The sequence below is a fragment of the Pan paniscus genome, chromosome 14 (assembly GCF_029289425.2).
Source record: "Pan paniscus chromosome 14, NHGRI_mPanPan1-v2.0_pri, whole genome shotgun sequence".
NCBI classification, from domain to species: Eukaryota; Metazoa; Chordata; class Mammalia; order Primates; family Hominidae; genus Pan; species Pan paniscus.
The window spans coordinates 97,581,490-98,657,446 of NC_073263.2; the positions used below are offsets into that span (position 1 = coordinate 97,581,490).

Here is a 1,075,957-nt window from a genome sequence, read left to right on the forward strand (position 1 = left end):
AGAATTAAGAAGGGAAGATTCTGGAAAAGAGAGAAAGAAGCATGGAGGCACCACATCAGATGGAGAATTTATTTTTTTGTTTTATGTGTTATGTCAGATGGAGATATTGAGGTATAGGCAGAGAAATGGAGAGAAAGTGCAACCAAGTTTTACAGTGTTAGCAGACTTGGTAAACCTTTTATTCATTTTCATTTTTGTCTCCATTCCACTTTAGACTCAGTATAGTTCTTTATTCTCTTTTTTCTTCTCATTTCCTTTCTATGAGTCATCTGATATCATTTATTTTTAATTTAGTGTGAATGTATTTCAGAACCTAAACTGGAGTTGCCAGAGTACTATTTGAAAGAGCTGTGTGTTCTGTTCGAAGGTCATTCAGTACTCCCACTTGCAGCTACACTGGAAGAAAGAGGGACCTGGAGCATGACCTAAGACAGCACAGGTTACTCTGCTTAACAACAGAATCCTGTTTTATCTGTGCTGTCTTCTACACTCTTTTACTTGTAGTTCAAACTTCTTTCCTCACATCAACACCTTTAGCTCAGCAGCCTGGCTTCCTCCTCCCAAGCTGGAGCATCACCCATTTACACTAGCCTTTTGGTCTCACACCTCAGATATTTTTTTATTTTCTATCATTTGGCATCCAGAACATCTGGGACTGAACCTTCTAAGGAGAGGTGGGCTGCATATGGACGCACTTCTCAGAAACATCCCGGAGGAAGCTACGAAAAAGGCAAATAGGAATCAGAGGCTACATATGACTGGGTAGAGAAAAAATGTCCTGAAATTTGACTACTGGGGAGCTGGGTTCAGGACTTATGCATTTTAGTGCATCATATTAATATGTGAATCTAATAAAGATTAAACTGCAAATGTGGGCACTTCATAGATACTAAAAATCAACAAAGAGAGGATAAAAACTAAGAACAATTGCACTGATTGAGATGAACTTCTCACTGTTTTTTTAATTCCTTGTAAATGCATCACAGGAAGTATATGCAAAACTATATTAAATAAATAATATGTATAAAATGCCTTGTACATGCCAAGTGTATGAAAGGCACTCAAAACTGCAAATATAGGCCGGGCGTGGTGGCTGTCTGGGAGCACTTTGGGAGGCCAAGGTGAGAGGATTGCTTGAGCCCAGGAGTTCAAGACCAGCCTGGGCAACATAGTGAGACCCCATCTCTACACATAGTAATAATAATAGTAATAATTAGTTTGGTGTGGTTGCAAGCACCTGTAGTTGCAGCAACTTGTGAGGCTGAGGTGGGAGAATGGGGTTTATGACCTCACTGAGCTTATGAGGTCAAGGCTTGAGTGAGCCATGATTGCAACACTGAACTTCAGCCTGGGCGAGAGAGTGAGACGCTGTCTCAAAAAAAAAAGTGCAAATATATAATTAATTATATATTATCATATAATTATAATTATATATGCATTATATAATAAGCATTTGATGAAACTATTAATTAATAGGTGTTTTATAAGATTATCTTTAAGGTTCATATTGTTATAACTTTAGTGTCCATGTAGCAGAGTTTTCTATTCATAAATTTTCCAAACTGGTGGGAACACATTGGTGTGGTTTTTTTTTTTTTTTATTAAATCCTACTGATAATTATAAACCATATTTTCATCTAAAATTTATGTTCCAAGTTCCTATAATTCAAAATGTGAGAATAATTTCTGCCATTGATTCTGAAGGTGTCTCTTTCCTACCAGTTTCTCGGCTGTTTTGTCTGGATTCATATTTAAGCATTTGGCTTTCATTTTTATCTCTAATTCATCCAGGCTGGAAGAGTTGAACAGTAATACCAGCTGGCATAGAGTTGAGCCTGTATCAGCATATTGATGTTCCTGCATCAGCATATTGATGCTAGTGACACCAAAATGTTATTCTGTGTCACTAAACTGCCTCACATAGGCATTAAACAAGTGTGGTGACAAAAGAGAGCTGACAGTAATCATCCCCAGAATGGATGAACCGTTGCCCATTGGAAGAGAAAACGTTTCACAGTGAGTTGGTGCATTATCACAATGACATGAAACAAATCAATATATCCCAACTATCAATAATAAATAAGAGTAAGTATGTGACATTCTGCTAGTAGTTGATGATTAACTGTTGAGACTGTGACACTTTTGGTTCTGAACATAATTAAAAACAAAAGTCACCATGATAAAGATGCTTAGAAAAAACTGCAGCTGCTGCTCAATCCTGATGTGAAGAATAACTAGATAATCAAGTATTTTTTTAATTTAATTAACTTTTTAGTGAAAGAAAAACATATATACAGAAAAGCTCCCACATCATACTTGTACAGCTCAATGAATTTTTTACACAGGTATGACATTTGTGTAACCTCTACCCAGCTAAATGAATAGTACATATTGGTAGCACTTCTCTTGCCTCCTAACGGTCATTATTCACATCTTTCTCCCCAAAGCTAATTCATTAGCTTTCATTCATTCATTGACTAACCAGAGCTCTCACATAATCAATTAATTTTATCTGTATTGTGAATCATAATTCTGTGCTACTTTTGAGAGTGGTTTAAAGTGGGGAGTGCACTGCCAGACACATGTGATAGATTATTCTACAGCAATACGAAGAAGAAGCTTGAGCCCCAAAGACCAGGTAAAAGATGATTAAAATAGTGTGGGTAAGACAGGATGAGGAGTCAACAAAGAAATAGCAATAGGATTTGTAAAGAAGAAACGAAAAAGAGCCTGAATAGCCAAAGGAATCCTGAGCAAAAAGAACAAAGCTAGAGGCATCATATTACCTCACTTTAAAATTACCTGATATCACAACGCTGTAGAAACCAAATCAGCATGGCACTGATATAAAAATGGACACTTAGACCAATGGAACAGAACAGAGAACCAAGATATAAAGCCACATATGTACAGCCAATTAATCTTTGATAAAGCCAACACAAACTTACATTGGGGAAAGGACACTCACTTCAATAAATGGTGCTGGGAAAACTGGATAGCCACATTCAGAAGAGTAAAACTGGACCCCTATATCTTACCATATACAAAAATCAACTCGAAATACAGACTTAAATGTAAGACCCAAAACTATAAAAATATTAAAAGAATATAAGCCAGGCAAAAAGGTAAATATCACATGTTCTCACTTATATGTGGGAGCTAAAAAATTTCAACACATGGAGGCAGAGAGTGAAAAAATAGATAACAGAGACTAGGAAGGGTGAGCAGGGGAAGGAGAAAGGATGAAGAGAAGCAGGTTAAAGGGTACAAACATATAGTAAGACAAAAGGAATAAATTCAATGTCTGATAGCAGAGTAGGATGCCTATAGTTAACAAAACTATAAAATCTATTGTACGTGAGTGATGGATACCCTGAATTTCCTAAACTTGATCACTACTGTTAGTAGTGTAACATATTTTCTCATGTAACATATTTTCTCATGTATCCCATAAACTTGCACAAATAAAAAAATAAAATACATAAAAAAAAGAAACAAACATGCATGTCTGATTTGTATAGAGCATGAGGGATCCAGGTTGACTTATAGGTTTCTAGCTGTGACAACTGCATGGGTGTAGTTCCATTCACTGAAAGAATGGAGCAGGTTTTAGGGGTAAAAAGGTGAGTTCAGAGTGAACATACTGAGTTTGAAGTGCAAGGTGGCATGGAGATGGGTTATTTAAGATATTAGGAAGTCAGAATGTAAAATATTTGTTGATTGAATATCTGGGGGAAGAGCTCAGTAAATAAATAAAGGTGTGAGTGATGGTCCTCAGGACTCTGGCTTGGGCAAGTTGGTGAAGGATACAGGCATTCACTGAGCTAGGGGAACTGATAAGTTTTGTGCATACTAAGTTTGAGGCATCTGTTGGGAGCCATCCAAATAGGAATAGGTTATGGATAACTGGATATATGAGTCTGGGCTCAAAACATGGATTTTTTGGAGAATATAAAGTAAAATGAGATATTTAAAGGCACTCTGGAAAGTATGGCCTGCTCCAACTATTAGTTGCTATTCTTTTTGTTGACTCAGTTTGAAAAAGCCCCGATAGTGATATCCAGCTAGTTCATTATTAATTGCTGGAAAAGAAACATCATTTGTGGTTTTGTGGAGGTAAAAGAAGACATCAACGCTTTGCCACTGATGACAATGGCATCATGCCAGTCTTAGAAATCATTTCAGATAGTGTTCATCAGAAACCATTCACCTAAACTTTAACTGTGAGGCAATTAACTTCTGTAGGAAAGGAATGTTAATTTATTCTTTAAAATTGGTTACTATCAATTGTGGCACGAAAAAAATGCTTTTAATTGCATAAATAATTGGTGAGAACTGAGGTATGGAACCAAGGCAAGATAGGAGGGGCACAAACTTGAAGATGAATGATAAACTGGACAAGAGAAATCAATGATTCATTCAATCAGTTGTAATGCATATTCATCAGGCACTACACTAAGTATTGGGGATGCCAAATATAAATATATCTCTTCTTTTGGGGTCCCTATAGATGAATATGGGGACAAATGTACAATAATTATTATGGAAAAAATGTTAATTTTGATAATGAAGATATAAGAAACACTCAATAGCAGAATAGGGGAAAGGAGTACTTAATACTCTCAGTAAGGAATGCTTCACAGATAAAATGGTATGAAATAGGAATTGAGGGATGAGTTGAAAATCAACTGGCAGGAAAATTGATGAGACTTCCACTAGCCAAATTTATGATAATTTGAAATAAAAGATGATGGTACTTAATTATAGCACATTGAATTAAAAATATGCACAGATCCATAGTAATAGTTATGAAAGAAATAAAGAAAGAGGGGGTAGGGTGCAGTGGTTCATGCCTATAATCTCAGCACTTTAGGAGGCTTAGAAGTTTGAGACCACACTGGGCAACATGGTATGACCCTGTCTCTATAAAAAAATTTGAAATTAGCCAGGCATGGTGGCACATACATGTAGCCCGAGCTACTCAATAATCTGAGGTAAAAGGATCACTTGAACCCAGGAGTTTGAGATGGTAGTGAGCCACTGCTCTCCAGCCTGAGTAACAGGGCAAGACCTTGTCTCAAAAAAAAAAAGAAAAAGAAAAAGAAAAAGAAAGAAAGAAAGAAAGAAGGAAGGAAGGAAGGAAGGAAAGAAAGAAGAGAAAGAAGGAAAGAAAGAAAGGAAGGAAGGTGCATTTACATAATGAGTGTGGTTGTATTTAGCTTTTAGTTTATTTGGCACTGCTGTCACACCTGCCCTGTCACATTGTCTAGGTCCTGGATCACTCTAGATTTGGGTGTAATATGGAGCCACCTCCACTGTGTGCTACAAGGGTTCATTCATTCAACATTTAATTTGTCCCCTGCTACAAGTCCTGAGCAAGCCAATGGGGAATCAATGATACATCAACAAACCAAGCAATCAAACCAAATGAAAAACAAATACAAAATCCCTGCCTTTAAGGAGTACAGTTCATTCAGGGTGAAAGATAAATGGCCAGTGATAAAAATGACATGATAACTGATGAAACAAATGTGCTCACAGAGCCATTTCTCCAAGACTCCACCAAAACAAGTGTCAGGAAGCCAGGAGAGAGCTAAAAGAAATTACAGGGAAGTTACCAGAATTCTGAAGAAGTTGTATTGTCATTTCCACCAAAACAAGCAGCACCTTTTTTTTGGTCTTTGTGATTATATTAGAGTTCTCTGGAGAAACAAAACAGGTAGGATATATGATATAGATAAAGGAATTTATTATGGAAATTGGCTTATGTGACTATGGAGACTGAGAAGTCCTGTAATCTGTAAACTGGAGAACTAGGAAAGATGGTGATAAAACTCTTAATCTGAAGCCAAAGGCTTGATAATTTGGGGGTCTACTGGTGTAAGTTCTTGGGTCCGAAGGGCTCACAAAGGGGAGCTCCAGTGTCCAAGGCAGAAGAAGGTTGGTGTCTCAACCCAAGAAGAGAGTGTTTTCATCCTTCCTCTGCCTTTTTGTAGCAGCGAGTGGGCCCTCATGGGATTGGATGATGCCTGCCCACATTGGAGAGAGTGATCTTCCTTACTCAGTCTGTTCATTCAAATGCCAATCTCTTCCAGAAACACCTCCACAAACATACTCAGAAAAAATGTCTTACCAGATATTGTGGCATCCCTTAAAACCCTCAAGTTGATGCATAAAATAAACTATCACAGTGATCTTAAAGGGATACTATCTCAGGAATAAGATAGTGTCCTAAGCAGTCCTTTTCATGCTCATGCTTCCTGTTTTACCAGTCCAGACTCTTGATGCCTCCCTGCTCTCCCTGTCCTGACATCAGAACTTCTTGGACCTTAGACCACTGTCAATGTTGGCATGTGTGATTATGACAAGGTCATTTTAAGGCCCTCTGAGTTACCTTATATTGTTAGAGCCCATGCCGGACTCCAAATCTGTGTTCATTGTGCTACCATAATGTGCTTAACATATCACCAGAGAGTAATCTCTCTTAACAGACACCTTCAGACTTTCTGTTCTTACTGAAGGAGACAGTTCTTTCCTTAACTTTCTGTAGATGGCTCTCTCATGCCATGTATAAATGGAACCTACATCAGACTCAAGCAAAAACAAACAGTAACATCATTCTCCATTTGCTGCTATTAAATGCACCACTGCAATTTCTGGGTATAGAATTTTCAGGGAGTTTAGGAAAGACATTTCCTAAGTTCTAGTATTATATTCAGCTTTAACCAAATTGGGAATGAAGCTCATACCCCTATTAAAGTCAAATCCTTACGTATTTCCAAGGCAGTAAAACAAAACACAAAAACTCACTAATAGCTAAAACCAAACATTATCAGGCAATCAGCATATTTGATTCAGGCTTTTGGAAATACAATAAATCACACTCTGATTATAGCATTTCAAATTGTAGACTAAAGAGTCCCTAATGAATTAAATACTATCTTCTAAAAGACATTGACTCTGTATACAACTTATCATTTTCATGATTTTAGACAGAGAATTTAAGTGACAGTCATTTAATCACTGAATTCATACAATCACTTATATTGAGCAGAACTATGGTGAACATGTAAAAGTTACTTTTCAACAATGCAAATGAACATCTTATATGTTTTTCCATTAGTTTGGATATGTAAAATTTTCTACTGAGGTGATTTACATGGGGTCATAATTATAAAACATGGAAGAAACAGCTTTAGAATCAAGGCAGAGTATAAAAGGCACACATGAATGTATATGTATAAAAATCTGCAGCCATAAGCTATCACACATATAATTAAAATGGATTTATTGCTTTTGGCTTTGATTTTTTTTCTCCCTGTTATTAAATACTTATAGGGATCCCTTGAGTTCAATTGTAATTACACATATACACACTATAATATTTCACATATATATACTACACATATAGTCTTTAAAGCTGAACTAATATAATAATATATATGCAAATTTAAATGTATAAAATTCAGGTAATTAAAAATTATGATTCCCTAAACAACATTAACTTACAGATAGTTATAAATCATGGCATTATGTGTTAGATTTATATTACAATATATATCTCTGGTAACGTGGATTTATGGTGTGTGTGTGAGTTTTTAAAATTTGTTGGCCAGAAATGGTGGCTCACATCTGTAATCCCAGCACTTTGGGAGGCTGAGGTGGGTAGATCATGAGATCAAGAGATCGAGACCATCCTGGACAGCATGGTAAAACCCTGTCTCTACTAAAAATACAAAAATTAGCTGGGTGTGGTGGTGCGTGCCTGTAGTCCCAGCTACTTGGGAGGCTGAGGCAGGAGAATCGCTTGAACCCAGGAGGCGGAGGTTGCAGTGAGCTGAGATTGTGCTACTGCACTCCAGCCTGAGCAACAGAGTGAGACTCTGTCTCAAAAAAAAAAAAAAAAAAAAAAAAGTTGTCATGGATCAGGCCAATCATTCTCTTCCCAAGGTCTCCTGCTAAGCAAAATAGCCCTAGATGATTGCATAAGTGTAAGTGGCTACTGTGATATCCCATGACCATGTTCCCTTGGCCATAGCAGAGATAAGGGATGGGTGGACACCCTACCCAAGTTTCCCTAATGTATAGACTTGTCAAGGGCCTGAATGGTGATTAGGGTTGAGAGCTTTGCACAAGAGAAGACTTGTCAACTCGTTATAAGAGTTATATTTTCACGGTGATTTTGAATGTGAGACTCAGAAAAAGCTGAGCAGTCCATAGTTATAATTATTTTTTTAAATATGAAAATAAAGAAGCTGTAGCATGTTAATAGGGGAATGTTGCAACAGAGATTCATAAAATCTTGTTCTCTGAGGTGGTAGCTAGGTAAGCCAGTTGCCAGAACTGGTTCTAAACACTCTTCCAGGTCAGTCTCTATTATGGATAAAACTGTATTCCCCAAAAAGATATGCTGAAGTTCTAAGCTCTAGTACCTGGTATCATATCGAACTTATTTGGAAATAGGGCCTTTGCAGATGTAATCAAATTAAAATGAGGTCATTAGGATAGGCTCTTACCTGATATGACTGGTGCCCATAATTATAAGAAGGGAGAAGAACATTGTATGAGTCGGTTTTCATGCTGCTGATAAAGACGTACCTGAGACTGGGCAATTTTCAAAAGAAAGAGGTTTAATTAGACTTACAGTTCCACATGGCTGCGGAGGCCTCACAATCATGGCGGAAGGCAAGGAGGAGCAAGTCACATCTTACGTGGTGGCGGCGGGCAAAAAGAGAGCTTGTTTGGGAAAACACCCCCTTATAATGACCATTAGATGTTATGAGACTGACTCACTATCACGAAAACAGCATGGGAAAGACCTGCCCCCATGATTCAATTACCTCCCTCCAGGTCCCTCCCACAACACGTGGGAATTCAAGATGAGATTTGGGTGGGGACACAGCCAAACCATATCAAACATGTGAAAACACAGACCCACCAGAGGAGGATGCCACATGGTGACGGAGGCAGTGATTGAAGTACTCCAGCTGCAAGCCAAGGAACACCAAGAATTGCCAAAACTAGGAAGAGGCAAGGAAGAGATTCCTCCTTACAGGTTTCAGGGGGAGTATGGCCTTACTGACTCCTTGATCCCTGACATCCAGCCTCCAGAACCAGGAGACAAATTTCTGTTGTTTTAGGCCATTCAGTGTTGGTACTTTGTTATGGTGGCCCTCAGGAACAAATATACTTTCGAAGAGTCAGCTCTGCCAAGTTTTCTGTTCTCTCAAGAGGACTGGTTGCCTGACTTCTGGATTCCCATGTGCCTAAGCTTCACATTCTTCTCCTTTCTGTGTGCCAGGAAATGAACTGACCCCATGTTCCTTGCAACCAAAATATCAGTATAAACTGGAACTAGGAGTGGGGCTATATGCACCAGAAGCTCACAGGAAATGAAGGACACGTGGAACTGGTTTTGGTGATGAGGCAGAGAAATGGGCAGGGGAATTCCCTTCACACCTGCAACAAAGTGCTTGTAGCCTGTACTTTGTGGTAATGGAAGAATTAATTAAGCCATAGCCTGTTGTCTCTAGATGCTGAGACAATATACTGACTAAAGCAAGAGTTTCAGGGCTTTTGTAACTCTGAAGATTAGGTCCAAAAGGCCTAATCTTTGGACCCTAGGATTGAAGGGTCAGCTAAATTCCTGACAGGTCCATATCTCCATGTGAATTTAGGGCATAATTGTCAGAGTTTGGAATTGTAATAATAAGAAAATCTGAGAAACAGGAGAGGTTAAGTGACTTGCTCAAGGTCACACCAATTTTATGTATATTTTGCCACAATTAAAACTACTAAAAATTTTAATAAAAGCATTCCACTTACTATGAGTCAGGCAAAAAAAGTTAATTATTTCAACTATAAAAGGATGTATTGAGGATTATACATGTGACTGTTGAAGGTTCACACTGGAACAATATTGGTACCAAAGGCCTCACATTCTTTTTCCTTTTCTCTCTCTCTCTCTTTTTTTTTTTTTTTTTTAACATGGAGACAGGGTCTCACTCTGTTGCCCAGACTGGAGTGCAGTGGTGCAATCTCAGCTCACTGCATCCTTGACCTCCCAGGCTCAAGCCATCCTCCTGCCTCAGCCTCCTGAGTAGCTGGGATTTCAGGAGCATGCCACACCCAGCTAATTTTTGTATATTTTGTAGATATGGGGTTTTGCCATGTTCCCCATGCTGTTCTCGAATTCGTGAGCTCAAGTGATCCACCTGCCTCGGCCTCCCAAACTGTTGAGATTACAGGCATGAGCCACCATGCCCGACCTCATATTCTTCATTGAATATTATCTGTTGGACCAGTGAAGGACTTGTCTTTATAGAAGTTTTGCTACTTTAATGTGAGTGTTTTGCTAAAATGTCCCACTAGGGAATGGGGCAAAAATTTAGGATAATCTAATCTTTATGATCCTTACAGAATGGTTCAAATGTGGAGAGTGCCTTACTGAATCTAAAACTTTGGAAATATTCATGGCATATGGAGGGGAAATACAGTTATAAAAGATGTAATGGGGCTGGGTGTGGTGGCTTATGCCTATATTCCAGTGCTTTGGGAGGCCAAGGCAGGAGGATTTCTTGAGCCAAAGAGTTTGAGGCCAGCCTTAGCAACATGCCAAAACCAGTCCCTACCAAAAAAAAAAAAAAAAAAAAATTAGCCAGATGTGGTGGCATGTGCCTGTAGTCCCAGCTAAGACTGGAGGACCACTTGAGCTCAGGAGTTCGAAGTTGCAGTGAACTATGATGGTGCCATTATACTCCAGCCCGGGTGACAGAGTAAGACCCTGTCTCTAAAAAAAATAAGTAACGGGACAGTGGTCAAGTACTTATTTGCTTTTTAAGACTTTGCTCACAAGAACACACACAATTCAGCTCTGTAGTATTTACCTCAAATATGCAGTCTCAGGAGAATCTAACTTTTCTGCATATATGTCCTTGATTCCACTCCTAGTTTTTCAATGGAAACTTCAAAACAAGGGTGGAAATCTTTAGTGTTATCCCATTGTGTCTCTGAATGGTTAAATAAAATTGAACATTAAACCTAAGCCTGCTTCCTGAATGAGGAAAAGGGAAGATAAAGGGTCCTCTGGACTTCTTTTGGCAGGTTAAAAATTACACCAATCTTTAACCACCCTCTTTTCTCATCCACACCAAACAAGCCAACAAGCAAACAAACACAAGTACTTGCCCAAAAAGTTCCTTTGCTGCTTTGAGCATCTTCCAACATTATGCAGAAATTAGTTCTACTCCACATACAAGTTTTTCACCTTCACCAAGAAAATGCAAATGTTGGGAGCGTGCTAATTGATCAAGGACTGGCAGGAGAGGGGAAGGCGGAGTAGACATTTTTCATACATCAACTCTCCTTATCATCTCAACCCTCACTGTGATATAGAGAGGGCTGTCTCCATTTTACGGAAGTGAAGATGTTTATTCACTCAGTCAAGATTACTCAGCTAGTGGTAGAGATTAGTTTTGTCTGACTCCAAGCTAGGTGCTTTCTCTAGCATATGACCTAGCCTCTCATTCTAAGAGACTGTTTGTTCATGGATTAAGTGATTTTTGCTTAAAATTTTCCACAACAATCTTGTTTTCTTCAGACCTTGCAACAGCTAAGATATCTTTTCTTAGATTAGTACATGCACACACTCATGTCATAAAGGTGATAAAAGTCAGCTACTTGGTGATTCCCAAGTTTCCTAGGTATCTTTGATATGCTTAATAAGTCAACTTCTGCCAACGAATGCTTTTTTAGGCAGAGCAACTGGATGAGAAATCTTTTAAAACAATGTTGATAACCAACAATGATAAGGCTTCCATTGAAGCTGTCTAAATTTTAATATTTTATATATATGTATATAATGCACATTCTTTGAATTTGGAAAACCATATTTCTAAGTGGATGTGTAGATTCTTTAATAAGCTGGTCTTAGAAAAAAAAGAATAGACTATTATTTAATTCACAAACATAATTTAAACTTTACTATTTTAGTTTTACAATTTCCAATTTCTCTTTTGCTTATTAATCAAAAACTGTTCTCTTTCTTGGCTTGGAGAAGATGATGCTAACAAAATGTAATGTAATTGTTTAGAGGTAATTTTCTCCAGAGATCTAGGAAGCTTAAGTAGTTGAGCTTCCTATTACTTTTTGCCCCCTGGGTTTTACATTAGTTCTGCACTGACTTGTCTGTGTATTTGTAAGAGTAAACGATTAGGTAGGAGAGGCTCCAGGGGACTGTTCTTGGCAGTAGCAGGTTGCGTTTAACTACCTTCTGCTTGCATGCACCTGATGATGTTGGTTATTAACAGAGTTTTTAGGAATCAATGACTACAATATCTCTTTGCTTAATAGGTGTACGCAAAGGAAAAAAAAATGTAATAACACTTACCTGCAGGTGCATTCTATGGTCTTAATCCAAGAAACAGAATTTTGTAGTGTTGTTGACAGCTGTTTTACTTGTTCCACATTTTCATTGCACAAGTTGAGCCATGAATATTCAAAATATAGTCTGCCTGACTGTGCTACCCATGGGAAAAATCAACAAGAAACGATGTACGTGGTAGAAAATAACGGCCAGCAAAGGCTATTGGAAATGGAGTGGTAGGAATAAAGCGTAAACAAACCAGAATGACGGTTGAGATCATTAGTGGAGGATTTTTGAAAATGAAAACATGTTGAAATGTTGAAGTCATCATATGAATGAATGTTGTTTGATACCTTGAGGAACCTGATGACCTCCAATTCCTCTACATTGTCTTACTGCTCCAGCTGGTATGGCTGAAGATTAAATAAAGTTTTGTGACTAGTTCAGAGAAAAATGTAAAGCATAAAGTTTTGTTTCCTTGCCCTACTATTTTTCTAGGGAAGGAGTTTCTTATTTTTCTTACCCTCTCTTTTCCTTATCTTTCTTTCTTTCCTTCCTTTTCTTTCCCTTCTCTACTTTTTTCTCCTCTCTCTTCTCTTTGTCTTCCTCCTCTTCTTTTTTTGGAAGCAATGAACTCTTCCTTGCTGCTGGGTGGGGAGAAAAACTGGAGAAATGGAAAGCCAGGTGGCCGTTCATGATAAACAGAAAAGGAGACATTCAGAAGGAAAAATCTAGTAGAGGGGTAGGAGGCTACAGAGGCAATGGCCAGCAGGGGCATAGGAGAAGGAAGAAGAGGGTAGGTTCATGCTGAGGGGCCTGCAGAAGTGTGGAGCTAAATGGTACATGGAACTTCCGAAGGAAAAGGGTGGTATAATAAGGATTTTAAGGAAGGGTTGCTATGGGATGCATGGTGTCATTCCCTTATCTGTAATTCCAACCAAATTATTGAAAAGGTCAGATTGCGTGTGTGTGTGTGTGTGTGTTACATCAACACATGTGGCTGGGCACTAGGTAAGAGAGAGCTGACCCACTGAGACACCCAAAGAAAAACAGTGTAAAAAAAATTTTAAAATAGGATTTACTCCCTTTATTTTCTTCTGTAGTCGAATGAGACCCACTCACTGCTTCCTGAATCTTGTTTGTCCCTTCTTACCTCCACACCCTTGTGCTTGCACACTCTCAATCTTAGTATCTGCCATCACCTCTGTTCCACGCTGCTGTCAAAATCCTACTAATCTTTCAAAGCTGAAATGCCACCTTTCCCTTTAGGCCTTCTCTGACTTCCTGGCTGGAATTTATTTTATTTTTAATTCCTATTCCTACACTTTGCTTCAATCACTGCCTTGTCTTACAGCCACATGGGTTAGTCTCCCTCTGCTAGAGTGTGGGAGCCCTTCCTAAACAGGGATCCTGTTCTACTCATTTCTGTGTCTCACCCAGATCCCTAGCAGAGGCTGAGTAAACATTAATGGAACATTAATGAAATAATGTGTGCTTGGATCATCAAATACAGTTTTTTAACCTGCATTTTCTCTTATAATTCATGAGTTATTTTTTATAAAGCTCTTTTGTAGGTAATATTTCCTTTCCATAGTATAACATTGAAAGGTAAACTTGGCAATACATTTTAACAGCTAATATCATTCTAAAACAAGCAAGATGAAAAAGTAATACAGAACTCCTTTAGATAATACTATTTACTTATTTATTTATTTTTTAGAGACAGGGTCTCACTCTGTCACCCATGCTGAAGTCCAGTGGCATGATCATAGCTCACCTTGAACTTCTGGGCTCAAGTGATCCTTCCCCCTCAGCCTCCGAAGTAGCTAGGACCATGGGCATGCACCATCAAACCCAGCTATTTTTTTTTTTTAAGTTTTTTTAGAGACAGGATTTTGCTTTGTTGCCCAGGCTGGTCACAAACTCCTGCCCTCAAGTGATCCTCCTGCCTTGGCCTCCCAAAGCACTGGGATTACAGGTGAGAATACTATTTATGATTTCAGTTACTAAATTACAACAGGTACTCCTCCATTTGGAAATGTATTTACAAAATAGAATTGTGTGGAAGTGAAAGACAGCACAACTGACAATCTGAAGGTTTTTTTTTTTAATGAGTGGAATGGGTCCATGCTGTTATCTTTGTCTAAAATTTAAAAAGAATTGTCAAATGCAAATTATTTAAGAATCAGGAAATGTAAGTAACCTGAGGTGGTAATTAGAGGTAGTTTACATACTTCCCTTACGAAAAGGATAGATACTTATACTTGTACACATTCTGTTTTCATATGGTCCCTGTGTCTCCTGGCAAGAGGTAAGAAGAGAAATTCAGATTTGAGACACTGCTTGGAGGAAATAATAGGATCCCAAAGAAAATGAATGATCAACAGCTACATATACTCACATAGTTAATCTCAAAAACATACTGATTAGTGAAAAGGCAAATCACAGAAGAATATATATAGGATGAGTCCCCTTACATAAAGTTAAAAAGCAGATAAAGCAATGTATTGTTGAGAGATGTATGCATAGTGTTAAAACCATAGAGAAATCAGAGAACGTTAACAAAAATTTTAAGAGGTGAACTTTATACCTCTGGAATGTAGAAGAAAGTATGAAAGGGAAGGGAAATTTAGGAGGAGCTAACAGGGTCCTATCCTTTCTTTCTTTCTTTCTTTTTCTTTCTCTCTCTCTCTCTCTCTTTCTCTCTTTCTTTCTTTCTTTCTTTTGAGAAGGAGTCTCACTCTGTTGCCCAGACTGGAGTGCAGTGGCACGATCTCGGCTCACTGCAACCTCCGCCTCCTGGGTTCAAACAATTCTCCTGCCTCAGCCTCCTGAGTAGCTGGGACTATAGACGCATGCCACCACACCTGGCTAACTTTTGTATTTTTAGTAGAGACAGAGTTTCACCATGTTGGCCAGGCTGGTCTCTAACTCTTGACCTCAGATGATCCTCCTGCCTTGGCCACCCAAAGTGCTGGGATTACAGGTGTGAGCCACCGCACCTGGCCACAATATTTTATTTCTTGAGCTGGGTGGTGGATTTTAAAACTCTACCTATGTGTTATGTACACTGTGTGTTTATGATATAATTAACGTTAAACAATAAATATACAGTTGTTCCTCAGTATCCATGGAAAATTGGTTCTAGAACCTCTTGTGGATACCATAATCCATGAACATTCAAATCCCTGACATAAAATGGCTGTAGAATTTGCATATAGCTAGGCACACCTTCCTGTACACGTTAAATCATCTCTAGATTACTTTTTTTTTGAGACAGAGTCTCGCTTTTGTCACCCAGGCTGGAGTGCAATGGCGCAATCTCGGCTCACTGCAACCTCTGCCTCCCAGGTTCAAGTGATTCTCCTGCCTCAGCCTCCCGAGTAGCTGGGACTACAGGCTGCCGCCAATGCACCTGGCTAATTTTTTGTATTTTTAGTAGAGATGGGGTTTCACCATGCTGGCCAGGCTCGTCTCGAACTCCTGACCTCAGATGATACACATGCCTCGGGCTCCCAAAGTGCTGGGATTACAGGTGTGAGCCACCACTTCTGGCCTACTTTTAATACCTAATATAATATAAATGGTATGGAAATAGTTGTTATATTGTATTGATTAGGAAATAATGAAAAAAATGTCTGCATATGTTCAGTACAGATGTAATATATTTTTGGAATATCTTCAAACCGAGATTGGTTGAATCCATGGATGCAGAACCCACAGATATTGAGCACTGACTGTGTATGGTAACTTCACAGCCTGTTGGAAAAGCCACCTATATATAGTATATGATAGAGAGCTGTGTCAAAGGTTATGCAAAACTACAAGATAAACATACCACTTTGGGGTATCATTTTTAATCCAAGAGATGTCGGCAAAACATCTTAAAATTAAAGCATTCTGGAATGTTTTACGAAATGAAACAAAGCATTGGCATGAAGTTTTTAAGATAAAATATGTACTGTTGCTATTTACACAAGCCATTTTAAGCTTGACCCCAGACAACTCGGGATGCTTATTTATTGCCCTTTGTAGTAATAGATAGTCTGGGGACAGAATTTGGGAAGCCCCAAGGAATTGAGGAGAGAGGTTCAGCCTGAGCCAACATGGAAAATAGACTCATGCCTTCCTTGTCGCAGAACACAGTAAAGGGGTACTACATATGACTATAACCTGGTAGCATATGGTGCTACACAAACTTGCTTCCTTTTGCTATTTTAGATAACACTGAGCAAATTCCTTTAGAAGAAAAATTCTTTGCTGAAATTGCTGTTATTCTTGGTGCCCCCTAGAGGTTATTGGGGATATGGTTAAAAAAAAATTGGTCTCTAGTCCTGAAGTGACGTTAGTACTAAGCCATTTCTAAAAGAGTAAGGGATTCTAGAGAGTTTATAGGGGCTGATGATATACCTAGGCACAAAGGGCCATCACAGAGGGATAGAGGACTTCAAGACACAACAAACAGGCCTCCTTAAAACTTAGGAAGGCTTTTTCAAACACCCTTGGATCCGTTGTCCATATATACAATGGCTGTCAGTTATCCAAAGGAAAATATCAGTCTCCCTAACATATGTACATCAAGATACAGTGAAAGTTGTCTCTCAAGGTAAGCAGGGCAAGGATATTCAGAAAGTCTAGATTTATCCATTCAGTAAACATTTATTGAGTGCCTACTGTATGCCAGATACCATGCTAGCCCATGGGGTTCCAGTGATGAGTAAAAGCATCATTGCTGACATTTGGAACATATGTCTAGTAAACAAGATGCACAGTAATCAAATAACATACAAACAAATGTATAATTGAAGAAAGCTAAAATGCTATGAAATGAAGGTACATGGTGCTAGAAGAGAATGTGCTACATAACAGAATAATTCAACATAGTAGTAGAAAGAATTAAAAAAAAAAAAAACACTTCCCCGAGTGAGTAACATTTGAGTTGATATCTGAAGGATGAGTAGAAATTCACTTGTTGAATTGTTGGGGGAGTCGTGCTTCCAGAGAGAAACAGCATATGCCAAGGTCTGTAGGCAGGAGGTAACATGCATGGTTCGTTTTAGAAAATCAAAGACCAGTGTGACTATAGTACAGAGAATGAGGAGAGCAAAGTGGGCATGGGAAGGGCCCTGAAAGCCATGTTCAAGACATGATTCATTCTCTTAAAAGCAATGAGAAGTCATTAAAGTATTGTAAACAGGGGAATGGCATGATCTGATACATGAAAATAATATTATGACTTCAAGGTGTAAGACACAAAGGCAGGGAGACCAGTTAGGGTGAATTGTGAGCCAAACCAGTGGATAATGGTAGCTTAGCTTATCATGCTAATGGAAATAAAAAATGTTTTGAAAAGTATTTAGAGGTAAAATCCACAGAACTTGAAAATGGATTGAAGATGAGCGGTGAGGAAGAAGAATTGTCAGGGATGACTCTTTGGTTTCTGGCTTAAGATGATTTTGCCATTGACTTGGGGCACTCATAAGAGAAAGATCAGGAATTTGGTTATAAACATGTTGAGTTGGCTCTATCAGTACAAGTACCAAACAGAGATATTGAGAGGGGAGCTGGCTACATGCAGGTACTTACATGAAGGGAGAAGTTTAGGCTGGGGATAGGAAGGTCTGGGAGTCCCTGATATATAGCTCTAAGAAGAGTGAAAAGGAGTGATCATAAAGCCAAATAACCTATGGGAACTGTACATGGTAACCTATCCTTTATAGTCCTATTGGGTGTGACGCAGGAAAATGAGATTCCCAGATAAAAATCATTCATTCATTCAATTATACAAAAAGCCTCTAATATGTGTCAGTTATTGAGCTATGCATTAATACTAATCCAAAGAAGAGGAAGATATAGACTCTGCCCCTGAGTAGTCCATAATGTGTTGGGAACATCAAGCTTCTAGGTTCCAGCTCCTCAATTTAATTTAAAAAAAAATGAGGCCATGGAGAAATCCATACCCCACCCAAGAGAAACAATCACCCTTTCCTATTGAGCCCATAGATTCTCAAAACGCAGTGTTGCTATCCACCATGAACAAAGCCGTTGCATTGATTATTTGAGGAATCAACAGTCAGTTTAACAATCAGCACCTACTTAGAACAGCCTGGGCCTTTTACAAGCAAGAAGGGCCAGCCAGAAGCAGGGCCAAAGTCTTGTTTAGAGCAGTGGCCCTCAACTTTGGCTTTACATTGGAATCACATGGAGAGTTTTAAAAATTCTGATGCCTGGATCCCAGATTCTGATTTAATTGATCTGCAATGTTGCCTTGATATTAGGAATTTTTAGAGCTCCCAAGATGATTCAATTGCTCATCCAAGGTTGAGAATCTCTGGTTTAGAGCAAGAAACACCCAAAGACTGACCCTTCCCTATCCATACCAGCTTTTTCCTTGTATGCTTACCTGGGGCAAGCCTTTGATTGTCAGTCAGATCTGAGCCTAGCTCACCTACCTATCTTGAGTCCTATTAATCACATTTTTACCTGTCTGATTCTATCATAAGTCTTTATTCTTAGAAAAGCCTATAGTTACAGTCTAAGTCTCACCTTGAATAAAAATAACAGCAATTACACTCTTGGCCTTGGCCTTAATCCAAACCTACATACTTTATGTATTCTGCAGTTTACTCAGGGAATTTCTACCCCTCTTACCACTTGGGAACAGGGATCAGGACAGAGCCCAAGCAATGTTTGTGCACTTGGGTTTTGGGGGCTCAGGAGTCGGGAAGGAGCAAGGAAAACAGAATGTGGATGGTGACTCATAATGAGATTAGCCACAATCCTGACTCGATCCAGAGTCACCACTGTGATAGTCGATTGTCACTTTCCTGGGGTCACTATTGGGCTGTGGAAACCAGCTCCTGAGAGGTGGCATTTGTAGGTAAGTCTGAAGTGCCCTCAGCTTCAGAGAAGAGGGTATATGATGATTTGTGCAAACTTTTAGATTCAGCTATTTTTACTTTGACATACCCCAACAATGAATCAATAAACACTCATGACATTGCATCCAAGAGGTGTCTAGCATAGATATCCTCACCTCTGTGGAGGCCCACAAAGCCAGAGGAGACCTCCAGGGAAATACCTTTAGTCAAGCAAAGATGAGTCTATGCTTGCCGCAGTTAAGAAGACAGCACCCCATGAGGAACCATAAATTGTCTTGAAAAGAGGGAGTTAGGAGGGGCTTATTTTAAGATTTGTGCTTGTGTTAAGTGATTTGGGGGAGGACTCGAAGAAGCAGGGGTCTGGATTGGGATCTGTCAGAAAGCAGGCCAATTAGGTGAATGGGTATCTTAATATTTTTTATTTAAGGGGCAGGAGGGATAGAGCAGAGCTAGAGCTGACATTGGAAAGGAAGCAGTCGTCATTCATATTCTTTGAAAGATGTTTGGTTGTTCTGTGGTTGCACAGTCTCTTTGTTTTGAACTCTGTTCAGGCAAGTTTATGGAGTGGTCTTTTTTGTTTACTTTATAATTATGGTGAGTTCTCACCTGATGCTGAACTAATGTGAAGCTGTTTATATTCAACAGGAAAACACTGTGGCCTAGCTGGTAGCAACTAGGCCAGCTACTAGCTGACAGTTGTCAGGGCTATGTTTTTCTTTTTAACCAGACAATTTGGAGTCAGGGTAAGGATGACAACAGGGTCAAGGAATGATTAGGGATGAGGGATGGGACGGAAGTTAGGAAACATGAGCAGAAAAAGCTAATCTAAACAGGCATAATAGGTCTGCCACATTTCTTCAGCTAGAAAGCCCAATCAATCATTCCAAGAAAGTGTCTACTCATTCTCTCAAAATTCATTTGTATGAATGGGCCAAAATACAAACTTTTTTTTCTAAATAGCGTATTTCTTTCATCCTCCTCTCTTTCTTTTTACTCTGTCCTTCCTTCCATACTCTCATTCATTAAGTCGAATCAACCAACCAATAACTGACCAGCCAATATTTTATTATGTACCAGGCACTGCACTAGTGTGTAGTTTCTATTGAAACATAACAAATTACCACAAATGTAATTGCTTAAAAAAAATCATTTATTAGTTCACAGTTCTGTAGGGCACAAGCCCAGGCATGCCATGGCTGAGCTTTCTGCTTAGGGTCTCACAGTGCTAAAATCAAGGTGTCAGCTGGGCTGATTTTCTGTCTGGAGATGCTGAGGAAGAACCTGATTCCAAGTTCATTCAGCTTTTGGCAGAATTCAGTTCTTTGAGGCAGCGTGACTGAAGTTCCTGTTTTCTTGCTGACTGTTGGTCAAGGACTGCTTGCTCTCAGCTCCTAGAGGCTAACGGCAGTTCTCTGCTATGTGGTCCCCATAGACAGTTCACAATATGATTATTGCTCTTCTTCCAGGTCAGCATAACTGTGTCTTTCTCCCATCCAAGTACTAACCAGGCTCAACTCTGCTTAGCTTACAAGATCAGACAGGACTGGTTGCATTCAGGGTGGTATGGCTATACACAGGAATGTGTCTTTCTAATGTCTTCCCTGCAACCAACTGAAGACAATTTTCTACTTTTAAAGGTCTCATGTGATTAAGTCATCTGTAACCCGGATAATATCCCCTTTGCCCTATAACATAACATAATCACAGTTTTTGCCCATACTCAACAGGATAGGATTATACAAGGGTAAGGGTCATTGGGACTCATCTTGGAATTCTGCCTACCTCAGATCAATACAGATATCAATAATCAATAGTGCTTCCCCACAAAGAGCTCACAGACTTTCATAAGAGTCAGCCATTTAAACATAATTTAAATAAACAGTATGGTAATAGAGCTACATAATTGTAGTAAGGTTGAATAAATGGAGGCAATAATTAACTTTACCTGGAATAGACAGATTATGGAAATCTCTATACAGAAGAGAAGCTATTTCAGTTGAGTGGAAGGGCAAGCTGAATCAGGCGGAGAGGATGGAGAAGAGTTTTCCTCATGGAAGGCCGCCAGGAATAGAAACAGTGTGTGTGTGTGTGTGTGTGTGTCTGTGTGTGTGTGTGTGTTTGTGTGTGTTTGGCATGTGGTGGGAAGGTAAGGTGGCAGGTAGGGTCTTTCCATTGGAGCATAGTAGAGTGAGAAGAGGGAGCTGATAATCTAGACAGATAACATTCAGAGATAAAGTGGTAGAGCAGGAGCTGGTAAAATAGACCCAGGGAAGAGCAGTAGTCAAAGACCTGGTAGTGTTTGTTTTCATTCTCCGCAAGCAAACACTCCTCCATGGGTGGTATGCTTGATTTGGTTAAATAACCATCATGTGAGGTACATGATCATTTTATCTTGCTCTGCCATTTTGCGCTTTTAGCAAATAGAACTCACAACAAAGACCCAGAAAGACAGATGTTTCAATTTCCTTTTTTTGGGGGAATGAGATGTTTTTGCATTTGCTACATTAGGACAACACCTTAGAGTAAGACACTTAAATGATGTATTATTGCCTTATAAAATCACAAGAACAACATTTAACTAACAATAATTGGGGAGAATTAGCATTAAATGAGCAATTCATGGGAAAGAGTGATCAGTAGACAACTACAGTGCATGGAAGGAGGAAAAATGAAAGAGCAACTGTTTCAAAATGACTTTTTGTGCATAAAGTATATGGAATTTGAGTGTCTGGAGTACAATTAAGAATTAATTAGATAAAAAGCCATGAGCTTCACAATGTGATTTTAAAAACAAATACTAATATTAATTAATTGAATAACAATGAATATGCACTGCTGAGGTTATATGTAAGACCTTGACTTGGGTTTGGGTTTGGGTACGAAGATTAATGGCTACATTAAACTGTGGATTTTTAAAATATTCAGAATATGCTTCTTGATAAAATAGAAAACTAGAACAATCATAAGCAGTACTCAAAGCTTTACGAAAATGCTCTCAGGACAATAAGTGTTTATACTGCCTGATCCCTTAGAGGAAAAAAAGAGAAGTAATCATACAAGTTTGGAAGATAAAAAGGTTCTATTTAATAACCTTTATAAGGTAGCAAAAATAATTTTGTTGGGTAGCTAATGTGCTTCCATGGCAAGGTGACCAGTCTTTTTGATAAATGAATATGTATATTCATATATATATATATATAATATATGTAATGGAATTTTGCTTTTATGTGGTATAATTCAACAGACATTTCACTAGGAACATTGGTTTAAATGATAGCAAAAGGTCATACTAAAAAGGTTGTTATCAGTAGTAGGAACATATTGAACGATTTGCCAAAGGAGTCAAAGCTCACTTCACCTTAGATAAAATGTAAGCAAGAAGTGTCAGGGTTTTGAAGCTAGGGATATGTTAGCAAGGGAGTTTGTGAAAACTCTTTTGGCAATTTAAAGGGAGAACATATTTACTTCTTAACATGTTCAAAGAACATTTATTCAGATGCCTACTAAGTGCAAAGCACTGTGGTAAGTACCTAAAAAACTAAGAGTCCTATTTAAAAGCTGCTCTTAGAAGCTTCTGGATCATCTGTCTTTCTGTGCTGTTGAAAAAGGCCACCCTAATGAAGCAAAGAACAATTACCTAAAATATCTCTTAGAGCCTGCTTTAGACATTTGATTTCTTATGATTTAAAAAATGTATCCACATACATGAAGAGAGAGAGAAAAAAATAAAATTCATGGCCAATGTAGAAAAGAGGAGGATTACATCCTGATTTGTGATATAAAACATTAGGAAAGAGAAAACAGTTTTTACCAAATGTGTTTCCACCTAGGATTTTTTTTCCAAAGGTAATAATTAAACTAAAGTTATCTGTCTTGCTGCAGACAAATTAAAGTGTATTTTTAAAGCTTGCTTTCTTAAAATGTAAGTAAACATTTTGAAGCTCAAAGCCATTTGAAAAACACAAACATTCTAGTTCACTACAAGAAAGAATAGTCATCTACACTGATTTTCGTGCCCAATCATCTGTTTTGCCTCCCATATTAATGACCTTACCATTCCCTTAGCTTTCCAAGCTAGCACACTTTGAGTCATCCTCAATTTCTTCCTCTCTCACCCCTTCCTACTTAGTCACTGAATCCTATTGTTTCTACCTTTGGAATATTTCTCAAATGTGTACACTTCTGTTCCATTGCTATTCCTTTTGTTTGAGGTCTCATTTCTCTCTTGGACCATGGTAATTGCTTACTTAGTCTTTTACAGATTCTGTCAACAAATATTTATTGAGCACCCACTGCTATTATGTTACCTATGTTATTTAAACCACCACATTTTAATCTCCTGTCTAGAATTACTGCATGAACTCTAGATCCTATATCCAGCTATTTATTTGATATCTCCATTTAGCTGTCTCATTAGCAGTCTAAACCTAGCTCACCTAAAGCAGAACTCAAAATTCGCCCTTGCTGCTCCCCACCCTCAACACCTCCTAACTTTTTCTCTCTCATTTTCTTCTTTTTAGTAAATGGAACTATCAGGCTTCCAGGAGCTCAAGAGACACCCCGGGAAACATCTTTGATTCATCCATTGTTCACTTCCTCATTCAATCTTTCAGTAAATCCTGTTGATTTGACTTCTAACATCCATCTTGCAATCACTTCTTTCCACCTCTGGAATCAGACTACCTGGTTCAAATCTGAGTACTATCACTTACTATGTTACCTTGATTTCAAATGGTTTCAAAATCAGACTTTTCAAAGGGAAAAAAATGGCATCATTTTAAAATTTTAAAATGTGCCTTTACTATCAAGAGCCAAAGTATAAGGACAGTGAGGAAAAGTGTGTTCTTAGTCTTTTTATGTCTTCCAAACTGGCTTTTTTTTTTTGACAGAGGAAAGATAGGGGGATTTCTAGATACTCGTTAGGAGTGGAATTAATGGCTAGGAAAGAGTTTATAGTCTGCAGTTTGGTGTTTGGTCAGCACCTCACGATGATTTATTTATTACTGGCATTTATTTGGTGGGGGCAATGATAGAATTGTCTTGCATTCATGTGACTTGCAAATATCGCCCTACATTCAGAAACTGGATTATCCTTTGATGTATAGTAGGATTTCAAGATAGAAGTTATGTTTTTTGAGATATTTTATTTATTTTATTTTTATTTTTATTTTTGAGACGGAGTCTTGCTCTGTTGCCCAGGCTGGAGTGCAGTGGCGCGATCTCGGCTCACTGCAAGCTCCGCCTCCTGGGTACACGCCATTCTCCTGCCTCAGCCTCCCAAGTAGCTGGGAATACAGGCGCCCGCCACCACGCCCGGCTAATTTTTTGTATATTTAGTAGAGACGGGGTTTCACCGAGATATTTTATGTTATAGAGAAGCATTTTGACCAGACATTTTTTTAAAAGCCTAGTTAATTTGGGAACATTATACTTACCCAATTTCTTCACTCTAAAAGTCTATAATTTGTCTGGGTGTGTGATTGCTTCAACCAAGGTTTTTCTCTCCTTTTTCTTATATGTCAATTTTTAAGTCAGAATTTTTCTTACTTAGCCTATCACTAATTTTAATTCTGGTTTCCACAAATACCTCTGCAATTTTTTTTTTTTTTTTTTTTTTTTTTTTTTTTTTGAGACAGAGTCTCGCTGTCGCCCAGGTTGGAGTGCAGTGGCGCGATCTCGGCTCACTGCAGGCTCCGCCCCCCGGGGTTCACGCCATTCTCCTGCCTCAGCCTCCCGAGTAGCTGGGACTACAGGCGCCTTGCTCTTTTATTTGCTTCTTGAAAAGAATGTCTTCTGCTCTTACTTCTCTATGTCCAAACTTGAGATAGTTAAAAGTCATAAGCATCTGCGAACTTCTTTATGTTGTCTACAGTAGTCAGGTCTCAGCATTTACACGTTGCAATACACAGTGTTTTATTAATTACTTTCTTTTCATGTTTCATTTACATTACAATTCGAGCATTATGTTAATTTCTGAGAAATTGTGTGTAGGTAGATTCTATTATCTATGATGCTTAACTTGAGATCATTAAAGGGATTACTTCAAAACATTTGTTTAATAAAAATGAGTGCTCCATCTGATGGGGTTAAACATCACTGGTTTCCATGCTAACAGGCCCTTGAGAAAAGGCCACAGAAGAGCCCAGGTGGCAGACAGAAGTGGCCTCGCAGTTCAGTGGAGGAAGATGTAGAGCATGTGGACATGACAGCTTAGATTCTAACAAGGCAGCAGAAGACCCAGCAGAAATCCAGGCTTGCACCTGCGACCAGGTAGGAATAACTGCACATGGAGGGGGTGAGGGGGAGCAGCAGGAAAAGGAAACTCCCCTGCAGACCACAGTTCCCTTAGCCAGTACGAAAGGGCTTAGCTCACTGCAGGAAAAAGCAAAGAAGAAGGGGAGGGGAGAAACATGAATTTGACTATTTATTCCAAAGATACAGAGGTTAACTCAGAAGTGACTGAATTAACCTAAGTTGAATGCTTCTCATTTCCCTCTGTATCAGGCAATAGAATCTTAAAGGCAAAGTCTCATTTTGTTATTTGAAAATGAAGAAGTGAAATCTTTCCATACCAGGCCTGTGGTCTTGTGTCTGTAAATTATTTTCCCCACCATTGCCAGCCTATCCCAAGTCCCCATCATCTCTTGCCTGGAGAACAACAGCCACTTCCTAACTGATTTCCCTGCTTTCTCTTTTGTCTTTCCTAATCCATTCTTCATGGATCCCAGTAAGCTTTTAGTATCAATAAGTCCTGTCATTTCCTCAATGACTACTTTGCACCCACTATCATGGCTCTGACCCCAAACCTCCCTCTCTTTCGTTTTTCTATCATTTGTCTGTCTGGAGCCCCCTAAATTCTTTTCTGCTCCAGACCTTTGTGCTTATTGTTCTGCTTCGAAAGCTCTTCTCCAGGATGTCTGGCACGGCTAGACCATTCTAATCCTTCAGGACTTAGCCCCTTTGCCTCTATGTAACAATAGTCTCTTTTGGCTCTCCAGTGGAAAGGCCTGCTCCATACCCTCCACCCTGCCATGAATTCTTTGTCATATCACCCTGCTATGTCCCCTCTTAGCACTTGTAATGATCTCAGTTGACATCCCTTTTGATGACAACTCCATCCTTTCAGTTGTTTAGGCCCCAAACTTTGGCATCATCTTTGACTCCTCCCTTCCTCTTTTATCCCACATTCAATCTGTATGGAAACTCTCTCTGATGGCTCTGTCTTGAAAATGCAGGCCATCTGATCTCTTCCAACCACCTCTGTAACCACCCTGTCTTGGTCTGGGCCACCATCAATCTCACATGATTACTGGAATAGTCACTTAACCAGTTTTCCTGCTTCTGTGTTTTTCCTTTTACAGTTGACTCTCAATAAAACACTCGAAAGGATCCCTTTAAAACTGTTCTGCAGTGGCTCCTCATTTCTCAGAGTCAAATTCTCACAATGGCCCACAAGGCCTGACATAACCTTCCTCCCATTGTCTCTCTGACTTCTTCCCTACTGTTTTACCCTGCCAGAATTTAAATTTTTGAGGGTAAAAATTATTGTCTTTATTGTTCATCAGTGCATACCAAATACGTAAAACTACATGGCATACAGCAGGGGCTCAATATATATCTTTGGATCAAGTGAATGAATCTTGTTTACTTCTTTATAATTTATTTTTCCACTGTTAGACTATAAGCTACATGACGACAGGATCCTTATTCTTGTTTAATAGCATATCTAAAGCATTCAGAAGAGTACACAGTACATAGTAAATGCTTAACAAGTTCTTATCAAAGAAATAAAAGAATATCTATTGGGAAAAGATTAGTGCATCTACTTACACTATACTGAGTTAATGAATACATTATACATACAGATGGTTTCCATTCATTCTCATAGGCAGCTATCTATGGTGGATGTTACACAGTAAGGCAAAGAATGAACTGTTCAGATAAATAGAACTTTATGGAAAGTGGTATGTAGGGTCATGGTTGCCCCAAAGTTACAATCATATAGTGAACCGGAATATATCACAATCAGTATATATCCCAATTTTTTCTGCCATTGGTTCTAACTATGTGGGCTCTGTCTGCTTAACTTCCTGAGGAAACAGAAAGCTGTGACTTTGCTGTTTATTTGCAAAACTGCTTACCTCAGGGGCTTTTGTGGGGAGAAAGATTGTTTACAAAACTGAAAAACAAAAGTCATTTCAGTATAGAAGAGCACTTTCCATTCTTGTAGGAGAGAGTCATGCTGCCAATGACTTACATTATCTGTTTTATTTTCATCTCTATTGAGGGGCATTCAAATCTCTCTTCCTCTGTGCAAATGTAGGGGATCCAAAACTATCCTCTGTGATCATTTGGATTGTTAATCTCTCCAGGGTTTCTTCAACATTCTCAAGGCAGTTTCTGGCACCAAAGGGAAAATGAAGAAGTTGAGATGCAATTTTATTTCCCAATTGAACTTGATTAAATGGGGACTGTTCTAATCAAAAGTTTGAATCCTGGGGGAGTGCGATGTTGTTAACAGGTTTGAGAATATTGCAGAAGAACAGGGAGGAAGTATACTAAAGTCAAGGCAGAGAAAGAATCAGGCAAGAAAATAATTGTAGGAAAGCTTATTAAGGCATAAAATTAGGTGAACAAATTGCTTCACAGATAGTGTTAAGCTCATTGCTAGACCGGCAAAGGAAGTGGAAGAAAGCTCTTTGAAAACATTATTTTTATTATTTTAATAATTTGTGTGGGAATCATAGTAGCTGCTATCTGTTAGGGAGAAACAATTGCCAGCTGGTGTCATCGCGGAGTAACTATAGTAGACTGAATGCAAGTATGTTTTGCCTTTTTACCTGGAGAGCATTCAATTTTAGAAAGTTTCTATTCATTTTTGCCTGAATGTGAGGTCTGCCCTTGTAGATAAGGAAGCCTGTTTATTGTGTGATTTAAGAGCTTTGATTAGGTTCACACCAAGTTCCACATCTGTAATAGGGAGACCACACCTGGGACAGACTGTATTTACACGACCAAAGTTACCTATTATTAAAAAATGAATTTTTGAGTAAATGCCTGAATTGTCTGTGTTATTGCCTTGATTCTATGCATTGTTTTCCTTGTGGTTACCTCAAGGAAATGGAGTCACTTCAGTAGCTATTTTACTGAAAACAAAACGAGATTTTCGGAGATAATGTTCTTTGAAAAGTGTTAAAGGTACACTTATTTATGGAAATACACGTTTTGTTAGCAATGTAGCTGCTACATGTTTGTCGTACATTTTATTTTTACAATTCTCCTAAGTGATTTAACAATTATATAATCATTTTATGATTGTTATTGTTATTTTTCCCTCTTTCTTGAAACTAATAGACTAAGTGACAAAATACTGCAGGATGTAGAATTGCTCAGCTTTGCCTATAAAGTCAGGAGGAGAGATAACATAATTTAATTATTCTATTGCAATTCTGTTGTCTCTTCTTGCCTCTTGACTCAAATGGTCTCAAGAGGGGAGAGAGGAAATTATGGGCTCTATTGTTGATGTTTGTTGAACTTCTTCAGTGACTGTATTTTGGGGATGTTAGCAGTTTCTAATTTGGCTTTGCTTCCACCTAGCTTTCCTTGCTTCAGTTTCCTCATCTCTGAAATGGGATATTATACTTCTCTTATCTCCTTAGAGTGTTGTTCTGAGAAGCAAATGAAATAATGGCTAGGAGAGTGCTTTCCACTATACAAACTACCACTAGCATTCTGGTTATCCATTTTGGTAGCTAATAAGGTGATGTTTATCCATGTGATATCAAGCAATTTTATAGGAAATGAGAAGCTTCTTCAATAAGGTGATATAAAAAGGTATAATGATGTTTTACTTAACTAAAGCAGAGGTATGTGTATATTAACCAGACACATTCAGAAAATAATTGTTGGGCTTTTGTTTTATCACAGTTTCTTGCTGTGGAGTGGGGTGTGATGCCATTAATAGGATTTCAAACTTAAGTGAGAGAAAAAGAAATAGAATCAAATAAGCTTTAAAGAAGCTGATTCATCTCACCCAACACCTTTTCTACTGATATAGCCTCCTACATATTAGGAAAGGCACGGGTTGGAGTTGTTTATAGAGTTGAAAACAGGAAAGGAAGCAGAGGAGGGAAGTTTTATTGAGAAGAATTCCACCTGTCTAAACAATGAAAATAGTATCCTATGGGCAAGCTTTAGCATCCCTGAAAGAGCTCTGGATCTTCACTGATGGCTGCAGAGGGGACACCCTGATAAATAGATGACATCGACAGAGTGTCTCAGGAAGAAACAAGTGCATGGATTCATAAAAAGGCCAGATGGGAAGGTGGGCTGCTATGAAATATTATAGCACACCTGTGGAATACGGTAGTGTAGCTGGGAGGGACACATTGGTCTGGGCCAGGGAATCACACTGCATCGTCCTCACACATTGCCTTTAACACATTGCCACTCTCCACTCGGAAAATAGGTCGAGCAGGTCTAGGGACAGTGGTAGGGCAGTTACAACAATTTGATCGTATATCTTTTCACTATCTGAAAAACAGAAGTTGTTATTGAGCAAAGATTTAGTTCTGGGGTAATACTAAATGCAACATCTAGATGTTTGAAAAATAAAGTTTCCAAAAACATCTGCATACAAATTAGGGCTTATGAAATATAGGCAAGCTTAAGTGTTATCTTCCACCATTGTTGGGAAGGAATAAATCTTGAACATTTAGGAGTTCAACGTCTATTAGTAGGATGATTTTTTTAGGAGGTGATCCCTAAACTCCTTTTTATGTTCTAAGTACTGCATGGTTGAGGGCTGGACTGTCTAGTGCTGAAAGAAAGTGTGTATTGAACATAGAGCCTGATACACAGTTAGGCGCTTAATGGTTAATTGATGCTGGTTGAATACAGTTGCATAGTTGGACGCACCACGTTTGTTATTAAGGGAGGACCACCATAAAACTCGAACACCAGTTAGAATGTCTTGGGTAGAAATTCACAGCAGTCTGGAGCCACGTTCCCCTGCTGAGAAGGGAACTGCCAACCCGTGTAAAGTCTGGTCTAGTGAGTGTTCCCGGGAGTGTGCAGGTGTTATTCCTGAAAATAAGGCCGGCCACTACCAGACAGAGAAGCTGCCCATTTTAAGGTGTCAGATCAACGCCAGCGACGCTTACCTCAGGGCCTCCTCTCGCCCCACCTTTGCCTTTCTGCCAAATCTCTCCTTGCTCCCGGCCGAAGGGATTCCCACCCCCAGCTGCCTCCTCCGAGCCCCGCGGAGCAGCGGACTCCTCCCTTGGAAACTCCTCCGGGGCTGGGGGAGGCTTTGGCGCATGCTCCGTACCTAGGGCAGGTTTTTGCTGCGGGTAGCAGGGCTCCTGTCACACCGGCTGGCGGGTTGTGGCGGTGCCAGCCTGTGTGTGCGAGTGTATCTGCGTGCCTGCGCCTGGGCGGACAGCCCGGAGCGGCAGTGCGACTCGCCGGGAGAGGCGTCTCCGCAGAGGCGCCTCGCCCGCTGCCGCTGCGCTGCGGGGGCCGCTCTGCAAACTTGCGGCGAGCGCCGTCAGCCCTCGCGGCTCCACAGCCCCGCGACCTGCCGGCAAAGGCGCGGGGCGCGCGTGCCGGGCGCGGTGCCCGCGGCCGGCCGGGGCGGCGGGAGCGGGCCGCGCCTTCGCCCTTGGCCGGCGCCCTGGCGAGCCTCATGCAGCCCCGGCGCTCGCGGCCGCAGCTACCCGGCTGCCCGGCTGCGCGCGGCAGGTCCAGGACCCGAACCCCGCTCCCCAGCGCCTGAGCGCCTGCAAGCCGCCGGCGGGATGCCGCGCGTCGCCTGAGAGAGCCGCGCCGGGGCGGGAGCAGGGAGCGGGCCGGCCCGGGCGCCCCCGGGAGCGCAGGGCGCCCCACGCCGCAGCCGCAGCCGAGCGCGCCGGCGCCCGCCTCCCCCGCCCGGCTCGCAGGCCCCGGCTCCGCAAGCCCCGAGGGCCGCGGGGCCGCCAGCCAGCCACACGCCTCGGCGTCAGGGGCATGGAGGAACGGCGGGCTCCGAGCCGCGCCCCGGAGTCCGCGAAACTTCCGAGCGGGCGCCCGTCCGCCCTGCCGCCGCCGCCGCCGCCGCTTCGCCTGCCGGCCTGAGAGCGGGACCATGGATGAAAGGTTCAACAAGTGGCTGCTGACGCCGGTGCTCACTCTCCTCTTCGTGGTCATCATGTACCAGTACGTGTCCCCCTCCTGCACCAGCTCCTGCACCAACTTCGGGGAGCAGCCCCGCGCGGGGGAGGCCGGCCCGCCCGCCGTCCCGGGTCCCGCCCGCCGGGCTCAGGCGCCGCCCGAGGAGTGGGAGCGGCGGCCCCAGTTGCCCCCGCCGCCCCGGGGGCCCCCCGAGGGACCTCGGGGGGCCGCGGCGCCGGAGGAGGAGGACGAGGAGCCCGGAGACCCCCGGGAGGGGGAGGAAGAGGAGGAGGAAGACGAGCCGGACCCCGAGGCCCCCGAGAACGGCTCCCTGCCCCGATTCGTGCCGCGCTTCAACTTCAGCCTGAAGGACCTGACCCGCTTCGTGGATTTCAACATCAAAGGGCGCGACGTGATCGTGTTCCTCCACATCCAGAAGACCGGGGGCACCACTTTCGGCCGGCACCTGGTGAAGAACATCCGGCTGGAGCAGCCTTGTAGCTGCAAAGCCGGTCAGAAGAAGTGCACCTGCCACCGGCCTGGCAAGAAGGAGACGTGGCTCTTCTCCCGCTTCTCCACCGGCTGGAGCTGCGGGCTGCACGCCGACTGGACGGAGCTCACCAACTGCGTGCCGGCCATCATGGAGAAGAAGGACTGTCCCCGCAACCACAGCCACACCAGGTACTGTCGCCCGCTGCGTCTCTGTTCTTCCCCCCCACCCCCCGTCCCTCTTCCTCAGTCCTGACCCAGAGCGACCCCGCGCTCCCTGCCCCTGCCGATGGTTTCCTGGCGTCTTCAGCGGTTGGCGCCGTGGCTTTGGGGAGGGATGAGAAACCTCCGGATAGTGCCCAGGTCCTGAACTCGTTCTTCCCCCAGCCCCCACCGCTTCCCGCCACCCCTCTGCCTTCACCCTCTAAGATGTGCGGAGCCACCGTGTGGATCCTGCCTGTTGCCTAGCACGGCCTGGCCTCCCTCCCAGTGGACGCTGGAAAAACGCCCTGAAATGGGGAGCGGATCGCGGTCTGGGTTAGACCAGCCTTGTAGAATTGTGAACTTAAGTTTTGGGAGTGTAAACCCAAACCCAGGAAAAGGAAGGGGGAGTAGAGAGGCAAGGCAGGAGTTTTCCAGGCGTGGTGAAGCTGGAGACGAATATAATCCTTCCATAAGTGGCTTTTGGGTGGCAGCTCGGGAAACAGTCAGTCCTCTTGATGCCACTTTGAAGACACACGTGCAAATTCCTGTTCTACCTCGATAGATAACTCTAATTCTGGAGATGGTCTTTGTTGCCCAGCAGTGCCAGGATTTGGACTCACCTGTCCTCAGAAAGATTTCCATGCTCTTCCTAGGCCATTACATCAACTTATTCCAAAAGTATGTTAAATGCCTACAGGGTGCCTGACAGTGTGCTAGGTGTTAAGTGAGTATAAAGATAACATAACATCCCTTGTTTTCAGGATGGAATGACATTCTTGATCCCCTGCCTCCCAGCCTTAAAAAACAGTAATACAGTGGAGAATTAGGAAAGTTAAAAATCTTAATAGCCAATGAAACTGCTTACATTATTAACATGCTTTGAGAGAGACATGGGCTTAATAATTTGGTTGAAGGTTCTTTCTGCCCATTGCAATTTGAAGATTAATCTGACATGCTTGCTAAAGGACGAAAATATTAAAAGCTTGGAACACTAGTTCATTGAAGTTTTTATCTTAACGGTTTCAAACAATTTGGTATGAGGAAATAGGAATTTAAAAGCTCAAGCTGATTATGTTGATATCCCAGATAGCTTTTGCATTTGACGTTATAGAAAAGCTTCATTTACTGGAAGCTATCCAGATTCTGGAATTCACCACCACTGAAGCATCTAATTCTACTTCATTTCTCCAAGAATGAGCAAAATTTCATTATGAGATTTTTTACTCTGGCAATTCTTCAGATACTTTCCTTCCTCCCTGCTCCTTTTCCTGTTTCCTGCACATTAGTTAGAATAAGAAACTGGATTTGGAATGAGGGAATTAGGCTCTTCCCTTAGTATATTTTACGGATCCTTTGCTTTTAAATATTTTTGATAGTGTATTACTTTGGATCGTGCCACTCTCTTTTAGCTTAAAACAGTTTTTCAATTAAGTATTGCTTCCAAACCTCCTAACACGTAACACTATTACTTCAGTGAGACACAATTTCTGCTACATTTCATCCAACCTTGTACTCCCTGTTTAGATTAATTCCTGATTGACCTCAAAGGGTTTGCTAGACTGCTTCCCAGCTTCCATTTCACTAAAACTGGAGTCTTATTGATTATCACATAGAAATGTCTGATTACTCTTCAGTAGGAGCTGGCGTTATTTTTGTCCCAGGTTCATAAAAGTCTTAGTAAATAGATGAAGATTTTAAAGGACTTAGAGGAGGATGTGGAATCTAAAAATAATTAGATTTTTGCTTAGTGATGAATAATGTTACTACAGACCCTGAATAGGTGACAAGCAGTAAGGTCTCACTTCTATAGGAAATACTTAATATCTCTATTCTGTTGACACAGGAAAACTCCACTGTGACTGTTTAAACATATGATTTCTAGTGTATGATCAAGTTATTTTCTTTGTTTAGTAACGGAGCATAAACATTCACTTCTCCCTGAATCACAAGTTAGCAGGCAATTAGTCACCCTGTTCTGGTTTCCTTTTATTTATTAAAAAAAAAATTTTTTTTGGTAGTATTTTGTTTTTACCTCATTTTATAATCCTTTCTTTTCCTTCCCACCCTCTCTCTCTCCCCAGTAATTCTCAATTACTTCCTTGCTGTAGATACTGTAGGAGGGAATAGTTGTGGCATATGTGAAGTGCCCTGCATCAAAAGCTATAGGGAAAAAGTTGAAAGGATGTTAACAGTAGCATCTCTCTAGCAGAGAAGATTGAATTAGTTGTCTGTCATTGTAATGTCTGTGTACAGCATTCTACAGTCAACTAGATTAGCCTGGATAATGGAGGGTACATTTTCACAATGCAAAATGGCAGATAATCTATTGGTACATAATGGGAACAAGGTTCTACTTCAAATAGGGCTGACTCTAAGCAAAATTGATAAGTAGATCTTGTTGATTTTGGTTCCCTAGTCTTCCTGCTTTTGGTCCCCCCAAAGCGCCTCCTCCCAATTTCACTCAGAGATCAATGCCCTTATGGATCACATAATGGGTAAGAGTAAGGATTCTGGAGTCAGATAAATATGGCTCTTGTACTTACTAGCCATGTACCCAGGAGTAAGTTACTCTTTCTGAGTCTCAGTTTCTTCACTTTTAAAGTGTAAATAATAATTAGTATGGCCATTATAGGGGTGTTGTGAGAACTAAATGAATCAATGTGTGCAAAATGCTTAGCATAGTATATATGTGTAGTATAATATGCTGGCATATCGTGCTTACTATGTGGATATATAGTAATACTGCAATATCAGTTGTTAATTGCAACGATAGGTTCCCCACTCAAGGCCTTCTTCCTAAAAAACCATGAGGTCAGTTTCTTAGAGAAGATCTGTATAAATGGGTCACCTTACAGAGATACCATTTTATGATTACTTGTATTAAGCATCCTAGATTGCAAACTTAAACAATAAGTTGAAAATTATGGACATTTGGGCATCAGTCTTTGCAGGGGGCAAGGTGGGGAACAAAGTTGGGGGCACACAATATAATTGGATATACATTCCGTTGGTAACACAAAAAACTATCTGGAATGGTGAGCGAGGAGGTGAGAACATCCAGGGCTGAAGGCAGAAGCAGGAAGCCAACTCTGAAAAGAAATACATGGCGAACTTCAAGGGGCCATCATATGGATTATGTGGGTCATGAAGGGGCAGGACCCTGGGCTGGTGGTTTGAATCCAGCACAGAGGTAACTTCTGACCACAGAAACTGGTTAGAATAGGATGATGGCACATCGGAATTACCTCATATCGTATCACTGATGATTTTTTCCCATTATTTTTGTGTTGCTTTTCCCCCCCAGTTATTTTTTTGGCAGGCTATTCTTTCTCACTCTCTTTACGCTTCCTTCTTTATTACTGTACACCCCTTAATCTGCATGTCCAGAGCCTTAAAAGACTCCTTTTTAGCATTCTTGAGTATGTATAGAATCATAGCATTTTATGGCTAAAAAGGACTGAAGAGAGAATCTAGTCCCACATTTTTCATGGGGAATGTAACCATAAAAAGGTGAAATGATATACCTAAGGTTTCTTGAGGGAATTCATGTCTCCATTTTCATAATTTATATTCAGTGTTTTGCTTACTATATATCTTGTGTTTACTAGGGAAAGTGTAGTGGAGTGTGCCTTAAGCACCTGCTTACTATGTGCCAGGCACTACGATAGTTCTGGGAATTGCGTTTTGAATATTGGCAGCCCTGTGTAGCCTAGGCTTCATCTCTGGTAAGTGAGTATCACTCCCATTCTTAAATAATGATGGAAAGATATTCTATCTGCATCATTTTGTAGGATAGAATGGCAATTTTTCTCTTTTATAACCTGTATTCTATTAGTTTTGTTAGAATAGTTTGAACCCTGTGGATGTTATATTAAATAGGACCTTCTGTGTTGCAGGTTATACCAACCTAACCCAAATTTATTTCAGCCGGAGGGGAATTATTGGCTAACCCAGTCACACCACCGGAAGATTGGGGAGAGGTGGTTTCAGGAATGACTGGAACTGGAGATTTGGGCTCTTTCTTCCCATACTCCTTTCCATATTGATCTCATTCTATCAAATTGGCCAATTCCACAAGATGGGCAAATGTTCTTCATATCTAATAGCTCCACAGCCGAGAGGGAAGCAGGCCTTCTCTTAGTTCCAGTTTGAAATTTTGGGGAATGACTCTGATTAGCCCAGCTTGGAACTTGTGACTATTCTTTCAGTCAATCATTGTGTCCAGAGAGAGAGATAAGGTTATCTGACTCACCTTGTATCACAGAACCATTTATATGACTGGTGTGTGTGTGTGTGTGTGTGTGTGTGTGTGTGTGTGTGTGTGTGTTATCAGGAAGAAGAGGAGCTGCCATAGATACAGCTCCTGGATGGACCACTGGATTCTGGACAACCCCTCCAACTGTGTCAATTGTAGGTGCAAATACATGAGAAATAAATGAACCTTCAGATCTCTTTTTTTTTTTGTATCCCACTTAGGAAAAATTTTAAGTCAAACTGCAACTCGAATTTATTTGCAGCATCTGGAAACCATGTCATATGAGAGTTAATTGAAAGAATGTGTAATATTTAATATGGAGATGAGAAAAATAAGGAGAGACATAAAAGCTGCCTTCAAATAGTAAAAGGAATGAGATGTGGAAGGTGAGGGAGGCTTGTTCTGTATTGCTCCAAAGGATAGAACTGGGATAAGAACTGATGGGATTTCAACTCAGAGTAAGAAAGAACTTAATAAAATTTATAACTGTCTAAAAAGAGCATGAACTCTGTGATGCTCACTCTCAGTAAAAACTCGAGGAATGTCTGGGTAACTACTGATGTTGTAAAAGGAATTTCTTCTTGGGGAAACGGTTAGCCTGGATGGCCTTTTATTTTAAGTTTCGTTAGTTCTAATGTAAGCTGAGTGCAGGGTATCTTTCTTCTCCTCCTTCCTACCCCATGCTTAGAAAAGAAAAAAAGGATTATAAATGAACTAGTCCTCTAGCATTTGTAAATATTTCTACCAAGGAAACTTTTTGTAAAGTCTGATGGTATAGACTGTTTTACACATTCAGGGCCAAAAGCAGTAAATGGGTCCTGTGTATTAGGTCGTCTGCTTCTTAATAATAAGTATAAAAAGATAAGATGAGAAAATATAACACAACTTGCCACAAAAACCAGAACCACTTTGAAACATTGTCTGGTTATTGCTTTTCCTTTAGACAGCAGGCTGAAATATATAAGGAGGTTACAGAGCTCTGTTTCGAAGACTAGACTATTATGGCCTGTACTGCTTTCTAAAGCATAAGCTGTTTGATGTCTCTTCTAATTAGAATTGTTGAATTGCCAAGAAGGTTAATTTTTACCATAAGGTTTTTGTAGTGTAAAACTAAAGAGCAGTGTAAAACTAAAGAGATATGAGATTGTTCTGTCTGTAGGCCATATCTACTGATTTGTTCATTACAGAGTCTCCTAAAATACTGCTTCTGCTTCAAACCAACAATATTTGCTATAAATCAGAAAGAGGTTAAATTAAACCCTGTCAGTTTTTTGAGTAGTGAAGGCATGAATTGGAAGTAGTAAATGGTAATAGATGATTTATGCTTCTGCCTTCTTCCTGATGGTTACCTTGGAATTTTGATTGGGTTGATTTTAGAGAAATTGAAATGTTTTCATAATAGAAGTGAGGCAAATTTAGCTGCCAACAATGTGGATTTGCTTAGTCTTAGACTCTTATATTATTATTCCCCAAAGCTAATTATTATCATCTCATTTTGACTAAAGACAATCAGAAGCTTATGGCATTTGAAAGTTATTTATGCTTGATAATGAACTAAACAGTTTAATTGAGACCGGCAAATCCTAATGTGATTTTAAGAGTCATGAAATAAATTATTGGGCCAAGAAATAGGTTCAGTATGAAAACAATTAAATGGAAAATCCAAATTAATATTTTGTAGTAATCACTTATCTTGTTTTTGAGTTCGTTAGATTGTGGATATCATTTATAAATTCCCTGTTGATTTTAATTGGCCAAATTAATGTTTTATAGTAATCACTTATCTTGTTTTTGAGTTGGTTAGATTGTAGATATCATTTATAAATTCCCTGTTGATTTTAATTAGCTAATACAACTTTGTTTAAATTATAGCTGAGCGTTCATGTATTGGAAGGAATAGTAAACATTTTTTAACTTGGACAGTGTTATTTGTTTTTATCTTCCTCTGGCAAATACAGTTGCTCAGTTGCTCAGTAAGACACATATAAAGTGCCCGGCATAGAGATTAATTTATAGAAGATTCTTAATAAATGTCGGCTTTTAGATTACCTTGAAAACATAGCAGCATAACTTGACAAGATTGTGTTATTTAAAAGATAGAATTATCAAAATTCCAAATGACTCTGTTATTTCAGGTGCAAATTCTAATTATTAGTGGTTGCCTTCCATAATTAGCAAGATGCCCACTCCCCGGATTGTCTAGAAGAGAAGTAAAAGTAAATATGGAGACCAGAGCTTATTGGACTATTGGACTTATTGGACTTGTTGGACTATTGAGGAGGTTTCTCCTATTAGACTGTATGCCTCACATCAGAAACTCATTTGTTTACTGACAGATGTATTTGCCTCTTGAAAAGGTTAATGTAATCATTCATTTGTGCTTTAGAAAAAAATCAGCCTAAACTGAGAGGATGTGAACTCTGATGTAGGATGGAAGGATGAGAGAGCTATATATTAATATAACCTCTGGTTTATATAGATGCTAGATTACTACTGGTCAAGGCTAGGTGGCTGAGGTGGTGGTAGTTGGAGATCGTAATATTGGAGAACAATAGAAAGAGATGATGAATTAGGAAAAAGACTTCAAGAGAGATTGGAGGAAAACAATGACAAATTTATCAGCCACTGAAAATCATGCGAGTGCTTGATTTGTGAACGTAATTGGGGTAATGTTTAAAAGCATGGACCCTGGCCAGGCATGGTGGCTCACACCTGTAATCCCAGAACTCTGGGGGGCCAGGGGTAGGTGGGTCTCTTGAGCCCAGGAGTTCGAGACCAGCCTAGGCAACAAAGTGAAACCCTATCTCTAAAAATAAATAAATAAAATAACATAAAATAAAATAAAAACATGAACTCTGAAGTCAAACTACCTGGATTTTAATCTGATTCAGTCACTTACTGTCACGTGGCTCTGGGTTAAGTCAATTATCTGCTCTGCACTTCAGTTTCCTTCTCTGGAAAATGTCGATAAGAAGAGCACTATGTCATGGTGAGCTTTGGTAACCCATGTGGTACTCTTAGGACAAAGCCTGACACATAGTGAGGAAATCATAAAAGAGTTAGCTATTATTATTTTCTCCTGAGAGTCATCTCATGCATATATGTTTGTTGTTGTTGTTGTTGTTTTTGAGATGGAGTCTTGCTCTGTCACCCAAACTGGAGTGCAGTGGCACGATCTCTGCTCACTGCAACCTCCGCCTCACAGGTTCAAGCAATTCTCCTGCCTCAGCCTCCCGAGTAGCTGGGATTAAAGGCGCCCACCACCATGCCCGGCTAATTTTTGTATTTGTAGTGGAGACAGGGTTTTACTATGTTGGCCAGGCTGGTCTCGACCTCCTGACCTCAGGTGATCCGCCTGTCTGCCTCCCAAAGTGCTGAGATTACAGGTGTGAGCCACCACACCCCAACACATATATGTTGTTTTTATGTAAAAATAAAATGATAGCTAAACCTGTAGCATCTTTTTTGAATTTGGAACTTCTCCTCCTGAATAGTGTAAAAATGAATTTTCAAGCTGTGATGCAAAAGAGAAGCCGTAAATGATAAAGTCAATGTTAATTCTTAGGATGCTGTGGATATTCACTGGGCACTCAGTCCAAGAATGGAAAGTTGCAGTCTTTTTCCCCCCCCAGCATATAGTTTTATTTTTTATGGGAAATTAATGAAACAGCAATAAAAATGTTTAAACATATACAATTAAATTCATACATGAAGCAATCCTGCAGTGAAATTGAATTAGTTGCCTGTGGGCACATAAATATTTGTAGTTCATTCCTATTATTAATATCTTACCATGCTTTTATTGGTAAGTACTGTGTCATTTGTTTTCAGAACCTTGCATTTGACATTGTGTATTTATGTTTGCTCCTGCTTTCTAGTTTTCTTATAAACATCAGAGGGTGTAAATGCTAATCACCTCGATGTCCTCGGTATTTATTTATTAGATTTACAAAGTATTTCTTCCAAATAATTAAAGGTTCTAGATATTTAAGCGTAAACCTGAGAGATGGCATCTGTATTTTGTGCACTCTAGGAATGTGTAGAAACTTCAAATGTGAAAATATAGACCTAGAAAGAAGAGCAAACACGGTTTGAAAGAAAGACATGTGGTAACTTAATGCGTGTCTGTAAATCTGAGGGTAAGAGCCCCATAATATAGTAAAGAACAAGGTGACATGCCAAGAAAGAGATATCACACAGTGATCATATAAAGTGTAAATTGGAAGAATGATACAAAGGAGGGAGAGAAGAAGAACAAAAATAGTCAAGGTAAAGAATGAAATCCTAAAATAACTGAATCAGAAAGAAGGTAATATTGAACATAGAAGACAGAAATTTATCTGGTATGCAATGGTTTGTCTCAATGCTGCAGTTAGGGGAAGTAATCCACTATCCAGAAGGCTATCTGATTTGGAGGTCGAGTATATTTAAGTGCTACTAATGTATATTTATCTACTTATGCATTCACTTTCTGTATCATGCTGCTGTTTTAAAGTATTGGTAGCTTTACAGGTCCTGGCAGCAAGCAGAGGCACACTTTGGGATTTCAAAGGAACTAGTTTGAGAGGTATGGACAGGGATAGGGAAACCAATATTGGACCTCAAGGTACCTTGCAACCAGTGACAAGAGGAAACTGTTAACCCCATTGGATGTGAAGAGGCAAAAGGAGAGAACTGTGTTATCAGTATTTTTTGCCTGCTGGTGGCCGACAGGAGCTCCAGTTTCAGTAGTAGGAGAGAGCCGAAGGAGAAACTTCTGGAGAGGAGGTGTTTGCAGAAAGCAGCCACTGCTAGAGCTATAGAGCAGAGGCCAAGAGAAAGGAGTGGGAGTGCTTTCTCCTCCCACCTGTCCATTTCCTCCTATTGTCTTCCAGAGTGAATCCACTTAGAAGCTAAAGGGCAAGAGAGCTGATGCATTCCGTGGCCTTCAGCAAGTCAGAGAAAGATGGAAAATGGATTTGGGGTCCAGTGATGGGAGGGATGAAAATGGAGACTAACTTGCACAGTGTCTAAAAATAGTTTGAAATTTCTTCTAATTCAGTTTATGGATGCCCTGGTTGTGTTCTACAAATGAGACCAAGAACGGATACCCCATATTTTAGTACCTGTACTGCATGATTTTCTGCATGGACCATTAGTCTCCACCTAAAGAATGATGAGTGCAGCAAAGGGCCGCTCTCCAAAGGAACAGTTACCACAGACAAAGTGACTTTTCGCTGAGTAATAAAAATCATGCTAATTTGGGTGTTTTGTCATCTTAGTACCCCAGAATCATCTGATAATAGTGACAGATTTGGCCAGTCGTATCTATATTATGATGCACAGTAGACAACACACATTTTATAAATTTGAAGTTATGTAACAATATTAGTTAAGGCATGACAAGTAGTTTGCAAAACTGGCTATAGTTTGCAAAAACATTTACGAGATGAGACCCTTTCTGCCGCTTAGATTTTCTTCCAAGAGCATTAAAATTCTCTGGAGTAATATTTATGAGCTTTAAGTCTCTGAAGGTAATAGGTGAGGGAAGAAATACATTGTGTCATGTTTGAAACTATCCTCATATTTTTAGTTTTAATTGTAAAGGACTTTTGAAGCAATATTTCCGCATTTATTTTGGGGGAATGTGATATGTTGAAAGTACACATGCATGTACCTTTTGGTGCAAAATATTATGAAGAGCTTCTAATACTAGATACTAAAAATATTTACATAAAATTGGTATCTGACAAAACTTGGCACAAGAACCGTCAATTCACTGCTTGAATTCTGAGAGTCAAAATGCCATCAGCAAAACACTGTTCAACATATATATTTATAGATGACAAAATGCATATCCAATACCATGTCTGTAGGCAGTATATCTATTGACATTGGTACATATATGTCACGTTCATTTCTCCCATCCAGAGGAGGGGATTTTGAGTTGCTGGAAACAATGCCATCCATGGAGAATATACCAACCTGAATCCTCTCTGTCATTGTACCGCCTTACACGGAGCTGTCTTTTCTCTCCTCTCTCTCTTTCTCTCTCTTGCACGTGCACATACACCATTTTATGACATAGCTAGAGTCATCAATGGCCTGTAAACAAAAGGATCATTTTCAGGTCTTTGTCTCTGAGGCCACAAAAAAGTTGCCTGAGGAATTGTTTTCTGCTGGCTATGAAAGTTATTAGTTCTAAGGAATGTGCACTTTGTTGGTCAGAATTTAAGTCCAGTGAATTTAGAAAATCTGGGAGAGGTATCAGAGAAGGTATTTTTTTTTTCCCCACACAGCTTCCTTGAGTTCCTTATTGTGCCTTTCGTATATTCGATGAAAGAGGTGGACTAATGGATATTTCTATCTGTAATATTTCTATGAATAAACATTTCTGTCACTACTTTTATTGATAAATGTCAAAACTACTTGTGTCTAAAAACTTCTCACAACACGAAGGAACCTGTGTACATTGGAAGTGTCCAATTTATTATTGGGTGCATTCTTAATTTAAAAATATTTGCTAGCTGGGTGTGGTGGTGGGGGCCTGTAGTCCCAGCTATTTGGGAGGCTGAGGCAGGATAATTGCTTGAACCCAGGAGGCGGAGGTTGCAGTGAGCCAATATTGGGCCACTGCACTCCAGCCTGGGTGACAGAGTGAGACTCTGTCTCAAAACAAAAAATAAAAATAAAAATAGTTAACTCTCATAGACCATTCTTTGTCTTTTAAATTCAGACTGAGGCCTAAAACACCACTGCAGATAATTTCTTTGCTTTGAAGGTTTTATTCTCCAAGTTCCTTATGTGTGCTATAAAGAATAATTAATGTAATGAAAAAATCAATATTGTGTATAAATTATTTAGGCTTTACTATCATTGTAATTTTCTCTTCAACACCTATTGATCGGCAACAATTCATTTGTTAATTTCTTCCTAATAAGATATTCATTGTATTAGGTCTGTAGTAGTGCTGTCCCTGCACTTTCGCAAGCAAGTCATGAATTACTAATGATACATGGAACAAGTTAACTTACTAGTGAGTGGTATGAGATGGAAAACAGGCAAAGGGAGTAATTTGAAATGCAGTCCTATAGAAACACTGTGTAGGCAGACAACTGCTAATAATTCAGTGAGTATACTCTTGCAGGATATTAATTTGTACTTTAAAATTTTATTGGTACGTGTTTTTCTTGGCATATATGTGTTTTCTTTTTAAAATTAATTTTAAAAATCCATGATTCTCTTTTTTTGAGAGGGGGGTGGAGGGGCCGGTTTTCCCTAACCATTTACAGTAATGCCCTGAAAATGATGGTTATTAAACAGTGTTTTGACAGTTGATAACAGAGTTACTTCAGAGTTTAGGGAAAATCTGAACCTTTTTGAAACCTAAAGAGAGATGAGTCCAAGAAGAAATCAAACTACCAAATTAATGGCAAAGAGAACTTCTGCATTGCATAATTTGGCAGAGTGGTATCCAGAAAAGACCTCTAAATTTGTAATCAGGCAACCAGGGTTTGAATCTGGGCTTCCTCACTTACTCGTTCACTTATTTATTATATCATTTCCTGCCAACCTATCAGTTTCCTGAGGTTGGTGAGTTTGTGGTCTCCTCTGCATTATCAGTGCCTAGAGTAGTGCCTGGTACATAATGGCTGTCAAACAAATGTTGACTGAATAAATGAAAGAATGAAGCAAGCGTAAATAAATTTACTAATTTATGAGACAATTTGGATAAGAATGTGTGCCCTATATCCTGTTTTTTTTGGAGTTGTGGGGTGAGAAAATGACTACGAAGGCACTTCGTAAATTATACAGTACTGTGCTATACAAATTTAAATTTATATTGACGTAAGAAGGCTTTTGATATAAAATGGAAAAGGAAGGAAAGTTGGATTTTGAAAATGCAATGAATATGTAATTCAGCTTTTATAGAGCATTTCAAAACACCGGAATGACAAAGATGAAGTTGAAAATATTCAAAATACACATTTAGCTCAACGACTTGTTAGAGTAATGAGCAGTTCCTTTTAAAACAGGACATTCTATATCATAAATGACTTATCTAAGTGCATAAGTCTTTCCCTTAGACCATCAGGAAACCATTTTTCCTCCTAGGGATTTGGCATAGATCAAGGTTTGAGGTTTTTTTTTGTTTTGTTTTTGTTTTTTCCCATTGCTTTACCCTTTTGAGAAAATTATCATGAAATTAATATTTTAAATTTTGTGTTCATGACTGTATATAATAGAGATAAATTATAGCTACAGGTTAATATGTCCTGAAAGTGACCTGAGAATGTAATTTTTCTTCATTTAAGAAAATGAAGAAAATTTCTGATTTGAGAAGACTGTTGAATTGTTCTATTCATACTTGGTTTTGCAGTTAATTACAAAGAAAGCACGAAGTTACTTTAGAATAGAAAATAAAATCTTCCAGAATCTAAAGTTTGCATTGCAATAAGATCTACTGGCAGAATAATTTTTGCTTCTTAATGAGCTGATTTTCATATGTGAAGCCTAGTACTGATCAACTCCAGGATATGACAGATTTCCATGGCTCGAGACCTGGAATACATGGAACTTCTGGACTGGAGTAAGTCTTGGAGGAAGGTCAATAAGCTGATAGAAAACCCTAAGATTCACAGTGTGATTTTCACGCTTTGACATTTGTGGCCTTGCTGACCCTGAAGGGACTGCCTCTCCTAGGGTTAGCTAATTCCTAGAGTTAGTAAATGACTCACCTTCCAGCACACTTTTTGTATGCAAAGCAACCTATGTAGAGCCCACACCCCTAACTACTTGCTTTAGTGGGCTCTTGCAATACAGTCCACTATCCCACTGCTTTAATCACTCCAGGGCCAGACACCAGACAACTGCCCCAGGGCCTGCTGAAATGATTCAAACTGGCCAGTCCTAAACCTGCTTACCCTGTCTCACTGATTTCTTTCCATGGATACCACAATAAAGGCTCTTGGCTGTGTTTTCCCCTCTCCCTTGGCTTCCTGACTGACCCCTGTGCTTCCCTTTGTGGCCTGGTGTGGTGTGGCCTGCTTCTTATTTCCAGGGATCTCCCAGGGAGCATAAAATCCTTCTTTTTCATGATGGTTGTTTATGTGTCTGCTTGTCTTACTGTACTTAACTAAAACAAAGCCTGGGTATCCTTAAAACAGTTATCAAGATTGGAAAGGACACAATAATGTACAGGGCAAATAATGTAATTATTTGCACAGGACAAATAATGTAATTAACCAAAGGCATAAAGATGGAAAAAAAAAAAAAAGAAAAAGAAAGAAGAAAAGTGCAGAAGCCAGTGATCAGAGTACAGGTGCAAAGTCAGATTGAGACTAGACATAGGATCAGACTAATTTGTGCTGTCACACCCATGATGTGACATGGATGTGGATTGGTTTGAGAGATTGGAGTGGGATCAAGTCTCCAAGTCACATGGTTCTAAGCTGTGGAAGGACATGGAAGTAGGAGGAGGGAGGGAGAGAAGGGAAGGGTTTACAGCTGTGAAACCCAGCAAAACCTGACACAGACAATTCCTTATAATTTAAGTAATATTATAGGCCAGGCACAGTGGCTCACACCTATAATCCCAGCACTTTGGGAGGCTGAGGCAGGTGGATCACTTGAGGTCAGGAGTTTGAGACCAGCCTGGCCAACATGGTGAAAACCTGTCTCTACTAAAAATACAAAAATTATCCAGGCATGGTGGTGGGTGCCTGTAGTCCCAGCTGCTTGGAGGCTGAGCCAGGATAATCATTTGAGCCCGGGAGGCAGAAGTTGCAGTGAGCTGAAATCGTGCCACTGCACTCCAGCCTGGGTGACAGAGTGAATTTCTGTCTCAAAAATAAAAATAAAAATAAAAAAGTAATGTTATAAAACATTGAATGGTTAGCAAGAGAGATATAATAATGTTTAATTTTGAAATTATTTTCTTTCTGTTGCTAACTAGATTGATTGGTTCATTCATGCTTGTACATAGCCCAATACCAGACCCTGTGAAGAATACAAATTGAGTAGAATACTTGGTCCTGGCTTGCAAAGAATGAAATCATCATTATGTAACTCATGGACAAAATGACTTGGAAATATTTACATCACAACATTTTAGTTAATTCCTGGTATTGTAATCAGAACTATTTATAAAATTGCTGAAGAAGGCATTTGCAGTAATGAACAAGGCAGGCAGTGAAGGGTTTATATTGACTGAAGTGATGGGGTGATATTGGATTGGTTGTAGAGCTGTATATAGAGGGTTCTGAAAATATGCTAGGCTGAGGAAATTATTTTTGATTCAATATAAAATTTAGAATTACTTAAAACTCTTAAATAGTAGTAGTTGTTAAAGTATTTATGTCCAATAAATTCTCTGATACTCTTTCCTTGAAGATGTGAAGCTTAATGCATCCCTTCATGCCCTGTATTGGCTTTAATGACTTGATTCTAATTAATAGAGTACAACCGAAGAGGAGATGAGATGCCCCTTCTGAGTTTAGGTTATAAAAGGACTGTGGCTTTTGTTTCAGTGTACATGCTCTCTGTCTGTCTCTTGCTCTCTCTCTCTCTCTCCACTTACTCTGGGGGGAAGCTGTGTTCTCAGCAGCACTATAGAGAAGCCTACTTGGCAAGAAGTTGAAACCTCCTTCCAACAGCAGTGTGAGTGAGCTTGGAAAAGGATCCTTCAGCCCCAGTCAGCTCTTTACAGACAGCAGCCTTGTGAGAGACCCTGAGCCAGATATGAACACTAACAAAAATGAAAAAACAGAGTAGGGTGATATTTTTAAGAAGATAAGAGACAATGCACAGGAAGTATCTCATCTATCTTCTTCCCTTTTTAACCAAAATGAAGGCAGCGTATTTGAGTACAGATACAGGATGGTTGGTGGAATTGATAGTTGAAAGATGGGATAGTTCTAATCTGATTGCATCTCTTTTCTCTATGAAGTACAAAGCAAGGTCATTAGCTGAGAGTCGTGAAGAAAGGGAAGGAATGTCGGAAATTTGAGAAGAGCAGAGATGTGAATAATTATCTTAGAAGTTGGGAAAACACATTTCCTAGGGAAGTAAGTTGTCTGGCAGTATTGAGTTCTGTTTTGAGATCTGTGATTATACATTTGAAATCAGTCCAGTTAGAATGGTTCTGTAATTTTCTTCAGTAACATTTAACTGTTCAGATAGAGGCAAAATTACACAATTGGGTTTAACCAGCACTGGAGTTTTACCCAGTGAGTAGCAAGGGAGTTATGGATATTTGCAAGGGAACATTTTAGTGCCAGATCTTGTCATTTGTTGGGATATAAGCAAGGATATGAGGTTGGGTGATAGACAATAAGAAAAGTGGTAGGGTCAATATTATATGTTAAGGTTGATGATATATGGGGGTTGTAGGAGTAGGAGTGCTGGAGAGTTGGTGTAAGTGTGCTGGACTGTAGGAGATAATGGTCAAAGAAAAGGGCATTTGAAATTGAGATGCTGGAGTGGAGACTATTCCTTGTATGGTCTCTGTAAATGGCTGCCTAAGATGGGGCAATGAGTGATCATTGGTGCTAAGAAGGTGAAAGAATGGTCGGGACAAGGTGTTGGATGGGTTATCCATGAGAATATTGATGTCAAAAATGATGATAAAAGTAGAGTTGGAGAGGAATGTAGAGTTGGACCTCCTGGTGCTGTAGGTCAGGAGGTCCACAGTGCTAGCCCCAGGGGTGAAGGGTGACAATCATATGACATGTGCTCCAGAAGACTGTGGGAATATAATTATTCTTTCCTCTGCAAGTCAGACTTCTCAGCTGTTCAGTATTGCAGGATTGTGGCAAGTGTTGCAGGAAGTCAGGGACCCCAAATAGAGGGACTGGCTGAAGCCATGGCAGAAGAACATAAATTGTGAAGATTTCATGGACATTTATTAGTTCCCCAAATTAATGCATTTATAATTTCTTACGCCTGTCTTTACTGCGGTTTCTGAACATAAATTGTGAAGATTTTGTGGACATTTATCACTTCCCCAATCAATACTCTTATAATTTCCTATGCCTGTCTTTAATTTAATCTCTTAATCCCATCATCTTCGTAAGCTGAGGATGTATGTTGCGTCAGGACCCTGTGATGATTGCATTAACTGCACAAATTGTTCATAAAGCATGTGTATTTGAACAATATGAAATCTGGGCACCTTGAAAAAAGAACAGGATAACAGCAATGTTCAGGGAACAAGGGAGGTAACCATTAGGTCTGACTGCCTGGGAGCCGGGCAGGACAGACTCATATTTCTCTTATTGCCGAAAACGGGTAAGAGAAATATCGCTGAATTATTTCCCTAGTAAGGAATATTAATAATTAACAGTCCTGGAAAAAGAATGCATTCCCAGGGGGAGGCCTCTAAAATGGCTGCTCTGGGAGTGTCTGCCTTATGAAGTTGTAGATAGGGATGAAACACACCCTAGTCTCCTGTAGCGCCCCCAGGCTTGCTAGGATTAGGAAATTCCAGCCTGGCGAATTCTAGTCAGACTGGTTTTCTGCTCTTGAACTCTGTTAAGATGTTTATCAGTGACAATGCGTGCACAGTGGGACATGAAACTTCATCAGCAATTCTAGTTTTGCCCTGGCCTTGTGACCTTGCCCTGCCCATTTGCCTTGTGATATTTTATTGCCCTTGAAGCATGTGATCTCTGTGACCCACACTTTATTCGTACACTCCCTCCCCTTTGAAAATCACTAATAAAAACTTGCTGGTTTTGTGACTCGGGGGCATCATGGAACCTGCCAACATGTGATGTCTTCCCCGGACACCCAGCTTTAAAATTTCTCTCTTTTGTACTCTTTCCCTTTATTCTTAGACCAGCCGACACTTAGGGAAAATAGAAAAGAACCTATGTTAAAATATTGGGGGCTGGTTCCCCGATAGCAAGGAAAGAGGTAAAGGACAGGGAAGAGAGCAGAAAATAAAAAATAGGAAAGATAGAAAAGAAGTAGCCACAGGAAGTTAAAGAAAGCATTGGAAGAACCTGAATCCTGCTCTGTAGAGAAGGGTAAAAAGCTCCTCATCCTTCAGTATCCCATCAGGTGCATGGGAACTCCAGGACAGTAAGGAGGTCACAGGGCAGCATTCCATGAAAGGTTAAATCTGTGACAACCACTCCTATCTCTATCTCTATCTCTATCTCTATCTCTATCTCTATCCGTCTATCATCTGGATCTTTATATTGTAACTATGTTTATATTTAACTCTATCATAGTTAACAAGAAATGGTTAAAAATTGTTCAGCATTCATTCTTTATGGGGGAGAAAGCAGAAGCATGAACAGTATTTGTAAAGTTGGCTATCTAAAGGCATTTTTACATTTTAATCTTTGGTGAGGGACAGGTTTGTCACAAGCATTGCCCGATACATGAGATTTTCCGGTAGACAGATGACCTCACAGGGAATAGAGTCTGACTATTGGATGTGAGCTGGGCCCTAGTGTCTGGAAACCAACTGTGACTCAGCAGATCATATGTCAGTGTGTGAGTGGATAGGTCTCTGGGAAATAGAGGTTTCTTGAGGAGGCAACTCACGTTCATAAAAATGGGTTAGACTATTTGAAACCACTTGTGGTTTTGATGAGATGGGCTGGAAGAAGGATGCATTAGAGGATAATTATTACAGTTTCCAAAAGGTTATGCATTGCTTATGTGTGCAAGGGAACTCATTCACAGATTGGCCTGTGTTTTGTCTAAAGCTTGATTCTCTCCACATTTAGAAAGCTACTTACATTTATCAGAATCTGATATCTGTTTGTTCTGTTCTGGAGAAGTGTTAGAGAAAGTAAAATAAGTTGCACTGGTGTTAGTGACTTTGAGGTATCAGGGAAGTCAAAGGGGATGAAGGAAAGGCCTAGAAATGAAGATCCAAAAGTGGCCCAAGATAGCTGGGATAGGAGGGTGCAGATGGTGAGCTATGCACCTCAGTCAGTTGTTTATTAAGTCCTTACATCTAGTGTTCAGTAATATGGCATGTCCTGGGCAATGTGAACCACTATCTAAATTATGATGTGAGCAGGTTGGAAGTGCCGGGTACTGGGCTGGGCATTGGAAATAAAAAGGTGAATCAGATATTTTCTTTTTTCTCAATGAAATTACAGTGGGCAGCCACCAGTATGCAGTGAGGGATGTGCTGTGGTGTGGGCACAGAGCTGCAAAGCACAGAGGCAGAGCATAGCCAGAGTGGGAGAGGCTTCTGAATTAGTCCATTTTGTGTTGCTATAAAGGAATACGTGAGGCTGGGTAATTTTAAAGAAGAGAAGTTTATTTGGCTCACAGTTCTGCTGGCTATATAAGCATGGCACTAGCTTCTGCTTGGCTTCTGGTGAGGCCTCAGGAAGCTTACAATTATGGCAGAAGGCAAAGGAGGAGCAGGCACATCACATGGCAAGAGAGGGAGCAAGAGAAAGAGGAGGAGGTGCCAAGCTCCTTTAAACAACCAGCTCTCTTGTAAACTAACAGAGTGAGACTCACTTGTGACCATGTGGAGGACACCAAGCCCTTCATGAGGGACCCACCCCCATGACCCAAACACCTCCCTCCAGGCCTCACCTTGAACATAGGGGATCACATTTCTTTTCTTTTTTAATTTGTGTGTGTGTTTTTTTTTTTTTTTTTTTGAGACGGTGTCTCACTCTGTCGCCCAGGCTGGAGTGCAGTGGCACCATCTTGGCTCACTGCAAGCTCCGCCTCCAAGGTTCACGCCATTCTCCTGCCTCAGCCTCCTGAGTAGCTGGGACTAGAGGTGCCCACCACCACGCCCAGCTAATTTTTTGTATTTTTAGTAGAGATGGGGTTTCACTGTGGCCTCAATCTCCTGACCTCCTGATCCACCCGCCTCGGCCTCCCAAAGTGCTGGGATTACAGGCGTGAGCCACCATGCCCGGCCGGGGATCACATTTCAACATGAGATTTGGAGGGGACAAATATCCAAACTGTATCAACCTTTTTGGAGGAAATGGTTTAATTATAAAGGGTCATCAGAATTCAGAATAAGGAGTGGTTAATTTTCCTTGAGGGGTGTGGTGAAGACTTCAGAAGCAGTAATTCAGGCACTGTGCACAACTTACTTACCTTTCCAAGGAACTTTTCCCAGATCATTTTCTCACCATTCTTCCCCCATTTGTGTCCTGATATGTCTTGATGACATGCTGTTTGCTACACATTGACTAGTATAAAGATATACCATAGGTGATTTATTATTAAAAATATTAGAAGTACCATGGTTTATGAAAAATGCTTATTTTAAAAAATAAATTAAAATTCTAGTTGACTGTGCAGGATCACTCCCATGTTCTGTAATGCTTTCTTGAGTGAGATACAAAGGGGGTAGATTTACAATGTGTCCTGAAGGAAAAAGGTTGATTACTCCATTTTTAGCATATATAATTAAGAACAGATGAACAATACTATTCAATTATCATATAGCTTAATTACTTCTGGATGTGCATATTAAGGCACATAACCTTCTAAGGCTAACTGCCTACTTCCAAAGACAATTTGAGGTGGCTTGCAGAATTAAAATAGGACAATTAAAAATATGAGTAAAACTAAAACCAATGAAAAGGAACAGAAAAATATGTGTGCCAGACATCTAGGTATAATTCATTTTTGCAGTTAAACAGGAACTTAAGCTTTTTAATATCTTGGCTGCTAAGGCAAATAAATAAAACAGAGAGCCCTTGTCATTGGGTTAAGTTTGTCTCAGAAAAAAAAATTCCTTTTTTTCTGACCTCTGGAAGGAATTTTTTGCTTAAAGGGACATGGGATGACATCCTGAACAGTGTTTCCACAATAGTTTTGCAGAAGACACAGGAATATTCTTCAAAAGACTGTTTTTCACATCCACTCTATGAAACAGAGATTTTGGTATATCAGCAATAAGCAACTAGACAATATAATGAAAATATCTCATTCACTGTAGTGACAAAGATATAAAATATAAGGGAATAAGCTTCGTTAGGGATGACTGTGACCTACATAAAGAGAACTGCAGATTTCATTGGAGATAAATTGAGGCTTGAATGAATAGACAAATGTTTTCTGAATGGAAGAAACCATATTATAAAAATTTACAATTTATAAATTTAAGAAAAGAAATTACTAGTCCTTTTTTGACAAAATCATTCTAAAATGGTTTGAAAAAAGTTAGGATACCCTAAGTATTCCTGAAGAAGAAAAGTGATGAGGTAGAGTTAGTCCCAGATATAAACCATGTTGGAAACAAAATTAAAACTACATCTCTGGATGCATAGCTCGAAGTATACATAAATAGGACAGAAAGCCCCAGAAATAGATACAATTATATTTATGAGTTGAATGTGTGATATAGTAGTCCTTACAGAATGTTAGGGAAAGGAATGCTCATTTAATAACCAGTTTCCCACAATATTTAAAAACACAGCAAACTCTTTTAGATCTGTATCGCATAATTATGTAACAATCTGCATCCCAGATGAATTTAATAGTTAAAGAAAATAATATAAGCTTTGGGATAATGTAAAATTGGGCATATTTATGTTCCTTGGAAAGAATGAATCTTTCTAGTGTGTTAAGGGATAAAAGGAAGCACAAAGGAAAACATGAAATATTTATCTATATTTAAATGGTGAAACAGGTCAGATGTGGTGGCCCACACCTGTAATCCCAGCACTTTGGGAGACTGAGGCAGGTGGAATGCTTGAATCCAGGAGTTTGAGACCAGCTTGGGCAACATGATAAAACCCCATCTCTAAAATAAATAAATAAATATATATATATATATTCCCGGCTGGTGGTGTACACCTGTGGTCCCAGCTACTCCGGAGGCTGAGGCAGAAGGATCACTTGATCCCATGAGTTGGAGGTTGCAGTGAGCTGAGATCACACCACTGCATCCAGCCTGGGGGACAGAACAAGACTCTGTTTCAACAAACAAACAAACAAATAGTGAAACATGTATAGTGAAGACAACATAAATAAAATGAAGAAGAAGAGGACTGGGTGGAGGGTATCTGTGGGTTTGTGTTGGCAGGAATACCACAGACACACATTCCATGGTAAGATTAGATGATATTCCTAGTTTATTTAGTCAGGGATGCAGGGTTTTATTGGAGTGGGGAGGTCACATAGAGCAGGAGCAGATGTAGTGAATTCCAACAGCTCTCTTCTGTCTTGGGGACTTCTAGTTTGGTAAGGGTGTAGGGCTGCTGCAATGGGCACTGCCCTCATGGTGTGTGTGGTGTTCCTCCAGATCCGAGGAGATCAGGTGGTGCTAGACCTCAAGCCTGTTTATGCTCAGGGCTTAAATCACCATCCAAGGATGAGTCACACAAACACGGATTCACTTAAATTTAAGGAGGTGTTTACAATAATCAAGCTCTCCTGTTCTTGAGCCAAACTTAGCCTCCTCAAGGTCACAGACTATCTATGGGGAGAAGCCAGACTCAGAGCTGAGGCCAGGTATCTCTGAGCAGGAGCTCAGTGACTTGTTTTCTAGAAGTTTGGAAAGCACACCCCTGCCCCCCATTAACAGATTGACAAAGTATGACAGGAAAGGATTATTGACTTTCTTAAAGGCATTCAAACTGGTGGAAAACATTATTACATTCTTAATAGATAATTGGGCAAAGCTTATGTACAGTTGTTTCATTAAGAACCTTAGTAAATAAATAACTAGAAAAATATTAACCTCATCTGTAAGCAATGCAAGTAAAATATAAATTAAGAAAATAACATAGCTTACACTTACTAAATGAGTAAACATTAAAAAGCATAGATATAATATTCGGTTCTCATGAAATTGGGGTGAAATGGGTTCATTTGTAAATTTGGAACCTTCCATTGCTGGTTTTTGGAAAGGAGTCTGACAATGTATTAGGAATCAAAAACCTGCCCATGGATGTTTGTACCAGGAATCTCACCTCTGGAAATTTATCCTAAGGAAATAATTCAAGAGAAGAAAAGACAGAAGGTATATGCACTAATATATTCATTTTACCATTATTTATAATGGCAAAAAATTGGAAAAGTGGAACAACTAGGAATTTGGATAGTAGGGGAATGGTTAAACTATGGTACAACAAATTGATGTAATATTATGCCCCCATTAAAATGATAATTATGAAGAGCCGCATATTAGGATATGTTTGAGGCACTGTTAAATTAAAGAAGACACAAAATAGTATCTATTTAGTGATCAGCTTTCTATACTTATGGTCAGGTTCTACAAAGAAACATAATAAAATGAAAAAAGTTGTGAAAATGTGGGTAATTTTAATTTCTTTTCTATTTTCTTTATTAATATAATAATTCTTTTTTTTTTCTTTTCTAGTGACAGGATCAGTCTCTGTCACCCAGGCTGGACTGCAATTATGTGATCATAGCTCACTGCAGCCTCAAACTCCTGGGCCCAAGTGATCTTCCTGCCTCAGTCACCTGAGTAGCTTGGGCTACAAGGTTGTCACCGTGCCTGGCTAATTTTTTCATTTTTTGATGCGGTGGGATATCGCTGTGTTGCCCAGGATGGTCTCAAACTCCTGGCCTCAAGTAATCCTTCTCCCTTGGCCTCCTAAAGTACTGTGATTACAGGGATGACCCACCGTTGCTGGCCCTTTCTTTTCTTTATTACTATTAAAAGCAGCATGAAGTAGTGGTTAAGATTGTGGATTTGTATCCCAGTTCTGCTACTTACCAGCTGTGTGACTGGTGAAGGTAACTTACCATTTTTTGTGCCTCCGTTTGCTCATCTACGAAACAGGGATAATAATAGGGCCTACCTTATAGAGTTTTGAGGATTACATGAGCTAGTGTTTGTAAAGTGCTTAGAAAAGTGTCTGGTGTATATAAGGCCCTGTGCCAGTATTAGCTATTAGTATACTGTTGCTTTTCATAAGATATAGATGGGTGTAAAAACTCCCAAATAAATAAAACACTGCTCTTGTCACAAAACACCATGCCCCCAGGCCTAGTAAATAGACATTGACTTCTCATAAATAACTCTTTGTGTTGGGAGCGAAGCTATTGACACTGGACCATGACTTCTTTAGTGCAAGGACTCTACCTGTTTGTCAAGGACTCTACCATTCTGGGTCATGGTAGGCAATCAGTTTTTGAGTGAATTTCTAGAGGTGTGACTTTTTGATTACTGGGTTTAATAGTTAGTCCAAGTTTAGGTAACCATAGGAATTGTTCCTCCTTGACCTTGTGCTGACCTTTGGCCCCATGTTCCTGCCTCCATTTCTGTGTGCTTGCTACTAGTTTTACAGGACACATGGTTAAGGGGTCATTCTGTTGAAGGGGTCAGGGGCTTTTTCTTGGCATAGACATGGAACCCTGTTGATAATGTCTGTTGTCACATTATATTACATTTTTGCATTAGTTGGAGCTGACATACTTCCAAGTGGCAGAAATCAATCTAACTAGGCCATATTAAAAGTGGTGTTTTTATTTGTTTGTTTTACTTTAAGTTTCGGGATACACGTGCAGAATGTACAGGTTTGTTACATAGGTGTACGTGTACCATGGTGGTTTGCTGCACCCATTCTCTAAGTTTCCTCCCCTCACACCCCATCCCCCAACAGGCCCTGGTATGTGTTGTTCCCCACCCTGTGTCCAGGGCTTTCATTGTTCAACTCCCACTTATGAGTGAGAACATGCGGTGTTTGGTTTTCTTTTCCTGTGTTAGTTTGCTGAGGATGATGGCTTCCAGCTTCATCTGTGTCCCTGCAAAGGGCATGATCTCATTCCTTTTTGTGGCTGCATAGTATTCCATGGTGTATATGTGTCACATTTTCTTTATCTAGTCTATCATTGGGCATTCGGGTTGGTTCCATGACTTTGCTATTGTAAATAGTGCTGCAGTGAACATACACGTGCATGTATCTTTATAGTAGAATGATTTATATTCCTTTGGGTACATACCCCATAATGGGATTGTTGGGTCAAATGGTATTTCTGGTTCTGGATCCTTGAGGAATCGCCATACTGTCTTCCACAACGGTTGAACTAATTTACATTCCCACCAACAGTGTAAAAGTTTTCCTATTTCTCCACATCCTCGCCAGCATCAATTGTTTCTTGACTTTTTAATAATCATTCTCTGACTGGCATGAGATGGTATCTCATTGTGGTTTTGATTTGCATTCCTCTAATGATCAGTGATGTTGAGCTTTTATTCATATATTTATTGGCCGCATAAATGTCTTCTTTTAAAAGTGATGTTTATTTTTAAGGATGCTGGGGCAACACAGCAGCATCTCTGGAAAACAGACAATAGAACAACAGGTGACAGGAAGAGTCATAAGAACCTGGTCAGCTTCCGGGAACTCGGCCGCAGGAATTAGCTCTCCTTCAACGACTGGAGTGCATAGTCTGTTCACTTACTGGCTTCTTTTACAGTGCTACTACCTGAATTGCCTCTCATAGGCCTGATTATATATTTTTGGCAGAGAAATCTGACTGGCCCACCTCACCTTTTTGTGAGGTCCCATGGATTGCCAATCAGCTAGAGTCAGGTGTCTGCCCTGACCCAACTGTGGGGTGGGAGTGGCAGGAGGGAATATGCTGGTGATGATGTACACATGTGGTCTCCCCTAATCAGTAGAGATTTTCCCTGAGGCAGGCTCTTTGAGAAAGAAACAACAGCATGGCAGACACCCCCAAAATGCGTTTAACGTGCAGTGAAATCTCCCATCCCCGCTCCATTCCCAAGCCATGAGGTTTCAACAGCAGATAAGCGTATTATTCATCCATGAATTCTAAGCAATCAGGGTGGTGTCTGGCATGCAGAAGGTGCTCAGTATGCACTATTGAACTGAACTTTCAGATACCTGATAGTTCACTCATTATAGCAAGTGATAAATTGCAGTAAATTTCCAATGAATGCCTGAACACTGCTATTTTAAATTGTTGATGAGAGAGGAGGGCGAGAGAGAGAGGTGCATGGAGCCAAACCACTGTTTTTTTGTGATTATGTTGGCACCTGACTTGTGTTCTTGCCATTCCACTTATTCAGAGAGGCTCAGGGAAACTCGAAGTAGGTAAAAATATGCTTAAGGAGAGATGAACATTTATATGAAGTAAGGGGAAAAGCTGGGGTTTTGGAGGATACACATTCATTTTGATGTTGAGCTTTATCATTGACTACATATATAAACTTCAGAAAGTCACTAAGCCCTGTGATCTCCAATTTACTCATCTGTAAAATGAGATAAATAATTTAGCCTAGTTTTTAGGATTGCACATTTAAGATTGTGAAATAAAATTTCTGGTATAAGTAATTTAATTCTCTTCCCTTTCACTCTCCTTGCTTTGTACTTCCTTAAATGGTTTGAGAGTTATTTTGAATGGAGTCCTAGGAGTCCTTATTTCTGTAGCATGAAAGAGACTATTTTGGTCTGAATATTTCATAAGAGAAGAACTTTCAGGAGAACACTAACAAGATTAACATTGTAAGATGCCCCCTATGGTCTAAACACATCAAAATAAAGCAGAAGAATAACAAAAATCATAATAAGTATCACAAAGGGAAAATAACCTTTAAAAACAATAATTGCACATTTAAAATAAAGAAAACCAGTTGTAATTGCGAAAGTATTTTAACACCAAAGAGGAAGAACACATTTTCAGGACCAGGCATTTACATTGGTTGAGGTGGAAAACAAATATCAAGAATCAGAAAGAGATAAGATTGAATGATGATATTCACTGGAGAAGATAGAAAAGAAAACATAATATCTATGAAAATATGCAGTGATGATGAATGACTGCAGCACATGGAAATGCTGCAGAAATGCCAAAAAATAAGGCAGGCAAGGAGGGGTAGGCTTAGAGCACTGAAGTGAAGCTTTATGTTAGTTGTAAACTATAATGTTAAGTGATTGAATTAAAAATATGTAATAGACTGCATGAATCTAGAAAATGGATTGAGATAAATCTGTGCCTAACAGGGACATTGTTATGGGCTGAATCATGTCTTCTGCCCCCAAATTTATGGTTGAAGTCCTCACTCACGTGTACCTTAGAATGTGACTTTTTTTTTTTTTTCGAGATGGAGTCTCCCTCTGTCACTCAGGCTGGAGTGCAGTGGCCTGATCTCGGCTCACTGTAGCCTCCTCCTCCTGGGTTCAAACAATTCAACTGCCTCAGCCTCCTGAGTAGCTGGGATTACAGGTGTGTACCACCACGCCCAGCTAATTTTTGTATTTTTTAAGTAGAGATGGGGTTTTACTATGTTGGCCAGGGTGGTCTCAAACTCCTGACCTCAAGTGATCCACCCACATTGGCCTCCAAAAACGCTGGGATTACAAGTGTGAGCCACCGCGCCCAGCCAGAATGTGACTTTATTTGGAGGTAGAACCTTTGAAAAAATAAGTAAGGCTAAATGAGGTCATTGGGGTGGGTCCTAATTCGATATGACTGGTGTCCTTATAAGAAGTAGAGATTAGGATATAGACACACGCAGAGGGAAGATCATGTGAAGACAGAGATAAGGTCGCCATCTACAAGCCAAAAAGGAAGGCTACAGCATGAAACCAGTCATGCCAACATTTTGATCTTGGACTTCCAGCCTCTAGAACTGTGGGAGATTAAATTTCTGTTGCTTAAGCTACCAAGTTTGTAGTGCTTTGTAATGGCAACCCTAGCAAACTAATACAGATGCCACAAGAAAATGATGGACAATTTCCATGAAACCATATGAAGGAAGTAGAAACTTCCTCTGATTTGGAAAAGAAGAACTTGTGAAAGGAGAGATAGGAAAAATGTTGAAATGTGTTCTATCAATACTAATTAAGAACATTAAAGATATTTGCTGGAGAATTATGAGTGGAAAAAATATAAAGGACAAGATGAATAGCTTATGTTACTAAATGCATACAAATGACTGTGTGTTTAGAAAGCCTAACAAATCAACTTAAAACCATTATAGTAATAAGAGTTTAGCACAATTATAGCATATAGTATAAATCTGTAGTCTCTAGTGCTTCATATACATATAAAATATAATATAAATTAATCTCTTATAAATAGTATAAATAACATTAAGTAATTTCAATTAATTTAATGCAGAGTATGAAAGCCATTTAAGGGAATTTAAAATAACAGGAGATGATTTCTTTAATTTGGAAAAAACAGAGTGATGTTTTACTCGAATGCTTTCTAAGTACACTGATGATTATAGTATCTCTATTAAGTATAATTTAATAATAGATATTGATTTACTTTGTAAATTATGAAGTAAGATTTGATGCTAAATATTGTTTTATTATTAGAGTTCAGGATAGCAAAATTGAGACTCAGGACAAATTTGGGCGGATAATAGATTTTAAGATGGTCTGAACTACTTAAGGATTGAGATAAATAAAAAATGCCTGATTGCTCAGTGATCAATCATTTTGACCTCCTGATTAAGTGAAATTTGCATCGGATCTATCCCACTTCCTACTATAGAGTATAATTAATCTTGAAGACTGTGAGCCAGAGGGCCTGGAGGCTCCTCTGTCTATTATCTGAGTGTCCTTGGGCAGTTATTTAATACATTTCTGCTCCCCCAGTTTTCACTCTGTACAGTGGAGACAGGGTTGTTGTGTGAGGACTAATGAGTCCTAAAATATTGCCTTACGATTAAAATTACTTTCACAGACTATTTGCAGCATTAAATATAATAGGAAAAAAAAAAGGAAACTGTGCTCTACCTTAGGGGATTATTCAGGATGGAATTGTGTCCCCTCTTCCAGAAAATCAGTTGAAGTTCTAACCCCTAGTACTTCAGAATGTGACCTTATTTGAAAATAAGATGGTTGCAGATGTAATTTAGTTAAGAATAGATCATATTAGATTAGGGCAGGCCCCTAATTCAATATAACTGGCGTCCTTCTAAGAAGAGAGAGACACAGGAAGAATGCCCTGTGAGAGGGAAGGCAGAGGTTGGAGTTATGCAGCTATAAGCCAAGAAATGGCAAAGATTCCTGGCAGCCCCAGAAGCTAGGAAGAGGCAAGGAAGGGTTCCCTGCAGGTTGCAGAGGGGCTGGGGCCCTGGTTTCAGATTCCTGGTTTCTAGAACTGGGAGACTATATATTTCTGTGGTTTTAAGCTACCCAGTTTGTATTAACAGTACTAGGCAATCCTAGGACACTAATAAAGGGACTGTGCAGCTTTTGCAGTAATTTAAAGCATGTTCTTGACTATTTTAAGGCAAGAAAAACTACTTACAATCTATTAATAACTGAAGAGCAGGTTATAAGACATTCTATATGCTCTGTCCTATTATCTAAAAAATACCTAAATGTATATATGTATATTCCTTCAATTTATTCCTATACATCATAGAGTTAAAACAAGTTTTTTTTCTGATTAGTAGTATTTTGAACTTTATTTCCTTTATTATATTTTTCTGAATTATTCAAATTTTATAAGGAGATACAAATCTATGAATTTTTTTTGAAGAACAATGTATTTTACTTGGTTTTGTCTGCTGTGATTTAGGCATCTATGTCACCTAATAAAAAACACAATTATAAACTTTTGTTTTTCAGTGTAAATTTCTGTGTACGGAGCTTGGCAGAAGTTACCGCTCTGACATACAAGAGGCCAAACAGTGACAAATCAGTTAAAATGTATAAAATTGAGGAGGCTGACATATCTAAAGGACATGTATTACAAAAGCAGTGGAACGTTATATATTAGGTCATTACAGGTCAGTCTCATCTGGAGACTGGATAAAGTTTGGGATGAATATAGCAGGTTCTGAAGTGATGAATAGCCATAGGGCCTGGCCTGGGCTGGATAGGAAAAGTGCCTAATTAAACTTGGGCACAAAGGTTTCATTTCCAAGTCCGAGACCTAAAACAGAAACTGTTAGAATGGGTCACAGAGGACTTAAGTTTATTTGTATACCTATCTGAAGAATATTTTAAGTGATTTATAAGTGTATTTCCATCCATCCTAAGGTTTTAGAAATGCCTTCCTTTCCCTTTCTGGTTTTAAAAGTATGTAATTTCTGAGTTACTGATTTACTAATACTTTGAATTAAGATATATTTAATTTAGCTGAATTTCGCTATATTCGACCAAGTAGGATTTATGGGTTTCTTGGTGAAGTTTATTAGAGGCTCATTAAGGAGCCAAGCAAAGGTAGAGTAAGGCTAGAATGATTAGAGATGAGGGTCACCTGAGAGGTGTGGACTAGCGCTATCTGCAGAAGAGGCATACACTTATTGCTATTATTCATTTACAACATATGTTGACATCTTGTGGGCACCCTCCTTCCCTTTGGGCAGGTGGAACTTCTTTGATGCTATCAAACAATGGAGAAAACAAATGAAGCAGTAGATGGCCGCAATTGCTAATAGCCCGAACCAGTTCATAACAGCAACCATAGGAGTGAGGCCAACTCTCCTCCAGTCCATGGTTTCTTCCTGGTAGCAGTGGTTATAAGTAGGACATTACAGATCGTGAAATCTTGGTTTATTTTTATTGGCTATGGTGACTCCATTTGGAGGAGCAGCTGGTCCTGGGCTCCCAGAGTTTTCCAGCTGGGGGACTCCCTGAATCATTTCTCATTTACCACCCAATGACTCCGTGAAATTCATCCAAATCTTGAAGAGAAACTCAAAATATTACATGTTACTCCATGTTGGTTACTAATTATTGCTTTATATACTGTAATTTTTACTCATATACTGGCATTAACATGAGAAAAGGGTTATCATTACCATGGCAATGAGGAGTAACGTTTGTGAAACCCATTGCCCCAAAACACTTTATTCCCTTTGGTCATACTCATTTACTCTTACTTTTTCAATAGCTAAGAAATTTAGACGCAATTTCTCTGAGCTGGCTAATGCAAGAGATTTACATGCTAGTACTTCCTTTAATCATCAAAATAACCCTTTCAGGTATTATTATTATTATTATTATTATTATTACTATTATTATTATTGCTGTTTTACAGCTGAGTAAATTGAGGCACAAAGAAGTAATTTGCCCCAAGTCACAAAGATAGAAAGTAGTGAAACCAGGATTTGATATCAGGAGTTCTGACTCAAAAGCCTGCATGCTTAGCTATATATATTTACTTCTTTCCAGCTATGGCTTTGATTCTGTTATCTTCAGTTGTCACAAGACAACATACAAAGACATGTTCTTCTAAATCTATTATTATAGAATATTGTACTCATATTTTAATTAACATAATCTCATGATTATACTTTTGCAAACCCCCTAACTAAATACATGTATTTTCTGTTTAGCCTAATATATTTCTCTGCTCACATTGTTGTATAGGAAATTACACTGATGCAATGTTAGCTTTCGAATACACTACCAGAGATCACTGAACAGAAAGACACACACAAAATTAAGACACTTTAATCACATGCTTTATTAAGTCAATTTAAAACATATAATGAAAATCAAGGGGGAGAAGATACAATAGGTTAATGCACTTAGGATAGTATACAAGTGGGGTGACTAGACAACCTGAATGCTGGGTTATACAATGTTCATATATCTGTCTCTTTGCTACATCAGCCTTTCGAACTGGGGCTGTGGTTACGAGGATGAGAATGGGGTTTGAGGAAAGGGGCCCTAACAAACAAATGGAAGGCTTCTGGGGGACAGACCTGCTCTATCCAAGAAATACAAGGACAAGCACGCCTACTAACAGCTTTAGTGTGCCAATTAGATTGCCAAATAGCTTTGGGTTTTGTCTGTATTTTTTTTGGCAGAGAGCATGTAGGGGCAGAATTGAACTGGGTTAGATAGCTGATTTAAGGATAGCAATAGTTGTCAGCCCAGACTGGCATAGTTTTACCCTAGGACTTGGTCTTTTCAAACCTCCAGTCATTGAGCAATGCTCTTATTTATTCCATTATATACCCCATCTATTCTGTCTTCAACATGCCTTATAAGTTGAACTTACTATCCATATTTAACACATTGTGATGTCACCATGTTTCACAAGCTACTTGCTATCTCTACTTAATATTCCCTATGAATTTTGCCTCTTCTCTTAAGCTGTTAACTTACTTATTACCAATGCTTAACAATCCTTGAGTTTTATCCATGCCGTTTGTTTTGCTTATTTTTTTTAGAAGAATGGAGTATTCTTAAATAATGGAGGAAATACATATTATTCAAGTGCAATAGATTTCCTTTCTTACCATCAACTGATGAGTAAAAAGTATCCAGATGAAATAGAGTTTTAAATTCAGTGCTCAAGTGAGGATTGGACAAATGGTATTATGAATGGGTGGGTTTCTTTGGTTGAGGTATCAGAAAAGCTTTTGGAAAAGGTGAGTTGGAGCCAATGCTCAGGTTCTTTATACTGGTTAGTTTGATTTCCTTTGTCTTATGTCAACTCATGAGACCTTTCTGTCACTCTTAGAGAGCAACACAAATGTTAAGAATTTTCTCAACTGGTTTCCATTACTGAGGAAAACCATTCCCAGAAGTCTGGCGTTGAATATGACCAGAGTAGATGTGAATTCTCTTCCCTTAAAGCAGCCTGGAATAAACTAGGGTTTATTCTCAGCGGAGTTTTGACATGATATCTTTTGTGAAAAGGGTAAACCTTTTCCAGCTACGATTGCCTTTATAACTCATCTATACCTTAATTTTCACAATGAGTGGAGGATGCAGGTAAAGGATTTATGGGATGCAAAAATCCTTTTGAAGCTTCTTCCAGAAAAGCTACTTTGCTGAGGGTTTGCAATACTACAGTTAAGAATCCTCTTAGAAGTATTATAGAAAAGGACCACCTGGTTGTTACAGAAAATTAAAAATGCAGAGCTTATTGGAATGTTAATTGTATGCATGGGCAGTTTAGGAGGTTTGACCAGTGGCATCAGGGTTAAGCCTGTTGAAGATCATGCATTTTAGCGCTCATATTTTTTCATATGGGGACTGAATTATCCCAGATATTAAAAAGAAGAGAAAGTAAAATGTTCAGGAGCTTTCCTCAATAGTTTTTAGAACTGGGGCTTATTACCCTCTTGTTGGCAATTTCTAGCCTGTTGTTCTACTGAATTGCCAGGAATAGCGATGCTAGGTGTGAAGTTATTAACCATCTCAGGAGGGCTATCCTTTAGGACAAGGAGGCCACCAGGGACTTGAGTGGGAGAACTGATTCCAGGCATTAAAGGTCCTTGTGGACAAAATCATTTAGCCATGCTTCTTTGGTGGATGGGCCCCACCAGTCTGCTTCCTTGCTGTGACACATCTCCTTTCTTATTTAATGGAATAGATATAAAATAAATAACTAAAATAAGATAAATGAAGGAAAAAAATAAGTAGATACTGTTTTATTCCCATTCAGTAATGGAGTGTGTAAACAACTTTGACCTGAAAAACCTGTAAACATGTAACAGCAGCGAAGATGGATGATTCTTTGGTATGGTGTTTGGGGTTAGTGTTGGATTTCTACTTTTGAGCCGGACATGCTTGGGTTACATGCTGAGGGCATAACCAGGTAAAGAATATTTTGCTGATCTAAGGAGTCATCCACATTAAGACCTGGTTTAACTAAGCAGTTTTCTGACCTCACCACATGTGGCTTGCTACCTGCTATTAAAGGTTCTTGCTTTTGATGATACATGTAGACAGTGCAGGTAAGATCAAGTACTGATAAGCAACACAACTTATTAGACGTTTAATGTATGGTATGCTACCAATGATACGCCACCCCTGAATATAGACTGATAGCTATAGAGATATACCATACTCTTGGAGGATATTTTACTGTGTGACATTCTGCTGTATCTAGAAAAGTAAGAAAAAAGATATTAGAGTATGATAACTTGAGAAATGATTTTTAGATGTTGAAATTTAGTGTGCAGCCAGTGATTTAAAGTAAAGCACTGGCTATTTGGATTGCAATTAAGAATGAGATTTTTGAATATTTATTTCTAATTTATGTTGTACATACTGCAAGGGTATCTGAGGTGGCGTGAAATTAAAACCACCAAATTGCCATTAAATCAAAGATAAAGAGTGAGATATAAATAGTGAAGCAGGGGGGTGGTTTTAATAGAATATCCTGGGTTAAGGTAGTAATTACAACTGGGGGAAATATTTACTTCCAAGTTTCCTGGAGTCAAGATCCAAATGAAAATGGAATGAGTTAAATAACTTTCCTTGTTTAATAATGAAAAATATACTGGTGTGTTAGGAGAAAACTTTTAACTGGCACAAAATTCTAACAAGAATTTATTGCACTGATCTTAACTTTAGGTGCATTAAGCTTCATAAACCAACCTCATTTCCAGTTCTATCTTACTTATTTAACTTTATTAACCTCGTCTGTCTCACTTATTTTAAATTTATTCTATCATACTATATTTTCATATCTTTGTAAGCCACCAAAATCCTACATAGCATAAGGCACAGTATAAACAAAATAAAAATAAGTACCATGATGAGTAGGGTCTTCAATTACAGTTTTTATACAATATGCATAATCATTTAATGGGGTCATTTATAATTGACTCTTTTTTTGTTATAAAATATATAAATTTATTAAAAGTTATGCTAAATGATGACATTTCTTATTTCTTTTTTTCTTCCATTTATTTATTTATTTATTTATTATTATTATACTTTAAGTTTTAGGGTACATGTGCACAATGTGCAGGTTAGTTACATATGTATACATGTGCCATGCTGGTGTGCTGCACCCATTAACTCGTCATTTAGCGTTAGGTATATCTCCCAGTGCTATCCCTCCCCCCTCCCCCCACCCCACAACAGTCCCCAGAGTGTGATGTTCCCCTTCCTATAACTGACTCTTGAAAAAGTTTTACAAGTAACGGCAGGTGGTCAAGATTCTGCTAGAACATTTTAGCCAGTGACCGTGGCTATTTAATTTTAATTCCGTAAACGCATGTGCTTCCTTTCCTCCTGATCTCTCATAATTATACTTCTCCCAGACCTGCTTGCTGACCTCATATAGACCATTAATCCCTTAGTCCTCTCCTTTTCCACATCTGCTAGTCAGCCCCCTTCTTGACTTCTATTCTTTTCCAACCTAGTAGGGGCCATGTGGTTTATCGTCCTAACTACTCTTTCACCAGCATTTTTAACTGTGCTACGCTTGGTCTCCTCCAGCACCCCACTCTGCAATATGTGGAATCAGGATTGATGCTACAGTTTGCTGCTTCCTCTCCACATGACCTTAGTCGTTGAACCCTTGTCACAGGTGCAACTAGCTGGGGCTGGCCTCATGGATGGTAAAGGAATTTACTAAGACAGTTGTAGGTAAAGAAAGGCAGAGTTATTAGAGAAAGTAGGAAGATACATTGCAAGGGTGCAATGGGCAGCATAGCAGAAAAGGGGCTGTCTGCAAAGAGGCAGGGGCTGGAGGGAAGTCCATAGGGTCATGCTGCTGGGGCTCCATGCACATAAGGTGTGCAGATAAGGTTGTGCTGCTGGGGTTATGTACGGTATTTGGGAACAGGATGTTGGGCCAGCGGGTTGTCTGTGATTGGCTATCTCTTGGAACAATTGTACTCCCCAATCTGCGACTCTTTCATCACTGTTGTTTATTTATCTTATTAGGGCTCCACAACCCTGTTGGAGGAAACCATGCAAATGTTCATCCTGTTGCCATGACATCATCAAGGGGTCCTGGCTCATCTGGGCCTCTATGCCTTCAGTTTTTCACCTCTCTCTTTAGTCTTCTCCTTCACCTCCTTTCCTCTACCCCCAGCTCTCATTCTCAGTAGATGGCCTTTGTTTGCTGCTGCATCAAGAAAACTGGGCCTATAAAGGTGATCCCTACTTCTTCTGACTTCCACCTGAAAATTTAGCTACCATTTCAGCCATCTTTATTGTTTTTTCCAGTCAAAGACAATGAAGTGTTTGGCACTCTATTTCATACCTGTAATGGACTGAATGTTTATGTCCCCACAAAATTCATATGTTGAAGCCCTACCAAACAATGTGATAGTATTAGGAGATGAGGTCATGGGGGTGGAGCCTCATATGCTAATGTTGGCTACTATGCTAATTCCAATGGATACTTGCCATTCTTCTATGTCAGTGGTTCCCAACATTTTTGGTACTAGGGATGGGTTTTGTGGTGTTTCCATGGACCGGGAGTGGTTGGAGGTGGGGGGATGGTTTTGGGATTAAACTGCCCCACCTCAAATCATCAGGCATTAGATTTTCATAATGAGCATCTAACGTTGATTTCTTGCATGTGCAGTTTACAATAGGGTTTGTGCTCCTATGAGAATCTAATGCTGCTGCTGATCTGGCAGGAGGCAGAGCTCAGGTGGTATTGCTCGCTTGCCTGCCACTCACCTCCTGCTGTGCCACCTGGTTCCTAACAGGCGACGGACTGGTATTGGTCTGTGGCCTTGGGGTTGGGACCCCTGCTCTATGTGATTAATTTCTGGTTGAAGCCGTCTGTTATCAGGCTTTCTTGATTCTCCTTTTATCTCTCTCACTATTGCCTTTTCTGTTTTTCTAAAATTCTCTTTTATCCTACCAATGCCCTTCAAATGCTGGTGTTATTTGGATATATGTCCTTAGTTCTGCTCTTATTCTAGGTACGGTACTTGCAGGATCTCACACATTTCTGTAATTTCATCTACCCCTTGTGTGCTCATTGATTGCTTAGGAATCAGAGTGAAGTCATCTAGAGCTGTAACATTCTGGTTATTTGAACTGCTTAAATATTAGAATGTGGAGAAGTAGGAAGAGGTAACAGCTAGCATATTCCCAAAGGTTTTGAAATAAGATCCCCATACCCACTGCAACAGAATCACTTAAGTATATATACCCAACCCTATCCCTGAATTTCTGAGTCAGTGTGATTGGAATGGGGCTTGGGAGTCTGTATTGTCAAAGGCTTCGTGAATTGCTTCTGTTGTACACTTATCGAGTGATTACTGTATGTTAAGTACTGTGCTAAGTTAGAAAGCCAATGTTTTGTTATGGAAATTTAAAACCCTTATCTGTTTTCTCCAGTTATTAAGTTTCCTGACTGCAGGATGACCTACGGGTGGGATCAAAACTTTCTTCTAAAAGCAGCTCTGAATGTGCTTATAACTAATAGAGTTGACGTAGTGTTTGGTTCTGTCCTGTGAGGCATAGCAGTGTGGTGGCCCAGAATATTTAGAAGGCAAAGATTTGCCGATTGTTTGTCCCATGGATATCCTCTCTGGACAGCTGCTGACATTGAGCTGTGCTGTGTCAGGATGGGTCCAGCATGGGTTGGCTTTACAGTGCATTCCAAGATAACTAAGTGGAAGAAGTTGCAAGCTGGATGTCGGCTGAGGCTCTCCTCCTTAGTTGGCTCCTCAGGAAGGTGCTGAATGGTTTTGCCCTACTTTGGTGCAAAGCTCATCTCCCTTCAAGTTCCCAGGGCCTCCGTTTTCACCTGTTAGTTTACTGGAGATTTGGGGCTCATGCGGGAATTGCATTTGATATCTGCAGTCTCTCTGCATCTCCTGGTTCACCCCTTTCCTGGCTTTTCTGTCTTCTTTCTCTTCCCCTCAATCACATTCTCTCTCTTCTAAGAACTAGACACCTTCCCTTCTTTGTTTGATGCAGAGAGCTTGATAACTACCATTTAAAAATGTGAATGTGCCTGGGAGATCTTTCCCTTCATCCCAAGAGGTTTATCAAAGTATTTTTTTTCCCCCGTGCTTTTTTTTTTTTTTTTTTTTTTTTTTGAGGCGGAGTTTTGCTCTTGTTGCCAGACTGGAGTGCAATGGGGCAATCTCAGCTCACTGCAACCTCTGCCTCCTGGGTTCAAGTGATTCTCCTGCGTCAGCCTCCCTAGTAGCTGGGATTACAAGTGCTCACCACCACACCTGGCTAATTTTTTATATTTTTATTAGAGACGGGGTTTCACCATGTTGGCCAGGCTCATCTCCAACTCCCGACCTCAGGTGATCCGTCTGCTTCAGCCTCCCTCCCAAAGTGCTGGGATTATAGCTGTGAGCCACCATGCCCAGCTCCCCTTAAGAGCAATTCTGGCAATAAAATTTTCTCTGTCTCACTTTCTAAAGTGTCTCAATCAAAGCTGTTTCTTAAACATGAAAATGTTGGTGGTGATATGGGCAACAGCCTGAGTGGTTTATTCTGGCCATGGTTCTGCAAGAAGATTGTTTTGTACTTCTGAGGAAGGATGCCATGGGAAGTAAACATGCATCCAGGTAACCTGATAACTGTATTAAGGCATATGGAATAAGTTACAGAGGGTGGAACGTGCAGCATAGTTTTGGTTTAGGTAATTTGGGATTGGAGTTTATTGAAACATCTTCTGTTCTGGTTCTTGTGGTTCTGGTACAATAAAGTCATTTCATGTCCCTGGGATCTCTATCCGTTAGTTTGTATGAAACCAAGAATGACTGGGAACCGAGAATCAAAGTTAATTTGGAGCTTATCTTATCTTAAAAAATTAATCTGACTTATCTTGAGTAATAGTAATGGTGTTTTGTGTGATGATTTGAATTGTGTTTCCCCAAATTTATATGTTGTCCTCCTAATCCCCAGTACCTCAGAGTGTGGCCTTATTTGAAGACAGAGTCTTTACCAAGTTAAAATGAGGTTATTTTAGGCTGGACCTGAATCCAGTATGACTGGTGACCTTACAAAAAGGGGAAATTTGAAGACAGACTCACACAGAGGGAGATGGGCCTGAAATAAATTGTTCTCTCATACCCCTTAGAAGCACCAACTCTGTAGATTGCTTGATTTTGGACTTCTTACCTCCAGAACTGTGAGGTAATAACATATTTCTGTTGATGAAGCCACCATGATGATGGTACTTTGTCATGCCAGCCCTAGGAAACAAATTAGCAAACTAGTGTAGTGTGTCTCATTCCTGGTGCAGAATTAGACTAAATAATTCAGCTCTGTATTTAGAGAGGGGAAGATAATAGCAAAGAGTTTGAAAGATATTCCCACCAAAAATGAGACTATGTAATTTTGGGGAGAAGGATGCTAACTTTTTGGTATATACATTAATTTATACTAGGGTTTTCAAACTTTACTTGGTAGGGAATCTTTTTTGTTTTTTAGAAGAGTGTTAAAGGACACACTAGCAGAATGGCTTTGCTTTGGTTGAAAGGGCATGCATGTGGTGCTGGGAGGGCATTGGTGGCTGTCACCCTCCCCTGAGGTGTCCTGGAACCTTAACCCTTTAAGAGACAGTGGGAATATTGTTGGCAACTATTCTGAGTTGACCTAGAAGGAACTGTGCCTGAAGGGTTAATTAGACTCTGCAGGGATCAGGATTTGTTATCATTAAAATGAGTAATATTGTCCTATAGGCAAAACATGATTTCTGGAAAAGAGATTAATTACATCTGTCATTTGAGATGGTTGACCAGATAGTATTTGAGGAAGCTTTTAGGATCTCAAGACATGGGGTGAATACCATGGGGAAAAAATAACATACCTAACCAATCATTGTGAACTTGTCTTTCCTTAATTCCTTTTTCTTGAGGTAATGCCAGGAGCACCTATATCCCCAAATCTGCATTCATTATTGGCCCTATTTGTTAAGCCTTGGGCTTTTCAGTCAGCTCTGTAGTATTGCGTTAAAAACTGCTTATAAAAGGATTTGCATTTAATGAATTTCTGTGCAGCTTTCTCTGAGCTCTTTATCCTATCCTTCCTAGTCTGGAACTTCCTCCTTCAATTATTGCTGCTTTCAGATTTTCAACCTCTTCTTCTCTGATGGCTCATTCCTTGTAGTTATTAGAAATGTCCAAGCCTTACCCATTTTGCCAAACCCTAAGATACCCTCTGCTGGCCCTGCAACCCTGCTCAGCTACCTGCATTCTTAACGCTGTTCCCTCCCACTACCAAGCAGAGTATTTGAGGGCCAGGGGGTGTCAGGGACTGCGTGAGCGACTGCCATGGCAAGTGTACTGTTTCTGATCTTTCTAGGCTTTCCTCAGCTCACTGCCCTCAGCTTTCCATTAAAACTGCCTTGAAATCCTTTGCCAGAAACTGTAAGTCTTGGAAGGTCAAATCTTCACATCTGCTGCCTTTGAGCTGAACTCAAAACAAGTCATTAACTACATCTAAGAGAAGAGTACATTTTACTTTACTAAAGAAACTCTTCTATTCATTGAAACTGCTTCCATTTATTCTTTAGAATGTTTTTCTTTGTTTATTAGTCTACTTAAGGCTTAGGATATTTTTTCTTTTAAACAAATTTAAAAAAATCTTACTGGTTGAAGTTAAACATCTTATTGAGGTTTACTTTTTTTAAAAAAACTTTTAAAAAAATTGACACAATTGTATGTATTTATGATGTACTCATGACGTTTTGAAATATGTATGTTGTGGAATGACTAAATAAATCTAATTAACATTATGTATTACCATACATGCTTATCATTTATTTGTAGTGAGAATGCCTAAAATCTACTTTTCTAGCAATTTTCAAGTATATAATACATTGTTATTAACTATAGTCACTAAGTTAAGTTTCTTGATCTTATTCTTCCCATCTAATTGAAATTTTGTATCCTTTGATCAGATCAACATCTCCCTAGTCTCCTCTCCCTCCCCTAACTCCTGGTAACCACCATTCTACTCTTTTTTTTTTTAATGGCATATCATTTATTACCTAGAAAATAAAATGTCTAAGATAGATAATGGCGTGGAGACCATCTAATTATTTTTAAATTTGTAACCTGACAAACGTCACAAAATTGTTAGGAAGTTTTCACTAAGCCTCATATCATGGAAAAGATAAAAAAAAAATAAGGTAAAAACTTTTATATGGTACTCTACTTTTTATAAAACATTACACTCTGAGTTCAATTTTTTTAGATTCCACATATAAATGAGATCATGTGGTACTTGTCTTTGTGTGTCTGGCTTATTTTATATAACATAATGTCCTCTAGGTTCATCCATGTTTTTGCAAATGACAAGATTTCCTTCCGTTTTTCAGACTGAATAGTATTCCAGTACACACACACACACACACACACACACACACACACACACACACACACACACAGCGCATTTTCTTTTTCCATTCATCTGTTGATAGACATGTGGGTTAATTCTGTATCTTAGCTATTACGAATAGTTCTACAAGGAACATGGGAGTGCAGATATATTTTCAATATATTGATTTCCTTTCTTTTGGATATAGCCCCAGTAATGGGATTGTGAGATCATATGGTAGTTCTATTTTTAATTTTTGAGGAACCTCCATACTGTTTTCTAAAATGGCTGAATTTTTTCTTTTTCTTTTTTTTTTTTAAGACAGGGTCTTGCTCTGTCACCCAGGCTGGAGTGCAATGGCACACAATCACAGCTCACTACAGCCTTGACCTTACAAGCCCAAGCAGTCTTTCAGCTCAGCCTCTTGAGTGGCTGGGACCACAGGCGTATGCCACTATGCCTGTCTAATTTTTAAGTTTTTTGTAGAGATGGGGTCCCACTATGTTGCCCAGGCTGGTCTTGAATTCCTGGCCTCAAGTGATCCTCCCACCTCAGCCTCCCAAAGTGCTGGGATTGCAGGTATGAGCCACTGCACCCCCCAGCTAATGGCTGTATTAATTTATACTCCCCATCAATAGTGTACAGGTGTCCCTTTTTCTCCACATTCTCACTAACCCTTGTTATCTTTTGTCTTTTTGTTAGTAGCCATTATAACACGTGTGAGGTAATATCTCATTGTGGCTTTAATTTGCATTTCCCTGACAATCAGTAATGTGGAACATTATTTTATATACATGTTGGCTACTTGTATGTTTTTTGAGAAATGCCTCTTCAGACATGTTTATTTGCCCATTTTTTTTTAATCGGGTTGTTTTCTTGCTATTGAATCTTTTGAGTGCCTTTTATATTTGGATATTAACTCATAATATACATGGTTCTCAAATATTTTCTCCCATTCTGTGGATTGTCTCTTGACCTTATTGTTTCCTTTGCTGTGTAGAAGCTTTTTAATTAATTAATTAATTATTATTATTTTTTGAGATGGAGTTTCGCTTTTTTGCCCAGGCTGGAATGCAGTGGCCCGATCTCAGCTCACTGCAACCTCTGCCTTCCGGTTTCAAGTGATTCTCCTGCGTCAGCCTCCGAGTAGCTGGGATTACAGGTGCCCACCACCATGCCTGGATAATTTTTGTATTTTTTGCAGAGATGGAGTTTTACTATGTTGGCCAGGCTGGTCTCGAACTCCTGACCTCGTGATCCGCCCGCCTCGGTCTCCCAAAGTGCTGGAATTACAGGCGTGAGCCACTGCACCTGACCTATTATCTTTTTTTTGAGATGGAGTCTCACTCTGTTGCCCAGGCAGGAGTGCAGTGGTGCAATCTTGGCTCACTGGAACCTCTGCCTCCTGGGTTCAAAGGATTCTCCTGCCACAGCCGCCAGAGTAGGTGGGACTACAGGTGTGCACCACCATGGCTGGCTGATTTTTGTATTTTTAGTAGAATCGGGGTTTCGCCATGTTGGCCAGCCTGGACTCGAACTCCTGACCTCAGGTGATTTGCCTGCCTTGGCCTCCCAAAGTGCTGGGATTACAGGTGTGAGCCACTCTGCCTGGCCCTGTGCAGAAGCTTTTTAGTTTGGAGTAATCTCATTTATCTATTTTTACTTTTGTTGCCTGTGCTTTTGTGATCATAGACAAAAAAAATCATTGTCCAGAGCAACTCTTCGAGCTTTTATTTTATTTATTTATTTTTTTAGTAGTTTTACAGTTTCAGGTCTTACATTTAAGTCTTTAATCCATTTTGAGTTGATTAAATGGATTAAAACATTTAATCCATTTTGAGTTGATTTTTGTATGATGTGAGGCAAAGGTCCAATTTCATTCTTCTGCATACAGATATCCTGTTTTCTCAACATCATTTAATGAAGAGACTGTCCTTTCCCCATTGTTTATTTTTGGCATCTTTGTTGAAATCCAGTTGACTGTAAGTGCATGGATTTATTTCTGGGCTCTCTATTCTGTTCCATTGGTCTGTGTGTCTGTTTTTTTGCCAGCCCCTTGCTGTTTTGATTGCCATTTACTTTTGTTGTTCTTTTATTTCTTTATCTTATGAATTTTAGAAAAGTTGAAACTTTTTTTATATTTGTCTTATTACAGTTACACTCTTAAATGTCTCGGCTTATGGCTTTATGTATTTTAATGTCTTTTTCTAATACTTTTAATACTTTATATGGTAATTTTTCACTTGTGTTATTTTTTTACCCCCTCTTTTTTGGTGTCATGGTTTTACCTTTATTTATCTTCTTTTCATTTTCTGTATTTAATATTTTTTATTTTGCTCTTTTTCTGATTTTTATTTTTTACCTATTTCCATTTTAACAGTGTCATAATTTTTTCTTTTTATTTCTAAGCTCTTGGTAACTATTGTATAGACTTTATTTTTACTAGCTATTTGCATTGTAATATTCAAAACCCTTTCATGTTTATTTATTTGTCTATTGTTTTCCTGATATATTCCATTTCTTTATTTCTTAAAATTAAAGACACACAAGCATTTTGTTGGTGATGAAAATTACAAGGACATTCTTGCCTCTGTAGTCTTGGATGTTTTTGTCCTGACCGTCTCTCGCAGTTGCTCTTTTGGGTTTGCAGAATCTCTCTCCATATGCCTAGTGTGAATTCTCCAGGTAAAATGAAATCATCATGGATACCCCTAGAATTGCATATGACACATTTTTGATCCAAGAATAATAGTTTTCTTTATGGAAGGGGCATATTTTATATTAGAATTAGAGTTTTTCTTTTCTTGCATCCCATATTGGTCAGTTGTATATTAGACTCTGCACAGTCTCACATCCATTCTGTCTGACACAGTCATTGGGACCTGCAAGTTTCTCAGCACTGCGCCACATTACTGAAAGAAGAGGTCAGAGGGGAAGGCTGCTCCTGAGACCTGGCATTGCTGAAGAAACTTCTAAAAGACCATTCTGGAAGGAGGCTATATAGTGAGATCACAGTCATGCTCCTGAAATCTGTTCTACCTCACCCTGCCTTGCATGTTGAGTTGGACCTGCCACCCTTCTTAGCAGGTTTATGGGAGACTGCTGGGTGTGTTTATCTTCTTCCTTCATTCCCACGTGTCCCAGGAACACGTGGGCTGCAGTTATCACTGTGGACTTTCTTTTCTTTTTTAAAGAAAATACAAACTTGGACAAATAAAAGTAGAACTCTACTGCTCTCTGTTATGGTAAGAACACACAGGGAATCATAAGTCTGGTCTTAGACATATACTTTAAAAATAGAATGGTGAGGTAACTTAAAAATCATGTCATATGAGGAACAGTTGAAGGAATATTGAGTCTAATTATAAGAGGAATTTAAAGAAAATTTGTTTGCTATTGGCGGTATCCCTAGGGCTGTCATGGAAGAGGAGTTTGCTAACTAGGGCAGAACTAGATGCAATGGGTGGAATTTACAGGGATCCAAGTTTGTCTGTGTTTATGGAGAAAAACAATTCAAATGTGAAAACTGTTAAACCACATGGCATACTGCTTCAGAGCGGACCAAGATGGGCTAATAGGGCCGTTGTTAGGGAGGTGTTGTGCCTATTAACTTCAGCAGGGATGGTGCCCGGTTCAAGAGGCCAGAGACCCACAGCCAGTGAATTAGGCATAGAGTTTTATTGAGGACTTACAGGGATGGCTCAGTGGTAGCAGGACAGAAGAACCACTACCACTTATAAAAAGCATGCAGTTTATATAGCATTTTCACTGAGCACCTCCACCCCCACCAACAAACTACACATGGCAACCTTCACTTACCCCAAAAGGGCCTCTCTCCCCTGTGGAGCCTGCATTCCACCGGTGGGCTCAGATATTTCTCATAGATAAGGAATGAATCTTCTGATTGGCCACACTTGGAACTCCCAACACACATTCAGGTGTGTCTGCCGTATAGGGTCATTCTGAGGGTATGCTTAAGGTAAGTTATCACCGTCAGGTGCACCTACAATACACAGGTTTGTTTACCCTATAGGAGGTTAGAAGGTTCTGTGATTCTTTGACCTTGTGTTCATTTTACCTCTGGCCTTAAATTGGATTTTTTTAAAAAAATAAATTTTATTGTGTATTGTATTAGTTTATTCTTCTATAAAACAATACTTGAGACTGGGTAATTTATAAAGAAAAGAGGTTTAATTGGCTCATTGGCTTCCACCGGCTATACGGAAGCGTGGCAGCATCTGCTTCTGGGGAGGCCTCAGGGAGCTTTTACTCGTGGTGAAAGGCAGAGCAGGAGCAGGCGTCTTACATGGTAGGACCAGGACCAAGAGAGAGAAGGGGGAGGTGCTGCACGCTTTTAAACAATCACATCTTGTGAGAAGTCTATCACTATACAGTACCAAGGTTAGGGGGATGGTGCTAAACCATTTATGAGAACTCCACCGCCATGAACCAGTCGCCTCCCACTAGGCCCCACCTCCAACACTGGGGATTATAGTTCGAGATTTGGTGGGGACAAAAATCCAAACCATATCATGTATATTTAAGGTATACAGCATGATGTTATGAAACATATATATATATATATATATATAGTAAAATGGTTACTACAGTGAAACAAATTAACATATACAAATGATTTGATTAGTCTATTTCAAAATAGGATATTTGCATTTGCAATGAGTTTCTTCATCTACTTTTACTTATTTTGATAGAGGAAATCCTTTCTCCTCAGCATCATCCTTGGTTATATACCATCTAGGTATTGATGGTTTTCCTCATATCCTGTAGACTTTGTGGAGTGAAAGGGTCATGCTAGACAAAAGGTCTGTGCATTGAATTGGAATCATTTTAGAGCTAAACCCTTAGCTTTCTAGAGACTTATTTTATCCCAGTTTTCCTTAATGAAATGTAACTAATATATGATGAAATGCACAATCTCAAATATGTAGTATGTTTTGGCCATTGTATATACCTTGCAGCTACTTCCTGGATGTTCTTTCATGCCCCCTTTTCATTGATTTCTTCCTCCACCCCCACCCCCACCCCCATTTAATAACCACTTTCTGGCTTCTGTAACCATTGATTAATTTTGCCTGTCCTTGGGCTTCATATGCGTGGAATCATACCACATGTACTAATTTGTGTCTGACTTTCTTCACCCAGCATGTTTTAGAGGCTCATCATCTATGTTATTGCAGGTATGAATAGTTTGTTTATTTTTATCGCATTTCATGGTATGAATACATCATTTTTCCATTCTACCCTCTGGAGATTTTGTTTCTTGCTACCTAGAGGAACAATCCTGAACTTTTTTTTTTTTTTTGAGACAGAGTCTTGCTCTGTCACCCAGGCTGGAGTACAGTGGTGCGATCTTAGCTCACTGCAACCTCTGCCTCCCGGGTTCAAGCACTTATCCTGCCTCAGCTTCCCGAGTAGCTGGGACTACAGGCATGTGCCACCACACCTGGCTAATTTTTGTATTTTTAGGAGAGAGGGGGTTTCACCATGTTGGCCAGGCTGATCTTGAACTCCTGACCCATGATCCACCCACGTTGGCCTCCCAAAGTACTGGGATTACAGGCCTGGCCTTTCTGCCGCCGTGGGCCACCATGTCAGCATTTGACCCTACAAGGCCCATCCCTGTTTCAGGCCGCCCAGGGAAGCAGATAAGGAAGTTGCAGGGACTATCCTGAACATTTTTAAAGAACTTTGAATTCTTTAGGCAAGCTTCTTTCTGACCTCATTACTTAATATTGTCATGTTTTTACATCATTATGCCTATTTTTATTGAAAGAAACAAGTAAGACAATTGACGTGCAGTGTAAAATGCTGATAAGTAAGTGTCTAGTTCCTGGAAAGTCTTCAGTGAATGTGAGAGCTGTAATGATAGCAATTAACAGTTTACCTAATTTTGCCCCCAATACTTTTAGACCAGTAGGGTAAAGTTGAATGCCCTGGAAATCTGTGAAAGTTTAGTGGAGGTTTTAGTAAATTGAGTTTCAGCAAATTTAAAAGTAATTTACAAAATCTGTTATGAATAGCACAGGAATTGAAATGTCACTTCCTCAAATTTATGAATAGCTTTACATGTTCAAAGTTATATTCTTTTTGAAATAAAGTAGTGAATTATATTTGTTATCACTTTATACTAGCTAAAGATTGAAACTAACCTACTGTGCAATAATAAGAGAACTGAAAAAACTTATTTTATCAGCTTTATTGAGGTATGGTTGATATATAACATATATAAATATATATATTTACAGTTTATAAATATATATTTACAGTTTATAAATATATAGTTTATAAATACATATATACAGTTTATAAATATATATATTTACAGTTAATAAAATTTGATACATTTTCACATGTTTGTACCATAAAACCGTCACCACAACCAAGATGATGAATACATCCATCATTTCTAAAAGTTTCCTTGTGTCACTTTAAAATTTTTCTCTCCTGTCCTAGCTTTCACCCAGTCCCATCAACCACAAATCAGATTTCTGCCAATATGTATTAGTTTGCATTTGTAGAGCTTGGTTAAGTGGATAGTAAAATAAATTATGGCTTGTCTACATTGTGTTAAAATTAAAATAATGCTTTTGAAAAATAATTACATGGGAAGTACTTACGTGAGATACAGTGTTATGTGGAAAAAATGATATAAAATTATAAGTACAGACTGATTTTAAATTGGCACACACAAAATGCCATTAACATGTATAGAAAAAAATGAAGGAAACATCTTAAAATATGGTTATTTCTGGGTATGCATGATTATGGGTGATTTATTTAATTTATACTATTTTATATTTTCTAAATTTAGTAAAATCAGAATACATTATTTTATAATCAGAAAAAAAAGTAAAGCAAGCCTTGAATTAGGCGATCTAAGTATACAGCAAACATTTTATAATGCATTTCCACTTGGCTGAGGAATTTTCACTTGAAGATTTCAGCTGTAAATAGTTAAGAATGTATTCTCTAAGCGAAAGGAAAAGTTGTGATGAAGAAGCACCGTTTTTTTTCTGGAAGTGCTGGAGCGCTTTGGATATTAATATAATTTTTCTGAGTAATCATGTTAATAACTATGGTATGTGAAATAATTCCTGCAGTAGCTGACTGCTTAGCCTTCTGGAACTGAACTGAACGCATTATGTGAGCTCTCTTGGTAATGAAGGTCGCAAATCAAAGGAAAGAATACATGAAAAAAGGATTAGAACAAAAAGAGATAAAGCCATAACTCTACATCCCTGTTATAATGAATCCTGTAATTTGACGAGTGTAAGCGGGTAAAAAATGGCATTTAATGAATTAAGGATGAGCTGATCTTCCCTGTTGTCAGTTGGGTATGAAACCCTTTTCCTGAAATACTGTAAGATTCAGCAAAAAAAAAAAAAAAAAAAAAAAAAAAAAAAAAAAAAAAAATTCCATGTATAAGTTAATTTGGTATATATATATATAAGGAAATTATAATTCTTATAAAATTATAATTCATGGTGAAGTGTACATCATGAAGAGATGAAGAGTAATTTTTCTTCATGAGTTTTGCATAGGACTACAGTGTATGAAACATAGCAATGATTACAAAGTTTATATATTTATTTTTACTTACTTCAACAAAATAGTAATTGCCTACCTTGTGTTAGTAGGCCTCTAGGAAAAAAATTTTTAAAAAGCAAAGAGTGGTATCTCTGTTCTCAAGATACATAAAGTTTAGTGCATTATTTGGGTGCAGTACTTGGGCCTAAAACCAAGTATCCACAGTCTACCCTTAAACAACATGGGTTTGAACTGCAAGGCTCTAATTATATGCAGATTGTTTTCAATAAATATATTGGAAAGTTTTTTTGAGATGTGGGACAATTTGAAAAAACTCACAGATGAACCGTGTAGCCTAGAAATTTCAAAAAATTAAGAAAAAGTTAGATAGGTGATGAATATATAAAATACAGATAGATACCAGTCTATTTTATTATACGCTAACCATAAAATATACACAGATCTATTATAAAAAGTTAAAATATATCAAAACGTATGCAAACAAACACATACCATACATACTGCCAAAATGTAAACAAACATAAAGATGCAGTATTAAATCATAACTGCATGAAATTAACTGTATATATATTGTATTACTGTAATAATTTTGTAACCACCTTCTATGGCTATTGCAGTGAGCTCAAGCATTGTATAGGCTTAAAACACTGTGTGACACTAATTCAGTTTACTAGACAGCTGTTCATCTCTCTGGTAAATTGCTTATTGCAGTGAAAAGTGATCTCTCTCGGTTCTGGTATATTTTTCATAGTATGTAGTGCAACATTGTAAACCTTGACTAACACCATAGGACCCCAGTGTAATGGCACTAGTGATGCTGGAAGTGGTCCCAAGAAGCAGAGAGATGTCATGACATTACAAGAAAAAGTTTAATTGCTTGATATGTACCATTGACAGAGGTCTGCAGATATGGTTTCCTGCTATTTCAAAATAAATGAATTTTGCATAAAGACCATTGTAAAAGAAAAAGGAAACCGTGAAGCCATTGCTGCAGTTACACTAGAAGGTGAGAAAACCTTGTACTTCTTACGAAATCCTTTTTATCTCATATCAAAAATGCAGCTTTTATGTGGTGCAGGATTATTGTAAGAAAGGCATACCTACAGATTCTACTATTGATTGAAGAAAAATTGAGATCATTACGTGACAACTTAAAGAAAAAGGAAGGCGAAGGATCAAAGCTGGAGAATTTACTATCAGCAAAGGATGGTTTAATAATTTTAGAAAGAGGTTTGGCTTAAAAAATGTCAACATAACAGGAGAAGCAGCTTTTCCTGACAAGTTTCCAGATTTTCCGAAGAAAATCATCAAGGAGAAAGGATATCTGCCAGAACAGGTTTTTAATGAAGACAAAAGTGCCCTATTCTGGACAAAAGAATGTCACAAAAGATATGTATTAGGAAGAGAAGGGATTTAAGACAGGAAAAGACAGGCTAACTCTACTGTTCTGTGCAAATGCAGTCGGGTTTGTGATGAGGACCGAATTTATGAAGCTGCTAAGCTTGAAACCTTGAAGGAAAAAGTTAACACCAGATGGCAGTCTTTTAGTTGTACAACAAGAATGCCTGGACAATAAGAACTCTATTTCAGGATTGGTTCCAAAGATGCTTTATTCCTAAAGTCAGAAAGTATCTTGCCAGTAAAGGACTTCTTTTATTTCTTTTAAGAAACAGGGTCTTGCTCTGTTACCCTGTTGCCCAGGCTGGAGTGCAGTGGCATGATCATGGCTCACTGCATCTTCAAACTCCTGGGCTCAAGTGATCCTCCCACCTCAGCCTCCCAAGTAGCTGAGACAGGTGTGCGCCATCATGCCCAGCTAATTTTTTTTCATTTTTGCAGAAGGTGGTCTCGAACTCCTGGCCTCAAGTGATCCGCCTGCCTCAGCCTCCCAGTGTTGGGATTAAGATGTGAGCTACCATGCCTGGCCTAGTGACTGTCTTTTAAATTTCTTTTGATATTGGGCAGTGCCCCTGGCTACCCAAAATGCATGAGTTCAACACTGAAGGTTCCAAAGTGATCGACTTGCTCCCATACTCAGTGTCTCTAATTCAGCCTTTAGATCAGGGGGGTCTTAAGGACCTTTAAGGCTCATTACACACAGTACTCTATGGAAAGAATTGTCAACACTATGGAAGAAAACCCTGAGAGAGAGAACGTCATGAAAGTCTAGAAGGGTGACATCTTTGAAAATGCCATCACTGTTATAAAGTTGTAAATGCCATCAAGCCTGAAACCACTAAATTCCTGCTGAAGAAAACCGTGTCCAGATATGCATGACTTTGCCAGATTTATGACAGAGCCAATCAAGAAATCATGAAAGTGATTGTGGTCATGGCAAAAAAAAAAAAAAAAAAAAAGATGGCCAAGGGAGGTGAATGTTTTCAAAATGGGCATCATGGAGAAATTCAAGAGCTAATCAAGGGTCAAATATATTTTGAGCCTGAAGAAATGTATATTTTCAATACTTATTTTCATCCATTAGTATACTAACAGGAAATGAAAGTGACAGCATCAATCAATATAGTTATCAATTTCCATTAAAATTAGAGTTTGTGTAATTGTTAACAAAACAAAGTATTCTCTAAAAATATTTAAAGGTAATTGTACATTTTTTCTCACTTATTTTTAGTGGCATTGTCCTTTTGTATTTTTTGGATAAGTCATTCTCCTGGAAAACACTTTTCCCAAAGAACTAACAATTAATTATGTTGCATCCAAGATCCAATATTAGTGAAGTTGAAATAAGACTGAAAAGAATCTGGTACCGAGTCAGTGACTCCTAAGGCAGGTGTCTCAGCTCTCCACCAAAGTGTAAATGGATGCTATCATATTCAATCTAGTAGTAATATAATGTTCACAAGTACATGCATTATACTTTGCATGATTGGAAGGGAATATATTGTACTCTAATTTTCCTGTGGCAAAAAGGTGTGTGAACTGTGGCTATGGGTAGTTATGATACACGGGAACATCTCTTACCATAGTATTATTATAGAAGTTTAGAAATGTGGTAAACATATATGTCAGAAACAATGGTGTATCATGAATACACATGAATAATTAGTGCAATTAAATATTTTATCCTTCTTGTGTGCTTATAGCCTATTTTTCTTCACAAATCCTTCTACTTATTAAAGTGAACTCATTTTCAGGGATGTATTAGAAAATAAAGAAACAGTAATAATGATAATTCAGTAATGTCTTTAAAAAAAGATATTTCAGAGTTAAAGTGCTGATGCTTTCCGAGAGCTTAATTGTATTTAAAAATAAATGAAATTCTGATGACTTACATATTTTACCTCCCCCAAACCTTCCTCTAATGTAAATGCTATTTCATATAAAACTCCTTAAGCAGAACTTGACATCTTTTAAAATCATTCACTATCATAACATAATGTAATCAGCAAGTGTTTTTCACTTCATTTGAAATGTCTCTGTGGATGAACACAGATCCTATTGATAGCAGCCATCAAATGCCTCACTATCATTGTATAATGAAGCTAATATCACTATGAAATAAGAAAATGAACTCTAAAAATCCACGGAGCTCCCCAAAACTTTTTGACAGATCAAAACAAAAACTTTGAGTAAAAATAGTGACATAGTAATGTCTCTTAACCATTTTGTATTTAGGCTGATTATCTGATATATATTCTTGAAACTACCTTGTCTGTTAAAAAATATATAAACATAATATACTAATATATAAATATAATTTTCTTAAGCAAATATATAAATATATGTTTGTATAAATATATAATATATATTTTAAGCAGACAAGGCTGTTTCAAGAAGAACCTTAAGTATTTGTAAGTGGTTTATTGCAAATGATTATAATTGAATTTCTAAATTATTTAAAGTGAGGAGATGTCTAAAAATAATACTATGATTTAAGTCCTTGAGATCATTTCTATTTTTAAAATGATTACCATTTACCAAAAAAATAGACTGTCCTAATTAAAAATGAATTATTTCCCTTTCTAGACACACTCTAAACAAACCATTTAATTAAGTTCACTTCTGATTCTTTGGGAGCTGGTTACACAGTTTGTAGATAATTCAGGCCCTCTGTTTCTTTTCTTTCTCTGGCTACTGTCTACCTTCTGTTCATATCAGAGCTTAGCAGCATCCTAATGGGGTTGGATGATAGAGGGGGAGCAATGGAAGAAGCAAGTTAGATGAGTCAATGTTTTTCTTATTAACATTAGGAAAATGTTTTGCCCAAAAGCTGTTAGTTAAAATCAGGCTTTCAATGTACTGTTGATTTTAATTTATGGTATGTGTGTTTCTCATTAACTTGGGGGAATCCTAAACTTAATTCAAAATAAAGGCAGCATGATACAGTGAAAAGCTTTGAAATCAGACACAGTGGGGTCCAAAATCTACCCCTGCTGTTGCTTAACCATATGATTTTGGCAAGAGCTATTTCTTCATCAGTTCAAGGAGGATAAAATATCTGTTTGGCAGAGTTATGAGAATTAATAATCATTTATGTTAAAAATCTAGTATAGAACATATTAGTAATTTTCACCTGAGTGTTTTATAGTTTACTAGAATGTATTTAATATCAGAGGCAATTCCTTGATTATATTAAGATTACTAAGTATACTGTAAAAAATAGTTATTAGAAATGTCAGCTTCCAAACTTTTGATGCATAAATGTAATAACTCATTACTAACATAATTCTATGAAGTTAGTATCCCAGTACAGAGAAAAACACTCACCACTTTTATTCAATGCATAGGAGATTTCCATCAGAATTAGGAGATAAACCTTAATCCTGAGAGGGTTGAAAGTGGAAATGCGAGAGATCCAAGTTCTTTTTCAGGTTGTGTTCACTATCAAATAGTCATGTATAAAAATACCTCATCTTATGCAGTTTATGGACTAGATGTGATCTTGAAGTTGCTTATAAATAAAATTATTTTATTTTATTTAATTAATTTTTATTATTATTATACTTTAAGTTTTAGGGTACATGTGCACAACCTGCAGGTTTGTTACATATGTATACATGTGCCATGTTGGTCTGTGCACCCATTAACTCGTCATTTAGCATTAGGTATATCACCTAATGCTCTCCCTCCCCCCTCCCCCCACCCCATAACAGGCCCCAGTGTGTGATGTTCCCCTTCCTGTGTCCATGTGTTCTTATTGTTCAATTCCCACCTATGAGTGAGAACATGAGGTGTTTGGTTTTTTGTCCTTGCGATAGTTTGCTGAGAATGATGGTTTCCAGCTTCCTCTATGTCCCTACAAAGGACATGAACTCATCATTTTTTATGGCTACATAGTATTCCATGGTGTATATGTGCCACATTTTCTTAATCCAGTCTATCATTGTTGGACATTTGGGTTGGTTCCAAGTGTTTGCTATTGTGAACAGTGCCGCAGTAAACATACGTGTGCATGTGTCTTTATAGCAGCATGATTTATAATCCTTTGGGTATATACCCAGTAATGGGATGGCTGGGTCAAATGGTATTTCTAGTTCTAGATCCCTGAGGAATCGCCACATTGACTTCCACAGTGGTTGAACTAGTTTACAGTCCCACCAACAGTGTAAAAGTGTTCCTATTTCTCCACATCCTCTCCAGCACCTGTTGTTTCCTGACTTTTTAATGATTGTCATTCTAACTGGTGTGAGATGGTATCTCATTGTGGTTTTGATTTGCATTTCTCTGATGGCCAGTGATGATGAGCATTTTTTCATGTGTCTTTTGGCTGCATACATGTCTTCTTTTGAGAAGTGTCTGTTATATCCTTCGCCCAGTTTTTGATGGGGTTGTTTGTTTTTTTCTTGTAAATTTGTTTGAGTTCATTGTAGATTCTGGATATTAGCCCTTTGTCAGATGAGTAGGTTGCAAAAATTTTCTCCCATTCTGTAGGTTGCCTGTTCACTCTGATGGTGGTTTCTTTTGCTGTGCAGAAGCTCTTTAGTTTAATTAGATCTCATTTGTCAATTTTGTCTTTTGTTACCATTGCTTTTGGTGTTTTAGACATGAAGTCCTTGCCCATGCCTATGTCCTGTATGGTATTGCCTAGGTTTTCTTCTAGGGTTTTTATGGTTTTAGGTCTAACATATAAGTCTTTAATCCATCTTGAATTAATTTATGTATAAGGTGTAAGGAAGGGATCCAGTTTCAACTTTCTACATATGGCTAGCCAGTTTCCCCAGCACCATTTATTAAATAGGGAATCCTTTCCCCATTTCTTGTTTTTGTCAGGTTTGTCAAAGATCAGATAGTTGTAGATGTGTGGTATTATTTCTGAGGGCTCTGTTCTGTTCCATTGGTCTATATCTCTGTTTTGGTACCAGTACCATGCTGTTTTGATTACTGTAGGCTTGTAGTATAGTTTGAAGTCAGGTAGCATGATGCCTCCAGCTTTGTTCTTTTGGCTTAGGATTGTCTTGGCAATGCAGGCTCTTTTTTGGTTCCATATGAACTTTAAAGTAGTTTTTTTCCAATTCTGTGAAGAAAGTCATTGGTAGCTTGATGGGGATGGCATTGAATCTCTAAATTACCTAGGGCAGTATGGCCATTTTCACGATATTGATTCTTCCTACTCATGAGCATGGAATGTTTTTCCATTTGTTTGTATCCTCTTTTATTTCATTGAGCAGTGGTTTGTAGTTTTCCTTGAAGAGGTCCTTCACATCCCTTGTAAGTTGGATTCCTAGGTATTTTATTCTCTTTGAAGCAATTGTGAATGGGAGTGCACTCATGATTTGGCTCTCCGTTTGTCTGTTATTGGTGTATAAGAATGCTTGTGATTTTTGCACATTGATTTTAAAAAAGAATATTTGAATATATTAGAAAACCCTGATGTTCAAAGACATTACACAGAAACTTCTGATAGATGCCTCCTAATATGTATTTGGATTTATTCAAGATACAGTTATCAATCATGTCATAAAGATGATGTCTCTTCTTCTCATTCCTGCCTGACCCTGTTTCCTTGGACTCTTATGTCAGCCTGTAAGAAAAGCAGTTTTATTAATGAATTCGTATGTAGGTATGGTCACTTTGAGAATACATTTCTTGGAAAAATTGTTTATTGAGTACTTTATGATTTCTTTAAAGTTATTTAAAGAAATTCAGAGAATTCAGGGGTTAGTACATTTAATAAGGAAACAATTGTATTAGCTAGTTTTGAACTGTCAAATGGAGTTGAACCATGGATGAGGCAGAAGGTGGTATTGACTTGGAGAATTCAGCTGCAAAAGAAGGTTGTTATACCATCTATCAATAAACATAGGAAAGTTTATTGTACTTTCCAGGTAAGGAACTGAGAGGCAGAAAGATGAAGAAAAGTCAGCAAAGTGATTAAGTATGGTTGAAGGACCTTTTAAAAGTCAAACTTTCATTTTCTCAAATTTCTGTACTTCCACACATTTTAATTGAAAACAGAGCAAACGTGTTTTGTTATTCTTGATAGTGATCAGCAGAGCACATAATAAAGGATTACCTCAATTATTAATCATTGGAGTGAGTATCATTCATAAAAAATCCACTTTCATTAATAAATTAAGGCTGTGTATATTTCCCACTTTATCCTGTATTTTTCAGGTTACCCCAAATCACTCAAATCACAGCTAACTTGCCCTTTGACCACCTCATTAACTGTCTCTTACAGAGGTTCCCTGGTTTTGGTTGTCACAATAAGAAGTCATAATGAAACTGAAGAGTCACTAACCATCATTCTGCAGCAGGTCCTGCAATAAGTTGTTTTGTTCAATGTTGCTTCATTATAACATTGTTGAGAAAAAATAAATTGATTCCTGGCTGGTGCCACTGTCTTCTGGGAGTTTGCACATTTGCTTGTTCCCCAACCCCTGGCTGCATGGGTTTTCTCCAAGTACTCTGGTTTCCGTCCACAGCTCAAAGCTGTGCCCATTGGGTGAATTGGCATGTCTACACAGTCCCAGTCTGAGTGAGTGTGAGTGCACCCTGTGATGGGATGAGATGGTGTCCTGTCCACGGCTGGTTCCCACCTTGCACCCTGAGCTGCAGGGAGAGACTCTGGCCATCTGCCACCCTTAACTGGAATAAACAATTTGGAAAATGAATGAATGAATGAATGAATGAATACAAATGATTGCAAAATGAAAATTTGTAACATATACAATCATAAAAATGCATAACAATAAACAATGTAGTGTGAAAGCACTCAGCAAGCCTACCATATGTGTTATTGCTTGTTTTTGAACTGTGTGGTCGTAGGAGGTGCTCCGGACAATTTTCAAATTGCAAACATTTATTCACTGATTTCACCACCACCACTGTGACTGTGTCACTCACTGATGACCCAAAAATTGGGTAAATAATTATCTTCCTTGTCTGTATTAATCTTTCTTAAATGTATGTATAGCTCACATTTATTTCAGTGTTTAATATTAGAAGTGTTTTGGTTCTTTATTTAGAAATTTGGTGTTGTTTTTGTGACCATAAACATACCATAGCAACTTAACTCTTGTTTATATAATAACTAGTCTATGGTAAAATTGGTTTTGTTACACAGCGTTTTGCTTAAAGTCACAGTTTCCAAGAACCTACTGATGACATTGAAGACTTACTGTTAAGTGCATATTGGACAAAGCTATATATTCAATGAGAGATTAAATATATCTCACAGTCAATTAATTCACAGGTGGGAGAGTATATCCTGAAAATGGTCAGGCAGAAATACCTGTGAGTAGGGTCTGTGGAGAGAGACAAAAATAGAGACAGAGCAAAAAGGGAGGTGAGATTGTGCTAGTATTTAGCTACTTCTGACTTCGGACCTGCAGACTAGAGCTATTTATTAAGTGAACACTTAAGTTAATTAAGAAAATGCACTTAAAGATTGATGTTTACACAAAGACTACCAAAGAAGTGGAAACAGCAACCTAAAGATAATGAATTTTAGGAAAGTCAACTTTAGTAATTTAAATATAAGAAAATGACCTGTAAGTGGAAGGACCCATGAAAATTAGATTATTTCTTAAAGCAACAATAGTTATAAGGATGGCAAGAGGATGAAGAGAACAGGATGAAACCCAGGTAGCTACACAGAGCTGCACATTGGAAATGTCCAAGAGTAAAGATTAGGAATTAGAGTAAGCATTAAACCAGAAATAAGGCGTATCAATGATGGCATGAAAAGATAAAACCAGGAAACATATGGTGACTGCAAGGTGAAATACACTAAGGGACAAAATAGTCTTTATGTATGAGAGGAAAACAAGACTGAGAAAACACATCCTGTTTATTAGATGCAAAGGAAAAGAGGATTGGTTCCAAAACAAAATTCAGTTGTCTTTAAAGAAAATTTTTGCCTTCGTAGTAAAATATAGTGTCTCATTTAGAAAATGGAATAGGAAACAATGTGGTTGAAGGACAGGGGAACAAACTAGACATGGCAGAGAATTGATCAAAGATCATTTAAATAAACAGGTCTTGATAACTTTCACATTAGAATGCCAATTATTGATGATTTGGGCTCTCAGGTGCTAAAAATAACACCTTTTTGATACAGTAGAAAACTATTCTTGGTGATTTTTAGATCACTCTGAACTGTTAGTGCCTGCTTCGTTATGCTGTGTATCAAAGGACACAAAATGAAAGTTTATTTTTTATTATGAGAGTAGCTCATGATCATTTTTGTAATGCCTTCATTTTTATAGCATTTTTCATTTTTCTTTATAGCCACAATAGGGTGACCTCCCATTTTCCTGTTTTGAGAGAAAATGCTCACCTCTTATTAAAGTGACATGCATTCACAATAAGAATTATAGATCCCTCTCAAGTGAGAAAAGCCAAGTTGTTTGTCCCAAAGCTGCCAGTGACTCAGGGCATCAGAGAAGAGTAAACCAAAACATGAATTCATGATGCACCATCATCTTATTTTTAAAAAGTAAACATTTTATTTGGATCAATTAAAGAAAATATAATGCATATTTTTTAAAAATTTACACAATCCTCCCCTATAATGGCAGTTTGAAAATTTTATGTCCATGACAGAAATACAAGGTACAACTTTCTATTTTACAGCCAAAGGATTTGAAGAACCTGGAAAACTTTCATGAAGAGCTACAACAGTCATTCATTAGCAGCTGAATAATGCCTGTATTTGGAATTTAATATATGTATTTTCTTAAGATATCTGAGAATGACTCAATTAATTCTATAGAGAATAAAATGTTATCTGAAGACAACTAGCTTTACTAGCAGTGAAATTGCTAGTGGTGGTGTTACAGCATCTTTGTTCTCATAGGTTGGTGAGTGGGATGGAGGGTTACAGCTCTTTTGTTTCTGCCACCTGCAGCTTGGCAAACAGGAGTGTTAACTACTCTTTTGTTCCTGCCGTCCGCAGCTTGGCGAGTTCCAGGTTCTTGTCCCACAACAAGAGGAATAAGGTACGTGGACACCAGAGAGTGAGTGAGGCAGAGAAGAATTTTATTGAGCAACAGAAGGAAAGCTCTCAGTGGCAAGAGGGGACCCTGAAAGCTGGTAGCCCTCTTTGAGGCTGAGTCTGGACTTTTTATGGGCTTAGAATGGGGGAGTGTGTGCTAATTGGTCCATGGGTGGTCTTGGGAAAAGCATAATTCGATTGGTTAAGAGGCATCATTCAGAGTGAACCAATCATTAGAGTGGATAAGCCAGGGATAGAAGTTCTCACTCTGGTCATGGACTCTATTGGGAACTGGCAGCTTGGTTTTTAGGCTTTAGACTTTCCTTGGTTTGAAGGTTGGGTCTCACCAGGGACCTGTCCCTGTCTGCGTAGGAATTTGTCTGTCTCCTTTCACTATCAGTAGAATATTGACAGAATATTTACAGTTTAAAAAAAATAGTTAAATGGAGATAGATTTCCAGCGAAGGTCTACATTTTACCACACATCTTGAGAGGAAGATCTACACCTATTTTTAAAATGATTCTTCTGTCATTTTTATGACAGCACATCAAGCAGTAATAACATTGGAAATGAGACTGGATTCCTGTCCCCGTGGGTCCCCTGTGACTTTGAGCAGGATGCCCCAATTTTCTGGCTCTTGTGTTACCCTAGACTAGATGTCCATGAAGGACCCTCTTGGGCACTCTGATTCTATACTGTGTTTTGAATATGAAGAAAGTTTTTGATAAAGTTCCTAAGTAAAAGATCTAAATGTACTAAACTATATAACTATATGTAATGTATAACATAATATATAATGTGAATAAACATATATGTCTATATTCTTAAGGGGAACTTGAGTGAGGAAATGTGGACGGCAAATCTATTACTATTTCCTTTTGGCATGTAGGTTGTTTGAAAACATTTCTAAGGAGATGCTTCATAGACAGCAGATATGCCTACCAACAGGAAATTGATGGCGGGACATCCATGTGACATAATTCTAGCCAGTCCACTAAAAAAAGACTACCTGGATACACGCTGGGCACCGTGGCTCATGCCTGTAATGATAGCACTTTGGGAAGCCAAGGTGGGTGGATCACCTGAGGTCAGGAGTTTGAGATCAGCCTGGCCAACATGGTGAAACCCCATCCCTACTATAAATACAAAAATTAGCTGGGTGTGGTGACGTGCACGTGTAATCATGACTACTTGGGAAGCTGAGGCAGGAGAATTGTTTGAACCTGGGAGGTGGAGGTTGCAGTGAGCTGAGATCCCGCGACTGCACTCCAGCCTGGGCGGCAGAGCAAGTCTCCATCTTGGAAAAAAAAAAAAAGAGACTGTCTGGATACACAATAGTACAAACAATGCAAGTTCCATTAAAAAACAATTACACCATGAAGTCTAGATGGATATACACACAGTGTCAACAGTGGTTATCTTTTGGTGGAGAGATTATAGTTGACTGTTTTATAAATAGAAAAACATTACTGTAGTAATTTCTCAGTGCTGCTGTAACAAAGTGCTACACATTGGGTGGCTTAAAGCAACAAATTTATTGTCTCACAGCTCTAGTGGTCAGAAGTCCTAAACCAAGGTGTCGGCAGGGCCATGCGCCTCTGAAACGTGTATGAAAGCATCCTGCCTTGCCTCTTGTAGCTGCTGGTGTTGGCCGGCAATCTTGGATGCTCCTTGGTGTTCAGCTGCAGCACCTCAGTAAGCCTCCACCATCCATGGTAGTCTTCCCTCTGCATGTCTGTGTCTCCACATGGCACCCCTCTTTCCTGCATGTCTCTCTCTTCTTATGAGGATACTTCTCATAGTGGATTAAGGGCCTGCCCTAATTCAGTATAACCTTGCTTTAACTAATTACATCTGCAAAACCACCTTATTTCCAAGTAAGGTTACATTCTGAGATACTAGGGGTTAGGACTTCAATGTATTTTTTTTGGGTGGGGGGACACAGTTCACCTCATACCAATCCCCATATTCCAAATTTATCCAATAATCTATGTTGAAAATAATCTGCTCTTGAATACTTTCTTTTCTGTCTCTCAAGATATAAAGTTACATCGACTCTTCCTTTTCCCTTGTATCCATGGAGTTCCACATTATTGAGATTTTCTGGGATACAACATTTCTTAAATGTCCCCTTTGCTATTATTGCCACTCCCTAGTTGAGACTGTTTCTAGCTGAGATACTAAAGTATATTTCCAATTGGCCCCTTTCCCTTTTTTTTTTTTTTTTTTTGGTTGTTGTTTTGAGACGGAGTCTTGCTTGTCACCCAGGCTGGAGGGCAGTGGCGTGATCTCAGCTCACTGCAAGCTCCGCCTCCCGGGTTCACGCCATTCTCCTGCCTCAGCCTCCTGAGTAGCTGGGACTACAGGCGCCCGCCACCACGCCTGGCTAATTTTTTGTACTTTTAGTAGAGTCGGGGTTTCACCGTGTTAGCCAGGATGGTCTCCATCTCCTGACCTTGCGATCCGCCCGCCTTGACCTCCCAAAGTGCTGGGATTACAGGCCTGAGCCACCGCGCCTGGCTCCTCTTTTTTAAATACTATCAGCAGTGTTTTTTATATGCTTCTATATGATTCCCTATGCAATCCATTCAGTTTCTAAGGTGCATTTCTAATCTTATTGTTCCCTTTCCCCAAAACCTCCAATGGCTTCTCTGAATGAAATTTCTAAAGCTTACTTCTTTGGCAGTCAAGGTCATCCATGATTTGACTCTCTCCTTTTTATCCAGTCTTAGTTCTCACAATTCTCATACACAAATTCTGTGCTCTAATCTAGCCTGACTGCTTGTGATTTTCCAAAATTGCTGTACACTTTTCTATATCCTTAGTTTAATGCACGCTGTTCGCATTCATTGAAATGCCTTCCCCATTTCCCCTCCCTACCTGTTAAACTAGTTACCGCTCTTCAGTAGCACCTGAAATACCATCTCCTCCCAGAGCTTTTACCAGTTCCTTCATTTGGATGCTCTGTCACCTTTATTTGAACTCCCAGGTGCACACGTGAGCATAGGGACACACACACCTACATCTCCAACCCCTAAACTGTAAAGCCCTTGAAGACAGCGTGTGTGTCTTGTCTACCTTAACATTTCCCACAGTGGCCTAGGATGCTGCCTTGAATCTGTGAGCCCTCATTACAGGCGTTGAGTTGTTACTGATTAGAGCACACAAGAGAGTGATGTAGAGTTCAGAAGCATGAGCTCAATCAACAGGAATCAGAGTGCAGATAACCAAATGGGAGAAATAACTTATTAAATCTGTGCAATGCGGGGGTATTTCCCAGGGGAAGAATTCTGCAGCTGCTGTAGGGAATGATACCTTGGCTTTCCTCTCGGGGTGTATCTTCCCCCTCTGAGCCAGGGTTCTTTTATTTATCCTGCCCCATTTCATCCCCGCTATGTGAAAGGTTAGGTTGTAGCTCCTCTGAAAATGGCTAGAAGATGTGGCTGTTGGATCAATTTCCAGGACACATAGTTTATCTGAATCAATCTCATGTTCTGTATGCAAATATCACAAAAGTGAGCAAAGTATTTAACTTGAGAATTTTATATTATCTACCTAAATGTGATTTCTTCTATTAAAACTACCAGTATGAAAAATTATGTTTCAAATTTTAGTAAATTACATAGGCTAAACTTTAAAAATGTAATCAGTGATGTCAACCTTTATTAATGGAGGTATCAGTTGAGGAATTTCCAACCAGAATATATATGCTAAATGCACTTGCTAAAATGTCCTTTTCTAAATTTCTTGGAATCAGTATTAGTATACAGTGCATTAATATAAGGCCAGATGCTTAGCGGTGAGGGACACAGGCCCTGAATTTTCATTCCACCCCATTGCTAGCTGATTGGCTTTGCCCAGGTAGTTAGCCATTCCAGACCCACGTTTTCTCAGTAATATGGGAAAGCTAATACCTACCTCAGAGGTTTGTTATGAGAATAAAATGAGATATTTTATATAAAACAGCACACTATCTGGCACTTAGTGATTTTTCAGTGAAATGAGGTGATTAATATTAATATTAATTATAATGTTAAATATCAGATAATTTGAGATTTAGTGTAAGCATCAGTTTTAGAGTGGCAGACTCATCAGTTTTATTTGTATTCATTGAACTGTTCCAACAGTGCTTTTAAAGGTCAAGGGAGAGATAGGGAATAAGATAATTAATTTATCTTTAATTGGCTGGCATGCTGTATTTAAAGAAAGCTTTTAATTTCAAATGATAACTGTAATTATAACAGATAGGTAAGTTTCAGGGAAAGTAAAGACTTTTAAAGCCTCCAAATTGTCCCTCAAGTAATGTCAGAACTTAATGGTGAAGTGTTTCTACAATATTTTAATTTTCATCTATTAATGATGGTGATTTCACTATTCAGCTTAGTGTAACATCAGTAAAATGTCAAGGATAATTCTAATATTCTTACTCTTAGTATTAAATAATTTTATGAGTAAAAGAGATCGCCTCTTACAAATCAATAAAAAAGAAGCTTTAATAGATGAACAGATAAAGATAATGAACAGATAACTCACAAAGGAAAAGTATAAAATAACCATGAGAAATAACCATTCTCTGTAATAAGGGAAGTAAAAATTAACACAATGAAGTATGTATTTTTTCTCTTTCTAGCCTATTGTAATAGGAAAACTTTTTAATAAAGAGTCAGGATCTAGTGACATTGTTTACTCACCTAGAATATTGATGGCAGTGAAATTGGTGCAATACTTTTAGAGACAGTTTGGGAATATGTATCAAGAATGACATAAATATTTATACTTGTAGACTCCCAATTCTGTCTTTGGAAATTAAAGCTAAGAATATAATACAAATGTAGAACAATATATTTGCAACAAAGTGTTCATCACAATGTTATCTAAAATTATGCAGACTAGATAGAAGCAGTATTAATGCTCAGCACTATGGAAATGGTTAAGTTAATCATTCAGTTATATATTGTTCAGTCAATACACGTGTATTACAATACATGTAAGACCATGTACCCACTTGAAAAATGTTGATAGTTGTATTGAGAACTACAATATAACATTACGTGTATACCATAATTAAAGTTTTATAAAAATATGCATGGAAAAAACCTTAAAAGCCCAAATAATAGTAGTGATTACCTAACAGAGGTGGTATCATGATTCTATTTCCTCTTTCTACATTCTTTAAATTTTCTTTGCTATAGTTTTACAACAAAATTCTAAATAAAATAACAAAAAAATAATGCTTTTCTCATTGAGATTTACTTTTGGGTAAATATGTTCTTGCCTTGTGGACAAATTTATCTTGGCCTCTGGGGCAAAAGCTGAATGCTTAAATAGGTATTAATTAGCCCTAGATGCGGCACTAGGGAAGGAGGAAGACATCAGAGGTTAATACAAGTTTTGATTGGGATAATTTATACAATAAAAATTCATGTCTATGCTATTCTGGTGAGTTTTCCTTTAAAAAAGGTTAAGGAATTTTTTTTAAAAAGGCTAAGAATGGCAAGCATTTTAAATAATGAAAACCTGATGATAGAAAACATATTTCAGTATATACCAAGTAATTCTAGCTTCCATGGCCAACAACTTAAGCAAGATTAGTTTATCTTGATCTGCAATTTATCATACTATTTTTCTGTGAAAGTATATGAAATTTTGGATTGCATTTAATTTTCCAAAGATGTTTCTCTGAGTGAATAGGAAGGAATCATAAACATGTGACATTGTTTGGTAAATACGTCACAGAGTTATGAAACTTTTTTTTAAAGCTTACTGAAGACCTATTTTTAGCCAAACCCAAAGGTCACTTTTTCAGTGACCTTCGAAAGGCTCAGGCACGTGATTTCTTCCCGCTTGAAACATTCTCTCCCTTTAGCTTCAAGGAAGTTACACCCTCATGATTTTCATTCTCTTTCTCTCTTCTCACAATATAGAATTATCTAACAATCTATAAAATACCTACCTAATATCTATTGAGTTTTACTATGTAGTTGGGACAATTTTAAGCACTTTACAGGTGTTAATTCAGTGAAGAGTCATAGAAGCCCGTTGAGGAAGATAGGGTCATTATCCCCATTCTATAGTTGAGTAAACTGAGACACAACAGAGAGGCAGACTCACTCAAGTCCCTTAGTAAATGGCAGACCTGGGACTGGAACTCAGCTGTCTGATTTCCTAGCATCGGTGCTATACTGTGGCATCCTCCTGCTTCTTACAGTGCAGACAAGAAGCACTGAGAATGCTGAAAACCCAGATGTGGTTTAGTGAGGCAGGCATTTCTAGGAGAAATCCAGAGAGTGAAAGATACGCAGCTGTATGATTAGGTGGCATGATAAAAGCATATGTTTAAGAAGACCTAGAAGGCTAACAGAATTGAATACCACTTCTTACCATCAAATTTCAGAATGGTAGAGCTGAGTTCCTGGTGATATTCTTAGGCAAGATTCCTGCTGACTTAGGGCAGTGTCGGCCACCATGACAGTCAAAGGATGCAGCAGGATTAGTTTGGAGGACATGGGCTTTGTGTGGGGAAGAGGATTGGTTTATCAACTCCACTAACTTTGAGACTTTGGGTTTGTTTGTTGACTTCAGGTCCTGAGATTTGTTTCCTTCTCTGTAAGGATATTACTGCCCCGTTTACCACTCATTAAATAACTTGATAAATCATACTGGCCATTCATAGCTCATTCAGTAATTACATGAGAAAATATATTAAGAGCTCATAGCACAGTGCCTCACATAAATGCAGGCAGAGTATAGGATTGACATTCTCTTATGGGAATAATGGTGCCTGGACAGGAACCATATGTCAGTGAGCCAAGGGAGTACCTTCAGGCTGTTCAGTTTTTACCTCAGAAAATTGTTTCAGGTCACTCCAGCATGTGGCAGGGGCTAGCATTTGTTGTCTGGGTAACCTTGGGTAATTACCAAACTTCTCTGAACTTCCATTTATTGATCTATTAAACAAGGATAATGACATTTACCTTGCAGGGCTCCAATGAGCATTAAAGTCAGATAATAAGGTCTTTAATCGCTAACCTACTTTCTTATTACATTAGTATTTGCTGCCATTTAGTAAATGTTACCATTGGAAAAGCCTTTGGCTCTGGTTTCTCCAGTTTTCATTTTTATTGCCGTCTTCTTCAGAGCTTAGCTTCTTCTCCCCGTCCTTCAGTGGGATAATGAAATTACAGAGATTTTAATTCCCCAAAGTTTAGAAATGAGGAGAAGCTCATCCAAAAAATTGTATCCTGGAAAATAAGAAAGGATAAAAAGAATTTTATAAAACAAAATGTCAGCTGGCAGGAAGAGATATTTCTGTTGGTTCAGAGCAAGGCAAATCAGAGTAGGAATAGACACAGCACTGACATTTCAGAAAGCAATGAAGTATTTGCTCAGGGACCTGTGAGATAATTTGTCATTTTGGACTTTTAAAGGAGGAATCAAGAAAGCAACAGTAAGCAGTTGGCTGACTTGGGAAACTGGTGTGCTCAAGAGAATCTCTTTTATTTGTTCAGTGCAGGTAACTTTCAGTGGATAAGAACTAGAGGGTTATATTTTGTGAAAACACTTATTTCAGGAAGAAAAAAATAGTATATTAATCACCTCTTGAGCTGTTTTTGTGGTTTTACATAATGAATGATTAGTGTGCAAGAGGACTCAAAAAGCGACTTAATATAAGTGTTATTTCGAATGCGGATTCTATATAAACCTTACCAGACAGATGGATTAGCTCAACGAAGCAGGTATCTTTGGAGACGCACTGTGAGCTAGGACACAGGGAGGAATGCAAGACAGCCCCTTCCTTCAAGGAACAATGAAGACAGAAACAGAAATGAAGTGGGGCGGGACTGTACAAAGGTACCGTGGGTGCCGGGATGGTAAATGCTGTGTTACTGGTGTACACAAAGTGGTTTGGGAACATGGAGGAGGAAAGGAGTTTTCTTAGGAAGATGAGAGAAAGCCTCACAAAGTATGTGACACTTGAGTGGCCATCTGAAGGTTAAGAGCGATGTAAAGGAAGGACACCATTGTATAAGGGTATCAAGGCTGTGGGCCATTCCCGGGGGAGAACTGTGGTGTGGTTAGATGGGTCGCCTGGCTGTGCAGGAGGAATGCTAAGACATGAGGCTGTAGAGGGAGATGCGGGAAGGAGGTCAAAATGATTGGTGGTTTCTGCTGGGAGATGGCATGGATCTAAATTGGGAAGAAAAGCTAATTTGAAGTGGAGCCTCCCAAGGTGTGTAGGAGAGAGAGAGTAGAGGGAACCCCAAGAAAAAGGTGGAGAACCCTTAGAAACAAAGGACAAAGAAGGAACCTGCAAATAAGACTGAGAGAGACCCTCGCCAACATGGTGAAACCCTGTCTTTATTAAAATACAAAAAAAATTAGCCGGGCATGGTGGTACATGCCTGTAGTCCCAGCTACTTGGGAGGCTGAGGCAGGGGAATCACCTGAACCCGGGAGGCCGAGATTGCAGTGAGCCATGATCGCGCCATTGTGCTCCAGCCTGGGAGACAGAGCGAGACTCCGTCTCAAAAAAAAAGAGAAGAAGAGAGCCTTGGAAAACAGTCAGAGGTGTAGGAAGACAGCCAGGAAAGTTTAGTATTAGTGAGTCCCAGGGACAGTGTTGGACCAGGGAGGAGACAACATTAACACAAGCTAGGGAGAGACCAAGTAGAAGGAGAACTGAGAGCCCAGGAACCAGGAGGTCACTGGTGACATTCCTGAGAGTGATTCTGGAGTAGGGAGAGCAAGAGCCAGGGTCCTTTGGGATGATGACTGAGCAGGAGGTCTGGGGGCAAGGACACATAGGCAGAAACTGTCACTTAGTGAATCCTTTCGGCAGGGAAGAGAAGGAAAGAGTTTAAGGAAGGGGTTGTGTGTATGTATTTGTGATAGAGAAGACCCCCTGAATATGTTTGTGTGCTGACAGCAAAGCCAGGAAGGAGGGAGCAGTTGGGGGTACAGACAGAGGGGAAGGAGTATCCAGAGGAAGTGACAGCAGCTGGCTGGGATAAAGAGCAGGAATGGGAGGGCAAGTTCCTCAAGAAGCAGGACACGTTTCCCTCCAAGACAGGAAGGAAAGACACAAGGATCAATGAAGGTGAAAAGGAGGAGAGTGAATTGCAGGTACGCCCTCGTTTTCAACTCTTGCCTGAGGGAGCAGTGGTAAATAAAAATAGCATTCATTTTATTTTGTTCTTTTTTTCCTTGGAGTTAGTCTTGTTGTTTGCTTTTTAAAAGAAATAAGGATACTGTACCAGTAAACCATTGCAGGTTTGCAGAAACAAATCATTACCCATAGCTGTCACACATGCCAGTCTGGAAATGGTTTTCTTAAGGGAGAGAATTCCGGGTCACATCTTTCCAATGTGTTTCTCATATAATCAATATCCAGACTGTCTGAGATCAGAACTGGGGAAGTACTTGAAATGACTGACTGGTGTTTATGTCCTACTGGTTATATTGTAATTTGTAATAATAATTTCAGCAGTCATTGACTAAATGTATTACACAAAACAAAAATGAAATAATACCTTGGTAAGAAAAAAGCTGCAGGTATTAATATCTAATGTTCATTGTATGAGGTCAAACCATTTGACTAATTTTGAGCTACAAAAAGAGCAGTTTCATGGAGTTCAATCTGATGATAAGGCTAAAAACATGGGAGTTTCTGAGCAAGCGTATCCTTCCAGTGAACACTAATGAGGGGCAGCGTCCGCAGTGGGTAGAAGCCAGAACTGTGGCACCAGAGAGGGCTGGGAACATGTCTCTGCTTGATCTCTTATTAGCTGCATGACTTTGGATGTATGACTTCATCTCGCTGAGCCCCAGTTCTCTCATTTGTAAAATGCAGTAACAATAGAATCTATTTTGTAATATTTTTATGAAGATGAAATGAGATAATTTGTGTTCTTAGCAACATGCTAGGCATGTAGTAAGCACTCAATAGCTAATAAAGTGAATAATAGCAATAATAACTTAAAATCCATATAGCTATGTGAGGTCTTCGTAGAAGCATCTTGTTTTTAATAGAGCACATTGTATGTAAGGAAAATGCTGAAAATGGTAGAAATTAATATACACTAAATCTGGTTATGTTTATAGCTTTCTAAAGTCTTTCTGAAGTGGTTGACTTAACATGGTTTCCCTGGGCACCTAGAAATCATTATGCTGTTCTGATGAGTGTGTGGGTGAATACTTTGTTTATAATTAATTAGTTATGTTCTAGAAGCTCTTTGAATTGAGTGAATGGTTGAAACAGAACTCTGTGGATTGTTAAAGGTCAGTTTTATTCATTATGCTATAGTAAGGGTTATTTCCTTTAGGTAAAGAGATCCAAGCTGTCCCATTCTTATATTCCTGACCATGGATGCTATATACTATGTAGGAGTGTCTACAGAGGTAGTGATTGATTTTAAGAAGAGTTGAATGCTGCTACCAAGTTTCTTTCTCGTGACCCCGAGTTCATTTAACTTCCATTTACTCTGGGTTACCTATTAGAAAATGAGAATAACAACAGCTTCCCTTATAGCTTGGGGCTATTCTGAAGACAAATGAGGCAAAATGTGGTGTTTAAGCATTTATTTAGTCAACACACTTTTACTTATTTTCTGCTCCCAGAGGGTGTACAATCTGATGGGGCAGATGGATGTACAGGTACACTACAGGAAGGTAAATGCAGTGAAAGACGCTTGCAGGCATGCAATAGAACCCACAGGGCTGGGATGGCCCTGGGAGCTTCTGACAAAGGGAGGTGGTACTTGAGGCTGGTACAGGCTCAAAATTTGAAGAGGTAATTCCTGTTTGCTATAATTTAGAGCTATAATATGAAATCCTGGTTTGATTCTGTACTTCCTTAATGTTTAATTCCTTAATTCCTTGAAATTAATTTTATAAATACATATTTGCCAAATAGCATTTCTAGGCATTGGTGCAAGGTTCATCTCTTTAAAAAAAGTTATCCAGTGCCTATTATATGCTGAGCATTGTGCTAGGTTCTGCTTGAAATATGGCAAGAAATAATAAATAACTTTTGCCCTTAAGATGTTATGACCTAGTTGAGGATTCTAATGCGTTAAGGCAGAAAGAGATAAGTACACTCACAGAGATAGGAGACCTTATAGAGGCCCAGTTAAAGAAATGTCTATAACAGATGGAAAGTTTCATAGGAGAGATAGTAGGATCTTATCTGGATCTTGACAAGTGAATGGGACGTGGAAGTGAAATGAGTAGTGTCAGCGAAGGCGGGAAACGTGAAATTGCATAGATTCTTTGAGTAGTTGGATGGCTAGAGGGCAGAGTTTGTGAAGAGATGCAGTGAGAAATAGGTTGTAAAAATGAGATGGGACTGTATTCTCCACTAAGATTCCTAACGTGGAGTTCTTTCTGGAATGGAAGACCTAGGAACATATTTTACTACTCTTTAGGTAAAAGAATAATACTAAACTCAATGATCAGGCCCTCGCAGTGTGCAGATGAGCTATGTTTAGTTCAAGATTAGTGAAGAAAGCCTATTCTGAAATCTTCCCTTCCCACACAAAACTCAGAGAAATATTTAAAAGGAATGATTATAAAACCAACAAATTCATATCTGTGCTAACAGAAGAAAGCAAATGGGTTAAGCAGAAGCACATAAGAGCAGAAGCGAAATTTTTCTCACATAAAATAGGAATTCAGTAAGGAATTACAAAGACCTGTGGAAGGCTTCCATCATGAAAGAGATCACCATTAGTTATTACACAAGGATTTGCTCCCAAGGAAATAGAAAAATATGAAAAATACTTTAAAATGAAAGTATTTCATATCTTTAGGGTGATAAATGTCTTCACATTTATAAACAAAAACAAACGTTTACAAAATAAGAATGGACATTTATGAAGAACCTACTTAAAGATCTTGGAAATAAAAAATAAAATTATTAAAATGAAAAACATAGCTGATAGGCTGTATCACAGCCTGGGAACAGCTTAATAGTACACCAGTGATTTGGGAGATCAAGGAATTTTCCCAGAATACAGCACAGAAGTAAGGATATAAAAATGTATTTAAAAAAATTTAAGTGACGTGGTAGACGGATTCATAAGCTCCAATATCCATCTAATGAAATGAAAGAGCAGAAGGTGAAAAAGAGAAAGTAGAATAAGGGGAATGTAAAAGAAAGAGTTGAATATGTGAGACATTTGGAATACTTGCCAAATATCTAGATATCGAGTGTGAAAATGGGAGCTGAAGAGGATCCAGAGAGACTAAATAGGTAGGCGACAGCGCCACTGAATACTGGAAGAAAAAAATTTGTGGGCAAAGCATTTATTTGTTTTGGGACCTTTGGGTTTGGAGGTGCTGGAGAAACATCCCTGTGGACATTTTTATCCAGTACTAGAAACTTTAAGTCTGGAAGCTCAGAAGGGAGGTAGGGAAGAGAAAACACAGAGGCGATACTTGAAGGATTTCAAGTGTATGATAGAATGGAAAATGTGATAAAAGGTGGTGTGAAGAATTCTATTTGATATACAATTGTTGTACTATGTGGTTTAACTTTATTAAATCAAAGTCAACTGTGATACAATGAGGTCTGCCCCATTAAAAATTTATCACAGTTAAGATGAAAGGCAATACATTTTATGTTATCTAGCAGTTCTTTTTCATGTTTTGTGTTTTGTGTTTGGATTATGTAGTTTGGTTTATATTTGATATGTTAATTAACTATTGTGTTTGGTTATTATGAATGTTTTTCCTTGTAAACAGTAATGTGGTTTAGTTTTTTTTTGTTGTTGTTGTTCTACCATCCCCTTCCCAAAATCAATGACTAAATTATGATGGCTACTAAATGATGCACGTAAGAGGTTCCCCCAAATAATCTGATAACAACAAATATGATATTTTAGGACCTGACTCCAAACTTCTAACAAGGGGTGGAATGATCATAGCTGCGAATTCTTAAGAAAGGAGGGAAGTTTCTGATTTTATAGAGTTGTTCTTTTGTATGTGGAGTAACATGCTGCTTTTATGAGGCAGTGGGTATGTAAGTGCAATATTTTTTCTGTGTTGTTTCAATGCATTCTGGTGTTTAAGTCTGAGATACTTTTTTTTTTTTTTTTTTTGAGATGGAGTCTCGCTCTGTCGCCCAGGCTGGAGTGCAGTGGTGCCATCTCGGCTCACTGCAAGCTCCGCCCCCCGGGTTCACGACATTCTCCTGCCTTAGCCTCCTGAGTATCTGGGACTACAGGCGCCCACCACCATGCCTGGCTAATTTTTTGTATTTTTAGTAGAGATGGGGTTTCACCGCATTAGCTAGCATGGTCTCGATCTCCTGACCTTGTGATCCGCCCTCCTTGACCTCCCAAAGTGCTGGGATTACAGGCATGAGCCACTGCACCCAGCCCCTGTGATACATTTTTTAAAAACTAGACCAGCCTAGAGAATTTTCCTTGGTGCCTGTCCAGGTGGTATGTTGAACTATAGTGCTCTGTGAAGAAAAATGCCATCAATAATGGCATAATAGTATAGGATTAATTTATAATGATAGGTATAATGATATTTAATATATCAATAGCTTAATAAAAAGCCCCTTTCCCCCCAGCATGGAAATATATCATTATTAAAGTACTACTGCATGAAATGATGTACTTAGATCATTCTGTTGTGGTAAATTCTTCTCAGTAGAAGTTCTGAATCTGCCAGTGTTGACAGTTCTTTATTCCAAAGTGCAGTTGCTAGCAGGGGTCTTTTTAGTAGAAGACTTTAGATATATTACTCATGAGTTCTTAAATATGTATAAAACTGGAGAAACATTTTATAGTCTTGTTGGCATTCTAAGATACATGATTGGAGTTCTGGGAAACATAGTTCTCAATCTTCACTGATGCCCCAGGAATGATTCCTGGTGCTTTACTGCAGGGACTGTGGCTATCATTGCAGTGAGGCCTTGTTCCCTATCTTGGGGGAAGAGTCACTTTAAATGGGATTAGGGTTTCTGCTCAAGCTTATTTTGCAAATCCAGAAAGTGCCCATGAGAATTAGCCTACCCATCTGCATCTTTGTCACATACATGCCAACTGTGTCTCCATGTATATAAAGCATTCTTCAAAAAGGGGCATGCATGCTTTCCAAGGATATCATGCATGGCTAGTGTTAAGTGTTTGCAGTAACATGCTGCTTTCAAGATTCTCAACTTGGCCAAGGAAGGAGGATCACTTGAGGCCAGGAGTTTGAGACCAGCCTGGACAAAATAGTGAGACACCGTCTATACAAAATTAAAAACATAAAAATTAGCCTGGCATGGTGACGTGTCTGTAGGCCTAGCTACTCGGGAGGCTGACGCAGGAGTATTGCTTGAGCCCAGGAGTTTGAGGCTGCAGTTTGCTATGATCCCACCACTGCACTCTAGCCTGGGAGACAGAATGAGACCCTGCCTGAAAAAAAAAAAAAAGATTATCAACTTTTACATTTATTTCTTTTTAAAATTGCCTGAGAAAGTGTCTGCTCCACACATTCCTCTTCACCTATCTGAAGTGTTAATATGGTACCTTTGCCCTAGGATTAGAAACTTTCCATGCACAGAAGAAAGAGATGATTAGAAATATTAGTTTTAGCTCCTTTAATGATTAATTAAGGAAACTGAAACCTGTGGATTTCCTGTCTTTCTGGTCTTACATGTATTTCTAATTAGGATGAAGCTGGGCCTTGCAATGTAGATTAATGATACTGATTTTTTTTTTAATTACAGCTGTGTTTTCCAGGACTAACAAAGTTTAAAAGATACATTAGATAAAACCACGGATACATATTTCATATTCTTTCTTTCTGATTCAGTGGAGTTCTCCAGTAAGATAGTTAAAACCCATTTTATCAAAGCATGTCATGAAATATTGATTTCAGTTAAAGTCAAGCCTCACCTGATTTTGTCTTATATTTTACTATTTCATACCTCTTATTAACAAAAAAATTAACTTTAAAACTTATAATGAAAAATTTGGAGTGGCAAAGAATATGTAAGGAGGTACATAATTTTCTTTTTTTTAAAGTTATTTTAGGGGGAATGTGAGCAGAGCATTTTGAAGAACACCAAAACAAGTCTTTGAAACATCACCTAGGATTGTCTGGAGGCCTCAATTGACTCCTTCTTTCTCTAGGTTTACCTCTTTTGGTGCAGTACATATGCAACTTTAGAAGCCCCATGGCTTCCCCTGTATTCTCTCTGGGGGCTTTTGTCCTGGGGGACTTCTGTTGCCCTGGAGGACTCCTTAGTTTATGAAAAGCAATAACAGAAGGCAGGCTTCTAGGAGACAACTGGTGTGTTCTAGACCTTCTCTTTTGCAGTGCCAAATCCAGAAAGGATGTGTTACTGGTTAAGACTGCTGGTTATGTTGTGGTAACAAGTGATCCTAAAATCTTAGTGGCTTGCAACTGCGGAGATGTAGTAGCTCTTGTTCCTCCTACATGTGTGCAAATGGGTCAGCTGTGGCTGTGCTTCTGTTGTCATCATTTGTGAACCTAGGTGGGTGGGTCACGTCTGGGAAAGAGACCTGTGGTAGTGGGAAAGAGACCAAGCAAACTACAGGCTAGGTCCCAGAGCTTGCACCTGGCCTGGAAGAGACATATCCCTTCTGCTCACTTTTCATTTATCAGAGCAAGTATGTAGCCAAACCTGTGTCAGTGGGGTGAGGAATACGGTCCTCCCTTAGGAAGGGGTGGTGAATATTGAAAGAACTAAGTTATGGCAGGGTACGGTGTTTTGGCAGGGTACAACAAAAATTGCATGAGATAAAGTTAAACAAGCAAGGAAGGCTTTATTTAAGGCTGTTGCCCTAGGGGAGGGAGACCAGAACACAGTCTGAACTCAACTTTGCTGAAACAAAGGATGGAAGGGTGGAAGGGGTTATTTATTTATTTATTTATTTATTTATTTATTTATTTATTTATTTTTGAGACAGTCTTGCTGTGTTGCCCAGGCTGGAGTGCAGTGGTACAATTATAGCTCACCGTGGCCTTGAACTTTTAGGCTCAAGCAGTCCTCCTGCCTCAGCCTCCTGAATATCTGGGGCTACAGGCACATGCCACAGAGAGTTTTTAAGAGCTGGAATGGGGTTGGGATGGAGGTTGGTGTGGGGGAATCATTTGCTAATTGATCTTATCCAAAGGAAAAGTAAACTTTCTCATACTGCTCTGACCCCTTGGTTCCTACTGTAGCCCATCAGCTCACTGATACAGCCTAACCGATTCCTGAGTGTTCAGCTACCAAAACCACATGGAGAACATTCTCTCTCCTCTAAGCCCTTTGCACAGAATGGGGATGAGTGGATGAGTGTGGCTCTTGAAACCTCTCAGGTCTATTGATTAGGAATTTAATATAGTCTATAGTCTTTTAATATAGTCTAGATTTTATAACTTGGTTCTTTTTTGCTTTTCTTTCTTTCTTTCTTTCTTTTTTTTTTTTTTTTTTTTGTAGAGACAGGGTTTTGCTGTGTTGACCAGGCTGGTCTCAAACTCCTAACCTCAAGTGATCAGCCCACCTTGGCCTCCCAAAGTGCTGGGATTATAGGCGTGAGCCACTGTACCCTGCCATAACTTAGTTCTTTCTAAGAAGAGGCAAGGGGGCTGATATGGTTTGGCTGTGTCCCCACCCAAATCTCACTGTGAATCCTAGTTCCCATAATCCCCACGTGTTATAGCAGGGACCAGTGGGAGGTAACTGAATCATGGGGGTGGTTTCTGCCATGCTGTTCTCATGATAGTGAGTGAGTTCTCACTAAATCTGATCATTTTTTTAAAGGGGCTTTTACCCCTTTTGCTCAGTGCTTCTCCTTGCTGCTGCCATGTGAAAAGGACATGTTTGCTTCCCTTCCCACATGATTGTAAGTTTCCTGAGGCCTCACCAGTCATGCTGAACTGTGAGTCAATTAAACCTCTTTCCTTTATAAATTACCCAGTCTTGGGTATGTCTTTATAAGCAGTGTGAGAACAGACTAATAATACAGGGGCAGTCTTTGAAGTTGCAAAGACTAGGGATCAGATCCCTGACACTTACCTCTCTTATTTCCAGTTTTCCAAACAGAAAAATGGAGATTGTCATGCATATCTTACAGGGATGTTGGGATAATTTATCATAATGTTTGTAGATACACATTGCTGGCACACAGTAAGTACGTATAAATGGTAGCCATTATTAAGAAAGAGATATCTTTAACTCATCTTTTTTTCCCCTCCGCCAGAGTTATTTCTCCACAGCAATCATAATTCCAGTGTTTGTTCAGGAAGAAGGACACACATCTATTTTTGAATTAGCTTTTTGGGGCTGCAAAGTGCCATGTGCTCTTGGTTTATCTTTCCTCATCGCCCAAGAATCTCCCATGCAACTCATCTGCTCTAAGTCAAACAGGGCTGCAAGAGGTCAGATCATGTGCAGAACAGATTGGAGCATTATCTGTCAGGCCACTGGGTCATTTACTAAGCCGTGGTGCTTTACAAATATGAAGCATCTTGAGGAAAGGTTTATTAGACAATCTTTACTATGTCCTCACACTAATGCCGCATTAATCATGCTGAATCGTGCAAGTACTCAAGTGTTTCATGAATAGGTGATTAATTAAGATATTATATGCAAGTGTCATATAGTATATGAGAATTTTTATGGAAATCATTAACATTTCTATGAAAATTTCTCCTTGAGCCTATTTATAAATATACGCCTAAAGATGTGGTATCTCTGATATATAAATAAACTCTGTATATGTGTGTGTAAAGTGCTGGATGATGATTAAGATTTTTGTGCTGTGGGCTTAGATTATAAAGCTGGAAGCTAATACTGAAAATTTTTCCAAGTGTCATTAAAACTTAACACCATTTTTTTCAGTTTCAAAGAATAACTGACAAAATTGAACAAATCGAAAGTTTTATTGGCAGTAATATTGTGTTTCTTAAACTCTAGTTGCCTTGGTTACTCTTGGAATATTAAAATAATCTGGGCCTCTAGACCGTGAAAACTAGTCTCTATTTATTTTGGGCCCATGATGGTGCTAATTAACCACTCTCTAGGGCATGTATGGAGGAAATGTATGTGCTGTCTAGAAGGAGGGATAGCTATGGAGCCAGCAGTTTTGGTGTCTGAACTCCCCGGGAGAATCATTATCTTTAAGACACACGAGTCCTTTCCTGAATGTTTCTGGTACACAAAGGCATATCATTGACCAGTTGTTTAAAATTACTATTTTACTTTTGTTTTATATAGGTTGCCTATACTCCCTTAGAGTAATTTCCAAGATAAAATTACTATTTCAGGTCAGGTGCAGTGGCTCATGTCTGTAATCCCAGCACTTTGGGTGGCTGGAGCGGGGGGATCCCTTCAGCCTAGGAGTTCAAAAGCATCCTGGGCAACATAGGGAGACCTCGTCTCTACAAAAAATTAAAAAATTAGCCAGAAGGTGGTGTGTACCTGTAGTCCCAGCTACTCAGGAGGCTAAGGCAGGAGGATTGCTAGACCCCAGGTAGAGACTGTAGTGAGCCGGGATCATGCTACTGCCCTCCAGCCTGGTGACAGAGTGAGACCAAAAAAAAAAAAAAAAAAAAAAAAAAAATTACTATTTTAGAATAGAGAGCAGAAAGCACCTATTGATTCTAATACATGTCTGTTATGTTTACTTTTTAATTTTTTATGATAGACTCAGGGTACATGTGCAGATTTGGTACATAGATATGTTGGGTAATGGTGAAGTTTGGGCTTCTACTGCACCCATCACCTGAATAGTGAACATTGTACCAAATAGATAATTTTTCAACCCTCACCCCATCTCACTCTCCCATTTTTGTCTTTTCCTAGTTAGAAGATTGTTATTATTAGCTGATCTGATTATTGCTCTCCACCCCATCCCCTTTCTCAGAGATAACCAGGGCTGAAACAGGCATGGTCATGGGGCACTTCTGAACAGGTGGTGGTCCTCTCATGATTATTTCTGGCCTGCTGTTGTACCTAGCACTGCGAAGGGCTGCAACCTTATCCTAGAATCAGCATATCAGAGTTGAAATGAAACTGAAGATTTTGCTGAGCTCCGCCCGCCTTTTACAGATTAGGTGACTGAGGGTCAGAGAAATGGGATTTTGACTGGGAGTTTCTCATGTCCAGTGTGGCATTTTTTTTTTCTCATTCTGGATTAGAGTGAGGCAAATACTGCCTTTTCCATGTAAACCAGAGTCCCTTATTTAAATAACACTGCTATAGGAAAACTGTTTGGTAGCATTGGAATGTTAGAAGTTGTCTTGATAGAGTAACGAGGCATAGAATCCCAGAGTCGTTTGGAATCACCGAGGGGAAAGGATCCCTGAGCAAGTGTATAACCCATCACACTGCCTTCAGGCTCCAGCAGGAGCGTTTTTAATACTGTGCCTGCTTGCTGCTGATGTCTTTGCAACCATGAGCCCTCAAAGGTGTAGGGAGCCAGGCACCTGTAGTCTCAGCTACTCAGAGGGCTGAGGTGGCAGGATCGCATGAGCCCAGGAGTTCTGGGCTATAGTGTGCTGTGCCAATCGGGTGTCTGCACTAAGTTTAGCATCAATAGGATGACCTCCTGGGAGCAGGGACCACCAGGTTGCCTAAGAAGGGTTGACATGGCCTGGGGCCAAATGGAGCTGATCAAAACTCCTGTGCTGATCAGTAGTAGGATACGCCTGTGAATAGCCACTGCACTCCAGCCTGGACAACATAGCAAGACCCCGTGTCTTAACAAACAAACAAAAATAAGATAAAATTTTTTAAACAGTGAGGGGCTACAGATGTGAGGAGAACATGGCTCAGAAGAAAGGGTATTTGTTTAAATCAGTCTGTTTTGTTTATTTACCATATTAACCAACCCAGTTAGAATTATTGCCTGTTATATTGTTGAAGGATGGGAAGAAGAATCAGAACTTGCTTATGATAAAAATAAACCACCTGATTTGTATTTTAAAGTGCTCCCATTTGTGTTGTTTCATGACCATCACATAATCCACACTGATAATATAAGTGTTTAATTGACTAGCAGTTAATTAATACAATCAAGAGTAAACAACACAAGAGGGGAAGAGGGATAAATGACACCGGGTGCTGTATCCTTCCCATCAGCCACTTATATTCAATCTGCACCACCAGGTGGGGAAGGTATTGTTAGCATCTTACAGATAAGGACACCAGGAACCAGGAAAGTTTGATGTCCTTCTTAAGGTGACGCAGTTAATAAGTGGTCATGCTAGGATTTGAATCTGGGCTGCTGCCGCCAATGGAAGAGAAAACTTTAAATAGAGAATAGCAACTTGATGTCAGAGTAGCACAGCCTACTTACATTCTCTTCCTCTTGCCTAAAAATAAGTCATTTCATGTGATCCTGTTAGTGAGCTCTTCCTGCAGGGGCAACGAGGCAGCCAAGCAATTTTCTAAAGTCTGCAGATCTCCAGAAGTTTAAAAATGGTGGGAGAGAGGGTTTTTTTTCAAAAGCTAACACCTGGAGAAAAGCTGATGAGTAAGGAAAATCTTAGGACTCAGATTGATAAAGACCTCACTGGAACTGTCATGGGGAACTCATTGCTACAGAGGAGGAAAATGGAGATGAGAAAACAGTGAACCCATTTGACTGCATTACTGATAGGCACAGGAAGTGGTAGAAATGCTATTGGATTGTGGAAGCTGAAAAACCAAAATGAAAAATTGGACAATTGATAGCAAGTGAGGCCTTGATGTAGCACAGAAACGTGGTGGAGGAAACTGTATTGAATTTCTGGCAGTAGGAATGCCAGATCAAGGGGTTTATATTATTTAAAACACACGCACACGTGCGCGCACACACACACACACGTAGGCCAATTGGATTGTACTGAAATTATTTTAAAAATGTTTGGGAAAGATTTAATCTCAGGTCATGCTGATAAGTGGAACTTTATCCACATATAGATTAGTTAGATACCTTTTTATGAAGAAATGTTGAAGCTATATTTTTGGTGAAGACCACAAAATCCCATAATTTTAGAATCAGCTATGATAGGAAACGCTCAGATGTTAAATTAAAAGGTGAATATTATTTTAAAAATATGAAACCTTAGAGACAATGGTTGAGAACAAAGTACCCATGAACATGAAATCCTGAATTTCCATGCATTTATCTTTGACCATCTCCTTCCACCTTCCTCGACCCTTTCTCACCCCTCATCCTTGCATCTGTCCTGTGTGAGTGGTTTCTCAGGTCAAAATGTCTTTTCTTTCTTTGGCGACAGGGAAGCATGGCCCAGCTGCAGGGCTGTACTTACGGAATGGAATTGCCCTCCCAGAGTTTCCTTTGCAGAATTCTTTGATTTGGTGTCCAGGATGCTTGCTCAGGCCTCTCGGGTTATCGGGATATATTTTCTTTGACAATATTCTTCTCCCAGTGGGACCCAGCCAATCTCATACTATATTTGAACTTTGTAGCAAATTATAAGTTTTGTTTTCTGGCCTCAACATGCAGTATTGTGGTTTTTCTCTAACTCCTGTGGCAGAGGTTCTCAGAATTCATCAGTTCATGGAGCCCTGAGTTTCTCAGTAATTCATTTCAACAAATAAATTTAATTGTTCTGCTTATTAAGTAGTTAGGGTCAAAGCACTTAATGAGTAGTTATGTCCTAGCAATTATAGCTGTTTGAGAAATTAATAGACATAGATTGAAAGAAAAAATATTTATATTTAATTCATAAATAACTACAATTACTTACTAAGGGAATATGGTTTCTTGTTGAGCCCTGCACAACTTCACAAACCTCATGTTCTAATAATTATGGCTGTTTGAGAAATTAATAGACATAGATTGAAAGAAAAAATATTTATATTTAATTCATAAATAACTACAATTACTTACTAAGGGAATATGGTTTCTTGTTGAGCCCTGCACAACTTCACAAACCTCATGTTCTAATAATTATGGCTGTTTGAGAAATTAATAGACATAGATTGAAAGAAAAAATATTTGTATTTAATTCATAAATAGCTACAATTACTCACAAATGAAATATGTGTACTTGTTGAGTCCTGCACAGCCTCACAAACTTTGAAATCATATTGGACGCCCTCAACCTCGTTTTTCATTCCACAGTGATCTTCATGTGGATACTTGCCTTTTATCACTTCAACTGCCAAAACCCAGCTTTGCAAGGCAATGACATCATCAAAGGGTATATCATGCAGTCCAGTGTTGAAACCGTGAACCATCTTGAGGTAGTAACTTCTGCAGTGTCTGTCAGATAGGGCTGTGCTTTCTTCAGAAATTAAAAAGCCCTGTGAGTTCACCATAGCGGCTTAAAGTGTACAGTTTGAGAATCACTAATGAATCCACTTAGCATTGGGTCCTCTTATTACTTTCCTGTTACTTACTCTGAACAGATATACTATCTTGATTTTATAACAAACATTTGCTATTTCTTTGTACTAGGAACATAGTAACACTTTATCAGTGTAACACTTTAATTGTAAATAAATTATTATTTACAATTACTATTATAAGTATTTTCCAAACTTCCTTAAAACAGTCACTGTAGAGTTCAGTCCACAAGTGGCTCAGGTGCATCTTATTTCTCGTGTTAGAAAAGATCTGATATAGTTAGGGATGAAAAGGAGAAAGCAGAAGAACACGACAAATTCTTTATCTTAATCTCTAAAGGTGTTGCTTACATTGTCTTTTAATATTGAGCAAATAGTGAAAAGTATTAATGTAATAGACACAGAAAAATAATAATACTTATCTCTCAGTAGGTGCCTGCTTTTTGCCAAAGTGCCAAGAATTTTACATGTTATCTCATTTAAATCCTATCAGCAGTACTCTTCATTCAAGCATGCATTCAAGAAAATGGATTGAGCAGCTGCTATTTGCCAAATTTTGTTTTAAGGGCTGCAGATAAAGATGTGAACAAAGTAGGTAGAACCCTATTCTCGAGAAATGTACAATCTAGTGTTGGAGACAGGCAACAAACAAAGAAAAGAATAGATATACAGAGTCATTGCTGATAGATATATGTGCTGTGATGAAGAAAATAAATCAGATAAAAGAGAAAGAGAATGATAAATATGTCATTTTAGATAGACAGGAATGTATCTCTGTAAACTATGTGTGATTATCATCATTTTACAGAAGAAGAAACTGAGTTTCCCAGAGATTAAGTGACTTGTTCATGATAGCACCATTAGCAAAGATCCTTCCTAGGATTCAAGTTGCCCTAACAAGGAATTGGTGCTACTCAAAAGTCTTGAACTAATTCAAGGATAAAATTATTAACATATTTTTCTAAGTGTGTGAATTGATATGTCATTGTGTCTGAGCATCTGAGAATTTCTACCATTAACTCCCATCTATAAAGAGCTTGAGAGCTACAGAAAGATCAGTCTCATTTACGTACTTACCAAGGAGATAAAACCTATTATAAGAGAGGTGGAATCATCAAATACTCAAGCAAACATTGCCTGGTGTAATCAAGTGAAATCATTTCTTTGAGGACAAACAAGACTTACCTGCTATAGCAGACTTCTTTGAATAGGCAGAGTCACAGGTTGTAAAAAAAAAAAAAAAAAAAAAAAATGGAGTCCAGAGGATAGTAATATTTACTTAGTTCAAGAAAGAGAGATCATTTTCATTTTAATTGGCGCCTAGTAAATAAGAAAAAAAATCAATTGAGGATTGCATTCCAAATTAAGCACCTTAATTTCTCTTTGTGTGTGTGTGTGGATAGTAATGTATTTGTATTATTATTATGGTTAGTTACATGGCAAAGAGAGCAAGAGAGTGATGGACAGAAGGAGGCTGAGTTAGCTCCAAAGGGCATGTGTAATCTGTAGGTAAACCATACTTGTCACACTGTGTTTTGGGCATCAAAGTAAATTATCACCTGTTAATACTACTTTTGGAAGGCTTTTAACAGATAGGAACAGTTGTCAGTTCTTTGGTGCTCTGGGAAACAGGTTATAAGTGAAAGCATGTAAATACTAGCTAATCATCATTTTATTCATTCTCATATTTTATTTCCAATGCAACTATTATGAAAAAATTCTAAGCATACAGAATGGCATTACATAAAGACTATACAGCTTCCCAATGCCAGCTCCACTCCTCAGAGGCGATCACTTCCAGATTTTTCTGCCTATATGTTTATAATATTCTATATAATGTGTTATATGTTTATCCCCTGATTTTTCAACTTCAGATAATATCTCTTGAATCCCAATAATGAAAGAGGAATTTATCTCACACATCTTTCCCTCTTCCCTCCAAATTTTTTAGATATTTAATTAATTTATTTATTGAGATGGGGTCTTACTATGTCACCCAGGCTGGCTTTAAACTCCTGGGCCCAAGCAATTCTCCCACTTCAGTCTCCCAAGTAACCTGGCATTTCAGGTACATGCCACCATGCCTGGTATAGTAGATATATTATTTTTGGATCTTTGGTTGGAGTTCCTAACTTTAAATGTATACATATATACGACTTTCTCTCTCCCCATTTTTAGTTCAATTGCTCATATTATCAGGATTTATATATTTAAATTCTTTTCTAAACTATGTTTAAATGCTTAAAAACTGAAAACCAATAAGGAACATTTACAATATTATGATCAAATAAATATTATTTACTGTAGAATCCACTGTATGATTGGACCTTCAGAGAATATAGTTTTACAGAATGGATCTCTTGCTTCTTAGTTATAGTCAAAAGATATTTCTCTCTCTCTTGAAAAAGATGTGTATTCCTCAGAACCAAATTTAGGCCATGGCTTTTGGGTACAACTTTCTGTTTTTCCTGGTGTTTCTAATAATGTTGCTTTAGGTTTGTAGACACAATGAAGATAAGCATTCTTTACCATACCATTAAATCTTCCAGTTTAAAAAATTATGGCTTTTATTAAGTGAAATGTATTCTTGGATTTATTATTTTTGGGTTTGCATGCCTGTCATTCTAGAATTTTTTCATGACTGCTTAATTAGTCTTACCATTTCTTGGATCCCCTATACTCCCTTTTTTTGAAATCCTTTATGTAATTTTCTCATAAGATACATGCCAATGTTCTTACGTTTGTGTAAATGTCTTTATTTTGCCCTCTCATTTAATATTTGATTTGAAATGAAAGTTCGGGTGAGTGGAAATGCAGAGGCTTGAACTGATTTTCCCGGGAGCGTGTGCACTTTCCCATCGTCTGATGTTGTTCGTGAGCAGTCTGATACCTAGCTCCTTTCCTTTTGTAACAGTTTTTTTTTTCTTTTGAAGATTTTAAAATATTCTCTTTATCTTTGATATGTGAAGTTTCACAAGGCTGGGTCAGGTTGGATTTCTGTTTGACACTTGCTAGTTCCTTTCGGTTCAATATCATCAGCCCTGGGAAGTGATTGTTTTTTTTAAAAAAAATTTCTGCCTTTTTTTTGTTCTTTTTTTTCCCTGAAATTCTTATTAGATAGTTGCAGGATCTGAATGGATCCCAGAGACCTATGAACTTTTCTCACATACTTTTAACCTTTTTGTGTATTATTTTATGTTTTGTGTAATTACTTCAACTTAATCTTCTAGCCTTTCTAGTGAATTTGGCAAAAAAAAAAAAAAAAAAATCTAATTTCCCCTCTTGTTCTCTTACTTCTCACATCTTCAAAGCGGTTTATTCTTGTTTTATGGCTGCAGTATCCTCTTGATTCTCTCTGAGGATACGAATTAGGTTTTAAAACTATTCTTTCTTTTTTTTTTTCTTTTTGAGACGGAGTCTTGCTCTGTTGCCCAGGCTGGCGTGCAGTGGTGCAATCTCAGCTCACTGCAGCCTCTGCCTTTTGGGTTCAAGTGATTCTCAGCCTCCCAAGTAGCTGGGACTGCAGGTGTGCACCACCATGCCTGGCTAATTTTTTGTATTTTTAGTAGAGACGGGGTTTTACCATGTTGGCCAGGTTGGTCTTGAACTCCTGACCTCAGGTGATCCACCTGCCTCCGCCTCTCAAGGTGCTGGGATTACAGGAGTGAGGCACCGTTCCTGGCCAAATATATTTAAATCTATGATTTTATAATAAAACAAATAACTTTGCTCAACCAAAAAGAAAACCAAAAACAAACAACCTTTCCTCACACAACTCACCAATTACCTCTGTAAGATACAACACTCATTTTTTGAAAGTTGTTTAATAAAGGAAAAGAACTGAGGTGTGTCATGCGTTTCTTATATAAACAGTACCTAAGGATAATCAAATATTTGATGAGAGGAAGTTTATAGAAGTATTCTAGATAATAAATGGAGGAATTATAGAATAAGGATATAATTCTGATGGAACCCTAATGAATACCTTGTTCTAGGCAGTGATTATCAATGGTTGCTAACTTTGGAAAAAGAAGGAAAACCAGACCTTAGGTACCTTGTAAGAGAAGTACCTACACCATCTTTGAAGTGGTCTTGCCAAAAAAAAAAAAAAAAAAAATTGAACCCAAATCAGGTCATGCTTCCAACAAACCTGTCCACATACAAGAAATATGGACAATAGTGGAATGTATTGTGACATCATGAGGTGGCAATCCACAAAATCCAAACTTTGAGAAACTCTATGGGACAAATGGTTTTCTTCAACAAATTTAAATTGCAGGGAAGCAAAAAGAGATGGAAAGAAGCAATTGCAACAAAGCAAAAATTGACAAGTGGGATCTAATTACACTTAAGAGCTTCTGCACAGCAAAAGAAACTGTCAACAGCGTAAACAGACAACCTACAGAATGGGAGAAAATATTTGCAAACTCTCCATCTGACAAAGGTCTAATATCCAGCATCTATAAAGAACTTAAACAAATTTACAAGAGAAAAACAACCGTATTAAAAAGTGGGCAAAGACATGAGCAGACACTTCTGAAAAGAAGACATACACGCGGCCAACTAGCATATGAAAAAAGCTCAATATCACTGATCATTAGAGAAATGCAAATCAAAACCATAATGAGATACCATCTCATGCCAGTCAGAATGGCTATTATTAAAAAGTTGAAAAATAACAGATGCGGGTGAGGTTGTGGAGAAAAGAGGAATGCTTTTACAGTGTTGGTGTGAGTGTAAATTAGTTCAACCATTGTGGAAAGCAGTATGGCGATTCCTCAAAGAGCCAAAAGCAGAACTGCCATTTAACCCAGCAGTCCAATTACTGGGTATATACTAAGATTAATGTAAATCATTCTACCATAAAGACACATGCACATGAATGTTCATCACAGCACTATTCACAATAGCAAAGACATGGAATCCACCTAAATGCCCATCAATGACAGATTGGATAAGGAAAATGTGGTACATATTCACAATGTAATATTATGCCACCATAATAATGAGATCATGTCCTTTGAGGGAACATGGATGAAGCTAGAGGCCATTATCCTTAGCAAACTAATGCAGGAACAGAAAACCAAATACTGCATGTTCTTATCTAAATGATAAGAACTGAATGATAAGCTAAATAATAAGAATGATATGAACCCAAAGAAGGAAACAACAGATATGGGGGTCTTGTTTAGTAGGGAGGGTGGGAGGAGGGAGAGGATCGGAGAATATAACTGTTGGGTACTGGGCTTAATACCTGGGTGATGGAATATTAATAATATGTGCAACAAACCTGCATGACACATACCTACCCCGAACCTAAAATAAAAGTTAAAAATAAATAAATAAATAAAATTAAAAAAATAAAAAGATACAGAAAGGAAATCTGTACAGTATAAGAAACCAAGAGACTTATCAACCAGTCATAATGTATGCTCCTTGTTTTGGAACCCAATTCAAATAAACAATTGTGGTTTTAAAGTGATCATTTATAGGACAATTCAACACTGAGTGATGATATCAAGGAATTTTTGATTTGGGGAGGGCTGTGATTTAGGTATTGTGGTTATCATTGCAAAGGGGAGGCCTTATCTTTTAGAGATGTATAACTATATGTTTACTGATGGAGTGTTTTGGTATCTGGGAATTTCTAAACAATTATGTGGGTTGAGGAAATAAGTTGAGGTGGATAGGGTACAAGATTGGCCACGAATTAATACTTCTGAGGCTGAATATTGGATACATGGGAGTATATTATATTATCCTTTTGAACCTTTTATATGTTTGGAATATTTTTATAAGTATAAAATAATACAAAATAAAAAACTAGTTTGGGTTAAAATTGAGTAGCAAGAATGGATTTCTTTGGCGATTCAGTGGGCCTTCTTCTCTGTGATGAGGGCTGACTTTGGGCTCCATGTTGATTGGTGGGGACTTTAAACTGGCCAGCTTCACTTGAGGGTGTTTGAGGTATGCACTGCTTTTTCAAATGCCAAAAGAAGGAGGGCTTCACTTTGCAGGGACCAACTTCTACCCTGGAACTATACACTGCGCTGGTAAATTTTTTGCAGTGTAGATCTCATGCTTCCTCTTGGGGCAAATGTCTTGGTTGTCTGTCTATCTGTGAGGGTGAGAAGTGTTCTTAAAAAAGCTTTCTGTAAGTTAGCCTGATTACCATTCTGCAGTGCACTGGGGATACTTTCTACCTGAGATCTCTTAGGTTGGAGTGAATCTCTCTGTTTCTAAGCATCATTCCTATCAGATGCCCATAGGATGGCTTTGTCCTTGCTCTTTGGGAGACAGGAATGTTTCTTCATAGATGGGGAGTAAAGAATAGGGAAGGCTGGAATCACCCCCTGGGCACAGACACCACTGCCCCATTGAGCACATATCTGATGAAATTAAAATGAAAGCTGGATCTTTCATTTAGATTACTGAAAGTTATTGACCAGGTTTTATATAAAAGAATATTTTCAAAACCTGAATTACATTGGCATTGGGCCAAATACTAAGAAATGGAGAGATTTACTAACACAAACACTAACATTTACTAAAACAACACAGAGCATCTCAGAATTTTAAATAAGTAATCGGGAACCAGGTTGGAACAGTGAAATTTTTAGACTGGGAAATACCAGACTCCACTAAGTAGTAAAATGCTGAAGTGGTTGGTATAAAGTTAAATGATGAATATCTCTCAAAATAGTAGAGAGTAGAAAAGAGAGTTGAGTGTGAGTGTGCCATGGCCAAGGTACCTTCAAAAAAAGAAATCCAGACTATATTTTTAACAGATGGGACCCCATTTAATATAGGTTCTGTTACCACAGTAATAGGACTGCATTCCTGAAGGTCACTATTGACCATCAGCAAAAACATCAGCAAACTCCCTGCATCAGTAACTAAATGCTATCCTTTTTAGTCTCTTAGCTGCAAACCAGCATTATCTTTATAATCCCCACTGAAGTTTCTGATAATGCCATCTTTTCACTCCTTGAGCTCATCACCTTGGAGTCATTCATTTATTTACTCATCCATTCACCATGTATTTATCAGTGCCTGGAATCTACGAAGCTCTGTGCTGGGCCCACTGTGGGGAACAAGATAAATGTAGTTCCTGCATTCACAGAGTTAATAGTCTTGCAAAGATCATTCACGGCCTCTTCTTCTCCTTTTGGGCCAACATGTGGGAGACTATTACTAAGTCAGTCTCTTGCATATTATCACCTGTTACTTAGCATCTCTAAAACACTACTCATTACAGTCTGTCTTGGATTGTACTTATGAGTCTATCTCTTCCATTAGATTAGGAATAGCAATCATTTATTATGTAATTTTTTCCCACCTTTCATATCTTTACTTATGTTTTGTGTTTCCTGCTATTTTATTTTATTTTATTTATTTATTTAGAGATGGCGTCTCACTCTGTCAACCAGGCTAGAGTGCAGTGGCAGGATCTTGGCTCACTGCAACCTCTGCCTCCCAGGTTCAAGCGATTTTCCTGCCTCAGCCTCCCGAGTAACTGGGACTACAGCTGGGCATGCACCACCACACCCAGCTAACTTTTGTGTTTTGTGGTAGAGATGGGGTTTCGCCTTGTTGGCCAGGCTGGTCTCAAACTCCTGACCTCAAGTGATCCACCCGCCTCAGCCTCCCAAAGTGTTGGGATTACAGGCGTGACCCACCGCACCCAGCCTGTGTTTCCTGCTTTTAGGATGCAATTGTGTGATTTCCCAACTATGCGGACACACACACGCACACACACACACACGCCAACCAACTAAACTCATGTGCATTAGTCAGGGGCTCTAAAACAGATGACCAAATGCCTAAAGCTACACTTTTGCTCTCTGAGCCTGTAGCTTGATCCCTTCCTCCATATTAGCCAGTTTTTCCTACCAGAAAGAGAATGAAAATTACATCTCTCTTTCTTCTCTGATCCTAGGAATTATTGTTAGAAATCTTCCACCTCAATTCCAAGTTTTTGTTGTTCTTGTTGCTTTCGAAAAGAAAAAAAGCTTTTATTCATAAAACTTTAGAGATTTTTGCTAGAAAGACAGCAAAATAAATAAGGAAGGGCTAATAAATATTTATTAAACTTTTCAGCTGTTTTTAATGATATCAAAAGAATCTTGCAAACAGTGAGATTAATTGTTTAATAGAAAATATTTGACATCAAAACAATAAGAATGATTGAGTACTTATATGTACCTGGCACTGAGGCAAGTGTTGTATATGGAATAACTTATTTAGTTCTCACAACAATTCTATGAGGCAGGTACCTTTGCTATTTCTATTTTAGAGCAGATTAAGAGTCTGAGGCTTAAAGCCATTAAATAAGTTGTTCATAGCTACCAAGTGGTGAGTCTGAGATTTGAACCAAAGACAATTGTATTAAAGTAACAAACATCATCCATCCATCCTTTCCTTCCTCCCCTCTTTCCTTCTCCTTTTTTTCTTTATTAATGTGGATAACTTATAAAGAGGCATAGGGAATAAGAATGTTTGACTACATTGGTATGGAGTTATGGAGAGTTAATTTACCACAACATACTTAATTTTTATAAAATAACATTCTGCTTAAGGTAATAATATTAATGTTCTGTTATCACATGCATTGGTTATTTAGTGAACAGTAGTGGCTGACTAATTTAAGTTGTTCAATTTTACTCTGCATGTAGTAGAGAAATACTTTATCTTATTACATAAGTTACTCAATATAATCAAATTTAGCAATTTTATCTTCTAGGATATTTGGTACTAGATTATAAAAATTATTCCTACTCAAAATTTCATGGTATATTACAGACCTTTTTTTCCCCCAAACTTTCAACTGTGAGAAACTTCAGAGGCACATTTCCTCAAAAAAGGAGCAATGGGTCTTCAAATGTATACACATTGGTATTTCCTACTGCGAGTCATTTACATTGACATGTTTTTGCTATTGCGTCGTGCTCTTAAAATGTCAAATGCATTTATCGTAGTTAGCAATGACTGGAAAAACTTTCCTCTGAATATTTTCCTGAGGAAAGGAGAGGTTTTTTCTGCCTCGTTTGAGCTCAGTGGCCAGCAGTTTCCTGGGTCTCTAGCTGTGCTGCAGGCCTCTCAGGGCCCTGGCCTGGTGGAGTTGCAGATGGTCTGCTTTTCAGAGCTCTTGCTGGGGTCTCTGTCTTAGAGGTGCGCAGGAGGCACATTCGACTCGGAAGGCTGATCCTAGGATGGAGGATGCTTGCTGCCATTTCAGAACTCTGTGACTGCCCAACATGCTCCTAAAACAGAATCCACCCTCTTGAGATCTTTTAGATTGAGCGTATTTGGGAGTTGGCTAGAACCCCCGCCCTTCAAAGCTGTTTCTCTAAACTAAAAAGAGCGTTTTAATTTATATCCACACCTCTGTCCTGGTTTGTTGCAATTTATCTTTTTTTTCTCCCCCCCACTGCAGGATATTGTAGAATATTTACTTGATGATTTTTACGCAGTAGTTAGCTTTACTTAATAATACCTTAGAGGTTTAGTAATTTCTGGCTTTAAAAGCCTATTCACCTACCCTGTTTTGTTTTATCTGCTCCGTAAGTTAGAAGAAGAAATTTGTCAGATGAGAAAAGACAGCCTCGAAAAAGTTCAGGGACTCATGAAATGATGTAACTAGTTGGCAAAGGAATCAGAACATCAGAGTTCGTGACTATTGGTCCACGCCTCTTGAGACTAGACCATGCTGTTCATATAAAACATTCCCAAAATAGCACTTTCTGTAAAGTCCTCTCTTACATTAATTTGAGTTTCTGAGACTTTGCCATATTGTTAACCCTTGACTTTTGCTAAAATAATATTGAACCCTGCAATTCTTTTTGACTTTTGGGGCACAGTGATTCCAGCAGTTGCTAAAAGTATGCTGGGCCATAAAGGCGATGTCTTAATGATTTAAGACAAGAATCTTTTATTTCTAAAATAACTCTGCTCACTAATGTGATCAGGGAGCTCAATTTCAGTTTGACAGAGGTTTCAAAATAGAACTTCATGAGGGAAAACTGCAATTAGATATTCATGGGTAATATTCTTAAGTTTGTGAAGTAGAATGTTAATGAAGAGGAGTATTGATTTTATTTTAGTTTAATTATACTACATTTGATGTTGTATCTGCTGCAGATTAAAAATAACTATATTGTTGTTACTTTGCCTTTTCTTCTTGTTCAGTACCTGTTATGAACAAAGGCATAGCATTCTTTGCAATCGAAAGCAGACATAGCATCAAATGTAATATACCTGTTGTGAATAAGCAAATAAAATCCTTAACAAAATTCCTTGTACTAATACTTAGTTGCAAAATAATGTCCTGGTCTCACCTTCTTATTTCTGAAGCCTCTCTTCTGAACTAAAGACCTCTGTGAGATTAGGAATCAAGTGAAATAAAATATCAGAAAAATAGCCTAGTCACTGACATCTAAACTGTTAGCTTCCTTTTCAAAGTCTTCTGCAATTTCTTTCTTTGTCCAAGTATTTGGAGATTAAGGATTTCCATTTTGTGGAGGACAGCTGTTGTCAGTAGCCTCCTCCTGGGTGAATTAAAGAAGTGATAGAAATTGTTTGAGAGCTGATTCTAGATGGCAGTAGAAACTAACATGGGACATGGCCCTGTTGTTTTTCTGTTACCAAATGTTGTGGATAATAACAATCATTTTCATAACCTCCATTTTCTTGGAAAAATGACTGAATTGAAAATATAAGCTTGGAAATTACAGAGTGCTATGTTAAAGCTTTTTTTTTGGCAGGGGGGATGTCTCGTATAAAAGTTGATTTTTCTTCTCCTTTACTGTTATCTAAGAGGTATACCTTCATGTTTGGTAAGAGAGGCTGAACTGAATTGAAACGTTGATTTCCACTAGGGTCCCACACCTGGAGAGACTTAGATGCTCGAGGTGGAAGAAAGTTTGGGATGATCTTCATTTTGTTCAGTGTGCCTTAGGGGAAATTGCTGTGGGCACCTGGAGATGTTTTTCAACTCTTCTTTCCGGTACTTAAGAGTTATAAATTATCCCCCACCCCCTTCTAATTATAACCCTATCATAAAACATCTACTCTTTCCCTTTCAATTTGAGGCCCAGATAGATGTTGTTGTGGGTTCCATTACTCTGTCCATGACCACATCATAAAAAATATCTCCTTCTAAAGGAAGTTCTTACCTGTGCTACAGTATGGATGAACCTTGAGCACGTTATGCTGAATGAAATAAGCCAGTTACAAAAAGACAGATACCGAATGATTCCACTTGTATGAGGTACCTGGAATAGTCAAATTCATGGAGACAGAAAATAGTGGTTTCCAGGACCCGGGGGAAGGGAGAATGGGGAAGTTAGTGTTTAATGGGTATGAAGTTTCAGTTTTGCAAGATGAAGACAGTTCTGGAGATAAATGGTGGTGATGGATACATAACAATGCAAATGTAACTAATGACACTGAATTTTTTACACTGAGAAATGGTTAAGATGGGCCAGGCATGGTGGCTCACGCCTGTCATCCCAGCACTTTGGGAGGCTGAGGTGGGCGGATCATGAGGTCGAGAGATGGAGACCATCCTGGCCAACATGGTAAAACCCTGTCTCTACTAAAAATACAAAAATTAGCTGGACGTGGTGGTGCATGCCTGTAGTCTCAGCTACTCGGGAGGCTGAGGTGGGAGAATCGTTTGAACCTGGCAGGGGGAGGTTGCAATGAGCCAAGATCGCACCACTGCCATCCAGCCTGGCAACAGAGCGAGACTCTGTCTCCAAAAAAAAAAAAAAAAAAGAGAGAGAGAGAAATAGTTAAGATGGTAAGATTTATCTATGTGTATTTTACCACAATTAAAAAAATTTTTTTTAAGTCTTCTTTTGTCATGCTATCTGTTGTACTTGGATTTTTTTTCTCGCTAACTCAATTATCTCACCTTTTCTAATTATTACTTACAAAACATTCAGCTACTCGAATGTAAAATTTGCATCCTTTTCTCTCTTCCCACACATCCAATCCATCCCTGCGTCTTGGTGACTTTACCCCCAGAATGTATCTCTACTCCATCCATTGCTCTCAGTCTCTACCACAGTGGCCCTAGGCCATGCGCTTTCCCCTGCGGCAATGACCTGCCTGTTCTTCAATCATGTCCTTTCTAGCTTTTCTCCTGGTTCTCTTTCTGCTTGAAATGTTCTTCCTCCGTATTTCACTAGACAGGCCCCCTCATCTTTCAGGACTTCCTGTAAAAGTCCTGTCTCAAATATGGCCTCTCTCGCCCTCTGTTTTAACATGTCCTTCCTCCCTGCCCCCACCCCAGCCTCAGTTATTTTCAATCTCAATCCCCATTTATATTCTATAGCACACTTACCATATTATGTCCTTTTCTTGTTTGATTGATTATTGATTTTCTTCTCTAGGGGAATACAAATTCACGAGGGTAAGGATCTCATCATCTTCCTTGCTATCCCCCCGGGGCCCTGGCACAAGGTAGTGAACATGGTAGATATTCAGTGAATTGACTGAAAATATATATCTATTTAACTTTTCTCATTTTCACAATTTACAAATAATTTCTCTAAGAGTCTTAGACATACTACAGAATTCATCATGACATTGTAAAAACACAGATCTGAAGAAATTGTGTATTTGTAGTTTGTTCCAAAGGTATTTAAAATATATGATCTTAATAACTCATAATAAAAATGAGAAATTGTGCTGTAAAAGAAGCAATCTAGAGTCAGCCATTTACCAATTTGGATGTTACAGAATACTAAGTTTGTCCATCACATAGCTGTATTGAGTTTTTCTGTGAAATTGAGGTAATAACACTTGTCCCATCTACTTTGGAGTAGTTATAAAGACTTTGTTTTTCTCCTTATTGTTTGTAGAGTGCTTTAACATTTATAAGATGCTTTCTTATTTATGCCTCATAGCGACCAAGTGAAGTAGGTATGACTATCTGCCCTTTAAAGAAGAGAAACTTCATTTCCAACATCTAATGAGTGGCAGGGTGAGGCCCCAGCCAAGGCCCATTGGCTGCACACTTTGTTATTCTGTCTTGTGCACAATGCTGCCTCCTCACTGTGCCACAGCTGAGGGCAGAGACCATTTCAAACATTCTGAAGTGCTATGAAAACACACAGTCTTATCATTGTGGTTTTTGATCAAGACGAGTTTTTACCTATATAAGTTTACTGCATTTTCTCCTGTTATTAATTGCCTAAATGCTTGGCTGATATACCAAAACACACAAACATATACATTCCACATCATTTTTTTCAGTGGCAATGGTTCCATTCCAAAATTTTATATTTTACTTGAATTTAGAGAGAGAGAAAATAAAGGTACTTGAAATACTTCAACTTTCGGAATTTCACTCTGTGTTTGCTTGCCTTAGATGGTCATGCGTTTGGTAATGGGAGGCCATTTACCATAGGATATTTGCAATGGGAAACGTTTATTCGCATGTACAGAACCTATCTGCTCCTCCCAAATTGTGCTGAGGTGCTAAAAAAAGTGGAGTAGGTCTAAATAAAGTTACATACTGTATGTTTATGTGTATGCATGGATCTAAGAGTGTATGTATGTATGTGTGGATATAAACTATATATATGCATGCATATGTATGTAAATACATTTATATGCATATGTGTGTATATGCGTGTATATGTACATTATACACATATATATAATTTTTTTTCCCTGAAAATAAGCAAGCTCGCTATTTTTCTTAAGGCATCACCATTCGTATATGCATGAAAACAGACGCGGTCTTGCAAAGTATCTTCCTTTTGTGAAAAATGAAAGAAGAAAGGAGAGATGGCTCAGAGCACAAAGAATACATGCTCCCTCATCTACAGTTCAGCCTGAGAAAGGTGGAGCTCTTGGGATTTCATTAGCATTTGCCTTACCAGGTCTCCTCTACTGGCAGGAATTCTGGAAGAGACTGCATATGATTGAATCTTTCTTTAATCTGCTACTGGTATCCTTTCTCCTGCTGAGACTTATGACACAAGTTTAAACTCTGACTTTACATTATTATGCACTCAGTGTTTGTTCTGTGGATGGGTCTTGAAAGTTTGATGTGATTCAAAGTAATGTGTGGATGCCTTTCCACTAAGGAGACCTTTGTGTGTGGGTGTAAACCACCCCAGGACTTAAAGCCTCATCTAAAGATATTTGAAAATCCAAGTAAATTGTGTACATCAGGGTCACCATTTTCTATTATTTTTGACTCTGTGGGCAAATGTATAGAATGCTTCTCAGAGGGAGCCTATGACATTTTTCCCCTGAATGTTCCTTCACATATCCGTTTCTAATCAGACTCTCTGATGGATAAGTCTCTTTTGCTGTTCTTAGCTCTGTGTGTGAGTACTCATAACTCTCAGCATGGGTTTTTCACCTTTATTCACAATGGCCTGATGGAGCATTTATTTTATTGTCCTTCAGGTGCCACCAGTGATGATGCTAGCCTCAAGGGCAGATGTGATTGAAGAGGCCACTGTATGATTAACAGTTTCTGCAATGTAATTTGCTATGAAAACTGTTTCTTGGTTTATGGCTCAGGACTCTCTTAGCTGTGATCAGACCTGATTTACTGGGGGCCCAGGCTTTCATTTTCACAATCTGTCCAGTACTGTTGCCACAACTGAGGCACCAAACACGTGTCCTCTACTTTGGTACTGGCAGGGCTGCTTCTCAGCATTTTGCAGGTAAAAAGAACTCTCTTTGAGTCTGGGCTTTAGTGTGCCTTTGTAAAACTTTTGGTACTTGTCTGCATTCTGTTCACTTTGCAGCAACTTTTGTGATACCATATATCTGTCCCACATCTGGTTAAGAATACCTTTACAGCTGAAAATACCACTTCCAAGCTGATCAAATAATTAACAACAGATAGCTGCCATTTACTGAGGCCTTGCTAGGTGCCATGCGTCCTGCCTATGCTATTGCATTTATTTTGTTGCCAGGAAGGTAAGGCATTATTCTCATTTTACAGATGAGGATATTGAGACTTAGAATATGAAGCAATTTGCCCCAGGTTTCCCAGTTGGTCAGTGGCAGAGCCAGTTTAGAGCCCAGGGCTCTATGACTCCAAAGCCTGTATTTTACTTGATGTGACCGCAGTGCCCCGTGGCTTCATATTAGGTTATAGAATAGGTTCTGGCACTTGAATATTGGCTGTAGACTGCTGGTAAAGTGTGACTCAGTGACTCTATGGCCAATTTTCCAAGACTCTAAATGTATTATTTATGGCAGATCCTAAACATTCTGACATGTCATGGACTCCACACAAGGAACCACCCTTTGATTGGCCAGCCAATGCCGTGTTGGTGTTCCATTCTACCTGCCCTCCTGCTGACTTGGCTAGCAACTTCTTTATCTGGCCAGCAGCTGTCCGAGAACTTGCTACCCAAGTGGTAGAATTCAGTGATAACTTCCTTCTCTCCATTGACAATGAATGCCTTTAAATGAATCTCCTTAAGAGGAGATTGGTGTCTATGTTGGTCCTCTTCTGGCACTTGTCAAATGTTAGCCATTCAAGTTCTAATCATGTCATTTGTAGAGTGGTGCTGGTTATATGCATAATTACCTAGGGTATACTGGTATACAAAACAGACATATGTTTATTTTCTGGTGTGTTCCTCTTCCCCCTATAGCACCAGGTCATGGGAGTGTTGTTTCTGGCCCACATCCCTGGGGTGTCACTTAAATACTATCACAAGTGAGGTTTACTGTAAAGTACTGTGTTTCATTTAACAAACATGAGAGAACTTGACATAGTATGATATGTAGGTGTATTGGCTATAGTTTAGTAAGTATGATGTTTATAGTGATTTTTAGATAAAGTTGAATATTAGTCTTAATTTTAATTTATATGTAACATTGTTTTTGTTTCAAAATCAGGCTGGGCATGGTGGCTTATGCCTGTAATCCCAGCACTTTGGTAGACCAAAGCTGGAGAATCTCTTGAGGCCAGGAGTTCAAGATCAGCCTGAGCAACATAGTGAGACCCTCATCGCTACAAAAACAAACAAACAAACAAATTAGAGTAAACTTTCTAGAAAAGTAAGTAAAATCTTGATCAACTTAATCTTTTTGAGTCATTTTCCCCATCAGTAAAACAGAGATAATATATATGCTTCCTCACTTAGACATTTATTGTTAATGGAGGGGAATATATAGAAAGTGCCTTGGATGGTGCTTGGCATGTGAGTCCTCAAAATGGCATTTCTCTTTTCTTATAAACTGGGAATCATTGCAGAGTAATTTTTAACCCATTTTCTTTGAATTTTGTTTGTCATTATAGTTATTAATGTGTAATATAGTTATTAATGTGTAATTGTTATTATTATCAGATGATTGCATTGGGGATATTTATTGTCCATAATTAGAAGAGTTGGCTGAAAGATGTGAATATGAGTATCTAAGTTAATTGTATGCTGGTATACAAGCTTTTTCCCAATATACTATTTCGTATTTAATTTTTGACAGAAATATTAAGAACAATATTGTCACATCATAGAAAATATGTAGCTATGGCTAGCACGAATATGGTATTAAATCCAGGTATTTATACTGTTTTATTTGGGGGAATCATTTTAATTAAGCAAGAATGGAAAATACATTTCAGTTCATTTTTCTTCGTCTATAATTTTCTATAAATAAAATTTCATGACGATTAAATCTATAGGAATTATAAGACTAAAAGAAATGAAAATTGATTATTTTTATTATTATTTTAATTTTAATGCTCTTTTTATTTATAGTTTTATTGAGTTTTCTTTCAGAGAAGCTTGTGAACTGTAGTCTTAAAAACTTAAAACAGAGTTCGTGAGTGGGGGCCGAATACAGGATGGGGAAATAAGTCATGGGGGTTGTAACAGAGTCAACAATAGCAGATTCAAATTAAATTACATTTAATAATGAATCTAAGTTCCTGTGTTATCCAACCATTAATTTTCAGTTGGACACTTGTCACTAGGTAAGGTAAAAATGATATTCTCTTGGCCGGGACTTCCCTCTAGCATGGATCTAGGATGTAGGGCTATCTCTCGACAGAGTTATTTGACATGGAATTTGTCTGTGAGGTCCTCATCTTGAGGTCTGCACTTTCGTCTTACCAGTCCAGAAGCATTTAGTGTCTTCTGGGGGTCCAAGAATCAGTCAACATTTGCTGCAGTAATAACTGTCAAATCCCAGTGGCTTACACCAGAGAAAAATTGCTTCTTGCTCATGTTACTTGTGGCTGTGGATTGGCTGTGGCTTTTGCCCAGGCTGCGGGATGACTGTGGGTCAGACATTTCTGGAACCCAGACTGAAAGGAGCCACTCCTGTCTGGGACCTCTCATTGCAGTGGGCGTGAACCCAAGAGACTAAATCAACTACATGATCAGATTTAAAGCTGGGGCATCATGTTTGCTCACAGGGCTTTGGTTGAAACCAATCACAAGGCCAATTCCACAGGGTGGAGGTAGGGCAGGGACAGGAGAGTAGATATTTGTGAGCGGTAGTGCAGCCCACCCCGCATTGACTCAGATCTTCTGAATCCACCTACATGTTAGGGAAGAAATAAGATGGTAAAAATTAGTAATATATTATAAATTCCCTCACCTGGCATTTATTGAACCATGTAGTAGGCTGTAAATGTTAAAAAGATAAATGGCCCACAGTTGATGTCCAATGGAAACTTATATAGTGTTTGATAGGATCATATGTATTTGCAAGTGACTACGACATATCCATCCATTCATTTGTTAATTTGTACAATAAATACTTAGAAGTGTTTACTGTGTTGCAGGTACTGTTCTAGGTGCCAGCTCCTTTGCGTTCTTATTGGGTCTCTGCCTGGGCATTCTCCTTCAGTCCCTTGGCTTCAGTTACCATCTGTATGGTGGTGACTGAACCCATTCTCGGGCACAGACTCTGTCCTGAGCTGCGTATTAACTATCTTCTACATGGATACATGTACTTTTATTGGTTTATACCTCTCTAGTACCTCATATTGAAATCAAACTCCTTGCACCTCCCCAAACTACTCTCCCGATGAGGTCCCCACTTGCTCATGCAATCAGTTATTCATTCATTCATTCATTCATTCATTCATGGCATTCAACAAATATTTACTGACTCCTTACCCTATGCTAGGTGCTGCTCAAGGTGTTGGAGATAAAGCAATGAACAAAACAAGCTTCTTGCTTTCCTAAAGCTTACATTTTGAAGGTTGGGAGACAGCACTAAGCAGGTACCAAATAATGAAGGAACTAAATACAGATAGTGAGTGAGAATACTGGGAAATAAAAATAAAATAACAGATAGGATAGTTAGGGCAGGCCTCGTGAGGAGAGGTGGCATTTCAGTATGGACCTGAATGGAAAGAAGAAACCAGGAATGTGAAGACCTGGAGAAACTCTACTTCAGGTACAGAGAGCATCTGGTAAAAATGCCAGAAGGTGGGGCATGCTTGAAGAGGGCCAGTGGGGCTGAGTGACACAAGGCTAGATGGGATTGGAGAGGTGGCCAGGACCCAGACATGATAGGCTATGAAGGCCGCAATCAATGTGGTTCAAGTGTGATGAGAAGCTGTTCGTGTGGCTCCATCATCAAACCAGAAGCCTGGTCATCATTCTTGGTTCCTGTTTCTTCCCCATTCTTATGTCTAATTAATCTGTGACTTTCTGTTTCCAAAAACTTCTCAGTTTTACCCACCTCTCTACATTATCACTGCTACTTCCTCAGTCCATGCCATCACCATTCATGGCAGCTTCTGACTGTTTTTTCTGCCTCTAGACTTGCCTGCTTCCAACCTGGTCTCTACCTCACTGCCAGAATGACCTTTCTAAAATGCAACTTTGATCAAGTCCATTCCAGCATAAAGACATTCAGTGCTTCCAATTCCCTTGTGCTCCAACCTCTCTCATCTTTGCTGCATATACACACAAGAGCACAGTCCTACTGTGCTACAGTCCTTGTAGTTCTTTGAATGTATCACAGTCTCTCTCACTTTTATGACTAGGAGTGCTTAATTTTTGTGCATTCTGTTTCTTCTCCATTCCTGCACCTGGATAACTTCAATTACTCCTTCAAGGCCTAGACACAAGTAGTGTTTTTCTTCCCCAGCAACCCAGTCTGAGTTAATTACCTCTCTTATGTGCACTTACTGCCTCTTGTGTTGTTCCTTCCTATTTTAGCATCACTCCATATTTTACTTATCTGTCTTTCCCATCACGGTGTGAGCTGTTTGTCTTATTTACTCTCCTATCTGAAAGGCCTAAAATGGTGCCCTAGTACTAGTGGATGTTTAAAAATTTTTGTCAATCAAATGAATATATACATGTAATTCAAATGGCCAAAGATGTGAAGAAAGAGGATCTTTTTCTCTATGAGTCAACCAGTGCTTTGTAAATAAAATATGCTGTATAAAAGCTAGCTGAATTAAGTAAAGTGGCAGGATATAATATAAGCTGTTTCTTGAAACCTAAGTAGAGTCAGGCATATGGAAAGAAAAAGAGCATTCTTTCGAGTCAGAGAGCATAGGCAGCTTAGTGCAGTGGAGAGAACATTGAGCCACACAACACCAGAGTTTGACTCTTGTTACTCACTGCAAGACTTTGGCCAAGTAATTTACCCAGTGCATACTCAGGAGCCAGAGACCTGGGTTCAAATCTGACTCTGGCATTTACTAATTATGGTCTTGGGCAAATTACTAATCCTTGCAGGATTGCTGTAAGGATTAAAGGAGATAACAAAAGTGCTTAGAAAAGTGACTGGCAAATATTATTACTATTATTAGTAGTACTCAAATTCAGATATGAATATTTTCAAGATATATGTTGACCAAATATGATAATTTTTTCTATTATAGATACTTATTTTACTTTATTTTAGATTCAATGGGTACATGTGCATGTTTGTTACATGGATATATTTCATGCTGGTGGGGATGGACTTCTAGTATACCTATTACTGAAATAGTGAACATTGTATCCAATAGATACTTTTTCAACCTTTGTGCCCCTACCACCCTCCCCGCTTTTGGGGTCCCCTGTGTCTATTATTTCCATCTTTGTGTCCATGTGTACCCATTGTTTAGCTCCCCCTTTTAAGTGAGAACTTGTGTTATTTGGTTTTCTGTTTTTCACTCTTTTTTTATGGCTGTGTATATTCCATGGGATATATATATATATATATATATATATATCACATTTTCTTTATCCAGTCAACCACTAATAGACATTTAGGTTGGTTCCAGGTTGGTTCCATGACTTGGCTGTTGTGAACAGTGCTGCGATGAATATATGTGTACTAGTGTCTTTTTCATATAAAGGTTTATTCTACTTTGGGTAGATAATAATGGGATTATTGGATCAAATATGATAATTTTTAAAAGACATGATGGATAGTAAATTAATATAGAAATATATTAAATTAGAATGAGTATAAACTTGGGAAAAAGTGAAAAATGGTGCAATATAAGGACGGGTTGAAGGAAAAAGTTTTTCTGAGCTCTCTGAGAAGTATTATTGCAGTCAAGAGTCTTCTGAGAGATCTTGGACTGTCTGTCAGCCTCCCTGATTGCTGCTGTTCCTCTCTCAGCAAATTGCAGAGCTGCCAAGTCCATGACTTCCTTGATGCTAGTCCTGTCTCTAGCACTTCCTCTCATCCTTCTGATGGCATTGGCTCCAGGTTTCTGTCCAAAGAGAGATGAGAGAAATCAAGGTTGCTGAAGCTCAGAGATCTCTTTGCTTAGGTTTTTAGGTGGGATCTGCTAAATCCAGGGGATTTTCTCACCTCTATCTTGTTCCTGAACAAAACCACTCATGTTTTTATTGCTGGAGTAGCATCATCTTCTCAAAGCCGAACGAAATAGGAAGGAACATGGCTTGACAGTTCAATTCCATTCCATCCGCACTTTCAGCTCCCACTGCGTACTTGATTCCGTATTACTTGGGGATGTCATTAAGGTAGTGTAGATAACTAAAATGGGGAAGAAGTAGTTGAGTAAAGGCAGAGGAAAAGAAAAGTGAAGGGGACTTTGGTATAAGCTTTCTAAGAGAGCTGTGAAACATGCTGGGGAAGGCTAGGGATAAAAAAATGCCAAACTCTCAGACAGCGATCAATTTAAACAGGTCAGAGACTGTGTTGTGGATATGTCTTAAATATTTAGGGTGATACTGATTATGGGCACACTCTTCAAAACTGGAGCAGATGTTACAGATTTTAAAAAGAAATCTGAGAGGAGAAAAAGAAAGGGAGAGGTAGGCTGAAAACAATAATGATCTAGCCTATGTCTTAAGAGTTGGCATTTGCTTTGATAATATTTGAATGTACATCGCATAAGCATGCAGGGCATTTAGAAAGAGGAGTAGTGAAGTTTCTTATGGGATTTCATTAAGCCCCTTTCTAGCCATCTTATTATTTTGTAAATTGAATCAACTCTTTCAGGCCACCAGAGCTAATTAATACTTTGGGTAATCTGCTACTTCATTAACTGGAATTCCTTGAGGAACCCAGGAAGCTTCCAGATGTTCATTCTAGGAAGAATTCTGCTGCTTTTCAGTAATAATAACAACAGACATGAGTTATTGGACGTTTACAATGGGCTAAGCGTTTGTGATCTGAGCTTTGTGGAATTCTCTTTTAATCTGCACAGTAATCCTGTGAGTAGACATTTTCCCCTGCCCATTCTCAAAGCCCTCGTCTCCCTTATTTGCCGCCATTCCACATATTGCAGCTGTTTTTCTGGCATCCTCATTTCATTGTATATACAATATTGGGAAACCAGGAGGATACAAAAATCTGCTTGTAGGAAATGCATTGTGTCTGCCTAAACCTGATTGCCAGGAAGCTAAACCAAAGAGCCATATGTGAAATAGAGTGCATTTGAAGATATTTAGCCCTGGCCTCTGAATTTTTAACATAATCCCTTTAGATAAATTATCGTCAATTATAAATTCAGGGAAGTATGGAGGTCTCTATTTTCTAGACTTATCTTGGTACCCAGAAAATTCATTTTTTTAAATTAAAAAAATTATTTTCTCCCAGCTTTATTGGAGTGTAATTGACAAAATTATATATGTTTAAGATATATGATGTGATATCTTGATATACATATACATTGTGAGGTGATTATCATCATCAAACTAATTAACACATCTGCCACCTCACATAGTTACTATTTTTTGTGTGTGGAGTAGAGGGTACTTTAGCAAATTTCAAGTATACATTATTACTAATTATAGTTACCATACTGTACATTTGATCTCCAGAACTTATTCATCTTGTAACTGAAAGTTTGTATTCTTTGACCAAATCCCACCTCCCCCACAAGCCCCCGCCATCCATTTCACTCACCCCCAAGCCTCTGGCAACCACCGTTCTACTCTGTTCCTATTAGTTTGACTTCTTTAGACTCACATTGTTATGTTCCTCTTATTTCTTTTAATTCCCTTTAGCCTTTCTTATAACAGTTATCTATCATTTTTATTAGGTAAATTGATCCCATTTCCAAACTTTAATTAACATTTTGTTATTGATTAGACTTAGAGGTCATGTGCTGCTCATGGAATTAATGTGAATATTATTTTTAATGGTTATTTTAAAATGCAACTTCATTGATTTCAGATATAAAACCATTACTCCTTCAAGAGAGCAATATGTTGGGGGGAAAATGATGCTTTCACTGTTACTAGTTCAAGATTTGTCTGCTAGTTTCAAGGATTTTCTTTTTTAAAATGTCAAAACTAAAACGGGAAACAAAAATAACATTAACAGACCCACGTAGGAAATTATATTATTTGAGGATGTCAAATTGGAAGATGGAACATGTTTTTTTGCAGACTTCCCTGCTTCCTGAGAGTAGCAATGAATAACAGAGAAAATCTTTAATGCCATCTTTGAGCTTTTGCTTGATAAAAGGAACTACTGTATAGCTTCGAAGGTTTTTAAAAAAACACTCCTTGCAGAAATATTTTATCCTTTCCAGAGCATCTTCTCATCTCTGTGCATAAGTGCGGTCCCAGTGGCATGCTTAATCCTTCTTCACTGCCCTACATATCTTCAAGTGTGTGCATAAATTCTGTCAGGAAGGAACTACAACCTCGTCGTGAATAACTGCAAACAACAACTATGTGTGGGACTCTATTGCTTGATGTAAACATGGCCCTGGGTGATCACTCTGCACTTTGTCTTTTAGGGTTATAAGGATGGGAGTGAGCTCCTCAGCTTGGTAGCCGACACCATGCACTCAGTAGCAAGCATTTGCTGTAGAGCCAGTACCTGAGATGCATTGCTTGGCTATTTCCGTCAATTATCATCTACTCTCATTCACTCCAAGTGATCACAGATGGCAGAAAGTAATTCAGAGCCCTTTGTGCCTTAGTTCCCTTGTTTGCCAAACCGGGATATTCTTATATCTCTCACATAAAGTTATTATGTGAGTAAATGAAATAAAACACCCAGAGCATCTTGAACAGTACCTGGCATGTAGTAAAATATGCGCTTGATAAATGTTAGTTTAAAACATTTTTTTTCTGCTCTTAAGAGTAGGCTTGAGTTCATAAATCCCAGGAACCAAACGATTTCTTTCTATTTTAGATCTGCTTTTACTTGTGTGCTTTTTCCTCAAGTGTAAGGCATCATTTTGTACTCTTACAGTATGTTCCTGAGAGCACAGATGTGAGTGAAAGTGAAGAGTGATTTAGTATGAAATGTCACACTGGGTCCGCACATCAACTGCTTTCTCTCTGCCACCGGCTGAGGCAGCCACCGCTGGTAGCCCGTAGGATTCCTGGCGGCCACCTTCTACCCTCCTACTCAAATCTCTCTTCTTATCTGGTCTCTGCCATCCTTGTTGCTTCAGTTTCGTAGCTGGTCTGACCCTCTTGGCCTCGCCTACTTGGATTGTAACCCATGTGTATAGTCTGTTGGGATTTTGACGGGCATCTCCTAAGTGTCTCCCCCGAGAATGTCTCCTCTGCTCTCTACTTTTTGAAAAGTAAATAAGACAGGAGGGGAAAGGTACTGTGTTGACAGAAATCCCCACAACAGCCCTATACCGTGGGTATTGAGTCTTCTTTTGGACAGTTGATACAAAACAGCATAGAGAGAATGAGTAACTTCTCAAGGCCATGGGACCGGTGAATGCTTTGCTGTGCTTTGAGGAGCATGCTGATGATGACTGTGACTTTGGTAACTGTTTCTGTAGCTCAGAGCAGGGGCTTAAGAAGACATGGGTGTGCAGAGCTCACCTGCAGCATGCTGATGTCACTGGAGGGAGAGCTGTGCTAGGTGGGCAGCAGCAACCACGGAGGGACCTTTCTGAAGAGACTCACCAGTGACATAGTTGGTTTCTGTCCTTCTCTTTCTTTGTTACAAGACCCCACTATTTAGCTACTCATATTGCCATAGGGCAGAGAGCTTTATTCAGCTGCAGCTGCATCCATGGCATCTGCTGATCCACTCACAGCCTTTGTTTTTCAGAGTTAGGAAGTGCCTTCCTTACTCCAAAATGCAACTTTCTTACCAGTGTTTCTGCACCATCCTGTGGTTTATATTTCTGGCTCTGCCATTCTTTCTCTGTGTGACCTCTAGATGGATCTATGTGATTCACAGAGGACTGGCTCATTGTCAATGACATGACAAGTGATTGAAATGTATTTGATAGTTAGATGATAGAAATTTTCTTTAGCTTTTAGGGCCAAAGTACATCTGTATTAGTCCATTTTCATGCTGCTGATAAAGACATACCCGAGACTGGGAAGAAAAAGAGGTTTAATTGGACTTACAGTTCCACATGGCTGGGGAGGCCTCAGAATCATAGCGGTGGCAAGAGAAAATGAGAGAGAAGCAAAAGCAGAAACCCCTGATAAACCCGTCAGATCTTGTGGGACTTAATCACTATCATGAGAATAGCACAGGAAAGACAGGCCCCCATGATGCAGTTACCTTCCCCTGGGTCCCTCCCACAACATGTGGGAATTCTGGGAGCTACAATTCAAGTTGAGATTTGAATGGAGACAGCCAAAACATATCATTCTGCCCCTGGTCCCTCCAAATCTCATGTCGTCATATTTCAAAACCAATCATGCCTTCCCAACAGTCCCCCAAAGTCTTAACTCATTTTGGCATTAACACAAAAGTCCATAGTCCAAAGTCTCATCTGAGACAAGGCAAGTCCCTTCTGCCTATGAGCCTGTAAAATCAGAAGCAAGCTAGCTACTTCCTAGATACAATGAGGGTACAGGTGTTAGGTAAATACAGCCTTCCAAATGGGAGAAATTGGCCAAAACAAAGGGGTTACAGGGCCCACTCAAGTCTGAAATCCAGTGGGGCAGTCAAATTTTAAAGCTCTAAATGATCTCCAGCTTTCATGGGCTGGGGTTTTGTGTCTGTGGCTTTTCCAGGTGCGTGGTGGATCTACCATTCTGGGGACTGGAGGACAGTGGCCCTCTTCTCACAGCTCCACTGGGCAGTGCCCCAGTAGGGACTCTGTGTGGGCACTCTGACCCCACATTTCTCTTCTGCACTGGCCTAAAAGAGGTTCTCCGTGAGGGCCCTGTCCCTGGAGCAGACTTTTGCCTGGGCATCCAGGTACTTCCATACATCTTCTGAAATCTAGGCGGAGGTTCCCAAACCTCAATTCTTGACTTCTGTGCACCCACAAGCTCAACACCATGTGGAAGCTGCCAAGGCTCGGGGCTTACACCCTCTGAAGCCACAGCCTGAGCTACATGTTAGCCCCTTTCAGCATGGCTGGAACGGCTGGGACACAGGGCACCAAGTGCCTAGGCTGTACATAGTGTGGGGACCCTGGGCCTGGCCCACGAAACCGCTTTTTCCTCCTGGGCCTCTGGGCCTGTGATGGGAGGGGCTGCCATGAAGGTCTCTGATGTGGCCTGGAGTCATTTCCTCCCTGATCTTCGGGATTAACAATAAGCTCCTTGCTACTTAGGCAGGTTTCTGTAGCTGGCTTGAATTTCTCCCCAGAAAATGGGTTTTCTTTTCTATCACATAGGCTGCAAATTTTCCAAACTTTTATGCTCTGCTTCCCTTATAAAACTAAATGCCTTTAACAGTACCCAAGTCATCTCTTGAATGCTTTGCTACTTAGAAATTTCTTCTGCCAGCTACCCTAAATTATCTTTCTCAAGTTCAAAGTTTTATGAATCTCTAGGGCAGGGGCAAAATGCTGGCAGTCTCTTTGCTAAAATATAACAAGAGTCACCTTTACTGCAGTTCCCAACAAGTTCCTCATCTCCATCTGAGACCAACTCAGCCTGGGCCTTATTGTCCATATTGCTATCAGCATTTTGGCAAAGCCATTCAACAAGTTTCTAGGAAGTTCCACACTTTCCCACATTTTTGTATCTCCTTCTGATCTCTAAACTGTTCCAACCTCTGCCTGTTATCCAGCTACAAAGTTGCTTCCACATTTTTGGATGTATTTTCAGCAATGCCCCACTCTCCTCATACCAATTTACTGTATTAGTCTGTTTTCATGCTGCTGATAAAGACATACCCAAGACTTAGAAGAAAAAGAGGTTTAATTAGATTTACAGGTCCACATACCTGGGGAGGCCTCAGAATCATGGTGTTGGCAAGAGAAAATGAGAGAGAAGCAAAAGCTGAAACCCCTGATAAACCCATCAGATCTCGTGAGACTTATTCACTGTCATGAGAATAGTGTGGAAAAGACTGGTCCCCATGATGCAGTTACCTCCTCCTAGATCCCTCCCACAACATGTGAGAATTCTGGGAGCTACAATTCAAGTTGAGATTTGAGTGGGGACACAGCCAAACCATATTAACATCTAAACACTAACAATATATAAATGAATGTGCTTTATGGAGTTAAAATAGGGCTTTGGCAACATGCAATTGTATTCTCCGTGTACATTGTGGAACAATTATGGTGAAGGTGAGATTTTGTATATATGATATTAGATTGCTTTACTTAAAAAAGGAGCAACCACAGAGTACGTCTTGATAGTTACTTATTTATCCCTAGGACTTCAATTATATTAATTTAAAAATTAATTATAAACTTGCTGGATGAAACTTAGCAGGCTATTATGTAGCCAAGTGCCTACTCAGCATTAAATTCATTTTAATAACTGAGTATTAGCTATAAAGAAATGAGAACCATTAAATATCTATTGATTTTTTGGGGGTTCTGATTTCTGCATTGCTTCTGTGTATTTCATTGCATTTTTAATTTTAAAATCTAGACTATTCTTATTCTAAGACAAAGCCGAGGCTCTGGCAAATTGTAACATACTTTATTTTAAATTTTGACTTGAATTGTACAAGATAGGCCTACCAAGAAACAACCCATTTACAATTTTATTCATTTTTTGGCTAGAGAAAAGCCTAGGAATGCCTCTTAGCTAGTGTCATAGTCAAAGGATGTGCAGATTCTGGCTCATATTTTTTTTATATAGCTTTCTAGCAGGCCAAATGAGAATAAGATTAAAATTAAACTTCCTCAGAGTAGCCACCAGCCTTGGTAGCCGACTTCTAGACTCTTTTCAGGAGCGGAAAAATATTTCTGACACTGAAAATGAATTACATCCATGTTTCAAGTCTCCAAATAGAATGTCTTCAAGAACTATAGGCCATACTTAGTTCTAAACAAACACTTAAAATGAACTTCCCTTACGATAAAGTATGAGAACTGAAATTTGCAAAGATCATTCAGCTGTGTGCCCCAATATTTCAAAAATGTCTGGCATAGTTGGAGGTGGAACCAAAAAGTGGGCTTAACCATTGGAATTCTAATAGTCAACTCTGCAATGGCTGCCCATTTCACTCACAGTAAAATCTCATACCCTGCAATGGCTCTCGAGGCCCACGTGATACAACTTCCTTATTTTTTGGAACTTATCTCTTATCATTCTCCCCTACTTTCTTGACTTGATCATCTTTCCTATTTTGACAGGCCTGGCATTCTTCTGCCTTAGGACTTTGCACTGGCAGTTCCCTCTGCCTGGAAGGCTCCTCTCTTAGGTATTTTACATGGTTAATTCCCTTAAGTCCTCTTTGTGCTCCAATATTGCACTCTCATAAAGCATACCTTGACTATCCTATCTAAAGTTGCAACTTGGCCATCTTTCCTCTTCTCTCCCCAGACCATGGCATACCTAGTCCTCCTTACTCTGCTGTAGTATTTCATTTTGGCACATTTTATAACTATATTATTTTTTCCCATTTGTTATATCTGTTGCTTTTGGATATCTTCCCCCAAACTACTTGAGGGCAAGAATTTTTGTTTTGCTCGCTAATGTATCTCAGGTACCTAGAACAGTGCCCAGCTATACTTTCGAGTGGATGACTACAGAATATACCTTACATCGTATTCAGAATGCCTCTCATTTCAAATTCCTCTCACTTTAGCTTTTCTTTAATACATGATCCTACTTTGCCTCTGGACTGTAACCCTCCTTCATTCCTAGCCTGATCCCACCATCCCATTTTTGTGTGTGCTCTAGTGCCACCCTTGGGCCTGTCAGGACAGAGCCCAGGCTAGAAAACTTACGGCTGTGAGTTCATGGCAGGTGGCCATGGTATTCTGCCTGGTTATCTCTGAGATTAGAGACACAGTTGATAAACGACAGCCTGCCAGGCATCTATTACTACATCCCAGCTGTGCATGGGAGTGGGTGTGCATCCCGCAGACGGCTATATGCAGATGCACCTGTTTCACTCTGAGCTCTGGCATGTCTCAGAATTTCTGACGATAGGGGCTAAATAGATGGATCGATTTGGGGCCTGATTTAAGTGGTGAAATTCCTTGCCTCAAAGGAAGCTTGGCCTGCAAAATGGCATCATCAGAATTTCAGATGAGGGCTGATCTGCTTTCCAATTAGCTTCCATTTCAAATTTCTAAATTCCTTGCGTGGAGGAAGCCATCCTAGATTAGGCCAGTTGGGATAATGATATCTTCCACCCCAGGTTTCTGTGACTAATATTGGTCTTTACACAAAAAATTTAACAAAATAGCAACATTAAAAAATTGATGTCAAAAGTAAAAATTCATTATTTTTCATGGAGAGTTATGTTTTCTGCCATTGCATGAATAATGTTACATTAAAATTTCATTCCTGTTGAATTGGATTCCTTCCAGTGCTCAAGGTATATGGCTCTAAGAACCATATAATATGTGGTGTTAGCACTCTTCTTAGAGTGTAAGCTTTAAATCTGCCTAGAAGAGTTCTAAAGAATGAGCTGAAGATTCTCTGTATCCCCTGCTTTTAGAACGTTCAGCAAGTACCATGTGAGAATTATATGAATACGTTTTTGTGAAATTGATGAGGATGGGTATTTAATATTTATTAGGTACTAAGAGTAGCACAGTTTCATTACATTTTTCAATATAAAATAGATTTCCATCTATATAGTCATTGAACTTGTTAGTGTTGCAAATGTAGAAAATACTTGTTTGTATCCTGTATGTGTGTGTATATATGAAATGGATTATTTGTGCCAAATACTGGTTGCTTGTTTCAAAGGAACTGGGCCCTTAAAATTAAGAATTTGCATATCGTGAAATAAAATGAAACATTTAGTCAAAATTAAAATTGTGATGAGTTTGAATATCCAAACCATCTTAATATAGATCTGTTTTAAAATAAGCACTCCAAGATTAACACCTGCATATTGCTGACTACTTTGATACATTGCAGTGGCTATAAAAAATTATTCTATCCCCTAAATCCTCCTTTTAATGTCTTTTAAAAAATGAATTGATCTGACACCAATGAAACTGTTTGTAATGAATCACACCAGATAACTGCATTTTAATGCCTTGATGCCCTGTGAAATGATTAGAGGGGGTAAAGGGGAAATGTATTTTTCTTATTCAGGTACTCCTCACATCCAGTTGAAATTTCTGATCAAAGGTTTTAATGCTTTCTAGCTACTATCCCTTCTGCATTCCACTTCCTTTTTATGTAACTGCGCTGATTTCATCAAATGCCTTTATTCCCTGCCCCAATCATCTATAACCATTGACACTGCTGTCCTGTCTCTCAGTGATTTTGCACGTCATCTCTTCCATCCCACCATGCCGTGGCTTCCTGCTCACTGCCCTGTGATCATTTGTGCTTCAGCATCCCTGATGCAACCCCAAGAAGTTGAATTGGAGCAGCTGCTCTCATTCATCTGCAGCTGCTCCTGGCAGAGCTGCCCGAGAAGGCAGACCACTCTGATTTATGTTCGTTTCTCTCCATCATCTTGACCATCCCAAGAGCTCTCAAGGATTTTTCACCTCTCAAAATTTTAGGAACCCATCTCACAGGTTACATAGGGCAATCCTGCTGAGATTCACTGGGGATTTGTGACTGACTTGCCCATTGTGGAAATGACGCAGGTTCACAGAATGGAAAGTCTGGGACCAGTTTCTGAAAATTATCAGTTCTGCTCTTTGTTATTGCAGCTCTGACTTTTTCGATGTGTGATAAACTCCAAGATGAACTTAGGGAGGCAAATTTATTCTAGGTTATTGAGAAGGTTCAACAGACTCATCAATGATAAAGGCCTCTTCCCATTCTTTCAGTTCTTCAACTCATTCACTCACTCCCTCACTCATTTACTCACTCCCTCACTCATTTACTCATTCTTGTTACTGTCTGCCTGTTACTTATGGCACCAGCGATATTTCTCCATATAGAAGCATGTTGGGCTTGACCTCTCACTTTCCATTTTAAGATATAAACACGGCCCTACTCCGTTTGTGCTGCTATAGCAGAATACAATAGACAGGGTGGCTTATAAGCAGCAGGAATTTATTTCTGACAGTTCTGGAAGCTGGAAAGTTCAGGAAGAAGATACCAGGTAGATGCAATGTCTGGTGAGGATCCTCTTTCTGGTTTACCAGCCACGGCCTTCTCTCTGTGTCCTTACATGGCAAGAGGGGGCAAAGAAGCCCTCTGGGGTCTCTTTTATCAGGTCACTAATCCCATTCATGTAGGCTTCACTTCTATGCTCTAATCGTACCTCAAAGGCCTCACCTCCAAATCCATGACATTGGAGATTAGCTTTCAACATATGGATTCTAGGGGGACATAAACATTCAGTCTATAGCAAACACCATACTGTTAAACTATCCTAAACTAGTGTTAATCTGTTTTAAAATTAATTTGCTTCCACTGTCTTCTTTCAACATTTCCAGTTTAGAGCCTCACACCCCCTTCTTACTTGGACTCCTTTCTGTGAGCTGACTGTTCACGTGGGAAGGATGCTAGAAGCCAAATACCATATGCCAAATGCCTTGGATGAAACTTAGAGGGAAACACTGGCAGTGGATTCAATCTTAAACACTTTCCTAGTGAAAGGGAGTTCAAAGTGGGTTCAAATTTAAAGTATCAGGAAAATACAGAAAAGTAAGGAAATACCATTCCGAATTCCATGCCTTTTTGGTATTATAAAAGAAATGAAATGTCAGAGTTCCTGTACATCCCTCTACCCTCACAAAGATTACTATCTATTTGGTATTCATATTCATATCTTTATCTTAAAATATCACATATGATTATAAAGCCAAAAAAGGAAGAAAGCTAGCTATTCATCAAAAGGAAACAAGTTGAATATGTTTTCATACATTCATACTATAAACTGTTATGTGACTATTAAAAGATTACTATTAAAATATTACATATTTAAGCATATATGTATTAAGCTTAAAATCAAATGTCAGATTAATATGTGTCATAAAATTTAATTTTGATTAAAATATGTATATATTGGCAAATCATAGAAAAGCAGGGGTTGCAATCCTAGTTGCTGACAAAACAGACTTTAAACCAACAAAAATCAAAACAAAGAAGAGCATAACATAATGGTAAAAGGTTGAATTAAATAAGAAGAGCTAACTATCCCACACAGATATGCACCCAATATAGGAGCACCCAGATTCATAAAGCAAATTCTTAGATACTTACAAAGAGACTTAGACTCCCATAAAATAATAGTGGGAGATTTTAATGCCCCACTGACAATATTAGACAGATCATTGAGACAGAAAATTAAAAATATATTCAGGACCTGAACTCGGTCTGGGTCAAGTGGATAGATATCTACAGAACTCTCCACCCAAAAACAACAGAATATACATTCTTCTCATTGCCACATGACATTTACTCTAAAATTGATCACATAATCGGAAATAAAACACTCCTAAGCAAATGCAGAGGAACTGAAATTATAACAGTCTCTCAGACCACAGTGCAATCAAATTAGAACTCAAGATTAAGAAATTCACTCATAAACCACACAACTACATGGAAATGGAATAATCTGCTCCTAAATGACTCTGGGGTGAATAATGAAATTAAAGTAGAAATCAAGAAGTTATTGGAAACTAATGAGAACAGAGACAACATACCAGAATCTCTGGGATGCAGCTAAAGCAGTGTTAAGAGAGAAATTTATAGCATTGAATGCCCACATCAAAAAGCTAGAAAGATCTTAACAACCTAACATCTCAATTAAAAGAACTAGAGAACCAAGAACAAACAAACTCGAAATCTAGCAAAAGACAAGACATAACCAAAATCAGAGCTGAACTGGAGGAGATAGAGACATGAAAAACCCTTCAAAAAATAAACAAATCCAGGAGCTTTTTTTTGAAAAAATTAAAAAATACATAGACTACTAACTAGACTAATAAAGAAGAAAAGAAGAATCCAATGAACACGATCAGAAATAAGGGGGGTATTACCACTGACCCCAAGAAATACAAACAACCATCAGAGAATACTATAAACACCTCTACACACATAAACTAGAAAATCTAGAAGAAATGGATAAATTCCTGGACACATACACCCTTCCAAGGCTGAACCAGGAAGAAATTGAGTCCCTAAATAGACCAGTAACAAATTCTGAAATTGAGACAGTAGGAAATAGCCTACCAACCAAAAAAAGCCCAGGATCATCCAGATTCACAGCTGAATTATATCAGACGTACAGTGAAGACCTGGGACCATTTCTACTGAAACTATTCCAAACAATTGAAAAGAAGGGACTCCTCTCTGACTCATTCTGTGAGGCTAGCATTATCCTAATACCAAAACTTGGCAGAGATACAACAACAAAAAAAAACTTCAGGCCAATATCCTTGATGAGCATCGATACAAAAATCTTCAATGAAATACTACAAATTGAATTCAGCAGCACATCAAAAAGCTTATCCACCACGATCAAGTTGGCTTCATCCCTGGGATGCAAGATTGGTTCAACATATGCAAATCAATAAATGTGACTCATCATATAAACAGAACTAAAGACAAAAACCACATGATTATCCCAATAGATTTGATAAAATTCAACATTCCTTCATGTTAAAAACTCTCAGTAAACTAGGTATTGAAAGAACATACCTCAAAATATTAAGAGCCATATATGACAGACTCACAGCCAGTATCATACTGAATGGGCAAAAGCTGGAAGCATTCCCCTTGAAAACTGGCAAAAGACAGGGATACCCTCTCTCACCAGTCCTATTCAACATAATATTGGAAGTTCTGGCCAGGGCGATCAGGCAAGAGAAAGAAATAAAGGGTATTCAAATAGGAAGAGAGGAGTCAAATTATCTTTTTTTGCAGATAACATGATCTTATATCTAGAAAACCCCATCATCTCAGCCCAAAAGCTTCTTAAGCTAATAAGCAACTTCAGCAAAGTCTCAGGATACAAAATCAATGTGCAAAAATCTCTTGTATTCCTAACACCAACAACAGGCAAGCAGGGAGCCAAATCATGAATGTACTTCCATTCACAATTACCATGAAGAGAATAAAATATCTAAGAATACAGCTAACTAGGGAAGTGAAGAACCTCTTCAAGGAGAGCTACAAACCACTGCTCAAAGAAATCAGAGAGGGCACAAATGGAAAAATATTCCATGCTTATGTATAAGAAAAATCAGTATTGTGAAAATGGCCATACTGCCCAAAGTAGTTTATACATTCAATGCTATTCTCATTAAACTACCATTGACATTCTTCACAGAATTAGACAAAATGATTTAAAAATTTATGTGGAACCAAAAAAGAGGCTGAATAGCCAAGAGAATCCTAAACAAAAAGAACAAAGCTGGAGGCATCATGCTACCCAACTTCAAACTATACTGCAAGGCTACAGTAACCAAAACAGCATGGTGCTGGTACAAGAACAGACACACAGACCAATGGAACAGAATAGATAACTCAGAAATAAGATCACACATCTACAACCATCTGATCTTCAGCAAATCTGACAAAAACAAGCAATGGGGAAAGGACTTTCTATTTAATAAATGGTGCTGAGACAACTGGCGAGCCATATGCAGAAAATTGAAATTGGACCCCTTCCTTACAACATGTACAAAAATTAATGTAAGATGGATTAAAGACTTAAATATAAAAGCCAGAACTATAAAAATCCTAGAAGAAAATGTAGGAAACACCATTCAGGACATAGGCATGGGCAAAGATTTCATGATGAAAAGGCCAAAAGCAATTGCAAGAAAAGCAAAAATTGACAAATGCAATCTAATTAAACTAAAGAGCTTCTGTACAGCCAAATAAAGTATAATGAGAGTGAACAGACAGCCTAAAGAATGGAGAAGATTTTTGCAATCTATCCCTCTAAGGTCTAATATCCAGAGTCTAAAAGGAACTTAAACAAATTTACAAGAAAAAATCCTAAACAACCCTGTTAAAAAGTGGACAAAGGACATAAATGGACACTTCTCAAAAGAAGACATACATGTGGCCAACAAATATGAAAAAAAGCTCCATATCACTGATCATTAGGGAAATGCAAATCAAAACCACAGTGAGATACCGTATCATGCCAGTCAGAACAGCTATTATTAAAAAGTCACAAAACAACAGATGCTGGTTAAGGTTGCAGAGAAAAAGGAATGCTTTTCCTTTTTCTTGTTCATTTTCCTTTTTCTTGGTGGGAGTGTAAATTAGTTCAACCATTGTGGAAGACAGTGTGCAGTTCCTCAGAGATGCAGAGGCAGAAATACCATTTGACCCAGCAATGCCATTACTAGATATATACCCAAAGGAATAGAAATCATTCTGTTATAAAGATAACCTGCATGTGTATGTTCATTGCAGCACTATTCACAATAGCAAAGACATGGAATCAACCTAAATGCCCATCAATAATAGACTGGATAAAGAAAATGTGGTACATATACACCATGGAATACTATGCAGCCATAAAAAGGAATGAGACCATGTCTTTTGCAGGGACATGGATGGAATTGGAAGCCATTATCTTCAGCAAACTAATGCAACAGAAAATCAGACACCACATGTTCTCACTTATAAGTGGGAGCTGAATGATGAGAATGCATGGGCACGTGGTTGTGGGGAACAACACACACACTAGGGCCTGTAAGTTGGTGCCATGGGGGAAGGGATAGCATCAAGAAGAATAGCTTATGGATTCTGGGCTTAATACCTAGGTGATGGGATGATCTATGTAGCAAACCACCATGGCATACATTTACCTATGTAACAAACCTGCACATCCTGCACATGTACACCAGAACTTAAAGTAAAAGTTGAAGAAAAATACACATATATTGGTAAATTATAAAAAAGGAATAGATCATATAAACAAAATCATTTCTACAGTTTCCTTTGTTGCTTTATATTTTTGAACATTTCAAAAAATACATATTACCATTATAATTCTAAAATCATAAAATATTAAAGCACCTCCCACTCCCTCCATATATTTTTAAAAATTTCCCTCCAACACTCAGTCATGATCAATATATTGGTCTTCAACTGACATTTTTTATTTCATGTAGATATTTTTCCATTAAAAATTATTCTTTTTATGATTACAAAGGATATGTTATATGTATATGTCACACCTTCTTGGGTCTTTCAGTCCTGATGGATTTTTAGGCTGTGTCTAAATTTTTGGTATTACTAGCAATGCTGTAGGGAGCATTGTTGGCTCTAGATATACAGGTACATAAGCAATTCTTTCTGTAGGATGAATTATTAGATGGGGGGTTGCCAGAAATGTAAATTTAGTATTTTAATACCCTGCCTAATTTCCGAGGGTTCAACTGATTCTTTAGAGATTTACTAATACCAAGTATTTTAGAATAAAATATTTTCTTTCTTTCTCATGACATAGGCCAACTATTGTTAGAATTTGAGAATTAGTTACTGTATTTTTTATTTAGTGTGGTTGTGTTTGGGAAGAACCACTGTATAAAGATAATATGCAATTTTTATTTGATGGTTTATCTGAAACACAATATTAGACAGTGTTAAATAGTAGCAGTCCTCTTCTTTGATATTATTTACATAACACACTTTGATATCCTCAATTAAAAGGGTACGAGGTGAAAGAGAATTTTTGTTTTTTGTTTACCCTCATTTATTTTGGGAATAGTTGTTAATACTTCAGATAACAAGGCAGATTTTTCCCATGTATAAATATCTTCTTGGAAATATGGAATATTGGGGAAAATTAGCAGGCACCTTTTTTTGGGAAGAGAAATACTGTTTTTAACATTACTGCTTCACTGAGCCCATTAACTGCATGAGTTTGTGCACACTCCAAAGTTATGTAACAGATAATTTCGGATTTTTAATTTGGCTTGGGATACAGAACTACCATAGACTTTTCAATTGTAAATAAGTTTTGAATGCGGATTTGACTAGTAGGAGATACAGAGTGTAGACATCAATATAGTAATATAGATGGAAAGATGGATTGTCTATGTAATTCCTTGATCTTACAAGGGAGAGAATTGAGAAAATGAGCCATTGAGCAACTTACAGAAGTTGTGGGTTAGCAGTAGCGGGGATCATATTAGAACAAGGTGTCTCAACTCCTACACCAGTGCTCTTGCCACCTACTATGCTGGATTTTGTGGAGAAGGTCTGAGGTCATGGAGTGAATGCTATACAAGGGTACCACAGTGTAACAGATGGTTGGTGCTCTCCAGCTTTTTTCTGGTTTCCTGTGAGAAAAAAAATCTTCGTTATTGTTGGCCTCTAGACTTTCTCAAGCTTATTATCTGTTATGAACAAGGAGTCATGAGAATAGGTGGATGTAAAAATAGTGGGTCTGATAGTAGTAAAAGTAGCTGATACCTTTTTGGGAGAATTTCTAGTCAAAAAAATAACATTTGGCTATAGCAGTGTCAGCAGGACCTTCTACAGGTTGCCCATGTGGTGACCCCTGCCACCTGCCCCACCTCTCATGCCACCCACCCATCCAGGCTTTTATTTCCTCAAATATTTCAACCTTAGTCCAGCCTAGGGGTATTGTACTTGCTATTACTGCTGTTAGCCATCCTTATACATAGCACGGCTTCTGTCTCCTTGGTGTTCAGATGTTGGCTCCAATGTCACTTCTTCAGAGGTCATGTGTGACCTCCGTATCCAGTAGGGGTGACCATACCTCCTGTCCAGACTTGATGACATTGTCCTCTTTAATTTCCTTTGTCTAATTATCACTGTCTGAAAATATCATTTTAGTTTGTTTGTTCTTTGTCTGCCTTCCCCAAGCAGATTGTAATTCTGTGAGAACAGATCTTCCTGGTTTGGTTTACTGCTATAGAACAGAGTAGATGCTCAGTGAATTATTATTGAGTGATTGAAAGACTGAATGGTCCTATGGAATACTGCCTTGGTTGAGATATTTTTTCCCCCATGTGTACTTTTTTGCTATCCAGTTTAATTAAATATGCCTGCTAATATTGGGGCATTTTAAGAAAAAGTTTTAAAAGCAGGAAGTATTTTGTACCAGGAATTAAGGAAGTGACAAATGTAAGCCAAAATATTTCCATTTCAAAATATTTTCCTGTTGCCAAAATTTCAAACATTGAACGGTCCTGCACCCAACCTGTGATAACTAGGAAGAGAAGAGACTTTTCCTGAGAATCTTCCTTGGAAACGCACTCCCCTCTCGCCACTGTAGAGGCACAGGCAACTTTGCCAACTTTGGCGGGTCCTGAGGTGTGACCCTGGGTCTCTAGGGTATTCAGCAATCTCCTGCTCACATACCCATAGCCTTAGTAGAATTAAAGGAGAACAAATGTTATCTTTCTGTGTATTTTTTTCGATCACATGAACTTAGTTGCCTGTTTGTGTCCTTGTCAATGTTGTTATCATTTCTTTCTTTTTTTTTTTTCTTTCTTCTGAGATGGAGTCTCACTCACTCTGTTGCCCAGGTTGGAGTACAGTGGCACAATCTCAGCTTACTGGAACGTCTGCTTCCTGGGTTCAAGTGATTCCCCTGCCTCAGCCTTTCGAGTAGGTGGGATTACAGACATGTGCCATAATGCCCAGCTAATTTTTGTATTTTTAGTAGAGACGAGGTTTCACCATGTTGGTCAGGCTGGTCGCAAACTCCTGGGCTCAAGTGATCCGCCTGCTTCGGCCTCCCAAAGTGCTAGGATTGCAGGCATGAGCCCCCACACCCAGCCAGTGTTGTTATCAGTTGTTATCATTTCTATGATTATTATCTTTTTTTTTTTTCTTGGAGACAGAGTCTCACTCTGTTGCCCAGGCTGGAGTGCAGTGGTATGATTTTGGCTCACTCAACCTCCACTTCCTGGGTTCAATTGGTTCTCCTGCCTCAGCCTCCCAAGAAACTGGGATTATAGGCATGTGCCACTACGCCCAGCTAATTTTTGTATTTTTTGGTAGAGACGGGGTTTCGCCATGTTGGCTAGGCTGGTCTCGAACTCCTGACCTCAGGTGATACATCTGCCTTGGGCTCCCAGAGTACTGAGATTACAGATGTGAGCCCATAATCCAGCATCATTTCTATGTTTATTATCATGGCTATTATTTATTTAGCTGGTGAGATAAACTTCCAGCCATGGGTCTTCTAGAAACCTGACCACTGTTCATCTGGAGCCAGTCTTGCCTCACCCACCCACTCTGACTCCAAACCATGGCCCACAGCACCTCTGGAGTTGCCTCACTGGTGTGCACCCCAGTGATAACCCCACAACTACAATGTTCAGCTTGCACTTTCTGGCTTATGTAAATAGATGTTTGCTAGGCTTGTTGAATCTCAGCTTAGTACTTTTGAGGACTGAATTAGTTGCTCCAATTTTCAGAGCACAGAGCTGTGTATTATCTAAATGTCTTTTATAATATGAGAATATCCAAAGCCTTTAAATATATTGTTTTCTATTATTGTATTAGATATTTTCTTATTCCAAAAATCTTCATTTTCTTCTCTTCTAGGACAAAAAAAGACAATAAAGAGGATGCTATTCTCTCATGGAAGTATGGCACCATAGGTAGTTGTCTTTATATTGTGTTTCTGGGAAACTTAAAATTTTACATTCAGGTTGTATGGAACTCACTGAAATGTCTACACATTACAATGATATACTGCTGCTTTTCTCTCACTTACCCTCCTTTTGTCAAGAAAACACAAAACCTTTTTTAGATATTAACTTTCAACAACCCCAGAGGATGAGATAAATGGGAACTGGAAAGAAAGTTACAGAAAGGATAGGCAATTTTCTTGCCATCGTAGAGTACACCAGAAGCAGGCAAGTTCTGTTAATTTCACAATTTCTCTAACCAGAGTCAATTTAGGTATGCCCCACTAACTTAAACACTTACATCAAAAGGAGCTTTTGTCTGACTGGTCAATTGCTGCCAGACATATTAATAGGAAAATATCTCTAGGGTAAAAATTAAAAGAAAGCTTTTTTTGTAGAATTTTTGAAATGTGGTGAGAGAGGAATTGAATTGAAATACCAGCATCAGTTTTAATGCCTGGGTTTTTTAGTTTTAGCCACGCACACAAGCAAACATGAAGGCGTTATATACGTTAGGCACATAGTAGGTACTTAATATATATTTCATTGTTTTGAAAATATCAATGAAAGCCTATTTTCATTGTGGATTATTTAAATGTCTTCAAAAGACAAGTATTATCAGTATATGATGAATTTCAGTGTGTGCCTGTCTCAGCAACATCTTCCTAAATAATTAGAGAAAATTAGGAAAATTCTCTGAATCTTATATGCTTGTAGATCTTGCATGTATGTGTTCAAATTACATAAATGTAGTCAATTACGTATTTTCAGAGAAAAACAAAATGCATTCCGGTTTGAAAGTTGGAAGTCCAGGCACCTTGGCTCATGCCTGTAATCCTAGCACTTTGGGTGGCTGAGGTGGGAGGGTCACTTGAAGCTAGGAGTTTGAGGTTTGAAGATGGGTCTCAAGTGCTAAGTTACTTTCTAGAGTTTATGTTATTTTATCCTCTTGGTTGGCTGATACTTTTTTGGGGGGTAAAGTGTGTAAGAATTTGGGGAGCGGGAAGACTAGGGATAGAGGGCACTGAATCATAGATGTGATATGGGTTTGCTGCTTCAGTGGTTGAAGAATTCTATTATCATACATGGCAGACTCTACATGTTCAAATAATAGTATTTCATTTTTCATTCCTAGTGACTAGATTAACTATTGAAAATATATTTTCTCTCTCCAGAACCCAAAAAGAGAAGAAATTTTCACCAGCTAAATTTATTAACTTGTAATGCTAAAGCAGATGGTATGATAGGAAAATATTGATTTTTCTATACTGACAGAGCAGCTGATAACTTATTTTTGGCTTGACTTAATGTATAAACTGTGAGTTAGGTCAAGGGATTTTTATGCGATTTTGTACTTGCTTATCCTGGAGTTTACAAATCCAAATATTGACTTTAAGAAACCTGACTTAACCCATTGGGGTTTTATAAGATGGCCCCAGGTTTTCCTTAAAATTTTGGTTCCCTTGTATATGTAGTTTTCATAGAGTTTCTATCATGTAGCCATATAAAGGAAATGATCCAGTGTTGGACTGTGCCACTGTGGTGTCCACACTTATGACCCTTTTTTGTGGTCCCTGTGTTCCTTTGCTTTTTTCTCTGATTTTGCTGGGGATATATTTTTAACTGTTTGTTTTGTCCAGTCTTAAAGATTCCACTTTGTGCTTGTGAGATCTCCTTTGTTCCTACCTGTACTATGACAGCTGAGCTGAAAACCAAGGGAAGCAAATTCATGTCTCCTACCCTTTGGCCTATGGCCAACTGCCTCTGTGCAGGACAATTTTTTTTTTTTTTTTTTTTTTGAGATGGAATCTTGTTCTCTTGCCCAGGCTGGAGTGCAGTGGCGCGGTCTCAGCTCACTCTGTGCAGGACATTTTAATGTCAGGGAATGGTGAACCACATTAACAGTGCCTCTTTATAAAAGGAGAGAAAACTAGGAAAACTCCTGGAATCAGTTTTGTATGTGGATGTAGCATGTAGGTGTTTAAGGTATGTACATTTAGTCATTTTCAGAGATAGGAAGAATGCATTAACTTTGCAAATGGGTCCCAAAGGATATGTTTGGATATTTTGATACTGAAATATTATTACAGAGTATGTGTGTCCTAGATCTCTAGGTCCTTATTTCACTGGTTACATCTACCTTGGGTATGGAGTTCTTTACTCTGTTTTTATTGTGAAATATTTATACCTATGAGAAAGTACAGAGAATAATGTAACAGCACCTATATACCCATTCCCTAGTTTAGGAAATAAAACCTAACAATTACAGTTGAAGGTCTCTGCGGGTCCTCTCAGGTCTCATAACCAGGAAGGAGTTACTAACTTGAATTTGGTGTGATCATTTTCTACATGTTTTTATACTTATCCTACATATGCATGTATGTCTAACCAAAAACTTTGTTTTTCATTTTTAGAAACTGTATATAAAAGGTGTCATCATGCATGCTGCCTGATATGATAAGGCTTTGTGTCCCCACCCAAATCTCATCTTGATTTGTAATCTCCATAATCCCCATAATCTCATTTGGGGATATGGTGGATGGGGGCTGTTGTACAAAGGAATTGCAGCTGCTTACATAGCCCCACGAATCCCCCAAGAGGTAGAATCTCATCTCATCTCTGACCACTACTTCTCTCTTGGGGAGTAGCCCTGCCATGGTGGTCTGTTTCCCCCAGACTCCTGGAGTTCTAGTCAATTCATCTCATTATAATTTTTTAAAATAAAAGCTTTGTTGCTTAAAAAGTCCTCATTAACTGTATTAGTCTCTAAGGGTAAGCTACCTGTTCCCCAAACTAGTATTTGAAAGTTTACTAAATACCGTGGATGTACATTATTTTTAATTTTTAATTTTTATGGGTACATAGTAGGTGTATATGGGATGTGCCTTACTGAGGGCCCAGAATTGGTTGGTAGAAATTTAACTGAGTCTGGAGCTGTGCACATGTAACCATATCGTGACCTGAATATCTCTCCAGTTAGCATAAATGGGAAACCTATAGATTGTAGAAATGTCTGTCTCTAAATTTTAAAAACAGAAATCAAGCAAAGAAGTTTATTATTTATATAAGTAAATGAAGATGATCACTATAACGTTAAGACCAAAATTAAGAATTTGAGATTTAGACCATTCAAATACAACAGAATTCTGAGAAAAAGAGAGATGTGCTGCTTAGAATGTGAACTGAGCAGTGACACATCTTTGGTGCCAGCCTGTATGTAGTTGATTTGACAGATTTTATCTGATCCCCACCTCTGCCCTCCCACTTCCTCCCCGCTGAGACCCATTTTACCAGAGTGGGAGGGGGTCGTCAAACCACAGGGGTGTTTAGAAATGAAGCAAGGTTTTGCCATGGGATGAGGATGGTGATAAAGGCAGCTTGCTTTTCGGGCCCTTTATCTCTGTGTTATAGTGTCTGTGTTACAACAGCAGCTTCAAAATATGGACCCGTTTTGTCCAACTGGTGACGCTGCATATCAGCAGTGTTCTCGAGGAAGCAGGGACTCCCTCCTTGCGATGTGTCATGTGCCTGTGTATGGCTTTCTGTTCACCCAGTGATTAGTAATTCTTGGTTGTTAATGGGTAACGAGACACAGCTTGGATAGCTTGGAGAGAAAATCATTGGTCATTCCATTAAATTGAATTCTAGATATGAAATGCCGATGGCAGTGGGTTTATCCAACCTATCATATAAAGAAATGTTGCCTTTCCCAAGTGTTACCAGTCAAAATTATTTCTTGGTGATATAAAACTGTGTACTCTTCTATAGTTCTGTGGAAAATGAATATTAAAAAAGACTTAAGGGGAAGCCATAAAGTGGGAGTTTAAATTTTGTTTTTAAGTCTAAAATGTGAGATTCTTTTGTAGTTTCAATTTCTTTGTTGTTAAAAAAAGCTTTTTTTCTGTTGAATTTTTTCGGTTTTTTTCCCTTTATTTTTTTATCAAAGTAATATATGCTTATTGTAGAAGATTTAGAAAATAGTGCAAGGTAGAATTAATATATAGTGTCACGGTTAGGATATGGGCTATGGAGTAAGATTTGAGTTTGTGGTTCCTGGCTTTGTATAGTTGGACAATTTACTTAGTCCTTTCTAATGCTGCATTTTTCATCTTTTTAGTGGGGTTAATAAAATCTACACACAGGGTTGTTGTGAAGGTTAACCAAAATGATTACTACTCTTGACAATTGGTAGTTGTTGCTGTTATCAACCTATTTATGGGAGGTAATAATGCATAGTAGTGAAGAGCATGCTTCCAGAGCTGACCCACTGGGCTCAAATCCCGTTTCTGCCACTTGCTTCCTGGGTAAACATGGATAAGTTCTTTAACATCTGTGTTTCTCAGTTTCCTCATCCATCCAACAATCATAGAATTGTTCTGAGAATTATACATGTTTATGTTCATGAACAACATAAAATAATACCTACCACATAGTACGTAAATGTTAACCATTATTGTTGCACAATTTCTGGTCAATCAATGCTGACATTCTAGCCTATTTTAATGGTTTGCATTGCATATACATTTTGATTCTACTTTTTCACATAACCAAAGTCCTTTCCCATGCTGTAAATAGTCTTTTTGATGACTGCTTAATATTCCACTGGGTGTGTCATGATTCACTGAGCCGTTGCCTCAATGTTGACTACTAAAAGTTTCTTTCCTTCCTGCTCCCCGCCCACCAATAAATAATATTAGGAGAAATATTCTTTTGCTTACGTCCTTGTTAAAAATTCAGATTATTTAAGGGTGGAGTTTTAATTTTGACAATACCTTCTGTGTACAAAGAAGTATAAGTAAGAGATACCCATGACTCAACAACTGGGTTAGTGCAAGCTAAAGTGTCATCATATATACTTCAGATAATTCCTTGGCTAAGAATTGTGTCGTTGTGGGGTGGGCAGGGACGAGTGAAGTGGTTGGGGTGTAGGCATAATCTGCAAACAGGTGCCCAGAGGAAGCTTGGAGGCTGCTACCTCTCAGGTCCCTCTCTCCTGCCCTAGAGGGAGCCACTGTTGCCTTTTATTATCCTGGCCAAAGCACAGATCATCCACCATTTCCTATTTTCATTCAGCACACTAAGACAGGTTACAGTTTTCAAAGGGAATTTTACTAAAAATAAAAGGAACACGCAAGGGGAAGGAAAAGAAAACCCGAGAAGCACAGTCCGCTTTTCTGTCGCTGCATGCCTCGTTTTCCCTGCTCCTTCCGATTCCTGATTTCCCTCTGCAGAGAGAAGTCACTGTGACTACACCCTGTCTTCTCTCTCTTTCTGTGTTCCGCCTGCACCCCCAGGGTGTGGGTCTGGAACCTGCTCATCTCCTTCTTCGATCCAATGGCTTGTCCTCGCAGGCCTGAGTTGAGGAGTTGGGTATCGGGGAGCCAGACGGAAGTTTCCCAGGGGTCCGGAAAGAAGCAACCTATTTTGAACGTCATATCTATTCTGAAAAGCAGGGGGTCTGACAGTAGCATTTATTGAATGACATAATTATGCTAGCTATTTCTCATATCCAATCCAATTTAATTCTTCCCCAACTTGAAGAGAGGGTTTATTTTTCTCATTTAATGGATGAGAAAACTGAATCTTAGAGATTTAAAATACTGTGCTCAAGGCCCATTTCTTGGCATGGGTATAACCCAGGCTATTTTTACTCATCTGGTTCCCCTCCTTCAGAATGGAAGCCCCATTAGATAATACCCAGGGTTTGCATTTGTTCAGGGCATATTGTGTGTGCATCACTAAGGGCCTTACTTGTGTTACTTACCTCACTTAATCCTCGCAGCTTCCTAACGAAGTAGATGTTATTCTCTCTCTCTCTGTCCATCCATCCATCCATCCATCTCTCTATCTTTAATTTTACAAATGAATAAACTAAGTCACAGAGACGTTTAATAAATTCTGGCAGGATCTTAAAGTTTAGTCAACTCAGGAATGGCATCAGCAATGCTTCTCACCATCTCTGTGTCCCCAGAGAGAAGTGGGTGGCTACTGAAACCAGACAAGAGGACCAGTGAATGTCAGGCAAGGGACGCAGAAGCTGAAGGGCCCCCAGGGAGGGAGTCAGGCCTCACTCTCCTCTCTCCCTCTAGTTGCCTGCCTGAACTTCCCAACCACCAGACCCAGTGGGAAGCCGGGGGGCAAGGGAGCCCCTTGCTGTGGTCCTCACAGGACAGCCTCTGGGGCAGAGAGGAGGGTGGAGAAGGGTGGAAAGACCTGGAGGGGCAGGGGAAGAGATCTGGCAGCGAATGTCTGTGTGCGCTAATCTATCTGTTTCCAGGATGTCACAGTTCCTCTGGGAACATGCCAGTTACCAAGAGTCAGGACCCTGTCACTCACAGCCACGTGGGGAGAAGACAAACATTAGGGCCATATTTAAAAGCATAAGCCAGTAAGTGGCCAGAGATGGAAACTGCCAGGAAGACACGTGTCATGGTCTGGCTAAGTTGTGAAGGTATGTGCTGAAGGGCTGGGTTTAGACAGCTTCAGAGCACTCCGTCTTGATCTAGTGGATGCTGTTTGCTGCTGTCCATCATTCAACAGATGGGCTTTCCTGCTGCTGGACTGAGTCTCTGTGTGTACCATTCTTTTTCAACTGAGGCCTGTACTGCTCTTGGCAAGGATCATCTCTGCTATTAGTTTTGTTTTTCTCTCCAGTCCCCAGCCCACACTACTTCTCAGTGGAAGTTTTCAGTTAAGAACCTAGAGTTGTAGCCTGTGGTGGAGTATCTGTTGAGTCTTTTTCTGCCTTCCATAATGATGCCAATGGCTTCCTAAGCCATCCCCTGACAGGGCCGCATCTTTTCACACGAAGGTGCCCTTGGGACTAGCTGTGACCTCTGCCAGTCCCTGTACATTTTCCCATTGCTAGTCGGCCTAAGTTAAGACCCTTGCATACAGGCATGTTTCCAGAGCCACACTAACTCCACTAGCTTGCCTGGCTCACAGATGATCTCACTCCCTTTCACCTTCTTTTCAAAAAAATTTTAAATTAATAAGAATTGTATATAATTATGGTGTACTATCTGATATTTTGTAATATGTGTACATTGGGGAATTGCTATATCGAGCTAACATGTATATAACCTCACCTACTTCTCATTTATTCATGATGTGAATACTTAACATCCACTCTCTTAGTTATTTGCTTTCACCTTCTGCCTAAAGCTGTCACCTTACATAATTCCCTTGTTAAATGCTTGGTATTTTTCTTTCCTTCTGTTTGCCCATTTCCCCTTCCAATATAGTTTTATCATGCTTGTTAAGGAATTTTAGAGGCAGAACCCCATCTAAATAATAACACATTGCTGTAGGTGGTAGAGCTTGCATTTCTTGGCAAGAATAATATTTCGTGGTGATGATTTCCTGTGACTGTATTTTCAACCCTATTCTTTCAACATGGCATGTTGATAAAAGTGTGGACGATGGAGCAACATAGGCCTGAACTCACATAACCACAGGCAGGATTCTCTTTCTTTTTTTTTTTTTGAGACGAAGTCTCACTCTGTCATCCAGGCTGGAGTGCAGTGGCGTGATCTTGGCTCACTGCAACCTCCGCTTCTGGGGTTCAAGCGAGTCTCCTGCCTCAGCCTCCCAAGTAGCTGGGACTACAGGCGCGTGCCTCCACACCCAGCTAATTTTTGTATTTTTAGTAGAGACGGGGTTTCACCATGTTGGCCAGGATGGTCTTGATCTCTTGACCTCGTGATCTGCCACCTCGGCCTCCCAAAGTGTTGGGATTACAGGTGTGAGCCACAGCTCCTAGCCCACAGGCAGGATTCTTAAACTCTAGTGGCATCATTAATTCATTCACTCGTTCATTCATTCCAAGAACATTCATTGAGCACCTCCTATGTACCAGGCGGTTTTTTAGGCAAATTGGAGATAGACAAAGCAGACTGCACCCTTTTGTCTGGGAGCACATTCCTTTATAAGATGGTGAACACAGTGTCTATCTTGGAGAGTGGTAGGATTTGGCATGTAATAGTTGCTTAATAAATCTTATTTGTCATCCTTTCCATGCAGATAATAAATCTGATATTAAATGTATTTGAAAGACTTTTGGGAAAGATCATCTGGAGGGAAAATATTTTTGTAAGCCCTTTATAAATAGACACTTTTCAAGCATCATTAAAGTTTTAAAATTTCTGATTTGTCTTCTTGGCTTTTGGGTTGTAAAGGAAGGCACTTTTTTTCTCTAAGGGTGTGAGGTAGAGCAGTTATCTCACAGTCATCCGAAGTCATTTTTCCTTCTTCTGCCACCTAAATAATAGCTCTAATTAACAATGACAGAGGTTCTGTTTTTCTCTAAACTATTTGAGCTAGCTTATTTGAGCTAGCCAGGTTGTTTTTGATGATCTGTTTCATGTGGACACTGTCTTTAAAAAATTTAAGAAACTTTGTTTTACCTTCTTTCCCTGCTAATAGCTTTATATCTCCTAATAAATCTGTGACATTTTATCTGGCCCAGGGCTTCTATAAATTCACATATTAGATGGCTGAGCCCTATGATGTAAATTTTTAAGGCTGTCCCACTGGCTTCATGAATTTAATTCCATAATTGTTGAAATTAATGTTGTCTGACAATGTCATGATTTTCTCATTTTTTTTAATGCCTCAGTGTTGAAGCATCCTGTTTGCAGTTACTAAGACCATGACAGTCCACTACAAAATATTAATTGCATTAAGAAATTACTCAATTACGCAATTTGAGTGTTCCATGTATTTCCTGCTGCAATACTGACTCATAAACTGAATTTAAAATAATTAAAAATTGAACATCTTAAATATTATTATACATTTGGGTCAAATGAATGGATAGAAATAGCTAATAAAGAGGAAAATTTACCTTTTCTAGTGTCTCAAATAGTCCCTCTGCCCTCCCTCCACCATAAAAACGAAAACAAAAGAAAACCTTCTTTTTTTAACAGGAAAAATAGGTGCTGCTTTTTGGTTGAGAAACTACTTTGTGATACTCCTGCTTTTGATTAATTAGAAAGCAGTTAGGGTCAGAGAGAGTTTTTGGGAAATACCTATTTGTGTGGGGTACATATGACTATTATTCAAATTATTGGTCAAGGAAAAGTAGCAGTGATGCTGGGAAGTTGCTGTGTGATCCCTACCCTTCTGTCGTTTTCAATTATTTATTGTTTCATTGCTTATGGGGTATTCCCAGCTATAGAATTCAAGCTAGGGATTCTGATTGTCTTAAATAGTGTAGTGTTCAGGCCCTGAGAACAATGCTTATGGTAGCTTCCAATAAATATTTTTTGAGTGAATGTGATCTGATTCTAATTAACTGCAGTGGGATGGGGAGGAGGTAGGATTTGGGAGAATAGATAGATGCAGGTGAGTGCTCTAAAGTCCATTCAACAGGACTTTAGTCTACTGACCAAACAGTAGAGGCCAGATATAGTACAGATGTCAAGGAGTGATGGGGTAAACTGGTGATCCCTAGAGTCTAGCAAGCTAGGAGCTGGCTGCAAAAATCTCATATATCAGAAGGAACAAGGCTATTGACACATAACCCCTGGAATTCTAGATAGTCGGAGAGTTTATTAGCAGGTTGTATGATGTAAGCAACATAGAAGATCCTATGTACTGGAGTACTAGGATATAAAATAAGACATAGCCTTACATTAGGTCATTTGTCACTTTAGCATGGATGACTGAAAAATATTGTATCTTCTATTTGAAATGGAAAAAAAATCAATCAACCTTAGTTGTAATAAATGTTCTTTTAAGATGGTGAATTAACTGTTATTTTAAATTTTATAATAGATTTTAGATGGCTGAACTATAAACTGTAGCATGTTGATTTAAAAAGTGTTCCAATTTTGAAATACAGATGATGAAATTGACAGTGTGATTGGATAAAATCAAAGATATTTTTCCTTGGGCAACTGTAAAACATCAATCAAATTCTTTATTTAAAACTTCATAAGACAGTCTAGAGATGCTGAAGTAAATATGACTTCCCTCTTGGACACTTTATGATGTAACAGGGAATAAATTGATTTTATTTCTTAACAAGGGACAAACTACATAAGACAAAGAATAAATAAAAGCCTTGAAATGGGCTTTAGTAATTTCTAGGCCCTGTAAAATGCTGCAGATGTCTGTATTGAAAGGTGATTGCAACATTTCTTGTGGTACAGCATCAACTTCATTTTTCCTGGGCTGAAGATTAATACCACAGGAAATTAAAGAACATAGTAAAGCCCAGAGAAAACTGGAGGCAAAATAGCTGGTGCAAGGTCAATATCCAAGCAACGAGGTAACAAGATCAGCGAATGCTAACAGCAGCTTCTAACTTTCTTTAATGAAAATTGCCCACTGAAATAACACCAGGTAAGTGGGCTTAGTTTTGTTACCTTGTTGCTGGATGATTTCTTCTTAGAGCATTGCTCTTTCTATAGGAGTACTGTATTCAGGCCTATCGCCCTGACAGCTGAATCAGAAATGGAAAAATCGGAAGGAATTTGTTTACAGAGAATTATCGTGTCTGCTAGTGAATTTTAAATAGTTTACACTTAGGACTTCTATGCCTTCTATGCCATTTTTTAGATTTCCATCCTTCTCCATTTGAATATTAATTTCTCATTTATCAGGGAGCATGCTTTAGCTCATAGAGTTTCAAGTTAGGACTCTTTTGTAAGGAGTAGGGATGACTCTTCTTGTAGCCTGTGTATATATATGTTTCAGTGGGGTTTGTGGATATGACCTGGTAAAAGGCGTCAAGTTAGGAGCTTCTGTGGCATTGTTATATCATGGAACTGCAAAATTTATGATGTTGTGCATTTTGATTTGGAAATGGAATATGACTGCATAATATGCCTTAGTATGGATGGATGTGTTTGTGTTTTAAGTGACTCTTACTATTGTTAGCCATGCTTGCTTTGGAATACTTGGTTTCATGAGAGAACAAAATAATTTTTTTCAGTTGAATTTTCAGTATTAGTATGTTAGCTGTGTAATCCAATGAGGACAAGAATGGGAGAAATCATGAGTGACATTGGAGCAGGGAAGCAGAGTGGGACAGGAAGGAGGCATCTTTATTCTGCAATACGAAACATGATAGTTGCCATTTAGCAAATGCCCTGATGATGAGGTGGCCTCATATGTAGAGGCGTGCTTGTTGTGTTGGTCAGCACAGCCCCCAGACTCTGGAACAGGACAGCTTGTTCCCATGCCCTTTGCAATGTGGTTGCCTGCACAGTGGCTTGAACGCCTCACTGACACCATTCAGCTAATTTCAGCTTCGGTGTTGGCAGTGTTGATATACACAGAGCATTTTTCTGATGCCCCAGCCTGGGCCTGAACCCAAGAACCTTCTCTAGCATTGACATTCACGGATGGACCAGAGCAATTGCTTTCAGAATAGAATAGCTGTACTTTGTGGTGATACAAAATAACCCCTTGAATGTCCTTTCTGGAATGGATATGGGGGGGGGAAGTTTTTGTCGTTTTTTATTTTCAGGTTATTTCTTTATTTGTGTCTAACTTGGGGGATGGTAGAAGAAGAAAGAAGATTGCTTAGATGTTGTAATAACATATATGCCACAATTTTTGGCTATGACTATGTAACTGACCCTGATAGTTGCTAACATAAAAGGTCAACAATGCTTTCCTTGGATATCTAGTTGGGGGACTTCAATCTCCCTCTCTAAGCCATGGACAGTTTCTTCCAGATGGCAGCTAGTTCTTTATATAATATAAAGCAAAATATTCCCTTCCCTCCCCTCCCGTCTCAATCTTCCCTTCCCTCTTCTTCCCTTCCCTCCCTTCCCCTTTCCTCCTCTTCTCTCCTCTCCTTTTGCACAGTATAAATTCAGTAAATGTATAAGAGCATGACTCAGCCTAATAGCAACCAGCTGTCCATCCTAGAGGCACACATAGCTCCTTTCCATGTTACCTGTGGGTTTTCGAGATGTTCTAATTTCCGAGTCAGGATATCAGCCTCTGCGGTGCTTTCAGTTATCCTGTGGTTCTTCAGGCTAATGATTGCAAATGAGACCCCAGAGCCCCATCACTGTTAACAGTGCTGGTTTGGATAGAGAAGAGTAAAGTCTCAAGGCCTATACCAAATTCTAACTTGAGAAATTTGAGATGAGCTGTTTGTCACTTTTTTTTTTTAAGTGTCTCTCCGTCTGCTAGGCTGGGGTGCAGTGGTGCCATCACCAGTTCATGGCAGCCTTGACCTCCTGGGCTCAAGTGAACCTCCTACCTCAGCCTGCAGAGTAGCTGGGACCATAGGCATGCCCCACCATGCCTGGCTAATTTTTTAATTTAAGACAGGATCTCACTATGTTGCTCAGGCTGATCTTGAACTCCTAGGCTCAGTGATCCTCCTGCCTTGGCCTCCCAAAGTGCTAGGATTATAGGCGTGAGCCATCACAGCCGATCTATATGTCACCTTTTAGAAATTAACAAAACAACCTTGCTTATATATGTTCACAGTATTATGTTCTAGGCAGAATATAAATTGTCTTGTTTTAGGATAAAAGGAGACAGAGTTAGAATTAGGCAGTGCTTGGTCATCGAAGGTTACAGAGCCACCTAATTGTTTCATGATGCTGTAGACCAGTGATCCTTCTACAGGATTCTTCTGGTAAGAATCTCACATTCTCTAAAAATGAATGTCTGCTTTACCATCCATTACTTTGATTTCTTTTAGGCCATTCTTAAATAAATTGGGCAGACTTTTATGTTTGTTTAAGTGGAGCGTGTTTGCATTGTTACTGGGAGTGTGTTTAATTTTTCCAAAGGGTAATTGAATTATTCTGAAGTTGAATGCATGGTTTGTGCACCACAATATATTAGCTTGTAAGTTGGCAATTGAGAGAGTCCCTAAGAATGAAACATTTCCTTCAAGAATCGTAAGTATTTTGGGAGCTTAAAATGTGAATTTTGATCAGAGACATTTTTTGTAGATGGTAGACTTAATTGGTCACACCTGACAGGTCTACCCATATGCGAAGCCATTTGAGAAGTAAATGTGCATCACATCAAGTTTAGCCTAATTAAATTATCTGGGGTAAATAAGTATGTGGAAATGCTATGCCATTACTATAAGTCACCTACACTAGGAGGTGTAAACAATTAGCTATATGGGGTTTATTCCTTTTGGAAGTCTTTTAATGAACTACCAAATAATTTCCAAAGTCCACAAGTTAGGAAACATCAGACTTTAATATTTTAAGTCTTGTTTTTTTCCCCAAAGGGGAACATTTTTACTGGACATAATCATCTTACTTTGGAATATTTTCCTCACTGCATAGTTAGGATTATTTTAGATAATCATGTTGAATATGCAGCTCTTTATTTTACTGATGGAGGAGGTAGTACTAGAAAAGGGAAGCAATAGATCTAAGTGTTCTTGTACATCCATCCCACCTTGCATCAGTCTATGATAGAACATTTTATTTTAATAACTTTACTTTTCTCTTTTAATAAATGATACATTTACAAATGGATTCTGGGTTTTTTATTCTGTGTTATTTATCTGGCAATTCTATTTACCCAGATTTTTTGGTTTTCATGTCTATATTTTCTGTTTGTGACCAACTAAAATTGATGAAAGTTAAGTATCTCAAGATTTAAGAAAGAATCGAAACTAAATTTCAACTGGGTAAAAAAGGGGGAATGTAAAAGAGTGAATAGAAGTATAGAGAAGTAGCTTGTAAGCATGCCACCATTTATATGGAGGGTCCTGGGATAGTAGTATTAGGAAATTTGGTTTATGGTCTTGCCAATGACTGACTGATCTTAGTTAAGTGCGTTTTGTTGGGTCTCTGGGCTTCTCTTGCCCTCAGTGGTGGTGGGAATAATCAGGTTTCAGTGAAGACACAACCTCAAGTGTCACTTTAATGTAGACTGATTGGTTTTGGAGAGGGTCTGCCCTCTCAAAAACATATTTGATATACTAATTTAAATAATTTAGAACACTTAAAAACAACCAACCAATAGATTTATGTACATTTCAAAGAGGAAATACCTTGAAGATTTTTATGATTAAGATAAAGAAATTGGCCAGACGCGGTGGCTCATGCCTGTAATCTGAACACTTTGGGATGCCAAGGCGGGCAGATCACCTGAGGTTGGGAGTTCAAGACCAGCCTGACCAAAATGGAGAAACCCTGTCTCTACTAAAAATACAAAATTAGCCACGCATGGTGGCTCATTCCTGTAATCCCAGCTACTCAGAAGGCTGAGACAGGAGAATTGCTTGAACTCGGGAGGCGGAGGTTGCGGTAAGCCAAGATCGTGCCATTGCACTCCAGCCCCGGCAACAAGAGCGAAACTCCATCTCAAAAATAATAATAATAATAATAATAATAATAAAGAAATTAAGACATTATAATATCTTTTGTTTTGGTGGTGGTTGTATATATTCTTGCTAATCAAAATATGTGAACCTTCTAACACATACTATTTAAATGGAACAACACATTCTGTGTTTCAATTTCTGTCTTATACATAGTGAATATTTTTCTGTTTAAGTAAATAAAATGGCATAGTTATGTTCTTGGGGGCCTTTAAATCTAGGATAGACATCTTGGTATGAATACACATTTATGGCACATACATATGGTAAAGTGAAATATTAAACCAAGATATGAAATAATCTTTTGTCAAGTACAAGGCAAAGTCTTTTAACAATGGTCATTATTGATGAGAGCCAGCTACTCTTAACATTATTCACATTAATTGATTAGACAGTCAGTAGTGTCTTGGTGCTCCATCGTGATGTTATCTGGCTAGTGTGCTGCATAAATATTTTTATATCATTTAAAACTGTGGCCTGTAAAATCCATAGTTGTAAGGATTAGTCCCTTTATCTTGACACTAGATAGAAGTATTTTTGGCCAATCTCTTGGGAAAAATATGCCCTAAAATATTGGTTTTACATGATCCCATATTTTGCACGTTCCATACAAAAGTACAAATACGGCTCCCATATCAGATATATTTCTTCTCATCAACAGACTATATTTACTACAAACTTTGGGATAAATATTTACCCATTTTTGCTCTAAAAATAGATACTTAACAGCACTTGTCGAGAGCCATGCTAATCAATTTCATCTGGCCTCTAAAACAGGTGTCATTTTGATAAATGGTCCTAATTAAGCTGAGATATCAAGTAGGAAGCCGATTGAGTTAATGCATTGGCACCTATATGGCCACGGTCAGACAAGTACAGATGTTACGATGAGGTAAAGGCAGCCCTTTATTAACTTGGTTAAGTTTTCAAGTTCTACATCTCCCGTTGTTTGATCAAAGAACCTCTGTACTGTGACACCACTGGCTTTAACTTGCATTTATTCACATGGTTGCAGGAGGCAAAGGTAGCTATGGAAAATTTAGCTCTTTCAGGTTATTTTTTAAATAACTGATTTCTATCCTTCAGTGAGAGACAAATGCATAAAAATGATTAATTAGACAAGAAGCCTCATTGTTTCCAATCTATGAGTCATATTTTTTTCTGCACAACATGGGTTTCAACTGCTGGAAACAAAGCTCTTTTATGTCTTCTTATATTAATTTCAATACAGATTGTCCAGGTAGAGAATGTGCAGAAGGCCTTCATTGCATGCTTCTTCATGATTGTTGGTGCAAGATGACACAAGGACTGACCTTCTCTTTTGAATTCCAGTTGCTTTATGATCTCACAGTATCAAATTATACCATCAACAATTCTACGGTTGGGTATTCCAAGAGAGGACTTGTAATTTCTCTTTTTATCTCTACTTATTCATTAAAAAATTCATGGGAATAGGAGAGGTATGTTGAGGGCATATTTTAACAATCTCGGAGAACTTAGTTCAGTTGATCTTTCTTAGAAGGTTATCACCTCAGCCTTCTAATAAAGGATCAAGTAGTAGATATTTCAGGCTTTGTGGGCCATATGTTCTCTGTTGCAGCTACTAAATACTGTTGTTATGATGTGAAACCAGCCATAGATAATACATATGTGAATAGGTATGGCTGTGTTCCAATACAACATTATTTATGGCTATCAAAATTTGACATTTCATATAATTTTCATGTGTAATGAATATATAGTTTTTCTGAGACAGAGTCTTCCTGTGTCACTCAGGCTGGAGTGCATTGGCACAATCTTGGCTCACTGCAACCTCTGCCACCTGTGTTCAAGTGATTCTCCTGCTTCAGCCTCTGAGTGGCTGGGATTACGGGATTACAGCCAGCTGCCACCACACCCAGCTAATGTTTGTATTTTCAGTACAGACAGGGTTTCATCATGTTGGCCAGGCTGGTCTTAAACTCCTGATCTCAAGTGATCCACCTGTCTCGACCTCCCAAAGTGCGAGGATTACAGGTGTGGACCACCATGCCCGGCCTGTCATGAATATTCTTTATTTTTTTATGCAACCATCTAGAAATATAAAAATGTTCTTAGCCTGTAGCCATACAAATACAGGCAATGGGCCAGTGTTGGTCCATGGGATGTTGTTTGCCACCCCTTATTTTAATGCATTTCTTGAAACTCTGTGCAAAGGAATTAAGCATTGTTTCTGCCTTCAGGGAACTTTTCATTCAGATGGAGGAAAAGTCAGTCACATAAAAACGGATCAATGTAATAAAACAGAACGTCATTAAAGGCTAAAACAAAAACCATACTAATTCTCTGGCCAGCCCCAGAAGGAGGAAGAGGGACCAGGAGAGGGTGAGTTAAGGAGCAAGCATTGCACAGAGGAATGTGCGTGTAGGCGTGGGTGTGAGGAGAACAGTGTGGATGGAGAAGCAGAGGTCCTAAGGTACATGCGGCTCAGACAAGAAAAGGCAGAAGATGCTTTTTAAATTTAGGAAGGGTTTCAAGTTATCATAAGGGAGCCAAAATGTCACCCATTTCAAGATCTGGTTTTGCTCTTTTGTATAGCCATCAAAATACCAAAAAGTGAAATTAATTATATACTTAGTTTGAATGCCATGGTTTATGCTGAAAAACCCAGGAGGGGTACTGATTTTGGTTTTCTCTGATTTTTGAGGCCTATCACTTTGGTGCTGGACAGCACTTGCCATTTCTCATTCCTCCATGTACATTTGGTCATTCGGTAATCACTATTACACCACCTTCTGTGAGTTAAGAATTAGACTGGTGCATTAGTCAGGTCAGGCTGCTATAATAAAATACCATACTCTGGGTGGCTTAAAAAACAGGCACTTATCTCTCACAGTTCTGGAGTCTGGGAAGACTAGCTTAAGGTGCTGGCGGATTTGGTCCTAGTGAGGGCTCTCTTCCTGGCTCACAGATAGCTCCCTTCTCATGGTGTCTACATGTGGTGGAGAGAGAGACAGGAAACACGCCCTCTAGTGTCTGCTCTTAAAAGGGCATTAATGCTACCATGAAGATTCCATCCTCATGACCTTATCTAACCAACCCTATTATCTCCCAAAGGCTCCACCTTCAGTTATCATCATATTTGGAGTTAGGGCTTCAACATGTAAGTTTGGGGGTCACAAACATTCAGTCCATAACAAATGGGTATTGAGGATATAAATAACAGAAGAGAACATAATTTCAGCCTTCAAGGGGTTCACTATCTCGGGGGAGACCCCCCCCTTTAGGCTCTTAGTATTACAGAGTGATACATGATGAAATAAAGGGCACATTGCAAGGGAGGATTCAGGCAGAAGCACTTAACTCTGCTTGGAAGGTTAGGGCAAGGGAAGGATTCACAGAGAGGGAAACATTTAGGCTGTGTCTCAAAAGACAAGTAAGAAGTAACCAAGAAGAATATTCTCTACAGTACATGCGGAGTTAGGAAAGCACGGGGTATGTTCAAGAATTGCAAGTAACTCAGGTTAGAGCATGGGAAGAACATGTTGAATTGGCAGAAGATGAGTCTAAAAGAGCATCAGAGCTTAGGAGTTTGAAAGATTTTTCATATTAAGGAGTTTCAACTTTATCCTGTGGGTAATGGTGAGTTGTTGAAGGACCCTGAGAAGAGTAGTGGTATACTCATTTTTGTCTTTTAGAGTGTAATGTAGAAGATGGATTGGAGTGGGCAACAGGATATGGCAGGGAAACAAGAGCCCATCATTTTGGTCCATGTGAGAAATGATGAAAAGTTAAAAAGGCATTGAGGCTTGGAACGGAGAGGGTAGAAAACTCTCAGGGTACTGGTTTTGACAACTGTATGGATGATCAACCAGATAGGGATCACTGGATTGATTTGATGGGAAAGGTAAATTGAGTTTTTGGAGATGCTGAATTTGCGGTTCCAAGTGTAACTATTCAGATCCTAGGTGAAATATGGGTCTGGAGATGCAGACTTGGGAGTTACTCAGCATGAAATTGCAGTCAAAGCCTTGGGAGCTGAGGAAACAGGTCAGGGAGGGTGAGTTATAGGAGAAGAGGAGGTCCAAGGATGGAATTTGGTGAAGACCAATATCTGGGAGGAGCATAGGAGCAGTATGGAAGCCAAGAGAGGACTGGATGGGAATGGAGGAAGTGGAGGCATGAGTGTAGACTTCTCTCACAAAAATGGAACTAAATTGCCTTTAGGGGACTCAAAGTCAAGAGAAGCTTTCTAAAAGATGGGCAGTATCTGAGCATGTTCACAGGCTGAGATGATGGGGCCAGTAAAGACAGATGGTTCATGATATAGCAGAGAAAGGAGGCAGGGTCCTGAAAATGTTAGGATCCAAATGATTAACTTGGATAGGAATGGAACCCAAGACAAACAGAAAGACGTGAAGATACTTGCGGAAATTGACAAATATAGTGGTTGAGGATTAAGAAGTTAAGGCGGCTCCCACCTGGATCTACATCTTGTCTATATGGGAGGTGGTAAGACCACCTACCCTGGGTAAGGTGGAAAGAGAGGTATGAAGGGTAATGTGGAAGTGGCCAGTTAGGAAAGCAGGGAGGGGCTGCCTCAGTGAAACTCCAGAATGTGTGCATGTTGAGGGAGGGATTGGAGAAGAAAGCAAGTGGGACCAGTACAGAGCTCCTCCATCCTTACTGTGCCTGTTGATCCTGTGGGAATCTTGCTAACATGCAGATTTTGATTCATTAGGTCTGGGGTGGGGCTTGAAATCCTGAATTTGTGACACTCCCAAGTCCCAAGTGATGCTGATACTATAGTCCTGTATTAGTCCATTCTCACACTGCTCTAAAGAAGTGCCTAAGAATAGGCAATTTATAAAGAATAGAAGTTTAATTGGCTCACGGTTCCATAGGCTGTACATGAAGAATGGTTGGGGAGGCCTCAGGAAACTTATAACTATGGCAGAAAGCAAAGAGGAAGCAGGTGTGTCTTACATGGCCAGAGAAGGAGGAAGGCGGGAGGGGAGGTGCTACACCCATTTAAACAACCAGATCTCATGATAACTCACTATCATGAGAACAGTACCAAAGGGGAGACCCACCCTGTGATCCAGTCACTTTCCACCAGGCCCCACCTCTCACATTGGGATTTACAATTGGACATGAGATTTGGGCAGGGACACAGACCCAAGCCATATCAAGGCCCATGCGCAAAAGTTTGAGTAGCAAGAAAGTAGGACGTTTTTCTGGAACTGGCTTGTATATACTCACTGTATTTACTAAGATTATATGTTTATGTGAAGGGTGGGGTTAGATGAAGACTGCTGATAGAGTACATAGGGGGGTTAACCTTCTGACGCTAGCCTCAGTCTCTGTACTGACCAGTCATAAAGTGTAAATACAAGCTATTGTTCCCTATGATGTTGGAAATAAAAATGTTAATGACACCAGTGTGAAGGATTGTGTGCTTGTTTCCAGCAGCATTTGTCTGCTTGGGTATAAGAGGGATACACATAGCCCATTGTTCTGAAGGGGAGTGTGGTAGGAAAGTTGAAGAAATGTGCCACATTGACCAGATCTGGAAAAGAGGCACAGCACATAGCCTGGAGAGGGTGTTAAGGTGCAAGAGTGAGAAAACTGGATTGTTACGAAATTATGTTCTGAGAGTGTGAATTCAGAGTATAAGATGCTAGAGCAGAGGTAGGTAGCCTGAGATATGACACAGTTCAACAGTGGCTATCAGTGTGGTTGTTAAGTAGGTGTTGGGATGGATGGCAGGAGTTGAGGATCAGAGAAAGACAAATGTGAAAGCTTCGCTGGTTGTGAAAAAGATCATTGGATTGTAGTAATAAGGAAAAGGAGGTGTTGGGGATAGTAGAGTCAGAGGTCATGAGCCTCTGAGAAATGTCCTACAAAGGTAGGAGAGTAACCAGAAATGGCAGACAAAATATAAACAAGAATGCTTCTGTACTGGGTGTGAGAGAATGTTCAGTCTCCACCAGAGAGGGCTAAAAGGGGAAAATCAGTACCTAGGAAGTGCAGGATCTAAATAGGTTGGTGAAGAGCTCTGAGCATCCTGAGATAAGCTTGAAAAATCACAGATGGGAGTGTCAGGGGGACAGTGGTAATGAGCAGGAGGGTTTCCAGGGAGCCCAGAGACAAGGACTGGAGAGGGATTGGCTGTGGGGGAATCAGGTGCAACCAGGGAAGGGAAGATCAGTAGGAAGATGAACATGGGAGAAATGATTGGTACCTAAAGATGATTTCCCTTGGTGCTGTGCTCAAAGACGAGAAGCAACAGAGATTTTGTTGACTGGTCTAGGGGTTCTGGCTGAAACTTGGGTAAAAATGATGTTGGGAAAGAAATTAGCAAACGTGTTCCCAGGATGGATGTGTTGGGTGGTTAGGCCTAGTGTGTTTCATGATGTATGTGGCCTTGGTCAGCCAAAGAAGAGGTCTGCTTATTTTATGCCTACCAAACAAGAAACCTCTACAGGTTTAATTTCATACTTTTGGTAAACATGTTAAGCATTCTTTTTGAATGACAGTGCAGAAGAATCTATTGCATGATTGATACATTGCCTTTTTAAAAATAAAATACTGATTTTGTGTAAAGAATATGTTTTTCTCTAATTGTAGTGTGGAAATATTTCTATAAATTGGAAAACAAAAAAATTACAATAAAATGAATTTCTAACTTCCTGCCCTAAGTGGGACCACTATTAGGCTAGCAAGAGTAGAATTTCCATCCAGAAAAAGGACTTTTTATTTATTTTTTCTTGAAGTTATATAAGGTATTATATGCAAAAGTCTTGTCATGGCTATGGAATGGGTAGAATATTGCAGTGTTGCATCATTGGTTCTTTTTGTTCCTTTAGTTTTGTGTAGTAGCTATTACTGTACCATTGAAAGCAATAGCCAGTGGAAAGTGCGGTTTTGAACTTGATGAATATAGAACATTCATTTTATTATAAAGGGTTTGGAATAACTAAGAAATCAACTGTAGTTTGAAGAGTTCCAGCAAAATAAATCTGAAATGGAAAGAGAAACTGTGATGAGGGCTGGAAAGGATACATAACAAATGAAGACAAAGCCAGTTATGAGGAAGACCAAAAACACAGAAGGAAATTGGGAGAATAATAAAGGAGATAATGAAACACAATAGAAAACAATGAGATGATAGCCATTTGTGTTTACCTGGGAGCTTCACTCAGAAATTAAACTTGATAGGAAGAGGGAATGTGGAGAAGTTGGGCAGCAAGCTGATAATGACTTGGTACCTGAAGTTTAGAGATGTGGTTGGAGCAAGTCTGTCAATAGGAAATAAAATTTATGGAAGGAATTTAAATATAATTCAGGGAGCTTTTGGGGATTTAGTGTTAAGGATTAACATGGTCAAAATTACAGCAGGAAATAATTTGCATTCAGGATGCAGACTCACAAAGAAGCCAGGGAGAGGCATTTTAGGGGAAAGAATGTGGTTACCTTACTTACTGTGTGTTGGATGGGACACACCATAGCACATCAACATACCCACGTTCTGCAATGGATGCAACTTATAAACAAGACTCTTTCTTTTGGGTCTTTGTTTTTTCATCTGTTAAAAAAAAAAAAAAGGAAAGAAAAAGAAGCCAGGCACGGTGGCTCACGCCTGTAATCCCAGCACTTTGGGAGGCTGAGGCAGGCAGATCACCTGAGGTCAGGAGTTTGAGACCAACCTGGCCAACATGGTGAAAACCTGTCTCTACTAAAAATACAAAAATTAGCCGGGCATGGTGGCACGTGCCTGTAATCCCAGCTACTAGGGAGGCTGAGGCAAGAGAATCGTTTGAACCCAGGAGACAGAGGCTGCAGTGAGCCTAGATCTAGCCTGGGTGACAGAGCAAGACTCTGTCTCAAAAAAAACCAAAAAACAAAAAACAAAATGTATTAGTCTGTTCTCATGCTGCTAATAAAGACATACCCAAGACTGGGTAATTTATAAAGAAAAAGAGATTTAATAGACTCACAGTTCCATATGGCTGAGGAGGCCTCATAATCATGGTGGAAGGCAAAGGAGGAGCAAAGACATGTCTTACATGGCAACAGGCAAGAGAGAATGTGAAGGGGAACTCCCCTTTATAAAACCATCAGATCTCATGAGACTTACTATCATGAGAAGAGCCTGGGAAAGACCCACCCCCATGGTTCAATTACCTCCCACCATATCCTTCCGATGATACATGGGAATTATGGGAGCTACAATTCAAGATGAGTTTTGGGTGGGGACACAGCCAAACCATATGAAAAGAATATACCCAAGCTTGGCAAGGTACAAGGGCACTCTTAGATGCTGCTTATACAAACTTCCTCTGAAGACAGTTGGATAATATGTTTCAAAAACCTTAGAAATTCCCATTTTCTATGCCTAAATAATACTATGTCAAATGATTTGTTGTAGATAATAATATCTAAAGATATCTTCAAAGATTTATGCCTAGGGTTGCTCATACAGTATTATTTATAATAACCCAAATTTGGAAACAACCGAGACATATAAAAATAGTAAATTGCATAAATAACTCTCAGCTGATTTATCCAATGTGATACCATGCATTTATTAAGACCATGTTGTAGAAGAATCTTTAATGTTGTTGGAAAAATGTGATATACAGTTAAGGAAGAGAAGTAGTTTCCCATAGTTCGTATGATATGGGGAAATAATATATATGACTAAATGTATAGATGAGTACTGGATATTTCATTATTATTTATGATTGCTAGTCGAAAAAAATTTATATTAGGGTACTATCTAGAAATCTAGCTTTTAAGAAGTACTCTGGTTGAGCTGCCACACCACAAGGATTTGAACTAGTCAGAGCAGGCAGTCAACTGATGTTTGAAGGTGGGCTTCCCTACAACCCTATCAAGCAGAAACTGTTTTTTATCAAAGCGGAATGCAGGCTGCTTGGAGCCACACATAGAACCAGCAAAGAGGAAGCCACAAACGGGTCATAGGGGAGTAAGATGGGATCACCATTCCTAGCAAATAAATCTAAAATACCAACAAAAAGTTTTCAGTGAAATGTAAAATAAATAAAAAGGGCGTAGCATGGGTTGTTTTTTTTTCCTTGTCCTCTATTATTTTTTTTAAAGATTTAGCAATCTTCTCCCCCAACCACCATTCAAAAACCCCTGAACAGATATAACACCTTTACCTCCAAATCCTAGTTGTCATCTACTGATCTCCTGGTCATCCCTCTTCGTTAATTGAAGATTAGCTCCTGACGCCAAAGTCTTATTTCCTTCCCCAAACCAGATTATTATTTTTATGGCTGTATTAGTCAGGGTTCTCTAGAGGGACAGAACTAATAGGCTACATGTATATATGGAGGGGAGTTCATTAGGAGAATGGGTTCACATGATCACAAGGTAAAGTCCCACAATAGGCCATCTGCAAGCTGAGGAGGAAGGAAGCCAATCCAAGTCCCAAAACCTCAGAAGTACGGAAGCCAACAGTGCAGCCTTCAGCCTGTGGCCAAAGGCCAGAGAGCCCCTGGCAAACCACTGGTGTAAGTACAACAGTCCAAAAGCTGAACAACTTGGAGTCCGATGTTTGATGGCAAGAAGCATCCAGTACTGGAGAAAGATGATGGCCTGAAGACTCAGCAAGTCAGCTCATTTTACGGCTGCTTTTTCTAGTCATGCTGTTATGCTGCTAGCTGATTGGAAGGTGCCCACCCAGATTAAGGGTGGGTCTGCCTCTCACAGTCCACTGACTCAGGTGTTAACCTCCTCTAGCAACACCCGCACAGACGCACCCAGAAACAATATCTTGCATCCTTCAATCCAATCAAGTTGACACTTAATATTAACCATCACAGGCAGCTTTGACACCCATTCACTCATCCAACCCCTAGCCTCTTGGTTCCCTTATCTTTTCAAACAATCACCTTTTCTACTGTCCCCTGCAATACAGTCTCACTGTCCATTCCTCACCTCTGCCACTCTCTCTTCACTTTTCTCCATACTCAGCTTAGACTCCATAGTTATCCCCCATAACTCCCTTGCTAAAGCCCTCAACTTTTTTACCTTTCTTCTTCTGTTATTTATTTCTAGAAAAACTCTGACGCCATGAATCTGTCATTCACTGTCTCCTTGCCAGCACTCAAGCAGCTGAATATTCCTAGAGAAGAAATACACAAGAGGTGCCAAGATTTAATTTTAAATGCATGATCAAAAACCTCAAATAGCCAGTCAGCACCAAACTGCTATCCTACTATACTTCTCCAATAGGCTCAATTTCCCACTTCCTGAAATGGCTCTGTCCTTTCATCTGCTCTCCTCAAATCTTTTTAGACCTCTTCTTCCCACTTCTCTGTCAGCTGGTGTATTACTCCATTCTCATGCTGCTTTGAAGAAATACCCAAGACTGGGCAAGTTATAAAGAAAAGAGGTTTAATTGACTCACAGTTCCATGTGGCTGGGGAGGCCTCAGGAAACTTACAATTATGGGAGAAGGCACCTCTTCACAGGGCAGCAGTAGAGAGATTGAGAACTGAGCCAAGGGGGAAGCCCCTTATAAAACCATCAGATCTCATGAGAAGTTGCTCAGGAGAATAGCTTGGGGAACCCCACCCATGATTCAATTTACCTCTCACTGGGTCCCTCCTACAACACATGGGGATTATGGGAGCTACAATTCAAGATGAGATTTGGGTGGGAACACAGCCAAATCATATCAGCTGGTGACCTTGCCTCTTAGGCCATTGAGAAGATAGAAGCCAACAGAATGAAGTTTATTTGCTTTTTCCTAACCAAATCTGTAAATGCATCTACATCATTCTCCCCTTTTATTACAATAGGGAAAATATCCCTCCTCTTCCTCTTCCTTCTCTTCCTTCTCCTCCCCCTTCTATTGCCCTTCCTCTTCCTCCTATCAAAGCCAGTTCTTTTATTTTCCACTGGATTCTATTCCTGATTTTCTGCCTTCTGTGGGACTTCCTTCTCTAACTCGTTTCTTCTCTTTGCATCATTCATCTCTTCCTTATTACCAGATCAGTGTTTAAAAATAAACCTCAAATAGTTGACCTCATATTCCTCCCTTATATCTGCTCCATTCCTATTTTCTTAGTGATCACTCTCTTTAAAAAATTGTCTACGTGTGCTATCTCTAATGCTTTACCTCTAATCTTGTTTTTAACCCCAACACTCAGTTGAAACTGTTCTCATCAAGGTCATGAATGAGCTTTGTATGGGTTAATTCGGTGGACACATCTTTGTCCTTATTGGTCTTAAGCTTTACTCAGTGCTGGGTTTAGTTGACCACTTCCTTCTTGAAACATTCTGCATTTTGCTTTTTAAACTCCAGACCCTCTTGTTTTTCTTCATATCTCACTCGATGACTTTTCATTGTTCTGCCTCAAAATGTTGGTGTTTCTGTCAGCTAAACCTGGGCCTTGATTTTTAACTCCTCCTACCCCTGTACCTTCTCTCTGATAGATCTTATTCTCTACCTGTGAATCTCCAGTTGCCATCTTGACATCTTCAGTTAATTATCTTATGAGCTTCTCAAACTTAACATGTCCAAAGTGGCACCTTGAATTCCATCCTCCAAACCTGTTCCTCTCTCAGGCTTCCTTATCTCAGTAAAGACTACTACCATCTATCTAGTTGTTTAGGAAAGAACTCTGGAGGGTCATCCTTGCTTGTCCCTTTTACCTCTCACATGCAATTTGTCACCAAAATCTATGGCTTTGCCCTTCTATATATCTCAAAACTGTCTGTCATAGTACAGGCCCATGTCTACCATCAACATCCTAAGCCAAGCCACATCATCCCTTACTTGAACTAACTCTCCCTGCACCCAGTCTTGCCACTTTTCATCCATTGGTCAGCCAAAGTGCTTTCTTTTTTGAAGGCAAATCCAATTTCGCCTGTTAGATTAACTATAGGCTCTTTATGATGGCCGACAAGGCTCTTTTGTTGTCATCCCAGCCTGATTCTGTGCCTGTCTGTCTTTTGCAAATGCAACCTCATTCTTAGGTTTTAGATTAAATGCAGTTAATTCAGAGAGGCATTCCTCAAGCTCGTAATTAAAATGAATTCTTTCTTCGTCATTATTCTCTAGCACAGTACCATTTTAATTTTAGTTTTCTTTACAAGACTCATGGCTTAGGATTATGCATATTTGTGTGTTTATTGTATGTTTCCTCTGCAAGGCTGGAAGCCCCAAGAAGTCAGGTTGTTGTCCCCTCCGATCACTGTTTTACCCCAGTACCCAGCACAGTGCTTGTGCATAGTCGATAGCGTGCTTTCAGTATATTTGTGAAACAAATGAATAGACAAATATTTGCCAAGTGTTTATTCTACTTGGTGCCTACGTGAAGAGAAAGGGTAAAAATGATCCAGATTGTAAGATGATTATCTTGTGCCTGGGTGACACAGCATAAGTGGTAAGGGTTGGCAGTGCAACACGGGGAAACAAAATAAACAGCAAGATTTAGACCTTGAAAAATGACAAAATGATTGTATCTTCTCAAGGATGGGGAAGTAGGGCAGTGATACGGACTGAGGAAGGAATACTCAGAGTTCTGTATTCTGTTCCTTATATGGGAGACCTTATCCTTACAAAATCTCTTCAGGCAACCTGACTCAAAAATTGCATTCATGCAATGACTCAGAATGGAATACAGAACAGAAACCACAAAGCAATTAAAGTTGAGAAAGTTTGGGCACCTTTCAGGTCATTAATATCTATATACGCCCAGTGAATGTGTACCACGGAAATAGTTCATATGAAGGTTAATTATTTACATGACAGATGCTTATTGATTATCTAAGAATTCCCTGGATGATTGTCTTATGCCTTAGAGTGTTAATATGAAAGGCATCCCTTCATCTGGCTCTATAAATGAAATCAATCATTTAGCAGCAGTTGCCTTATCACATTGCACTACTTTATATGAAAGATGCTATCCATAAAAGCAATTATAATGGGTGGTTTAATAAGGCAAACAGTGTTGGTGAATACAATTCAACTGTATTCTAAGCAAATACAATGCTTTTTGCAAGGCATTCATTTATTTTATTAAAGCCAATTACACATTTGTTTTTGCTAATTTTTACTGTACAAAAGAAATTTGAAATACTTAATAGTCAATTACTGTGAGCATGCAGATAAAAATAATGAATATTATCACACAAAGAGTTTATATATAAAAGGCAAGGCAGACACAAATACAGTATATGGAAATTTGTCAGAAATTAATAACTTCTATTTTAAGCCTCTTTGGAGCATCTGGGGGAAGGAAATCCTTTAAATCAATGAAATTCCTACCTGAATCCATGTAGGTGACTGATGTGATTCTATCTAAGTGGAATACTGGTAAAAGCTACAGTCAGTGTCCACTCAAGAGAGCTGGCTTTTTCCTTAATAGCATCTTTAATGCAATAGAAAAGCAAACTCTTGGTGGTTAGATCTCTATGTTTAGTCACTTTGGAATCTTTGATGCTTTTATAAGTCATTGGAAATGAAACGCTGAATTTGCCTTCAAGTGATAATGGAGAATTGTGTATTTCAAGCAAATTTGGGGTCAGGGAATGGTGAATATACTGATAATAAAATTTTAGTTATGAATTAATAAGAAAACTTTTTAACTTGCCAACTATTCATTTATGTAGCACTTATAGCATTTCAGGTTCAGTACTAGGCATACAAAAGCAAGATAAGATCCTAGCAGTATAAATTTGATAGTCACAAAGTGAAATGAGACATTAGACAGGTTGCTCCAGTGACATATTATGTGTGCTGTGATTGAGAAATTAAAAGCATCAAAGGTTAGGGGAGGGGAGTGGATGGGGAAAGTAAGATGTTGATCAAAGGGTACCACGTTTCAGTTAGACAAGAGAAATAAGCTTTAGTACTCTATTGCTAAGAATGGTGGCTATAATACATAATAATGTATTGTATATATTTTTTAAAAAGTTCCACAAGAACATTCATCTGCTAAGTTAGGGATGAGGGAAGTCTTCCTGGAGGAAATAAAGTTAAACTAAGCCTTTTATTTAAGTAGGAATTGGGTAAAGAGGATAAAGGAAAGAGCCTGTATGTAGGTTCTGGAGCCTTTGAAAAATGGAAAAACATCCAGACTGGTGAGAGATTGGAGTGTAGAGAAAAGTGGCAGAGATGGGTCCAGGAGATGAACTAAGAAGACATTGGCAGTGCCCATGAGCCATGATAAAGGAACTTGTACTTTATCCTAAACCTGGGATGCTATTGGAAATTTTAAGGAGAGTCAGGACATGATCCAGTTTCATTTTATCCTTTTAACCTTTCTAGCTACAGTGTGGTTATGCATTCCAGGCAAGGTAGTATGGAGGCTTTTTCTTAGGCAAGGCCAGGGGCAGGAATAGAGGCAAGTGGACAGATTCAGAAAGTGTTTACGAGTTAGAGTGACCAATAGGTTAAGTAGATAGTTGGTTCTGAATCTCGGGAGACTCAATTGGCCTGATATATGCCCTGGCATATGAAGGGCAGACCTGCAGCTTATTCCTACTGGCCACATCACCTCCCTGGGCCCTACACAGAAGCAATAGCATTTATATTGGGAAACTGAATGATCTAAATGAGAGGGTAATAAATCTTTTTGCAAATCAGGTCCTTTCTGTTTTTATTTTCTTTTCCATAAAATGAAAGAAACGCCTAATAGAACTGTCAGCTGATCATTAAAATAATTTTTGATGCTAGATCACTATTTGATTTTTGTCATATAACTCAAGAGTTTAAAGAATTGAGTGACATTGCTATAATACAACTCCTTCCATTTCTATCACCTGTTTGTGTAAAAAATGTTCTAGGCACTTACATAAAAATGAAAAACACGAATAAATTCATGTAGAACATTGCCTCATTCTTTCAATAAGTTATATTATCCATGGACCTATGAAATAATTGAAAAAAAGCATTTAAATTAATAGTTCTATCTAAATTTTGTTTTATATAATTAATATATATTTGTCAAAATACAAAATATGTTACATTGGGTTTATCAATTGTATTTAATGGTAATTTAATGAGAACTCAATGCAGAAGAAAAATGTTATCACTTAGAACCTTATGGTCCCAGGAGATTCAATAAAAATTAAATTTACCAACTGTTTTTTTTTTTTTTCAGAGATGTGTGATAAGGTAATCAATAAAAGACTTTCAAGCATAAAATATGTTACATTGGATTAAAATTTTGTTGTAGAAGTAGAACAGAATTATGAGCTCAAAGATGAAAAGGAATGATGTAATATTTTCTTTTTTCTTTCTTTTTTTTTTTGAGATGGAGTCTGGCTCTGTCGCCAAGGCTGGAGTGCAATGGTGCAATCTATGCTCACTGCAAGCTCCGCCTCCCGGGTTCATGCCATTCTTCTGCCTCAGCCTCCCGAGTAGCTGGGACCACAGGCGTCCGCCACCATGCCCGGCTAATTTTTTGTATTTTTAGTAGAGACGGGGTTTCACCATGTTAGCCAGGATGGTCTCGATCTCCTGACCTCGTGATCCGCCCGCCTCGGCCTCCCAAAGTGCTGAGATTACAGGCGTGAGCCACCGCGCCTGGCCTGATGTAACATTTTCTAATGTTAAAGAAGTGGGGGCCGGGCGCATAACTACAACTTTATGCCTGTTGAACAGCAACTCCCATTTCCTCCTTTCAACAGCCCCTGGCTACCACCATTCTACCTTCTGTTTTTGAGTCTTTTTTTTTTCTTTTTTTGAGATAAGTTCTCACTCTGTCCCCCAAGGTAGAGTGCAATGGTGCCACCACCTTGGCTCACTTCAGCCGTGACCTCCCGGGTCCAGGTGATCCTCCTGCCTCAGCCTCCTAGGTAGCTGGGACTACAGGTGCACTCCTGGATAATTTTTTGTCTTTTTTATAGAGATGGGGTTTTTGCCATGTTACCCAGGCTGGTCTTGAACCCCTGGGCCCAAGTGATCTGCCCATCTTGACCTCCTAAAGTGCTGGGATTACAGGCGTGAGCCACTGTGCCCGACCCAAGTCTATTTTAGTCCTTACATAAGTGGAATCATACAGTATTTGTCCTTCTATGACTAGCCTATTTCACTTAGCATAATATCTTCCAGGTTGATCCATGGTGTGGCATATGAAACGATTTCTTTTCTTTTTTAAGGTTGAATCATGAAGATAACGAGTGTTGGTGAGGTTCTGGAGAAATTGGAACTCTTGTTCCCTGTTGGTGGGAAGGTAAAATGATACAGCTACAATGGAAAACAGTATAGTGATTCCTAAAAGATTTAAAAATAGAATTACCATAGAATCCAACAGTCTCACCTCTGGATTGCTTCTTTTCAATTCTAAAAAAATTGAAATCACTATCTCCAAAAGATATCGGCACTCCCATATTCATTGCAGTATTTTTCACAGTAGCCAAGAGATGGAAAGAACCTGAATGACCATCCACAGATAAATAGATAAAGAAAATGTGGTATACACATACCATGTATGTAATTTTAATTTTTCTTATTTACAAAAAAAGAAACAGTTGAAATTAACTTTAATATATTTTTAACTCAGTACATCCAAAATATTGCCACTTTAACATGTGATCGATACAAACAAATTGAGATACTTGATGTTCTTTTTATTTTGCGCTAAGTCTTCAAAATCCAGTGTGAATTTACACATGTAGTACATCTCAATTCGGACTAAACACCTTTCAAGTGCTACTAGTCATGTATAGCTAGTGGCTTCCATATTGGGCAATGCAAATCTATATGGCAAATATTAGTGCTAAAATTTTATTTTCATTTGCTAGTTGTTTCTTGAGCATTCTTTGTTTTCTTAGCAGACCCTAAGCTTCTTAAGGGCAGGAATCATATTTTTAAACTCCTTTGATACTCTTAAGGTATTCAGAATAATGCCCAGCCTAGTAAGATAGCTTGATACATCACATTTGTTGAATTATTTTGACTAATGAAACTTTTTGTTAAACCACCTTGATAATGCTAGTCTGCTGACTAGTCCTTTGGAAACTGGATTGCTCTTTTTGGAACAACAAAGTTGTCAGAGTTGTAAATAATTGACAAGGCTGCTAATAGCTGCTGCGTGTGTCATTAGACAATCATTTAAATTCGTGAGCATCCTGGGGGTGGGACTGAGGTGGCTTTTCAGCTGCTTTCAGTCACAACAGCTTTTATTTTAAGTATGAACATCTTTACATGCAAATTAATAGTTTGGAAGGCATTAGATGCTCTTTAAAAAATTATGAGTTTAAATTTTCCCTGGGGTGCTTCTCAATTGGTTAATATTATCACACCTATATTTGACTTATCTGACTGACTTATTTTCACCTAGTTTGAAAATAAATTGACTTAGCTGTACTAACTAGTCCCTTAGAAACTTTTTCTTTTTTGAGGGGGTGGGGTGTGGAAAGGGGGGCTGCCTAGATTCTGGAAATATCTTTATCTCCTTCTGATAAGCCTTTATGCTGGGAGCAGTGGACTTCAAGATAAACAAACTAAAAAAGGCCCCCCCGAGAATCTTAATTTGTTCAAATTAAAATGAATGTAGGAAGATAATAAAGCTGTTTTTAAAAGCTAGTCTCAACTTCAGCATAGTGGTTTAACCATTCCATTGGGAAAATTACATCACCGTTACATTTAGGATTAATGAAAAAATAGTAATTATTCAGGTTGTAAGATTTTTTCTTTTTTTGGCTTCTACCATTGTGAATACAATATGAATTCAATAGTGCAAATTCTTGAACTGCAACTGAGATTAGAAAATCTCACAGGTGTACTGAATAGGAAAGAAGGTTGACAAAGCGATCACTTTGTTCTAATGACTTTATGCTAAAGTAAACATATCACATCAAAACCAGTATTATAATTGAAAGTCTTGTTTGCATTTGCAGACCAGCGTTCTTTTGCATGAAAAGAGAGCTTATTTTTTTCTGTAATTATGACCACTATATTAAATTAATCAAGGAGGTGTGCTAATTTTCTTCTAATACAATTGATTTTCTGAAAATTAAGGGAATAGAAGATGTCATCATGATGAATCAGAAATGCTTAATCCTATCACAATACAAAGCAAACTGAGTTGTCATGCATTCCATCTATTTTGCTATTAATCAATGGAAAAAAATTACTGTTTTCTTCACCTAGTTCTAGGTAATTCACAGATGTGAAGAGGATTATCCAAACTAGTTTTAAATTTATAACAGAAGAAATAGAACTGAAATTTGACACCTCTGGTGCTAATTATTGAGATATATTCTGCCAGGGATTGAAATCTATGGGTGGGCTATAACAGAAGTCTGCCAAATATGATGTATTCTGTTCATAGATAATGAAATGTTGCCAGTTTTCCTCAAGGGAAATTTGAGTGTATTATATTTTCTCTCTAAGATAGGTATAGCTGTTTGAAAATAAAATTGTTGTTGCTGCTAATACCTATTAGCTTTAAATGTTATTCACATGCCTGTGCTCAGAAGGCATAGCATGTACAAAATATTAATTTTAATCTGTTTCAGTTACAGCAAAATTTTACTTCGTAGCCTACTTGGTTGAATGAGATCAGCAACTGTGGCACTCATTTTGTGTGTCATTACTAAATCATCCCAGATGATTGAAATCAAGTTTCCAGTGTTGCTTTGCAACCAACATATGACACTTGCAAACAATGGGATTATTCTTGAACTCTCCTTAGAGCTGGTCCTTCTGTCATCATATTGAGTTTGAAACTTACAATGTACACAAAATTCAGAGAATTGACTTACAGAAGAGTACAAGGGGTAGAGCATTAAGACTGCAATCTTACAGTCACCAAAAGTGAGTTACAGAAGAGTACAAGGGGTGTAGCATTAAGATCACTATCTTACCGTCTTCAATGGATGTAACTTAATTATTTTTTCCATCTCAAGTCTTTTGACAATTTAAGGTAATAGCTGTCAATTCAGAGTTTCCTCGGCCCATTCATGGTGTCTACTTTCTCATTGGTTCCAGCTAATTTCCAGGGACCTTATAGATGTTGAGACCTGAGGGTTCACTCTGGTTCTCTTTCTAGACCCTATTGGTTGCTCCCTACAGATTACTGATGTCAAGTTATCCTTTTTCTGATGCTAAGGTCTGCAGGGTCCAGACTGCCTTTAGAGCCATTTCTTTATCCATTAGGTACCCTCTGGGCTTGTCTAGGGAAACTAGACACCCCATACAAACTATAGTAGTCTCTTGGTAGGAATGGAAAACAGGCTAAGAGGCAGCATATTTTTTCCCATGAAATCTACTGCTCATGCTAGGTTTTTGGGTTTTTAGATGCAAAAGTCAAGAATTTGCTTATTTGGGTCTACTCTGAAATAGAAGCCCCCAAGTGCCTACCTGTTTCCTAGATCTTGAGAATGTGGGAATAGGGGAACATCCTGGGATAATAGGGAATATAGAGGGGGAAACTACATTAGTTAATATGTTAAATTATTATTTTATGCAAGTGTAAACAAACTGAATAGGGTTTTGGAAATGTTAAAAAAAGATTAGGGTTAGTCAGTCTGAGTAACAGAAAGCTAGCTAAAATATTAATGAAATATATTCTTTATTAGATTAAATAATATGTATGTAGATACACGAGTGGCTGTTTTGTTGTGGCTTGTAGTGACCTATTAGTTTCTCTCTCTCAGAGGAGAGCCATATCTGTAAAAACCAGATTTAGTCCAGTACTTTAATAATTAGAAAACAGAGATCCATAGCATGAAGACACACAGCCAGTGTAGCCAACCAGGCCTTGAAACGAGATTCTCTTACTCAGAATTCTTTGCCCATTTCCTCCCTCCCTGCCCAAGACTGAAATTATTTTGCAATAGAAGAAAATTAGGTTAGCTATCAAGGTGAACTTTTTGATGCTAATAGGTTGAAACATTGAAATACATTATCGAGGACATTTGCAGTGGTTATTTTAAAAAATGGTTAGGCAGCTACCTTTTCACTCTGGTCTGGGGACAGTCCTGTAGAATCAGGGCTTACTGAAGTTGATTTCTTTACCCTGGTTTTTAGATTACATGATTTTAAGGCAGATACTTCAAAAAAGGTTTACAAATATAGACTTGATTGAAATATTTGCCAGAGAAACTGCCCTGGTAGCTTCTCTAAATTCCAGAAATACAGTGTTTGTTTCCTTTTTTGTGTGTGTGGAGGGAACATCAATCTGCCCTTTCAAGCAAATGTAAGGATTTTTCAAGATGTTTAGAAACAGGAGAGTGAAATTGTCTTCAGATCCCTAGAGAAGATCGGATTGCATAGAACTTTAGCTTCTTCCCCACGATGGAATGGATTTCCATCGGGAGAGGATTTATAACTTTATGGGCCAGATAGTGTAAAAGATGTGACAGGCTTCAAAAATAAGTTTTCAGTGGGACTATTTCTTGAGAATGGTAATTGATTTTGCTTAGTATCTGCTGCTAAAAACAAACCTGGAAGACTGTGTTGCATTAAATAAAAAAAAAATAGAGGAAAGTATTCACATTCTTGTGAGGATGTGTAGAGATTTAGATAGATTTTAGAGAGATTATTTTGTATTTTATTACACCCTGGGCTGAGAGAGATACATTTTGGAAAGCAAATCAGACATTTCCTTTCCCTCTGGTAATATTTAAAATCTTAACTTTCAAGAGAAATCTCTCAGAATAACTTTCCTCTCCCATCCTGGACCCCAGAACACCTCTCCAGTCCTTGGACCCTTTCCTCTTGGTGGCAACGTGTCTATTGAACAGGTAATTGGTAGGGGAAATTCTTGTTTTAATACAGCCCTGATATGATTTTACTCTGTGTCCCTACCCAAGTCTCATCTCAAATTGTAATCCCCATAATCCCCACGTGTCAAGGGAGGGACCTTGTGGGAGGTGATTGGATCGTGGGGGTGGTTTCCCCTATGCTGTTCTCATGATAGTGAATGAGTTCTCATGAGATCTGATGGTTTTATAAGTGGCAAGTTCCTCCTTTGCACATTCTTCTCTCTTGCCACCATGTGAAAAGGCCCTTGCTTCCTCTTTGCCTTCCACCAAATGATTGTAAGTTTCCTGAGGCCTCCCTCAGCCATGTGGAACTGTGAGTCAATTAAGCTTCTTTCCTTTATAAATTACCCAGTTTTGGGTATTTCTTTAGAGTAGGGTGAAAATGAACCAATACAAGCCCCTTCCTTTCTCTCTCTCTGGCTTCCTCTCTTCCTTCCTCCTTCCCTTCCTTTTTGTAGTGGATGGCTTTGAACTGGCAAATCAGCATGACAGCATAACAGAGCCTACTTTTAATGTGGCTCTTTTTTGTTAACCTGGAAACCTAATGTACATACTGCATACAGCAGGTTCATACTTCAGCATACTCAGTTAATGTGAGGGTCATTTTAAATTTTATGTAATCTTAAGGTTATAGGGATAGGGTTAGTTGCCTTTCCAGTATACCTTCTCACTTGGGTGTCAACTCTATAACAGTAATCCCTTAGACACAGAATTCAAAGTTTGGATTCAATTCAGAATTAATATAAGACAAGTTAAGATAATCATCTTATAAATCAGACTTACTTATAGTCTGTTTTCCTTTTAAAGTATACAGTGTCTTTCAGTTTGTAAACTCTCATTATTCAAATACTTGCCCTAAAGATTTGCAGACATTTTAACCCTAAACTCACTGAATCAAACTCTCACCATAATTAGTATACATGCCTGTACCAACAAAAACCTTTTATTGTTGTACAGATCAGACAAGACTATGTAGTGTGAGTGGGCTGCAGCCTTAAGCCCTCGGCTCAGGTTGTTTTAAAGTGTTTGCATAGCTTCTGGGACCTTCCCCATCCTTTTCCCAGAGGGTTTGGCCTTTCCTGAGTCTAAGTTCACTTCTGCCAAGAGCCTGGGAGCACTTCTAACTAGTGTCTAATTTAAATAGGATCTTTAGTATCTCTTACATATTATGTTGTTGTTTATTTAAATTACAGTGCATAATTCCTTGCACATATAAAAGGAAAATGTAATTTCTATTTGATACTATAAGGAAGGTTTCTTTGTGTACTGCATACAAACATACTCTCCAAACAGTTCATTATGTGTTAAAGAATTAGGTAATTGATATTTCAAACAACTTAATTTATATAAATCAGAAATCCTTGCTGGATTTGGATGGCTATGCAGGTGTTTACAGTGATTTTATTCATATTTGAGGACATTGGACAGGTATTTGGATGAGTTGGGAACATATTAATTTTCCCAATTAAAATTATATATGATAAGCTCCTACCACCTGAAAACTGCTGTTCAAAGTATTTTTTAAATTTAATTCAGATGAGGAATGCCTGTTATTTCTATTCTAAGCAAGCACATATACAATTTATATAGTAGCCTGTGCTAGTCAAGTTATCTCAAAATCTTGTGCATGACAAATTTTCACATCTGCCATCTAGTGTAATTGATGTGGCCACCTTTTCTGTCACCCAGTAGGTTTATAACCTTTCATGGATTTCTTGACAGTTCTCTCCATTGCTGGTGCCATTTCCTCCTCCTGTCTTCTGAAAGGTCATTTTCCTCTGGTCTTCTCTTTCCTCTCTTCCCTGAAGATGATTTTTATTCTCATTCATCTAATACCAGCCTTTGGGGAGACAAAGCTGAGTTCTTTATCTCAAACCCTGTTCTCTTTCATATCCTCCTGTTTCCCATTTTCAACTAGTTGCTTTTCTACATTTGTGTCCCAGTGCTACTTCAAATATAACATAGTAGGGAGGAAATACATAATCTTAACACTGGGCCCCAGAAATCCCTCTCAGGAGGTGGTGGACTTTGCTTAAGATAATGCATTGCTATTTGCTGCTGCAAACTGAAACCTGAGAAAAAAGATTGACAGAAGATAAGGTGTAAAAAGGAAGCTAAATCACCCTGGATGCATAATGAACAGAGATTTGAGGCTGGAAGGAAAGGAGAGAAATGGAGTAGGAGGTGAGGAGAGGGAAGATAAGAGAAGTGGCTGAAAAACTGACAGAGAAGTAGAAACAGAGTTGGTAGAAAAGGCCAAAGAACTTTGTAAGGACAGGGTAGTTTGCTAGTCAAAATTAGATTATTTACATTCTTTGCAGTATGAATGACTTCATCTCCCCAGTATAATCTGCTACATATACAATAGCTTTCTGTAGGTGAATCTTTTTCATGTCAAAATCTGGAGATAATGGCAGCATTATTCATAGTTGCCAAGAGGTAGAAATAACCCAAAATGTGATATATACACACAATGGAATATTACTCAGCCTTAAAAAGGAATGAAATTCTGATGTATGCTACAACATGATGAACTTTGAGGACATTATGCTATGAAATAAGCCAGATGCAAAATGACAGAAATTTTATTATTCTACTTAGATGAAGTATCTAAAGAAGTCAAATTCCTAGAGACAAAATGTAGATTAGAGTTTATGAGGGTGTTGCACAGGAACGAGGAGATATCATTTAGTGGGTACCAAGTTTAAGTTTGGGATGATGAAAAGCTGTGGAGAAGAATGACAGCGATGTTTGTACAACAAAGTGAATGATTTAATGCCACTGAACTGTAACACTTAAAAATAGATAAAATGGTAAACTTTATGTTGTGAATATTTTACCTCAATAAATAATTTAAAAATTCTATAGATAGAAGCTGTATACCATGTCTGGTATGTTACAGTCTGCACAGGATGCAAAGATGATCCGGAAACTGAATTACTTCAGCAGAGGTAGTGTTCTAGGGCAGTGGGAGAACAAACCCCATAAAACCCCTGTGGTGGATTGAATGGTGATCCCCCAAAGGATATGTTTGTTTTCTAACTGCTGGAACCAGGGAGTGGGACTTTATTTGGAAAAAGGGTCTTTGTAGATGTATAAGTTAAGAATCTGTAGATGAGATCACCCTGCATTACCTGGTGGGCCTTGGATCCAATGACAAGTGTCCTAGTAAGAGACAGAAGAGAAGACTTGGAGGAGAAGGCTGTGTGAAGACATATGCAGAGATTGGAGTGATGCCAAGCAATGCTTGCGGTCAACAGAAGCTGGAAAAGGCAAGCAAGAATTCTCCTCTCAGAGTCTTCAGAATAACAGTCTCTGTCAGTACCTTGGTTTCACACTTCCAGCTTCCAGAATTGTGACAGAATACATTTATATTGGTTTAAGCCACCAAGTTTATGGTAATCTGTTACAGAGGGCCTAGGAATACAATACATCCTCCAACTTCTCTCCGTTCGGCAAAATATGACTAGATACTGGCAGTACGTACCTTCTACACATAATTTGTTGAGAGTTTTTATCCTGAAAGGCTTTTGAATTTTGTCAAATACTTTCTCTGCATAGATTGAGATAATTATATGCTTCTTATCCTTCATTCCATTATTGTGGTGGATCACATTTATTTATTTGTAGACTTGAGCCATCCTTGCATCCCAGGGATAAATCTCACTTGCTGATATTATGGTGCATAATCCTTTTAATGTACTGTTGAACTTGGTTTTCTAGCATTTTGTTCTCGATTTCTGCTTCTGTGTTCATAAAAGATACTGACTTGTAATTTTCTTTTCTTGTAGTATCCTCATCTGGCTTTGGTATCAGGAAAATGAGTAGAATGAGCTTGGAAGTTTTCCCTTCTCTTCAATTTCTTTGGAAGCGTTTTAGAGGATAGGTGTTAATTCTTCTTTAGGTCTTCGGTAGAATTCACCAGTGAAGTCATCTGGTCTCGGGCTTTTCCTTTTGGGAGAGTCTTTAAAAAATTACTGATTTAATCTCTTTACTTCTTATTGGTCTATCCAGATTTTCTGCTTCTTCATGGTTCAATCTTGGTAGGTTATACGTTTTTAAGAATGTATCCATTTTGTCTAGGTTATCCAATTTGTATATGTATAAGTCTTAATAGTAATCTCTTATTATCCTTTGTGTTTCTGTGGTAACAATTGGAATGTCTCCTCTTTCATTTATAATTTTATTTATTTGAGCCATCTCTTTTTTCCCTAGTCTAGCTAAAGGTTTATTGATTTTGTTTATCTTTTAAAAAGACAACTAGTTTTGTTCATTTTTTAAAGTCTCTATTTCATTTATTTCTGCTCTAATCTTTATTGTCTTTTTCCTTCTAATGTTGGGCTTTGTTCTTTTTTCTTGAGATATAATATTAGATTGTTCATTTGAGATCTGTCATTTATCTTATCTAGGCCTTTATTGCTCTAAATTTCCTTGTTAGAATGACTTTTCTTGCATCCCATAAGTTTTGGTATGTTTTATTTTTATTTTCATTTATCTCAAGATATTTTTTGATTTCCCTTTTTAGTTTTTCTTTTGACTCATTATTTGTTTGTTCTGGAGTGTGTTGCTTAATTTCTATATATTTGTGAATTATCCAATTTTCCTCCTGTTATTCTAGTTTCATACCATTGTGGTCAAGTAAAAGATACTTGTTATAATTTTCATCTTCTTAATATTTTTAAGACTGGTTTTTAATATATAATCTATCCCAGGGAATGTTCCATGTGTGCTTGAGAATATATATTCTACTGCTATTGGATGTAATGTTTCATGTATGTCTGGTCAGTCCATTTGGCATATAGTGTTATTCAAGTCTGTAGTTTTCTTATTAATTTTGTGTCTGGAAAGTGGGCTATTGAGGTCTCCTACTATGATTGTATTGCTGTGTATTTATTTCTTCAGTTATATCTGCTTTATAATATTTAAGTGGTTTGAGGTTGGGTACATGTATATTTACAATTGATGTATTCTCTTGATGAATTGACCCCATTGCCTTTATATAATGACCTTCTTTGTTTCTTGTGACAGTTGCATTTGAAGAAGGAGTCATTTCCTCTAGTCTTTACTGATTGGCTTCAGGAGACAAAGATCTTCATCCATGAGCCCACCTGGCAATTCTTGGGGTCTCTTCGACCTTTTCTATGGATTCCCTCTCTCCATGCCTCCTGTTCCCTCCAATGGAGCAAGTCTTAGGATTGTTGTGCCTTCCCCCATTTTGCAGTCAGGTCTTGTGCTGAGAACCTCCAATTTATTTAGCCTAGGACAGTGCCTTGAAGTGTTTCAGTGTTCTGGTTTCTCCCAATCCATCAAAGTTGAGCCAGTTGCTCAGATATGCACCTTTTGTTGAGATCCGTGTGCTGTTTGTTGGAGTGACATAATTTGGATATTTGTCCCTACCCAAATCTCTTGTTGAAATGTAATCCCCAGCGTTGGAGGTGGGGCCTGTTGGGAGGTGTTTGGGTCATGGGGATGGATCCCTCCTGGCTTGGCGCTGTCCTCACAATACTGAGTTTTTGCAAGATCTGGTTGTTGTAAAGTGTGGCACCCCACCCCCAACTCTCCCTTGCTCCTGCTTCACCTTCTGACATGAGTCAAAGCTCCCTGAGGCCTCTCCAGAAGTCAAGCAGATGCTGGCACTATGTTTCCTCTGCAGCCTGCAGAACCATGAGCTAATTAAACCTCTTTTCTTTATATTAAATAAATTACCCAGTCTCAGGTATTTCTTTATAACAACGCAAGAACGACCTAATACAGGGAGCTCATGTGAATCGTACTCAGAGACATGTGAGGTATTGCCCATTGGGACCACACAGGGTGCTAGGGTATGTGTTGGCCGGTTGAGAAGGTTCTCAGGTGAGTCATCCTGTGGGCTTCATGGGTGGGCCTCTTGGTGGAGTTTGTGAGCCAGTTAGTAGAATCTGCAGTTGGCTGTTGAGAACTGCAGGCCAGTTGCTGTGTGCTCCTTCCCCTACCTCTTGCTCCTAGATGTCCCCAGGTGATTCCGCTGTGCTGACTCCTTCAGTTCTAGGTGAGATGCAACATAAGTGGACCTCTTGGGTGGCATCCTGCAATGCTGGGAAAGTGGGGCTCTCGCTTTTCCCCATGGAAGAAATCATGGGCCAAGGGGGCCTTTCGTACTTAGCTGTGCCACTTTGGAAGGGGATGACACAAGTGAAGTGGCTGCTGTCCTTACTCTCTGCCATATATCCACTCCCGATTTTTTTGCATCATTGGTATGCTGGATACTCAACTAGACTTCAGGGCTCCCACAAAGTACTCTCATCCATGAGTGGTCGCCAAAATCAGTATTTCTCTGGAGAGATGAGAGCTGGGGCCTCATATTCCACTGTCTCACTGATGTCATGCCTCAGTTACCTTCTCATTTTTCTTTTCACTCAAAATTCCTTTACCTTCCCCCTGGCAGCAGACAGTGGCACTAGTGAATAAGTTATTTTCTTTCTAGGTATTAAATAGCTACCATTTATTTACTCGTCTGCATCCAGATCAAAATGAATATAGTATTGCTGTTGGTATATGTGTCCATGTCCCTAATATCATGGGCTTTTCTATGATGGGGCTCCATTAATTTATCTTGTCATTCTTATTCTCTAAGGCAAGACTTTGCAAAAAGAAGGCATTGCATACTGAAAAAGATTGACCATTTTTTCTTTATTGTTTTAATTACCAAAGAAATATGTGCTTATTACTGAAATTTCAAACATGGCATAAGTGTAGAAAGTGAAAAGGGCAAGTATTATCCTTAATTCCAATATTTGGAGTACAGCCTTAATTTTCTGAATGTGTGTAGGTTACAAATATAACTTTTCCACCATAGAGCAAATTGGTCTGTAATATACTTTTTCCAGCCGGGCGCGGTGGCTCATGCCTGTAATCCCAGCACTTTGGGAGGCTGAGGCAGGCAGATCACGAGGTCAGGAGTTTGAGATCAGCCTGGCCAACATGGTGAAACCCTGTATCTACTAAAAATACAAAAATTAGCTGGGCGTGGTGTTGCATGCCTGTAATCTCAGCTACTCAGGAGGCTGAGGCAGGAGAATTGCTTGAACCCGGGAGGCAGAGGGTGCAGTGAGCTGAGATTGTGTCACTGCACTCCAGCCTGGGCGATAGAGTGAGACTCTGTCTCAGAAAAAAACAAAACAAAACAAAACAAACAAACAAACAAACAAAATATATATATACACACACACACTTTTTTCTTTTCACACTTACATAGTGGACATCCCTCCTTATCAGTGCCTGGTGATCCGCCTTATTTCCCAAAAGCCTGGCCCTTTACAAAGACAATTTGTAGCTTATTTTCACAGTTCCTGCTGGAAGAGCTCAGTTGGAATCAGCCAAAGAAAGTGATGTCATTTCAGGTTTCTAAGGTATGAAGATATGGAAAATCTCAAAGGGAAGGACAGACTCCAGAGAGAAGCTCAGAAACTGTCTAGCTTAGCAAAACCAAAGAAAGTAGCCTTTTTGCCTAAAAGGAAAAATTTTGCTTTATAAGAAGTAACTTCAAGTTGTTCCAGAAAAGAGAAGGTTGTATGTTCTGAAAACCCAAAGAAAAAAGCTGACTAGCGTGATTTTTGACCTTGTGGCTTTCTCCATAGCAGTGAATAGAAAGCCAATATTCTCTGAGAATTTTAAGTGGATTTCAGCTGTTTAAAAACCATTTGTAAAATGAACGCGTCAGAGCAAATGGTGAAAGTTAGGTTAGAAAAGATATTCCGTTTTTCTTACTTTTGGAAATATACTTAACTTTTCAGAACCTTTTCAAAATTTATTCAACAAGTAATTAGTATCTGTTACCTAGCTGGAACAAGGTTAGGCAATGGAGACTCAGAGATAAGCATCTCCATCCACAGGGAGTTGATCTTCTAAGTTAGGGCTGTGGGACCTCCCCTATCTGCTACAGGCTTACTGTGACAGCAAACAGTTTTTATGTTATCCTATTTTATTGCATGATGTCTTCCTGCAAACAAGGATAGCAGTCATATACAAAAGCTAAGTTTCAGGTTAACAGCAAGAAGTCAAGAAGAGACAATCCCACAGAAGTGAAAACATTATCAAATTTCTAATTATAGTATCAAGTATATTATATAGGCCTAGATTTTCTTTCTAAACTTTACAATGTATATATTTGTCTAATACACTAAAAATATATTAAGAATTAAAACCATGTGATTTAAATTCATTTACAATGTTTTTTCCCATCTAAAATTCTAGGGCTCTCAACTTCACAGAATTTTAGAAGATAGAAGATATGTGTTTTAACATTGGGGCAGGCCTTCTGGTTGTGATTTTTTAGGAGATTCAGCAGGCAATTAGGTTGTGGACTTTAATGGAGACTTACCAACTTCCATATAAAACTTGCTGAAAGAGTGTTAAAACTAGCCTTTGTCTTCTCTTCATAAGAAATCTGTAGAAAACTTTATCCATATGAACAGCTCTAGTGATTTCCAAGTTTCTCTTTGTATCTGAATCACTTCAGTGCTTCTCTGATTTTGATTCTGAGTTCACAATTTTACAGATCTCTCCATTTTTGCTACACCTACACCTCAAATTGAAGGCACAATGTTTGACCCTAGTTCTGTCATTTATGTATGTCATTAAATAATTACCGTTTCCTTCACAAATAAACTCACCATTGACCAACTCATGTCCCATGAGCTTTTGATGTCTTGCTTTTGCCATGCTTAATGATAGCATGCATTTCTTAAGTTATATTAGCACTGACATTAGCATTTTTATTTTTCTGTCTTCTAATCTGCTTCATAAAACAGAAAAGATCAGCGAAATATTCAAATCCTTACACAAATGTTATTGTATAGACGATGGTAGTGCCGTCATGCCATAGTGTATGCCGTCAGGTGATATATGGTCACTGCAATTGGTACTAGAAGGAAATGGAGTTTCACCATATAATAAGTGACAGTAAAGGTTGTATGAAATGTGAGTACCTTGTCACATGTATTGAAACATTCCATCATCTCAAAAGTGTGGCGAGGGTGGGAACTACACGTTCCATTTTATTTCAACAGTGTCCGATTTATTAATTTACTTGATCAGTGCTACAGTAACCTCCAAGCCTCAGTTTTACTCTTCTTCTTTAAAGAGGATATTGATTCCTATCTACAGGGTTGTTGTGAAGATTAAATCATGTGCTTACAGGGTTTAGTATAGTTCTGGCTGTGTGGTAGGGATCAGGAAGGCAGCTTCAGCCTCTTCTCAGCCAGCTGGTAGTACATGCCTGGAGAGCAGAGACCACTTTTTCATGCCTTTACAGGGCTTTGCACAAGTTGTTGCATAGTTAATAAGTATTTTTTATTTGTTAGATTTTCTCTGATTAGAATGATTTAGTAGTAGAGCTGAATTTTAGATGAAGAGTCGTAAGGCAAAGGTGGTAAATTTAGAGATCTTTAGATGAGCTGTGCATGGTCATCTGCAGAGATAATTCTCTCCTGGATGTATTAAGAGTTACAACCAACCCTTGGTTGTCCATGGTGAGAATTGCAGCATATTTTATCATCCAAACCAGTATCGTTTTGAGAGTGAAAGAGTGTGCTATAAATATTTACGTCGGGACAACAGGAGGAATCTTGAATGGTCCTAGGCAACCAGGGGATATATGGTCTATTTGTGGTTGATGTGCTTCATTTGGGATCTGGTTTAACATTTCAGCTGAAGCATTTCTCAAAAGGACTTCCTGTTTCTGTTGAATTAATATCATAACTGCATTCTAAGGATGAGTGGACTTATTTCTGAGGATGGCCTTTCTCAGAAGCTTTAGAGATTCTTCCAAAGGCAGGAGTTTCGCCCCTTCACTGTACTTAATAGTGCCAGTACTTAATGGTACCAGGACCTTGAGATTAATGGGTTTAACAAGAGACTAGAGGATTTTCCTTCCTAATCCTACTACGCTGGCCTCAGTAGAGTCTTTGCCATCTATCTACTGTGCATCTGCAGGAAAAGTTTAATTCCAGTCAAGTAATAACACCTGTAATACAGAGCTCTGTGATTCAAAGTCAAAGATTATTTATAGATTATTTGCATCTTTCCAATTATCCATGCTGATACTCCCATCCAAGGTTGTTATAGGGATTATCATATTTATCTGAGAGGCAGCCTACCTGGAAATTTGAACAAAGACTAGTGCCAAACTGTTTGGGTTTGAAACCTTGCTTTACCCACTTATCAATTTTGGGACCCTTGACAAGTTACTTAATTTTTTCAATTTCTTCATTAATAATATAATAATAGTAGCTACTTCATAACATTGTTGTTAATTCATTTATAAATTAATTAACATTTTAAAAATGCTCATTACAGTGCATACTACTTAGCAAGAAGCATATACATATTTCTAAGTAAAAGTATAAATAAAGCTTCTACATATAATCAGGTACTGATGACATTAGGTTTGAAATGCTTGCAGACATGAAAATGGGAATAAAGGAAAGGATAAAATAAAAGTGAGTGCTATAGACAGCACAGAGTATTAGAGAGAAGAAGAACAGTAGGAAATACATTCCACAGATTTTAAGATAGAAATCTTTGTGTTACAAGAGCCGATATTTCATTGGGTATAATGAACCCAAAAGACAAACGTCATTTTTCCTCTGCTTTATTCTTTGAGTGCAATTGAATTTTGCAGGGATGCCAGTGCAATTATTTTACTGTTGTTACTGTTGTCATCACCATCATCAATATTTTAATCATTGTCATAAAATATTAAATTCCACTGGACTTGATGGCAGTTCAGTACATCAGTTAAATCTAGTGGTCCAGCCTCAGGACTTAGAAGTTCTGAAGTGGTAGTTCTTTATTGAAGTCTGGATGAGACCGAAGTGGATTTAGTATATCTATTGTTGAGTCCTTTAAATGAAACAGGAAAATGGAAACATTCATAGAACTGACAGCACAGTTTCTGGCAATGACTGCTTCTAAATCCTGGATGATATGATCTCCGAATCACTTCTACAGGATGATCTGAGCAAGGTCATCTTATTGTCTAGTTTCTAGTTCTCATGTCAGATGTTCAAAACAACAACAACAACAAAAACCCCAAGAAGTTTAAACATTAGAAAAACACAAAGAAACAGAGGAAAGGCTTTTGGGCTTTGGAATTAGGTAGAATTGTATTAAAATTCTGGCTGTGGGATTAATTGTATGAGCCTCAATTGTTTGTTGAACTCTCTGAGCTTGTCTATGAAATGGGATTGGCAGCCCCTCATACAGTCAGAGTAAAGATTAAACAAGATCATGTTTGTCAGAGCAATGGGCACTTAGGATAGGCTCTTTCCTTTTACCTGCCGTTCACCAGGCTGTTTCTTGGTCATACAGATCAATGCCTTTTTGTTACTATATCCTCAACATCCAACAGTGTCTGACCTATAGTAGATATTGAATGGATATTTATTCATTATCGAATGAATAATGGTCCAACTAAATCCATTCGTTCATCATCCATTAATTATTATATGTCAGTTACTATGCTAAGGACTTGAGAAATAGTGATGAACGTAGCATGATCTCTTCCCTATAGGTGGTTATAGACTAGAAAGAGAATTACGTGGTAATGAGTGCACTGTAGAGTCTGTAGAAGGGATTATGGGTGCACAAATGAGGAAGTGTCTCACTCTAACTGGGGAGAGCTTCACAGAAGAAGAGGTATTTGAGCTAAGTCCACCAAGAAGATATAGTGAGGGGAAGGATATTCTACACAGAGGGAATTACATATTCAGGAAATTAGGGGAAGGAGAGAGCACGTTAACTTGCTGTAAACTGCAAGCACTTTAGCTTATCTGGAAAGCAGTGTGTGTGTGTGTGTGTGTGTGTGTGTGTGTGTGTGTGTGTGTGTCTGTGTGTTTGTGTGTCCGTGTATGTGTGCATGGGTGTCCTTGCACTTGTGCACAGGCTGGAGGACCCAGGGTGAAAACTCAGGTGGTGGCAAATCATGAAAGGCCTTTCAAGACATGATAAGGCACCTAAACCTTATCTTAAAGACATTGGAACCTGTGGAGGATTTTATGCAAGTACTGACAGGCACAGACCTAGAAAGCTCCCCTGACTGTCATAGGGGATGACTGTGGTCCAGGTGAGAACAAGAGGATGTGGAAGCACACAGTGGCTCTGGGAAGAGCAATGGGATAGGTCAAAAATGCTAGGATACAAGAATGACAGGACTTCGGGGCTGATTGGATGTAAAATCTAGACAAATCCAACCCCAGTTTGAGTTGACTCAGTAGCAGTTCTTCAATATTTGAAGAGCCGTGGAAAACATTTTGTATTTTCTTGTGATTTTCTAATTTTACTATAAAGATAGCATTTTAACATGTGAAAGCCACAACCCCAACCTGTCATCTTTTAAATTTTTCTTTGATTCTTTCTGCCTCATGTCTTTATAGACATTTAACTTCAATCATTGAGTTTTGGATTTTTCTATCCATTTTACCTTCTCCTTTTTCTACCTGTTGTTGTTTAACTGGAAAACAAAATAACTATTGATTAGCATCTCTGTCAGAGAAAGAGTAGTCACAGATAAAGAGGAGAGGTGAAATTTTTGTTTCTTGTTTATTTGTTCAAATTATATTTCTATTATAAAGTTTAAACTGTTGGCTGCATTAAACCATGATTTGGGTATGTAGCAATATTTTTCATAAAATATTATTTTCTTGGTGGTGCCCTCACTTGAGTGATGATTATATTGTTTCCTTCTGAATTCTGTAGAAACACAAAATGAGTCAATAATCAGAGCCTTCTATGTATCTTCTTTTGTTGCTACTGTCAAAAATAATGAAAGCATCCAATACAACTTCTAAATGTGAATATTCTTCGATATCCTTGCTTGAATCATTTGATCACTACTTTGCAAGGATCCTAGCTTGAATGGCCTTTGAAATATTTTCTTTTTGCTGGGTGCATTTATTTTTTCCCTTCCTTCCTTCCTTCCTTCCTTCCTTCCTTCCTTCCTTCCTTCCTTCCTTCCATCCTTCTTCCTTTCTTCTTTCCTCCCTCCCTCCCTCCCTACTTTTTTCTTTTCTTTTCTTTTTTCTTTTTTTGAGACGGAGTCTCGCTCTGTTGCCCAGGCTGGAGTGCAGTGGCATGATCTTGGCTCACTGCAAGCTCTGCCTCCTGGGTTCAAGCCATTCTCCTGCCTCAGCCTCCCAAGTAGCTGGGACTACAGGTGCCCGCCACAACACCCAGCTAATTTTTAAAATATTTTTACTAGAGACGGGGTTTCACCGTGTTAGCCAGGATGGTCTCGATTTCCTGACCTCGTGATCCACCCACCTTGGCCTCCCAAACCAAAGTGCTGGGATTACAGGCATGAGCCACCATGCCCGGCCCTCTTTTCTTTTCTTTCTTTTTTTCTTTTTTTTTGTTTTTTTTTTTTTAGATAGAGTCTTGCTCTGTCACCCAGGCTGGAGTGCAGTGGCACAGTCTTGGCTAACAGTAACCTCGGCCTCCCAGGTTCAAGTGATTCTCCTGCCTCAGCCTCCCAAGTAGCTGGGACTACAGGCACGCACCAGCACACCTAGCGAATTTTTGTATTTTTAGTAAAAATGGGGTTTTGCCATGTTGGCCAGGCTGGTCGCGAACTTCTGGCCTCAAGTGATCCGCCCTCCTTGGCCTCTCAAAGTGCTGGGATTACAGGTGTGAGCCACTGTGCCTGTCCTGGATTTTCTTATAGTTAAGTCTGTTTGCCTCTAATGTTAACCCCCTTTATAATGGGTGACATTCTGGGTTTTCTAGTAAAAGCCAAATAGGAATCATAAGAACAACGATTCATATATTTGGTCATATTATTTTTTTTATGGGAGACTGTTCAATTGAACAAATTCATTATTTTAAAAAATGTCTTTGAATTGTATCTTAAAAGTTTTATATTTAGTTTCACAGAAATTCATTAGTAAATACCAGTAAGTTTTAATAACATATAATAGGAACTGATTGTTTAGTGGTTGTAAAGCTAATATAAACAATTTAAAGTCATGAATATATATATATCCCTAAAAATATATATATACGCATATATATGTGAATGATTTTATATATATATATGTATATATGTATATACATAATGTAGTAATGATAGGCTTGAAGTGGTTGGGGCTAAAGTTGGATATAGAGAGTACCAATTGAAAAAGGGTATATGGAACTGTGAATGAAAAAGGAAATTGATTGCACACTGCTGCTTTTAAAATGTTAGTAAACATCCTTGATGATAGATTTTATTTTCAGTATTAAATATGCACAAATACAAGACTATAGTGGATCTGTAGCAGAGGGCCAGAAGATGGCCTGGTGAAATGGAGAAAACAGAGGAAACTGCTTTTCCTCAGCTCTGGCAGCTGAACGATTTTGCATGAGTCACTCAATCTGTTTAGGCCTACCTTTCTTATACAGAAAGTCAGGAAACTGAAACAGTTGAACTTTAGAGTCTTTAAAATGCTGTTCTCCAAAGTGTGGCAATTGGTGTAAAGATAGAATATGTAGAGGCTGTGGCTCTGTAGAGAATATGGTCCCTGTTTTATTTTTTAAATTGTTTGGTTTCTGACATTGAAATATGAAGATAAAGGTATTTTATGGTTCCAGACTAATCCATTTCAGCCTAGTCTGGTCAGTGTGTTTGGAATCTACAAGAACACAGGTAACCTGAACCAAGGCTCTTATGAAAGGAACTGAGAGAAGGATCAACCGCTTTTGTAGAGGTACAATAAGAACCCTAGAATCATCTTAGAAAGTAAATGTGTATTACCATGACAGTGAGATGATTTATCCCTGTGCTGTTTATCTGGGATGAATGAAGGTTATCAGAACGGTGCATCACGACTGTCATTCAAAATGTCTCAAAAGTAAGATATCAACATCATCACAACTAGGTATCTTTATCCCCAGGAAATTAAGAAGGGCCATTTAACTCTCTGACTCTAAATAAATAAGAGTGAGAGAAAAAAGTTATTAGCAGGTGGAAAATGTAAAGAAAAATAGAAATAGAAGGCAAACGTTTTCTATGTTTAAAAGACTGTTAGGGCCCAGGGACCTCTTGTCTAGTCTGGAGTTGTTGGTTGAGCTTTAAGACAGAAGCATTAAAGTGGGAAAGTCTGAAATCCCTGAAGAGTCTGGGTGGATATTTCTGTCTTCTGTGACGTATGTGTCTGAGGACAGCATGTGTCTTTTTGGGGAAAAATCAAGAAAATTATGACCAAGCCTAGATTGTAATTGTTCCTTTACATAGTACCTTTTAAAGTTTTTGACTTGATGAAATGAAAAATCAGACAGTAAAAAATACAAAAGTAAGATTATCTGTGAACAGTTTTTAAGAGTTACATGGTCAGTTTTGTGTCCGTCTACCCATTCTGGGTTTACCAGAGCAGAAATTAGTCCTTATTCAGCTAACCTGACTGTTGTACTCATGCATCAACCAGAGAGCTGGGAAAGTTCCTTTCTCTTTAGCTTTCAAGAAAGGATATCTCTTAAAAGAACAAGAACTAATCAGAAGTGACATCTGCAATTAAGTCAAAATAGGGCATACGATATTATCAGATACGAGTATAGAAAGTTTTTTTTATTTTGTGTGACTTCCCTGAATTTATTTATATTATTAAGTATGAGTACTTAACTGTGTTTCTTAACTTGTTTTATACCTCAGACATATTTGTTCATCTGTGGTAGCTTATGTATGACCTCTCAGAATAATGTTTTCTTAAGTGCATAAAATAAAATACATAGGATTACAATAGAAACCATGTATATTGAAGTATTGTTTTTAAAGTTTTACAAAACAAAAATTTGAAATTAGGTAGATGTCTTAGGTACCATGATTTTGAAGTAATGATGAATATAGTTACTCTTGCAAAATAGCTGTTAAAACCTCATGTGATGTGAAAATATATGTGAATTCTACTGGTGACAGTCACAAGTTTGGCTAATACTATGGTGACATGTCACTTATCTTTATAATTCAAGGAAACTTAAATTTCCACTGGAGGTAGAGAAAATAAAGTTTCAATATACTTTTCTATCCAAATAAATGGACTCCCTAAGTTCTACTCTTGATCCCTTTGAGAGTTCAAGGAGCCCAGGTTGAGAACCATTCACTTAGAAAGTTTTCCCAGTCCGTATTCTACAGTTGACTTAACTTTCACAGAAGAAGGGAAAATGCATGTGAGCACCCACATTAATATAAGAAATGGAAAATAAATGAATCATAATATTTATTATAATTAGAATACTGGATCTAATTGAAAATAATGATGTGTTTGGGAATACCTTTCTGGCCCTAGCTTTCTCCTTAAGACACAAGAATATCAATATTGTTTGGGTGGAAAATTATTCAAGAAATGTGAACAAATTTTCAGAAAATGAGGATATTTTTAGTGCCCATGATACATAGTTCTTAAGTATTTAACGAATCACAAAAGATTTAGTATAGATTATAGATAGCGGAAGCCAAGATTCAGACATTTATTACCTGGAGTAGACCATTGGCTTACAAAAGACACATATGGACAAGAACAGAGCAACCACTGACCTAGGTCCAGATCTGGATGTTTCACTCTGATTTACAGTGTTTTCTTGATTAACAAATCCCTGGGAGGGTTGGGTAGGGGAGGAGACAGGTTTTTTTTGACAGTTATTGAGGGGTGAGGGAATTTGCTGCAATGGCAGCCACATGCCTGTTCTCAAAATGGAGCCTGGCATCCTGGGTTGTGGGGACCACTCTCTGGCCCACCTTCCAGGGCTAGGAGCCAGCCAGGGTGAGGGATTCACCTCTATACTCCTTCCCACTCCTAGGTATATAAGAATGTTGGAGAATTAATGTCTTCATCTGGATGAACATCATGCCTGGAAAACAAACTCATGCCTATGATTTTTTTTTTCTGTTTTAATCTCAGATAATGCAGTTTCTTATAGCAAAGAATGCTGCGAATGCATCTTCCATGTTTATGCAGGTATCACTATGCCTCCCTGGACTGGCTGTGCAAATACCAGAAGAGGTACTGAAGTGAGGTAATGGGTGAGATCTCCAGAATAAAGATTACAGAGGGACTGTGCCTTCTGTTCACATAGAGACATTTTTAACTAGCTTTCACTGAAAGGGGCTCCAGAGCCTGTAAAACCAAGTGCCAACTTCTCCCTTGCTGCAGAAAGCCCTGATTTCTAGGAAAGTGTTTTGGCTGGCCCTGGCTTGTCCATACTTGGGAGGCAATTCACACAGCCCGTGGACCATAGCAAATTAGATCGCTTGTATTTCTGGTACTGCCAAATAATGAACAACCTGGTCTCTCTTTAAAGTTGTTCTGTCTATAAAGTGGAGCCTGGCCCTCATGAATGGCTGAAAACAAAGTATCTGATCAACTCTGAGCTTAAACGTATGTAACTTCTATTCAAGCCCTTTTCCCAGTTTTATTTTACAGTGCAGGGAAGTGAACTCTGGGGATCTGGGGAGATGAGAGGTTTTGCAGCTCTCCAAAGCAATCCAGTGTCACCATGGGTTATTTTTAAAAGGCAAAGGTATAAGGCTTGGTTTGTACAGCCTTTTTAAAAATTATTTGCCAGTGTTATAAGTTGACATTTCAAAATGCTGAAGTTTGAAAATAACTTTTTAAAAGTTCTAATTAAGCAATAATAAGTGGAATTGACATTTTCTACCATTCGCTGAGCAGTTCCCTAGCTAATAATCCCTGTGTATCAAATTCCCAACCCAAAGACATTATATAAATATAGAATGACATTGTGGTACTGGGTAGGAAATTGGGGTCTTAGAGTCCAACTTACTTCCACTCCATTCTTCATACCTCTGCAAAGTGCTATTGATGTTACCCTACAAAGAAAAAAGGAATTACTCTTTCTTGGAAATTTTGAATTGAAATTGACTTTCTTTAAGCAATCTTAATTTAATTAATATGCACACACTTTTTTTTTTTCCAAACAGGGTCTTGCCCTGTCACCCAGGCTAGGTGCAGTTATGTGATCATGGCTCACTGTAGCCTCAAACTCCTGGCTCAAGTGATCCTCCCACCTGAGCCTCACAAGTAGCTGGCACTACAGGCACGTAACACCATGCCCAGCTAATTAAAAATTTTCTTTTTTTATAGAGATGGTGTCTCATTATGTTTCCCATGCTGGTCTCAAACTCCTGGACTTAAACAATCCTCCTGCCTCGGCCTCCCAAAGTGATGGGATTACAGGCATGAGACACCGTGTTTGATGAGCACAACACTGTTGACTCTGATTCATTTAGCATCCCTTGTAACACTCCAGCTATTTTTTGTAGTGTGAAAAGTAAAAATTCCTATTTTGGAATTTAAGAACTATAGGCACATAGGCTGACCCAAAAGAAGGAAAGCTTTATGATGGAGTAATTTAGGATTATGATGGAATTGCAGACCCGTGGTGATGCGGGGAGGGGTCAGTGGACAGGACCATGGTGACCTTCCTTCATCTTGACCAGAATAGAGCCAGTTTATATTTGTTGTCATGGTCTTTCTTTTCTCAGAAGGTTACTCATTTGGATGATAAAATAGATGGTCACCCTATTTAATTGCCTATGAATTCCATGGTTACTCAAGATATAATGTAAACAACACTGGAGGTAGAATAAAAATATCTGGCTTCAATTCAAGTCTGTGAGGAATATTGGGCAGTTTGCTTCACTTCATTGTGGCTTTTTCCTTATCTGTAAGATGGGGATAACCTCTGTAGAGTTAAGTAGAATTCTGGACTACTCCATGCAGTAGGAATTATCATCCCCATATTATGATGCTCTTGCAGGGTTATTTTTTTTTTAAATACCCTGCAAGAGCACCATAGCAATGCTTAGCAAGTATGGATGCAAGACGTTTTAGTCTAGTCTGAATTTACTGCCAATAATTGGGTCTCTAAGTAGTTGATATGTTGAATCATCTGATGTTTTGTGGAAAATACAAGTTGCTAACTCCCCTTCACTGGGCGCCTCAGATCAGAGTGTCATTCATGTTAACCAGTTTTGGGGACCCAAACTTCTGTTAGAAGAGGTATGGTCATTCCTGACTCTGATCCTGAGAGGGTTTGGTGCAGGCATTACAATATGCAGAGGTTGGAGAATCATTTGCAAAGGGAATGTGAGGTTGGGTGTAAAGATTCTGAGATTACCTGGGACAGAGGTCTGGGCTGAAGGACAGGATAAACAGCAAGTTACTTTTTGTTGTTCTCACTTTACACAGTAGATATGTGTCAATAAATATTTGAAAGTAAAATTTTACATTATTCATTGATTCTCCACTCAAATTTTGCTCATCTTTTTTTCCTAAAAGGGTGACAGAGTCGTTTAATTGACAGAACAAAGGGCTGGGAGACCCAATTTTAGATTTGCACTAATTCCCATTTTGACTGTGGGTACATCCCTTGAAATTTCTAAAATTCTTTTCACTTTCAATGATTAGGAATGTTGGATAAAAAGAATACACTATAGCTAATATATTTGACTTTAGACTTTAATGAGTCTTTCATTCATGCAACAAGTGCTTATTGAATGCCTGTTCAATAAATGCCTATATGCCACACACATTCCAGCTACCAATAAATCAGAAGTGAACAAAATAAATATAGTACCTGCCTCCAAGGAATGGTCAGTCTGCATATCCTGAGCTGTATGTTCTAACCATTTCTGAAAGATTGGTGATATGGTTTGGCTGTGTGTTTCCACCCAAATCTCATCTTGAATTGTAGTTCCCATAATCACCACATGTCATGGGAGGGACCTGATGGGAGGGACCCAGTGGAAGGCAATTGAATCCTGGGGGTGGGTTTTTTGTGTGCTGGTCTCATGATAGTGAATAAGTCTCACAAGATCTGATGGTTGTGTAAAGGGCAGTTCTCCTGCACATGCTTTCTTGCCTGCCACCATGTAAGATGTGCCTTTGCTCCTCCTTCACCTTCCACCATGATTTTGAGGCCTCCCCAGCCATGTGGAACTGTGAGTCCATTAAACCTCTTTCCTTTATAAATCATCCACTCTTGGGTATGACCTTATAGCAGCGTGAGAATGGACTAACACAATTGGCATCTCTCATCTTGTACATTAACAGGAAATAGTATTTTAGGTTTCTTCTTCTAATTGTATTTAACCATTCTAAATCTTTTAGAATTTAAATCTAAATTCTAATTCTAATTTAACCATTTCTAAATCTTTAAATCTAATAAATTTCTGGTTTCAACTTAAGCTATTTTATTTCTACTTTTCCTCAGTGGGAAGGGAGAAAATCTATTCTCCTGATTATTTGAATGTCCTTTGTGTTATTAAAAATCTGTGTTAGTCTTTCCAAGGCACTGTGTAAATAATACCATGTAGTTTAAGTTTCATCATGAACTCAACTATTAGCTTACATCTTAATTTCTTTTATGCTAGTATAAACTGTTTTGTAAATTTTAATGTCTGAGGCTGATTTTATAAGTGCTATATTATAACATTAGCAAGATGGTTCCCACTAGGATGAGAAATTGTGTGAAACTGATAAGTCAAGAATTTCATGTGGTGGAGAGGACAGGGAAGTAGGCAGGGGAAGGGGCAGTTATGTTGCTCCTGCTGGGAGGTTGGTTACCTTTGGGCTTATCATGTGAGGATCTTGTTAATAGGAAGGACTAAACATGGAACAGATTCTCACCTAAACACTCAGGCCTCTTCTCATGACTTGTAGGCAGCTTCCTTCTTGCTGTGTGCTCACAAGACCTCTTCTTTACAGACACACACACACACATACTCAAGTGCAAAGAGAGAGAGAGAGAGAGAGCAAGCTCTGATGTCTCTTCATCTTTTATAAGGACATCAATCCTGTTGGGTGAGGGCTCTATCCTCATGATTTCTAATTGTAATCACCTCTTTAAATGCCCTATACTTAATATAGTCCCACTGGGGGTTGGGGCTCCAACCTATGAATTTTGGGGAAACACAATTTAGTCCTGTGTTAGTCCATTCTCACACTGCTAATAAAGACATACCAGAGACTGGGTAATTTATAAAGGAAAGAGGTTTAATTGACTCACAGTTCCACAGGGCTCAGGAGGCCTCAGGAAACTTACAATCACGGCAGGGGAAGCAAACATGTCCTTCACATGGCGGCAGCAGGGAGAAGTGCAGAGTGAAGAAGGGGAGGAGCCCTTTACAAAACCATCAGATCTTGTGAGATCTCACTATCATGAGAGCAGCATGGAGGTAACCAACTCCCATTAATTACCTCCCACTGGGTTCCTCCCATGACACGTGGGGATTATGGGGACTACAGTTCAAGATGAGATTTGGGTGGGGACACAGCCAAACCACATCAAGTCCATAGCAATATGGCTTAATGTGAGAGCATACATCACATTTTTGGTTTGAGAATATGGTATAAAGCAACTCTTCCTAAAATTTCATTAGTAATCATGATAACTGTTACTGGATATAGATGTGAGATATTCCTATATTATACAACACTGAAAGACACCAACGTGAAATGGTTTGATTTAATTATACCATTTATATTTTGTGTATTATATCTTGTATTTACATGCAATATAACTTGACATAAAAAATTTGAAGACACACGCACACACACACACACACACACGCACTTTGAAAACCATCCATGAATCACATTCCTTCAAATCTGGGAGCTGAGTAGGTTGACCACAGGTAGCATTATGCTAGCCCATGAGCTAGCACCACTCTGGCTGGTAAGCAAAAATATTGGAAATAAAAGTATCCCATGAACCACACTTGACTTTATAGCCTGAAAACATTCCTGAATGATTGTGTAACTGTTATTATATTGTACTGTTATCTTACTGTTCAGTGCTCTTACAATTTATAATTGTTTGTATATACCATAACAATGGCTCAGAACTCATTGAGTGGTAGTGTTGTTAAACATGACCCCAAATCAAGAGCCATGGAATGAAATTAGATGTAATAAACTGTGTAAAGGGTCAAAGTTTTATGGTTTTATGGGGCATGTATTCATGTGTAATTTTATACTATTTGATATACATAAAATGTATATTTAAAAATGAAATTACATGGCAATTGTGCTAGATTTATGAAGTCTTGGGATGCATCCCCCTGCCTTACAATTTATTACAATAGAAAAATTAGTGTTGAATTATGTGAGTTTTGAAAAATGATGGTGTTTATCAACCTATTCCTCAAACAAAATGTGACCGCTTTGTGCGTACTACAACTAAGCATCAATAGCTTGTTAACCTAGAGACAAGGTGGGGGGAAGTCATTCTGCTTTCCATGAAACGTGCACTTCTGCCTGTTCAGAATTTACATCTCTGTGATTATTTAAATAATCTGTAACTGAAAAATTGTGTCCATTTCCTTGAATTAGCACCAGGATGAAACTGACATAATAATATCAGGAATACTAGACCCAAAGGAAAGTCGTCTTTAGCTTTGACTGAGTTTTCATGCTAAAGTCAGCTTTTCCCAAAATTATTTGATATGTGAAGCACACCTCCACCCAGAATCACTAATGTGCAATTTTTTCAGGAAGCAAGAGGATAAGCAGGATGATCTGATGTCCTTTGCAGTCTGATAAATGTAGGTAATTGTTGGCAGTTCATAATGTAGCTATGTTAGATTTTGTCTTTTCGTTGAGCCCAGCTTCTCTGCTCTAATCAACTATCTCAGCCACTTGGAGAATCAGCTGATAAACCTTGTTGGTCTCTAGCTCTCTGTATACAATCCCTTCCTTCCAATAAGACTTATCAGAATGCAGCCAAGGGCAACCAAACTGTCCTTTGGTCAGCCGTGAGAGCTCAGACGTACCTGGTTATCTGTCCAGTGGTCTAATTCTTTTCCCCAGATTCCACTCCCAATTTGTCTCTTTATATACCCATTCCTTGTAAAAGAGGCAGAGACACCACAGTGTGCTCTGTCTCTTTGCACTTGAGTGTGTGTGTGCACAAAGAGGTCATGTGAGCACACAGGGAGGAGGAGGCTGCCCATGAGCCAAGAGATTGAGGACTCAGAAGGGAACCTACTTTGCTGGCACTTTGATCTTAGTCTCTGAGATGCCAGGACTGTGAGAAATAATTTCTATTGTTTAAGCCATCCAGTCTATGGGATTTTATTATGGCAGCCCAAGCAGGCTAATAGACCTATTATTCTTTAAAATGGAATATGTTTATTTCAGTTTTGATTTTTTCTAAGTTGTCATTAGTGATTATACACATTCAGTTGTCTCTTTTAATTTGAAACCTATTATTTCAATTTAATTAAATTTAAAAAGTTGGATTATGAATTACCTTCACTTCTGAAAATTAGACCATTCATGTTGACCAAGCTTAGTGTTATGAGGATTCATTAAGTCACTCATTTAGAAATAATGCTGAGGGTATATAAAGAGTTGTGCTGGGCGTCTGGAAGAAGAAAGTTAAAGAATTAATGGTCCCTGTCCTCAACAAAATTGTCTGTTGAGTGACAGAGAAAAGAAATGCACATATAACAAGACTACAAGGCAGACTGTGGAGACTGGGAAAAAAAAGGAAGCTTGAAACGATGGAGCTCAATGTCATACCCTCTCTCTTTGCACTGTGTCTCCATCAGCCTTTCATTTGCTTGCCAGGACCCAGATCTTTCCCTCCTCACAGAGTTCATATATGCTTTTCCTTCCCTGGAATGTTCTTCTCCACCCCTTCACCTACCAACTTTCAGAGCTCAACTCAAGTACCATTTCTTCCAAGTCTTTAGGAAGTTTCCCTGAAATGCCTGGTTATGGCAGAGTCTCTCTGGTCTATGCTATTGAGTAATTAGGTTTCTGGTACTTATCACAGTTTCCAATGACAGTTTGGTAAATGTTTAACAGCTGGCTCTATGGGGGGAAGAAAAGTGCCCTGGTGTATAGAGTTTGCTGATTTTGGTGGTGTAAATACTCCCAGCATGGTGATTTCAAGCTGCCAGTGTGATGATATTGAATGTCGAGTTGGAAAGAGAGGCTCAGTAGCAAGCCATTACATAGCATTTACACCATACAGATGCAAATACGTGTGTGAAGAATCCCAAGAGCACAGAAATAGTAAAATAGGAAGTGGTAAGCTTAAAGTTTCTCATATAATTAATTTAAAATTTATATAATTTAATTTTAATATGACTATTTAATGACCGGGTTGTGCAAAATTCCTGCTTTCGCTAGCAGCTCAGACAACCAGTAGGAGCTGGCTCCAGCACATCACTGACAATCACACAGTTACAGGTGTAATCAATTATTCAATGCCTGTATTCCCCATGAGTATGTAAGCTCCTAAAGGCAGGGACTGTTCTTGCCTTGCTGTATCAGTGAGTTTTGGGTTGGGACAACAGAAGCCACTTAGATATTCTGAATGGAAAGGGGCTCATACAAGGAACTAGAAACTTACACTACTTTGGAAGGTCATGGATGCAAGTGCTTGGGAGCAGGTGACATGTAGGAATTTATGTAGAAGCTGTCTGAGAGAATCTCCCAATCTCAGTGGGAATTTCATCTGCTGATCTTAGCAATTCTCAAGAACTAGACTTCTGCTATGAGTCTCCTTGCAACTGCTGCCAGAGAAGTCCAAATCCCACATGGACACCTCTCATTGGATAACTCTAAACTGACACCATATGGGATGGACATCCTAAAGACTTGTTTCAGGGCTCTCTGCATTTCCTAGAATCTTTACAAGGGCAGAGATGCTACCAAAGGGATGATAGACAATCTGCTTCTTGCTCACTAACATTAGCACCAGCACTTAGAATAGTGTCTTACAAATATGAGGTACTTAGTACATCTTGGTTGAATGATTGAAGCCAAGGTATTTATTTAAAGTCTGTAACACAGCCATTATAAAGAGTACTAGCCTTTAAAGCAAAAGATTTTTTTGGGCATCTCACTAAATCATCCTGACCTAGTACATGTGGCAGTTCAGATAAGTCTGACTTAAGAAATAGTATTCTGAAAGTTAATGTGTAACTTGCTTGGAATTCAAAACATATTTCTGCATAATAACAATGATATAAATGGTAGTGAGGTCTCTAGACTGGTCCATAAAAAGCCATTTCACTCACGACTGTGCTGAAATATAACACTAATAACATAATAGCTCACAACCTTTTAAAATGTTCTGTGAGAGAAAATGCATTTCAAGTCCCAATTCTGGTGCTAGAGCCTCATTTTTTTGCTTTTTCCTCTCTGGTGATGAGTATAGGAATTCCTCCTCCCCAATTCCTGTTTAGAATTTGAGCAAGGGGAATAGAAACTTCTTGATGTATTCTCAGTTTTAGTCATAACAGAGGAAGTTAAGTTTTGAGTACCCCAATAGTAGTAGATGGAAAATTCTGGGTGGGGGAGAAAGTTCCAGTAGCTATAATGCAAAAGAAGTAAATTCTGTGTAAGGGATATTGCTAGTGCTTTATATTAGGGTTTTTTGCATTGTGCTTATTTAATTAAAGTCAGAGTTTTCATTGCAATAGACTATAAGCTATACAGTTAAAATTAAATTGGAACAAGCTATATTAAAATTTACATTGAGATATTCTTTAGTAGGTCTTACCAGGTGAGTGAACCATACCTTGGGGATATTAACTCTGGCAGTTCTTAAAGGAATCACTTAGTAAATTACTGCTACAGTGAGCCAAAAAAACACCCTAAAGAATACTAAGTGCGTGAAGCTTCTGCAGGAGGGATCATGTCTTATTCATTGTGTTATCCTTCAAGAGTTAGCACTAAGTCTAACAAACAAGGATACAATGAATGTCAAATGAAATCATGCAGCTTTTTCAAAGAGCTAAGTTTAGAAAAGGAATCCTACACTAAAATAATAGAATTGAATCTAAAGATCCACATAATATTTCATTAGAAAGACTAAGAATGATAGGAAAATTGATATACAGTTAAGGGGAGCTAGAGTTTCTAAGTCCTTAGTGCTGCTCGCCAAATAATGCAAGTTCTTGGCCTTCTGGGTAGGATGGCCCTTCCTGATGCCTCATGATGAGGTAGGGCTATGGCTAGTTCTGGCCAATGAATCATTGATAAAAAATAATGCTTGTAGGTAATTCTTATAGTCCAGTGCATTTAATTGCTAGTTTGAGATGCTAGGACATTTTTCCCTCTTGACTGTGTTGACTGGCAGAGTTTCAGATACTGACTGCTTCATCAGCTTGGGTCCCATGTGATGGCTGGTGGCAAAAATGAGAAGTCAGTAGGGTGAGCATATAATTTTTCATTCCAACCAGACCACTTTTGAGACTAAGAGGAGGCTGAGACAACAGGTATAAACCAGAACTGTTGTGAGAGTAAACAGGGATGTGTAGTCACTTAGAACTGAATCTTTGTTCCTTTAAGCTACTGAGGCTTGGAGTTGTTTGTTGCTGATGCATAACCTCTTTAGACTGATAACTGGAGTCACTGCCAGAACTGAAGGTGACATTCTCTTTCTGGATTGCCTTTCATTGAGTGTGCAAGTATCGGTTAGGTTTCAAATAACAGAAACTCAACTGAAATTAGTTGAGGCAAAACCAAAGGAAGTTAGCAGCACCTGGAGTCTAACAAAGAGTTAAAAAGTAAGACAATGAGAAGGCACAGGAAGAGCTGAGCCTCAGGAACAATGATTTTGGGAACCAAACCCTGCCAGGCCCTTCCTTTCTACCTTCTGACTCTATGTCTTTCTGTGTGGCTTCCCTCCCTTCCTTCCTTCTTCCCTCCCTCCCTTCCTCCCTTCCTTCCTTCCTTCCTTCCTTCCTTCCTTCCTTCCTTCCTTCCTTCCTCCCTCCCTCCCTCCCTCCCTCCCCTCCTCCTCCCCCCTCCCTTCTCCTTCTCTCTCTCTCTTTCTTTCTTTTCTTTTCTTTATTTGATTCTTTCTTTCTTTCAGACAGGGTTTTGCTCTGTCTCCCAGGCTGTAGTGCAGTGGCATGATCATGGCTCGCTGCAACCTCAAACTCCCGCTCTTTCTTATTAAGGCCAACTTTCTTGCGCAGTGGTATAAAATATGGCCACTAGCAGCTCCTGAATTCCAAAGTTCTGACTGTTTCCATCATCAAAGAAGGACAGACTTACACATGTTCTCTGAATCCAGTTTCAGAACTCCCAGGCAGAGATTTCTGTTGGGCATAGGCTTGGAAAAATGTCAACCTTTTAACCAACCAGCTGAGGCCAGGAGGTTGAGCCCTGTAGGACCAAGGCAGTTTCCCTAGGAGCTGCATTAGACTAGGGAGAGGATCACCTTCAAGAAGAAGGTGAGTGGGGTGCTAGGAAGACAAGAACCATAGGTAGTTACTCCATGTGTGTCTATAATGTGTGCAGACACCATTAATAAGGTAGTTGGGTGGAACTTTTCTTGAGTTATTGCTGGAATTTGGAAACATGTATAACATTCTTTCCTCTATATTTTCTTTGGTGATTTCTTTTGGATAAAAGTCTCACATTTGAAAACAGCTAGCTGGAAAATGATGAGTTGTGGGGACAAGGGACTAAGTAAAGCTAACTGACCCACCTGAGCATTGAACCAGAAATGCTACTCTCCATAGAATTATATTCTAATCAACCAAGCGAAGCTGTGGGAACATAAATGACATCATGACATTGAAAGTGACTTTTTGAAGCTGACCATAAAATTCCATTATCAGTGATTAGCTAACTTAGTCCTTTACACACACACACACACACACACACTGAAGAATTAGATGACATCAACTGAAGCCTGCCTTCAAGGTTAGATAGTGGGGCCTATGATTCTGTTGCAGGCTTCAGCGCTGGGTTTATTTCCTAGTGCCTCCTCTCCAGCCACACCTTAGCATAGTGTTTCACTCATTTTCAGCGTAAATCTTGGGAGTAAAAAAACCTCCTCCCAACAAGGTTACCAGCCAAAGTCTCCTACAGCTCTGAAGATACCTGTGATGAAGGGTTGTGTTGTGATGAAAATAATTGCTTTAGTTAGCCATTAAACAGCCTTCAGGGTCAACATGACGATGGGTTCCTTTCCATGTTTGATTTAGTAGAAGCAGTTAATGGTTTTGTTTTTATTATCTTTACCCCCTGCTTCAGAATTATTTACTTAGCACATGGAAGGCAACAGATATTTGTTATTATAAAATCAATTTCATGCCTGACTAGACCATCTCTTCCACCTTTGTCATTACTCTTTGAGCTTTGGGTGTTATCGTGGGTTCATTTATGTTTATACAACTAGATGGCAACGGGCCCTACCAATAATTATTTGGGGAATTTGAGTCATACAGCATCCGGCAGTGCATTTTCATTCTCATTTTCAGAGAATTTCCATGTATTCATTTTTTCCCCATTTCTATAGAAATTTCTAATCAATAGAACAATGTTTCCAAAGTCATGGTATCACAACATACTGTCTCCAGTTACCTACATGATATTAAGAATGAATTATGTATCTAGGGTAAAAATGCAATATGAAAAATTAGTAAAACACACATCCATAAGCTATCATTTTGGTTTAAAGCATTCTTCTTTGAAATCTTTGTTTCCTCAAGTTGTGTTCCTTTGTTTTTCACAGCTTTTATGCAAGGCTCAAGGTGACAATCAAGACTTTTCTGAAATGTCAGTAGCTGTGAAATTAAATAATCCAAATGCCAGTACCATTCTTCTTCTCTCTGTCTCTTTTTTTTTTTTTTTTTTTTTTTTGGTGGTGGTGGTTCTGAATTAATTTCCAAAGCTTACATAAAATTATGTGTGCAAAGCCTCTCCATGCCTGTTAAGCACAGCCTGGGTGTAGAGTTGTGGGTATGGGGCAGGAGTTAGTCGGCCTGGTTCCATTAGGACTTGCCCTCTGTTCCCATCATGCCTTGCCTCTCCCATATGCCTTACCATTCCCATCATGCCTTGCCATTCCCAGCATGCCTTGCCATTCCCAGCATGCCTTGATAGCCTCTGACTGCCCTTTGTTGCTGGTGTGGAGGTTTTGCCAGTCAGTGCAGTTTCACTAGGAGTCAGAAGTAAATTTACTATCCCGCTTGTCTAAGCAGCCCACCATTTTTCCACTGAGGCAGGATTCCTGCCTTGTTCCTCCCTCCAGCCCTGTCTTCTGTTCTGTGGAACTGGACCCAAGACATTACCCTCATTACCCTGACTGATACCCAACAGACCAGTTATCTGGAGCATAATGCCATTCTCTGATGCCATCACCTAATCTTTCCTTTTGACTTTGACCTTCAATACCCTGCAAACATTTTTTGAGCAAGTCCCCAAACCTGACTGGGAGCACTAGCTCAGGTTCTTATTGGCTGTGTGATGCTCAGCAAGTTGGACAAATTCTGAAACTCAGTTTCTTTATTTTGGAAACAGGACCAGTATAAATAGTCACCTGTATGTAGCTCACAATTGTTCTAAAGATTCAATACAGTAAAGCATGTGAAAGTATCTTGCACATATTGCTATACAGGTTAACTATTTTATTTCATTGGATTTCTGTTGAAAAATAAGCTCTATAATCTTTATTAGCTAATCTCTCCTAGAGAATTCTTTGCTGGTGTTGTAGTTTAATGTTTGGCATAGGTTATGTGGAAGATTCTTAGACTTTTAAGTGTGCCAGGATCATCTGGGGTGATTTATAGAGATGGGTCCATGCCCACAGATTCTGGCTTTAGGTTTACCATAAGGCTCAGGAACCTGCATTTTGAAAAGCACCATGTATTAGTTTGCTTTGGCCACGCTACCAAGATACTGCAAGCTGGTGACTTAAACAACAGTCTTGCAGTTCTGGAGGCTAGAACTCCCTTCATGCTCTTGTTGGATAAATACTTCCAAGAGAGTAGATTTACTCACTATTCAGTTCTCTGTCCATGAAATCCTCACAACTGGAAAGAATGAAATGTTTATGCACAGGCCCAGTCCTGCTTCAGCCTGGGACAGATTCCACCACTCTTGCCAAAGTCCCTGTTTGGACATATTCAAAAATAAGTTGTTTTCTTTCTGGAATGCCCTTCCTGTATCTTGCTAAATATACTTTCTCCATATTTCAAGTTCCATCCAAGTCCATGTACCCAGTGAAGGATTCCTTGAATAGCACAGTCTTCATGGATCTAGCTTACCTGTGACGTTATGGTTGAATTTTACCCTCTGTCTTTGTCTTGTGTCATTTACTGTATTATAAATTGGTTGCAACCAGAGATTATGTGTTATGTTCTGGTATTTCTCACCACTTCTATTATAATGTGGAGACCTAGCAGGTGTACAGTCGATACCACTGGCTTATTTAAGAGCTATATGAATGCAGAGACAAAGATTAGAGCTTCTGTGCTACTAAGTAAGAATTTTTGAAAAATACAAGTCAATTTCTTTATTTATTCAGAAAGGTGATAGATTTTCCAAATATCCTTGTCAAAGGTTGATAGTTGAGGATATTGTACTAATTACATGGAATATATGCATTCATTAAAATTATAACTATGATGATTATATATCAACATGAAAATGTCACAAATTCTTTTTTAATTTTTAAGTGAGTAAAACATCATACAATTATATTTATACTACAATTACTGCTATGAAAAAGCATGAATAAAGGCTGGGAGAGAACACAGATATGAAAATAGTTATATTTGGGTGATAGATTAATGAACAAATTATTTTCTATTTTTAATACTACAGTACTGCTTTCATGAAAATCATGGGAAACATAACAGTGACAGACAGTTTGGATTGTTGTCAGCTATGGGAAAAATATTCAGTTTTTGGGAATGGAAAATGACATGAGCTATACAGAGATTTCAGCAGTCTTCAGTGCATGAGCTAATTCTGACAGCATTGTGCATTAAGTTTTAGCTTAACTAATAATGAGGACTCAGTTAATACAGGAGGTATTTTAAAGACATGGCTGACATGGCTAACCTGTCTTAGGAGAGCCATCTTGGAAACTTGCTATTTATCTATACTTATTGTAAGGTCGATATTTCAATTTCCTCCCAGGAGTAGAACTGCCAGTAGGATATCTGAAATTCAAGACCTATGACAATCAATACCTTAAACTTCTTGTACTCAAAATCCACATACAAGCGCTTTTTGGGACTGTCTTGCATTTTGTTTGTGTGGCAAGAAACAGTTTCTGGTCTTTGAATCATCATGTCCTTTTCCAGCATAATATCCTGTGGGGTTTTCATCAGGGAAGAAAGGCAGCACACCGGAGTAAGATTTTGCTATGATTATCTCATCATCTCTTTTCATTTGCAGTGCCACTGGCAAAACTCTCTTTTTAAGAAGGGTTCAGCAAAATGATTGGCACTTGGTAAGTGGCTGATATTGAATAGGAAAAGCCAAGAGCTAATTTGAAGTCTTTATATAATGTTCTTTGTTTAAAAAATTGAAGAGAAAAAATCCAAAATTAGAAGACTAAGAACTAGAGCAGTCTTGCACCATACTGTTTTAATTGGCTGTTGCTCATGAGAAGAATCAATAATTTCTTTTGAAGTTTCGCATCAACTGCTTAATTTTGATCAAGTCTTATAGTTAATCAGGTGTGAATAAAATGAATCAGCTATAATTTTAACCATGTTTTCTTAAAAAATAGCTACAATGATATAAGTAATGGGTTATCTAACCTTATTCAAGGTTTTATAAATGATTTGAGCAGTATTTTAGAGGAACTACAACTTATCAATTAACTCATGAGTTTTGGCAATCACATTTTCAATACCTTTTAAGAACAAATTTATTGAAATGTTAATGTAATTTTGTGTTCTTCAGGTATTATACCTGTTTTATTTTAACCATCAAGTAGTAATATAATTCCTGCTGAATTTCCAACACTGTGTCAGCCCTCATGGAGGCAGAACAATGAGTGAACAATGAGCAGCCCAGGTTACAGACTTCATCCTCAAAGATCTTACAATATAAATGGAGGAACAGATAATACATTAAACCATCAGAGAGTAATTGACTTTCAATGTATCATTTTAATTGTATATAAATAAAGTAATTTCAGAAAAGGAAGAAAGCTTGAATAGCCAAAGTTCACACAGATGGTGAATGTCACAAACAGAAGTCAAATCCAGGCAATCAGAACCCAGAGTTTTTTCCTTTAATCATTATGCTAATGCTGTCTCTCCACATACTTACATTAATGATTACATTGAATTTGTTTACTCATATATTTATTGAACACATAGCATACGCTGGGTACGGTGTATATTTTGGTGAACAAGGTATATATGGTCTCTAGCATTGTGGAGTTTATAGTTGAGGACTAGGAGAATATAGACATTAAACAAATAGCTACATAAATTATAAGTGATACGAAGGAGCAAGTTTCAGAGTGTTAGAAGCACTCAACAGGAACATCTAATCTTGTCTCGAGAGGCTAGAAAAAGATTGATTGCAGAAAGAAAACTGCCAAATTAAGAACTAAGAGCTGAGTAGAATTTATCTAGACCCCAGCCATGGCCATTCTTATTAAAGAATCCTGCTGCTTCTGTTAGCTGCTCATCTACTTTCTTACCTGCTCTATTTCCCTTTCTTCTTTCTTACCTTCTTTATCTCAGAACTGCTCTTTTGTCTTTTGCACATCACATAAAAGAGTAGTCATTAGCATTCAGTCAACCTGCTTCTTTAATTCTGTATTGGGAGTAATTTGGCAATGTTTGGAGATTCTCAATTGTGCCTATAGTTTGGTGTTCAGAGGTTTCTTCTCAGTGTCACCTCATAAAACTATATTTTTTGCTACTTTAATTTTATTTTTTAAGATTGTTAATATTTTTACAAGATATCTAATCATTTTGTATAAAAAATGGCAAGGGACTACAACTCCCTAAAACGTTTGAATTTTTGCTCCTGTGGCTTCAACTGTATGTGGACATAGCTTCTGGGTTTGTCAGCCCTTTGCCTTGGTGTCCTCAATCAGTAGCTTGGCAACATATTACACTGGCAGGTTCTTATTGTCTGTCAACATAAAGCTTGCTTTGTGTACAGTGTTAGCTCCTGGATGGTTCTGCAAAAGCGATGTGTCACTGAAATTTTCTTTTTTGACAAGTCTCTTACCTGGTGGTTAATAGCTGTGATGAAACATTTTTTCTTCAAGAAATGAGCCATTTCTTCTTGGCCATATATTCTAGTCTTTGATCATATATTTGCCAAAAAATTGCCAATGAAACCTTCTTTTTTTCTGTCCATTGAAAAAAATCTACCATTTCTCCATTCTATGTTTATTATTTCTATCAGCAAAGTGATGTGTAGCTGCAGCCTCTCAGGTATTATACTGTAAACCAATTGAGTGATTGCCTTCAACGTGAGGGACCCAGTGTAGAGAAAGAAGAGGTGACAAATTCAGGATGTATTCCATTCAGCAATAAATGAAATAGAAAAGTAGATTTTTTTCTAAATTGTTTGAACCATCAGAGAGTTCAGACTCCCTGAAGAGAGTATATATTTTGTAATCAATATAAAATGAGTTATGTTTTTGTCCCTCTTGAGCTACATAACACAAAACCTGCTGGATGTATTTACAGTTGCAGAGAAATCTAGAAGATAGGTCTAGTGTAGTCTGTCTTAAAAGAGCTTTGTGGCCTGTGCAAAATTCATGAAGATGTACCTCAATATGATAGCCATTTTCTGGCACAACAGTTAATATTGCAACAGAATAAGAGAAGTACATGTGACAGAGAGACAAACCACACATACAAAGACACCATATCTTTGTAAAACAAATGCTAATTTCAATGTAAGATTCAAATCAAAGTAACAACAGGGGCTGTGAATTGTAGATACTGGTTTTTCATATCCTGCTTCTCTTAAGGGCAGCTCTTTTTAGCATACTCCCATGCAGCAACAGAAATTTGTATCTTTTTTTTCTTTTTTGAGATGGAGTCTCGCTCTATCACTAGGCTGGAGTGCAGTGGCACAATCTCGGCTCACTGCAACCTCTGCCTCCTGGTTCAAGCGATTCTCCTGCCCTAGCCTCCTGAGTACCTGGGACTACAGGTGCGCGCCACCACACCCAGCTAATTTTTATATTTTTAGTAGAGACGGGGTTTTACCATGTTGGCCAGGATGGTCTTGATCTCTTGACCTCGTGATCTGTCCACCTCAGCCTCCCAAAGTGCTGTGATTACAGGCGTGAGCCACCGCGCCTAGCCCAGAAATTTTTATCTTTAAGAATAGTTGATTGCTTTGAGCTCTGTAAAGAAAATCATCCAGTTTCTCATAAATGTGAGTATTGTTAGCAAGAAAACTAGAAACAACTGTGCATGCTTTTTTTGGTATCAACAAAATAGGTAAAATTGCAGTAAGAATGATTCAGACAACTGTGAGGAGAAAGACTAGTAGTACAGGTAATGCCTCTCTAGCACTACAATAGAATGTTGAGGGCTATTGTGGGATTTTTGTCCTAATGGCTTTAAAAATAGCCATACTGTCACCAGTCTGAAGTGGTTAACTTGCCTGCATTCAGAAGTATTTACTAGACATCTTGAAATTACTGGAAATGTTTTTGCACTGGGACTTGAATTATCGTTCTGGTTCTAGTACTAATTTGTTCTATGGTCATAGGCATATTTCCAAAAAGAGAAAATGAAGGAGTTATGTTGGATACTCTTTGAGGTTACTTAGAGCTGTGAATTCTTTCAGACTTCCCTCATGAAACATTAGGTAACCGCAGTCTTCATATTTTGCATGACTGTCTGTCATCCTCATGGCAAGATTACTTGTAGTCAATGCTACAGGAAAAGCTCAAGAGATCTGTAATAAGAATTTTTCAGTGGGTCCACTTGGTGACATAGCTGGACTTAAGAGCACTGGTCGTGATAATACTTATGTAAAGTTCTGTACTTATGTGAATTCTCTGAATTTTATAAGTCCTGTTGATAGGTTAACTTCTGTTGTATTTTAATCTTCTGATTCTTCTCAGTAACTATTCTAAACTTTTCAAAATGCCTTCACATCTAATGCACCTTCTTTGGTCTGCAAAATAAGCCTGGGAAGAGGGTATGTCATGAGTCCTCTCCCTGAGCCCAGTCATGCAAAGATGTGAGAATGTTGGAATGGAGGTGGAAGAAGGGGGTGACTCTTCTGGAGTCGGTATCCCATGAAAGAGAGAGAAGTCAGTAGCCAGGAAGTCCGGTCAAAGTCAGTGGCTGGGAGGAGTCCAGCTAGATGTGCATTGGCAGAAGCATGACCTTTCACCAGGTGAAGGTCAACATCCAAGGGGTGAAGGAATAGTGAAGTAGGTGCGGAGCAGACAAGATGTTTCAGGAGACACATCCATGTGTATTGAATTCCCATACAGAGTAGAGGAAGAGCTGGGTATACTCAGTAACCAATGAGGAACGTATGTGGGTCAGTGGGGTAAATGGCCTTACCCAAAGTTGTTCTGTCCTCATGCCATGGGATGCCAGGAATTAAACCTACATCTTTTGCATACAATATCTCATTAAAATATTTAGTTTATTCTATTTCTAAATACAATATTTAGTTTCTTCTCCACCCTCTCATTGTCAGGATTAGGGTACTCCAAGTATGTTGAATAATATGTAAGTTCTTAGGTAGAATTTTTACACTGTCTCATGATGCAGTAACCTGAAAGCAAATTTGTGAAACAATATCCTGGTCAGGAGGTGTATCATGAAAACCCGAGGCTGCATATTTTCTCAGTAAGGTTGCTTTCCTTGCAAGCAGAGTTTTAGAATTCAGGGTTTACTCAAAGGGCTGTTGTGATCATGAATTTTTAAAATCAGTTATTGTTTAACGTAAAATAGCAAATAAGGAATACAAGCCTGGTTACCTAAGAGCAACATTGTTGGCTGGAAAACCCATTCACTCTACAGCTGTCCCCAGTTCCAAAAGTCCCTGATGAGTAACCTGGCTGACATCTCTTGAATATCTCTCCCTCACTGTACTCCAAGCATCTGCTATCCCAGACTCATTGTTTGTTTCTGTCATTTCAGATACGTTGATGATGGTGATGCAGAGTGTTTATTTTTCTTTGCAGAAAAATGCAAGCAAATGTTTGATCTATAAGTTCATTTATTTGTATATTTGTTTCATTATTACCTTTCCCCTTCTAAGTAATAAAGTATTCTTTATCATCCACCTGGATTAAATCATTGTTGTTCTTGCTTAGTAACTCTACAAGCTGCTAAGTAAGTCCTTTCCAGTTCTCCATCCCAGCAAAAGCTGTTATTTATGACTGCAAAGATTATTTTCATTCTAATGAGGTTGTTTCCTCATTTTTGAAAATGTTTATCATGTAATATTTGAACATATAAACTGTATGTAACATCATCCTAACAGGAACACCTGTGAATCCCCCCTTCCATTAGGAACTGGAACAATTCTGTTGCATCTGTCTTGTCCTCCTCCCCTACTTCATCTCTGTGTACCCCTACCCGCAGAGGGAATAGTGTCCTAAATTGCCTTTTAATATATAGTTTTGTCACCTACACCTGAATGACCAAATAATATACCATTTAGTTTCACTAATTTTGTAATCTCAAAATAGATATGTGTATGTGTATAATTATCTATAGTTTGCTTTTTTCCAACAAAATTATGTTTCTAAGGCATTTCTGTTACTGCTCCTTATGGGACAGTGCTTTTAAAAGTTTAATGTGCATACAGATCACCTTGGGAGCTTGTTAAAACATGGATTCTGACGCAGTTCGTCCATAGCGGGACCTGAGGTTCTGTATTTCCAGCAGGCTCCAGGTTTTGCTCATGCTCTGGCTTGCGGGTCACCCTTTGACTAGCAAGGTTATAGAGGGTACAGATGGTTCACAATGAATAAGTGTTGTCTTACTCTAAAATTGATAGTTTGCTTATTAAATGCCAGCATACCTTCCTGAAAATGTACATTTTTATTCCATTTGTTTCTTTCCCCAAATCTTAACAGAAAGATGGAGATTCCGAAAAGAATTGTGGGACCAGCTTCCTTTGACCCAAGCACAATGATGAGCAATGCTTTTATCTAAAAGCCGTGAGGTAATAGGGAACCAAATTTTTCCCCATTGATGTTTTGGTTGTGTATGAGTCAGGGTTCTCTAGAGGGACAGAACTAATAGGATAGATGTATATATGAAGGGGAGTTTATTAAGGAGTATTGACTCACACAATCACAGGTGAGGTCCCACAATAGGCTGTCTGCAAGCTGAGGAGCGAAGAAGCCAGTCCAAGTCCCAAAACCTCAAAAGTAGGGAAGCCGACAATGCAGCCTTCAGTCTGTGGCCAAAGGTCCAAGAGTCCCAAAGCTGAATAACTTGGAGTCTGATGATGTTCAAGGGCAGGAAGCATCCAGCATGGGAGAAAGATATAGGCCAGAAGTCTAAGCCAGTCTAGTCTTTCCATGTTCTTCTGCCTGCTTTTATTCTGGCTGTGCTGGAAGCCGATTAGGTTGTGCCCACTCAGATTGAGGGTGGGTCTGCCTTTCCCTGTCCACTGAATCAAATGTTAGTCTCCTTTGGCAACACCTCACAGACACACCCAGGAACAGTACTTTGCATCCTTCAATCCAGTCAAGTTAACACTTAATATTAACCATCACTGGTTGGATGCTTTTTTTCTAAGGTTTTTGTAAAGAGGATACTGGTCTGCTTGCTTGCTTGCTTGCTTGCTTGCTTGCTTTTCTCTCCTTCTTTCTTCTTTCTTTCTTTCTTTCTTTCTTTCTTTCTTTCTTTCTTTCTTTCTTTCTTTCTTTCTTTTTTGGAAAACATTTTCAGGAAATGAGAATGCACATTGGCTATGCATATATTAATATCTTAGGGCTTTAAGATTGAATGCATATTTCCTTTCTTTCTTTCTTTCTTTCTTGAAAACTGAGATTTTCAGGAAATGAGAATGTGTGTTGGCTGTGCATATATTAATATCTTAGGGCTTTAAGATTGAATGCATATTTTTACTTATTAGTCTTGCACTTCATCGCTTCATGATCTTTGGCTTTGGTAAGGTCTTGACAGTGTAAGATAATCAACCAGTAAAAAAAGAACAGGAGGCCGTGTGACAGAAGAACTTCAAGCACCTCTTCAGTGTGATTCAGCTGAAAGATCTACAACTCTGACATGTTGATGATTTATCATCCTTGTGCTCCCCAGCACATAAATTTCAAGGAGCAGCTGACACTTCTGATCATCTTAAAGATATACTATTTAGCAATAATTTAACTTCCAGAGAGACTAAAAGATACTTTTATTTAGTGCTATTTATTCTACTTCTAAATTCACGATACTAAGTTATGAAACTATAATAACCTTACATTTTAAGAACAGCCATTTAGCCATTGAGAGGATGGAAAATATGGTCACATATGTGATTTAATAAAGCTGTACAGAATAGGGAATTGGGCTCTTAGATTGTAATAGTTATCTACCTTAGTGAGAGAAATTGGTGTTCTGAGGAATAAGTCATGAATTAGTTCACACAATATTTACCGTTACTCTAATGATGAATTTGGTAGGCGTGCTGTGGACTGGAGAGTCTTTCTGGCCTGTTTGGAGATATAAGAGGCGAAGTTTAACTTAAAGGACAAGGTATCTTTCGATTGCAAGGAAGAGAAACTTATCTCAAATTGGTTTAAGCAAAAAGGGGAATTTCTGTGCTCGCATAACTGGCAAGTCTTATGGTTCTCTAGCTTCAAGCATGGATAGATCCAGGGGCTTAATCAAGTTATCAGATTGATATCTATCTCTCTTCCTTCTGCCTCCCTTCCTCTCTCTTTCCCTCTCTCTCTCCCTCTTTCCCTCTCTCTCTCCCCCACTTTCCCTCCTTCCCTCCCTCCCTCCTTTTCTCTTTCTCTCCTGCCTGCCCTTCTCTTCCTCTTTCTCTCCCTCTTTCCCTCCCTCCCTCCCTTTCTCTCTTTCTTCTTCCTGCCTCTCTTTCTCTTCCTCTCTTTTTCTCTTTCCTTCACTTCCTCCTCTCTCTCTCTCAGTTCTGTTTTCCTTGGTGTTGGCTTCATTCTTCCCAGTCATTGTCCAGGTTGGCAACCTGAAGCTTGAGGCTGACATTGTCTGACAAGTGGCAATCTCAGAGAACAGAGTGAGGCACTTTCTGTGTAGCTTAGGCAGTTTGTTCTCCCCTTCTGCTTTATTTTAGCTTCTCCCTCTTTTTCTGCTTTAACGATTTGATTCTTAATCATTTAGCCCTGAAATCCCTCCTGTTTCCTTCCTGAGTTACCCCTCTTTCTCTATAGACCTACATGCAGTCTTTGAAAGCTCTGGATGTGTGTGTGGAGGGAGGGGGTTTATTTAAAATTTTATCGTGTAATGTTTAACATCCTGTAAAAATGTTCATAATACATTAATACAAAAGCAGATCTCCAGTAGCTGTAGACTATGGCATCCTTCAAAACACAGATGAATAGAATCTCTAGGTCTATAGGCATGAAGACATACAGATAACAACAAGATATGCAGTAGGATATTCTCCACAGAGTTAACAGTGGTTGTGGCTAGGAAAGCATTAATTTCAAAAATTTAGCTTAGTGTACTTAAGTCTTTACTTTGGGCAGTTTGTATTACCCAGAAATGGCACCTTCACTCTCCTGATGGGAGATATGCTTGTCTGTGCTTGGCTCTGTTACCCTGGGAGCTGATTTGAGAGGAAGACTGGGGGTTTTAACACTGGATATGTGGACTTTTGCCCAATGCTCCTGTTTTCAGAATGGTACAGACACTTACCCTTAATTATACCTTATTAAGGTATAATTAATAATTATGCCTTAGGTGAGGTGGTGTGTATATGTATGTGTGCATGTGTGTGTGCCTGAGTGTGCATGCATGTGAGTGTGTGTGCATGTGTGTGTGTGTCCAGGCTGTGCTGAGCAAAGCAGCAAAGCACATCTGGGAGAGAAACAGAACACCCAGCACCCATGGCAGCAATGCCAGGGCAAAGCCTCTCCTCTGGAGGTCCTTGGAAGACAAGAAGATCTTTGTCACCAAGGCACAATGTAGTAGAAGTTGACTCCAGCAGCCACAGTCCCTAATTCTCAATGTTTTTTCATAAAAGTAAATTGGATGAGCCTCTATATAACATCTCAGACATGCCTGTTGAATTCATAATTAAAAATCTAAATGAATTATTTTTTATTAAGGTATACTTTCAAATGCTTAATATCCATGAGATAACTCTGATTTACTTCAAGGAGTCTTAACCATAAAAATATATAGAAAAATCTTATATAATGCCTTAAAATATTTTAATATTTGGCAATTTTAAGATCCTTAAGGAGCTCTAGCTTTTTAGAGCTATTTTAAGATCTTTAAAGAACATTATCCACATATAGCTCAATATAAGTCATTACTTACTATCAAGCCACGTGTGGAAAGTAGTTATAGTGAACATTTTAAAATGGAATAATACCTAACATCAAATTTAAAGTAACATTGGTGATTTATTTAATTTTTCTTTTCATGGAATTTATGGCTCAATGCTGAACATAATTACAATATTTTTTATCCCCAGTTCATACAGAGATGAATATTTCTACTCTAGTTAATTCTTCATTCTTCTTGCTATTAACTTAGTATGTTAGTAATTGTCATAAAATGGAAATAGCTAATAGGCATTGGGTGTTGTATTAGTCGTCCTTCTTAGCTTCTGTTTCTCCCGTCTCCTTCTTTTTATTCTTTAATTCTTTACTTTTTTAATGAAAAAATCATAGCAACTAACATTTAGTTGCTATGTGCTAGGCTCTCTGCTAAATGCTTTGCATATCCTAGATTATTTAATTCTCACAGTGATCCTGTGGGGATTGATGGTTATCTCCATTTTGCAGATGTGGAGGCTGAAGCTTCAAAGTTTAATTAGCAAGTTTGAAGCTTTGTATGCTGTATAGCAGTGAGTCTCAAAATGTAGTTCCTAGACCAGAAGACTCAACTTCATTTGGGAACTTGTTAGAAGTGCAAATTGTTGGGACTCACTGCAGATTTACTGATTCAGAAACTTAGAAGGTGAGGGCTGGAAATCTGTTGTAATAAGCCCTAAGGGTGATTTTGATCTACACATAAGTTTGAGAGTCACTGATGTAATCCCTCTCTGAACCTGATCTGAAAATTGTTCTATATTGTTGGCTTTTCCATTTATTATAAATATACACATATGAGTTTGTTATTGTAATTTATATTACATTTTTTAACCTCTGAACAAATTATTAAAAACTCTTGTGTTTAGATAGATTTCTTATAATATAGTTTATTCTGGTGACGGTTTTTTAAAATTTGTATTTTGGACTAGATTACTCAAAATGTTATCAGCTAGAATCTGAGAATGCTGTAATATATTAGAAAAAATAGGTACTGTGATCAACTAGGGTTACTGTCTGGGAATATAAAGATGGGTCAGGTATCAGGAAATCTATGAATATAATTTGCTGTATCAACAAAGGAGAAAAATTCATTACGTTCCTTGAAAAAGTGATAAATTTAGCAGCCATTCCCAATAAAAATTCTAAGCAAAATGGAAATAAAAGAAAAATACTTTAGCGTGATAAAGACCATTTACTAATCAGCATGATAAAGACCATTTACTAAAATAATCAGCAAACATCATCTTAAATACTAAAACCCTAAATCATTTTCATTGAAATCTGGATAGAGAAAAAGATGCCTTATTTTGCTCTTATTATTAACAATGTTTTGTAGGTTGAAGCAAATGCAACAAATCAGGAAAATAAAATCATAGATATAAATATAATTAAGGAAATAGTAAAGTCAACTTTTTTTTCCTGAAGAGATTTCTTACATATCTAGAAACCCCAAGAGATGCTGCTAAAAATGGCTAGAATTGATGAGGGCAGTTTATAAAGAGCCTGATTATAAGAGAAATATTCAAGCTTTCTTTATACTATTAATAGTCACTTAGAAATGGAAATAGGAAAAGTATTCCAGTCATAAAAATGACAAAAAATTTAAAATACTTAGGTTTAATTTTAACAAGAAAGCCACAGAATTTATAGGAATGAAATTATAAAAAATTATTGAAGGATATAAAACAAGACTTAAACAAATAAGAGAACTAATACTCTATTTGTAATATGTAAACTCAATGCCTTTTCATTTAGAAACTCAAGTTATTTTTTGAATTGAATTAAAAAATTCAAGATTAAGAAAAGAGAACACTGGAGAAAAAATAAAATATAAAGAAGAATAAAAAGCCATTTTCTTGCTGGATATCAAAACATACTGTAAAACAACTGTGATGACAACAGTGTTGTGTGGGAATAGAGCAAAGATAGATTGGTAGACTGGAATAAGTACCCTGAAACAGATCTCACTATATATGGAAACAATCCATGATAAAGGTGACATCTTATTTCACTATGAAAAGAATGATTTAGTTAATAAAGAATTGCTCACACAACTGGCAATCAAAATAAATGGTTACCATTATTTTACATATATGCAAAATTAATTTCAAGAGAGTAAAAGATCTAAATTAAAAAATAAAATTCAAGAGGAAGATTAGTCATACCTGTATTAACACACAGGTTGTGGAGAGCTTTCTAACCAAAACAGGAAGTCTAGAAGCTATTAAGGAGAACACTTTTGGCCACCTAAAAGTAAAATATTTGAGTATGGCAGATGCTACAAAGACAGTAGACTGGCCATAGCTTGAGAGGATACTTTTGATGTATGTTTTCCAAGGAAGTAGAATCTGAGGCTGTGATTCAAGGGCGAAGCTTTATCTGTGAGGTGCAAACCCAGGTTAGCGAGTGTGAGGATTAAAGAAAGAGAAGCAAGAGAACATGACGTGTTACTGCTTCCCAAAAAGACATATAAGATGCAGCAAGTCACTTGGCTGGCATATTTTCTCCCCATATGACCCTTCTCAAATGAGCTGCAAGGAGGACTTATCTTCCGAGAAGTCTATGGGAAGGGAGGGAGGACAGGGAATTTGTCTGCCTAGCTAGTCCCCCTCTGTATCTTGTTTCCTGTTGGTCATTGATTGTCCTATGGGCAGTTAGCTTGCAGAGGGTGTCACTAGAGCTCCTTAATGCTCCCCCTGATGCCAGTTCCCATGTTCCCCATTGCGACGTTTCATGTTAGTCTAGAAGTGGCCCAGAAACCGAGCATGTGGTTGGGCAGTGCGGCATAGCAGGGGCCAAGGGGGATGGCCTGACTCATCCAGGGTTCTTGTCTGGTTGCATCCCTGTGGTGTTAATGGGTTTAATAGGCAGGTAATATGACCAAGGGGATCCAAGGAGAGGCAGGAGATTTGTATTCAGTACAATTGCAGAGATAAAAAGGCCTTTCAAAGAAGTGCAAATCCCAGAAGACACCCTGACAAGGTGAGTGACCACCTCGGTAGATTTAATATTCAGGGCATGTGCCACAATAAGAGGATTGGAGCCAAGAACTGCCCCATGCCTCGGAGGGTTCCTGCTTTTTCTCACATGCATCCTGCTGCCACTGCTCTGGTCAAAGCTACCATGAGCTCTTGCCTGCATTAGGAGGAGGCAGCCTTTACATTGGCCTTCCTACCTCTACTCTCTTCCCACTGTCAGTCTATTCCCAGTATAGCAGCCAGAGTAATCTCATTAAAATGGAAGTCACAGCACTTCATTCCTTGGCTCAGAACCCACCTATGGTTTCCCACCTCTTTTAGCAAAAAAGCTAAAGTCCTTAAAATGACCTGTAAAGCTCCACCTGATGCAGCTGGTTGTCACCTCTCTGATTTCATCTGCTACCACAACCACCATGTGCCTCCTACCTCCAGCCACAACTGACCTCTTCACTGTTCCTCCCACAGGCCAAGCATCCTCTACCTCAGGTCCTTTGCACTTGCTGGTAATGCCCTTCTCTGGGCTATCCATTGCCTTGTTTTCTTGCTTTCATTCTCACCATTTACTCAGAAGCAACCTTTTCTGTGAAGTCTTTCCCGACCACCCTTTAAAGATTCTCAAACTCATCCCTGACATTTTATATTCTTTATATCCTGCCCATTTTTTCTTTTATTTTAGCATTTGCTAATATAACATACTGTGTATTTTACTTACTTATTTTTTCTATCTTCTGTCTCTCCCATAGAATGTGGCCCCATCTGTGTGTCATTCAATACTTAATCCTTAGGGCCTCATATAGTCTCTGGCATATAGTAGATGCTCAATAAATATTTGTTAAATGAGTAAATGACCAATGAAACAATAATAAGGCCTGGATTCTGCCAGCCTTGGGCTTGTTTAGTATTGATGACAAGGGTTGGTGGTTGTGTGGAGACAGAGTGAGGCACTCTTGAGTTCTCAACATGCCTGGTGCAGTCCATGTTTTGGAAAAGGATAGAAACTGCCATGTTCTTGAATATGGGCTAGGAAACAAGGAAAATCCACGTGCTAGTGTGGAAAGATGAAGAAATCTTACTGGGAATATAAAATGTCTGATTTGGATTTAGCTTGATAATAAGCTTTTGATTTTAATAAAAAACATGGATGATCCTGACAAGTGAATAAGATAAATGCATTTGTTTAAAACAATTATTCTCAGAAGATAAAACTCTTTTCATTTAATAATATGAAGAGTTATAGAAATATTGTTTTGTGCTGTGATGAAGCTTTCTGTTAATGACTTAAAACTGGAAAAAGAAGTGCTGCTAGCAAAATTAAAACCAAAATGTAATTGATTTGGGAAACCTTATCTAGGCAGGATTCTATTCCAATGAAATCAATGTAAAATAATGATCTGATTCACCATGCAGGAAGATCCTAATGATTGTTTTTTGGACAAAAAGTACATTCTTGTTCATACCATGGAGTACTTATTGAGTACATATGGTTTGTCTCATTTGTCAAACTCATGTTCCATAGAAAGCTATATTACAAGATGCTAAGAGTTATGTTGTAAGTTTGTTTTTCTGTGATTAAATATACTTAGAAAACCTTGACTTATGAGATGGTAAATAGCTAAGAGAGGTTTTGAAATATGTTATAATTCCCATATCATGGAATACTTTTTTTGTAAAACATGTGTTAACATGTGTGAGAATGGTGTTCTATGTAAGTGAATTTAGGATACATTTAGCATAAAATGTTAATATGAAGTTTTTAGAAGTTTAGAGTAAATGTGTGTGTGTGTGTGTATAAAAGTTTAGAAGGTTTATATTACTTTAAAGTGATAGTTAATTTTGACTTTTCTGATGTTAAGCATCTGTACATGAAAGACCATGATAATCCAGTTATTTTATTTTAACAAGGTAGGTTTTGTATTTTAAATTTTATTTCTTTGAGCAGTGGAGTGATTCGTCATGGATTTGAGGGGGTGTGTCTGTTCAAATGTTTGTTATTAAAAACAGCCATTTAAATTAAAAGTACTTTATTAAAGCCAAATGGTATTTTGTTATTCAGGACATTTTGTAATCTATGCAAGGAAACGGATTAATTTTCAAATTCTTAATTTTAGTTACCTTTCTATTAAAAGTATAAAACTATAAATATAGTACTTCAGCTAAATAAACAGTTAGTAGGTTGACAAATTTTTATTGAGCTTGCTACTGTGCCAGGTACTAATAGGCACTGGGGACTGACAGATAAGAACTCTGTTCCTAATGAGAATTCATTGTAAGGCAGAATTCAGCTTGGTGAATAAATAGCAAGATTATTAGAATAATTTTAGTCTTCTTTCTAGTTATTAAATTGAAAAGAAAACAAGTTTTCTGTTTTATTCCATTTCAAACAATTTCACATTTTACAGTGAAAATTCTAAATAATTTAAAACATTTGTTAGACAAAATGTGCTGAACATGAATTGCTGCTTTTATATGCTGTATTATCAAGTCCTAGTTCTCAAGTCACAGATTTAGTTCACAACTAATGGATGATGATTAGTGATGATGAATCCTCTGGTTTCTCTTTAGAAATGAGAGATTGTAGAGATATTAACATATGACACCTCCACCCCCAAACCAATATTTTATTATTGAATAAAATAGTATAGATATTTATGAAGTAATAGTGCCCTGAAAGAGAACAATAAAAACTTATAAAATTATTAAACAATAGGGTTGAATTAGGAGCATGACCATCTTTTATTTGATATTTCTTCAGAATAAAATAGGAACTCTACTAATAGTTTTTGAAGGGCAGGGTTAGCTACTGATGATGTTTTGCTCCGATACCTTGAGTTTGCCTGTAATATTATGCCTTTTCTTTTGAAGTTCAGAGTAAGGGCCATTAGTGGATTAATCACTTAGTTTGATATATCCAATTACCCATTTGATACTGTTCTTCAGATAGATAGAGTGCACCATGTTTTCAATACAGTCGTCTTAGATGAACTGACTTCTAGTTGACTCTCATAACAAATTCTCATACATGTGCATATAGACATATACACATACATGCAGTACACTTGTATGTACATAAACTCACACACAGATAAGACATACACACATATATATACACTCCCCCCTCATGTTTGCCAAGATGGAAGTGTTATTCAGAATCACTAGATTGTTGTTAATTCAGTATTTAATAAGTATTACATATTTTTCCTTTAATATTATGAAACCATGATTCTCAGATATTCATGTCACAACCAACTCTTAAGCAGTTTATGATTGAATTGGGTATCACCTCTGGAGCATATTGGTAAGAAAATGAAGTGGAAATTGTCCAGAAAGCACTGTCTTCATGATGCACAAAGGGAGAAGCTGAGATGTCAAGGTGTGCAAACTGATAAGCCGCATCATCTCATAGGAAATCCCCCAGATTGAGGATTGGGGTGATAGAGGATGTTAGTTGTCCATGCACTTTTCTTACCTTGGCATTTTCAAGAGTCTCACAGTTGCATGGTGGTGGCAGTATCTTTAAATTGTAATTTAAGATCTATAGATCCATTGTGGCTTAGGGAGCCGATAATAGGACCATTAATGTCTAGAGGAATGACATTACGTTTCTTGGGTTATCAAGCTCAGATGGATTTGGTAAAGCTGTTATTGGCATTTTTTCTTCCTGTCTCTAGGCAAGAAAGGAATAATTCTCTCTTATTACACAGAGAGACTTCTACGCAGAGAATTACTTATACACATTATTTAAATGTGAATGGTTATTTAGGAAACCGATATTATGGTCACTATTTGTTACCAATACAACATTTAGATTAATTTCAGAGCAATTTCTATATAGGTATCTTGAATACCTTCTGTTGATATTTCAGGCAGTAAGTCTATACACTTATATTCCTAGTGTATGGTATAAAGAAATAATTCAGCATAGCTGAAGTTATTACAACATTATTTCTTGGTTCACCAACAATACCTCAAGTTAAAAGAAGGAAGTTTTTCTTTTTCAGTTTTGCAGTCACACTAGCCACATTTTAGGTGCTCCATAACCACATGTGGCCAGTGGCTCCTGCTTGGGGGAATGCAAACCCGGGATGTTCCCCACATTGTAGAAGATTCCACTGGACAGCACTCATTTTCTCATTCCAGAGGAGGAGTTAACTTAAACAGAACAATATAGGTTGGTGAAGGAATTTGTGAAATAGTATTCATATTAGAGTTTTGTGTAAAAAGGCCATGATTATAAGTTTATATGCTTATATAAAAAAGACTAAACCAGGCTGTTTTTATTATCTTTGACCATTTGTAGGGTAACTTAACTATTTAGATTCTTTTAAAATATGCTGATATTTTATACTGAATATTTTAGGTAATAAAAACGTGGATCTTGGTAATGAACATGGGTTTTTTTCTGAATGAGGAGAGTGTATTTATATAAATGCAATATAGAATGAACGCATGTGATGGAAACCCTGCCTAATCCTTAAAAGCATTGCTATAATTCTCTATAATTTAAAATTTCCTTCCTTAGTTTTGTAAATAGAATTAGTTATGTTAAAGGAGTCATAGCAAGAAACAAAACCACTGGATTTTTATAGTCAGTTTTTTAAAAAATAGTATGTGGTTAAGACTAGGGCCATGGTAACAATTACAAGAGGATGATCAACGAATGGGCTTTACTTCGCAGCTGTTTCACCAGATGGCCATGGCTAGGTATTTTGTACCTTTTAAACAGGATACATATAATAGAATGAAAATGATTCCATTGAAACCTTATAGATTTGCTGATAATAATACCTCCATGTTTTCCTTTTTTAGTTTTCAACAGAGATAATATTTATTATATAATAGGTTATGCTCACCTCTTACATTTTTAAAGAAACATATTAAATATCAGAATAGAGAAGTGTTTCTTGTTTTTTTTCCAAGTGTCATTGTAATTTAGAAGCAGTTGCTGAGGAGAAGCCATGTTAACATAACAACAGTTGATGCAATTGCAAATCTTTCTGTTTAAATAAAGATTTCTGTTTTTAAGGGCTGAGGGTTCTCCCCACTGAGCAATCCTGGCTTCAGTACAGATGTTGAACTCTCTTTAAAAAATAGTGCTGAGCGTGGTCCAGGTGTTTCCCCATTGCCCAGCACTTTGATTAACCTTTTATGAAGTATCTGCCCACAAAAATCTGGATTAGTATGCTCCCGTGTGTCTTATTAAAAGCCTGCCAGGCTTTATTGAACACTGTGTTTATACTTTCTGTTCTCTGGACAGTTTTGGTGTCTGGTAAGTATCAAATGGAAAGCATCAGCATACACTACGTTAACAAGGATGTCTGATGTTAGCTGCTGACTTGAGTTTGGAACAGGAAACATTAAGGTTTGATGCGCCGATTGTCAGGGAAGAATGACTGTGGTTACACACACAGGAGGGGCATTGGTTTCCCATACACAAATGCTTAATGGAGGGCCTACTTTGCTTCGTTGGGAGACATGTGAATAGAATTTTCTGCTATTATCAAATCTTTGAGATAGGGTTTCCAAGTGTGTGCCCATTGTCTAGTCTAGTCCTGGGCCCTCAGTACAGGAGCCACTAGCCATGTATACTATTCACATTTAAATAAAAATTAAACAAAAATTAAAATTCAGTTTTGCAGTCACACTAGCCACATTTCAAGTGCTCCACGTGTGTCTGGTGGCTCCTGCATTGGGAGATGAAAACCTGGGACATTCTCCCAATTGCAGAAAATTCTACTGGACAGCACTGCCCTGAATTTTAAATACCAGACTGACCTATACACTACAGAGTTTCTATTTATACTCTACACTTGTAAAAGGATTTCTCCAATGAGCTTGTGGATTCCTTTAAATTTACAGTATTAATATCAGAAGTATCAACTCTTCCCTAGAGGAGCAATCAGCTCCCATTACTTCTAGCTTAACATTGAATCTTTGGGTGAGAGATTAGACTTTGATTTCAGAATGGGTTCTTGGCATAGCTAATGTTTTTTAAATACCTGGGTAACTCACAGGAATAGACTCTTGGGAAAGTGATGGTGGTCTGTAGATTGTGAACTACAGAACAACGGTGAGAAAAGCTGGCACAAAATTCCTAGTATTTAGAAAACGCTAACATTTTTCCAGGCTATTTGTTTTTGTATTTTGTAAAATTAACAAAATGATTTACTATTTATATAGCCGTTAAGATTACTTTAAATGGATGAGATCCTGATTATGTTACCCTGATATTCATTTTTTTACCCACATTGAATGAATGGGTTCAGGCATTTTTAAATTTCCCAAGTTATATCTCTTTTATAATATGAAAATGTCTTTTAAACCTTTATAGTTTCATTCGAATGTTTTACCAGGAACATTTCCACCAATTTTGCTATATCGTCCCTTCTCTTTATTCTAAATTGATAATACTTTAATTTATTAACACAGTTCCTTGGATACCAACATCTCTTGCCTAGTTTATAGCTTTCGCCCACGAACTAGTTTTGTGGTCTCTAGTTTGTCACCTCTCTGGTCTATTCTCAATACTGCTACTAACTTTATCTTGCTAAGATGCACGTTTGATCATGTCCCAAACCAATTAAAACCCTTCTGTTAGATTCCCATGGCTTGCTATATTACAGACCCTTTAGCATTTTTTTCAATGGCCTATCACATTGGGTCCCTAGTTACTATATTTCAAACTAACTGTTTTTTACTGTTTTAAACTATATTTCAAACTATTTTTTCCTATTTATCTGAAGTATTTCTAATAAATACATAAGTCTTTACAATGAACTTTTCCCTTTCTGCACAGGTTTCTAGTTTCTCCCCTATCTACTAGTTTTCCACAATGACCATTTTACTTTACTGTGCACATTGAGGTGGTTTTCTTTCCTCCTTTCTATTTCTACATTTTCACTTATTTTCTTTCTCTGCCACTCTTCTCAGGGAAAGAAATATTGCTTCTCCTATCAAAGTAATTAAACCAAAGCTGAACTCTTAATCCATCTTTTAAAACCTGCAGTGGTTTCCCTGTAGCGTGTAGGTTAAAGTGAAAAAGCTCTTTGGTGTTCCAGGAACAGCAGGGTTCCTCCCAAATCACTTTGCCAGCGTTAGTTCTCACACTGTTCCTTCCCTGAGTGGTCCCTGCAAATGGAATCATTCTCTGTGCCCTTGTTTTGCTTACTCCCTACCTTGCCCAATAATCTTTTTTCTAAGTATAGTTCTCCTCTCCCTCATTTGTAATCATTTTTGAGCTTCCAGACAAAAGATGTGTCCCAGATGAAGGCATTTCTGATTCCCCCAGTATGCAATGCCCATGTCCTCATCTGTACTCCTATAAAATTTTATTATCACTTCTACTGGCATTCATAAGCTTGCATACTCATAGAGGAGCTTCTTGGTAACAATTTACTGCTAATTCAGCTTCTCTTATTCCCTACAATGCCTAGCACACAATCTTGCATATAATACATGCACCAAAAAATGCATCTTGAATGAATGAATGAGTGGAATAACTTATTTCCAAGCTTGAACACTTTATTAAAAACTATTTACAAAACTATATTTATTTTAAATAAAAATTTCTTTAAAAAAAAACCTGTTGTTTTGGCTCTTCCATGAATGAATTCTGGATTAGGATGGGGAAGTAATTAATTTCTTACTTTAACTGGTTAGATATGTTGTATTTAGATAATTACTGAAATGGTCCAGCTTGCTAGATTTACATATAGAGAGCTGTCTTATTTAATAGTGGTAATTTCATGGATTCTTTTTGCTCTGCTTATATGCTAAGATGTCAGGATTTTCAGTAGAAAGGAAATAATTTCAAATTAAGTAAACAGAGATGTGTATGCACTCAGATAAGCATGGTTTGGCATGTGCACACACAAAACACATAGCATGTGATGGGAGGAAGGAAATGGTGAAATTGAAAGATGGGAAAAGTAAATGGGCTTAAGGCAAAATCTACAGTTACACATTCTTAGAAGCCTTCCTGCTGAAATAAATAGTATAAAGTAAGTTTTCTCTTTGGGCTCGTTGGCAAAGAACACTACTTAGATCAGACACCCGGGTTTGTAATTGTTCATTTCACAGAGAATTCTCTGAGGCTGAATGCCTTGCCCTCTTCCTGTGCACATTCTTTGAATCCTGAGACATCTCTAATAGTCTGCTACCTAAATCAAGATAAAGCAGCACCCAAATTGTTCTACAGCAATTGCAAAATTTTTTTATTACTGAACTCCATTTCAGCTTTGTAGATATTAGTTGACCTGTCACACAGAATGAGGTTATCGTGTTTGACCTCTGTGTCCTCTGCCTATTTTAAGGGCAGAAAGTAACAGCTCAGCAGAAGTGAAGCTGAGTACCTATTCTTTGTCATGCAGCTTTACTTCTACCAAATACATGGAATTAAGTGGAAGAAATGTTATATTGCAGGAAAAAAGTATTGCCAATACCTGTTGGAGATAAAGGAAAAGCAATATCCTTTTTAAATTTGTAAGTTCAGTTGTAGCAGGGAAAAATGTATTTTGGAATATTTAACTTTTAAGTAAGCTAGAAGTTTAAAGGTACCCTGTTTCAGTAATTGTTTCTGGATCTTTTACGCTAGGGAAATGAAAAGTCCAAATGTACTGTTTCTTTGGGCTATTTCTCATGGTGGATTAAACTCCTTAATTTCAGCCCTTAATCCAGGCACAGGGAAATTCAAAGACAAGAGAGTCGCTGCTTGCGTAGAATTCGCAATCTATTGGTTGCAGTAACCAAATAAAGCAACAATGAAAATATGGTGACACAATGTAAGTTTGAATACAAAAGTCTACGGAGGTAGGACTGCACCTGTCTCATTCACTGCTTCGTTCCTGGCATCTAGCACAATGCTTTGCACATGGCGGAAGCTGAATAAATATGTGTTAGATGTGATATGGGATTTTGCAGACAAGGAACTTCTAGATGTAGTACTTGATCCAGTTCATAGAGGGCTCCCCACTGGTGCCACCTGAGCAAAGTCTTGAAGGTAATGTAAAAGTCACCATGCATGGAGAAAACAGCCACCAGATGGAATTGACTGTGAAGGGCATTCCAGAACAATGGAACAGAGTGGGAAAAGCACAATAGCATGAGAGAACATGCAATGTTTTTGTTGGATCCAGTGTCAAAAGGAAAGTCTCTAGAGGCCGCAAGTCCAAATTATGAAAGAACTTGGGGGATAAGTGATATATTTGCACTTTGGCATGAAGTCTACCAGGAGTCCATGAAGCATTTAGCAGAGTGGTATACTCAAGTTTGCACTGAAGAAGAAAATTCACTGTGACATTGGTGTTTTGAAGGAAGGGGAGAATGGGATAATCCAGACCAGAAAATTAAAATATTCCAAATTATGATATGAACAAGTTATATTAGCCTATTCTCACACTACTAAAAAGAACTACTGGAGACTGGGTAATTTATCTTTTAAAAAGGAGGTTTAATTGACTCACAGCTCCACAGACTACAGGAGGCATGGCTGGGGAGGCCTCAGAAAACGTACAATCATGGCGGAAGAGCAAAGGTGAAGCAGGCATGTCTTCACATGGCAGCAGGAGAGAAAGCGAAGGGAAAAGTACTACACTTTTTTTTTTTTTTTTTTTTTGAGACAGAGTCTCACTCTGTCACCCAGGATGGAGTGCAGTAGCGTGATCTGGGCTTACTGCAACCTCTGTCTCCCAGGTTCAAGCAATTCTCCTGCCTCAGCCTCCTGAGCAGCTGAGATTACAGGTGTGTGACACCACACCTGGCTAATTTTTGTATTTTTAGTAGAGATGGAGTTTCACCATGTTGGCCAGGCTGGTCTCAAACTCTTGACCTCAGGTGATCCACCCGCCTCGGCCTCCCAAAGTGCTGGGATTACAGGAGTGAGCCACCACACCTGGCCATGCTACACATTTTTAAACAACCAGATCTCCTGACCCACTCAATAGCAGGCAAACAGCAAGGGGGAAATTCATGGCCATGATCCAGTCGCCTCCCACCAGGTCCCTCCTCCAACACTGGGGATTACAATTAAATCTGAGCTTTGGGCGGTGATACAGAGCCAAACCATATCGGAAGTCTTACTACAGAGATAAATTTACCAGAACATTTTATCAGTAGAAGAGAATATTCTTTCTTTCATGAAAAAAAGTTTAGAAAAGATGAATATTTATTAATCATTTATCTGGCTTTTAAAAATCAAGTCACTCTATGGGTTTTTCTTTTAATATCAAGAATCAAAGGTAGACTTTATGTCTTTTTATATTAAAAATATATAGCTTAATATGTTCATAAAATATGTTTGCTCTGTTAGGTTGCAAATTAAAAAATTGATAAAAATGTATAGTTTAATTTACTTTGAAAGATGTTTAATAATAGTAACAACTTAATGACCTCATGAGAAATATTTTTAAGAATGTTAATTGGACAACATTTTGCGTAACATCAAAAAATACCAGAAGTACCATTAGAAGGAAGACATTGAAATCTAGAGTTCTGGAAGAGAGAGGCATTTGCCTTATCTGGGCAATGATTCTCGTCTGTGATTAGCTTTCTCTTTCAAATGAAACAATGTTTGACTGACAGAGGATGCCTTTAACTATTATGCTGCACAAGAGATGTATGCTGAGTTAGTCCCTGTGCAAACCAAGATGTGTGGTCATCTCTGTGAACAACCCACATTGCATTGGAAATAATTGTCAATATATATTTTGATATATTTCTTATTCACAATGTTAACTTCTAATCATCCTCCTATATACAGTTAAACAAAACAAAACATAAAACATTTCACCATAATATTTGCCAGTCTTATATACCTTGGTCTGAAACACTTTGGCAAGAAGAGAGAACAATGGGAAAAGAAAGTTTATTGATTATCTCGCACTTAAAGCCAAAGTAATAAGATGAACTAGGAACATTCTTTGAGGCCTATCAGACTGATCCAAATGTTCAGGTTGTAAAGGGGAATGTAGGGGTGGCAAAGTGCAATGGGAAGAAAGCTTTGCTCTATCAGCCAAAGACTTGCGTACTGGTCCTGAGTCTGTCTCTCTCTATCTCTGTGACCATGATATAATACTTAACCTCTCTGAGCCTCTGGATCTTCCTTGTCTTTCAAATGAAATCTGAATTGTATGAAATAAGAAATAATTTTCTGGCCGGGTGCAGGGGCTCACGCCTGTAATCCCAACACTTTGGGAGGCTAAGGTAGGCGGATCAGATGTGGTTAGGAGTTCATGACTAGCCTGGCCAACATAGTGAAATCCCATCTCTACTAAAAATACAAAAAACAAACAAACAAAAAAAATTAGTTGGGCACGGTGGCGGGTGCCTTTAATCCCAGCTACTCGGCAGGGAGAATTGCTTGAACCTGGGAGGCGGACGTTGCAGTAAACTGAAATTGCACCACTGCATTCCAGCCTGGAGACACAATGAGACTCCATCTATAATAATAATAATAATAATAATAATAATAATAATAATTTCTAAAAGTAAGAAAAATATCTACTCTTTTAATTCATGGAAGAGATGCATGTTAAACTATAATATGATAGCATTAAGCTAATCAAATTGGCGTGTATAAGAAAAAGAACATCACAAGATTGGGTGGCAGTGGGGGTTATATTAATAGTTTACTACTGGAGGTGTATCAGTTGAGGAAGCCTCTCAGGAGGGCAACCTGACAATATGTATCAATGGCCACAAAATTTAAAAAAAATTCTAAAACTCTATTTGACTACCAACTCCCTTTCTAAGAATTTACCATCAGGAAGTAATCAGATTGTCCTACAGAGATTTATGTACAAAAAGATCCATTGTTGAGTTATTTATAGTAGCATAACAATTGGAAATTAAAAAATTATATTAAGGGACTGATTAAATAAATTATTACATATGCAGCTGATGATAACAAAATTTCATAGCCTTTTAAAATACCCTTGAAGATTACTTAAGGATATGGGTAAATCTTTATAAAAAGGATAAGTAGGTATTCAAATAGATAAATGGTTATTTATAACTCTTTGTCTATTGTTGAATAAATAATTCACAAAATTGTATGTGTAATATGATAATTACTTTGCAAGAAAGTGCATGTATAATATGAGAACTATGACATTTATATACATGGGATTTATATGTAATGACTATAAAGACAACACCAACATGTTAACAGTAGCTATCTCTGTGTTGTGAGATTAGAGAGAACTTTTGCTTTCTATTTCAAAATTTTCTTCAATAAAATATTGTTTATGTATTTCTCAAAGGATAATAATATATGTATAATATATAATATTGAGATATAATAAGTGTGATAATATAATGATTATACTTTTTAAAAGTTTGCTAAGCTAGATGATTTATAGTGTGCTATCTCTTGTTTTAAGGTTCTATATACCTATAATTTTATCCTAGAACAGGAGTTGGCATACCATGGCCCTTAGACCTCATCTGGTCTGCTACTTTATTTTGTAAATATAGTTTCATTGGAACACAGCCATGCTCCTTCACTTATATGCTGTTTATGGCTATTTTCATGCTACAGTGTTAAGGTTGAGTGAATGCGATAGAGACTGTATGGTCTGCAAAGTTCTAAAATATTTACTTTCTGGCCCTTTACAGAAAACGTTTTTTGACCCTTATTCTAGAGTGTTGAATTGGAAATTTCTATCATTTAAAAATGCATGAATTCAGTGAAAATACAGTTTCATATTAATGTTTAACAGAAATGTTGATGCCTAAACTTCTCTAAAGGTCTATATTTTAATAATTTTGTGAATATTGAATTCGCAGGGCTAAGAAAGGTCAAAATCCAAGTTGACTCTTTTGCTGAAGAATCAGAGAAGCTTAGATCTAGTGAGGACTGCAGAGATCTGGGCTGCTGCCATTCCTTTGTGACCTGACCTTGTGGGCTACAAAATGTTATTTTCAATCTAGTTTTGCAGGAAGGAGAAGGGGCTAAGTGTTGCTTTTTTGCAAAATGGTTACTCTGCTTTCCAACTGAAAGTGAAATGTTACATTCATTTCAATAGCAAATATTTATTGCCTGAGGCATTCTGTGGGGGGCTGTGCTGGGAAGGATGAATGAGGAGTCCCTGTCTTTAAGGAACTCAAAGAAACAAAATGGAGAGATGAACATTCTGGACAAGGGTAGAATCAAAGGAACACAGGCCTGTATGGCACAGGAAAGATGCCTGAGATCTGAAAAAATATCAAGGTCTATAGGTATTTGGAAAGACGAAGGTAAAATATATGAATAAATCTGTGAAAGAATTGAGTGAGAGTTTTGCATTGATTTTGGCTGTGATTCTTTTTCACTTTGTTTTGTAATTATTTAATCGAATTCACCTAAGATTTAATGACTGGAACTAGGAAGATTTAGCTTAAAAATATGATTTGGGTAGGGCGCAGTGGCTCACACCAGTAATCCCAGTAGTTTGAGAGGCCGAGGTGGGTATATCACCTGAGGTCGGGAGTTCGAGACCAGTCTGGCCAATATGGCAAAACCCCATCTTTACTAAAAATGCAAAAATTAGCCAGGTGTGATGGTGTGCATCTGTAGTTCCAGCTACGGGGGAGGCTGAGGCAGGAGAATTGCTTGAACCCGGGAGGTGGAGGTTGCAGTGAGCTGAGATTGCACCATTGCACTCCAACCTGGGGGTCAGAGAGAGACTCCATCTCAAAAAAAAAAAAAATGTGATTTTTACCTTTCAAATATTTTCAATTTTGGCATATGTTTTCTACTCATGCAGATTCTGTTTTGATTGGCCCTCACGTTACTAGGTTAGTCATTGATTATTTCTTGGATTATTTTGAGGGTGGAGTTGCATCTCATCCAGAATAGACAGAAAGAGGCACCAGAGTCTTCTGTGCTTCTAAATATTTTCATCTCAATTCTTTAATTAGACACGTATTTGATTTAAAATGCCTTTCTTTGCATCAAAGATGTGATTAGTCTTAAGAAGTATTAAATTATTTATTATACATTAGTGCCAAGGCCTAATCAAGGGACCATCTAATGGAGATGTGCCTTAGTTAATAGGAGTGACTGATGTGACTGATGATGGTGGGAGGGTGAAAGGGTGATCATTTTGGAGCTGGGGATGTCTTTGGAGGACACTGAGAACTCACCGATTGCCTGAGGAAGAAGAAAGAGAATAACATATATAATGTGGAAGGCTTCAAAACTGAACTACATGAGAATCACCGTTGCATGTTTTTCTTTCTTTCTTTTTTTTTTAACAGAATCTCACTCTGTCACCCAGGCCGGAGTTCAGTGGCACGATCTCAGCTCACTGCAACCTCCGCTTCCCGGGTTCAAGCAATTCTCCTGCCTCAGCCTCCTGAGTAGCTGGGACTACAGGCACCTGCCACCATGCCTAGCTAATTTTTGTATTTTTAGTAGAGATGGAGTTTCACCATATTGGCCAGGCTGGTCTCGAACTTAACCTTGTGATCCACCTGCCTCGGCTTCCCAAAGTGCAGGGATTACAGGCATGAGCCACTGGATGTTTTTCTAATGATTTTCCTAATCTGAGCTTTCCGTATTTACATCCTTCCACATTTATTTATTCATCAAGAGATCACAGGAATCTAATAATTCTTCTGAAATTGATTCCTGTCTCTAAATTATAGCCATTGTATACATGGATCTTATTAGGAATAGGAAGCCTAATGGATTTTTTTTGGAAAAAAATTAGGGAAACACTATTGACAATGATAAACTTGGTTGTCAAATATTATCATTCATAATTGCTTGATATATTTATAAATATTTCTGAAAAATTCATATTTATCCCCTAAGTAAATATTTAATTTTACCATACTTCATGAATATTTTAATCTTTATATTCTTTGATAGGCAATAAAGTTTGATAGCAAATTTTTGTTGAAATACAAAGAACATGTAAAATGCATCATTTATGGAGTTTTCTAACTTGCCTTATTCTTCTCATCAAGTGTCAGACAGCTCTGTGTTTGCACACATTATACAATTTATGCTGTAGGATCTGTACAGATTTTACTGTGTAAATATACATATTCCATATAGAATTTCTCTGTATGAAAATGAAAATAATGTAAATTTTTTACATTATTATCTTCACATAAATAATATGTGACTAATTTTAGAATCTAATACTGGGTCTTATGTAAATCATTAGTAGTTTAACATCCTCAGTAGTTATACCTAAAAATAATTATTAGCTATTTTTACTGCAATTTAGATGTGTCCCACAGTAATATACATAATGTATATATTATACCTTGGGCATACGTAGTTGGTTCAAGATCAATTTGTTACTTGCTTTGATATATATTGTTATCTGGGTCATTGTTTGCCTTTCCCCCATAGTTAATTTTTTTTTTTTTTTTGGAGATGGAGTTCATGGTTTATTTCTATTAACGTTTATGTACCAGATTTCCTTTCTTTCTTTCTTTCCTTTTTTTTTTTTTTTTTTTTTTTTTTAGACAGGATCTCACTGTGTCGCGTAGTGGCCAGGCTGGAGTGCAGTGGCATGATCTTGGCTCACTGCAACCTCCGCCTCCCAGGCTCAAGCAATTCTCCCACCTCAGCCTCCCGAGTTGCTGGGATTACAGACGTGCACCACCATGCCCAGCCTTTTTTTTTTTTTTAGGACAGAGTCTCATTCTGTCGCCAGGCTGGAGTACAGTGGCGTGATCTCAACTCACTGCAAGCTCCGCCTCCTGGGTTTAAGCAATTCTCCTGCCTCAGCCTCCCAAGTAGCTGGGACTACAGGTGCATGCCACCATGCCCGGCTAATTTTTGTATTTTTAGTAGAGACGGGGTTTCACCATGTTGGCCAGGGTAGTCTTGATCTCTTGACCTTGTGATCTGCCCGCCTCGGCCTCCCAAAGTACGCCCAGCTAATTTTTATATTTTAGTAGACATGGGGTTTCATCATGTTAGCCAGGCTGGTCTCTAACTCCTGTCATCAAGTGGTCCACCTGCCTTGGCCTCCCAAAGTGCTGGGATTACAGGCGTGAGCCACCGCACACAGCTGGTTAAAATTTATCCAAATTATTTTTGCTTCAGATGGCCTGTATGAAGGTGAGTTAGATTCTGTCCTTTTTAGAGTGACAGTGCTTATAAGTTCTTTATCCTTTCCAGGAGGACCAGAAGAAGCCCACTGACTGCTGGGGGAAGGGCTCATCTTTTGAGTCAGTTGCTGTGCTTGTCCTATGTGCACGGCCTGTGTTCTTGCTTCTGTGTGCACATTGATAGCTTCTTTTTGTGTTCCACGATTGCTGTCATGAAGTGCTTCAGTCAAATAAATTAGCTCTGTATCTTCAAGAGAAAATAGATTTACCTCCCTACAGAACAAAATTCTAGATGATAAGAAAGCTGGACTTTAATAATTTTCATCATCATCATTTATACCAAGCAGCTTTTGGAAGTGGCTTACCTGGAGCTGATCCTGGATTGGCTGCACAACAGATAGGCAACACTGATTCAAGTAAATACAAAGGAGATTCAGACAGCTCCATCAATGTTAGGATCCAAAATTCATACACCAAATAGATGATTTAATAGCAGTATGACCCCCAGGGGAATCATGATATAGGAAAGGGTAGTGGTAGTGTGCCATTAAATTTCTGTTGGTCTTCTACATTCAGTTAGTCTAGGAAGTCATTAAGAAAGAGTAAGAAAGAGGAAGGATTTTAAGATGATTCAGTGAAAGAAAGTGTGCTCTCTAATATCATGTCTTGGGTAGCAAATCACTATTTGAGTGTTTTTCCTGCATTCATAATCTTAGGCAATTATTTGGACACATAGGCATAACATATCCTCGAAACAGAGAGCAATAGCCACGCATTTCTGCAAACAATGAGAATAATTATTAAATGATTCCTGGAAAATATGGAAAAAAGAAACTTACATCACTAGATGAGTGATATCTTAATTGTGGACATTTTGCAACACTATAGACAGTTTTGATTTTTTAAATGCTACTTTTGATGAGTCTGTTAAAAAAACTGCCGAGGTATATTTATTAATATAATGCATTAGATAGGCTTGAGATGACCTCTGAACCTGTGGTGTTTACTAATTTTTTTCTTTTTATTGATTTATTGTGACATAGGAAATAATTTATTGTATTTTGAGTTATTTAAAAATTCTAGTAATAAGATATCTTCTTAAACGGGCAGTAAATAGTATATGAATATTAGTTCATGATACAGAGTGGGATTTATTAAAATGAAATTTATCACCAAGAACAAATTCCTATTTCATATACATATTTTCTTAATATACTTTCTGTGTGCTACTGTAAAGATGCTATAATTTGCTTTTTGAAATTACAGCTCTCCACGATGAGAGGGAAGCTTGATTTGATTAATTATGCTTACAAGCTGTTAGAGTGGGGGAAAAAGAAAACGGTTTTGACTTTAGTTTTCGCATAATTGCTGCTTTTTGGATTTACATTACTTCCATCAGTTGTTGAGAAATGAAGAACTAATTTATTTTAAAGAGAGAGAGAAGATGAAGAGTCAAGGGTATCAATACTGAAAAGTAATAACATTTAACTACCACTTTAATATGGTGATCAGTAAGATGAGAGAAAGTATTTATTAAAATGATAGTGCCAGACTTCATGGATATTTTTCAGTCTATAAGGAAATAGTTATTCTTATATTTAGAGGACTGATTCCTTAGATGATTTTCGTTTTACTTAACTGACACCATTAGACATTACGTTAAAAGGAACACAATCAATTCCTTATATACTGCTTCACTGAAAGCATTTGCAATGATCTTCGAGGTTGGTATTCATTATCCTTCAAGAAGAATAACAGATTCGTTTCATTTCTTCTTAGTCAAATAATTATAATTAGACAGAGGATATTTATTGCTGGTACTGGAACAATGCTTTAAATGTCAGAAAACAAAATATAGGCAACCCAATATCCAAAATCAGGCACCTGAGTTTAAACATTAGATATAGTGGTCATTAAAATAATCAACATGGTTTCCTCTTCTCTGTAATTAATGAGTAGATATTTGCATCAGGCAGCAGACTTATGTAAAAGACTTTTACGGTGGAAAAGACTTATTTAAATCCATCTTATTAACTCTGGAAAGGTAGAGGTGAAGGTAATTTCTGAGGGACCATTTTCATTCTTGCTTCTATTTCCATTCCATCCTTATTCCTTTCTTCCTGTACGCTCTTAAGTCTGGTATTCAGCAAGAACCCCTCTGAACAGCCATGTTTGGTTAAGATTAGCTTGTTCTTTTCAAGCTCACAGCTTCATAAATATGCATTCTATTCTAGGAAGCAAAGATTCTATCCATGACAATTTGCTGTCTAGTGGTACGCATGATATAGTCTGTTATAATGGGAAAATTGCATACACCTGTTGACTGAAGAGAGTTTTACCGATAGGAAATCAAGAAACTTCCTGGGAAGATTAGGAAAATTAACCTTTGTCTAGCGTTAAGGAGAGAAATTGTATTTGGCATATTTCCTCTATATTTGTACAAAATATTTACATAGACTTCAACTGTGGAAAAACAATTTTAAATATTTTCTAAGTGAATTTCAGATCAAATACACACTTGGCATAGTTTGCAAATATTTATTTTCCTCAAATTTTATTCTAATATTGTTCTAGGTTATGTACCGGGATCCCATGGTACTTGCATCTACTCTTAGTGTTTACCACGTTCTGGTTTTTATTATTTGTTTTTCTCACTTAGCCATACATTTTTGAAGAAGGAGGGGGTGGCATTTACTTTAGCATCTGCTTGGTTTCATGCTGAGCATAGCGCATAGGCATAGAGAGTGTTCAATAGGTACTGTCTAATTGAATGGTGATAATCAACAGCAATGATGATAAAAATGACTTGGTTTCTGACTGTGATAAAAATTTAAATGTAACATTTTAGGAGGATGGTGCTAGCTTATTTATTTGAAATATTTCATTGAATTCTTGTCCCAAGTAGTTAGTTTACTTAGTGGAAAAATTTTCACATATAACAAGGCTACTTAAATCAAGTTCTATAGTCTGCTGGGGCTCCATAGATAGGTTTAACATTAATGCAAACTCTGAAATAATTTGCAAAATGTTGCTTGCATGTGCATTTTTCCGGAGAGAGAGAATCAAAGCTTTTAATAGATTCTCAAAGAGCTCTGTGACTTAAATAAGATTTAATGACTGAGTAGTTGTTTTGGCAAAAAGTCCAGATTTTGTCAGTTGTCATATGTTCTCTCTATTCTTATTATTTAAATTAAACTTTGATAAAAATGTAATAAGATCGTATGTTCCTATTCAACACTGTATTCAATTTTTTTTAAATTTAAAAGCACATCAGTGTCCTTATTTTTAACTATAATAGGAAACTTTACATGAGAAGAATATTGTTAGAGAAAATCAATAGCTAATAGTGAGGAAAGAAGCTATAAAACTTAGGTATAGTGGATTATAGTTTATAATTCAACACATTTTACATAAATGAAATACATTTATAAATGCATAGAATAAAGACAAGAAAGATGTCCTTGAATTGTCTACAATGATTATTCCTAGGTGAGTCTTACAAGATTTTATTTCCTTCTTTTGGCTATTACAATCTGTATTTTAAAATCTACTCTTCAAGAATTTTATATGTGTATAGTGAGTATTGCTCAAAAGTTTTTTCTTAGTTCTTTGCATTTTTGTCATGCTGATTATTTTTCTTCAAGCATTTAAATATCAACACATGCATATACATGTTCACATATGCATACACAGATATATGTATATAGAATCAAACAGAGAGCAATCTGCTTCAATGACATTAGAATAACTTAAACATTATTGAAATGAAATTTATTTATCATTGTGTTGTGGGACTTATGCTTCCATGGCCAATAAATCTATCCTTTGCTTAAGAGTCTTGGGTTTGCAGAAGGTGGAAGGGTTGTCTCAGCTTTTTGGATACAGGTAGAAAGTTTGAGAGATTCTAAAAATGGGCTGGAAAAAAAACAAGTTAAATCTAACAACCAGTACTGAAAAGAATGGGAGATGCCCATATTATCCATAAAATTAGAAAAGACGAGGAAGGAGATTTGAGATATGCTCTGTCTCTTTCTATCTCTGTCTCCCTCCCTCCCTGCCTCCCTCCCTATCTCCCTCCCTCCCTCCCTCTCTATGTCCCTCCTTCCCTCCCTCTCTATCTCCCTCCCTCCCTATCTCCTTCCCTTCCCACTCTGTGGCACACGTAAAAACGTATGCGTGCATCACAACATACTGCATCCACGTACTCCTTTATTGTATGTGGCACTTTTTTGGGTTCTTCTCTTTTTCAGTGCTACCCTTAATATTCATTTAACTACAGTTCACCTTAAAAATGTGTTTTTATTTAGCTGAAAGCTAGGGGCTTATTAGCAAATACTGTCTGTTTCTTCCTACTACACCTGTCCCTTCCCTGTATGTGTTGCATGTATACCTCTGACCACCCCCACGAAACAAAGGCCCTTGAAAATCATGAAATTCAGACTTACATGTGGAAGTTCAAAAATATTTTTACCTCAGATGCAGATAACTCAAATGAAGCCAAGAGAGCAAATAAGCAAAATTTGATAACTAGGTTTCTTTTTTAAATGAAGCTATAAAATACCACCATGCTATGTACCACATTTATGAAAAGAATCCTGGTATGTGCATAGCCATGTAAGCCATCAGTGAGTCTCATATTCCATTGATAGGGAACAGTTGGGGAAGGTGGATTTGTGAGCTTAGTGAAGAACCTTGGTAATGTTGCTATCCTACTTGTTCTTTCATTTCTATCCTCTCAGTTCACATGCCACAACCTCTGTAACTGTGGAATGGCAGCATACACACATTTCTTGAATTAACAAAATGCATGAAATTTAAACTTTGGCAATTGGTGGGAAGTTGTAGGGGCTGGTGGGCACTTTCCAGAAGTCTGAAAAGAGAAGGTAGAGGAAGGAGATAAAGCTCATCAAAGCAAAGGGGCCACTTGTCCCCTTATTCTTTGATACTCCCGCCAGAGTAGTCATCATGAAACATGGATTTAAAGCAGGTTAAAATGAATGCCCAAGTGTTGGCTGGAAAGCATCCATACTCTGTCTTTTTAAGGTAAACTGGATTTCTGTTGAAAAACCTTTTTCTCTTCTACACATATGTCATATATTGGAGGTGGATGTGATTCAGACCAAACAGAACATTTTGCAATATCCTGTTCAGAGTAATTGATTCAGAGTTCGAAAGAGATTTTCCAAGGGCTGGGTAAATCTAAGGAAGATGTAGGTCTGTAGTTTCTGGCAACTGTCTAGCCACCAAGTAGAACTTGGAAATAAAACCATTGTGGAGAAGAATGAGCTTCAAGAGGGAGAGAGTGTGGGCTCTGGGGACATTGTTTAAGCCTCTAAATAAATCTCTGCTAGCTTTCTCATTTTCTTTGGCTAGTAAGTTCATTTTTTTTTGTTTCATTAACTTAGAGTTGTTTTTGTCATCTAAAACACAAATATTTCTAACTGATACAATGTCTTCCCCCTCCTGAAATCACACAGATTCTATATTAGCTGCATAGTAACATAGAGCTCCTTAGTACCCAATGGGCACTGCGTAATCTGAACCAACACTGCCTTTTGGCTTCTTTAGATTTTGTTCTGCTAAGCTTCTAAATTCTTAAATTGTCCACTTAACCCAATAGTATCCAGCCCTTCTTCATTTCTAAGTGATGCTTTAGTTGAACTTCTCAGACTTGGATATGTAGTATTTTCCAATTTGCGTTATGGTTCATTATTTGAATTATGAGTTATGTATATATTAGAAAAATCACCAATCATATATTGTTTGAGTTTTCTTCATTATTAGTTTCTAACGTGATTACATTGTCGTCAGTGAATGTGATATGTCTATATTCAACTTTTGTAATATGTTCATATTTCACCTTATAATTTTATAATAAATTATAGTTTGTTAATTTCATTTAAATTGTTTTAAATCTGTTTTAGTTTAGTTTCTGTTATTGTTCTCTGTCATCAGTTGGTTACTGAAAGAGCTCTGTTAAAAATCTCCTTAATAAAATTAATTTTTCAAGTTCTCATTCTGTCAAATATGGCTTTATTTATTTGGAATTTATGTTATTAGCTGTATATGCATTTAGAATAATTACGTTTTCTTGGCTGGACACAGTGGCTCATGCCTGTAATCCTAGCACTTTGGGAGGCCGAGTCGGGCAGATTGCCTAAGGACAGGAGTTGCAGACCAGCCTGGCCAACGTGATGAAACCCCATTTTTACTAAATATACAAAAATTAACCAGGCATAGTGGTGGGTGCCTGTAATCCCAGCTACTTAGGAGGCTCAGGCATGAGAATAGCTTGAACTTGGGGGGCGGAGGTTGCAGTGAGCTGAGATCGCACCACTGCACTCCAGCCTGGGTGACAGAGTGAGACCCTGTCTCAAAAAAAAAAAAAAAAAAAAAAAAAAGAAAGTGAAATTATTACATTTTCTTAGAGGATTGAATGTTTTAGTATTATGTAGTTATCCTCTTTTTCAGTAAAAATATTTATTGCCTTAAAATGTATTTGTTAGTATAAATAGTGGTATCATCTTCCTTTTGGGTAGTGTTTGCCTGTAGACTATTTCCATCTAGGTTACTGGAAGCTGGCAACTGCCTCGAGGTAGCTGCTGGATTGAGAGCCTGCTTCCGATCTTGGATTCTTGCTCTTGCTGTCTATTATTTTAGGATTTCCTTTATTTTCTTATTGTCTTGCAAACTCAGCTGTGCCCTAGAACAGGTTTTTAAAAAGAATTGCATCCAACATTTTTAGGAGGTTTATTTTATCTAGTATCTTATGAGAAGTAAAAATTCTTCTCCATTTTCTGCCCATTTAAATCCCTATCATGTTTAAAGGCTCCAGAGCTACCTCTTTGGAAAGCTCTTCTGTCAGAAAGAATTAATCCCTCCCTCTGGATTTCCCCATATTATTTATGCCTGGATTTAGCACTCATTTCATTTTGTCTTAGACAATTCTCATTTACGTATCTTAGGTCATGCAGTTCGTTTCCACTTACCTTCAATGGTGTCTTCCCTCTTCTTGCCCATTTTCCTAAATGCTGTAGATTCATCCCAAGTCTACTACAAATGTAATGTCCCCCATGATAGCCTCGGATATTCTGTTCCTCACTGATGTGTTTCATTTCTGAATTCCTATTACCTTCTTAGCTTAAGTCACTGAAATAGCACCTCTGATTCATAAGCTTGCCTTGTTCTCTAATTTTATGATGGTCCAAGATAGAAACCAGAAAGAAGTTAGTATATTCTTGTTCTGACCCGCACAGGTGTCTGTGTGAGTCTCCTTGACTCTTTAATTGTAGACGAGATTGACTTGATTGACCACTGCACACTGAGCATTTGCCTAAAATCCTCCCCAAGGCCGTAAGTGGTAGTTCACGCCTGTAATCCCAGCACCTTGGGAAACCAAGGCGGGTGGAACACCTGAGGTCAAGAGTTCAAGACCAGCCTGGGCAACATGACAAAACCCCATCTCTACCAAAAATACAAAAATCAGCTGGGAATGATGGTGCATGTCTGTAGTCCCAGGTACTTGGGAGGCCAAGGCAGGAGAATTGCTTGAACCCAGGAGGCGGAGGTCTCAGTGAGTCAGGATCACTCCACTGCACTCCAGCCTGGGTGAGAGTGAGACTCCATCTAAAACAAATAATAATAAAATAAAATCCTTCCCAAGCTCTTTGGCTTTTCCCAGGCTGGAGTACAAGTGTGGTTCTCAAGTTCACCCAGATATGAAATCCATTATCTTACTTAGTTTCGACAAAGATACTCACACACGTAAGGCAGTTATCTATACGCTTTACTAAGATATTGGGAAATTTTTATTCCAGCAATGCAAGGAAATTTAACTTTATTATTTTTCAGATATTTTCTTAAAAAGTTACTCATCTATCCCATCATCAGAAAGAAAACGAAAGAGAAATTCTTCATGCCTTTGAAGTCTTTGGATGTAACTCAGCATTGCCAGACTAATGCTTATTCTATTCCCAATAGATAAAGCAGTCTATATGTCTTTGGAGAGGGTAGATATTTTATGTTAAAAAAATAGACCAACATTGTGAATAATTGTTGCACTCATCAACATGGATGAATTTCAAAAACATATTGTGGAATGAAAGAATCTCAGAGGAGAATAAATTCAGAATTATTCAATTCAAATAAAGTATAAGAACAAGTAAAACTAAACTATTTATTGTTTGAGGTTATGTACAAAGGTAATAAAAATAATTTGAGGGCATCTGGGAATCCTCTATTTATTGGCCAGGGAGTCAGATGCAAATATTTCATTTTATTACTGATTCTTAAATTGTGCATATACATGTATACATTTTCATATACTTCATATAATTTCAAAATATAATAAATAATAGATTAGGCAACAAAAGCAAACACAAATAAAATATACCAATATCAACAAAGCAGAATGTGTCAGAAACTATTAAATTTCCCAAGTCTAACACTAGATCTGTAGATGAACAGACCTTACCTAAATGTTTTTGACCTTGGGAAAAAATAAAGTACAATTGTTACTAAACAGAAAGTCTTTCTTCATGCTGAATATATCAGCTGTAGAGGAGAAAATCAGTGACTCATAACATACTACACCCAGTGTCTGCACAAAGGATTTAGATTAATTATTCTTGGTTGGTTCAGACATATTTCTCTAAGATCTTGACAACTGATATTGGTTGGTTATGACCCAAGCCATTACAAAGAAACCGAAGAAAGGGACTGTAATCATTTCTGTGAAAACAGAAAAATTTAAACATAGCCAATTATTATTAATAGTTGCAGAATAAACAAAAATAAATGTAACACATTGTTTAAGCTGATAACTAGGGATCTTTACTCAGAGTGTAAGAATATGCTTTTAAACATTTTATTTATATTTAGAACAATAACTCTGGTACAAGTTTGCATTTAGGTTTTTAGATTAATATAGGATCCTCTTTCAGAGACTAAAAATGAAAAAAAACTAACAATTTTTTCCTATATAGAATGTTCCAAAGCTCATGATAAAATTAAAGCTTTATATAATACAGAATGCAGTTTCCTCATTTGTATGCATTGCTTTGTTTTCTTTTTATTCTGCCTGTTACCCAATATAACAAATAAAAATGCCATTTTTTTTAAAAAAAGGACTGTTTGTGTTAATCATATGGCTGTATGTATTTTCACAGACTTTATATCTTTAACCTGAGAGTGTTTGTATTAATATTTCTCAGCATTTTCAATAGCAAGCTTGCTAGTCATTTGAATAGGTAAAATAGATACCCAAGAGAGATGTGACTTTTTCATGAAGTCAGTGGGTTTTCTTTATAAGAAGACCAGGTTCCCTTTTATCCCCTTTTAAGAAAAATGAGAGTTGACACCATTGTGCAGCAAGCCAGATATACCTCAGCACTTGGCTTCTCCCCAGAACTTCGGAATGCTCACTTCTGGTTGTATTTTTAAAAATAATCATTATTATGTTGATATTTACAGTTTGTATTGAACACATATTTGGAGTATAGACTCATGGTAAGTGCTATTTTGTTTTCATAAACCAGTACTTGTGGACCACTATAGACGTATAAGGTATAAGATTATATTTATCTATATGCATATGCATGTATATGTATACACATACACATATATGCATATGCATGTATATGTATACACATACACATATATGCATATGCACATGCACTACATACACCTGTGTGTGTGTGTGTGTGTGTGTGTGTGTACAGTGGATGTGTATGACTGTATGTAAAAGTCTCATTTTAAGCAAGGGCTTCAAAACGAAGAATCAAATAAAAAGAAAACATAACTTCCCTAAGTTCCAAACTATCCCAGGGTGCTCAGCTCCATTGCCTCCCTGGGTTTTCTCCAAATGCAACTTATTTGTCATGGATTTGGAGGACCTGTGAAGATGAAATGCAGCTCTAGCAATGGAGAGGGGATAGCTAGGGAAGGTCTTTGTCCATTCAACACACACTTCAGGGGAGAAGCCCACTATTCTGAAGTTACCATTTGGCCTCGTCTCCCCTAAATGATGAGAAAATTGCAAGTCACATCCAGTTTGTTAGTTTTATTTCAATTATGATAATTTTAGCTGAAAGCTAAATTAGAGCTTAATTTTAGTCACAGCCAGCAGGAGCAGATGCTACTTTTCTGGCTCCTGGACATTTCTTCTCATATGAACAAACACGCCTACCCCCTTTCTCTTTTCTCTCTACTTTCTGTATCCCATCTAAAGCAACATAGGAAAAAATGGATAGACATTCTTAAATCACAAATAATCACTTTTTATTTATTATTTTGTGTTTGCGTAGAAATGATTTTTGTTTATTCTATAAGCGCCTTCCACACTGAAAATAGCACAGTGTTGATCAGAAGACAATTATATAAAAATAAGACTTTTATTTATTTTTAAAAATGTCAACTTTTATTTTAGATACAGAGGGTACATGTGCAGGTTTGTTACATGGGTATACTGCACCCAGGTATTGAGCATCATACCCAATAGGTAGTTTTTCAGCCCATGCCTTCTTTCTTCCTCCTTCCTCTAGTAGTCTGCAGTGTCTATTATTCCTATGTTTATGTCCATGTGTATTCAATATTTAGCTCCCATTTATGAGTGAGAATATGCAATATTTGGCTTTCTGTTCCTGCATTAATTCACTTAGGATTATGGTCTCCAGCTCCTTCCATGTTGCAGCAAAGGACATGACTTCATTCTTTTTATGGCTGTGTAGTATTCCATGATATATATATATACATATCATGGAATCTATATATCATGGAATACATATATATGCCACGTTTTCTTTATCCAGTCCACTATTGATGGGCACTTAGATCTTCCATGTCTTTGCTATTGTGAACAGCATGGCAATGAACGTGAGGGCATGTGCCTTTTTGGTGTAATGATCTATTTTCCTTTGGGTATATACTTAGTAATGGGATTGCTGACTTGAATGGTAGCTCTGTTTTAAGTTCTTTGAGAAATCTCCAAACTGCTTTCTACGGTGGCCGAACTAATTTACATTCTTAGCCAACAGTATATAAACGTCCCCTTTTCTCTATAGCCTTGCCAGCATCTGTTTTTTTTTTTTTTTTTTTTTTTTTTACTTTTTGTAATAGCCATTCTGACTGGTGTGAGATGATATCTCATTGTGGTTTTGATTTGCATTTCTCTTATGATTAATTATAATGAGCATTTTTAATATGTTTGTTAGCCACTCATATAGTCTTCTTTTAAGATGTGTCTGTTCATGTCATTTGTTGGGGGGATTTATTTTTTGCTTGTTGATTTGTTTTAGTTGCTTATGGATTCTGGATATTAGATCTTTGTTAGATGCACAGTTTGTGAATATTTTCTCTCATTCTGTAGGGTGTTTCCTCTGTTGAGGGTTTCTTTTGGCGTGCAGAAGCTCTTTAGTTTAATTAGGTTCTACTTGTAAATTTTTGTTCTTATTACAATTGCTTTTGGGGACTTGGCCAAAAATTATTTTCCAAGGCTGATGTTAAGAAGGGTATTTCCTAGGTTTTCTTCTAGAGTTTTTATAGTTTGAGATCTTACATTTAAATCTTTAGTCCATCTTCAGTTACTTTTTGTATATGGTGAAAGATAAAGTTCCAGGGCCAGGCATGGTGGCTCATGCCTGTAATCCCAGCACTTTGGGAGGCTGAGGCAGGTGGATCACCTGAGGTCAGGAGTCTGAGACCAGGCTGGCCAACATGGCAAAACCCTGTCTTTACTGAAAATACAAAAATTAGCCAGGTATGGTGGCAGCTGCCTGTAATCCCAGCTACTTGGGAGGCTGAGGCAGGGAGAATCGCTTGAACCCGGGAAGCGGAGGTTGCAGTGAGCCTAGATCATGCCATTGCACTCTAGCCCAGGTGACAGAGTGAGACTCCTTCTCAAAAAAACAAAACAAAACAAAACAAAAGAAATAAAGGTAAAGTTCTAGTTTCATTCTTCTGTATATGACTAGCCAGCTATCCCAGCACCATTTATTGAATAGGGATCCTTTCCTCATTACTTGTTTTTTTTGGCCTTGTCAAAGATCAGATGATTGTAAATGTGTGGCTTTATTTCTGAGCTTTCTATTCGGTTCCATTGATCTGTGTGTCTGTGTTTGTACCAGTACCATGCTGTTTTGTTTACTATAACCTTATAGTATAGTTTGAAGTTGGTCAGTGTGCTGCCTCAGATGTTGGTCACCTATTAGGTCCAAGTTCTAACAATGACATTGAAAGAAAAACTAATTTTTGACGTACAGATATTCACAAAGGAAAATGTTAATTCTGCCTTAATATCTGTCCTTAGCTTTAAAAAAATAGCCTTATTAAGATATAGTTCATCCATTTAAAGTGTACAACTCAATGGTTTTTAGTCTATTCACAGAGTTGTGCAACCATCACTATAGTCAATTTTGGAACATTTTCTTCAGCCAAAAAAGAAACCCTGTGCCTGTTAGCAGTTGCTCCCCATTTTTCTCTAACATCCCTTAGTCCCTGGCAATCACCAGTCTACTTTCTGTATCTATGGATTTGCCTATTCTGGACATTTTCTATAAACAGAATTTGAAAAAAGTGGTCTTCTATAAATTGCTTTAACTTATCTTTAACTTATCACAATATTTAACTTATCACAGTATTTATCACAATGTTTTCAAGGTTCATCCATGCTCTAGCTTATAACGGCACTTCATTTTATTGTGGAATAATATTCCTCTCTATGGATAGACCACATTTTGCTTATCCATTCATCAGCTCATGGACATTTGGGTTGTTTGAATGTTTTGGCTCTTATGAATAATGTTGCCATAAACATTCATGTATGAGTCTTTGTGTGGGCATATTTTTAAAAATTTCTCTTGGATATATACCTTGGAATCGAATTATTGGGTCATAGGGTAACTCTATATTTAACTCTTTGAAAGACTGCAAGACTTTTCCCCAAAGTGGCTGCATCATTTTCCATTCCCATCAGCAGTGTGTGAGAGTTCCAATTGCTCCATGTCCTAGGCTTTTAATTGAATTTTTGATGTTGAGCCACACTAGAATAAAAGTCTATACTTAGCTGCAACATTACAATGTTAACACTAGAAGCAATATTTAACAAGCTTGTTATGACTTTTGCAGGTGCATTTTAGGATTTCGTTTTAAAGCAGGTGCATTTCAGGATTTTGTTTTAAAGCACTTGAGAACAATCTTTCTATAGCTCTTTGCTGGGAGTCAGAAAGTTTTCCAATACTAGAGCTCTCTGAATGCTGGGAAAACAAGATTGCTGCCCCAGAAATTACTTTTCTTTGTTCTCTGTGGACATCAGATATGAGTCTGTGGTTTGGGCTTCTGATTAGTTTGTTCGTACGTGATTCAATGGTGGTGAGTTTTTCGGTTTACTCCTCAAATGACTTTTTTTTCTTTCTGCATGCTGGTGGAAAAGGGAAGATGAAAAACAAACAAAAAGAATCTATCAGAGACCTCCCTGATGCAGTGTCTTGGAGAGTTCATGTGCAGCTTCATCTGGAATTCTCCTCTTTTTTTTGTCCTGAAAAGTCACTCTTGTGCACACATGAACACTTTGATCTTCTACACACTGTTTTATTGGCAAGATGCTTGTCTTCTATTCCCCCTCTTTGGATTCTGAAATGTTGTTACTTCTTGTTCACAGCTCCAAGTACATTTGTGTCTCTTCCTTGACACCAAACTGAACTGTTAGGAGAAGAGATACTGAACCTTCACAGTGCCTTGCATTATATTGTCTCCTATCCCAGAGTTTTCATTGAGATGTGAGAACATTCAGTTCTAATAAGTTTTAGTTGCTTTTTACAATTGTACATAAGCAGTGTTGTTATTGAAATAGACTGTGCCGAGGCATAAATATGTACAGAAAGCTGACAAAGAAACACAGAAGGCTTGAAAATGGGCCTTTCTATCTTTGAGATTGGATTAAGATGACACTCACCACAATGCTGATTTCTACTTTAAGTTTTCTCTACACTGGGGTGTATCTTATTTACTACTATTTGAGATGGCATTTCAGCTGACTTCATCACTGTCAACAGCTGCTAGCCCCAGCATGGCCCAGCAGCTGGTGTGGAGGGTTTGGGGCTGGGCCCAGCATCCCCAGCGTCGGGGAAGATCAAGAATACTGGGGACTCCTATTTCCCACATGAGTGAGATGTTGGGTCAGTCTGTTGACTTCGGTCCTTGGGGAGCCCCACTTCCTCACAGAGACTCCTGCTTCTGTGTCATGGCCCATGATGTCAGAACAGATTGGTGTGGTTGCTGGTCCAGGTCAGCTTGGCATTTGTCTCACACCCTTGCATATTATAATGTGGATTTGTGACCCCTTCCTGGGGCTGGTGCATGCAGGAAGCATGATTTTCTTGGTCCAGATGCTATTCTTTGCACAATTATCCCCTTTCATTCCCTCCTGATTATGATGAATAATCAGCAGCCTTTTTTTTTTACTTTGTCTAGTGAACTCAACTTTTTTTTTTAAAAGAAGTAAGTTAAGGTTGCTTCTTTCAGCTTATACGAAGACAATAGGATATTTAAAAATGTGCTTCAGTCTATCTGCTTTGAATCTCAAGCTGTTAGACTAAGTCACCTGTGATCCCTCCACGTTGAAGTTGTCTACCTATCCCCATATTATTCCCCTCAATCCTTGAAGATTTGTCTCACTTTACAGCACTGTCGTAATTTCTGGTGATCTCATGATCTTTTCTGTATTCTTGCCCCTCATGTCCTTTATCACCACTCCTTTGCAGATGATTTTTTTTCCTCCAGTCTTCCTCAGCTAGTCCAGACTATTTATCATTGTTACTTATCATGTGAACTCCTCCACATCTTAATTGCAAGAATCTCATCCTCTGATCACCATGTCCTAGATTCCCAACTTATTTTCTCTGTATCATGTTTCCAGTAGTTCTTCATCTTCTCTGGGAACTACAATCCACTGGCTACCTCCTTTTCACTGTCTCTCACTGTCCTCATTCCTGAACTTCCTCCTCACTCAGCGTAAATTCCATAGTTGGTCATTTTAGCCCCTCTCTTGCCCTTTCCCTTGATGTTCCTGCTCCTCTGTCACTTCACTGGACTTTCCCAGCAATGCCTCACTCCGTAGCAGATTCAACCCTCTGCCTCTCTGCATCTGTACCCATGCAGATGAATGTGGCCTGGGAAAAAATAGACAACCATGCTGGTAGGTTTCACTTAAAGTTATAGCCATGAATCTCAAACGAGCTTGTACCATGCTTCCCTGGCCCATTCACTCTGCACTCTCCTGGACTATCTCATACATTCCCCACCAAACTCCCAACAGTTCTCCATCATCATTCTCAGCTGGTGACTTTATTCTGACTTCACTGAAAAAAAAAAATGGAACTCATCAGAGCAGAACTTCTGGATTCCCATCATCTCCTCTATCCACTCACATACTCTGCCTTCATAACAACTACCACAGACAAACGTTTTCCTGTCTATATCAAGCCAATCCCTCAACCTAATTGGTAGTTTCTACTACTCTGTCTGTTCAAGAACATTATTCCAGGATTTTCCTGCTTCCTGACCTGCATAATCCAGTTTCCCTCTCTATTTGGTTATCCATATCTACATTTTAAAAACGCTACTTCTGGCTGGACGCTGTGGCTCGTGCCTGTATTCCCAGCACTTTGAGAGGCCAAGGCGGGCGGATCGCTTGAGCTCATGAGTTTGAGACCAGCCTGGGCAACATGGAGAAATCCCATCTCTCCAGAAAAAAAAAAAAAAAATACAAGCATTATCCAGGTGTGGTGGTTCACGCCTGTAGTCCAAGCTACTTGAGAGGCTGAGGTGGGAGGATGGCTTGAGCCTGGGAGGCGGAGGTTGCAGTGAGCCGAGATTGTACTAGTGTACTCTAGCTCGGGTGATAGAGCCAGAACTTGTCTCAAAAAATAAAATAAAAAATAAAATAAAATTTTAAAGTAAAATAAAATGCAATTTTTCTCCTATGAAAAGAAAATAAACTCTTGCTTAACTCAACATCACTCTCAAGCATCTGCTTTCTCTTAACCACTTTACAGCGAAACTCTAAAAAGAATCTACTGTCTCCGTTCTACATTTTCCTTTCTTTCATGAACCCGTTATAATCAGGCTTTCTTTCTGTCACTCAATTGAAACTGTTTTGTCAAGGCCATTGATGGCCTACATGTAGCTAAATCCGATGGTCAGTGGTCAGTTCTCTTCTTACCTGCCCTATCAGCAGATTCCACACAATATCAGTTCCTTCATTTTCAAACACTTTTTTCATTTGATTTCCAGGACACTGTGCCCGCCTGGTGTGCCTCCTACCTCACAGGTGATTCTTCCCAGTCTTCCTCGCTAGTTCCCTTTCACCCCTTCAACCTCCTTGCACTGGTTCATCACAAGATTCAGTCCTTGGACCCCTTCTATACTTCTCCATGCTCAGGACTCCAAATACTATCTATATTTTACACTTCCAAATCAATACCCCCAGCCTACATATCTTTCCCTCATGATTAATATATCGAATTGCATATATAGTGACACTTCTTTTAGATATCTGATAGATTATCTCGATGTAACATCTCCAAAACAACCATCTGAACTTCTCTCCAAATCTACTCCTTCCACAGTCATCCCTATCTTAGTAAATAGAAACTATCCTCTGGGTGTTCAGACTAAAAATCTTGTATTATCTCTCACATCTTTCCTTTCTGATACCTCAGACTCAACCTTTAAGCAAGTCCTATAAATCTGTCTTCAAAACATACCCAGAGGATGACTACTCTTTGCCACCTTCACCACTACCCACAGGTCTTCCTAACTGCCCTCTTGACTTTCACCTTTGCTTTCTTGAACTTTATTCTCAACATGGCAGCCACAGCCTCATAGTTCATGACACTCCTTTGCTCAAGGCCTTTTGGTTCCAGCCCATTGATTGACTCCTTGCTGTTTGTGGAGCACACACCCTCTCAGGACCTTTGCCCTCCCTGTGCCTCCTTCCTGGAGCCCTGGCCCCCATGCCTCCTTCCTGTCTTTAGTCAGCATCATCTCCACTGAAGAACCTATTTAAAGTTGCAATCTGCTGCCTTCTGGCACTTTCTATTTTCCTTCCCTTCTTTATTTTGTGCAACAATTATAACCATCTTACATGCTATATATTTTACATCTTAATTTGTTTATTTTCTTCCCACCACCAGCAGAATATATACTTCATAAGGGCAGGAATTTTTGTCCATTTCGTTCAGTGCCAAGAACAGTGCCTGGCACACTAAGCACTCAATAAATAGTTGTTGTCGCAGGAATACCATGTGGGATTTAAATTGGGCTTTCTTTCTTATTATAACCTACCTCTTCCCACAAAGGATATGAGGTGACAAGCCTCCTATAAATGAATCACATTGAGAAGCTGGATGCTTTATTAGTCCCCTGTGCCTCCATGCTGGCCATGAAAATTTGCAGTAATAGAGGGTAGTAAGCTGGACTCAGAGAGGAAACTGATAATGACAGTTTTTAGCACTAACAGGCTTCCAGAAGTTACAGAAAACTCCTTTAAACATCTCCAAAAACTTTATTGAGTGGCTAACCACTCCACCAACATAACATATCTTTAAGATAGGAGTATAAGGTACTCTTTTTTGGTATATTAAAGAATTCTAAGGAAGAGGTTACAAATGCTGTGATCTCCAGCACACCCGGAGAGCATAGTGTCCTGGAAATCAAGTGAAGAAGGTGTTTGAAAATGAAGGAAGTGATATGGTGTGGAATCTGCTGTTAGGGCAGATAAGAGGAAAACTGACCCCTGACCGTGTGGTATATTAAAGAATTCAAGGGAAGAGATGACAAATGCTGTGAGAATTCATGATATTTAGTTAGTACCTGTTAGGGGTTGAATTGTGTTCCTCTCTCCAAAAATATATTGAAATTAGAAATCCAAGGCCATTGTGAATGTGACCTTATTTGGAAATAGGGTCTTTGTAGATGATCAGATTAAGATGAGGTCATTGGGGTGGCCCTAGTCCAGTTTGACTGGTATCTTTATGAAAATGGAACATTTGAACACAGAGACACATACAGAGGGAAGATGTTGTGAAGCTAAAGAGGGAGAACACCATCTATAAGCCAAGTAATGCCTGGAGCTATCCAGTAGCTAGGGGAGAGGCCTAGAATAGATTGTCTCTCCAAGTTCCCAGAAGGAACCAAGATAACTGATACCTTGATCTCAGACTTCTGGTCTCCAGAACTGTGAGACAATCCATCTATGTTGTTTTCGCCACCTAGTTTGGGGTGCTTTGTTATGGCAGCATTACCTGATTTTAGTTTTGTTATTGAATGTAGCTTGGGCATAACATTTTAGGACTGACAATTTGTTTAAATCACAGAGCTTTAGATTTTAATTATCTAGAAAAAGTTTCCACCTATCACTTACTCACCAGTAAAACCATGGTGTATACTGTAACATTCCCAGACATTCAATGAAAAGAAATATTTTTTCCACTTTTTATATGCATAATTGAGAGGGCTGACTTTACAAATAGAATGAAAGATCATATTGTATTATTTAATGCTATACTTTTAGAAGTATTTTTGATAAGTATTTCTTTTGAAATGCAGTTATATAAATGATACTCCTTCAGCGTTTTCTAAGGTAAGGAAATAGTTTTACACACAGTTGACCTTCTGTATCTGCAGGTTCTGGAGCCAAGAAATCAATGGCCTCATCTTAATCTGATTATCTACAAAGACCCTATTTCCAAAACTCAGACCAAAAATATTCTTTAATAAACAATTAAAAATAACAATACAATAAAAAATAATACAAATGAAAAAACAACACAATAGAATAACAAATAGTTGCCATGCAACTATTTGCATGGCAGTTATATTTTATTGGGCATCGTAAGTAATCTGGAGAAGATTTAAAGTATATGGAAGGATGTGTGTAGATTATATGCAAATCCTATGCCATTTCTGTCAAAGACTTGAACATCCAAGGATTTTGGTATCCTTGGGAGTTCTGGAACCATCCCTCATGGGTACTGAAGGACAACTGTAATCTTAAACGTTTAACATTAATGACTGGGACTATGAATGGAGTCTGGAAAAAAGGGGTTTATTCTTTGAGGGGCTAAAATTGGTCATTTAAATTGGTTGAGAAAGTTTTTAAGATATTGTGAAATCCACTTAAATTGACAGACTTTAACGTTAGTAAGAAGTGGTTTTGTGTGTTAAAATCATTTCCCTCCTGTATTCATTATGTATCTTAAGATATGGTAATATATACACAGAACTGTATTTTAAAAATACTTAATTTAGTTTGACATTATTGTGAGAAAGAAAAGATCTAAGAAGAGATCAGTGGCTTAAAATTCCCTACTGATAATGAACTTGGAGGAAACCTTGTATACTAAGTGAATTATAGTCTAAAGATAGTGGGAAAACTGTACTCAAATAATAATATTGAAAAACATCCAATTTATTCTGCTTATGAAGACATAATTTGAAACATATCTGATATATTCATTTTTTCCTGTTTTGTTTTTTTATTCTCCAAATTTCATATCATAGTTTTAAATTTTGTTATACAACAGTTTTGTAGAATACATAAAAGGACTATAGATTTGGAGGTATATGGCTCTTGCAGACCATGTAAAATTTGGATCTTAGTTCTAGCTCTAGTTTTGCTTACTAACTGGTAACCTTTGAGAAAATCTTATCTTTTTATTTTCAGCATCTGTAAAACTCTCACAATCTGTTGAATTTGCCTCCTGAAAATCTTTGTGGAGCCTGACAAAGTTCAGATATGTGGTTCTGTCTTCTGAGAATGTAGTCTGTGTGGCACCATTTGAAATGTTCCCTTGTTTTAGGTGGACTTTTTGTCTTCCTCTGCTACTGGCTGTAATTTCCCTTAATTGTTAGAGGCCCTCTTTGGACATCTCATTTGAAAAAGTACTGCTCAATCTGTGAATCTTGAAGAATGCCACTATGACTGAAGGGATTGCAATGAAACAAAATGAAGGCATTTTACATTTTGTACAGGAAATTGCTTAATATCTAAACCATGAACTGACTTGTGTAGTGTAGTGTCTATTTATATGTTCATCAGAAACACATAAGACATTGTCCTGGATATTTGTATCTCCCCCAAATTCATATGTTGAAACTTAATCACCAGTGTGATGGTATTAGGAGGTGGAGTCTTTTGGAGGTGATTAAGTCATTAGGGCTGAAAGATTCCTCAGAGAGCTAGATCAGCCTTTCCACCAGGTGAGAACACACAGAGAAGATGCCATCTATGATCTAGAAAGCAGGTCCTCCTTAGACGCCAAATTTACTAGCACCTTGCTCTTGGACTTCTCAGCCTCTAAAACTGTGAGAAATAAGTTTCTGTTGTTTATAAGCTACTCAGCCTGTGAGATTTTGTTATAGCAGTCCGAATGGACCAAGACACATGGGTAAAACATTTATTTGACCACATCTACTTAAAAAAGGAAATGGAAATGCAGGCATGTTGCTGGTCCTTCTTTTGGGCCATAGGCTAATATTGAGAACCATAACTGCATATTATGACATCTGAGTTCAGAATCAAAGCAAGGGAGACTCTTTGGAAAGATTCCATGTCTATAATTCACAGTGTAGATGTAGAGCAATTTCCACCAAATGCTTGTGTTCTTTCCTGGAAGATCATTAACCTGAAGTGATTACTTTTTAGAGAGGACTGCTGTTAAGACTTGTGGTAAAAGTCAGGTGCAAGACCAAGGAAAGGTGACCAGGGCAAGGAAGACAGTTTGGGAGCTGAGTCTCTCCTCTCTTTTTGGGGGTCTGCAGTGCTGGTTTGTATGGAGGGCTTTGGGAAAGCCTGTAGCTTTACCCAGCTGCTGACAAGCTTTTGGAGTAGCAATAGTTCTGGGATTTGCAGGAGAAATACATAGGGGTGGAAGTTCGAGTTATATACAGTGTAGAAGAATGCAGTAAAGCATTATAAACAAATTCTGTAAGATGTGGATTTGGGGGTAGGTGCTTTATAAGATTTAAATATTTTTTTGATGGCAGGACACTCCACACTGACACATGAATAGATGAAAGGCAAAATACTTGGTTACTTACAGCTCCAATTGAAAGAAGGCTTCCAAAGCTTCCAGGCAGGACCATACAGTGAGTTGCATCCAGGGACAGGGTAACAGCAAGCTGGAGCTCCAGGGGGAAGCTTATATATAGCAAGTGGGGTGGAATTAGGGAAGTTTTGATGGTTCTCTGTGGGTTGGCTTATTTGAATAATTCTGCAGGTTCTGGGACATAGGGTACCTGTCTGGTACCTGGCACCACGGCCTTTAGGGTGGGTACACCATGGCCCAGAATATGAGCGCTCTATCAGGGAAGTGACTGTAGTGCAGATTGAATTAGCTGGGCAAAAAGGGGAGCTGACTGGCTTCTAGCCAGGGCCTCAAAACTGGGTAAAGGCCGCTTACAAAAATTATAGTAGTGATAGAGTTTGAATATAAGTTCATGCCAAGTCTCGTGTTGAATTGTAATCCCCAGTGTTGGAGGTGGGGCCTGGTGGGAGGTGATTGTATCATGGGGGTGGATCCTCCCGATAGTGAGTTCTTACACAATGTGGTGTGTGGCACCTCTTCCCAACTCAAACTCTATCTTGTTCCCCACTTCACCTTCCACCATGAGTGAAAGATCCCTGACGTCTCCCCAGAAGCAGATGCCAGCATTATACCTCCTGTACGGCCTTCAGAACCATGAGCCAATTAAACCTCTTTTCTTTATGAATTGCTGCATTCGTCAGTTCTCACACTGCTCATAAAGACCTACATGAGACTAGGTAATTTATAAAGAAAAAGAGATTTAATGAACTCACAATTCCATATGGCTGGGGAGGCCCCACAATGATGGTGGAAGTCAAGGAGGGGCAATTCATATCTTACACAGTGGCGGGGAAGAGAGTATGAGAGCCAAGCAGGAGGGGTTTCCCCTTATAAAACCATCAGATCTCGTGAGACTTATTCACTACCACAAAAACAGTATGGGGGAAACCGCCCCCATGATTCAATTATCTCCCACCGGGTCCCTCGCACAACACTTGAGAATTATGGGAGCTACAATTCAAGATGAGACTTGGGTGCAGACACAGCCAAACCGTTATCAACTACCCAGCCTCAGGTATTTCTTTATAACAACACAAGAATGGACTAACACATAGGTATAAGTTCTTTATAGTCATTCTTCAAGTACCTAGTTGGTGCTTCTTCTTAGCTCTCCCATCAGTTGGTTAGTGGCAAAGGAGGATAGGTGTTCAAAGAACTTAATGAGCTTAGAAAACATCTTCCAAAACTTGTGTACAAATTGGGCTGGGGGCTGGTGGGCATCTTGACCTTCCATGGAGGCTGAGGATCTTGTTAACATGAGGAGGGTGTTTGTTGTTACTAACTGGGGGTGGCTGGTGCAGGAGGTGTCATGTGTGCCATGTGCCCATCAAAGTCCATCCCCAGAAGCTGGAGAGCCTGGGACCACACCAAGGGAGAAGGTAGAAACGACATCCAATGTGAGGTGTCCCAGGAACTCTTGCAGGTTAAAGGAAGTTGAAAAGTTTCTAGAGTCACCCAGACCTGTTTTTGACCGAGGTAGGTATTCCAAGTGATGGTATATTTACTGACAACACCATATTCGTCATTCAGTGGTTTGAACTGACCTCGGTGATGAACAGGGTGGTTTGGGGGCCCCTGTGACGTGCTTGACTGCTGGCTTTGCCCACGGAGCAGCACAGTATCTTGTCTTAAGAAAGCTGGCCTCCCTTTCTCATCCCTGTGGCTCTGGTTATTTGGTACCTCTGTAAATAGGACTCTACTTACTGCATACACCAATGTCTTTTAGCTATAGCTGGGGTGAATGTTTCCATGGCAATTCTAACTTCTGGATGAGGAATCTGTGAGGGGGCAGTTTTAGCTGGTATGCATGGCTGCAGTTGACTAAGGTGCCCGCCCACAGAGTGTAGTTTTATAAATTAGCTGGAGATTGGTGTATTCCTCCTCTTTAGAGTTGATTTCCTCCGGCCTTCAGGGTCCTCGTTGATAGGATATTAATGGCTTGCATATTTCACTGTTTTGTTTTCTTAAAAGATAGAAAACAAAGAAAAAGACTCCTTTTGTGAGTGTCAGGGGTAGAATAATTCCTTGATATCTTCTATATATGAGACTTTCTTTAGAATATCGGTGCCTAGGAAGTATTATAATAGACTTAAGTGTTTGACATTTTTAAAATGCTGTGAATTCTGGTTAGTTTATCAGTATTTTCTTAGTTATTTATGTCTTAAATGTCACAAAATATTGCATCCCTAAGCATCTGTTAATAAGGTGAGAGTTTTGACTAATTGGAAATGATGTATAGAGAGTATTACATTATTATTCACATTTTCATATTTTTTGTTGAAATACTCCAATTTTCTTATTTTTATCATATTTAAATAGGTGCTTAGAAAAGGACAACTAGTTCTATAAGACTTTTAACAGAAAAGTAATTCCCTGTCCATCCTTTGCTCCCCAGATTCCCATGCTTCAGAGACAACTACTTTGAGCTCTTTGAGCTGCTTCTACTATTTGCCTCTGTGTTTCTAATACCATGAGTTTTCCATTTTAGGTATTATCTACTGACTTATTGGTTGTCATGGGCTGAATTATGTCTCTGTTAAAGTCACACATTGAAGCCCCAACCCCCAGTGGTGCAGAATGTGACTGTACTTGGATATTGGGTCTTTATAGAGGTAATTAAGTTAAGATGAGGCCATTAGGGTAGGCCCCAATCCAGTCTGATTGGTGTCCATATTAGAAGAGGTGATTAGGACACCAATATGTACAGGGGGAAGAGAATATGAAGATACCAGAAGAAGATAGCCATCTGCAAGTCAGAGAGAGAGAAAAGGCTTGGAATGAAACCAACCAACCCTGCCTACACCTTGATCTTGGACTTCAGCCTCCAGATCTGTAAGGAAATAAATTTCTGTTGTTTAAGTCACCCAGTCTGCGATATTTATTACGGTAGCCCTAGCAGACTAATACATTGGTATGGAAGAAAGATAATACTTTAGCTTTCTTATACTCTCATGTTCTTATCTTGAGTTTACATATATAAACATCTAAATTTATTAAATTATTCTTTGGGGTTGGAATATTATAAAACTATTACTCACAGGTGAGCCAAGAAGTACACTCTGATTAAATAACCTTTTGTTCTTCCCAAAATTAATAACTGTCCCACTTACCATGTGATTAGTTTTCTATGACCAGTTACTACTTCATCCTCAACCCTGACATAAGTATACATCTCTTTTCAACATTTAAAAACAGGAAGTGATTTATCAGTTTTTGTTTGTTTGTTTGTTTGTTTTGAGATGGAGTCTCACTCTCACTCTGTTGACCAGGCTGAAGTGCAGTGGCCAATCTCTGCTCACTGTAAGCTCCGCCTCCCGGGTTCACGCCATTCGCCTGCCTCAGCCTCCCGATGTAGCTGGGACTACAGGCCCCTGCCACCATGCCCGGCTAATTTTTTGTATTTTTAGTAGAGACGTGGTTTCACCATGTTAGCCAGGATGGTCTTGATCTCCTGACCTCGTGATCCGCCTGTCTCGGCCTCCCAAAGTCCTGGGATTACAGGCGTGAGCCACCGCGCCCAGCCAGTTTGGATTTTTTCTTAAGGAAATTTCTTCTGGATATTGCTGTCAGCTCCATCTTGGAGTCTCCAGTGTCACCCTGAGAAGGGTTCGTGGGATGTGAAATGTTCTATTCCTACAGTTGTTTTCATTGTTTCCAGTTTCCAGCATTGCTGTTGAGATACCTGAGGCCACTCTCACTTCTGACCCTTTGTTGTGACTTCACCTGCACCTTCTCTACTTGGAACATTGTAGTTCTCAGTGCTCTGATATTTCACTGTGATCTACATCAGGGAAGGTATTTTTTCATCTTTATAGCTGAGAATTTGGTGGGCTCCCTCATTTAAGAAATTCATCTTCTAGAATCTGAACCGTTAAAAGAAAATATTTTAATTTTATAATTTCTCTCTCTCTATTTTCTCTGTTTTTTTTCTTTTGGGGGCAACTGTTATTTGGAAGTAGGACCACCTAGATTGATTCCTGAATTTTCTTATAATTTATCCCCTAGAGTCTAACTTTTTAACCCAGTTTCAGAAGATTTCCTCCTTTATCTTCCAGTTCTTTAAGTCATTTTTCCATTTGTGTAATCATATTTTAATTTTTAAAAATTCTTTTTGTTTTGAACATCAGAACACAGGTGGCACTTGTTTCCTGAATAATTTATAGCCTCCTTTTTCTATTTTTAGATGTGATACTTTCTTATCTCTCTGAGGATATTTAAAATATAATTTAAAAGATTTTTTTTTCTCTATTGTCTTTGCCATGTTTAGGTTCTTGTTTCATTTTGACTACTTTGGTCCTCAGATTTTCTAGAGGCTTTTCTCCAATGTTTGGTGGCCTCTGGCTGCAATTGCTATGTAAGGGTGAGTCACACAAAGGCTACTTGAAACTCCACAAATGGCCGGTGAGCCACGTTGCTAAGATCACCAACTTTCAGATGTGGAGGTGTTTCTCTTGGGTGTCAGTGCACCGGGGAAAGGTGTACTTGGCTGTGGTATTCGGGGAGCTACTAAGGGAAGGGGACCCTGGGGCTCACACTTCTCTCTGCAGATTTTCACTTATCCCTGGTGTACTGTACATCTCTGAGCTCAGAATCCTTCTTTCTTTCTGTCTCCAAGGTAATCTTGCCATTCTCTGCTGGAGCATGAGAGGGGCAGTCACCTGGCCAAGAAGAGTTAGAGAGAGCATCTGGAGACCTCAGTGCTTCTTTCAACAGACATTACCAATATCTGTCAGTTGTTCGTATGCTGCCCTACTTCTAGAGACTCCCGGTGCCTCGAATTCCTGGGGTTTTGGGTTACGGAATCTCTAGCTTCAGGACTTCCTCCTGCCAGCTTTGGTGTCAGCCCTCCCCTCTTGTGTCAGTTATACCAGTCTCTTTGCTTCTGTCTCTCTCCTTCTCTCTCTTTATAGTTGTAGGGCTTCACCTTTGGTGCCCCTTTCTCGTCATTTGGTGGGATACAGGAGGCAGCGGCAGTACCTACATCAATTCCATCCATCAGATTTCTGGAGGAACTACCTTACACTGAAATTCTCTTTCAAAAAGACAAGACTCTTTGCTTTTGAGATCTTGAACAGTCGAGGGTAGGAAGTGGTGCTTTCTTTCTGGGTTCAAAAATTGGTGATCATGATTTTTTTTTTTTTTTACAGAACAGTCAGTTAAACTGCTGCCTGCTGTACGTTGGGATATAGATGTTGTGCTTACCAAGGGTGAAATATTAGGGAAATAGGGAAAATTTAGGACATGAAGTGTGCAGCTCCTCCATGAAGCCTTTGGTGATACCCTTCAAGAAAGAGAAAAGACTGAGCCAAGGGTGGTGTGTTTAAACAACAAAAACAACAAAACAACAAAATGACACACAAGAACAATTAGTTTTGTTAAGAAAACAGTAGTAAGTTGGCAAACTCATTGATGAAGAACAAACCCTCTTTGTCTGGAGCCTAAAATCGTTGTTGGTTGGTTTAAAAGGCAAATTCTCTCTCTAGAGCAAGCAGACACAGGGAGGTGGATTTTACACAGGAGATAAAATGGGGCCAAAAAAAAAATAGCCTGAGTTATCAGGATCTCTCACATTCTTCTCATGAAGCTTTTCCACCTGCAAGGTGATCAGGCCTGAGGGGAGAAAGTGCTTGAGGGGTGCTTCCTTGCCCAAGGCTATAGTTTCTAATTGCCTGAGAGCAGAAGCCACTAAAGTAAAAGCCAAGGGCAGGGTCCAGGAGCCTATGTCAGGGAGAGGAGCCCCCAGTATCAGAGACTATCAAGCGATCAAATAGACCGAGAGTTTATTAAGTAATTGAAGAACTGGATTGTTCTTCAGCCAGTGGATTATAGCCATGGCTGCCCAGCTCTTCAGACAATCCCTAGGCCTCCCCAGACCACCCCCATCAATTGGGAGTAACAGTGGGTTACTATCTTTATCCCAGTCTTGGAAAGAGGCTCTTGATCCTCATCTGTGTATCTATCTGTGGGCCCTGTGTGGATACAGAGGACAGTGGAAAAGGAAGGTGCTCTTTGTGGGTGTTAACCACAAGACTTTAGAAGGCAGACGATCAAGAAATTATTTCCAGAAGGAGGTGGGGTTGGCAAGTTTGCTGATGAAGAGTTAACTTTCTTATTCAGAACAGAGAGTCCTGACTTTTTTGGTCCAGTTGCGTAAGGTGAACTGAGAAGCTCTGTGCAATGTTTTCCAGACTTTCCCCTTTTCTGAATTACTTTTTCATATTAATTTTTTAAATTGCCACTATGTTGTTTTATGGGCTATTATGTATTAGGTATGTTGGAAATAGTTTATCTTTTAGCCACATGTTGCTGAATCATAGGAAACTCTATCTGGACCTAAGAAATGAACAACATGTCACCCAGAGGTCCTGGACTTGGAACCAGTTGCAGGAACAAATACTATCTGTGGAAACAAAAAGCAACACAATCCAAAGGACACCTTACATGGGAGGGACAGTTGGTGGTTGATTCAGAGCAGTGAGTTTGGAGATAGATGGGCCTCGCTCTGTCATTTACACTGCTCCCTTGAGCACATTAACTTCTCTCAGCTACATTTTCTTCAAATATGAAGGACGGATGATAATAATCCCTGTGACATAGGGTTGATGTGAAGAGTACAGAAGGCAGCATTTGAGAAGCACTTAGCAGAACGCCTGGCATAGAGGGGGTGTTTGATCAGTAGTAGCTGTGAGGACCCTGATTCTGATGGTGATCACACTATAGACACAGGTGCAGTGCCACACTAGGTGCCAAGACACTGAAGAACTGGAGGGACCTGCTCAGGTTTCCCAAGCATGCCACCAGCACTTCTCCCTGGGTGTCCTTTCATTTACATGTCTGTTTCTCATATCAAGCTCTACTCTGCCTGGGCATTGCCATGTGATTTATAGCGTTCCCATCTCAGGGCTTAACATACTATTCTATATAAGAGATGGTCAGTATGTTTTTTGAATGAATATCTATTTATCACTAATTCCATCCTTAAACCAATATTCACCCCAAAAGTCTTCAACTGCCTTAGCTTCCAGTTTATTTTTTAGGGAAATATTGGATGTTTTATTCTCAGACATAATTACTAAACTAACAAAAAAAGTCATTGAAATTCAGTCTTTTCTGGTTGTACATGGAAAAATCAAGCATTTATTCCCAAGTAGTCTTCTACAGTGTTGGGGGAAGGTGGCATACATTTGCTATGGAATAAAAATAATCTATAAAATATTTTTTATTTTATTTAGATCTGTCACAGAATTTGGCCAGTTTTCAAATGGAGAAGAGAAAATGCCATGTATTGCTTTTAAAGACATTTACAGTGTTTCAAAGTGGTATAAAATATGAATATTGTTAATTTTTACCTCTTCAATGTATAGATTAAAACAATCAAATAAAGACTTACTCCAATTTTAAAAAAATATGTTAAACTTGAGACATACTTTTTGACTATTATTGGGAGGGGCTCGTATTTCATTTTGGAGAAGGACTAATTTTTCTTCACATTGAGCAACCTTGAACCACATCAGTCTTAAAAGGAAGCAATTTATAAATATATGTGCATACATATATGTGGACAGTTTTGAACATATCTGGTGCAGCCCATATATAAATCAATAATTTTTTGTAAATTATATTACATACAAATTCCTTATAGTGAAGGGCCCACTCTAACAAATTCCCTATGTTATGCTTTTCAAACTAGAATATTCTCACCCTGGGGATCTACAGTAATGTGCCCACAGGTGTTGTGAGGCCCTAGGGTGAATATGACATGTGACATAACTACCTGGGGTGTCCACTGAAGTGGAAATTTTGTTTTGAAAAGATATGGAGGGGGAGAAATGGAGATCGATGGGCTCTTTTAGGTTTCTCTTAGATGGAATTAAAACATTTTTATAACAAAACATAGGAAATTGGGTAAAAATTCTTATGGACTGTTTAAAAATGGAAACTTTGAGAATATGTCTCACTTGCTAAAAGTAGGACTCCCAAACTCCATGGGATGCATTTTCATTCTTCTCTACCACTAGTGTTAAATTTTCAAATAAACTTTACTATAAAGAGTTATTTAGTGTGCCTTTTGTAATTTACATATTTAGCAGTGATTTTAAGTGTACATATCTTCAGTGGATGGGGTATATTCTAAGTGAGGTCCCAGATGAATGTCCTGAAATTGAACAAATCTGTGTGTACTTTTCTATTTGTTATCTTCTCTCCACCACTGAGCCTCTTTTCTCCTCTCTCCACAAAAAAAAGCTCATTATTTTCATCAGAACAATAAAGGGATCTATGATAAAAATAATATTTAGAACTCATTGATTTAAATTTTTCTTTAAATTTTGTCATTCACAGTTTGAGGTATCTATGGGCAAATCATTCCTTTTCATATTTGGACATTTATGATTTGAGACTCAATGTCAGTTTGTGTTTCTTTGCATATCATTTGTTATATTTAAGTTATTTGTCTATCATATCTACTTCCTCTAGACTGAGTTCCATGAAGGGTAAAATACATGACTATTTTATTCAGCTTTAAAGCCTAGGTATCTAATACTATGCCTGGCTCAATCATATGTGTTGGGAGTTGAGCTGAATCCCAAAACACATTCATAGAGTTCCCCCGAAGCATTGCCCTTGTAGCCAACAGAACATTCTGTCGCACATTTGTTTGAACTTAAATGAGTCAATTATCATGTTTACTTGCTAATGTCATCCTATCAATTGTGTTTTAGAGTGGGATATTTTGAAGAATAGCTTCGCCTTAACAAGACAGAATCCAGACAAAGCAATAATCTGTCTTTACTCAACCCAGACCTAATATGTTAATTCTGATTTAATTTAATTTTCTTTGGCTCATGGCACTGAAATTTTCAAATGGTTCATTTGGTGCTTAATTATCAGCTAAAAATTTCACCCTGTCTAGAGGGAAGCCACGCTGTGTCAAGTGCAGATCATTTATCTCCGTACATTTCTGGTCTTCTCACTGTTGTTAGGCTTTGTGTTATTCAAGAAGAAATGTTTCCATCTGTGACTCATTTGGAGATAGCGGATATATTTTAGAAAGTATATATCTTAGCCCTAACCATTGCAGGTCTAAATGCTGTGTCTTGCAACTTCATGTCTGTATTCTGTCCTCAATTTTGTACTGCTTCTCTGTTCTCTTAAAGGGTCTTGGCATAACAGCCAAACTCGCTGTGGTGTCATGGATACTTTCCTTTCATCGGAAGGGAATTGCATACTAATAGGAGTTTCTGATTCTTCAGCATCAGTGACAACCAGACTCATTAGTCTATGCTTTTTCTGCCAGAGCACATGCTATCTTGCTACCCTTTATCCCTCCTGTATGAGTTTACTGCTGCTGTTGTAACCAAGTACCACAGACTTAATAGTATCAAACAAAACAGATGCATTATCTATCGGTCAGAAGTCCAACACCTGTCTCACTGGGCTAAAATCAAGGTGTCAGCAAGCATGCATTCTTTTCTTGAGGCCCAGGGAGAATCCGCTTTCTTGCCTTACCCAGCTTCTAGAGCCTGCCCACGTTCCTTGGCCTGTGGCACCTTTTATCTTCAAAGCAAGTAATAGGAAGTTGAGCCCTTCTCATATTGTGTCACTCTGACCTCCTTCTTCTACTTTTAAGGATTCTTGTGATTACATTGGGTCCACCTGATAATCCAGACTGATCTCCCTATCCTGAGGTCAGCTAAATTCCTTAATTCCCCTTTGCTATGTAACATCACATATTCATAGGTTCTGGAGAATGTGACATTGACATATTTGGAAGGAAGTATTATCTTTCTTGCTACATTTCCCATTGTGTTTTTTTCTTCTAACTCTTATACTTTTATTTATCTTTCCATTTCCCTTATTTATTTCCTGCCACTCCGTAATTACAGTTTTTTGTTTGTTTGTTTTTGTTTGGTTTTGAGATGGAGTCTCACACTGTCGTCCAGGCTGGAGTGCAATAGTGCGATCTTGGCTCACTGCAACCTCTGCCTCCTGGGTTCACGTGATTCTCCTGCCTCAGTCTCCCGAGGAGCTGGGATTATAGGCGCGTGCCACTACGCCTGGTTAATTTTTTGTATTTTTAGTAGAGATGGGGTTTCACCGTGTTAGCCAGGATGGTCTCAATCTCCTGACCTTGTGATCCGCCTGCCTCAGCCTTCCAAAGTGCTGGGATTACAGGCATGAGCCACTGCACTGGGCCTCGTTATTACACTATCTTTACTTGTCTGTTTATCTTATTTATTTTAACCTTATTTAACATATACCTATATAGTGTATATTATATAGGTGTGTATACATAGGTGTCAGAATAAGCTCTTAAAAATGTTAACACTTTAATATTCATAAGAACTCTATAAGGTTGCCCTATGAAAGGATCTACTTCTAGGTCCCAGAGAAAATAGTGATTTGTCTAATTATTCAATAATCAATACAATCCTTTCTTATTCATAAATTTCACTTATAACTGAAATAAACTAATACAACTATAGAAATAACATGTGAGGAAGGGGATGCTTATATATCTTCTGTGAGATAAGTATAGTTGTCTTCATTTCCAAGATTGAGTCTCAAAATGTAGACTTGCCCAAGGCCAGACAGTTTGTAGCTGATGGTCAAAACACCAAACTTACAATCTTTGTATCATATGATAGTATCTTGACCTTATATTTAGAGGTTTGATTATGCATTGCTGCTGCTCTTTCTCTTTGCTACTGATTGGTCATTTTTTGAACCTAGTGAGTGGGCATATTGCATTTTGGTGTGTGTTTATTAAATTTATCCTCTCTCCTGTGGTGGTTAGTGGTACACACTGACCCTGAACTGTCCTCTATTACAAAGAAGCGTTTGGTTTGTATTTCACTTCCTTCATTTGATGTTCCTTTCATGCTGGCTGTTTCTGTTTAATGAAGGTCATTGCTTGTGAACAATGTTGTTGTTCTGTAATACTATCCTAGGAATCACTGTGATGAACCTGCTGATTGAGGTATTATACGAATGCCTGTTTTGCTCATAGATAGATGAGAAATCTTATGACATGATCTTGTAGCTTTCTCTCTTATTATTTGCTTGTCCATGTGTAAACAATGACAGAATAGGGAATTCTTTTTCAATTGTGTGAGGATCAGATTTGAATAAAAGTAATAGAGCATGATCATATTTTCCAGTAAAATTATCTTCAGGTTTCATATGGAAGAAGCATTTGGGTTAGTAATAATCTTGGCCCACAGCACTGATTAAGGCAGCATTTGAGAAACATCCTAGAATGAGGGATGCTAGAGACATTTTGTCCTTGTTTTCTTTTAGAGATACATTTGCATTGAATTAGGCAGGCTTCAGGAGGATTCTTCCTTAGAGTGAGCTCATAGTTCCTGTTTTTCATAAGGCTATCATCAATCCCTGAGAAGTACAATTGCTTAGAAAACAAAATACAGCTTCTAGCAATTTACCTGAAATATTCTTATTTATATTGTTGTTTCAGGGCTTTGTTATTATCAGGCTAGACAGCTTTTTTCTAAAGCGTGTTTGTCTTAGTGACTGGATTAATTTTTAGGTGTGTGTGCATATATCTAGTGCCCGGTATTATTTATTAGAACTGTATGAAGATGTTATGTTGCTAATGGATTCCAAAAACCAGTAGATGTGAAAGAATTCTATTTGTCCTGTAGAATCCATTTACTCCCCACTCACATCTACCATTTACATTTTCTACTGTGTCCTTCACATGTACTAGGGGACAATATCGTACCACATTGTTTGAGGGTATCCTCTGTGGCAGCAATCCCCAACCTATTTGGCACCAGGGACCAGTTTTGTGGAAGACAACTTTTCCACGGATTGGGTTGGGTGGGGATGGTTTTGAGATGAAACTGTTCTACCTCAGATCATCAGGCATTAGATCAGAGGTGTCCAATTTTTGGCTTCCCTGGACCACATTGGAAGAAGAAAAATAATTGTCTTGGGCCACACATAAAATACACTAACATGAATGATATCTAATGAGCTAAAAAATGTAATCACCAAAAAAATCTCATAATGTCTTAAGAAAGTTTATGAATCTGTGTTGAGCCACATTCAAAGCTGTCCTGGGCCGCAGGTGGCCCATGGGCCACAGGTTGGACAAGCTTGCATTAGATTCTCATAAGGAGCACGCAGCCTAGATCCCTAACATGTGCAGTTCACAATAGTTTTCACACTCCTGTGATAATCTAATGCTGTTGCTGATCTGACAGGAGGCAGAGCTCAGGTGGTAGTGCGCCCTTGCCTGCTGCTCACCTCCTGCTGTGCGGCCCAGTCCCTAACAGGCCATGGATCAGTACGGTCCATGGCCCAGGTGTTGGGGACCCCTGCTTTATTGACAGAGTAAAGGGTATCTGATTACTTATCTATGTTAAGTTATCTATTGGAACTAGTTGTGTTTGTGATTGTATTAAATATTACTTAAAATAACAAAGCTGGCTGGGTGCGGTGGCTCATGCCTGTAATCCCAGCACTTTGGGAGGCCAAGGCGGGCAGATCACGAGATCAGGAGATCAAGACCATCCTGGCTAAAATGGTGAAACCCTATCTCTCCTAAAAATACAAAAAATTAGCTGGGCGTGGTGGCAGGTGCCTGTAGTCCCAGCTACATTGGGAGGCTGAGGCAGGAGAATGGCGTGAACCCGGGAGGCGGAGCTTGCAGTGAGCCGAGATCGCGCCCACTGCACTGCAGCCTGGGCAACAGAGAGACTCCGTCTCAAAAAAACATAATAATAATAATAATAATAAAACAAAGCCAGAAAAACAGGTATATAATCTCGTGTTTGTATATTCCTGCTAGAGAATTGGAAATGTGCTAAAACTTGGGCATGTTTTACACTGACTGAGACACACTAACAGTGGCCCATGAACTGGCCTGTAAGGCAGACTGTCTCACAGATGGCGCCCAGAGATTCCAGCCCCTGGGGTTAACGATCTTGTGTGATCCTTTCCCCTTGAGTAACTTTCTTCTAGTATAGAATATGGTAGCATTGAGAGGATGTCACTTCCATGATTAGGTTACAAGAAATCATGACTGCTATCATGCTGGCTGACTTTATAGCCTTCTTTGCTTGCATGCTTTGATGAATCAAGCTGTCATGTTGGAGAGGTCCCCATGGCAAATAATGGAGAGCAGCCTCCAGCCAACAGCCAGTGAGAAGCCGAATCCTGCAAATAACTACATAGGCAGGGCGCGGGTCTTTCCTTGGTTGAGGCTACAGATAAGACTGGAGCTTTGGCTGCCACCTTCATTGCAGCTTGTGAGAGACCCTGAAGCAAAGGACTCAGATAAGCTGTGCCTGGATTCCTGATCCACAGAAACTATGAGATAATAAGCCGGAACTGTTTCAAGCTGCTAAGTTTTATGATAATGTGCTACACAGAAATAGATAATGGATGCAGCCTGCTTTCCTGAATTTGTTTGCCAAAGCATCCATTCTGTCATGAAACATATGGAGTTGCCAACAAAAGCACGTTATGGTTGACCATTCATCCCAACCACTTTTATGCCTCATTCTGGTCTTTTGCTGCCTCTTTTAAGACCCAGGCTTGATGAAATTATCATTGTTTCCTCAGTCATTGTTCAGAAAATTGAATTTCGTAAATGAAACCTGGGTGAAAGCGCCCTTGTGTGCTTATTCCAACGTTGCTGTTTGGGGGAATTTTTAAATTTTATACTGCAGGACCACCTAATATTTGAAATATATAATAAATTCCTTCTTTATGACTCAACCATGGTTAACATTAATAGAAATTAATGATATAATCAGAAAAGATGTTGGGCAGTGATGCCACATTGTTTTTGGCCTTATAATTCAGAGGAACAGAACATATAATACATGGTCTGTGCTTGGGAAAAATTCCACTCTATCCTCAGCTCCCTTTTGCTATATCTTTCTTTTCTCAATCACCTATTGGATCCCAGTCGAATGATACTCTCCAGGTACTTATCTGACTTCCCCTCTTCACTCCACCCCTTTCACTATAACTGGGCTGAGTACGCCGCTCTGTGCTTTCATTCCAGAGCACTTCTACTGTAGAGTTGTTGTTTAATTCTTGACATTTCCCAGTAGGCTTCAGGCCAATTAAAGCAAGGAACATAAATCTCTTATTCATCCTATATCTCTAGCACCTAGCACACTCTTTGGCATAGAGTAAACACTCAGTAAATATTTGGTGAAGAAATATTTTTTGAATAAATTTAAATGTCAACACTATGCAATCAGAGAGTTCTTACCAATGGAATCAGAAAAAATGTGGGAAGAGGTACTTGCCCTAGCAAAGCTGCATGGAAAGAAAGAAAGCTAAGACTTTCTTTTCTGCATATTAAAGCAGCACTTGACTGGAAAATTCAAGGATGTCAACTGAAAGAAACTAATACAACTATAGATTCTGCAAGAGTGAAGGCCATCTCGGAAGGTGTAACATTCAAAATTCATTAGAGTCAAGTTGAGGACCTATTATTGCAGTTCCAATTACTCCTCATCAGGAGGTGTTGGCTATTCACATAACACTGAAAGCTGTGGGTTGTGTCGTATTTAGAGGGTCTGAGGGAAGGTGCCTCAAAGTACTTCAGTGTCTGAAATAGTACTCATCAGTGACTAACCATGTAAGATGAAACTTAGCTTTGCGAGATAAATGGCAAATATGCTTTCAATAGCATTGTTTTTTCCAAATAACTATTTGTTAAGATTACTGAAACCAACATGTGTACTTGTGTATTCATTGAAAAACTGTTAAATGTTGTGTTGTAAAGGTGCCCTCACAGAGGTACTTGAGCTTGTTTTTACAAGGACTGCAGGCATCTATTTTGCCACTCAGAGAGCTAGCATCCAAGGCAGTTGGAATAGCCCGGCTTCAGAGAGGTCTCAACTCATTTCCCAAGGCACACTTAAAAGGTGTGGGCACATCTTGGAGCAGCCAGTCTCTTTTCATCTGCATCTCTTTAGTTCACACATAATCTTGAAGGTTGTACTTTTTGCTCAAAGAGGAGCAGGTGAAGAAAAGCCTGATAACTAACCATGTCCTTAGTCACATGTGGCAGCTGAGTTGTACTAATCACATCACCAATAAAAGTCAGGGATGTTTTGAGTGCAGACAACCAATAGGGAAAGAGATTTAAAAAGTTTAGGGGTTACAAAATTAAAATTTCATGTCAATTTGTATCCTGGAACACTGTTTTTGTCTAACTAGTGATACCCTAAATGTGATACTTCCTATAAAGAGGAATTTGTAAACCTCAATGAAAGATTTGATTTCACATACAATCCAATGTTTGACTCTAATTCTTTTCTGAATTGCAATAATGATAAAGTAGTAGTGCAATTTTCAGTTAACATTTTTGGATTAGTGGAGATTGGTCTGCTAAGTTAAGGTTAAAAAGCAAAACAACTTGTTCTGAAGTTTTTAGCTTTTTTCCATAATTTCAAATAAGCACATCAAGAGTTTCTTTTCTGCAGTATTTTTTTTTTGTGTGTTTGTGTGTTCTACATTATATTCTTCTTAAGAAAGTGATTGTGTGGTTCTTTTTTATTAGTTTGTTTTGGAATCATATTGTTCTTTGTTTATTTCTCTCTCTTTCCAAACAATTCTCTCCAAAAGTGCTGCGTCACATTTTCAAAAATTGAAATAGAATGTCATAACACCTTCTGAGAAAGGAAACATCCAGGGATACAATACTTCAACCTCATGAAGATTCAGAGTATAGGGATTCACTTCGCTTCTGAAAGTGTATTAATGGTATAGCTTAATGCAAGTCTTAGCTTGCCAGTGATGTTTCCTTATAGCATGTTTATCTTTCAAACTTGTATTTTTGGACTTTATTGCAACATAAGACAAAAATTTAAACTGCTTTGTTCATTTCAGTTCAGCAGAATTAAAAGAGGAAGAGAAAAATTTTACAAAGGAAATATGATTGAATTGTTAATGCCATATGACCTCAATATGTTTGGTAAGCAAAGATTAAGGAGAATCTATTCATATAAAAAGCAAATAATGTTGGTGTAAATGTTGACTGGAATTCTTATCAGGAATAAAGGAAATTAGCAAAGTATTTATTTCCAAGGAAATCATCTAACTCCAGTTCAGGTGGTATCTGAAGTAAAGATGAAACTCTGTCTTTCATTACTAAGTCATTGGAACAATCTTCAGAAGCTATGCTTCTGAAGGGCATAGCTGGGTATTAGAACAGAGTATTTTGCTGAGTCCTAAGTGTGTAGACTCCAAATCTGCAGAGTTCCAACAATCATGAAATTTCCTTGCTCAGATTGCATAGTCTGCCTTGTTTCTGCTATTATTCATGTAAATTCTGTAGCTACATTAAGCCAGGCTACTGAAATTAGTATTGAAATAAATCCAATTTTCCACATCTATTGTTTTTCATCATGCTCACAACAGATGTTAAGACTTGAAAGGGTTTGAGCTGAACATGTCTGTGGTTCCAAGTTAAGAACAGAAATAGCCAGCTTACATGTTATCGTCATGGTCTGTACTCTTGTAAATCCCATAATGTTTGGTGTGAGATGACTCTGCTAATGTTGCTCAAACCTGCTCATAAATCTGGCATTGTGATCAGTCACTTTGAAAAGTCTTGGCATAACGTTTGTCTGTAAAGCATAGAAAAGGGTCTTCTCAAGCATAAATAGCATTTATATGCAAGATATGTTTCCAGAATTAGAATCTATAAAATGTGGGGGTCTCTAACTCTAATCTTATATGTTCATTTTGCCTGCAGTATAAGGCGCTAGATGTTCTTCTGTTAGACATAGATAAGGAAAAAATTGACACTGAACAACTGTAGGAAATAATGATCCTTTTACTTTACCTAGTTGTTATTTTGGCTTTCTTTCCTCCACATGGATATAATAACGAAATTGAAAATCCTTGGAGGGTGTTTTAACACCTGCTAGTGTATTTCCTTAGTGCAGCACAATGAAGAGACAGGGTTTGCAAGCTTCCAACATTATTAAAAATCAATTTATCAGTTACAGTGTAGCTTTCTCATTTTCCCAGGTCTCAAAAATGCTCCCCATTGCTTCCTGTCCATCCAATTTCATTTTGAAAATTGTTTCTTAACTTAAATATTTCAGAAATTGCATTTCTTTTGGAAGTTATTAAAAGGAAAATTATTTGAGAAGACTTTTTTCCCTAAGCAATGTTAAGACATTATTCCCTTTTAACTTTAACCTTTTTCATTGAGAACCATGTTTTTATTTATTTCTGTAGTTCTAATTTCCACTTCCCATGGTTTAGAGAAATAATTAATTATATTGGTTAAAGGTCACGTAGCATTAAGGATAATAAATGAAAGATAATAAACTATGACAACTGCCATCTCTTACATTTTTAGTCATATTATTAAGAACCTGAAAGCAAGGTTTAATTTGTTATAATTCAAAAATTAGAGGTTATGAGGTTATAAAATAAAAATGTTATTTATTTCAACTTCCCCAAACTGGGGAAGGTGGCAGTCTTTTTTTTTTTAAAAAAAAAAACAAAAAAAACAAGGTCTTGCTGGGTTGCCCAGGCTGGAGTGCAGTGGCATGATCATGGCTTACTGCAGCCTTGACCTACTGGGCTCAGGTGATCAGCCTCCTGAGTAGCTGGAACTAGAGGGGCACACCACCACATCTGGCAAATTTTTCTATGTTTTGTAGAGACAGGGTTTCACTGCATTGCCCAGGCTGCTCTTGAATTCCTGGGGTCAAGTGATCTGCCGACCTTAACCTCCCAAAGTGCTGGGATTACAGGTATGAGCCACCATGCCTGGTTGGTGACAGTGTTTAACTACAAGAATATTCAGAATAATGGAAGAAATCAAACTGATGAATACTGATGGTCTATAATGTCTTCTACCGTAATATATTTTTAGAGGTAATATTTACTACTTCAGCCAGTGAAATTTACAAAGGAGAAAGAAATAGCTATAAAATGGAAAATAGAAGGTGAAATTATTATTTGCATATGGTATGATTGCCCATCTGAAAAATGCAAAACAATCAGTGTAGCTTCTAGCAAAAAGAATTTAGCAAGTTGGCTGGATATGAAATTAACAGAAAATTAACAGTATTAAATTGATAATATCAATATAATTTAGAGAATAAAATGGAAGGAAATAGAACAGCAACACAAATAATAAGGGAAGTTATGCTAGACCTAGGTGAACAAGATTTAAAATATCTACTAATTTTAAAAAGTCTTGAATCAATGGAAAGACAGAAGTTCTACTTAGGTAGAAATATTCAATAATATGAGGAGGTCCGTTCTATGTAAATGAGTCTTTAAACTCAATGCCTTTCTAATAAAATTGCCAATAGGAAGGTGTATTTGTTATATATTGTTGTATAACAAATTAACCCAAATTCGATGACTTAAAACAACAATTTATCTTTGCTATTTCACATAGTTTCTGTGTGTCAGGAATTTGCGAGCAGTTTTGTTGGATGGTTCTGGGTTGGAATCTCTCTTGAGGTTGCAGTCATGCCTGCTATCATTTGAAGTCTTGATGTGAACTGGAAGATTCACTTCCAAGATGGTTCATCCACATGGTGATGGTCATTGGCAGTAGGTGTCAGTTCCTTCCCTGTGGGCCTTTCCAGAGGCCACTCAAGTGTCTTTACAGCATGGCAGCTGGCTTCCCCAGAGCACGCAATCCAAGGGACACGGCGCAGTGGAAGCAGAAGGGTCTTCTATGGCCTAGTTTTGAATGCCACACATAATCATTTTCATAATATCCTGTTGGTTACACAGGCCAGTCCTAGTTAATGTGAGAGGAGACTGCCCAAGGACATGACTTCTAGGAGTCATAGGTCATTAGTGACCATCTTGGAGGCTGCTACCATAGAAGGTTTAAAAATTGGGAAATCAGTCCCAATGTTTATAACAGAAAAACAAATATCTGAGAATAGCCAGAAAATGTTCTAGAAAGAAAAAGCTAACATTTATTAAACACGTAGTCTTTACCAGGCATAATTATAAGCATTCTGTACAAATTATATCAGTTATGCCTCCTGACACCTCTGTGAAGTAGTTATTATTGTCCCATTACAGGTGGGAATTGGGGACACAGATTTAAATAACTTCTCCAAGGTCCCACATTAAGTGGCAGAGCCAGGACTTGAACCCAGGCTGTGTGGCTCTACAACACAAATCCTTAACTCTAAGTGGAAAGAGGGTTGAGTGTTTACTAGAGCTAGCGTATTCTTTTTTTTTTTTTTTTTTTTGAGACGGAGTCTTGCTCTGTCACCAGGCTGGAGTGCATTGGTGTGATCTCGGCTCACTGCAACCTCTGTCTCCCAGGTTCACGTGATTCTCCTGCCTCAGCCTCCCGAGTAGCTGGGACTATAGGTGTGTTTTGTATTTTTAGTACAGACAGAGTTTCACCATGTTGTCCAGGATGGTCTTGATCTCTTGTGTATTCTTAAATCTACAGTAATGAAGATAGTTCTTCATTACTGAAGATAGTACTAATAGGGAGACAAATTAATGGAAGTGAATAGGTTCAAGTACTTATGAGAAATTAGTGTAGAATATGGGTGGTCTTTCACATTAGTGGAAACAATTTAATGTATGGTATTGTGGCCACCTGGCTAACCATTTGGGGAAAATTAAGCTAGAGTCAATCATTCTTTACACTAAAATTCCACAAGTAAAGGATGAAAATATAAAACTTAACTGAATGAAAGTATTAGAAGAAAATGTTACCAAACTTTTTTTTTTCAAATAAACGGGAAAAGTGTTTTTGTAACCTGTAAGTCATATAGAAAATGATTAATTTGACTACATATGGAAAATGTATCATAAGTAATCAAAAGATAAATAACAAACTAGGGAAAAACATATACCTTTACTTATGCAACAGCCAAAGCTTTGATTTCCTTACGTATAAAGAGTTCTTTTAAAATCATAAAGAAAAGATGTTTAATTCAATGACAAATTATAAAGAGGTAGCTATTGCCAACATATAAAGGATTTATAAACATACAAAAAGTACTCAGTTTCGCATTTAAATAAACTTATTTTCACCTACCACACTGGCATATGGCAGGAATGAAAATTTTGCTAATTCAACAGTGGTATCAAGGGTATAGGGGAAGAGGTAACTGTCACATACTACTGGCATTATCTCTAAAATGAAATATTCCTTGATGTTTTGACCCACTAATAGTTACTCTTAATGCACACTATCCCATGTGCTTAAAGATATATGTACAGTTAATATTGCGCTATTGCTTGAAACAGTAAGAAGTAAGCAAATAACTGAAAATTGTCAACCATATGGAACTGGTTAAGTAAGTTATGGTATAACTACACAGTGAAAAACTATGCATGTATTTATTAAAGAGAGTTAGCTGACAGGGATATGCTGATATGAAAAGTGATGCAAATACAATTTGGGAACCCTAACATGCAGAACACTGGTTGCTATAAAAATCATATTTGTTTAACAATAATGTCAACAAAGGATTCACTTACATTTATTTTTGTACATTTGAAATTTCTGCAAGGAAACTCAGATAAAAACAGATGCTATTGAGAAGTAGGACTGGGGGGTCTTGAGTGGGAAAAAAATCTTAATTTCAATCATTATTTTCCATTTTGTACTCTTTTACTTTTATGATCATGTATCTATATTACTTTTACAATACAAATTAATACCTAATTAAAAAATCTGTGATAGGGTTTGTTTTTATGATATATGATATGAAACTCCATATATCTCCAAATTTATGTCTGGTCCCATGAAGAATTAAATAATGTTACTGCTTATTAGGTGGAAGTAACAAATAATAATGTACATGTTACCATTACAACAATGTAAATTGCATAGAGGTGACTTAAAATGTAAAATAAAAGGTAATGTAAGTGTTGTGAGATTCTGTTTAATCTTCAACACAAATTTACTCTCAGCATTAGTAGTTTAAAGTACCCTGAAAAAAAAGTCCATTAAAATCGAATTAAGGAACTACTTGCTATAAAATATAGAACCATACTGTATATCAGTATTTCCAAGTGTATGATTCCAGACTATTCTGATTCAAGCTACCGTAAGATAAGCAATAATTTCCCCAACTACCTAAATTATATTTCCCATAGGAAATATCAAAATCCACTTAAAATGAAATTCCATTGAATATCTTAAGCAACTAAACACAAAACTAACCAGCATTAGAATGTGTCCACCTCCAGGACTTTGTATGAAGCAGATATAAATGGCCAAATTTAGACAATTTAAACATCAAAAAAGGATAACTATAGTGATGGATTAAAGCAAATTAAATAAAAGGTAAAAGCATGATTGCTTTGAAGAATCTGGGCAAAGTAAATTTAAAACCTCCTGGAAAGGACTCATCACTCTCAGTGCCATTAAGGACATCTGTGATTCATGGGAGGAGGTCAAAATTTCACCCTGAACAGGAGTTTGGGAGAAGTTGATTCCAACCCTGATGGCTGACTTTGAGGGATTCAAGACTTCGGTGGGGAAAGTAAAAGCATGAGTCTATAGTTATTACACACACACACACACGCGCATAGAGGCATAGATGATAATGTGGGTTTGGTTCCAGACTGCCACCATAAAGCAAATATAGCAATAAAGTGATTCACATAAATATTTGGTTTCCTAGTACATATAAATGTTATGTTTACACTATACTATGGTCTATTAAGTATGCAGTAGTATTATGTCTAAAAATGTACTTACATTATTTTTTAAATATTTTAATGCAAAAAAATGATAATTATCATCTGAGCCTTCCATGAGTCATAATTGTTTTGCTGGTGGAGGGTCTTGCCTCAATTTTGATGGCTGCTGACTGATCAGGGTGGTGGTTACTGAAGGTTGGGTGACTGTGGTGATTTTTAAAAATAACAGTAAATTGATTGACTCTTCCTTTCACAAAATATTTCTCTGTAGCATGCAATGCTGTTTGATAGCATTTTTATGCACAGTAGAACTTCTTTCAAAACTGGAGTCAATCTTATCAAACTCCGCTGCTACTTTATCAACTAAGTTTATGTAATATTCTAAATAACTCATTGTCATTACAACAATGTTCAGCATCTTCACCATGAGTAGTTTCCATTTCAAGAAATCACTTTCTTTGCTCATCCATGAGAAGCAACTCCTTACCCATTTAAGTTTTATCATGAGATTGCAGCAATTCAGCCACATATTTAGGCTCATATTCAAGAGAACTCATTTCATATGATGTGATATGAACTAATTCTCATATTCAAGAGAACTAATTCTAGTTCTCTTGCTATTTCTACCCCATCTGTGGTTACTTCCATTGAAGTCTCGAACCCTTCAAAGTCACTCATGAGTATTAGAGCTTCTTCCAAAATCCTGTTCATGTTGATATTTTGAATTCCTTCCATGAATCATAAATGTTCTTAATGACATGTAAAATGATGAACTCTTTCCAGAAAGTTTTAAAATTACTTTGTCCAGATTCATCAGAATAATTGCTATCTATGGTAGCTATAGCTTTACAAAATATATTTCTTAAATAATGAGACTTGAAAGTAGGTGTTACTCCTTGATCTATGGGCTGCAGAATGGATGTTGTGTTAGCAGTAGCAGCATGAAAACAACATTAATCTCCTCGTACATTTCCATCAGAGCTCTTCGGTGGACTAGGTGCATTGTCAAGGAGTAGTAATCATTTGAAATGAATCATTCTTTCTTAGCAGTAGGTCTCAACAATAGGCTTAAAATAATGAGTAAACCATCTGTAAACAGATTTGATGTCATCCACGCTTTTTTGTTCCACTAATAGAGCACAGGTAGAGTAGATTTAGCATAATTCTTCAGAGCCCTAGTATTTTCAGAATTGTAAATGAGCATTGGTTTCATTAAAGTCACCAGCTGCATTAGACTCTAACAAGAGAGTCAGCTTATCTTTTGAAGCTTTGAAGTCAGTCATTGACTTCTCTTTAGCTATGAAAATCCTAGATGGTATTCTTTTCTAATATAAAGATGCTTCACCTACATTGAAAATCTAGTGTTTGTATCCACTTTCATCAGTGATCTTAGCTAGACCTTTTGGATAACTTGCTTCAGCTTCTCCAACAGCACTTGCTGCTTCACCTTGAACTTTTATGTTATGGAAATGGCCTCTTTCCTTAAACATGAACTCACCTCTGCTAGCTTCAGACTTTGCTTCTGCAATTTCCTCACTTCTGTCAGCCTTCCTAGAATTGGAGTGAATTAGGGCCTTGTTCTGGATTAGGCTTTGGCTTAAGGGAATGTTGTGGCTGGTGTGATCTTTTATCCAGATTATTAAAACTTTCTTCATATTGGCGATAAAACTGTTTCACTTTTTTGTCAATTGTGTGTCCACTGGAGTAGCACTTTCAGTTTCCTTCCAGAACTTTTCCTTTGCATTCACACCTTGGCTAAATGGCGTTAAGAGGCCTAGCTTTCTGCCTATCTCGGCTTTCAACATGCCTTCCTTATCACTCAACTTAATCATTTCTAGCTTTGTATTTCAGGTGAGAGATGTGTGACTCTGTCTTTCACTTGAACATTTAGAGGCCATTGTAGGGTTATTAATTGGCCTAATTTCAATATTGTTTTGTCTCAGGGAATAGAGAGGCATGAGGAGAGAGAGAAAGCTAGTCAGTGGAGCAGTCAGAACACACACATTTCCTGATTAAGTTCACCATCTATTTATTTATTTATTTAAGACAGGTCTTGCTCTGTTGCCCAGGCTAGAGTGCAGTGGTGCAATCATAGCTCACTGCAGTCTTGAACTTCTGGCCTCAAGTGATCCTCCCACCTGGGCTTTCTGAGTAGCTGGGACTACAGGTTACAGGTTCTCGCTATGTTACCCAGGCTGGTCTCAAACTCCTGGCCTCAAGCCATCCTCCTGCCTTGGCCTCTTAAAGTGTTGGGATTACAGACGTGAGCCGTTGCACCTGGCCAAGTTCACCATCTCACGTGGGCTTGGTTGTGGCGAGCCAAAACAATTACAATAGTAACAGCAAAGATAGTATCACAGATCACTATAATAGATACAATAATGATTAAAAAGTTTGAAATATTTTGAGAATTTCTAACGTGTGACACAGAGACACAAAGTGAGCATGTGCTGTTAGAAAAATGATGCGAATAGATTTATTCAAAGCAGGGTTGCCACAAACCTTCAATTCGTAAAAAAAGTAACATCTGTAAAATGCAATAAAGTGAAGTGCAGTAAAATGATCTATGCCTGTAGAGTACGTATATGGAAATCTCTTTTAAAAAATAAAAATGGAAGAATGCTAACTAATAAATATAGAAGACAAGACAGGTTAAGAAAAGTACAGCGTTGTAATCCATTTTAATAATTGATCAGACAAGGATCATCAGTGAATACTAAATCTTTTGGAGAAAGGTGGTGGGGCACAGGGTGTTCACATGTTCTCATACTATCTCATCACAGGCTACCTATCTAATAGAAAGTGAAAAATGTACTTTATGTTGTACCTTATCCATGTGATTCTTGGTAGTGGAACAATCTTGTAGTCTATGACTCCAGATTTGATGTAATATCGCCGGGGTAATATTCTTGCCAAATATGTTACATCTGGTCTAATCATGAGGAAACAATCAGGCAAATGGAGAAAGGGAGACATTGTGACAGACAACTGGCCTGGGTTCTTTAAAAAAATTAATGTCATAAAACACACAACAAAAGCAGAGAGAATATTTAAATTAAAAAAATTAGAGGGACCTAAAAACAGAATGCAGTGTGTGGAGTTTGGATAGTGGGTTAAAAATAAAAAGAAAAGAGAGAAAACTATAAATGATATTTGGGGGCTTTGGGAACAACTGGAACAATTTGAATATAAATTGTATATCAGTTTATATATTGAATTTCTTAGTTGTGATTATGGTTTTGTAGTTATTTAGGAAAATATTTTTATCTTCAAAGACGCATGCTGAAATATTTAGGGGTATTATGCTGTCTGCAACAAACCTTCAAATGATTAAGAAAGGAAGTATATATATTATCTATCTATCTATCTATCTATCTATCTATCTATCTATCTATCTATCTAGAGAGAGATGACACAGAGAGCAAATGTGGCAAAATAATAATTGATTAATCTGGGTAAATGTACACAGATATTTACTGTAATATTCTCTGGGTTTGAAATTTTGCAAAAATGAAAAGAAAAATATAAAATATGTGTTAATGGCTTGCACTCTTTCCAGTGGACGCTTTAGAAGTTACTTGGTGCTGACTTCATCTTTACTTTTGGGGGCAATTACAATGTTTAGGGGAGGGTGCTTGGGAAAGGCCTAACTCGGCAAGATGAGTGGGATTCTCATTCTTACTAGAAACAAATATGTTATGATTGATAATGTAAATGAATATACTTACAGCAGCCTCAGCTATGATCACTTTTTTCATCCTAAAACTTTTTGTATCTTTAATGAGATTGTTTGTACTCCATAGTTGACTGGCTGTCAGAGTATTGAACAGCTCATCATAAAAGATGTTTGCTTTTAAAATTATTGAACTGGATTTCTATGTAAGAATGTGGAAAACTGTCTACTTATGTAGGTTGATTAATCAGTACACTTTTAGAAAACCTTCTTTTCTTTCATTTTAACCATTAACAGGCTAACAAAGTGTGATTCTCATATGAGCAGCTCGATATCACCTGGGACATTTATTATGGTTTCAAATTAATCAGAACATTGGGGATGGGGCCCAGAAACCTGGTTTTAACAAGATTTGTATTACTGAAATTGATAGGTTCTTTCATTGACACATAGGCTTTCAGGAATGGCACCAGTCACTTTGCTGGTCATGTAGGGCCTTGGGGAAGGGAATCAGCATCATGCTGATTCTGAAGTTATTCATACCATTGGTCTGAACATACTGCAGGCACTGAAAAACTTCAGATTTGGCCTTAGAAGATAGGGCAGGAGAAAATGGATTAATATTTTCAAGGAGAGCAAGTTGCAAAACACTTCTGTCCATTATTAGTTTCCAGCAGGAGTTGAAGGGAAGATTTGGCAGAGGAGAAACTTGCACTGAAGCAGGAGTTGACATGGAGCTGGAGGAACAAGGATACACTCCAGCCACCCCTATTCCACCACTGAGCAGGGGTGAAGGTCCATGGGGAAGTTGGAGAAGTGACGTAGTCTAGGTCATCCACATAGAAAGTGAGGGCACACTTCTGGAGGACAGGGCAGAGATGAAGTGAACAAGATGCTTTGCCAGCTTGGGGTGCTCCTAAGCTAGGAGCAGTGTTGGAGAAAATAGGAACTAGCCCTGTCATTGAAGGATGGGGTGCTGGCACAATCCAACAGCAGCACGGCACCTTCCTTGGGAGGCTGAAAGAGATTCCACTTTGTAGGGAGGATACAGAAAGACGCAGAGGACCTTAGCATCTGGGCCAAAAGTATAGGCATCCTTTTGATGTTTTATAGGAGCTACTGACAAAAAAAATAGGGGAATGTCTTATTCAGTGCTCCATTGTTGGGGTACAGAACAAAGGAAATTAATATTGAATCCCTCTAGGGATTGTGAATGATTAGACCTTCAAGCTGGTTGTGGAAAAAAAGAAGAGAAGAAAGGCAAATCTGATATTTAGTACAGGCAGGATGGGCCAGGGAAGGGTGCTGAAAAAAATTTCAATCACCCACTATCAGAAAGAGCTACTAATATCCTGTCAGGCTACACTTCTATTGATACCAAGGTAGAAACATTACGGTTGTTTTGAAATTCTCAAGAGACAGAGACTACCCTGACTTATGTTGTTTTTGTATTATCAAAAAAAAAAAAAAAAAACTCTGGTGCAGTGACTCAACGCCTGTAATCCCAGCACTTTGGAAGGCTGAGGCAGGTGGGTCACTTGAGGTCAGGAGTTTGAGACCAGCCAGGCCAACATGGTGAAACCTCGTCTCTACTAAAAATACAAAAATTAGCCAGGTGTAGTGGTGGGCACCTGTAGTCCCAGTTACTTGGAAACTGAGGCAGGAGAATACATTGAACTTGGGAGGCGGAGGTTGCAGTAAGCTGAGATCTTGCCACTGTACTCCAGCCTGGACGACAGAGCAAGACCCTGTCCCCCCCCAAAAAAAAAATGCAGGAGGAGGCAAAAGGGCATTTTTCTACCATATATGTGTGAGTGCTTAACCAAGAGACTAAGATATTGGAAACACTATGCAAGAATGGTATATTAGTTAGATAAAAGGGTTAAGATTACTAATTGGGCTATTAATAGCTAACAAGTTGATTCTCTCGATTTAGAGAGTATTTTGATACATATTATTTGATTAAGTATGATTTGTTATACCTGTGAGTAATACGGGCACACTTTTATCCCCATATTGCAAATGAAGTCCAGGCTAACAGTAACTGACATGGCTCATCCATAGAAGACCATGATTTCAATCCAGTCTCTGACTCCTTACTTTATCACAGTGCTCTGTTGAGCCTATATAAAAAACCCTTTTGGCTCTTTTTAAATGACTTTCTTTATTTTATCTTATTCTGAATAATGTGTAATAGAAAAAATATAAGAAGTTTTAAAAGACTAATTTAAAAGGCTGTTAGGGAAGGCTAAGATAGTTTCATCTTCTCATGTCTCAGTTTGTATCCTAATTCACATCATTTAAAAGTAACACTTAACTAGATTCTTCCCATCTGACAGACTCAACTATTTGAAAACAACAAAAGGGTGAGTTATCCATCCCTGGAAGTGCTAAAACAGAGAGCGGGCTGCTTGCTTATTTTGGGATTAGATAGTCTTTAAGATCTGAGTGCCAAGACTCCATCAGAAGCTGGAAGCAAGTGAAAAACCAGTGGTAAAAAACCTACCAACCAGCCAAAGAACAGCAAAACCCAGTTTCTCCAACAAAACTCAGTTTCTCCATAGTTAAAGTAGATGCTACAGTGTCTGGCTATCTAATTCAACTTATTTGGTTCATTAGAGATGCCTTCAGGTAGCCTTCAGAGTCTTGCTTCTCTTGTTTGAAAAACATTACAATCTTATTTTTTTATGATTTTCTAGATCAGTGGTTCTCCACGTGTGACTCTCAGACCAGCAGATTTGGGATCACCTGGGAAACTTGTTAAAATGCAAATCAATCAGAAACTCTGGTAATGGGACCCAGCAACCTGATTGTAACAAGCCCTCCCCGTGATCCTGATGCAGCTCAAGTTTGAGAACTGCGGTGCTAGGTAATAGGTGAGCGGAAGTTGCAAATTAAATTCAGTGGAAGAGTAATAGCAGAGGGAGGCTAGCTAAAAACAAAGAAATTGAATAAGCCATTCTGGTCAAGGAAGATTTAATGTAGGGATTACCTGTGCAACCCCTGTTACTACTGTGATAATGCAGTATGATTTTGTTTTCTAAAAAACAAAGTAAATAATATTTAATAATGATTTCTAACAAAATATTTTTAAAATTAAAAAACTGTTCTTATTGAATATAATTTGATTGCAGAAAAGTTTATTTAGCTCTTGGGTTAGAATGTGTTGTATTCATTGGGTTATTTTTAACTTGTTAGTGGTTTTAGGTAGGATAGGCCAAACTACTATAACAAATCGACCCAAACACGTACAATCTTATCTCTGTTTTATTTAAAGTCCAAGGTAGATATTTCTGAGCAATAGGAAGCTCTCCTTTACTCAGTGATTTGGAAACCAGGCTTCTTCTACTTTATGTCTCTATCATCCCTCGTGCCTTGCTGTGTGAATCTCACTGGTGGAAGAGAAAGAGAGAGTTGGTGAGTCACACCCAATTAAGAAAATGCTCAACTCATGGATCTCTCTTCAAGAGAAATGAACACATACATGTTCATGCAAAAACCTGCGCATGAATTTTCATAGCAGCTTTATTATTACCCAAACCTGGACACAAACCAGATGCTTTTCAATGGGTTAATAGTTAAACAAACTGTGATATAGCCACACTATGGAATATCACTCAGTAATCAAAAGCAAGCAACTATTGATATATGCAACACATTTGATGAATTTCAAAGGCATTATGCTGAATGAAAAAGCCAGTCCTAAAAGATTGCATACTGTGATTCCATTTGATTCCATTCCACATGATTCCATTTATAAGACATTCTTGAAATTACAAAATTATAGAAATAGAGCATGGATCAGAGGTTGGCATGGGTTAGGGATGGGAGAGAGAGGTCATGATTATAAAGGTTTAGCACGGGTGACAGAATTGTTCTGTGTCTTGATTGGGGTGGCAGTTACACAAACCTATACATGTGATCGAATTGCATAGGACTACACACACACACACACACCACACACACACGAGTGCTTGCAAATCTAAATACATTCTATGGATTGTACAAATGTCAATTTTCAGCTTTTAGTATTCCATTATATGTATGCAGGATGCCATCAATGGGAGTGGGTGAAGAGTTTATGGGGTCTTCCTGTACATTTTTTTTTTTTGCAACATTCTGTGAGTCTATAGTGATTTCAAAATTTAAAGTTTAAAGCAAAGAAGTTGACCCAGAAGTGGCACACATCATTTCCTAAGCCTTCATTGACAGGGACGAATTGCATGGCCACACATAGCTGCAAAAGTACAGGGGAAATTGGAAGAGGAGAAAGGATTTTGGCAGGCAGCTAACTTTCTCTACCATAACAAAAAACACTAATTTCCCAGTGAAACCCAATTGCTAAATCCAAAGGCATTTATGCCAATCCATACTACATTCTTCTTCTTATTCTCCTATAGCCTTATCTTTTGTAAACACTTGTGTGGTTACATTTATTCAATAGCAGCAATCAGTCTTTTTAGACCATCACCACAAAACACCCCTTCATCCCAAAGTTAAAAAAAATGGAAAAGTCAAAAGAGTAAGGTATTTTTTGTAACGATACTTCATCAGGTTATAGATGAGAGAAACAAAAGATGAGAAGGAAAGGGTGAGATGAAAATAAAGTTCCTTCAATTGTATGTATTCTATTCAGCAAGTTTTAGGGCTCTATAAATATTATGTAATGAATTTTTTTTGAAATGAAAACAGAGAACACTCGCTATTTCTCTCCTTTGTTGGAATTATTTTTAAAAACTAGAAAATAAATGAAAATATAAGAAAAGAAAAATACACCTTTACAAAATAATCTTTTTAATGTTTATTTTGGTAAATATTGGATAAGTTGAATGAGTCTAAAATTTATTTTACTCAACATTCTTGAAGAAAGAAAATAATTTATAAAAATACTGGAAGCACACCCATTTAGATACCTGTTAGTTAAAAAAAGAGGTAAATAATGAGTGTTGGCGAGTATGTAGAAAAATTGAAACCCATGTACACTGCTGGTTGGAACATAAAATGGTGCAACCACCGTGGAAAACAGTTTGATGATGCCTCAAAAAGTTAAACATAGAACTAGCACGTGATCTGGCAAATTCAGGGACTCAAACAGATACTTGTACACCCATGTTCATAGCAGCATTATTGATAATAGCCAAAAGGTGAAAACACTCTAAATGTCCACAACGCATGAATGGATAGACAAAGTATGGCACAGCATATATCTACAATGGAATATTATTCAGTCTTTTATTATAAAGGAATAAACTCTGATGCATGTTGCAACAGGGATGCACCTTGAAAACATTATGCTAAGTAAAACAAGCCAGACACCAAAGAACAAGTATTGTATGATTCCACTATTATGAGGTACTTAGAGTAGTCAAGTTCATAGAGAAAAAAAGTAGAATGGAAGTTACAAGGGTCTGGGGGAGGGAGGAGCTGAGAGTGATGGTTTAATGAGTACATAGTTTCATAGTTGTGAATGTACTTAATGCCACTGAAGTGTACGCTTAAAAATAATTAAAATCTCAAGTTTTGTGTTATGTATGTTTTACCACAATAAAAATATAGGAGGAAATACTATTGGAAGAAAAATATTTTAAGACATTAAGTCAACGGCTGTTTCTGCTACTTTCACATATTACACAGGATTATGTCAGACCTTCGTCTGAAAGATGAAGGAACAGATTATCTCAATTAATTTTAAAATTCATTTATGATCTCCCTTCTAGGTAGTAAACATTGTCTAATACAGAATTGCCAAGGGCTGATACAAAGTGTCTATTTGTTTTATTTTAAGTACTTATTTAAATGGACATACTTCAAACTCTTAGACTCTTCCTTTCCCTCCAGTGTGACCCAGTGGGGTTGGACCAGGCACTCTGTTTTGCTAGGTCAGGTTTAGTCCAGGTTTTAAGTCAGAATGTCCAGGTGTGAACTGACAGAAGCCTGGGCAGAGATGTTTTAGATGTACTTTGCCAGGTCTGGGAGGAGGAACGCCCCTCACTGGACTCTCTGATGTTCCTCCCTGACATGCTCATTTTCAGAATGTGCCACCCTGTGCCGCATGAGGCATTGTGGGGATTCTGGGTGTGGTTTAACTAAAAGCATATGTTTTATGTTTATGAATATTCTTATAGTGTTATTTTCCAATTATCTATGCCAACCTGCCACACTGGCATTGTCAGAGCATGAGGTAGGGGTACAAATATTAGTCTTGATCAACCACATTTAACAAGTATTTATCCTATTTTTTCTCTTTTTTTTCTGCTCCATCTTAGGCATTGGGATGTTATAGGTAAAAATGAAAGATTAATAATAAGGAGTTTAAAATCATACTTGTTATACTATTCTACTTATATTCTATGATTCTTCTTTGTGAAAACTCTTGTGTCAACTGTAACATGTATTGTGCATTAAGTAAATGTTAATAAAAGTTGTTTCTAACATTGTTATTTGTGACCATCTAAATAGAAAGATTAAAGAGAGGCCATGAGTATGAAGTATGAATATTTTCAAGTTTATCAGACTAGGAACCATATGTTCTTCTAGGAAACATAGTTGTAATGCATATAAGGGAAAGAATATATTTTCCAGGAAAAAATTCGAGATTTTTGTGTTACAGTTTCACCACTTACTAGCTGATACACTTGGGTAAGTCAAAAGCCCTGAACCTAAATTTGTTAATATTTAAAAATAAGAATTTTAGTAAGACGAACCCATAAGCTTGTTGTCATATTAAATGACATAAATTACAAAGAAATCCTTAGAAACTCTAAGGCACTTTACAGAGGTATTTAAAATGATCATATCTACTGCTGAATTAGTCCTACTCCTTCCCTAGGGAGGTGACTAAAGGATTAGAAGATGTTGAATTTTTTATACACTTGAATATCTTTGAATTCTTTTCAGATATATGTAAATTAAAATTTTTCATTTTCTTATAATTTAATATGTATAAGAATCTGGCTGGGTGTGGTGACTCACGCCTGTAATCCCAGCACTTTGGGAGGCCGAGGTGGGTGGATCACCCGAGGTCAGGAGTTTGAGACCAGCCTGGCCAACATGGTGAAACCCTGTCTCTACTAATGCAAAAATTAGCTGGGCGTGATGGCATGCGCCCATGCTCCCAGCTACTCGGGACGCTGAGGCAGGGAGGTTGCAGATTGTGCCACTGCACTCCAGCCTGGGTGACATAGCAAGACCTTGTCTTTAAATAAATAAATAAATAAATAAAATGTGTAAAAATCATCTGGGGATCATGTAAGGCCCTAGAGTTCAAGGCCCATGCACAGAAATCTTTCTTTAGTGAGTCTAGGCTGGTGGTTCTCAATTTTGGGTGCACATCAGAATCATCTAGGGTGTTTCTAAAAATCCCCATGCCCAAGATGCACCCCAGACCAATAACATCAGAATTCTAGAGGTAAGACCCAGGCATAGTACCCCAGATGATTCTGGTGGGGGTAGCCCAAGAACCGTTGCTTAAAAAAAGAAATTTCTTGATATGGTTTGGCTGTGTCCCCACCCAAATCTCACCTTGAATTGTAATAATCTCCATGTGTCAAGGGTGGGGCCAGGTAGAGATAATTGAATCATGGGGGCAGTTTTCCCCATACTGTTCTCATGGTAGTGAATAAGTCTCGCAAGACCTGATGGTTTTATAAATGGGAGTTCCCCTGCATATGCTCTCTTGCCTCCCACCATGTAAGATGTGCCTTTGTCCCTCCTTCGCCTTCTGCCATGACAGTGAGGCCTCACCAGCCATGTGGAACTGTGAGTACATTAAACCTCTTTTTCTTTATTAGTTACCCACTTTTGGGTATGTTGTTATTATCAGCATGAGAACAGACTAATATGGTCTCTAAGGAATAAATTGCTAAACTGAGCCATGAATAATTATGATTTGCATTTTTCTCTTGTATAAAGGAAGATGCCAAATAGATTAAAAGCCATATTTAACATGGTTTTTGTAAACGGAAAGCTGATATAAGACACATACCTTAATTCTTTATGGTAAAACTTTAAGTAACACTGAAATTATATTTCTAGACAATGGTGACATTATAAAAACAATATTGAAAAATTAATGATAAAAGGATTTGCATTTTAAAATATTTTAATTTCAGGATAATAGGGTTCAAATTATTTTTGCACTGCTTCTTTCAAATCTAATGTGTATGGATTTTGTTCTCTGTAATTAGTGTGTTTTAAGTAAATATTGATCCACAACTTCCTCAAATCATAGCTGTTGACTATGACACTGGTACACTCTTACTATGCTTTCTTTCCTGGATTCACACCTAATCTCCTGCTTCTCAGTTTTTATTGGCTCTTTCTTCTGTTCTTAGGACAGTTCCACTTCTTAGATGTTAACAATGATGGAAGTGAAAGGGATGCAAATGAGTTAACCTTGAAGCTCTTTGCTAAACGTAAAGAAGAAAAACATGTTACCCATTATTATTGCTGGTGCAAAGAATTCAAGACTGTTCTAGACGTCAGTTACATTGAAGCAACAGTGGAGGAAGTAAGCAGGTCATATCCAACCTAATTGGAAGGGCTTGTCTTGAGAGCCAGTAGGTTTTGTAACCTAATCTATTTGCCAGCTGCCCACTCCTCCCCTTTCTTTCCCTTGGTGACTGTTCTAACTTTACATCCACACTGAGCAGCGTTCTTTCAACAAGTTTCTTTTGATAGCTCAATGAAAACTCATTTCATGATGTTTATGGTTTTTTCCTTTTGTAAATGTACGAAGTCGAAGAAAGTGCACAGAGCACAATATTTCACCCCCAAAACTCCAGACTCCCCACGTGTTTTTGCTCAAGGTTCCTTATGGTTGCTTTGCCTCTAACCCACAGAGCCCAGCATTGCTGGGAACGCCTTTATTGCTTTTCTCAGACCCTGTGAGTTTCCCTCTCTCATTGTGTGCATAATAGTTCACTAACTCTAGGTTCTTATTCTATGCTTGCAGGTTGAAACCTATTACCCATCCAAAAGTAAGGGGCTGGCAGTCATAGGACCACCCTATTTGGATTGAAGATAGGGTACCTGTAAATTATATAACAAAAATTTCAGGAACTTGGTAGTAAAAGGAAGGCTAGTTTGTGTCATAGCATGTTGTATATAAATGCCTATTATATTAAGCTTTACTATATTTGAAGAGGACATATTTACAATCCAGCTGGTAGACTCGTTCGATGAAAAAAAGGACTTCTCACATCATAAGCATGAATCCAGACTCTAGCCAGCAAGCCTGATATTCAGAGCTTTTTTTTTTAAAAAAAAAACATAATTTTCTTCTTCATTTTGAATTACATGGTATAATTCAGTATCTACAGCATAATTCTTCATTTTAACAGAAACATAATAAAACTGAGTAAAAATTCAATTTTTGTCAGTTATATGTTTTCTCTCCTTAGTCAGCTATCAATTATTTAGAATTTGTTTCTGTTAGAAATCATTCCATCCATTTTTCCTCTTTCTTTTGTTTTTGACTTTAGGCAAAATATTCTGGATTCATAAGGGAAAGGAAAGGAGATTCAACTGGAGTAAGTTAGTTATGATATTGGAAAAGTTGGGTAATGATTTAAGAGTGGGACTACGGGAACTGCTGACACATGCCGATGTTTATTATAATTAACAATCCAAGTCTTTACAGACTTCCTAATCCCTCTTTCTTTGGGTAAAAGTGTAAGGGACATGTTTGTCCCCAGGAAACATTTATCTTACTATCACTGGGGTCTAGGAGAGACATAAAATTCCATCACAATGTACTCTGTGTTTGGACTGAGGAGGATTAAGTCTGTAAGAGAAAAATGGCATCTCACTGGTGTTGTGGGGGTGGGGAGGGTGGGTACCGATAATCTTGATGGCATGATATGAACCCAGTGCATTGCCAGAGGTTCATCCCTTCCTCTAGAACAAGAACCAAATCCTCCATTAGTGGGGTCACGCCCTCTTGCAGCATATTAAAGAGAGGGGCAGACACTGCTTGGAGCAAAGCCACCAAGCAGCAACCGGGAGATACTCCTTTGGAACCAACTGCAGGACAGTGTGCAGACAGATACTTGGTTATCAAATCAAAGGATCACCCCCTCTTTCCCCAGTTTTCTGCTTGGTGAAGCAGAAAGCAGATGCCTTAAGGGACCTAATTGCCTTAGGTATTCTTAACAGCGTGTGAGTATAATTGGGGATCCCACAATATCACCATGTTTTGAGCTGCCACTGAAGTCTTTCCAGGCAAAGCCTAGAGAAAGAAGATGCTGCAAGTTGTATTTTTCATACAAACGTGCAGAACTTCTAGCAAGCCCTGCACATTTGTTAGCACCTCACTGGCCTCTGTCATCTGAGTAGCAGACACACAACAAGACTGATGAGCACAAGGGTGAGGATGGTAGACACCTCTTCAGGGTGATTTCTTGGGCTTTGCTGCACATCAATCAGTACAAAGTGGAGCAGAAGGTATAAAGCAGGGTGGGTTTTTCCCCCTCTGAAGAAAGGGAGGGAAAAATGATGAGGCTTTAAGTACTATTCACCTGGAGAAAATTCGGAATGCCAGGGCATTGGTGACTGTTTTCAGAAGATCTTTTTTTTAAGGCTATGTTCTTTCTACCATTTTTTTTAAGTTTTAGTAGAAACTGGGTGAAATTCCTGACAGTATAATTATATTGATGAGTTAGTGGATGGCTTGAAGCCTGAATTTTCCACTAATAGAGCAAGTCACTTCTCTCTGGCCCCAGTTTCCTAACATAAAATAGGAGGTTTGGTCTAGATCAATGATTTGTAACCCTGGCTGCATATTAGGACCATCTGGCAATGATAAAAACAAAAACACAAGAGAATAAGCAAACCCATGACTGGTTGCCAGTCCAATAAATTTTGATTTATTCGGTCTCAGGTGGGGTCTAGGCATTGCTCCTTTAAAAAGTTCAACAACCCCGAGTGATTCTAATATACAGCTAGGGTGGAAAACTAGCTAAAGTTATTTTCTGTAGCTAAAGTTATTTTCAGCTGCAGTGTTTCAAAACTGTTTATATGCAGCTTTTCTCTCTCCCTTCAGAGCAATGAAATTTTTGTCAGTTCATTTGTTGATTCCTTATTTTTCTTTAAAAATTTTCTAATATTTTGTATGTAAAAATTTTTATGTAAAAAATTCTGTAACATATATGTAAGTTATGAAGCATAACAATATGGAAACCCATCAACACATTATCTAGCTTAAGAACTAGAGTGTTGCCGTCACTATTGAACTTCCTGATATGTTCCTCTAGAATGTCATGTCTCCAGACCCTCTCAAGGGTAATCAGTGTTATAGATTTTGTCTTCATCACTCCCATTTAAAAAAATCCATTATTGGCCAGGTGTGGTGGCTCATGCCTGTAATCCCAGCAATTTGGGAGGCTGAGGCAGGCAGATCACCTGAGATCAGGAGTTCGAGACCAGCCTGGCCAACATGGCGAAACTCTGTCTCTACTAAAAATCCAAAAATTAGCCGGGCACAGTGGTAGGCTACTCGGGAGGCTGGGGCAGGAGAATCGCTTGAACCCCTGGAAATGGAGGTTGCAGTGAGCTGAGATTGTGCCATTGCACTCCAGCCTGGGTGACGGAGCGAGACACCGTATCAAAGAATAAATAAATAAAAATAAAAAATAAAAATATCGATTATTACTCTATGCCTGTATTACTAAACAATATATTTTTTGGTTTTGCTGGATTTTGAGCATCATATAAATAATTATGTTATTTTACACAATTAGCTGTTTTTCACTTGAAATTATTTCTAAGTCATTAATGCTGTGTAGCATTATTTCATTTTCATTGCCATATAAAATTCAATTTGTGTGAACATGGCATAGTTTGATTGAGTCATCTTGTTAATGAATATTGGGTTATATGTTACTCTACCCCATATTGTGAACACATGACATTATCAACCTTTAACATTTTTGGCAATCTCATATATATATGAATTGGTATTTCATGGTGGTCTTAATTTGCATTTACCTGATTACTAAATATCTTTTTAGAAATCTTTTTTATAGCTTTCTTGAAGTAAAATTGACAAATAAAAATTGTATGTATTTAAGGTGTACAATGTGATGTTTTGATATACATGTACAATGTAACATGATTACCACAATCAAGCTAATCAACCTATCCATCACCTCACATAGTTACGTGTGTGTGTGTGTGTGTGTGTGTGTGTGTGTGTGTATGTGATGAGCCTACTTAAGATCTCTCTTAGCAAATTTCAGGTATATAATACATAATTTTTAGCTATAGTCACTATGCTGTACATTAGGTCTCCAGAACTTACTCATCTTATAGCTGCAAGTAAGCATTTTTTTAACTAACATGTCCCCATTTCCCCCACTCCCAGCCCCTGGAAACCACCATTCTGCTCTCTGTTTCTGTAAGTTTGACTTTTTAGATACCACATTTAAGTCAGATCATTCAATATTTGTTTTTTGTGTCGACTTATTTTTAGCATAATATCTGCCAGGTTCTTCCATATTGTTGCAAATGGCAGGATTCCCTTCTTAGTTTTTTAAAGGATTAATAGTATTCTATTGCATATATATGTATTCTATCTGTTTATATGTTTATGGGTTTTCTTTATCCATTCACCTGTTCGTGGACACTTAGGTTGTTTTCCTATCTTGGCTACTGTAAATAATGCTGCAGTAAACATGAGCATGCACATCTCTTCAAGATAGTGATCTTATTTTCTCTGGATATGTATCCGGGGTGGGATTGCTGGATTATATGATATTTCTATTTTTAATTTTTTGAAGAACCTCCAAATTGTTTTACATAATGGCTATATCATTTTATACTCCTACCAACAATATATAAGGGTTACCTTTTCTCCACATTCTTGCCAGCGCTTGTTATCTTTTGACATTTTGATAATAGGCATCCTAGCAGGCATGAAGTGATATCCCATTATGATCTTGATTTGAATTTCTCTGATGACTACTGATGTTGACCATTTTTTGCATACCTGTTGGCCATTTGTATGTTTTCTAAAATGTCTATTTAGTTCCTTTACCCATTTTATAATAGGGCTTTTTTTGTTTTCTTGCTATTGAGTATATGAATTCCTTGTATATTTTGGATACTAATTCCTTATCAGATATATGGTTTGGAAGTATTTTCTTCTATTCCTTGGGTTCTCTTTTTATTTTGTTGATTGGTTCCATATGCTGTATAGGAAATTTTTAGTTTGATGTAGTCCCATTTGTTTCTTTTTGCTTTTGTTGCCTGTGCTTTTGGTGTCATATCCAAAAAAATGTATTGCCCAGACCAATGTCATGGAACTTTTCTTATATGTTTTCTTCTAGGAATTTTATGGATTTAGGTCTTATGTTTAAGGCTTTAATTAATTTGGGTTGATTTTTGTGTATAGTGTAAGAGAAGGATCCAATTTCATTTTTTTGCATGTGAGATAAAGATCCATTTTTTGTTTTTGCATTTTATCCATGTGGATAGCCAGTTTTCCCAGCAGTATTTATTGAAGAGTTCACAGATTCTTTTGCTTGATCAGTTCTGCTACTGTGCTCTCTACTGTATTTTAAAATTTCATTTATTGTGCTCTTTTAGAATTTGGATTTTTAAAAATTTCCATCTCTTATTGAACTTACCCTTTTGTTCTTAGGTCAAAGAGAAATTTTTTTCTCTTACAGTTCTAGAGACCACAAATTCAAAATCAAGGGCTTGGCAGGGCCATGCTCCTTCTGAAGGCTCCAGGGGCAAATCCTTCCATGCCTCTTTCAGCTTCTGTTGGCTCCAGGTCTTCCTTGGCTTGTGGCTGCTGCATCACTTTAATCCCTTCTTCTATCTTCACATGGCCTTCTCTTCTTTCTATGTCTCTCCTTCGTACATCTCTTATAAGGACACTTGTCATGGGATTTAAATCCTACTTGGATAATCCAAGATGCTGTCATCTTGAGATCCTTGGTTATATCTGTAAAGACCCTTTTTCCAAATAAGGTCACAGTCACATATTCCTGAGCATTAGGGTGTGGACACATCATTTTGAGGGCCACTATTCAACTTACTAAAGGACCCTACCTTCCTGAAATTGAAGTACATGATCTTTAAATATTCCAATATCTGGAGACCATGCATAGTGCCTACATAAATTGAATAGGACTATATATGTATTTTGTTAAATGATGTTTTGAAAAAGGATTTTGGTGATGTATCATTTTTATTAAAATAAAAAGAGTGAGAAGAGTATAAATGTGATTGTCACTTAAATAATTTAGAAATCTAACAGAATGAAGCTTTCTGAAGCATAAGCTTTCCATTTTCTGTGTGTCATTACTTGCATTCCCCACCAATTTGAAAATGGGACTGTTTAGATTTTTTTCATGTTGTTAACAAATATGTGATTTAAGGAGATGTAAGAAGACTGTTTTATGTGAAGCTGTGTGTGTTAAGCAAATTTTTCCTCAAGCATTCTCTGCTTATTTCAATCATGGCTGCTCTCATCAATTTGATTGAAATAAGTGGCTGGGTTTTTCCCAATGTAATCCCAGGGTATACAAATCATGGTGTGCCTGACACACTGATATCGACATGAAAAGCACTACTATGTCTGACTATCACAACTTCCAAGTTGCAATTATCTTATTTTGTTGTGATGTTAGTTTAAATCTGCTTTCCTTTTCCCTTTTAGGGTTTGGACTATGCTAATCATGCTCTGCATTCAGGGGGAACAAAATGATTGTTTTGTAAGAAGCAGCATTATAAAGTTATTTGGTCTGGTTTCTTGCCCCCAAAGCAGATAAACACCTTGACTAGACCAGTGCAATCTCTGTCTCTCCAGAAAGAGAGTGCCTGTCTTAATGCTTATTAATCTGTTGCACAGTTAACTATCCTGTCAAATGTCCTTATATTATTATATTATTATTTTAATCTTTACAGTATTTTTGTTTTTATTGATTTATCAATAAAGAACTGAAAAGAGGGTTAAATACATTAGGAAGATAATTCAACCTAATTGACAATCAATAATTGGGACTTTTTATAATACTAATTTTTTGAAGTTATTTTTAATGTCTTTTTTATAGTTTTATTTTGAGTCTTTTGCAAACTTCAAGTCTTTTCCAGCTTTACCTATTAATATCTGCTACTTATGGTTATCTTGGCTTGTGGGATTTCCCATTCTCTGTGATTTCATCAGATTTCTCCTTCATGTAGCATTCCTCAAATCTTTGTCCCTGTCTCTTCCTGTAGTTCCAAGCAAGAGCAGATCTTGAGGACCTTCAAGTCATCCCTCCAGTGGGCTTGCAGGAACACTCCTTGTCCTTTTTCATTTCCATCTTCTGCAAAGAGCTTGAGTAGCTTTCTTCAGTCATTAGATGTTTGCCATGGGATAAGGACTAGGAAAATGCCATGAGGGTCTTGAGTGGTAAAAACCATAAGCCTGCAGGCATCACAAAAAGGTCACTATACATCAGAGAACAAGGAGTTCTGACTTCCTGCCTCACTGACCCCTCTGTCCCTCCTTTGTGCCTCATGATCAATATCTATAAAACAAGGGGTACAGTAGATAATCTGTATATCCCCCTCCAACTCCAAAATTCTATTAATATTATTATTTTCTTCTAACTCACTAGCTGGCTCAGATGCACTGCATTAATTTTACGTATCAACTAAGTAACAAGAAGCTTCTACTTTACCATTCATAACCTTTTCATGCCACACAGGCCCTGGGAGGTTGGCTCCTGCACACCTGTTTAACCATATCGTAGGCCAGTCTCCTCCCTACTCACTGTGCTGTAGCCATCTTGCTTCCATTCTTGTCCCTTCACTTAGAAAGCTCTCTCTTGCCTCAGGGTCTCTGCATTTGCTCTTCCCTCTGCTCAGCACACCTTTCTCTGGCCTTTTCTTGCCTTGTTCCTTCTCACTCCAGACTTAGCCAAAACACCACCCTCTCAGTAAGCATTGCATGATTACTTCGTAAAGACCTGTCCCTTCACCTGTTCCCCTCCAACTCCTAGGTGCTTCCCATCACTCTGAATATTTTCTTTATAGCCTTTAGCATGACCTACGGCAATCCTGCTTTCTTGTTTTGTTTTTACTGTCTACCTTCACTCAGCACCCCAGTATATAAATGCTTTGAGGACAGGAATCATCTCTGGGTTATTTCTGCTGTATTCCAATGCCTAGAAGGGTATATATATAGATGCACAAAAAATACTCATTGAATGAATGACTTCATTTTCCTGAGCCAATTGAATTGCTCTTCTATAAAGCACATTTAATAAATTATCATCATCTCTCTCACAGTCTCAAACTTCAAGCCTGTGACCTGGGTCAGTGTGTATAGCAGGATGCTTATTTTGGTTCTCAATTATTTGTCTTTATTGCTTATTAATATCTCTCAACAGGCGACAAAAGCCAATTAACATGTGCCACCTAAACTCTAGAAAATTATAATGTACTAACTACATTTGACCTTGAATGAAAATGGAATGCTGGTATTTACTTGATGTGGAAAATATATCCATGGACTTAAAAAGTCAAATGTTATTGGTGAAGATTTTCTTTACGAATATTGCTGTTTGTGACACTAGCATTTCATTAGACCCTGGGAAGAGAAAAGCTTCTTTCTGTGTATAAATTTTTAAGGATATATTTCAACGATAATTTAAGCCAGCACTTCTCCCTGGATTTATTTACATTTTTGTCTTCAGTGTTTTGAGTTCCTGGCATTTTGTTTCTTTAATAATTTTGTTTTTGAGATTTGCAAGTCAAGCAATATGGTAATCATGGCCCCAGAAGCATATGGAACCCCGAATGATCAACATAATCCAGGCTTCCACCAAATAGATGGTGTGACTCCAGTCGTAAGAGCAGATGGAGTTAAAAAGGGTGGATAATAATATCCTAGGGACTAAGCTAAGTGAAGAAAAATAAACTTGTCTTCATGGTTTAACTAAGATACAAGTTTATCTTTTATAGAACAAATGTGCAAATATGCTGCCACTAGCATTTGGGCTTTTCATGAAAAGTGCTTTTGGATTATGAACTACAGACGCTAATCTGTTACCATAAACCCCATATCATTGTAGGAGACTCTTGGTAAATAGATGAATGCTTCGGAGCCATTGTACTATCTTTCATGTCAAGCAGTCAGACTGCAAAGTGATTCAATCCGGACCTAAGTTTGTTTCTTTAGCGTCACATTCACATGACACTAGTATGTCATATTCTCGAAGTGGATTGTAGTGTCTTGCTAAGAAAAAATTGAATTGCATCAAAACTTGTTGGTATCATGGCAAGAACCTGACATACCAGGGATTGAATCCTTGATCTACCTTTACTGTTATCTATGACATCTATTGACTATGATATTATCTATGACCTGCAGTAAGTTACTTAGTCTTTATGAAGCTTCTCATCTATAAAATGGGAAGAGTAATGCTAATCTCAAGAATTATTGTGAAGGTGTCATGAGAAACCTTGTAAATTCCTATAGTAAACATTCAGTAAATACTTATTTATTCTGTCTTCTCTGCTCTCCCTTTCCCTAGAAACTTTGTCTTTTAAAAGTTAAGGGTGGGCAAGGTAGCTCATGCCTGTAATCCCAGCACTTTGTGAGGCTGATGCTGGAGGATCACTTGAGGCCAGGAGTTCAAGACCAGTCTGGGCAACATAGCAAGACCTCTATCTCTACAAATATATTTTTATATATTTATATATATATAAACATATATTATATATAATACATATTTATATATATAAACTTATATTATATATTATATATATAAATATGTATTATATATAATATATTTATATATTATATAAAATATATTTATTATAATATATATTTTATATATATAAAATTAGGCCGAGTTTGGTGGCCCATGACTGTAATCTGAGCACTTTGGGAGGCTGAGGTGGGAGGATTACTTGAGCCCAGGAGTTCAAGAACAGTCTAAGCATCATAGTGAGACCCTGTGTCTACCAAAAAATACAAAAATTAGCTGGCTGTGGTGATGCCTCAGCTACTTGGGAGGCTTAGGTGGGAGGATTGCTTGTGCCTGGTAGTTCGACACTGGTGAGCTATGGTCACACCACTGCACTTCAGCCTGGGTGACAGAGAAAGACCCTGTCTCAAACAACAACAACAGCAACAACAATAATTAATAATAATAAAAGTAAGCTGAAGCATTGTTCTTTTTAAGAGAATATAGCTTAATTTTAAAAGCGAAAATACACACAAACATATATAATTATTGATGGTAGTTCTCAAGTATTTTTGCTATATTATTTAGATCTTCTAGATATAGTTATGAGCACTAATAGCAGCAGTTGTACAAAAGAAATAAAAGCAGTAGTATTGAGATTTTTTTCTAATGAAAGAATCAACATTCCTACAGTGGATGTAAACTCTGTAAAATAATGAACCAAATGATACATTAAGGCACAGACTTAGGATACAGGTGCTGACATCTCTGTTGTTTCCATTTGACGTGCCCCTTGAGGCAAAACAATGTAAGCATTGTTGTCAAAAGAGCAAGAAAATTAAATGACTGTGATAGAAATGTGACACCATGGAAGAAAGAGGGAAAATCCAGGTCGGGTATATAAAATAACTTGTTAAAAGACCAGGACCAGAGCTCATAAAAATTAGAGAAATGTTTTGTTAGCAAAGGACATGCAAGTTGGGGTAACAGAAAGAGGGATACAATAAAATACCTGGCAGGATTTTTCCTTAAGAAATTTCCAAAGGAAGCCTATTTTATTTACTGGGTTTTGATGGAATTGATCGAGTGACGTCATTTATAAAGTTAGTCTTGTTAGTGTCATCTGACAGTTTTGGGGAAGGTTATTTGTCAGTATTGGGGAAGGTTAAAACAAGAAGAAGGACCCCAAATCTTGTTTTTGCAAGTGATTGAAGAATGTTATTGAATACTGGGCTTTAGGCACCATGGCATCATGCTAACTATGAACCAGGTGCTCTCCCAGGAAACACAGCAATGAATGAGACGCTATCCCCACCTTCTTCAGTCCTGCAGTGTCATGAGAGTTATCTGTGGTTTTAGATTCATAGCAGTGAATCTAAAGCAAAGCCCTCACTAAAATGAGGCCTTACCGCAGTAGTTTCTGACTTAGCTTCGGAAGAGGTATGAGGGCTTCCATGAGGCTTCTAGAGGGCCTTTTAGGGAAACAATCTTAGAAGAACTCTTCATGCATGTAGGCAGCTCATCCAACAAGCTACCTCATGATTCCTGGAAACTGTTCTACCTGGTGACTTCACCTTGCTTGGCTTTATCCATCCATTCCCAGGGCTATGTCCTGAATCTTACTAGTGTTTTTACTTTTATGTTCATTTATTTCTTCATTTTCCGAAACATTTATTGAACGACTGAGTGGGCCAAACACATTGTACTTTCTATGAGGGCCCCTTAAATGAGGGTCGAGTGGGGCTCACATTCAGCGCTTGTTTTTGTTCCCTACTAGTAGGCACAGGGCTGTGTCTGCTCACAGGCAGGGGTATCTTCTCATTTGCCGAAAGGAGTTGTTCATTTACCCAGCTGTGCTCACAGGCATACCTCTACCTATAAAGCGGTGACTTTTCTAATTTTTACAAAAATACTGTATGGATTGGCAGTATCCCTGCTGGGTTTCACAAACTTGATGAATAATCAGAAACTCTCTCAGTTAGTGGCACCTGCAGCTGGTTCATCTCCAAAGCTTGAATCTGGAGAGATGTCCTACTCCTGGTCTCTCCTCTCAGCTCTTTCTACAGCACTGTGCCTCACTCTCAAATCACTAAGTCTTTTTGATTTAGCCTGTGCATATCGAGCCTCCTAAATGTTTTTGTCTTTTTTTAACCATCCTCTTTCCATTTCTCCACTGATGGGCTGCTTCAACTGGATTATTTTAACACATTTTCTTGGCAACAGACTCTTTCACTTGGGATCATTCTGCACATCGCCAAAAATGATTTAACAAAAAAAAAATCTTTAATTTAAGTTCTGTTTGCTATGATCTGAATGTTTGTGTCCTCCCAAACTTCATGCGTTGAAATCCTAATCCCTAAGGTGATGTTATTCAGAGGTGGGGCCTTTGGGAGATGATTAGGTCATGAGGGCAGAGCCCTCCCGGATGTGACTAGTGTTCTTCTAAAAGAGGACTAGGAGAGACTCTTGCTTGTGCCCTCCTGCGAGGACACAGTGAGAAGGTGCCATCTATGAACCAGGAAGCAGATCCTCACTAGACACTGGATCTGACAGCACCTTATCTTGGACTTTTCAATTTCCAGAGCTGTGAGAAATAAATTTCTATTGTTTATAAACTACCCAATCTATGGGTATCTTGTCATAGCAGCTGGAAGGGACTAAGGAATTATTCAAACGGATTTTACATTTTCTGAAGCAGTATTTTTCCATGTGGAGTTGATATAATCCTCAAAAGAGGCAGATCTTTACCCGATAAAAATGCAGATTTCTTAGCCACATTCTGAATCTACTGGTTATAATTTCTGATTTGGGAAAGTATAGTGTGGGCTTTAGAATCTGCACTTTGATAACCTCCCTAGGTGATTATTACAGACTTACGTTTGAGAACTGGGTTAAAAATTGCCTACAGTGAGGCTGTGCTTTATCAAATATTTCTTTCTAGAAATATTTCTAGAATTGTGGCAACAGCCTAGTGCTTAGATGAGCACTCTTTTTTTGAGAAGTGAATCAAGAGGAAAAAAGGAAGAAATTCTAAAACCAGTTTCTATTAAAATGATAAGATGTTTGGGGTTTCTGTGAAATCACATAGTTTTATAACTAAAACTGCGTTGAGAGAAAGGCTGGATTCAACCTTTACTCAGACAGAAAATTTCCTTTCCACATCCTTGATAGGTAGTCACTGAACATTTTAAATATTTTCAGCAAGCAGCTCTCTGCTTCATAGAACATTCTGTTTCAGTGTTGGTGGTGAACGGTTTCAGTTGATTGACCTTGTGCTTGCATGTGCTCATGTGTTTGTGTTCCCAGATGACATATGAATCTTATAACAGATACTAGTTTTAAGTTAGCACTTTTTTTTTTTCGAGATGGTGTCTAGCTCTTATTGCCCAGGCTGGAGTGCAATGGTGGGATATCTGCTCATTGCTACCTCTGCCTCCCAGGTTCAAGTGATTCTCCTGCCTCAGCCTCCTGAGTAGCTGGGATTACAGGTGCCCGCCACCATGCCTGGCTAATTTTTGTACTTTTAGTAGAGATGGAGTTTCACCATGTTAGCCAGGCTCATCTCGAACTACTGACCTCAGGTGATCCACCTGCCTCAGCCTCCCAAAGGGCTGGGATTACAGGTGTGAGCTACTGCACCCGGCCTAGCACACTTTGTTAAGATGACAAGTTCTTAAAGAGTATTTTCAGGTATCTACTTTATCAGTTTGTATAAAAACTGTAAATTCTTTTCCAAACATATATCAAAATATTCAGAAAAATCTAGCTGCTAAATAAAGAAATAGTTTTGGATAAAGTAGCTACTGATACTTAATATGTTTTAAATAAACAATTTCTTGCTTAAAAGTTTTTACTTTTATGTTCATTTGTTTCTTCATATTCCAAAACATTTATTGAACGACCGAGTTAGATTCTGTCGATGTAAAAAGAAATGCGTAAGACCTGGTCACTACTCACAAATGGATCATAGTTTAGAGAAAAAGACATGGATAAAAATGCAACGTGCCAAGTTTGAAACTGAGATGTTCAGAAGATAGATGGAGGTATAACAGCTGAATTCAAGAAGTGGCGTGGAGATAGCTTGAGCTGGACATATCATTTTGTATAATTAAATCTGTGTTTAGCATAGAAAAAAGAGAGGACCTAAACAATACTAAGCTATTTTCAAATACTTAATAAAAATTATGACTGCACAGGATAATAACACATGAATTGTGTGCTGCTCTTCCTTATCCAGGCTTGAGGCAATAGATAATGCTCTTTCACTTTGTAGGCTCAGTGGGCACTGCTATTTTCTTTGGTGGTTAGCAGAACTAAAATCAGTAACATTTATAAGCCCAGCTTTGTATTTATAAGCTTATATTTTTCAACTCTTTGCACCTGGTGAAGATTGTTTGTAAAATCTATATTATATATACATATATATATGTGTGTGTATATCTATCCATCTATGTATCTATGTATCTATGTATCTATGTATCTATGTATCTATGTATCTATGTATCTATCTATCTATCTATCTATCTATCTATCTATCTATCTATCACTCATTCCAAGGCCAGTGTTTCTTTTGGCAATGGGGTTAAGAGTGCAGACTCTGGGTCCATCACACTAGCTGGTTGCCTAGCTTCTCTGAGCTTCAATCTCATTGTCTGTGAAATGGGAAGAACAATACTGCCTGCCTCACATGACAGTTGTGAGGCTGAAATGAGCTCAGCACAGAGTCTGATGCTTGGATATTTCTCACTAAGTGCTCACTGTCATTCATGGGGTGGGGATAGCTCTGGAGGTCTGGATAGCTGTGGCTGTGGAGTCTTAAAGCCTGGCTAGGATCACCTGCTCTGTCATGTACTTGCCTTGCATTTTGATCACTTTTGTTTGTTTGTTTGTTTTTACCATTGATGAAGGAGAGATTCCCGCCGTAGAGTTATGGGGATGGCCTGACACACAACACCAGACATTAGACAGGCGAGATTAACAGCAGTTTCTTAGTTACAGATTCTCACAGCCTGGGGCAGGAGGACACTGGCCCATGCAGGGTTGTCACACAGGGGCTGCATTAAGGAACATTTTGAACAAACAAGAGCTGTGGGAGGCAGGCTTGGTAGTATCAAGAAAGCACGGTGACTCATGGCTCCCATAGGAGGATGTGATTGGCTTGTTTGAATAATTTTGTGGGCTGACAGGGAACAGGAGCCTGCTACTCAGGGAGGAGCAGGAGCTGCGCTTGGTCCCTGTGATAAGGAGGGTTGTTTTGCTAGAGGACCTTGTCAATGGAGCAGAGTGGGGAGGGCAACTTTTCATTAGGCTGTTCAAGGCCTTTTCAATTTTATCAGATGTTAAGGAACCACATAATATTGAACCTTGGTTTCAGGTCTTATACTCTGTGACTGAGAAATTTACTTTCATTTCATTGCAACTCTATTTCTTCCTTTCTAAAAACAATATGGCTTTAAATGAATGGGTCTTATTAACTACAGTCTTCATAAATATGGAGTGTTATTAGGTAAGCTATTATTGACTATGATTTGGAAGATATTGATGGTATTCTGGTTATAATGTTCCAGAAAATATATCTTGATAAACTCCATTGCATAAGTCAAGGTCATGCTTTCATTCTTACTGAAGCGTCCTTCTATCCTTTTTGTTTTTAGAATCAAGAATTATGTGTCAACATAGAAAATTAATGAGTTTCAGTAAGTTTTGCAATAATATAACAAACATAATTGTCAAACTTAGTCATATCACTTTGGAAATTGAAGCCCAAGGGGTGTGCACTTCTACAAAAGCATGAATATAATAAAATTTACCTTGTAGGTAGTAGATACCAGTTAATGTTTCTCACTGATTATGCTTCTCATGTCAATATTTGCATCTGAAAAATAATATCAAAGTTATGAAGAACTATATTATTAAGATTTCTTCTCTCACCTTATCTACTTTCCTCACTCTAAGCCTAACTTATAATTTAATTTTTCATTTTTGCTACATTCTGTTAATAGCAGTGAATACTTATATCAAAGAGAAAAAATACATGCACATATGTAAAATATTTTCATTGTGTGTTTGTGTGTATGTATGTGTATGTATAATAGCATAAGCTTTCTGAATCTACAGACTAGGTATGAAAGGTTAAAAACTTACCCCCACACTGTGGCATACATTTGTATGAGGTGATTTACAGGGACAAAGGTGCCTGATCTAGAAAAATTCGTCAGTTATATAGAGGCAAGTTTGAGAGATGAGATGGATGAGGTAAAAGTGGGAGAGAGGCTGGGCATGGTGGCTCACTCCCGTAATCCCAGCACTTTGGGAGGCCAAGGCAGGTGGATTGCTTGAGCTCAGGAGTTCGAGACCAGCCTGGGCAATATGGTGAAACCTTGTCTCTACTAAACACACACAAAAATTAGCTGGGTGTGGTGGCATGCTCCTGTAATCCCAGCTACTTGGAAGGCTGAGGCAGGAGAATCTCTTGAACCTGGGAGGCAGAGGTTGCAGATCATGCCACTGTACTCCAGCCTGGGTGACTGAGCAAGACTTGGTCTCAAAAAGAAAAAAAAAAAAGTGGGAGAGAGGGACTCAAGACAATCCAGACTCTAGGGGAGATTATGAGAATCTATCCTGAGGGAAGAAGTTTCTGGAACAATGAACCACACCTGGTGACAGAAGCTGAAGCTGAGGGACAGCAGGGTTTCTAGGTCAGTCACCAACTAATTCTGCTCTTGCTTAGACCTTGACTGTTTGTGCACAGCCTTATAAATGTGAACTATGAAAGGCTCAAATCCTGGGGGCCAAACAGTCCTGCAAGGGGACCCCCTCAAAGTGGGGGGGACATAGAGGAAGGGGTTAGTTTTCAAGTGGCCAAGAGAGGGAAGCACAAGGTGGTGGGGAGCAGCAGGTTGACCTCAGGTTGAATTCTGATGGACAGATGGGGTCCGAGGTTAGGTCAGAGGTCAGGATGAGGCCCAAGTTTGGGGGAGCCCCGAGGCAGACAAATACAACCTAAGAAAGCTTCAGCAAGCTGGGGCAGACTTCCATCCTCCAGAGAAGCCTGAGAAGAGACACTAAAGGAAATGGCAGATGGCGGCTCACAACAGTGTGGGAGTGGCACTGGAATGGCTCCCAGGGGCGCTTGGAGCACATGGGGGCACCTCTTGAGGACTGCCTGAGATACCAGAGGCAGAAACAAACCAGGGAAAGTGAAGGATACCCAAGATCTTGAAGTTATATTTGGGAAAGGAACCTCTGACGGAGCCATGGGTGGGTCTATTAATGTAACTTCATTTGCGGTTAGAGTGAGGTGTTGTCCTTGGTCTTTCAGACTCTGACCACATATAAAATCACATTTATTTTATTTTATTATTTTATTTTATTTTTGTTCTTTTTATTCTTATTTAAAATCTTATTTATTTTAATTTGAAAATGATAGTAACTGAGTTCTGACCTTACTTGCGGCAAATCTTATTTTGTTCCTCCTTCTGTTATATCCAAGAATGTCAAGTATGATTACTGAAAACAAAAAGTTAGTGCCCATTAGTCTTGTCTTCCACTAATTCTAGGTAGTTGGAAGTATTGCTTTGTTTGCCAATGAGAGTTTTTTTCTATTGCTAATAAGTGTCCATTGCTGTGGCTGTGGGTGGAAATGTTCCTTCCTCGCCCTGGTGTTAGGTTTAGACAGAGGTGTGACTCTTGCTTATGGTGAATTTTATCTCAGGGTCCTCTCCAACCTGGCCTGAGTCAGGGCTAACTCAACAGGGTTCAGTAACATGGAACTCAGGCTTTGTGTTCTCAATACTTTCCATCCCAGAAGACTCCTTAGAAGCAAATTTCCAACAACCTCAACCTTTACTTACCAAACCTATGGGTAAGGGACAGAGTGATTGCATCCACTTACTACCCAAGCTCAGATTCTAGTTAACAATCTTGTATACTCCAAAGATAAAGTGTTGAGGACTTGCTTCAGACTTGTATGATTAAAAAATACTCTTAAAAGGGTTCTTTGGCCGGGCGCAGTGGCTCACGCCTGTAATCCCAGCACTTTGGGAGGCAGAGGCAGGCGGATCACCTGAGGTTGGGAGTTCGAGACCAACCTGACCAACATGGAGAAACCCCATCTCTACTAAAAATACAAAATTAGCTGGGTGTGGTGGCACATGCCTATAATCCCAGATACTCAGGAGGGTGAGGCAAGAGAATCGCTTGAACCCAGGAGGCAGAGGTTGCAGTGAGCCGAGATCATGCCATTGCACTCCAGCCTGGGCAACAAGAGCAGAACTCTGTCTCAAAAAAAAAAAGATTTTTTTCGAGATTAAAATAAGTTTTCCAAGTGGAGACTTTCTAGCTCCAAAGAAAGAATATAAGTGAATATTTGTCAAAATACACTTCACTGCCTTTTAAAAAGTAAAGCCTCCCTCTGCAGCTATTTCATATCTATAAGACCTCAATAACATTCCTGTGTGCTAACTCATTCATACTGCCACACAGCATTGGTTATAGGAACATGTTAAAATCACACTGGACTTTGGTAGTAATTCCAGATCTTCCCCAGCCTGCTACTTCTGCGAAAAGGTAGATAAGTCCCTCACTGGCCTGAAAGACAGAAGACTCTGGAATGGGCTAGTGGATGTGGACCACTCTTGAGCTGCATGACCACAGAGAAGTTACCTGCCCACTACAGATATTTACAGAATTAGGAGGTTTGGACAATGAGCATCAAAATGTATTCTTTGACACATTTGTCCATCTCTTAAGCATTCTTAATATGTAAATGTAGATAATGCTATCATTAGTCACAGGATTATGTTCTATATTGAAGTAAAATTAATTCTAATGACAGTTATAGTAATAATAAGAATTCTTTTTTGAGTGCTTACTATTTTAGGTACTGTAATTTGCATGAATTATCTTATTTCATTAAGGTGTGCATTAAGTATACATTACTATATCCATTTTATAGAAGTTGAGTAACTTGTCCCAGTCATTTATCCAGTAGGTAGCAGATCCCAGATTTAAATCTAGGCCTGGGCTCTTACTATGTACATGTAAGTGCATGCAGAAAAACACACAAACCAAAGCTCCAGCATGATTTAGCTATAAAATCATGTTAGGCTTGCATCTACGAGTAAGAAACTGAAATCTAAACCAAGAAATGAGGTCATAAAAGAGGAGACCAGGAATAAATTGTGTAGAAAATAAAAAGAAAAAGATCCATAAGAGAAAACATCTTGTAAATTTGCTTTATAGTGACCCAAATTGACCACCTGCCCTCAGGGACGAAGCAACAAGATTGATTTGCGTAAATAAATATTGACGTGGCAGGAAGTCAGACACATGAATTATGTGAGTAAGTATATCTATTGTATTTTAAACAAAGCAGCACCAAAAGCAATCTGGGAAGAAAACTGTTGCAGCAGAATGGAGACTCCATTCTGCCGATATACTTGCACTTCTAAAGTGATGTGCAGAATGATGCCTTTGCCCTAAGCCAATGCTCCTTTCAGATTTTTCCATTTCCCTCAGCCTGACACGTTCGTTGGACATCTTACAGACTTTTTTTTGTTCTTTTCCCCCCAGCTTTATTGAGGAATAATTGACAAATAAAAGTTGTATATTGTTTTTAAAAATTGTAAAGATGGTAAATTTTATACGTATGTTTTACCTCAATAAAAAAATAAAAAATTGGCCGGGTGCAGTGGCTCACACCTGTAATCTCAGCACTTTGGGAAGCAGAAATGGGTGGATCACAAGGTCAAGAGATCAAGACCATCCTGCCCAACATGGTGAAACCCTGTCTCTACTAAAAATACAAAAAATTAGCCGGTTGTGGTGGGGCATGCCTGTAATCCCAGCTACTCGGGAGGCTGAAGCAGGAGAATCGCTTGAACCCGGGAGGCAGAGGTTGCAGTGAGCCGAGATTGCACCACTGCACACCAGCCTGGTGACAGAGCGAGACTCCATTTCAAAATAAAATAATTGCACATTATTAACTGTAGTCACCATGCTGTATATTAGATGCCTAGAATTTCTCTCTCTCTCTTTTTTTTGGAAACAGGGTCTTATTCTGTTGTCCAGGCTGGAGTGCAGTGGCATGACCATGGCTGACTGCAGCCTCGACCTCCCAGGCTCAGGTGATCCTCGTGCTTCAGGCTTCTGGGTACCTGGGACCACAGGCATGTGCCACCATGCCTTCTTTGCTTCTTTTTCAAATGAAGGTAATTGTTGACAGCCTTCTGCAATGAAAAGGAGCCATTATATAGCTAATATATTAATATATAGCTTTGAGATGCATTATGTGACTTTTGAAAATCATCCTTTTATATCATCCTTATTATGTTTGTCTAAGACCATAATGGGTTTGTGTTCCCTGAGTAAAAACTTGAAGACTGTGGAAAGATAATCAGGAGTGTGGTGAATGACTCTGATTTTTAAGTTAATATAGATGATCTTCAGAGTAAATAATCCACACCTGCAAAATTAATCATTTAAACCCTTTCTCTATATACTGGATTAGATGGTTGAGCCATAATGTTATTCTGCACAGGAATAATACTTCTTGTGGAGCTATTTGTCATTTGTCTGTGTATGGTGGTTAAAACATTTTCTTTTCTTTTGGAAATAAATAAAAGGTAGTTCAGAATGCAGAGAATTATAATACAGCCAAATATAGAGATGGAACAGAATCCAGTGGAGAGGCTGGTGTTTTATAAAGAGCTTTTAAATTTTGCTTTGTACTTCATTATTCTATACTGGAGGAAAATGTGTTTACAGTCATGGACCAACTAAATTGCTCCAGTTACCCCAAGGCTCCAAATATCATCTTCCCCATGCAGAATCAAAACTTTCATTTATCATTATTTGCTTATTTACTTATCCATTTATTTATTTATTTGGGATTCACCAAGGTCCAGAAGATTTGCATGATGATCTTACAGGGGGTTCTGTAAATTCTCTCTTTTCTGCTACTTTGTGCTTCAGGGGCCATTTGCAGGTGACTCTGCCAGGTTCCTTGATTGCCAGCCATCTGGTGTAGGTTTCGCCTCTGAGTCTTAGGGCCCTAGAGCCTCAGCAGTGGATTTACCACCAATTCTGATATAAAACAACGATTTGGCCAACTTTGATGGCCTTTAAACTGTCAACTACCCTCTGGTTTGCCTGGACTTCCATAGATTCATCTGTGGTTTGATTTCTGGAAAATAAATGTCAAGGTATTTAAACATACACTTTTGGTCACATCCAAATTAGTGTGTATTTCATTTGCATTTAAAGAGCTTAATCATGGAGCAATTGTGAACGAATTCTATATGGCTATCCAGAATAAATCAAAACAACCTTACTGAGTCATTTGAGTAATGAGTTGGATATGGTTCTAAGAGCAGTCAGTCCATGAATTGTAATTAAAAGAATTTAATGTTCACAAGGATGGTGTGTTGTATAGTTTCTGAAGGATTGTTATCACATTTATGCCTGATAAATATATTCTTCATGAATATGCTAAGGCAATATTAATGTACTGAACTAGATGGGGTTACAAGGAATAATTAATTGAAATGATTTCATAGGCTTCTGCAAACAAAGTAGGTTGTGTAAACAATCTTTCAAATTAGAATGGGCCCATAGGCCTAGAGCTGAAGAAGTATACGAATATATCTACAATTTCTGACAATAAGAAAGGAAAAAATGTTATTCTTTCTATACTTTTTAAAAGTTCCTGGAATTTCCTACCTGATATGGTTTGGCTGTGTCCCTATCCTCCACCTTGAATTGTAATTCCCTATAGTCCCCAAGTGTTAAGGGTGGGACCAGGTGGAGGTAATTGAATCATGGGGGTGGTTTCCCCTATGCTGTTATCGTGATAATGAGTGAGTCTCACTAGATCTAATGGTTTTATAAGCGTCTGGCATTTCCCCTGCTGGCACTCACTCTGTCCTGAAGGGCCTGCTTCTCCTTTGCCTTCCATCAGGATTGTAAGTTTTCTGAGGCCTCCCCAGTCCTGCAGAACTGTGAGTCAATTAAACCTCTTTCCTTTAAGTTACCCAGTCTCAGGTACTTCTTCATAGTGCTGTGAGAATGGACGTACACTACTTTTGGCTACATCCTTAACCTAACATAGCTGGAAAAACATTGTAGAAATCTTGTGAATTGGTTAAATATTTGATAAACTCATTGAAAATGTGGCCAAATGTAGAGATAGAAAATTAAACCATAGTTTAAAAGTATAGACTATGTATATACTAGACTTGCTATATACTAGACTTGTATATAGCATAAACAAGTCTAGGTATCTCGTGTAAGACATGATGACTGTGGCTAACAAAATTGTACTGGACTCAGAATTTTTGTTAAATAAGATTTTAGCTTTTCTTGTCATAAAAAAGTAACTTGTGTGATGACAGATATGTGAATTTGCTTCACTATAGTAACGATTTTACTATCTATATGTACCCCACAACATCATGTTGTAAACCTCAAATATGCACAATAAAATTTATTTAAAAAATAAAAAAACCTCATAGGTTGGAAATAAATATGTATATCAGGTTGATATAAATTATTGCTAATGATTTTAAAATCATTTATACCCCTTGCTCCAGGGGACATAAATAGGAATATTTTTCTCTGTATCAAACACACTGATAGGGAGACCTAACATTTTAAAATGCTATTCAAGCATTTATCTAGAAAGATAAGTAGTGAATTTCCGTCTCCCTAAATCTCATCTCCTCTACCAAAAGGCACTATGTATGAAAATATGAGTGTATAATATATAAGCTCTTAGAACATGAACACAGTGGATAAAAGACTATTAGAAATTAAAGGGATCTTAAAAACCATTTAGCTGAAACCCTTTATTTTATAGATGAGGAAACTAAGGACTAAATAGCTGAAGGGATCTCCCCAAGATTTTAACAGAAACAGAATCAAAATGGAACTCTGGTTTTCCATATCCTACCACCTGGTTGCTTTTTCCACATGCCAGGTGAAAGTGGAAAATTAAAATTTAAAACAATTTTATGTTTACTGAGGCCCAACTCAGCAAGGAAGCCAATAAGAGGTCACCAAAAACTTGAAATGTCACTTTTAAACTTGGTGTGTAATTTCTTTTTTTGGTTCTTTCTCTTTTTTTTTGTAGTATATATGACATAAATGACAGTATCTCTTTGGGGCTAAATTAATTGTTTTCTTTGCCATTTTACTTTCAGTGAGATTAGAAAATATCTTTAGTATTGATACAAACTATCTTTTTATTTAAAATTATCTGTAATTTCTATATCATTCAAAATATTGTATAGGCTGTATAATTCAGACCCATAGCGTGAATTCAATGATCCTCTTCCATTAGAAGCACTCAATCTACATATAAGAACGTTAAAGATATTAGATTGCTAAATGTACTGCTATGATCTGAATGTTTTTCTCCCCCCACCAAATTCATATGTAGAAATCTAATCGACAACGTGATGGGACTTTGTGGTGGTGATTAATCCCCTCATATAAAAGACCTCTGAGGGCTGCTTTGTCTCCTTCTGCCACGTGAGGATACGGTGAGAAGAGGCTTTTTATGAATGAGGAAGCAGGACCTCACCAGACAGTGTGTCTACCAGTCCCTTGGTCCTGGAGTTCCCAGCTTCCAAAACTGTGAGAAATAAATTTCAGTTGTTCATAAGCTATGCATTTTTATGGTATTTTGTTATAACAGCCAGAGCAGATGAAGACAGACACATACAATATCCTGAGATCATTCTTCCAGTCTTCAACAGATTCTTCCCCTTCTCTTGTCTACAACACTCAATCTGTCACCAAATCCTGCTATTTTTTACCTATTAAGTATCTGCCAACAAGTGCCCCTTCCTTACTCTTTCTGGGCAGCTGTGCTAGTCCAGGCTGTATCACCTCTGGGTAGATGCTTGCTGCAGCCTCTTAATTGACCACCAGTTTCTGTCCTCTTTGGTCCGTCTCATACAGTTCAGGTTTCTTTACATCACCAAGTTATTTTTCTAAATTTCCAAACACTCCATAGCTTAAAAACTGTCATTGTTTCCCGTCATTGAGGTGCTAAAGCCCTGGTTCCACTGCAGCCACATATAATGTTTTTTTCTTCTTTAAACCCATGTTTCTATCTTTTCTGCCAGCCTGATCCCTGATCCTTAACATCCCAGCCACACCGTACATCTCTACTCACGTGATCTTTTGGACTTCCTCTTCTGATTCCTACTTTTCCTCCATCCCAGCTAGTCTGGCAAATACCTTCATCTTCAAGATGCACTTCATTCTCTATGCTCGCCTGATAGCATTGCATTCTCATTTGTTACATTTTACTGTCAGTACATGTAAGTTTAGAGATGTGTTGTTTTTTTGTTTGCTTTTTTTGGCTGTGTGTTCCCATTACTTTTTGCTTTGTGGAACCCAAATATAGTTGATCCTCATTATTCAGATTCCACATTTGAAAATGTGTCCTGCATACTAAGATTTATTTGAAACCCCAAAATCAGTACTCATGCACTTTCATAGTCATTTGTGGAATGGCAAACAATTTGAGTTGTGGGATATGCATGTTCTCAGCTGGGATCACACAAAGCAACAGACACTCTGCCTTCTTGCTTCAGCTCTCATACTATAGATGTCCTTTTTGTGCTCTGTATTAGCCTGTTTTCACACTGCTGATAGACATACCTGAGACTGGGGGAAAAAAAAGAGGTTTAATGGACTTACAGTTCCACATGGCTGGGGAGGCCTCACAATCATGGTGGAAGGCAAGGAGGAGCAAGTCACGTATTACATGGATGGCGGCAGGCAAAGAGAGGAGCACTTGTGCAGGGAAACTCCCGTTTTTAAAACCATCAGATCTTGTGAAACCCACACACTATCACAAGAACAGCACGGGAAAGACCTGCACCCACGATTCAATCACCTCCCACCAGGTTCCTTCCATGACACGTGGGAATTGTGGGAGTTATTCTCTGAGATTGTTTAATCATTTTTAAAATGGTTGTGAATAGCATCTACCCTGTCTATGTCACTGGCTTGCCGAGAGGAATGAAGAAGGACTGACATGACAGATGTGAATCGTGTCTGTAACTGGCAAGATGTTGAACAAATGTTTAGATACATTATTACAATGCATTTGCAGTATTCCTTGAGTGAATAAGGCCCACTCTCTGCTGTAGCAGCTGCTTTTCCAATTCTGTCCATTCCCTTCCCTTCTCCATGCCCTTTCTGACATTTTTATTAACACCTCTACCTAGAAGAAAGACTATTAAGCCTTTTGTATGTGGTGTTTAACAGTTTGCTTCAGCACATACCTGTAGGCTGACTGCCTTCCAAATTTCCACTGGGCTCTACTGTCATTTTATCCTTTGACCTGGTCACATTAAACAAGACAAGACTAATTGATTAATTAATTTATTCATTCAATAATTATTGAGCATCTCTTCTGTACCAGTAATTATGGTCAGAGATGGAAATGCAATGATGAGTAGGGAGATGATGAGGCCCCTGTCCTAACAGAGCTTCCAGGCAACTGGGGTGGGGTAATTAGCCTCAATAATAAAACAAACAGCACATGAAAAAGAGAACACGACCCCATGAGCACTTGGAACAAAGACAGCTGACCCAGAGGGTTGGTTTGAAGGAAGTGATGACAGCCTGAAAAAGTGACACATGATCTGATGTCCAAAGAATTAGTTGGGGCTAAGTTGGTGAATGAAGTTGAAATAGGGTTAGGAGAGAGCTTTGAATATACCAAATGGGTGCGCAGTCTGTGCAAAGCCCCTGTGGCAAGCTGGAGAGTGGCACATTTAAAGAAGTGAAAATAATTGGCATGGCTGAAGAGCAGTAAGCATTGGGAGACTGATAGGAGAAAGGCTGGAAGTATAGGAGGAAGCAGACCCCTCAGGGCCTCAAAGGCCATGTTGATGGTTTGATCAATATCCTGGGAGCTGTGGCAGACTATTCAGGGGTTTTAAACATAGGGTTTACATTAGCATATTGTCATTCTGAAAGGATCATGGGGTGATATGGTTTGGCTCTGTCCCCACCCAGATCTCATCTTGAATTGTAGCTCCCATAATTCCTACCTGCTACGGGAGGGACCTGGTGGGAGATGATTGAATTATGGGGACAGTTTCTCCCATACTGTTTTCATGATAGTAACTACATCTCATGAGATCTGATAGTTTTATAAGGGGAAGCCCCTTTCACTTGGCTCTCATTCTCTCTTGCCTGCTGCCATGTAAGACGTGCCTTTCACCTTCCACCATGATTGTGAGGCCTCCCCAGCCATGTGGAAGTGTGAGTCCATTAAACCTCTTTTTCTTCATAAATGATCTGGTCTCAGGCATGTCTTTATCAGCAGCATGAAAAAAGACTAATACACTGGGCTTGCTGTGTGAAGAATGGATTGTAGAGAGGTGGGAGCAGCCCGGAGGAGACCTAGGGAGACCTTAGGTAGCAAGCTGTTATAATCATCCAGGAAACCATTAAATGTGTGACAATTTGATGTCCAATTTATAATAACTTAAAAAGTGAATGGTTTAAATAAAGTTTCTTCTCTTTCATTTTATAACCTGAGTCCTTTCTTAGTAATTATTATCTTCATACTGATGTTATAAATTTTGAAATAATGCCTATAGACAGGCATATATTTTTGGCAGTACTTGGAGAACATAAAAAGGTTACTTGCTTGCCGATAAAAATCTTGATGATTTTACTTTTTAAAGAAGGGAAAGGTAAGCACTAAAGAATTTAAACTTTGCGGCATTGCTTTTTGACTCCATTTAGTTGTGATTGTAAGTAGGCAGAGTTTTTGTTTTGGAAAAAGAACTCAGCCGGCAGAGGCTGTGGCAAGGGAAGGGAGATGGGCTTGTTTAAAGACAGCAAGAATAAAGTCTCCTGTCATTCCTTATAAAATATTAGCTGTGAACTTCCAAGTTAGAAGTAAAGCTGTAGGGGTGGGGTGAGGAAACTGAGCCATCCAGAATTTAACTACCCCAATATTTATTCTTAGTGGATAAGGCCACTGGGTTGGCATCCAGATGCTAGTGATCGTTTTTAGCTCATGATGCCAGAAAATGGTTCAATAATGAAAGTAATTTTGGCAAAGAGTGATCTTAGCCACGTGTCTTATGAAATTTTTGATAGGGCACAATTTTAAATGACCAGGCAAATATATAGGAACCAAAATATGCTTTTTTCAGTATTCTCCATCTCTCTTGGCAGATGGTAGCCTTTGTGTTCTCTTAGCTTTCTCTCCTTAGTGTCTGTGCTGAGGAAGCAGGGTAAACCAGATGTCTGGTTGTAGCTGAGGCCCGTTTACATGTTGAACTTCTCCACAGCTATGCCTGTGGCCCTTACTGCCTACTGAGAGGAGTGCTTTAGTCAGAGACACACTTACCCAGCTTCCCCCATTTTTTTTTTCTTTTAGAATGGAATGGCCACAGCTGGCAATCAAGTGTTTAGCAGTGTTTAAGGCACTAGCACGTCTTGAGATAAGGGATAAAGCGTCACTTTTTAGACTCCAGCAAGGCATCAAGTTTGTCCTCCCATCCTCATTCCTGTCCTGCATTCATTTTGACTCTTTGGACAGGGCAGAGGCTCTTCAATCTTTTGTAGTCTCAGTTTTAAGTCAGCATGGTTTCATTTTTTGTAAAGCAATACCTAATGTTCGATAAATTAACTTTAGAGGTGATATGGAGCGTATCTGGTAGAAATATCATTTGTATAAAACTGTATAATCCTCATTGTGCAGAACTTGAAAGGCATGAGTATAGCATATTAACAATAATCTTTGCAATAAAGAGCTTAGAATGTGATCCTATTGTTGGAATTCGTACCCAATTCTTATGGTACATTGTCTGGTATGATGATACAGAACGGTGTAAGAATACTGCAGATTCAATCTCATTTTTGTACAGAGTGAGGCTTGGATTTTTTAAAGAAAGAAATGTCCCCCAAAGGTGACAGAATTGTAGTAGCAAATACTTAGAATCATTTAGTTTTGTGTACTGTGTGAAACTAATGGATGTTTTTATTATTTTATTTTATTAACTGTAGGAAAAACATTAAGTGGTGAGGGTGGCTAAAATGTTGAAATAATTGCCACCTCTCCCTGTTTACACTGTGAATATCTTTCTATTAAGGCTTCATTTGTTCATGCGTTGCTTTGTGGTCTTCTCAAAAGAAAAGCTTCTGGCTAATGCACTTATATTATTTGGAAGATTTCTATTTGCTCCAGAGGGTATTGGAGAGACTCTATTCCTTTTTCCAGCACTGGGCTGAAAGATAAATTATCTTTTGTAATGATAATAATATTGTAAAAATTTTTATAGTACTACTAGAGAATGACAAAGAGGGTATTTATTAGCATTACAGCATCCCTGTGAAGTTTCCAGCAGCTGAGATTGTTCCTATTTTGTAATAAAACAAACTAGTTAAGTCACATTTATCTTTAATAGCAGACTAAACTCTAGTCTTAATTCTAAGTAGGTGCTCCAGCACTAAGTCTGCTGTTATAGTAAGAATATGCCCTTCTTTTCTTCCCCCACCTCTGCTGCCTTCTCAACTGTCTTCCCTGCCACAACCCTGCTCTCTCTCTCATCCCATCCATCTGTTTTTTTCCTCCCAGTGTGTGAAACGCCTACCAGCACATTCAGAGATGGCTTTGAATGCTGACTTAGATAATGGCGGACTTAGTAATTCTCATTTCATGTGCTCCTCCCCAGTGTCCCTGTTCTCATTGCTGTCCTATCATTGCACTTAGGAAAACTATTTTGGGGGGTCTGTCTGGACCCCTGTCCGCTCCCAGTTTCAGTAGGGTTGAATCCTTGAGGACAGAATTTAAAAAATATTTATGATACTTATTTACTTTTATGTACTTGGTTATATGCACAGTGCCTTGGGCATAGAAGGCACTAGGTGGATTTTTAGTAAAGGAGGGGTATAGGGGATACAAGGAGGGAGAGAAGGAGGAAAGGAAGGAAGAAGGCAGAAAAGAAGAAAAATAGGGAAGAGGTAAGAAAGAGGTGGAAGAATGAAATAATCTTCCACTTATTAGCTATGAGGAAGTTTGCCTGAGCCTCTGTTTCCTTATCTGTAAAATGGGGAAAATGATACCTACCTCCATGTTTGATCAGGAATTGCTGGCTGGGCACAGTGGCTCATGCCTATAAACCTGGCACTTTGGGAGGCAGAGGTGGGCGGATCACTTGAGGTGAGGAGTTCGAGACGAGCCTGGCCAACATGGAGAAACCCTGTCTCTACTAAAAATTCGAAAATTAGCCCGGTGTAGTAGTGGACACCTGTAATCCCAACTACCCTGGAGGCTGAGGCAGGAGAATCGCTTGAGCCCAGGAGGCAGAGATTGCAGTGACCCGAGATCACACCACTACACTCTAGCCTGGGTGCCAGGGGGAGACTCTGTTTTTTTTTTTTTTGTAGTTTGTTTTTTTAAAAGGAATTACCTCAGATAACATCTATAGGATATTTAGTATAATTAATTCGTTTCTTTCCAATTCTTCCCTTTGAAAAATTGTATCTTTCTAGAAGTCTTCCAAATTAATCCTGCCCAGCCCAGTATAGAAATTCAAGGCCTTGGCATATAGATATATAGGTTCTACTGCATTAAGCTGAATTTTAATGTTTCCTTGATGTCTTCCTTTTTGATCTTTTCACTTGGGCTATGTGGTGTGCAGAGCTACCTTTTCCCATCTCCTGATCAGTGACATACCACTGATAGCTTGAAATTGGCCATGGAAATTGACAAACATCCCCATCCCCATCAGTTGTTAAACACTTACCAGCACAGCACTGCTTGTGTCCCTCCTGCCCTGCACTACAGGTGGCCCTTGGGCAAGGGCAATGGGTGTCCTATTAGCAAATATCCCCTTAGGACAATGCAGCAGTTACAAATGGTGACAACGTTGATTTGCCTAAAAACAAAAATGAAAAACAAGTACATGGCAGAGGTAAAGCCAAGGAATTAAAGTAGATAAATATGATCACCCTTAGTCTTAGAAATAACTGCCTTTTGGCTGGGTGTGGTGGTACACGCCTGTAATCCTTGCACTTTGGGAGGCCGAGGTGGGCAGAGTCACTTGAGGTCAGGAGTTCGAGATCAGCCTGACGAACATGGTAAAACCCTATCTCTACTAAAAATACAAAAATTAGCTGGGCGTGATAGTGGGCGCCTGTAATCCCAGCTACTAGGGAGCCTGAGGCAGGAGAATCGCTTGAACCCAGGGGCAGAGGTTGCAGTGAGCGGAGATCGCCCCACTGCACTCCAGCCTGGGCAACAAAGCAAGACTCTGTCTCAAAGAAAGCAAAACAAAACAAAAACAAAAACTGCATTTTTAGATTAAATAATTTACAATATAGGTATATACTTTTAAAGCGTGTTGTAGACTTATTAAATATGACTTAGCATTTATAATGTCCTGTAATGTTATTACTATATTAGTAAATATTTCTGAAGATATATTTTTCCCTTTGATCCACTCATTCTTTGTGTAATCCATTTTTGTCTATCTTAATACTTTACATTTTCACAAAGGTTAACTCAAACATTCTCTTCAAGCATATAAATGCCCACTTCTTTGACTCATCAATATAAGTTGTTAAAAAAACTCTTACATTTCAATTTATTTGTGGACAAGAATTTTATTGCTTCTCCTACAGAAAGATCAATGGAATATTTATTTTTTTTCTGGCTTCCAGGGCCTTTTCACCAGAGGAGGTAGTAGGCTGATTTACTGAAGAATCCTGAAAATTTCTTGTCAGAAAAAAACACAAACAAACAAAACATAGAGAGACATTAAGTTCACTGCCCTTCCTGTACTTTCATATGTATAGTTCTTTAGAGTTTACACAGAACTTACAACAGAACAGCAACGATATGGCTTAGTAGGCACTTACAGTGTGTGAAGAGCTTTACACATCTCATTCTCATTTCATTTTCACAACAACCTTATGAGGTATCTAGACCAGGTACCACTATCTTCTCCATTTTACAGATGAGGAAACTGAGGCGTAAGACTATAATGATTTGCTGAGTAATCTAGTTACTAAGCTTCCAAACGTAGTAGACATTTCCTTTGCTGCTGTACAGGAAAATGAGGTTAAGGTTCTTATCAAGTTCTGCTTCTTTGCAGTTGTGTGGCCTTGTGCAAGCCACTTAACCTATCTTTGCATCATGTTTTGTACTCTAAGATGGGGATAATAACCCTATCTTATAGGGTCATTGTGACTGTTAAATATAATAACGTGTGCAAAGCCCACTGTGTAGGAAGTGCTGAACACATGCTGCTTTCTACTATGTTTCTTGTCATGGCAACTATTATAAGAAAGTTTTCCAATAGCATCCTGCCTTGTCTCATTTTAGTTCTTAATTATCTATTGCATTTTATTTATTTTTATTTTTTTGAGACAGAATATTTCTCTGTTACCCAGGCTGGAGTACAGTGGCATGATCTCAGTTCACAGCAACCTCTGCCTCCTGGGTTCAAGTGATTCTCCTGCCTCAGCCTCCCAAGTAGCTGGGATTACAGAGACCCACCACCATGCTCAGCTAATTTTTGTGTTTTTAGTAGAGATGGGGTTTTGCCATGTTGGCTGGTCTTGAACTCCTGACCTCAAGTGACTCCACCCACCTTGGCCTCCCAAAGTGCTGGTATTACAGGAGTGAGCCACCAAGCCCAGCCCCATCTGTTGCGTTTTAAAAAGTTGACTGAAAGAAGTTAGGTTGCTATTGTAACACAATTGTTTTACCTTTCACATTGTGGGAACAGACCCTAAAGTGACCCCAGTGAGTCATGCCCTGGTGTGATCCACTACCCTCGAGCAAGAGGCAGAGCTTGTGACTTGTTTCCAGCTGATATAAAACGGCAAAGGACAGAAGCGCTGTCCCTCCTGTGGATGTGATATACTGTATAAGACTTTGTCTTAGCAGTTGCTGGCCCTGGAGGCTGCCTCTAGGACAGTTCTAGGAGCTGAGGGTGGCCCCTACATGACATCCAGCAACTAGACAGAGACCTCAGGAACTGCATGTTGCCAACAACCACATGAGTTTGGTTGAGGTCCCCCAGCTCAGAACAGAATGCACCTTGGTTGACAACTTTTGAGACCCTGAGCACAGGACCCAGCTATGCTGGGCCCAGACTCCTGACTCATAGAAACTGCCAGATAATACATGTGTGTTGTTACAAGCCACTGAATTTGTGGTAATTAGCTATGCAGCAATAGATAACTAATATACACATCAAGTCAAGTTTCTGAATACTTTTCTGATTTTGACCAACCTTTGCCAATTAGTATTACACATTAAGCTATGTTATTAATTTTTAATTAGAGCAAAATAAAATCTAGTTTTTAATTTTTTAAAAAGTGCTATTCATAGTTTTTAATCATGGCATGATGAAATTACAGAGATAAAACAGACCGCTTTAGACTCAAAGAGACCTTAGAATTAGCCTAACCTTTTTATTTTGTAGATGAGAAAATTTAATCACATATAATGTGTCTGTAACAGGGTTGAGATTAATAGCAAGATTACTTACTGTTCACACCTCTTTATACAACATTGCATAGCCTCTATGCATTTTGGAATCTTCACTGAGATTTTTATATCATCATCCTGAAAGATGGCCTTAATTTATATAAATATTCTTTATATTGTTTATTTCTAGAAGTGAAGAAATGCGCAGAGTTACTTTGTACAAATACAAATAAAATATTTGAATGTTTGGCCTGTGCCAGAGGGCTGCCCGTCATAGAATATCACTGACCATTGCCAGATCTGAGGTGGGGCTGGAGATGTCCAAGGGTCTCCCATGTACACTGGCTGGTGCCATCGGTCATGCTGTCTCTCTTCTTAGGGGCTTTCAATAGATGAGTTCTGACTTACAACTGAAAGACATAAGTTTAATAAGTTTATTTGTGTATTTACTGTAGGATGCAATATTAGTTGTCACCAACTCATAATGCCTACATTATAAGTAAAAACTATACTCCTTGCTATTGAAGTCTTTTCCTCAGTGATCTGGTCTAATTCACTACGTCAGTCCTGGGACCCTCTGCTCCAGAACCCAAAGTTTTTTTTTCAGGGGAGATTGTTCTTATCATTTTCACTTCTAGGTTTTGTTCACACAACTCACTAAAAGTTTGAGTCCTGTTTTTCATTCAGAGAGGGAAGCTCAGGTCTTTCACCTTTTCAGTGGGAGCCACCTCTGCTTATCTCAGTATACTGGAAATGCTCCCTTCAATTCAGTAGTGCTGAAATCACACACACACACACACACACACACACACATGCAGACACACATATACACACAGACACATGCAGACTCACATGCAGACACACAGATACACACACATACACACAGACATACACAGACACACATATAGACACACACAGACACACAGATACACACACACACACACACACACAAATTCTTGACTCCTGAATAGGCTGGGAATTCCTTCAGAGTAGGGAAGAGTGTCACATACCAATTTTTATACCCCATAATATCTAGTAATGTGTCCTGATAAGTATTAATTTGAGGTTTGTTAACTGATTAATGAATTAATTGGTTAGTGTGGATAAGGAAGTGGTAATGGATATAATTAGAGAGGTGATAACAGGAACTTATCACTGTTGATGGGCACTGGGGAGTTGGTAATGGCTGTAATTAGAGACCTTTGAACAGGAGCATATCAGAAGAGGGATATTGATGGGAAGATGAAGCCACAGGAGAGGAGTGACAAGAGAGAAGGTATTGAGACTGATGGGCTGAAGGAATATCCCACCAATGGCGCAGGGCTTTGTGGTTTGGGAATTTGTCTCTGACAAACCTAAGAGTAGTAAAATACATGGTGGTTTGCACAAAATTTGTTTCTTTCCTCACGTCTTAGTCGCTTTAACATCCTTCAGTTGTACTCCATCAAGATTTCCGGGTGTTTTCTTTTCCTCCCCTGAAGAGTATTCTACCTCCTGGTTTCCAGACTCAGAGTGTTAATTTTTAATATAAGGGAGATAGAAATGGACAGTATAAACAGCTACAATCTAAAAATCTTTATTTTAAGCATACTTATCCGGAATGAAAACAGGAAAATTTGAATATGAAACTATCACTAATTTAAAATACGTTGATTATTCAATGTTTATTTTCAGCTGCATAGGGAAGACATCAAAGTAATTAAAATGATGTGGAGACTGGGAGGGTGCAGAAGGAGGCTGGACCTTCCTTCTATTGGGAGTCTTAACAGAAGAGTTTCCTTGCCTTTTGTACCTTACTGCTTTTCCCCCCTAATTGAAAAGACCAATCTTTGTTACTATTGAACATCATTCTGTTTTTAACTCTGACTCATAGGGGACATTTGAAACTGTGTCCAGCCCTCTACACCCTTCAAGTTCATGTCAATACAAACTTAATACACATTATTTGTTTTCTCATCATCCAAGACACCATTCAAAATGTCAGCTGTGTCAGGTCCTGAAATGGACCTTAGCAGACAGATAACTGTCTCAGAGCTATGCCCATCTGTCTTGCCTCTACAGGCAGACAGCATCTGAATGTGCCCCGTGAATCTTGGTAGCACTGTCCTTTCTCAGTTTCTTATAGTTTTATTTGTTACAATTGTCACAAGTATACATATTCATGAATCAAAAATACTTTATAAGGACTGTTATTTATTTATTTTGAGACGAAATCTTGCTCTGCCGCCCAGGCTGGAGTATAGTGGTGCGATCTCGGCTCACTGCAACCTCCACCTCCTGGGCTCAAGCCATTCTCCTGCCTCAGCCTCCCAAGTAGCTGGGATTACAAGCATGCCCCACCAAACCCAGCTAATTTTTATATCTTTAGTAGAGGCAGGGTTTCACCATGCTGGCCAGGCTGGTCTCAAACTCCTGATGTCAAGTGACCAGCCTGCCCCGGCCTCCCAAAGTGCTGGGATTACAGGTGTGAGTCACCGCACCCAGCAGGATTGTTATTTCTCATTTAACCTCATGCAATGTTAATTTGTAGCTTGTGAACTAAATAGCTCATCAATCCAAATTATGAACTACTTAGGACTCTGTCTTTTGTTGTTGTTTGTTTTTGAGATGATGTCTCACTACGTTGCCCAGGATGGTTTTGAACTCCTGTGCTCAAGAAATTCTCCCGTCTCAGCATCCCAAGTAGCTGAGATTACACACAGCTCAGTCTCAAGTAGCCGAGGTTACAGGCATGCACTACTGCACCCAGTTCTATTTAGGCCTCTTTAAGGTTGATGTAAGATATGCTGAAGTTATTAACTATCTATATAAGACATGGATGGATGTATAAACTATGAGACCTTAAGTCAAGTTATTTAGCCCCTCAGATTCTCATCTATAAAGTGGAGATAACAATAGCATTTACCTCATAAAATTGTAATGAGGATTAAGTTGGATAATATATGAGCTTAGAACAGTCATTTATATAATGAATACTATGTAAGTTTTAACTATTATTATTAAGTGCTTTAGAATGGTTAATAATATGGCTGATCAGTTTTAGGTCTGTATTTAGTTGTGGCATAATTTAATTTTAAGTGTGCAGCTTGATGACGTTTGAAAACTGTATACATCTATGTACTCCACACCTCTATCAAGAAATAGAACATTTGCATTGCCTCAATAAGTTCCTCGTGCCCCTTTGCAGTCAATACACTGTCCCCAGAGAAAACCATTTTTCTTATTTATATCACCAAAGATTTCTTCTCCCTGCTGTAGTAGAGCTTCAGATGAATGGAATCATAAAGTGCATGCTCTTTTGTGTCGTGCTTTTATTTGGAAATATATTTTCGACATTCACTCATGTGGTTGTGTCAGTAGTTTAATCCTTTTCATTGCTGAGTGGTGTTCCATTATATGACTATACAATTTGTTTATCCATTCTCCTGTTGATGAACATGTAGATTGTTTGCAGTTGGGGATTTGATGAAGAAAATTGCAATACATATTTTTATATACACCATTTTGAGGATATATGTTTCCTTTCGCTTGGGTAACACCTAGGAGTAGAATCACTGGCGTGTAAGATAGCTTTGAAAGAAACAGTATAACAGTTTTCAAAATGGTTTTAACATTTTATATTCTCACCAGTAATGTATGAGATTCCCAGTTGTTTCATGTTCCCCCTGATCCCCGTCTTTGTAACTTTTGCCGTTCTAGTGGACATGAAGAGGATCTCATCATAGCTTTCATTTCCATTTCCCTGTTAACTAAAGATGTACTTCTTTTTATGTGCTTATTGGCCCTGCAAACATGTTTGTTTGTGAAGTGTCGGTTCATCTTTTGCTAATTTTTAATTGATTCATTTTTATTATTGATTATTTTTATGTGACTTGAGTACTTACATAACAATGAAGTTATTTATGTATGTACAGCCCATTTATGACATATGATTCCATTTGTCACTGGAAGGAAGTCACTGCCAAAATGGTTAACCTATCCTCAAATAGACTCAGTAAAGTGCCAGTACCTTGGTTTCAGAGTTTTACACCACAATCAGAGCCAGAGCAGGTGTTGCTGCCATCTGAGAGTGATCATCATTTGCAGATGCTGCATATGGTATCTCCAGTAACTCAGATCCCACATTATGTAGTTCTGAACATTTTTACACTTTTGTGACTTAATCATTTCCTTCCTATACTTGTTTTAATTTGTCTCTTCAAGAAAAAAAAAAAATCCCCGTGAGAATAATTAGCTTTTATGAATTGGTTATTTCAAGCAACTATTTGTTTCCTTAGGTGGAGGAGAGCAACTGTATGTTTTCAGGGGACAGGTTGGGGGAAGGCTCCATCTTCTATGTACAACAATATAGCTGTGAAACTTCAATGCTTTCATTAGCGTGTATCAGGGTCATTACAGTAGTGACAGCTAAGAAATGTTAATACATACTTGGAAAATGTGTTTGTTAATGGTTCTTAGGCAAAGACTGTGACAGAGCTGTCCCTAATTCCATAAACATAAGGCATATTAATCCCTTTAGTTGACAGGTGCTTAAATGGGCAGATTGGATGAGTAATTGGGTTGTTCTCCTAATCCTTAGCTTTGAATATAAATGAGAAATGTCTCCATATTTTTATTTGTCTTTAGTAATGTCTTCTAATTGATTTATTTTAAAATGAACTGTTTCTGTAGAATAGTGATTTCTTTTAGCATCTGTTGTTCATGTAAGAGGAGTTGCAATTATAAAACATTTATAAAAGTCCATACCTTTTAACACTCAACCATTTTTCCAAATCCCATGTAGAAGACTGGGGAAGTTATCCCCCAGTTAATTCATTTTAAATCACATTTTATTTTTGGAGAAAAAAGCCCACTATTCCCTAGGAATAAGATGGATTTCTTTGGAGGATGTTCAGTGCCTTATATGCCCGTAGGACACAATTTAGTGCAATACTGTATGACCCAAAATTGTTAAGGTAGTTGCCTAAAGAGCCTAATGTATTCTCAAGAGGCAGATCCTGTCCTGGAAAGACCTGGCTGAATATTCCTCTCTACCTGATGACAGTGAGCAAAATTACTTAACATTTTAAAGAGTGGGCTGACATATTTCTGAAACTTTTGTTGCAGACTCTCACCTGTCATTGTGATGAAGGATTAGGGAAAAATGTTAGAGTGAGAGTCATGGCAGGAGAGGAATAGAAGACATTTTGTAGAGCGATATAGGAAGGAAAGTTTGGAAGGAAAAGTCTGGGAGTTGTAGGGCACCAAATAGGGCCAATAAGCCAAGAAGTTGGCAAAAGGCCAATACCTTAAAAGCAGCAAAAACTTCACACTAATCCACAGTAAATCAGAGGACAGTGGTGAGCTGGGGGAAATTAGATCAGATAATAGAATTCTGTGCTAGAAATCCAAAGAAATGCAAAGGCAGGTGATATGGTTTGGCTGTGTCCCCACCCAAATCTCATCTTGAATTGTAACTCCCACAATAGCCACATATAATGGGAGGAACCCAGTGGGAGGTGATTGAATTATGGGGGCGGATCTTTCCTGCGTTGTGCTGGTGATAGTGAATGAGTCTCACAAGATCTGATGGTTTTAAAAACGAGAGTTTCTCTGCACAAGTTCTCCCTTTGCCTGCCACCATCCACATTAAGATGTGACTTTTTCCTCCTTGCCTCCCACCATGATTGTGAGGCCTTCCCAGCCAAGTGGAGCTGTGAGTCCAATTAAACCTCTTTCTTTTGTAAATTGCCCAGTCTCAGGTATGTGTTTATCAGCAGCATGAAAACGGACTAATACAGCAGGGGATCACCAGAGTAGCCAAAATTTGCATGTTTATTTTTTATTTTCCTCAAGTTTAGAGTTAGTTCTGTATTTTATGTCCGTATATGCCATCATTTGTACAAATATTTGAGAACTTAGTTCATATAGACATGTAAGTTTTTCATTTGTTAGCCTATTGAATGTTAACAAATGTTAATTTTGTGGCAGGTTGAACAATATGAATATACTGCTACATATGGAAATATGATATTACCATGTTTGGTCATGATTGATGGGAAGGCCTGGAAGGAAAGGTCCTTATCTGTTCATTTTTGTACCTTCTGCATCTAACACCGTGCCTTATTTCTCATAGGTACACAAGGAATATCAGTGAATGGAATAAAATCAGATTCAGGAGCTTTCTATCTGACATGGGTACTGAATAATTATCTTTCTTGATAGAGTGCTGCAAACACTTTTTCTTAAATATTAAGCGCATCCTATATTTTCTATATTTTTTGCTGATATAAAATACCCTTCTTATGCAAAAAGATTACCTATAGCATAGCAGAGCAAGAATCTTTGGAATGATTGTTTTCCTTGGTGCAAAAGGCCTGCCAGTGCAAAAAAGGACAGGTTTGGGAGAACAGTAGATTTCGGAGGATTGTTTACATTTCCTTGCAAGTGCCTTTGGTGTGGTCTTTGGTTTCTTTTTAAGGAGTCATTCAAATTCATAAAATTTCAGAGGTGAGTTTTGAACCAATTTGCTCCCCTCCCCTCTCCCACAAGAAAGGGAAATTCAGAGATTTGGAAAGTTAGAACAATAGGAAATAAAATTCTCACCTTTTTCCATTAAGACTTTGGAGAATGCTTTTTATTCTAATTCACTTTTCAGCTGTGTGATTAATGTAGTTTCCTTGAAATTTGTAATCTTTTTATGCTAGGTACCACAACTGTTTAAGGATCTGGAATACTAATGAAATTAAAATGTTGTATGTATTTTGGATTAGTTTGGTTTAATTACAGTCTCAGCATTTTCTAATCAGTTTTATATTTTTATTCAGACATTATTCTGCTATCACATACAGACAATTATGACAGCTCCTTAATTATGAAAACAATGTAAAATCATTCAACTAACACTTTGAAGAGAATATAAGACTTATACCATAATTCTTAGGCTTAGTGGTACCGATTTCTTTGTTCTCAAATACTAGTGAGTACAACCATTACCTATTTTTGTGCGTTTTGCTTAGTGTCATACAATTACAGTACTTGGTTTGTTTTCGTGGCTGTGAAAATACCAGTGCTATTCATTAGCTTTAAACTGAACACTGAAGTGCTGTATGTATTCATCTTGCATTGGAACTTTGGAATTAGCAGAATGTTTTAGCTATCATTTGCATTTCACAACCAGGGAGCTGTTCAGCTTAGACAAATCTAACAGCAAGGTAGGAATTGCGCTATATTTATTCTCAATTTTTCTTGGAATGGCTTGATTTCTAAAAATGCAGTTAGTGTTCTTTTTAGGTAACAAGAATTGTAAAATGTAAAAGAGCAACAGTGGCAACTCATTTAAGCACAGTGTGGCTTAAATAGGGGTGGGGAGAATGCAGATCTTTAAGTTAGATAGAGGTTTATATCAGGTATTTTGTCTTCTGTCAGAAGTTACTCTAAGGAGATTCTGATTTGACACAGTTCATATGTGTCAGACAAAAATGTATAGGAAGTCCCCTGTGTTCTCTTTCCATAATGACCCATTTGATCAACTTTTATTAAACATTTTTTTGTAGACAAGATACATATACAACTGTACATTTGGAATATAATTTAATGTTTTTAATGGACGTTGCATCCTGATGGTCATTCTATAATTCAGCTTCTAGATATTTGTATTAACATCTTATAATGCAGTGATTTATAAAAAGTTATATCATTTTATGGGATTTGACTTTAAATCCTGGGAATATCTTTGAAATGAATGTATTTGTTAATATTAAAACTTAATGCAATGATCTGTTAATGTTGAAACTTAAAGTATTCTTTGCGAAATTTTAAGTTCAAAAGGGGAGAGCTATTTATAAAGTTTCTGTCAGTTTGATCTTATAATATATAAGCCATAATTCATCCCTTCAGTGGTCAATGATTCTTACATCCTTATATAGTTCTTCAGGCAGTACATGGTATTGGTTAAGACCTTAAACTTGGTTCTTGGATAGACTGGGGTCATATCTGTGCTCAGCCATTCACTCCCTGTTTAACTTTACTAAGTCTTGGTTCTTTCACTGGTGAAATGGGGATAATAATAGTATCTACCTTATAGAGTTGTGGTGATTAAATGGGCAAGGCCATGCGATATGCCTAATATTGGACACATATTAGGGGCTCAATAGGTGTTCACCTGGTTAGATAGGTTGTATTCACATTGATACTTTCTTAAATGTGTCCCTCAGTGAAGAGCTAATTACTTAAATCAGTAGATAAGATTTTGATAACCTAGCAAGATCAAAGCACTGTGCTGGGTGCTGTGGGACATGTAAAGCAGAATATGAAATTGTCCTCGTCCATGGAGAATTTACATTACAATTATAGATGGGGAAGTAACACTTGAATATTTGAAAAGTTTGAGAATAATTTTAAGTAAAATAACAAGGGAAATGCTAAAAGAAAAGGATAGAAAAAGATTGTTAAGTAAATGATGGGAATAATACAAGTCTTAGAAGTTAAATAAAATGTCAAGGCTCAGGATTCAGGGAAGATTTGGTTACAACTCCAAACTCCCATATTGATAATATTCAGGATTTTTAGCGTTATTATTGTTATTATTTTGAGACAGTGTCTTGCTCTGTTTCCAGGCTGGAGTGCAGTGGCACGATCTCGGCTCACTGCAACCTCCGCCCCTGGGTTCAAGCAATTCTCCTGCCTCAGCCTCCCGAGTAGCTGGGACTACATGTGTGCACCACCATGCCCAGCTAATTTTTGCATTTTTAGTAGAGATGGGGTTTCATCATGTTGGCCAGGATGGTCTCAATCTCTTGACCTCGTGATCTGCCCCCGCCCCCCGACCTCCCAAAGTGCTGGGATTACAAGTATGAGCCACCACGCCTAGCCTGCATTATTTTTAATACTGATAATGGAAAGTATGATCAATTCCCCTCCCCCAATATTCCTATTTCAAAGTAGATGGTGTGTTAATATAGTGCAACATATGAGTCCAGTGGCAATGGCTCACAAAAATGCATGAAAAATATTCTCCAAACTGGAGCACATTGCACAGATATGTAGCTAAAATATAAGCTACAATATGGTAGCTTTACTTAACTAACATATAATAAATGAAAATAGAAGATGAGCATCATTTGCACATATTTGTTGTCGAATAGGCAGTGTGTTTGCCAGGAATACAAAGAGAAAGAAGATGTAGCTCTGATCCTGAGAAGAAGATAGTCAGATGGGGGTGAGTGACAGTTAGGCCTACAGATGAACACAGAAGCAAGACAAAAATATGCTAATCAGGTCAGGCGTGGTGGCTCATGCCTGTAATCTCAGCACTTTGGGAGACCGAGGCGGGTGGATCACCTGAGGTCAGGAGTTTGAGACTAGCCTGGCCAACATGGTGAAACCCCGTCTTATTAAAAATACAAAAATTAGCCAGGCATGGTGATGGGGGCCTGTAATCCCAGCTACTCAGGAGGCTGAGGCAGGGAGAATCGCTTGAACCTGGGAAGTGGAGGTTGCAGTGAGCTGAGATGGTGCCACTGCACTCCAGCTTTGGTGACAGAGTGAGACTCCGTCTCAAAAAAAAAGAAAAGAAAATACTGTAATTGAACATCGTGCAAATGTTCTGGGAGGCCAGAGGATGTGCCATTTGAGTTATTAGAAAAAAAGAAATGAATAGAAACACCCAAGGGATTCTGAGTAAACAGTAATAACCTCTAATGGAGAAACTAGGGAAGACTTCATGAAAGAGAAGGCATTTGGCTGGATATGGAAGGGAGATTATCTCAGCAAATTCCCCAAATGTGTGATATTTGTCCATATCTGGCATGTGCAGGATCAAATTTGTATAAGAATCCTGGACAAAATAGTAGCATGCTACTCCATGCTGATAGCCAGTAGCTCTGTGTCCAGTCATATAGCAAGGGCTAATGAATATTTGGTTGAATAAAAATATTTCATTTATATTGTACACAGCAGAAGCAAGCTGGGATTAGAGAAATTCTGTATAATGCTGCTATTTTTCATTTATCTTCTTATTCCCTACAATGCCTTACACATGGTAGGTGCTGAAATATTTGTTAAACTTATGACTCCTGGGTGGGAAGAGTGTTGATAATGAGGCCTATGTTGTAAGTAAACGTGCAAGAGTTTTCCCACGGCTGAGTGTCAGGTTATATGCTAAGTTTCAAAATGTGTTTGTCATTGTGGTGCTGGCAGAAGATATCAGTCAATACAATAAATATATAGGAACTTCTATTTATCGAGTGCTTCTAACTTTCCATGTGCTATGATAAGCATCTCATATGAATCATCTCTAATCTTAAAGCAGTCTGCAAGCGGATCTATCTATTTTGCAGATAATGGAATTAGACACCAAGAAGTGAACTGACTAATTCAAGGACACAAAATCTGTGAGGCCTGAAAATGAGCCACAAACAGAAAGCCCCTAAAAAGATCTGTTACACCATATAAAACATCTTATGAAGCGTGGTCTTAAAAGCAAGCTTGAAAAGAAAGATTTAGTCAATAAGTGAGACTGAAATAAATTTTAGTGGGAAAAAAGTTATATTCCTACCCCGAGCAGTATGCCAGTATAAATGCCAGGTGGATTACAGAGTTAAATAAAATAAAAAGAAATAATAAAAGTACTATAAGGATAATATCTTCCTCACATTCATATGGAGAAAGACATTCTATATATAAAATCATGAAAGGAACAACAATGAAAATAATGATAGTTTTGACTACGCAAATATTTACAGCTTCCATAAAGCAAAAGAATCAAGACGCTATGCACAAAAGTTGAAAAGCAAATGGCAAACTCTGTAGAACACTTAGACAATACACATCAAAAGGTTAAGATCCATGATATAATGTTATACAATATGATAATAATATAATAATGAAGTTTTTATAAATCAATAGGAAAAATACAAATTATGTAATTAAAATAGGCAGAGGAAATGAACAAGCAATTTTCCAAGGAAATACAATTGACAACAAGCATGTATAGCCTCACTGATATTCAAAGAAATAAGAAGTAAAGCCATAATGAGATATCTTATATTATCTATCAAACTGATATGAATTAAAAAAAATACTTTGTCCTGGTGAGAAATTGTGAAAACAACAACAATACCACTCTAATATACTGTTTATTTGTTGGAGTGCTACCCCCAAGAGTGAAACATTGAAAAAAAGTAAATGTCTATAATAGGGTAGTATAAAATATGGTTTGTTAACCATAATTATTGTTAGCCAAATTATTCCAGTTGCATTCAATGTAATATTAGTTAGCCATATTTAAATATAGTATTCAATGATACAGAAAGCACCTACTAGCATTATTTCAAATAAACAATACTTATGCAGAGAATATCACTTTGTCAAAATTGGAATACAGATAAATAACAAGACTGGAAGCAAATACATCTAAATGCCAGTCATGGTGTCTAACTCTAGTTACGTTATGGAGGGTATATTTTCCAAATTCCCTACACTTTAGAAGTGATAAAATAGAAATCTTTAAAAATAATGAGAGAATGCTTTGCTACACAGCTTGAAATTATATGTTAACCCTGGAGCTCATAGCCAGGAATGAGGATGGTAAATTTCCAGGTTAAAGTTCTTTGACCTCACCATCACAGCCCCACAAACCATTATTGGTGGGATTTGGGTGAAAAAAGTAACGAGTGAAGACCACCTAGGGTTCAAAATATGTATTTAAAATGATTTATGTGTTGAAGATTTAGATCAATCTTAGGATTTAATGAATAAAAGACAAAGATTTTATTTGGAGAGGAAAGGAATAACCTCTTAGCCACCCCCACAGTCCCCCATTCCATCATGATGGCTTCTGAGTGATCTTGACCAACGAGGAAGCTGCTTCTCCAGGGCCTACACTGGCAGCTGGGGAACAGGTGGCTGCAGAGGAGAGAGCATCAAAGCCACACAGAGGAGCCAGAGAGTTCTCATGGGAAATATTTTGGGGCTTACATAGGCTGAAATGAGGAGAACATTCTAAGCAAAGGAAAGATATTTACAAAGGTTGAGATGGATGAGATAACATGGCAAATTCTGGTAATACAAACATTTTGGTGGGAGTAGAGCTAAACGAGGTTTTGGGGAAATAGTACTAGATGAGGCAAAGAAGTGAAGACGGTCCAATTCCTGTGTTGAACCAAGACTTCATCTTGCAAGACATGGAAACCAAAATAGGCTTATAAGATAGGGGTGGCACACTCAGATTTGTGTTTTAGAAAGACCATTCATTATCAAGCTAGAGAACAGATTGGCAGGAAACCTGATTAGAGGCAGGGCAATTAGTTAGGTATTGCAGACATTCAAATGAGAAATAGTAAAGACGTGAACAAAGGAAGTGTCAATGAGGGATGGACAGAAGATGGATCTGAAATATAAAAGGGAGGTAGGAACAACAGAGCTAAATGATAGATGAATAGGGGGAGTGAGTGATAGGAAGAAATCTATAATGACTTGTAGTTTCAGGGTTGAGTCACCAGGGGAATGAGGAAGCACTTGATACAAACAGGAAATTAGAAGGAGAAGCAGATTAGGAAATAGAGGAAGGTGGTATGCCTGGTATTTCTTTTCTTTTCTTTATTTTTTCTTTCCTTTTTTTTTGAGACGGATTCTCGCTCTGTAGCCAGGCTGCAGTGCAGTGGTGCGATCTCGGCTCACTGCAACCTCCGCCTCCTGGGTTCAAGCAATTCTCCTGCCTCAGCCTCTCAAGTAGCTGGGACTACAGGCACGCACCACCACGCCCAGCTAATTTTTGCATTTTTAGTAGAGACGGGGTTTTACCATGTTGGCCAGGATGGTCTCGATCTCTCGACCTTGTGATCTGTCCATCTTGGCCTCCCAAAGTGCTGGGATTACAGGCGAGAGCCACTGCACCTGGCCGTGCCTGATATTTCTAAGAGGAGAAGTCCAGCAGAGGACTGAAACTGTCTTTGGGGCCCAGGAAGATGATCAAGATCAGAAATAAAGATTCTAAGTCAAGGGTGGGAAGGAGAACACATTCTAGGGAGAGTTTTTGTAAAGAAAAGAGGATGGGATGATATAATTCTGAGAAACATTGCCATTTGGATGCCATGATCCATCTTATTCTTAATCCATTAGAACAAAATGGATTAAGAAGATTCTTGGGTAGAAATTGTCAGGCACAATGGACAGAGAGCTAAGAGAAGAATCAAGAGTATGTGCTGTTATAGAGCCAGAAGAGAGAGAATTTCCACCATAAGAGAATGTCAAAACCACCACAGAGAAGATCAGTGAGGAAAGTGTTGAAAGGTTTCTGTTGGATCTCTTTCTTCCAGTACTTTGTAGGCACTCAGTAGAAACATCTCCAACTCAATTTGAAATGAAAAGGTTTTAAGGGAAATAAATTCAATTAAAACCCACAAATTTCCATGTTAGAATACATGCATATACAGTATATTATATATATATATTTATATAAAAAACATATATAAGCCTTGGGCATAGTGAGTAATCAATATTTATTGAATGAACAATTGAATGAAGAGAAAGAAGAAAGAATGCAATATAAAGGGACCTTTGTGTGGTGTCCCTTCTTTCCACTTTTTCTCAAATCCCCTTCTTCCTATGTTACTTTCTATCTACTCCCAAGAGTAAAAATGGACTGCCTTTGTTTCAGGCCTGAGAGCATGCCCATCAAGCACCACAGACACCTGCTATGTGAGCACATTCTTATTTGAATTGCCTTTTTGAAGGGATGCTTTCTGTATTTCACTCTCATTATCACATGACATAGTTCTTTTAATTCGATTTTGAGATAGCAGCTTCAGACTTGATAATGTTTCATATTGCCATGGGTAATATTTATTGATTAGATAGATTGTTTCTTAAGTTTGTGAGTAACAGTACCTTGAACACTTAAAATAATCTGGAAATAAAGTGAATGAGTATAAACAGTATAAAACTGAACAGACTAAAGCAAATTATTTTATCTTTAGAATGAGCGGAAAATAACTAATACAGTTTTGGAGTGAAGATATTTCAGTAAACATATGGTCAGAAAAGAAATTGGGGGTAGAAGAAATAGAAAACCAATGCAAATTAGTTAAGACTTTTCAAACGATTAATTTTGCAAAATATTAAGCTTGAGAATTTATAGAGGATACTGAAGCAAAACAATTTTTAGAAGAAGTCTTCACTATTCAATTTCAACAGCATTCAGGTATTCACTACATGTTTTGTTTTACTTGCCAGATCCATCTTGAATTTGCTTATAAATAGCTACATTTGTGAGAATAACATATTTGATGGACATTTAAGGCTTGAATGCCTATCATGTGAAAATGATTATGATTTGTGTTTTGGATCTAAATCTATCTCTGAATTTACAAACATCATCAGTCTGGAACCTGATGACACCTAATATAATTGTTCTGTAAATACCTTTGATTGCTGCTGCTATTTAGCATTTGACCTCAAAATCCGTGGTGGAATTCCTTTCTTCCTATAGTTTTTGGTGAGATGAAAAATAGATTGTTAGCGCTTAGGTTTCAATTCTGAATGCATTTCATGTTTGCAATTATGTTAAACACAAGCAACAAAGTGTTACATAAATTAAACTGGACAATAGCCAAATTCCTTTCAGAAATGACAAAGTCAAAAATGAGAGAAAGCCTTTCAGTGTTCTTTTAAACCTACATGGTGAGTTTTGCTGACTTTGTTACAGTTCTTAAGTTCTCAGCTAATGGCCTTGGTTAGTGAAGTCTTTAAGAAATAGGGTATTTTGATAGTGTGTATTAAGGAGATCTATTTTAAAAGAATAAAAATTTCACCTAGGCCAGGCCTTCAGAGAGAAAATTCATTTCATTGTGGTTTACTAAGTATTAAATAAAGCAATTAAGAAATGATGTTATTCATATTATTCCTCAGCCAATTAGAATAATTGAATTTTAGAATTTGAAGGGTTCTTAATATCATTAGTCTGACCTTTTAATTTGTATATGCAAAATATGAGGTCCAAAGAGGTACATTTACCCAAAGCCAAATATTAGCTAGGTTTGTGTGATACCAACTTCAACCCAAATTTCTTGATTCATTTTTCTTTCTTTCTTTTTTTTGTGTGACAGAGTTTTGCTCTTGTTACCTAGGCTGGAGTGCAGTGGTGTGATCTCGGCTCACTGCAACTTCTGCCTCCTGGGTTCAAGTGATTCTCCTGCCTCAGCCTCCTGAGTAGCTGGGATTACAGGCACCTGCCACCATGCCTGGCTAATTCTGTATTTTTAGTAGAGACAGAGTTTTACCATGTTGGCCAAGCTGGTTTAGAACTTCTGACCTCAGGTGATCTGCCCACCTTGGCCTCCTAAAGTGCAGGGATTACAGGTGTGAGCCACCACTCCCAGCCTTGATTCATGTTCTAATACTCTTTCTAAACATAGTGTGACATCTTGCTGAATAAATATGGGCTTTTTTTCATTTTGTGCAAAATTGACTGTTTCAGAGTCAAAAAGTGGCATGTTTTATAAGAAAGGATGGAGCCTTTCTCAGAACTCTTGATATTCGTGCAAGAAATTAAACCCCCTCCCTTCAAAAAATGAGATCATTTTAAAAGAATTCAACATGTTTTATTTTTCTTACTTAGCTCCTATAGTTATATTAATTACTCAGAAATGTAGCTTTAAAAATAGGATATTTTACACATAACTGAGAAAATTCATGCTTGGACATTACTGCCTTGTAGCTATGGTTCTTTGGGGAATGGGGTGACCTGTTCAACCGTTTTGAATCTTCTCACAGTGTAACATTAATCAGAAAATTACAGTTCCTGAGGGAAGTTGTCTGGGAACATGATGTTCTGTACAGAGGGAGTGGGAGCCTATGAGGAGAGGGAGGGAGGTAGAGTCATCTTACTCCGTTGCCGGTGAAATCACAGGAATCCATGAGAAGCCCCAAGTCATGCTGATAAAAGGGACACAGCATAATACAACTCTAAAGCCTCTCACAGCCCAGTGATGCACTTCCATTATCTTCTTGCTAAGCTACGACAATTTTCATTGCCTTTGGAAGAAAAAAAAAATAAAGTGCTCTTTTTTATTTGGATTGAAAGGCACACCATTTTGAACGCTGTTTTTGCTGGTTCTGCTTAATGAAGCAGCTTAGGCACCTCATGACTGGCATAGCCAGAGATGGGGGAAATAAGACCAGCTTGCATAGCTGTCTAGATGTGCACAGTGGCACGGAAGACCTTTGATTGGCTTTAGAAAATAATGGCTGATGTTCTCTGTGGATCTTGCAACAGAATCTTACTGGGAAAAAAAGGGGGACATGTTTCATTTATGCCACTTCCTTCTGTTACTGGCAGCCCTGCAAATGAACTGGAACAGGTGGGCACACCAATAAGCAAAGAACGTATTTTATAGCCTGTCATACTCCACTTATCTTATTTTGATGAAGATATATAAAGGGAGGATCATATTTGTACTTGATCTTGTGTTCGGGATCTGTAAAGCACTAACAAAATAAGAGGTACAATTTCTCTTTGGTAAGTTAGTTGACTATTAAAACTGAGAATAATTTTCTTGCAATTTCACAGAACTGTTTTTCATCGGTGGCAGTCATCATTTGGGGCAGGAAAAGGAGAAGCAGTCTATCAAAAACAGATAAAGAAAAGCCACACCACAGCCTGCTGTTTCTGCTATTTTGGATGATCGAGCTTGTGCACAAATGAAATCATGACAGATTCATTTATATGAAATGGCCATTGCTGATCTCCTTGCCAGAAACTAGATTGCTTTTTTATTTAGGAGATTTTCAGAGCAGTCCTTAGCTTTTTTAGTTAGTGGCAAAATGGCACCTGGCCAAACTGCCTCTTCTCATCCAATTGGTGTTGCCAGTATCTTGGGATGCATGCATTAAAATATATTTGCAGTCAATTGAAAAAAATATTTTTCATTTTAAGTGTCTTAATCATTTGCAAACTTGGAATGGGTAATATCCCATTAGTCTAATACTAAGAGTCATACCTGGAATGGTATAAATTTTGCAATCACTAAGCATAGGGTTAGGATTAAAAACAACAACAAAAACAACCTATGGATACTTTTTCATTTAATGGCATTTGCTATTATTGATCATCTCTGGAATGCTGAAAACATTTTTGTTTGCTGGTTGTTCATGCCAAATTTATTGAACGACTGAACTCAATAAATTGATTGGAGAACATAAAGGTATTAGGTAGTTACAAAAAAGAATCCTTCTTTAGAACTGTAAACTGTAAGTGTATTTTTTTTTTTTTTTTTTGAAAGCTCTTTCACCAATTTCCACTGTCCCTTCAAGGGCTTGCCTGCTTGCTTATCAGCAGAGGCATAGGGTAACATTTTTTTTTTTTTTTTTTTTTTTTGAGACGGAGTCTCGCTCTGTTGCCCAGGCTAGAGTGCAGTGGCACGATCTCGGCTCACTGCAAGCTCTGCCTCTCGGGTTCACGCCATTCTCTTGCCTCAGGCTCCCAAGTAGCTGGGACTACAGGTGCCTGCCACCATGCCCGGCTAATTTTTTGTATTTTGTTGAGACAGGGTTTCACCATGTTAGCCAGGATAGTCTCGATCTCCAGACCTTGTGATCCGCCCGCCTCTGCCTCCCGAAATGCTGGGATTACAGGCGTGAGCCACCGCGCCCGGCCGGCATGGGGTAACTTTTACGCTGCCAGCACACGTTCAGAAATTCTTAGCAAGGGACATTGGAAGAATTATTATCAGATAAGTGGACATGCTTCAGAATTTTATTTTGCAGTTTGCTTCTCTTCTTTTTTTCTTGGAGGTACCAGCTGTTGGTGTGTTTAGTGAACCAATAAATTGATTCATTTACCTAATGCTATGTACAAGGTACCTGTGCAAGGAGCTGGAGGTTTAGAGCAAAACAAAGATCTCTGCCTTCATGAGCTTACATTCTAATGCAACACTCTTCTTCCTTGCCCTACTCTTCTTCATAGCCAGCCAAGAAAGAGAGAGGAATTAAACAGTGATGATAAAAACATCAAGCTTTACTGCTGATTTAGCTGATTAGAGATTATGGCTGTCAATGTAGCACCCCAAAGGGGTTTGCTAATTAATCTTTTACTTCTTTACTAGACTTGGATGTCTATGAGGGGTACAGCCATATCTGTTTGGTTTACCATTATCTATAGAGGGCCCAGCATGGTGAAAAAAAATAGCATATATATATGTGTGTGTGTGTGTGTGTGTATGTGTACATATATATACACACAGATATATACATGTATATATGTAAATAAACATTTAACTATATATACACATACCTATATATTTATATGTACGTATCTGTGTATATAGCTTATTTCTCACACACACACACACACACACACACACAATAGTCTATCCTCATTATTCACGGTAACGATGTTCTATAAAGTTGCTGTGAAAGCTGAATTAATTAATACTAATTGCTTTTAGAGGCAATACAGGTTTAGATTCCTGCAAGCCTCCAGTCACAGTATTTTCATCAATGAATTGATATATATCCTTGTTTTATGTGTGTTTCTGTTGAATAACACAGGTGGACATTTCCACTTGTGTTTATTTAATATGTATTGTCAATTCATTAACACTGCCATGACATTATAACTCATGCCTGAACAAAACTCATCTAACACATGTATTTTCTTCATAAGGCACATCTCAGCCTTCTTGTGCTTAGGACTACCGGGCACCCTGTCAGCATGGTGCTTGAGACCATTTTAGATAGTGAAATCACCAACAAAAAGCACAGAAATGCAAAACACATGGCACTAAATAGACCATGAAAAAAACACTTGTTTGCAGCATGAGAACTGAAACAAGAGGGTGGAGAGTAACCTTGTTCCACCTCCGTTGGGAATAGCTCAAATTATTTGCCACATTGAACATGCAGTATGAATGACCGCAAAAGTTCTCTGAATATTGGCTTTGGCATTATGAACGATTTTAGCAAGTAGGCGATTTTGCAGATACAAAATCTGCAAATTGAGGATTGACTGTATATATGATATATGTTAAATTGTGCCTTCTGTCTTGCTCAGTGAGTTCTGAGCTTTATCTTTGGATGAGTTGCAATCCAAAGCCTGGAAATGGCATTTTTTGCTCCAGGCAGGGAAGCAAGATAAGCCCTGTCTCCTTAAGTGGTAGCTCAGCAATCTGACCTCCTCTTTCTTCCTTTTCTGCCTATAACCTGGTAGGTGCTATAAGAGATGCAAATGGTTTAATGCTTCAATCAACCACCATGCCTTGTAACTGGCCATGTCCCAGGTGCTGCAAATACTGAGCTGGAGAGGAAATGTTGGAAGAGAGGAGGCCGGCAGTAACAGTGTGCAAAAACAAGAAAACAAGCTGTCTGAGCTCTACCAGGTGGTAACAGGGCCATGCTGTCTGTTTTGTGCCAGATTCTTGCTTCTCGACTCTAACTCCAGGCTTCACTGGGTCATTCCACACTTCAGAAACCTGCCGGCCTTAGCTTCCTCAAGATCAAACCCTTCTCAGCCAACTGGCTGTCCTTTCAAGGCAGGAGGGATCTGACCCATGTCTGCATCTTTGGAAGTCTAAAGCTCAGCACCAGGGGCATGAAACGCCCCGATAAATGCCTTCTTGATTGATTAACTGTCTTGAGGCTTTTTACAGATTCTAAGTCAGACTTTTTTTCTAGTGTCAATTGAATAGGCGGATGCCTAAAATGCCTTTATTGCGGAGAAAAGCCTTTCATTCTGTAATTATAGAGGCAAGGAAAAGATAAAAATATTCAGATGTAACAATTTAGTGTGAATGCTTTTTAGTTAAAATGTAATTAGTCAACAAATGTAAATCACTAATTATGAGTTCCTTTTCCGTTTTAATGTGAAACCATCCTTCAAGACTCTGGCGCAGGAAGAGACCTTAATACTGAAGCTGCATAAAAGTGTAGGGGGGAAATAGAATGGCCTTTTATAGAACAAAACAAAAGAGAAAATGTGACCATTTTGCATCTGATTGAGCCTAGACAGAGAAAAGATGGGTTATGATATGTGGTATTTGCAAAGGCATCAGGTCTGTTTGGCATGATGTTTTGATGATAGATAGATAAATGGAGGTAGATAGATGGATGGATAGATAGAGAGGTAGGCAGATAAATTTGTATAAAAGAGTATATTTGTTTTGTTTTCTAGGGCTGCCATAACAAAGTACCACAAACTGGGTGGCCTAAAACAACAGTTTATTGTCTGTAGTTCTGGAGGCTAGAAGTCCAAAGTCAAGGTGTCATAGGCCATGCTCCCTCTAAAACATGTAGTGAGAAGCTTTCCTTGACTCTTCTAGCTTCTGGTGTTTTGCTGGCAGTCTTTGGCCTTCTTTGGCTGTGGATGCATCAGTCCAGTCTCTGCCTCCGTCACGCATAGTCGTCTTCTCCTCGTGTTTGTGTCCACATGGCATTTCCCTCTTGCTATAAGGACACCAGTTTTGTTGCTTTAGGGCCCACTCCAATGATCTCATCTTAAATTGATTGCACCTGCAAAGACTCTATTTCCAAATAAGGCCATATTCACAAGTACTAAGGGATAGGGCTTCCTCATGTCTTTTGAGGGGACACAATTTAACCCCATAATGAAAGAGTTACGCTATCATTCATAAAAATCCTGTATATAAGTTTGGGGTACAACCTCATAGTTATAGCTTAGGTTTCCTTTGGACTGCTTCCCTTCCTGCTGCAGGTTTGCCTTAAGTTTTCCAGTCAACAGCAGCAAACAACTCACTTGGTATCTGCCTGTGCTGACACTTTGTGTTCTAACCAGCTTCATTCTGGCTGGGCAGGGGGAAAGAGTGCTGGGAGTCCCTGGTGAGTACCCGGGTTTATACGAGGGGATTACGGTACATCTTTGAAGAAAAAAAGTCAAATGTTTGTGTTTGGAAGGGCTCCTGTGTTATGCCTGCTTTTCTGGAGATCTTTATGCATCCTCCTCTTCTTTATTCTCCTCACTCTCCCCTCATCCTTTATGTGGTCCTGTTTCTTTGTCAGATTCATGATATACTTGCTGAATGTACTATAACATATCACTTAGACTCGGTGGATGAGGAATTTTTATTTGAAAAATTTATTTTGCTTATTTTGCTAGTTTGGTGAATACTTGGGGGAATATCTAACTTTAGAGCAACAAATACACATTTTAAATATTGGAACATAGCCGATAATTGATGGTCATATATGTACTAGTATCAAGTTTATAACTGCTTCATCATCATAGTGACCATGTTTGTCCTTTTTACATCATCTTCTGTTATGTGCATTGATATGATGAGCAGTTCCTCAACCTCTAGACCACAAATGCTGTATCAATGGATATTTGGTGCGTTTTACTTATAAGCATGATTTCATTTGGTTTTGAAACATTTCTGCATAGACGAGGAATAGTATAGTTATTTTTACATTGCCTGAATGGAGTGAAATAAAGAAAGTGTGAACCATTTGCTGAGTTCACGTGGTTAGTGAATGAGAATGTCTTCTAAACATGGTTTTCTTAGCTCCAGTTTGACCTTTTTTCCTACTCCATTACCACCTTTCATGCAGTTGAACCTTTGTTTTTCTTCTACTCTTATGAAAATGCAGCCACAAATAATTTACTCCCTGTGATGCTTTATTGAGAGTTCCTGACCAATATGAGACCCCAGTTATGATGCCTCCTCTCGAGGTTACTTACAGGTAGAAATCAGAGTTGCATATTAAAGCTAATAACAAATGTTAACATCAATATTAACAAATGATAAAAATTCAATATTTATCATTGAATTATTAAAATATCTTTGGGCTGTTGCACAAAAAGTCCCTTTGTATAGTTCACTGTAAAAATAGGATTATCTTTAGTACCACAGTTAAAAAAGAAGAGAGATTCGTAAATTGTTTTGTCACCAATTCATTAATGACTTCCTCTCTTCCTGTGGAGAAATTTAGTTATTGTCAATGCCCCAAATCTTCAGGGAAGGGAAAAGATCTGCAGTGCTTTACAATCTGCTGAAGTTGCATTGCAAATCTGATTATAATATTCACTTACTTAGAATATTTCAATAACTTTCATTTTACTCAAGGTAAAAACCAAGCTCCTCCTGAGCATGGTAGGTAGGTCTTTTATGATCTGACCTCTGCAATACTCAAATGACATGTAGTCACCTGAATGTGCCATTTTTCTTCTCACCTTGGCTCATGGTGTTGCTTCTGCCTAGAGGCCCTGTGTGCTTGATTTGCCCTATGACCTGCATTCATCTCTGAGGTTCTTTCTTAGTAATCACTAGTAAAGATGTTCCTAACTCACCAAGAAGAATTGAATGCCTTCCGTCTCCATGTTTCCATAGTATTTTGAAAACGACTCTGGTAAAACAGTACACATATTGTTTGTTTGCATATCTATTTTCCATGCTACACTGTGAGCTCTTTGAGGTCAAGAACACTGTCTTTTCATCTTTACATGTCCAGTTTATAAATTTAGATATTTGGCATGTAGATAAGTAAATGTTTATTGAAAGAATGCATGTTTTCATGCCTTGGCTCATTTTCTCCACAATTCAGCTTTTTCATATCTTTACATAATTTGTTTTATCATTCATGAGATAATTATCACCTCCTTCTGAATATATTGCACGTTTCATGCTTCCCTGAATAACACTGATTCATTTTAACACTATTTATCTTAGAAGTCTTTTTGTAATTAAAACAAAATTACAGCACAGTGTTAAGATATACTTTTTGTCATGCACTCTCAGCCAGTAAGAGCGATGGCAGTCTGTCCTGGCCAGACTGCTTAGCACATCGCATTGCAAACTCTCAGGCAGTGAGCCACTGAGCTATTCTGAGTTGAGTGGGTTCTGCAACACGTGTAGTTTGGTCTTCAGTGGCCTCTCTTTTGTCATATATTTTATATTTTGGTGAGCATTTCTGCAAAACAGGAGAATCCTTTTGATGTTGCAATGTGAGTTTTATAGCAGCTTCAGAGTTCTCCAAGAGGTGTTCTAGAAAATAGAGTACAATATTTATCAGGAAACTAGGACTTGGTAGAAGATCCTTGACACAAGGCATGGCACATATGTATCACAACAGACTGGGCAGGGTGTTCAACAGTTAAGAATGATGTCTGGAAGAAATATTGCAGAAGGTGTATCAGAATTTCAAGAGATTTTGAGAAGGATGAAGGAGCAATTGCCACTATGTGATAGGTCTCCATGGGCATGATAATTTGATGACTTCATGTCATGTGAATTACATTAGAACTAATTCTGTTAGAGCTCCTGTTTGTAGGAATGCACCCATTCACCCATCATTCCCCACTCCTCTCCTGTAAATGAGGTATGTGTATACTTGTGGAATTAAATGCAAGGTAACCAAGCACTGGATAGGAAGGAATCAAGAAACTAGCCAAAGGCAATAATAAAAAATAGATTCTCCCATTTATCTTTTACTTTTAAAATAAGTTTTCTCCTTTTGACTTGCTTTCTTAAGCATCAAGTCCTACCACTTAGCTTATGTAATACTATCAAAACATCACAAGTAATATACTTTTAAATATGGACATTAAAGGAAACCTAAATATTTTATGGTAAGAGCACTAAAATGAAATAAATATATAATTGAAATTAAAATCATCAATGGGGAATAGAACACATACAAAGCCTTTTTTTTCTTATTTTTCAGGAGCTCATATATTTCTACCAAGGTTTTCCAGGTTTTTGGAAAGTAGTCATCCAGACAGAATCCATGAAGCTACAAACTCTTTTCTCCTTAAGAATGAGGGTCCCCTCTTCATTCTAATTCGGGTATTTTACTTTAAATCAAAATGCCCATTCATTCATGAGCTTTCACTCAATTACTCAGTTTCATGCATTCATTCCAAACATATTTAGAGAATTCCCATGACGTGCCTAGGACTGTTCTGGGTCTTGGGTCCTGGGTCCAAAAAAAGTTTCTTTCCTTGGTGATCTTGTTTTTTAGTAGAGAAGACAGGAGATGACAAAATAAAAGTAGATGCTGTCAGGTAGTAACAAGCACGGTGAAAAATAATAAAGTGAGTAGATTGGCTGGAGAGTGTGCTGGGGTCCGGTGGAGTGAGGGTGACTGTCTGAGATGGGGTGGACAGTCAAGACCTCTGAAGAGGTGACATTTGGGTACCTGGAAAAAATGAATGCCAGCCATTTGGATTTTTTCAGGAAGAGCATTCCAAGCAGAAGGAAGAGTAGGTGCAAAGTCTCTGTGAAAGGAGCCCGCCCCACAAGTTTGAGAACCAGCCAGGAGGCCAGTGTGGCTGGAGCAGAATGGAGGCTGTACTTTGTTGGCCACTGTAAGGATTTCTGTCTTATTCTCCCTGTGATGGTACACTTCCTCTAACGTAGGTTTTAGAGGGACCAGTCTGGATACTGTGTCGAGAATAGACTAGAAGGGGTGACGAACATGGAAGTAAGGTCAATTATGAGGTCACTGCCGTATTCTAGGTGACTGCATAGCACGACCTGTGGGTTTCCAACTTGTTTCATTCCCCAAACATGCGATTGTATCTTGGCTGCAACAATCCAAATTATCCACATGCATTAAATATTCTAAGCCTGTTATTCCAATTTTACACTTCATAAAGACTGGATTCAAAACTACCTAAGGGACTATTCATATTCATATTACAAGTGTGTGTTTCCCATAAAGCATCATCTTTCTCTAGCTAGTTCAGTAATATGAAATCCAATTACAATGACCATATTTATTAGAGATAAGTTTTTTTTGCCACAGTTGACATCACCAAACAAACGAATTCCAAAAGCATGGAATATTTCCAATCAAAATGAAGATGTCTTCATTCATATTCACTTTTATTTTAATGAAACTTAAGTCCAGCCAATTCCTGTTGAATCATTATACCTGTAAATGATTTCAATGAATCAGTTTCCAAACACAAAACACAATTACATAAATTTAAAATATAAAGCCTGATGTCATTTGCTAGTATTTCATTTAGAAATATACACATTAAATGGGCACACGATTTGTTTTTGACAAACATCCTTTTACATAATGAACTTACAATAAACCCTGAAGTGACATCTTAGTCCCTTTGAGTTTCTGTAACAAAATACCATCAACTGGATAGCATACAAATGATAGAAATGTATTTCTCACAGTTTGGGAGGCTGGGAAGTCCAAGATGGAGGTGCTGATAGGTTCAATGTCTGCTAACAGCCCACTTCCTGGTTCGTAGATGGTGACTTTTTCTGGGTCCTTAGATGGCAAAAGGGGTGAGGGAGTTTTCTCCAGCCTCTTTTATAAGGGCACTGGTCCCATTCATGAGGGATCTGCCCTCGTGACCTGATTATCTTCAAATACCATTACACTGCACATTAGGAATTAATGTATGAATTTGGAGGGGACATAAACATTCAATCCATTGATCACATAATAAAATAAACATAATTCATGCTGGTATATAAGATTGGTGGCCCTCATTTTTTTCCATTGAGCAATATTCAAGATAGGTGCCACTAACCTACTATACACATCAAAATAATGTACAAAATGGGATGTGTAATTCTGGAATATTATTATGGATGAATATTGTAGCAGATTTTTGGGGGGATAAAGAGGGAGAAGTTGTGGTTTGCTGATATGATCTATCTGTCAGGAGAGGGGTAAGTATGACTACCGGCCCTAGTGAGAGACTACCTACCTGGGTGAGAGCCCACCTTCTGCCTTCTATATGCATGTAACTATAGGCAAATGACCTGTCGAAGCCTCTTCTCTGTCAAATGGGAATAAGCATGGCACCAGCCTCTTAGATCATTGTGAGGATTAGATAGCTAAAATGTTTAAAGTGCTAGCACAGAAGCATGGCAAGGAATAAATAAATGTGAGCTTTTATTATTATATCCTGCAGTTTGCTGCCTAAAGCCTTGAAGAGCTCTGCTCTTTTTTTTTGAATTAAATGTCCTAAAGAAATCTCTATTTGGCATATATGAGAACATCTGCCAAGTCCATATTTGGCTTTTCAAAGATAAAATGTTTATGCAACAAAGAAGCTCATACACAGGCTTCATTACTAAAAATTTTAGTCAACTAAATATTAGTTTCATGTCGTTCTTATAAATTGCTCTTGTTTTCCTGAGTTTCCTTTCTTATTTGTAAAAAAATGAAAAATCAATATTTGCATCTTTAAATCATAGATATGCAAAATAGTTCATTGTAAACCTTCTGTGTGTGTGTGTGTATGTGTATATGTGTGTGCAAATACAGTGAGAGACCCCTAACCCTACTCCTTCCCATAGCCCTGCACAGACACCTCAGGCGGGACAGTAAATAACCATTCTCTACTAACCCCAGACTGTCAGCTGAATTGCAGGTACAATTTGGTGTCCAGGCCAATTACCAGAATGATTTTTTGGGGGGAGATACATATCACAGATGATGGCTTCCAGGGCTTTTCAATAGGTTAAATATTAGGAAACACAGCTTTTCCCTATAGGTAGGTGAATTTCTTTCATTTATTGCATAAGCCCTTACTGAGCATGCTCTGTTATTCACACACGTCTGCTTGGTGCTGTAGATGTTTCAAAGGATAGAGAAAAACAAGTCATTGCCCCCCGAGAACCCCCAGAGAGATGAAGGAGATCTTCATATGGAAACACAAAATAGGAAATAGCCACTTGTGTAGGTCAAATATTGGTTAGTCCATGATTCAACCTAAATTGTATTTTTAAAAAGGGTAAAATTAAAAAAAAAAAAGGCCACCTTGCTGTAAGACCCAGTAGTAAAGAGGGGAGGAAATGTGCTTCAGGCAGGGGTCTCTTCAACCTGTCACAGCTGTGTAATTATGTAAAGCTAATAAGCTTCATAACCTCATTTCAGGGTTACTATTGTTCGCACTGCCTCTATTTGTGTTTTTTGAATCCAGCTCATAAACCCTATAATTAGGAGGAAGCATCAAAGTGCCTACTTACACACTTTTTATTTGTTTTCTAAGGTTGTAATTGTCTATAAGTGCTTGCATGGCTGACAATTCAGCAAACAGAATGGTTTCCAAATACTCTCATTGCAGCTTTCTTGATGTTTCTTTCTGTTTCATTCCTCACCTTGAAGCAATTCAGTTTTTCCTAGCTTTAATTCCACTCAAAAGTAGGAAAATGTTTATTTTCAATTAGAGTCTTACATAGCTTGATGGTTTCCCTTTGCCATTTTAAAGGGACTAGAGGAAATTAAAATCCGAGACAGTAAGTCATTTGACTTTTTTTAGTAAAATGATTGCTACTTTCTTCTCTTTATTGAAAGGGTTTTGAGATTTATCTCTGGAGTCAACTGCTTCTGTGTTCCTGGTGCTCTATGCAGTTAGCTGATGAGAGCTCTTCTGAAGTTGGTCCCTGTTCTCCATGTGTCTTTTAAAGAATTTCTTTTGCTTGTTTCCTTAAATAGTATGTTGCACAAGTTGAACTTAATTGATTTTGGTGATACATGCTTACTCCTGAATAAATGATAAATATGACTGCCTATCTTTTGCAAGGGTTTTAGTTCTGTTCTGTATAACATTAACATTGATAAACTAGTAGAGTTGTTCTCTACACATATGAAATATCTGGGGATAATGTAAAAATTCTGAGGTCCAATCAAATCTTGAAATAATTACAGCAGAATTGGGGGTAGGATTTGAGCCTCAGGAATTTTTAAAGCTTCCCAGGTGATTCCAATATTTGGCTAAGAATGAAATCCATAGTTAGAACGGATATACTTAGGTGAAAGTATAGTTGGTGGGGACATAGAAATTCATACTTAACAAGGAGAACAAACATGGTGCATTGGAATTAAATGGAGCTGGGTCTGAATTCCAGTCTATCACTTGTTATGTGACCTCGGATGAATCACTGAAATATGTCTGAGCTTCTGTTTCATCAGATGTCACATTTTATAAGTGATAGTGCTATTGTGAGGATTAAATAAGATAGTACCTGTCAAATACTCAGTATCAGTAGATCTCAATGAAGATTAGCTTCTTTCTCCCCTCCTTTTTTAATATAGAGTTTATTTCAGGGAAGACTTCACAATGATGAAAATATGTGATTTTTCTCCACTGGTGGTGTTTTATTAGTTCATTTATTTTGTTATTTGATTTTTATATTATTAGTCATAGTACATATTACTTTTATAATACATTATTTATATTATGATATATTATTTTAATTTTGAAATAAATTTAGAATTACAAAAACATTGCAAAGATAGAACTGAGAGTTTTTGTATATCCTTTATTCAGCTTTCCCTAATATTTAACATCTTGCATAATTATAGGACCTTTATTAGAACTAAGAAATCTACATTGGTACAATGCTATTATTTCACCAGAGCTCCATAAAGATCCTTTGTCTGTTCCAGGATTGAATCCAGGATCCCACATTGCATTTAGTTTTTATGTTTCCTTTGACTCCTACAATCTGTGGCAATTCTTGGACTTGTCTTGCTTTCTTGACCTTGACACTTTGAGAGTACTGATCAGTTGTGTTGTAGAATACCTCACAATTTGGGATTATCTGATGCCTACTCATGGACAGATTGAGTTTAGGCATTTTTGGCAACAATACCGTAGAAGTAATGCACCCTTTTCAATATGAGGGGTACATGATGTTGGTATCTGTGGGGTTCTTTACATAATTAATAATAGTTAGGGATATGAGACACATTTGAGGGTGCTATATTAGTTTGATAAGGCTGCCATAGAAAGTATCACAGATGTGGTGGGCAGATCACAAGTTCAGGAGATCAAGACCGTCTTGGCTTACATCATGAAACCCCATCTCTACTAAAAATACAAAAAAAATTATCCGGGCATGGTGGCACACTCCTGTAGTCCCAGCTACTCGGGAGGCTGAGGCAGAAGAATCGCTTGACAGGGAGTCGGAGGTGCAGTGAGCTTAGACCGCACCACTGCACTCCAGCCTGGGCGACAGAGCGAGACTCCGTCTCAAAAAACAAACAAAAAAAGTATCACGGACTGGGTGGTTTAATAAATAAAATCTTATTTTCTCAGAGTTCTGGAGACTGGAGGTCTGAAATCAGGGTGTCAGCAGGGTTGGTTTCTTTTGAGGTCTCTCTCCTTGGCTTGTAAATGTCCATCTTCTCATGGTGTCTTTATATAGTCTTACCTTCTGTGTGTGTGTCTGTGTCCTAACCTCCTCTTCTCAAAAGGACACCAGTCATTGGATTAGGGCCCACCCCAATGACCTCATTTAATCTAGTTACCTCTTTAAAGACCCAATCTTCAAATAATGTCAGGTACAAGGAGATAGGACTTCAATATATGAATTTGGGGGTGGCAATTCAGCCCATTCCAGGTGCTTATCAAGTAAGAACATAGACTGAAATAGAACAGGCAAAGGATTTAACCAGGAATGCAAGTGCTCTGCAGTGCTCCTTAGAAATAGAAGCAGCTTCTTGGCAAAGTGGAGAAAACCATCACAGCAAACATAATGAAGCTCGATGAGGACAAAAATGCTCAATGGGAGAACCAAGCTGCTTAAGCAGTAAATAGAATATGGTGGAAGAACATGATGGGGATGGGTAGGAATGGTCCTTGTAGTTATAAATGACTATAAGAAAATCACGTGCCCGTATTGCAGCTGTAAAAGTCAACGTGCTATGGTGATGCTGCAAGATATTTAAAGGCACAGAAATTTTTTTTAAAGAAACATTGAAAAGGGCTTATTCAGCCAAAAGAAGAAATTGCTGATGGGGGATTTAATTATCTTTGAGTACTGTATGTGCATGAGCTGTTAAACCAAGGACAGTGACCAGCTGTTTCGAAACTTTACAAGAACAGCTTTTAAGTAAACAGGCTTAAGTGACAATGAATGAGGTTCGGATTAGAATAGAATAAAAATTTCCTGATAGAAACAGTGGTTAAATACCGAAAGGTTACCTATAGAAGCAGCGTGATATTATAAAATGAACATTGGATTGAAGTTAGATATATCTGTTTTAAATACCAAGTTACTATTCCACTACATGATCTTAGACAAAGAACTTAGCCCTCGTGAAAACACTAACAATCTCATATTTGGGGGAGTTAACTGAGCTACTATATGTAATTTTGGTAGATTTACTAATGTAAATTTAGAAGATTTAGAACAGAGCTTGCTGCACAATAATTGTTAGTTTGATCGATGGCTACTTTCTTCCCTGTATAAGTTCATTCCCTAGACATGTCTAAAGAGTACAGTGTTCTTTGCTCAACCTGAGCTGGTGTATATGTGGTGTTATTTGAAGTCCAGAGAAATTATATTTTCAGCCCTTTAGCTGTAAGACTTTACATTTCCTATCACAAAGTGGTTTTTAAGCTTAAATTCCTAACCCTCTAAGAATTCAGGTAAAGCAGATAGTCTGTAGGTTCGATAGAAAATTATAGGGAGTAGGAAAACTCTTTTTTTGCTGTCAGAATAATGCAGGCTCTTGTGTTTGGGGAAAAGCATGAATTATTTGACAAATCATAGTTTATAAAATTCAGCTATGGTTAGCCACTGTGTGTTACTGGATTTTACAGAAATATTTTTCTATTGTAGATTTAAACCCCTTAACAAATAATAAACCCTGACAGAAAGGCATGATAAAATATAGGGGCTCATTCATAGAATCTAAATTGACGCTGATCACTATGCTTTCACAATTTGATTTAATGTACTTGCTGTGTGTTCATCCTCTGAGACAACATTGCAGCTAGCGTCTTAGCATAGCTGTGGATGCTACAGGCTTTGAGTTCTAATTTGGGGTATTACCCTTTTTTAGTTTGAGGAAATCTCACAGTCTTTCGATTTTCTATCTATGAAATTAAAATGAACCTAATTTCTGGCTTCATTGGAGTTATTTATTTTAAGTGTAATGCCTACATCTCGTAGGTTTCACCCGTTTGGGGAATACAAATGATGTCACATTTAGCAGTCAAATTCAAAGTTGGCTGTCTTTGTCTGGCAAACTGTAGTAGGTGAACGCCCTCCCTCCTAGATTCTTCAGGGTTACCTACATTATCTAATACCTTTCCAGGACGGTGTCTCCATGAACTTATGATGCTACCCTGGGCACTGTCTGGCCCTCCATTCCGCTTCAGAGAGCTGACCTCGAGCTCTCCTGGGGTGAGGCCCTCATTGTTGCCATGAGCCAAGCCTCTATCCCAAGTGTCTAAGTTGGCCCCTGGGTTCCTGCTGTTGTACCACTGCCCTCTGTGCTAGTCTCTGAAGGCCCTGCTCTTCTCTTTACCACCTGGACTTCCAGCCATTCCCTACAGTCTGAGTTCCAAAATGGCCCAGAGTAAGGGCTCCCCTGAGGCCAACTTCCCATTGACCACTAGTGCTGGTTTCCTCAAAGGTGAAGGTCAATTCAGCCACTCCCTTCGGAAGCTGCTGCTCTGCTCACCTGTGTCATGGTAGCCCCACTTGACCACAGGGACTCTTTTGCCAGTGTCCTCCTATTTCCATGTTTCAGAGGCACATTTTCTCTCCACTTATGTCTGCCTCTTGAGATAGATTCTTTGGGTCCAGGCCTAAGAAAACAACATTTAGCCTGGTGCAGTGGCTCATGTCTATAGGCCCAGGTACCCTGGGGCCAAGGTGCGGGATTCGCTTGAGGACAGGAGTTTGAGACCAGCCTGGGCAGCATAACAAGAGGCCCATCTCCAGAAAACGGTATAGCAGGGTGTGGTGGTACGTGCCTGTAGCCCTAGCTACTCAGGAGGCTGAGGCAGGAGGATTACTTGAGCCTAGGATTTGGAGTTTGCAGTGAGCTGAGATTGCTCCACTGCGCTCCAGCCTGGGAGACAGAGTGAGACCTTGTCTCTAAAACAAAAAACAAACAAACAAACAAACAAACAAACAAACAACAACAACAACAAATAAACCAAAACCAAAACCAAACAGAAAAAGGAAATTAAAGAAAACAACATGAAGAGAGGGAAAGGGCTTTTCTCTTTCCTCTTTAGTTCCCTCCTTGAAATCTCATTGTGAGTCTCTCCAGAGTGATTGACAGTGGGAATGTCCAATCCCTTCAGATCTTGCTTTCCACCACAGGGGTGTGGTTTTAACCTTTCCCTCCCAAGGCCCGTTACTAAACCTCTCCCTCACATCCTCTGAATTACAAAAACAAAGGATAGGCCCTTTAATTGAGACATTTTTTAGCATCTGTGAATTTCATTTTTACATAATGCCATGTGTTAGACTTCTGCTGGACAGTCCAGATTGGGCTCTATCAAGCTAGTCCAGCTCCTTTTCAAAGATCTTCCACCTTCTTTATGCTCTTGGGCTCTGCTTACCTGAGCAGACAGCTTGAATAACACAAATAGTTGCCCACAAGAACAAGCGATGGTTGGCAATCACTATTTGTCCAATTAGACGTCTGTGCTCAGTGATGCAACCTTTGCCTACGACATAGATCATCTCTTGTAGGGCAACTTAGTTCCTCAAAGCCCCAGCTCTTCAAACTTTCCACTGTACAATCGGTTATTTGTTTTATATAGTCATAACTCAGTGGTCTATACCTGTGTCTTTTCCAGAACAAAGCATGGTCAGCACTAAAGGTACATTCTGCTTACTCCATTTCATTCCCTCATAGCACAGTCTTTGAAATGAGTGGTCCTCTCCTGCTTTTACGATTTCAGGTTCAAATCTCTCCAACCAGAAGTGGGTGTTATTCTGGCCCCTTCCCAGAACAAAGTATGGAAATGGAAACTTCCATTCTTTTTGCCCTTTTTCCTTTACTTTTGGGACTAAAATATTTGCCAAAGTGATACCTTATCCCTAACTTGGACCAGCTAAGGTGCTCTCTTATGTAGAAATTAATAGTTTCAGAAAGCCCTTCAAAACTATGGCTAATGACCCCTGTAGAAATATGCAAATTACCTCAGTGGTACAGATTACATTTACTATACATTTTACATTGCTTTCCTAATACTGAGAAACTTTATAGTGTTATATTTAATGGTGTATGTCATCAGATCTTTACCAAATAATGAGAAATTTTAATTCTCTTATCCCATTGTTCTTTTCTTTTAAAAAATATCTTTTCTAGTATATTGTTAATAAAGGCCACAAACATTTTATTTAAACTTGGTTCATTGGCCAAAAGGGGTCCCATATCACTGGAGTTATTTACTGTTTTGTGGCATTTGTAGTCTTCTCTGAATTTAGAAGTTTATTTGTAATGCAGTAATATAATAACCAGACTTACTCTGAAAAAGCTAATGGAGCTAGAAAATAAAAGTTTCACAGGCCTCAATCAGGATGAAGTCGACACCTTCTTATACTAAATGTTCCTTAGCGAAAGGTCAGCAAACTCATCTTCATTCTTATAAAACATGGGCAGGAATGAGGAGAAAGTGAGAGGACGAAAATGAGAGAATCAAAATTACTTATAATTATATCTCTATGAAGTAATAATAACTTTATTATCATGTTGCATATGTGGCTTGACATTCTAAATGAGCTGCATGAAATTAGTACCAATAAAACCATAAAGACAATTACTGGCAAATGTATAAAATAAAAGGTCTTTAAGCTCTTTTTAAAATATTGAAAGTCATAAGAGAAGAGTGCATGGTAATTTTCCCTCTCATCTTTGACTTTAAATCCTGGGCAGGCCTATTTGGCTAATAAATAGTAAGAAAAATGAAGCTGGGAATACTAGCTAATGTCACAAACCAAATTTGTTCTTTTAAAAAATTGTTTTTCTCTCACTCACTCTGTGTTCTTTGTTTTTTGTCTGAGATCTAATAATTGAACGATAATAAAATTCTCAGTTCTGATAAGAAACAGTCAATAACAAGGTTGTTCTAGTCCCTCAGCTGAGCAAGGTGGCTTCTTTAGGCAGGGGAGAAGATAGAGGTAGTTAAGTTTGAATGAGGTCATTGGGGTGAGCCCTAATCCAAAAAAGACAGGTATTCCTATAAGAAGAGGAAATTTGAATACAGGAATTGATATGGTTTGGCTGTGTCCCCACCCAAATCTCACCTTGAATTGTAATAATCTCCATGTGTCAAGGGTAAGGTCAGGTGGAGATAATTGAATCCTGGGGTTGGTTTCCCCTATATTGTTCTTATGGTAGTGAATAAGTTTCAGGACATCTGATGATTTTATAAATGAGAGTTCTCCTGCGCTAAATGAGAGTTCTTCTGCACATGCTCTTTTACCTGTGACTGTGTAAGATGTGCCTTTGCTTCTCCTTCACCTTCCGCCATGATTGTGAGGCTTCCCCAGCCATGTGGAACTGTGAGTCTATTAAACCTCTTTCCTGGCCTGGTGCGGTGGCTCACACCTGTAATTTCAGCACTTTGGGAGGTTGAAGTTGGAGGATCACCTGAGGTCCGGAATTCGAGACTAGCCTGGCCAACATGGTGAAACCCCATCTCTACTAAAAATACAAAAATTAGCCAGGTGTGGTGGCAGGCACGTGTAATACCAACTACTTGGGAGGCTGAGACAGGAGAATCGCTTGAATCCTGGAGGCGGAGGTTGCAGTGAGCCGAGGTCATGCCATTGCACTCCAGCCTGGGTGACAAGAGTGAAACTCTGTCAGAAACAAAAACAAAAACAAAACTTCTTTCCTTTATAAACTGCCCAGTCTTGGGTACGTCTTTATGCAGCATGAGAACAGACTAATACAAGGGTGTACAGAGTTAAGACCATGAGAAGAAACAGGAAGAAGATAGCAGTCTGCAAGTCATGTGGAGGGCTCAGAAGAAATCACCCTGCCTACTCCATATCTTGATGTCAGACTTTTAGCCTCCAAATTGTGAAAAATATTATAGATTTTTGTTGTTTTAGTTGTTCAGCCTTTGTTATGGCAGCCCTCACAGACTGATGGTATACCCCCAGGTTGCAGTATTAGTATTATAATATTAACTTGTGGTGTATTATGCCCCTAGGATTTTTCTTCTTATCTTGCTACTATAATATTAACCTGGGGTATAACACACTCTCCAGGATATTTTCTTATTATTTTGCTGTTCATCAATGCTAATTATCACAGTGGTAACCCGATTCCCTTCCTTCCTTGACTGGTGGCTGCCTTGGCCCTGGGCTTAGTTGTCTAGCCAAATGGCTTCCTGCAGGCCCCTTGCCCTTTACCTGCACAACTGATTGGCCTCCAAATACAGTTCAGGTTCACCCAAAGTTGGAGACCAGCTCTGAAGGGCACCAGGATGTATTTCAGAGAGGTCTTTATTACAGACCTTTCTTGGTGCTGGTGCCCTGGCTCTTCTCTTACCAGGCCTTGACCTCACAAGCTCTGCCAAGATCCAGGCTTCTCTCCCCAAGCTGCCCACCCTTCTTCCTGAGCTTTTCTGGGTGGTCTCATACCTAGATGAGATTATCTTTATCTTGATTGCTTTTATGACAACTAAACATTCTTTATATTATCATCATTTTCTGATCTGTACACTAATACTTTTGTTCATTTTTTATCCTCCTGCAAGATTATTAATCCCTTGATTAATTATAAATTATAAAAAAGGCTTATTGAAAGAATTCTAGATTGGATGCCTTCTTTCTTGATCAAATAATACCTGGTTGCCCCTATAATGGAGTTGTTTGTCTTAATGGACAAAACCATTTTTGTCTGCCTAACTTTAATTTTTTTTTTCCTTTCTCTCTGAGTAAATTTGCAATCCTACTACCTATCCTCAACCCCAGTCCATCTTATTCTCTCTTTTCCTGAGGGTGACAATATTCAGTGATAAAAAATTCCTTGAAGCACTCTGGAAATTTTAAAAGTGAAAATTCAAGTTGCAGTGGTTAAATTTGACCAACAGCTCATATGGTTTCAAAGACAGTTTTGAAAATGGAAGCCTCAGATAGAAATTCTCCTCATCATTCCTTCATTTATTCTCAGAACTTGACATATTTTTTCCATGTTTTCTTTTTTCCTTCCTTTCCAAGATAGAAGTGTCTTCATTCCCTTCCAAGGTGTACTCCTTTATGGAGTCTGTATGTATTTTTTTCATGACTGATTTTGACTGGACTCTTCTCCATGAAATGTGTCTTCAGTTTGTTAGCCTGACATACCCATCTGGCCAGCCTCAGTGCCAACCTTCCTCCTTTGTGAGGCCTTTCCAGATCCCACTGGACACTTAGGTGCTCCTTTCCCCATTTATTCTGTGCCTTTGGACATATTACCATTAAAACAAAAAACTTAGGGCCATTGTCTGTATCCCAACTAATCTGTAAGTCTCCCGAGGAAGGGGAGCGACAAGCATAGTACTAGGAAGCCCTCGCATATTGGTTAAGTGAATAGATGGAGAATTCCCTCATTCCCTTGATTCTTTAACCTTACTTCTAAGTAGGGTCCTTTCCCTCAACCTGTTAACAAACTCTAGTGTGATCTTTAAACAAGCAAACAAAAATAAAAACAAAACTTCTGTGTAGTTTTTCCCTAAGTTATCACTCCTTTTTTTTTTTTTATCAGACTTTAGAAAAGAATCACGAATTCTTTGTACTTCATTTCCCATTCACTTTCAAACAATGAAATCTGTCTTTAATGATCTCAACTATAGTAACATTGCTTTTCTGAAGATCATGAGTAGCTCCCAAGTGCCATGTCACGTAGTCGTCTCAGGCTTTATTTATCTGAACTCTTAGCTGCATTCTCTTTCTTGGAAAGAAGATCTTGCTCTTTCCTAATTCCCCTTCTTCTCTTTGTTGTTCTCTTTGGGTGTCTCTTTTTCTGCCAGGAATTGGAAGTTAGAATGCCCAAGCACTCATGGCTGTGTCTCCTACATCACTCTGCCCTGTGTTTTACTTGGAAACAGTCATTTGTTTTAAGAAAAAGTCTTTTCACCAAATTTATCTATTGAGACATTTCATCAGTCCTATAGAGGAGAAATCAAAGGTCAGCATTATCATTTCCTGGTCTAAATTTGTAACTCCCCAGTCTTGCAAAATTTTGGAGTTTAACTATTTACATTGGAATGTATTTGTCTGTACCTTTGTATAAATCCATATTTTAAAAGTTGAATTTCGTATTCACAAATATGTCAATGGTATCATGCTTTCTTCACAGTACTGTACACAGTTACCACTGACATTTCCTTGATGATTAAAAACCAAACACACCGATGTTATTGGTCAAATTGTTTCCTTCTCCAAACTTCATATGTTGAAGCCCTAACCCACAGTACCTCAAAATATGACTGTATTTGGAGACAGAGTCTTTGAAGATGCAATTAAATTAGAGTAAGGCCATCAGGGTGAGTCCTAATCCAACCTGACTAGTGTCCTTATAAGAACAAGAAATTTCATCACATAAAAAGGATACAAGGTTTGCACATTCACAGAGAAAAGGCCATGTGAGGACATAGCAAGAAGGTGGCTGTCTGCAAGCCAGAAGAAGAGCCCTCACCAAGAACTGTATGGGCTGGCACCTTGTTCTTAGACTTCCAGCCTTCAAAACTGTAAGACAATAAATTTATGTTGTTTAAGCCACCCAGTCCATGCTATTTTTGTTATGGCAGCCCTAGCAAACTAATATAACCCCTGTAGCAAAAGTGAACATTCAAATACATTTATTGGTAAAGTTCTAGGTGGAGGGCATTAAAGGCAGAAAAAGGGCCTCCATTTTTTTTTTCTATTGTTCTTTTAACCCTTCTGGCTTTCCTCACACATTCAATGGGGGAGCATATTTTAGGACAATGTTCTAGAAGGCTGTAGTAGCTACCAAATATGTTGTGTGTTCCTCACATAACCCAAGTCACCATGTGGTCTGTTTTCTCTTTGTTCCTATGCTAAACTCCTCTAAGTTCTGATCTTTGAGTTCTGCATTTACCAACTCAAGATGCCTCCCTGTTCTTCATGCACATCCAGATCAGGCCCGTTCTCCAGCATGACCTTGTTAATTTTCTCTCCTTCTAGGAGATCTCCCTGGCCACCCGTTCTGCACTGATGTCTTTCTTAGTCATTCCCAGTCCCTTGTTGCTCATGATACTAATTGCTGAGTATCATCAGCTACTTTGTTTCATTTTTCAGGCTCTTCAATGTTTGTCTTCTTTGAGTCTTATTTGCTTTGAAGATTTTACATTTTCTGAAGGCAAGGAAAATACTATCACTTCTTTCTCATTTCCAGTCTCCTCCCCACCTTTCTGCCACATCTTTCTCCCAGCAGGGCTAGTGTACCACTGAACACATGAGGATGCTTAATTCTTGAATTAAATTCAGAGAATTTGACGACTCATTCTTCATGATGATATGGGGTAAAAACAAGGGATCAGAAACAGAGCTGATGGGAACTATCAATGTCTGTTTTCAGAAATGAGGGGGACATTTGAATACAAAGGTAGATTATTATTTTAGATTGAGGCATTGCCTTTGCTTATTCAGTATCTTCCTTGCTGTAGTCAGTTCATAACATGCTAGGGAAAACAGAACTGCTATTGACAGTTCAATACATCTGATGAAAAGGCACTTAAATTATTTTAGGGGAATTTTGTTTTCTCAGTAACCCAACTGGGGATACTCTTCATGTTAAAAAGTATGAGGATTGGTCTCTTTTCTAATTTTTCTTTCTTGCTTGTGTAAATGCACAATAAATTCCTTTGACAGTCAGAGGCACAGACAAATGTTATTGGAAATCTCCAACCTGTATTAGGAAGGAGTAACGCTCTTAACAGTGAACTCGCTGGGGGACACTCTGTTATGATGTCATGACTTCTTACTCTTTACAAATGTCAGCAACATTCATCTTTAAGAGTTTCACTGCTCTAAACGTATATATTTCTTGCCACTGGTTCATTCATTCAATATAAACACCACTGTGTCCAAGGACTGATGTCTATTTTCAGTTCAGACTGGTTCTTGTGTCTTAATACACACTATTCACTGTGTAATAATTTGATGTCCTTTCTTCTTCATGTTTGGTATATAAAACAAGAGCATTTGAAGGTGTATTACATGCATAAATTTTAACCATATTCTGATGAAAATCTTAGATTCTGACTTAGTGTTTCATCATACTGCATACTCTTATGTGAAATTCTTATTTTACAGATAAGGTCCAGAAGGGTGCAATGACTTATTCAAGATCACACACAAGGTTAGGGTTGGAACCAGAAGCCATATCCAGAGCTCCTAATTTCTAGTCTGGTGTTCTATCTCTCTCTACTTGGCTCTTATTTGATCCACTGTAGCTCATCACAGAATAGCTACTTTGGGCATTCCATTGTTGTTCACATTTCTGAGTCAGAGGAGTTGGCTTACTGTGACTACCACTTCAGTCAAAATGTACTGAGTTTACTCAGAGACCTCACAATTGATTGTTCCTGACCAATAATGCCTGTAGATGATTCTAATGAAACTTCTTAAATGTCGTGAGAAATTATCTATAAGGCCAGGTAGTCCAGAATTCTGAGATCTTTTCTGATTTAAAATATTATGGTTATGGCTGGGCACAGTGGCTCATGCCTGTAATCCTAGCATTGTGGGAGGCCGAAGTGGGTGGATCACTTAAGGCCAGGAGTTTGAGACCAGCCTAGCCAACATGGGCAAAACCCATCTGTACTAAAAATACAAAAAAATTAGTTGGGCATGGTGGCTGGTACCTGTATTCCAACTACTCAAGGGGCTGAGGCAGGAGACTCGCTTGAACTCAGGAGGCAGAGGCTGCAGTGAACCAAGATTGTGCCACTGCACTCCAGCCTGGGCGATAGAGCAAGAATCTGTCTCAAAAGAAAAAAAAAAGAAAAAAAAAAGATGGTTATATGTGGCCGCTAGAGATCGTCTATTAGATCTTATATTTGAGTGTGGGCCACATTTTTTAATGGAAAGAACAGTGGAATAGGAAGCAGAACACTATGGTTCTAGTTCTAGCTCTATCACCAGTTGGTCCTGGTCCTCTTTATCTATTAGAAGCATACAATAACACCATTGAAAGATGTTAAGATCCATCCAGATGATATGTGTATTTCTAAAAGTATAAAAATGTAAGATAGTAATTTTAGACTCGCTGTGGTAATCTCTTAAATTATAGCAAGATGGTTCCGTTTGTCACGTAGAAATAAAATGCTAACTGTAATTCCAAGGGACATATGTTTAGTGGTTTGTTCAAAGCAATTCAAATAAATTAATTGTAAATCACAGCGAGGAGACAGCATGTGTAGAGGGTGTGAATACAGATTCTGGAACCTGATTGTGTGTTGTTTATTTCATGGCTTTGGCACTTAGCAGCTGTGTGACCATGGGCAAATTACTCTTCCTACCTGTGCCTCAGTTTCCTATAAACTGTGAATAATAAGAATCCTGCCTCTGTAGGGTTGTGTGAGAATTGACAGAATTAAGATATGTTAAATGTTTGGAATGATGTCTGACTCAGAATAGGTGTGAATGTGCTAACGCAGTACATGTCTAGAGGCTAGGGTTGTGTGGTTAACCAGAGTTTTAGCTGCCAGAACAAGAATAGAAGATTGTGAATAGAAGATTCTGCATACGAGAGGATTCTAATTATGTGATAAACTCAAGTCAGGCAGTCTGGGTAATTTTGGGTAGTCACTGGTCAATTTTCTCTTTTGCTTTAGATGGGTAGACAAAACCAGACAGAAATAGAACTCTCTTCTAAGTATGGTGAATTGGCACCATTTCTAAAAGGCCTGGGGCTTATTTACTGATATGTTGATAGAGTGATATGCTCCATTTATACCAGTAAGTATTCTTTGGGTAGATCTTGCCTATTTATATGTGTGTGTATGTTTGTTTGTTTGTTTGTTTTTTTGCTGTTAAGGCTAAACTTGAAGTTAATTTTCCCTAGTATAGAAACAAAGAGGGTTGGCTGGATGCGGTCGCTCACGCCTATAATCCCAGCACTTTGGGAGACCAAGTAAGGCAGATCACTTGAGGTCAGGAGTTCGAGACCAGACTAGCCAACATGGTGAAACCACATCTCTACTAAAAATATAAAAATTAGCCAGGCATAGTGGCACACACCTTAGTCCCAGCTACTTGGGCGGCTGAGGCATGAGAATCGCTTGAACCCAGGAGGAGGAGATTGCAGTGAGTCGAGGTTGTGCCACTGCACTCCAGTCTGGGTGACCGAGAGAGATTCTGTGAAAAAGAAAAGAAAGGAAAGGACAGGGGAGGGGAGGGGAGGGGAGAGGAGAAAGGAAAGGAAAGGAAAAGAGGGTTTTCTTAGTTCAAGATGGCTTGCATATGCTTTTATCTCCTCTTATTCTTGAGAATTTATTAATACCACACTGAAGAAATAAAACTGGTATCATCACATAAAAGTGAAGAGAAGGGGAGGGGGCTATGCGTGGACAATGGGGTTCTAGAAATTTTTGGATGATATAAAATGGAAGAGTATTGATAACTATTCAGAACAGCAGAGACTACAGTGGTTTGACTTAAGGAATCCCAGCAAGACTATAAGAAATAGTCTTGAGACTATTAAAAAAAGTGGTTGACAGTGAGAAATGCAGAGGAATAATTAATCCCTTTACCCCCTACCTTTTCTCCAGCATTTATTGCTAAGTTGATTTAAGAAATAGACGGAGGACTGCAATGGACTGAATGTTTCTGTCTCTTCCAATTCCTATGTTGAAACCCTAACCCCATGGGATGGTATTTGGAGGTGGGAACTTTGGAGGATGATTAGGTCATGAAGGTGGAGCCCTATTGGGATTAGCAGCCTTATAAAATGAGGCCAGAGAGCTAGCTGGCTCTCCCTCCACCATATGCAGATTCAACATGAAGACTGCTGTCTGTAAACCAGGAAGAGGGCCTTCACCAAGCACCTGACCATGCTGGCACCCTGATCTTAGATTTCCAGCCTCTAGAACTGTGACAAATAAATGCTTGTTGTTTCAAAGCCTCCCAGTATATGATATTCTATTACAGTGGCCCAAACTAAGATAAAGACTTGAAAAAATTTGAATATACTTTTTTTTTTTTTTTGATGAGTAGGGGACCGGGGAGCATCAAGAAAGTGAATGGCAGGGATGGTTCCACAGAGCAAAACTCTCCACCTAGCAGTACTTGAGGAGCCATTGGCACAATGACGGCTCCTCACTGGCTCACCCTAAAGTCGAATTGGCCTTTTGACAAGCCTCACCCATGAACACAGAGACACAATTATTATTATGAATGAACACTGCAAAGAAGCCCAAGACAGCTGATGAAAGTCTTCAGCATTACAGAGAAAGAGCTACAAAAACATGGAAAAAACTAATCTTAAAGGAAGCAGGTGATTCAGAGTTCAGAAAGTGCAGAAAATAAAAAAGTTATAATTGGCCTCCTCAGAGAGATGTGAGATATTACATCCATAAAACAGAGCATGATGCTGTAAAAGTGAATAATCAGGGAATAAAGAAGAGCTTCTAAAGGTAAAAAATATTACTATTGATATACAAAATACATTAGAAGATTTGAAAGTTAAATTTTTAAGATAGCTGTGAGAATATAGCATAAAAAGACAAGAAAATAGAAACAAGAGAAAAAGATAAGACACAGAAATCAATCTATAAATGTTCAATGTTCAACTGGTAGGAATTCTAGAAATTAATAAGTGAAAAAAATCAATGGGAATAAATTTGTAATCATATAGGAAAATTTTCCAGAGTTAAAAATTGTCACAAATTCTCACATTGAAAAGACAGTGGGCTGATCAGAATGATAATATAGTTTTTTTTTTTTTTCAGACAGAGTCTTACTCTGTCTCCCAGGCTGAAGTGCAGTGAAGTGACCATGGCTCGTTGCAGCCTTGACCTCCCGTGTTCAGGTGATCCTCCCACCTCAGCCTCCCAAGTAGCTGGGACTACAGGTGTGCACAACCATACCCAACTAATTTTTTGTAAAGACGGAGTTTCACCATGTTGCCCAGACTGGTCTTGAACTCCTGAGCTCAGGTAATCCATCCATCTTGGCTTCCCAAAGTGCTGGGATTCCAAGCATGAGCCACTGCCCCTGGCTGAAAATATCATTTTGAATCTTTAGGACACAAAGGTTAAATGAAGAGAATTAAACTTATTAACTAAGAGAAAAAAAAAATCCACATTTTCTCTGACTGTGCATCAGCACACTGGATCCTAGAAAGCAATTGAACACTGACTAGCATCTCTGAAAGAATTCTCAGCCAAGAATTCGATGTCCTGGTAAATTATCAATCAGGAAACCAGAATAAAGTCATTTTCAGTTATGCACTCTTTCTTAGGAAATTACTTGAACATGCATAGCAGAAAAAATGAGGATGAGAATTTAAAAAATGAAGTTATGAGCTTCAAATAGCCATGCATCCAAGGGAGAAGCAAAACTGCAGGATGACATTTCTGTAGCACACCTAGGGAGACCAGATGGGAGAGAAGAAGAGAAGACTTCAGGAAGTAGGGTTCTGGGAAAACAATGAGTTCAATATGATAAAAAGTACAATTGGAAGTAAAAAAAAAAAAGTCTGAGAACATGATAAAGGAATCGAACTTAAGGAAAAAACAAACCAAAAAACCCACTGAAATTCTAGGAATAACAAACAGCTTTACAAGAAAAATCTTGGTCTGCGCATGAATATCCTAAATTACATTAGGAGACTGGTCAACTTTAAGAAAATGGAAAAAAATTCAATCCATAGAAAGAATGAAGAAGAAATTGAGCAATATTAGGTAAAAAATGGATAATTCTCCCAACAAAGACAGAGAAAGGAAAAATATACAAGAAAACATCATTTAAAAATAGCAGACTAAAATGTAGCCTAATTTTGATCAATATTTAAAAAAAGAATCATAACCCAAATTTTAAAAAGCAGGCTAAAATGTAAAATCATTTAAAATATAAAATTTGAAAAATTATTTTTTTTGTAAAAAAATTTTACATTTTTATAAATGTAAAATCATTTTTAAAAAGCAGACTAGGCCGGGCGCGGTGGCTCACGCCTGTAATCCCAGCACTTTGGGAGGCTGAGGCGGGTGGATCACGAGGTCAGGAGATTGAGACCATCCTGGCTAACATGGTGAAACCCTGGCTCTACTAAAATTACAAAAAATTAGCCGGGCATGGTGGCAAGTGCCTGTAGTCCCAGCTACTCGGGAGGCTGAGGCAGGAGAATGGCATGAACCCGGGAGGCAGAGCTTGCAGTGAGCCGAGATCACGCCACTGCACTCCAGCCTGGGGAACAGAGCGAGACTCCGTCTCAAAAAAAAAAAAAAAAAAAAAAAAAAAAAAAAAGCAGACTAAAATGTAGCCTAATTTTGATCACTATTTTAAAAAGGGAATCATAACACAAATTTCTATTTAAAATGGCATTATTATCTATTCACTTATTTATTGTTTCTTCATTAATAGAAAGTAAGCACTATGTTGGCCTTGTACACCACTCTATTCCCAGCATGTAGAAGAGTGTCTGAACCTGCATAGTTACCTGGTAAATATTTGTTGTTTGAATGGAGAAGTAAATGGTTTCCCTGTAGTTATGGCAAAGTAAGTACTTGTTATTCATTTTCAGCTTTTGGAATCAACCTGTAGAAAAAGACTTAGTTCTAGTTATGGGGCAGATACTGTGTCCTAGGTCTTGATATTGTCGGTCCTGATACTGGAAAATTAATCATCACAGATTGCACTTACATAGTATGAACCACAATCCTGATACTGCTGTACATATTCACGTACACAAATTCACTTAACCTTCACTATGAACTATTTACATTATTATTATTTCGATATTACACCTTTCCATAACAGCCAAGAAAAGCTGAGAGATGGCAGGGATGAGGACCGGTGGAGAAAAGTATAGAGTGTGAAGCAGGCAACTCTTCTTTTATTATAGATCCTTCTGGACTACTTTCTTTTAAATCATGGGCATGATAAAAAAACTTTGATAAAAAATTAAAAAGAAATTCTCACATGTGGCAGGCACATGGGGCTGTGTTATATAAAGGGAAGCACCATACAGTGTGACACAGTAAGACCTTATGGCTTCTTGGGAATGACCAGGAGTAATAGTCTATTTCACATGGCATGTAGCTTTTAAGGCACTAACTGGGTATTTTGGAATGGACCCTGATGTGGGAACAAAAGGGAAATTTCATTATGATGATTTCCCACTAATGCACATTACATGTTAATTAACATTTACTTAAACAGTGAGGTCTTAGTCTTGTTTCTATAAGTTGAATAGAATTTGAGTATAGCAAACAGCCTAATAATTTAATCAGTCTTAATTTCTTAATGCTAGGATCTTAAAATTTTTATTTTTGTATTGGAACACCAGTGGGATTGTGCATAAACAATATTTTATACTATGCTTTCTGGGTTCAATATGATACAAAATGATAGAGTTTCTTATGTAGGAATATATTTAGTAGGGTTCACCTTTTTATGAGCAATAAAAGGACTTGAACATGATAAAGAATACAATTACATGGTATATAAAACAGGTATTGTTACTATGCTATTTATATATGTGATTTCTCTCAGGATGGTGATGTGAAACCAAAGGATTCATCTGGTAGTTTCTTACAGACTGAATGGATGGCATTGGCTGAAACAGCACTTTTACAGCTTTCTGTTTTCTCACTTTCAAACTGCACTTGAATCTCGTAGACATACTCTTTGAAGATCGAAGATTTAGAGCATACTATGCTCTTTCTAAATAAAAGCATAATGTAAGTGGAAGGAGAAATTGTTAAAAAAAATGGGGGTATCAAATGTAGTGAATGACCTCAGCATATTTAGAGGTTGATTGTAGAGTCAGAAATGAATTACCCTGCATTAGAGATGCTGGATGGTACAATAGGTTGTGGAAATTGGAAAGAAATAGGTAAAAATAATAGGTCAAACCTATTACATTGGCCTTTCTTCAGTGTAATTTTGTGCTGGAAAGCATTGAACCAGATATTACCCTGTGTTTACTGAAGAAGAAAACATTGAAGCTATTACAATTTTTATGAAATAAAACAATCAGTTGAGTAAAAACTGTGTCAGGAGATGCTTGACATGGGTGTTTGTATCCAAGGTATATGACAGCTAAATGAGTTTTGCTCATTTACATTTAATATTTATACTTAAAAAGTAGTTTGAAGTCTTATAGATAATGAATATATTGTTAAACCCAGAATGCCTCCTTTTAAAGAATAACTAAAGCCTATTAGTATGGAAGCAATATTTATTAAACACTCAACATTAACCCCATGAGAGTACACTATATATTGTCTTTCATACCACTTTGGCAAAAATAATAGTAATTTTAAAATTACAATGTTATGGCTGGATGTGGTGGCTCACGCCTGTAATCCCAGCACTTTGGGAGGCCGAGGCGGGTGGATCACGAGGTCAGGAGATTGAGACCATTCTGGCTAACATGGTGAAACCCCGTCTCTACTAAAAATACAAAAAAAAAATAGCAAGGCGTGGTGGCGGGTGCCTGTAGTCCCAGCTGCTGGGGAGGCTGAGGCAGGAGAATGGCGTGAACCCAGGAGGCAGAGCCTGCAGTGAGCCGAGATCACACCACTGCACTCCAGCCTGGGCGACAGAACAAGACTCCATCTCAAAAAAAAAAAAAAAGTTTTTTTAAGTAAAAAATATTTCATTTATGGAATTTATGTTAGCTGGATATCAGTCTCAGTCTCTATAATTTTATAAAAAATTGAGTTCAAAGTAAGTTAAATTTTTTTTCAGACATATTTGTTTAGACCAGTAAACTGAGGCTAAATTTAATTAGCAGCATCTTACTATGCATATTGACATACCCAGCAGTAGCACCTTTATATATGCAGCTTTTCTCTGATCTCTGCTACTTAACGAAGAAAGAACTCTTTATATGTGACAAGACTGGTGCAGGGTAACAAGTGGGAGTATTTTTCCCCTCTCACAATGATAGGAGAAAATAATTGGCAGGATCTCTAGTGTGACCTCCCTCTTCACAGGTGTTGTTCGGCACTCCCGACAACCTAGAACTGGGTGTCGCTATTCTTATTCTGGCGGTTTCTTTTTTTACTGAGTTCTTATGCAACTTTGGCAGTGGAAAAGAATAAGCATGTTGATGGGTCCAGGAGAGCAGTGTGTGAGATCCATTGGCTAAAAGTGGAATGTTCTCAATTAACTTTTTATTCACAGAGACAGCCAATGCTGGTGTGGCCATCAGAGCACTCTAGGACTACGCCCTCATTCTATAGCTATGTAAAGAAACCGAGTTCCAGAAAGGCAAGCAGTTCGCCCTCGAAATGTGGCCCTTCTCCTGAATTCCTTAGGTCATATAGTGAGACTATTATCTACTTCATTCTCTGGCCAGAAACCAGGAAGCGCACTCATTTCCACACCTCTTTTTCTCTAGGTGTGCCTTCAAGTCCTCTTTTCTTCTACCTTTTTAATCTCCAACTTATCCGTTTTTTGGCTAGAGCCCTCAATTTCTGAATTATTCCAATATCACATATCACCCTGCATGCCGTCCTGTGTTCTGTTGACTGGGATTTCCCTGGCTCTTAGATGAGCACCCTCAGCAAAGCACCAACTTCTATCTTCTTGTTAGTCCTGCTCAACTAGTTAAGCAGCTGAACGATTTCTGGAGGCAAAGCTCACTGGCATAATAAGGTCATCCGCTTTCATGCATTCTCTCCATCCATAACTGTCGAAAGTCAGCCCTTCTTCACCCCCTCCTCTTCCCCTTCTCATCCCCGTTGAGACCTCATCCTCAGCTCCCAGAAGACCTGCACTTGTGTACCCCTCTCTCCAGATCTTTGTATTTTTTTCATTTCCATCTTATTGTTATAGGAGTTACTAAGAAATTATTTTCGGCAGATAGATAGGAAAAGGGGTCCTGGGGAAGTTTTTGTTTCTTTTAAAGCAGCTCCAGAAACATTTCTTGTCTAGCAGGAAAGCCACCTTTGACATGCAAATGCTGGCTGTTAGAAACTGGGTCCACCCAAACATGGCGATTCCTGCTGCCTTCTTCTTGCCCTTGGCCTACATGTGCCTGTCAACATGGCTGCCCCCACATATCCCCACGTGTGTAGAACATCATGGTGCCCTGCATTTCCATATTACAAGAGAACGGTGGGAGGGCCAGTTTTTTCTAGGGCTACGTGAATGACATGCCTGGTCAAACCAATCTCCTGAGCCCTATGCAAATCAGACCACCTCCTCATATAACTGGCTGGCTTCCACCCTGCAGTAGGAGTTTCCTCTCTTGGCTTTGGAGCCTCCTCTCCCTCTGTCTCTGTACAGGGAGCTTCTTCCTTTTGTCTTCTCCCTTCTTTCTTGCCTGTTAAACTTTCCGCTCCTTAAAACCACTCCATGTGTGTCTGTGTCGTTTTATCAAAACTGGTGCGAGGGCCAAGAACCCTGGTGTTCCTCCACTCATCAGAGCTGTATCATTATTATAGTCGGAGGAGATGGTGCTCTTCTTCCTAATCATAGAGCCAACTTTTATCATCATGGAGGCTTCATCTAATTTTCCATGGTATAGTTATTGCAGCTGATTGAAGCCAGAGCTATGACCCTTCTCAAATCTTCTTATCTTTAGTTCTGGCCTAAAAATTTGAGCATATGCAACTTATTTTTTCTCTTGGCACAAAGTTTCTTGGTTACCTTTAAAAATCGGCCCACTAAACATACATTTGACTGTCTTAACTTCTATGCTGCTTATGTATACCTGCTTAATTGTGTCTATTCCTTAAAATTTAATCAACCATTGTCATCATCCTTATATAGGCCACCAGAATGTCTCTCTCTCATGTTGATCATGTTTTCCCCTCGCTTAAAATTACTCTATGGTTTTTAAATTACTTACGGCTAAATACCAAACCAAATGCACCGCATGCTCATCTCAGTCTACTTCTGGCCAAACTTTCAGTCCTCATTTCTCACTGCTCTCCTGAACACAGCTTTCTTCTGGGTATTTCCAATGTTTACTACAGTGCAAACCACCTAATAAATACTCAAAATAATGGTGATATCCGCCCTAAGCCATTTATACTTCTAATAAATCATGTTCTCTTTGCCCCTGTACATTTTTTCCTTGTCTAATACCCCTGCAATTTCTCTTCCTCCTCATCCGCTTGACTGTCTAGGCTGAACTCCAGAGGGCCTCCCCTGGGGACCCCTCCTACCTAATGTCTCTCTAACAAAGTGTCCTTCTGTATTCCCACATCTCTTCTGTAGCACTTTGTGTTGAAATTGTTTGCCTGTCTGCAGTAGACCATGACAGTATTTGTTTAGTTCATCTTTGTATGTCATGCCCTGCACGTTAGCAGCCACAGAATGAGCATATATTTTTGGATGGGGCATAGTTTTTATTTTTTTATTTTCATTTTGTCTCACCTTTGGCATAAGTTGGTATAATCTAGAAGTCTTTTCTTTAGAGACAGGGTCTCAGTTTGTGGCCCACCATGAGTGCACTGGTGTAATCATAGCTCACTGCTGCCTCGACTTCCTGGGTTCAAGGAATCCTCCTGCCTCAGCTACTTGAGTAGCTGATACTACAGGCGCGTGCCACCATACCCGGCTAATTTTTAAATTTTTCATTGAGACCAGATCTCACCATCTTTCCCAGGCTGGTCTCAAACTCCTGGGCTCAAGCTATCCTCCCTCCTTTGCCTCCCAAAATGCTGAGATTACAGGCTTGAGCCACTGTGCCTGGCATAATCTGGAAGTCTTTAGAATGACCATGCTTACTATGAACTCTTGTCCAAAAAACATCCTCTCTCCCCTTCCACCCCAGGAAGATACTGCCAAGGCGCTCCTTCTGACATCTACATGCCAGTCTGGGAGAAATAAAATGTATCCCTCTGCTACCAGTCTGATGATTACACTTCTTGCAGAGTTCTATAAGGGAGGATACTTCTCATGATTCAGGTCTTTGTCTCTCTTAGTTTACTCCTGGACAATGGCTTCATTGTTACCAAATAAAGCTACCAAGCAGATCTCTTTATAGGGTAGGCCCATGTTAAATCTCAAACAATCAAATAAATTTATCCTCAGGAGACCATACCTCCATATATATATTCCCATATGTATATACGTGCATATGTAAATGTACATATTCACATATATGTGTATAACTCTATATCTAATCAGTGTATATATTTAAATGTTCAGAACACTATAACAATATAGATGTTCATTATTATAGAGAATGCAAGTAGTAGGCTATCTAGCTTTTTATTACAAGAGACTTACTTCTTAGAAACAGTTTCCAAATATATTGAGCATTGTTGGATGACTTTTTTGCCCTTCTCCATTATAAAAATGATGATAGAATTTAAAAGTTGGAATTTCTGTGAGATGAGAGGTGGTGTGCATTACGTTATATTGCTTGCTAAAACTCTAATTTGACTTATGAAAACTACAGATAAAACATGTACCCTGGATTTTAAGAAAACACATCAAAGAGCAGTCCCAGGTTGGACAGTAATTTTTATTTTGGTCCTTTCCCCATATTTATGCCTTATGTTCCAAAGACCCAACTAGTTGTTTTATGTGGAACGTGCCCTTCTGACCTCAAACAAATGTTTTGCTCAATGGCAGGTCAGTGAATTTGGAAACATGCTCTCCAAGAGATGGGTAGTTCTTATAAATGAGTTGGCTTGAACAGAGTCATTTTTTGGGGGGATATACAATTGGCTTTTTATCAGTTTTATGACCCTATTTGATAGACTGTTACTTTCTTTTTTCCCACTGGTATTTGCCATAGGAACTTTTATGATTTGTTTTGAGACTTATTTAAAAACATGTCTATTCATCTGAACAGAACATTGATGTTCGTGAAAAATCTCACCGTAGTTGACTTTTTATAGAATTATTGTGAGATCTGTTTATTTTCAGATAAAGATGTCTTTAAACTTTTGTGTTGAATACAGACCCCTGCTTGCCTATCTCTGTGCTTTTATTCTAGCTGGGATTTCAATGACTATTGAGTATTTTTTCCATACCCTGGAGACAGGCCATCTCTCTCATTCTTTAGTACAAATATTTATCAGTTTCACAAGAAGTTGAGTTGATTGTCTTGAGCATATAAATTGCCCCAGAGGTTTCTGGCTAACTTGTCTATAGAAACTGTGCCCATGATTAATAAGCAATTATGCTGTAGCAATATTTTCTTTGCTGAGAAAAAGGCAGTAACTGTCCCTGCTCATTATGAAATAGATGTGGCCAAAAGTGCAGTTGTAGCCTGTCATAGAACATTTGGCACCTCTGCTAAAGAGGTGAAATTATGATACTAGAAAAACAGTCTGGGCGGGTATCAAATATGCTGGTGTTAGACAAACACTCGGCTGTGGCTTGTGAAGTCCTCATGGGAGCCCTTCAAACCCCTATGTGAAGGCCTCAGTTGGAATCAGTTTTTGCTGTGTCAAAAGACCAACCAATATTACAGAAGCAGATTTAGTCTCTCATGAAAGCAGCTAGACCTAAGCTAGTTTATTTCCAACTTTTTCCATGTTTCATAGAACAGTATTACCTCATTAAAAATCATGTGTAATAGTATTACACATTAAAAATCACCCAGTGTTAGGGGGACAAAGGATGGGTAGATGGTAGTCACATTACCTACTTTTCTACTATTGAAATAAATAAACCCAATGATGTTGATATAGATAACATAATTTTATCCTTAAAAAAAGCCAAAATATATTTTTATTTTGAATTTCCAGTATTGGCAAGACTGGTTTTGCATCTCTTTGTTTCAGTTTCGCTGTAGTCTAAAGGTTAAGGCATAGTCATATTATCCAATCTTGAGTGTTCATACCAAATCTATAAAATGTAAAATGCTTTATCTTAGCTTTCCAAGCAAGGGTATTAATTTAATTCAGATGCTGCACTTCAGGATTTTAGCGAAATATTGAAGTTTGAATTCTCTGCTCAAGCCTCATTAGTAGTGATTAGGTAACACAAATGCATCTCTGATTTATGCATGTCTAAAAATGATTATGAAAAGCCATCTTGTGCAGAGTTGATTGTTTTTATGTACAGTTTTGTCCTTCTAGGCCATCTTCTTCAAACACTGTAATCAAATTGGCCACCTTTGGGATATAGCACTGGCAGACTGCTTGAACTCTGCAAATTAACATTATAGATATGGTTCTAGAAATTGAGAAGATAGGTATTTTTGTGATAATGAGAGGTTGGGATTAAATGTACAGAAAAGGAAATTTATACTAGGAGGTTTTTCCTTTTTTTAAGATACTATAAATTTCTAAATGAATTCCTGACATTTGGAAATGTTTTGATAGTCCTTCATTTGTATATTATGTGTAGCAGCCTCATTGACTTGTTTTTGTTTAGTCTGGTTTTTATGTGATCGGTTTTACCTCTGTTGAATTGGTGAAAAATAATTTAACATTTTACCAAGGCTTTAGCTGGCACAAGAAAACTCTGAATCCAGCCAGGAATTTTTCTGTGGCCTAATTTTCACATTGCAATGAACATAAAATTTGCATCTTGTTTTATTTTTCACTCTCTTTACTGGTGTTTGTGTAATGCAGAATTAAATTTTGTGGAGCATTAACTAACCAAGGAGAACATAACCCTCAGCACATCTATATGGTAAACCTGTTAAATTCATAGAGATTCAGAACTTGAGGGTAAATAGCTGTCTTTTGGAACAATATTGAGTTTGTGCTCCAAACAAATGACACCACTGAGCAGCAGGAACTCAAGTGTTGAAGGAGACATTTTTCTTACTCCAAGAAATTACAAAGTTCTCCTTTTTTCCCTTAAAAGATTGACAAAAATCCATTGACATGAAATAATTTAGCTTACTTTTAATATTTTGGAGGCAGACTGCAAATTAAATATGCAATCACAAATCCAATTTTCAATGTCATTCAAATTTTCTTTTCACAAATGTGAATTTTAAGAAAATTATATTAGCTTTCTGATTTTTTTTTCAATTACCAACAGTTCTATCAGGAATCGCAAAAGTCCTGTGTCTTAAAATAATCTATATTTTTCTAATATGCAATTAAGGGAACTGTTAGATTATTTAGGGAAATATGGCTGCTCCCAGGTCTTGGAGAAGTTCTTTTATGCCTGGCTATTAATTTTCTTTTGGCACCTATTATTCTATGTTTTTTATTTCCATACCCTGGAGTATGGAATTCCTCTATGTTTTTTAAGACATTCCTCTATGTTTTTTATTTCCCCCCCAGGGTGGGTTAGAGAATCCGTAGGAACTTTCTACCCTACTACCTGGGAGGAATTGCATGATGAAATTTTACCCTGCTTGCAAGCTAACAGGTTACCCTGCCATAGTTTTATGGATGCTGGCAAGAGACATGAGACCCTTGGGTCAGAGACTCATGGCATGACAGGTGCCATGAGCTTTGGGGTTGCCCCTCTAACTCCAAGTCCCATGGAGGAGATGAGGAGCACCCTAGGTAGATGCTGTGCACACAAGGATTTGTGACACAGCTAAGGATCCCTGAGCATAAGAAAATCCCAGTATTTTACAATGGACCATGTGTAAACCAGACCAACCATTGCCCTGGAGGAAAATGCTCTTTTTTTAAAAAAAAAAAAAAAGAAAAAAAGATTTAGAGAGTACGAGTACATTCTTGTTACGTGGATATATTGTGCTGTGGTAAAGTCTGGGCTTTTATAGTAACCACATTCAAATAGGGTAAATTGTACTCAATAAGTAATTTCTTATCCCTCACCCCTCTCCAACTCTCTCACCTTTTGGAGTCTCCAATGGCTATTATTCCACTTTGTATGTCCATGTGTACACATTGTTTGCTATAAAAAAGGAAGATACTATCTTTATCTTCTAAGACTGTTTGTCACACAAACACCCTTGAAAGATTAGGCCAGCACAAAAGCTGCTATAAGATGTGCAGAAACACCATGGAGAATCATCTCTCAACAGCCAAGTGAAAATAACCAGGCCGTGCCTCAATATGCCTTTCCCTAGGTAGTACACCCATGGTGTCCTTTCAGTAGCATTGAAGGAAGCAGAAAACGGGTTCTAGGGTAGAATTATTATTGAAGCTACAAGCCATTTTATTAGCTACTGGTTACTTTGCTCATTTAGAAAGCTTCAAAGTCACCTTACGCCTGGAAATCAAATGGAGAGCAAGACTAGGATTACATCACAGCACTGCTTAGTACATAACACCCCTTCTTTTCGCCAACTCTGAATAATCTGAAAAATTTAAATATTTCTTGGCTAACTTTTGCTGGCAGTAATGAAGAGAGTCAAGTTTGATCAAAACATTGATATGGAAAAGGGTATCTTAAGGAGAACTACACTTCCATTTCTGGGTCTTCTCCCCTTTATCTTATCCTCCTTACCTTGCCCTGTTGGTCATCATTGGAAGGAATTGTATAAGATTCTTGAAAGAAGTTGACACAAAAGGGGAAGAATCTCTCCCTTCTCCCTCCACCACTCCCCCACCCCTAGCTTACCCTTGGCCTTCTGAGTCCAGGGTTTCCACTGTCTTAATATTGGCTTTGTGGGCAGTAGATGTTGTCAAGATTGAATATGTTGCACTGGGCCTTTTCATGGAGCCTGTGGATTAAGGGTCTGGAATTTAGGGCATATATTAGGAACTGAATGTGCCTTAGTTCTGGGCCATCAGTGAAATCATAGTGGGGTCTGTGCTGATGCGGACCAGCCATGGGGGAGTAGGATTTGAGACCATTGCTTTTTCAATGTGAGTATGAGAGTGACTATGTATAATAGCAATCATTGATTTTGGGGATAATTTAATGAAAAATGTAGTACTGTGAAAATTTGATTTTGCTGTGTAAACCTAACATTAATTGTAGTCATTTAAGTGAACGACTTAGCATTTATCTCCAATTACCATGCAGCACAATGATTATTCATAATACTAACTATATGTCAGATCAATGTTTTTAAGTTGCATTGATTATAACACTGAAATCTGCTCATGTGTGATCCTGTCTTCACTTGGATGGGCGTTTGCTAAAGAAGCAGAGCTTTCTACTTACAACTTAAAACATTTAGTTTTTTTTAATGGATGGAGAGACTCATTTGCATTAGAAAAGTCAGATTTGCAGTCTGTTTGACTGTGAGTCACTATAGACAGTAGAAGAACCCTCAGATCATGAGGATGGTGGTTAGGAATAGGAGCACTGACATTTTAAGACTTTGAGTCTAAAAACTGATTATGTGGTTCACTTCTTGTTTTATTTTTGCCACTTCTGTTATTACCAGGGAATGATATTATTGAACTCTAAAAAAAAAAAAAATACGCCTTTATGCCAGCCAAGCAGAAGAGTATACAATATCTTTGATATGCTGAAAGAAATTGAAGTTAAATGAATTACTGTGTCTGGGAGGGTGAGTGATGTAAATTCCTCCCCTTTTCTGCTTTCTGAATCAGGACTCAGCTTCTATATTTTTGTCTGTCCATCTGACTACTAATTTTACCAGTGTGTCTTAACCAAGATCATTTTGCGTTAAGATTTAATGATTTGGCATGATGTTAAAATGTAGTAAAATTAAGCAAGGACTCTTAAGAGGGAAGTAGATCCCAATAAGTATTAGTTGCGGAAAATAATGTTTTCACCACTACAAGGGGTTGTTGTCGTTGTCGTTGTTTTCAGACAGCGTCTCACTCTGTCACCCAGGCTGGAGTGCAGTGGTATGATCATGGCTCACTGCAGCCTCCTGGGCTCAAGCCATCCTCCCACCTCAGCATCCTGAATAGCTGGGATTACAGGCGTGTACCACTATGCCCAGCTACATTTTTTTTTTTCTATTTTTTGTAGAAACAGGATCTCACTTTGTTTCCCAGCCTGGTCTTAAATTCCTGGGCTCAAGTGATCTGCCTGCCTTGGCCTCCCAAAGTGCTTGGATTACAGGCATAAGCCACCACACCCAGCCTACAAAGGAGTAATTGGGTATCAGTCTCTCTATCACTTATAGGTTATCTACTGTGTGGTCAATATATTTGTGTCTCCAGCCACTAATTGATAGATAAAACAAAATTAAAGGCAATTAGGCAAAAATTTAAAGCAATAAGGCTTGAACTTGAATAAGTGGCTACATTTAGTACTTTGAGTACAGTTTTAATATAAAAGTTTGATAGTTAAATAATTTAGAATTTTGACTTTATTGTAAACCAGTGTGAACTATTTATTCATATTCAGGTTGTTAGCTAAAGACTTTACAACAGTTTCAAACTCTTTGATGCTGGCTCTATAATAGAAACAGAAAGCCTGTGCTTTTGTGAAACAGGGGTAGCCAGGCCAGTGGAATTACTGTGAAAAAATGACCGAATGTCTTTCAAAAGCTGATGGTTAAACCTAGGCCTCTTGAGTTGAGTATTCACAATTTCTTAAGTTGTTCCTGGTACAGTGATGAAGCTATGCTATCCTTTGTGAAGAGTCAATTTCATTAAGTGCTTTTTATTATGTGTATGTTTAGTTGGACAATGGAATTATAAAAACTCAGCTCTTCCAGGTAAACTTTTAGAAGGACAAACGTATTTTTTTGTCTTTTTATTTAGGTGTAGTAGAATGACTACAGTAGGTATTCCAGGAATAGAATTACTGTATAATCACTGCTTTGTTATAATTACTGATGTGTAATACTCAAGAAAACTAGATTGATCTAGCTGTATAATCTGCATCTTGACCGTTTGTGAGAAATCATTTCTGCTGTGTAAAACTGAAGAAGAGCAGATTAATCAGAACATGCATTATCTATTTATAATCAATTTTCAGATGAGACACAGTGGTCTCAGTTTATCTAGATTTGAATATCCAGTAGCCCTCTACCCCAATTACATGAATTACTGACGTGCAAATGCGTTTTCCTAAGTTGTAAGTAAATACATTTTTCTTAGGGATAAGTTATACAATATTTAATCTTATTTATACATTCTGCTAATATCTATCATGTATATCTGTTACACATGCCCTTAAAATATCAGCCCTGATGGCCTTAGATTTTAAGTTCCTAGAGGATAGTTTCACTTCTACTTTATTATGAAGTTAGCTGAGAAAGTGATCTAATATTGGGGCTTTGCAGAAACATGTTTCTCCCCAGTGATGGTGGTATTTATGCTGAGGTTTTCTTGCTCTAATCTTCTTTTTCCAATAATTTCATTTATGTGGAATGTATAAAACTTTACTTATATTTAAATCTACTTTGTTTAAATAAGTCATGGATTTTACTGTGTAGTCTTGATGCTAAATATCTTTTTCTTTCTCCGATTAAGTATTTGTTGCTGTCCAGAGTTCTTCTTTGGAAAATATAGTCATTGTGCATATTTAAAATGCATATTTATAAGATAAATTAATCTTTCTGAACTTTTACTATAGCAATCCTTAGCATGTGCAAATGATTTTAAATTTCCAGAATTTTAATTGTAATATTTTAATGCAGTAGTAAAATAATAGGTAAAAAATATTGATCTATATGACTTCAAGTTCTATCAGTTTTAGGGAGGCTGATTACAATTAGCTGAATGACCCTCATTAGAATCCCTGCTCTTATATTGTTTTTACTCTGAAGTATATTTCAGTGGACAAACACTTATTCTTTTAATAGAAAATTTATGTTACTTAAATGTAGCTAGATTGACATTTACCTTTAAAATACTTAATGGAAGCAGTTTGCTTAAGTTGTAAAAATGCTTAATGTCTCAAACCTTAAGATGCCAGGATGGACTACTTTAAGACAACCCCAACCTCAAACAATATAAAATTACTCATCTTAACTCTCAACTTCTAGCTTCTCAGGTGGGAGAAAGAGAAAAATTGTTATTTGCTTGGTGACAATGTGGCAGTTACATAAATGTGATGCACAAAGTGAACACATAAATAGTATTTCAGAAACAGAAAATCATCCGAGTCCCTGTTGATTATCGTATAGGTACTAGACATTTTAATGGAATTGCTTCTTAATTACTGAACTCTCTTTGATAGCCATGAAAAAAAATTGGATTGGACAGTATTGATTCCAAGCACTTCTGTTCCTCTTTAGGGAAATTCTGAGCTGGCAAAACACATACAGATGGGCAGACAAGACTGCTTAGTTTGCCCTCTGCTGAATTTGATCAATAGGAACCTATTTCTGTATCAAGGAGAAGTGGCTGTGTTAATTTAGACCTGGAAATCTCATCATTAGATACTCTTGAGTAAGAAGATTTAAAATATTTTACTTAAGATATAAATTGCATGTAGGCATTTTTTTTTTTCCAAGAAAACTTGTTTTCCTTTTTCTTCTTTTTTTACAATCATGTCACCTGTTTCATTGAGTTTTTTTCTTTTTTCCTCATTAAGAAGGCTAAGAGTCTATACTACTGGGTTCGGTAGCTAGTGGATAAGCCTCCTATTCTACTAGATAACTTTTTTCTTTCCAGTAGTATTGCATATAGTTTTAGGAACCGGGGAGGAAATAGGATTAACAAAAGATAAGACCCAATTTGCCTACTAACGTGTAGTATCTTTTCTTCTATTGTTACCCAGGTAAACACAATTCCTGCTTTGTATTCTGTATTCTCATACGGTGGTCTTACCTTCATTCATTCCAAAAGCATTTACTGAGTCCTGTGCTCAAGGGTAATGGTTGAAAACCTGGAGTCAAGAATATACTGGATATTAGGAATGCCAAATTCTGTTTTTCTGTTTTAAGCATTTATTTATGTAATCATATTGCTAGTTAAAAAAAAAAAAGAGAAAGACGAAGTATATGGATTGGTTGCACTACATCCGATTTGTGATGCTTCCATCTTGTTACAAAATATCCAGAGAAGTTTTTCTTAGATATTTTCTGCTCAGTTCTTTTAATGGAGCCATTTCTCTCTTTGAGTTCAGACTCACTCAAAAGGGTCAGAAGTAATGGAGAAGGAACAAAGCCTTAGCAAGCAGCTGCATTTCATAGTCAAGGTGCTCTGATTCTGATTTGACTTTCTTTTTTAACATTTGGAATAGGTTCTAAGGGACTGTCCTGCCTACCTCATCTGTTACATTTGTCAAGTTCTCAAGACAAAAAAAAAAAAAAAAAAAAAGAATGGTCTTTGAACTGCAGTTTGAGATTTGAAATTCATAGATCATACGTCCATTTTTTGCTATATGTTTTCTGAGGGAGCTGGGACATTATTAAAACCACCTGGGAACTGGATACTGCATGAGACACTGATAAAAATGAAGAGGTTTGTAAGAAAGAGGTGATATGGCTGGGTGTGGTGGCTCACGCCTATAATCCCAGCACTGTGGGAGGCCAATGGGGGTGTGGATCACCTGAGGTCACCAGCCTGGCAAACATGGGGAAACCCTGTTTGTACTAAAAATACAAAAATTAGCTGGGCATGGTGGCATGCTCCTGTAATCCCAGCTACCTGGGAAGCTGAGACAGGAGAATTGTTTGAACTCTGGAAGTGGAGGTTGCAGTGAGCCGAGATTGTGTCACTACTCCCCAGCCTGGGCGACAGAGCAAGACTGTCTAAAAAAAAAAAAAAAAAAAAGAGATGACGTGAAAAGCAGTGGAGCATTTACAATTTGTAATTGATCCTGGCAGGAGAGGCACTGGGATGTGGTAGTAGGTACTTCCTGAGGATATAATTAATACTTATTTGGTGTTTACTAATTTTATCATAAATAATGAAGAAAAAATAAATACATGTCTATAGAACTTCTGAAGGAAAGGAAGAAAAAATGCTTTATCTTGCTCTGAGCCTGAGATATCACTGACTTCAAAAAAGGGCTATCAGGATCATCATGGACTTGCTTCTCATGAGATCATCTTGGTTATCATATTGGAAAAGTTAAAAAAAAACCTGAAAGTCACACTAATTTCAGAATAGAGTATAACGCAATATGGAAAAATACTGAGAATTTAGGCACAGTTCTTAGTAGGTCAGTTAATATTTCTGCTATCAGGGTAGGCATGCAGTTTTGGAAAGAAGATGGACTCTGGTAATTCTACTGTTGCTGTGTTGCAGTGTGTTAATTCCTACATATTCATTTGGATAAAAATGTGATTGTAATTTTTCTCTTATATTTCAACAATTCTTGGTACAATTGCATACATGTTCCTTTCTCAGCTCTAGGTACACACATTAGCTACAGGTCCATCCCAAGAATGATGTCCTCTAAGTTGTAAAGAGATTGATCAGTGTTCACATTTGCTTTTGTACCTTTAAAATGATAAATTGAATAATGGGATAATCAAGATCTACTTTAATTAGCTGGATACGGTGTATGCATATATTTGTAGACCACCATTTAAAATTCAGTGTTTGAAAGTTGTAGGAGTGATGTAAAATTTGACCTGAGAAACATTTTGAAAGGTTATTTGCTTGATTCTTCTTGTGAGTGTAATGATGATTAATGGGCAAATTGGTTTACTTCAAATACTTTTGAGTAGCTAAATTTGCTATAGTGCAGTCATTAAAGGCAGGCGTTTTATTAGAATCTTATACCTGAAGCTCAAGATAGAGCAAAGATATACACAACACAATAAGCAAAACCAAATTCCATGAAAGAGTGTTATTTTTCCCAGAATTGAACCATTTTTCTATGTGTTTCTAACCCCACTACTGTGCCATTATTAGTATTTGGGAGCAGAAAGCAAACCCAGAATCAGACAGGAAAGTCTAGCTTCAGACTATAAGATAGTACTGGGAATTTAGCAAATTAAACAAGTGTACGCTGTGAAATTAATTTATCTGCTTGAAATTCTTCTACTTATTTAAGTTGTCGATGGTTTTATATGTAGGAGAAAAATTCTTTTAGTTTGGTAACTAAACTTTATCTTGGAATTGTTTCCTTCTCAGAGTTCGTATATTTTCTGTAAGATTCAGTAATGTTTGGTACATATATTTAGTTTATCTTCTTTGAGCTATCAGGTTTTGGAAGTATCATGGTGTTTTCAAAGACAGCTGGGTTAATTCAGCTGTTGGCCTGGTCTATACACCTTTTAAGACTAGATGCACTCAGTTATGATAGATGCATTTGTTTTTCTTCAGAGAAATACATGTGCATTGGTATTGATTTTTGGTATTTTTATACTTAATAGTAAACTGTGGGAGGCCATTACTTCAGATAACAGAGGCTTTAAGAATTAGACAGCTCAGATGACTCTAAATTCTATTTGTAAGCAGTTTTCAGTTAAGGAGATAGGTCTGGCAGTGTGCCCACTCAGCACAGACCTATTTGACTTGTCTCTCTTTCAATGGTGTGGTTCAGAGCATATTGTCAGGAAGTATAACTTATGTTCAAACAATGCATGGGAGCTGGACATCTATTGCCAAAACCAAGCTGCCTGGGGCAGAAATGAAAAAAGCATCATAAGTGCTATGGAACAACTCACTGTAGGCTTTTAATTGTCTGCGATTTACATAAGCAACTCTACAAAATGGGAGATACACCCAATTAAATGACAGTAAATTTACTTTGCTGCAGAATTCAATAATTTACATCTTGGTTTCCCCGCATTGCATTAATTACTGATTTGGTAGCAGATAAAAAAGCATCTGGGTGAAATTTAACCTACATATATTCAAATTAACTATAGAGTTGGATTTATCTGTGTATTTATTTACTCATTTATTCAGTATTTTTATGTGCCAGACGTTGGGAATGAGAAGATGTATAAACAGCTTCATATCCTTCAAAAACTGACAGTTCAGCAGAAGTGATTGACATTTAAGTAAAAATTATCATGTATTATAAGAACAACAAAAAAATTTGTTTAATGCAATTGTAGTATTCATTTGTACATTTAATAATATTACCTGAGCCTCTACTACATGCCAGAAACACAGTGGTGAGCTGAGGTATACATGTCCTAGAAATAAGGACAGGTCAAATGTTCTTAGAAGAGCACAGCCACCAGGACACCCATTTCTGGTAGTATGAAAGGCTACCTGATTAAAATAACCAAAGACTGGCAAAAATAGATTTTAAAAATCTTTTAAACTGCATTGCTGAACTAACACAAAAAGGTTGAATCTGAAGAGGCCAAAACTTAAGAGCTGGAATTCTGCAAGGTGGATAAGCTCCAAAGTTGGCTTTCACCCTGAGGTTTTCTGCCAAATCCACAAAACCTTGAACTTTCACATCTGTGCCAAGTGACTCCACCAGATACTTGGGGAACGGGTAATCTATACTCCCTCTGAAAGGGAGGAACAGATAGCAATTCCAAATTCATTACATGGGGCAAGCACAACCTTGATACAAAAACCTGATAAGGAGATTAGAAAAAAATAAAAATTATAGTCTGCTTTCTTCATGAATGGGGATATGGATATCTAATAAAAGTTGTAAGCACATGAAATCCAGATACATCTAACAAGAGAGTGTATAATGATCAAGTTGTGTTATCTCAGGAATGTTAAGTTGATTTAAAATTAAGAAATTGATTACTATGTCACACAAAACAAATTAAGGGATTTTTTGAAAACTTTTGTTTTTCAGACAGGGTCTGACAGGGTCTGACTCTGTTGCCCAGGTTGGAGTGCAGTGGTGTGATCATGGCTCACTGCAGCCTCAACTCCTGGGCTCAAGCAATCCTCCCACCTGACCCTCCCGAGAAGCTAGGACAACAAGTATGTGCCACCATGCCAGACTAGTTTTTAAAGTTTTTGGTAGAGATGGGGGTCTTGTTGTGTTGCCTAGGCTGGTCTGAAACTCCTGGCCTCAACTGATCCTCCTACCTCAGCCTCCCAAAGCGTTGGGTTTACAGGCATGAGCCACTGTGCTCAGCCTAAAAACTTTTAATAGAATGACAAAAAAGGAATTTGAAGAACATCAGCATTTATTTATGACTTGAATAATTTGTGGTGAACTAGGTGTATAATGAAACTTTATTAGTCTGGCGAAAGGGATCTATACAAAACCTACAATAAGCATACACCTACTGGTGAAATATTGAAAGCATTCTTTTTAAGATCAAGAACAAGATGAGAAAGCCCACTGTCGCAATTCCTCATTTTTATTATACTGGAGATTTCAGCCAATGCAATATGACAAACAAAAAGAATGACTGGAGGAAGAAGCAAAACTGTCATTATTTAAAGGTTATCAATGAAGAAAACTCAAAATGATTTACAAATATATTGCTAGAATTGAGAAGGCAATTTAGCAAATTACTGGGTATAAAATCAATAAATGTATGTATCTGTGTGTCTATGTATGTTTGTATCTATCTATCTATATGAGTTGCATTTCTAGATGCTAGCACCAAGAATTTGGTGTAGCAATATAAATAAAGTAACAAGAAATAAATCTAACAAGAGTTTTGTAATAACCATATTTCCATTTAGGTAATGTGTGAGGTTAGGCAAATAGTACTAGGGAACAATTATAGATTATAAATTTGATTTGAAAAAATTAAAGAAAACCAAAATGGATGGAGAGCTATATCATGTTCCTAGCTAGGAAGACATTAACTTTTCCCAAGTTGATTTATAGATTCAATGCCAATTTAACCTTAATGGAGTTGTGTGAATTTTGTAACTAGACAAACTGTTTTTTAAAAGATTTATTTGAAAAAAGAAAGTGCAGAGAATACCCAAGACACCCATGAAGAAGCTGAAGGTAAGACAAACCCTTTCAAATACAGGCTTATTTAAATCTATATTCCAGCTTAGACACTGTAGGGAGTTAGAACTAGAACCACGGAGTAAAATGTAGAGCACACCAAGAACTCAGGCAAATATTAAAACTTAATTTATACAAACAGCATTGTAGAACAGAGGTAAATGTAAATGTTGCTAGGACAAATAATTAATCATATGATAAGAGTGAAATTGGGTGCCTGCCTCCATACCAAGAGTAAATTACAAGTAATTAAAAAATTTAAAAGTGAAAGAGAAAACTATAAAATGTTTAGAGGAAAATATAGGATTATGTTTTTATGACCACAGGGTAGAAAAATATTTCTTGAACAAGACACAAATAATACAAGACACAAAAGAGCAAACCATTTAGTAAGGATTTAACTTGACCATATGAAAACTAAGATATTGTTTATCAAAAGACAATGTAAACAGAAAAGACAAGCCACAAACTGGCAACACATACAGCTGGGAAATAACTAGTAGGCAGATTAAACAAAAGAACTTCCTCAAATCAGTAAGAAAAAGACGATTCAGTAGGAAAATAGAAAATAAACACAAGAAAAAAGGAACACAAATGGCTCACAACATGTGACAAGATGTGAAATAACATTATTAGTCAAGGAAAGAATTGAAAGCAAAGTGAAATACCTTTACCACCCAGTAAAGCTATCAAACTAAAACGTGTTGTGAGGTTATACCAGTGGTGGAGAACCCACATTCACTTTTGGATTTCTTAAGAAATTTAAACATTCATATTCTACCATTGAATCTGTCCCATTAGTCCCATAGACAGGTTTTTTTTTTTTTTTTTTTTAAATAAACACAGAAATTGACCCTTCTGGTTTTAAAGCTTGAAACTTAAGTTTGTTTTATCTGAGTTACCTCCTCAGGAAAGGACCGTCAGGCCTCAAAAAAAAAAAAAAAAAAAAAAAATCAAAGATCTGAAACTCTCCAGATCATGAATCTAGACAATGAGATTCCAAACCCCTCATCATGATGATTGCTTCCTTACCCCCCTACCCAGTTCCTGTTTTCTTACACATTGTTACATTTCTTCTCTGCTATATAAACTCCTAATTTTAATTGGTCAGGGAGACAAATTTGAGGCTGATCTCCCATCTCCTTGGCTGCAGCACCTGAATAAGGACATTTTCCTTGGCAACAATCATTGTCTCAGTCACTGGCTTTCTGTGTGACAAGCAGCAGGACCTAGACTGAACCCCTGGTGTTTCAGTAATACCATGACTTAAAATACCACTTTCAATGTATATCCTAGAAAAATACATAACTCTACAAAAATGTTCATAGCATCAAAGTTTGTAATTGCTAAAAAGTGGAAACAAACTTACTTATATAAGTAAAAATAGAATATATAAGTAAGTAGTTACATATATAATGGAAGAAGAGGGAGCTGATTTTCTAGAAATCATGATGCATTTAAGAAGTATTCTCAGTAGAATTTGATCACCTACTGGAAGGTCGGTAATATAAGATGACAGGAGTAGAATGATTTTCAGGTTCTGATTTGGGCAATTATGTGAATAGTGGTGCCATCAACCATAACAGTTTTTCTAATCCAATCATGGATATATTGATTTTAGATTATAAAGGCAGGGTAGCCAGAGAAGCTTCTTATATTTTGATTAATTTTATCACAGCACATAGTTATCCACAGTGTCCATAGTAAGTGCATTATCTACTATATTGGCAAGATGCTTCGTGTGTGTGTGTGTGTGTGTGTGTGCATGCGCACACACGAGGAACTTTAATGGCGAAGTTGATTCAAATAGATACTCCAACTCAATAGTTATAAGTAGGCATACTTACCATGTGGGCAAAAACTAGGAAGTTTGATAACACCCATGATTAGGTTGTAGATGGGGACGCTTACCCACTTCTGTTGGGAATAGATATTGGTATAACTACTCTGGAAAACACTTTGGTATCACTTAGTACACTTAAGTCTGCACATAACTCATGAAGCCAGCAACTAAATTACTAAGTGGAATCCCCAGAGAACTTTTGCATATTTGTACCAGGAAACATTCATACAAATATTCTTAGCAACAGAATATGGAAACCACAACCCAAATGTCCATTGATAGTAGAATCAAGAAATACATGGGGGGAATACTCATAGAAGGGAATACTACACAGCAATGAAAAGAATTGAAGTACAGTTTGAGACTTCCCACGGATAAATCATGCACAGGCACAAGGAGGAATGAAAAGAAGCAAGCCTCCAGTTGTACATAGTATACGGTTTCATTTACATAAAGATACAAAACACAACTTTAAATACATTACTTAAGGATGCAACCCACAGGTGGCAAAACAGATGTTAGACTCATGGAGAGAGAGAGGATGAGGATATGCTTAGAAAAATATGGCGTGATCATGGATGGAGCAAAAAAGAGAGTCTGAGGTAAGGTACAATTTTCTGCTTTTGAACCTGGGTGGTGCTTACATAGGTGTTCACTTGGTTCTGCTTCTTTAAAATGTTCTTATGTTTTATATACATTGTGATGTATATATTATGATTAGTGTCTCAATAAATTTAAAAATGAAGCAATAAACCAAAACATTAACAACTCTCTATGAGCCATAGAATTAAAAATAATTTTAAATTTTTAAAGATTTCTTTTTGTTGTCTAAATTTTCCAAATAAAAATGTTAATCTAAAAGGAATGACACATTTTCTTTCATTTTTTAATTTGTGTGTGTGTGGTAAGAACACTTAAGATCTACTGTCTTGTCCGGCACGGTGGCTCATGCCTGAAATCCCAGCGCTTTAGGAGGCTGAGGCGGGCAGATCATGAGGTCAGGAGTTCGAGATCAGCCTGATCAACATGGCGAAACCCTGTCTCTACTAAAAATACAAAAATGAGCTAGGCGTGGTGGTGCGCAACTGTAATCCCAGCTACTCCGGAGGCTAAGGCAGGGGAATCGCTTGAACCTGGGAGGCAGAGGTTGCAGTGAGCCAAGATCACACCACTGCACTCCAGCCTGGGCGACAGAGTGAGACTGTCTCAAAAAAGAAAAAAAAAATCTACTATCTTAGCAAATTTCAAGTGTACAATTCAATTACTGTATTAACTATAGTCACCATGTTGTAGATTAGATCTGTAGAACTTATTCATCTTGCATCACTGGAACTGTGTATCTTTTGACAAACATCTCTCCATTGCCCCCTCCATCTACCCGCTGTCCCACCCCTTCAATTTTCTGCTTCTACGAGTTTGACTCCTTTGGTTCCACATATAATTGAAATCATGCATTATTTGTCTTTCCATGTCTGGCTTGTTTCACCTGGTATAATGTTCCTCAGGTTCATCCATGTAGTCACAAATGCCAGGATTTCTTTCTTTTTTAAATCAAAGAAGAAAAGAAAGAAAACGAGAAATAAAGGAAATGGTAACTATGGGAGGTAATGGCTATGTTGTTAAGTAGCTTGATTGTGGTAATCATTTCACAGCACATGCATGTATCAAACCGTGAAGTTGGATACCTTAAATATATGCAATTCTATTTGTCAATTATACTTTAATAGAGCTAAAAAAATGACAGCCATCATGCTACTATTTTTAAGTTGGAAATCTCCTGTGATGAGAAGAGTGTATATGTGTCCCATAAGAAAACTCTTTGGTCACAGTAGAAGGTAGTGGGTACCCCTGAGTAGAATTTGATTTTTCTATACTTAGCAGGGATGTTAGTGTTAAAAGTTAGAAAATTATATACAGTGTTACTGAAGCCAAAGATAGCACAAGAAGCTGCTTTCCTTTGTTTCAATCATTTCATCTTCCCACCTATATCTTTGATATATTCTTTCTGACTCCCATTGCAACATATGTATAAACTTCCCTTCTGTCTCTGAGTCAGCTCTGCTTGCTTGAGTTCACCATATCATGTATACCGTTCCCAACCTTGTTTTTTTCCTAGAAGTTTCAAAGTTTGATTATATTTCCCAACTCTTCATGTGTTCTATTTGCCTATTCTATGGGAAGCTATCTCTTAAGCATTACTATTCAATATGATAAGAAGGAGAAAGAAGGCAGGACTGTCATAGCACTTGGCACAGTCCTCTGCTTAAATCTGTCCTGAGTCGCGTTTCTCTTTAATTAGTCTCGCAGGAAAAGAGGAGCAAGATCATGCTGCCAAATGGGATATTTTTGGAATTCTCATTATTCTTTTATAATTGTGCCCGTGGTCATTTTGAATCTTTACCTTAGTAGAGTTTCTAATGAAAACCAGATGGTAGACAGGTTTAATGTGTTGAGCACCTACCATGTACAAGGCTTGTTCACATTACTGAATGTACAAGGCCTGGTTTGTTTCCTCAAGGAACCTATAATCTAAAGGAACAGATATCTGTGCTAATAATTAATAATAATAAGTGATGATAACCACAGCATTAATCTAGCATTTCCTGTATGATAACCATTCTTCACATATTAACCCACCTAATCCTTATAACAATTCTATCACATGGGTACCATTTGTCACCATTTTGCTGATGAGTACATTGAGAAGAAGAAGGAAAATCATGTGCCCAAAGTCCTATAACTACTAGATGGTACACTGAGAATTTAAAAACCAGGCAGCCAACTCTTGACCCACTGTTTATACCCAGTACACACGTGGCATTCAACTTCAGTGTGAAATAAAGCAGAGTACAGGGTTGGTGCAAGAGCTAGGTATGGACTGGGAACAGCATTAGTCAGTATCAACATTGTAGCTGAAACCCAGGAATTCAACTAACTTCATTAAACCCCTAATCCTGGGGGGAAGTATTCAGTCCTACGTTTCATTACGCTGACATCTAAGGGCTATGTTTTCCTAATGATTACAACTTCTGTTTTCTTTAACCATACCTTATTGTTGACTTTTCCAAGCAGTGATTTGCATTTTAGAATGCCAGAAATTGCTGTACATGTTCCCAAATAAGAACTTTAAGCCTTAAGTTTAAGAAAATGACAAATCAGGCTTAGAAACAAATGTACAAATATATGTGGCATGATGTGCTGGGCATCTTGAATGGGCATTTTTTCCTCATAACTTATAAGAAGTCTCAGAAAGGAAGAAATTGGGTGTCTTTAAATGGAAATGAATTTGAAGAAGAGCACAGAAATGGAATTGATAGAACATTTATTTGGTTATATGATGATTTAATTGAATTACTTTATGTGGCCATTTGAATTTTATTTAACATTTAACAGGACATACACACATACACACACACACACACACACACACGCACCCCATAATATTATCAATTCCGTCTTCTTTTTCTGCAAGGAAAATGAGGAAGCTAGAAGTAAAAGACATGCTGTTGCAGGGCTGTGGTTGAATTATAGTTCCCACTGCAAGTTTAAGTCCACCCAACACGTGCCCACTAAGAGCAGGATGTTATCATCATAAACAACAAGAAAAATCTACTATACGTATCCTATAGAGCCTTGTTTACAGAGCCTGTGGAAGCTATAATTTAGAATTTTGGACATTTTTAAGAAGTGAAATCTCTACTTTGGATCTTTTGGCATGAAACATAAAATATAACAGCTCACAAGAAGATACACCTTCACTGAGCTTCTCTCTTTGGCAAGCCCTGAAAAAGGGCATTTTCGATGACTTTTCCATATTGATCTCCTTTAAGGAAGCTAATAAATAATTTCAGCACCACTGTTTTCCTCTTGTTTATTCATGTCTTTTTCTAAAGAAAAAAATATTTTTCTAATGAAAATATTTTTTCTAATGAAAATATTTCCATGCTGTGTCTTTCTTTTGATGAGGGCCAGTGTGGTAAGGAAGTTTTTTTTCTCCCTCATAAAATTGTTTACAGGAGACAGTGGGAGAGAACTAAAGAATAACTGTTTTTCTTTAGCAGCTGGAGGTTGTCTGAATGGAGTCTTCAATTCCCATGCATGTTTTGTAATGCAGATTTCTTTGAAAATGGTCTTGCCAGTGCACCTTAAATACATTTTAGAATTATCTTACCATGAAATTAGTTTTCTCCGTCATTGGCTTAGTTGAATCCCTCCCCCAACTTTTTTTTTTTTTTTATCAATGCTGGGACATTAAAAATAAAGCCATGGCTGCACATGCTATTTTTGGAAGTTCCTATCAAAATTCCATCCTTCAGCAGGCCAGTGTGCTTTGAGCAGCAGGTCTTTATCAAAGTACTGCTAGATGGTATCCAGCTCCTCCACCTTTCAGCCTGAGGTTTAATTCTCCACTTTCCATCCTTGCCATTGGCCTGTATTTCTATAGTAATTAACCATAAAAAGAGCAAGGAAGGAGTTTCAGGAGCAAAAGTAGCCCAGAACTTGGTTGCCATTCAATGAGCCATTTTAAAAATTACTGAGTCAAACAGCAACTCATGGTTCAGAGATCATGCTAGGAAACTAGCTGATGTTGATGATATTTGTAGAGGTGGTGGTGGTCATGAAAATAGAGATAGTAGTGGTGGTGATGGTGATGGTGGTGATGGCGGTGGTGGTGATGGTAATGGTGATGTCAGTAGAAATTAATAATGGTAGTAGTGGCAGGTTATGGCAGTGACTTAAAAGCATCCCACTTAAGGGTCTGGGAAACGTGACTGGTACAACACTTACAAAAATTTCTGTGCTCTGGTCATTTTACAACAGATAGCATTCTTTTCATGCTAATATTTTTCTGTCTCTAAAAACACTATTAATTTTAAGAAGAAAGTCTTTATCAAATATTGCTACATACATATAGAAAATTCTTCAAAACCAACAAAATAAAATTTCAAATTATTTGTTTGATATATATTGAGTACCCTTGGAAAATGAGAGTTGTAAAAGAAAACCAACCCTGTAATACAATAGTGCTAAAAATCTCCCCATATTCACTTTTTCCCTTGTTGTTATACCTGAGAGGATTGTCTTGGTGTCATTGCTGGTTGGCACATGCTTTTTTCATTCCACACTTTGAAATATGAATCTATTACAAAAGGATCATGTTGGTGAGGCACTGGGGATGAATAAGTCAGGAACAGTAATTAGTTTTTAAGCATTCCCTTTAAGGATGGCAAAGCATTTCCCCCTCCCCCAAATATTAAATAATTTCCTCTCAAGCAGTTGGTTTATAGGAAGAACAGTTTAGTTTAAATTTGCATATTCTGAATGGACTGTCTTTATCTTCTTGACACATTACTTCCCAATTTCATTGTACTGTCCCTTCTGCTCATCATCTCCCACAAAAGAAACCCTCTTCAAGATATGTCATTCTGTGTCTCATATCTGGAATGGGAAGCCCTTCCCACTTAAACAAACAAAAAAACTCCCCATTGTCATCCTGTGTATACCCCTCCCCACTTAGAACCTTGCCTCTTCCATAGTCATGCATCTTGAAAATGTAAGAGTTGTCTACGTTTATTTGTTTTCCCACTCAGCTCTTCAACCCACTGCACTCTTGCCTCTGTCCTCACCACTCCACTAAAATTTCTCTCAATATTGGCCATTGCCCTTTTTTGCTCAGTCGCGAGGCCATTTCTCAGACATTTTCCTGCCCACCTGTATGGTTTGTGACCCTGTTCCTTACACCCTTTTTGGTAAAGTGTTTATCTGGCCATCTCCAATTTACCATTTAGGTCTCAGCTTAACTATCGGTTCCTCCAAGAGGACATTGTGGAGGCCTCCAAGTCTGGGAAAGAAATAGCATCTGTATTTTTTTTGTCATAACCCAGGAACTGTTAAAAAATTTTATTCTTTTGTCTGACCTATTTGCTTTATATCCCTGATGCCTAGCCCATGTATGACACAAAGTAGGCATATATTTTCCTCCAGTTTCTTTTGGATTCCAGTAACAGAACCTTCCACCAGCACAAGCAAAAGGAGAATTTATTATTATGACTTAGAATTACACCTTGGGTCAAGCAACAGAAAGTGCTGCCAGGGCATGGAGGACTGAGAATAGGAAGAGACAGCTGTAGGAACCAAGACATTTATCTTGGATGTCCTCTGCCTTCAGGGGCCAAATAACTACTAGCTTCTGCTTCTTTCTATGTTTTAGCCCAATTTTTTTCCTTCTATAGACCGGATTTCCTTCTTCTCAGCATCCTTTTCCTTCTTCTGAGTTTATACATCCTCAGCTCCAGTCCTCTATGCTGGGGGAGCAGAGACAAGTGGTAGAAACGTGGCTTCTGGGGTTGCACCTTGAGGGTGTTAGGATGTCATGGGCTGCTCACAGAATGGGGGTCATGAGCTGAACAGGCACTCAGTGTATGTCTATTTCAATGCTTGCTTAAAAATCCAATGAATGATTGAGCAGCTGTCTTCCAGGATTCTCTCATTTTCATAAGCCATCTAAACTCTCTAAAGACTAATATTCCTCATTTACAAGACAGTGAGTTTATCCAGGATAGCTTCCATACTCCTCTACACTTTCCTTATTGACACAATGGGATATATTGTTCTTATCAAAAGAGCTAATGGTCCTTATGGATTCTGAGTTGACCATCACTTTATTTTGGTTTAAGAAGCAGAAGTTGGAGGGTGGGGAATGGAATCGTGCTTATATTAGTCAGCTGTTGCTATAATGTAAGGCAGAATAAGAAGCAATACTCCAGATCTCAGGGACTTATAACAACATGCATCTATTTTTCTTGCTCATGGGTATGTAGGAGCTGAGGTTTGGCTCATTTTGGCTGAGGTTGGTTGGGTTTGGTGCTTCTTCAAGGATCGGAACTGAAGAGGCAGAGGCTACCTGGGGCTTATTCTTCTTGGGCAGCAGCCTTCATGGAAACATGGGCTGCTTCTAAAGGCCTGGGCTCAGAAGTAGCAGCTGTCACTACCACCCACATACTATTTAAGGCCAGGGACAGGGCCAAGCTAAATGTTGGTGAGATGTATACTTCATCTTCTCTATTCTATTGCAAGTTCCTCTGGCAGTGGAAAGGAATAAGAATTGGGAACAAGAACCCAATCTACTAGAATCCTAAAATTGCTTACATGATTTCAATGACTTTAGTTTTCAAAGTGAAGTTCAAATTCTTTAAGCATGCTAGGTGGCTAGGTGTGCAGCTGCAACTGGGTGATCTCTTCAGTCTCATTTCTTTTTCATTTGCCCTTATATATGTACAATTTGGCTCGAGCCAAGTTGAATCTCTGTTGAGCATAGCATATCTTGCATGCTGTTCTTTCTGACTCCCCTCTGGCCTTCTTTATTTAGCTAACTCTTATTTTACCTTTAAAACTGAGGTCAAGAAAAGACTTCTTCCTGGAAGCTCTCCATGATTCCATGAAACACACATCGATGCCCTCCTCTGTGCTTCTTGGCAGCTTGTGCTTGTCTCTAGCATTGTACTTATTATTTTGTACTCTGTCATTGCTTCGGCCATCTGTTCCTTCAAGTAGAGTTGAACGTTCCTCAAAGGCTATAGCAATACCTCAGTTAACTTAGTGTCCTTAGAATCTAACACAGCACCTGGCACTTAGTAGTTATCCAATCAACAATATTTGTGAAATGAAAGAAGAATGAGAAGATGAAAAGATGAGAGGAAGGAAGGAAGGGAGAGAGGAAAGAAAGAGGAAGAAAAGGGTGATTGGTTACTTGTAAGACAGTTCATTCACTGGAAACTTATGAATTATTTATTCATTATTATTCATTCACAGTAAGCCTATGTTTGGAATATCTTATTTCTATAGTTATGAGGTGGTAGCCCTTAACCAATATACCACTGTTGGCCTGATTTTGTAAGCATTATTTTTTCATTTAGAGAATCCATATATTTAGTATGACAAGCACATACTCAGACCCTAAAAGTCACTTTCCAAAGCCAAATGCGTGCTCTTCCCCACCTCCTTGTAAGTATTTCAAGGCTACTACCTTGCCTAGCAGTGTCTGCCTGAACATGGCAGTTTTAATTACACAGGAAGCACTCTTGCCCTGCCATTGACTGATATGTAGTTAAAGGCATAGCCTGGAGTACCCCTAGTGGAATGCTAATAAGGAAATGGAGACTTAGTTGTTATTAGGTTATTTTCTTATTGGAAAAACTAAGGGTGATGAGTGTAGCCACGACTGAGCTCCTCCATATTCCAGGCATGTATCAAAAAGAGTTTATCTTTATCTGAGCTCTCGTGCCAACCTTCTTAGAGCAAGTGACTGCATGACACATCACGGTAAATAACTTCTTAAAAAAGTATATGCTGGCTTGTTTTAGAATGCATGTGCTGTTTAAAAATAGGTAGGGAGTTTGACACACACCTGATTGCCTCTGAGATGAAATCCTAAGTGTCTGGCATTGCTACCTCTTCTGGGGAAGGTTTCTTGTCATCTCACCTCTTGTCTCCAGCTGCTCAGGCGGCAGCTAGGTCTACAGAGGTGGCGTCCAATTACTCAGAATATCTGCCCCTGCTCTTGGCAGGGACTTACACTTCCTGGCTTTTGCAGATGATGGATGGCACTTTTTGTAAAATGAGATGCCTTTGGAATAGGAAGGTCGAGTCAGGAAAAGGGTAGGTCTTGATTCCCACAGGACAGAGTAACTGAGAATGTGGCTGGCCAAAGTCAAGAGGCCACTGAGCACAGGCTGCAGAGAGATATCATCAGAAACCAGTGAGGACAGTGTTGCTCAGGAACACTTTTGCTACCGTGTACTCCTAAGTGAGAAACCATAGTTGTTTCTTTGTTTAATGTGAATTTCTTTCCAGTCTATTGTTTTCACCCGGTAGAATGGGAAGGACCTCGCCAAATGTGGTGAGCATTCCTGTGTTGTCGCTTGGCTTTCCTGGGAACCACAAAAGGAGTGGAATGTTGCAGAGACTGCTGTCAACCTACAATGAGCAGTGAATATCAATGAGAGGAAAATGGCCCATTTTTGCTTCATTGATTTTTGCTGGTCAATGAATCCTCTTCATTTTATGTACCCCCCTCCTTCAATTTTTTTCCTCTGTTGGACACATCTTAATGTTACGGCTCTGCATTAAGCACAGTACTGAGAGTGACAGTTTCTTTAATCACACGGAGTTGTTAGTGATGGCAACGTGTCAGATTTGGAGAGGAGCACAGTGAGATGAGACTGAAGTTTGGGAAAGGTGACGATGGTGTATTAGCATTGAGTAGGTTAGCTTAGGGACTGGCGTGACTGTGTTTAAACGGATAGGAAATGTTTAAAAATACAACAGGAAGGATGACAGATCCCTTAGATGAAGAGCAAATGTAGGGGCCTGGGAAGACAGCAGTGCTAACTCGGTGTGGGTCCAATCACAGAATTTAAGAGAGATCTTTGCATTATACAATCAGTATGCATTACCACATCAATATTTTTGTGAGAATGCAAACAAAATATAGCATTTGCTATACATTAATAAGAGTTTAATGTAATACATTAATAATTTGGAGTGATTTTCTTGTATTCAGCCACCTCACTAGGTAGAACAATAATCGGCTCCAATGAAGAGAAATCAGAAGCCCAGAAAAAACGACCTCTCTGGAATGTTTGCCCCAGGGAGGCTTGTTCAACTTAATAGGAAAAGAATGAATAGAAAATTATCATCTCTATCTAGACTAGTTTTAATTATCTTTTTCAAACAATCTTTGGATTGCTCTGTCTGTATTAAATTTTCAGATAAGAAACTAAGGCACAGGGCATTTTTAAAAATTGCATAAGATCAAATAGAAATTGAGTGCAGTGCTGAGAGGAGAACTCAAAACCTGTTTTTTCTATGGATTAGCTATTGAAGCATGTTATCTTATGGGGAAGCAGTTGACAGTAATTGGGATTTCCTTAGGAGAAAATGCAAGGTTCAAAGCTAAATGCAACTCTATTCTCTCACCAGTGAGGCTACTTTTTTTTTTTGTCCCTAAATAGACCTTTTAATTTATATTTTGCTTTTGGAAATTCCTGCTCTGATTCCCCAAACAAACAGTCCTGAACATCTTTAGGTTGAGAACATATTGCATTCTCTGAGCTATTCTACTCTTCAGTTTTCTACCTTTCTGGTTTTGGATCAAGAAGATGGACCATGACTTAGAAGCCTGCTCCCTGGTTTAAGCTATGCCTTGCAACAGGACAGTCTGTGCTCCTGTAGCTCTGCGCACACTAAACGGGGATGACAGGAAGCTGATAGAAGCTATTAGAACAGGTTCCAGGAATGCACGTTTTCCTGAAGGCTTTGGGCACGAACACAAGCATAATGGTTTAGCTGCTTGATAATAAATATATAATGTGTCCTTCAAGCTAGTTTTCACAAGTTTTCTTTCATTTCCCTGGAAACGTCTGCATGTCCCTTGACCATCAGCAGTCTGTTAAGACACGTATCAGCAAAAGCTATTTGGCCAAAATACAGCTCTGAGAAAATAGCTGCATTACCCAGCAACTGGTACTACCAAAAAAAAAAAAAAGAAAGAAAATTGTCCTAAATTGTTCTGAATTTAGTTTTTCTAATGATATATACTAGTTAATTAAGGATTTAAGTCATTCAACAATGGTCACAGGTCAAAAAAGAAAATCAACTGAAATCATTCTAAGTTTGTCCATTGGTAAACCTGATGAGTCACCATAGTAAGCCAAACAGGCCCCTATGGCCATATGCCAGAATGAGGAATTTGCAAATTGAAATGGAGCTCATGATAATTTGATTAACCTCATCCAAGAACCCTCACATGGCTAAAAGGAGGAAGGGCAGGAAGAATCATGAAAACAAATAAACAAACCAAAAAACCATCCTGATCCCTCAGCCCTCATATTCAGACTGCTTTAGAAGAATGTAGGCTCACCTGCTGAGACGCCTTGGAGGCTGGTAAATTTTTACTTGAAGAGAACAACAATAACATGAAAATAAGAGGTAGCTACATTTCTGTTAAAAGGGATGAATGGTCCATTCTCATAGCTGGTGAAAGGTGTTAAATTTAAGGAATAATCTGAAATGGACATGATAAGAGGAAGCTATCTTCATCTTTGCTGGAGTCTTAACACTCCAAAAACACTTCTTAACACTCCAGATAATTAGGTTAATTTTTTTTTGACAGGTGCTAGGGGTCTTTAGACACGTACAATGGATGGGTTGCTGATGGGGACAGAGAGCCAGAGAACTATACTTGAATGATTCCTTGAGACAGTTTTCTTTTTCTTTCTTTTCTTTTCTTTTGAGATGGAGTCTTCCTCTGTCACCCAGGCTGGAGTGCAATGGTGTGATCTTGGCTCACTGCAACCTCCACCTCCCAGGTTCAAGAGATTCTCCTGCCTCAGCCTCCAGAGTAGCTGGGACTATAGGCGCCCACCACCATGCCTGGCTAATTTTTGTATTTTTAGTAGAGATGGGGTTTCACCTTGTTAGCCAGGATCGTCTTGATCTCCTGACCTCGTGATTGGCCAGCCTCGGCCTCTCAAAGTGCTGGGATTACAGGCGTGAGCCATCGCTCCTGGCCGAGACAGTTTTCTACCCGCAGTGACATTAGATCTTGTGAACGTCGCTCGTGTTGCTCACTTGGATGGGATCTATTTGGGGTGTAGTGCCTTGAATCATAGAAAGGGAAATATGTTTATGCTGTTAATGATGGGAAACCAATTCCTGGGGAAAAGCTGTTATAAAAAGCTGGTGGAGTGGAGCTGAGGATGACAACACCTTGACTTGACGGTATCCTTGAGTTCTCCTAAATAATTCAGAACATTTTACACAGATGAAGAGTTGAAATCAATTGTAAGGAGGAATTTCCTGAAAGTCAAGACTATTTAATATTGGACATGAGTTACTGAGAAAGGTTACTCTTCAGCTTCCTATGTGTAATGTTTTAAAAATCAACTCCTTTTAGTAAAACCTTGGCCATGTAGCATTTCATTGCATTTTCCTCATGAGGACCCAGAGGCTGAGTTTAGAGTTCTCCCCATTCCTCCCTCTCCCCATCACCGAAATTACACTCTACCTAGCACTAGCTGTAAGATGATAAACCTTTGGAGTTCCTGATCAGAATTCTCTCCACTATCCTGTTGCCTCATTTAGTTTAAGCAATGTGCCTTTTGAGCTGGGAGACTGGGATAATGGAAGAAGAGAGGGATGCGAATGGAATTTTCCTTTCAGTCATCAAACTCCTTTAGGAATGAAAACAGCAAGTAACACAAAAAACTAAAAATTACTATATTCTTCAATAGGTGACAATGACTATGCTTTGTTGACACTAGTGAGATTTTATGTTCAAGAAGTAAATGTGTTTATGTATTTGTAGGCTTAGGTCCTTAGTGTAAGAGAACTGGCATCCATGCCTGCCCTACACCTTTGGTTCAATCAAAGAAGTAACTAATTTTTATGATTAACTATCAAGTCTCATATATACCCAAAACAAAATACTGTGTTACCGGCCGGGCATGGTGACCTCACGCCTGTAATCCCAGCACTTTGGAAGGCCAAGGCAGGCGCATCACTTGAGGTCAGGAGTTCAAGACCAGCCTGGCCAACATGGTGAAACCCCGTCTCTACTAAAAATACAAAAATCTGCCGGGTGTGGTGATGGGCACCTGTAATCCCAGCTGCTCGGGAGGCTAAGGCAGGAGAATCTCTTAAAGCTGGGAGGCAAAGGTTGCAGTGAGCCGAGATCGCACCATTGCTTCAGTCCAGCCTGGGTGACAGAGTGAGACTCCATCTCAAAAATAAAAAAAAAATAATAATAATATATTGTATTACCAATTTGCTACATACTCCACACATACACACAAAAAACCGAAAGCTAACCCAAACCAAACAAAAACCTCTTTTTGCCTGGGTATCCATAAAACAAAGTATCAAGAAGAGAAGGGGAACTTTTCCCTTTGAGAAATTTTATTTGAATTAAATATGGCTAGTAGTTTGTAACTAATTAATATTTGCTCAGAGAGAAAAAATAGGACCTAGCTCAGTGCCCCAGGCCTACAACAGTGGGAGCTCAATCAATATTTGTTGAATTAATGACTGATGGGAACATTGGAAGACCTGAAATTAAGACTTAGTAATTTTAAGTGAGGATGGATTGCTCAGTTTTATTTGTGTTTATTAACTGCCTGCTTCTTTTTGGCCAGAGATAGAACAGTGAAAATGTGTAGAGAAGGGTTTTAAGGACGATAAGAGAAGAGAACATGGAGAAGGCAGGCAGTCATCGCCGGAGTCCTAAGCTGCAAAAAAGGAAGAAATGTCAGAGTAGGTTAAAACTTAATGTACATAGTGAAATAGAAAGGATGAGGATGACAGAAGCAGCTGGCAGGGGGGTTAAGTAAGAGTCCATTATCCTCCATAGAGTTCCATAGTCTCATCTCTAGTCTAATTGTTTACTCTCTTCCTGCTTGAAATGAAATCTGATCTCACTTCCAGGTGTATCCATTGCTGCCATCAAGCCAGTTTTTATATGATCAATAATAATAATAAGAATACTATTAGACCTACCATTTATATTTAGCGTTTGCTTTGTGCCTCTCACTCAGTGCCTGTTTTATGTTCACAACTCTAATTTTTACAACTCCATCATGCAGATACTACGATTTACAACTGTATCAGGGAGATATATACAATTACTACCATTTTACAAATGGAGATTTGGGGGCTAAGAAGGATTAAGTTGCTTGCCTAGGGTCACAGAGTTTCCAAGTGGTAGAAGAGGAGTGTAAAGACAGATTGATTAGACTCTTAAATCCTTTCTCTTTCCTTCTGTCCTATACCTTTGGAATAACTGAGAAGGGAAACCAGGAGAGAGGCACATTGGATCCAAGCATTCTTTCTTTCACTTATCTGTTTCACAAATACCTGCTGGATCTCCCTCATGCTGGGCCCTAAGAATGGAGTCACCACTAGAAAATAGTGTCTGTGTCAAGGAGCTCTCCTGGCAGAGGAGTGTCAAGGGGACAGGTGATTCTATATCCTGACCTTTAGCAGGAGTGAGCAGAGGTTGACACTGGAGCACTCAATTCAGCCTTAAGAAGTCAGGAAAGGAAGCGTTTGCCTAAACGGGTTCCTAAGGAATTAGCCTAGAGAAAGGTGGGCAGGTGGACAAAAGTGTTTCAGGAAGATGGAACAGTGAGGCTGTATAATGGTAGTTCCAGAGAAATCAGGTATTTCTAGGACTGAAGCATAGAGAGTGGAAGGTCAGGAGATGAACATGGAGAGGGGAACGATTAGGAGGCCCTTGAAGGCCATGGAAAGAGTTTCCATTTTTTCCTTGAAGCAATGGGGAATCATTGAATGATTTTAGGTAAAGAAGAAAAAGGCTTAGGTTCGAACTTTAGAATGATGACTCTGGCTGTACAGGAAAATGGATTAGAATGGATTGAGAGGCAGGGAGAGATGTCCCATCAATACAGGTGAGAGGGAATGGTAACCTGATTTAAGGTAGTGACAATGGTTAGCATTGGATAGATCTGAGAAATATTGATGAGGTGGAATTAAGAGAAATTGGTGGTTAATAATACGGACAAGCAGATGGTATTAGATTAAACTAAGTTACACTGCTATAAAAACATGACCCACATCTCTGTAGCTTAACAAAAGCTTATTTTTTTCTTACGCAGAGTCTATTGTAGGTCTAGGTAACTCTTTTGGGCACTCGTCCTACATGCTTAGCAATGCAGTTGCTTCAGCCTCTATTACCTTCATCTTAGTAGGAGAACTCCTCAGCAAACACCATGACAGTGAGAGACAATGGCTGGGGAATTGGGGTGAGCTTTTCACCTTAGCCCAGAATTGACCCACTATATTCTGCTCCCATCTCCTTGGTTAGAACTAGTGGGCCCACTCAGTGACAGGATTGCTAAGAAGTACAGTTTTCTGTGTGCTCAGGAGTGGGAAACATTCCAGATATTGGAAAACACTAATATTGTCTACCACAAGGACTAGGAAGCTCTCCATTTGTTTATTTGTTTGTTTGTTTATTTAAGATGGAGTTTCACTCTTGTCACCCAGGCTGGAGCGCAGTGGCATGATTTCGGCTCACTGCAACATCTGCCTTCTGGGTTCAAGCGATTCTTCTGCCTCAGCCTCCCGAGTGGCTGGGATTACAGGTGCCTGCCACCACACCAGGCTAATTTTTGTATTTTTAGTAGAGATGCGGTTTCACCATGTTGGCCAGGCTGGTCTTGAACCCCTGACCTCAGGTGATCTGCCCGCCTCGACCTTCCAAAGAGCTGGGATTACAGGCATGAGCCACTGCACTGGGCCTCCACTTTAAAAATTTAAGAATGTGTACATGTGTTTAAGTGTGACTGTGTGTGTGTGTGCATGTGTGTGTGTGTAGAGAAGGGAGTAGAGTTTGTGTGCAACATTACTGGACTTAATTTTCCAAACTCTAGGCTGCTGATTCATGAGATGGGGAAGTTATGCATGTCCTAGTACCTTTCATGAATTTGGCTGCTTTGTTGTGAAAACAGCGCCAATGATATCAGAGTGTCTTTTTGTACATCACTGGGTTCTAGAGGCTTCTCTCCACTGTGCTACTCCCTGATCCCCACTTCTGTCTGCCTTCTGCCGTCTTGGTGTTATGTTTCCCTTTAAAAGTGGTTTGCACGGAAGTTTAGTGCGATACTGGGAAGTGACTCCCCAGCAATCCACAGTCTTTGTGTGGACTATCCTACATTGTGGATTCATCTGAGTGTGGCCTTAGTGTACTCTGGAGCTCACAGTTCCCAGCTACTGAAGAAATGTTTACAGCTATTTGAAAATAGTGGTGTACTAAAGAGAAACTAAATGCTTTGGACATCTTTTGCTTAGATTCATTCTAAACCATAAATGGTAAATCATAATGACTGATTAATCGCAAAAATATTTTCTCTATTTAAAAGCCTTTATTTTCTGTTTCATAACCTGGGATTTGGGGTTTTGATAGAGAATGATAATTTCTCGATATTCTCTGCATAATAATTTTCGAGATCTGAATTAACTCCCAAGTACCTCATGCCCATCTCTGTCCTTTGCCTCAGACACCAATTAAGTCAAAGTAAGATGAACTGTCTAAAATCAAAGTGCACGTGACCTAGGATTCTTGTCAAGGCTGTTGAGAAAAACGTGTGATAGAAAGTGATAATTTTTAAAAAATGTGCTTGTTAATTTAAAAAAGCAATCACAAGTCAGAAACAAGAGCTCTGTTCCCTGCTTTTCCTCCTGTGTAAGTGAAGAGGGAAGCAGTGTGTTCCTTTTAGGGGGGATCTGGGGTCCATTTTTCTCTAGAGTAAAGCCCACAGTAAGCTTTCAGTACATGAATTAAGAGTAGAAAAACAAGACTTAATCTAGTGCTGCCTTGCCAGTTGAGGATTTGTTCTTTTCCAGAAGCAGCTCTGCTTAACCCCCAGACTGGTAATAACACTAGCAGTTACACAGACTCACTCTCCACCAACCTCAAAACTTGGCGTTTCTCTGTTGCCTTCCCCAGATGCCTTCTGCAGTCAGAAAACTCATGCAGTGCCGTCCTGCCCCTCCGCTCTCCAGCTCAGGGACTTTGGGCAACTTGCAGCCTCTCTAAGCCTCAGGTGATCAGCTAAAAAAGAAGGAGCAGGGTGGTAATCCCTGCCTGTCTGTCTCGCAGGCTTGCTGTGAGGTGGGATAACATTATGTGTGCCAAGTGCTTTGGAAACTGGAAAGCGCTCAGAGCTCCAAAGGAAAACTAATTATTATTATTTTTCAAAATTCTCCTTCTCTGGCCAGGCTCTCACCTCTCTCACCTTTGTTTCTTTCTTCCTTTCTTTGTTCTCTCTGTGTCCTACTCACCTCTGTCCTCTTCGCAACGTGCTCACTTCCTTGTTCTTAGATCTCCACCTTCTGTGCTTCATTAACTCCAAAAATAAAAGAATAAAAAGGGAGAAAAATCCCTTACTATTGCTGAAAGTTTCAGCATAATGCTCTCTTGTCTTTCTCCACGCTTATCCTCAGGTATGTTATTCACAGTGTCTCACACACTGGATGCCTTACAAATATTCTTATTAATAATAACCCAGAGAGTTACCTATTTCTACACCAGCAATGATATTTACTAGTTACCTATGACACTGATCTTCGGGGTTCTTTCTCCTGGGGCAAATGCATGCTCATTATTTTGGTCTGTCAATCTGCTTTCTTTGCCATAGATCCCAGTGGAGGCTGAATGAGAGACTGGTTGTGATACAGAGATCATTAGCTTTCAAATCTGCCTCCTTGAAACCAAATAGAATGTATTTTCTGCTCATATGACAATAATGTTTTCATCTCTTTAGGTTCACAGTTCTTGTTTTATTTTTCTTTTTTTTTTTTTCCATAAAGCCTAGCTTAGAGGTAGCCTTGTCTGTCCTATAGGGACTAACTTTTTATTTGGTCTCCTCTGCAGTGTTGTTAGAAGCCCATAATAATCAAACAACTTGATTAAGGTCATTTCCTGGGCTGAGGCAGCTGAATCTATCTAGGCCCTGACCAGCTTTCAAAATGACTTTCCATCAATTCCATCCAGCAATTGTCTTTCATCACCTCAAGTTCAGTCAAACATTAAATATAAAGAAGTGGATAAGATAGAAATCTACGGAAGGGTGCAAAACTAAAAAGGCAGATTAATCTGCATGAGTATGTTTCACTTTTAGTTGTTCCTAGCAGAGCCTAGGAAATATTGTTAAATGGAAAAAGTTTTAAAGGTATGCCCATGCCTTTAAGTGATTACTTTTTCTGACTTCTTTGATGCATCCCCACAAATGTGCATTTTCTTCCTAATGTTACTTTTAGCATGTCATACACTAAAAGTAGTTCTTAATCCACCAGCTGATTTGATAGTAAGTGGTGTTTATTGAGTACTTACCTTGTGCCAGATACTAGATGCTGAGGATAAATAATATGAATGCAAAAGCAGACATAGTCACCATCCTCATGAGCTTAGAGTCATTAGTTAGAATATCACATTCATGAAAGTATAAAAGCAAACAGAGCTAACTTCCTATGGAAAGGAATATGGCTTGATGGTTTGATGAATGCATTTAACTGTGGGAATGGTCAGATTTTGCATGTATGACAGTCAGGGAAGTGGTACTAGAGATCTGAAAGTTGAGAAGTGAGCAGGGGTTCCCCGATAAAAGGTGGTGCTTATGAGGTGAATATTCTACTAAGAGGGAACAGTAGGTACAAAGGCCCATTGGTGGGAAGAACCTAGAATCTTTGATGAACTGAAAGGAGGAGAGTGTGTTTGGAGCTTAGAGAACAAGAGGGCGGTGGTTTGGGATGGGGCAGAAGAGGTAGACAGAATAGGGCACCAAGGCCATATAGACAATCCCTGCAAGGTCATATGAAGTGACTAAGGCATTTTAATTAAATATCGTAACATGATTAGACTTTTATTTGAAAAGAGATGTTTGGCTTTGTTTTGAAAGAAGAATAAAGAGTGCTTTCAGAATTAGGAAATTAAGAAATTTGAAGTATGGAATCTGTGGCTCACTCTCACATTACTTATCACATTATATTACTGGGCATCTTTGTGAGTTATGTTTCTTACTTAAGAGATGAGCATCTTTGACAGGGGAATTTCCTTTTGGTTATGAATTATCATACCCTGTGATCTCCAGCCTAATTATCAAGGAAGTCATTATGGTTAGTGTTCAGAATGGCTCACAAGCAGTCATCATCAAACCCAAGGTCATCTAGGTTTTCTCTTGTGTTATCATCTAGAGTTTTAAAGTTTTGCACTTCACATTTAGGTCTGTATTCCATTTTGAGTTAATTTTTGTGAACAGGGTGAGGTCTGTGTCTAGATTCAGTTTCTCACATGAGGATGTCTAGTTGTTTCATTACAGCTTGTTGAAAAGACTATCTTTCCTTCATGTATTGTCTTTGCTCCTTTGTCAAAGATCAGTTGACTATATTTATACGGATCTATTTCTGAGCTCTACATTCCATTTCATTGATTTGTCTATTCTTTTGCCAGTACTACACTGTCTTGATTACTGTAGCTTTTTTTCAGCTTTATTGAGGAAAAAATGGTAAGAATTGTATATGTTTAAAGTGTAAAACTTAATGTTTTGATATATGTGTATATTGTGAAATGATCATTGCAATCAAGCTGATTAACATGTCAGTCACCTTACTCTCCTTCCTTCCTTCCTCCTTCCTTCCTTCCTTCCTTCCTATGTGCTGAGAACACATAATCAATGTGTGCACATTGTTAATGTAAGGCATATTAGATGTTTCAATGTTAGCAAATTTCAAGTATATAATGCAGTATTGTTAACTATATTCACTATGCAGTACATTAGATCACCAGAATTTATCCATCATGCATAACTGAAACTTTGTATCCTTTGACCAAAATCTCTCCATTTATCCTTCCCCCGCCACCAACTACCATTGTACTCTTTGCTTCTGCAAGTTTGACTATTTTAGATTTCACTGTAAGTGAGATCATACAGTATTTGTCTTTCTGTGTCTGGCTTGTTTCACTTAGTGTAATGTCCTCCAGATTCATTTATGGTGTGGCCGTTGGCAGGATTTCCTTTTTCTTAAGGCTGAATAATATTCCAGTGTGTACAAATACTACATTTTCTTTATCCATTCATCCATTAATGGACACTTAGGTTGTTTCCATATCTTGGCTATTGTAAATAATGCTGCAATGAACATGAGAGTGCAGATATCTCTACCATACTGATTTCATTTCCTTTGGATATATGTGAGATTGCTGGGTCATATGTTAATTTTATTTTAATTTTTTGAGGCACCTCCATACTGTTTTTCTTAATGGCTGTACCAGTTTGTATTCCTGCCAACGGTGTACAAGAATTTCCTTTTCTCCATGTCCTCACCAGCAGGTTTTATTTTTGTCTTTTTGATAATAGCCATTTTTACAGATGTGAGGTGATATCTTTGTAGTTTTGATCTGGGTCTTTTTCTTATCCATATAAACCTTAGAATCAGTTTATCAATGTCCACAAAATAACTTGCTGGGATTTTGATTGGGATAGCATTGAATCCTGTATATCAAGCTGGGAAGAACTGACATCTTTATAATATTGAGTCTTCCTATCCATGAACATGGAATATCTCTTCATTTATGTATTTCTTCTTGAGTTTCTTTCATAGGAGCTTTGTAGTCTTCCTCATATAGATGTTGTATATATTTTATTAGAGTCATACCAAAATATTTTTTTTAGGGTGCTAAGGTAAATAGTATTGTGTTTTCAATGTCAAATTCCACTTGTTCTATGCTGGTGTTAGGAAAGCAACTGACTATTGTATATTAATCTTGTATCCTGCAACCTTGCTGTAATTGTCTACAAGTTTCAGGAGGTTTTTGTTACATCTTTAGAATTTTCATCATAGATAATCATCTGTGAACTAAAGCAATTTTATTTCTTCCTTCCTAATCAGTACATATTTTATTTGTTTTCATACTACTGTATCAGCTAGTACTTCCAGTATAAAGTTGAAAAGGAGTGGTGAGAGGGGACATGATTATCATGTTCCTGAAATTAGTGGGAAAGCTTCAAATTTTCACCATTAACTATGATGTTTGTGATAGAATTCTTATAGATATTCTTTAATGAAATGGATGGAGGGAGGGAAATATCTGAATGAACATCAGTTCTACTGACATGACATGTATGGAGTTGTTTTGGTCTAGCTCATGTAGGCTACAATACTTCATAGCCTTCAAATTCTTTTTAGAAATATATCAATTTCTTTATTTTATTATACTTTAAGTTTTAGGGTACATGTGCACAACATGCAGGTTAGTTACATATGTATACATGTGCCATGTTGGTGTGCTGCACCCGTTAACTCGTCGTTTAACATTAGGTATATCTCCTAATGCTATCCCTCCCCCCCCCCACCCCACAACAGGCCCCAGTGTGTGATGTTCCCCTTCCTGTGTCCATGTGTTCTCGTTGTTCAATTCCCACCTGTGAGTGAGAACATGTGGTGTTTGGTTTTTTGTCCTTGCAATAGTTTGCTGAGAATGATGGTTTCCAGCTTCATCCATGTCCCTACAAAGGACATGAACTCATCATTTTTTATGGCTGCATAGTATTCTATGGTGTATATGTGCCACATTTTCTTGATGCAGTCTATCATTGTTGGACATTTGGGTTGGTTCCAAGTCTTTGCTATTGTGAATAGTGCCTCAATAAACATCCGTGTGCATGTGTCTTTTATAGCAGCATGTTTTGTAATCCTTTGGGTATTTACCCAGTAATGGGATGGCTGGGTCAAATGGTATTTCTAGTTCTAGATCCCTGAGGAATCGCCACACTGTCTTTCACGATGGTTGAACTAGTTTACAGTCCCACCAACAGTGTAAATATGTTCCTATTTCTCCACATCCTCTCCAGCACCTGTCGTTTTCTGACTTTTTAATGATCGCCATTCTAACTGGTGTGAGACGGAATCTCATTATGGTTTTGATTTGCATTTCTCTGATGGCCAGTGATGATGAGCAGTTTTTAATGTGTCTTTTGGCTGCATAAATGTCTTCTTTTGAGAAGTGTCTGTTCATATCCTTTGCCCACTTTTTGATGGGGTTGTTCGTTTTTTTCTTGTAAATTTAGGAGCTCTTGGATAATAGATAGATTGGAGGTATAGCCGGATTAATATCAGTTACAGGGGAGCCTGAAACGAGAACAGCCTTGATGTGACCTATGGTACCCTCAACTGAGAAGGCAGTAAACTAAGATGACTAGCGTTATTCCGTAGCAAAAATGCCCTTGAGTCAGACTTCATCAATAGAAAAAATGTTCAGTTTAGGGAATGCACATTCTGGCAAAAGTTGTATAAAGGGATAGGCTGACTGGGAACTCTAAGAGATAAAACATTATTTGGAAAGTTTCCATGTAAGGTAAATAAAGCTAAGATTGGACCCTGTTCAATTATCAATTACAATCAAAGACCATTTATATTTGGCTGATCATCTCTTGGGAAGTATCTCACATCCACTGCAGTTGTGTTTTGTTTGTTTTTACAGAAGTATAAAAAGGAGATCTGACTCCTTTTGTGTGTTTTTTGGTTCCTTTACTTCCCAAAGGAAAATGCGATGATTATAAATGTGAAAAAAAATAAGAAAACTCTAATAGTGCAATGTTATTTTTGAAGGGCAAGGCAGGACCCTCTTGCTTGTTTTGAAAGGTAAAATTTCAGGGGGATATTTGAGGTTTTTCAGAGCACTTGTTGAGTTGATGTTGGCTTAGGTTGGTCTGTGTACCTTATTTCCTTAGAGGCTTTATAGGTAATGGCTTTAAAAAGTCTTAGAAAATGCATCCCGCTTAAATTGAATTTCTAAATGTGACATTCCTGCAAAGTAAAAAACTTGAATTTCCACAGGGACTAATATTTATTGATAGGGCTGGTATCGGGATTGCTTTTTGGTAATCTCAGGTTCATAACTAACTGATGGCCTCCAGTTTTACCCATTTATATTTCCACATTCATGGAGAATATTATACATACAAGGACAAAGGCCATGTTTGGTATCCATATGCCATGTCTTCTAGAATTAGCTCTTAATATATTTTACAGGTGTGATCAATATTTAAACAAAGGAGAGCAAATAATTAGACCCTGATTCACATTCAGACCATTCATATTTGGCTTATCATCCCTTTTTAACATGAATTTGGATGTGACTTAAGGGTTCCTGCAACTGAATGTGGCACATTGATAATGTAATGCATACTCGGTTTTTTGTCTATTGCCAAATTACCTTCAAAATGTGACTGGTTATGTACATCTATCATTGTGAATGGAAACAGCTGTGTACCACCTGAGACTGTCTAGTGTGGGTGGTCAACCACATCACATACAAATTAACTCAAGTTTACTTGTCAGGAAAAAAATTATTTAACTCTGCAAACTCACACAATCAGAATCTGTATAGAATGTTTTTCTTTGCAAAATGTTTCATTTTTATTGTTAACCTGTGCCTTAGATTTACCCAAAATGATTTTTCTCTCTTTTTTCTCCCGGTTTGGCTTCCTCTCTTTGGATGTGTATGCGCCCCGTGAACTTGGCTTCTTCTCTCCTGTATAACAGGTAAGAAAGGGCAATTTTGCTATTTATATTTTCTCCTGTGTTCCAGTTATAGCTGGCCAGAAACATTCCTAATCTGTTCCATTGCTGCACTTTAATAGGCTGAGAATATGTCCTTAAACTTGGAAACCGGTACCTCTTAGGATGCCTCTAAGATGAAAGCTTTAAATTAATAATGATACATACTATACAGTGTTATTTAAATCATGCACTGGTAGTTGTATTATATATCAAGGCATTTTAGTAAGAGCGATGTGTTCCTGAAAGTTAGACTGTAAATTGGTTCATCATTCTCCGTTGGCTTATGTCGTAACTTCTGATTGAGTGTCCATGGACAGTGCTAGCTTATGTTTTCAAAAGCTGAGCTTCTTTTGTTTTCTAGTTTTTTCGCCCTAAAGTGGTTGGCTATTTATGAAGATTAGGAAAATGCACTTGGTGGGTAGAACTGGGCCATGAAATCTTTTGTCAGTCAAATTATCTTGTACATGGTGATTAATCACTGCCATCTGCATGACAGTTTTTCTTTTTAAAGTGGAAGATGCATGTAATTAAAAGAATATTCTTGGTCACTTTGATTGCTTCTACTTCATTCTTCCATTCCATATATTCAATCTTACTTTCAGTACCTGTGAATATATTTCCTATCACTCACCACAAAATTTTGAGATCCTTAAAAAGCATTTTTTTCTACTTCTTGGGGAAAATAGATATAAAAAATTGTCAAGAATGTACATACCATGGTATGATAGGTTTAATACAGTGTGTGTGATCCTTGGGGATGTGTACTTTGTTTACTGAAGAAGAAGATTAATAATACATGTGACACTCAGAAATATTTGTGAGAAAAAATAAATAACATTGTAATGGGCATGTTAACCAAACTATTCTTTTAGAGTCTCTAAAATACATCTTTATATTATTGACATAAAAAGAAATAGCATTTCTTGCCTCTATTAGTTTTCATCCCTCCAAAAAGCCTTTAAGGTTATAATTTAACATTATATTTTTAGCTTTTACCAAGGCTTCTTATAGCAAAATGATTACTTATAGAACAAACTCCAGTCAGTAAATGGCTCTTCATGTTAATTAGTGGCTCTGAATCCATCTATACACACAATAAACTCACAAGAATTTGTGGCAGGAATATTTTTCTGTATATACAAACACACACACACACACACACATATAGTTTTTTTCTAAAATTAGTAAAAAATAAAAAACATGTTTCTATTTTTGACTGCCAACTGGCAAACTTAGAATTAAATTTTATGCTTAGAGTAACTGTCTCACCTTAGTTCCTAGTGAAATTTTTTATTTCCAATATTTTTTCATGTTTTCTTTAAAAATTAATTATTTTAATAGCACTGCTTATATGTGTTGTCATATCATGTCTCTTTCTTTCTTTAGGCAAGGCTGTAAATGGTAGATAATATTAATATGGATCATAATAAGAGCTAACATTTTTTAAGAGTTTCCTAAGTGCCAGGCACTGGAGTAAGCATTTTACATTTATTAAGTTGTTTAAATCATACACTCATGCACACACATGCACTCTTACACTTCTTATACATTTGGAGCAGATTTTGTTGACATTTAGGGGAAAGAGTATATTTATATCATAGCATATCAGATAACACTATTCTTAAAATGTCTTCTTCCACCTAGCTCAGCCAGTCTTCTTTCTCTTTTCTCACTTCTGCCCTCTTCCTTCTTATGTGCAAAAATAAATTTCATTCTATTTTCTTATGTAGAGCAAATTAGCTCCATCCATCCCTTCTACTCATACTTAGCTCTGAACCTTCCTTTGCATATTACAGAAAACCAGAGATGCATTAAATAGCCTCATATGGGGACAAATACATTAAATTCCTGAGAGTTAGTTCTTTCAGTTTTATAGGCAATAATTACAAGCAATGGTACTAGTTCTTGGAATTATATTCTTTAAAATATTTTTGGATTCGGCAGCAGCTGAGTTTAATTCTATAGGAAAGCATCCATAATTAGTTCAGACCCAGAGCCTTAATTCTAGAACTGTTACATGTTTATGGTGTTTAGCAGAATAAGGGCATCTGACATGTGTTTTTATGGTATAGGTTCCTAAAGAAGAAAGTAGAACATGTGCACACTAACCTAAATGAACTGGTCATGGGGAGTAAGGTGGTCAACTATAAACAAGCATTTTCAGTGTATTTTTAAGGTTCATAAATAAAAATAAATGTGCAGGACAGAATTTTAGGGACATTAAAATGATTAAAATGAAAAAGTATTACAATGCTAAAAGATTTATGAGATGACTATTTTGCATTGACTAGACTAAAAGTTCATTTAAAATATTAATATGTGTATTACAGTGCTGAAAATTCTTAGGACATTTAAATGACATGGTTACAGACTCTGTCTTTCCAAGTACTTAACAATTGCATTTCATGGTTCTGATGTCACTTGAGAGGCATATTTTATTGAATCGCCTGTATCATCTGGCCTATAAATAGAACTCCCCAGAATATCTACAAAGTGGTAATGCATTAAATATAGGGCTTTTCACAGCAGTTGCAGGGTAGTAGGCAAACTTGTTGATAACCCCACGCTCTGGTTCTATTATTGTATTACCACCGGCTATGCTGCTTCACATCTTAGAGCATATTGTGCTACTTGCTGTCCCAGCAATCAATATTGAGTCACATCTGGATGGCTTGAGCAAGCCACCTATGGCGAACCATGCAAGAACCTTTTCTGCTGCCATGTATTTAGGATATGGTTGTGTGTGACTTGAGACTGCTTGGGAGCCATTCTGAACATTTTCATAATGACTTCCTCCATAATCAGTCTGGGAGACCGTAGGGTATATGATAGTTCTTAACATGATTTGCCTTCTTGAACTAGTTCTAAAGAAGACCCATGTTGATCTGAGTCTCATACTTTAGCTAATTAAGTTCAAGGGAAACACCATTTATTTGAGGGAATTATCTCATTATTTTTTGCTAACCAAACACATTTTGAAATGCATTAAAAAAAGACAAGTGACCACTGCTGAAAGCTGTTCCCAAAGCCATATGCATACCATCTGGTATTTCTTCCCACGGCCACTGTTTCAGTATTCTGTGGCAGGTCGGAGGGAATCAGGGGCACATTTCATACTGCCATGAATAAAAGAGCAGGGAAAGTGAGGACATACTTTGTTTTCAAGGGGAAGAAAATGATTTTCTTAATATAAAGTTATTGGTAACTTTATAATTGTAGTACTAATGTGCAAAAAAAAAAAAAAAAAAAAAAAAAAAAAATACCCAGAACAGTGCAGACTCATGATTATGGGACTTTGAGAGGAGTGTGGTGAAAATGGGGGTTCCCAGTTGTCTGCTTCTAAATCGGACATCTTTGGTAAATGAATTATCTGCCACCACCCACCTGCGTTCCCAACTTGCATACTCATAGACATATGGGACCCACCAGGCCAGTTCTGTTGATAAGTTATACCTTAGCTATTAGCAATATTTCCTACTGGTCAGCCCATATACACATGGCCTCTTCCAGTCTCTGTCACATGCTAAACCCTTCATGTAGCCTAAGTCATGCTGCCTGTATTCATTTTGGTCTCATTTTCAGATCTCTCAATTCCAGCCACTTTTGCTGATAGATGTGCCTCGAAGATCTCCCAGACAACTTTTTCACTTTTTAATTATTTTCCACCCAGAGAATGAATGGAGATAGATCTAGTCTCAACCCAAATTTTGTTACTAGAGCTTCAATTCCACTACTTACCCCACTTAGTGGTTGTTTTCTGGCCCCCCACAATGAGAGCAGTTACCTTAATGACTATCCTTCTCAATGGCATATTCATTTTACAGAGGACAAAACCCCCTGATTTATCTCTTCCTCTCTTGCCTATGGATTGATTGTAGGTAGGTAAGGTTGCTTTTGTTGTGCCAGGTACTATGAGCATGTCTCACAGTTCACAGATGCTGCCATTTTATTGGTTAATCCACATTCTTCAGGGGCTGGGTTCATTCTCTCTGCTTTTGCTGCTAAATTCACCCATTCTGCAGACAGTGACACTCTTTCTACAGCAACTAAAAAGACTCTCAGTTCTCTCAGCCAACTTTGGAAAGGTTAGCATCTTACGTTACTTCAAAATTTGTTCTGGTAAGGAACATCTACCAGGTTTTTTAGGGGCTAGCTGTAGGGCTGTTGTATAATACCACTCTGTGTTGTAAGCACATCTACCTCCCTCACCCTGACCTGGTCCTATAGTAGGGGGCATATCTTTCAAGTCCCCCTTAGTAATTTGAGTACTTTGCCTTGCCAGGCATCCTATCTCTCTCTCCTTCCTTGCAGAAATGTAGTCCCAGTGTCTGTGGATAGACAATCAGTTCCAAAGTATCTTCACCGTTTCTAAGAAGGCAATTTTATTTTTTGAAGAATGGCCTGTACTGAGACCCTAATACATATTTGAGGGTATCTATCTTAGTTTGAACTCCTCCAGGACTTTTAAACTCAAATTAAAATTGATTTGAGTCTTCTTATATATTAACAGGAAGTACTGTAGCTTCCTTTTGGGATCTTTCCTCTCTTAAAATTTCCTTGAAACCTGAGAGCTTGCTCACTCCAAATGGGGGTTGAGAGGTCTTAATTTCTGTTATAAGAGAAGAGAGACTGAATTCTCATCAGTTTGCTAATGCTGTTGCTTGCTTGCTGCTGCCAAGTTGGGTGGCTGTTGACAAAATCATGCTCTCTGCTCCGACAGATGCCGCTAATTCACATCTTCACACTGGCCAAGGGCACTCTGCCAATGTTGACTTTTGAGCGAGGACAACTTTAATTTCTCAGAACCACGCTTAGAAAAAGTTGCCCTTCACTTGGCTTCCCAAGGTCATGTTTCTTGCTGTTTAGCTCATTTAGTCCTTTTTCAGAAACAGATCCACTGTTCCCTGTCTGTTCCTGAAGACATACACCTAGAGGTTGGGTAGCTTTTTGTTGTTGTTATTAAACACAAAAAAAGATCTGACTATACCCATTTCCCAGACAATTCATCATTTGGAGGGAGGTTACCTTAATGATTCCAGGAACCTCTATAATCATCCTTCTCAAGGTTTCTCTCAAAGATTTCAAAGTAATACTCTAAGATCTCTCTCAATAAAGCATTTTTAAAAAAAAAATCACAAGTTAAATTGCCAATAGAGCGTTTTGCTACACATATATATCTAAATAATGATGATCATTTAGGTTTTAGGAGGTTTTACGGGGTTTAAAGTGGCTCATTATTATATTCATTTTTTACAGCCATTCTGTCTGCAAGATCGATGTTATCATCTTTCTTTGTGACAGTGTGGGTACTTTTGATTCAGAGTGATATTGAACTCATCTGTTAAAATAAATTAATATTTCCCTCTTGACCTTAATATATGATCAGGAAAAAGTTGATCTCTCGATGTATGAACTGAACAACATATTCTTACAATAGCAAAATATTAAATGTATTGTAGTATTGCTTTGCCAAAAAGCTATGAAAAAAGGATAAAGTTTTCTCTTTCTTATATTTTTATGGTTATGTCTTTTTAACTTCAAATAACACATGCTGGAGATCAGAGTAGTGGAAGGTATAGAAGGTTGTGAGAAAAAATGTTGTGATTTATTAAAGGAAAATATCAATATTTCACATTTTAAAACAAATATAAATACTAACTATTATGAAAATTTTTGCAGAATGGCTAAGTGAATTACCTTGGATCTCATGCAGGGCCATTATTTAAAAGCCATTAGTTCAGAGTCGTGACTCAAACATAATTCCTTAATCTCTGATCTTGTCTTTCTACTATGTCAATGGTTCTTCGTCTTTGTGATGCATCAGAATAACCCCTGGAGCTTGCTAGAATTACAGATGCGTAGAACCACGATGTACCTTTTGGCTGCATAAATGTCTTCTTTTGAGAAGTGTCTGTTCATATCCTTCACCAATGATAGACTGGATTAATAAAATGTGACACCTATACACCATGGAATACTATGCAGCCGTAAAAAATGATGAGTTCATGTCCTTTGTAGGGACATGGATGAAGCTGGAAACCATCATTCTCAGCAAACTATCGCAAGGACAAAAAACCAAACACCGCCATGTTCTCACACATAGGTGGGAATTGAACAACAAGAACAATGGACACAGGAAGGGGAACATCACACACCAGGGCCTGTTGTGGGGTGGGGGGAGGGGGGAGGGATAGCATTAGGAGATATACCTAACATTAAATGACAAGTTAATGGGTGCAGCACACCAACATGGCACATGTATACATATGTAACTAACCTGCACATTGTGCACATGTACCCTAAAACTTAAAGTATAATTAAAAAAAAAAAAAGAACCACGATGTACCTACTAAATCACAGCCACTAAAGGGAGGGTCCAGGAATGTGTACTTTCATTAAGCTCCAATAGAAAATTTGAAACATCCTGTTTCAAAACACACACACACACACACATACACACACACACGAGGTAAGAGATAAGAAAAAGATAAAATATGCCTTTCAGCACGTCTTCGGTATACATATGCTGGTTCAACCCCATTAGTGTGGGATATTAATAAACAGGTGATGGAATAAAACTGACTTCTATATTGTTCCTGGTCCTACTTATCTGTGCTTTGGCATCACTAGTATTGTTGGGAGATCTTCCTTTGAATCTCTCCTTGATACATGCTTAAGGAAATATAGCAATATGAAGAATACTTGGAAATGTTTTTGCCCTTGGGACAAATCTGGCTTCGTGTGCCTAATTACATTGCTCCCATCCTCTGCTTTCTCCGTTTTTCACCTTGTTTCTTTCCCTCCTCTACCTTCCCAGCTGCTTTTCCTCTCTTATTCTGTCTTGACATCTTTTTTACTCCTCCTAACTGATATTATACTCTTCTCTTTTCCAGAATCACTCTGAGGAAGGTTTTGTTTTGTTTTTTACACAGCCCGTTGATAACACCTAGTTCTTTTATCAAATGCGTTTAAGAATTTATTGCTGCAGAATTTGTTAATGAAAATAGAACTCTTCTCTTTCGATACTGGCATAGAGGATGCCATATCATGAGGATTTTTATTTCTAGGGTCATTGTCGCTTGTAAGAAATATCCCTCTCCTTTTGTTTTTACTTTTGGTTTTTGGCTACTTAGCAGTTTTCTTATTACAAATATTTTAAAATAGACTTCATTAAGTGAAAACACCTTTCCTTCATCATTACCCCCTTAGAATTTTAACAGTGCTTTAAACACTGAGAGTTCGTGGTTTTCCATGTTAAGTGGAAAGAGTTGATGAGGAAAATCACCACGGAGTAAGTGGGGAGATTGTTCTTTTTTTGTTGATGGCTTCTTTTAGTGCTTTCTTCAGTCCTGATCAAGCTAAGATTATTAAGAGCTTAATGAAAAGAGCATATTGCCTCTTTATTTAAACAGCCATTTAATGAAGACTCCAATATCATTCTAGCCTGGGGCAAGGGGAGTGTAATTGATGTGACTTCATAGGGCCACAAATTGTTAGTTGTGTAAACGTGTGGCCAAGACCCAACTCTCAGTATTTTTGAATGCATCCCTTTGCAAACCACTAATACTAGATTTGCAAAACTTTACATTGTGAGCAAAGCATCATAAAAAAAAAATACTCATTAAGGTTTGGATGTATTCTCCCATATATTGCCCTCGTGAAGAGCGCAGTAGTTCCTTTCCCTCTTCAGCATAAGGTCCCCACGCAAGGCAGGCGTGAGCAGCATGCTCTGGAACTTCCTTGGTTGTAACCACCGCCTCAACCCCGTGTTAATTGGGCCTTGCAAGGGCAATGGCAGAGGCCCCAGGCCTGTCTTGCTGTTTGGGCCACATTAGAGGAAGCAGGGTGAGAAGAGAGGGCAGTGAGTTAAGGAGCACTGGCCACAGTAAAGGGCAGGTACTGTGCTCCCATCCCATTCTACCCAACACCTTTTTCATCCCATTCCTAAATGCCCCACCCCTGACTACAGTGGCCACATTTTATCCCTGATATTCATTTTATTATTGAATTGGGCATTCTTCTTGGGGATGGAGTGAGGAATGTGGGGAGAGAAGGTCTGAAGTTCCTAGAAAATATTCTGTGGAACTCTGGAAGATTGCTTCCAAGAAGGCCACCATCAATGCCTTCCTGCTTTGTACACTCACGCTGCTTGACCCATCAAGAGGGACATCTGTATTCCGTCTTCCTGAATGGGCCAGTCTTCTGACTGGCTCTGACCACTAGAATGTGGCAAAAGTGACATTCTAGGTCTTCCTTCCTCTTGGAAGCCAGCTGCCAAATAAGAGATCTGACTACCTGAGACCACCATGTCTCAGCTTGCCTCATGGAGAGGCCATGTGGAAAGAGATATGCCTGCTTCCACCTTTCTACACAACTTTTCCGACCATTCCAGGTGGGATGCCAGACATGCCAATGAAGAAGCCATCTCAGACATTCCTACCCAGAATACACTATGTGAAGGAGAAAATGCACAGCTTAGCTGAGCTCAGCCCAGACTGCAGAATCACAAGGGGAACATGTTGCTATTTTTTTCAAGCCATTAAGCTTTAGAGTGACTTATTACACAGCAACAGACTATTGAAATAGGGACTGATACCTGTGATAGTTTGAATAAACTTAGGTCTGTAGAGGTCCTTGTCAGTGGGGATGGAAAGAAAGCCAGGACCAGACATAACCATCATTTAGAAGACTAACACACATATAGGGATACCTCATGGGGGTTGTGTGCTGCCCCGGTGGTGGTGCTTAAGGGTGCATAATTTGGACTTAACCTTGTCTGGAGAGAATACCCAAGCTGGTCTGATATAGCAGGTGGGACAAGACAGCAAGGAGTAGCCATCACTAGTCCAGGACAGGTGACAGGGTGGCAAGGGTTATTTTGGGCACTGGGGGAAGATCTCTAGTCGAAATGAAAACATGGAGAATGAATCTGGGAAACACATCAGAGGACAGGAAAAGGGAGCCAGTGGTAGATATATGTGTGCTCTCAGCCCATCCATGGATCAATCTCAGGCCTCGCCATCTAGTGGGTATAGGACTGCTAATGTTACTACCTGCATTGGTGAATTCTGACCCATGAACTTAAAAGGTTGGTCCTGCAGACTCATGAGCACCCCGAGGAATGTGAGGTACAAATAGTGAGGTATTCCAGATTGTTGCATAGTTATTACCATCTTTCAATCACTCCCTGAGACCCATCTAATCAATGACTTATTAGTTTACAGTACTTCCTATGTATATGCCAAATCAATCCATTTTTATGTACCCTCACAATAACCTCACCTTAGTCTAAGCAGCCACCTTTCATGGAGTAGACAGATGCAGCAGGCTTCTAACTCCTCCCCCAGCCCCTTTGCTCAGACATCTCTAATTCATTCACCACAAGGCCCTCAAAGTGATCCTTTGAAAATAAAATCTGATTGTATCAGTCATGTTCTGCTTCTGCCCCTCTGATGGTTTCCCATTGCCCCTAGGTTAATGTTGTAAAATTCTGATTGAGGCTTCAGAACTGGTTAAAATCTGTCCCCTGCATACTTCTCCAGCCCTATATCATGTTGCTTCCTCTAATGACTTTAGGCTCAGACTTCCTGACCTTCTTAAAATGCCTAGAATATACCATGCTGTCACTATAGGGAAAACTTCCCCTTTGTCCTCTGAAGGTTTAGTAAAAATCAAGGGACAGAAAGCAGATTAATAGGAGAAAAGATGTACAAATTCACCAACATACATGGGAGAGAATCACAGAGTGATTGCCCCACCATGCAATGGAATACAGATGGTTATATACCCTTCTTCTTAGGGGAAAGGAAGATGAGGGAAGTCTGGATGCTTTTACAGGGGTAGGAAATGATTTTGGGGGGATTTCAGTGGGCTTGAAGAACACACAGTGTCCTCGGACAAGGTCTGTTGGGCCCACAGAACAGACAATGGTTTGTGACAACAGACTTTGTCTTTCTTCCTGCAATTTGAGTTCATTTAATGGTAACCCAGGGAAGAGACCAGAGGCAATTGTTTTCTTCTTTGGTGAGCCCAAACTTTAGGCAGTTAAGGGAACTTCAGAAAACAACTTCATCCTCTGCTTTGGAGAGACAGAGGATTGAGAGACAGGAGGTGGAGCAGGGGGAGGTCAGAAAGGCCTTGAGGCTTCTTCTTCCATAAAGCATGTCAAGGCACCATCTTTTGGGGTATCAGTTTCTGAGTCCCAGCAGCACTCACCTCTGGGCCTCTTTAGGATGGCTCCTTGTCTTTTAAATCCCAGTTTAAATGTCTCCTCCTGATTGAAGCCTTCCTTTTCTACCCATAGTGACCACTCAGCTCTTACTACATCACCTGATTTCAATTTCCTGTATAGAATTTCTCACTAATGATATTTTTCTTATGAGTTCATTGTTAATTTTATTCCCAGAAGATCTAGACAGGTTAGTTCCTGTGACATGTCTTCCCCTAGACAGGTACAGTCACCCTTTGTAATGTCACTGTTCTTTTAGTTACTTATTCAACTTGTATCCTTTATAATAAAATGTGAAATTCAAAAGGGCAGTGAACACACCTTCTTGTTCAGCCAGTGTCCCCGTTCTTATTTGGTTTGTTTGGTTTGAGCTGAATTAAATCTTTTCCCTGTCATACTTCTCCTACCTTGTTATTGGGAATATTGAGTTGCACTAAGAAAAGACTGAGTCATCCAGGTACAACAGAATATGTTAAATAAGATTTCTCATCTTTCAGATTCTTATGAATTTTCTATCATTCAGGTCAGTGTGCAACATTCGTGACAAAGGGAATTAAACTGGAAAGATTGTTCACACATTTTTTTTTTTTTTGAGAAGTCTGGCTCTGTTGCCCAGGCTGCAGTGTAGTGGCTCGATCCCTGCTTACTGCAACCTCTGCCTCCCGGGCTCAAGTGATTCTCCTGCCTCAGCCTCCCCAGTAGCTGGGATTACAAGTGGCTGCTACCATGCCTGGCTAATTCTTGTATTTTTAGCAGAGACAGGGTTTCACCATGTTGGCCAGGGTGGTCTCAAACTCCTGACCTCAGGTGATCCTCCCACCTCAGCCTCCCAAAGTGCTAGGATTACAGGCGTGAGCCACCATGCCTGGCCCTGTTCACACATTTCTTCAACAAATGATCATTGAGCACATAGTACATATCAGGCATTGTTTGGGGTCATGGGGATACAGATGTGAACAAAAGAGCCATGAATCTCTACCCTGGAGGAGCTTACATTCTAGCAGAGGGAGACCTTGGTTGTTTACTGAAGTTATTAAGTGAGTTTAAAGGCAAAGGAGAAAGATAATGTGGGGCTAGGGTGATGGGGAGATAAGGACAGCTGTTTCAGGTGGAATACTCAGGGCAAGGCCACATGAAGAAAGCGACATGTGAGGCAAGATGTGATGGAGTGAGGGCAGGAACCCTGTGGCTTTCTGGGATGATCACTTTCTGGGCAGCATGAACAGCCTGGATAAGACCCTGTGGCATGAGCGTGCGTGACCTGTGCAATGAGGCCCAGGAGGCCAGTGTGGCTGAAGCTGAGTGGGTAAAGGAGAAGCAGAGGGAGATGAGGCCCTAGTGTGGGTGGGAGGGTGCATCGCATCATACTGGGCCTGGGCGTCCAGGCTGAATGCACTGGGGAGCCGTTGGTCTGCTTGAGCAGAAAAGCAGCATGATCTGACGTCAGTGTTTTGTTTTTTGAAATTACAGCTTTATTCAGATATGATTCATATATCATAAAACTCACAATTTTAAAGTATATAATTCAGTGGGTTTTAGTATATCTGCAGTTGTGCAACATCCCTGCTGATTTCAGAACATTTTCATCACCGCACAAAGGAGCTGTATACTTGTTAGTAGTCAGTCTCCACTCTTCTCTGCCTCCTTCCTCTGGCAACCACCGATTGACTTTCCGCCTCTATGGATTTGCCAGTTCTGGACATCCCATATAAATGGAATTATACAACCTGTTGTCCTTTGTGACTGGCTTCTTTCACTTAGCATAATGTCTTCAAGGCTCATCCATGTTGTAGCAGGTATCAGCACTCCGTTTCTTTTTATTGCTGAGTAATAGTCTGTGGTAACGATATACCATAATTTGTTTATTCATTCATCAGTGGTTGAACATTTGTATTGTTTCTACCTTCTGGCTGTTATAAATAATGCTGCTATAAACATTCATGTACAAGTTTTTATATGGATATATTTTAATTTTTCTTGGGTATATACCTGTGAGCAGAATGACCTCTGTTACCATTTCGTCTGCTATGCTGAGACTAGACTGAAGGGAGCCAAAGGTATACATGGGGGGACCAAGTTAGTAGGCTGTTGCAATAATCCAGATGGGAGAACAGGGTGACTGCAGGATAAACTGCTTTTGACCTACTAGAAGCCCTAGGACATAACTGAGCCATGGACCTCCAGTGATAGTCACTCTCTTCTGCTTAGGATGAGCCATCACAACATATCGACAAGTCTGCCTCCCATCCTGGGAATGGTGTAAAAACCCACATTTAATAAAATATCACTCTGTGACATGTATTTTCTAGAGAGAGATTTTATTCATAGATGTAACGATACTGCCCCAGATCAATATGAAATCAATTAAAATGTAATGCTCTAATAATATTAGAGCTATAAAACTAACTGTAGTTGGCTTGCAAAGAGTAAGTGTGTGGCCATATTATTGAAGTGCTTTCACTAATTGTAGACGTCCTAAGCTGTGAGACAGATTACAATTTATAATGCAGTTTGGCAATCTCAAGCTCGCTCTCTCTTTTGTAGAGTGAAAGTTTGGGTGGAAGGAATTGCAAGAGGAGATGGGTAGGATTAGAAAAAAATATATAGCCCACCTATCTACTGACTATAAAATGCCTTTTGGTGGAGGTGAGAGGCTAAAAGAGGAAGAGAGAAAGATCTTACAACCCACATCTATCAAGCTGCTGATGTGTCTGGCTGATGAGATTAGTCATTAGTGTGTTGTGCCTATGCTGCTGTTTGGAACCTAATGGTCTGTTTGCTCGACAGAAGGGGTGTCAATTCTTGGAGCACCCATAGCACATAAAATTGGTTTCTAAATAAAGGAAAGTGGAGCAAAATGTACTGAGTGCCCACTACTGTAATATACTTTTTCATGTTCAACTTCATTACATCCTCTGAGCAGATGCTGTGCTTAAGAGAATGAATCCTGGAGCCAAGCTCCCTGTGTTCAAATTCTGGCTCATGCCACGTGTGAGTTGCTGTCCTTGGGCAAGTTATGTAGCTGTGCTGTGTCCTGCACCCTCACCTGTAAATGGAGATAATAGTAACCTACTTCATAGGGCAGTTGTGAGGATCCATCAGTAAAAAACATTTAGAACAGAGCCGGGCCCTTAGCAAGTGCTCCAGGAACAAATATTTGAACAAAGTTCTGCCACAGAGCCTGGGTTCCTTTCTTCTACCCTGAATGCTGCCTTTTCCCAAAATGAGACCAATATGTTGCATGTGAGCTATTGATCTTCTAATTTACCTATTACATTCTGATATGCGAAAAATTCCTGATGAATGTAGGAACCGGAAGTCCTATAAAACATCAAATGAATCCAGTTAAATTTGTTGGTTGTTTAGGGCTTTAGCAAACTTGTAAACTTGTCCTTTGACATATACATACCACAAAACTTTTGTTAGCTAGCATACAATTGTAATGCTGAATGAAGAAAATTTCAAAAACAATGAGTCTTAATTCATGTTGCTCCTCCACTCTGACTTTTATTCTATCAGTTTCTTCTCTCTTTAGACCTATAGCCAAACATATGGGCCATAAATTGTATCTTTGTTAAGGCCTTGTATGACAGGTAGATCTAACTTTCCACCTTTAAGAAAAGATGGCGTAATAACTAACAATGTTCTAGTGACCCTCAGGTACCCTAACCTTACTGCGTAGGTGGCACTGTTCAGTTGTCTTACTGTTCCTGACCAGATTGGAGATTTATCTTAGGTGATATCTGAAACGCCAGTTTCTGATATCTGGTAGTTTCATGGTCTGGACACCTAGCAGGCAATCAGTAAGTATTAATTGACGGATTTGATTTCTACAGCTTTCTGGTTAGTAAAGCACCAGCATGTTGCTACCCTGTGCCTGTGTCTATAAGTCTCTTCACGTGGTTTTTTTTTTTTTTCCAATCTGGCAGTTTTGAACACTTTAAATGGGAACAGATCACAAGTTCTGATATGGAGAGGGAAGTGGGTCAAAGTACTCCTGTCATGTTCTCACAAGTGAGCTTTTCTGCTACAGTTATTTAAAGAATGTATTTATTATCAAGCAGGGACAAAGCAGACACACAACCTCTGTGTAAATTTGATGAAGTCCCAGTCTCTTAGATGCTATAATCATGGCCTTTCAAGGAAGATTCACTGGAGTCAGATATACAATATCCCGAAGTAAGAATTCCGTACAAGTTTCTGTAGGTGGCTGTATGCAACTGGTGGTCTTCTAATGCCCATGTCTGGGATGGGAACATGCACCGTCTCTCATGTGCAGGTAGGTTATAGGCATCAGTAGTTTTTATACTTTGTTTATTCAAGGGTGTGAGTGTAACTTACCTATCTAAAATATTTTAGCCAAGCCATATATCTTGAATACCAATGAGAACCCAATTCCAACATCCTTAGTGTGGAAGAACAAACCATGATTTGACCAAGAAAAACCTAATAGAATCTTCTCTATAGGGTGGTCACACTGGTGTGCGCTTCCATCTATCAAGTGGGAATTCCTGATCAGGTCAATTGACTACAACTGGAGTGTAACTTCAATAAATCATACACAGCAGATTCACTGTCTACGCTCACTAAAAAGAGTTTTTCTTCTTAAATGAAAATTTAGTGAGCTTCATTTTGTGCATATGTGGTTTTTTTTGTGTGTGAAGATCTGAACCCCTCCTGTATTATTGCTTGTTTTCTAAATGCATATACTAAATGAAATAGAGATAATTTGGGAAACAGCAGCTTCTCCTATTCCTCCTCCTTCTCCTTCCTCTTCTTTTTTTGTTACATGCACACCAAACCCTCCTAGAATGTTCACAACAGAGTAAATCAACATCTGTTGAGAACTACCCATTGGTGAGCAACTGCCATGTGAGGCCTAGGTCAGGGCAGTGTCTGTACTGGCCTGGTGTTTAGCTATGAAGATAACATGAATTCACAGAAAACAATTAGCAACACACTAGAGTATTTCATTAACAAGGAAAGGATAGGAGAGTGTAAATGATACAGAAGACATCAGGGGAAGATCATCATGACATGACATATTCCTGGAACAGCTCTTGGAGGCAGTGGGCCTAGTAGGAAGAGTGGGATTTATTACTCGAGGAACACTGGAAGGTATTCCAGCCTAGTGGGATAGGGGTTCTTGTGGGGGAGAATGAGCATGTTGTCTTCCAGAACATCAAAGAAACTGGCCTGACAGAGGTGGAGGGAGTTTGGACTAAAAATAGTAGCTCACATTCATTGAGCGGTTCTTATCTGCCATGCCATGTGCTAACTACTTTAAGTCTATGAACACACTGAATTCCTTCAAAAACCATATTGTCTTAGTCTGCTTGGGCAGCCATAGCAAAACACCATAGACTGGGGTGCTTAAACAACAAACATTTATTTCTCACAGTTCTGGAGGCTGGGAAGTCTGAGATCAAGGCATGGGGAGATTGAGTGTCCCATGAGGGGTCCTCTTCCTGGCTTGCAGATAGTTGCCTTTTTGTTGTAGCCTCACAAGGTGAAGACTAAGCGAGAAGCAAGCTCTCTCCTGTTTCTTCTTCTAAGGACACTAATCCCATCCATGGGAGCTCCACCCTCATGACTGAATTTCCTCCAAGAGGCCCTATCTCCAAATACCATCACAGTGGAATTTAAGGGTACAACATATACATTTTTTCAGGGACACAAACATTCAGTTCATAGCACTTAGGAAGTAGTTGCTACTGTTGTTCCCGGAGTACAGAAGATGAACTAAGCCATAGCAAAGTTAGGTAGCTTGCCCAAAGGTCACGTAGCTGATGAAAGGTGGGATTTGAGCCCAGGCAGCCTGACTCCAAACAGTACAACTCTCACATCCATGACTGCTATGCTATTTTGCCTCCCTAGTGGCCAGTGGTTGTGGTACCTGGTGTATTGTGAACAAGGGTAAGTTTTTGGAAATCTTGGAACCTGCAGATATTTGAAGGAGATTCTGAACAGGTGTTAGCAACTGCTTAGCAATGAATGTTACTGGTGGGGTTCAGGAGGTTTAGGATGTAGACAGGAAAAGGAGACATCGAGTAACAGAGAGAGACAGTCGGAAATAGGCAGGCACAAAAAGAAAATAATAAAAAATAAAATAAATAAAAGTAAAAGAGAGAGGAAGAGGGAGAGAAATCAGCTATGGTACAGAATGATGGGGTAGCACAAACCTACTCCTTAGTGACATTTGGTGGCATCCTTGCTCTCTGATGCTTTGACTTAGTCCCAAGGGACCTGACATAATTAAACATGACCTTCTTTTCCCCCTCTTCAGAAAATAAGGCTCGTTATATTATGAGCATGTTGTGATATCAGACAAGTTAAGAGACGTTCACTTGTGATAGGATGCCTTATAAAAATATATAAAATGTTGTTACATAAGTCTTATGTAATAGACATAAAGCAATACTACAATTCAAGATGTAACTGCTAAATGTAAAAATAAAATTTAAGAATAATAAATGTCCAACAGTCAGGCTTCTCTTCCTGTCACTTTTGGGAACTATTACCCTAGATGAGAAAATACTGACCCAAAATACTGTGTTACACATTCAAGTGCTGATTTTTGTGGCATCCTTTCTGTGAGTGTGTAAATAATGGCTTATCCAACATAATGGAAACATTTCCAGAATTTTCTAAATGATCTCCCAAAGCAGCCGAAAATAGCTTTAGTGTGGAACAAATTTATTCCTTTGTAATTGCTGCTTTCCATCCTGTGCAATCACATGGGGGAATTCCCAAAAGATAGGCAGGCTGCGGTTTAAATCCATCAAAAACATGCAAGAAAATATGAACAGGCAGGCTTCCACTAAATTTCAAAAGCACTAATGAGAACAGCAAGTGGGTCATGAAAGGGAGCCCCATCATAGAATGTTCTCCCCACATTCCTCCCAGCACTGAGCCCTTTTAGGTGGAGGAGCTTACCATTTGGGAAATATTTCTAAGGATTCTCAAAGTATAACTCAGGCTGAGATGGAATATTTGAGTGTTGCCTAGTTTGTGCCTGGGTTTGTCCAACTTACACATGACTTTTAAACTCATACCTCCCTGTAGCTCTCTCTGTCACCTAGAGAATTACTGACATATGCAAAGTACTCAGCAAACACTTGGATTGAAATGAATTGAGGAAAACACATTTGCAGGAATTATTTACTTGTCTTCATTTGTTCTAAAAATACATTGCACATCAAGACAACTTCACATGGGTAGACTTCTAGTTATTTGATGAAGGAATTTATTGAAGCCCTTTAAAAATTCCTTTCATAAGCACACAGAGAAAAGATATACATCTCTTCTTTACGCTCAATAAAAACTGTATGTCACATTAAAAATAGAACTAAGAAAATGGTGGAAAATGGTTCCATGCATACCTTTTCTGCAAAGGGCTTTTCTTTAAGACTTTTGCTGTACCAGTGCTTTTAATTGGATATTGTTTTAAATGTAAAGGCAATCTGCTGGTTCAGGCTGTTTCTGATATTAATGGTTCTGAATTTAACTTTGCCACTGTGTCTCTGAGACGCTGCATGAAGAATCAGTACTTCTGTTTCTTTACCTTCTATGCTATTGTGTGACCTTGAGGAAGTTTCTTATTCATTTTAGGTCTCAGTTTACCCACCTCTAATAAGGACCTAAATAATGCAGGGATTTTTTTAATAACATTTGAATAATAGATGTCTGAAAAAGCTTTTAGATTTAGAATTTGAAACCGCCATATAGTTGGCAGTGATAATAATAGTAATAGCTTGGATTAACAGAGAGCTTTTCTTCCAAAAACTCTCACTACTTTTAATTATTTTTCCATTTGTCCTCAAAATACTCTTAGTAGGTAAGAATGAGACAGTCTCAGGTTCCTCATTTTACAGATGAAAACATGAAACAGGATGCTGGAATGAGTACTGATTTTCAAAAACAGAATTTCTGATTCCAGGAATATTTCCTGATTTTAAAATGGGAAAAGTATTTTCACCATGTACTATATACAAGTGGGGAAACTTCCCATGAAGGCTGCCTCTGCAAGTTGCAGCTGCCATTAATTCATCTCTTAAATAGGATAGGAAACCATCTTTTGTAGTTATCGCTTATTTTCCTATTGAATGCTGCCTTTCCATTTAGATGGTGATTACTGTTTCAGTGCTCAATGCAATCAGTGAATGGAGAGAGAGATCCATGTTATTTCTGCTCCCGTGAAACTGATTACATTGGTATAGTCCTGGATAAGCACTTATAAGGTACGTACAAATATCATTATGCTGCCATACAGGTTATCCATATGCTGGCATTATGGTTTTCAGATGACTTCCACCTGTAGCAGTGTGTAACTGAAAACCAATCACTCCTCTCCTGAGAACATCACAATTCCTGCTGCTGAAATGGAAATTGACAGGAGGAGTTAGATACAGCTGTACCTGATCGTCAAGGGATAAATTATTTTGTGTAATTGTTAGAGCCTTGCTAAGACCTAATGGAATGAACATGTTGTTTTCCACACCCGTGGGTATGGATAGTTCTTACAAATATTGTGTGCTTGGATTTAAAGTAGTGTGAGACTGTCAGTCTGTTGACAATGAGAAAAATTAATTTGAACTGCTGATAAGGAAGGGAAACATACACAATGAATTAAATTTAATAGACTGAAAAAAATTGGTTTCTTCTTACTATTTCCGTGTGGGAATATGTCAGACTTCATTTAACTCAAATAACTACAGATATCAAGGACAGCCACACTGCAGCCTCTGTTGGAGAATTCTGCTGGCAATTTGGTGCATCCACTATAGACACTGTTTTGGTCAAACTTACCTTTTAATGTGAAATGGAATGATGTATGTCCTGAGCAGAAAACAGAGTGTTTGGCTGTCAAGGACAAATCAGACATTGTTTCTTTTCACTATCCTTTGTGGTTTTGCCTTTTCAGTAATGAACAATGGAGTAAGGCCAGACCTTGATTGGGATCTCTTTCTGAGATCCTAAGAAGAGAGCTCTGATCTCTGGAAGAGGAGGTAGGGTTTTGCAACTAGGATCTCACTCAGAATGATAGTTTTGCTTTCAGTTTTCTGCAATTAATATAAGGCCCTGGAAAATTAATGGGCATAGATAGCTTGTTGCTTTTTCTCTATATCTCTACTTACTTTTATAGCCTAACAGCTCATAAGAACGGCTCCAGTCACTGCTACCATGTCCTTGCTATTTTCCTTCATTTTATTAATAATAATAACGTTATTATCTCTCTAAAAAGGCTACACGCATCTTAAAAATTTAAACAATTAAAAAAGACAAGGAAAGTGAGCATCCTATTCAGGTAGAATCATCATTATTATTTCGTGAGCATCATTCCAGAAAAATAAAATCAAAATAACTTTAGAATGTATTATACCATACACATCATTTTAAGATTAACTATTCAGTTGAATTTTACTTGAAGTTAACAAAAGAAGCTGACAGAACCTAGCACAACTGAAATTCAGGTGGGTACTTTACCAAAAATATTGGAACCTGAAAGTGTCTAAGGTTAAAAATAAGAGTGACGAAGAACTTTAAGAGTTGAAATTACAATGCTTGTTATACCTACATGTTTGAAATTTAGACTTTACCTATTGACTCTCTGCTGTGAAAGAGGAGGAAATTAGCACATTTGTACCCTTTGATATCCACCACCCACTATTTTTATTAGTTACATGATTATGTTTTATGTTGTCATAGCTTATAACACTCAGATTTCTCAGGGTAATATTAATCCCCACGGTTTCATAATTGCCATTGGATATTTAAATTAATAGACTGCTGAACTCAAGTCTTTCTACTATAAGTTTTCTACTTGTAGTTTTCATTTTTTTTGCCTTTATTTATTCCATAACTGGCTGGATCTGTTCAGTAGCCATCCCCCTACACCCCCGATCCTCCACAACCCCTGGTATAATTTTCTTTTTTCTACAGTAGCTTTTGGGGCACTACTGGTTTTTTGTTACACAGATGAATTATATAGTGGTGAATTCCGAAATTTTAGGGCACCCATCACCTGAGTAGTGTACATCGTACCTAATGTGTAGTTTTTTATATCCCTAAGCCCCTTCCAATCCTCCTCTTCCTGAATCTCTAAGGTCTATTATATCACTCTGTATGCCTTTGTGTACTCATAGCTTAGCTCTCACTTATAAGTGAAAACATATGGCTTTTGGTTTTTCACTCCTGTATTACTTCACTTAGAATAATGGCCTTCAGCTCCATCTAAGTTGCTACAAAAGACATTATTCTGTTCTTTTTATGACTAAGTAGTATTTCATGGTGTATATATACCACATTTTCTTTATCCACACATTAGTTGATGGATACTTAGGTTGGTTCCATATCTTTACAGTTTTGAATGTGCTGCTATAAACATACGTGTGCAAGTGTCTTTTTCATATAATGACTTCTTTTCCTTTGAGAAGATACCTAGTAGTGGGATGGCTGGATCAAATGGTAGATCTCCATACAGTTTTCCATAGAGGTTGTACTAATTTATATTCCTACCAGTAGTATATAAGCATTCCCTTCTCCCTGCATCCAGGGCAATATCTCTTGTTTTTTGACTTTTTAATAATGGTCATTCTTGCAGGAGTAAAGCGGTATCTCATTGTGGTTTTACTTTGCATTTCTCTGATGATTAGTGATGTTGAGAGTTTTTTCATATGGTTATTGGCCATTTGTACATCTTCTTTTGAGAAATGTCTATTCAAGTTCTTTGCCCAATTTTTCATGGGATTATTTGTTTTTTTCTTGCTGATTTGTTTGAGTTCCTTGTAGATTCTGGATACTAGTCCTTTGTCGGATAAGTAGTTTGCAAATATTTTCTCCCATTCTGTGTGTTGTCTGTTTACTCTATTATTTCTTTTGCTCTATGGAAGTTTCTTAGTTTAATTAGGTCCCATTATTTTTCTTTTTGTTGCATTTGCTTTTGGGGTCTTAGTCATAAATTATTTGCCTAAACCAATGTCTAGAAGAGTTTTTCCAATGTTGTCTTATAGAATGTTTATAGTTTCACATCTTATATTTAAATCTTTGATCCATCTTGAGTTGATTTTTGTATAAGGTGAAAGATAGGGATCCAGTTTCATTATTCTACATGTTGCTTCCAATTATCCCAGCACTATTTATTAAACAGGGCATCCATGCCGCAATTTATGTTTTTGTATGCTTTGTCAAAGATCAGTTGGCTGTGTGTATTTGGCTTTGTTTCTGGGTTCTCTATTCTGTTTCATTGGTGTATGTGATTACTTTTATACCAGTAACCTGCTGTTTTAGTAACGGTAGCCATGTAGTATAATTTGAAGTCTGGTGATATTATGCTTCCAGATTTGTTCTTTTTCCTTAGGATTGCTTTGGATATTTGGGCTCTTTTTTGGTTCTATATAAATTTAGGGTTGTTTTTTCCAATTCTGTGAAAAATTATCTTGGTATTTTGACAGGAATTGCATTGAATCTGTAGATTGCTTTGGGCAGTATGGTCATTTTTACACTGTTGATTCTCCCAATCCGTGAGCATGGGATGTGTTTCCGTTTGTTTGTGTCATCTATGATTTATTTCAGCAGTGTTTTGTGGTTCTCCGTGTAGAGATCTTTCACCTCCTTAGTTAAGTATATTCCTAGGTATTTTTATTTTATTTTATTTTATTTTATTTTATTTTATTTGCAGCTGTTGTAAAGGGAATTGAGTTCTTGATTTGATTCACAGCTTGGTCATTGATGTATAGCAGTGCTACTGATTTGTGTACACTGATGTTATAACCAGAGACTTTAATGAATTTTTTTTATCAAACCTAGGAGTCTTTTGGAGGAGTCTTCAGGATTTTCTGGATATACAATCATATCATATGCAAACAGTGGTAGCTTGACTTTTTTTACAATTTGGATGCCTTTTATTTCTTTCTCTTGCCTAATTGCTCTGGCTAGGACTTCCAGAACTGTGTTGAATAGGAGTGGTGAAAGTAGGCATTCTTGTCTTGTTGCCACCCTTCCAGCCTGGTGCTGGGGAATGTCTGCAAGGAATCCGATGATGTGACCTGTCCTCAAGTTTCCCCACCATGGGTAGCAGCAGCTTTAATGGGGGTGGCAGAGGAATGATGCCCACTCTGTGAGATTTCTTGGTGATTGATAGCCTTAGTGTGTTGGCTTTCTTGAACACCCAGCATAATTTTCAACCTCAGTTCTAGAGAATGGATTGTTCCTGCTCCTTAGTTCATGTGACACAATCCCTCTTTTAAAAAAATTATTATTAACATTATTAATGTTATTATTAATTCTATTTTATTCCCTAGTGTCATTCTCCTCACTCAGCCCCACAGATAAGCATTCTAATGTGTTTGATGTATATCTCATGCATTTGATGAGTTTTTCTTTCTTATAAAACATGTAGTATTGTTTTTTTACATAAGTGACATTGTGCTAAAGGCCTCATTGAATTTCTTGCTTTTCACTCTACATGATATTTATAGCTTTTATTTATGTTTCTGCATGTATCATCAAGTTTGTTGCTTTGACCACTGCATATATTTCTGTATAATATTTTGTCCAAAATGGGATGCTTTGGAAACTGAAAAGGGCCTATTGATAATTACACCAGGACAATAGTCTAGATGTAAGTTGCGATTGACTCAGCACACTGAGATGCATGGTCACCTTATCCACCTTTTCTACATGTTTTATCTTTTCAGCACTGTGTTCATGGATACCTGGATTGTATTAAACACTCTGCCATCACTGACCATGCTGAGATGGACATGCTTACATATAGGAAACTGAGTGAAAATTTTTTTTAGGAATTTATACCTAGAGGTTGCCGGGTCAGAGTTGAACAATGTGATAGACTTTACTAGTAGCTACTTTATGCTCCAGGATGACTGCAGCTGTGTAAGCTTTATCATCAGTGCAGGAGGATTCCCATATCCTCATCCCTCCAATAGCCCACAGTAGGCAGCAGTCTAGTTTTTCACAATCTGATGGCTTCAAAGTAATGGATCAATGTTATTTTAACTTGAATTTCTCTAAGAACTAATGAATTTGAGCTTGCTAGCTTTTGAGTTTCTTCCTTCGTTGAATTGCCTACATGTATACTTAGCCCACTTTTAAAATTCTGTTTCTTATTTTTGTTTGTTTGATTTTGATTTATGGGCATTCTAGATATGATTCCCTTGTTGGTGTTAGATTGTGAACATCTCCCGATCTATCATTTTTGTTTGTCTATTAACTTTGCACTTGGTGTCCTTAGGTGAACAGAATGTTTTAATTTAATCAAATCCATCAGTGTTGGTTTGTGTCCGTGCCTTGAGGCTTACGTTTAAGAAGTCCTTCTGCATTCCTAAGTTATGACAATCTTTTCCATCATTTTGCATTTAATTTCTTTGTTTTAATTCCCACACTTTGGTTTGAAATCTGCTTTTGTATACTCTGTTGGACAGGAATTCAGTTTTACTTTTATCCAGATAATGAGCCAATTTCCCCCATATTATTTACTAGACAGACTAATATTTCTCAGTTGGTTTAAGGTACCAACTTTATCGTATATGTATGTACAAAATTACATCTAGAAACTCCTTTCAATTATGTATCTCTCTATATAGAAAGATATATAATTATATATAGAGAGAGATTATTTCTTTCTCTTGCCTAATTGCTCTGGCTAGGACTTCCAGAACTGTGTTGAACAGGAGTGGTGAAAGTAGGCATCCTTGCCTCATTGCCACTCTCCAGTCTGGTGCTGGGGAATGTCTGCAAGAACATTCTCTATATAATTATATCTTGAAACTCCTTTTCTTGCCCCAGTACCATATTGTATTTGTTACTATGACTCTGGTATATTCTAAAAATACCTCTTAGGGCAAGTGCCCTGTCTGCTTTTCTTTCACAATATTGAACTAACTGTTCTTGAAACTTTTATTGAAATTTTCAAATAAGTTTTAGGATGAGTTTATCAAAATTCTCCAAAAATCCATTTGGAACTCTTGATTGTGGCTGTACTGAATTTTATACTGACTAATGAATAATGGACTACTCCTTAATATCCAGTGTTCGCATTGAAGAGTATGAAGTATCCATCTATTGTGGGTTTTGTTGTTGTTGTTGTTCTTCAGTGGGTTTAAAATTTTTCTATTATACATTAGGGAATCATGAATTATTTTTAACTTGCTACACATTTATCAATTTGTTGCCATTGTGAGTGGTTTATTAATTATGTTTTCTAGTAGTTCATTGTTGTAGAAAAATGTCACTATTCTTATAAGTTTATTTTGTACCTGTCAACCTCACAGAACCCTCTTATTAATTCCAGTGGTTTATCTGTTGATTCAATTGTTTTTTTTCTGTGGGTAATTATATCATCCATAAATAATAAAGGTTGTTTTTTTCTTCCTCTCTCTTTTCTGATCTTTAACCTCTCATTTTTTTGTTGTTGCTGTTGTTTCTTATAGTCTGGGCAGATCTTTCACTACAGGAGGAGCGATAGTATTGCTCAAAACTTTTAAGGACAGCATCATAGATGTTGTCATCCCTTGGTTCTTATACACTTGAGAATATCTTTCTGTTACACCAATTGGATGATTCTAAAGTTATTGAAAAAAATCTTTTCCTTGAAATTCTATGGACTTCTGCACTGTCACATAGCTGTGTGTGTTGCTTTGGATAAATCTGAGATCAAACTGTATTTTTCTCTTTTTAAATGCCTTTCTTCCCCCTCCCTCCTTTACTGGATGTCTGTGTTATCTCTCTCCTTATCCTTGAAGTCCAGTGACTTTCCACAATATATTTTGGCCTTGATCTTTCTGTGTGTTTTTTTTTTCTGGGGTGAGATCTAAAGATTCCAGCCTTTATTTTAGAAAAGTTTTTCTATCTTGTCTTTGAACACTTTTAAAAAATTTATTCTTTCCCCTGTTCTCTGCTTTCTGCTCATTTGGGGTTTTCTTTTCTTTTCATGTCTGTATGCATTGCCATAATAATTTAAATAACTTTGCTAATTTCCATTTTGTTTCATATAATTTTCACCATGATACTGACATTTTTAATGTATATTAGTTCTAGTTTTTATAAGTTTGTATTTATCTTTCCCTTCCACTTCTTGCCTGAGCTCTGCCAGGTTACTTTTTATTTCCTTACATTGTCTTAAATATTCTTTGAACTCTTGTATCTTTTCTTTAGAATCATCATACTGTCTATAATTTATTTGAGGCAACAGAGAACTGCAGTCATGTGTTGCTTAAAAATGGAGATACTTTCTGAGAAGTGCATTGTCAGGTGATTTCATTATGCACCATCATAGAGTGTACTTACACAAACTAAGGTAAGAGGATTTTTAAATAGGGTGATGATAGAAGTGGTTCAGTAGGAGGCCATCTTTGAGCAGAGGCCTATATTGTTGAGATGCAATGAGAAGGAGACCTGTGACTATTGAAGGAAAGTTTCCAAGCAGAGAGGAGGCCCTGAGATAGGAATGTTCTAGAAGTGTGTGAGGAAGAATAAGGAGTGCAGTGTGGTTGTAGCAATGTGGGAGAGGAGAGTTAGGAGATACACAGTGAGAGGGTGGGCAGGAGCCTGACCGTGAGCCTTGCGGGGCCTCAGTGCGATGAGAAGTAGTAGGGATGTGAGTAGGGAAGTCACATGATGTGGCTGATTTTTCAAATGGTCGCTGTGGATGTAGTATCGAGAGTAGAGGAACAAGAGCAGAAGAGGGGGACAGAGAGATGAATAGGAATCAATTGTCATAACCCTGAGATTCAGTGATACCAGCGTGCAGTAGGTTGATGGAAGTAGAGCGAATGAGAATTTCCTGGATTTGGGCTTTATATTGAAGGTGCAGCCAGCAGGATTTGGTGATTAATTCAATGTGAGATATAAAGTTTGAAAGGAGTTCAATTTCAAGGTTTTTCTCGCTCTGATCATTGGGATGAATGGAGATGCCATTTTCTACAGGTGGCTGCTGTGGACTGAATTGTGTCCCCACTCCCTAAATTCATGTTAAAACCCTAACCTCCAATGTGACAGTATTTGGAGATGGGGCTTTTAGGACGTAATTAAGGTTGGATGAGGTCATAAGGGTGGGCCCTGATCTGATAGTATTAGTGGCCTTAGAAGAAGAGGAGGTCATGTGAGCACACAGCGAGAAGGCGGCTGCCGACACGCCAAGAGAGGAAAGGAGGCCTCAGAGGCAATCGTACCTTGCTGGCACCTCCATCTTGGACTTCCAACCTCCAGAACTGTGAGAAATAAATGTCTCTTGTTTTAGCTGCCAGTCTGTGGTATTTGTTATGGCAGCTTGAGCAGACTAATCTGGTAACCCTGAGTAAGGTGCCTTTTATTTATTCACTTTTGTGATCTTGAAGAGGAGTTATTAATCAAACTGTTTGACTTTTGACAAGTTAAATTTAAGATACTCTTAGGCATGCAAGTGATTGCCTGGTAGCAAGCAGTTCAGGGAATAAGTACTAATAAAGATGAAGGTAAACTAATAGTAATTTCTAATAAAAACTTAGATTAGTATTTGAAAGTCAGAGCCACCTCAAGGCAACAATGATTATGCACTAAAAACAAAGTGTCTTTTCTGAAATTGTCAAGAATTTGATCTATCTCTATGTGCACCTTTGCCTGGAAAGTAGGAGACTTGCAGTTGATTGGCAGCTGCACACGCCTTCCCTAGAGTCCACATTAACTTTAGGAATAATATAACATTGGTTTGCAAATGCCAAATATTGGTAAACTTGAATAAACCATGAACACGCAGCTCTAATAAAAATTAAAATCTGTGGGGTTCCTTGTTATTCCTTTATGAGAATTGAAGACAGCAATTATTATTGATTGAATGAGTCCACAGTACACTAGGAGACTTTCTAAGTCCAAATTGTGGGGATTGGACCATGATTTGAAGCACTCAGTTAGCAAGCTCCTTGCTAATAGTAGGCATGAGGGGATGGCGTTGTTCACATTTTAGTAGAGTTGCTTCTGCTTTATTCTTTCCTGCACATGCAGAGCACATTCACGTTTTATGCATTTACATGTGCTAGGAAGCCTTTTCCCTGATCTGCCTTTGCACACTCTTACTCATCTTTCTCCTTTCATCTTACATGCTACCTCCTCTGATATGGTTGGCTGTGGCCCCACCCAAATCTCATGTTGAATTGTAATCCCCATAATGCCCACGTGTCGAGAGAGGGATGTGGTGGGAGGTGAGATGTGATGGTTTTATGTGTTTGACAGTTCTTTCTTCCATGCTCTCTCTCACCTGCTGCCATATAAGACATACCTCTTCCCCTTCTGCCATGATTGTAAGTTTCCTGAGGCCTCCCCAGCCATGCAGAACTGTGAGTTAATTAAACAAACCTCCTTTCTTTATAAATTACCCAGCCTTAGGTATGTCTTTATAGTGGTACATAGTCTAAGATACTTTATAGCAGCGTATAGTATAGTCTAAGATACTATTCAGACTCTCTAAAGTAGACAGGGGCTCTTTATGCCATAGACTCCTACTGAAATTCTGTGCAGAGTTCCGTTTTACCAGTTCTTTTGTTGCATTGTTATTCTAGTACACTCTATTGTTTGTCTAGATGATGATGATGAAGATACTAACAGCATTAACTTTTTTTTTTTTTTGAGACACAGTCTTGGTTTGTCAGCCAGGCTGGAGTGCAGTGGGGTGATGTCGGCTCAATGCAACCTCTGCCTCCTTGGTTCAAGTGATTCTCCTGCTTCAGCCTCCCGAGTACCTGGGACTAGAGGCACACACCACCATGCCTAGCTATTTTTTTTCTGTATTTTTAGTAGAGATAGGGTTTCACCATGTTGGCCAGGCTGGTCTTGAACTCCTGACCTCAAGTGATCTGCCCCCCTCAGCCTCCCAAAGTGCTGGGATTATGAGTGTGAGCCACCATTCCCGGCCAACATTTATATCATACTTACTTTGTGGCTGACAAATGCCCTGTTTACTTAACTTACACCTCTCATCTCTATATTCACACATATATTGAGTACTTAATAGATAGTCAGTAATTATCAATTAAACAGTTACATGTTGAGTAGTATTCTTCTGGATTGTCACAAAAAATAGCAAAACATTGTCCCTTCCTCATATATTTTGTTGAAATATATATGCTATCAAATTATTATTTTTTAAATAAATATTTAATTTATATCTTCAGTTTTCTTTCTATGTGTAGCATAAAACAGCAGAAAACTCTTATTGGTTCAGAGTGATCATTTGCATTAGAATTTCAAGGAACACATTTAAAAGAATTGCATTTACCCTAGTCTTGGTGGACTGACAACCTAAATAGTTTTCAAAATTTTTAGATGTTAGCCTCAGCTATTGCCACAACAATGTAGTATAACAAATGACCCCAAAGTCTAGTGGCATACACAATAGGCATTTTTCTCACACAAAGGCCTGTGAATCTCTGGGGTTTAGCCATCAGGTCCTGGTTCAGTTGGTTTTGGTTCAGAGCCACAGTGAGGTTCAGGTCTGCTCTATATATTTCTTATTCTTCTACAACCAGCGGGACACACTGGCAGGCTCTTTTTAAGGCAGTGGTTGAAAGCTCCCAGAGGGGCAAGAGGCCTTACTTAGAACTGGATTATCCTCACTTTCACCTAAATTCCACTGGCTGAAGAAAATCATATGGCCAGGCCAGGTGCAGTGGCTCATGCCTGTAATCCCAGCACTTTGGGAAGCCAAGGTGGGAGGATCACTTGAACTCAGGAGTTTGAGACCAACCTGGGCACCATAGGGAGACCCCTGTTCCTATTTAAAAAAAAAAAAGCCAGTGTGGTGGCATGCACTTGTGGTCCCAGCTACTACTCAGGAGGCTGAGGTGGGAGAATCACTTGGATCTGGAAGGTTGAGGCTGCAGTGAGCTGTGATTGTGCTGCTGCACTCCAGCATAGGCAACAGAGCAAGACCCTGTCTCAAACAACAGTAACAACAAAATCATATGGCCAGCCTAACAACAGTGGGGCCAAGAAACATAGGCTTCCCAGGGAGATGGGGGGAGAGGGCAGACATGGGGAACAATCATCCAATCTACCACATTGGTCTTTTATATTTTCCTTGACATAGAAACTTTGATAACTGTAGTAGCCCACGCACCTTTCTTTCATATTTTTAGGTGTCGGCTACATTTTCCTTTTTTTCTTAACTTTTATTTTAGGCTTGGGGTACACGTGCAGGTTTGCTACATAGGTAAACTTGTGCCACAGTGGCTTGTTATACAGATTAGTTAATCACTCAGGAACTAAGCCTAGTACCAAATAGTTATTTTTTTCTGCTCTTCTCCCTCCTGCCACCCTCCACTCTCAAGCAGGCCCCAGTGTCTGTTGTTCTCTTCTTTGTGTCCATGAATTCTCATCATTTAACTCCCTCTTATGAGTGAAAACGTGCAGTATTTGGGTATATTCTCAGAGGAATAGAAATCATTCTACCATAAAGATACGTGCACGCAAATATTCACTGCAGCACTATTTACTGTAGCAATGACATGGGATCAACCTCAATGCCCATCAATGACAGACTGGATAAAGAAATTGTGGTACATATACACCATGGAATACTGTGGAGACATAAAAAAGAATGAGATTGTGTCTTTTGCAGGAACATGGATGGAGCTGGGGGCTATTATCTTAGCAAACTGACACAGGAATAGACAGCCATGCACCTTTCTTAAAGGCGCTCTTTTCTCTGACCATTTGGGCTTCCTTGAAATGCTTCCTTTCCCTTGTAGGAGACACCATCTCCTAAACAGATTTTTATTAAAATGAAAGCAATGAGATCCAGAACATTCTGAATTTCTTTCTGATTAATACAAATGAAATATTAATTAAATATGTCTTATCTGTGTTAATGGGCATGATTGCAAACTAATTGTTATTCCCTTTTTTATGGGAAGCAGTTGGAATAGTATGAGTTAATTTAGTTTGAGCAACTAAGAGAAGTATGTTTAATCTCTGTAATATATTCTATATATTATGTAGCAACTTCAAAATTGTTTACAAATAATATCACAAAAAATATTATCTTGTGTACAAAACTATCAGCTTTTTTCACTATCTGCCAGGTAGTAAAAAGAAATTCTGTAAACATTCTGTCTTATTATTTACTTGGTATGAGTAACATTTATTAAAAGTAGTAACATAGTCATTTCTAATCATTATCAAGTATTATGTACTATACATAATTATATGTGCTATGCTTTATTTTTATAGGTTCAGAGAGTACATTTGTAGGTTTTTTAAGCTGTAAACATTAGAATGTCTGGATTAAGACAGGAATAATTGAATTATCCACTTATATTGTGTTCCTGTGATCAGATGAAAAGCAAATGTCTGAAAGCATTTTGTAACTAATTTATTAGGGAACGTTTTATATTGCCTATCCTTCATTCAAAGTCATTTTGTAGTTTCTGAGTTGTCTTATGAAGCAGGATTCATGCTAAAATCATTTTACTTATTTCTAAAAACTACAGGTTTCTATTTTCTATCCTTTCTATGTACAAGCTATTAGAAAACATTTATTTTCACATTTTGACTGAAATGACTTTAGAATAGTTAGAGAGTTTATGATCCAAATATGTACTTTCTATTTTACCAATTTTTATTGGTAAGTTGTCTAAAATGATAAAACACTTATTTAAAAGCTATTTACTTGGCGCAGAGTTCATTCTCTTTGCTTTCAGAAGATGTGTTCTTAGGGGCAGGGCACAGAAAAGGCTGGGCAATCCCCTGGGTCTACCGCAAGGTTAATGCTGCCTTTGAGTCACTTTGTTAATGACTGGTGGTCTCAGTTCCGATTGACTCTAACATTTTCCTAATTGCCTACTAGGATTGGTATCGTGTTTCATAGTCTGTCTCCTAGAGAAGAGCTATGGCTTCACTCAATGACCTGCACACTTTCCCTAAATTATATAACAGAGATTGGCTATTTTGAGGTGAAGTCTTGTTTTGCTTTGAATGACCGTATCTAAACTGAACTTATGTGTGTTAACCTACCACTGGGGAAGAGAGGAACAAATGGATGGGTGTTTCTGGGCATGGTCCAACCAGTGGACATTTCTTGGATTCCAACAATAGGGCTGGAAGTGAGCTGGCCACTGTAGAGTATGTAAAGATGAGTAAATAATGGTTCTGCCCTTGGGCAGTTACAACTTATTTGGAAAGACCTCTATTTGCCTATTCATAGCTTAGGAGGCAGTATGGTGCACAAACTTTGGAATCAGGACAAATGAGTTTATATCCTACCTATGTGATTTATTAGTTATGAAACTTAAAGGGAATTACTTAGCTTTTCTGTGACTCATTGTAAAGAAGGCAAAATGATACCACTTATCCCATAAAGTTGTTCTGAAATGAAGTTCCTGGTTCTGCTGGGGTTACCTCCATAATGCTAAATTATAGGTATATATACTTAGGTCTTGATTTGGAAAATGTATATGTTACTTTTGGACCCTTCAATATGAAAAATGAAGCATTATTTGATTTTCCCCAGCCTTTCTTTCCTCTGTGTCTCTAAACTAATGGTTGTCTTTATTATATTTAGTAATTCTATTGGTTACCTTTTGACAAACTATTTGAACCTCTATTCCTTGTTCCATCAAGTTTAGACAATATTTTATCACATGGTTAGCCAGTTTTCCCAACACCATTTATTAAAGAGGGAATCTTTTCCCCATTGCTTGTGTGTGTCAGGTTTGTCAAAGATCAGTTGGTGGTAGATGTGTGATGTTATTTCTGAGGCCTCCGTTCTCTTCCATTGGTCTGTATGTCTGTTTTGGTACCAGTACCATGCTGTTTTGGTTACTGTAGCCTTGTAGTATAGTTAGAAGTCAGGTAGCATGATGCCTCCAGCTTTGTTTTTCCTGCCCAGGACTGCCTTGGCTATGCGGGCTCTGTTTTGGTTCCATATGAAGTTTAAAGTAGTTTTTTCCAATTCTGTGAAGAGAGTCAGTGGTAGCTTGATGGGAATAGAATTGAATCTATAAATTACTTTGGGCAGTAAGGCCATTTTCATGATATTGATTCTTCCTATCCATAAGCATGGAATATTTTTCCATTTGTTTGTGTCCTTTCTTATTTCCTTGAGCAGTGGTTTGTAGTTCTCCTTGAAGAGGTCCTTCACATCCCTTGTAAGTTGCATTCCTAGGTATTTTATTCTCTCAGTAGCAATTGTGAATGTAGCAATTTGGCTCTCTGTTTGTCTGTTATTGGTGTATAGGAATGCTTGTGATTTTTGCACATTGATTTTATATCCTGAGGCTTTGCTGAAGTTGCTTATCAGCTTAAGGAGGTTTTGGGCTGAGACGATAGGGTTTTCTAAATATACAATCATGTCATCTGCAAACAGAGACAATCTGACTTTCTCTCTTCCTATTTGAATATCCTTTATTGCTTTCTCTTGCCTGATTGCCCTGGCCAGAGCTTCCAATACTATGTTGAATAGGAGTGATGAGAGAGGGCATCCCTCTCTTGTGCTGGTTTTCAAAGGGAATGCTTCCAGTTTTTGCCCATTCAGTATGATATTGGCTGTGGGTTTGTCATATATAACTCTTATTTAAATTTTGAGATATGTTCCATAGATAACTAGTTTTTTGAGTGTTCTTAGCATGAAAGGCTGTCGAATTTTGTCAAAGGCCTTTTCTGCGTCTATTGAGATAATCATGTGGTTTTTGTCGTTGGTTCTGTTTATGTGATGAATTATGTTTATTGATTTGAGTATGTTGAACCAGCCTTGCATCCCTGGGATGAAGCCAACTTGATTGTGGTGGACAAGCTTTTTGATGTGCTGCTGGATTTGGTTTGCCAGTATTTTATTGAGGATTTTCACATCGATGTTCATCAGGGATATTGGTCTAAAATTCTCTTTTTTTGTGGTGTGTCTGCCAGGCTTTGGTATTAGGATCATGCTGGCCTTATAAAATGAGTTAGGGAGGATTCCCTCTTTTTCTGTTGATTGGAATAGTTTCAGAAGGAATGGTACCAGCTCCTCTTTGTACATCTTGTAGAATTCGGTTGTGAATCCATCTGGTCCTGGACTTTTTTTGGTTGGTAGGCTATTAATTATTGCCTCAATTTCAGAACCTGTTATCGGTCTATTCAGAGATTCAACTTCTTCCTGGTTTAGTGTTGGGAGGGTGTATGTGTCCAGGAATTTATCCCTTTCTTCTAGATTTTCTAGCTTATTTGCATAGAGGTGTTTATAGTATTCTCTGATGGTAGTTTGTATTCCTGTGGGATTGGTGGTGATATCCCCTTTATCATGTTTTATTGCATCTATTTGATTCTTCTCTCTTTTCTTCTTTATTAGTTTAGTTAGCAGTCTGTCTATTTTGTTGATCTTTTCAAAAAACCATCTCCTTGATTTATTGAGTTTTTGAAGGGTTTTCTGTGTCTCTGTCTCCTTCAGTTCTGCTCTAATCTTAGTATTTCTTGTCTTCTTCTAGCTTTTGAATTTGTTTGCTCTTGCTTCTCTAGTTCTATTAATTGTGATGTTAGGGTGTCGATTTTCGATCTCTCCTGCTTTCTCGTGTGGGCATTTAGTGCTATAAATTTCCCTCTACACACTGCTTTCAATGTGTCCCAGATATTCTGGTATGTTGTGTCTTTGTTCTCATTGGTTTCAAAGAACATCTTTATTTCTGCCTTCATTTTGTTATTTACTCAGAGTCACTCAGAAGCAGTTTGTTCAGTTTCCATTTAGTTGTGCAGTTTTGAGTGAGTTTCTTAATCCTGAGTTCTAATTTGATTCCACTATGGTCTCAGAGACAGTTTGTTGTGATTTCTCTTCTTTTACATTTGCTGAGGAGTGTTTTACTTCCAATTATGTGGTCAATTTTAGAATAAATGTGATGTGGTGCTGAGAAGAACGTATATTCTGTTGATTTGGGGTGGGGAGTTCTGTAGATGTCTATTAGGTCTGCTTGGTCCAGAGCTGAGTTCAAGTCCTGGATATCCTTGTTAATTTTCTGCCTCATTGATCTGTCTAATATTGACAGTGAGGTGTTAAAGTCTCCCATTATTATTATGTGGGAATCTAAGTCCTTTGTAGGTCTCTAAGAACTTGTTTATGAATCTGGGTGCTCCTGTATTGGGTGCATAGGTATTTAGGATAGTTAGCTCTTCTTGTTGAATTGATCCCTTTACCATTATGTAATGGCCTTCTTTGTCTCTTTTGACCTTTGTTGCTTTAAAGTCTGTTTTATCAGAGTCAGGATTGCAACCCCTGCTTTTGTCTGTGTGTGTGTGTGTGTGTGTGTGTGTGTGTGTGTGCTTTCCATTTGCTTCATAGATCTTCCTCCATCCCTTTATGTTGAGCCTATGTGTGTCTTTGCACATGAGATAGATCCCCTGAATACAGCACACCAATGGGTCTTGACTCTTTATTCAATTGGCTGTCTGTGTCTTTTAATTGGGATATTTATCCCATTTACATTTAAGGTTAATATTGTAATGTGTGAATTTGATCCTGTCATTATGATGTTAGCTGGTTATTTTGCTCGTTAGTTGATGCAGTTTATTCTTAGCCTCGATGCTCTTTACAATTTGGCATGTTTTTGCAGTGGCTGGTACCAGTTGTTCCTTTCCATGTTTAGTGCTTCCTTCAGGAGCTCTTGTAAGGCAGGCCTGGTGGTGACAAAATCTCTCATCATTTGCTTGTCTGTAAAGGATGTTATTTCTCCTTCACTTATGAAGCTTAGTTTGGCTGGATATGAAATTCTGGGTTGAAAATTCTTTTCTTTAAGAATGTTGAATATTGGCCCCCACTCTCTTCTGGCTTGTAGGGTTTCTGCCGAGAGGGATCCGCTGCTAGTCTGATCAGCTTTCCTTTGTGAGTAACCTGACCTTTCTCTCTTGCTGCCCTTTACATTTTTTTCCTTCATTTCAACCTTGGCAAATCTGACAATTATGTGTCTTGGGGTTGCTCTTCTCGAGGAGTATCTTTGTGGTGTTCTCTGTATTTCCCGAATTTGAATGTTGACCTGCCTTGCTAGGTTGGGGAAGTTCTCCTGGATAATATCCTGAAGAGCATTTTCTAACTTGGTTCCCATTCTTCCTGTCACTTTCAGGTACACCAGTCAAACATAGATTTGGTCTTTTCATGTAGTCCCATATTTGTTGGAGTTTTTGTTCATTTCCTTTCACTCTTTTTTTTCTCTAATATTGTCTTCTTTCTTTATTTCATTAATTTGATTTTAATCATTGATACCCTTTCTTCCACTTGATTTAATTGGCTATTGAAGCTTGCGTATGCTTCACTAAGTTCTTGTACTGTGTTTTTCAGCTCCATCAGGTCATTTAAGCTCTTCTCTACATTCGTTACTCTAGATAGCCATTCGTGTAACATTTTTTCAAGGTTTTTAGCTTCCTTGCAATGGGTTACAACATGCTCCCTTAGCTCAGAGAAGTTTGTTATTATCAACCTTCTGAAGCCTACTTCTGTCAACTCGTCAAACTCATTCTCCATCCAGTTTTGTTCCCTTGCTGGTGAGGAGTTGTGTTCCTTTGGAGGTGAGGAGGCATTCTGGATTTAGGAATTTTCAGCCTTTCTGCTCTGGTTTCTCCCAATCTTTGTGGTTTTATCTACCTTTGGTCTTTGATGTTGGTGACCTACGGATGGGGTTTTGGTGTGGATGTCCTTCTTGTTGACGTTGATGCTATTCCTTTCTGTTTGTTAGTTTTCCTTCTAACAGGCCCCTCAGCTGCAGGTCTGTTGAAGTTTGCCGGAGGTTCACTCCAGACTCTGTTTGCCTGGGTACCACCAGCAGAGGCTGCAGAACAGCAAACATTGCCGCCTGATCCTTCCTCTGGAAGCTTCATCCCAGAGGAGCACCCACCTGTATGAGGTGTCTGTTGGCCCCAACTGGGAGGTGTCTCCCAGTCAGGCTACACAGGGGTCAGGGACCCACTTGAGGAGGCAGTCTGTCCATTGTCAGAGCTCGAACGCTGCACCAGGAGAACTACTGCTCTCTTCAGAGCTGTCAGGCAGGGACATTTAAGTCTGGAGAAGCTGTCTGCTGCCTTTTGTTCAGATATGCCCTGTCCCCAGAGGTGGAATCTAGAGAGGCAGTAGGCCTTGCTGAGTTGCAGTGGGCTCTACCCAGCTCAAGCTTCCCTGTGGCTTTGTTACACTGTGAGCATAGAACCGCCTGCTCAAGCCTCAGCAATGGCGGATGCCCCTTCCCCCACCAAGCTCCAGCAACCCAGGTTGATCTCAGACTGCTGCGCTAACAGCGAGCAAGGCTCCGTGGGCATGGGACCTGCCGAGCCAGGCCGGTTGCGAAGACTGTGGGGAAAGTGCAGTATTTGGGCAGGAGTGTACCATTCCTCCAGGTACAGTCACTCAGGCCTTCCCTTGGCTAGGAAAGGGAAATCCCCAGATCCCTTGCGCTTCCCAGATGAGGCAACGCTCTGCCCTGCTTTGGCTTGCCCTCTGTGGGCCGCACCCACTGTCCATCCTGTCCCAGTGAGATGAACCAGGTACCTTAAATGGAAATGCAGAAATCACCCATCTTCTGCGTTGATCTCACTGGGAGCTGTTGACTGGAGCTGTTCCTATTCAGCCATCTTGGAAGTGACTCCCTATTTGTGTAAATTTAAAGGACACAAGTGAAGTTTTGTTATACAGATATATTGAATAATGGTGAAGTCTAGGCTTTTATTGTAATTATCATCTGAATAATTTTTTAAAGTTCTCTTTGTTTTCTGGATTATGTTTTCTCTCGTATCAATTAAATTTAAAATGTTTGGATAAGAAATAGACTGACACCTTGACCTTCAACCTCTCTCCTCACACTAGTTTTCCACAGGCAAATTGCTTAATTTCTATTTAAAAATAGATGGGGGTGGTTACTTCATTTATTTTGCCTAGAGGTGAATTCTGAGCTGCTTATTGTTGGCACCTGCTAGAATAAAAATGGGAGGTTAGAAACTGGTATATTTCTATAGCCACCCATTTCCTTTTCTGTTTCCCTCCCCTCCCTTCCTAGTTACCAGTGGACTCTGAATTTTCAGGTTGCTCTGGTGCTTCTCCAGGAAGATTGGCTGTTACCTCTACAGCCGACAGGTTATATTAGCTACTGACAATATAATGCAGCAGGAACTGTGGACGTTTTCCTGATGTTTTAGTGTTACACACACACACACACCACTCAAATTCAGGTCTTTAATTGTCTGTTTTGCTATCATTTATTTCAGATGATTTCAAATCCATGACTTTGAAAGATCTTGAAATGAAATTATTTTGCCACCTAGTTAGAATGCTTTGGTCTCATTATCAAGTTTCTTTTAAAATGTACCTATTAGGAATGAACGTGATAAGAATCAGTAAATAACAAATCTAAACATATTAATTCACTTGTTCTACAGCTACTTACTGTGTATGCTATGATGTGGGCACTGTGTTAGGCTCTGGTGACAAAGCAGTTAAAGACACTGTTCCTGACCTCAAGAACTTTGTACTTTAGTCAGCAAGATATGCAAGTAAAACCACAATTGTAATACTGTGTATGCTTACCCTTTAGGCATTCCAAGGACATTGTATAAATACAGACATGCATTATTATACAAACTGAGTGAAGAGGAAGGTTTTCAGTAGGTTACTGAGTTGAATTTGGAGGAGTTTTGAAGTTAGCCAGGAAAAGAGAAGACATATAGTCTGGGCAGATGGAGTGCCTTAGTTAAAGGTACAGAGATTTCTAATTTTGGGAACTACAGCTTGTTCAGTATGTTAAAGGTGTATTATGCATATGGGAAGATGAAGATGAAGGTGGGTAAAGATCCAGGGGGGACACAAATCCCAACCACAGTGAACCTATGTGATGCACTGCTGACGAGCTTGGAATTTACCCCAAGGATGAGGTGAACCACTGAAGGATTTCAGATAAGTGAGTAGCATGATCAGAATTACATTTTAGAAAGGTCACTCTAGATGCTGTGTGGAGACTTAGAATTATTTCCTCTAATCAGTGTGATGCTGTGGGGATTTATTTTATTTCTGCTGAGATCCAGCAGTGTTAGTTAAGGGCTAGGCTGTCTGCTTACCTCCTTGTTCTAATCCTCTCCAAATTAGGAGGTATCAGTGAAGATTCTCAGTAAATTGGCAACTCACCTTTTTTTCCCTAGTACCATTGCTAGGGGTTGGACTGGGAGTGGTTAGAAGTGTGAAGCTATGACGGAATATTCTGCTTTAATCATGGCCACCATTTTAGCAAAACTTAGGGTATTAAGTTGGACCCTTATTTAGTTGCTTCTGATAATTATTGTTATTGTTATTACTAGCTAATGTTCATAAGTTTTTCTTCATCTCATTAGGTATGGGAGAAAGCAAATGCTGTGATCTTGTTTCTTCCCCACCTTTGGTTAAATTGTGCTTTCCAGGACAATAGCCACTAGTCACAAATGGCTGCTGAACACTTGAAATGTAGCTAATCTGAATGGAGATAGTCTGTAAATGTAAAGTACACACTGATTTCAAAGATTTAGTAAGAAAGGTAAGAAAGTATAGCATTGCAATAATTTTATAGTGAATACATATTGAAATTATATAATATTTTAGGTATATTGAATAAAGGTAGATTTTTAAATCATTCCACTTATTTCTTTTTACTTTTGTAATGTGGTTTCTGGAAAATGTAAAATTATATATTGGTTCACTTTTTTTTTATTGTTTTTTTAGAAACAGTGTCTTGCTGGGTCACCCAGGCTGGTTGCAGTGGGACAATCATGGCTCACTGCAGCCTCAAATTCCTGGGCTCAACTGAGCCTCCCAACTCAGCTTTGCAAGTTGTTGGGATTACAGGTGTGAGCCATCACACTGGGCTCACATATTTTTACTGGACCACACTGACTTAGAAAACTCTCCTTTATTCATTTAAAAATAGCATATCAACAGTGTTTAAGGGATTTTTTTTTAAAGTAAGTTAATCTATTCGGATAATAAGTATTTATTGAGTACCATGTTAGAACTGTGGTGGCAAATAAAACAAAGTCTTAGCTCTCATGTAGCTTATATTTGACTGCGGGAAGCAGACAATTCACAAATAAGCCAATAAATACACAGTGTAACTCTAGTTAGTGGTGAGTGGTATGGAGGAAGTAGAGCAGAGTATGAGAATTTCCTGAGGCTCTGCTGGGAAAGACAGAGCCTCTTGTAGATAAGTGGGTCAGATGAAGCAGCTTGGAGGAGAAATCCCTTGAACAGAAACTACAAGTGATGAGCAGTGGCAAGCTAGGTGAACTTCACAGGTGAGAGGATCACCAGCAGAGGGAACTGCAAATGAAGAGTCCCTGAGGCAGGCACAAGATCAGTGTGTTAAAAAAAGTGCTTGTGGCTGGAGCAGAGGGAGGCAGGAGAGTGGTAGCAGATGCCGTGGCTAAGTAGGTAGCATTGTTCTCAAAGTATAACTCACAGACCCCTGGAGATCCCAAGACTGTCAGGGGTGTCTTCAGGGTCAAAGCTATTTTAGTGTGTTAATATTTGCACTGATGATGGAAGCCATGGTGGAGCCCTAGTGCCTTTCAAGGTGGGGGCACTAAACTCTTGTAGTCCCTATATTCTCATTGCCATTCAGGACCAACACACATAATGCCAGCTTCACTTAAGACTGACCTTGGTAAAGCAGTGAAATTATTAATTACATTAAATCTTGAGCTGTGAGTACACATCTTTTTAACATTCTTTTTAATAAGATGAGAAGTACATGCTAAATACTTCTGCTGCACACTCATATAAAATGGTTATCCCAAGGAAAAGCACCAGGGCAATTGAATTGTAAGCTTTACTTGCAGTGTTTTTCATGGAACACTGTTTTTACTTGAAACAATATCTTACAAATTAGTTATTCAGACTCAGGTATTTAGCAAACATTTTCTCAAAAATGAACTTATCACTTCAAAAGTGAGCCTATTCACTTTGAGGAAAACAAATGACATTATTTGTTGCTAATGATAAAATTTAAGATTTCAAGAGAATATTAGAACTTTTTGGAAAAGTGTCAACCTCCATGAGCTGCTTGACAGGGGCCCAATACTGATGAAATTGTTGGTGAAATTAATAAATATGTTTTTGATATTATGTAATAAAATATGCCAACATTTAAAAGTTCTGCATAACTCAATGAACCTATAGTTTCCAATGTTTAATACGTAATATCAAAAATCATCTCTAGGTAAAAGATTCATTTAAAGTTGACAATGTATTTTACTATAACACTGTACAAAAGGTTCATTCGTAAAGTTTCAGATTCCACATTGCAAATAACTCTGAAGACATTACCACTTACATGTTGTACCAAAGAAAAATATCCCCAATTATCTGAAAATACTACTAAGATATCCCTGACTTTTCGAACATATTTGTCAGGACTAGATTTTCTTTACATCCTTCAATGAAAATAACATATTAAAATGGATTAAATGCAGAAGCAGATAGGGTAATCCAGCTTTCTCTTTTTAGGCCAGACAGTAAAAAGATTTGCAAAATATGAAACAATGGCACCCTTTTCAGATTTCGGGAGTAAGTTAGTATAATAATATTTTTTCATAAAAATATGTTCTTACCATGGCATATATTTACTATTGCCATTTGTAAACAAATTAGTAAACTAATATTTCTAATATTTATCATTTTTAATTTCAAATACAGTAGATATCAGCAGACATAACCTACATAACAAAATATTTTGGGATTCTTCAATAATTGTTAGGAATTTAAAGAGTCCTTGAAGCCAAATTGAGAACTGCTGATCTAGAGTTAGAAATTTGGATTGTATTCTAAGTATAATGGAATAGCATAGTTAGAATTTAAGCATAGGGTATGACAAGATCTAATTTATATATAAAGTATTACTGTAGCTACTGAAGACAAGGGTGTATCATAAGAGGGGCTATATGGAGGCCAGTTAGGATGCGCAAATTAAGAGATGAAGTCTTGAATCAGGGTAGTCATGTTAGATGCAGTAAGAATGCATTGGATTCAGATATATTAATATTTACAAGGTAGAACCTGAAATTTACTGATGATTCATATGTCTATAATATTTTACCTCATTCTTATTTATCCATATGCCTTTCTACCTTTTGATCATATGCATACATGAATTTATGTACTTGCAACCATAGTTATCTTACATTTTATATTCTTCATTATTTGGTTATCTTTTTATTATAAACTTTTTAACATGTAGAGTCTTGATCTTCATAGCCATTATTCTCAAGTTTGCCTATTACTATGTAAACTAAATGTGCCATAATTCATTTATGATTTTTGCTTATTTAACATTTAGGTGATTTTTTAAATATTAGAGCTAAATCACATTGTATTTATCTGCATTTGTAATGGCTTTCTTCTATCAAATTGTTTTCTTAGCATAAATTTAGATAGGATCACCCTTATCTTTTATTATACAAGAGCAAACTGTCTATTTTAAACAATACTCATTTCTCCTCTCCATTATTCTAGAGGTTGCTGGTAATAAGGCCAAGTGTGTCCAAATTTTATTTGTCTCAATACCTCAAGGAATAACATGAATCCAAGAACATGGAGGGTAACAGACCAGAAATTAGACTTGGAGCTGATCTTCAAGTTCTATGGTTAGATTGGAGATAGTCTCTGATGAGCATTGAATGATGCTCTGAAGATGAGGCATTTATAGGCAGAAAAAGAGTGACCAAAATCATTGCTACTTAGAATATGGTCAGTGGACCAACTGCATAGGATTTCATTAAGAAAATGTGATGGACTTGTTGTTTTTGTTTGTTTTGCAAATGAAGTTTGGGAGTAAGGACTTGGAGCACTGCCCATCTGACTTCCTCTTTTCAGCTCCCAAAGTACCTCTTAAGATTCCTAGGGATTAATGGAACATAATTTGAAATCCCATGATCTGGATAGTGAATGCAGTCACTCAGCTCACATGTAGTGCCTACCTTCCCTGTACCAGATTTGCAGTAGGTTCTGGAAAGATAAGATAAATAACCCCTTACTTGAAAGTTGACCCAAATAGAAGCCTCAGAACTTCATCTTAATTCTTCCTTTACACAGATATTCTTTAACTGATCAGTTTCTTTTTTCTTTCTTTTTTTTCTTTCTTTTTTTTTTGGAAACAGGTACTCACTTTGTCACCCAGGCTCGAGTGTGGTAGATCAATCATAGCTCACTACAGCCTGGACCTCCTGGGCTCAAGTGATCCTCCCACCTCAAACTGAGATTATAGGCATGAGCCACCATGTCTGGCCTAACTCATCAGTTTCTAAAACCATTCTTTCTATTTCTGATACGTCTTTCAAATCTGTTCCCTCCATTCTATTTCCAGCAACAGTTTGGTCTTTGTCATCAATCACTTGGACTACTACTGGACTGCCCTGGCTATGGTGTTTTCTTATTGATCATTTATCCTCAAACTGTTGTCAGTCACCCACTACCCTCTTGAGACACAAATTTTAATGTGCATTAGAATCACCTGGGTTCTTGCCAAATTGCAGATTTTGATTTAGTGTATCTGATGATTCTGCATTTCTGACAAGTTTCACATGAGTTCTGTTCAGTTGGTCCATTGATCACACTCTGAGTAGCAATGATTTAGATCATTCTTTTTTGCTTCTAAGCACCTCATCTTCAGAACATCATTCTATGCTGATCAGAGAATATCTCTAATATCTCCAATATATTCTAGCCATATCTCTTTCCACTTTCTCTCTCTCTACACACTCTCCTTTCTGCCCTCATCATTGTGCTAATAATTCTTCTAATAAACAATGAATTTATTTGTAATAAAGTAAAAGTTCAGAAATCCCTCTTTCCCACCATTTTGCCCCATAGCCAGGCTCTGAGAGATCCAAATTCTCCTGATTTGGTGACAAATTAATATTTGCAAAAACAAGAAGTTCCTTGGATTAAACCATATTTTATAGATGTTCATTTATTGTTTTCACACATACTGTGGAAGATTTTATTTATTTCCAAGTAGTTACTATAAGATCATTACAAGCTCAAAGTTTAGTAGAGTGTACTGAGAATGTTCTCTCTTTGTATTGGCTGGATACTATTTAGCATAAATTTCAATTCATGATAATTATAAGAAGACTTGAGCTGTTTCCTCTATTTATTGCTCTCCGGTGCAGGTCAGCAGGGCAGAGGGTGGTCTGTGACCCATTAATGCTTTTGCAGCCATTACTATCTTCATTTCCTCACCCGTGAAACGGAGGTTTTATTTGCCTTACCTGCCTACCTGGGGTGTTATGAAAGCCAAATGAGACAATGACAATCGTAACAGCAACCATCACCACTATTCCTTATCTCATAGAATTACTTTTCTTATTGTAAAAGCCACTAGAAGTCGAGTAGCTGATATGTGCCAGTCATCACTGTTCGGGCAACGTGTATAATAAGTAATTCCTGCTGCCTCTCTCCTGAGTCCTTTCACTTTTGAGAAATAAACACAATGGTCTCTGATATCAGTTTTATCACAGACAAAGCTGGAGGAAGAAAACAACTTGGATTTGAGGCCCATCTGGGATTCCTTCTCTTTCTCTTCTAAATAGAACATACCTACCTCCCAAAGCCGATGTGCTAGACAAGTAACAGCAGGCCATCTGGTCACCTGAGCCCTACCTGGTCCCCAGCAAGGGAAAGGCCCATCCCAGGCTGGATCCAGAGTACAGTCAGGCCTCTCAGTATGCTGTCACCCTTTCCTGGGAAGCTAGGAAAGACTGTATCAGGAAGACTGAGAACTGAGTCCCCTATACTTCTGAAAGGGGAATTCTTATTTGATGGGGAATAATGGGCATCTAAAAAGAGGGAAACATTGTTTATTCCATGTATACATTATTCTGTTTAATCCCTGCAACTGTACTTTGATATACATATTATTTTCCCGATGAGAAATACAAGGCTTAGCGTGTTTTAGAAACTTGCTCAAGTTCTTTCAGCTAGTTTGCATATACAAATGTGTTGCACACTCTCAACTCTTTAGTAATAATGAAACACTTGAGGTCTGGGGGTTTTATCGGGAAAAGTATTTGCTAACTATGGGACTGGTTCACAAGAGTAGGTTCAAAAGGAGAATGTTGATAGAAGCCCAAGATATTCTAAGCAGGACTCAAAGAAGGTGAGAAAATGCTTGACCTGAACTTCAGGAAGTAAAAAATTACTGAAAGCACGGAGATCTGAGTTTGAGAATGAGGCTGCAGGAGAAAATTTGTGCTAGGCTAACAAAGAGAACCTTTCCTAATAGTACTAGGAACCTGGTTGTCTACCTAAATCACTGAACAAAAGAAGGTGGTTGACCCGAACCTCAGGAAGTCAAAAAATTCCTGAAAGCATGGAGGTCTGAATTTGAGAATGAGGCTACAGGAGAAAATTTGTGCCAGGATAACAAAGAGGACCTTTCCTAATAATACTAGGGACCCAATTGTCTACTTAAACCACTGATGGAACAAAAAGAGGGTGGGAGGGGAGCAAGCATAGACAATCATATTCTCAGCCACTTTTGCTTGCCTGATAAGACCAAGCTGTCTCCAGTGTTTCCCTAAAGTGGAAGCTGTTTCCAGGAGGTGGTCTGCACGCAGCATTTCTAGGCAGGAGGTTAAAAGCTCTAACATAAGATGCATACTTAATGTGATTTTCTGCTTCATTCTCCTTTAAAGATAAACTGGGGAAGCTGAAGTGTCAATGTTTGTAGCTTCATTCTCTGTTGTAATTGGATGATATTGCTTGCATTTGAAATGGGAGCCAAGCGAAGAGAAACTAAAAACTTCTTAAATGGTGCTTTGATTCTTCAGGGGAGTAGAGACACAGAGACTGATGAGTTATTTGGACCCTCCTAAGAAAAACCCCTGATGTTGTCAAGCCCTCCACATTTATTTACTTAAAAACAAGCTTCTCATTCCTCAGAGTTTCAGAAATGATCCTGCATGTTATTGACAAATAATAATTTAATGGACAGCCTGATTAGATGGCCACAATGAATTAGCTATCGGCCTGACAGCCATGCAAGCTTATGTTCTGCATCTGTTTACTCAGCACTAGGTGAAATACAGAAGTCTATTGAAAATCTGATTTCCATGCTGCTTTGTCAAAGCAAATTTAATCACAGCCAGAACATGTGGCATCCATCATTTCCACTTCAGAAGACATCAACGGGGGCAGATCAGCAACAAGGAGCTGGGCTGCCATGGCTGTCCTCCACTCACATGAAAATTAAATTTAACTATAGATCCTTGATAAATGAGGCCACGGAAGCCATCAAACGTGATGACTAAGTGCTCGGTATTAACGTCATCCCCAGAGGCCCCAAACTGGAAAGAAGCACAGTCTCATTTGATCCGGCCTTGAGGTCTTTGCAGGCATTCACACCTCTGCTATGGACAGATAAATATAGGCTTTAGCATACTGCCCCAGGGGGTCCGGAGATGATTTTTCTGGAACTCTTTACTTGGTCTTTGCTTTTCCAGAAGTTTCTGTGAGAGCTGTCATAGTCACTTGCCCTATCCATCCTTTCCTTACACACACCTTCCCTTTCTCATCATTCATTCCGCCCATCAGGCATTGCTTCTCCAGCCCCCAAATGACTCTTGGATCTCAGCTGTTTTTAAAATGTTTCTTCTCTAACATCACACATTATTCCTCCCTCAGACTCCAAGTTAGGGGGAAATAAGACCACAGACACAGTTTTGTGGACTGCCAAGTCGGTGAGCTGTTTGAGGGCAGGGACCATTTTATTGATGTATTTTTTAGCCCTAGAGCATATGACACATAGACTGGGCTGGATTCCTGTATGTCAAAGGAATGGGTGAGCAAATGGATGCTCATGGAACTCAGTGGAATGTTCTAATCTAGGATTTAGAGCCATCTCTTTTCTAATGTAATCCAGATATATATACTGGCTGTATTATTGAATATCTGCAGGATAATTATGTATACCCACTTCTTTGAAATTCAGTTTTGATGACTAGCTAATCAAACTGACTTTCGTATGTCTCAGTTTTAAATGGTGTATTTAATCCCATCCATCCCGTCCCGTGTGGTTGTTAGGGGGTCTAAATGCAATAATTTATTAATACTGATTGGCACAGGGCCTCCATACATGAAGAATCAACATGTGTTAGCTTCCATCATTGTCATCATCATCACCATTGTGGTTGTCACTATTTATATGCTGTTTTCTCAGCACCAGTCTTGGCATTGCCACAGAAGACAAGGAAAAAGCCACACATACAGGAACAATATACAAGAAGAGGCCGGGTACGGTGGCTCACTCCTGTAATCCCAGTGCTTTGGGAGGCTGAGGCAGGTGGATCACCTGAGGTCAGGAGTTCAAGACCAGCCTGGCCAACATGGTGAAACCCTGTCTCTACTAAAAATACAAAAATTAGCCAGGTGTGGTGCTGTGTGCCTATAGCCCCAGCTACTTAGGGAGGCTGAGACTGGAGAATCCCTTGAACCCAGGAGGCAGAGGTTGCAGTGAGCAGAGATCACGCCACTGCACTCCAGCCTGGGTGACAGAGCGAGACTCCGTCTGAAAAACAAACAACAAAAAAAGAGGAATGCAGAACAGACTGTGAAAGCATAGCATTTCAAAGTAAGGCCTGCCCAGCTGTGTATCGAGAAACCTGACTTAGTGGGAACATATCTAGGCCTTGGAGGGTAAGTCATTGTAGGCAGAGAGTCCTGAATAATGTGGAAATAGAAGTGTGCCTGGGACTGGGGTAGAAACATGAATCCAGGAATGGGACATGAAGGAGACAGGCCTAACTTTAGTAGAAGAAGGTTTGATTGGGGATTCGTAGAAGATTATTCTATAGGTATGGGTGGAGTTAAAAGTTGGAGAATCTTGGCGGGGCATGGTGGCTCATGCCTGTAATCCCTGCACTTTGGGAAACCAAGGCGGGCGAATCATGAGGTCAGGAGATCGAGACCATCCTGGCTAACACAGTGAAACCCTGTCTCTACTAAAAAAATACTAAAAATTAGCTGAGCATGGTGGCACATGCCTGTAGTCCCAGCTACTCAGGAGGCTGAGGCAGGAGAATCTCTTGAACCCGGGAGATGGAGGTTGCAGTGAGCCGAGATCTCACCATTGCACTCCAGCCTGGGCAACAGAGCGAGACTCTGTCTCAAAAAAACAAAAATTGGAGAATCTTGAAATCTAGGTAAGGTTTGAACTTGTGGCTTGATACATATGCATGGAGATCTGGTTCTTCATCAGGGAATCACATATAAAAGTGAATAATTAATGTAATGGGGGATGAGAGGCTGGGAAATGAGATAACAGGTAGCAGATGAGGGAATATGAGTAAGGGACAAACATAATGCATCTTCTAGAGGAAGAATCAGTGGGTTTGGGTGACTCTTCTGTGTTCATTGCCAGACAGTGAGAAGCACATTGCTGTTGAGAAGCAAAGTCCCTTTCCTAACACCAGCAAGAGGGAAAGGCAGGATGAGTTCACCTCCCTCCAAACTGATTGACTTGCTGGAATAATTTAAAGTGTTACTAATTGAGATAGCTCTACAGTGTGAGAGCACTGTGCACATGGAGTTGTATTTATACCTCCTTCTTTTTAACCTCATCAGATGCCAATTTAAAAACTTATAGTCAATAATCAAGCACATTTTAACTCCCCTGGAAAAATTATGATGGGCCCTTATGTGTACCCCCATGCTTAAATTTTCAACGTGAAGCATTCAAAGGGAGTTTGGACTGAGTACTGTCTACCTTCTTAGCAGATTTACATGAACATTTTTCGAAGTTGTTATAAAAATTGTTAAAGCCTTTTCCTGGTATCTCTTGGAAACACTTAGAAGCTTTGGCAGAAATCGTTGTCTTTGGTCTAATCACATATTTCCAAAGGCAGTTTACAAAACATGTTATTTTGCTATTTACTAATTATATTTATTTGATACAGCAATCACTTAATAGCCTCTGGCTGCATTTACAAATAGTATTGAAAAAGCTCCCGCTGTTACACTTATAATTTATTATAGACAACATAAAAATAAGATGCTCTCCCTCTGTGTGCATAACACACACAGGGATGCTTAGAGAAAAATTCTGTACAGATCCAGAATGATCAAATATAAAGGGCAGTTTTAGCTGGGAGCATTCGTTTCTTTGTAGACAGCTGGAGACTGTGGCTCTTGTCTATCTGTGGTTGGAGAGAGGAGAGGCAATGTCATGCCTGGGATACTGGCTTCAGTTGGCCAAGAAAGGTGGAAAACTGTGTCCTCAAGGGACAGATTGGTGCTTGCCACCCTCTACCGTTTTTCAGGATAATCTGAAACAGCCAGGTAGAATGTGGCCCTTAGGGATCTCAAAGAGCCCATGACTAGTAATACTTTCTCTGGAGATGTTTATGCAAAAATACTGTCTTATGCAGAAACCACCAAAGTTGTGTGGTTTCAGTAGTATGCCAACAGCCCACTTTTTTGGGGGGGATTGGAAATCTTCCACCTACCTATACAGGTGGTCCATTTTAGCCTCTTCTCATTTTAATAGTCATTATTTAAACATTTATCGGGCACCTGCCTTGTGTAAGATGTAAGAATCCTCTGCGAAGCCCATACTCTGGTAGTTAGAGTAAAGCACTTCTCTCTTGCTTCCTGTATTAGTCTGTTTTCACACTCCTGATAAAGACATACCCAAAATTGGGTAATTTATAAAGAAAAAGGTTTAATGGACTCACAATTCCATGTGGCTGGGGAGGCCTCATAATCATGGTGGAAGGTGAAAGGCACATCTTACGTGGAAGCAGGCAAGAGAGAATGAGAACGAAGAGAAAGAGGAAACCCCTTATAAAACCATCAGATCTTGTGAGACTTAACTACCATGAGAACAGTATGGGGGAAACCACCCCTATGATTCAGTTATCTCCCAGGGGTCCCTCCCACAACATGTGGGAATTATGGGAGCTACAATTCAAGATGAGATTTGGGTGGGGACACAGCTAAACCATATCACCTCCTATACCTGAGGAAGACTCTATAATGAGAGTCATAACAGAAAAGTGGTTTTCACTCCCAGTTGCAATTAATTCCATGTTAATCCCCTATTAGGCATTGATTTCTCTGTGCTTCTTCTGCCCATTAAAATCATTTATTCTATTTCTTACATGCATTTGTTTCTTTCCCTAAAACTTCTAAGATTGTAAACATCTCTAAGGATAGGGGACATGTTTCACGCATACTTATATCATTGACTTACTTAATGACTAGAAGTACGGTGTTATTCTCAGTTAAATGTTAAATACAATATGACATTAGAAATCATTTTATCCTGGATCAGTTAATTTCATTAATGTGTCTCAAAAAGCAATGACACTAATCAGTGAACCAATGCTAGGACTGATACATTTTTGATGGTAAGTTGAGTGTCAGAAGTGTCTGTTTTATAAATGAGAGTGGGAGAGAGTCTGCCTCTGTTTGCAAAGGCATAGGGTAAAATAGAGATTCATCATGGTGGGAGATGCAGGTGGACAGTGATGGTTTCAAAGGGGAAAAAGGATACCAGAAGAAGAGGTGAGCATGAGATAAAGTCACTCCTCCCTTCAATCTTACAGTTCTGCCCAATGCCTGGCATATCTTGAAGGTTATGCTTCACCTATAATGGATGCAAATAAACCAGAGACTGACGCAACTGTAATGCTTACACTGTGTACTTCCAAATAGGAGGACCCAAACATGAATTAGAGCCTGAGGTCCCCTGTCCAGCATATTAGCAAAGCATTTTAAAGGAACTTCACTACATGCTCCAAATAAATAATGTGATTCATGCAGAAACAGATGCTATTTTATTGTGCTAGTAGAATATGTGAATAATTTATGCAGTAAGTCCAATCATACTTTGAGAGAATAAATGATGATAGTCATGCCTTTCTCTTGCCTTATATATTAATTATAGAGATCTAATGCATTATAAATTTACTAACAATTTGAAAGAGGAAAATAGTTTTGTTTTAAAATATTATGATATATCCCAGTGAAACATTTGAGCACATGAAAATTTATTTATTTATTTTTGAGACAGGGTCTCACTCTGTCACCCAGGCTGGAGTGCAGTGGCACGATCTTGGCTCACTGCAACCTCCGCCTCCTGGGTTCAGGTGATTCTCATGCCTTGGCCTCCTGAGTAGCTGGGACTGCAGGCACATGCCACCATGCCCGGCTAATTTTTGAATTTTTGGTAGAGATGGGGTTTTGCCATGTTGGCCAGGCTAGTCTTGAACTCCTGGCCTCAAGTGATCCGCCTGCCTCGGCCTCCCATAGTGCTGGGATTACAGGCATGAGCCACCATGCCCAGCTAAGCACATGAAAATCGATTTCAGAAGTATCTATACCGCATAGAAAATTCAAGATAAATTGGGAAAAATCTTATCTAAAAATATTTGCGCCTTTTGCTTTTTCAGTGGAATTTATACCATTTCCACTCTTTCTTGGTAAGGGTAGGTTACAAAAGACTTGGGTCAGAGATGATTCTGTATTTCCAATTGTCTATTGATGCTATTTGGACAGATCCCTTGTTCTGTGTTTTTCACGTGATCTCAACATTTTTCTTCTGCTCCAGTATCTGCTTGGGCGGTGCTATTATCTAGGCGTAGTAGTGGCTTACTCTCCAAGGGTTTCTCAGGGAAGTATTTTCAAATGAGAATTATGTCCAGTGAATCTGGAAAAAAGTGGCCAACAGAGTAGATGCTTTTATACTTTGGCCATACTGGTTAGAAATAGGAACATAGAGAAAATAGGGAAAGTATAAACTTAGAAAACACTTTCTGTCAGTTTATGTTCTCTCCTAGCATTCATTGTTTCACTAGTGTTCTCTGTAAACCTTAATCTGAGCTCCAATGTGTCTCCATCCTATGACTACGACTATAAAATTTAACCCAATGAAAGCATTTGCGCAACTCAGTTTGGACACTTTTTTTTTTTTCTTTTTGAGTTGGAGTCTCACACTGTTACCCAGGCTGGAGTACAGTGGTGTGATCTCCACTCACTGCAACCTCTGCCTCTCGGGTTCAAGTGATTTTCCTGCTTCAGCCTCCCAGGTAGCTGGGATTACAGGCACCTGCCACCATACCCAGCTGATTTTTTGTATTTTTAGTAGAGACAGGGTTTCATTGTATTGGCCAGGCTGGTCTTGAACTCCTGACCTGATGATCCACCTGCCTCAGCCTCCCAAAGTGCTGGGATTACACGCGTGAGCCCGGGCACTCATTTTTAAGTCTGTTTATTTTTCAGTAGTTCTTCATTATTTTTCCACCATTTTAATTTATTCCTGGAATTGAAAAGAGAAACATTCTGATGGATAATTGGCTGCTTATTAATAGGTATTTAGTTCCCCCAGTGAACCACCCCTAGGTTCAGAAAGCCACGGTGGCTTCCTTTTGTATTTGGACACATCCGCTTGTTCTACCAGTTCCCTGTTAATATCTTCAACTACTCCCTTATGGCCCATGCAATAAATGTGCCTGGTATTTTCCTGTAGCCCAGGGACTAAACATTCTCCATGTGAGAATCTACCTTATTGCTTCATGCTCTGAGTCTTCCTGATGAGTGACAAGACCAGAATGTTGGGTATAGGCCATTGACAGGCCTGACAAGTGGATAGTGGCTGCTGGCTAAAACCCCATCTCTACAGATAACTCTTTCATAGTTACACAACATTGAAAACTCACTTGGAGATTACCAGATAAAGTTTTGAACTTTTCCTGGAGGTTGGGTCTTGCTGCATGGTGAGCACTGCTCTACACCCTACTACCCACTTAACTCTTTGGCAAGTTCAGCCTGATTGCATTTCTGCCCAGTCACTTCCTAATAAATGTTTTATATTTATTTCTTGTAAGCCACTTTCCAAGACAAATTTTACCTTTCCCTAAATGCCCATTCTAAGGTTTTTACAGCACTCAGGTATAAAACTTAATTAAAATGCCCAAATATTTATCATAAGCTTGTGAATGTATACATCTGTTTGTCTTTTGCTTGCTTAACTTGTCCCTTCACTTACATTGGATCCATTTTATCTGCAAAATTATAAGCATGTGAATAGCAGAAAACATTTAAGGATGTCTTCCAACCCTCCTCCCAACCACTCTAATAGGCCACTCCCTCCTTAGGCAAAGGAGCCTTTATCAGCCTTGTTTAGATTTGGTTAATGGATTCTTCACTGAGAATAATGTCTTAACTTGATATTTTAAGCCATGCCATTAATTACTAACATGCTCTTGTAACTTAATGCCAGTTCCTTCACTTCATTCTGCAAACCATTTTTGTTCTAAAATAAATTTCATAAAGGAATCACTTCTCTTTGCTTAGTTTCAGACGTCTAAATTAGCCCTAGGCATTCCTATTTATTTCTGGTTCTGAGGACCTTCTGGAATTAGATCTGACACAGAGTCCTCCACAGGGAGCTGACAGCTGGCAGCACCAGAATGGATGATGCACTGAAGGAGTGTAGAGTCAGAGTGACCTCAGGAACAGATTAATCTCCATCTATGTGCAGATATATGTCAGACTTATTCCTGAGAGCTCTGTTATACAAAGCCCAAAAATCTTAGAGCTGGGGAGGATACTAGAGGCCATTTGTTTATTAATTTATTTTTATTTATTTATTTTTCTGAGACAGTCTCACTCTCTCTCCCAGGCTAGAGTGCAATGGTGCGATCTCGGCTCACTGCAACCTCTGCCTCCCGGGTTCAAGTGATTCTCCTGCCTCAGCCTCCCAAGTAGCTGGGATCACAGGTGCCCGCCACCACACCTGGCTAATTTTTTGTATTTTTAGTAGAGACGGGGTTTTACCATGTTGGCCAGGCTGGTCTTGACCTCCTGACCTCAAATGATCCACCCGCCTTAGCCTTCCAGAGTGCCGGGATTACAGGTGTGAGCCACTGTGCCCAGCCCCATTTAGATCAAGTCTGACATTTTACCCATGAGACTGAGGCCCAGAAAGAAGTGACTTGCTGGAGTCATAGAGCTGATTAGTACAAAAAACAGTATTAGAACCCAGGTCTTCTGGTTCCTGAAAATGTACGGGCATTTGGGTATTTAAGAGTTTCAGTTCTTCCTGCTGATTTTAGGGCTTAACACATAAGGAGACCTGAGAGTTAACTAGCAAAATTGAAATGACTATAATAAATTAACAATGTATATAGTGCCTGGGAGCTATGATTACAGGTGGTATAAAAATGCAAAATGTAATGAGAATGATAACTTTACTGAGAAGCTTCTGAAAATGGGATGATACAATGTCTGCCTAGGGCCAAATGGGAGGTGCTTCCCCCAGCCAACTGATACTCTGTGACTTCATGGAATATATAAGAACGTTTGCCCAGTATGCCATGGCTTGCAACTATGATGCCCAAAACATAACATTATCTTCATCATTCCCAAATTATTTATAAGAGTGATTTTCCTGGTAGACTACAACTCATCGTATCATTTGATTTAGAAGCAGTTCCACAATTTACCAGTTGCTTTTCTTATGTCAATTGAAATAGAACAGTATGGGAGTAAAGTTTAGCATAGTGTACATTTTCTGGGAGTTTTGTGTTTGCTTTCTTTCTTACTATTATTGGATCAAAACACTTTTACCTCCTGTGTATTAGTTATGCATATCTACAGATCTGAAACCTTTTTGATTCAAAAATCCCTAGGGGCAGAAAGCCTCTGGGATAAATACTTAACAAATTATGTTTTAACAATTACATAAGAAAGAGATGGTCCCTGGCTCATTAAGAACAACACATGACCAGTTACTTCCTTGTATTTGTAGCATTACTAGACTGGCAGATGAAGGGAAAAACCATTACCCATAGATAGAGTTTAGCTTTATTCATTGAGCTAGCCAGCAGCTTTCTCCCAATATGGACATGCTCCTGGTGGGTAGGGAGAAATTGGGCAGTATGATAATAGAGTCAGTTGGGCTCCTTTCACTAAAATATCTGTATGCAAAATATTAGATTCATGTCACCCTAAAATATATCTGCAGCCCCACTGATATTTTTATGTAATTACATAAATACATAATCTAATACATAACAGCCTCCCACGCTTTCAAGGGTCCACCTTTTCTGGCATATTTGGGAAGGGGGAACTTGTTCTCATATTACTCCTAATGCAATCAAGGGGATTTGCTTCACTCCTTGACTGTTCTGACACCTCCCAGCCACAGCCCCCTACATTTGTTATATCTTCTTGTTCATGAACTTCAGCAAACTAGTAAGTGTGGGAGTGACTGCATTCACCTCCACCACTCTACCCTTTTGCTGCTCACATGACCTCCACTCAAGATCATTCAAGTATGTCCTATGGGGAAGAGGACTACAGTGGTCAATCTCTAGGAGGTATTTTCTCAGGGACATAGTCTAGGTCCTTGCTCTGCCACTTTCAAGTTCTGCCCCATCTCAGTCCATCTTTCAACCTATCTTTGTAGCCAAATGTGGTAACTGAGTACTTCTCTGTTCAGTGTTCTAGATGCTGGGACAATGAGAGGAGATATGATGGTGGTTCCTGCTCAAAAGGAGATTTATATTCTGGTGGTAGGAGAGATACAATTAAAAATAATCAAATAAGATTCTTTCAGAAACCAACGAGAGCTCTGAGGAAAAAACACTTTTCATTCATCACATACCATGTCCCTATCTTTACATATCTGTTGTTTGGCTCCCCTTAGGGATTGCCACCACCATGAACAGAAAGGAATTTATTTATCTTCCTATCTCCCGTACAGATTATGGAGGATGCAGCAGCTCCCAGCAGTGCATTTCTCACTACCTGATCTGTTCAGTCTAGAATAATCTCCTGCTGTACTTCAGTCATCCTCCCCCAGGTCTGATTGGGTCAAGGTTTCCCTGTCATCATGTGGTGCAGGTTGTCTGCTCATCTGGTTGTCATCCACTGGGTGATCACAGGATCCAAATAGACACTCAGCCCCAAGAGTATTTCTCAGAGCAGTCAGAAGACACATTGAGAAAAAGAAGCACAGTCTTCACAGATGCCCCTGCCCACACCAAGGAAACCATTTAACAACTTCATGAGTCTTCTTGACTGGCAGATGTTTGCTCTTTACACTGGAATCTTCAGGGATATAAAAGATAGAACTATTTCAGGCCTGCCTTCTCCCTATGGATCATCTCTTAGCTATACAAAGGTTGAGCAGAAACTTTACTATTAATATTTTTCCCCATTAGATCCGAAGCCAAGCCAATTTCTTGACCTGGGCATTCTCCTTTCATCTTTATTTGAAGGGAATCAGTTTCAGGACCCATTCCTCTCTCCAAATAACTCTCCAGGAAAGTGTGGCTGATTGTGCTTCAGTTACATAGGAAACATACTTATCAGTTTTGGGCATAACACAAACTATGAAGGATGACAAATATGTTTTAAAGCATCTCTTCTTATGACCTATTAAAAATGTTGAATACATCAGGCCAAAAATAGATGACAGAATCAAATTTTTTTTTCTTAATAGGATGGAATGATGTGTTTCAACCATGGATATATGATATGATGGGGATATATATATATGTAATTCTAAACCTTATTGGCACTAGTTCAGGATAAGGGAGATAAGGCATAACTTGACAGTAGTCGATCTGAAAAGACCCCAAGGGCATCAGTAGACCATGAACTCACCCTACATCCACAGAATGGCATAGCAACAAAAGGGCAAGTGCCTAGAACCAGGGACGATATATTCTCACTGACATCTGATAAACATCCCACTGAAATCTGATATTCCCACTGATAAACTCAAATCTGGAACACTGCGTCTAATTTGGGGACTAACTCACTGACAGGGATACTTATAAACCAGAGAGCATTCAAAGTACGTTGGCTCCAGTGCAAGGGCATCTGAAAACTATGTAATATAATGAACTGTTTCTGGAACTGAAGAATTTAATACAGAAAGAGAAGGCTCATGGTAGACATAAGTTACTTCCAATATTTACATGGCTAGTGTGTGGAAGAATGAGTTGGTAGAAACCATGTTGTACAGGACAATTGATGGCAGACGGATAGGAATTTCAAACTAGAACAGTCCAACAGTGGAACAAGCTATTTAACAAAAAAGTGAGCACTTTGTCACTGAAAATGATCAAATAGGGGCTTGAACAGATCTGTAAAATGTAAATCATTATTACCTTTATTTTATTCAAGTTATTATTATGATCTTTGTGACAACTCTTTTTAGTCTTTTTTGACCCACAATATGGAAAAATTCAAAGTATGAATATATTTTTCAGCGTTGACCCTCTCATCTTTCTCCTCTCTTATTTGTGCATAAAGTTTTCATCACCTTCTGAAGTGCCGTCCTCTCTGGTGAATGTCTGATGGAGCATGGTGAGTGGTAAATTACTATGGCCTGGAAGGCTCAGTAATTACCAGGAAGTGACTTGGGCACTGGAGAAAATCTGGCTCATTATGTTATTTAAAAATGAGCCTCATTAAGAAATTCACAATGTATTGCTTTAAAATGAAGCTTGCTCTAGAAGAAATACTTGAAAATTATACAAATAAAGAAACTCCTTTCAAAATTAGTATTCTAGAGGGAGTCAGATGAGTGTTTATTAACTAAAAAAATAGAAAATGCGCTCCTTGCCTGGTGAATATATAATAGAAATGTGTGAGAACATAGCTGTATAATGCTATCTAAGTCTTGCTGCCATTATTTATGCAGCCTGTGTCAGCCATGAGGAAGTCATGGTGGGTTCTATGTAGGACTAAAATTCATTTGTCTTTTGAGTCAGTGTTTGCTTACATTTCTGCTACTCATCTGGATCGTAAGTTTGATAACTCAGCTTATTGTGCTCATGTTATCCCCATAAAAATGGAGTAATTATTTCCATTTGCCTCATCAAACCATTGTGAGCAGACTTTTCAGCTGAACATAGTAAAGAGAAATTAAATGACATCCTTCTATGACCAACGCTGGCATATTTGCTATTTTGCACTCCCTTCATAGGCAAGACTATGCTTTTGAAAAACCTAGGAAATATTTTAGAGTTTATCTCAAATTATACTGAAGCCCACCTTGATGATCATGGGCAGAAGAAGAGTGGGGTAACTCAGTACTCTACTTCCAGTGGAGATCAGACTTAAGCGTAGTAAGTATAGTTTGTGCTGAACTTTTGTTTCTCTCATAACTTCAGAAGAGAGAACCAAATCTCTATAAGGAGATAATGTATCCTATTGTCTTTCAGGTGATTCTTTGAAATGTTAATTAGTTTCAAAATCTGTTTATTACCTGTGTTCTTATTGCCATTGTAAAGATATATCAGTTCATTGGTTTTCATCTGTATTCCTAAGGAATTTAAAAACAGAGGTTCCAAGTAGGAAAATCCGATAGCTACTTCGAGAGCCAGCGGATACCATCCACAGATATTAAGAACAGGTAGAACGTTAGCTGGGAAACAGGAAGTAGAAAAAGCAGTCCACAAATGTCTGCTGAACTCTACATTTTGAACAGACAGGGCATGTCTGTCTTATTTATGTTTGTATCTCCAGGGTCTAGCACAGTGCCTGGCACATAGTGGGCACTCAAGAAATATTTGTTGAATTTGCAGTAAATCGTAAATGGAAGGGTGAAGTAGAAATGGAATGGCCTTACAGTATGGTCTCTGAGTTTATTATTCAAGTTATTTAGTAACAGTGGTGATTTAAATTGCACATTGTAACTTTGCTTAATAATATTAATATCCTTTTAGCATAGATAGTAGGTCTCAAGCTGGGCTTCTTCTGAAACTCAAAAATCTCAATGCCCCAGGCCGCCCCCGCACAGACCAATTCAAGCAGAACCTTTAGGAGTGGAACCTGGATAATAGAATTCTTTAGGGCCCTTCAGAAAATTCTAGAGAACCATTACAGGGGTGTGTGTGTGTGTGTTCACACTTGTGTGTGAAACATAATTTAAGCTCCGTATTACGAGTTTCACTTGATAGTACTTCTCTCCTTTGGCAAGGGCAGGGATTGAGGGTCTGGAGGGGAAGAACTTGCACTAGACTATAGAAAATGCATAAATATGTATGGAGGAGTTGGTGCTATAAATCATTTCACTATTAATTATGCCATGGCCTGTTTTTATGTTCACTCTTCTTTATAAATGAGATGAAATAGCTTTACAATGTGCCTAACATCGTTTTAAAATGCCACATAAATTCACTTCTGTTTTTATGGGGTTGAAAAATTTTAACACAAAAATAATTTGCCTAGCTTGAAGAATTTGCATAAAACCATCGTAGGGATGTGTTAAAAATTACTCTTCTTCCTTTTAATGTAAGAGCGCAAGACAGGATGGAGGATAGATTTCATTCTTATGGTGCCCCAGGTGAATCTCACGTTTGCATATTAAAGATTCAATTTAAAATAAATTCCCAAGTCACAATGGGCATTTACCCTAGAATACATATTTCGGCATCGGCCTGGGACCATGCAAGGAAAATTCCTAGAGGGACAGCAGAGTCCACAGTTGTTCTAGCTATGCACCTCTTGTATTTACCTTTACAAATGTTAGCAGGAGAATATGGTCTGGGTAGCCCACCCCTGATGCCAGAAAGAAAATGGTAAGTTATAGAAACAAAATGGTATAGCAGTTTGACTTTTACTTCTCAAGGTCTTGTGGTTCCATTACTCCTGGCAACAGTTGGGCTGTCTTATGCGAGTAAGTTGGTGAAAGCTAATACGTGCTATTGGAAGTGAGGAGATACTGGGAATAGCTTCTCTCTTAGGGAACAATAAATATTACCTAAAGAAATGAACTCTGGAAAGAACAATTAGATAGTGCAGGGCATGTGTGCAAGTTAAGATATGCTTGGGTTTGGCTTAGGTAGCTGTTGATATCAGGACATCAACTTGGCACCAAAATTAGCTCAAGGCAATCCATCAACAATTCTAGCATTCCTTTTCTCCTTTTTGGGTTTGCCCAGCCCCTCTGTCTAGTATTTCCTTATTCACTAAATGACGCTGAGAATAGCCCTACCATCAATAATATCTTTCATTAGTGTTAAATGACAGATACTACGTTAATTTGATATTTGTTAATTTCTTAATATTTATTTTAAAACTTAAATGTGATAGAATAGCTTTCCCTTAGATTAACTTTAGTGGTTTCCTTGTTTAAAAAGTTAAAGGCTTACAAAGAAAGAGAGAGAGAAAGAGAAAGAGAATTTGGCTTAGGTATGTCTGAAGAACATTTAAATTAATTCTTCTCTTTGTATAGTGTCACTGCTTTATCTGCCACCTTGATTGTTTTGCCTCATCTTCGTTTGTGGCATAAGTTGTTTGGAGTTTGGCCAGCGTATCTATATGAGTAACGTGTTTACTGCTACGATGGGGAAGGTTCCAGTTTTAGTGCTTAGCATTGCTTGGTCTGTAGTTTGTTCTTGGCTTAAACGACTTACAGTACATGGGGTGTTTTAAGGCCTGATAATCTTTTTTTTTTTTAATCTTAGAGATTTGCTTGAAAGATGAAGCTGTCACAGAGGCACCCAAGGAAGTCATAACAATTTTTCTTCACTGTGCAGCTTTATTTAGGAGAAATGCAGAAAAGCGCAGAAGTTGCAAGAGTGTAATGTTTACAGAAAAACAAACCTAATCTTTTTACATTTTGTTCAATGATTTTGTTTTGTTTGAAGTGTTGCTTCTCTTGCACGCCCCCCACACCGTGCCTCCCACCTCCTTGGCCAACCTAACTTTTAACCCAAAACATTTTCCAGTTCTTTTTGATTGAAAATTGGGTTCATATAGAGGAACTCCATCTTCCTCACATGATGACCAAACCTGGGCCTCCAGACTCTTCCTCCTTCAGTAGGTTACACGTCACATCCAGATGCACCTTGCTTATCAATGCCCCCCCTCACTCAGAGACATCCAGGGACATGGACATCTGCAGGAATCAATCCCACAGCACCAATTTCACTTTTCCATCTTCTTTCACACTGTATCCCTGTAAGAGCTCTGCTCATGTAAACTGGCTTATGCATTGTCACCCCAAACTGTCTTTTACTATCTCAGCTTTTCCTGTTTTCTTATACTATTTCGTCTTCATTATTGCTTTGTGTATTAGTCAAGATTCTCCAAAGAAACAGAACTAATAGGAGGTATGGACTCAAGTGCACATGTATGTATGTATGAATCTATCTATGTATCTGTCTACCTATGTGTATGTCTATCTATCTGTCTATCATCTGTCATCAAATAAAGAATTGGCCTGTGTCCAAAATCTGCAGAGCCAGCCTCCTAGTTGAAATCTGCAGGTCGTGGACTGCTTTAGAACCAGAAACTGCTATTATTCTAGTTTGAAGGTCATCAGGTCAGACAGGCGAATTGTCTGTTATTTGGGAGAGCGTCAGCCTTTTGTTCTGTGTAGACTTTCAGCTCACCCACGTGAGAGAGGGCAATCTGCCTTACTCGGTCTATGGATTTATACGCTAATCTCATTCAAAAACACTCTTGTGGAAGTATACAGAATCATGTTTGACTAAGTATCTGGACACTCCATGACCCAGTCAAATTGACACATACAATCAACCCTCACACTCTCCTTACAAACACTTGAATCCAGTTATGGTTACTCCCCTAGAGACACAGTTCTTCAACCTGAACCTCTCGGGCCTTCAGCCATTCCTCATACAGTGCAGTTTGAGGTACATTAGCACCCTTGTTGCCCTTTCTCCTCAGCTCCTCACAGTTTTATCCCAAAGCAGGGGGCTGGTTTTACTCCTTCAGTTCTCCAAGACTGACCAGACCTCCCTTTTTTTTTTGGTTTTATTCTTTTGAGGCACTCAATAAAAATGATTCCTGGATGTGTATGCAGAATAAAGAACTTCTGTAGCCTGTAGCATCCATGGTTTATGTGTGATTGAATGCAAGTGTTCATCTATTTGTGTTTTTCAAATAGTTTATCAGACTGGGAAGAAATGGTGGCATGAGGTTTGGAGTTTTTGAAGCTGGCTTTATCAGAGAACAGTAGATTGGAATATTAAATCCTCATTATATCAAGGGACAGCTGTGGCTCTGATTTGATTGCAGGCTTGAATAGAAATTGTTAAATTGTTTTTCTAGAAGTAATAAAAAATACTAATATTTAAAGTGAATGCTCTTTAGTTTTATAAATTATAGTCAAAGTTTATCTGTCCTTTGATTAAATCATTGTAAAATATAAACTTTAGCCCAATAATAATTTTTCACTTAGATTACTTTCAGAGGCATTGTTTTTACCCAGGTAACAGTTTATGAGAAGGCCTGAGAACAATTCTGATTGTGTCTGTAGCACCTTGATAGCTGTACCAAGATGTTCATGGTCTTTGAGCTTGCCATATTTCCATGCCTGGGCCCATTCTGTTTATTCTGCCTGAAACGCCCTCTCATGCCTGCCCACCCAAGACACCTTCTTATTCATAGTGCTTCCACTCAATGGTGTCTGAAATTTCTTCTCTGACTTCAGCAGGCCAACTTCGGTATTCCTTTCTGGCAATAATGCACTAGGTACATTCTTTTGTCATCTCACTTGTCACATTGTATGTTCTCTATTTCCACATTTGCCTTTCTGCAACAACAGTGCCTTTAAAAGCATCACATATTAATACATACTTGTTACTGTTATGCTTCTCATAGTAGCGATTCAATGGTGAGCATTATGGATGTGGTCTGTTAGGGTTTGGTTGTGTGTCCCCTCCAAATTGCATGTTATGTGACCTTTAATGTTGCAGATGGGGCCTAGTGGGAGATGTTTGGGTCGTGGAGGTGGGTCTCTCATGAATGGCTTTGTGCTGTCCTCCTGGTGATGAGTGAGTTCTCTGTCAGTTCGTGGGAGCTGGTTGTTTAAAAGAGCCTGGAACCCCCTTCTTTCTCTCCTGCTCCCTCTCTTGCCATGTGACATGCCTGCTCCTCCTCCACCTTCCACCATCAGTAGGAGCTTCCTGAGGCCTCACCAGAGGCTGAGCAGATGCTGGTGACATGTCTGTACAGTCTGCAGAACTGTGAGCCAAATGAAGGTTTTTCCTTATAAATTACCCAGTCTTAGGCATTCCTTTATAGTAATGCAAAACAGAGTAATACATGCTCCCAACCTTGTGAACCTTCCAGCCTAATGTGGACTGAAGCCATGTCATCTTTGTCACCAGTACTTATTAAATCAACAAATACATAAAAATGGATTTCTGCAGCAGACTCCTTAAATATAGGGACAATATTTTATGTGTTTTTTTTGTTTTTGCTTGTATACTCAAAACTTGGCATAATTATGTATTGAGTGAAGGGAGGAATGATTAAGTAATTTCATTGTTGGCTTTCAGTTTTAGATGAGCAAGTAACTTTTCAGAAAAAACTCATTTAAATGTTTATGTTAATTTCTTTTCATAAATGCTGTTTTGAAGCTGATAATTTTAGGGGTAATGAAAATTCAAAAGTCAGGTCATCTCCCAGGGAGAGTGAGTAGGAATGATACGACACTTTTACTAGCATGATATATTTAGACAATTCTAATCATAGTTTCAGTAATTATAAAATTATTAACATCAACTTTCAGTTATCTTTAGACTTCAAAGGTAGAATTTAACCTTTAACTCTGTCCCAATCTGTCATGTAAACAACCTAAATTAACTACCCTTTGAGATCAAAAATTAATATCTTACAAGGGTTTACTCAGAGTATGCTAATTCTTTGAAGCTTCCTGAAAACCAAATTCAAATTCAAGACAATTAAATGTTAATAAATTTCTAGTGATCAGAGAGACAAATATAAGGAAGATTAAGATTCTTTCTCCATGCTTTGGAGACAGGCTCTCAAAGTGATCAAATAAAATGTTACCTTTGAAAGTGACACCTTACATTACAGTGCTTGGATGTCCTTCTATAGTTAATGAACAGGCAGAGTTTTTTTCTTCTTTCTGAGCATTGAGATAGGTGCAAGGGTTGGTGAGCTCCCTTGAGGAGGTCATAGTAAGAATAAAAATGTATGTATTCATTCAACAAGTTTTTGTTGAGAAACTGTCATTGGCAGACATTGTATTCAACACTGGGATTAAGGACAAGAAAGGCATGGATCTTGTCCTGTGGAGCTTACTCTTGGGGGGTAGGCGGATAAAAACCACAAATACACAGAAAAATAAACACAAAGTCATTAACAAATAAAGACACTGTCATTTGTAAATACTCAAGAGAGCATTGTATTTCACAATTCACATTTTGACCTAATTTTAGGAAGGGATTTAGCCAGAGCCTTGAGTTGGGGATTTAACTGTAAATGTTTACTCAGGATGCAAAGTTTGCACAGAGCCTCAGAACCATAGCCATCCTCGCCTACTGCTCAGCACACATAGCCACCCCCCGGAGCATACTTTCTCACTTGAGGAAATAAGGCTAATGTAGGAAGCATTTAGCTCAGCTCTATGCCAGCTCTGTATTGACCTTGTATGTTCAGCTCTGTAATTTTAAGACTTCATAAATATAAAAATACTTACTTTTTATCTTCAGTTTGGCTTTAATTTCTCTTCTCTGGGAGAACTGTAAACCTGCCAACTTTAAAGTTAGTTGATCTATTTATTCTGAGCTATAGGAATACAGAATAAGTCAGCTGTTATTTTTTTTAAAGTTAGAGCAATCTTAACTGATATCCTAGGGAAAAAGTTTATTGCATGCATTAAAAATGGAATTTGGTTTATTTCCATGGTTTTGGAGCAATTCAGTGTGCACGTATTTATTGCTTAGATGCCTGCAATTACACCTATTACAGAAGTACAGAGGCTTAGGATGATATTTTTAATATCCTTCCTCTTAAACACATTTTACTTTTCTGAAGCTCTTTTGTATTTTTCTGACCACCACCTCATAGGATCACCTGAGGACAGGCCTCATTGTCTTGCATCCTGATTTATAAGATCAACACAGGGGCAGCTATGGACAGTAGCTGACCCCAGCTACTCTGAAGGTGACACGCTGTTCTGGGTGTTTCTGTCTTCTCTATAGCTGGCCTTCTGCAAGTGGTCACATCTGTGGTCAGAGCCAGGTCAGCTAGAGTGGAAGGGTCAGGGGTTAAGCGTTCAGGGTCCTAATTGAGAGTTTCCCTCCTGGGGGCTATGGGCACTGTGGGTGTCATCCTGCTGCCTGCTCTTGATGCAAGTCTTGTGGGACTGCCAAAGCTGGACATCCAGGCCAGCAAGAGCTAGCACAGGGAGAGCTTCCTAGTAAGGAGTAATAGGGGCATCTGGACAAGTGGTGGAGCTTGGCAGCAGTTTCATAGGAGGCAGGCATTTGGCATCAAGGGCTACTTCAGCAGGTAGGGGACACCTATCTTAGGTTCAAAGGTGAGAGTACCTACTGGAGGAGGTATAAGGATGGTATTGAGAAACACAAATTGAAATCCAAAGTTCAGAGTACAGGGGGAAGGGGATTAGTAAGGCAGAACCTCAGCATAAAGCAAAGGAATCCAGCTACCAGAACTGGAGTGCAGGCAGAAGAGATAAGTCCAGTTATAATGGCTGAAATTGTAGCAAATGCCCTTGGAGTCTTACAGGGGTTTGAGTTGTTTACCTGCAGGGAGAGGAGTGAGGTAGGGGCAAAGAAAGGACACACCTGATCCTAAGGATCAGCAAGTCCTCCCTGGGGTGTGGGACCTTGGAGTGACTGGAGATAGTGTACCTTGTGAAACTCGGTGTTTTTGAAGGAGTCTGTGTAATTCCCCACATGCACAGTTTGTTTCCTTATCTTTTCTCAGTTCTACATTGTGGTCCTTCTATTCCTGGCTTATAGCCCCTTCCTAGGGATTCAAATGCCCATTGCTCAATATTCAGCATATGCTTACTGAGCACCTATTATGTACAAAGGCATTGTGTTACATCCTCTGAGGGCTCCAGTGGTCAATGAGTCAGAGTCTGCATCTTCAAGGTGTGGACACTATGGTGCTGAGGCATGAAAAGGATGCGAATAAGCCCAAGTCGAGATGCTGGGTGGTGGATGGGATATGAATGGTCCAGAAGACCACAGCTGTCTAGGGGCAAAAAGATAGGGTTCCAGGAGTGTTTATGGAAGGTTTCTTAGAGGAACCCTTCCTTGAGTTGAACCTTGGAGATTGACTTTCAGTAGGTATAGAGCAAGGGATAAGGCTGAGGAAAGAGCAGGTGTAGAGATAGGAAAGCATTCTCTTGGCATTTAGGACAAGGAGACAAGGTTGGAACTGAAATGTAGCCCTGCACAGATGTGCCCACATTTGGTAGAGCCTAAGTGTCAGATTAATTCCACTAAATTACGTTGAAGCTTCAGGTGGTAGTTCCAGAGCTTTCTTGAATATTTTATGCAAGACTAATACAATGAAGGAGGTGCTTAGTTTTACACAGGGTGAATTAAATGGGCATGTAAGGAAGAAAAGCATGTCAGAACACATGTGCAATTGTGAGAGCATCATGAAGAGCTGTGAAGGTAACAGCTTGATGAAGGAGAGAAAAGAACCAAAGATGGCTGCTGTTTTGAATCCAGCTGACTCAGAGACTATTGGTACAATAAATCGCATTAGGGAGGTCTGTGTGCATGCGTGCGTGCGTGCATGTGTGTGCGCGTGCATGTGCGAGGTAATGAATGCAGAAGACTGAAGTACAAATAGAAGGTTGATTAGGCAGCTAGCTGGAAATAGATGTGAACATGTTCAGGCAATTAGAATGTGGTGCCACAGCTCAGGTTGTGTTAGGGATTGAGAAAGAAGAGAGGTCAGAACCTTGGCTTTCATATTAATTTAAGGCACAGAAGGAAAACAAGGAGCAATAGAAAGAAACAGAGACACAACCATTCAAAATAGATAACAGCCAGGAAAGTGTGTTACCAAACCAAGAGGTGAGAATTTCCAGATATCATATCTTGCTGTATAATAATTAAAATTTATCTATCTCTATGTAAAAATGGTATTATACATAGGACAGAAATCACCAATTAAGATGAATAAGAGTACCATATTTAATCAAGTGCATACGTCCGTTAATATCCATTTTCAGAATGTAAACAGCTGAAAATAAAAGCTGACAGAAGTCCCCTGTGTCTGCTATAACAAAACCAATGTTCACTGTATAAATAACTTTTATTTTGCTTCTCTGGTGAAGAATCTGGGCACAATCTCCTTATCTGTGGACGGTTAGGCTCAAAGAAGGAACTGGTAACATTGCACAACATCCCATTTTCATCTACCACTGAGCATGGGAGCTCCTCCTCTGTGTCAGAAGCCCACACCTTCCTCCAGGCATGGAGCCCAGGGCCATAGTGCAGTCTCCTTTTGGTATTTCCCCTCATGAGCTTGGAAAAGACAATTTGAGACTTACTGTAGTGTGGGGATTGAAAAGTTCTATATGGCCAGGCGCAGTGGCTCATGCTTGTAGTCCCAGCACTTTGGGAGGCTGAAGCAGGTGGATCACTTGAGCTCAGGAGTTTGAGACCAACTCCTGGGCTCAAGTGATCCATGGCAAAACCCTGTCTCTACAAAACATAGAAAAATTAATCTGGGTGTGTGTTGTACACCTATAGTTCCAGATACTTGGGAGGCTGAGGTGGGAGAATTGCTTGAGCCCAGGAGGTTGAGGCTGCAGTGAGCTGTGGTCATGCCACTGTACTCCAGCCTGGGTAACAGAGTGAGACCCTGTCTCAATACATATATACATACATACATACATACATACATACATGGTTCTGTATTCTGCAGAGTAAAGTGGGAAGCTGCATGCTTGAAAATTGCTAAGAGAGTAGATTTTAAGTGTTCTCAACAGAAAACATCAATAAGTAAGTGAGATAATGTATGTGTTAATTAGTTTGATTTAGGTATTTCACAATGTATACATTTTCAAAACATCATGTTGTACGCTATAAATATATACATTTTTTATTTCTCTATTAACACAATGAAAAGCATTAGACCTAATTCTTCAGGACCAGTGGTCAAATGGTTCACAGTAGGGAATAGTGGGCTTGGTGCATATTTTCAAGCAAACATTTGCCTTAAATTTCAAGTTAAATATGATATTTTTAAAGAACACCATGAGATAAGATAGAGATATATAATGAGACTAAAATTATAGCCTTACTGCAGAGCTCACTAAGGCTTAATGATGGAAAACCTACAGCGACATTGTATTTGGTATTTTCAGGGCTTGTCTACAACATGCTCTTGGTGTTAGCAAACATGGTTTATATTATGTATGAATTACTTGGGTATAGATGTAAATATCACTTCTATATTTAGACTCTCCTGTTGGGTTCTGCCTAGAGCTCTATGAACAACTTTTGTTATTAGAAAATTTATGATCTGTAATTTGTAGACATGTCCAAAAATATACAAGAATGAATTAATAAAGACTCTTTAAACAGATGGTTCTTAAAAAAAAACTTCTATATGGGATACAGTATACTGAACTGAAGCGAGATGTGGAAGACAATACATTCTTGTCTGAAAATCTTCGCAGATGTCAATGACAGTAAATGCTAGACAGAGACAATAAATTCTGGACTTTTTAACAGGAAAATTGCTTGGAACAATTTATTTCCCCAGAATCTCAACCACCTTAAGTTAGCATCATAGATCATTGTATCTTGATCTCCCGTGCATATGAACTAAGGAGAAATGGAAAGTTTCAGGAAGAGTCTGAAGGTCAAGGTGGCCCTAAGCTTTAGCTTCTTGAATCTAAACCACTCTTATTGCAGTGAAAATGAATTTTTGATCAACCCACTATTGACCATGTGTCCTTCCTAAGGCTATTTTTAAATTTGGAGAGAGGTACAGCAGGGCTTTCCTTGGTATTAGAATAGGAGGGGCCTGGTTGTTCATAAAATATTGGAATAGCCTTAGGTTTTCATGCTTCTGTATTTATACGACTTAAAAGAAGAAACCCCGCTGGACTTGGAGGAAAGAGATTTAGGTTTTAGTGCTAGTTGTGGTACTAACTAGTATATAACTAGGTCATTTACATTATGGTCCTTATATTTCTAACTTTAAAATAAAGTTATTTTTCAGCATAAGCAATATTTTATTTGGGTTTTATACCCATTCATAGAAACTCATTCTTGGAAATTGATATCTAAACAAACATCTTCAAATTGGTTTGAAGCTTTGGCCAGAACTCGTGATGTTTACATTTGTCAAGTGGAATTACCCCTTGACCATTAAAAAAGAAATCCTGTTTGGATGTGCTTTGGAGCTGATTAGGAAAATTATTTGTTTTGAAAAGATGAATGCATTTTAATACTGGTTGATGAGGCTTGATTGGACTATGCAATACAGGTGAGGCAGTTTTAATCCTGATTTCGATTCCAACTATTTTGTGTGTGTTCCCAACCATCCACTTCTATGAGAAGAGCAAACAATAGGAACTGTAGCCCAAGCACGGGTGAGTCATTACTCATAAGAATGATGGAAAAGAAGTTTCCAATGCTACAAGTGACATTAATGCTATATAATCATGGCTCAGGATATTTCGGCTGCCCTCATTTTTGTCGGCAGCAGCAGCTACAGCAAAGTGCCGTTGTTGGGTATGCTGCAAAGAGATGGCCCTCTATCTGATGTCAGTTCCAATTTTTTGAAACACTTAATCCACATGATTTATAGGTCATCTTTAAAGTTCAGATGTATTCACCAACTGTGAGGTTCTAAAAACAGCCAGTCCAGCTGTTCATCAGTAATATTTGCTACTGAAATCCAGATTCAACAGATGTGTATCAAGTACTGGATATTTTCACATGTATAGGCTCATTGTACCCTTGCAAGTACCTGTGAGGTGGGTCTTGTATCAGTTTTCATAGATGAAGGTGTACTAACAAAGGTTAAATGTCTCATCTGAGCTCATATGACTAACAGTGGCACAACCAGGTCTGAACTGCTACCAACAGGAGTGAGTGCTGAAGGGCTCCACCTCTTAGGGTCTGATACCTATGCAGCCACTGATCGATGAGCTGAAGTGGTGGTCTTATAAGTAAAGAGAGAAAAGAATATCCGAAGAAAAAATATGAAAGACACCACACCAATGAGAAAACCCAGCAAACTCAGACCTTCCTGATCTTTCAATGAAAGGACAGTCCTCACATGCCCAAGGTTTGGACTGGATTGCTGGGAAAATTTGTGTCTTTCAGCCTCTCAACCTAAGTGATCCTTCAACAATCTTTGCAAGTACATGAAGAATAAGGATATCTACACTGAGTCATCCCAAGCTCTTAGTGAACTGCTGCATGGGGCTAGGTATGTCCAAACCATGGTTCACTTGGGTAGTTTATGCCTTCAAGACAGACATCCTCTATCATGATAATAGTATTTTCAGTACTGACTCAATCTTTCTGCTGCCTTTGACTCCTAGCTTAGACCAGGAACAGAATAAGACAGTGATTAGAGCATTGACTTTGGAAGTCAGACAGTTAAGTTTTCTCATTTTTGTCACTGACTGGCTGTGTGTTTTTAGGCAAGATAGTTAACCTCTCTGTCCCTCAATTTACTCTTCTGTAAGATGACAATAACAATAAAAGCTACCTCACAAGGTTAGCAGGAGGGGTAAATAAGTATATAAATTCTCTATTTGCTTTGGGCTGTCCAATTATCATCAATAGGCTGATAAGTGTGTATGTGTAGTTATCGTTTTTCTTTAAATTCTTCTTTTTGATTCTCTTTAGCCTTTACCTTTTTGCTTTTTTATCTCTATCTTCTCCTCAATGCTCGTTACATTCCTATTTTATAAATAAATGTGTCATCCAAACATACTTTTCCAACAACCCATTCTTTGGGGAAAAAAAATACAGTTACAGCTTTAATTATCACCTAGGTTCTGATAATGCTCAAATTGAGATGCATTTTAAATAGGTGGCTTTTGAGAATGTATGGTATGCCAAGTTCTGGGAGAGAGCGTCTCTTACATGTACTTTATTTTCTCTCAAATGCAAGTATATACTATTATTTTGATATTAAAGAAGAGAAAGTTAAGTTTCAGAGAGATTTACTAACTTGCCCTAAGTCTCACAGCAGGTAGATAACAGTTATCACTGCTGGCTGCCTGCTGAGCTATAAGAGGTTCATTTTTCACAAACCATTTACAGATTCATTTACAAGGCATGTAATAATGTTCTGAAGAATTTGGGCAGTATGGCAAGTGTCAGGTAAGAGGGAACGTGTAACTTAAAAAAGATAGTATAGTACAAAGAGTTCAAGGTCAGTAGTAAGCCTTGTTGGAATTTTTTTTGTTTTCTTTTTAGAAATTTAGGGTCTGTTATCTCAGGCTAGTCACATAACCATTTCAATCCTCATTTTAAGAATGATAATCATAACGTCAATGTGAGCTTTTTAAAATAGTATGGATAAGAAAGGTGTTTGTAAATCTTCAGTCATTATAGAAATGTAAATTTTATTACTCTTATTATTTATTTTTCAAACTTACAGAATTCTACTTGTAATCTCACACACAGATTGGTGAATATTAATTAACTGTTGGGCAAGATTCATTCTGATTGCCTGATATAATTTTGGCCGACAAAAGATGGAGAATGGTGGGCTTGTGGTTTTTTAAATGATATTTTGACTTCAGAAGGAAGCTCTGCTAGCATCAAACTGAATTTTGGAGCCATTTTAACCAATTCTAAGTGAGAATCTATATAATCTATCTATCTATCTATCTATCTATCTATCTATCTATCTATCTATCTATTGAGACAGAGTCTCATTCTGTCACCCAAGCTGGAGTGCAGTGGTGTGATCTCAGCTCACTGCAACCTCTGCCTCCCGAGTTCAGGTGACTCTCGTGCATCAGCCTCCCTGATAGCTGGGACTATAGATGCCCTCCCCACCACACCTGGCTAATTTTTGTATTTTTAGTAGAGATGAGGTTTCACCATGTTGGCCAGGCTGGTGTTGAACTCCTGGCCTCAAGTGATCCGCCCACCTTGGCCTCCCAAAGTGCTAGGATTACAAGTGTGATCCACCATGCCCGGCCAGTCAATTAAATTTTATTAGTCAATAAAGCTACATATCATCCCAATCCCTCTCTTTCCCAGCCTAGTTTATTCCACTGATATCTAGCTGGTATTTGGAGCTTCCATCTTAATGAAGCTAAAACACATGAAGATATGTGTAGATTATATCTTTGGTTCTATTAATGAGCTAGGAAAAAGGGGTGTAGCTGTCTCTTTAATCAAGCAGACCTCAGGCTGTTTCAATGAGAATAACCCAGGTGCTGATCACCTTAATGACAACACTATTTTAAAAAGCATTTTAAACACATTATACTGCAGATTATTCTTTTTTTTTTCTTAATGGAGCTGTCCTTGAAGGACCATTATGCCATTCCTTTCAGATGTTTAATAAAGCAAAAGATTATAATGATCATGCTTGAGAACAGGTTTTGTGCAGCTGGGAATTGCAATATAGCAATCTTTGATCAAATCATCAAGATGCTAAAATGTATTTTTAGTGGAGTGGTGATGGGGGCTTTATTAAATTGGTTTAATCAGTATTACCTATGACCATTCATACAACTATATTTTTAATTATTGTCATCCTAATCAAAACACATGTATTTATGGCTCCTTTGTGCATATTCCTAATTTGAGATCTATGAGAATTTCATCTCAGGCCCTCCACAGGCCTATAGTTGGCAACAACCCTGAAGCTATGTAAGCAACTAAATAAAGTATGGGTACATTATTTATTGTAGAAAGTGCTAGTGTGGGGCTTTGAGTGTGGGTCCCCTGAATGTGCTTGTTTGGGTTCAAAGATGTACATTGTGCTTATTAGTGGCCATGTGTTAGACATGTAACTCAGTCATCTATGATAATAATGTTACCTTATGAGAATTAAATGATAGTTTGTTTTATGTAAAGTCTTAGTATCAAGCTTTTAGCAAGTGTTCAGTAAATGGTAGCTCTTTAAAAATAATACACTATGCCTCACAATAAGAGGAGCCATGTATGACAAACCCACACCCAACATTATACTGAACAGGGAAAAACTGGAAGCATTCCCCTTGAGAACTGGAACATTACAAGGATGCCCACTCTCACCATTCCTATTCAACGCAGTACTGGAAGTTCTTGCCAGAGCAATCAGGCAAGAGAAAGAAGTAAAAATTCATCCAAATAGGAAAAGAAGAAGTCAAACTATCTCTCTTCACTGATGATATGATTCTATACATAGAAAATCCTGAAGAATCTGCCAAAAGGCTCCTGGAACTGACAAACAATTTCAGTAAAGTTTCAGGATACAAAATCAATGTACAAAATAATCAGTAGCATTTCTATACACCAATAATGAACCAAGCTAAGAGCCAAATCAAGAACGCAATGCCATTTACAATAGCTGCAAAATATAGAATACCTAGAAAGACATCTAACCAAGGAGGTGAAAGATTTCTACAAGATCTCTACATGGAGAATTACCCAACACTGATGAAAGAAATCATAGATGACCCAAACAAATGAGAAAACATTTCATGTCATGGATTGGAAGAACCAATAATATCATCAAAATGGCTATACTGTCCAAAGCAATCTACAGATTCAACACTATTTCTATCAAGCTACCAATGACATTTTTCACAGAACTAGAAAAAAAAACTATTCTAAAATTCATGTGGAACCAAAAAAGAGTGAAGCAATCCCAAGCAAAAAATCAAAGCCAGAGGCATCACATTACCTGACATCAAACTACACCATAAGGCTACAGTAAGCAAAACAGCATGGTACTGGTATAAAAACAGACATGTAGACAAATGGAACAGAATAGAGAACGCAGAAATAAAGCTACACACCCACAGCCATCTGATCTTCGGTAAAGTCCACAAAATAAGCAATGGGGAAAGGACTTTCTATTGAATAAATGGTGCTGAGATAGCTGGCTAGCTATAGGTGAAAGAATGAAACTGAACCCCTGCCTAGTACAGTATACAAAAATTAACTCAAGATGGAGTAAAGATTTAAATGTAAGACCTCAAAACTATAAGAATCCTAGAAGAAAGCCTAGGAAACACCATTCTGGAAATGGATCTTGGGAATAATTTATGACTAAGTCCTCAAAAGCAATTCCTCAATAAAAACAAAAATTGACAAGTGGGACCTAAGTAAATTAAAGAGCTTCTGCACAGCAAAAGAAATTATCAACAGAGTAAACAGGCACCCTATTGAATGGGAAAAAACATTGAGAAACTATGCATCTGTCAAAGTCTAATATTCAAAAACTATAAGGAATTTAAACAAGCAAAAAACAAATTACCTCATTAAAAAATAAGCAAAGGACAGGAACAGACACTTCTCAAAAGAAGACATACAAGCAGCTAGCAAACATATAAAAAATGCTCATCATCACTAATCATCAGATAAATGCAAATCAAAACCACAATGAGATACCATTTCACATCAGTCAGAATGTCTGTTATTAAAAAGTCAAAAAATAACAGATGCTTACAAGGCTGTGGAGAAGAGAGAATGCTTACATAGTGTTGGTGGAAATGTAAATTAGTTCAGTCACTGTGAAAAACAGTTTGGAGATTTGTCAAATAAGTTAAAACAGAGCTACCATTTGACCCAGCAATCCCACTGCTGGGTATATGTCCAAAAGAAAAGAAATCATTCTGCCAAAAGCACATATGCATGAGTATGTTCATCACAAAATTATTCACAATAGCAAAGACATGGAATCAACTGAGGTACCCCTCAATGGTGGATAGATAAACAAAATGTGGTACATATACAACATGGGATACTGCACAGCCAAAAAGGAATGAAATCATGTTCTTTGCCACAATATGGATGCAGCTGGTGGCCATTATCCTAAGCAAATTAACACAGAATCAGAAAACCAAATACTTCATGTTCTCACTTCTAAGTGGGAGCTAAACAATGGGTAGTCATGCCATAAAGATGGCAACAATAGACACTAGAGACTGCTTGAGGGAGAAGGGGGACAAGTGTTGAAGAACTATTGGGTACTATGCTCAGTACCTGGGTGACAGGATCATTCATACCCCAAACCTCAGCATCACAAAATACACCCACATAACAAACCTGCACATATAACCCCTGAACCCAAAATAAAAGTTGAAAAAATAACAATAATATGCCGAGCATCAGAGACAATATTAATAATAATTAATAATTTTAAACTGCCTTTATCACATTGCTCTTGACCATTCAGATTTTTAAAATCTAGAGCCAAAGGACTGACAAAGGAAGTTGAATCTCTTTTTTTCAGCATCATAACATTAAACAAATCATTTCTAGCAACTGAGTTCCTGTAAAATAATCAGCTGTGTTTCATCATGTACATGCAATGTGCAGGAAGAAAGTTTGCCTGGGATTGGTGTCTGTCACCCAGAAGTCAGGATCTAGGAGCCCTCCATGGAACAGTCAGGGATGTTAGAGCTCTGAAAGCATCTCTGGAAGAGGTGCTTCCTTTGTGGCTCACAGAAGGTCAGGATAGGAGAGAAAGAAAGCAGCAAATGCTGAGATGAGGGATCCAGGTGGAAACTGTCAGGTTTCTGAGGGCTGGCTAAGAAAGAGAAGGCTGCTCCCTGAAAGTAGGCCTAGACTGAGCAATGGAGCCAGTCAGCAGAAATAGCAAAAAAAAAAAAAAAAAAAAAAAAAGTCCAAGGCTGGAAAGCCAGTTAGCAATTCAACCTATACCATATTTTCTTTTGACACCAATTTAATTTTTCTAATAAATCAAACCTTCTAATCATCTTACATAGGTATTTTAATAAAAAGAATCCATGACATAGGTTGGCTGTGGCTTAGGCAAGGCTGGATTTCCATCACATTGTCTCAGACCCTATTCCTGGTTAAATTGTGAGCCTATTACACTTAAGTATATCATATCATAAAGGAGAGAAATAAACTTAAAAAGAAATCAAACCCCAGGTATCATAGGTGGTTACAGAGTAAATCAAACCCCAAGTATCACAGGTGGTAACAGAGTAGCAGGATTTGTTTTTCTTTGACAGTTCTTATTATTTTTTGGTCTCTGCTCCTTTAGAATGAAGACTCATTAGTCTTTTATTTTTAAAAGTTGAGAAAGCTGCTCTATCTTTAGATATTTACTTTTATGCTTGAAAAAGTCTTGCAGCAGTGGAAGATAAACGTTTCAAGTTACTGTGAGGAAAAATCCCAAGTGTATAAGAAAGAGAAAGAAAAGGCTGGTCACAGTGGGGCAGGCCTTACTGGCAAAAGCTGTAATGGGTGATACAGGGAGCCTGGGATTGTCCTGCAGAATCATGTCACTCTATAAGGTTAAGTGACTTGCTAATGGCCATGTTGTGGAAGGCATGCATGATGCCAAAGTTCAACCCCTTTCTTGATGATACAGTCTCTATGTTGATAGGTTTTTGGAAGAGAAATGAGCCCAATCAACCTCTCATGCACACGTTCTTACCCACTTTCATCTTACTGTCTTAGCCCCAAGCCTGAGGCTCATGCCATATGGATATGGCCAGCCTGTGTGCAAATACCTTCTAGACTTTTCTCCCACTTCTATTTGTTGCCTTGCAGATAACAGGAAGTAATATAATTGGTCATAGCCCCTTCAGGTATAAATGATAATGATACATATCTACTTTATGACCTTACTCATTCTTCAGTCCCCCTAAATAAGACCAATAAACTACTTTGTTGTTCCTTGCAATTGAAAATGAAGTAACAAGTTCAGCAAGTGGTGTCAGCTGCATTTTGAAAGTTTCCACAGAGCATGAGTAATTAGGCAACTTAGCACAGTACTTCTGGCTCATGCATTTTGTAGAACTTTTCTTCTACCTATTCAGGAATTCTTTGCTTGGGAAAAACTCAGACGGCATGCAGTTATGTGTTTTTATGTGGAGATAGCACATACTTGCAACTCTTTTGTCTTATAAAATTACTTGACACTATTTTTTCCCCTTTGTGGTGAACTGCTATAATCTGTCTTGGAAAGTACTTTTAAAATACCAAAGATGAAGTTCTATTTCCTTCACAGATCACTGGGTGCTTTGCCTTAGCACCTTGCATAATGAATGTCTCATTGGCACACTGCTTAAGCATCATTTAATCACAAAACCTGAAGAAATTCCCTATTTGACTAGGAGTGACTCTTAAAACCAGAGCAATATATACATGAAAATACAAAGAAAAAAAAAGCACAAGGTCATGTAAGAATTAATGTGGGATGCTTTCTCCACAAAATGACCTGGGCAAATCTAAACAAAGAGCTCCTTAATTAAATTAGCAGAAATGGCACATGATCTCGCTACACTGATTCTTCCCTCATCTCTAGTTTTAAACAAGATATTCCTCATGACCCTAAATAAATACACAATTGACCACTGGAATAGTCCTCAAATAGAGGAATACTGGAATAAACAGAAAACCCAAGTAATTTAAAACACTCGTAGTAACTAAATTTCCTACTAAATCCATGAGAGACTATCTATTTTCCATATGCATTTGCAGAATAAAAGCATTCTCTTTCACCTGTGTCTTTGATGAGAGAAGAAATTAGAAGTGCTATGGCAGGTGGAATGCTAGAGGAACAAGATCAGAGACCATGGTGACATTACAGCTGCAGCTACAGTACATAAACTTGCATATGTGAGAGTGAGGAAGATCTCAAACATGGAGAACTCGGAACTTCTGCTTGACATAGTGAATTGGCCACACACATTTATCTCTCTCCCCTTCTAAAACCCTTCTCAAAATGAGAGTAAAGGAATTAATGGGGCATTAACCCACAGGAACCTAGATAACAGGAGAGGAGGCAATAGCTGAGAAGACACTTGAACAAACTTTGGAAGCAATTGAGTGGAGAAGTGGTAGTTAATTTAGCAGAGAAGTGCATATTTAAACTTATATAAAGTAACAGAAGGGGATACTAACGAGGAGTGATCCAGTTTGCTCCACAGACTCCCTTGAAATGTCCACCATTTAGATCCTCAGATCCCAAAATAGGTAGGGTAAAGAACAGGACAGGTATCCCAAGTGCCTTTCCTCACCCATAGCAGCCATGTTAGTATCATTTTCCTACTCCATGGCAGTGATTGGAAATGGTTTATTCTCTGAAAAGTTTGAAACCAAGAGGCCTCAGGTTAAAGGATACTAAATGCAGAAGGTGGCATGGGAGAGATGGGACACTAAAAGGGAATATAAATGAACCTTTAAAATCTGAATTAAAGGACCTCAGCTCTTAGTATACCAGAGACCAGGTGTGTTTACTCTTCAGGAGCTCAGAGAAACAAATTCAGTGGCTCCAAAGGAGAGACTTTAAGGTTCTAAAATCTGTGGGTATCCTAAAGAAAAGCCTGGCTTATAGTCTGATCACTTCAAGCTCAGCAGTCAACAAGCCCTGTCAATGTACATAATAAGATCCCCCCTACCCCAGTAAACTTTCTTAAACCTCAGCCTTAAATGGAAATTGACAGACAAGGATTATCAGACATCTGAGAAGAGCATCCTCCATGAAATTATAAAAATAAATCAGAAATATACAGACAGAGGAAACAGAGACATAATCAGGATCAGAATAAAAGGTACCCCATGCAGGCTTATTCATACATATAATAAGTATTCTCATAGGGGTAAAGTATTGTATCTGTGAAGTAAGAACTGGATGCTGTAAAAAAGAACAGTCAAGGAAAAAGAGAGAATTCTTTGGATTTAAATATATGCTACTTGGAAAAAAAAGTTTCAATGGAATGGGAGAGACAAATTAAAGAAATTTCCCAGAAAAAAAGATAAAGGATAATAGGAGGACAAAATTAATAATATTAGAGAATCAATACAGAAAGCTAACATTTGGTTGATAGAAGTTGCAGAGAGAATAGAGAGACTGAAAGATAATGATCAAATAAACTAATAATTTTTTTAGAACTGAAGGAATGCACCTCCTTTGAAAAGATTATGAATGAAAACCTTACAGAAAGAGGTAACATTATTTTCAACTTGGAATTCTTTCAGCTTCTCTTTTCCTGGGAAGAAGACCCAGAAAAGCTCTTTTTCAAGCAAAAGAGTAAACATAAGACATTTTGTTCAGGACTCAAATATTTGACTCTAGTAAAAACTCTTTAAAAAAATCTATTAAAGGATATTCTTCAGTAAATGAGGTTATTCTTGAAAGAGGAAAACATAAAAGAAAAGACCCAGCACTGGGAAAGAGCAGCGGGAAGTCCCAATATGACAACTGGGTAATTTATTAACTCTTGTAAGAGAAAAAGTGAACCAAAAAACTAGACATAATTGTAGGATAGTACTTAGCTGTGGTGTAAACAGTAGTCATAATAATGTAAACACTGATCATTCCTAAGCCAAATTTATCACAAACCATATTGAGAAGATGGGGAAGGAAAGTGTTGTGACTGAGTTAAAGGTTCAACCACAAGCATGTCAAAAGCTGATCAATTAAAAAATAACATTATAAACATATCATTTGGAAATATAGGAACAAATAACAGAGGAAATAACTTAAATATATCCAATTTTTCTTTTGGAATTAAGCATTTCAGAAAAAAACAGGAATTTCTCATCAAAGCGTTCTCTAATTTTACAAACAGAAATAACTATGTTCCATAAGCAAAAACTTGGAAAGACTGAAAAAATGTACATATAGTTTATTAGAGGTATAGATAGATGGATATTTCCTATTAATGATACCATTGTTTAGTATCGCTTTCCATTTTCTCTTTTTTCTTTTACTGCTTCTTTTATCTTCTCTCTTCTTTTTTTCTTCTCTTTTTTCTTCTTCACCTACAGTTCTTCCGCCTCCCCACGCCCACAAGTCTTAAATTAAAAATCCCACTAAGTACTGAGAAAAAATTGTATTTCAGATTTATTTTTTAAAAACCCACTCATAATCACATCACTGTAACATTCCAGAGCTTTAAGCATAAATAGAAAATAATGAGTTACCAGAGAGGGGGTGGTAGAGGTAGGAGGAGACCACTTTTCTGAAGGTGTGCAAACTTGATTGGCATCAGACTTCCCATCAGCAACATTGGACACAAAAATAATATGAAAAAATCTGCGGGGAAGTAACTTTGAGCTAAAAATTCTATATGCATCACTCTATTATATAATGAGTAATGATAAAATACAGGCATTTCTAGGTATTGGAGGATCAGAAAAGTTTTTACACACACACCCTCTTTAAAAGAACTGTTATCTTAAGACACAAAAACACAAATCATTAGGGGAAAGATTGTCAACAAATCTGACTCCATAAAAATAAAAAACATAAAAGTCACTAAAAATGAAGCTGGAAGAATATATTTGGGACATATTTCATGAATACATACATAATATCTAACATGTATGAAACACTTATAAAGTCAATATGAAATAGAAAATATACCAACAGAAAAATGAGCAACCAGAACAAATGAGCATTTCTTCCGAAGTAGAAAGGCTTATCGTGGCCTACAAACAGATAAGAAATTGTCAGAGCTTAATCTAATTGAGAGTCCGGGAAGCGCATAAGAAAAGATGGGATGCCATTTCTCACCCACCAGATTGGTGAAAGTTAGAATTTCTTATATCATGTAATTATGGGCATATAATGCAACAGGAACTTTCATATACAGCTGCTGGGAATTTGTATAGCCATTTTGGAAAGTAATTTGGCAGCATTTATGAAAATGAAAAACGTGCATGTCTTATGACCTCCGAGTTAACACTACCAGGTCTCCAACACAAACTGCTACCCATAAGCTCAGTAGAGATATACATGGGTATTCATTACAGCATTGTTAGAAGTATGAAAGATAGTGACATGGTTAGATATTCTGTGATATATTCATACTTCAGTGTATTCAGCAAATACCATCATTTGGCTCTCTGAATCTTTTTTTGAGATGGAGTCTTGCTCTGTCACCCAGGCTGGAGTGCAATGGCACGATCTCAGCTCACTGCAACCTCTGCCTCCTGGGTTCAAGCGATTCTCCTTTCTTAGCCTCCTGAGTAGCTGAGATTACAGGCATGCACCACCACGGCTGGCTAATTTTTGTATTTTTAGTAGAGACAGGGTTTCACCATGTTGGTCAGGCTGGTCCTGACCTCGTGATCTGCCCACCTTGGCCTCCCAAAGTGCTGGGATTACAGGCGTGAGCCACCACGCCTGGCTGGCTCTCTGAATCTTTACATTCAAGTGTCTATATATTATTATTTCAATTTCATCACATATTTTATGTTCAGACCATAATGAACATAACAAAATATTTATCATTTAGTGAACAGATCATATCTGAGAACACAGGGTTTGGGAATGGATTATACATACCATATGCCATATATTTTAATCTATAGTAGCTATGATCATGTTTTGGTGGTATACTCTGTCCTGCTGAAAATTTTATTCTGGACATCTCAAATAACACTTGGTTGCAATCCACTGCAATCTTAAGTGAATTCTGTATTGCTGAGCTTTAATTACTTCAAGAATAAGCTAAGTGTGGCCTGTGATAATACATTCTTTTCCAAAATCATCCATAAGTGTGGAATTTATAAGCATGGAATTTTTTCTGTTGCCTAAGTGGGAATGAGGTAACACTGTTTAACCATATCTGAGATTCAGCTAGAACTTGGTTATCTTCATGGAAAGAATGTTTCTGTGTTGCTTTATGGCTTTAAAACAGATATACTTTATTTTCTGAGCTAATTATGACCTCATAGTGAAAAACTGAATGCATTTTACTTTATTCTTCTTTTCATTGTGTCACTAATAGTTCCTGGCATCATACTGAGCTTCTACTAGACGTTCAATAGCTACTTGCCAAATTACCCTGATAATGTGACAGAAAGAAGTTACTGGCCTGAGCTCTTGGCTGTTAACTTCAAGTAGAATGACACCTTCACAGGAAATGTGACACTGTGGATCTTGATATTCTCTGGTCTTGATATTCTCCATTGTATCCTTGGAATTAGGCCAGCCACCTTGCCGTAAGTCTGAAAAGGAGACTGACGCCAAAGATAGCAGAGCAGAGAGATGGAAAGAGCCTGGGTCCTTAGTACTATCATTGATCCAGCCCTCAGCCCATGCATTCTGTCCATATCCTATTATATGAGAAAATACTTTCCCATGAGGTTAAACTTTCTATTACTTGAGGCTGGAAGGATAACAACTGGTGAACATGAAAAGAAAAAAAACTGACTTGCAGTTATTAAATATGTTAAAAATTGAAAATCTTTTTTTTTTCATAACACCCACATTTTCCTCTGAGTAAGTGGTAAGATCTGGGAAAACAAATAAAATAAACCTTCGAAATAGAAATGGTTGAATACTCTAGCTGAAAGGAAATAAAGACCAATTTGTCTAGCCCATTTCTTTAAATAGGGAATGTGGGGTGCAGAGAAATGTAAACCCTGCTCAGAGTCACTCAGCAAGTTTGGGGCATTTCAATATTAGATCTCAGGGCTGTGTTGGCCACTTCATACTGTCTCTCTACAGGGTTGTCAAAAAGAGTATTAAATGGAAAGAGGAGACTGAGACCTCAACAAAACAGCTGCCATTTCTGTGTGTTCATCAATGCCTGCTCACCTAAAACTTCACAGGATCCTTTAAAACTGCATCATTAACTTGAAGGGATGTATAAAACTGAGACATTATTATTTTATGTTTCATTCCTATAAGGAATGTACAATGTCAACACTTCCAGTGTTGTTTATAAATAATTAATAATTACAGGCACATTAGGGAGTTGAGGATTTTTTAAGTGATAGATGTGTCTGGTTTGGTTTATATCCTTTCTGATTAATGCACAACCTATCATACTTGTTCATTTCATCCTGATTTAATTGTGAAATGTTATAGTCTTAATTTGGGGCCTACATTTTTATACCATACAGTTTCTTTGCTCATACCTCTTTGCCAACTTAATGTTTAATATCATCTGTATTCCCACACCTCTGAATATTAAGCCACAGAAAGGTTTTTTGGTAATATAACTTATAGCTTCCATCAGAAGTGCTGGTGGAAATAATATCCCAGATTAATGCGACATTGAAATCTCAGGGTGCTGCACATTAAAAGGATAAACAAAGCTGCAGGCACTCTGGTTTGCAGCCTAAATTACAGGTCAGGGAGTTGAGACTTTGGGTCTACACATGATGTTAAAAGAGTTTTCATCATACACAAATCTATGCACCCCTTGCCTCCTGGCTGTCCATTGGCCACTCCCACTGTGGTTCATTCTAGAAGCATTTATAGAACACCTACTTTATACCCAACGGGGGGCAAGATGTGGAAAGCATGTTGGCAGGGGTAAAAAGTAAAGTACAGGTGACCAAAGAGTAGCAGAAATATGACAAGGAATAACACAGTGACTCTGCCCATGAGGAATGTATAGTCTAATGCGTGAACTAGCTAGTCAAGTAATTATGACACATTATGGTAAGTACTATAGTAATGGTTTGACCAAAGTACTATTGAATATAGAGGAGGGTACGGTTGCTTGAGGTTTCTCTGAGGATGTAACATATAAGCTGGATCTTTAAATATGAGCAGAATTCTGTGTGTGGATGAGAGAAGGAAGGATGGGAGTGTTTTGGGCCAGAAAAGATTATTCATAGTGGTAATCATGTTAAGAAAGTTATTGGTGAAGCATCTGTGAGAATGTAGTTCAGGAGGTCTAGGGTAGAGATGTGCATGGTGAGAAATTAAGCTGAAAAATCTAGATGATAAAAGACCGATGGAACAATTCAATGAATGTTCACTTACTCTATTCACAGCATGATTTATAGTTAAAGGCTTCTTTCTTCCTCTCCAGGCATGTTGGTCAACTCTGCTTATTGATCAGTTATTTGTTGGTCTGTTCATCGTAATCTGCTATGGCCAGACCATCCTGCATGTGCATGCAAATCAGTGGAACATGTTGGTTTTTTGTCGTATAGAAAGGGCAAAAGGCTACATTTCACTGCTAGGTAACTTCAAACTGAGCACTATTTAAGATTGTATCTATGTCAATATAAATAAGGTCAATGATAAACAATATCAGCAAGCAAACAGCAATAAAATAAGGTGAAATGGACTCTTATTGAACAATAAATGCATGTTTATCTGTGTCAGGTTCCTCTTTATTAAGTTAACAGCATAAAGACTTTTCCTTATCATGCATATGTTTCTCTGTATAACAAATTAATCTCCAAGATTCTTTTGGAGTCTCTGCTATCCTTGCCAAAGCTAGTCTTGCAGTAATTGTTGCTTGAGAAGAGAAGATTACCCATGAGTCTAGGTCTTAGTCATGTTAATTGTAGATAAGGAGCTATCATTTTTCCTTGACATTATAATGGTTTAGGGATAGTTGACTCAGTTTCCTTTACAAATTAAACCTAGTGTTTAGGAAAAAGAGTCAAAGATAGTTTGTATATTTATGCCTACCTCCTAACAAGAAGGATTCACATGTACTGATCCATGAAATGCTGAAAACAACACACTGAAGGGAAATCCCGAGTTCCTGAAATCCAGCAAGTTTAAGTCCCCATTGCACATACGTGTACCATGCATCGTGTGCTTTAAGGTCAGAGTGTGCGTAAAGTCATAGAAATAGAGACCTTGGCAATGCAAAATGACATTAGAGCTCATCTAGCCTAAGCCAGAAGACTGTGCTCCATCCTAGAAAGCCTTGTAGAGGAGTGGAAGGGTACAAAGCAGAGAAACAGAAGACCTGGGTTCTAGGCTCGATAATTTAATTTCTGCTGTTAATAGATCTTGGGCGTGTCCCTTAACCTCTATTTGTCCTCACCACACAGAGATATGTTGGGACACAAACTAGAAAATAGTTATGGACTCTCTGTGAGTAGTGAAAATGAATTATTATTACTATCATTATCACTGCTTATAGTAGGAACAGCATTATTGCTATGAGACTTTCTGATCATTTAAGTAGAACTAGACTATATTTTACATCTCTACTCTCTGGAGAGAAAAGTTTGGCATGCCAAGTTTGAAATAAATGAGATTCAATAGCACATTTTTAATGTGCTAAAATATTTTCAAATGCTTTCCAACGCCATTTGCATATAAACAATTTGCTAATTACAGATAAATTATTCAGTTATTAAAATAGGCCCTACAGTAGATATATCTGGCAGTATTTTAGTGGTTGCTTTTTCTTATTTTACTTCAAAATAATTGATTTGTATTTCTTCAAAAGTATTTTATTGTGGACTTTTTTTTTTTTTTTTTTGCCAATTCACTTGTCCTTACTTCATACTCCATTCCTCCCGAATATTCTGAATCAATAAATCTTTAATGAACTAGTTCATCTAATGCTTGAAACAACTTTTAACTCTAAAGCCTAAACTGTTGGTGCTGCCTGGGTCTCTGCCTGCAATGAGCTATTGCATTCAAGACACAAGGGCAATATTCTAACACATTGACTGTTCAACTTCCAAGATGCATATTGGAAAAGTGTCCCAGTGAACTATACCTTATCCATTCTAATTGCAAGAAGCAATGATAGGCACATTGCATAACACTGAATAATCCCCAAATCATTCATGTACGTCAGACTTCAGAGTATGGTGTTTGCATTTATATTTCATATGATAGTTATCCTATTCAATGAACAATTCATTTTCAGTGTTAGAATGAATCCTCACCCTAACTCAAGGACATGGTGCAGAGAAAAGAACTTAGACTAAGTGGATTCTAATCCCATTTCTACTAACGACTAGATGTGTAACATTGAGCAAGCTGCCTCACCTCTCCGGACCTTCTTGGCTGGTAGACATTAAGTTCAGGTTAAAAATTAGAATGTCTTAGAGTTCTTTTCTTATTTCTATTTCCTGTGCGATATCTCCCTGTCTACTCTTAATGAAAATAGTGTTTTATGTTCCTGACTAAAGTACCTTTTATTTTTTTCTTTTAACTTTTATTTTAGGTAAAGAGGTACGTATGCCTTTTTATGCTCTCTCAAAACTTTTGGGCCTATGGGCCTACTTTTCTCAGGAGCCCACAGCCAGATGCATGACTCCATGAAGCAGAAAGCGGAGGCAGAGCACGAGAGGTCCTGTCCCTGCAAGAGCATCTGGGCCAAGAGAAAAGATACAGGAAGAAGGAATGGAATTGGAAGGAAGAAGTCTCATTTCAGAAATAAAATAGCTCCCCTCCTCTGTTGTAGCTGTTCCTCTGGCAATACAAACTTTCTGATTTCAGGGTCTGCAGAATTCTAGAACTTGAGCACCCAATCAGGATAGGAAAAATACATCCTCCACTGGAGTCCAAGTTGGCAGCAGGCTGTTGTGAGAGCAAGAAGCCCAAATTATCTGGAAGTGAAACACACAGTCACAAGAATGAGTCCACAGCCGTCTCCAGCCCTAGGTCAGGACCTCTTCAAAACTGCCAGCATGTAGACAGCAGCAGCAGATAGGAGAGTGTGTTGGACTTAACTCTGGGACCTGGAAGTGCTCCCATCACACGAATGAATCCAGCATCAGGAGCACTGAGCCCTCTCCCCAAGTCTAATGGAATGGCAGCTCCACAAAGAATCCGGAGGTGACTGCACAGATGTGCTGCTACTGCTTTACCAAACTCCACTGTCAGCTCTATGGCTTTCCACAGCCATGACTTCCTAGATTCACCAATGACCCCTGTCTGCTCTTTGTGACATGGAAGACAGGGAGGGACAAGTGGCTTCATGGCTGCATTGGGACCTTCTCAGCCATGAATCTTTATTCAGGTCTCAGGGAATACGTTAGCCATTGCATTTAAGGACAGCTGATATCTCCTCCAATCTGAGAGGGGCTGCGTAAGCTTTTCTGCTCTGTCTCCCTCCATACTAACTTTGAGGATGCTAGTGATTACCTGGACTGGGAGATAGGGGTCCATGGGATTTAAACTGAATTCATTAAGGAAAAAGGCATCAAATGTACAGCCTCATTTTCACCTGAGTCCTTGCTCAGGAAAGGTAGCTTTAAGGATCCAATTACCAGTGAATTTGGAAAAATGGTCAAACTCACCAGTTACTAAAGTGAGAAGGTGACAATCAGTTTTGCAGAGTATATTGCTTATTGACAGCACTGTTTCCAGAACCATACTCTTCATGCCCCGCCCCCTACAATCATTACTCCTGACACATGGCTGCATGACCAGTCCCACTCCCCTGTGGGCACCAATGGCTGTGACATCACTGGAGCAGGTGCCTCCTCTTCCTGGTCCAGTTACTTCTATTATGGCACCATTTTCAGCTTCTGTTGCCAAGTCTGCCTCCCCTTAACTGAGGGGTGGTAGGTTACGTTGAATGAAACAGAACTTGAGGGGCCCAAGCCTTATCTCAGCCTTCCCTTATATGAGGTTCTGGTGGACTGGGGCTCCTCCCTGACTAGTGGGAATTACTGTGTGAGTTCAGAAGAGCCTTGTCTGGTATTTGCCACATGGGTTTGGCCACACTCTGAAGCTGGAATTGATGATCCACGAGGGTTGAACACACACACACTCCTGCAGCTGCCCCAGATCAAGTAGGTGTATTCCCCTGGTAGTCTGGGCAATGGAGACCAACAAGAAACAGTTTTAGGTTGTTTCAAATTCCTGTTTTTAGACTTCCAGTTTATTGCATACCAAGAGTTGAATATAACCCTGATGTTACATAAGTGGATGCCACATCAGGGTTGGATGAGGGGATTACAAGTTATTCAAGACTTCTGGATGGAGACCCCCATCAAGATCAGAAGCCTTTTGGATGGCGTTGCAGATCTCATTGCTTGGCAAGCCATGGATATTTTCATTTTCATCCCACTCTTAGTTGGGTTTTCTGGCACTCTTCCTGCACCGAGCCTCCTGATTACTGAATAGACGTCAGTGGCATAGCCTGCTGAAGAATGGAATGAAGATACCCATGGGAAGGTGTGATGTCACCACTGCACAAGGTGTGAAAGGAGAGGCCTCCTCCCTACCACTCATCTACCTCGCTCACCTACTGGTAGCAGTGCCTATAGTTGGACCTATGTTCTCAGAAACATAGATGGGCAAATAAGCAGTTGAGTTAGGCTTTAGGAGGACACATCATAGGAGAGCATGCAGGGTCTCTGAGCTGGTTTTCTTTTCAGGCAGACATCTTGAGGGATCAGTAAGCAGGGGAGTCCTTTTTTCTAGTTTGCCTGTAGAAGTAGGAAGACTGTTGATGTTTCAGTCCTTTCAGGACTTTACAACATAGCTGTGTAATTTCACAAGGCAGATCTTTAGCTCGCCTAACAGGTTTGGAATCTTCACCCCACCAGGGCAAATTTCCAAATAGCTTGTTTTAATCTAGGCAATTCCAACTTTCATGTGACGTATTTCCCCTTTTTATTGTTGCTGATTTCCATGTTTCTGTCAGCAAGTTTTCTTCTCGCCTTGCTTGTTCTTCACTTGTTTGGTGGCAAAGTTCATAGAACTAGGGAACTTGGAAGATGCTTTGAAAACATTGTCACAAAGGCACTGCTAAATGATGCACAGAAGTGGCCAGTGGGAAGAAGTGATCCCAAGGACCTGACACTGGTTTTCAACAACATCTCAGAAAACTCGTCAAGTGGATTGGGTGCCACGCCAGTGAACACAGTGTTTTGATTTAATTATTTTTAAAAGTTGATGTGGTGATGGTGTGGCTTCCCGAAATGGGCAGATATTCAAGTCAGAAGAGCTTTTGCATTTTCTCCTGCCAGGAATGGGGGAGAGGGAGCGGGGGCACATGTGAGAAAGAACACGTGTACTGTTCTAGGCATCGCCGTCAAGTTTCTGGAAGGGAACGGGCGAGGGTGTGTTGGTTTGCTTGGCACTGTCCTGTGCTGCTTGAGAGGACCTGGGATGTGCAAGGGAAATGTGATGACAGGGTGCACAGGCCACAGCCCCCTCACTGCTGTACTGGGTTCCCGCAGCCTGCCACGTTTCCCTTGACAATGTAAATGAAGATGGAAGGATTGTTTTTATGACTTCCTGCTGCTGAGAATAAATGTCTTGTTAAAAACAGATGGGGCAACAATTACTCTTAGGTGTCATGGATTGATGTCAGGGTGATCAGCTCTGGACTAAGCCACCCACCTCCAATTTGAAGAATTATATAGGGCTACACTCATTACTGTGCAAGTGTTCTAGGTCAAAAGTTTTGTTTAATTTCAAAGAATAAAGAAAGCAAAAAAATATTGCTAAACTTTCACCCTTGAGCATGCACGCTTAGTGATATTGGCCACGCAAGAATTTACAGTGCCATGCTCCTTAAGCTGATTTTTTTCTTGTAGAAATGTTGGGCCAGGTGCAGTGGCTCATGCCTGTAATCCCAGCACTTTGGGAGGCCAAGGCAGGCAGATCACCTGAGGTCAGGAGTTGGAGACCAGCCTGGCCAACATTGTGACACTCCCATCTCTACTAAAAATATAAAAAATTAGCCAGGCATGGTGACATGCGCCTGTAATCCCAGCTACTCGGGAGCCTGAAGCAGGAGAATCACTTGAACCCAGGAGGCAAAGGTTGCAGTGAGCTGAGATCGCGCCACTGCACTCCAGTCTGGGAAACAGAGTGAGACTCTGTCTCAAAAAAAAGAAAAAAAAAAAAAAAGTTGCTCTATTTATCTTTCCCAATGTATAGATATTTTTTCTTTTATTTGTTTTCTTATTATACTTTAAGTTCTGGGATACATGTGCAGAACATGCAGGTTTGTTACATCAGTATACACATGCCATGGTGGTTTGCTGCACCCATCAACCCGTCATCTACATTTGGTATTTCTCCTAATGCTATCTTTCCCCTAGCCTCCAACCCCTGACAGGCCCTGGTGTGTGATGTTCTCCTCCCTGTGTCCATGTGTTCTCATTGTTGAACTCCCACTTATGAATGAGAACATACAGTGTTTGGTTTTCTGTTCCTGTGTTAGTTTGCTGAGAATGATGGCTTCCAGCTTCATCCATGTCCCTGCAAAGGACATGAACTCATCCTTTATATGGCTGCATAGTATTCCATGGTGTATATGTGCCACATTTTCTTTATCCAGTCTATCCTTGATGGGGATTTAGGTTGGTTCCAAGTCTTTGCTGTTGTGAATAGTGCTGCAATAAACATATGTGTGCATGTGTCTTTATAGTAGAATGATTTATAATCCTTTGGATATATATATACCCAGTAATGGGATTGCTGGGTCAAATGGTATTTCTGGTTCCAGATTCTTGAGGAATCGCCTATCCATCTGACAAAGGGTTAATATACAGTATCTACAAGGAACTGAAACAAATTTACATGAAAAAAAAAACTCCATCAAAACATGGGCAAAGGATATGAACAGACACTTCTCAAAAGAAGACATTTATGCAGCCAACAAACATGAAAAAAAGCTCATCATCACTGGTCATTAGAGAAATGCAAATCAAAACCACAATGAGATACCATTTCACGCCAGTTAGAATGGCGATCATTAAAAAGTCAGGAAACAACAGATGCTGGAGAGGATGTGGAGAAATAAGAACGCTTTTACACTGTTGGTGGGAGAGTAAATTAGTTCAACCATTGTGGAAGACTGTATAGATCTTTTGAATTACGTTTTATTGACCATGGAGTAGGATACCTAGTATTTAAGAAAATGAATAGAAAATTTAAAATGCCAAGTGGTGGTGAAAGAAATTCAGTGCCCAAGAATCGGGCTGGTTAAGTGCAGCACCAAAGTGGACTCTGGTTTTTGGAGTGAAGAAGCCTTCCTCCCCGCACATTCCCTTATCCTCCCACACAAGTCCAGCAATGGAAATGCTTCAGTTCCTCTTTCCTTGTCAAGAGGACTCAGGAGTAAACCAAGGAAAACTATTTGGCTCCATGAGGAATGAGCACTGTCAGTATCCATCCTGAACAGGGCCTAGTCAGGAAGCAGTCTGGAAGTGTATGGTCAAGGTTGCCTCATAAAAATGTGTGGCTGGTGGGTCTCAGGAAAAATGCCAAGTTTGGGTCATCCACGTGGCAGTTTTCCATGTGGAGATGAAGCTCCCAGCTGAAGCTGAATTGCCTTCCACACACTTGACGAAGGCACTGATGAGGGTGCCCACTACCCGCAGTGTGAGTGGTGGGTTTAAAGAAAAGGGAATGTTTTCTGCTGTTTCCTTTGTTCTTGGGCTGCTGAAGCTGGAGAGTAGGTAGCCACTGTTTTCTTTTATTTACTTATTTATTTATTTATTTATTTATTTATTAGACAGGGTCTCACTCTGCCACCTAAGCTGTAGTGCAATGGTGTGATCTCAGCTCACTGCAACCTCCGCTTTCCGGGTCAAGCGGTTCTCCCACCTCAGCCTCCCAGGTAGCTGGGATTACAGGCACACACCACCATGCCTGGCTAATTTTTTTGTTTTTAGTAGAGATGGCGTTTCACTATGTTGGCCAGGCTGGTCTTGAATTCCTGACCTCAAGTCATGAGCCACCGGGCCCGGCCAGTAGCCACTGTTTTCAAGGAACTAACCCAAATTCTCTGGCTTGGTTTGGAGTTTGTTTCATCCCTAGCTGTGAGTGCCTTTTGGTCTAGAAACTTGGCTTGTCTCATAATAACCCAGAGCTAGGACATTCTCTGTAATTATGAATTGTCCTTGTTTTACATTAAAAGAGTATGTCTTTGATCACTAGAGTTTGCACGATTAAATTATTTCCACTGTGAGATTCTTAAATTTTTTGCTTCATCATATTAAAATAACTCATGTTAGAGGCCCTTTCAACATGAAAGCTTTGTAGGTGAGACAGTATATATATATTTTACTGTTTATAATAAAAATCATTAATACAAAATAAGTCCTGGGTTTTAATTTTAATATTTTGTACAAGATCTGTTTTCCATGATGTGTTGACAGCTATAATTTCACTAACTGTTGATGTTATTTTCTATAGGGATTCTGGAGCCTAGGGAGCTATGTGGTTTTTTCATTTTCACTTTTAATACCCTGAAGCAAGAGACTATATGACCTTCAGTGCAAAGACTTCAGACCAATGCTTTGTATTACACTTGGTTGCCTCTTAGCTATATAACTCCTGAGTGCAAATCAACAAACTCTTTAGTGAAGTATTGTAGAGAATAAATCATAATGGACTAAAAAAAAACTTTTTAGATCCTGTAGGACTGTGAAGCTGCCACACCAGTCCATGGATTGCCTACTTACACAAGAGAAAAATAAACTTCTATTGTGTTTAAAAAAAAAAAAAAGTTTGTAGAATTGGTAGAATATTTGGCTTAGCCTTTCATTTAAACAAGAAAAGAAGTCAACAAGCCAATGCTAAGCGAGATATCATCAGGGCAAAAACATCAGTTAAGCTAATTCAAGAAATACCATTATTTTTTTCTACCCAGGAAGCCTAAGTTCTAGCCCTTTCTCTGCCATAGACAAATTAGGTGACCTTGAGTGAGTTACTGTTTGGGGTTGCCCTGATGGCATTTCTAGAGTGACAGAGGTCATGGACACTCACTGTGATCCCCTGTGAGTGCTACTGGTATGATATGGTATGATTCTATGCAAATGATCTGACATAAGGAAGTCATGTGCTGGATAATGAACAATATAATCTCTCTCCTAGATAATTGAATGCTGCTATCTTATATTTGAGTTGATAATTAATTTTCTCTGTTTAGAGATTTTTCACATTTTCTTCAACTTTTATTTACTATATAATACCTTAAGATTTAAACTAATCAGCAACTGGTATCCTTATATAAATATTTTTCTCCAAAATCCCTCTAAACTGCCTTCTAAGAGTCAATTTGACTGAGGAATTTTTTTTTCTTATTCATTAATGAATAAGCATCTTCCAGGACCCCATCCAGACATATATATATATATTTACTTATGAAGAGTGTAATCCATACTCAGCTTTCAGTTTCACATAGCATATTAACATGAGCCTTTCCTAAAAGATTTCTGTGTAACATTATCATTTTCACCTTCACTAACCAACTCTGTAATGGAAGCAGCTAAGTCACGTATGTTTGCTACTTTGGTCAACACTTTGTTTTTTTTTTTTTTGCAAAATAGTTGTACCTTATAGATGAGTTCTCAGCAGTAAGCCCATTTAAAATTTTTTATGCCTCATGATCCTGACAACACATCAAGAGGAGCTGATTTAGGAAAACACAGATTGTTTGCTAATCCCTACTGTGAGTGACTTTCTTACTAATTATTTTTTGACTTTGAACCTTTTAAAAATTTTCTTTGAAGGTAATTATTGTGTGGAAAGATTTTTTTGATTAAGCAAATATTGACTTTAGAACCTCTCTTTAAATCATGTTCTTTTTAAAGGTGCATGACGATAATAAATTACTTAAAATATTGTTTTCTATGTACTCATTTATGTAGATTTTGCTTTTTACTTACATAGAAGATTTTTCTTAGAATTCAGGCTTCTCATCTATTCCCTTATGTTTTAATAGATACATACAAACCCACAGAATGCTTTATTTATTTCAAGCCTTTAACATTTAAATAATCAGCCTTCCTAAAATGATTGAAAATTGGATCTCTGAGTTTTAATAATTTCATAAGAAGTAAGAACAAAATAATGGAAGTTTTAGTTTTTATTGGTGATAGAATCAAATTTATCTGTAGAATAAAATGAGATAGAATGGTTTAATAGAGGGGCTTTATCAAATTACTTTAAACAGAAAAGTTAAAAGAACTTGCTTAATTTCTATTTCATACATGCTTTTTTGATTAGTTGATTACAGGGAAAATTACAAGTTTCAAACCATACTAGTATACCATTTGAAAAAGGAATAAATTCAAGCCCATTTTTCTCTTTGTATGCCAAATAGATTGCAGAACAGTCATTTCATGCAACAACTACTATTTTTTTTTTTTTTTTTTTGAGACGGAGTCTCACTCTGTCTCCCAGGCTGGAGTGCAGTGGCATGATCTTGGCTCACTGCAACCTCTGCCTCCCGGGTTTAAGCGATTCTCCTGCCTCAGCCTGCAGAGTAGCTGAGACTACAGGTGTATGTCACCATGCCTGGCTAATTTTTTGTATTTTTTTTAGTAGAGACAGGGTTTTGCCATGTTAGCCAGGTTGGTCTCGATCTCCTGACCTCATGATCTGCCTGCCTCGGACTTCCAAAGCTCTGGGATTACAGGTATGAGCCACCGCGCCTGGCCAACAACTACTTTTCGAGTCCATTTTTGGATGATCAGCACTGCTGGAAGAAGTAGCACCAGACAGCTTTTGTCCTCAGGAAGCTGAGACAGTAGTCTTGGTGAGATAAGTACCCAACAACACCTACAGAATGTATGCATGTTAGCTTTCAAAAAGCAAAACAAGGTAATGAACAATGTTGATACAAAAGCAATTTTAGAAAGTAAGTCAAAATAATCTGGATTGAGAAAGAGGAAATATGGATTCATGTACTCATGGCTACTGGAGGTGTAGGAAGAAAGACCAAGCCAAGGGGAGCAGGGAAAAAAAGGAGCATGTTGAGGATATAGACTTCACTGAGAGTTTGTACTGAAGTGGGGAACAGGAAAGTTCTGGAGATCTCCAGTGCTGGCTGGGAAGGCATTTGAGTGGAATCCAATTCTAGTCATAATACCAGATTCCAGCCAAGACACCTAAGCAAGTGAGGACTTGTACAATCTGTCTAAAGAGAACATTTTCTATTCAACTCCAGCTGTTGCAGCCATGAGCAAATGTAGATCTGGTGTCTAGATCTTCAGATTTTTCAAGGCATCCAGACACAAAGATTTTAAAGAAAATGCTCTTCATTTTAAACATTGACTCCTTTTTAAAAACCACTGCAGGAGCCAAATTAAAGATGTCTGCTGTCATGATACAGCCTAAGAAGGACCGGTTTGCAATTCTGCACAATCTTGAGAACCACCAGAAGATTTAAACGTGAGAATGACATAATGCTAACAGGGAATTAGAGAGAGGATCTTGGTAATCATGTGAGAAATTAGCAGGAATCAGATCTACACAAAAGTGGATCTGTGGAAACTAGATCTGAGGGTCTAATTTAAAAGAAATTTCCAAAGAAGTGACAGAATTTGCAAAGTTTATTAGTTCACATATGAAAATAAAATTCATGGAAAGAAGCCTATCCCAAGATCTTGTACTTGAGATTCCAGGATGATGGGGACAGAAAATGGAAAGTTGAGGACTTACGGGACAATGAGAACCATTTCTTAAATATGTTTCAGTTTTCATGGAGATACTGGAGGGATATCCTGAAGCAAGTTGGAGATTTTGAACTAATGAGTAGGAGATGTAAATTTCAGAATTGATTAGGTACTTATCTGATCTCCTGTATAAATAATATATATTTGTACATATTTCCTCTTCTACATATAGAAGTCATTTATCTTTCATTTTTGAACTTGGGCAATGTAGCAGATCGGCTCATTTTCCAAATATGTTCCATCCTCTATTTACATATGCATATATTTGTCCATTCATGCATGCATAGTGTTGCCAGATTTTGTAAATAAAATGCAGGAAGCCCAGTTAAATTTTGATTTTAGATAAACTACAAATAATTTTTTTGTATAAGTATGTTCCAAATACTGCATGGGATATTTTATACCAAAAATTATTCGTTGTTTATCTGAAATCAAAATTTAACTAGGATTCTATGTTTTATCTGGCCACTCCATGCATGAATGTTTCCAGGTCATCATCCTATTTCTCTAGAACCCCAGCCATAGTCTTCTTACTTGCCCCTTTGTTTTCACCTTTGCCCCTCTAACTGCCATTTTGCATCCAACAGGCAGGGTGATTTTTAAAACTCTCTTTATGTCATTTCCTTGCTTAAAACATTTTAATGGCTTCAATTTCTCTTTTTCTTTTTTTTTTTTTTTTGAGATGGAGTCTTGCTCTGTCACCCAGGCTGGTGTGCAATGGTGCCATCTCGGCTCACTGCAACCTCCACCTCCCAAGTTCGAGCAATTCTCCTGCTTCAGCCTCCTGAATAGCTGAGATTACAGGTGCACGCCACCACACCTGGCTAGCTTTTGTATTTTTAGTAGAGGCAGGGTTTCACCATGTTGATCAGGCTGGACTCAAGCTCCTGACCTCATGATCTGCCCACCTCGACCTCCCAAAGTGCTGGGATTACAGATGTGAGCACCCGCCCAATGGCTTCACTTTCTGCTAAGAATAAAATTCCAACATCTTACCATGACTTTGATCATCTAGTCCATGCTTTCTGCCCAACCTCATTTTGAATGTGCTTTTCTCCACCATACTGGTTAAGTTTAGCTCCTTTACCCTTCTTAATTTTTTTCAAACCATTCTAACTGGTTTGTACCCTAGGGCTTTTGCACTTGCTGTGCTCTTTGCTTGGAATGCTGTTTCTCCAAGATTTTGTTCATACGGCTCTTTATCATCAGTCAAGTCTTAACTCCAATGAGACCTCCTTAGAGAGGCCTCCCCTGATCACTCTTATCTAAAGATGAGTTTCTCAACCTCTACGCTATTGAGATTTTGGATTGTCTAATTCTTTGTGGTTGGCTGTCCTGTGCATTGTAAGATGCTTAGCATCCCTAGCCTCTGTGAACTAGCTGCCTTATTAGTGACAATTAAAAATGTCTTTAGGTATCACCAAATGGCCTCAGGGACAAAATAATCCCTGGTTGAGAATCGCTAAAGCAAACAGCCCCCTTCCATTTTATTTCTCTTACACTATCATATTTACCTAAGTTCACAGCACTTATGACTATCTGCATTCATTCTATTTGAGTTTGTTACTTGTTCAACATCTTTTTGTTTGTTTTTGTTTTTTGAGACAGAGTTTCGCTCTTATTGCCCAGGCTGGAGTGCAGTGACACAATCTCGATCTCAGCTCACTGCAGCCTTCGCCTCCTGAGTTCAAGAGATTCTCCTGCCTCACCCTCCCAAGTAGCTGGGATTACAGGCATGTGCCACCACACCCAGCTGATTTTTGTATTTTTAGTAGAGATGGGGTTGCACCATGTTGGCCAGGCTGGTCTCGAACTCCTGATCTCAAGTGATCTGCCCACCTCAACCTCCCAAAGTGCTGAGATTACAGGTATGAGCCACCACACCTGGCCTCAACATCTCTTTTTCTCCCTCACTAGAAGTGAAACTTAATATGTAGAAGATTTGGTCTGTTTTCTTCACCAGTCTATCCCAATTTTCTAGGACCATGCCTGGCACATAGAGGTGCTCAATAAACATTTATTGAATGCATGCCAAATAACCTAATATTGACAAGCTAACATGTCCCAGGTACTGTTAGGCTTAAGTGGCATAACAATGAATAAGACATTATCCCTGGTCTTTTGTCTTTGGTATCTTATACAGAAGAGCAGCCTTGAGCTCCTGGAGAAATGTAATAAAAATTTCAGCCTCTACAGGCTACTGAAACCTTTTATAAGGTCCAGGGAAGCTAACCATGATACAGTGCATGGGACAGTCCCATACAACAAACAATTTTTCTGCCCCAATAAGAACATTGTCCCTGAGAGAAACACTGGCTGAGCCATTGAGGGTTCACTTGCAGAGTTGGGAATACCACCACTGGGCACAGACCACATGGAGGAGAATTGGGGAAGGGAATTTCACAAATGAAATTTAGGGTACTCTTAGCAGAGAACAGTCAAATGCTTAGAAAAAACAATGCATGTCTTTTACAGTGGGGTAACTGTATCAATGGGAAGTTACTGAGGACTTTCTTTGAATATGGAGCTTAAATGGTTGCATGGAAAAATATTTATTTAGACCATATTTGTTGTACTATATTACTAATTAATGTATTAATTGTGATTCAATATAATTGCTATTAATAATATAAATTTCTGGACTATACTTGGCACTATTATAGAGGACTTTTTTCTTTCTTTTTATAGGGTTTAGTTATGTTTTAATGTAAACTTAAAAAAAAGTAAAAGTCTGTCATACCTGCTATGAAGTTCACAAATCATAAGTATGCAATTCAATACATTTTTTAAAATTTTTAATTGACAGAAAAATTATATGCATTTACTGAGCAAAATATGATATTTTCGGGTATATACACATTGTAAAATGACTAAGTAGCTAATTAACATATCCATTATCTTACATAGCTATTAGTTTATATCCACTCTTCTAGTATTTTTCAATAATACAATATATAATTAACTGTAGTCACCATGCTATATAGTAGATCTCTTGAAGTTATTCCTCCTATCTCCCTGAAATTTTATATCCTTTTACCAGCATCTCTCCTCCTTCCCTAACCTCCCCAGCCCCTGGTAAACACCATTCCCTGCTCTCTAGTTCTGTGAGATCAACATTTTTGGTTCCACATGTAAGTGAGATCATGCAGTATTTGTATTTCTGTGCTTGGCTTGTTTTACTTAATGTCCTCCAAATTCATCCATGCTATAGCAAATGGCAAGGTTTCCATATATTTTATGGTTGACTAGTGTTCCACTGTGTATACATACCACATTTTCTTTGTCCATTTGTCCACTGATGGACACTTAATTGACTCCATATTGTGACTTTTGTGAGTAATGCTGCAATAAATATGTATACTGATTTAATTCTCTTTGGATATATACCTACAAAGTAGTGGGATTCCTGAATCATATGGTAATTCCATTAAGTTTTTTTCATAATGGATTTATTAATTACATTCCCATCAAAAGTATATAAGGGTTTATTTTTTCCCACATCCTTGCTAGTACTTTTGTCTTGCTAGTTTCTTTTGTCTTTTTGATAACAGTCATTATCTTGTTAGGACTTTTGCTAGTATTATTATCTTGATAGTACTTTTGTCTTGCTAGTATCTTTTGTCATTTTGATAATATAATACTCATTCTAACTGGAGTAAAAAGATATCTTATTATGGCTTTGATTTAAATTTCCCTGATTAGTGACATTCAGCATATTTAATATGGTTCTTGGGTATTTCAATGTCTTTTTTTTTTAAAGATGATGCCTAGCTCTGTCGCCCAGGCTGAAGTGCAGTAGTGCAATCTCGGCTCACTGCAACCTGCACCTCCCAGGTTCAAGTGATTCTCCTGCTTCAGTCTCCCGAGTAGCTGGGACTACAGGCACACACCACCGTGCCTGGCTAATTTTTGTATTTTTAGTAGAGACAGGTTTTCACCATGTTGGCCAGGCTGGTCTCAAACTCTTGACCTCAGATGATCTGCCCGCCTCAGCCTCCCAAAGTGCTGTGATTACAGGCATTAGCCACCATGCCTGGCCTTGAATGTCTTCTTTTGATATATGTCTATTTAGATCCTTTGCCCATTTTTTAAGCAGATTGTTTTCTTATTATTCAGTTGTTTGGGTTCCTTATACATTTTGGATACTAATCCCTTGTCAGATGTATGGTTTGCAAATACTTTCTCCCCTTCTGTGTCCTGTCTCTTCACTTGATTGTTTTCTTTGCTGTGCAGAAGATTTTTAGTTTGGTGTAATCCCATTGGTCTATTCTTGCTTTTGTTGTCTGTGCTTTTGGGGTCATATTTAAAAAGTCATTGCCCAGACCAGTGTCATAGAACTTTTCTCCTAATATTCTTCTAATAGTTTCATGTCTTCCAATGAAGTCTTCAATCCATTTTGAGTTGATTTTTATATATAGTATGTGATAAGGGTCTAATATCATTTTTCTATATGTAATTGTTTTTTTTATTTCAGCAGCATTTATTAAGGAGACTTTCCTTTTCCCATTGTGTGTTCTTAGAACCTTTGTTGAAAGTCAGTCAACTGTAAATGTAAGGATTTATTCCTGGGTTCTCTCTTCTGTTCCATTGGTCTGTGTCTGTTTTTATGCCAATACCATGCCATTTTTGTTCTTGTAGCTTTGTAGTATATTTTCAAGTCAGGTATTATTGATGCCTCCAGCTTTATTTATTTATTTTTTGCTCAACATTTCTTTGGTTATTCAGGTTTTTTGTAGGTTCCACATAAATTTTAGGATTTTTTTTTCTATTTTTGTGAAGAATGGCATTGATATTTTGACAGGGATTGCATTGAATTTGTAATTGTTTTGGGGAGTGTTTTAGTCCATTTTGTATTCCTCCAACAGAATACCAGAGACTGAGTAATTTACAAAGAAAATAGGTTTCTTTACCTCATGCTTCTGCAGACAGGGAAGTTCAAGGTTGGGCAACTGCATGTAGCAAAGGCTTCAAACTGCATCATTACAAGATGGATGGCATCACATGGCAGGAGCATATGCAAGAGCAACTGGAAGCATGCCAAGATGAGACCAAATCCAACAGGTGGCTTCACTTTATAACCACTTACTCTTGTGGTAACTTATCTAGTCTTGCAAGAGTGATAACTCATAGTTTCCTGAGAGATGGCATTACTCCCTTAAGGAGGGTGGATCCCTAATGATGCAAAGGCCTATTAAGGTCCCACTTCCTCTCAGTACTGTTACAGTGGGAACCAAGCTTCAATATGTATTTTGGTGGGGACAAATTATGTTTAAACAATAGCAAGTTGTATGGACAATTTAACAATATTAATTTTTCTAAGCTATGAACACAGGATATCGTTTTATTTGTTTGTACTATCTTCAATTTCTTTCATCAGTGTTTTACAGTTTTCAGTATGGAGATATTTTACCTGCTTGGTTAAATTTATTTCTAATTGTTTTATGTTTTGATGCTATTTTGAATGGGATTATTTTCTTGATTTCTTTTTTAGATAGTTTGCTCTTAGTCAATGGAAAATGTTTATTTTTGTTTGCTGATTTTATATGCTACCACCTTACTGAATTTGCTTATTATTTCTAACAGTTTTTATGTGTATTGTGTATGTGTAGAGTCTGCAAACAGGGACAATTTACCTTTTTTTTCCAGTTTAGACACCTTTTTTTTTTCTTGCTTAATTGCTCTAGCTAGCTAGAATGTCCAATACTATGTTGAATGGAGTGAAGAGAGTGAGCATCCTTGTCTTGCTCTGAATCTTTGAGTAAAAGCTTTCAAAGTGTTCCTATTGAGTATAACGTTAGCTTTGGGTTTGTCATCTATGGCCTATATTGTGTTGAGGTACATTTTTTCCATACCTAATCTGTTGAGAATTTGTGTCATGAAAGGATATTGAATTTTGTCAAATGCTTTTTCTGCATCTGTTGAAATGATTATATGGTTTTTGCCCTACATTCTGTCAATGTGATGTGCCACATTTGCTGATTTACATAAGTTGAATCATCCTTGCATCCCTGGGATAAATTTCATTTGATCATGGTGAATGATCTTTTTTAATAATGCTGTTGAATTCAGTTTGCTAGTATTTTGTTGATAATTCTTGCATCTATATTCATCAAGTGTATTGGTCTGAATTTTTATATTTGTAGTATGTTTATGTTTAGTATCAGGGTGATGCTAGCCTTGTAATTTTTTTTTTAAAGTGTTTCCTCTAGGCCAGGCATGGTGGCTCATGCCTGTAATTCTAGCACTTTGGGAAGCCGAGGCAAGTGGATTGCTTGATCCCAGGAGTTCGAGACCAGACTGGCCAACATAGCACAACCCTGTCTCTACTAAAAGTACAAAAAATTAGCCATGCATGGTGGCACATGCCTGTATTCCCAGCTACTCCAGAGGCTGAGGCAGGAGAATCACTTGAATCTGGGAGGCGGAGGTTGCAGTGAGCCAAGATAGCACCACTGCACTCCAGCCTGGACAATAGAATGAGACTCCATCTCAAGAGAGAGAGAGAGAAAAAAAAAAGCTTTTCCTTCTCTTAAATTTTTGGAAGAGTTTGAAAAGAATTGTTTTTAGTTCTTCATTAAATGTTTGATAAAAGTCAGCAGTAAAGCCACCAGGTCCTGGGCTTTTTGTTGATTAGAGTTTTTTATTACTGATTCAATCTCCTTATTTGTTTTTGATCTGTTTAAATTTTCTATTTCTTCATAATTCAGTCTGAGTAGGTTGTAAGCATCAAGGAAATTACGCATTTCTTTTAGGTTATCTAATTTTTTATGTATAATTGTTCATAAAAGTCTCTTATGATCCTTTCTATTTCTGTTGTGTCAGTAATGTCTCCTTTTTAATTTCCAATTTATTTGGGTTTTCTTTCTGTTGTCTTATTACAGCTAAACTTTTTATCTGTTTTGTTTATCTTTTCAAAAAAACACATTTTAGTTTTGTTAGTCTTTTATATTGTTTTTCTTGACTCTGTTTTATTTATTTCTGTTTGGATCTTTATTATTTTCTTCCTTATAACCTCTGGTTTACTTTTGCATTTTTGCCTAATTTCTTGCAGCCTTAGATTATTTTAGATCTTTCTGTTTTTTGATATGGGTGTGTATTGCTATAAACATCCCTCATAGAATTGCTTTTTCTGTATTTTGTATTTCTGTATTTAATTTATATAATTAAATTACTTTGGACTATAGTCACCCTGTTGTGTTAGCCAATGCTAGGTCTTATTCATTCTTTCTGTATATTTTTTTACCCATTAACCATCCCCACTTTCCCTCCCACCATACCCTTTCTAGCTTCTGGAAAAAATCCTTCTGCTCTCTAGCTACATGAGATCAATTATTTTAATTTTTATCTCCCACAAATAAGTTATAAGATGTGAAGTTTGTCTTTCTGTGCCTAGCTTATTTTCACTTAACATAATAATCTCCAGTTCCATCTATGTTGTTGTAGATCACAGGATCTCATTTTTTATGGCTAAATAATACTCCTTTGTGTATGTGTACTGTGTTTTCTTTACTCATTCATCTGTTGATGGACACTTGGGTTGCTTCCACATCTTGGCTAATGTGAATAGAATAGTGCTACAATAAACATGAGAGTGCAGATATCTCTTTGATGTACTGATTTCCTTTCTTTTGGGTTTATACCTAGTAGTGGGAAAGGTGGATAGTATAGTAGCTCTATTTTTAGTTTTTTGAGGAACCTCCAAACTGTTTTCCATACTGGTTGTACAAATTTACATTCCCACCAACAGTGTATAAGGATTCCCTTTTCTCTATATTCTCACCTACATTTGTTATTGCCTGACTTTTGGATGAAAGCACTTTTAACTGGGGGGGGGGGGAGATGACATTTCATTGTAATTTTGATTTGAGTTTCTCTGATAATCAGTGACATTTAGCATATTTTCATTTTTTTTCCATTTGTATGTCTTCTTTTGGGAATTGTCTATTCAGACAATTTCTTTTGCCCATTTTTAAATTGGATTATTAGATTTATTTTTCTTGTAGAGTTGTTTGAGCTCCTTTTATATTCTATTTATTAATCCATTATTAGATGGGTATTCTGCAGATATTTTCTCCCATTCTTTGGGTTGTCTCTTCACTTCATTGATTGTTATCTTTGCTGTGCATAAGCATTTTAACTTGATGTGATTCCATTTGTCCATTTTCGCTTTGGTTGCCTATACTTGTGGGGTATTACTCAAGAAATCTTTACCTAGTCCAATGCCCTGGAGAGTTTCTCCAATGTTTTCTTTTAGCAGTTTCATAGTTTGAAGTCTCATATTTAAGTCTTGAATCCATTTTGATTTTATTTTTGTATATGGCAAGAGAAAGGGGCCTAGTTTCATTCTTCTGCATGTGGATATCCAGTTTATCAAGTACCATTTATTGAAGAGACTGTCTTTTCTCCAGTGTATGTTCTTGGTATCTTTGTCAAAAATGAGTTTGCTGTAGGTGTATAAATTTGTTTCTGTGTTCTCTGTTTTGTCCCTTTGGTCTAGATGTCTGTTTTTTTGCCAGTACCATGCCCTTTTAGTTACTATAGCTCTGTAGTATAATTTGAAGACAGGTAAGGTGATTCTTCTAGTTTTGGTCTTTTTGCTCAGCATAGCTTTGACTATTCTGAGTCTTTTGTGGTTCCACATAAATTTTAGGACTTTTTTTCTATTTCTGTGAAGAACATCACTGGTATTTTGATAGGGATTGCACTGAATCTGTAGAATGATTTGGGTAGCATGGACATTTTAACAATATTTAGTGTTCTTCCAATCTATGAACATGGAATATATTTCCATTTTTGGAGTCCTCTTCAATTTTTTTTTATCAGTGTTTTGTAGTTTTCATTGAAGAGATCTTTCACTTCTTTGGTTAAGTTAATTTCTAGGTATTTAAGTTTATGTGCAGCTATTCTAAATGGGATTACTTTTTAATTTCTTTTTCAGATTGTTCACTGTTAGCATATGAAAATGATGCTAATTATATGTTGATTTTGTATCCTGCAACTTTACTGAATTTGTTTATCAATTCTGTCAGTTTTTTAGTTAAATCTTTAGGGTTTTCCAAATATAGGATCATTTCATCTGCACACAAGGACAATTTGACTTCTTTCTTTCCAAACTGGATGCCCTTTATATCTTTCTCTTGTCCGATTGCTCTAGCTAGGACTTCCAATACCATATGTAATAATGGTAGAAAAGGGGGCATCCTTGTTGTGTTCCTGATCTCAGAAAAAAGGCTTTTAGTTTTCCCCCATTCAGTATGATGCCAGCTATGGGTCTGTCATGTAGGGTTTTTATTATGTTGAGGTATGTTCCTTCTATACCCAGTTTTTTTGAGGGTTTTTATTTGAAGGAATATTGAAATTTACCAAATACATTTTTAGCATCAGTTGAAATCATCAAATGGTTTTGTACTTCATTCTGTTGGTATGAGGTATCTCATTAACTGATGTGCAAATGTTGCAGCATCTTTGCATCCCTGAGATAAATCCCATTTCATCATGATGAATGGTCTTTTTAATGTGTTGTTGAATTTGGTTTGCTAGTATTTTGTTGAGAATTTTTGCATCCATATTCATCAAGGATAATGGCCTATAGTTTTCTTTCTTTAATATGTCTTTGACTTTGGTATAAAGGTAATACTATCTCATAACCCATTATTTTAAGCTGATAACAACTAAACGCTGTTTGCATAAACAAATAAACAAACAAGCAAAAAAAGCTAACAAAATCTCTATGTCTTAACCTCATCCCTTCTCTTGCTTTTTAAGTTTGTGTTATTTCTATTTATATTACTATCTTATTGTACTATGTCTGTCTTTAAAAAGTTGTTGTAGTTATTTTTGATTGGTTCATTGTTTAGTCTTTCTACTTAAGAAAAGGATAGTTTACACACCACAATTACAGTGTTATGATATTCTGTGTTTTTCTGTGTACTTACTATTACCAGTGAGTTTTGTAATTTCAGATGATTTCTTTTGGCTCATTAACATCTTTTGCTTTAAGACTAAAATACTCCCTTTAGCATTTCTCATAGTACAAGTCTGGTGTTGACTAAATTCCTCAGCATTTTATTTATTTATTTATTTATTTATTTGATCTGGAAAAGTATTTCTCCTTCATGTTTGGAGGATAATTTCACTGGATATACTATTTTAGGGTACAAGATTTTTTTTTTCCCTTAAGCTCTTTAAAAATGTCACGCCACTCTTTCCTGGCCTGTAAGGGTTGCACTAAAAAGTCTGCTTCTAGATATATTGGAGCTCCATTGTATGTTATTTGTTAATTTTCTCTTGCTGCCTTTAGGACCCTTTCTCTATCCTTGACCTTTGGGAGTGTGATTATTAAATGCTTTAAGGTAGTCTTCTTTGGGTTAAATCTTCCTGGTGTTCTATAATCTTCTTGTACTTGGATATTGATATATTTCTCTAGGGTTGGGAAGTTCTCTGTTATTATTCCTTTAAGTAAACTTTTTACCCCTACTTCTTTCTCTACCTCTTTAAGGCCAATAACTCTTAGATTTGCCCTTTTTAGGACATTTTCTAAATTTTGTAAGTATGCTTCATTGGTTTTATTCTTTTTTCTTTTTTGTCTCCTCTGACTGTGTATTTTCTTTCTTTCTTTTTTTTTGAGATGGAGTCTTGCTCTGTCACCCAGGCTGGAGTGCAGTGGTGTGATCTTGGCTCACTGCAACCTCTGCCTCCTGGGATCAAGTGATTCTCTTGCCTCAGCCTCCCGAGTACCTGGGATTACAGACGCACACCACCACGCCCAGCTAATTTTTTTTTTGTTTTTTGTATTTTTAGTAGAGATGGGGTTTTGCCCTGTTGGCCAGGCTGGTCTTGAATTACTGACCTCAAGTGATCCACCCACCTTTGTCTCCCAAAGTGCTGGGATTACAGGCGTGAGCTACCGTGCCCAGCTGACTGTGTATTTTCAAATAGCCTGTTTTCAAGCTCACTAATTCTTTCTTCTGCTTGATTAATTCTACTACTAAAAGACTCTGATGCATTCTTCAGTCTTCAGTATGCCCACTTCATTTTTCAGCTCCAGAATTTCTGCTTGATTCTTTTTACTTATTTCAATCCTTTGTTAAATTTATCTGATAAAATTATGAATTTCTTCTCTGATTTATTTTGAATTTTTTTGCATTTTGAGGTGCATATATATTTATAATATCCTCTTGCTGAATTGACTCCTTTATCATTATGTAATGAAATTCTTTGTCTCTTTTTGCAGACTTAAATTCTATTTTATCTGATATAAGCATAGCTATTCCAGTCCTCATTTGGCTTCCATTTGCATGGAATATCTTTTTCCATCCTTTCACCTTTAGTCTATGCATGTGCATACTTACTAGTGAAGTGAGTATCTTGTAGGCAGTTTATAATTGGGTCTTTTTTTTTCTTTTTTTTTTTTTTGAGATGGAGTTTCGCTCTTGTTGCCCAGGCTGGAGTACAATGGCGCGATCTCAGCTCACCGCGATCTCAGCTCACCGCAACCTCCACCTCCTGGGTTCAAGCAATTCTCCTGCCTCAGCCTCCTGAGTAGCTAGGATTACAGGCATGTGCCACCATGCCAGGCTAATTTTGTATTTTTAGTAGAGACAGGGTTTCTTCACGTTGGCCAGGTTGGTCTCCTACTCCCGACCTCAGGTGATCCGCCGGCTTGGCCTCCCAAAGTGCTGGGATTATGGGCATGAGCCACTGCACCTGGCCAGGGTCTTTTTTTTTTAGAGAATATAATATATTAACATTCAAGTGAGCATTCATATGTGAGGACTTACTACTGCCATTTCATTCATCATTTTCTAGTTGTTTTGTAGATCTTCTTTTCTTTCTCTCTTGCTGTCTTCCTTTGTGACTAGGTGATTTTCTCTAGTGGTACAGTTTGATAACTTGCTTTTTATTTTATGTGTATCTACTATAGACCTTTGCTATATCATTACCATGAGACTTAGAAAATATATCTTGTAGCTATAAAAGATTATTCTAAACTGATGAGAACTTCGATCACACTCTGACACACACACGTGTACACACACATAAGATATGCTTTTACACCACTCCCTTTTCCCACATTTTGAATTTTTAATGTCACGATTTATATTGTTTTGTATTTTATATCCTTTAGTAAATTATTAGAGCTATTTTTATTTTTAATAGTTTTGTCTTTTAACCTTTGTATTGAAGGTATAGTGATTTACACACCACCATTATAATATTAGAGTATTCCAAATTTCATTGTGTTCTTACTTTTACCAGTAAGTTTTATACTTTCAGGTATTTTTGCATTACTCATTATCATTTTTTTCTTTCAATTTTAAGATGGCATTTCTTTTAAGATGATTATGGTACTGATGAACTTCGCTAGTATTTGCTTGCCTGGGAAAATCTTTATTTTTGATTCCATTCTGAAGGAGAGCCTTATGGCTACAGAATATTTGGTTGGTAGCTTTTCTTTTTTCTCTTTAGAACTTTGTTGTTTTTGTTTTTGTTTTGTGTTGTTTTTGAGACAAGGCCTCACTCTGTCACCCAGGCTGGAGTGCAGTGGCACAATCATACCTCACTGCAGCATCAACCTCATGCGCTCAAGTGATCCACCAGCCGCAGCCTCCTGAGTGGCTGAAACTACAGGCGTGCACCACCGTGCCTGGCTAATTTTTCAAATATTTTGTAGAGATGGAGTCTTGCTATGTTGCCAGGGCTGGTCTCAAACTCCTGGCCTCAAGTAATACTCCTGTCTTGGCCTTGCTAAGTGCTAGGATCCTTCAGAACTTTGAATTTATCATCCCATTTCTCATGACCTGTAAGATTTCTCCTGAGAAATTTGCTGCTAGGTGTATTAGATGTATTAGAACTCTTTTATATGTTATTTTTTTTTCTCTTGCTGCTTTCAGGATTTTTTTTCTCTCTCTCTCTTTGTTTTTTATTTTGACAGCATGATTAGAATATGTCTTAGGGTAGTCTTATTTGGTTTGAATCTGATTGGTGACCTTCAGCCTGAATATTTACATCTTCTTCTAGGTTTGGAAAGTCTTCTGCTACTAGTTTTTTAGATAAGCTTTATAGCCCTTTATCTTTCTATTCTCCCTCTTACATTCTTATGACTTGAATATTTGCTTTTTTGATGTTGTTTCGTGAATCCTTTCTTCATTCCTTTTCTTTCTTTTTTATTTTTCTTCTGACTATATTTTTTCAAATAACCTGTATTCAAGTACACAAGTACTTTTTCTCCATGATCAATTCTGCTGTGATGTTCTCTATTGCATTTTTTTAATTTCTTTTTTTTTTCAGCTCCAGGATTTGTTTGATTTAAAAAAAAAATTCCAAGCTCTCTATTCAGTTTCTTATTCTTATCATTTATTGTTTCCCTGTTTTGAATTAAAACAATTTTTTTTGTTTCAATAGCTTTGGAAATACACGTGGTTTTTGATTACATGGATGAATTGTATATTGCTGAGGTTAGGGTTTTTAGTATACCTGTCAACCAAATAGTGTACATGGTACTCAACAGGTAATTTTTCATCCTTCACTCACCTTCCACCCTCTCCCCTTGTGAATCTCCAGTGTTTATTATATCACTCTGTATGTCTTTCCATATCCATGGCTTAGCTCTCATTTATACATAAGAACATATGGTATTTGGATTTCCATTTCTGAGTTACTTCACCTAGGATAATGGCCTCCAGCTCCATCCAAGTTGCTGTGAAAGACATTATTTTGGTTTTTTATGGCTTAGTAATATTCCATGGTGTGTGTATATACATGCTGTGTGTATATTACATTTTCATTATTAACTCATCAGTTGATGAGCAGTTAGGTTGATATAATATCTTTGAAATTGTAAATTGTGCTGCAATAAACATATGCAGGCAGGCACCTTTTTGATATAATGACTTCTTTTTCTTTAGGTAGATACCCAGTAGTGGGATTCTTGGATCAAATGGCGTATCTATTTTTAGTTCCTTGAGAAATCTTCATACCGGTTTCCATATAGGGTGTACTAATTTATGTCACCAGCAGCAGTGTATAAGCTTTCCCTTTTCACTACATCCGTGTCAACATCTATCATTTTTTGACTTTTTAATAATGGCCATTATGCTATTATTAAAAAGTCAAAAAAGAACAGATGCTGGCAAGGTTGTGGAGAAAAAGAAACATTTATATACTGTTGGTTGGAATGTAAATTCGTTCAGTTATTGTGGAAGACAGTGTGGTGATTCCTCAAAGTCCTAAAGACAGAAATACCATTCAACCTAGCAATCTCATCACTAAATGTATACCCAAAGAAATGTAAATTTTTCGACTATAAAGACACACACTTGCATATGTTCATTGCAGCACTATTTATAATAGCAAAGACATAGATTCAAACTAAATGCCCCTCAATGATAGCCTAGATAAATAAAATGTGGCATATGTAAACCATGTAATACTATGCAGCCATAAAAAACAAACAAAGTGAGAGCATGTTCTTTGGAGGGACATGGATAGAGTTGGAGACCATTATCCTTAGCAAACTAATGCAGGAACAGAAAACCAAATACCACATGTTCTCACTTTTAAATGGGAGCTAAATGATGAGAATACATGGACACAAAGAGGGCAACAACATACACTGGAGCCTACTGGAAGGCGAAGGGTAGGAGGAGGGAGAAGATCATGAAAAATAACTAATGCATGCTAGGCTTAGTACCTGGGTGATTAAATAATCTGTACACGAACGCTATGACACAAGCTTACCTACATGACAAACCTGCACATGTACCCCTGAACTTAAAATAAAAGTTAAAGAAAAAAAAAAAAAGGTCATTCTGGCTGGGTGAGGTAGTATCTTATTGTGGTTTTAATTTGCATTTTCCTGATGATTGGTGACATTGAGCATTTTTCATATTTTTTGCCATTTGTATAATTTCTTTTGAGAAAAATATGAACAGATATGTCTGTTCGTGTTATTTCCTTACATTTTAATGAGATTATTTTTTTTTTCTTGATGATTTGAGTTCCTTGTAGATTCTGGATATTATTTCTTTCTCAAGTGTATAGTTTGTGAATATTTTCTCCCATCCCATAGGGTGTCTGTTTACTCTGTAGATTATTTCTTTTGCTGTGTTTTTTAGTTTGGCTATGTCCTATTTATTTATTTTCGCATTCGTTTTTGGAGTCTTAAGTTATAATTTTTTTTGCATGGGCCAATATCCAGAATATTTTTTCTTAAGTTTTCTTCTAGAATTTTTATGATTTAAGATCTTAGATGTAAGTCCTTATTCCATCTTGAGTTAATTTTTGTATCTGGTGACAAATAAGGATCCAGTTTTATCCTTTGGCACATGGCTATTTAATTTTCCCAACACCATTCACTGAATAGAAATTCCTTTCCCCAGTGTAGGTTTTTGTCTGCTTTGTCAAAGATTAGTTTATTGTACATATTTAGCTTTATTTCTCTGTGTCTGTTCTGTTCCACTGGTCTCTGTGTCTGCTTTTATACCAGTGCCATGCTGTTTTCATTACCATAACCTAATACTGTAATTTGGAGTTAGATAATGTGATGCCTCTAGATTTGCTCTCTTTTCTTAGGATTGCTTTGGCTATTAGAGCTGTGTTTTGGTTCTATATAAATTTCAGGATTGTTTTTCTAATTCTGTGAAAAATGATCTATCTGGGTATTTTGATAGGAATTGCGTTGAAACTGTAGGTTGCTTTGGGCAGTATGGTCATTTTGATAACATTGATTCTTCCAACCCATGAGCATGGAATATTTTCCAGTTTGTGCCATCTATGAGTTCTTTCATCAGTGTTTTGTATTTTCCTTGTAGTGATCTTTTACCTTCTTGGTTAGATATATTCCTAGATATTTTATTTTTTATTTTTTGTAGCTATTGTAAAAGGGTTTGAGTTCTTGATTTAATTTTCATCTTGGCCATTGTTGGTATATAACAGTGCTACTGATCTGTGTACATTGATCTGTAACCTGAGACGTTACTGAGTTCATTTATGAAATCAAGGAGTCTTTTGGAAGAGTCTTTAGGTTTTTCTAGGTATAAGGTCATATCGTCAGCAAACAGATAGTTTGACTTCTTCTTTTCCAATTTGGATGTCCTTTATTTCTTTCTACTGCCCAATTGCTCAGGCTAGGACTTCCAGAGCTATGTTGTGTAGAAGTGATGAGTGTGGGCATCCTTGTCTTGCTCCAGTTCTTAAGGGCAATGCTTTCAAGTTCTCCCAATTCAGTATGATATTAGCTTTGGGTTTGTCTTATATGGTCTTTATTATTGTGAAGTATGTTCCTTCTATTCCTAATTTTTGAAGGTTTCTATCATAAAGGAATGCTGGATTTTATCAATATTTTTCTTCCTCTATTGAGATGATCATATGGTTTTGGTTTTAATCCTGTTTATGTGTTCAGATTTATTGACTTGTGTATGTTGAACCATCCCTGCATCCCTGGCATGAAACGTACTTGATTCTGGTGAATCGTCTTTTTGATATGTTGTTGGATTCAGTTTGCTAGTATTTTTTTGAGGATTTTTCCATCAGTGTTCATCATGGATTGGATATTGGTCTGTAGTTTTTTTCTTTCTTTCTTTTTGTCCTTTTCTGGATTAGGCATCACGGTGATACTAACTTTATGGAATAGTTTTAGTATGAATTGTATCAATTCTTCTTTGAATATCTGGTAGAGTTTGGCTGTGAATCTCTGATTCTGGGCTTTTTCTTGTTGGGAGATTTTTAAAATTACTTATTCATTCTCACTGCTTGTTATCAGTCTGTTCAAAATTTCTATTTCTTCCTGATTCAAGCTTGGAAGATCGCATGTTCCCAGGAATTTATCTATTTTCTCTAGATTCCCTAGTGTGCACGTATATGAGTTATTCATAATAGTCTCAAATGATCTTTTGTATGTGGTATCAATTGTAATGTCTTCATTTTAATTTCTAATTGTGCTTTGAGTCTTCTCTCTTTTTTTTTCTTGGTTAATCTAAGTAGTGTTATATCAATTTTTTTATCTTTCCAAATAATCAACTTTTTGTTTCATTGGTCCTTTGTATTTTTTTTTGTTTCACTTTTGTTTACTGCTGGTCTCATCTTTGTTGTTTCTTTTCGTCTATTAGCTTTGGGTTTGCTTTGCACTTGTTTCTCTAGTTCCTTGAGGAGTGATGTTATGTTGTAAGTTTGTGATCTTTCTGTCCTTTTGATGAAGCATTAGCATTATAAACTTTCCTCTTAATACTGCTTTCACTGTATCCCAGAGATTTGACAACTTGTTTCACTATTGTCATTCATTTTGAAAAAATTTTCTAATTTCAAACCTGATTTCATTGTTGACCCAGAGAGCATTCAGGAGCAGATTCTTTAATTTCCATGTATTTGTATACTTTTGTGAGTTTCTCTTGGAATTGATTTCTAGTTTGGGGCCAGTGTTGTCTGAGAAGATACTTGATATAATTTTGATTTTTAAAGATTTATTGAGACTTGTTTTGTGGTTTATCATATGGTCTATGTTGGAAAATGCACCATGCGCTGATGAGAAGAATGTGTATTCTGCAGTTTTTGGGTAGAATTTTCTGTAAATGTCTGTTAGGACCATTTGTTCTAGATTCCAGTTTAAGTCCAGTGTTTCTTTGTTGGCTGTCTGCCTTAATGCTGTCAGTAGAGTGTCTAATGCTGTCAGTAGAGTGTTGAACTCCCCCACTATTATTGTGTTGCTATCTCTTTTCTTAAATTTAGTGGTATTTGTTTTATGAATTTGGGAGCTCTGGAGTTAGGTACACACACACACACACACACACACACACACACACACATATATAGGATTGCTATATCTTCTTGTTGAATTGATCCTTTATTATTATATAATGACCTTCTTTGTCTTTGTTTACTGTGCTGTTTTAAAGTCTGTTTTATCTGATATAGGAGTAGCTATTCCTACTCCCTTTTGGTTTTCATTGTGTGGAATATTTTTTCCCACCTTTTGACCTTGAGTTTATATGAACCTTTACAAGTTAATTGGGTCCCTTGAAGACAGCATATATTTGGTGTGCTTTTTAAATTCATTATGCCAATCTGTACCTTTCAAATGGGGCATTCAGACCATTTATATTCAATGTTAATATTGTATATGAGATTCTGCTCCAGTAATCATGATAATTATTATCTAGTTGCTTTGTTTTTTTCATTGTGTTACTGTTTTATAAGCCCTGTGAGTTTTATGCTTTCAAGTGTTTTTATACTGGTGTGTAATGACCTTGTTTCTATATTTAAAACTCCTTTTAGCATTTCTTATCAGGCTGGTCTAGTGGTGACAAGTTCCCTCAGCATTTGCTTGTCTGGGAAATACTTTGTTTCTCCTTCATTTGTGAAATTTAGTTTTGCCAGATTCAAAATTCTTGGCTGGCGGTTATTCTTTTTGAAGACACTAAAGATAGGATCCCAACCCCTTTTGGCTTGGAAGGTTTCATTGAGAAGTGTACTATTAGTCTCATAGGTTTTTCCTATAAGTTATCCAATGCTTTTGTCTCATTACTCTTAGAATTCTTTTTTCCATGTCGACTTTAGATAGCCTGATGATTATATGCTTCGGTGATGTCCTTTTTTGCAATGAATCTCCTAGGAATTCTTTGAGCTTCTTGTATTTGGATATCTAAATCTCTAGCAAGCCCAAGAAAGTTTTCCTCAATTATTCCCTCAAATAGTTTTTTTCAAACTTTTAACTTTTTCTTCTCCCTCAGGAATATATCCCTATAGCTACTGGAGACTTTGTTCTTTTTAATCTTTTTTGTTTGTTTGATTGGGTTAATTTGTAAGTTTTGTCTTTATTCTTTCTTCTACTTGGTCTAGTCTTTGTTGAAACTTTCCACTGTATTTTTTAATTCCCTAACTGTGTTTATAATTTCCCAAAGTTCTGTTTATATTTTCTTTTATAAATATCTTTAATGTTTCTTATTTGTATCCTGAATTGTTTCATTTCTTTATGTTGGTTTTAACTTTCTCTTGGATCTCATTGAGCAAATTAATAATATGCATTTTGGCTACTTTGTCTGGTATATCAAAGATTTGATTTTGATTTGAATCTACTGCTGGAGAGTTAGTATAATCTTTTGGGGGTGTTGCAGAACTCTTTTTTTCATATTACGAGAATTATTTTTCTGGTTACTTCTCATTTTGGTAGACTATTGTGATTATTTCTTAATTTAGTTTTGATTCAACTGGATTTTTAAAAAATTCCTTTTGAGGATGTGACTTTAGTATGTATAGTTTATGGTCACCTAGCTTTGGATCTGGGTGCTTTCCATGGCAAAGACTCTGTATAAGTTCGTTGTTTATGGAGAATCTTTGGCTTTCTCAGATGCTGGTTATAGTAGTGATGTGCTGGGTGTGTGAGCAGGTTCACTGTCTCCTGTGGAGCCAGAATGGCAGAGGTCTCATGAAGTATATTCATTCAATAGTGATGTGCAGTTTTAAATTTTTTCCTAGTATTTTTTAAACTGCGTTAAACAGGTCAGCCTCCACCCCAGTAGGAGGTGCCCACAGGTAAAAACCAGCTGTGGCTGAAGCGGGTGGGTATATGCAATACCCCAGTGGTGGGCAGAAGTCCTGTTTCCCTCATTTCACAGAATCTGTATCTTTGTTGTTGTTGTTGTTGTTGTTTACTGAGCTTCCTTAAAATAGTTATTTTTTAATTCTTTATCAGGCGGTATATCCATCTCTATTTATTTGTGGCCAGTTGCTGGCATCTTATTTTTGTTCATTTGGTGATGTTGTGTTTTCCTGATTGTTCTTGATCTTTTTTTTTAGCATGATGTCTGTGTATTTTTAATAATAGGTACTTATTTCATTCTTCATACACTGATTTTGGCTGGGAAATCCCTGTAGCCAGCACAGTTCTGTGACACACCAGACGTCTGAGGTCTTCTATAGCAGGTGTGGTGCTTGGGCAGGTCAGAAGCCTGGGCACTGCAGCAGCTAGTGCAGCACTATCAGAAGCCTGTGTTAGATGTGGCCAGTGCTGCTCTGGGGCACACCAGATGCCCAGAGCTGCTGAGGGCTTTCTGGAGTATGGGCCCACTAAAGTTGTCCCAGCAGTAGTGTGGCTCAGAGATCAAGTTCGCCATACTATCCTGAAGCCTGATGCTGTGTGGTCTCTCCTTATGCCACAGTGGATCTAGAACTGATGTCTGCGAGTACTATCTTGGATTATGGGGCTGTGGGGGTTCTGCCTGGTGCTGTATTTTACTGTACCAGGCCCAACGTTGGAGTCCAAGGTAAAGTCCTCTACTCAGCTCTCTCTGTTTTCTTCAAGTGGACAGTTACCTGTTTTTGCAGTGTACTTCCTGGGTTTGAAAGATGGATGACATGTTTAATGTAAAATTGTCCTTCCTACCCTCTTCAATGTGTCTTTTCTTATTGTCATGCTATAGCCAGGTACTATGCTGTATCACCTGGCTTTCTTAGCTTTTGTGAAAGTATTTTTGTGCATGGATAATTATTAATGTTGTTGTTTTCGTGTGGGAAAGATTGATGGAGCATCTTACTCTGCCATTTTGCTCTGCCCTTCTCCACAATGCATTTTCACAATGGGACTCTACCTATGTAACAGCCACCTACCTATATTAGGAAAAAGAGCATGACCAGACGCTCAACAGCCACTTTTTGTCCCACTCATTTTTTCTACCTTTCCCCTAAATCAACCATGATGCCGATTTCTGTCATCACAAAGTGATTTTGCCAAACTTTGAAGTTTATATAAATTGAATTATACAGTATTTGTTCTTGTCTTTGCCTTCTTTTGCTCAACTTTATGTTTGTGATGTTCACCTATGTTGTTTTTCTTGTGGTAGTTCATTCATTTTCATTGCCTATATTATACCATTGTATAAATACATCACAATGTATTTCTTGATTATATCTGGGTTATTTTTGGTATGAGTTTTTACAAATAGTGTCTCTATAAATACTTATATCCATAAACTTTGTAGGTATATGTATTCTTTTCTGTGGGGTATATACCTAAAAGTGGAATTGCTGGGCCATAGGGTATGTGTATGTTTAGTTGCAATAGATTCTGCTGAACAATTTTCCAGAATGATTGATTCAATTGGCTTGCATGAGAAGTAAATTGCTCTATATAGAAGAGAATATTTTTAATGCAATAATTTATACGATCATGTTATGATGAAAACAAGAAATGCGTTGGCTTAAGAGAGACTGGGCCTAGTTTGTAATAATTTAATGTATGCTTGGCATACTTCACAGTTTATAACAAAGCTGATCACTTTATTTTGTGAAATTTTACCCATGTGTCTACTTGAACCTACTTCAGATTGGATCATGGTGGCAAGGATCTACTGAGGCTAGGAAATTTAAATTATCTACAGAATACTGGGGATATAGGAATAACTTAGTCTGTAAGTGTATAGTGCTCCTTTAACTAAATCATAAAAATCATTGCTGTTTTATATGAAAAGTTTATGAGGTCACATGAATGCTTGCTTACTGTGCATATGGTAAGAGCTGTGCATTTCAAGTTAAATATAGGAGCAGTTCTGGCTGTAAAGAAGTAGTTTGAGAAATCAAGAGAACTATAAACGGCCATCTGCTCTTTTCTCCATTTTTATTTGCTGAATTAACCCAGTGCAATATTTTAATGAATAATGGGTTGGTATTCCATCTGCTCATTAATTTTTTCACACTATAGAATAATCCATCATTTTTACTGAGTGGAAACAATTTTCTACTTTGTAAAAATATTTTTTAAAATAGAGTCAGTGGGTATAATTCAAATTTCCATTAATTTCAAGTGTATTTTGGAAATGGAGGTGCTGAGAATATCTTTAGGGTCCTAGTGCTAGAAAAAGAATTTCAGTTCTTTGAGATGACAATGCATATTGGTTGATGTATATCTTTATTTTATCAGATACATTTGTTTTGGCTTATTTTGAAATAACCAGAAAAGAACCTTTCTCTGTATGATCAAAGGTTGCAGAGATGTAAATGGCATCAATGATAATATAACACTTTGTTAAGAGTATAATGATTAGTTCTTTAACAATAATGTAAAATATATGCCATTATCAGAATTGAGCTTATAGTATTCTAATTGTGATTCAGTGCCATGAATCTAAAACAAGTTGAGCATATTAATGTGTGTGTACATGCACATGCACATCTGCACACATTTAAATAAAAATTTCATTTAAGTGTATTTTTACTTTGTTTCTTCTTTATTGCCTCTGTCTTTTTATTTCTCTTAAGTTGGCATGGCACATTATATGATTTCGGACCATTTAAGGTTCACGTGTCTGGGAGCAGATGTCGGTTTAATGGCATCTTTAATGCCTGCTCTGCCATTTCCATAAGTAGATTCTCTGAAATAGAATTTGACCAGAGGGTTCAGACATTTGGAGACCTGATTGGTGTAGTGAGAGGTGAAAAAGAAAAGGGAAGGGGCTTTAAAATATTCCAGTATTGATGATTTCTAGGATTTCTACATCATTTACCAAATTTTTTCTCTCCTGGTGGTTTTCCAGCTCAGTCAGTTCTAAATAATTTATCAACAGATTTTGCAAAGGCTCCACTCCACTTCTTATCAGTTCTAGGACCTGAGGGTATTCTTACCTATCAGTGGAGATATATTATTCCCTTTAAAGATAAGGGAAATGTTGTGCAGAAAGAATGGTGAATAATAAGTAAAAATATTCCTATGGATTATAGGAGCCTATAATATATATTATTTTGAAAGAATGCCTAAATGCTGAAAATTACGACTTACTGCACTAATCATCATGCCTAAAATAGGTAAACCATCTTAGAGGCACACACTTTAATCCCATCAGGTTTTATTTATATATTTTTTTCTGTTGGAGTAGATAAATTAAAGACATAACTATTTATTTACTTCACAGAGCTTTCTATAAACTATTACATACTTATATGTCCTAAGTCTCTTGGTCCCCACACATTGTTCATACGATCATCCACATCCATTTTTCTCCATTTTGCTAACCAGAATATCTAGTATAATCAGAACTATTCCATCCCAATATGTAAAGTAAATGATATATTGCCTACTTTTTCAAGAAAAGATTTCATTAAAACTTAAAGACCAAGCAAAAAAGCAATTCAGAAAAGTTAAGTGACTCATTTAATTTCAAATGGTTCAATATTTTAAAACACCCAAGAATTTCTGTTTGGTGAGCTTGTTTACAGCAAAGGAAACTATTAACAGAGTAAATAGGCAACTTACAGAGTCAGAGAAAATATTCACAAGCTATGCATCCAGCGAAGGACTAGTATCTGGAATCTGTAAGGAATTTAAACAAATCAACAAGCAAAAAAAAAAAATTAAAAAATGGGCAAAGGACAGGGACAGATACTTCTTAAAAGAAGATATACAAGCAGCCAACACACATGAAAAAATGCTCATCATCACTTGTCATCAGATACATGCAAATCAAAACCACAATGAAATACCATCTCATACCATGCAGAATGGCTACTATTAAAAAGTCAAAAAATAACAGATGCTGGTGAGGCCATGAAGAAAAGGGGACACTTATACACTGTTGGGAATGTAAATTAGTTCAGCCACTGTGGAAAGCAGTTTGGAGATTTCTTAAAGAACTTAAAACACAACTACCATTGGACCCAGCAATCCCATTACTGTGTATGTACCCAATGGAAAATAAATAGCTCTACCAAAAAGACACATGCACTCGTATGTTATTTGAAGCACTTTTCACACTAACAAAGATGTAGAATCAACTTATATGCCCATCAGTGGTGGACTTGATAGAGAAAACGTGGTACATAATACACTATGGAATACTATGCAGCCATTAAAAAAGAATGAAATCATGTCATTCACAGCAACATGAATGCAGCTGGAGGCCATTATCCAAAGTGAATTAACACAGGAATGGAAAACCAAATAGTATATGTTCTCACTTACAAGTGAAAACTAAACATTAAATACACATGGACATAGAGATGGGAGCAATAGATACTAGAGACTGCTGGAGGAGGGAGAGAGGGAGGGAGAGAGGGAGGGAGGGAGGGAGGGAGTGAGGGCTGAGGGACTGCCTATTGGGTGCTGTGCTCAATGCCTGAGTGACAGGATCATCCATACCCCATGCCTCAGTGAAACACAGTGTTCCCACATGACAGATCTGCCCATGTATCTCCTGAATCTAAAATAAAAGTTGATATCATTTTAAAAAAAGAAAGAACAGAAATAAAAGATAAATTAAAACTAACTACAAGGAAGACAAGAATGAATACATGTAACAGATAAACATCTTAAAAGAAATAGAACATGAAATAAGAGGAAAGCTTTAAAGCTCAAAAATAAACAAAGCAATAAAAAAGATTCAAGAGAAAATGACAAATATTGAAGACAAGAAAAGAAATTGAATATATGATAGTAGGAGTCCCTGTGGAAGAAACTTGGAAGCAAGAAAACAGAACAAACACTAATATGAAAATTCAAAAAGCTTTTCTAAGTAAAATATGAAGCTGCCTACTGAAAGAGTACATCACATCCTTAAGAATATTGACTTAGAATTGTGAACATCAAAACATTGTGATAAAGTTACTGGACTTTAAAGAAAAAAATAAATCATTTGGTTATGTAAACAAAAGGAAAAAATGACTTACAATGGAAAGAAAAGTAGATAATTACCACATCTTTCAGCATCAATGCTTTATACCAAAAGGAAATGAAGAAACATATGTAAGATACTCAAGGGAAAAACACACGAGACATGGATTTTATTTCCAGAAAATACAGCCTTCTAATGTCTAGCAAAGGACACAAGAAAACTGTCCACAACATGTAAGAACTCGGATCCTATAAGCACTTCCTGAGGAATTTATTAGAGAACCGGCTTGAGACAAGTAGAATAACTAGAGAGGCATCATAAGAACTGGTGGAGAACATTAAATAAATAGTTACTTGTAGAGCTTAAAGTAAATGGGGCAGAAAAGGAGAGGGTATGTGATGGCCATATGAACTGAGAGTACAGACAGTGTAAGTACTTTACAAATGGGAGGAGAATGGAAAAGTAAACCTGTATTTTAGTGTTTTTACTAGTCATATTGGTGGTGGTATTATTGTTAGGTTCTGAGACTATTATGTATGTAATATGGAAAAAAACTAATGAATAATTATGGGATAGTCTTGATGTATCATCCCGTGTCCTTGAGAATCAGATTTTTGGTTTTGAAGAAAGTAGATAGCGGTGTGCTAGAGAAAAAATTAAGTTAAGTCAGGAATTTGAATCTAATCTGAATCATCAAAGTGAGTAACCTCAAGAGAAATTTTATTTTCAAATGCATACTTCCCAGTTCTGTGCACTGAAAAAGCCCAGAAACTCTGATATGGCCTATAAAATGGGCTCGGAAAATCTTGTAACGGTAGCTATCAAGGAAGCTTTCAGAGACTGTTAGATCCATGTTAAAAGTTGCCAACTGAATTTGAGCTTCAATAATGATAATTGCAGTAGATTGAAGCCCATCAAATATGTTAAAATCTTTGAGTTCATAATGATATTTAAAAACAACAAAAGAATTATTCATCTTTGGAAGATAATACGAAACCAATCATTACATGAAAATTAGTCAATGAAGGGGAAATATATAAACATTTATTCTGACTTTCCTAAATGAACTATACCACTAAGTATCTAAATAGTAGATGTGGGAATATTTCTTTATAAAAGTAATTTCAACTAATAAATGAAAAATGAATGATAGAATGTTGCCATTTTGCAATTTCCAATGAATGAATATGGGCATTTAGCACAAACAGCTGCTAAGATCACATAACACAGATGACCGGATATTACGTGCCTCCTATAATCCTGCCAAATGCCACTAATAGTCATGACAAAAGATTAAACTTGAGTCTGATGCTTCTCTGGATCCAGCTGCAAATTGCAGAAGGCTATTGAGAGGACAAAGGAACATGCTGAACTGCACTTTCAAAAGGATGTGTTCTGTAAAATCTGGATTCTGGAAAACTCTATAGGTCAAATTGTCCGGGTTTTCCAAAAGATAAATTGCAGGAACGTGGCAGATGTGGAGGAGGACCCTGTAGATTAAAAGTGACTTAAACTATATCAGGTTTTTAAAAATGAGCAAAACTAGAGTAATTAGAGACAGATATTGGAGTGATAAAGCTATTTTAAAAACACAATTAAAGTTAGGTATTATAAAAATGAGGAGAATGATGATTTTGGTGAGGGGAACAGAGTTGTGAATGGAATGGGGTTTCTGGAGTGTGCGGTAAAGTTCTATTTCCTGACTGAAGTGGTATCACTGATAATAATTCATTAAGCCATACATCTTTTGTGTGTGTGTATGTGTAGATAGATAGATAGATAGATATCTTTTATTTATTTATTTTTATTTATTTATTTTGAGGCAGAATCTCACTCTGTCACCCAGGTTGGAGTGCAGTGGCACGATCTCAGCTCACTGCAAGCTCCGCCTCCTGGGTTCATGCCATTCTCCTGCCTCAGCCTCCCGAGTAGCTGGGACTACAGGCACCCGCCACCACGCCCGGCTAATTTTTTTGTATTTTTAGTGGAGACGGGGTTTCACCGTGTTAGCCAGGATGGTCTCGATCTCCTGACCTCGTGATCCACCCACTTTGGCCTCCCAAAGTGCTGGGATTACAGATGTGAGCCACCACGCCCGGCCTCTTTTATTTTAAAATAAAAAGAATTTTAAAATTTCTGTTTAGTAGAATATAAATATAAAAATTACTAGACAGCACCAAATTATAAAGAGAGGTTTTCTCTGCTGGTTATACCTTGAAGATTTTTATATGTTTTTCCTTTCTTTTCATTCTTGTAAAATTTAGTTTTGAAGCAGGCTATGGATGTCTTTGGAAACCTGCATTCAGAGAGATGACACTGTAAAGTGTTTCCAGGGACTACAAAGCATAGAGAACTCATGACAAGCCATTGTAAACTGAGGCATGTGTCTGATATATATCTTATTGACAATATATCTTATTGTAAACTGAGGCATGTGTCTGATATATATCTTATTGACACTGTAAAGTGTTTCCAGGGACTACAAAGCATAGAAAACTCATGACAAGCCATTGTAAACTGAGGCATGTGTCTGATATATATCTTATTGACGAGGTCTCTGTCAGTCAAGGCAGTGCTATGACTAGAACTCAGTCGATGCTGTCTCCCAACTTGTGCCAGATGATCCATCTGTAGCCCTCTCAGCTACAGTTATGTATCTGCAAGATCATAGGAACATTTTCTTCAATTATGAAGCATGAATGTAATAGGGTAAAATTGTTATATTCTATGAAAAATTACCTGTATTTTTAATGAAAATAATTCCATTAAAACATACTTCAATTGAAAATATATTAAACTTTAATGCTTCTGATAATATTTGATGATGGAAAAGGAACTAGCAAGGGCAATATAGCCTTCTCCTTAAATCCTGAGGAAAGCATATATGATAGGAACCAACTTCCTTTCTCTTTTACAGAACAATTAGGTAAACTTCATAAGAACAACTATTATGCTTGTTTTCTTCATGGCTGTATCCCTAGTGACAACACAGTACATGGCACACAAGCACGTGGGAGGGAGGATCTCAGAAAACAGATTCAAACATAGAGGCATGACTCTGTGAATGGCTTCTGGCATTAAATAGCCTGGTTCAAATCCCAGCTCTTAAAGTTAATGGCTTCTGTAGCGTTGGAGAAGTTACCTAATCACTCCAAGCTTCAACTTATGCATTTCAAGGTAGAATTAGCTATCCTTCTGGGTCATTGTGAAAAATTAGGATTTTATACATAAAATGTTCAGTTCCATGCCTGGCAGAGTTTGTGTTCAATAAATGGTAACTATTTCTTAGAATACATTCTGTTCCAGCTAGAATTATTTATTCATTTTAAGCAAAAATTTGGGATGAGAAATGAGGCTTATGCATGAATATAAAAAATCCTAGAGGATTTCTTAGGACATTACTGATTTTCAGTGCCCCCATTATGATTTATTCTAATCAGCACCCAGAAGTATCAGGAACTGGTGTTATTCTCCTGTATAATGAATTAGTCGCTAACTTTTAAATGTACGTTGGCTTCTTTCTTTGTTCCTTCCCTTTTGCCATGTATACCTTGGTGTCCAGAAAGAAGGAATAGCAACAATAGCTTGAAATCCATCAGACGGTAAAGTATGTTATCAAGATTCATAAAGAATGTTTGGCTTGTGTTGATTATCATGTTAATTAGAATACCTTCTCTACTGAAGTGTTCTATACAATTGATGTTTTACTTCCTCATGTCTCAAAGCATATAACTTGTAGTTTTCTGAAATGGAAAAGACAGATAGTACCAAATCTTTGCTTTACAGCCCATTCCCCAGAGAAGTTTGTAGCTGCGCTGAAAAAAATGAAAAAAAAAAAAAAAACCCCACAACTTCAGGCATATTGCTTGAAAGATATACTGGCATAGCATAGAAATGTTTTTTAACCTTATCATGAAAAGCTCAAGGGTATTACCTATATGATCAGCCAAAGAAATGTATCAGGCTTAAAAACAAGCAAAGACCAGAGACATATCAATTCTCCTCTTCAGTGTTACCTTTCTTTTCATTTCTTTCCCTTTTTCCTTTTGTTTTCTTTATTTTCTTTTTTATTTTTATTTTTTAAATTTATTTATTTATTATTATTATACTTTAAGTTTTAGGGTACATGTGCACAATGTGCAGGTTAGTTACATATGTATACATGTGCCATGCTGGTGCGCTGCACCCACTAACTCATCTTCTACAATTTACCTATCAACATTTTTAAAATGAAGGCAATTAAAAATAGACATTTATTTGATGAAATAAAAATAAATATGATTATAAAATTAACATTTAAAGAGAACATTTGGAGAGATTTAGTAGTAGTTTTTATATCAAATAATAATTTTAATAGAAACAAATATTTTATTTCAACAAATGTATGAATGCCAATTTAATGCAAGCAGTGTGCTAGGAACTATGATCCTACTGATAGAAACAAGATATGAACTCTACCTTCAAAGAGCTTCCAGTCTATTCAAAGAAATGAGAAAATGAACAACTATGTAAAATAATTAAGTTAAAATGAAATGTGTGTGACAAGAATACAAAGCCCAAAGCCTCTGCCAAGAAGTATCAGAGAAGTCCCCATCAGAGATTTGGGATTCTGAGTTATCACTGAAGGACTGAATAGCCTTTGCTCAGGCATACAGAAGAGAAAATTCATTCCAGGAAAAGGAATGTCATGAAAAGTCATCAAATTATGAAGATTCAGGGACTAGCAATGGGTCAAGCTTGGCTCAGGCAGAGTGAGCATGGACAGAAGGGTGGAGACAAGACTGGGGTCAACAGGAAGCCCCTTGAACAGAACATCCAGGGAACTGGACAAAGTAAGCAGGGGTCATCGAGTGTTTCTGAGGAGGAAATGATCTGGTCTGTGTCAGGAAAGTAACAGATGGCATTTGCAAGAATGGATTCCAGAAGCAACAACGTGGAGGCTGGTAGACAGTTAGGGGGCTGACTCGTCCACCTAAGAGATTGTGGGGACTTGATTTAGAGTAGTCTCATATGGGGATAAAAGAGAGAGGAAGAACTCGGGGATGTACAACTGCTAGGGGAGATATGGTGGGCAAAGAATGGGAGAAATACTTATTGGAAGATGTCTCCTAGTTTGAGTGATTAGGAAGATGTTACTGAAGCCATGAACTGAAATAGGAAACACAGGGTGAGGTGCCTGCTTAGGTCCTGAGAGTAGCAGTTGACTCTCTTGGCCACACGCTTTTTTCACATTTTTCACTTGGCTTCCCAGACCCCCACTCTTTCTTGGTTTCCCCCAACCCCATTGGCCCCTCTTTATTAGGGTCATTTATTGTAGCTTCTATGTCTTCACCACCTCTGCTTGTTGGTGTTCCAAGGCTGAGTAATTGACCCCCTAACTTATGTGTCCTCACTCATTTCCCAATTTCATGGCTCATAAAGTTATTTCCAAATATAACAAATTTAGCTCCAGCTCCAAGTTTTTCACCCTAATCCCAGACTCATATATCCAACTGCTTACTGGGCATCTAATAAATGTCTGAAACTAAAAATGCTCACAAATGAAGTTGTGATCACTACTTCATGGGTGATTTTTCTCCTAGTTTGCATATCTTATTTGATACCAACTACATGGCTCAAATTCTTAGAGTCATCCTGGACTCCTCTCTCTCACATAGCAGCTGCAATACCCATTTTAAAACATCTAACTAATAAAATTGCCCTTCCATTCTAAATTCTCCAATGGTTTCTCATCTCACTCAGAGTGCACGGTAGTCTTTATGATGATGTCTGAGGCCTTGTGTGACCTGCCCCTCTGTTACACTCTAACCTGGCTTCCTTCCACCCCACTTCTCTCTGGCTTTGCTTCATGGGGGCGAGTCAGTCTCCCCTGGTTTCTTCAACACTCTGAGCAACCTTCTTCCTCAGAGCCTTTTCACAAGTCTATCCCTCTTCCTGTAATCTTCTTCCAAAAGAAAGTTGCAGACCTCCTTCACTGATTCAGGTCTCTGCTCAAAAGTCCCTTTATCAGAGAGACCACCTTAAGTAAAACTGCAATAAATGATCTCCACACTCCATTCTCTTGCCTTGCTTACTTTCTTCGTGTTTATCACCACTTGACCTATTATACAGGTGTATAGGTTGGTCTCTTTCTGATAGAATTTAAGCATCTTGAAGTTTTATTTATCAGATATTATCTATGTCAGGCAGACTTTTAAGAACTTTACAAATGTTAACTCATTTAATATTCATAACCACCTATGCCATAGGTGGTAACATTTCCATTTTATACACAGAAAATTGAAGCACAGAGAGGTTAAATAAATTACTTAAGATTTCACAGCTCATTTGTGGTAGGCCTGGGACTCAAACTTAAGCAGTCTGGCTGCTTCACCACCACAAGTTTTGCTTTTGAGAACAGGGACTCAGTTTCGTTCACTGCTTCGCTACTTGCCTGGCACTGAGAATGTGACCTGGCTCTGTGTGTAATGAATGAGTCAACTTGGATATGTTAATTTGAGGTGTTGGTACAGTATCTCTTTCCCATGATATAGAAATAGAATGATAAAAATTCAAAGTTTGTTTTAATTCAATCACTATGTACTATTCCTTGTAAGAATATCATTTAAGTTTTTTTAAGTTCTCTGCATTTTAAAATCTGTCTACATGATTCCCTTTTCTATTAAAACACTGCTATTGTAAACTCAGCAGTAAATACTAAATATTAAATACTTGACTGCTTTCTTATGGTCATGGGCTGAGTCTAGCAAATTAATCAAAAGAGGGCTTGTCTGTAAAATTTCTTCCTTTTAATTGCACTGTGGGAAATAGTCAATAAAATATTTGATGAGGAATGTTAGCTAAATCAAACTGAGTAAGCATCTATTGATCACGACAGGTGCCAAGCACTCTGCTGTGCAGTGAACATAAAGACCTGTAAGGTATCCCTCCATCTGAGGAGTTCACATTCTGGGAGACAGACTAGTAAACAGGTACAAAAGTTATTACTGGGCCGGGCGCGGTGGCTCACCCCTGTAATTCCAGCACTTTGGGAGGCCGAGGCGGGCGAATGACGAGGTCAGGAGATGGAGACCATCCTGGCTAACACGGTGAAACCTCGTCTCTACTAAAAATACAAAAAATTAGCCGGGCGTGGTGGTGGGCACCTGTAGTCCCAGCTACTCGGGAGGCTGAGGCAGGAGAATGGCGAGAACCTGGGAGGCGGAGCTTGCAGTGAGCTGATATCGCACCACTGCACTCCAGCCTGGGCAACAGAGCAAGGATCCATCTCAAAAAAAAAAAAAAAAAAAAGTTATTACCAGAGTGCAGCAGAAACATAGAGATATCTCTTGGGAGAAATGGGTAAGGAGGGAAAGGTGACAGGAAAGGTTTGGTGGAGAGGATGTTGGGTGTCCCAAGAGGTGAGTATTTGCAAGACCAACTGAGAGTTAAGAGCAAAATAGGGCCAAGGGTGTTGGTGGGGATGGTGGATTGAAGGCTTTCCAGACGAAGGAAAAAGCTTAAATAATAGAAGCAGCTTATGTTGTGAATCTTTGTATGAGTTGATCTTTCATGAGGAAAAATATCTATTAACTTGTGAAAGTCCAATTTATTACTAGCTCAGTAAATTCTATGAGGCTTTTGAAGGATCAGAACTACATATGTATAAAGATTGCTGACAGGAAATAAAAATAATGTGTTATCATTTTACAGGCATTTAAAAATATATTTTCTTTTAATTATGAAAATGTAAAATGATGGTTTTGTTTAATTTCTTTCTGTTAGAATTGACGTTTTGCCACAGTTTCAGAAAGCAACCAAATTTCTACAAATGCTGGTTAAATTTTTACTGAATTTTAGGTTTGTTTTCATCTCAAATACGTTTTTATAGTAAGACTATTCTTAACATTTATTTATAATATATCTTTTAAAACATATCCAATCAGTTTATCTGAGGGTAGAGTTTGGCATAGATATTTTGTGGGATTCCATACATTTTTTACAAGATATCTTGGCTTTTTAAAGAAAATTTTATATAATAACTCATCTTAGGTTTTATGATTTTGAAAATTTCTTATATTAGTATTAGATTGGTACAAAAGTAATTGTGGTTTTTGCTATTAATGGAATGAAAAAAACCACAATTACTGTTGCACCAAACTGTAACATGCTTTGTAACTTACAAAGACTATTGCTTCAAAAGTTTACTTTACCTATATTGCTTCAGTTGACTGACCCTAGCAATAGTTCTGTGAATTAGACAACAGATAGTAGTTCAGAATTCCATTTACACATCCCTGATTCTGTTTTTACCCACCCTTCAAATGACGGGATCTGATGAGTTCAGCTATCTGTTGAGAGCATGTAATTGCAGAAAAGGTGTCAGGGCACCATGCAAAATTGTTGATCAGATGACATGATGAGAGCAATGTCGATGGATGGTGGGTCATGTGACCAGGGTTTTAATCAATCTTGGCCCATTCATCATCTGGATGTAGACCCTGTATATATCACTAGATTTTTCTGAGTCTCAATAAGTCATATCTGAAAATAAGTTGGAAGGGAAGAGACAAAGTCATCTCCAAGGTCCCTCTCTTCTAGTTTGAAGTTCTGAACCTTGATGTGAACTCAAAAGTAAATGAAGCAGAATAAACACAACCATTAGAAGAATCTGTTACAAGGTTCTGATGAAGCATGAAGGTTTTTAAGACCTTGTGACACAAAGTGCATATGGACATGTTATCCTAGGCATTCTGCAAATAGGCAGCATCTCTTCTTATGGAATGTACCAAAAGCTGATTTCATATCCACACTGGTACCTTTTGTTATATGTGACCTGAGTTTACTCTGGGAAAGCAGTTGCTCCATGGAAGTGATCCACTTCTAGGAGGAATTTTTTATTTTTCTTAATTATAGTAAATGAAACTTTCCTACTAACAATTTAGAGAAAGGATCAAAATAATTACTTTCAGATATTGCAGATTAATGGAAACACAGTTGACACTGGCCAGGAAAAGTGTTTTTCTGTTTCTGGTTAGACAGTATTTTCTCAACCATCTGCCTGTGAAATGTGGAGTGAAAAACTTACAGAATCCATTTTTAGAAGGCAAGAATGGTATCATATATTAATATTCCAGATCATATATTTATTTTCTCATGTTATCTCTTATATACGAAGGCACCTGTATCCCATGGTAATGGTCTGGAATTCATTATTTTCTTATTCGCTAATCCATAAACTAGACAATTGACTGGAAATCAATACTAAGATTTATTGTCACAAATGGTACATTTTCTAGGGAAATGCAAAACTTTCTTTTACATCATCTTGGATTAAAGATTACATTTTATCACCAGTTTTTTAGAAATTTCCTTTTCTGGAAATCTGTGTTCCTATTTGGAAAAATTCTTAATACCTTCTTATTATCAGCACTGCCACCAGTCCTCACCTTTGTAATAATTCCTATGTAAATGCTAATGCACACAAACCCAACCTATGTACCCCTGCTCCCAGGAGTAGAAAACATTCTAACCAGGGCCCATATTTTTAGAATTTCATAGAAATTACTCTGTTTTACAATACTAAGATTGCTGCATGAGAACATTGGATCTCTGTCCCTCCATTTCTATAGATTACACAGAACTATTAGAAAAAATAGTTTCATGAACCCAAAGCTCAATTGTTATTTTATATCTCTGAGGTAACTTATTAGACAGTTGTAATAATTCTATTTCCTTTCTTCAGGTAAAGTAGACAAAGTTGGCTAATTCTTTGAAGGCTGGATCAGCATCTTATTAATTTGTGTTTCCTTTGCACCTGGTAGGTGTCAGTAAATTTCTGTTGAATAAACCAAGGGCCTCATAGGCTTCCAACAAAGGACAAACACACAAGATGCTTATTAAAGAATAATTCATGAGATAATAGTGGTTAAAAGGTCATCTCTTCTTTCCGTAAATGTGTTCAAGAAACATAAGAGTTCAGAGTGAACTGAAGCCTTCCGAACCTTAATATACCTAGTGCTGGCATCTTGAACTAATTTATAGATATGACTTTTGTAGTATGTCATGGAGATAATTTGTCTACAGTCATTTCACTGGCATCACTGAATAGCCTTTCTCTAATAAAAGTCCATCATTATTATATTGAATCAGACTTAAATACAGAATGTAAGTATTGTAAAATACATTTAAATACCTTGATTAAACCTTACTAACTCAATTTCAAATGACATTTCATTCCTTTAGTCTCTTAGTTTTTGTCCCTTACATGGTAAATCCATTTTCTTGGCTTCTCAGTGTATTCATTGATTCTATTTTTCTATTAGTTACATAAAAATTAGGATATTCATCTGTTATGTTAACTACAGTTACTTAATAGTTTTAAACTGTGCAATAGTGAAGCTAGTTCAAATATATTTCTTCATGGTTGAATTGCATTTTAAGAGTCAGTCAGTACTTCCATCATAATCTTTCACTAATGTTTGTTCCTTCCTCAGCATCTTTTGGATTCCAGCTGTTGCTAATCCAGTCCAAAGCTTTCATGAAGGGTTAGAGTTTAGCTCCAATTTAGCTGAGCCAGTAAAAGGAAACCTGAAATATACTTACTGTGGTTTCATTCGAGGTAAACAAGAGATGAACAGGATGCTAGAATTAACTCAGTTTCTCTAGGTCAGTGGTTGGCAAGGGTTGGTCCCAAAGCAGCAGTATCAATCAACATCACCTGGGAAATTCTCAAACCAACTAGAGCAACTAGAGCCATAGAGTGAGAAACTCTGGAGGTGGAGCCCAGATATCTGGTTTCACAAGCCCTCCAGGTGATCCTAAGCACACTCAACTTTCAGTCCCACTGAAAAGAAGCCTTAGGTCTTCTCTTAATATGAAGTATCCTCCAGGGATTAAAACAACTAAGACTAACATCCCATCTTAGGAAAGTCCAGGTAACACAACTCAAATCTCAATTAACTTAAGCTGAAACTCAATAGTATACATGGGTTTCTATGTCAGACAAACTTGAGCTTGCACTGCAATGAACAGACTCTTACCTCACTTATCTTGGGCAACCCCTGTGAGCCTCAGGTTCTTTTGTTTGTTTGTTTTAAGAGATGGGGTTTCACTGTGTTGCCCAGGCTGGAGTGCAGTGGTGCAATCATAGCTCACTGCAAGCTGGAACTCCTGGGCTCAAGTAATCCTTTCTCACAGCCTCCTGAGTGGCTGGAACTACAGGTGTGCACCACCACACCTGGATAATTTAAAAATTTTTTTTGTAAAGACAGGGTCTTGCTATGTTACCCAGGCTAGTCTTGAACTTCTGGGCTCAAGCAATCCTCCAGGCTTGGCCTCCCAAAGACTAGAGATGACAGGCATGAACCATCATGCCCTGGCTGGTTCTTTATTTTCAGAGTAATTTTTACCTTTCTGGGCCATTGTGAGGATAAGGAATGATATATGAAAAACAAGAACCAGGGTTGCCTTTATCACGTCGCTAAGAAGGCACAGGTATTGGGGCCCTTATTTGCATAGGTTCCTTCTAAATAATAATATGCTTGAGTCTAATTTTATATTTGAAGTTTATACTCTCTTAACTTACGGAGGACTCTCAATTTGTATTGGCTTCAGGCCCCATAGAATCTGGAGGCATTTCTGGCGTGGTACAATGCCTAACGCATGGAAGAGGACAGACAAGTGTTAGTTATTTTGGTATTGAGTCTATTCACTATTTCTGCCACCTTTTGTCATTTACATTCAAGCCTTGAACTGTATACTAGAACAACTTACCAGCATAGCACACAGGCATATGATGGACCCATAGTACACATTTGTGGATGACCATGCCATTGAACTGTATTTAGGAAACAAAACTTGAGTGCCGAGGGGGTTAATCTCTCACAAAACAAGAGCCTGCATGCTTCTCAGATCAGGCAAAGATTCCAGCCTTTTCATTTACATTTAGCAAATATTTGGCAAGCAAAGAATATGGAGGAGTTGGGTTTTTTTTTTTTTTAAGGCAAAAACCTTTTTAAACCAATGTGAAGTTGCTTAAGATTCAAATGATAGTTCTTCTCTAAAAGTCAAATTGTATTCTTTGCCCTCTCTTTGACAACGATAACAGTAATTGGACAGAATATAGTCTTCTCCATTGAAGTGTATGAATGTAAGACACTTAAGGTTATATTTTCAAAGAAGCATGAATAGACTTAGCCATGTGCCTCCTGTTAATACCAATGGTGTCATGCAAGGAAGTGCTTTTGGTCATTGGATTGAAAACGTACTCCATGACATTAAATGCAAGTATCCTTTAGTATCATCAATTATCCCATTTTTCTATGACTTCTTTTCAGTTAATTTTGTTCTGGAATGTAGAGTTATCTGACTTTTTTCTGGTTTAATGATAGTAGTGCTTGCATTTTTAGTATTTATCAAGTGCTGACTGGATCTTTTTGGTTGAAAAGTTGGTTAGGGAAATTACTGTCAAGCTCACTCACCGCCATAGTAACCAAATTTTAATACCTTCTGGGGATACAGGCATTTGTATAATCTAACTCTGTGGCACTGAGGTGCAGTGTATGTAGTGTATTTATGATTGAACAGAAAGTTTCAAACAGCAGCCTGTGAAATTGGATTTTAGATGTAATGTACCATAAATAAGTGCTATAAAGATTGCCTTTAATGCTATAAATCAGATTTTATTGGTTTCAGCTATCTCATTCGGGTTATTGTATTACCCACAAAATCAGAGGAAATCAAAGAGCTGGAATATTTTTTATTTTAATATCCCATATTCTACAGTAATGGCACATGCACCCTTACAGCTGCCTTTTTGGGTAGGTTGGACAAGGTTGACAGGTGGCAGGCCCCAGCAACATATCAGTGGCAGTATTGGTGTAAACAATGAAACTTTGGGGCTTGGAACAGTTTAAGATTTCCTGTCTGTGAAACCTACAAGGTAGGTGAATTGGCAGATCCCTTCCCCGTCTGAGAAGCTGGTTGTCATGTTCTTCATGCTAAGCTGACACCTGTAGAGATTGGCAGGTGATGTATGCTTTGCATCTTCTGGAAAGTTTATAGACTTTGGTGATGAGGCTATCTATCCATTGGGTATGGGGATGCCCATGCATGACTTACCTGAGTGATTTAAAGCACCCAAAACTATTGCTATAAAAGAAAGTTGTCTGCTTAAACAATCTCCCAATATTTGATTTACAACCAATGCTTCTGCACCCCTCCCTAACACTTTGATGGTTTTCTATTAAGTATGGTTTAGTCAAGAAAATTGACTGTTTTTTAAAAATGCTTGGGAAAGCTTACAAATGGACTGTTAGAGCCCAAGAGGCTACAGTAATCTAAAAATGAACTAGTTAGGTCCAGAGCAGTATTCAGGCTATTTAATGTGCAGTTTGTGCTTATGTGTGGTTTTCCTCAATGTGCACTTACACAAGTACCCTGGGTTCGAGAAACAGTGAAGCACCTACCCAGGCCTTGAACATCTGACTTTCATTTCATAGTTCAAGGTCGAAGCCTTACTGTAATCTGAAGAAGCCAAGAGGACAAATGGGATTTCTTGAACAGAGGTCATCAGCGACATACATCCTCATTATGCTTCACTTTTTGATTATTTTATTTTTACTGTGGCATTATGCCAGATATGTTCTCATTAGTTCCCCCACCTGTAAAATAACCATATTTAGCAATCAGAGAAGATATTGAAATCTTGTGTTTCATCTTGATTAAAAAGAAATCTAATTCCACAAATGCTTCAGTGATCTTTAACCTGCTGGAAATATAAGCCATATATAACATCCTTGTTATGTCTGAGTTCAGCAATTAATTTATTTTTTAAATAGGAAATCTTGATGCCACCTTTACTGGCTACAAACTAAGCTGGCAGAACTAGGGCGATTATGCTGATTGGGGCTTGACATTTATGATTGCCAGTTCACTGCTGAAAATACAGCCAAGGAGCTCAGTCCTAGACCTGGGAGGCAGCTGGATCCCAGGGTGTGCTTTGGCACTTGTTTTAGGCTGTGCTCAATTTCCTGGGAGCCGCAAGGGCTGCCTGCATTGAACAAGGATCTGTTGCTGTCTAGAAGTGCAAGTGCAGCTGCAAGCGGGAGCAAGGGGGCTCTTTCCTTTAAACACTGTGACTCTTGTTCCATGTTCTTAATGGGGCATGAGGGAACCTTGATATGGTTTGATTGTGTGTCCCCACCCAAATCTTATCTTGAATTATAACCCGAATTGTAATCCCCAGGTGTCGAGGGAGGGACCTGGTGGGAAGTGATTGGATCATGGGGGCAGTTTCTCCCATGCTGTTCTCGTGATAGTGAGTGAATTCTCACGAGATCTGATGGTTTTTAAAATGGCAGTTTTTTCCTGCACTCTCACTTCCCTCCTGCCACCTTGTGAAGAAGGTGCCTGCTTCCCCTTCACCTTCTGCCATGATTGTAAGTTTCCTGAGGCCTCCCAGCCATGTGGAACTGTGAGTCAATTAAACCTCCTTTCTTTATAAATTACCCAGTCTCTGGTGGTATTCTTTATAGTAGTGTGAAAACAGGCTAATACAAACCTCTTTCCCTTTCTCTCCAAGACTGACCTTCTTCAAGGTGCTATTGCCAACCCAAACGCTCCCGATTGATTTAGTTACAGACTAATTGTCCTAATTTTTATAACTTTATTGTCCCTCTCTATATGACTTTCTTTAGGCAAATGCTGAAAAAAATAAATTGATGTCTTGGTTTGTTTGATTTGCCTTACCTCATCTCCTGTTGTAGCCTAATCAGCCGAGATCACCAGAAATGAATTTTTACTCAGCAAAGTCAGGTTTATTGCACCATTGCAACGAGGGAGATCACATACCAGGGGAATTGTGAGGTGTCTCACCAAACAAAGGAAAAGATAGAGGTTATTATAGGATTTTGAGGGATAATGGAGTTTAGGTGAAACTTAAATAAAGCAGTATTTGGATAGGCTCAAAGCAAAGCAGGGCTGTGTGCAAAGGGTTTAACATCAATTCTGGACTGTGAAGTGGATCTAAGGTCCTGTTTCCTTGGAAACTACACAGTTAAGATAAATGTAGAATGTTGTGTCCAGAAACCCCTTATTTGGAGGTCTGCACCTGGATTTGAAATTGTGGCTGATTTCTATGTCAAAGTGATTTAAATCCTCTAGGCAAGAATGGGATGTTTCATTTTTACTGATATAATTTCAAAAAAAAAACTCAAAGTTTTTGATAGGTTATGATTTTAGACAACAAAGTATCTTGAGTAAAAAAAGCAGTAGTCACTGATAAAGGGGATTTTTATGACACTTTTTAGCTGTGGTAACTACCTGGGAGAAATATCATTTCCTGTTAAATTGTCAGCTGGCTTTATTTGCATCTATTATTCCAGTTTGTTGAATGGCCAGGTGTATTTTTTTACTTTCTCAGTCTGACTAATTTTTACTTTTTTACTCTCCATATCACTTAGAACAGTTAGTTTGTAAAGAAAAATACTTGACATAAATGGGATTAAATGGTTAAGAAAATGTGTAGGCTAACAACAGAAAAGTCAAGGAATAGAAAGGGTTTCAGGCAAGATTTGATCAAGCAGCTTTTAAAACGATTACTATAAATATCTTATTTCTGTCTCTTCCCATGGCTTTCTGTACTATCTACTTTTCCCACATCTTAAATATGGCTTCTTTTGAAAGTCACAATGATTAAGTTTTTGCCTTTTTGTTGTTTTCATCCTAACTCTATTCTTTCATTAATTCACATTTTTCTCAGTCCTACTTAATAATTTTCTTAAGAAAATATCAATCTTTTAGTTCTTTCATTCTGTCTTCATATGGGTCTTATTTAGCTGTTTAATCTGTCTCTTGTATTTTATATTTTAATTGCTCTATTTCTAGACATTCCAGGTGGTTATTTTCAAGTCTGCCTGGCTTTATAATATCACTCATGCTTTTTACACAATTTCAATCTCCCTTTTTATGTCCTCAATCATTTTAAGTATGTGTAGTTTTTATTCTACATCTCATAGTTCTATTATCTGAAATCCTTAGGATCTATTATTTTTTATTTATCTGCTGACTCTCACATAGTGAACTTTTTTCATTTTATTTGGTAATTTTGCATCATAAACTTATTTTCTTTTTACTTAGTGGTGTCCTATACAGCTTAGGTGTAAGCATTAGGGTGGAGGTACAGGTGGAAGGCAGGAATCCCAGGAGTATTACCAGCCAAGAATCAGGTAAAGATTCAGACCATGAGTCTATGTGACAGCATATCTGTAAGTATATATTCTCGAGGAAACGTTGATTTACCCAGACTCTAGTATATCTCCCTGTGCTGGGGGGCACTGGGCAGGGACAGATCTTCATTTTTATTCATTATTTTTCAGAGGATTAGGCTTTAAACTTTGCCTACGAACCCAGTTATAGCTTTCTAACTTTCTGCAGGCAGCATTGGCCTATCTTGGACTTCAATTGAAAGCTGTCTCTCTCGGTGTCACAGAGGTAGCTCCCGCAGCTTCTAGGGGCAGGGATATGTAGCCAGTCTTGTTCATGTTCAACCAACAAGATAAGTGTCTGAGTAGTTCTTTCAGAAAACCTAGGAGGTATTCAGCCCCCTCCTGCCCCACTTTCTTATATCTCATTGGGTCACGTTTCATTAACTGTTTTGAACTAAACATTGGGAAACTAAATGATTGGGAAAAGCTGATTGTTAAACCAGTCGGAGCCCACCTCACTTGTTGAGAGTGGTGTTACCTTCCCCAGTGGTATACAGGGTGCCCGGGTGAGAGATGGAAATCCAAATGGAAAGTGGAACACTGATGCCAAGAAAGCAGGGCTAATGTAGCCAGTGTCACACATTCGCCCATTGCATTACACATACTTTAATTTAGTTCAATTCAACAAGCGTTTATTTATTGCCTGTTTTTTCCATGATAGGAAACAGCCCTGAACTTAAGATTGCATAATTATATTCCTTACTAAGAAAGATCTTGCTTCCACTAAGTATCTACTTTTTGTCAAATCTTGCTTGGTATATGAAATGCTACCTAAAAGTTGGCTTGTGATATGGTATTAGGTAAAATATGTTTTATTTTTTATTGTGAAACATACAAAACATAAAATATGTATTATACACACACGTGTTTATGTGTGCATATATACATGTACAGGTGTGTGTGTATATATATTTCATAAAGAATAATAATAAAGTGAAAATCTGTATGCCATTACGGCTGAAGTAATAATACAATACCAACAGCTTAAAAGCCCTCTCTACCTGACCACAGAATTTTTACTTCCTTCAAAGGTAACACTTCTGATTTTTGTATGATTGATACCTTTGGGTTTCTTTATTGTTCCACATACATATGTAACCATAAACCATATATTTTTTTTAGTTTTGCCTAGATTTGTATTTCATATAAATGGAAGAATAGAGTTTATTTTTCGAACTCACATTTTTTTCAATTTTTATTTTAGATTCGGGGGTACATTTGCAGGTTTATCACAAGGGTATATTGTGTAATGCCGAGCTTTAGGGTATGATTGGACTGGTCACCCAGATAGTAAGCATAGTACCCAATAGCCAGTTTTGCAGCCCTGGCTCCCATCCCTCCCTCCCCGCTTGTGTGGTCACCATTGTGTATTGTTCCATCTTTATATCTATGTATACCCAATGATTAGTTCCCACTTATAAGTGAGACATGTGGTATTTGGTTTTCTGTTTTCATGTCTGACTTGCTTTTGTTTGCTCAGTTTTGTTTTTCAGATTCACCCATGATGGTGTGTGTGGTTGGTGTATTAATCTTGTTCACAACCATAAAATATACCATTGAATGAATATAACACAATTTTTGATTCATTCTATTGTTAATTTTTTTTCCAATTTGGGTTATTAAATAGTGGGTCTGCAGAGATTTTTGAGCCAGTATTTTGGTGCATGTGATGCAGGGCAGATTCATGGCTTCATTCACTCAGGAAAGAATTTAAGAGCAAGCAGGCCGTGGAAGAAAGCAGCTTTACTGAAGCGACACTGCCACAGCTGAGGGACTGCTTCTTGTGGAGCAGAGCTAGCCCATAGGCAGTGCACAGGGAGTAGCAACCTGTAGGCTGTTGGCTTCCTGCATTGATACCCACTTTTAATTATGTGTGAATTAAGGGGCAATGTATTCAGAAATCTCTAGAAAATGGGCAATAACTTCCTAGTGTTGCCATGGCATTTGTAAACTCTCATGACACTCGTGGGAATGTCTTATGCTGATGGGCAGCAAGGGTAACTAAAGGTTGCTTTTGGCACTACTTGCTGACTTGGGCTGGTTTCCCATCTGGTTCGGGAAACAAGTCCTTCCAGTCCCCTACCTCACATGTGTCCAGAAGTTTCTTTGAGTATGTGTCGAGCAATAGACTTGCTGGGCTCTAAGTCATTTACATGTCCAACTTTACAAGGCATAGCAAGTTGGTTGCCAAAACGACTATCAATTTACATTCCCGACAGTCTTATGTGAAAATTTCCATAGCTCCATACTGTTTCCAACACTCAATTTTTAATAATTTTTCCAATTAACACATTATTTAGGTATTAGATCAAATTACACTTTAAATTATTATATTTTAATTAAATTTTCCTAATTACTAATAAAATTGAACATAGTTTCTTGTGTTTATAAGCCTTTTTGTATATGTTAGTTTGTGAAATGCTTATTTGTGACTTTTGCCCATTTTTGTTCTTATTAAATATTTGTATATTGTGGGTTCTAATTTTTGGCACATTTATGAGTTGCAAAGAACTTGTCCCAATTTCTGTTAGTCTTTTTGCTCTCTTTATGCTTGTCTTCGTAAAGAGAAATTCTTCTTCTTTTTTTTTTTTTTATTCGAGACGGAGTCTTGCTCTGTCACCCAGGCTGGAATCCAGTGGCGCGATCTCGGCTCACTGCAAGCTCCGCCTCCCAGGTTCGCGCCATTCTCCTGCCTCAGCCTCTCAGCTGGGACTACAGGCGCCCGCCACTACGCCTGGCTAATTTTTTGTATTTTTTTTTTAGTAGAGACGAGGCTTCACCATGTTAGCCAGCATGGTCTCGATCTCCTGACCTCGTGATCCACCCGCCTCCGCCTCCCAAAGTGCTGGGATTACAGGCGTGAGCCACATCGCCCGGCCTGTAAAGAGAAATTCTTTTTTTTTTTTTTTTTTTTTTTTTGAGACGGAGTCTCGCTCTGTCGCCCAGGCTGGAGTGCAGTGGCGCGATCTCGGCTCATTGCAAGCTCCGCCTCCCGGGTTCACGCCATTCTCCTGCCTCAGCCTCCCGAGTAGCTGGGACTACAGGCGCCCGCTACCACGCCCGGCTAATTTTTTGTATTTTTAGTAGAGACGGGGTTTCACCGTGTTAGCCAGGATGGTCTCGATCTCCTGACCTCGTGATCCGCCCGCCTCGGCCTCCCAAAGTGCTGGGATTACAGGCGTGAGCCACCGCGCCCGGCCGAGAAATTCTTAATTTTAGCATAGTCCAGTTTGTCAGTATTTTCTTTTATATTTTGCTATTTTTCTATATTGTCTACATATATTTCCATGCCACAGTTCTATAAAAATATTCTCCTATATTGTCTTTTAATACGCCTAAATTTGATTTTTGTATATGACAAGGTATGCAATCTAATTTTATTTTTTTAGCATGGAAAACTAATTATCCAGTACTACTTATTGAAAAATCTACCCTTTCTCCACAGTTTTGCAACCAACTCTGTCAATTATTAGTTTTCACACATGCTCTCAATTAAAGCTCTCAATTTTGCTTCATTGGTTTATTTAAATGTATTTAAACAAGAATTTTACTGTCTTCTTATATAACACAATAATAATCATAATGTTGATATATGGTGGGACAAGTATTCTATTTTATTTTATTCTTCAGTTGTACCTTGGTTGTTCTTGATCATTTACTATTCCATGTAAAATTCTGAACCTATTTGTCTATAGAAAAATTTGGGATGAATGTTATTTTCATAATATTGGGTCTTTCTGTTCATGAATTTGACATTTCTATCAAATTTTTGTTTTTTTGTAGACTTTACTGTTCTGTTTAAAATTCGTATTTAAAAAAAAGTGTTGCATATCATTGGTTAAATTTATTTCTCAGTACTAAACATTGTTTGATGCTATTCTACATAGTATTTTTTTAAAAAAAATACATATTGTTACTGGCATATGGAAATGCAGATAATTTTCAATACTCATTTTGTATCTAACAGTTTTGCTAAAATCTCATACATTGTAACACTTTATCAGTAACTTTGTTTTGTATGCTGTGAATACACTCATATCATTTACAAATGAGGATAGTATTGTTTTTCCACTCTGGTTCCTGTATTTTTATTTTCTTACTATAGGCAGGGATCTCTCATCCAATGTTTTTAAAAGAAAAAGTAATACAAGTCATCCTTGTCCTGTTCTGACCTTCAAGTTAATGGTTGCAAAATGTATTTATTGCGTATGTTTTTATACAGCCCCTCTCAAAAGTAAAGGTGTTTCTTGCTATTAACTTTGTTAACATATATATTTTGGTTTGATTTAATCATAAATGTGTGTTGAGTTTTAACCAATGCTTTTGTGCATCTGCGTAAACGATCAAGTTTTTCTCCTTTTATCTTTTGAAATGATAAGTTAGAGTAATCAATTTTCTAACAATCTTGTATTCATGGAGTGAAGACAACTTGGCTATGGTGAGCATCTTTTTAATACCATGATAGATTTTACTTGCAAATGTTTGGTTTAGGAATTTGGGGACTTCTATATATCCATGATTTGTATTAGCCTATTATTTTATTATCTCATACTTGCCTCTATTTTACTGTTTGTTTTAAGATTATATTACTCTCATAAACATGTTACAGTATGTGTTTTTCTATTCTCTGAAGTGGTTTGTGTATGCCTAGTATTTTTTATTTCTTGAATATTTATTTTAATAGTAAGACTCTCTATGTAAAGTTATTCAGGCCTGCTATTTTTTCTTTGTGAAAATATTTTAAACTATGGATTTACTTGTACTAAATGTAGCCATTTATGTTCTCTCATTTTTCTTGAGCCAGTTTTGATGAGTTGTGTGTTCTAAAAATGTATTCATTTCACCTATGATTTCAAGTGTATTAGCATAAATGTGTTTATAATATCCTTTTATTATCTTTTAAATGTCTTCTGCATCTGAAGTTATATCTTCTTTTTCATCTCAGTTATTGTTTATTTGTATAATCTCTTTTTCTAAATTAATATTATCAAATATTTGCCCATTTTGTTTTCAAAGAAATAACTTTTGACATTTTAGTTTTTTCTATTGTCTATTTGTTTTCCAGTTCTTTATTCTCTTTGTGAATGTGTTTATTTAATGTGCTTTATTTGGGTTTATTCTATTTTTCTTTTTCTAACTTTTTAAGTTTGATGCTTAATTGATTAATTTGACAGTTTTCATCTTTTTAATGTATGCATGTAAGCTTATTAATTTCCCTCAGTATTCACTAACTTAATCCCACAAGTTTTAATATGCAGTATTTTAATGATCATTCAGCAATTCATTTTAAGATTTTCCGTTATTTCCTCTATAATCTACGTTTTTCAGAAGCATGTGAGTTTTTTAAATTCCAAATATATAATTCTTTTTCTAGGTATCTTTTTGCTTTTTATTTTTAACTTCTTCATGTTTATGGAGTATGGCCTACATGATACCAATCTTTTCAAATATATTGAGACTTATTTTATGGCCTCTTCTGGACAATTTTTATAAATAGTTCATAAATTCTTAAAGAGGAGGCTGTATTCTAAAATCATTTCATCCATTTAAATCAAATTGATGCTGTCCAAATCTTTACTTACTGGCTTTCTGTTTGCTCAATCTATCAATTTTTGAGAGATTGCATTAAAAGTTCCCAATATGTTGGTAAATTTGTCAACTTCTCCCTGTGTACCTATAATTTTTCAAAGCATATAATTCAAAGCCACATTGTTACATTTTATATAATTCTAAAATCACTATGTCTAACTGGTTAAACTTTTTAATCACTTTTTTTCCTCCTTAGAGTCTACTCTTTTTGTGATATTTTGGTTAGCATTTGTTTGGTGTGACTCTTTTTATCCTTTTACATCCTTATATGTTCAGAATGTGTGTGTGCATGTGTGTGTGTGTGTGTGTTGTTTAAGATATATGTGTATATTTGCATATGTTCGTACACATGAATGAAATGTGAATCCGTATATGTGTGTGTATGTGTCTACTCTAATTATCTCTTTAAATTACTGCATAGGTTACTTCATTGGAATTTTATTTTACCTTCAACTCTTATTCATTTTCTGTCATGTCTTGTTTTTAAATTTTGTCTCATTTTTGGCCTCCTTTGGAATTTCATCTGTGTACTTGTTTTTGAAGTTTATTCTCTATGCTTATTTTTTAGCATTTACTGTGGATATGCTAAAATGCATAATTAGCACAATTTAAAATTATCTTAATCTTACTCTCATTCCAACTGTTCCAAAGACCTTAGAATGTTTTCATTTTAACCACTGCCCTCCCAACTTGTATACTATTATTTTCCACATATTATGTTTCATCTTTTTATAATCCTCAGAAATTAAACTGTCTTATACATCAATGTTTCTTTGTATTTGTCATATATGTGCCAATATCTTGCTCAGAATCCAATCTTATATTTCAGGCCTTTCATCTTGACTAAATTTCTTTCCTCTTGAAGCATATCCTTTAGAATTTCATGTGGGGAGAGTCTGTATGTAATGAACACTCATAGGTTTGCTTTTCTGATAATGTCTTTATTTTGCCTTTGTTCTTGAACATTAGTATTGTGGGTGTGGGATCCTAGGGCCACGTCATGCATGCGTTCTCTCAATGCATTGCACACTGCCTTCTGGCCTCTATTGTGTTGAGAAATCAGTCATCAGTGTTAATTGTTCTTTTGTAAGTGATATTTATTTTATTCTGTGCTTCCTTTAAATATCTGTTCTTTATTTTCAATGTTATGTACTTTCATTATCAATATTTCTAGGTGTGGATTTCTTTTTATTTAGTTACCTTGAAAGCCATTGAGCTTTTTGTATCTGAGGTCTGTTGTCTTTCAAAATTATTGAAAAACATTTTTCAATGATTTGCTACCATTTGCTAAATGCAATGTTTTTTTTTCCTACCAATTTTAATCATTAGCTCCCCTAGAAATATCAGGTAGAGGACTTTAAACTTTCTCAGTCTAGTTTCTCTACATCTTTTTCACTCTTTTCTATTTTCAATATTTTTTTCTCTGAGTTGATTACTTCAGGTTCATTAATTCAGGTTCATTAATTCTTCAGCTATGTTGAATTTACTGTTAATTTATCCTACTGAATTTTAAATGTTATTTAAAAACTTTTAATACATTCACATGCTATTTTAAAACCTACTTTGTTAAAAAAAGTATTTTTTTCATATTTTCAAGACTTTCTGGGAGCATGTGAAACATAATTCTTTTATATTATGAGTGCCATGGACTTAACATATGAAGTATTTGTAGGCCATTCTGCCTGTCTCTCATTCTTGGTGTGCTGTTTCTGTGTGTGTGGTTTTTAAATTGTAATTTCCTTGTTTTTATTAGAATGACCTTGAGAACCATTTGATCTACAGCTTGATGTTGAGTTCCTCCAGAGAGGATTTCCCACGACCACTGGAGACACATTTAATTATTCGCTATGCTTGGGATTTTCAAATTCATACAGAAAACATGAATGTGGGTCACAAATTCCTTATTCCCCACAGTGATGAACATAACTACTAGTTCTCAGATTTACTTTCTCTTATACCTAATGGCAGGTGCCCTCACTCGCCTTTCCTGCAGGTGTTTATCATTTACTCTTCCACTTTGGGGTCTCAGCTTTCTATAAGTTCTATTAAGTTCCTCACTTTGAGCAGACCCTGGCTCTGATCTCTTCCTCCTATACCCTGACAAGCTACCCAAATAGAGAGTCAGGGTCACAGGATTTGGCTAATATTCTCGGGGCATCTGAGGCTTTGATGCTGGCTTGCCTTTCTGGAGTTTGGGTTTCACTTTATTTGGGGCTTTCAATTCATTTTGGATTCCTTATTTTCTCATCAGTTTAGAGATTGATTTTAAAACATATCTGTTTTAAATTATTACAGTTTTTCTTTTGGAAGGTTTTGATGGGAAGTTGTTGGGAAAATTCACTTTCAGAAATGGGAAGTCCTTTCTATGTTGTCTTTTTGTGTAGTGTCTGTTGGAATAAGGATGTAATTACAAATTATTTTGAGTCTTATATTTTTTAGAAGTACAGCTTATTATACACAGAAATCAATGGGTTTCAGTACTCAGATGTTAAATAAAGACAGAAACATGCTCAACGTGTAAGCACAAATGCATATGAGACATTGTTGCTAATTTCTTATGAGGAAATAAAGATCTTCAGAACTAAACAGTAGTCAAATGAGCTGAAAAGGTGCTGGTGATATATCAGGCAGGCACCTTGGTTTCAAGCACAGGGTTGGCATACACAAAACAGCTCATCTTTTCCCAAGAACTTCTCAGCCTTTCAGAGTGGTTTTATTCTAGCATAGTTTATGCACCCTTCCTCCCCTTTCTGCCTTGATATTGTCTGTCAATTCTCTTCTGTTTCTAAAAATCAATATTTAGCAGCCTATGGTGCTGTTTAGATCAAAGGGAGTAGGAATTATAAATTTTTAATCATGAAATATCAGCTATAAATGGTATAAATTTTGTTCTCAAAAGATTGTTAACAGAAGACACTGACTTTGTCCAATAGCTTTCAAATTTAATCAGGCAAACAAGCAATTTTTAAGAATAAACAGTGTACTTTGTGTGGAAAAATAAATCCTTATGACCAGTTATTCTATATGAAGATTCTATTATCATTAAGGGCTGATTCTCAGCCCCAGTCTGTATCATCTCACAGTTATCTACTGATATCCCAGACATGTTGCAAAATTCCCAAAGTGCAATTAACTTCAGTACATGATGACTGTATGTCATATTTCTTAACAACTCAAGGTTTTCTCCAAGTAATATTGCAAAATTCTCAAAATCCCAATTAATTTCAATTCGCTTTTGTAGGGATGTCACATATTCCTTAAACATTTTCAGTAGCGAGAGGTCATCAGAATCAGTATTGTGAGGTTTACGAAAACTGCCTTGAAATCAAAATAAGAGACTCAATGCCAAAGCAGAGTGGGAAGAACTGCCATTTGTCAAGCCTGATGCAGATGTGTCTGGAAATCTATGCAAGGGTGATAGGGCTCTTCCGTTGATTGGACTTGCTATGGTTTGAATGTTGGTGTCTCATCCAAAATTCATGTTGAAACTTAGTGGCCAATGCATCAATATTAAGAGGTGAGGCCTTTAGGAGGCAATCAGGCCATGAGAGCTCCACCCTCCTGGGTGAGATTAATGCCTTATAAAAGGGCTTAGGGGAGTGACTTTGCCCCTTCATCTCTTCTGCCCTGTGAAGATGCAGCATTCATCCCTTTTGCCCCTTCTGTGCTTGTTTCCACTAAGTGAGGATGCAGCAAGAAGGACCTTGTGAGACATCAAATTCTGGTGCCTCAATCTGGGACTTGCTACCTCCAGAACTGTCAGAAATAAATTTCTGTGTTTTTTTTTTTGTTTGTTTTTGTTTTTTTGTTTTTTTCTGACCCATTCTAGGGCATTTTGTTACAGCAGCAGGAACTGACTAACACAGGACCTAATGGAGACTTCTTTTAATTCAAGAATATCAACTCGTGAACAGTTGTTTTGGGGGCTCCTGGATATCAGCTAATATGCTTTGATTTCTGATTATCAAAACATTGTTTGCTTTCTGCAATTCGATCTTTTTAAACGCTGTTGCAGAGAAGTTCCAAAGCAGCAACCCTTGGATACACGGAGAATTTAAGCTACCATTAAGAGTTTAAATGTATGCTCTCAGTGAAGGAAGATGGGATCACTGGTTTTGACATTTAGCTATGGCCTGCTGAGCTCTGAGAACAGTATATGACATAAACAGGATTCCAGTCTTTAGTAACTTCCGTACTAAAAATGAGTCACTGTTTTGCAGCAATTACATTTCTTTTCGTTGTTAGCATCAGCGATGGAACTTTGATAGTTCAGGCTGTATGCAACGTGCGTGATTAAAGAAAACAGTACCTCTGACCAGATGGGGCATCATCTGAATACACCAGGCAAGATATTAGTAGATGTAAAAATCTGGGAATACGTGAGTGAGATGTGCATGTTAACAGTGAAATCACTCAGGTCATTTATTTGTGTTTCTCCTCTCACTGTGCTGAAAGCCACACCTGTAATCAGAACCTCTTCTAATTTTTTTTTCTGTTTTTTCATCTTGCTTTCCTGTCATTCTTCTAACACTGGAAGTAGCAGAATTGGCAGTGTGCCTCACCCCTGCAGTGAGTGAAAACATGGAGGAGTGATGCCAGTTCCATTCCGTAAATCAGCCCGGGTGTGCACGTCAGCAGGGACGGTGTTCCTTAGACTTCGGCATGGAAAGGCAGGAACATAAATGGGAGGCATATGCATAAAACGCAATGGGGAAAGCAGAAATGAAGAGCAACTGCAGAAACAAAATAAGTCTCAGCTTGTTTCGGGAACACACAGCACACAGTTCTGCCTGTGAAAGAATAAAATTTTTAGTCACAGAAAGATGAGTTGGGGACTGAGATATTTCTTGAGCACTGATTAAGTGAATGCACTATGCTCCAAAGGTATTAGAGAGTGAAAACCCTAGAAAAACTTTAAAGTGGAAGAGAATTTAGAAGTCCATTAGTCTATTATTTCAATTCTAAGATAAAAGAATTAAGACCTGGAGGTATAATGGACTCAGATGTAGGCATTGAGCACAGTGAAGAAATTGGTCCTGAAACTCTGACCTTGTAGAGGTTTGGTAATAAGTCTTGATGTTTCCAATGTTCATCAATATTCTTGTTGGCCACCTGTTACCCCAAATATACATGTAAATGTGGAAGTGGATCTTATGGATTGAACGTTTGTGTTCACCACTCACCTTAGATTCATATGTTGATGTATGACTGAAAGTAAGGTGATGCAAGAAATGCCGCATCAAGAACAGGCAGAATGGGAACGACATTGTCCTTGGTTAGACATGGAAGTGAGTGGCTTGAAGTACTCACTAGACCTTGGGATATGTGAGTCTGAAACTCAGTGAAGGGTCAGAGATTAAGATTAAACCTTGTCACATTGATTCCCAATGTGACAACATTTGGAGGTGGGGCCTTTGGGAAGTGATTAGGTCATGAGGATGAAGTTCTCATGAATGGGATTGGTGCTGTTATTAAGCAGACTCCAGAGAGCTCTCTAACTCTCCTTCTGTCCTGTGAGGATATGAGGAGGCAGCCATCTGCAGCCTGGAAGAGGGCCCTCACCAGAACCCAGCCATGCTGGCTCCCTGAGCTGGGACTTCCACCCGCAAGAATTGTGAGAAACAGATGTCTGTTGTTTTTAAGCCACCCCATCTATGATCTTTTGTTATAGCAGCCGAACTGAGCAATGGATCCTACTTGTGACAAGTGAGAAGGGAGCATGTCCCTGGCTTCTGCATTTGCACCTCAGTGCTTGCCCCATCTGTCATTGCTGATATGCACAGCAAGGAGATGTGGAGAAGTCAGTCAGTAAAAGCTCACATCAGAATGGCTTGTTTTGTGTCACCAGTACTAAATAAGGACCTGTAAGTTTAGAGGTTTGTGTTCCTTTGAAACTCAACCTTTGTCCAACAAATAAAGCCTCACTCTTCACATCCTAAGGCGACAGAGTCAGAGAAGACTTAGTCTCCTCCATTCATTCATTTATATATTTAGCAAACACTCAGTATGAGTGTCTTTGCTACTAGAAAAGTATTTGAAGACTTACTTATTACCAAAAAGATTAGCTATTACTCTACATTGGCTTCACTCTACCGCGATGTGGCATTAACACTCTTTCCTGCCTTTTCTGTGAAAAATCTTTCCTACTGAGCCTCCGGGAACTCTCATTCTGTCTCACATGTATGTCTCTGAAATATATTCTCATCATTTGCAGAGGTGCCTGCTTCCCACCACCCACTAAAGTGGTGTCTGTTCCCAGCGATTCTCGACTACTGCTTCTCTCTTTCAATGAGTTATTCATGGAAAATTTCATCTACTCCCAAGGATTGTTTCTACTCCTGTAGGTTTAATCTTAATCTCTGACTCTTCACTGAGTTTCAGACTCACATATCCCAAGGCCCAGTGAGTACTTCAAGCCACTCACTTCCCATGTCTAACCAAGGACAATGTCATTCCCATTCTGCGTGTTCTTGATGCAGCATTTCTTGCATCACCTTACTCTCAGTCCTAATTAACACTGCCCTAATAGAAGCTCCCATGGTCTCTCATCAAGATTATTAAAATTGCTTCTCAGTTGGGTTCCCTATTTTCAGTCTTGCACAAATAAATGTTACTCCCTTTTATATGTTCCCAGTTTAAACTATTAAAAACACAGATATGAGTCTGTTTCCCTTAGGATTTCAATGTCCATCTTTTTCATAAGATGTAAGTTTTTTTTTTCCCTTAAGTGCTTATTTGACTGGACACTGCCTGCCTCTCAAGTCCCAATGTCCTGCTGGTCCCAGCCTAGCCCTTGAAATTTGCAGGGTAAACTGCTTGTAAGTTCCTGCTCATTTCTGCTATTCCATGCCCTTCTGCCTTAGCTTATGCTGCTGCTCCTGCCTGGAACCCACCCCCCTCTTCACTAACTCTTGACTTGATACGGATTTCTTTTTCAGCACTAATTCTGACAGTCTTCTCCCAATAGTCTTCCTGACTGCACCACCACGGTTACATACCCATCTTGCTGTGTTCCCTTTAGCACCTTGGGCATAGCTCTATATAACCTCCAATCACATTGTATACAAATATTATGCTTATGCATCCGTGTTCTGACTAGAGTCTATGTCAAGAGAAAGAAGTATACAACCTCATCTTCTCCATGAATGAGTTGCAGTGCTCCACACATAATAGGTAGACAACAAATGTTTCTTGACCTGAACTGCTAGACCCCTTGCTACATGCCAGAAATTGAGTGATAAACACTATATTGGCCCTGCCTCTGGGAGCCCACACTGGATGTGGGAGATATATGTACTGGTAACTTTTAACCCTACATGAATATGATATATAATACTACACGCAGGGTGTAGAAACCACCAACTCAGCCTATGGGAATAAAGCAGAGGAAAGGATCAGAAAATTCTACTCCTCAAATAATGTAAACCTTCAGCTCTTTTCTTCACTTACCCTCTTCTGTACTTGACTTCATCAATTAAAGAAACACAATCCCTTAAAAACCTGACTGCAGAGGCACAGACTACTTCATCGACAATTCGATGAAACCCAGAGTCTTCCCTGGGAGCCATTTCTTTCATCTGGCTTCTGCGAGTGTTTAAGCCAAGAAGTGAGGGTACATTTGCGTTTGCCAGGGACTTGCAAAATGTGCTTCTGACTGGCAAAACACAAAAAGCTTTAAAAAGTGAGAAAATCGTACAGCAAGCACTGCCATCTGATAATAGCAAACAGGCTCACATTTGTACAGAAATTGGTAGAAAGGCAGTTACTAAATAGTAAGTATGTGGCTGATAAGAGAACTAAATAGTGCTATTGCCAAACATCATTTTTATATCTGCACTTCATACCTACTGACTTTGGATGAAGTTGCCCACACAGGGCTGAGAGGAGAATTTGGCTCCAAGTGTGCAGTTTGGCCATGGCTGTAGCTCTGACTATAGAGAAAAGAGCAGCATGCCATTGGAGGTAGGGTCTGGGCAAATCAACTGATTTCTCATCCTATCTCACAGGCTCCCTTGGGTCCAGAGCACAACATGAGTCATTTTATTTACTCTTGGTGCTTTGTGGTGCCAGAATTAACAGCAACTCAGCTCTGAAAGGAAGCTTGACATATTTTTCCAGGAGTCCCTATTGCTAGAAACTCAGAATATGGAATTGACATAAATCTAATGAAGTAAAAGCTCTCTCTTCCCCTCCCTAGAATCACAGAAAGCAGTGGCATTTGGAAAATTGTGTTTTAAACGAGTTGACGAGGGCAGGAGTTCAGTAGAAGCTAGTTATGAATTTATATATATTTGGAGATTTCTGCTCTATTCCTTTCCATTCTGCTGTTTGAAGATAAATCATATTTGGCTTTAGGGAGTTTAATTTAAATATCATGCATGTACACCTGAGGATTCCTTTTAAAAACAGAAAAAGAAGTTTTAGAACCACATAGGTTATGAACAAAAATAAAATTTAAATTAAAAAAAAAGAATACAAGTGTTTTCTTTAATTTCATCCTAGAAATTATTAATAGAAGAAGAAAAAACTTAGGGAAGTTATTATATATTATTTATGCACTTAAAATTTGCTGGTGCTTGATGAATTCAAAGGTTATTATAAAACTCTGTGTTAATTTGAACTTTGTTAGTTGGAGAGAGGCTCAGCTGAGACTACCTTTATGCAAGATAGGAAAAATATTTACCTTACCAGATTGGTATGATAAACAATATTGGGAGCAGGAGTGGAAAAGTGTCTATGTAAGGAGCATTTGTTAAGCACCTGATATTTTGTGCTGTACACTGTGTGGGTACAGAAAGATTTCATGCTATCAGGATGTTAGAGTTGAGAAAAATACAGCACACATATGTGGTTTAGAGATTAATTTTGAGGTCTTGACAAAGTTACTTAATCTCTCTTATGTTTAGCTTTTCATCTGGAAAATGGGGATACCTCAAAAGCTTGTTCTGCTGATGAATTGAGATACCATCATGCCTGAGACATAACAAATAGTTCATTCTACTAGCTTGTATTAGTATTAAGGCAAGAGATGAACAAGGCAGGTGATAGATGATAATTAAGAGCAAGGCCTTAGAAGTTACATGGTAATTGGCTCAACAAATATTTACTGAATACTCTCCAGGTACCAGGAATTTATTAGATGCTGTATATTCAGTGGTGAACAAAAATGGAGGAAAGAGAGTAAACAAGTAAAAAAAACAATAATACATACTTTCTTCCTCTCTAAATGGTAATGACTTCTTGCAGAGTCATTCTTTTTATTTAAAGCCCAGGTTAAAATTTTGTCTTTGTTTTGCTTCTTCATGGTGTTTCCGTGGTGCCTGAGAAGGGTTCCTTGTAATGAGTTGATTCAGAGACACTCCTCTGGTTTAGAAGCCACTTAGGGTTGTTGAGGGACATGGTCAGCTATAGCATTCTTATATCTTGGGTGATAGCTTTTTTCATTTCTGGAGAAAACACCTAGGCATTGTGAAGAAACACTTGTAGCTTGTTCATTCCCTCATGTGACCAACCACCTTGGTTTTACCTGGACAGAGAGGATTCCTACTACTTGGAACTTTTAGTGTCAATCCTGGGAAAGTCTCAGGCAAAGCATGATGAGTTGCTCACACTACTTATCTTACCTACTTACCTATCATCAGTACCAGAAATATATAATTCCACACTGTAAAAAGTCCTGTGAAGTAAGAGAATAGGATGCTGTGAGATAGAATTACAGTGGGGGCCTTTTACATATTGGGTGGAAAATATCTCAAATGAGGTAATATTTAAATTGAGAACTCAAACATTAAAAGGAATTTAAGTTTTGCCTACACATTTGTTTCTTATTAATTGGTTAATCTTAGGCAAGTTACATACCCTCTCTACTGCAGTTTCTTCATCTGTAGTAAGTGGATTGATATGGTATGGCTGTGTTTCCACCCAGATCTCATCTTGAAATATAGTTCCCATAATCCCATGGGAGGGACTAGGTGGAGGTAATTGAATCATGGGGGCAGTTACCCCTATGCTGCTGTTCTTGTGACAGCGAGTTCTCATGAGATCTGATGGTTTTATAAGGGGCTTTTTTCCCCTTTTGCTTGGCACTTCTCCTTCCTGCCATCATGTGAAGAAGGACATGTTTGCTTCCCCTTCCACCATGATTGTTAAGTTTCCTGAGACCTCCCCAGCCCAGCGGAACTATGAGTCAATTAAACCTCTTTTTTAAAATAAATTACCCAGTCTTGGGTATGTCCTTATAGCAGTGTGAGAATAGATTAATAGATGGATAATCATCCTATGTAATCACACTGTACTATAGAGTACTGTGGAGAATTAAAAAAAAAATAAGACACACTAAAAACTTAAAAGATTTCCCATCCATTGAGTTTTAATTCATTCAGTTTTAGCAATATGCATTTAAAATCATTGAGACTTGTTTTATGGCCTAACATATGGTCTATATGGAGAGTGTGCCACGTGCACTTGAGAAGAACATGTAGTCTTCTGTTGAGGGGAGACTTCAACAGATTTCTGTTAGGTCCAGTTGGTTTGTAGAGTTATTCAAGATTTCTGTTTTATCTATTATTGAAAGTAGGTTATTGAAGTTCTCAACTATTATTGTTAGAATTTCTGCTTCTCCCTTAAATTCTGAGTTTTTGTTATATGTATTTTGAGACTCTTGTTAGGTGCATATATGTTTAAAATTGCTATAATTTCTAATAAATTGGACACTTTTATCAGTATAAAATGTCCTTACTTGTTTCTAGTAATGATTTTTCTTTTATAGTCCATTTTGTCTGCTGTTAGTATAACCACTCAGGTTCTATTTTTGTTACTGTTTGCATGATACATCTCATTGTGTCTTTTACTTCCAACCTATTTGTGTCTTTGAAAGTGTGTCTCTTTTAAAAGCATGTAATGGGATTATATTTTTAAATCCATTCTGCTAATATCTGCCTCTTAATAATACATCTATTAAACTTTTAAATCTAAACTCAAAAGAGATTTTAAAAAAATTTTCAACTTTTATTTTAGATTCAAGGGATACGTGTGCAGGTTTGTTAATTGGATATATTGTGTGGTGCTGAGGTTTGGGGTATGATTGATCCTGTCACCCAGATACTGAATATAGTGCCCAATAGTTACTTTATCAACCCTTCCTCCCCTTCTACCCTCCCCCAACAATAGTCCTCAGTTTCTATTGTAGCCATCTTTATGTCCTCAAATACCCATTGTTTCACTCTCTATTACAAATGAGAACATGTGGTATTTGGTATTTGGTTTCCTGTTCCTGTGTGAATTTGCATAGGATAACGGCCACCAGCTACATTCATGTTGCTGCAAAGGACATGATTTCATTCGTTTCTTATGGCTGTGTAGTTTTAGTATTCCATGACGTAAATGTACCACATTGGCTTTATCCAGCCCACTGTTGATTGCATCTAGGTTGATTCCATGTCTTTGCTATTTTGAATAGTGCTGCAGTGAGCATATACATGCATGTGTCCTTTTGGTAGAATGATTTATTTTGGTAGGTGGGGGGTTATATACTCAGTAATGGGATTGCTGGGTCAAATGGTAGTTGTGTTTTAAGTTCTTTGAGAAATGTCCAAACTGCTTTCCACAGTGGCTGAACTAATTTACATTCCCATCAACAGCATATTAGTGTTCCCTTTTCTCTGTAGCCTCACCAGCATGTTATTTTTTGATTTTTTAATGATAGCCATTCTGATTGGTGTGAGATAGTATCTTCTTGTGGTTTTGGTTTGCATTTCTCTGATGATTAGTGATGATGAGCATTTTTTCCTGTTTGTTGGTTGCTTATATGTCTTCTTTTGAGAAGTGTTTGCTCATGTCTTTTGTCCATTTTTAATGGAATTATTTGGTTTTTGCTTGTTCAATTATTTAATTTCCTTATAGATTCTGGATATTAGACCTCTGTCAGATGCATAGCTTGTGAATATTTTTTTCCCATTCTATAGGGTTTCTGTTTATTATAGTTTATTTTGCTGTGCAGCTCTTTGGTTTAATTAGGTCCCACTGTCAATTTTTGGTTTTGTCGCAATTGCTTTTGAGGACTTAGTCATAAATTCTTTCCCAAGGCCCATGGCCAGAATGGTGTTTCCTAGTTTTTCTTCTAGGATTCTTATAGTTCGAGGTCTTACATGAAAATTTTTCATTCATTTTGAGTAACCTTCTGTATATGATTATAGGTAGGGGTCCAGTTTTATTCTTCTGCATATAGCTAGCCAGTTTTCCCAGCACCATTTATTGAATAGAGAGTCTTTGTTGCTTTTTTATTGACTTTGTTGAAGATTTAGATGGGCATAGGTGTGTAACTTTATTTCTAGATTCTCTGTTCTGTTCTAGTAGTCTGTATGTCTGTTTTTATACTGGTACCATGATGTTTTGGTTACTGCAGACTTACAGTATAGTCTGAAGTCAGGTGATATGATGCCTCTGGCTTTGTTTGTTTTGCTTCAGATTGCTTTGGCTATTCAGGCTCCTTTTTGGTTCTATATGAATTTTAGAATAGTTTTTTTTCCTAGTTATGTGTGAAATAATGTGGGTAGCTTGATAAGATAGCATTGATTCTGTACACTGCTTTGGGCAGTATGACAAATGGATTTCCTTTTGTTTGTACCATTTATGATTTTATTTCATCAGCGTTTTAAATTTCTTCTTGCAGATATCTTTCACCTCTTTGGTTAGATGTATTCCTAGGTACTTTTTGTTGTTGTTGCTTTTGTAATTGGGATTGTGTTCTTGGTTTGGCTCTCATCTTGAACTGTATTGCTGTATAGAAATGCTACTGATTTTTGGACATTGATTTTTTAAATACTGATTTTTTATACTGGAGTTATTTATCAGAGCCAGGAGCCTTCTGGCCTTCAGGGTTTTATAGATATAGAATCATATCATCCATGAAGAAATCTCTGCCTCTTAATTGAAACATTCACTCCATATATATTTAATGCAATTACTGATAAGGTGGGATTTACATCTGCCATTTTGCTATTTTTTTCTATATGTCTTATGTCACTAACGCCATGTCCATTACAGCCTTCTCTAGTGATAAATAGATATTTTCTGGTGTGCCATTTTAGTTCCCTTGACATTTTTAAATTATATTTTTTGAGTTACTTTCTTAGTGGTTGCCCTGAGGATTACAATTAACATCTTAATTTATAACAAGGTAGTTTGGATTTATATCAACATAGTTTCACTAGTATGCAAATATTTGTTCCTATATAGCTCATTTCTTTCTCCTTCCTTTGTACAGTTATTGTAAAAGAAATTATATATTTACCCATTTTGTGTCCATCAGCACAAACTTATAGGTATTTCATTATGAAATTGCCTTTTCTGATAGGAGACAAAGGGATTAGCAACAAACAAAAAACATTTATAATATCTTTTTTTTAAATGTACCTATGTGGTTAGATTTACCAGTTCTCTTTATGTGGATTTGAATTACTGTTTACTGTTCTTCTACTTCAACCCAAAGGACTCCTTTTATTATTTCTTATAGATCATGAAAGAAAACAAATTTTCTCAGTTTTGAAGGGGGGAGGGATGTCTTAATTTCTACTTCATTTTTGAAGAATAATTTTGCTGGATATAAAGTTTTTGGTTGCTAGTTTTCTTTTTATTAACACTTTAAATATATAATCCTACTGTCTTCAGGCCTTCATAATTTATTATGAGAAATCATCTGTTAATCTTATTAATGACCCTTGTATATAATGAATCACTTCTTTCTTGCCTCTTTCACTATTCTCTCTTCATCACTATCCTTGACTTTTAGCCATTTGATTATAATGTGGTTAGGTATGCATCATTTTGAATTTATCATACATGGAGATTTTGAGCTTATTGGTTGTGTAGATTTATATTTCTCATCAAATTTGGAAGTTTCTGCCATTACTTCTTTGAATATTCTTTCTGCTCCTTTTTGCTGCCCTTTCCTCCTTTATTTTGGGACTCCCAATATGTACACATTGATTCACTTGATGGTGTCCACAGGTCTCTGAGGCTCTGCTAGTTTTCTTTTATTCTTTCTGTTTCCTACCTAGATAATTTCAATTGACTTATCTTCAAACTCACTAATTTTGATTCTGCCTGTTCAAATTTGCTGTTGTGCCTTGAGCCATGTAGTGATGTTTCTACTTCAATTATTCTTTTTGCCATCAGATATTCTGTTTTATTCTTTTTAAAAACAATTCCTATCTTTTTATTGATATTCTCTATTTGGTGAGGCATCAGTTTCACATTCTCCTTTAGTTCTATAACATGGTTTTCTTAAATTCTTTAAATATATTTAAAATAACTGATTTAAAGTCTTTGTAGTAAGTCCAACATCTGGCCTTCCTCAGGGACAGTTTCTATTGATTGCTTTTTTCCCCTGTGTTTAGGCTCTCCTTTCTTGTTTCTTTGCATGTTTTGTAATTTGGGGTTGAAAACCACACATTTTAGCTAATATAATGTGGCAACACTGGAAATCAGATTCTACTCACTCCCCAAGATTTGTTGCTATTTATTATTTGTTTGCTTAGTGACTTTTCTGAGTAAATTCTATAAAGTCTGTGTTCTTTTTGTGTGTGGCTACTAAAGTTCCTGCTGGGTGACCTTAGTGGTCAGCTAATGATTGGAAAGAGACTTTTTTATATGCCTGAACCTAACAAATCTTCCAATTTTTGCTGAGCTTGGTGTGTGTACAGGGGAACACTTTTAATACTCAGCTAGGCTGCTCATTCTTAGTCTTCATTTTTTTTACTCATACAGAACCCCAAGTCTAGCCAGAGGTTAGACTTTGTTAGATATTCCTTAGCATACACACAGCCTTAGCTATATGCACACCCCTACACATGTACAAGGGCTTCTAGATTCTCAGGAATTTGTTGGATTTCTTAAAGACTCCTGTGGACATCTCATTACCTATGTTTTCCTTTTAAGCTTTTTGTTTAGTGTTTTGTGTCAACTGTTATCCACTGCTTCAGGTAGTAGTTAAAATTTAAACAATTGCCTCTGATTTGTGTGTGTGTGTGTGCACAAAAAGGCTTTTTAAAGCCTTTTTGTGAAAGCTCATTGGGTGAGCTTTTTGTAAAGTTGACTGGGTGAGCTTCATGTCACTTCAAGTACCAACAGCCCTGTGAGTGGAGTCTTCCAGGGAAACATTAGACAGACCAAATAATGAATAATTATCTGGAAATTGGGCTTTGAAGGGGTTCTTACCCTATTTTACCCCCTCCAAATGGCTTCCCAGGCTGCTGGTGCTAATTATGATTGTGGCCTGTTGGTTTTTAAGGTTACCTCAGAAATGAGGGAGGAGGTGGATGTGCATAGGGCAAGTTAAAATAACATACTATGTGCTTTTCTTAATAAAATTTAGCTTCTTTTTAGGAAAAATAAATGCTCTCTGAATTGCTGCAAGCCTTTGGGTTAATGGCTAGAGTTATAAGAAAGTTGATTCTGACATTTTTTGCCATTATTTTCATTGCTTTTATGAAAGATAATCTTTTTGGATGTCCTTACCAGCATTTTCCACTGATGCCACTTCTCACTATTAAAAGACCCAATAAATGATGTTTGTTTTTGTTATCAATTAGCTAACCAACCTCATGAGATGATCATTATTATCATCATATTGCATATGATAATGAAGCACAAAAGAAGAAAAATACTTTTTATCTTCCACCTCCTTTTACTGCACTTTTCCCATTTCAAGTGCCAGTGAAGCTTCTTATTAATATCCAGTCTCAAGAAAAGGTTTGACATTCATCAATTATGTCATATAGATTTGGGGTCATACGTTACTTCTCCCAGGAAAATGTGTACTGAGTCAAAACATATTCCTATTCTCTTAAAGGTATATGTAGCCCCAGTGAGAAAACTGAAATTATGATTTAAGGAAAAGAAGCCCTTGAAATATCTGAAATAGCATTATACAGGCAATAAACCTTAGTCTTGTTAGTGGGTTTAGTTTGGAGTCCACCATTGCCCATGGGCATGGAGATCTGCCAGGGCTCATGTGAGATGATTAGGGCACTGCCTCAGGGGTGCAGAGTGCAGAGAGTAGAAGCAGCCTAGGAGACTGATTAACATTCTTGGCAGAATGTGGTGAGGACTGGCTTCATAACATGCAGTCCGTGACTCAAGATAGGATATGAAAATTAATAGCAGAAACCCATGACTGTACCTTAGGATCAGAATTGTCATAGGAGCATATTACTCAAGAAAGCAAAATTGTCAGACCCTCTTGTTGGCTTCTTGATATGGTAAATAGACAAACCATGCTTCAAAAAAGAAAGCTCTGGAATTGGTTTTCCCTCTATGGATCTTTCTGCAGGAATAGCATGCTTCCATAAATAACAATTATTTTAAGGATGATCTCCAAGAAAATTTTTTCTTAGGTGGGAGAAATATTCTGCTTTATAAACTAGATCAGTCTTTTACTAGATATACTAACTGTTTGAATTCAAATATATGTGCTCAGGTCACTAGATATGCACCATGAAGAGATTCAGAGGCCTAATGATTTTTTTTTTAAACAAATGTATTGCCTAATAGGGTTACTGGCATCAGAACATGGGTTAACCCTGTAGTGCTTCTCACTTCTGGTAAATGTTCTCACAATGCTTTTAAGAGAAGGATTGCAAAGATAGAAAGTTTAGCACAATCTTGGGTATGTACTAAAGCCAGTTGTGTTCTTGGTGTCTTTTCTGTTTTTTGTTTCTTTTGTTTTGTTTTAGGAGGAGCAAGAGCAAAAACCTGATGTTAATCTGGTTTACTTTTAGCCACATAGACCTGTTGGATCACATGACTTCAGAAATAATTGTATAAATGAATACATTAAGGCCCAGAGAGTCTGAGTAACTGTCTAATGGAATCTATAAGTCATAGCACTGGACTTTAACCCTATACCTATGATTCCTTTTGTCTAGTATCTGTTCCATGTCACTGTTCTAATTCACGTATTCCACCGAGGTAAAATATAATATTGATTTGAGAGAGCCTGAACATGCATTGAAATCTCCGTAAGTGTGTTTGACCTTATTATAAGCACTTTGGCTAGAGGATTCATACTGTCTGAAAAAAATCAAACATATTTAATAGAGAGCAGCACACAGTATGAGCACTGTCTTAAGATATAGCTTGTATTGAACTATACCATTTTAGTCTATAAATAAACTTAGGAATGATGGCTCATCTTAAATGGTTGTTTTGAGGTTAGCTCTAATTCAGGCAAGAGAATTTGGACTCTGTTTATCAGCTTAAAGGGGAGGAAATGCCATGGAAATTGCTAAGGGAAGTTCTGGGTTTGTTGTACTGAAAATAGTTTACAAACAATTTGGTAGCATATTTTCCCTCTAGTTCTGTTTACCCAATGGTCTACTTGGGACTAGGAGATCTTTCAGATTTCTGAATCTGTAATTTTCAATTGGATGCTATTACAAAAAAAAGTTGCTACTAATAGCCAAGATGAAATTCAATAGACTTAGAAAGACAATTTCCTAACAGATAAAACTTAGAATTTTCAAGTGTACAAAGGAAGAAACAGACGGACCAGTAATAAAAGCCTCCATTTAGAGGGTTAAAAAATAAATAACGTCACCATGTTATGCATTGTGATTATGAACTGCTGAATTGGCATTTGCGGTGACAAGAGTCTCCAATTTATTGGATGCATGTCATTGGAATTTGCCCTTTCTTTTTATGTGTCTTTCCATGATGAATGCCAGTGCTGGGAAATGAAGAGCTCTTACCCTTTTCATACTTTGCTGGATGCTGGTGAACTTGCCAATTGATGCTTCTATAATTTTTGCTTCAAGGTCACCTGAGTGAACAGAGTCATCCAAACAAGGTCACTGACTACATTGAATGTGAATCATTCTTTCTTGAAAAGAAAAGTCACAGAAAAATTAGGACACCAGGATATAATTACTATAAGATGGCAAATGGATTAAGAGAATATTTTGTTATAAAATATAATTCATTTAAAATAAAAAGTGATAAATAGTGCTTGGACAACTAAGGTCATTTGGTGTGCTCTCAGTAATTCAATTAGGCGAATCTGAAAGTGATAAGTGCATGGTAGGTGGGACCTGTAAAAGCACTGGACTGTTAATAATTTGAGACTTTCTCATCCCTTTATGCCGATGAAAGTGGATCAGTTATGTGAACGTGCAGGTCTCCGTATTGTTCTCATTTCACATATGGGCCCTGAGGGAGATTGCACAAGGACCCCAAACGGTGAGACAGAGCTGTGTCTTTTGAAAGAGGTTCACTCTCTTCAACTGGATTTTCGATCGGGGAAAAATTTAATAACTGACTTTTTCCCCTTTTTCAAGTCACAATTTCAATGTACTGGGAACAGAGAACTCCTTAGATTCAGAGCCTCTTCTAAGATCTAGGGCGAGCATTCAACTACAATTTGAGAAGACATTTAGCATTTATTATAGCAAGCTAGGACTAGCTGAGCTTCCCTAAGAGTGCAGACCCACTGAACATGTGTGTTAGATGATTGCTGCTTTTTCCACAATAATTCTTAGACTTAGGTGGCCTTCTCTGCACCATCCGTCAGACACTGGGGGTGGAATCTAAATTTAATTCAGCCCAAAGCAAATCTTCTACTAGTATTAATACTTTTCAAATGAAAAAAAAATCAGAATACTTAATTTGACAATTACAAATACATTTATGAGAATAATGAGACTGTTCTGGAAAATTCTAGAAATATGATTACCATTTGTATGCTGTAACCCAAATCTAAATAGAACTTTAAAAAAGTGATATCACATGTCTGGTTATCCACAACGTGAGTTGCATCTAAATAAATGAGAATTAGTCATGCTGTTTTATTCTATTCTTCAACAAAGTTGCACAAAGAAAAAGCAAATTGTCTAGATGCACCCATCCTTTCCTAATGCCCTTTTTTCAGTATTAGTCAGTGTGACAGTCTGTTTGACTGTTTAAGTGCGATGCCTTGTACCAAATGTCACCTGGATTAAACAAACAAACAAAATTTTGTATTAGCAAGTCTGGGAAACCACATTGACCATTCTGAAAATCATATGGTGTAAGTGTTGGAGTATACAGATGTCATAATAACTTTTTTGTTAACGGAAAGCTGAAAGTTTGTAAAAATTATTCTTACAAAGTTGAAACTGACATCCTTTTATAGATATGATGAAGAAGTTTTACCCATTCTCTGAAAGGCTAAATGTTTTTTTTTTCTGAATCTGTTATACTTTCATTTCACAGGAAAACATAGAAAAAAGGAAATAAGCGACACTTTGCAACAGTAGCAAAATGATGGTAGCTTGAGAAACTATTCTGGAATCTAGCTTCTTACCTTTTTTTCTTCATTTGGAAATCTTCTGAACTCTTTAATATGGACATTTACCTACATCTTGCCTTTGGTTTTCTTTTTATTATATATCCTTGGGAGATTTTATCCTTTCCTTTGGCTTTAATTACCACTTGTTAGAAATGATTTCTCAAAAGTATTTCATAAGTTTAGTGTTGATCTTTGCACACTATGTATCCAGTAGTGACTAAATACAGTGACTTCAAGTTGGTAGCTCAAAATTGGCCATGATGTAGCTTTTATACCAGAGAAATTGGCAAATGCTACAAATTACAGTCCCCTCCCCTGGAGTTGGTTGTTAAATATTCACCAGCACAACACAAGCTGTCACCTGAAATTTGTAGTTACACCTCAAATATAACATGCCTAAAATAGAACTTGTTTGTCTAACCAACCATCTATCACCAAACTCAGATTTTCTCTTATTCCCCTAGGGATGTTAGTGTTATTCTACCCAATCTCTTGAGTGCCTCTGGACCCAGTCCTTGGTCCTATTTTTTCTCTGCCAGATCTATACCTACTTATTTGGTAATTTCATCTTGTCTCATGAGTTTACCTTCAGTTCATATGCTGAGCACTTTCCACTTTCTTTTTTTTTATTATTTTATTTTAACTTCCAGGATACATGTACAGGATGTGCAGATTTGTTACCTAGGTAAACGTGTGCCATGGTGGTTTGCTGTACCTATCAACCCATCACCTAGGTATTAAGCACTGCATGCATTAGCTATTTATCCTGATGCACTCCCTCCCTCTCCCATGCCCCCACAACAGGCCCCAGTCTGTGTTGTTCCCCTCCCTGTGTCCATGTGTTCTCATTGTTCAGCTCCCACTTATGAGTGAGACCATGCGGTGTTTGGTTTTCTGTTCCTGTGTTAGTTTGCTGAGGATAATGACTTCCAGCTCCATCCATGTCCCTGCAAAGGACATAATCTCATTCCTTTTTATGGCTGCATAGTACTTCCTAGTGTATATGTACCATATTTTCTTTATCCAGTCTATCATTGATGAGCATTTGGGTTGATTCCATGTCTTTGCTATAGTGAATCAGAGCACTTTCCACTATCTATATTGATCTCAGACCTCTCTGCAGACCCCTATATTTGATCTCTTATTTAATATTGACACTTGGACATCTTGAGCTCAAAATGTGATGATCTGGACTCCTGATTTTCCCCACAGATTTGCCCCACCCACAATCTTTTCTATCTCACTTTATGGCAATTCCATCTATAATAGTCTGCTCTCACGGTGCTAATAAAGACATAACTGAGAGTAATTTATCAAGGAAAGAGGTTCAGTTGACTCACAGTTCACCATGGCTTAGGAGGTCTCAGGAAACCTACAATCATGGCAGAAGGGGAAGCAAACATGTTCTTCTTAACATGGTGGCAGCAAGGAGAAGTACAGAGTGAAGAGTGGGGAAGCCCATTATAAAACCATCAGATCTCGTGAAAACTAACTCACTATCATGAGAACACCATGATTCAATTATCTCCACCTGGTCCCTCCCATGACACATGGGGTTTATGGGAACTACAATTCAAGATGATATTTGGGTAGGGACACAGCCAAACCATATCACCATCTCTCTAGTTGTTCAGAAATAAATAAAGAAAACCTTTGAATTTTCCTTGACTCTTCTCTCTGTTTCATGCTTCACATCCAATTTGTCAGAAGGAAAGCCTGTTGCTTCTACCATCAAGATACCACTTGATTCTGTTCACTTCCTCCACCTTCATTACTGTATCCTGATGGGACCATCATCATCTCCCACTTGGATTATGGTAGAAGCTGCTCAAGAGTCTCCTGTTTTTTATCCTTGCCCCTTTACAGTTCTTCCTCAATGTACACTCAAAGTAAAATTCTTAAAAATATAGGTCAGATAATGTCACTCCCTGACTTGAATTCTCCAGTGCCTTTCATTTCACTCGGAGTAAAAGCCAAAGTCTTTACTATGGCCTGTAAAATACTGTAGATTTTGCTGTGATCTTATTTCCTGTCATAATCCCTCTTACTTACTCTGCAGTAGCTATGCTGGCCTTCTTGCTGTTTGCTGAACTTCACAACCTCCTGTAAGTTATTCTTTCTGACCAGGATGCTCTTCCCTAAAGACTCACTTGGCTAATTCCCCCACTTCTGTCAACCCTCTGCTTGTTTCTCCCTTTCCTAGTAGGGCAGACCCTGACAACTCTATTCATTGTGGCATGCTGTTCTCACTTCTCTCAATGCTGATCCCCCATACCCTGCTCTACTTTTTCCATAGCATTTTACATCTTCAAACATATTATATAATTTATACAAATATATGTCATACCTATTGTTTACCATGTATATCCCCAACTAGCTGTTAAGCTGCAGAAGAACAGGAATGCCAATCGTTTTGTTCTTTGGTTTATATCAAGAATGAAGAGCTGTGACTGGCACTAGCAGACACTACAAATATCTAAGAATGAATGATTTCCTTTGAAAGGCAATTCATCCTTGACTTTCATTTCTGTCTTATATCTATATCGAAGTCATTCCTCTCCTACATTCTTTCTTGGTGGGTCACTTCTGAGGGACTCAAGGAATAAGGTACATTCTGAGCAAATGAGTCACTTTTGGGGTTTTTCTCTAGAAGCTGAGGCTGGAATGAGGGATTTGTTTATCTGAAACAACCAAGAACAGAAAGAGTACAAGAATGAGTACTGAATGTCAAATTGAGGAAGTAGAACTTGATTTAAGTCCAAGAGGTGTATGGAAACATAAAACAGGCAGCAGCGTGGAAGACTGAAATATAAGAATGATGTGGGTGAATGCATGGGGAACCGAGTGAGTGTGAAGTTCACACAATGGCCACAGGTAGGCCTGAAAGTCTTGTGGTCTATATGTATTGTCCTGCAAAGTTCTTCTATGTGTGGGTGGATAAGTCTAGTAAAACTATATAATACAAGTAAATAGTTCATACTGCCTTCCATTCATTCTGTCCATTAAATTTCTACTCCTGTCTAAGTCCCTTTTAACTTTAGTCTGTGATACTACATCACAGAAATAGCCTGTTCTTTCTGACATGCCCTCTCTAATCCATTCTTTTTCTCAACACCAGGTTCATCTTCCAGATCATAGTGTTGACTTGTCATTATTTCCTTTCCAAATCCTTTAATACCTCCCTATTGGCTACTGGAAAAAGTCCTGACTTCTTAGTCTAGAATTCAAGGTTTACTTCTAACCTATATTTTGAAAATTCTTTCCTTCCAATTTTTCTATCATCAATTATTTATTCAACAAATATTTATTGAGCTCCTACTATATGCCAGGAAGTAAGTATTTGTTATCCTAATCCATTCCTTAAATCAACATTATATGTTCTTATCTCTACTCCTTTCCTAATATCATCCTCTTTTTCTGGGATGTTCTTTTTTCCCACTTCTGACTAAAGAAACTGTATTTATCTTTCAGGAGTTAGTTAAAATGCCTTCTATCCAGCATGATAATCTGTGACCCTACCAGTGATTGCTTCATCCTCAAATCTAGACTCAGCAGGGCACCTACACCAAAATCTTGCCTCCTCTGATATCCCTAGCTTGGCTCCCTTATTCACCCTGCTCTCCAGGTGTATGAATCAAACGGCCATCCATGAGCATGCTGTACCCTCCTCATCACATGCCATCACTCGTATTTCCCTATTGGCTTGCAGAACTCTGATTCCTTCTCCAGCTGTTAAAATGAGATAAAAAACTTCTCCTTCAAGTAACATTTTCCTATGTCCTTCCCACCTTGGACCAGATCATAAAACTCCCTCCTTCCTCCAGTGCCTCTCAGCATCTAGTTGTATCTAATCAGGACACTTGCCTCATATTACTTCGTTTATTGTTTACGTGCCTTTTCTCACTGAAACAAAGTTCATTTGGACTCCAGAACCATGTTCTAACCTTGGCTCTTTATCCTCACAGTACGTGGTCCAATTATTTATTGAGAAGTCTTCAGTTAGTATATGTGTAATGAATGGAAGTATTCAGAGAAGTCTTCAGTTAGTATATGTGTAATGAATGGAAGTATTCAGATTTGGCTCCGTATGTTACAGTCATGACACATATCAGACATAAAGAGTATTAATACCTGATATATAGTCTCAGGCATATATATATACATGACAAATGTGTATATACATATACTTGTATTAAACTTCTATTATATATAATATAGTTGTGTAATACAGTTTATGTATACACACATCTGTGTATAAAATATACTGTATTGTTTCTACTACATATCTGATATGCATATATCACACATATATAATACTGTATTAAAACTCTACCATTATATATAATTTCTGTAGCTATATATACACATACATAAACACACATCTGTGTGCATACTAGTGTATACATACACACATATGAATGTGTTTTATATGTATACATATATGTATTTGCTATGAAGTCCCATCCCTTTCCTCTCCCCATTTTTCTTTTCCTTTCTTCCATTTCTTTCCTCCCTCCCTTCCTTCCTCACTACTTCTGTTCCTTCTTTCTTTCCCTCATGTCCTTCCCTCCACTCCTTCTTCCTTCTGTCTGCCTCTTGCTTTCTCATTTGTAATCTTTAACAAATGACTGTGCTTTAATGTACTTGGTACACACAATAAAAGGTGTTGGTATTTAAAATAACCATCATCACCTTGTACTGAATTGTTGATATACAGCCCTATGATTTGAAAGCACCTCATCTGTTTGTTCTTGATTGTACAGTGCATCAGAACAAATTGTTTTGTATGTCTCTATGAATGGAAGATTGGATTCAGCAACCCAGGTGTTTGGCAATCTGTGATGTGAGTTATGCCTCCAGTCTTTGAGGACCTCTCTAGGGGAAAGGGTTCTGAAAACATTGCTGCAGTTAGCAATAGGATTCATAATTACTCTCAAACTTAAAAAGGTGGTGCTGGGTCTTCAACCTCATATTTAGTAGCTCTTTAGATATACTGTAAAATAAGCAGCACTTACAGAGAAAAGTGGAGAAGATTTTTTATTCTGTCACAAAATTCAAATCACACTATAATAGTCATCAATAAATTGATGACCCAACTCTGATGGTTGACTGTTTGTTCTCCAAGAAAATAGAAATGATCATTTTAAAAAATGTTTTGTTTAATGTCACTGCTGTTTGGGGACTCATTTTTGCTAAACTCTTTTCTGAGGTGGATGCAGAAAAGGTAGGGGAACTTCACCGTGTTATTCAGCCCAGTCTTGAACCAAGAGTGACTTTCTGAGGATTGGGAAACCTCAACTGTTGGTTCATGGCATGTGTTTGATTCTTTTTATATGCTTTTTATTTTTATACTTTAAGTTCTGGGATACATGTGCAGAATGTGTAGGTTTGTTACATTGGTATACATATGTTATGGCGATTTGTTGCACTTATCAACCTGTCATCTACATTAGGTATTTCTACTAATGCTATCCCTCCCCTAGCCCCTCACCCACTGACAAGCCCTGGTGTGTGTTGTTCCCCTCCTTGTGTCCATGTGTTCTCATTGTTCAACTCCCACTTATGAGTGAGAACATGTGGTGTTTGGTTTTCTGTTCTTGTGTTAGTTTGCTGAGAATGATGGTTTCCAGCTTCATCCATGTCTCTGCAAAGGACATGAACTCATCCTTTTTTATGGCTGCATAGCAATCCATGGTGTATATGTGCCACATTTTCTTTATCCAGTCTATCATTGATGGGCATTTGGGTTGGTTCTAAGTCTTTGTTATTGTAAACAGTGCTGCAATAAACATATGTGTGCATGTGTCTTTATAGCAGAATGATTTATAATCCTTTGGGTATAGAACCAGTAGTGGGATTGCTGGGTCAAATGGTATTTCTGGTTCTAGATCCTTAAGGAATCGCCACACTGTCTACCACAATGGTTGAACTAATTTACACTCCCACCAACAGTGTAAAAGCGTTCTTATTTCTCCAATCCTCTCAAGCATCTGTTGTTTCCTGACTTTCTAACGGTCACCATTCTAACTGGCGTGAGATGGTATGTCATTGTGGTTTTGATTTGCATTTCTCTAATGACCAGTGATGATGAGCATTTTTTCATATGTTTGTTGGCCGCATAAATGTCTTCTTTTGAGAAGTGTCTGTTCATATCCTTCACCCACTTTTTAATGGGGTTGTTTGTTTTTTACTTGTAAATTTGTTTGAGTTCCTTGTAGATTCTGGCTATTAGCCCTTTGTCAGATGGATAGATTACAAAAATTTTCCCCCATTGTGTAGGTTGCCTGTTCACTCTGATGATAGTTTCTTTTGCTGTGTAGAAGCTCTTTAGTTTAATTACATCCCATTTGTCAATTTTGGATTTTGTTGCCATTGCTTTTGGTGTTTTAGTCATGAAGTCTTTGTCCATGCCTATGTCCTGAATGGTATTGCCTAGGTTTTCTTCTAGGGTTTTTATGGTTTTAGGTCTTACATTTAAGTCTTTAATTCATCTTGAGTTAATTTTTGCATAAGGTGTAAGGAAGGGGTCCAGTTTCTGTTTTCTGCATATGACTATCCAGTTTTCCCAATATGATTTATTAAATAGGGAATCCTTTCCCCATTGCTTGTTTTTGTCAGGTTTGTCAAAGCTCAGAAGGTTATAGATGTGTGGCATTATTTCTGAGGCCTCTGTTCTGTTCCCTTGGTCTATATATCTGTTTTGTTACCAGTACCGTGCTGTTTTTGTTACTGCAGCCTTGTAGTACAGTTTGAAGTCAGGTAGCGTGATGCCTCCAGCTTTGTTCTTGTGTTTGATTCTTGTCTTCCATTCTGTGCCAAAGAAACACAGGCTGAATATGATGCGATGTATGAAATATTTTTAATTTTTTTAAACTACTGCTTGTAAAAAATAAATAACCTGATTGAAACAAAAGATGTCTATAGTGAAGCAGACTCTCTCTTGTTCATTTTTAACCATCAATTTAAGAACACACACTCTATCTGTATTACTTTTACACATTCTAGATGTGCCTGCTCCTTAAGTCATAACTATTAGAAAAGAGCCTGGAGTTAATGTGTCTGAGGTGGATATTTATCCTGACAAGGGCAGTGCCAATTTTTCCCCTGAAGAGTTTACATTATGAGATTTTGAATAAGGAACTTCTTGGCTGTCTTGGCTGGCTCACCAGTGATTTTCCTTATTTTTAAGCTGTTTATAAGTGAAGGAAAAAGATCACCTGAGCCCTTAGGGCATTGTTAAGTTTATATTTTCTCTCTGCCAATATCCGTCAAGGGAGAGCAAAATGAGCATCTTAGTTCCTTATTTTATGCTTTTCAGCTCAACCGAACTTCTCTGTCTAACACACTCATGATGACAAGGACTAGAGAGATGGTGAACCCCTGACAGTCGCCTGTCAACTTTCCTTAAGGAGAGTAAATCAGGGGACATTTCTGATGTGTTAGAAATGTGCTTCAGAGTCTAGTTCATTGGGGACTACCAAAGTGTTGGAATGCAAAAGATTATTGCATATTTCCAGGAGGGGGATTACAATAGAAAAATTATCATCCTTTTGAACTTTTACTCACAACTTGTGAATGGAGTTGTCAAATGGAAGATTGCTGATTATCGTTTAAGTCTTTTCATTTGTATCTATCCTAAAATTGTCTTCTTGGAAGCCTATATAAAATAACTAATTCTTCTATTTATAAGATTTTTTTGAAGCCTCTGATATATCTATAATGAGCCATCTCTAGGAAACAAAATTCTGATTTTTTTTGGTTGACAAAAATCACTACTGTTTAGTGCTGAGGAAAAGCGTACTGTGCATAAAGAATGAAACGAAGTCACCAAATTCCTACTGATCTTGTCCCTTCCATACTAACCAGATACATATTTTGTTCCTGGGAATTGGGTGATGTTGGCTGGGAAAGGAGAGATGGGTAACACTACTGCAGAGAGAAGAGCTTTCTCCTGATCTTATTTACTTGTCAATCTTCTATCAGGCTTCTCAGGGTTCCACTTCTTTCTGGAAGGAGATTGTGCATCTCAAGAACGAAGGCTGGGTGTAGTTCATGATAGTAAAATATGTCACTCATTTTCATTGTTATTATGATTACCACAATTATAATTCAGAATATGTGCTTGACAAGAGGAAATTAGATGATGTATGAAACATACTAATTGATATAATCCCCTCAAGAGCTTCCAATTTAGACTAGTATTTCTGTGCCTTTGTTCATCACCTAAGAGAATTACAAAGATTATCTTAGGGCTACCTTTGAAGAAGCATTATTGAAAATAACTAATGTGGTATTTGTAAAATGCAAGCAAAATAAATTACAACAATGAGTCTAGATTCCAGGTCTAAAGTTATATGCTGAATTGAGCAGAGGAGACCACTAAAGCAATTTAATAATTTGCTCTCCAATAATGCTGTCCATCCATGATTTCTCAGATGATTTACAAGTTATGTATCTTTACAAGATTCCAGTTATGTCACATACCCTTTTTTCCATTAAGGGAAGCCTCATTTTATTTCTGTCACAAATCAAAAGTTCAGATCTAGAAGTTATTAGATAGTAAACTCATGTTCCAAAAGATATGACAGAAATCCATTGTTGGAACTAATTCTGACCACATTTCAAACTTCTGCTCACTTTGAAAGTAGAATAAAGGCCAGGAAACAAAAGAGATGATGAAAACAAAATATGTTGATGTGGAAGAAATGCGTTTAGGTCCAAGGCTTTGGGCTCAAGGTCAGGGTCACTGTGAACTTTTCTGCCTCTGGACAATGTGCGGCTCTGAGCTCTTCTGTAGTAGAATGGAGGAAGGAGTCGCAAAAACGATGGCATAGGAATCCTGGTGGAATCCTTCAATGAATTGGCTATTCTGAGAAACCAAGGCTGATGCTCCTGAGCTCCAAGCTTTAGGCAAGTTCTAAACCTTACATTTCATAGCAAACTGACTGGATTGACGGAATTATATACAAAACAATCTTATGCTTGCTCTAAAGCCATGTTTGGAATGTGTCACGGCCAGATGCAGTTTGTCAAAACCTGAATGTGTTATGGCCAGATGGATTACTCTGGCCTTTCTTTTGTGTGTATGTGTGTGTGTGTGTGTGTGTGTGTGTGTGTGTGAGAGAGAGAGAGAGAGAGAGAATGAATGAGAATGTACATGTGCACATGTGTCTTATCCTGCCACACCTGGGATGTGCCTCAAATGGCAAAGCAGGAAATAATCAAAGGTAGAACCCAACCATCCCTAATATTTATTCAGCACAAACAGAGATGTATTCTTTCCTAATTTTTGTTTATTGCAAAGCAAAATTATCAAAATAATGAGGAGAAATTTTAAAAAGAAAAAAGATATTGTCTTACCAACCTAGAACTCATTCCCCTTTACGATGCTTTAAGGCCAGGCACAGTGGCTCACACCTATAATCTCAGCACTTTAGGAGACTGCAGTGGGAAGATCACTTGAGCCCAAGAGTTTGAGACCAGGCTGGGCAATGTAGGGAGGTGGCACATGCCTATGGTCCTAGCTACTTGGGAGGCTGAAGTGGGAGGATCGCTTGAACCTGGGAGGTCAAAGATGCAGTGAGCTGAGATCATTTCACTACACTCCAGCCTGAGCAACAGAGCAAGATCTTGTCTCAAAACAAACAAATAAGCAGTTTAAGATCAGAACACAATGTCCTGTCAATTATTGTTTCAAATGAAAAGTTTTAGGTTTCAAATGCTTTGCTGTGAGTGATCATGGTCTACACATGCCATTGGTTGCTTTTTCAGAAGAGCTTTTATAAAGAATCCTTGACGGTGGACATGCTAATACCAGAAGTACTCAATGAGATCCTACGGAACCTTACATGGCAGCAGACATGGAGAAATAGATGAAGGGAGAGGGGATGGAAGATTGTGCAAAAACTTGTTTTATCCAGTGGAAATTCAGTGTTTGAAATTACCACCCAGGCAATGTGAAGAACAAGGCAGCACACCATAGCTAGTAGCTGAAGTCAGGCTTCAGTCCTCCCATAACAGTTATGAGACATTGATCATGAGGAAGCACAATGAAACTGAAGCAACACTTGACTTGGCAGTTACATGTAAGTGTCACATCAAAATCTAGAACAATTCTGGCATTCCAGAAAGTTCTGTTGTACCTCTTCCCCGTGGGGATGATTTTTGATTTCTGCCATCACTTGTTAATTTTGCCTATTCTTAACGTTGACATAAATGGAATCATATCATCTGAACTTTTGTGTGTCTGGATTCTCAACATAATGTCTGTGAGATTTATTCACATTGTTGCATGTATTATTAGCTTGTTAATTTTTTATTGCTATATACTCTTCTGTTATATGCCACAATTTATCTTTCTTCTTCTTCTTCTTCTTCTTCTTCTTCTTCTTCTTCTTCTTCTTCTTCTTCTTCTTCTTCTCTTCTTCTTCTTCTTCTTTTTTTTTTTTCTTTTTGAGATGGCGTCTCACTCTGTTACCCAAGCTGGAGTGCAATGGCACAATCTTGGCTCACTGCAACCTCTGCCTCCTGGGTTTAAGTGATTCTTCTGCCTCAGCCTCCCAAGTAGGTGGGACTACAGGCATGCACCTCCACACCTGGCTAATTTTTTAATATTTTTAGTAGAGACGGGGTTTCACCATGTTGGTCAGGATGGTCTCGAACTCCTGATCTCAAATGATCTGCCTGCCTTGACCTCCCAAAGTGCTGGGATTACAGGCATGAGCCACCATGCCTGGCCTTATCTTTCTTCTATTGATCATTATTTGGGTTGTTTCCAGTTTCTGGATGTTATGGATAAGGCTGTTATGAATGTTTTTATATGGCGATTATATGAACTCTTTTATTTATTTATTTATTTATTTATTTTATTTTTTATTTTTATTTTTGAGATGGAGTTTCACTTTTGTTGCCCAGGCTGGAGTACAATGGCATGATCTTGGCTCACTGCAACCTCTGCCTCCCGGATTCAAGCAGTTCTCGTGCCTCAGCCTCCCAACTAGCTGGGATTACAGGCATGCACCACCACACCCAGCTAATTTTTTTGTATTTTTAGTAGAGATGGAGTTTCACCATATTGGTCTGGTTGGTATCGAACTCCTGAACTCAAGTAATCCACCGCCTCTGCCTCCCAAAGTGCTGGGATTACAGGCATGAACCTCTGTGCCTAGCCTGTATGAACTCTTTTACCTTGGCTTTATGCTTAGCAGTGTTGATTGCTGTATCATGGAGGAAAAATATATGTAGCTTAAGTAGAAAATGACAGTTTTCTGAAGTTGATGCAACAGTTTATTCTTCCTTTAGCAAGATATGAATGGTCCAGTTACTCTGCATTATTGCCAACAAGTGGCATTGTCAGCTTTTTGGATTTAGCTATTCTATAGAGAATGTAGTGGTTTGGGGTGGTTATTTTAATTTGCGTTTCACTGGTGATTGATTACATTGATATTTGCTGATTTGTCCTTTGGATATTTTCTGTTGCAGAGTGTCTTCAAATCTTTTGTTCAATTTTAAAAATAGTTTCATTTGCCTTTTTCTTATTAGGTTATGGGAATTCTTGAGATAGCCCATATATAAGCTCTTTGTTAGATATATGTATTATGATTATTAATATCTTATCTCTGGATTATTTTTTCAATCTCTTCATGGTATATTTTAATAAATTCTTAAATTTAAAATGTATAACTTTTCTTTATTGCATTTTTTTGCTGTATTAATGAAGAAATAGATTTCTGTCCTAAGGTATGAAGATATATGTTTTCTACTATAATAGTTTTTATTGTTTTTCTTCAAATTTTGATTCATCATCCATCTCACATGAATTTTTAAAATATAGTATGAAATAATGGGGCAATGTTCATTTTTTTGGTCTCATATAGCTATCTAATTGCTCCAGAACCATTTATTGAAAATAAATTCCTTTTCTACTGAATTTTAGTGGCACCTTTGTCACAAATCAACTGACTTCATGTGTGTACATCTATTTCTGGACTATCTCTTCTGTTGATACATAAACAGAAAAGTTTATATATTGGTTAAAAGTTACAAAAGATGTGTTTTGTAACTTTTTCCCACTTACTATATTAGGGTTATATTTTCATGACAATAAACATTCAACATAATGCCACTTTTAATTGATAGATGGGATTTGATTTATAGATGCACTAATATTTACTTAATCCTTTAAGGCTTGCGAACTCAATGATTAAATTTGTTTTTTTATTAAGTACACTGAATCATAATGCACCCTCATTTCAAACCAAAGCTGTAGGAATAACAAGACAATTAAATTTTTAATGAAGAAAGCCTCTATTTTATAGTGTGAAATGCATTAATACAGTATCAGAAGAACTGAGTTTCTATCAAGATTCTACCACTTATTAACCATACAGAATAATTCTCAGCTATAATTTCAGTACAATAACACCTGCCTCCCAGGATTATTTTAAAAATAAAACATACTAAAGGGCACAGGTGCATTTTGAAAATTGTAAATTATTATACAAAACATTTTCTGTTACAAATAAATAGTAGAAGTTTGACAAATGTAAAATCATATTAGCCAACATTTATTCATACACAATGAGGAAAGGATAGTCTTTTCAATAAATGGTGTTGGGAAAACTGCATATCCATGTGGAAAAGAATGGAATTTGACCCTTATCTTATACCATACATAAAAATCAACTCAAAATAGATTAAGGACTTAAACTTAAGATCTAAATCTGTAAAACTCCTAAAAGAAAACGCAGGGTGAAAGCTCTGTGGCATTGGACTTGGCAATGATTTTTGCTTATGAAACAATAACTATAATGTTAATAGAACTCAAAGAATTCTATTAATATCAAACAATAAGAACCTTAAGATAATAAATATTAGAAACCATGATGGTTAATATTAAGTGGCAACTTGATTGGATTGAAGGATGCAAAGTATTGTTTCTGGATTATCTTGGTGTTTCTGGGAGTTTCCAGAAGAGACTGACATTTGAGTCAGTGGACTGGGAGAGGAAGACCCACCTTCAGGGAGACCCACCCACAAGGTGGCTGCCAGTGTGGCTAGAACAAGCAGTTAGAAGAAGTGGGAAGAAGGTGGAAGAAGCAGACTTGCTGAGTTTTCCAGCCTTCATCTTTCTTTTGTATTGGGTACTTCCTGCCCTCGAACTCCAAGTTCTTCAGCTTCTGGGCTCGTGGACTTATACTAGTGGTTTTTCTGGGGCTCTTAGGCCTTTGGTCACAGACTGAAGGCTGCACTGTTGGCTTCCCTACTTTTGAGGTTTCAGGACTTGAACTGAGCCACTACTGGCTTCCTTGCTCCTCAACTTGCAGATGGCCTATCATGGGATTTTGATTATCTGCTTCGAAGATCTACCTAATACTGTTGGTGGTGTGTTGAAGTCCCCCATCATTATTGTATTTTGGTCTATCTCCTTTCTTAGGTCTAGTAGCATATTGTTTTATGAATGTGGGTGCTCCAGTATTGGGTGCATGTATTTTGATGATTGTTACATCTTCTTGTTGAATTGATTCCTTTATTGTCTTTTTTTAACAGTTATTGAGTTAAAGGTTGTCTTATCTGATGTAAGTGTAGCTACTCCTGCTTGCTTTTCTTTTTCCAACATTTTACTTTGAGTCTGTGAATGTCTTTACCCATTAGGTGGGTTTCTTGAAGGCAGTATATGGGTGAATCTCAGTTTTTTAATTTATTCTGCCAGTCTACATCTTTTAAGTAGAGCATTAGTTCATTTATCTTCACGGTTAATATTGACATGTGAGGTTTTGTTTCTGTCATGATATTAATTGTTAGTTGCTTCATAGTCATAAATGTGTGTTTGCTTCATAAGACCTGTGAGATTTTTACTTTCATGTGTTTTTATGATGGTGAGTTTTGCCCATTCTTTCCCATGTTTAGAATGCCTATGGCATTCCTTGTGGGTCCGGTCTATTGGTGACGAATTCCCTTAGTGTTTGCTAGTCTGGGAAAGACTTTATTTATCTTTTATTTTTGAAGCTTAGTTTAGCAGGATACAAAATTCTTTTCTGGCAGTTCTTTTCTTTAGGAATATTGAAAATAGGATGCGAATTCCTTCTGACTTGTAAATTTTCTGCTAAGAAGTCTACTTTTATGACTGGTGGTATTTCCTTTATAGATAATTTGATGCTTCTCTCTTGCTGATTTTAGGATTTTTTCCTTTACATGGACTTTGAGTAGCCTGTTAACTGTATGCCTTGGTGGTGTGCATCTTGCAAACTATCTTTCAGGTGCTCTGAGTCTCTTGTGTCTGAATATCTACATCTCTAGCAAGCCTAGGGACATTTTCCTGAATTATTTCCTCAAATAGGCTTTCCAAACTTTTTCCTTTTTCTTCTTCTGTCTCAGGAATGCCCGTGACTCACTGGTTTCATCACTTTACATACTCTCAAATTTCTTGAAGCCTTTGTTCATTTTTTATGTAGTTCTTTTTTTTATTCCATTTCCTTCTGACTGGGTTAATTCAAAAGACCTGTCTTCAATCTTGAAATTTCTTCTGCTCCTTGGTCTAGTCTATTGTTGAAGCTTTAAAATCTACTTTGTAACTTCTTCAGTGAATTTTTCCTTTCCAGAAGTTCTGTTTGATATTTTTTTAATCGATCTCTTCTTTCATATCATGTTTGTGTGTGTGTGTATGGGGTGTGTGTGTGTGTGTGTGTGTGTGTGTGTGTGTTGGTTTTCAGCTTTCTCTTGGATCTCATTGAACTTCCTTAAAATCTATATTTTGAATTTTGAATTTGTCATTTCAACATTCTCATTTCAGTTAGGATCCATTGCTAGAGTGCTAGTGTGATATAATGGGAATGTCACAACACTCAATCTTTTAATGGTGCCAGAGTTCTTTTGTTGGTTCTTTCTCATCTGGAGAAGCTATCATTTTTTAATTTTGAATTTTCTTTGCTTTGGATGGGATGTTTTCTTTCCTCTTGAGAGTGTGACTTTATATTGGTTAGGGTCTTTGCTCTTCTGTCAGCAAGTTTTGTATTGGGTTGTGCAGTTCAACCTCCAGGCCAGTAGTTGGTGCTTATGGATAATAGCCAGCAATGGTAGAAGCAGATGGGTGTGTGCTTGATTTTTGTTTGTTGGGAGGTGCTCTCTGTTCTTTCAGGTAGTGGGCTGGTCTGTGGGATGCTTGCTGCCCTAAGTTCCCTGTTTAGCTGGGAGAGAGGACAAAACTGGGAAAAGCTGGACCGCTGTGCTCACCCACAAATACCCCAGTGATGAGTACAGGCACCAGCCCTGACAGGGGTGGCTGGGGGAGCTCCTGGTGAAATGAGCTGAGGCCACTGCAGAGGTCAAGGAGTCTGCACCAGCTTCATGCCCTGGACAGGTGGGGATGTGATCTGTTTCCTTATCACACCCCTGTCCCGGGGATCCTGACTCTCAGTTTAGACTGTTATTTATCTCCAGGCCACAGTGTAGCTGAGAGCTGTGCAAAACTTCTGTCCCACAGTTCTCCATGGGAAATTTGAGTAAGAATATTTTACCAAAGAAGTCATGCAACTGGCTAATAAGTGCATAATAAAGTACCAAACATCATGAGTCATTAGGGAATGCAAATTAAAGCCACAGTTAGGTGCCATTATATATCCATAAGAATGACTAAAATCAAATAGATGGAAGACACAGAGTATAGGTAATAACATGGAGAAACTGAAACTATCATCCATTTTTAATGGGAATATGCAATGCTACATCTAATTTGGAAAACATTTTGGCAGTTTCCTAACAAGTTAAATATAACTGTACCACACAGCCCTGTTCCCACTTCTAGGAATTAACACAAGAGAATAGAAATATATGTTTGCACAAAGAATTGCATGTGGATTTTCACAGCAGTATTATTAATATAATAGTCCAATTCAAATGTCCATCAATTTTAAAATGTGATATATCCATTTAATTAAATGCTCTTTGGCAATAAAAACAAGAAAATACTGATATATAATACAGAATGAGTGAACCACAAAACATTATCCTAAGTGAAAGAAGCCACACAAAATGAACAAATCTCTATATTGTATGATTCCATTTATATAAGATATCCATAAAAGGCATATTTATGGAGCTGGCAGATTAGTGGTTGCCTGGGCTTGGAGGTTGAAGCAGAATTGAGTGCAAACAGGTTTAAGGGAATTTTTTTTTGAGTACTGAAAATGATCTAAAATTGCTTTGTGGGGATGGTTGCCAACTGTATAAATTTATTGAGAATCATGTAGTTCTACATATGCAATAGGTAAATTTTGTGGTGTTATATAAAATTATACATTAATCAAGTTGTATAAAAAGGAAATCTCGGCTTTCTCATCTGTAAAGAAGGGATATATACAACATAGTGTATGTGTGTATGTGCACCCATGCATGCTGTGTGTATGTAAGAAATAAGATAATTCATAGAACAGCTTTGCACAGTGCTTGATAGTAGCAGTGAGTCAATGTTTCAGTGTTTGTCATTGTTGCCATTATCATCATCATCATCATCACTGTAATCTTTATATTGAGTTTAACCATATGTCATTTCATCACCCAGACCCCAGTTGCTGTGCTGTGCCATGCAGCAGAAAATACTATCCAAGCCAATATAGATCAAAAACACTGAAACTTCATAGTCTCTAACTTTAGCTGAATATTAATGCTTCCTGGGAGCCCTGTGTCTCTCATTTCTACCTTCTCCAATACTCTACACTCAGGTCTTCAAAACCCCATCTTCCTCCTCTCACTCACTCTGACATGTGAATTTCAACTCCTACTTTACAGAGAATGTAATATAGGTGAGGGGATCTCTTTTGAAAATAATTTCTGCATCTACAACTATCTTTCCATCTTCTTTCCTAAAACAGTATCAGAACTGTTTCTCTTCCTTTTCTTGGGCAGTTCTTACTTCCATGGCCTGATCAAGTTCTCTGACTTTCCCAGGGACTTTACCCCATCTTTTATAATAACTCTACTGTATCTTAAATTTGTCTATTTCTTCTTTTTCTTCTTTAGCATTCTCTCCTTAATAAACAAAGCCAGGCTAAGCGTGGTGGCTCATGCCTATAATTCCAGAACTTTGGGAGGCCAAGGCAGGAGGATTGCTTGAGTTCAAGAGTCCAAGACCAGCCCGGGCAACATGGTGAAACTGTGTCTCTACAAAAAATACAAAAATTTGCTGGGCATGGTGGTGTATGCCTATAGTCCCAACTACTCAGGAGGCTGAACTGGGAGGATGGCTTGAGCCCGGGATGTCAAGGCTGCAGTGAGCTGTGATCATGCCACTCACTCCAGCCTGGGCAATAGAGACCCTGTCTCAAAAAGATAAAATAAATAAATAAATAAACAAGGCCAAAAAGAAGCATTTGCCAACCCAAAGCTTCTTCATTCTTCATTTAGTCATTCATGCATTCATTGATGTATAAGATACATTTCAATTGAATGCCTACATTGTGCCACATACAGAGCAATGGAGCTGGAGTCATCATGGTGAGTAAGAGAGAAATGGCCCTTGTTCTCATCGTACTTACAGTCTAGTAGCGAAGGAGTACTAAAAATAGGAAAATAACTAACTCATTTTAATTATGCATAAGTACACCAAAGAAAAAATGTCAGAATGCTAAGAGAACATAAAATAGAAGCATTAGGGACAGCTCACTGAAAAAATTATATTTAAATAAATTTTGAAGGATGAATAGAGTTTAGAAGGCAGTTGGAGATTTAGGGTAGAAGAGTGGGAAAAGAATTTCTAGCACAGGGGCAAAAATGTACAAATTTCTTGAGGCTAAACCTATGAAAATAGCTTGGGTTTTGGAATAAACAGGCCTGATTTGAATCGCGGCTCTGCCACTGGCTTTGTGGCATGGTGTGATCATGAGCATTAAGTAATAGAACCCATCTGAAGATCCCAGAGTACAACGGACTCTTATTATCCTACAGGAATAGTTTAATACTTTAAGTCTTGTTATTACTCATGATAGCTCTAGTTATTATTACCTCAAGTTTTAAAAGTGAAGTCAGAAACTCACAGGACTTGATTGGCCCAAGGACACAGACTAGTAAGTGTTGAGGCAGATTTTAAACTAAGCCTTTTTGAGTAAACTATGTTACCATGATACGAGTACATAGTAGGTGCTTGTATTAGTCCATTCTCATGGTGCTAATAAAGACATACCCGAGACTGGGTAATTTATAAAGGAAAAAGGTTTAATTGACTCAGTTCAGCATGACTGGGGAAGCTCAAGAAACTTACAATCATGGAGGAAGGGAAAGCAAACATGTCCTTCTTTACATGGTGACAGGAGGAGAAGTGCTGAGCAAAAGGAGAAAAAAGCCCCTTATAAAACAATCAGATCTCATGAGAACTCACTCACTATCGCAAGAACAACAGCATGGGGGTAAGCCCCACCATGATTCAATTACCTTCCACCAGGTCCCTCTGATGACATGGGGGGATTATAGGGACTACAGTTCAAGGCGAGATTTGGGTGCAATCACGGACAAACCATATTAGTGCTCAATATTATTTTTCTTTTCTTCTATCCCTTTATTATTCTCTTCCCTTTGATCTGGTAAGTCTGTCATCAATTCATTAAAATGCATCACATTCATGCTGTTTTTCCTCATATAACTTTCTTTTCAATATTATTAGATTAAGATTATTATACTATTATACTATAGTAGTATTATGGTTAATTTTTCAATGGCTGAAGATATTTTAATTTTCTCTTTACAGTTGCTCTCACTTGATACTTCATTTAGCATATTACAGCAACACATTGAACTTCGGCTTATTTCTAACATAAACGATATGAACCATAGAAGTATCATCATTTCCACCTCTAACAGGTTGTGAATGTACATTTCTAGATTTTCTGTGTGACCTCATTTTCAAAATTTTACTTCTTTATAAAATAGTTATATTTTATGCCTTCATGAAAATAACTAAATGAAAATAACTCATACAGGTATTGCACCTTGTTTTCAAGATATGCAATTTTTATATAGGAGAGTGAGTCTAGTTTAGTTACTATTTTATGTAACATTTTACATTAATACATTTTAATTGTATAATGTCATCCATGATGAACTACGCCAGTAAATTTGCCCATTTTTTATTATGTAGGATGTCATTTAGTCATGGAATCAAAAATATCTTTCTCATGCTAAGATACAGTCTTTCAAGCCAAGATAAACACCACACGTCCCACTTGTATTTCTTTTATTTATGATACTCATAAAATAGTATGAGTACAGATTATACATGGAGTAATTTATATTTTGCTAATGCAAAATTCTATAAATCATATTGAATATGAATTAAAGCTACATTTGTAAATGTAAAATTTACAAATATTAAAACCTGAAGTTGTCTGCTACTTACTGCTATTTCTCTGTTTTAATACAAATATTAAAACAGAGAAATAGCAGTAAGTAGCAGACAACTTCAGGTAGATTTTCTATTCTCTTAATTTCTAAGTTGTAACGAAATCTTCTGAAAGGGTCAGTATCCAATTAAACTCTTGCATTAAACGTTAAATACAGAATCAGTTGCTTCTTTGCAGAAAATATGCCTTCTGGAAACTTCTATAATGCATGTCAAGTTATAGGATAAAAAAAGCCCATTTGTTATCCTAGTTCAGAAATAATTGCTTGCCATTAGGTTGGTGAGAACGTAAATTTTACTCATTTCTGTCAGCTAACTTGTCAACTTCCTAAACTCCATCTCCATCTGCCCCTCCAGTGACAAGCTGAATATTATTTAGCCTTCCACCAAAATGATAATGACTCGTAAATGTAAATTTCACTGAAATCACACGTGTGGAAACATTTATTAACTTTTTTTTTAGAAATAGACAAATCTGATGGCTTGATTTTTGTTCAGCAATGTTACATATAAAAAATCTCCCCAAACCCATTTGCTATTCTTGTTAAAATGGTGTAAACATTATTGACTTTTTCCTTTTTTGCAAGAATTATACATGCACTTGGCTGTAAAGCCTTAGACATTACAGTGTCACAGAAGGGGTAGTTACTATGGTTCCTCTAGGATGGGGGAAAGGGGAGTGGAAAAAGCCACCTGGATGTGCCCTTGTGCCAGAATTCTTGTCTGTAAGCCCAGAAGCCACATTTTAGCACTACAGTCTATGACTGGCAGGAAAATCTTTAATAAAAATAGCTATTTCCAAAGCACCTACTGTTTTTGTTTTTCTCCCTCTAACATTCACCAAGTCCTTACTATCTGCCAAGCTCAGTTTTAAGTAATGTACAAGGGTTAAATCATTTTAATCTTCACAACAGCTCTTTGCAGTAGATACTGTTTTAATGCCCATTTTGCAGATGAAAAAACTGAGGCACAGAGAGGTCTCTCTCTCTCTCTCACATGCACACACACACACACACACACACACACACAGAGCTGGTGAAGGGTGAAGCCAGAATTTGAACCCTGGCAATCTGGTCTGGTGGAGCTACTGTCTTACAGGCAACATGTTTTAGCTTTTAATGGATTATCTTATTCAGTCATGAGAAAAACCTAAACCGGCAGGATGAGAAAACTGATGCTGAAAAAGGTTAGACAATATTCACGAGGACACACAACTAGTGCAACTAATAAGTGGTAAAGTAATGCCTGTCTGATGCTAAAGCACATGCTCAAATGCTTCCTGACATAATAAGACCTGCTGGCTCACCTGCCCATACCGTGTGAGGCAGCTCCCTTCTGCTGAGGGACAAGGCAGGAAAACCTCACAGAGCTACTGTCGCTGCTACATTCTATCCCATTCCTGGCAAAATCTTATTGGAGACAGAAGAACTGGCTAGTGCATATTCACTGCTGTGTCACCCTGGTTCTGGGAAAAGAGGAAGATAAGAGAGGGAGCTGAGCACAGTAGTGCCAACCTTTTTTTTTTTTTTTTTTTTTTTTTGTATCAGGTACATTTGTTGTTCTGCACATTCAACCTATTCATCTAGATATTTCAAAAAAAAAAAAGGCAACAGTTTTTCTATAAAGATAGGAAATCCTTGCACATTAGTCTTACATTTACCCTTGAGGATAAGAATTCTTGCTGATAAGAAGAGAGCTATAAAATATGGATACCATGTCTCAAGTATTTAAGGATGAAGCGATAAACATGCAGATGGAGCCATTAATGAACATTAATTGCTTTAAATTAGGTTTTATTGTGCAGTGGGTAAATTGGAAAGTACACATTTGCATTGGTAATAGAAAATTAATTTAAATGCTTCAGGAAGCAAAATATCACCTGATGTGCTAAAACCTGTTATTTGTGGTAGACCTAAAAGGAAACTTGAAGGGCACTGTGTATTCAAATAAAATAAAATAAACTAAGCTGGAGGCACACATATTTATGAGAATCTTCTTAGGTATAAACCCTATATGGATATTGAGTTTGTCTAGGCCAAGAAAGGTCCAGATGGTGACTGGTTTAATGTTGCATGTTTACTGCACTGTGTTGCCAGAGAGTGGTGGCACTGTAGTGCACTGTGCAACTGTAAATCTAGGAGTTAGATGGGCCCTCAGGAGGTAATTGGATCCTTCCTTCTCCCTCCAGGAAAGACATGTCTTGAAATCTTTCAGGACAGATTGTTGCCTACCCAAGTGTTGGAAGCACTTGGAGGGAAAATGCTGCACCTTTCTCAATGGCCCATTTTTCTAGCCGGAACCCATCTGAGCTCACATTGAGGAAGGCTTCCTTTAAGTCTCTTCAACAATGGCTTAAACTCATATCTTCTTATTTAATTTCTAAAGAGTTGGTAACCAGGGCATATGCATGGTTTGTTGGTTCTTCAACTTTCCTACTCCTGGATAGAAGTAAACTTTTTTCTTCTCTTTAGTACTTTTTTCTTTTCATTTGATCTTCTTACCATTGTTTTGCTCTGGGTCCTGCTGTAGAAGAGACAGTGTTTAAAATAGTAAAAATTCTCTAGTAAAAGAACTACGTAATAAAGACCCTCTGTTCTAAGGCTAAAGTGGTAGGAAATTGTCATTATAGTTGCTATATTGACTTAGTTGTGCAGCTGTTTCTTAAGACAGAGGAGAACATGAGTGGGTTTTGAGGAAGAAGAGGAAATTAAGGCTTAAGTAGCCTAAAATACACTGGTGTGGAGTTCAGGAGACAAATAGGGGCTAGAAATTTAAATTTGAGGACCACCAGTTTTTAGATTATTTTTAAAGCCATGAAATTGGATGAGATGACCTAAGGAGTAAATGTAAAAAAGTGAAGTTAATATAAAAAGTGCCTCAGGGCACTTTGACATTTAGAAGTCTGAAAAGAGGGACAACTCAGTAAAGAAGACTAAGAAGGAGCAAGGTCAGAGATAAAAAAGAAAAATTAGAAGCATGTGGCATCCTGGAAACCAAATAAAGAAAATGTTTTCAGAAGATGGGAGTGGCTAGCTGTGTTTAATGCTGCTTAGAGGTTGAGGTTGAGTGAGAGGAGGTTCTCACTGGCCTTGACAAAAGCATTTTTAGTAGGTAATAGGGACAAAAGTCTGTTTGAGGTAGATTCAAGAGAGAATGGCAGATGAAAAGCAGGGCTAGTGAATATAGACATCTTTTTTGGGAGTTTAATGTAAAGAGGAACAGAGAACAGGGTGAGAGCAGAGGGGATCGTGAGATCAAGAGTAATTTTTTTTAAAGGCATGAGATCTTATAGCAAGAATGTATACTAGCGGGAATAATTCAATAGAAAGGAGAAATGGTGATGCTGGAGAGAAAGAAAGGAGGTTCCAGGGAGAGGATGGAATACAAACCACAAGAGTGGTATTGATCCTAGATTCATCCAGGGAGAGTTCATCTATGGTTATTGGTTGGAAGTCAGGTTGTATGAGTACAGATGAAGGTAAGCCTAGAGATTTAATCAAATAAAATATTGAACTGTTCTTTTTATATTTTTGAATTAAATTTTGATTTCCTGGAATGAAATATTTTCTTATACTTTAAGACAAAACATTGGCCCTTGGAAGAGGACCTGTCCTACCAAATGGACAATGACTGGCCAACAGAGATGGAAAATGTTTTGCATCTGTGCAGCCAGAGGTCCTGCAAGTGCTTTCTGCTGGGCAGACACAGCTGTGCTTCTTGGGGGCCTACTGCTGAAATTCCCCTCTGGCTGCTCCTTGACCATGTCTCTGATACCTGGGATTAGGTCTCCAGTGCAACCAATGGCAGGCTATGAATTTTAGCAGCTTTAGGGATAGGCTTTACTTTACTGAACACTTAGGGGTAATGAAAGTACACCACTGGAGAGTAACTTACAAATATGACTAGAAGGGACCCCCTCAGCCTAAACCTGACCTCAAGAGAATTTTTGCTGCAGCAGCTGCCTACCTGCTTCCACACAGGTTGGAGCCAGCTAGTTCTCCTCATTGTTAGGAATGCTCCAAGTGTCATCAGAGCTTTGTGTACAGGCTTGGATGCCTTTACCCCACCCTCCCAAATTCTTTTGAACCCAAATCAGAAGGAAGTCTCTTCTCCCTTACATATTTCAAAGACGGCTCATTTCCTACACCAGTATTTACCCTCTTCCCAGTGTGATTGAGAGTGGCAATTCCCTTCAACTGAAGTTATGCCCAACTAACTACAAAGATGTATCCTGGATCCATGTCCAGGATTGACCTATGGTAGGACAGTTACCATAAATCAGTTGCCAAGTATATTCATGTGCTAGGGCTACTGTAACGAAGCACCACAGACTGGGTGACTTAAATAACAGACATGTATTTTTCTCACAGCTTTAGAGGCTAGAAACTCAAGATCAGGGTATTAGCAAGGTTGGTTCCTTCTGAGGGCTGGGAGGAGGATCTGTTCCAGGCCCCTCTCCTTGACTTACAGATGGCCTTCATGTTCTCTTGGTGTTCTCCCTGTGTATGTGCCTGTGTCCAAATTTCCCCCTTTTATAAGGACACTAGTTATATTGAATTAGGGCCTACCCTAATCACCTCATTTTAATTTAATCATCTCTTCAAAGACTCTCCAAATAAGGTCACATTCTGAGGTAGGATGGGTTAAGACCTCAGCATATGAGTTTTGGAAGGGCATGATTCAGTTCCTAACACCGAGTTATGATTTATTCAATCTTAAAAATATATTTTAACACACTAATACCTAAAAACAAAATAGTGGTTTTAAAAGTTAGAATATTGCATGACATGATGAAATCAATACTCTCCTGCTCCACCAGCTCCATCTGCAATATTTGCTCCCTAACAGTAGCCACATTCAAATATTTATTCTTCTGTCGTTTATTCCCATATTTCTAAATACCATGCTCAGACTGCTATTAATTTTCATGATAAATATTCTGCATTGGCTCCATAGTATGGAATATGAAGATTTTGCTCTCTTGTGTCCTCTTATACACAATACCTGTCCACTCCCAATACAGATGTATTACCAAATAGTTAGTCAATGTTTACTTTATTATGACTATGTATTGTTCACAGCTGATCCACAAGGACATCATATTTCCTTTCTTGTACTATATTTTATTGTATGTACAGCTTAAAATTACTTTGTTACTTTGCTTAATTTTTGTGCCTGTCACTAATTCATCCCCAAACATTCTCCCAATATTTCAAACTCCTGTCAGTATGGTCAAACATAGAAGGTCATCTCAAGAGCCTGCGTGTTTCCTTGGCAACCCCTCTCCAGCAGCCCTCCATCTCCAACCTCAGCTGTGGACTCCAAGACTATTTTATAGTGATATCCTGGAGCTTTCCTTCAGATTCATCCTTTGAAGTATGTTCATTGCTCTCCTATGTTGGATCCCCCACCTCCTGGATCTCAATCCTTCTTTCTTGGTTGACTCCTTCATTTTGATGGGGGCACATACTCCAACCACTTCCTGAGAAAGAGGGCATGGGGGATAACTGTTTGAAGACTTGGAATATCTGAATATGACTTAAGTTTACCCTTGTAAATAACTGATAATTCACTTACCTGATAATTCACAATTATGGATGGTAAATCATATTCCCTGAGTATTGTAGAGGCACTCTTTTATCTTCTTCTATCTTTTAGTGTTTCTAATGAGACTCTTGGTTCAGTTTAGACTTTTGACCTTATGAGGGTGTATTCATTTCGTCTGGTTGTTGTAACAAATGACAACACTGGGTGGTTTAAAGCAACAGAAATTTGTTGTCTCATAGTTCTGGAGGCCAGAGCCTGAAATTAGCAACATTGGGCTGAAATCAAGATGTCAACAGGGCCATGCTCCTTCCAGAGGCTCTAGAGGGGAACCCTCTCCTTTCTTTTTCCAGTTTTAGGTAGCTGCCAGCCTTCCTACGCTGGTGGCCATATCACATCAGTCTTCAAGGCCAGCATCTTTAAGTCTCTCTGCTAAACCTTCACATCACTTTCTCCTCTGTGTGTGTTAAATCTTTCCTTGCCTCTCTCATAAGGAGGCTTATGATGGCTCTTAGGGTCCGCCTGATAATCCAGGATAATCTCCTCATTTTGTGATTCTTAACTTAATCACATTTGCAAAGATCCTTTTCCCAATTAAGATAACATTTACAGGTTCTAGAAATTAGGAACCGATATCTTCGGGTAGCTATTATTCAGTCATATATAGGAAGTAAACTGGTATTTCGTTGCTTTTAGCTGTTAGAATCTCTTCTCTCTGAAATTTCAAAATGAAGTGTTTAGTCTTCATCAATCATTTTGTTTTGTAGGCAATTAGAGGGCAATTTAATCTAGAAATTCATGTTCTTTATTTCAGGGGTATTTTCTTTATTGATTTTTGAACTTAATTCTCCTATATTTTCCCTGTTCTCTTTTTAAAGAATTCCTCTAGTCAGTTGTCGTTTTTCCTGGGTTCTCCTAGGTGGATTCCCTAATTCACTTAAATCTTCTGTTGTGTTTTCTGTTTCTTGAATTTTTTGTTCCAGTTTCTGAGATATTTCTTCAATTTATCTCTTCTAACCCTTCTGCTGATATTAAAATGTTATTATCTAATTTAGTGTTCTTCCTTATGCCATCTCAATTCTTGTTTCACGACCACAGTATTTTTTCATTTCTAAGGCATGATTATTTAAATTAGATTTTGAACTTTCTGTATCATCTTTTTTTCCAAGTACTTTAAAAAATATATTTTTTTCTCCCTCTTCATTTGAGAAGATTGCTTCAAATGTCTGGATATTTGCTTATATTTCACGGTGAGGTGATAAAAACTTAAAAGCCAATCACAATGTGAGTCCGCATTTTTGCTGGGTGATATGGTTTGTATTTGTATCCCTACCCAATCTTATGTCGAATTGTAATCCCCATTGTTGGAGGAGAATGGGAGGTGACTGTATCATGGGCGTGGCTTCCCCTTGCTGTTTTCATGATAGTGAGTGAGTTCTCATGAGATCTGGTTGTTTGTGGAAACGTCTCCTTCCCTTTCTTTCCCCTGCTCCCCCCATGTAAGACAGGCCTGCTTCCCCTTCACCTTCCGCCATGATTGTGTGTTTCCTGAGGCCTCCCAAGCCATGCTTCCTGTACAGCCTGTGGAACCATGAGCCAATTAAACCTCTTTTCTTTATAAATTACCCAGTCCCAGGAGGTTCTTTATAATAATGCAAGAACAGACTAATACACTGTGAAACCTCCAAAGGTCAATTTCTCCAGTCTTTTTTTGTTTCATATAGGTGGTCCTTCTCAGAGAGGATTTAATCCTCTGGGCTTCTCCTGGGGGTGTGAGCCAGGCTACTAGCACTCTGGGAACAGGGGGAAGTTAAGGGGCTAGGATTCTCCTTCATGAGCCGACTCTCACATCGTCCCTCTATTAGACGTTTCCTCCATGGCCCTCACATGGACTCGTTGTTGTTGAGTTTACCTCACTGATTCATTCTCAGCAGAAAGTAAATATCCCTTATTCAGCTGGGGGATGCTGGAGACACATGGAACCTCCAGTTCTGAGCCTTTTTGTGATTCTGCAGTGGTCCACTGCTCACTTCTTCATCTAGCCCTATCTCTGTTCCTCCTCTCATGCGTCATACACTTATGTTTCAGCTCTGATTTCAAAAATTGTGTTGATGCCTGTCACTTGCTTTGGTCTCCTCTCACATTCTCAAGAGAAAGATTTTTGTGAGTTTATGCACTTTTCATCCCTTTACAGTTCTCTCTGTCATGTTTCAGGAGGAGAGATAAATGCATGGATTTCACTTACTATGTTTAACATTAGTCGGAAATAACAGTAAATGCAGTAGATCATCCATTCCAGCTTTTGCTGTGCTGTGCTCAGTCTAAGTTCAGGCCTGAAAACCTTTATTGCAGGAGTCCAGTCTCCACTTCTGATCTTTGAAAAGCTAATGTTTGGACAAGAATGCGAACAGAAACGAAACATAACATACATGCACAAATACACCCACTCTCCCAGTATAAATTATAATTTTAAGTATAAATTTAATTTTAAAATTTAGATCACCCTAAATCCCCATCTAAACCCAGATTTAGAGAAAATCAAGAAATACATTTTCTGATTTTGAGATGAATATATATATGTGGCATATATATTTATATGTGAACATATATGTATGCATGTATATATTACATTTAAATATATATTTATATGTCATATTTATATATGTCACATTTGTTTATATATGTGTGTTTGTCGCTCAATTTCCAATATAAAAAGATATATTTATTTTTGTTTCATTCAGAAGAAAGAGCATTTGGGTTATTTCATTGAGTGTAGGGCTGCCTCAAGAAACAAATGGGTGGGAATATTGTCATATCTGTGGAATGACAATGTCCTACTGGAGGGTTCTCTCCCAAAGGCATATTGAATTTTACCTTTGGAATCTTCTGACATTTGGAATAACTGTTTTTCCAGTTTCAAAACAATGTAAGACCCTCTGCATATTGAGTTACATGACAAGGTTTTAAGAAAAAGTGTGAGGCAGGAAAGATTATTGTAAGGCAAAAAATGAGGATTGGAGTTGGATTTGGAAATCAGCCTGAGGCAGCTTGAAGTACTCACCTCTCTAGTTTTCACATGGTCTCTCCCTGTGCTGTCACTTATTTCTGTATGCCTGCATCCCCCTTTTGATTTTAACTGTCAACCTACTGTATCCACCAGTAGGATTCCTGGAGTGAGCCAGTCTGTTTGGGTAGCTCTGGATCATTGTCTGATTGGGCAGTGATCTGTGCTCCTGGCCACCCTATAGGGTCAGTCAGCCTAGAGATGAGTTCCCCTCAGGTCACTTGATCATCCTTGGTCCAGTAAGATCCACCCGTGCACAGGCAGCCCAGAACTGCTTCTTGGAACAGGGTCCCTGTTAGTTTGCTAGGGCTGTCATAACAAATCTCCACAGACCAGGTGGCTTAAGCAACAGAAAATCATTTTCTTACAATTATGGATGCTGGGAGTTTGAGATTGATGTGTCAACAGGGTTGATTTCTTATGAGGCGTCTCTCCTTGGTGTGTAGATGGCCATCGTTCCCTATATCTTCACATGGGGTCTTCTCTCTGTGAGTCTAGATCTGAATTTCCTCTTCTTATAATGAGATACTGGAGGTGAGGACTTCATTGTATGAATTTTGGAAAGACATTATATAACCCCTAAGAGACTCTATATGGGCAGAGCCACTTGAATCAGAAGTCGAATCTCAGAGTGAAAACACCATCATTGACATACCCAGTACAACGTTCACCTCCATTACAGGTCCAGTAAAGAAACATATATTTGCTGAATTAAATGAAATTGAATTATTTGAGATATGAGCCACTTATATCAACTGTAGGTGAGACCAGGCTCAGTATATTTCCCAAATTGCTTAATGATTCACATTCCATCCCAAGAGAAACAGATAAGATTTTCTTTTTCTTGAAGTCCTTATTCCTGGGTTGTAGTAGTCTACCTCAAGGTTTTTGAGGTCTAAGTCATAATTTTCTAAATTATTTATGAACATGTTCCTCAGAAACTACCAGGAAAAGTTGACAAGTCTTATAAAGTCAAGATAAATGACACCTTCTTCTCTCTTTCATCTGTAAGATCCATTACTCTGTCAAAGGAGTAATTTAGATGGCTGTGATTTGTTCCTCAAAAAGTTATTTTGCTTCTTCTAGCATCCTCTCCTTGAGTGTGGTAATCAGCAGGTTTGGAGCTTAGTTGGAAAATCTCACCAAGTGAACTAAAAACAGGAGGAGAGTCAAGGTCATAGTAAGTAGAGAAAAGTTGGCTTTTTAATTTGTCTTTTTTCAAATACTGACTACATAAAGATGTGTGCAGCAAATCTTTGTGGTAGAGCAAGGGTCATCTCTATGAGTGGTTGGGGAAATTTTCAGATTAAGAAAAATTAATTGCTTCATCAATTGGAACTTAGGTTACATTATATGGGGGCAAAGTACAAGAATGTCTATATTGTCTTTTAAGAGTCAAAGTTATCGGTATTTAATTGGGTTGTTTGGGTTTGTTTGCATTTTGATAGTTTCTCTGCCAATAAAGATGAAATAAAATGTAAGATAAAAATACCATTAAAAGAGCAGGCACACTAGACAGATTTATGTCAATTACATTCTGATTGGCTTTGTATCCTTCCACTTTTTGCCAGCAGATATGGTATCTGGCTAGGTTGAAAGCCTTTCTGTTAATAGGATATGAGTAGGCTGGTCTTCCTACAATGGTCATGTGTATTTCTTGGCATTTTAAATTTAATTTAGGGATGTATATATGTGTACACTTACACATATATATACACATACATATGTTATATGTGCATATGTGTGTGTATATGGATGTTTATATGCACACATCTCACACATTTTTTATTCGAGAAAAATTAAAGTGAAAGAAAAGATTAAATACCATTTTTTCTTCCCTAAGCTATATTTCTTGCTTGAAAGATTGACTTTCAGGATATTATTAGCAATGCTGTACCCATGTCGCTCTGCACTCAATTCTTATATTTATCTTATGACATTGTGTAGTAAATATTTGATTACATCTCTTTCTCTCCTCTAGAATTTGCATCATCCTAGACTCAAATAAATCTCATTTAAGATTTAAGCGAATATTGTACTTGGCTAAAATGTTTACTTATTTATTGTTTCATAATGAGTTGTTTAATTTAGAGAAATATTTTTAGAGCTTGGGCCTGTAATATTTGTCAATACCATTTTTAATATACATGTTCTTAGTCCATTTCATACTGCTGTAACAGAATACTGCAGACTGGGTAATTTATAATCAATAGAAATGTATTGACTCATGATTCTAGAGGCTGGGAAGTCCAAGATCAAGAGGCTGGCACCTGGTGAGGGTCATCTTGCTGCATTATCCCCTGGCAGAAAGTGGAAGGGCAAAGAGAGGGTAAGCAAAAAAGCAAGAGGGGAATGAACTGGCTTTTAAAATATAAATATAATAAACTCAGTCTTATGATAACAAACACACTACTACAATAGCAGCATTAATCCATTCATGAACATGGAGCCTTCATGGTCTATTCACCTCTCATTAGGCCACACCTGCCAACAATATTGTTTTGGGGATTAAGTTTCCAGCGTATGCTTTTTAGGGGACACATTCAAACCAAGGCAATTAGTATAGCATGATAGCTAGTATTTAAAACAGAATAAAGGCCAGGCTCAGTGGCTCATGCCTGTAATCTCAGCACTTTGGGAGGCCGAGGCAGGTGGATCATGAGGTCAGAAGTTCAAGACCAGCCTGGCCAAGATAGTGAAACCCTATCTCTACTAAAAATACAAAAAATTTAGCCAGATATAGTGGCGGGTGCCTGTAATCCCAGCTACTCGGGAGGCTGAGGCAGAGAATTGCTTGAATCCAGGAGGCAGAGGCTGCAGTGAGCCAAGATCGCGCCACTGCACTCCAGCCTGGGTGACAGAGTGACAGAGTGAGACTCTATCTAAAAAAAACAAAACTAAACTAAAAACAGTATAAAAGCAGGATTGGCCTTCTTGACTCAAAAGCAATGTGAAGAATTGCCAATAATATAGAGTTGCTTAGATATAGATTCTGATTCACCTCATTATTTGTGCAACTACTAATTACCTCCATATCCCTTTCATTATTCATTTATTTTTCTTATCAATCCAACTATTGATGCAGCCCTTAAAGTATGAGGAGTATCTCACAGCGAACAAAGACAGCATAATTTCAGACAGATGCTTTTGTTATTTACAAAACAGTGCATTAAAATGTCAACCCCAACCTCACCCTGGGTGTGGAGATGATAGGAAAATTATATGTATTTCCTGAGCTGGTCATAGAAGAAAGAAGTCACTCCTGTAGGAACCAAGGGAATTAGTGCCTGGGCTCTGTTCACTGAGTCACCACACCCTCCCCTATCTAGTTTGCCTCAGCAAAATTCTACTATGCTTCTTATTTCAGTTCCACAAGGCAATATAATCTTCAGGTGGTGGTTGGGTAGGGCCAATGCTTATCTCTGGGTTCCAAGCATCAATAGCATTTATAGAATGCTAACATCGTAGTATCCTAATATAACAGCTAAAGTGGACTGATGTCTGAGCTAATTAATTAACAATATGAGACTTGAGCATCTCCTTTAAAATCTCTGAGCAGGCTTGTTTAAAGCCCACTGCCACATCCCTGTTTGCCTCACCCCAAGAGACTGAGACCAGGCACTCCTAACCACCCCAGCCCCCAGTAGCTGTACATCTTCTTCATGTAAAGTGGTAACATGGACACATTCACACAAGCATATTTGGATCCTTTTATTTACTGTCCTGTTTCTCATCCCTCACCACCACCCATGCTTTAAACCTCAGCCCGAAAGTAATTGCCCAATGCAGAGCCAAAGACAGTTTCTCCTTAGCAAGCCCCTGCAGCTGCTTTCTGGTCTTTTTGATATGCTTCCCTTTTGTTTTAGTAGGAGGAACTCACTTGAATGCTGCTCTTCCCTAGCTTCCTGCCCCTGTAGCCCCCTTCTTTCCCAGAAGTTGCCTGCTGGTTACTGTGGCAACGGTGTTGCACACAGCAGATTGCTCTTTGAGATATATATCACACATTCATTCATTAAACATTTAAGGATATGGTATGTACTGGGGTCCAACAATGGATCAAAAGGTCCAAGAGACTTGACCCCAGTCTTAAGAGCATTATTCTGGCAAGGGACCTTGGGCATCATAAGAAATGGGGATACCAAGACCACAAAGATCCTGTTTCAAGCCTAAAAGCAGAGGTGGTAGCAACGTGGGGAAGGAAGGCAAAGGGGGGAAGTGGAAGACCACTCTGGGATGTAAAGAAAGGGACCCTGAGTCCCATCCCATCCATCCAAGACAGGTTTGGTGCCTGCATGATGCCAGTGTCTGTGGATGAGAGCCGGCTGCTATGAAAGACCTTAACCCATCCCAGCATCTCTCTCTGGGGGACAACTCACACAAACAGGCTGCCACACAGTCCTTGGCCTCTCAATCATTTTCTGCACTTCCTGATGGCATCTAGGATCCTAGCCTTGTCACACCACCATGCCATCACCACCTGGTCAGCAATCCCTCGACTCAACCCAAAAAGATGTTGTAGTGCAGCCCAGTCCTGCAATTGGATATGTGGAACCTGGCAATCTCCCTGCATATTTGTAAGCCCTGTGAGATCCCCAGACTGCTCTGAGGGAGAGTAAAGAGGATGAATTTAAACTAAGTGTCATATGAGGCTGGGTGGTTAGGCACTCATGTACCTGTACCCTGGAGGACCCTTTAGTGCACTCCAATCTGGGGTTAGAGGGAAGAGGACACTTTCATCACACAAGTATGGTAAACTAGATTTCAACAGAGGTGTAAACAGTGTACTAGCACACCTGAGGGAAGTTTTGAAACCATCATACTCCTAAGAGGTTAGATCACAGTTCTTGGTTATATCTGCATGGGCTGCCATGGACCAACTTGTGAAGAAGACTGGCGTGAGGGGCTGACCCGCCATCTTGACATAAGCATCTTCCCTTCTAGCCATGGACACATTTTTCTTCCCACTTCAGGAATATTTAAATTTCCAGGAAATTATATACTTCATAAAAAGTCATTTCTGGAATCCAGGCTTGATCAAAAATATTGGGGAGGCATCAGGAGCATGTGGGTGGGTGAGAAAGAGCATGAAGGCTTTGGAGCCACATAAACATCTTGGAATGCTGGCTTCACTACTGACTAGTTATGGGACACTGGACAAATTATAAGTTTTCAGGCCTTCAGTTTTAAAATCTGTAAATGGGGCAAAACTACTCAGCATCATAAGTTGTTTTTTCCTAAAATCCTCAAAACGTGCCATATAGATATTTGTTTTCTTTGCCTAGTTGAAATCGTGGACTGTGCTTATAGGGATTCTCCACAGTTTTCACTCAAAGAAGAAGAGTGCTGGATCATGTTAATTTTGTTTGCATTGGTTTGATACATAAATATCGTAAATAACTAGAAAACTATGCTTTACATTGATCATGATAAGAATGCTTTGTTAGATAAGTCATTATGAAGCTTGTTTGCAACCAATCACCTTTGTCAAATCTGGGAAATGGATGTAGACTGTTCTTTCTCTTCCAACCTCTACATTCAAATGCTTGTCAATACCTTCTCTCCATTCCAGTTTCCTCAGTTACAGGCTCTCTTGATCTCTTAGCTTATGTCTTTTCATTCCCACTGTAAACCATTTTCTACCCTCCTGCTACTGGACTTACCTTCCCAAAAAGCAAACTGATCCTATCACTCACCTCATTACATCTTTCATTGGACTTTCTGTCCTAGATTGACAAGGATGGGCATGCAAGGTCCTTAATTAATGAAATCATTAATTTTTAATGAAATAATTTAAAAATGTATTTTCTTAGCAACAGATTATTTCTTCAGAGGAAATCTGATTTAAAGCCTCATTTGGAAAATGAATAAAACTGGGCTGCTTTGCTTAAGCTCTGGAGTGGAAATCTGGAGCTCAACACAATCTCTTCCATTACTCCCACCTCCCCCTTTTCCCTGCAATAAGTCTACATAGCCCAGTTTTTAAACCACTAAGTCTGGATTTGCTGAACTTATGGCCATTTATTGAACCGTCCTTGTTCTCTCATGCCTCATCTAGAAATCTTGTTTTGTCCTTTCTTTTTCACACCATCTGTGTGAAAAATACTTCCTCATCCTTTAGTATTCTGTTCAAACATTACCCTCAGTGCAAAGTCTGTGCTGACTACCTGGACAAAGTCATGGGTCTATTTTCATGTGACTGTTTGGCTATATTGCTGCTGGAAGCCAAGGAAATGTATTATTTATCTTGGTGCCTGGACCATAGTGAGTACATCATAGATATGGAGGGAGCTAATAAAACACAATTCATAAACTTACTAATTATTTTTCTTCTCTCAAATATTAACTAGTACTCAGGTTTCAGTCTGGATGTTGAGGATGTCTGTCCATATTCAGACCTATATATATTTATACATGCCTATATGCTTTTGTAGCCACAAATACAAACTGAACTCATTGAAATTGTGTTTGCGCATAAATATTTAGGGGGCATAATAACCATTTAAGGCATACAATCTCCGTATATTTTCTTTTCTCTTTATATTCACCAAGCTCAGTAAAATCTTGCCTCCTGAAGCTAAATGTTTTATTCCTCATCCATGTTTAGTTCATCTTTTGTTCCTACGCAGTTATATTTAAAGATTTGTAGACACACAATGATTGCTTGATACGTGCAGAATTATCAGAGGAGCTCTGGCTGTAAATTGGGCAAATGTAAGAGAATGATTTTGACTCCAAAGGCCACCAGTGAGTCTTAGGAAACTGAACACAATGGACTATGCCATAGATCCTGGAGCTGTAGTACCTGGATTATAGACCTGATACAAAAGAGACTTCATAATAGCACATTTTTTTCATTAAGCTAAAGTGCTTAAGGTGAATTCATGGTGGAAACCTCATTAAAGGCCAGTAAGGAAAGAAGCTCTTGTATTGATATTTTTAAATAAATGATGGGTTTATTTCTCTTATCTTTACCATGATGCAACCTTGCATCAGTTGATGGATTTTTCCCATGTCTTTTGTTAGTACCAAGTGAAAATAATTCCAGAAAAGCATCTTATTAGTGTCACCCGAAAAAGAAAATCGTTGACACATTTTCAGAAGCAACTTTATACGCTCCCATTCATTTTTATAAATAATAAATTAATTACCTTTAGGTATTTTATGGGAGACTTTTTCTTTTTCTATGCAACAACTTACCTGCATTGAATGGAAGGTATTTCATGAAGGTTTGTTTGATGCAACAGAGTTGTTATAAGGATTATTTGCATTACTTGTCCTAGTCTCTGCCTTGTATATTTAAAGTATCTGCTTATCCTTCTTAATATTGACAGTATGTTAGAGATGGGAGTGTATAATATATCGCTTATGATATTTAAATGTCAAACACTCCTTCATCTAGCTAGAGTCCAGCTATATATAACTGCTCCCATTAAATCTGTCTTATCTGTGCCTCAGTTAGAAATGTCAATTAAAGGAGGAATCTAATCTCATTAGAAAAGCTCAGTGACAGTGCCATGATATTCACATTTATCTGTCAAATTGTGTCTCTTCCCACATTTTGATGTTTTAATTAAACCTTGATGTGCCTTAGCAGAATTTTTACTGATAGAGACCATTCTCTAAAGCAGTCTCTCCTTTTTATTGTATGTTTAAGACATTGTAAGAGCATGCATACTAGCAGGTATTATTTCATCATTGGTTTAATACATTTATAATTTATTTATTTTTGGCACTTCGTCTCAGGCAAGTGCTAGCCAAAGCACTGTGGAAACAGAACTGGTAGCCATTCATACCAATAGATGTTAGTTTATTTGGCTAAGAAATTGCTTTGTTGTAAAATGATCATCAGTTCTGGGAGAATAGTGTCTCATCATATGTTTACTTTCTATTGATATTAATAAACTCTTGCTTGCATTTTTCTGCAGGAGGTAAAAACAGTAATGATAATAACAAAACTAAACAAATCCTTAGTCACATAGCATAATAGAAGACAATTATTTCTAACTTCGGTTTAATAAACTTTGTGTTAAGAAAATTACAAACCACAGAGTTAGAATCTGAAAGCAATTAAATGTGAGTAGATGGATTTGGAGGGTAGAGTTTGTTTAAGTAGGCATTTCTGTGCCAAATTACTCTGCATACTTTTCTAATTGAAATGATCTTTGTATATGGGGAAATCTGAAAGGCTGAGAGCTAAGTCACTTTCTACAAGTCCTTTAATATTTATTTACCTAGAAATATTTCAGCAGTTGTAGTTTAGGGGAAAGAAGTTTTGGGTGGCGTAGACTAACACTGATTTCACACATATGTGCATTGCCCCAATAACTAAGCTATTTTGCTCAGAGTGAAAACATTCTACATTTTCTACCATATGTAATTTCTAGGAATCTGAATAAAATAATGTGTCTTGTCTCTTGATCTCTCTTTTTAAATTTTTTTCTTAATGTACCTTTTCATTGGTTTTTCTACATGCATGTTCCAAAAGTTGGTCTGTTTTAAACTATATTTCTGCATCTAGAGGCATCCTGTTCTAGGGAAATGGGAGATGTCTAATTTTTGAACAACTTTAAATAGCTAACTTAAACATTAGCATTAATATTTGACACCATCCAACACTTTTGAAATGAAGTCTTCACTTGTAGTCAGAAATATAAGTGGAATCAGGGCTAGGCGACTTATGTGTATAATTTTAGAGGCTTCTCCGAAACTCAAGCCTAAGAATAAATTTCTCTGTATGCGCATATTGGTAAGGGGTGAGAAGCAGGCCAGCTAATCCTAGAAATAGATTCCATGGCAAAGGGAGCTTGTTGCTTGACAGAGGGCCAAACTTTGAATGACTGGGATCTGAAGTATTCCCATTGTGTTGTCATCCTTTCACTTAATATCCTTTCACACTCTTGCTACTTGAACTGACAGCCCTAACCTGTTATCACTAGGTAGTGCAGCTCCATGACATAAAATATACAGCTAATTACAATGCACTTCACAGTGGCATATGACAGCAAGGGTGCTAGAAGAAGACCCGCCCAAGCAAGAAGCCACTAGATGCATTTAAGAGCTGCTTCCCAGGACAGTGACAGTAGAGAAATGCTCTGTGTTTATGTGTATATAATACATATATAATGCATAGACTGCATATATGTGTATATATGTATACACATACAACACAAACATATTTGTACAGCATTGTTAATTTTGTTCTTTAGCTTGCAGCAAAGATATAAAGTAAAAAAAGATCAATACATAAATTGAGTATTCAGCACACAGCAAACAGAAGTGACCTGTTTGGCAGGGCCTGGTTCTCTTAATCTGACAGTCTTCTATTTTTAACTGATAAGTATCATTTAGCTATTATTCTCTCTGCCATGATTTCAAAACAAACCAGTGAAAAGTGATATTTCAGGTTAAACTAATCATTTTGGCACTACGTGGCCCAGATATTGATTATTTTGCTTAAGTCAAGAGGATTTATGTGCAGATAGCTTATTCATCTCATTACCTCATTTGGGGTTTCTTGTCATATAAAATACAGAAATACGACTACTGGATGTGGAAGGAGTACTAACTTTTAAATATTTGGCATAGATATGTGAAATATCAAAGTCTGTATTGTATTTTGTTGCTTTATTCAAGTTTATATCATAAGCACATATTTATGGTTCTGATCAGCCATTTATATGGTGGATTTCATGCCACCAGGATGTAGTATTTGTGTTAGATACTACATAGAAAATGAACCTGACATCATGAGCTAACACACTGACACAGTTATATATTGACCGTGCACACATCTGAGGCATCATGCAGTTAGGTGTGTAATGTGTATGCACAATGTCCACCCGTCTGAGAGCATACCTCTTCCATGATGGGACTAATGGAAAAAGAAGTAGAATTATACCTCAAGGAAATAAAATATATTCTCTTAAACACAGACACACAATGGGAGAGGTAACAGCTACTGCCATCTCATTCCCGTTTTCCTTCATTGACCCAGAGTAGTTTCCCAAAACTTCCAAGGAGCCAAGAAATGTGATCCACATGCCCGGCATGCCACTTTCATTCCCTGACAAATCATAAGGGCCAGAAAGTAACTCAGAGAATGAGATGTTCAAAGTGCATTTTAGGTGCTCACTTAATGACAGTGACAGACAAAATCACAGGTATATAGCTTTGGGGTAATCTTTTAAAACAGAAAATAATTTCATTTTTGGAGTGTACAACTTTACTTACCTAAGTTATTACTTTCCCACTGGAAACGTAACCCATCATTAAATTTTCATCCAAGGAGGAAGGCGTTTGCCTGCAGTTACACACAACTCATCATCACACTTTCTCATTACCATACACGTCTCCTCCAATTCAGGGTCTCATTTTCCTTAGAAACACAGCTTGAAAACCTTCCTCTTCACGTATTTCTTCAAGCAAATGATGACCTTTCAAGCCAAGAAAATAACTATCACAAGTGAAAAGGTATTTTTATTGATGTGGAGACCAGATTGTAGCTTATTCCACAGCAATGTATTTATCCCCCCCCCCACTCAATAATTATAGTTTATTGCCTGTGTAAACAGTGCTGAAATGGTATTTAAGTACAACTCAGAGGTCAAAGCCATCTAAAAAAGTGTCTTGAACTATTATTTTCATTGAATGCAAGGTAACTGAAACTATTCCATGGCTTGTGCTGACTAAGCACATCTGAGAAGCTTTGATCATCATTTTTTATTGTTGTTTTTGTTGTTGTTTGATTTTAGTACATCTAATATTTCTATTACTGAGACACTGAAGGCACAAGATAGCTCATCTGTTAAGAAGTGTATGACAGTGGGCCTATGTGTCATGCAACTAAATATTAAAACAGAAAGGTTTACTGACAAATCAGTACTCTTAAGGTCAATAAAAGTTGCAATGTCATATATTTGTATCAGGCCCCTAATCAAGTTTGTAACATTCTCGCTCTGGGGCTTCATTTCCCTATTGTGGAAAGAGACTTAGAAGATAACAGTACATAACATTGGTGTGAGGGATGGGATTCATAGCCATAGGTAACAGATACACTTTATTACACATCTGTTATCTACAGTTACTTTTCATGCTATTCCTCATTGTGTAGTCCAAAACATGTGATAATCAGATATATTAAAATGTGGGTTTTGGTATTTAATACTCAGTGGAGATAAAAGCACAATTTAATTTATGCATGCATGCTACTCTTTTTCCTCAGGGCCTCTTTTCTCCTTTTTGTTAAAGAAACACTGAGCAAATACCAAATATATACTGAAAAAGCAAGAAGTGCTTTTTTTTTAAAATATGGTGGCAAAATGTTCATTTTGTGAATATTTTTATTATAACAAATATACAAAATAATTCTGTTTAAAAATAATCTGTACGGTGAGACAAATTTACACATTCTAGCCCCAGTGAATAAATTGTTTTATTCATAATAGAATCTTTGTGTGCTTTCAAGGCAGGCTATTAAAAGTTTTTTGTGGTGGAAACTTCTGGGTTTGGGATGAGTTTTCGTGCTATAACACATGGTGTGTTCTTTTTTGTGTGTGCGATTTGGTCACAGTTGGCTGAAAGTCAATTACTTTGAATTGGGCAACTTATGTTTGTAACACATCTAGACAGGGTGAATTTAAAGAATGACTACAATATGCAGAATGTCTGTAAACATGCTCACAGTTGAGCTCACTTTGGTATTTTAGATTTGTAGGAAATGAAGGGCAGAAATGATTACATATTTCCAACTCACATATAAGCAAAACTCTGAAAAATATGAAGCATTTTCCATCTGTAAAATGATCTAGTAGTGTGCATGTCAATCTGAGAGGCAGTACACACTATGATCTGAATGTATCTAAATATTATTGCGGATAAGGGCAGGTGTGGTGGTTGGTGGCATTGGGAATAAAGTAGTAAAAGATGAAGGGAATTGTCAAGGATTGAGACTCTCCATCTTTTTAGGCATACGGACAATAGATGGAGAAGAAAAAGCCAATAAGACAGAGTGACTGACATTGTAATTTCTCACTAAACACTGGCTAAAACAATGAATGAGACAGTCAAACACTGCATTTGTCCCCATTTGCATAATCTTGATAAATCTGTGAATGGATTTGACTATCTCTGGAAACCATCATTCTTAGCAAACTATCGCAAGGATGAAAAACCAAACACCGCATGTTCTCACTCATAGATGGGAATTGAACAATGAGAACACTTGGACACAGGAAGGGGAACATCACACACCGGGGCCTGTCATGGAATGGGGGGAGGGGGAGGGATAGCATTAGGAGATATACCTAATGTAAATGACGAGTTAATGGGTGCAGCACACCAACATGGCACATGTATACATATGTAACAAACCTGGACATTGCACATGTACCCTAGAACTTAAAGTATAATAATAATAATAATAAAAAGACTCTCTCTGGCTTCAAATTTGTCAACAAATGCCTTTCAAACCTCCCTCTGGTGGTACTAAGCTAGGCCAAGGGAGCGTGGCTGAATGCTGTGCTTCTATGAATTTGTTTTATATTTTAAATGGATTTTGATATTGGGATTTATGTGGCTTCATCAATCTGAGCTGGTGGTATGAACAGGCAGGACTGGTTTAGTCTGGATCCAAAGAATGAAAGATGCAGGGTGCTTTCTTCCTTCTGCTTTTAATTGCTGCGTGCACCTTTGCAGGTCTTATGAAGGATAGTGCTGAAGGAATAGCGGAGAAGAGACACTCACTTGATATAGAGCTTTATTCTAACCCCATCAACTGTCAAATTAACAACCTCTAAATTTAAGAGTGTTTTCGTTAATGAGTTTTTCTTGAACTTATGAATCTGTCAGTTGTGTATGAACTCCCTCTCCTTTAAGGTGACCTATTTAGCATAATGAAATATATTTATAATCTTCATTAAATAAGCTGCCCATCATCATGCAAAGGACCCCACTTGATATCCCTGGCATACGTCCTTCATTCACCCACTGTGGTTAGAGTACACCGTGCTTTGCCAATCCTCATTTACCCAAGTTTTCTCTCTCTGAGCATCCTCCTCACTACTGTGTGTTTGAATCCTGCTTATACTTGAAAATCCAGCTGAAATCCTGTCCTCCCAGAGGTCTTTTCGATGACCTCCATCCAAAGAGGCACCATCTTTGGAGTACCTATTACTTGGGTCTTGTGCTAGGGGCTTGCATTTGCCAGTATAGTGGATATTGATTCACACTTTATAGTCTGATTGTGTTCTGCTGTTTATCAGCTGTGTGACTGGGGCAAGTTATTTAACTTCTCTTGTTTTCCTCTTCTGTAAAATGAGTGTAATCAAAGTACAGCCTTCAAAGGAGTGTTCCAAGGCTCACATAAAAATGACATATATAAGGGTTACCACTGTACAGAGTCAGCACTTGGCACGTTATTACTACTCCCAAGCCTCATTAGGGTCCTGGAAGGCAGGTATCAGTAATCTCTTTACAGCTAGTCAGTAAAGGAACTGGAATTTAAATCCAAAATGTTGGGGACAATAAAATCCAGGGTCTTTTCTATTTTCCATATCTTTCCCTCATCTAAATTTAAGATATTGATCTGTAGCAAATTTAACCTTTATGATAAACTATATTCTGGTATAGTTTATGCAGATTCCCTATAACCCCAACTACATTGCCAGTGGAAAAAAAAGGGCAGGTGCATCATGGCTTATGCTTAATAAGAGGGTCCCCCAAAATGTGTTAATTGGTCACTTAGTCATCAGGATCACCCATTGTGTTTGTAGTTTTTGCTTTCTTTCTTTTTTTTGATGATTGTATGGAGATTGACATATGAAAATAAGAATACCTGCTTTATAAACATCAAGAAAATGCAGCACAAGTTGTGGTCCATGTTTAGAGATAGATAGATGTGAAGAAAAGAGAGCGGCTGCTCCCTTGGCTATTCTTTCATTATTCAGTGTCCAGAAGTTTGTCAATGGATGTTTGTCAAGAAATAGAATTTTAACTTCGGAGGATGTGGGCCGCAGACACCTCTTTTTTATTATACTATGCAGGGTCCAGTTTTGATTTTGCATTAACATTGATAACTTAGCTATATGATAGACTGAAGATTCACAGCAGAAGGGGGTAAAACAAGTAGGAAAAATTGGCCTGTTTTGAAGAAGGCACTACGTGTCCTTTAAATGCTCATGTTTTAAATTGCAGGGAAGAAAAAGCTCTGATAGATGCTGGAACAGAAATCCCTTCTTAAGGACTGGACATTGCTAAGTCATAGGTTTGAGATGTTGGACTCATTCCTTACCTCCTTACAAGGGGGTTTTATACCATCCCATTCCTACAACATTAGGTTTAATAGCATGGATAAATCTTTGAATGAAATGAAATAGAAACTTAAAGGAAAATATTATCATTTAAAATATACTGGACAGAGAATTGATGGACTCTGAACCTTGGGAAAAAGTACAAAAATACTAGAACATTTGGTTGATTACTCAGGTTATAATTTATATGCAGACATAATAGACTGTGTGTGACTTACTATTCAAAATGTAATCAAGTCATCCTTGATAGATTGGTATTTTGAATTTTCATAACAAAAGCTTTTCTAGACACTATTGCATGACTCTCTTCTGATTTGGTATTTGAAACCAGATAATGGGATATCTTATAAATACACATAGACTTTTCTAGTATGTGCCCCAGGACCTGCATGGATCATCTGAAATAAAATCATCTCCTGGGCATGGAAGGAATAAATGCTGAGGAAATACTCTTGACTCTGGCATCTTGTAATATTTACCTCCATTTGCCTGGACAGAGATTACCCTTCAAGTGCTGTCAAGGACTTCTGAAATTGGTGAAATGCATTTTTTTATCACTTTTCAAAAATGCCTCTGTGCAGCAATCATTACTCTGCATGGAAACTACCTAGGGGTAGGGAAATAAAATTCATTACAAACACATGGGAAGGTCTTATCAATTGTGAAATGAACACATGTAGTAGATAAAAGGAAATAATCTGAATATGACTTTTATTCTCCTCATTGTCGCTGCTCAGCTATGATTGTTTTTAAATTTTTCCATCTCTAAGTTGAGAATGAATGCGTACCTAATAAATTATTTATAGAGAAACATAAAATGTCAAGTGTCTAGCACAGTCTTTGGCACCCAGTACTTTCCAATTCCCTTCCCATCCCATAGAGAATTCATCACACTGGTCAACTATTACTGTGTCTGCACAATGGCAAATATTACATCAGAGAGTAATAAATCAAAACACATGACTAGTAGCCTTTAATGGATCTGCTTCATTTCACATCTCAGCAAAATGTTTATTTCAAATTAATGTGTCCTGACATAAGGAGGGGTGTTTTCAGCCAAAATATTTAATTTGCAGCTGCTTCATGATTGATAAGTTGTCACAGGGCCATGTGTAAATGATTGCTCTGGTGACAGGCTACTGAAGATAAGGGATTTAAACTGGGATGTTAAATATAAGATGGCAGTTAGCTTCAATATGTCCCTAGCCTCACTCATTTGAACTCCATAGTCTTTAAAGTGTTGAGTACTTGAAGGAACCCTATTGTCTTTTTTCTTACCACTGGTAGTCATATATAAATAACAGAAAGATGGGACAATCAGTTGGAATTTAAATAAAGCTTATAATTTAGGTTTTTGACTTTGTAAGATGGCAATATTGGTCCAGCACATTTTGAGAGTTTGCTAGCCAGCTCAGAAAACTCTGATCAGTTCTTCTTCTTTATTTTATCTTATTTTTCTTTCCTTTCTTTTCCTCTTTTTCTTTTCCCCTTACTTTTCTTCCCTTCCCTTCCCTTCCCTTCCCTTCCCTCTTTCCTTTTCTTTCTTTTCTTTTACTTTGTCCTATATCTTTGAAACAACCTGAACACTCACTCAGCAGAGAAAAGGTGTCAAATAGCAAATTTGTATGTGTAAACTAAAGAAATTAACTCTTACATGAGTGCTTGCTCTTAGCTAGCTCTTAATCAAGGCACTCTTTAATCTCATTTAACTCTAACACCAGTTGATTACCATCAGGTAGGTGTTAATATTCCTACTCTATAGTAGAAGAAAACAGTGATAGAAATTAAACAATGCACGTTCAAGGACATACAACTTAACACGTGAGAGAAACATCATTCAAATTTGAGCCTAAGCCTAAATACAGTATATGGTACTTATACTCCAACTGCCATAACTAAATCATGTTTATTATGACTCAGAGAAAGACTAGTCTTAGAATATTGAAGATTGATCATTTGGTAATTAGGCAAGATTGAAATTTTTAGAGTCATTCAAACAAATATTTCTCAGAAAGAAATAATTTCTTCATTTCTGCAAAATTATGTAGCCTTGGGGGCCATGACATAGTACAGTTTTCCATCAGTATCTATGAGCGATTGGTTTCAGGATCTTCCTCAGATACCAAAATTCATGAATGCCCAAGTCCCTAATATATATCCTGCCGTATACTTTAAATCATCTCTAGATTACTTATATTACCAAATACAGTGTAACACTATGTAAATAGTTGTTATAACATATTATTTAGGGAACAAAAACAAGAAAAAAGTCTGTACATGTTCACTACAGAAACTTTTTTTCCAGATATTTTGTATCCATGATTGGTTGAATCCATGAATGTGAATGGAACCCACAGATACTGAGAACCAACTGTATATTCAAGGACACTTGCCACTATTATGTTCCCAAATCTGTTAGGAACTTTAATCACAGATTGCATTCAGGGGGCTTGTGCAAAACCTGAAGATGAAAATAATTAAACTACACTAAGATTCCATACTGAACAATTCAGCAGCATCTATTTTTATGTGAATATTAATAATGTTTCATGGGATAGCAGATGTTCATTTTTCATTTCTTTTTTCTGGAATAGCTTTTATTCAAATTTGTAAACAAAAATGTATATTTTTGCATCCACTTATTTCAATCTATTCTTTTGTGATTTATTTATGTCTTGCATTCAGAATTATTCAAATCCAATTGCTACTATCAAAACTTACTATGTAGGAGAAAATATGTTGTTGTCAGATTGGTGCTTTTTCTAATGTACTATTTGAGGGACATTGTACAGTCTATATTTTACCAAGCTCATGTTGTAAATTTCGCTTCAAAAGGCCATTTGTAGCTAACTGATGGTTTCCATTTGAGAACTTAAGTTTCACATTCAGGCACAATAGCCTCCAAGGGTTGATGTCCATCTACAATCCCAATTCATACTTTCATTTTACTTCTCTAAAATAATACTCACCCTTCTTCTATTACCTCACTTTTAGGTAGATAAGGCTACCGTCTCTACAGGTGATGGGTAAAAAAGTTGATTGTCCTGTTTCACCTGTTTTTAATAAAAACATAGAAACAGATCCCAAGCTCATCATTGAATATGGAACAACCTTCTCTAATGTTTGATAGAAATAACTTTGCTATGGAATTATTTTTTGATTTGGCCAGATTATTATTATTATCATTATTATTTTGAGATGGCGTTTCACTTTTGTTGCCCAGGCTGGAGTGCAATGGCGCAAAATTGGCTCACTGCAACTTCCACCTCCCGGGTTCAAGGAATTCTCTTGCCTCAGCCTCCCGAGTAGCTGGGATTATAGGCATGCACCACCACGCCCAGCTAATTTTGTATTTTTATAGAAGTGGAGTTTCACCATGTTGGTCAGGATGGTCTTGAACTCCTGATCTCAAGTGATCCACCTGTCTCGGCCTCCCAAAGTGCTGGAGTTACAGGCGTGAGCCACCATGACCAGCCGGCCAGATTCTTTAGAGTTGCATTATAGTTACTGTGTAATCCAAATTGTTTCAGCTATTTATTCTCATGGTAAAATGATGATTGACTGTAAGCAGAACCTAGGAGGAATTAGGCAGAGTCGGTGTGATACCATCCTTTACAAAAGTTCAAGCTGGAATGGAACACTTTAATATTTACATTCTCAATCTCTGAACATCTTTTATTTGGGATGTAGAGAGACAGAAACAGAGACTTTTCTTTAAACTAAAGTTACATGGGTCCAGATTTAACCCTTAATTCATATTTGCTGCTGTTCTTAGCAATTGTTTATAACTTACAGACCTAAAACTTCAAAGGCAGCTGAGCTTGAGCAGTCATTTCCTTCTTATATCTACAGGAAGTTATATCTTAGTTTCCCGTCTATAGTTTTACTTCTTTTTTTAATTTTATTTTAAATTCAGGGGTACATGTGCAGATTCATTATAGAGGTAAACTTGTGCCATGGGGGTTTTCTGCACAGATTATTTAGTCACCCAAGTATTAAGCCTAGTACCTATTAGTTATTTTTCCTGGTCCTTTTTCTCCTCCCACCCTCCATCCTCTGAAAGGCCCCAATGTGTGTTGTTCCCCTGTCCTTGTGTTCTCATTATTTAGCTCCCACTTATAAGTGAGAACATGTAGTATTTGGTTTTCTGTTCCTGCATTAGTTTGCTAAGGGTAATGGCCTCCAGCTGTATCCATGTTCCTGCAAAGGACATGATCTCATTCTTTTTTATAGCGGCATAGTATTCCATGGTGTGTATGTACCACATTTTCTTTATCTAGTCTGCTATTGATGGGCATTTATGTTGATTCCATGTCTTTGCTATTGTAAAGAGTGCTGAAATGAATATATGAATGCATGTGTCTTTATGATAGGTTGATTTATATATTTATATAGATAGAATGATTTCTATTCCTTTGGGTATATACCCAGTAATGGGATTGCTGGTTCAAATAGTAGTTCTGTTTTTAGGTCTTTGAAGAACTGCCACACTGTTTTCCACCATGGTTGAACTAATTTACACTCCCAACAAGTGTATAAGTGTTCCTATTTCTCCATAAATTCACCAACACCTGTTATTTTTTGACTTTTTAATAATAGCCATTCTGATTGGCATGAAATGGTATCTCATTGTGGCTTTGATTTGCATTTCTCTAATGATCAGTGATGTTGAGCTTTTTTTCATATGCTTTTTGGCCATGTATATGTCTTCTTTTGAAGTCATAGTTTTAAATTTTATGAGGGAAAAAAACAACACAAACTTGATATAGATGCATGTGCATACTCACACTGATTTTTACAGTGACATAGACACCTAGAAACTCGGTCAAAACTGTCTTTAAAAAACTTTTGGTCAAAAGTCCCAGCTGTTTGATGCTTGCTAGCATATCAGCTAAGTGTTTGAACATGCCTAGTGATGAGAAAGCCCATTTCATGTAGGAATACTTTTGTAGTTTTTTTAAAAAATTATTTTTTATTTAATGTCCTTCCTTATGTTGGTCAGAAAAAAAAGCCAGCTATCTCTTTAGATTCTGCTCATTGGTCCTAGTTTACTTCTTTGAGGCAAAATATTGAAGGTGGCTTTCATGTAACCTCTGATTTCTTCTCTAAATCAATCATCCCACTGAACATAAGACATCTTCTAATTCTACCCTTTGTGATGGACAGTCTCCTTTGAAGTTGTTGCATTTGCCATTGCCCTTCTGAATGTCTGATAGCCATTCTCACATCTTACAGGTGGCCATGAGAAATAGGCATACAATTCCTGGAGAAGTTTGGCAATATATAACGAAAGATTTTAGAAAGTACTTACCCTTTTTATTGTTTTTGTCTCGCTGTTTCTCCCAGACTGGAGTGCAGTGGCATAATCATGACCATAGCTCACTGCAGCTGGAATTCTTGGGATCAAGCAATCCTCCCACCTCAGGCTCCTGAGTAGCTGAGACTACAGGCACATACCACCACCCTCAGCTGTTTTTTTTTTTTTCTTTTACAGATGGAGTCTCACTATGATCCCCAGGCTGGTCTTGAACTCCTGGCCTCAAGTGATCCTCCCACCTCAGCCTCCCAAAGTGCTAGGATTATAGGTGTGAGCCACCATACCCAGCCAGTATGTACCCTTTGATATAGCAATTTCTCTTATAAAAATTTAGTATAAAAATGTTGAGAAGTATAAGGTTCATGATGTTCAACCCAACATTAACCATATTAACAGCAGTAATGAAAATCTTGGGAAAAATATCCAAAAATAAGGGGTTAAAGAATCAGGCCTTCTGAATCCAAATGTTAAACTAAGAATATATATTCATAACTTCTTCCTTTGTAATAACTTATTAAAATTTAATAGTATAAATCCATAAGCAGTAAAGAACACTACATAGGGAGAAGAGTCTCTCAGTGGATGAGAGAGTTCAATAAATTTCTAGATGTATCAATGAGGGTCCTACCAGATAAATTGTAGGAGATATGTATTAAGAAATGTATTTTAAGGAATTGGCTTACTTGACCGTGGGGCTGGCTAGACAAATATGAAATCCATAGGCCAGGCTGTCAGAAGGGCCGGCTGGAACTTTCTGCCATGGGCTGCAGTTGCAGTCCCCAGGTAGATGTCTTCTTTCTCAAGGGTGTCTTGGCTCTGCCCTGTGGTCTTGCAGCTGAGTGAGGCACACCCGGATTATCTAGGATAGTCTCCCTTATTTAAAGTCACTAACTACGGGCTTTAATCTTATCTACAAAATACCTTCACAGCAACTGCTAAATTAGTATTGATTGAATAACTGGGAACTGTGGCCTGGCCAAGTTGACACTTAAGACTGACCATCGCACTACAAAATATGAAATGGATGGAAGTATGTGCTCTGATGAACTGGAGAGAAAGAAGTCCCAACATATGTAATACACTGACCAACAACAGCAGAGGAAGGGGCTGACCGGCCTGGCCGATCCCCAGGAACAGTGTTCAGGCAGGACTGGGAAGTCAGACTGAAAAGTGTGTTTCCGGGAGGTCTGTTGGTCTCCTCACATATTTCTTTCTTGCATTCTTGCACAACAGCACACAAATGACCTTTATACTTGAGCAAAAACATGGAAAATTTTTCTCTAAGAAAGCAGAACAACCACATGGAAAGAATTAGGACAGCCAACATGGGTTGTGACAGACAAGAGTAAAGCCTGCCTCATTTGGCATTTAGAAGGGGTCCCGAGCCTGACAGGGAACTCAAGACCTGCTCTCACCAAACCAAAAAATAATGAATGAATGTAGTCCACACGTACAGACATGCCTCTCAGGCAGTCTGTTTTCTCATTCTTAAATATAAATGGGCAATCAGAATCTTCAGACATTTGAGGAAGAATGCAGCACTAAAAAAAAGCACAGTAGAATAAATATCCCAGAAAATTCGGGAAACATCACTTATAATAACTATAACTATTATATTCAGGGAGATTTGAGAAGATAATACATTCATAAAACAAAAAAGATGCCATGAACAAGAGAGACAAAAAAGTACCCATGGAGATTTTATATATATATATATAAAATGTATAGATGTGTGTGTATGTATGTGTATACATATATATGTTATATATATTTGCATGTTCACATATAAAATATATAAATGTGTGTGTGTGAATCTTTTTAAACGAGCAGATTGGGTGGACAAAGAGGAAAATATATTCCAAAAATAGTAAAAATCTAACAATTGGAAAATATGAGATAAAATGTTAGATATTAGGACCAATCCATGTACTCTAACATATGGCAAGTAAAAGTTTCACCAAAAGGAAAGAGAAAATATAGAAGGAGAAAATAGAAAAGAGATAATGCAATAAACTTTTTAGAACTGAAGAGGACAAGATCTTTCCAATTAAAAATTTCTATGAAGTGCTGAATAAGAAAACACCTATAAACACATATAATGAATAAGAAAACACCTATAGCTAGATATAGCAAAATTTCAGACCACCAGAAATTTTTTAAAAATCCTAAAAATGTCCAGATAGAAAATGTTAACAGAAGTGCAGCTCACCTTTGAAGGAGGTCATAATCAGCAACACTATATCAAAAACTGGTTTCAAGCCAATCTGATAACCTCTATGACTTTTTCGATAAGATATTAGTAAAATTATTTCCTAACTTTGCCAAAGTTAAGTTATAAGTTAAACCCTGTATATCTTAATGGCCCATCCAGCTCAATTAGGCCTTCAAGATGTGGTACGATGGTACAATGCCTTTTTGAAGACAACGGTACAATGCCTTTAAACTAAAAGTATAAGGGAAAATTGTTTTCTAGTGGTTAATGGTTATCTTTCGGTGGCAAAGTGACTACTTATTTCATTTGTCTTTGAAGTGTTTTCATATTATTCTCTACTATTTTCCAGAGAAGGATGTAATATGTTTTTATACTTTTATTTTTATTTATTTATTTATTTTTAATTATAGTTTTTAAGTTTTAGGGTACATGTGCACAACGTGCAGGTTTGTTACATATGTATACATGTGCCATGTTGGTGTGCTGCACCCATTAACTCATTATTTAACATTAGGTATATCTCCTAATGCTGTCCCTCCCTGCTCCCCCAACCCCACAACAGGCCCCGGTGTGTGATGTTGCCCTTCCTGTGTCCATGTGTTCTCATTGTTCAATTCCCACCTACAAGTGAGAGCATGTGGTGTTTGGTTTTTTGTCCTTGTGATAGTTTGCTGAGAATGATGATTTCCAGCTTCATCCATGTCCCTACAAAGGACATGAACTCATCATTTTTTATGACTGCATAGTATTCCATGGTGTGTATGTGCCACATTTTCTTAATCCAGTCTATCATTGTTGGACATTTCCAATAACAGACAAACAGACAGCCAAATCATGAGTGAACTCCCATTCACAATTGCTTCAAAGACAATAAAATACCTAGGAATCCAACTTACAAGGGACATGAAGGACCTCTTCAAGGAGAACTACAAACCACTGATCAATAAAATAAGAGGATACAAACAAATGGAAGAACATTCCATGCTCATGGATAGGAAGAATCAATATCGTGAAAATGGCCATACTGCCCAAGGTAATTTATAGACTTGATGCCATCCCCATCAAGCTACCAACAACTTTCTTCACAGAATTGGAAAAAACTAAAGTTCATATGGAACCAAAAAAGAGCCCACATTGCCAAGTCAATCCTAAGCCAAAAGAACAAAGCTGGAGGCATCACGCTACCTGACTTCAAACTATACTACAAGGCTACAGTAACCAAAACAGCATGGTACTGGTGCCAAAACAGAGATATAGACCAATGGAACAGAACAGAGCCCTCAGAAATAATGCTGCATATCTACAACTATCTGATCTTTGACAAACCTGAGAAAAACAAGCAATGGGGAAAGGATTCCCTATTTAATAAATGGTGCTGGGAAAACTGGCTAGCCATATGCAGAAAGCTGAAAGTGGATTCCTTCCTTACACTTTATACAAAAATTAATTCAAGCTGGATTAAAGACTTATATGTTAGACCTAAAACCATAAAAACCCTAGAAGAAAACCTAGGCAATACCATTCAGGACATAGGTATGGGCAAGGACTTCATGTCTAAAACACCAAAAGCAATGGTAACAAAAGCCAAAATTGACAAATGGGATCTAACTAAACTAAAGAGCTTCTGCACAGCAAAAGAAACTACCATCAGAATTCACAAGCAACCTACAGAATGGGAGAAAATTTTTGCAACCTACTCATCTGATAAAGGGCTAATATCCAGAATCTACAATGAACTCAAACAAATTTACAAGAAAAAAACAACCCCATCAAAAAGTGGGCAAAGGATATGAACAGACACTTCTCAAAAGAAGACATTTATGCAGCCAACGGACACATGAAAAAATGCTCATCATCACTGGCCATCAGAGAAATGCAAATCAAAACCACAATGAGATACTATCTCACACCAGTTAGAAGGGCGATCATTAAAAAGGAAACAACAGGTGCTGGAGAGGATGTGGAGAAATAGGAACACTTTTACACTGTTGGTGGGTCTGTAAACTAGTTCAACCATTGTGAAAGTCAGTGTGGCGATTCCTCAGGGATCTAGAATTAGAAATACCATTTGACCCAGCCATCCAATTACTGGGTATATACCCAAAGGATTATAAAACATGCTGCTATAAAGACACATGCACACATATGTTTATTGCGGCACTATTCACAATAGCAAAGACTTGGAATTCAACACAAATGTTTTCATAATTTTAAAAGTGTGATATGCAGAAGCAAACACAAAATACAAAATACCACATATTGCTGAATCAGTGCTACATAGTGCTGCTTTATTACACAACACCTTTAAAATATTTCATTTCTACTGAGTGATGAACTGAGATTGTATTAGCCTTCTTGGTGACAATAGCTTTCCTGAAACCTAATGAATTTATTGACAGTCTGGACCCCTAAACTATTTTTCATCAGTGTATACCTTAGACAGCTCTCCTGTATTAGTCCATTTTCACACTGCTGATGAAGACAAACCTGAGACTGGGTAGTTTACAAAGAAAAAGAGATTTAATAGACTCACAGTTCCATATAGCTGGGGAGGCCCCACAATCATGGCGAAAGGCAAAAGGCAAATCTTACGTGGCAGCAGGCAAGAGAGAATGAGAACCAAGTGAAAAGGGAAACCCCTTATAAAACTATCAGATCTCGTGAGACTTATTCACTACCACGAGAACAGCATGGGGGAAACCGCCCCCATGATCTAATTATCTCCCACCAGGTCCCTCCCACAACACATAGGAATTATGGGAGCTACAATTCAAGATGAGATTTGGGTGGGGACACAGCCAAACCATATCATCTCCCTTGCTCAGGACCTGAGCATTTCTTTCCTGTTTACTTGTTTGTAGTTATGTCAAAAACTTTACATTATTCCTTTTACATTCTTTTTATTTGAACAACCATCATGTATGTTGTTGAAATTTTTGTGGATGATTTTTATCTCATATAAGAAACCTAAACTAATGTATCTGTGAGTCTTCATGCTAAAATAAGTTGAGTCCTTTGCTTGTCACACTGTGTCTGGGTCTGTGTAGGAAAGGAGGAAAAATTATCCACTGTAAGGAGAAATAGAATTTAATTCCTTCTGGCTCCAAAGAGACTGCTTATCACACTGGAAAAGGTCATTCGCAAAATTGTTTCCTTCTGGCCTAAAATAGATGGCACACTTCCTCTAGAGTGAATGATTCACTCTTATCTCTTTGGATTTAATCCTTAGGCTGGAAAATGAGTTAATGAGTATAAACTCCTTACTCATGTCAGGCAAGGGCATTGGGACATCCGGGTCTCATTTCACTGGAAGCAACATCCCAGTTAGTGAAGATTCACCTCATAGAATAAAGGTCACAATTTAAGGGTGAAGAGTTTATTCACAGACTTGTTTCGATCAGCATATTAAGCAGAACAATTTTTTAGCTGATTTTGGGAGAAAAAACACGTTGGATAATCATCAGTGGTTTTAAATAGTTGGATTGATCTGTCAATCAAAATTACCATCTAACAAAAGAAGTACTATACTTACCAAAGTCACAACATTTCTATCATGACGACTGGTGCAGTGTATGATTAAAACCCGCCTTTCACTTTGTTTTCACTTCATCTAAGATACTACGTGCAATTTGAGACAGGTGAAATGTTAATTACTGGTCTGATGATGTAGAGAATGACTAATGGAATAATGTGGTAGCTCACTGAGATTCCACATTATGTATAGACAAATCCTAATTATGGTATTTAAGAATAAAATTAGAAGAGGCTGGGTTTTAAATAACTATTGGGAGTGGTTAAATATACACACTTAACTTGCCTTCATTTTTTTTCTCAGATGTAGAAATAAAATTCAACACTGTGGAGTTCACAAAGCTGGGAAGGAAAGTCAGTCAAAATTTAATACTCAGAGCACTTTCCTGTATACTTGGCACTTCATGGTCTTAAAAAGGAGTTCCCATGACAAAATTGTTTATAATTTAATGAGGGAGATGAGAAAGATGCAGTAACTGACCTATAAGAACAACCAGGCACGGTGGCTCACGCCTGTAGTCCCAGCACTTTGGGAGGCTGAGGCAAGCGGATTTCTTGAGCTAAGGAGTTTGGGACCAGCCTGGGCAACATGATGACATCCCATCTCTACAAAAAAAATACAAAAATTAGCCAGGCATGGAGGTGTGAATCTGTGGACCCAGCTACTCAGGAGGCTGAGGTGGGAGTATCACTCAAACCCCGGAGGTGGAGGCTGCAGTGAGCTGACATCATGCCACTGCACTGCAGCCTAGATGACAGAGTGAGACCAAAACTCACAAAGAAATGGCCTATGAACAAAGGGAGCTGAGGGAAACATGATATAGCATATACAACAGATGTAAGGACAGAGGCTGCATAGAGGTGAGTACTGGAATCCACAGGAAGATGGGCTGAGAGATGATGTGAAAAGGGAGATGATGAGATGGACCGTATCGATGGAGTTACATATCTTGGTGAAGTCAATTAGAGGCAACATTGGGTTATGGTTTCATTTTAGTTGTGGGAAAAAAATCACAGATGTAGGAGAGGATTAAAGAGGATGTAGTCCACTCCCCTTATATCAAAAGCTTTCTGCAGCCCTCCCAGTAGGACAATCCAAAAGGAGTCTGCTTTATCTTTAGAGATTTCCCTGTCTTTATTTATAGTCTCTGGGGCCTTTCACACAAACCATTCTGGCAGTTCAATGTCCAGACTGGCTGGCCCTTTGGGGACAATCTTTCTATGTAGTACAGTTGGCATTTTTTAAAAGAAAATACTATCAGTTAGTGTGTAAGTGAGCCAAATCAATAACATTAGCTGATAACACATATTCCTGCCATGCTTTCAAAGTCTAATCTTGAACCTACCAGAGTACAGTGAGGATCATCTACTTTTTTCTTGTTGGCACTACCTTGGGTATCAGCACAGCTTGTATGAAGCCTGCTGACTGCTTCTCTATTGCAAACCTACAAAGTGAATTGCTTGCATGTACAGAAAAAATGAAACTTTGGAGGGTATACTCTTTTAATTTCAGAAAGCATCCAAGAAAAATAAAACTAAGCCCACTGGATTTAAACCTCTTTAAGGAGCTCTTAAATATCTCACATAAAATACTCTTAGTATGTAAGTTCACAAGGCATATTAGCTTGACATGAGTAAAAGGGGTGAGAGATGAAGAGGGTAGGTGACCTGGGAAAATAAATTAAGCCTCAATTTCCGAAGCAGGAATGATATACTTGGAAGCGTTTATAAACATAGAAGTTACACAGCATACAGTGTTGTTATTGTTGTTATTTTATGCTCTATAACTTTGGGCTAGCCCATTCAACTACTCTAAGACTTCTTTCTTTGCCTTATAAAGTGATGGAATTATAGAATCTCCAAGGCCAGGCTTCTTGCAGGTCTAAAATATTTATGTATATTAGATATATTTACTCCATGAATTCCTTACATTAATTTCAAAATCAAATCCTAATACTAGGCAGAAGAAAACTGTTATCAGTAAGAGCATTGGCTCCCAAGTAGCAAACCCTGTGTATCTATGAGGTAGCTTCCACTGAAGACTAACTTCTCTAAATGATCTATTGACGTCGGCATTGCCCATCATTGATGCTTTTACACAGCTTGCTTAAGAACTGTATTTAACAAATGGCACTGAGAATTTTTAGGGTTAACCTGAGAAGCAGCTCTGCTCATCTGCATTTTTTAAGGTTGTGAGAAGAGGAAGTAACCTGTAATTTACTGGTGCATCCTAATTAAAAATGGAGAATGAAAATAATGTTGTGCTCTCATCAGAGGCACTTAGCCTGATTGGGCGCTTGGTTTTTGTGCAGCATAAAATTGCTGCAAATATTTTCATATGTCTAAAGTGGGGATAACAAAGAAAATGCAATAAATTCACCAGCATCAATGTTACCACTACTTACTACAATTGCTCCATTATGTTCTATTTGCTGGATTTGTTGGGATTATTTATTTCACTGCTGGAGCATTTTACAAAGGATTCTAGATATTTTCTGTTTTAAAGGAGCTTGGCTTAAGCATGTTGATATTAGTCCTTACCCTCAAAATAGTCTGACATGGTTTGGCTCTGTGTCCCCTTTCAAATTTCATCTCAAATTGTAATCCCCGTTTATCAAGGGAGGGACCTGGTAGGAGGTAATTGGATCATGGGGGCAGTTTTCCCCATGCTCTTCACATGCTAGTGAGTGAGTTCTCACAAGTTCTGATGATTTAAAAGTGTTTGGCTTTCCCTCTCCCCACCCCCACAAGCTGCCATGTAAGACATGCCTTACTTCCCCTTTGCCTTCCACCATGATTCTAAGTTTCCTGAGGCCTCCCCAGCCATGTAGAACTGTGAGTCAATTCAACCTCTTTCATTATAAATTGCCTGTCCTCAGGCAGTTCTTTATAGACGTGTGAAAATGAACTAATACCTAGTCCCAAGTAAGCACTTCCTAATTAACTCCAAATATCTCAGATAGTTCCATAATTTGCGCCAAAGCAAATAGAAATCAATGGGTCATAATATCAGCACAGAGTGGACTGTGTCTCTGGCTAACTTTAAGGAGATCAGATGGAATTCTGCACATGATATTCCTATAGAGTCTGTCTCCTGTTTCTAGAATAAGTCCCAACCTGGAAGTTTTTGGTTCTCCACATACAATATGGAACTGGTCTGGATAGCATACAGGACTTATTTCTGAGCTATTCTGCCATAAACACCCTTGTCAAGAGAAAATATTAGTAATAAGATCAGTCAAATTGATGTGGATGCCTCAAGTAGGAAGGTAATTGTAGATTAATAAATTATGATTTGATGAGGAACAAAGATCAGAAATCAAGATGGTTGAATGTACATAGAAGCAGTATGTCTAAAAATTCAATATAGAATTAAGGTGTTGCTCTTGAGTTGGGTACCCTGAGGCATGGGCTGCAGAGAAGCCTGAGGAAGAAGCCAGATGCAGGTCCTCTGAAGAGTTGATCTCATGGGGCTTAGCAGAGAGGAAGCCAGGTATGAGGGAATGGGATGAAAACTATAAAAACTGGAACGCCAGGTGGCAGGGAGACTGACTCAGAGGACTGCAAGAGAAAGAAATTCCCCCAAATTCCTAAATGTCTGAGCGCACAACTATAATTCGTAGGTAACTTGAGGTTTCTGTCAGGGATGGGGAGGCAGCTGTTAAGGGTCCAAGTTGCCTGGGATTCCACAGGGGTGCTATCTGGCCTCTTTTCAGAAACTATTTAAGCAATATCATTTTGTTAAGAGACTTTACTATGATATTTTAAAAATAAACTTTATTCTTTAGAGCAGTTTTAGGTTCACAGCAAAACTGAACAGAAAGTGCAGAGAGTTTCCATATACTCCTGCCCTCCTGTATATGTATAGCCTCCCTCACTATTGACATCTCCCATCACAGTGGTGCATTTGCTACAACTGATGAGCCTACACTGACACATCGTTATCACCCAAAGTCCATCATTTACATTCAGGCTCCCTCTTGGTGTTGTACATTCTGTGGGTTTGGACAAATGTATAATGATCGGCATCCACCATTATTGTATCATCCATAATATTTTCACTACCTAAAAATTCTCTTTGTTCTGCCTATTCATTTCTCCCTCCTCTCCAATCTCTTGGGACTTTTAAAACTGCATATGGACAAAAATAAGGATAACTTTGAGAAGGGTAAAATGACAAGAGTCAGGTTAACTCTTCTGTCAATGTGATTTTTACTCAAATTCTCCAGGTGATAATATTCATGGGATACTGTGTATTTTGGCATATTTCTCTTCCTGGGAGCACTGGAAATCAGAAATTACATATGGGTGCTGCAAAAAGATACTGAGCCTTAGGGGACCATCCCAGCCTCTCAGTGTCCCTCTTCCTCCCTTGCACTCAGATGCTGATGGTCCTTCTATGGGCCCATAGGGGAAACTTGAAGGTGGGTTACTTCCAGCTCAAGCTTCACCATCCTCTCCCTATTTCTCATCCTCAAAGGGCTGCTTTGTGCATTCCTTCCCAAAGCAAGTCCTTGTTCGTGGCATGGGAGGAACCTCACAGGCAAGCAAACAGCATCCTCTCCCATCAGGCTCACCAGAGCAGGAGCCGGTGTCTCCAAGGCAGCATGCTCAGGCTCCGTCCACCCACCCCACTGGCCTCTGCGCACAGGCATAGGAGACTCTAGTCTCATTGAGTCTCCAGCTGTGGGTTCCATCACTAAACTTTTGCTGATTTTACCCAAGTAACAGGGACAAACAACTCTCACTGGCTCTCATCTTCTTTTCCTTTTAGATATCTAAGTATTCTCCACTTTTAGTAGAGGATTTTTCAAGTCTAGGCTCATCTGAGAATCCTTCCTTTTGGAATAATCCATTGGTTTCTTTCCTCACCACACTTGCCACAAAACATAATCTTAAGTTATCTTTTTATTCTTCGTAAGAAAGGAAACCACTTACAACTGTTTCTCTTATTTTTTAAAATACATCTGTCCCCAAAGAGCAGAAAGGAAATGTACATGTTCCTCTTCCCCTAGGACCATATCCCCCTAACAAATGAACATTAGTTCCCGGATGCTGTGTTTGAGATTCTGTGTTACACCCAGAGATGGACCAAGAAGGAGGCAGTGTTGTTAGTAGCCTGAGTCTCAAAATCAACAAACAAAATCTCTAGAAACTAAAACATTACTGGAAATGTAACAGCAAGAAAAATTATATATATAAAATAGAATATATTTTATATATATATATATATATATATATAAAATCAGGGAAAGTAGCATTTGGTTTAAGATGAATAAGTGATGAGTTACTAGGTGTGATATTGAGGCTCCCAGGAGGTGGGCTTTTACAACAACCAATGGTCAAGTAAATATCTTCTGAAGACCGTGGGTCGTTTTAATTGCAGGGCTTTTGTTTTGTTGAGAGGGTACCTATGAGTTTGAGAGAGCGGAGTTTCTCAGGACAAGAAAAGTAAAACTGACCATTGCCCCCAACAATCCATCGTCCCCTGCTTTCCCTTCTGCAACATTCTGCCTCTTCCATGTAGACATTTTTTTAAAAAACAATATTTAAAGACAGCTATAGTAGAGGAGTGACAAGTTATTAACCTGCTTAGGAGGCTCACATGACTGAGTCTAGTTCTGATTGTACCAATAGATAAGATTCTCATTCCAACCCTTGCCATTTTTAAGCATGGGGAGAGGTTGAGATCTTGCCTTAACAGCAGTACTCAAACCTGACTTTGCATTAGAATAATCCGAGTAGCTTTCAAAAAAAGGAAATATATATGTTTTTTTCCAATGTGAAATCAGACTAATACAACATGCAAACACACATGACTACAATTTCTTTGAGTTTAGGAAATGTGTCTTATTCATCTTTGCATCCTGGAGGCTTGGATTGGCTATGGGTTGAATTTTTCTGTCCTCCCAGAACTCATATGTTTAAACTCTAACCCCTACTGTGATGGTATTTGGAGGTGAGGGTTTTTGGAGGACTTAGGCCACAAAAGTGGAGTCTTTATTAGTGGGATAAATGCCCTTATAAGAAGAAACAAGAGAGAGATGATTTATCTCTCCTCCATGTGAGAATATGGCAAGAAAGCGGCTGTCTGTAAATTGGAAAGAGGCCTCACACCAAGAACCCGACCATGCTGGCACCCTGATCTCAGACTTGTAGCCTTCCTAACTATGAGAAATAAATGTTGTTGCTTCAGCCACCCAGGCTATGGTAGTTTGTTACAGCAGCCTAAGCTGACTAGAACAGTGAGCAATCAGTAATCTGTATCAGTATCTCTAGAAGTGTATCAGTATCTCTGTATCAGTATCTCTAGAGGCGATGCCCATCAATCTGAATTTTAAAGCCTACCCATTTCATTGTGATACATTTAGCCAGGCCTGACTCCAAGAACCTACATGGGAGAAGCACTGAGGCAAACACTGTGACAGTGTGCATATTGAGTGTGCTTCCTTCTGGCTTCTGTATATGTGCACTGGGAGTCAGGCACCTTTGACATTTTCTCCTTTACAGTCTGTGTGCTCAGCTCATATAAAGATGCCTTGACAATCCTAGTTCTCATGTACATGTAGAAAGAATGGAAGATGAATCTGGGATTAGTTTATTTCACTCTCCTATTCCTTTTTCCATAGAGAGCCAGGCTTAGCATGCAGTGTAAAACAAAGGAAAAGTATTCAATACCAGTCCTCTGAATGAGAAGTTAATAGTGAACCATTTCAGGCCCTCTATTGATCATTAATGATCTAAGTGAAGAACTGGAGTTAGTGAGGTTTGCTGATGGCATAATCAGCATCAGTCAGTAACAGTTGCAAAGGAATAAGGACATTCTTCCAGATAGGCTTTAAAGTTAGGAAATCTAATAAAATAACTTCTAAGGATATTGGATTTGTGAACCTTTCAGCCATTCTGCAGAAAAGCACTAAGTGCTGGTGTCATGAGTTCAAGAAAACAGCTGCCAGAAATCATTATGGGACTCTGGTTTACATGTTCGCAACTTCATAGTGTGTTTGTGGAAAATGAATAAACAATGCACTTAGAAGCCACTTTACCCTTTTCCATAATTATTTGAGTACAGTTAATGACTTTGCATTAGGGTTTCTGAAAAACATGAGATCATATGAAAATCTGGACCTTCTATCTAGAGCATATAAGATGGAATTCTTAATATTAACTTTCTGTTCTTCCAAAGCATGTCCAACTTGAGAATACCCCAATCTCTTTCTCTGACCTCTGGCAGGCCAATTGTCTTACAGAGGGAGGTCGGAAAAATATTGATGCATAAAATCAATAATATTCAATTTGCTTAGCACATCCTACACTTATTTTCTTGTCACCTGTACTACTGTCCTCTCTCCTTCCCTACTCGTAGAGCCTCTGTCCTCTCCATACATATTGGCCAGGCATATACACAACTAGGTAGCTTTCATGCACAGCCTGAAACCTAATTCACTCCAGGGAAATGTGAATCCACAGAGGAAAAATCTCCCAAGGATCCTGGCCAGGCCACACCAACTGAACTGGGAGAGTTCAGTTCTTTTCAACTCATCTGGGGAGCAGTTAGTTCTCTGGCATGGCAAATTATGGAGAAGGCCTATCAATGAAGGACAAAGGAATGGAAAGGCGATATTATAACATAGATGCTCTTCAGTTGTTAATGGATGGAAGAAAGGATAGGAGAAAAAATAAAGGTTGGATACCCCTGTCCCTGCCCCATTCCTAAACATTGTCTCTTCTTTTCCTCTATCTCTGTTTAACTTTCTTTCTGACCCTCAACATGTGATATGATTTGGCTCTGTGTCCCCAACCAAATCTCATCTCAAATTATAATCCCCATAATCCCCATGTGTTGAGGGAGAAACCTGGTAGGAGGTGATTGGCTCATGGGGGCAGTTTCTCCCATGCTGTCTTGTGATAGTGAGTGAGTTCTCACAAGATCTGATGGTTTTATAAGTGGCTCTTCTCTCTTCACTCATGCTCTCTCCTGCCTCCTTGTGAAGAAGGTGCCTGCTTCCCTTTCACTTTCTGCCATGACTGTAAGTTACCTGAGGCCTCCTCAGCCATGCAGAACTGTGAGTCAATTACACCTCTTTTGTTTATAAGTTACCCAGTCTCAGGCATTTCTTTATAGCAGTGTCAAAGCAGACAAATACAACATGTAAACACAAACACACGACTACAATTTCTTTGAGTTTAGGAAATGTGTCTTATTCATCTTTGCGTCCTGGAGGCTTGCCCAATAGTAAGTGCTATGGTTTGAATTTTTGTGTCCTCCCAGAACTCTTATGTTTAACCTCTATTGTGATGGTATTTGGAGGTGAGGGCTTTTGGAGGACTTAGGCCATGAAAGTGGAGTCTTCATGAATGGGATAAACACCCTTGTAAGAAGAAACAAGAGAGAGATGATTTCTCTCTCCTCCATGTGAGGATATAGCAAGAAGGTGGCTGTCTATAAATCGGAAGGAGGCCTCGCACCAAGAACCCAACCATGCCGGTGCCCCGATCCTAGACTTGTAGCCTTTATAACTATGAGAAATAAATGTTGTTGCTTCAGCCCCCCAGGCTGTGGTAGTTTGTTACAGCAGCCTAAGCTGACTACAACAATGAACAATCAGTAAATGTCAAATAGATTGCTCAAGGTCAAGCATTTTAAGATATACTTTTTAATTTGAATATCCATAGGAAGTGGTAAATTGAAACAGAAAATTCCATCTTTCTTATGATTACCTTTTGGTAGCTTGGAGAAGATGTAAAGAAACCCATGCACAATTCAAACAAGGGCTCTAAGTGGCAGAGCTGTATTTGAATCTGCATCCTCAGTCCATGTCCTTAACTGCAACTCTGTGCTGTTTCTCAGTCACCTGGGGAGGAAAGGTAGGTAAGGTAGATGAAAAACTGCTGCTGCACAGTGAATAATCACTTGGTTGTATTACTGCTGTGGTTACTATTATTCTAATTTCCCTACTATATATCATTAGGCTACTAAATGTGTAACTCAGGATTTTGAAAATGGCCAAAAAAGACAGCCAAAGAAAATAGGATGAAGTAGTAAGCAGTGTCATCTGAAAATAAATTTAGAAATGAAAGATAAAGCAGGACCTAGGCTGCACTGGCCACACTCATTTGGGGGCCTGACTCAGCAGAGCTCTGCCTGCAGGCAGCTGGTGCTGGGTCATGCCTGCATCCCACACCCAACAGGGAGGCTTCCTGAGCACAGACCATCCAGAGCTGACTGCTTCAGGGCCCAGAGACTAAAGTGAAAAAACTAGGCTACATCAAGCCTTGGCCTTTCTCAGGTGAACACAAGTAACAGTAGATTTTCTCTGCAAGTAAATACACATGATAGGCAGATAGCACATTCTTTTTGTTATTCAATAAATGTTCGTTAAATACCTACTTCAGCCATCTCTCAGCATGAAGAGAAGCAGGCTGATTGCACTGTCTTGGGTCCCCCAGTGCACAGGCCTGGATACTGCGGGAGGACCCGAGTCATCACTTCCACCCACTGAACAGGTGTTGCCTCCTAGGCCACCTCCTGCCCCTCACAAATTAAAGCCAAGATGCCCCTGCAGAGGCACACTGTTGCTCTTGGCCTGGTGACCAGGAAGTTTCTGTGAGCAGAGTGGTGAGGATTCTGGATGGGAGATCCATCTACCTCTTCCCTGGGAAGACAGGCCTAAATTAACTGTCCCCGTTCTTTAACAAGAAATGGGAGCTATCTCAGAATGGACATAGCAAGTTGGAACTGGATTAATCATGTTGATATTAGAATAGCACATTTCTCTCAGACTTCTTGATGATTCCATGCCTCAACTGGTCTTCAAACAAAAAGCACCCTTTGTCCTACGTCTTCTTTTGTCCCTTTTATACTACATCTGAACCTGTCTTATGTGTCACCTGCCTCGTCCAAAATGAGGCAAGCAACCTGTGTTTCTTCCTCCGCTCTTGCATCTTTCTTAGCCCTGCACCTGCACCAGGCAGTAACCTCAGCCTGGCTTGTCTCCCCCTTGGTTGGCCACACCTCAGCCTATAACCTCTGACCTGCCCAAAATGAATAACCCAACCTCTCAATTTCTCAGAACCTGGCCAGCCAGAACACCCAGCAGTCATAGAACTATTTGGAGAAAATAAAGGAACTGAACTAAGTGCTCTAATGATATGTAACGTATAACTTCCTAAATATATTCATAATTTATTTATAAAGTAATACTGTAGTAATAAAATAACAAGAAGGAATAAGTAACATTTTAACATCTAGATGCATTTTTATTGGGAAATATATAAATTTACTAAGTAATTCTCTATGTGAAAATAGCATATAGGCGATTGTGATACAATGACCCACATCTTTGTCTGTCTTCACTCCCTTTTGCTTTTGTCACTTCCTGTCCTTCTATGAACCTCTTAGTTTCCTCTTTGCATTCACGTATTTTTTTCTCCTAGCTTCTAAGGATGTCTCTTTATCAAACCACCATCCAAAGCATCAATTAAGCATCTGCATATCCATAGGACTTTTTCAGGGGCTGCCTTCCCACATATTTTCTATTTATATCATTGTGTGTCTCATTTCGGACTTTCCACGTGTTTCCCAGTACATTTTGTGTCACACTCTCCCTGTGGGTTATTCTTTATGGGTCCATGTTTGTTTTTGTTTCTACATTGTGGCTTTATAATCCAGATTGTGACCAACCTGAATTAATTTATTATTGCTGGTATGTTCTGCATAAAGAATGACATTGAATATGGTTGCAATAAGTTGAGTGGATCAGTTAGTATTCTACTTTGAAGTTAGGATTTCTTATAATGATTCTCTGCCCCAGTGGAATATAAAATATATGTATTGTGTTGAACTCCATTTTCCTGGGATAACAGATGCTTTTCTCTAATATGGTGTATTTGTCAGTGATTCATAAGCCAAGTGTGGTTTGATTTCATTTCTTATCTATTGAATGAACCAGTCCTGATTTTTCTTCACTTCACTCAGTGACCTGTGGATTAGGGATTATGTGAAGGCTGCCTAGGTTCATGAAGAATGGTTGAATCAAATGGAGGTGAATGGCAGAGGTAATTAGGACATGAACAGCAACGTAAGAGACATAAATTCATCTCTCTTGATATCCAGATGTCTATAGATACTTCCTAATGCTTGTAAGAATTTGGAATACCGGTAAAGGAGAGAAGAGACATCAGTTGATGTCTTGGAGCTATGGAATGAGTTTCATGGTGATAGAATTTGTTAGATTGGAATTTTGTATGAACACAGTGAGATCTGAGGCTCACTGAAGCAAAAGCATGGGGTCTCTATTATTCCAGGGTGGGGGTTCAAAGGTATTGTGTGGCCAAATAACAAGATAATAAACTCGCCACCAGCACTGCACTTTAATGCTTTGGGAGCGCCAAATAGCAGTTTCTCCTGGGCAAGAAGAGTTGGCCTGCCATCCAAATCGATCAAGGTGACTCAATTTCATATGTCGATAGGCAACTGTCAGATGGCTTCGAAGGTCCACTACAGTTTCCTGACACTCTTCAGCCCAGAAAGGCTTTCCAAGAATCTGATGCAAATTCTGGTCTACGGCTCCCTCCCTACACACCCAGTTCATTTAAAGGACTCAGTAGGTGTGATTTTATTCTTTCATTCAAACAATGCAGTGGAAATGTAAGTAGTTCTAAAGGGAGAAAAGAACAGAAATAGAAACCAAGGCCTGTGCAAACTGAATCAAATGGGATTTTTAAAAACGGTAAAGCTTCAAAGCTTATTTTCAGAAGAAATTGTCTTCAAAATGACTCCTACTGAGTAACATAAAATGAAAATCCATTTGAGGATATAAAAAGGATGCACCAGCTTTCCTTGTTTGGTACCACAACTTTACTATTGTGAAATGTCATCTTTTTCTGTGCTAAATTTTCTTGGCCTTTTTTGGGTGTTGATGTTAATGGGATATTTTCGAAATTCCACATCTGTCCCAAGCTACAAAGAAGCATTTATAGCCATAAGTTTGTAGGACTGCTAGTTACAGGAGTTTTAAATATGGACTCTAAATATTCTACATCTTTCAAAACCATTGATTGCCATTGATCAAAGAGAACTAAACTGCTTTTGAGGCTCTTTGGATCCCTTGCATAAATACATATTGAGGGGCTGTTTTAAATGTCCATTAGATCTTAACATTTCTCTTTGGAACCATTGCCATTTATCATATGACTGTAAATATAGATTCAGAGATGTTTAAAACACACATTATTTACCTGGCAAGGCTTAATGGCTCCAAAAAAATGCATTAAAGCCCAGTTTTAACTCTTCTCCAAGAATAGATTCTGAACACCTCTCATATATGAATTTTATTTTAGACCAATGGAGGAGATTATGCTACTGAGTAATTTACCCAATGTTTTAAATAAAATATATTTTCAAGGCATGTGCATTCAACAATTTTGTGACTATTTGTAAAAGTAATTTGCTTTGAGTAGGGTTGTGGTAGAAGCAGCCAGACATGGTTTTACTAAAGCATTTTTTTTTTCACATAAAGCCTCAAAAGAGAAATAAGTTCTTTATCTTTAGAGTGAAAAATTACAAGATTTTCCATTTTTATTAGTTTTTTTATGTAAATACATATATATGGTTAAAATCAATATTTCAGAAGACCTGATAATAAAAAATAAATAATTACTGGAGCAGAACAAAGAGCCTAGCAATCTCCTTCACATTTATGGAAATTTGGTATGACAGGAGTAGCATATAAACCAGTAGAGGAAAAATTGGCTGTTCAATAAATGTTGCTGAGATAATTGGTTATCCATAAGGTTAAAATAAGACCTTTACCTTATACTATGTCCAAAATAGCTCCCATGTGGGTTAAACAATTAAATGTGAAAATGAAAAAGTTTAACATTTTTAGAAGAAAATATCAGAATGTTTTATGACCTTAGGGTAGGGAGAGATTTCTAAAGGTACAAAACCTCCAAACCTTAAAAGAAAACATTGATAAATTTGAGTATATTAAAAACTATAACATCTATATAAAATATATACAAAGTAGAAAGATAACCTAGAAAACATTTGTAATGTATGTCACAACAGATTAGTATGATACAGATAACTTCTACGTATTTATTACAAAAAAACAACACAATTGAAAAATGGGCCAAGGATAAAGAGTAGGATAAGCATAAGAGAGGAAGGGCAAATGTCTGATAAACATATGAAAAGATGCTCTACCTTACTAATGATCAAGTAAAGGGAGAATGAAGCAAAGCAATGCCGGTTTTACCTTCTCAAGTTTCCAAAATTAAAGTTTTAGGATGCCAAGAGTTGGAAAGATTTGAAGCAAGAGGAACACTCAAGTGTTGCTGGTAGGAATTTTAATTGGTGTCAGTAGTTTAGAGATTGATTTGGCATGATATACTAAAGTTGAAGATGTGCATTCCCTACTCTCTAGCAACTTACCGCTAGCTACATAGCCTAGAACAATGCTTGCATATGTATATTGATACATAAGTAGATGTATATTCTTTTTAAAATTGTTTTTTAAAAAAGGGTCTTGCTATGTCATCCAGACTGGAGTGCAGTGGTGAGATCATAGCTCACTGCAGCCCTGAACTCCTGGGCTCAAGTGATCCTCCTGCCCTAACCTCCTAAGTAGATGGGACTACAGCTGCACACCGCCATGCCCAGTTAATTTAATTTTTTTTCTTTTGTTGTAGAGACAGGGTCTTGCTATTTTGCCCAGGCTGGTCTTAAACTCCTGGTCTCAAGCAATCTTCCCATTGTGGCCTCCTAACAGCACTGGAATTACAGGTGTAAGTGACCACACCTGGCCCTAGGATATTTATGATTATTTGTAATAGTGAAGATTTGCAAACAGCCCAACTGTGCATTAATGGAAGGATTAATAAATACATTGTAATCACAAATACTATATTAAATAACAAAAACAAAAATCCTGAATGAAGAAGTAGGGCTACATATATCACGATGGAAAAATCTTAAATAAATAATATTGAAGGAAAAATTGGCAAACTAGTTACTTAAAGTAAAAAAAAATACTGTGTATTTTATGGATTTATGCCTATGAAGAAGAAAAAACATTCAAATGAATGAAGAACCAATGTCAAGCTAGTCATTAACCCTAGGAAAGGTGGGTAGATGATGGATTAGAGAAGTACATTTGGTTCTTTAATTAGGTTTTCCTTTTTTTAGTTTAAAAAAAAGCTCTAAAAACTTTGTAAATTAGAAAAACTAGAACAAATATGGCAAAATACCTAAATTTGATAAATTTGGGATGTACTTGGATATTTATTATGTTATCTATACTTTACTTTTTTGAATTCTTAAAATATTTCTGATTTAAAATTTAAAAAAATTTAAAGTAGCCTCCTTAGACTTTCTTTCATTTTTTGTACCACTTCCCAGAGGCAACCATTATTAACCACCCTTAGGTTTCTTCTAGCAGTTTCTCCTCTATCTCTAGTTAAGCCGAATATTCCACTAATTGAAACATTATCTATTTCCCATAATGAAAGTTGTTAATTGTGCTCAAATACACCACTTTCTACCTTCCCTCAGCAATTTTTAAGCATAGTTATATCAAGATTTTTAGTTCCTTTATTGGTTCATATACAGTTTTAAGAAACATGTTATATCTAAATCTTAATTTCTAATTCTATGAATTATAGATAGTATTTATTGCTGCTCTCCTGGAGACACTTTACTGTTTTCCTTCCCTTCCATCTCTGAGACTTTTTCTTTTATAATTTTACATCAGATTGATAATATCTACATTCTATTCCATAATCATCTTATAATCTTCTGTGCCTTTTCTCTGTGGTATACTAAAAGATCAAAATTAATAAAGACTATTTGTAGTATTGTGATTATTTTAAGTGATTTAAAACACATTCAAGCAGCAAATTATAGTTTTATTCTTTTTCTCATATTTGTTTTTATGATTCCTGGAAATTTTAATCACTCTTATTTCTTTAATTACCTACCATTATCTCAAAATTTTCAGATGTCCCATAACATCAAGCATTCCATTGAGGGGCTAAAATGATTAGGAAAGATTTTTGTAAAGTAGAAATTAATCCAAACAGATAACTGAAATCACTTACTAGATGTCTAAAGCCTAGAAGAAATAAACTACTGAAAAGCATAACCCATCATTGTTAAATAGCAAAGAATTTTTTAATCTTTGGCTTTATATTAAACAGTTATTTCTTGAAGGAATAACAACCAAGAGTGCAACTTAAATTCCATCTCTAGGAATAACCAGGAGGGTATATTTGATCTAGACTCACCATCAAATAATGACATGTCACTAAGTAATTGCAACTCTCTAATACGATAATTAATGAAAAATGCTCACTGCAATATTTGTCTATCATCTATTTACCTATCATTTATGATCTATTATCTATGATCTATCTATCAATCATCTATCATCTACCTATCGTTTAATCAATCACCTATCATCTATCATTTCTCTATTATCTATCTATCCATCCATCTATATAATCTAGATATCTATCTATCTAAATATATGCCTATCTCTAGCTGTTTTATTTCTGTTCTTGTTCCATAAAGCACACAAAGTGGTTTTCAGACTTTTAAAAGATAGCATACAGTAACTGTAAAGTGAAAAAGAAAACAAGAACAATGATAAAGATAGCAAATTATCTTGATTCCTCCATTAGTGTAGGTAAGTGGGCCAAGTGTAAGATCAAGCATGAGCTAGGAAGGTAATGAAGTAACACCAGGCTGTAATGGAAGAACTCCTAGTATCATTTTCCTTCATTCAGGAGGGACTGACAATGGGGTTCATCAGCTAACGAGACCTATGAAATGTGGAGCTCAGAGGGGAAATTGCACAGAAATGGGGCAGCACAAGAACATCTAGCCCTTTGTGTCTGGGATGTTAGTAAACATCCAGGAGTAATTTGTGAGCAGAGAACACTGCTCAGTTTTTGAACCCATAAATCTGAAAGGGATGTAGTCAAGAAAGAGAGAGAAAGTATAGTTTTATAGAGTAGGGACGCTTGTGTGGCAGATCATATGATTCTGCTGTCCACTTGCATGAAGTAAATCTCCTACAATGCATTCCAGTGGGTGAGTGTTTAGGTAGGCAGATGGGTGGCCCATTGGCTCTTCTAGAATTGATAAATTATACTCTTAGAGGGAATGGGTTCTGAGAAGAATAAAAGTGTCTGGCCCCAAGCAAATGTGAAATGCCATATTTACTGTCTTTTTCCAGTTCATTGTCTTCCAAATACTTTTTGAGAATATATCACACACTATATACTTTCACATAAAGGACTGCACTGAATCCTCATGCTAACCCTGCAAGCATGTTTCCTTATTTTTATTTGCAGAGAGGTAAAGAAGAAAGAAATAAGTAAATGAAAATACAGCATAGCTATTAGTTACTAAGTACTGTGCCAGGTACCATTCCTATTTAATTTTATTTATTCCTCACAACTCCATGAGGGAGGCCTTATTTCCTTAATTTTACAATGAAGAAATCAAATCTCAGAAATGAGACAGACCTCTCCTGGTGTCAAGCTGGAAATGGTGAACGTGAACTTAAGCCTGGTGTGTGTTCCCCAGAGCTTACCTCATGGAAGGGAATTCCGCACAAGGATCCCATCAGGTGCTTTAGTAGTTGCACATATGTGTGGGGAAATTTCATTTTTAATGCATCACTTGTCTATATATCTAAAATAAAATATACTCAGAGATGTGATATCCCAGATTTTCACGCACTGAGGACCATTACATTTGACTTTCCCTGACTTGCAAAATAAAATTGTCACAAACTTGCTTTACCCCAGTCTCCCTGTCTTAGACTTCACTCCATAATCCTTGACACCTCCCTCTTCCCCAGCCTTCCACAGCCAATGGATCCTACAATCGTGGAGATGTCCTGAATGCCCCAGTCTGGGTCAGCATCCCACCTAACATTTGCAAAGCACTCTGTAGTAGTTATTGCAGTAATTATTAAATAATCATCTGTGAATTAATTTTGTTTATGTCTATCTCCCCCACAAGATTTAAATTCCATGAGGGTAGCAAGCAGTTTCTCACCACATATTTCTAGTGGTGACCTATTAAATCTATAAATAAATGCCAGGTTAAATCATTTTTGTGCAGGCCTCAGATCAAAGCTTTCCTTCCATCTCTTTTTAATTGAAGAGTATCTTGAGATTATACGACATGCTGTCATGCTGTTAAGGAACTGTTACCAACTGTGACTCCTTTTCAGTATGAATCAAGATATTTTTTCTATGGGATGGAACCAACAACAAAAAGGGCAAAAAAGAAATTGGATGCTGACCTCTGTAACTACCAATTTCTAATTTAGGGATGCACCAAAATAGCCATATTGTTTGGTGATCGACTATAAAAAATAAAGGTTATAAAATTAAACTTATGACCTACACCTAGCTTCATAAAATACCACTTTAGTCAGTTTTATATAAAGTGAGAGGTCATGAATAATTGAATAATGACTAATACAACTCCCAAAAAATACTACTGGGCACAGAAGAGGCCCTCATTAAAATGCGTTAAATGACAGAATGAATTTAAAGAATGAATGAATGCCTATATCTGGTAAATGCCTGCATTAGCCATTGTGACTACTATTTTCCACTTTATTCATCAGCTATCTCTGTGCATCCTTTCTCTTTCACTTTGTAGTAAAAAGCTTTAGTAAAGGTGTACCTTTATAAAGATGCTTGTTCCTTTAGAAAGTCTAGGCATATACCACTCAAATTTCTTTACACAATCTTTGAAATAGCACCTAAGAAGTTCCTATTTCAGCCGGTCATGGTGGCTGACGCCTGTAATCCCAGCACTTTGGGAGGCCAAGACAGGCAGATCACAAGGTCAGGAGATCGAGACCATCCTGGCTAACACGGTTAAACCCCATCTCGACTAAAAATACAAAAAATTAGCAGGGCGTGGTGGCGGGCGCCTGTAGTCCCAGCTACTCGGGAGACTGAGGCAGGAGAATTGCTTGAACCCGGGAGATGGATGTTGCAGTGAGCCGAGATCACGCCACTGCACTCAAGCCTGGGCGACAGAGCAAGACTACGTATATAAAAAAAAAAAAACCCCAAAAAAAGAATTTCCTACTTCAAGAAACCAGAAAACTGTGAGACCAGTATTTATTCTTGGTTTAAAAGACAGCAGAAAGAGCAAGAGAGCCTGTTTGATTTCATGCTTTTTTTTTTCCTGTAATGTTTGTGTTTTGACTTTTAAAATTATTAAGGTTTTCATAAATATTTGAACCCTGGTGAAAATAATCTCATCAGCATTCTTTTTCTAGGTCTATAAAGCAATTACAAGCTTGAAAGTGCTATTTTATTGTAATAAAAAGGAGAGTATTGGTGATATGTGGTTTGTGCTTTATTAAAGCCAGCTTGCTTAGACTTTAAAATGAGTAATTGCCAGCATAATTACTGTTTTACATTATGTGATCTGCACTCAGCTTTTTCGGTGAATCAGATGTCTTTCCACAGGTTTATGATGCTGTTGCTCACAGGACTAAAGAAAATCTAGTTAAATAATTTAGCACCTCTACCGTTACCTGTAACTGCGAATCTCCCTTTTGCTAAATTGGCCTGGAGCTTCTTTGAGTTAAGCCCAGAATAAAAATACCCACACACACTCTTGACTGCCTTGAGAGCCCTGTCTCCCTAATGTGTTCATTTCTTCCTGTCTCTTCTTTCTCTCCTGTCCACTGAAGGGCTCACGCCTTCACAGGCAGCTGCATTTCTCCTTGGATTAAAGGGGGTGCTGTCTCATTCTCACAGACAAGGGGCTAACAAATTGCAGGGTGCATATATCATGGGGCTCCAGACACCAAAGCATCTGTTATGTCTCATCTTTGTTTCCCCACTCCTCCTCTCTCTTGCCTTCCTTTTTACTTCCCTAGACACTGAAGACAGTAATTAAACACGTCACTCTGCCTCCTATAAATGCCTGCAATGTATATAGGCTCTAAGACCTGGTTATCACTCATCATGCACTGCCTTCTAAAGAATTTGGTTTGTTTGTGTAGTTTTATCTTACAAAATAGATTATAAGCTCTACAAGACCATGACCATCTTCTTCTTTTGTCTTACTCATAGTAACTTGGATATAGTAGGTGGTAATTAAGTACGGAAGGGAGAGACTAACCCTACAGGATGCCTCTTCTCTAGTCTGAATTAGCCCCTTAAAGCCCCAAAGAAGGAAGAAAACCTGAGATTCATATTCATTCTCCCACCATCCTTGGGTTTCGCACTAGCTTTATTTTGCTTTTGAGGCTTATGGGGGTCAGAAAAAAAAATGAAGAGAGAGTCTTTCAGTGACATGCTTGTGGTCTTCTATTTTCTCTCTAGCTTATTTTTAAGTGAGCCAGCATATCTGGTTAGCTATAGTTATCATCACTGAGTAGGCTCCTGATAACGCATTTTGTTGCTATTTCACCATCCTTTGCTTTTATCCTCATCTCAAAATAGACGCAACATGTACTGCGAAAGGAAATTTCTTCTATTGATGCAAAGCAATATGGAAATAAGATTTTCCTCTTCTGGTTATAATCCTTGTATCTTGATAGGCCTCTGGCTCCTAAGATGATGACATAGATATGTTTTGCAGTATTTTGAAGTTGGCTGCTCACTTAGGAAGTCGTGTTTTATGTCTTTCCTATAGCATGTTTAAGGGTGTCATTAAAAGAACAATTCACATTAGCATATCATCCTGTTCTCTCTTCCTTGCATATCTTTATAAGAACTCAATGAAATACTATATAATGATAAACCCTGCAAGAAACTGAAGAAAAATCATAAAATTTATAGAAAGACTTACGTGAGCAGATAGCGGGGACCTACAAACTCTGAATTAACAAGGAGCCTCTGTGGCAAAGTTTTAAATTCTTCAAAACCCTCTCCTGCTGATTGTCTCTCTACTGAGCCTAATGATAATTCCTCTTGTTATTGAAGAGCAAGGTGTTCATGTGTTTTTATGGTGCATATCACCTGAGCATGAGGTGCTTAGATATATAATTTTAGAACAAGACACAGCATTTTTATATCTTTATCTACTTAATGACCTCATATTTGTCTCTCCTCTGGTGAGCCAGTGATTTGTGTTTCACTTAGGAGTCTTCAGGGATTTACCACACGTACAGTGTTGTCTCTGAGGGAGATTTTTCTATGACCAAATTGAACTGGGTTAATTAGAATGTTTGCATGAATAATAATATTTCTCTAATAATAATACTGAGAAGTTTATATTCAAGGAACATTTACAGACACATCATTTTCATGGAAGAAAATGCACCTCAGGTATTGACTTTACTGAGCTAATGTCAAATGAGCCAATCTGGCCATGGACTAATAATAATAATATATTCTATACTTACAGATTTCTCAAGTCATCCCCAACGCTTTCATAGATATTACCTTATTTGATTTTCAATAGTAGAAAGATTGTTATACAATCTACATTACCTTATCTAAACACATAGGGCCAGATATGTTTCTTAAGCAAAAGTTTCAGACTGTTTAAGATAGCATTGTGCATTGGCCATATATTACATGACACCCAGGGCTTGTCTGGCAGTTCCTGGAGCCAAGCTCATTAAAATTACTGCAGTGAAACTTATGAATAGCTAAACAAAATAATTTAAGTAATAAATATAAAGGGTCTTATTTCACTTTAAATCAGGTTTTGACAATCAATGATTTAGGGAAAAAAAGGCAGGGTTTTCAGAGATTGGGGATTTAACATTTAAGTAAGAGATGGTTACCCTGTATGAAATACATGTGGCCGGGTGCAGTGGCTCATGCCTGTAATCCCAACACTTTGGGAGGTTGGATGGGCGGATCATCTGAGGTCAGGAGTTTGAGACCAGCCTGGCCAACATGGTGAAACCTCGTCTCTACTAAAAATACAGAAACTAGCCAGGCGTGCTGGTGGGTGCCTGTAATTGCAGCTACTTGGCAACTGAGGCAGGATCATCACTTGAATCTGGGAGGCAGAGGTTTCAGTGAGCCAACATTGTGCCACTGCACTCCAGCCTGGGAAACAGAGCGAGATTCCGTCTAAAAAAAAAGAAAGAAAGAAATACATGTTAAAATCCCAGGTTTTCACTGGCAAAGCCAAAAATATTCCATAGGATATTGCATCTCAATTTCTTGTTATAAAAATAGTCTCACAAATTTGTCAATGCACTGTCCTGTTTTTTATAAAGTCTTTAATCATTCCACTTGAGTCTCCTGCTTCTTTTTTGAATTCACATTTATGCTTTTCTCAGGAAACTTTCCCCCGGGGTCATGACTCTTATATTTTCTATTTTCAACTGTATAAAGAACACATGGGTCTTCGCTTTGGATCCAGACAGATCTAGATTTTAATCCCACTGAGGCTTTCAATAACTTACTTGAACTCTGGGAACCTTATTTTATTCTCCTCTACAATGGGAATAATAATATCTATCTTGCAGTTTTTATGTGAATGTTAAAATATATATGTTGGCTGGGTGTGGTGGGTCACACCTGTAATCCCAGAACTTTGGGAGGCTGAGGCAGGCAGATTGCTTGATCTCAGGAGTTCAAGACTAGTCTCAGCAACATGGCAAAATCCCGCCTCTACAAAAAATACAAAAATTAGCTGGGCATGGTGGCGTGCGCCTGTAGTCCCAGCTACATGGGAAGCGGAGGTGGGAAGATTGCTTGAGCCCGAGAGGTTGAGGCTGCAGTGTGCCATGATCGTGCCACTGCACTCCAGCCTGGTCAATAGAGCAAGACCCTGTCTCAAAAAAATATACGTGTGTGTGTGTGTGTGTGTGTGTGTGTACAAGATACAACAGTGCTTAGCCTAAAGGAATTGGTAGCAGAGATTGCTCATTGTGTACCCAATGTCTCTGTTATCCTCTTCTCTCTTGATGGCAGAACCTTAATTTTAGCTGGTGCATGGCGACATCTCCCAGCCTTCCTTGCAGCTGGGTATGGTCATGACACGAAATTATGCCAATGAAATGAAAGCAGAAGTTCTGGGTGACACCATCCAGGAGACCTTAGGAAACAGTGGGCATGTTCTTTTTGTTATTTCTGTTTTTCCTTCCTCTACCCTGCGATCCCCATAAGGTTCTCCAGCAGAAACCCCTGGACTGTGATGAAGAACCTCGCCCTACGCATGATGTAGTGATGAGCAGAACAAACTTGGGTGGCTCCTGATGACTCTACAGAGCTGACCTCCCAGCCCTGCACTGCCTATGCCCAGTTTCTTGCATATGAGAGAGAAACAAAAGTCCATCTTGTTAAGCCGCTGTTATTTAGAGGTGTCCGGTGCCTACAGCTGAACCTAATTCTAACTGATAAAACTTGCAGTAAATGTTTCTCGCTTCTCATAATCTGCTTTTCATTAGTACCTTTAAACTCTCTTTGCACTTCTTCTGAACCTTCCAGTCTGGGTTTACTGGGTAATTCCTGTGTTGCATTCACAGCCAACCCATGGATAACCTCCCAGTCCTCTCCCCTGGCAAGTGCCTTCTCTTTCTCTACCCTTCAACATGATTTTGGTTTAACCAGCAGTTTGTAATGTAAGGCATTTTACATGACATTTCTGTTTTATCCCACTTTTATTTCCTGCAGGCTCTTAAAGATCTTTTTAATGGTCTCATCTTAAATTCCTTTAATTCCTATTTTATGATTATAGAACTCTTTTGATGTTTCATTGTGAAATACTTTACCAAGCTTCCTTTTAGCTTCCTCTCTTCCAACTTCTTCATCCTATCTTTTCTTTCTTGTTATTTTTTTCTTTAGTCTCCTTTTTCATTTTACAAAAAGTTTTCTCTTTATTGCTTTATTTCCCTCTTGGGATCATATTCTTCGTCCCAGCAGGCTCCTCAGCTTCAGAAGTGAAGCTCATGTATCTTTCACAACACTCTGGAGAGATTAAAGCCAATAAAAAGTAATGTGCACATTATATTAACATTTATGAACACTTAAAACACACAAAACAGTAGTATGTATTGTATGGGTATGCTAAAATGTAGAAAAAACTTTAAAAATGCACTGAGCAGATAGAGATCAGCTTTAGTGGTAATTACATATGTGGAGACAAGGAGTGAACTGGGTAAGGTAGGGATTCTTTAGTTATAGCTCTAACTTTTTAAGCAGTGTTCTTAAGATATAATTGACACACAATAACAAGGCATTTTTAAAATGTACAATTTCATAAAGGTTAACATATGTGTGCATCATGAAGTCATCATTACAATCAAGATACTGAACAGATCCATCCATCAGCCCGGAACCTCTCTTTGTGCCCTTTTGTGATTTCTTCTGTTGGCTCCCCACTCCCATCCCTATCTAGCAAACACTCATCTGCTTTCTGTGACTATAGATTAGTTTTCATTTTGAAGACTGTTATAGAAATGAAATTATAAAATATATACTCTTGAGGGTTTTTTTTGCTGTAGCTTCTTTCCCTCAGCATAATTAGTTTGAGATTCATCTATATTTTGTGTACATCAATAGTTCATTTTTATTGCAGAGTAGTAGTTCATTGTATAGAGATACCATTATTTGTTTATCTGTTCACCTACTGGTAGATAATTTGGTTGTTCTCAATCTTGGGATATTATAAATAAAGTGGCTAAGAACATTTCTATCCAAGCCCTGCATGAACATACATTTTATTTCTCTTGAATAAATACCTAGGGATGGAATGACTGGATCATATAGTAGGCATATGTTTAACTTTTTCAGAAATTGCCAAATGGTCTTCCAAAGTGGCTGTAACGTTTTATATTCCAACCAGCAGCATATGAGAGTTCCATTGCAGAGTAATTACTACAATTACTCCGCATTGTCCCGGACACTTGGTATTGGGGATGTGAAGTATCTAAGAGAAGTTTAGCAGTATCTGATTGTGCTTTTAATTTGAATTTTCCTAATGACTACTAATGTAGAGTATTTTTATGAACTTATTTGCTCTTCACATCTCTGTAGTAGCGTATCTCTTCAAATGTTTTGTCTATTTTTATTGTTATTCATTTTTAATTATTCAGTTTTGAGAGTTTTTTACATATTTTAGACACAAATCCTTGGTCAGATATGTGATTTGCTAACATTTTTTCCATAATATTTGGCTTGCCATTTAATTCTCTTAGCAGCATCTTGAAGAGTAGAATTTTTAAATTTTGAGTAAGTGAAGTTAATCATATTTTTCTTTTATGGATTGTAATTTTGGTGTCATATCTATGAAATCATCACCTAACCCAAGGACACAAAGATTTTCTCCTGTGCTTTTTTTCTACGTTTTGAGTTTTAGCTTTTACTTTTAGCATTATGTTCCATTTCAAGTTAATTTTTGTGTAGGTACAAAATGTAGATAGAAGTTCATTTATTTACTTATTTATGTAGTATTTATTTATTTTTGCATAGGGATATCCAATTGTTCTGGCATCTTTTGTTGAGAACACAGTTTTTCACTGAATTGCTTGTGTGTGTGATTGTGTGAATCTATCTATCTATTGAGAAAAGAAGAGAGAATGTCAGGACTCTATTCTGTTCTCTTAATATATTTTTCCATCTTTGCAAACACCTCATTGTCTTGTCTTCGTACTTTATGATATGTCTTTTTTTAAAATTTATTTTATTTGTTTTTATTTTTTTAGACAGAGTCTTGCTCTGTCACCCAGGCTGGAGTGCAGTGGCGCGATCTCAGCTCACTGCAACCTGCACCTCCCAGGGTTCAAGTGATTCTCCGGCTTCAGCCTCCTGAGTAGCTGCGATTACAGGTGCCTGCCACCGCTGCTGGCTAGTTTTTGTATTTTAGGTAGAGACCGGGTTTCGCCATCTTGGCCAGGCTAGTCTCTAACTCCTGACCTTACGATCCACCCTCTTCGGCCTCCCAAAGTGCTGGGATTACAGATGTGAGCCACCGTGCCCGGCCTATGATATGTTTTTAATTCAGATATATTAATCTGTCGATTTTGATGTTTTTATCTAAGGTAGGTTTGGCTATTTTAGATCTATAGCATTTCCATATGAATTTTAGAACATCTTTACAACTTCTACAGAAGTTCTTGCTGGGATTTTGACTGGAATAGTATTAAATCTATAATTTGTGGAGAATTGAAATTATAATAAGATTGATTCTTCCTGTCTATGGATATGATATAATTTCCCATTTAGTTTTTCTCATGAGTGTTTTGTTATTTTCAGTGTACAGGACTTATATGTCTTTCATAGGATTGATGCCCAAGTATTTCATATTTTTGATATTGTAAATTAGTCTGCTTTTACATTTCAAATTCCTACTTTTTGTTGCTAATATATGGTTAGTAATGAGTTTTTAAATATTGATCTTTATTATATAACCTTACTAAACGAAGTTATTCTTGTAGCTTTTCTTGTATAATTCATTGGACTTTGTGCATAGACAATAATGTTATCTGTGAGGAAAAACAACTTTATTTCTTCTTTCCTGTATGTCAAACCATATTGCCCTCTACTATAATTTTCCATATGCCTTCCTTTAAGATTTTTAGAAGATATTTTTATTGGTTGTAGCCACTTTTTTTTTCTTTCAGTACTTTAAGCTTGTTGCTCCATTGTCTTCTCATTTACATTATTTCCAGTGAGAAATCTGCTGTTATCCTTCTCTTTTCCCTCTGTATGTTTCATGTCAGCCAGTAATTCATATGCTTGTGCTGCTCAGGGCTCTGTTTTCAGTCCACAGCTATATAGTAGATAGGTCTGGATTCATGTGCTTTCTTTGCTACTCTGTGTGATATTAGGCAAGTTATCTAACTATTCTTAGATCCCTTTTGTCATCTACTTAAGTTTTATACCCACTTCTTTGATTAAAGTCTATCTTTCTATCAGTTTGAAAGGAAAAGGATCATTTTCTGTCTGGTTTAATATTCTTTACTCAGCACCTAATATTATCTGTCAGAAAAAGAATGTGAACTTAATAAATGGAGTTAGATACACTTGCCTTCAAGCATAAAAGATCTTGAGGAGACCTTGGTTTTTTCATCTGTAAAGTGGGGATAATAAAGGTGCCTATATTATGGGCTTGCTGTGAATAATAAAGTTTCACAGACATGAAAAATATTCATCGTAGTACCTGGCATGTAGAAATGCTCAACATGCATTTATTCTTCTGATACTCAATATGCATTAGTTCTTATGATGATCACTATTATTATCATTATCATTAACATTTCAAACTCCACTACACTAGGTCAACTCACCATCGCTTCTCATTTAGATTGTTACAGTGGCTTTGCATCCCTTTTCTCCTACAATCTGTTCTCTGCTCCAAAGCCAAAAGTGCTTATTGTAAAATAAAAATTGTAATCATATTGTTCTCAGCTTATGCTCTTTTAACTGCCAAAATAAAAAATAAAATAAAAAATATAAAAACTCTCAGGAAGGAGCCAGAATAACACATTAGCTTAAAAACTACTTGGTAATCTGTTCTTTGTCTCCTTTACCACATACCTCATGGTTTGGCAACATTTTCTCACCCCAGTTCCATTCAATCACAGTCAATTATTCAATCTTAATAAATTACTTTGTACTTCTCTTTTCCCAAAGAGTTATGCTTTCTTTCACCTCTCAGCCTCTTCCCATGCTATTTCTTTCTGGAACACCTGCATCATCTGCATTATTCATCTGGCTAATTTCCATACAACTTTCAAATTTTATTTCCACTGCCATTTCCCCAGGAATCTCCCCAACTGCCTAAGTCTAATTTAGGCATTGTTTGATAAATTTTATACAACCCTTTTAGTCCTCATCGTAGCTCTGGTTAGGCTGATTGTAATTCTCCCTTTTCTTATCTATCTATTCCACTGGTTTTAAACTTTTTGAAGGCAAGAACAATGCCCACCTACCCCACTGCTTGGCAAAATGTACCTTCTCAATAAATACTTGTTGGATAAATGAGTAAATAAAGTAGGAAGAACAAGTACATAAGTACTGAAAATAAATACAAAATAAATAAGTAAAGTACACTTTTTATTGTATATGTTCAGAGGTAAGTGGGATTAGTTCCAGTTGGTAATACTCTAAAAATGTTTAATGAATAAATAAAGAAGCCCAATATTATATTCATTCACCTAACTTATGTTAGACTCATGTGTAGAATTCAGGATTCAGGTCTTATAGATTAGGGCAGTTTCCATGGTATCATTCTGTCTCCCTAAAATATGGATGAGACAGAGAGATATTCTAGAGTTGAGATTAAACATAATTCAGGGGACACCTTAAATATTTATAAGAAATGTTTTTTCTAACATTTAATGACGTCTATTCTCGAACATTGTCTTCTACCCACTCACTGTTTGAGTAATTTTCTAGATGTTGCATTGTGCAAAATATGAATAGAATAGTGAGTCATTTTCAGAATTATAAGGTCAATGATCTAGCATTCTTTTTTGTCACATTCTTATAGTATGAAAAGCTCAAATGTAGAAAGGCATTATCTTGGAACCCAGTCAATGTGGCACCTTCCCATAATCATGATTTTAATCAATCATCCCTGTTCTGACACATGAAACATAATCATGTTCAAGGGAGAGCCACAATTGTTTTTTTTTCCTGAGCTGCATTAAAGGAAGTGCTTTCTACCATTCAATTTCCAACCAAATATAAGACACAGTGTTTGTGATGATGGAAGTTACCTTCCTCCTTCATTCAGTGTAGGTTGGAAAGAGAGAGGGTGGAAGAGCCAGAAGTTTGCTTCATATCAAATTGTGAGTTTTCATCTTTAGGTGAGTGATATGTACCCAACCAAGCACTGCGAATGCCTCATGTAAGAATGCATAGGGAATGCTAGAGGAGTAAGAACTGAAGCTTTCTTTCGTTGTCTAATCCAGGAACAAACTTAGATAACAAATATAGTATTTTTGACAGAGAACAAAAAAAGAATAGGGTTCTAGTTGCAATGGGCAATAACGGTGCCCATTAGTGGGGTGGGAGTGTGGGGAAGGGTGTTTTTCCTTTAGGGTATTAAATAGAACGGCCACTCTGTGCTGGAATCCAACCTCTGCACTCTAAGCACAGAACCTTCACAGACTTCAAAAAGTAGTGCTGTCCTTGCATCATCCCAGCCTTGATGTGAATGCAAAGAGTCTACCTTCAAAGGATCAGAGAGAAAGCATGGGCCATCCTATACCCTGAACTAAAAGCAGCATGATGGAGCAAAACCTGGGTGCCATGAGATTACTTAATTCAGTAATCTCTTCCAATAGTGACTTTATTTATTTATTTATTTTGAGATGTAGTCTCATGCCGTTGCCCAAGCTGGAGTGCAGTGGCCCGATCGTGGCTCGCTGCAGCCTCTGCCTCCTAGGTTCAAGCGATTCTTCTGCCACAGCCTCCCAAGTAGCTGGGATTACAGGCCCATGCCACCATGCCCAGCTAATATTTTTTGTATTTTTTTTTTAGTAGAGCCAAAGTTTCACCATGTTGGCCAGGCTGGTCTCAAACTCCTGGCCTCAAGTGATACCCGACTTTGGCCTCCCAAAGTACTGAGATTACAGGCGTGAGCAAACACGCCTGGCCCCAATATCAACTTCTGTTTTAGTATTTGTTTGAGGCTTTTAAAAATAACTTACACTTTCTATACTCAAAACACCACAAAATATTATTAGTTCATTTGGATAGCAATTGGCTTTCCAGTTACCTCTTCATTTTCTATGTATGTAACACTTTGCTCTCTTTGGATTTTATTGTTTTACTGACTTCTCTCACCTCTGAGACATGCTCAATCCAATTAACGTTTATTTTATTTTTCAAATTTTTATCCTTTATATAGAAAACAATGGTTTTTAACATGAGATTTCATGCAATTGTATCTTTTCTGTATGCATAACCTTCATTTCTTGCTATTGTTAGCCTTTGCATATAATATTATCTCTCTGTTTTCACTGGTGAGCTTGACAATTCCCCATTTAGTGTCATTTGGAAATTTCATTCACGCAGGTCTTTTTTCAGATCATTAATAAAGTTGTAGCTCAAACTGAATCTGACATTTATTCCCATGGCTCCCTTCTGGTCATCTTCTTGCAGCTCAACATGTTGCCCTTCATTATAGGTTTTTTTTTTTAATTTTTTTTTGCCAGCCACTTTTAAATCCTCCAAATATTTCTAATGTCTAGCCATTTTAAATAAATTTTGTGATTGGTGTTTCAGAATCTCATAGAGTGCCTTGCAAGTAAAAAGCACTAGATAAACACTAGTAGAGTTAATTGGATCACCAGGTCAGCCATTGGCTTTATTCAGTTGTATTTGCCTCTCTCATTCCTACCCTCCCCCACAAAAATCTTTTCGTGTGTGACACACTTTTTTTGACAGATAAAAGTGTGTGTATTTATCATGTACAATGTGATTTTTTTTTTGAGACAGGGTCTCACCCTGTTGCCTAGGCTGGAGTACAGTGGCACGATCATTGCTCCCTGCAGCCTTGACCTCCCAGGCTCAAGCAAACCTTCCAACTCAGCCTCCCAAGTAGCTAGGACCACAGACACAGGCCACCAAACTCAGCGAATTTTTTAAGTTTTTGTAGAGATGGGGTCTCACTCTGTGGTCCAGGCTGGAGTGAAGGGGCACTATCATGGTTCACTGCAGCCTTGGCCTCCCAGGCTCAAGCAATCCTCCCACCTCAGCCTCCTATAGCTAGGGTGACAGGAACACACCACCAGACTCAGAGAATTTTTTAAATTTTTGTAGAGACGAGGTCACACTGTGTTGCCCAAGCTGGTCTCAAACTCCTGGGCTCAAGCGATCCTCCTGACTCAGCCTCCCGAAGTGCAACATGATGTTTTGAAGTATATACACTGTGGAATGGTTAAATTAAGTCAGTTAACATAAACATTACCTCGCATAGTTATCATTTTTGTGATGAGAACACTTAACATCCACTCTGTTAGCATTTTTCAAGAATACAATATACCATCATTAACTATAGTCACTATGTTGTACAATAGATCTCTTGAACTTATTCCTTCTTTCTAACTATAAATATATATCCTTTAACCAGCATCTCCTCAAAGTCTCCTCTTCCTCTAATGATCCCAGTCTCGGGTAACCACCATTCAACTATTTCCATGAGATCAACTTTTTCATATTCCATATAAATGAAGTCATGTTGTATTTGTCTTTCTGTGCCTGGTTTATTTTTGTTATTCAGTTAACCTGATGTCCTTCAGGTTCATCCACGTTGTCGCAAATGACGGGATTTCCTTCTTTTTATGGCTGTATAGTATCCCATTGTGTATATCTGCCATGTTTTCTTTATCCATTTATCTTTTCATAGATACTTAGGTTGATTCTATATCTTGGCTCTTGTGAATAGTGCTGCAGTAAACATAGGGGTCCAGATGTCTCTTTGATATATTGATTTCATTTCCTTTGTAAATATATATGCCCAGTAGTGCAGTTGCTGGATCATATGGTAGTTCAATTTTTAGTTTGTTTTGTTTTTTTTGTTTTGAGATGGGGTCTTGCTCTGTCTCCCAGGCTGGAGTGCAGTGGTGTGATCACTGATCACCGCAGCCTTCCTCCTGGCTCAGGCAATCCTCTTGCCTCTGACTCCCTGGTAGCTGGGACTACAGGCATGCACCACCACACCCAGCTAAATGTTTTAATTTTTTTAGAGACAGGGTCTCGCTATGTTGCCCAAGCTTGTCTTGAACTCCTGGGCTCCAGCAATCCTCCTGGCTCCATCTCCCAAAGTGCTGGGATTACAGGCATAATCCACCACACAGAGCCTATTTTTAGTTTTTTGAAAAACTTCCATACTGCTTTTCATAATGGCCATATTATTTTACATTCCCACAAACAGTGTGCAAGGCCTCTCTTTACGCACATCCTTGCTAATACTTGTTATCTTTTATCTTTTTGAAAATATCCATTCTAACTGGAGTGAGATATCTCCTTGTGCTTTTGATTTGCATTTCCCTGATGATTCATGAAACTGAACATTTTTTCATATACCTTTTGGCCATTTGTATGTCTTCTTTTGAGAAATGTCTATTCAGGCCTTTTTAAAATTTTTAAATCAGGTTATTGCCTTGCTATTGAGTTGTTTGAGTTGTTTATGTTTTCTTCTAGTAGTTTCAAGTCTGACATTTAAGTCTTCAGCCATTTTTGAGTTGATTTTTGTATATGGTGTGATATAAGGGTCCAAATTTATTATTCTGCATGTGAATATCTAGTTTCCTTAACACCATTTATTGAAGTCTGTTTTTTCCCCGTTGTGCATTCTTGGTGCCTTTGTCGAAAACAGTTTCTGGGCTCTCTATTCTGTTCCATTAGTCTGTGTGTCTGTTTTTTTTATGACAGTACCCCCTGTTTGGGTTCCTATAGCTTTGCAGTATATTTTGAAGTATGGTAGTGTGATGCCTTCAGCTTTGTTCATTTTGCTCAAGATCAGTTGGCTATTCAGGGTATTTTTTGGTTTCTTACAACTTTTAGAACTGTTTTTCTATTTCTGTGAAAAATGTAACTGGCATTTTGATAGTTGTCAAATTTTGCATTTAATCTATAAATTGATTTGAGTAGAATGGACATTTTAACAATAGTATCTTTTACAATCCATGAGCATGGGATATCTTTCCATTTATTTGTGACTTCTCCAATTTCTTTCATCAACGTTTTATAGTTTTCAATGTAGAGATCTTTCACCTTGTTTGTTAAATTTATTCCGAAGTATTTTTTGTAACTATTGTAAATGGGCTTGTTTTCTTCATTTCTTTTTCAGATAGTTTGCTGTTAGTGTATAGAAATACTATTAATTTTGTATGTTGATTTTATATCCTGCAACTTTACTACATTTGTTTATTATTTCTAACAGCATTTTGGTGGAACCTTTAGGGTTTCCTATATAAGATGTGTTACCTGCAAACAGGGACAGTTTAACTTCTTCCTTTCCAATTTGGATGCCTTTTATTTATTTCCCTTGGCTACTGCTCTGGCTAGAACTTCCAGTACTATGTTGGATAGGAGTGGTGAGAGTGGGCATTCTGGGCTTATTCTGGATCATAGAGAAAAAGCTTTCAAGTTTTCCCCATTGAGTATGATGTTAGTCATGGTTTGTCATCTATCGACTTTGTTGTGTTGAGGTACATTCCCTCAATATGTAATTTGTTGAGAGTTTATATCATAAAAGAATGTTGAAGTTTGCCAAATGCTTTTTCTATATGTATTAAAATGATTATATAAGTTTTGTTTTTCATTGTGCTATTGTGCTGTATCACATGTTACAGACTTCTAAAAACAATGTTTAGCCATGTTCTCCAGTCATTTTAAGTACTTAAGGATTGTACATTTCTTTTGATAGTTTATATGCTATCTTATTCCAGGTAGTGATATAGATAATAAAAGCAATCAAGACATGTAAACATGATATATATTCTATAACAATTTTGATATTTGTCAATTTTAAAAATGTCTTTGTAACCCTACCTTAATTCCTAAGGAGATTCCTTCACCAATGAAATGGGTATAATAATAAACTCTGAGGTTTTGTGAATGTCATAGATAATGTAGTGAGCTGGGGAAACTCTTGGCATACCATGAGCTCTGGACTTACTCCTGCCCCATTTCCCCAATCACAGAAGGTAGTTCTGTCCCATTGTTTAAGGGAGACCTTTGATTGGCTTCCTGTCTTTCTCTTCCACATCTAATCAGTATCTAGTCCCATTGCCCCTTTCTCCAGAATACCTCAGTTCCTCCCACTGCCACCACAGCCTTGCACCTAGACCACTGCTACAGACTTTAAATTTTTATGTTTCAATTCAGCCTACCTCCAGTTCACTGCCTAGAGCAGCCATATTTAACTTTTTAAACATACCCATCAGATCCTGGCCATTTCATTGCTTATACCTTGCTGGGATTTCTAACTGCCCTTGAAATAAAATCCAATCTCTTATTTACTTATAAGCTGGCCACTTCACTCAGACCCCAAGCTCCATGAGGACACGAACCAGATCTGTCATTTCAGTGCATGCTGGCAGTGTGTAGCAAATTGCCTGACACCTAGGAAGTACTCACAAGTAAGTGCTGCACAAAGGAAATACTCTACACCATTGCTACAAGGAATAAAGAAAAATCATTTGCTCCTAGCTTGGTCATAGACTTTCTTCCTAGGTCAGTATTTTGAAATAAATTGTTTAAAGATGTCTAGCAGTGAGGTATGGTGAAACTATGATTTCTCTTACATTAGTCCCACCTTTGTTATCCAGACTTTGACATTTAATAATCATTGAGTATTCAAGAATGCAGTTCTTATAGATTAAAGTAACTATTTGTTAGAGAGGAGGGAACTGAAATTAAAATGGAGAATCCTTTGATGAACATTACATTCCAATCATTAGAATTTCATATAGATGTAATTGCTCCCTCAGAAATAGATTAAATATACACAGCATTTTAAATGACATTTTTACATTGTTAAAGCACAGTTGATTATAAATTATGAGTCTTTTAAACCAGGCATGCTTCCTCTCCATCAATCAGTGTTATCGTGGCCATCTCTTTAATAAGATTATTTGCTAATGCAAAACTGAAATGAGCAATGCCTGAAGCAGCATTAACGCAGAGTGATCAAGTGACAGCACACCAACCATTTGATTCTCTTCGCCAGATCAGTGTCTGGAGAAATTTGCTTTCCTTCATTCACACCCACCAGTGTAGCTTCTACTAATGGGTATTTTTTTTTTCAGATGAGGAGTCATGAATACCTTTAAGCTTTGAGGTGCTAATCATTAGTAGTTAAGAAGCATCTTCTAGAACAAACTCTGGCATTCTCCCCAAAAGCTGATGGTTGAGATGCTGCAGAGCTATTTTGGATGCTGGATTTTGACATTTATACTCATTCAAATTAAGAACATAGTATATTAAGTTGACAAAGAAAGTAAAGTCATCAGGCTTTCAACTGAACAATACAGTAGACTGCTCAGCTGAGTGCATTAACCAAAATAGTCTAATGTGCTATTTACCTGCACATTTTTAAAAAAGATTCTGGGATGATATATGATGGAAATCATCTAAAGAAAAAAAAGAATGCACAAAATTTCCAAGGGCAAAATTATTTTTATTTTATAAACCTAAGAAGAGTTTATGTGTTTTGCATGGGGATTCTGGGAGGGGGATACGAGAAAGAATGATGCATGTTCAGAAATACTGGGAATCACAATGGAAAGTTATCAGAATGGAAACATGTCAATAATATCAATCATAAGTTACCTATATATTTTATCAATCTAAGTATTCACTATAAAGGAAACCTTGACATATATAAGGGAGGATATTAAGCATTAAAACTTGTTAAAAACATAGGAAGGATATTGGTATATTGGATCAGAAAACAGAGTGCCATATCCTAAGGAACAAACAATGAAGAGACCCAAGATCCTCATTCCTGCAATTCAAGAGTTGGCCCTGTCTACCTTTCCTCGTATTTCCTGAGTTCTTTGCGCTAAACCAATGGAAACTGTACTCTTTTGTATCATATATTAAGCAATTAAAAATAAGTAAAATCAGTACAAGTGGAGCTAAGACTAAATGTATCTATCATGTAAAAAAGTTTAAGCTGTTTAAACTCACCTAAGGCGAAGATTCTCAGGCAACACAAAACTCACCGTATGCTGTAGAAAAGGAAGACTCCTGAAACCAAGTGGTATGTATACACTATGGAATACTATGCAGTCATAAAAAAGGAATGAGATCACATCCTTTGCAGGGAAATGGATGGAGCTGGAGGCCATTATCCTCAGGAAACTAACATAGGAACAGAAAACCAAATATGGCATGTTCTCACTTATAAATAGGAGCTAAATGATGAGAACACATCAACACACAGAGGGGAACAGCACACACTGGGGCCCATCAGAAGGTGGAAAGTGGAAGGAGGAAGAGAATCAGGAAAAATAACTAATGGATACTAGGCTTAATACCTGGGTGATGAAATAATCTGTACAACAAACCCCCATGACACGTGTTTACCTATGTAACATACCCACACATCCTGCACGTGTACCCCTGAACTTAAAAAAGAAGTTAAAAAAACAAACAAATAAGTGAGCAACAAAGAGAAGAAGTCACAGGATGGGCAAAGACACCCCAAGCAAAGGCAAATGCAAATATTAATAAAGTATTGGCAACATTGTTGATATCAGATGAATTTGATTCCAAGGCAAATTTAGACAAAGAATGGCAGTGTATAAGGATAAGAGTGCAGTTCTAACAGTGGAAGTATCTAATCATCAAATAATGTAGTATCAAAATTCATTATAAACATCATCATAAATACAAGGCAATATAGAGACTTTAAGCTATTTATTATAGTCATCAATACACCCAATGTACCAAACATAACTAAGTGTATAGAAAACCTAAATAGCAGAATTAGCAAGGTAGATTTAATTCATGTAAGTGTGTGTATATGGATACAGATAGATATAGATATATCAGACTCTTTACCCCCAAGAGAATAAGAACATTTGCAAAAATTAATATACTGGCCATACATAAAACTTCAGCAAATTCACCAAGGCTAAAATAGAACCAAAAACATTCTTTGATCAAATTCAATGAAAATAGAAATTGCAAAATATAATTATTTGGAAACAGTGAAAAGCACAGCTATGTGGAAATTTTCAAAATTTCTTTTAAACAAACATGGAGACAACAAGAAAATCAAAACCCAAACTGTAATACATTCAGAAGAGACTGATGAAAGCATGATATGTCAGAACCTATAACATACATCTGAAGTCAGGCTCGAAATCATAGCACTAACTGATTCACTAACAAAAAAAATTAAACTTCTAACTAAGAAAAACAAAATAATAATTATGAGGATAAAAACAGATTTTAATTATTTAAAAAATAGAAAAATTATACAGCTAATCAGTAAACCCAAAAACTGATTAACAGGAAAAGGGCAAATTATTAGCTAGTTTAAACAGAGAAAGAGAGAAAGAAGAATTTATAAAAATTGACAGTAAGTACAAATGCAGTGGAAATTAAAAGAATCATAAGAGACTATTTTGCTCAGTTTTATACAAACATAATAAAGAACATGAATGAATGAAGAGGATGAATTTGTAAAGAAACATAGAATATAGAAAATCTATGCAGACATATTTCTATAAAAGAGATTATTTTCAAACCACAGGCTATTGGAATGTTAAATCACAGAAAACTCTCATGCTGTTCAAACTGTTTCAGATTATGTAAAAACTAAGAAGGTTTATATGTTATTTTAATAAAGCTATCATCTCTAGGTGAGAATTTATTTTCTTGCCTTTCCAGGTTCTAGAGGCCTTCACTTTTGGCTCTGACCCCCCTCCCATCTTCAAGCCAGCAGTCACATTGTTCTGACCTGGCTTTCTGACATTCTTCTCTTTTCATCTCCTTCTCTTTCTCTCTTGCCTCCCTTCTTCACTTATAAGAACCTTGCGATTACATTAGGTTTACCCACGTAGTCCAGGATAGTATCCCCATTTTAAGATCCTTACATTATTCACAAAGTCCTTTTGGCCCTGTAAGGTAATATAGTCACAGGTTCTGTGGATTAGGATGTGAGCAGCTTTGGGAGGCCATTATTCTGCCTCCTACACTATATTACCAAAGATTATTATCTTTATTAATATATTTATTTGATCACACCCTATGTTCACCAAAGATGTGGATCAATAGGCATTCTCAGACGTTACCGAAGGCTGATGTAAGCTTTCTGCATGGCCATTTGGATTGTCCATAAGATAACAATTGCACTTTTGGGAATTTCTCTTTCACCTTCACCCACACATGCTAAGGATGATTGTGTGTACATGGTTATTGACTGCAGTAACATCAAAGAATGTCCATTCTTTGAGCTGGTTAAAGAAATTCTGATAAAATGGAATATACTGCCATCGATGATGCTGTTCTGTTTGTATTCAAATGGAAAAAATCTCCAGGATGCAGATCATGTTTCATTGTTTATGAGAGGAACTTTTTAAAAATTTTTAAGCATTTTAACATCTCTGAAATCAGGATGTATATTTCAAATAATGCCCTATTATTGTTTAAATAGCAGAACATTTTTTCCTTTTGTAGTGGCAAAATAGTAATGGTGTGTCTTGTGGTCATTGAGAATGTAAATGTGATGAAATACTGAAATTAAGTGAAAAAAGTTGAGTTTAGTGTGTAGCAATGTATCATATGTGCAACAAAATAAATATATTTAAACCCAGTTACATTTTCCTCTTAATGAGATCATTACTATCAGCCTTCAAACTAGCTTTTTATTTCTCTCATGCAAAAAAATCTCTTGATCATATTTCACCCCTTATTACTCTTTTTCTTGACTCTCTTTTACAGCAAAACACCTCAAAAGAATTAGTCCATATTTAACTTCTCTAGTTTCTCCTGTACTTTCTATACCTAAATCCATTCTCATTTGTTGTTGTTCCACTAAAACTCTTCTCGTCAATATGACCAATTACCTTGATCTTGATAAATCATTTAGCAGCATTAAATGCAACTGTCATGCCTTCTTGCAATGTTTTTCTTCCTTTGGCTTTCAGGACACCGCACACATTTTTTTTTCTTCCCCTTTCTACTCCTTCTTAGTCTCTTTGCTTTTTCCTCCTATCCCTTTTACTACCAAGTGTTAGAGAATCCCAGAGCTCCATTTTTCATACCCCTTCTGTTCTCTATCGACATTTGCTTGTGTGTGTGTGAGTGTGTGTGTGTGTGTGTGTTGGAGTAGGGGATTCTCCTCCAATTTCACAGCCTCAAATATCACCTCTTTGCCTTTGACTCTCGAGTGTTTATCTTCAGCTCAAATCCATTCCCTAACTTTATACTAGTGTATCCAACTGCCTACTCAGCATTTCCAACTTGATATCTACAAGCCTCCCAATCTTAGGATATCAGAGACTGAACTGCTCACTTTCCCCCAAAATATCTACTCCAGTCTTTCCCTTCACAGGGAATGGCCACTTCTTTTAGTTGTTCTGGCTAAAATCGTTGGAGTCACTCTTGACTCCTGACTTCATCTCACAGCCCACATCCAAGCCATGGTCTGTTCTTGTTGACACTGCCTGTCCAGTACATCCAGAATCGGACCATTTCTCACCATGATGATTCTACACCAATCTTCATCTTTTGACCATATAATTGCAATGCTCTTTTTAATGGTCACGCCACTCCTCTTCAGGCTATTCTCAACAAAGCATCCAGCGCAGCCCACCAGAATGTAAGTTAGATCATGTCACTCCTTGCTCAAAACCCTTCAATTACTTCCTATATATTTTTTTCAGAATGAAAGCCAACTTCATCACCATGGCAAATCCCAGCCTGATGTGATCCATTGTGGACCTCGACCTCATTTCCCACTTTTTGCTGCCACTGTTTCTGGATGCTATTTCCCAATAGCCACAGTGCTCACTTATACTTCCCCTTCAAGTCTGTGCAAATGTCACTGTGTCCATGAGACACTTTCTGACCACTGTAAAATTTTGCCACCTATTTCTTCAGCCTCCCAAGACTCCCTACCTACAGTCTCTGTTTGATTTTTTCTCCATAGTAACAATCATCTCCTAATAGATTACAAAATAGCGTATTTATCTTATTCATTGCCTGTCTCCCCACACCAGAATGTACACTCCTTCAAGGTACGTGATACTGACTCTCGTTCACTCTCATATGCCCCGAATTCAATGCCTGACACATATAGCGTGCTCAGTAAATACTTGTTGAAAAGGCTATTGGTTCCTCATATGTGCATGGCATAGTTCTGGAAGGATTCATGACAGAATGAACACAAAAGCTCCTCTCTGGAGAGGAACTGGATTTCTGGGGGACAAATGAGGAAGAGAAACATACCATTTATTTTATACATTTTTAATCTTTGAATTGTATGCTCGTGTTATATATTTAAAACAATCAAATTCAATTATTTACAAACAAATGTAAAATATGAGGGAAAGGCTAAAATCTCAACTATAAGTTGGGATGGAGTAACAGCTTTTGAACCAAGAGTATGAAGCCTTCCATGCCTATTTGGGTTTGTTAATCACTCTCTTTGCTATGGACAGGGTTTTCTGCTAGTGATATGGTAATTTAATATGTCAGTAAGGGGAGAATTGGTGATATTCTCCATCACTGGTTTATTTTCTCTCATGCCATTGCTTTACTTTTTAAGAGAATTCATGGAAAAGTCGTGTTCAGGAAGGTAGTGCTCCTCAGATCAAAGTCAAATTAGTGCTTCAGCCACAAGAACAAGATTTCCTCTCCTCTTCTAAGGGGGAGACAGAAGTCAGCCTGAGGCTGTCAGATGGATAACTGCTCACAAATGGACCAACTCAGAGTCTCTGGCAACAAGGCTGAGGCAGAAACAATACTTGATTAAACAAGTGCCAGATAGCAGCACGTAACTGTGGGAGGTTAGAAGTAGCAGTTATGATACTGCTAAGCAAAGGCACTTTGTTAGCATTAAGCATTTTCCACTTCAACTGAAATATAAACCCACGAGGAGAAACAATCCATTGTTTATTATTTCTAAAAGTAACTTTCTGTCTGGAAAACAATTTACTGCCACCAGAAATGTCTTCTTTTAGAAAAGTGTATAATTGGCTGCCATTTGACATTATGTGGCATTATTAAAGTCTGGAAATTCTCATAATGTGCATTCTTTTTGTTCTTGCCACTGAGCAACATTTTCACAATCCCGAAGATTCCCTTGCTATTTTACCTAGCCTAATCTATTTCAAAAGCTTCTCAGCCAGAGACAATTTCAAAAGAATCAGCTTCTTGGTACAACTTTATAGGATTAAATGTGTCAGACTAATATAAAGATCAAATGTAATCATGGTTATTATTATTTTGATTAGCTTTTCTATTCTGCACACTGCACTTCCAAGACCTTGTCAACTAATACCTAAACTTCTAGTTTATAGCTTCCTTGTAGAATTCTATATCCCTTTGTTCTAGTGCAACTACCTACTCCAATGTGGCAAACATTTGTAAAGCACCACTGAGTGCAGAGTTGCCAGGACAGACCATCCAAAGGTAATCATGCTTAGTCTTCATCTAAGGGAGGTTGCTTGATAAAAATACAAATCCCAAGATCTCCCCACTGACTGGCAAGCTTTACCCTGTGACTTTAATACACCCTAAGGTTTGAGAACTGGAAAATAAATAGAAGAAAATGTATTAGTTCCTTTGAAATATACAATGTCATCAGCTAACACGTTCCTTACAAATGAAGCAGTTTGGTTTTAATAACAAGCAAATATGTCAATAGCGTGAGCACTTCACAAAACTCTGCTCATTGAGCACATGGATGGATAGATGGATGAATTCAGCACAGACTGAATACGGGGGTCTGATGACCACACTGCTCCATCCCCTCTTCCCATTCATGCTACTCTGACTGCCTTCTATGTGATTCATTGGTTTCCCAAGGTTAACAAAACATCCCCTGTCTCTGCAAGCCAGATTAGGCTTTGTCATCTTTAAAGTTATATGAACATCCTGTTGAGAGAGAGTGTGTGAAAGCGGTAGCTATGACAGTTGTAAAAATGTACAAAGTGCTTCACTTACTTTGAATGAATCCTACATAATATAAGTGGCTATGAAATAAACTAAAGAATGAAAACAATGTATGTCACACCCAAGCCAGTGGCAAGAGGCAGGGGAGTACAATTTAAAAATTGGAATACAAAAATACGGCAGAAAAGGAGGAAAAAATAGATAAAAGCAGAAAAAATAGGAACAATAAAATAAGATGATTAGAAGTAATTCCAAATATATCCATAATCTCAATGGATACATGGCCAAACTGTAGCTTTAATACAGAGATATTCTTTTGAATACAAGAAAATTAAAATTCAGCTATATTCTAAGTGATACACATGAAATGACACCCCTAAAACATACAGACACAGACGATTGAAAGTGAAAGGATGAAAAAAGATATACCAGGCAAATGTTAAAAATAAATGTACTTGTGGTTGAGGCCACTACAGTGACGTTATTTGCTACCTGTTGCTGTAAAATTTCCAACTCATGCACATCTTAAAAGAACAAGAGCACACAATTAAATATCACAATTTCAGGTACATGATATTTCAACTGCATATTCAGACTTGTTTTAAATTCTGAGATCATTTTTTCCTAGCAAAATGCCAATTTCTAAGTTTATTTCTATAAAATAGAGTCTTATTTTTATGATTAGGGATATTAATTTCATTTTTGTATTAAAATGCTGCAGATGAAGACACATTTTATATGAAACAAGTTTCAGTAGGAAATTGCATCCTATCAGTTTTCGCTATAGCTCATGAATGTGAATATCATGATGCTACAATCTAAGTCCAGTAAAAAATCTGAATGTAGGGAATATTGAGAACTAACAACTTCCTTAATAAAACCCAGTTCAGATTGTCAGTGTTGGAGTGGAGAGAATCTTCTCTGGAAGAGGAGAGTGTCCACTCTAACCTTTTTCCTGTCCTCCTAGGATAAAAGAGAAACATGGCTGATTTTTTGTAATGTTAGTACTTATTTTTCATATAGCAACAGTAAGGAATATGAGCTCTCCAAGAAGATCATGCTCCATCTCCAACCTTGGATGATCAGGTTCCGTTTTTATTAATACCAGGGAAGGTGTAGGGTTCTTTATGTTTGAACCAGTGATTAATTTATGCTGTTTCAGATCATTCTTTGCTCTGTGTTATTCATCAGGAGTTTCTTAAAAGAAAGTCATTCAATGTGGAAAATTGAGTTTGAAAAACATTGAGGGGTCCAAATTTGTGCTAAAAGAATGTGAAGGATATTGAACAGTCACTCGGGCAATCCCAATATTGACTTGCTGTGGCCTCATAGGCAGTCCTTGAACTGCTCATTTGTGTTGGGAAGGAAAGCCTCTAAGATGACCCAGCTTTCCCTGGAGAACATGGTCATTAAGCTTCCTCTATTCTTCTCTTCTAGGAGCGCTGCATACTGTGAGTGAAATCCCATAATGACAGTAGAAATCTTACTTAGTGAATAACTGGTCTTTCTATTAGTTTTTGAAGTGAGGAAATGGGGGCACGTTTCTTTCTAGTCTTTCTGAAGCTCTGAGTCCTTGTGGTGTGTGAAATAAAACCAAAACACAGCTTGTGGTCTTTTCTTTCTTAGATTGACAATGAGGGTGTTGTGAATTGTGAGATTTCAAGAGGGCTCTGTTGTAATATACATTTGGGGTAGGGTCTAATTTTTGAAGATTTATCAATCTGGTGCTTGAAGAGGCATATCACAGGAAATGTTTTGTACCTTACAACTCTTTTTTCCTGGCTATGATTTATTGGAGCATGGTACTACAAATCATGCTTTTTGACTCCCCTTTCTTTTTCTGAAATAAGTGACTCATTCTGTAGGGCCAAGCTCGTGCTTTTTTTCTTTTTCTTCTCTTTTTGAATTTTCACCGAAAGCCTTGTTTCAATCTGCCCCAAACCTATGCATGTGATTTTTTTATTTTAATTCTCATTTAAAGAATATTTCTATAAGTCACATCTCATCTAGTAAATGCAAGAAGTTAAACATGTAAAATGTGAGTTTTTCATAAAATGCATAGACTCCAAGATATAAGCTACATTATTACTGGAAAACATGTTATAAATGAAATTTTGTCTTATTTTAATTTTTTTTCTCTTTCCATAAGGAGTGTAATTTTCACTGGGCTTGGAAAATATGAATTCAAATTACAAGTCAGTTTGCCTGCAATGTTTATTTTTTGAAGCCAAACTTCTAGAAAACCATAAAGAAAATAATCATATTTTTTACAACACTGCAGGTAAACAACAAGCATATTTAGAAACTAAGAGATTTTAAAGTGAACATCAGGGTAAATCAAGAACTCCTACATAGAGGGAAGAAATGATTTTCTATTCAGGATATCAAACAAAACTAACACGATATTAATGGCTGAAAGAACAGGCTTTCCATTTGCACTTGCATGAGGGGGAGGTTAAGGATTGGCAGTTGCTCATATAAATCAAGTCTGGTAAGAACCGTATGAATAACTGTTTGACATTTTCAGTTGGAAAGGAGCAGCTTGTCTTCAGTTCTGAGAAGCCTTCCCCTTGTGACAATCATCTTTTTCCTCTTTTGATGAACCAGATTTTTAATACCAACTTTGCATAAGCAAATGCACTGCAGTCATGAGGGCAGAGCTTTCTGCGGTGGCAGGGTAGCCAAGATGAAAGGGGAAATGTGGCCAGATTTTCCCATCAAAATCAAATCTATCGCTTGTGTATTTGCATGGGCAAATTTTAAAATGGGCAAAGAGCCCATTTTTACCTGGGTTCTTTCTACATACTTGGGCTGTGTTTCACAATTCTCAAGTCCAAAGGAATAAAGGGAAAATGGTGACCTATAAATCAGATTGCTTTCTACTTTTTGTCAGTTTCACAGAGGAATCTAGTTTCTTACTGATCAAATATCTTACATAGCAATTCCATGTTGAACAACTACTAACCCAACATTTCCTTCTGAAGGCCTACTAAATGTCCAGAAATTTGTATGATTCATATCCAAGAAGATACATGGCCTCTTAAGTGCAAAGATCACCCAAGACAGCTGAGTTCTGCTCCAATCTCTACCACTGCTCCTGCCATCCATGCAGCCACCTAACCTCTTGACCTTTGCAAAAATGAGAAAACTTACATAAATATTTTCTAATGCACCTTCTAGATCAAACATTATAGCCTCAATTATTTTAAGCTATCCTCAATTTGAACCTATTTCCCAAACTATGGAGGAATTAGGTGGAAATCAAAAGGCAAAAGAGAACAGATAAAGTGCAAAACAATGATAGTGACAAAAGGTGTTAGGATTTAAGGCAGTGCCCAGCCATATGGTTGTAAAAGTGATGACCTCTCTCATCTGGTGTAGACAAATACAATTCCATGTCCGTTTAAAAGAGATTAATCAGATCTTCAGGAGCTATGTGTGAAAGCATAGCTGGAGCCATTTACATTTCAGCAATGTACCAGAAGTCCCGAGAGTAACCTTGAGAGAGTCACCATGCCCCCATTGAAATTGGTTTGGTCATGGAGGAAAAGGATAAAACCAGACCTTTTTGTAAAGGGCGAAGAATTTCCAGGATGGATCAATTACAGTTAATGCAAATTCAATACCTCAGAATTCATTTCAATGCATTAGATTAGTTAGGTCTCTGGCTTGACTCACACTGGAGGTGGTTTGATATGCACTCCTAGAGCTTTCTGCTTTGATTCCAACATTACTCTTATAGCCAACTTCCCACTGGCCATGCCCTGCAAACAAACTTCCTCTTGAACCCGCTTCTATCTTCTTGACATTGTTCCTGGAACCTTCCTTTCATCTTCAGGCTTTCCCATCGCTGCAGAAATACAAAGCCCAGGCAGTGTGTTGTAGCATGTATAGTAGCAGTTTCTGATTGGTTTTTCTAATGGGCATAAGTTGTCTAGTTTAAAAAAAAAGGATACCCCAGAAATATCAGGACTACACCCAAGAAATGCATTTGATTTGTTGTAAGTACCAAAACTTCCACTTGAAACTTGTCCAGCCCAACTCCCAATTTAAAAAGAGTGTATTTTCTTGCCAGGATTAAGGAAAAGTAAGGGACTAAATCCAGGCACTTTTATATAGTTATGTATCTAACCTTCTTAATAACCTTTAACATTTTTAATATAATTCCAGTTTTGCATTGAGGAATTGAAAGCTTAAAAATGTTAAGTAACTTATCCAAGGTCATAGACTTGATATATGGGAGAATTGGATTAAAACACCTGCCCCCTAAATTCTATTACTTTTACCTGCTATCTCCTTTAACAAGTACATAAAATAACAGTTATATTCATTTCTCCCCAAATTCTAAAGGTGTAAAGAAGGATAGTAATTGAAAGATATAAACAAGGAATATAGGATGTGCTAACCATATTGTTAGCTAGTTTAGATTAGCTAGTTCAATGCTTTGGGTAGAATAAAGAGAAGTGTAGGTGCTTCCCATATGAGATAGGAAGTCCATTTTTTGCATTTTAAGAATAACATGATTTTGACTTCTATATTGGTCCCACATGAAATCATGAAGCATAATTATAAATGTTGAGTCATGAATATTAATAATCATTTTTAAGTTAAAGATATAACATTTGAACACTTCCTCTGTAATTGTTATTTTGAAATTTCTGTTTTTACATCAAGATATCCCCTGGAACTCTAATCTAATTAGTGGTATTATATCTTTTGATTTCTAAAGTGATTTTAGGAATAGACCTATATGGGAGTCATCAATAGCCCTGAAAAATCTAACCTCATTGATAAAAAGTAAATTGCTAGAGAACATCACTTAAAGCTGGAAGGTTCTTATGCCATTGATTCTTGCCATGGTACTAATAGATATTTTTGGTTTGATGTCAGTTGTTTGTCAGGGAATTATAATAATATTTTTCAAAAAGCTTTGCTTTGACTTCCATTATACTGCGAGACTATTTTTTTTTCCCAACCTCCCTACCATCTGTCTTGATTCTACATTGGAAAGTCTCCCAGATATTCCATCCAGAAGGGCTAAGTGAAATCAATATGGCAACAGCAGATTGCTGATGCATTCCAGCTTTTAAGTGGGATGTTGTTATGATTAACAGTGGCCCAGCTCTTTACCTCTCTATTATCCCATTGCCATCTCAGAACACTTCAGTTGCTCATCAAATTCAATTAATTCTATATGCTTCCTAACAAATGCAGCATAAGGCTGAAAGAAATATGAAGAAAAAAGATCAATTATATTTAGCTTTTGGCGGGATTGGAATGATATGGTTTTCCTTTTTATCTATTTTGGTTAAAGACTGATCAATATATAAGAAGACCATGTGTTTTAAAATAGGTGCTATGAAAATCATTACAAGATATTTTCTTTTATGTGCCATATGCTTAGCTAGAGATTGTGTAGAAAACTGGAGATTTTAAAAGTATTACTATCCCAAATAAGAATCTTTTAAATACTTTATGGCTAGTTTTATCTGTATAATTAATGTGATTTTCTTTATAACTTTATAACTAATAAACTTTATATCCCATTATATTATGCAGTGTGTGGCTGTTGATTTTTCATAATCTAGCTGCTAATAAATATATATATATACACATATATATAACTAATAAAAGTGAGGATATTATTGGGAAAAACCATTTTGTAGTGAGGCAGTTCTGGTTAATGAGAAGGATCTCACTGTGGCCATGGAAATGAGAGGTTGAAGCAGACTGAGGTTCAGGGGAACTAGAGACAGTGTGCTCAAAAAATGATGATGCTAGGGTGTTCCATATGGGAATGCATTCCCATATGAAAGTCTCTCAGGATTGGGGTAGCTATTAGGAAGATATATTCAGGAGGCATTTTATTGCAAGTGTCAGGAATTCTAATTAATGCAAAAATTAAGTTCTTTGGCTTTTATAAGTGAGAAGGCTGTAGGTCTGTCTCACTTCACATGTGATGTAGGACATTTTTCTTGATCCATCTCTCCTATTGGCTTGTCTCTTTCACTTTTGTGTTTACTTCATTCTTTGTTGTTACAAAACAAATACTCCCCATATGGCATGGAAGAAACTCATGGCATCCCAGATTTCTGCCATCCAGGTCATCAGAGTATAAAGAGGACTTGTGTCTTTCAAAGCGCACGTACAACTCCCAGGATAAGATTCTCTGTACCTCTGCTTGGATCCTGTGCCCTCCCCTGGACCAATCACTGGTTGGAGAAACAGAGCTCCTATGCTTGCTAGACAAGGCTTAGGTCAGGCTTGTCTACCCCTGTAATCCAGGATGTGGAGTGTTATGAAAAGGGTAGGAATCAGGGGGAAAACCTTCTAAAACAGTTGAGGAGGAAGACCACAAGCCAGGAGCAAAAGTCCTAAGTTAATATGGAGGAAAGTTTTTGGTCCTGGCTAATGAGTTAACCGTGGCTAATCTTACACAGGAACAGTCTAACTTACTCAGTTGTACAGTATTTAGCTAGTCAGAACTGTGCTGGTTTGCAAATATCTCAAATGCAATCTTTGTTACCCTCCTTGTATACTTTTCCATAAATGTTTTGCCTGGTCTCACCCACTACAATGTAAATGTTCAAGCTTCATTGAGTGACTATGCCTCAATGAAGTGTCACTTGAGTGCTTGAAGTCACTTGAGTCCCTAAATGAGTGACTTGCCTGCTCTTCTGCCTGGCTTGTAGTAGACCCTCAAAAATGTTTGTGAAGTAAATAATAATAATTATACTCCTTCCTTCTTTTATAGTGCAACTAGAAGAGTCTGGTTGTCACTAAATGCTCTGTATCGGTACAAATTCTTGCCATTTTCATTTCCTTCATTTGAATTGGCACTTGATAACATCCTACAAATTTCTGGTCTCTCCTAACCCCTGCCCTTCCTATTATACTTCAGTTTAGGAAATAAATGTCTCAGTTAAATACTTTTAGCTCGTCAGATTTACCCTTACTGCCGTCCTTCCATTTTTTCTCTGCTCTGTTAATTTCTCACTAAACTAAAATTAACCGTTGATTCCACAGTTATTTGAGGAGTTATTAAAACTATCTAAAATGAGCAACTTTCAGGTACTTGAGTATTTCCCCCAGTATCACTGCAAATATGCTCTGTCTTCAGCACAACTACATTTTTTTTATTTTGCCATAAAGTGATAATTTCAACAGAATACTTTGTGCCTAATAAAATACTATCATTAAGGATAAGGCAAGATATTTTTCACATTTTAAGTGAAAAAAGCATAATATGTACCATCTGTCTTGTTATTTATGTATCATTATGTATTTAATTACACATATCTCTCTATATGCATGTATATGGTTTGGATTATACATATATACTCAATTTGTCAGTAAACATGTAGATTAATTTTGCTAATATTTTATTTAGGATTCTTGCATTTAATTCATAAAAGAGAGTAATTTTTGGATTGTATGTGTACATTCATGAGTGTTCACCTAGCCCAACTTTGGAGCCAATGTTATATCAGCATTGTAGAATGAGTATAAAACCTTCTATTTTTTTCTAATCTCCAGAAGAATTTAAGTCAGATAAATACATTTTATTGCCTTGTTTTTTTGGTGTTGACTTATAAAATTATGTGGGTTGGTAGTCTAAATTAGAGCTAAAGATTCAACAAATTTTAATTTCTTCTATGGTCACTCATCTGCTGAAGTATTTTAAATCTTTTTGAGTCAATTTGTATAATTTGTAGTGTCATTGAAAATTGTCCTTTCCTGCATATCTTTAAATGTATTTGTATAAGATTATGCATAGTATTCTTACACTTATTCAAGTCATGTCTGTATGTATATAATATTACTTTTCTAATATTACTATTTATATTTCTATCTGATTAGTCAATTACCTAATCCATGGGCATAAGAATAAATCACACTTAAAATTCTTGGCTGTCAGTGTACTATTTGATAATTAAATTGAAGAAGATATAGTTTTGTGTAAAGAGTTTAGTAACTACAGAGATCTTGAGCACACATTTCCATTTATCAATGTTATCAGTTTAACAAGAAGACAAGTGAAATAATCAAAAGTTCCAAATCCCCTTATTTACATATTTAAGTTACTCTGGCACCATAAAAGAGATATGGTAGCAGTTACCAAGCATTGCCAGGCTGGCATTTGGTAAAAAAACTCATAAAGTGATAGTTACATGGCCCAGGAAAAACTACTATCCTTTGGATAGGCTGCTTAGGTTTGCACAAGCCCCAGGGAAGACCAGGGATTGTAAGAAACGTGATATTACATGTGGCAACCTTCAGTGACACTGAACTGGTGGTCATGACCTTGGTCCTGTCCCAGACCACTCCTTCCTCACTGGGTGAAGGAGACAAGCCACATCCTTTCTTCAGCATGCCTCCGTATTTGTAGTGAAGCGAAGATAAAGGCATAAGCCATATACCTCCTGATAACTCTTTCATTAATCAAACGGGAGGAATGTTACTGTGAATGAGACAATTGTTTTAAATGCTTTGTATATGTGTATTTATGTGTATATGTATGTGCCTTTTGGCCAAAAAAAAAAAAAAATCTGTTTCAAATGAAGAAATGCTGCAAGGTCCTTAGACTCATATATAAGTCTGAGCCCTATGCCTTCTGTGAGAGGAAACAATTAACCATGTAGACATTCAAGAAAGACTGGAAACTTTGTCCAATAGGTAGGAGACGAGCCATGATGTATCAAACTGAAATATCATTAGCTTCCCTTGAAAATTCTGTCGACCTAAGTTAAAATGTAAGTGAAGATTTCAAAACATAAAAAAGAAACATGTCAATAGCATTTTAGTTTCAACATGAAAAGAGCTTAATTTTTTTGCTTATAAAAATTACAGTCTCATTGAAACATTTTCATACACTATAGAGAATATAGAATTAAAATTGCTTATTTTCTTCCATACAGAGAGAATCAATATCTGGCTAATACTCTTTTCAGGCATCTACCTATGTTTATTTTATCTACATATTTGCATTAAGAGAATCACACTTTTTTTTTCCTCATCATATGTTTTGAATATTTATTGAAACAGTATTTAAAATAAAATATATAGAGATATGCTTACTGATGTGGCTTGAAGGGTGCTCCTCCTCCCAGAATATGTCTACTTGGAACTTGTAACTATGACCTTATTTGGAAATAGGGTCATTTCAGAGGTAATTAAGTTAAAGACATTGAAATGAGATCATTCCAGACTATCTGGATGAGCCCTGTAAATCCAATTTTGTCATTATAGGATAAAGGCAGAAAGAAACTAGAGAGACCCAGAGAAGAGGGTGGGGTGAAGATGGAGGCAGAGATTGGAGTGATGCAGCCGTAAGCCCAGGAATCCTGAGAGCCACCAGAAACTGGAAAGGGAGGGACAGAATCTCACTTAGAGCCTTTGGAGGGAGCGCAAACTCAATACCATCTTTACTTCAGACTTCTGGCCTTCAGAACTGGGAGGGAATAAATTTCTGTTGTTTTAAGCCACCAAGTTTGCAGTAATTTGTTATGGCAGTCCTAGAAAACCAATATAGACAGACAGGAATTTATATAAATGAATACATTTTTAAATAAAGCCTGGACTCCTAATGTGTTCCAAGAAGGCAGGCATGTAACTAATTATAGTTAATGCAATGTTTCTCTTCGATATTCTGTTTAAGGAAAAAAAGGCTCTATTTTCAGTGGCTTGTGTGTATGTGTGTGTGTATATATATGTGTACATATACATATATACATATGTGTGTATGTGTATATATATACACATATGTACACACATATAGTATATTTATACTGCATAACATAGCCTTCTTCTTTAAAAAAGTTTATATATAAACTATATATATAAAATCATATGAAAGTTATACAAATAATTTAAAAGCTAAGACTCACAAACTGTTCACTAAAGTTAAGAATGGGATTATTACTAATACTGATGAAGCTCCTTGTATGGTCTCCCACATGCTCCTGTATATCCTTCCAATGTAACTACTATAACTTTTAAAAATCATTTCTTGTTTTATAAAAGTTTTAAAAATGCATATGTTTCCTGAAGTACTATACTGCTTTTTTTTCAGGTTTATATAACAGTATCACAATCCGTGTAGTCATTTCAGATATGCTGGTATCATTCAACAAAGGTTTCTAACATTTGTCCCTGTGCTACATTCGTTTGTGTATCTGTTTTTCTGTTGATGGATACTAGAGATATTTGTAGCATTGCTAGTACTTGCCGTTTACAATCATGCTTGAGCATGCATCACCGTGTAATGGGCTTGCACATTCTCGGGGTGTGCACATGTTCAGGTGTACAAGGTAACGTCAAATTGCTTTGCAAAGTTTTAACACACCCACCAGCAGTGTTGGAACACTTTCTGTTGCTCCATATTCTCTCCAAAACTTTATGGTGAAAGACGTTTTTATTTTGCCTATCTAGTGAATATAAAATAGAATCTCATTGTGATCTTGCTTTGCATTTCCCTAATTTCTAGCTGAGTTGAATGCTGTAAAATGTGTTTTTAGAGCATTTTAATATCCCACTATGTGAAAGACCTATTCATGTCTTCTGTTCATTTTTCTATACAATCATTTGTCTTTTTTCTTTTGACGTTTAGGGTTTCTGGACACATTCTAGATACCTTGTCAGTTACATATGTTGTAAATATTTTCCCCTAGTTTGGAGCTTGTCTTCCACTCTTTATATTTCTTGATGATAAAAGTTTATATTTTAATGTGATGAAATGTATCTATTAATTCTTTTATGGTTTGTTTGTGTCTTTTAAAAATTCTTTCCAAATTCTTAAGATATAAAGATATTTCCCCTACATTTTTAAAAGCTTTAAAATTGCCTTTCATATTTAACACATATAGAATTTCTTTTTTGTGAATGGTGTGAGGTAGGGTTCAAATATCATTTCCCCCACATATCGCTGAACAGTTGTCCTAGAGCATGTTTTTGAAGAGGATCTCTTTTCCCAGAGATTTGTGTTGCCAGCCACATCATAAACCAACTGTCTGGCCTCTCTGTTCAAGTTCATTGGTGTTTTTATCTATCCTTGTAATAATACAACAATGTTTTAATTGCTGTGGCATTAAATTGTTATTATAAGGCAAGTTCTCACAAACTATTAATCTTTTTCAGTAGTATTTGCCTTGTTGCCTTTTTATATACATTTTAGAATTATTTGGGCAAGATTTTTCAAAACAAAACAACCCTCGTGAAATTGGAATCTTTTATTACATTTGGAAAGAATTATACCTTTTAGGATAGTGAACCTTCCTACCCCTGAACATGGTACATCTCTTCACATAGTTATGACTTCTTTGATGTTATTCAGTAAAGTTGTAAAATTATATCCACAATGATCTACATCTTTTATTAAATTTTTAGATACTGTATATTTCTGTTGTTATTTTAAATGTTATCTGTTTGTTAACTATACTTTCTTTATTGTTATTGGTGTAAAATGTAAATGTTTGATCTTATTTTTAGCCAAATTGCTAAACTCTCTTATTAATTCTAATAATATCTCTGTTAATTATTTTGGGTTTTCTTTATAGATAATTATATCTTCTGTAGAAAATGACTCTTTGGTTGTTTTTTCTGTTCCAGTGTTTGTATTTTTAAATTTATTGTCTGCATGTAACTGCACAAGCAAGGACCTCTAATGCAACTCCAATAGAAGCAGATAGTGGACATATTTGTCTTGCCTCTGACTTTAAAGTGATTAACCTTACTTTTAGGGATTACATTGTACTGTTAGAATTTTTTTTTTTTTAAGACTGAGTCCCGCTATGTTGCCCATGCTGGAGTGCAGTGGCATGATCTTGCCTCACTGCAACCTGCGCCTCCTGGGTTCAAGCGATTCTCCTGCCTCAGCCTCTCGATTACTGGGATTACAGGTGCCCACTACCACGCCCAGCTAATTTTTGTATTTTTAGTAGAGACAGGGTTTCACCATGTTGGCCAGGCTTATCTCAAACTCCTGACCTCAAGTGATCCACCTGCTTCGGCCTCCCAAAGTGCTGGGATTACAGGCGTGAGCCACTGCACCTGGCAAAAATGGTTTTTTGATCCAAGTTTTTGGAGCATTCCTTTACTGAACTCAAAACATCCCCTTTTTATTTATACCTTTCTAGTGATATGTATCATGAGTAAATTAATTTTATTATTGGCCTTTCTTCATCAATCGAGAAGATTTATTATTTTTTCTCCTCTAATCTATTAACATGGTGAATTGTATTTAAAGATATCTTCTACCAAATCCATTTTGTAATTTTGGCATAAACTAGGTTTGATCATATATAATGCTATTGTGGTCATATCTCTTTCAAACATTACAGATTATATTTACTGATATTTTGTTTAGGATATTCAGTGCCCTTGGAAGAGCTCACACGCTAATTATCCTTTCTTACACGGGACTTGTATACTTTAGTACCAAGGATATAACTACATAAATGAATATGGGTGACATCCCTCTTTTTCTATCCCACCTTTGTTTACCTGAAAATGTCTTTATTTAAAAGAAAAGTTGATGAGAGAAAAGTTCAGTGGGTCTATAGCTCTAGGTTGAGAGTTTTTAATTCTCAGCACATTGAAGATATTATTCTATATTCTTCTGGCTTCCAGTGTTTCAAAGAAACTTGGTGACTCTCAGTCTAATTGTTTTACCTTGTAGAAGATCTGTGCATTCTTTTTCTTTTTGATATCTTCTCCTTTCTTTGAGATTGTTTAATTTCAATAAAGTAGTCTAAGTATGGATTTCTTTACATTTATAGTTCTCTTTATATAATATCAATATTACATATTACATTATAGGTGTAACGTACATATATATCATATATAATAATAACAGGCAATCTCCATGTCTAAATCTGTAATTTGTTTTTCCTGATCATTTTATCTTATGTTGGTATATTTCCTTCTTACTTTCTTAATTTTTTTTTAAATTACACTAATGTTAGGACTGTGAGATGCACAGATCTTAAGTATATAATTTGTCAATCTTTGATAAAGTTACGTATCTGTGAACTGACCTCCAACTTAATATATACATTTTCTTCACCCCAGAAAGTTTTTTTTTGTACTCATTTCTGGTCAATTTCCCCACCTGTAGATAAGCCATTGTCTTGATTTTGATCGCCATAAATTAGTTTTATCTATTCATGAATATAATCTAAATCAAATTAGATCGTCTACACACTTTTGTGTTTGCCTTGTTTTTTCATAAATATGTCTTCTGAGACTCATTCATGCAGCTGCATGTATCAGTAGTTCAGTTTTTTTGTTTTTTTGTTTTGTTTTTTTTTTTTTTTTTTTTTTTGAGACAGAGTCTCACTCTATCGCCCAGGCTGGAGTGCAATGGCATGGTCTCAGCTCACTGCAACCTCCGCCTTCTGTGTTCAAGCGATTCTCCTGCCTCAGCTTCCCGAGCAGCTGAGATTACAGGTGCCAGCCACCACGCCTGGCTAATTTTTGTATTTTTAGTAGAGACAGGGTTTCACCACGTTGGCCAGGCTGGTCTTGAACTCCTGACCTCGTGATCCACCTGCTTTGGCCTCCCAAAGTGCTGGGATTACAGGCATGAGCCACCACACCCAGCTAATAGTTCAGTTTTTTATGCTGCTGAGGAGTATTGCTTTGTATGAATGTAAGCCAGCTTTTAAAAATCCATTTTCCTACTAATAGACTTTTGGGTTTTTACCATTTCTTTGCTATTATGAATAAAGCTGCTCTGAACATTGATGTATGTAATTTTTGACATATATTTTCATTTCCCATTGGCTAATACCTAGGAGTAGAACTGCAGTGTCATACAATAGGTGAATATTCAACTTGATAAGAAATCACCAGTTTTCTTAAGTAGTTGTACCAGTTCACACTCCCAACTGTGTGCGTACCATTTGCTTCACATTCTTGCCACCCTGGGGGTTATTAGTCTTTAGTTGTAGCCATTGTATTAGGTGTGAAATGTTAACTCACTTTAGTTTTAGCTTACACTTCCCTGTTTTTGAGTGATGTTGAACACATTTTTATTCTTATTAGCCATGTGTATATATCTTCTCTTCTTGGCCGATTGAGTATCTTCTTTTATGACGTGTCTGTTCAAATCTTTCCCCCATTATTAATTGGGAAAACAATATTAATTGTTTTCTTTTTTGTTAAGGATTTAGAAAAGTTGTTTATATATTCTGCATACAAATCCTTTGTCAAATATATGAATTGTGAATATTTTCTCCCAATCTGTGGCTTGCATTTTCATCTTCTTAAGGTTTCATTTTGGTGAGCAGAAAATTTTAATTTAGATGAAATTGAACTTATTTTCTTTTATACTTAGTGTCTCTTGAATATGATCTAAGAAATTTTTGCATAATTAGGGTTGTGGGAATATTCTCCTACACTTTCTTCTAGATACAGTACAGTTTTAGTTTGATGTATCCCTTATGCATGTTAGAATCAGCTTGTTAATTTCTACCAAAAAAAACCTTGCTGGTATTTTGATTGGGATTTTATTTAATCTGTGGATCAATTTGAACATACTGGATCTTAACAAAAGAAAGTCTTTCAATGCATAAGCATAGTGTATAATATTTAAAATTTGTCCCAGTATAGTTGTATTTTTTTATTATGGAAGGTTTCCATACATTTGGTTAAGTTTATTGCTAAACATTTTATTTTGTTTAATGTTATTGTGAAATAGTTGTAAATTTCATTTTGCACTTGCTTGCTGCATATCTATCTGTCAGTCCAACTGAAATTTGCAAATTGTCCTATCTACTGAGACATTGCTAAGTGTACATTGTATTCGTTTTCTATGCTGCATAACAAATCACTGCAATTCAGTGGCTTAAAAACAATACACATTTCTTTTCTTACAGTTTATATGGGTTGGAGCCCATGCAAAGTTTAGCTAGGGCTTCTGCTTAGTGTCTCCCAAGGTGACAAGGTCTTGACTGGAACTGTGCTCTCATCTAGAGGCATACCTAGGGAAGGATCTGCTCCTCTGTTTTCAGGGTTGATGGTGGCATTCCTTTCCTTTTGGCTATAGAATTCATATAATCTTGCTTCTTTAAATCCAGCAATGAAAAGAAACACTCCACAGTGAGTCTATACAACATAATGTAATCACGGAAATGGCACCCTTCACCAGTCATATAATGTAATGTAATTAAGGGTGGCATCCCAAATATTTGACATATTCTATTGGCTAGAGGCAAGCCAGTGAGTTGGCCCATAGCAATAGTGAATTACATAAGGAAGTGAACACCAGGAGGTACAAATCATAAGTGCCACTCAAAGTCTGTCTACCACACATATATTATTTCTAGTAGAGGTCTGTAGATCACTTTGGCAGGTTGTCTGAAAATACAGATGATTTTACTTCTCCCTTTTCAATATCTGAGGTTTTTAAAAAATATACTTTTACTTACATTGTTGTATTGGCTTGTACCTCTAGTAAAATATTGAATAAAATTGCTATGATTTGTCTCGATCTTAGGGTAAAAGATTTCAATATTCTATCACCAAATATGCTGGTAACGGTAAGGTTTTTGTAGATACGCATTATCTGATTGATGTTTCTTTCTATTGTAAGTCCGCTGAGAGTTTTTAAATGATGACAGAGTATTCAATTTTGTCATTTTTTCTTGCATTTATTGAGATGCTCATGTAATTTTTCTCCTTTTTTTAATGAATATAGTGAATTACATTGATTGATTTTCAACTGTTAAACCAATCTTCCATTGCCTGGACAAACCACATTTCTTCATGATGCATCATCTTTTTTATACATTATGAATTTAGTGTGCAAATATTTTGTGTGCATTGAGGTTCTTGAAAAATATTAATTTGAATTTTTCTTTTTTGAAATGTCTGTAAGATTTTGGTCATAAAGCTATGCTGGTCTCATGTGTAGAGGTGTACATATTTTCTCTATTTTCTAAACATATAAATTGGCATTTCTGCGTTAAATTATAGAATGACCAGTTAATCTACCTGAGACAGAAGTTTTCTTTATGGAGATGTTTTTTATTATGAATTTAATTCCTTTAATATATGTATATTTTAGCTATTCATTTTTTCTATTTTTCTTGTGCCAATTTTGAAAAGGTGGATTTTTAAGAAGGTTGTCTATTTCATCTAAGGTGTCAATTATTTTGCAATAAAGTTGTTCCTTTTAAAATCTTCTCCATACTGAATCTATTTATTTATTTAGTCTATCATTTATAATTTGTGCTTTCTCTCTTTTTCCATGATTGATGCTGCTAGAGGTTTATGATTTTTTAACAAACGTATTTCAAAGAACCAAATTTTAGCTTACTTAATTCCATCTGTTGATCTTGTTTCTATTTTGCTGAGTTCTGGCCTTTATTATTTTTTCCTTCTTCTTTCAGCTTATTTTGTTTTTCTTTTTCTATTCACTTTAAGTGGAAACATATCATTGTTATTAAATATTAGTATACATTTCCCTCTAAAAACTTTTAGCTTTATCCCACAAATTTTGATGTTTTTATTATTATTCAGTTAGAAATATTATCTAACTTTCTTTGTATTTTTCTTGACTCATGAATTATTGAGATCAGCAAAGTTTAATTTCCAGATACTTGGGGATTTTTGAGATGTCTTATTGTCATTGACTTCTAATTCCTCTGTGGTGACAGCTATTCTATAAAATTTCCATTTTGCTTAATTTATTGAGACTTATGATACAACATATCAATCTTGGTGAACTTTTCATTTTGCATTTGAAACAAATGTGCATTCCAACTGCTGTTGTTGGATGTAGCATTCTATAAATATCATTTTGTTTTGCCCTTTTTCTCTCTAGTTGTTTAATCAATTACTGAGAAAAATAAGTTACAATTTTCTATTATCCTGAATTTCTCTATTTTTCCCTTTAGATTTCTCAGTTCTTGCTTATATTTTGAATCTATATTTTCAGATTTCACACATTTTTATTGTTATGTATTCCTAAAGAATCAACCTTTTTATTATAACATGACTCTATTTCTTGTCTTGGAGTTTACTTTGTCTTACATTGATATATTACTACCTTTCTTATATTTACGTTTTACATGGTAAATCACTTTCCCTCTTTTTAATCCATCTGCGACTTATACTTATTAAATTTTTTCTCTCATATAAGCTAACATATAGTTGGGCCCTACATTTTTACCCAGTTGGAAAATTGCTGCCTTTTAATTGTAGTGTTTAGTCCATTTATTTTTAACATAATTATTATTTTATCAGGTTTTAGTCCACCATTTTGTAGTTGATTCATCCCATCAGTTTTCTGTTTCTCCTTTCTTGCTTTCTTTTGGATTAAAAGAACATTTTTAAAATTTTAGTTTTATCTAATGGCTTTTTATGTATACCTTTTGTGTGTTTTTATGTATATATTATGTTTACACTAGGGATTATAATATGTACAATTAACTTATTATGAGCTACTTAGAGTCAGTTTCACTACTTCATATAAAACATGAGAATGTACCACAACACAATTCATACCCCTATTCTTTGTGTTATTGTTGTGATATATTTTAAATCTACATATGTTGTTAACCACAATATAATGCTATAATTTATAAATTATAAGTATATAATTTTTAACTGTAAGTGGCTTTTTAAAGAAATGAACTGTTTGGTAATTTGTGGTTGTTAGCTCATATTTGATTGAATTTAATGTTTAAGAATTCTTAGAGTGCAAATTTGTAACACTTTCCTTCAGAGAAGATCTGAATGCATTTCTAAGAGCTACTGAGTGTTACCAACCATGGATGTGAAGGGTCTATCCTAATAATTGATTCTTAGCTTCAATTACTCCTTATTCCATAATATAATCTCCTGATTTCAGTTCTATTATTAGAGCCCCAAGCAACTCCAGCTTTAGTGTTTGCCTTCAGCCCACCTTTCAGTACTTAGGACATGTTTTTTTTTGCTGTTGTTGTTTATCATTTAAAGATTCACCTTGTTTTCTTAAAAATTCAACAATGGTTGTATGACATATCTGCAATCCAATTGTAATGTAATGGGAGAGCCTTCAGATTATTTAGTCTATTGTATATCTAGAAGGAAAATTCTCTATCTTCTTTAAACTCTTTAAATTTTTTTGTTTGATATTGCACTACCATGGGAACATTTTTAAATTATAAGGATCTAAAGTTAGAAATAAAAGACTCCCTTCCTCAATCTTCAGATACAAGCATGTATAGAATTTTTATCTTCTTTTGATTATAATTATGATTTTATTTATATACCTTTACTTACAGTTCTTGATTTATTGACTTCATATGGAATTATTGACTCCCTGCTATGAGAGTTGAGAAACTTACCACTCATATGTTTGCTCCATTTTACTTCTGCCTACCAACTTAGGCACATGATTTTGCATTGTCCAACCTTATAACATTTACGTTGTTCTGTAAAAAAAAAATGCTTTGTATAAAGGTAATTTTTAAAATTTAAATATTATTTTAAAATCTGCATTTACAGTATTAGCGAATGTAGATATTAAGCTTACATAGCAAATTTTATTCACTGTAGTACCAAGAAGTATTTGAACTGATAGTGAAAATAGATAATATAATCATATATCTTTACATCATTAAATCATGTATCACATATCAATAAATTGCTAGAAGGAGAATCACCCAAACATCTCAGACTAATGGATATTCTGTTTTTATTTTATAAGTTTAAATTCCATATTGTTTAATTATTTTATTTTTTGCATTTCTCATCAAGAGGTTTTTTCTGCTTTTTTTATTAGCATAGGAAGCATTGGTAGTAAAATTAGCGAGTTTTTGTGCTCCTAAAAGGGTGTATTTTCTTTGTACCCACATTCCATTTATAGATTGGACGGGCAGATAATTTTATATTAAAATTTATTTTTTCTGTGCTCTTGGAAACCATGACTATGTTATCTTTCAGCATCCAATGCTCTTGCTAAAAAGACTAATGTTAATCTTCTCATCTTTCTTTCTAAGCCACCTAGTTCTGTCTCTGGAAACTTTTAGCATTTTCTCTGTATATATGACGTGTTGAATTTTTTTTCACTTTTTTTTTTTTGAGACAGGTCCTCACTGTGTTGCCCAGGCTGGAGTGTACTGACACAATCTCGGCTCACTGCAGGCTGGAGCTCCCTGTGAAGTGCTGGCAATTTTTTTTTCAAGGAGCATAGCTGGGGTCCAATGGTCCAGCTGTTTCATCAGCAGTTATATAATTAACTATCCTGATGATTTTCCCTCCAGTCCACTCCTATTCCTCTTTTTTGATTTGTAATTTTATAATTTCATTGGGTTTTGGTGGCTCCTTTGGGTGAGACAGTTCTTATATTCGTTGTTGGGTTACGTATCTCCTACCTTTGATTTTTTTCATTAATATTATTCCATATTTTTTCAAGTAAGTAAATATATAAACATCTAGGCATCTACCACCCAGAATGAGCAACTGTTTTAATTTATTTCAGGTGATTACTTTTTTTAATAAAATAGATGAAGTTGAAGGCTGGTGTGTGCCCTTCCCAATCTAATCTTCCTCCTCTCCAGAGGCCATCATCACTCATGTAAATTAGGTTTACATCCATCTAGTTCATATCTTCATAATTTTATTTCATACATTCCCATAAACAATATGTAGTATTGTTTTGAGAATATTCATTTACATAAGTATTATATTGTGAATGGAACACATAATTTTTCAAATTGCTTGTTTTTACGCAGTTCCATCTATTGACACACACACATACACATATTTACTGCATTCATTTTAGGCCATTTTATTCTGACCTTGAGAGGAAAAAGATGTACAGTGTTTGCACAGTGCTCTGTTTTGCACTCTGAGCCTAATAAATAATAAATTTAAAAAATAAGAATTGTTTAAACATGAAATGAATGAGTATAATATTATGGTATATATACAGATTGTTATATAGACACATATATACACACAGCTATATATTTACTACATTTAAGTTATTTTTATGTTTATATATATATATATATACACACATATACGTATATGTGTAAGCTAATGAGATTAGAACTTACATTGCTTGCAATTAAAATCCGTAAGTATTTAGATACCTACCATCAAGCCAAAGTTGGGGAGTTCTTTAAAAATGCTATAAATATTGGCTGCGCATGGTGGCTCATGCCTGTAATCCCAGCATTTTGGGATGCCGAGGTGGGCAGATCACCTGAGGTCAGGAGTTTGAGACCAGCCTGGCCAATATAGTGAAACCCCATCTGTACTAAAAATATAAAAAAATTAGCTGGGCGTGGTGGTGGGTGCCTGTAATCCCAGCTACCTGGGAGGCTGAGGCAAGAGAATTGCTTGAACCCAGGAGATGGAGGTTGCAGTGAGCCGATACAGTGCAACTGCACTCCAGCCTAGGTGACAGAGTGAGACTCCATCTCAAAAAACAAAACAAAAAATGCTCTAAATATTGAGTGTGTTGGGACACAAACTGTAAACATTTCCTACTGCATCTCCTCAGCAATGGAAGGTGATGGCTTCAGTTGTACTAATCTCTCTCGTGGGTTGGTTCTGTGTAGGCTCCAGCTGGAGTCTTATTCTCTGATCTTCAGGTGTCCTTGCCACACTGTGAATAAAATTAACAAACGGTTGTTCATTGGCTCAAGGGCTCTTATCAAGACTGCTTCTTTATGGGAGAATAAGGTATATTTATTTGATGTTCAGCCTATTCTTTAACCACTCAAGTCACTGACTTTAGATAATTAGCAGTTACTAAATTTATCTTGAGGCTGACAGGTCTTCCCTACATGTCCTTATCTCCTCCACTGACCTTTCTCTCCTTCATTGGTCTCCTCTCCTCTTTCTGTTCTTTTAGTCTGTCTTCTCTCCATTTTTATTCCTTAAATTTCAGGAGCAATACAATAACATGAAAAAGAGAGACTAGAATCAAGTTTCCATCCCAATATGGTCCTTGTTCAAAAGGTGATTTAGTTCTTCTTGAGAAACATGATTCACATATATGGGATGATGTGGCATGTTGCTTGTTTAGATTCTTTGGAGATAAAATCTGAGTCAGGAAGAGGGTGTGAGGAAGCAACTCTGAGAAAGAAAAATGTGGACTACTAAAAAGTTTTCAGGCCAGTTAATTTTACAAAGGTTTTTTAAACATCAGACATAAGTATATATATGAATATTTAATAGAAATATGTTTAATAGAAAAATTTATATATTTAATATATTTCTATGTAATATAAATAATAAATGTATTAGTATAATAGGTTTAATATGAATATATTTATATAACTAGCAGGGAGTCATGGCACACACCTCTAATCCCAGCTACTCAGGAGGCTGAAGCACGAGAATCACTTGAACCTGGGAGGCAGAGGTTGCAGGGAGCCAAGATGGTGCCACTGCACTCCAGCCTGGGCAACAGAGTAAGACTCTGTCTCAAAAAAAAATTATATAATATATATTTGTGTAACTGATTTAATGAATTTTATGTATTTAATAATATATAAGATATACTTAATATAGTAAATTTATTTATTTATAAAATGAGGCAGCATTACTAACTGCATCGAGTTCAAATCCTGGCTTCACTATTAGGAGCTCAATGGCTTGGAGAAGATTCTTAGCTCCTTTTGCTTTAGTTTCCTCATATATAAATTGTAATGGTGCCTACCTCATAGTGTTGCTGATTAAATGAGTTAATTTGTGTAAAGTGCTAAGAATATTGCTGAATATATAATAAGTCCTATATGAAACATCCTAACTAGGTAAAATAAAAAATAAGTACACAGGAAAAAAATTGGACAAGAATGTAAGATACAAATCATATTGCAACAATCTGTTTTTCAAGCATAATTACTCTTGGGTAAGTGTGAAGTTAGAAACTAAGCAGATTTTCAAAGGAAAATGTGGTGTGCAGAAAAATAGTAGAAATGAAAATATTACAATGGCTTTCTAGTATACCCACCAAATCACAGTCATTTGTAGCTTAATTTAAAATGGTTCATAGTGTTCTTAATTTAACATTTACTCACATTCACGTCTTTAGATTCTAAGGATTTCTTTACATAGTCATGCTTCTCCTTTAAATAAAGCCTTTTCTATTGAGTACATGAACAATGCTAATTTTAGCTCCAATTGTTGTATTTCCAAAGAAGCTTTAAAAAGTGTTATGCTGGACTGTTTTCAAAGAACAATTCTGTAACAAGAAACTAGACTGTAGTTTGAAAGTGATTGGTCTTATTAACTAGAGAGGGAAGCATGGTCTGATGGAAAAGGAAAAAAAGGGACAAGGTGATGATTATATCTTACACTTTCATCTTAGGCTTCCCAAAGCACCTGAAACCAAGCCTCATTATCATTTCTTTAAATAGATGAAGCAAGTGAGATAGTGAGTTAAGCGTGCTTCTCAAGGTCACACTGTAACTTGCTAACATAGCGATAAAAATCCAATATACTTGATTAGTGTCGTTGCCCACTCATTCTCTCAGCATCGATTAGATACAGAAGGTAGATGGGCAGGATGGTCTTCGAAGTCTTTCCAGCCATGCCATCTTGCTCAGTGGCCCCTTTTTATTAATCATTGATTGCGCGGAGGAAACCTTTCCTTCACACTTTCTATGCAGGCAGGATTCTTGCTTGCTGAGAGGTGAGAATGACATATCTGTTCCCCGGCGATCTTTTTGTGCCACTTTGGCTCTTTCTCATCTTTTCAACTCTCTGGTAAGAATTTAATTCCACAGGGGTGTTTTTGCTTTTTATGGGTCTTTGTTCTATTGATCACTTTCCCCTTGGAATGCCTGTTGCATTTGTGGTTGGTTTCAGAAGGCTTTGTGGATTTCATTAATTGTGAATGACTTTTGTCTTCTTCATTATCTTGAGTTTAATTCATTGGCCATGTCGTTAAGCCTAGTTACCCATTAGCCATGGAAGCCTATTGAAATTGAAATGGAAAGTAACTAGAATTTAAAATTCAGTTGCATTTGCCATATTTCTTTCTTTCTTTCTTTCTTTTTTTTTTGAGACGGAGTCTGGCTCTGTCACCCAGGCTGGAGTGCAGGGGCGCAATCTCGGCTCACTGCAAGCTCCGCCTTCTGGGTTCACGCCATTATCCTGCCTCAGCCTCCGGAGTAGCTGGGACTACAGGCAGCCGCCACCGCGCCCGGCTAATTTTTTGTATTTTTAGTAGAGACGGGGTTTCACCATGTTAGCCAGGATGGTCTCGATCTCCTGACCTCCTGATCTGCCCGCCTCGGCCTCCCAAAGTGCTGGGATTACAGGCGTGAGCCACCGCACCCGGCCACACTTGCCATATTTCAAGCACTCAGTAGCCACACATTGTCTGTGTCACCTTTAGCCTCCTCTCCCTGGAGGGGAAGAATTGGATTAGATGAATGTAAGATTTCTCTGGAACTACCGTTTTGTGATTTTTCCAGGGACTTTTCTTGGGTTTGGACTACTACCTTGAGTGCAGTTCTTGAAAGTTTCTGTGAACAGAGATGTACGCGCTCTCTCTCTCTCTCTCTCTCTCTCTGTCTTTGTTTCTATCTCTGTCTCTCTCCATCCAACATAGTGTACCTCTCTTATATTCACCTTGTATGTTGGAACCAAGTGCTTGACAAAGAATATGGTAATGTATTCAACAAAAGCTTTGTGTACTAAATATAGACTGAGTTTTAAAGAGCATTTTTTTTTTCTTTTAGGAGTGTTGGCAGGTGTTTTACTATGAAACAGGTCTCAGAAAGAGATGAGGACATGTTCTATTTTGAGATAAAAGCTTTACCTGAGATGTAGAAATGACACTGTAATAAATGCCATTACAGTTAATGAAATCAGGATAGCAGTTGATTTTTATTTGATTGTTTGAGGCAAATTCTTCCAAATTTTCATGTACAAATTTTGAGCATAAACTGGCAGTACAACCTATTGTCAATCAGTCAGAGCTACTAAGTTGGTCTAAGCTCCATTCTCTTTTGTAGCCCTGGGTTGTAAGAAAAAAAGCATAAGAAAAATAGCTGTTAAAATTGTAGAGACTAGAATTTACCTTGTCTTTACCATTACTTACATGAAAGGGCAGCAATTAATTATCCCATGAGAAACATTTATAAAACTTAGTTTACAAACTAGAACAAATGATTTTTAAAATCCTGTAATGCAGAATTTCTGTTTATACCTTGAAAAGTAAATGTGACAGTGTGGTGTTAATCATCTTAAAAAGGGAAATTTTCAAACCCTGACTGTGGCAGATTTCCAAAGCACTGATTGTATGTGCTAATTGTCTTTTGCTTGTTATTTCAGTTCCTTAGCTAGGAAGATTCTTAGCTGTGTCTATTTTCCCCCATATTTTCTTCAGGCAGAAATTCCCTTAGGGTGACTTGCCTGACAAAATCATTAAGTAGACGTTTTATGAGTCTAGGTGGGATAACATTTGGAGATGACTGATTACATGATTGCAGCTAATTGTTTGTGGGACTTGGAAAGTCTCTAACATCTTTAAGGGGAATCCTTTCACTTGTAATCCATCAAAAGAATTGCAGTTTTCTCTGAGGATAAGCTTCCTTTGGGGTGTCACAGAGAAATATTTCTGAGGCAACCTTGCACCAGCTTCCGTCTTTTTATTTTCTGATGAAAATAATACCCTCTTTGTCACCAAAATACAATTTATAGCTACCAGGCCATCCCCAGCCATGATGTTTGCCCTTCAACAAGATTATTTGGGACCTCTTCTGGTGGCATGCAGGAAATTATAGACAGTACTAACTTTGTCCCGTTAGAACGCCACTGATCTAAAAGAATTGATAAAATTAACAAACAGGCTCATTCTGAGGGTAGTTTGCTTTTGAACAGAGCTAATTTATGAGTAAATTGCCTTAAGCATGTTCAACTTTAGTGTATTTTTATGCAAAGTATAATTATTACTCTGTATTTTCAGCCTATTCATCAAAGGCTTTGAGATAGTTTAATAAGTTATGGTTAATGAATAACCATTAACTGTCAGACTACAGTGAATCCATCGTGCCTGGAATCCCAGCTCCACATCAAAATCCTATCCATGATCTTTGTGTTTTATATCTACAACAGGACAATACTAGTAACATAGCAAGTATTCAACAACTATTTTCAATAATTCATTAAACAAACATTCACCAAATACCTTCTATCTATAACACAATGTGACTAACTTAGTCACTGTGGAATTATACACCAATACACAAGCACATATGTGTACATACACACACATATACACATGCACCCCACCCTTCAGGTTTAAGAAAAGGAAGGTCATCTATGTCTCAATCAAAGCTCTACCTACCTTGTTCTCATTACCACTGGTTTGGGAAAGTGTGTGATATTGAAGTTATGAAAAAATGGCTTTGGCATGTATGTGTTGTGTAGGGTAGTGAGAATTGCAAAAGCATAAAAAATCTTCCTCATTTGTAACCTGTTATACATCTTGTACACAGCTTCCATGGTAATTTCATAAACTCTTGAATTGCAACCCTGAAATAAAACTGGTTTGTGGATGCTGTGGCAAATACAGATTTTGACAACATTTCTGTTCATTGGAGGCCTGAGCATTGTTTGGTGATAAATAGTAGCTGATGCCATGTGGAAGGGATAAGGATGAAGAAATTAGACTGGGGACTGAAGAATGCGGACTGTGGTGCAAAGCCTGCATAGTACATATGTAGTCCAAATGTGCATCAGCCCAGAAATTAATTATTAAGTGGGTAAGAAATTATACTCAGAGCTGAAAGTGAAAAAGACAGGTGTCGAGACAACTCTATCAAATAGATCCTCCTCAACCAAGCCTAGCTAAGAACCTGGGTCTTTGGAAGGAGCTAATATTACAATCAGGTAACTTCCTTGTTCTGCCTCCTTTGGAAGCCATTATACTTTTGCTCTCCCATGTAAGCTAGAAATGGGCCAGGAACTGGAAAGAAAAACATCCCTGAGGTCATACCACCTTGTTTTCTTTTCTGTCTACTCATTCAGGCAGACACAGTAGAGTCTTAAGACTCAAGCTCTTTTCAAGCACCTGAAAAGAAGAATGCTTTCATTATTTTTCCAATCACTAGCTCCGACCTCCTCCTCTCTTTGTTTACCTTGATGATGCTTGGAAGGTAGGTCACACTTGCTTAGCATGCAGACACCACTTTTAACTGCCTTTGAAGCAACAGATTAAGGAAAAAGGAAATGAATATTATATATGCAAAAGGGAGAATGCTTAGCGTCACTCCCTCAGCTAGTTGACCGTGCAGAAAAGTAATTGCCAACAGTGATTTGGGGCCTGCATTTTGCAGGCAGTACATTTAAGTACATGTATAAGCCTTTCTTAGCAAATGATCACAAACTCTGACTCTGTCACTTTTGTATTCTTATCTAGGTTTTTCTTCCTTTCTCCTCAGACACAGTTGTTAGGGTATAGAATTTTAACATGAATACTCAAACTCCATTTCTTGTGCTCTAACTGGAGTGTAATTAAACTTAGAGTAGAATGCATTCCTTCCTGCCACGTAAACTGCAGTGCAGGAGGAGAAACAGACTCTTCACACCATTTTGCTTGTTCAGATCCCATGAGCGTGCCCTTCATAGAAAGCAATATCCAAACTCTTCAGTTAGCGTGCAAATGATGCCATCGATCCCGTGAGTCATTTAGATGGAATCTAAAAGGCCATGTTGATGCCGTTTAGTCTGCTTGCTTATACCACTTTATTCACAGCACAATATCTAGGTGGCCCCTTGAGTCAAGAAAAACTCTAAACCCATACTTCAGAAACCTTACCAAGGAGAAAACATCTCCTGCACAGTTTGTAAACAAAGATTCCTGGGCTAGACCCCAGAATGTAGCAGGTTGACAACAGGAAAGACCTGATCATTGTTCCAGCTCTAACAAACTCTGGGAGGATTCTGATGTTGCTGGTCCATGAGCCATTTGGGGGACACTGCCCCTTGCTGAATGGCCCATATTGAAACCCCCCACAACCAGGTACCTAAAACAATGCACATGTGCATGCACGTGCCCCACCTCCCCACCAAACACACACACAATCTGCTTTTATTTAAGGCAGGGGATTTGGTAGGTTCATTTCAACAGGGCAGTAACACTTATCTTCTTTACAAGACATCTCAGCTGCCTTTAAGGAAGTAGCAGGGAGAGTTGGAGAGCCATTAGGATAGACCGTTGAGAACATTCCTGACTTTAAAACCCCAAACAAAGGAGAAGCTGTTAATGCAGACATACATTCTATGCCTGCTAGGAAAAGAGTATTGCTGACACATTGTTTTAGGACCATTTAAAACCTCTAATCAATTGGTAATTATTAATATTTATTACTGCTCTGATGAAACCCTCAACATATATTTACTTTTTAAAGGTTGGTAATAAAAGCAGATAAACTGATAAACAATTACTCTTTTGGGGGACTTTTCCCCTGTTTAATTTGTTTCTCATTCCTAGCTCTGTGTGTGTGTGTGTGTGTGTGTGTGTGTGTGTGTGTGTGTGTGTGTGTGCGCGCGCATATGTATTCTAGTTTTGCTATGAGGAGGAAGTAAATTAATACCCGTACTCTACTCTGTTCTTATTTTGGAGCCATACAATTACATCATTAAGTTAATTATGCCAGCAATTTAAAATAATCTAGTTATTTGGGAATAGTTATTCAGAATGAATTGCTCCTTAATGCCTCTACACATGGACTGGTTTGATGGGAGAGCAAGAAGTCTGTAGGTCAGTGCAATATTTCTTTCTGCATTTTGCTGTCAGTGGCTTTCACTCTTGCCCTTGAAAGGCTCAGAAGTACTGGATAAACCACATTATACCAGTCCTTATCTTTGTTATGGGTATTAGGGACAGATATTCTCATTAACTCTCAGCTTGTAAATTATGGGCCAGCCATTTACTGTACAGAATAATAAATTGTCCAGAACTATGTGTGTACAGTTATTGGTTCTGAATGTTGGCTTTCCTGCTCAATGCAGTCTAGTTATTTGTAGAAGCCAGTCTGGAGCTCCCATGGATGAATTTATTAATTGAAAATGGATGCTGATTATGTTTTCTGTCATTTACCTATTCTCAGTTTTTCTTGCGCATAATTTTAATGCTGGCATATTCTGATTTTTTTAAATGACCAGAAACTTAAATATATATCAGAACTAACACTTTCATGTTCTTCTTACATGCCTGCTTTTTGGAACCAAGTGATTCTTAATTGGATATTATATTTACTTGACATGAATAGTGGTTTTATAAGACAAATTTTGCTTACAGCAATATATGGTAAATGATAACGCAAAACAAAGTGTGCTTGATTTTCTCAGTGGAGAGGAAATAGAAGGATATTGGGGGAAAAAAACTAGTAGATTCTATGGCACAGTGAGCATTCAATAAATGGGTATTGAATTAGAGATTGACTAATTATTGGATAGTAACCACCAGAATTCAATAGAAGCATTTCAAACAGTGCTCACTTTCATCAAGCTTGAGTTGGAATCTAAGATCTGTGGCCACCCTTTGTGGGCCTTTTCTGCTGCTGTGCAGGTTGCCCCATCGAGGGTAGTTTTAATGAGGTTGCACATGCATAATCAGCTATTGTCTCTGAAAGGAGGCTGTCACCGTTGTAAGGTAGTTAGTCCATTGGCACAATGGCTTTCTTGGATCAGCAATGTATGGAAAGCAAGAGGCCTCTTTTAAAAGAACACAGGGTGTATATGTGCCACATTTTCTTAATCCAGTCTATCATTGTTGGACATTTGGGTTGGTTCCAAGTCTTTGCTATTGTGAGTAGTGCCACAATAAACATATGTGTGCATGTGTCTTTATAGCAGCATGATTTATATTCCTTTGAGTATATACCCAGTAATGGGATTGCTGGGTCAACTGGTATTTCTAGTTAGCAAACTATCGCAAGGACAAAAAACCAAACACCTCATGTTCTCACTCATAGGTGGGAATTGAACAATGAGAACACTTGGACACAGGAAGGGGAACGTCACACACCGGGGCCTGTTGTGGGGTGGGGGGAGGGAGGAGGGATAGCATTAGGAGATATACCTAATGTAAATGGCGAGTTAATGGGTGCAGCACACCAACATGGTACATGTATACATATGTAACAAACCTGCACGTTGTGCACATGTACCCTAGAACTTAAAGTATAATAAAAAAAAATTAAAAAGTAAAAAAATAAAAGAATACAGGGAAACCAGATAAGCATTCTAATCATGTAATCACTCTACTGTTCACAGAAGTATAAAATAAGCCGACCGAAAATGGCTGAGGGGGTACAGGAGGAGAAACCTAATGATTCCAGCTCAGAATGGAGAAAGCAGATGTACATTTAGGAGTGTTGTAATAAACAAATGTGCGTTATTTCCTCTTTCAAGGTGCCAAGCCTTCCAAGATTTTGGCAGCTTTGTCCTGTGACACAGCAGGCATTCCATTCTCTCCCAGGCAGTTAAAGCAGATCCTGACATGACTGCTTTTGATACTCATAATCACAACCCGATGGAAAAAACTCCTGAATACATTAGCATCAACCTGAAGACAGACTTCTAGGAGGTACAAAAAAAAGATGAAAGATGTAAAAGATAAGATATGTTTTGCCAAGGAGGCCATCTTCCCCCATTTCCTTAACAAGGACGAGCAGGGATGATGAAATACTATGAAATACAAGTTGATGTGGTATAATCATGACAGAGTTTATGTTTCTGGTACTGTTTTGTATTTTTGTTCTTTCATATTTGGTCTTTATTTTTTAATTCCACAGCATTTCAGCTTTGCTAAGGGATAGCAAAGGAAGCTATCTGGGTTTGTGATGGGGCCAGGGTTTTATATGGGAAATAGAATGCATCTGGCAGCTGAGACGTTGGTGTGGGCCTTGGAAATCAAAGTGAGACATGCATAAAGGGGAAGTGAAACTTGCAGAGCTATCAGAGTTGGGGCTACTTACACCAGCTGCCTCGGGCCTCCTGCCCATTCCCAGTCTGGAGATGCATCTCTGAGAGTCAAAGGGGCTTGCCTTATTTTAATAGAGGTTTTAATATGCCTCATTCCACCGCATCCCAAAACCAGGAATTATAGATTCCAGTGCTATTCTATAAGCAAACTCAATTAAAGAAGAGCAAAGAGAGCAAGGTTATATTGAGCAAAGGCAGAAGATGGGCCCCAGAATAAAAAAGCCATGTTTTTGTTGGGCCTTGATTATCTAATACTCAGAATATTTTAATATGAATATATTTACAATAAATAGCAATAAATCAAAGATCATGTTGGACTTATCTATTGAAAAACTTGTTCTAAGGGCAACGGTATGAGGAAATAAACTGATATTTATTAAGCACCTTCTATGAGCAATGGGGCTAGAAGCATTCTTTGAACAATGACTAAGGGATGTTAAGAAATCCACCGAAGTTATATAAGTACATCAGTGTTCATGAATGGGTATATAATAAGCCTTCAATAAGAAGAACATTTCTGCAAGTTATTGTAATATTGGCCAAAACATGGTCCTTCCTCTCATGTAGATTACAGTATTGATTGCCATCTTGAGAAGTTTTGATTTTCTTTTCTGGGAATGGAAGAAGTTTGAAATTTTCTCTGTTGAAATTCCTGGAGTGGCTGGCAAGATAGCCGAATAGGAACAGCTCCAGTCTGCAGCTCCCAGCGAGATCAACACAGAAGGTGGGTGATTTCTGCATTTCCCACTGAGGTACCCAGCTCATCTCACTGGGACTGGTTAGACAGTGGGTCCACAGAGGGTGAGCTGAAGCGGGGGAGGGGGGTTTCACCTCACCCAGGAAGTGCAAGAGGTGGGGGAACTCCCTCCCCTAGCCAAGGGAAGCCCTGAGGGACTGTGCCATGAGGAATGGTGCATTCAGGCCCAGAAACTATGCTTTTACCATGGTCTTTGCACCCTGCAGACCAGGAGATTCCTTTGGGTGCTTATGCCACCAGGGCCCTGGGTTTCAAGAACAAAACTGGGTGGCTTTTTGGGCAGACACCGAGCTAGCTGCAGGAGTTTATTTTTTTCATACCCCAGTAGCGCCTGGAATGCCAGTGAGACAGAACCGTTCACTCCACTGGAAAGGGGGCTGAAGCCAGGGAGCCAAGTGGTCTAGCTCAGTGGGTCCCACCCCCCTATGGAGCCCTGCAAGCTAAAATCCACTGGCTTGAAATTCTCGCTGCCAGCACAGCAGTCTGAAGTCGACCTGGGACACTCGAGCTTGGTCCGGGGAGAGGCATCCACCATTACCAAGGCTTGAGTAAGCAATTTTCCCCTCACAGTGTAAACAAGGCCACTGGAAAGTTCCAACTGGGCAGAACCCACAGCAGCGCCTCAAAGCTGCTGTAGCCAGACTGCCTCTCTAGATTTCTCCTCTCTGGGCAGGGTATCTCTGAAAGAAAGGCAGCATCCCCAGTCAGGGGCTTATAGATAAAATTCCCACCTCCCTGGGACAGAGCACCTGGGGGAAGGGGCAGCTGTGGGCGCAGCTTCAGCAGACTTAAACATTCCTGCCTGCCAGCTCTGAAGAGAGCAGAGGATCTTCCAGCACAGTGTTCGAGCTCTGCTAAGGGACAGACTGCCTCCTCAAGTGGGTCCCTGACCCCTGTGTCTCCTGACTGGGAGACACCTCCCAGCAGGGGTTGACAGACACCTCATACAGGATAGCTCTGGCTGGCATCTGGCGGATGCCCTTCTGGGATGAAGCTTCCAGAAGAAGGAACAGGCAGCAATCTTTGCTGTTCTGCAGCTTCCTCTGGTGATACCCAGGCAAACAAGGTCTGGAGTGGACCTCCCGCAAACTCCAGCCAATAGGCAGAAGAGGGGCCTGACTGTTAGAAGGAAAACTAACAAATAGAAAGGAATAGCATCAACATCATTAAAAAGGACGTCCACACAAAAACCCCATTCAAAGGTCACCAACATCAAAGACCAAAGGTAGATAAATCCATGAAGATGAGGAAAAACCAGCTCAAAAAGTCTGAAAATTCCAAAAACCAAAATGCCTCTTCTCCTTCAAAGGATCACAACTCCTTGCCAGAAAGAGAACAAAACTGGACAGAGAATGAATTTGACAAATTGACAGAAGTAGGCTTCAGAAGGTGGGTAATAACAAACTCCTCCAAGCTAAAAGAGCATGTGTTAACCCAATGCAAGGAAATTAAGAACCTTGAAAAAAGGTTAGAGGAATTGCTAACTAGAATAACCAGTTTAGAGAAGAACATAAATGACCTGATGGAGCTGAAAAACACAGCACGAGAACTTCGTGAAGCATACACAAGTATCAATAGCTGAATTGATCAGGCAGAAGAAAGGATATCAGAGATTGAAGATCAACTTAATGAAATCAAGCATGAAGACAAGATTAGAGAAAAAATAATGAAAAGGAATGAACAAAGCCTCCAAGAAATATGGGACTATGTGAAAAGATCAAACCTATGTTTGATTGGGGTACCTGAAAGTGACGGGGAGAATGCAACCAAGTTTGAAAACACTCTTCAGGATATTATCCAGGAGAACTTCCCCAGCCTAGAAAGACAGGCCGACATTCAAATTCAGGAAATACAGGGAACACTACAAAGATACTCCTCAAGAAGAGCAACCCCAAGACACATAATTGTCAGATTCACCAAGGTTGAAATGCAGGAAAAAATGTTAAGGGCAGCCAGAGAGAAAGGTTGGGTTACCCACCAAGGGAAGCCCACCAGACTAACAGTGGATCTCTCTGCAGAAACCCTACATGCCAGAAGAGAGTGGGGGCCAATATTCAACATTCTTAAAGAAAAGAATTTTCAACCCAGAATTTCATATCCTGCCAAACTAAGCTTCATAAGCGAAGGAGAAATAAAATCCTTTACAGACAAGCAAATGCTGAGAGATTTTGTCACTACCAGGCATGCCTTATAAGAGCTCCTGAAGTAAGCACTAAACATGGAAAGGAAAAACCAGTACCAGCCACTGCAAAAACTTAGCAAATTGTAAAGACCATCGAGACTATGAAGGAACTGCATCAACTAGTGGGTAAAGTAACTGGCTAGCATCATAATGACACAATTGAATGCCCACATAACAATATTGACCTTAAATATAAACAGGTTAAATGCCTCAAGTAAAAGATACAGACGGCAAATTGGATAACGAGTCAAGATCCATCGGTGTCTGTATTCAGGAGATGCATCTCACATGCAAAGACACACATAGGCTCAAAATAAAGGGATGGAGGAAGATTTACCAAGCACATGGAAGGCAAAAAAGAAAAAAAAAGCAGGGGTTGCAATCCTAGTCTCTGATAAAACAGACTTTAAACCAACAAAGATCAAAAAAGACAAATAAAGACATGACATAATGGTAAGGGATCAATGCAACAAGAAGGACTATCCTAAATATATATCCACCCAATACAGAAGCACCCAGATTAATAAAGCAAGTTCTTACGTACCTACAAAGAGACTTAGACTCCCACACAATAATAGTGGGAGAACTTAACACCCCACTGTCAATATTAGACAGATCAACGAGACATAAAATTAACAAGGATATTCAGGACTTGAACTCAGCTCTGGACCAAGTGGACCTAATGGACATTTACAGAACTCTTCACCCCAAAATCAAATGAGTATACATTCTTCTCAGCACCACATCGCAATGATTCTAAAATTGACCACATAATTGGAAGTAAAATACTCCTCAGCAAGTGCAAAGGAATGGAAATCATAACAAATAGTCTCTTGGACCACAGTGCAATCAAATTAGAACTCAGGATTAAGAAATTCACTCAGAACTGCACAACTACATGGAAACTGAACAACCTGCTCCTGAATGACTATGGGGTAAATAACGAAATGAAGGCAGAAATAAATAAGTTCTTTGAAACCAACGAGAACAAAGACACAACATACCAGAATCTCTGGGATGCAGCTAAAGTAGTGTTTAGAGGGCATTTTACGGCACTAAATGTCCACAGGAGAAAGCAGAAAGATCTAAAATCAACACCCTAACATCACAATGAAAAGAATCTAGAGAAGCAAAGGCAAACAAATTCAAAAGCTAGCAGAATACAAAAAATAACTAAGATCAGAGCAGAAACAAAGGAGATAGAGACATGAAAAAACCTTCCAAAAATCAGTGAATCCAGGAGCTGGCTTTTTGAAAAGATTAACAAAATAGGTAGACTGCTAGCCAGGCTAACAAAAAAAGGAAAGAGAGACAAGTCAAATAGACACAATAAAAAATGATAAAGGGGATATCACCACTGATCCCACAGAAATACGAACTACCATCAGAGAATACTATAAACACCTCTACACAAATAAACTACAACATGTAGAAGAAATTGATGAATTCCTGGACACATAGACCCTCGCAAGACTAAACCAGGAAGAAGTCGAATCCCTGAATAGAGCAATAACAAGTTCTGAAATTGAGGCAATAATTAATAGCCTACCAACAAAAAAAGCCCAGGACCAGATAGATTCACAGCCAAATTCTACCAGATGTACAAAGAGGAGCTGGTACCATTCCTTCTGAAACTATTCCAAACAATAGAAACAGACAGACTCCTCCCTAATTCATTTTGTGAGACCAGCATCATCCTGATAGAAAAACCTGGCAGAGTCACAACAAAAAAAGACAATTACAGGCCAATATCCCTTATGAACATCGATGCAAAAATCCTCAGTAAAATACTGGCAAACCAAATCCAGCAGCACATCAAAAAGCTTATCCACCACGATTAAGTTGACTTCATCCCTGGGATGCAAGGCTGGTTCAACATATGCAAATCAATAAATGTAATCCATCACATAAACAGAACCAATGACAAAAACCACATGATTATCTCAATAGATGCAGAAAAGGCCTTCAATAAAATTCAACACCCCTTCATGCTAAAAACACTCAATAAACTAGGTACTGATGGAACATATCTCAAAACAATAAGGGCTATTCATGACAAAGCCATAGCCAATAGCATACTGAAGGGGCAAAAGCTGGAAGCATTCCCTCTAAAAACTGGCACAAGACAAGGATGCCCTCTCTCACCACTCCTATTCAACATAGTTTTGGAAGCTTTGGCCAGAGAAAGAAATAAAGCATATTCAAATAGGAAGAGAGGAAGTCAAATTGTCTCTGTTTGCAGATGACTTGATTGTATATGTAGAAAACTGCATCATCTCAGCCCCAAATCTCCTTAAGCTGATAAGCAACTTCAGCAAAGTCTCAGGATACAAAATCAATGTACAAAAATCACAAGCATTCCTATACACCAATAACAAACAGCCAAATCATGAGTGAACTCCCATTCACAATTGCTACAAAGCGAATAAAATACCTAGGAATACAACTTACGGGGATGTGAAGGACCTCTTCTAGGAAAACTACAAACCACTGCTCAAGGAAATAAGGAAGGACACAAACAAATGGAAAAACATTCCATGTTCATGGATAGGAAGAATCAATATCATGAAAATGGCGATACTGCCCAAGGTAGTTTATAGATTCAGTGCTATCCCCATCAAGTTACCACTGACTTTCTTCACATTATTGGAAAAGACTACTTTAAATTTCATTTGGAACAAAAAAGGAGCTCATATAGCCAAGACAATCCTAAGCAAAAAGAACAAAGCTGGAGGCATCATACTACCTGACTTCAAACTATGCTACAAGGCTACAGTAACCAAAACAGCATGGTACTGATACCAAAACAGATATATAGACCAATGGAACAGAACAGAGGCCTCAGAAATAATGCCACACATCTACAACCATCTGATCTTTGACAAACCTGACCAAAACAAACAATGGGGAAAGGATTCCCTGTTTAATAAATGGTGTTGGGAAAACTGGACAGCCATATGCAGAAAACTGAAATTCGACCCCTTCCTTACACATTATTCAAAAATTGACTCAAGACGGATTAAAGACTTAAACGTAAGACCTAAAACCATAAAAACCCTAGAAGAAAACCTAGGCAATACCATTCAGGACATAGGACTGGACAAAGACTTCATGATTAAAACACCAAAGGCAATGGCAACAAAAGCCAAAATTGACAAATGGGATCTAATTAAACTAAAGAGCTTCTGCACAGCAAAAGAAACTATCATCAGAGTGAACAGGCAACCTACACAATGGAAGAAAATTTTTGCAATCTATCCACCTGACAAAGGGTTAATATCTGGAATCTACAATGAACTTAAACAAATTTACAAGAAAAAAACAACCCCATCATAAAGTGGGTGAAGGATATGAATAGACACTTCTAAAAAGAAGACATTTATGTGGCCAACAAACATTTGAAAAAAAATCATCATCACTGGTCATTAGAAAAATGCAAATCAAAACCACAATGGCATACCATCTCACACCAGTTAGAATGGTGATCATTAAAAAGTCAGGAAACAACAGATGGCGGAGAGGATGTGGAGAAACAGGAACCCTTTTACACTGTTGGTGGGAGAGTAAATTAGTTCAACCATTGTGGAAGAAGTGTGGCGATTTGTCAAGGATCTAGAACCAGAAATAGCATTTGACCCAGCAATCCTATTACTGGGTATCTACCCAAAGGATTATAAATCATTGTACTCTAAAGACACATGCACACATATGTTTATTGCAGCACTGTTCACAATAGCAAAGACTTGAAACCAACCCAAATGCCCATCAATGATAGACTGGATAAAGAAAATGTGGCACATATACACCATGGAATACTATGCAGCCTTAAAAAAGGATGAGTTCATGTCCTTTGCAGGGACGTGGATGAAGCTGGAAACCATCATTCTCAGCAAACTAACAGAGAAAAAGAAAACCAAACACTGCATGTTCTCACTCATAAGTGGGAGTTGAGTGATGAGAACACATGGACACAGGGAGGGGAACATCACACACTGGGGCCTATTGATGAGTAGGGGGCTAGAGGAGGGATAACATTAGTAGAAATACCTAATGTAGATGACGGGTTGATGGGTGCAACAAACTACCATGGCACATGTATACCTATGTAACAAACCTGCAAGTTCTGCACATGTATTCCAGAACTTAAAGTATCAATAATAATAATAATAATTCCTTCTGTGGGAATGGAACCAGAATTTTTTCCATAGGAATTTGTCCTATGGGAATGGGCTGTTACTGAAATGTTTTGAGATGCTCAACAACTATATGAGAGCTACATTTGAGAAGGATCCTTGTGAATAGCAAAAAATACATTTGAGTTTGGAGGTCATGTGGAGGGAAGACCATGAATTGAGGGATCTGGACATTTTGTGGATGAGTAGCGAGCAGGACATACGTGCCAAGATGATGTGACAGTTGTTGGAAATGCAGAGTCTAAAAAGAGATTCAAGGTGGAAACATAGAGTGGAGGAGACCTTCACATGCTGTGCGAAAGTGAACATGAGGTCAGACCAGTGAACATGGTGAGACAACTCATGGCTCTTTGGCTTTGGGGCTTGTCCCAAGATTAAGCATGTATATTTACTTAAAAAAAAAAAACAACAAAAAACATTGTTCTTATTTATAATGCTTATATTTGGAGGCATTTGCATCTGTGTGACTACCTCACAAAGATCACATTTCAAGTTGAGAGACTGGAAAGAAGTCAAGATAGGTCATAACCTATGACCAGATTGGAATGCTGTTAGTGGAATGTATTGCTGAATGGCATGATTATTTTTAAAAGCCTTGGCTTGATCCTGTCAGTGTGAGTAGAGCAAAGAACTAGGACAAGGTAATTAGAAAGCAGAGTGAGCAGAGGGCATGGAGGAGATGGATCTCAGTGGCAGACCTGGAACACAGTTCCTAAGGCAAGGCTCAGAACTGGATTTGTAAACATAACTGGGAGAGAGGGGAAGTACCAAAGAAAAAAGTGAACAGGTATCAGAGACTCAGAAGCTGTGAGGGAAGATGGAGAGTAGAGCTGAAGGATCCATGCAGAGAGACTGATGGCACCTATAGAAAGCAGTAGTAAGCACTTTTGGTGTTATGCCAAGTGTTTGCGTCAGCTTAGGTTAGTCGTAGTTTTCGTGTATTAATAGGAACCAGCAGCCTTAGTTGGCCAGCCCAAGTCTTATAAAAAGAGATAAATAGGAGGCAAGGAGCTGGACAAGGCAGTTCTTGACATATTCACTCCAGATAAGACCTCCATATCCTGGGGTAGGGAAGAAGTAATTTCCCTAACATTTTCCCTATTTCCTCCCTTAATCTAGTGCTATAGTTCTTATAGTTCTTAAACTTTGGATTGGGGGCATTTTGAGAATTGAGTGAATGCTAGAGACCTACTCTCCAGACAACTGCAAAGACTCATGTACCCTCAAATATTTCCTATAATTATATGGGTTCACAGACTTCTCTCAGACCTCTGGCTGAGAACACTAGTACAGGATAAGAAGTCAGCTCTCTCTGGAGCACCTTCTAGCTGCTGTTGAGGAGGGCAAGTTAAAGCCTCTGCCTCCTTCTTATATGTGTATAGCAGGCAGAAGATAGAGTGGAATTGAGCTAGTGTCCTCACCTCTTGAGTATTCCTAGCTGCACATGTGTCTATGGACAAGCTGGTCTGGCAGAAGGACATTCTTACTGGGAAGTGTGAGGAAGGATAAATTTGCAGCCCAATCAAACAGCAGCAGCAGCAGCAACACCAATGACAGCTGCCAAGCATCTCAGGCCTATTAAGAGCCAGCTACTAGATTATATACTTTACGTTACTGCATAAACATTATTACACCCAATTTACTGATGTGGAAACTGAGCCTGGAACAGTCCATTTTAATGCATCCAGAGGCAGATAGCTGTGTCTGTCTAACTATGAAGACGCTCATTCTTCCATCTCTCCAATTCCCCCATTTTCCTTGTGGAGATACTCTCTTCTTCCTGCCCTTTACAGAGCAAAAATTAATCTTCACATTTTGGAATTTTCCTATTCCATGTTAGCTGCCAAGCTAAATAGGGCTGCCACTGGCCCATAAAGTGCCTCTATGTGAATTAGGGAAAGGCACTACACGTCTTCCAAGTGAACACAGCCCTAAGCCAGGGCACGTAGTTGGGTGAGCAAAGCATGAGCTGGCTTTCAGTCCCCTCGCCCCCTTTGGCCAGATGCCCTTGTGAAGTGAACAACCTGCCCAACTCTACATAGCAGGCTTGAGCCAAATTCTTCAAAATGCTATCACAGCTGAAGAGCCAACAAGGAAGCTTTGTTCTCAGGAAAAGCTGTAGTGTATTCATGACAGTTCCTCACTGATCTTGATATTCAGTAGCTGTATCTTCTTAAACAAATTGCTCTGGAAGTTTACTCTTTTGAAAAGGCATGTACTATAAAAATGGAAAGATAAAACTCTCAACAGGAAACCAGGGCAGATCATAACTCTGCTGCAGTTCAGCAAATGAAAATATATCAATAATGAGATGAAGCCCAATTCAAAACAACTTATGTTGTCTTTGGGCCTCAAAAATAATCTCTTTCCCATTATTAAGGAAAACGTGAACCTTTTTTTCATTTCTTGTAAATCCAAATCTTGTTTCCAAGAGATGATCATGTTTAACTAAAATTGCTTCCACTTAGCTATTACAGTGGAATGACAAATACGTTATTGTTGGTGTTTATTGGCATTGTTATTAGTCGGTTGTCAAACCTTGAAGGAAAAATCAGGGACTGAAACTCTGAAAGAGTAATCTTATTTTCATAAATATGTTCCCCCCAAATTATATCATGGCTGACATCCACTTAGCCTTAATATAAACTCCGAAATCTGTTAGGAAAACACATAGAAATGATAAGGCATATTTTGTGATATATTTGCATCCGAAATTATTGTGAACTTTCATGTTTGTATCAGCTGCACTGGTGTTTTTCCAGAGTCTGATGGTTTTCTTCAGAGAACATAATCAATTTACCAATCTAGCCCAGAGGCTGCCCCCCATTTCCTCTGTTTATATACGTTAATCTTAAAGCAAAGAAGGCTGCTGAATTATTTAAGAACCTGAAGGAGGCAAAAATCATCTCAGAGTTAAGGATTACCGATTTTCTCCTTGTTCTCCAAAATAGTCGCCATGAACACATCAGACCAGTGCTAAGTAAGATAACTTTTCTTTGTTCCTAATCGGGTTTGGTTTGGACTCTCTCCTTGCATATGGGTGTGGCATTGTGGGCTGCTAGGTGGTCACTTGCCAGCTCTGAGATTGTGAACATACTAAGGGGGATTTGGAATTTGGGAGGCTTTATTAAACAAGGATTTGGACTAGAAATGGACAAGTTGTGATACAGGGAAATGGAGCTGGCGGGTTCAGTTGGCAAATGTGATGCTCTTTCATGATCTTAGTGCTGTCCCATTTATTTTGCCCTTAAGTTCCCCGTGCCTGGCTTTTTCATTGCTTATCCTTGCCGTGAGATAAAATTATCCATACTAAGATTGTAGGTTGCCTGTACGAGGAAAAGTTTGATTTTACATAGTCCTTTAACTCCAATGGTGAGCAGAGAGGGAGGAGAACCTTTCTGCCCACCCAGCAGGCCCATTTTAAGGCTCATCTGACATTCACTTAAAATCACTCATTCTGAGTAGAAAGAGGAAAAGCCTCCTCCTCCCAGAAATACCTCAAGTGGGAAATTCTGGATCTGTATTATCATGGGAGGGAAAGAAAATGAGCAGCCATTATCTGTGGCAAGAAAGATAAACTCTGAGAGGCCAGAAATTCTCATCTATAAGAACAAGCAGAGGCACTGGACCTGAAATAATTCACAAATAAGTTGAGTAAATTATTTTGAACAATGTGATTAAATGAGGGCAAAATAGAGCACATTATTTGTTCAAGGAACAAAGAGTCTTAGGAACCAAGCATCTTAGGAAGATTCATGAACATGACACAAAAATATAAAAACAGAATTATGGAACTGGCTGAACCCTGACTGTCTCAATGCACTAAGGATGTATGTTAGGGCCATTTCTTTCTTAGGAATACAACAGCTATGACTAATCTTTGAGCTCCTGAACTGGGCTGATTTGTCCCCATATTGCGTTATGACTGCTTTTCTTACTTCTCAATCTGTTAGGGCATTTGACAGCCTACAAACTAAACATCAGGAGGCTGGCTGAATTTTTTTTTATTTTTATCCAGTGTTTTGGTGTTTCATAACTGCAGAAATCTCTGCTACTTCCTTACCTTGTCTTAATTTTTGTTACTGCTTTAAGTTTCATATTCAAAACAGTTTTTGTTTTTCTCTTAAGAAATTGTGAATCCTACAATTGATTACTATGGTCCTCTCCCCTCCTCAACTATGGGGCATTAGAAAAATAAAGCTTTTTTTTTTTTTCTGCCTTATGTAAGGAGGAAAATGTCTTCCAGGGACTTGGTCATTGACACCCTCATTTACGGACAGGATGGAGCCACTGCAGGTTTGTTAGGCAATTTGAGACAATATAAACCATTTCCTTTTACTGGGGGCTGAGCAATGCAATTTTCAGCCATGAGGACTCTTAGATAGGAAGATAAGATGTGATTCAACAGAGCCCGGAAGTGATGTGATCTTGCATCGTAAGATCACATGAAAGCTGTTATTGATTAGTTTGAAAAGAGAGTGCCTTAAAACCATTATATTTGGTGTGTCATTGATCTTCAGAAACTCTCACGGTGCTGCACCCCAGCACTTCTCAATGAGTTTAATAACAATACCCTGAAGAAAGAAATATTCAGAAGAAAGAGCAGAGGACATGAGGTCCTGGAGGCCTCTCTTGATCTTCATATTTTTGAGCTCTCCCAGCTGTAGCTCTTTGATTCATCACTATTGGGAGATTGGAGGCTGAGGCTGAAATTCACTTCTTGCTGAGAAAAAAAAAAGGAACTTTGATATAAATAAATAAGTTGCGTGTTTATTTGTATCAATATCTGCTTTATCTCCTTGTGAGAATCTGAGAAGAGATTAATGACAGTAACAAAACCCCTTGAGAAATAAATGACCTACTTGACTGACCTATCTGGCTGAAAGACTGCCTCCAGAAGTGGGGTTGGCAGATGTTGCAATGAAGGGAGGAAGGAGAAAGAATTGCAGCCTGCTCATCAGGAATTGAGTCCTTGAGCTTTATAACTTTTTTTATTTTCATATTTTTATTTTTCTTAGCTGAGAGGTAGAGAGCTGGATAAAGTAACATATGCTAATATATATTATTATACCCAAGCACACACACATACGATGTTGTGGGACAATTTTAGAATAGTGTTCAACAAGAGCATGATAATGTCATCATTATTTTTTGTGAGCAGATAAAATGAGTTGAATTTGCTTAGAAATCAGTGGAGAATAGATTTCTATTTCAAACAACTAATTAGTCAGCTGAAAATATTGTTCAAAATGCATTTTATGGCTCTTATATATTATCCTCAAGGAACTATAAATTAGGTGCCTCAAATTGAACATGCAAACAAGACCCATATCAACTCACTGTATTAGTTAGACTTGACTCTCTAATTCTTTTGTACCTTCTGCCAAGCCCTTCCTCAGTGAAGTAATAGAAACAGTGTTCCATGAAATGAAACCCTAAAATGTTCCTTATAAAAATATAACCGGGATTAAATGCTTTTAATGTAAAAATCAGTATTCAAAAAAGTTTCTTAGGCTGGGCACAGTGGCTCACTCCTGCGATCCCAGCACTTTGGAAGGCCAAGGCAAGCAGATCACTTGAGGTCAGGAGTTCAAGACCAGCCTGGCCAACAGGGTGAAAACCTGTCTCTACGAAAAATACAAAAAACTAGATGAGCATGGTGGCACACACCTATAATCCCAGCTACTAGAGAGACTGAGGTGGGAGAGTCCCTTGAACCTGGGAGGCAGAGGTTGTAGTGAGCTGAGATCACGCCACTGCACTCCAGCCTGGGCGACAGAGTGAGACCCTGTCTAAAAAAAAAAAAAAAGTTTCTTTTTTGAATTTTGATGATGTGACTCCAAAAAGAGCCTCCTGGCAATTTGTTAGTGACAGAGGCAGTGTGCTAGAGAGATGGATGCTAACCTATGCTAGTGAGAAAGGGTGTGCCTTTGATGAACATGGCTTGATTAGAATCAGAATGTAGAGCAGTAAATGGGTCTCAAAAATAATGAAATCTTTGGCAAATGAAGAAATAACTCAGATCAGTCAAAATCACACTTTAGAGTGCTACAAAACTGAACTACGTGAAATTGGTTCAACCTGATTCTACTGGTCATGATCTCCCAAAATAGCCATTTCACGTGGTTCAACCAAATAGAATCTGAGCTGCCTGTCTCCTGGTCCACTGTTGCAAGTGGGCAAAAGATAGCAGAAACCAAAGGCTTTGATTGTGCCTTGTGCTTGAGTACCTGCCGAGATTCTCCTTCCAAGGTCAGACAGATAAGCACAGCATGGGCTGGAACAACAACAACAACAACAAACTGAGGGACTCATGCAAGCAGGAAAGCAACAAGAGACATGCATACACACACAAAAAGAGGCAAAGAGATACATGAAAGAAAGGAAGCCCATATTTTATTGAGCACCTACTATGGAACCTGCACAATTCTGGACATACACATATACATAGAATTCTCACAGAAATATTGCTTTGTAAGTAGTGTCTTCACTTCGCATATGCAGAACCTGAAATTCAGAGTTAAAAGCACTTTCTAAAGATGACATTGGTAATATAAACCAGATCATGGCTGCTCCTTTGCTTAAAGAAACAATAATAACAACAAAAACCTGTGGCTTTCCATTGCCCTTAAAATCAACTAAACTTTGTGCCATAACCTAGGGGGCTCTACAGGGTGTGACTACTTCACCTCTCTCCTTTCCACCCCTTACAGCACTGCAGCCACATTGCCTCTTCTTTTGTTCCTGGAACACACTGGACCCTTTCTTACTCCGTTCCCTTCCCCTTGCTGCTCCCTGCAACAGAAAACTCTTTCGCCAGCCCTTTGCGTGAATGGTTCATTGTCATCCTTCAGATCTCAAATGTCCCATTCTTCTCAGACCCTCTAACTAAAGCAGCACCTACCCCATTCTGCTCCAGTTCCATGTTCATCTCCCTGTTCAGTTTCTTGGTAGCACTTACCATGGTCTATAATTACATTTATTTATCTACTCTAGTGCTATCTGCTTAGTGTCTGTTTCCCTCATGAGTTTGTAAATTCCTTAATGTCAAACCATCTGCTTTATTTATCTTTCCCCAGACCCTGGCATACACCTGGCACGTGGTAGGTGTACAGTAAATATTAACTAATAAATGGATATGTTTTGGGGCAAAATTTTAAATTCAGGCTTGCCCCTAAATCATGGATTTCTTCCACTGAATTATAAGGATCTCCTATTGGTGGTTACACAGATCAACAGTTATCTGTATAGGCAAAACACATTTGCTCAAATAAAAGTTACATACTTGCATGGGAAGGCATTACAAATTTAGGATAATTATACATATGATTGTAAAAGCTTAATTTTTAAATTATTTTCAAATTTTTATATAGCCAAATTGACCTTTTGTGGTATACAATTCTATGAGTTTTAGCACATGTATGGATTCTTGCAACAACCTCCACCACTGAGACACAGAACAGTTCCATAATTCCCCAAATCTCCCTCATGCTACCCTTTTTTAATCAAACCTTTGCATCATGCCAATTCTAGGTAACCACTGATCTGTTCTCCATTACTATAGTTTGTCTTTTCAGAATGTCCTAAATTTGAAATCAGATAATATGAATCCATTTGAGATGACCTTTTTTCACATAGCATATTTCCCTTGAGGTCCATTCAGTTGTCTGTGTATCTTAATTGTTCTGTGTTATTAATGAGCAACATTCCGTTGTATGGATGTCCCACAGTTTGTTTATCTATTCACCTGTTGGGGGAGATTTGGATTGTTTCCAGGTTTTAACAATTATGGGCTGAGTAACTATAAACATTTGTGAACAAGTTTCAGTGTGAACATAAGTTTTCATTTCTCTGGGGTAAATACCGAGGAGTAGGATGACTGGGTCATGTCATTCCTACCACAGGAGTGATAAATATATGTTTAGCTTATTAAGAAAATGCCAAAGTATTTTTCAGAGTGGCAGTTTTTATTCCTATCAGCAATATATGAAAATTACAGTTGTTTCCCATCCTTCCCATCATTTGTCATTATCTTTTATGCATGCATGTATGTATGTTTATATATGTATGTATATATGTATTTACTTTAGCCATTCTAATAGATGTATGATAGTATACTATTGTGGTTTCAATTTGCATTTCCTTAATGAGTAATAATGTTGAGATATGTTATATGCTTATTTTCATCTATATATCTTCTTTACTGAAATGTCTGTTCAAATATTTTGCACATTTCTAATTAAGTTGTCCTTGCATTTTAAGAGTTCTTTATGTATTTTGTAATCACCTCTTTGAATGATATGTGATTTGCAAATATTTTCTCCCAGACTGTAGCTTGTCAGTTCTTCCTCTTGACAGTGTTGTTCTCAGAGCAAAATGTTCCATTTTCATAAGGTCAAATATATCAATATTTTTATTATGATTTTCTTATGCTTTTGTAAGGACTCTCAGCCTAACTCAAAGTCAGGAAGGTTTTCACTTGTTTTCTTCTGTAAATTTCTAGTTTTACGTTTTATATTTAGCTTGCTGATCCATTTTTTAGTTAATTTTTATATAAGGAGTCAGGTTTAGGTCAAGGTTTATTTTTTGACCCATGAATGTCCAATTACTCTGACACCAGTTGTTGAAGACACTATCATTCCTCCATTTAATTGTTTTTTCACCTTTGTCAAAAATCAGTTGAACATACTTGTGCAGATCTATTTCTGGGTTCTATGTTATGTTTCATTTCTATCCCTTTGCCAGAACCACATAGACTTGGTTACTATAGCTTATAGTAAGCCTTAAAATCAGATAGTGTGAGTCCTCCAACATACATCTCTTTCCAAATTGTTTTTGCTGTGCTTTTTTGCCTCTCTAGTTAAATTTTAGTGGCAACTTACCTATATCTATGAGACATCCTCCTGAGATTTTGATTGGTATTTCACTAAATTCATAGATCAACTTGGGGAGAATTGGTGTATTCACTATATTGAATTGGTATTTTAACTATATTGGTATCTTAACTATATCTTAACTGTATCTTACCTGCAGTGAAATATATTGATATATCATGGTCATCTATCTATGAACATGATCTATCAGGCCACTTATTAATTCTTTGATTGCTTTCATCAGCCTGTAATTTTTAGTATGCAGTTTTGCAACTCTTTATGGAGTGTTCTACAAATGGGAATTAGATCCATTGGTTGATGGTGTTTTCAATTCTACATCCCTGCTTATTTTTGTTCACTTGTTACAGTGGTAAATGAGGGGAACATATTGAATTGTGACTTGCCTGTTTTTCCTTTCAGTTATATCCATTTCTGCTTCATGTTTTTTGAAGTTCTATTGTTAGGTGCATACACATTTAGGATTATTATGAGTCCTTGGTGAATTGACCCTTTTATTATCATGTAATTTCCTTTTTTATCCACAGTAATTTTCTTGGTCTGGAAGTCTATTTTGCCTGAAATTAATATAACAACTCAAGCTTTCTTTTGATTAGTGTTTGCATGAGTAACATTTTTTATCCTTTTTCTTTTAAATTACTTATGCCATTATATTTAATTTATAGGCAGCATATAATTGGATCTTGTATTCTGTCAATCTTTTTCTTCTAATTGGTGTGTAGACTATTTACATTTCATTATTGGTATGCTTGGTTTTAGGCCTACCATTTTTATTTGTTTTTTTCTTGCTTGTTCCCTTTGTTTTTAATTCTTTTATTTCTTCATATCTGCTCTCTGCTAGATTACTTGAATATTTTTTGTTACTCCATTTAAGTTTCTCTATCAGTTTTTAAATATTTCTCTTTGTATTGATTTTTAGTGTTTGTCTAGGGATTATAATATACATACTTAACTTTTTATAGTCTATTTAGACTTAATATTTTATTACTTTAAGTGGAATATGGGAATTTTATCAATATAGAGGTCCTTTGGCCCTTCTCCCTTTATTTTGTTGTCTTCATATGTATTACATCTACATACATTGAAACCCCAGTCTGACAATGTTACAATTTTTGCTTTCAGTTATCATTGAAATGGATATTAGCTCAAACAATCATTCATATTTAAAGAATAACATGAGAAAAATAGTCCATCATATTAACCAGATTATCTGCCATTTCTGTTGCTCTTCCTTCATTCCTGAAGTTCCAGGTTTCCCACTCATATCATTTTGTTTTTATTTAACTAACTTTTTTATTTTACAGCAGGTTTGCTGATAATATATTCTCTTAGGTTCCATTCTTCTGAGAATGTCTTTATTTCACCTTTATTCCTGATGTATATTTTTGCTGATGTAGACTTCTAGACTGAGGGTTCTTTTCTTTCAACATTTAAAAAATGTTGTTGCATTGCCTCCTAGCCTCTGTGGTTTATGATTTAAAAAAAAAACCCAGCCATTTCAATCATTCTTCTTTATGTATGTAATACAATACTTTTATCAGGTTGATTTTAAGATTTCTTTCTTTGCTCTTAGTTTTTAGCAGTTTGATTATGATGTGTCTGGGTTGGAATTTTTTTTAGTTTATCTTGCTTGGGATTTATGAGGTTCTTAAATCTGTAAGTTTGTTTCCTATCAAATTCAAGGTGTTTTGGGTCATTATTTCTTCAAGTAATTTTTCTGCACCATGCTTTTTCCTTTCATTTTGGGATTCTAATAACTCAAATACTTGTTGGTATTTTCCTGTGAGTCCACAAGGCACTGTTTGCATTTCTCAATCTCTCCATTTTTTCTTAGATTGCATACTTACTATTGATCTACATGTAAGTTTACTAACTTCATTTTGCCATCTGCGCTCTGCTATTGAGTCCATCAAGTGAATTTTATTTTCTTAGGTTCTTATATTTTTTCAAACTTTTTCTCCCAATCTGCTGATAAAACACACACGTACACACACACACACACACACACACACACTCCTTTTATGTACTATATACAGCACTTATAGTCATTGTTGGAAATGATCAAAAACTTATGAAGTCCCAAGAACTTACTCAATGGGGATAACACGTAAAATTAGGAAGTCATAAAAACTAACTCAAGTTTCAAATATTTGTGGAGTCTCTACTGCATGTTAAGTAACATGCTGTATGAAATATATAGACTGTTGAAAATGAGAGAAAAACTGAACATTAGGAAGTCCAAAAATATTCTAACTTAAGATTCAGAGTCAACCAATATTTTTTAAGTTTCTACTGCATGTTAAGTACTATGCCAAGTATTCACACAAATATGATTTTCCATCTATTTATTTATTTCAAAATCTTGCCTGTCCAAATAGAACTTCAGAAGACATTCTGTTAAACTTTGGTGGTTTTCAATACTATCTATGCATAAGAATTTTTTGAGGCCATCATGAAATACACATTCTCAGATCCTGTGCAGGAAGGTTTGCATAATATGTCTTGATAGCAGTCACCTTCACAGGTGATTCTAAGATTCAAATGCCCAGCCTTGATTCAGAGTGACTTTGGCTGCCTCATGAATTAATTCCCTCACAAAATTCTGATAAATGTTTACCTAAACATTTAAACATTTCCCTTGGATGTACCACCTCCTATATGTGTAATAAAATTCTTTAGTGTTACAAGAGAACATATGTGCTTTGATTTTCTAAGTTGTTAGTCCTGAATTAGTGTTTCTAGAGATCTTTTTCTCCCTCCAACCCCCACTGATATTAGATACAGTTTGGGGGAATCTTCTTTTTCCTTTAGCCCTTAGTGACTATTTCTAGGACGACATCCTCAAGTTTTGCAACGTGAAATATATTCTACTGAGGTTGAGAGATGACTCCCTCATACAGCAGCGATAATTTTTCCAAATTATTGAATCTTGACGAACCTCTATTACATTGGGAATCTTCTATTTGCTGTGCTAATTTTCACCATCCTCTAAGTTCTGACCCTTGGATCTTTTAGTGTTTGCATGCTAATTTTCTGTTCTTCATGGTCAATATTAAACAATTAATGTAAGTACCTATTAGGCATAGGGTGAGACATGGAAAGTACAAGTTGTGTGATCTCCATCTTCCTGTCTTGTGGCCACAGCAGATATTATTTGTTGGTTGTCCCTGGTCCCTCTGAGCCCAGATGTAGCCTCAGAATCTTCCTAAACACAGGGGGCCAGGCACCCACAAAAAAACCATCAAACTTGACATATGGGATGAAGTTTATTTACCATAAATATACCAGGCTATAAAAAATAATGTGTGTTATTTGGAAAAATAATACCCCCATTGTCATTCTCATGTGAGAAACCTTTATAAGTATGGCCAGGTATTATAGAACAAGAAAGGATACTTTTACCTTGAAAATACAACACTGTTCACCTCTTCCTTTGTTTGCCCTTCTCATTTATCTACTTGGATTTCAGTTTGTGCTCTCCCATAGTAATGCCGTGTGTTTTAGATCTTTAACATTCTGTCCCTGATAACTGTTTTCAATTAATGATGACTTCCTGTAAGTCTTTGTTAAGGGTTTGCCTGTTTACTTTTGATTAATGTAATAGTTTTATGAGGCAAACTAATATGGTTATTATTTACTGGTGTCTTTATGTATTTTATATATAAATAGTATACACACAAGTGTGCCATACCATATATATGGTAACATATACATTGCTTTATATATGAATGTGTTCATGCATATATACATATACTTTTATATACATATATATGTGAGTGTATATATTAAACACATGCACACATATTACTCTAGGTCTAAAATGAAAAATAATTGTCATTTCACTACAAGTTAAAAGAAATGGAAAAATTAAAAATCATCTTTTGTGGACAAGGAGATTGTTTTCTGAGCACTTTGCAGTCTTTGTGAAAAGAGGTTGCCCATGGTTTCACAGCAAGATTGAAACTAATGTTCAGTGGTGGAGTTACACACTTGAGCTGAATAATGGAAATATACTTTCATTCTGAATTGGAAATGACGGTTCTGATGGCTTCTTGGGAGCTCATAGCCCTAGCACATCTTGACATTTTGAAAAAAACTAAATTTTGAGTTGACAGTGTGACGCCCCCTCTGGTGCTTATCAGAACACTTCCTATTTTTGTCACCATAGTCTTCAACTTCTCTGTGGTTGCCCTTGGAAATTGCTGATCTGCAAGCTCCCTGGCCATCTATTGCTTATAAGAGCCTGTAAAATAGTCTTTTACTTGGCTTCAGGCATTAACCTAAAGGCCAGGACATTGCCTTTAGTCCATATGGGTACAGATTGCCAGTTGGGAGGACATTTTAGAACCTGTGTTTTGACCTGGACAGAGAGGCCTCTGGTCCATGTTCACTTTTCCAGAAAGAAGGAGGACTATTGACCTTGAGGATAAAATATTTCAAGTGCAGTAGGGGAAGTTTTCCTATCTCAGTGAGCACAGAGCTTCGCTTATCTGGAGAGATTTTGCAATGTGGCAGCCTGGCAGTTTGACTAGAAAATTTTGATTCTGCATTATCATGCCTCTTGTAATGAGAAACTTGTGGTGGCATATGTTTATTAATCTTAGTTAAAAGATACCTGCCCAGATGGTTTATACCTGGGAAACATTCGCAGTCATCAATCTTTCTCTAATCAGCAAGTTTTGCCTTCCCTCTCGGCACCACACCAATTTGTTGAGATGACTAACAGTTGCTTCTCTTTGGTCATGTGTGGTCCATGCTTTGTAAGTTAGAAGTATGGGGGAAAATGAAACAAATTGCTTAGCCGTGAGGAGTGAGTGACCTTGCGTCTCGCCAGCATACCCTCGTAGCCGTTGACCTTTTAGTTGAGAGGATTCATTTCACGTTATTCTTTCCCTTACAGTCTCAAAGTCCTGGTAATGAGGTGCCTTCTTTGTATCCTCTCACTCCAACAGGCTGTACTGAGAAGAACAGCTGCACACAGCAGGATTCTAATCACCACTTTGCAAGGGCTAGGACTGACAAGGCAATAGAAGTGGGTGCTGTTTTTTGATTGGAGAGGTTCTCCTCACCATTCCAGCATCCATTACCATTGCTTCCTGGAAACCCCCGGGTACCTTTTGCTTGCCACAGAGGCTAGACATCTATAAACAGAAACATTATTCTGGAGTGAAATTAGCCAAGGTATTAAATTGATAAATGTGATGGCAAGCAGACCTGGTAGGTGGGAGGCAGAGAATAAGCAGAAATCATCTGTGAAATACAAAACAGCCCAGCCTATTAGAGAAGGAGGGTTGGTGAGTGGTGGGCCTGCCCATGGTAGCACGTTATTTCTCTGCATCCCATTATGTCAAAAGGAGATTTACTGTATTTTTACCTCAATGTTTCCTGCCAGCTTTCGGGTTGGAGGACTGCAGTGTGTGACCTGATAATTTAAACAACCATCATTAGACGATGCACATTTGATGTCTAATTAAATCTCTTATACCACAGGATCACAACTACATATTGTCATCCTGGGATCTTTAGAGTCTGCTACATCCTGGAAAACAAAAATGTATACAATCAATTCTCAGAAGTCTACAGAGCTTAGGATTTATTTCCACGCCAATGCTCTGGGACCTATATGCTAGTTTTAAGTAATCCCTCAGGAGGAAACAAGGGTATGATTCTAAGAAATATCTCCCTTACAAAATATTGTTTAAAGATAATAATGCATTTTATTTGAGTTTTGTCATCATCACCCAGATATGTTCTTATTGATTGACTACTGTGGCATGCTAAGGAGGAATGGAATCATGGAGCAAGATTTTGGCATGTATATACCTGACTACTTTTGTTTCTACTGATTTTCCATTTGTGAGAACTTTTGTGTTCTCAAATGCCAAGGGAGAACTGGTTTTCTTTTTCTGAAAAATCCAGATGCTTTAATATCATCCTTCATGTGTCAATTCATTTTTCAATCCCTGATCACTGATTAAACAGTAAAACTTTAAGACACTCACCTTCTATGTGAAAATCTAAAACTCTTAACTTATAAGTATATGCAAAACACATCTGATAAATATTCCTCTGTGCAGGTTAGAATTTTAGGAAACTGTGTAATGAAAGATAGGATCTGACTTGAGAAATTTACAGTCTTTAAAAAATAGACATATGTTAACAATGAAGATTCTTTTCAATATTTAGATTTCCTGAATGTTTGTGGCCAAGTTTTTAAAATATGGATTTTAAAATGTCTCTACATAATTTCAGTGCTCTGGAAACAAAAGTAAATCTTCTATTTGACAAATTACTTTACCTGCAAATAAGATATTTGGCCAAGTGTGTATTTTTTTCCTCCCTCATTTTTTGGGCTGATAATTGGACGTATATTCTTGAATTCTAGTGTTGATTTCTGATATGAACTTGAAAGATGAAGAAAGGAAACAGGTTACATTGTGTCAGGTTTGGATCACTATACCATCCTCTGAAAAAATAAACCAGGATAAAGCATGTTGTTTCAGCCAACAATTCTTGATTTGATGTATAAGGTCATCAGATGAAACATGAAGTAGAGATGGGCTTTCTAACCAGCTGTGTATTTCCATTCCAGCTGACTGACAGCACAAAGAAAATGTGTCAGTCATGAATATTAAGTTTCTTTCTAGCATTTTTCTTCCAGATGGAAGCAACATGCACATTGTAGCAATGCTTCTTCCAGCTGATGAGTTTTCTTATTTATATTTTTGGCAAAGCATATTGATTTTCATCTGTGACTTCTACCTTAGTACCCTACTCTCTGGTTTAAAAATATGTTCAGCTTAGTTTTAAAAAAATAGCTCACTTCCTAAAAAATTTACTTATGTCAAAGTCATTCCAGCACAGCCTTTTTAATATCTCAAACCTTTCACTCTTTTTTTAAAATCTTCTTTACTGTCTTTCAAAATACACATTTATACACCTACCTTTATAAGTGACTGGTAACATTATTACCCAGTCTTATTATCACAATACTATAATAATATTAATAATCAATTTTAATATTAAAACCTTCTATTTTTAATCTTGTCTTTGTGCCAGGTGCTTGAAATATGCTTGATATTTATTACTATTATTAATTTCTCTGACAAGTCTCTGAGTTTAACATGATTATTTTCATCATATGGATGAGAGGACTAAAGACAAAAGAGGTTATATAACTTTCCCAAGGCCATGTAGCTCATCAGTGGCAGAAGCAGGATTTGAAAGCCAGTCCTTTTGAATCCCAACCTCATTCTCTTAAATGCTAAGCTATCAACATTCTATTACATTGGTGATTCTATTAGTCATTAACAGCTGTCTTACATTTTTCAAACAAAAATGCAACAGGAATATAACTGTAAAATTATGTTGAAAAATTGTTCTCTTACTCATTCCAACTTCCAACTTTTTGCAAATTATTTCCAGGCTGACGCCTAGAGGGCCCAAAGAGAATCCTATCTAAAGTGATGGGTTTTATGTTGGGAGACCAGTTTCCATTAAAGAGCTTTCTTCCCTACTTTTATCCCCATAGCAACAAGCATCTGTCTGAATTCTCCTTTGCAATTTCTGCCAAGTGGCAAGGAACTGAACTTCCTAGAGGGGCTGCTGCTGGTTTGAGATGAAGCCGAGTGGCCCAGCACAATGACAATCACTGTGAATGCCAGATGTGGCCTTGGTTTCCTGATATATCTGTTGACAGGAAACAGATTTTTGGAGATCTCTGGAAGGAAAAAGGCTATGAAAGCCCAAACTGCCATCATCATAGTCCTTGATGTCACCATTAGTATTGATAGAAGATCTGTTTCCAATATGTCTGTTACCTTTCAGAAGCATTATGATTCACGGGTTTTAAGCAGTATCTAATTTATGCAGCATTTATGCAGGCTTTAGTTTGTCTAAATCAATCAATGAAAATGAAATCTTGCCTTTTGATGTGTTGCTGGCCCTTATTTGAATGGGAAAAGGGAAACTTCACATTTGAACATTTCAAGCCTCATCATATTTTCCTTTTCCACATGACAGCGATAAACAGATCTTGGCAATATCTGACACAAAGGAAATTTTTAAAATGAACCATACTGTCATTTCTTTTGAATGATATGGCAAATAAACCAATAATTCAAAGGATCACTTCACTGAACATGTAGACATCTAAAGCAAGAGAGTAGCTCAGACTAGTGGTAGGAGGAAGCACTGTTCAACTTAATGAAGTTTCCAAGGTTAACTTTTTAAAGAAAACTCATATTTTTGGAATGTCTGTGATGATTGGCTGAGAGAAAATTTAATACAGTGAAAAGACATGGGCTTTGGTGATGGAGAAGTAATCTCAGATGCTTTATAATTATGAGACCTTGAACACATTTAAATTCACGAAGTTTTGGTTTCCTTGATAATCATACAGAAGTAAAAACTAGCAGCTTGCAGGTTTATTGTCAAAAATAGGATTAGGGTACGTGAAAGTACCAAGAAATGCCGTGTTATGTAACAGTTATTCAGGAAGCTGGCTACTACTGTTTTACGCTCATTGTATTTCCTAATAAGTCATGGTGTTATTACTTGTCTATGAGGAGAGGTGATAGAGTAGATGAGCATTTATTTGGTAGGGGACTATCGATCAGGCCATAATACAGTGAATATCATCTGTGAATCTTCTGCATATGAGGGGGTGTCCTTATGAATCTGAGGACTCTGACTACCACTTGCCAGGCATCAAACTACACAAATCAATAGGCTGAGGACATCTGCCACCTTTCAAAGTCCTCATGTTTGAAAAAATCCATTTATGAGATGGAGAGGGTTGGCCCTCCAAGGGAAGACACTCAGAGAAAGAGATCCAGTTGGATGATCCTTTTAATTATATTTATTGACCCTTCAACGGGAAGTCTCCCAGTTCCCAGACAAGGATGCACAAGGGAGATTTTAGGCTGCACTTTTAATGGAAGTGAAATGCTGCAGGGTAAAGCAGAGAGCACAGATGTTTGCAAAGCCATGAGATCTGGGGCTACACTGATACAGGCACCATCTGATGGCCAGACTGTCCCAGTAAATGAGGTCCTGCTCAGAGTTCTGATCTAAGCACTTCATTGCAAAACTGCCAAGCTGTAAACCCCTGGAGTAGCTCCAGCTGAGATGAAAACAAAGGCAGAAAGAATAAACAATTTGGTTAATTGAGTTTGAATGATAGAATTGCAATAAGGGACCAATAAAAGGTGCAATGAGAAGGATGTTTAAAATTCTAAAAAATCTTGAAGAAATAGTGGTCTTGGAGCTCTGAAAACAACAACAATGGCAAAGCTATGAAATCATAGCACATTGACTGGAAATCTATTTGAGAATTAGGTTATGGGAAACAGAGAAATTAATGGTTCTTTTTTAAAAATCTGTTTCTATGACTTCAATTATTTTACAATTACCTTTCAATGGGATTATGTAGAAAAAACAAACTTTTCCTCCACTTTCACCCCACAGCAATCAACACAGAAGACTTATGTGCCCTGTAGTCACCAAGCAGTGTGTGGGGATTCTCCCTATCAGCAAGAAAGCTGTCAATTCTGCAGTAGACTCTAGCTGAGTGTCCTTCAATTCAATTCACTCCTGACACCATCTACCTGAAGATAGCATCAGATCCCATGGGTTGAGGGCTCAGTCCCCAAGACTGCCCACTACACCACACTTCTGATGCAATTCACAAGCTCCTACACCACACTTCCGATGCAATTCACAAGCCCACAGGTTGGTTTACCTGTGCTTCTGACTGACTATAAATAAGAGTTCCCACAACCCCTTCTTTGGGTTCAATTAATTTGTTAGAGCAGCTCACAGACCTCAGAGAAACTTACCCTTACTGGCTTATTATGACGGATATAAACAAAAGGATACAGATGAAGAGATGCAAGGCATATGGGAAGGGGCATGGAGTTACCATCCCTTCCCCAGGTGCACCACCCTCCAGGAACCTCGTCTTCAGCTATCCCGAAGCTTCCCAAACACTGTCTTTGGGAGGTTTTATGGAGGCTTCATTACATGGGCCCAATTGATGAAACCAATAAACTCAACCTCTTTTCTCCTTGGAGACTGGGGAATGGGCTGAAAGTCCCAACCCTCTGATCCTACCTTTGTCTTTTGGGTGACCAGCTTCCATCTTGAAGCTACCTAAGGGCTTCCAGCGAACAGTCAAGTCATCAGTGTTCAGAAAGACACTTACCACTTTGAAGAGTCCAGGGATTTTAGGAGTTGTGCGCTAGGAGACTGGGATGAAGACCAAATAGATATTTCACAACATCACAGGGATCCTATAGTTACTATGGACTTTGTAACCATTTAGCTGTCATATGTGACTCTGAGGAAGGTCACTTATTTTCTCTGCGCCTCAATGTCCTCATCTATAAAATAAGGATAATAATGCTTACCTTATAGAGTTAGGGTAAGGATAAAAGATTATATACACATCTATGTGTGTGTTTGTGTGTCTCCATGTGTGTGTAATCTGCTAGGGTTGCCATAACAAAATACCACAGACTATATGAGCTAAACAACAGAAATTTATCTTCTTACCATTCTGGAGGCTAGAATTCTGAGATCAAGGTGTCAGCAGGTTTGTATTCTTCTGAGACCTCTTCTTTGCTTGCAAATGACCACTTTCTCACTGTGTCTTCACATGGTCTTTTTTCTGTACATATGTACCCCAGTGTCCCTTTGTGTCCAGATTGCCTTCTAATAAGAATACAAGTCAAATTAGATGAGAGCTCACCCTAACACCCTTATTTTAGCTTAATCGCTTCTTTAAAGGCCCTATCTCCATATCTAAATACAGTCACATTCTGAATTACTGGGTATTAGGGCTTCGACTTATGAATCTTTTAAAACTGTGTTTGATCAAATGGTATTTCTAGTTCTAGATCCCTGAGGAATCACCACACTGACTTCCACAATGGTTGAACTAGTTTACAGTCCCACCAACAGTGTAAAAGTGTTCCTATTTCTCAACATCCTCTCCAGCACCTGTTGTTTCCTGACTTTTTAATGATTGCCATTCTAACTGGTGTGAGATGGTATCTCATTGTGGTTTTGATTTGCATTTCTCTGATGGCCAGTGATGGTGAGGAACCAACCCAAATGTCCAACAATGATAGACTGGATTAAGAAAATGTGGCATACATACACCATGGAATACTATGCAGCCATAAAACATGATGAGTTCATGTCCTTTGTAGGGACATGGATGAAATTGGAAATCATCATTCTCAGTAAACTATCGCAAGAACAAAAAACCAAACACCGCATATTCTCACTCATAGGTGGGAATTGAACAATGAGAACACATGGACACAGGAAGGGGAACATCACACTCTGGGGACTGTTGTGGGGTGGGGGGAGGGGGGAGGGATAGCATTGGGAGATATACCTAATGCTAGATGACGAGTTAGTGGGTGCAGCGCACCAGCATGGCACATGTATACATATGTAAGTAACCTGCACATTGTGCACATGTACCCTAAAACTTAAAGTATAATAATAATAAAAAAAACTGTGAACATATTTATGGGCTGAATTGTGGTCTTCATCCCAGTTATAAGCTGGTTTTGGTCTTCATCCCAGTCTCCTAGTATACAATACAACTTCCAAAACCCTGGACTCTTCAAAGTGGTATCCTTTTGAATACATATATGTGTATACATATATATATATATATATATATATGTGTGTGTGTGTGTGTGTGTGTGTGTATGTGTGTGTGTGTATATATATATGTGTATATATATATATATGTGTATATATATATATATGGAAGAGAGAAAGAGAGAAAGAGAATAGTTCAGAATTATAGCCGCCTAGTAGAGATCCGCAAATAATAGGTCTTGTTACTCTTGGGCATTATTATTATTGTTGTTGTTCTCATATAATTTGATTTTCAGATCAAATATATAAGATGCAAAATATTATTACAGTAATTTTATATATAGGTAGGGAAAATGAAATGCAGAGAAAGCAAAATGCTTGCTCAGTATTATGTGTTATGTGTCAGTTATAAAGCTGCAATTTCACTTCATTTCTTCTGTCCCTCAGTTGTTTTTTTTGAGCACATTGTGCTGCCACCAAGTATTTGTACAATGATTAGAGAATTGATTTTCCTGTTAAATTCATGACTATCCTGTCCCAAAGCATTTATACTACACCTATTCCAAAGAAGTTGTTCATCAGAGCAGTGCAGTATCTGAACAATTAGAGTATTCTCCGATCAGAGACAAATTCCACTCTCCTTTCGCAGAATTCTGTGCTTGTATCCCCAGGTCAAAACTTTGAAATCTGGGGCAAGGTAAAAAATATATAAGACTTTTCCATTTCCGGGAAATTCTTCATCTTTGTTCAGGATGGAAACCAATAAATACAAATCTACTTCTCCCATCACCAAATCCACCCACGTATCTGCATCTGTCTCCACCCTCCTTACTGGTTATCTTGTTATAGTGAATAAAGTCCCCGAGATCCTACGAATGCCAGATATCTCACCACTAGCTCCCCCTTCTCAAGAACTTTACTCCCACCATCACTTCCCTTCTCTCTGCTCCATCAATTTCTCCCTCTTTTGTGCATCATTCACATTAGTACATAGACATGTTTCATCGTCTGTTATCTCAAAAAAAAAAAAGAAAAAGAAAAAGAAAAACACCTTTGGTGGCCCTCTAGTTACTGCCCTATTTCTATTTATCCTGTCCTAGTAAAACATAAAAAGTGCCATTGTCCCCAATTTCTCAGCCCTCCTTTAATTCTCAACCCAATCCAATCATGTTTTCATCTCATGGCTCCCTAGAAATCCTTAGGTTCTCTTCCTTGTTCTTGTGTCATTTGGTCTTTTAGCAGCATTTGACGCAGTTGTCCACTCCCTCCATCCTTCATGAATGCTTCTTCTCTTGGCTTTTCGGTCAGCACATTCAGTGTGTTCTTTTCCCACTTACATCAAGGCTGCTCCATCTCTGTGTCCTTGTTTGACTCTCCTCTGCCAATCTCTGGCAATCCCAAGGATGCAAAACATTGAGTTCCTTTCAGATTCAAGGTTCCAAAAGTATCTTCCCTCAGATTTCATGTTCCTAAGAGATCAGATAAAAATACTCTTATTTTTGCTCTTAATTCTGGATTAGGTATTTTAAAAAGGCTTTAAGTCCTATACACAGATGCTGTCCAATATACCGTATGTCTTTCTAGGTTTATTTATCCTTCTGCTTGAATGGTGTTAATTTTCTCACTTGATTTGTTTTCCTATTGAAAACAGCTGTCAGGGTTGCCTTTATATATGTGTGTTTGTGTTTGTATTTTAGATATTATCACTGAAAGTCTACACTTTGAAAACATTCTCTTACATAATCTCATGAACTGCCCTTATGAGATAGTGGCTGTTGTCCCTTGAGGGACAGAAACTTGAGGCTTAAAGAGTTGAAGTGTATTATTCAAGCTCAGACAGTCCACGACAGAGTCAGGATCCAACTCCACGCCTGTCCCTCTTGCTGGCGCTCTACATAAACGTGAAATCTTACATTTCACATTTCTGGAGCAAATGGACTGGGAAGGACATGACCATTTCTTTTGGATTTGTGAGAATGTCTTGGCAGGAAACAACAGAAAACTCAGTTGAACTGGAATAAATCATAATGGGATTTATCATCTCACATGAACAGAACTCCAGAGGGATGTCACAGGAAGATCAGTAGCTCAAGAATGTAAGGACTCAGGTTCTGTTTTGCTGTCCTGTGTGTTGGCTTCCTCTAATGGCTGTTTCTCCCCATCATTGCCAGATGGTTGAAGTAATTACAGAAGCACTCCAAAATACATTATCCAGCAATGGAAGAGGAAGGAGTTCTGACTTAAGAAAATTATCAGGGAGGAAAACTCACAGAAACCCCCCAGTCAACATTCTCTGACATCTCATTGACAAAACTGGCTACCTACACACCTGTAAACCGGTCCTTTACAGCAATGGACCCATTGTTAACGGCCTAGACCTATCAGGATTTACGTGATTCATGGAAAGCTGGAAACCAGAAGAAAATCAGGGCTGGGTCACAATGAAAGAAAGAAAAGTGACTGTTGTATAGAAAACCAAGAGGGTCTACTCCATCTCTCAAGGAATAATTCAGGCACAATATCTGTGTCTGTACATTTGTGTTTGTGTGTGCTTCATTTTAAAGCTTTTTTCTCTTTTAACAAAAACTCACTTTGTGAGGAAAAGCTTTTCAGCTGCTCTTCGTACATACTTTTTCCAACAATCTCATTAGCTACTATGTTGGCAAAAGCCTTAAACATGCATCCTGTGGTACCAAGAATGCTTAATTAACCATCATTTGGTCTGTGACTGCTCTGTGTAAAGCGTCCAATTCTTCAAGATGTACTGAGATGCTCAGGGATTAAGCACACATTCCCAAACCATTCAGGAACTTGGGCAATTATAAAGTTTTCTCCTTAGAAACAAGTTGCCCAAGCTATATAATCTCTGATCGTAACCAACAAGTTGAACATCTTTCAGTAAATTCCCCTTGGATTCCCCGTGACCCAGATGCCCTGTGCTGGTCTCACTTTACTCTTATTTGTAGATTCACATTTTCAGATACTTTTCCCGTACTCTTTCCTATGGCTCTAAAATAAACCATATTTTCAAGTGGCATTTTAAAGTCTTACCGTAAAAGTACCTAATCAATCTGCATATTCAGTTGTGCTGCAGATCACATCTTGTCCAAGCTCACACATCAGTACATAACCTCCCTCATCCCCAATAACGTGGAAACAGATAATTATTCTACCCTGACTCTTCATTTTACTTTATGACAAACACTGTCACAACCAAAGGACTTTCAAATGATGAATTCCAATCTTTTCCCAACTGCTCTGGTTGTCGGAGTTACCCATGGGATACAATTAATGGCATCATTACCTCATTCCCCCAGTGGAGGCTGGACAAGTGTTTGTTGATGCCAGTGTTGCATGTCAAAATTGTTCAGCCTATTTCAAGTCCTCTTACCATCTACTGCCTATAGTTGTTAATTTTTGAGAATATAATAAAGTACAAAATAACAACACTTCTCATCTTTGCAGAGTTGACAGTTAACTAATTAGCCCATTAACTCATTTAGCCAGATTTGTACCAGTAAGTTAAGGGCTTTGGGAGGTATATTAATCCTTTAAGGCCATTAGAGCAACATTTGCAGCTAATGGGCCCATATTCCTAACTTACTACCAGGAAGGGACTAGGGTATTGTTAGGAAATAGAAACCATTAATCCTCACCGTACCCAGAGGGGCAGGTGAGAATGACTTTGCACAAATTGATGAGAAAATATGTTTTGTTTTGTTTTGTTTTTCTCTTTTAAGACCAAAAAGAGACTCTGAGTTAAAACCACTGTTGGAACTCAGTATATCCTGGCAAACAGCCCTATATTCAAATTTGAAATCTTGCCAGAATTTATTTGTTTGCCTGTTGATAGTTTTAGATCCAATACTGAGAGTGGGGAGGCAAAAGGTTTCATGTTGGGGCGTGGGTAATTCTAGCATCTGGAGTCTTTGAAGCAGGAAAGGAAAATTGTGATTTTGTTTCTATTCCATAATGTACTTAAATAAACACTTAGTAATGTGGAATACACATCTAGATGGGTGTGTGTTGGGGAGGGGAGGGGTTATGCAAAAAAGACATTTCTAACACAATTTGTGCTCTGCAGAACCAGACAGACTGTGGAAGTAAGGTGTGGGTCCTGCCCTCAACAGCCTGCAGCTTATCTGAAGGAAAAGCCTTTCGGTCCCATCTCTCCTTCTGACTCTGGTTGGACTTGGACAGGGATCTGGGGGTAGCATCTAAAACATGAGCTTATAAACTTGTACACCAAGGCAGTGGAGCAGTCACTTGTGTTAGCATTCTACATGGGGTTTTCAGCCCTGTTTTGCCAAAAAAAAAAAAAAGAAAAAAAGAAAAAGGCATGGAGTCAAGTTACCAAATCCTGGAAGGCCAGAATTGGGAACGGCTAGTGGTAGTGATGGAAGGGTGTGCAGCTAAACTTGTTGGAACAGAGAAAAGCGAATTTCTATAGAGAAATGTGGTGCAGATGGCAGCCCCAAATGTCTTTTATGTGGCTTCTGAGGCCATGTGGTATAAAGAGGAGGAGGGAGGTGCCTGGAATGGTTAAGGGTGTGGCCGGGAGCTTACCAACACATTTATAAAGTTATTCTGATTACACATGCAAAGCCATAAATCCTTAAGGGCTCTGTGTCTAGCTGCTGCCTTTTCTTACCCGACAGATTAATCACAGTTACTATTGGGAATAAAGAGAAATTGACTTTTTGTTTCTTTAAAAGTAATATTAAAATTCCTGCTTGTATGGGTTCACCATGCGATACTTAGGCTACCTACAAAACCTGCGAAGAATCATTTTTTTTTTTTAGCGATTGTGATGTGTTCCCAGGGTCCTTCCTTCCTTCAATGCAGTTTCTGTGCCAAATCAGAAGGAAAGCTTTCATTTCAACAGTAAGTAGCATGAAATGCGGGAGAAACCACATCAGACTCTTTGACGGGACTGTGTAAAAATTCAGTGAAAGAGAAGCTTCAGTGGACTTCTATACAAAAAAGGCTGAGAGCTACAATTTAGAACACAGGAATTGTTCCTGCTTTGCTACTTTCAGTACAAGTCATTTCAAATCTCTGTTATCCATCTTTCTCCTTTGAAAATGAACATATATATGTATTTATGTATTAATAACTCACCTTGTTTCACAAAGGTTGTAAACCTATATCTGAAACTGTGACAAAAATGACCCCAGAAATATGTAAATGAGAAAATTGGTCAAAAAAATAAAATGAAGCTAAGGTTATTTTGGACATACATAAAGTAATTTCACTTGGTAGAGGTGGCCATGAATGTGCTTTGGAGCTTTCCACTGATAGCTGCCAAGAGGGTAATACGGTTTGGCTCTATGTCCCCACCCAAATCTCATCTTGAATTGCAATCCCCATGTGTCGGGGGAAGGGCCTGGTGGGAGGTGATTGAGTCATGGAGATGGACTTCCCCCTTGCTGTTCTTGTGATAGTGAGTTGCCACAAGATCTGGTTGTTTGAAAGTATGTGGCACTTCCCCCTTTGCTCATTCTCTCTCTCTCCTTCCACCGTGTAAGATGTACCCTACTTCTCCTTCCCCTTCCACCATGATTTTAAGTTTCCTGAGGTCTCCCCAGCAATGTGGAACTGTGAGTCAATTAAACCTCTTTTGTTTATAAATTACCCAGTCTCAGGTAGTTCTTTATAATGGACTAATACAGTGATTACAATGATGATGACGACAATGACAGTCATGATGAGACAAATAGCCAATACTTATTGTTTACTATGTGCCAAGCACTGTGCTAAGTAAGCATATTGTTGGTGTTAACCCATGATATCCCGTCTTAAACCCTATGAGCTAGGTACTTTATTATTTCCATCTTTCAAGTAAAGAAACCAAGACTTGACCATGCAATTAACATAAACAGATTTTTCAAAGGAAATAGAATATGGAGCTTGATATTTCTCTAGGAATCACCAACGGAGGTCACAATGCAATTTAGTGACCAATATCCCCCAAAATATTTTTATGGTGAAACTGAGTTAGACAGCATTAGAAATGCATAAGGTTGTTACTTTACATTGATATCCAAGTGAAGTTCAGTTACCAAAAAACCTATCAGAAACTACACAGCTTTGTTTCATGAATGCAGGACTCTAATGCTCTGGCTTAACCCAAAGACGTATTTTAGGGTATCTGGAGGCATGGATAGTGCTATTCTCCAAGGAATATTCCTCAAATTCTATTTCAGGGTTTTTATTAAGTATTTATGCACCCTAACAAATCCTGGAATTGCCGGTGTCAATATCACTTGTCAAGTATAGCACATAGCTAGAGGTGGGATTGATTCTATCTTATCAATGTGGTGGAAACTAACCAGGACAAATAAGCAAACAGGTCATTGTAAATTCACCCAGAGAATATCCTTGGGCAGGTCCAAAACATTCCTGAATTGTTTCCAAGCCCCAGAATAATGTATAATCAAAGATCGATTAATGCATATATTCATGCTCTCATAGAAATTGTATTGGGCATGTGCCAGGTATTAAAGGGATAACGGACCCAGCCCTTGTCATCACTGAACATATGACCTAGTAATAGATACTGATAATTAAATAAATGATTAAAATAAAGCACAGTAGAACCATGATAGGATAGCTTTTTGGCCTCTGGGAACATGTGGAAATGTGTCTCCTTCCTTGTGGCAACAGGTGAGAAAAGGCTTTCCTAAGAAAATGTCATTTAAGTACAAATTAGAAGGAATAATATTAGAATCTAGTCAAGTTATTGTCACAATAATCTGCTTGGGAGAAAAGCATATTAATGCAAATACTACAAAATATTTACCTGGATCACTAGTAAAAATAATCAAATCAGCACCAGTAAAGCACCCACTGACTCTTCAGTATTTCTGTTAGTTGCTTTGTAAAGTGAAACCTTAGTTAACTGAAAGGGTTGATGCACATCTAGAGCAAATTAACTATGAATCAGTTTAATGTTGACTATTCAATTGCAGGTGAGATTCATATATTCTCAGATTTTGACAGATTCTGGAATGTCCAAGCTTTTTATAAGCTGATATATGCCAAGTCTGTATCTTCACCTGGGACAACTGCCTGTTAGATCTCCTCTTTTATGGCCTTCCCCCCGGGAAGACACGTCATAGAAGATAAGAGCAAGGCTTCTGGATCAGAAATATTCTGGGTTCAAAGTTTTCCTCTGCTCCTAATTAGCTGTGAGACCTTGGCCAAGTGACTTAAATTATCTGTGGCTTATTTCTAAGCCTCTGGAAAGTGGAAATGACAATTTTAATCACCTGGTGAGAATCACTTCTGAAGAATATGGGAGCCGAAGCCCTGAAGCAATGAACACCATGCCTGTGCAAACGCCCAGAAAGATGCTGGTTGCTGTTGTGACAATTACATCACAAACCAAACTCTGTCTTCCCCCATCTTTCCTCCTGAATGCCTAATTGAGTCACTGTCCTCCTGTTACGGGTTAAATGCTGTCCCCTAAAAATTCATATCTTGAATTTCTAACCTCCAGTACCTCAAAATGTGGTCTTATTTGGAAATACAATTGTTGTAGGTAATTAGATAAATTAAGGTTATACCAGAGTAGGGTGTGCCCCCTACTCCAGTATAACTGGTGCCTTTATGAAAAGGGGAAATGTGGACACAGACATGCACACAGGGAGAATGCCATGTGAAACGAAGGCAGAGATTGGGCAGATGCAACTACAAGCCAGGAAACACCAACGATTGCCAGCAAAATGCCAGAAGTTAGGAGGGAGGCCTTTATGAAACAAACAACTAAGGAAAGAGTATTTGAGATGATTGTCATAAGAATTTAACTGAATAAACAAGGAGATCAAAGCTGTAGTGTGAAGTGAGCATCTGTATCAGTGGCACAGAATGAAAAATACAAAAAATTAGCTGGGCGTGGTGGTGGACGCCTGTAGTCCCAGCTACTCGGGAGGCTGAGGCAGGAGAATGGTGGGAACCCGGGAGGTGGAGCTTGCAGTGAGCTGAGATGGTGCCACTGCACTCCAGCCTGGGTTATAGAGCGAGACTCCATCTCAAAAAAAAAAAAGTGTAGCATTATAGATGTGAGACTTTAACTGTAATTTAAAAAGGTAAGCAATGCCTAGATATACTATTAAATACCTATTACACACTCTTAACTGGTAGATCAGATGACTGACTTCCAAAAAGAATTTCTTGTCTCAGGGGACATCAGATGTACATACCTAAAATAATAACTTGGAATTTGTTTTCACTGGACAGTGCCAAAAATAATGGAATAGAAAGTAAGAGTCCTAAGACAAAGAAAAAAGAGACCACTGCCATACAGAGGAGCCTTGGTCGGAAAAACAGTAGAGAATGTATTTGAGCCCAGCCTTTAGTATGGATAAGATATGAAAAAGTACTTCTGTCAGTCATGAGTGCTGTTCACCAATATTTTTTGTCTCTTCCAGCCACTAGTAGGATTGCACATCCTGACCCCATTGTGGCTGGGTGGGACCATGTGACTAGTTTCAGGAGAGTGAAAGTGGTAGGTATCACTTCCAGATCAAAGCATTTAATGGCCAGTGTGAGTCTCTCCACAGTTCTCTTTATCCTCTGGTATGGCAGCCAGCAACGTTCGAATTGGCTGTTTCATTGCTTAACTCTGTAGCATGGTTCGAATTGGCTGTTTTATTGTTTAACTCTGTAGCATGGAAGATGAGGCTAGCTAGCCCCATGCTTGCTTTGGATAGACACGTGACTTGAACGTAAAATAAGTCTTTGTTGTTTTTAGTCATGGAGAGTTAGGGGCTGTTTAGTTACTGAAGATAACCCAACCTCTTCTGACCGATCCAGCACTTGAGAAAATGCAGAAGTGAAAGCATGGATTTGGGAATGCAGAAGCCACAAGCAGGTAAATTCTTTGGAAAGCATAATTTCAAAAAAGAAGTAGGTTCTGAAAAAGAGATGAGGGAGCCCAGATTGCAGAGAATTTCACATGTCAGATTAAGAAGCGGGAACTTTTCACAGGAGGCTATTACTGGTTTTGAGGAAAGGTTAGATGAGAGAAGTTAACTTGATGCTTAATAGGAAGGAAATCATCCTTGGGAATTAAAGAGGAGGACAGGGATGAAAAGAGCCCAGCCAGGCTACAGCAGGATGCAGACGGAAAGTGAAGAGACAAGAAGTTTTCCTGAAATGATGGCATTACCCTCCATCAAACCAGCAAACAAAGCAAAACAAAATACATGCCACTCCGGGGGAGGATTTATAGATTCACTTCTAACCATTTGAGCTATTGGCATAATATTTTAGATTCAAGGAAAAAGCTCTGGGTCCTTGGATTTCACTGAAGTTCATCATGTTTGAGTTATGGTTCTTGTTAGCCCTGTAATAATGTATTCTTTTTTTTTAAAGTGAAGACTAGTAATAAAATCGTTATTGTAATCCAATGCTAACATGACTCTCCCTAACTAAGAATTATGTTTGGTGGATTTAAGCAACCCCAGAAAAGATTCAGGCTAGGAATTTAGAAAGACAAGTTTGGTGAAAAGAACATTCTTATGGATGTTATAGGGGCATTTCCTAAAAATATGCGATTTTGTATCCTGTCTTGTTTTTTGCTTTTAGATTTGGAACTAATGGTTTTCAATGTTTAATTTATTTAAGAATGGCCAGGCGACATATTAACAAACACAGAGCCCTCAGGTCCACTGAAGAGGGATTCTGATTCAGCAAGGCTGGTGGAAGAGGGCCAGGAGCTTTCACGTGAAGAAGTAGTTCAGGTGATGCTGTACAGAGGAGCAGCAGACCACACCTGGAGGGTCACTGCAATGACTCTGAGCTCCCAGACTCGGCCATGAGCTCTGGGCAGGCAGAGGTGTGTTTTATTTATCTTGGTATCCCAGGCGCTTAATTCCTCTGCATAGGAGGCAGAACTGTATAAGGCTGCTTTGCAGTCAGCCAGACAGACCTGGATTTCCATGCTGGCTGTAACTTACTAGCTCTGTGACAAGAGCTTTAACCTCTTTGGTCCCTTGAAAGGTGAAGATAATGACACCTTCCTCCCTGAGGCTTATGGGGCTCACATGAGGTTGTGTTTCCATAGAGCTTGGCACAGGGCCTGGGGCCTGGGATTTGGAGTGAATTACTGGTACTGGTACGATAGTGAGATAGCTGGTACTCAAGAATGCTAGCACCAGGGTACAGGACTAAGGAAAAAAGTGCCAAATAGGAATCAAAGTTCTGCTTGATTAAGGGCTGAAACAGCATCCAGTACCCTCTGATGCTGAAGCCAGGTAAAAAGTGATCTAGAGAATGTGGTTTAGACCCAGAGGCCGCTGTGAGGCACCCCAGCCTCCCGGGCAGCCTGACAGAACTAAGTACAGGGTAGTCCTACCATGATGACTTGTTTTGAAGGTTTAGTGACCTTTCCTATCAGGAAACCTTGCTCCATTTGTCCTGGACTTTAACCAACGTTATTAGAAGTTTCTTATCTTTCCTTCAGAAAGGGAGGGAGATGAAGGGGTAGAAGAGAGAAGAAGGAAGCAGACCTTCCCCACCCCCAACCAGGCACATCGGAAGTGTTCCATAAATGGTGTCTGTTGGGCTGGGATTATGTACTATTATGACCATAAAACTCTGTGAATGTTGAGAACCGCTGACCTTTACTTAATGCTTATTCTATGATAGGCTCTGTGCAAATTCTCCGTGTTGTGTCTCAGTGAATCCTCACAGGAAAACCCTGGAGGTTGGTACTATTTTTATCACCATTTAGACGTAAAGGAAGTAAAGTTCCAGAAAGGTTAAATAATTTGTTCAAGTAAGTGGTGTCAAAGCTTGGCTTCTGTCTAATGAACGAGTCTTAGGATGATGTTAAAAATGGATTTCTAGTTAAGTAGAAAATAGAGGGAAAGCATGATTTGCCCTGAGTGTGGGGTCTTTGCCGCCAACTGAGAGCTTGCATGTGTGTTAAGGGGTGAGGGGATCTACTTTGCCTTTGCAGAATGGCAAGCTATCCACAAAACACAAGATGAACAAAACAAATGAAGCCCAAGACTTTAGGCAATTTTTCTTTTACTTGTGTTAGTCAAAAATAAGAAATTACAGTTCAAGTTTTCCTGTAGTCTTAATTATAGGCCTCTGAGCTGTGAACAATATGCCAAATACTAACAATAGAGACCATCCAAAAACAAATTCTCTAGAGATCCCCCCTCCCCCAACTCCAATGGGTCTGTTTAGGACAAGTGATAAGGAAACAATGTTCTGTATGAAGCAGCAGCAAGCCCCTAGACAGGTGAATCTTTTTCTTGTTAATGAAGTAAAATGAACATTTTTACTGATGTAAAACCAACATCAGAAATGAAAAGCCATTCTTGTTACTTACCTCGGGGCTGCAAAGGAAATATCCACTTTGCATGTTAGCTAAGAAGTGATAAGGCACCATTAGGAGCCCGTGCCACCTCGCCTTGGCAGAGAGGACCAGGAAGAAATGGTCCTATTTTTAAAGGGCTTTTCGACTTCTGATATGATTTGGGCCCTGTTCCTAAATCATCTTTGAATCAGAATAGCAATTCTTTTTCACCTACTTGGCTGGAATGTTAAAGAATCTTTGGAGAATGTTCAATGAATGTCTTGAGCTCTATGTAAATAGGAAAAGTGCAGTTATTTGAGAAAAGAATATCAAAGAAGAACTTAATATTATTCAATTTTTGCTATATTGGGAAGCAAATGCATTTATTACAAAGTGTAAAAAGGCAGAATTATTTCATAGAATAGAGCATCCAGTGGCTGCAACATAGTAGTATTTAAGTATCTGTTGAATGAATTAATAAATAAAAAACATATAAATAGGAGACCTCATTAAAAACAAATTAGAAAGTTGAGCACATATAATAAATAACCATTTGTACCTACTATTGAAATTTAGTCTTTTATCACCAAAGGAAAGCATTGTTTAATATGTGAAGAACATTAAGGCTAAAATTCAAAGATGAAAGCATGAGAGAATTAGCAATATCTGAGTCTCAAGCTCAAGTCTCAGCTAAGCTACCAAACTCAATTTCTATTAGATTAGGAAGAATATGCTTAGAACAGACTCAGGCAACGGGGAAATCTTGACCAAAGAATGGATGTGCTTAGGGTGTGAGGCAGGGGTGGTAACGTTAGAATCAGAGCCTGAGGGATGCCGGGGGGTTGGGGTGGGATGTATTCTTCACTACACTTTCTAGGAACTGAAGACTTCATTCCTATTCAAGGTCACCTTTGACTCTGACATCCTGAGTAGAGTGGCATCCCAACCTTGCACTAGCTAAAGAACTCAGCCCCTTTTCCTCCATTGCCCCAATCTGCCACCCACACAAGATGTTTGTTTGTATAGAAAACTTTACAGATGGCTTGGGGTGGCAGAATCACATGGAAATCTATATAAAAATTAATACTAGTCATCCCTATTCTTCAACTGTTTCAACAACTCCACCACCAAAAGTTTCTTGGGGTCCAATATTTCCCCATATGCCTTTGCCTTTCTCTTTCTTGAAGCCTTTCTTTCCTTTTTACTTCCTCTTACTCCAAATTCAAGTTAGCTTCTTCTAGAAAATATTTGAGCCCTTGCTTTAATCCAGCTCCAGCCCCTCCATGCTAAGAATGGAGCATCTTCTATATAAAAACACACCAATGTAGACTTGTTACTGAGCAAAACCAGTCCTCCTGAAAAGAGCTCTAAAGTTGACTCTTAAAATAACCTTCCAACACTTTTTTCCTCCTCACTAGCACAAAAAGACAATGATGATCTATCTGCACAGAACGGCAGTTTGCCTAACAATTATTAGCTTGCTAGCAGTTACATTTTCTTCTTCAAGCTTTGAGATCTTTGTTACTCCACCTCCTAAGTGAAACTGTTCCCATTATAAAGTTGTCAACCCATTATGGCATCTTTTCCTGTTTTGGATATGAGGAATTATTTTTGTATTTAAAAATCAACACACACACACACACCCCTTAGGCTTTGGTGTTGGGCCTATCTTTGGGAACTGGGAACATATCTTTGATACCCAGCTTAGGATTTGCTGAAAAGCTCCATGTTTTCAGTGACTCTTGGTTATCTGAGCCTGGGGAAGTCTGATGTAGGATTATCAGCTTCCTATCATGAGAGCGTCTGAGGACAGAGACTTGGGATGGCAGGGCCTGCTTCCTGCTATGCTCTCCTCTGATCACAGTACCTGTGGGATCAGCACTCTCTGCCCTCTAATCCTATCTCTCATCTGGCAGAGGAACTGTATTTAAAGCGCTTGCTTTTGAGACAGTTGGGTATCAAGATCAATTTTGCAATTTACTTTCAGAAGGATAGCAGCCTAAGTAGAGGTTTACGAAGCCCACAGCTATCTTAGAATCTGACAAAAAGGAGTAAAAGCAAAAATAGGACAGAAAATGTTAAAAACACAGAACAATAGTCTGGTATAAACTCTGTATTCAATTTTAGGAGAATCTGCCCCACAAAATGTTACTTGGACTGAATGGAAGGGTATCAAAGGGCCTCAACATGCAGCTCTTCTTCCTGAGAAGGATAAACGCCATCTGCGTACCCCACCACTAACATTGTCACTGAACAAGGAATGAGACCCTGGGGCACAGCCTCCCCACTGGGGTTCCACTCTACTCCTGCCTCTGATATGTAGGAGCCCAACATGTATTTGTTACTCAGTGAATAAAAGCTTTATGTCTCTCTCTATCACGCAGCAATATATTGACTCTCCACTGTGGAAAATGAGGAAATTCTTGCGTCTTTACTTCCCTTGACAACCCCTCAGCTCACTCTATGCCCAGCGTCTACTGGCCTTATCTTCACTCTGTAAGGCTTTTGAACATTCACATCTGGCCTTCAATGTAGCATAGACTTTTGAACTTGTTGTCTAGGTTATGACTCTAAAAATCAAAAAGCCAATAAACAACATACATAATGTGACCCTGTAAATACTCACAAATGATGTGATTGAACTCACAAACAAAAGAATAGACACAGGTTCCTCTAAGCCATGCTAAGGTCAAACGGATTCTACTTTCTTACATTTCTGGTCCTTAAAATAATGCCACATTTTAGTTTGCATCACAGATGGTTGTAACTTTCTCTTTCAGCTTTTTGTTTCTTCTAGGAGTTGCTAATTGTCTTTTATCTTATGGAGAGAATAATTCTATGACTCTTTCATTATTATTATTTAAAATATTCAATCTGTGAATTCTGGTATCTATTGAAAGGTGAAAAATTTCCTCTCATGTATGTTTCCTTAAAAATATCTGAATTGTCATCCTTGTAAATCTTTTCCTTGCAGACTGTGTTAATTCCAGGGTCTTAGATCCCATCTCTTTTTTATGGATTCCTTCTTATTTATGTTAGAATGCTTTTTCAAATACAGTCCTTTTTTCCACAGAGTGCAAAGAAAGCAAATACTCTGATTGTATTACTATTTTTTATTTTACTTATACACTTAATTGATAATTTGGCTAGGTATAAAATTCAATGTTTAAAATAATTTTCCCTCAAAAATTTGAAGCTATTGATTCATTATTTCTAGTCTTCAGAGTTCTGATGAGAAAATCGTGGCGAGTTGATTTTTATTCCATGTATCTAATCTCTTTTCAGGTTCTTCCTCTCTGGAAGCATTTGGATCTTGTCTTTATCTTTGGGGTTTTAACATTTCATTCAGACCCCTTAAATTCATTTAGGCCTTTTCAATTTCAATGCACAGTTTTTTAGACTTAGGAAATAGTCTAATTTTACTTTTATTTTTGGTTTCATTTCTCTTTGCTCTCTATTGGGGATTTTTTTCAAGATGGATATTGGACATACAGATTCCATCTCCTTGTCTCTTACATTAATTTCTCATATTTTGCATGTCTTTCCCCTTCCCTTTCATATCTGACAAGTTGCCAGGTCCCCACTATTTGTCTTACCTATTGGTTTATTTTCAGGCTCATCATATATGAGTATAAATTAGTTTCTAAGAACTTCTACTTTTTTTCTCCTGTTCTGTTGTGGTTTAATAGATCACATAATGGATAGTCATCAGGATAATCATAATAATATTTTTAAAGTTGTCTTGTGTTTCTCAAATATTTAGTATTCTTGACAGTCCATTTATATTTATTGAAAAGACTCAGTTTATTAATGTGTGCAGCTAGTGCAGGTCCCTTCTTTCATTACATTCATCTGTCTCTCCAATAAAGATATATCTTGTTTTCATTTCTTATGGCCACAGTGACAAAAGTACCACTAACTGGGTGGCTTCAACAGCAGTTTATTCTCTCATAGTTCTGGAATCTGGAAGTCCAAGATCAAGGTGTCAGCAGGGTTGGTTTCCTCTGAGGCTGGAAGACACTGTGCCAGGCCTCTTCTCTATCGTCTGGAAGTCTCAGCTGTTTTTTGCCTTGTAGATGGGGTTCTCTGTATCTTCACATTGTCTTCACTCCACATATATTTGTCTCTATGTCCACATTTCCCCTCTTTATGAGGACACCAGTCATATTGGATCAGGGCCCACTCTAATGACCTCACCTTAACCTGATTTTCTGCAAAGACCCTATTTCCAAGAAAGGTCATATTCCCAGATATGGGGCAGTGGGGTGGTGGTTAGAACTTCAACATCTTTTTTTCGGAATGGACACAATTCAACCCATAACATCTCTCAGTGGGAGAACAATGATGGATTTTGTGTTGATTGGTAAAAATCAGCAGTTGGGCTGGTCAGTACTTCATTGAGAAAGACTAGTCTTCTGAAGCCTCACCCCTAACTAACCCCACCCGTCCTGGCAGATCATTTAATCACTCAATTTCTTTAGAGAGCAGTTGTCTGATAAAATACTATTGTGACCAGATGCACTACGAAAGGGGAAGGATGGTACAGGAGGGGTCCACTTATTTTCTTTAAAACACAAACCTTTGCCTTCTGCTTAAAGGAGAGGAATTCCTTCTCTTTATAACTTTAAGTTATTTAAGTTTTTTAAGGTCAAAATGTATTTTAAAGAAATGTACTTAAACTTGACTAGATATGCTGTGTTCAAAGCCACAATCCCCCATGAGCCGCTAAGAATCTGGAGGTTTCTACCTGTGGAATGCCTGTCCATCTCCTTCAGGGGTCTGCCTAAGTCCTAGCTGCCCTTAGGAGGGGCAGGGCTCTGAATGGGAATTGAGCAGAAGGTCCTTGTCTGTACATACTAGCCCTAGACTAAATTTAAATCCCCAGATCGTGGCTGCAATGTTCTAACAAGGAAGGCCTCACATATCCTGATGGTGCTTGAATGACAGCAACACTCTAGATAGATGCTGGAAAGCACAAAGGTGACTTGCAATGTGATTAAAAGGAAGGTTTTCAATGGAAGGGTTCAATGGAAGGCCAGACCTGAAAACAACAAAACAGGGCTGTTACTAGAATTCCAGAAGTCACCTTTGGAAATTCTAAAGAGAAATGACTGAGGCAAATTAAGAGGGGCTACTGCTCTTTAAACTGGGAATGAAACTTGAGGGTACCAGTGACTCTAAAAGTCCTAAGCCAAAAGTCTATGCAGTTTACATCAACGTTTGGTTCATGTTGTACTGGGGGGCATTTGCCAAGAAAAGTAGGATTTCACAACAGAAGAATTTGCTGTCCCAGAACATGTCTCTTGGGAGCCTGAGTGAGAACACTGGCCTTCCTGAGCCAGGGATTTGTTTAACAACAGTGATTCATAATTTCAACAACCAAAATGAATGTGGAAGCATGATGCGTGAAGACCCTGATTATGAGGGACAATCGTGCTGCCCTGTTCTCCCTGACCCCTCTTCAGGAGAGCCAGCTGTCCAGGGGAAAGGTATCACATCCCCCATATGCCACAAAAGCGCTCCTGCCCAGTGGCAGACCTATGCTCAACTTTCCTTGTGATGATTTTCTCATTAGATTAGAGAAAAGGCAGTTGTCAAAAAGCCATTTCACATCAGCGCTCCAAGAGGCTTTCTGAGTTTGTGCAAAGATTATTTGGGTATTTTAACTACTCTGATATAATGTTTTTGGGGCATTTCTGTTCCTCCATTTTCCCTTTGATAAGGGTGCTAGGTGGTGTTCTCTCTTCTGCTGGAGATGCGATTCCCGTCTGTCCTTATTCTGCCCAAGTGTGGTACAAGATTCTGCCCCTATCTACTGGGTTGAACAGAAAATTAAAACGCCCTCTTGAATTCCAAGTGCCTTTTGTGGTTCAGGCTGTAAACACCATCAGCACCATCAGGCTCTCAGCATGAGTTAAATACCTCCAGAACTAATGGCTGTCGCAACTTCCCGCTGCCCCCAGAAAGGGTCATTGCATTTTAACTGCTGTGTCACCCTCATGGCTGTTTGGGGGGTGCACGATGTAGGAGGAGGAGGCAGACAGCCTTTAAAATCCATCGGAGGTCAATGTATTCCATTATATACACAGTGCTTCACATTCAGTTTTAACCTTTGGTGAAATTTGCAGTGTTGGGATTTTTTATGCTAGAGTGGACGCAGGAAATCACAGGTGCAACTAATTTCAGCTTTGACTTACAATCACTGTGGGCCCCTTGAATTTTTATATGAAATTCTCTCTTTAGCTTGAATGTAACGTGTCAGAAGTCTGTAGCTTGTCTCTGTAATATACATTAATAGGTAATATTGATTTGTGGAAATTAATTACTAGAAAAATAGTTCTCAGCACTTAACTAGTGTTTGGGAAGATTCGAGAGCCCCCTTGTGGCTATAATCTTCCTTAACTGAAAATCAATAAAAAGCTTTTAGCTGGTTTTTTGTTGGATTTTTGTTGATGGGTCTTCCCCTCCCCACCTTTTTCTTTTGGTTGCAGTTGTTTGCTTGCTTTATGTGTATGCTTTGAATTGTTTTTCATTTAGATTAGCTCCAATATAACACGTCATTTCAAGAAAACACACAGAGATAGCAGCAGATGTCAGTAACAGGTGACCTTTTTTTCTGCTTATCACCAAGAGAAATAATCAACACAAAGGGGCATGTTTAGGGAAGTTCACTAAGAAGGGAAATTACAGTTGTGTTATTCTGTTGCTTAAGGGATGCGCCCCCTCCCAACACACCATTTTAATCATGTATTGATTGCACAAATGAAAAAGCCACCTCTTGTAGCCCTAAGCTACATTTACTTTGAAAGTCTTAAAGATTATTTTATCAGATTTACATATAGCCGTGAAAAGTGGGATAGTGTCCCCATTTGAGTGTTTTAAAATCTCTAAGAAATGAATGTTGAAAGCTATTACCTCTCGAAGCTTCAATCATGCCTGAAGAAAAATATTTGCAACTTAAGGTCAGTGCTCCACACTTGAATTGATGAAGAGAACACCCAAGGCAAAGTTTAGACAGAACGAATTGATTTTTTTCTGGGAGACTTAAATTATCATGCATATATTTTTCTAAATGTCTGTCGTTGCTTTATTAATTAGGCAGAATTGCAGCTTCGGAGCCACTGCAGCTGAAAGATCCCATTGAATGTCCATGTGCTAAGCTGGGCTTCTGGAAGAAACTCATGCTAATTATCGTGAATAAGTGGATTTTGAAGAGAACCTGATTAGGGCTCTGCATTATTTCCAGCATAATTTGGTTTTCCCTAGATTACTTTGTGGACTGACACTGGCCTCTAGTCACAAATGAGTTACTAGCCCTGCTTGTTGTTCCTAGCATGGAGAAAAATATCGTGGGTGGGAGCTGAAGAACAAAAAGAGAAGCAAAAATGAAAGACAAAAGCCTTGGTGTTTGGGCCTGGATAAAATACATGAAAGTTAAAGATGGTATCTGTTTCCTATTTTGTCTTCAATGCACAGGCGCAATTAGCAAAAATCTTAGTTACAACACTTGGTTGGGAGTGAGAGAGGAGACTAGTGCACAGGTAATGCTAGCCAAGGTGAAGTGTTGAGCAGCAACCACTTTACTCTTTAGAAGCTGTGGAAAATTCCAAGCTCCCACACTATCCTTCTTGGTCTTTTCTTGATATAGAGCTTTTGCAATGTGCAAGTTCCTTTCAGAATATTCATAAAAGTCTACAAGGGTTGTATCAGAAGAACTCCACATCCATATTGAATAAACTCCCACTAGCCAAAAATTGGATAAATTGAGGATCAATAAGGATCATGACTACAGTGTGTTGAAACTTCTTAAGTATATTTAGATTCATGAGCTTATGGGATACTAAAACAAACAAACAGCAATAAAAATCCCCTTTGGGGGAGACTGTAAGAAAGCAACCCACTATTTTGAAAACTAGTAAGTAAAATGAATCAAACATTCATTTGCCTTTCCTATGTGAACTCTACCTCAGGATGCCAAATAGTTGATAAGGGAAAGTTTCTTTTTATAGAGGCATTCCAGCTAATAAATGAAAAAAGAAATGACAGAATAAGACTTTCACCATTTTGCAACCCCCTTCTGGATGAACATCAGTGGCCACTGCCATCAGAAAAAGAGAGACCCCCAGACTTTATGCACCTCCAGACTGAAGTCTGGAACACTACCTACTTAGAAATGAGTGTATTATTTAAGAATGATTCTTCCATAATCAAAAAACATACCAGAAGGCATATCCATATTCTGGCATTTCTGGCTCATTCTCCTGGGTCTCCTTTTTCAGTTGATTTCAAAGAAAAAAATGAGCTAATATCAGTGAAACCTCCCAACTTGTAGAATAAAGCACTAATTTTGTGTTTTCTTTCTAATTCTTGACTATGAGCAAAATAAGACGGTGTTGGGTAGTCAATTGATGACTCAGCACCTTAAGGTCAGGCCACGCAGTGTACCATTATATCATAAGCACCTCGCATAGTGTTTCTCATGAGACACAGAACCAACACGTGTATTTAAACAAGCAAACTAAATGAGCACAGGAGTTGAAGTAAGAAAAAAAGAAGTCCCAGCTCTACTACTTTTTACTTGTTGACCTTAAGAAAATCCTTGGATATGGCCGGGCACAGTGGTTCACACCTGTAACCCCAGCACTTTGGGAGGCTGAGGCCGGTGGATCACCTGAGGTCAGGGGTTTGAGACCAGTCTGTCCAACATGGTGAAACCCCCATCTCTACTAAAAATACAAAAATTAGCCAGGCATGGTGGCAGACGCCTGTAATCCCAGGTACTTGGGAGGCTGAGACAGGTGAATCATTTGAACCTGGGAGGCAGAGTTTGCTGTGAGCCGAGATCGTGCCACTGCACTCCAGCCTGGGCAATAGAGTGAGACTCTGTCTCAAAAAATAAAAAAAAAAAGAAAAATGCTTGGATATCTCTGAGCATCAGTTTTCTCATCTGTAAAAGTGGACGAAGAATCTTTCCTTTGCTGTCTCTGATATAATCTTGTTATATCAGAGGATCAGGAAGGATCAAATGAAATAATGGATGAAGAAAGTAGTTTGAAAACTTAAAAATTGTTAGACAAATAAAAATTTGCTTTAGGTTGTTTTTTAAATATTCATTAATACATCTTGTTTAATATTTGAAATTTCACTCTATTTGGACAGTTTATGAGGCTCTAATAATCATGGAGAAGGGAGAACGTTGAAGTGCGGAGTGTGTATATAAATGGTGAGGATCTGCTAGGTATCAGCTACTGCCGGGCCCTTTATATTCACTTCTTATTCAATAATTCCCACAACCCTATGAAGTAAGTACTGATACTTCAGCTGTTTAGGTGAGGAAACTAAGTCTCCCAGAGGTCAAATAAGCTAACCAAGTCATGCTGAAAGCGAGGTGGGTTTAACGTTGGAACTCGAATCTGTCTGACTTCAAACCTATTTTCTTTTCACTCCATATAAAGTGAAGTTCCCAACATTCTTGAAATTATGCACTCATGCTTTGTCCAAATGAGCACAGTTTGACTTGTACTTTTCTTAAATCTCTTCCTGAATACAGGCTTTGGGACAGCCAACTTCAGGATTCAGCAACCTTCTCTGAACACTTTTCTGAGTCTTCATAGCATTGTATTCAAGATCTGTTTTAAGGCTGAAAAGAGCATTATGGCATGGAATGAGCTTTGGCTTTATTTCAATTCTCTTGCATAGGTATTTTCAGCCTTTATTGTTCTGACATTACTACAGCTTTTGGCTTCTAGATTCTTTAGGTGTGTTAAAAATGAATGCAACTGCAGTAATTCTCCCTTGTCTCTAATGCCCCTTCCTCAAGTGTAAATTTGTTACAGCTTTGTGGGTGTGCTGGGCTCAGGAAAACTGTTTCTATAGCTTCTTCTAAGCTGTATATATTCAGAGCATCCTCTGGATCCATGCACTCCTGTGCTAAAGTAGAACGGAGGCCCTGTGTTCCTTCTGCTTCCTGTCCATCCCTGGCCTTGCAAGATGCGGCTTCTCTCTCATCTCCTGCTGCCTCCCTGCAGGTAGAAACAAATCCCTCACCCTGTGATGTTCATTTTGCATCTAGAGCTTTGAGTTCAACAAAGCCTGGGCCACTGCATCATTAAGTCATAAACTGAATTTCCAAGACAGCCTGATTTTTACAAGATGATGGAAGAAACTGCCAAAACTATTATCACTCTGTGAATTACAAACATCATCTAAAAGTAGTACGTGACTCAAAGGGTTGTTTTGATGACTAAGTTGGTGAACACAGACATAGCACTTAGAAATGTACTTGGACATAGTATGGATTCAATAAATGTTGGCCACTATTATTGTTATTCATGTCAGTTTTTCACTGCACATGGAACATTCCATATTTTGAGTTAGCATTCCTCTTAATCATTATTGAGGAGATGACCTCAGAGACAATCTTTGTTTGAGACTTGGGAAGGAATGGAATCAGATTGGAATCTCACAAGTATTTTTGTTTAATATGCCAAAATGGTTACCCAGTCCTGATAGCAGAGTGAACAAAAAATCCTAAAACAGAAGTATCCTTCATATAACAGAATGGCAAAATCTAGACAGAGGGGATTAAAAATATATATATTCTTGTGATGTTTTTGGAAAATATGCATCAGAGCTGTCAAATATAGATTCTAAATATTGGCACACATGCCTTGCTCTTAAATATTCTGATTTACTTCTTTTCCTGTCCAAATTGGCTGGCACTAAGCAATTACAATGGAGACACCTCATGGTTTCTACCTGTGTAATTCTCACATTCCCTAAAAGCAGTGCCTGAGAAATTAGCTAAGACGAGAGCATGGCTGAGCACGGAGGGCCTGATAACACAATCTGAGTGTACTATCTGGTGTTCTGCTTTGCCCGGCTGGGATTAGAGCTGCCAGTGAGACTGAATTGGGCCTTATCTCACTCCAGGGCGGCTCCAGGCTTCAGGTGGATACCCGCATGCATAAACCACAGCTCTGCAGAAAGCCTTGAGACATCCTCATGCCCAAATCCCAGTGATGCAGTGCAAAGCAGGGCGCCTCTGAACCAAATAATCACGGAAGTCCCTGAATAATGCATGAGAGCAGGACCCTCCCTGGCACATTTGAAACTGTACTGGGAGGAACTGTACTCAGCAAGATAGCAAAAACTAGCCCCTAGAACATGCATTCCCTGAAATTTATTCTTGCAGCAGCCACTTGGGGGAAAGTGAAAGCAAATGTGACAACCACCCGAAAATCATGGCATTTTAGTGAGTTCGATGCTCACAGGTTTCCTGTCAATATAAGGCAGCGACGTGACAAGATTTGAAATTTCCTCTTATTGATAAATACCATCTCTCCCTCTAGGGAAGCAGGGGGTTGACTGATCATCATTAAGGAATGACCTGTATGATCGAGAAGCCTCTTCTTTGATGCTTTTGTTTGGTTTGTTTTGTATAATATGTGTCTTCCCATAATTAAAGTTAGCTGACACCCAGCCATTGCATACAAACTACATCTCAAGAGGTTGTTTCTTTGAGGACTGCCAATAAATATAATCGGGTGAGGGACCTCCATCTTTCTGATCCAGATGTTGGCTTTAATATAGCTGCAGTGCTGATGAGTGGGATTTGATTCCACAAATGTTTAGTCTAATTTGACATTCCAGCTGTTCATTAAGTGGAAAATAAACAATCTCTTTGGAAAGTTGCTTCCCTAACAACATGTCACAAGCTCTAACCAGACTGTCCTGGAATGGCGGTCTCAGACCAAGGTTTCACGCAGAGCACCTTCCTCTTCCAGCCAGGAGGGAGCAGCACCTGTCTCCAGCACCCTCTTGGCTCCCAGGCAGCCATGCTCTCTGTGCCCCATGATGTCAGGCCTCATGGAATAGTCAAGTCCTCTCCGGCTTTGACTGTGCCTGGATACTATTGGCAAAAACCATATTGAGTCATTTTGACAATGAAACAGGAGGGATTCTCTTGACTTAGGAATTCTACTCCTAGGAATTTATTCTCTGCACAGATATTCATGGCTTAGAATGTTCATCAGATTCTTGTTTAAAATAAACCACCAAAATAGAATGTCCCTAGTTGTCCCAAACTGGAGATTGGCCATACAAATTATGACACATCCATAAATGGAATATTATGCTCTTCTGGAAGAACATTGTATTCTTATGAAAGAATATTAAATAAAATGGAAAAACATTCACCGTCTTTTTAAGTTAAAAACATGTTATAAATATGTTGTGCATTATGAATTCAAAATGTAAATATATTTATAACTTTAAATAATAATCAAATATATATATATATTTAACTGTGCCTATGTATGAATAAAGTGATTATAGGTAATTTTTATTTTCTTCTTTTTTTTTCTTTGAGATGGAGTCTCACTCTGGCGTCCAGGCTGGAGTACAGTGGTGCAATCTCGGCTCACTGCAACCTCCGCCTCCCATGTTCAAGCAATTCTCCTACCTCAGCCTCCCAAGTAGCTGGGATTACAGTCGCATGCCACCATGCCAGGCTACTTTTTGTATTTTTAGTAGAGATAGGGTTTCGCTATGTTGGCCAGACTGGTTTTGAACTGACCTCAAGTGATCCTCCTGCCTCAGTCTCCCAAAGTGCTGGGATTACAGGTGCAAGCCACAGCACCCAGTCTATTTTCTTCTTTTTTACTGTTCTGCAGCTCCCACATTTTCCATAATGGTAATACATTATTGCATATCCAAGTGGGGGAAATAATAATTTTAAAAAAAGCAAGAACAACTAAATCTAAACTATTCTTCCTTTAAAGTTATCAGGTGCATATGTGAGGAAAGCCACCTGAGCCTCTCCCCTCTTGAGGGAAGCCCTGTGGGCACTTCTATCCCCTCATCTTACCTATTGAAGAGAGTCAAGATACATGGGTAGTAAGCAAAATAAAAATGCCTGAGCCTCTCCCCTCTTGAGGGAAGCCCTGTGGGCACTTCTATCCCCTCATCTTACCTATTGAAGAGAGTCAAGATACATGGGTAGTAAGCAAAATAAAAATGCCTGAGCCCAAAGGGTCTGACTGCCTTCTAAGTCAGCATGAGGGAGAAGGTAATGGCAGCTTGGTGCCGTGCGATGCACATGGCTTCTGTGTGAGGTAAGAGAACCACACGCACGCATCTCCATTTCCTCCTCCTCATGTTGCGGACACCCTCGGAACCAATCGCTCTGACACACACCACTGTCAGCTTCCTAAAGCTCTTTATTGTGATACTTCGCAATTCTAGTCTCCAACTTCCCACTGGCTTAGAACATCATTCTTAACTTCCTTAATTTGTTCTCAAGACTTGAATCAAAGGCCTTTTCATAGCTGTGTCAAAGGGCAGTCTGATTGCTAAGCCTTAACTGCCGCAATACCCCTATCAAATACTGTGCAGGGCAGACAATACTCTAGTGAGATAATGAAGAATGAGTAGCTCATGATGAGTGTGCAGCAACAAAGAAAGCCAAGAAATTAATTCCATTCTGAACATTTGGAAACTGACTCCTGCACACAGCAGAGCAGGGCAGAGGGAGCTAAGCTTCACTTTTTGAAAATGCACACATCAGCTTATGTTTAAGATGTGCTGGTCGCCTGTGCATGCTCCATGGAGAGGATCAAGATCCTCACAAGATCTAGGAATCTCTGAAAGAGTGGCTGATAAATGCTATATATTTATTCACTCCACAAACATTGAACAACTGAACATCCATGATGTATAAGGTCATGCATTATACATCCTGGGGAATCAAAGGTGAGTCAGGCAAGGTTCCCCCTCTCAAGTTGTGTAAAGCCTGTATAAGTCAGACTGGTCGCTAGAATAAAGATAGTGCATGAGGGGATCTCTGGTTTCGTGGGGCAATGGGGGAGAAATCCCTTCCACGGAGGACGTGAGAGCAGGCTGGGTGGAGGAGTTCCTACCTGATCTGCTTTTTATGAATGCATAAAACTGTGGAGTGTGGAGCTATTAATTTTGCTGCTTTGTTTTATGAGGGTTAAGCTGGTGGTGGAAGGAATCTATTTACTAAACTGTTGTGAACCTAGCATTGTGAAGTTCTTTCAAGTGTATTCTCATTGGATAGTCAAGTCATAGCCTCATAAACATGAGTTTGTTTTAATCACCACCAGCAAAGTGATTCCAGGGACTTATACTCTTCATTCTACCATTTGGATGAAGATACTAGCTCTGCCTTTTATCTACTGCAGTATTGAAAAGGAAGGATTTGCTAGAAGGAAAGAAAGAAACAGAGAAGAGGAAAAAGTAGCATAGAGAAGGCTGACAACAGAAAGCCGGGGAGAGCAGTGGCAGGCGGGTGCATGGCATTTCCTGAATCTGTCCTGGATTCTTTCTCCTCAACACCCACAGTTCTGGGGTTGTCTCTGCTGGTCTCTTACCATGGCTGCTGAATGTCTCCTGTGATCTCTACCTACTTTAGGTAGAGATCTTTAATACTGTTTAATACTTTAATACTGTTGCTGAATGAGTCTTTCTAAATTAACACTTTCAATTTCAGCAATTCACAATCACATTCAGAGCCTATGGCAATTGGGTCTCAACATCCTGCTCCAGTCTATGCCCTCCTTCCATTCATTGACTCATTAAATGAACGTTTAGTGAAACACACAACATGAGCTTCCTGGTCAAGTCTCAGTACTCTGCTAGGAACATTCTTGAAGAGCTCTCTTAAATATTCTTTGTCCACTCCTGACCTCTGTAACTTGCTAATGAATGCATTTTTCTACTCTACCACACCTGTGCAGTAAGACTTGAGGGCATTTTCTTCTTTTTTTATGTTCTCAACATTTCCTGAAGCAGTGCCTTACACATAGCGAACCCTCAATAAGAATGTGTTAATTAAATGACTTGCTAATTAAAGAAGAAAACAAATTATACAATAAACTGCTCAGTGAAACATAGGTTCTTGAAACAGTAGGGAAGAAAACCAGTAAGTTTAATTTTAAAAATAAATAAATAAACCTCATTGTTACTAATTACTTGTATAAAATATTCTCCTTTTTGCAGTGAGTCTGTGTTGACTATTTCACTCCATATCACCTACCATCACAATCAAATGACAAGTGCATTAGAAGATTATATATTTTTTACTCCTTGCACACATTTTAGGCATTTTAAAAGGTATCAGTTTAGTTTTAGGAGAAGAAAGAAAGGCATATTTATCAAAGGCAATATTAGACTTAGTTATTAAAATATACTTATTTCATGTAGTGATAATGTTCTTTTACATAGCAATTTTTTTTTAATATCTGCTGTGAGTAGGCCTCTGTAGTAGGTGCTGGGACTTTTGCTAGGGATCTGAGGCCTAAGGTAAGGTTATCAAAAAGGACTTTGGAGGGCAGACATGACCAAGACTGTTACATTTAAGTTAAAAGTGCAGTAAGTGATGCAGTAAACTCTATAGGCTGGAAAGTCAAGGAAGATGGATGTGAGCCTTGAGCTAGTCCAGGGAAGATATGCAGGATACCAAAGAGCAAAGAAAGGGAAAGGCTTTCAACGTGAGAGAAGGCAGTCATACCTTTGTGTTGTATTTAGGATTTTTTAACGTGATCGCCTTACAGCAGAACAAGATACTAAAAGTGGTTTGAAACCAGTTATGGAAATGTGTGTATTCCATTTGGTGTAACTTCAAGTAAGCCTTGATGGCCGATATTATAATTATCAGTTAAAATGATTATTGACTTAACCTCATTCCCTAATCTTTCTCAGTACACAAGTGTTTGCCATCATAACCCTCATGGCCACAGAACAGCAGTTCTAAAGAGCTCCAATTGCTTTACAGACATTCTTAAATGAATTCACCCAAGCCCTCAATGAAGTAGGTGACAAATGGAAGATCTGCTGACAGGATGCTGTCACCATGGCAAACAAAAAGCTATCTGTCTGAGGGACTGTTCTGGCCCAGGGAGATTGGTGTAACATTCTCTTAAGTTGGTAGTTAGCATTTCTTTCACTTTACCAAAATCACTGGGTGCCTAAGATCTCCTTGAGGACATGGAATATTAGTCTTTGAGTCCCTATTGCCTAGTCCCAGTGTTTGGCAAATAGACGGGGCTTAATTAAAGTTTGGAGAATTAGAAAATGAATGAACAGATAGATTGAAGGTGGGGGCATAGGAGTTTGCTTATTTATTGTTTCACTATGTGGGAAGAGCTTAGGTTAACTGTAACGGAAAATATACAAACAAGTGATACTGTCTATGCATATGAGATGGAATTAAACGGAACAGAAGGTTCTCTGTATTGTGGCCACGCAGCTCTCAGGTGCTGCCCATTCTTCCTCTCTAGTCTTCATTTTACCCACTTAAAAATGATTTGGAGTTCTACCAACCAAGGGGGTCAACTTGAAACTAACTCTGCTCTGACATCAAAACATAGAAACGTCCTAGTGGAACACTTTTATTGATGAAGTATAAAGTCATCCTATCTTATGGATCTGAATCTGAGTGGCTAAAAGCCACAGGATTAATAATGACATGCCATATGATATTCAACTACAGTAATGTAGTTGATATCGAACTCCATTGTGCTGTTGAACAAGTAAGACCTAAAAAATAAAGTTGGAGATTTCAGTAGTACTGGATCCTTTAAGTACTTTCATTAGAGACTGAATTGCGAGTTTATGGGAGCAGGAGAAAATGAGTTGGGAGGAGATTCATGAAACCAAAGCAAAGCTCATCAACAATGAAGGTTAGGCATGTGGCCTGGAGACAGACAGCATTTCATCAATGGCTTGTGTAGTTTTCTATCTGAAAGTAGAGAAACAAGTGAAAAGAGAGAAAAAAATTGATATGAGAAAAATGATTTAATCATATTTTCAGTTTTTTTTTTCTTCAATAGATGAGTGTTCTTCAACCCTATTGGTTTCATCCCTATTGGTTTATCATTTATTATTGAGTTCCTCAACCCTATTGGTTTATTATTACTTTTAACTTTCTATTTAGTCTGCTTTGCAGGATTGAAACAAACAAAATGTACATGAGAATATGTCTGTCTAAAGTGATTTCCAGATGCTTTTAGCCACTCAGATTCAGAACCATTAAGATAGGATGACTTTATACTTCATCAATAAATATATTCCACTAGGACATTTCTATGTTTTGATGTCAGAGCAGAGGTAGTTTCAAGTTGTACCCCCTTGGCTGATAGAACTCCAAGACATAATTTAGGACTTATTTTACTCATGTAAATATCATCCTACAATTTGGCTAGTCAATGTTTGATGCAGTGTTAAACTGAATAAAGTTAAATTTGGAACCAAAACCATTTTAAGCCTAAACCAGTTTCAGTCAGCTTTAAGATTATGTGGAATGAAGATTTCCAGTGGAATGATGGTACTGGAAGGTCCATGGCCAATTTTCTCAACTGAGACAAAAGCCTGAAACATGAACAAGTCCCAAAATAGGACTAAAGCAGGATTAATAATGGCATGCCATATGATATTCAACTACAGTAATATCCACTCTGCGCACAACTTTATCATCAGTACTTCCTCTTGGAGCCCAGAAGCTGTGTCAGTCACTTTCTGCTTTCCCTGCTGACCTTTTGGGAAATTTTCTGACACTGATGGAATTGTCATTCTGTCACAGTGAAAGACAACAGTCATGGAAAATGGTGATTGGCAAAAGCAAGAGCTCAGACTGTTCTGTCCTTGGCAATTTCAATAAATTTCACCTCCTGATTTAAAGGAAAATGAATGTTACTTAAAGATTTTGAAGTTTCTTTAGCACATTTCAAAACTGCCTGGCTTACCTAGTGGTAAGGCTAGACAGTCAAGATAACAGAATATAGAAAATGTATAGTTTTAAATATTGTAGCTCATCAATTCATTTTGAAAAGTAGAATAACATTGTACCCTTACATTTCTCATTTTTTAGAATGTTGCTTTTAGTTGGTGTGTATTTTTTTTAATTCAGTTTAGCTTGGACAAGTTAAACACATACTAGGTTGAGTTTTTCCTACAAAATAGGAGGTTTTCTTTCTTATAATATAGTGACTATTTTTAAAGTAAATCTGACCAGATTAATCCAAGTTCTATAACTTACTACCAAGATAATCTTGGGCAGCTTATTTTATCTCCCCAAATCCTTGGTTTATTCAACGTTAAGTTAAATAAAAATAAATCAAAATATGCACACATCTCATAGGATTCTGGAATGGGTTAGACTCTTACTTAGTGCCATGCCTGGCACTTCACAAGTTTGCTACACCAAGGGTCTTGGGCACCAGACTATAGGTAAAGCATTTGACATCCAAGTGTTTCAGTGAGTTTATCTAAATAAAAAATTTGCTGTTACAATTTAAAACAAAATTAGAAAATTTCTGCCCCAAGATCTTGAAAAAAGTATTTTTTTCTAAATGGTATAGGAAGTGATCAGTTAGTCTTGAATGAATAAAGTATCTCCTTTAAATCTAAGTCTGCAATAATTTATTCTTTGCCTCTAAAATTATTAGGCATCACTAGAGGCTGAGTTTCCTTTCTGGGGAATTAGGAATGTGTTCTTTTCCATTGATTTAGCTTCTCTACTGAGCTTCTTATTCTCTCTGTTGACTCTTAGTTCCCACAAACACTCAAAATATTGCATCATTTTCTTTTTCCTTTTCTCTCTTAACCATTCTTTTGAAATCAATGCTAAAATTTTCTTACCAAAGCCAATTTTCAGAGTGTGGTGGCAAAGCAGTTCTCTTCTGCTTCAAACCTGTCCTGATATGATAACATCAACCTTTAAGAAGTGGAAATGAATGTTTTGAGAAGAAGGGGATAAGAGCAACTTCCCAACTGCTCCAACTTTTTTTTTTCAATTTTTCTTTTTTTAAAATTTTATTTTAAGTTCAGCAGTACATGTGCAGGTTTGTTACATAGGTAAACTTGTATCATGGGTGTTTGTTGTACCGATTATTTCATCACCCAGGTATTAAGCCTAGTACCCATTAGTAATTTTTCCTGATCCTCTCCCTCCTCCCAACCCCCAACTTCTGATAGGCCCCAGTGTGTGTTGTTCCCGTCTATGTGTCCATGTGTTCTCATCATGTAGCTCCTACTTATAAGTGAGAACATGCAGTATTTGGTTTTCTGTGTCTGTGTTAACTTGCTAAGGATAATGGCTTCCAACTCTATCCATGTCCAAGCAAAGGACATGATCTCATTCTTTTTTATGGATGCATAGTATTCCATTGTGTATATATACCACATTTTCTTTATCCAGTCTATCATTGACGATGATCATCATTGATGAGCATTTAGGTTGATTCCATGTCTTTGCTATCACGAATAGTGTTGCAAAGAACATACATCTGCATGTGTCTATATAATAGAACAATTTATATTCCTTTGGCTTTATAATCGATAATGAGATTGATGGATCAAATGATAGTTCTGTCTTTAGGTCTTTGAGGAATCAGACATCCTTTGATTTAAATATACAGGAAGTCTCTGATTTATGAGGGCTTGGCTTGCTATTTTTAAACTTTACAATAATGAGAATACCATAGGCATTCAGTAGAAACCATACTTTGAGTACCCATACAACCATTCTGGTTTTTTTTTCATTTTCATTAAGATATTTAATAAACATATGAGATATTCAACACTTTTTTATAAAATGGGCTTTATGTTAGATAAATATGCCCAATTGTTGACTAATACAAGTATTCCAAGCACGTTTAAGTTTGGCTAGGCTAAGCTATGATGTTTGGTAGGTTAGGTGTACTCAATGCACTTTCACCTTAGGGTGTTTTCGAATTACAGTGGGTTTATTGAAACGTAACCCCATCATAACTCAAAGACTATCTATAGTCACGCACACCACCATTTATCTTTAAGTACAAATGCATGCCCTAACAACATACAGGAATGATACAGGGGAGGAATATCTACAACTGCTCCCTTCTTTGCTAACACAGATATTTGAAAAACTATGACAATGCAGTGGTAATCAAAAGTCATTCCTCAATAGACTCCTACTGTCTATCTATCTTATATATCTGTGTATCTATATACATGTATTTATTTTATCATCAAGTTTCTTTGAAGAGCAGACACTGAGTTGAATCAAGAAAAGTGACCTGGTTTTGTTCCAGCCCTCTGGACGCCAGGTTGAGGACAGGCATGCTGGGTAATAACTGTTTTCCACTGAGTACATGCTAGGTCACATTGAAGCCTACCTGGCAGCACCAGCCTTGGTTCCTGGGCTCTCTATTGCACCAAGACATTTGTACAGGTGTTAGGGCAGGCCTGGTGTTCTTTTCAGAATATTGAGGGGCTAATTTTTTCTCCCTAGGGGAGCTCTGAGTTACTATGATCTACCCTATATTTCTGGAGCTGGCCCCCCTCAATGAGCCAAGGACTGAACTAAAATTGAATTGGAATCAGACTGGCTTGTGCTAAAGGACAAAAGGCTGCCGTGGGATGTGAGAGTTGGAAGACAGCTTGGGGACCTGCTCTGCAATGGGGTCCTTTCTATGGCTTCCCTGACAAATGGACTTCCAGACTCTGCTGGAAAGACGGGGTTGGGGTGGGCAGCCCATTCCATTGGTAGGCTTCTCAAATCATGGAAAGGATTGTCCTTATTTTAAACCAGTATTTACTTTCCTCTAATGCCTGCTGTTTCTCTTTCATTTCTCAACTTCTCCATCTCCCTTCCTGCCTCTTAACACTCCCCTTGTCCTTTTAAACCACAGATGTCCTGATCTCTATGAGATTCTTCTAAAGATAACCATTTAATAATGGGTTTATTTTCAGTAATCCATTAGGTGGAATTAGATAAGATCTGTGACTGTAATAACCATAGAACCTGAAAATTAATAGGTGGTCAATACATAGAAATTACAATGTAAATACCAATATGATGTACAGGAAAGCATGGGAGCTTTGAAATCAAATAGGCCTAACTTAGACTGCAGGTCAGGTATTAACTTGCTCCAGTGTCACTTTTCTGAACCTCTGTGGCTTCAGCTTTTATTTTAAAAAGTAACAATAAAACCCATTTTACAAAGTTGTCTTGAGGATCATCTGTGCAAAGCATCCATAAAGCATGTAGCACAGTTCCTAACACATTGTAGGCACCCAGTAAATACTAGTCTCCACACCCAATGCATCCTTCCTCAACCAACCTACCTCATAATCCCAAGTAGCAGTATAAAGAGATTAAGGAGGCCAGCAGGCACGCTGGCTCATGCCTGTAATCCCAGCACTTTGGGAGGCCAAGGCAGGTGGATCAGTTGAGGTCAGGAGTTCAAGACTAGCCTGGCCAACATGATGAAACCCCATCTCTATTAAAAATACAAAAATGAGCTGGGTATGGTGGCAGGTGCCTGTAATCCCAGCTATTCAGGAGGCTGAGGCAGGAGAATCGCTTGAACCCGGGAGGCAGAGGTTGCGGTGAGCTGAGATTGTGCCACTGCACTCCAGCCTGGGTGACAGAGCAAGACTCCCTCTCAAAAAAAAAAAAAAAAAAAAAAAAAAAAAAGAGATTAAGGAGAATACATGTTCAACTTTGTTCTTTCTAGTCCCATGTCTTTGGATAAATCACTTCACCTCCTTCATGTAACCCTATCGTATAGAACCCCATCTACCAAAAAGGTTTGCTGTAAGGATCAAATGAAACAGCAGATGGGTAATAACTTAAAAATCATGGTGTTTTCTCTAAATGTAAGGTATTGTTATTGCCAGCAGTAATTTATCAGTGAATAATTGCTGAATGAATGAATGAACGAACTATCTATTCTTTCCACCCCATGCTTCCCCACACTGGAGCAAGGAGGAAAAGCCCAACAAACTCAGTATTGAAAATTGGTACATACGTCTTTATGGAAACATATGCACATGCATCAATAGACACAAATGCAGGCGAATACTCTCACATGAACATTTGGCAAAGAGTCCCTTGACTCAATGCCGATGTAAAATTATAAAAATTTAGATCCCTCCTGTTAGAGTTGTCAACTACTGATGCTCTTCCTCTAATTTCTTCTAGGAATTTCTATTACATCACAATGTTACGGGATCCAGTGTCACGTTACCTGAGCGAGTGGAAACATGTCCAGAGAGGGGCCACTTGGAAAACCTCTCTTCATATGTGTGATGGAAGAAGCCCCACCCCAGATGAGCTGCCTACCTGCTACCCTGGGGATGACTGGTCTGGGGTCAGCTTGCGGGAGTTTATGGATTGCAGCTACAACCTGGCTAACAATCGCCAGGTGCGCATGCTGGCTGACCTCAGCCTGGTGGGCTGCTATAACTTGACTTTCATGAACGAGAGTGAAAGAAACACCATCCTGTTGCAGAGTGCAAAGAACAACCTGAAGAACATGGCCTTCTTTGGGCTCACTGAGTTCCAGAGGAAGACACAGTTTCTCTTTGAGAGAACATTCAACCTCAAGTTCATCTCCCCCTTCACACAGTTCAACATCACGCGGGCTTCTAACGTGGAGATCAACGAGGGTGCCCGCCAGCGCATTGAGGATCTAAACTTCCTGGACATGCAGCTTTACGAGTATGCAAAAGATCTCTTCCAGCAGCGCTACCACCACACCAAGCAGCTAGAGCACCAGAGGGACCGCCAGAAGCGGCGGGAGGAGCGGAGGCTGCAGCGAGAGCACAGGGACCACCAGTGGCCCAAAGAAGATGGGGCTGCAGAGGGGACTGTCACCGAGGACTACAACAGCCAGGTGGTGAGATGGTGACCTCCTGCCCTCTCCTCTCTCAGGAGGGGGAGGATGAGCAGGCACATTGACTTTCTGTTGAGGTACCTTTGAGAAGCTGGGCCATTCTGAGGACATCTGGCTGTGTGTGCTTGATTTGGACATCTTCTTCCTTCTTTGTCTTCATTTTTATCCAGCTGGAGATTATCCGTCTTGTTCTTTTTTTTTCTTGACATTTTGCAATTGGTGATATTAAGTAGGGTAGGAGTGCATCCCATATAGACCATTTTAGAAGGCCAAGGAGAGCCACACCGAAAAAGGAGACAGTTCCTGTGATCTCCTTTGCAGGAGCATAGAATAGTTTGGGTACCAGGAACCCACAGAGGCACACATGAAAAGCCAAATTATGGCTTGGATGTTCTGCTGAAACTCGTCTATGTCATACTGTCTCCTGTTATGAGAATATCAGTCGGTATAAAGAGAGAGAAAGAGAAAAACATTTCAGCCCTTAGATGAGGTCTTACCCCAACCCCCACTTGGCTGTTGGCTGTCATCTTGAACTCTATTTGAATGTGACTTAAATCACAAGTAATGTGTTTTGTTGTTGCAGTTGTTTTGAAACAAAATTATCCTATTGACCATTGCTAGAGACCCACATCCTACAAAATCCTGACACCATAACCTTAAGCCATGCCTTTCCTTCCATCTTTTAGGGAACGAGGAGTGGATCCAGGACAGGGGAGGTTGTAGCCCCTGAGAAATGAACATTGGTAGGAGCATTTAAGAGAAAACTTGCTTATTTGCTAATGCCTAAAGGGGTCTCACTTTACCAATTGTTACTTTCAGTGTGAGGAATGAATGATAAATTAAGAGAAAAAAATATCAGGAAGGTCAATATATGCCTAACATTTCTAAACTGGCCACATAACCTTAGATTTTTAAAGGAATATTTCAGAGTTTAACCTTTTTGGAGAAGTTATGTTCTTTAATCGGGTACTACCAGTCTTGAAATTTTGCCACCACAGAGAGAAAGATGTTTTTAAAAGCTTGGCCCAAAGAATAGGAACTTAGCTAGCATGTATACAAAATATATTTGAGGTTACTAAATGAATAAAAACTCTGAATTAGGCCAGGAGACATGGAATACCATTCATGGGATGGTTATCACAGGAGTTTAGAAAGACTCTGCCTCCCAGCATCTTGAATATCTCCAGCCTGTTCACTGTTTTCTTCCTACATGATCTTTACCTGTTGTTAGACTGTGGCCACAGCCAGTAAATCAGGCCAGAGTGTCTCAAACTGGACAAGAAATGTACTGCATTGCCGAGTGCTTATTTTCACCTTTTCATAATCCCAACTACAATAACAAGAATTTTATTGACTAATAAGGGAATATGTATGGAAGAAGGAAGAGAAAGCCTTTGTCTAGCATTTATTAGGAGGATCAGAGTGAGTGGGAAGTTTCACAACGGATTGATCTGATCAATCCCTTCAAGGAGCTGAAGGCAAAATGTGTAAAACCCCTAAATCAGATTGAAAAGCCTATTTCATTGATATCCAACATGTTTGATGTTTAAGCTAGCTTTACCTAAGCCACTTCTCAGCCTCCAGAATACTCTCTCTGGGGTTGTGAGTCAATCAGCCCACAAGCGTTCACGGAGTGCTTACCTGCCCTGAGGGAAGTCCAGCAGCTCCACCAGATAGAGATCTGGAGATGCTTCTCTCACTGTGCTTGGCTTCATCTGGGGTGCAAGGGAAGGCATTATCGGGTGGCTCCCTTGCTCCAGGAACTGAACGAGGCCCTTTTTATACCTTAAATATATTCTGCACAACAAATGGGTATTGTTAGTCTCCATTTCATAGATGAAAATAGTGAAGCCCACAGAAAATAAGTAGCTCCTCCACAGGTTGTAAGCTAGGTCTAGCTGACTGCAAAGGTCAAGTTCTCTTTACTCCGTCACCATATCCTTATGGAATAAGGGCTCGTCCTACCTAAAGCTTCCTGCCAATAATGCACGAAGCCAGCTGCAATTTCCCAGAAGCATTTGTCTCTAACCCATGTGGGTAGCCCGACCATGACAGCACCACGCTAACAGTGACCCAGAGCCATACTGCCTTGGGTCAGTCCAGCCCCCTCCACATCACTGAGCCATCAATGAGCTGAGAGATCAATGACTTTTTAGGCAGCTGTGTTTTTTAAGCCATATACAAGAGTAAGTTAAAAGGGGCCAAGTAAATGTTGCTTGTTAGTTGGTAGAGATTAGGCTCACAAAATATTTCTCCATTTCCAGTGATTTGTTCCTAAGGTAAGAAGGGAAGGAGGGTTGCAGCTGGGATTAATGATCGTCTCTCTCTCTCTCTCTCTAGCTTCTCATCTCATTGTTAGGATCTAATGTTCTGCCTAGAATAGCAGGACTGCAAATTATCCTTCTGCCTGCCCCTGTGACACACACACACACACACACACACACACACACACACACAAACAATCCAGTGTTTTGTCATGTGGAAAATCAAAACAAGTTAGAAAGCATTCAGATTGTTTCTTTTAAACTCACTTTAAAATTTTGGCAAGGAATTCATGCATAACTGAGACTTGGAGGCAGCCCCTGCTCACTTCACGCTGTTCCGTAGGCACCTCGGGATTGGTATCAAAGGCTTCCACTGCCTTCTGCTGAAGGCATGATGTATGCGGCTCCACTTGAGACCAGGTATCAGGATGTTCAGAGGGAGCCAGCTCTTTATGTTGGCCCCAGGCCAGTACTAAGCAAATTAAAAAGACCGACATGGGCTTCCTCCTTCATATCATTTCATTCTAAAGCAGCAAGCTTGTCATACCCATGGGGTCCTATGTTGATAGAAATGGAGAGGTAGGGATACAGTTTATTCTCCAAAAATGGACTGCCCACTTCCATGCTGAGTGATGCTCAGGGAAGTGATGCCAGCAGAAGGCGTCTGGGCCTAAGGATCCATGGAAGTCAGGAGCATTAAATCCCAAACGAAATCAACTCCAGATATATCAGTGTCAAAAGCCCAAGAAAAGACAAAAAAGAAAAAAACAATCCCCAGGGGTTCTATGACCCTATTGACTCCTACAGTTCTTTCCCTTCTCTTGGCAATGGAAGCTCCAGTACCCAGATTGGAGATTAGGATGAGACAACTTTGTGTATATGTGCACGTGTGTGTGTGCGTGTGTTTTATTAAGGACTAAGATACACACTTATCTATTCTGTCTCCTTCTAGCTTTTAGGCAGCCTACTCTTGGAAACTGGAGGAAACTGCCCTGAGAATTATTAGAATGCTAATAATAGTAATTGGTAACATTAACAATCAGTGTTAGACAACAGTGAGGCATATCATGTGTTTTTATTAAAAATGATAAAGATGTGTTTCTTCTCATCTAAAGGAGGTAACTTTGTCATAATTAGTTTGATTAAAAGTTTGAAGTATGAGGACTCCTTGTTATGCCTTTAAGGTAATTTTTTAAAAAAATCTGAGTAGAGATAGTACTAATATTGGCAAGAAGGTCCCCAGGATAGACCTAGCAAGGAGATAAGAATAGATCATTAAAAAATAAATATAAATGGATTGGATAGAATTCCCATTCAGCTGTTTTAACACAGAAATTCAAAATAGTGACTTAACATGGAAGCTATTTCTCTCTTACTTAAAGGCAAACTGGTTTTACAGCTCTGGTGTGTGACGTTACCAGACGCCTAGGCCCTCTCCTGTTGCTCTGTCATCCTAATGTGCTGCATCCACCTCATGGACCAAGATGGCTGCCACAGCTCCTGCCATCAAGTTTACATTTAAGATAGTAGAGAGGAAGTGGAGGGAAGTTGCACATATTGCTTCCAGTCACATCTCATGGGTTAAAACCTAGACATTTGCCACATCTAGCTGCAAAGAAGGCTAGGGAATGTCTTTATTATTGATTGTCATGTGCCTTGATAAGCATAGGAGGTTCGGTTATTAAAGAAACAATGTGAAATAATGTGGAAATTAATACTGATAAAGACTATCGGTATCTGATACAAAAGGGAACCAAACAATATTTAAGTGCTTTTTAATGTCACTTACTTCATCATATGTTTTGCGAAAGATAAGACTAAAATTCATCACTTTGTGTAGCATTTAATGGTTTTCAGAACATTTTTGCATGTGCTGTCTCATTTGGTCCTCATTACATTCTTGTGTGCTAAATAGGACCTCTATTCATTACACCACTTGCTAGTTTGGGATGGAGAGTCAGATATGTTGAAAGATTTCCCAACGACTCTAATTTATGAGCAAGAAAGTTGCTTAGAGCCCCAGCCTTTTGACTTCATAGCCTTTCCGACTACTTTATGCAGCTCAGCATCAGTACTGGGATTGGGAACTGCAAGAATATGAAATGTAAATCTTTATTGATTTATATCCTTCCTTACCTTTTTTGACAGGGAAAATGCCAAAGACACTGGTCAAGTTTACTCTCAGCTCCCTACCTCCAGTGAGGGGGCCTCTTATTAGGAACGAAATATCCAAGAGATGGGCGGTGCTGCAGGGGAAACCAAAACTCAGAGGAGGCATTCAAACACTTCTAGCAGGGTGTCTACTCCATCCAACTCAAAACCTATTCAATATGAAGGCCGAGGGAATGTGCTCACAACTCCCTATTAAGGGAAATCAATATAAACCCGCCCTCCCAAACCAAAAAAAAAAAAAAAAAAAGAAAACTCTCCCTTTTTAATGTCTTCTTCCCCAGGCTCCTGGTACTTTGTCAGCAACATACTGCTTTCATTCTTCAAGGTTTCATTGGCTGTTAAATGAGTCCCTTTGCATACTCACTGGAAAGAGGAAATGCTTTAAGTTGTCCTAAGATAACATCTGCACACAGAGAGTTTATCTGATTCCTTATCAACCATGATCTCTATCTGAGGTCCTGTATAGTGGGATCATTTAGAGATGGGGGTTAGGGAGAGTAGGAGTAACTCTAGAGAAAATTGTGGCTCCTAAAGGAGGCAGATCTTTCCAAGGTGGAAAGGTAATGAATTAAATATATGATATGTAATACTGAAAAAATAGAAAAATGACTAAGATACAGTCTCTGTCCTCTAGAACTAGGGCAGCCTGGAAACATATGGACTATAATTATTTTAGCTATTTAAAAGAAATGAATGAAGAGGATCTTGAGACAGGACCAGAGCATTGGGATGGTTGTAGGGACTGAAAGCTGAGTTGGAAGGATCAGATCAAAGAGAAAGCTGGGTTGGACTTACACAAGAATACCCTGATCTGATCGCAGCTGTGACTCCAAGGTTTTCCTTTCCCATAGTTGCCGTGACCCCATTGGTCACCAGAGCAACTGCATGTCTTCAGGCTGGGTATTAGGGCTGGCTGGGTCTGATGATTCTACCCATTTTGTGCCATCTGAGGAGCATGCGAGGGTTCTTTCTCCAAGGCACTTTCGGCCTTCCTTCTTCTTCCCTTCCGCCATCTCCACTGGACATGAGCCAATGCCTGCTCTCTTCTCACCACATTCACCTGGACAAATCTGAACTAATTCCTTGAGACTTCAAATTAGCCCTTCTGAGCAAGTGGGCAGGTTCTGAAACCTGTGTGTTTTGTAGCCTAATGAATTGATGGAATGCACATGAACCCATCTTCACAGCATGTGAAAGAACCAACCTGCCTGGCAGAGGTGCAGAAATTTCCAGAGGACTGGCCTAACTATAAACACCAGCAACATCTGCAACACAAAAGCCCTTGAACTTCTAGGCAAGGACTCATGCTAACCTAGCAGTACTCCAGATTGAGAACGCAGATGGACAGGTGTCTCTTGAGCCTGTGTTCCAAGATGTCTGTGAAAAGGATTGCAACTGTCATCCTTTGGCACACTCAGTGGAACCTGTGTGAGCTACATGTTCTGCTGCTTTATGGGAACTCATCAAAGGGCCAGATTGACATCTTGCCAGAAAAACCAGTGTTTTGAGGAGCAAAAGTTTTGTGTACTTCGGTAATTGTCACATGTGTCTTCCACCTCCTTGACATTTATTTGTTAATCATATGATCATTTTTTTTTCACTTTCCTTTTTTTCTTTCTCAGAAGTACTTCTGGGGCTTTGATTGCATTATTTCTCTTTTAATGTATCATTTCAGTGTTGGAAAGAAAAATCTGGATCTTTATGTGGTGACCCATTTTAGATGTAGATAGTTATTCAGTAGATAGTAAATTATTTCTCTTAAGAGATATTTCCTTTTATTTCTGTACAATAATATGTATGAACTCAGTTACTAGGGGACTGTATTGTGACATTATCAACCTTTATTGCTATTTAAAAATGATAGTTTGTAGAACTGAAGATTTCCATTGATGTGAAGCACAATTTAATGAATAAGTTAAAATATTAAACTGTTGTGATGTCAAGAGCAATTGTCTTCCCCTGTGTTTTTGTCAGAGACATTTTTGCAAAATGAGCAAAGTCACTAAAACACTTTAAGGGATTTATGGAAATGGAATCCGTAGGATCAGCTTTGTCAAACTCGGGAAATCCATGCTTTGGATGCAAATGTGGTTTTTGGATGTGAAACATGAAAAGCCATAAAAGACAAAGAAAATATGGATTGAAACAATGTAGAGCCTCTGAGGCCAGAGAGGATTTTATAAACTCTCAGAAACATAAGCTTCTAAAACCATGGTTCTCAGTAACTCTCCCCCTCGCTGCCCACACCAGCGCATTGAAATCCACTGTGAAATGTGAAAAAGCCTCCTGGAGATGAAGGGATGAGGTACAGATTTGAGAAACCGTAGTGGGAGAGAAACAGGGATTGGAGCAAAGGATCTGGGAATTCAGTCTAAAAGAAAGAAAGAGACAAAGAAGGAAAGGAGGGAAGGGGGAAGGGGAAGAGAAAAAACAGCAGAAGAAAATCACAAGCACTAACATGGGCCTCTCTCCACAGTGTTAAAGTGTATTTCTCCAATGTGAGATTTTATTTTTAAATAACCAGTTCCTGTAATATAAGCAAAGAAGGAGAAATTTCTAGTATAGGAAAAAGCTCTTTCATTCAAAAATTTCTTGAACAATGCAATTTACTTGATATGGTTTGGCTGTGTCCCCACCCAAATCTCATCTTGAATTGCAGTTTCCATAATCCCCACGTGTTGTGGGAGAGACCAGGTGGAGATAATTGAACTATGGGGGCCGTTTTCCCCATCCTGTTCTCGTAATAGTGAGTTAGTTCTCATGAGATCTGATGGTTTTATAAGGGGCTTTTCCCCAGCTTCATTCTGCACTTCTCCTTGCTGCCACCATATGAAGAAAGATGTGTTTGCTTCCCCTTCCGCTGAACTGTGAGTCAATTAAACCTCTTTCCTTCATAAATTACCCAGTCTTGGGTATGTCTTTAGTAGCAGCATGAGAATAGAATAATACATTATTTTTTTGTTCTGTAGAAGTGGGAATTGTGGATTCCTTTCTTGCTTATGGGTGAGATTTGTAACCTTAGAAAAATCTGACCATGTCCCTCTATCTAATGGGAATCATAGGCAAGGGAACTTGGCTTTAGAACAACCGAAGTAGCCACAGGAAAAGCTCCAAAAGACAGTGAAAGTCAAACACACACAAACATGGCATGCCTGTGCACGCACAGGCACACACACACATGCATGCACACACACGGCACAAATACACATGCACACACACACACGTGCACACACAGAGTGAAAGAGTTAGGGGGCTTTTGTCTTGCAAGAAAAACCTCAGATAAGAGAAGGACCTAAGAATCCTAAGGTTCACTTCTTTTCCCATTCACCTTGGAAATAGTGTTGAAAATAAGATTGAAAAAATGTTGAAAATATTATTAAAAATCTACTCTCCGTGTAATATGGTTTTACTTTCACAGATCAGTTTTCATATAAAATATAAATTTGCAAATTAATGGAGTATAAAATAATCCAACCTATATTTTTATTTCATATAACGTTAATTTTTTATGATTGTAAAGTAATACATCATCTTAGATAATATGGAAAATACTAGTTTAAAATCCATACATTATAGAGCCAGACTCCGAGATTATTTTGATCAATCTCTTTCCATACTTTTTATGCATTAGCAATTATGATACAATTTTAAATAACCAATATTTTTAGGAAATTGGAATCATGCAATCTATGCAGTAGAAATACATATATTAACATCTGAATAACTATTCTTTTAAAATGCAATTTTAATAGCCGCATGTAATTTTGGATTCCCATATCTTTGGTCATTTTGGTCATTTTCAATTTTTCCACTAATACAAATAACACTGAAATTAATATATCTGTACCTAAGCAGCAACTATGTAGAAGGCTCTGTAAGCCTGTTTGAGATAGGACAGTGGACCACTTTGTTGTATCATCCCAAAAATCTGGAAAGAAAAAAATATTCAAGATTGTCAAAATTGCCTAGAAGCAGCTAAATGAATTGTCAACAAAAAATTTCATCTACGTAATCAAGGAAAATTATATGTATCTCTCTAGAACCACTCCACCTGGCCTAGGACTGAAGTGTTCATTCTTCAAGATGTTGGGAGTGTTGGCTGCTGACCGACAGCTCTCAGCTGAGTCTCTCTCAAGGACTTGCCCTTAGTTAGAGAGAGACACTTCTACCAATGTCATGCCATCTTTGGGACCATCTAATGATATTGCTGTGGAGATGAAGGCCAGGGCTTTTAACTAGAGACGACTCTGAAAGATCATCTTAGCTCCAAAGCTCCCTGTAGGACCAGCTGAGGACTTTGTTTCAAAGCACCTCAGTTCACCATTTCCCTCTGCCCACTCTGGTTCCTTTGCTCCCCACAATGTGTTCCCAATCAACTTTCCACACAGACATCTCCATCACAGACTGTGCTTTCCAGGACACTAGACCATGAACTTGCCAAAGAACCCCAGGTTCTCATCTCCATAGCCTTCTGCCTGAGCTACTTCCGTGTCTGAGCACCTGGAGTTTTGCCCTCCTCTCTTTTGAGCTCAGCTATGTTTTTTAACCTATTTTGGCTTATTTTTTCCAATATTTCTACCTGTTTAAAACTGAAAGAGGGATCTGTGTTAGCTCAGTTGCTCAACTTAATGGAATCAGTCCGCTCTTAAATTTAAAATTTTCCTTTAAGTCCGTGTTTCTATTTTTTTTTTTTTTTTCATTTTTTAGCTCTTCATCACATCCTTTCCATTTTGAGGCTCTAGATTTTCCTGATTAACTTTCATTGTTTTTCTACTTTGGGGAACTTTTCTCTCTGTTTGCTCATCTCTTCCATAAACCTTCCTGTTCACATTCATTCCCTTTAGTAGTATTTTTGTTTCCTATTTGTGCCTATAATTTACTTTACCTCTTTTATTGGTCTAATTTTTATCTTTTTTAAAAAGACAATCAATTTAATCTCTCTCTTAATGCCTATCTTTCATTTTTATTCATCGTTTATACTCACTTCTCCATCAAAGTTTATTTTAATTTCTCATTGCTGTTTGTAGCTGTTCCTTTCGTTTTTTGAAACAAACTTGTTTATTTCTATTATTTTTAACTAATAGGTAATGCTCAGATAATTTCACCTACAAAATTTTTACTTTTTGAACTACATTGAGGTTCCTTTGGGGTTTTGTATGTGTTCTATTTTTTTTTTTTTTTTTTTTTTGAGACGGAATCTCACTCTGTCACCGAGGCTAGAGTGCAGTGGTGTGATCTCAGCTCACTGAAAGCTCCGCTCCCGGGTTCACACCATTCTCCTGCGTCAGCCTTCCAAGTAGCTGGGACTACAGACAACTGCCACCGAGCCTGGCTAATTTTTTGTATTTTTAGTAGAGACGGGGTTTCACCGTGGTCTCGATCTCCTGACCTCGTGATCCACCCGCCTTGGCCTCCCAAAGTGCTGGGATTACAGGCATGAGCCACTGCGCCCGGCCGTATGTGATCAATTCCTATAAAAATTTCATGGATACCTAAAATGAATATGTATTGTCTTTTCAAATTATATGTATATATATACAGACATATATATAAAGTATATATGTAAGTATATATTATATATATAATAATTTGAATTATATATTCCTGTTTATATACACACATATATATGCATACAATCATATTTAATTTATCAGAGACAGAATGTGTACAAAAATCTCCCTCTATAACTGTGTTTTTATCAATTCCTAACAGTTTTTAGCTTTTGGGGATTTGTTATTTAGTGTTCATGACTTTCATATCCTTCATTGATGAGGCTACCATTCTCAATAAAAATGACCTTTTTGGCCGGGCACGGTGGCTCACGCCTGTAATCCCAGCACTTTGGGAGGCCAAGGCAATCGGATCACGAGGTCAGGAGATCGAGACCATCCTGGCCAACATGGTGAAACCCCACCTCTAGTAAAAATACAAAAATTAGCCGGGCGTGGTGGCTGGCGCCTGTAGTCCCAGCTACTCAGGAGACTGAGTCAGGAGAATCACTGGAACCCGGGAGGCGGAGGTTGCAGTGAGCCAAGATCACACCATAGTACTCCAGCCTGGTGACAGAACGAGACTCCATCTCAACAAAAAAAAAAGAGAAAAGAAAAGAAAAAATGACCTTTTTGTATCATTTAATACATTTTGCTTTAAATCATTCTCTTGTTTTTGTATTATTTTAACATTTTGTCTTTTATGGATCACGTGTAGTTTAACTTTTCTTCACATAATCTAAATCTTTTTATTTGAGAATTGTTATAATTTATAGATTACTGACTTCTGTTGTTTTCTTCTTTTATGATTTTTACTATTTATGCTTTTCTGTTTTATTTTCTCTTATGATAGGCTATCATTTATTTGAATCAATGTTAGAAATGCAACCACATTCATTTGACTTTCCTTTATGTAATTTGAAGATGTTCACATTTATATACTTCCCTTTTCCTACTTCCAAGTATTTGTTTTAATTATCTGGATAAAAACTCTGGGTTAGAAATAAGACTGTAGATTCATACTGTTGTTGCTGCTATACTATTATTATAGTTAGTGTGGTAACTATATCAAAAGATGTGGGGAAATTATACAAAGTGAAAACTGTCACCCTGATCTGAAAATACTGAGTCACTTTCAAAGTCAAGCCCCACAGTTCTGGGTAATGCTTGCATGTATCTGATCATTTAAATTATTCAAACAGTTGTTGCATGTGAAATAAGAAGACATGAAGATAAAGAGGAAATTAGAATCTCACAAATTAGTGTTTAAAAGCCATGGGGACAGCTTGCTTTCACAATGTCATCAGTTCCTTGAATAATATGTTTGTTCAGAGATTAAAAAAACAAAGGAATGAAAATTTTATCAGGACTACAGAAATGCAACTGTTTTCAGGTTTAATTTATGACTAGCTAAGCCCATCATAACATACACAGTGGAGAGGAGGAAGGAAGTGACCTTCTGTAGTAGGGAGCATGATATTTTCTTAGTTTGATAATATAATTTTTAAATATTTCCATGTAAGAACACTGGCAATTTTAATATTACAGTAAGAGTTACTGAATAAATATAACACAAGGCATTTTTTTCTGGAAAGGAAAGACAGTGCCTTCACAAATCCATGGTGCTCATTTTATCTGGGGCACAGCCAGGTGCTAATGTTCTCCCCTGCTTGTCTCCATCCCTACAGGTGTTAGACTACAAGCAGTCATTAAATCCTCGCAAATTAGGGCATCACTCCCAGGAGCCCTGCCAGAAAGCCTGCCAGTTAAGGTATAAGCAGAAGCATATATATTACTGTTCTTCTAAGAAGCCACTGCTAATGGTTAGTATTCACTTGTGCAGCTGTGAGTCGCTGCCATGAATCTCCTGCCACTCCCATCCTGCTCTTCATGAGAAGGTAAAAGCAGAAGCACACACAATATGTTAGCCCAGTCGCCACGGATGAGCCATGATCTTCCACTAACAGCCTCATTTGCTCTGCTATCTAGGAGAGAAAGCCATCCCTAGATAAGATTCTCACATTTAGAAAAGTTACTCAATACATTCAGCATCGCACCATGAAGTTACACATCTTGGTGTTATTAATTACCAGTTTTACTAAAGGTCATAGCTTTCATTAATTTTCAACAGTCCCCAAACTCAGACTACCAAGGTTTATTCCCCCATAATGATCTCTATGACTTGATAGAGCATCAGTAGAGAATCTACAGTATCTTCACAACTTTCTAAATCTAGAACCCAGAATGATAATAATTTGAGTCTTTTCACTCTTTCTTTTTATGATACCTTTTGCTTTCCATTCTAAAAATTTTCACTAAACATTTTCTATGAGTCAAACACAAAACTAGAGGATAAATTAAAAGAATAGGGTAGTTTTGACCCAAATACTGTTTTTAGCATCTCTTTAGCATTCACAAACCAAGTGTCAGAACAATCTAGAAAAGATTATTCCTTGTCCCTCACAATAACCTTAGAGAAACTCTCCACCCTCAACCATCTGTACCTGCACACTCCACCTTTCTTGTCCCCTGTACACAACTTATTCTAAATCAGTATTTTACTCTGTGCCCAGATGCTCTCAGCCTAGACAGTCTTCCCTCGTCCTTGTGCCATAATCCACAATCACAGACCCAGCTCTACCTCACTGCATGCCTAGCTCAACATCCAGGCATCCAGCTCAGCACAAGCTTGGATTCCTGATATCCCATGATTAAAGGTCAGGGTCATCCTTGACTCTCTTTGATCCTGTACCCCAGACTTTAGATCCTTAAAGTCAGGGACACCTTTTGCCTGTTCACTATTGTTCAATAATTCTGAGCCTGGCACGTAGTAGGTACTCTCAGTACAGTGTATCTACTGTATCTACTATGGCATATATATATATATATAAAATACATATTATACATTATATATATAAACTATATACATATTATATATTATATATATGTTGGAATTATCAGCATCATGATGTGATGCTGAACGTATTGGGTACCTTTTCTATATACATTGGATGAGTAAATTAGTAGGTAAAAGAATCAATGAGAGGATGAATCCAATATGTCTTCTTAGGCAAGCTAAGCAAATCCCACAGTGTCTTTAATGACCTATATTCTAATGAGTCCCAAATAGACAGTGTTCTCTAGGCCCCTAGTTTTAGTGAATTTCTGAACACTTGCACCTAAATGTCTTTCACCCCCCCCTTCAATTCAACTTAACCAAAATGAAACTCATTATCTGCTCTTTTGCCATTGAAAAAAATCTGTTCTTGCTTTTGTATTCCATTATAACTCCCAATTGAGTCATGACCTGTACAACTCATGGGGTCACGCAAGGTAGAAGCCCTACTCACCCTAACTCCTCTTACCCATCTTCATAACACTGTCTCTAAAGTCTCTCTCCTACTCTCCATTCCCACAACCACCAATCCAGTTTAGAATTTTATCCTATCTCATCCTTTTTGCCAATAGGAGCTTTTAAGATTTATTTTAATCTTCACAGAAATACCAGAAGGCATTATCTTTCTTTCTAATTAGAAAATTGAGTATCAGAGAAAGTAAATAATAACCACCTAATGGTTCCTTAGTTGATAAATATTGGAATTAGAATTTGAAGTCAGTTTTGCTTCAACCTAAAGCCCAAGTTCTACTAGGCAATGATTGTTCTTCAAGCCTCCAAAGCCTTTCCTCTCAGCTCAACTTACCGTTTCAAAGACCTGGTCATGTCACTTCCATGGCCAACATTCTTAATGGTGACAGTTGACCTTATGATAAAGTAAATGCTCTGCAGCATAGCAATTAGGACCCATCAACCCATACCCTGTCCCCAAACCATGTCATCTTGCTCTCTCTGAAATCTGACCTATGTTCTAGTTACACAGAATATTTGGAGAATTCCCCCAAATGTTCTAGGGAGAAAAATGTCTCAGGGGATCATTGGGTGAGTGAGGGTAGAGTTGATTAAGAAGATGAGGGAAGAAGAAAAAGGACAGCAGAGACCTGGACAACCCTCAGGGTGGTGGGCTTCTGATAGCTGAGTAGGCAACTGTGGTTCTACCTCCAGTGTAGAAAGAAGAGCAGAGAGGAGGAGGGGATATTGAGAGAGAATTCTTTGACGAGCTATACACTCTAGAATCATAATAGCTGAGAATAGTGCCATCTGACATTCAGATACCATTGCAATAATGAAGTCACACGCTACAGGCAGGAGACTATGTCTGTAAGGACACTTGTGACTCTTCTAATGAAAAGTTTTTGTGTGCCTGTTATAACACGGAGGGACCCACTGGGGAAATTCTGTCCTAGTTCTACTGCATAGCTGTCCTTGGAAAGAGAACCTAAGTATGTATTGTCATCCCAAAAAAACAAAAAACAAAAAAATTTCAGCCATCTGCCAAAATTACTGAGGTTAATGATGAAGAAGAGATCTGATTATGTTTAGTATAATTTTAATATTTCTATTTTTATTTATTCGAGGACATGTAATCCTAACCTAACCTTTGGTAAACCAGATGATTTTAGTTTATATTTCCCACTGATAATACTATTCTTGATTCTTTTGCCTAGATAAGTGGGAGCTTATCATGAAGCAATATATTTTAGTTTGAGTTTGGCCTTTTAGTTTCTTTTTCTACATTAGGACTCACTATCTTGTTAGCATGTGGTTCCTGGGCTGTCTATGGATTTCTTTGATGAAAACCTCAAGGTAAATTGGTTTGCTTTACCTCCTGAGATGGTAATTTAGATAGACAAGAAGAATCAGAGTCCTGAACACTCTCATTGGCCTTTCATGATCACATCTTCCCGTAAACAATCAGAAACAGGTAACAGTGGCAGATTAACTCCTTGCTGGCAAAAAGAAATCCATTCTAGACTGGGGATCAGCCCAGCTCTCACTTCAGCTCTGCCATCGACTCCTAGAGTGCCTCATCACAAAACACCAACATATTTTCAGGATCAAAAACAGGTATTCCAGCAGAAGCCCTGGCCTGCTGCCCGTTCCACTCTTTCCCACCCCTCACTCCATCTCGTGCTGTAAGGGGGATGATCTTAAGTCGTGGACACCTCAGGCCAGAGGTGCAAGCTGTGGCCAACCCTCCCATCAAACACTTACCCATTGGATGGACTCCGCAACCCAGGCCAGGATGTGTGGTAGTGTTCCTCACACAGGGGCACCAGCTGCAGGGGTCTGACCCCCAGACCCTGACCCAGCGACGGATGAATGAAGTACACTGACACACAGATATTCTGCTTTGCCAGTCCAGCTGAGTGTCCAAGCCACTTACAGACTCCAGCAGAGTCCTGTAAACAGCTGTGACTGTGGCCCTGACCAGCTAGTGAGACTCGCGTTTATTGGTAAAGATTAATCGATAAAGGCTTGAGTCAACACCACTAGAGGGTAATTGACATTGTGGACTTCCTGAGTAGAAAGCACTTAAGCACCCACGGTACATCAAAGATTAGTCTTAAGACCACATGAGTAAACAAGCTAGCTAGATAACTTCCCCATATTCCTTTGTTATTACTCTAATTTATTTAGCTAGAGATCAGGTTGCCTTCAACCATATATATTATCAAAGTTATGCAAACTCTCAGGCCTTCCAAGAGGGTTTGTGGCTATCTTAACTAATATTTTTCCTACCAGCCTGACTGAACCCCAACAAGGATGGATCTTGGGAAGAGGTTTGCAGGTCCTGTAGGCTGTGAGGGGTTGTTTGGGGCTAATAATTTTGGGGTCCTCAGTACCTGGAACATGGAATAGAATGGGGGAGGGCCATAAGCTTCAGGGGACACATCTATCCTGGCCCCACATTTCTTTTCCCCACGAGGAGGTGCACGGCTGGAGGAAGACCGTGGCGGCTGTGGTTGCTGGGGTCCCAGGGCTGGTGTTCATGCTCAGCCCCTCTGGGCCTCAATGCTGGTAGGAAGCGACAGGATGGCTGGCCCAAATGTCGCAGGCAAGCACTAGTCAGAGACTGCTTGAGAGGTGGAAGAGGGAGTTGATTGTCTAGTTGTGATAATTTCCTCGGCCAATCATAGGACGCACCTGAAGTTCTGTCAAAAGAGATTAACTCCTTTGGGCATTCAAATGCAGAGAATCCCTAAGAATCACATTAAAATATGAATGTCCACAACCCCTGTTCTCTTCTTCTCTGTATTTCCAGGCTCTGGAAATGTAATCTGTAAATAAATATTAGATGAATGTAATTGAATGAAAATTCCCAAATGAGGTCATGTCTTAAGGTCTTCTCAGGTAACATCTGAACAGATACTCTTTTCCCATGACGGTTGGCTAGGAGGGAAGGAGGCACTGGAACGGAGGCAAGCCTGTGTGAACTGTCACGGAGTAGGCTGCTGCTTCAGATTTTGTTGCACACCCACCCTAGAAATAAATCAGCCTTTCCTAATCCTCTGCATAGTGGGCAGGGGGCTTAGGCAAAGCGGGAGGGAACAGCCCTTAGTGTAACACTTCGCCTGTATAATCACGTGGGCCGTCTGTCAGAAGCATGATTCCCAGAGAGGTCAGCATGTTCCTTTCGGGCCTTTCAGATACTTTGTCGGCAAGTCAGTGCCCAACATAAGCCATTGGTTATTTTCAGGGATGTGGAAACATTGGCTTGCTCTGGTTTCAGATCTAACCATCCTATTTCACAGTACATTTCATGCAGAACCTGCCTCAAATTTTCCTGGCAATAGGGGGAATATGAAGTCTAATTAAATAAGTAAATATCTGATGTATATTTGTATTGGACAGGCTCCACGAACTGGAAGAAGAGGCTTTGCATTATTACCTTTTGGGTTTGTGAACAAGTTTGTTTTCTAGAATGAAGTTGCAGAGTGTACTGCAAATATAAATGGAGAAATCAGTTCCTTTATTTGAGGCCCCTGACCATCTTCCGTTGTCACCATGGAGATGCCATATCTGCTGCTCCTAGGGGAAAACATGGCCCTTTGTCATTATCAAGTTATTTGATCCTCTCTTCTTTTCAGCAGACACACAAGCATACACATATACGACATTTTAATGCCTTCTTATTGAAGACCATAAGCCTTTGCGTGTAGCTTTGAACCATCCTGTCACCTGGAACATTGGTTTACAGAGGTGGGAACACAGCTCATATAGCTTCTCCTTTTGCTAATATTTTAACCTGTGGTCCAAGATCTAAACATATGGTATTGGTGGTCAAGCTCGACATCACCTTCCAAATAGTCTCCTCCAAAGCAAACACTATTGTGAATATCCTTCCTGTGTCTCTGCTGCCATCACAGGGCGAGAAATCAGGGCTGCAGATTTCCGTCTTTATCCACCTCCATCTTCATCTACAATCTCTTCCCAGGCTGACTAGATCACCAATAGACTCCACTCATGTCTACAGCACTGAGTAGTTGAGACAAAGTACAATGGGGTTGATGGTAAACTGTGACTGTTCACTGAAGTCCCTGTGCCTCCCTCGGGGAGGTTTATAGGTTACCCTTCCCTGCCGCATCAGACTGAGGCAGGGTCAATGAAATGTGACTGGAGAGAAATGTTGTCACTTCTAGGCTGATGTTTTAAGAGCAAGCACATGCTTGAACATTCTTGACTTCGCTCTGCCCAGCAGCCAGCGATGCTCAGAGGAGTGGCTGCTCCACCAGCCTGGCTCTCCAAGTGCAGATGATTACAGGGGTGACTTAGTGAGGAGAGCCCCAGCTGATCTGCAGTAGACAGACAGTGTGAGGGAGAAATACACCTTTGTTGCTTTAAGCCGCTGAGATTTCCACAGCCTTGTTTGAATGATACAGAGTCAAGCGTTAGTTATTTTCAGAATGGAAAAGTACGTTCCAACTTTGGCTCAGAATACCTGGCTTCTAGTTCTGCCTCTTCCTAGAAGGGAGATATTAGCCAAGGTGTTTAAACTTTGTGAGTCTCTGCCCAGCCTATCAATCTCACAGGGTCATTGAACAAAACGAGATAACAAGATGCTTCTGCTTTACAAATATACTAGCGAGAGTATTAGCACTAGCGAGAGTTTCTGAAAACCAGAAAGAGCAAGAATTCGGGTTCTTTCACTCCTGAGTCCTCCAAGGGCTTCCTTTCCCTCCCTTGTTCTAGGCAGTGAAGGGGAGTGCTGTCCAACTTACATGTGACAAATGGGGACCTGTCGAGGCTTGATGATAGGATGGTGACAAAGAAAGAGAAAGAATGGCTTCTGTCCTCAGGAGGCTGGCCCCTATAAGAAATAGCACAAAATATCCAAGAAAGTTGTGCAGGACACTTTCAATGGACACGTTTTCAATGGTGGGGGCAAAGCAGAGATGACTGAATGCTGACTCACAACCTGCGGCAGCCCCCAGGGAAACCAACCCATTCTCTTTGGTGACCTGGCCAGGAATCCAACCTACTGTCTATCCCCCGTGAAGGGCAGGTTGCATGAGAGATGGCAGAGAGGGATCACACCCATCAGGGCAGTTTATTGGGACAGAAGGAGGCGAAAGGTGCCAGTTTTAACCATGTGCTCTCTCTCTATACCTCTCTCTCTCTCTGACACACACACACACACACAGCACTTGTTGAGGTCATTGTCATTTTCTTTATGTTTCTCAATGAGAAACCAGAGGCTCAAATGCTGGCCTGTGTTCTTCAAAGCCCGTACTCTCTAGGCAGCCACCCTCCTGCCTTCCTGGGGACTGCTTTGAGTAGCACTTCCTATCATATGTGGACCTGGAAGTGCCAATGGCATATTCCATTAAAGCTTGTGCCCCCTCTCCTTCCCTCCTAAATTAGGTGGTTAAATTTTCTCTTCACGGGCTGGGCCTTTGGCAGCTTCCACTGCCTGCAAGGCCTAATTGAGCAGGAGTCTCCCGGGGGCTCTGCGCTGCTATTTCCTGATGAGCAAGGGGAGCAGGGAGCCTGGAATGCGACCACTCTCATTACTGAGGGACCCCCCCGTTTGTCATTCGTCTTATCGCATCATCACTATTTTAATTAACCATCTTTGCCATTGGGCCTGCAAGTAATTGTTCTCTGCATTGTTCAAACCACTAGGATGGATACTTTTCAAGGTGCAGGCTTTCCCCTCCATCACCCATTACTAATTAAAGCAGGAGAAGCTTTCTAAACTCTCTCTGCAGAAGGCCTACATGTCAGGTAGGATGCGACCCTCATTAGCACGGGGAAGATTACAAGCCCTGCTGTTATTATCCAGGCCCCAGGCCCCTTTCTGAAAGTCACCACTTGCTAAGAGGGAGTGTTGATCTGATGTAGATGTTTGACCTACAGAGCAAAAGTAAAAGATAATTTTTTATTCTAGCAACGGGATGAGATGGCATTTACCTTCCTATGTGCTGGGGTAATTTTCTAGTTAAGCAGCAGATAAAAAGCAAAGAGGAAAAAAAAAAAACCCTCCAAAGTATGACTGTGGAAAAGGTATATTAAAAGGAATCCAGTAAAGAAAGTTATACTGCATCTCAGGATTGTGAAGATAAGGACTCTCCTGGGACTGATTCTAGACAGAAAGCTGTGGTGGTACAAGTTCACTGAAATGCTGGCTGTGGAGATAAACGTGACAGAAAGAAAAGCAAAGTAGATGAAAAACTTTATAAAGTGTGTTGTAGAAATGGCTTCACAAAACTGCTTCCAGATCCAAACAATGAAAGGAAAACCAGGTGTGGCTAAAACAAGCAATTTGAGTGGAACTGATGACTGATTATTGTTCCAAATCTCTGAGTTCCAAATCTCTGAAACATAGTATGGCTGAACCATCCTTGTGATATTCACCAATGATCTATCTATGAGGCTGTGCAAAAAGCAGCAGGTTCTCCTAATCCTTCTGTGACTGGGGTCTCTTAAATCCATTTGTGGGACTATCCGTGATTTAGTTCAGGACCCCATTTCTTCAAAGCTATTCCTTCTTCTGAGAGACTGACTATAGGAACAGACAAGGGCTAGACCATATATCAAAATAGAACTCTGACCTACAACCTGCAGCAATCTGTCCAGGAAACCAAACCATTCTCTCTGGAAACCAGGCCAGGAATCCAACCTACTGTCCGGAAGTCAATTGTGTGAAAGACCACTGTCTCTACTAACGATCCAGGAAACCGAATGATAGCCCCTATATTGATCAGCTTCAAATGGCCAGGACATGATTAATCTTCTACACTTCCCTGATTTTTGTCCCCACTTCCAACTTAGGACCAACCAAAGAATTCAAATATGCCCCCAATATGGTTTGGCTGTGTCCCCACTCAAATCTCATCTTGGATTGTGGCTCCCACAATTCCCATGTGTTGTGGGAGGGACCCAGTGGGAGGTGGTCGAATCATGGGGGCGGGTCTTTCCCTTGCTGTTCTCATGATAGTGAATGGGTCTCACAAGATCTGATGGTTTTATAAAGGGGAGTTTCCCTACACAAGCTCCCTTCTCTTGTCTGCCACCATGTGAGATGTGCCTGTCACCTTCTGCCATGATTGTGAGGCCTCCCCAGCCACGTGGAACTGTGAGTTCATTAAACCTCTTTCTTTTGTAAATTTCCCAGTGTCAGGTATGTCTTTGTCAGCAGTGTGAAAATGGGCTAACACACCCTCTAAGCAATCACATGGCTGCCCTACTCCTAGTTGGCTGCCCCTGGCTTCCCCAGGCCAACGGCCTCTGTCTGACCAGGGCACACCTGAAGCCATCCCTTGTGCCTGCTATAAAGCTGTCCCACTCCTCTGCCTGCCTTTGAATCTCTGCCAGACACCAGTGATGGTGGCCAGCTCCTTTGCTACACAGCAAGCTCCAGATAAATTGCATTTGCTTTTCAAATTTGGTTGGTCATTGTTTCCACACTTTTCTCTCTATCCTCTGCTCCAATGCTTCTTGGAGTCTACTTTTTAAAATTTTCTTCTATGTCAGGGTCACATGTTTAACAACTTCTTATTTTCATCATGTAGGACCCTTTATTTCTTTTCCAGTGAAACCATCCCAAGTTATCCCAGGTCAATTGGTGCATTAGTTATCTATTGTGAAAGAAATTACCCCAAATCTTAGCAGCTTAATATGACACCCATTTTATTATCTTATAGTTTCCATGGGTTAGGAATCTGGCCATGGCTGAGCTGGGTGCCACTGTCCCCAGTCTCTCTCAAGGCTGTAATCAAGGTCTCTCCAAGGGCTGTAATTATCTCGAAGCTCACCCGGGGCAGGATCTGCCTCCAAGCTCACTCAGTGGTTGTCAGAGGGCTGTATTTTCTCATGGGTTGCTGGTCTCAAGGCCTCAGTTTCTCCTGGGCTCTTGGCCAAGCCACCCCCCCGTTTCTTGCTACATAAGCCTCTCTACAGGGCAGTTCACAGCATGGCATCTGGCTTCACAGAAGTGGGCATTAGAATGAGAAAGTTTCAGCCAGATGGAAGTCACAGTCTTTTATGATCTAATCTCAGAGGTGACATCTCATTACTTTGGCCATATTCTGTTCATTAGAAGCAGATCATCAAATCCAGCCAACGGTCGAGGGGAAAGTATCACACAAGAGCATGAAGGCCAGGAGGCAGGATCACTGGGACACATTTTAGAACACCACCTGCTACAATGAGCCAGGGAGTATGTGGCCTGCTCTCCTTTCAAGCCTATCTGTGTTTCCTCTGTGCACAAAACTCCCCCTTATTCTTGAGCTAGTCCCTCCTACCCACTCCTCCCAAAATGTACCAGTAAAATCTTCCTCTTTTCCCCTTTGAGTAAACATCAAAGAGCTCTATTCTTTTTTAAGTTATTTTGTATCTACGTTCTCACTTTCCCCTTACCATAGAGTGGCCATTATTGTTTCTAGAACTCTAGGGAGATTATTTTGCTTGTGGCCTCTGGCAACAGAGCCCCGGGCAAAAGTTTGGGTTCCCCTTTCCTTCTCAGTGAACTCAGATCACCAGAGACATTGCAGTTCTACCTAGAATCCTGCTTTATACTATTGGAAGGATCATGTGGGTCAAGAGATGTACAAGCTCATGACTGTTTTAAGGTTGCCAAAATTAAGGATGCCACTGCTTTCTGGGCTAGAGTGGTGTTGATTCTTATAATTGCATTAAGAGGGAAATTTCAATATTTAGATATGATATATAGTTTTCAGCTCACAAACACAGGTAACATTCATGGATGTTCTGAACTGATCAGGACTCCAGAACTGGTGTAGCAAAATGATGAGGTGGACACAAAAAGAATTTGCCTTTTGCCTCCAGCCAACAGTCACACCACTGTTGAGTGACAAGGGGGAATACTTCCCACAAGCTGAGGGGATGTTCTGATGTTTTTTAATAACCCTCCCTGGGGCAGAGATTGCTGCCCACAATGAAATTTATTAATAACCTCCCCATGCTTTAATCCTATAAGGCCCATGGCAAATTTCCATTAGATGTTTCTTCCAATTCAATTGGGAAACAAGGGACAAATCTGTATATGCAAATTAAGGAGACAAACTTCCTAAAAAAGGAACTTCAAAGAAAGAATATGTATATATCGTTCATTTGTCTCCAGTGCAAATCTATAGACATTGGAAAAGGGGATTGACTTTGGCCTACCTCAATCATGAAAACATTTATAATATTAATAACCTCTGATTCTATAAGCATAATGGGGGAAAATGCCATGTGGCTTTGCTAGGGAGTCTGAAACACATTTGGGAATTTTTCTGAGGATCCCCATAACATGCTTTAAGAATGCAAAGACAGGCCAGGCATGGTGGCTCACGCCTGTAATCCCAGCACTTTGGGAGGCCAAGGCAGGTGGATCATCTGAGGTCAGGAGTTTGAGACCAGCCTGGCCAACATGGTGAAACCCTGTCTCTACTAAAAATACAAAAAAGTAGCTGGGTGTGGTGGCAGGTGCCTGTAATCCCAGCTACTCGGGAGGCTGAGGCAGGAGAATCGCTTGAACCCTGGAGGCAGAGGTTGCAGTGAGCCGAGATCGCGCCACTGCACTCCAGCCTGGGCGACAGGGTGAAATTCTGTCTCCAAAAAAAAAAAAAAAAAAAAAATAGAATGCAAAAATAATTTATGAATGTATTTATCACACTTATTGAGGCAAAGAAAAAACTCACAGATAATGCAGTCTGCTTCTAGTGTATGGCCATTTCCATTTCAAGGAGACTGGATGACTTCTCACATCCCACACTATTCCTTCCACCCATCCTCAATATTCAATGTTCATTCCTGCTGGACTATTTTATCTCTAAGCATTTACTAAGCTCTCCTGGTGCTCAAATTTGGAGATATGAGGACTATAAATTGCAGAAATCATTATCCTTGGCAAGATCTAGAAAGCTTATTTTAAAATTAGCATGCAATATCCAAAATCGTTAGCTGTCACTACAACTTCCTAGCTACACCCTGCTTCCCAAGTGGCAGAGTTAAATTGCTCATTCTTTTAATGACTCCTCATCCAGAGACCACAGACATCTCAACAAGCCCAAACCAAACTCATCCTCTCTCCTACCATGAATCTCACTCCCCTTCTCTTTCCATCATGTCTTGATTACACCAAACATATAATTAGTCACCAAATTCTGCAGTTTGTTCTTCCATACTTCTCTCACCATGATTCTTTTTTTGGAACTTACAGACTCGTCCTTGGTCAACCTTCCCTATCTCTTTCCTGTCTTGTTATCATAGCCTTTTACCTACCCTCCATCTTCCGCTCTGAAATTAGAGGGAATTCACAAAACCATAGTTCAGGTAATGTCACTGCAAAATTCTGTTACCGTTTCCAGAATAAGGCTCAAGATCTTTATCTTCTCTTTTTCTCTCATGCCCATAGTCAAACCTTTTAACCTATCCCAAAGTACATCAAGAATTCCACCATTTTGTACCACCTCCACTGCTTCCGCCCTGGTCAAATCACTATCATCTCATGCCTGGATCATTGCAGTAGCCTCCTCTTTGTTTTCGTATCCTCTGCCTTGGCCCTTGTAGGACGATCCCATCACAGCAGACAGAGTGACACATTTTTAAACAACATCAGATCATGTCACACCTCTACTTAAAACACTCTAGTGGTTTCCCTTCTCACTCAGAATAAAAGCCCAAAATCCATGAAATAGGCCCATCACAATCAGTCCCCCCTCTTTCCTGCCTGTCACCTTGCTAACTTCATCTCCTACCACCCTCCCCTCCAATCCCACTTCATTACAGTCATATTGGCCTCCTCTCTCTTTCTCATACACACCAGGTAGACTCTCAGGGCCCTGACATTGGCTTTTCCCTCTGTCTGAAACATTCTTCCCCCAGATGGCTCCTTCCCTCACCATATATATATATATAGATATAGATATATAGATATAGATATATATAGATATATAGATATAGATATATATAGATATATAGATATAGATATATATCTCCAAAATCGTTAGCCGTCACTACATCTTATACATATGTATATGTCTCATACCTACATTGCATTTATTATCATCTGACATACCATATATTTTATTTGTCTTGTTCATTTTCTCACCCCGTAAAATGTAAACTCACAAAGAAATGCATTTTTTAAAATGAGTTTATAATGTTTAAATGTTCAGAAACTAAGATACTGCCTGGCACCCAGCAGGTACTTGATATCTACTTGTTGAATTAATTAATAAGATATGCAAAGACATTGAAAACCTACCTCAGCAGATCAGCACTCACCCCTCCTCATCACAGATTTATGTTCTTATGCTTTATCATTTGCCTTTCTTCCAAAGAATTGTAATTAAAATATGTGTACACATACATGTACCTATAATTTTATTTGTTCATGTCTTGCTGTTTTCTCTGTAATGTGCCCTAGTAGAGAAACTCCTGTTCATCCTTCAAAACCCAGCTCATAAGTCACTCTCTTGCTATATGTCCCCCAGCCTCTTTCTTTCAGCCAGTTACTTGCTCCCCAATCTCCCTTATCAGAATTCTTTGTACCAACCTCTATTACAATATTATCTAATGTCAATACAGTGATTGTTTAGCAGTCTGTCTCTCCCTGCTTCTTCATCTTTGTGACTGCCATAGTACTCAGCCAAAGAGCTAAAGGCTATCAATACAATGGGTATATTGCAAGATAGAATGCAATAAACATTTGTTGCATTATCTATTACATTGAATAAGGGGAAGAGGACTTCTGAGGTGGTTTCTTACACTCTGAGTATAGCCAAAAGAAGCCAACACAGTGCTAGGTGAGTAAATAATACATTCCAGAAGTACTTGTAGAATACTTCATCAAGTGTTCCCAAACATGCCTGGGTATAAAATGCTACCCGGAAACTTGTAAAAAATACAGATTTCTAGGAAATGATCCCTACATACAAAATCAGAATCTCCAGGGGGAAAATCCAGCAAATCTGTGTTATTAACAAATATCACAAAGGAATCTTATGACCAAGAAAGTTTGGGGAACCCCTGGATAAAGCCACTGCAACTAAGGTGGGAGCTTGAAGCACATATGAACTGACTTTTATTTACTTTTACTTGAGGTTAACTATGGGTGAAAAGTTTTCAGCTTTGACTTCTTCCTTAAAAATTCTAGACCAGTGCTCTAAGCTGGTTGGAGCTGAAGCACAGAGGAGCAAAGAACCCTGGGGTTTCCTGAATGCTTTCTCAAGAGTCATGAGTTAACTTTCAGAGATGTGTCTTCTGTTGGCCTCAGTTCACCCATCTGTAAAATGAATATGTTGCCACCTCCTCACAAGGGTATTGGAAAGTTTAATTGTATTTTGAAATTCTTTGCATCTGTCAAAGAGTAAAGACATGCAAAGTCTAATTAGGAGCGATGAGTTAGTATTCTTGGGTTATCATGCCATTAATATCATGTCTGCATGTAAACTCATGGATTAAAGAGCCCCTTGGTTTTCATTTTGAATCACTCCCATATCCACTTGTGTATTGGGGCCCTGCCGCAGAGCCCCTCTTAGGCCAAGGTGCCATTTCTTAGGCTGTTGTTTTTGGAAACCTCGTAGGTCAGCACAATACCAGCACTTAACCAAGCTGGGCTCCAGTCTAGCTCCTGACACTTGAGCAAGCTCAGCCTCAGTTACCTCATTTGCAAAATGGAGCAATATTTACTCCAAAGGGCCGTAGTGAGAATAAGAGAATAGAAATTAAATAAACTGTAATTGCATTTTAAAAGAAAAGGAATGTTAAGAAACCAAAGATTGAGTACTGGGAGAAAAAAAATTTACTGCCAAGAAAAGAACCCAGGGCAGTACAAAGTCTATATTCCCATAGATATGGGATTTGGGAGAGGAGAAATTGGGTAGATCTTTTAAAGCCAAAATACCCTGAAGTATCTCTTCTCATATCAGGAAAAGAAAGGCCCTGAGTATTGCCTATGCAGGGTCGGGAGGGTATCTGGGCTTACTGCTGCACTCAGCAGCTAGAAATGGTTGTGAATGTGCAGCTCCCATTTCGAGATCTTGGCATTCAGCTCACCTCTGTTGCATATGTGATGTGCTTGAGTTGGGATTTGTATTGCAACGACTACATGCCTAGTTTGGGGTTTACGAATACTATAATGCTGATTATTATTAATAATATTAAACATAACAAATTGTTCTCCTTGTATCTTTTCACCTTCCTCTTAGGCATCTTTTCCAGCTACTGTTCATTACCTTTTAGACCACCCTTATCTGCCGTTACCCCTCAGATCTTCTGAGTATCAGAATTAAACTCCATTTTCAGGAGTCGATATTATATCTCTATTTTCAGGATCCAAGGCCCAGCTGACTAGTCAGAGAAATTTGCCAAACTAATGGCCTCATGGACAGGATTGCTTCTGTGGACTTCAGTTATGTCCTCTTAGTGATTTTCCAAAACAAATGTGCAGGTTAGCTGGTAGACTGCGGGATAAATAAAGGAGGGGGGATATTTGGGGATGGACAATATTTTGTCAGCCATCCAACCACTCCTCCTAGGGAGCAGCATATCTGCCCTGTGCAGTAAGAGTGAGATGCTTGTATTAGCCAGGGTTCCTTAGAGAAACAGAACCAAAAAGAGAATAAGACAGAGAGAGAGAAATATTTTAAGAATTGGCTCATATAATCATGGGGGCTGGCTAGCTGCTGAAATCTGTATGGTAGGTTGGAAAGCTGGAGACTCATGTAAGAGTTGCTATTGCAGTCTTGAGTCTGAAATCCGAAGGGCAGCAGGCTGGGAACACAGAAAGGGTTTCTAGGTTGCAGTCTTAGAATAAATCTGTCTCTCCTCTTAATGCTTCCAACGGATTGGATGAAGCCACCTGCATTATGGAGGGTAATCTGTTTTACTCAAAGTCTGCTTGTTTGAATGTTCATCAAATCTAAAAAGTACCTTCATAGGAACATCTGGATTGGCACTTGACCAAACAACTGTGCACCATAGCCTAGACAAGTTGACACATAAAATTACCCATCACAATGTTCGACTTCATTCTTATGCTGCTGCCCTTCTGCAACAGAAGAGACCAGTTGCTATCCCTTCTTCTTCTCAGTTTGCCAGCTTCTGCTTTTGTATCAAGGCAGAGTGTGACAGGAAGAGCAAGCATACCGACAAACAGAGGAAGGCGGGAGTGAGGGGCAACATAACATTTATGCAAAGCTACTATTGTTTCCGTAAGGAGTCACTTTTAAAAATATACACTTGCTTTAAACCTTCGGATTTGGTGAACTCAATGTCTACTGTCGCCCCCAACTTCAATTCTTTACACTTAGGACAAATTGTCTGAGGAGAGCTAGAGACACTGTGGTTATTTCCTCCAGGGAAGGCAGAAAATAATTTTTAAAGTGTGGCAAAGGATAAAAAATGGAATCCAGCTGAAATGCATGCAGACTTTGGCACACAGTAAAAGTAGCACTTGCTAAGCATCTTGCCCAACAACGTATTAGGTATGGTTCCACCCAGCCTGGAGAAGTGCAATTCTCTTATCTTCTTGGGCCAGCTGGCTCCTGGTATTCTCCAGGCAATAGATTAGAGAGAATTGTTTCCAGCTCCCAACTTCCAACCAGCAACCCAACGGCCTCCCTGCCTTCCCACTGCCTGGCTGGTTCTGCTTATTTCCGCAGCCAGTTTCCAAGATGGGCCATACAGATGCTCCTCCACTTACCACAGGGTTATGGCCTAATAAACCCATCATATGTGGAAAATAACAGAAGTCGAAAATGTATTTAATATAGATGACCCTCGAGCAACATGGGTTTGAACTGTCCAAGTCCATTTATACTGTGTTTTTAAAATATAAGTTGTACCAAGTGTGCCTGCCTCTCCTGCCTCCCCTTCCACCTCCTCTACCTCTTCTGCTTCAGTCACCTCTGAAACGGCAAGACCAACTCCCCCTTTTCCTCTTCCTCAGTGCACTCAACATGAAGTTGATGAGGAGGAAGACCTTTATGATGATCCACTTCCACATAATGAATAGTAAATATATTTTCTCTTCCTTATGAGTTTTGATTTTCTTCATAACATTTTTTTCTCTAGCTTATGTTATTGTACAAATACAGCATATAATACATATACAAAACGTAGTAATTATTTATGTTATTGGTAAGGTCAATAGTAGGCTATCAGTAGCTAAGTTTTTGGGGGAGTCAAAAGTTACATATGTGGATTTGGGGCTGCATGAGGGGTCAACCCCCCTAACTCCCATGTTATTCAATGGTTAACTACATACCTTACCTACCAAACATCATCACTTAGCCTAGCTACCTTAAACGTGCTTAAAACACTTACCTTAGCTTAGAGTTGGACAAAATCATCTAACATAAAGCCTATTTTATAATGAAGCATTGAATATCTCACATACCACAAATCACTAGCCTGGGAAAAGATCAAAATTCAAAGTGCTGTGTCAAAATGTTAATGGTTTTGTAACATATAAAGTTAAAAAAATAAGTAAAGCCACTGTAAATTGAGGACTGTCTGTACTGAAATAATTGCTTGTGTGAGTGGCAGTGGGTGTCAGCCCCATTTTGCAGATGGAAATATGAAGCAGATGTTGAGTTGCTCTTCAATGACAGGGTCAGAAGCAGAATCCACAATAGCTGGTTTCTCCAGTTGATTAATGAACCAGGGCAGGCTGCTTCTCAGTTAAAGCTAAACTAAATTCAAGTTTTATAACATCCAGACAATAACCAGCAATAACTGCACTGGGCTATTTTCTGGCTGTCTGCATGTAAATGGTGATGATGATGATGATGATGATGATGATGATGATATGATGATGAAGATGATACCACTTATGGAGCTTCTATTCTGTGGTGTGCACACATTAGCTCATTAAACCTGCCAAGCTAGGAATTTTCATCCTCTTTAGCAAATGAGGAAACTGAAGCCCATGCTTCACGCTCTAAGCACGCGTAACAGAGCATGGGTTCAGACTCTGGTGTGATGACCCACTCTCCTAAGAAGCTAAGATCTGAATGTGTGGTTCCCTTGGGAACACTGACTTAATTGCTTTAGAATCTGTGATGTGTGCAAATTATATCCATACATCCATTAGGAAAATAGAGGTTGATTTACCCGATTTTGAATTTATCAAATTAAAAATTGATTTCATGAGATCTTAGATTTCAAACTTGAGGAATTTCCAAGCTAGAGTTTGGCATCAGTATTAATACAGATGAAACATAATATACACATTGGCTTCATTATATAGAGAAAATTCCTAAGCCTAAGGAAAAGGGAGGGAAGCCAGAATTTCACAGAAATATGTTCCATCATTGAATATAGGAGATGCTGAAGTTGAAAAACTTATGCAAATAAGTAATAAACAAGGTGGAAATAACAATGGTGAGAAAGTTTGCTCTTATTGTTTAAGGCACTGTAATATCTAGTACTGTATGTCATGAAATTAACCACCATCTTTTGTCTTTCCTCACAGAAATGCTAATTTTTATTATTTTTATTAATACTTCTCATTTACTGTGAGACTTTTTCCTGTGAAAATCCCCATTCAACTTCTTTTGAGAGTTCCCATAGGAAAACAGATTTCTTTTTACAAAGAAATTGCCTTGGAATTGTCTTTGCAGGAATGCATGTGCTCTGTTAAGTGATGGATACTGAGATATCTTGGTGGGCTCAGAAATTAATTTCCTTTAAGTTTCATGGCCTTGCACACTGGGTCCCACTGTTGATTGCTACTCATATATCACTCTCTCCAATTATGAACACTGCTTGAGAAAAACTGGCTGGAGGAAACATAAAAGTAGATCAATCATAATATTTATACCTCCTGGGAAGAAATCCATTCTAGTTTCCTGGCCCACAAATACAGTATTAAATTAACTTTCCTTTAATTTGTCAAATGCAAGGCATTTTTGCATTTATGCATTCAGCAAATATTTATTGAGTGCCTACTACATACCAGACACTGTTGAAGTGGCCAGAGACAGAAGTAAGCAAATCAAACTCTTCAAAAATTCCTGTCTTCATAGACCGTAACTTCTAGTGGCACGTGTGTGTGTACACACACACACACAGACACACACACATAGTTTAGTTTAAATATAAATAGATAATAACCAAATGCTAACACTTGAGGGGTTAAATTGGTTACTTGGCAAATTTATTCATTAGCTTTCAGAGCCTTCTTTTTTTTTTTTTTTTTTTTTTTGAGATGGAGTCTAACTCTATCACCCAGGTGGGAGTGCAGAGGCACAATCAGCTCACTGCAACCTCTGCCTCCCAGGTTCGATTCTCCTGCCTTAGCTTCCAGAGTAGCTGAGACTACAGGTGCATGCCATCATGCCCAGCTAATTTTTTTTATTTTTAGTGGAATGTAGTTACACCATGTTGGCCAGGCTGGTCTCAAACTCCTGACCTCAAGTGATCCACTTGTCTCAGCCTCCCAAAGTGCTGGGATTACACGTGTGAGCCACCACACCTGGCCTTATAGCCTTAATATTTTTAATAGCAAGGTATAACATATTTATAGAGAAGTGCACAAGTTTTAAGTGTATGGCTCAATGAATTTTCAAAATAACACAACATTGTAGACATCACACATTTTACTTAATTATTACCAGGCTCCCCCTTTTGCCCTTGCTAGTAACTAAACCCTTTCCCCACAGATAACCACCATCCTAACTTCTATCACCATCAATTAATCTGTTTTTAACTTTATAGAAATTGAGTCATACATAAATGCTTGTTTTTTATGTGTCTGGCTTATTGTATTTAATCTTTTTTGAGATTTCCCTATATGGTTTTGTGTAACAGTCGTTTGTTCATTTTTTGCTGCATATGATAAATGATGATAATTTATTCATTTATTATACTATTAGAATATGGGTTGTGTCCAGTTTGGGGTCATTAATAATAATACTAATACAAACATTCTTTTATCTACATCTGGGGGTATATATCTGTGGAATAAAAATCCACAAGTGAAATTGTTTTGTTACAGAGTGGGCACAGGTTCAGTTTCAGTCAATAATGCCAAATACTTTCCCTTTTACACTCTGAAAAATTATGTATAAGGATTCTATTTCATCAGCATCCTCACCAACACTTAGTGTTTTGCACCTTTTTAATTGTAGCCATCCTGGTTGGCTATATGAGGAATTTTCACTTGGTTAACATGTACATTTCTCTGGTGACTACTAATGTTGTACACCTTTTTATGTCAGGCATTTGGATATTATCTTTTGCAAAGTGCCTCTTCAAATCTTTCATCCAATTTCTATTGTATTATCTGATATTTCCTTGTTGAGTTGTAGGGATTCTTTTTAGATTCTGGATAAGAAGTCTTTGTAGCATTACAACTATCTTTTTTCACTATGCAGCTTGCATTTTCCTCTCTCAATTTGTCTACATCAACAGGAATTCTTAATTTTAAAGTATGGTAGCCCAGTTTTTCAGTGTTCTTTTTCTATGGTTAGTAATTTTTACGCCTTGCTTCAAAATTGTTTTGCTTTGCCACGGTCCTGAAGATCTTTTTTCATTTTCCTCTATAAGATGTATTACTATTTACATCTACAATTTACCTGAAATTAGTATTTGCATATAACATTAGTATAAATAAGAAGGCATTTTTTTCCTACATTGATATTTTCTGTTGATGTTTGAGGGAAATGAAATAGATAACCAGGAAATGCAACTAAAAATAATATTGAATGATGAAAATAGCAAACACTTGGTGTAGCACTTGTGTGCAAATACTCCCCATACACATCTCACATATGTAACTCATGTTGTATACTATGACTTAAATAATATTATTGTGTTTCCCATTTTTCAGATTAATTAACTAGGATTCAGAGAAGTCAAATAATTTGCCAAGGTCATACAGCTAGTTAGTGGCAAAGCCAACATTTGAACTCAGTCATTCTGGCTCTGGAACTAGGCTACTCAATATGTCTTACATTGTTTATGGTTCATTGTAAGTGGGGTTGCAGTGTCTAAATTTGGACAGCCTGTTCACACAATGCAAATTATATTACTTTAGAGAAATCAAATTTTAAAAATGTGTAGCTGCAGGATTTTAGCTGTGTTTTTCTTTTCACCACTCTCTCATTTTGCCCTGATTTTTGTACCTCTGTTTACATTTCAGGCAGACAGAACTATTCTGGGAGCAATTTTTCTTTAATTTTAAAGGGTGTGTTGCTATCTTAGTTTCAAGTACACTGGGCATGCTAAACATGAAGCATTTAGGTCTACTTTTCCATTATATACCTTTCCTTTAGTAGTTGATGCAATTTTACCAGAAAAGCACAGTTTTCATTTCAACTTTACTTGTTTCCGTGGCTTGAAGCCAGCCCTTTAAAATCAATTTTGCTTGCCCTTGACTCTAGTGGTTGAATTTCTGCTTGATTTCTATTTCTTATTCTTTCTTTTATAAAAATTCTGGCTTCTATTCAAAATGGGAGGAGAAATGAGCTTGCTCATTTGACTACTGATACCACCAGCAGATTATAAGGTGACAGCCCACTGCATTGACTCAAGACCTGTACAAAGTATGTCTAGAGTCACCAATGGCCACCAGCTTGTGTGTGGAGCTGGGGTAACCTACCTCTATTGCAACACACAACTCCACCATTAATCCAAGAGAAATGGCCAAGGAATAGTAGGTTATTTGGGGTTTTTAGATGAAATGCATCTGCATGGTGTGATGGTATCAACAGGCAAACCTGTAGGGAAGGTGCAATTGGTCTTTCTCAGACAACTAATTAGCCTGCCTCATACGAGAATGATGCAAATGTTTGGGGCAACCATATTGTATCACACAGCTCTAATTAGGCTCCAAATCAGTAGCCCATATGACTAAACAGTTTATAAATAGAACTTTAGATATAGAAGGCAAAAGCACAAAGCATAAGTCAGGAATGAATGAGTTTGATTTAATTAAAAGTTATTTGAGGTGATGTTGAGGGGGTTCCTCAGGCACCTGGGGAGGCAACTGTTAGTACTAACTTTGAAGCACAAAATTCAAAATGCAATTGTGCTGCTGGAATGAAATCTCTATACTAAGTGGTGGGGGATGAGGAAAGCTATTGCAAAAATCCAGGAAATTACACACACACACACACACACACACACACACACACACACACACACACACAAAGGAGGAAAAGCAAAACCCAGAACAAATTTTCACTAACAAATACCAGGCATTTGAAGCTTATGTTTTTGGGTTGTTGAAGGTTTGAAGATGTGACAAGACCCTGCCATTTCTGTGGTTCATGGTCTCTAGCTTCCCTATACCCTTTGGGGAAGGAAGGTCATGTGAAGATATCATATATTCTTCTCTAACTCAGCCCCTCAGCATTTATGTGACCTCAGAAAGTCATTAACCACTCTCTGACTTATAAATTTATGGAGGGCAAAGATGTGTTTTGTTAAACATGATCCCTAGCAGTGGTCACTCAGATTTTTGTTTTATGAAAGGGGGCACAAAGGAAAAATGAAAGAGATGCAGTTAAATGATATTGAAGTTTCCTTTGACCTTAATATTCTGCTTCTATAGCAAAAAAATTGTTACAATGAGCAGTTCAGGAACATGGTACCTATGTTTATACACTCAAGCCAATGGTTTACCAAGCAGGCGGTGAGGGTGGGAGGAGGGAAAGAGCTGCCCTGGCAGGGGATAGTGTTTAACATTGATATGTTTTAGAATTGTAACTACAAGGTGATAATAAAATGGCTGGCTTTATGTTAATTTTACTATTGTTTTAAAATTGTGCACTCACTATGCACCCACTTATTGGCAGCTCACACTGCCAAGTATCCCCAACCCAAGTAACTCCAGCTTCTTCTTATCTTTTCTTATTCAACATCACAAACTTTATTAAGGTTTTTTCCATAGTGGCTTTCCTAAGAGCAGTTAACTAGATGAGGTAAGAGGAAGCCATATAATGAAATGCTGTTCCGTAGCCTGGGCAGGTGAAGCCCAACACAGGTAATCAATAAATACAATTGCAGAACATTCCAGCAAAACATACACATAAGATGAGTCCTCTCTACAGGGTTATTAGAGGTAATAAACTACATGGTATTTGGAAGTTCTTAGAACCAAAGTGTGCTATGGGCAGCAGCAGCAGTAATGTTAGGAGACATGGGAACATTTCAAACCTCAAATTTTAGTTTAAATAAATTGGTCTTTGCTGTACTTTATGGAGCACCAGGGTTGGGCTGGGTGCTTGCAGTGGATGCTTTCCTGACCTAGCTCAGCCTAAGTGCCCCTAAGTCTTCCGCACCGTCTTATATTCCCACTGCCACCAGTGACATTCCACACAAGGTTCTGAATTCACTTTTCAGAAAAATTGGGCATTTTTCAATAGTTATTACAAAGACATAAGTAATTGGGTTGACTTTGGATTTAGAGAGGAAAAGATGGTTTTGCTTTACTGATTGTATTTCTTTTCTTCCTTTTTCCCACTCTTTCCTTTTTTCCTGTTCTTCCTCTCAGAAGAAAGCTGCCAGGGGCTTGTGGCTTCCAAGACCCTCATTAGCCCATCTGGGGTGATAGAATCATAGCCAGGTACAGAGTGGCAGGTGGCCTCCCTTGTCTTCCCCTGTTGCAACCTCTTGGTCTCCTCCAGGCTCCAGCAACCAGCAACCGGTTGTTTGTGGAACACTTTTCAAGAGCCCCTCATCACCTTCAGTTCAAAGAGCCAGCATCAAAGAAAGCAGCTCCCAGCTTATTCTGAGGATGGAATTTATTTAAATTAATTGGTTTCTGAATGATAAATTTATTCTTTAAAGGGCATGGATTCTGTGGCAGCAGGACTGATGTACCCACAAGCATTGACAGGTGGTTGGTCATCTGGTCAGATGATGTGGCTGATGTTCATGAAACACCCTCCACAAATAAATACATTCTGCCCAAAACACAAACACATGTGCATACACACACACACACACACAGACTCACACAGATAGGTGTATTACTAAGTAACAATTATACTTTTCCTGAGTTGAGTCACTACATCACCTGGCAGGGGTGTTTCCATCTAAGTGCATTGTGTTGGTGTTCCTTATATGCCAGGCACACTGCTGGGCACTCAGCCTTGATGCACAGTATAGAAAATGAGAACAATAGCATTAACAAGTTGAGCTAGCACAGAGAAGAGGTAATTCTGCCCAAGGGCACTGGGAAGGCTTCCCAAAGGGAGTAATGGTTGACCTGAACCTTAAAGAATGAGTATAATAAATTCACTTGAATATGTGCATAGCTATAGCAGCAATGAACTCACTGCTTTATTTGATGAGCTGGTTTCTATCTGTTGTCCCTCAGCACAGTTCCAAGTCAAAGGCATGAGAGACAGGTGAGATTTTTCAGGGGAGGGATGAAATTGAGAGGTCAGGGTAGTAGCCTGGGGCTCTGCTGGGGATATGAGGTGGGTAGAGAGACTAAGCATGCAGGTGAGAGGGAACCTTCTCCAATTGCACCCACAACTTCTATGGGATGGGATGTGAACAGAAAGGTCTCAAAAGCTACTTCACATATTTCTTTGGACGACCCCTGTGAAAACATGTTTCTTTATATTACAGGCTTGAATGCTTCACAACAGAGCAGGTTGTTCTGTTTGGAATTCAGGACCACCTCTGAATTTGTGAACCACACATCTGTGATAAAAAATTTTTTTTCTAGGTGAAATTTACATAAAATAAAATGAACCAATTTAAAGTAAACGATTCAGTGGGATTAACTACATTCACAATGTGGTACAAGCATCATCCCTCTAGTTCCAAAATATTTTCATCACCCAAAAGGAAACCCAGTACCCATTATGCATTTACTCTTTTCAATATTCACTCCCCAAAACCCCAGGCAACTACCAAACTATTTTCTCTATCTGTAGATTTGTGTATTATGAATATTTTATATAAATGGAGTTATATAATGTGTAGCCTTTTGTGTCTGGCTTCTTTCACTTGGCATAATGTTTTCGAGGTTTATCACTGCTTCTTTTTTATGGCTGTGTAATACTCTATTACATGTACCTGCAAGAATTTGTTTATTCCTCCAGCAATGAGCATTTGGGTTGTTCCCACCTTTTGGCTATTGTGAATAATGCTTCGATGAACATACATGTAAATGTATTTGTTGAAGTGTCTGTTTTCTTTTTTCTTTTTTTTTTTTTTATTGATCATTCTTGGGTGTTTCTCGCAGAGGGGGATTTGGCAGGGTCACAGGACAATAGTGGAGGGAAGGTCAGCAGATAAACAAGTGAACAAAGGTCTCTGGTTTTCCTAGGCAGAGGACCCTGCGGCCTTCCGCAGTGTTTGTGTCCCTGGGTACTTGAGATTAGGGAGTGGTGATGACTCTTAAGGAGCATGCTGCCTTCAAGCATCTGTTTAACAAAGCACATCTTGCACCGCCCTTAATCCATTCAACCCTGAGTGGATACAGCACATGTTTCAGAGAGCACAGGGTTGGGGGTAAGGTCACAGATCAACAGGATCCCAAGGCAGAAGAATTTTTCTTAGTACTCACCTCCCGGACGGGGCGGCTGGCCGGGCAGGGGGCTGATCCCCCCACCTCCCTCCCGGACAGGGCGGCTGGCCGGGCGGGGGGCTGACCCCCACACCTCCCTCCCGGACGAGGTGGCTGCCGGGCGGAGACGCTCCTCACTTCCCAGACGGGGTGGCTGCTGGGCGGAGGGGCTCCTCACTTCTCAGACGGGGCGGCTGCCGGGCGGGGGGGCTCCTCACTTCTCAGACAGGGCGGTTGCCAGGCAGAGGGTCTCCTCACTTCTCAGACGGGGCGGCCGGGCAGAGACGCTCCTCACATCCCGGACGGGGCGGCAGGGCAGAGGTGCTCCCCACATCTCAGACGATGGGCGGCCGGGCAGAGACGCTCCTCACTTCCCAGATGTGATGGCGGCCGGGAAGAGGCGCTCCTCACTTCCTAGATGGGATGGCGGCCGGGCAGAGACGCTCCTCACTTTCCAGACTGGGCAGCCAGGCAGAGGGGCTCCTCAACTCCCAGACGATGGGCGGCCAGGCAGAGACGCTCCTCACTTCCCAGACGGGGTGGTGGCCGGGCAGAGGCTGCAATCTCAGCACTTTGGGAGGCCAAGGCAGGCGGCTGGGAGGTGGAGGTTGTGGCGAGCTGAGATCACGCCACTGCACTCCAGCCTGGGCACCATTCAGCACTGAGTGAACGAGACTCTGTCTGCAATCCCGGCACCTCGGGAGGCCGAGGCTGGCGGATCACTCGCGGTTAGGAGCTGGAGACCAGCCTGGCCAACACAGTGAAACCCCGTCTCCACCAAAAAAATATGAAAACCAGTCAGGCGTGGCGGCGCGCGCCTGCAATCGCAGGCACTCGGCAGGCTGAGGCAGGAGAATCAGGCAGGGAGGTTGCAGTGAGCCGAGATGGCAGCAGTACCGTCCAGCTTCGGCTCGGCATCAGAGGGAGACCGTGGAAAGAGAGGGAGAGGGAGACCGTGGGGAGAGGGAGAGGGAGGGGGAGGGGAAGGGGGAGGGGAGGGGGAGGGCGAAGTGTCTGTTTTCAATTGTTCTGGTTATGTACTTAGTAGTGAAATTGCTTGGCTATATGGTAATTCTATGCTTAACTTTTTGAGGCACCACCACACTGTTTTCTGCAGCAGCTGCAACATTTTCCATTCCCCTTGGCAATACACAAAGGTTCCAATGTCTCCACATCCTCTCCAATATGTATTACTTTCTGGATTTTTCATTGCATCCATCCTAATGGATGCAAAGTGGTAGCACATTGTGGTTTTGATTTGCATTTCCTTAATGACAAATTATGTCTAGTATCTTTTCATGTGCTTGTTGACCATTTGAAAGTTATCTTTGGAAAAATGTCTACTCAAGTCCTTTGCCCATTTTTTAATTGGGTTGTTTATCTTTTTGCTGGTAAGTTGTAAAGGTTTTTATTTACATTATTTGATATACTAGACTCTTAGCAAATATAAGATTTGCAAATATTTTCCCCATTGTGTAGGTTGTCTTTTCACTTTCTTGATAATAATCTTTGGTGTGCACAAATTTTAATTTTGATGAAGTCCAATTTATGTATATTTTTCTTTTATTTCTTATGCTTTTGGTGTCATATAAAAAAAATCAATTGCCAAATCCAAGATCAAAAGATACCCCTATGTTTTTTTCTAAGAGTTTTATCATTTTAGCTCTATATGTAGACTGTTGATCTTTTTTGAATTAATTTTTTAATATGATGTAAAGTAGGAATTCTTTTGCTTCTGGATATTTGGTTGTCCAAGCACCATTAGTTGACAAGACTATGCTTTCTCCATTAAATGATCTTGGCACCCTTGTCAAAACCAATTGGCCATAAATGTATGAGATTTTTCTATACTCTTGATTCTCACACCTCTCTATTTTTATAAATCTTTCATGATGAATATTTCAGCCACAGTAAGTTCCATTTTTTTCATTTCTATTGATTACTAGACTTTTGGGAGATTTTCAAGACCTGTAATCTCACCTTCATTTTTCTTCCCTCATTCACTAAAGAATTTCTTGGTCTCCTTTCTACTGGTGCTACCAAACAACACAGTGTATTAATCCATTCTCATGCAGCTATGAAGAAATATCTGAGACTGGGTAATTTATAAAGGAAGAAGTTTACCTGACTCACAGTTCCGTATGGCTGGGAAGGCCTCAGGAAACTTACAATCATGGCAGAAGGGGAAGCAAATATGTCCTTCTTGACAAAGCAGCAGGAGAGAGAAGTACTGAGCAAAGGGGGAAAGCCCCTTATAAAAACCATCAGATCTTGTGAGAACTCACTTACTATCATGAGAACAGCATGAGGGTAACTGCCCCCATGACTCAATTACCTCCCACCTCGTCTCTCCCACAACATACGGGGATTATTGGAGCTACAATTCAAGATGAAATCTGGGGGGGAACACAGCCAAACCATATCACCTAGTAACTCCTGAGGACTAAAAAAAAAACATTTTTGAATAGTTTTGAAATAGTAATTGTGGCCATTGGCCCCTGTGCTGATGTAGCACTCATATTGTAAAGTCCGGATGAATGGAGTCTCCTGCATGCTCTTCCATTTTTTTATCTTGAGTTCTCTTGAAAAGTAGCCATTTATTGGAAGTAGGATTATTTTACCTTAAAGCTCTTTTTCTTGTTTTATGGGAATAAAAACAAGGTTTTATTGTTATGAGTTGTCACTTCTATAGCGTTCCTTTTAAATTTCCTCCACCTGCAAGATTCTGTGCCTTGCTCCACATTTGTAGTTTCCTGGTCCAAGATCTATGACTGATTATTTAACTGTTGAAATATTTACATTGACTCTTTGAGGCCACAGCTGCTTCTGGCAGAATTACTGTTTAGCCCCAGTGGGCCAGTATCTGAACTTTTCCAATTGAAAAGGTCAGGCAGTTATGGGGACTGACAATTTTTAATTTTGTAGGGTCTGTGGAAAGCTAGATGGGGGAGACTTAAACAAATAAATTAGTGTGAGCTGGCCAGGAAATCCACTAAGAAATAACCATGGGAGGAAAGAAGAGGCAATTTAACTTGAGTGAGCAAAGCGAGGTACTGGGTGCTCCTATGACAGTGTCAAGCTGTGTCATCATGTGAACCGGAGGAAGTTTGAGTTATTAATCCCTTAAATCTACTGTAGGCCTTGTCCAGTTAAGAGCACTTAGCCAAGGTTCACTCAGTTTATTCTGATCCAAAGAAGACTACTTACTGATTTATGATGCCTCAGAAATACTGCTATTGGAATGTCAGTATAGCCAAGATAGTCCTTCTAGATGTCTTGACCACAAAGAGGCATTCATTGGAATTTCGTCTTTGATCTGAAGCCCCTTCCTTCTGCTACTATGAAGGAGAGAAACATGCCCATGCCATCTCCTAAGATGCTGGGACAGTATTTGTCACTGCAGTTCTTGAATTATTGCTGTGGGCAATGGGAAAAGAATTCAAGGCACCCTGCTCTCTGAGGAGTGAGAAGAAGTCCTCTCTCAAAGCAGACATTTCCTGCAAAACTTGGGAAAAAGATAGATTATTTTTGCACTTCCTGCATTTGTCTCTCCGGATACATATGGAAAATTATAGAGAAGGAACTTTGTTATATAAGTGTTGCAGAGGAAGTCACAGAACACTCAAACAAGTGTTTCTAATGTACAGTTTCTAGACTCAAATTAAGAAATATGGGTCTGGAAAATGGCTTGTAGTATTTCTTTACCTTCCTTTTATTTAACTCTTTTATAAAATTAGGCTTTCCCACTGCATTTTTCTGCTCTAATGAAGCTGCTCTCTCAAAGTTCCCACACTGGCTTGATCTTTTCTTGAGTCACCTTGAGCTTCCCATCCCTTACCTATTCATTCCTGAAACACTTGCCTCCTTTGAGCTCCAAAACCTCAATCTTTTCTGCTTCTCCTCTTACTTCTGTGATTGTTCACTCTCAGTCCTTCAACGGTTTCTTGTCTTTTGACCCTCAAGCTATATTTCCTCGAAATTTCTGATCTTCACCTTCTCATCTTCTTATCCTGCATGTTATGTCTGTGTGACCCCATCTCTGCCTGTGGCCTTAGTTATCACCTATATCCTGGTACCTTTCAAATATATAGACCTCACTTGTCTACAAAACTCCAAGCACATTTACTACTGCCTTCTGGACACCTCCACAGGAGTTCCCTATGAAATATTCATATGAGTATATCTACAGCACACCTTTCTGAAATCTACAGAAAATATTTTTATTGTCTATATATTACCTTGGTTAAAAGTCATCAACTATATTACCACCTTCTTCCATACCCTAAGAGATATGGTTAGGCTTTGTGTCCCCACCCAAATCTCATCTTGAATTGTAATTCCCATAATCCCCACATGTCAAGGGAGAGACCAGGTGGAGGTAATTTAATCATGGGGCAGTTTCCCCCAGGCTGTTCTCATGATACTGAGTAAATTCTTGTGAGATCTGATGGTTTTATAAGAGGCTTTTCACCCTTGGCTCAGCACTTCTCCTTCCTGCCACCTTGTGAAGAAGATGCCTTGCTTCCCCTTCACCTTCTGCCATGATTGTAAGTTTCCTGAGGCCTCCCCAGCCATGCTGAACTGTGGGTCAATTAAACCTCCTTCCTTTATAAATTACCTGGTCTTGGGCAGTTCCTTATAGCAGTATAAAAATGGACTAATACACCAAGTTTAAACATCCTATTAATTGTACTTCCCAAATACATTCATATATTGCCTATCTATGCTTACTGTCATTGCTCCATTTAAGGCCACACAATCTAATAGTCTTCTGACTCATAGCCTATAAGTACTGTGAGGGCAGGAATTTTTATCCATTTTATTCACCACTTACTTCTAAGCACATTGTAGACAACTTATAAATTAACTGTTAAATAAACAAGAAAATTATATTCCTAGATTCTCTTTCCTTTAATTCATTCTACACAACTCTCAGAATTAACTAAAATTAATACATAATCACCTTTTCATTTGTCCAGAACCTTTAAGTGATCACCTCTCATTTATTACAGAATAAAGACCACCATATCTGATTGTAACACCCAAGACCTTTCAAGAATGGCCCTAATTTACTCCTGAGGACTCATTTTCTACCACAATCTGCAGCACCCTACTCACTGGATAGATTAGACTATTCCTGTGTCTTTGATGTCATGGATATTCCCATCTTTTCAACTTTGCTGTTTCTGATCACTCTACTAGAAATACCCTTCTCTCCTTTGTATCTGAGATGGTAGGATCTTTTGTCTATGGTCCTCTGAGTGGTCAAGTTTTTAAAAATTAAGAACTAGGAACAGACAAAGTTAATATATTAAGACTTTAGAATATAATTATATATTAGGAGGAGATGAAAAAGGCTGCCATTCTGAATCTTCCTCTTTAAAAATGACCCTTCTTGCTTACTTCACCCTCAAGACTCAAAGTTCCCTCAGACTCACCTCCAATAACCCAACTGCAGAAACAAAAAGGAGAGGGAATAGAGTGACTCACAACTCACCTCTAAGGATTCTAAGATGAAGGAGGAATTGTGAGGAATGACCAGCAAGGGAATGGTGGAAATCAAGACTCTGAGGAATGTGAGCGGTTTAAGCAAGTAGAGTTCGGGCTGGGGCCTCAAAAGAGAGAGTCTTACAGAGAATCGTGGAATGAGGGAAAGTCCATGTGCTGATAGAGACACCAGGGTGGTGGGGGAGTGAGACCCTGGGTTGGGAGTACACAGAAGTAAGAGTATCTGCAAGGCTCCCTGCCAGCCTCCTACCCTTGTTCTGTTCTGCACAGTGGTTTTCCACCATCGAGAACCAACAGCAAAGCACTTCATCTTTCTGTGGGGGTGTGTGTAGTGTGCCTATGTACTGTGCAAAGGATGGAGAATAGGTTACCTCCCCGACCCCCATAAGTTACCTACAGCCACTCGAGAGTACTCCATGGAGATGACAACTAAAGAGAGCAAGGCAGGGTTTCACCCACCCAGGTAACCTGAAAAACCGATTTCACTGACTGCTCCTAAAAGCCCTCACCTCTAGCCCCCACAAAACAAAGCCTGGTGACTTAGTTTCATGCCTATCAATTTCCTTCTCACACTTCATCTAGTATTACCTCCCCAGACAGAATTAGTTCTGTCCTCAGGCCCCGGCCGTCTTTCTTGGGTCTCTCTGTTCTCCTCAACTAGATCCTGAGTTTGTGAAGAGCAGAGCTTTTGACTCTACCTCAAGATCCTTCAGATCTTCTCTCAGGGTCTTGTGCCTTGTGGCCACTCAATACATATTATTGACTTGGCTTTTACAGATGCTGTCACTGAGGCCCAAAGCAACTAAATGGCTTTTCCAGGGCTCTGCAACTAGTTAGTGGCTGAGCCAGGACTGGGTAGGAGCTCCTTCTTTTAGAGGGAAAGTTCACAGTTCGCAGTCGAAAATTTTTGGTTATTTGCATATATTTACTTAGAAAGAAATTATAGACTGTGCTCAGTGCTTATTCTCATTAACCGTGTAATAATCTAAAGTAGTAGTTTTCAAATGGGAGGTGGCATCATGCAGTGAGGGCAAGCACAGGCTTCAAAATCAGGCAGACCTTCTGATTAGATGCTCACAGGCAAGTTCTTTAACTGCTGAGCTCACTTTGTTCACCCATGAAAAGAGGATACTTGTATTCACAGCCCAGAGCTTCTGTAGGATTAAACATGCTAGGAGGAGGTCTACCAGTTAGCTATTCTTCAAGTATATCATTTGGGCAACAACTATACCAATTACTTATTCACTTTATTTTTGTAATATGAAAATTAACTCAAAAGGAGACAAAAAATCACGGCAAATTACAAATTATAAAAGCTAAAAATTACCTCAAATGTTATAAAATCCAGTATACTAATACCTTGAAATACCTCTGTAATAACATTTTTTATGTATTTTAGCTATATGCTTTAAAATTGTTTTTATTGTGGTAAATATAAAATCTGCCATAGTAACCATCTTGAAGTGTACAATTCAGTGACATTCAGTGCATTTATGATGTTGTGCAACCATCACCACTAGCTGTTTCCATAATAGAGCCTGGAAGAGCTATTCACTTAAAACACGATGGGAAGAACACCACCTTGAGTTGTACAGCGCCAAGGCCCAGAACATGCTGCCCTCTTTCACTTCCAAGCTTTGGCACAATTTTTCCCTCTGCCAGAAGTGCCCTAATTCAAACCCTTCTGCTGTTCCTACTCACTTCTCAGTCCCAACCCAGGTAGATGTTTGAAGCCCTTATGGAATCCCCCCAGATTAGATTGGGTGCCCTTCCTCTGTGCTCCTACTCCACACTTACTCAATTGTAGTGTTTTCCACACTATTTTGCTTCCATTGATCTTTCTATCCTTCTAGACTCTAAGCCCCTCCAGGGCAAGCACTGTGTTTTATCGACCACGATTCCCTCATGCTAGTGATTGACTAGTGGTTTATTCTACAAATATCTGATGAATAAGTGAATGGAATAGCCTATCACCTACTAGTTTTTAATTTAAGTGCTGCTTGGAAGTTTGCTTTACCCAGATTATTTCCCTCAAATTCACTAATTCATTCATCCTTTCAACAAATATTTATTAAGCATCTTCTGTATGAGCAAAGCACTGATTTTAGATTACAGCAGAGAATAAGAAACAAAAGTCACTGATCTTGTGGACTTTATATCGTAGTTGGGAAGTGAGAGAGAATGTGTAGAGAAGCAGAAAATAAATAAGTAAAATATATGGCATTCTTAACAGATCCGTAGGTGATAATATTTGCTTTAAAAATGCAAATCCAGCTCTGCAAGGAAATATTAAGATGAAGAGGTAGAGGGAGAAAATGTGTTGGTGTGCATAGTCCTGTGGTAGGAAGTTTGACTTTGGGGGAAGGTTGTGAGAATGGGAGATTGAGGGCATTGGGAGAGTACTGGGTACCTCCCTAAGGATGGGGGAAGAGGAAGACTAGGGAAGTGAAAAAGGCAGAGAAGAGGGAGCAAAGTCCTGAAGCCAATCAGTATTACCAAAGTTTGCCCTAGGTCTAGGATTGAGTAGGGGGAAGAAACAGGGGTGAAAGGTCTATTGGGAGAGGACTATGGGATACTTACAAGGGCATCCAAGAAATTAGGCAGAAGATGCTTCCTGGAAGATACTATCCCATGATACTTCTAACCTCGTCCTTTCCAACTGCAGAAGAAAAACAATATGCAATATAATTTTTTAATTGTTAAGAGTCACTGTGTGGGAGTACAGCCTTCTATGAGATGTGGCATCTCTAACAATAGAAATAGTCCTTTAACTTGAACTATAGAATTAAAATATCTTATGTCAGAATAATCACATTTAGAGAGCCTTACAGAAGAGTCTGTAGGTAGTTTGGAAATAGAGTAGCATTTTTCGTCTCTCCCTTCCCAGGCTCCAGCACAAAGCCTGGATGAAGTGGCCAACAGGGACAACAAAAGCCTGGAAAGAGAAAAAAACGTCAGCAGGACTTCTACTGCAAATACCTTGCCTCCATATTTTTCTTTTATACTTGAGACTTTTACTTTCAAATTTATTATAACATTTTTGTCATTATAAAGTAATACATTTCCTTTATATACAGAATGCTTGAAAAATAGGGAAAACATATAACACATTTCTTCAGGTCATGCAACCTGAAAACCTACTAATAATAATTCATATTTCACTGATTTTTTTATCCTCCTTAATGCAAGTCCTCAAATCCCTGAACAGTTATTGTTCTCTCCTATCCCCCTTACTTCTAGACTGTGTTAAAAATCTGTATTAGGCAGAGTTCTTCAGAGAAAAGGACTAATTATTTGTATAAAACCAGGAATGCACTGACATGACTATGGAGAGTAAGAAGTCCCACAATTTGCCATTGTCAGACGGTGATCCAGGAAAACTGGTGGTGTAATTCCAGTTCAAGACAGAAAGCCTGAGAACTAGGGGACCCTGTGGTGTAAGTCTTTGTAAAAGGGCGAGAAAGATGAATATTCCAGCTCAGGTAGGCAAGCAGGAAGAAAACGGGTGAATTCCTCCTTCCTCTGCCATTTCATTCTATTTTGGCCCTCATTGGATTGAATAATGCCCACCTATACCGAGAGAGCAATCTACTTTACTGAGTCCACTTGTTCAAATGCTATTCTCTTTCAGAAATACCCACACGGGCACTCTCAGAAACAATCTGGGCACCCCATGGCCCAGTCACATTGACACGTAAAATTGACTCTCACAGAATCCCAAAGAGCAAGAGTCATGGACCCATGTTCATAATAGCTTAGGTCATTGTTTGTGGCATTTCGTCCATTCCCTTTCCACAGCTATGGTCACCCTCAATTGTGTCAGCTGCCTACAAAACTGAGTGATGGGATGGGGCTCCTCTTTAAGTGACCACTCAGAGCCCCACTCCCTCTACCTCCCCAAACACCCCAAACCCCCGCTAAGAAATTGGAGCTCTGGAACCCTTTGGTAGCCAAAAAACCCTTGATGCAATTCAACCTCTGACTGGTTTCATGCAGAAATGTGGAGACCAGCATTATCCCCCCACAACCAGCCATATGTTCTTACTGAGGCAATAGGACACTAGAAAAGAACTTCTTGTCTTCTGACTATGGCTCCCATCCCCCTTGGCCTAAGCTCCATGCCAAAGGACAGGTCTTCAGAACATGTTTGCTACCTCTTTAGTGCCTGAGCTCTGGGATTTTCCCATGAGAAAATTAATCTGACTCTTAATTTGCCCACTGCCATGATCCAAATGCTTGTGTCTCCCCAAATACATGTTAAAACCTAATCACCAATGCAATGGAATTAGGAGATGGAAACTGATTAGGTCATGAGGGAAGAACCCTCATGAATGAGATTAATGTCTTTGTAAATGTGGCCCTAGAGAGATGCCTGGCCCTTTCTATCATGTGAAGAGACAGCAAGAAGGCATCATCCGTGAACCAGAAAGCAAGCTCTCAGCAGACAATGAATCTGACAGCACTGTAATCCTGCAGTTCCTAGACTCCAGGAATTAAATTTCTGTTATTTATAAGCTACCCAGTGTATGGTATTTTGTCATAGCAGTCTGAATGGACCAAGACCACCCCTTACCCCATCACCGCAACCCACCCTACTATGCATAAACATCTTCAAATCCCAACAGCGGGCTCATTACAGGCTAGAGCTCGGACCCTTGCTACAAATACAAAGAAAGCAATTGATAAATAATTAAATCAAATTCAGAGATTGCCATTATTAACCTTTTAATGTTTTTCTTTCCTTCTGGTGTTTCATTGCATATTTACTATAAAATTGGGACTGTGTGGGATATGAATTGAATATACAGCTCTTTAAAAAAACTTAGGGCTAGGCGTGGTAGCTCACATCAGTAATCTCAGCACTTTGGGAGGCTGAGGTGGGCAGATCATGAGGTCAGGAGTTTGAGACCCGCCTGGCCAACATGATGAAACCTCATCTCTACTAAAAATACAAAAATTAGCCGGGTGTGGTGGCATGCTCCTGTAATCCCAGCTACTCGGGAGGCTGAGGCCAGAGAATCGCTTGAACCTGGGAGGTGGAGGTTGGAGTGAGCCTAGATCACGCCACTGCACTCCAGCCTGAGTGACAGAGTGAGACCCTGTCTCGGGAAAAAAAAAACAAAAAAAACAAAAAACATAACAACTTAGGTACAGAACATTGAATGCATCATGTCTTTGGTTGTACAATACTTAGTCATTGATCACTGATGTAAGCAAGGCTCTTTTCTATTATAATTATAAGTACAATAAAATAATAATAAAAATAACAACTACCATTATTTCTTTCTGACAAAGATACGTCCCTACTAATTTTGATATACGAAATACATTGCAGTGATATAAATTATTTTTGATATATGCAATATATTGCATTCCTTTATGTATGTGTTCTTTTTTTTTTTTGAGACGGAGTCTTGCTCTGTTGCCAAGGCTGGAGTGCAGTGGCATGACCTCAGCTCACTTCAAGCTCCGCCTCCCAGGTTCACGCCATTCTCCTGCCTCGGCCTCCCCAGTAGCTGGGACTACAGGCGCCTGCCACCATGCCTGGCTAATTTTTTGTATTTTTAGTAGAGACGGGGTTTCACCGTGTTAGCCAGGATGGTCTCGATCTCCTGACCTCGTGATCCGCCCGCCTCGGCCTCCCAAAGTGCTGAGATTACAGGCGTGAGCCACCGTGCCTGGACTGTACGTGTTCTTTAATATTCATTTTTCCTAAAATCTCATTCTATCCTTCCCTTTTTTCCACTGAAAACTATGTTTTTCATATTTATTGATGTGTGCACCATCTAGTTTTTGTCATTATATAGTATGCATTTACTACATTTTGCTTATTATTTCCTCCAGTGTTGACCATGAAGGTTACTCTGACTTCTCCTTGCCATAGTCATTGTCATGACAGACATCTCTTATGTGTCCTCATAAGGGCCTGTGTAAGAATGTCTCTGCAATACATATCCATGTATGCAATTAGAAAGTCATGGGACCTTGACTATCTTAAGTACTACCATATTGCTTTCCAGTGTTATTTAAGTCTCCATCTTCCCACTTTATTATAGACCCCTTGTATCACGTGCTCTTCTAATTTTTTGCTGTTATGGTACCTGTAAATCAGTATCTCATTTTTATTTTTATTCATATTTTTCTGACTGCTCTGGAATTCTGACATGTTTTCATAGAATTGCCAACCTCTGAGGCTTCTTGTTCTGAGAAATGTACATTCATAGATTTGCTCACTTATGCTATTTTTGCACTTAACATTATCTCTTGAATATTTTTCTCATAATATCCATGAACATTATAATGGATTTATAATATTCCATAATATGCCATATATTGTTTAGCCATTGCTCTTTTATTAGGCCTTTATGTGGTTTCCAATTTTGGCTAACTCTGATAAACATCCCTGTGTATACATTCTTGTCTACAAGCATGCTTATTTCTTTTTGACTGTCTTGGAAGAATGATTGATTCAAAGGACATGAAACAATTTAAGTCACTTAGTACATACTGCCAAATTGCTTCCCTGAAAGGTTTCCATTACATTACAGTTTCATTAAGAGTGCATACAAGTACTTATCTTGCCATATACTCATATTTTCCAAATCACCACCAATCTGAGGCATGAAAAGCTCTAGTTCATTTGTGCTTAAATTGCTCACTAGTGACACCTGAACCTATTTAACATAGATTAGAGATTTGTATTTCTTCTTTTGTAAATTATATCCTAGGTTCTCTAGGCGCTTTGTGCTACATTGTTGATTTGCAAGAGCTCTTTATATAAATAGTATTTACTGATATTGCTTTCCATATCTGTGGCATATGGTGGTAGTTCTAATACTTGAGAAGATGGCAGTTGTTTGGAGCTTGTCTTTTGTAGGTGGCTAAGAACAGTGGATTGCAAGAATGCCACTAGATATCTGCAAAAGCAAGATAAGTAGCTGGAAGCAGTGGAGGAGTTTCAGGTAACACTTTACAGCAGTGAAATAATTTTCGATGAGCTGCAAAGTCTCTGCCAGAAGAGCCAACTATTGCCTCTCAGCAGAGAGGTGCCAAGAATCCCCTCTGCTCCGCATCTCAGCTCATTGCTTCATCTTATTCCTGTTCATACTTGACTGCATTGGGAAACTCTCATTGACTATGGAAGGCCCAAGGCCTTGGAGGGAAAGCAGGAATAATGATGAGTATTTGCTAAATTCAAACTTTAAGACAAAGGCTGTAGGCGAACGCTGTATTTTCTTAATATCTGTTTTTAATGAGAGTTACAGATCATTCCATTTTATGTAGTTTCCAAATCAGATCTATTGTACCATAAACCTATTTGTAATTCTCAAGCAGCTAAGAGCACAGCACACCTTATTCTCTGCTGTGTCAAATTTTGCTGAAAGCCAGTACATTCATCTCCAGAGGAGTCTTGAAAATATGTCAACAGTTCTCCTGTTTGCACTTAAGGCTGGACATGTGTAAGGCTAATCATAGAACAATGTAACTGTCATGCTGCCAGGGCCACTGAAATCCCACCTGTCTCTGCTTCACTTCAGGGATTTTTGTCCCCATTCTCCTGAGACAGCGAAGTCATTTAGCTGATACCTGTTTGCTAAGTGGCTTCAGAATAGATAGCTTGTGCTAAATAGTGCTTGACAGTTGATTTCTCTTCAAATCTTCAGCTGGACAAATGTCTGCCCAGTCCCAAGCCTCTCTTTCTTAGATACCAGGTGCAGAACCTACACACAAGTCTCTGGAAACGTTTAAAGGTTAGATGCTTCCTATAGGGCAATCGAAAGTAATTTTCACTACTTGTGTGCACGTCTTTATGTGTTCCAGAGGGAAGATGTTCGTATGCCTTGAAAAGCTGGATGAAATACTATCTCGTTTCTATGAGCCTGATTCACTCTGATCATGCTACTTTTACATCATGGCTTCAAGTTCTTTATCTAATTACTGTATGTCCTCATGGGTGTCTATAGAGGGGGAGGGGTGCTTTTTTTTTCTTTTCCTTATTTCTCTAAGAAAGAAAGGTGTGCTTTTCTTACTACAAGGCTACAGTAACCAAAACAGCATGGTACTGGTGCCAAAACAGATACATAGACCAATGGAACAAAACAGAGGCTGCAGAAATAACACCACACATCGACAACTATATGATCTTTGACAAACCTGACAAAAACAAGCAATGGGGAAAGGAAAGGATTTCCTATTTAATAAATGGTGTTGGGAAAACTGACTAGCCATATGCAGAACACTGAAACTGGACCCCTTCCTTACATACTTTCAAATTGTAAAGGTACTTATTTAAATTGTAAATTATAAAGGTACAAATTAAATTAAAGGTACAATGTACAATTTAAATTAAATTGTACAATTAAATTGTAAAAGTACAATTTACTTATAATAAAATGCACAGATTTTAAATGTAGTTTGAAGTGTTTTGACAAATGCATACATGTGTGTAACTACCACTCCAATCAAGATCTAGAATATTTCTATCACCCTGTCATCTTCATGCTCGTTCTAGTCAATTCATCTTCATCCCTGCCACCTTGCTTTCTATAACTATATTTTAGTTTTGAATGTTCTAGAACTTCATAGAAATAGAATCACTCAGCATGAATTCTTTTGTACCTTGTTTCTTTTGCTCAATACAATGCTTTGAGAATTAATCTATGTTGTTTTATCAGCACTTCATTATTATTGTTATTATTGTATTTATGTTAAAATACCACAGTTTGTTTATCCATTAAATTGTTGATAGGCATTTGGGTTGTTTCTAGTTTTTGCTTTTTATGTCATTTTATGGACATATGTTTTATCAGGACATAAAAAGCATTAACTGTAAATAGAAAGACTGATAAGTAGGACTACTTTAAAAGTAAGAATTTCTGTTTATCTAAAGGCGTACTAAGACAGGGGAAGGCAAATTGCTGAGTGACAGAAGATAGCTGCAATACGACCAAGAACGCATAACCAGAATATACAAATAATTCCTACAACTCATTTCATTTATTTTGAGTAAATATCTAGTAGTATAATTCCTCTGCCTTAGGTTAAGATACATTTGCTTTTATTTAGAAAAATGAATAAAACTACTGAACTGTTTTCCCAAGTGTTTGTACTGTTTTGTAGTCAGCAATGTATGAAAGTCCGTGCTCTGCCTCTTGGCCAACATTTGGTATTATCATCTTTAATTTTAACCATTCTAGTAAGTATAAAGTAGTATCTTACTTTGGTTTTAATTTGCATTTTCCTGATAACTAAAGTGTTGAGCACCTTTTCATTTGCTTACTGGCTACTCATATGTCTTCTTTTTTTGTATAAAATGGCAGCTTCTTTATTTTGCATAGATTAATTTCAGAACAAAATTTAAAAAAAAACCACAATACACAACATCCAATCCTGTTGTCAAATTAGGGAGTAAATGGGGCTTGATGCCCTTGTTTCCTGCCTTAGATACAAGGATGGGAGAGAAAAAACACTAGAAATCATTGGAGTGAGGCAGCTGGGACAGGGCCACTCAAGGCTGTGGTGGGAGCCCTGAGAACACTACACAGAGCGCACAAGGTTTCCAAGCGTGAACTCCTGATCTATTCCTTTCATGTGAGACACATCCTCATTGCCCTCAAATGGGGGGATCTCATCAGGAACAGTAGCAGTGGGTTCCTGTGCTGTCACTTCATCTTCATTGATACCTAGACCTAGCTTGATCATGCAGGTGTAGTTGGAGTGGGTCTGTGGATCCTCAAGGAAGAAGCCAGAAGAACAGCTTGGTTTTCAACAGCAGCACCACCCGGTCCTTGACAGCCTTGTCGTTCTTGTCCGCCTCAGCCTTCTGCCACAGCGTCTCCACAATAGTGTAGTCATGTTGATCTCCAGGTTCTCTTTGGCCATCACGTAACCCATCATAGAGTTGTCCCAAAGTGCCTGGGCTTTCACAATCTGCTCCATAATGGCTGTCAAGCCATAGATGGTTGTCAAAATGCAGCCGGTGAAGATTCAAGTGTATTGGAGGCTGTCACCTTCTCAGCCTTCTTATCCAAGATTATTTTCATGGACTTGCCGAGGTTCTCAAGCTTCACCTTGCACTCTTCCATTTTCTTCTTCTCCTCCTCACCCTCTGGTAGCTCCAGACCCTCCTTGGTAACTGAGACGAGGCACTTCCCATCAAACTCCTTGAGCTGCTGCATGCGGTACTCATCAGTGGGGTTGGTCATATGCACTACCTCAAAGGCCTGCTTCCACACTCACTCCACGAAAGCAGAGCTGGCCACCTGTTCGTTGCTCTCACCAGTGATGTAGTAGGTGGATTTCCGTGTCTCCTTCATGCAAGAGACATATTCTAACAGAGATGTCATCCCATCTCCAGACTGAGAGCTGTGAAAGTGCAGCAGCTCAGACAGGTGTCGCCAGTTAGGGGAGTCCTCGGGGATTCCAAACATTAGATTTTTAGAGAATGCCTCATAGAATTTCTCGTAACTCTCTTTGTCTTCTGCCAACTTAGAGAAGAGCTCAAGGCACCAGTTAACAATGTTTCTGTGAATTACTTTCAAGATTTTGCTCTCCTGGAGCATTTCTCAAATGTTCAGGGGTAGATCCTCAGAGTCAACCATACCACAGATAAAGTTGAAATCCTCTGGTATCAACTCATCACAGCTGTGCACGATGAACACATGAAGGACGTAGAGTTTGATGGTGTCTTTATTCTTATTGTTCTCAAAGAGGTCAAAAGGAGCCCGATAAGGGATGAACAACAACGCCCTGAATTCCAACTGACCTTCTATAGAGAAGTGCTTGACTGCCAAGTGGTCTTCCCAGGCATTAGTGTGGCTGTTACAGAATTCTCCATACTCCTGGGTGATGTAATCATGGTTTCTTGTCCAAATAGTCTTGATCTTGTTTAGTTCTTCCTGATTAATGTATTTCTCTTTGATCTTCTCGGTTTTCTTTTTCTTATCCTTACCACTTCCATCCTCCTCATTTGAACCCACATTTTCAATCTTGGGTTTTTCCTCATTATATTTATCTTCCTATTATTTCTTGCCTTTCTCTTCCTCTGCCTCATCATCACTGATTTCCTTCTCTCTTTCCTTCCTCAGATAGAGGGTGATGGGTTAGCCTATGAACTGTGAGTGCTTTTTCACTGCGTCTTTGACCCATCTCTCTTCTAAGTACTCTGTCTGGTTTTCTTTAAGGTGGAGGATCATTTTGGTACCTCTGCCGTGGTCAGCACATACAGTGAAGGAACCCCCACCAGAAAACTCCCAGGCTCACTGTTCATCATCATTGTGCTTTGTGATCACAACCACTTTCTCTGCCACCAGATAGGCAGAATGAAAGCCAACACCAAATTGACAATCATGGAGATGTCTGCACCAGCCTGAAGAGCCTCCATAAATCCTTTAGTCTCAGACTTGGCAATGGTTCCCGAATTATTTATGAAATCAACTTTGTCATGCAAATGCCTGTGTCCACCAAAGTCAGGGTGTATTCCTGAGGGTTGGGCATGATGTCAATTTTCAGCTCTTTACTACTGTCCAACTTGTTAGTGTCTGCCAGTCTCTCATAGAGAATCTTGTCCAAGGCATCAGAAGCATTAGAAATCAACACTTGAAGGAAAAATCTGCTTGTTGGAATAGAAAATATTGATAATAAGAGACCTGAGTTGGGCAATTTCTGTCTGAAAGGCAAAAGTCTCCACCTCCTCCTCTCCATGGTGTACTTCCTCAGACATCTTGAAAAGAAAAGCCTTACAAGTACTAGAGAGCAAGATGGGTTGGGACTGTCCCACATGTATGTGGCACCAAGGCTGTGCAACAGTGACTTGGAGCCCATATGTCTTCTTTTGAATTGAATTTTCTTTTCAAGTCTTTTGTACATTTTTCAAAATGAGGTTATTTTCTTTTTATTATTGAGTTTTAAGAGTTTCCTAATATACTCTGGATAAAAGTTATTTGTCAGATATTTGTGTTACAAATGTGTTGTATTTTGCTATTTTCTTAATTTTGTCTTTTGATGAGCACACACTCATACACATACACACAGTGGCATACTGTAAAGTCTCAAAAAAAAGAAAATGCTGTCATTAACAGCAACATGGATGCAACTGGAGGACATTATGCTAAGAGAAATAAACCAGGAACCAAAAGACAAATACTGTATGATCCCATTTATATGCAGAATCTTAAAAAGTCAATCTGGTAGAAACAGAGTAGAAAGGTGATTACCAAAGGCTGGGGGAAGGGAGAGAGATGGGGAAAGGGAAGATGTTGATCAAAGGATACAAAATTTCAGTTAGGCTGAAGGAATAAGTTTTAGTGATCTATTGCACTGCATGGTGGGCACAGTTAATAATGTATTATATATTTCAAGATTGCTAAAAGAATAGATTTTTAATTTTCTCACCACCAAAAGAAACATAATTTGGCACTATGATGTGAATACCCCAAAAATGATGTGTTGAAAACTTGATTCCCAGTGAAGCAGTGTTATGAGGTGAGGCCTAATGGGAGACATTCAGGTCATGAGGGTTCCACCCTCACAAATGAATTAATGGCCATTGTAAAATGGCTTGAGGCTGCAAGTTCAGTCTCTTGCTCTCTCTTCTGTCATAAGATATGCAGCAAGAAGGCCTTCCCCAGATGCCAACCACTCAATCTTGAACTTTCCAGCCTCCAGAACCATGAGCCAATACATTTTCATTATAAATTAACGTACCTCAGGTATTCTGTTACAGCAGCACAAAACAAATTGAGACAGTTGGTGAGGTAATTAACATGTTAATTAGCTTGATTGAATCTTTCTACAATATATACGTAGAGCAAAACATCATGTTATACTCATAAATATACACAATTATTATTTGTCAATTAAAAATTCAAAAATAATTTTTTAAAGTATGTTGTTCAGTGTCCTAATAATTGGTGAAACCCCCTTTCTTTTTGTTATTGATTCATAATTTAATTCTGCTATAGTCATATAATATTTTATATTACTCAGCTCTTATGGATCTTATTAAATTTACTTTGAGTTCATTTATGTACTAGAAATAACCTACGTTGGTAAATGTTCTATGTGTGCTAACAAAAAATGTCAATTCTGCTGCTAGTAGATAGAATGTTTCATAAATATCAATTAGATCAAGTTTGTTAATTGTGTTCTTCAGATCTTATATAGCCTTACTGATTTTCTGCATACATATTCTATCAATTATTGGAAGAAGAATATTGAAATCTCCTATATGATTTTAGATGTATTTATTTCTTTTTATTTATAACAGTTTGCTTCATATATTTTGGTTTTGTTTTGTTTTGTTTTTGAGATGGAGTCTTGCTGTGTCGCCCAGGCTGGAGTGCAGTGGCATAATCTCAGCTCACTGCAACCTCCACTTCCCAGGTTCAAGTGATTCTCCTGCCTCAGCCTCCCAAGTATCTGGGACTACAGGCACGTGCCACCATGTCCAGCTAATTTTGTATTTTTAGTAGAGACAGGGTTTCACCATGTTGGCCAGGCTGGTCTCAAACTCCTGACTTCAATTGATCTGCCTGCCTTACCCTCCCAAAGTGCTGGGATTACAGGCATTAGCCACCACACCCACCCTATTTTGAGGTTTTGTTATTAGGTACATAAGATTTTATATTATTGTTGGCAGACAATTGTCCATGGTTTGCTTGCCTATCTACAAGTTTTCTGAGCAAAGCCAAGGCATTAACAGTCTGAGCCATTTCACATTGTGATTATTTTACCTTTTTTTGGTAAAATAGTTTTGCTGGGTATAAAATTATATGTTTATAATTTTCCTCTTTCAGTACTTAAAAAATGTTGCTCTCCTGCTTTTCCCTTGTATTACTTCTGACGCTGCTGCCATTCTTAACTTTGTCCCTGTGTATATATATTCTTTCTTCCCTTCTGACTACTTACATTTTTTCCCACTAAAAAAAAAATTATTATCATCTTGTATTAGTCCATTTTCATACTGCTATGAAGAAATACCTGAGACTGAGTAACTTATAAAGAAAAAGAGGTTTAATGAAATCACACTTCCACATGGCTGGGGAGGCCTTACAATCATGATGAAAGGAGAAGGAGGAACAAAGGCATGTCTTACATGGCAGCAGGCAAGAGAGCTTGTGCAGGGGAGCTGCCTTTTATAAAAGCATCAGATATTGTGAGACTTAGTCACCATCACAAGAACAGCACAGGAAAAACTCACCCCCATGATCCAATTACCTCCCACTGGATCCCTCCCATGACATGTAGAGATTATAGAAGCTACAATTCAAAATGAGATTTGGGTGGGCACACAGCCAAACCATGTCATTCCATATCCAGCTCCTCCCAAATCTCATGTTTTCACATTTCAAAACCAATCCTGCCTCCCAAACAATCCCCCAAAGTCTTAACTCATTTCAGCATTAACTCAAAAGTCCACAGTCCAAAGCCTCATCTGAGACAAGGTAAGTCCCTTCCACCTATGAGCCTGTAAAATCAAAAGCAAGTTAGTTACTTCCTACAAACAATGGGGGTACAAGCATTAGGTAAATATACCTGTTCCAAATGGGAGAAATTGGCCAAAACAAAGGGGTACAGGCCCCATGCAAGTCTGAAATCCAGCAGGGCAGTCAAATCTTAAAGCTTTAAAATGATATCCTTTGACTCCATGTCTGACATCCAAGTCATGCTGATGCAAGACAAGGGTTCCCATGATCTTGGACAGATTCTCCCCTGTGGCTTTGCAGGGTACAGATGTTCTCCTGCTGCCTTCATGGGCTGGCATTAAGTGTCTGTGGCTTTTCCAGGCACACAGTGCAAGCTGTCAGTGGATCTACCATTCTGGGGTCCGAAGGATGGTGGCCCTCTTCTCACAGCTCCACTAGGCAGTGCCCCAGTGGGGACTCTGTATAGGGGCTCCCACCCCACATTTTTCTTCCACACTGCCCTAGCAGAGGTTCTCCATGAGGGATCTGCCCCTGAAGCACACCCCTGCCTGGACATTCAGGCATTTCCATACATCCTCTGAAATCTAGGTGGAGGTTCCTAAACCTTAATTCTTGACTTCTGCGTACCCTCAGTCCCAACAACACAGGTAAGCTGCCAAGGCTTGGAGTTTGCACCCTCTAAAGCAATGGCCTGAGTTCTACATTAGCCCCCTTTAGCCACAGCTGGGATGCAGGGTATCAAGTCTTGAGACTGCACAAAGCAGCAAGGCCCTGGGCCTGGCCCACAAAACTATTTTTCTCCTCCTAGGCCTCCAGGCCTGTGATGGAAGGCGCTGCCATGAAGACCTCTGACATGTTCTGGAGACATTTTCCCCATTGTCTTGGCAATTAACATTTGGCTTCTGGTTATTTATGCCAATTTCTACAGCTAGCTTGAATTTCTCCTCAAAAAATGGGTTTTTCTTTTCTGTTGCATCATCAGTCTGCATATTCTCCAAAGGTTTATGCTCTGCTTCCTCTCAAACACTTTACCACTTAGAAATTTCTTCTGCCAGATATCCTAAATCATCTCTCCCACGTTCAAAGTTCCACAGATCTCAAAGACAGGGGCAAAATGCTGCCAGTCTCTTTGCTAAAGCATAACAAGAGTCACCTTTGTTCCAGTTCCCAACAAGTTCCTCATCTCCATCTGACACCACCTCAGTTGGGACTTTATTGTCCATATAACTATCAGCATTTGGGTCAAAGCCATTCAACAAGTCTCTAGGAAGTTCCAAAGTTTCCCACATCTTCCTGTCTTCTTCTGAGCCCACCAAACTCCTCCAACCTCTGCCTGTTACCCAGTTCCAAAGTCACTTCCACATTTTCAGGTATCTTTACAGCAGTGCCCCACTACTTGGTACCAACTTATTGTATTAGTCCATTTTCACATTTCTATGAAGAAATACCCAAGACTGGTTAATTTATTTTTTAAAAAGAGGTTTAGTGGACTCCAGTTCCACATGGCTGGGGAAGCTAACAATCATGGTGGAAGGCAAAGGAGGAGCAAAGTCACATCTTACACGGCGGCAGGCAAGACAGCATGTGAAGGGGAACTGCCCTTTATCAAATCATCAGATCTTGTTAGACTTACTCACTATCATGAGACCAGCATGGGAAAGAAAAGCCCCCATGATTCAATTACCTCCCACCCTGTTTCTGCCATGACATGTGGGGATTATGGTGAAGCAGCATCATTCGTCTGGGGTAATACCTGAGGTTGGTTGCCTCTCACCAAGGAAATCAATGATGCAGACACACAAGGAGTAAGGTTAAGAGCAAAGGTTTAATAGGTGAAAGAAAGAGAGGAGCTCTCTGCACAGAGAGGGATCCCAGAGAAAATGGGTTGCTGCTTCCTCAATGAAATGTAGAAGGTTTTATAGATGAGCTTGAGGAGGTGGTGTCTGATTTACATAGGGCACAAAAGATTGGCCAGACCAGGTGTGCCATTTGCATAGTGCATGAAGAAGCTGGCCACCCTACCCTAATCTTTGATTATGCAGATGGATTCTGTACTTGGCTGGCACCATTTTGCCTGTTCCTTTACTGTACACATGGTGACAAAGAAAAGGGAAGATGAAGCTTCCATGTTGAACATACCAGGCTTCCAGGTTGCCCTTTTCTTTTTGCACAGCTGCTGGCATTCACCCATGCAAGCTTCCAGCTTGATTATCTATGTCTGCAGCTCGATTTTTCAGGCTGCTGTTTATTAGAAAAGAAATGATTTGGGGGCTGCTTTTTTTTTTAAAAGAGAAGCCTTGCCAAGGACTCCTTTACCCTCACTATCTGCCTAAATAATTTCTTTCTAGCTCCTGTATCAATGAGAGTTACAATTCAAGATGAGATTTGGCTGGGGACACAGCCAAACCATATCAGATATACCCTGATGTAATTTTCTTCATGTTTCTTTTACTTGGAATTTATTAAGCTTCTTGGAAAATGTTGGGCCATTATTTCTTCAAATATTTATTTTTCTCTTAATCTCTTCTTCTAGGACATCAATTTCTTGTGTTAGGCTACTAAAACCTGTTCCAAAACTCACAAATACTGTTCTTTTTGGTTTGGGTTGGTTTTTTGTTTTGTTGTTTTTGTCTTTTTTTCTCTGTGTTGGATTTCAGGTTGTTATTATTGCTGTGTTTTCAAGTTCACTAATCTTTTCTTCTGTAGGTAGAATCTGTTATTAATTCCCTTCATGTATTTTTTGGTCTCAAATATTGTTGTTTTCATCAATATATCTTCAAATTGGATCTTCTAAAGATATTTTCTAAAAGTCTGTTTATCATGTGCATGTTTTCCTCTACCTTTTCTAGTCTACTGTTTATATTTATGTCATTCTTTACTAATATTATTATTGATGTCTGCAATAGTTATCTAGGGCCGCCATAGCAAAGTCCACAAAATGAGCTTAAACAAAATAAATGTATTATCTTATAGTTTGAGAGGCCAGAGTATGAAATCAAGATGTTGGCAGGGTGAGCTCCTTTTAAGGACTATGAGGGAAGGATCAATTCTAAGCCTCTCTCTTTGGCTTGCAGTTGGTAATCTTCTTTCTGTGTCTCTTCACATCATCTTCCCTTATACCTATTTTTCTCTGTGTCCAAATTTATCCCTTTTTAAAGGATACCAGTGATATTGCTTTAGGAGCTACCCTAAACCTCATCTTAACTTAGCTAATTACTTTTGCAATTACTCTATTTCCAAATAAGATTCCATTCCGGGTATTGCAATTTAGGACCTCAACATACAAATTTGGTGCAGTGGGGGATACAATTCAATGTATACAATATTATTTATGCATAGTTTCTATTGTTTTACTTTTTTCTGCTCATTATGGGTTGAATTTCCTATTTCTTTGAATGCTTGTTTATTTTTGTTTGGATGTCAGATGCTATGAAATGTACATTCATTATGGTTTGCTAGAGAATTTTGTATTCTCTTAAATATTTTTGGTCTTTGTTCAGAGACACACTTAAATTACTTGGAAACAATTTGATCTTTTTCATGTTTGTTTTCAAGCTGTGCTAGCTGGGTCCAGAACAACTTTTAGTCTGGTTCTTCTTTACCTCATTACTGTGACAATATCCTTCTGAGGATTGTACTTGATGCTCTATGGGTGAGGAGGCATTTCCACTCTGGCTGGTGCAATCATTGAGGATGATTCTGTCAGAGCCTTCCTGCTATTTTTTCCGGGTCTGATGTAGTTTCTTCATATGCATGCACTGATCAGTACTCAGCTGAAAATTCAAAGGGATCTTCCCATGGATGTCTGGAGCCTCTCCATGTAACTCTCTCCTCTCCATTCCTCTTCCCTGTGAGTTCTAGCCACCTTGGGCCCCCTAGATTTTGTCTCCTCAACTTGGATATATTGCTGAGCCTCTTCCTGCATTGCACCCTGTAAATTCCTTTAAGGCACCAAGCTGGGGCAAGTTTGGGGCTCACTTCGTTGCTTGTCCTTTTCTGTGCTTCCCATTATCAAATATCTGAAAAAAAAACCTCATCTATTTTGTCCATTTTTTATTTTTTTTTAGTGGGAACATTACTTTGATCCTCTATGTCCTTCTGGCTAAAGTGGTCTTCAAATTTGATATTTTATTTTCGTTTAACAGCTATTTATTGAGCGGCTACTATGTGTCAGGCACTGTTCTAAATGCAGGGAAATGCATCAGTAAACAAGAGCTGATAATAATCCCAAAGAGTGTATAATGTGGGAAACCAAACACTAAAGAAACAAATATATAAGCGAACTGTCAGATGGAATTGTGTGCTAAGAAGCAAAATAAGGCAAAAAAGGCAAACAGAGAGTGCTAATGGTGACAGAGGATTGTAATTTAAAATAAAGTGGACGGGGAAGATGCCGCAGAAAAGTAATCATTACAGTAAAGACGTGGAGGAGGCAAATTAGCAAGGCATGGAGATGTTTGGGAAAAATGCTTCTGTTTGGGGGAACAGGAATTCCAGAAGCCCTGAGGTAGGAGCATGCCAGGAGTGCTTAAAGAAATCAAAGAAGCCAGTGTGGCTAGAATTGAGTGACTGAGGAAGGAGGGAGAGGAAGTGAGGTCAGAGTGTTCATGGCTGGGGATGGGGAGGCTGATCTTGTAAGATGTTGAAGCCCATTATAAGCATTTTGGTTTTTATTTTGAATTATACAGCGGAGTAAAATGCTTTCACTTTTGTTGGGCAGGATCTCCTTAGCTATTATGTTAAGAACAGAAAGTCAAAGTGCAAGGGCAGATGTCAGGAGACCTTAGAATAATCTAGGCAAGAAATTCTGGTGATTGGAGACAAAAGGGGTAGCTGAAGAGGTAGTGAAAACTAGCTAGATTTTGGATATATTCTGATGGTTGACAGGATTTGCTATTATTAAGTTTTAGACTTAAGAAATGCCTCCTCCTCTGTTCAATGAAGGCTCAATATTACCTTGTAATACTACAAATAGAAGAACTAGAAGTTCATACTCTTTATGCTATTTTATTATGCTAGGCTGAACCCTGTGGGAGAGTCTAGAGGCTTCCTTCAGAGACAGTGACAGAAGCAGCCTTTAATGTGCTTCTCCTAGCAGTATAAATCTGCCATTGACTTCATTTTTATTACACACAGATCCCAATAAGTCTGTTTTGTAGTGCTTTTGACTACCTGAAACAGTAGGAAGACTATTTTTTAATCAATGTGCAAATGAAGAGGAGTTTATATTTTCTTCCAAATCTGACCTTGAATATTCTTTACAAACACCTAGGTGGTATTTTAAAACTGTCAACAAAATGAGTTCTTAAAAGTTATCCATGTACTTAAGCATTTGGGGGCCTTTCTGATTCTTTTTTTTAGCTTATCTGTATTTGATTACATTTGTTTGGGGTTTCAAAATGTACCACCTCCAGTTTTGCTATTTAAGTCAAATATGGCTTGTTTTAATAATATCTCTGAAGGCTTGATCATTTATTCATGTATTTATTCATTTCATTTATTCATTCATTAAATAGACATTTATGGAGGGATGCGGTGGCTTACACCTATAATCCCTCTTTGGGAGGCAATTTGGGAGGCTGAGTTGGACTATAGCCTGTACCCAGGAGTTTAAGACCAGCCTGGGCAACAAAGTGAGACCCTGTCTCTACAAAAAATTTAAAAATTTAAAAAATTAGCTGCATGTGGTGGTGCATGCCTGTAGACCCAGCAACTTGGGAGGCTAAGGTGAGGGGATTGCTTGAGCCCAGGAGTTCAAGGCTGCAGTGAGCTATGGTGCCTTTGCACTCCAGCCTGGGTGACACAGTGTCTCTAGAAACAAAACAAAACAGTCATGTATTGAACAACTACTACATATCAGCCTCTGTGCTGTGCAGTGAGAGATAAGCTATTTCTTAACTACACATTGCAAATTCCTAGTCCTCAAGGAATATGTTAATACATATAGAATATATATATATAATATACGATGTGATAAAAGTTAGGAAAGCTAGTAGTAACCTGCTGGCATGGGAAAATTTAGGAGTACTTTTCATGCCAGTTTTGGGGATATGAGTTTTCCAGTTGGAGGGTTGGTAGTACAGGATAAAAGAGTGAAGAATGGACATTCCTGTGACAGCAATGTTCGTAAAGGCTGTGGGGTGAGGGAAATCATGAGGCACTGGGGACCAGCAAGAGCTTCAGAATGGTTGGAGCTCTCCATTAGGCTACGGAGCAGGGCTACTAAGGAGTCATGCATAGGACAGATTATGAGAAAGGTTGCTCTGACTGCAGTGTGGACAATGCATCATAGATGGCAAGATCAGAGAAAGGGAGACCTGTTAGGAGGCTGATGCAGTTGCCTGGGGAAAGGATGCTTATAGCCTGAAATAAGGACTGCCAGGAAGAGAATTGGAGAATTTCAAAAGATAAGAGAGAGTCCAAAGAATCGGTGTAATTGGATGTGGTTTGTGGGAAAGAAAAACGTAAATAAAAATCCATGTTTTCTGGCTGAGACACAAGGTAAAATAACAGTGCCACTGAGATATTGGGCATAGATGGAGAAATAGATTTTGATGACCTGTGATGAATTCAGTTTGGAACAGGTTGAGTTTAAGCTGTCTGTGGATATCTATCTGAAGATGTCCACTGGTTTTATTCACATAGGTCTGGACCTCAGGAGAGAAATCCTAGCTTGAAATATAATTGAGGGTAAGAGCATACAGATAGTCATTAGAGCTTTGAGGTTGGAAGACATCACAGAAGAGGAGAGTCTACAGGATTGAAGATGGGCCTCTGACATTTTAAAGGATTCACAAAGAGGAACCAGCAAAAAAGACTGTGATGTATCAGCCAGCGAGGTAAAAAGAAAATCATGGTATGAGAATGGAACTGCCCAAGGGGTTCTTGCTGCCTGCTGCACAAAGACCAAAGCATTGCAGTAAAGAAAGTTTAATTGACATGAGGCCAGCCATGTCACGGGGAGACAGTTAATACTCAAAGCAATCTCCCTGAAGTCCTGTCGTTTTCAAAGGCAATTTGGGGAAGGGAGTGGGAGTGGTCACATAATGGGTGCTTGCTGATGACTGGTTGTGTTGGAGATGAAATCATAGGGAGTCAAAGCTGTTCATCTGAGCTGAATTGCTCCTGGGTGTGGCCATAAGGGCAAGGTTGGGGAGTCCACATGGAGCCAAGTGGAGCCAGGGATGTCAGACATGCAAAAAAAAATTCCTGAAAACATACCTCAAAAGGCCAATCTGCAGTAGTGGTGTTATCTGCAGGAATATCTTGTGACACGTGCACATACCTTAGCAGAATCAGTCTCCTCTCTTCCTTGTAGCCTGGTGGACTTGATTAGCTTTGCAAAGATGGTTGATGGTTGAGTTTTAGAGAAGGGCTATTATCATTTAAACCATAATCTAAATGTCTTCCAAAGTTAGCTTGGCCCAAAAGCCCAAGAATAATTAAGGGAAGAGCAAGACGGGGTGGGTTAGATCAGATCTCTTTTACTGCCATAATTTTCTTATTGTTAAATTTTTTGCAAAGTCTGTTTCAAGGGCAATATGGAAGTGTGGAATCTGAAACAGGTAAGGACTTCCAGAAGTTGGGATAAGTCACCAGTGTTAAATCATGATGAAGACTTGGGTAAGAGGAAGCCTGTAGAGCCATTGCATCTAGCAAGAGCAAAGTCATCCCCTGTTCTTAACAATAGTAATGTGAATGAAGTAAGGAGCGAGGAGGCCATATTGTAGTGAACTGAGTGAACAGGCTATAAGCAAGTGGAGAGAGCTGATGTATACTGCAAAGGAAAAGAGAGCACAGGGCCAAAACTCACATGGGATGTGAGGCTCATGAAAGCCTCTGTTGTTGCAGTTGTTTCTTGAGGTGGGAGAAAGGTGAACTTGGTTAAATGCTGACTAGAATGAGTTGTATGAAAGGAACAACTGTAGTTGTTGAGAAGCAAGGAGGTGCCTGATTAAATAGTGTTTCTGAGGTAGCAGCAATGGTCAGACTCCAGAACATCTGTGGAGGGAGTAGCCACACCTAAAAGGAAATGTACTTTTGAAAAGATCAGGCATGGGTTAAAGATGGATACTTATTATGGATTGAACTGTGTCTCCCCCAAATTCATGTATTGAAATCCTAACGCCTACTGCCTCAGAGTGTGACCTTATTTGGAAATAAGGCCATTGCAGATGTAATTGTTAAGATGAGGTTATACTGAAGTAAGTTAAGTCCCTAATCCAATATGTTTGATATCCTTGTAAAAAGAAGAGGACAGGCATGGTGGCTCATGCTTGTAACCCCAGCATTTTGGGAGGCCAAGGGGGGCAGATCTCTTGAGGCCAGGAGTTCAAGACCAGCCTAGCCAACACGGTGAAGCCCCATCTCTACTAAAAATACAAGAATTAGCTGGGCATGGTGGTGCATGCCTATAGTCCCAGCTACTCGGGAGGCTGAGGCAGCAGAATCACTTGAGCCCAGGAGGCAGAGGCTACAGTGAGCCGAGATCATGGCACTGTACTCCAGCCTAGGTGACAGGGTGAGACTCTGTCTCAAAATATAAAATAAGACAATATAAAGGGGGAGGCTGGTGTGGTGGCTCATGCTTGTAATCCCAGTACTTTTGAACCAGGAGTTTGAGACCAGCCTGAGCAACATGGCAAAACCCCATCTCCAAAACATACTATATATATATATATATACTCTATATATATACTCTCTATATATGCTATATATATATATATACTCTATATATACTATATATACTCTATATATATGCTATATATATACACTCTATATATACTATATATACTCTATATATATGCTATATATATACTCTATATATACTATAGAGTATATATATACTATATATACTCTATATATACTATAGAGTATATATATACTATATATACTCTATATATACATAGAGTATACATATACTATATATAGAGTATATATATACTATATATAGTATACATATATACACACATATATATACATATATAGTATACTATATACATATACTATATATATGTATATATATGTGTGTGTGTGTGTGTGTGTATATATATGTATGTATGTATCTCCAGGTGTGGTGGTGCATGCCTGTAGTCCCAGCTACACAGAAAGCTGAGATGGGAGAATCTCTTGAGTCCTGGGGAGGTCAAGGATGCAGTGAGCCATGATTGCACCACTGTACTCCAGCCTGAACAACAGAGCAAGGCCTTGTCTCAAAAAAAAATTTTTTTTTAATAGTAGGGGGTGGGAATTTGGACACTAACATGCACACATAGAGCGAAAGCCATGTGGTGAAGGCAGAGATCAGGAGATGTAACAGAAGGTGAAAAAAAAAAAAAAAGCCAAAGATTGCCAGCAAACTACCTAGGAGAGACATGGGACAGATTTTCCAAGACCACCTTCAGAAGGAATCAACCTTGATTTGACACTTCTAGCCTCCAGCACTGTGAGAGAGTAAGTTACTGTTGTTTAAGTGTGAACTCAGTTCACACTTTGTTACGGCAGGCCTAGTAAACTAACTTGGTGCCGGTGAAATTAAGTTTGCCTGTTGAATGACAGAAAGTCAAGGGAGTACTGACCTTCTGCTTTCACTTTTATTAAGAACTTGGACCCAGTGTTATCTCTGGGGAGTCTTTGAGGAAGGTGGCTTGGGACACTTGGAGATAAATGGAGAAGACTTGAAATAACCATTCTGAACAATGGAAGATAGCAGTCTAAAAGGAGCTATAAGAATGCTGGGCAGTACTGAGGCTCCAGTTGAGTTTGGACCTCAGGGATTTCCTGTGTGTGTGTGTGTTTGTGTGTGTTTTGGGGGGGTTTTGTTTTTTAAAGGGTTCTTCCAGTGGCACTCCATAGTCCAGTGTGATTATTTTGGGAATATATTTTCCACCACTGAAGTCAAAGACAACTATCTTTTTCTGCCTGCCTGACTTTCCCTAGACCCTAGTCCTTAGCAAAGGTACAAAGTAATAATACTATTTTATTCATAGGGAAGGCCATTACAATTATTCAGCAGGCTCTTTGCCAATGTGCCTCTCACATTCTTCCACCACCAAGAACTAATCCCTGGGGTTTAGCTTATAAAATCCATGACTAAAAAATATTTTTGTCTTTCATCATCAGCTTTCTCACAGATTTGGTGGCTCTGAGCTGTACTCTGGAGCTGAAATGTCTCCTTAAGGCATTTTTCTTCATCCTTAAGTTCAAGGATGCCTTAAGAGGCTTGTTTTCTCTTATCATGAATGTGAATCAAGCCACAGCAGGGTCTGTAACTAACCAGTCCTAAGGAAATACAATAACATGGTTGATGTTGGAAAATTTTCCATTGCAAACCTCACAAGAATACATTTGTTTTTCACACATAGATCCATTTCTTAAGGTAAAATATGGCAATGGATGTGAATCACGTGAAACTAATGTGAAATACAACAGAAAAATAGGACTTTGATGTTTATGAAATTTGTATTATTCCCACTGCTAAGTAAGCCAGTTTCATTTTTAGATCCCATCCTCTGAGCAAGCAGCAAAGTTCAAAGCCCGCCAAAAAAGTGATGAATTTTTCAGATGTATTGCAGGAGAATTGTAGCTGCTAGGTAACATTTATTAGGTAAATGGAGGAAAAGGCTGGAGCCTCAGACACCTTCAGAAAGAAAACAATCAGGAGTAATGGTCAGAGCAAGACAAAAGCGACAGTGTCTGATGGTTTGTGCTGGCCTCAGAGGATCATGTGAATGCTGTTGACAACATTCCCGTGAGTACCCCTCCCCCCACCCCACACTGAAGAAGTCAACAACCAAAGCCCTGACAGCAGGGTCTGGCTGCCCAAGGCTCCAAGGGCTCTTTAATGGGGGAAGCTATCCAATTAGAAGGTACTTAGGGATAGATCCACATTCGAACTAACTCCAACCCCAGTGGAAGTAGGTCCAACCCTGCAGCAGGTTTACTTGCGACCTCTGTGTGTAAAATGTTTTCTTTTAGCGGGAGAGGGGAGATGGCATTCTGGATTCTCATTCTTTATCCATGACCCTGCGTGCTCATACGTATACCTCAAACTCTAAGCATCCATCTTATTCACACCACTCTCTCCAAACTCTAATTTGATCATAATAATAAGGCTGCAATGTCATTTAGAGACAATTTAATCCATCCCCTCCCATTCCACCCTCTCCCTCCATACACATAATTATCACCACTACTACCATCATTATTTTATAGAAAACAAGATAAAAACTGAAGCCCAGGATTTAAATAACTTGACCACATGGCTTATTGCTGACAAAACTAATATTAAACCTATATATTTTGATTCTGTATTCATAGATCTTTCTATAGCACCATGCAAAATGATTCAGAGACTGGAGATCAGTGATCAGCAAGAAGGATCCACTGGAACAGGCTCAGTAAACTCTGATGTTACAGAAACAGCTCTGATCTCTATGTCACTTGTATAATGGTCTCTTCCAATCTAGGCTAAACCTTTCTATAAGCAGATATTTGAGAAGATGGATTTCATTTTATCCATACTGCATAATGTATTTGAAAATTCTTTCCTATATTGAATTTTATTTAATCCTTACTACAAACCTGTGAGAAAGAGAAGTTTGGTCTGATTTGGTGTTATTAGCTCCAATTTAGAGATGAGGAAAATGAAGTGCAGAGAAAAGTAGTAGGCCCAAGTTCACATGGTTTATAATTATTAGGACTGAGATTGGATCCCATCATTTACTGGCTTGTAGCCCAACATTTTCCCACTACTCAACAGATATTCATTAAATTCTTACTATATATCAGGGCCAACACCAGAGGCTGAGGCATTAGGGATCTAGCTAGAAGATGTCTGATTTCAAAGATTTAGGAAACCTGGCAGGAAATCAGATAAGTAAACAAATGAATTATATTCAGGAAAAAGAGAATTATTTACTTGTGTCCACCAAATAAGTCATGTAGTTACTCTGAGCCTTTGTTTCCTCATCTGCAATAATAATTTCTTTGTAGGGTTATTTAGAATATATGCAACATAGAATATATGCAAATTATGATAAAATAATAGCCAAATTTTGAATACGTAAACATTTCATTTTCATACCTACAGTATTATAAAGAAGCTCTGAAGCTCTGAGAGCAGGAACAAGATGCTTACATTTGAGAGCAGTGAGTGAGAGACTTCCAGGCAAAATTGCTCTGACAAAACAGAAATTTTGCTTCACTGAACTTACAAGAACCAACTTCCCACTGATTTATACAATACCCTGTTAGCCCCTGTAATCTTTAGGGGTAGGGACCAAAGCCTGTAGGGTGCCTCCATACAGTATAATAGATCTTGGAGAGATCTATTCTGACTTGAAATTTGCTCACATGCTGAATGAATAAGAATACATTGGTTACTTTCTCTGATTCTGAGCCCCGGAGGGATAGAAAAGCATAATTATCCCAATAAATAACATAGCATTATAAGTCAATAATGGGATGGCACCTTCCTGGCAGCTGGATTGTAATCCTGTGAATTCAGACCTTGAATTTGCCAAGGTGCTTGTTACTGCAGGGTTACCATGGGCTTATTAAATTCTTTTGGTCTGGAACATGGCTGTCTCTGCAGCTGAGTTCATGAGGTAAACAGTTGGTGTAATTGATAGTGTGACTACCACTTCATTTCCTGCTGCTCTAAGAGAATTTGCTTTGAGGTAGAAGAAAATGACCCGTTCTGCTACTGTGAGTTCTGGCTAGCTTTCCTCAAGGAGCATACTTTAGGCTGAGTGTTTGCAAATTGTCTTCTTTCCTTTAAGAGAGAGGACCATGGGAGGGGCCCTATCAGTCACTCTGTTATGGAGGGGTGGGGCTTCCAAGGTCACATCTCACTTGGCTATCGACAGTTTGTCAGAGCTTCCCAGACCTCCCTGGAAAGCCGTGGCAATGCCGGAATAGATCAGTAGGTCGATTAGGAAGAAAAAACATGATAAGCATTTTTACTGCTGTCAGCCCAAGACTGAGATTTCCGAATGTGGACAAAGGGTCGTCCTGTTTCATGGGGCGTAAAACACATTCAATTAAGGAGAAATTGAATTTCTTTTTGGGAAAAAGAGAGGAATATAAAATTCTACTGGATGGGAAGAAATACTTTAACTTGTAAATTAATTTATACATTCAAAGCAATTTCAATAAAAACCTCAGAACGGCTTGTTTAGCTTGACAAAATTATTCCACATCATGTCCAAAAATGTATAATAAAATATGCAAATTTTGAATAATTTAAATAAGACATGACTTTCACTTGCAGAAAATAAAATATACTACCAAACAACAGTTGTTAAACAATGTGTTTCTGGGACTAGAACAGAGAAACGTATCACCAGAAATGAATGATTCCAAATGAAAAGAGACCCAAATTCATAGGGGAATGCAGTGCAAATAACATTATTTGACATCAGAAATTACTATTTTGTTTTGCCTTCTTGGATATCAGGATTGGGGGGAACAGCAGCATTACTGGGATAATCATATCAATGGGTAACTAATATTTATCATAAACCATTTAACAGGACAGAACGCCTGAAGGAGACTTAGGAATTTATGTTTTTTCTTTTTAGTGGAGTGAATGTGGGCATTTTAAAGAATGATACTAAAAGCAAGTTACATAAATGGAAAGATTATTTGGTCCACAAAAATAAATGGAAATGTGAGTTTCGATTTTGAAAATAATTTAAAATTATATGTTAACCTGGGAAAAATATTTGTAACATATATTATAAAGGATTCCTAGTATGCAAAGAGCCTAACAGAACAATCAGGAAAAGATAATTTTCCTTGTTAGGAAAAGATAAACAATTCAATTTTTAAAATGGGCAAAGGAACTGAAGAGGAAGTTCACAATAAAATGCATAAAACACAAATATTCACACGAAAAATTGGTTTAACTTCACAAATAAAAAAGAAAACAATAATGACATTATTTTTGCTTATCACATTGACAAGCATAAAATATACTTTTAGTAATCATTGTTGAGGAAGTAGCAGAATGCACAGCTGATAGAAGTGTAAATTGATAGTGCATCTATGGGTGGCAATAAGCTGGGAATTTGAAAAATGTTTATGCTTTTTAATCCAGCAAATTCCCTGCTTGGCATTTCTCCTGTCCAGACTATCATAGGTAATCACAAAGATTTATGTGTTAGTAATTTACGCATAATGTTCATAATTTAGAAACAATAAAAAAGGTCTCTCGACATTGAACTGGTGGGGTGTACGATGTAATGCAAGGAAAACCAGGCAACTATTGTAAAGTACAGTATAGAAGTATATGTAATAATATGGAAAATATTCTTTAGTAAATTACCTGAAAAAAGTTTACGCACCTACATGATTATAATGATTTTCTCTTGGTAGTGAGATTACTGTGATTTTTTTTTCTTTTATACTTTCTTGCACTTTCAAAAATTTCAACAGTGAACATTTAATGCATTTAAAATGTATAAGCCATGATGTACTGTTATATTTGCTTTCTAGATAACTAGTATAGAAAAATTTAAAGTGTATTACAGTCAGAGCCTGAAGTGACCATCTACCTATTCCATTACAGTGGTGGTGGTGGTTTGTGCTTGCCCCAGGTGCTTTGTGCTAGTCCCCAGGACTACAGGGTACTTCAGGTAGTGGACATTCCATTTGCGGCTACTAGGGTGGACCTATACCTATGATCTTGACCTGGATCATCAGAGCATCCCTTCTCCTAGCCAAATGATTGGGTCATAAATAGGCAAGGGACATATATGCCAGCTCATCAAGTCCCATTGGACTAATCCCAGAATTTTGCTTGGATGACCAGAAAGTCAGTGTTCTCTTTCTTATTCAACTGGACTTAGAGCTGTGAAGTGTCTTCAACTGTCACTGAAATAAATCTTTCCAAAAATGAGGCCAAGAAGGAAAGACAGAAAGCAGAGGGATGGGGAGATAATGAATCCCCATGATGTCACCTAAGTCTTTGGATCAATTCACACCTGAAACTCAATTGACTCCTCCCTGCAACAACAACGACAACAACAGAAACAAAATGAAACAAAAAACAATGTTTCAGTTAAGAGAGGAAAAACAAAAAGCAATGCTTTTAACCACTTTAGGCTGGTTTGGGGTTGGTGTCTATTACTTGCAAATGAGAGATATAATCAACACAGAATTCAAAGAGCTTGCAACTGATCACTCAAAAATAAACCAGAAAAAATTTTAAGGATTAGGATAAGGTGTTCAAAGTGAGAACAGTTCACCTTTACCACCTACCTCTTCCAAGCTGAAACATCCAGCCAAGCTGGACCAACGTCAATAGGCTTCCCAGGCTCTACTACCTCCATTTAACTAGTTCTAGTAATATAAATAAGGGACACTCACCAAAAATTGTAAGAGACCTCCAAATCTTCCTGCAACACTGATTGAAAAGCATCCACATCATTCAGATAAATTCTGTAATGGCATGGGGCTACAGGCTTGCTGAAAATCTTTAACTAGCAATGTTTCTTGTGAAGCATACGTGCAGCTTAGGCCAGTGTTTCTAAACATCAATGTATTACTAAGGTTCTACCAAGAAAGCAAAACCACTATGAGTAATATGGAGTAAGGGGGTTTATTAGAGGCATTGGATCCCTTAGAACAAAGGAATGAGCTGGGAAGTAGAGTTGGAGAATTAGAGAAAAGTCACAAACGAACCTCCCTTTCCTGAAGCTTTGACATGCAATGTCCATTGGTGAGGACCAGCTGGAGCTTCCAGGGAAATCTTAGAAGCCAGTGGGAATGAGAAGGGGTGACAGTGAAGTCTACGGAAGGCTACTGCCTCTGTGTCTGGATGTGGGCTGAGAGTTCCTGTGATGGAAAGGATGACACTTTTGTCTTTCCTGCGAAAGAAGAGCTGGATGTAGAATGGGAGAGAACTAAGAAAGACTGGAACTCAGGGGACTATATTTATATGTCTCGTGGCAGCCATGGAGACCGTTGGAGAGCAAAGGGTGCTGTTTCACTTCTGCCTTGTAAATCTCATGGAGGTTTCTCTTTTGGCCAATTCTAATTTGAGGCCTTACAGCAAGGAGACCCTGGGAAATGTAGTTCCAGCTTGCCAAGGTGACACTTATAAAACCAGCATGGACTTGGATACAATCCACCTGGAGATATATTCAAATGCAGATTCTGATTCAGTAGCTCTGCAGGGAAGAGGGGGACAGGGAAGGCTGAAATTCGGCACTTTGAGTAACTTGGTCCCTTTGATGAAAGGAAAAATAAAAGCACATTAATGAGCATCAGAACAAGTGAGGAAGCTATTGCTACTTCATTTTAGTCTATTTTAGAAATAATAAATACCACTTAAGCATCCCTCATGAGAAAGTAGAAAATTGGCTCATTTGTGATGAACAAAGGGCAATTTTAAAAATTCTTAATATTTTGCTTAGTACTACGTTAAAAGAGACTATGGCAACCACTCCTCTCTACTTGAGACTGAATATTTGGACTTACCTTTGATCCAAAGACCCTTCACCACCTGGCATTACATCAGTTTTTTTGTAGGGTGCTTGTTTCCATCTTTTCTCCCTTGGTCGAAAGCAGCAAGACCAAATGCAGAAAACTACTGTTAGCAGTGAAAAGGGATTTTTTTGAGTATGCATTTCATCAACTTGCTTCTTTGTGAGAAGCTGCCCTAGATTTTGATTTGTGGAGTTCATGACCGAGTGATAAATTAGGGCACAGAGATCACATTATATAAGAGATGAGTTATCTGAGTAATAAGCACGTGTAAATAGCATTTACATATTTAATGATCATTTTATTCTATGGCAATTTTGCATTAAATATTCAGAAATAATGTTCTCTTTACTCATGTAAAAGCCTTTTCTCAAGTGCATTATTATTACTCTGGGAAAAGAAACTCTATTATGCCATTATGTGGCATGTGATGGCATTTAAGCCTCATTTCTATGTCAGTCACCTGGAAGTCCTCCTCTCTGCCAGCCTTATGGGGTCACCTTTCACTGCAATAGTGAGGTGAAATGGCTGGAGCTCCACTCTCATGTGACGAGGAAACCCCATTCCCAGTTTCTCCATCCTCCACCTGCCATTGCACCAAAGACTTTCAAGGGCTTTTGATTCTTCTCATCTCTTTTTGTTCCCTTGTTATATTTCAGTGTTATTCTTATTTTCCCCTGAAGCTCACATTTTGTGACTATTCCTTTCACTTCACCCCATTACCAACCTACAGAATACTGACTCTTTTTGGTTTTGTTTTGCCTTGTCTTCAAAACCCAATTCATGAAAGCCACTTGTGGTTAGTAGAAAGATTTCTACTAACTAACTTGGTGTACAAGTGAGGCTAGAGATAACAGCACAGCAAAGCACAGCAGATAACTTTAAATAGAGCATTGGACCACCATGCTCTACAGTGAGTTTCTGCTTCACAGGTTTCTCTCCCCAAGGCCCAACACCCTCACCGTGGTCTCAGCCTTTGCTGTAGTGTCTGCTTTTACCTCCACTATCCAGCAGAGCATGTCATCCATCACGATGATTTCCTGAAACTCTACAGTGTCTTCCACTTTACCAGGCAGAGTGGCGTGGCTGTCTCTCGTGAACCCTGCTTAACTAGGCCATGCCTGAGTGCTTCCTAACTCTGGCCCGAATGACCCATCAAGACGTCTTGCTACACATACACAAATGTTCCTTATCTCAGTAGGAAGGACTCTTACTACAACTGATACGTCATCAATGCAGTCAATCCTTGAGCAACACAAGCTTGTACAGGTCCACTTATATGTGGATTTTCTTCTGTTTCTGCCACTCCTGAGACAGCAAGACCATCCTTCCTCTTCCTCCTTCTCCTCAGCCTCCTCAATGCGAAGACAAGGATGAAGACCTTTGTGATGATCCACTTCTTCTTAAGTAATAGTAAATATATTTTCCTCTCCTGATTATTTTCTTAATTTTATATTTTCTTTTCTCTAGCATAGTTTACTATAGGAATAAAGTATATACTACATAGCACATATAAAATATATGTTAACCAACTGTTTATGTGATGAGGAAGCCTTTTGGTCAATAGTAGGTTATTAGTAGTTAAATTCGGGCAGAGTCAAACGTTATAATTTTTTGTACCGTGTAGGGGTCGGTGCCACTAACCTCTGCATTATTCAAGGATAAACTGCAATTGTTTTGTTTGTTTCTCTATTACATTCTTCTCTCAACAAAACCTTTTTTTCCCTCTCTCTCTCTTTTTTTTAGAGACAGAGTCTCGCTCTGTCATCCAGTCTGGAGTACAGTGGTGCGATCTTGGCTCACTGCAAACTCCGCCTCCCAGGTTCAAGTGATTCTCCTGCCTCAGCCTCACAAGTAACTGGGATTACAGGCATGCACCATGATGCCCGGCAACTTTTCATATTTTTAGTAGAGATGGGGTTTCACCATGTTGGCCAGGCTGGTCTCCAACTCCTGACCTCAGGTGATCCAACTGCTTTGGTCTCCAAGAGTGCTGGGGTTACAGGTGTGAGCCACCACATCCGCCCTCTCATCAAAACGTTTGCATCCCCTGCAAGGGCATCTCTCCCTTAAATTTGTACCCCAAGAGATGTGTGGGAGTTCAGGAAAGACAGAAACACATCATTTTCTGAGAAAGCCTGAATTATTCAAGTTGGTCCCCAAAAGAAGATGGTTTACAACAATGCACCTGCATCATTTATATGTTTTACGTCGTGAGCAGTGCATTTAAGCTTCACTATGAAGTGAGCTTCTCACACTCCCCATGCAAGATCTCTACTATTACAGCTCTTATTTTCTTCTTCTTTCTTAGGGAACCTCATTTCACAGAGTGGAGTTACTAGCAGGCTTTCTGAGAGGGAAGCATAGGTGTTCAGCATCCCCTTAGTGGCAGGGTTCAGAGACAAGAGCACTCCTCATTCTGAGGCTGGCAGACTCTTTCTCTATAGGAAGTTTTCCCACCAACACCCCTATTCAGAGCAGGGCAATGCTCCTTCTATTTTGGGCACTCTGTGCAGCCGGCATTCCTCATCAGAGCTCTGCTTGCCCTTTCCATACCTGGAGCCCTTACCAGCAGGCTCTGAGACAATGCTGAGTTCCCAAAACCTGGGTGGCTTGGTTTCCATTCTTCTGTACCATTTTCTCTTCCCAAACAGACTCTGGGTTCTTAAGTACAAGACGAATGAGCAGCAGCTCTTCTGTTCATGGCCATTTGCCTTAGAGTTGCAGCAGAGTGGACGGCACCGGAGTGGAGGTCAAGATTGGCATAACGTCTTGGTGTCAGGGACACAATCTCATTGCTGAATCTGACCTGCAGCGACTTCCACTTCCTGTGTCTGCTTTGGACTTTCAGTGCTGACCTTGCTGTTATAGATTTTTCCTAAGGACAGCCAATTCTGCTCTCAAATGTCTTTATCCTAATTTAGCTTACCTGGAAAGAATACTTCAAGAATTCCTATAAATCCCTTGTGCTATTCCAGTTCATTTTATTCCAAAGGGTTCCCAATAAAATAGTCTCAGAAATACTTTGTTCTGCCATATATTTGACAGCCCCTCTATACATTCATTTGCAGTAATCACTCTAATATGTGTCCCTCAGTGGTTTTTCTCCTTACATTCGGTCAGAGTAAAAATTTGTACCTATAAATGCTGACTATATTTCATCCTAACAAACATTTGTGGGCTGTAAGTCAGAAAACTCATGGCACTGAGGCATTTGAAGTTCTATGCCCAAGATCTCAGGATAGAGGCTCCTAGCTTTTCTATCTCAGAGATGTGCCAATGTTGTCACAGATGCTTGGTGTATTTCTTTTCATGTTTCAACAACCTCTTCTCCAATTTCTGCCACTCTTAAGACAATCCCCAGCTTGGGGTTGTATGCAGTCTATATTAACTAGACTAGGCCACTAGGGATCCAGTCTGAAAACTTCTATTTTCAGAAAATAATCGCTTTTCTTCTGTAAGAAATTCTGTGTCTATAGATGTTGACATGAAGGGATTTGCTCGTTAGCTTTCTTCCTTGCAATTTAATTGGGCTGTGTGTGTTCTCAACAGAACATTCTCTGCAAAGTTGGAAGACCAATTTCAGAGAAGTTTTCAAGTGTCCATGTCAGGGTTGAGACTAAGGTGAGACAATGAGGTCCTTGCTCAGGAGCGAAATAGAAGAGAACACTGAACATTACACTAATCAAGATAAATGGTGTGTTTGATAAACACTATTTAATGCAATACATGAAACAATCCAAATTAATGCAGAAATCCATGGTGAACATAATACCAAAGTTTTACATAAAGGCAGGATCAATATTACTGGTGTTTCTTTGTGCCTTAGGCCAAGTATGGCTTGACACATCACTGGGACGGATCCTGACTTTATTTAAAATGTTAATATTTTGTTGAAGTTGAATTTTTTGCTTTGATTTGATTTTTTAAATACTGCATTAAATATTTATCTTGTTTTGGCAGCCAAGGTAAGTATGACACTCACCTAGCCCCACTCTCGGCTCTGACTGATTTTCCTTTTAGGTGATAACTCAGGGGCCAGCACAGCTCAGGCCCTGGCTAGTTGAACTGCAGGACATTATGGGGGAGTACTGAGACCTTAAGGTTTGAGAATAATGGCAAGGCATTGTAAAACAATGAAGCAAAACAGAAGAGTTAACATCGGACATTGTGGTTTGCATGAGATTTCTCTCTCTTCATGGTCCTCCACATATTGCTAAACTTCTGTATTCTTCTTCCCCATCATGGATATTTTGGTAGCTATTTTTCCATGACCAAAATAGCAAATTAATGAATTTATTTAACCAAAATGTGCTATTTCCCACGAAGGAATTAGAAAATCAGTTTTTAAGCAAATATATTTCTTGCTATGGCACTTTTTTTTTTTCTTTGAGATGGAGTCTTGCTCTATCGCCCAGGCTGGAGTGCAGTGGCATGATCTCAGCTCACTACAACCTCCACCTCCCAGGTTCAAGTGATTCTCCTGCCTCAGCCTCCCGAATAGCTGGGACTACAGGTGCCCACCACCATGCCTGGCTAATTTTTGTATTTTTAGTAGAGACGGAGTTTCACCATGTTGGCCAGTCTGGTCTTGAACTGCTGACCTTGTGATCCTCCTGGCTATGGCACATTTTTTCCCAAAAGTTTGTGCCCACCCACTAGTGGCAGGCACTGGTAATACAAAGATAAATAAAACCTGCTTCTGGCCTGGAGGCAGTGATACTGTCTCCATGGTCCTCAATCGGGCTGTGCCAAAATCTGTCCCCTAGACTGAATGTAGCTGAGTGTCTGAAGGTCGTGCCTGGCGTCTATGTTGTAGTCGGGTTCCCAGTTGATTCTGACTCACAGCAAGAACTGAACATTACTGTGTTAGCTGATGAGCAAACACAAATAATTGTCAAAGAAGACAATGTGTTCTGACAAAAAGCCAAGTGGAATAGAAACAAAGTGGAAGTGAGGATTAGTTCTGCCTGGGGTTGGGAAGGTGTTTACAGAGGATGCAACACTTGAGTGAGACCTTGAAAGATGAAAAGATATTGCTAAGCCACCCATTACACTCTGGACACTAAAGAAGTGTTTGTTTAGTTTTGACGGAGCAAGGTGACTGCATGAGTCGGGACCTGAAATTACCTACAGCTTGCTCAGCAGAACACTGGGCATGCCGAATGCCTGTGTGTGTGTATATATGTGTGTAGTGTGTGTGTGTGTATTGGAGGGAGATGCTGAGATGTGATTCTGTGGTCTGCTGTGTCTTTAAAAGGCTGCATATTTATTTCCCTTTTGGGAGATACATGTTCTATATTAGCATATTGAAGACTCTAAGACAAGGGTCCCCAACCCCTGGGCTGTGGACCAGCCCTGATCCATGGCCTGTTAGGAACTGGACCACACAACAGGAGGTGAGCAATGGGCAAGCAAGCTTTACCACCTGAGGTCTGCCTCCAGTCAGATCAGCAGCTATATTAGGTTTTCATAGGAGCACAAAACCTATCGTGAACTGCATATGCAAGGGATCTAGGTTGCACGCTCCGTATAAGACTAATGCCTGATGATCTGAGGTGGAACAGTTTCATCCCAAAACCATCCCCCTGGATCCCCTCACCGGGCTGTGGAAACATTGTCTTCCACAAAAGGGAATCCACCAATGGTCCCTGGTGCCATAAAGATTGGGGACCATTCCTCTAAGGAACCCTATAGTGACAACTTTGACATCAAATGTATATAACATTCATTTCGTCAAAATCTCTTTTTGTTTTGCTTTCTTTTGTTTTCGCTGAATGCCTTAACATTTTAGACCTAACTAGTGTCCTATGAAACACACTTAGAAAATATTGGCAGAGACCAGAACTTCCCAATTGCTTCTCTGCAGAACAGCTGTTTCAAAATTAGACTACACGGTAACCACAAAAGGAAAAATAAAAACAAGAAAGATCATCTAAACTTCCATCAGCAACTGCTGACAGTTTTGTTTTGCTTTCCATTCCTTTCTTTTCCTGGTTCTTATAAACAACTTTAAAATTTGTAATCAAAACATAGGTGATAGTTTATGTTCTTGTTTTCTCACTATCATTTAACTGTAAATCTCTTTTCTTACTATTCCATGGTTTTAATAATAATAATTTTTACTAATCCATCAAGAAAATATCATCATTTATATACCATCCCTCTTTGTGTGACTCTAAGGTCAATCCCAATGGTTCTGCAATTATAAATAATTTTGCAGCCATAAAACAGGTAAAATCATATCTTCTCTTTAGAGTTATTTCCTCAGAATAAATTCCCAAATGTATGATAACCCAGTTATGGGATCCGAACATTATTATGCTGATGGAAATATTTGGTCTTGATGGAATTAGCACATTCGTGTCTCTGGAGTGAAGTTAAGAAATAGATGAGATTCTCAAAAGCTGTCAAGCCATCTCTTACATGATTTACCTGTTAAAATCATATTTCCCAGTGGACAGATGCAAAATACAGAAACAGTCCTCATACTCAGAGAGAACAGAGTCTTTCCAATACCATTTATTTAACTGTTGAGCTTATAGAGACAGAGAAGCTGTATATTTGAATCTCCATAATTCTTAAACACCCTGCCAACCTCTGTCCTTGCTTTCTCCTGGTGTCCCTAACCCCAGGAGCCATTTATTTCTGGCATTGAGGTACTTAGATGTTACTACCCACTCTTCAACTCTGGAACTGGAGGTAAATGCCAATTTAGGATATATCTTTTAAATAGAGGACTGCCTGTGGTTGAAAAGCTTTAGCATCTCATCTCTGTAGCTGTAGAATTTCAGATCTTAATACCCAAAAGAAGAACCAAAACCAGGAAAAAAAATTGTATTTTCTTGTTCAAATTCAATCTGAACAGAGTATGGGTACATGAATATGAGTACAATTACACTTTAAGTTTGAGTTGTCAATGAGAAAGTTTGCAAAAGCAATGATAATTCCAAGGGGCCTTTCTGACCCTCTGGAGCAGATGAAAGTAAAAGCACCCTATCTTATAATTCTGGAACTGAGCAGAAGGATCAACAAACAGTCTACACTGCCCTCACTCTGGAATGCTGATTTTCTATAGTCTGAATAAAAGTATCGAAGGAGCTACAAGCTCAGAGCTCAGGCTTTGCCCGCTGGCTTGGTGACAGTGATTTTGTACTCCTTCCATGTAAGGACTTGGTGATAACGTGGTTCTTTCCTGAAGCTTCTGGTTCAATCAGAATTTTAGAAGCAAGATAAACCTTGAACATGGGCCACTAGAGCCACAGGAGTATCTCAACACATATGGCCACAGAGGGGTTACTGAAGTAGAAGAGTATTGATCATGTTTATTCCAGTTTTAAAACACCCTTATAGTCTTACGGGTTTTTGTCCTGGTGTGTTTGTTGTTTATCCTTCTATCCTATCTTTTAACTGAAATGATGCTACTAAGAAGAAAAAAAAATGCATGAACTAAGGTAGAAAGTGAGGAATAAACTTTAAAGGCAGTATTTTGAGGAGAATAAACTTTAAAAAATTATTGAATAGATGCTATTTGCAAAACACTGAATAGAACAATAACAATAAAACAAAGCTGGAAAAATGGAAGAAGAAATACAAACAAATTATATAGTCAAGCTATAACATACAACATCTAACTAAAAAAGCATTTTAAAAATGAAAAGCGTTACATTTACCTTCCCACTTGCAGTGGGAATGTAAATTAGCACAGCTACCATAGAGAACAGTGTGGATGTTCCTCAGAAAAACTAAAAATACCAAATGATCCAATAATTCCCCGTCTAAGTACTATCAAAAAGAAAGGAAATCAGCATATCAAAGAGGTACCTGCATTCTCATGTTTATTGTAGCACTATTCACAACAGTCAAGATATGGAATCAATCTAAGTGCCTATTATTGGAAAAATGGATAATGAAAATGTGGTACGTATATACAATGGAGTACTATTTAGCCATAAAAAAGAATGAAATCCAGTCATTTGCAGCAATATGGAAGGAACTGGAGGACATTATGTTAAGCAAAATAAGACAGACAGGGAAAGACAAATGTCACATGTTCTCAGTCATATGTGGGACCAGAAAAGAGGATCTCATAAAGTAGATTGTTGGGATACGCTCCCACCAACAGTGAATGAGGGTTCGTTCCTCTTTTTCCACATCCTCGCCAGATTGCCTATCTTTTTGATAAAAAGCCATTTTAACTAGTGTGATGATTAGTGATGTTGAATATTTTTCATATGCCTGTCAGTCATTTGTATGTCTTCTTCTGAGAAATGTCTAGTCAGATCTTTTGCCCATTTTTTAGTAAAATTATTTTTTTGCTATTGTTTGAGTGTCAGATGGATAGTTAGCAAATATTTTCTCCCATTAGCTGGATTGTCTCTTCACTTGGTTGATTGTTTCCTCTGCTGTATAGAAGCTTTTTAGCTTGATATAATCTCATTTGTCTATTTTTGCTTTTTTTGCCTGTCCTTTTGAGGTCATACACAAAAATTCTTTGCCCAGGCCAACATTTTGAAGCATTTCCCCAATGTTTTATTCTAGTAGTTTCACAGTTTCAGGTCTTAGATTTAAATCTTTAATCTATGTTGATTTTATTTGTATATATGGTGAGAGGGGTCTAGTTTCATTCCTCTGAATATGGTTATCCAGTTTATCCAGCACCATTTATTGAAAGGACTGTCCTTTTCCTGTTATACATTCTTGTCAAAAATGGGTTGGGCTAAAAATGCATAGATTTATATCTAGGTTCTCTATTCTATTCCGTTGACCTATGTATTTGTTTTTATGCCAGTACCACACTGATTTGTTTACTATTGCTTTGTAGTATATTTTGAAGTCAGGCTGTGTGGTGCCTCTAGCTTTGAAGTCGTTCATATTTCCATATAAATTTTAGGATTGTTTTTTCTATATCTGTGAAGAATGACAGTGGTATTTTGGTAGAGGTTGCATTGAATCTTTAGATTGCTTTGGGTAGTATTGTAATTTTAACAATGTTAACTCTTCCAATTTATAAGTATAAAATATCTTTCCATGTTTTTATGTCCTCTTCAATTTCTTTCATCAGTGTTTTATACTTTTATGCTTTTCCTTATACAGATCTTTCACATCTTTGGTTACATTGATTCCTAAGTACTTTATATTCTTTGTAACTATTGTTAATAGGATTGCTTTCTTGATTTCTTTTTCAGGTTGTTTTCTGTTGGTGTATGTAAATGCTACTGATTTTTGCATATTGATTTTGTATTGTGCAACTTCACTGATTTTTTTAATTAGTTCTAATGATAGTTGGGTGGAGTCTTTAGGTTTTTCTAGGTATAAGATTATGTCATCTGCGAACAAGGCTAATTTGTCTTATTTTCCAATTTGGATGCCCTTTATTTTTTTCTCTTGCATAATTGCTCTGAGCAGAGGACATCTGGTGTTCTGCTGAATAAAAGTGGTGGAGGTGGGCAAAGAGGAAAGGTTTTCATTTGCTCTTCATTCAGCATAATGTTGGCTGTGGGTTTGTCATATAGGCCTTTATTATTATTACTGTTATTATTATTTTTCTCATCCAGGTTCTAGAATGAATATATAGGCTTTTATTATTTTGAGATATGTTTCTTCTATACCCAGTTTGTTGAGGGTTTTAGTCATGAAGGGATGCTGAATTTAATCAAATGCTTTTTCAGCATCTGTTAAAATAATCATAGGTGTTTTTTTCTTGGTTCTGTTAATGTGATGTATCATGTTTATTGATTTGCATATGTTGAACCAGCCTTGCACCCCTGGAATGAATCCCACCTGAGCCTGATGAATGATCTTATTAATGTGTTGTCAAATTCAATGTGCTAGTATTTTGCCGATAGTTTTTGCGTCTATATTCATCAGTGATTTGGCCTGTGGTTTCTTTTTTGTTGTGTTCTTGCCTGGTTTTGGTATTAGGGTAATGCTGGCTTCATAGAATGAGTTTGGAAGGATTCCATTCTCTTCAATCTTTTTTGAAGAGTTTGAGTTGAATTGGCATTAGTTCTTTTTGAAATGTGAAGTGAAGTCATCAGGTCCCAGGTTTTTCTTTGATGGGAGACTTTATTATAGCTTTGATCTCATTACTCATTATTGATTTGTTGAAGCTTTCTACTTCTTCATAGTTCAACTTTGGTAGGTTTTATGTGTCCAAGAATTTTTGCATTTCTTCTAGGTTTTCCAGTTTGTTGGTGTATAGTTGTTCATAATAGTCTCTAACGATTCTTTGTATTTTTGTGGTCTCAGTTATAGATTTCTGTTATGTCTCCTTTTTTGTTTCTGATTTTGTTTATTTGGGTCTTCTCTCTTTTTTTTCTTAGTCTAGCTAAAGATTTGTCAATTTTGCTTATCTTTTCATAAAAGCAATGTTTTGTTTCATTGATCTGTATTGGGTCTTTTCAGTCTCAATTTCATTTATTTCTGCTATTATTTTTATGACTTCTTTCCTTCTACTAATTTTGAGTTTGGTTTATTCTTGCTTTTCTAATTCTTTGAGGTACATCATTAGGTTGTTCATGTGAAGTATTTCTACTTTTTTGATGTAGGCTTTTATTGGCATAAACACAACCTGTACTACGGCTTTTGCTGTATTTGGAATCATGTATTTCCCTCTTAATTTGTTTCAAGAGATTTTTAATTTTTTTTCTTAATTTCTTCATGGACCCATTGGTCACTCAAGACTGCATTGTTTAATTTCCATGTGTTTGTGAAGTTTCTGAGGTTTCTCTTGTTATTGATTTCTAGTTTTATTATATTGTGGTCAGAAAAGATACTTGATATGATTTCTACATTTAACAATGTGTTCAGACTTGTTTTGTGGGCTAAAATATAATTTATTCTGAAGAATGTTCCATGTGCTGATAAAAAGAAAGTATATTCTACAGCATTTGGGTGAAATTTTCTGTAAATGTCAGTTAGGCCTATTAGGTATAATGTGTAGTTTAACTTCAATGTTTCTTTGTTGATTTTCTATCTAGATGATCTGTTCTTTACTGAGAGTGGAATGTTAAAGTCCCCTACTATTATTGCATTGCAGTCTATCTCTCCCTTTAGATCTATTAATGTTCACCTTATATACTTCTGTACTCTAGTATTGGGTACATAGGAATTTATAATTATTATATCTTCTTGCTAAACTGACCCCTTTATCATTATATAGTGACCTTCTTAAATCTTTGACTTGTAGTGTACTTTATCTGATATAAGTATAGCTTCTCCTGATCTTTTTTTGTTTTCACTTGTATAGAACATCTTTTTCAACTTCTTTACTTTCAATCTATGTATGTCTTTATAGGTGAAGTTGGTTTCTTGTAGGCAGCATACAGTTTGGTCTTTTTTCTTTGTCTATTCAGCCACTGTATGTATTTTCATTGGAGAATTCAGTCCATTTATATTTAATGTTATTATCGATAAGTAAGAACTGAATACTACCATTTTGTTGTTTGTTTTCTGTTTGTTTTACAACTCCTTTATCCTTACTTACTGCCTTCATTTATGGTTAAGTGAAGACAGTGGTATGTTTTCTCTGGTAGTATGTTTTAATTTGTTGCTAATTATTTTGAGTGTATCTATTACAGATTTTTGCATTGAGGTTAACATGAGGATTACAGAAAAAATCTTATAGATATAATAAGTAATTTTGAAGAGATGACAACTTATTTTAGATCACACAAAAAAGAATAGAAACAAGCAAATAAAGAAAAAAATAAAAAAGACACCCTATGCTTTAACTCCATCCCCCATCCAATTTTTACTTTTATTTTTAATTTTTTCACTCTGATTTGGTATCTCCTCTGGCTAAGTTGCAGAACAGAGTTTCCAGGGCTGGGGATGGTAATCCCACCTCCCATCATTGTCTTTGGTTGTCATCAAAAATATTTATTCCCTCAGGCATTGATGATGTCTCCTTTGGGTTAAAGCAGGGACAGGATCTCCTGCCAGGGAACCCAAGATCTTGGGGAAGCTGATGTCCACCTTGATTTCACTTTTTCCAGTGTAGAAACCCATGAGTCAGGGGATATTTTCCATGTGTTTAGTGCCAAACAGATTGTGGGGAGGGGTGCTGCAGATAGTGAAGTCTGATTTTTTGCTGCCTACTCAGAGTTTCTTTACATCTCTGTGGCCCTGGTAGTTGTTTCATCCTCATATTTGAGTTCTGGGATATCTCAGTGCTGTATATTTGTTTTCTATTTTCTGTGGAGGAGAGTGAGGCCAGCTTGTTTGTATGCCACCAGTTTGGAACCGGAAACTGAATAATAATGTATTGCATATTTCAAAATGTCTAAAAACTTAGAATTTACATATTCTCACCACAAAAATATTAATAAGTATGTAAGGTGATGAATATATTAATTAGCTTGATTTAGCCATTCCACAATGTATACAAACATCACATATCAAAATATCACATTGCATCCCCAAAATATATACAATTATTATTTGTCAATGAAAAACAAAATTTAAAAAAATCTGTGTACTTACTAAGACATGGAGGCAAAAAATAAATAAATTCCACTCTCCCCCAGTAATACGGTATTGAAAAGGAGAATTGCCCCTCTAAGTGCATTTCCAGTTAGGTGAATTTCAGGCTGGGGGGTTAGTCTATCAAGATGAAAAGGCTTTCCTGGTGACTTGCCAAACAAATGAGGATAATTATTTACTACTGTCCTCTGGGGACTCTACAAATGAGAGCCATTGAACTTGAGAACTAGAAGGAATCTTTGAGGTTTTATTATTCATCTTCTTTATTTTATAGCTGAGAATAATGAAGACCAAGAGGAAAACCCAGTCACAGATAACTGTTTGGTGGCAGAAGCAAGGAAAAAATCTGTTTCTCTAACTCCCTCTAATGCTCTCTTTCAATGCCATCTCCACTTCAAGACCTCAAAGTTTTTTCTTACTGTAGTCTGATATCCCTTGCCTTCCCCTGCATCCCCAGAAAAATATTCACATAGAACCTTATATTTGGAAAAGTATTTACATATCACAAAATGTAATTCTTCTTCTAGAAAATGATTTCAGATTACATCCTGAAAAGGTGAAAAGATGGTCATGTATAACTCTTTGTGTTTTGTTGGTTTGGTAAAGAACAGTAGCTACCAAACATGATTGCAGTAGATAAGGGAGGGCTACTAATCCACAGTCCCACTACCAGATTATAAAAAGAGTATGTTATACATGCTGAACCCCCATGCAATACATTTATTAAATAACATTAAGCCAGGAGGCAAAAATGATTTGCATAAAGTGTTCTGTAAGTTTAATGAAGTTCCAGCTCTCAGTCCTTTTAAGTGTTCTTGCCTTAATTTGCATGAAACGTTCTCTTGAACCCAGCACAACATTTCAGAGACAATATTTTGACTCTATAGTCAGCATCAGATAATCAGAAATCGTTCTAGCTAATTGCTGGACAAAGGGCTGTTTAGGGATCTCAGGTGCCACTCCTGAATGTGCAGTGTATAGGCCTTACTGGGCTTTTATACTCTGATCATTGCAAGATGTGAGGGGCGCAGAATGGGGAAACTGTCTCTAAAACATTTCAGCTCATCTACATATCTTGAAAACCTTGAATTTTGATTCCAGGGAAAGATGGATGAATAGGAACAGCTTCAGTCTGCAGCTCCCAGCAAGACCAATGCAGAAGGTGGGTGATTTCTGCATTTCCAACTGAGGTCAATGGCTCATCTCATTGGGACTGGTTAGACAGTAGGCGCAGTCCACAGAGGGTGAGCAGAAGCAGAGTGGGGTGTTGCCTCATCTGGGAAGTGCAAGGGGTTGGGGAACTCCCCTAGCCAAGGGAAGCCCTGAGGGACAGTGCAGTGAGAGACAGAGCTATCTGGCCCAGATACTACACTTTTCCCACTGTCTTCACAACCTGCAGGCCAGGAGATTTCCTCGGGTGCCTACACCACCAGAGTCCTGGGTTTTAAGCACAAAACTGGGAGGCTGTTTGGGCAGACAACAAGATAGCTGCGGGAGTTTTTTTGATTTGTTTTGTTTTTTTGTTTTTTTGTACCACAGTGGTGCCTGGAAAACCAGTGAGACAGAACCGTTCACTCCACTGGAAAGGGGACTGAAGCCAGGGAGCCGAGTGGTCTTGCTCAATGGATCCCACCCCCACAGAGCCCAGCAAGCTAAGATCCACTGGCTTCAAATTCTCGCTGCCAGCATAGCAGTCTGAAGTCCACCTGGGACACTCAAGCTTGGTGGGGGGAGGGGCGTCTGCCATTACTGAGGCTTGAGTAGGCAGTTTTGCCCTCACAGTGTAAACAAAGCCAACTGGAAGTTTGGACTGGGTGGAACCCACCAAAGTGCCACAAAGCCGCTGTAGCCGGACTGCCTCTCTAGATTCCTCCTCTCTGGGCAGGGCATCTCTGAAAGAAAGGCAGCAGCCCTAGTCAGGGGCTTATAGATAAAAGTCCCATCTCCCTGGGACAGAGCACCTGGGGGAAGGGGCAGCTGTGGGCGCAGCTTCAGCAGACATAAACGTTCCTGCCCACGGACTCTGAAGAGAGCAGCAGATCTCCCAGCACAGTGCTCAAGCTCTACTAAGGGACAGACTGCCTCCTCAAGTGGGTCCCTCACCCCTGTGCCTCCGGACAGGGAGATGCCTCCCAGCAGGGGTCGACAAGCACTTCATACAGGAGAGCTCCCTCCAGCACCTGGCAGGTGCCCCTCTGGGATGAAGCTTCAAGAGGAAGGGGCAAGCAACAATCTTTGCTGTTCTGCAGCCTCTGCTGGTGATACCCAGGTAAACAGGGTCTGGAGAGGACCTCCAGCAAACTCCAGCAGACCTACAGAAGAGGGGCTTGACTGTTAGAAGGAAAACTAACAAACAGAAAGCAATAGCATCAACATCAACAAAAAGGATGACCACTCAAAAACTCCATTCCAAGGTCACCAACATCAAAGACCAAAAGTAAACAAATGCACGAAAATGAGGAAAAACCAGCACAAAAAAAGCTGAAAATTCCAAAAACCAGAATTCCTCTTCTCCACCAAAGGATCACAACTCTTCATCAGCAAGGCAACAAAACTGGACGGAGAATGAATTTGATGAATTAACAGAAGTAGGCTTCAGAAGGTGGGTAATAACAAACTCCTCCAAGCTAAAGGAGCATGTTCTAGTCCAATGCAAGGAAGCTAAGAACCTTGATAAAGGGTTACAGGAACTGCTAACTAGAATAACCAATTTAGAGAATAACATAAATGACCTGATGGAGCTGAAAAACACAGCAAGAGAACTTTGTGAAGCATACACAAGTATCAATAGCCGAATCGATCAAGTGGAAGAAAGGATATCAGAGATTGAAGACGGACTTAATGAAATAAAGCATGAAGACAAGATTAGAGAAAAAAGAATGAGAAGGAACAAACAAAGCCTCCAAAAAATACAGGACTATGTGAAAAGACCAAACCTACATTTGATTGGTTTACTTGAAAGTGACAGGGAGAACTGAACCACGTTGGAAAACACACTTCAGGATATTATCCAGGTAAACTTCCCCAACCTAGCAAGACATGCCAACATTCAAATTCAGGAAATACAGAGAACACCACAAAGATACTCCATGAGAAGAGCAAGCCCAAGACACTTAAACATCATATTCGTGAAGGTTGAAATGAAGGAAAAATGTTAAGGGCAGTCAGAAAGGTTGGGTTACCCACAAAAAGAAGCCCTTCAGACTAACAGTGGATTTCTCTGCAGAAACCCTACAAACCAGAAGAGAGTGGGGACCAACATTCGACATTCTTAAAGAAAATAATTTTCAACCCAGAATTTCATATCCAGCCAAACTAAGTTTAATAAGTGAAGGAGAAATAAAATCTTTTCAGACAAGCAAATGCTGAGGGATTTTATCACCACCAGGCTTGCCCTACTGCAGCTCCTGAAGGAAGCATCAAATATGGAAAGGAAAAACTGATACCATCCAATTTGTGTGTTTTTGGTACTGCAAAAACATATCAAGATGTCAAGGCCATCGATGCTATGAAGAAACTGCATCAACTAATGGGCAAAATAACCAGCTAGCATCATGACAGGATCAAATTCACACATAATAAGATTAACCTTAAATGTAAATGGGCTAAATGCCTCAATTAAAAGACACAGACTGGCAAATTGGATACAGAGTCAAGACCCATCAGTGTACTGTACTCAGGAGACCCATCTCACATGCAAAGACACATATAGGCTCAAAATAAAGGGATGGAGGTAGATTTACCAAGCAAGTGGAAAGCAAGAAAAAGCAGGGGTTGCAATCCTAGTCTCTGATAAAACAGACTTTAAAACAACAAAAATCAAAAAAGACAAAGAAGGGCATTACAGAATGTAAAGGGATTACTGCAACAAGAAGAGCTAACTATCCTAAATATATATGCACCCAATACAGGAGCACCCAGATTCACAAAGCAAGTTTTTGGAGACCTACAAAGAGACTTAGACTTCCACACAATAATAGTGGGAGACTTTAACACCCCACTGTCAATATTAGACAGATCAACGAGACAGAAAATTAACAAGAATAATCAGGACTTGAACTCAGCTCTGGACCAAATGGACCTAATAGACATCTACAGAGCTCTCCACCCAAATCAGCAGAATATACATTCTTCTCAGCACCACATCAAACTTATTCTAAAACTGACCACATAATTGGATGTAAAACACTCCTCAGCAAATGCAAAAGAATGAAAATCACAATAAACAGTCTCTCAGACCACAGTGCAATCAAATTAGAACTCAGGATAAAGAAACTCACTCAAAACCACACAACTACATGGAAACTGAACAACCTGCTCCTGAATGACTACGGAGTAAAAAACAAAATTAAGGCAGAAATAAATAAGTTCTTTGAAACCAATGAGAACAAAGACACAATGTACAGAGTCTCTGGGACACAGCTAAAGCAGTGTTTATAGGGAAATTTATAGCACTAAATGTCCACAGGAGAAAGCAGGAAAGATTGAAAATCAACACCCTAACATCACAATTAAAAGAACTAGAGAAGCAAGAGCAAACAAATTCAAAAGCTAGCAGAAGATAAGAAATAACTAAGATCAGAGCAGAAAAGAAGGAGATAGACACACGAAAAACCGCTCAAAAAATCAATGAATCCAGGAGCTTGTCTAACAAAATAGACCGCAAACCAGACTAATAAAAAAGAAAAGAGAGAAGAATCAAATAGACACAATAAAAAATGATAAAGGGGAGATCATCACTGATCCCACAGAAATTCAAACTACCATCAGAGAATACTATAAACACCTCTATGCAAATAAACTGGAAAATCTAGAAGAAATGGATAAATTCCTGGTCACATACACCCTCCCAAGACTAAACCAGGAAGAAGTCAAATCCCTGAATAGACCAATAACAAGTTCTGAAATTGAGGTAGTAATTAATAGCCTACCAACCAGGGCTAGATGGATTCACAGCGAGATTCTAACAAAGGTATAAAAAGGAGCTGGTACCATTCCTTCTGAAACTACTCCAAACAATAGAAAAAGAGGGAATCCTCCCTAACTCATTTTATGAGGCCAGCATCATCCTGATACCAAAACCTGGCAGAGACACAACAGAAAAAGAAAATTTCAGGCCAACATTCCTGATGCACATCAATGCGAAAATTCTCAATAGAATACTGGCAAACCAAATCCAGCAGCACATTAAAAACCTTATCCACCATGATCAAGTTGGCTTTATCACTGGGATGCAAGGCTGGCTCAGCATACACAAATCAATAAACATAATCCATCACATAAACAGAACCAATGACAAAACCCACATAATTATCTCAATAGATGCAGAAAAGGCCTTCAATAAAATTCAACACCCCTTCATGCTAAAAACACTCAATAAACCAGGTATTGATGGAACATATCTCAAAATAATAAGAGTTATTTATGACAAACCCACAGCCAATATCATACTGAATGGGCAAAAGCTGGAATCATTCCCTCTGAAAACCAGTACAAGACAAGGATGCCCTCTCTCATCACTCCTATTCAACATAGTTTTGGACGCTCTGGCCAGGGCAGTCAGTCAAGAGAAAGAAATAAAGCGTATTTGAATAAGAAGAGAGAAAGTCACATTGTCTCTGTTTGCAGATGACGTGATTGTATATTTAGAAAACCCCATCGTCTCAGCCCAAAACCTCCTTAAGCTGATAAGCAACTTTAGCAAAGTCTCAGGATACAAAATCAATGTGCAAAAATCACAAGCATTCCTGTACACCAATAATAGACAAACAGAGAGCCAAATCATGAGTGAACTCCCATTCACAATTGCTACAAAGAAAATAAAATACCTAGAAATACAACTTACAAGGGACATGAAGGACTTCTTCAAGCAGAACTACAAACCACTGTTCAAAGGAATAAGAGAGGACACAAACAAATGGAAAAACATTGCATGCTCATGGATAGGAAGAGCCAATATCATGAAAATACCCATATTGCCCAAAGTAATTCATAGATTCAATTCTATTCCCATCAAGCTACCATTGACTTTCTTCATAGAATTAGAAAAATCTACTTTAAATTTCATGTGGAACCAAGAAAGAGCCCGTATAGCCAAGACAATCATAAGCAAAAAGAACAAAGCTGGAGGCATCATGCTAACTGACTTCAAATTATACTATAAGGCTACAGTAATCAAAACAGCATGGAATTGGTACCATAACAGACACATAGACCAATGGAACAGAACACAGCCCTCAGAAATGACTCCACACATCTACAACAATCTGATTTTCAACAAACCTGACAAAAACAAGCAATGGGGAAAGGATTCCCTATTTAATAACTGGTGTTGGGAAAACTGGATAGTCATATGCAGAAAGCAGAAACTGGACCCCTTCCTTACACGTTATACAAAAATTAACTCAAGATGGATTAAAGACTTAAACGTAAGACCTAAAGCCATAAAAGCCCTAGAAGAAAACCTAGGCAATATGATTCAGGACATAGGCATGGGCAAAGACTTCATGACTAAAACACCAAAAGCAATGGCAACAAAAGCTAAAATAGACAAATGGGATCTAATTAAACTAATGAGCTTCTGCAAAGCAAAAGAAACTATCATCAGAGTTGAACAGGCAACCTACAGAATGGGAGAAAATTTTTGCAATCTATCCATCTGATGAAGGGCTAATATCAAGAATCAACAAGGAACTTAAACAAATTTACAAGAAAAAACAACCCCATCAAAAAGTGGATGAAGGATATGAACAGACACTTCTCAAAAGAAGACATTTATGCAACCAACAAACATGAAAAAAAGCTCATCATCAACGGTCATTAGAGAAATGCAAATCAAATCATAAGATACCATCTCACGCCAGTTAGAATGGTGATCATTAAGAAGTCAGGAAACAACGGATGCTGGAGAGGATGTGGAGAAATAGGAAGGCTTTTATGCTGTTGGTGGGAGGGTAAATTAGTTCAACCATTGTGGAAGACACTGTGGTGATTCCTCAGTCTAGGACTAGAAATACCATTTGACCCAGTAATTCTATTACTGGGTATATACCCAAAGAATTATAAATCATTCTGCTATAAAGACACATGCACATGTATGTTTATTGCAGCAGCACTATTCACAATAGCAAAGACTTGGAACCAACCCAAATGCCCATCAATGATAGACTGGATAAAGAAAATACGGCACATATACACCATGGAATACTATGCAGCCATAAAAAAGAATGAGTTCATGTTCTTTTCAGGGACATGGATGAAGCTAGAAACCATCATTCTCAGCAAACTAACACAGGAACAGAAAACCAAACACCACATGTTCTCACTCATAAGTGGGAGTTGAACAATGAGAACATATGGATACAGGGATGGGAACATCACACAGCAGGCCCTGTTTGGGGATGGGGGCCTAGGGGAGGGATATCATTAGGAGAAATACCTAATGTAGATGGCGGTTTGATGGGTGCAGCAAACCACCATGGCACACGTATACCTATGTAACAAACCTGCACGTTCTGCACATGTATCCTAGAACTTAAAGTATAATTAAAAAAATAACAAATAAAGAAAAAGAAAACCTTGAATTTTACCAGTGAGATCCCACTTCTAACAGTCCTCATACTAGTCAACAGAGTAATATTTCTTACCAATAAAAAACCATTTCTGACATCCAGTATACAAATTAACACAGTGTAGGTTGATGAAAATTTGTCTACCAGAAATATATATAGTAGCTGCCTCTGAAGAGTGTCATTTTCCAATGTAATGACATCTGATTTCCCCCAGATCACGCACTCTTGAGTAAAACAATCAATTGCGTGTGGAGTTAAAGCTGTACTTTACTGGCACATTCAGAAGCTTTCACTCTCTAAGATGCACATTCAGAAGCTTTCACTCTCTAAGATGAAGTATTTAAGGTATATTTCAGGTTTTGTGACAAAGTAGAATATCCTGACCTTGAGTCAAGTCTCCTGGACTCCATTCATCTAGGCCATGCCTTGTTCCATTCTTTTGTTTCCATAATGGTTGAACAGTTCTTACTGGTTTACCTTGGTCTATGGTTTCTTTTCCTAAGGTCAGAGCATGGCCTCCCTTAGAACACAATCCTAGAAAAGTCATCTTCATCCTCCTAGATATTTTACCCAGTTGGTAATTTACCACTAGGAACTAACATAGGCTTTTAGAAGTGGGATGTTACAATTGCTGCACTTTTATTAAGCAGCTAATTAAATTATTTTCATCATGGTCCATGTCAGCAACTTTTTGCTCGTAATGTAGAACCATAAGCAGGCAAAATAGCAAAAGCAGAATACAGTGGCCACAGTCTAAAAGGTCTAAAAGGAACTGGCTACATCATTAGAGTCCAAGTAGTCCCTTATCTATTTCCACATAAGTATCAAATTATAGCCCAATGTCCTTGGACTTCGACCTGCCATGCTGAAGCAAGTATCTCTACTGTAGACTAACTGATAGTGAATTATACAACTTGAGATTTACTCCTGCAACTTAAACTCTTGCCACGTCTTGAAATGCAAATGCCCCCAAAGAATAATATTTGATATTAAGCAATAGACCAATGGGGGAGATAGATTTTATGGAGGATAGGGATTTGGACAGAGACCTGTCCCTTTGCCCTTCAAATCAAACTTTGTATTTACCTATTTCTTCCTCTTGCTTGTAAGATTTGCATTGATAAGAAACAGAACTAAATCCTCTTACTCTGGCACATCCAAATAACCTTGTGATAAGAGATCAAAAGGAGTTCAGGTGGATTTGTACTCCACATGTATAATATTTGCCTTGTCTGATTTGTCATTTTGTGCAAACATTGGCTGTTACTTTTATGGCTAGTAGAAGGGCTGAAGCCAAAGCTCTGGCAGAGAGTAAATAAGATATTCCACAGTGACGAAAGAAGACATTAAAAGCTCATAAGGAAGAGAACTGCTGCATGTGGAGCCCATTCTTGTGATTTACAGTGTTAATGCTCGTTGCTTACAGCCCCTCCCTGTCACTGGAAGCTGACCCTTCTTGAAATGGAAAAATTGTGATAGTTTTATCAGCCTTATTTGGGATCTGTTGTGTGTGAAAGTGTGCATTTGAAAGAAAGAAGACTGGGAAAATGGCATTTCTGAATCACTGTGCTCAGCAGTTTTTCTGCACGTGCCCCCATGCCCCTTGCCTTATAGGTAACCACAGGCAGAGCCTGGGGGATTGGAAGGACCAACTCAGATGCCTCACCCAGATTCAGACTCTATGCCATGCTTGCTCCACAACTACCATGTAAGAGACCTACCCACTCACCATAATCCGCCCTGGGGCTCTAACTTGTTTTGTCTAACCATTAAGTTTAAGTGTGGGAGGGGTCCCTCCTCCCCATCCTGCAGAAGTCCAAGGGATTCTGGAAATGGGCGTGTGTGGTCAGGGTATTTGGGCGCTCTGTGGGAGAAGATAATAATTGCAATAGTAGCTGACACAGATAACAATGCTCCAGGCACTAGGTTAGGAAATTTCCATGTATGGATTCCTTTATTCATACAATAATCCCACAAGGTAGACACAATTTTAGAAGAAGAAACAGAACATAGATGGGCAAAGCTAGGAACTGAGTGGCAGAGAGAAGATTCAAACCCATGCAGTCTGGCTTCAGAGTCTGCGGTGAATCAAAGCCTGATGGCATTGGTAGCTTGTTGCCCTCCGCCTGCAAACTCAGCTGCCATCTCTTAGTGCAATGCTTAGTTAGGTGACGGCGGGGTGAGTTACTGATGAGGACTGACTCAGAAGTTGCTGGGAACTTGAGCAAGGCCCCTGCAGCTTTGGGGGCAGTAGTAGCCCCAAGTGTGGACCACTTTTCTGTCTGGAGGGCAAGTTTCCTATCACTCCTTCTCACTTTAGGCTTCCCACCCTCCCCCATATCATCATTTAATATTAAAACCCTTATTTCCCTTTCCAGGTCTCATAAAGGGGACAGGAGAAAAAGCAGCCCCTGATGGCCATCAGCTGGGGTGGCATTCACTGGCATGCCTCAGGGTTTCCTTGTTGAACATAATCAGTCTCACAGACCATGACCTTCAGACAAGGTGAAAAAAAAAGATAAAACCAAGGCCAGTTGGTGACCATGTCAGAACACAGACAAAGACATGGTCACTGTGCAAACCACAAGAAATAGCCAAGCATCTCCCTCTCTTTGTTTTTGTTTGCTTGTTTGAGACACAGTCTCACTCTGTCACCCAGGCTGGAGTGTAGTGGCGCAATCTTGGCTCACTGCAACGTCTGCCTCCTGGGTTCAAGTGATTCTTGTGCCTCAGCCTCCCAAATAGCTGAGATTAAAGGCGTGCACCACCATGCCCAGGTAATTTTTAAATATTTTTAGCAGAGACGGGCTTTCACCATGTTGGCCAGGTTGGTCTCAAACTCCTGACCTCAGGTGATCTGCCTGCCTTAGCCTCCCAAAGTGCTGGGATTAGAGGTGTGAGCCACTGCACCTGGCCACCCCTCTCTTAGGGAACTTGTGTGACTGCCTCTTCTTTATCAATTAAAGCTTTAATCTCTTTCCATTTTTTCTGCTTCTAGATAAAATTCATTAAGATACCCAATCATAGATTACGCCTGCTTTCTGACAATACCTTATCCAGAACATATCCCTGCTTCCTGGAATTCTCCCAAAAAGCACCTTGCAGAAGCTCAGATCCTGGAAAAAAAAAAAAAAAAAAAAAAAAAAAAAAAAAAAGCCCTATTAAAACCCTTCTTGGGATGGCGCACATTTCCCCAGGGTGTGTGATCTCTGTTGCTGCAATGAATATGCATTAATCCAACTTTGCATACAGTTGCATTCCTGGTGAAACAAAACAAAACAAAACAAACAAAACAAAACACCTTGAATGAAGAGCCTCAACAGCCATTAAAACTAAAACCCAAGTCGCCTGGAAGAAAAAGTACACCCACTTATGAAGACAAGATACCCAGTTCCCACTTCTCTTGAGGGCTGGGATGGTCAGTCTGCAGAAACATAGTTGCAGGGTCTCCCCTTCCCATCCGCCATCCATCACAATGAGATGCTTGAATTCTATGCAATATGAAGAAGCCCAAAACCAACTTAATTTTCAAAAGTAAGTGGAATATTAATATCCCTGCTGCTGCAGTCTGGAAGCACTGAGGTCTGAACTGCTCATTCACATACATCTAAGCTGCATAGAAATGCTGCTTAAATCCAGTGTCGCCCTCTGTTCCATTGCCTCTGTTTAGTTGCTTACTTTAGTTGGGAAACTCGTCCCCTCTCTCCTAAATTATTATAATAATTTACTACTGACTCTCCATCTATCCAGCCGTAATCCCCTCCAAGTAAGCTTCCTGATTTGGTCCAAGAGATTTTTCTGAAGCAGTTAGGTTACCCATGTTGCTCTATTGACTAAAACCTTTCATGGGGTGACTGTCCTTTCTGCCTTCAGGCAAAACCCCAAAAGCAGAATCAGAAGTGCCTCACAAGCTGCAACCCAATCACCTTTCCAGGTGCACCTCTCATATTTATCCTAGCACAATTCAAGACTTCAAATAGTCCTTTTTAAAAAAATGCCGCTTGCTAATTGTATTCATCAGGGTTCCCTAGAGGGACAGAACTAATATGATACATATATATAAAGGGTAGTTAATGTAAAGGATAGGTAATTAAGTAAATACTTAATAAAGTATTAACTCACACTATCACGAGTTCCCACAATAGGCCATCTGCAAGCTGAGGAAGGAAAGCCAGTCCAAGTCCTAAAACTGAAGAACTAGGAGTCTGATGTTTGAGGGCAGGAAGCATTCAGCACAGGAGAAAGATGGAGGCTGGGTGGCTAGGCCAGTCTAACCTCTCCACGTTTAGATGGTGCTCACGCAGCTTAAGAGTGGGTCTGCCTTTCCCAGCCCACTGACTCAAATGTTAATCTCTTAAGGCAACAGCCTCACAAACACACCCAGGATTAATACTTTGTATCCTTCAACCCAATCAAATTGACACTCAGTATTAACCATCACACCAATGTACATGTGGTTGCTGCCATTTAAACTGTCCCCAACTTTGCCTCTCTCTGGAGAAAACCTTCTTCTTACCAGTACTGCTACTTGGTTCAGGTAATGACCATCAGCTGGCCCACACCAAAAACTCATGGGAAACCAAGGCAAGAGTCCAAACAGGCCTCCATACCACTTAAAACTTTTAATAGTTAGAAGTCATAAGTTATGATAAAAATCCATTAAATAGAACATGTTTTGTCACCCTATCTGAATATATGTATTTCTTTCTATAAACAAAATAGATATATAGCTATAGCAGATATATGACTGAAAAGCAGCAAAATACCAAAGTAACTGAATTCTATTATTGTGCAAGCCTGTACATTCTGTGAACGAACCAGCAATATTTAGATTAGTAATAAACTAGAGACAATAAAGAACTCATAATTTATTTTTTCATGAAATCTATTTTTCTTGTGTGTATTTCAGCAAAATTTGCTAATTGTGCAGTTTTAATTAATATTTTCACACAATGAGCATTCTAGTTTACAAGTAATTTTCTAACTAATTAAAAATTAAATAATTGCAGTAAAGTGTTTAAAGTTTGAATATATTTTATTGAAATGCAATTTAAATAGACATAAAAATTAAAAACATCATTTTTGTATCTTTTCAGTTATTTTTCCTTTGAAATATTCAGAATGACTATTAAAACTAAAAGACAAAAAAAGAATTATAGTTAATATATACCGAATATCTTTAAATAAAGCTAAAATTTTACAATACTTTAACAATTAATAACATAATTATGAACATATTTTTTAAGATAAAATTTAAGATGCTATTTAAACTAGTATTAACAGTTCTCCTAGTTGCCCATATGAAGAATAAGCATTGACCCTCATGCATATCACATCTAGGCATATATTTATACAAATTTAACAGGAATATGACTTGTTAGTGCTTCAAAATGTCCCTCAGCCACGCATGTGCAACTGCTGCAATATCTCATGAATTCTTGAGTATCTGCGGAACCACAAATTGGAACACCTAGAGACACAAGAAGATGAACACTTGGCACTAGTCAGAGAAAAAAACCCACTTTGTTATTCAAGCATATTGTACTCATGCTCTTTGAAAGGAAAGATTAGCACGTTCATTCTCTCTGACTTGGCAGCGGAAAAACCCACATGGCTTCCAGAGGACCCACAGGGCAAAACATGGAGAAGCATTTTCCCTGGGGCCTGCACAGTTTTGGTCTCCAAAATAGATGTTTACCATTAGGTCACTGTGCTCACCCTGAGCACTGGACCCTCAGTGATAGCAGGAACCATATATTTTAATTCAATTAACTTTTATCATGTTATGTAAAACGTAGGGCCCTATCGCCCATGTCTAACGGGGCTACTGGTGATCAGGTGAGGCAAAAATTATCCTCTAAATTATGCCAGATACTGCCTCCAGTTGAAGAAAGATTTTAATTTCTTTGTTTGTTTATTTACTTTGAGACAGAGCCTTGCTCTGTCACCCAGGCTGGAGTGCAGTGGTGTGATCTCAGCTCGCTACAACCTCCATCTCCTGGGTTTAACCAATTCTCCTGCCTCAGCCTCCTGAGTAGCTGGGATTACAGGTGCCCACCACCATGCCCGGCTAATTTTTGTATTTTTAGTAGAGACGGGGTTTCACCATTTTGGCCAGGCTGGTCTCGAACTTCTGACCTCAAGTGATCCACCCGCCTCGGCCTCTCAAAGTGCTGGGATTACAGGCATGAGTCACCCTGCCTGGCTAGGATTTTTATTTTGATAAGAAGAATCACCCGTGTAGCATTTCTGAGGTAAATGCAAGGCAAAAAGGTAGGCATCCATTTTCATGTGGTAAGGTTATAATAGAACATCTTGTGGATTGGCAAAAGTTGCTTCTCTGAGACCTGTTTGAAACACGAATCTGGAATTAGTATGAACCAAGTTGCCTAAAAACTTCAGGCTTTCTGGGCCTGGCGCGGTGGCTCATGCCTGTAATCCCAGCACTTTGGGAGGCCGAGGCGGGTGGATCACCTGAGGTTGGGAGTTCAAGAACAGCCTGACCAACAAGGAGAAACCCCGTCTCTAATAAAAATACAAAATTAGCCGGGCATGGTGGCACATGCCTGTAATCCCAGCTACTCGGGAGGCTGAGGCAGGAGAATCACTTGAACCCGGGAGGCTGAGGTTGCTGTGAGCTGAGACCACGCCATTGCACTCCAGCCTGGGCAACAAGAGGGAAACACTGTCTCAAAAACAAAAACAAACAAACAAAAAAACTTCAGGCTTTCTGGAAGGAAAAAACACTGAAACCTCACTCCCTGCTCACTGAAATTGAAAGTTAGAAGGACTTGTAAGAGTGGATTCCGGTGCCTCTAAGTAAGGTGTGCCTGCTATAAAAGACATCAACAACCCGGCTTCTCTCCAGGAAGAAATCACTGAAAAGAAAGGAGGATCCGGCTTAGCCAACCTCAACACAAACCCCTCAGGGGGTTTGGGAAGAGGGATGGCCTTAACCCAAGTTGGCATCTGACTCTATAATTCCTCTGAACACCATCGCCCTGATCCAGACAGGGGCACTGCTACAGTTGTACACTGAGATCTACACCACGCAGCCTTTTGCTCAAATGCTTCTGGGGCTGCAGGTTATTGGACTTTCCAGGACTCTCTCTCTTCCTAACATCTGGAAGCAGTGTTGTCTTCTTTGGACAGAGTAGGCCCCTAAAATTCTTAGCAATAGAACTAGGAATTGAGGAGACACTAAATATTTTGCTAAGAAGGGCAAATGGTCTTGAGTGAGTCGTTGGACAAACCAAAAGGAAGAGCCTTTTGGTTGGACAAACCAAAAGGACAAACCAAAAGGAAGAATCACTACACACTGGTGTAGTGACTGACATGACTTACATTTCCATTCAACCATGTATGTAGTAAGCATTTAGAACATCTTTTGTTTTCAGGAAGTTTAAGCTAGTGAGGGCGAACACGATTAGGAGTGTCAGGTTTTGCAAAGGGGAGTTAGATATTTAGACTTTTCTTTATGGATTTTTAAAGTATCTCCATCTAGATTTATCAATTATACCTAATATTTTTAAAGCATTTGACAAAGTTCTTTGTAAGTATAAACCAAGCATTGTGGTACAGTGTGAGGAGTGTCATGATAAAAGTAAACACAGACAACCAGTGAGCATGGAGGAGGGGAGCCTTCGCTGGTTTAGAGAGGCCAGGGAAAGCTCCCTACTTAAGGTGATGCTTTTGCAGAGCCCAATAGTTACTAGCCAGGCATGTGGCCTTAAAGGCATTCCAGGTAAGGGAAGCCACCCCCATAGGTAAAAGAAAAGAGGTCAGGTCCCTTGAGAGAAATTCCCATAGACTAGTTTGACTTTCTTGAGAAAATTTCCAAAGCCTTCAGGCTGCGTTAATCTGGTTTTGCTTTTGAGAAGCATGTGGCATATGTGTAGGTACATTGTTCTTGGGTTATTTTCTGTGTGTCTCTGCATTAGAAGGAATGTTCTGGAGCATTCCTGAAAGCAGTGTGATGCATGAGACTGAGAACAGGGCTTCAGTGTCAGAGAGACCTGGCACTGCCATTTATTTACCATGCCACTCAGGCAGGTGTCTGGAGGCACAAAGCAGGTGCCCAAAACCATTTTTGAATGAATAAAGACATTTGACTCCTTTGAACTTTAGTTTTCTAATGTGTAAAATATGAATAATGCCTATGTGGCAGCAGGGACATCAGTGAGGGACTAATGGAATAATCTAGATAATTAATGATGGTGGCTTGGATTCAGGTGGGGGCATTAGAAATGGAGAGAAGCAGATTGATTCAGGGTGTTTTCCAGAAGAAGTGCTCTCAGAACCTTCCAATGAATTAGATATGAAGAAGAAAATAAAGAAAACGGGAAGAACTTGATCTTGTTCTTAACCCTTAGTTCCAAGAATCACTTACTGATACGAGAAAGACTGGGACATATGTTGCTGAGTAAAGCTAATAGGTAATCAGTTAGATGTAAGAGTCTGGCATTTAAAAGAGCTGGATATTTGCAAATGTGAGACTTATTTCCCTCTAAATGATACTTAAATGGGACATGTAGAACTACCTAGGAAGAGTATAGATTGGGAAGAGAAGGGGCCCTAGGTCATATCCCTGTGGACATTCCAACTTTTCAGTGTCACGAAGAAGCAAGACGCAGCAAGAGTCAAAAGAAGAAACTGAGATTGAGTAACTATGAAGGCATGGCCACAGCAAGTGATAGAAAAATAAGGAGAGAGTGCTATCGCAGAAGCCAATGAGAAAGAATGTTTCAAGAGGGAATGATGTCCACCTGCATCAAATACTGCTGAGAAATCAGGTAATACAAAATGTTTTGCCTTATTTTGCAACGTGACGGTCATTGGGAACTTCACTGAGCAGTTTTAGTGGAACACTAGTGTGTAGTGAAGATGGAAACTCTAGTAAACTCTTTCCATGATGTTTGCTTGAAGAGGGTAAAGCAGGGTAATGGATTAGTAGCTATGGGGAAATGTATCAGGAGAGTTTTTTGAAGTTCTGTTTTGTATTGTATTAAAGATTGAGGGCATTTTTGTTTTGCATTGGACTGAGCTGGAACAAAGAGGGAGCTGGTGATGCAGGAGAGAGAAGGGGCACTTACATGAGTGAAGTTCTCGGGAAGGAGGGAGAGGATGGTGAATATGTGGTTGATAGAAGCAGAGAGAGTTTATTCACTGCAGATGAAGGGAAGGCAAAAAGATTAGGTTCACGTTTTGTGTGTTGGTCAATTTAGTGGAGGCAAGGGGAAGAAGGACTTCTCATTTGATAGCTCCCAATTCCTCTTAGAACTTTAAGCCAAGGTTTTCTGTTGCCAGTGAGAGGGTAAAGGGGAAACAAGAAATTTGAGTCAAGAGAGTAATGTGTCAAAAGGTCATTTAACAGACTCTACCAGAGATCTATAATATGATTAGCAAGAAATATTGAAATGTCTGAACCTGCATTAAAGTGAGACAAACATAAAACTGTGTGCTTTGCTAAATGAATGTGTGGCTGCTCCGCTGCAGGAATGGAATAAGTGAGTATTTCATTTGTCCAGTGTTCGTCTTGCCCAGGCTGGTTCAGAGGAGCAAGAGAATTAAAGGTGTTTACAAAGAAAAGGAGAACATGAGTGGGGTAATAGCTAGGGCTGAATCAATGTCTGATAAATGGATGGATGATGTAGGACAGTGAAAAATTCAAAGTGAAAACACGTGTCATTATTGACTTACTTATCCTCTAAATACATTTTTCTTTTCTGCGGCAGTTGCTGTTGAATATGGGTAATCTACATCCTGTTGCCTGAAGCTTGACGTTCTCATCTGCCCCCTCTCAGTATGTACTTGTGAAAGATGCAGACCTCATCTGAGTTGAAGTAACCTAGGAGACCAAAATAAATGATTCCTGCAGAAAGCTTGAGTGACATTTTCAGAGATGCAATCCCTGCTTCTTCTTAAAATGGCTATATACATTGTAGGTTGGGAGGGTCAGAAGGCTGATCACGGAAATATCTCGGAGGTAGAGTGGTGTGTGGGAGTAGGCAATGAGAGAGGTAAGAGGACAAAATATAGAGAAGGAAGCAGAATGGGCTATCACCTTCTTTTGTTTCTTCCCACTGTATGTGCCCCCAAGGAAGCCCCTCAGCTGCTCCCTTCCTTGTCCCCATGACCCACAGACAGTGGTTGAACCACAGCTCTCTCTTTCTGATAACACCCTTTGGTGTGAAACAAGTAAGACTCCAGATTCCTGTTTGTTCTAAAAATCCTGAATGGCCTTCTGTAATCATTACATTTTATTACTCTCATTTGATTGTTTTGTTTTTTTTCCCCCGTTAGATATTTTCTAACTGCTCTTCTGCAGACAGGACACTCGCAAATGAACACAGCAAGCACACAGGCATCTGTGTCTCTATTCAGAAGTATCAAAGTGAAAGGATGATGCCCATTGCCTGGGGCCCTTTTTATTCCACTTAGCCTGGCTACTGAACTGGCAAGTGCAGGTAACAGCTTTCTCGCAGAGTCTCTGAGCACCGTGACTGTGTAATGACAGCTGTGGTTGGAGGGCCCAAAGCTGCCTCACAAATACATTTACTGTTTCTGAGGAAATGGTATATGAATTGGGTTTTTTGAGTGTTGGAAAGAGAAGGCTAAAAGGTGCTTTAGTTTATAATTTTCAAGTATATGAAAGGACGGGGTATTTTTCCTCCTAAGGAGAATGAAAGCTTTTAATGCCTACAATGAAATATGAAGTAGTAAACTTAAAGCAGACAATCTTTCCATTGGCGTGAGAAAGCAGCTTCTAACTGTCATGCCTGTGGAAACACTCAAATGTGCTACTCAGCAGATTTGCTGGTTTCTCTCTTAGATATAGTAAAAGTGTGCTCAATAAACTTAGTTTTTCCCCTTTCTGAGTATAGCAGGCAGGTCACACACTCTGTTAATGTTTCTCTCAGTGCCCCCTTCCAAGGGCACTTAATATTTTGGGCAACATCCAGTTAGAATTTGCATGTCTGCTCCTCTTGGAATACATGTCCACCTCTGCCCATCCAGTATCACCTACTTTCCCTCTCCTAGGAAAGGAAGAGAGGTGGAACCTGTATTTATTAAATACCTGCCATGCACCATACCCAACAGATGAGAAAACTGAGATTCAGAGACATGAAGTCATCTGCTCAAGGCCTCTAGCCAGCCTGACTCAAATGCAAGCATCATCCAGTCTGCAGCCACACATTTCTAAAGCCTTTGTAATTCACAGCCTCTCATTTTGCAGAGACTCTCTCTGCCTGGCCTATTTGTTCCAGCTTCATGGCAGCTTTATTTAGGTGATAATAGAAGAATCCTGCTGCTTTATGAGGTGATAATCCAAGCCTTATGTGGATAACTATTCTTTTAGGTTGAGTGGTTTATCCCTTTGATAAAAAGAGGTAGATTATTGTTCCGAAAACCCAAAGTCTTCCTTTCATTCTTGCATTAGATAAAGAAACTTACATATTTACTTTTAGCAGAGGCCTCAAAGGGAACCCCAAGCTGAGATGAGCAGACCCTCTGCCAGCAGAAGCCAGGTATCAGAAATGCTCTTCCTTCTCTGTTGGCTGAGATTTGAGAAAGTCACCTGCAATTTTGGGGATTTTCACATTTTTCCTTTTATTTGTACTTTTAAAGGGGTTATAGGGTGAGCAACTGTCCCATTTTTCCCTGGGACTGTCCTGGTGTTAACACTGAAAGTCCTGCATCCCAGAAAACCCTTTAGTTCTGGGCAAACCAGGATGATTAGCAACCCTGCTTAAAACCTCAGCTGGAAGAAATAATAAAAAGACAAAGTGGACAGTTAAGTGGGAACTAAAAGAGAAGTTTGTTAAAAAATAATTTACTATCTCGAGGCATTGCAGCCACTTTCAGGTTTTTCTGGTGACAGAGTGGGGTCTTTTAGGAAAACAACCTAAAAATCCATAACTGGGGACTGGCTAAATAAAATTTGAATGCTCAATCACTGGAATGTTATGCGGCCTTAAAAATTAAGAGGGCAGATGTATACATGACCATATTGAATAATTTCCAAGATTGGAACAAAAATAATCATGTATAAATATTTTGCACATACAATTTATGGAAAGATACCGTATCAATTTTCTATTGCTGTATAACAATGTCACCTTAAACTTAGTGCTTAGAACAACGCACACTTACCTCCCAGTTTCTTCGGGTTAGGGGTCTGGGCATGGCTCAGTCAGATTCTCTGCAAGGCTACCATCAAGGTGGTGGCTGGGGCTGTGTTCTCATTTGGAGTTTTGACTGGAGAAGGAGCTACTTTTTCAAACCCATGTGGTTGCTGGCAGAATCCAATATTGTGGTTGTAGGACTGAGCGCTTTTCTCTACCAGCACTGTCTGTCCGTGGGAGGCCACTCTCACCTTCTACCAGCTGCCCACAGTTTCTTGTCATGTGAAGTTTTCAGCATGGCCATTTGCTTCCTCAAAGTCAGCAAGCAAGCAAGAAACTCAAGCAAGATAGCACTACAGTCTTCATAACATAGTCACATCATCACATAATTGTCATCACATATAGCCCGCCCCCTTTCCTGTGTTCTCTTGGTCAGAAGCAAGTCATAGGTCCTGCCCTCTTCAAGGGATGAGAGAGCTCAAGGGTGGGAAACTAGAAGTCGGGGGTCATTAGGCCACCGTAAAGGTCTCTGCTACAATATCTAAGAAACTGGCAGCAGCACTTGCCTCTAAAGAGAGGGCCCAGAGCACAGAGTGGGGAGAGACTTACTTTCATTCTTTTTCACACATTAATTTTGGTTTTCTTTGCCAAGTGCATTCATTACATTTTTTATTAAAACAAAACACATACCATAAAACAAAACAACAAAACAAAAAACCTCCAGACAAACACACTTCACTACTTAGTTAAGAAAATAAAAGACAAAGGACACAGCCTTTTTCCCCTGGGCAAATGCCATCGCAACCCTTTAACTCCAGCACTATATGTGCTCAGCACCAGCGCCTGGCCAATGCTGACAGATAACTTCACCTATATATCAAATTCAAGGCATGTTTTATAACAACTTTAAGACTTTGCAAAGAAATGCTATTGTATCTCAGCCAGGCGCAGTGGCTTACACCTGTAATCCCAGCACTGTGGGAGGCCAAGGCAGGTGGATCATTTGAGGTCAGGAGTTCGAAACCAGCCTGGCCAACATGGTGAAACCCTGTCTTTACAAAATACAAAAAATTAGCTGAGCATGGTGGCCTGCGTCTGTAATCCCAGCTACTCTGGAGGCTAAGGCAGGAGAATCGCTTGAACCTGGGTGGCAAGGGTTGCAGTAAGCTGAGATCACGCCACTGCACTCCAGCCTGGGCAACAGAGCAAGACTTGGTCTCAAAAAAAATGGTATTGTATCTTTTAAAGACTTTGTTACGGCGTATTCAGTTTTTTGGAAAGGTTATCCTGTGAAAAGTGGTCCATTCAGTATTAAAGAGTAAACCAGAATAATGCCATTTGTGGTACAGATGAAGAGACTACAAGCATGCTGATGTTTCCTCACAGGGATGTACTAAGAAGCTGCCTGGAAAGCAAACAGCTCTGAGATCTCATAAACGCCCAGCCTGGTCCATGGACCAGCAACATTGCCATCACCTTGGAGCTTGTTAGAGAGGCAGAATTTCTATTCGCACGCTAGATTTACTGAATCAGAATTTGCATTTTTAGAAAGTTCAAATGCATGTTAAAGGTTGAGAAGTTTTCTTCTAAACTACCCCATACTACTCCGTAGAGTACAATACAGACCCAGAAAAACTCACCCACATTTTCACAGTAAATATCCACACAGGAATGCTTATTGCAGTATTGTTTATAAGAGCCAAAAAACAAAAAACCTGGAAAAATAAAACTAATTGATCATCTGTAGGGGACTAAAAAATAAACTGCAGTGTATTTACCAAAGGAACACTATAAGAAGTTAAAATTAACAAGCTACAGCTACATATATCATGGATATATAGATAAATTAACATGTGGATAAATTTCATAAAGATAATATTTAGCTCAAGAAAAAGGGAATAAACAAAAACCCAAGTTGCAGGAAGGAATATACAATATAATACCATTTATGTAAAGGTCAAAGATGTGGTGTATGGATACATACATAAGTAGTGAAATAAGCATGAAAAATGACAAATGCCAAGTTCAAGACAGTGGTTCCACTTGAGATGAGGAAAAGGGGAATGAGGAAAGATAAACAGAGCATTTTCAGTGTATATTTTTCATGCTAGATGGAAGGTACATAGAGGTTTATTATATTTTCTCTACCTTTTTTGTATACTAAAAATATTTCACAATAAAAAAAGTACAGCTTTTCTAGATGATGCCAAATTTTCCTTCAAAATATACATATAGATGTGTAACCTCACAAGCAGCGAGTGGGGTTCCCATAACACCATGTCCTTACCCAGTCTCAGGTGGTCAGACTTCTAATTTTTGGCTGATCTGCTAAGCAGGTGAGAAATGGCATCATATTGTTTCTTTAATCTTCCTTTCTCTCTTTTATAAGGGAGGTTGAACATGCCCTCATGAGCTTATTGACCGTCAACTTTCCTCTTCCAGGAATTGAATTTCACACCCCTTGTGCGTTTTTTCTATTTGCTTTACCTTATTGTTTTGTAGGAAACACTAATTAAGAGCACAGGGAATGCAAGTTGATGTCCTTATTCTGTTTAAGTTGAAAGTAGGATCTCTCTTAAACCAGTCAGAGCAAAGGCTAATGGAAGATGTCTAGATAGAAACTGGGTCGTATCTTAGGTTTACCACTGAAACCATACACTTAACATTTGTGTTCACTACAGTTAAATGCATTACTATTAATGCATTATTATTAAATGTGTGGCTCTGAAAAAGTAAGGTCAACCCTAAAAATCAAAAGAAGCAAAAAATGTTCCTGTATGAAGTTAGTATCTTATGGGGTCTTCAAGTTGATGTCACTCTTCTTGCATTAAAAAATATAAAAACAATCAATTAAACAACTAAATGCATGGGATTAGCAACTCTACATGTTTCTTCATGGTAACATTGTATTACTGTGCAGAGCTTCACAATTTTATTCATTTTTGCTGCCATTTTTAGGGGGAAAAAGCCAACAAAATAAATTAGCAAAAATTGTTGAGATTTTCCCAGTTAGCTGTAATTTGTATTAGTCCTGTGTATGTGTGTATGTGTGGGTGTGAGTAAGCGTGTGTGTGGTCTTTAAGAAAATGACAACCTCTGGAAATGACTTAATGGAAGAAATTTCTTTTTGTATTTGATCCTTCTATAGCTGTCACTGTTTATATCTTTTAAAAAAAAGACACATTTTCTTGTTTAAACTAGGAGGAATCAATTTATTTAGAATGCTGGAAAATCTTTATGCTAAACAATTAAGGAATCTCGTTTATGTGATAGATGTTCCTCAGCATATTTTTGGTAGCAGCCCAAAAAGAGCTTCAGTTCCATTTATCATGGGAAAGGTAGCGTTGCCTTGGTGAATGACACACTTATTGCTTTAAGTAAAAATGGGCCTTTTCTCAGCCCCATAGTGTCAACGGAATTTTTAAGCATTGCAAAACAGAAACTTCATAGACACGTGTTATAATGCTTAAGTTTGAAATTTAACCCTGTTTCCAGGGACTGGCTGTATTGCTCCGAGATTTCAGATATATTTAAACTCCTCAAGGACTCGGTCATTTGCTCATTGATTCTCAAACTTTCTGTGCTCCCTCAGCTCTCAGTGCGCCCCTCAATTGTGATTCAGCCCACATCCCTGCATTGAGCCTGATATTAGGAAATGGAGGGATTGCACAGGCACAGTGACCACCACCAGGCAACGCCAAGCTGAGCAGGGCAGGCAGCAAAAGCACATCAAGAACACTGTCTTAGGCTCGCCAGGCAAATGGAAGATCTGGAGACATCCCATCTGCCCAAGATAAACTTTTGCATAACAAATGGTGCCAAGATACTGGGGCCATGAAAGGTCTGTAAAACAGGATCAGTCTGAGCATTCAAGGAAAGGGGATTCTTAGGAACTGCCATGAGTTCCCCTAGCTCCCTTCATCAACTTCTTTTTCCAGATCTATTTGGAAATTAGTGATTGAGAGTGAAGCCCGCCACCTCTGGGCCCGTGCAGTTGTGTGTTGTGGATCCATTGGCTGTGTGTGAGCAGGAACAGATGGGGTCAACCAGTGCCATGAAGCAAATAAGAACAAAGGAGAAACTTACAGAGTAAGAAATTGAGGAAGCTCTGGGACATGAAATAGCTTGCCCACAATTCTCATGGCTAGTTGGTGCATAGCAGAGATTACATCCATAGGTATGACTCTCAAGCAATTATAAGTATCTAATATGGCATAATATGATGACTAACTCTCCCTGCCATCTCAGAGTGACAACATCTTATTGCCACACTTCTTGGCTTAATCTTAAGACTTCCAGCTCTCTCTCCCACCCCCCGGTTCACCCTGTCTCTCTCCACTCCTGTTTCTAGCTGCTCATCTATACTTTCTGGCCAACTTGTCACTAGCTCACCTTGCTTCCCCAGCTGATCTGGGGACTGCTGTGCCCCAAAATGTGAACATACACAGCACTTCTTCTCTCATCTCCCTCATTTCTCCAAACACTTACTGCAAACACATAGTCAGGTCATGAAAGCACCAAACTTTGTCTGAAGGATTTAGCACAATATCAGTGCTGGACACAAAACAGAAGGTAAATAAAAATAACGTTAACAAATGTAGGTATGACGGAAAGACACTGTGTATATGTTTGACAACTTATAATTGGGTGTCAGACCTCACTGGCCTGACAGTTCATTTGCTGCTTCCTGCTGCAGGGAATATCATAATGATCTTTGTCCTCCACAGGTCCCAGCTGGCTACGGTGTAGCTGATCTCTCCAGAGACCTTTCTCTTTATTTTATCACCTCTCTTCTCTGAGTTCAGCCTTCCTCAAATTCTCCTTCCTTCTTGAGCTGTTAGGAGAAAACAGACATTTCTTATTATTTAATTTGTAGAATAATTTTGCTTTTTTGTCTCTGTCTTCCCACTTTAGACTACCCTTGGGCCCCACCTGTTATCACCAAAAATGTCGTTCACGTGTTTTCCCTAAAAAAAAAATTTTAAGTCTCTACAATTTGTAATACAAACACAATTCCTTCTTGTTCTTGTATTACAAATTTTAAATTCCTTTAAAATTACAATGTTTTTATGGCTTTACATATATTAGATTAAAAATCTCAGAATAATTATATTAACATTTCCTCCAACAATTACTGAAAACAGTTTAAGTGATTTTTTGCAGGGAATTTTTTTCCTTGGGGTATATCCCACTGGGGTTACACAATCATTTACGTTTTTTAAAATCACTTAGAACAACTTTTCTCTGTGTGGTTTTGTCACCAAGTGGATAAATGGGTAAGGTCATTTATGGAATTTTACTTTCAATTCTAACTAATTCCTTTTTAATTTATTTAAATTTTTTAATAGACTATTTACAAGCTTCCAAAGTAAAATCTGCAATGTGTGGTATGCATCCTTTTTCTCCTCTTGTTCCTCTCAAATCAATCTGGACCTGGCATTCACAATGGTCTTTGCAAAATGCAGATCCTGGGACCCTTCCCCCTTCCTGCTTGCAAACATTCACTCACTGCTCCAAACACTTTAGCATGGCTGACTGGGCTGTGCGTGAGCAAGCACTTATCTCCCTCTCCAGCTCCTTCTCCATCCTTACTCTTGATGTTCCACTTAAAACTGAATTCAGTCAGAGGCTTGAAACTATCAGGCCTTTCTTTTGCTTGAGCTTTTGCCAATTTCACTCCCTTTGTCTGAAGCACTCCCATTGCTCACATACTGTGTGGGTTTACCCCCATTGTTGCTTTGGTTCAGGCATGTGGTTGTGGCTAATCTGCCTTATGGAACAGGAACTGCCCCTTCTTGAATGCCCAAGCTCTCTTCCTCACACTGGGAGAAGATCTTCTCCACATGCAGGCAACCTTTATAATAATTAAGGAAATATGTCATTTGAGCAACAAATGTACAGGTGTCAGCCTGTACTCCATGGTGCCAGCTATAGCCACTCCAGAAGGATTCTCTGTGGATCAAGGTCCTCTTCCATGCACCCATGACACTCCACACACATGACATTCAACACACTGTCATATACATGCCTACTAATGTGTCTGCATCCTGCACTGAAATGTACGCTCTGCGAGGAGACAGACTTTGTCTATTTGATTCACCATTTTATCCCCAGACAGAAGAACTTGTCTGACTCTAGGGCCTCCACCACCCTATATAGTTTCTTTGTGAGCAGCTGAGTGCTCTTCTGCAGTCTACACACTGCACAGTCATACACAGCAGCCCTGCCTGGCATAAAGTATTTTCTCATTAAATATATATCGAGTTAATTAATCCTTGATTTTGACCTGTATTTCCTAATAGCTTTATTGCTGATCCTCTTTTTCTTTTTAAATTTTATTTTCAGTGTTTTGAGCATTCTTTAAACATGAATTTCTCTGAAGAAGATTGCATTACCATTTTTCAAAACAAACTTCATTTCACAAGCCACACACCCCAACCCTCTGCACCAAGATGCCCACCTGATCCACCAACAATGACGCACACTTTTTTTTTTTTTTTTTTTGAGACAGAGTCTCTCTCTGTCGCCCAGGCTGGAGTGCAGTGGTGTGATCTCGGCTCACTGCAAGCTCTGCCTCCGGGGTTCACACCATTCTCCTGCCTCAGCCTCCCAAACAGCTGGGACTACAGGCGCCTACCATCATGCCTGGCTAATTTTTTGTATTTTTAGTAGAGACAGGGTTTTATTGTGCTAGCCAGGATGGTCTCGATCTCCTGACCTTGTGATTCGCCCGCCTCGGCCTCCCAAAGTGCTGGGATATGCACTTTTTATTTGAAAGCTGGCTTCTTCTATTTTCAGTTCTTTGAAGGAATAGTGGATGGTATAGGAGAGGATGCAGCTGGAACCATTACTATTTGTTCAGCAGAGACAGCAGGCCCTGTACTTCGCCTACTTCAAAGCTTGGGAGAATTTGGAAGCAGAAAGTTCACAATCGCTACTGTGTGGTTTTACCCTCATTATTCCTTTTGTACGTGCATATGGTTGCAGCTAATCTGCCTTGTGGAACAGGACCCACCCCTTCTCCTTGAGTGCCCAAGCGGTCTGCCTCACACTGCAAGAAGACCCTCTCCACATGAAGAGAAGCTTCAGAGTAATCAAGGAAATACATCATTTGAGCACCAAGCCTCCTTTCCTCCACATTGTTGAGAGAATTGTCAAAATACCACTGTTGTTATAATTAAGGTTCTTCAAAATACAAAGATATTCATGGAGAATGCTTCCTCCCACATTCCATGTGTGCTACGATGAGAGCCTGATGTCCCCTTCATAGCCTGCATTCTAAAGACAGGACAGCTACTCTGTCAGCCCCTAGCTGGGCCCTTTTTAGGCCCTCTCTAAAAGTCTTCAAATATGGAAATATTGCACTGATAAAGTATTTTTAGAACTGTGCTTTTTGTTTTTCTGCTTAAAGAACAGGGAGAACACATCTAAGTGTTACAGGAGGAGGATCTGGACATAGATCTATCTCCTCTTCAAGCATTCTTTCCAAGTCTCCTTGTATGGCTTCCTGAAATATTTATATGAGCAAATACCTCAACTTATTGTAAGGAAAGTCTGGGATGACATAGTCAAATACACTCATCTGTAAAAGAAGATAAAAACTCGCAATGGGTACAGAGGTGGCCAACTGCTGTTCAACATTAGATCTGTTAACAGCAATAAGTAAATATTCGTGAAATCAGTTTCTTTCTTTCACTTCAAGAACTAGGCAAATACATCATCATGGAAATAATTTTCTAAAGGGCAGATTTAAAGATTTGTGTTGGGAAAGACTAAAGGTGACTCTTTCTCAGGTACCTAAAGCATGGGCAGAGCTCTTAGGCTGTCCAAAAAATTCACTTATTCTTTTTCTTCTGCACTTAACAGTTTTACAACCTCACTTTTAAAAAAGCATTTAACATGATTTATCTGAAATTATTTTTCTATTAGTTTTATATGTTTCTATCTTTTCATAGGCTTATTTTTTATCTTTCTAAATGAATATTAATTTTTAATGAACAAATCATGTTTGCCTCACTAGAGTGTAAGCTCTATGGGGAAAAACCTTTCCCCACTATATTCTCAGCAACAAATACATAGCAGAACATCAATAAATATTTGTTAAATAAATAACTTTTCAGAACCACCTACTATGAGTAATAATGTCGTTAAAATAAAAGTGTTTACTGGGCTTTTATTCTGTGATTGATACATGCTGAGGGTTTTACATAGATTCTTTCATGCAATGCTCACAAAACTCTACAAGATAGGGTTGGTCATTATTATAGTTTTACCAGATAAGAAAATAGAGGAGCAGAGAAAAACAGGTGTGAGACAAGTTCCAGACAGGAACTGGCAGTCTAGTCTGCAACCAAAGGCAATTTAACTCCAGGATCAGTTAAGCCATCACCCTCTTCTGCCTTTGAGGTCAGAGACACAAGGAAGGAAAGTAATCAATATGACAAAAAAAAAAGTGGAGTCCATCCCAGAATACTCCAGGTTTTGATTATGTTTATATAGGTAGCCCTCACTGTACATGACTCCACTTTGTGTGAATTTCAGTCATCATGGTTTAGTTGAATAACGTCAGTGCCCCAACAACTTAGGGGTTTTTTTGTTTTTTGTTTTTTTGAGATAGAATCTCACTCTGTCCCCCAGGCTGGAGTGCAGTGGCATGATCTCAGCTCACTGCAACCTCCGCCTCTTGGGTTCAAGTGATTGTCCTGCCTCGACCTCCTGAGTAACTGGGATTACAGGCATGCACGACCATGCCTGGCTAATTTTTGTATTTTTGGTAGAGATGGAGTTCCACCATGTTGGCCAGGCTGGCCTTGAACTCCTGGCCTTAAGTGATCCACCTGCCTCGGCCTCCCAAAGTGCTGGGATTATAGGTGTGAGCCACCGCGCCCACCCAACATCTTCGTTTAAATTTTAGTTCCCATGGTAGATTGTGAATAATGACATGAAGTACAAATTTTGCTGCAAGCTCTTCACTACTTAAATCACTTTGTAAATAACAGATGTACATCATGATCAGTAACCAACCTAATCACTTCTTTTAAAGTGTACTGGTGATCGGTCACTGTTGCATTTGTTATTTGTTCAGTTTCCACACAGACAACAAAGGCATGTAGTTGTGTTCCCTCTTTGTCTCCCAGTGATAGACCTATGAGACATTTTATAAAAATAGGCAATCAAGAGAGGGAATTGGCCAACAAAGCTGTCCAACAAAAAATGAAAATTGATAGCATTGGATGTGAAATTCAAATCAAACATAAATAGATTCATAGAAGCAATAGCCAGCCATGGGAATGTTGATGCTGCTGCCATTGAGAGACCCAGTATGCAGCCAGAGGAGCTTAGTGAAGGCGAGCTTGTCAACCTAAATGAGAGGAATGGTTGTGAAGAAAAGAATGAAGATGTCATAGAGGAAGTGAAGCTGGTAAGAAGAAAACTTCACATTATAGGAATTCTCAGAGATACTTCAAGACATCGAAGACACAAAGAATACAACGGTGCAAGCTGATCTAAATTTAGAAAGGAGTATGACAATCGGATGAAGCATTGAAAAGATGCTGGCTCCATGTCGTCAGTTTTATGATGAGAAGAAGGTAAGCACTGCCTATTCTCTCTTTTTCTATGGAAGTTAACTTTTATTTCTATAACATATAAAAGGTATAAATAGGACTTATATAAAACCAATAATTGCACACACAAACGGGAATTATGTGAAATTAGGTTATTTATATATCTCTTCAAGCCAGAGGGAGGAGGAAGAACAGGATGAGGTCCAGTAGGCCCACCGTTAAGTTCTCCTTAGCTTCTGTGTTCAGTGAAGGCAGCTTGCCAGGCAGTGCCTCAGGATGACAGTGTGGGGAAGGGGAGTGGAGAGTGGGGGAGGAGTGATGGTGACGAGTTGTGAGGCTTCTGGGCACGGCTGTGCGGGAGGCACTTGAGGGGAAGCTTGACTGAGATGGAAACAGTCTTGTCCACACCCAGCAGGTGGGACTTGTCAGTGGGAGATGAGCCAAGGGTCTTCGCAGCTCCCAGTTGGCTCTCCTTAACATGCTTATCTAATGTGGTGTAGCATAGGCAGGGATGAGAGGTCAGTCCACAGAAGGGAAATCAAAGGGAGCAGCCGCCACAGGTGCCTCGCCCAATGCTAGCAGTTATGTGCACAAGGGCTGTGGCTGAACGGTGCTGACAGCAGAGCTCACAGAACTCTTGCTTTCTCAAGTTTCAGACACATTCTGGGAAGGGCAAACTGGTCTATGAGTCACATAATACGCAGAGGGGTGCTGATAATCCAAAAAACTTAGCAAAACACCTTTCGTGCCCATGATCCAGGCTTCAGGGAGCCAAGAAGAAAGCCCAAAGCCCTGGCTAGGCCTGCAGGGCTCGCGTTCACTGGGAATCCTCCCCAAAGCCTCTCCTGCCACCTGTTTTTTTTTTGTTTTGTTTTTTGGTTTTTTTTTTTTTTGAGACAAAGTCTCGCTCTGCCCAGGCTGGAGTGCAGTGGCACGATCTCGCCTCACTGCAACCTCCAGCACCGGGGTTCCAGACATTCTCGTGCCTCAACCCCGCGAATACCTGGGATGACAGGCGCGCTACTGAACCGGTAAATTTTTGTATTGTACAGCCAAGATTTCGCCACGTTGGCCAGGCTGGTCTCGACCTCCTGGCCTCAAGCCATCCACCCACATCTGCTTCCCAAAATGCTGGCATTACAGGTGTGGGCCACCGCACCCGGACCATAGTTTTGTTCTGCCATCTTGAGAACAAGCTGTCGTAGTTATTTCGTGGCTGAAATGGGATCCGCTCGTGATTCACCGTCATTCCGGGAATGATCACAGACATTTTCCTAGGACCTTCCGATCCCACTTCACCTGTTTCCCAGGAGACGACAGCCAGCTCCTGCCGTGTGTGAGCCTTCCCTACCAGACTCCGGCCATGATGGGGCAGACGCCGCGGTCATAAACTGTAAACTTGGTTCCCCTGAGGTTGGATCTAAGTTTGCCAGTATACCTTTCTCCTTCACGAGATAAATCAGTTGGATCAGTGGAGATAAGGCAGTTGGATGATTTGCTCTTTTCCCGCTTTCTAGCTGTAAGAAGAAATGTCTTCTGATTTTCTTCTTTTTCCAAGTATATACAGTAAGTGGAGCAGGGGCCCCAATCCATTCCTTTTTTAATCCCTGATTATATGACATCTTACTGTGACACTTCAAGGGGCAGGACTATGCTTAAAAGTCCTCCAGGCCCTCCACTTCTCGCAGCCGGTTATGCAGCGGTTGAGCTGCAAAATCGAAAACGGAAGCAAAGTCCTCCAGTTCCTCCACTTCCCCCAGCTCGTTACCGGCCGGTTGGGCAGCAGCATAGGAACCGGAAGCATTTGCATCTGTGGTCGAGTGCAGGCTGGATGTGGAATTGGGTCTTTCTTTTTCTGAATATGTAGCCTGGGATCTTATTTTCTTTCCTTCTTCTTCCTCGCCATCAGTCTCCTCATCAAAGTTCAGACTATCTGAGATACTATTGTTTTTGGAAAATCTTCTGAAGATCTGGCTTGGAAGCAGTATCCAAGGTGTTTTCCCCATCAACACTCTCTTCAGCATTTTCTCCCAGAACAGGGGAGCTGACTGAAAGAACATGAACTTTGGTTTCCAAATCTTGAGCATCTGGCTTCATGACAGCAGCCGGACCATCAATGCCATGAAGACGACATTGCTGTGGGGGGTATGAGAGTCCATCGAAGGAGTCTGCTCCTCATTGGCCTTTGGCTTCACCCAACTTAGCCTGACTTCTGGATTTGGCTGCACCATGAATGGCTGCAGGTGCTTTTTTCTCTGCTTCTTCTTAAGCAGTGCTCTCTGATTATCGAGCGCCAGCTGTTAAAGTTTCATCGTCTCATCGTGAAAGACACTGTCCCCACTGGAACCAAGCCGGCAGCAACCGGCATTCATGCCTGCTGCTGTTTAAGTGGCAGCCATGTCCCCACTCCTAGCCACCCATGGCTCTAAACTACTTTTAAGAGCTTGTTGGCCAGGCGTGGTGGCTCACACCTGTAATCCCAGTGCTTAGGGAGGCCAAGGCGGATAGATCAGGAGGTCAGGAGATCGAGACCATCCTGGCCAACATGGTGAAAACCCATGCCTACTAAAAATACAAAAATTAGCTGGGTGTGGTAGTGTGTGCCTGTAGTCACAATTACTCAGGAAGCTGAGGCAGGAGAATCACTTGAACCTGGGAGGTGGAGGTTACAGTGAGCTGAGATCGTACCATTGCACTCCAGCCTAGTGACAGAGTGAGACTCCGTCTTAAAAAACAAAAGAGCTTGTTTGGAGAGTGTAGCATGGGGGTGCAGCTACTCCTATACCTTTGCTCAAAGACTGGTCCTCTTCTCTGGGGGACGACCTCTTCCATGGAGCGTGCACTTAGGGAGGGACAGGAGGGATGCACATAGAGCGGTGAGGGAAGAAGAGCACACACGCCTAGCCAGCCAGGTCAGCCGAATCAACCCTGGCGATCAATAGGGTAACAGACGTCTCAGCCAGATCACCCTCATATCCTAAAGCACTCTTAATTAATTTTTTACAAATAATAAAATGCTTTCATCCTCAGTGTTTGTGTTTTCAATTATAGTATACTAAACATTAATTTTACTATTTTCATCATTTTTAGTACATTTACAAACTTGACAAGAGTAATGATTTCACAAAAAATTTTTAAAAGTTACAGAAATAATTTTCACATTGACTATTAAAACCATTTTGCATGGTTTCAGCTTACATCTGCAAAGTAGGGACAACTAGTATTCAAAAGAACTTCATGAGTAAATAGTAAACATGTTTGAACTATGAACCACAAGTTTAGATGGTTCAAATTATTGCTATCTTCTTGCAACATATATCAAGGGAAAGGCTTTAAGACTCTAGCTAGCTTATAAGTCCCATGGGAAAAGCTGATTCCATGAGAACAGGAAGGTGCAAGGAGAAAAGGGCTAGCTTTTGAGAAGCAAGAATCTGAATTATATATTGGCTTATCAATTCTATAGTCTTGAGCACTCATTCAGTAGCTGAGACTTTTTGTCTCATCTGTAAAATTTAGAGTAATACAGATTTTGCAGGATAGTTCTGTGTATGAGAAAAAATATGCAGGCATGTGTATACATGTGATGTGGCAGAGAGCACTTCAAAAGGCAGCCTGCTGGTTTGGATGACTGTGGACATCCCCATGCAGGGCATGGCCAGGTCTGCATGGTTAAGGTTAGGCCAATAGCTGGCGCTAGCTATGTGGCATCTTGGATTTTCTAATAAAAATTTTAGATATTCCAGAAAATATTTGCAAACTCTGCAGTTTCTTTTCACATATACTTGTTTCTCTGATTCCACATTCATAGAAAACCTACCTTAGGTTCTCTGTTTCTCTTTTTGTTTGAGTACAGTACAAAAAGAATAAAATTTTAATAACTACTATTATGTGTTTACATATAATGAGGCTATTTCCATGTTCACACAGATGGTCTCAAATAACTAAAGTTATCACAACCAGTTCTCATAAATATGGAGCTTCTCTACTAGTTTCTTCGATCTCTATCAATAAAATATTGTTATTTTGATATTCATTTTTGTAATAAACTTTTATACTATGCTGGAAATTTGCTAGAAATGTAAATTGGTTATGTTTCTTTTGCAGGAGAGTCAGAAGAAGGGTTTTTACGTTAAGCATCCTCCTGCCTGGAGTTTGCATAAATACATTTGGGTTGGTGGTTTGTTAGCTGGGATCTGAAAGAGAGTTGAGGGATGCCAGAGTTGTCCTTGGAAAGAGTCTTGGCTACTGCTTGTCTCTCCAGCTAGAGTCTTACTACTTCTCCACACATTTTCCTCTAAACACCCTGAGTTAGGGGTCTATTTTCCTGAAGCTCATTTTTTTCCTCATCTCTGTACCTTAAAACAATGAAATAGTAAAAGAAAGATGTGACGGACCCAACTAAGGTAGTGCCAGAGTGGATGGGGAGCAGGTCTGATTGGGAAAGAGGTTAATGAACCAGATCCAAGTGCCCTGGATCCCCATGTAAATTCCTTACCAACATAAGAAGACCTATTGATATCTGCCCCTGTATGCAACTGCCTATCATTTTCTCCCACCAGCCGTAGGAACCATGAACTTTAGGCACCCTCTACCCCCTGTAATCTGCCACTTGTACTATATTCACCTTTACCTGGTCTATTAGCCTGATATAATTTTCTCCCCAATTTTGCCTCCTTTTATTCCCAGAGAAAACTTGTTGCTTTATCTGACTCTGGTGGACTGAGTATTTGTGCCCCACCCCTCCAAATTCATATGTTAAAGACTAATGCTCAGTGTGATAGTATTTGAGGGTGGAGCCTTTGGAAGGTATTTGTGTCATGAGAATGGAGCCCTCATGAATGGGATTAGTGTCCTTATATAAGACACAAGAGAGATGGTCTCCCTCTTGACTATGTGAGGATACAGCAAGAAGGTGGCCATCTACAAACTAGGAAGAGAGCCCTCACTAGACACAGGATCTGCTGGCACCCTGATCTTGGAAGTCCTGGCCTCCAAAACTGTGAAAAATAAAATTTGTTGTTTAACCCACACAGTCTATGGTTTTATTTTTTTCATTATAGCAGCCCAAATTGACTAAGACAGTGACCTCCCTTGGTAGAATTAAGCGCTTTTGCCAGTTGTTCAAAAAGCCCCTTAAGTATACTTCTGCTAAGATACAATATTTATAAAATATAACGTATATATATTATTTTGTTGTTGGCATCAGAGTTACTGTTAGGGAAATAACTGTTTTTATTTAAGAAAATACACTAAAAAACTGAAGTTAACAAAAAGTAAGGCCTCAAGGGGATGAGTTAGCAGGAACACAGAGTTAGATTAAAGAACTGTGTCCCCAGAAAAGCAGTATGGAGCTGGGAGAAGACACAAGAGAGAGAAGTTGGTAATAAGCTGAAGATATATAAAGAACATGGTGGAAATTACCAGAAGGTAGAAATTGCCAGAATCATTGAGAGATTTAAGAAGGGAGAAATCTAATATTCAGCTTAATGTCTTCTCCCATATCGTGATGAGACAAAATCCTTTCATGCCATTACTCCAACTTATCCCCAGTGAAAGTCCATTTCCTATGGTTGCATCAAGAGAGTGGAATTTTGGGGCATAAAGGAGAAAGATCTGTAGCCTCTGTTTCAGTTGACATCAAGACAGAGAAAAAGGGACAGGGATCAAAGAAAACACATAGTAGAGAAAAAGAATTCTGAAGACAGAGGGTCACCGGAGTTGACAAGGAAATTTAGAAAAAGAAATCCAAATCCCATCCTTCCTTCATTCCAGATCCCTGCCTCTACTCCCCACTGTGAACCATGTACAGTGCCAGTAATTTCTCCACCTGTAAATTTAGAGGGATAAACTAGATGGTCCCTCAGGGCCCCTTATGCTTTAATATTCCATGAATCTATAAAGCTTTGCACTGAACTAGGGGAAAATATTAAAAGTTGTGTCCTATTGTAGAAAAATGTTTGGTGATATGCATTAACTTGATTAGGCACAGGAGATGATAAAAATAATGACAGTCATTTAACACCTAAGTAAGAAAAAGAAAAAATTAAGCAAAGTATTCCCATGGCACCCAAAAATGACTTGTTTAGATTCTTCTGGTAGCTTTGTAGCATCTGTTCTAAAAATTATGATGTGTTTTGAAATTACTACTTGAGTTTATATACAATGTGTGTCAGACATTTATGTAATAATGTTCTTTAAAAAAAAATAGTTCCAGTATCTGTTGGATACAAACATGCTGATATAAGCAAAAATCAATTTCCCTTTCTCTCCAAACCTGGCAATTTAAAGATAGTTAATATAGGCTGTCAGGCAACAATTAATAATAAAGGATTGATCCAATAAATTGATTAAAATGCAATTATGTGGAAGGAAAATATTAAATTATTTCTATTTATCCACCAGAAGCAATTATCTGATTGTGTTTAAGTAACTCCAGTTACAAAAAGCTACTACCTGGAAGAAGAGGAGTAAGTGTGTTGGCTGGGTCTACCCATATAAATGATGGTAGGTCTGTCTGTTTTCCAATGGAGGTAGTAATGCAAGGAGGGAGGGGAAACTGTTGAAATTTCTAAAATGAGCAGATATTGATGTGACTTAGTCAATTTTCCATTAGTCATATATTAACTTGATGCATACAGAACCAGTGGCGTACTGTGCAGAGTTCTGGCTCCAGTGCTTATTGTTTGCATGACCTTAGTTATTACCTGTGCTTCCGTTTATTTCTGATATATTATATATATATCATATATTTTATATTCTGAATATGTATATTCTGTATATATATTATAATATTATATTCTGTATATATATTATATTCTGATATATATACATAGGTGTATATTATATTCTGATATATATACATATGTGTGTATTACTTTGGTTAGAAAATTTTGTCAAAAGAAGGGATTTAGAGAAGGTGTTAATTATGTAAGAAATAAGCAAGTGTTTTTTGTTGTAACATTGGGAGGAAAATTAAAGGATTTAGAGGCAATACAACATAATTGTAGAATGGATATAGGCACCTGGGGAAACAGAAAGGACCTGCTATGTATTTATTGCCTACTATATTCCAGACATTGGAATAGGCCAATTACCTGTGGCAACTCATAGAAACTGTCCAACATTCTAAGCAGTTATTATTATATCCATCTTACAAGTAAAGGGATTGAGGGCTGAGGGATGCCAAGTTAATTAGCTAAGACCACAGAGCTGGTAAATGGGTAAGTCATGATCAGACTCAAGTCTGTAGACAACAACCTTATGGCCTTTGCACTACTGCATGGCACTTCTGTGATGATAAGACATGGAGCTTGTAGCCACTAAGACTAGATATCTAAAGCGGAATTTCTTAAACTTTTGGGTCTCAGAACTATTTTACACTCATAAAAAAAGTATTGAGGACTTAAAAGAGCTTTGTTTAATGTGACTAATATTATCACTGCATAGCATTTTAGAAATTAAAATGGAAAACATTTAAATTATTATTTTAAAATGAGAATTATAAACCCATTACACAGTGGCACAAATAATATATATTTATAAAAATAAGACTTACCAAAGCAATAAATACTAGTGAGAAGAGTGGCATTGTTTTACAGTTTTTGTAACCCTCCTTAATGTTTGGCTTACTAGAGGATAGATGGGCTCTAATTAAGTAATTTGGATATGTTGTTTTGGTTGAAATACATGGGAAAAAAAGGAGTATATTTAGGAGTCATTTCAGATAATTTTGGACATTCTTCTTTGATGCAACACCAAAACACAACATACAGTAATTTCTTAAAGATTAGTTGCAATGTGAAATATCTGAAACAACATTTCACGTCTTTTAGGTTAAAATTTTTGCCTATCTTCACTTGGAATAGATCTTTACCCTTGTTTGATTTTTTAATGCTTATGCAATGGTCATTTGGAACCTACTGGTTTATTAAGTTAAGTATTTTCCTAATATTGACATATTTCATTATTCAATGCAAAAAAATAACATTTGCTAATATTACCACAAATCTCATCAAAAAAGCCTTTTAAAATTGGGAAGCTGTCAAACTCATGGGACAGATATAAATTTTCCATAATTCTAATTTTCACATGAAAGCTTGAACTCTATTACTGGAAACAAATGTTGTCAGTTTTGTTCCTTGAAAGGACAGGTGCATTTTGTTGATTTTCCGAAACTCTTGGCCAAATGCAGAAGTCTGAAAAGCACAGTTTGTCTGTTAGTCACTATTTCAAAAGAAAATAATGTTCCATGAAAAAAGCAGCTAGTTCGGCTTGCAACTTAAGTAATTGCACAAGTGTGTTTGCACAAGACAGCTATGGATTGAAGAATACAGAAATTCTTTACACATACTCCCCATTTTGTCACACACAACCTTAAAAGCATGTTCATTTCAGAATCTAGATGTTTAAAAAATTAATAATAAATTTTATTGCTTCATTAGAAGCATTCTGAGTGAGACTGAAATATTCCTTTTTTGCTGCAAGTATGTGGAGGTGAAGAAAGTGACGACTATTAGTACAGCTTAGTACCACTCACTGCCTTGGTTTGTGCTATGGGACCAGCAGTTAGACCTACCGTTACATTTGCATCAGCAGGGTAAATGACAAACAGTGAGAAGAACAAAACACGTTTTTTAGTAGTATTACAAAAATAGCTTTGACATCTTGGATCCCTCAAAAGAATCCAGAGGACCTTCAGAGATGTGCAGATCACACTTCGAAAGCCAGGGTCTAAAGGATTATCTTAATGATTACATAATTAAAAAATGTCAAGCCAATGCTCAGATAAATTTGCTAAGCAAAAGCCTTAAATGTGTATGATTTGATTAAATAGAAAACCCAGTTTTACAGCATTTAATGTTTGCAGGGAGTACAAGAGTAGGTAAATTATGTCAATGCACACAGAGACACATAGATCCTCCCTCAACCTTTTTTTGGTTTTGGAGTTCCTTCAGGTTTGATCAAAGTCATGGAATATTTATTATTATTATTATTATTATTATTTTGAGCTGGAGTCTCGCTCTGTCTCCCAAGCTAGAGTGCAGTGGCAAGATCTCAGCTCACTGCAACCTCCACCTCCCAGGTTGAAGTGATTCTCGTTCCTCAGCCTCCCAAGTAGCTGAGACTACAGGCGTGTGCCATCATGCCAGGCTAATTTTTGCATTTTTTTAGTAGAGATGAGGTTTCACCATGTTGGCCAGGCTGGTCTCGAACTCCTGACCTCAAGTGATCCTCCCGCCTCAGCCTCCCAAGGTGTTGGGATTACAGGTGTTAGCCACCATGCCCGGCCTATGTTCTATTTTAAAATGATTAATGGGAGGAAAACTTACCTTCAGGGAAAGACCCAACAATTTATCACATCAGCCATGTTAAAGTTTCTGAACTTCTTGGTGAAAGCAAATTTTTTATGATCCTTCAGTGTTAGGCCAGGTCTAGAAAAGAAAGAGGAAAAAGTGGGAATGAGGAGGAGATAACAAAGGAGGAGATGAGGTGTTGAGTAGGTGACACCAGTGGCTGAACTTGCCTTCTTTACATTACTCCAAACAACTCCTTCCAGGTGACAAGAATCTGCAAAATTGTGGAGGATTCCCTTTTAACATGGTGTATTAGTAAGTTCTCTTATTGCTATAAAGAAATACCTAAGACAGGGTAATTTATAAAGAGGAGAGGTTTAATTGGCTCACAGTTCCACAGGTTGTACAGGAAGCATGGCAGCATCAGCTTGGCTTCTGGGGATGCCTCAGGAACCTTACAATCATGGCAGGAGGCAAAGGGAGAGTGCACTTCACATAACCAGAGCAGGAGGAAGAAAGAAGGAGGAGGTGCTGCACACTAGATCTCATGACAACTTACTATTGTGATGACAGCACCAACAGAATGTGTTAAGCAATGAGAAATCACCCTGATGATCCAATCACCCCCCAACAGGCCCCACCTCTAACATTGGAGATTACAGTTCAACGTGAGATTTTCGTGGGGACACAAAACCAAACCATATCACATGGATTTCCATTTAACATTGTCATAAGTAGATTTGTTTCCTTAAAATGAAATATTTGAGGTACTACTGTATATTTTAAAATACACAATCTGGATGATAATGTGTACAGATAACAAGAAGTCAGCATCGATTTAATGTTCACCATACATGAGGCATACTTCTTAACCTGCGTAGGGATCCAAGTCAGCTGGGCTGGAACACCTGAACTACATGGGTTTACACATTTCTACATTTTACTCACACAACAATAAGTACTAAGAAAAATGTGAACAAAGCATTTTTTATTGTGTAGAAAAGCAGCTTAACCAATGGTTAAAAGTGTAGCCCCTGAAATAGACTTGCTTGAGTTTCAGCTCCCCTTCCACCATTTACTATATATGTGACCTTGGGTGAGTCCTCTAATCTCCCTGTAGTTCAATTCAGTTCCTTCCATAATGTGGACATCAAGATAATAATTTCTAATTCATAGAGTTACTATAAGGGCTAAATGAGTTAATATATGGGAAGTGCTTACAACCAAGCACTACAAGGAGTTTGTTCTCATTGTCACCAACATCATAATCATTACCATTATCATTATTATGTGTTTAACAGCTTTTCTCACTTACTTCTAAATAAAATGTCTCCACTGTAGTACACTCCAAGCCAAGTAGTGAATTAAGCACACATACTGCTTTTTAGAAGGAAACTTAATCATTGTGGATTCTGCTTACTTGAGATCCCTCTGACATCCACGGGGAATTTACATGAGTTTTTATGGAATTCTTTGATCTATTCTGAAGATGAGGGTTCCATTCAAAAGCTTCCAACTGCACTTCATCCGTGTTGCTATTCTCAAAGACAACATAACAGCAGTTTCCATGTGGAAATTTTTTTCCACATGCACTCAATTAGAATAGGGTATCTCCTTTGGTTCATTTTTCATTTTTATTTGTTTTTCTAATCTTCCACAAGCTCCGTTTAACCAAATAACCCATAAGATTTTCTTTTTTACTCTTTTTTCACAATTTATCTCCTGACTTCCATTCTTCCTGCAGATTTGAAACTAATGATTGCCAGTTGGGATAAATAAAAACTTCCCTAAGCATCTCCTTTTCAGCCCACATACTCTGCTCCATTCTTTACTAGGCAGGTGCAGCCTCAGGGTAGGTTATTTTTTCTTTATGCATCATTGCTTATTTGAGTTAGCTTGTAGCTCACAGGGATTTTTGTTATATGGAGATATTTTGTACCTCAGCAGACACAGAAGGAATGTTGTTGGCAAGGGAAGTTGTAGCATGACCTAGAAACTCCTTTTTGTCATGAAGCAGGACCCTAAAGCTGAAAAACATTTCTTTCATTCTGGAGAGAAAGACACACAGAAACACAAGATGAACATCACCACCAATAACAACCGCCTGTGTCAATGCAAACAAAAGCCAGAAATCAACCAGTTGAAGAATTAGCTAGCCACATGGTCATTACCTTATATCCCAACAAGCCCAGGGCAAATTAGGATTCCTAAAACAGGATCCTGATTTTCCCAAATGAAATCTCCACACACTATATCCCACCATCTCTTTGGGTTTAGGGTTCCCTTCAAATCTTTTCTAAGAATAAATTAGGAAGGTGTTGTTTTTCTAACATGTAGTCTTTAATGGATACTACTTTTCTTTTTACAAAGGACTCTAATGGATGGAAAAAATTTTAAAACAGTTATCTGTGGGTTAATTGAATTATAAGGTAGGTTAGGAACTGCAGCTCATCAGTGAAAAAAAAAATATGTACATTCACTAATTTTGCCAGTTTGGTTGATATTTGTTGGAAGACTCATGTTTTATAGAAAGAGATTTTATAAACAACCCACCCTCATGTTGTCTTTCGCAGCAATTAATATATATGGCTGAGAAGGCATTTCAAGCTTTCCATTATTTGAGGCACTTTTATTTCTAATAAGGTTCTCTGCCCTCTAGTGGTTGTTTTGTTTCTGGCATTGGCGTCAAGGTGATGTATGATTAGGAAGCAAAATTTTGCCTAAGGATTTTTAAAGGAGTGGTTGTGCTCTCAGTTTAACATTGAAAGTGGTTTCTGGAGGGCCGTTAGGATGCCAAGGGATTCTAGGATGACTTCACCTCATGTTGCACAAAGATAGGTGTAAACCTCTACTTTATTTTTCAAACTATTTCTCTGTGCTTGAGGATCTGTCTCATTTAGGCTACATATTACAGTTTATTATAATAATTCATTATTTCCATTTGAAAGTTAAAAGAGAAGAGTTTATGTATGGCCTTAAATTCTGGCTGCTGCAGCAAACGCTTGAAATTCAGTCCTCCAAAAAAAGGAAAATGAGTCCCCTCAATTTTGAAGGCCAGAGGGTAGATCCATATGGTGTTTTGTGGGGCCCATCTTCCTGTTTTCAAGTCCAAGGAACTCTGTGGGAATCTGGTCATACTCATGCTTGGGCTTTGAAAAAGCCAAGGTGGTTTGGAAAATATGTTCTGAGATGTAACAGCTGCGGCTGCATGATCAGAGGCAGATTTATTTTGGTACAGCTGCCAGGCTCTCGTTGTGCCTTCTGTAAATTTTAATTCCTAGTAATTATTGGAAGTGACACCAACTCTTGTTAATTAACCCTTTTGACATAAACAGAAGGTGTGCTTCCTCCAGAGGACTGGGGGGTGAGATGGAAAAGAGATCTTGGCGTGGCACTCTCGCCTCCTTATTCATCAACCCTTGGAAGATTAAGATGATCAGGTGGATTGGTTTGGAACTGCTCTTTTATATTCATCTAAGAAGCTATGCTATCCATTACTTATATGATGATGGGAGGAAGGAACAGTTCTAAATATGAAACTAGAATGAAGAAGAGGTATCAAGCGTTACAGAATAGGCCCAGTGCGGTTACAGCATGACTTCAAATCACCTTTTCTACAATTCTTATGTCATATTCTCAAAAGATTATTGTTTTAAATATTTATATTGTGGAATAAATTATATATGTGTTGTGTGTATGTGTGTGCATAGTTTAAAAGAATAATGAGAAAATAAATACCCTTGTACCCACTACCTTTATGAGGTAATGCCAAACTGTTTTCCAAATTGGCGTGTAAATGTTCTTTCCTAACAGCTCTGTAAAAAATGTTTACTGCACCACACTGCCTCAGAAATACTTCATATTATCCAGCTTTTAAATATGTACCAACCTGATAGACATGAAATGGCAGTTCTCTGTAGCTCAATCTTGCGTGTCCCTGAATTCTAATGAGTTTAAGCAACTTTTCATGTATGTATTGATATATTTTTACCTATAGTTTCTACTGAACCATTTGTCTTTTTATTCATTTGTAAGTCCTTTATATCTTCTAGATATGTAAAGTCAGGGGTTTATATTGCAAATATCTTCTCCTGGTTTGAGGCTTGTCTTTTGCTCTCCTTATGGTATATTTTGGTGAATAGAAGTTCTTAATGTTTTCATGGAGTTGAATTTATCAATAATTTATTTGTGGTTTATGTGGTTGGTGGCTTGTTTAAAAAATCCTTTTTCCCCTAGATTCTTAGAATAGTGTCCTATGTCATCTAAAATGTTACTGCACCCTTTTGGGTCTGTGGTAAAGCAGGCTAACTGTCCACCAAGTGCTTGTGCTTATTCTCTTCAGAAGATAGAATTGTCAGGAAGAAGCTGCTCAGTCAGTGATTGGTTAACCCTTGTTTGCATCTAGATGGGATCATGTGACTAGTTCTTGTTAATGGAATATGAGTAGACGTGATGTCATGCTTATATAAGAAGTGATAAATTATCTCCTTCCCCATCCACAAAGATGCAAATACTCTGGGATCCTAGGATCTGATGAAGCCACAAGTGGAAGGAACATAGATGCTAGAATGACTATGTGTAGGTAAATAGCCCACTACTATAAACTGAATGTTTGTGTTCCTCCGAAATTTATATTTTAAATCCTAACGCTCAATACAATGGTATTAAGAAGTGGGGACTTTGGAAAGTGATTAGGTCATGAGGGCAGAGCCCTCTTGAATGGGATTAGTGCCCTGATAAAAGGGACCCCAGAAAGAACAGCAAGAAGATAACTTTCTATGAACTAAGAAGCAGGTCTTCACCAGAACTCGACCATGCTGGCACCCTGATTGCAGGCTTCCAGTCTCCAAAACTGTGAGAAGTAAATTTCTGTCATTCATAAGCCACCCAGTCCATGGTAGTTTATTGCAGCAGCCTTACCTAAGACACCTGCCAACCAGGAACACGCATATTCAGCAGCCACTTGAGCAAAAAAAAAAAAAAAAAAAAAAAAAGGATTTCTATTGTGTTAGCCACTAAATTTTTGGCTATTTTATTTCATCACGTAGTATTACCCTAACCAATGTGGAAATTGGTACCTACAAGTGGAAAGCTACTTTAACAAATTCTAAAATATGTGGCATTGACATAGTGGATGGGTGATAGAAAGCAAGGAAAAAGATAAAGCAAGACAGAAATATGGAGATCTCTGTTATGCAGTAGCATAAAATGGTGCCTGCTGTAATTCTGAAAGCAGATCAAATGCCTCGTAGGTATGTAGTTCTGCAGGAAGTAGTTGCGAAGAGCTAAAAATGTTACCATGTGTTGGTTTCTACTCACTCTTATCTCAAGGTATATAAAGAAAAAGATGAGTCCAAGCAAGAAGTGGTTGTCTTGAGAGCAGAGATAGAAAGGAGTGGAGAAAGTCCAGAAATTTAGAGAGTCCAGAAATTTAAAGTCCAGAAATTTGGCAAAGCTATTTCTGTACCCTAAACCATGATTTAAAAATTAGAATGAAAAAATACTTAGAGCAAGAAAGACTCATTAGGAATTCTCAGTTACACAAAAGGATTAGGCCTTGTGGCGAAGATCAAATTAAGGTTGTTTCTTTCCAATTCAAGGTTATTTTATGAGATGGCCTCAAGGTATCTGCCATTACATTGAGAAAGCCAATGGTGGGATACAGGCAGCAAAAAGCAAAGACATAAATCAGATTGAGAATTATGTCGAGGGAAGAATGAATGTAGTTATTCATACGTGGGATTTACTGAAATCGAATAGATGAGAAGTCTACTGTGTCCATGGGAATTATATTGTTGAATAAACTGCAATCTGGCTTTAAAAAGCCTGTGATTATAAAATAGTCCTCATGCCTCCAAACCGGCCCCAGCAAGAAGCTGGCAGTGAAGATCCAGCCCTCTCAAGGAGGGCAGACCCCTCAAAGCTCATTTCAGATGGGTTCTTAGGCAGTGGGGCTCTTCACATGTAGTCCCCAGGCCAGCAGCATCACCATCAATCAGGAAAATGTTAGAAATGCACATTACCCAGACTTACTGAATAAGAAACGCTAGGGATGGGGCCCAGCCATGTGTGCTGTAAGCCCTCCAGGTGATTCTGATGCTTGCTGAAAGCTTGAAACTGCCTTAGAGGAGAAAAACTAAGAATCTCTGAGAGAGTGGAGAAGTGTGGAAAGGAAGTTTCTCCTGGAGAACGGACTTGAGTCTCATCAAGGAACTTCCTCTGTAGCTAGGGAACGCAGTCTTCCTAATGCCTATATGGCAGGATTTTGAAGTTCATTTGACTATTGTCTCCTATTCTTTTCTGAAGGATATTTTATATTGCAGTTATCTTTAATCTGCTTTTTCTTTATGTTTTGAAGTTGGGGACAGTAGCCACATAAATTGTCTTTTAGTCCCTAAATAGCCATATAATAAATATCTACAACTGGACCAATGGAGAGAACAGGGACCAGTGATTGCCATTGGAACAGAAGAAGAGGGTGATGAAAAAGAAGCATCTGAGGTGCTGGGCAGTGGAGGAGCCACGAGTCGAAAGGAGTTTGGGTCCCCGAATCATTGTGTGGACAAAAGCTACCTTCTGACCAGGAACACCTACACTGATTCAGAAAAACGAATAATAAATTTTTATTGTGTTGAGACACCACAGTTTTAGAGTTTATATTCTTATCAGTACTACGTAGTTCCGTTTAGGTTATCAATCCTCTGAGAATTAATTGTGTAAAAGCTGTGATACGGGAATCTATATTTCCATATGAATGGTCAGCCTTTCCAGCACTATTTATTGGTAAGCAATTCTTTCCACACATACCTGCAGTGACTACTCTATCATAAATCAAATTTCCAAATCCATGAGGATCAGCTCCTAGGCTTCCCACTACCTCGCAATGTTTAATTTTCATAACCCCATGCCAACACTGCACGGTTGTAAATTCACATAACTGTAGTAGAGCTTGATTACCTCCACCCAATTATGTTCTTCGACATGTCTTGGCTATTTCTGTCTAACAACTTTTGTATTTTTTTTCTGCCTTTCAGCCTTATACTTTCGCCATTTCAATTTCTGGGCAGGATAGAGTAATAGACATGGATCCTGAAAACTACAAAAAAGTTTCTGAAAGAAATTAAAGAATTCCTGAATAAATGGAAAGATACACCATGTTTGTGGGTCAGAAGACTAAATATTGCTAGGGTACCGTTCCTTCTCACTTGACCTGTTGGTTAAATGCAATCTCAGCCAAAATGTCAGCACATTCTTTGGAGAAATTAATAAAATGATTCTAATATGTATATGGAGAGCCAAAGGACATAGACTATTCAAAACAAATTATAAAAAGAAGAACAAACCTGGAAGATGTTAAGTAATTTCATGACTTACCATACTACATCGCACTCACTACTCATTACTACAGTAGTGAGTGCCATGTTAGACTAAAAGTAGATGTATTAAATAATAGAACAGAATAGACAGTTAATAAATACATTATAATTAAATAAATAGACCCTTATAGACCATTAATTTTTCACAAAAATGACTAGGTAATTCAGTGATAAACAAATAACGTAAATTGTTGCGGTAACAATTTGATATCCATATGCCAAATAAGGGCCTTTGACACTTACCTCACAGCATGCAAAAAATCAACCCAAAATCGATAATTAAATGTAAGAGCTGATTAAATGTAATTAAATGTAAAAGCTAAAACTGTAAGATTTCTAGAAGAAAACAGTGGAAAATATTTGTGACCATTGACTAGGCAAAGAGATTTCTTACAGGGAACAAAAAGCACAAACTATACTATCAACTGAACTTTACCAAAATTAAAACCTTTTGCTCTTTAAAAGACATTTTTAGACAAATGGAATATCAAGTCACAAACTGGGAGGAAATATTTGCAAACTATATATCTAATAAAAGACTTATATCCATAATATATAAAGAATACTTACGATTCAATAATAAAAGACAGATAACCCCTTTATAATTAGGCAAACTTTACAAAAGAAGATATGCAAATTGTCAATGTGCATATAAAAAAGATGCAGCATTTTTAGTCATCAGGTAAATGCAAATTACAACAACCTGCTATCACTACACACCCACTGGAATGGCAACATTAAAAAAAATTACAGTACCACCTGCTGGCAAATGAATGAAGCAACTAGAATGCTTATTCATTGCTGTTGAGAATGGAAAATTGCACAGCCACCTTGGAAAGCAGTTTGGCAGCTTCTAATAAAACTAAACACACCTTTACCATATGAACCAGCAAGTTTATCTCTAGGTATTTACCCTAAGGAAAATATATAGTCACACAAAGATTTGTACTCAAATATTTATAGAAGATTTATGTATAACAGCCAAAAAGTGGAAACTACCTGTTCCCTTCATATGGTGAAATGTATAAATAAATTCAGTCATTTCTGCACAAATGGAATACTAATCATCAACAAAAAGGAAAGAATCACTGACACAGCAAAAAAAATTGACAAACCTCTAAAGCTTTATGCTAAGTGGAAGAAGTTCAAAAACAAGATGACACAGTATACCATTATAGGAAATTTTAGAAAATGAAGAGAACAGATCAGAGATCCTCAGGGACTGGATGTGAGGGAAGAGAACTCAAAGAAAAAGAGCACGTAGAACTTTTTAGACTGATAAAAAATGTTCTATATCATGATTGTGGTGCTGACTACACAGCTGTGTATATTTTTCAAAACACAATTAATGGTACATTTAAAGTTGATTAATTTTATTGTATGTAAACTATACCAAAGCAAAACAAACTTTTTAACTAATTAATTTGTTGTCTTTCTGCCAACCAAAGCAATGGTCTTCAAGCTCTTCCTGTAAGGGGCCAGATAGGCTTTGTGGTCCATACAGTATCTGTTGCAGGTATACAAGTCTGTAGTTATAGTATCAAAATAGATGATATGTAAGGAAATAAAAGATCACTGACGGACAGTTAAATTTAAATTTTGTATAATTTTCATGTGTCAAAAATATTATTTTGATTGTTTTCCAACCATTTAAAAATGAAAAAATCATTTAGTTCATGGGCCATATAACAACAGAGAGTAAACTAGATTGGGTTAATGGGCCACAGTTTGCTGACCCCAAGATAGGGAATTCTGTACAACACTGAATAAAAATAACAATAGTGAACATCATCATTTTGTTTCTGATATTAAGGAAAGGCTGTTGATGATTTATAATTAAGTACTATATTTATTAGAGGTTCCTTGGTAGATAGGTAGGCTAAGGAGGTTCTCTTCTATTTCTAGTTTGCTAAGAGTTTGTATCAAATGTGTATGTCAAATTTATTAATCTTTTCCTATTTATTGAGATGCTTATATTGTTTTCTTGTTTAGTTCATGAATAAGGGGAATTACATAAATTGATTTTAATATTTAACCAATCTTACATTCCTGAAATTAAAAACTCATTTTAGGTATGTTGTATTGTTTTCTGCTAAAAATGCATTATTGATTTAGTTTTTCTTTTTTTCTTTTTTAGGACTTTTTACATCAGTGCCTAAGAATGTGTTTATTTTATTGTATGTAATACAATAAAAACTCGTAAGTTTTTCTTCCTTCTACTGTTCTTTTTCCAGCTTTTGTTAAAAGCTAGCCTATTATCCATGTTTCCATTCATAATATTTTATGGAAAACTGAAATTTGACTCTTTTTGCATCTTTGATAGAAGTTACTTGCATGTTCATATAGACTTAGTGTTTCTTAACTGGAATATCTGAAATTTCTAATTCTATTTCTTTCATTCTTATAGCTCTGTTCCATTTTTTAAATTTATTCATAAGTTAGTAAGTTGTTTTAAATGTGTCTTAAAATCTACAGACAAAAATCTACCAATGTGTCTATACTCTGTATTTGTCTCTTTAAAAGAGCATATATTATACTACTTTTGGTGTAGTCTGAAAGTCTTTATTTTTTAACTGGAACATTTAGTGTTTTTACATTTATTGTGATTACTGACATATTTGTATTTATTCTTCTATCTTATTTTATGGCTTCTGTTTGTCTCTTATGCTTCTGTTTCCCTCCTCTTTCTTGATTTCATTTGGGTTAATTGATATTTATTTATTCATTCATTTATGTATTTATTCTTCTTTTAAAACTCTCAGGTAAACAGAATTAGATTAATAATACTCCTTGGTTCTCGACAGATTCTCATCACTGGTCTATGCAAAGTCTTCCTTTGCCTAATTTATTTCTTTGCTTGTTTATTAAGACAATAAACACTTGTGATCTATTAACCCAATTAAAGATAAATAATATTGACACTAACTTACCTATGTCCTCTGTGCTACTCCTCCTATGCTCTCTTTTTCTTGTTCCATATTTTCCTTCCATTGCCTTAGATTTTAAATTCTCTAAATTTATTTTTTGAGATTTTTTTCCTTGATGTTCTCACATTGAAATTTAACACAGCCAAAGTTAGTCAATGTGTCTACTCTCTTCCCAAATGTAAAGATCTTGCTGTATTAATTACAATATCACTTCTCCCAAAGTAAATGCTAATAGTATTATAGGAGTTATTAAGAAATTGTTTTAGGCAGATACAGAGTTTAAGGGGTCCTTGGTAAGGTTTTTTTTCTTTTAAACCAGCTCCAGAAATGTTTCTTGTCTAGCAGAAAAGTGGCTTGAAGGGCCAGGCCAGCAAGCTTTAATATGCAAATACCAGCCGTTAGAAACTGGGTCCATCCAATATGGCAATTACCGCCCTCTTCTCCTTGTCACCCTGTGTACTAAGCATCATGGCCGCCCCCAGATAACCTCACTTTGCAGGACACCATGGCACCCTGGTTATTAAAAGGCAAGGGTGGGAGGGCCAGTTTTTTTGTGGGCTGCGTGAATGACATACCTGGTCAAACCAATCCCCTCGGCCCTATGCAAATCAGACGTCACTTTCTCCAGCCTCCTAATATAACTGACTGTTTCCACCTCTCGGAGTTTCCTCTCTCAGCCTGGAGCACCCTTCCCTATGTCTCTGTACGGGGGAGCTTCTTTCTTCTTTTTTGCCTATTAAACTCTCCACTCCTTCAAACCATCCCACGTGTGTCTGCGTCATTTTATCTAAATCACCACGAGGCAAACGACCCTGGTGTTCCTCCAGTCATCAGAGCCATATCATTTTAGTGCATTGGCTGGGAAACCAAGGTACAGCGTGGTAAGCATGGGAGTGAGCTTAAAATCTGTTTTATCATTCTGAGGTGATCTTAGCCTCTATTTTAAAATCAAATCAAATCAATTCAATCAATGGGCATTCATCAGCTGGTTAAATAGGCTGATCGTGCCTGCTGTTCTAAAGACTCAGATGACAGACTTGCTGGTGAGAATATGGAGAACCCCCAAATACCCACAGGTCATCAGGAATGTTGGCCATGTTTTGAATCAGTTTCCTTTTGTGGGAAAACCTCACCATGGCTGGAAAAAGTTCTGAGGCAACTGAGAATTTCTGGCCAGGGCACCCCCTGGCGTTACCCAAAGGCTTCTGGACCGAACCTAGCCTCCAACAGCCCATTTCGGGTATTGGCAGAGAATCCCCAGCTATCCTGTCCCAAAACGCTCCTTCCTTTTCCTATCTGCAGTCTCTTACTCTCTCTGTGTCAAATGTGTGGGAATTTAGTAACCGGGAGTGTAGCTCAGGAATGCTGTTCCAATCTTCTGTTCCCCTTACCCACAGTGTCTCTCTCGCTCTCTCTCCCCCTACCTCCCCCCACTTCCCCGCCGCCACGCCCCACCCCCACCCTGGCGAGCACATAGTATTTCTAAGCCAACATCGCCACCTACTGGAAATAGAAATCCTCTTCATGAGGCTATGAGGCTATTTTATTTTATTTTTTTATGGTAACATGAGCTTCCTTTTGCACCACTAGAAATCAGGCTCTAAGCCTCTTCCATGAACGGGAAAATTCTACTCTCAACAGTTAGGAGTTAAATGTCTTCCGTAGCCAAATTTTAGTCTCAATATCGTCCCCTCAGCAGGAAAACCGCCATTAGGTTCCTGCGTTCCTTTAAGGTACCTATTCTGTCTCGGATTAAGACAGTACTTAACTAGTAAGGGCATTTTAAGTCCAGAAGTTAACTGGAACCATTTTTCTAAGGGTAAATGCTTTAGCATGGGCCATAATAGCAGGATATAGAGTTCAATCTAGCATGCCTTGCCATTAAAGGGGCGTTGTCCAATTATACAGTTTTTTCTGAGATCCATTTTATTTTTAGGGAGGCACACAGGTCACACAAGTCTAGGAGGTCAAAGGGAAATAATAGGCAGAGGACTAGGACTGCTTGAGTAAGCGTGACTAGGTCTCAAAAGTCTAGTTCCTCTGGTGCTATGGCTTAGAGGATCACACCTAGAGTCATGGACAGCATATTTAACAGGGTGCCAGGACCCAGGAATAATTGGGGGGACACCCCCATTGTTTTCTTCTCCACCCTGGGTCACACACAGAAAGCAAGGAGACTAAAAGGACACCTTTATTCTCACTTCTCTTTCTACATGGGTAACAGATTGTCTTCAGCATGCACTCTCCTGGAGTGTATTTTAAAGCACTGGGACTCCTTTGATTCTGAGACTTTGAAGAAAAAGGCCTTCATATTGTATTGCACAAGGGCACGGCCTTCTTACCATCTTGGGGACAGACAAACCTAGCCCGTTGGGGGAAGCCTTGATTTTAATATTATCCAACAGTTGGATCTTTTCTGCAGGCAGAAGGGCAAATGGATTGAGGTCCACTATGTGCAGACTGCCTTTGCCCTATGAGACAGCCCAGACCTTTACAAGCTCTGTACAATCAACCCAGTTCTTTTAGCAGCCATGGCAGGCAAGCCCACAGGGAATAGTTCCCCAGAGCTGAAGGAGGTTCCAGAAGAGCAATCTAAGACAGCTATTGAATGTCATAACCCTTCCAGTCCCCCTCCAGTTGTACCATCAGCTACTCCAACTCTGTTATCTCCAGTATATCCTACTCTCCCCACTTCACTCTTAGCTCTGCAGGAGATACCTGATGGGACACGGTATGGGAGCACTTTCAACTGTGTAACTAACTCCTCTCAGGAGAACACTCTGCTCCCAGTGCCAAAGAACACTCTCCCCACACCCTCAGGCTGGGAAAAGTTGACTGCATAATGCCTCCCTCTGCTTAAAAAGCAGTGAGAAAGGGCCATACTTGGGAGATCCCAGATATCGTAACATCACACTTGTAATTGCTGATATTTCAAAGATGTGGGGGAGGAGAGTGCAACAAGGGTGATCTAAAAGGATCAGAAGGCCTAGTGGGGAGCTTTCAGAATCTAGTCTTTCCTTCTGGTTGGAAGTCCCGATGGGAGTACCATGCTCTAAGCAACCACCTTGACTATAATGTAAAGAATGACACAGGGACCTTTCCAAACATGCCCCCTCATGGAATTCCAGACCCTTGTATGATGTTTGCTAATAGTAGCTGCTTACAGATCTGTGGGCAAACTGGAGACATCTGGACTAACAGCCCTTGCCACAAGGATCACCTGAGATATTGGCCAGGGCATATTATGTCTCTAATTTTTCAAAACTTCATTTGTCAGGTGGACCCTTCTCACTTGGCTTGTCAAATTCCAAACGGCATTGTAAATGACTATCTTAAATATGGATGTCCTGATCCCAAGGATGCCCCTATTACATGTAAAGAAGGGAAACTTCTAAGATATGAGAAAAATCTGCTGGTGTCTCTCACAAGGCACAACTTAGGATCATCCCTACAAGGAATGGGGCTATATTTTTTTGTGTGGCTCCTGGACTCCTAATCCTCCCAAGGCATTGGAAGGGAACCTGTACTATAGGAGCAGTAGTTTCCCACTTATTATTTTTAAATTCTACTGAGAAGGCAGCATCATCTGGGGGCATCCCTAACTTAGGCTCTTTTCTAGAAACTACACTATCTCTAATATGTCGGACAAAGAGTGCTATCATATCTATACCCTAATATGTAGATTTAACTGAAAGGGCAGACTGAGGAGGGCATGCATATGACAATCCCATCTCGGAAAAACCATGGATGGAAAATTCCATAGCCAGAGGTCTATTCCAGTTTACAAGCATCCCTCTCTTTGAAAGATCAGTACTTAATATCTCCATTATGATGCAATGAGGATGGAAGGCAATTGTAGGTGCCATAGAGGCACAACAACAATGTATAGACTCTTTAGCCTCAGTAGTAGCACAAAATAGATGGGCCTAAGATGTCCTTACAGCTGAAGTAGGAGGCACCTGTGCACTTTTAAATTAAACATGCTGCTTCTGGATTAACACCTCTAGTAAAGTAGAGGAAAATCTACAGGTACTTAAAGATCAAATCAAAATTATTGACAGGCTAAGAGAAAATGCAGGCTTCAGCCCCGAGTGGCTGTTAAATGAATTCCAGTCTTCTTTATGGAATTGTTTAGCTCTTTTATTAAGCCCCCTCTTGCTTATATGCCTTGCATTAATATTTGGATCTTGTATACTCAATATTGTAACTCGAATTGTTTCATCTTGTCTAGAAGCAATCAAACGCCAAATGGGGCTGCAAACAGAACCACCTATAGACATAACATTCTGCCAAGGACCCTTAGATCGACCCCAGGAGGAGCCCTAGCTGCTGTTCCCACTGGACGCCTGTTTGCGGCAGGAAGTAGCCAGAAAGAGTTGTGGCCCAAAGCCCCCTAACAGTAGTGAGGATGACATCTCCTCCGGGGGAAATATAGGAGTTATTAAGAAATTATTTTAGGCAGATAGAGTGGATAAGGGGTCCTTGGAAAGGTTTTCTTTCTTTTAAGGCAGCTCCAGAAACATTTCTTGTGTAGCAGAAAAGCAGTTGGAAGGGTCAGGCCGGCAGGCTTTGATATGCAAATGCTGGCCATAAGAAACTGGGTCCATCTGCTATGGTGATTCCCTCCCTCTTCTCCTTGTCACCCCATCTGCTGAGGGTCATAGCCACCCCCAGATAACCCCACATGTGCAGGACATCATGGTGCCCTGCATTTGCATATTAAAAGGCTAGGGTGGGATGGCCAGTTTTTTTGCAGGCTATGTGAATGACATACCTGGTCAAACCAATCCGCTGGGCCCTATGCAAATCAGACACTGCCTCCTCCAGCCTCCTAATATAATTGACTGTTTTCTGCCACACTCAGGGTTTCCTCTCTTGGCTTAGAGCCCCCTTCCCTCTGTCTCTGTACTGGACAGCTTCTTTCTTCTTTCTTGCCTGTTAAACTCTCTGCTCCTTAAAACCACTCTACTTGTGTCTGTGTCATTTTATCTAAATCATCACAAGGCAAAGGACCCTGGTGTTTTTTCAGTCATTGAAGCCATATCAATAGTTCTCAGTGTTTAGGTTTTGCCTTGTTTCTTAAAGCTGCAAACTAGACATTATAATTATTGTTTTACACACTCAATTTTGTTTAGCTTTATCTAGATCATTATGTTAGGGGTAGAAGGTATCTGAGTTACTTGGCAGCAAATCCGTACGTGTGTGCGCCAGCCACAATTCTTGCCTCCTCAGAAGAAAGAATTCAACTGAGGGGCATAAGGCAGAAAAGAAAACTGAGGCAAGTATCAGAGCAGGAGTTATTAAAAAGCTTATTCAAAGGAGTTTATTAAAAAGCTTTAGAGCAGGAAAGAAAGGGAAGTACACCTGGAGGAGACTCAGGAAGGAAACTGGAAGGGAAAATGCAGTGCTTAACCTTGATCCTAGGACTTTATGTTCTGGCCCACCTCTGGCTTCTTGTGCCCCTTTCCCATGATGCTTCCCTTAGGCTGCGCTGCCTGCATGCATAGTGCCCTCTTTATGCTTGGTGAGCATGCACACCGTGTTGAGGAAGTGTTTTCTCTGTTTGGAAAGTTGCCTCTCCCTGGTGCCTGTGTTCAATTAACACTTTAGTGTGACAGCTGTGGGCCATCAGAAGATTGTCTCTCCCTGGTGCTGGCTGCTAAGTTATCACTTTTAGAGAGGCAATATGATAACTCCTGAACCATCAACTGATGATCACCTGACATTCCTGGTGGGTGGCTGGGGGGAGCCCTCTCCTGCCCCACTTATGCCTGTCTTACTACCTGTAACAATTACAACCATCACTGCCCTCACTATTTCTTCTTGTCTCTAAGACCATCCATTTGACATGATTGCCCTTCTTCCTGAAGCACATTCCTTAGAATTTTCTTTTGTGAAAGTCTTTCAGTGGTGAACCATTTTATCTCTTCTTTACCTCTAAAGGTCATCATTTCCCCTTTATTTTCAAAAGCTACTTTTTCTAGATATGGAATTCTTGGTAAACAACTATTTTCTTTCAACATACTAAAGATAATATTTCACTTTTTTATGACTTATATTTTTGTGATTATGATTTATATTTTGCAATTTTGAGATCATGTCCTTTGCAGGGACACGGATGAAGCTGGGAAGCCATCATCCTCAGCAAACTAACACAGGAACAGAAAAGCAAACACTGCGTGTTCTCACTCATAAGTGGGAGTTGAACAATGCGAACACATGGACACAGGGAGGGGAGGGGAACAACACACACTGAGGCCTGTTAGGGAGCAGGGAGTGACGGGTGAACATGAGGACAAATGGCTGATGCATGTGGGGCTTAATACCTAGCTGACAGGTTGATAGATGCAGCAAACCAGCATGGCACACGTTTACCTGTGTAACAAACCTGCATGTTCTGGACATGTATACCAGAACTTAAAGTAAAATAAAATAAAATTTTGAAAAAAGGAAAAAAGTCAGCTTTCAGTCTTACAGATCCTTCTCTGTAGGAGATTTTTCATTTCTCTCTGGCTGACTTTCTGATATGTCTTTGATGATCTGCAGTTTCATCTGATGTGTCTAGTTGTCAATTTGTTTTGATTTACCCTGCCTGTATACATTGGACTTACAACATGGGGGCTTAGGAGCTTTCAAAAATTCTTGAAAATTATCAGCCAATCTCTCTTCAAATGTTGCTTTTTCCTCCATTCTTTTCTATCTCTTTCTGAAAATCTGCTCACATATATATTGGATCTTCTCGCTCTCTACTGCAGGTCTAGCATTCATATTTTTCATTTTCTTGTTTCTTTTTCCTTTGGGTTGTATTCCAGATAGTGTTTTTGGATCTTGCTTCCAGTTCATTAATTCTCTCTTTGCTGTATCTAATCTCCTGTTTTACCAATCCATTATTTTTTTAAATTTTAATTTATTATACTTGTTATTTTTAGAAGTCTGTTTCTTTTAAAGTTTAGTCATTCTTAATAGTCTCATTTTCATTGCTCATTTCAAGCCTCTCTTTTATTTTTTGAAATAAAATAAACATCCTATTACAATCAGTTTCAGATCTTTCTCATCTGTGAAATCTTTGAGGTTCTAATTCTAATTCTCACTGTGCCTTTTTCTTGGCATTTCTTGTGATTTCCTTTTTAATGTGAGTTTCTCACTATACTTGGAAACTTAACCAATAGGAGCCCTTTGAGACCTGTGTTAAATTTGTGATCTCTTAAAGAGATTTCCGTATGCTTCTGCCAGTTGCCTGGTGGTATTGCCCATCTGGAAATCACTTTAAAATTAATTCCCCACTCGAGCTTCAATTTTTAACATGCAAGTAACAACAAGTTGACATGTAAGCTTGATGCTGACTATGATTTCTCAGGGGCAAATTTATTTTCCCTCTACGCAGTGTCAAAGTCAATGCAGGTTATTTTACATGCTGCCCCCTTCTCTTCCCCAACCTTATTTATTGTTCACCCTAACGTGGAGAACATGGCCTATTGACATTCAGAGTTTTGCAAGAGTCTACTATTACAATCCCCACCTTTGTTGAATTGCATACCTCATGTCCTTTCTCCCATGTTTAGTGTGACTATATATCACACTATATATAGTCACACTAAACATGGGAGAAAGGACATGTTTAAGAAAGTCACACTTCCAGACGCTTTTGAGGATAGAAGTAGGTACTATTAATAATTATACCAGGGCAACTGGCATTAACTAGTACTATCCTGGGAAAACCAGGGTGTATGATCATCCTACACATCCCAACACAGATATCAAGATGTAGGTGAAAAACCCACCAGGATTTTGAAGAGACTATTGGGAAAATTGGTGCTTTTACTGCCTACTGACTTCCAGATTTCTCACCTTTATATTTATTTTTTCCCTTTGTGGATTCTTTAGTTTCTTAGCTCAGTGAGCATTTTTATAGGGGTTTATGAGAAGATTTTACTTAGCCATTTTCATTGTTTTCAACTGGCAGGTTGTGCAATGGATTTAATCTAACATGTTACCAGAAACATAAGTCTTTTGTCTCATCATCAAAGGCAATACAAAGATTCAATTTAGGCGTGAATTTTCTGTACTCAGCTATTGGTCAGGTAAGAATTGGGATTTAAAAGGCAGATATTTCTCATTCTAAAAGAGGCTCATTTTTTGCTGTTGTTCTGTGTCATAACTTCTAGTGTATTATTGGGTGCTGGGACCACAAATAAATATGTGACCATGTGTTGGAGAAGTTCATAATCTCGCAAGGAAAAAAAAACACATTGACATAGAAGAGTGATAATCCAAGTCCTGTATGATAAATTGCCCAAGTGCTTCAAGAATACAAACAACAAAAGATGGAACTGCCCACTCTGAGCTAAGCAGTTAGAGCAAGAGCCACAAAAACTGAACTTTATCAGTGCTTTCACAAACGGTTAAAACTTGAATAGAGGATTTAATATTGGACTGGTTTTAATTGTTTAATATGAATGCTGTCTGGCTTTACCCCTGAATTTAAATTTAAAAAAAAGCACTGTTATTTAAACTTTTTGACAGACTATGTAAATCAGAAAATGTTTGGGAAAAAGATGGCTTGTTGTTTGACCATCTCTTATGGTGCATATGTAGATTTTTTGGCTTTCTTGGTGTAAGATTCATATATTTACAGTGTTGCCTCTGATAATGAGATAATACTAAGTATGTAATACCAAATACTGTCTTACTGTTCATCTCCTAGAGGGTTTAAACAGATAAATGGGGCATTTAGCCATGTACAATGAGCACCCCAGGATATTTGTGTATACTTAGAATACACTTTAGGGTTGTTGGTGAGAGAGATTTAGATAGTTACATAAGTTCCTGAAATGCATCCTTTGGGTGCACTCCTTAAAATACAAATAGATAATGATAACTGGTAATGGCAAAAAGAACTAGACAAACATTTCACTGACTTTTGATAAGTAAATGTAGCATAACAAACATTCAACCTAAAAGGCACATATGAATAATGCAGTTAGTTTCCAAGAATGTGGTATTTTTGAAAGTAGTACTGTTTCATTATTAAGATTTATATCTCAAGGGTATAGCACAGTACTTTGCACATAGTCGGGGTTCAAAAGATGTTGGTGTTAGTTTACTCAAATAGACGTTAAGCTGATATTGTGATCCTAAACACATAAGTTATGCATTCCTCTGTTTTATAAGTTTCTGTGCTCAACAAATAAATATACTAAATAAATAATATTTTCTGCATCTGTGTTTCATTTTTCAAATGTTGTGGAGGCTATTGTGATTAATAAAAATTATTTACAAGCATTAATGTAGTATTAGCAAGCATTTTCAGAAAGAAAAACAATGTGTTCAGGCTATAGGAATATTTCTAAACTACGGAAAACAAATTGTTACTATGTAATCATAGAAAATATATTCATATGTCATATAATATGCAGAGACAGAATAAGAAAGAAGACATATAGCAACTCTAAGAAACCAAGTGGTTTAGGTGCACTTTAAAAAAAATCTCCTCTAAAACCTCTGAAATGCATATAAAATAAAAATGAAAGAATGCTTCACCTGAACTAAAATCAGCAAATAATTCTGGCCTCATAGTACTAGCCTCTAAGACTTTCTTCTAAATATCAAACAGTTAAAATAAATGGAAAGTGGATGCCAGGAGTACCCCCCAGTTCCCTGGTGCAAACCTCATGTTGTAGGCAGTTAGTGGAGGGCATTAGAAATAACCCCACTGAACTACCATGGCTTGATAACTAAGAGCTCTTTTTTGTTCTTTAAAATTCATTCTTTTAGAGCCTCCTGGTCTGTTTTAAGGATGTCTCTGAGAGTCTTGTTGGTTTTTTGAAATTTTCTTATGTTTCCTACAGGGTTTTTGTTTCTCTGAGTGCTTTCTTTTTAATTTTTCTTGTCAGATCATTTTGGAGTCTCTGATTCCTGTTGTCGACTTTCCCCAGTTGCTGTGTTATTCATGACTGTCCATGCTGATATTTAAGAGTATGGCACTAAGAAGCTGAGTTGGCAAGGCAGGTCAACTGGTGGGTGCCATTGTGGGGTGGGCAGGCTGAGCTGTTCCTCGACTGTTGGTATCTAAATAGTTTCTCTTTTTGTGAAAAGCAGCATAGCGTAGTGGTTCTATACATGGGCTCTGGAGTCAGACTGTGCATTCATAAAGAGAGCAGTTAAAACACAGCCCAACACATCACTAGTGCTATATAAGTTGTATCTATCATTGCTGTAGTTTCCATTTCCCTAGAGAAGAATGTTACAATATTCTGGCAGGAAAGGTAAGTATGAGCTGCCACTGTTATCAGAGCCAAGTGTTTCTATCCAAAATTTAGGAACTAACTTTTACCGTTCCTTTGACTATATGTATTGTCCTCAGGTCAAGAATCTTTCTGCTCCTTCTTTCAACCACTCCAGAATGAAAAGCCAAGAATTCTCCTGGTGTAGAAGAGAGGTAATTATTGGTTTGCACAGGAAAAGGGATGATATCTAGGGGCGTAATTGCTTTTTGTTCAGGCTTTACATGAAACTTCCTATTGTCAGGTCTACTGATAATCCTCTTTCGGACGTAACTGGCAGCCCTAATTCCTGAACATTTTGGAGTTAAGCAGAATGTACTACTCTGTCTCTGGGTTCTCTCCACTACCAGCTTTGGGTCCCTTTTGTTTCACCATTTATCCGTAAGCTTTTAGCTTTCAATATCTTTACAGTTACATTGAAATGGGAGAGTTCCCTGACCCCCTTGTGGGACTTATGACAGGGTTGTGGCTTGTTTGCTCAGCTGCCGCGTGCTCCAACCACTTAAAGGATGGGGAGCATGCAGATGGGCAGGCGCAGGAGCCAGGGCAAGTGCTTTTGGGTTCCGGCCCTACAGTAGCATCTAGGGTGTGTTACAATTAATGTTCTCTTAGTAGTTGCCATCCATGGACAGCCAAGTGTTAAACCAGCTCAGTGGAGAGTCAGGGTGACAGCCTTTTAAACTCTGCCCTTGTGGTAGTCAGGTGCTTATCCGGCATCCAGGAAGAATCAGGTCACATGGACTTGAAGGATGGTGAACGTGGGATTTTATTAAGTGATGGTGGTGGCTCTCAGTGGGATGGATGGGGAGCTGGAAAGGGGATGGAGTGGGAGGATGATCTTCCCCATGAGTTTGACCATCTGGCGGTCAATCTCCTCTCCAACCCCCTCAATGTTAAGATGCTCCTCTCTTCTCCCCTTCTCTGCTGTGTTGCTCTGTTGCCTTTCTGCTCTTCTACTCGTGGAGCTGGGGGTTTGGGATTTGTATGGCTACAGGACTGGGGGCCATGGCAGGCCAGGGTGGCATTGGAAAAAGAAACATTTGGACATGAAAATGGGAATGGCTGTTCTCATTTAGGGCCATGGGTCCAAGCTTAAGGGTGGAGCCCTTGACAGCGACCCTGCTCTCCTGCCTCCTGTTCATATCAATATTACCGTTATTATTTTAGTATCATTTTAGGGGAGAAGAGTCATGGTTAAACTGCCATATTTAAATTGAAGTATCTCACACTTAAGAAGGATAAATAGTAAACAGCATTAATGGGAAAGGCAGGAGGCATTCCACATAGCTTCTGCTCCCTCACCTAGAATAGATCACAGTGGAATATAAGGGAGAGACTCTCCCACTGGTAACAATGAAACTAGATCAAATACATTAATCAAATGTTTCCAGGCATGGGATGACAGATAGAGCAATATTGTGAGCCCTACAATCAACCCACCTCTCTGGCTCATAGTCTGGCATAATTTCCTGACCACAGCACAAAAATCTGGAATAGAAACAGAAGACAATGGTCCCTTTGAGCTGAGGAGGCAGAGGTCGGTGTTCAACATGAAGTGTCTGAAAGATTTAAAGCAGGGCACCAAGGCAGAGGGAAGCATGGTCAGAAGAGGGAAAAATTCTCTGATTTCTGTGCCAAGGGCTGTGTTTGCAGGGAGAGACGACTTAAGGATAATCAGAAAGAAGCTACGGGAACAGAGATAGCAGTGATTAAGCAATGATCAAGAACATTGGCGTTCTAGCCGACACCAAGGAAAAACTATCTCATTACCATCTTACTAACTCATCTAGCTGAGGCAGCAGAAAGCAAAGACCATGCCCCAGAGTAAGCCCTAATCTAGATTCTTTGGGGAAAAAAAAAAAAGGCTAAAACCAAGTCTAAGCAAGACCACAGGAGAAATTGAATTTGGTAATTGGGTCTTACTGTATTAGAAGAGATTGGTAAACATCTTGGACTTCTCACAAAATATGTTCCTAAAAATCACAAAACTAAGCCAACACAGTTTCAAGGTGCTTAGCAAGTAATTTATCTGTCTACTAGGAAAAAAAACCCAAGTCTTTGAGATAGTAATAGAATCTCTACAATGATTTATTTATAATATCAGTAAAAAGTTGGTAGATACATGAAACAGAAAAACATGTGCCATAGCTGAGGGGAAAAAAATCATTAGAAAATGACTTTAAAGTGACCGACTGTGGTACACTGAATACTAACCTTCTCAAAATGTCCACATTCTAATCCCTGGAACCTATGAACATGTTACGTTACATGGCAAAAAAGACTTTGCAGATGTAATTAAGTTATGGGTTTTGAGATGAGGAGATTATTCTGGATTATCTGGGTGGGCCCAGTGTAATCACGGGAGTTACAACAAAATGAAAACTGAAGAATCAGCATCAGAGAGAGATGTTCAATTAGAAGTGGAGGTCAGAGAGATTTTAAAATGCCATGCTACCGGCTCTGAAGATAGGTGAAGGGACCATGAGCTAAAGAATGCAGGTGGTCTCTAGCAGCTGGAAAATGCAAGGAAATGGAGTCACCTCCAGTGCCACCAGAGGTAATGCAGGTCTACCAACTCCTTGACTTTAGCCATGTGAAATTGATTTAAGACTTCCAACTTCTGAAAGAGAGTAAAATTGTGTTGTTTTAGGTCACTATATTTGTGGTAATTTGTTATAGCAGCAATAGGAAAGTAATAAAACCAAATGCTGGATTTAATACGTAAAAATGTGAAAGCAGCTATTTTTGTATGTTTAGAGTTAAAAGAAAAACACTGTTTAGTGAAGAAGGAAACTCCAACAGAGAAGTGGGATTAAAAATCATTACACCTTATACAAAAATTAACTCAAGATGGATTAAAGACTTAAACATAAGACCTAAAACCATAAAAGCCCTAGAAGAAAACCTAGGCAATACCATTTAGGATATAGGCATGGGCAAAGTCTTCATGACTAAAACACTAAAAGCAATGGCAACAAAAGCCAAAATAGACAAATGGGATCTAATTAAACTAAAGAGTTCTGTACAGCAAAAGAAACTATCATCAGAGTGAACACACAACCTACAGAATGGGAAAAAATTTTTGCAATCTATCCATCTGAAAAAGGGCTAATATCCAGAATCTACAAATAACTTAAACAAATTTATAAAAAAAATAAACAACCCCATCAACAGGTGGGTGAAGGATATGAACAGACACTTCTCAAAAGAAGACATTTCTGTGGCCAAGAAATTTATGAAAAAAAAAGCTCATCATCACTGGTCATTACAGAAATGCAAATCAAAACCATAATGATATACCATCTCATGCCAGTTAGAATGGCGATCACTAAAAAACTCAGGAAACAACAGATGCTGGAGGGGTTGTGGAGAAATAGGAATGCTTTTACACTGTTATTGAGAGTGTAAATTAGTTCAACCATTGTGGAAGACAATGTGGCAATTCCTTAGGGATCTAGAACTAGAAACACCATTTGACCCAGCAATCCCATTACTGGGTATATACCCAAAGGATTATGAATCATGCTCCTATAAAGACATATGCACACGTATGTTTACTGCAGCACTGTTCACAATAGCAAAGACTTGGAACCAACCCAAATGCCCATCATTGATAGTCTGAATAAAGAAAATGTGGCACATATACACCATGGAATACTGTGCAGCCATAAAAAAGGAGGAGTTCATGTCCTTTGCAGGGACATGGATGAAGCTGAAAACCATCATTCTCAGCAAACTAACACAGGAGCAGAAAACCATACACCACAAACTATCACTCATAAGTGGGAGTTGATCAATGAGAACACATGGTCACAGGGAGGGGAAAATCACACACTGGGGCCTGTCAGGGGGTAGGGGGGTAGGGGGCTAGGGGAAGGATAGCATTAGGAGAAATACCTAATGTAGATGATGGGTTGATGGGTGCAGCAAACCACCATGGCACGTGTATGCCTATGTAACAAACCTGCACATTCTGCAAATGTATCCCAGAACTGAAAGTATAATTAAAAAAAGAAATTATAGAACCAAGAAATAAAATAACTGAAATGTAAAGTTTACTCATTGAGCTTAACAGTAAATCGGAGATAATAGAAGAAACAATTAACTTTAAATAGATCTGAAGAATAGAGTGTCATAAGATTGAAAAGACATGAATGAAGTCTCAGTGACCAGTGCAACAATATTGAGCTGTGTGACATACGTGTAACTGGAGTTTCATAAGAAGAAGAGTGAAGATGGAGCGGAATACATATTTGAAAAAATAATGCTTAAAATTTTCTGAATTGATGAAAAAGAGTACATTATAAGATTCAAGAATATTAATAATTCCTAAGCATTATAAATACAAAGAAAATTACACCTAGGCACAGAATAGCCAAATTGCTTTAAAACAGCAAGAAAGAGAAAATCTTAAAAGAACCAGAGGATAAAGAAAACATATTACATACAGGAAACAATGATATGACTTACAGCGAACTTTTTATCAGAAACAGTAGCAATGAAAAGATAATGGAACAACATCTCTGAAGTGCTAAAATTAAAAGTGGCAATCCTTCATCCAGTGGCATTTCTACGTTCAGTGAAAACATCTTTCTTAAAAAAGTTAAATTATGATATTTTCAGATAAATAAATGCTTAGAAAGTTTCTCTTCAGCACACCTTCATTGTAATAAATGCTAAAGAATGTTTTTTGTTTGGAGGAAAATGATATCAGATGAACACTCTTATCTTTAGGAAGAAATGACAAGCATGGTATTGGTAAATAAGTAGGAATCTATAGAAGACTATTTTTTTCTTACTGTAATTTTCTTAAAGGACAACTGACTAAAGTAAAAATATTTACAATGTAAACTGGGGTTTATAATACATTTAAAAGCACAAGTTTTGACAGCAATAGAACAGAAGTTAGAGTGAGTAAATGGCATAATACTGTTATAATGTTATTATATTTTGAAGATAGAAGAAGTGGGAAGTGAAAAATACAAAGTATCAAGTATGAAATGAGAAGAGAAAAGATGACAGTAGGGAAAGGAAAAATTTAGGTGTTAAATAAAAAAGAAACATAATTGACTCTAAATAATTTTTGATACTTGAGGTAAGATATTTGTAGCCCTAGAAAATTACTATAAAATAAAAAGAATTTAAAAATATAGCTAAGAATCCACAATAGAGGAAGTAAGTAATATTAAAAATATTTTATTCTTCTAATAGGAAACACAAAAGAAACAACAAAGATACAAAAAAGAAGAGACAAATTAAAAAATAGCAAGACAGTAGACTTCAACCTAACCATATCAATACTTACATTAAATATAAGTGCACCAGATACTCCAGCTAAGGGCAGAGATGTTAGTTGGGATAGAAACAGGATTCATCATGTACCGTCTACAAAATATATAAACGCAAATATATATGATATAATATACTTATGTTTAGACACAAATATGTGTACGTATATGTAAAATAAGCTCTAACTATCAGTAACAAAGGAAAATCAGAGATAAACTACATTGCACCAAAACTGTAACCTAGTCTCAGCCCAGTCCAGTTTCTATTTACAATTTAAAGAAATACATTCCCAAGTCTATTTTCGTGGCTGAAGAAAAGGTAAGCCTATCAAAGGATCCTCTTTGATCTTTCCGTATGCAATTTCTGTTATTCAATAAAAAATTAATAGACATGCAAGAAGATAGGATCACATGACCAATAGGCATGAAGGAAATGACAGACAATAGAAGCAGATCCAAAGGTAATTCAGATATTAGAAGGACAGATAAAAACTTTAAAATACCTATGATTATTCAGTTCTGGAATATATAGAAAGAGGTAGACAAAATAGATTTGAAAGACAACGAAACTCACTGAAATAGTAGAATTAATAAAAAGAATCACGTATACTTCTATAAATGAAAAAACATAATCTCTGAAATTAAGAATTCAATGGATGGGTTTAATGGCAAATTGTATGCAGTACAATGTAGGATTAATGAAATGAAATAGATTGATGGAAAATATTCAGACAGAAGCATAGACAGGAAATAGAATTTTAAAAACAGATCATTGCATATTATAATTTAATTTCTTCCTGAGAACTCAATAATAGAAAGAACTCTCATGCTTCAGGCATTTTTTATGTTACCTGCCTTACATTGTTTGATAACATTTGAGCTCATTGTAAAATATCAGATAGATTATATGGAAGGATGTTGCTGGATAGAATTTAAGAATAAAATTAGAGCAGGAGTCCTCAAGTGCTACATGGCCTTGTAGTTAATCAGTGTTTTATTCTGTCTTTTTCAGAGCTTTCTGGAGGAAAATGTCAATGTCTTGCATGATCCAAGAGGGTACACAAAGACACTAGGGTGGGTTTGGAGGAGAAGCACAGAAACAATAAGGCAATTTCCTCTGTTAATCTCCTCCCTCAAGAGGGCAGCTCCAATCTTGTGGCTCATAAGATTGGCTGTTAACCTCAAAATGTTAAAAGAACAAAAACTTGGCCCATATTGAAAGGAAATCCTGTCAAAATTTCCGTCAACCCTTACGATCTCATTGAGGAAGTACTAGGAGGCAGCTCCCACATCCCTTTTCATTGCTTCCTTTGCCTCGCCAGAAAAGAAAGAGTAAAAAGATTCATGGGTGAGAATTATGTTAAGAATGGAGGGTACAAAATTTTGATGGGTCAAAGATCTTTCTAGAAAAACTATAATAAAAGCAGAGGAATGTTAGAATTTTATAAGTAACCTAATGGATCAAAATAGAAATGAGCAACTGAAAACACTAAACATAAAGCTATGAAGGGGGAGAAGATGGGGAACTTATGATATAAGGATCAGAATAATACGTCCTGAAAATCCTGCTCAATTGCTAAGCATAGGACAGTCAGACACAAGCACCTTCCAGGTGAATTAGTGTTCCTATAAAAAGAAAAGAAAGAAGAAATGAAGGAGGGAGGGGTGAGAAGGAGGAAGAAAGGAATGAAAGAAAACAGGGAAGGAAGGGAAGGGAAAGGAAGGGAAGGGAAATGAAGGGAAGGGAAAGGGGGAAGGAAATAACAACAAATAATCTGTATCTAATCTAACCTATAGCTTTACCTTCCAAATTACTGCAAATATGCAGGTTGGAGGAATGTGATAAATAACAAAATGGAATTAAAACAGTCGGACCTGCAATGTGAAAAATTCCATAGGACAAATGACTTGACTTGATTTCTTCAGCAAATAAACGGCAATTAATTAAGAAAAGGGGAGCTCCTTTAGATTAAAATAAATTGAAGAGTCATATCAACCAAATGCAATGCATGGAGCTTCCTTTGATACTGATTTGAAAAAGAAAACTGTATAAACATACTTTGAGGGGAAACAGGGGTAATGAAACATGGATTAGTATTAGATGATATTGAGAAATCAGTTATTATTTTGTTTTGGTTTTGTATGTTTTGAAGGAAATCTGTGTTGAAGCATCTGTAGGTAAAACTGTATGTTGTCTAGAATTTGCTTTTAAATATTCTAGCAACAAAGATGTGGGAAGAGAGAGATAAAACCTGAAGGGTGGGATGTTGGCTATTGATGAAATTAAGACATGGGTTACATGAGGCCATTTGGCTCCTTTTTAAATTTTGTGACTGTTTGAAAATGTCCACAATAAAGAGTTACAAATAACGCAAGGGATTACCATGTCTCAGAAGTTTGGAACAGGTTTTTCTGGCTTCCCCATATGCAGGTGCAGTGAGCCTGACTTGCGCTTTCGGTTCTCACACAGCGAGCAGACCTGAGTAGCTGTGCCCTGGTGGACACAGTCAGAGCTCTGCTCTTTTGTTCTCATTCTGTCTTCCTCTGCCTAGGCCTGGTTGTATGCAGCAAGGTCACACAGTTCCAATTCTAGCCTGGGAAATAGCATCAATCCCTTTTTTTGGCCTCAGTTCAAAACTGCCTCCTTCAGCACAAATAACCCAGAACTCTTAACTTTGTAAAATAAAACTCATCCTTTGAATTAAATTTAGCTTGGATCTCTGTGATTCTGTTCTATCGGAAGAACCCTAGAGGGCAGACTGTCATCTGCACCCAACCCACAGCTGTGGGAAGCAGATTAGGTAACAGAACGACATAAAAGCTTAATCAAGGGGAGGCGTTTTTCGGATAATGGAAAATTATGCATGCTTCCAAGCTGAGGTCAATTATCCAGGGTAATAAAAATATTAAAAACGTGAGAAAGTGAGATTAAGTGTTGGAGCAAGGTCCCTAAGAGAGCAAAATAAAGACCAGAGATAAAGTGCAAGAATTCCTGCCAGAAGGATGATTTGTTTTTCGGTACATTGGTAGGAAGAAAGTAAAAAATAAAAGAAGCTACACAGATGAGTTGAGAAAGACATGAAGGATGTTGAAGTGGCTTTTCTCTGGTGGGTAAACTCTTTTTTTTTTTTTTTTTTTTTTTGAGACGGAGTCTCGCTCTGTCGCTCAGCCTGGAGGGCAGTGGCGCCATCTCGGCTCACTGCAAGCTCCGCCTGCCCGGTTTACGCCATTCTCCTGCCTCAGTCTCCTGAGTAGCTGGGACTACAGGCGCCCGCCACCACGCCCGGCTAATTTTTTGTAATTTTTTGAGACAGGGTTTCACCATGTTAGCCAGGATGGTCTCCATCTCCAGACCTCGTGATCCGCCCGCCTCGGCCTCCCAAAGTGTTGAGACTACAGGCGTGAGCCACTGCGCCCGGCCAACTCTTTGGAATAAGAAGGAATAAAGATGAGGAGAGAAAGGAAAGGGGTTTGTGCCCAAGGCTAGAATAACGACAGCAGTGGAATACGGGCAAGTCTGTCTGCACTTTAGTGATAGCCCAAGGGCTGGGCTAGGCATCGGGGAAAAGAAAAAGAGCTAGCAGTTCCAGGTGGACCTCTGAATACTTCTCGATGCTGTACAGCCAGGGCAGATGAGCAAATTGGGGTCCTCTAGTGAAATAGCTTATTCCACATGTTATAGAAAGGCTCAGAAGAAGATGGCTCAGAAGGTAGGGATTGCAAAAAGCACCATTGTCCAGAAAACTTCATGTTCAGATCCATTGGCTTGCTCTTCCTTCTCTCAACTTGCTCTGAAGAGGTTCCTGATGAATATCCTCACTTAAGTCTAAGTCAGATATCATGTCCTAGAAGAACTGGAACATCAGGAAGAATTTCTATGGTACACTTCCCTCTGTGTAAGTCAACTATTTCAGCCTTATTCTATAATATTATTGATTCTTAACTTAACTTATTTTTGTTCCTAACCATAGAGAAAATAAGTTTCATGTAAATATAATAGTGATAAAACTGCATTTTCACAGAAAAATATGACCAAACAGCCTATCACATAATTATAAATGTTTATTAACTGTACCAACATGTTTATGAGGGTTTTAAATATCCAGACCAGGTGTTTTCTCAAATATTTATACTTACTGATAATTAAGCACACATACAATTCAAAAATATCTTTAGCTATCACATAGACATATGTTCATTGTAGTCATAAAAGAACGAGGAGTCTAAAGAGAATTAGTGTTTCCTGGAATATTTTCCCACAAAAATCAAAACAGTGTTAGATATGATTGAACTCCCAATACATACATGATATCTGAAAGTGACTTCTGTCCTAGAAAGTTTCCCTTCCTTCCCCAGGACATGTTAATAATGATGAATACAATTTGATAATTTTCATAAATTCAATAAAAACTTTTTAACAACAATAAAGACATAATACTCCAAATATATTGCAGGTACTAATTTCAGCTATTTGCATGGACGTCCTTGAATTATTTCAAGGGTATCTTACTGGCTTGAAGTAATATAGAGAACTGGCTAAACCCAGTTTTATAATCTCAAAGTTAAGCTTGAAGGAAACAAATTGTAGAGCTCTGAGATGTAAAAAATAAATATTAAGAAAGATACAAGTAGTGGTTTGAATTGTCTAATGGTTCAATACAAATAGGCCCAGAGTGCAGAGAAGCATGAAATGATGAGTGAAAAGATTGGTTTTCTCCTATCTTGGCACAAATTTACTGAGCAATCTAGGGCAAGGGTAAGAAATTGGTTTCCGTGTATATATAGTAAGTTGGTGGGAACAGATGTTCTCTAAGATGCCTCTGAGTTCCAATAGCTTGTAATACTATGTCTCAATACTTTGCTGATATACATGCATCCCATTCTTATATCTCCCCAGTGGAGGAGCTCAATAAAGGGATTGCAAAGAACTAGAAGCTCTGCCCTGGCTTTGGCACATGATTACTTGAATACACAGTATTTACCAGGAGTTCCACTGAGGGAGACATCCTGAACATCTTAGGATGCTAGGTAAAGTATCAGCAAGTATTTGTTTTTGGTTAAGTAAATGAAATATTTCAAGGGTTGTTTGAGTAACTGATTTTCTTTGCTTGCTCAAGGTTCCCACTTACTTTGCATCTCACTGTTGAGCAGACAGCCTGCTGAAAGTTGTCGCTGACCACCACATATAGTAACAGGTTACCAAAGGTGTTCAGAGCAGCTAATGGTCTAGAAACGATGTAAGCTTCATGGATCTGATTCTCAATGGAACAACTGATTGAAAGCAGGCGAGATTCGATCCGAATGACCCTCAAGATATGGAAGGGTAAAAAACATACGTAAAATGCAAGGAGTAGCAGAATGGTTAGCCTTCGTGCTTTCTGCTTAAGGCAGCTGTCAGTTTGCAGTCCATGGGTCAGAGTGTGGATAATCGTGGTATAGCAAAGTGTCACTATCACCAAGGGGAGGCAGAAAGTAGTTGCAGTCAAAATTAGGTTGTACCACTTAATAGTATTGAGTTCATCCGAACTGGTGAGGTCGAGACAGGCTGATCTGTTGGTCCTGTTGGTTGATGTGATCAAGAAGGTCATCGGAATGACAGCTACCAGTGAAATGATCCACACCACAGCACAGGCTACAACTGCACATCGAGTTTTGTGAATGGAAAAGCAGCTCATTGGGTGAATGATCACACAGTAGCGGAAGATGCTGAAACAGGTGAGGAAGAGGATGCTGCTATACAGGTTGAAATGGAAGCTGAAGCGGATAAACTTACACATGAAATCTCCAAAGATCCAGTTTTCGCCACTGGCATAGTAGTGAATCAGGAAGGGGAGGCTGGTCAGATACAGCAGATCTGTGCAGGCCAGGTTCAGCATAATGATGGTGCTGCTCTTCCAAGGTCGCATTTTGAAAATATAAGTGGATATCGCTACTGCATTGCCTGGAAATCCCACGAGGAAGATAATGCCATAGATAACAGGGAGGTAGTGCATCTTGAGTGGGATGTTTTCATCAGTGCAATTTCCAAAAGCAGCTGCATAATCGGGGAAATCAGAAGCATTTGCTAAATAGTCTAGTGGCTCATTCATGGTTGTCTCCTTTCATCTTGCAAGAAAACAAGAGAGTTCAGTTTGGCAATATGAATCAAATGAGCAGTAACTCGCTGATAAAGGAAAACAGAAAACATTAATGATAGGGTAATAAAAACAAGGATCTACTTTTTAAATGAAAAGTGTTCTAACATCCTAAATTTGCCACTTCTCTCTCTTTAATCTCAAAAGAGACCCTGTGGAGAAGAAATTGAATTTCCAAGAAAATGACTATGAGGCAAGTTACTAAATGCATCTAATAAAAATATAAAAGTTAAATTACCATGAGAGTTAAAATGAGGGATTGGGAGAAAAAAGCCACATGTCGCTTTGGAAAACAATTTGGCAAGGTCACCATTTGGAGAAGCCATAGGGTATCGCCATTAGACACTTAACAACAGGACCTAATATTAACCAAGTGTGATGCATGCCACCATCACTTACTTCTACATGTCACAAAATACTGAAAAGTGTTTCTTATTACCTCTATTTTACAAGAGACTAAGACTGAGAAATGTTTTGCGGCTCGTCTCTGGTAACACATCTAGGGGCTTAGCTGGGATCCACACTCGCATTTGTCTGACTCAAAAGCCATTCCCTTTCTACATTACCTCTCAGTGCTGCCTCTCAATCTGTATTTTGTTGATTTTCGTCATGATTGCCGTAAATAATGGAGGGAACAAGTGTGAAGACAGGAAAACGCTGAATACTGTAAACTTTAAAAATATAGATTGCACGCATTGCAACATTGTATTTGTGGTAGATTTAATTGCACATTTCCACTCTTCCAATTCCTTTTAATAGCTAACATAATTTGTTTGTGCAGGGGAGTGTGTGTGTTGGGGTGGATGGGGCGGGATCAATGGTATAATGCAACCATTAGGAGGCTGAGCCCTGAAGCCAGATGGCCAGATTTTGATGCTCAGATTAGCCATTTAGTAGCGTGTTCCTAAGCAAGTTGATTAAGCTCTCTAGGGCTGGAAGGAGTGCAATTTTAACTTCCTTCTTCTTGCTTATTAGTGTTTTTAAAAATTTTGACGGTGAATTTTTGCAATGAGAAAAGTACATCTAGAAGAAGAGTTATAATTAGCTTATTATTTGGATGTAAATAGCTGTTGGTGAAATGCATCCAAGTCCACATTTCTGGAGCACCCACTCTATATTGGGTCCTCTGTCAAGTCCTAGAGATACAAACTGAATAACACACACAGATGTATGTGCCACTGTCACAGTCTACTGGGGAAGTGGACATGGCAAATTATTTTAACAAAATATAAACCCACCTCATGGAGCTGTCAATAGCATGTTAAAAATAGGAAGAAAAACTCTTGGCTCACTACTGGGCACATAAGAAAAGCTTAAAAAATATTAGGTGATTGTTAGTTGCTAAGTCATTTGATGTATGAATGGTACAAGACTACTGAGATCACAAGGGAAGGAGGAAACATCAGAGTCTGCCACCTTTATTACTATTATCTGATACTAAATCTACACTATCCAGCATTTCCTGAGAGGAGTACAGAGGTATATTTTAAACTAACCCAACTTGACAAATCCTGAATTAGCAGAATCAGTCCTTCTTGACTGCCCTGAGTATAATCTTCCAAATCTCACTTAGTCCAGGAGGTCTGGGGGAGTTGTAAGGAAATCAGCATGGTTATGGGATATTGGGAGATGAAGTTGGGAAGGAAAAATAGGGATTAATAAAAAATAATAGTGCCTTCTGTGTACAAAGCACTACTGTAAGTGTCTTACATATTTGAATCTATTTAATCCTCACAACAAATGGTGAGGTAGTGCTGTGATCATCCCCATTCAACAGAAGAGGAAACTGAGGCACGGAGGAGGCAGTGATGTGCTCAAAGTCAAACCGCTAGTTAGGGGTGAGCCAGGATACGACTGTGGCAGTCTTGTTGCAGGGCTGGGCTGCATCTCACAATGAGTAGGCAAGAGGGAAATCTGAAGTGCCTGTAATCACAAAGACCAGTTAGCACATTACCTCTCAGTGCTGTCTCTTCATGTGTATTTTGTTGATTTTCATCAGGATTACCCTAAATAATAGAGGGAACAACAAGTGTGAAGACAGGAAAAGGCTGAATATCTCAGAAAGCTCAATAAATCAAACACTGTAGAGTTGTCCCTTGGTATCTGCAGTGCATTGGTTCCCAGACCCCCAAGGATACCAAAATCTGCAGATGCTCACGTCACTGATATAAAAATAAAATGGTATGGTATTTACACGTAACCTATGCCCATCCTCCTGTAAATCATCTCTAGATTACTTATAATACCTAATGCAACATAGATGTTAAAAGTGCTATTCATGAAACTATCATCTACACAGCACTGGAGGTCATAGGAGTCAGGGACTGCTGACCAGTGAGAGTGCTCTGAAGCCAGGCAACCACAGTGGATGGCTTCTCCCTTGGCAGAATGTCTTAAATGGACTCATGCATAAGGAGCAGGAAGTCACTTAAACTTGAAAGAAAATGGTCACAGCCAAGGAGTCCCAGAAGCAGCATGTCCCAAAGACAGTTCTTAGATTATGTCAAGAGGCCACTAAGTAGCTAATGTTGCTTCTGGAGCAAAGAAGTAAAGATAGTTTTAGTAACGCCCAAAATAATTCTCCAGAGTTATTTCATTCCAATTGGGATTTGCCTCAACAGAGACGTGAGAGGAAGAGAAGGGGAGGCAATTCAAGTCCAAGCTGCTTATTTGTCAGCTCCTTGAAAGAAAAACACAAGTCACCTCATACCCCAGGGGCTGGCACATGGAAGGTGTGCAGTAAATATTAATATTTGCTGAATGCATTAAAGAACAACCAGTAACATCAGCAAAACTTGTATGGTACTGAAGGGCTACTGAAGGAGCAACTATCATTCTAAAAAAAAGCTTGGTTCTTAGGCCAGGCACAGTGGCTCAAGCCTGTAACCTCAGCACTTTGGGAGGCTGAGGCAGGCGGATCGCCCAAGGTCAGGAGTTCAAGACCTGCCTGGCCAGCATTGCAAAACTCCGTCTCTATTAAAAATACAAAAAAAAAACGTAGCTGGGTGTGGTGGCCCATGCCTATAGTCCCAGCTACTTGGGAGGCTGAGGCACGAGAATCGCTTGAACCTGGGAGGTGTAGGCTGCAGTAAGCCGAGATTGAGCCACTGTACTACAGCCTGAGTGACACAGCAAGACTCTTTCAAAAAAAAAAAAAAAAAAGCAAGCTTAGATATTTCATGACTTTTAAAGTAGGAAGCAAAATTACAATTCCTGTCATTGCCAAATAAACCCTTAGCCATGTTATGGAGACCATTTTAAACAATAATTCTATGAAGAAAAGATGGGTTATAGGTAGAAACAACTGCCTTATTGTTCTGAAAAACAATAGTTCAGTTCAGATTGAATGAAGACTGACTAGCCAATTGTAAGGGTGGAGGGGTTGACTAGGAAGCTTAATCTGTGTTCCATAAAACCTCATAAAAGTATGAGTTTACAAAATACGTGTGATGTTAAGAACAGCACACAAAAAACCGGTCTGGGCTGTGATCAGGTAGGATGAAGCTGTTTCTTTCCTCCCTAGCTTCAGGGCCCAGTGCAATTCACTGCCACAACTCAGAACACCAGATGGTCCACAAACAAATCATTTCAACTCAAAGGACATTAAAGACAAATGTGGCACAACCCTGGGTATATTCCCTTCTCTTTCTACAACAGTAGTTCTCAAACGTGAGGAGGTTACAAATCACTTGAAACCAATGGGTTCTTTGCAAGCAAGAAATAATGATGTATTCAGCTTTAACATAACCAAAAATATAAGTGTGAACTAAGCTAGGTTCAGCATGAATAAAAGCCAGCATCAGAGGTTGGAATAAACTTGTGAAGAAAAAGCTTATAATTTTAGTACAATCACTATGGAGAATAGTTTGGAGGTTCCTCAGCAAACTAAAAACTGAGCTACCATATGATCCAGCATTTCCACTGCTGAGTATATACCCAAAAGAAAGGAAATCAGTATATCAAACAGCTATCCACACTCCCATGTTTGTTGCAGCCCTGTTCACAGTAGCCAAGATTTGGAAGCAACCTAAGTGTCCATCCACAGATGAATGGATAAAGAAAATGTGGTACTTATACATGGTGGAGTACTATTCAGCCATAAAAAAGAATGAGATCCTGTCATTTGCAACCTCATGGGTAGAACTGGAGGTCATTATGGGAAGTGAAAAAAGCCAGGCATGGAAAGACAAACATTGCATGTTCTCACTCATTCATGGGATCTAAAAATCAAAACAACTGAACTCATGGGCATAGAGAGTAGAAGGATGGTTACCAGAAGCTGGGAAGAGTAGTGGGGGACTGGTGGAGGGGATGGCTAATGTGTACAAAAAAAAAAAAGAAAGGTAGAAAGAATGAATAAGACCTACTACTTGATGGCACAATGGGGTGACCATAGTCATAATAACTTAATTGCACATTTTTAAATAAAGAATGTAAGTGGATTGTTTGTATTAATAACACAAAGGATGCATGCTCGAGTGGATGGATACCCCATTCTCTATGATGTGCTTATTTCACATTGCATGCCTGTATCAAAATATCTCATGTACCCCATAATTATATATACCTGCTATGTATCCACAAAAATTAAGAAATAAAAAAATTGTTAAGAAAAAGCTTACGATTTTAGCCTTTTTTTCTCTGAAATTGGAAAGTAGCTGTGATTGTTCGAGGCTAGCTGCAGGATGTCAATATTTGGGTAACACACCGTTCGTGGACCGCTGTCCTGATGCCAGCACACCCAGGAACCTCACGGATTGGGATTCCAAGATTCTGTGGGTAAAGAAGGCAGGATCAGAAATGCTATCCAGTTAAGCGGCAGCACATACTACTTCACCTCCACAGAGTAGTCTTGCCCATTTGGGAACAAGGAAAGTGGGATTAATGATGAAATGTGATTTTCCTAAGGTGCCTGTTGGTTTTGTAGATCAGTTTTGTTGGATAAGTTAAGCTCATTATCCAACAATGCCTGTACCTCTCCCTGCTCTCCTTCCTCTCCCCCAGACTCCCTGGGTTTTTCTGGTTCTGCTCCCATGCTGAGGTCACAGTTGGTTCTTTCCTCCTTTTCCCAAGATGCCAATGGACGAGGGAGGTGCACAGTTGGAACACTTCATCTGTTACCTTCTCTCCAGAGTCCTTGGAAGCTCCGAAGCTGGGGTCACTTTGGGTTGTCAAAAAGAAACTTAAGTAGACCTTTCATTCACAAAGACTTACTTCGATTTCCAGTCTACATATTTGAAAACTAATTGTACTTCATACTGGTGGAAAACAGACCAATTCTTAAAACAGGTAAATTTGTGACTGGGTAAGTGCTGTCCTCCCTGGTCCCTGAAGGAATCTTTCTCCCCAACCCTTCTGGGAGCCTCAAGGCTCTTCCCTCAATTCCCACTTTATTGTTTTTTGTTTGTTTTTGTTATTATTGTTGTTGTTGTTTTGGAGACGAAATCTTGCTCTGTCGCCCAGACTGGAGTGCAGTGGCCATGATCTTGGCTCACTTCAACCTCCACCTCCTGGGTTCAAGGGATCCTCCTGCCTCAGCCTCGGAGTAGCTGGGATTACAGGCCCGTTCCACCACGTCTGGCTAATTTTTTGTATTTGTATAGAGACAGGGTTTCACCAGCCTGTTGGCCAGGCTGGTCTCGAACTACTGACCTCAGGTGATCCACCTGCCTCGGCCTCCCAAAGTGCTGGGATTACAGACGTGAGCCACCACACCCGGCCAATCCCCAATTCGTTAAATAAGAATCTGCAACTCAGTTTCCCTGAAGACTATTAAGAGGTCATGTTGATGCAGCCCAAAGATATGGTTTTGCCTATTTATTCTTCGGGAGAAACAAATACAACTTCTGAGAGCTCGCTTCAGAAAAATGCATGCATGGACACGTAAATATTATACATACAAGTTAGAGGTTTAGAGACCATTACAAGCTAGTTCACGAATCCATAGCAACGAAACAAAAAACAAGACAGAGAAGAAAGACGTTTCAGGGGAAACATTTTCCTCGCTTGTTGGGGTGGGGGTTGGGCAGTGTCTTTGGTCGTTTCCAACACCACACAGTCCACCACGATGCAGGGTGAGCTTTGAGAACATTCAGCGGGGCGGTGATCAATGGGGTGAGGGATTAACTCTGTTTGTCTCCTAAGCACTCTCCCTGCCCACCTCCCAGACCCCTCGCTTGGGTGTGAAAAAAAGTATGAGATGAAATCAGCGATCCCTAACTCCCCCAGTTCTCTCCAAGTCAAATGTCTTCTCGCCCTGGGCTTTTTGTTCCCCAAAATGAAACTTCGCCTCCCGCCACAGGATCTGGGGTGCTCCTGCTGCCTCCAGAGAAGAAGGGGGCGCTGCTCCGTCCGACCCTGCCTGCTGCAGGGACGTGCGGGGGTGCTCTTTCCCCTGCTCCTCGGGCACCTCCCGTCTCCGCTCCCGGGTCAGGGCAGGGTCCTCTATACCCCCTCCCTCCGGCCGGTGGGCCCCGCTCCCCGATCACGCGCGGCTCACCTGGCAGCCCCGGCGAGGCGGACATGCGCCCCGCGTGCCTGTGCAGCCTGGTTGGTCCCGGACCGCAGACCTGTCCCGGGGAGGCTGCGCACCGCCCCGCCCCTCCCACCCCTCCGAGGCCCAGGGAGCAAGTGCGTGTTCTCGGGTCCTCGCCCCGAGCAGCCTGGCCAGCAGCATCCCGCCTCGCCCACTTCCCAGTGGACACAGGGACAGCGGCTTCCACTCCCGGGACCTCTGGACATCCTCCGTCCCGGTTTGGCGGGAAACTGACCCAGGAGAAAGTGTTTGCAGAGGTTCCAAAAAACCAGCCCGGCGGGAGGGTTGTTGCCCCAGGAGGGTTGTGGCCGCCTTGTCTTGGTCCAGAAATTTCACCACTCTCCTACAGCCCAGTGCCTCTTTTTTTTTTTTTTTTTTTTTTTTGAGACGGAGTCTCTCTCTGTCGCCCAGGCGTCCAGTGCCTCTTATTTAGCGTGGGATGGAGGCGACTTACTGAAGCGTTGTCATTTCCCTGTATCCAATTACAACCCTGCCCTCCAGCGCTTAGCAAGGTGGCTTAAAAATAGTTTCTATCCCTGCAAAGAGCGTTTGTCTGTATCTCCAGATCTAGGGGGTAGGTTGCCTTCTTGCTACATAACTTAGGAATCGCCTTTTCTCTTCTCTGAACCTCAGCCACATCGTCCAGTATACTAGCTCCTCCCGAACCGTTGAACTTCAAGATCTCTTCCAGCATCAAAGAGGAGTTCACTGTATTAGCAAATGGGGGTGCTTGGAGAATGCCCCTCTTCGCTCTTCCATGGACGGGCATTGAATGTCTCTTCTGCACTTCCATGTTGATGGGCATCAAACAGCATGTATAGCCCATCCTCTGGGAATGCCAGCCAGCAGGAGCAAGAATGTTAGGTTAGGTGTCCCACCAGGGCCCAGGTGGAAAGATTCCGCCCTGGCTGATGGTTGGGATAGCCCTAGTTAGGCATTTTTATTATCATGCTTATCATTTTGATTATTTGAGTTCCAGCCTCTCCAAGAAAATATTTTGCATTAGGAGAAAAAATGTTCTCTAATTTTACTATGTTTAATCATTTTTTCAATTCTTCATCTGGAAATAGTTGACCCTGTTTTGTTCCCACCTATGCATTCATCAGACATTTGCTGTTTGATTATTCTGTATCAAGCACCGTGGAGATATTGAAGAATAATACATAATCTTTGCTTCCAGGAGCTGATGTCTTATAGGAAAACAAGAAATAAATTAAAAACATGATTAGGGCTTGCCACTTGTAAATAAGGGGCTGGGAGGGGACTAAACCCAAATGAAGGCTTTCTGAAGTAAAAGACATCCCAGTGTTTTTCCATGGTGAGCAGGATTTCCAGCTAACGAGGAAATGACTTAAAGAGGTTATTTGAAAAACAAGTACTGGGTCCTAGAACTCTAGACATGGAAGGGACATTTAAAAATATCCAGTCCTGTAAAGTTAAAATTGTGCAGGTGCTATGGGAAAAAAAAGTATAATGGTTCCTCTAAAAATTAAAAATAGAATTATGACACAAGCCAGCAATTCTGCTTCTGGGAATATACCCCAAAGAATTGAAAGCTGAGACTCAAACGGATACTTGCACACCCATGTTCATAGCAGCATTATTCACAATAGCCAAAATGTGGATGCAGCCCAAGTGCCTATCAATGGATGAAGAAAATGTGATGTATACATTCCATGGAACATTATTCAGTTTTAAAAATGAAGGAAATTCTGACACATACTGCAACATGGAGGAACCCTGAGGACATTATGCTAAACAAAAGAAGCCAGCCACAAAAGCACAAATACTGTACGATTCTGCTTATATGAGGTGCCTGAGTTGTCAAAGTTATGGAGACAGAAATTAGAATAATGGTTGCCAGGAATTGTGGGGAGAGGGAATGAGGAGCTATTGTTTAATGAGTATGAAATTCAATTTTGGTAGATGAAAAGAGTTCTGTGGATGGGTGGTGGGGTGGTTGCATAACAATATTGTTGCACAATAATAATGCCACTGATCTACACTTCAGTATGGTTAAGATAGTACATTTATTTTTACGTGTATTTTACTATAATTTTTTAAACTGACGTTTTAAAAAATTCAGTCCTATGTATTCACTTTTCAAAGGAGGACACAGGATTAGAGTGGTCCAAATGACAAGCCCGAGGTCAGAGCCATAGAGGTCTGTGTAAAACCTATGTGCCAAGCCCTCTGTTCTTACTACCACATTCTGTGGGTGGCTAGGTCATTTGATTGAAACTATTGCTTTCTCAGACAACAATATACTGTAATCCAATACTCTAAATTGGCTTCATCAACAAGATGATTATTATGAATGAATTGTGTCTTATATCTTTTAATGTTTACCTTTAAACATTACGTCTTACCACAACTCAAATTCTTTCTCTACATAATAGTAATTTGCAGGAAAAAAAATACTAACCAATAAAGATCCTAGTCCCTATGTAAAGAGAATAATATATATCTTTAAAGCAACTTGCATTAGAAAGTGATGTCACTATTTTAGATTGTATATTAAACTTCAAATTTAGGACCTTGAGGTTGTCTTTTAACAACCCTAAATCAAAGACTTATATGAGGGTAAAATTCAACTTCTATTTAAAATTGGTCTCTTGCCCAGATTCAGAAATGCACCCTCTTCCTTAAAATGAGAAGCAAATAGAACAAGATTCTAGCATTTAAATTTATAGCTACTTGAGCGGCACAGGTGTCACCTGTGTGATGTGCTGCAATTGTTCCTTTAAAGCAGGAAATGGGGTTTATCGTCATGACAATCAAGAAACTCAAAACTTCTCTAACTAGGAAGCACTGACATCTTAAAGCCTCCTGTGCCAAAAAGCCCCGTGGAACTCTGCATAGAAAGCAGAGTTAGTATTACAGCATTCTCCAAAGAGCCATTAATTGTTCAGTTGGGGGTTAGCCGGGGTAAAATATTAGAAATTATCTTGGTTCTTATTCAGAGTTTTATTTAGAGAGGAACACATAGTTGATGACAACGTGGACCACTCTATTTCCTGATTGGAGCCTCTGTCCAATCAGTTGAACATCGTCATACTCAACTTCAGATGATCATGCTTCCAGATAGTATTCCAACCATGACTGACCTTATCATTCCTAACCATGTATGGTCTTGTCTGACTTTTTTATAACTTTGGCCACAATATGATATGTTTGGTATAATAGCAGTATTCTCATGAGATGAATTGTCTTGATTTTTGAAAAATTGTTAACTTATTTTCTACTGCCTTCAAAATGAATTGCTCAGTTAAGATGTACTGATTAAATAAAGCAATCTGTGTGATCTATACTCTGTTGGCAATGAATTCAAATATTGTGATGCCTTCCAGATTCCTATAATATTTATTTGGTGAGAAGGATGACATTATGGTATAGTGGAGCGAGAGAGTACTAGAAGTTTGAGCCCTGGATTTTAGTTTTGAAAGCAACTCACTTAGCTGGAAAAGTACTTTCATTTCCAGGCATTTTTTAGTCTGTCTAGAAAAAGCAGAGTCAGACAGATCACTTCATAAGGCCAAATCTAGATTAAAGGGATCTTAATTATGAAAATTTAGAAGGGCAAAGCTTTGTTTCTTCGAAAAAATAAGTATGATATTGTTGTGCCAATGTAAGCCACCTGCTATGCTTCTATGTGAACATTACTTCATGATCTTTAAATGTTCTTAAAATAGAACTGTCCTTGTGGACATTTCTTTGAAAAAAGGACTCTTCTGGGGCAGATGGAAAACTGTTGAGAAAGAGATTGGTTAGTTTGTTCTTCCTTAGATTCAATCCCAGTATAATTTGGGAGATGCTGTTAGGATCTTCTAGAGGTGGTTGAAGAGTCAGGCAGCTAATAGATCTAAACAGGAGGCACAGCTAAGAGATGGGGTTGCCAGTCTGCTCAGGAAGAGTTATAGTGTGAAGTGTGTTGACCCATGGAAGCAGGGAGAGGTGGAAGTTGGAGACTAAAGGAAGTGTTAGAAGAGGAGTATAAAAAAGCCAAAGAATAGAGAAAGCCATCATTGAGAAATGGAGCTCTTTGCTTCTGCTGGTGCAAGTGCCCCTGCGTGAACTATCCTTCTTACCCCACCTCTCTGATTTGAATCTTATAATTTACTTCAGGTTTAATAAAGTACTCTATGAGTATATTTTCCAAGAAATACATTTTTTCTAACTTGAATACTTGCTGTACTTGTAGTTTGTACCATACAATATAACATTTATTCATTTTTAAACTGCTTAATAACTTTAAAAATGACAATAGTTTTATAAACTTGAGTCTTGCCCATTCAACAAGATTGTCTGCATCTCAAGAGAGAGCAGTTTATAGTCTCCTCTTTGGATACCACGCAGCACGTTAAATAGGTACAAAATAAGCAATAACAATTGCCTATAGTTACTAGGTAATTATTACTAGAACTATAAATCTGATTCCTCATTTGACCTTAATTAATATTAAGGTCTTCAGATTTTTGTTGCTAGTTGAGACTAAGCTGTCTCCCACTGGCCACTGTCCAATCAATTGAGCATCTGAAAAGAATATGGGGAAAGAGTGGTCAAGAATTAAACAGAATGGGGCAGGGCGCAGGTGGCTCACACCTGTAATCACAGTGCTTTCTGAGGCTAAGACGGGAGGATCGCTTAAGGCCAGGAGTTCAAGACCAGCCTGGGCAACATAATGAGGCCCTGTCTCTACAAAAGATACAAATTAAAAAAAAAACAACCTAGCTGGGCATGGTGGCACGCATCTGTAGTAGTCCTAGCTACTTGGGAGGCTGAGGCGAGAGGGTTGCTTCCGCCCAGGAGTATGGAGGCTACAGTGAGCCTGATTATGCACTGCACTCCAGCCTGGATGACAGAGTGAGACCCTGTCTTAGGAAAAAAAAAAGAAAACTAAGCTGAAAAGATTGAATCAGGCAGTTAGGAAATCACTGGTGACATAAAAACCATTTCAGTGGTGGTAGGGGCCAAAGCTTGTTTGTGCAATGGGTTGAACAGTAAAATAGGAAGTTACAAATTGCTGGAAATGATGGAAAGAAAGAAATAATGATGTAGCTTAAAGGGCGACATACTTAAAAGAAGGGGTTTTAAATTTATTCCTTCTTTAGGATAGAGGAAACCTAAGGTTTAGTGTAGAGTGAGGGAAATAAAAAAGTCAGTGGAAAGATTGAAGAGAGATGATTGAAGGACAATGGACACAAAATACTGGTCTCGAACTCCTGACCTCGAGTGATCTGCCCGCCTTGGCTTCCCAAAGTGCTGGGATCACAGGGGTGAACCACCATGCCTGGCTAAGTACTGATATTTTTAACAGTCACTAGGTTATCATAATATGCAGTTGAAGGTGAAAAAGATTAGAATGAATTTTGATTCTCAAACTTGATGGCACATTGTAAATACTTCAAAATGTTTAAATAATAATGATGCCAAACGTGAATGCATCTCAAAAGCATTATGTTTAGCAAAAGAAGTCAGCAGCAAAGGAAACCACTTCCATGATTCCATCCTGATTCCATTAAAATCAGGCAAAAAGTAATCTAAGAGGTTAAAAACTAGAATAGTAGTTACTTTTTGGAGGAGAGGGAGGTTGACCAGAAAGGGCAAGAGGAAACATTCTAGGTTGATATAAGTGTCCTATATCTTGATTACAGCATTGGTTACTCAGATGAATACAAGTGTCAAAACTCATTGAACTATATGCTTAGTATCTGTGTATTTACTGTATGTAATTATACCTTGATTAAAAAATAACTCCAAAAAACATTTGACTCAATTAGTATGACAAGTGGGTTGTGTATTGGGATATCTATGAGCCTCCCAGGTTGTTGTAACATAAAGGAACCACTTTATGGTTTGAGAACCACCGAGCTCAGTCATCTGCTGACATTGACTGAGATGAGGTTAAAGAAGGAACCACGAGAAAACTGATAAAGACTCGAAATTAGAAAGTGGGGTTGAATAGGTACAAACTGGTTTCTCAGGATGTGATTACAGATTATCTGCATCGGAGAACCTTATGTAGCTTGAAAAAAATATGAAATATTGGGACCCACACCAGATCTACTGATACATATTCTGGGAGGGAAACCCAGGGATTTGCATAAAAATACATTTCCCCCAGGTGATTCTCACACTCTAAATTTAGGGCACTTAACTGAATAGAGATCAGCTGAGGATGAGAACTAAACATTTCAATGAAGAGAATTCAATGGAAGGCAATTTGAGAGCAGGTGAGGGTAGCTCTAACTTGGAGCAGAGACAGTATTTGGAAAACCAGTGACAACCAGGACAGGCGGAGCTGAGGAGATGATGTACAGCTATAATGTGAAAACACAAGAAGATAGAAAAATCAAAGGAAAGAAAAGGGATAATGCAGTGAGGAAGCAGTCTGGAGTCTGCGGGTTACTCCATGGCTCAGTCATCTTCTTGGGATGTACTTTTGGGCAGTAGCCTGTGCTTCCGAGAGATAATTACTCTGAAACGAACCAAAAACAAATGGCAGGATTGACAAATTTCACAACAATCATCAGCAAAATGTTTCACTTCAAAAAGAAATACAGCATACATTTGAGATACACCTTCAACAAATGTAGGTGTTTGTAAGAAGGAATTTCAGGAAAAGGAGTCCGTTTATGCAAAAATACAGTGGCTGAGAACAGAAGAAAGTACTTAGGTAATAGCATGAGGCCCAATTTTCCTGAAATACTGTTTTTTTTTTTTTTTAAGTAAATCTAGGGGAGCAAGAAGGATGGCTAAGTCCTAAAAAGTAAAATGGGAGCATATTGTGGAGAAACTATACTCTCTCTAAACCTAAAAAAAATAAGTGTCCTGAATCCTCCAGCTTGCAAGGCAATGATATCCGCCAGCTTGCAAGGCAATGATATCTGTATCGCCAACTTGCGGGAGCTTAGAAGCAGATCCCTCCGCATTGAGCCTCTGATGAGAAACCAGCCCTGGACAATAGCTTGATTGCAGTCTGGTGAGCCCCTGAGTAGAGGACCAAGTGAGCTGTGCTCGGACTCCTAACCCTGGACTCGCAGAAACTGTAAGATTATAAATATGTATTGTTTGAAGCCACGAAGTTTGTGATAATTGTGATCAAATTACACAGGCCGTGTAATTTGATACCACTGGAAGTGTTTTAAGTAGGGAAGTGTGATAAAAGCTGTCAGCACCTTCTTGTCCACTAGTTTTTCTGTTGGGCAGTATTTAATTCAAATATTTTATCAGCAAGGTTCTACTAAGAAAAAAATTCTAGAAAACTCTCTGAAGAAAGAAACCTAATTGTTGTTATTACCTTAAAGATTAATCTTTCACATGTTTGATAGTATTTATATGTTGGGTTATATTAATTATATATTATTTTTTGGTTATTTGTTCAGGTTTTCAACTTCTGGGGTTTACTTACGTGGTTAAAGTTTCATTTCCTTTTTTTTTATTTTGGACCTTTGAAATTATAAAAAGAGCTTTGGATGGGAATCACATGGTTCCTTAAACTACCTTCTGGTTTTTTGAAAGATAAATAGATTCAAGGGCCAGTGCCAAGTCCGTTGCCAGCATAAGGAAGCTTTGCTATACCAGCATATCACATAAACGCTCTTTCTCTTCAACTCTAAGATCATGAAGAAACTCCATTCCACCCATGCACATATTCAGACTCCCACCATAGTAAAACGATCCCCACATTCTCTCCATTGCCAAGATACCCATAATGCAGCTTGTGATTTTTTGAGCCCCATGTGGCATTACTGACAACCAGCATAGGATGGTTAAGGTGGACTGGAATGGTAGAAAATTGTTCCAGCACTGCCGTCAACTCCTGTAGTCCTACCTTGCTCTATCACTGTGTGAACACGACATTAATCACACACTCTGACAAAAGTTCAGAACTTCACATTCTTCAGTGCTGAAATGATGATTGTCTGTATTTTCCATAGCAGCCGATGCCAGTTTCATTAACTTCACCTAATACTTAAAAGATAATTTGTTGACAGAGATTCTTTTCCTACTTCTATTAGAATTTCTCCTCTTTCATTAGATTCTTTAGAGAATATTAAGTCAGCATAAGCTGCTGAAATTTGTTCCCATGCCCTGCTAATATCTTATGTCACCTTTCCCTTTCAGCAACCATGATTGAGCACTATCATCTTATTTTCTTTGTCATGCTTCTGCTTTTGAATTAAAACACCTGAGAAATACACATAATAGGCTCTGGGATGTCTTTATTATAGCATTTTCAGTTTCTTCCTTTTGACCTTTTCTATTGCTTTCATGATTAATTTTTTTCCAGGGCTCTGTTGACACAACAGGCCACTGTACTAACCTATTGACTTTTGAAAACTCACAGTTGAAATCTGATTTGAGTAAGAAACCCAAAATAGTTTTCAACTAGCCTGGGTTTTACGAACAATGAACCAGACAAGTTTATGTCTGTGATGGACAGGGTCTGGATGTGGAGGAGTTGGTGTGAATAAGAGGAGGTTGAAATGGAATGTGATGCAGCTAAGATGTAAAGATAGCATCCTTTGAATCTTACAGTAGCTCATCTTAGTCATCACTTTTAGAAAAAAATTAAATAATAAGTTATTTAGTTTTAGTAGCTATTTATTCCTTTCTTTGAATTTTCGTAGACAATCCTCAGGGTCTAGTCTTTTCTGCTTTGCACACTGATATATGATTATTAGTTAAAATTATTAAGCTGTTCATTATTACTTCCTTCCTAATTATAGCAGATTGATATTTCATTAAGTTGAAAAAAATTTAATCCTCTTTAATTGTAAATCCTGCCTTAATCCAAATTGTGGGTTTAACTGTGTCCAAACCTTTGTTAAATTCTTACAGTTATCTGTCTAGTGATAATTGGAAATACAACGTATGCTTCATTTGGTTGATCTAGGTTTTCAGAGAGAGTGACTCATTCATCTCTACTCTGTCTTCAAAGGTGGTTTATTCCTAGCCTTTGCAAACCTCCCTAACCCTCTTCTCTATGTCAAAGGAGACTGATCACTCATCCTGTGGTTTCAGAAGTCCTTTGAAACTTTACATCTGAGCTGTTTTATTTTACATTTAACTAAAGGCAAATAAGGTCATTATGATCTCAAAGTTATATTCTTTGAAGAAATACATCCATATTTTGTTATTTTATTACATATTTATTTGAAAAGAAAATATTCTCACTCTGTTCTTTCATGACTTCTTTACATTAACCTGAAATTTTTTCATCTCTGTGGTTGTAACCCAGTGATTTCCATTTGGGTGGATAGCGGTGAGTTTGAGAATGTGTAAAGACAGTGTAGAGATGGAAGTGCTGGAAGACTTTCCTCCTGAAAACCAACCTTCCAGGCCAATTATGATAAAAGAACAGCTCAAGGGAAGTCTTGTTTTTTAAATCATGTTCTGTACCCAGTGGCTTTGGGCTTCAGTCACTTTCCTGTTGGGAGAGCTGAGCCCCAGGACAGTGTTCTCTCTGGTCATTATTACCTGGAGTGTGCACTTAACACAGTTCTTTCCACCATAGTCCTATGCACTTATTTAGACCTTGAGCAGGGCCAGCTATATAATTCACAGGTCTTAGTGTTGAAAATTTCAGGATCTTAGTTTAAAAAGCAGGAGAAAACTTCCTTTACAGGTGTTAAAATAAAGCTTTTCTTTTTTTTCCAGTCTTTCTCTTGACCTGCCATGGTGGGGTTTTTTATTTGGTAGGTTATATCATTCTAAGTTAAAGAAGAATTAAAATTTTAAAGTATTTGCATGAAATTTACTGTTGATATAGCGCAATGCCAGTTTTAAATGCAAGTACAAGAGCATTTAACTAGTATGAAGCATCTTCAGAATGATGCAAGTTGACTTTCAAAGCTCACATATGTATGTGTATTCCGTTTTTACCAGGATAATGGAAACACTCACTTTTTCATACACACATACTCTAACAATGCTGTCTCTCTCTTTGGCTTACTGATGAGTCAGAAAGACTGAAAAGAAGATGAACTATGGATTGCCCTATCCTTCCCTAATTCTGCATCATTGTTGTCAGTATAAGCCATTGGTTTATTCAGGGAAGTAACACAAGACAAGAGGGGACAGAGTTTTTTGCACATTAATGTTTCTTAGGATGCCCTTACCTTCTTTCTGCATGTTAGGCAAGTGTTGGTTCAGACAGAAAGCAGGACCTATGGAGACTGTCAATGCCCCTTTTACCCAGATGTAGACCTAACACACTCACCCAGCACTTGCTTTAAGTATCGCTGAACTCCATGGCCTTGTGGGTCCACCAGAATTATCTGCTCACTGGGCATTGTGAATGCTATTTGTAAACAGGGCTGCAAGGAATGATGGTGAACATGCATATTACACGTAACTCCTCTGTGACTCACATGCTCCATTGTCCTGTCACATTTCACTTACAAAACACAAGCTCGAAGATAACATGCTTAGGAATTTCAAGACAGCCACAACAGAACATCAAACCAAATGAGGGACCCTGTTAAGCGTGGGACGCTGGGATACTGCTCGGGTAGCACACCCAGGAAGTCAGACCTGGCCTTGAGTTAGGAAGTCATTTGTTTGACTGTCTTCAGGTGCAACCCTGGAAAAGTTAGCAAAGTTAAGAACATTTTCAGAAGTATCAATTAAAAGGAAGCGTTTAAGTCCCTATTTCTTATGTTTATAGCTGACAAGAGACATCAAATATTGGTTTATTTTGATTGAAGTCATCCAGATGGCTTCTGTTATCTCCGGTTCCCTGTTGGATGCCACAGACTGATTCTGTAAATTATGAATGAGCTGGATGGTTGCCATCTTCTGTTGCAGTTTTTTCTCTGATTGACTGCATGCACACAAGCATCTCAACTCCTTTAGTCTTAGGTGGCACAGCCATCATCCTTTCTTCATTCTGGGTCATTCTAGCTCAGAGCCCTGAGTGATGACATATTTTGGACATTGCATTTGTACATGTGTAATTTCTTAGACACTTTCATCCCAGGTGGGCTCTGTGTACACTGGATGGCTCTCCATCCACAGGGGGACAAATTATAAATAATTATGTCTTAAGAGACAAAAGGGGAATTGAGAAGATCTTTGCAAATTTACCCAAAAGGAGCCATGTGGTCATTCCACAGCATTGTGTACACACACACACACATACACACACACACATGGTTGGGGGGTGCAGGAAAAAGAGAGGGAGAAAAAAATGAGGAGTAAAAAATAACAGTTTCCCTCCCTGAGGGCTTTGAAATAGCAAATTATCTATGTGCAACTGACATTTTTTTAAGCTGGCTGTGTGTACAATTCAAGCTTTCATTTTATTATATTACTGGAAACCAGGGGTATACTAGGACTTTGCAAATAATCTGTTCTCAGACATAACAGGCCAGTTGACAACCACTCCTTACTTCTTTCACTTTCTTCAAATAATGATCTTGCTGCATATCAGTAGAAATAATCATGGGTAATGTGTACATGTTTCTCTAGTGAGCTGCATTCCTGCCACATGAGTCTTTTTGTGTACTATGGAGAGCTTAGGAAACAAGCTCTTACCCCTCAGCCATTTTCCTGGGAGCAAGGAATGAAAATTAGACAGGTCTGTGGCATTCAGGAGCATAGTGTGCTGTGTTCCAAGGTTGGAGTAGTAGTGTTCATCCCTCCTCTCCTTGCCCTTGTGGACTGACCCCAGCCACACATGTGTGCAAGGATAAACAAAGGCCAGTCTAGGCTTGCCTCTGCTGTTGCTGTCAGTCTCTCTCTCTCTGTTAGTGACCTATGCTCCGCATGTAGCCAGATACCAAAGACGTGGTGCCTACAGCTCAGCAAGCCCAGTGGGAAGGGCTGAGTCTAGAGCACTGTAGAAGGGCACCATATCCTCAGTGTGTCTCAGATCCTCCTTGGGGAACTTCCCCAGGCACTCAGCATTCTCCATGACTAGTGTTCCCATCAATCAACCAAAATGGCCACAGATATTAACAGGGAGCCTACTAAAGATATGCTGATGACATGGGCAGGGCAGCCATTGGGTTTGTAATAACCATCATATTTCAGAATTTAGCTCTAGGTATTTCTAACTGCATGGCCTCAAGCAAGTTATTAAATTCTGAAGGTTTCTATTTTCTCATTAAAAATAACTTCCTATATACCTCCTTGTTTTGTGGGAATATTGGAAAAATTTTAAAACTGCACATATAATAATATACCATAAAAGAAACTGTTAAGTTTCTTTTTCTTGCAATGCTAGGTATCACTATTAAGTGCCTAGCACCATGCCAGGCAGGGTGGAATAAAAATATCTAAGATTTCACACCTATCTAAAATAAGTTCACTGTCTAGTTGGGAGGAAAGGCTTGATGCATGATAAAATATGCTATTTTATGTCTACCTATTGGGTGTTATTAATGCCAAATAACACCTCGTTCTATGAAGTTCGCTCTATCGTTATTCCCATTTTACACATGAGATCATGAGACAGATTGAATAACTGCCCAAGGTCCAATAGCTGTGGCAGATCCAAAATATGAAACTCAAGAAATCTAACTCCAGGGCCCAAATTCCACCTTGATCCCATGCTTTCTTCTTTTGTGGTACTAAATGAATGCGACAGACAACAATTAAGTGGACTTAGTTATGGAGGAAATCAATATGGTAATCCTCTCAAAGATCCTACCTGAGTATCTCTCCCTCAGAGCCCTATTTTTAGTTATATGATAAGCCATAGTAATGGCCTCAACATAAAAACTAAGCCTTCTTAATGTGGCTCCCCTTTGAAAGTCCTCAAAATCCGTCAGCCTATTCACAAAGTAGAGCTCTTTTTGAAGGCCTTTATGGAACACTGAAGACTAGAGACTGACACCTTTCATCTTCCAAGGAATCTCAAAACATGTCCTAGAGATGCCAACACCTCTGCTCACACATAGGGCTGGTTTTGCCAATAAACACCATATTTACTGGTATATCGTATAGAAATATATTTCATCAGGCCTCCTTACTCAAAAGTACTGGTCCATTGCATAGTTCCTGTGAAGCAGTATTGATTCCATGCTACATTGGTATGGAATAGAATTTAATAGCATTTCTCACTCTTGGTGGCAGGGGGATCAGAAGCATATGTTAGATGATAAGGGGCATTTTTTTATATATAAACAACAGAAATTTATTTCTCACAGTTCTGGATGCTGGGAAGTCCAAGATAAAGGTGCCAGCATATTCAGTGACTGGTGAAGGTCTACTTTCTGGTTCATAGATGGTCATCTTTTCTCCTTTTTAAAATTTTATTATTATTATTAATTTATTATTATCATACTTTAATTTCTGGGGTACACGTGCACAACGTGCAGGTTTGTTACATAGGTATACATGTGTCGTGTTTGTTTGCTGCAATAGAATCTTGGCATGACTGCCCCAGTTCTTTTTTTTTTCTTTTCTTTTTTAGATGGAGTCTCGCTCTGTCCCCCAGGCTAGAGTGCAGTGGTGCGATCTCAGCTCACTGCAATCTCTGCTTCCTGGTTTCAAGTGATTCTCCTGCCTCAGCCTCCCAGGTAACTGGGATTACAGGCACCCCCCACCATGCCCAGCTAATTTTTGTATTTTTGGTAGAGTCTGGGTTTCACTATCTTGGCCAGGCTGGTCTTGAACTCCTGACCTCAAGTGATCCACCTGCCTCAGCTTCTCAGAGTGCTGGGATTACAGGCATGAGCCACTGCACACAGCTTACTGCCCCTAATTCTGACTCTGTTAATGACCATTTTGTGTTCATTTCAGCTCAATCACCCCACACTGCAAAATGAAACACTGAAGCCAGATCTTCAAGGATTTCGGAGAGTGATGCTGAAATGCCATAGACCTCCTCTTGAAAATGGGGGATTTTTCTGTGAATGCCTTTTTAAAAGAGTTTTTCATGAATTTTCAATTAATGCTTAAATATTGAAGACTAGTCTATTCAATCTTTCCAGCACACTTTATTGGACACTAAACTTGCATAGTTCTCCCTGTGCTCAGGTGACTACTTCATAGACATTTACTATTTCCTCACCTCCCAAGGACATTCACCTAGGTAGGGTGGTTCCTCAAAACCAGATATCACAATGGGGTGACTCAAAGTCAGACAACTTCCCAGCACTTTCTTGAGCGAATTTCTAAGAGATATACAGCAAGTGGACATTTGACGTCAGCCAGGTATTTGGCCAAAGAGCACCTGGAGGTCAGCAGAAGTCAGATACCTTTGGGTATGCAACAAGTTTTGGACTTTTGTGCTCTGAAAGAACAAGTTTGAATTAAGACAGGCCCTTTCAGGATCCAGTAAGGAACCACAGGCCAGTCTCAGGATGACCTGAACACAAATGTTTCAGGAAGTTCTAAACACAGCGAGATTTAGAAGGACCATCTCACATGAATTATTGTTCAGGGTTTGTCTTCTCCACTAGACTGTAAGTTCACTTCTTGTTCACTGTCTTGTTCACTTCTGTTTTTCCAGTGCTGACTACACAATTTGGTGCATGGTAACCATAAACCAAGGTAGGGTAGTTATTTCAGGGAGTGGGCGTCTTTGGAGGCCAGGCCTGGTGAAGCATTAACAGACCTGAACGTTTTTATGCAACACGATGGCACTGGAGATGATTATCTTAAGTGAAATAACTCCGAATCAGAAAGTCAAATACTACATCTTCTCACTAACAAGTGGGAGCTAAATAAAGTATACACATAGACATACAGTGTGGAATAATGGACATTGGAGACTCAGAAGGGAGAGAGGATGGGAGGAGGGTGAGGGATGACAAATTACTTAATGAGTATAATGTACATTATTCTAGTGATAGTTACACTAAAAGTCCAGACTTCACCAATATGCAATATATCCTTGTAAAAAAACTGAACTTTTACCCCTTAAGCTCATGCAAAATAAAAAATTTTAAAAAATTATTTTAAGTTTTCACGTTGCCCTTTCCTTGAGGCCAACTCTGGTGACTCCTGAGTGTGACATGCTTAAGGGAAGTAGAGAAGAGTCTGCATTTCTGTAGTCTCCTTAAATATTTCCCAGAGCAAACTTACTCCAGCTGTCTCCTAGAATGAGTCCCAATTTGTATTCAGGTTTTTTTTCTTTAATTTCAAAGCTAAGCTTGTTAACCAAAATGGAAGAGACTTAAATAGATTCACCAGTGACCCTTAGCTTTGTGGGAAATGTGCCTGTGTGTCCAGATAGCAATAAAAATTTCCAACCCAGGCAAGTTAGAGGCGGTAGAAGGCGCTCCCTTACAGAACTAAAGCAGCCCAGTGTTTTGGTATTGCCATTGTTGATGTTTGTTATATAACATTCTTTATTTTTAATTGGCTCTTCTGTTTTCCTCCTCAAATCAATTTGTTAGTAGGGATGCTGAAAGGATTAAGGATTTATGTTAATTTAGATTTTGTGGGAGAGTTATCCCAAATGTAGAGTCTTTCGGCTGGATGGATTTATAGGGGTTACAATGGTTTCCTCTCCCGTCTCCAGATGCAGAGGCTTTAAATCATCATGAGAATTGAAATTTTATCACACTATTCTTTCCTCCAAAGCAGGGTAAATTCCCTCAGTGAATCAGAAAACTTCTCCTTTGGTTTCAATACATGTTGGAAATATTAAGCATATGAAGACACATCTTATTAAATACTTTTTTGCAGGTACAAAACCACAACTATGTGCACATTCTCAGTTATTCTCACAACACCCCTATGAGGAGCCATAATACTGTTCACCCTCTTACATGTAGGGAAACTGAGCATCAAAGAAGTTTTTCAACTTAACCAAGGCCAAACAGATTGTACCAGCTATTATCTCATTTTCCCTGAGCTCCACACTCACCCTTCTTTTTCATAGTTTGTGAAGTGGGCTCCACAAAATTCATTTCTCCTCTGCCGGCCAACAGAGAGCCCAGGAGGGAGGCAGCAAGACTTGCATTTCTGTCCTAGGGCTGCTGTTACAAAGTACCACAGGCTGTGGCTTAAACAGCAGAAACTTATTCTCTTACTATTTTGGAAGATAGAAGTGTGAAATCAGGGTATCTGGAGGGCCATATTTCTAAGGCTGGAGAGGAGAATCCCTTTTACAATTCCTTCCTCTTGCTTCTGGGATTGCCGGCAGTCTTTGACTTATAGATATGTCTCTCCGGTCCCTGGAGCCATCTTCCCTCGGGTTGTCTGGGTCTTCCCATGGCATTCTCTTTGTGTGTGTCTGATTTTGTATCTCTTCTCCTCTTCTATAAGGACACCAGTCATATTGGATTAAGGGCCCACACTACTCCAGTACAACCTTATCTTAACTTAGGTCTTAATTACGTCTGCAAAAACCGTATGTCCAAATAAGCTCATATTCACAGCTACCTGTGGTTAGGACTTCAATATATCTTTTGGGGAGACATCATTTAACACACCAGGACTGTCCTTTCTCTCTGCTTTTGTTTTCCTTCTGAGATCTACTCACAGGGCAAGTGGTGGTCCCAGCAGAGTTCACTGCAGTGGCTGAGGCTGTCAGGGTCTCAGAGCAGGTAGGCACATGGGAGTCCTTCTCCCAGGACGTGTGTTCCTCCAGCTGCTACTCCTTCAGCCCAGAGGCCCCGAGTCTCAGCCCTCCAGGGTCCTCAAGATCTCCACGTTCCTCCCTAGTTCACATCTCCCTCAGTCTTCACATCACTAGCTGCTGTCTACACCTGCTACTCCTGTTAAACCTTAAAGTTCTCTTTTGCCCTTTCTGCTAGCTAATCGTCTTTTATCGGGTCAACAATTCTTTCCATTAAATTTTCTCCATTAAGATATTTACTGTCTAGCACAATTTCAAGAGAATGGGAGGATACAATTTTTTGGCATTTTTTGCTAATATTTGGAAAGTGTTTACTCTTATGGTTTATAATTAAATATATACTTGTTATATTAAAATTGTTTCTTTCCTATTGTGAATCTCTGTTTAAAAGGAATTTTCATTATCTATTGTCGGCCTATAATCATTTTTGCATTTCTGTTACATTTCTTTGTGGTGCATTTAAAAAAGTTATTTTAATTGAAATTTAAAATTAGAAAACAGCAAAAACCCTAGACCATGGCACACAGGTGGTGGATCAGGAATTTACACTTAAGGCAGTGTGGTGTCATGAACTGTGTCTCCTGAACTGTGTCACAGGAGAAAGCACTGGAACTTTTAACAGATTTTTTTTCTATGCTATGGTAAAATAGCGTGGAGAAAAGTCATCCCTTCTTGCTGGTTTCCTGGGAAAAGACAAATAAATCTGAGAAGCTTCTAAAATACTGTTGAGGTTTCTAGGCGTATCCAAGTGATGCAGAGCACCACTACTCTCCTGCTTGTACTAATCACCAGTGCCACCCACTGCTTGGTAGTCATTAGAGCTGTTTACAGGCACCTGTTTTTATCTCCTGCTGGGCACATGGCACCATTGCCTCTGTTAACCTCTCCGAAGTGAGCTGAGGCCATGACTTCCTTTGGCCAATGAGATGTGAACAGAAACGACCCTGTGTCATTTCCAAGTAGAGATTTAAGAGTGAATGCATAACTTGCCATGTCCATTTTCCCTGCCCTGTCAATCCTGGAACATCTGTCAAAACACAACATCCGTCAGCCCATGTCCCTGAATGACTACAATGGGTAGAGCACCTGGCTAACCTGCATTGTGCATGCAGCATGAGTGAGAAATAAATTCTTGTTGGACTATTTTTTCCAGCAGCATATCAGGGCCTGCCCTGCTTATTATACACAGATTCTCATGTCCAGGGGCAATCTCCCAAGCTATTTTTTTTTTTTTTTGAGAGTCTTGCTTTTTTGTCCAGACTGGAGATCAATGGCGTGATGGCAGCTCACTGCAACCTCTGCCTCCTGGGTTCAAGTGATTCTCTTGCCTTAGCCTCCCAAGTAGCTGGGATTACAGGCGCCTGCCACCATGCCTGGCTAATTTTTGTATTTTTGGCAGAGACAGGGTTTCACCATGTTGGCCAGGCTGGTCTTGCTCCTGACCTCATGTGATCCACCGGACTCAGCCTTCCAAAGTGCTAGGATTACAGGCGTGAGCCACCACGCCCGGCCAAGCTCACGTATTTTTAATAATTTTCTCACTTATCTTCTCAGACATTCTGCTTTCCTGGAATTCCTTCACCCTCATTGGCTTCTCCTTTTTTGCAACTTTGTTGCATTCTTTTGCCATTCTGCTCTGTAAATGCTGAAAGGACTCAGGGCTCAACCTTCAGGCCTCTTCTTTATCTGTACTCTTTCCCTAGAAAATCTTACTCAATCCCATGAAGTAAATGCATATCTGCCCAGAACTCTCCCTTAATTATCATTCACATATAATGAACTACCTATTAATCATCTCTATCTGGATGTCTCATTGGCCACTTTAAATTTCGGATGCCTAACAATTTTTGATTCTGTACCATATCTGCAAAATCTGCATCTCATATAATTGTACCAGCATTTATTCAATTGCTCAAACCCCAAACCTAGAAGTCATTCTTGATTCCAATCTTTGAACTCTTTCTCCCAGATCGCCATCTGGTTTGTAAGTCCTGTTGGCTGCAATTTAAACTATTTCCCAAATCTAATCACCTATCACCACATCTCCCCCAGTCAGAGTCACCACCCCCAGACACCTAGTAACCACCAAAGCCTCTTGTTAGGACTTTCTGCTTTCACTCTAGACTGCTAATATCTATTCAGACAGCAACTATAGTGTTCTTTTTAAAATATAAATTATATCATATTGTTCTCCTATTTCAAAAACCTCCAATGGCTTCTGCTGCCATTGGAGGCAGCATTGCTTTCTGTTCCAATGGATTTCTGTTAGAATAAAATCTAACTTCTGTAGAAAGAGTTAATTATAACACCCATATTTGTTAATTCAAAAAAAAGTAACTATATGGGAAGCTACAGGCCTCCACTGGGAGTTTAATAAGAAATCTTGAAAGAATGGAAGATTGTTGGCATGGTTCTTGAGAAAACAGCTCAACTGGCATTACTCGCTTATGGATAAATAAAAGAACAATATAGGTAATATATATATACTAGTTACTCACAAATTTACGTGAAATCTTTGCTTATTCTTATGCCCTCATTGGGTGAATTTACATCTGTCTACTTACAGAAAAGCTCTTAGACCTTCTTAGCAATCTCGAAAGGGTTCTTACAAGTTCCAAGGGCTATTGACATGTGTCCTTGAGACTAAGAATATCTACCAGAGGAAATCACATTGGTAAGATTGTTTTGGTGTAGAAAATCATGTTTGTTCACCTAAAATTGTTAACTAAGTTTTTCATGAGAGAATTTTACCCACCAATCATATGTTACTTACTTCACTCTGATCTCCCTCATCTAACTCTAATGAAACCAACCCCATAAAAGGACTATGCAGATTCTTTTAAAACTAGAAACAGACCTAAGTAGTATTTTTTCCTTGTAATAATTTGCAAGCCATAATAAATTGTTTTTAAAACGCATTAGCACTAAAACACAGAGTAGAATCCCAATTTTTCACAGCACTTATGACTTTGGCTCACAGAGCCCTATGTTATTGCATGAACACCTACCTCTGTGAAATTGTTTCCTCTTCCTCTTTTCCTCTTGCACCACCTGCAGGCACACTGGCCTTGTTGATGTTTATGGAACACAGAAAGCTGATTTCAAATTTAGGGCTTTAGCTTTTTGATTCCCCTGTCTGATCTTCCGAGACTCACACCTATTTAACATTCAGCTTTGGTTCAAATGTCAACTCTTCCAGGAAGTCTTCCAACAGTGCTTTATCTAGCTTTCGCAGCAACCCCCATCACCCTGGGGTTTTTTCCCCTCATTTTAGGTGTTATTAGAAATTGAGTCATTTCTTATATGTTTAATTGCCTTCTTTCACTAGAATATAAATTCTATAACAGAAAGAAACTTGTCTGTCTTTGATATGGTTCAGCTCTGTGTCCCCACCCAAATCTCACCTTGAATTATAGTAATCCCCATGTGTTGTGGGAGGGACCCAATGGGAGGCAATTGAATCATGGAGGCAGGTTTTTCCTGTGCTGTTCTTGTGATAATCAATAAGTCTCACAAGATCTGATGGTTTTATAAAGGGGAGTTCCCCTGCACATCCTCTCTTGCCTACCGCTGTGTAAAATGTTACTTTGCTCCTCATTCACCTTCTGCCATGATTGTGAGGCCTCCCCAGCTATATGGAACTGTGAGTCCATTAAACCTCTTTCCTTTATAAATTTCCCAGTCTTGGGTATGTCTTCATTAGCAGCATGAGAACAGACTAAGACAGTCTTGTTCATCCATTCTCTCTCGAGTCTTGAGCTCTGTTTAATCTGTAGCTGGCCATATAAAAAATAGTGGAATGAATAAGTGTTTATAACTTCAAAAGCATCTTAATAGATAGTAACAACACAGTATTAGCTCATGTATCTAGATGGATTGGGTCCAAGGACAATTCTATAACAAGAAAATTGCTTGGTTCAAGAGTTTAGGACACATCTTTTGTGGGCCACAGCTGTATGTAGGTATAGCTGATTTGTGTGTTTCATATTAAAGGCCACTTGAAAATCAACCGTATTGATCCACCTGTGAATTAGCAAGGACTCAGCAGTCTCAAGGTTGGAAAATGATTCTTGCTGCTGTACATTTTGAAAACTAGACTGAGCTGGTACTATACATCAGTAAAGTTTGTTGAAATAACTAGGATTCCATAAAATCCTCCTGCTAAGAAACTTCTCAGCATGTCTATCTGCAGTAATAACTGTACCTGAATAAAACTTGGTGGATGCAGAAGGTTGTGGACTCATCTTTTGGTTTTGGTTGGCTCAGGAGCTAGTGTAGGGCATGGCCAAAGACTTGCCCTTCGAATGGACCAGGTGTGAGTAAAGGAAACACAAGCCCAGCTGGTGTTAGACCCTCAGATCTAAAAACCAGCTGGAGGAAAAATTGGAGTGATCTTTCAGTATGAGTTCTACTTTATATTGTTTGTTATTTCTAGCAGAGATTCAAAATGGCTGCATTGCCCAGAAAAATAATGCCTGACTTCTCTTAGCAGAAGGAAATGATTAGCTGTTTCTTAAAAGCTTGCTAGGATGCATTCGTACCACATTTTTGGCCTGGGCTTTTTGGTTATTACAATGTCAATTTTTTAAGACGGTTTTTAGTTCATTTGTGTTTCCTACTTCAATTTTTTAAAATTGTTTTTGCTAGAAATTTATGTTTTTCACCTAGGTTTTAAAGTTTATCGCGACTTAGTTGTATAGCCACACACACACATACACACACACATTTATAATTTCTGTTTATTTGTAGTTATTTCCCTGTTTTAATTCTGCATCTGTTGTATTTGTATCTTCTATCAATCTCCTGTTTCTCTTTTGGCATCTTCAGGGCTGGCCTGGATATGCAGGGAAACTGGCAGCCTGAGTGTAGCTGAGCGTCTCACCCGCGATATTTTAGCTTGCTTTTAAAAAGTCTTCACAAATCATTTTATTTTTACTAGTCATTGGATATTTTGAAAAAATCAAGAGAGAGATTTTCTGATGGTTGAATCACTGACTGCTGGAGTGTTTTGATGTGGGTTTTGCGGTCATAGATGGGCCCCATCTGTAGATACCTATTTCCCTTTTTAAAATCCCGTTTAAAAATGAGTTTAATTAGGAACAAACAACAAATTAACACATTTTGGTATTTTACCTTGAAATTCCTTACAAATATATTGATATTGTTTCATCCAATATCAATACTTTTATCCACATATTGTTTACAAATGAACTAATTTTAGTTTATCAGTAAGTTGTTCGAGTCTGTCCTTGGAGCAGATTAAAATGTATTGAGTTTTTTGATGAGGCAAGCATTTTTTGATAGGCTGCCTTTTTTGTTGTTGTTGTTTTACTTAAAACAACTTCAAATCTGACTGAAACATTTAAATGTATAACATTTTATCTGTTTCTGCCCTCTTATATGAGTTTAGTCTTTCAATATGATTATGAAACTGACCTGAATTACTCCATTGGACAACATGGAGAAGTAGAATTCTGCTAATTTTGCTGGTGCATATGTTTGATAAAAACTTAAGAATATAAAAAAAAATAAAATCCCCATATGGTTGATACAGAAAAAGTGTTGACACGTTGCTGCTCTGTTTCTCTGCGAATCTGTGTACCTCTGCCATACTGTGGCCTGACGGCATGTGCAAACTTACCTTTTAAAACTACAAAGAGGGCTGGGCACGGGTGGCTCACGCCTGTAGTCCCAGCACTTTGGGAGGCCGAGGCGGGCGGATCACGAGGTCAGGAGATCGAGACCATCCTGGCTAACACCGTGAAACCCTGTCTCTACTAAAAAATACAAAAAATTAGCCGGGCGTGTTGGCAGGCGCCTGTAGTCCCAGCTACTCCGGAGGCAGAGGCAGGAGAATGGCATGAACTCAGGAGGCGGAGCTTGCAGTGAGCCGAGATCGTGCCACTGCACTCCAGCTTGGGCGACAGAGCAAGGCTCCGTCTCAAAAACAAAACAAAACAAAACAAAACAAACAACAAAAAAACCCACAAAAACACAAAGAGGTATAGACTCCATCTCAAAACACACACACACACACACACACACACACACACACACACACACACACACAAAGAGGTCTAGTCTGAATATGTACTGATCATAGGGCAAATCATGGTTATTGTTGTCATTTTCTAGAAACACACTTGCAGTGGTTTCTTTTATTAGGTAAATTTTTGATTAATGTGATTTAAGTGATGCCACTTAACATATGTTGGCTTTTGGGATCTTCTTATATTTAATCTGTAATTTAATGCCTGTTAGTTAATATTTTTAAGGTATAGCTATTTTAAAATTAGAAAACAAAACCATTCATTTGGAATCCTAAAAGGACTCTGTTCTAATGCAAAAAAATGACTTTCTACTTTTTCTCTTGAATTTTTCAGTATATTCCATGGCTAGTAGAAATAGAACTAAATCAGAAATTTTTGCTTGACCAAAAGCTAAATTTTTTTTCTTCTTAATTTTGGAAGAAAGTTTATAAATTTTAGGGTTGCCTGGCAGATTCATTTTGCCATCAAGTTGGCTATGATGAAATAACTGATATTTTTAGTGTTCTTTATTTTACTTATTTTACTCCCACTCCTTCTCCAGATAATCATTCAGGATTAATATGAAACATTTCATAACACTACCTAAATGTAATAATAATAGTACTTAAATATATAAGGATACTAAAAATAATAATACTTAATCATTAAATAATAATAATTCTTACATATGTGTTACTTAATCATATACAGAGAGTGCTTACTATGTGCCAGAGACCATGCTAAGCACTTGTACATATTAGTTCATTTAATCCTCTTGACAGCCCTATAATATAGATATGATTGTCTTCATTCCCACCTTACAGATGAGAAAACTGAGTCACAAAGAAATGTGGTTACTTGCTTAAGGTTATTGCTGTTAAGTGGAAGAGTTGGGATTCAAACCCAGCTCTGCACCCTAGAGTTCATGTGTCTAATCGCCATGCTGTACTAGCATGGTTGACTGTAATACAAGTTTGTTGTTCATTTGTCTGTTTTGTGCCTTTGTACAACTGGAGTTTGAATCTTGTCCTACATCATGCCAAAAGCAACTAGTAAACTCCTATTTTTCCATTTCAAAATATCCTAGAAATGTCAGGTCCTCTAGGCAGTTTTCTGACCTGCTCACTCATTTTGGTTAGAATCTTATATGTACGTTACTCAAATAGTAAATAACATATGCTCATCAGTAAGAATATACAGTGCAACACTTTCAAAATAACATAATTGTGGCCAATAGAACCATTCTTATTGGTTAGTGTTGTGTTGACTAAAGGTTCATATAAACTCAGAAAAAAAAAGTTAGTTGTGGCTGAAAGTGCTTCCTTCTACCAGCAGATGTCACTGTTGTCTCTTAGCGCTGAATGTTTAGCGTTGACTGAAGGTTATAATGGAGAACAAGAGCTATTTTATTAAAAATTCTGTAAGCCACCGCGTACAAGCAACGTTGCTTTGGCATGAATACAAAAAAAAAAATAGCACAAAATGGGAAAGCAATCTGTCTCCTTACTTCTACAAAGCACAGTAAGTTTCAGACAACCTAGGGTCCCTCTGACACCTCGGAGGCAGCAGCACAGTGGATGAGGAATACGGGAAGGCGCTCCTCTGTGATCTGCATAGATCCATTCTAACTCGGTGCAGCCGGTGGGACTCCACGAGTTGAGACCATAGGGGCTGGGAAACAGCCCTGGCCACAGGGTGGTAGTGAACTAAACTTGTTTCTCAGCACATGCAAAGCACTCTCTATTAATTCCTGGAAATAATTGAGAGAGAATTTGTAGAGCCTGAAGGTCCTGTACTAGCAGGTGGGACCAAAAGCGATGGAAATGAGGCTGATTCAAAGGCATTCTAAGCATCTCTGCTAGACTCTCCGAGAATGCAGGCATAAACCAGACACAGCCCTGGGCCCTGTGCTCACCCTGAAGGCAGCAGGAATGTGCAAGCTCTTCCGGCAAGCCAGAAAAATGTGGCTGTGGCGTTTGTACACCTTTATTCCCGAAAATATCCTATTACTTTTTGAAAATAGATTTAAAAGAGGGGTAGCCTTCTAAAAAATCACCATGATATTTGCTTTCAGTAACATTTGGATAAAATCATCAATTATTTGAGCCATTCCACGATCAATTACTAGGATGTCTGTTAAACTGCATCACCTATAGATGTATATATTAATTGAGGTTTAAAAAATATCTGCTACTCCAGAATGTTTGCTTATATACTCGCAAATGCTGTTGCCTAGAATGGTCAGGGAATATATTCTGCTTAAATTCGAAGACGTTGTTTTCTGGTTCATTAAGTAAAACTTTTCTAAGATCAATCAATACACTTTTCTAACTTGGTCCTGTGATTTCAAAAGCTCATTTGGCAAAAGGACAGGCTGTCGGTCTTTACCTCTGGATGTGGGTTACATTTTGGTCAAATTGGTTGGCAATAAGAAGGCAGCTGGAGGGTGACTGTCAGCACTAGGAGAGGAGCAAAGAGGCTGCCTTCACTTAAACTAATGTTCAAAATTATTTCCCATGAGAAATGCAAATTCCTAGGTCATAAATAGTTTGGAACTAAATGGTGATGCTTACTTTGTGGAATGATTCTCTAACAAAATAAAAAATTCACTGTGATTGCACTGCTCTGGCCTTTCAGCCAAACCTTTCTTCTGAGTTCAAACCCATACATCCCAAATGCCTAAAGAATATTACCATTCAGATGTCTCCAGGCATCCCAAACTCATAAGGTTACCAGAACACTCATTTAAAACTGAATTTCTTTTTGTGTGTACATTCCATAAGTATTCCTCTTCAGGACACCCTTAAACTAAAAATGTTCTCATTCCTTGCCTGAGATTCCAATTTAGCTGGATGTCCTATTATTTTATCTGACAACCTTACAAACTCAACATGTCTGAAATAGAACTTTTCATATTATCATATAAAGCCACTTCTCTCCCTCTGGAATTAGGAAATGGCACCACCACCACCCGCATGCCTTTCTCACACATTAAACCCATTCATTCATTAAATTGTTACACATCTGTCTAATTATAACATCTCTTAAAATTTAACAAACCCACCCAGTTTTTCTCTGTCTCTACTGAACCTCCCCCTGCCCCAGCTTGGCCATCATCATATTTCATCTTCACCAGTCTCCTTCTTTCTCCATATCATAGCCACAGTGGTCTCCCCAATCTACAACCTCATTATACATGAAAACCTCTACATAAAACCATCAAATGGCTCTCTAGGGTGACCAGTTGTTCTGAATAGTCCAGGACTATTTCAGTTTGGCACTGAAAATCCTGTGTCTTGGGAAAGTTCTCAGACCCAGGAAAACTAGAGTGGTTGGTGACCCTATTTCAAGTACAGCACAAGTTCTTAGTCTGGTTTATAAGACGCTTTGTGCCTTTCCTAACCCCCTAATTACTTTATTAAATGTTATCTCTTGTCTCTTGCCTACTCACAATCTGTATTCCAGTGATGTTAATTTTCTGCCCATTACAAGAGAATTCCATCTAATCTTTTGCATCTCCAGGCTGTAGTACTTTCCTGTCTGAAAGATGTCCATCGTCTGGCTTCCTTTCTGCTCCTCTGGTCCCCTGTCTATGCCATCACACATTCTTCCTAGGTCCTACATGTTATTTAGGTTTAAATTTAAACATTTATTTCTCTAGAAAGCCTTTTCTGAACACTCAATATGTTACAGCACACCTCCCACGAGCACCCAAAGCTCCTGGGATTTAATATGGTAATTTCACTTATGTTCTTTATTATAATGACTATGTTTGTCTTTTGAAAAAAATTTTTAGATGTTATTGTCCTTTGCCATCAGATTCCCTAAGGGAAAGAACAATGGCTATGTTGCTGCGCATTGTGTTCTCAGCACCTAGTAGTGTGTCTGGCACATAGAAATTGATCAATACGTATCTTTTAAATGCAAAAAAAGGCAACTGAATGACAGCCCACTGGATAGCTCTACCTGGTTCTTTCCCAGGCAAAGTCACCTCCTGTCTAGCATCCCCCTTCCCCCAACTCTCAACTTCTCAGCTTGCTCCTTCTTCTGCATTATTTCTCTAAATAAAGATATGCATCTCTTGTCTTGCCCAAGACAGACATCTAACAGGCATTCCTTTTTTATCCACCTCCTACCTTCCACCTCCAGACAATCACTACATTCGATCACTTCTCACTTTTGCATGACTCAAGAATTTGCTTACTTCTCTACCACTACCCTGGTTCTCCCCCATCATGAACAGAATGCTAATAACCTCCCACCTGGCTTTTTACCTTTTCTACATTTTCCTTTGTAGACACCAGTTTTCACACTGTGGACAAGATGATCTTTTAAAATTACTTCTGATCTTTTCAATTTTATCTTCCTTTACACTTTCCTTCCTTTTCTGGCCCCTCTCTTGGAAGCCTTCCTGATTACTCAGGGCTGGATCTGATGTGTTCCCATGGTGAATGGTACATAGTCGTAAATGTTGCACTTATAAAATTATCATAAAATTACCTGGTGATGCATGTCAGCTTCCTCCCCTCCAAGGTTAATTCTCTGATGGCAGTCTACAGTTTATCACTTGCTTCACAGAGTCCAATGTCCAGTGCTCAATGGGTGCTTGTAGCACGAGTCAATGAACGGCTCTTTAATACAGGACATTCACTGCTTATCAGTGAATTATTCACATATATACAATGGAGAAAAAGGAACACTGATAAGGTTAAGGTAAACATCAATCGTATCATTTAGAATTATCAGACCTATTATTCTGATTCAAGTGGAAATAAAACTAGCCAGTTAATACTCATGTATTTACATAGGTAAATACAAAAGACAGTATAAATACAGAATTTTTGTTATTCTTTTTTGCCTATCTGATTTAAAAGACAGCTGTACATACTATGTCTATGTTGATGGGGACACAATATATAAAGACGTAATCTGTGACAATAATAACATAAAGAGAGGCAGAGCTATACACAAATGGAGTTTTCGTATACCATCAAAACTAAGTTATCTGCTTTCCAGGTGAAGTTTACGTACATGTGTCACTCAATTCAGAGATTCAGAGTGGAGGTAAGGAATGAAGGGTTCAGTCTGTGAAAAAAACCAATCCACGGTAGGGTTGAACATGAATCTTCCCTTAGTAGCGGTACTGCAGATGTGTGTTTTGCTTGCTCTGTTGCCACAGGCTGGAGTGCAGTGGCTCACCGCAACCTCCACCTCCTGGGTTCAAGTGATTCTCCTGCCTTAGCCTCCCGAGTAGCTGGGATTACAGGCACACACCAACACACCCGGCTAAATTTTGTAGTTTTAGTAGAGACAGGGTTTTTCGTTGTCCAGGCTGGTCTCGAACTCCCGACCTCAGGTATCTGCCCACCTCGGCCTCCCGAAGTGCTAGGATTACACGTGTGGGCCACTGCACCCAGCCCAGAGAAGAAAAACTTCTAAAGGGAATAAATCATCTCATCCAAGACTGATATTCTTATATCGTATGTAATATATTGTTACAGCTATTAGCATAGCCAAATTGTAACAATATACTACATATAGATGCTAAGCCATTAATATAAATGACTTGCTATATTGCTCTCAACAATTTGAGATTTGCCTTACTCAAGCTTTTTACCCCTTGTTCTAGCAGGTACATGGTTTTTATAATCCTTGTGGATTTGAAATCTAAGACATCAAAACTAAAGTCAAAAAGACATATCTAATACCAGAATAAAAGCACAGTCAGATGTCTGGAAGATGAATCAGATTTCCAGGTAACTGTCAAACACTTAGTCTTTTTTTAAAAGATGGGGAAAAAAAATTCACAGACCATAATTTTCTCTACATTGAACTTTTCTATGAGCCCTATAAGAGAAGAAAACAGCCTTGGAGAATCAAGATTATTATAAAGAAAACTTACCTGAAGAGAAAAGGATATCTACATAAGATGACTTTTAAAAATTAACACATCTGGAAAAGGTATGTAAGTTACCTCTTTCAGAGAAAGAAAGAAATTTCAAATGACGTTTCTAAAAGAATAATAACTTTTAAAAGACCTGTATGCAAAAGACACACTTGGCACAAAATGACAGAGGAAAGTTGAAAATAAGTGGATAAAAAGGATATATAAGAAAATTAATAAAAGCAAGCCATAGTAACAGCAAGTAAAATATAATTCCTGATAAAAGGCGTTTGTGGTAGATATAATAATGTCCCCCCAAAAGACCCTGTCCTAATCCTGGAAACCTGTGAATGTGTTACCTGTTATGCCAACAGAGACTTTGCCGATATGATTTAGGATGTAGAAATGGGGAGATGATTCTGGATTATGTGGGTGGGTCCAGTGAAATCATAGTATCCTTATAAGAGGGAGGCAGCAGGGTCAGAGTCAGAGAAGAGGATATGGCAACAGAAGCAGAGGTCAGAGGGATGCAGGACAGGAGCCAAGGAACACAGGTGGTGTCTAACAGCTGGAAAAAACAGGAAAATGGATTCTCTCCTAGAGTCTTCAGGAAGCTGGCAGCCTTGTTGACTCCTTGATTTTAGCTCAGTGAAACTTATTCCAGACCTCTGACCTCCATAACTATGAGGTAATAAATTTGTGTTGTTTAAGCCAATAAATTTGTGGTAATTCAGAAATGAAAACAACCATTAGAAACGATTACAAACACCTCTATGCACACAAACTAGAAAACCTAGAAGAGATGGATAAATTTCTGGACACATACACCCTCCCAGGTCTGAGTCGGGAAGAAACTGATTCTCTAAACAGACCAATAACAAGCTCCAAAATTGAATCAGTGATAAATAGCCTACCAAAAAAAAAAGGCCCAGGACCTGATGAATTCGCAGTTGAATCATACCAGATGTACAAAGAAAAGCTGCTACCATTCACTTCTACTGAAACTATTCCAAAAAATCAAGGAGGAGGGACTCCTTCCTAACTCATTCTATGAGGCCAGCATCATCTTGATACAAAAACCTGGCAGAGACACAACAAAAAAAGAAAGCTTTAGGCCAATATCCTTGATGAACATTGATGAAAAATCCTCAACAAAATACTCGCAAACAAATTCAGCCAAAAAGCTTATCCACCATGATTCAGTAGGCTTCATCCCAGGGATGCAAGTTTGTTTCAACATACACAAATCAATAAATGTGATTCATCACATAAACAGAACCAAAACAAAAACCACATGATTATGTCAATAGATGCAGACAAAGCTTTTGATGTAATTCAACACCATTCATGTTAAAAACTCTCAATAAACTAAGTATTGAAGGAACATACCTCAAAATAATAAGAGCCATCTATGGCAAACCCACAGCCAACATTATACTGAATGGGCAAACGCGGGAAGCATTCCCCTTGAAAACCAGCACAAGACAAGGATGTCCTCTCTCACCACTTCTATTCAACGTAGTATTGGAAGACCTAGCCAGAGAAATCAGAAAAGAGAAAGAAATAAAGGGCATCCAAATAGGATGACAGGAAGTCAAACTATCCCTGTTTGCAGATGACATGATTCTCTATCTAGAAAACCTCATAGTCTCAGCCCAAAAGCTCCTCCAGCTAATAAACAACTTCAGCAATGTTGCAGGATACAAAATAAATGTACAAAAATTATTAGCATTCCTATACACCAAAAAGCCAAACTGAGAGCCAAATCAGAAAGGCAATCTCATTTACAATTGACACACACACACACACACAGACACACACACACAAACATACTACCTAGGAATACAGCTAACCAGGGAGGTGAAAGATCTCTATAATGAGAATTACAAAACACTACTCAAAGAAATCAAAGAAGACAAACAAATGGAAAAACATTTCATGTTCATGGATAGGAAGAATCAATATCATTAAAATGGCTATACTGCCCAAAGCAATGTACAGATTCAATGCTATTCCTGTCAAACTACCAACAAGATTCTTCACAGAACTAGAAAAAACTATTTTAAAATGTATATGGTCCAGGCACGGTGCCTCATGCCTGTAATCCCAGTACTTTGGGAGGCTGAGGCGGGCGGATCACCTGAGGTCAGCCTGGCCAACATGTTGAAACCCCATCTGTACTAAAAATACAAAAATTAGCCAGGTGTAGTGGTCGCACCTGTGGTCCCAGCTACTGGGGAGGCCAAGTCATGAGAATCGCTTGAAACCAGGAGGCAAGGGTCACAGTAAGCCAAGATTAGGTCACTGCACTCCAGTGCAACAAAACAAGACTGTCTCAAATATATATGTATGTGTGTATATATATATACACACATATATATATGTATGTGTGTGTGTGTGTACATGTGTGTGTGTGTGTATATATATATATAAAACCCAAAAAAAGCCCAAATAGCTAAGGCAATAGTAAGCAAAAAGAACAAAACTGGAGGCATCACATTACCTGACTTCAAAATATACAACAGGGCTACAGTAACCAAAACAGCATGGTATTGGTACAAAAACAGTCAAGTAGATAAATGGAACAGAATAGAGAGCCCAGAAATAAGCCTGCACATCATTTTCACCTTTAAAATTGGGAAATGTACGGGAGGTAGATAGATAGAATATTTATATCAAATAGAGAAATCATGTATTCTTTATGCCATTGATTATATTGTCAATAATCTTTTGTAGGATGATTTGACGCTATACATGAAAAACTTATGGTTTTGTGTATCTTTTGAATTATGACTTTCCATTTCATGATTGTACCTTAAGCAAACAACACAAACATGAGCAAAAATTTAACTAAAAAATATTCCTTACCATATTGTTTATAAAAACTTAGAAAATGGAAATAATTTAAATATGCAACACTAAAAAGTTGGCTGAATAAATTGTACCACATTAATATAATAAAGTGTAATTTAGCCATTTAAATGATTTTGTAGAACATTTAATGTCAGAACAATGCTAAAGATTTTACTGGTCAGAATAAAGTAGATAAATAGAGAAAGACATAATGTAGTTTGAGAACAATTCCAAAGTTGTCAGTGCCTTACACAATGGCACATGTAGAACCAGGTGACTCTTCGGGGCAGCTGTCTGCCCTGTATGTGTTGGTTTAGCATTTCCAGATATTTCCCTCTTATGGGAAAATCTCTTTTTTTCCATCTCCGAGTTATAGCAGGAAAAGAGCATATCAGATCATCACTACTAGGGATTAAAATGCTTCTACTTCAAAGTAACTTATGTCACTTCAGCTTATGTTTTATTTGCCAAAGTCAACGGCCACATCAAACCTCAAAGGAAAGGGAAGTAAGTCATTTCGTGCCCTTAGAAGAAGAGAAGAACACAATATTGATGAATAGTAGTATTCTTACCATTAACATGTATTGTTAAAAGTTTAATATAATACAACTTGTAAAAATTGTGTGTACATGTGTTTGTGTATGTGTCTCTACATGTGTATCTATTTGGATAGAGATATAGATAAGATAGATGTGGACAGACACGTGTGCATATAGAGTCAACAGAAACTCTCTGGGTAGCAGGACAATAGATGATTTTTATTTTCTCTTTTTTATTATCTGTATTTTCTAAGTTTTTTGCAATGAGCAAATGTTATTGGAATAAGACGTCAAGTTATAACATTAAAAAATATACCAACAAAAAAACTTGTTGGATATATTTTATTTTCCTTGGTAAATGTACATAATATGTTTATAACCATTGGGAGTTCAAATTTTATGAGTCTTTTAAGAAAGTGAAGTTCTTTAAATTTAAAAAAATGTGGGAATTGATGACAGCAGCAGTAGAAAATGAATACAGATTTTTCTACTTGGAAGTAGCATGCTGCTACAGCAAGTGCCAAACACGTAGACATGCTTTTAGAATTGAGTAATGAGCAAGGGTAGGAGAATTTTGCAGAATGTGGTAAAAAAGACTAGATTGCCTTGAGCAGGCTATTAGGGGAAATATGGATGGGGAATATCCTGTTGGCGAGAGGTCAGAAGGAAGTGAGAAGCCTTCTTGTATTGTCTCAGAGAATACCTAAATCATCACCAACAGACTGTTTGTAGAACCTTCGTTAAAGGTGCTGCCAAGTGAGGACTCAGAAGGAAAGGAGGATTGTGTTATTGGAAAGTGGGGCAAAGGAGAGACTTGTTAGGGAATGCAGAAAGCTTCCTGGAATTACGTCCTGCAGTTATGTGGGAAGCAGGAGCTTGTAAGAGATAAACTTGCGTATTTAGCTGAGGGTATGTCCCAGCAACATGCTCAGGAAATGACCTGCTTTCTTCTTTCTGCTTACAGTAAACTGCAAAAGGAGAGAAATCAATCGAGGGAACAACTAGTAAGTGAAATAAAACCAACACTCAGTGATTTGAAAAATTCTGTTTATGCAGATTGCAAAAGTTCTAAAATTAGGAGATTTACCATCAGAAAGTGCACTCTGGAGGAGAAACCGAGAGTTTGGCTAGACAACCTTTTGCTAGTGCCTCAGAAGGATGCAAAGATCAGAGCATATAGTCACATCAGGGCTGGTTGAAGAGATTCAAGCATGTGTGACTCATGGGAGCCCTCAGCCATCTCCACAGAACCAAAAATGGAGATGGGGTTATTATTCTATTCCTCATTTGTAGGAGTTTTAATCACAAATTGGAGCCAGAGTTTGTCAAATTCTTTTTCTGCATCTACTGAAGTCAGAATGATATGAATTTTCATCTTTATTCTGTTAACATGCTGAACAGCATCTATTTTCAAATGTTATCCTAACATTTCATTCCTGGAATGAACCCCATGATGTATTATTTCTTCTTTTATATTGACTGATTCAATTTGCTAATATTTTGTTAAGGATTTTCACTTGTATGTTCTTGAGTAATATTAACCTATAATTTTCTTTTCTTGCAAAGTTTATTTGTTGTTGTTTGTGTGTTCTTTATATTTTGATATCTGGATGGTACTGGCCTCATTAAATGAGTTGGAAATATTCCTTCTTCCTCTTCTGCTTTCCAAAATAATTTGTGTACAGTTACTATTATTTCTTCTTTAAGTGTTTGATAGAATTCACAGGTGAAATTATATGGACCTGACATTTTCTTTGAGGGAAGGATTTTGATAGCAAATTCAATCTCCTTAATAAAATTTTCTGCTTATTTTGTATCAGGTTTGGGAGGTTTTATTTTTCATTTGAGTTTTTAAATTTATTGGCATAGAGTTATTTATATTATTTCTTTATTTTCCTTTCAATCACTGGAGTGATATGCTCTTTCATTCTTCATATTTCTAATTTTTGTTTTCTGTCCTTTCACTTAAAGAGTACTATCTATTAGTTTGGTTAATCTTTTTTTTTTTTTTTTTTTTTTTTTGAGACAAGTCTCGCTCTGTTGCCCAGCCTGGAGTGCAGTGGCACGATCTCTGCTCACTGCAAGCTCCGCCTCCCGGGTTCAAGCCATTCTCCTGCCTCAGCCTCCCGAGTAGCTGGGACTGCAGGCGCCACCCACCACGCCCGGCTAATTTTTTGTATTTTTAGTAGAGACGGGGTTTCACCGTGTTAGCCAGGATGGTCTCGATCTCCTGACCTCCTGATCCGCCCGCCTCGGCCTCCCAAAGTGTTGGGATTACAGGCGTGAGCCACCGCGCTCGGCCGGAAATCTCTCAATTTTTAGAACCCTATCCACATTTATGGGTGGGAGAGAGACATAGCAACTACCCTGACTTTCTACCTTCTTGGTCATTTGGCCTCTGGGAGATTCTTAAAAGCATTTCTACTCTCTCACTTATCCTGAAATTTCTAGCCACAGGCCATGTTTTGCTAGCATGTTTTGCTTACCTGCATACACATAAAAATGTGTAGCTGTCCAGTGTTTTGAATGGAACTAAGCAAAGCTACATAGCCAGTTTTCCTTTCTTTCTCTCTTTTATATTTTAAGAATTGCTGAGGAGGGCGGTTGTTTTGTTTTGTTTTTGTTTTACTTCCTTGTCAGGTCTGCAAAAAACTCCTTAAAGCCTCAATCCCATTTCCAGAAAATTTAATCACAAAATTAGGCATGTCTGCCCTCTAGTGGCAGGCCTGGTGATTACCATAGAAGCCGAATATTTTGACACCGGTTTTTGATGGAATTACCTACTATAAGACGGCCACGTCAGATTGTGTTTAACCACCAAGCCATGACCTTTACTTCGTCTCTAATCTTCACTCTACATAAAAAGAACTTTCCTTTTTCTCTGTATCAATGTTTGAATTTATTCGTTTATACTAAATGTATATTACCTTTATGGTAAAAAAATATGGAATTAAAAAATATATGTTTATAACAGCCTTGGCCTTTAGGGAAGTAATAGTATGTTTAATGAAACTCTTGTAATAAAGGAGTTTTAATACTGAAAACATGACAGGTCATCACAGAGAGGAAACAATGTGAAACATTAAGTGATTTCTTACACACTTTGAAAATAGGAATAGGGTCCAAGTATTCTCTCTAGACCTGCCACCAACCTGCTTTTTACTAGAGAGCCAAATAAAGATTTTAAATCAGGGAGTAAAAGCCAGGCATAATATCCTTTTTTGGGGGGGAGGGGGATGGAGTCTCGCTCTGTTGCCTGGGCTGGAGTGCAGTGGCGTGATCTTGGCTCACTGCAACCTCCGCCTCCCAGGTTCAAGCAGTTCCCCTGCCTCAACCTTGGGAGTACCTGAGACTACAGGCATGCCGCCATGCCCGGCTAATTTTTGTATTTTTAGTAGAAATGGGGTTTCACTCTGTTGGCAAGGCTGGTCTCGAACGCCTGACCTTGCGTGATCTGCCCATCTCTGGCTCTCAAAGTGCTGGGATTACAGGCAAGAGCCACCACACCCAGCCTATCCATTTTTCAGAGCAGTGTTTCAGATACTTTTGATCCTTGGCTCATTTTGATAAACTTGAAAATCTCAACATCTTCCTTCCCTCCTAGAGAGTCACAGCCACCATCTGGGAAGAGTTTCCTCAAAGCTTTAACTTCTGTAGTCCGTAGGACAAAATAATAATTTCTGTATTAGTTCATTCTCTCACTGCTATGGAGAAATACCTGAGACTGGGTAATTTTTAAAGAGAAGAGGCTCACCCTTTCACAGGCTGTATAGGAAGCATGGCAGCATCTGCTCGGCTTCTGGGGAAGTCTCAGGAAACTTACAATCATGGTGGAAGTCGAAGGGGAAACACCGCTTCGCATGGCTGGAGCAAGAGAGTGGGGTGAGGTGCTGCGCACTTTTAAACAACCAGATCTCAAGAGGACTCACTATCACCATGACAGCACTAAGGGGGATGGTGTTAAAGCATAAGAAACCGACTCCATGATCCAATCACCTCTCACCAGTTCCCACCTCCAACACTGGGAATTACAATTGAACATGAGATTTGGGTGGGGACACAGATCCAAACTATTTCCTTCATTTCTAAAATTAAAAAATATATTGGTAATTGCTTTGCCTACCTCTGACCTGCCGCCACCCTCCACACAACCCAAGTATACTGTTCAGTGAGGATCACTGTTTTAAAATTCTAGTTTCATTAGCAAAAGATAACTTCCCTCTTGCTGATCTCAGAAGGTTTTACCCATCATTGATTCTAAGCAAAATACATGTTCATTCTCAGTTATCATGAAGGATCTGCATCTCAAAAATCTCTGACGTCTCTCTCAACATAACATGGTTCATTCTACATTTATTTTTATTTAATATATTGATCAGTGGGCATGATGGGCACATGACTACAGACTATTATAATTTGTCTGCCTGATGGTGCCTGAGCCCATGCTGTTTCCATCACCACTCTGGGTTTGTGTTAGTGATGGAGTAAGTTTCAGGAGGGAGAAGGATTGAGGGCTGGCTGATATGCACAGTAGGTGGTAAATATTTAAAGGGTTGAAATTTTAAATTTTATTTAGTATATGGCTACTCATACTGAAATTTCATATAAGTCAGGAAGTCAGTTTTTAAATAGGCAAAAGTTTCAAATGCTTCAAAACTCAACTGGTTAAATATTAAGCTTCCAAAAAAAGACATAATTTGTTGGCTGGTGGTAGGGGTAGGGCAGTGGTGCGGGAGGTGTGAATGGAAAAACAAATACTCTGTGTAAAAGAGGTGTTACTTAAGGTAACCTCTTACATTTTATTTTGCAAATTGTAATCTGATTACAGCATGAATTTTAGACCACTGAAATTAGAAAGGCTATAGATAGTTGAGGTCATTAATAATTATTAAGGCTGTGAGTTTGTGTGTGGGAAGGGTGAGTAGTGAATGTCAGGTGAGAGGTCTTATAGAAAGGGGACAATTTGGGTAACAAATTTGAGATTAAGATAGTGACAAATACATATACTTCCAAAGTGGACTGTGGCTCTTTATGCTCAATGTTACATATCATGGCCACAAGATGGGGACACAACATAATCTTCCCTTGTATCATGCTGGTGACAAGCAAAAACTCAAACAATGCAGGTCTTAAGTCAAAGTTACTCTGTGTTTACATGAGTAAGAAGTCTCCTCCCATTTTCATTTGGAATTTAATGCTAAGGTTGGCCCTATATCCAGTACAGACAGTGTGTTTGTCAGAGGGAGCATATATTTATGAAAACTACTTATTTTAAAAAATAATTTGGACAGACAATATGGCAGCCAAAATTTGCTTCCCAGTTTTACCCGAGGTCCAGATTGTAGAATCCTGGAGTCACCATGTTCTGCAGGAGCCCTAGTGTATGGGAGCAGAAGCTTCAGTCCCCAGTCTGCATTCTTCTCATAGTATCCAACTGAGTCACTGTGTCAGATGGTTTTGCAGTCTTCCTCTATTATTTCCTTCTCCATTTTTGCATGGAATTTTTCATCTTTGATGTTTGTGTGTAAGAGTTTTGCAGAATATTGAATTTAAGCATTTCATACCATGATATAACAAATTTTTTAAACTTCTGTGACCTCCCAGAGTTAACCATTTAGAATACATTCACTTCCATGATAAAATTTTGGAACATCAGTGTGTGCCGTATCTTATATATTTCATATATTTTTATATATGAAATAAAATAACTATCCATTGCTTTATCTACACAGGTATCAGATATTTCTGATTTCATATGTCTGAAATCAATATTTAAACCAGGACTCACTTCTCATATAAAGTTATATCAACAGTTCTTACTGATAAACTTCTTTTTATATAGGTATATGAGATAAATTACAACTTCACATATAAATATATAGTTACATGTAGCTATGGATGAAGGAGTATATGTGTGTATAATAGATAAGATCTGGTATTTGATAGCACAACAGGTTGACTATAGTCAATAATAATTTATTATATATTGAACAATAACTAAGAGTAGAATTGGAATGCTCCTAAGACAAAGAAAGGATAAATACTTGAAGTGATGGATACCCCAATACCCTGATGTGATTATTACACATTGTATGTGATATGGTTTGGCTCTGTGTCCTCACCCAAATCTCATCTCGAATTGTAATCCTCACATGTCGACGAAGGAAAGTGATTGGATCATGGTGGGGAATCTCCCCCATGCTGTTCTCATGATAGTGAGTGAGTTCTCACGAGATCTGATGGTTTTAAAAGTGTTTGGAAGTGCTTCCTTTGTTCTTTTCTCTCCTGTGGCCTTGTGAAGAAGGTGTTTGCTTCCTCTTTTGCCGTGATTGTAAGTTTCCTGAGGCCTCCCCATTCATGCAGAATTGTGACTCAATTAAACCTCTTTCTTTTATAAATTACCCAGTCTCAGGGAAGTTCTTTATAGTAGTGTGAAAACGAACTAATGCAATATGCCTGTATCAAAACATCATATGTACCCCATAAGTATATACACTTATGATGTACCCATAATTTTTAAAGGAAAATTATTTTTTAAAAGATATGTGTGTACATATATGCATATATGTAGCTATTTTATCCACATGTTTATAGATAAACTCCACAGCAAACTTTACATTTCTCTAACTTTCTGCTTGGCATTTCCAACTGGATGTTGCATAGGCATCTCAGTCTCTCAACATGTATTCTCATCCCCAATCTCTTCATGTATTGCCTGTCTTAGTGAGTGGGACTACAAGTCATCCAGTTGTCCGTGGGTCTTGACACCCTTTCATCCTTCACCATGACTCTACAGTCAATCACTGTCTTGTGGATTGTCTTCCAAATATCTCTCAAGCCTACTAGTTCTCTTGTCCTTACAGAAACTTTCATAGAGTAGGCCTTCTTCTGGACCCACGGCCTCCTTTGAGTCCATCCCAACATGGCCATCAGCCTCGCCTATCTCAAGTGGGAATCTGACCATGTCTCTACCCTAGTTTAACCTTTCAGTACATCTCTTACCCCATTACCTAGAATTCCAGGCACTTACCCGGATCTATAAGACTCCAAACTGCTGAGCTGAACAAGTATTTTTATTCCTCTAGCATTTGCTTGAATTGCTTTTTCCAAGAAAACCCTCCATGATGAATTTCACCTTAGAATTGTATTCAACTTCAAGGTTTATATCAAATGTTTTAAAATAAAGGTATTTTATACATGCATATGTGTTCATAATGTATCCATCTATATAAATTTAGATATATAATAACAAAACCTATATTGATATAGCAGTAAAGCCTAACTTTTGCTTGACCCTTGTATTAACTTGGCACTGCCACAAATGCAGGAAGATTTGAGGTCTTTTTCCCTGGATGGAATTTCTAGACCCGCCCTGGGCCAGAAGAGAATTCACTGTCCTGATGGTATGGACCCAGTCTCAGTGGAATTCATTTATTCCACAAATATTCACTGAGTTTTAACTATATGATAGGTTCTTGAGATACATTATTAAATAAAACAGATGGAAATCCTTGCCTTGGCAAAACGTAAGTTCTGGAATATTGAACATTTATTCCTTTTGTTTAACAAATCTACTTGTGAGTCAGATGGCTGAATAGAACCCTCCAGTAATCTCTCTCCTGCAGGAACACCAATTTGAACAACTATCCACATAAGAAAGTACCTTCATGAGAACCAAAATATCAGGTGAGTAATCACAGTACCTTGTTTGAACATAATATAAAGGAAAGAGGCACTGAAGAAGGTAGGACAGACAGTCTTGCATTGGCTATACCACCCGTTCCCCAACCCCAGGCAGCATATGGAGAAAGAATCTGTGAGCTTGGCAGAGAGAGTGAAGTGAGGTGTGACTTTGCATTGAAGCTCAGTCCTGCCTTGTCATGGCAAAACACAACACAGAGCATAATTCTGCTGGTGCCCACCGAGGCAGCATTTAGACCAGCCTGAGCCAGAGGAGATTTCCTCATTCCAGCAGGAGGAACGTGAGTTCTAGCCAGCTTCACCACTGGCTGGAACCCAGAATAAATTTGAGTGGCAGTCAGGCCACAAAGGACTGCAGCCCCTGGGCAAGCCCTGGTGCTGCACTAATTTCAGAGGCAGTGGACTTATGGTACAATCCAAAGGAGCTGTGGTGGCCAAGGGAGTGCCTGCGTCACTCCTCCCCCAATTCAGGAAGTACAGCCCTGGGAGAGACTCCTCTGCTTGGGGGAAGGAGCAAGAAGATTTGAGGTCTTTTTTTCCTGGATGGAATTTCTAGACCCACCCTGGGCCAGAAGAGAATTCACTGCCCTGATGGTATGGATCCAGTCTCAGCAGAATTCACTACCTGCTGATGAAAGTGGTCTTGGGCCTTGAACAAACACGAGAAGCAACCAGTAAGTAGTCGCTGCAGGCCTTGGGTGAGCCCCAGTACTATGCTAGTCTGCAAGACTTCAAGTGTGTCCTTGTGCAATGCCAACTATGGTGGCCCCAGGAGTGCTTGTGTCACCCTTTCTCTAACTCCAGGCAGCTCAGAGCAAAGAGAGGCTCTATCTGATTGAGGAAAAGAGAGGAAAGAGAGTAAGAGGTAACCAGGTAATTCTCTGTTATCTTTCCCTGGTAACCAGGAAATTCTCTGTTATCTTTCCCAAGTCCACCAAGGCTGTGTATCTAGGAGTCTGAAAGAGTTGCAGGATTCCTGTGCAACTCTTAGGACAACAACCCTTAGGACAGTAGTCACTGTCCTAAGCCAGTGACCACAGGCTTAGGACACAACACTCAATCCCCTTTGGATTCATAGAAAGCCCTATCAAGATGGATGAGTATAAATAAGCCCAGACTGTGAAGATTGAAACAATTACCTAACTCATCAATGCCAAGACACTAACAAATGTCCCCAAGCATCAAGAACATCCAGGAAAACATGAGCTCAACAAAAGGACTAAATAAGGCGCCACTGACCAATCCTGGAGTGATGGAAACATGACCTTTCAGATAGGGAATTCAAAATAGCTATCTTGAGGAAGCTCAATAAACTTGAAGATAACAGAGAAGGAATTCAGAATTCCATCAGAGAAATTTAACAAAGAAATAGAAATTAAAACAAAAGATCAAGCAGAAATTCTGGAGCTAAAAAATTCAATTGACAAATTGAAAATTTTATCAGTTTCTCAACATCAGAATTGATCAAGCAGAAGACAAAAAGTAATGAGCTTGAAGATAGGCTATATAAAAATACACAGTCAGAAGAGAAAAAAAAAATTTAATGAAGCCCACTGGCAAATTCTCAAAATGCCGAATCTAAGAGTTACTGGCCCTAAAGAGGATAGAGAGAGAAAGATCAGAGTAGAACAAGAAGGTTAAAGAACACCAAAATGATTCAACCCAAATAAGACTACCTCAAGGCATATAATCAAACTCTCAAAGGTCAAAGATACGGAAAGATCCTAAAAACAGCAAGAGGAAAGAAGCAAATAGCATATAAAGGAACTTTGCTATGTATAGCAACAGATTTCTCAGCAGAAACCTTAAGGCCAGGATTGAGTGGGATGACATATTCAAAGTGCTGAAGGAAAAGAAACACTGGCAACAACCTATAGTATTATATACAGAAAAATCATCTTTCAGATATGAAGAGGAAATGAAAACTTTCGCAGACAAAAGCTGAGGGCTTTTGTAAGTCAGTAGAACTGACTTCCAAGAAATGTTAAAAAGAATTCTTCAACTTGAAAGAAAAGGACGTTAATGACGCCTGGTGTAGTGGCTTATGCCTGTAATCCTAGCACTGTAGGAGGCCAAAGTGGGCAGATCACTTGAGCTCAGGAGTTTGCGACCAAACTGGGCAACATGGCAAAAACCCTTCTCTACAAAAAAAATATAAAAATTAGCCAAGTGTGGTGGTGTGTGGTGTAAACCCAGCTCCTGGGGAGGCTGAGGTGAGAGGATTGCTTGAGCCCAGGAGGTGGAGGTTGCAGTGAGCCGAGATCATGCCACTGCACCTGGCATCAGGCCACTTCTCCAGCCTGGGAAACAGAGCAAGACGCTGTCTAAAAGAAAAGAAAAGAAAAGAAAAGATAAAAGAAAAGGGGAGGGGAAGGGAGAGGGGAAAGGGAATGGGATGGGGAAGGGAACATTAATGAGCAACAAGAAATCATCTGAAGGTATAAAAGGATAATAGTAAATATGCAGACAAATACAGAATACTCTAACACTATAATTGCAGCATGTAAACCGTTCATATATTTAGTGGGATGACAAACCTATCAAAAATAATAATTACAAAAACTTTTTAAAAGATAGACAATATAAAAATATATAAATGGAAACAATAAAAAGTTAAAAAGTTGGCCAGGCGCAGTGGCTCATGCCTGTAATCCCAGCACCTTGGGAGGTGGAGGTGGGTGGATCACCTGAGGTCAGGAGTTTGAGACCAGCCTGGCCAACAGGGTGAAACCCAGTCTCTACTAAAAACACAAAAATTAGCCAGGCATGGTGGCGAGCACCTGTAATCCCAGCTACTCAGGAGGCCGAGGCAGGAGAATCACTTGAACACAGGAGGCAGAGTTTGCAGTGAGCCAAGATGGCACCACTGCACTCCAGCCTGGGTGACAAAGTGAGACTCTGTCTCAAAAAAAAAAAAAAAAAAAAAAAAAAAAAGCCAAAAAGTTAGAAGGGAGATGTAGTTGAAGTGCAGAGATTTTTAGTTTTACCTTTGCTCTTTTTTCCTTTTCTTCGTAATCAGAGTTAAGCTGACATCAGTTCAAAATAATTGCTTATGTTATTTGCAAGCCTCATGGTAACTACAAAACAAAAACTTATAAAATATACAAAAGAAGAGTAAGAAATTAAAACATTTGACCAGAGAAAATTACTTTTACATAAAGAAAGCTAGTAAGTAAGGAAGAAAAAAAGAAGACCAACAAAACAACCAGAAAACAAATAACAAAACAGTAGTGGTAATCTTTACCTGTCAATAGTAACATTTAATGTAAATGGACTAAATTATCCAATTAAAAGATATGGAGATAATGAATGGATAGAAACCAAGACCCAACCATATGCTGCCTACAAGAAACTCGCTCTACCTATAAAGACACACATAGACTAAAAATAAAGGGATGGAAAAAGATATTCCATGCAAGTGGAAACCAAAAAAGAGCAGAAGTTGCTACATTTATATCAGATAGAATATATTTCAAGACAAAAACTGTAAAAAGAGAAAAAGAAAGTCATTATATAATGATAAAGAAGTCAGTTTAGCAAGTAAATATTTATGTACCCAATACTGAAGCATCAAGATATATAAATCAAGTATTATGAGAGCTAAAGAGAGACATACTCCCCAAGTCTCCAGAGGAGAGCCCTTCAGCAGATAAAAGGGCAACTCTTCCACACGGGAGCAGAAAGATTCTCTTTTTTTTTTTGAGATGGAGTCTTGCTCTGTCGCCCAGGCTGGAGTGCAGTGGCACGGTCTTGGCTCACTGCAAGCTCCGCCTCCTGGGTTCACGCCATTCTCCTGCCTGCCTCAGCCTCCAGAGTAGCTGGGACTACAGGCGCCTGCCACCACCATGCCAGGCTAATTTTTTTGTATTTTTAGTAGACACAGGATTTCACCATGTTAGCCAGGATGGTCTCGATCTCCTGACTTAGTGATCCGCCTGCCTTGGCCTCCCAAAGTGCTGGGATTACAGGTGTGAGCCACTGAGCCCAGTGGGAGCTGAAAGATTCTAAGAGGGCTGTTCCACAATGAAAAGAAACAGCATTTGGCCACAGGAGTTTTCCTGTTCCTGTGGAGAGTTTAAATAAAAATATTAATACAGAACAGACATAGTCAATTTAGCAAGCAAAAGATAAAAGAGGATAACATAAAACAGGCCAGTTGTGATGGCTTATACCTATAATCCCAGCACTTTGGGGGACTGAGACCAGTGGATCGGTTGAGTCCAAGAGTTCAAGACCATCCTGGGCAACACAGCAAAACCTCATCTCTACAAAAAATACAAAAATTAGTCAGGCATTTGGCGCATGCCTGTGGTCCCAGCTACCTGGGAGGCTGAGGTGGGTGGACTGCTTGAGCCTGGGAGATTGAGGCTGCAGTGAGCTGTGATTATGCCACTGTACTCCAGCCTGAGCAATAGAGTGAGACCTTCTCTCAAAAAACAAACAAAGAAACCAAAAAAACAAAAACAAAACCACAAACCATTTATTAATTAGATAAAAACAAGAAGACATGAGACAAAAAAATACACAATATTGTTCACTTGTAATATTTATGTCATAATAATAGAAACTATGAATATTGACTGAATGAATAATTATATTAGTGTTTTGAGAAAATGGGGGGAGATAGATGGTAGAAAATTAAATCTCATCTATCAATATATATACCTACTATGTACCCACAAAAATTAATTTTTTTGAAAAAAGTTAAAAAAACAGAAAACCTCATCTATCATAATACAAATCTATAGATATCTAAAATTTAAAAATGAAGAAATAACATTATGAGACTATTATTTTAAAACATAAGGGAAATTCCCAAAAAAAGCAGAAAGATTTTTAAGTGAGGGTTAAAAATGGACAGGACAAAGAATCTTTATTTTTCCTTATAAATCTAACAGGAAATTTTGACTTTAAAGAGCATGAACATGTTTTACTTTGATACAAAATAGTAAAAATATTTATCCATAAATAATGGAAGAAAGTATTAAAACAGATCTTTTTAGTTGTAATACAGGAAGTCTAAAAGCAAAAATGACTGTTTAATGAAACTTTGTTTCCATGATCTGGTTTTCTGTTTGTTTCCATGGTATTTTAGCAAATATTTTCATACAGTCTGAAATGGGCCTACTAAAACCCACTACAAAAACTAGATTCTTTGAAACATTAGAAAGGTTTCTGAAAAGAGAATTTAAGCATCTTAAGAAAAAAATGTACTGGAAAAAAATCTTAAAAATTAGCAATCTCTATGGTAAGGTTTCAGTCACCTCAAGAAATTTCCCTCTTTAAAAAACAAAATTATAACCTCTCAAAGAAAAAAATACTTTAAATTAAGTGATAATCTTTATTATTTTATAGTTTGTTAATAATTTGATAATAATTTTATGACTTCCATGAGCCCTCTATGACATATCATTTTTCTGGGGAAGCTATTTATGAGAATTTAGGTATATTTTTGGAATATAATGATAATTTGTAGTATTTATAATATAATATTGAAATTATGACTTTATGATTCATCTTATGTTCATATTCAAAAATAAAGTTGTGTTTTTAAAAAGGGATTGAATCTATGTGTGTGTGATGAAGATTTATGTAAATAAGTAAAATAATTTCTAAAGTTGGTCTTTCTAACTTTTTTTTTTAATTATACTTTAAGTTCTGGGGTACATGTGCAGAACGTGAAGGTTTGTTACATAGGTATACATGTGCCATGGTGGTTTGCTGCACCCATCAGCCTGTCATCTGCATTAGGTATTTCTCCTAATGCTGTCCCTCCCCTAGGCCCACACCCCCCAACAGGCCCAGGTGTGTGATGTTCACCTCCCTGTGTCTACGTGTTCTCATTGTTCAACTCCCGCTTATGAGTGAGAACATGCAGTGTTTGGTTTTCTGTTCTTGTGTTAGTTTGCTGAGAATGATGGTAGAAGAACCCTTAATAAGCTTACCAGGAGTGTGGTATCATGCCAGTAAGGACTATGCTTATAAAAAGATTTGGCTTTGAATCCATTTATGTATGCTCCCTCCTGTCTTCCTTCCCACCTCTTTTCTTCCTTCCTTCTTTTTATTCTCATGCAAAATCAAATGGTAACTCTCTAGAGAGGGTATGTTCAATAATAGGTTCGTGTAAACAGCAACTATATTGATTATCTTAGTGAATCACCTTAATAATGACTGGGTTGATAATCCTGGTTATATCTCTCTTGGAAAAAGCAATTATTAATACTTGTTTAAGAAAATGCTTATAAGGATATATAGTAATAAGCCAATTTTCCCCTAAACATGGTCCTACTTAAAACCTTTGTGTCTTTGCAAGAGTTGTTCCCTCTTCTGGAAGAGTTATCTTTCTAGTCTACCTAGAAAATCTTAACCATCTTTTAAATTTGGTTTCTCATCAACTCTTCTGATATAATTATACATGGTTTCTCTTAACAATATTCACTCCTAAACTCTCTTCATTAGCCAGCCATCTCCCTTGCTCTGTAAAATGCCCACAAAATGCCCAATACAGGCTTCTACTAGGATGTTCTGCAGTGCCACAACTGGCTTTCCCATTAAATAAATGTGGGCTAATTAAAAGTCACTTCAAACCACTTATACCAGTGGTTTCTGTTGTTGTAATCATACAATTTAACTAATGCTTATCCAAGCCAAGAAAATGTGCATAGGCAAAAGATATATTTAATATCTTTCTGAAAGCTAATTTGAATGTTCTTTTGCGAAGACTCCATGAAGACTAAGTTCAAAAACACACACAAAGAAGTTCAAAAACTAAATAGGAAAAATAGGTTTGAAAATTTCCAAAACAATAAAAATCTAGAGGGATAGGAAACTCTGATATTTCACAAGAGTATCTTTTTTTTTGTAATTGAAAAAATAATTGTACATATTTATGGGGTACAATGTAATATTTCAATACATGTGTACAATGTATAGTGATCAAATCAGGGTAATTAGCAAATCTGTCATCTCAAACATTTATTATTTCTTTGTGTTGGGAACATTCACAATCTTAGTTCTAGTTCAATAGCACTGCACAGTGACTATAGTTAACAAAAATTTATGAGTCTTTTTCAGTTCCCTGCTCTATAAATACATTGAAACTGAAAATCATGGAAGATACATTATAAATATAGTTTACACAAGAAAGAGGCCTGTTTTCCAATTTGTAGGGTTGGACACACAAAAAAGAATCTTTGGTTCTTTTTCCAAAGATTAATGGAAAATGAAAAAAAATTAAAATTTGATGTTTTTATTTTTTTAAAAAATGCTTAAGGCTTGTATGTCTTCTTTGGCTACCCATTTCAACTAAACTTTTGGATTAACCAATTAGCCATGATAACGTAAGTTGTTTTGTTTTGTTTTGTTTTGTTTTGTTTTTTTGAGATGGAGTCTCGCTTTGTTGCCAGGCTGGAGTGCAGTGGCACGATCTCAGTTCATTGCAACCTCCACCTCCCGGGTTCAAGCGATTCTCCTGCATCAGCCTCATGAGTAGCTGGGACTACAGGCACGTGCCACCACGTCCAGCTAATTTTTGTATTTTTAGTAGAGACGGGGTTTCACCATGTTCGCCAGGATGGTCTCGATCTCTTGACCTCGTGATCTGCCCACCTTGGCCTCTCAAAGTGCTGGGATTACAGGCGTGAGCCACTGCTCCCAGTTGATAACATAAGATTTAAAAATGGCTTCTATCATAATCACTTTCTCTTCGGCAGTACTTTTGCTCATTAACAAATACTACGAATGTTTATGTCACCCCAAAATTCATACACTGAAACCCACTCCCCAAAATGGTAATGTTAAGAGGTGAGGACTTCCGGGGATTATTAGTGAAGCGGCCACGTTGTCTGGGGTATATACTCTGGGGTACGTTGTCATGCACCAGGAAAATTTAGGACACAGACACACATGAGGAGTTTAGGAGCGGAGGTTTAATAGGTAGAAGGGAAGAGAAAGAGAACCAGTTTCCTCTGTAGAGGAAGGGGTCTCCCAGTGGAAAGGACAGGCTGGCAGTGAATGTGCCAAGTTTTATAGTCCAGTTTGAGGAGGTGGTGTCTGGTTTACATAGGGCTCATAGATTGGTTCAATCAGCTATGACGTTTACATAGTGCACAGGGAAGGCTGGTCACCCCACCCTAATCTTCTTAGGTAAATGGACTTTCCAGTTGATGGGTACCATCCTGTCTGCTCCTTACAGCACATATGGATGGCAGAGAAGGGAAGATGGAGCTGCCATCTTGAAAATGTCTAGTCCTTAGTTCCTGCCGGCATTCATCCATGCAAGCTCCCAGCTTGCAGGCTGCTCTTTGTTAGAAAATGATTTGGGGCTGCTTTTCATTAAAAAGAAAAACCTTACCAAGGACCCCCATACCGTTGCTATCTGCCTAAGTGATTTCTTCTTAAGCCCTATATCATTAGGTCATGAGGAATCTGCCATCATGTGCAGGATTAGTGCCCTCATAAAAGAGGCTTAAGCGAGCCTGTTCACCCTTTTCACCATTTGAGGACTCAGCAAGTAGACACCATCTTCAAAGCAGAGAGTGAGCCCCCAGCAGATACTGAATCTGATGGAAAATTGATCTTGGATTTCCCCATCTCTAGAACTGTAAGAAATAAATTTCTGTCTTTATAAGCCATCCAGTATCTTGTATTTTATTACAGCAGCCCAAACAGACTAAGACAACAAGTTAAATACTTTTTCAGTATATTCAATGCTTTAGGCACTAGGCTAAGTTCTCAGAGCTATGAGAAAGGAAAATGTGGTCCTGCCTTCATGGGGCTTAAAATTGTTTAAGTTATATTATTTTTTAACATCTCATTGAATTATAAATATGTTTACATATCTGTTTTCCATGCTCTTTGACAACTGCCTAAAAGGTAGGAAATATAATTTCCATTTACAGTTTCCATGCCTTACAAAGTATCTGGTACTTAGCAAAGACTAACTAAAAGTTGATTGAACTGATTTACTAGATAAAGGCAAAAACTTCATTTTCTATAAAAGTCCTAATACCTATGAGCTTATCTAGATCAATATTTTGCCTTATACTTTGTATATTTCTCTGCTGTAAACCAATGGCTGGAATTGAAGTTTAAGTGCATCAGTAACTTTTTAATGAAAAAATGACTACATGATTGCACAATTACGTATTAATTGGGACATCATTTATCAAGGAAAGTATTTACACAGCAAGCACCTACTTTCGGAAATTTTCGCCATAGTTTGTCCTCAGCATGTCTCCAGTACAAAAGTTCAGCAAGGAAATAACCTCACAGTCATGCAAGTGCTTGAAAGTTAATGAATTTCGTCTGCACAAAAGATGAGTCAGAATAACAATTCATTTCTAGTGAGGGAGGGCCCTTGAGCTGAGATTCTTCAAATGTTGTGTTCCTCCCCACACTTAACACTTTAATCCTGTAATAACAGCCTGGAATATACATAAGAATTCCTCAGAACAGCTTGTACTTTTAACAAGTTTTATTCAGCTAAAAATTCTTTTTATTCCTACCCAGCAGAAAAATCAATGAATAATCATATGAAACCTTAATCAATATCATTGATAATTTAACCTCAAAGATCTACATTATCCTCTCTGACTCTACAATGAAATCTGGTTTTGTTTCCAGGATCCCTTGCTTAATAAAATAATCTAAATGCTGTCAAGTATATTTGCTCTGTCATGTGGTCTTAACATTAGTTTTTGATGTTTCTTTGCTACCCATGGATGTCAAGATTTCTTTAACAGATGGTGGAGTTTCACACTTCTAGTTTCTCAATATAACTGGAGCAGATATCTGGGTAACATGCAGCCATAATTTACTAAAAGTACAGTCACCTTATTGTGTTGTTTTTCTTGAGAAATTAAAAAATATAGACAAGTACAAATAACATAGCAAATATCCAGGAACCTACCACCCATCATTGAAAGCTGTTAACATTTTGACACATTTGATTTAAATCTTTTTTTAGAAAGAAAATACAATAAGCGTTATGGACAAAATCAAAGTCCCTTTTGCTCTCTATTCCCAGTTTGAATTCTACCCTTCCTTCCCCAAAGGTAGCCTTTATCATGAATTTAATATATATTTTTTAGTCTCTTAAAAATACATATATGTTTGTTTTCAGGAACATAGAAGAGTATTAATTTGTATGAATTTTTATTAATGTAAATGATATATATTCTGTATATTTTATATATTTTGGGATCTTTCCATCTATAAATATATATGTTTCCTTTTAGTGACTAAATGGTATTCTATCAAATCGGTATTCCACAATTCTATTATTAATTCACTTAATGGACTGATTGTTCTAATTTTTAACCATTGTAATATGATTTAACCATTTATGTTTCTTTGTCCACAAGGTCAAGTTTCTCTAGACTGATGCTACTTAAAGGGTAGTCCACAAACTGGCTGTTCATCTACAACTTATTACAGTCTATGGAGAGATAAGGATTCTGTAATCAAATAGCATCAACTGTGTCCCAAAACACACTTTTTAGTTCACCTGACGTCTCATAGCAAGTCTTTCTCAGGGGAGGAAGTTACCCTGGTTTACATTCTGATACAAGCTCTTTATCTAATCACGCATGGGGTAGGACTGCTTTAGATCACACACGTGGAAGTGGCATTTCTCTGTCATAGGGTGTGTGATATTTCATTTCACTCTGTAATACTAAACTGCCTTCCACAGCGATTGTCTCTATTTACTCATCCACAGTCTCTGAATCTTTCAATATTTTCCGCATTCTTACCCACTCTTTTTCTGGCATTTATTATGACTTTATTAATTTATAATTTGCATACCACATAATTCACCTAAAGTATACATGCCAATGGTTTTTGGTATGTTCATACAGTGGTGCGACAATTAATTTAGAACATTTTTTGTTTGTTTTTAGATGGACTCTCGTCCTCTTGCCCAGGCTGGAGTGCAGTGGTGCCATCTTGGCTCACTGCAACCTCTGCCTCCCAGGCTCAAGCAATTCTCCTGCCTCAGCCTCCTGAGTAGCTGGGATTACAGGTATGTGCCACCACACCCAGCTTATTTTTGTATTTTTAGTAGAGACAGTGTTTTGCCATGTTGGCCAGGCTGGTCTCGAACTCCTGACCTCAAGTGATCTGCCCACCTCAGCCTCCCAAAGTGCTGGGATTACAGGCATGAGCCACTGCACCCGGCACAATTTAGAACATTTTAACAACCACTCCAAAAACTCCCAACATTTCAACCTTCCCATCCCTTCAGCCCTAGACAACCACTTATCTACTTTCTGTCTCTATTGATTTGTCTATTCAGGACATTTCATATACATAGAGTCATATAATATGTAGTCTTTTGTGACTGACATCTTTCGCTTAGCATAATGTTTTCAAGATTCATCCATGTTGTAGCATGTGTCAGTACTTTAGTGCTTTTTATGGTCAAACAATATTTCATTGTATGTGTATACCACATTTTGTTTATCTGTTCATTAGTTCAGGGACATTTGGGTCATTTCTGCCTTCTTGGCTATTATGAATAATGCTGTTATGAATACTGATGTGCCAGATTTTGTGTGAATATATGTTTTCATTTCTCTTTGATATATATCTAGAAATGGAATTGCTGGGTCAAATGATAACTTTGTGTTTAACGTTTTGGAGAAGTGTCAGACTATTTTCCAAAGTGTTTACACCATTTTACATTCCCACAAGGAGTGTGTAAAGGTTGTAACTTCTTCCCATCCTCATCAATGCTTACTACTACCTGACATTTTGATCATATCCATTCTAGTGGATGTGAAGTAATTTCTCGCTGTGGTTTTGATTTATATTTCCCCAATGACTAATCATGTTGAGCATCTTTTCATGTGCTTATTAGCCATTTGTATATCTACTTTGGAAAAATAGCTATTTAGATCCTCTACTCATTCTTTAATTAGGTTGTTTGTCTTTTTAATGTTGAGTTACATAAGTTCTTTATATATTCTTTATACAAATCCTTGATCAGATGCAGAATTTGTAAATACTTTTCCAATTAATTTTGTCCTATTCATGTTTTTATAATTGTAAAAAGGGTATAACATGTATATGAGACTGATATGAATCTTAAGTGTACAGTTCAATTAATATATAAAAATTTAACATAAATGTTGGTGTATGCATATATATGTGTATGCATGTAAATATATTTATCTCTGTGCATGTATATATACAGATAAGTATATGTGTATATATATATATAATATGTGTCTATATCTTGCTAATATATTGCTGAGTTTGATTTTTCTAATACTTGGTTAAGAATTTTGTATCTATATTATGAAGAATATTGGTCTGCAGTTTCCTTTCATTATAAGGTTTTTGTTTTTGGGGCAAGTATGCTGGCCTCATAAAGTGAGTCTATTTGCTGAAGAATTTGTGAAGGATTGTTTGATTTCTTTTTTAAATGATGAGTAGAATTCAACAGTGAAGTCATCTGGGTCTGATACTTTCCTATAGGAAGGATTTTCATTACAAAGTATTTTTGTATTGGATGCCAGACATAGTGGATTTTGTCTCATTTAATTCCAAGTTTTGTTACCTTCCTGTAAAGCATATTGAACTTTGCTTAAGAAGGTACTTATGTTACTTGTGGACCACTTGATTATTGTCAGGCTTATTTTTAAGTTTTGTTCAGTGGGCTTAAAATAACCTATACTCTAGGACTAGCTCAGTCCCACCACCAAAGCCAGACCCCTCTGCTGTCTTTATTGAATGTCCTGGGTGTGCAGTGCCCTGGCTGGATGGAACTTGAAGTTCTCTAGTTCTCTGTGAGCTCTGAGACTTGCTCAGCTTAAAGCTTCTTGGTAATTGGTCAATTCATAGAGTCTCCTACACTTAACAAAACTTAATATTCAGCCTAAAAGGGAACCCTACGCATAATTCTGGAGCCATGTAGCACTTTCCTCTCTGTTACGCTACCCGACAAATTTCAGAGGTTTCCTTTTTCCCACATTCTCATCTCTGTTGCCTCATCTCACAGAGAGCACCACACTTTTCTCTGGGAACCCCTCCTTGCACCGTTCTCTAGTAAGTCTCTCTAAGAAAAGAGCTGCGTCCCTCCTCATTCCTTCTCCTCATCTCAGAGATCACAGACCTGTGCTTCCTGCTGTCCAGCATCTGAACATAACTACCTCGACCTTTAGTCTGGCTTTTGATTTGTTTATGATGAGAAGGTAAGTTCACATCCAGTTACCTATCATGCCAGAAGCAGAAATCTGCACATAAAATCCAAATTACTATGAATACCAGTCTTCATCCAACTAGCCAAGAGAAACCCGTTCTTTATTTTCTTGCATCCCCTTTCTGTCATCCTTTGGGGCTCTTACTCAGGCCAGGAGACCAGTACTGATTTCTGTCGCCCGAGATGAGAAGAAGAGACATGCCCTATGCCTGGAAGACTGTGGCTGTACCCAGGGTTGTCTGCTGTCCCAGGGATTGCCCTATCATGTCCCCATCATAACAGGAGTTGGCCGAGCGCTGTGGCTCACACCTGTAATCCCAGCACTTTGGGAAGCTGAGGTGGGCAGATCACCTGAGGTCAGGAGTTCGAGACCAGCCTGGTCAATATGGTGAAACCCCATCTCTACTAAAAAAAATACAAAAAAGTAGCTCGGCGTGGTGGTGCATGCTTGTAATCCCAGCTACTTGGGAGGTTGAGTCAGGAGAATCGCTTGGACCTGAAAGGCAGAGGTTGCAGTGAGCCGAGATCGCACCACTGCACTCCAGCCTGGGTAACAGAGTGAGACTCTGTCTCAAAAAAAACAAAAACAAAAACAAACAACAACAAAAACAACAACAACAAAAAAAACAGGAGTCAGCATCAGGGGCTTACCTCACACCTGGTGTGGAGTTCTTCACTGTTTTACCACCCCCGTCTCTGTACCACAAAATTATCGTTAGTAATAATCATGAAGTAAAATGAATATATTTCACATTTGAACTAAAACATTCATTTACCAAATAAAAATATAACCCCTTTCAGTGAGCTCTTTGTTTCACAGGTTTTAAAAAATTTATATAGATTTAGGAGGAACAAGTGCAGTTTTGTTACATGAATATATTGCATAACAGTGAATTCTGTGCTTTTAGTGTAATCATCACCCAAAGAGCACACATTGTATGCATTAGGTAATTTCTCATACCTCATCTGCCCCTACTCTTCCACCTTTCTGAATCTCCAAAGTCTATTATTCTACTCTCTATGTCCATGTGTACACATTATTTAGCTCCCACCTATAAGTGAGAACATGCCATATTTGACCTTCTGTTTCTGACTTATTTCACTTAAGATAATGGTCTCCAGTTTCATCCAAGTTGCTGCAAAAGATATGATTTCATTCTTTTCTAGCGATGAGTAGTATTCAGTATTCCATGTTGTGTGTGTATGTATATGTGTGTGTGTGTGTGTGTGTGTGTATGTATATATCTCATATCATATTTTCTTTATCCAATTATTCATTGATGGGAACTTAGGTTGATTCCGCATCTTTGTTATTGTGAATACTGCATTAATAAACTTGTGAGTACAAGTATCTTTTTGTTATAGTAATTTCTCTTCCTTTGGGTAGATACCCAGGAGTAGGATTGCTGAATTGAATAGCAGTTCTAATTTTAGTTCTTTGATAAATTTCCATACTGTTTTCCATAGAGGTTGTACTAATTTACATTCCCACCAGGAGTACATAACATTCCCTTTTCTCCCCAATCTCACCAGCATCTGTTATTTTTTGACTTTTTTATAATATCCATTCTGAGTGGTGTAAGATGGTATCTCATCATGGTTTGGGTTTGCATTTCTGTAATGATTAGTGAAGTTGAGCATTTTTTCATATGCTTTTCATTTGGCCATTTATATATCTTTGCAAAATGTCTGCTCATATCTTTTGTGAACTATTTAATGGGTTTTGTTATTTTTGTTGTTGTTGAGCTGTTTGAGTTTCTTCTTTTTTTTAAATTATACTTTAAGTTCTAGGGTACATGTGCACAACATGCAGGTTTGTTACATATGTATACATGTGCCATGTTGGTGTGCTGCACCCATTAACTCGTCATTTACATTAGGTATATCTCCTAATGCTATCCCTCCCCCCTCCCCCCACCCCACAACCGTCCCCGGTGTGTGATGTTCCCCTTCCTGTGTCCAAGTGTTCTCATTGTTCAATTCCCACCCATGAGTGAGAACATGCAATGTTTGGTTTTTTGTCCTGGCAATAGTTTGCTGAGAATGATGGTTTCCAACTTCATCCATGTCCCTACAAAGGACATGAACTCATCATTTTTTATGGCTGCATAGTATTCCATGGTATATATGTGCCACATTTTCTTAATCCAGTCTATCATTGTTGGACATTTGGGTTGGTTCCAGGTCTTTGCTATCGTGAATAGTGCCGCAATAAACATACGTGTGCATGTGTCTTTATAGCAGCATGATTTATAATCCTTTGGGTATATACCCAGTAATGGGATGGCTGGGTCAAATGGTATTTCCAGTTCTAGATCCCTGAGGAATCTCCACACTGTCTTCCACAATGGTTGAACCAGTTTACAGTCCCACCAACAGTGTAAAAGTGTTGCTATTTCTCCACATCCTCTCCAGCATCTGTTGTTTCCTGACTTTTTAATGATTGCCATTCTAACTGGTGTGAGATGGTATCTCATTGTGGTTTTGATTTGCATTTTTCTGATGGCCAGTGATGATGAGCATTTTTTCATGTGTCTGTTGGCTGCATAAATGTCTTCTTTTGAGAAGTGTCTGTTCATATCCTTTGCCCACTTGTTGATGGGGTTGTCTGTTTTTTCTCTTGTAAATTTGTCTGAGTTCTTTGTAGATTCTGGATATTAGCCCTTTGTCAGATGAGTAGATTGCAAAAATTTTCTCCCTTTCTGTAGGTTGCCTGTTCACTCTGACCATAGTTTCTTTTGCTGTGCAGAAGCTCTTTAGTTTAATGAGATCCCATTTGTCAATTTTGGCTTTTGTTGCCATTGCTTTTGGTGTTTTAGTCATGAAGTCCTTGCCCATGCCTATGTCCTGAATGGTATTGCCTAGGTTTTCTTCTAGAGTTTTTATGGTTTAAGTTTAACATTTAAGTCTTTAATCCATCTTGAATTAATTTTTGTATAAGGTGTAAGGAAGGGATCCAGTTTCGGCTTTCTACATATGGCTAGCCAGTTTTCCCAGCACAATTTGTTAAATAGGGAATCCTTTCCCTATTTCTTGTTTTTGTCAGGTTTGTCAAAGATCAGATAGTTGTAGATGTGTGGTATTATTTCTGAGGGCTCTGTTCTGTTCCATTGATCTATATCTCTGTTTTGGTACCAGTACCATGCTGTTTTGATTACTGTAGCCTTGTAGTATAGTTTGAAGTCAGGTAGCATGATGCCTCCAGCTTTGTTCTTTTGGCTTAGGATTGACTTGGCAATGAGGGCTCTTTTTTGGTTCCATATGAACTTTAAAGTAGTGTTTTCCAATTCTGTGAAGAAAGTCATTGGTAGTTTGATGGGGATGGCATTGAATCTATAAATTACCTTGGGCAGTATGGCCATTTTCATGATATTGATTCTTCCTATCCATGAGCATGGAATGTTCTTCCATTTGTTTGCATCCTCTTTTATTTTGTTGAGCAGTGGTTTGTAGTTCTCCTTGAAGAGGTCCTTCACATCCATTGTAAGTTGGATTCCTAGGTATTTTATTCTCTTTGAAGCAATTTTGAATGGGAGTTCACTCATGATTTGGCTCTCTGTTTGTCTATTATTGGTGTACAAGAATGCTTGTGATTTTTGCACATTGATTTTGTATCCTAAGACTTTGCTGAAGTTGCCTATCAGCTTAAGGAGATTTTGGGCTGAGACGATGGGGTTTTCTAGATATGCAATCATGTCATCTGCAAACAGGGACAATTTGACTTCCTCTTTTCCTGATTGAATACCCTTTATTTCCTTCTCCTGCCTGATTGCCCTGGCCAGAACTTTCAACACTATGTTGAATAGGAGTGGTGAAAGAGGGCATCCCTGTCTTGTGCCAGTTTTCAAAGGGAATGCTTCCAGTTTTTGCCCATTCAGTATGATATTCGCTGTGGGTTTGTCAGAAATAACTTATTATTTTGAGATACGTCCCATCAGTGCCTAATTTATTGGGAGTTTTTAGCATGAAGCGCTGTTGAATTTTGTCAAAGGCCTTTTCTGCATCTATTGAGATAATCATGTGGTTTTTGTCGTTGGTTCTGTTTATAAGCGGGATTACGTTTATTGATTTGCGTATGTTGAACCAGCCTTGCATCCCAGGGATGAAGCCCACTTGATCATGCTGGATTTGGTTTGCCAGTATTTTATTGAGGATTTTTGCATCGATGTTCATCAGGGATATTGGTCTAAAATTCTCTTTTTTTGTTGTGTCTTTGCCAGGCTTTGGTATCAGGATGATGCTGGCCTCATAAAATGAGTTAGGGAGGATTCCCTCTTTTTCTATTGATTGGAATAGTCTCAGAAGGAATGGTACCAGCTCCTCCTTGTACCTCTGGTAGAATTCAGCTGTGAATCCGTCTGGTCCTGGACTTTTTTTGGTTGGTAAGCTATTAATTATTGCCTCAATTTCAGAGCCTGTTATTGGTGTATTCAGGGATTCATCTTCTTCCTGATTTAGTCTTGGGAGAGTGTATGTGTTTATCCATTTCTTCTAGATTTTCTAGTATGTTTGCATGGAGGTGTTTATAGTATTCTCTGATGGTAGTTTGTATTCCTGTGGGATCAGTGGTGATATCCTCTTTATCATTTTTTATTGCATCTATTTGATTCTTCTCTCTTCTTTATTAGTCTTGCTAGCAGTCTATCAATTTTGTTGATCTCTTCAAAAAACCAACTCCTGGATACATTGATTTTTTGAAGGGTTTTTCGTGTCTCTATCTCCTTCAGTTCTGCTCTGATCTTAGTTATTTTTTGCCTTCTGCTAGCTTTTGAATGTGTTTGCTCTTGCTTCTCTAGTTCTTTTAATTGTGATGTTAGGGTGTCAATTTAAGATCTTTCCTGCTTTCTCTTGTGGTCATTTAGTGCTATAAATTTCCCTCTACGCACTGCTTTAAATGTGTCCCAGAGATTCTGGTATGTTGTGTCTTTGTTCTCGCTGGTTTCAAAGAACATCTTTATTTCTGCCTTCATTTCATTATGTACCCAGTAGTCATTCAGGAGCAGGTTGTTCAGTTTCCATGTGGTTGAGCGGTTTTGAGTGAGTTTCTTAATCCTGAGTTCTAGTTTGATTGCACTGTGGTCTGAGAGACAGTTTGTTATCATTTCTGTTATTTTACATTTGCTGAGGAGTGCTTTACTTCCAACTGGTCAATTTTGGAATAAGTGCGGTGTGATGCTGAGAAGAATGTATATTCTGTTGATTTGGGGTGGAGAGTTCTGTAGATGTCTATTAGGTCCACTTGGTGTAGAGCTGAGTTCAATTCCTGGATACCCTTGTTAACTTTCTGTCTCATTGATCTGTCTAATGTTGACAGTGGGATGTTAAAGTCTCCCATTATTATTGTGTGGGAGTCTAAGTCTCTTTGTAGGTCTCTAAGGACTTGCTTTATGAATTTGGGTGCTCCTGTATTGGGTGCATATATATTTAAGATAGCGCTTCTTGTTGAATTGATCCCTTTACCATTATGTAATGGCCTTCTTTGTCTCTTTTGATTTTTGTTAAAGTCTGTTTTATCAGAGACTAGGATTGCAACCCCTGCCTTTTTTTGGACAGATGGACAGATGCCTGTCCATCTGCTTGGTAGATCTTCCTCCATCCCTTTATTTTGAGCCTATGTATGTCTCTGCACATGAGATGGGTTTCCTGAATACAGCACACTGATGGGTCTTGACTCTTTATCCAATTTGCCAGTCTGTGTCTTTTAATTGGAGCATTTAGCCCATTTACATTTAAGGTTAATATTGTTATGTGTGAATTTGATCCTGTCATTATGATGTTAGCTGGTTATTTTGCTCATTAGTTGATGCAGTTTCTTCCTAACATCGATGGTCTTTACAATTTGGCATGTTTTTGCAGTGGCTGGTACAGGTTGTTCCTTTCCATGTTTAGTGCTTCCTTCAGGAGCTCTTTTAGGGCAGGCCTGGTGGTGACAAAATCTCTCAGCATTTGCTTGTCTGTAAAGTATTTTATTTGTCCTTCACTTATGAAGCTTAGTTTGTCTGGATATGAAATTCTGGGTTGAAAATTCTTTTCTTTAAGAATGTTGAATATTGGCCCCCACTCTCTTCTGGCTTGTAGAGTTTCTGCTGAGAGATCAGCTGTTACTCTGATGGGCTTCCCCTTGTGGGTAACCCAACCTTTCTCTCTGGCTGCCCTTAATATTTTTTCCTTCATTTCAGCTTTGGTGAATCTGACAATTATGTGTCTTGGAGTTGCTCTTCTTGAGGAGTATCTTTGTGGCGTTCTCTGTATTTCCTGAATCTGAACGTTGGCCTGCCTTGCTAGGTTAGGGAAGTTCTCCTGGATAATATCCTGCAGAGTGTTTTCCAACTTGGTTCCACTCCCCGTCACTTTCAGGTACACCAATCAGACGTAGATTTGGTCTTTTCCCATAGTCCCATATTCCTTGGAGACTTTGTTCATTTCTTTTTATTCTTTTTTCTCTAAACTTCTCTTCTCGCTTCATTTCATTCATTTGATCTTCCATCACTGATAACCTTTCTTCCAGTTGATCGAATCGGCTACTGAAGCTTGTGCATTCGTCACGTAGTTCTTGTGCCATGGTTTTCAGCTCCATCAGGTCCTTTAAGGACTTCTCTGCATTGGTTATTCTAGTTAGCCATTCGTCTAATCTTTTTTCAAGGTTTTTAACTTCTTTGCATTGGGTTCGAACTTCCTCCTTTAGCTCGGAGAAGTTTGATCGTCTGAAGCCTTCTTCTCTCAACTTGCCAAAGTCATTCTCCGTCCAGCTTTGCTCTGTTGCTGGTGAGGAGCTGCATTCCTTTGGAGGAGAGGTGCTCTGATTTTAGAATTTTCAGTTTTTCTGCCCTGTTTTTCCCCATCTTTGTGGTTTTATCTACCTTTGGTCTTTGATGATGGTGATGTACAGATGGGGTTTTTGTGTGGATGTCCTTTCTGTTTGTTAGTTTTCCTTCTAACAGTCAGGACCCTCAGCTGCAGGTCTGTTGGAGTTTGCTGGAGGTCCACTGCAGACCTTGTTTTCCTGGGTATCAGCAGCGGAGGCTGCAGAACAGCCAATATTGGTGAACAGCAAATGTTGCTGCCTGATCGTTCCTCTGGAAGTTTCGTCTCAGAGGGGTACCCAGCCGTGTGAGGTGTCAGTCTGCGCCTACTGGGGGGTGCCTCCCAGTTAGGCTACTCAGGGGTCAGGGACCCACTTGAGGAGGCAGTCTGTCCATTCTCAGATCTCAAGCTCCATGCTGGGAGAACCACTACTGTCTTCCAAGCTGTCAGACAGGGACATTTAAATCTGCAGAGGTTTCTACTGCCTTTTGTTTGGCTATGCTCTGCCCTAGAGGGGGAGTCTACAGAGGCAGGCAGGCCTCCTTGAGCTGCAGTGGGCTCCACCCAGTTCAAGCTTCCCAGTGGCTTTGTTTACCTACTCAAGCCTCAGCAATGGCAGGCGCCCCTCCCCCAGCCTCGCTGCCATGTTGCAGTTCGATCTCAGACTGCTGTGCTAGCAATGAGTGAAGCTCCATGGACGTAGGACCCTCCGAGCCATGCATGGGATATAATCTCCTGGTGTGCCGTTTGCTCAGTTGGAAATGCAGAAATCACCTGTCTTCTGCGTTGCTCACGCTGGGAGCTATAGACTGGAGCTCTTCCTATTCGGCCATCTTAGAACCGCCCCCCTTTAGTTTCTTTTAGGTTCTGGATATTAGTCCTTTGTCAGAGGTATAATTTGCAAGTATTTTTCCCCATTCTTTGGGCTGTCTGTTCACTGTGTTATTTCTTTTGCTGTGCAGAAGCTTTTTATTTGAGTTAAATTTGTCCATTTTTGTTTTTGTTGCATTTGCCTTTGTGCTGTTAGTCATGAATTCTTTGCATAGACCATTGGCTAGAATTGTTTTTCCTAGGTTTCCGTCTACAATTTTTATAATTTTAGGTCTTACATTTAATTCTTTAATGAATCTTGAATTAATTTTTGTATACAGTGAGAGATAAGTGTACAGTTTTATTCTTCTACATATGGCTATCCAGATTTTAAATCCAAATAAAAAGTCCAAGAAATCACATAGATTGATAGAATTGGAATAACATAAATTTTCTTTGTCATTATAATCATTGTACTGTCATTGTTTATTTCTAACTTGCAGCTTAAACACAGAATGTGTGGTGCCATTGAGGTTGGTGACACAAACAGCTCCTGAAGCAAACTCAAACTTTTCCAAACCAGTATAGCATTACTCTTGAAAAGAATCCCATGGGGTTAGTGGATCACATGAGGCCAGGAGTTCAAGATCAGTGTGGGCAACATGGCAAAACCCCGTCTCTACTAAAAATACAAAAATTAGCCCAGCGTGGTGGTGAGTGCCTGTAATCCCAGCTACTCAGGAGGCTGAGGCAGAAGAATCTCTTGAACCCAGGAGGCAGAGGTTGCAGTGAGGTGAGATTGCGCCATTGCACTTCAGCCTGGGCAACAAGAGTGAAACTGTCTCAAAAAATAAATAAATAAAAAATAAAAGAATCCCATGTAGCTAATTATGCAGATGTTGAGGGCTGACTGTATAACTGAGAGATCTTTGAAATTAACTTCATGTAAAGCACAGCATTTATTAAAGAATAGGTAATGAAATTGTGGTTACCAGGGGCTGGGGAAATGGGAAAATGTTGGTCAAAGTGTACGAAGTTTTAGTGGGACTATAGGAATGAGTTCTGGAGATCTATTATGTAGCATGGCAACTGTAATTAGTAATAATGTATAGTATACTTGAAAATTGCTAAGAGAGTAGATTTTAAATGTTTTCATCACAAAAATAGTAAGTATGTGAGGTGATGGATATGTTCATCAGCTTGATTCAAACATTCTGTATTTGATACATATATCAAACCATCACATTGTCCACCACAAGCGTACACACTTTGTTATCTGTAAATTCACATAAACAAATGAATACAATTTTTGAAATCTTGTTTAAAAATGTAAACCTGGAAGGAACTGATTTTTTTCCACAAAGGAGCGTTTTATCACTGACATTGTTTGAAACTAGACTCATGGTGATAACAAAGAGCAGACTAATGCTTGGCTGTCTTTACTGTTGTTTCCAAAACTGTCCACAGGCAATGCACTCCTTATGACCTATACTCTGGATGGATTTCTTCCACTGCCTTACCCTTGTTATGCCATCTTAGCAGTCCATGACAGTAGCCTCTCTTGAAGAAGGCTGGTGATAGTTAAGACACCACAATTTGAACCCAAGCAGTCCAATTTAGTTTCTGCCCATCCCTGGGACCCCTTTAGTACCCCTGGGCCTCCATTTTCCTCAGTCTAGTAGAGGTTATTCAGGGTGTCAGAGACAGGGGAGGAGAACATCTCCATGGCTTCCATGCAAAAGTATGCTAGGCTCTTGATGTCCACACAACTCTCTTGTGACCCCAACCCCCACACCCACACCCACACCCACATGGCTGGATTTGAAAGGGTGTGGCCACCTGAAAAGATTTTACTTATCATTGTTGCATCTATCTTCAAAGCGATTGATATGTCTGTTTTTTGGTAGTTAATTGTCTTGGTTTGGTATCAATGATATATTGCAGAACAAGTTGGAAATTTTCTAGCTCTCTGTTCTTTCAAACAAAGTAAATACAGCTCCTTGAAGTTGTTATAGATTTCACCAATAAAATTCTGTGGACTGGAACCTTTGGGTGGGGTAATATTTGACTTAATTTTTTTAATTAAATAAAATTAAATTTAGCTTCTGTAAAAATTACGTATGACACTTACAAATAATTTAATACGGAAAAGACAAAGATGAGAAAGATGAAAGTAAAATACTCAAATCCCATCACACGTGAATAATCATTAACATTCATACTTTTGTAAAAACCAAATAATGTATTTTTCAATAAAAGGATTAAATGTAACTTACCCAAATTTAATAGAAGAAAAATAAACTGAAGTAAAACCAGTGAGATCACTTCATCCTCACATAAATGTTTCTTCACTCCATGAGATATTTCCCAACAAAAGATTCTTCTATAGTCTTCCAGATTCTTTTGTGGTTCAGAGCATGATAATTGGGTTTTCATGCTATGTGTGAGATGAACCTCCCTCAAACCTTGTTAAGACGTCAGCACATTACCAATCTGACATGAAGATACCAGGGAAGATACCAAATAAAACACTCAGTGTAGAATCATTACATCTCATTAAAAACACAATATGATTTTAGGTAGTGTCAAGTGCTTACCTGCAGGGCTAGATGAATGCACTAGCAATTTCATTCTTCTTCCTGTTTCAAGTATTTGTATCCTGTAACAATAATTCCCAAAGTTGTTTAGAATTTGTTTTATATATAAATCAGTTCAAGGCTCTCCACCAGTGCAGAGCCTTCATTTCTAAGCTCTTTATTTAATTTCATCTCTAGGTTTTTTGTCATCAAGGAATTTGCTGAAGAGGGCTCACACTGTATTTCATGGGCAAGCCTGAAAGTTTCCTAAATCTTTGAAAGCAGGGCTGACTTTGTTAGTGTGCAGCCCATGCAGCAACACAGAATCTTGCGCTGAGACAAGAAGTACCCCATGCTTGGGCTAATTCATGTTCGTCATCATTTTGAAATTCTTAATATATTTTGTATCTAGAGGTACCTCGTTTTCATTTTGCTTTGGGCCCCACTATGTAGCTGGTTTTGATGGAAAGACATTTGTTCTGACACGGTAGCTCTCAGTCACTCTCTCCTTCAGAACATAGTAGCAAATGCCTTCTAATAATTGACATCACCATAGAGAAGTTGGAGGTCTGCCTAATGGCTTTCTCTATTTAGGCTATTTGATATTGAAGCTTGGATGCCTGAAGAAATCCTTTTTTACCTTTGAAGCGCAACCACTAAACCAGAATATTTCTCTGTGTTAAGCCTCCTACATTGCAGAGTTTGGGGACCACAGTGTGCCCCTGCTTCAATCTGCAGATTTGTTTCAGGGAATTATCCTTGTGTAATATATTTAGGTATTTTTTTCTGACAGTTGAGAGGCCGACCCACACCTACGTATGTTCTTGATTAAGCTGCTCTCCCCTTAGACCTCAAACTTCTATCCACAACAGCCAAGGGGAGGCTCAAACCCTCTCCCTCCAGGAGCAAGGAGAGAAGTCTCTTGAAAAAGCAAAATGAAACCCTGACCCCAAATCCCTCTCCAACTAATTTATGGTAAAATTCCTTGAAAAAGCTGTCTGTTATTACTGATCCCAGCTTTGGAGCGGTGGTGGCTTCCTGCTGCTGCTAATCTCTTGGCTCAACAAAACCCCATCTGTCATTGCAACTCTTCTGTCACACGTGGAACCAATTTCTTGCACTCTATCCCCTCAACCCTGTGTTAAATAATTAAAGTGGTTTTCCTTTCTTTGGGTGACTCCTGACTGATGGACACGTAGGAGACTATTTTAGTAACAGCCATTAGATTGTGTTTATTATTCTTATTGTTTAAATACTGTATATCTTTTCTGATTTTTTTTTTTTTTTGTCTGCCTGGTCTATCAGTTGCTCGAGAGCTGAAGTTTCCCATTGTATTGACAGTTTTGCCAACTTTTCCTTATAGATCTATAATTTAAAAAATATTTTACTATGGTTCATTAGTATATGCTATTCAAGGAATATAAGATTAAAATGGTTACATGTTTCAAGTTGGAGCTCAAATCAATTTCTGCTCAAAGAATTGCATGAGCCTTTCCAGGTTTCAGTGGCCCGAAGGCTCCAGTGGGGAAAAGTGTGGTTTTAGTCTGCACATTTCTTTTCTGTGTGTAATATTTTTCTTTCTCTGGTTTCTACACCCTTCTGATCAAGTCTGCTTTTTCTTCCAAACATTGCTCAAAGTTTCTGGTTCTCTACTTTTGCACTTTTCCCCAGAAAGGTGATGGATGTAGTCTTTCTCATTGTGTGTGTGTGTGTGTGCGCGTATTTGACACACACTTACAGATATTTCCATTTCAGTGGAATGAATAAAGCAACTTTATAGGCTTTTCCTTTCTGGGACTGTTTTTGTGGTATTGAAATCATCAGTTTAAAAGCATTTACTGCTAAAATAATCAGGGCTTAACTTTGGAGAAGTAATTATTCGATAATGGTTTTAATTTTTAATAGTTATTATTTCTATTGAGAGAAATAGAAGATTTCTATTCTTTCTCTCAAGTCATTTTGATAATATATCTATTCTATAAAAGTGAACTTTTATCAAGACTTTCAAATCTGCTAGCGTTATTTTATTCTAATTCTGATTTAATTTTTAAAATGTAAAACTCCTTAGTTTAATTTCTTTATGTATTCTTCTGCATAACTAAGGAGAGTCAGTGGCTTATTAACTTCATTGCCACTTTTATTCTTTTATAAATAAATAATTTTAAATTAAATTTTATAAAATATATTTTAAAATACAAGATGCATAAAGAAAAACTAACACCCCTCCCTCATTCTACCCTGTATTTCCCTGAGATCATCCTAACAGATTAGTGTTACTGCATTTCTCTCGTCTTCTGCAAGCCTGTGTGAACACAAGCACACACACACAGGTTTTTGTTGTTTGCTGTTTGCTTTTTGTACACTATACACATTATCCTTTAACTTCCAGTTTTCAATCTTGTGGTATATTGGGCACCCCTTCAAGTTAGGATGCATAAATTTCCTTTACTTTTTTTAATAGCTGCATAGTATTCTATTGTGTGGACATATCCTAAAACATTCAATCTCTCTACTATTGAGGGACATTAGAATTTCCATTTTTGAAATTGGTGGAAATTATGTTAAGTGAAATAAACCAGGAACAGAAAGTTAAACACCACATGTTCTCACTCATATGTGGAAGCTAAAAAAAGTTGATCTCATAGAAATAAAAAGTGGAGCAGAGGATATGAGAGGCTGAGACTGATAGGAGGAAGGGAGGGACAGGGAGAGATTTGTTAAAGGATACAAAATTACAGCCAAATGGGAGGAATAGTTCTAGTGTTGTATAGCACTGCAGGACAACAATTTTAACAATAATATTATATTAATAGTTACAAATAGCTAGGAGGAGGATATTGAATGTTCCTAAAACAAAAAAATGATAAATTTTTGAGATGATGGATATGTTAATTACTCTGGTCTCATTATTATCTATTACAGGCATCAAAACATCACTATGTACCTCACAAACATGAACAATTATTATTTGTCAATTAAAAAATAAAATTTAAAAAAGAATGTTTACTTTTGAATACTACAAGCAATTCTGCAATAGAGTTTTTTTTATGTGATTTTAAATCTATATTATAGATTCTCTCTAGAACATTCCTAGGAGTGTGCATTTTTCACATTAATATTTATTACCAGATTATTTTAGTAGCAATTTAAACTTTCTCCAGCAGTGTAAAATAATGACCATTTCCTCATATCTCCTTCAGCAGTGAATAGTATCAGTAATTTTTAATTGGTACTAATCTTCTAAGTGGAAAGGTTATCTAAGTATTTTAATATGCAGTTATGTGGACACTAATGATATTGACCTTTTACAATATATTAGTAGGATCCGTCACATTTCCTTCTTTATCAATGCCCTGGTCACATCCATTCATTCCTTGGATTGTTTACATATTGTAGGCACTCTATGTTTGGCAGATTAACCCACCGTGTGGGTCATTTATTCATCTGATTTACAGCCATTGAGTGCCTACTACTTATCAGGCACTTTTGAAGGTAGGGAGTGCAGTGGTAAACAAAGCACAGTATATGTTCTCGTGAAGCCTACATTCTACTGGGAGAGGCAAGGAACAAGTAATCTGAAGTCATATAATTTCAGGTAATGTCAAGCAGTGTGGGGAAACATCATGATAGATGGAAAATGACAGGGGTGAAGGGTTTCAAATATGGTTTGAGTAAACCTTAAAACACTTGAAAAAGTTTCCAAATGACATGAAGAAAAAGTCATGGTAAAACCTGAGGACGGTGTATTCCAGGCAAAGGAAGTACACATGCTAAGAGACAAGCTTGACTTCTTTGGAGGACAGCAAGAAAGTCCATGTAGCTGGAATGCAGTGTCGAAAGTGAGCTTGCAGAGGAAAAGGCTGGGAGCTTGAGGAAAGCCAGGTCATTTAGGGACTTAGAGGCATGGGGAAGAGATTACGTTTTATTTTAAGTGAGATGGTATTATACTGGAGGCTTACAACTAGAGGGAAACCATGGTCTGATTTATGTTTTCTTTTGTTTTATCATATTGGTCATTTATGGAGAATAAAATGGAGGAAGTCAAGAGTGTGATGGGGAATGTAGTTACAAGGCCATTGTAGTAATCTAGGAGCAAGATTATCGCAGTTCAATGATGAGAACAGTGTAAGGAACAAGGACAAATGGGTGTCTAGGGAATGTATTTTTTTTTTTTTTTTTTAGACAGAGTCTCGCTCTGTTGCCCAGGCTGGAGTGCAGTGGAGTGATCTGAGTTCGCTACAAGCTCTGCCTCCCAGGTTCATGCCATTCTCCTGCCTCAGCCTCCTGAGTAGCTGGGACTACAGGCACCTGCCACCATGCCTGGCTAATTTTTTGTATTTTTAGTAGAGATGGAGTTTCACTGTCTTAGCCAGGATGGTCTCTCGATCTCCTGACCTTGTGATCCGCCAGCCTCGGCTTCCCAAAGTGCTAGGATTACAGGCTTGAGCCACAGCGCCCGGCCCTAGGGAATGTATTTTGAAAATGATGCAAAGCAGCTTTTTCAGTGGCTAGATGTAGAATGTGAGGTTTCAGCAGGAAGTAAGGGTGATTCTCAGGTTTTTGGCTTAAACAAAAGCTTGGTGCTATTAATATTTACGTATCTTAGTTCATTTGTGTTGCTATCAAAGAATACATGAGGCTGGGTAATTTATAAAGAAAAGAGGTTTATTTGGCTCATGGTTCTGCAGGCTGTATAAGCATGGCCCCAGCATCTGCTTCTGGTGAGGCCTCAGGAGGCTTCTACTCATGGTGGAAAAGGAAGGGGAGCCTGCATGCAGAGATTGCATGGTGAGAGACAGGCAGAGGAGGTGCCAGGCCTTTTTCAACAACCAACAACCAGTTCCAATGGGAACTAAGAGCAAGAGCTCACTCATTATCACAAGGACAGCACAAGCTATTATGAAGGATCTGCCCCCAAGACCCAAATGCCTTCACTGGGCCCCTCCTCCAACACCAGAGATCAATTTCAACATGAGACTTGGTGGAGCCAAATAAACCATAGCAAACCATAACATTAGCAAAACAAGTATTTCTAGAGTGGGGATGGGGAATCATTTTGAGAATGAAAATCAAAGGTCCTTGATTGGACATGTTGAGATAGAGATGCCTATTAAACAACCACAGGAAGGTGCTGGTTGGTGTTGGAAAGGTAAGTTTGGCTGTCAGGGAAGCAGTTCAGGTGATGTTAAATTGTGAATCTTCAGAGTGTAAGTGACCTTTGGTGGCATGGGATCCCATGGAATCACCATGGGGGCATCTGGAAATATAAAAAGAGCTAAGAAATGAACTCTAGGGTACTCCAAAATTTAGAGGGAGAAGAGAGGAGTAAATTGGGCTGGAAAGCAGCAATCAGTGAGTGAGGTAGAAAAGAAAGCATGAGAGTGCAGCATTGTAGATAAAATTCAAATACTTGGAGATATTTCAAGGATGATGGTGCAGTCAACTCTGTTAAATCCAATATCTGTTTAAAATATATTTTCTGGTCCACTGTTCTTCTTCTGACTCTCTTTAGGATTTATTTCATAATAAGATTTTTTGATATTCAAATTTTTTTTTACTTTATGGTTTTTGAGTTTTCTAATCTGTGTAAGAAGTTCTTCTCCAGCCAAGGATATATAAATACATACTTTCTTCAAATATTTTTATTGATTTTATTTTTACATGAAAATATTACATCATCATGGATATTTTTTGTAGATCGTGTGAAATCGGGGTCTGGTTTCATTTCTTTTAGATGGAGAGCAAATTATGCTAGCACCAGCATTACAGTGTCTTTTCCTCAAGAAATTGAAATATGTCCTTTGTCATCTGTCAAATTTATACATTTTTCTGGATCTATTTCTGGATACTCTATTCCACTAAATGGTTTGCCCTGTTTATGATGACTCTAGGGTAACAATTATTATTAGCCCATCTTGGGTCAGGTGTCCATTCCTGGTCTAATCAACTCTGGCCAGGAAAAGTGGCATGATATGGCTTCACATCTCTCAGCTGTAGACACAAATGATCTGAGAAAAATGTGAGCAGAGCAGACAGATTGATCAGCATTTTCACATACTCCAGCAAAAATTTTCCTCTCATAAGTATGAAAGAGTGTAAGGACCGCCATATTTATAAAGTCTCTCTAAGTATCATTACAGATACAATATTTCCATTCATTTAATCATACAATTCTAGTCTCTGGTAACAATCAGTGAAAAACAGAAAATACTCATATATGTCAAACAATCCTTTAGTTCTTGTACCCTTTCAATCCTCTTTGGATTCTGAAATTTCTTTTCAACCCACAGATAATAAATAGTACATAAGATTTTGTGGTTTTAAACAGAAGTACCTTTTGAGATTACATTTCTATTAATTCCTTTTGTGTTGCTCTGTAACTGATTCGTGTTACCCCTGGAAAGCTAGTTTCATGCCCCGGAGGAAATTCACCGTCACCACTACCAGTAAACCACAGGCAATTCTCTACCTTTCTTTAAGTGGGATGGAAAGAAATAATAAAATCATGCAAGATAAACTTACAGTTCAAAATCTAAATGGCGCTAAAACTAGCATGAGTCACACGCATAACTGAGCCGTAGTGTTGTTAAAATCATCACATATCCACATAAATTCAGGGTAGCACAGAAATAGGACATAGTCAATCTTCATTATTCACAGATTCCATATTTGCTAATTTACCTACTTGCTAAAATGTATTCGTGACCCCAAAATCAATACTTGCAGCTCTTTTCCAGTCATCTGTAGACATGCCCATAGGGGCAAAAATCCGAGTCTCTGGCTGCTCATGTGCCAGATGAGGTGGAAACCAGGCAACCCTACCTTCTAGCTTCAGCTCTCAGACAGCCAACAGGTGTCCTTGCACAGCCTGTGCAGTGCCTTTTTTTTTTCTTTTCATTTTTGTGCTTGCTGTTGGTGATTTCACTCCTCAAAGTGGCCCTCAGAGCATATTGTGGAAGTGCCGTCCAGGGTTTCTGAGTACAGGAAGGCTGTGATATGCCTTCTGGAGAAAATACATGTGTTAGATAGGACATGAGTTATAGGACTGTTGGGTATAAGTTTAATGTTAATGAATTAATATATTGTAAATGGATGCCTTTAAACAAAAATGCAGATAAAATAAACTTACGTATTGATCAATGAATGAAAATGTTACCCAAGGCTCACAGGAACTTAACCCTGTGTTCTTCCTAGGAGCAATGATTCAATATTTGCTAAATCAGTGTTTACAGCAACTTTCTAAAACATAGCTAATGTGAATAACAAGAATCAACTGTATTTCAGACAGGTGCACTTTTTGAGAACAAATGCTTGACGCTCAAACCATTTTTAGCAGTGTTCACACAAAATAGATAGAGTAAGATCCGGCTAGTTACTTTCTTTTAAAATCCCACACACAAAACCCAACTGATGACCAAGTTGATGCTTTAATATTAGCTAAGAACCATCATTGCCTCCTTCTTACTGAGCCAATCCTGAAAGGAGAGTATTGGGCTATTAGAGGCACATTTCCAGTGGAAACTGTAATAGCAGTTGTCTTAGAATTTGGAAGGTGTTAAAGACACCTTTTTATGTTTGTTTTTAATAGCCATTCAAAGTGGGTCTAGTTCATGAATTATTCTACCATTGTATTGATGCTGAAAGTAAAGCACAGATCATCCAAAGAAATATTTTGAGATCCATTTTCTATTGAACAGGTGATACATTAAAAACACACATAGCAAATAATCCAGGGAGTCAACACAGAACTAAAATGATCACTTTTAGAATAGGAAGAGGATTGATATCTATGGTACCTTAACATTGCAATAATAGTCATTATTAAGAACCTGAACCCAGTGATCTAAACTACTGAGTTTTCTTTCTAATGGATATGCCTCCCATTACTTTAGAAAGCATTTTATTTAAAAAAGAGGAAAAATGAGAGTGCCTCATTATTTCTCAAAATTTAAATACAGCACTGACTGCAGATTAACTCTGAAGTGTTCCCAGGTCAGTTCAAAGGGTGGGTGCTCTCATGTATATGAGCATACACAGAAATAACACTAATAATAAATTAAACGATACAAGAGATTACTTTCCAAGCTTTAAACACAAGCTAGGTTTTTGCTTTGTTTTCATACTTAGACTTTTTCTCTCTGCTATTATAGGAATAAAATTCTCAGTTTAGATGTATCAGATGTATAGTCCACATTGACTATTAAACATAGAAGATGAGAATTTAATTACGACTACATCGATGGTCCTTCATAATCTTATCCCAGCCTTGAATCTCTTCACCACCCTTTGAACCTCCTTCAGTTGCTCTCACCTCCTGTCCCCTTTCTCTGTCTACCTCCCACAAGCCCTTACCCAAGTATTCTTTGAACTTCACATTGTCATTATCTTACCTGGGACTGTATCTTCCTTTTATATTATCCTTCCAGTTCCCATCCATTTCCTAAAGCATTCCAAGAACCCATTGAAAATATGTCCTCTTTTTCCTGCCTACCAAATTGTACCTATAATTTGCCCCATCTATGTGGCGTTTTAGAAAATAAATTTATACTTTACATGTATGTACATGGTTGACATACCTGTAGTTATGTTATGTAAGGTATTTCTACCTCAGTAAGATTTTGCGGGCATAGGTCTCTTGTTATATTTTTATTCTGTTTTCCTGAGCACGTAAATTTTCAACAAGTTCCTGTGAGTTACATTGTATTTCTTAATGGGTATAACTACAAACCAGGTATGGGAGAATCAGACTGAAGATTCAGGGAGATTTTCCAGGAGGAAGTTGGGAATAAGATAAAGGATTAAAGACAAAAATAATTTTACCTAAATGAATGATATAATTCCTTTTATAATCATCTCTCCTAATTTTCCTACTTATACCCTACATGATAGCCAAGCTGCACACTTCCCCAAATATTGTTTCCTCCCTCCATGGGTTTTCACATAGTCACCGTGAGCTGGGCTCAAATCCCTGCTGCTCGATGTAAGAGCTGCATGACCTTAGACATGTAACTTAACCTCTCAAAGTCTCAGTTTCCTTATCTGAAAAACAGGGATAAAACTGATACCTATAGCATTGCATTTCTGTTAAGACTGATCGATATTCATAATGCAAAATACCCCATCCTTGCCATCTTTTAAGGCAGTGTTTATTAGATAATAGGCAACAACTCATTGCATTGGGAAATAAACTTTATGGGTCCCAGCCAGAATTTTTGGTTAAGTGGAAATCAATAGAGTATAGTAGAGTGGAATGGGACATAACAGAGCATATATCTCATAATATGGGAAGATATTTGTTTTGTGAAATTTTTATTCCAGATCTACATTAATGTGTGTTCTGCACTATGACACAAAATGTATTTCTCACTGAGGGTATAGGAATAAAAATGTTTGAAAAACACTTAGTTAACATTAGTTTCAATTGCATGTCATTCATGAAGCTACTCCAGATTACATCACCCAGAAATGAACTCTCCTCTTCTGACCTTGCACTCTTTTTTTATGCCACATTCTATGTCATATTAGAGCTGTTTTTGTAAGTATCTCATTTTTATAGCAGAATCTCTTTGAGCATCTAGGGCATGCATTGTTCATCTCTGAATACTTGGCGGGGCTACTCTGAATACTCTTAGCATATTTGTTTGCACATTATAAATGCTAAGTGCATATTTTGTTAATAGATGACTAAGTTTCACCCATATTTAATTCTAGAGGTGACAAATTCACAAGGGATGCCTGAAAAATAATCTAGAGGCAAATGTGCGGGAATGTACTTCAATAGAAGAGGAAAAAAAAACAATATCTACTTATTTGTTGCAATGAGGAATTCCTACCTACCAATATAAAATATTTTTGAAGTTTTCAAAAGATTTTGTTATTGGATGAAGCATTTCCCTCTTAACCTATAGAGGGCAGAACTTCTTAAACCGGGCTTTATGGATAAACTTTAAGAGTACCTAAGCTCTGCAATTGTATGTAAAATCTGCTTATGCGTGGGTATATGCATATGCATGCGCACGCACGCGTGCACACGCACACACACACAGCCCCCCGGAGTGCAAGGGTTAAAAACTTTACATCCTCTACGCAGATGTTCCATGATGTAAAAAACCACAAATATGCCTGTGACACATCTCTTTTAAGAAAACCAAATTTTTCAACTTTCTGCATTTCCCCTAAGCCTCAACCCTCTTTCCTCTTATCTTAAAAACCATCCAGCTACGGTTAATAATCCAGTTTCTCTCCCTAGTCCAAAGGACACCCTCTGCTATGAAATTAGGCAGGGAGGGAGGCACTGTGACTCTTTCAGGCCATTAGGAAATCATTTAGCCACTGATGTCCTATGGCCTGACCCCTTCAGTAATCTCCTATTGGCTTTCCACAGCAGTAAATCACCTGTTGGCCCAGCACCTGGCCGGTTTTGGGAATATTTGATCATCATGCTCATTCGCCCTCTCTGGAGCTACAGAAACCCGATGGGGGGTACAGAATCTCACTATGGTTCCATTTGCTTTTGATCTTTCGGCTGGATAAGGCATGAGCAACAGGAAAGCAAGTACAACCCATGGTTATTTGGGACCTCCTACATAATGGGGCCCCTAGGCAGGGGGGCAAGTATAGCAGCATCCAGAACAATTGGGAGGGGAGAGCATCCAGTATTTAAGTGGAATTTAATGTCTGCTCTTTGGTCTGCAGCTCTGACTTGGGATTCCCCCTACCAGCGGGGCTTCTTCCAGCATAAACAGGAGAATGGCTGGGCAGCAGTGATTAGGATGATGTAAACACTGTGGCTATTTAAACAGCTGCTTCCCTTCACCTTGAAGCTCATCCTCTCTCCTTCATACTAATTTCCACCATTAAAACTGACCTTGCTCTCCAGAGATGAGATGCCAGAGCCTTGGGGAACCTGACCTAAGGTTTGAAACCCAAGTAGAGATTTCCAGCCAGCCAAGAAGTATACAGACACCTTACTCTCTGATTGTTCCGGGGCAAAGTGTGCCACCTCTATATGGAAACGTTCTGATTCCAACTCAGTAGTTCTCCAAACCTGCCCTTTGCCAGCCTACATGTCATCAGCTTGCAGGAAAGTAATCCAGGTTGGATGCTCATACAAGAAGGCTGGACTCTCCCAGCAGCAATTAGCTGGAGGAAGTGAAGCGTCATTCTGGCAGGTGAAAGAAATAGATTCCTGGTTTTGTTTTTCTACTGCGTGAGATCTAAAAGCTTGAAACATTCTTCTCTTCACATGCCCCTCCCCCTTGGCCTTAACTGACGACTTACCTTCTGGGCAAACAGTTTCGTGGTGAAATCCGATCACCAAAAACGTGACTCTTTTTGGAGGAGCGGATCTTAGGACAGCAGCGCTCTCCTTTGTCCCTTAGCCCCTGAAGGTGCCGTTTTCTATTCTTGGCTGAGTTTTTCTTTCCCCCCACTTACCATTATACTTCATACTGTTTGACTTTCAGCAGCCACAGCCTGGGGAACATCTGAACTTGGCTACCTTTCCTCTTTGCTGTCCATAATAACTCCCTTCCTTCTGGACGGGCAGGATATTAATTCTCCACATGGTTCCTGATGAATTGGAAACAGAACAGGCGGTATCCATTCGCCAGCGGACTCCCATTGACCCATAGTCAGTTTCCAGGGTAGAATTTGCCAGTAGTCTGAATTTTTCACACAAACAGGAAAGAAGGTTTCAAATTCCCATCTGTATCCACAACCCTCAGCAGAAAGAGGCGCAGTGGCTCTCTGCCCTCCTGATGGCCATTCCAGTCAGTAACCATGTAGTCTTGCGTGGTGAGCTCATCAAACTTCCTTCTGACCTAGAAATATTGGTGTTAATGGTAAAATAATAAAGATATTTTGCAGACATTTCTTCCCATTTGCCTGCTCTTAGCACTCACTTCCAAAACAGGCCTGTTTAGACTTCTCTGGAGAGGTGGTTATCATGGATGCTTGGAATTTGGGAGTTCTGCATTCCTCTAACGCAGCTGCTCCCTTAGCCTCTATTCTGCCTTGGTTGGAGTGAAGAGAGCCTCACTTGCTCACTCCTCCCTCCCCAGCCCTCAGCCTCACCAAAGGGTAAGCAGTCTCAGCACTCATTCCATCCTGTCCACTGCTCCACTTTACTTTAAGCGTCACAAGCAGCCAGGCACTTTGGCTCACACCTATATTCCCAGCACTTTGGGAGGCTGAGGTGGGAGGATCACTTGAGGCCAGGAGTTTGAGACCAGCCTGGGCAACATGGCAAGACCCCATCTCAACAAAAATATTTTAAAAAATAGCCAAGCATGGTGCTGCACACCTGTAGTCCTAGCTACTCAGGAGGCTGGGGCAGGAGGATACCTTAAGTCCAGGAGTTTGAGGTTGTGGTGAGCCATGATTATGCCACTGCGCTCCAGCCCAGACAACACAGTGCACAATGAGACCTCTTAAAAAAAAAAAAAAAAGTACCGCAAGGAGTCCAAAGACGTCCATGTGCTTTAACACATGAACTTCCATCCCATGAGATCCCCCAAATGACCCTATCATAGACCACCAGCCCCTCACTGTGCTCTTTCAATGAGCCACTCAGTAGCAAAACACTCTCTGTTCTCAATGCTTGTTCTAAAGGAGACGTGGTTGCCTCTGAGGGCAATTTGCTCCCGGCAGCTTCTTGCTCTCAGCCCTGTTAGTCCTGGGTCTGGGCTTCTTCCTTTGCTTTCAGACCTTTCTCCCCTTTCATCATTGAAGCATTCAGTCTCCACTCCAGTTACTCTGCCTGATTAGGCTTACTTATACAATGACCCCAGCACCGTCCTCTGTCACAGAAAATTGTAGCTTCTGGCCCACTAGTTGTGTCCTGAAATAGTTCCTGCTGATTCAACAAAAATGACCATCCCAACTCTCCAACCTCTCAACTCTGTGGTCTCCTCTTCTCTAATGACCACTGGAGAAGAGGGCCGTTCTCCAACGGTACTCTGCCCTGTCTTGGCCTCCCACCCCTACAGTCACACCCTAGACCTGTGCATTAGTAAGTACTGCATGCACTGTGCATTAGTAAGTCCTGATCACAATTTCAGTCCCCTTGCTTTGACATCATCACCTCTTATCTTTTGCCAGATCACTCTCTCATGTACCCCAACTCCAAAAATTATCCTACCCCACCAGGATTTACAAACCATTGAGGCCTGGAGTTTTCACTTGCCTTACCCAACTTAGAGCCTATGGTTCACATTCACAGTTACGTATTGCTCTGCATGTGCCCTTATCTTCTGTCTCCTTCCCTCCCTTTGCCATCATCTGGGAAAGCCCAGACCCTGGATTCATCCCACTTTCTGCCTTCTCCCTATCTCCACAGGAGCAGCTGGCCATGGCTGGAAAAAACATAAACCCACTTTGTCAGGTCACTTTCTATTCATGATGTGAACTTTGAGTGTGTCTTTGTTTTTGGTTTATGTTCTCAACATGTTTGTGAGATTTACCCAGGCTTTGGGTGTAGCAGTAGTACATTCGTTGTTGTATAGTAGTCCATTAGATGAATATACCACTATTTTTCCATTTCACTACTCATGGACATTTGAGTTTTTACTGGTTATGAATATTTTTGTAAATGCCTTTTTTTGGTATATGTGAAACCATATATGAGTAGAATTCTGGGTCATAGAGTGTACCTCTGTTTAGCTTTTGTAGGTCTTACAGTACTAAAAAGCACTGTATCGATTAATACACCCATGAACAGTGTACAAGACTTCCTGCTGCTCCACATTTTTACCAACACTCGATAATGTCAGGTTATTCCATTATAGTCACTCTGTTAGGCATATAGTAGGATCATATTTTTAGTTTTAACTTATATTTTTCTGATAACTAATGATGTTGAATGACTTTTCATATGTTTATCGATCTTTTTGGTAAAGTGACTGTTCCAATCTTATGTCCATGTTTTGTTTGGGTTGTCTATGCGTTTCTTATCATGTAGAAGTGCTTTCAATATTCTGGATATGAGTTCCTAGTCATTGAAAATACAATCATGCATCGCTCAACCATGAAGATATGTTGTGAGAAATGTGTCATTAGGTGATTTTGTCCTTGTGTGAACATGATAGAGGGTACTTACACACACCTAGATGGTATAGTCTACTACACACCTAGTCCATATGGTATAGCCTATTGTTTCTAGGCTATAGACCTGGGTAGCATGTTACTGTACTGAATGCTGTAGGCAATTATAACAGGATGGTGAGTATTCATGTATCTAAACATATCTCAAGGTAGAAAAGATGTGGTACAAATACAATGTTATAATCTTATAAGATCACTGTTTTGTATGTGGACCCAGACTGCATTGCAATTATCTCCTTATTATGGCTTGTCTTTTCATACTCTAAATGGTGTCTTTAGATGAAGAAAAGTTTTCAACTCATTAGTCTTCTCCTTTATGATTAGTGCTTTTTGTATCCTGTTAGAAAATGTTTGCTTTGCTTATCTTATGGAACACATTCTTCCATATTGAAAGCTTTATTATTTTATCTTTCACAATGAAGTCACTCTTTAATCTACCTGAAATTGACTAACAGATTTTTAAGTATGATGTATATATGAGTTAAGTCTCTGTTGAAGATTACTTTGGAGTGTAGGATATTTGAAGGTAAAAATCCTTAATATCCCATAGAGAAAGACTATGCCTACAGATACCGAAACATCTGTTCAATTTAGGGCAAAAAATCTATTAATTTGATGGTTTCATATCATGTTGACCAACTAAATGAATGATATTCTAACATTTTGACTAAAATGGTTCAATTGCCAGTTTGGTTTTTGTCTTGTGTAAACACAGCAAAGGGACTAAACATAAAACTCTACTTAGAAAACAGTGATCTTGAAACTGGCTTCTGGCCCAGACATAATTACTCCCAAGATACACCTGTTAACAAACTTGGGCTTGATTTCCTTAGTCACCTCTTATTATGATTATAAATTAATCATTTTCCTGGCAGGGGGCTGAATCGAGTCTGCTAAGTTTCCTCTGGCTTTCGTATCCAGTGACTATATCTTTCTCTGCTATTCCAGGCAAATCAGCTGATTAATATGAAATTAAAACATAAGTAGGTTTAAAATTGCCACAGGCCACAATGGATAATGTTAGGTTTTGTGAAGGGGGCAAGATTATTTTTTAAGGTCCTTTTAGCTGTAAGAGTTTATATGTATATGTGTATGCATATGTAAACATACACTTATAAATAGATATACAGAGATACACAAATTTTTATGTGTACATTTATATATAAAACTATAAATTGTAAGAATTATTTATTAGCAATTATAGAGATTTCTGTGAAAGAATCATATTGCTTTATTTATTCAATCTTAAATCTTACCATTACTAATGTAACCTAACATTTCATAAAATTAATAAAGTAACCATCTATAATTCTATCGCTCAGATATTACCAATTTTATTACTTTGGGGATATTTTAGATTTTGTGAAGGAGGAAAGATTATTTTTTAAGGCCCTTTTAGCTGTAAGAGTTTATATGTATATGTGTATGCATATATAAACACACATTTATAAATAGATATACATATCTATACACAGCAGTTAGAAATCCCATGGACAGAGCAAGCAATAGTGTCTTCAGGCATATGCCCCAATCAAAGTCATGGGTGGAGGTGACAGCACTTAGCCTGAGCAGCTTCTTGTTTGGGCAACTCAGGCATCAGCTCAGTAGCAATGGGGATTTATTTAGTCAACGGCTCTCAAGGCTTCTCCTGAGAGCCTCTGAGCTCAGCAAAGGGCTGTTTAGTTGTAGAATTGTTGGATTCATTAAGATATCATTAAGAGTTTACATTTTAAGTCTTACTAGCTCCCTCTCACGACTGAATTGTCCTGACAGCATTCTCAATACCAGTTATTTTAAAAAGTAAGAATCTTAAATATTTGGGAATAGACTTGGCCTCCCTCTCTCCATCCCATTTCCCTAACATTTTATTCTTGGTCATGAAGTAGCCAGCTCAGATAATAGGGGGCACGGTTTCCTGGGAAGAAAGTTAGGTGGGATGTCCCTTACTTGTCTTACACTGTCTGTGTCTTGTTTTGTCCATTATTAGGCTTGAAATTTATGTGGGAGTGTTTACAACCATCTCAGGCTGGTAGTATGATGGAAACAAAGAAGGTATACTTTAAAAAGCTAAAGCAACCCTTTCTTCTCATCAGGACTTTGTTATGTAGCTCTCAAAACAAAAGTGACTTCCATGTTTCCTTAACTTTTTGGGTAGTCATTTATTGGTTATGTATAATAATATATATTTAAATGTTGATCCAGTGTTTAGCACTTTTCAGCTTTCCACCTTACCCCTATACCTTTAGCTTCTCTGCACTCTCTAACCTCACCTGGGTCACTCAGAAGCAGGCCTGCTTCTTAGACCTGGTCCATTTCCCCCTTAGGTAGTAAATCTGCAGTGTGGACTTACCTCTTATGGATGTATTTTCTCCTAAGATTCATTTGACTGAAATATCTTTATTTCACCTTAGTCTTAAAAGATATTTTAATGAGTATAAAATTCCACTTGCAAGTTATTTTCTTTACATGTATTGTAGATATCACTCCACAAACCTCTGTATTCTATTATTTATGTTGAGAAGTCAACTGTCAGTGTTACTGTAGTTTCTTTGAAGGTAATCTATCTTTATTCTCTGTCTGCATTTAAGATTTTCTCTTTGTCTTTGATTTTCTGCAGTTTCTCCATAATGCATCTAGGTGTAGATTTCTTTTTATATATCTTGCTTTGGATTCATTGGGTTTGTGGGATCTATCCACTGGTGCCATTTGTCATCTTTGGAAAACTCTTAGCTATCATCTCTTTAAATATTGACTTAGTCTCATTTATTCTATCCTTTTCTCCTGGGGCTATGATTACAAAGATCTTACATGTTATTGTTCTGCCCCATATCATGAATGCTCCTTTAGGTAACTTCAAGTGTTTCTTCTCTCTATGACTTCAGTTTTGATATTTCTGTTGACCTATTCATCAATTTTGTCTTCACTGTCTAATCTGCCATTAGTGGCTCTTCAAATATAGCTTCTGTCCCATTCAATTTTTTTTCTTTCTTGAATTCTGGTTCTATACATTTAAAATGTTCTCACTTTATCTTCTGACTCTTATTCTCTCTTCTCTATTACCCCTAGTTTTGTTTTTTGTGTGTATTTAATTTATTCTAACTTATCTTCCAGTTTAGGAATTCTCTCTTTTAGGGTGTCTAATTTGCTGTTAAAGCCATCTTTTAAAAAGAAAAAAAAACAAACTAGGTTAATTTCTTTTTAATTTATAAAACTTTTATCTGATTATTTTTCAAACATGCAATGTTGCATTTTTAAAAATGGTTTTGTGTTTCTGCAGATATATTTAAGCTTATTGAGTGTTTCTTTATACATAGCCCAGTTGTTTTACAGTCTGTGTCTAACAGTCCCAATATATGAAGTATTTTAGGGTATTTTGCTGTTTTCTATTTTTCTGGTTTTACTCATGAAGACTAATTTCATTGGGTGTTTGGTTGTATCTTTGGCTGTGTGCTACAATGCATATGGAAAATTATTTGCAGAAATTAGTTGAGCATATAGTGGAGGTACTTCCCTCTAGAAAGTGTTTAATTTTGCTTCTCCAAGGCACTTGTAGTCCCTATAATTCTATAATTGCCTTAAACCAAATTCCAGGCTTTACATTACCTCTGTAACCAAATAATTCAAAACTAGCAGGAAACTCCCCTTGAGCTTTACTACTTTGGTTTGCCCACACATTTGAGTACATTACTTGGAATCTCAGCAGTTATTTTTTGAGGGGTGTGTGATAAGGGGTGCAGGGAGTTGGACTGCAGAGCATTTCTTATAGCATGCTCCATCTTGTACAGGCCATTGGATTTCTGTCCAGTCTCTGTCCGCTGAGAAGGCCATCAAAGATTATAATAAATTGGGATTGCCAAACTCTCAAAACAAAAGTGACTTCCATGTTTCCTTAACTTTTTGGGTAGTCATTTATTTGTTATGTATAATAATATATATTTAAATGTTGATCTACTTTTTAGCACTTTTCAGCAGCTTATGCAAGTAGCAGAATGCTCTGTGAAATACGTTTTTTCCCATGATGTTAAATTAAAAACTTGGGCTGGGTATGGTGGCTCACACCACCTATAATCCTAGTGCTTTGTATTCCTAGCACTTTGGGAGGCTGAGGTGGTTGGATCACCTGAGTTCAAGACCAGCCTGGCCAACATGATGAAACCCCGTCTCTACAAAAATACAAAAGTTAGCTGGGTGTGGTGATGCACACCTGTAATCCCAGCTACTCAAGAGGCTGAGTCAGGAGAATCGCTAGAACCTGGGAGGCAGAGGAGGTTGCAGTGAACCAAGATTGCACCACTGCACTCCAGCCTGGGCGACAGAGTGAGACTCCATCTCAAAAAAAAGGGGAAAATTAAAAAATAAAAACTTGGATATATTTTGGGATACAATTTATATGTGCAATAATTCTAAAAACACAATAAAAGGTTTAAAATACAGTTTCTGCTTGTCGTGGATCACCTGATACTCCACCTGTGGCAGCCTCTGCTTCCTTTCCCGACAACCCTCATGCTCCCCAACATACACACAGATGCATAGAAACACCTTTTTTTGTTACTGTTTTTCTGGAGGAAAATAAATGAAGACAACTTTCCTATTTTATTTATATTACATCTCTCGGATCTATTCTTTTTGCTTTTAAATTTTTTATAGTCATTACTTGTGGGTTTTTTTTTTCTCACTCTGAGCTATGGAGAATTTCACAAGCTGTTTATCTAATTTCTTGATTTACTATTCATTCTGTTCTTTAAGGCCTCCACTCCACTTGCCATTTTTAGTCCAACAGTCTCTCTCTGAAAGTATTCTTTCTTGTTCTCAAATTGTTCCTTTTTCATTTATATAATACCTTATGGAATCCATTGAGAATATAAATTACATTTTATAAACAGTTTTCTGCTGAAGTCAGCTTGGTGCGTGATCTGTCTCTTCACAGAACGTTTCCTCCGATAATTCAGATGCATCACTTTTTTTGAACTACGGAATTTTTTTCTTGTATAATATTTTTCTTTGTTTTGTTATTCTTTTAGATGTTTGTGTGCATCCAATATGTGGAGCTCAAATAAGTTGTCTTGAAAAAATATAGAGAGAGAAAGAGAAATAATATATTTTTATATTCAAATCTTTTCATCCTTAAAAAGGAAGGAAAAACTTCTCTCTCTCTCTCTTTCTCTCTCATATCTATTCTCTGCCCAGGTAAGACTTTATCTATCTGTGGAAGTAGGCAGAGAGTTGTTCTGCAGAGAGTTCCACTGCTTACCAAGTTTTCTTCTCTGTTTGCCACTGCACTGCCTTCATTAGGAGCCCCTGTGACTCAAGGAGCTCTTGCTGCAACTTCCTGATCGCTGAAGTTACGAAAACCAGTTCTCTTCCCAAGGCTACCAAAGCAGTTTCTGGGCATGCTGAACATTTCTGTTAATGTCTCACAAAGCCCACTGCTAAAGAATATTTCCCCTTCTTACCTCACAGATATTCCCGTAAAGAGCCGTCCCTCCCGCCTGTTCTCTGGGAAGCCCAGCGTAATCTCTTCCCTGTATTTAGGCTTTCACAAAAGGCAGGAAGAGCCTAGGGCTTTTGTGTTCCGCTCTTCAACAATTCCCTGGGCAAGAAAATATTAAGGGCTTTCCTATGTGCTTGAAATTGGAGAATTAAAAGATAAAGAGAGCAAAATACAGCTTAGCTCAAGAATGGCAAATTGCTGTAAGGTATCTGGTTATCAAAATATAGAAGTCACATTTAAGTACATATTCCTTGAAAGAAAAAAGGAAGTAAGAACAGAAACAAAAAGAATAGAAGTTACTTTTTCATTTCTTCAGGAAGCTGTTTGACCAGTATTGGGACTGGTGACTGTTTTATTTCTCCTATTTGAAAAAATCAAAGCAAATGAGCACATAGTTATTTTTAAATGTATGTTCTGAGTATGATGAAGAAAATGCTTTCACCAAATGTACCAAGTTTATTTATCATCAGCTGATGACATGGGATTGATGTCATCAGCAACTCTTAGGTGGTCTAAAATATGAGTTTTGATTACTGCCATGAGTGTCTAAGTTTTGATAAAATGTTAATAAAAGCTATACTTTGGGTCATTTCCATAGGAACTTGGGAAAATTCAAAGTGAAACAGTGAATCAAATTTTTAATGTGGTTTTGCTATCACCATTAAAAGCTGTAGGAGATAAAGAAACCAATACATGCCGGGCGCGGTGGCTCACGCCTGTAATCCCAGCACTTTGGGAGGCTGAGGCGGGTGGATCACAAGGTCAGGAGATCGAGACCATCCTGGCTAACAAGGTGAAACCCTGTCTCTACTAAAAATACAAAAAAATTAGCCGGGCGTGGTGGCGCATGCCTGGAGGCTGAGACAGGAGAATGGCGTGAACCCGGGAGGCGGAGCTTGCAGTGAGCCGAGATCGCGCCACTGCACTCCAGCCTGGGTGACAGAGCGAGACTCCACCTCAAAAAAAAAAAAAAAGAAGAAACCAATATATGACAATACCAAAATATGCCTCTGTGCTCCTTACATACTGGGTTGAAACTCTCAAGCATGTTTGATGGCACTGTATTTCACTTCAAATTGAAGTTAATAAGAGATCTCCCCAAACAATTATTTGGGTATTTGTATAAATAGTCTAGGATGAAGCTTTAATCTTAACATCATGGTCAAATCTAACACTACCCATCCCTGAGACACAACAGGAGGAGGTAAAGCTAACCTTCACCAAGTGCATCTATGCAGCTATGGTTAGCCTTCTTACATGGCTTTACCAAGTAAGGTGGGAAAATCACTGAGATAGTAGGCCACCAGGTTATTTTCAAGTGGTAGAAGGCCGTTTTGGGATGGTTGTATCTATTTTGAAAGTATGTAGAAGCTTAGTTTACCACATGGACAATTGGTAATTGCCAGTTCAACCTTGCAGATCTGAGAAATTTTGATTATATACCACAACTGCTAGTACCTGATATATGGCAAAGAGGATATATGTATCTGAAATACTAGGTCCTCAGTCCCAATATGGAACTGTTAAAATTGTGACTAAGTATAGCATTTAAATCACTATTAACATCACCAGCTTCATTATTAGAAAATTTGATGCAGTAATATGAAAATTTCAGTGAATAATAATAATAGCTTGTATTTACCAAACGCTTTATATGAGCTGAACATTGTGGTAAGTATTTCACATTTTTTTGTTCTGATTTAAGCCTCCTGACAACTTTATGACCTATTTTGCATAATAGGAAACTGAGGCTTAAAGAGGTTACATAAGTTACAGGTGTCAAAGCAGGGTTTTGAATCTACACTTCTCAAATGCTAAAGTTGGCATCTGTATTAGTCAGTTCTCACACTGCTACAAAGAAATAACCTGAGCAGGGTAATTTATAAGAAAAGAGGTTTCATTGGCTCACAGTTCTGCAGGCCGTACAGGGAGCATGGCGGCATCTGCTTCTGGGGAGGTCTCAGGGAGCTTTTTTACTTATGGCAGAAGGCAAAGTGGGAGCAGGCATCTTACATGGTGGGAGCAGGAGGAAGCAAGTGAGTGGGGAGGTTCCACACACTTTTAAACCATCAGATCTCATGAGAACTCACCATTGTGATAACAGCACCAAGGGGGATGATGTTAAACCATGAGAAACCACCCCCATGATCCAGTAACCTCCCACCAGGTCCCAACTCCAACCCTGGGGATTACAATTGAACATGAGATTTGGGTGAGGACACAGAATCAAATCATGACAGCATCCTTTTCATTAAACCAGGTTACTTCATGCATAGACTTTCTATTAAAAGATCCCTTTTGCTGCAGTTTATTTACATTTGAGGCTTTGATTATCTAAACTTGGAGTGGATCTTTAAAAAGGGTAAAAGGTTGTGTATAAGACTTTTTCAAACATCATAATCTGTCCTATCTACCCTTAAATAAGAATGAGTTATAGTCAAAGTATGTGTAAGGAAAATATTGAACATGTTTTACTTTAAAGTATATAATGAATCTGTAATAACTTTGAACATATGAATAAGGATTGATGGATGCTTTGAGTTTTAAGTGTTGACAAGCTTATCTTTGGAGCAAAATAACTGATTCAGTAATATTTACTTTCTAATAACTCTAACCATGCTTTCGGAGAAAATAAATAAAGAAAGATATGCTTCTACTGTGATGCAACAGCCGTGGAGAAGAGAAACTTTGGGATCAAGTGATGTAGTAGAACAAGATTATACAGTCTTGTGAGACCCGGTTAATAAATTTTCAAAAATTTTATTGCATGTTCTCACTCATATGTGGGAGCTAAAAAAGTTGATCTAATAAACTAGAATGATGGCTACAAGAGGCTGGGAAAGGTAGGGAGGAGGAGAATGAAGAGAGGTTGGTTAATGGATACAAAGATACAGTTAGAAAGAAGGAATAAGTTCTAGTGTTCTGTAGCACAGTAGGACGATATAGTTGACAATAATTTATTGTATATTTCAAAATAGCTAGAAGAGAAGATTTTGAACGTTTCCAACACAAAGAAATGATAAATGTGTAAAGTAATGGATGACTTAATTACTCTGACTTGATCATTACACACTGAATGCATGCATCAAAATATCACATGTATACCATAAATGTGTATAACTATGTGTTGATAAAAAATAAAAATAGGCCTGTTGGGGGGTGGGGGCAAGGGGAAGGAGAGCATTAGGACAAATACCTAATGCATGCAGGGCTTAAAACCTAGATGATGGGTTAATAGGTACAGCAAACTACCATGGCACATGTATACCTATTTAACGAACCTGCACATTCTGCACATGTATCTGAGAACTTAAAGTAAAATAATTATAATAATAATAATAAATAAAAAATTTCAAGAATTTTGTAAGCAAGTTGTTAAACGCAGCCTTTATTTGTTTATTTATTTATTTAGATAGGGTCTTGCTCTGTCACCCAGGCTGGAGTGCAGTGTCATGATCTCAGAAATGCAGTCATTATTAAAAGTAAATTATATAGTGTTACAATTAAATTACATAGTCTTGCAATTAAATTACATTAAAAACAAGTGATAAATACACGAGGTTACTTCCTAATTATTTTATTACATTGTAGTATCATCTATGCTCTTGCAGTTCTTTCTATTGCATATGAATGGTGTAAATATCACATGAGACCGTGCTACTGCACGTCTTCCCAACTCACATCAGCCTGGCATTGGCCATGGTGGGAGTATTTACACCACACAAACTGACAAACCCTACAAGTCAAGGCTGGATTTATAGTTTTTTTGATTATCTAGACAAGGCTTGGCGAACCAAAATCAGTGGGCCAAATTGAGCCTATGGTCTTTTTCTCTAAAGTTTTATTAAAGAACAACCATGCCCACTTGTTTCTGTTTTGTCTGTGGCTGCTGTTGGACTACAATGGCTGAGCTGGGTAGTGGTGAGAGAAACTATGTGGCCCACAAATCCTAAAATATTTTATATTTGTCTCTTTACAGAAAACATTTGCCAATCTCTCAACTAGACTTAAAATACTGATGGAAAAACATGTTAATAATACAGGTTAAACATAAGAAAAGGGGTCATGTGGATTGCCATTACACTGTCACTAGCATACAACGTTGGGAAAATATTCTGACGGTATTCAAAAACTATTAACTAATTCAGCAAAACAGTTGTTCATGTAATTCACAAGTGAGTGAAATTCTAATATATGTAGTGCCGAAGTTGAAAGAAGTTTCAGTTTAATGAATATAATTTGTTTGAAGGTGACAAATAGTTTAACGGTAGACCATATATCAGATATAATGACGATAAATGTGTTAGAAAAAGAGTTGGCAAATTGGGATGCAACTCTATGTGTCAAATCATGGTTGAATTGCAATAGTAGTTTGGCCGTAGATGCAAGAATTTCGCAAAAATCAATGAAAGCATTCTGCAAAAGACAACTCGCTGTATAAATTTATTATAAAAATATTGTACATTTTATTACTTGTGAATTGTGTGCTGCATATTCTTGATATCAGTAAAATTAATAAATATATGTACTTAATACGTATGCATATAATTTTTCCAAGAGAACCAGTTGTTTAACATTTACCAGCATACCACCAATCAGGCTTCAATAAGTATCTAACTGGTGCTTGCCTCAGTGATGTCAGGAGACCCAATTTGTCCCTAAAGATTTTTTCTGCAGGCAAACCAAGCAAATAAAAGTTGGATAGTAGACAGTAGTCAAATCAGACAGGACACTTGATAATCCTTGGTCACCATAAAGTGATAAGCATCATACCTCTCACAGCTACATCCAACCCAAAGGAGTATCTGGTACAATTAATTACCTTGAGGCCAGAGATAAAGAAAGTTGACAGTCAGGTGGTTGGTACCTGTGTTGATCAGGAAGTGAAAAATGCTATGGATTACAAACAACTGTAGAAGCTCAGTGACTCAAATAGTCAAATAGTTTTATTTCTTGCTCACCTCACAGTCCAATGTGGTTTAATGAATTGGGGGTAGGGGCTCTGCTCCACACTCACGCAGGGACCCAGTGGCTCACTATCCCAGGGGTCTTGAGTCCTCATGGGATGTCCTGTGTCAGGTTAACCCACAAGGAGTGTATGGCGGTTTGAGTGGGTGGTTTTAGGCACTAGATCTGGGAGTTACATGTAACACTTCCAGTTCATATCTCATTAGTCAGAATCCAATTGGCAGTGGGGACTGGAAAAAGGTAATCTTCCCACTTTTCCCAGGAAGAAAACGAAACAAGAATTTGTGAACATATGGCACTGCCTCTGCCACTACTTCCCTTTTTCTACTTTGCCTAGCAAGCTCCAATAAACAGGACATTTTCCCTTCCAAATATGCCAATGAGGATCCTTGATTTAGTCGAACTGTGTGGTAAACTTGAAATGACTTGGATAAACTAATCAATAGTCATCTGTTGCAGACATGCAGGTTTTGGGATGGTCCCCAGATTTTCCAGTATACGCATGTTGCTAGGAGATTGTGGGAGGAATAAGATGTGAGGTCAAAAGGACATTCTTGCTTTTATGTAATTGTTTTTCTACTTAAAGTTTTACAAAATAGTTACTCAAAGTACTTGCCCAGTTAGTGCATATAACTTTAGGTCAGTGCGTTCGTTTATGTTCTCGCAATCTCTTGATGTTTTTTAAGCTTTATATTTATGTAAGGGTGGGTGGGGGATAAAAAGAGATATTAGAAGTAGATAAAGCATAGAGAATACTAAGGAGAGGTCCAGGAACAGACCTGCATCCTGAAGAACATAATTATGTTGTTACATTTGCAAAATGCAAAGACAAGTATTCAAGAACGTGAACTAAGGGTAAAGTGCTTGCCTGTGTGTATTGTCTGTCTGGGTGTGTGTTGGTGGGTGTGTGAGTGACTTGCTGAACTCTATTTCTGTAAAACTTAAAGTAGAAAAAGTATGATTCTAAGGGCAGCATAGTAGGAATGAGCTCCTGGAACAGCATCAAGCAAACAGGCGACCTTCCTCTTCCCAACCTGGGTGCCAATGGTGACATATATGTGAGGGAGGTGCCTCCACATGCCTCTTCCCATCTGCTTCCTAGGTTTTTTTAACAGAATGGAAATGCTGAGAGTCACAGCAAAGCCAGAGCCACTGCTGTCAGTTGGCCCAAGGACACCTGCCCTCACGGTGTTTGGCACAACCCAAGTCACCTACACTTTAATAAGGTCAGCAATCCAGGCCCGTCCACTGCAGGAACTGCACGTGCATTAGAAGGCTGTTGTTCCCAGGTGTCTCTCCTTAAGAGAGCAAAGAAGCCATGAAAGAGAGAAATTTGAGGACCCAGAAAGTGAAGCATAAGGACTGTTTAGCATCTGATGGGGGCCCTCTTTAGACCCTTGTTTCTGTGGAAAGTCTCCCACCTGTGTAGTTCTTGCCTGCATCTCTCTTCTGGGTCTCTCCTGGCGTAATTTTACCATCTGTCATAGGGAGTATTCTGGGAGAGGCCTTCCTATTCTTGTAACCTGCAGAGGAATGACAGATGAATGTGGGGGAAGGGGAAGCACATGTCCTCCTCTCTGAGTGGGCTTGTGTGACTTCAAGTCAAGCAGAGCTATAATTGCAAATGAGCTTTTGAAAGGAATATACTCTCAAATGTCAAGGGTTGCATCTTCCTTAACTGTCTTTCTGTTTGCCGTCTATCTTTTATTCCTGAAATTTGTTTTTGATAAAGGGGAGAATCTTACTCCCCAAAAATAAAAATATTGGGACTAGGTATAGGGGGAGAAGTTGACTACAAAAGAGCAGCACAAAAGAGTTTTGGGAGGTGAGAATTTTCTATATCCTGACTGTGGTAATGATTACCTGACTCCATGCATTTATTAAAACTCATGGAACTCCACACCCAAAAAGTGACTTACTGTTTATAAACTAAAAAGTAAATTTGCAAACACTTCAGACATATCAGTAGGCATTGTAGCTCCCTTTATGAAAATGATAATGATGTTAATTAAAGGGACAAGAAAACATTTATTTAAATTGATTAAATTGTCCTACTCTATCCAATATGGTAGACACTAGCACATGTGGCTGTTGAGCACTTAAAATGAATAGAACAAATGGAAATAAGTGTAAAATACACAGCCATTTCAAGGACTTCATGCAAGAGAGAATGTAAATATCTCATTAACATTTTATATTCATTACATATTGAAATGGTAATGCTTTGGATATATAGGATTAAATAGTATGTATTATTAAAATAAATTTTATCTGGTTCTTTTTATTTATTATGGCTACTAGAAAATTTAAAGTTACATTTGTGATTCACACTGCTTCTGTTGGACACTGCTGAGCTGATACTATGTACCAAGAGTAAGAGAATTATGGAATTAGTAACTAGTTTGGAAACTCCCACTCCCCTGCAATTTTATACTCGTTATCCAAAGCTTGTTCTTAGCCATCAGCTATTTCTTCTCTATGTTCCATTTTGTTATGGAACCGAGACTTAAAGTATAATCTGTAATCAAATGACTCCTAAATATTGATATCCTGATCCTACATCTATCTAAACCAGTGGTTTTCCAACCAGGGCTGATGTTGTGCCACCTCCTCCCCCAGGGGACATCTGACAATGTCTGGATACTCTTAATTGTCACAACTTGGGGAATGAGAATACTACTGGCATCTGGTGGACAGAGGCCAAAGATGGTGCTAAGCATCTTACAGTAAGTAGGACAGCCCTCAGAATCGAGAACCACTCAGTCTAAAATGTCAATACTGCTGAGGTTGAGAAACACTTGTAAATATTTGTCAATATCCTCATTGATATAACAAATGTATATTGATAACCTATAATGTAAAACTATGCCAAGTATTTTGAGGAAATCAAAGATAAATTAGATATAGACCCTACATTTACCATACTTACAGAGATAAAATTCACAATTGTTTGAAACAGAGTAGGTGATCAGTGATGTCGTAATAAGATAATGTCATAAGAAGAGATTATGATAAGTGATAGGTAAAAATATGGATGAGTTCTCACTTGCATTGTTTTCAAAAGCCAACGTAATATTTCTAGTTGGATATCCTTAAATCTTACACAGCTAAAACTTAACTCACCAACTTTCCCTATCACCACAAGAAATCATTTTCTAAGTATATCATTATTCATTTAATCTCCTAGGTTTATCTCTTCTATCTTCTACATTTCTTATTAAGAATTTTAAATTAAATTCTGTAATGTACTTAATATCAATAATCTTGCTCATTTTTCTTTTTTTCCAACTGTGGGCAAACAATTTTAGGAACTTACTGGTGCATTAAAAAGTGTAAATATACAATATGGTCCCAGCAAGTAATTTAGTGAAGGAGGTATGTGAAATGCCAAAATAGGATGACTACTATGCAGATAGTAAATAACTGACAAATAAATGATAGGGATAAATATCATAGAAATTCTGGGGAAAATAATATCAATATAAAAATATGGAAGCCTAGAGCAATTTGCACATTATTCTATTTCAGATTCTCATACCTGTATTGCTAAAATAGACTGTTCTACAATTCCTGCTCTAAAACCCCCAAGTGTTATTTTTAGTTAAAATTTCCTAAAATATATATTTTATCATGGCATTTCTTCTGCTCCAGAGTCTACAATCACTTCCTCTTCTCTAAGATATTAAACATCTAAACTCCTCTTCTCATGTTTAAAGGCATTCTACAATTTGACCCAAACCTATCTTCATTTCCCACTATGCCCTAATATGCAAACACCACACCAGCCAGGTTGGCCTATTCATAAGCCCCGGCCTCTGTGTTTTTGCAGGCCTCTCTCCTCTCCTTCCCTTTGTTAATATTAATTCAAGCCAACTTTCCAGGTTCATCTCAAGCTCCTTGAAGCTTTCCCTGCCTCTCCAGGGCATGCTCTTTCCCTTCTTTGAATTCCTTTGCACTCATAATAAATACTGTAAAATTTTGAATATTCTTATTCTCTAGAATTTGCACTTGGAATCAATACTGTTTAAGAGTAAATTTTCTTATTCTCTGGGGTGAAAGAAGTCATGTTGAAATGTCCTTCTGATACCTGAGTTCACTTAACGGAGTCCCTAGAAGGTACTCAATGTCTATTTGCTGGTCAAAGAAAGAGTTATTGATGTTGTGCAATTGGAAGAATACTACTATGATTCTTCTATCAAAAAGGTATATAACTGATTCCTTTAAATGAACAGATAAAAAATCTCTTACATGTAATAAGTGTTACATTTCAAAGCAATTAACTTGAGGACAAAACACATTCTAATTTTCACATGTTTTTAGTACTCCTCTTTAAGAATTTCTTTGAGAGCCTGTAACACATCCTTTAATATATTCAAAGACTATACATCTTAATTCTGTGAAGGTTAACTTGGCTTTTCAAACTGGCATTTAGAGCCAAGTTGGGGGATTAAGATGGGTGAAGCTGGGAATATCATAAGTGATTTAAAAAAGATGTGCAAAGGGGATCAACAGACTCAGTTTTCCTGTTGATTTTAAACTGTCTCTGAAGACAGTTTTAAATAAATGCTTGAGTTCTGATTTCACTTGGGATGTAGAAATCTACAGAAGATGTCCTTTCAAATCCAATAATGAAAAAAGTTTAAAAATTTATAAAATAAAAACTTTTTGAGCCAATCAAAAAGGTAAGGTGTCATAGCAATGAATTAAATTGAGTTCCAGTGAGTTACAAGTCCCTCCAAGGTAAGATGAAACACATAAATGGCTTCATCTTAGCAGAGTATGGAAGGAAGAGGTGAATATAAGTGGGTATAAAGAAATAACCTAAAATGGTACATGTTTAAAGGCCAAGTATAGGTAACTAAACAAGTTAGGTATAGCCAGGGGACCCAGATATAAGGGTAATTCATATACACTTGCAATCTCTTTTTCATGTGCTTCCATAAGATGTTCACAAGAAATATTGAGGGCAGGGAAAAAGACCCAAGGGACACCTGCTTGGTGGCCCAGGTATTCATGAAACAATTGTACTTTAAGTACAGAGAAACAAAGATAAGAGTGACAGTATTTTCTCATCAGGAACAATGCAACTACAAAAAGATTTATAAAGACATGAAGAATGCCAGGAAGGCTAGAAATGAAGGTAAATATAAAATACTTTCTTTTTCTTTCTTCACATTAAAATATAATTAATGTTATGAAGTAAAAATAGCAACACTATATTATGAGGCTTATAACATGTAAAACTAAAATGTATGATAACACTAGGTCAAATAATAAAAGAGATAAAAAGAAGGAATTAAGCCTAGAAATCAATAATGAAAATATATCTGGAAGTCCTCAAATATTTGAGAATAAAACAATGCATTTTTAAATAACAAATGGGCCAAAGAGGAAGTCGCAAGGAAAATAGAAAATATTTTGAATTAAGTAAATAAGAACACAACATCAATATGTGTGGGACACAGGTAAAGCAGTGCTCGGAGGCAAATTTATAGCATTAAGTATCCGTATTAGAAAACAAGAAGACTCTCAAATCAGTAATCTACATCAGAGGTCAGTAAACTTTCTCTCTAAAGTTTACTGAGAATGGCCAGATCATCAATATTTGAGGCTTTGTAGATCATATAGTCCCTTTTATAACTACTCAGCACTATGTTTCAGTGTGAAGACAGCCATAGACAATATATAAACAAATAAATTTATCTATGTTTCACTACAACTTTATTAATGGACACTGAAATTTGAATTTTATCTAATTTTCACATGCCACAAAATATTACTCTTTTAATTTTTTTCAATCTTGTAAAAATGTAAAAATGATGCTGCAAAATTTAACAATACCAATCAACATCTCAGCAGGAATTTTTTTGGTAGAAATTGCTAAGTTCATTCTAAAATATATATGAAAAAGCAAAGGACCTAGTGGAGAATTCATACTATGTAGTTTCAAAGTTTACCAGAAAGATGTACTGATCAAAATGCTCTTGTATTGGCATGAGGATAGACATAAATCAATGGAATAGTATAGACAGTCCAGAAAGAGAACCAGACATCTACTTCCCTTGAGTTTTGACAAGGGCGTCTTGGTAATTTATTGAGGAAAAGATAATTTTCAACAAATTATATTCAAATTAGAATTTGAATAGCTAGAAATAAAAAATATATCTCAATCCATATATCATGTTATAGATATGAATTAACTCAAAATGAATCATAGACTAAGTGTAAGAGCTAAGCTATAAAACATCCATTAGAAGAAAACATAGGAAAAAATCTTTGTAATCTTTGGTTTGAACATATATTTTTAGATAGGACACAAAAGGCACAAACCATAAAAGAAAAAATTGCATAACTTCACTTCATCAAAATTAAAAACATCTGCTCTGGAAAAGACTGTTAAGAAAATGAAAATACAAGACAAAGACTGGGAGAAAATAATTTTAATTTTAAAATACATATCTGATAAAGAATGTGTATCAAGAATATATGAAGAACTGAAAGTAAGAAAAACAATACAACTAAAGGACAGCCAGAAGATTTGAGCAGGCACTTCATAAAAAAAGAAATACAGGCTGGGTGTAGTGGCTCACACCTGTAATCCCAGCACTTTGGGAGGCTGAGATGGCAGGGTCATTTGAGCCCAGGAGTTTGAGACCAGCCTGGCAACATAGGGAGTCCTCATGTTTACAAAAATCAAAACAAAAATATTAGCCAGGTGTCGTGGTGCATGCTGGTAGTCCCAGCTACTCTGCAAGCTGAGATGGGAGGATCACTTGAGCCCAGGAGGTCAAGGCTTCGGTGAGCCATGATCATACCACTGCATTCAGTCTGGGCAACAGAGGGAGATCCTGTCTCAAAAAAAAGAAAAAAAGAAAGAAAAGAAACTAAAACAAAAAGAAGAGAGATACAAAAGGCATATAAACCAATGAAAAGATGCTCAATGACATCGAAAAACTATTAATACAAATTAAAGCCACTATAAGACACCACTACAACCTATTAAAATGGCTAACATTTAAAAATAGGCCAGGTGTGATGGTTCATGCCTGTAATCCCAGTGCTTTGGGAGGCCAAGGTGGGCAGATCATTGAGGTCCAGAGTTTGAGACCAGCCTGGCCAACGTGGTGAAACCCTACTAAAAATTAAAAAAATTAGCCCGGTATGGGGGCGGGCACCTGTAATCCCAGCTACTCGGGAGGCTGAGGCAGAATTGCTTAAACCCAGGAGGCAGAGGATGTGATGAGCCGAGATCACGCCACTGCACTCCAGTCTGGACGACAGAGTGAGACTCCTTCTCAAAAAATAAAATAAAATAAAATGGCTAAGATTTAAAAACTAAAAGCTGACAATAGAAAAGACTAGAAAAGATGCAACACATCTGAAACTCTCACACATTGCTGGTCAGAATGCAAAATGTCACAGCAACTTTATAAAATGATTTAACAGTTTATTGTAAAGTTAAACCTACACTTAATGTACAACATACAACCCAGCAATGCCATTCCTGAGTATTTAGCCACACACAAAAAAATGTGGCTACACAAAGGCCTACCTGCAAAATTTATTCAGAACTGCCAAGAAATAACTATTAACTGATGAGTGGATAAACATATTACTTTACACTCATACAAGGAAATATTACTCAGTGATAAAAAGCAACCAACTCTTGGTGCATGCAACAACATGGATGAGTCTCAAAAGCATAAAACTAAGTTTAAAAAGACAGATGTAAAGACTACATACTGCATGAGTCCGTTTACACGACATTCTGCACAAATCAAAACTATAGTGTAAGGAATCATATCAGTGATTTCTCAGTGCTGGGGAGTTGAGGAATGGTTGACTCCAAAGGAGCACATGGAAATTTTGGGGTGAAGGAAATATTCTCTATGTTAATTGTGGTAGTGGTTTCCTAACCATATACACATCTCAAAGTTTATGAAATTAAACTCTTAAAATGATAAATTCTGTGTTATGCAACTTCAACTTCAATAAACCTGACTTTTAAAAAATAATCAAAGTAGGAATAAAGCATAATTAGAAAAAAACATACAAACTCGATGTGCTCAATCTGCATTACCCTTATTTGACTACATTGAAAAGGCAATGTTGACCCAGCATGGTGGCTTACACCTGTAATCCCAGCACATTGGGAGGCCGAGGTGGGTGGATCACTTGAGGTCAGAAGTTCGAGACCAACCTGGCCAACATGGTGAAGCCCCATTTCTACTAAAAATACAAAAATTAGCCGGCTGTGGTGGCACGCGCCTGTGGTCCCAGCTACTTGGGAGACTGATGCAGGAGAATCACTTGAACCTGGGAGGCGGAGGCTGCAGTGAGTCAAGATCACGCTACTGCACTCCAGCCTGGGCGACAGAGTGAGACTCTGACTCAAAAACAAAAAACGGCAATGTTTTCCATTGTTCCAATTATGCAACAGTCATATTAAGCAATTTATTTTTATTTTTCACCTGTAATAGTGGGGTAGCTTTGAGGTAGCAGAATACTCGGTGATAAGAGCCTCGTCCTTCCAGGCAGGTCCCACAGATAGCTGTTAACTGGCAAAGCCAAGGTTTCTGTGGAAATTTTCATCTGCCCTGTTTGCTGCTATGTGCTACTCTCAACTCCAACTTTCCCTCGCTGGTCAAGCACACTCTTGGGCAAGATAAATGTGTGATTTGCAACACCTGTAAAAGCCCTGCTCCTTCCAGGGCAGCTATGATGATGGGGTGGTGGGAGTTGACTGCAGGTCATCTCCCTTCAGGTCTTTACTGGCAAATTTTAGGATTCAGCAACCTCTCAGTGAAGCTAAAAGGTGGTAGAAGATGGTAATCAGGTCATCAGAAGTAGAATGAATGCTATTGGAAAAGCAGAGCTACCTTAGCTGGGGAGAATGAGACTGAAGCTCTCTCTTCCTGCCCCTCTTTGTGTGTGTGTGTGTGTGTGTGTGTGTGTGCATGCTTGCGCACATGTGTGTGTGTTGGAGGGTAGAGCAGAACTCAGATAAATGGGCCAGATCAATTAAATAAGACCTCAATGCCAACATTTAGACTTTTAGCACTGCCCATTTGTATTCATACTCAGCAACCCATTTGTCAAACTCCCATCACAGTTGGCTGTGTTGGTATGTAATAATAAATTGATTTTAGGCACTACTTGACATCTGGGTCTTTTGTGAGCATTGCCCAATTGTATGAGCTGGCATATAGGACTCCAGCAGCAGGAAACAGGTGCTTTCTTGTGCAGTGGTTTCTTTTTCACACATTATCTCTTTCAATCCTCACAGTGATGATCTGAGATGAATGCAATTGTCCTTATCTCCAAAAATGGGGATCTTGACCAAGATCAGGTATATCACAAGTTATAAGTGAAACCACAGATAGCCAGGCCAGGCCCCCAAGCCTTCTGATTGTAAGTCCAAATGTGTGAGTCTCCCTGGAAAACCTGCCAGTGCACTCTCTGCAGGATTGTCTATTTCTGCTGGGTCTTCTGCAGAATCCTGCTCTGCCTTCTCCATGATGGACTGCCAGGACTCAAAACCTCTTTGAATCGGGGGCTCTTTTCATCCAACTGGACATTGTCAGTTCATGTCTACTTGTCCTTCTTGTTTTCTAAGCTTTAATGGAGATCTTTATGTCAAGGGAAATAAGCCACAGGAAGACAAATATTGCATGTTCTCACTCATATGTGGGAGCTAAAAAAGTGGATCTCATGGAGGTAGAGAGTAGAGTGACATTTACCAGAGGCTGGGGAGGGAAGGAGGAGGAGAGGATGAAGAGAAATCTGTTTGGGGGTACAAGAATAGTTAGAAGATATTTTTTAAAAGACAAAAAAAAAAGTCCCTTTCTATATTTCCAAATCTTCAAACAACCCCCTAGAACAAAGGCTTTGGCATGATAGTTGACATAGATAGAATGATAGTATGCATGTAGTCTTTTATGTCTCTCTGTGTTAACTGATTTCCAAGTTTTGAGAATCATTCAAGTTGTGTATATCACTCATTTGTTACTTGTGATTGCTGAGAAGTATTCTATCGTATAGATACACCATCATTTGATTGTCCATTCACCAGATGATGGACTTTACCCACTATTTTTATGAGGTTGTTTGTCTTCTTTTATTGAATTTACAAGTTTTTAGTATACTCTGAATGCCAATCTATCAAATGTATGTATTACAATCTGTATTGCAGATACAGTTAGATAAAAGGAATAAGTTCTAGTATTTGATAGTATAGTAATCATAGTTAATAATAATGTATTGTACATTCCAAAATAACTAGAAGAGAAGAATTGTACTGTTCCCAACACAAAGAAAAGATAAATGTTTGAGGCAATGGCTATCCCAATTACCCTGATTTGATCATTACACATTGTATATTTGTATCAAAATATCACATGTACCTCCCATATTTCTTAAGTGGCATAAAAATAAAGAGATAAATGAGAGTGAACAATGCAAAATCACATTGTGATATTCTGTGGGTTTTCTCGGCTTCATTATGCCACTAGGTATGTTGTTGTGTGAGAGGCAACGTATAAGCTATTTGCTGAGTACATGAAAATAGGCTTATTTTCCTCTTTACAATTTAGAAAGCATTTCACATGTGACATCTAATTTGATTTAGCCTTGGCAAAAGAGACCAGGCACTGGGGCCAACCATTTCCACAGCAGGGGTTAATCGAGGTTACTTCTTTTAAATCAGTATTACTGATCTCTGTACTAAAAGACAGGCATGAAAGAGAAATTCCCTTAATAACTTACTGATGGGGCAAGCAAGGAACTATAAGCAAACCGTCTTAAACCAGAGTTTCTCAACCTACTTCTAGTCATCTGGGGTGCTTGTTAAATATTCTGGGCTCCCATCCATGACTTACTAATCCAAACCTCTAAAGGCAGTGTCTGGTGATCTGCATTATTTTAATAAGCTGTCCCATTAATTTTTTGCATAATAGTTTTTATTTTTATTTTATTATATTGAGACTGAATCTCACTCTGTTGCCCAGGCCAGAGTGCAATTACAGCTCACTGCAGCCTCATCCTCCTGGGCTCAAGTGATCCTCCTGCCTCAGCCTCCTGAGTAGCTAGGACCATAAGTGTGTGCCACAACAATTGGCTAAAAAATTTTTTGTATTTTTTGTAGAGACGGAGTCTTGCCATGTTGCCCAGGCTGGTCTTGAACTTCTGAGCTTAAGCGGTCTGCCTGCCTCAACCTCCCCAAGTGCTGGGATTATAGTCATGAACCACAATACGTGGCCAATAATTTATTATTATTATTGTCCAGCCAGTGGTCATAGGTTGGCTGATTTTGTACAAGATGATACTTTAATGTCCTTCTGATATATTTTCCATGGTCTTCAGTATTCAACTCACTGAGACCGAGGGAAATATTCTGCCAGACGCCTTGAAAGAGTTAATTAAAATAATTGATCGTGAGGCTAAGTTGAGTGCAACTGTCTTTATGAAGCCACTGTGGTCTCTTATTAGTTCCCTCATAGTCTGAGAACCAACACTGACATTGATTTTTTGTTAGTTTTGATTATTTTTTTCATTCATTTATCCAAAATTAACACAACTAGACTGCTTCAGAAAATAAAAATGTTTAGATTTTGAAGGAAAAAGTGAAATCCTTAATCACTGTGACATTGATGCACATTCCGTCTTTGCACTAGATTTCCTCAGTAATACAAAATGAAACACTTTTAGCTCTGTGACTCCTGGAGAGTTAGGCAGCTAAATTTGGTCACCATCTGAGCCAACAGATGAAGTAGTGGAGGACAAAACGAAAGTTTCAAATAAGGCATTCTACGAGGTAACGCGCTCGTTGACTACTGAGAAACATAAATAGCTTTGACCCATTTGGCTAACTACACAAGGAAAGAAGGCTGTCATCTGAGGAAGAACCAATGAAGCTGATGCACATTGTCTAAGACTTTTATACTCAAAACAATTAAAAGGCTTGAATATCAATCAGCTTTATCTTCACTGTTAGTCTGCACCAAGGAGTCACACCCTCTGCCTTCCTGATATTTGGGACTAAATAATTCTTTGTTGAGGGGGCTGTCCTGTGTGTTGTAAAATGTTTAGCAGAACCCCTGGCCTCCACCCATTAGGCGCCCACCCGAGACCCAGTTGGGACCAAGAAAAATGTCTCCAGACATTTCCAAATGTCTCCTGGGGAACAAAATCACCTTGGTGTGAACCACTCATTTCTACCACTAATTTCTGTAATTTTAACTTCTGCGATAAAAATTCTAAAAAATTAAAGGAATTCCTTAAGATATGCTTAGCTTAAACATATATTTAAATATTTGAAAGCCACTCAAGAACTATGTCAAGATCAACGATGCAGTAGCAGGGCTAAGCATTCCTATTTCATGTGTAATGAAACAACTTCCATAATGAGCGAGTGCAAATTGGTATCAGTGGTAAGTGAAGTCTGAAACTGTTAAGATTCAAAGCAAGATTAGTTTCAGCATCCTAAATGTCATGCTTCTAAAGCACTAAAACAAGCTTTTATATGTAAAACAGACTCTGATACCATCCAAAACGTTGGAAAAGGCCGTTGTTCTCCTCCTTTTACATGAAATCCCTTGTAATTCAAATGTATGGATTTCAGAACTCATTCTGTGTTTTCCCGAACTTAACCTCTGTGAACATCAATCCTTCTGTGCCAGGAGTATATTTCTTTACCCATTTCTACTCCATTCCCCAAATCAGTGGAACCAGTGATTTCACTCCTTATGAACTCACTCTTTCCCAGTTATTTCCCAGTTAGGTGGTGTGTAAACTAAGACTAAGTCCCAAAGCCACAGATGGTGGCCAAAAGAAATAAAACTTCATCAGGTGCAGTGGCACCCCCCTGTAATCCCAGCACTTTGGGAGGCCAAAGCGGGCGGATCACCTGAGGTCAGGAGTTCCTGGCCAACATGGTGAAATCCCGTCTCTATTAAAAGTACAATAATCAGCCGGGCATGGTGGCGGGCACCTGTAATCCCAGCTACTTGGGAGGCTGAGTGAGGTAGGAGAATGGCTTGAATCTGGGAGGCGGAGGTTGCAGTGAGCTGAGATCATGCTAACGCAATCCAGCCTGGGTGACAGAGCAAAGACTCAGTCTCAAAAACAAAACAAAATGAAACAAAACAAAATAACAACAACAACAAAAAACTCATGAAAAGGAGAACGGGAAAGAGGGAATAAGAAACCTTGGTAGAAACTCCAGGATGAGGGGCAGGAAACGGGACCCTTGGGAACGAAAGCATAGAACTACCGAGGCCTCCTCTTGAAAAAGAAAAAAAAAAAAGAAAAATACTCATTAGAACACTTTTTCTTATTGTATAGGCAATGCATACCCATGGAAGGATCTCTGGTGGCTAAAAAAAGAAATGTAAAAAGAAGATACAATTATTTCACCTTTCTGCATAGTATTACCATCCATGTGATATACATTGTTTGGGTTTGCATATTTTTGACTTTTATATACACAGAATTCACTGGATTTTTTTTTGTGATTTGGTATTTTCAATCAACATGAAATTTTAAGACTCATCTGTATTGGTGCTTGTAAAAAAATTATTTTCACTGCTGTTTAATATTCTACTCTAAGAATAAACCACATTTATTTATTTATTCTACCCTTGATTTTGGTTGTTTCTAGCATTACCTATTACAGATAAGCCTTCCACAACTATTATTATGTGTCCATTGAAGCATATGTTCAAGAGATATTCTTAGGGTGAAAATGCTGGATTTTAAGTGATGTGCTTCTCCAAATGACTATACGATGCCAAAACATTTCTTAAATTGTTTTTACCATTTAATTCCTACCAGATCACCATTCTTATCAACACTTGAAATTGATAAACTTTTTTTATCCATCTGATGGTATGTCATATAGTTTGCCTGTGTCCCCACACAAGTCTCACCTTGAATTGTGCTAATCCCCACGTGTGAAGGGCAGGCCCAGGTGGAGATAATTGAATCATGGGGGTGGTTCCCCCATACTGTTCTTGTGGTAGTGAATAAGTTTCACAAGATCTGATGGTTTTATAAGTGAGAGTTCCCCTGCACAAGCTCTCTTGCCTGCCGCCATGTAAGACTTTGCTCCTCATTCACCTTCCACCATGATTGTGAGGCCTCCCCAGCCATGCTGAACTGTGAATCAATTAAACCTCTTTCCTTTATAAATTACCCAATCTTGGGTATGTCTTTATTAGCAGCGTGAGAACAGACTATTACAGTATGAAAAGGTAGCTCATTGTGGTTTTAATTTGCATTTCCATGATTACTAAATAAGTTGAAATCTCATATTTGAATGAATATTTATGTTTCCCCTTTGGTCAAAATTTTAGCTGTTTTAGATTTCATTATTTTTTCTTTTCTTGTTAATTCATGTCTGTTTGTATATGTCCATTCAAAAGATAGGAATTCTTTTTCCAGTTATACATATTTTCATGTGGGGTGTGTGTGTGTGTGTGTGTGTGTACCAGTTAGTGCTCTGTCTTCTTAAGGTCCTTTACAGTTTATATAGGTATTGAAACTCAGCTGTAATTTCAAGATTCCAGGTGAAGAGAGAGGAAGGAGGGGAAACAAAAGGGTCATTCCTGGCTGAGGCAGCGCCCTTTAAGGATCTTTCTCAAAATCCCACAGTGCATTTCCACTCATATCCCATTGCCTAGGATTACTCTCAGGGCCACAGCCAAACCCAGAAAGGCTGGGAGATGGAATCATATAACTCAGCACTACTATTCCTAAAGAAATTCAGGCTCTGTTGCTAAGGAAGAAGGGGAGACTGGATATTGGGTAGCAACTAGTGGCTTCTGCCAAACTGACTGACTTTCCTGATTTTAGCTAATTTTAACAACCGTTGCATAACACTTTTCTTCCCAATGGTTTTTACTTTCTTTGTTATTTATTTACATCTTATATATAACAAACCTATAAGATACTATTCTGTTTCATTTGTCTGTATGTTTTTTCAATACTGGTATGCTGACTTATTTATTATAATTTATAGTAAAATTTTGCTTGGGGAGCAGATTAATTCAATATCATTATTTCCTTCCTTCAGTTTTTCTTGGTTATTTTCACTTATTATTTCTTTTTCTATATAATGCAAGATCATTTTAATAAATTACAAAGAAAATCTTGGCTTTTATTAAAATGCTTTAAATCCTTATTAAGTCTTCCTATCCAGAAATATGAGCTTCTCCATTTATTTAATTCTTAGAATCACAAATTCATATATGTCTTCTGTATTTCTGATGTAACATTATTTCTACATATTTTATGATTTTCTTGATATTATGAAGAGAGATTTATTTCTTGTATTTTAAATTACTGGTGATACATGTGAAAAATAGATGTGTTTTTTGTTTGTTTTTTAAATTTGGAAAACTTTTTCTTTTAACTTTTATTTTAGGTTTGCGAGTACCTGTGAAGGTTTGTTACATAGTTAAACATGTGTCATGGGGATTTGTTGTACATATTATTTCATCATCCAGGTATTAAGCCCAGTACCCAGTAGGTATCTTTTCTGCTCCTCTCCCTCCTCCCATCCTCCACCCTCAAATAGAGCCCAGTGTCTGTTGTTTCCTTCTTTGTTAAACTTGGATAACTTTTTTGAGAACTCAAAATAATTTTATTGTGTTAGGGTTTCTTGGATTTTGGGATTAACTTTTGGATTAATTTTTTTATATTTATCAATGACTGCACATTATATAATACATGTATATATAATTTGATAATACAAATAATTGCTACTTCAAATAAACTTGTTTTATTAGTTTATATTTTTTCTATTTGGGAACCCTGGATAAGAAGTCTTATATTTCTACTACTCTTTGATTTCCTTCTGTGTTTTATTTATATTTTTCTTTTCTAGAAATGATATTATTCAATAACTTACTTTAGTATTTTCTCTTTTATTGAGTCTTACTTTTTAAAAAATACTTTAAGTTCTAGGGTACATGTGCACAATGTGCAGGTTTGTTACATAGGTATACATGTGCCATGTTAGTTTGCTGCACCCATTATATCGTCATTTACATTAGGTATTTCTCCTAATGCTATCGCTCCCCCAGGCACCCCCTCCATGACAGGCCCTGGGGTGTGATATTCCCTGCCCTGTGTCCAAGTGTTCTCATTGTTCAATTCCCACCTATGAGTGAGAGCATGCGGTGTTTGGTTTTCTGTCCTTGTGATAGTTTGCTCAGAATGATGGTTTCCAGCTTCATCCATGTCCCTGCAAAGGACATGAACTCATCCTTTTTTATGGCTGCACAGTATTCCATGGTGTATATGTGCCACATTTTCTTAATCCAGTCTATCATTGTTGGACATTTGGGTTGGTTTCAAGTCTTTGCTGTTGTGAATAGTGCTGCAATAAACATGCGTGTACATGTACCTTTAGAGTAGCATGATTTATAATCCTTTGGGTATGTACCCCGTAATGGGATCGCTGGGTCAAGTGGTATTTCTAGTTCTAGATCCTTAAGGAATTGCCACACTGTCTTCCACAGTGGTTGAACTAGTTTACAGTCCCACCAACAGTGTAAAAGTGTTCCTATTTCTCCACATCCTTTCCAGCATATGTTGTTTCCTGACTTTTAATGATCGCCATTCTAACTGGGTGAGATGGTATCTCATTGTGGTTTTGATTTGCATTTCCCTGATGAGCAGTGATAATGAGCATTTTTTCATGTGTCTGTTGGCTGCATAAATGTCTTCTTTTGAGAAGTGTCTGTTCATATCCTTTGCCCACTTTTTGATGGGGTTGTTTGTTTTTTTCTTGTAAATTTAAGTTCTTTGTAGATTCTGGATATTAGCCCTTTGTCAGATGAGTACATTGCAAAAATTTTCTCCCATTCTGTAGGTTGCCTGTTCACTCTGATGGTAGTTTCTTTTGCTGTGCAGATGCCCTTTAGTTTAATTAGATCTCATTTGTCTATTTTGGCTTTTGTTGCCATTGCTTTTCGTGTTTTAGTCATGAAGTCCTTGCCCATGCCTATGTCCTGAATGGTATTGCCTAGGTTTTCTTCTAGGGTTTTTATGGTTTTAGGTCAAACATTTAAGTCTCTAATCCATCTTGAATTAATTTTTGTATAAGATGTAAGGAAGGGATCCAGTTTCAGCTTTCTACATATGACTAGCCAGTTTTCCCAGCACCATTTATTAAATAGGGAATTCTTTCCCCATTTCTTGTCTTTTTCAGGTTTGTCAAAGATCAGATGGTTGTAGATGTGTGATGTTATTTCTGTGGGCTCTGTTCTGTTCCATTGGTCTATATCTCTGTTTTGGTACCAGTACCATGCTATTTTGGTTACTGTAGTCTTGTAGTATAGCTTGAAGTCAGGTAGCCTGATGCCTCCAGCTTTGTTCTTTTTACTTAGGATTGTCTGGGCAATGAGGGCTCTTTTTTGGTTCCATATGAACTTTAAAGTAATTTTTTCCAATTCTGTGAAGAAAGTCATTGGTAGTTTAATGAGGATGGCATTGAATCTATAAATTACCTTGGGCAATATGGCCATTTTCATGATATTGATTCTTCCTATCCATGAGCATGGAATGTTCTTCCATTTGTTTGTGTCCTCCTCTATTTCATTGAGCAGTGGTTTGTAGTTCTCCTTGAAGAGGTCCTTCACATACCTTGTAAATTGGATTCCTAGGTATTTTATTCTCTTTGTAGCAACTGTGAATGGGAGTTCACTCATGATTTGGCTCTCTGTTTGTTAATGGTGTATAGGAATTTTTGCAATTTTTGCACATTGATTTTGTATCCTGAGACTTTGCTGAAGTTGCTTATCAGCTTAAGGAGATTTTGGGCTGAGATGATAAAAATTAGATGTATTTTTATACATTTGTTCATACCCATTCACTTTACTTTCTCTCCCAGGCATTCTGAAAGAGTGTCCATGATTTATTTTGGGTAATTTGTATATCTCACAAGTAATTATAACTTTTTCCTCTTTCTTGAAGGATAGTTAAGTTTTATGAATTAATGCATTAGCCACTTCTTGCAGAATACTGTAAATTAATCATTATGATAGTGTGGTCATTACTCTAGGACATGATTTTAGTAAGCATGGCTCTAGTTTGCGCTGTTAAATATGCTGCTGCCTGTTGCTTTGAGGAAAACTTTATGTTTTTGAGAAGTATGCTTCCATTCCTCTTTCTTTTTAAAAAAGAAATGTTTTTTAATTTAATTGCATGCCTTTTCCTATATACAGATAAATATTTCTGATATGACTTATTAGACATGTTATATTATTTTAAACTCTGATGATGTTTTTGGTTGTAATGAATTAGTTTACTACCTGTTAAAAATATAGTTTTCTAGTAGTTTGGTGGGACTTTTGTCGAAATTTTTGAGCTATCAGTTAACTTCAGTCGATAGTTATATTTGTGTGTGTGAGAAGGAAAGAAGGAATGGGCACAGGGAAGAAAAGACAATCAGAGGAAGATGTTTCAGGATTCATTAACAGAATTGTTCTGACTTAATAAAATAAATTGGGTTAATCTAAATTGGTCTGCATTTTTCTATGTTCTTAGATTCTTTATGGAAAATAGGAAGTACATCCCTGAGGATTTGAAAAAAATCCACCTAAAAATAATTAGTTCCCAAACTGTTCTGGGAGGTTTGATAATGTTTTGAGAGTGTCTAAGATAATTGAATTATTTGGGATTTCTACTTTTTCTAATGTCAGTTTTGACAATACACATTTTCCAGCAGCACATTTTAGTCCAGGCCCCAATCCCCCTCCTTTTTCTCCCTGTAGTTTACTTATCTTTTTATTGCTTCCTACAATTGTCCTCTTCTCTTGGTCAACTGCATACAGAAAGTCTATCTTAATTTTCTCCTATCCTCCTGACCCTGTGGTTTCTCAATAGCTTTTACAGCTTTTAAAATGAAAGTAACAATGGAAGTAAGAAACTGGAAGTAAACTATCTTTGCTTGACATTCTCATTTCTTTTTTATCCTTACCTCTGTCTTTTTCTACTCTATTGGTAAGAAAAATATCATCAAAGTTTCAAGCTGAATCTAAACTTTTGGTGGTATCCAAGACTAAGGTTAGAATTGATCTGTGTATCATGGGACAAACAGATTTACTCGAGATCCTGGGTTTTTCATTATAGGTATTGGGCTGTGTTCCATACTCAACACACACACACAATTCAGATTTCAAATTTTAATCTAACCTGTTGTAGTCATAACTGATTCAGGCACTGCTCTGCCCATTTGCTCTTCCTTCTTTCTCCAAGGAATAACTGTATACCTCAGAACTAGTTTGAAAAGCTAAGAAAAGGAGTATAGTGAAGAAGAAAACAGCGGTAAGCTTTGTGGAATATCAGTTGTGTTGAAGAGAGGCAGGGGCATAAAACTGAGAAAGGAGGAGAATAAAAATTCCTATTGCCTCCAGGTCTTCCAAAAGTGGCAGCTATTTGGGGACTCTTTTTTAAAATATATGGGAAATAGGTAGAGGTGTAACAATACCAATGCATCAGAGTCACTTGTGGAAATATATATAAATACATACATATATGTCTCTCTAGCTAGCTAGATTGATATAGCTACAGGTAGGTCTATAGAGATCTATGTATTCTGAGTCCAGTGATCTGGTGTGTAGCTCTGGAGTCTATATATCTGAAAGTGCCTGACAGGGGCAACTAATGAGAACTGCTACAGAATAAGCATTCTGGGATAGAATCCAAGCCCTACTCTTTCTTTTAACCTTAGAATGTTTAAAATGTTATTTTTTTACCCACTTAAAATTTAAAATTCAGTGGTTTCAAGTATATTTACAGAGTTGAACAACTATCACCGCAATCAATTTTAGATCATTTCCATTGCCCCAAAAAGAAATCCCATATCTCTTAGTCATCACCCCCCAATTTCCCCTCCCTTCCTCCAGGACTAAGCAACCACCAATCTACTTTATCTTTCTATAAATTTGCCTATTCTGTACTTTTTAAATAAGTTGAATCATACATTATGGGGTATTTTGTGACTAATTTCTTTCATGTCACATGTTTTCAGGGTTCATCCATGTTGTAGCATGCATCAATACTTCATATTTTTTATTGCTAAATAATATTTCATGTGTGTGTTTATATATAACATTTTCTTTATACATTCATTCATCAGTTGATGGACATTTGACTTTTTCCCATTTGACTCTTATAAATAAAGCTGCTATGAATATTCATGCACAAATGTTTATGTGGACATGTGTTTTTACTTCTCTTCGATGTATATCTAGGAGTGGAATTGCCAGATTGTATGACAACTCTGTGTTTGACCTTTTAAGGAACTATCAGACTCTTCTCCACAGTAGCTGCATCACTGAAACTCCCACAGCTGTGTATGGGGTTATCTCCAGCTCTTAACATAGTATCTGATGCATAGAACATTCTCAAAAAATATTTGTTGGAGGCCAGAAGGAAAGGAAGGACAGGGGAATCAACATTCATAAGTGAGTGCTGGCTGTGAGAAAGTTGAGTTTAGAGAGAATCCTGATCATGGCTTCCCCAGCATGGGATAGGGGACAGGCCACAGCACTGACTCCAGGAATGACATAATGGCTTTGTGCATGCCATCCTGCTCTGATTCAAATTGTACTTTTTCTCTTTAATCTTCAGCTCTCTGCCTTTGTTTCTTGGGCTCATACCTGATATAGGTAAGCAGGAATGTTCAGGCCTCTTGGGATTCTTGTCATCCCAATAATTCCCAACACAGAAAGTCTCTCTCTCTCTCTTTCTCTCTCTCTCTCCGCGCCCCCCCCCCACCCGCTCCCATCACACACATACATACACATACTGTGATTGTATTAGTCCATTTTTGTATTGCTACAGAGTAATACTTGAGGTAAGATAATTTATAAAGAAAAGAGGTCTGTTGGGCTCATGATTCTGCAGGCTGTACAAGCATGGCCTCAGCCTCTGCACTGAGGCCTCAGAAAGCTTTCACTCATGGCAGAAAGTGAAGGGTAGCTGGCATCACATGATGAGAGAGAAAGGAAGAGAGAAAGCAGGAGGTGTCAGGCTGTCTTTAACAATCAGATCGCTCAGAAAACTCACTCATCACCATAAGGACAACACAAAACCATTCATGACAGATCCACCCCCATGACCCAAACACCTCCCACTAGGCCCCACCTCCAACATCAGGGATCCCATTTCAGCATGAGATTTGGAGGAAACAAATAACCAAACTGTATCGGTAATAAAAGTTGTTGAGCTCATGAAGATGTAAGAATGCAGCGAGAAGTGAACATGGGAGCAACCTGGCCCTGTCTGGGTGCTCTGCTTCCTCTGAGGCCCATTCCAGGGTGGGTAGCTGACATCTCTCCCTCCCCTGGGTCTAGCCTCGGATAGGGCTGGGAGGCCAGAGACTCATTGATATGGTTTGGCTGTGTCCCTACCCAAATCTCTTTTTGAATTGTAGCCCACAATTCCCACGTGTTGTAGGAGCCACTGGGTGGGAGATAATTGAATCATGGGGGCAGGTCTTTCCCATACTATTCTTCTGATAGTGAATAGTTCTCATGAGATCTGATGGTTTTATAAAGGGGAGTTTCCCTGCACAAACTCCCTTCTCTTGTCTGCCACCATGTAAGACGTGCCTTTCACCTTCCACCATGATTGTGAGGCCTCCTCAGCCATGTGGAACTGTGGGTCCGTTAAACCTCTTTCTTTTGTAAATTGCCCAATCTTGGGTATGTCTTTATCAGCAGCATGAAAACAGACTAATATACTTGCTTATATCTTATTAGGAGAAAACTGGATGCCAGGAAAACAGCTACCAGCAGCTTTATGTTTTATCACACAAATTCTTACACCCCCAGCAAAGGAGAGTGCGTCTATATGACAGCCCCTAATTACATCAGATCATAAGTTATTGTGACAGTGGAGAGTGGGCCTGACCTATTCAGCCAAAAACGATGAGGACCAACCCTGAGGTGGTGATGTGCCAGCTCCTCTGGGATGGGATGTCACTGGCAATGCAGATTTGAATTCCCACTTCTGAATTGTTTTTACTCACAGTACTTTTGACACCAAAGGTGTGAAGTTTTTCCTCACACCAATCAATTCTCCAACTCTCTGGACACCAACTAGGTGTCCTACAACTCAGTTCAACTCTGACACTAACTACCTGGAGTTAGCACAGGCCCCACAGGTAAAGGGCTTGGTCCCATGAGACTGCCTACTCCCTAACCCCCCACCATGCTTCAGATGCCGATTCCAAGTCTAAGCCACCCATGCTCCTGACCAACCAGCTACAAAGTCAGAGGCTGCTCACAACTCCCTCCTCAGGCTTCAAATTTTGCTAGAGTGGCTCACAAAACCCAGGGAAACACTTTACTCACATTTACCTGTTTATTATAAAGGATACAACTCAGGAACAGCCAAATGGAAGTGCCACCTAGAGCCAGAGATGAGGGAGGGGTGCAGAGCTTCCATGACCTCTCAGGGCATGGCACCCTCCCAGCACCTCCGTGTGTTCACCAACCTGGATGCTCTCTGGACTCTGTTGTTTAGGGTTTTTACAGAGGTTCCATTACATGGCTTGACTGACTAAATCATTGCCCATGAGCGATTAACTCAATCCCCCACCCATCTCCGTTCCCTGGAGCTCAGGAGGTGGGGCTGAAAGTGCCAACCTGCAAAGACTGTGGTTGGCTCCTCTGGCAACCAGGCCCCATCCTGAAGCCATTTAGGGACCCCAGCCACCAGCCATCTCATTAACATATTAAACTCAGATAAAGGGGCTTATTGTAAATAACAAAAATAGTTCTTCTCACCTCTATCACTCAGTAAATTAAAAGAGTTTCAGGAGCTCTGTGCCAGGAACTGGGGACAAGGACCTATTACATATATATATATATATTTTTTTTTTTTTTTTTTTTTTTTACTGTATCTCAGCCACCCTTGCTGGAACTCCAGGCTCATCTCTCTCCATGACCTTCCCAATATTCCACTGTCCAGCATTACCCAGTGGTTTCCAGTTTCTGCTGCCCCTGCCTACAACCCTGTCTCCATCACCAGCATCTGATGGGTCTGCCTCAGCTCCCAGCTTAGACCCTTCACTTCCTCCTGAGGTCTCTTCCAGTTCCCAAGGTCTGGCCTAAAATCTGCTCTTGGGTGCCATGCATCAGGCTCTATTTCACTTGGTTGAGCTGCATTGCATTTGCTGGTTTATCTGCCTTCCTTCCTAGATGGAAAGTTCCGTGGTGGGCGGGAACCTGACGGTGGTTGTTCATCGTTATATCCTCAGTGCCTAGCAGAGTGCATACCACCTGGTAGGAATTCAGTAACTATTTGTTGAATGACTGAACGATGTTCTTTTCCAGTTAAAACAGAATGAGGGCATCAAATCTATTGGAAAGACCAGCAAGTGCCCTCACAGAACCCAGAGGAGAAAATAGCAGACCCCTGTGTCATGAGTGTCACATTCAGACCTCCATAAATAAACACTCCTTCACATCTGGGACTAATTAGACCAAAGAGAAGTTTTCTGTTTTCATAAATGAAAAACTGTCCAAATGGTTTATTGCCATAAATAGGCTAAATTAAATCTTAATCCTTGTATTAGTTTGTTTTCACATGGCTATAAAGAACTGCCCAAGGCTGTATAATTTACAAAGGAAAGAGGTTTAATTGACTCACAGTTATGTGTGGCAGGGAGGCCTCAGGAAACTTACCATCATGGTGGAAGGTGAAGGGGAAGTAAGCACCTTCTTCACATGGCGGCAGGAAAGAGAGAGCAGTGAGTGAAGTGGGAAGAGCCCTTCATAAAACCATCAGAGCTCATGAGAACTCACTCACCATCATGAGAACAGCATGGGGGAAACTGCCTCCATGATCCGATCACCTCCCACCAGGCCCATCCCTGGACTTGTGGGGATTACAGGTTCGAGATGAGATTTGGGTGGGGACACAGAGCCAAACCGAATCACCCCTGGAGTGCCACAGATAGGTCACATGTGTGGTGTTGGTCCCTTCAGTTCCTAGGGTGGTGCCGGAGGAGAAGAGGGGAGAAGCCTGGATTCAGACCTCTATAAATGAAGGAGCCTTTATCTATAGAGGTCAGAATGTGACACTCATGACACAGGGGTCTGCTACTTTCTCCTCTGGGTCCGGTGATGGCACTTGCTGGTGTTTCCAATAGATTCGATGCTCTCAGTCTGCTTTTAACTGGAAAAGAACATGATTCATTCATTCAACAAATACTTACTGAATTCCTTGTTGAAGAAAGGAGATGCCTGGGGTAGCTGGACCCCCATGCCAAGGCCACTGGCCATATACAGCCTCGTCTATGTGCCCCAGCATGTCCTGTGAATGTTAGCGTGGGGCATCTGGGGTGAGTTTGCACAAGCTTGAGAACACTGATGGCCACCATGTCAGCAAATACCCTGTGTTGTTATTATTTCTTATTATTTTTAGCCATTAGTACTTCTTAAATAGATATTTCTTTAGGCGGGAAGTCAAGGAAAGCACTGTATTTTCAGGCTCTGCAGAACCTAGCAGTGGTCCTGTCTCTCTGGAGACTGGGGTCTTTTCCAATTTTTAAAACAGGAGAGAAAGGGAGCACGTAGTAGTCATAGTAGTATGACTCTCAGACAATTTAACAGGAAATTTAGTGGTAGAATTTGTAGTGGTAATTGTGTTAAGAATAGTAATTAGTAGTAGAAGTAGAAGTGGTAGTAGTAGTAACTATCTTTCCAAGGCAAAAAATAGGTAGGATTAAATATCTGTATTAGGGTTCTCTAGAGGGACAGAACTAATAGGATAGCTGCATATATAAAGGGGAATTTATCAGGGAGTATTGACTCACACCATCACAAGGTGAGGTCCCACAGTAGGCCATCTGCAAGCTGAGGAGCAAGGAAGCCAGTTTCAGCCCCAAAGCTGAAGAACTTGGAGTTCGATGTTCGAGGGCAAGAAGTATCCAGCACGAGAGAAAGATGTAGGCCAGAAAACTAAGCCAGTCTAGTCTTCCCACATTCTTCTGCCTGCTTATATTCTCGCCTTGCTGGAAGCTGATTAGATGGTGCCCACCTAGGTTGAGGATGGGTCTGCCTTTCCCAGTCCAGTGACTCAAATGTTAATCTCCTTTGGCAACGCCCTCACAGACACACTCGGGAACACTACTTTGCACCCTTCAGTCAAGTTAACACTCAATATTAACTATCATAATATCTAATCTTATATTTTCCATATGTGGGCCCCCAAGAGGTTAGAGGCCAAAGCTTGAAGCAACCAGGTACAAACAAGAAAGTTTGTTTAAAATGTAAAGGAAATGTTAAAAAAATTAAACAACATTTTAGAATATTGTGTTTCATCCTAAAAACCCATGCAAAATTTACTTGCTACTTCATAATATTTCTGTGTCATCTCTCCCTTCCCCACCCCCCAAAAGCTGTGAGTTATAAATGTGCTCCTGGGGCCAGGTGCAGTGGCTCACGCCTGTAATCCCAGCACTTTGGGATGCCAAGGCAGGTGGATCACCTGAGGTCAGGGGTTCGAGACCAGCTTGGCCAACATGGTGAAACCCCATCTCTACTAAAAATACAAAAACTAGCTGGGCATGGTGGCGGGTGCCTGTAATTCCAGCTACTTGGGAGACTGAGGCAGGAGGATCGCTTGAACCTGGGAGGCAGAGGTTGCAGTGAGCTTAGCTTGTGCCATTGCACTCCAGTCTGGGTGACAAGAGGGAAACTCTGTATCAGAAAAAAAAAAAAAAAAAGTGCTCCTGGAACATGGGCCAAGTTCATCCTGGGACTTCGTGACAATCCCTCCTGTCCTCTCCTGCCCAAGCCCTCGGGGGCTGCACATGCCTCAGCTGAAGAAGAAATACTGCCTGTTGGCTCAACTTGATTCTTACATAGTTTCTTCTCTGGATGGTATGATATAAAAGTCAAACCACAGAGGTTCTAAGTTAACAGAGAAAATGGTGAAGGGGACCAAAAATAAAGAGAAATGATTATTATTGTTATTATTTTGAAGTGAATAGGAATAGGAGTTTTCTCTGGGCTGGCATGACAGCATTCGGGGGATGGAGCTGGCCTCCTGGTATCTTGCTGCAATATCAGAATGGTGGGGAACCCTTGCCCTGACAGCATCGCAGACTGTCAGTGATCCATCACTGTTTATCATACTCACATTAAATTATGCTTGGCGTGTACTATAAGTCTGTAAACCCTGCTAGATTCGGTCTCTGGCTGCAACGTGGCTGCCTCTGACTAAGGAGGCTTGATGGGTATTTTATCATCTTTTTAGAGATGGACGTCGCTTGGGCCTTCTTAGGTAATGTGAGGTATGGTGTTTCCATGAGACCAGAGTAGCTCTCAAGGCGTGATATTTTTCTAGGGGAAGAGCTCTGGGAAAGGGGCTCATGTATTTTTGGCCCTAGACCTGACTTTTTTTTAGCTGGCGAATGTGATAAACAGGCTGAATCCTAACTTTCTGTTGGCTGCCCTGATTCTGCGCTGACTCAGCTTTCTTTGTGGCTTCCTGCCAATGCATGTAAGGTACCATCCAAAGTCTGGGAGAAGATGCTCAGTCATCTTTTTATTATTTCTAGAGAAATGTCCTTAGTGAACAAATAGCCCTGATTGACAGCCATAAAATAAGAGAATTATATCATATAATGTCTACGGTGCTTTCCAGTGTGTGCATTTTTAAACTTTGAAATTTCCAGTTAAATTGAGAGGGAGAGATGCTTCATAGCCCCACAAGAGGTGGGGAGGGGGAACCTTAAAGTATTTCCTGAGCTGAAGTTTCCAATGAAGCAGAAGCATGTTGTAAGTCAGTATCCAGACTAGACAAGACTAAAGTGTCCACTCTCTTTATATCAGAGAGGAATCAAACTAAAACTTTTTGAGGGAAGTTTCGGATTGAGAGTTAGTCTGCTTAATAAGGGATAAATGACCCCACCAGCTCATTAAGTGGAACCTGAGGGATTCACCCTGGAGAATGTCCAAATGTGCATCTCTCTCCTGGACCCTGATGAGCATAGGACAAACATGCTTAATTTGTAATATTCCTTTCTCTGCAACATAAATGACGTAGCTTGGGCAGGCAAGGCTGACCCTTTGATATATTTCACCCATGGTAGGATCTTTAAAACATGAAAGTTTGTTCAGAGACCACAGCTCTAAGCCTGTAGATCATTTTGGAGAGGATGGAAGCCAGGTAGCCTTTGGCAGGGCCCCTGGCATGCTTGGTGCTGTCTTGCTTGATGAGAAATGCGTGGTTCCACCGCCGGGGGTGGGCGGGGGGGATTATCCAACAATTTATTTCTACACAACAACGGCACATAATAAGAAAAAAAAAAGGCTTGGCTCAGAATGTGAGAGCTGAAATGAACCTTCAGGGTCACCTCCATCAACCCCTCTCTCCGCAAACAAAGAACACCAGGACCCCACACGGCTAAGTGGGTGGGTCCCGCTCCCATAGCTGATTAACGGCAGACTCAGGTATAGAAACCTGGTATCTGTAATCAAAATGGCCCTAATTCAAAACCTGGTCGGGCCACTCAGTAAGCCATGTTCCCCTCGGTAATTTATCCAGTCCCCCCGAGCCTCACTTTGCTCCGCCACAAAACAAGAATGACCCTCTTTGCTTTTTAGGGCTCCTCTGCAGATTAAATTCATTAGCACCTCGAACGTTGGAAAGACACAATATTTTCTTGCCCTCCCCTCCTCTTATCAGCTTGAATCGATGCGTCATGAACTCAGTGATTTCCTCTTCGCAAGCCTGCTCTGGATGCAGTCTGGTGTTACATAACCGGCTGGCTGAGGACGCAGGTCCCCTGGGCGCTGCCGGCGCGCTGTGACCAGACACGCGGGCGCGGGTTGGGGGTTCCGTCCAGCAGAGGGCGGCAAAGGACGCCCGGCGCGGTCCCACGGCCCTGCGGGCGAGCAGCAAGCTATTGCGTTCCCTTCGGGAAGGCCTAATGAGCTCTTCCTGCACCGTGTTCTTTTCGGTAGAAGCATTTTTCCTGCCTCACTTAAGTGAGTACACAGTGTTTTGGCAACTGCCATGTGTCCACATTTTTTTTTAGTTTTTGCTTTGTTTGGTTCTGGTTTACTTGAGGGGCGCTCATGACATTTGCTAAGCATCTCCACGCTTATGGTCTTCTCGCAGTTTGATGTCTCCAGTGCCCCAAAAGGAGTCATTTTTATTCCCAATTTACAGATGATGACGGCGATATTCAGATAAGTTTAGTGACGTGGCAGAAGCAGATGCCCTTGCTAAACCAAGGAGGGGGCTGGGATGAGGAAGGGGAGGTATTTAATTTGACCGTTTCTGCCTCCTTCTGTCAGACATATTCGACAGGATTTATTCGGTGCTTGAGGTAAGTCAGGCACTTTTGTAAGTGCCTGGGAACATGAAACAAAAAGGAGGTGGCAAGTCTGCAATTTAATTCGAAAGACTGCATAATTTTTTTGACCTCTGAAAGTGGTTTGGGAGGAGGTAGAGGCTGGGTTTCCTGCAGTGTAGACAGGGTCTGTTACACCCGCTCCCTCCCAGAACTGCTGGATCGCAATCTGCAGTTTCACAAGCCCCCAGGTGACTTATCCGCGCACTTTAAAGTGTGAGATGCGCAGCCCTGGAGGGTACCCAGGAGCTCCATTCAAATATTTGGAAGGCCAATATTTGAAAGAGTAAGTGTATTTGTTTTGTTTTGCTCTAAAAGATAGGTTTAAGTTTAATTAACATAAGCCACAAGAAAACGAGATTTCCAAATCCTGTAATGAACAGGGGATTTGGAGTCGGGCCTTCTCCCAAACCTTACTAGCTTGTTACTAGTTGCCAGGTGAGTTGAAGCTGGAGGGACTTGGCGAAACTTCTCTCTGATTCTTATGACTCCTAAGATGGGAATGTTGTTCTCTAGCCCCCACTGGGTGACTGCTGTTGGCTTTTCCCCATCGAATGAGATAGGAAATTTGAAAGTTGTAATTATTAACTGCCCGGGTCAGAGATAGAGCGCTCTGCTCTGTGAGGTAGTAAGTGGCTCTTCACACATTGAGGGACAGTGCAAATGGAGGTGGGGATGTATATTTGGGGCTCTTATGAAATTCAGTATGGTTGGGGCATGTAGTGGGGATGGAGGTGGAGGTGAAGAATGCGAGAGCTGATGGCACAATTAGGACTAGAACCCAGAAGTTCACTCATTTCATAGTTATTGTGTTAGAAGTAAGAGCAGTCCCCACAATGCCCCACCCTTAGTTCGGCTCCCTCCCTCCCCCCGCCTTACAGACAGGGTCTTGCTCTGATGTCCTGGCTGGAGTGCAGTGGTGCCATCATAGCTCACTGTAGCCTTGAAACCCCCCTGGGCTCAAGGTGTGAGCCACTACACCTGGCCTGACGCCTTAAAACTAATGCTAGATGACATCTGCTTAGTTGGGAGCATCACAGACCACGTAGCAGGGGTGTCCAATCTTTTGGCTTCCCTGGGCCACACTGGAAGAGGAAGAATTGTTTTGAACTACACATAAAATACACTAACACTAACAATAGCTGACACGTTAAAAAAATAAACTGATAATGTTTTAAGAAAGTTTAAGAATTTGTGTTGGGCTGCATTCAAAGCTGTCCTGGGCCACATGCCACCCATGGGCTGCAGGTTGGAAAAGCTTGACCTGGATTCTTCTAGCTAATTGTGAGTATAGGAGAAGGCCGTCTGTTTACTGCTTCTGGAGCCCTCTGCGTAAGTGCAATTAGGAACGAGTGGAAACAATGAGGAGGGGAGCATAAGAATAGCTTTGTTGTGACCACTGGAACCCAAAGCAGCACTTGTCTTGTCAGCGCTGTGTTATCAATCAGGAAGGCAGCCGTGGCTTCTCCCGGGAGGCAGGCACCAAGATGAGGAAGCCTGAAGCTCTGGGCCCTGCAGAGTCCTTTCAGTGCAGGGGGGCAGAGAGAAGGAGCGTGAGGAGACCCACATGGGAGGCACGCAGGAGGCCCTCCGTGTATGTCTATGGAATGGGCCCCTCAAGGAGCCGCTAAGCAGCGGGAAACTCCACCCACTGGCTTATTCTCACCCCTGGGCTCCTCCATCCACTCACCCTTCATAGAGCCCAAAACAAAGACAAAACTTGTGCCAGCTTCAGAAAGGTCAGTTCTGGTTTAGACCTTTGGTCTGACTTGAATGGCATCTCTTAAATACTGAGTTAATTAAAGAAAGGGCACAATCTACAGAAACCCATTCTATCAAGTTCTGCCTCAGAGAACGCCTGTTAGCCTGACATAGGATGTTTCCTTAGTGTTGTCGTTGCCTGTTGTTGGGCCCTCCAGACAAGCTCAGCGCCGTAGTCGCTCCATGTTCGAGCTCTGTTTTGTAAGCCATCTAGCATTTTGCTTCCAAGGGTGGAAGGCTGGAGTGGCAGAGGAGCTGAGAAATGTAATATCAGCCAGTGAGAAATGCAGACTGGAACCTGAACCGTCTTTGGTTTACATAGTCTTGGTTGACATGATGTGGTCATTTATCTCGATGGATGTTTGTCCTACTCAAGACAGTTTCTTCCTAAACCAGGGCAAGACTTTCCCCCTCCCCTCCTTTCTCCACTTCTCTTCTTCCATCCCCTCAGCATTGAATCCTTCCAGTGCCCAGGAATTCCTCCAGATCCTATACGTTCCAGAAACAGGCAACCTCCTGCTCATTCAAGGAATGCTGGAATTTAATACTGTCTGTGCCACCTTTTTTTTGCCCTGAATGACTGAATGAGTGAATGAATGAATGAATCACATAGAAAACACCTTGTCATTTCAACTTAATTCTGAAAATACATTCAAATGTATTTTTGTGCTTTTTGCTGAGTTTCTACCTGAAACAGATGCCCATCCTTTTCACACCATTGGCAGTTTCGTGTGATTTTATTTTTTCCCTTCCTCAGATTTCCTGGTTACTTTTTTTTTCAAAGCATGAAGCTGTAAAAAGAGTGTGGGATTTGGAACTGGGCTGCCTGCATATTAGTCCCAGCCTTGCCCCCGACTCGCTGACAAACCCTGAGCACGCCACTCACCCTGTGAGCCTCAGTTTCCCCACCAGTGAACGGAGACCCAGCCAAGCTCCCGCGAGTTCTGTGAGGATGTACAAAAAAGAGCTTTGAAAAGGTGACATGCAGATGACTCTCTTTCTTTTCTTTTCTTTTCTCTTTCTTTCTTTCTCTCTCTCTCCCTCCCCACCTCCCTCCCTTCCTCCCCCTCTCTCTCTTTCTCTCTCTTTCTTTCTCCTTTCTTTCTTTTCCTCTACTGTGTCATCTCCATTTGCTTTCTCTAATGTTCTTCTCTTTTCTCTCCTGAAAACTGGCATTTTAAAAACTGTTGCTGTTGCAATGAGTACTTGCCTTTTAAAAATCTTCAAGTTGCTAAGCAGCGTCAGCCCCCCCTTCCCCTTTTGTGCAGCCTGGTTGCCATAGTATCATCTGAGCATGGTAACAAGAGGCAAAGAGCAATCATTTTTCACTAAATAGGGCTGGGCAGACAGATAAACATGCTGCAGTGTTTCCTTACAACCTGTCTCGAGGAAGGGGGGATGCTGCTCTGTAGTACACAACTCTGTTGCTTTCATCAGCCGCTACCTTGGTTTCCTGTTGGCTGAGAGCGGCTCTCCTCACCTGTAGCTCCTGGCATGTCATCCCACCCCTGGCACAGCACTTCCTAAAAAAGGCTTTTGAAGGGATGCTGCTGCTACTCCCTTATTTGTAGCTATTTAGGGCTAAATGCAGACTCAGATCCTTCTCAGATAGTTGCTAAACATAGAACATTGAGTGTGAATCAGTACTGTGCCTAAAGTTTCTTGTGTCGTAGCAGGTTTGGAGAAGATAATTAATAAACGTCATCGGAGTGACATCAAAGGGTGTTCTTCAAAAAATGGAAGAGGTTAAGAGAGAGATGAAAATAAAGAACCTACTTGAAATCTAACATGTATTTGAGAAATTTAAATCCAGATTCCTGTTCTTCAGCTCACAAGGTCAGATACATGATTAGCAAGGTTATGAACTGAAGCACGGGGCAGAGAGGGAAGTTTTTCCCCTTGGTCCATGTAGGCAGGGACTGTCCACAGGTATGGGTTGACTCATTAAAATACGGAGACATTTCCCTATGCATTGGTGCTGCTCTAGTGCACAGTGTCCTCTTAGTGCCCGGCCACCCTCACTCCAACCCCAGGACCCTAGGGGGTCCCCACAACCCACTGTCAAAGGGTTAAGGCTGGCACAGCATGGGGTTCTCCAGGAGCCTGCAATACCCCCACCCCAGCCCCTAGATCTGAGGCCAGCAACTATTCTGATGGGTCAGGGTCACTGCCTTACTCCCTTGTTAAGTCTTAGGAATATCAGCTCCTAAAGCTACCCACATGTACGCCTAACCTTTTTCTAAATAAGTCCATTTTTCTTGTGGAAGCAAAATTTACTCTTCCAGATTAAGCCATCAGCGGAGTGTGCCGCCCTCTGCAGACACTCAGCCTTCTTTGGGAAGACATTCCCTTTGAACTTGGGTCGCAGGATTGAGATGAACAAGCACTGTCACCCCTACTCTCATGCTCGACTGCCCCATGACAATGACACACAATTGCCAGGCAGCTGCTTAAAATGAGGAGCTCACTCCATGGCTTCAGGGGGCTGTGTGTGTCGATCCTCTGAGCTGATTTCCCTACATCTTAAACATGCATGGCTCAGAGGGACCTACAAAGAGGCCTTTTCAGGCAAGGGCAGGGCTATCCCCAGACTCCTTTAAACAAATCAACTTCTCCCTTAAAGCGGAACCAAGTTTCCCCTTCCATGAGTTTTCCAGGACTTTCCTATTCTTGTGTTTAACAGTTTCTGCCCTTCTTCCTTCCTGCTGGAAGCCACGTCAGGGCTAATAAAATGTCTTGTCAGAGGAATCCTGGAACCCAGGAAGGGAGAGAAGAGATTCCGCAATCTGCACTGGCCAGGCAGGAGCCTCCGACATCAGAGACAGACGGCATCCATCCAGCGTCTCTCAGAAGGAACTGCAGCTGCCTCCCTCAGTTACCCCACCCAGGGTCTGCTGAGCCTTGCTCGAGGAAAGTGCTCTGTGATGTCTAAGGAATGCCTCGTGGAAGTCTGATTTGCTTTTGTCTAGACTTGGGAGGAAGCAGAGGTTAGCTGTCAGAGTGCCCTGTATATATGCCCTTCTGAATCCCAGCTTTCTCGACTCACCCACCTTATTCGTCTACTTGGACTCCCTGATCAAATGAAAAAAGTTTCCCCGTCCATGTGAGTGGTACCTACCACACCCTCCTTAGCATATTGACTGGTAGGTCCCTTGTCTATAGCCTTGTCTGACTGCATAACAAAGCTGTGTTTCCCAAAAAGAACTCCTTCCCCTTTTCCAGATTCTACAAACTTCCACGCTATCCCTAACTTGACTGTGCCTAGAAGGCCATTGGTCAGAGCTTCACAGGGCTTTGGCTGTTTTGCTGGCCAAGTTATTTTTGGATTCAGTCCCAGTGGTATGCTGATAAATGTTTTATAACTGACTCTCAGGGGTATTGGGGGGGGGGGGGCAGCAAAAGAAGAAAAGCCCTGACTTGTGGCAACTGGCGATTTCTTTTTCCTTTCTTTCTTTCTTTCTTTCTTTCTGTCTGTCTGTCTGTCTGTCTTTCTTTCTTTCTTTCTTTCTTTCTTTCTTTCTTTCTTTCTATCTTTGTCTTTCTGTCTTTATCTCTCTCTCTCTTTTTCTTTTTCTTTTTTTTGATGGAGTTTCTCTCTTGTTGCCCAGGCTGGAGTACAATGGCACAATCTCGGCTCACCACGACCTCCGCCTCCTGGGTTCAAGTGATTCTCCTGCCTCAGCCTCCTGAATAGCTGGGATTACAGGCATGCACCACCACGCCTGGCTGATTTTGTATTTTTTGTAGAGATGGGGTTTCTCCATGTTGGTCAGGCTGGTCTCAAACTCCCAACCTCAGGTGATCTGCCCTTCTCGGCCTCCCAAAGTGCTGGGATTACAAGTGTGAGCCACCGTGCCCGGCCACATCTGACAATTTCTATGGTGTAAAAACTCCCACCATGGTCAACAATAAACTACCAAACTGGAGTCAGTGAATGCCGGACTGGGGGAGATATGCCCAGTTGGTTCTTGTGAGCTGGTGCAAGCTGGCTCTAGCACACCACTGAAGTAAACCCTTCTTCACGGGAACGTGACTGTCCATCTTTTTTCGTGTTTTCTTCCTGTACCTTGTTTCCAACTAACATCTGTCAGGTGTGCCAATTCTTTCAGCCAGTGGTTTCCAATCTGTTTTTGGACAAAAGTCTTAATGTTCATATAAATAAGTGAAGTACATAAATGCAACAGCAGCCTGGTTGGGAAACTGGGGAAGGTTCTGGGCCCTACACTTTCCTAGAACCAGGGAGAACACTAGGAATCACCACTTTAGGGTATTTTCCTCCACTCATTGATGACTTGAAACAATCCCGAATTCTGTGGCGTATATGACATAGCTCTTGACCCATGATTGTTGTGTTGAACTCTTTGGCATAGTTGAAATGAACAATCTTGTGGATTTACTTGGAACCATTTGTAACACCCATTGTTTTCGGCCAGGAGGGGTTCTCAGGAGCTTCATTAATCAACATAACAATGATGACCTTATATGCACTGCAGGACAGGCAGTTACAGTGGGAGCCCTTGCTCTACCAGGACACCTAATTTAAGTGTTTGTCTACAGCTCTGAATGTTCTCTGGCTTCAGCTGTCTACCAAAAACTGAGAGCTATGAGTCACACCACTTAGCTGGCTGCAGGTTTCCAGTCCTGCTTTTTTTCTCAGTCAATATCTTTCTCTCTCTCTTGTTTTCTCTCTTTGTGTTTGGTATTATTTCATGTTAATTCAGATAGCCCTAAAAGATTTTTTAGTATATTTCCCCTCCAACAGAGTACTTCCATTTTTATTAATCTATATTAATGTATATGTAATATACATTACATATAATGTAAATCATAGCTTAATGGGAATGCACCATTTAATGCATTTCTTTCATTTTGATGGGAGAAATAGCCTTGGAATTTCCTGAGGCTTCAAAAATCAAGTTATTAATAGAGAAATAAAGTAAAAATTATAAAGCAGGAAGGGGGCCTATAAAGAAAGACAGAAGACAGAGTTGCAGGAAGGTTTTCCCAGTCTATGAACCCTTGATATCTCTCTGACCCATCACTGCATTATGTAGGATCCAAAGGTTCTTCTTGTCCCAGTTATTCAAGGCCATGTTCTTAACTCTGAGAGCAGTTGTTAACTGGGACATATCAATGTTTGGGACTGTCTTCAGGCTAAGTGTGACTTAAGTGGCCTTTCCAGTCTCCCACGCTGTAGGGAGGTACTCACATGCAAAAGCTTAATAGGCTTTAACTTTATGCTAACAGTGTGAAGTGCTAATAGTTGGATTTCAGACATCAAACTGGTTTAGGGCATAGAATGAGGAAACAACTTCTCTAGATGGATGGCCCTTATCAGCACCTCCACAATCACACGTGTAGGTCATTGTTACTTCCATTTGCATGTGTGGCCAGCTGTATTGGTCCGTCAGGAATGCAGAAGGCCAATCTGCCCCACATCTCCATTGTTGCTGGACTTCTCCATTTATACATCCTAACGGGCTTCACACAGAACCTATCCAAAACAGAACCACACAAGTTCAAGTTGTATTCCATGCTCCACATCTCAATGAGAAGTTGTTACTCAAGGTTACCCAGACCACAGGTTAGTGAGTCCCATTTGGACTCCTCTCTACCTGCTCTCCATTCAGTTGTCAAGTTCTATCAACTTCTTTTTCAATTTCCTTTCACATTTCTCTTTCTTTCTAGCTCCAATACTATTGCTCTAATTCAGGCTACTTTAATTTTTTCCTAGTCTGGAAGAATGTTTTATTCATAGGACATTTTCAATAACTATCAGTTAAATGGCTGGGCGACTATAGAAGCTTCCTTTTAACTGGCAATCCTGCCTCCCAGACAATTGTGCTATATGCCTTTCATTTATACCTCATGCTTTAATGAAAGTTCTAGAACATAAAGTGGATCATGTCACTCTTGGAGGTAGTAGCACTGCACACACCATACACCCCGTCTTGCTTGTCTTACCCAACATGGTCTCACCTGCTCTTCAATCTGTCCTTCCAAGCACTTACGTAGCATCTGCTGCCTCCACAGGATCTACTGGACTTTGTTCCTCAGTGTTCATCCCACACCCCAGCCTTACCAAATTCCTGTTTCAATCTGACCCATTTCTGGGAGTTATTTTAGTATCACATCTTTACCTCCACTCGGGATATTGTTTTTCACTTAGGCCTTGTGCCAGATTATCTCTTTCCCCCTTTCTGTGTTCTGGATCACAGGGGCTTCGAAGCCTGGGAACTACATTTCCCAGAAGCCTCCTTCAATTCTGTGAATAGGAAGATCTTAAGTGAAATTCAGAGGTAGAAGAGAAGGAGACAGAAGTATTGTTCCTGTGGCAGCAACAGGCAGGTTTAGGGACTTTTGCAGATGGCCTGCGTAAGATTTGACCATGACTTCCAAGAGTCCTTTTGTAAATCACCTATAGGGCTGTTGCAGGCATCTGAGATCTTGATTAAAGTTTCCTGCAATTCCTGAACTTCCTGATTTCCTAAATTCTTTTTTAATGTTTTTACTTTTTAATTATTAATTGACAAATTATAGTTGTAAGTTTTCTTAAATTCTAAAAGCAGCTCTTACTGACCTTTGTTCCCTTAGCCTCCCAAAGGTCTTGTGAACCTTAAACTCCCTGCATCAAATCTTTTCTGCTGGAAATATCTGCAGTGGTTTCTCCTTTCTCAACCAAACCTTGACTACCACAAATCAGGCAGTCAATTATATGGAAATGATTTTAAGCCAAGTCTCAGCTTCAAGCTTGCTAAGATGTAGCCTTTTATTCCCTCTGTGGTTGCAGAAATCTATAAGATTCCATGCCTGCTTACGTTCCTGGCTTGTGTTTTGGGTCCATTGCATGAATTCAACCCCACGTGGTGGATCCCAGCCCACGTGGCTAAGACTTTGGTGCCTTTCCTAAATTTTACTGGCCTGTCATATGAGGGAACTTAACTCTCACCCCTTAACTCTCATGCCTACTCTACCTCTTGAAGTCATGCTCTGAATTGGACAACCTTTCTGGAACCAAAGGGCTGCCATCACTCAACTTCAATATTTACTACTGCCTGGAAACATCTGCTCTAGTTCTTTACTCGTTCTTTGGCTATAATCTCCTTTTTGGTTCCAGTCAATGTGATTAACCATTAAATCCTCGCCCCCTCTCTCCAGGTGACAAATCATACGCCAACTTTGCTGTTGTGACCTGGTCATGCCTCATCCCTCTTTTGTTCTAGTCTCTTTTCTTCTATTCTAGTCTGGACTTGAAGTCCCAGCACACTCCTCAGTTGAGCCTGTCAAGGTTATAGCATTAAGCTAATAACTTAGCAATTCCTTAAAAGCATAGCATTTTTCTATCCTGTCATTTCACTTCAAGTCCTTCTTGTAGCCAGCCTCAAGTTGGGATATAACTTATAATTACAAAAGGAAGTTACTAGGATCATAGTGCATATATATTATATTATTGAACATAGAAGCATTACTCTGGTCAGAAACACTCATGGCAGATCTTCAAATTCCTGATGGCACCTGCTCTTTTCTTGCTACATACAATATTACATCATGGTAACTTGTTTTACTTTTTTCTAATATACACTATTTCCAAGAGCTTATTCATTGTCCTGAGGAATCTCTCATTCCATATTTCAGGGATCAGTCGTATGTGTATACTCCACTTTTGAATCAGCCCTCTGTAGTTCCTGTGTGATGCTGAAAGAGTTCTTTCTTTTCTCTGGCATTCTCTCGGCTTTTCCTCTCTGGAAAATTTTTGTAACCACATGTGTACATTTAGTACCACAGACTTTTCTTCAAGTGATAATTTATGGAAAACCAATCCATGTGCATTACGAGTGCCAATGTTGTAAGTCCATATAATCATATAATTTCAGGATCAGTTTCAGCCAGAAAACAGAGAAATCAATCTTTGGTATGCTGGCACAATCCACATATCCACATTCAGAAGGGGATACTGAGTGGGAAAAATCATGGCAGTAATCATTTTACCTGCCTCTGCTCTTAATATTTCAGTGGAGAAATAATTTCTGCTAAAAATTAGGTATGGACATGCTACCTATTCTTCTTGGAAATATTTTAAAAGAGATTCCACCCACCTATCACATGGTTCTGCAGGATGAATCATGAGCTCTGTAATGCCACCAAAAGGCAGATTCTCACACATTTGCTCATGGACCTCCTGGCTGGAGAGATTGGCCTTTCAGATCTGTCATGTTTAGTCATGTACCAGTGATGTGCACTTTCCTTGGCACAAGGGTAATGGGGTCACTCCATTCGTCTTCAATGTCTGACTTCATTTTAGGGCTTCATCCTTTTCTTCTCTCTCTTGCCATCAAGTCTTGCTTCGGTCAGTTTCCAAAATCCAATTGCCTGCTTGCTGATGAGGGTTTCCATGGCAACTTCCATTGGTGGCATTATTTCCTCCATCGCTCCATTTGGTCTCTGCTTTGTGGCACTAAGCTCTTCTTTCCAGGTTAGACCTAAACATTCCTGATTCTCTTTCCAGCCTCTTTGTTCTTATATTGTGCTTGACTTGGATCAGAGCCTCTCTGAGTTCAATTTCCATATTGAATTTTGTTCTCAGACCAACCAGAGAGAATCAGAATCCCAGTCCACCCTGCAATAAACATATACCCATTCTTGGACCCCACCTAGAAATAATTCTACATGTTAACTACTTGAAAACTCAATCATCATTTCTTTCTTATTGTCTTATATATGTCTTTTTTCAGGTGCATTCCTCTTATTGGAAATGTTTATTAGTCATTCACCCCTTAGTGTAAAATGACTCTATCACCCAGTGAGAAATTGGCAGTCCTGAATAAAGGTGGAAGATTGAAAAGTGGGGGTGTGGGGCAAGAGGTCATTTTTAAATGTCAAAAACTATGAAATAAGAAGGGAGATGATTCCTTCTATAGGGAGATGTTCCAAAAACATAAAGATTCTAGAGCTGGAGGAAATGAGACAGCACTTTGAGGAACAGAGCTTGGCGGTGCTGTTGATAAAGGAAGGTAAAAGGACAAAATCATTCAATTTGTAGACTTCTTCAGCACATTGGTGACAGTGCCCGCAACTGACTACTGGAAGCCACTGCCTTTTGCCCTTGACATGCTTTGGTAGGTTGTGTTGCCTATGTTTGTGCTGTATGTTACCAGATACAAATTTAAATCTTCCTCATGTAGTATTCTTAAAGAAACATCAGACGCATTTCAGATCTATCCCACTCTACCTAGAAGATGGACTTCGTTTCTTCCTTCCACATTCTTATTCTCTTTCCTCCTCTCCACTTTAATCTCTTCAGGAAAAGGCACATCAGTGGCCAGGCACAGTGGCTCATGCCTGTAATTCTAGCACTTTTGAGAGGCCAAGGAGAGAGGATTTCTTGAGCCCAGGAGTTCGAGGCTGCAGTGAGCCATGATCACCGCACTGCACTCCAGCCTGGGTGAGAGAACGAGACTGTCTCAAAACAAACAAACAAACAAAAAGGCACATCAGTAACCATTCTCATAAGGCTTGTTGCCTTACTATCTAGAAGCATATAGTTAACAACATAAACACAAAAAGGAGAAATAAACACACAGTCTACTTAGTCACATAGGATGAATAGGTATTTAGAAATCTTTGAAATACCAGGCATCTCGCTCTTTACTCTCTTATTGTAGAGAGTAAAGGTTCTGTCTGGACTTGGCATGATCAGAGTGTGGCTCCTTATCCTGCCTCTTATCTGGCCAGAAGCCCTTGAGGAATTTATTTAACCTCTTGGAGCCCAAGATTATCCAGGGAAAAGGAGAACAAAAATACCTCTCTCTTAGGGTTGTGAAGATAAAGAGAGAAAATTTGTAATGTGTCTGGGAGTGTTAATCCATATTAAATTTCAAGAAAGGTTATATTTAGTATACACTGGTGAAAAAAATAAAGACTCTTTCGTTCTCAAGATCTTTTGTCTTGAAATTTTTCTATCAATATCCATCTAAAAATTTATCTAACAAAATAATTATTCAGTGACTCATGTGGACCAGCCAGTATAAAATTTGATATCATTCCTTTTTCTGGATTTCAGTTGAGTATGCGACTTAGACTTATTTTGAAACCAAATCACAGGAACAGAGTCACCTTCATTAGACTCGTGATATTTGTGCTCTTGTTGGCTGGTTTAGCATTCTCTGCTTGCTTACTGTATTTGAAAAACCAGTCATGATTCATCATAGAGTCTCAATTGTCTTGAGAGCCCATTCGTTTCAATGCAATCAATATTTATATGCCACTTTCTGTGTGCAGAGGGTTGTGCTAGACACCCAAAGGCAGGGAGTGGTTAAAGAAGAAAGAATAAAACACTGTTCTGTTTCAAGAAACAGTAAATATGGCTGAGAGCCAAAGCATCAAGCAGATGACTAATAGAAAACAATGAAGTGAATGCGATGAGCAAGTGATATGAAAAATATGGAGAGAGAGAGGTTCATTGTGGCTGGGGAAACCAATTAGTAGATGAGGTAGCATTTCTACCTAACCTTGAAGAATGAGCAGCACCTGACCTGGGAAGAGGGAAAGAGAGAGACACCTGTGTAGACAAACAAGGTAAGCATCTATTAATATATTGTCATATTCAGGGAAATAGTGAATTTAGCCTAAGGTATAGCTTTGGAAGCACAGAATCACTAAATTTTATAGCTGGAAGGGACTCTAGTATCCGATCCACTCATTTTAAAAGCATGTGTTCAAGGAAAGTATGGAGATATGTTTTGAAAAGCATGCTGGATTAATTCATGGAGAGCCTGGAATGTCATTTGAAAAGTCTGGACTTCATATCACAGGTGATGGATATTTTCCAGAGGTTTTTGAGTAGTAGAATTGAATGCATTTATAGCTCTTATTTCTGCTTTGGATCCTTCTATAACAGTGGTTCTCAAAGCTGGACCAGTATCTGGAGAGTTTGTTAAAATACTGATTGCTGGCCCCCAATTCTAGAGTTTCTGATTCAGTAGGTCTAGATGGGGTCCAATAATCTGCATTTCTAACAGGTCCTCAGGTGAAGCTGATGCTGCTGGCCTAAAGGCCACATTTCGAGAACCACTGCTGTATTGCACTCTACTGGTTCTCAACCACGGATGTTCATTAAGGTCATCTGAGGAGCTTCTAAAAAGTACTCAGGCCTGTGCCCTGCCTCAGACCAGTTGACCGGGAAGCCCTGAGGATGGGAAATAGGTGGAGGTCGTTTTTCAAAGCTCCCAGGTGATAACCCAGGTCAGCACTTCTCATATTCTCTCGTGCGTAGGAATTTTGTCAAGATGCAGGTTCCTTTTTAGTAAGTCTGGGTTGAGGCCTGAGGTTATGCATTTCTAATGAGTTTCCAGCAGATGTCAATGCTCCTGGCCAGTAGACCAGCAAGGCTCAAGGAAATTCAATATTCTTCTTCCTTTTTCTTCCCACTTTTCTCTCCAAGTTTCTATTTAGTGCTTGATTCAGTCTCTCTGCCCCCAGTGCAATGTCTCAATGCAATGCTGCCCCAACACACCATCCCTGAACCCCAATTTCAATTATGCCTCAGAAAAAAATCAGACCAGGCCAGGTGTGATGGCTCACGCCTATAGTCCCAGCACTTTGGGAGGCTGAGGCGGGCAGATCACTAGAGGTCAGGAGTTTGAGACCAGCTGGCCAACACAGTGAAACCTCATCTCTGCTAAAAATACAAAAATTAGCTGGGCGTGGTGGTGTGTGCCTGTAATCCCAGCTACTTGGGAGGCTGAGGCACGAGAATCACGTGAACCCAGGAGGCAGAGGTTGCAACGAGCCAAGATCACAACACTGTACTACTCCAGCCTGGGAAACACAGCGAGACTCCAGCAAAAAAAAAGAAAGAAAGAAATCAGACTGACTTGGGATTTGGCCAGCCATTGAGTTGACCTGGAGATGGGACTCTGGGCAGACACTGATGCAATGCAGGTGAGTGTGCCCCCAATAGCCCAGGCCTAGACGACTCCTTCTGTCCCCACCAACTCCTGCATGTGGTGCTTGGCAGGCCACCCACACGCCTTCATCGAACCTTTTCCTTACAAGCTCCTGAGCTCTGCCTGCCCACCTTCTCTCAGCAACTTGCTTTTTTGCACAAATTACTCTTTTTTATAAGCATAATTCCCAAAGAGAGAATAAGAAGCTTTCTGGCGTATCTATTAATCATGAGGGAGATTGGAAGCTGGGAATAAGGAAAAGGGAGAAAGAGACCTATAAACTAAATAGAAAATGCCCATCTGAAACAAGCCTTCTCCGACAGGCCCCCTGGTAGGACCTGCACTCCTGTCCCTTACCTTAGATGCCTCTTCCCTTTTCTTGAGTGTGTGTTGGGGCGGAGGACGGTCGGGGGTAGGCAGGGGAGCAAAGAGACTTTTCCCCTTTTATTTTCTTCCGTGCATTATGACAATGGTTTGAAGTGCTCTTGCCTAGAAAACTGTGCTTGGAGGAGTGAAAATGAAAACATTTCAAGGTTGTAAGGTGAATCTTCTTCTCTTACAACCTTGGGTAGATCAACACCAGGACACCCAAATTATTTCGATTAAAGGAAGATATCTGAGTACAAGCTGCACTGTGCTGTTAATGAACAAAGAAAGAAAACAGTAATTGTTTTGCTAAGCTGTGTTTATATGAACAAAAGCCTCAGAAAGAGTTTAGCCCTTGAAATTCTTCATGGGGCGTTGCGACATCACCACTTAGGAGGGGGAACTGATAATGTGTTTGCTGATTATATGTGGGTGAGGACATTTTTGCAAGGGTTCCAGGGGCGACTTCCAAATGGACATGAATATAGACTCATGCAGAGGCTGCAGGAATTCAGGCCAATTGTGATACTCTGTGATACTCACAAATTTGGGTCACTCTCTCAATTAGTTTAGCTCCTCATCTGTGTGAGTACAGAAACAAAAGCTACTTGGAGGCCTTGTGGGTTGGCAGAGCATCTTAAAATACCCTCCTAAAGAGGCAGTGCTGCAAATTCAAAACAGACTTTCAAAATAAATTCAGCAGGGCAGCACTCCGGGGGTGCTTCCAGAGCCAGCCCCCACCCCACCCCACCCCACCCCACCCCCAGTTCTCAGTTCTAGGTGTTTGAAACTGCAGTACCCTTGGCTGTTACAATCCTCCTCTCCCCCATGAGCCTGCTTCTCCCTGGAGGAATCAATCATTCTGCAATACAGCTGAGATTTCTACCGTCCAGATGCAAGCTTTCACAAACCCGACACGCCCCCCGTCTTCTGTTAGTCATTATCAATCTTCCCGTTGTGGTGGAGGGAATTAGGTGTACTTAGTGAGCTCTCAAATAAGTAAGTGGTCATGTGAAAAGCCAGGCATATGATACATACAGTCGGATCAGGACTTTAATCTTGGAAGTCGTCTGGGACATGGGGTGTTTTGCAGTAACAAGGACAATTCTCTCAGAACTAAATCCAAATTCTGTCCTGTTTGTCTCAGGCATTTCTGCCACCAGAGCAAACTTTTTATGCTTTGGAGCATAAGTACAGATCATCTGTTGTGCTTTAAAGTGGGTGTTTTTTTTTTTTTAAGGAGCTAATTCGGTTGTGCAATACCATCAAGAGGCGCCACTTGTAAATTATATTTAGGTGTGTGTGTGTTCCTCCCCTCGCGGGGCTGATGAATCATATCCATCTTCGTGTCATTATGTAACTCTACACTTGCAAGAAGGGCTGCAAGCCCCTGCCATACACCAGAGGCTCCTGCCCATCTGCGCTCCACCCAGCAGGAGGGTCTCTGCTCTTCCAACACCAGCCTTGGCCTCTCTGCGGAAAAGCAAGTGTAGTGACTAACTCATCCTCTGTTCCCAGTTTTAACTGAAGGTCCTGTGTTCAAATGGGATCAGCTGGCCACACTACCTGGTCTGGCTCTTTGCCCATTTCTGGCCTCAGGCGCTGAGGTGTGGACATTAGCACGGGTCCTATGGGCTTGGGGTTCCATCCAGGCCTTCCTGTTCTAACAAGAAATCTGGAAGACTGCACACCCTGGAGGCAGGAGGCAGGCCTGGGGTACAACAAGATCTGCTGTGGTCGTGGAGAAGAGGACAGCACTCCCTTTCCTCGTGGAAGTATGGACAGGTGTGAAGGAGTTCCCTGTGCCGAAGCAGACAGGGGCCCTACAAGTGAGAGGTTGCTATTTCTATTACATGGCAGTAAGAATGAAACCAAGAGTCATTGTGTATGCGGGGGAAGAACACAAGGTTGGGAGCCAAACTGGGTTTATATATTAGTCATGCCACTCATTTATTGTTTCTGGGATGAATTATTTAGTCACTGTCAGCCTCAGTTTCCTTGTCATTAAAATAGAAATAATAAGTACTATACTCAAACCTCAAGACAGTATTTTCTGTATTAAAAGGCCATCAAATTCTGATTTGCTTCTCCTAGACTTCAGAATAAGGGAGTAACCTTGGCTTTTGGACCAGGCTTGCTTAGTCTCTGGTCCCTCTTCTTCCCTCCTCCTGCCCCACCCTGCCGTCTCTTGCAAATCTAATGTGCTTTGGCATTCAGGCAGTTGTTACTCTGTGTGCTCATTAAGGCAAAACAGCTGCTATAACAATCAACCCCCAAACTTCCGTGGCTTATTGTAATAGAAGTTCTCTCAGAAGTCTGGTGCAAGTGGGGAATGGGGTGCTCAGCTCCACTTGGACATTCAGGGACCCAGGAACTCCATCGTCCTCAGCACATGGCCTCTAAGGGTGAAGAAGGTACATCCACTTGTCTTGGAAGGGACACATATCACTAGAGTTCATTGACAAAAAAGGTAAACTTTGTAAAATGTTGGAAGAGATTTATTCTGGGCCAAATGTGAGTGACTGTGGCCTTTTACACAGGCTCAGGAGGTCCTGAGAATATGTGCCCAAGGTAATTGGGTTACAGCTCAGTTTTATACATTTTTAAGGAGACTGAAGTTATAGGCACAGACATAAATTATTAATGGAAGGTATACATTGGTTTGGTCCAGAAAGGCAGGATCTCTGGGTGAAGGAGAGGGGTGCCTCACAGGTCATAAGTGGATTCAAAGATTTTCTAATTGGCAATTGGTTGAAAAAGTTAAGCTTTTCTTAAAGAATTGAAGTCGGGAGAAAGAAATGTCTGAGGTAAGATAAGGGCGGTTGTGGAAGCCAGAGTTCTTGTTGTATAGATGAAGCTCCCAGGTAGCAGACTTCAGAGAGGATAGATGGTAAATGTCTCTTACAGGATCTTAAAAGGTGTGAGACTCTTAGTTAAATCTCTCTTGGATCCTGGAAAGGGAAGGGGATGCTCTGCAGAATGCAAATTTCCCCCACAATTTGCATGGCCATTTCAAAATAGGTCAAATAAATATATTTTGCAGTAAAGTACTTTGATTTCCTTCAGGGTTTGTTATCTGTCTTGTGATACCATACCAGAGTCAGGTTGGAATTTTGTATCTTACTGCCACAAAGAGTCTGTGTTGTCAGTCTTAGGATCTGTTTTACTGTTAACCCTGGTGAGTTGTGCCTGAATTCCAGAGGGAGGGGGTACAATGAGGCATGCCTGACCCCCACCCCCAACTCTTCTGTCATGGCCTGATCTAGATGTTCAGGTTTCTGTAGGATCCTATTGGCCAAGGGAGTAGGGGTGGGGATGTCCATTCAGCTGGTTGTGGGCCTTAGAATTTTACTTTCGGTTTACAAGTTCATACTCAGTTGCAAAAACTAGTCACATGCCCCCACCTGGAGGCAAGAGGGTCTAGTTGTGCAACCACTTCCCAGCCACCATTCTAACTAGGAATTGTCCTTTCATGTCCTAAGTTTTTCAGACTTCTAGATTGTGTGGGGCACTGTGCTGGGCATTCAGAATAAAATACATGATTAAGACACAGTCCTTGAAACTGTCCCCACAGGGTTGACAAGAATTGCATGCTTGGTTCTGGACAGAAAAATAGTTACAATTAATCAGGCTGCAATCTGGTCCACTTCCTTGTTGCTAAAAGTCACATGGCACTGGATACTATTTGCATACCGTTGTTCCTCTAGATAGGATTTCTGACATTAGAGTCCTAAGATTGCTTAAGAATTGAGTTGCATTCGTATTATTCCTATAGACAGGATCTCTGAGATTAGAATCATATAAGGCTTTTGTTTAAGGGTCAGTCATTTAAGATGTTTTCCAGACCCTGAATTCCAGCAACCAGTTTGAGGACCCTCACAAAGAAATGGGATCAGCATGAGGACACAGCTTCTTCCCCTCCCTGTCCCATGACTTCGCCCTGGACTCTTCAACTAATCAACCGTCTCCACACTTCAGCCCACTCCAACCCCTAAAAACGCTAGCCCCAAATTCCTCAGAGAGATGGATTTGAGGTTCCCTCCCTTCTCCTTGGTCAATGACCCTAAAATTAAGCCTTTTTCTCTGCTGCAACTTGGTGTCTTTGGATACTGACTTGCTGTGTGCACCAGGCAATGAACCCATTATGGTTACACCCATACCTCCAAGGAACTTGCCTTACATATTGGTAAACTATACTCCTCTTCCCTGGCTTGCAGCAATAAGATTCAGCCTTTTGGCATGTCTTTTGATATATAGGATAATGAATACAGAGTACAGGGGAAAAGAAAATCAGCTAGTAACCAAATTCAAAGCTGGGAGGGATCTTGGAGGTCATCTGTACAAAAAAAAAAAAAATTGTCAATGGATAAGAAACATGAGACCAAGAGAATTTAAATGACTTGCCCAAATTCTTCTAGTTGATTAGTCCAAGAATCAGGTTAAAATCCTGCTCCTTTCATCTTCCAGTCTTTAACACTTCCTAATATGTCAGAATCTTTCTGACGACTGTGTAACATGTAAGAGTTTATGAGTTCAGTCCTGTTTTAGTATGTGTTTAGGCAAAAGGGGCTAATGGTGAGTCCCAATGTGGTGGCTTTTGTAGATAACATAGTCAACATTCACCATCATACCTGCAGAACATGCGGACATCATTGCCTCATTGGGAAATTATGTTGCCTCTTTGGAGTATGATCTTTGCCTCTTCTTTTAATTCTCCCTGCATTCAATAACACCTCAGCTCATGTGCCAAAAACCTGTCCAGTTCACCTCAGGTAATACTACCTGTCAGGTTTCATCTGTCCCATTTGAAGCCTAATGAGCCTCAAAAGTTTGAATAATGTTTTGTTTTCAACACACAGTGCTGTCTACCATGTACCCAAAGCGAATGGCCATATGTATAAATTGGTTTAGCTTATTTCTAAAAGCATAAATCCCAGAGGGCATAAGTGTATGGGTTCAAATGGCCAAGTCAGTATGATCTATCAGCTCTGGTTAGATTGGCATAATCAGCTTTGACATAGAGATATAAGGGGCACTTGGGGACTTTTAAGAGTGAGTGGTAATCCTGAACTTTGAGTCCCTGGTCAAGTGGCATATCCAGTATGTAAGGGAGTCATTTTTCTTAATGGAGATTTCCTTTCATGGAGATGCTCCTGACCAGAAAACTTTTACTTCCAGGAGCTCTCAGACTGGAGTATGCTTCTCAGAGACACACTGACCTATGAGCCTGAAAGTCAGGCTATTCCTGAGGATTCCAAATCTCCTTTCTGGAAAAGTAGGAGTAGTGGATATATTTAAGTGAAGTGAGAAAAAAGAGTTTACCAATGTAAATATAAGCTTCTTGAGAGTAAGGCCATGTCTTCCTAATGTCCTAGTCTAGAGCTGTTGAGTGAATTCCACTTCTATTCCTAATGAGTCTGGCAATTGAGACCCTGGAGAAGCTTGGTAAATGGTTCTGAGACTAAGAAGAAACTGTATATGCCCTGCAATTCTGAAGCTACTCTTCTCAGACAGTAGGTTTACATCGTATCAGAGCATATGACTGTGGCATTTCTATAATAAACCAGACCAGTTTAAGGGCCTTGGAATAATCTCTCTCTCTCTCTCTCTCTCTCCTGCCCCACCCCAAAGTGCCCATATCCAACTGGGAAAGGCTAGAAACTCTATAACCTATTTCCCAATATGAAGATGTATGTGTTTCTGGACATGTGACTGAGTTTAAATTCCCTGGAGAGTCTCTGATTCTACTGCAGTCTAAAATTCATGTACTCAGCTGTTCAGCTGGAAGAAACAGGGCTGGATGGGAAGACTGATTTCTTAATATATAAATAAAATGAAGTTTTCCTACTATCCTAGTCTTGGAAATTTTACCTACAATTAAGTATTTACCTACATTTCTCCAGAAAGCTACCTAGACACTGATTTATCTTCTACAGACATGTTTTAGATTGTGCTGAAATGGCCAAGTTTTTCCTAAGTTGGCAAAAAAAAAAAAAAAAAAAAAAAATCCATTCCATGTGGCTGGAATCAAGCCCACTGAGATTTTCACCAAGGGCAAAAATACCTTGTATGTGTATCAAAAGCAGTTGGAAAAAACTGGCTCTATTTTTCTGCACCAACATCATCACACTAGTGGCATTCCAGTCAATTAGTTGGCATTGTTCTCTTTGGTGTGCATCAGAAGGGCCCAACTTAAGCTGGACTCAAAATCCTGTCCCTTCTTCTGGATTCTAAATCTGAATGGATAGTTTATGTTCTTGTCCTCTCATATGTTGATTCTTGAAGACTGCATACTACTGTTCATTCAGTCATTCAACAAAGATTTATTTTGAGCTTACAATTCATGGGTCACTGTGTTGGGCATTAGGAATTCAAAGATGAATAAGACATGGTCTTTATATTTAAAGAGCTTACCTTAATGTCTAGAGAAGGAAACAAATATCTTCCCAGATTGACTTCATTTTGGGAGAGAGATCAAGTTCACTTAGGATGGTATGCAGTACTGCCCTACTGTACACCTCTAGCGGGGTTATGTATCTGATATTCTACATGACTTACAGCCCCTAGGATACAATGTGAATAATATTCTGGACATGTGCAATGAAGCTGCTCTAGGAGGGGTCCCCATGTGCAATGAAGCTGCTCTGGGAGGGGTCCCCATCCTAGGAGATGAGACACGTGAGCTTTGAAAAGATGAGTACATAGACAAAACTTAGAAGGACATTGCAGAGAATAATCTAAGCAAAGGAACACAAACATGGAACGATCAATAAGCAAAGGTAGAATTCAGTGGATGAGAAGAAGTGTGGTAGGAGATGAGGTTGCAGAAGGAGGCAGAAGCCAGATAGCAAGTGTCTTGCATGCCATATCAAGGAGTTTGAAATGTATCCTGTTAGTGCTGGAGAGAGTCTTTACAGGGCTGTAACTGTGACTTGCATTTTTGAATGTTCACTTTGGAATCAGTGTGGAAAATGAACTTGTTTGCGAAAGGAGTAAAGGGGTGGGCTGAAGAACAGGGAGATTAGTTAGGAGGCATTGAAATAGCCCAGTAGAGAAATGATGGAAATTTGAGTTAAGATAATGAGTTGAAGATTGACTCAAGACCTTTGGGAGGTGAAATTCACAGGTCTGTGTGACTAGTAAGACATAAGAAATAAGCAAAGGGGGTTGCTGAGATTGAAAACCCTATGGGTGGATGATAAATCATTTTACCAGGATAAAGGACCAAGAACGAAGGTGCCTTTGGTAACAGAAACCATGAGTTTGGTTTTTGAATATGATAAGTTGGAAATTGGGACCACCAGGAGGGCTGCAGAGATAAGTCTGGAGTTGGGGAGAGAGGTCTAGGCCACAAAAAGCAACTTAGAACAGTCGGTGTTTAGGGCATGGTGGAAGATACTCTCCTAAATTCCTAATTTCTTTCCTTCTCTGCACTCTAAAATGACCTCTGATGAACTTTCCTGATGATTTAACTTTTTCAAAGCCACCACTGGCAGTCTATTCAGTCTTAGCTGTCAGATTGAATTACCACTTACATGGCCCTCTACTCGGTTTTTGCAACTCCAAGCCCCTTTCTGAGCGCTCGCGCGCTCTCTCTCTCTCTCTCTCTCTCTCTCTCTCTCTCTCTCTCTCTCTCTCTCTCTCTCCCTCCCTCCCTCCCTCTCTCCCTCTCCCTCTCCCCTGGTTGCTTCTAGTGAGATAGTTGAATAGACTTTCTCCTGGGCTCTGGTGCGTGTAATCCAGCGAAAGATCGAAAGTCCGATTTCCCACTCTCCCAATTTAGAGCTTGTGGTCTTGAGCAAATTCTTAAACTTCTCTCAACCTCAGTTTGCTTATCTTTACAAGGCACTCCAGTAAAAATCTCAAAGATGCACTTTTTTGAAGTTGAAATGAGATAAAGTATAATAACATTCAGCATGCCACACCAATAGATGCTCCACATTGTTCATTCGATCATCAGTTCTATAAATCAGAATCTATTAGAGTTGAAAGAAAACTTAAAGACCATCTCACCTCATTCTATCAAATTCAGGAGAGAACTGGGCCCCAGAGAAAGAATATCACTTGACCAAGTTACATAGTCAGTTAGTGACAACTTTAGCCTTCATATTCTCATGTTTAACATTATACTGTGCTCTGACCTTCCAGGTTTTTTTATTTGTTTTTTTAAGGGGATCTGTATCCCAATATATCACACAACTATATTGGGCTTCCTGTGGAAGATGGGAAGATGAGGGCTGTATTAATTATCTCTTATGGCACAAGAAATTCCCACTAAATTGTGGCTTAATGCAACACTTATCTATGATCTCACAATTTATTGAATCAGAAGTTTCAGCATGGCTTAACTGGACCCTCTGCTCAGCTCTCACAGGGCTATAATCAAAGCGTTGGCTGGGCCATGTTCTCATCCAGCAGCTTGACCAAGGGAGAATGCACTTGCAAACTCATTGTCAGGTTGCTGACAGAATCCATCGCCTTATGGCTGTAGGACTGGGTGGCTGTTTTCTTGCTGGTTTTCAGCTGGGGGGGCCACTCACCCTGGGTTCCATCGGCCTTCTGACTGGTTCTCCATGATGTGACATCTGACTTCATCAAGGCCAGCAAGAGAGCGTCTCTTTCTCTACTTGCAAGTCATATATATATATATAGTGATGGGACATCATTATGGGAGTGACATCCCATCTCCTTTGCATATTCCATGGCTTGGAAGCAAGTCCAGGTCCACCAGCCCTTAAGGAGGAGAATCACATAGGGCAGGACACTGTAGGCCAGACCCTGGGTGGGGGGCACCTCAGAATTCTGCTCTCTGCAGATGCTGTGGTAGATTTCATTGCGAAAGTGTCACAGGGCACAGTCCAGTTGGCCCTTGGTCTCCTATAATCACAACCAAACACACGGCACTGCTTTCAGGAAAGCTGCATCTGCAAGGGCTCTGGGACGAGTGTGAGAGCAGAGCAAGGTATCCTCAGGAGATGCTGTTGGACCCAGAGTGACACCACAGGTCAGAGTGGTGCTGGTGCCACTGAAAGTGCACGTGTGAATGTGTATGTGAATGTATATGTATGCATGTGAATGTGTTTAAGTTTGTATATGTGTGCGTGTATATGTGTCCATGTATATGAGTGTGCATGTGTCTGTGTGTGCATGTGCACGCATGTGTGTATATCAAGTGTCAGAGGGGTCCTTCCTGGAAGTTCATCAAGTGACTGCCTGCCATTCGACATTTTCTGGAGTGGCTCTTTCCAGAATTGTTGGTACACTCTGTGACATGAGTCACGCTGCCTCTTTATTAAAATTCCATCTTCTCCAGCTGAGGCAAAGCAAATATTTACCCACATCTAGCCCTGGTCCCAGCCTTGGCAAATGTCTGTGCTTCTCCATGGAGCTGTCCATGCCCTCAAGTATGGCTAAGTGAAGGAGACATTCCGCTTTTCCTCAAGTTCCCTAGAGACTGAAAAATCAGAGGCTTTCTCTGCCTCCAGGCCCCTGCCTCCAGTGAATCCTGCCCACCGCCTGAAAGTCTTCTTGAAACTCTGCTTTCACCACGGTACTTGCTTGATCAAGGTGTTCGGTGGCTTCTTCTGCCTAAATCCATATGCATTATCTTATCCTCGAAGGTCTACCAAGCTTGTAACCCTTCTGCTCCCCACCTCTCCCCCTTACATACTGTAATTCCCCAATGTTACTCAGCACCCGCTCCAGTGAGGCCAGGCATGTTAAAACTGAATGACACCAGTTGCCGCATATCTGCTAGTGTGGTTCCACTGTACCCCTTCCACCCCACCACAGTCCGCTTCTCACAGTACCTCCCATCGAAAGCATAATGCTTTCTAAGCCCACCTGAAACCTCACTGCTTCCCTGATTATACACAGTGGCATTCATCTGCCCCAGCTTTGACCTCTCTTAGCATTTGCTAACTGAACTTGAGTGACTGTTTTAGGCAACTTATTGTGCTGCGTGTTGCATTATTTAATTATTTCATGAGAGTGTGTCTTGTTGCTCTAGAGAGGTTATGAGTCTCTTAAAGATGGCCAGATGCGGTGGCTCACGCCTGTAATCCCAGGACCTTGGGAGGCCAAGACGGGTGGATCACTTGAGGTCAGGAGTTTGAGACCACACTGGCCAACATGGTGAAATCCTGTCTCTACTAAAAATACAAAAGCAAAAACAAACATACTTGGCCAGGTGTGGTGGCATGCACCTATAGTTTCAGCTACTCAGGAGGCTGAAGCAGAAGAATTGCTTGAACCCAGGAGACAGAGGCCGCAGTGAGCTGAGATGACAGCACTCCATTCCAGCCTGGGCAACAGAGTGAGACTCTGTCTCAAAAAAAAAAAAAAAAAAAGTTTTTTAAAGATAACATTTACATTTTCCACTTTTTCTTTCTCTCTCCCTAGCTTTTGCCTTTTCTTTTCATGGTGTTTACAATTTGGACTTTGGGCCTAGATGGACTTGTATTTAAATATCAGCTCCACCACTTTCGACCTGTGTGAAACCTCTGTGGTCTTCATTTTTCTCGTGCTTAAGTGAGGATAGCTACCTCATATTGTGGTTGAGAGAAGCCAGTGAAATAACATAGGGAAAGAAATCCCTGGCACATAGTAAGCATTCAATTAATGAAAGAAATCATAGAATCCTTCATTTCATGTTAATGACCATTTCTGTTCATTCCCGCAAGAAACAGCTGAGCACCTTCCGTGAGCCCAGAACTGTGCTTAGGTGATGGAGAGAGAAATCAATAAATAAAATGATCATGTTCCTATGGACTGTACAGGCTAGTGGCTATTAAGGCTTCCAGGAGTCTGCAGAATGTGTGATCAGAAGCCCTAAAAGCGACCAAAATAGTTAGTGATTTTTATTTAAAAAATTGAAGGAAACCACTCACCATGAATCATTATTTTAAAAAAGCCTTTTCATTGGTAGTGTGTGCCAGTGTACCTGTAAGCATTCATGTTGAGAGTGGCGTAGGACTCCCAGCCACTGGTTTCCCCCACTATCCCCTGCTCCATGCAATGCTGTTAAAAATGGAAATGGGGGCTGCCTCTGCAAAACAGGTGACCAGATGGTGCTGTTTTGATGAGTTGGTAATGAGATGAAGACGGATGCCTTCCCAATATGCTGGAGGTGGAGAGAGGGGCTGATCACCTTCAGTGTCCTCTTTCTCTCTGCCAAGCCCTTCACCCTCCCCACACACATTCTTCATGCTTTTCAGAGATGGGGGAAATGTCTCATGATTCAAGTGCCTTCTAAAGCTCCTGGGAGACATTCACCTAAGGCTGGTAACTAAGGTTGGTAATGTCATAAGTGCCTAATAAATATCTGCTGACTTGTATCTCATTCTTTCGAGAGCTATATCCTATAGAACCTGCCCCAAATGAAGGAGATCAGCCTCCTGACAAGCTGCACTGAAAGTTAAAAGTGGAACTCAGGAAAATTATCTTAAAGCTGCAGTGTGAATGTTTATTTGGTTGTTTTGCTCAAACGTGGGCTTTCTGAAGAGTTCAGTGCTTTTCTCTCTCCCTTTTGTGGGTGGCTCAATGAAATGGAAAAGCTTCAACTTTAATTCCTATCAGAGTAAAACTGTAAGTGGTAGAAGTTATTGACTTTCCCTTTTATGGAATAAAAAGTGCCTTGATTATTGAAATGCAATACCACATTATGAAAGTCCCAAAGGAACAGGAGGTTTCTTGTTTGAGAGGCACGCACTGAGCCAGGAAGTCTAGTGCCAGTCATTGCAGAGGAGAAGGAGAGCATCCCATTGCCTGCCAAACCCCCTAAGCACCCTGCAGTGGGCACTCCCAGATTTCTCCCTGGCATTTGGCATCCTAGGCTGTCTGAGCTGAGGAGTCGTTCCATTGATGTTGGTGTGTGCCATACGTCACCCATAGGCCTGCTGAATAGAGAAAGTATTCCCCAAGGAGATTAAAGGAAAAGAGAGAGCTTTAGGCCCCTAGAATCCCCATGGTGGAAAAGAGCACGAGGCAATTCTGCATCTGGGAAGCCCCCAGCCCCATGTCATTAAAGAAGAGACAGTTTTCCATTCTAGCTGTTCTTGCACCTATTTCTGACCCACACTTGCTGTGTAAGTCTGTTTTCACACTGCTATAAGATACTACCCAAGACTGGGTAATTGATAAAGGAAAGAGGTTCAATAGACTCACAGTTTCACATGGCTGGGGAGGCATCAGGAAACTTGCAATCGTGGCAGAAGGGGAAGCAAGGCATGTCCTACATGGAGGCAGGAGAGAGAGCGAGTGAGCAGGGGGAGCGCCAGACACTTATCAAACCAGAATCTCATGAGAACTCCCTCACTATCATGAGTACAGCATGGGGGAAACCACCGCCCCACCCCCCACCCCCGTGATCCAATCACCTTCTACTGGGTCCCTCCCTCAACACCTGGGGATTACAATTGGAGATGAGGTTTGAATGGAGACACAGAGCCAAGCCATATCACTTGGATCAGGTCAGATTGGGGGAATTTCTGACCAAAACTCCTGACTTCCATACAACGACTGATTCTAATGGGTTTCCCTCACTCCAGACTTTCCCAAGACATCTCTTGTGAGAGTTTAATGGGAAAATAGGCACCAGCAAATGACTCCTGAATGCCTTGCTGGATTTAGCAATAGTAGCAACCTCTATATGGTGATCTTTTCCTGTGTGCCTGGCACTGTGCTAAGAACTTTACATACCGTTATTTGCCAAGGAGCCAGACTAGGAAAGTCTCCTTAATCTGCAGTTACTGGTGAGAAAACAAGGTCCAGTGATGTTACATTAGGTACCCAGGAGCACACAGCCAGAAAAGACGACAGTTGGAGTGTCAATCCTAGTCTCCTGATTCTAGAGTCTCAACTCTTAGCTACCATACTACATCATGTTACAAGTCTTAAAAAAGTCTCCAAAAATGTTGGCTTTCATCCCTCCATTTCCCATAAAATGTCCACTCCTTTGTGTTCTCTTTTCTGCTTTATGCCCTCTGTTTGAGTCTGTTCAGGCTGCTCTAACAAAAACATCATAGACTGGGTGGCTTACAAGCAGAAACTTATTTCTCACAGTTCTGGAGTCTGGGATGTTGAAGATCAAGGCATCGGCAGATTTGGTGTCTGGTGAGGGCCCACTTCCTGGTTCCTAAATAGCTATCCTTTCTCTGTGTCCTCATATATGGGAAGAGGCCAGGAAAGTCTCTGGGACCTCTTATCAAGGCATTAATCCTACCTCCATGACCTAATCACCTTCCAAAGGCCCCTCCTCCAAATACCGTCATGTTGGAGGTTAGGTTTCAACATGGAAATTTTTTATTTTTTTTTTGAGACAGATTCTCATTCTGTCACCCAGGCTGGAGTGCAGTGGTGCAATCTCAGCTCACTGCAACCTTTGCCTCCCAGGTTCAAGCATTTCTCATGCCTCAGCCTCCTGAGTAACTGGTATTACAGGTGTGCACCACCACGCCTGGCTAATTTTTGTATTTTTAGTAGACACAGGATTTCACCATGTTGGCCAGGCTGGTCTTGAACTCCTGACCTTAAGTGATTGGCTTGCCTTGGCCTCCCAAAGTGCTGGGATTACAGGTATGAACCACCGTGCCCAGCCTCAACATGGGAATTTGGTGGAAGACACAAACATTCAGTCCATAGCACCCTCCACTCTCCCATCAAACCAGATTAGCCCATATTAATTAGTTCATTAAATATACCTACTGTTTTGGCACACTAGGTGCTGGAGTTCTACTCGACTTCACTAGATACTTATGCTAGCCCTTATTGCTGCCAATCATTCCATGAGCACAAGAAACAGAATAATGGTCTCTTGGTCTAGCCCAATGGAAAGGGTCCAAGAAAGGGGAGAGTGGTGGAGCATGGGACAAAGGAGCCGAGGGAGACTTTGGCCTGGGCTTTGTGACTGCTATAAGCACAGAAAACTTTGCCAGTGGGCAGTTTATTTGGCAAGTTTGAGCATTAAGAAGTAGGATTATGCTAGCTATGTTGATCAGGTTACCATCACCTTATCCCAGCGATCACTTTCAGCATCACGAAAAATAGGACCACCTGTGGATCCTGATGCAATTTGCTACGAAGTATGTAGCAGCATCTGTGCAGTCATTTTGCCAAATGTATACAATAAATTTTATCTAACTTCTGGTTTATAGAAAATATAGGGGTTAGAGAACCAAGATAAATGACTCAATGAGCAATAATCAGACAAATCCAGAAGGGAGAGCATTCCCCAAGACCCCTGCTAGTCTCTTCTCCTGGTCAAGAACATGAAAAGAAACATGCAGGGAAGGAGGTGTGGATGGGCTGATCGAGGTTAAAAGAGAATAAAGAAATATAATGAGTAAATGCAATTTGTGAACACTGATTGGCTTCTGCTTTGAATAAATGAGTCATAAAACTCACTGGGGCAACAACTGGGGAAATTTGAATAGAGAACAGGGATGATATGATATGCAGGTCTTATTAATTGTGTTAGGTGCCCTATGGGTATTGTGATTATATAGAACAAGATTAGTTTATAGAGATGCTACTAAAGTCTTCAGAAGTAAAATGTAGTATCTTGAATTTACTTTAAATACTACATTAAAAAATTAAAGTATATCCAGCAAAATACTAACACTTTAAAATTCTAGGTGATGGGTATATGGTGTTCATTATATGAAACTATCATAACTATGATAAATCTAATGAAATGGAAAATTACAACCTTGGTTTGGCAGTGTGAAAGCAATGTAGTGATTTATAAAACCTATTTAGGGGATAATTGCCATGAGTACAATGGTTATTAGGGACATTGTGAACATGTCAGATTCATTTTGGGGAGTCTTTTTGATTTTCAAACCACCATGTCCAAGTGCACTCAGAGGGCTTCTGTGCAAGGAGCGGACAGAATCTCCTTGTGTGTCATGGCCCAGCTTCAGACGCACATGGAGGGAATATTGCCTGAGACTCCAAAGATCCCCACAGCCAGAGGCCTCCATGAGGCACGTTTGGGAGGCTGATCAATCCATTTCACTACCAACATTCAGCCCCATCACAGCAGGGAGAGGCAGCAGCTGTGGTGGGCAGGGAGGATGCCACATTCCTGACCTTCAGCCATCACTTCCTCTATCTCTCTTACCTCTTGGGATTTCACAAGTGGCTGTTCCCTTCTTCTGCTTTCTTCCATAGGCTGGACCCATCCTCTTGCCTCCCTTACAGGTCCATGGCATCTGTCACTCAGCATTTCTCCCACTTCACTTTTCCAAGCTTGCTCCACTTCCTGATGCTTTCCACCATTTCCTCCACGGTTTTTTTTTTTTTTCCTTCAAGCTTTTCTTGCTGAATTTTTGTACGATTCTCCTGTCCCATTTTTACTCAACTTAAGAATTGTATCACGATTTATATTGCGGTTCTCTGTTTGTCAGCTTTTTTTCCCTAGTACCATCTGCCTCTTTGTAGAAAACCGGTGATATACAGGCAGATACACACACAGACACACACACACCCCTTTGGTAGATGTCATGTCAAGTTTGAGTTTGTGCATGTACTGAATGACGCTTAGGAAAATGCTTAGTGAGGAATGAATTTGTTCTTCAAAACCAGAGCATACATTTAACATTTGGATCATATTTGTGAGTTTCATTTTTGTTTGCAGTAACAGTATTTTTCTCTCAGTGGTAAGAGCAGCTCATATTCACCTTTCCCTAATGCTGAATTCTCCACTTACTTCCCTTATGTTGCATCCTGGTTTGTTTGGGGTAATTTAGGTTTTGAGCCATTCTTCTCTTGTTAGAGTCTATAATGCCTCTTCTAAATTGAAATTCTTCCTTTAGGGAGCCAAGAACTTGGATGCTTCTAAATTTACATCTGGGTAACAGATTTGCTACAAAGTTGGACTACTGGGGAACAAATTCAATGTTTCAGAAATTTTACAAAGAGTTACATTCCTCAAGGTCTCATCCAGTGAGTTCCGTCACTGGGGACAGATGGTCTACTTTAAGTATAATCAGGAAGTTTCAGAAACATGACATAATGTTTATCTCTCCTAAGATTTTTCTCTTTGATTTGGCGTCTGAGAAATACTCCTTGTGCCCATCTCTCTCTCTCTCTTTGGCAGATTCTGACAAAAATAATGTCTAGAAAGGCTTTTGCATTGTCTTTTATAAAAAGAACATATTTGCTTCTAATAATACATATTGGCTATACTTTAACACTTTTAGATCACATAAGCTCAGTTTCTTTTTCTCTTATGAAAAATAATGTGCTTTATTTTGAGCAAATGAATAAGCCACAAGCTCTCTGAAAAAAGTTGATTATAGGAGAAGAACCCAAAAGGTAATCATTTTGGCCCAGAATTGTGATCAAAGTTGTCCTTTATATCTGTCCTACATCTGACACTTAGACACAAGCTCTCACTGCAGGGAGTCTCATGAGAGCGTGCCTAGGATGGCAGGAAGGATGGCATTTCTTAAGATGGGTCTGACTACATGATGTATGTTCAGTAATTTACAAAAAAAAATCTGAAATGCAAATCA

The 1,075,957-nt window shown here is 38.5% G+C and overlaps 2 protein-coding genes, 1 non-coding gene and 3 pseudogenes across 4 annotated transcripts; 3 read left to right on the top strand and 3 right to left on the bottom strand.

Moving 5' to 3' along the window:
• Positions 1-30,613: 30,613 nt before the first annotated feature.
• Positions 30,614-773,050, top strand: HS6ST3 (heparan sulfate 6-O-sulfotransferase 3). The gene is made up of 2 exons (XM_063595976.1): positions 30,614-32,076; positions 765,976-773,050. Exons 1-2 carry the CDS (start codon positions 31,370-31,372, stop codon positions 766,682-766,684), a joined length of 1,416 nt encoding a protein of 471 aa, XP_063452046.1. The 5' UTR covers positions 30,614-31,369; the 3' UTR covers positions 766,685-773,050.
• Positions 505,209-507,410, top strand: LOC106635441 (AMMECR1-like protein; annotated as a pseudogene).
• Positions 773,051-818,521: 45,471 nt separating the features above from the next.
• LOC134728818 (heat shock protein HSP 90-beta-like) lies at positions 818,522-820,706 on the bottom strand (annotated as a pseudogene).
• A 62,417-nt stretch (positions 820,707-883,123) lies between these two features.
• LOC100975317 (tubby-related protein 3-like) lies at positions 883,124-884,021 on the bottom strand (annotated as a pseudogene).
• A 36,841-nt stretch (positions 884,022-920,862) lies between these two features.
• OXGR1 (oxoglutarate receptor 1) lies at positions 920,863-929,550 on the bottom strand. 2 transcript variants are annotated; one of them, XM_034936866.4, is made up of 4 exons: positions 929,450-929,550; positions 927,573-927,723; positions 924,905-924,956; positions 920,863-922,921 (listed from the first exon to the last, which is right to left on the bottom strand). In XM_034936866.4, exon 4 carries the CDS (start codon positions 922,903-922,905, stop codon positions 921,892-921,894), a length of 1,014 nt encoding a protein of 337 aa, XP_034792757.1. In that variant the 5' UTR covers positions 922,906-922,921; positions 924,905-924,956; positions 927,573-927,723; positions 929,450-929,550; the 3' UTR covers positions 920,863-921,891. The 2 variants fall into 2 exon arrangements, with proteins under 2 accessions (XP_034792757.1, XP_014202961.1); XM_014347475.5 differs by having other exon boundaries at positions 920,863-922,979.
• A 62,696-nt stretch (positions 929,551-992,246) lies between these two features.
• Positions 992,247-992,348, top strand: LOC112436936 (small nucleolar RNA U13). Its single transcript, XR_003025604.1, has one exon. It is a non-coding gene; the product is annotated as a small nucleolar RNA U13 (small nucleolar RNA).
• The last annotated feature ends 83,609 nt before the right edge of the window (positions 992,349-1,075,957 follow it).

Excerpts from the sequence above, each read along its gene's own strand:
- OXGR1 (XM_034936866.4), bottom strand. The coding sequence starts at position 922,905 with ATGAATGAGCCACTAGACTATTTAGCAAATGCTTCTGATTTCCCCGAT.
- HS6ST3 (XM_063595976.1), top strand. The coding sequence starts at position 31,370 with ATGGATGAAAGGTTCAACAAGTGGCTGCTGACGCCGGTGCTCACTCTC. Across the intron at positions 32,077-765,975 it reads CGCAACCACAGCCACACCAG|GAATTTCTATTACATCACAA; the intron begins GTACTGTCGCCC and ends AATTTCTTCTAG.